Below are 1,153,433 nucleotides of genomic sequence, written 5' to 3'. Positions count from 1 at the left end.
AGCTGAGTGGAGAGCTGGCGAACCGTGCTACTTTTAGCAGCGAAAGTTTGGGTTTCAGGGACACAGTGAAGGAGCAAGAATCCAGAGTTCCCACGCGCCTCGGGGAGCGGAGAGCGTGAGCCCACCCCACCCCAAGCTCTCCCTCACACCCTGCACAGCCCAGGCGCGCATCAGCCATCCGGCGCCCGCCGTCAGCCGCCGGCACACCCTGTCTGATCCCACACTGATGCCATATCTTTCACACAAGCCTGAACCCCTCTCAGCCCCGGGCGTGGGGTGGGGTGGGGCCGAATCTTCACTAGGAACCCGGAGCAAAACGCGCAGCCAGAATCTGGTCGTCATGCCACTGTGAAGTCACTAAATGAAGCGACTCTGGGATGCCCTCTGTCTGGGCTTCTTGTTTTGTGAGGGAATGAAATCTCCTTACTGTTTAAACCACTAGGGAGTGGGGAGACATCTGCGTTTTGTGACCCCAAGTAATGAGATGCAATCCTGTTCCTCCAAAATAACCTATTTTCTAGAGCAGTGCACACACACGAACGGATGCACACTCCCTCTTATAAACTAAACTCTGGTGTAAATACTAAAATTCTCCTAAATTCATCTCCTGAAGTCAAGCTCCTCGGAGAAGAGTGATTGCTCTTATTCCCTGTCCAGAATACCCTCCTCCCCAGCACTATCCGTTACTTCAAGGCCCAGTTCAAAATCTGCCTCCTCCATGAACAGTTTCTTATTTAATCCCTGCCTACATCTGTCTCTAATTCCAACATATGGCATTTACTGTCTCTAACTTTTTTACAGCTTGCCTGCTGATCCTTGTGTCTCCCTCTCAATGTCTACCACACTGAGCACACATTTGATTTACAGTGACTGAGTATAAAGCACCATCTTCCTTCACCTGAAACATGGGATTTTCCTTTCCTCTTTTCTTCCTTGTCTTCTTTCCTCATCTTACTTCTCTGTAGAAGAAAAGACAAAAATTTAGGTAAAAGAAATTCAGAGCTCAGACCCTGAAGGAAGGTAAGTCTTTCTAAAGAAAGCTGAAAATGGCATGGCCTACCTTCTGGGAGTTACAGATAAGGGAAAGAATTATGACATGGGGGAACAGCAGTTAGACACCACACCAATGACCTTCTGTTTTTGTACCTCCCTAACACTCTGACCAGGTCTCACTACTGAAAGTAGGGGAGGGAGCATCCTTAACAAATCAGAAGGTACAAGAGAAGATGCAGCAGAGTCCAGCTCATGGTAGGCGTTCAACAAATATCTCAGGAGTGCATGAGAGAGGACAGATCATCTTATGACTAGAGTTTCAGGCTTATACCTTAAAGCTTTTTATTATAAAAACAGAATGAAGTGTAAATACCACTAAGAACACTGCCATCTCAATGTAATGGACTTCATGTGAATGTGTTGACATAAAAATCTTTAATCTGATATAGACTTCAAGCTGTTTTGAAATGGAAAATAAAATCTTGGGTTGTTTTTGTTTTTACTTTAAAACTACTATGGCCGTTAGCTAAAACTCAAAGTAAGGGCCTATCTGCAGAAAGGCTTTGTCCATCATTACATGACCTGAGTCTCTGTAGCTGCTCTTCTATGAAACAGCTCTGGGGCCATCCTTCCCACAAGATGGCAGAAAGAGCATCTGCAGAGAGCAAAACCTGGTGTAGAAATTGGCTTGCGTATCCTTGAGGGTTTGCAAATACAATATTAACTTTTACTTTTAACACATTCCAGATATATTAAAAATTTGTTGTAACTTTCATGAGGTTCATTCATTCAAACAGACACTAAGAACTTCTGCAAGATCTTTTATATTACACAATAGAGTAAAAACTGTAGTAAAAGTTCAGATAGTTAAATGAGCACCAAACACTACAAAGTGTAACCAACATGGTTCTATTAAAAACGCTCTTCAACTATGCCATTCAAGGACAGCAATACAATACTTTCTTTACAAAGCAACTAATATAAAAATCTGCAAATGCCATAAATTCATTTATAGGCTCTTATTTTCATATAGGCATGTCATTAGATTCTTTTCTTTCTTTCCTTCAATTCTTTCCTGAGGTATTTTTTTATGGTTTGCTTTTATTGTACTGCTGGATGCATTATCTTTGATCATCCTTTCCTAAAATGATTTTTAAAGACCTGCAAAAAATTTTATTGCATAGGACACTATTCATGACAGAGGTTGGGAACTGCAAATATGTGGCATTGGAATAAGTCTTACAAATATTGCATTTTAAGAATCTGTTACATACTTTTTTTTTTTTTACAGCTTGTCTCTTTAAAAAAAAAATTGAAGTTACAGCTAAGAGTTAACTACGTACAGTGAAGCATTTTAGGAATGTCAGAGGTTAGAGAATACGATGAATGATACAAAGGAAAAAAGCCGTAATTCTTGCTGGCTATATATTGTATTGCCTTCAAGAGCAACTGTACATGTTGTAATCAGTTCATAGTTAAATATTTCTACTAATCTGTTTTAGGAGAGCAAATGTCTTTCAAAGTTTCAAGTTCCTCTATGAGCTTCTTGTTCTGAACTTCCAGCACTGCAACTCGACTCTCCAGACATTTTACATATTCTTTCTTTCGACGTCGACATTCTTTAGCAGCTTCCCTGAAAAAAAGTAGAAGCAAAAGGGCAAACAAAACATTTTTTTTTTTTTGCATGCTATGGACAAGCAGACTGAAGTAAGCTTGGTAAATGTGATCATGGCTGCATTCCAAATCTTGGAACAGCGTTCCCAATTCAATGTCAAACACTAAGCCAAACTGGATTTTTAAGGGTCACAAGTGTCCCTTCCACAAGTCCACATGGCAATTAGTAGAATTGCTGCATCTCCTGCCTTGATTAGAGTTCATAATAAACAAGGTCCAAGTCAAAGACAGTTACTCTGCTTTATGGCAATAAAGATCTTTGAGGGCCTTGAGTTCCTCAATGAGAGTCTTGTTTTGGTTTTCAAGCACAGCCACACGATTTTCAAGACATTTGACATATTCTTTCTTCTTCCTGCGACACTCCCGGGCAGCTTCCCTGGAACCAACACAAAGCAAATGACTACAGGAACAACCTCCCAGCACGATCCAGACTGGTTCAAATGAACTTCTGTCCCCCAAACTCAAAGACCAATCAATCCTAGGCAAGGTTTGTACAAAGCCACACAACGAATGTAACCAAGCACATGCCTTTTGTAAGAATACTTTCAAACAACAGGAATGACTTGAGAGCACGATCAATGTGTCCATCATTCATTGTAAATGCTGTTTTCTTAGGGCACACATTCCATGTTAACAGTGACCAGAATGATTTTCAGTAACCTAAAACAATAGGACCACATCCCCAAGTGGAATTTCTACAAAAACATTTACAGATCTTTTCAATTCTCTTGAGTATTTTTGTCCACCAAAAGCCACATATTCCATCACAATGAGTTAACTTTATTTTGGTCAGAAATATTGGAAAAATTAATCCTCAGAAATTTGAAATGTCAATATTGGAGATTTTGTTTCTTCAAGACTGAATCTCATCGGTAAAACAAATAAGCTTGACCATGACTGCAAGAAGCAGTTTATTGGCTAGAAAACAACATGGATAAAGACAACGGTAAGCAAGTCACATACATTTTCATAAACCATAATGAAATGGACTCCGCTTCTGAAAATTAAGGGAGGGAAGAAGGGATAGCACAGAATCCAGCACTCAATAATTCAGACACTTTAAATCCACGAAGTGACAGCACCAATATTAAAACCTCGGAAAGGAAGCTACTATAACCCAAAACTCTGTCAAGACTGTTTTTGAATCACATGCATTTACTACCCAATCTACGGATCTTTAAAGCGCTGTAGGCATGCCCAAAAGAAGGAACAGACCAGCCAAAGCAACAAACACAAATACACAGATGAGTTAGTCATTCTCATGCATAACCCCACCAAAAAATAATAAATAGAGCCAACATTTTTCTCTTTTTCCTTTTTGTCAGGGTGGGAAGGGGTGGGAACTATATCCTTTAACTCCTCTGTAGAATATACCCTCTGGTAACAGTGTTCTTTTGAAGGAGTCAACTGAAAATAACTGCTTTGGGGTACACTTCAGATCAAAAAAGCCTATGTTGAAAGAGATAACTCAAACATATATTAACAGGAGTTGTGTTGGATGTCTAAACACCAGTTACTATAATGCTAGCTAGCACTGCTGCAATTCTGAGCCAGGAGTGATGTGTACAACAGATTTGGCCAATTCTGTTTTATTTTTAGGATAGTTGACTCACTAACAACTGGTTATCTGTTTTTTCTCCGTGGGGCCAAGTGTCAGCAGAAAAAAGACCTTGAAATCCCAGTGAACTGCAGGAAAAAAACCAACCCCAACTTCCTAGCCAAGAACAATGCACTCACCCTGTGAACTCACCAAGTTCTCAGGCTTCTCAACTAGTTAACGAGAAAATTTAAAAAATGTAAGAAGTAAACTGAATCTGACAAATACAGATTGATTTAATCTCAATGATGCATAGGGAAAAACTGAGAACAAATCCAACCACACATAAAATTTGCGACTCTTCTTTCCACAAAGGAACTAAAATACATTTATGAATACCAACGTTTTCATGGATTGAATCATTATATTAAATTCTAGATCTGGAAGGAAGATAATCACTCTACAAAACATGTTATCATTAAATGAAATTTTACATATAGCAGTGCTTGATATTTTTTAATTTCTTTACCAAGGTGTACTATCTACTGTAAATATAATTCATATCTTATGTGGGAACGGTGCAGGTTACCAGTCAAAATGTTCCAAGCACCAAGCTTTAAATGATCGCACCAGTAGATGGTACATTCCCAAGTACTTCCCAGCTATGGAAAACACCTGTTTCTTCTATTAATAGCTAGCTCAGTTTTTAGGCCTTGCGTTTGTCTGGATATATCCTCAGCATGGAGAGGAAGTACATGGCAAAGAGGAAATGCTGACAAGGCTGTAAAGAAATATAAACTGTGGCTGGACTGGGAGAAATATCTATCAGATCTGTCATAAATGCCAGCCAAAGAATAAAAAGAGAATGCATGAGAGGTCTTTCACGTTAATAAGTAAAACCTACATACTCTCCATGAAGTGAAATCTGCAGCTTACTCTGAGGTCTCTTTGAGGTGACTCTGGAATAGTGCAGTGGGCAGGCTCTGGAAGAAAGACTGCCTGATTGCACATCCAGGTTCTGTCCAGTGTGGGCTGCATGATCTTAACCAGTTCACTATTTAACCACTCTGAGCCTCAGTCCCTCATCTGGAAAGTAAGGATAATAACCAGACCTGGTTTCATGTGCAAGTTATGTGAGAGTTAAAGAAACGGTAGAAACAAAGCACTTACAACCTGCATATGGTACTTGCTCTGCTGAGCCTCCTGTTAGCCATTTATCATCTCTTCCCTTGTCCTGCTCTTAGACTGAGATCTGGAAAGCTAAGATAGACCCTTCGCAGAATTCCTTGCAGCTAGGGATTCTATTAGCTATTTCAAGCCAAGAAAACGCGGGTGAAAGATGCTGTGAGGACCTCCCAGAAGTTTTCGGAAGATCCAGAAGCTCTGGACCTTCTCCCTTCTTCCTGCCTGTTGTGATCCTAAGAATAAATGTCACCTGCTGAAGCTGACAAGGCAGGGAGGAGAAGCCTGGATCCTTGATGACACTGCTGAGCCTTTGTTCTGGCTGCACGTATCTCTGGGCCAGTCACATAAGATCAAAATAACACCTGTGAGGTGAAGGCTCCATTTCCCTGGGTTATTTACAGCTCGAACACAAACACTACCCAATAGCTGTTATTAGCGAATTATTTTTTTTAAATGTAAAATTTCATGACTGTTTTCCTCAGGGAAATTTCTTATTTATGTGTAGGTAGCTGTGGGGCACTTTTAGAGGAACCCACTTGCCCAGTATTTCACTATTTCATTGATAGTTCTACTGACATTTTTTTTTTTTTATCTAAAAAACAAAAGGGAAATAAGAATGCTACTTTCTAGGTCTTTTTATTTTCTTTAGGAAAATAAGACATCAATGAACAATTTTACAGTTTACATTATTACTATACTTTATACTTCTAAACTGAATTCTGTGACCATAGAAGCAAATGTTTTCATAGCTCCCTAAGATCTCAGAAAGGACAGTTTTAAAATATCCATATTCCTCCACCAGATCTAAGTTAGAGATCTTTGATAGTAAGACTTCCATAGAACAACTATGTGTGATACTATGTGAGCCTCACCCATTCAGCCCCTTCAGGATTTCTGAATAAAATGCTGACAATGAAAAATAGGAACCCAGCATGACTTAGTCAATCTGGAACAATCACTGATAAAGACGTGCATGTCTTAAATGATCTTAGTTTGGGTAATCTGTTGTATTTTCTAGGGTACAAAACTCCATCTAGTGATCTGTGATAACTATGATGTTTGGGAACTAAAGCCAACTTAAGGAGTCCTGTATTGTATAAAAATGTGACCTTTATTTACTTAATATTTTATTTATTTATTTGATAGAGAGAGCAAACAAACAGGGGGAGGGTCAAAGGGAAAAGCAGACTCCCCGCTGAGCAGAAAGCCCGATCAGGACCCGATCCCTGGATCCTGGGATGATGACCTGAGCAGAAGGCAGATGCTTAACTGACTGAGCCCCCCGGATGCCCTCAAAATATGACATTTAAAGGGATGTTAATAAGCTGAATATAGCTGCTACTGATTCACATTCAGTTACAAAGGACTGTTACAAAGTCAGTACTTATTTCTGAATTGTAGTGGCTCGAAAGTCACAATTTCTAGACTAACTAGCTTGCTAATGCCTACTAACAAACCACCACCACATGGTCCTGGTCAGAGGTGAGCACATGATGTCATCTGAAATGTACTGTTTTCTTACAATGAGGATATGATTTAACACTCAGGAATAAGGTGACCAAATGACTTGGAGAACTCTTAGACTATTCTGTTCATTTTGAAAATCAGATTAATTTGTATCATTGCCCATCATAAAAACTAACCCAAGAAATAATATACAAGTCAAATTAAAGAATTTTGGAAAACAGCATTTTTATGACATATTCCTATTTTAAAAATAAAATTACAGCAACATGGTACAAGAGTAAGTGAGAAAATGAGAGTGTGAACTGAAGGTACATATGCTGTAATATTAGTAGGTATCTCTAAGTGATGGGGCTCTGAGTAATTTTGTTTCTTTCTTTGCTTTGTATTTGCACTTGACCAAAATTTATCAGACTTAATATGTATTTCAGTATTATAGAAAAAAAGTTACAAAATAGATAAAAGGAAACTACATACAAAAGGCTTAGAAAATTCTATTTATTTATTTATGTAAACTCTACCCCCAAAACAGGGATTGAACCCATAACCCCAAGATCAAGAGTTGCATGTTCTACTGACTAAGTAGAACCAGGTGCCCCTAAGAGGCTTAGCAATTCTTTACTCACACTTAATTTTGCTCATAAAGAAGCAAAGAAATTACACTTATCACCTATTTCACAAATACTAAGTAAAAAATAAATCTTTATTTGTAATAAAGCCCTTGCATCATCATTAAGAAAATTAATGTATCTTTTAGACATTACCGTTACCACACGTAGGGATGTGCCACCTGCTGATGAAATGGCACTCTGATGACAAGACAATCTAATTATGGTCACATGCAGAGCACAAACCCCAAAATGCCACAGAACATGTAACTTGGGAGAAATGACTCAAGAAAAGCAATTTTTTTAAAAGCCCCACAGCAATAAGTTGTGTGTCCAATAGGTGGTTACGGGTTTCCGGTGAAACATCCTACCTGTTTTTCATTAGCCTCAGCTCTCGTTTGCGTGTTGCTTCTTCGGCTAGTTGCTGGGGGCTGTGCAAGCTTCCTGGCGAGGCAGCCATCACTACTCCCTGTGGCAAAGCAGTAGTAGGAGCTCGGATCTGGTAAGTCGGCATGTCACCAGTGGCGGCTGCAACGAAACAAAATATGACAAGTTTATATAAACAATTTACAACTTGATCTTTTATATAAAACTGACCTGGAAATAACATACTTCTTTCTATATGTCATAAGAAGTGAACTTGCTAATATTTAAGATGATTATTTTGAGCATTAAAGTCTTAGGTATCAAGGATCTTCAGCATTTGGAACAATAATATTCAGCATGTTCTATACAGTTAAGGTAGAAAAATGCCCCCACACATTTTAGAAAGGTTTTTTACCAAAGGCTAAATTAGGGAGACTTTTCAACTGCTCTCTGGGGAAAAAAGCCCTGATGTGTTTATCAATTCACATGATATAAATACTTTCACGTGGCCAATTTCAAGCTACCAGTGTGACCTCTTGGAAGGTGGAGATGAGAAGACATACACAGTAAGTAGGACACCATACAGATAAAAGAGATGTAAATAACCTCAAGAGCATAGATAAAATTATGAGAAGTGATGAGTTTTGAGTATTTATAGTTTTTAACATAATCTATTTGTTGAATATATTATGTATTTCTTTATATATATTTAATTTTTAACAATGGCTCTTTTTACACCAGCTCACAAAACCCCTGAAAATTTAATAATCACTCTTGCATACCGGTGGGAGCTGGCTCTAGCATACCACTGCAAAAATGTTAATTAAGCAGAACATCTCCATTCTCTGAATATTCCAGATAAGAGATTTTCCTGTCCCCTATACCGTGCCTGAGACAGTTACTGGATATCTTTAAATATAAGTCCTTCTACCAGAAGATGACTGAGGCTCGCTGTCTTTTCAGTTTAAAAACCAAAACAAAATAAAGAACAAAACAGCAAAGCTCTACTTAAATCTAATTTCTCTGGGGGATGATCATTTTGTCTTAAGTAGGTTTCTTGAGATAATGGTACATTTCTAAGTATTCATTTAAAAAACTTTTCTAATTATAGTGCAATCATAGTTAAACGACAGACTTAATATTCACTTAGTATTCAAACTGAATACTAAAAGTCCTCCAAGTTTCCTAATTTATACTCAACATTTGCCTTTCTACTCTACTGAACATAGCTTCCTAGAAGAGACAGATGGATTTAAGTGATGAAATGTTTCTACCACCACTGTTGCAACTTTGAGAATGTATGGTCCAGAGTTAATCTGACACTCTAAGAGATTACAAAATTCATGCTGTCTCAAAGCTAACTACAAGATAAAGGTTTTAAAAAAGTTACCAAATCCTACAAAAATCGGTCTGAACCAATGCCAATCAAAATAGAAAACACATCACTTCCATATTTCATTAAAATGCATTATAACCATTGAGTAAGAACTGAAATTTTACCCAAAAGGGACACAAAGACTTTTTTTTTTTTTTTTACAAATGAAAATACCTATACAGTTTAAAAGATCAATCAAAAACTGATCTAGGTGCTCCTTTTTGGGTAAATGCCAGGGTTTTTTTTCCCCCTAGAGCTTAAGAATTAGGTGAAAATATTTTTTAGACTTTCAAAAATGAGCTTTGGGGGAAGATCACTTAAAGGTCTTCATAACATTAACAAAAATACCACTTATAAGGATGCACTTCTCCTTCCTTCTACATATAATCTTAAAAACAATGGTGACAAATAGTAACTGATAAGTACAAAGATCACCAGCAAAATCTCTATCAATAATAAAATTGGGGAAAATCCTAAATTTTTGCGACTATTTAAAATTCTGTATACACAGTTATCTCATTGTATATCATAGAGTATCTCAGCTTTGAAATATTTAAGAAGATAATTTTAAAAACAGTTTTAACTGTTAACTGACTCAAGATTTTTCTATTTTAATCATATTGTCAGAGGAGGTAGACTGGAACACAGAATAACATAGTTCTCTCCTCTCTCCTCTTTACCCACATCCAGGGAAGAAGGTTATGGGACAATAAAGGTTGACACAATGGAACAGCTAGAGGCTACACAGGCTTTCTAAAACTGGAACAATAGCCAGTGACGAATGAGAAGTTTATGAGATGTTTATGTGTCATTGTGTTGACATTCGCAGGGGGCATGGGTACAGACCTTGGTCTAGGGCTTTTCTTTTGCAAACTCTGGTTACAGAGAAGTGCAATAAAATTAATAGAGGGGTTCATTATACTTTCTCTCTCCCTCTCCTTTTGTATGCATCTGCTATTTTCTGTCTATAAAGTTAGAGCAGAATTCTCATATGATATGTAAAAGTTAGTTTAAGAGTATTCATTCTTTTTTTAAAGAGGAAAAAAAGGGGGGGTAGGTATACTTCATAGATGAAAACTAAAGTTCATTCATTGGTCTTACAAGCAGAAATGGTTCTAAACTTTTGCCTGTTTCCAAAAGCTGAAACCACCTTCAAAGGACCAAATTTGGCAATTCAATAGAAGCAATTCAAAAGAAGTATTCTTAAAACATTCTGAGTAACAGCTCAGGAAAAAGATATCACTTTAAAATGATAACTTGGAAGGGGATGATATATTTAGATATATTAGTTCTGGGACGTTAGCTAATAAACAGGGTTTTATTGCAATGTTTCAGATATACTACATATTTATCTCCAACAAAAATCAGGTTGCAGGTCATTAGTTCAAGACAGAAATATGAATTGGCATTAATTAGTAGGAGTTAATACACATTTCTGTAATATCCTAAGGAATCTATATGATGGTACACTTTAAGTGGTCACAGAGTAAATGTCAATGGATAAATTCCATATACTCAAATAGGATCTTATCAGTAAATACACTAAAAAGATATGGGCAAAGAGAATCTCTTGTTTTGAGAAAATCCAAATGTCAAAAAGTTTTGTTGCTGAAAGAAGTGATAAAAAAATTTTTTATCTTGGTTAGCTTCAGTTTCCAATGTTACCAATTCAGTGGCAATTAAAAGCAGATTCAATACCTAGAATCACAGTTCAAAGAACCACCTTACAGTCTTTGATGACCTATTCTTATCTCTGTACATCTATAAAGGCCAGTTCCTATTCTAACTACTAAATGTGTGTCCACGTTATTTATTCTAGAATTTCACTGTATACATTATTTCTGACAATAAATGAGTCACCAGTGGGGCTATCATTTTGTGACTGAAGAAAGATAATACATAAAAGATACTTCTATACTAATTTTATTCTAAGGCAGCAAAAACTTTATAGACAAGCCAGGGGTGTCTTTTTTAGCTGGTATTCCCTATAACCTAGCCCAGTGTCTGGCATATCATGGGTGCTCAGTGGGTTTACACGCACACCACGAAGGAAATTTTGAACTTCCCAGGGTTTTGTCATTTGAATGTTTAAAATAAGCAGTATTATTATTGTAAGACTATTGTTAGCTATTGTTATAGCTAAGTCTTTAAGTCTTTAATACTAAGGCATGAGAAGCCCTTATAAGATGCTAGGTATTTATCCAAACTGGCATTATTTCCTAATCTTCCTTTACATAGGAGTCATTTCACCTGGCATTTGAGAAGCAGACGAGGTCTAATTAGTGTTTCCCACTATCTACCTACTGACAGGAAAATTTTTTTCAGTTTAGCGTCAAATATTTCATGGAAAAAGAAAATTCCTAGAACTCTCAATTCTGGTCATTAGGCTTCATACCTCTCTTCGCAAGCTTTAAACACGGTACAGTAGAAAAAGCATGGGATCTGGAGTCTGGATTCTAGTCCAGCTCTGCCACTTACCAGCCATGTGACTTGGGGCAAGTTCAGTTTCCTCATCTGTAAAATGGGGATACATTATCTCATTTAATACTCACAATAAACCCTGTAATGTATGTCAAAGTGTCTAGCACAGTGCCTGGCACATGGTAGGCATTCAGCAAATGTTAGTTCCCTTCCTCTTCCCTTCCTTAAGTTCTGAAAGACAATGTTCCAAATTATGCTTATACTGTATATTAGTTAAAAGGCATATAACATCCATAAAAATATTTTCCCCTGGAGTTTCCCTTCTAACAAACCTGGGTAAGAGAATGATTGAAACGTATGTCTCTTATTCCTTATTTTGTTTAAAAATATGCCTATTAAAAATGTCTAAAATTTATACAATATTTTATTATATTCCTTTAGAGAATAAATTATTAGAAGATAATAAAAGTCCTTTTCAATGTTTATAATCATTTAGAATAGAACCTCAAAGGTGGAGAATCACAAGTAACCATATTATAGTCTCATCAGACTACTAATAAGAAAACTAACTGAAAAGCTTCACAAGTCAAAGAGGTATTTGTTTCTTCCTAACAAAGAAAGAAATAAGAAACTCAGCCAAATGCCTATCTTGATAGTTTTCAAAGCGGAACAACTTATCCACATCTCAGATAATGGTGATTTTGTTTGTTTATTCATCTACTGATTGATATCCCTGTAGTACTGAGCACATTAACTGAATAAAAACATTTTTTATAAATGGAGCTCCTACCTTCATATGTCATTTTGCTATGTGTCCCTTGTCCCAAATCTACCTAAGTAACAAGCAACAGAGCTAACTTTGAAGTTGTACTGATAAGCAGGGACTTCTTTTCCCTAACTCCAAGAAGCTATGGACATCTTTACTTTTCTTTTTTCCTTCTCTCCCTCCCATCCACCGCGCCAGGGCACACAATGCCTAAATCAGCCTTGTCCTTGCCTGGTGTCTCACAGTGTCAAAACCTTTCCCTTCTCCACTGCTCTATTTTTTCCAGGAAAACTAAATCCTGATTAACTATTTAAGCACTGAACAGTTTCAAATTTGTTACAATAATTATAATACTCAGACCACAAAGAATTAAATCATTAACTATTTTTTATTTAAGTTACATATAAGGGAACTTCCTGAGTTGTTTAGTGAAAATCTTAAGAGTCAAAAAAAAAAAAAATCTATGTAAAAGATAATAAATTATAAGTATTGACATGAAAAGTTCTGTATATTATCAAATATATACTCTATTGCCCTGTGAGAGTAATAATATTCTAGAAAAAAAATCCATTTTTACTATTTAAAATGATGCTAGCTTTATTTTGTATGTTTTCTGAGTAGTGTGTAGTATGCTGTGGTAACTCACCTAAAATTAGCATGAATTTATCAGGTGAATTTTGAGGAGCAATGTAATATGGTGTGAACAGAACCAGACAAGGTCTGGTCTTAAAGTCTGAAGGTCCAAACTGGTTCACCACTTGTTAGCTTTGTGAGCTTGGAAGAGTTATTTACCACTCTGATCCATGTTATTATATGAAAATATAATATCTGCTCTGAGTACATCAGTAAAAATACATGGAAACTGCTTCTCCTCATGGGTAAATAGTTTCCTCAGGGATGCCTACCCAGATCCTTTAACCTATATTACCTGTTTCCTGTAGGTCTCTCACCACCTGATTGTTTGATAGCACTGAACACATTTGTATTTGTATTTATATTGTAACACTGCAATTTTTTAAAAGCTTACATAAATTCAAAGTATCATAATTATTTTATTAGGCAATATATTCATATAGGCAAATAAAACTGGGCAGAGTGAAATAATCATCCCAAAAAATATTTCATTGAAATTTTTTCAAAAATATTGGGAATGTAGAACAATGGAAATTTCAGTAAAACTTCCATACAGATTCGGAGTTTTATTAAAACTTAAGGTAGATAAATGACTTTTTTCACTTCTACCATAATTATAACTTGCTTTGCTGGCAAGTTTAAGAAACTGTTATACCTGATCCAAACCTTTCTTTTATGTGATAATTCCCCAAAAATAAGCTTTTCAAGTGCCCTTCTTTCACAAGGTGAAATGTATTATTCTCATGCATCAAACATTAACTAAGACACTATTTTCCAAATTTGAATGAGCTGGAATATTTATTTTTAATAATTCAGAAATTCAGGCTAAATACAATATATTAGAGTTTTTAAGACTCAGAGACTAAAAGATGTGGAGTGAGGCTCTTAATATAATCAGCTTATGAATAAAGAAAGCCAAAAACTACTTCTAACAAAAATTTAAACTATACCCACAAGTCTCAATAATACAATTTTATAAACTATAGCTATTCACTTTCCACATTTCATTCCATGATCCTATAAATAAATACCTAAAAACTTTTCCCATACCAATCATTGTTAGCCTGATTTTGGTCTAGGCAAGTTTTTCAAACTCTAAGTTTTAGACCATTAGTGGGTCATAAAATCAATCTCATTAGCAACAGAAAAAACAGAAAAGCACATTATATCTCTACTATATTTAAAGATAAGCACTTTTAAAAAAGCAAACAAAAGCAACCAAAAACACTGCAGGGCTTAAACTCATGACCCTTAGATCAAGACCTGAGCTGTGATCAAGAGTCAGAATTAACCGACTGAGCTACCCAGGCACCCTAAGATAAGCATTAGAGACAAACCAGAAGAGACTCCTAATCATAGGAAACAAAATGAGGGTTGCTGAAGGGGAGGGGAGTGAGGGGAAGAGGTAGCAGGGTGCTGGACATTAAGGAGGGTATGTGATGTAATGAGCACTGAGTATTACGTAAGACTGATGAATCAAGGACCTCTCCCTCTGAAACCAATAATAAGATATTTTAAACATTAATTGAATTTAAATAAAAATTAGAAAAGAAAACTTGTTTTATGTACACACACACACACACACACACACAGAGGTATACAACATCATGATGTAAAACGTGGGTCATGATAAAAAATATGTGTAAGCCAAAGATCTACATCAGCCCATGTGGTTCACCAATCCATACAGTAGGTCCTCTACTATTACTTAAAAAAAAGTCTCTTAAACACTGTGCTCTTCCAGCTCCTCAAAACAAACAAACGTTTTTCATTTTTAAACAGCATTTCAAAATAGAATTGGTTATTTCTGAAAACTGATCAGATTTCTAAAAATAATGATTTCCAAAACACAATGAGGTTTTGTGAAAAAAGTTTGATATTTTTAAATTTTAGCATTTCAAAAATTTTAAATTGGACGTAACTCATGTATGGGTAAAACTGTGAAACAAAGCTCTTCAAGGACAGTGTATGTTCATTCCATACACATAAATGTATAAGAATGTTCACTTACAAGCAATGACTAAAAATATATACAAAGTTTTACTTTAAACTTTCATCTTTAATATATTGTGAATTTTCAAATCTTTTATTTTTTTTATTTTTAATTTTCTCTCATGGTTAGACCTAAGAATTGGAATTAAAGTCTTAGTAAAGAAAGATATAAGCCAACTAATGATTTTTAGCAAACAAATACATGCACAAAATGCCTTTTGCTTCTAGAATCATATTGCAGTATTTAAGATTATTTTAAGGCCATCTGTAAACTTGTCATTTGAGAAAAATAATAGTGCATCAAGATAATTTTCAAAACGCTTTAATACAGGTTTTAGTTGCTCAGATCAGTGGAGTGTTTCCATCTAGGAAGAGGGTTTAGACCCACTAATTCTGAAAAGCTAAACTGTGGTGAAGCTGTTGACAATCATCTTCGTGATTTCAACTGCAAATTCAGAACTTGGTTAGAAATGAGACACCACCGAAAAAACAACAATGCAACCCTAATACAGAACATTAGCAACTAGGTCAGGATCATTCTGTAATTAAGAAAACCAAACAACCGGATTACTGATCACAAATTTCAAGAACTGAGACTGGGAGGTGGAGGGGGTGGAGTGGGGTGGGACAACTTTCAGACAAGCACTTCCCAGACTCAGCGCTAGAGGGCACTCCGAGGCGCCAGTGGCCGAGAGCGAGCAAGGGTGCGGAAACCCTCCAGCTCCAGAGCCCACCTCTCCCCCGCACGTGCGCGGCGGCCTCAGCGGGAGGCTCAACCTGCCCCCGTAGGCGGAGGCAGGACGGACGGCCTCGGAGTTCTGCTCACCCAAGCATTACAGGTTTCACAAAGCGTTCCCCCTCGTCAAGCAGATACTTACCTCAAGAGAAACGCTCAAGTAAGGCTTACGAGCAAAGCTATTCAGTGTTAAGAGCGATCTTGGAGATAGAGGCAGTGGCGAGCTAGTTAACAACTCTAAATCTGTCAGCAGCCCTTGACAAAGCAGAAAGGAACTGACTAAATCACAGCATGACTCGGAGCTGACGTCAATGTGCAGCTCGCTTGGAGTTTAACTTTTCCACTTCCCTGCTGAACACGATTCCAGGAAATGTAGTGACGTCAGCCCTTTGAACTCGATTAGCTGAGGTGCAGACCATTTTAAACACAGGAGGAAAGAAACAAGTAGGCACGCAAACACCGCCGACACGCTGCGCTTTCCTAGTCTGTTTTGGAGCAACATTTGTACACAACAACGAAATCGGAAGCTTAATTTTTTACAAGTTGAACGGTATGTTTAACGGTATGTTTAACTTGTAGCTGCGCTGAATTTGCAACAGGTTGCAACGAAGTAACAGCTTACTTCAGTAAAGCACAACGGAGAGAGAAAGGATTACTGCCTTGGTCAAAAAAGCAATCCGCTGAGCAAAAAAGCATTTACACTAAGATGCCTTCACGGAGTGTGCTCAGTACATACAGATATATATTAAAAGAAATTTCTTACTCCTCAGCCACTGGAAAATTAATACTTTTTGAAACACTCAGAGGTCCCTAAATTTTTCTAAACTTCAAAATAAAATTTTCAGAATTAATTTAAATCTCTCTTTAAAATTCTTACCTGTTTCATCTCCAGTTACAGCCATGATGGGCTTCTGCATACAGAACTGTCTTGTCTCCCCTATCACAGGTTGACATACAGTGTTCCAAACTAGCAAGCATGTGAAGGATAAGTAGGAGTAACTTACATCACAATGACATCACTAGCCTATCACTACCATCAATTTGCTTTGTCACAGAGGAGCTCAATGAAACCAAAGCCCTATAAAAATCCTTCCTGTAATAAACCATATTAATGTTGTTGTTTCTCATTGTACATAGAAATCTGTTGAGATGGGCTCTGGCAAAAAAAAAAAAAGTCTCATTAGCATTAAGTTACAAGATTGTTTCTTATGGAGTAACTAACTTCTTTATTATTGTTCTGTCCAAGGTTTCTAGATAAACAAAGGGGGCGTAAACACTGTATCTTTTATAACTCCTAGGAGGAAAACAAAACAAAACACATGGAGATTAAAGCAATAACAAAGGGGCCCCTAGGTGGCTCAGTCATTAAGTTTCTGCCTTTTGCTCAAGTCAGGATCCCAGAGCCCTTGGGATGGAGCCCTTGCATTGGGCTCTCTGCTCTTGGGAAGCCTGCTTTCCCTTTCCCACTCCCTCTGCTTGTGTTCCCTTTCTTGCGGTCTCTCTGTCTCTGTCAAATAAATAAAATATTTTAAAATAAGTAAATCAGACAAAAACCCTGACAATCAGCCCAGAAAAACATTGTGAAATACTCAGAAATGTATTTCTTAAACACTTCTAAATTCGTCAAGGAAGAAATAACCAGCCACCTTCTTACACTTAACAGTTTTATTTGCTTAACTATTTGCTACAGCACCATAAAATCCAGCTGTTCCCAAGGTGAAACAGAATTTGCTAATTTCACTTGAATAAATACTGACATTAAAAAAATTCACTGTGCCAAATGTAGCAAGAACTACATAGCATTCTTCCATAAATATTAGTTTGAATCATAGAATTTGATATTTGACCTTTTTGGCTCATAAAAAACAGCAATTTCATGAGGCTCAGTCTAATACATTATTTTACTAAATTAAAAACCCTTGAAAAGAATTTGGGGATTTAAAAAAAATTCATAAATAAATCACAATTACTACTAGTAAATTTTTTAAATGTCAAATGGTATTTGGATCACTTAATAAAGAGTACATGAAGAGCTAGATCACTATATGAAATTTAACAATGGTAAGGTTAGTTAAAAAAAATTAGCTCATGTTCAACAGTATAAAAGACCATAGTCTGGAAAAAGAAATGATTTGCACATCTATCTAGTGTACAATAATAAGTCACATGGCACTGAGACCATTTATTGTTACCAGTGGGCTGAATAAAGCCCATTCCCTTATATGATTAGAATTCTACCTAACCTTAATATTAATGATGTTGACGTGCTTCTCCAGAGCACATGAATTGAAGACATCTGGCTATGTAAGAAAGTGTGGAGAGCAACCTAGACATCAGTCCCAAACAGAGGCTCCATGACAGACTCTCTTCCATCTCAGCCATACCTAAGGGTTTCATTTAATAAATGGTTTTATTAAACATCTAACATGCGCCAGGAACTGTGCCAGATACTAAGGATCTCTATCCAAACAGAAGTTATCTAGGCATGTCACACATACCCTAAGGAGGTACAGTAGGAACTGACAGGAGGTTATCTAAACCAGATCTGCAAGATCAGGGAAGGCTTCCTGGAGGAAGTACTAAGACGAAGCCTAAATAATGTAAATGACTGACATAAGTGTTCCTGTCAGGGCAAATGGCTAAGTGTGAGGCCCTAGAAAGGAAAAGAGGGTGCGGCATAGAACAGAAAATGAAGAAATCTTGCACAGAGCTGCATTACAAAAGAGGGAGAAGTTGAGAGGGAAAAGTCTAGTAAAGGTGGCAAGGCCTAGATCAAGCAAAGATTTGGGCCATGTTAAAGATTTTGGACTAAGGGACATGTGGGTGTCTCAGTTGATTAAAAGTGTCTGCTTTCAGGGGCGCCTGGGTGGCTCAGTGGGTTGAGCCGCTGCCTTCGGCTCGGGTCATGATCTCAGGGTCCTGGGGTCGAGTCCCGCATCGGGCTCTCTGCTTAGCAAGAGGCCTGCTTCCCTCTCTCTCTCTTTGCCTGCCTCTCCGTCTACTTGTGATCTCTCTCTGTCAAATAAATAAATAAAATCTTTAAAAAAAAAAAAAAAAGTGTCTGCTTTCAGCTCAGGTCATGACCCCAGGGTCCTAGGCTCCTTGCCCAGCAGGGAGCCTGCTTCTACCTCTGCCAGCCGCTCCCTTTACTTGTGCTCTCTCTCACTGTTCTCTCTGAAAAATGAGTAAGTAAAATCTTAAAAAAAATTTTTTTTGGATTTTGCATAACAAGTAACAAGACTTCACTGAATAAGAGGCTGACACGGTTAGATGTGAATTTTAGAGATACCATTCTGAACTGCAGAATTGAGTATAACAGAAAAAAAGAAAATGTTGGAGGTAGAGACATTTGTTTTTAAGAAATATTAGTAGCTCCCAGGATTACTGCGAGGGATGAAAAAAGGGAGCCTGAGCTTTCAGGAACAATTCTCAAAAAACCAGACCAAGAAGAGATATGCCACCTCTGGCATGATTAGGAAGATCAGGGAACTTCTCCACCACTACCAGCTCCAGGGCAGCCACCCAGCAGAAGGGATGACAGGTCGGAGGGCATGGCAGTAAGTAGGACTGGACAGCAGGAGTGGAGAGGAGTGGAAGGATGAGTGGTTTAGCTGGGAGGAAGGAGAGATGACACACAGGTTCTTAGCCTGAAGCAACAGGTTGGACAGGAGTCCATTACCAAAATAGGGTAAATAAAAAGAGAACTAGAGTGGGGGAAATGGATGTGACTTTGGACTCAAAGAGTCAAGAGATGTGTGGGACTTCTAAGCAGCTAGATGGGAGTCAGGGGCATGGTCAGAGTGCACTGACAACCAATGGGCAGGGATGAAGTCAGCCAGGGAGAGTGCGCCAGTCAGATGGAAGAGGGCCCAGGACTCGATCTTGACAAACACCGACTAACAGTAAAGAGATGAGCAGAGGAAGATTAGACCAAACAAGGAGACTGAAAGACATGTAGGAGAGAGAAAAGAAAAAACTAGTAAGAACACAGTATCGTGATGGGAAGCGAAGGAAGCAGAAGTCAATAGGGTTTAAATACTGCTGAGGGATCAATCAAGAGAAGGACTGAGAACTGGCAAAGAAATCCCGTGACCTGTGAATGGAATGACAGGAGGGAAGGTGACCGAGTAAGTGACACAAGAATGCCCACTGACCCTGTATTTAACATAGAAGTAGAACTCCTACCCACCATTATTTTAAGAAGAGGAGAAAAGGAAAGGAAAAGAAAAGGCAAGGAAAGAAAAATTAAAAGAAAACACAGGGAATCAAGATTGGAAGGGAAGAAACAAACACCTTACTTGTGTTTGATAAAACATCCACATACCAACACAGATAGATTTACAAAGAATGAGCACATTATTAGAAGTAAATTCAGTTTAGCAAGATTAATAAATAAAATACATTTTAACAAGTCAGTAATATTTCTCTACAACAGCAACAACTAGAAAATGTATTGCTCATAATAGCAACAAAAACCTTCAAGCATTTAGGAACTTAACAAAATATGAAGTACTTTCACAGGAAAAATTTTAAACTACTAAAAAGTTAAAATAAGATCCAAATAAATGAGACATTCTACAGTTTGGAACAGGTCAATTTAACATTATAAAGACCTCAGTTCTTCCTCACCCTTATACACGATTCGTAGGAATGTAAATTGGTGCAGCCACAATGGCAAACAACATGGAGGTTCCTCAATAAATTAAAAATAGAGCTACCCAGAGTGCCAGGTGGCTCAGTGGGTTAAGCCTCTGCCTATGGCTCAGGTCATGATCTCAGGGTCCTGGGATTGAGCCCCGCATCTGGCTCTCTGCTCAGTGGGGAGCCTGCTTCCCCCTCTCTCTGCCTGCCTCTCTGACTAGTTGTGATCTCTCTGTCAAATAAATAAATAAAATCTTAAAAAAAAAAAAACTACCCTATGATTCAGCAATCACACTACTGTATATTTATAAAACAAATAAACAAACAAAAACAAATACTAACTGAAAAGATAAACACAGCATTCACAGCAGCATTATCTACAACAGCCAAGATATGGAATCAACTGGAGTGTCCACTAATAGGTGAATAGGTAAAGAAAATGCAGTGTGTACACAAACACAAACACACAAATACACCTATTATTAGACTATAAAAAAGAAGGAAATCATGCCATTTGTGACAACATGGGTGGAACTTGAGGGCATTATGCTAAGTGAAGTGAGTCAGATAAAAGAGAAATACCATATGATTGCACTTACAAGTGGAATCTTCAACAACAACCACCCTGGGACCTGAGTGTGATACAGAGAACAGAGGAGTGGCTGCCAGAGATGGGGAGGCTGTGCTGGCAGGGAGGGAATGTACAAAATGGGTGGTTATCAAAAGGAACAAACTTCCAGTTACAAACTAAGTCCTGGGGATGTGATGAGATACAGCACAGTGCCTGTAGTTAATACTGTGCTCTCTGTTTGAAAGGTGCTAAGAGAGTAAGTCTTAAAAGATCTCTCATAAGAAAAAACCAATCATCATAATGCGGTGGTGGATGTTAACGAGACTTAATGATTTATTGTGGTAATTACTTAGTGTGTAAATGAATATCAAATCATTATGTTGTACACTTGAAACTAATATAATTGCCATATGCCAGTTATATCTCAATTTAAAAAGGACTTCAGTTTCCCCTAAATTAATCTATACATTAAAAGCAACCTCATTATTGGTTTTATTATTATATTGTTATTATTTAGAAACTCAAATTTATTCTAAATGCATACTGACGAATAATGGTTCACCAAGCTATATCAGCACTGAAAGAATTTTTTTTTTTTAATAAAAAAGGGAAACTCGTCCTGTGAGATAACAAACCTATATGGTACTACTGGCATATAGAAAAGGAGACCAATATGGGAGCACTTGGATGGTACAGTCAGTTAAGTGTCCCTCTCTTGGTTTCAGCTCAGATCATGATCTCAGGGTCATGGGACTGAGCACTGCGAGGGCCTCTGTGCTCAGCACAGAGTCTACTTAAAACTCTTTCTCCCTCTGCCCGTCCCTCCTACTCTCTTTATCTCTAAAATAAATCTTAAAAAAAGAAAAAAAAAGGAGACCAATAGTACAGGATAGAGAGTTTTGAGACAGATCCAAGTATACACGAGAACCCACTGTATAATTAAGATTTTTAGCCCCATAAATTAATGGGGAAAAGACAAACAATGAGTAGGGGAAAACTGGCTCCATATGTGAAGAAAAATGAATTCCACCTAATACCATATATCAAGGTGAAACTCTGGTGGACTAAGGACAAAAATGTGAAAGGTAAAACTATAAAGCTAATATAATTATTATAGGAAAATATCTTTGTGACTTACAGAAGAAAAAAGAGTTCCTAAATAAAATCCCACAAACACAGAACTCATTAGTCTATTATCTATGCAAAATAGAAAAAAATTTTTTAAAGCTCTTCTGGTGAAAGTATCAGGTTTACAGTGGATTTCCATATAAAAAAAGATAAATTAGAAGAAATAAGGATTCTTTACGGTGATTTATTTAGACATAGAGGGTTCATGAGAATCAGGGGAAATAAAGCAGGTGGCTTTGATTTTACAATTAAAAAAAAACAAAGTATTAGGTATGTACTATGAATTTGTTTTACTCCATAAATGGAGTGGAACTACCACTCAGTTCTTCATACATTTTTATTATAGTCCACATTAACCCCCAAAATACCTAAGAGTAAAGCTAGTATCAAGAGAATCATCATTCAGAATCTGCTTTTTTCCAAACTTGCAAGACTTTCAAACCAAAAAAACAAATATTATTCTCTTTAAAATTAGTGCTACACCAAACATCCTAAGCAAATGCTAAGAGGAATAGAGTTAAATGAAAACATAGGATTTTTGTATTAAACACATTATAGTTACTATGAGCAAAACTGAATGAAATTAAAATAACGTATAACTTGAATTGTATTGAAATCCTAGGTTACCCTAAAAGCTTAGGGTTACATCCCAAATGTTTCATTTTACTACTTCCACCTGACATTTAAATATACTAGAATGGTCTAGAGAGGGGGAAAAAAAAAAAAAAAGCATTTGTTTTGAAATGAAATGTCTAGAAACTAGATTTGAAGGAAAAACTCCCAATTCAGTGCACCACACACTGGATATTTAAATCTTCATAGACCAGGTAATAAAAAATATGTATTAGGTACAACATTTATAACCCCCAAATGAAGATTATTTACTTAATTAAAAAGTTCATTCACATGTCCCAAGTCTTTTTCCCATCATGCTATTTGGAACAGAACCTTTCTTTACAGCCAATAAAACCTGCTAAAAAGTGAAAATCATGTAATTTAACGTATTGTTGAATGTACTAAAATAAGTGCCTCCCCCCAAATCTGCCTCCTGTATATTTCAGGAAACTATAAAATTCCCACTAACTGGTGTGATATAATGATGCATAGGTATTCTAAATGTACGAGATTAATAAAATATACCTTGAACAACAACCTGGCTGCCTGGGACAAAGAACTGCTGTGTGCCATCAGCTGACTGTGCTGCATACTGTACAATTGTAGCACCTGGCGGAGGAGCTCCTGAATTTGTCATTGTTAATGCCTGCAGTCCCTGAACACCATCAGATCCTGGGTTAGAAATCTGGATTGTTCCACCTTGGGCTATAGCAACTTAACAGAAAAAGAAAAGAAATATTAGAGAATTTCAAGATTCACTTGTAATAATCCCATATTGGAAGAATACACTGTGGCTCTGTTAATTACCAATGCTTCTCATTGTCAGTTTACCCTTATTTCTCTATGCTGAATTGATAAGGAGATCCTTCTTCATGGGACAACACTCTGAAAAAGCTCATAGACACTGGAAAATATCTTATATTCAGAATTATTTGAAATACATAGAACCCATGGAGTTTGTCTCCTCCTTGGTATCCATCCAGCTAAATTATTTAAGAGGAAGAGTGGAGATGAGGACAGGGAGGAAGACCAGCTTCTTGGTTTTCTCCATTCTCTCAGATGTTTTTAGTTATAAATAGCATTCTTCTAATATTTAAAAAGTAGTCAGTAAAATTCCTTGAGCATCACAATTACAATGAATTTACACCTTCATTCAGCCAACTACTTTTTTAATTTATCATCAGAAGAAAGTAGCTCTTAATGGAATATATTACTATATATTTTGGTTTTAAAGCTTAAGTCTACAAAACTGTAACCTTTACCATTTTGACTATGTCAGGAAAATCCTGAAATATAAAACATTAAGTTGCAAGGGATCTTAAAATATACAAATATATATGTTTATATATATATATATATATATATATATATATACACACATACATATATATATATAAATTTTTAATATAAAAATACTGAAAGAATCTGTGCTACAATATTTACCTCTATCAAGTGTCTTGAATAACTGCAGCTCATGGCAACAAATAGGAGGCAGAATTCCTCTAAACACTGAGACTTGCCAGTCACGTTTAAAAGTTAACATATTAACCAAAAGTTCCCAAAGAACAACTGATCTAATGTTTTGTTTTTAAATTTCACTCTAATAGACAAATAAGCACTGTTTAAAATATCTGAGAGTTCGGTATACTTTAACGTAAATATTATGACTCTACGGTTTAAGTGGAACCAAAGGCTATGCTCTCCAAAAAAAATCCCATATAACTAGCTCATTAGATTTACAATGAAGACAATGACACATCAGAATAACACAACACATATAAATCAACATAAATGCCTTAAAGGAATGTTACAGTAGTGTCAAAATATATGTTAAATATTTCTGACTTATTCCTTAACGTTTTCAACAGTATCAAAGCAAAGGCCCATTTAGGTGAACACCTGATTGCATAAACTTACAAACTACTTGGGAAGAGTAACAACAAATCTTTAGTTCCTCAACCTGAGGCCTAACATAGAAAGATGGTTAACATTTAAAAAAAGATTTCTGCAAGATTCATTCTCTGTTTTTTTGTTCTTTGACAGGCCACCATTAGGATAGGGTTGACAGAATCTGAAGAATCAGTTTATAATATCAAGGATGCTGAGGTTGAGAAATTTATGTAATTTATGTATTTCTTTATCTGGCTCACATAGAGCATCATATTCTGTACACATTTTAAAAACAAGATTTCAAGGGTCTCGGGATTCACCCTTTATAACAAAAGGGTCTGGAAGAAACCTAACTTTCTTAGAAGTATGAAAGAGAAGAGATATTGCTTCCTCAGATCTTCATGACTGGACATGAATTTATTTCATATGTTATCATTTATCTGAATGTGTGCTTTCAGTTGATAATGAGTTTGGTGTTACAGAAATCGTGCTTTAGAAGGAGCAGGCACAGGCAGTGTAATCATGATGTGGAAGAAACACAAAGTACAGCATATAATAGGCACTCAATAAATGATGAATGGCTACCATTTCTTCAGGACAGACTACATCATAAACAACTTGAGCTACTTGTGAATCTAGAAGAGTTAAATAAGGTATGGTTTCAAATTCTAATTACAGACCTTAATTTTCAGTGCCAATACAATTGACAAGATTTGGGACTGGTAAACAATCCAAGGTAGTTGCTGCCAAGGATAGAACATGAAATAGCTAGATAACAGAGACCATTACTTTTTTTCTTTTCATATTTTCTTTTTTTACCACCTTTTATTTTTTTCAATAATGTTTCCTCATAGTTCCAAATAAACTTCTTTGCTTTCACGCTGTGAAACGTTGATACGTAAAGAATCTGTTCCTCTCAGGGCGCCTGGGTGGCTCAGTGGGTTAAAGCCTCTGCCTTTAGCTCAGGTCATGATCTCAGGGTCCTGGGATCGAGCCCTGCATCAGGCTCTCTGCTTAGCAGGAAGCCTGCTTCCTCCTTCTCTCTCTCTCTCTCTCTGCCTGCCTCTCTGCCTACTTGTGATCTCTATCTGTTAAGTAAATAAAATCTTAAAAAAAAAAAAAAAGAATCTGTTCCTCTCATCATTTTATTTTCTGGTCAAGTCATTATATAATTAGTGGAAAACAAAAGCTACACACGCGCGCGCGCGCACACACACACACACACACACACAAACTAGCACTAGGGGAAAACATTTCTACTGATAAGTCTTGTACTTTAACCTAGCTCTTATTTTTTATACCAAAGGTACTTTTGATTTTGACATTATCAAATGACAGAGGACCTAACCATTCAAAATGTTACCTCTCATTTGAAAATAAACAAGATTTCCCAATGCTTCAGGATACTAGAATTAGGTCTCTCTGCGTGTGAGTATTCAAGATTTGAAGAGGAAACTATTCAGGTTACAAAATACTCAAGGATAGCAAAATATGTGTTTTCAGTAAACACATATCAAGATAAATAGTGGGGAAAATTAAGATGAAATTAACTGAATGACTTTAGTCACATCTTTTGTTTTACCTAATTATTTTTTTAAACTTATGGAAATTTGCTAGTAAACATAAAAGTAGAAAAAATGTTGTGTCCTCTATTTTCCTTCCTTGCCCACACATTCTCAAACTTTTTTTTTCTTTTTTTTTTTGGTCTGGAGTATTCTAAAACAAATCCCAGACATCATATCTGGCTAACCATTTTTAATTAAAATGATTGGCCCATATGGAGGCCATTAGTAACCAATGAAGATAAGATACCATTGTATTTCCTACCAATTTTACTTTGCAGACCTAGGCTTTTTTAATGATTTCTTAGACTGACACATGCAACTGAGGTATAAAAGTTTCTACCTATGGCCTCACTGCTGATCACAATGAAGACCATACTGGTCTATGAAGACTGGGATGCAAACAGAAGTAAAAGTGTCTTTATTTTAGCTTATATACATACCAATTTTCCTCTTTTAAGCAATCCTTAATAACATTAGTTTGATAATCTAAATTGAATTAAAATTGAACTAGATTATATAATCAATTAAATTCTACTTCAACGTCCATATTAATAGATTCAAGCCTGTTAGTGTATTACTGCTCATCATAATGGTGGGTAGAGGTTAGGCTCTGTTGTCCTAGTTGTTCTGGGAGTTAGCTAACTTTTTTTTCCCTCTTAAGTCTCAGGTAAGCTATTCCCCATAACTAAATAGGTCACTCTATACCCACAGTTTGAATGTTGGACACACTGACCCTACGTTAAGAGTTTGTATAGACAAAGTGTAAATCACTAATTTATTAAGCATTTTTCTACTAGTTGGTTTTAGTGGTTACAAAAATGTCTCTATATACATCCTTATATAGTCAAGGTACTGAGTTTCGAATCAGTATTAACCCAAGTACAGTTTCTCCATCCCAACTTACCATACACCACAGTAACCAGGATGACCTCATATCAACTAGTGCAGGTAATAAATTCTTTAAAAATTCCTAGTTTACAAAACTGTATTTAAAAAATCTGTTACTTCTCTACTCACTGCCATTGAGCACTCCTTTCCCAGAGCTATTAATATCATAGAAGTAAGAAAACATTTTGTGTGGGATGAAAATTTGAGAATTTTGGCAAAAAACTTCTTTTAATTAAAAAAGTAATATTTTAAAGTTTTGTATGATCAATAAAGAAAGAAGAAGAGAAAGATAAGAGTTCATGACCAAATGAGGAAGGAGTAGAATTTATTTAAATTAAGATTTCATCTGACTTTTCATTTGATACTAATATCTTTGTAATCCTAAGCCTGAATATATGAGCTAATTCAAACACATAAACATTAAATGTTTAATGATAATTTAAAATCCTCTTTATTCCAAATTCCAAAAGAAATTCATAAATAAAATTCACTTCATTAACTTTATAAAGAACAGCAGACCTTATGCCAGTGAATTCTCAGATTTAAATTTTAAAAAGGGAGCACGGAACAGAACCTGTGAGTACCTGTGCCTTAAAAACCAAGTGATTCATACAGCTGAAGGGAGACTAAAATAGCCTCATGCTGTAACAAGAATAGCAACACCAAGATTAAAAAGCCAGATTTATATTAACCAGATACCTTCTATGTTTGCTCTGAAAGTTACCTTGGAAGAATGTAAGCAAAGTCATTACTAAGAACTACAAATGCAACTGCATTTACTTTAGAATGCTACACCTATCATGCAAATTCCTTTTATGGTGTTTATTCATAGGAGTCTCCTGAGAATTCTGAATTCTTTAAGTAGCCCACAAAGTTCACATAGATCTCTTTTTATAATGGTGGATTGGAGTCACCCACTTACCTTTAGTGTATAAGAATTCCAGGAAAGATGGGTTAACAGAGACTCATTCTAACAAGGTTCCTAGTAAAATAAAGTAGGGACAAGCAAAGAGACAAGGGACATTTAGAAAAAAAATAATCTTGGGCAATAGTCCTTAACTGGTAAGGGAAGAGGTCAGGTATAGCAGAGTGAGGAATCAAAAAAAAAAAAAAAAGACTTTGCTTTTAGAGAAAATTTAATGAATTAAGAAACTACAAACATTTAAATTCCTTTAGTTACTTTTACTATGTTTATGAAATTCATTCCCATTTAATGTAGATCTTAAATGTCTTATGCAACAAGCAACATTCTTTGCTAATTCTGAGATTATTAGAACTGCTTTTTCAGAAATATTCTCTTGAGACAAAACAAATTTTCTTTGGCCAGAATGACTTAATTGGCCTACAGCAATCCTCTCCCTAAGATCTGTACTTCCAGAAAAGATTTTGCAAGTGTAGCTGACTTTCTTGGTGTTGCAATAATGAATCCCTGTCCATTTAAAAGTATTTTACTAATCCCAGGGAGTAGACTATTCTAACTTTCACTTCTTAGTTTCTGTGATTAAAAAAATAACTTGAAAAAGTAAGGCGAACTTCTGTCAAAAGCTTCGACTATTAAAAAATATGAGAAAGCCCGAGTATGCTCATTTTTATTTTATTTCTTCAACTTTGACACACAAAGTCCTTTAGTTCTTTTTGTTTTTAACTCCAACTATCTCATTATAGTAAATTAAAAATAAGTAATCTAAAATAATAATCTTTGGGAAAAAAAAAAAAAGCAAAGCCTGCCTGGGGAAAAGTCATCCATAAATAAAAGTTGAAGAAAGAATTGAACCTACAAAAAACACATTTTACAGTAAAAGGTTATGAGAGGGTCTCAAAAACAGGTACATGTAAATAACCCAAAATAATCTCCAGAAACTCTAATAAAATAAACTTCTCTAGTCTAAACACCAAAGGACACCAATAATTATTTCGTTTTTTATATACCCAGGGAGCAACATTAAAGCATTAATATCTGTTAAGATTCCTACTAAGAAATCTGATTAATGAAAATGGATCTTGTTTATGTGTAAATATACATTTACCCTCCAATGAAAGTAAATGTCTTTGAAACACTTTTAATGTTAGTATTCACCTTTCAGAAGAAAGAAATATCAACATAAGCAAGTGTCACTAAACGTCTAAGAGATGCATTTTAACTGCAAAGGCAGTTACCACTTTTCATGAAGCAATAAAAATGGCAATTTCTACCTGCAGAGAGCACATACAAAATAATCACATCTTTTAATACCTGCCAGGATCATATTGTATGGGTCTAAATTAAGAAACCTCAATAAGAGACAGTCCGTGACCTCTAATGGGGCAAACAGATAAAAATCTAACTTCTAAACTTTAGATTTGCTGTTCTCAACCATAACTCCTGACTCTACTCCCACCACCCTGCACCCACAGTGACATCAGTCTCCTGCCAGGCCCCGGCTGCAAGTGGGTGCACTCAGAGCACAGGAAATACAGGCTTTGTTGCTACCTGGAGGGAAAGTTCACATATGAGACACTGGCTTACATTTCTTTTTTGTGTCAAAAGTAGCATGTCTGTTTTCTACCACTTTTCCCTCTTATTTCCTTTTGTCCTCATGCTAACCCCAGAGTTTGGCAAATTTTAGTATTATTCCCACTTGAAAGACCCCGAGATGGGAAAATAAAGCTTCTCTATCTGATCCAGTTGGTGAATGGTAGGACTCGGAGCCTTCCCCAGACCATCCCTAGCTTCAATGTTCTTGCAACCCAATGCTTTCACAATTTCAAATTTTCAACTAATAACCTAGGCAAAATAACCTACATCATCCCTTTCCATATCACTTATAAAGAGATCACCACTTCTATAAATTCCTAAGCAGCATCGGGATATGTCAAAGAAATGTTTAAGATGAAAGCATCTTAGATCACCCCAAACTTTAAGATGTCTTAGCATTATTTCATCAGTAATTTCCAACCTTTTCCCTATCACACCACAAATAGAAAATGATAGTATGTGTACAGTCCACTGCTCTAGATCAGACCTGAACAATGAGGAGTTTCCAGCAGCTCCAAGCCCTGCCCAGCCACTCCAGGGACTGAGAGCATGAGGCACTCACACTCGTGTACCTTCGTGTTGCCCTACAGAACCATGCCAGCTGGCAAACTCTGATTTACACTTCTAAAACTCCCACCATCTATTCTCACTGGGCCAGACAGAAAGGTATATAAATCAGAGAAGTAATAAAAAAAAAAAAAAAATTACAGTGAAACCTCAAGGTCTAACTCTTGACACAGGCAGTGGCGAGTTTCCTTTTCCTAACATTGACTTTGGACCTGTTCATTCAGCACCCCATAGAGGTTGTGGACAAATTATACCCCAGTTCTGCTAGGTGTCATGATAGGAGGTACCTGAAGAACCAGAATTGCCAAATGAGAATTTGTTTAATACTGCAAATCTACCACCACCAAAATAAAAAACTCTAAAAAACTAATGACTACATAAGGTCTTCCCATATATTAAAGAGTATCATTTGCTTTAACAGCCACAACTTAAAGACTTGAGAGTTTTCTAGGTATTACTGTTTTTATAAAGGGAAAACAGAAAACATATCTAAAAATCTTACCACCATATTTAAACCAACACAGTATTTAATACCACATATATTCCATTACCAAAATAGCTTTTATTTTAAAATCTTTTTTCTGCCCTTTTCCTAGCTTTTCTTTCTCCTTTTTGTTTTTCTTCCTAGCTCTTGTTTTACTAAAGCATTTTTATGTATATCAAATGTACTTGATTTGAGAAAAAAAAATCAGTGCTTTAATTAGAGCAAAAAGCACAGGATTAACAGCCCATTAAAATGCACAAGACTAAATGTGAACGTATCTGTTTATTTACAGCTTTTGATGTTTAAAATTTCAAATAAAATGATCTGTCCAATTGCTGTACTTTTAAAAAAATAAATCATTTTTCCATTCTCTTCTAGAAAAAGCTGCAGCACAAATTAACAAAGACTAGTGAAAACAATTACATTTAAAACAATTTTGGAAACATTATGTACCTCTTTTAGATTAGTAAGCATAATATGTAATTGTTGGTAACAAAAGCCAACAAGAATGAAATACAGACATTTATATCTTATGTTTGCATGCATCTTATAAAGATAACAAAAAACAGTAAGTTTTAAATTTTTATCAGACATGAATATAAACATATAAATAGGCGAACCCTCCCTTTATTTTTACCCCAATTTTTTCTTCTATATTCAGTAAAAATACTTTAACTTTTCAAAAGTATATGACAGGTCTCAGTACAAATCTCTCACTTCTTTAACATGTACTTTTCATTCTATGATACACACAGTTTAGATATTATGATGCATTTTTAAATGGAACAATTGAATGCCAAACTCAAGTTGCTTCAATGTAACTAGAGAAGACTTAAAGCTAGCACTGTAACATAGCGAATTGCAGCATACATACTGTATTGCCCCGTGCTAGTCTGATATATGCTAGTCGGTACTGCCATGGTAGCGATGTTAGGTGGCGTTCCTTCTTCCTCTGACTTTTCTTCTTCAATCTTGGGAACACCAGGCACATCAGAGGAAAGTTCATTCAGTATTTTTCTAAAACATAATTTGATAACAGAAATAATCAAGTTACGTGAATGAAATTTAAAACAGAGAAACTATTATGGACTTGGTTTGATACGTAATTATTTGATACATAATTATTCTCCCTTTTTGGAAAAGGTATCTTTAGAGTAGGAAACTTAAATAACTTACCTATAAGAGGGTCTTCGTGAAAGGATTTCTCTACGTTTATGAGAATCAATTACACCTTCTGATTCTGCAGACTCATCTGTCTCTGCAATTGTTGCTACCTATAATACAAGAGTTTCTGAAATGCATCATAAAATATATGATCTCCTTCATTCAAAAAACGGTGCTTAAGGAAGGGTCTAGATGCCAGGTCCTGGGAAAGTGTCCAGCAACAGAACACATTGAACCCGCACTACTATAGCGCACACCTGGCTTAGGAAAGGGAGCAAAGACACACACGTATTTCAGTTGTAGAGCAGGTATGTGTGGACAGGAATGGCTCAGATAATGACTACAGAAATGCAAATGAAGGTGGTTGGCATGGCCAGTGAAGTTTCACAGGAAAGGACTACATATAAGATACCTAAGATTTAAGATCTCCACCCTAAACCTATACTTAGAAACCCAGTGGGGATTGAGTGAGCTAGTGACAGGCAAAATAAAATGTCTGGACTTCACTGCCCTCTTTATAATAGCACAGCTGACTTGAGCTGGGTCTTCAAACTAGACATTAGATAGATTCAAAGAAGCAAACAAGTAAACAAGCCTGATTAAAGTTAGGATTTATAGGACAAGAAGTCAGTTGGGGCTTCATGGTGGTAAATCTTGAAGGTCAAAATAAGGAATTTCTCCTTAAAAGAAAGATCAGAGTTTTAAGCATGATTTCATTTTTCAAGTCACATAATAATCACAGGATTTTAAGGGAAGTCTGCAAACTAAAATAATGAATCCCTACAATAACGTGATGGCTCTCAATATACCTTGCCATTATCATTCAGGGCCTAGGGTAGTTTTGAGTTTATAAAACTCACTTTTCTTCATATTACAATTACAGGAGAATCTGATTTGGGCAAAATCAAAAGAACTTGTTTAAATGTTAACAACGCAAGCAGGAATATATACTTCTTTTTTTTTTTTAAAGATTTTATTTATTTTTTTGACAGAGAGAGAGAGATCACAAGGAGGAAGAGAGGCAGGCGGGGTGAGGGGGGGAAGCAGGCTCCCCGCTGAGCAAGGAGCCCGATATGGGGCTCGATCCCAGGACCCTGAGATCATGACCTGAGCTGAAGGCAGAGGCTTTAACCCACTGAGCCACCCAAGCACCCCAGGAATATATACTTCTTGAAGCACACTGGTGTACATAATGTTCACTTACACATATGACCATGCACCTCTGGTCACGGGCACCCTACACATAAGCATAGGCACCAGTGAACAGAATTTAGAAAAAATGTTATGGCAATCAACAATCATATGTCACCACCAAACAGTATCACTTTACATTAGGCTTTCACACATCTCTCATATACTCGTAACAAAGCCCTTATGTGAGGTAGGATACTATTTTACCCACTTTAGAAAAGTGATAGCTAAAGTTCATGTCGATAGATTAAGAGACAACCATTGTTCAACAAGCAGGAATTCTAAGACAATATCCACTGGCACTTACCTCTACCAAAGATAATTAAATCACCTACTTAAAAAAAAACCAAAAAAGCCTACTGAATATAAGATAATACTTTCTTCCAATAGCAGCCAGAAATATTTAGAGCAGAAATATCTGCATCCCAATACAAGTCCTAATTCAAAAAGGAGAGTGGAAGGATTTTCTTGTTCTATAATTAGGGTCAGAAAGAGTCAGACTCTTGGAACCAAGGGTCATTTTGATAAAAAGAGACAATGCTAAGAATGATTCCTACTCTTTTGACAGACAGAGATCACAAGTAGTCAGAGAGGCAGGCAGAGAGAGGAGGAAGCAGGCTCACCCACTGAGCAGAGAGCCCGATGTGGGGCTCGATCCCAGGACCCTGGGATCATGACCTGAGCCCAAGGCAGAGGCTTTAACCCACTGAGCCACCCAGGCGCCCCCTTGATTCTTACTCTTTTGAAAAGACACTTGTGCAGCAAAGCTAACTAAGCTTTTAATGCATGCGTATTTATTACTTCAAATACCATGTTGAAACCTTATTCTGCAATAAACCGTACTCAAATATGCAAGGGACAAGACTGATTATGTATGCACACCTATGTTTTCCTCACCAATCTTTTTGTCATCAGCTATGTTCAAATAATTTCAACATCTAAAGGATAATAACTGACCTAAAAAGAAAACAGAAGTAAATTCAATAACCAAGAAAATTATGCTTTAAAAAATGCATACATACCTACACCCATCAGAATGGCTAAAATCAACAACAGAAGAAACAACAAATGCGGACAAGGATGTGGAGAAAAAGGAACCCTGGTACACTGTTGGTGGGAATGCAAACTGGTGTGGTCACTCTGAAAACAGTGTGAAGATTCCTCAAAAATTGGAAAATAGAATTACCCTACAATCTAGCAATCACGCTACTGGATATTTACCCAAAGAATATAAAAACACTAATTCAAAGGGATACATGCACCTCTATGTTTATAGCAGAATTATTTACAATAGCTAAATTGTGGAAGTGGCCCAAGTGTCCAATAAGTGATGAATGGATAAAGATGAGGTCTATACATACAATGGAATATTACTCAACCATAAAAAGAATGAAACACTGCCATTTGCCACAACATGGAGAGCACTTGGGAGTCTAATAATGAAAAGCTAAATAAGTTAGTCAGAGAAAGACAAAAGCCACATGATTTCACTCATATGGAATTTATGAAACAAAACAAGCAAAGGGGAAAAAAGGGAGAGAGAGAGAGACAACCCAAGAAACAGACTCTTAATTATAGGGAATAAGTGACGGTCACCAGAAGGGAGGAATGGAGGGGGATGGGTGACATAGGTGATGGAGAGTAAGGAGCACACTTGCTGTGATGGGCTCCGGGTGTTGTGTTGGAAGTGCTGAATCACTACATTGTACACCTGAAACTAATATCACACCATGTGTTAACTAACTGGAATTAAAATAAAAACTAAAAAACTCATACTTAATTTACATCTCAATAGATCAATATGCATCAATATGCAAAAAATGTTTTAGTTTCAAGAAATGTTAAGGATTTGTAATCAACTCTGATGACAAACTTAAAAGCAGATCTCTGGATCACAACCATAATAATCATGTCTACAAAAACCAAGGTTTATCTGAGAGGGGATGATGATTAGAAGCATAATACCAAGGTAACAATAATATCCTATCGTTCTTACAAGTTACAGATATTGAATTAAAAATAAACTTCCACCTACTTACTAATGTGAGTACTTATGAAAACAGTAATCTTTATATTACTATTTTTATCAGGCATCTTCAAAGAATCCCCAAAATATTTTTAAGCACCACTGGAGAGCTTTGCTAAATAAATCTGAGTCTGAGCACAGAGCAACGCCGCAAAGAATTACACATCTGGCAATTACTCATCCTGTAAATTAAGAGCAAACAACAAAACCGCAACTCTTAAGTCAAATCCATGTATTTAGCAGGACACAATGCACTTTGCATAGGAAATGGAAATTCCCCCAAATTTCTAATAAAAAGACTTGAGCATAAAAGCTACACAAAGAAAAAGATGATACATGAATTAATAAAAGGAAAAAAAAAACCAAAACAAAAAAACAGAAGAAAGTCAAAGACAAATCATCCAGGAAGGCAGCTAACCTGAACAGTTTGTATTTGTGGTGACTGAATAACCGATGGCTGTGGTGTCTGAATTACTCCCTGGACATGTACAGTTTGGCCCGAAGGTAACTGTACTAGAGTTACAGCTGGGGAGCCTCTTCCGGTGCCTGATCCAGCTACAGAAACCTGCAAAAATGATCATCATTCAGGATTAAGGCTGGCCATTTTCTGTTTTGTTTTGTTTTTAAAGAAATACCATTCACTATTATGACTGGCCATTTCTTCCTTCCTTTCACCTGCTTCTAAGAAATGACAAGCTCACAGGGTACTTACCATTAGGAGGTGGTTACTGTCCTGGAACAGTCATTCTCTGATGTGATAGATATTAAAGAACCCATGCTCCTCACTTTCGGTTCCCATGCTTCGATGGCTAAGAATGTTCCAAGCCCAAAGTTCTAAAGCAGTTAAACTACCTCACTACGACCTCACGACTATTAACAGTGAATCCTTATTTAGGCCAAAGTATAAATTACCCTCTTCAACTTCCTAAGAGAAATTGGAGACAGAACTTAAAATATGGTGAATTATTTTTTAATAAATGAAATGCTCAAAATAGGATATTCTGGTACTACTCCAGAGACAAGCTAATGCCTTGTCTCTATACTAATGAAACTCATACTTTTATGCCCCCATAATCACAAAAAAGGCACAGGCCAGAGGAATTCCAGGATTTCTCATGCTCTTAGTGTGTGTGATCCAGAGAAAGTGCATGCCTTAGATCTGGGATGTCCCTCTTACAGTTTTCCTCCCTGCTACCTCCATGTACAGAAAGGGCCAAAACCATCACTTAGCTTGCACAAAGAAGATACAACCATCTCCCAGTACCCCTGAGTAGTTTCAACAGAGATCTCTATCAGCAAAACACAGTACTTCCACCCTCCCTGGATTCAAAACCTGCCAAGTTTTCTAATTAGTCAACAACTCAATCCTATAGGCAGGCCAGTGTAATCTTATAAACTTTGCCTCATTTTACTGTTTCACTCACTATTCATTATGACTTACTTAAAAGAGTCAAAGACTGGGCGCCTGGGTGGCTCAGTGGGTTAAGCCGCTGCCTTCGGCTCAGGTCATGATCCCAGCGTTCTGGGATCGAGTCCCACATCGGGCTCCTTGCTCATCGGGGAGCCTGCTTCTCCCTCTACCTCTGCCTGCCATTCTGTCTGCCTGTGCTTGCTCTCTCTCCCTCTCTCTCTCTGACAAATAAATAAATAAATAAAATTAAAAAAAAAAAAAAAGAGTCAAAGACTTTGGAAATGAAGTGAAATAAGCTACCGGTTTCTGCCATGAATGGTAGTAGAACCACAAGATCTAAAACAAACTTTGAAGGAATCCTCTGTATAGGGCCCCACTTTAAGAATCACCAATGATTTCCAATCTACTTACACTTAAAAACAATTATTAAAAACTGGGCTTATAATAAAAAATAATATATAATAAATAATAAATAATCACCAATGATTTCCAATCTACTTACACTTAAAAACAATTATTAAAAACTGGGCTTAAATAAATAATTGTATAAATAATAAGATTTATTTATAAGCTCATTTCCTTAGAAAGCAAACTTCTTTGGTAATCCAAAAGTAAAAATCTTTCATCCATGCAAGAGAACCTATGTGATGAGCATTGTACCAGGTGCACTAGGGTAGAAATAAAATTGGTAAAACTAACACCTAAGAAACAATAGCACACCAAGCACTATAGAACGAATTGCTCCACTGTATGGGCCATGAAAGTCAGGAAAGTACAGAACAGAATGGGTCTGAACAATACGTACAGGCTTTGTATAGAAGCCACAGCTTGAGCTAGGCCTGAGTAATAGACAGAAAAGGGCAGACACACCCAACATATAGCTCAATGGGCAAGTTCAGCCCACCTGCCCCTAGAGCATTATTGTCTACCTCAGATTTTAGGGGAAAGAAAAAGATTATGCCATCATAGAATACATTTAACAACCAGAAGTTTAAAAAAAAAAAAAGGAAGGATTTGTTCTAGAAATGACAAAGCAACAAAAGATACATCTGTATAAACAATAAAAAGGCATCCACCTCTTTGTGGACCAATTACCAAAAGGTACGCCTTCAGCCACACAGATAATTCTCGAACTTTTTAGTCTCTCAGGACACCTCTACTCTCTTAAAAAATTATTAATGACTTAAAGAGCTCTTGCTTGATTTATATCCAGTCAGATGCCGTAAATGTTTAACACTCAGTGTTGGGGAAGAGAGAACCTTGATTTCAAATGTTTGCTGATTTCTGTAATGTGAAACCCCGACTATGGCAGATTTCAGGTTACCAACAGATGACACTGAACACAAAGTTGGAAAAAGATGCAGGCAATCAGCTCTCACAAGCCAGCTCCAGCATATCATTGGTTATATGTATATGTATCAATATTTACCATATTAGAAATTAAAACTGAAAAATTTTTATACCTTAAAAATAATTCTACCACATGTTAACACAAATTGCACTTTATTAAAAATAATTACATTTTCCAAAACAGAAAAATTAGTGACCAGAATATCAATGTTTTACTTTTTTACAAATTCTTTCAATGTTCAGTTTATTTGAAATCAGCTAAATTTTCATACCTACTTGTGCACTGAATCTGTTGCAAAATTTTACTTAATAAGTGAAGAAGCTTTGAACCTCACCGAATTTTCTCTGTTACTACACCAAAATTGAACAGGTGGTTATTTCATAAAAATCAGTTGCAATGGGGAATCTGAAACCATAACAGTTATATTAAAATCCACTGACCAATCCTGCACTTTGAATGGGTTCCATGCATGATTCTGTAACATCATGCAGTAGTTATTTGGAAAATATTGGCTCAATGGATTAAGCAGATCTCCCAAATGCTGACATATTTCATGATACTTTATCAGAAAACCTCATTCATTAAAATCAACATCAATCTCATCAGAATACTATAAATAGCGAAAAGCTACCAAGCTCACAACGTAGATACAGGATTTCCAAAATTCAGAACTTCTCCCTAAAAGCCTGAATTTCTTTTTTTTAAATTTATTTGAGAGAGAGAGAGAAAGAGAGAGCATGAGAGGAGGAGAGAGGTCAGTGGGAGAAGCAGACTCCCTGCTGAGCAGGGAGTCTGATGTGGGACACTATCCCAGGAATCCAGGACCATGACCTGAGCCTAAGGCAGTCGCTCAACCAACTGAGCCACCCAGGCGCCCCTAAAAGCCTGAATTTTATCATAGACAACAAACACTGTTAACTGTTTTCCTTGAAGTAACAAGCTTACTTCATTTGCTTTTAAGAAAATGTTTTCCAAGGGCACCTGGGGGGCTCAGTGGTTAAGCCTCTGCTTTCGGCTCAGGTCATGGTCTCAGGGTCCTGGGATCAAGCCCCACATCGGGCCCTCTGTTCAGCAGGGAGCCTGCTTCCCCCTCTCTCTCTGTCTGACTCTCTGCCTACTTGCGATCTCTCTTTCTGTCAAATAAATAAAATCTTAAAAAAAAAAGAAAGAAAGAAAATGTTTTCCAAACACTCAAGTTTGAATAGCCATGCTTTGGCTATTGGCTATTCTTTAGAGAAAACTGATGTCCTAGGGGAAAAAACTCAGCTAGTTCATTTCACCACTCAAACAATTACACAAGTGTTTTTCTTCAAGAACACCATCAGTCTTTACTGCACAGCAGAAATGCTTTCAGTAAACATACCAATTTCATAACACAGAATATTAAAACAACATGTACTCAAGGATCAAGGTTTGATACAATTGGTACTATTTACAGCTTCATCATGGTATTTTGTCTCAAATCCGTAAAATCCTTTAAAAAATTGTTTAAATGAAACTGATGTGTTGGTTTGTGTTTTTTTTTAACTGCAAGTGAATGACAGTGAAGAATACAATGATTACTGGTATAGTTTGATGTCACTGACTTGATTCATGCTAAGGCACCAACAGCTTTAATCCCACCCTCTTCTGTTTTTACACCATCTGTGTAAATATCATTACAGAGAAAAAGGAAAATAAATCTTAGCATTATTATGAAAATAGTCTAGTCCTCCCAAACCTCCTGAAAGTCTCCCCTAGGGTTCTGCACACCACATTTTGGAAACCACTGCTCTATCCCAATGCAGCCCTTAGACCCCCGCTCACAGTGTAAAGGACTGAGCACTGAAGCAGGCTATGATTTCAACTACAGCACAGAAGCACAACCCACACCACCATAACCCAAGGCCTGAGAGAGAGTTCGTGAGTCAGAGACTGAGTGAAATATAATATGAATTACACCCAAGAGTCCTACTGGTATTATAGATTGGACCTGTGGATTAAAATGCTGGATAGTGCCCACAATCATTTTCTGTGGGGAAATACCCCAGCTTTAAAGACATCAGATATTCTGAAGAACTGAACTCAAGAAAGATCTGTGAGGTTTTGATAAAGATAAATCATGCTTCAAGTTATTTTAATTACCTTTCAAGTATAATTTTCAAGATTTTAAATTATTAAATAAATACTCTTATCAAAATGGCTTGGTGTTAATAATACCGGCTGTGGAAAAGGAGCTGTAGCCACTAATACAAAACTGTACTCCTAGAATTCTGGAGATAAGTTATAGGAATTCTGTAACTACAGCGAAACTTCTCTATGTCCAAACTCTGGGCAGTGCAAAAGCTCATGGGACAACTCTTTTGTTAAACTGCGGAAATACAGGCTGTGAAGCTGCACATATGACAAACTCTAGAGAATTCAGATGTACCCTTAAAAAAAAAAAAAAAAACAGGGGCGCCTGGTTGGCTCAGTGGGTTAAGCCGCTGCCTTTGGCTCGGGTCATGGTCTCAGGGTCCTGGGATCGAGCCCCACATCGGGCTCTCTGCTCAGCAGGGAGCCTGCTTCCTCCTCTCTCTCTACCTGCCTCTCTGCCTGCTTGTGATCTCTGTCAAATAAATAAACAAAGTCTTTAAAAAAAAACAAAAAACGCAAATCCTTAGATATAGAGACATTCTATATTCAGACACTCTAAACTCACTGGTTTTGCCAAAACTGTGACCACTACTAAGCCTATCACTGTATTGGTAAACCGGCTAAACTTCACTGCTACACATTAAAAAAAAAATTCACGTGGCTCCCTACCTTTAGCATTTCAGTATTATTATATGATCATACTGAGCTCATGAGCCACAGCAGAATCTACAGCATCCTTGAAGTAGGGTATCTTACACAGGTGACACAGAAGGAACACTGGCAGTGATTCAAGGACATGCATGCAGACTCCAAAGGCAAAAGCAGGTAAAGACAGAAGCATCTCTGTGTTTTGTGTAAGGCGGCACATTCAGTTTTAGGCTACGTTGAAAGCAATGGTAGGGCAACTAGGTGGAAGGGGTGATAAGCAAGGAGAACTTTGCAACTGACGCTTTAGAGCTAGAAAACAAAGATCTGAGAAACACTAAGAGCAATCTATTAAGAGTAATAGAATTACTTTATTCCTAACGTGCAAACAGAAGTCTAAAGAAGCTCTGGAAAAAGAGAATAGTTTTTCCTGAGAGACACTAGTATAGGGACACAAACTTTAGTTCATCTGAACTAATATATGCATACTGCAGCCAGAAATAAAGACATATTTCTGGGGCACCTGTATGGCTCAGTTAGGCGTCTGCTTTCGGCTTGGGTCGTGATCCCAGAGTTCTGGGATCAAGCCCTGCATCAGGCTCCCTGATGGGCGGGGAGCCTGCTTCTCCCCCTCCTAACCACTCATACTCTCTTTCTCACTATTTCTTTTGCTATCTGTGTCTCTCAAGTAAATAAATAAATAAAATCTTTAAAAAAATTCTCATAAACATCAAATATTCATTCCAAGACTTAATATACAAAAAATATCACAAAAGCAGGTTATACTTATGAATTAACTCATTCTTTTATTCTCTCAACAAATATTTATCAGGAGCCTGCTGTGTGGGCCAGTCTAGACAGTAGGGACATAGCAATGAACAAGAAAAGTCTCTGCTCTCCTTCATCAGAAAGATACTGAAAACAGATGAAGACAAATACAACATTTTTATTGGTGTTAAATTCTTAGAAGAAAAATGAAGCAAGGTAAGGAATCAGAGAGTTACAAGGTGGGGGTAGTGTGGAAGGAGGCTAATCAAAATATACCTGTTGTGGAAAGCTTCTCAGAGGAGGGAACGTTTGCATAAAAGCCTAAATGAAGAGAGGGAGAAGACCAGAGGAAGATCTAGGAGTATATTTGTTACTTTCTAACAATCATGTAGGCAGCTGCTGAAAAACATAAATAAATAAAATGGGTGGATTTTATATTCCATAATTTTTATACCTCATTTTATGAGGCTCTAAAAGTGCGTAGAATGAACTCATAGTAGACATGATTTACCTTTTCTTCCAGATCCCCTGAATAATCCTCTTCTACAGGATGCCTGAAACATAGATTATGCTGATGCCACCACATCCACCAACAACCCCACTATAGGCAGTAGTTAATCTGAAGTTAAGATGATGCAATTGACAGCCTTACTTGGCTTTGCAATTAAAAAAAAATCCTTAAAATGACACTTGTAACTGGGAAAACCTCACAATGTTGTAACATGGCACTTGATTAGCACCTAGTAGACTACCTCCAGTCTGTAGCCAGGTTCCCTTATGATGGGGTTTATGATGTCACAATACAGCTGCAAATGTCACAGAGCTACTGGGCCTGCATTCAAGACAGTTAATAAAGGATGAAAAAATATGAATTCACAATATAGCAGATTTCACTATCAATTCTGCTCCTGAGAAATAAAATCTATACCTTGTCTATTTTAATTTTAAAGGACTACAATTGAAATCCATTTTCAATTCATGCTATTACAAGCATGAAGTTGGAAAATTATCTTGATTTCTGTGTATTTTTTTTTATTAAAGATTTTATTTATTTATTTGACAGAGAGAAATCACAAGTAGGCAGAGAAGTAGGCAGAGAAGCAGGCAGAGAGAGAGGAGAAAGCAGGCTCCCCGCTGAGCAGAAAGCCCGATGCGGGGCTCGAACCCAGGACCTGGGATCATGACCTGAGCCGAAGGCAGCGGCTTAACCCACTGAGCCACCCAGGCGCCCCTTGATTTCTGTGTATTAAGACAAGATTCTTAATAGTCTGTTTCTTCTGTAAGGAAAAAAAGTGTTTACAGAATATTTCAAATATTTTTAAGGTTGAAAATAGGAAAATAATGAGAGTGAACACTTGAATATAGGTGTAAAATATTTCATTTTTTTTTAAAGATTTTATTTATTTATTTGACAGAGAGAGATCACAAGTAGACAAAGAGGCAGGAGGAGAGGGAGAGAGGGAAGCAGGCTCCCTGCTGAGCAAAGAACCCGATTCGGGACTCGATCCCAGGACCCTGAGATCATGACCTGAGCCGAGCTTAACCCACTGAGCCACCAAGGCACCCCTCATTTTATTTTTTTAAAGTTGTGCTTAATTGCACTAAATAAAGAGAACACAAAATGAAAAATGTAGAGTGGGTCTCATTTTAGTGTCTTTCTTTCCCATTGCAGTTTTTTTTTTTTTTTTTAAGTGTGGCTAACAGATTGCAAAATTCAATACAGTTAAATTTTACTTAATTTTATGGGCACCTGGGTGGCTCAGTGGGTTAAGCATCTGCCTTCAGGTCACGTCATGATCCCAGGGTCCTGGGATCAAAAACCATGTCAGGCACCTGGCTCAGCAGGGAGTCTGCTTCTCCCTCCCTTTCTCCCTCTGACCCTCCCCCTGTTCACACTCTCTTGCTCTCTCTCAAATAAATAAGTTAAATTATAAATTTTTTTTTACCTAATTTACCTTGAGAATTTCAGTTGAAAATATTTATTGATAACAGAGTTAACCACATAAGACTCATATTTGTATATCTACCATGTTAAAATTCTAAAGAGAATTACATGGGAATGCTGTTGCCTCACATGCTTTTTGTATGTGTAGAGCATAAACAACTGCCATCTGAAATCTATAATCCAAATAAAACGAGAAGGGGGAAGTAGATCACTGTTTCTGGTACTGTGAATATAAATGGCTGAATATTAAGTCTTTTTAAAAAAATTCTCCCCTTGTGGGGCGTCTGGGTGGCTCAGTTGGTTAAGTGTCTGCCTTCAGCTCAGTTAACGATCCCCGGATACTGGGATCAAGGCTCACATTGGGCTCCTTGCTCATAGGGGAGTCTGTTTCTCCCTCTCCCTTTGCCCCTCCCCTCACTCAGGCTTGCTCTCTCTCATTCTTGCTCAAATAAATAAAATCTTTTAAAAAATTCTCCCTTGAAAGCAAAGCAAATATCAAAATTAAATCATGCTTAATTATACAGTCTATTTTCATTATATTTCCAATAAGCAGTGATGATCTTTTGAGGACAAATTAAAACTAGGGATTCTTTAACCTTTGAAAAACAATACTCTAGCTGATTTGTTTTTCCTACCTAATCTGTAGAGTATCTTTAGTTTTCTATTTGTAGCAATAGGAGCATCATTTTATATTCTAACCAATATGTGTTTCATTTATCATATTTTAAAAGCATTATGAAAATGAATATTATCTTTGTAGCAGTTAAAATTCTTTTAACTCCAAGACTTTTAAATATCAATCCTATAATTGCCTTCAGTAAGACTGAAACTAAAATCGGTCATAATCACTAGTCAGATGCAAGTAATAAGTGTACATAATGAAGTTTCAGTGAGATCAGAGCCCAAAAGAACATATACCCAGCAGACATCTTGTAAGAACAAATAGTAAATAATAAAACTATTCTTAACAATAATGTAGATCATTTCTAATAATTGTTAAGAAATGTGTATGTCAAAAGCCAGATACCACGAAATGAATGCCTAAAACCACTTATTACCCAAACTTCATATTAATCTTTATTTCCAAGCAAAAAGCTCTTTATAAGAATGTCTATGAAGCAAACTTTAATTCACTTGAATTATTTTATTTGTTCTATCAATAACTTTGTGTAAGTCCTACAAACTACTGAACTGGCAAAAATAAAAATTAAAAAAAACAAAAATACCAAAAACCCTTAAGAACTGTAATAGTAGAATCTGGCTGGCTCATGTGGAAGATTGTAGGACTCTTGATCTTGGAGTCATGGATTTGAGGTTCACAGTGGGTATATAAATTAGTTAAAAAATAAAGAGGGGCGCCTGGGTGGCTCAGTGGGTTAAGCCTCTGCCTTTGGCTCAGGTCATGATCCCAGGGTCCTGGGATCGAGTCCCGCATCGGGCTCTCTGCTCAGCAGGGAGCCTGCTTTCCCCCTCTCTCTCTCTGCCTACTTGTGAGCTCTCTCTGTCAAATAAATAAATCTTAAAACAAATAAATAAATAATAAATAAATAAAATTTTTTAAAAATAGTAATAGTAAATAAAACATGGTATATACATACAAAGGAATATTATTCAGCCTCACAAAGGAAAAAAAATCCCACCACAGAGTTTGACACAGATAAACCTTGAGGACCTTATGCTAAGTGAAATAAGCTAGTCACAAAAAGACAAATACTGATGCATCCACTCATATCAAGTACCTATAAGTAGTTAGGTTCACAGAAACAGAAGGTAGAATGGTAGTTACCAGGGCTGAAGGCAGGGGTATTAAGAAAGTTTTTGTTTAATGGATATAGAGCTTTAGATTTGCAAGATGAAAATGTTCTGGAGATCTGTTTCACAACACTGTATTGCTAACACCACTAAACTGTACACTTAAACTGGTCAGGACTGCAGATTGTATTTATTTATTTTCTTACCACACATAAAAAATAATAACAACTCTGGCCCCAAATCTGGTGGATATAACAAGTAACTGGCTTCTTGCCAGGAAAACACCCAATAAATTGATTTTACCAAAGGCAGTGGGACTGATTTCTTCATCATCTCATAAAACGTAAGACTAAAGCTCTGGGTGCTCTCATACTCTTGGCCCCAGAGTGATGGTTCAACACATAGAATAGTTACTGATGCCAGAAAATATATGGAAACAATTACTAATACATCAAAATGGATAAAATCTAAATTTTCTAATGCTCTTCACATATCCCAGATCAGAAACGGAGTGGGGATCTAAATATAGAACTATCTTAATCTGCCACTTAAGAATGAAGGAGTAAGGGGCACCTGGGTGGCTCAGTGGGTTAAGCCGCTGCCTTCGGCTCGGGTCATGATCTCAGGATCCTGGGATCGAGCCCCACATCGGGCTCTCTGCTTGGCAAGCAGCCTGCTTCCTCCTCTCTCTCTCTGCCTGTCTCTCTGCCTACTTATGATCTCTCTCTGTCAAATAAATAAATAAAATCTTTAAAAAAAAAGAAAAGAATGAAGGAGTAACAATATACAGTACATATACAACATGTACTGCATAGTATTGCTTATGTGTCTATATACACACACATATATACATAATATATATGTGTACATATAAAATAACAATATATAACCTATTTTTATTATTAAATTCAATTGTTATGGAATTTCCAAGGCAATGCCCTCTATATGGTTCAGTTCAACACTGAATACCCTATGTATTATTACATAGGGTTGTATTACATACTATATTACTCTACAATAAAGAGTAGAGAGCTTGATTAAATCTAAAGCCAGATAGCCTGGGTTCTAATTTTGGCCTTGCCTCTTACTAGCTGTGTGACCTAAGACAAGTTATTCATTCAGTCTCTCTACACCTTATTTTCCACCACTGCTAGGCGGAATGAAAGCAGTATCTTTCTACAAAGTTGTTGTGAGGACAGAGTCAAAGGCCTGGCACAGACTGAGTATTCAATACCCACTTTTGTTATTCTTATTATTGTTGCATTTAAGTAATTTAGTCAAGAATTTGGAACTTAAACAATTTACAAGTATTAATCCTCTGATCTGGAAGGTTAAAATACTTTTCCAGTGCCTGGGTGGCTCAGCAGTTTAAGTCTCTGCCTTCAGCTCAGGTCATGATCTGAGGGTCCTGGGATCAAGTCCTGCATCTGCTCTCTGCTCAGCAGGAAGCCTGTTTCCCCCTCTCTCTCTCTCTGCCGGCCTCTCTGCCTACTTGTGATCTCTCTCTCTTTCTCTCTCTGTCAAATAAATAATTTTTTAAAATTAAAAAAAGTAATAATAAAATACTTTTCAAGGTCTTCCCAAAATTCAGGTGAAGAAGAAAGAACCCATGATTTACATTAAAAAAACAAGTCAAAATCTGAATCAGTGACAAAACATGGCTAGACTAAATTGCATCCTTAAGTTTTTTCAGTTTCGGTCCAAAGGTCAGAATTCATACACAGGCAAGTCTAAGAATTAAGCACCTAAAAAAGCATTATAATGAAACCTGGTCTTAATATAAAATGTAAAATCTAGTAATAGATTATATTTTAGATTTTCGGACGCAAAATGGCATAAAGAAATTCCTGCAATATTTAAAAATCCCTTTAAAAAAAATCCAGGGGCGCCTGGGTGGCTGAGTGGGTTAAAACCTCTGCCTTCGCCTCAGGTCATGATCCCAGTGTCCTGGGATGGAGCCCCGCATCGGGCTCTCTGCTCAGCAGGAAGCCTGCTTTCCTCACTCTCTCTGCCTGCCTCTCTGCCTACTTGTGATCTCTGTCAAATAAATAAATAAAATCTTTTTATTTTTATTTTTTTTTAAAGATTTTTATTTATTTATTTGACAGAGAGAGAGATCACAAGTAGATGGAGAGGCAGGCAGAGAGAGAGAGAGAGGGAAGCAGGCTCTCCGCTGAGCAGAGAGCCCGATGCGGGCCTCGATCCCAGGACCCTGAGATCATGACCTGAGCCGAAGGCAGCGGCTTAACCCACTGAGCCACCCAGGCGTCCAATAAAATCTTTTTAAAAAAATAAATAAAAGAAATCCAAAGTACAAAAATTTAGGAGCATAAAATATACCATTTAAAGTAAGTTCATGGCATCATATCAGAATGTTGCATATAAAACTACTACGAATTTTTAAAGATTTTATTTTTTTATTTATTCATAAGAGAGGGAGGGAGGTAGAGGGAGAAGCAGGTTCCCTGCAGAGCAGGATGCCCCATGGCATTTAGGATGACTAATTAATTGAGCATGTACTGCGACCTTTCTTTTTTCCCAGTAAAGATGGGAGGTATGGGGGCCTGGGTGGCTCAGTGGGTTAAGCCTCTGCCTTCTGCTCAGGTCATGATCTCAGGGTCCTGGGTTGGGGCTCTCTGCTTGGCACTTAACTGACTGAGTTACCCAGGTGCCCAGTAGCTTTCCTTTTCTACACCCTCTGAAGGTCTGTTTAAGCATAGTAAGTAGAGTTATATTACTTTCAAATGAATTCCTAATAAAACATACTTTTAAAACAACATAAGCCACTTCCTCTTAAAGCCTAATTGCAACCACTGGCCTAATTGCTACCATTCTAATCATTTGAGGCAAGTTAGCAGAATGATAAAAGCAAACAATTATTGCACATTCCAAGCACTGTACTTGCACTTGACACTTCATCTCCTTCATCTTAATCTATGAAAATCAAAGAATTCAGGCAATTAAGTATTAGCTTAAAACTATATATAAACATTAGGAAAATAATTTTGAGGGAACCTGGAGGGCTCAGTTGGCCAGCTGACTCTTGGTTTTGGCTCCAGTTGTGATTTCAGTGTGGTGGGATCGGGCCCCATGTCAGGCTCCACGCTCAGCAGGGAATCTGCTTGGGGTTCTCTCTATCTCCCTCTGCCCCCCTACTCATGCTCGCTTTCTCTCTCTCTAAAATAAATACACCTTTTTAAAAAAATAATTTTGCGTCTTTAGTGTTAAAATATAGTACAAAAAATACTTTGCACCACTACTTTTAAGTAAACAAACTACATTTAATTCAAACTGTATATGTATGTATACATTGACTCTTTTTCCTTACACCAAGTAGAAAGCAGTAAATAAGCCCTTAAAAAAGGGAAAACTAGAAAGTTCTAAGGACCCAAGGAGACCAACTTACACTAGCAATACCTATCACAGTGTATTAACATATCTGATACCAAATACATAAAGGTATTTATTATCTGCCAAAATAGAAGTTTACTGCTATACAGAACATACCTATTTAAAGGTAAATTTTTTTCCTGGACTATTTCTGCTTGCATCATCTTTATCTGATAGTGTGTCTACCTAATACATTCACTACCATAAGCAGGCTTTTCTCTCCCATGTCTTTTTGGAGAACCACTAGAGATTTTTCTCTGCCAGGGCTCAGAAAACTCTCATTTCTGAAGAACACTAATAAGATGTCATCATAATTAATCAATAGAGTGAAAATTTCCAAAAGCCTCTGTGTTTTGTAATTCCTTTAACAAATGTAATTCTTTTAACAGTCTGGGGTTTACCAAGCTTGTAATAACTTTAAAAATTAAAATCAGGCAAAGTAAAATAACTGAATATTATTCAAAGTAGAACCTACAAAAATTCACACTTTTTCTTCAAACTTCAATGTCTACTCCCTTCGTTGTTCTTTTTTCATTATTGTGGTAAATAATGTAGAATAAAATTTACCATCTTAACCATCTTTAAGTTTATATAGTTCAGTAGTAATATTCACAGCTGTGAAACAGATTATTCAGAACATTTTCATCTTGCAAATCTGAAATTCTAGACCCCTTAAACAACAGCTCCCCTATAAACCTTTCCCTAGTCTACTTTACTACAAAAAAGAAATCATAAAGAAAAGGGTAAAAAGAATAACTATGTTTATACTCAGTTGTTCTCCCATTATTGCTAGTGACAAATCACCTCTCTCTATGAAGAACTTGGAACATCAAACAAAAAGTATCCAAACCCCATTGAAAATCATTATAAATGACAGAAAATCTTTAACAATCTCTCCAACACTAAAACTAATTTGTATGTATTTTTCTGATTTTAAGCATAAAAATAAAATCTTTTTCTGAAATTTGGCTGATTCCTTTATATCTGTTTAAATTATCTTTGAAATATCAAATTTTATTCAAAGTATTATCACTAAGATGAAAACGGAGGGCATTCAAAAGCCAAAAAGTAACCTTTAAAGAAATGTGTTATCACATACAAAATTACAAAATACAAGTACAAATATATAACAAATTCTTGTTCAAATTGAACAAAATAATCTCTGCTATTAGCAGTTCACCAACTACTTTTATGTCCCTCATACATTGAATTACTACCTTCAAGAATGAGTTACATTTTAAAACAGTATATTTCCTTGAATTAGTTGATTAAAGAACATCATACAACACAGATTTAGCATTTACTGAAAAAAATTCAGTTTTACTTTTTCTTCCAACTTTTGCTCATTTTTAGAGAGAATTCTAGGTGAAGTAAAACGTTATATAAAAAAATTAAAGCAATGAAAACGAGCCAGAGGAAGGAATACAAAAAAATAAGGAGCAATAGAAAGTCAATACTGAAATGAAAAATTTTTACCTCAAAATCTTAAGAACATTTTTCTCTTTCTGCAAAAGTCACTCAAGTAAGGGAATTAGTATGTTGAAATAAAAAACAAGATTCAGTTGAACACTAAGCTTAAATTATATCTACTTAGCTGGCAGTAGATATACCAGATCAACAAAACACAATGCAGACCATCTTTAATATACAAATATGATGTTGCTGACCCATTATCAATAGCAAATGTTGCATTTTTGTTTTGTTTTCTGATACTCATCCACATCCTTCCTGGTCCTACTTAGAACCAAGAAGATGGATTTTTGGCACAGCCAGCCAAAGTAATGAGAAACGTCATTCTAATTTCCCACCAGACTGAAACAGAAAACATACAACTCATACATTAAAATATATCCTTTGTTAAATCATCCCTACTTCAATCCCTCACTGCATGCCAAGGCCGGCTTTATTCTGAGGCGCTCCTTTACATACTATTTGCATTTAGAACAGACGGCATAAAAAAGGAGATTAGCAGAGTATAATCCTTGAACAACATTCCCAAGTGGTTTTCTCTGCTCCCTATAATCTCATTTCCAAAAACACACAGGTCTGTGGGAAGATTAATGTTTATATCAGAACACATTCTCTTCAGGCACTGTGCTGACCCTGATAATCTCTAGAGCTTCAAGCTCTAGGATTCCCTGCTTCTGCTTCTTTCACCTTTGCTGACACCTAGAGAACTGGTCATTTATAAAAAAGAGTTATTCAGCTTTGAGAGGTGAGGTGCCCACAGGCTTCAGCAGCAGCTACTAGGCATGAAGCTTTGGAAAGCTGGTTTTAAAGCACATCCTTTCCAGCGGCTCCATGAGGATTACTTTGCCTATCCACATCTTCTGGAGACATTAACAACTCCCAAGGGACATCCAACAAGAAAAGTTCAGGGTGTCCTCACTCTTACTTTCAGAGTAGATTACACATTTGTGAAATAAATGGGGAAATGTGAACAAGAAGTGCGTATCATTGTAAGGAATTATGCTTCATTTTATTAGGTATGACAGTGACATTTGGTTACATAAAAAATGTCTATAATCTTTTATAAGTTGCATACCCAGAAGTAAGTAGGAGTAAAATGACATGTCTGAGATCTGCAGAGTTGCTTAAAATACTTTAACAAACAGAAAAAAAAAGAAGATAGATGAGGCTACAAAATCTTAATTATCAAGTTTATGTATACATAAATTTATATACATAGCATTATCCTACCTTGTATATGTTTGAAATCTTACATTATAAAAGAAAGTTTAGGGCGCCTGGGTGGCTCAGTAGGTTAAAGCCTCTGCCTTCGGCTCAGGTCATGATCCCCCCCACATCAGGCTCTCTGCTCAACAGGGAGTCTGCTTCTCCCTCTCCCTCTGCCTGCCTCTCTGCCTACTTGTGATCTCTGTCTGTCAAATAAATAAAATCTTTAAAAAAAATAAAAAGAAAAGAAAGTTTAATTACCCATTTAAGGATTATATTATTTCCGGAGGATATATTTAAAACTACTTGTATATAACATACATATATATTTGTATATAATATACATACATACATATATATATCTAGATTTATTTATTTATTTATTTATTTATTTATTTATTTATTTATTTTGCTTTCCACCATCTTGGCTTTTGGACAGGGTTTCCTCCTGGCTTGGTTATTTAAAATAAACTCTCCAATTTATTACCAATTGTTTTTCCAGGGGCACAGGGGAATAGAAAGTAGTCTTACATAGCAATACATACACTTAACAAACAAGAAAGCAGCTTCAATTAAAAATAAATCAACATAAAAAATATCTCAGGCAAGAAGAAAGCCAAGTCAGGATTTAACCTCAACTATCTGTCACCCTCAGGATCTGTTTAAGGCAAATCCTGCTTTCAGCTCTTTGACATTATCACCACTGTGACTTCTATTTACTTTTGACTGCAGGTAGAAGGGAAAGATTCCATTTATATCTGGGAAGTTATAAAACAGAAAAACTGGAAACTTAAAACTCTAGCCTCGTTTGGTGCACATGGAGGCCTGAGGGCCAAGAGCAGCCTCGAGTTGTCAGATCTTCCTGAATGTGATGATTTCAGAGTAACCCTGATGGGCGGAAGCTTTAGAAAGTCCATGGTGCTCAAAACTACTACTCTCAAATGACCAGATGCAAAGGATGAAACTGACGGAATCTTTTTGTCACACCTTTTGTGCCCACACTAGTTAATGACAATTTGACCATGTAACAAGGAAATTAAGTGTTATAAAGTCCTACCTATACCAAACCGTCCTTTTTGAAAAAAATGAAACAAGTATCAAGTATACAAGGACATCAGGAATTATTCAGAAGAGTCACTTTTAGCATACATTATAGGTTTTTTTTTTAATTTCTTTTCAGTGTAACAGAATTCATTGTTTATGTACCACACCTAGTGCTCCATGCAATACGTGCCCTCCATAATACCCACCACCAGGTACATTATAGGTTTAATAATGATTTCAATCTGATTTCCTAATGCTTTTATCACATAATATCACATCATAATGAATACTCACAAATTAACAGCTTCAGGCATCATAAGAACCTAACCGTTTAGAATCTAATTATGTTTAGAAAATTTTGACTGCTAAGAATTTGTCCTAATTTTTCAAAAAATCATGATCCGTGCATGGCACAGAGGATAACTCTTAGTTAACCAAAGTAATCAATGAATCAGCACACAGATTACTTCTTAATCTCTTAACATTCCTAATATGTGAAAGACAAAAACCATTTGTCCTTTGATCAGACCCTTAAGATATATAGAAAATAAATACCATAGCAAGTCCATGAACTTGCTCTCCAGATTTAATAAATACCAACATTTGAATAGTTGAGATTTTTAAAGAAGAAAGCATTATAAATGCAAACCACAGGTTTTTTTCCTAGATATGATTCAGCCTTCTCATGTCTCTCTCTCTCTCTCCTTCCACTTTCCTCAAAACACTTCACTTTGCCACACTCCTGTCCTCACCCCTTTGTTTCACAGACTCATCTTTGTCTATTATTTCACAGAAAAATTTCTTGAAGAATCTATACTTCCAATTTCTACCTCCTCTCCCTCTTACTTCTCCTAGCTATGAAAACCTAGTTTCTATTCACTGGACTCCTATTCAATTCCAAACGCTCATAAATCAAAGGTTATTTTTTAAACTTCATATTACTGGAACTCTTTAGTAACTTCTGACTGACGCTCACAGAGCTGGTTGTCACCCAGGCTAAAGGTCCTCAGGATTGCAAATTATCATTTTTAAACAATGGAGATGTATTGTTTTGACTGTGCAGGCCCAGAGGAGGGAGAGAAGGCTATGTGAGGGTCAGTGAGCCAGCACCTAAAGAGAGGAGAGTGGAGGCAAAAGGAAGATTTGCTTTCAACTACCACTTCAGCAAATAAGGGCAGAATTAAAGATCAGGAATCATAGTGATAAAAACTCTAGAAGATGGCAAATTTATGAAAAAAGACATGTGTATTGTATTCTTTTTCTAAGACCCTAAGACTAAAAGACATATACCCCAAATCTCTGGATGTTAAGATTATGGGTAGTTTTTATTTTCTTCTTTATAATAATATATATTTTGTTAATTTTCTACAATGAACATATATTTTTTTAATAAGAAAAAGGCTGCTCCCCTCACCCCTTTAAATAGCAAAAGGTCTGCATGCCTGTATTCTAGGGTAACAAAGAAGGGTGTTGCCAGGGAGATGCAGCTTCACAGAATACTTGTGAGAAAACCCCCAGGGAGCTCTTATGAGGAAAGAAAAGCAGGCTGGGTGTTTGGGGCCAGTCTTGGGAAAGAAGAGACCTCACAGGAACCTGTCTGGCATGAGACAACCCAGGAAGTACCTGGTATTTCCCCTGGACCTCCAGTCAGCCATATGGGTCCTCTCTCTCCTCCCTTCAAGATACTGTAAAAATCTCAAGACTGCACTGTAACCCACACTACCGTGACTCCACACAAAAGGTGTCTCCACAACTGGCTGGTTGACTTCCAATCCAACCCCCACATAGTCCACACAAATATTAGTGTTCTAAACACAGGGAACACTGTGCTTCAAGAATATTTAGAATCCAGGACACTCTACACTCTCAAATGTATACAACCTCTGCTTACATTTACCAGCTCAACTTCCCAGCCCAGATGTTAGGCTCCAGTTAGCCCCTCTACCCATAGTTTCTCGACAATCTGGCTTTGTGCCCCTGCACACTCTCTTCCCTGGCCTAGAATATGCTTCCCTATCCTTGTCCACGTGGTAAACTCCTACTGATCCTTTATATCTAGCTCAAAAGCAAATCCTCCATAAAGTACTCCTGGTCACCTGGCTGCTCCCTCCTAACATTTTATAGCACTTCTTATATTGTTGGAGCTATCATTCAAGTACCTGTCTTCCCTACTAAACCATGAGATATTTAAGACCAAAAACTACATTTCTCCATGTATCTAAATAGTGCTGAGAGCCAGTAGGTACTCAAAAAATACGTGACAAACTAAATAAAAGAATGTGTTTGCTTTTACTACATATTTTTATAAATATCTCAGAAATAAGTTTTAAGAGCTGAAAATCAGGCACTAACTCATACTGGTGGTCTCTAAATGAAACCAATTCAAAGACCTAACTAAAAAGGAAGTAAAGCTCAAACCAAATATATACTAGGCAAATGTAAGATTTCTGTAGTATTTCCAGCTGAGAAGTTAAGACTATACCAACTTGGAATTACCAACCTTCTGAAACAGTAATTTGAGGGTTACATATGTGGGCAGGTTTTTGTTTTTCCTTTTGCATAGCAGTGGTGGTGGAGGGAGCACTGAAAAGTGTCCGTTACGAAGCAAAGTAACTCAAATACATATCGTCTCTTTGAAATCAAATCAGTAAGAATGGCTGATAACCAGGAAACAGGGTAAACTTAAGATCAACTTCAAGAAAACAGAATCTGCACATACTTATTTCCACAGAGTTTCACTTTCATCAGTGCTTGCCTATTGCCTACATTAAATTTACCTGAGCTAAAGTAGGGATTGAATTTTGACCAGTCTGGGTCTGCATATGAGCAGATTCACTCTCAGCCACAGACTCTGTTACACTTCCATCCTGCTGAGATTCAATTGTTTCCATGGTCATTTGTCTGAAAAAATAAAAATAAAAAAGGAAGAAGTATTAAGGCCCTATCAGAAAGATTTCTCTGCTTTTACTTAGCTTTCTGATATTCATTTCTGTCATCAATTGTACCACCTTATTTTTCAAGAAATGGGTTCAGTGGTAGAGGTCTAAGTCTCCAAACTAACTCTGCTCACAGGATATGAACATTACCATTCCAGGAAGCACTGTAAAATGTTTTATGGGAATTAACTTATTACAAAAAATGTTAATCTTATAATAAAGTCTCCTTGATAATTATTTTAAGCCCTCCAGTATAAATGAGTGAAAAAAGCAGACTTTCTATTTTACCTTAAGTATAAATATTCTATGACTCTCAAGGCCTAAGGTACCTGCTTCATAATATATACTATCGGAGAATTTCCCCACAGTCTAAATTAAATGCATTATAATATAAAGATGTGCCTAGCTTTGACAGCACTAACCAGTTTCTGATAAACAAGCCTCTCAAATGGAATCATGCAGAGCTGACTACATGTCCTACAGCTTCCCATTTCATTAAAGAGAATAATCTATGGGCACCTGGGTGGCTCAGTGGGTTAAAGCCTCTGCCTTCAGCTCAGGTCATGATCCCAGGGTCCTGGGATCGAGCCCCACATCGGGTTCTCTGCTCGGCGGGGAGCCTGCTTCCCTCTCTCTCTCTCTGCCTGCCTCTCTGCCTACTTGTGATCTCTGTCTGTCAAATAAATAAATAAAATCTTAAAAAAAAAAAAGAGAAGAATCTAATTTTTCCAGAACTTTCGACATAATTTTGTCTAGGATAATCAATTTAACAATTTTTATTTCCATATAAACCACTATGATAAATTTTATCCTACTAGAAGAAATACAAACCACAAACAAAATAAACAAAATCAAATATTGAAAACTTACAGGAACTATTCTCTCTTACACATCTTTTCAACTGTCAATGATACAATGTGTTTCTCACTTTAGTAGTCTAATTATATAGCCAAAAAGTATGCAAGCTACTTAGAACTTTGAATTAAAATATCCAAATCCTTTTTCCAGATTTAGTTACCAGATTCTGCACTTTGATCCATCTTGCACTTTACTATCTTCTTTTGCATTTCAATAGTCATTACCTGAATCCAAGCCTTCCATTCTCAAACCCATCTATGCTGCTTTTAAGTTATTTCTCACTACTGAAAATCATCAAAACTTCTAACTAAACATGACAATTTAGAGCAACTATAAACGACAAAAATCTGGTCTACTATGAAAAAATGTCTTTCCGTTACTATTCCCCAGTTCCTTTATCTCTTATTTTCTAGAACAGCCTAGGCAAGTAAAGATCACCTGCATAAACTGCCAGTTCTTCTGGCTCTATGTTTGCTTATGTGAACAGTTCCCAAAGAGAATACATCAGAACATTTAGTTCTACAGGATATGAAAAGGTATTATCTAAAAATGAGAGTGGGGGAAGCACTTAGTGAAAAAGTTTTATATGTCTGGGGTGAAAAAGGTTTTCTTTTTTTTTTTTTTTAGATAATCAGTCATAGAAGACCATTTTATTGGAAATGTATTTTTACTAAAATAATTTTTTTTAAATAATTTTTTTATTTTTTCAGCATAACAATATTCATTATTTTTGCACCACACCCAGTGCTCCATGCAATCCGTGCCCTCTACAATACCCACCACCTGGTGCCCCCAACCTCCCACACCCCACCCCTTCAAAATTCTCAGATCTTTTTTCAGAGTCCATAGTCTCTCATGGTTCACCTCCCCTTCCAATTTCCCTCAACTCCCTTCTCCTCTCCATCTCCCCTTGTCCTCCATGCTATTTGTTATGCTCCACAAATAAGTGAAACCATATGATAATTGACTCTCTCTGCTTGACTTATTTCACTCAGCATAATCTCTTCCAGTCCCCTCCATGTTGCTACAAAACTTGGGTATTCATCCTGAAAAAGGTTTTCTTTGCCGCAGAACTTCTCAGAAGCCTGAATATGCTAGCGTGCCTTAAGAAGGTGGAAGGTGCAGATCCAATAGACCGCATTTTCCAAAAGCATCTGACCACCAAAAACTCTTTTCCACAAGGCATGTCCTAAAGGTAGTGTTCTGAAAACAACTTGAGAAATGTCTTATGCTGTGTCTTACACCTTTTAAAGAACTTGAACCTCAACTCAAACACTATATGCTAGAAGACCTTCCTCACTAAACCATTCATTTTAAAGATTTTATTTATTTGACAGATACAGATCACAAGTAGGCAGAGAGGCAGGCAGAGAGAGGAGGAAGCAGGCTCCCTGCTGAGCAGAGAGCCTGATATGGGGTTCGATCCCATGACCCTGAGATCATGACCTGAGCTGAAGGCAGAGGCTTTAACCCACTGAGCCACCCAGGCGCCCAAAACCATTCATTTTAGAAACATTTACTTAGGGCCATCTACATGACTGGCTCTGAAAACACAAAAGTGGGTAAACTGCAGTCCTTGCCCTGAAGGAATTTATTCATTAATTGGTCCTTGGACAACCTCTATCAGAAGTAACTAACATACTTATTGGAGGAGCAGATTCCTAGGCTCAACCCCAAATCTACAGAATCAAACTTTCTGGGGCATCTAATTTTTTTTTACATCTGAAGAGATTCTGATGCATATTAAAATTTAGGAAAAACTTAGCTTATTGGTAAATTCTATCAGGTAGACTCATAAGGAACACATGTAAAGTCACTTTTTAAATTGTGTAAAGGATGTTAGGCACAAAATACTTTGGGAAACATAGGAAGCAATGATTATATCTCCCTGAGAATGGGGCCATATAAACATATACTGAACAATGAGAAGAATTTCACCAAGTAGAAGAGGAAAAGAGAACTATGAGAGGAAGGAAAGTACAGAGTATGGTTAGGAAATGGAGTAACAGATTGTAGTAGATAACCTAGGTGCCAGGGAGCCTGTTTAGATTCAGTGAGGAGGAGGCAAAATAGGACTGGTAGAAGTAGGGCTAGAAAGGTCAGATGGAACCAGAGAGAGAATACTTTTTAAAACTCTAGAGAGAGGGCACAAGAGTGGTTCAGTTGGTTGGGCATTTGACTCTTGGTTTTAGCTCTGGTCATGATCTCAGGGTCCTGAGATCGAGCCCTATATCTTCAATCTACATACTCCAGCTTCTCCAACCCTATATGTAGATGCTCCCAAGTCTTACTTGTCTACACTCCCCTCCTATGAAGCATCTCAATCTAGTTTTCAGATGCCTGTCCCTTCCCTTCCATTTCTTCTATTCGAGAGTATCACTACCCACTTAAGCACCGCAGCAACAAGCTACAAGCATGTATGTGAGTTGGTACCGGATTAATGACAAAAACCCACAGAGCTAAGTATCAGCCAAATCAGGATGCCATGAGGCCTGGAAATGGGAAGAAAGGCAGATATGGAAGGTCAGTGGCCACCCCTATTCATCCTTCCTGCCACATGTGGCATCATCTACTATAACCTCCTATCCCAACATTGGACTAAGCTGCCAAGCTGCTACTCCTCATGATTGCTGCTGTCCATTCTAAAGACTACACAACACGCTTGGCCTTCCTGTAAGCCATGACCAAACCGTGATGCCCCCTGACCCATGCCTGAATCACATCCATTAACACCTCACATTCCTACCTCCCCAGTCACTGTCAAAGATGTAAGCTCCTCCTGTACTTCACTATCCCTCTCAAAACTAGTACTTCCTTTCCCCCCATAATTCAGTTGCTTACTCCTAACTCCTATCCTCCTTCCAAGCCCTTGCAACGTGCTATCTGGAACTCCCACCCCTCACCCCATCCTCTTAACAGACCGCAGCTTGTCTTCCCATACCTAACCAGAATTCCCACTACTATTTGTCAGCTGTTCCTCCTCTGTGCCTTTGCAGAAACCCCTGTCTTGCTGAGGTCCAAAGTCATCGGGTGTACCATCCTATATTCACCCACATGATAATCATTTTCCACTCACATCCAGGATGTAAACTGAAGACTTTGGCACTTGAGTTAAAAGATTTCCTCTCCAGAGCACCTGGGTGGCTCAGTCAGTTAAGCATGTGACTCTTGATTTTGGCTCAGGTCATGATCTCGGGGTTGTGAGATTGAGCCTGCATTGGGCTCCATCCTCAGCAGGGAGTCTACTTGAGATTCTCTCCCTATTTCTCTCCTCAAATGGACAGCAATCTTACAGTGTCCCTAGTGAACTTACTCTTCCATTCTCTGACTCTTTCAAAGTTTTCTCCCTCTTCTCAAATCTCCAAGCTTACCTAACTACCCTACACACAGTGTAAGGACTTGCCTCCTGCTTAGATGAGAACTCCCTCAATTTCCTGCCACCAAATCGGCAAACCCACTTACATCTATACCCACCATTTTACCTTGCCTCCTGCCTCCCCACTCTTTAAGTTCTTTTATCTGTGCTTTGGACCCTCTTCGAGGGAACTATTATCAATTACCTTCCCCCCTCTCCAATGGTTCCTCTTATCAAGATTTAAACAGGTTTAAGTCTCCTCGATCTCAAACACACATACACACACACACACACACACACTTGCTGAACCAGAAGTCTTTTTCTAGCTACTGTCTTGAACCTCTCTTCTTCCTTTCACTGCTAAACTACATTAAAGAATTACCAACATTATATCCATTTCTTTACTCCCACCTATTCCTAGACAACCCTAAACTGGCTTCTGCTTCACTAAACTTCTCTAGTAAAGGTAACCAATCTGTCACTAAATCTAAGTTCATTTTAAGTCCTATCTGGCTTGATCCCTCAGCAGTATTCAAAACTGTTGGCATCTTCCCTTTTGATGTCCTTTTTGATATTGCATTTTCTGTTCTCATCCCATTCTCCGACAACTCCTCCACAAGCTCCTTTGCTAATTCTTTCTCTTACTCAATGTCAACCTTCATATTGCATGTCTTCAGGGCTCTGTTTAGTTTTCTCACCTCACTCTCAAATCTCCCTTTGTGTACTGTCATCATTTCACCAACTTCACTCTCAAATCTAGATCTCTAGCCCAGAGGTTTCTCTTGAATTCCAAAACCATATATTCAAATGCCTATCTATTATCTCCAAATAGGTGTCCTACAGGTACCTCAAACTCAGTGAGTCCAAAACTAATCTCTTCCTCCTCCACAAATGTGTTTCTGCTCTGAGATTCTTAACCTCAGGAAATGCAGCTCTGGCATCCATCAAGTGACAACCTGGGTGTTACCTCTAACACCCTCTCCCATTCTTTCCCTACAGCCTCATTACCAAGTGGGATGACTCTTCCTACTAAAGAACAAGGTAGTCCCCTTCTTTACCACTACTCAATCTCCCTATTCCAATCCATACTAACAGTTCTCTTTCTCAAGTTTACACTTCTGCTTAAAACACTTCTCTGCTTAAAACTCTTCAGTAGCCCTATATTGAGCATAGGATAAAATTCAAACATCTTACAATAATAATAACCACAACAACCATTTGTTGGTGCTTACCATGTGGTAAAAGCCTACTGGCTTTAATCCTTAACATCTTTATAAAATCAGGATAGTCAGTTCTTCTTTTAGGGATAATAAAATAGATAATGACAAAGAAACATAAGAGGTTAAGAACTTAATCTTACCACCAATCTGATCTGTTCAGAGTGGCATAGCCAGGTTTTGAACTAAGGTCTTTTTCCAAAGTCCATATTCTCAATTACCAAACCAAACTGCCATTCAATCTCTTTCACGACGTGACCCCATTTTACTTTTATGGCCTCATTTCCAGTCACTCCATTCTTCCCATATTCTGCATTCTGGCCTCCTCATAAGCCATTTCTTTCAAATACACATCCTATTTCCCTAGTTCTAATATTTTATACCTGTTCTTCTCTCTTCCTGAACTGCCCTTCACCTCTTCTTTGTCCAACAGGCAAATTCCTACCAGTTTTTCAAGGCCTGGCTGAAGGACACCATCTTTCAAAAGCCTATTCTAATAGCCTTGGGCAGAATTAGTTATTCTGTTCTGAGTTCCCAAAGCATTTTATGCAGTACTTATGCAGAGATTCATTTTCTATAAGGCACACAATAGATAGCAGACAGTGAATAAGAGGTCTTGTGAACTCCAGGGTTCCTTCCACAGCCAGTGTCCCAAGTATTCCAATTTAGACAGCATTTTACAATAAAGATGCGTTTTTGAGTATGCTGCAACTATTGTTACAATCTTCATCCAGATATGCTTTATCTTTTCACACGAGGATGTAGGGACTTTAATTTTATACCATTTGTATTCTTTTAGCATGCCTAGTATAGTGACCAATACATGTCACTTAATAAAAGTTTGATACTAAAATCAATTTATTTGAGGGGCAGTGAAGCACATAAACTCTTGATCTCAAGCTCTTGAGTGTGAGCCCCATGTTGGGTGCAGAGATTACTTTAAAAAAAAGAAGAAGAAGAATATTTTTTAAAAATAACAAATAAAATAAAATCAATGTAGTTGAAGGTAAAAATCATCTACAGAAAAGTAAAGCCAGTGCTATCTATTTAAAATATATACCCTATCATTTTCAAGCCTGTTTATTCTACTGATCAATATCCAACTGCTCTCTAGTACAACCTCCTAAACCCACTAAAAACACAGCCCTAGGGCACGACTCAGAGAAGAAGATTCAACTAAGAATTAAATGTTCAACATGGGTCAATCACTATACTAGGCATTTTCAACAGTATTTCAGCGGGACATATACTACCCAGAACTCAGGGTAAATGATATATATATAACACTAACACCTGTAAATCAGCCTCAGTTAGTCCAGATAGAATTCATTTATAAAGTATAAGAGAAAAATCCATTATAATCCTTCACTGTTCACTATATATCTTATAGTTAAAATTGAAGAGATGTATTCAAGAATATGTTCCCCCAAATCTTTCTTTTTTTTTTTTTAAGATTTTATTTATTTATTTGACAGAGAGAGATCACAAGCAGACAGAGAAGCAGGCAGAGAAAGAGAGGGAAGCAGGCTCCCTGCTGAGCAGAGAGCCCGTTGTGGGACTTAATCCCAGGACCCTGAGATCATGACCTGAGCCAAAGGCATAGGCTTAACCCACTGAGCCACCCAGGCGCCCCAAATCTCACTTTCTATATCAAATGTTAAGCACAATTGTACTGAAGTTAGTTATTGATAAATTGAACAATATTTTAATCTTAAACAATAACCCTTATTAGAAAGATCAATAAGTAATCACAAGTTATAAAATATTTAAAAATAGGGGCGCCTGGGTGGCTCAGTGGGTTAAAGCCTCTGTCTTCAGCTCAGGTCATAATCCCAGGGTCCTGGGATCGAGCCCCGCATCGGGCTCTCTGCTCAGCGGGGAGCCTGCTTCCTCCTCTCTCTCTCTACCTGCCTCTCAGCCTACTTGTGATCTCTGTCTGTCAAATAAATAAATAAAATCTTTAAAAATAATAATAATAGGGGCGCCTGGGTGGCTCAGTGGGTTAAGCCTCTGCCTTCGGCTCGGGTCGTGGTCTCGGAGTCATGGGATCGAGCCCCGCGTCGGGCTCTCTGCTCAGCGGGGAGCCTGCTTCCTCCTCTCTCTGCCTGCCTCTCTGCCTGCTTGTGATCTCTTTGTCAAATAAATAAATAAAAATCTTTAAAATTAAAAAATAATAATAATAATAATAATAAAATAAAATAAAATAAAATATTTAAAAATACACAAAAGATGAAGCAATAAAAGAAAAACAAAAACAAAAAGTCCATTAAGTACTATAAACTAACAGCAAGCAAAGGACTGGCAAATACTTGGTTCCACAATTCTGAAAAACAGATAGATTGCTAAAATGGGCATATTCAAACTTATAAATGATTAATAGTAGTAGCAATATTCTTTTCTTATGAAGTTTAAATATTTCTTCTGAAATCTTCTTTATATATATACTTAGCAAACCATCTTCTTCTTTGATAGAAAAATAAATATTATCCCAATATGTTCTAAATATATTAGGATTCAGTTTAATAAATGTTGAGATAGCTATGTTTTAAAATAACAGGATCCATCCATTAGCACAATTTTCAAAGACTAAGTTAAACTACTTTTAGAAGGGTAGAACTGTATTCGCTTGCTTACTCTGTTGTTTTCTAGAACTTTAGTAAAATGTCTACATAATACTGCAATAACTCCTCCAAACACTTGTACAACAGTACCATACTGTTTATGCAGTACAACACAACAGGTAGACAATCTATTATATACCTTCAAGATATAAATACAAAGGTATATTCATAAAATTATATTCACAATTATAGAAATACTGAGACAACTAATGACCAAAGTTATTTAGGCATCCCTTAGGCACACCCTATGTGTCAATATCAAATAAGATATAGAACTAGAAGAAAAAATTAGAAGAAAACAGAAAAACATTTTAAAGGATTGCTATCACTGGTACCTAGGAAAGTGTTCTTAAAAGGCAGGAGAAAACAAATAGAAAAGGAAATACAGACCAAATCTATCTAAATGAAAGTAAGACAAAGGCTGTTTCCTAATTATAATTAAAATGTTCATTTAACTAACAAACTTCTAAAATCTTAGTTGTATCCTATTTGCAAAGACAAACTACACTGCAAAGCAACTATATTTGCCCTTATAAAACTTTAAAAATAGAATCCAGCTGCGAAAGGAAAAAATATTAGTTGTTTCTATTCTTTATTTATGAATAGTTTTACCAAAAAAGTCACAGAAAATTTATTTTCTTTTTAAAGCTAGATCCAACTGACAAACCAGAATGTCTCTGAAAGCCACAAGAAAACCTGAAAAGTTCTATCTGGATTTTAGTAAAAAAACTGATAAAACTGTTCTATTTTATATTAGGAACAAGCATAGCTTAAAGGCAAGGAAGGAAGAGAACTAAAACTCTGTCCACATCCTTATGTATGGTCTCCTTTCTAAATGAAAAGACCAGCAGGCAACACAAGCTAAATGTAAATGCCCACTTCTCCCCTCCAGCGCCTCACACGTACAGGGTAGAAAATGAACACTTCAGCTGAATGGCTGACCACTCTGGGTGGTACATTATATCATACAGAGTACATTATATCATAATTTCTTAGTATCATATTTATACATACACACATTTATATACATTCATGGATACATGTCTACATATATATACATCATTCACTTATCTATTAGTTTAACTCTCTAAGCAGAACTTTCAAAAGAACAGAAGATATACCCACCTACCTTAGATTTGTCTTAATATATTTTTTCCTGCCACATTTGCTCATTATTAAGACATCTGTAATCAATGCTTTGTTCCTTCTCTGTTTTCTTCTTTATCCTGCAGTAAAAAATTGAATTGGGAGATCATAAACGTCATTAAAAAAAAAAAACCTCAAAATAAATAAATAAAATAAAAACTACATCAGAAGAATACCCCCCAGCATACCCTAATTTCTATAAAACTGAAAAAACAGACTTGAAAGCTGGAAACTCTGTATTTTTTTCAAAATTATTTCCTTGCAATTTTCTTATCTAAGAAAAAAATTCAAAAAACGTAAATCATGTGCTATTTATCAAGTTATTTCCTACTGAAGAGAAAGCAGTGCTGTCTGAATCATTTAATATACACTACATATAGCTCACAATATCAGCTTCATTTTAAAAATAACAATCACTTAATAAATGAGTGAATTTATCATTTCTTTTATCATTTTCTTAAACTTCATTCCACTGCAACAAATTTGTCAACCACTTTTTATTTACATTAAATTCAAAACTGGCTTTTATCAGAGAATTTTAACTCCAAACAAAATATTAAGTTTCTTTAAAATCTCCTCCAACAGTCTATAATACACTTAGAAAGCTGTTTTAGACACTCTAGTAATTAAACCCCATTTTTCACTAAGATCTTTTAAAAGTATGTATTTGACAAGCTGAAGCAAGTAAAATTGGCAAAGAAAAAAGAAAAAGAAACTGAAGCCCTTAATTTACTGTAGACGTGGAAAGGACAAATGTGTGCAGCCCTAAGTGTCTTCTATGGTATCTGCCAGCAATGCTGGTGCTTAGCCACAGACATGCTGCTTTCAGGGTTCCCTCCTAAGTGGCCCCTCTAAAACAGTGTCATACCATCCTAGTCATTTTAAAACTGAGCCAGCAGGTTTGCCAGGAACAATGATTATAGCTACTGTCAGTACCCCCCATCCTCCAGCATAGGAATAACAGGAGATGGTAGGACATTTGAACCAGGCTACCTACAATCTGAACAAAAAGGATGGTGCCATTCCTTTGGATCAAACCTTATTCTGTTATATTCTTTTGGTGTTTTACATTGGGACATCTAATCTTCCATAAACATTACAGAGCCATTACAGGGCAGGGACCAGCACAGACAAGACAGATAACAAAATGTCCCCACTCTGCAGGAGATTGCAATTTAATGAGAGAGACAGATATTTAAACAAAGAGCATTGACTATATTATTGAATAATAGTGATCATGGCACCACATAAAAAGAGAAGTTGACTGCTCATTTCTATATTTCTCTTGGAAATACCTTTTTTTTGGTTTAGTTTTTGAATGAGTAATACATTCTTATGGTGCAGAATTTAAAAAGCAGCAAAAGGTATTCACTGAAGTGCAGGAACAGCTACCTACTTGCTCTTCCCAGAGGCAATCAGCATTGAAGAAAGTACCAGCTTCCAGCCACCACAGCCACAAGATGTCAAAAGGGAAAATGACTAGTCTCGTGCCAGAATGTGCCAGAATGATGACCATCAGACAAAACGGATTCTGACTCAGGCTTATCAAAGCATGATTTCATCCCAACTACTCTCTAAGAAGTCATCATGACTGATTGCCTGCTTGCCAAATCTAAAAGAATGCTTTCTAGTCCAATCTTCCTTATATCCCTACAGCATTTCCCAATTCCCAAATTTTCTGCTGCTCTTTGGAACACCGTGTTCACTTTTCTTCCAAATTACCCAGTCCTTTGTCTTCAGTCTTCTTTGCCTGCTCTTTAAAGATTTTTTTTTTTTAATTTATTTGACAGAGATCACAAGTAGGGCAGAGAGGCAGGCAGAGAGAGGAGGAAGCAGGCTCCCCGCCAAGCAGAGGGCCCGATGTGGGGCTCGATCCCAGGACCCTGAGATCATGACCTGAGCTGAAGGCAGAGGCTTAACCCACTGAGCCACCCAGGCGCCCCCTTTGCCTGCTCTTTAAAGGCTGGTATTCCCAGGCTTCCTGTCACGAAAGTCTCCCCCCACACAGGCTCCCTAGACTACTTCATCCTCACTCAGTCTCAGATCTCATCTGCAGTCTAGACTTCTCTCTCCTGAGCTCCCGCCCACATGCATCTGCCCATTGGTTTGCTCACAGACCCTCAAGCCCCAAATGTTCAAATCTAACCTCAATGCCCTCACTCTGCATCTCTCCTCTTGCTGTACTCTTCTCCCAGTGAGTGACATCAACACTGACTCAGCCACCCCATCTGGGAGTTCTCCTCTCCTTTCATTACCTACTTCCCATGTCCTCAATTTCTGAGGAGGCAGACTGGTTTATTGGTAGCAATAGTGTGTGGTATAAAAACACAGGCACTGGAAGCTGATCTCGGTGTCACCCTGCTCTGAGTTCTGTTTTATTGGCTATATGACCTCAGATAATTATAAAATTTTCCAAGCATTCTTTCCTGTCAAATGGAGATCTTTTTGTGAGGATAAAATGTAATAATAAACAAAAAATGTCTAACTATGTTTGGAATATAAGCAAGGACCACTACCTAACTCAGCCTCAATAATTTTATCTCGTATCTCTCGACTCTGCTGGAGCAGAGTCTCTCCATCATTTCAGATATTGCATTCTCTCCATCATTTCTGACACTGCTTTTGTTCTGAAACTGATTATTTGACATGATTAAAGCAATAACTACCTCTCCATAAAGCAATTTGTCTCTCCCTGTAATAACTTCACCTCACTCAAACCTCTCTCTCAAACCCTCTTAATCTACTCCACTAGACCACAACACTCTATTCAAAAATGCAAACGCAAACACGTTATTTATTTCCTTATTCAAAATCCTCCAATAGACCCCTTACTTTAATAAATAGTCAAAGTTCTGGGACGCCTGGGTGGCTCAGTTGGTTAAGCAGCTGCCTTCGGCTCAGGTCATGATCCCAGCGTCCTGGGATCGAGTCCCACATCGGGCTCCTTGTTCTGTGGGGAGCCTGCTTCTCCCTCTGCCTCTGCCTGCCACTCTGCCTGTGCTCTCTCTCTCTCTCTCTCTCTCTGACAAATAAATAAATAAAATCTTAAAAAAAAAATAGTTTAAAAAAAATAGTCAAAGTTCTGAGCATTATAGTTTGAGGTACTTTGTAGAGGCTTGATAAAGTTTGTTGTAAAAGCCTTCAATTTTAAGATATACCAATCCTTTCCATTAATTTTCCAGATTCAAAATTACCTTGTGTGGATTTGTAAAGCAGGAGACCCAATTTTATTAAAGTATAAACTGTGCATACTTTGAAAAACTTGGCTGCTTTTTATACTATTGATCTCATCTCAAATCTGCCTTTACTATTCTAGAACATGCTACTCTTTGGTAGACAAGGATTGACTTAGGGTCCCCCACTTCCACATACACAAACACCTGAATGGTTAAGAGCTCAAATGTCCTAATATGTTCTCATACTGAGATTATATATTCTATTTAGCCTAAAACATACCCCTTCAATTCATCATTTCACAACACAGCCTAAGGTTAGAATTTTTAAGCTGATCTCCTTATGCCTAAAACCACAAAGGTTACTGATGTAAGGTCTTGGATACTACCAATTTTCTATAAAAATATATTTTTAAGTCCTATCTGCTAAGGAAACCTTTTAGAGTAAAAAGGCATATCTTAGTTTATTATAGGCAAATAAGAGCTTATACTAAGAGAGAAAAAGGAGTTCAAAATTCTTTTGCCTATTGTGAATTTCTGTGTTGTATAGGGAGAAAAGCCATTTATCCTACTGGTAAAAATTTTCTATCATATATTAGGTTTGATTGCCAAAATCACATCTGGCATTCACCTCATTCTTCATCTGTGTGTTGCTCTAGTCACCCTCTGGCATACAGATTCAATTAATTTCATTGCTATCAAGTATCCCTTAATATAAAGCTCTCTATAACATGTATTTAAAATACACTGATTAGGGGTGCCTGGGTGGCTCAGTTGGTTAAGTGTCTGCCTTTGGCTCAGGTCATGATCAGCAGAGAGCCTGCTTCTCCCTCTCCCTGCCACTCCCCTGCTTGTTCTCTCTCTGACAAATAAGTAAATAAAATCTTTAAAAAAAAAAAAAAGGATCAAACTTCTTCGGAAACATTACCAGAATATAAAAGCTTACCTAACCAACTTCCTTCTCCCCAACCAACTCTCTGTATGAACCAATGCTCTCCATTTCTTCTATAAAACCTATAGCACACCTAATGCCAGAGTCACTCTCTAGTGTACCTAAGCACTTCTGTTTCTAACAGCTGTGGTGGATGCTTAGCAAGAGTTAGCCATATTTATCACCTAATTTGATTATGCCAACTATACTTACTGTTGTAATTTTGGAATTCTGTTAAATAGCATGTTAAATTGTTAAATAGATTTAAAAGATTAAAAAAGAGCTGCTTCTTGGGGCGCCTGGGTGGCTCAGTGGGTTAAGCCGCTGCCTTCGGCTCAGGTCATGATCTCAGGGTCCTGGGATCGAGTCCCGCATCGGGCTCTCTGCTCGACAGGGAGCCTGCTTCTCTCTCTCTCTCTCTCTCTGCCTGCCTGCCTCTCTGTCTACTTGTGATTTCTCTCTGTCAAATAAATAATAAATAAAATCTTTTAAAAAAAAAAAAAAAGAGCTGCTTCTGTGAAAACTAAGTAGACTGCTTTGGAAAGACAATAAAAGGCTGCTTTTTAAAAAATTCTGGCTTTGGGGCTAGATATTACAGTTGGAAAGACCTATAAAATTGGAGAAATGACAAATATGTAGAGTTCTTTACAAAGACACTTGCAAAACAACCTAAGTTCTTGCTCTACTTTCATGATCCGAAAAATGGAAATTGTAAATTATGCATTGAGATAGTTTTTGCAGGAAGGGGGAGAAACAAAAAACAAAAAACACAACCAAAAAAAAAAATCCCACATTGCAATTTAGAATAGTCAAAATAATAAGGAAAAAAGGTGGAATAAAAGGGGATACACCTCTCATGGAAACAGGAAGAGAGAGAGAGACCACAGAAAAGTCTATCTATTTCTCTGGTTCCAGGATGAAGCAAGGTTTTAGTTCCTTCAGAAAATAGGAGATCTTCATAGGTTAATCATGATTTAAATAGCAATAGCGAGTAAGGTTTGAAAGATAAGGGAAGAAGAACATGAAGTGCATATACAGCTGGTTCATTTCAATCACATCGATTAAAAACTTGGGAGAAGGCGGGGCTGGGTAGAAGAGAGAAGTAATTACAAAGAGCCAAATACCTCAAGTTGGCAGGGATAAGCCTATCTTACTACATGCATTTAGATTAAGGAGATGAGTACAGGAGAAACAAAGTGGGAGAGCAGTGACAGGAAATTACACCACTTTTCAAGTTTTGTAATCATTGTGAAACAAGGTTAGAATAACTTTCAAATAACATTCTTTATTTACACTTTTGTGTAAAAACAGAAGTAGCCAGGAGCAATACTTATAAATAATTGAGACACTTGCAAGTAATGTCTTTAAAATTTTAAACATGAATCATAGAGAGAATCAGGTGGCTTTCTAATACAGATTCAAGGCCACTCCAATTTAATTGCTGCAGATACCTATTATTTAAGAAATCTTAAGTTTTTATAAAGTCACTAAAGGATTAACTATTTCAGCATCCCTTTCTCAATTAATTCCCCACCTGACACCTGTTTTTGGCTATTTCACAGTCAATGAACAACAAAATTGGCTAGTAAGGAGGAAATGAAAACTAAAATTCAAACAATCATGGCCTATCTCCACCTCTCCAAATACCACCGTCTCCACCACCACCACTTCATGGGAGGAAACAAAATTTAAAATCTTCTGTGAGTTATTTGTTTGACTGGAGTCATTGCTGGGTTCTCCTGTTCAATATTGTATTTCACTACTGCACTTTAAGTACATTTCAAAGTACTTATCTACACAAAGTACAACTCTAGTGACTATTAACCAGTAATCTGGAAAAGAGTAGATAAGACACTTGAATTAAGTAATGTTCAGAGAAATAAATTTCAACGTTATGATACTTACCTAGATTGGTCCTCTTTTGTGTATATGAACAAAGCTGCTACTTAGTTCTAAGTCCAGAAACATGCTTAAATAGGTTAATTTTAACACCTCCATCAATTTTAAAAGGAGTGAAAGCATCCCAACTGTCCATATACAGTATCATAGGTCTTTATGCATGATTCAGTTTCTCTAATACCTGAGCTAGAGGCTTTTATAATATCAATGCTAGAATACAAACTCCACTTTAAAACATTTCGAAGCAAAAAAATCATTTTTGCTCTAACAATGGAAATGAACAAAACTGAATGACAGGAGTTAGGACGGTCTAATTTTAAGTCCGCTGTGTTAAAAAAAAAAAAAAATTCAAGAAGATAACTTGGAAAAAACTGTTTTTGGGAAATTCTCAAATTATCAGAATCACACAAGCTCCATTAGGATTTCACATGACTTTGACATTTAACAGGTCTGGTTGAATCACTGTTCAGAAAATACGAGCAAAGATGCTTCCCACTTGGGAACAACTGGGTACTTCAAAAGAGCCTCACAGGGGTGCCTGGGTGGCTCAGTGGGTTAAGCCGCTGCCTTCGGCTCAGGTCATGATCTCAGGGTCCTGGGATCGAGTCCCGCTTCGGGCTCTCTGCTCAGCAGGGAGCCTGCTTCCCTTCCTCTCTCTCTGCCTGCCTCTCTGCCTACTTGTGATCTCTGTCAAATAAATAAATAAAATTTTTAAAAAACAAAAAACAAAACAAAAGAGCCTCACAAAAGGGCTGCTAGTAAGGTTTTCTATGAGGCAAGTATCCTCCCTTACCAGTGAGACAGTTATTCCAAGAGGCTTTAAGCAAAACTCCCACATAACTTTCTAGCCTATGTTCTTCCTCAAAACTGTTTTATATACCCCTTGGCAACAATTTCCTCTAACACTCCTGAGAAAGCCAATCAAAAGATGTGCAAGATTAAAAAAAAAAAAAAGTGCAAGATAGATATTGTACTTTTTAAACTTTGCTATAAACGGAATTACATCAATAAGACTCAAGTTGTCTTCATGAGTAGTATCAAGATAAAATCCCACTAGTGTTATCCTTAAGTTTTCCTCTTCATTCCCCCTATTCTCTACTGGATATCCTAAAGCATCAGAAAAAGAAAACCCATGAGTGAAAGGATTTACTCTTATAGTGTATTCTTAATTATACAGTTCTCATGGTACAAAGTATTTAAAAAAAAAAACTTAAATATTCTTTAAAAGGAAATTAACAAAATGATTTAAAATGTTTATTTCTACCTGTATGTAATGGATAAAAAACATTTCCCCTGAAATGTTTATTTTTATGATCTGCATTGATAACATTAAAATTGCATTCAATGTAAAATAACTCTTCTCAAAGTTGATTTTTACATACAGAATCCACTAGTTCAATAAAGTTGAAATACTTAACAGAATTTAAAGACATTTCGGGCTTATTTTCCTAATGACCAACGTTGACCGCATGTCAAAATATCAGTGGTTCAGCTGTGAAGTGTTTACCTTGTTCAGTTTTACTTTTAAAAGTCTATCTAAATGGAACGGGACATTTGAGCACTTTCCAATGGACTACTACGTCAACAATAAACCTGGCTCAATTTTCTGGCCCAATATTAACTTACAGAGAATATCAAGTTAGGGAAAACAGATCATAAATATATGTACGTACTGGTCAAGTTTCAATCAGGATTTCTTATGTGTGTTAATAACCTGAAACTCTTCCCTACTCTTCATGGAATTCTAAAAAGGATTTTACATTTTAATCCTGCAATAACCTACCTCAGTAGCAAACTAAAGTGGTCTATAGAGTCTGGAGTTTCTTGAACTCATACGTAGAAGCAAATTTCATTAACCTTCCAGGACAAAGCAAAAACAAAGACTGAAGAGCTCCTCTGTGTTTACACATTCAATAAAAATTTATTCATATATTCTTACAAGTTATGTACACAAAACATCAGTGTAATTACAACTTCACACTCACCAAAATGATTCCAGGTTGACCAGCAAGTCACTGGGAAAGCATCTGCTTACACTGATCTATTTACAGATTTATACCAAAAATGTTTGTGTAATTATCAACACTTAATATGACAATGCTTTAAGTGTTCTACTCATTCAGGATCAAACCCACTTAAATATCTTTCTAAAAGCTGTATCCGAATCAGTAAGCAGTTGTTTATACATTATTTTTTTAGTACCTAGCTCTTATTAGCCAAAACATTATTTTCAATTTAACATCCTTGAGAGGAAAAAGTTCAAAGAAAAGAAAAAAATTCAAATTTTAAAATTATGAAGGGAAAGCAGCTTACTATCCCAACATAGGACCAAAACTAGGAGAAAAACGTGGTACCCAAAGGAAAAAAAAAAAACAACACACCAGAAAACATGAATTATTAATATAATCTATTACAATTTTCATACCGGACCTCTATCGTGCACCGAGGTTTCTATTTATTTAAAGGGAAGGTGGCTACAGTCTCATCAGCCCGCCAAATCAGGCTTGAAAGGAACAAATTTTAGGAAGTTACGGAGCTAAGAGGTACTGTTAAAAGGGGCTCTCTGTTTTAGTCAGACCTTCAGGCTGATCCTGTAAGCCAAAACTGCTGAAAATTTGATCGTCAGCTGACAGCTGCTTTCCTGAGCGCTGTACACGGAAGGTCTCAGCGATTTTAAAGTTAGGGGGACCTGGTATTCGTGCAGTAGGATAAAGAACTATGTTGAATAATTTGTCTACTCCCTGTCCAGCATGTTCTGGGAACCTTGCTAGGTGCCTTCTAAAAAGGCACAAATCAAAGGTAAAGAATAAGAGAAACTGCAATTTCTAACAGCTGTCAGGGTTCTGTTCCTTCTTCGCGGCTATTATAAAAGTCTCCGCACTATTTCATCAGCTTTGTCGTGTCTGGGGACTAAAGTGACTCAACACCGGTGTCCGCGACTCATGTTTCGGAGAAGAAATGGGTTAACGCTGATTTCTACCTAAACGAAGTCCATATAATTGAGACAAAGGTGCTACTAATCGTCGGCTGTGGTAAATAAAAACAACGTCCTTACTTCTCGTTTCCTTTTCTTCTCAAAGAGGGAGAACCCCACTCATCAGACCAGTAAAGCTTTTTCCCAAAGACTTGCCCAACTGTACCAAGTTCAAAAGGAGTCAGGGAGGGCTGCGAGAGCCCAGCAGCCCGCTTCCCGCTCGTTAGAGCTCTGCACTAACCCGAAGGCACCCCGCGGGCCGCCAAGTGAGCGACAAGTGAGCGGCCGCCGCCACCGGGAGGCCCCCGGGGTGGCGCCCCCGGCCGCACTGCTCCCGCTCTCCCCGCCCTCCCCTCGGGCTCGGAGCCCCCGGCGCCCCCGCTCCGGGGCCCCGAGGCCCCCGACCCGTCGACCCGGCTCCGCTCCTCCTCCTGCCTCCGCCTCCTGCGCCGCGTCGCCGGCTCCGAGGTCTCTGGGTCCCGGGCCGGCGCGCCACTTACCCGCCGCGATGGGATTTACGTAGCGGACCTCGTCACTGATTACGGACGGGAGGAGGTGGAGACGACGAACCCGACCGCCGCTCAGGAGCGGCGCCGCCGCCCAGCAACCCGGCGCCGGCGCCGGCGGCGGCCCCACGTCGCCCCCACGTCAGCTCTGATGCGGCAGCCGCGGCCTGCCAGCCAAGCCGAGACCAAAAGTAGCGCAGCAGCCGACCGAACCGCGTCCTCGCGCCCCGCCCTCCCCTCCCCCACTCGGCGACTGCCTCCCCGGGACGCCTGGCGGAAAAAAAATCCAAACTCGAACTCTGCCCCCTGCCGGCCACCAGCAGGAGTGCAGCGCTGACAATCCAACAATTAAATGGAACGGGGGGGAGGGGAGAAGGGGGAAAATGAGTGACCAGAGGGCGGGGCCTAAGTGGTGGGGAGGAGCGCCAAGGCGTGGCCTTAGCGCGAAGAGGCGGGCCAGGGATGTGGGCGGGGCCGGGAAGGGGAACTGGGATGCGGGGGGGAGGAAGACCGAGTCCCGGGCGGGGCTTGTGGGGAGGCCTGGAAACCGGAAGTTGTTTTGCCGCGCGCGCGCCCGAAGGCTAGTTGGCTACAAACAAAGCTAACGGCGGTCGCTGGGGTTTGTATCTCGAGGTCGCTCATTCTCTAGGTTGCCGTCGAGGGCGGCTCCATCCCCAACCCAAGCTGAGGTCCCGAGCTTTGTGGGTCCTTCCGGCCAAGGGCGCATCCTGCGGATCCCCGCCCCAGGTCTGCGGAGCGGACCCCTGGAGCATACCCACTCCCGCGCTCCTGCAGCGTCTGCCATACAGAAAAACGCTTCTAGGTCCCGGATATCCCTCTGGACTTGAGCCTTCAGGGATGTCCAACTGGCTGTCCTTGTTCCCCAGCCTGCTGCCGCCTCCCCAGTGACTTTGTGCGTCAGGGTCGTAGAGAAACAGCGAGTTCCCACTTGGAGATGTGACAGAGGAAAGGAAGGCTTTTGGTGACACGCAGAAATCCCTGCCTCTAAATGAGGAGAGTTTCGTTTTTATCCCCTGGAAACTGAGGGCTTTCCAGTAAGAGGAACGTTTCTGACCCGCTGTACTCTAGGAACCCATTTATGCATACTCAGAACGTACTAAATTGTAAGGCTGAGTAAGCCCTCCGAAAGGGAGGCTTCGTAGCCTAAAGACAAGCCTCTTTAGGTTCAGGAAAAAGGATTTCAAACAATGATTGCCACCCAACTTTATAGTAGCCAGGAATGTGTCGTGCGGGAGACCAGTGTGAAGGACACCACTTGAAAAACTGCTGAGAAAGAATAGAAACCTATCAACAGTGCAGGTAGAGAAGGGAAGCTTTGTGAAAAAACAGAATCTCTAGAGTTGGAGAAAATTCTGAACTCTATTGAGTCCCTGATTTTGGCCAACCTGAACTACTTCCAGCTATAATGCATACTAGCAGAGATAAAAGAATAAAAATCTGGTAAGTTCACTTCCCCCTTTGACATAAAAGTTCCTCTTGCAATAAAGTAGACGGTGCTCATCTCCACCGCTTGCAAATATTAATGAGGAACATTACCACATTAACAATTAAATTTTAAAAACGGCCAAGTCCTTTTCGTGTATGTGGTTAGACAAGGCTGGCACAGAATAATTATATGTAAATAATACATCTCATTTTAGTTCAGGAAGAAGGGGGTCATTAGAAGGGAAGAGAATAAAACAGGATTGTCAAACACTCAAAAATCTTACCATACACTGTGGTCAAGGTTGACCAGTGCAGGATGAATAGATTTTTAGCTACAAAAATTGAGTGGAAATTGTGATCTTTCGCCTTCCCCAAAACGTTGTTCTCCACCTACTTGTTTGTTGCTTTCTTTACATAGATAAAGGACTTAAGATGTAAGTGGTAAATCAACATACACGAAGATGTAAATGTCAACTCCTTTTTTTTTTTAAGATTTTTATTTATTTGACAGATCACAAGTAGGCAGAGAGAGAGAGGAGGAGGCAGGCTCCCTGCTGAGCAGAGAGCCCGATGTGAGGCTTGACCCCAGGACCCCGGGATCATGACCTGAGCTGAAGGCAGAGGCTTTAACCACTGAGCCACCCAGGCACCCCGATGTCAACTCTTTCTTGAGAGTAGGAGAAGAGTAGTGCCTGGGGTCTAAGGAGAAAGGGCATGACCTAGCAGCAGGAAAGGTACATGCAGTTTCTTATTGCTGCTATGACAAATTACCACAAACTTAGTTATTTAAAACAACACATATTTATTATCTGGCAATCCTATAGACCAAAAGTCCAATACACGTCTCACTGGGCTAAAATCAAGGGGTTGTCGGCTCCAGGGATGCATCCATTTCCTTGCATTTTTCATCTTCTAGAGACCACCCACGTTCCTTGTTTGATAGCCCTTTTCCTCCAATTTCAAAGCCAGCAACAGCTGGTTGAGTCTTTCTCCTGCTCCCATCTCCATGATTCTGTTTCTCACCTCCCTCTTTTACTTATTAAAACCTTGTGATTACATTGGGCCCACCCTGGTAATCCAGGATAATCTTCCCATATCAAAATCAGCTGATTAGCAACCTTAATTCTATCTGTAACCTTATTTCCCTTTGCCATGTGAACTGATTTGTACACAGGATACAGGGATTAGGATATAGATATCCCTGGGGGGTTGGGCATCATGCTGCCTACCCATAGTAAAGGACTCTAAAATAAACTTGAGCTCTGAGGACAAATCACCTACCTCTCAGGGGTATCCCTTGCAAATAATTCAAACATTTGATTAGAAATGCCAATAAGTAATTTTTCACTTTCTCATTACCTATAATAAAGATAGAAAATTTTAAAATGGGATAAAGAAGAGTGGGTTGGGAAGGCATAATTTTTTTAAATGGAAAGAATAATAGTACCTACTCCTTAGCGTTGTTATAAAGATTAAATAAAGTGGCGCGCCTGGGTGGCTCAGAGGGTTAAGCCTCTGCCTTCTGCTTAGATCATGATTCCAGGGTCCTGGGACTGAGCCCTGCATCAGGCTCTCTGCTCAGCCGGGAGCCTGCTTCCCTCTCTCTCTCTCTCTGCCTGCCTCTCTGCCTATATGTGATCTCTGTCTGTCAAATAAATAAATAAAATCTTAGAAAAAGAGATTAAAGTATCTACCGTAACATATGTGCTTAATAAATAAGCTGGCCAAAATGGGTGATGGGCATTAAGGAGGGCACTAGTGATGAGCACTGGGTGTTATATGTAAGTGCTGAATCACTAAATTCTACACCTGCAACCAATTTTATCATATATGTTAACTAACTGGAATTTAAATAAAAACTTAAAACGGATGGGAAAGCTAGCTATTTTTATCTTGGTCCAGTGTCTAGATTTTTGGGTTCCTCACCTAAGCAATAGTTCTCTGTTGAGGAGGGACAATTAGAACACCTACTTTCCTGAGAAAATACAGGCTGTCAGTCACGCCCATATACTCTCTCTTCACCTCAAAATATCTTAAATCATCCCTCCCTTTATGCGTCAGGAGGAACACCTTCCTCCTCTCCTTTCTAAAACCAGTTATAAGATAGATGTCATTTCTTTCCCATATCAGATCTAGCTCAATTATCTGCTGTCTTGTACCTTTATTCTCTTTCTTCCTCTTGGCTCCTTCTCCTCTGCCTGCAAATGTATTCACATCTGGTCTCTACTTGAAAACTGTTGACACTGCTTCTCCCACTAGAAAGGCTACAGACTTACCAGCTCTAGGGTATACATTCATATTACATTGTTTGCCCATATGCCTACAGTACCATCTCTTGCCCATCTCTCATTATCAGACTTCTCAAGAAAGAAGGCACTTGCTGTATTCACTTCCTCACCACCTACTCATTTCTTATTTCCTGGCTATCTGATTTTTGCCCTCTCCATCCCCCAACCCCCCACCACCCCTCACCAGCCAGACAGCTTTCTGATTACAGAATCCGAAACGTTTTTTTTTTCATTCTTCAGCTTCCTTGACCTTTTTTTCTAATTAATCCTACCTTCTTAATGTCTCCTCCCTGAGTTTCCATGACATTTGATTCCCCTGGTTTCACTCATCTTTGCTTCCCTAATGTAGATCTGAATTTCCTGCTCTTAATCATCTTCTACATTGTCCTCCTTAGTTATTTCATCATTCTCATTTTTTTTTAAGATTTATTTATTTATTTGACAGAGAAATCACAAGTGGGGAGAGAGGCAGGCCGAGAAAGATGGGGAAGCAGGCTCCCTGCTGAGCAGAGAACCCAATGCAGGCCTCGATCCCAGGACCCTGAGACCATCACCAGAGCCGAAGGCAGAGGCCAAACCCCCTGAGCCACCCAGGAGCCCCATCATTCTCATTTCTATTGAAAAGAAAACTCTTAAAGTTATACCCCAACATCCCAACTTCCTTTCCTCACCCCAAATCATATTTCCAACCACCTGATAGGAGTTTCCATTTGCATGGCCTATGATCATTTTCAACTCAACAGATTCAGAACTACCCATATCATCTTTCCTCTCCATTCTTGAACCATGGTTTTTTTTTGTTTGTTTGAACAATGTTACCGACACTTTTCAGTTCTCAGTCATCCTGCCTCTAAACCTTGGAGTCATTTTGGTCATTCTGTACTCTTATCATTGAGGATTCATTTAGGTGATAATTTGAAGTGTATGCCATGTTTTAGGCTATATGCTAAGAACTCAATTTGCATCTGTCCTTTCCTTCTCATTCCCACTATTACCAGTGACTGGGGTCATGCTTGTCTCCAATATAGTTCACCTAAGTATTTTTGTTTCATTTTTTCCAATACATCGCTCTTGTGGTTTGATTTCTCTTTTTAAAAATCTTGAATAATTGGAGAGGGTGATTGGGTTATGGACACTGGGGAGGGTATATGATATGGTGAGTGCTGTGAAATGTGTAAGCCTGATGATTCAGAGACCTGTACCCCTGGGGCAAATAATACAATATGTTAATAAAAATAAATAATCTTGAATGATTAGAGGGACTGGGACTTAAGGGGCCAAAGGTGGCAAGGAAATTGAATTCCCTTTGGTGACCTCTTGAATTTTCTATTACATGTATACATTACATATTCTAAAAACAAAACAAAAAAAATTAGTTAAAACAAAAAACTTCAGTGAGATTTTATTGGCTAAGTTTTGCATAAAGCCTTCATTATGTGGGTCCAACTTAAGTTTCAGCCCTATTCCAAGTTAGTCCCTTGTGTTTTGTACCACACTGGTCCTCATACCTAGTGGCACATCAGAGTCCTGTGAAGAGCTTGTCAAACGGATGTACCCAGGCGGTAGGCCCACTTATAAGTCAGAATCCCCAAAGAAAGGGCCTGGAAATCTACCTCTTTTAAGATCCCCAGATCAGTCTAGTGAGCTGCAAGATTATTACTAGACAGCACTTTAGCCAAACCTTACTACTTACTGTTCCGGATAATTACCTTACATCTTCTAATCTTTTTTTGCTTTTATTCACTCCATTTTCTCACAAGTTCTCTCTATCTGCCTGTTAAAGATACAGCCCACATACTATCTCCTTTACTCATCCTCTTTAGAAATAATCTATCTCCTCTTTGCTTGCAATTAGTGATTATTGTCAGGATCTAGAGCCAGAATTCTGAGTTAAAATTCCTATTTTGTTACTTCACTAGCTGTGGAAATGTTAGGCAAGTTTCTAAACCTCTCTATGCCTCAGTTTCTTCACCTGTTAAATGGGGATGAAATTAGTACCTGCCTCATAGGTTGTTATGAAAATTCATGTGGGTAAGTGTGTAGAATTTTGTGCTTGGCCTGAAGTAAGCACTGAATAAATGTTAGCTATAATTAATACTTTATGACTTGTACAAGTTCCTTCATTGACTTGTGTGGGATCTAAGCTCTAGAAAGTCTTAAAAATCTAATTTGACTCCTTTATTTTATAAATTAGAAAGTGGAGGGGTGTCTGGGTGGCCCAGTTGGTCAAGTGTCTGATTCTTTTGATTTCCACTCAGGTCATGATCTCAGGGTTTTAGGATGAAGCCCCACATCAGTCTCTGTGCTTAGTGGGGAGTCTGCTTAAGGATTCTCTCTCCCCCTCTCCCTTTGCCCCTCTCCCCTGCACATGCTTTCTCTCAAAAAGATAAAATTTTTTTAAAAAAAGAAAAGAAAGTGGAGGCGAGTAATTATAATGCTTACTTTGGCTAATGAGTAGTAATAGCAGGACTAGGATCCAGGCTTTATGACTTTTTTTTTTTAAGGTTTTATTTAGTTATTTGACAGAGAGATCACAAGTAGGCAGAGAGGCAGGTGTCGCTATTGGAGAGGGCGGGGAAGCAGGCTCCCTGCTGAGCAGAAAGCCCAATGCAGGGCTGGATCCCAGGACCCTGAGACCATGACCTGAGCCTAAGGCAGATGTTCATCCCACTGAGCCACCCAGGTGCCCCCAGGCATTGTGACTTTTAATTCTATACTACTTCTATTATACCACAAGTTTTCAAAATTTTGCATTGTTTAAATGACTACCCACCTACTTTATTTACCAATTTACCATAGGTGAGAGAGAAAATGGATTCATTTGAAAGTAGTTTACACAGGCCCTTTCTATTCAAGCTTTAGGCTTTAAGACTAACAAATATATTGTGCTTAGTTTAAATATCTGAGAAAAGTAAAACAAGTCAATGTAATATATACTTGATTTATGATGTCTCCAATTTGCCCTTTGGGAAGAAATGTTTAATTCTACCAGAAAGTTAACAGTCCTAGGTTCCAAGGTGGAAAATATCTTTTCATATGGGTGTGTGTTCTTTGTTTTTTGAGTTTTATAAACTTAAACATCCCAATCTAATGGCTCTGAACTCACCAGAATATCTAAAATATTTATTTATATAACCTCACACCACTGAATTCTTTAAAACTAGGAGATTGTTTGCAGTCTTTAAACTATTGTAATTTTTTAAATCATAAAAATATAATGAAAACGTACTTTCAAATGTTTCCTACATGTTTTTATTGACAACAAATTCAGTTGCTGCCGAGATTTACTTTTTTTCACATATAATTGTATGTACATTGTAGCTATTGTTAGAACCGTAAGTCCTGGAAAACTAAGAAGCTTGGCTGAAGTTGACCACTGTTCAGCCTCGGAAATTGCAGGATTTTTTAGAATTAATGTAGCAACTTCATTCTGTTCTCCAAATATTTTTGATATAATAATGATGGTAATTAGTGTTTCTTTTATTTTTCTACTTTTAACTTTGTAAATGAGATGCTAGATGCATGGCAAAGACATGAATGATAATTCATAGCGCATATGAACTGCTTTCTGATTACTTTATTAATTATTAAAAAAGAAATTTGAAACTAGTCCCAGAATTAAATCCAATGACTATTATTTAAGACATTTTAAAAGAATTGAGCGCCATGTTAAGAGAAGATTAGAAAGTTACTGGATTGAAATATGACAACATCCCCCATGACCAAGAGGGCTCATTTCAACAAGTTTTTGGTTAGGACAAGATCCTAAAGACTAATTTCCATTACACTAAATGGCAGCTATCAAGACTCAGATACATGGTTGTCCGAAAAAGGAGAAATCAAAGTAAGCCAAACTAAAAACAGATATCAAGAGCTAGCAAGAGCTGGATAAAAAGCATTAGGTTGAGTTGATTCAGATGCTGAAATGGGCAACAGATCAGACCAAAAAGAAGGAAAAATAGACTAGGCCAACACAGGAGAGGAGTTGTCAGGGGTATAACTTAGGGTTGATGTTCTGGAATCCTAAATCAGATTATTAGCAAAAAAGTTTAGGGGGGAGAGAAGGAGAAAATAAGAGAGGAAAAGTAAAATGGTAAAAGAATGGGGATATATATATATATATGTGTGTGTGTGTGTGTGTGTATACATACACATATATATATGTATGTATTTATATACCCTTCAAGTCTTTAAGAACTAGAACAAGGGAGAGGCCAAGCATTTTTAAAAAAAGAGATTATCACTACCAACACATTGGAAAAGGCCTCTGTGTCACAATTGTTCTTCTATGTCCTTAACCCCTCTCTCAGCCTCCTTTTCTTTTTGGCTCCATAATGTGTTTGTGAAGAATTAATAAATAATTTAAGGCTTAATATAGTACAATGCTCAGAACTATTAGCTATCCTTATTTATATAGTCAATTTATATCACATTTATAATATAGTAGAAGAAGTGGTAGAAATGTTTAGAAATCGTCTAGTAGGGGTGCCTGGGTGGCTCAGTCAGTTAAGTGGCTGCCTTCAGCTCAGGTCATGATCCCAGGGTCCTGGGATCGAGCCCCGCATTGGGCTCCCTGCTCAGCAGGGAGCCTACTTCCCTCTCCCTCTGCCTGCTTCTCTGCCTACTTGTGATCTTTCTGTCAAATAAATAAATTTTTAAAAATCTTAAAAAAAAAAGAAATCGTCTAGTAAAGTGGGTTTTTTTCTAAAGATTTATTTATTCACTTTCAGAGAGATAGCACATGTGCAAGCAGGGGGAGGGGCAGAAGAAGAGGAAGAGAATCTCCAGCAGATTTCCTGCTGAACACAGATTCCCCATGTGGGTCTCCATCCCACAACCCCAGAATCACAACCTGAGCTGAAACCAAGAGTCACTCAACCGAATGAACCACCTGAACCAGGTACCCTCATCTAGTAAAGTTTAACCCCACATACATGTACTTGTATTTTGAACTTACAACACGTGAAAATCATATCCAGAAGAATAGTCATTGCGCACTGTCCTTCAGCCTGACAAATGTTTTCTCCATAACCAAACTGTATGCAGGCTGCTCTGACCCCTTTTCTCAACTAGGCCTCAACCTTGACACTTATAAAGACTTGAACAAAACACAAGCAAACAGTTTCTAACAGTTCAAGGTGGCATCCCTAGAATGACTCTAACCTCCCTTGAAATGTTTGCCCAAGAAAACCCAAAGCTGTCAGAAGAATTTATAGCTAGTTCTAGCCAACACCTCAACAGGAGGCCCCTGTTTCCTAATCTCTGTGGGAGGACACCAGTTAATAAATCCAAATGACCCACCCTGCCTTGTCCCTTTTTGTAACTGATCACTTCTCTGACTTTGGGAAGCTCCATTCACCCCGCTCCTTATTCCCTCATTTTCCCTTTAAAGCACCTGATTACTTCTCTACAAACCCAAGTTGAGTCAAGCCACAGGATGTTATTAAATATCCCTGACTGATCTCACCACCTATAACCAGGGGAAAGGGGTTCTGTTCTACCTTCCTTTTCTTCTATTACTTTCTTCGTTGGAGAGATTTTTTTTTTTAAAGATTTTGTTTATTCATCCGACAGACAGAGATCACAAGTAGACAGGCAAGCAGAGAGAGAGGAAGGGAAGCAGGCTCCCTGCTGAGCAGAGAGCCCGACTCCAGGACCCTGAGATCATGACCTGAGCCGAAGGCAGAGGCTTTAACCCACTGAATCACCCAGCCGCCCCGGAGAGATTTTTCAAATACCTACCACACTCCCTTTCTTGTGCCTTTGAGTGCTCATATTACACACTCAGGTCCCCTATAGGCTGCAGTGCTCTCTCTGTAATTGGGATTCTGTGCCTTCTTAAACAGCCACCCCTGTGTCACACCCCTGTGCTCACCCTTAGTTTCTCCTTTCCTCTTTTGAACTCCTGCTTAGTTGCTAAAGGAGGGCGAAAAAACCCGTCTTCTTTCTTTCTCTGATTCTATTTAATTTAGGAAGCCACAACACACGTCTAATCATGCTCCTTGGGCAAAAGAGTAGAGTAAATAACACAAACTGTACCAAGGGGAAAAAAAAGTTTCAAGTTTTAAAATAAAGTTAGGCTAAAAAAGAGCCAATGCCCTCGATCTCTAAAAAACTCTTTAATATGCATAGTTCTATTTAGAATTTCCAGAAAAGTCTCCATTTGATCACCTGAAGTATTTTTTTAAATTTGCAGCATACAAAATAGGTTTTAAATTACTTCTTTTTAATTAACTCTTAAATTACTACTTTATCTTTCTTCTATTTGTTAATTATTTATAATGCAAAGGCATTGAGAAATATTCACGGAGGACATGCTTCATTGAAGGAGAGCAGTCCATTGTAATTACAGTATGGCTTATATAGGCTTCATGGTACAATTATTTATACTATTTTTGTCATGGAAAATATTTTTCCTTCTAAACAGTTAATTTTTTATTAAACCTAAACTGTAGTTCACCTATAAATTGGATACAATGTTCAAATTGAGAGATTAATGAATTGATAGTAAAATATTCTGAACTAAATCTTGACTTGTATAGATCATCAAAATGAGATGGATTTTTTTATGTTTTCAATTACTGAACTATGCTATTTCAGGACTTTTGCACATGCTGTTCCCTGTGACTATAATGCTTTTCCCCTTCTTTTGCCTGTTTAATTTCAATCCATCCTTCAGAGCTTGGCTCATTCACTATCTCTTCTTCAATGAAGCTTCCTTTTATTTGGCAGACTGGATTAAGACCCTTTAACCATTTATGTTTTCATTTTATTTAGGCATCTCTTTTGTATTTACCATAATTGTAATTAAGTAATAATGTCAACGTGTATTTTTTTTTAAGGATTTTTTATTTATTTATTTGACAGGCAGAGATCACAAGTAGGCACAGAGGCAGGCAGAGAGAAATAGGAGGAAGTAGGCTCCTCCCTGAGTGGAGAGCCTGATGCGGGGCTCAATCCCAGGACCCTGGAATCATGACCTGAGCCGAAGGCAGAGGCTTTAACCCACTGAGCCACCCAGGCATCCCCATCAATGTGTATAAAGCCTATTTCCCTGCCAACATTTTTTTTTTTAAGATTTTATTTATTCATTTGACAGAGATCACGAGTAGGCAGAGAAGCAGCCATTGGGGGGGGCGGTAAGCAGGCTCCCTGCTGAGCAGAGAGCCCTATGCAGTGCTCGATCCCAGGACCCTGGGATCATGACCTGGGCCGAAGGCAGAGGCTTAACCCACTGAGCCACCCAGGCGCCCCTCCCTGCCAACCTTTAACTTTGTGATGGCACTGTTTCCCTCTTCTCAATTATCCCTTAAAATAACCTTTAAGAAGACATGACGTTATGGAGAATGCATTTAAATAGCTTCCAAAACAGGTGAATGCTCACACCAGACTTCTAAATATCTGTTTGTTTGCTTTTGTTTGACTTATCTAGTTCAGTGCTATGTGCTAGAAATGTTTAATAACTGTTTTCTAGTAAGATGAGAACTAAGATGCTATTATTGAGTCATGTGAAAAGTGTACCTGAAGTGAAGGATTAGCCAGTATGTCTCTGTAAAACATGAGGTAAATGATATCCATATTATCTGTGTATAAAATGCCTTATTTGCAAGCATGCTTCATCAATAACAAATACTTTAACTAGAATTTACCAAGTTCTTAGGCTTCATAAATTGACAACCTCTTATTTTGTAGGTTATAGTGCCATCATGTGGATGTCATTTTCCTAAAATGAAATGTAACATTTTGGTAATAGAGATTATTTTTTATGATTGGGAAACCCAGTCACCCACACACAGGCATGACAGCTTATAATTTAGTACTGATTTCTAAGACTGTCTGTGTATTTCACTGGAAATTTCTGAATCTGAGTTGTTAGCATGCAGAATTTGGAAACCTTCATTTAGATGATAAAAAGAGACTTTCTGAATATAATAGCTTGGAGGTTCATGCAGTCTCTACGGATGGTCAGGTTTTTTTTTTAAACTAATGTTTATCATAAAGAATACAAATGAACAACCAGATGAAAAGATGCATAGGTCTAGAAAGATCCCAAGCACAGGAGCTTCTGTCTGTTGGGGTTGTGGTGTGCCACCGTCCTAGCATAGGGATATATTCACCAACCTGGAAACTCTCTGAATCCCATAGTTTAGAGATTTTTATAGAGTCTGCATCATGTAGGCAATCTCCAGCCACCAGAGGACCAGGAGTTGGGCTAATGGCTCCAAGCTTCCTTTCTTTTTAATTTTTTAAGATTTTATTTATATATTTGAGAAAGAGAGAGAAAAAGAGAGAGAGAGCATGAGAGGGAGGGAGGGGCAGAGGAAGAGGAAGAAGCAGACTCTCAACTGAGCAGGGAACACCATGTGGGGCTTGATTCCAGGACCCTGAGATCATGACCTGAGCCAAAGGCATACACTTAACCAACTGAACCACCCAGAGGCCCCTAAATATTTAAGTGTATTCATTTGACAGAGAGAGTGCACAAGTTGAGGGGGGCAGACTCCCCACTGAGCAGGGACCTTGATACTGAGCTTGATCCCAGGTCCTGGGATCACGACCTGAGCTGAAGGCAACCTTCCAGGTGCCCCTAAAATTTCTAAGCTTTTAATCATGGCCTGGTCTTTCTGATGACTAGCCCCCATCCTGAAGCTATCCAGGAGGCCACAAAGAAGTGCCTTTTTTTTTTTTTAAGAATTTATTTATTTATTTGACAGAAAAAGAGAGAGAGAGAGACATAGTGAGAGAGGGAATACAAGTAGGGAGAGTGGGAGAGGGAGAAGTGCGTTTCCTGCTGAGCAGGGAGCCTGATGCTGGGGCTTGATCTCTGGGATCATAGCCTGAGCCACAGGCAGATGCTTAACCGACAGAGCCACTCAGGTGTCCCAAGAGGTGCCATATTAAAACAAAAGGTGTTCCTGTCACTCAGGATATTTCAAGGGAGGTAGGAGCCCTATGTCAGAAACCAAGACCAAAGACCAAATATTAGAGCAAAAGATGTTCCTAGCATCCCTATCACTTGGCAGATTACAAGAGTTTCAGGATCTTTGCCCCTGGTTCCTCTGTGTCAGGAACCAGGGGCAAAGATCAAATGTATATTTCTAATTATACAACAATTAGCCATTCTATGGGTGTGCAGAGGTATCTCATTGTTATTTTTATTTATAGATTTCCCAAATGTCTAAGGATATTGGTTGAGCATCTTTTTATGTGCTTATCTTACTTATTTGTGTCTTCTTCGGTGAAATATCTTTGCCCATTAAAAAAAAAATGCTTTTTACTTTCTTACTATTGACTTTTGAGAATTACTTACACATTCTGATAAAAGTCCTTATCATATATGTTTTCTATAAGTATTTTCTCCCTTTCTCAGTTTGTTTCTTTTTTCTTTTTAATTTTTTAAATTAACATTATATATTAATATATTATGTATTATTTGTTTCAGGGGTATAGGTCTGTGATTCACCAGTCTTACCCAACACCCAGAGCTCACCACAACACATACCCCCACAATGTCCATCACCCAGTCACCCCATCCCCCACCCCCAACTCTCTAGCAATCCTCAGTTTGTTTCCTAAAATTAAGAGAGTTTGTTTCTTTATTACCCTACTAATGCCTTTTTTTTTTAAGATTTTATTTATTTATTTGATGGAGATCACAAGTAAGTAGAGAGAGAGAGAGAGAGAGAGAGAGAAGCAGGCTCCCTACTGAGCAGAGAGCCTGATGCAGGGCTTGATCCCAGGGCCCTGAGATCATGACCTGAGCTGAAGGCAGAGGCTCAACCCACTGAGCCACCCAGGCACTCCATACTAATGCCTTTTGAAGAAAAGTTTTTAACTCTGATGAAATCCAGTCTATCACTTTGTTATTTTGTGAATCAAGCCTTTGGTATCATACATAAGAAATCTTTGCCTCAAGAGCAAAGATTTTTTTCATATGTTTTCTTCAAGAAGGATAATAATTTCAGATTTTACTGTCCATTTTCTTTTTTTTTAAGATTTTTTAATTTATTTGGCAGAGAGAGAGACAGTGAGAGAGGGAACACAAGCAGGGGGAGTGGGAAAGGGAGAAGCAGGCTTCCTGCTGAGCAGAAAGCCCTATGTGGGGCTCAATCCCAGGACCCTCGGTCCATGACTCAAGCCAAGGGCAGATGCCCAACCACTGAGCCACCCAGGCACCCCATTTTTATTTCTTTACTTTCTTTATTTCTGGTTAGCTAGGCTCTGAATAAGAAATCAGAAGCCAAAGTCTTTTTTGCCATGTTCTGAAAAAGTAATAGTAGAAAATAGATGTTAATATAAGGAATCAACAGAATCACTTTGGAATGGCTCAGGAGAGGAGAGTGGTATAGTCTAAGGAAAATAGTTCCAAAACAAAAATGTTCCCTGAAAATTCTAGCAAATCTAGATGTAAATAACAAAAATACTTGTATGTAAATATAAAAATATTTGTATAAAAATAAAATACACAATTCCTAATGTAAATAACAAATCCTTAATGTAAATAACAAAAATATTTGTATAGAAGGCTAGTTGCAGTGACTTTCACAGAGATCTAAAAATGAGCAGTGAATCCCCTCAATGTTAAACTGACATCTGCCAGAGACTACAACATGATAAAAGTTCAAGCAACTCTACAGTGCAAATGTGGACCCACAGAATGTAGAGTTGGAAGGCACTTTAGAATTCTTCTGCAATGAAGTTTTATTAACTCCTTTTTAAGATAAATAAATGAACTGTACAACTACTCTCTTTGAAGCTGAGACTGAACCCTTAAGTCCTCCAAGAAGGAGGATGTGGTTGGAAATGTCCTCTGGATTTCTCAGTTAGAATATTATTTAATAAACATTGAGTGTTACTTTGTGCAGGCATTGTATATAGGCAATAAAAATGTAAGGGAGTTCCTGTCCAGGGTTAGGGAAAACAGGAATGTGCAGGAGCGTTGGGAAATAACTTTTTGTTTGTTTGTTTTTTTGTTCATACCACATTTTATTTATCCATTCATTAATCACCACTTGGGTTGCTTCCACATTTTAACCATTGTGAATAATGTTGCTATAAACATAGATGCAGGGTGCCTGGGTGGCTCAGTGGGTTAAGCGTCTGCCTTCGTCTTAGGTCATGATCTGCCCAGCAGAGAGCCTGCTTCCCCCTCTCTCTCTGCCTGCCTCTCTGCCTACTTGTGATTTCTCTCTCTGTGTGTCAAACAGACAAATAAAATCTAAAAAAAACAAAAACAAAAACAAAAAAAAACATGGATGCACAAATATCTCTTCAAGTCCCAGATGAGGCTCCCTGCTAAGCAGGGAGCCTGATGCAGGCTTGATCCCTGGACCCTGAGACCATGACCCGAGCCAAAGGCAAAGACTTAACCCACTGAGCCACCCAGGTACCCCTATTATTTTTTTCTTCTGCTTTCTTTGGGTGTAATTTGCCCTCTTTTTCTATTCTTTAGGTAGAAGCTTAAATAATTAATCTGAGATGTTTATTGTTTTGTAGTGAAAGCATTAATGTCATAAATTTTCCTGAAAATTGAAGTACTGATTCAATAGTATCTACAAAGTATTACATGTTACACTTTCATTTTTAAAATTTTTTTAATTTAAATTCAATTTAGTTAACATGGAGTATGTTAGTTTCAGGGATAGAATTTAGTGATTCATCAGTTGCATATAATACCCAGTGCTCATTATATCAAGTGACCTCCTTAACGCTCATCACCCAGTTACCTCATCCTCACCTCCCCGCCAGCAACCCTCAGTTAGTGTCCTATAATTAAGAGTCTTTTATGGTTTGCCTTCCTCTGTGTTTTTATCTTACTCTATTTCTCTTTCCCTCTTCCCCTATGTTCATTTCTTTTGTTTCTTAAGTTCCACATATGAGTGAGATCATATGACAGTTGTCTTTCTCCAACTGACTTATTTCAGTTAGCCTAACCCTCTAGTTCCATCCACATCATTGCATACATTTTCATTTTCATACATTTCAAAATATTTTCTAATTTCCCTTTTGTTTTCTCCTTTGCCTTATGTGTTATATAAAAAATGTCTTCTTTGTGTCGGTGACAAATTCTCTTAGCTTTTGTTTTTCTGAAAAAGTCTTTATTTTGACTTCAATTTTGAAACATGTTTTTGCTGGCTAAGTAGTTCTGGATTGACAATTTTTTCCCAGTGCTTTAAAGATACCCTTCATATTTTTCTGACTTTCATAGTTTCTGATGAGAAATATGTTTTAAGTCTTTCTTTCCATATAATGGTGTTCTTTTTCTCTGGCTGTTTTTTTTTTTTTTTTAAAGATTTTATTTATTTATTTGACAGAGAGATCACAAGCAGGCAGAGAGGCAGGCAGAGAGAGAGGAGGAAGCAGGCTCCCTGCTGAGCAGAGAGCCCAATGCGGGGCTCGATCCCAGGACCCTGAGATCATGACCTGAGCCGAAGGCAGCGGCTTAACCCACTGAGCCACCCAGGCGCTCCTCTGGCTGTTGTTTTTTTAAAGACTTATTTATTTTTTATTTTCGAGGGAGGTGGGGGGAGGGGCAAAGAGAGAGAGAAACTTAAGCGCACTCTGTGCTGAGCACAGAGCCTAATGCAAGGCTCAACCCCACAACCCTGAGATCATGACCCAAGCTGAAACCAAGAGTCTGGCACTTAACCTATTGCACCACCCAGGCACCTTCTCTGGCTGCTTTTAAGATGTTCTATCATTGGTGTTCAGCAATTTGATGATGATGTGCCTTGTAATGTTTTTCTTTGTATATATTCTGCTTGTGGTTCTTTGAGCTTCTAGGATCTGGTAAGTTTTTATTAAATTTGGAAAATATTTTGGCTATTATTTCTTTAAAACTTCTTTGCTGCCTGCCTGTTTCTAGATCCCATCTACACATACATAGACCATTTCACATTATCCCACAGGTAACTGATACTCTATTCATTTTGTTTTCTCTTTGTGCTTCTATTATAGATTCTATTGCTGGTTCTTCAAGTTCACTGATGTTTTCTTCCGCAGTGTCCGGTCTGCTTTTAATCCTGCACAGTGCATTTTTAAATTTCAGGTGTGTTTTCATTTTAAGAAGTTCTATTTGGGCCTTTAATATAGTTTTCCTTTCTCTTTTCATCATGTCCATGTTTTCCTTTATCTTCGTGAGTATATATTGTGTGTCTATAAGGTCTGTTTTAAATACTATTCCTCCCAGATTCAACATATTATTTCTAGATTTGTTTCTATTGATTGATTTCTCTATTTTTCTCCTGATTATGGATCATATTTTCTTGTTTCTTTGCATATTTCATAATTTTTTAAATGATTTTATTTATTTATTTGACAAAGAGAAACACAGTGAGAGAAGGAACACTAGCAGGGGGAGTGGGAGAGGGAGAAGCAGACTCACCCCTTAGCAGGGAGCCTGATGCAGGGCTTGATCCCAGGACCCTGAGACCATGATCCAAGCCAAAGGCAGATGCTAAATGACTAAGCCACCCAGGCACACCCAGCATAGTTCATAATTTTTAATCACATGACAGATATTGTGAATTTTACATTGTTGGTGACTGGATTTTGTTGAATTTCTTTAAATAGTGTATAGGTAAGTACTTGAAATTAGATCCTTTTGAGATTTTAAGATTACTAGGGTAGATGAACAGCCTTTAAGTTTTGGATGATTTTAATCCCATAATTAGGCAATAATTTTCTGAGAATGCTATCTGATTGCCCTGTATAATACAAGATCTTCCCACTGTGGCTTATGGGATCGTAAGTAATTTATTCCCTATCCTGTGTAAGGTCTAGGAATTACTTTGTCTATTACACTCCATAGGTCATTTCTTGGACCCAGTTATACTCTTTTACTGCATGCACAGCCCAAAACTCAGCCAAAGACTCCTCCAGGTCGCAACCTATCTCTAGAGAGTTCTAACTTCTGTACTACTCTGTCCTGCAAATTCTAGGGCTTTGGCTTCCCTGAACACTTGTATCTATCTCTTCAGTTCAGTCAAAGATCTAGACTCTGTCTGGATTCCCCTGTGCTGCAGCCTGGAAGCTGGTGAATTGATGAACTAGTTCAATTTAGGGCTCACCTTGTGTTTTCCCTTCCCTCAGGGATCACAGTCTTGCACTCCCTGTTATCTAGTGTCTGAAAACTGTTGTTTTATGTATTTTGTCTGGTTTTCTTGTTTTAGACAGAAGGATAAATACAATTCTAGTCTTTCCATCTTGGCTAAAAACGGATGAGTTTTCCACAAATTTTTGTAATATTGAAAATATGGGTTGGAGTTAAGATGATGGAGTAGTAGGAGGATCCTATGCTTGCCTCAAACACAGCTAGATCAGTATCAAATTATTCTGAACACTCAGGGAAATCAATATGAGGACTGAGAGAACAAACTGCACGACTAGAGGAAGAAAAGAGGCCACATCGAGGAGGTAGGAGATATAGAGATGTGATTTAGGGGACAGAAAAAATCACCAGTGCTATGGAGGGGAGGGAGCTCTGATGAGGCAGAGAGGAGAGAAAGAAAGAGAAAAAACAGTGCAGTACATTGCACAAGAAAGACACTTCTCCAAAACCGTTGATGGGGGAAATGAGAGGGGCTGATTATTACATGTTTCCAAGCAGTAAAGCTCAAAGACTAAAGTTCTAGAAGTCTGAGCCATTACTGGGTATGGTCTGGCAGATGTAGATGTGTTCCTGTGGAGAAAGAGGGCAGAGGCCTGGGAGTGGACAGCATGGTCTGAGGATCCCCTGGGCCACACTGGAAGAGACAGTTTCCCTTCTTGGAGTACATTTGGGAGAGGCAGCACTGCCCTTCTGGGGACAAAATAGACAAAGGCTGCCATTCATTAACATACCAACAGAACTAACTGCAAAGGCTTTTCACTGTGCTTTACCATAAACTCCTGAGACCTGGGTGTTTGTGTGATTGCTCCTCTGGAACAAACCAACACCAGTCCCAGCACGGCAAGACCCTCCTCCAGAGGATCAGCGTGGGTCTGTGCCATGACAGGTCACTAAAACTGGAGTTTTGAAACCTAGCCATTGCACCTGAGATAAAACACAGTAGCGTTGTGCTGCCAGGTGGGCAGAGGACTGGGATACAGACAGGGTTAACACAGGAATCTGAGGGATACGTGGGACAAATAAGGTAAGATTGTTTGCTCTTCTGTGAGGTCTTCTTGCATAGCAGCAGAATGAACTCCCCTCTCCAAGGACAAGATAGCTGGCTGACACTTTTCCTGCCACCCTCCCACATTGATCAGGACAGATGGACGTGAGTGAGCAGCACAGCGCCCCACAGTGGAGACTTGAGCAGTATACACCAGGCGCCCCATCCTGTATTTTGCTGATGCTTCTGAACTAGGTAGGACAAGTGTGTCTGAGTCAGAGCCGCAGTGGGCTTCTCCCCTGGAAGAACTGCACAACATCCACCGCCCCCCAACACACACCCAGCCTACTGACCAATGGGTGCTACAGAACTTAAGCTCTAGGGGAAATAGGCTCTACCTTCTTTTAACAAACTAACCAAAATACACCTAGTTAAAACTCACCATGCAGGAGGTGCCTGGGTCGCTCAGTTAAGTGCCTGACTTCAGCTAAGGTCATGATCTCAGGGTCCTGGGATTGGGAACTGTACAGGGTGCCCTGCTCAGCAGGAGTCAGCTTGTCCTTCCGCCACTCCTCCTGCTCACGGGTGTGCCCACTTGCCCCCCCCATAAATAAATAAAATCTTAGAAAACAAACAAACAAAAAAAAAAACCTCATCACACACTGAACAAGGTCCAAACACTCACCATCTCACCACTGCAGTCAAGGAGAAACTTTGCAGAGGACTGATCTGAGGGAAAGAGAGCCAAAGCAGCACAGTATACACAGCACAGACCAGAAACAGTTCCTGAAGTGCCAGGCCCTGGACAGTATATAACCTCTTCTTAATATAGCCATTACTCTTGGGATCTGGAAACATAACAGGCTTTCTTAACACACAAAAGACAGAGACCTAGACAAAATGCCAAGATGGAGCAATTCACCTGAAAGGAAAGAACACGAAGAGGTCATGGCCAGGGATCTAATCAATGATACATGTAATAAATAATATTTATTTATTATTCTGAACCAGAATTTAAAACAACAATCATAAGGATATTCACAGGGTTTGAGAAAATCATAGAAGACACCAGGGAGTCACTTTCCACAGAGATAAAAGACCTAACATTTGGGGGGGGGGGATGCTATAACAGAGATGCAAAACTGAAAAAAAAACAAAACTGACCACAAGGATGGAAGAAGCAGAGGAATGAATAAGTGACATAGAAGATAAAATTATGGGAAAGCCTGGGTGGCTTAGTTGGTTAAGCTTCTGCCTTGGCTCAGGTCATGATCCTGGAGTCCCAGGATCGAGCCTTGCATTGGGCTCCCTGCTTTGTGGGGAGTCTGTTTCTCCCTCTCTCTGCTCATGCTCTCTCTCTCTCTCAAATAACTAAATACAATCTTTTTTTAAAAAGAGAAAAATGTCCCTTCCTCAGGGCCCGCATATCTATGGACAGACTACAGTATTCATGACCTGAGCCTCGTCAGTGCAGGTACCAAATTCCCCCCTAAAGTGTTGGAGAATAAGCATCTCTCAGCCAAAATTTGCCTATTGAATCCCATTTTCTCTCCAACTTTTTCTCTGCAGTTGAAGAGAACACATTCAAGAATCACGTCCGTGTGGGGGATTTACCGCTTGCTAAAATGTTAGTTTAAAAGAAAGGCACTCCAAAACTTCTTTGCTTGTCTAATTCCTTACAGTATTAGCATTCTGCTTAATATAGTCTCTTCATCTATAGTGAGAATTCCAAACTGGAAACCTGTCACTACTTTTGAACTCTGGGGAAAAAAATAATTTTGTGATCCGTTTTCAGCCACCTTCCACACTGATCCCACCATCAGCTTTAACGGTTGTTTTCAAATAAAAAACAATAAGAAGACACGTTTATTTTAGATAAACCTCAGTGGAATTAAAAAAGTGAAATGAAGGCCAAAACATACACCAAGCATAACACCTGAAAATCAGATGAATTATCTACACCGTCAGAAACAAACAACACAGCTAAATTCGATCTCGGTGATCACTCCCATCACAGGCTGGCTGAACTGAACCACCAAGCTGTTGAACAAGAAATGGCTCCACAGGGGCGCCTGGGTGGCTCAGTGGGTTAAGCCTCTGCCTTCGGCTCAGGTCATGATCTCAGGGTCCTGGGATCGAGCCCTGCATCGGGCTCTCTGCTCAGCAGTGAGCCTGCTTCCTCCTCTCTCTGCCTGCCTCTCTGCCTACTTGTGATCTCTCTCTCTCTGTCAAATAAATAAATAAAATCTTTGAAAAAAAAAAAAAGAAATGGCTCCACAGACTGTTAGGCTAACGACACTCAGAAGCAACATTGGTCCTTATTAAGAGCATATGATTTCCATTCGTTATAAATAGCCCTTTGTATACAATACCCTAATAATGAGCTAGTTACCTGCTCACCAAAAGAGGTCCTGTAAGGACACCTCATAAGAAGCACTTTTGTTCATCTTGTTCCAATGCTTTTGTATGCTTAAAATGAAAATATCTTAAATATTCTATGATCATAATTTTCTGTTTCAGAATTATGTTCCTGGTCGCCACAAACTGCTAAGAACTGTTATATAAGTAGTACAAAATATCTTTTGTCATATTTTTATTTTGAGCAAACAGAATTTTTATATCATTCGCATTTGAAAAACAACTCAAAGTTCTTTGAGTTGGTAAGGCTAGTCCTTGCCTGAGAGACCTTATTTTAAGGAAACAGGCATATACTGGCATAAACTGGCATATACTGAACTTTAGATTTACCCTTGGCTTCCTGTTTGGCAGGGAGTCTGCTTCTCCCTCTCCCTTTACTGTTCCCCCTACTTGTGCTCTCTTCTTCTCTCTGTCAAATAAATAAATAAAATCTTAAACAAACAAACTTTAGATTCACCCTTAAAACAATACTTAATGGGGGCACCTGGATGGCTCAGTTGGTTAAGTGTCTCCCTTCGACTCAGGTCATGATCTCAGGGTCCTGGGATCGAGCCCCACAATAGGCTCTCTTCTCAGCAGAGAGTCCATATCCCCCTCTCACTGTCCTTCTGTGCTCACTTTCTCTGTCAAATAAATAAAATCTTTAAACAAACAAACAAACAAACAAAACAATACTTAATTTCACTTTGGAGAATACAAAAAGTAGAGGGAGAAAAAAACCAAGGTCTAGCTGTTTCTTCATGACTTGACTTGCTCTGATGAGTTTAACTTCCATGTCCCTTCCAGATGGGCCACATGAACAAGGAGTGGCTCCTTCTTATGACTCCAAATAATGCTACTACATAGTTCTGCAGACAATGAGAGCCCCAGGAATAGTCACAGCACCGCTGACTTGGTCTTCCCATCTCTCTACCAGGAGCTTTTTCAACTCTGAGTAATGGCTCCCACAATTCAGTTTTTCTTTGTGTCTTGTAACAAGGGTGCGAAAACCACCTCTCTAATGAATAGCTGTACTTTTATAATAACGTTTCCTGACAAATAATACGTGCTACATGGCATAGAAAGGGTTGACTATACATTTTCAAACCTCAGGCTTTGGGAAAATACCTTCAACTTCAAGAATCACTTCCAGGATGCTTGGGTGGCTCTGTTGGTTAAACGTTTGCCTTCAGCTCAAGTCCTGATCCCAGGGTCCTGGGATGGAGCCCTGTGCTGGGGAGTCTGTTTCCTCCTCCTCCCTCCCCCGTCAAGCTTCTGTAGTCTCTCTCTCAAATGAATAAATAAAATCTTTCTTTAAAATTTAAAAAAGAAAGAATCACTTCTACTTGTATCTTTACACTAAGGGACTGACATTTTTGGTTCAAATATTTTTAGAGGAAATGTTTGTCAGGAATACAACATCAACACATTTTTTGGAGCATTCTTTACCTAGACAAGCTACAATTCAAGACTTGAATTTTTAACCTCTATTTCAAGAAATAACAGTGCAACACAGATGCAACTGAGAGACTAAGATGTTCTTGAGTATCAGATGGCTGAATCAAACACTCATTCTGTTCACTGCCTGCTTCAGGAGGCCAGATTGTCAAGCTGTGGCTGATGAGATTTCAAAAGGTCCACAAAAGGGGCACCTGAGTGGCTCAGTTGGTTAAGCATCTGCCTTGGGCTCAGGTCATGATCCCAGGGTCCTGGGATCCAGCTGCACATTGGGCTCCCTACTCAGTGTGGAGTCTGCTTCTCTCTCTCCCTCTGCCGCTCCCCCTGCTTGTGGGCTCACGCTCTCTCTCTCCCTGTCAAATAAATAAATAAATAAAATCTTTTTTTTTTAAATGCACAAAAATACTAAATTGCACTGAACACTTGGAAAACCAAGCCAAAGCTACTGCAGAAAACACAGATCAGAGATTTACAGATTCTAATAGGCATTCCATTTTTATATTCCTCATCAAAACGGACTCTCAAAAGGAGCGTCCACTGTCAGTACTATAAAATATGAAAAACCCACACACAGGACTAACTGATTTTTAAAACTGAGTAAAAAATAAAATTAAAACGCTTGGCTAAAAGAAGAAAAACTTACCACAACTTTCAGTATATTACATCCAAAAAGGAAGGAAGAACGAAAACAGAAAAGGAGTAGCTCTAAGGAAAGAAAATTAAGTGATTTTTGAATTTAAGTAAAGAAATTGCACACCTTCCTGGTACACACAGAAAGCTATCCTACCACCCATTGCCAGAATTGCAAGCAATGTCTTTTCCATCAAAAATACCATTAGGCACTTCTTAGAACATGATGCTAGTTCTAATGAGTTCAAATGAACAATGCACCAAAACTGGTGGAGGAGGGGCAGGACATTGACGTCAAGTCTGAAGTTAATGGCAGCCCCTGGAGCTGTGCAGCCTAGAGTCTATGAAGTTCCACACCCAGGCCTTGAATGTGTCAAAGTGACAGATAGCAGAACCATTAGGAAGTTGCTCTATTGTTTCTTTTTCACCCTGAATCCTGGAACCTGCACTCAGTGGTTCTCAAGAGAAGTAGGAGGAGAGTTGCCCCTTGGGGAAATTATATTTGGCAATTACATTTGTGGTGTCATGACTGGGGGTGGGAAGACGCTACCCACATCTACTGGGCAGAGTCAGAGACACTACTAAACATCCTACAATGGACAGGGCAGCCCCCCAAAAGTATCAATAATGCCAAGGTTGCGAAACCCTGGCACAGCTTCAGAACTTCTACTTTACTGAAAGGGTTCCAGAATTTTATGCTAAGAAGCTAGGCTCAAGTGAATATACTTTCACACGTGAATGTGGCTAAACAAGACAAAAACCCATTTATGAACGCTACTTTGAGGAATAAAAAACCAAAAACTATACAGGCAATTTACAGACTGTCCTTCTTGACTAGACATCAGTATTGTGGTTTGACATCACATTTTTCAAACCATGTTAATCAAAGTCAGACACAGAGAGCAAGAGGAAAACACTCATTTGATGCCTTGAACTATCAACCTCCCATGTCCAAAGTGAATGCACAGATCTAGTCTGAGGACACAGAAGACTAGGGCAGCAAGGACAAGGCTGCATTAAGCCATGCCTAAGAGGAGGTAGCTAGCTGCCAACTAGCAGACTAATGTCCACACTCACCTACCCACATGAGCCCTTTGCTCTCAAACTTTCACTTCAGCCCAACACTCCTTCCCACAATCCCCTTCATTCTTTCCTGCTAGTCCTGTCACGATGTTGTCTTAGAAATATCCAGACACAAGAATAAATTTCATTGTCAAAAAACCCCACAAATGGTCCTCAGAATATTTACTACTTAAAGATTTTATTTATTTGTCAGAGAGAGAGAGAGAGAGAGAGCAAGGGAGCGAGCGCAGGCACTAGCAGGCAGAGTGGCAGGCAGAGGTGGAGAGAGAAGCAGGCTCCCTGCGGAGCAAGGAGCCCGATGCGGGACTCGATTCCAGGATCCTGGGATCATGACCTAAGCCGAAGGCAATGGTTTAACCGACTGAGCCACCCAGGCGTCCCAGAATATTCACTACTTAAATGAGAGAAGAAAATATTGTCTGGATAGCCAGTCTCCTGGTTTCATGTCAGATTTCCACAGGGCCTCTCCCAGCAGAACATCTCCACCAACTCGGAAAGTCACTGCCATGCTTGCTATCCACCCCAAATCGTTCTCAGGGATGCAGAGGCGCCCAGACATCACCCAATATAAAAGCAACCAATCCACTAGGGAGGCCTATTCTTTACCACTCAGGGCCCTGCTGGGCTGTTGCAGTGCATGTCATGTTGTCTTGTATCTGGGTCCCCCCTGACTTGTCCCACCTTAACAATGCTGTCACAGCTCCTCCTCACCTCCTCTCTTCATGTACTTCACTTCCAAACACCCAGGGGCTGCCAACAGCTTCATAACATGAGTTACCAAGTAACCCTCCTACTGCAGAAGAGAGCTCTACACACAGCCAAGTGTGCTCACAGAGCTTGCACGGCGCTTCAGATACATGGCCTGGCAGAAAAAGCCATCTTCTGCAGAAGCAAATGGTTTGCAAAGCAAGAATATGCTCCCCACCCCTTTATCCCTGAGTGGTTCATAATTAAAGTCACACTTTTGAATACTGGCTTTACCAGGCTTTCTCTGCACTTCCTACAAAATATAAAAAATGGAAAAATCAGACATTAGATTTATTTTATAAAAAAGATATGCTAAAATTAAAGTGAATAAACAATTTCTATCTCTTCAGTAACCTCCCAAGAGAGGGATGCCTGGGCAGCTCAGTCAAGTCCAACTCTTGATTTTAGCTCATGTCATGATCCCAGGGTGCTGGGATCAAGCCCCACATCTGGTTTCCTGCTCAGTGGAGAGCCTACTTCTCCCTCTCCCTCTGCCACTGCCCCCCACTTGTGCTCGCTCTCTCTCTCTCACTCTCTCTATTGCAAATTAATAAATGAAATCTTAAAAAAAAAAAGAAAGAAAGAAATTATGTAGAAACAACAATAATGAAAAACCAGTAGGACAGATCAATGAAACTAGGAGCTGGTTCTTTGAAAGAATTAATAGAATTGATAAACCCCTAGCTACACTTATCAAAAAGAAAGAGAAATGATGCAATTAAAGAAAGCCATGAATGAAAGAGGAGAGGTCACAACCAACACCACAGAAATACAAAGAATTATAAGAGAATATTATAAAAAACTGTATGCCAGCAAATTGGGAAATCTAGAAGAAATGAATAAATTCTTAGAAACATAAAAACTACCAAACTGAAAGAGGAAGATACAGAAAATTTGAATAGACCCATAACCAACCAGCAAAGAAACTGAATCAGTAATCAAAAATCTCTCAACAAACAAAAGCCCAGGGCCAGATGGCTTCCCAGCAGAAATCTACCAGACATTTAAAGAAGAGTTAATACCTATTGTTCTCAAACTGTTCCAAAAAATAGAAATGGAAAGAAAACTTCCAAACTCATTTTGTGAAGCCAGCATTACCTTGATTCCAAAACCAGACAAAAACCTCAATAAATACATTAAAAGAATCCAACAGTACATTAAAAGAATTATTCACCAGGAGCACCTGGGTGGCTCAGTGGGTTAAGGCCTCTGCGTTTGGCTCCTGTCATGATCCCGGGTTCTTGGGATCGAGCCCCGTGTCGGGCTCTCTGCTCAGCGGGGAGCCTGCTTCCTCCTCTCTCTCTGCCTGCTTCTCTGCCTACTTATGGTCTCTATCTGTCAAATGAATAAATAAAATCTTAAAAAAAAATTATTCACCACAATCAAGAGGGATTTATTCCTGGGCCACAGGGGTAGTTCAGTATTCACAAATCAACCAATGTGATATACCACATTAATAAAAGAAAGGGTAAGAACCATATGATCCTTTCAATAGATGCAGAAAAAGCATCTGACAAAAGCATTTGACAAAGTACAATATCCATCCTTGATAAAAACCCTCAACAAGTTAAGGATAGAGAGAACATACCTCTGTATGGTAAAGGTCATACATGAGCGACCCACAACTCATATCATCATCAATGGGAAAAAATTGGGAATTGTTCCTCTAAGGTCAGGAACAAGACAGAGATGTCCACTCTTACCATTGTTACTTAATATAGTACTGAAAGTCTTAGACACAACAATCAGACAACATGAACAAATAAAAAGCATCTAAAATGGCAAGGAAGGGGTCAAATTTTCACTACTCGCAGATGACATGATAATCTATGTAGAAAACCCAAAAGACTCCACCAAAAAATTGCTGGAACTGATACATCAATTCAGCAAAGTTGCAGGATATGAAGTCAATGTAGAGAAATCTGTAGCATTTCTATATACCAATAATGAAGTAGCAGAAAGAGAAATCAAGGAATCAATCCCATTTATGATTGCTCAAAAACCATAAGGTATTCCTAGGAATAAACCTAACCAAGGTGGTAAAAGATTTATACTCTGAGAATTATAGAACAATTATGAAACAAATTGAAGAGGACAAAAACAAATGGGAAAATATTCCATGTTCATGGATTGGAAGATCAAATATTGTTAAAATGTCTATACTATCCAAAACAACCTATATATATAATGCAATCCCTATCAAGATATCACCAGCATTTTCACAGAGAATTCACAAATTCTAAAATTTGTGTAGAACCACAAGACCCTGAACAACCAAAGTAACACTGAAAAAGAAAAGCAAAGCTGAAGGCATCACAATTCCAGACTTCAAGCCATATTACAAAACCTTAGTCATTAAGACAGTATGGTATTGGCACAAAAACAAACACATAGATCAATGGAACAGAAGAGAGAACTCAGAAATGTACACTCAACTCTATGGTCAACTAATCTTCGACAAAGCTATCCATTGGAGAGAATATCCAATGGAAAATAGTCTTCTTCAACAAATGGTGTTGGGAAAACTGGACAGCAACATGCAGAAGAGTGAAACCGGACCACTTTCTTACACCATACACAAAAATAAATTCAAAATGGATGAAAGACCTCAATGTGAGACAGGAATCCATCAGAATCCTAGAGGAGAACACAGGCAGCAACCTTTTTGACCTTGGTCACAGATACTTCTTACTAGATATGTCTCTGGAGGTGAGGGAAACAAAAGCAGAAAGAACTATTGGGACCTCATCAAGATAAAAAACTTCTGCACAACAAAGGAAACAATCAACAAAACTAAAAGGCAATGTATGGGATGGGAGAAGATATTTACAAATGACATATCTGATAAAGGGTTAGTATCCAAAATCTATAAAGAACTTATTTTGATAAGTTCTCAACACCCCAAAACTAAATAATCCAGTTAAGAAATGGACAGAAGATATGAAGACATTTTTCTAAAGAAGACATCCAAATGGCTAACAGACAAGTGAAAAGATCCTTAACATCACTCATCATTAGGGAAATACAAATCAAAACTATGATGAGATACCACCTCACACCTATCAGAATGGCTAAAAGTAACAACACAAGAAACAACAGATGGTGATGATGAGGAGAAAGGGGAATCCTTTTACACTGTTGGTGGAAGTGCAAACTGGTGCTGCCACTCTGGAAAAGAGTATGGAGGTTCCTGAAAAAGTTAAAAATAGAACTACCCTAGGACCCAGCAACTGCACTACTAGGTATTTACCAAAGGATACAAAAATACAGATTCGAAGGGATGGATACATGCACACTGATGTTTATAGCAGCACTATCAACAGTAGCCCAGCAAGCTATGGAGAGTGCCCAAATGTCCATTGACTGATGAATGGGTAAAAAAGATGTGGGATAGGGGTGCCTGGGTGGCTCAGTCAGTTAAGTGTCCAACTCTTGATTTTGGCTCGGGTCATGATCTCAGGGTTGTGAGATTGAGCACCATTTTGGGCTATGTGCTGGGCATGGAGTCTCTTTTAAGATTTTCTCTATATCTACAATGGATAGCCACCAAAAAGAATGAAATCTTGCCATTTGCAACAGTGTGGATGGAGCTAAAACATATTATGCTAAGCGAAATAAATCAGCCAGAGAAAGACAAATACCATATGATTTTACTCATATGTGGAATTGAAGAAACAAAAACAGATGAACATAGGGGAAGAGAAAAAAATAGAAGGAGGCAAACCATAAGGGACTCTTAACCATTGAGAGCAAATGGAGTGTTGACAGAGAGAGGGGGGCAGGGGATGGGCTAAATGGGTGATGTTATGGAGGGCACTTGTGATGAGCACTGGGTGTTGTTATATGTAAGTGATGAATCACTAAATTCTACTCCTGAAACCAATACTACACTATCTGTTAACTAACGACAATTTAAATAAAAACTTAGGGGACGCCTGGGTGGCTCAGCAGGTTAAGTCTCTGCCTTCGGCTCAGGTCATGATCCCAGAGTCCTGGGATCGAGCCCCGCATCGGGCTCTCTGCTTGGCGGGGAGCCTGCTTTCCCCTCTCTCTCTGCCTGTCTCTCTGCCTGCTTGTGATCTCTGTCAAATAAGTAAATAAAATCTTTAAAAAATATATATATATATATAAAATAAAAACTTAAAAAGAAAGTATGGAAGAATGATGGCTAAAAGTAGCTAGAGGCTACAGGGAGGAATACTAATGAGAAGCAATTTGATTCACTGTGAGGAATTTCAAAGAGTCTCAGAACAACTAGGTACCAGGTACTTCAGAAGATGGGGTCTGAAAGTAGGATTCAATTGAGAATTTGTAGGATGAAGTATGCCTTTGGATTCCTCTTCACACAGACATCCTTGTGCATTTGAGTGAATGGATCCCCTCTTACTGTATGCTCAACTTCTAGACAGGAGATGAAGTTTGTACTCTGCTGAAAGTGAATCTGAAAATAAAAAAAAAAATTGGGGGGAACAGTATAGTATCTGAAACACTGATGATTCCCAAATGAATCAATATATAGCTTTAGTTCCTGGGCTTCAGACACACCTGTATAGCTTTCTATTTAACATCTCTATTCAAATGCCTAATAGAGATTGCGATGTAACATGTTTGAAATAGAATTCTTGATTCTTGTTTTCCCAGCAGACTTGTTCCTTCCTCAGTCTTCTTTATCTCAGCAAATGGCAACCTGGTTCCTTAGGCCAAAAACCTGGTAATGATTTTGGAGTAATTTCTTTCTCTTACTTAGAGGTAGCAAATTCATTTATGCTACTTCTAAAATAATTTCCTAATCCAACCCCTCCTCACTATTTCCTAAGCTAAAAACCCTAATCCAAGCCACTAGCATCTTTAGCTAAAACATCGCAATAGTATCACAACCAGTCTGTTTCCATTCTTGCTCCCCATTATGGACAGAATTGTGTTCCTCTCAAATTCATAGGTTGAAGTCCCAACCCCCAGTCTGTAATCATATTTGGAGATAAGGTCTTTGAATTAAAATGAGGCTATTAAGGTGAGGCCCTAATCCAATAAATTTATGTTCTTATAAGTAGAGGGAGAGATACCAGGGGTGTGTGCATAGAGGAAAGATCATTTGAAGAGACAGCAAGCTATCTACAAGCCAAGGAGAGAGGCCTGGGAAAGATTCTTCTCTTATGGCCCTCAGAGGAAACCAATCCTGCTAGCACATCCATCCTGAATTCTAGTCTCCAGAACTGGGGGGAAATAAGTTTCTCTTATTTAAGCCAACTCAACCTATTGTATTTTTGTTGTGGCAGTCCTAGAAGACATGCCCCTTAGCTCTAGGGAATTTTTTAAATATGGTAAACCAGATCACCTGATTGCCCATACTTAAAAACTTCCAGTGATGGGGCGCCTGGATGGCTCAGTGGGTTAAGCCTCTGCCTTCGGCTCAGGTCATGATCTCAGGGTCCTGGGATCGAGCCCCGCATCGGGCTCTCTGCTCAGCAGGGAGCCTGCTTCCTCCTCTCTCTGCCTGCTTCTCTGCCTACTTGTGATCTCTCTCTCTCTCTCTGTCAAATGAATAAATAAAAAAAAAAATCTTAAAAACTTCCAGTGACTTCCCAAGTGGTTAAAATGAAATTTAACCTTTTACTGTGGTTTATCAATTCCTAGAAGATCTGATATTTGTCTCACTTTTCAATTTCATGCTGTAATACTCTCCTCTTTGCTATGTTCTGGTCATACTGGCCATTTTTCTATTCCACAAATATAACAAACTTATCTATTCTTCAGGCTTTTTTCACTTGCTGCTCCCTCTGCAGTCATGTTCTGCTCATCATTTTGTGGCCACTTCTTGCCATTGAAGCTCAAATGTCACCACCTCGAAGTGGCCTTTACTAATTGCCTTAGCTAAGCTATCACCTCTTTCTCACCATATTCTATTACTATGTTTAATATTTTCTTTAGAGTATGAATTACTAGATTGAATTATCTTTTTCATCTGTTTACCTAGTTTTAATGTCTCTTCTCATTAGAATGTACGGTAATTGAGGCCAGGACCCTGTGAATGCTGTGCCCAACACCTAGAACATTGCATGGCACATAATAGACATACTATAATGATTCAATGAATCAATGAATGAAAGAATGGATACATAGATTTATAATTTTACCTGCTTGAAATGTTTGGTTGTTTTTTAATGTTAGTTCAGTAAACACTGAATACCTATATGACAGCAGACATGTTATGAGAAGACTCAGGCAGTCCTTTGGAGAGTACCGCAAGGACCACATGGAACTGAGGCCTCCTCCCAACAGTCTCTGAGAAATTGCTGCGCTCTGCCAGCATCAATGCAAGTGAGCTTAGAAGCAGATCCTTCAGCTATGGTTAGTCCTTTAGATAACTCCTGCCCAGGGGCGCCTGGGTGGCTCAGTGGGTTAAAGCCTCTGCCTTCAGCTCGGGTCATGATCCCAGGGTCCTGGGATCGAGCCCTGCATCGGGCTCTCTGCTCAGCAGAGAGCCTGCTTCCTCCTATCTCTCTCTGCCTGCTTCTCTGCCTGCTTCTCTGCCTACTTGTGATCTCTGTCAAATAAATAAATAAAATCTTTAGATAACTTCTGCCCAGGCCAATTTTTTTTTTTAAAGATTTTATTTATTTATTTGACAGAGAGAGATCACAAGCAGGCAGAGAGGCAGGCAGAGAGACAGGAGGAAGCAGGCTTCCTGCTGAGCAGAGAGCCCTATGCGGGACTCGATCCCAGGACTCCGAGATCATGACCTGAGCCGAAGGCAGCAGCTTAACCCACTGAGCCACCCAGGCGCCCCCCAGGCCAATATCTTGACTGAAACCTGGTGAGAAACCCTGATGAAGAACAATTTAGCTAAACCATTTTGAAATTCCCAACCCACAGAATCTGTAGAAAAGAAATGTGGATAATTTGGGCTTGGGGATAATTTGTTGCCCAGCAATAGCTAACTAATATGTTCACAGATCTGGAAACAAGGATTCATCCTTGACAGCTTTCTTCTCCCTCAATTCCAATATTGAAGCCATCTCAGTATCTCCCAAACCTTCCATTTCTCCCTGTCTTTCCCACCACTCTCCCATTCCAAACTGCTGTCAGTTCTTCGTTAGGCAAATACAATAATCTCTTACCTGGTCAGCCTGCATCCATTTTGGCTTCCCTTTAATCTGTTCTCCACTCTGAGGCTAACATGTTCTTTTCCAAACACATAAATCTCATGAATTCCTCATTTCCTCTAAATAAATTACAATGGACTATGAACAATTCTAAGGTAGAGGTAATCTCAGAGAATATAAGTCAACAGAAAAGGAGCAACAAACTTATTAAGAGTAGGAACAAATTCTTCTACCTGTTTTATTAACAATTTTTAGTAGATGGGGCACCTGGGGGGCTCAATCGTTAAGCGTCTCTCTTCGGCTCAGGTCTTGATCCCAGGGTCATAGGATCGAGTCCCACATGGGGCTCCCTTCTCATCAGAAAGTCTGCTTCTCCCTCTCCCACTCCTCCTTGCTTGTGTTCCCTCTCTTGCTGTGTCTCTCTCTGTCAAATAAATAAATAAAAATCTTTAAAAAAATTTTTTTTACTAGATAACACATAACTTTGGGACAAAATTCAGATCCCACTAAAGAGTACACCTTGAAGATACACCTCTCTCCTATTTCTGTGTGCCCTCGTCTCTCCAAAGGCAGCACGTAGGCAGCTTTTCAATGTATCTTTCTAAATAGACTCTATACATATTGGTTTATTGGCAATTATGGCAAGTGCTTGAAGTTAAACCTACCCTTGTCTCTAAAATCTTGGCCTCCACCCTGCTTTCAGACACATTGCCTATAATCCCTTTTTAGATTAAAACCGCTCTGCTTAGGGCACCTGGGTGGCTCAGTGGGTTAAAGCCTCTGCCTTGAGCTCAGGTCATGATCCCAGGGTCCTGGGATGGAGCCCCACATGGGGCTCTCTGCTCAGCAGGGAGCCTGCTTCCTCCTCTCTCTCTCTCTCTGCCTGCCTCTCTGCCTACTCGTGATCTCTGTCTGTCAAATAAATAAATAAAATCTTAAAAAAAAAAAAAACGCTCGGCTTTCAAAACCAGATAAGGTCAATGCAGACATAATTTATCTTTTTTTTTTTTAATTGCCAAAGGAGTTTTAATGATAACAAAAGATCTACACATTTTGATTTAGCCTCCAACTCTCTAACCCATTAATCCTTTGTTTCAGGAAGTGTCATCTTTCATAGCTATCTACATGGACAATACATTGTCCTGTGCCAATAGCTCGTTTTTTGTAGGTGAAGTTTTTTTCTTACAGTGTTTATTGATATTTGTTGAACTTTTCGCAGATTTTTTTTTTTTTTTAAGGAGACTGCCCCTTTCAGGATAGAGGTTTGTGGTTTTTATTAAAGCTTGTGGCTAGGGGGAGGTCTGGGTGGCTCAATGGGTGAAGCCTCTGCCTTTAGCTTAGGTGATGGTCTCAGGGTCCTGAGATCAAGCCCCTCGAGCTCTCTGCTCAGCAGAGAGCCCGATGCGGGACTTGATCCCAGGACCCTGAGATCATGACCCGAGCCAAAGGCAGCGGCTTAATCCACTGAGCCACCCAGGCGCCCCAAATAAATAAATAAATAATCTTAAAAAAAAAAAGAAAAAGCTTGTGACTAGGGATGGCTGGGTGGCTCAGTTGGCTGGGCATCTCCTTTCGGCTTGGGCCATGATTGAATCCCACATCAGGCTCTCTGCTCAGCAGGGAGTCTGGTTCTCCCTCTGCCTGCAGCTCTGTCTGCTTGTGATCCCTCCCTCTCTCTCTCTCTCTCCATGTATAATAAATAAAATCTTTAAAAAAAAAATAAAGCTTGGGGCGCCTAGGTGGCTCAGTGGGTTAAGGCTCTGCCTTCAGCTCAGGTCATGATCTCAGGATCCTGGGATCGAGCCCCACATCAGTCTCTCTGCTCAGCGGGGAGCCTGCTTCCCCCCCTCTCTCTCTGCCTACCTCTCTGCCAACTTGTGATCTCTCTCTCTGTCAAATAAATAAATAAATAAATAAAAATAAAGCTTGTAACTAACATTAATTGTATTCCCTCTGTTGTGTGCAATTATTTAATTTTTTTGAAACTTTTAATCTTTAATCTTTTAATTACTTTTAATCTTTCCTAAATGTCATACTGTTTATTTCAACCCATTTCTGGAGCCTGAGTATATCTTTAAGAATCTTGATTCTGTGTTGACCTATAAATTGAATTAATTTGACATTGATTTATTGAGTGCCTAGTGTTTGCTTTCCTAAAATTTCACCTATCTTTAACACAAGAACCAGAAAAGAGAGCCAGCAATCTCTTTCCTCCCACCAAATCAAGTTTCTAGGAAGCACAATAAAGAGAAAAAAAGCCTGATTTGGTGAAGCGGGAGGAGAGAAAAGAGAAGGAGACCAGAAAATCAAGTGGTAAAACTTGGTGGGAAAAGTAAAGAAATTGGGGTAGGGGTGGGGGTTGCCAGCTGGCTCATTCGGTAGAGTATATGATTCTTAATCTTAAGATTGTGAGTTTGTGTCCTACACTCTGTGTAGTTTACCAGCCCCCCCCCCAAAAAAGGTAAAGAAATATCTGGCGCCATCTTCTGGATTTGTATATCCATGGGAGTCTCTGTGTGTGTGTCTCTCATAGAAACAATTGTTTTCTCACAGCTAATGGACTGTACTTAAGCTCTTCTAAATGTTAGGGACAGAAGTGGTTTACTATGAAGCTAATGAAGCTTAAATTTCCTTCCAAGGCCCTCCTTCTTGCCCTAATGTTATTATCTGTGATTTTGTATTCTTTTTCTTAAAGAGGAGTTTTCAAGTCCTGGATTTGGTGGAATTTCATTTCATTGTGAAACTTTAAACACAGTCAGGGAATGGTGAATAAGGGGCAGAATATGAGAATATTAGTATAAACAGGCTGGAGAAAACCATGCACTGATACATATATTTTGGGGCAAGTAGAGTTGGGGTTGAATACCTGGAAATCTTGGTTTCTGGCTTAGGTTATGTACAAAGAGCCAGCAGATTAGACACTGAAAAAAATATTAGAGAGCTTTTCATACTGATTTTATATCTATATTTTTCCCATAATAGATAGTGTTATTAAACTTAGATTTTATAGAATTTCAACAGTTTGGGTTGGAACTAACACTGAAAATACCTAGTTCAAGTTTCTTATTACCAAGGCACAGACCTTTAAATGACTTGTGTGATATCAGAGCTACAACATAGATCTCCTGTTTCTCGTGGTCTGTTATTACTATGCCCTCTAATTAGACACCATTCCCCTCTGCTGTGCCAGAATTAGTACAGTGAGCTGAGCTGAGCACAAGCCATGCTACTACCAATGTCAAAAGCAGCTGCTCTATGTCTGGACTTACCACATCTTCCAATTATGCTTCTGTCACCAGAGTAGAACTGAGTTATGCAAAAGATTGGTTTGGAGGCGAAGTATTATAGGGTAAGTAGGAGTTGATTCAGAGGAAACAGGAGTGTTTCTGAGAGTAGTGATGACTGGGCTGTAAGAAGATCCTGCATGCTTTTTCCTGAGGGACTAAAATCTTGGTCTCAGAGTTTCTACCCTGAAAATTAGTTGGCACGAATCTATTGTTGACATTTCCATCACTTAACTCTTCATTCTAACCTGCAGAATAGCAGAGATCATTACTGACCCTAAAAATCAAATCAGTGACTTTGATTAAGTTAATCTGGTAATATTTAAAACAATTTCTTGGGGCGCCTGGGTGGCTCAGTGGGTTAAAACCTCTGCCTTTGGCTCAGGTCATGATCCCAGGGTCCTGGGATCGAGGTCCACGTCAAGCTCTCTGCTTGGCAGGGAGCCTGCTTCCCTTCTTCTCTCTCTGCCTGCCTCTCTGCCTGCCTGTGATCTCTGCCTGTCAAATAAATAAATAAAATCTTAAAAAAAAAACCCAAAAAACAATTTCTCACATATGGCTAGACATGGTACTAAGGAGGTCAAAATTTGATCTTTGTTTACACCAGTTAGCTCCATGCTGTGAGCAACTGGTTCTAGAGCACTGGGCTATCTTTCCCACAATTTTAAGCCACCATTGCCAAGAGAGATGAGATGAATGAATATCTGTTGATGGCTTGATAGCTCTCATCTTTTTTTTTTTTAAAGATTTTATTTATTTATTTGACGGACAGAGATCACAAGTAGGCAGAGAGGCAGGCAGAGAGAGGAAGAAGCAGGCTCTCTGCTCACAGAGAGTCTGATGCGGAGCTCTATCCCAGGACCCTGAGATCATGACCTGAGCCGAAGGCAGAGACTTAACCCACTGAGCCACCCAGGCGCACCATACCTCTCATCTTTACTGGGAAAAAAGAAAGGTCACAGTACATGCCCAGTTAGTTAGTCATCCAAAAATGCTTTTTTAATATTGTAATAGTGACCCAGGAACAGACTTTTGAAAGATGGTGAGGTAGAGAATTTAAGATTGTAGGTTAGTACCAAGGTTCTCATCTCTGATGAAGTTAAGTCTTTTAGTCTCCCTAGACTCAATTTTCTCTTTTTAAAAATGGGATAATAATACTTGTCCTGCCTACTTCAGAGGGTTGAACAACAAAACTGGAAAACATGAACTCATACTTTTTCTTTACATATTAACTCATACTTCTTTGTTCTTTGTAGCAGGTAGGGAAGATTAACATTGAAAAAAATTAGCATGGCTCCTAATAAGGAGGGAAAATATTCTTTCCCTGCTTTGGGAGGTCTTCAGCCCTTCATTGGAGGGAACTGGAGTAAAATTGGAAGGGAACATTTTTCTGAATGGAATGAAAATACATTTTCTTGTGTGTGCTGGTGATTTGGGTTTGATTTCCCAGAAGGTGATCAGGAATTTTATCACCTAATTTTATACACCTAAAAGAAAGAAAACAGAAATTTAGGAGGAGAGAGTAAAAGAGGGTGGGGGTTAGAGTTAATGGCCATGGGAAGCTATAGAAGAATATTTAAAATTTGTGATACTCCCTATTAGGAAAATGTGGACGAGGAAAGTCTCCCAAGCCCAGAAGGTGTCTAAGCCTGAAAGTGACAGGTGGCTAGATACTGCTCAAGTGCCTAGAAACTATGGGATCAGAGTGTTGACCAACTGACCACCAAGCTTATAAGCAGTCTTTTGTCTGCCAACATCAGCTTCTTCTGTGTATATACAGTCCAGCAATACCCTAAAGAAATCTGGAAATCTAAAGAATCCCATTTTATTAGCACGATGGTATACGAACCTCTACCATTTGTTGAAAAGACTATTTCCAAGAAATAGCCTCTTTTTTTTTAAGATTTTTTTTTTTATTTGACAGAAAGAAATCATAAGTAGGTGGGGGGGAGAGGAGGCAGGCTCCCCGCTGAGCAGAGAGCCCGATGCGGGGCTCAATTCCAGGACGCTGAGATCATGACCTGAGCCAAAGGCAGAGGCTTTAATCCACTGAGCCACCCAGGTGCCCCTAGACTATTATCTAGAGAACAAACTGATGGTTACCAGAGGAGAGGTGGATGGGGGATGGGTGAAATAGGTGGTGGGGATTAAGGAGTGCACTTGTGATGAGCGCTGGGTGATATATGGAGGTGTTGAATCGGTATACACCTGAAACTAATACCACACTGCATGCTAAATAACTGGAATTTAAATAAAAACTTAAAAGATGGAGACACTATAAGGGGCAGCTGGATGGCACAGTTGGTTAAGTGTCTTGAGTTTTGATCTCTGCTCAGGTCTTGATCTCAGGGTTGTGAAACTGAGCCCTGTGTTGGGCTCCATGCTGGGTGCAGAGCCTACTTCAAAAAAGTGGGCGGGTGGTGCCTGGGTGGCAGGTGCTAGAGCCTCCAACTCTTGATTTCTGCTCAGGTCATGACCTCAGGGTCCTGGGATCAAGCCTGGGATCACATTGTCACAGATGGCAGGAGTTCTTTCTTTTTAGAGTCTGAATAATATTCCACTGTCGGGGCACCTGGGTGGCTCAGTGGGTTAAGCCGCTGCCTTCGGCTCAGGTCATGATCCCAGAGTCCTGGGATCGAGTCCCGCATCGGGCTCGCTGCTCAGCGGGAAGCCTGCTTCCCTTCCTCTCTCTCTGCCTGCCTCTCTGCCTACTTGTGATCTCTCTCTGTCAAATAAATAAAATCTTTAAAAAAAAAAATAATATTCCACTGTATGCATATAAAATACTTTCTTTACCTGTTCATCCATCAGTGAACATTTAGGTTGTTTCCATATTTTGCCCATTATGAATAATGTGGTAATGAATGTGGGAGTGCAAGTATGTCTTCAAAATCCTGATTTCAATTCATTTGGATAAATATCCAGAAGTGGGATTTCTGTATCATATGGTAGCTCAATTGTTTATTTTTAGAGGTATGTCCATATTATTTTCCTTAGTGGCTATCCCAATTTGCATTCCCACCAACAGTGTGCCAGGGTTCCTTTCCTCCACATTCTCACCAATGCTTGTTATTTTCTGATTTTTTGGTAATGTGCCTCCTAACAGGTGTGGATGATATCTCCTTGTGGTTTTGATTTGCATTTCCCTGATGATCAATGACAAGACCTTTTGAAGTACTTATTGGCCATTTGCTTCTTATTTGGAAAATGGCTATTCAAGTCTTCTGACCATTTTTAAATTGCATTCTTTTTTACTGTTGAATTGTACAAATTCCTTATATATTTTGGTTATTAACCGCTTATCTGATATATGGTTTTCAAGTATTTTCTCATATTCTATAGGTTCCTTTTTCATTTTGTTGATTGTTTCTTTTTATTTGCAGAAGTTTTTTAGTTTGATGTATTCTCATTTATTTTTGCTTTTCCTGCATGGGCTTTTGGGGTCATATCTAAAAAATTCATTGCCAAGACCAATGTTATGATTTTCCCCTTATGTTTTCTTCTAAAATTTTTATGGTTTAGGTCTTCAATCTATTTTGAGTTGTTTTTTGTGTATGGTATAAGATACGAGTCCAGTTTCACTCTTTGGTATGTGGATATCCAGTCTTCCCAGCACCATTTATTTAAAGACCATCCTTTCCTCATTTTGTATTGGTGTCCTTGTCAAAGATTATTAGCATGGCTCCTAATAAGGAGGGAAATATATGGAAATATATATATGAATGGACTCTCTATACTCTTCTACTGTTCTCTGTGTGTTTTTATGCCAGTTATCATACTGTTTTGATTGCCACACCTTTGTAAAATAGTTAGAAATCAGGAAGTATGATTACTCCAGCTTTATTCTTTTCAAGATTTCTTTGGCTATTTGGGGGGCTTCAGTGCCACTAGAATTCTGATAGGAACTTGTATTGAATATATAGGTCGCTTTGGGTAGTCTGGACATTCAACAATAATTATTAATTCTTTCAATCCATGAACACAGAATATCTTTCCACTTATTTGTATGTTCTTCAGTTTCTTTATTTTTTATTTTGTTTATTTGTTTAAATTGAAGTATGGTTGGCATACAAAATTACATTAGTTTCAGGTGTATAACATAGTGCTTTGATATGTATTTACATGATGAAATGATCACTATGATGACTATACTTACCATTTGTCACCATACGAAGTTATTACAGTACTATTGATCATATTCCCTATGCTGTGATTTATGATCCTGTGACTTATTTATTTTATGACTGTCAGTTTGTACCTATTAATCCCCCTCACCTATTTCACCCATCCCTCCACCCATCTCCTGTCTGGCAACTACCGGTTTGTTCTTTGTTTTTGGGACTGTTTCTGTTTTGTTTTTTATTTTTTAGATTCCACATATAAATGAAATCATATGATATTTGCCTTTCTCTGTGTTATTTCACTTATCATAATGCACTCTAGGTACATTCATGTTGTTGCAAATGGAAAGATTTCGTTGCTTTTTATGGATGAGTAATATTCTATCTCCTGTGTTTGTGTATATATATATGTATATACCACATACGTACACTGTATGTGTGTATATATATACAACACACCACATCTTCTTTATTGATTCATTTATTTATGGACACTTATGTCACTTCCCTGTCTTGGTCATTGTAAATAGCAATGAACACAGGAATGCATTTATCTTTTAGAATTAGTGTTTTTGTTTTCTTTATATAAATATTCATTGCTGGATCATATGATATTATCTGTTTTTGAGTTTTTGAGGAGTTTCTATACTGTGTTCTATAGTGTCTGCACCAATTTACGTTCCTACCAACAGTACTTGAGGATTTCCTTTCTCTACATCCTTACCAACATATGGTATTTTTTGGCTTTTTGATACTAGCCATTCTGACTTGTGTGAGGTGATACTTCGTTGTGGTTTTGATTTTCACTTTCCTGATTATTCAAGATGTTTAGCATCTGTTCATGTGTCTGTTGGCCATCTGTATGTCTTCTTCAGCAAAATGTCTTTTCAGGTCATCTGCCTATTTTTCTAAACTGGTTTGTTTGGGTTTTTTTTTTGGTGTTGAGTTGTTTGAATTCTTCATATATTTTAGATATTAACCTCTTATCAGATATATTATTTGGAAATATCTTCTTGCATTCAGTAGGTTGCCTTTTCATTTGTTAATGGTTTACTTTGCTGTGCAAAGCTGTTTAGTTTGATATAGCTCCAATTGTTTATTTTTGCTTTTGTGACCTTGCCTAAGGAGACAGATCCAAAAAAAATATTGCTAACACTGATGTTCAAGGAAGCCTATGTTTTCTTTTCTTTTTTTTTTTTAAGATTTTTTATTTATTCATTTGAGAGAGAGAGAGAGTGAGCAACAGCATGAGCAAGAGGGAGGGTTAGAGGAAGAGGGAGAAGCAGACTCCCTTCTAAATAGGGAGCCCGATGGGAGGCTCCATTCCAGGACCCTAGTATCACTACCTGATTGGAAGGTAGATGCTTAACTGACTGAGCTACTCATATGCCCCAGCCTATGTTTTCTTTTAGGGGTTTAGTGGTTTCAGATGTTACATTTAGGTCCTTAATCCATTTTGAGTTTGTTTTTATTTATGGTATAAGAATGTGGTCCAGGTTCGTTTTTTACAGGAAGCTGTATGATTTTTCCAAAACCATTTATTAGAGAGTCTCTTTTTTCCTGTTGTATATTCTTGTCTCCTTTGCTGTAGATTAATTGACCACATGAGTGTGAGTTCATTTCTGGGCTCTTTATTCTGTTCTATTAACCGACGTGTCTATTTTTGTGTCAGTAGCTTACTGTTTTGATTACTATAGTTTTGTACTATAGTTTAAAATCTGGGATTGTGATTCCTCCAGCTTTGTTTGTTCTCAACTTGCTTTGGCTATTCAAAGTTTTTTTGTGACTCCATACAAATTTTGGGATTATTTATCTAGTTCTATGAAAAATGTTATTGGTATTTCAATAGGGATTGCATTAAATCTGTAGATTGTTTTGGATAGTATGGACATTTTAAGCATTTTTTTCCAGTTTATGACCATAAACATTCCATTTGTGTCATCTTCAATTTCTTTCATCAGTGTTTTATAGTTTTCAGAGTCTTTTACTCTTCAGGTCTTTTACCTCTTTGGCTGTTTATTCCTAGATATTTTATTCTTTTTGGTGTAATTTAAAATGGGATTGTTTTCTTAATTTCTCTTTCTGCTACTTCATTATTAGTATATAGAAATGCAAAAGGTTTCTGTACATTGATTTTGTGTCTTGCAACTTTACTGAATTTGTATAAGTTTGAGTAGTTTTTTGGTGGAGTCTTTAGTGTTTTCTATATATAGTATCATGTCATCTGGTAATAGTGACAGTTTCACTTCTTCCTTACCAACTTGGATGCCTTTTATTTATTTTTCTTATCTAATTGCTACCATGTTGAACCAAAGTGGTGATAGTGGACCTCTTTGTCTTGTTCCATATTTCTTTTTTTTTTTTTAAAGATTTTATTTATTTGACAGACAGAGATCACAAGTAGGCAGAGAGGCAGGCAGAGAGAGGAAGGGAAGCAGGCTCCCTGCTGAGCAGAGAGCCGGATGCGGGACTCGATTCCAGGACTCTGGGATCATGACCTGAGCCGAAGGCAGCGGCTTAACCCACTGAGCCACCCAGGCGCCCTGTTCCATATTTCTGATATTTGAGGTAATTTTTTCATTTTTTCACCATTTCACTCATTTTTTTCACCATTGAGTATGATGTGGTCTGTGAGTTGTTTTAATACAGCTTTTATTACGTGAAGATATGTTTCCTCTAAACCTACTTTATTGAGGGTTTTTATCATCAGTGGATGTTATACTTTGTCAAATGCTTTTTCTGTATCAATTGAAATGATCATATGGTTTTAATCTTTTCTCTTGTTGGTGTGATGTATCACATTGATTGATTTGTGAATATTGAACCACCTTGCATCAGAATAAATGCCACTTGATCATGGTGAACGACCTTTTAAATATATTTTTGGATCTGGTTTGGTAATATTTGTTGGTGATTTGTGCATCTGCCTTCATCAGAGACCTGTAGTTTTCTTTTTTTATGGTATCTTTATATGGTTTTGGTATCAGGGTAATGCTGGCCTCATATAGGATGAATTTGGAAACTTTCCTTCCTCTTCTATTTTTTGGAGTAGTTGGAGAATCATAGGTATTAACTCTTCTTTAAATTTTTGGTAGAATTCACCTGTGAAGCCAACTGGTCCTAGATTTTTGTTTTTGGATTTTTTTTTTTTTTTATTACTGATTCTAATTCATTGCTATTACTTGGTCTGTTCAAATTTTCTATTTCTTCCTGATTTCTATTTCTTCCCAGTGTGGGGAGACTATATGTTTCTAGGAATTTATCCATTTTTTCTAGGTTGTCCAATTTGTTGGCATATAATTTTCCCTTTATATTTCTATGGTGTTGGCAATTATTTCTCTTCTTTTATTTCTGATTTTATTTAGTTGAGTCCTCTCTTTTCTTTTCCTTCATTCTTTTGTTTTGTGTTTTTGTTTTTTGTTTGGATGAGTCTATTTAAAGGTTTACCAATTTTGTTATCTTTTCAAATAATCAGCTCCTGATTTCATCAATCTGTTCTATTGTTTTTTCTAGTTCATTTATTTCTGCTGTAGTCTTTATTTTCTTCCTTCTACTGGTTTTGGGCTTTGTTTGTTTGTTCTTTTAATAGTTCCTTTAGGTATATTTATTGGTTAAGTTATTTATTGGAGACTTTTCTGGCTTCTTGAGGTTGGCTTGTATAGCTATAATCTTCCCTCTTAGAATGGCTTTGCAGCATCTCAAAGATTTTGGAGCATTGTGTCTTCATTTTTATTTGTCTCCATGTATTTTTTTATTTCTTCATTGATTTCTTGGTTGACCCATTTATTATCTACTGACATGACATGTTATTTAATCTCCATGTGTCTTTCCAGATTTGTTTCTTGTGGTTGCAAAAGATGCATGATATTATTTCAAACTTTTTACATTTGTTCAGACTTGAAAAAACTCTGTTTTTTTTTTTTTTCTACTGATGTAAAGAAGAGAGAGGGAAGAGTGAAAATGGCAGCTCTATGGTACATTTCAGTTGCTAGAAGTCATTCACAAATTGGAGGGTATAAAATATTCAAAGACAATGAAAAGCAGAGACCCCCCCCCAAGCAGATAAATAAGAAAAATGTGCTATAAATAATGACTGATTTTCCTTTGAAACAAAATTTTTCCCTGTAATTGCTCATCTTGTGATCAAAACAATCTTAAAATAAAAATTATTGTTTATCACAAAATAAGGCCAGTTTTATTAGTTTGGGCCTGATTGTATAGGTATAGTTAATATGTTATTTTACCATATAGGTCTTTTAAGATTGCTTAATTGTGCATTTACTTATTTTTATTCAGTAGGTGTGTCCAAATCTAAAAACTGTGTATGTGTTGTATTTATATTTATATTTATATTTATCTCTCCTTGCTTATTATTTGTGCTCTATGTGTAATATATTTATATAAAATTGTACCCTTTATCATTATATAATTTGGTCTTTATCTTGCCAGTGTTTTATATACCCATTATTTTATCCAGTAAGATGCACTATTTCACCCATGGAGGAGTCTCCTTTACCCCAATAAAATGAAGTCCATAGAGTACCTTCATTCCCCCATATACTTTTCTTCCCTCTGCCTTCTGCTCCTTCTATTTTCCTTTTCATTCTATATTTCAAGTCATGTAATCCAATCACTCACTGTTAGGTTGTAGAGTAGTTGTATGTTCAGTTTTTAAAGAAACCTCCAAATTGTTTTCCAGAGTGACTGATTCCATTTTTTATTCAAACCAGTGATGTATGAATAATTGATCAAGTTTTTCTGCATTCTCACCAGCAGCTGGTTTATCACTATTTTTTATTTTAGTCATTCCAAAAGATGTATAGTGATAGCATATTCTGGTTTTAATTTGCATTTTCCTGAGAGCTAATGCAGCTGAACAACTCTTCGAGTGTTTATTTTTCATATGTATATCCTCTTCAGTGAAATGTTTCTTCACATCTTTGTCTGCTTCCTATTGAGATTTTTTGGTTTTCTACTATTGAGTTTTGAGAACTCTTTATATATTCTAGGTATGAGTGCTGTCTCAGTCTATTCAGACTGCAATAACAAAGTACCACAGACTGGGTATCTTAAAAATAAGAGAAATTTAGCTTATCTCTCACAGTCCTGGAAGCTGGAAGTCTGAGATCAGGATGCCAGCATATTTGGATGAAGGCCCCCTTTTGTGTTGCAGATTTCTCATTGTATTCTCATGGTGGGGGGGTGGACACACTAGGGGCCTCCATGGAGCCTTTTTATAAGGAACTCATCCCAATCATGAAGATGGAAAGTTCATGACTTTATCACCTTCCAATGCTCCCACCTACTAATACCATCTTCTGAGGGTTAGGGTTTTAACATACAAATTTTGAGAGGCCACAAACATTCAGACCATAGCAAGCCCCTTGTCATATGTATGGTATGCAAGATCCCACACTGTAGCTTGTCTTTTCATCCTCTTTACAGAATCTTATGCAGAATAAGTTTTTAAGTTTGGTGAGACACATTTATCAATTTTTTCCTTTCATAGGTCATGTTTTCATTGTCAAGTTTAAGAACTCCCTGATTAAACATAGATCTTGAAGACTTTCTCCTTTGTTTCTTTCTAAAAGTTCCATATTTAAGTCTGTTACTCATTTTTGTGTTAGTTTTTATATAATGTATGAGACTTATATTAAGAATCTTTTTTTTTCTTTTGTCTATAGATGTCCAGTTGCTTCAGCACCATTCTGGAAATGGTCTGCTGCACTTCTTCTTCTTCTTTTTTTTTAAGTATTTATCTGAGAGGGATAGAAAGGGAGAGCAGGCAAGTGGGGGGAGGTGCAGAGGGAGAAGAACAAGCAGGCTTCACACTGAGCACGGAGCTCAACATGGGGCTCAATTCCACCACCATGAGATCATGACCTGAGCCGAAATCAAGAGTCCCAAGTTCAATCGACTGAGCCACCCTGGTGCCCTTGGTTGGCTGAACTTTTTTTCTTTTTAAGATTATATTTTATTTATTTGAGAGAGAGAGAAAGGGAGAGAACACAAGACAGGGAGGGTCAAGAAGCAGACACCACACTGAGCAGGGAGCCCGATGCAGGGCTTGATTCTGGGACTCCAGGCAGTCGCTTAACTGAGTCACCCGGGTGCCCTGCTGAATTTTTTAATTAAAAAATTATTTTTAAGGGCACCTGGGTGGCTCAGTGGGTTAAAGCCTCTGCCTTCGGCTCAGGTCATGATCCCAGGGTTCTGGGATCAAGCCCTGCATCGGGCTCTCTGCTCAGCTGGGAGCCTGCTTCCCTCTCTCTCTCTGCCTGCCTCTCTGCCTACTTGTGATCTCTCTCTCTGTCAAATAAATAAATAAATAAATCTAAAAAAATATATTTTTAAGTGTTGTACTTGAATCCCTTTAGGTACTTTTGTTGTTTTTCCATTTTTTTACATCAGATCTTTATCTGTCCTTTCCAGCATTTTAGTTTAATCATTATTAAAAACTTCTTGTGCTGCCTGACCCTTTTTCCCCCTGGGAGCTAGAAAGACTATCCTTTCTCTTTATTTTATCATTGAGCTTCAGGTCTGCTTATCTAGATATACTAATGAGGAGAAAGGGTCCAGGAGGTGAAAGACGAAGAAGTGTTTAGCCTGTGGTAGTGCCCAGACAGGCTAGCAATTCCTTGCTAGGATACGCGAGAGAAGTTCCTCTTTTCCCCATTTCCCCTGGGTTTTTCTAGCCTCTGAGACGGGGGGATAAAAAGTCTACTGAAATAGTAGCTCTTTTTTAGCACACTAATATTGGTATTCACCAGGGAGTTCTGAGCTCTTCCCATGAGTCATCACTCCCAATAAAGACAAACAGCTCACCCAGCTGCTTTTGATCCCAGGAACTATTTGGCGTGGGAGAAGAAAATAGGCTGCGGTTGGAAATGCAGGGGAAGGAAGATCTATTTAGTTCCCAAGAATATGCGCTTCACGAAGTGTCTTTTACCTTATTGTTTTTAACAGCTGCATAGTATTTCTCATGTGGGAAATACTATGTTTCTAGTTTTGTCACTGAATTGCCTTTGCAGTGGTGTTATCCTGTGTTCCACCCGTGTTTGACTAGAACAGTCTCACATATATCCCTAATACTCAAATTTTAGTCTCTAATACTATTCAGTCCTATAGGGAACCAGTATTCCTTGTAAATTTTTTTGATTTCTTATCTCCATACAGGGAACTTTTAAATGGGCAAAGAACATCTTATTACCAGAATCAAAATTCTGGAGTACTCGTGAACAGGCATAAGAACAACTAAGATCTCTCTGGCCCAACCATGATGATTTGAACATTCAAAGAATGATAATTATACTTTATTGGAATAATTTTAATCTGCAAAAAGCTATGAGTACATAAAGTTACTCCAAAGGAAAAGCATTAAGAACAATGTGCCAGACTAAAATGGCAGCATAGGAGACCCTTGCCTCTGTCCCCCTATAATGATCAACAGTTAAATAGTTATCTATGACCAAAACCAGCTGTGGGAGAGATGTGGAGTTCACTTAAAAACTCTAGCAACACAGTGGAACAAGAAGCTCAAGAATTACTACACAAAAAGAGAAGGAAAACAGCTTCATTTTCCTGCATCATTCCATTTTCCAAGTGGGCATTACTTAGTGCCCACTGGGAACTCCCAAGCTAGAAATATTTCCCTTCATTGAGAAAGGGAGAGCAGAGCGAACAGCTTCCTCATCCTTTCAAGGCACGTGGCCCCTACTGCCCATGAAGGATCTGCTTTGGTTTCACCCCATGCAGAGACAGGCAAAGCTGAGATGTATAGAGATTTCTAGGAACAAGGAATAAAAACAGGAACTACCAACATCAGGTTCTCAGTGGGATCAACCTTGGTTCCCAGCAACCAGTACTACAGGGTATTCTAGTAGGCTCACCACAGAAGAAACCAATGGCCAGGGCAGCTGCCATAGACCTCCTGCAGATTTTACCAGTTTTCCACCTTGGAGGTATTCCCATTCCCAGATGCCAGATACCTGAGTCTCTCCTAGCTCCCTAAACATTCTTCCCACCCCTACACTACCCCCTACCCTGTGCCTGCTGTCGTGTAGGCCTCTACAGCTAACAAATGCACAATGTCAGCCAAGACCCCCACAGCTGTCTCCCATCAATGTGTGTGCCCTTGAGGTTAGTCCTTCCAGGTGTACACTGCATGCCAGTGGCCGAATGCCTGTCACTGGCCGCCGCCGCCGAGGTGTACGAGCACACTGTGGCCAAGGAAGTGCATGCTGGCAGCGAAGACCCTCACAGCAGTTTATGGGTCTTGATTTAGCCCTTTCTCCTATTACTGGCTGGCACTACTGGGCTCACCTATAGCCAATCCAGCCCTGCTGTGCACCTGAACGTTCCTGCTTCCACCTTCGTTCCTGAACAATGCTTCCACATCACTGGCCTCCACTTCCACAAACCTGTGGCGAGACTGTGGAGCCACAGGAGTGCATGCCCACAGCCAGGGCCCTCACAGCTTCTTGTGGTTGCAGATTGGCACTGTCTCCTGCCACTGGCCTGTGCAGCTAGCCAGCTCTTCCAGCTGTATACCTGCATGACTCCAACCTGACTCCCAGCACAGTCCTCCTTTGCCGTATGTCTGTGGCAAGACCCAGCAGCCATGAAAATACACGCTGACAGCCAGCACCCCTCTAGCTACCAGTGTCCCCACAGTTGGCTCCAGCCTTTGCTACTTGCCCTGGTTCCTACCAACTATATTTGTATCTGCAACTGGCTCTTGCCACTTCACAGACACCTACAGCTACCAACGCTAAATCATTAAAAAATAGAAAATCAGAATAGACCAATAACAAATAAGGCGACTGACTCAGTAACCAACATCCTCCCACAAAAGAAACCCCCAGGACCAGATGGCTTCATGGGTGATTATACCACACATTAAATGAAGAATTAATACCCAAACTCTTCCAAAAAAATTGAAGAAACAGGAACACTTTCAACCTCATTTTATGAGGCCAGCCAGACAAGGACCATGTAAGAAAAAGAAATTACAGGCAACTTCCCAGATGAATATAGAGGCAAAAACCCTCAAGAAAATACTAGCAAACTGAGCTCAATAGTACATTAAAAGGATCATACACCATAATCAAATGGATTTACTCCAAGGAGGCAAAGATGGTTCCACATATGGAAATCAATAACTGTGATGCACCACATTAATAGAATGAAAGACAAAAACCATATGACATCTCAATAGTTGCAGAAAAAGCACTTGACAAAATTCAACATGCATTTATGATAAAAAACTCTCAACAAATTGGGAATAGAAGGAATGTACTACAATTTAATAAGTGCCACATATCACAAAGCCACAGCTATATTGTACTCACTGGTGAAAGGTCAGAAGTTTTCTCTCTAAGAATCAGAAATAAGACACTCTCAGTCTCATGAGTCCTTTTCAACATGGTACTAGAAGTCCAGACCAGAGCAATTAGGCAGAAGAAGAAAAAAAGGCACCCAAATAAGAAAGGAAGCAGTAAAATTGTGTCGCTTAGCTGATGATATGAGATATATATATATATATATATCCTGAAAGAACTATAGCAAAAACCCATTAGAACTAATAAATGAACTAGTAAAGTTTCAGGATACAAAATCAATATACAGAAATCGATTTCATTTTTTTTTTTTAATTTGACAGAGAGATCACAAGCAGGCAGAGAGGCAGGCAGAGAGGCAGGCAGAGAGAGAGGAGGAAGCAGGCTCCCCGAGAGAACAGAGAGCCCGATGCGGGGCTCGATCCCAGGACTCCGAGATCATGACCTGAGCCGAAGGCAGCGGCCTAACCCACTGAGCCACCCAGGCGCCCCGATTTCATTTTTTAAAAGATTTATTTATTTGAGAGGGAGAGAGAGAGAGAGCACAAATAGGGGGAGAGGCAGAATGAACAGAAAAGGGAGAAAGTCTCCAGCAGACTCCCTGCTGAGCACAGAGCTGGACCAGGCTCAACCCACAACCCTGACGTCATGACCTGAGCCAAAACCAAGAGTTGGATGCTCAACTGACTGAGGCACCCAGGCACCCCAGCTGCATTTTTTTTACATTAGCAATAAAGTATCTGAAAAAGAAACAAACAACAACAACAAAAAAACCCCCAACCATCCCTTTTACAATAGCATCAAAAATTACCGAATACTTGGGAATAATAAATCAAGGAAGGAAGGATTTAGACACTTTAAACTATAAGACATTTCTGAAACACACTGAAGGCATATAAAAGGAAAAGTGTTCCATGTTCATCGATCAGAAGAGTTAATATTATTAAAATGTCCATACTTTTCAAAGCCATCTACAGATTCAAAAATCCCTATCAAAATTCGAATGGCATTTCTTTACAGAAATAGAAAGAGCAATCCTCAAATCTATGTGTAATCACAAAAGACCATGTATGACCAGAGCATTCTTGAGAAAGAACAAGGCCAGACGTATCACACTTCCTGATTCCAAACTATGTTACAAAACTATAGTAATCAACACAGCATGGTACTGGCGTAAAAACAAGCAGAGAGACAATGGAACAGAATCAAGAGCCTAGAAATAAACCGTGCATATATGATCAATTAATATCTAATAAGAGAACCAAGAGTACTCAGGGGAGAAAGGACAGTCTCTCTTTAATAAATGATCTTGGGAAAATTGGATATCCACATGCAAAAGAATTTAAATGGACCTCTGTCTTATAGCACTCACAAACGTTAACTCAAAAAGGATTAAGTACTTAATTAAAAACTGGCAACCAGGGGTGCTCCGGTGGTTCAGTGGGTCAAAGTCCAGGGATCAAGCCCCACATCAGGCTCTTTGCTCTGTGGGGAGCCTGCTTCCTTCTCTCTCTCTGCCTGCCTCTCTGCCTACTTGTGATCTCTGTCAAATAAATAAAATATTAAAAAAAAAATAAATAAAACTGGAAGCCATAAACTTCCAGAAGAAAATGTAAATGATAAGCTCCTGACATTCAGTCTTGGCAATGATTTTTTTGTATATGACACCAAGAGCACAAGCAATAAAAGCAAAAAAAGAACAAAAAAGAATAAGTGGGACTACATCAAACTGAAAATCTTCTGCATGGTAAAAGAAACAATAAACAAAATGAACAAGCAACATATTGAACAGGAGAAAATATCAGCAGATCATGTATATGATAAGGGGTTAATATTCAAAATGTATAAATAACTTTTATAACTCAAAAGCAAAAAAATCCAATTACAAAGTGGGCAGAGACCTTGAATAGGCATTTTTTTTTCCAAAGAAGACATTTAAAATAGCTCATAAATACATGAAAAGGTGCTCAACATGACTAACCATCAGGGAAATACAAATCAAAACCACCATGAAATATCACCTCACACCTGTTAAAATGGTTATTATCAGACAGAGAAGAGAGCAAATGCTGGCAAAAATGTAAAGAATAGAAAACCCTATGGGCTGCTGGTCACTGTGGAAAACGGCATGGAGGTTCCTCAAAAGGTTAAAAGTAGGTTTTAAAAATTAAAACTACCGGGGTGCCTGGGTGGCTCAGTGGGTTAAAGCCTCTGCCTTCAGCTCAGGTCATGATCCCAGGGTCCTGGGATCAAGCCCCACATTGGGCTCTCTGCTCAGCGGGGAGCCTGCTTCCCCCTCTCTCTCTGCCTGCCTCTCTGCCTACTTGTAGTCTCTGTCTGTCAAATAAATTAATAAAATCTTAAAAAAAAATTAAAACTACCATATGACTCAGCAACCCCACCTCTAAATATATATCTGGAGGAAATAAAATCACTGTCTTAAAGAGGTATCTGTACCCCCATGTTCATTGCAACATTATACACAATACCCAAGACATAGAAACAAACTAAATGTTCACCAATGGATGAATAGATAAATAAATCTTGGTACATACATCAACAGAATATTATTCAGCTATGAGAAAGAAGGAAATCCTCCCACTGTAGCAAAATGGATGAATGGACCTTGAGGGCATTATGCTGAGTGAAATAACCTTAAAGACAAATATTGTGTGATTTCGGTTATATGTGAAATCCAAAAATATTGAAATCCTAGAAACAGAGTAGATCGGTGGTTATCAGTGGCTGAATATTGGGACAAACCTCCGGGGTTAAGATGAGTAAGTTCTGGGGCTGTATCATACAGCTTGGTAACTATAGTTAACAATACTGTACTGTGTACTTGGAAGCTGCAAGGAGAGTAGACTTTAATGTTCTCATTATAACAACAAAAACAAAATGATAATTGATGTAGTTTTTGGAAAGTTTGGTGAGGTTGGTGGGGTCTGGAGCCGATGGCCAAGAAAGAATTCTTGAGATGTCTTTGGTGCAAAATGGTGGTTTTATTAAAGCTGGGAGACAGGACCCGGGGCAGAAGGAGCTGCTGCCACAGCTGCCTGCTGTCTCCTGCTGCCCTGAGACTGTGAGAAGCGAGTGATTATATTCCTTGGGATTGGGAGAAGTAAAGATAAGGGAATTTCCAAAAGAACTTTCATTTTTTAAAAATTTTATTTATTTATTTGACAGAGACACAGCAAGAAAGAGAACACAGGCAAGGAGAGTGGGAGACGGAGAAGGAGACCCATGTGTGGCTGGTGGGGGACTCTGGGGTCATGATCTAAGTGGAGCAGACACCTGACTGGCCCTGCAAAAGGACTTTCATATGTTAAAGAAGATTTAGAATCCTGGAGAAATGTCATAATTTGCCTATCTCAAGTATTTATCAAAGGGCTGCAAGTTATAAAGACATTTAATTTTATCCACATTTCCTTCTACCTTTGTTCCCCACATCATTAATTATGGCAGGTGAACAATGTGTTAACTAACCTTATTGTGGGAAACATTGCACAACACATACATGTAGCAAGTTATTACATTGTACACCTTAAACTCACACAATGACAAGAAAGCTAGAAAAAGAAATGAATGAGTAAGTAAATAAAATCCTCTCCAACCCCCACCCAGAAAATCAATGTACCAAAAATGTAGTTGTAAATTACCACACAAAGAAAGTGACTCTGTTAGGATATAGTAACATTAAATCTTTTTTAAAAATTAATCCTAAAATTTATATGGAACCAGGAAAGACCCCAAATAGCCAGAGGAATTGAAAAGGAAAGCCAAAGTTGGTGGCATCACAATTCCAGACTTCAAGCTCTATTACAAAGCTGTCGTCATCAAGACAGTATGGTTCTGGCACAAAAATTGACGCATGGATCAATGGAACAGAATAGAGAGCCCAGAAATAGACCCTCAACTCCATGGTCAACTAATCTTCAACAAAGCAGGAAAGAATGTCCAATGGGAAAAAGACACAGTGTCTTCAACAAATGGTGTTGGGAAAATTGGACAGCTACATGCAGAAGAATGAAATTGGACCATTTCCTTACACCACACACAAAAATTGACTCCAAATGAATCAAAGACCTCAATGTGAGACAGGAATCTATCAAAATCCTTGAGGAGAACACAGACAGCAACCTCTTCAACCTAGCCACAGCAAATTCTTCCTAGAAACATTGCCAAAGGCAAGGGAAGCAAGGGCAAAATGAACTACTGGGACTTCATAAAGATCAAAAGCTTTTGCATAGCAAAGGAAACAGTCAACAATACCAAAAGACAACTGACAGAATGGGAGAAGATATTCACAAATGACCTGTCAGATAAAGGGCTAGTATCCAAAATCTATAAAGAACTTATCAAACTCAACACCCAAAGAACAAATAATCCAATCAAGAAATGGGCAGAAGACATGAACAGACATTTCTGCAAAGAAGACATCCAGATGGGCAACAGACACATGAAAAAGTGCTCCACATCACTCAGCATCAGGGAGATACAAATCAAAACCACAATGAGATCGCTTCTCGGCCTTTTGGCTAAGATCAAGTGTAAAACCAGTGAGATACCACCTCACACCAGTCAGAATGCCTAAGATTAACAAGTCAGGAAACGACAGATGTTGGAGAGGATGCGGAGAAAGGGGACCCCTCCTACGCTGTTGGTGGGAATGCAAGCTGGTGCAGACACTCTGCATGGAGGTTCCTCAAAAAGTTGAAAATAGAGCTACCCTACAACCCAGCAATCGCACTACTGGGTATTTACCCTAAAGATACAAGTGTAGTGATCTGAAGGGGCACGTGCACCCAAATGTTTATAGCAGCAATGTCCACAACAGTAACATTAAATCTTGCTATCTACCTTGTTTTTATTGATTAGTATTAGTGTTTGTTTTGCTGCTTTATGCTTATTATAGATGAATAATACAGATTATTATGTTAATTTTTGCTTTAAAAGTCCAAATTTGAAATCAAAGGACAATAGGAGCAGGATTATCAATAAAATAGTCATGAAATGATGGTTGATGAGGTCTCTAGGGAATATGTAAAGAAGTCACAATGTCTCTTCAACATAAATCAGGCATGCAGATACTGATTGTAATTCGGATAAGAATGCTAATCTAATCCAATTTAATCATGTCATATGAAATTGTATAGCAAACTGAAGTAAGAAAACGGGTAAGGTTGAAACTTTAGATATACCCAGAGGACACATAAAAGTTATACAAAATCCAAACCTACCCTAAAATCCTCACTGGGAGTCAGGGGCTTGGGTGGGATCCTTTGTTACCAAAGCAGGTAGATGATAACAACAAGAAGGGCTAGTATGTTACTGTGAACTAAAGCAGAATCATCCTGGAAGTAGCCTTCTGAACCCACGAGTCCAGAGTCTCGGACTATAAACTAACTCTCCACCTGTGGCACAATTCTGAATCACAGACAGGGTGACCTTAGCAAGACTGACAATGCTGTTGCTCTTCTAAGCTGAGAAAGACACTTTGGAAGCCCAGGAAGAGGTAGAAATAAAGATAGAAATGTAGAAAAAGTAGAAGTAAATTAATGCCATGGTGTTAATACTTTATTGCTTGGTTTAAGAATAAGCTTTATTACAATTGTAACTTGTCTGTGTAATTTTTGTACTTTAAAATATTTAAAACTGAGGGAATATAGTTTTAATTTGACATATTGAAGAGAATGTGATCATGAGGAACTGATTTAGTTAACTGCTATGTTTAGAATAGGTTTGTAAAAGTATTCATGTCCTAATGAAGATCTGTCATTATTGCTATAAATTTGGCATTGCTTTCGTTACTGTGTGGAACGCCTGAACAATTTTGATGTATGGAATTTGTGATGGTGGCTTAAAAAGTTAATAAATTGTTAAGAGAAATTTTTTATTATAAATAATTATTTTTAAGAGAAATAAATTATTTATTAAGAGAAGTTACTTAATAAACCTGGTATATGTTTGGGAAAGATTTAGAGAAACTTAGTCTGTCAAAATTATCAACTAATTGAGCATTAATAACAAGAAGTGAGGGTGGGTATTTTTAAAATTTTAATACAAAGTATACTTGATTTATAAATGAACTAAAATTTGTAAGTTGAGCGTAAAGCCTTCTGACAAACTCTGCTATTGATTTCAAGGTTAGTAAATTGAATATGAAGTTAAACACAAATAGCATATTGTCTTCTCCCTTTGCCTGGTTAATGTCTATTTAGTTTTTTGCTTTCAGGTTATGTGTTTTTCCATAAGGAAAGCATCTGTGTTGGTTAGAAATGCATTTGGCTGGGAGTAAAATAAAATCAACAGCAACTTAAGATATAATTGTTTTATTTGTCTCACAAAATAACAAATACAGGGATGGTATAGTTGCTTAAAGATATTTATAAAGACCCTGGGTTCTTCTATCTTTCTGCTCTGCCATCCTTAGGGTGTGCCTTTTGTCCTTAAAATCACTAGTCGGAAGCTGCAGCGACCTCTAAAAGCATTGTGCCCCACTTCAGGCAGAAAGAAAATGATAAGAGACAAAGGGCAAAGAACAAAAGCCTCTTGTGAGACTTTGTCTTTTTTATTCAGGAAAGATAATGTTTCCCTTGGGACTTTTGCCTGCCTCCTCATTGGCCAGAAATGTGTCACATGGTCTTCCCAAGCTGCTAGGAGAAGGCAAAGGGGGAAGAGATTTGGAGTGGGTGCTGACTGACTCAGTATCTCTGATCTCTGAGAGTGGCTTAGATGCCCCCTTTTTTATTTTCCTCATAGCACTCAGTAAAGGAAGAGACCAATTAGAATACCTTTGAATGATATAATCAGTGCAGATTTGAAGAGTGGTGGATAAAAAAATGCAAAGAGTATATTCTGTCTATTATATTTTTATCAACTTAGGTGCTCTTCATATGTATTAATAAGTGACTAGATTGAAAACGCCTCAAGAGCAATATATTGCATATATGATGGTTGCCTAGCCCCTTTTCTTTTTTGTTGCATTTTGAGGTATAATTGACATATAACATTATATCAGTTTCAGCTACACAACAGAATGATTTGATTTTTTTTTTCTTGTGATGAGAGGATTTCTAAGATTTACTTTCTTCGTGACTTTCCCAGCACCTTTCCTTTTCTTTCATTTCCTTTCCTTGTTTGTTTGTTTGTTTGAGAGAGAGTGCACATGCTTGAGCCAGAGGTGGAGAAGGGAAGGGCAAAGGGAGAGGGAGAATCTCATCCAGCCTTCACGGGCTCAGCATAGAACCAGCACCGGGCAGGAGTCCAACACAGGCTCCATCATCTGACCCTCCAGTCACGACCTGAGCCAAAATCAAGAGTCAGATGCTTAACTGATTGAGCTGCCCAGCACCCTTTCCAGCACCTTTTTTTTTTTTTTTAAGGTTTTATCTATTTATTTGACAGAGAGATAGAACCAGAGAGCACAAAGGGGAAAATGGTAGAGGGAGAAGGAGAAGCAGGCTTCCCATTGAACAGGGAGCCCAATATGGGGACCAGTCCCAGGACCCTGAACTCGTGACCTGAGCCCAAAGGCAGACGCCCAAAGGACTGAGCCACCCAGGGGCCCCAAACCTTTTTTTTCTTTTAAATAAAGACTTTATTTATTTATTGGACAGAGACAGTAAGTGAGAGTGAGCACAAGCAAGGGGAGAGGGTGAGGGAGAAGTAGACTCCCCTGCTGAGAAGGGAGCTTGATGTGGGGCTCAATCCCAGGATTATGACCCAAGCCAGAGGCTGCCGCTTAACTGACTGAGCTACCCCGCCACTCCTCCAGCACCTTTTCTTGAGGAGCTTGCTACTTGTTTCTACCATTTGCAGTTGAAAGAATCCTGAGTGATCTAGATAGTCACCATATACCATTAGGTGCTTTATTCTTTACTGTGATTCATACATTATTGTTGATTTGGATTTATAATGGAATCAATCATTTATATGCTCTTGGATCACAAAACAGATATGTAAAGAATAGCAAATGCATTTTAACACTCATGCTAACCGTGGTCAATTGTTCATGGCTCCCTGGCCACACTCATTGTGTCTGCATAAGGGGACATTGATGCCACCCCTTTTTTTTTTAAGGTTTTATTTTTATTTATTTGACAGAGCACAAGCAGGCAGAGCAGCAGGCAGAGGGAGAGGGAAAAGCAGGCTCTCTGCTGAGCAGGGAGCCCGAGGTGGGGCTCAATTCCAGAACCCCAAGATCATGACCCAAGCCGAAGTCAGTTGCTTAACCAACTGAGCCACCTAGACGCCCCTGATTCCACCCTTTATCTCAGGGGCAGATTCACATTTCATAGTGTGGTGAGGGGTGGTAGTGATAGGTCGGCTTCAATGTTGCTCCTCATTCATGGATTCAACAGTTCATATATTCTCGTCCTGGACAGACAGGTAAAGCCTGTGCGTAGAATTGCAAAATGTGAAATCTGGAAGTAAACTTGGGACTCTTCTAATCTAGTATTCTTCTGCTACCTGGACTTAAGTCTTGTACCACTAAAAGTAAAAAATAATTGTCATAATAAAAAGCATTAAGCTAGTCGTCATCATCTTTCAATTTTATGTTTTTCTTCCTCCAAATGTTTACACAATTTGTGCTTCCTATTTTAAAAAATAGAATCTAGATAAGAAAACATCTGAATTAGAATAAAATTACATATTAACTGTTAAAATTATAAAAGAATTCTCTTATGGTGTTCTGGTAGGAACATCTTGATTTCCAGGTGCTGTGTCTCTTACATAAGTTTTAGCTCTCAACTCCTTACTTTCATGGGTAAGGAGGCTGAGACTTCCTTGGTTATGGGATTTGTCCAGATGGAAGCCTGTAAACTGTGTTCTGAATATGTTTCCTGCTTTTCCACTACCCAGAGGGCTTCCTCTCCAACCCTCTTTTTCTTTCTTTTTACTGCCAGATACACATCCCCAGATAAAGACGTTGTCCTTTACCATATTCTTTGCTAGGGTCAACTGGTCAGAAGACACAGATGAGAGAAAAACTTAATTGAGAAAAGACTTGGATGAGAACCCAGGATGACATGGAAAGAAAACAAAGTGATATAAAGGAATAACATGAAAGAGCTTGTTGGGGGTGATGGAATTCTTCTGAGTTCCAGTTGTGTTGTGGCTACACAGATACTACAGGTGCTAAAATTATTAGAACTGTATACCCCTCCCCCAGTTTTACTGTGTGATAATTTAAGATAAAAATAAATAAAAAAAATCAGAAAACAAAGTGTTGGGGCACCTGGGTTGCTCAGTTGGTTAAGCATCAGACTCTTGTTTTCAGCTCAGGTCATGAGATGGAACCTGCTTAAGATTCTTTCGCTCCCTCTTCCTCTCCCCCTACCCAGCTCTCTCTCTAAAATCAAAAAATAAAAGGAAACAAAGTGTCAAACAGTGCAAAGAGGCCATGCCTTCAGTCTTTCCTATCTTCCTAAATAGTCATAAAGGAAATGTGATGAGGATTTGGCTACAAGATGAGTAACTAATTATAAATAGTATAGGTTACAAGACCTACTAAATTTACACACATGCTGATTTCTAAGACTATATATTGTGAATGTTTCACTTTGGGTTTTTTTTTAAATTTTATTTATTTATTTGACAGAGTGACAGAGAGAGAGCATGAGAGGGAAGAAGGTCAGAGGGAGAAGCAGACTCCCTGCTGAGCAGGGAGCCAGATGCCGGACTTGATCCTGGAACTCCGGGATCATGACCTGAGCGGAAGGCAGTTGCTTAACCAACTGAGCCACCCAGGCGCCCTGTTTCACTTTGTTTTTTTCTTTTTTTACTACATCTTTTTGTACCAAAGGACATCTTTTTGGTAGAGAGAGGTTGGTAACTTTTTTTTAGTTTGGTGTGATATATGAATTGTTTTTACAGTATGTTTTATTAAATAGTAAACTATTGTGCAATTCTTACTATAGTGTTAGTCTTATTTGCTTTCCACAGAGATCTGGCCAAGTAAATCATATGTTAATAAGGGTGTTTGTTTGTTTGTTTGTTTCTTTGCTTACTTGACTCATGTATGCTATTTATTGGAAAAGGCACTGATGCCCAGCTAAGGCTCTTAATCTTGCCATACCTAAATACTCTATTTTAGAAATCTGGTTGCATAATCTTGTGTAGTTCCTCTTTCCAACATTGATGCTGAGTATGCTTAAACATTTAGGACCCACTTACACAAGTTAACACTGCTGATAGACCACCTTCCTTTGCCTGAAGGCTGTGTCGTTTAGCCCATCTACGCTTTCTCTAAATTAGCTTGCTTCCAGACTTGCCACATTTGATTTTCTCTGCTTTCTTTATCCCTTTGTCCTCCAATGGGGATGGCCTACATTACTTATTTTTATTACGTTGCAAGTTCTCTCATCTCCATCACACTTTTTTGGGGCGGATCATGATTCATGTTCTACTCTTAGTGACATATGTATTTTTGATATGAGCTAACACTTGAGGAAAATGTCACCTCTCCTTCTTTCACCTATCACATATTATTTATTGTAATCCATTACTCAGATTCACTCTCCGATTCTGAGAAATCACCTTCTTTTTTTTTTTTTTTAAGATTTTATTTATTTATTTGACAGAGAGAGATCACAAGCAGGCAGAGAGGCAGGCAGAGAGAGAGGAGGAAGCAGGCTCCCCGCTGAGCAGAGAGCCCGATGAGGGGCTCGATCCCAGGACTCTGAGATCATGACCTGAGCCGAAGGCAGAGGCTTAACCCACTGAGCCACCCAGGCGCCCCGAGAAATCACCTTCTTAAATGTACTATCTCAAATCATGAAATTGAGTATTTCTGTAAAATGAGCTCTCTTTTTTTTTCTTTTTTTTTTTTAATTTATTTTTTATAAACATATAATATATTTTTATCCCCAGGGGTACAGGTCTGTGAATCGCCAGGTTTACACACTTCACAGCACTCACCATAGCACATACCCTCCCCAATGTCCATAATCCCACCCCCCCTCCGAACCCCCCTCCCCCCATCAACCCTCAGTTGTTTTGTGAGATTAAGAGTCACTTATGGTTTGTCTCCCTCCCAATTCCATCTTGTTTCATTTACTCTTCTCCTACCCCCTTAACCCCCCATGTTGCATCTCCTCTCCCTCATATCAGGGAGATCATATGATAGTTGTCTTTCTCCGATTGACTTATTTCGCTAAGCATGATACCCTCTAGTTCCATCCATGTCGTCGCAAATGGCAAGATTTCATTTTTTTTGATGGCTGCATAGTATTCCATTGTGTATATATACCACATCTTCTTTATCCATTCGTCTGTTGATGGACATCTACGTTCTTTCCATAGTTTGGCTATTGTAGACATTGCTGCTATAAACATTCGGGTGCACGTGCCCCTTCGGATCACTACGTTTGTATCTTTAGGGTAAATATCCAGCAGTGCAATTGCTGGGTCATAGGGTAGTTCTATTTTCAACATTTTGAGGAACGTCCATGCTGTTTTCCAGAGTGGTTGCACCAGCTTGCATTCCCACCAACAGTGTAAGAGGGTTCCCCTTTCTCTGCATCCTTGCCAGCATCTGTCATTTCCTGACTTGTTAATTTTAGCCATTCTGACTGGTGTGAGGTGATATCTCACTGTGGTTTTGATTTGTATTTCCCTGATGCCGAGTGATGTGGAGCACTTTTTCATGTGTCTGTTGGCCATCTGGATGTCTTCTTTGCAGAAAAATGAGCTCTCTTTTAACACAGCTTTGTTCCTGTCAAATTACTTGTCCTAACGTGACTGCAAAGAAAATATAAAGGATTTACGGGCATTTTTTTTTTTAATTTAAAAGAGAATGCTTTTTCTTTTTTCTTTTGATAGCTTTCAACCAGAATTGTCTAAGAGAGACAAAGATATAACCTGTTTATCTGGATCCATCCTCCCATACAGGGATCTTACAGGCTCCTAGCTTTTCTGATTAGAAACCCCGTACCTTTTTTTTTTTTTAAGTATACAGTTGTATGAGTTTTTTTCAATTGATAGGCTTTAAAAAAAAAAAGATTTTATTTATTTAACAGAGTGAGAGCGCACAAGCAGGGGGAGAGGCAGAGGGAGAGGAAGGACCAGGCTCCCCGCAAAGCGGGAGAAGCCCAATATGATCCCAGGACTCTGGGATCACAACCGGAGCCAAAGACAGTGGCTCAACCAACTGAGCCACCCAGGCACCCCATAGGCTTTTTTTTAAAGAATAGTTTTAGATTTACAGAGAAACTGAGCAGATAATAGAGAATGCCTATATAACTCTTCCCCACACACCCCCCTTCAGTGTTCCCTGTGAACATCTTACATTGGTATGGTATGTTTGTGACAATTAATGGATCTATTCTGATAGACTGTAATTAAAAATCCATATGATTCTGATTTCCTTAAATTTTCCCTAATGTAGTATTCTGTTTGAGGATCCTCTGCATGATACCACATTACATTCAGTGGTCACGTCAACTCTCGGCTGACAATTTCTCAGCCTTAACTTTTTTTGATAACCTTAACAGTTTTGAGGAGTACTGGTCAGGTATCTTGCAGAGTGCCCTTCTAATGAAATTTCTGATAATTTTCTCATGATTAGACTAGAATTGTGCATTTTGTGAAAGAAAATCACAGAAGTATAGTGCCATTCTCATCACATCACTCCAAGGGAACATACTACCCACAATGAGTTATCTTGTTAATGTTGACTTTAATCATGTGGCTATGTGACATTTGTCAGGTTTCTCTACTGTAAAGTCATTCTTTATTTTTTGGAAGGAAGTCACTTTGATGGTACACAGCCAAAAAGTGGGGAGTCATGCTCTCTCTCTTTTAGGTGGAGTATCTGCAAAATTTATTTGGAATTCCTGCATGAAGTAAGATTATTTCTTCTCTCCCATGTATTACTTTATTCCATCATTTTTTATATTATTATGAATCCATGGATATTTATTTTATACTTTGTGTTATAATCCACTAATACTTTACTTTCTTGCTCAAATTGTTCAGGCTTTGGCCATTGGAAATTCTTTCACTTGGCTCTTGTGCCTTTGACATACTCCAGTCAATGTGGATGTGTTATTTTTGAGTACTTCTTTCCTTTCTGACGTGACAAGGTGCTCCAGGCTCATCTTGTGTATTTTCTGCCCCAGTCGTCCTGTCAGATATTTTTCCAAAGAAGAGCCTTGCACTTTGTAAGCACAAAGTAGCCCCTTAATCAGCTACTCCAAACATGAAAACTGTTCTCCAAATTCTCATTTTTTCTTATTTGCTAAAAACAAAAGGTCTAAAAATATTTAATAAATTATATAACCAGGAAATGCATATTCCCAGTAAAGATTTAAGGAGGGAAAATTTCATATTCCCAGTAAAGATTTAAGGAGTATATAGAATGTAAAAAGGAGACAAATTGTTTGAAATAATAAATGTCCAGGAATAATAAGGCCTCTTCGGGTTTTATGTTATAAAGGAAGCTTATAGAGATAGAAGATGATTCTGGTTGGGCTCCTCAAATACTAGGTGCAGAGGGATTAGGAGATGAACTTGGAAAAAAATTTTTTTAAAGATTTTATTTATTTATTAGAGAGAGAGGGAGAGCACAAGCAGGCAGAGCAGTAGGCAGAGGGAGAGGGAGAGTCATTCTCTTCACCAAGCGGAGAGCCCAATGTGGGGCTTGATCCCAGGACTTTGGGATCATTACCTGAGCCTAAGGCAGCAGCTTAACCGACTGAGCCATCCAGATGTCCAGAACTTGGGAAATTTTGAAAGAGAAAATTATGTGCACTCACAATTGGGAATTGAAATAGACATACTTTTTTTTTTAAAACTGATTTATGCAATGACATTTTAAGATATTCTACCTAAAATATTTTTCATTGATTTTCCTCTTTAAATACTAATTTATAAATCACTTTGTCTAAGAATTATTTAATGTTCTCAGACCAAAATCAGAAAGATTTTAAGTGAAATAGCTGCCTACAAAATAGCACATCTATAATATGATCTTATTTGCATAAACATTTTTAATTATATTCATGGAAAACATTTTGAAGAGTATTTGTCAACTTAAATATGGTAATCTATTTCTACAGTATTGGTAGGGCTTTTTCCTTTCTCTCTCTTTTTAAACATTTTCTAAAAATTTTAAGAAATCAAGAAAAAAATGAAATCAACAAACATTTTACAAAGCCAAAACACATTTTTAGTGATATATGTAATTTCTGTTAAAAATTAAAACAGAGAAAGGATTCACAGATGAATGAGGGTTTGAGTTAGGTTTGAGGGTAAAGACCATTGGTTGGCCAGAAACAATATCTTTTTTTCTGGAAAGAAAAGCTAATCTCAATTTAGTATTAAAAGGCTTAGATACTATAAGTTTTTTCAAAATGTATTTCCCTATTATATAGGTTGGATAACTCTAAAGGGTTGAGAGGTCTCTGGAATTTAGAAATTGGGGGTGTTAGGGGTGCCTGAGTGACTCATTTGGCTAAGCGTCTGCCTTCAGCTCAGGTCATGATCCAAGAGTACTAGGATCAAGCCCTGCAGGGGAGCCTGTTCTCCCTCTCCTTCTGCGGCTCCCTCTGCTTCTGCTCTCTCTCTCTCTCTGTGTCAAATAAGTAAATACAATCTTAAAAAAAAAAAGGGGGTGTTATAGTGATTCATGTTTGGCACCCTTCATGATAATTCATATCTCCAGCTAGAGTTTAAAAGGAAAGTGGCAGGACAGGGAAGTTCAAGACTTAAGGCATCTGTTCTCAACCTTTTTGGTCTCTGGACCTCTTAACACTCTTCCAAATTATTGAAGGACTCAAAGAGCTTATATTTATGTGGTTTATATCTAGCACTAGTTACCATGTTAGAAGTAAGAAGAAATTTTAAAACCCCAATTATTAACTTAAAAAGTAGTAAATGCAAGCAGTTTAACATACATCACATGTTTATATGAAAAATAACCATTTTGGGGCACTGGGTGGCTCAGTCATTAAGCATTTGCCTTCAGCTCAGGTCATGATCCCAGGATCCTGGGATCGAGCCCCACATGGGGCTCCCTGCTCCACAGGAAGCCTGCTTCTCCGAACTCTCCCACTTCCCCTGCTTGTGTTCCCTCTCTTGCTGTGTATCTCTCTGTCAAATAAATAAATTAAATCTTTAAAAAAAAAACAGAAAAAGAACTATTTTAAGATATTCTACTTATCTTGACATGGCTTTACATTTTTTGCATATGTCTTTAATATCTGACTTGATAAAAACTTCCCTATGATTCAAGAATGTGAAAAAAGTAGGAGGCCTTTAATAGTCTTTCCCGTTAAATGTGGGTATTCTTCTCTGATGTTACAGAGCATTTGTTAAGTGGTAATTTCTTAAAGGTTATTTGCAATGAAGAATCTGAAATCATATAAGGGAATTTTTTGTACTTTGTTTCTATGTGTGTGCAACACGCGTATACACACATGCATATATTGATCTATCCATTGGTCTACCTGGCACTTTGAATGGATCCTTTATCCATGCATGACTTTTAATGGCCTGCATTGGTTATTTGGAAAATATTGGTTCACTGTGTCATGTAGACCTTTCATATGGTGACAACTCATACATTATCAAAAAGTCCTATTTATTAATAGCACTAAAGTCTTTAAACGATTGTTAAGCTTACAACTCAAACCGCCAGTTATTTTACCAGCAAAAGATAGGTTTATTTGAGAATATCAGAGAGATGCAGTCATGGACAAGCAAGCAAACAGGATTTTTAATGGACCTTAAGGGGTTGGTACAAATAGTTTTGAAAAAGAGGGTTGGAAGGGAGAAAGTTTGAATAACAAGACTCTAAGATCTTGTGGATGTGAAAGCAAATAAGGAATAAATCCAGGCTTTTGTTCTCTGTGGCTCTGTGTATATGAGGAGGAGATAGGTGAACCTACACTTTTTTGAACATTACGTGTTAAAATTAAGGAATTAACACCTTTTAGACTGACGTGGTAAGGGCTTTGGGGAGGTGGGGACTCAGTGGTGAAGAATGTGAAGAGAAGTTCCTTTATTTAAAATATATTTATGTCTCAGTATTTATCTATAGACAGAAACCCACTAGAAAAGAGGTGTGTCAGAGGGGAACGTAGTTTTGCTAACATATTTTTGACAATTTGAAAAGCCCATGGTAGTGCTGGCAAGGAGATTGTAGGTCTCAGAATATTCACATGGATTTCAAACAACTCAAAGGGAACGCACTTTTGTTGAAAACACCTTTCTGATATATTGTTACTAGTAGTGCCAAAACTTGGTAGGTATTGAGTCTCTTGGGCTCAGCGAACCGTGATTGTCTCCTTAACCGGGAATACCGCAAGAAGTCACTTTGAATACTGATTTCCGCGGCCCTTCGCAATTGCACTAAGTCCGGCTCCCTGCGCTTGCCGTAACGCGGACTCTACCATTGCTTTCTGAGGGGGGATTTGGAGGTAGCGGAAGAAGGAGCCCGAAGGGTGTGTGTTGGGGGGGAAAAGCCGGGTCCAGAGGCCGGTTGTTTTACGGATCCCGTAACCAGCCCGTCCTACTCCCCTTTCCCCTCTCCCCGCCGCCCCTGTCCCGTCCGGCAGCGGCGGCGGCCTTGAGCTTTGCTGTGTTCCCGCTGTGGCAGGTGAGCGTCCGGCGCGCGGGCTCCCCAGGCTTCGCTCCCCACCCCCCGTGTCTCCTGGGCCGGTGGCGGCGGCCGGCCGGGGAGGCGGCCTCGGCGCACAGTAATGGCAGCGCTGTGAGCAGGGGAACGCGAGCTGACAGCCGCCGCCGCCGCCGCCCACCTTCCTCGCCGGGGGCTTCGTCCTTCACTCCTTCGGGCTGCCTCCCCCTCCCCTTATCCCCTGTCCCTTGTCCCGCTTCTGCAGAAGGTAACCCCGCTGAGGGTCGGGGAGCCGGGCTGCAGGCTCCGGGAAACTTCCCTTCCCGGTTAATGGGTGGCGGGGATGGGGCGGAGGAAAGGAGTTGGGGGCGAAGAGGGGGGAGGGGAGAGGGATGGAAGCGGGGCGGCGGGGAAAGATGGTGTCCCGTAAGTGACCCCGGCTCCCCGGAGCGCTGACCCCTAAGCCCGGCACCCCCTGGACTGGATCCCGGGCCTCCCCTACCCGGCCTTGGCCGCCCCTCCCTCGGCCCCATTTTCTTCCGAAGGAGGGAAGGTGAGAGTGCGTGTACTCTTCTCCTTGTTTACGAGCTCACACGCATACACAACTCTGTGTTTGGGGGTGTGTGTGGGGGCATCAGTCTCTTACATCCTTTCCACGAGTATTTTCACTTTTGTTTCCGCAGACAGCGAAGATTGATAGCTATGGGGAGGAGTAACCTACGTGCACTCCAGACCTGTCTCTACAGTTAGGGTCTGGTGAAATAAGATCCTTAGACTTCTCAGAGCACTTACACACTAGGGAGCCTGGACCATTCCCTACAACCCCACCGATATGTGCATGTAAATAAAACATCCGTAAATTGCACACTGTTATTGTCAAATCATCTCCTTTCCCTCAGGGATTACTATTACCAGTTGATAGGTGGTACCGTATAAGTTTACCTTTTGAACATAATTAGATTAGGTAACTAGAATAGATAAGATTTGAAGATATTAACATTCACTGTAGGAGCTTTGACTTGACAGTATAAAATTCTTTGAACTACATCTGTCCTAAATGTACATTCAGAGTAAAATATGGGAAATAATCAGTTTGTTCTCATTGACTACTGACTACCTAATAGGTATTTAAAACACTCAAAAGGCTATACCCTATCCTTTAGAATCTCAGATTTCTTTCCAAGGCAGACAGATTGATTATACTTTGCCTCTCTTACTCAAATACAGTGTTTGAAAGACCCTTCCGAAAGACTCAGAGGTGAAATTACAGATGTACACAGTGTTTTGAATTACCCTTTTTTCCTTTTCAGATGCTGTGTATCTGTAATTTAGTTTCCCTGTAGCAGTGCTACAGTGTGCATGCACATAGTGTGTGAAAAATTCCTTTGCTATGTATTTGAATGTTCAGAAGCATCTGAAATAATCTTACTTCACTCTCCAGCCTCTGTTGATTTTCGGTATTTTATGGAAGTTAAGATGGTTTATCCATGTCTTTTATCCTCACCAGTTTGTTATTAAATTAAATATTGTGGACCTTCTTTAAAGTCAGTTTGCCTTCTTTATCAGTTAAATATTTAAGTACCTGGTTCATATATCAAGTATTATTGTGGGCATTAGGGATACAACAATAAGCAAGACTTGTGAAGTTTCTGTCCTTCTAGAGCTTCAATTCTGGTGGGGGAGGAGAGACTGATAAGACATAAGGAATAAAAATAATTTCAGAGAATCATTAAGTGCAATGAAGGAAATAAAATGGGAAGTTGTGGTAGTGACTGAGAGAAGACTACTTCAGATGCTGTGGTTGGGAAAGACCTGTCTGAGGTGAGCTTTGACCTGATACCTGACAAGTCAGAAGGGTTTAGCCTTTGGAAGTCTGAGGGGAGAGTATTCCCTTTCTGAGAGAACAGCACAGGGAAGTTCTCAGAGGTGGTGTCAAGCTTGGGGTCAGTAAACTGAAGAAGCTCAGTGCATGTGGACCCTAGTGGGGGATAAGAAGTTAGGTCATAGCCAAGGGCCAGATCTGGTGAGGCCTTATTGTCCAAAGGAGTTTGGATTTTATTCTTAAAGCACATGGAAAAGCTATTGGAATTTTTGTGAAACTGAAATTCCTCTGGTCTGATTGACTGCAGGGAAGACTGGATAAGAGGAGAAAAGAAGCAGAGACACCAGTTAGAAGGCTATGGTAGATTAGTGACTAGTGTGTTAGATCAGGTTTAAAGATTTTTAAGGTACATTTTGGAGCTAATGGCATTGATTGAACTTGAGGCTTGCATGAAAGTGCAGTTGGTTGGGACAGGCGTGATTCCTGGTGTTTGGACTTCAGCTGGAGGGTGGTGATGCTGTGAATGGAGATGAGAAAGCGGTGAGGGAAGCATGTTATATGGGGGAAAGGTTAGATACGTGTTAAGTAGGACATGTTAGATGTTCAAGTGGAGGTAAGAAGTAGGCAGTTGGATATACCATCTGGAGTTCACTGAAGAGATTAAGAAGTCATTCATTCAACAAATGTTTTTCAAGCACCAGCAGTAGACCTGGCAGTGGGAATATAGTAGTGAAGACGTAGACAAAATCTCTGTCTTCATGGGACTTAAATTCTGATGAGGAAAGAAAAAAGAGATCGGGCATCATCAGCACTTTCTGTTGGTTTATTTATGTTTTGAATAAAAACTACATTCACATGATTCAAGACTTAAAATGTTTGGTGAGGTACAGAGTGAAAATCTCCCCTATTTCTTGTATCCCGTAACACCCAGTTTTTGTGGTGCTAAAAGGGTTCATGTTTTCTTACATACCTTTCCAAAGATATATTTTATGCACATATAAAGCAAATATGTTTATATTCTCCCCACTTTGTCAAAATGGTAGCATACTTCATCTGCCTTGACCCCTTGTATTTTTTAGAGTATGAAATGGTGTTTAGTTATGAAACAGGTTGAGACCAACTAAGGAAAGAATGTAGAGAGAAGTGGAGAAAGCCCTGGAATACTGCATTTTCTAAGTTGGTCCCTGCTGAGTTTTCGACCTACAGATGTGGTGGTGTTTAAAGAGCTGTTACTTTTTATGAGACTTTTTACAAAAGTTTGCACTGTTTCTTTTGTGTTCCACCTTTCTTATCTGCCTGTTCTCTTTATACACCGGAAAATGTCTGATTATAATTGAAGGCAGTGTTTTCATGTATCTACTGTCAATTAAATTCAAGAAAATTGATGACAGGATCAGCCCTGGAATCTTAATATTATAAATACTTTTAACTGGTTGTTCTTATGTCTAGGAAAAACAGGCAGAAATTTAGAATGTTAGAGATTTATAAGAAGTTATTGGTACTTGAGATGTATGACTGAATCCTTGCTCAGTAATCAGTTAATCAATGTATCTGTTCAGAGTGATCTGGCTCTTTGCCTGGGTTTGAATCTTAACAGTAATGTTTCTATTATATTGCAGATGTTAGCATAATCCTTGTATTATTATCTTTAAGAATATTTAGAGTCATCCTCTGTTATCATTTTGTGTTTGGGAAGGCTTATTGGAGAGACTAGAACAGTGTAGGTCTTTTGATCCTTAGAAGTTTTGAGACTGAATAGGATTAAGATCATTAGCGTCTGCTATAACTTTTGGGGTGTAGTTGAACCCTGTTGATTGACCTAACCCAGAGGAGGAGAGAGGGAATATTTTTTAATGAATATAATTATAATGCTTTATATGTTGGTTGACATTTTGATTTTCAGTTAGCTGTCTTTATTAGCCAGTCACTTGGTATATAAATATATCTGTTTTTTTTCTGAGATTGTTCTTTTTTTTTTTTTTTTTTTTTAAGATTTTCTTTATTTACTTGAGAGAGAGAGAGCACAAAGAGGGAGGGAGAAGCAGGCTCCCCTCTGAGCAGGGACCTGCTCATGCAGGGCTTGATCCCAGGACCGTGGGATTATGACCTGAGTCAAAGGCAGGTGCTTAACTGACTGAGTCACCCAGGTGCCCCGAGATTGTACTTGATTTAAGAATTGTTTTGTTCAGTTTGATTTTTGAGGTCATTTTTGTTATCTTTACTTCTCTTGTATTCTTTATTTGCTGGAGATTAAAGTAAGCTAGCTTTTTAGGTTGAAGAAATAGAATCTTTAATGGAAAAAATAGTACTTTTTGAAGCATTAGACACTAATTACGTATAAGACTACCATTTGAAATATGTGTAGTGAGTGTGTTAGGCTAACTTAAATTCTGTAAATGTATAGGTGTTAATGTTTTATTTGAAGATTTTAGTTATCTAAATGATTTTCATTTATATACTTTAACATCATAAATGATGTTACTCTTGTTATTTAATCATTGGATTGTAGCCTGATTGTGTGTCAGAATTTTTTTATCAACAAAGTTGACAATTTATTGTTTTTGTTTCTCTTACCAGCTATAAGTTTCTTGAAGACAGCATCTCTAGTACCTATAAATACATAAGTATCTCTTAATGACTAAAGTCTTGTTTCAACATAGGTTGCTTTTCAGATATTGAAATGTTGGATTTACTTACTCTATGTAAATACTTATTGAGTTTCTCAACTTTGTTTTAACTCACTTGAGGGAGAAAATATATAGGATACTTCAACAATTTTTTTTTTTTTTAAATTTTGAAATCTGTACCTTCACCTAGGTACTTTTCACACAGCTTTCCCTAATGTTAATAACTTATGCAACCAGAGCACAGTGATTAAAACTGGAAATTAACCTTGGTACAATACTATTAACTAAACTACAGACCTTATTTGAATTTTACTAGTTTTTCTGTTTCAGGATTCAGTCCAGAATCTTACATTGCATTTAGTTATTGTGTCTCCTTAGTCTTATCTATAAGAGTCTTTTTTTCTTCCATGACTTTCACACTAGTGATGAGTGTGTGGTCATTTATTTTGTAGAATGTCTCTCAGTTTGACTGGTTTTGTCTGATGTTTTCTTGATTTATTGAAGTTTTGCATTTTTTGACAAAAATACTATAGAAGTAATGTGCAGTGTAATGTTGAGTCCTACATTCAACATTATTGATGTTGAGTACAGAATGTCAGTATATCCCATTTGAGGTGATGTTAATTCTCATATGGTGGATGTCATGTCTGTCAAATTTCTCTACTTGTAAAGTCATCATTTTTGTCTTTGTAATTACAGGGTATCTTGGGGAGATTCTTTGAAACTGTGCATTTATCCCTTTTCTCCTCAAACCTTTGCCCATTTGTTTTCAGTATTCTTTGGTAGATCTTGCCTGTAACAGTTATTATAATGGTGTTCACCTGATAGTGATTTTGTTTTTCTCATTCCCTTCTACATTTATTAATTGGAATTTTTCTGTAGAGAAGACCTGCCCCTTCTTGTTTATTTAGTAATTTGTTTATATTAGTATTGAGTCATAGATACTTGTTTTATTCTGTGGTTTATAATTTAATGCTGTCATTATTTTGTTGTCAGATCGTTCCAGGTATGGTCTTCAGGTTGACTCTTTGTTTTTTCACCGTGCCCCCATTCTCTTTTCTTTAGGAAAGCATTTTTTTTCTGACATGATAACATTTTCTAGGTTTATCTTCCATTTCTCTGCTGAGACCTAGAATCAGTTATTTGTCCTAGGAGCTCTGGTTCTTTCTATTGGAGATGATATTTAGAAACCAAGATCTGGATGTGATGTGTGCTTATTGCTACTGAGGTGTCATTGCTCCTGTTAGGCCTTCTTAGCAGACAGAGCTAGAAATATATGTGTATATATACACATTAACTCACACATACACAAACATCCATGTTTATTTGTGTATCTTTTTAATCCATGTGTGCATTTATTAAAAACTATGAGTTTATACCGATAACTCTGATTCCAAACACTGTAGAGTTTATGCTAGCTGTCCCCTTTTGTTTATAATTACTATTTTCTGACAGTGAGAAATAGAGCATACTTTGGTATGAAGTTACTAGAATAATGAATTATAGTGATGTTCAGGAAGATCCCCAAATAGTCCTGAACCTTAAAAAGCATGTTAAGCTTTCAGAATATTTCTTTTATTTGGTAAAAGTCAGTATAAACCAAAAGTAATCATATTTTATCTTTGTAGTTCTAACTATTGTTTAATTACATTTAAAAAATTTTTAGAGATCACTTTGCACTGAGATTTAGATATTTCTTTTGCATCAGAACTTTGTTGTCCATATGATCTGGATTTTAAAGACTGAGAAGGACAGTACCTCTTTTTTTTTTTTTTTAAAGATTTTATTTCTTTATTTAACAGAGAGAGATCACAAGTAGGCAGAGAGGCAGCCAGAGAGAGTGGGCGAAGCAGGTTCCCCGCTGAGTAGAGAGCCCAATGTGGAGCTCAATCCCAGGACCCTGAGATCATGACCTGAGCCGAAGGCAGAGGCTTAACCCACTGAGCCACCCAGGCGCCCCAGGACAGTTCCTTTTTTTTTTTTTTTTTTTTATTGTGGTAAGATATACATAAGAAAATGTCCCATTTTAACCATTTTTTTTTTTAAAGATTTTATTTATTTATTTGACAGAGAGAGATCACAAGTAGACGGAGAGGCAGGCAGAGAGAGAGAGAGAGAGGGAAGCAGGCTTATTGCTGAGCAGAGAGCCCGATGTGGGACTCGATCCCAGGACCCTGAGATCATGACCTGAGCCGAAGGCAGCGGCTTAACCCACTGAGCCGCCCAGGCGCCCCAGGACAGTACCTTTTTTTTTTTTTTTATTGTGGTAAGATATACATAAGAAAATGTCCCATTTTAACCATTTTTAAGTGTACAGTTCACTAGCAGTGATTGTACTCACAGTGTCTTCACAATGATCACCACTATCTGTTTCCAAAACATTTTCATTATCCCAAATAGAAAGTGCAACCATTGAGCAATAACTCACCATTGCCTCTCCTGCCAGCTCCTGGTAATCTGTAGTCTACTTTTTGTCTTTATGAATTTGTCTCCTTTGTTACCATATAAAAGGAAGATCATATAGTATTCGTTCTTTTTTGTTTGGTTTATCTTATTTGACATACTGTTTTTGGGGTTCATCCATGTTGTACCATGTATCAGAATTTACTCCTTTATTATGAATTATTAATATTCCTTTTATGTGTATTGCATTTTGCTTATCCATTCTTCTGTTAATGGGCATTTGAGTCCTGTCCACCTTTGACTATTGTGAATAATGCTGCTGTGAATGTTGTAACACAAGTATCTTTCCTATTCCCTGCTTTTCATTTCTTTTGGGTAAATACCTGGAAGAGCAATTGGTGCTCTCATATGGTAATTCTGTAGTTAGTTTTTTGAGAGCCCACTGAAATGTTTTCCATTTTACATTGCATCATTTTACATTTCCTACCAGCATTACACAAGGATTCCAATTTCTCCACATCCTCACCATCATTAGTTACTTTCCATTTTTGGCTTGTTTGAGTGCTGTGATAATAGACATCTTACTAGGTGTGAAGTGGCATCTCATTGTATTTTGGATTTACATTTCGCTAATGACTTGTGATGTTGAAGATCTTTTTATGTGCTTGTTGGCTATTTGTGTATCTTTCGGGGGAAATGTCTATTCAGGATCTTTGCCCATTTCAAAATTTGTTATTGTTGTTAAGGTATTCTTTATATAGGATATTAATCTCTTTTCAGACATGAGATGTAAATGTTTTCTCTCATTCTGTGGATTTTCTCACTCTTGATAGTGTCCTTTGATGCATGAAAGTTAAATTTTGATGAAGACCAATTATCTGTGTTTTCTTTTGTTTGTGTTTTTGGTATCATATCCAAGAAGTCATTCCCAAATCCGATGCCAAAGCTTTCCTGCTGTGTTTTCTTCTATGAATTTTCTATTTTTATATGTTTAGATCTTAAGGCCTTTCTTCCATTTTGAATTGCATGTAAGTAAGGACAGTGTATTTTGTGTGGATTATCAATAGATGGCTTTATGTTGGCACTTAGTTATGTCCAAACTTTGGCTAGTTTGGATGTTAAATTTTAGAGGGCTAAAAACTGGTTATGAACAAGGTAATCGAGGATTAAGGAAATGGTGTGGCATTATGATGAAAGGAATTGCATTTTTTCCTATCTGAAATAGGTGAATATTATAATGAACTGCTTATAAGAAAAATGGAATGAAAGAAAGCCTTTTTAATTGATAAATGGGAATAAAGTATGAGAAAGAGTAAAGGCATAAAGATTTCAGTAATGGTACAGTTTTGGTCTTCATTAGGTTCAAAAACATGGATGGAAAACTTAAATTACAGAAAGCAGTAGAGAATAATACTACCTAAACTTAGTATTACCCAGCAAACTTGGAAAGTATTTATAAATATTGTCTTTTTATGTTGTGCAGATGGAGAATATGAAATAGCAACTAGCCTGGGATCACACTGTCATTGAAAGAGCCAGTTTAGCATACTAGTTTCTTGATTCACACTTTTTCATTTTTGAGACCAGTGTTTTCCTTCCTTCCTTCCTCTCTTTCTTTCTCATGGATGGCGTGTTTGTTTTGTTTTGTTTTTTAAGTAAACTCTACTCCCAATGTGGGGCTTAAACTCTCAACCTGATCATGAGTTGACCCTGAGATCAAGAGTCACATGCTCTACTGACTGAGCCACCCACGTGCCCCTCTTTCTTAATGTTTTGACATCTGGCAGAAACTTCCTCCACCATCTTAAGACATTCAGCCTTTTAGGTGGGACTTGCCTGCTTCTAGAAGGCTGAACTATCATCTCATCCACTTCCTCCGAGCCAACTCTAGTTTTTGCAATGGCAAATAATAAATGCAGTAGAGGACAGGGGTAAGAGCTTCATCTTAAAGCCAGATGGATCTGGATTCAGATTCAGGGGTTGCTAGTTAATAGTTATGTATGTATTTTACCCAAATTTTCTAAATCTCTGTCTTTTCTTCTTTAAAACAGAGAGAATAATAGTAATTTTAGAATTATTCTGAGGAATTGATGAGATAATGTACAAAATGTGTTTAGCATGGTTTTTGGAATATATGCAAGCCAATAAAGATTTGCTATTATTATTATTAACAACTCTGTAGTTAGATGCTGTTATGATGATTATAAGTCATGGGCAAAGTACATCCTGTTCCAGGTCTCTCCTGTAGGAGAATTGGTGTCATTTTTATTTCTTTTTTATAACTTGTGTGTTGGATTGTCTTTATTTTTTAAAAAATGTTTATTTATTTGAGAGAGAGAGAGAGAGCGCACACCCAAACATGAGCAGGGGGAGGGGCAGTGGGAGAGGGGGAGAGAGAGAGAGAGAAGCAGACTGCCCACTGAGCCCAGAACCTTAAATGGGGGGCATGGGCATGGGACTCAGTCCCATGACCCTGCGATCACGACCTGAGACCTGGGTGCAACTGACTGAGCCATCCCTGTGCCCCTGGATTGCCTTTATTCTTTACCTTAATGGACACTTAAGTGAAAGAATGGGATTGTAAGAGGTTGTGTTGTCCATGCTGTTTTTGGAATTTTAAACAGGAGGTAGTCAGCAGAGTTGTTGTGTACCCGCTGTAGCCATATCACCTTTTCTTATTCTCTCATGTCTGTGTCTTCTAGAGCTGTGTCAGGATTTAAGTGGGAATTAATATATAGCAGCTCTCAGGTATATTAATTTGAATGGAAAAAAGGACCAGTTGAGAAATAGTGATAAAGTTTCTAGGAATTGGAAGAAAAGCAAGGAATCTGAATTTTATTACAGCCAATAATAAACCAGTAGAAACTGATTAGTATGTGATTCAGTCCTCTGTACAAACTATGTAACCCATAACAAACAACTCAGAAAAGCAAGTTACTATTAATCTTAACATCTTAGCCTGTATTTGTGAGAAAAGATTTAAATCCAAGATTTTTAAATATATGTCATTTAATTTAGCTCTCAAAGAATAGGATAACAAATACTGCAATTCTTTGGGTAGTGCAAAGACAGAATGATTAGGGTAACCCTTTCTAATGTTTGGGTAGAAGATCAGGCCTAGGAAAAATTGTGCCCTGGATCATGTAATTCTTTGTGAAAAGGCTGGTTGGTCACAGCTTTGTCTAGCATGCATGGCAGTGTGTGAGCTTACCTGCCTTTGAGGGAGTTAGACAAATTCAAGTTCTGTAACTTATTTGAGATAGGTATATGAGAATGGTTTTCTTTTCTTTTTTTTTAAAGGCTGGTTGGTGTCTTAAATTCCTTGCCTAAATATTAAGAAAAAAAGAGAAAGCAGGTAAAAGGGACATTAAACTGCATACTAATGAGAGCAGTGTGAAAACTTGAGAAGTACAGTCTGTAAAAACTTGGGAGAGAATCTCAAGTTTGAAGAGAGAATGGTCTTTAATTCTGGTCAGATGGGTTTATTTTGGAAGCATTTGCCTTCTACAACTTACATATTGTAGTATAAATACATTACTTACTCCCCACTGTCCTTCCTTTTCTTTGAGACTTAAGGGTTTTCTTCCTGCAATATACTTTTTGCCAACTAAGATTGATGAGAGTCTACTGTATTTCTCTTTACTGTTTTTCCCCTACTTTTGTCTTGTCTTTTTTTTTTTTTTTTAACAAATGATGGAAATGACATTTGTGGAGTACTAAGAGCTCCATGGATCAAATCTTGTTGCAGCAAAAAGCATTGTACCCCATGCCTCATCAGATAACAAAGATATCTTTTGACTCTATTGGTTCACTCATTTGAATACAGTAAGATGAAATTGTTTAGATGCAACCTTGGAGCTTCTTTTTATATGAAATGACAGAAGCATTTTTATTCAGTATGTAGTAGAGGTAGCATTTCCTATGCAAATGGAAAATACTGCAAGTTAATAATGTCCTGTATGGGGTCGTAAGTATTTTCTTTCAGATTATATTAATTATAATGATATTAATTAGAATATAACCTGCTCTAAGCCCACTAAATGTCATTTGAAAAGCTAATTATGGTATATTGAGTACCTGAAATTAATTGAGGTCCCAGTATTGTAATTTTTGGACTGGCCAAATTTTTGGCAGTAGTGATCAATACTGAAGTAAAAAGTCATCATTTGGTAGTTTCGTTTCTCTCTCTCTCTCTCTCTCTCTCTCTTTTTTTTTTTTTTTTTTGCACTGAAAAGAGAGTTACAGGGCGCCTTCGTGACTTAGTTGGTTAAGCATCAACTGTTGCTTTTCACTCAGGTCATGATCTGAAGGTGGTGAGCTGGAGTCCTGCATGGAGCTCTACTGTCAGTGCAGAGTCTGCTTGAGACTCTCTACCTCTCTGTCTGCTCCTTTCCCTCCATGTATGTGTGCATGCACGTGTGGACTCTCTCTCAAATACATCTTTAAAAAAGAATCACAATATTAAGTGTTTAGCCTTTTACATTATTCGTAAATCATACTTTTGGAAGTCAACTGAAATGTGGCATACTAAAGCATTTATTAGTAATTAAGGTGTAGTCACCTTCATCAACATGTTAAACATGGTTATATGTTTTACTAAAGTAGTTTATACCTCAGGTAAAATATTTATCCAATTGTGTATATCAATTCTCTACCTAAAATGGAAAGTTTTGAGAATCTTTTACTGCTTTACCTGCTGGAATGTAATTATCCAAATCAATTCTTTATATGAAAAATGTTCATGGGTGCCTGGGTGGCTTGGTTAAGTGTCTGTCTGGCTCAGGTCATGATCCCAGAGTCCTGGCATCAAGCCCCACATCAGGCTTTCTGCTCAGTGGGGAGCCTACTTCTCTCTCTCCCTCTGCCTGACACTCTGCCTACTTGTGCTCTCTCACATCAAATAAATAAGTAAAATTAAAAAAAAAAAAAAAGAAAGAAAAATATCCAAATGAAGAACAATATTGCTTCAAATTAAGATCCACCCATCTTGGCAAAGTTATGTTTTTTATTTCTGCTATTATTTGTAAATTTGTTTTTAAAACAGTTTCGTCAGGCTGTGTTAACACATCGTACTTGTGGTAGTAACATGTTCTTTTGGAGCTCTCTTTCAGCCTCAGAAACCTAAAACTCACTGGAAAGTTAAGTGACAGGTCAGCTTTTAGTGTTCTGAGGAATGAAGTATCTGTAGTGAGGAGAAAAACTTAAAAGAGATTTTAGAACATTTTTTTTTCTTTTAAGATTTTATTTATCTGACAGAGAGATGGAGAGTGAGCACAAGCAGGCACAGCGGTGGGGAGAGGGAGAAGCAGGCTCTCCGCTGAGCAGGGAGCCTGATGCGGGGCTCCATCCCAGGACCCTGGGATCATGACCCAAACCGAAGGCAGACAACTTAACTGACTGAGCCACCCAGGTGCCCCGAGATTTTAGAACATTTCTATTGGAAATCTAGATAGATTAACAGTTTGATTTTCCTGATTACTTTTTTATTCTCATCTTTACCGTAGGCTACTTAGCTTTTCTCTTAAAACTGTTAACTTGTTTTGGCGCACCTGGGTGGCTCAGTGGGTTAAAGCCTCTGCCTTCAGCTCGGGTCATGATCCCAGGGTCCTGGGATCGAGCCCCACATCGGGCTCTCTTCTCCGCAGGGAGCCTGCTTCCTCCTCTCTCTCTGCCTACCTGCGATCTCTCTCTGTCAAATAAATAAATAAAATCTTAAAAAAAAAAAAACCTGTAACTTGTTTTAAAATCTTTGTTATCAGAATATTATTAAAATATTTACCAACTTTTATGGGAAAGATGTCAGAGTGATAAATTAGAGAATTTTTTTGTTAAACAATAAAATATAAGATACATGCTAAAGATTGTAAGTTAGAGTCTTTGAAGGATTTTAACCTGAGTGTATGAAATAATCAGATTTGTCTTTTGGAAAGTTTACATTGGTCATGATATGTGACATGTATCAAGGGGTCAAAAGAGGATACGGGCAGGTCACTTAGGAAGCTATGGCAGTGATCAGGTAAGAGGTGGTGGGTTGGATTAGGGTGATGTCAGTGGAAATGGGAAGAAGTGCATGAATTCAAGAATTGGCTAGAAGATAAAGACAGGACTTATTGATTGGATTGATTTGTAGAGGAGAGTCAGAGAAATCAAGAAAGAATAAAATTTCTGGCTTGAGGAACTCTGGATGTTGATATTTGCTGAGATGTGGGATACTGCGGAAGGATGAACATCTTGAGTTTGAGGGGTTGGGTTTATGGAAGAATAACAGACATAGAAAAATGTTCTTTGAATTTTTTTGTGTGTGTGTTCTTTGAATTTTGACAAATTTTTATAGTCGTAAGTACCACCACAATTAATATCACCCCAGAAGTTTTCTGTTGCTCTTCCGTAGTCTTTCCTGAGCCTCTGACAGTTGGTGACCTGATGTATGTCCATGTGTTCTTGCCTTTCCCAGAATGTAATGTAAATTGAATCATATAATATTTAGTCAAATGAATCCTCCTTTCACTTAGCTAAAGCTTTTAAGAATCATCTCTTGTCCATATATCAGTAATTTATTCCATTTTATTGGTGAATAATACATCACAGCATGGAGGTACCATATTTTGTTTTTCCATTCACCAGTTGATGGGCAGTGGGTTGTATACAGTTTTGCGCAGTTATGAATTAAGGTGCTGTAAAAATTTGTGTTTATTTATTTTTTTTGTAAATCTGTATCTTTATTTCTAATGTATAAATACTGAGAAAGGGGATTACTGGTTAAATGAAAGGTGTATATTTAAGAGAAACTGTCTAAGATGTTATTTTATTTTAAATTTCCACTTGCACAAATGAGAGTTTTTGTTGCTCCACATCCTCATCAGCATTTGATTCTGTCGGATTTTTGACCCATTCCAATAGGTGTGTCGTGGTATCTTGTTGAGGTTTTAATACGCATTTTTCTAATGACTAATGAAGTTGAACATCTTTTACGTACTCATTTGCTATCAGTATTTCTCAACTCTTTGGGTCTTTTGGCTTTTTATTTGGATTGTGTGTTTTATTATTACTGAGCTTTGAGCATTCTTTATAGAGTTCTTTGAGAGTTCTGGGTAGTAATCCTCTGTGTGTGTATTGTGTATCTGTCCTATATCAGATCTGTATCTCACAAATATTTTCTCCCAGGCTGTAGCTTTTCGTTCATTTTTTTTTTTTTTCTGTTGAGGCATAATTGCTATATAATATATTAGTTTCAGGCTTACAACATAATGATTTTAGTATTTGTATATATTGCCAAGTGATTATCACAGTATGTATAGTTAACATCTGTTATGTAATCAGAAAAATTTTTTTTCTTGTGCTGAGAACTTTAAGATTTACTCTCTTAGCAACTTTCAAATACATAACATTTGGTATTATTAACTGTGGTCCTCATGGTGCACATCACATCCCCAGGACTGACTTGTATTGTGACTGGAAGGTTGTACCTTTTGACCCCTATCACTCATTTGTTCACTCTTTACTCCCCATTTCTAGTAGCCACCAGTCTGTTCTCTGTATCTATGAGTTTGTTATTTTGTTCCATACAGATTTTAGCATTGTTTTTCCTATTTCTGTGGGGAAAAAAATGCTATTGGAATTTTGATAGGGATTACATCAACTCAGTAGAGTGAGTTAGGTAGTATGGATGTTTTAACACAATTTTTTTTTTTAAAGATTTTATTTATTTGACAGAGAGAGACACAGCGAGAGAGGTTAGTAGGGGGAGTGGGAAAGGGAGAAGCAGGCTTCCCGCTGAGCCGGGGGCATGGTGCGGTGTGGTGCGGGGCTGGATTCAGGGACGCTGGGATCATGACCCAGACCAAAGGCAGACACTTAATGACTGAGCCACCCAGGTGCCCAACACAGAATATCTTTAGCACGGAATATCTTTTCATTTGTGTTTTCTTCAATTTTTCTTCCATCAGTGTCTTAATAGTAAGGTGTCTTAAAGTACAGGTTCTCCCACTTTTGTGGTTATTTATTTCTAGGTTTGTTTGTTTGTTTGTTTTAATTTTTTTTATTTGACAGAGAGGGATGGAGAGAGAGGGAATACAAGAAGGGGGAAGTGGGAGAGGAAGAAGCAGGCTTCCCACTAAGCAGGGAGCCTGTTGCAGGGCTCCATCCCAGGACCCTGGGATCATGACCCTATCTGAAGGCAGATACTTAACGACTGAACCACCCAGTCACCCTTATTCCTAGGTCTTCTTTTTGATGCAATTGTAAATGGGATTGTTTTCTTAATTTCGATTTCTGGTAGTTAGTTATTGGTGTATAGAAATACAACAGATTTTTGTATACTGATTTTGTGTCCTACAACACTACTGAATTAGTTTATTCCTTCAAATAGGTTTTTGGTGGAGTCTTTAGAATTTTCTGTATATAATATTGTTACCTGCAAATACTGACAGTTTTACTTGTTTTCTAATTTTGTTGCTTTTTACTTATTTTTCTTGTTTAGTTGCTATAGTTCGAATTTTCAATAGTATGTTGAATAAAAGTAGTAAGAGTAGATATCCTTGTCTTAAAGCTTTTAGCTTTTCACTATTGGTTACAATGTTAGCCATAGGCTTTTAGTATATGGCTTTTATTGTACTGAGGTACATTCCCTTTAAGCCCACTTTGTTGAGAGTTTTTATCATAAATGGATGTTAAATTTTGTCATGCTTTTTCTGCATCTATTTTGATGATCATATAATATTTTTCATTGATTTTGTTAATGTGGTTTATCACATTGATTGAGTTGAGGATGTTGAATAAATTCCACTTGATTTTGGTGTATGATCCTTTTGTATTGTTGAATTTGGTTTGCTGATATTTGTGGGGATTTTTGCATCTATGTTCATCAGGGATATCAGTTATAATTTTCTGTTCTTGTGGCATCCTTGTTTCATTTTGGTGTCAGAATAATACTGGCCATATAAAATGAGTTTGGAAGGTTTCCTTCCTCTTCTGTTTTTTGAAAGAGTTTGAGAACAATTGGTATTAATTATTTGAATGTTTAGTAGAATTTACCAGTGAAGCTGTTTGGTCCTGAACATTTGTTTGCTGGGAGGTTTTTGATTATTCATGCTACCTCTTAACTAGTAATTAGTCTGGTTAAATTTTCTATTTCCTCATAATGCAGTTTTGGTAAGTTTTATGTTTCTAGGAATTTATCCATTTTTTTATATGTTGTCAAATTTGCTTACATATTATTTATTCATAATCATTTCTTTAAAATCCTTTGTGTGTCCATGGTATCAGTTGTAATGTCTTCTCTTTCATTTCTGATTTTGAATTCTTTTTTTCTTCTTGATGAGTCTAGCTAAAGATTTTTCACTTTATTTTTTCCAAGAATCAGGTCTTAGTTTCATTGATCTTTTCTATTATCTTTTTAGTCTTTATTTAACTTTTTTCCACTCTGATTTTTGCTATTTCCTTTCTCCCACTAACTTTGGGCTTCCTTTGCTCGTTTTTTCTTAGTTGCTTGAGGTGTGAAGCTAGTGTTTAAGATTTTTCTTGTCTCTTGGGGTAGGCATTTGTTGCAGACTTCCATCTTAGAATTGCTTTTGCTGTATCCCACAAGTTTTGGTATGTTGTATGTTCTGTTTTCCATACTTTTCAGTCTCTTTTTATTTCTCTTTTGATTTCTTCTTTGACTCTGGTTGTTCAATAACATGTTGTTAAATTTGTGAATTTTCCAGTTTTCTTCCTGTTATTGATCTCTAGTTTTGTGCCATTGTGGTCAGAAATAATGCTTGATAGGATTTCAGTCTTCTTAAATTTATTATGATTTATTTTTTGGCCTAATACATGATCTGTCCTGGAGAATGTTCCATGTGCACTTCAGAAGAATGTATTCTGTTGTGTTTGGGTGGAATGTTATGTATATATCTATTAAGTCCACCTGGTCTAACATGTTTAAGGTTGATATTTGCTTATTGATTTTTTTCTAAATTTAACTATTCTAGCTTTCTTTTTGTTTCCATTTGCAAGAAGTATCTTCCATCCCTTCACCTTCAGTTTGTGTGTATCCTTAAATCTGAAGTGAGACTCTTGCAGGCAGCATATAGTTGGGTCTTGTTTTTAAATCCATTTTGTCACTCTTTGTCTTTTGGTTGGAGAGTTGTGTCCATTTACACTGATAGGTATGCACTTACTGCCATTTTTTGGTAAATTATATTCTGGCTGTTTTGCAGCTCCTCTTTGTTCCTTTCTTTCCTTGCTCTCTCCCTTTGTGGTTTGAGAATTTATTTACTGGTGCACTTAAATTCCTTTTTCTTTATCTTTGTGTATCTTTACCATTTGTTTATCTTTTGTTTTGCTTTGTGGTTACCATGAGGCTTATATATAACAACTGTGTTTGAAACTGTTTAAGTTGATAACAGCTTAAGGTTGAGTGCATTCTAAAAAGCTTTACATTTTTACTCTCCCTCACATTTTATATTTTTGAAGTCATGTTTTACATCCTTTTATTTTGTGTATTGCTTAACTAATTATTATATTTATAGTTATTTTTACTACTTTTGTTTTCTACCCTTTATAACTAGGTTTATATCTATTTATTATATATTTACCATTTTCTTGCCAGAATTATTCCAAGACCAGATGTTGTTAATTTTGAGGAAGTCCAGTTTTTTCTTTAATGATTCAGGCTTTTTGTGTTATAACTAGGAAATATTTTCTTAAACTTCTCTTAGTTTTTAATTTAATCTACCTAAATTATCCCCTCATTCTCCACCAGAGCTGCTAACTCCTTGGAGTGTCCAAATATGTTATGCAGTGAGAGGAGGGGTGAGGAAGGAAGGAGTCAAGGCAAAATATGGCCCAGGGGCCAAATCCTTTCCTCTCCCTGTTTTTGTAAGTAAAGTTTTATTGGAATACAACCATGCTGTTCCAATGGCAGAATTGAGTTAGTTGTAACAGAGGCTGAATGGCTTTCAAAGCCTAAAGTATATATTATCTACTCCTTTACAAGAAAAGTTGATTGCCACCAGAGACAATCTATTAGTTCCTCCTTCCCCTTTTCTTGGGGCGACTCTCCTGCAGGCCTTTATTCTTAAGTGTCTTTCTGGACAAATTGTTTTTAAGCTCTGTATAGTAGCTATTCTGAAAAATTCCTATTTCTCCTTTGTTAGATCCTTCTGTTTCTGGGATCCCAAGTCTTTCTTAATTTGTTTCATTCCCTCCTGATAAAATATATCTTCTATTTCCCTGTTTAAAAAGGCTGCATGGGAAGTAAATAGATAGCACTCTTAATAAAGAATTCTAGGGGCACCTGGGTGGTTCAGTGGGTTAAGCCTCTGCCTTCGGCTGAGGTCATGATCTCTGGGTCCTAGGATCAAGCCCCGCATCGGGCTCTCTGCTCAGCAGGGAGTCTGCTTCCCCCCTCTCTCTGCCTGCCTCTCTGCCTACTTGTAATCTCCATCTGTCAAATAAATAAATAAAAATCTTTAAAAAAAAATAGAGAATTCTAGGTGGTTAGTCAGTTTCCTTGAGAATTTTGAAGGCATAGCTTTATATTACCTTCTACCTTCTAGTGTTGTTCTTGATAAATCTAAACATTTCCAACTTAGGGGGTGCCTGGGTGGCTCAGTGGGTTAAGCCGCTGCCTTCGGCTCAGGTCATGATCCCAGGGCCTGGGTTCGAGCCCCACATCGGGCTTTCTGCTCAGCAGGGAGCTTGCTTCCTCCTCTCTCTCTGCCTGCCTCTCTGCCTACTTGTGATTTCTCTCTGTCAAATAAATAAAAATAAAATCTTTAAAAAAAAAAATAATAAACATTTCCAACTTAGGGTTTGCTGTAACCTGTTCTTCTTTTCTGAAAACTTTTGGAATCTTTTCTTTTTCCTCAGTGGTTTAATATGGCAAAAAGAGGTGCCTGTTATTTATTTATTTATTTATTATTTATTTATTTATTTATTTTGTAAAAGATTTTTATTTATTTATTTGGCAGACAGAGATCAGAAGTGGGCAGAGAGGCAGACAGAGAGAGAGATGGGGAAGCAGGCTCCCTGGCAAGCAGAGAGCCTGACCCTGGGATCATGACCTGAGCTGAAGGCAGAGGTTTTAACCCACTGAGCCACCCAGGCGCCCCGCCTGTTATTTATTTTTAAAATTAAATATTGTGGGTACTGTGTAGACCCCTTTTAATTGGAAAACTCATGTTCTTCAGGTTTAGGGTGTTTTTTTTTTTTCTTTTTGATAATTACCTCTCCTTCTGATTTTCTTTCTTTCTTTTTTTTTTTTTTTAAGATCTTTTATTTATTTGACAAAGAGAGACCACAAGTAGGCAGAGAGGCAGGCAGAGAGAGAGAGGGTGGAAGCAGGCTCCCTCCTTGCTGAGCAGAGAGTCCGATGTGGGGCTCCATCCCAGGACCCTGAGATCACGACCTGAGCCCAAGGCAGAGGCTTTAACCCACTGAGCCACCCAGGTGCCGCTTGTTCTGATTTTCTTAGGATGCATATTGATTGCATGTTGGGTCTCTTAGATTAGTATCTCTCAGAAACTGAGTTTTCTTATTTCTTTTATGTACTCCCCTCACCCCATGTTTATGATGAGGAGGAGAAGAGTTTTTACCCCCTTCCTTTGGAAAATTGCAAATATATACAGAAAAATGAATAGTATAATAAACCTGCTTGTACTTGTCACTCATCCTAAATATTCATAACCAAGCTGTTAATTTTTAATTTTTTATTTAAAAGTTTTTTTTGTTTAAAGATTTTATTTCTTGTCAGAGGGTGCATGCATAAGCAGGGCAAGTGGCAGGCAGAGGAAGTAGCAGACTCCCCGTTGAGCAAGGTGCCTGATGTGGAACTCCATCCCAGGACCCTGGGATCATGACATGAGCTGAAGGCAAATGCTTAATGGGCGAGCCACCCAGGTGTCCCACAACCTGTTAATTTGGAAGCCTATCTCAGATAGCATTTCATTATATTCATAAATATTTTGGAATATGACCTAATAGACAGGACTCTAAATTTAAAAAAACCTCATTTTATAATTATCATTATAAAAAGTTAAAAATTACTTATTTAAGGTTATCAAATATCCCATCATTGTCCAAGTGTCCAGGGGTGTCATAATTTAATACAGAAGATCGTCTGCAACCAAACAAGTTCATTCATACTGTAATTGATTAATGTGCTTTTTAGTCTGATTTAAATTCCTCCTCTATATCTCTTTCCCTCTCTTTCTTTTCTTTCTTATATGTGTGCCTATTTATTGAAGAAATCTGATTATCCAGTAGTTTCCTACAGTCTGGATTTTGCTGACTTGTAGATTGAATAATGCTTGAATATATCATATATGTAGTCTAGAATGCATTCAGATGACCTCTTTTTTTTGAGCAACTTCATTCACTAAGTCTGGTGTTGATGTTCATCCATTTTGTAACATCTATCACTACTTCATTCTCTTACATTGTGGAATAATAATCCGTTGTGTGGATATACTTTATTTATCCATTTATCTGTTGATAGACATTTGAGTTAATTTCTTCTTTTGGGTCTTTATGAATAATGTTTCTGTGAACATTCATGTACAAGTTTTTGTGTGGCCATGTTTTCTCGGGTATATATTGGGAGTGGAATTTCTGGGTCATATGATAACTCTTTTTACGTAAATTACTTTTGTAATTATTTAATTTACTGTTGATAATCATACATATTTACAAATGGTTCTAAGAAAATCTAGTCTAAATTGTTTTCAAATGTAATGAAAATTTTGTAGGTATTAAAATTAATGTTGACATAATATTATTTGGAAATGTAATGACATGAATATTTTTTGCAATGTTTTCTTTCTTTCTTTCTTTTTTTTTTTCTGGTATTTAGAGCCTGTGATTTGTTTTTAGGGTTCATAACACTCATGCGCCTTAGGCATAGTACCTGTGTACTGCCTAAGTGTTAAAAGTCCTAACATTGGGGTGCCTGGGGGGCTTACTCAGTTAAGACATCTGTCTTCGACTCAGGTCATGATCTTAGTTCTGGGATCGAGTCCCACATCAGGCTCTTTGCTTAGTGGGGACCACCTTCTCCCTCTGCCTGCCACTTACCCTGCTTGTGTTCTCTCTCCTGTCTCTCTCAAATAGATAAACAAAATCTTTAAAACAAAACAAAACCAAACCAAACCCCAAATCCCTAATATTGCTTGGGTGAAACTCAGGAAAAAGCTAAGGTGGTAATATGAGAACTTTGTGGACACTCAGTAGGACGTAATCTAAGTGGGAATGGAAATTGTCTTGGCAGAATGTCAGGCATAGGACCATGATGGGGTCTTTAGTAAAGCACAGGGAAGAAGAAGACTCATTTATTTTTATGAATTACCAGACAGCTTGGGAGATGTAGAAGAATAGTGAGGTGATCATGGTCCTGTTTCTTTACTTGCTCTGTATCATTCTTATATAAATTCCTCATGAATAATTACATATAAACCATTTTGATAAGACGAAGGAACTTAGATTTTTAATTATATGAGCTTCTGTTGTGTAAGCAGAGAATTGAGGAGGTAGTTTCAGCATACTTTCAGCTATTGGTTCATTAAATTCTAGTATGTTTCACTAAGCTAGTGTTTTTCTCACCTTGACTTCCATATTTTCCATCCATCTAAAAATGGATTATCACTGCGTATATACCCACTCTACCATAAACCTGTTGGTTTTAGCAAAGAAGTCAGTGTCACTCTAATTCTATCAAAATTTGAATAAAGGTAAAAGGTAATCATGTAGCCATTAAAATAATTTACAGGTAGTGGGCATAATACCATTTTTATAAAGGGAAAAAACTATTATAAAGGGGACATTGACAACTTTTTAGTATACAGTAACAAAATAGGCCTTATCTTTAAGAAACACTCCAATAGGGGTGCCTGGGTGGCTCAGTGGGTTAAAGCCTCTGCCTTTGACTCAGGTCATGATCTCAGTGTCCTGGGATCGAGACCTGCATGGGGCTCTCTGCTCAGCAGGGAGCCTGCTCCCCCCGCCCCACCCCTGCCTGCCTCTCTGCCTACTTGTGATCTCTCTCTGTCAAATAAATAAAATCTTAAAAAAATAATAATAAAAACACTCCAACAATTACAGTTCAGGTTGGGTAATGCTCTAAGAGTGGTAAGTCAGAATTTTCTCAAGTACTACATAAAAAAGGGCACCTAACCTGGTTTAACTGGGCCCAGGGGAAGTTTTTATTTATTTACTTACTTATTTAAGAGAGAGATAGAGAGTTGAGCACAGAGGGAGAATGAGAACGAGAAGCAGACTCCCCGCCAAGCGGAGGGTCTGATATGGGGCTCGATCCCAGGATCCTGAGATCATGACCTGAGCTGAAGGCAGATGCCTAACCAACTGAGCCACCCATGTGCCCCCCCAGGGAAAGTTTTTTAACGGCAGGTATACTACACCAAGGCTGTGATATCAGTAAGAGTTAGGTAAAGGGTAGAAAGAGGGAGGAAGAAAAAGAGAAGAATTTTAGGTAAAGAAAACAAAGAGTAAAGGCTGGGTGTGTGAATCAGCCTGCCGAGTTCACTAACCTCAAAGCCCAGAGAAGTTACTGGATTATGATGTCAAGGAAGGGAGTCCCATGAGAAGAGGAAGCTGAGAAGATGCTTATACTAATAAGGTCAAATCATAGAAGCTTAGTATGCCAGGTTGTCAGTGAGTTTAAACTTTGTGCTATCTATAGTGGAAAATCCCAAATGGCTTTTAAGTATAAGAGTGACCGGTTAACTTTTTGGTTTAGGTAGGTTATTTTTGTCTTTGAGTGCCTGTTCTGAGATTATAACTTTGAAGGTCACGAATTTTATTTATTGACCACTGTATCCTTAGAGGGTAGAATGGTGCCTTGCAAGTATTTAAGATTCACCAAAGATGCTAGTAAGGCAGTTTAGTTGCGTATAGCAATTAAGAGGAAGGGATCCAGCACAGGTGTGAATCCTTTTGAGGCCACCATTAAATAGTGCTGTGACCTCGGGGCGCCTGAGTGGCTCAGTGGGTTAAGCTGCTGCCTTCGGCTCAGGTCATGATCCCAGGTCCTGGGTTCGAGCCCCGCATCGGGCTTTCTGCTCAGCAGGGAGCCTGCTTCCTCCTCTCTCTCTGCCTGCCTCTCTGCTTACTTGTGATTTCTCTCTGTCAAATAAATAAATAAAATCTTTAAAAAAAAAAAAAATAGTGCTGTGACCTTAAGCAGATTCCTTAATCACCCTATGACTCAGTTTTCTTATGTGGAAAATGGAGAGACTAGTGTTGGACCTACATAATAGTTCTGAGAATTAAATGAGTTTATATAAAGTACTTAGAATAATGCTTGGCTCATAGTAAGTACTACATAAATATTATAGGAATAGATAAATTTAAGAAGTAATTCAGGAACACAGTTGGATAGGATGTGGTAAATAAGGGGGTGAAGTGGTTAACATTGATTCCCTTTGTAGAGCTAGCGCTTTAGGTCCTCCCTGTTTCTCCCCTACACCTACTCACAACATACAGGCACTCAAACTCACTCACTCTTACTCTCACAGATAACTGCTCATCCATTCTAGTTAGTACTGGAAGTTTAAATAAATCCTGGTGGTTAGTCTCTGGTATGTTGAGGAAAGACTGTTGATTCAGGGTGGCACATTCTCCTGGATTTTGTTTGGTTTCTCTCTGATTCCTTTTCTTTCTCTTTCTTGAAATCTCTTCCTTGGACTCCTTGAGTTCTTTACTTCTCAGAACAAAAATGTAAGCAGGGCTTCGAGCCACTTCCAGTTGGTAGGATGGTGGTATGTAGCCACTTCCCCTGTCTCCTTTTTCTCTTTATGCTTCTTCCCCTTCTCCCCATTGTTTACCTGCTCCTTATTTTCCTACACAGTAGGAGACAAGAGAAAGGATTTCCTCCTTATTTGGCCTTGCCTACAAGGCTAGCTTGGTGTTCACAGTTCTGGTAATTATGGAAAGTTTTGGGGAGAATGTTAAAACACATGTCAGAAAAGTACTCCCTTCTTCAATTAAATTTAACTTTAAAAGAGTTCTCTTTTATTTTTTATTTTTATTTTTTTTAAAGATTTTATTTATTTATTTGACAGAGAGAGAGATCACAAGCAGGCAGAGAGGCAGTCAGAGAGAGAGGAGGAAGCAGGCTCCCTGCTGAGCAGAGAGCCCGATGCGGGGCTCGATCCCAGGACCCTGAGATCATGACCTGAGCCGAAGGCAGAGGCTTAACCCACTGAGCCACCCAGGCGCCCCAAAAGAGTTCTCTTTTAATCTGTTTTTCTGATGTGATATTGCGAAGCATTTGGAATCTAGCACTTAAGCCAAGTTTCTCTACCCTTTTGTTTCAGAAACTGGCTGACTTCTGGAATATAGCTTGTCTGCTAGGCAAAGAAATCTTTTAGCTCACTTCTGGGCTGGTCAAAGTAACCAGAATCAGAGGTTTCATGCTAGAGCCATGCTTTCATTAGGTGTGTGGGACTGGATACTCTGAGAATCTAAGATGGAGCCTTAGCTCTCTGCTGCAACCCTGATGGTCTTTGAAATCTATATATTTTTTTAAATCTTTTTAGGTTCATGTGGATTTTGTGTTCTACTCTGTGGTTCATTTGTTTTGATAGAAATGTAAATTTTCTCCCTAATCTTTACCTAAACTAAGGCTCTGGGAAGATAAACCCTTTTACTTTCTTGTGTCTTCTCATATTCCCACCTATCTCATTCCCTAGTTTAAAGAGTACTTACAAGGATTTGGATCCAAAACCTTTTTATTGAGTGTCTCTTGCATATTTCTTATAATGGGAGTTGGGTTTTTGGCTAATGGGGCCTCAGCTTTTTTCCCTCAACACACTGAGTCTTCTAAATCCTTGGAACAACACTCTTGATCATAAATAACTTGTAGTAAAAGCTTTCCATTTCCTAGAGTTTGTAATGAATGTAAATATTCTGTGTAATTCCTTGTCTGGATAGTCATGAAAAGATAGTGGCCAGTGTCTATTGTGTTTTTACTGTGCGCCAGGTTCTGTTCTCACCCCTTTTGTCTATTGTGCTGGTGAATTTTGTGATGCTTTAAAAACAAGTAACTTGTTTGTAGAATTCTTGCTAATGTTACTGTTGTTTTTAATTAACAGATTTCAACACTAAACTTGCACAATGTCTTTGAAACCAAGAGTAGTAGATTTTGATGAAACATGGAACAAACTTTTAACGACAATCAAAGCTGTTGTCATGTTGGAATACGTGGAAAGAGCAACATGGAACGATCGCTTCTCGTATCCTTTTAGTGGCACTGATAAATTTTCTTGTATTGATAGTGATACTGTATTAGTAACTCTGTCAGTGAACATTGGTAAATGCCCTAAAACTGATAAACTTACTGAAAAGTGAAAACAGGTTTATGCTTATGTAAATGGAAGAGAATGCCGTGTAACTGCTTTCACATTGTTTACATTTCCAAGTTCACCTATATGTGTCAGTCAACAATCTGAGAACCTTTCATTTGACCGTACTAATTGAGCACTTATGTATATGTCAGGTACTACTCGAGGCTTTGGGAATACAGTGTATACAAAACCACTTTCCTTTCATTCTACTAAGGGAAACAGACAATAAACAGGTATTTTAAAAAAATCTAATGCCAGTGCTTCTACTAGCAGGTAGCAATGGACTCTCTAGGGAAAAATAAATCAGGGTAAGGGCATGGAGAATGGTTAGAGCATGTATGTACGCAACTCTCTTAGGTGGGATGGCCATGGAAGATTTCTCTGAGGAACGTGGTGATATTTGAACAGAGACTGGATCAAAGCGAAGGAGCAAATCCTACAAATATCTGGGGGAAGGATGTTTCAGATAGAGAGTGAATGGCAAGTTTAATGACTTGACAGCTAGAAATATGTTTTTTAGTTAAGTTTTCTGTATTTGTGAATTAGCAGTTTTATATGAAAATACAAATTTGTGGTTTCTCTAGAACAATCTGAATCATGGTGTTCTGCATTCCCACATGACAGCAACCCTTTTTTAAATATATACATACTATATATATAATTATATATAAAAAACACTGTGTAACCAGGGCATTATGGATATAAACTCTGGCACCAAGAAAAAACCCCCCAATATTAAAATATTTCAGCTTCTTAGTATTTGGGAGGTGAAGGGGGTCTCTAAGGAACCCTCGGCCACAGGTACCTGGGGCAAAGTCATGGATGGCAGTCTTCCCAATTCTGCCATTGTCTTCCAGGGACCAAGGCTGGGTGGGCATGGGGACAGTATAGGTACATTGGCACATGTTGACTGGCGGACTTCTGAACTATCTCAGTCTGCCACAGGACACACCATACATGTCCTTTCTTAGGGTAAAGAAAGGGGGTAGGGTTGAGGCCTGGTGTCTCTGGGTCCAAATGGCAAGGTAGTGCCAGGGCCTTGCAGGAGGCCTTGAGTACTAGCTGGACACTGTAGGAACCAGAGATTCTTTCTCCAGAAAGGGAAGTTAAGATGTGAAGATATTAACCAAAATGTGTATGGAGATTCAGTTTTTTCCAACTCTGTGCTGCCCTCTAGCAGTCTTCTGGGACTAAGGGATGGCTACCCTCATCATGTGGGCATCCACTCTTTAGAAAAGCTTGGATTTTGTAAGTGACCCAACTTGTTCTTAATGCCTAATTCAGTTTTTTTTTTTTTTAAAGATTTTATTTATTTATTTATTTGACAGAGAGATCACAAGTAGGCAGAGAGTCAGGCAGAGAGAAAGGAGGAAGCAGCCTCCCCACTGAGCAGAGAGCCCCATGCAGGGTTCCATCCCAGGATGCTGGGATCATGACGTGAGCTGAAGGCAGAGGCTTTAACTCACTGAGCCACCCAGGCTCCCCTCCTAATTCAGTTTTTAATATTAAGCTGACTGTTGATGTAAGAATGGTGAGGTTCTTTTAGACCAACAGCAAACCATCTCATTCATTACATTTGCAGTCATTGTCATTACTAAGAAACATGTTAGGCTACCTATGTTCTAGCCACTAAAGATAAATAAAATGATAGTAACGTTTCTGGAAGCCTTCATAGTTTGCAAGGGTGTTTTATATTTTTTTATATTATTTAGTACCTCAAATAAGCCTGTAAGATTGGTGGGGCAGATACAATTGTCTTTATTTAACAGAGGAGGAAATTGATACTTACATCACGCAGGTAGTAATTGAAGTAGCACAGACTTGAATATGAGATTTCTTTTTTTTTTTTTAAAGATTTTATTTATTTATTTGACAGAGAGATCACAAGCAGGCAGAGAGGCAGGCAGAGAGAGAGGAGGAAGCAGGCTCCCTGCTGAGCAGAGAGCCCGATGCGGGGCTCGATCCCAGGACCCTGAGATCATGACCTGAGCCGAAGGCAGAGGCTTAACCCACTGAGCCACCCAGGCGCCCCTCCTAATTCAGTTTTTAATATTAAGCTGACTGTTGATGTAAGAATGGTGAGGTTCTTTTAGACCAACAGCAAACCATCTCATTCATTACATTTGCAGTCATTGTCATTACTAAGAAACATGTTAGGCTACCTATGTTCTAGCCACTAAAGATAAATAAAATGATAGTAACGTTTCTGGAAGCCTTCATAGTTTGCAAGGGTGTTTTATATTTTTTTATATTATTTAGTACCTCAAATAAGCCTGTAAGATTGGTGGGGCAGATACAGTTGTCTTTATTTAACAAAGGAGGAAATTGATACTTACATCACGCAGGTAGTAATTGAAGTAGCACAGACTTGAATATGAGATTTCTAACATCTAATTCCCAATACTTGCCAGTATATCTAGAGGATAATTGATGTAGATTCTGCCTTTGAAGAACTTATTATTGAATTAGTCTAATTTTTTTTATGGAACATCATTGATTGTTTTTGCATAGGACTCTTTTTCTTTTTTGCATAGGAATCTTAATAAAATGGAAAATGTTAAATTTACTTGTGTGTTAATGAGGTTTCACTAGACAAGTACATAGGTAGTTTTGAGGCTATTTCAACTGAAATATGAACAAAGAAAGGAGTTGGTCATAGAAATATCTGACTTCCTTGGAAAGTGTTGCTTCAGTCACTGTTATTTCTTTTTTTTTTTTTTAAAGATTTTATTTATTTATCTGACAGAGATCACAAGCAGTCAGAGAGACAGACAGAGAGAGAGGAGGAAGCAGGCTCCCTGCTGAGCAGAGAGCCCCATGCGTGGCTCGATCCCAGGATCCTGAGATCATGACCCGAGCCGAAGGCAGCGGCTTAACCCACTGAGCCACCCAGGCGCCCCAGTCACTGTTATTTCTAAGATGTTTATTGTTTGATTCGTCTGAGATGGTCCAGTTACCTGCTCACGTATTTTTTCTTCCCTTTAAAATAAAGAATATCTGCAAAAACAATAAAATTAAGAATGGAAATTCTTACTTTAAATTCTATTTTGAAAAATAAAGGACTGTGTTACTGATTATTCTGAAGTAAAATCCTTTTCCATGTTAATTTGTCCAAGAATATGAGGTTGACTTCTGACCCTTAGGTATCTTAGATAGAAATTTTAGAGGCTATAAAACTTTAATCTTTTGAAAATGAAAAGAAGCCCCCCCCATTGTGTATCACCGTATGTGATAGTAATTGATCTTTTTTTTTTTTAAAGATTTTATTTATTTATTTGACAGAGAGAAATCACAAGTAGGCAGAGAGGCAAGCAGAGAGAGAGAGGGGGAAGCAGGCTCCCTGCTGAGCAGAGATTCCCCCATGCGGGGCTTGATCCCAGGACCCTGAGATCATGACCAGGGCTGAAGGCAGAAACTTAAAGCACTGAGCCACCCAGGCACCCCAGTAATTGATCTTTTATAAAGCATTTTTTTTGGGTATGTGAAATGTAATGTGGTTGACCCTTGAACACAGGTGTGAACTATGTGTATATAAAAAAGGTGTTTTGGGAGTACCTGGGTGACTCAGTGGGTTAAGCCTCTGCCTTCAGCTCAGGTCATGATCTCAGGTTCCTGGGATTGAGCCCCGGATCAGGCTTTCTGCTTGGTGGGGAGCTTGCTTCCCCCCCTCTCTCTGCCTGCCTCTCTGCCTACTTGTGATCTCTCGCTCTGTCAAATAAATAAAATCTTTTAAAAAAAAAAAAGCTGTTTTGTTTTGTTTGGAAAGATTTATTTTATCTGTTTTAGAGATTTTAGGGAGCGAGAACTAGGGTGGGGAGGGACAAAGGCAGAAGGAGAGTAGAGAATCTCAAGCAGATTACCCACTGAGCATGGATCCTGACGTGGGGCTCTATATCAGGACCCGTGAGATCATGAACAGAACCAAAATGAAGAGCCAGATGTCTGACCAACTGAGCCACCCAGGCACTCTTTTTTTAATAAATTCAGTACTGAAAATGTATTTTCTCTTCCTGATGATTTTCATAAGATTGTCTTTTCTCTAGCTTACTTTATTGTAAGAATACAGTATAATATACAGAAATGTGTTAACTATTTATGTTTCAGGTAAGGTAAAGTCAACACTAGGCTATTAGTAGTTCAGTTTTGGGAGAGTCAAGTTATACGTGGATTTCCTTCTGCTGGGAACTGGTACATATGTGGAAAAGTTGGTAAGGTGTACATGTGGGGTTAAACATAATTATTTTTTATTTTTATTTTTTTAAATTTTTTAATTTTTTTATAAACATATAATGTATTTTTATCCCCAGGGGTACAGGTCTGTGAATTGCCAGGTTTGCACACTTCACAGCACTCACCATAGCACATACCCTCCCCAGTGTCTATAACCCCACCCCCCTCTCCCGACCCCCCTCGCCCCAGCAACCCTCAGTTTGTTTTGTGAGATTAAGAGTCACTTATGGTTTTTCTCCCTCCCAATCCCATCTTGTTTCATTTATTCTTTTCCTACCCCCCCAAACCCCCCACGTTGCATCTCCACTTCCTCATATCAGGGAGATCATATGATAATTGTCTTTCTCCGATTGACTTATTTCGCTAAGCATAATACTCCCTAGTTCCATCCACGTCGTCACAAATGGCAAGATTTCATTTCTTTTGATGGCTGCATAGTATTCCATTGTATATATATACCACATCTTCTTTATCCATTCATCTAAACAGGTAATTATAAAGCAGACACCTGTATAATCTGCACAGGTTGAGAACCAGAACACTGCGAGGATCCACCAACTCTCCCCCCACTACACGTCCTTCTCAGTTCACAAGCCCACTCTTTGTCTTGGAGGGAGCTACTATTGTGACTTTTGCATCTATTATTTCCTTGTGTTTTTTTTTTTTTTTTCTTTAATAGTATAACTGCTTATGTATACAGGCCTAACAATTACTGGTTCTTTCTGTGTTTGGAACTTTATATCACTTGAATCATGCTGTGTATATATTTCTCTGTCATAATTTTTTCTTTCAACATATATATGTATGTGATTAATTTATAACTAGTGACTTTGTAAAATATGTATTACTAGTCCCATTTTATAGCTGAGGATGTCATGGTTTATTGATGGTATAAGTTGACTTACCCTAGTAGGACTGAATGCTGAAGTAAAATGCTCAAGTCTGCTTATACTCTTGAAGTGGACATTAAGAAAGCTTGTTGTCATTTGAAGTGTTTAACATGTGTAAGTACAGAATTTATGGAACCCTGTCCACAACATTTTTTACTAAATATAAACTCCATAAGGGCAAGGCTTCTTACCCATTTTGTTCACTGCTGTATTCCTAGCATCTAGCACATATAGGTATTCAGCAAATACTTGGGGAGTGAATAGCTACTGTCAACTAAATGTCATTAAGCATATTGTACAGATGGAATAAATAACATTAATATTTAGCTAGTTCTCTTATGTTGATAAGCAGGTTTCTTAACACTGATCCTTCATAAGCATACTGCATCCAGGTACGATGCAAGGCATTCTGGTTGCTAGGTAATGTAAGTAAAAGACATCAGTTTTTAAATACATAAAAAATTACCACAAGTTTTTTGAGAGATATCCTTTTATTATCACAGTTCTATGGATCAGAGGTCCATGGTGTGACTACATTTTCTCTTCAGGATCTCATAAAGCTGAAATTAAGGAGTTGGCTGGCTAACTCATCTAGAGCTCAGGGTCCTCTTCAAAGCCCGTTGCTGTTAATTGGGAGAATTTAATTCATTGCAGTTACAGGTCTTAGGTCTCCATTTTCTTATCTCTTGGCTGTGAACTGCTCTTGGTGACTTGGTACACCTCAGTTTTTGCATGTGACTCCCTTCCATCTTCAGTGCCAGCTGTGGCATGGCAAATCTTCCTGTGTTATCTCAGACCTCCCCCTCTGCAGTTAGCCACAGAGGGCTAGAAGCAGATGGGGATCTGCTTTTAAGAGGCTCATTCGATTGGATTAGGCCCACCTGGAAAGTCCAGGCTACTTTCCCTCTTGCGGTCAGCTGATGAGTAATCATAATTCTGACTTTTTGCTCTGAGTTCCTTTTTTCGCATAAAGTAGCAGTCCCAGGTATTAGGGTGGAAAATCTTAGGAGGCCATTTTTAGAATTCTGCCTAACACAGGTAATGATATTTCTAACAAAAGCTTTACGACAGCTTAGCGTGGTTTGGGATTTACCCTTTATTAAGGATTTCTATCAAGTGCAGTGAGGTTTGGTGTAGATCTAGATTTACTGTTCTTTTTTTCTGGGTTGGGGTTCTTTGGCTGTTTTGGTTTGCTTTTATTCATGGTTTTCTGCTTTTTGGCGGCTGTTCAGACAATTCCCAGACCCTTCAGTATAATATAGATGCTCTCCTACTTAAGGGCAAGTTAGATTCTAAATAGTTTTATCTAAGTCCAAAGTGATGAAGTGAGGGGAAATCTAAAATGCCTTCATGAATGTAAAACCAGGTTTTAAAACCAGTTGTACCATTGTCCTCACTTCTAATATATATTCTGTTAGGCATCTTTTCAAACATAGACCAAGCATAGACCAGTTTTGACTACATTGAAAAATGTTGAAGTAGGTCATTCCATCTCTGACGATCCTCACAGATTTTAGTAGAACTTATTAACCTTGGCGCCTGCATTAGTAGCCCATCATTTTTTCTTTGATTGTATAGATTGGGAAAGGTTTTATCTGTAGTTTTCTCTGCTTGAAGCATCAGTAACATTTTCACTCTGTTCCAAATTAAGTCAGACGAATATTTGATTATTGTTATCCTGTAGCTATACACTTTAAAGTTTTTCCATTTAACCAATAATTTGTACCCTTGCTTGCTAGTTGATGATTTCATAGATACTGCATCTTTTACATGTTGCATGTTTATTCTTTTTCTTCAGAAATGTCAATAAAGATCTGTATTTTTTTATTGTCAATACCTTTTTGGTCATTGTACCATTTTCAATTTTAAGATAAGCTTTCCTTTCCTTTTTTTTTTCTTTTTTTTAAAGATTTTATTTATTTATTTGACAGACAGAGATCACAAGTAGGCAGAGAGGCAGGCAGAAAGAGAGGAGAGAGGAGGAAGTAGGCTCCCTACTGAGCAGAGAGCCCAATGCAGGGCTTGATTCCAGGACCCCGGGGTCATGACCTGAGCTGAAGGCAGAGGCTTTAATCCACTGAGCCACCCAGGCGCCTTTTTTTTTTTTTTTTAATTTACCAGCACTGTTTAAAATTTGTTTCTTCTTAGATGTAATATACATAACTTAAAACCACATCCATATAAATCTCCTACAAGCTGTACCTTCATAATAAGAACCCATAAACATACAATGTATACTTCTTTTCTCATGGCTTGGTTTTCTGCCCCTGTTCCCCCCCCCCCCCCTTTTTTCCTTTTTGTTTGTTTGTCTTAAAGATTTTATTTTTAGGAAATTTCTACACCCAACATTGGGCTTGAACTCACAACCCTGAGATCAGGAGTCTCATGTTCCACTGACCGAGCCAGCCAGGTCCCCCTCTTTTTCTTGTTTCTAATGAGAGCATCTACAGTGACCCTCAGCAGGATCAGAACACACAGGATGAAGGTCTAGGGTAGTGGAGGAGAAGATGAGAGCCCAGACAGAAAAAGACTAGACAGGAAGAGTTGAGGGACAGCAGAGACAGAAGTAAAGAAGGTGGATTTTGCAGCCTGGTGTCAAGACACCCAAATAATAATACAGTGTTACTTCTCATTTCCGAAGGGGGAGATTTCTTAGAAAATGGTTGATGGTGTGTGTCCCACTGCTGTGGATAATCTTTACATCCCCATTGTAGAACTCGTTGTTTTAGACCCACTATACAATAAAATTGATAGTGTTAATATTCAAAATTAAACCCAAGCAAAGGTAACACTTTTAATAGAGAAAATAAAATAAATGATTTTGCTTCTGGCCAACACTGTCTTTTGGTTGTAACAGAGTATAGAACTTTTGCTCTGGAACAGTTTTGTTTTTTGGCTATGAGAGTTTTTATAAGTGGAAAGTTCATAATAGAGGAATTTTTATATCCTGGCTCCCTAAAGAGTGACATAAGGAAAAGATGACTTTGGAAAAGAGTGTTTAAATATAAAACTGGCCTTCTCCAGTTATTTCCCATTTTTTGTTTTTTAAAGTGCCTTCTCTAAAACCAAATCATAATTGGATCATAGAGGGTTGGATGCTCTTCTCAAGGCTTAAGTATTTCCAAGGTGGTTAGATATTTGAATAGGTTAGAGAAAAATAGCACATTTAGGAATATGTTTTAGATAGTTAAGTGACATTATACAGTGGTTAACTGAGACCCCAAACTATGGTGAGTTAAAAAATTGAAAGATTTATTAAGGCAGACTCCATTAAAAAAGACACAAGTACATCCTCATTGAGGATGTCAAACAGTATATAAATCCTGTATATGGATTGAAATGGGAAAGTCTCCTTGTATTCCCTGCCCTGCACAGATCCTTTTTCCCTAAGTGGAAGGAAGGTAAGTCCTGTAGCCTGAGTCCTTTTAGCCAATTTTGTTTACATGTGCATGCAGTGGATATTTTGAGATACTAGATTTGGTGATACAGAACATTTGGGCACATAATTTAGAATATCATACTGAAATTGTGGTATTGAATCATGTTGATTTTTCAATATCAAGTTGTGTATTTTAGAAATAAGTGTATTGTGGCTTCAGGGAAAAAAAAGGTAGAGCAAATATGATAGATGAAAACTTGAAGTAGGTATTCAGAACTTAAATATCTTAAGTGCATCACACCTTTGCCAAAGGAATTGATCTAGATCCTAAGTTTAGTCTTCATTTAAAAAAAATACATTTAAGTGTAGTATACACACTGACACAGTAACATACAGGTGAATTTTCATAACATGAGCATACCCATGTACCCAATAGATAGCACTCCTAGGATCCCAGAAGTACCCCACATTCCCCCTCAGTCACTAGGAGTAACTACTCTCTTCCAATATGTTTAATTCTGACAATACTTTTATATCAGTTTTTACTAGGGTAAGATTGTGATGAGTAATTGAGATTGAGTATAAATGTATGATAAAACTCTTATGTGGTGAATTAGGACTTTTTTTCCCCCCTGAGGACTTTATAGCTAAAACCTCCAAGCCGGATCCAGGAGCTCATTTAGTACATTATTTTGGAGCACCTTCCTTCTTTATTCATACCTTGTTCCTTCTCTCCCCAAACTATTATCAGTTCTCTACAGAATTTCTGTCCAGATAAATTTCTAAATTTTTTCTTAGATGATGTATGTTAAAATTTTTATTTTCTTTGTAATATAGGTTAATATTTTTATGTTCTTTTTAGTAAATAGTTCTTATGTACTATTTTACTTAATCTATTTTATAGAGGTTCATTATATCTTGATTGATTTAAAGTAATCATAATAGTGTGTTTCTTTACTATATATTTTTTTTCTACAAAAATACCTGGCACAGGAGCACCTGGGTGGCTTAGTTGGTTAAGCATCTGCCTTCAGCTCAGGTCATGATGTCCTGGCTCTGGGGTTGAGCCCCGAGTCGGGCTCCCTGTTGAACCGGGAGTCTGTTTCTCTCTTCCCTCTGCCCCCCACTTCATACTCTCTGTCTCTGTCTCTCAAATAAATAAATAAATCTTCAAAAAACAAAAAACCTGGCACAACAGTATTACACTGTATGGTTATTTTTGCTTCTTTGTGTTTAATTGTAAAAAATTTTTTTGTTTATATTTAGCAGTAGTATATTGAAGAATGTATACATATATACATTAAGATTTTATTATTTACTAATTTTGTATAATGAAAACAAATAAAAGGATTTAGAAGGAACCTGGAAAAGTCTGACCAAAATCTACCCATCCATGACCTCATAATGGAGAGGGCTGCTTGTTCTTTCTGGAGTAAGGATACTAGGTAAATAGAGCACATGATGTTGATTCCCTACCTCATCACCAAGTGTTTAATAAGTGCGTCTTATGTGTCAGGAATTGTGCCTTGCATCTATGAATCTAGAGATGATTTTTTAAGAACAGGCTGGTGTGGATGACAAAGGTATTAATAATTTCTATTGTATAAAAGTACTATAGAAAAAGAATATATAAAATGTTACGGAGATATAGATGAGGAACAGTCTTCATCCTACCTCTATATCTTTTTATAATGAAAGTTTCTTAAAATTTTTTGTTTACTATTTTTTTTTTTTAAGATTTTTACTTACTTACTTGACCGGGATCACAAGTAGGCAGAGAGGCAGGCAGAGGGAGAGGAGGAAGCAGGCTCCCCGCTGAGCATAGAGCCGGATGTGGGGCTTGATCCTAGGACCCTGGGATCATGACCTGAGCTGAAGGCAGAGGCTTTAACCACTGAGCCACCCAGGCACCCCACTATTATTATTTTAGTAATCTCTACACCCAAGGTGGTGTTTGAACTCACAACTCTGAGATTGAGAGTCATATGCTCTTCCAATTGAGCCAGCCTGGTGCCCCCCGACCTCCGTATTTTTAAGCAAAATTTTTATTTTGAAATACATCCCAATTCTTATATTAAGTATGCTGAATATATTTATAATATAAATAAAAATATATTAGGTACATTAAATACTTGACTCCATCCCAAATAATCAACCTTATTTTCCGTTTTTATCTGCATCTCTAATTAAGCTGTTCTCAGATTGCTTCATGTATGCTTCATCTTCAACATCTGGTCAGTGATGCACAGTTTATGTACTTTAACATTCATGAACTTAATTTGGGTCTTAAAAGGATTCTGTAGAGATATCAAAAGAGGATTTATTATCTTTAACTTAGAGATGAGGAAATGGCAACACAGAAGGGTTCAGAGGCTTGGTCAAGATCACTGGCTAGTAAAACTAAAAAGTCTCAATCAGATCCCATTTCCTTTGACTTGTGTGTAAGGACTGTCTGCTACAGCATATCTCCCACTTGTGATACTTACCAAAGTGGTACTCAGAAACTTAATTGATTAATTGATATTTCTATTCGTAGTATAATTCTTCTTATGGAGTAAATACCAAAGGATAGTGTGTGGATTATAGGATGTTCTGATGAGTGCTGTGATGTGGGAGACTGTCAAATGAGTAATTTCTGTAATTGTTTTGTTTCTCACAACTGCATAGATATACCTGCTTGTGATATTCCATAGCCCTTTGTTGATATTATGCTTATGTCCATTCTTACATAAGCCTTATTTTGTAGGTTTCTGGGTAATTTGATTTTACAGAATGCTGCTGTGAATTTTAAGCTCTTTCAGAAGAACCATTTTCCTTACAATGCTGTCTAATTCTCAAGTAATATTTGCTGAATGAGTATGTGAATAACACAGGGCTTTTTAAAGTAAGCTTGGCTACATATATTTTACTTTTTCTATATCTGTATAATCTTAAATTATCTGAAAAACTTTAAATTACAAACGAGTTAAATCTCTTGTTTTAAAGTAGTATCTCCAATATTGAATATGAAAACCTTAACAATTTAACTAGAGATATCTATGCTTTATGTGTGGCCTATCCTGAACCCCTTGGAGAAAGACTTTATACAGAAACTAAGATTTTTTTGGAAAATCACGTACGGCATTTGCACAAGGTAAGAAGTAGTACATACGTGATACAAATATGTTTGTAGCTGGGTAGTTACTATTAGGCTAGTTTACTGTTTTCCAGTGCAGAACTTATATCAGGTTAAGGTTATTTGCTTTGTTTTCTGAATAGCATTTTTTTTATTATATATATTTAAGGTTTGTGAGTTAAGCATTATGTTAGATTCTCCAAGGGAAATCAGTTTAGTTATTCAGAATCATATAACTAGTAACTGAAATAGTGGAGTTTCAAATCAAGGTTTGTTCAACTTCAAAATTTGCTTATATGTCCTCCGGATGGTGTTTATTAGAACCAAGTTTTCTCTTACTCTTGCTTCCCACCTCTTGGTAAATCTCTGTCTTTATTATTTTCAGCCATTTAGCTGCCTCTTCTACATAAAGTCTTACAAAAACCTAAAATGAAGAAGGGAAATGGTAAATTAAAAAGCATGATAGAAACTATTCCTGTGACCACTTATTTTAGTTAGTACGCCATATGTACAAGGGCAACATCATGGACTTGATCTCTGTATGAACAAAGAATTTGCGGGATTTGGCTATAGACAGTATTTCTTATTTTGGACTACTGATCTGATCAGGAACTGGAAGAGATCACTTATTGTCTGGGCTAGAAACGACTCTACCCTTCATTAGCTGTGTGACCATGGGCAACTCAGTCTTCCTATGGATTGAAATTTAAGTTTCTTTATCTTTAAAATGGAGACACACTAGAGGATATTATGCTAAGCAAAATAAGTCAGAAAGACAGTTATCATATGGCTTCACTCACATGTGGAATTTATGAAACAAAATAGAGGATCATAGGGGAAGGGAGGGAAAAATAAAATAAGATGAAATTAGAGAGGTAGATAAACAATAAGAGGCTGTTCTAACTCTAGGAAACAAACAGGGTCGTTGGGGGGGAAGGGTGGGGGAATGGGGTAACTGGGTGATCATTAAGAAGGGTACTTCATGTAATGCGCACTGGGTGTTACATGCAACTGATAAATCCCTGAACTCTGCCTCTAAAACCAACAATCTTAATTAATTGAGTTTAAATAAAATAAAATAAAAATTAAATGGAGATACAATAACACTGTATAATGTGTCTAACCTTGTATTTGGCTAGGTGCAGATAAATTTTAAAGTGGTGATAACCCCAGAGCACAATTCATCTTGTGATGTTTCCCTTTTAAAACTTTAGAAGGAAATGCTCTACTTTTTATTATACATGGCGGATACATTTTGGTGTTCTAATATGTGCTATAATTTATCAGCTCATGAAAGCAGTTTTGATAATAGATAATTGAAATTGTTCTTATAATGTTTCATAATTTAGTTTTAAAGTTCTGCTGTGATAATCTAGTGAACTTTGGTTATCCCATAATTGTTACCTGTGTAAGGCACTTACAAATTTTGCAAGGTTTATATTTTAGCATGGGTTGTGTTTTTTTTTTTTAATGTTTTATTTTGAAATACTTTCAGACTTACAGGAAAGTTGTAAAAATAATACAAAATTCCTATATCCTTTTTACCAGCTTTTTAAGGTTAACATCTCATATAACAGTGGTACAATTATTAACACTAGGAAATGAACATTGGTATAATTGGATTTTAAAGTAATGTGAAATAGTTTTATGAAAGTTTAGAATACTTACATAATTGTATACCATGTTTTCTCAGATCCTGTGACAAAAAAGAAGTTGGCTAATAGTTGATGACAAAGTAAATTATTAACATAGCCAACAGATTTGAAGCAGTTTCACCTGTGAGAAGAAAATTTTGTTTGATTGGGGGAGGGAACTTTTTTAATTACTAAAGTATTGCATTGCCGTTTTCAGAATTAACTACTGTGAATATTTTTGAATATCTATACTTAAATACATCTGTTTTGGCATATGTTGATAATATATATAATTTGATATTTGTCCTTTGCCTATTTTTGCTTTGTGTAGACTTCCATTTTTATTAGAAAATGGAATCATATTATACACTTTATAATCTTTTTTATTTTAACAGTATTATAATACTCTTTGTCATTAAATGGACTTTTATAATCCTGGCAATGATTGTAAAATTTTTCATTGTGTAGAGATACTACAATTTGTTTAAATATTCTCATACTGCTGGGCATGTGGATTATTTGCAATATATATAATTTGTTTTTATAAACAGTACTTCTGTGAATATCTTGGTAGCTAAATTATTTTTGTGTAGCCAAGTTTTTTATAGGATAAATTCCTGGACATAGAATTATTAAGTCATAAGTCATGAACATTTTTTATTGTTTTCTCATATTTATTCACCCAGCAGCAGCAGTTTCTAAGTGTGCTTTTTTCCCCCAGTGTTACTAATAATAGTTGCTATTTTTAATTAATTTATTAAAATGACAGGCAAAAAATTACTATTTATAGGTTCTTTCTTTCTCCTGAGCCTTAATTATTAAAATTCACATTTAAAAGCATAGCATTTCAGCAGAGAATTAATTAGATGGAAATTAAGGTCATGACTTGCTTAAAGTCCTATGGCCAGTTTATGAAAGAACTGAGATAAAAGAACCTGGTATCTTTTGAATGTCAGTCCAGTGTATTTTTACTGTTAGACTAGATTTCCTTCAAAAATAACTTTTAAAAAATTAGATCTCAGGTTTAAGTTTGATATTTTTATTTTTCAAAAAGTAATAGATTTCTGTTAAGTAAATATAAAACAGCTTGTTTGAGGAATATAGAAAAGGTGTAAATTTTCATAAATAGTCTTACTAACATAAGTGAGTAATTCAGAGTGGTGATATATATCTAGCAGGATGACCAAAAGTGAGGGATTTGAGGAAGCACACAGTTACATGGCAGTAGAATTACATCCTCTTTTAAGCTGATCTTAGTATAATATTGTAGCCTAAAGATACCTCACACCATTACATTTTATCCTTTTAGAGAATGGAACTGTTTACTCTCTAGTATGGATGCTTTATTTTCATATCTAAGACACATTTTTCCCCAGCCATTTAAGTTTTACTAAAAGTAGTTAAATTAGAATGTAATTGTAAATGTAATTTAGAATACTTTTAAAAATAATTTTTGATAAATTTCATAGCTTACAAATGAAAATGATTAGCGCTTTCCAAGTAAAAATGTATTTCTTCTTTATATAGAGAGTTCTGGAGTCTGAAGAGCAAGTACTTGTTATGTATCATAGGTATTGGGAGGAATATAGCAAAGGTGCAGACTATATGGACTGCTTGTATAGGTAAGTACACCTTTAAACTCTTGACAACCCAATTAGTGTTGTGGGTATTCAGTAATTGAAGGACTTTTGGTTTTGGCTTTTTGTTTTTAAATTTTTAAATAAATGAACAAAACTAAAGCATTCTCTGCTCAATGGGCTTTGTCTGCTATGGAGAAAGGTCTGTAGTCGGGGTCATGTGGGTCTTTGGAAGCCAGGCAGGGTATGGAAAGTTACTCTCTGAAAACTAAAACTATATTTAATTTCATAGTTCTATTTTTTTTTTTTTCATATTGTCTGGGACTCTCTTTCTCTCTATATATAGCACATGTTAAATCTTGACAGAGTTCCAAAGTGCAACTTCAGCTTGGATGAAACTTGGTGAAGTAAATCCAAGCCCATGTTCCCCTCCAGTATGTTCTTAATTGACTGTAAGATCCAGTATTTTATGTTTCATGGAAACACTGCTAGTTAAAGCATTCAGCAGTTGTTCTCTTGAAGTTCTACCTTATCCTTTAGGCATTACATTAAATTACCTACAGTGTCATAATGCCTTCTCTCACATTTTCCTGTCTCTCCTTGTACTCCCGTATCTGTCTGGATTGCTTGTCTTCCTTTCTCTAAGTGACTAATTCTTTTTTTTTTTTTTTTAAGATTTTATTTATTTATTTGACAGAGAGATCACAAGTAGATGATGGAGAGGCAGGCAGAGAGAGAGGGAAGCAGGCTCCCTGCTGAGCAGAGAGCCCGATGCGGAACTCGATCCCAGGACCCTGAGATCATGACCTGAGCCGAAGGCAGCAGCTTAACCCACTGAGCCACCCAGACGCCCTAAGTGACTAATTCTGATGTGTTTTTCTGCCATTCCTGTCTCTGAACTTCCCTCTCTTCCTTGTTCTACCCAGTCTCCTACTTAGATCTTTTGTGTTAACTGTCACTCTGGCATATTTCTATGGTACTCTGCGCTGATCCTCTCTAACCCGTTCACATAGACAATGGAAATAAATTCCTGGGTACATAAGGCAGAAACCTATTTATCGAAGAATAGTGGATAAATAAGGAATAGTATTAAGTCACCTGGGCTTTTTACCCTTGGAATGAGAGTGACTACTCTTGAAATGGTTGTGGCTTATGATGGAGGCGATAATTTTGGCCTATGCATTGTGGCCTGGGCAGAGATGGACCCCTGCCTCAGTTTCTCATTGGGGAGAAACTCCTCAGTTCTCCCCAGTGAGAAACTCAGGAGTGAAGCTGGCTGACAGAGCATTGTCTGTATAGTTACTCCATGCATTTCTGGAGTACCACACTGAGGCTAGGGCTTGGTTCTCTTGGCGTGTTTGTCCTTTTTCAGTGGTTCATGTTCCTGTAGGTTTTTATAACAACACTGAAGTTTACTTTAAGTTGCCTCTGTTGAAAACTGGAGCTTATTTCAACCGCCAATAGCTTTTATTTCTTCTTAGAAGAGCCAAATGTAATAAAATCAGAAGCCAGCAGTCTCATTTTTTTTTTTTTAAGATTTTATTTATTTATTTGACAGAGAGAGATCACAAGTAGACAGAGAGGCAGGCAGAGAGAGAGGAAGGGAAGCAGGCTCCCTGGTGAGTAGAGAGCCTGATGCGGGACTCGATCCCAGGACCCTGAGATCATGACCTGAGCCGAAGGCAGCAGCTTAACCCACTGAGCCACTCAGGCGCCCAAGCCAGCAGTTTCTGACAAGCACAAGGTTTACTGTGGCTTTGGCTTTTATAAAACGGTGTTTGCCATACATTAAACATCTTGACATTTCATGTTTTTTTTTTTCCCCTCCTTCATCCATCAAAGTAAGATAGTCATAAATAGAACTTTTAGGACTACCCTAGATAAATTGTGGAGGAGAATTAGAGGAATCTTAAGGATAAGAGTGAGAACACATGCATGCCTTTGGCATTGCTGAGAAGCTTGGGCCACTGGTATATAGATGTCTAAGAGAGTAGTTAGACTATAAGCCAGTACAGTATGCTATGTGCAGTGTGTTCCCTCTTGAGCTGAGACATTTTCATAAAGATTTAAATTGTTTTTCTTGTTTTGTTTTGTTTCCTAGGTTCTCCTTGCATCTGTCTGTATCTCTTATTTGCCAAAGTCAATAATTTGGTACTATTTAAATCAATACAAATATTAATAATAAGTTGGTACTGTTAGTGAGCTTTTATTAAATACATATGATATATACACAAATGTATGTGTGTATATAAACCGTATGAGGTAGTTGGTGTCACCAGATTTGCAGCAGAGCAAACTAGGCTCAGAGGGGTTAAATGACTTTGCTCAGTGTTACTCAGCTACCAAAAAAAAAAAAAAAAATCACAATTTAAACCCAGATCAGTCCAATTAAGCCTATTTAACTTCTTCATTTTACTTTAGTCTCATTCTAAATACACTTTTTTAGTCATTTAGGTAGATTCTGTTCTCATAACTTATCTTAAACTACGCATTCTTTCTAGAATGATTTCAGTTTCTCCTGGTTTTAGCTACTACCTGTATACTGCTAACCACCAAAATATGGGCTTATCCCAGGTGGCCTGCTTCAGAGGAGTATTTTTTACCTAGCCTTCCTGTACCTTCAGGGTATTCCATGGGTACATTGTAGTACTGCAGATTTCAAAACTGAGCTTATTATCTTTTACATCCACACTGTCCCGAGTATTATTAATTTTATTATTTATATTATTACTTTTTAAGTAGGCTCCATGCCCACTGTGGAGCCCAATACAAGGCTTAAACTCATGACCCTGAGATCAGCACCTGAGCTGAGATCAGGAGTTAAGACATTTAACCAATTGAGCCACCCAGCCGCCCCAGTATTACTAATTTTAATTGGAAATAATACTGTACATCCAGACGTAAATGCCGGAAGCCTCAGTTATCCTTTCTTCACTTACGGTTATCTCTCTACCTGATCCCTATTGGTCAGGTCCTCCAAATGTCTCTTAAATTCATTATTTCCTTTGCATTGTAAGCATTTTGTTGTTTCTCTTATTAATGATAAGTCCCTATAAGCAGTCTTCCAGCCTTTGATTTCAAATTTTTCTGTTTACTGAACTCGTGTTATTTTTTCTAACATGCAGATTGGATCACTCTGAAATCACCTAGTAACCTTCCACTGTCTTTAGCAAAGACTTAGAATTAATGGCTCCTGGGATTCACTTATAGAGAATTTTATTTGACCACTGTGGCTGATCATCATTTATTTAATTATATTGGTAGAATAGATGGTAAGATCCTTTTCATAGAGGATATAGTTGGCAGTAATTAGATGAAAACTGCTTAATGATAGTTTTTAATTGTGGGGTACTGAGGTTATCAAGGCTAGCTATAATTTTTAGTCATACTCTGTAAGGATATTTGTGTCAAGAAATAAAAAGGAAAAGTTCATTTTTGTTTCAAAAGTATTTTTTAATATTTTTATCAAGTAATTTCTAGCCTCTTCTTTATTCTGACTGATTTATAAAATGGATATGCATTAGCATAGGTAATTTAAGGATTCTGACTTTAAAGAAAATAATGATATTCCTGCCTCACGTTTCCCAGTACTACATACCTCTTTAGATCCTGCTGGCTCTTGAAGTGGAGTACATAAGATATTAACTGGAGAACTAACAACTCTTGAAATCCAGTAGGTATTAGCATGAGAACAATTTTGTAATGGAATTTCCTAAGACAGATTGAAATGCTTGGTTTCTCTGAGGCTTCAAAGTTACTTTTGGCTATTCCTTATTGTCAAGTACTGTTTTTAATTTTGTCAGTGCTAATATTCCAGGAAAGCAAAGGATACTTACTAAACACTTTGTTGATGAAATAAATTATAAAAACATTATAAAAATTATAAAAACTACTGCATTATATGTGAGCGGAACAGCAAGGTATTGCCTGTGTGGTAGAGTATAAAATATTTTAAGAAATTATTGGAACCTGATTTCTTTTATGATTTCCTAGAATGTATGTTTTTATTTAAAAACAAATGTGTGATGAGTAAAATTGACTGTAAAATACTCCAGTGACAGAAATTAAGAATTGTATCCACACATCAAAATGAAAAATTGTGCTGTTTACATTTTAAGTTAAATCTTTAAATTACTTTAAAAGCTTATCTATCAAGCTTAAACTTAACATCAAGAGTAGAAATCTGGAATGAGAAAGATAGAGTTAATTGTAAGTTTGTTTTATTCCATGAGGTAAAGAGAATAGTGACTTATCCTGTCAGATATCAGACATAAAGCTCCACTAAAGCAGTATGCTGGCTCAAGAATATACATACAGATCTTTGAAACGGAATAGTGATTCCTGACCTCTGCAGATCTAGCAGCTGGTTGTTCAGCATTAACAAACTGCTATCCTAAAAAGTTTATACTTACTCTGTAGGTATAAAGGAGCTACTCAGGATTCTGAATAGGTGAGTAATTTTTTTAGATGAATTGGAGATGGCAGAAACAGGAAGTAGAGACCAGTCATGGGAGTGTTGCACATGATCCAAGCAGAGAGGCATTGGAAGAGAGAAGGAAAGTAATGGGAGAGCATGAGTAGCAGTTTAGGAGGACATGAAGAACAGCTGATTAAAGGAGTGAAATGGAAGGAAGAGAGGTAAATGTTTCTAATCTCTTAGTGAGATTACTGGAATGGCATGGTACCACAGACCAAAAAAGAAACTTTTTTGGTGTTGGTTTGGTGCGACAAACTTGGTTTGGTGCAAAAGATGCATAAAGGAAGGCACATATGGTAAAGATATGACAATTAAAGTCCCACTACTCAGGGAACACATGTCACTGTTGAAATATTATATTTGTTTACATTTGTATATTCTACCAGATGTGTAAACTCTGTGCAGGAAGCCCACATTTTTGTTTTTCATCTTTCTGTCCCTGGGGCCTGGCACACTACCTGATTTAAAGTTCACGCTTGGTCATTACTTGTTGAATGAGTGAGGGAGAACTTGTGAAATTTCTGTACCAGCTCTGCCACTTGCTAGGAGATTTACCTTCAGCAAGTTCTTTAAGCTTTCTAAGCTGCAGTTTTCTTACATATTAAAGGAGGATCTTACGATAATACCACACTTATCTAGCTCATAGTATGCAGCCATATAAAATGCTTATGGGTATGCCTGACACGGGACACGAACTCAGTAAATGTTAGTGATATACTTTTATTTCCTGGCATTTGTGTTTTTATGGTCTGGCACCAGGCTGCTTTTCTACGTTTGTATTCTAATATTAGCTTTTATTATCCCTGCTGTTTGGAATGTTGTCCATTTATGTATTCAGTAATTCATCAAGGAAGTATTTTTTGAGGACTTCATATTTACCTGCCACTGGTTCTGGATGCTGTGTAAGCAAAGTCTTTGCTTTGTAGTTCTTGTATTCTGGAGAGGCAACAGACGTACAGAGCAAGTAAGCAAATGAGAGAATTGGATTTATTTCACAAAGTAGTAAGTACTGTGAAGAATATAAAACAGTTATATATAGTTACTTAAATCGGAGTAGAAGTTAAAGTTCATTTGGCTTGGTATCAGGTCAGGCCTGAGAGAAGTGTGTTTGAGCTGAGACCTGAATGACAGAGGCCAGAGGTTAAAATATCTCTTCAATTTATATATCCCTGTTTCAGGCCAGGTAGCCCAGATGTTCTCTCTTTAGCTCTTATTTCTGTCTCAGTCCTGTTCCCTTTCTTCAGATGAAAGGCATGGTTGAAAACCCAACATGAAATTAGGAGGATGTACTACTGGAGAGGATGGAAGGAAGGATGAATGGGCATTTTGGAGGAAAAATGTAATAGGACATTGTAACATGGGTAGAGGAGACTAAAATGTCCAAGGGAGTTACCAGGGTTTTAAGCCTTGGAGTTTAGAGGCTTGTAGTCAGTCGGTGTCGGAGTGCAACTTGTGTAAGTGGTTTTATCTATACAGCTTTGGCATTAATTCCAGGAATTGTGTTTCTCATTGTCTCCTAGAGTTGTTTGTGAAGTTATGCAGTTGAAACTTTTGTCTTTGTTTCCAGTTTCATTTGTCTGCAGACATGAAGTAGACTTCTCACATTTTGATGCAGTGAACGCTAGAAAGAGTTTTACTTTAGAGATTTTGTGGTTAATGCCTATTTGTGTTGTCTATAGCTATTTACACATGGCAGAACCTTTCAAATCAGTACTTTTAGGTGGTGAGCATTATAGGCATTATAGTGAAATCTAAGATTGCGAAAAGTGAGTGCTAGAATATTTTGAGCCCTTTCTACACATTTTATTTCCTATAAAGAACTCTATATTCAACTCAGTAATTTGTAGAGTTCAATACAGCTATTAGTCTTAGAATATGTTGAGACATTATAAAGCTGAAGCTATTTTCCTCTGGTAGACGAAGTGATCTTACATTTGTCAATTTTGCCCATACTTCTTTCTGTATATAACAGTCTATTTCATTTTCTTACCTACTAATTGTGATCTCTTTTTGTTGTTGTTTAAAAAGGAAAAGTTACATCTTTTCCTGGTGATAGATACAAATTGAAGAACTGACTTGAGTTTTACCTCTATTTCTTTGTTTAATTCTTTGCAAAGTGAAATATCCTGACTTACCAAGAAGAATCTGGGAATGTGCAAATTATATTGCAAAGGATTGTAGAAGCACCTTGGGTAGGAGCTGTTGGGTTATGAGTACTGGAAATTTTTAGAGCAAAACCCTTGAGTTTTTAAAAGTGAGACTGAAGTAGTAGGCTTTTCCTCTCCTACTCTAGAGGTTATTCTTTTGTTCTTAGCCTTTGGCTGATACTTTTGATCCTTTTAAATTGTATTTCTTACTTCTGCATAATTTCTTTGGATATGTTACCACACTCTTCTATAGTTGATTTATATAACCCTAAAATTGTTATTTTCAAGTTGCACGTTACTTGTTTTCCTCCTGATTTTAATATAGTGTCCATGGTACTATATTTGTTTTTCAGGTATCTCAACACACAGTTTATTAAAAAGAATAAATTGACAGAAGCTGACCTTCAGTATGGCTATGGTGGTGTAGATATGAATGAACCACTTATGGAAATAGGAGAGGTAGGAAATTCTTTACCTGACTGGCAGATGTGAGAGTGTTTTCATATATATTGAGGGGATTTATTTTCCTTTATTTTAAGGACACCATGTTGACTGTCTTAAAATTGTCAAGATTTAAAACATCATAAATGTTAATAAAACACTGCAACGATTTCCTAAGAATCTTTACATAGATGAGAACGGAAGGGATATGATTAGTATTATTTTAATAATTAACGATAGATGAATAAATGACAGTTTAATAGTTCCACTATGTGAAAAATTCATAAAAAGTCTTTAAGAAAATATTTTCCAAGAGTATTTAGAAAATACTCTTGAGATTCTTGTAGTTAAAAAGTGCGAAGGTCAAGGCGCCTGGGTGGTTTAGTTGGTTGAGCATCTGACTCTTGATTTTAGCTTAGGTCATGATCTCAGGGTTGTGGAGTTGAGCCCTGTGTCAGGCTCCATGCTGGGTGTGGAGTCTGCATAGGATTTTATCTCTCTCTCCCCCTCTTCTTGTGTCCCTCCCCCCACCTCATGTCCTGCATGCTCCCCCTCTTTAAAAAAAGAAGTGCAAAGGTCCTAGGCTTAAAAGAGATCCTAAAACAGAAGAGATACAGATTTATGGATATAACAAATTTATTTTAACTTTAAAAAATAATTGAAGAAGTTCAGAGTAAAACAATGAAGCATGGAGGTCAGGTAGTTCTTTCAGATTCTTGAGGTAAAATGTAAAATTTTTTTTTTTTTTTTAAGATTTTATCAAATCTAAGACAGAGAGAGAGAGAGATCACAAGTAGGCAGAGAGGCAGGCAGAGAAAGAGAGGGGAGGAAGCAGGCTCCCCGCGGAGCAGAGAGCCCAATGCGGGGCTCGATCCCAGGACTCAGGGATCATGACCTGAGCCGAAGGCAGAGGCTTCAACCCACTGAGCCACCCAGGCGCCCCATAAAATGTAAATTTAAATGTGGAAAGTTACAAAAAACATATATTGGTTGTAAAAGAAATACTCCAGTACAGTATTTGTTTATTCATCAGTCAGTAAATCATCATCAATCAATAAAGATGTATTTATTGAGTAGTCACACACTGGTGATACAGTGGTGAACAGACAGAGGGTCTCTGTCCTCATGTACTTATCATGCCAGATAAGTACAGAAATTAATGTGAAATTGTGGTGAGTGTTAATGAAAGAAATAAACAGCTAAGATGTGGCATTAGTACAAATTTTACTTAGAATAATCCTGTTGGAAAGAAATTCGTCATTGTCTTTCTTTTTTTAAAAGATTTTATTTATTTATTTATTTATTTGACAGAGAGAGGCACAGTGAGAGAGGGAACACAAGCAAGGGGAGTGGGAGAGGAAGGAGCAAGCTTCTTGCTGAGCAGGGAGCCTGACGTGGGGCTTGATCCCAGAACCCTGGGATCATGACCTGAGCTGAAGGCAGACAGACCCTTAACGCCTGAGCCACCCAGGCATCCCTGTCATTGTCTTTCAGTAGACTTTAAAATGTGCAGTACTGTTAACCAGATAGTCCCATATCTGGTAATCTGTACTGTGAAAATAATAAATAATGGGGAAAAAAGTTTAAATATTTAGAAGTATTCCTTGTGGGGCACCTGGATGGCTCAGTTGGTTAAGCATCTGCCTTCAGCTCAGGTCATGATCCCAAGGTTCTGGGATGGAGCCCCGCATCTGCTCCTTGCTCAGACTAATGGCTGTATAGATGCAATTATGTTGGAAACAGAGGAGCAATCAATTTTTTTTTTTAAAGATTTTATTTATTTATTTGACAGAGAGAAATCACAAGTAAGCAGAGAGGCAGGCAGAGAGAGAGGAGGAAGCAGGCTCCCTGCTGAGCAGAAAGCCCGATGTGGGGCTCGAACCCAGGACCTGGGATCATGACCTGAGCCGAAGGCAGCGGCTTAACCCACTGAGCCACCCAGGCGCCCCGATTTTTGATACAGGAATAATTTGTACTCTTTATGGGAAAAATATATTGGAGTTTAAATATGAAAGGCAAAACATAAAAACTTTTGGAAGGCAATATAAGAGCACACACCTCCTTGACATTAGGGTAAAGAGGTTCTTAAAAGACAAGAAAAATACAGACAATAAAGGAAAAGATTGATAACTTTGAGACATTAAAATATAATTTATTTTTACTCAAAAAAAAAAACACTATAAAGGAACTCACAAGTAAAGTCACAAACTATGTCTGCTATATATAAAACTGTCAAGGGTTTAATTTCTATAATAGATGAAGAACTCCTATTTTTTATTAAGAACAAGATAAATACAACTGAATAATGGGCAAAAGAGATGAATTGGCATTTCACAGAAAAAAAACTAAGATGTACAATAAACGTATAAAAAAAATACCCAGCCTAAAACAAGAAGATGCTGGTTAAAACCACAAGGATATACCAAAACAATGTATAAATTCATTGTAATCCCTATCAAAATACAAATAGCATTTTTCACAGAACTTGAACAAATAATCTTAAAATTTGTATGGAACCACCGAAGACCTGAAATAGCCTAAGCTGTCTTGAGAAAGAAGAACAAAACTGAAGGTATTACAATCCTGGATGTCAAACTACCTCACAAAGCTGTAGTAATCAAAACAGAATGGTACTAACACAGAAATAGACACATAGATCAGTGGAACAAGATAAAGTACCATGCATACAAACCCATGCTTTTATGGTCAGTTAATGTATGACAAAGGAGGCTAGAATATGCAATGCAGAACAATCTATTCAGCAAATGGTGTTGGGAAAACTGCGCAACTACATGCAAATGAATGGAACAACCCCTTTCTTATATCATACACAAAAATCAACTTAAAGTGGGTTAAAGATCTAAAAGTAAGACATGAAACCATAAAATGTCTAAAAGAAAATGTAGGTAGTATTCTTTTGGACATCATCCTTAGCAACATATTTATGAATGTATTTCCTCAGACAAGGGAAGCAAAAGCCATATTAAACTATTAGGACTACGCCAACATAAAAAAGCCTTTCCTCAGCAATGGGGACCATCAATAAAACAAGGCAACCCAGTGAATGGGAGAAAATATTTGCAAATGGCATCAAATAAGGGGTTAGTATCCAGAATATGTAAAGAATTTATACAATCAACATAAAAACACCCAAATGATTTAATTAAGAAATGAGCCGAGGACCCGAATAGACATTTTTCTTTTTCCAAAGAAGAGATACAAATGACCAACAGACACGTGAAGAGATGCTCAAATCACTAATAATCAGGGAAATGCAAATCAAAACCACAATGAGATATCACCTCACACTAGTGTCAGAATGACTAGTATCCAAAAGACAAGAAACAGCAAGCTTTGATGAGGATGTGGAAGGGAATCCTCATGGGCTGTTGGCGGGAATGTAAATTGATGGCCACTACTATGGAAAACAGAATGGATGTTACTCAAAAAATGAAAAATAGAAATATCCTATAATCCAGTAATTCTACTACTGGGTATTTACTCAAAAGAAAATGAAGACATGAATTTGCAAAAACATACGCACCCCTGTGTATATTGCACCATTATTTACAATATAAATTATGCAAGTAGCCCAGGCGTTCATTGGTAGATGTATGAATGAAGAGGATGTGGTCTGTATCTACAAAGGAATATTACTCAGCCATAAAAGAAATGAATCTTGTCATTTGCAACAACATCGATCTAGAGTGTATAATGCCATGTTAAATAAGTCAGAGAAAAAAACAAAAGCAAAAAAAAAAAACAAACAGATTTAATTATAGGGAATGAACTGATGTTCATTCACTCCCCAGAGGGGAAGTGGGTGAGGGGATGGGTGAAATAGGTGAAGGGGATTAAAAGTACATTTATCTTGATGAGCACTGAGTAATATTTAGAATTGTTGACTCACAATGTTGTACACCTGAAATTAGTGCTGTGTGTTAACTATACAGGACTTAAAATTCTAAAAAATGTGGGGATATGTACACATTTGGTAGAACTATAGGCAAGGGAATGATTTAACACAATATTTGGGGTTGTGGTAACCTCTGAGGGGAAGGTAGGAGGACATTCAGAGCACTGGTAATAGGGAAGTTGTGTTTCTTAAACTGGGTTGTGAATACAGGGATGTATTTTATTATTCTTTTCATTGGCTTACCCTTTATGTTTGTATGAGAGGTTTTATAATTTTAAAAATCAGCCAACAGCCAAATTACTTTAACATAATTCCTTTGTTTCTCTTAGTCTTAGCATTTATACAGCCTTTCCATAATATCAGGCATTTAACAATCAATAAATTATTATTTATAAAAATCAAATCAAGTATTTCTTTAAGATTTTCAGTTAATTCAGTTGAATTCAATTCAGTTTCAGTTAGTTCAGACCTTAATTCTGTTCTTTGTACAAGTTTGATACTCATTTTCAGTTTAAATTAGAAATTCTTTTTTTATGTATATTCAACTTTCATTTGACTTTTGAAATATCAGTTTTAAATACTTGATGTGTCTTTTTGCTTTAAAAAGTCTTTCAACATTTTAGTAAATGTTAAAAACAAATGCTAGGTAATTCATCCTTGATTATTTTTCCTGGCAGCTAGCATTGGATATGTGGAGAAAATTGATGGTTGAACCACTTCAGACCATCCTTATCCGAATGTTGCTCCGAGAAATAAAAAAGTGAGTACTGACATTTGTCTTCTTGAGTCAATTCTAATTTCCTATTTGAAATGGTTTTAAATAGTGTACATTTGCATGGCAGTTAACTCGACGCAGGCCTTGTTTACTTAAAGAAGCCTCATTTTCCATCTTAATACCAATATTTTAAAATTGTTTTATAATCTTTTTTTTGACAGGTCTTTGGTCATTAGCCCAAAATGCTTAGTAAATAAGTAAGTCCCTGAAAGAAAGTGACATGTCATTTGTTGTTGAAAGCCTGATACCTCTTAGATCTTCTAGGGCATAGCTGAATTGTTTTGACATATTCTTTCAGTTTAAATCTTAATTAGGATAACCTGTTTGGGAAAACAAATTACCTCTTAGCCCCAGTGTTAAATTAGTAACTTGCCTGTATGTGACGTTTGTTTGTGGGAAAATGGCTTTGCATTCTACTCATGGCCCAGCATGGTGGACTCTTTACCTAATTTCTGTGTGAATAGAATTTAAGAGAGTAAGTTTTCCTGCAGAGTCCAGAATAGAACATCCTAAAAAATTCTTACTGGACTTCACTTTTGGGTAATTAGAAGAACTGAAAGTCAGTCATACAGGTGTGTGTAAAATAAATGTCATTTTACTGGAACTGATGTTGTAGGAGTTATCTAGACCAGTGAATTGCAGTATGATAATGGCCACTCCATCTGAAAATGCTTTCCTTAATACAAGTTTTTTATGTGAGGGAAAACAAGGAAATCATTGTTTTTTCTATGGGCTCCTCATAGGACATTTAAAAAACCAAACAAACAGAAACAAAAAAACAATCCACCAAAGAGGATAGGGGAATATTTTAAAATTTAATGTTAATGCTAAATAGTAGAAAGTTGATGATAGCAATTAGTAACTTGGTTTTAAAAAACTCTTACTCACCCTTTTAATGATTCCATTTTATCCAAAGATCGGAAGATGGAGAAAAAACGATAGTGAAGCAGTAGGGTGGGACATTTTTTTTCTTTCTCTTTTCTTTACTAAACCATAATTAACTGAAAGAACATTCCCAATAATATTTGTAGGTTCTAATGTATTTATTTTTCTGTGAAGTATTAACTTATTTCTTGACTTGGAATTCAGCTATTTTACATTAAGTTTATTGAAAATACTGTTAAAATTTTCTAAATGCAGTTTTTTGAAATGTCTCTTTTAATATGTTGCTCCCAACCTAGTAAATTTTCTTAAGTGTGATTGTTAGTTTGTTAAAAATGAATTTGATGAGAAATGAAAGAAAATCTAACTGTATATGAAAAATAATAGAAGAGTAATAAAACAATAATAAAATTAAAGTTAAAAAATAATACAACAATACAGGATATTCTGGAAAAGACAGATTATTTGGTTAGAGATATTAGGACAATGTGTCTTAATTTTGTTGTTATAATCAGCTTCCATGAAAGTATTATTTGATATGCCCTACTAATATTTTATTTATTTTTCATGTATATTCTATTAAGTAGGTATTACCCCACATTTTACAGCTAAAGAAACTCAGGCATAACAACAACAACAATAATAATAATAATAAAATATGGGAGCTATGTGTCAAGAAGTGTTCTAAAAGCTTTACCTGCATTATCCTATTTAATCCTCACAACTCTGGGATGTTGGTGCTACTTCCATTACCATTTTACAAATGAAGATGTCGGTGGGGCCCTAACAAAGCTAATTTGACTCCAAACCTATCTTCTTAATTCCAGGGATTCAAATATGGCTTCAGCTAACTCTAAAGTGTCTGTTAGTTTCTTCTTTCTTAAATTTTTAAATTATTACTTATTTATTTATTTAAAAAAAGATTTTATTTATTTATTTGTCAGAGAGAGAGATAGTACAAGTATGCAGAGCAGCAGGCAGAGGGAGAGGGAGAAGCAGACTCCCCACCGAGCAGGGAGCCCAACATGGGTCTCCATCCCAGGACCCTGGGATCATGACCTGAGCCAAAGGCAGCCGCTTAACTGACTGAGCCACTCAGGCGCCCCTTTTTTTAAATTTCTTAAAGATTTTATTTATTTATTTGACAGAGAGAGACAGCAAGAGAGGGAACACAAGCAGGGGGAGTGGGAGAGGGAGAAGCAGGCTTCTCCTTGAGCAGGGAGCCTGATATGGGGCTTGATCCTAGGAATCTGGGATCATGACCTGAGTTGAAGGCAAATGCTTAATGACTGAGCCACCCACACGCCCCCTATGTCTGTCTTTTAAATTCACAGAACATTTCTTCCATTCCTAGTTCCAGTACTTTGGCTTTTATATACATTTTAGTTTTATAATGCTTTGAATATTCTAGTAATTTCACACGTAGTTCTTTATTTGATCTTAAGAAAGCAGGAAAAGTTTTATTTATAAGTAAATAAATTGAACTTCAATAAGTAGAAATGACTTACTGAATTTGAAATAGCTAAGGAAAGAGATTCCATGCCTACAAACTTCCAATTTGGGTATTTTCACTGCATTGCTTTAATATCTATTTATCCATTATCGTTAAAGATAATAAGGCTTATAACTTCCATTACACGGACAAATGGTTCTGGTAGGTATTCCCCATTGGTAAAACTGGCTGACCCTTGTAATGGTACATGATGGTGAATATTGTCATAGGCTCATTTTACAAATGGGGAAAATGAGGCTTGAGAGAATAGTCAGCTTACTCAGGTCACATATCTAGTATATGGCTTAATGAGAATCAGGAGACCAGTTATTCTGGTCCTTGAGTTGTGGTCTTACCCATATATTACATATTTTTAGCAGTGGTTTGTTGAAGTTGCATCTCATTGCTATTGCTGCTAACAGAGAAGTATTTTACTATGTGTACCTACAACTTCTTTATGGAAAGAGGTCCACCAAACTTACAGAATAAAATCTCGGATCTAGCAGAGCATATTACAAATTTGATTTCCTGTCAATTTATTCACAATTTCCTTTCCCTGCTTTCATCCCTAGGTTGCTAGATATTCTCTACAAGTGTCTAAAGGGCATTATTGTGAACTTGTGGTTTCTCAAATCTGGCCACTGAAAATCAAGCTTACACAAAGGATGTTTAAAAGCATTATCTTTCTACAAAAAAAATTATAAAAGTAAAATGTGTTGATTGTATACAATTAAAAATGTATAGAAGGTTAAAAAGAGAAATTAAAAGACTTTTACTTTTCCCTTGATGCCTTCACTTCTGTTATTTGAAGCAAACCCCTATTAAGGATTTAAAGTATTTTCTAATAGAAATTATCTGTGCATTTAAGATCGTATATACACATATATATGTGTGTACATATATTTATATGGATGTGCGTATGTATATATCTACACCCATATATTACATATAATATACTCATATGTGCACATGCACTTGGGGAGTTTATGTAAATATTAAGAATACTTAAAAATATATTTTTCTTAAAAACTAGAACAGATTAGTGGTTGGTGTGAGACTATAAAGTGGTAGTATGAGGGAGTTGCATTATGGTTATAAAGTAGTTGTGTATATTGAATATAGTGGCAGTATTAGATATGTGATAAAATTGCATAGACTTACATATAGACAAACAAATGATTGTGTATAAAAAACAAATGATTGTGTATAAAAACTAAATAAGGTAAAAAAATCTGAGTAAGGTCTATAGGTTGTATCCATGTTGATTTCCTGTGATTGATGTATCATAATCATGAAGGATGTTACCACTGGAGAAAACTGGATGGATGTTTTCAGGACCACTCTGTGTTATGTTTGCAACTTCCTATGAATCTATAATTATTTCAGAATTTAAAAATGTATTTTTTAAGTTTAATTGGCACATAAAATGTGAATATCCGTTTTCTTCCTTTTAGCTGAAACTTTTTTCTCTTCCCAAGTAACTACTGATGATAATTTGTTATACCTAAATATTTGTTTATTTAAGTATAGTGGTTTTTATTTATTTGTGTGTGCGTGTGTGTGGAATCTTTATGGTCCTTTAGGAAGATAATGCAACCTCTGGAGCCTCCCCACATAAAAATTCTGAACATGTATATGCACTCAAAACTTTACATTCTTTTTATATTTTTATTTGTATTTTTGTAAAGATTTCATTTATTTGACAGAGCGAGAGAGCACAAGCCGGGGGAACAGTAGAGGGAGAGAGAGAAACAGACTCCTCGCCAAGCAGGGAGCCCGATGTGGGGCTCGATACCAGGACCTCGATCCCAGGACGCTGGGATCATGATCTGAGTCGAAGGCAGATGCTCAACCAGCTGAGCCACTCAGGCACCCTTCACATACTTTTTAGAAGGTTTATGGATTCCTAGGATCAGAACTGCTGCTTTAGCATTTATATGGTGGATTCCTTTATCCCCAAGAGAATCATTTGGCAAATTATAATCTGAAATAAGTTTCTATGCTTAGTATTTGTTGAATTGGAAAAGTTTTTATTTATTCTGAAATTACAGCTCAGCAGCAAAGAAGTCATGACTTTTTAGCATCCACTCTCTGTTGTATAATCATAAACAAAGACAAGTGACAAATGGGAAAAAATTTTTTAACTTCATAGCTCCTGTTTTTTTGTTTTTTTTTTTTGTTTTTTAAACTCTTCCTACTTTCACCATTATTCTAACATCATGCCCTATTAGATACCAAAGTTTCCTACAAGTGTGGCTCCCTCTCATGGTTCTTTTCTATTCTACTTGTTTGTCTGTCCTTGGGCCCACACCTCACTGTGTTTATTATTACAGCATAATAAATCTTGATATCTGGTAAGACAGATTTGCCCTCCATAAGCCAGAAGTGTTCTTGCTGTTAGTTGGTCGTTTACTCTTTCATATACAGGTTGTAATCGTCTTTTTTTAAAGGTGATTGTAAGTTACCTAGAAGAAATTTTCTGTAGGATTGAAATTCAGTTGAATATATAAGTTAGTTTGGAAAGAATTTACATCTTTTTTTTTTTTTTAAAGATTTTGTTTATTTATTTGACAGACAGAGATCACAAGGAGGCAGAGAGGCAGGCAGAGAGAGAGAGGAGGAAGCAGGCTCCCTGCTGAGCAGAGAGCCCGATGCGGGGCTCAATCCTAGGACTCTGGGACCATGACCTGAGCCAAAGACAGAGGCTTTAACCCACTGAGCCAACCAGGCACCCCCTAAATAGTTTTTATATATTTATTTATAAAGATTCTTCATGCTTTTTGTTTGATTTCAAGATACTTCATATTCTCTGATACTGTTACAAAAAGTTTTTCTGTATAATTAGCCATTCTATTTTTCTGCTAGTGTATTGAAATACAACACTCTTAATATATAAATCTTATATTCAGCCACCTTGTTAAATTCCATCATTTCTAGCTTCATCTCCAAGAAAAAAAAGTGTCATTTCTAATAATTTGTGCTTATTTTTGTGCTTTTCATGTAAGCAGTCATAATCTGTTAATGATAGTTATGTTTCTTGTGTGTGTGTGTGCGCACGTGCACATGCTTGCTGTGCACACACACACACACACACCCAATGACCAGGACCTCCACAGAAGTGTTGAAGAGGGGTGATGGGTAATGAGCATCTTTGTCTCATTCCTAATTTTATTATTATTTTTTTAAAGATTGTATTTATTTATTTGACAGAGAGAGAGCTCACAAGTAGACAAAGAGGCAGGCAGAGAGAGAGAGAGAGAGGAGGGGAAGCAGGCTCTCTGCTGAGCAGAGAGCCCGATGCGGGGCTCGATCCCAGGACCCTGGGATCATGACCTGAGCTGAAGGCAGAGGCTTTAACCCACTGAGCCAACCAGGCGCCCCGTCTCATTCCTAATTTTAAAGATTACACATGTAACATTTCCTCTTTTAAAACGATGCTTCCTCTGATTTTTTTTATTAGATACTCTTTATCAGAATGATGAAATTAATTTGAATTTGGTATTGAATTTTATAAAATGATTTCTATTTGTATTGAGCAATCATGGGTTTTTTTCTATTAATCTGTTAGGGTGGTGGGTTACATTTATGGATTTTTTAATATTAAACTATCCTCATATAGCTAGAATAAAACCCAGGTTGGTGGTTGTTTATAATAACTTTTATAACATTTTTGCATTTGATTTGCTAAATAATATTTTATTTAGAATTTTGGATGTATATCCATGAATGGAATGAGCCTATAACTATTCTTTCTCATATGTCTTTGGGTTTGGTATCAGGCTCATCCTTGTAGGATGGATTAGGGGCTGTTCCCTCTTTTTCTTTTGAGGAAAAGAGTGTTTTAAGAGTTGTAACTGGGGTAATCTTTTTTAAAAAATTTCTTTAAATTAGTTAATTAACATATAGTGTATTATTAGTTTCAGAGGTAGGGTTCAGTGACTCATCAATCTTACATAACACCCAGTGCTCATTACATCATGTGCCCTCTTTAATGTCCATGGGGTGATCATTTTTTGGTGTTTAGTAAACTCCCTACAAAACCATCTGGGTCTAGAGTTTCTTTGTAAGAAGAATTTTTTTTTTTTTTTCACATTTACAAATTAACCTTGGTCTTTGTTTTCTCTTACTGAAGTATAGGTGACATACTTTGTTATATTTGTTTCTGGTGTACAACATATACATGTACAACATGTATAATTGACAATATTATACATTACTCAGTGCTCACCACAATTAAGTATGGTCACCATCTATAACCATACATTATTAATATTATTGACTATATTTCCTATGCTGTACTTTCATCTCTGTGACTTATTTATTTTACAACTGGAAGTTTATAGCTCTTAATCCCCTTCACCTATTTTGCCTATCCCCCACAACCACATCCCTGCCAGTAGCCACCAGTTTGTTCTCCGTATTTAAGAGTCTGTTTTTTTTGTTGTTGTTGTTGTTTGCTTTGTTTTATAGATTATACGTCTAGGTGAAATCATGTGGCATTTGTCTTTTTCTGTTTGACTTATTTCACTTAGCATAATACCCTTTAGGTCCATCCGTGTTGTTGCAAATGACAAGATTTCATTCTTTTTTATGGCTGAGTAGTATCTATTGTGTATGTATACTGCATCTTTATCCATTCATTCTATCAGTAGATGCTTTGGTTGGTTCCTTCTTTTGGCTATAGTAAATAATGTTGCAGTAAATACAGGGGAGCATATATCTTTGTGAATTCATGTTTGCATTTTCTCTAGATAAGTACCCAGTAATGAAATTACTGGATTATAGGATATTTCTATTTTTCATTTTCTAAGTAATATCCATTCTGTTTTCTGCAGTGGCTGCCATCAATTTGCATTCCCATCAACAGCCCATAGGGCTTCCACATTCTGAACAACGCTTACTATTTCTTGTCTTTTGGATACTAGCCATTCTGACTAGTGTGAAGTGATACCTCATTGTGGTTTTGATTTGCTTCTCCCTGGTGATTAGTGATTTGAGCATTTCTTCATGTGTCTGTTGGCCATATGTATCTCTTTGGAAAAATGTCTATTCAGGTCCTCAGTCTATTTCTTAATTAAATCATTTGGGTTTTTTTTCTTTTATGTTGATTGTATAAATTCTTCATGTATTCTGGATATTAACCCCTTATTGGATATATCATTTGCAAATACTTCTCCCATTCACTGGGTTCCTTTTTTAGTTTTATTAATGGTCTCCTTTGCTGTGTAAAAGCTTTTTATTTTGGTACAGTCCCAGTAGTTTATTATTGCTTTTGTTTCCCTTGCCTGAGGACATATCCATAAATCTGTTGCTAAGGCTGATCCTGCCTATATTTTCTTCTAGGTGTTTTGTGGTTTTGGGTCTCACATTTAGATCTTAATCCGGTCTGAGTTTATTTTTGTATATGGTATAAGAAACTGATCCAGTTTCATTAATTTGCATATAGCTGTCGAGTTTTCCCAGCACCATCTATTGAAGAGACTGTCTTTTCCCCATTGTGTCTTCTAGCTTCCTTTGACATAGATTAATTGACCATAGAAGTGTGGGCTCTCTATTGTGTTCTGTAGATCTGTGTGTTTGTTTTGTGCCGGTATCATACTGTTTTGGTTTCTACTGCTTTTTAAAAAAATTTTATTTATTTTAAAGAGAGAGTATGTGCAAGTGGGGGAAAGGGTAGAGGGAAAGGGAAATAACCAGACTCCCTGCTGAGTGGGGGACCCAATGTGGGGATCAATCCTAGGACCCTGAGATCATGACTTGAGTTGAAATCAAGTGTTGGACGCTTAACTGACTGAGCCACCCAGGCACCTTGAATACTACAACTTTGTCGTTTATCTTGAAATCTGGGACTGTGATACCTTCAGCTTTGTTCTTTCTCAAGATTGCTTTGGCTATTCAAGGTCTTTTGTGGTTCCATACAAATTTTAGGATTATTTGTTCTGTATAAAATGCTGTTGGTATTTTGGTAGTGATTACATTGAATTGGTAGATTCCTTTGGGCAATATGGACATTTTAACGATAGTGATGTTTCCAATCCACAAGCATTTTTTGTGTCATTTCCAGTTCATCAGTGTTCTATAGTTTTCAGAGTGTAGTAGGTCTTTCACCTCCTTGTTTACTTTATTCCTAGGCATTTTATTCTTTTTGGTACAGTTGTAAGTGGGATTTTTAAAAAATTTCTCTTTCTGCCCCTTTATTATTAGTATATAGAAACATAACATTTCTGTATATTAACTTTGTATCCAGCAAGCTTACTGAATTCATTTATTCTAATAGTTTGTGGTGGAGTCTTTAGTTTTTTTTCTATATATAGTATCATGTCATCTACAATAGTGATAGTTTTACTTCTTTCTTACCAATTTGGATGCCTTTTCTTTCTTTATTATGTTTGATTGCTACAGTGAGGACTTCCCGTACTATGCTGAATGAAAGTTGTAAGAGAGGACATTTTTGTCTTGTTCCTGATCTTAGAGGAAAAGCTTTCAGTTTTTCATTGCTGAATATGGTATTAGCTGTTGGTTTTTCATATATGGCCTCTATTATACTGGGGTATGTTTCTCTGAACCCACTTTGTCAGGAGTTTTTATCATGACTAGAGGCTGTATTTTGTCAGATGCTTTTTCTGCATCTATTGAGATGATCAGATGGTTTTTTCTTTTCTCTTGTTAGTGCAAGGTATCACGTTGGTTTGTGAATACTGAACTGCTCTTGCATCCCTGAAGTAAATCCCATTTGATTGTGGTGATTGTGGTGAATGAGCCTTTTAATGCATTGTTGGATGTGGTTTGATAATATTTTTGTTGATGAAATTTGCATCTGTGTTCATCAGGGATATTTGTTTGCGTGTGCGTGTGCGTGGGTGTGTGTGTGTGTGTCGTGGTTTGATATCAGGGTAATGCTGGCTTTGTAGAATGAATTTGGAAGTTTCCCTCCTCTTCTAAGTTTCTTGGAATAGTTTGAGAAGGGTCAATATTAAGTCTTCTTTAAATGTTTGATAGAATTCACCTATGAAGCCATCTAGTCCTGGGCTTTTTTTTGTTGGGAGTTTTTGATTACCTGTTCATTTTCAATACTAGTAATCAGTCTGTTCAAATACTCTATTTCTTCCTGATTCAATTTTAGAAGACTACATGTTTCTGGAAATTTATCCATTTCTTCTAGGTTGTCCAGTTTGTGAGCATGTAATTATTAGTAGTAGTTTCTCATGCTTTGTATTTCTGTGAGGTGGGTTGTTATTTCTCCTCCTTCATTTCTGATTTTATTTATTTGAGTTCCGTTTTTTGTTTGTTTTTTGTTTTGGGTGAGTTTGTCTAAATGTTAGTGAGTTTTATCTTTGAAAGGACCAGCTCTTGGTTTCATTGTTTTCTTTCTTTCCTTTTTTTTAGTCTTTAGTTCATTTGTTTCTGCTATAATCATTATTATTTTCTTCTATTAACATTAGGTTTTGTTTGTTCCTATTTTTCTAGTTCCTTTGGTGTAAGGTTTTGTTTTTGGTAAGGTTTAATCATTTGTGATTTTTCTTGTTTTTTGAGGTAGGTCTGTATCAATATGTACTTCTCTCTTCGAACTGCTTTTTTCTGTGTCCCAAAGATTTTGGGATTTTCATTTTCATTTGTCTCCATTTATTTTTTTTTAGTTCCTCTTTGATTTCTTTGTTCACCTATTGGTTGTTTAATTTTTTTAGCCTCCATGTGTTTGTGGGTTTTTTTTCTAGTTTTTTTTTTCCTTGTAATTGATTTCTAGTTTCTTACTGTTGAGATTTAAAAAGATGATTGATATGACTTCAATCTTAAATTTATTGAGACTTGCTTTGTAGTCTTACATGTGATCTGTCTGATAAAAAGTTCCATAGGCATGTGAAAAGAATGTGTGTTCTGTTTGTGGATGGAATGTTCTATATATATCTGTTAGGTCTATCTGGTCTAATCTGTCGTTCAAAGCCATTGTTGCCTTGTTGATTTTCTGTTTGGATTATCTGTCTATCTGCTGATATAAGTGGGGTGTTAAAATTCCTTATTATTAATGTATTACTGTGAATATCTCCCTTTATGTCTGTTAATTTTTGCTTTGTATATTTAAGTGCTCCTATGTTGGGTGCATAGATACTTATAATTGTTCTATTCTCCTTTTGGATTGACCCTTTTATCATTTTGTAATGATCTTTGTCTCTTGCTAGTCTTTCTTTTAAAGTCTGTTTTATCTGCTGTTTCTTTTTCTACTCTAGGTTTTATTTTCACTTCCATTTGAGTGGAATATTTTCTGTCCCTTTGCTTTTAGTCAGTATGGGTCTTTAGGTCTGAAGTGAGTCTCTTGTAAGTAGCATATAGATTGGTCTTGTTTTTTTATCCACATCTCCCTATGTCTTTTGCATTTAGTCTTTGAAAATTTAAAATAATTACTGATTACATATTATTTTGTTCATTGTTTTCTGGTTGTTTTTGTAGCTCTCTGTTCTTCTTTGTTCTCTTTCCTTATGGTTTGATGGCTTTCTTTAGTGTTATGCTTAGATTCTTTTCTCTTTATTTTTTGTGTATCTAGTACAGGTGTTTGATTTGTGGTTGCCATTGGGTTCATATATAACATCCAACATGTATAGCAGGCTATATTAAGTTGATGGTTGCTCAAGTTCAGGTACATTCTGAAAGCATTAAATTTCTACTCCCTCCCTCCACATTTTACATATATGATGTCATATTTTACATCTTTTTAATTGTCTATCTCTTGACTGATTTTTATAGATATAATTGATTTTACTACTTTTTGTGTTTTAACCTCCTTATGTTTTTTAAGTAATTAATCTACTATGTTTACTATATGTTTGTTTTTATTTGTGTCATTAGATACCTTTTATTATTTTCTTCTAGTTATGCCCGTTCTTTCCATTTAATTAATTTCCTTTAACATTTCTTATAAGGCTGGGTTAGTGGTGATAAACTCCTTTAACTTTTGTCTGGGAATCTCTCTCTCCTTCAATTCCGAATGATAACCTTGTCAGGTAGGGTATTGTTGGTTGTAGTTTTTTTCCTGTCAGTACTTTGAACATACTATGCCACTTTCTTCTGGCTTGCAAAGTTTCTACTGAAAAATCAGCTCATAGTCTTGAAGTATTTCCCTTGTATATAAGTATTTCCTCTTGCTGCTTTTATTTATTTATTTTTTAAGATGTATTTGAGAGAGAGAATGTGTGAGTTGAGGAGAGGGGGAGAGGGAGAGAATATTCAGGCAGACTCTCCGCTGAGTACAGAGCCTGACCCAGGACTTGATTTCATGACTCATGAGATTGTGACCTGAGCCAAAACCAGTAGTCAAACAGTTAACTGACTGAGCAATCCAGGTGCTGTTACTCTTATTTTTTAAAAAATTCTCTATTATTATTTTTGCCATTTTAGTTATGTATCTTTGTGTGTGGATCTCCTTAGATTCATCTTGTTAAGGGTTGTCTGTACTTCCTAGACCTATATGTGTGCTTGCTTTCTCAGATAAGGGGAATATTCATCTATTGCTCCTTCAAATAAATTTTCCAGCCCCTTCTCTCTCCTTTTTCAGGGATCCCTATCATATGAATATTGTTAACTATTGATGATGTTGCAGAGTTCTTTTAACCTATTATTTTTTGTTTTTCTTTTTGTTCCTTTTTTTGTTGTTGTTCGGCTTGGTTACTTTCCATTACCCTGTCTTCCAGGTCACTGATCCATTCTTCTGTGGTTTCTAATCTGCTGTTCATTCACTCTAGTATATTTTTTCCATTTCAGTTATTGTGTTCTTCAACACTTTTTAAATTATTTTGTATCTCTTTGTTGAAGTTTTCACTGAATTCATCCACTCTTCTCTCAAGTATCTTTATGACTGTATCATTATGACTGTTACTTTGAACTCTATGAGAAATATTGTTGATCTCCATTTTTACTTGGCTCTTTTTCTTGTCTTGTTCTTTCATTTGGGTTGTATTCCTCTGCCTTCTCATTTTGTTTAACTCTCTTTGTTTGTTTCTCTGTATTAGTTAGGTTAGCTGTATCGTGGTCTTGAAAGTCGTAGCCTTGTGTAGAAGTCATGTGTTACCCTGTAGCACAGTCTCCCCTGGTCACCAGAACCAGATGCTTCATTGGTATTCCCTGTGTGAGCTGCATGTGCCTTCCTGTTGTGGCTCAGCCACAGTTGCTTTGGGCTTGCTGGTGGGTGGAGCTGACCTTCAGCCCAGCTGGCTGTTGTTGGGATACTGGGCAGAATTTTCTCCCTACACTGTTGAGAGGCCCAGCTGCAACTGGTGGTTGGGGCTAGCACTCAGCCTAGTTGTCTACAGTTAGCCCCTGCCACCGCTGCAAGCACTGAAGGGCAGGGGCTTGCTATGTGTGCAGCCAGCTAAGAGGCCTAGCTGTAGAAACTGTGGGTGGGCTGATGTATGGTGTTGTCTCCCCAACTTCTCAGTGCAGGAGTCACTTTGGAGTGGTACCAGTTTTGGCAGGGGCAGCCTGATTGGGGAACACTGGGGTGGGTAGCAGTGTAGATGGGAGAATGTTAGAACTGTATCCAGTTATCTAGACCAGAGAGTGGGAAAGAAATGGCACCTAACAACAGTACAGTTCCTTAAGAAATCTCCTATAGCTCCAGGCCCCTCCAGCATATGTTCTAAGATTAGTCAATAAATCTTCACGTTCACCCCAAGTGCTTTTCAAACTGCTGCTTCTCTGCTATGTGTCTACCGAGTTATTTAGTATGCTGGTTCTTTAAGGGCAGGGACTCAGTATCCTACTGCCTTCCAGCTCTCCAGGGATTAAGCTTTCGTGATTTTTAATGCTCCTGAAGTTAAGCTGGATAATTTTCAAAGCCATACATATGGGGACTCATCTTCCTAGTGTGAGTCCCCAGGGCCGGGAGTGCCTGCTGTAAGGTCTCATCCCCTCACTCCTCCTTGCTTGTCATGTCCCTCCCACATTTTTTGATGGGGTTTCCTCTACAACTAGGTGTGGAAGATTTATTCTGCCAGTCTTCAGATTATTTTCAGAGTTAGTTGTGTAGATGTAGTTGTTGCCTTGGTGTGTCTGTCAATGGGATGAGGTGAGCTCATGATCCTCCTACTCTGCCATCTTTCCAGTCTCTAACTTTTTGCCCTATCTTAGAGCGCTAGATTCCAAAGCAGAATCTTTTGTCTCAGAGTTTTTTAAATAAGATTTTTACACTGCCAATAGTTTTTTTAGTAAGATATTTATTTCTTCTAAATCAGTTGTGGATTATTTTTTCAAAATTATTGGAAGTAGCTACTGACAGTATTTTCTTTAAAAAACGGGTTTGAAAGAACTTTAAGTTTACAGAAGAGTTGCAAAGCTAGTACAGAAAGTTCCTGTATTATACTCCTGTTTTCCTACTGTTATCATCTGACAACCCATGGTGTATTTAAAACATTACTACAGAACTGTTAACTAAACTACAGATTGTATTTGCATTTCCCCAGTTTTTTCACTGATGTGTTCATTCTGTCCCAAGATTCAGTCTAAACCACAGCATTGCACTTAGCTCTCATGTCTCTTTTGGTCTCCTCTACTTGGTGGAGAATTTTTTTCATTGTCTTTGCCTCTCATAAGTTGGCACTTTTTAAAAAAAATTAGTGATCAAGTATTCTGTAATATGTCAACTTTGATTTCTCTGATACTTTGTCATGATTAGACTGAAATTATGGCTTAGGGGAGCAATTCCACATGGTGATATATATGCCCTTGTCATCATATAATACCAAAGAGTAGAGAATATCTATAATACTTTTTAAATTGTGGTAAACTTTAATAACTTGGTTAATATATTATTTTCTTTTTAATCCCCATCTGGAATAGTTTCTTTCATAATATTACTTATGTGCATCTTTTCTTGATGACTTTTGTGAGAGGTTTGTGTATTTTGTTGCATTTTTTTTCAGAGAATCAATTGTATCTTATTGATCTTCCCTGTTGTATCTTTTTTTCTCTTTTATTATTCCGTTCTTATTTTTCTTTTCTTTTCTTCTTCTGGGAGACAAGAGTGTTTTTAGATTGGGCTGATATGGACGTGACTTCAAAGTCTTTTACCAGAGTATTTTTTTACTGTAATCTGTGGTATTCATTTAGTTGAGATATGAGTATATAGTATGGAGGTTGAAGAGGGGTACTTTTTTTTTTTTTTTTTAAGATTTTGTTTATTTATTTGACAGAGATCACAAGTAGGCAGAGAGGCAGGCAGAGAGAGAGAGGAGGAAGCAGGCTCCCTACTGAACGGGGAGCCTGATGTGGAGCTCCATCCCAGCACCCTGGGATCATGACCTGAGCTGATGGCAGAGGCTTTAACCCACTGAGCCACCCAGGTGCCCCTGAAGAGGGGTTCTTAATGTGAGACAATATGTAGAATTCCTGATATTTAAAAATTGTTTTCTACATGGTAATCTCAGTTAAAGGAAATGAAGACATTAATAATTTACTTAGCTTACTGTAGCTTATTGTAATTATTTAGAGCTGTGTTAATAATTTTTTAAAATATTTAAGAATAACAGTAAGAAATATTAGTTCAATAACTGCTCATATTTCCTACTGCAAATAATGAAATTTATGTTTTAAAAAGAGTGATTAGGAGTAAGAAGTAAGATAAAATGAAAATTGATCGAAAATTACAAGTTTACCAAATACCAGAGTGGAGTAATTTATTCCCCAGGGAATATTTTTTCACACTTCTGTGATTTAGCTGCCAACTATTTTTCGTTTGAGGCTGAAAGAATTTTGTCTAAATCAGTTAACTAAAAGAGAGTGTTAACAATACCCATTTTATATTGCTGTTGTGAAGATGAAATAATATGTTTTGTATAAAGTATTTACTATAGTGCCTGAGGCATAATAAGATACAATAAGTGTCAGTAAAATTAGCGTCTAATTGTAAACTTTGTATGATAATTCCCTAAGGCAATCCAGCTTGTGTAGGTATTCTTCTTTTTTTTTGTAATTTTTTATTAACATATAATGTATTATTAGCCCCAAGGGTACAGGTCTGTGAATCGCCAGGTTTACATACTTCATAGCACTCACCATAACACATACCCTCCGCAATGTCCATAACCCAACCACCCTCTCTCTACCCCACTGCCCCCAGCAACCCTCAGTTTGTTCTGTGAGATTAAGAGTCTCTTAGGGTTTGTCTCCCTCCCATCTTGTTTGATTTTTTTCCTTCCCTGTCCTCAACCCCCCACATTGCCTCTCAAATTCTTCATATCCAGGAGATCATATGGTAATTGTCTTTCTCTGATTGACTTATTTCACTCAGCATAAGTAGGTGTTCTTCTTTAAACAGGTTCTTATGTAGAGTTTGTCAAGACAGCTTAACCTTTTAACACTTGTTAATGAATGCAGAAAATATATATATGTTATTCTTCAAATCTGTTTTATATATATATATATATATTTAAGGTTTTATTTATTTGATAGAGACAGAGAGAGAGGGAGAGAGGGCAAAAGAGCACAAACAGGGGGAGCAGCAGAGGGAGAAAGAGAAGTGTACTCCCAGCTGAGCAGGGAGCCCAATGCAGGGCTCGATCCCAGGAACCTGGGATCATGACCTGACCTGAAGGCAGATGCTTAACTGACTGAGCCACCCGGGCTCCCCAAATCTGTAATGTATTTATCAGGTTGAAATGCCTTTTGAATGATTTTTTCCCCCTCACCCTTGGGGTTTATGCTGTTCTACTTCCCAAATTCTTGACAAAGTGTTCATAGATGTATTCAGAAAAATGATTATCAGCCTCCATGGTCTTATTCTTTCTTGATTTCTTGACCGCCACCTCCTTTTAAATTTTAAACAACCCTGTCTGAATTATTTGTATGAACAACAGACAGATTGGTGATCAGGGCATTCTAATTTCCTTCACATACTCTGTTTCCTGAGTAAATTACTTCATTGGATTCCTTACCTGTAAAATAGGGAAGGTTGGATCAGCTGACTTTGGAGGCCCCTTTCAACTTGAAATTTCTGTTTTCCAATATATGGTTTTATATGAGGTCTAATTAGATTTAAGCTGTCATAAACAGGATGATGAGAAAACATGATAAATACTCTGTGACAAGAGACTGGTAATTGCCAAGAGCACAAGGAAATGTTAAAAAAAAAAAACAAAACGCGTGCAACTGAAGAAAAGACTGTACAGAGAAAAGATTTCAGAGTAGAGAATATTAGCGAGCAAGCAATCCTTAGCTGATAGAACTGTTTGGTTGTTTTTTTTTTCCCTGCTTAGATGGTTCTCAGTGCTAAAATTATTTAATGTAGTCTGAAAGGTTATTTTTATCATAATGGCCAAGAGTTGCTAAAATAAAAGAACATGTGTTTTTCTTAAATCTTGAATACTTAGTATATTGCTTGCATTTAGATATTCAACATTTATTAAGTACTGGTACCTTAAAACTGTGTTCCAGCAACTGTCTACATTTCATTTTAGCCCTCTGATCCTTAAGCACTGTCCTTTAGCTAAAATGCTTGCTTCTACCACACAGGTAGTTATCTGATACTAATGCGATAGCTCTTTCCCTACAATTTGGGTTAGATAATCTCTACCTCCATTAATTTTGTCATGATTATAATTTTTTTTACCACAGTTACGTACTTTCTCCCTTTTTCAATACTGTAGTCTTAAACTCATCAGTAGATAAATAAATTTGGGTGGTACCATTAAAGAGAAGATTACTTCCTAATGTAAGTTTGGTTATATGAAGGTATATTAGGTGTATTTTATGCTATACCACCACCTATATCTATATCCTGTCACCTATATCATTTTTTATATGATCATACATATAGAACTATCTTATATTTCCTTATTGTAAGAGAAATACATAAATATTCCCATCCCCAGGGTACCTTCTTGGAGGATTTCAAAAGATTGATGGCTATTTCAGCCTTTAAAGAAGTAAAGTTAACCGTCAGGCTAATGGAGGATTTTTCCTTTTGAAATCAGTATTTTCCACTAAGTGATAATTCTTGTGGAACATGAATGCTGAAATATTTAGCAAACTACAGTTAGGATTTCATGTCTTTTGGAGAAAAGTTGTAATTGGGTGCAGTGGGATTTCTGCAGGAAAGACAAGAAGAAGTCCTAAAAGAACACAGAAAAAACAGCAATGTAAAATGATGTAAAGGGAGAAAAGGAGGAGGTCATTGTTAGCTTAAAGATCATGGATCATCTGCTTTTTAAGTTATAAACTAGGACTGGTCTCTTTTTGCTTAATTGTGTTCTTATAAAAGATGGCTTCTCTTGAAATATGTAAACACTATAGAAATAATCCCAGTTTCATGCATTTTGAAAAAAAGTGTTTTAGAGAAATAATAGATTTACAAGTGGAATGTATGTTACAATTTTTTTGTTGTTGTTGTTAAGAGGTTCAGTGAAACAGTGGTTAAAAATTTTTTTCATGGTAACACAAAATCTGTACACACAAAATATAATTGATATTCCTTAAGTAAAGTGTTCTTATATAAGGAAGAAAACACCTGATGTAACTAACCATAGATTGTATATCTGCGTATTTTTCAGTGTTTATTTTACTTGGAAAGATAAAAGTAATTTTGGGGCCTGGGTGGTTGAGTGGGTTAAGCCTCTGCCTTCGGCTCAGGTCATGATCTCAGGGTCCTGGGATTGAGCCCCTCATCAGGCTCTCTGCCCGGCAGGGAGCCTGCTTCCTCCTCTCTCTCTCTCTGCCTGCCTCTCTGCCTACTTGTGATCTTGGTCTGTCAAATAAATAAATAAAATCTTTAAAAAATAAAAAAAAAATTTAAAAAAGAAGATAAAAGTAATTTTATTCATATGCTAACTTACATTAATATAGTAGAATTGCCAACTGGGACTTTCAGTGCAATAACAATCTAAAGTTGTTTATAATTTTAATAAATAAAAATTGTAACTTCATATATCTAAATGTCACAATGTAAGATTTGAATATTTTCAGTGATACATAAAAAGGCAGGCATAACCCAATAATTGGAAACATAAATATTGTGGTCTAAATTTTCTGCAAGAACTTTAGTTTTACTTAAAATTAAAATTGGAGGGGCATCTGGGTGGCTCAGTCCATTCGGTTTCCAACTCTTGATTTCGGCTCAAGTCATGATCTCAGGGTCATGGGCTCGAGCCCAATGTGGGGCTCTCTGCTCAGCGTGAAGTCTGCTTGAGAGTCTCTTTCCCACTTTCTCTCCCCTCCTGTACCTCACCTGCTCATGGTCACCCTCCCTCTCTCAATTAATAAATAAATCTTTAAAATTAAAACTGGATATATGAAATTATAAAAATGAACAAAATAGATATTTTTTTTAAAGATTTTATTTATTTATTTGACAGAGAGAAATCACAAGTAGGCAGAGAGGCAGGCAGAGAGAGAGAGGAGGAAGCAGGCTTCCTGCCGAGCAGAAAGCCCGATGTGGGGCTCGAACCCAGGACCTGGGATCATGACCTGAGCCGAAGGCAGCGGCTTAACCCACTGAGCCACCCAGGCGCCCAAAATAGATATATTTTTAAATGCTGGTTAAAGGCATTGATTAGATACTTAAGGATACTATTGAAAACACTGTATTTTTAATGTTAAAAGGATTCAAAATTATGCTTTCCAGTAATTCTGTAGTTAACTTTCTAGTTTGAGTACTCTTTGAACAAAAATAGAAATTAAAATGAAATTATTTCTTCCCCTTTGAATTTGGAACACTCTGTAACATAGGCTGCTGTGGCTGATTTGTGTTTTCTCTGATATATCCATGTGTTTGTTATTCTATTTCTAAATTGTATAGACGCTGGAGATTTCATGAGATGTCATTTCATTCTACAGTCTTAGATAAAGTCTAGTTTCGTAGTCTTTACTCTTCTATCTCTCAATTCCTGAGGGATAGGTTTTAAAATTTCCCAGCTTATTTTTAGATTTATTAACTTTTTTCTTTGCAGTTGTTGGTTTTGTTTCACATCTCTTTTGTTGAATAAATATCAAAATTAGTATTTCCATAGTTATTTTTATTGCTTTTTATTATTTTTGTCCATCTTGGACTTTTTTTTTTTTAATTGTAGCACATACTAATATTGTTATATCAGTTTTCTTTGTACTTTTGGAGATTTTGGTGTGTGTGTTTAACTTTTTTAGTGTAAAATATAAAATAGAGAAAACTATACAACATAATTATACAATTGTACAACCTAATGAATTATTATAAGGTAAATATTCTTGTTCTTACACCCAAGTCAAGTAATAGAACCATGTCAGCCACCCCTGAAATCTTTGCCTGTGTCCCATCCCTTTCCTTTCTCCAAAAGTTTACCACTATCCTGACTTTTAAGGCAATACCTTTTTTCTTTTCTTACGGTTTTATCACCTATGTGTATATTCCCAGATTCTGTACGAGTTTTTAGTCTTCTTTATCCAAAAGAACTTCATATGTCTTTTAATCAATAGGTTGCTTTTCTGTCCTTTTTCCCTCCTTTTACTTTGTTGGTGAACCCTGGCCCTTTGATCTTTTAGACTTTCCCATCCTCTGAATTTTGCTGATTTGCATGAGACACATTTAAATATGTTCCTTTGTCCTCTGTATTTCTGCAGATTGGTAGCCCAGAGGCTTACTCAGACTCATTGGTTCCCTCTGGCAAAACTGTAGATATTCTTCCATATTATCTGTTTTTTCACTTTTTTGGATGTAAGCAGCCGCTGATGGTGAATACCAACATCTTTTTGTTTATTGTGGTTTGTAAAACTATCATTTTAATTCTGCCATTTAATTTTCACTTTTACCTGGAATAATATTTGGTCACCCATTGGTTATATCGGAAGGATAAAATAACTGTTTGTTTCTTTCCTTTACTTACTTGTCGAGGTAACAAGTTGGTTTGCTGTTATCCTCAGAAAATGACTCACTAGCTTTTTTTCTCCATTATATTCTGATGAACTTATAGATTTAAATACATTTGATTCATTTCTATTCATTGTTTTATCAAAGTTTAAATTGCCTTTCTTTGTTTAGTTGGCTCATGGTCTTTTTCATATGACTTTAGTCATACTTGCTATCTTCCTTGCTGTCTGGTGTGTCAGGATGTTCCAGACTTACCGTGTACATTTTCTTCCCCAGACCTTATTATTAGCTACTTAATGAAAAACTTAGTTTTATTTATTTATTTTTTAAGATTTTATTTATTTATTTGACAGACAGAGATCACAAGTAGGCAGAGAGGCAGGCAGAGAGAGAGGAAGGGAAGCAGGCTCCCCAGCGAGCAGCCCAATGCGGGGCTCGATCTCAGGACCCTGGGATCATGACCTGAGCCAAAGGCAGAGGCTTTAACCCACTGAGCCACCCAGGCGCCCTGAAAAACTTAGTTTTAAATACACAAGTGACACATAAATGCTTTCTTGAAAAACTTTGAATGAACCGGATTCTTTCCTCAGTCCTTCTCTATGTAGAGGTAATCCCTCTTACTATTTGGTTAACTGTCTTTACAAACCCATTCCTATGAATTTTTATGTTTACATACAGACGTAAGTACAATACAATACAGAGATCATTTTCTTTTTTCATGTGACTTTTTTTGTAACTTCAGACAGTCATAAATGATACGCTTACTAACTTCTTTGTTTATTCAATTATATATCTTGGTAATTTTTCTGTTAGTGCATAGTACATTCTTTTTAAATTGTTATTTAATATTTGATATGGTTCCACCTCATTTGATTAAGCTCTTCTCAGAGTATATTTGTTTGTTTACAGTTTTACCACTAATATAACTCTTGCTTTTTTTGTGCACAAAATGCAGATGTTTGTTTGGAGATATAAAGTATGTGCATTTAGAATTTTGCCAGTTTGCCCTCTGAAGTGCTTGTTCTTCCACAGTCTGAGAACGCCTGTTTCTCTACCACTCAGCAATCTTGCTCTTATGCAATCCTGCCAGTCCGAAGGGAAACCATTCCCATGATTTCCCAATGCCTTCCTGGTGTGGGAACAGGGGTGAGTAGGAGGTGTTCTCCAGTGAGGGCTGCAGCAAGTGGTCTGGTAGCAGAGGTCTCTCTTCTCTTGGGCTTCACTATCTCTCACGCACCACTTACTGCTCCAGTGGGGACGCAGACACAGCTGCTGCTGGGTGCCTCACTTGACGGCCTGGCTTGTGCTCCTAATGACCTAGTGGGTTTGATCATCCTTTGTGTGCCATCCAGCTTGTAGCTCCTGCCACTTCTCTGCCTGTCTGCCTCCACTCTCTTCCCACCCTCTCCTTGTCACATACTCTTGTGTATTTTGGTGTCGTTTTATTTTCCTACATTATTCAGTCTTCTTTCTATCTTTTTCAGTTTCTTTAAGTCCAAGGGCTACTGCCAGCATTGGGGTGTTAAAAAGTATCCTTCTTGTCATTTCTCAGATTTAGAGTGGGAGCAGGAGACTGCATTTAGTTTGCTGGAACCCTAGTCTCATTTTAAACATAAGGGGAAAGGAAGGTTTCACTAAAAGATTAAGTTGCCCATTGTCATATACCAGTATCAGGACTTTTCAGAGTTCCAGCCTAACTTTTTTTTTTTTTTTAAGATTTTTATTTATTTATTTGACAGAGATCACAATTAGGCAGAGAGGCAGGCAGAGAGAGAGAGAGAGAGAGAGGAGGAAGCAGGCTCCCCGCCGAGCAGAGAGCCCGATGTGGGGCTCGATCCCAGGACCCTGGGATCATGACCCAAGCCGAAGGCAGAGGCTTTAACCCACTGAGCCACCCAGGCGCCCCCCAGCCTAACTTTTGATGACTATCACAAATCCGGTCTGCTATTTGAATTAGCAGCTCATTTAGTTTTCTTTAAAAGCCTTGATTTTAAAGTCCCAATCAGTGATTGTGGTCTCTTTTGGTCTCTTGCTTTATTCTCCTCTGTAATAATTAAAAGTGGTTCCATTTTTCTCCTGTCAGTACTTAAAAACAATAGGTGATGTTTATTGTTTAGGTACCTGTTTCAGGTACCAGGGACCGTGTTACATGCTTTCTTGGATTATGCTTAGTCTTTTTTTTTTTTTTAAGATTTTATTTATTTACTTGACAGAGATCACAAGTAGGCAGAGATGCAGGCAGAGAGAGAGAGAGGAGGAAGCAGGCTCCCCGCCGAGCAGAGAGCCCTACGTGGGGCTCGATCCCAGGACCCTGAGATCACGACCCAAGCCAAAGGCAGAGGCCTTAACCCACTGAGCCACCCAGGCGCCCCGATTATGCTTAGTCTTTACCACATCCTTGCAACCATGAGGTTTAGGTACTTTTATTATCCCCACTTTACAGAAGAGGAAATCTGAGTACCAAGAGGTTAAGAAATGCTTGCCCAAGGTGACATATTAATGCAGCCAGAGCTCAGACCCACGCAGTCTGGCTCCAAAATCCTGGCCTTAAGGTCTATGCTAAATATTCCTGTTAGTCCCCATCATCCCAGCTGAGTGGTTACATTATATTGGCAATTTCATTATGATTACTCTAGGCATTTTCCACACAGTCCTGTTAGGATCAAATAATAAACCATATTTCTAAAAATTCTTTATATTCTTCTCTCAAGGTTTATCTCTTGGGACCTCTGTTCTTAGATGAAATTAGAGTTTATTCAGATGACCAATTTAGTCAGTGCTTTTGTATATTTCTAACATCATTTCACGGTTTATTTTCATTATCTGTCAGTCCAGTAGAAATGCTGTATATTTATAATGTTTTTATGCAGTTATAAAAATATGTAGTGATTGAATAATTATGCCACAGAACTTCTGCAGTTGTTAACTTTTTAGGGAGGACAGCTTAGTTATTTAAACACTGGGAATATCATTGTTTCTTTTAGACAGTATGTTCCCTGATTCCAGCTTATCTGGGCCTTTTGGGATCAGAAACAAATGGCAGGTGTGTTGAGAATATCAAGAATGGAAGTTTTTCTGGTACTGAGCAACAAGAATAGGATTTGGTAATGAAAAGAATTCTAGGGGACCTGGGTGGCTCAGTCATTGGGTGTTTGCCTTCGGGTCAGGTCGTGATCCTGGGGTCCTGGGGTTGAACCCTGTGTCGGACTCCCTCTTTGGTGGGGGGCCTGCTTCTCTCCCACTCCCCCTATTTGTGTTCCCTCTCTCTGTCAAGTAAATAAAATTAAAAAAAAAAAGAAAAAAGAATTCTAGGTAACCTGATTTTCCAAATATTCACGTTTCTCATTTTTTTTTTAAAGATTTTATTTATTTATTTATTTGACAGAGAGAGATCACAAGTAGACAGAGAGGCAGGCAGAGAGAGAGAGAGAGAGAGAGGGAAGCAGGCTTCTTGCCGAGCAGAGAGCCCGACGTGGGACTCGATCCCAGGACCCTGAGATCATGACCTGAGCCGAAGGCAGAGGCTTAACCCTCTGAGCCACCCAGGCACCCCCACGTTTCTCATTCTTGACTGATTTTTATTTGATCCTGCGAAGTTGAAAGGGGAAAAAAAAAAAACCAATGTGTTTCAAATAGATAAGATCAGTTAGATCATTATTTCACCAGATTTAATTTGGGTTTAGGAAGGAACTAATAGAAGATGAGTAGAGGAAATGAGCTCACCCTTTGTGGCCTTAGAGAAACTCATTGTTTTTATTAGTAATATCAGAATGTAGACTTTGTATCTGAGATTCTGTATACAGAATTACTATACCCGTATTATTTCATGTACAAAAAACTTTCTCCAGGCTCTCCAGATAATTGAGGAATGATATGGAGGCAAGGAGGGACAATGTTAGAAAGTCTGTATCCTACCTATAAAGAACAAGAAATTTTTACTATGGAATGGTGATAATATACTTCTTGTTGCTCTCTTTGTAAAATAATCATTAATTCAGAGAAAAAAACATTTTAAAATGAGATGAAAGATTGCCAGTAGGAAGGTTAACAACTGCATAGTGGTTTGATTAGAGCATTAGTACTGGAGTCAGAAATTCCCAGCTTGGGGCCAGATAGTAGCTTTTGGCAAACTTTTTTTCTATTTCATTTTCCTCTTTCTGTAATTAGAAAGCCTGATACTCAGGTACATTTCTTATAGTGATTAAAACTTGCGTTACTCATAGTGCCTTGGCTAGGTAGGACTTACCAAACGTCACATGAATAATTGAGATGATTTTAGGTTCCTTTGCAATACAGAAACATATCTCATTAAATTTCTAAAAAGAAAAATACCTTCGTGTTTGAGTGGGAAGCAGCTCAGTGGCTCTAGCAGATCTCTTAAAGAACAACAGGTATTAGTCCCTTCAGTGAGTGATAATATATAAAGTGTACCTTTGAGGAATATGTACTGTTAGATTAAAGTGGTTCAGACTGAATTCTCAGACCAAATCATCTAATAATAGAGTTTTGGTAAATGAAATTCAGATATTCTTAACTTACTGGACTCATGTCTACTCTAAAATAAGTATCATTCTAGTGTCAATATAACCAAATGTATCAGTGTAACAATCAAAGCTATTATCTATTGAAATGACATATAATGAGTATGTTAACTATCATATGTATTAATTCAGCTCTGATATGAAAAATTATTTTTAAGCATCAAGCATGCATTGACCTTTAAAATCCTTTGTAATTTGATTAGATTAGTAGAATAAGCAGCCGTATTTTGGCATACTTTGGTATTTTTCCATAGATAATTTGTATTCTCAATATTTTTTTTGTTATATCTTGTTCTAGTGATCGTGGTGGAGAAGACCCAAACCAGAAAGTAATCCATGGGGTTATTAACTCCTTTGTTCATGTTGAACAGTATAAGAAAAAATTCCCCTTAAAGGTAAAAAGCCTCCTTTAAAAACATAATCAGACCTTTAATTTCTTAAACTACCTGTTCTAATTTTTTAAATGTGATTTTAATTGATTTATTTAGTTTTATCAGGAAATCTTTGAGTCTCCCTTTCTGACTGAAACAGGAGAGTATTACAAACAAGAAGCTTCAAATTTATTACAAGAATCAAACTGTTCACAGTATATGGAAAAGGTAAGAAAGAACATATTATGCTAAGTGCATCATCTCATATATAAGACATGATTTTATTTAACATTTATTTTCTTAGGTAATACTTTTTTTGGTGGAAAAGGTTTCTTTTATTTGATATTACTCTGAATTATAGTTAATATGCAATATCTATTGATAAGTCATTGTTCTTCCTGTGGCATTCTCCATGGGAAAAAGTTCTATCCAATTTTCATCATGGTTGATGCTTCTTGATAAATCCTGATTACTTAATTGGCTTGTCTTTAAAATTAATGCTCACATTCTTGGCAAAGGAATAAATTATATCTGTGTTTAGCATAGAGGCTAGGTGTTTGGGTTTTTATCTTTCCTTCTTTATTTTATTATTATTTTTTTATTTTTTTAAAGATTTTATTTATTTATTTGACAGAGATCACAAGTAGATGGAGAGGCAGGCAGAGAGAGAGAGAGAGAGGGAAGCAGGCTCCCTGCTGAGCAAAGAGCCCGATGCGGGACTCGATCCCAGGACCCTGAGATCATGACCTGAGCCGAAGGCAGCAGCCCAACCCACTGAGCCACCCAGGCGCCCCTCTTTCCTTCTTTAAAATGGAAGGAAAAATTTAATAATTCTGAATACTTGGTAGGTTACTGTTTTGGTCTGTTCAGTTTTTGGAAGACTGAGAAAAACCTCTACAAGAAATTTTAATTACTCCTTAAACCAACACATATTGATTACTATTTAAAAATTCCATGTATACTTTTTTTTAATAAAGAAATAATTGTGTTATAAAGTCAGTCATCGTATAAGATGTATTAAATTTTTAGCCAGGTTTTTTCATTTTACAATATTGAATTCCAGGCATTTTATTATACAATGATTTTTGTTAGTTTGTTTAGCCAAGAAGATAATGTATTTCAAGTGGAATAGCTGTAGAATGGCCTCCATTGATCACAGGTCAAGAGATAACAGTACATTGTTATATATTCCACAAAACCCAGATCTAGAAGTCTGAGTTGTTTTAATTCTTTTCTGCTGTTGTCACTGATTAGCTCTAGGACCTCAAGTTAAGCCTTCTAGGACATTTTTCTCCATCTATTAAGTACAGGTTACACCAGGTCAGTGGCTCTTAGCTTTAAGCCTTTTTGCTTCTTAGACTCTAGTTAAAGGTTCTAGATCCAGTCCTGAAAAGTGCACATGGATTATCAGTAATACACACACACACACACTCCCTGTTATATTTGGCTCTCAAAAAGAGGCCCTTGACAAAAGTATTATATATTCCACTTACATGGAATTTCTCTCTAGAATATGGAATATCTAGAATAGGTAAAGACAAGAAGTTATTGGGAGGAGAGAATGAGGAATTATTGTGTAATGGTTACAGAGTTCTTTTTGGGTGTGATGAAAAAGTTTTAGAAATAGACAGTTGCACAACATTATGAGTATAATCAATGCAACTGAATCACACACTCAAAAATGGTTAAAATGGTATATTTTATGTTACATATATTTTACCATAGTTTTAAAAACACTAATAATGTAATATACCCCAAACCATTGAATTATATTTTTAAGTGGGTAAATTCTACAATAAATAAATTATATCTCAAACTGTTAAAATGAAGGCCACTGGAAATTATGTTTGGGAAATAGCATTTGTAAGCGTAGTTCATTTAATTAACAGACTAATGTAGTCTTCCTACTTCTCTTTCTCTATTTTACCTGTAGTTTCAGCCTTTTCTCCCCAGCTGTAAGTGCTTTTATAGCTCTTTGAAGCCCTGCATTGAGACACTCCACTCTTGTCTACCTTTCTTTTGATATGCACCCGTCCCCTTCCATTATCATTAATTTTTTTCCTTTTCTCATACTCCATCACCTCTAATTCCTGTTGCATTTAGTTAATCCATAAACATTAAATCCGTAAGTGACTAATAGGCATAATCCTTTTAAGCGATGTTTTTCTTTCAAAAGCAAAAGTTTTTGACAAAAATTACTTTCTTAGTTGATTCAATATGCACTGAACATATTATAGTCCAGATACCTTCTTGCCTGCCTTTGGTTTTTGTGACTTTGTCCTAGACTACTGGCACCACAGGGGAGTGTAGTAGGAAAGATAGGACAGTGAGTTTCTCTTCAGTCTTTGCCTTATTTTCATCAAAAGGTATCTGAGAGGTAACCAGGAATGATGTATTATTTCCCCTTTCAACATGACCTTCCTTTCTAGTATTACCTTCTTATGCCCCCGCAAACTCGGCAGTATTCTCCAAGGCTTAACTGTGCATAGTTCTCTGGGACCATTTGAGTTCAGAAAATCTAGTTACATAGCTTCAAATTGCAGAACCTTTTCCAAATCTAAACATTTGTATGTATATGTGCTATATTAGCTGGTTTTTATTGTGAATGTTGTTTTGTTTTGAGGTAGAAATTAGCCAGATTCTCTAGCTGTTATCTTCATTAGCTTGTTCTTGTTAATATTAATCAGTGTTTTATTGGTAGCCCAGTGTTTCTTATGTAGGATAAGCTTTACTAAAGCTCTTAATTGACATATTTAACTATGACTAAATATAATTGACTTTAAAAAATGTTTATGAAATCTTTAATTTGATAATTATCATGTACATACTGTTTACATTTACATTTTATGAGACAAGGAACCAACATAAAATAATTAGATCAATCTACTTAATCCAGTTGATGTAAACTGTTTTTTAGTTTGATAGTTAAATATTCATAAAGTGACCACCTGTTCTGGTTTTTTAATAATTTTTACCCATTTTTACTGTTGCATGTTAGGTTACCTATAATAGCATGATCAAGGTTATTAAATGAAGACAAAATGCAGGCCACTTAACTTGAGTTCATGTTCATGAGATTTTGGTAAAATGTAGGTGATAACTAATAGCCTAAATAAAATTTAAAATGATTTATGGAATGTGGGTTTAAATTGGTTATATAATCCTTATTTGTTACCTGGCCATCTTTAATTGAACCATTAAAATTAGGCTAAGTTACTTACTGGTATTACAGGTTTTTCCTCATAATAGTTGCTGACTGTAAAAATATATTTCTAAAGGTTCTAGGTAGATTAAAAGATGAAGAAATTCGATGTCGAAAATATTTGCATCCAAGTTCATATACTAAAGTGATTCATGAATGTCAGCAACGAATGGTAGCAGACCACTTACAGTTCTTACATGCAGAATGTCATAATATCATCCGACAAGAGAAAAAAAATGGTATGTGATATGAAACAGTGAGTACGAATAGAAATTAAATTATAAATCCACTTTCTACACATCTCCAAGCTTTCTTAGATTTCAAACATTTTTAGTACTAGTCTAAAATATTCAATATGCCTTTTTATCAATTCTTAATAATCTGTTTTAAAAGACTGTTTTGGAAAGGTATGTTTTCAAAGTGTATTCCAAAGTCAAAAGAAAAACTAGAAAAAAGTGTTTGTACATTTTTACATATCACAAGGCCTAATTTCCTTAATATATTAAGAGTTTCTACTAAATAGCAGGAAAACAAAGATGAAAAGGAAATACATATTTTAACCAGCTGAGCCACCCAGGCACCCTTGAAAAGGAAATAAACATTTTAAATATGTGCAGATACTCAATCTCGTTCAGAATAGAAGAAAATACAAAACAAAGACATAGTGGGATACTAGTTATAAGCAGTAAAAGAATGGAACTTGTTTTTTTAAAGATTTTACTTATTTGTCAGAGAGGGCACAGGTAGGGGAGCAGCAGGCAGAGGGAGAAGCAGTCTCCCTGCTGAGCAAGGAGCCGGATGCGGGGCTCTACGTGGGATCATGGCCTGAGCCTAAGGCAGACACTTAACCTGCTGAGCCACCCAGCTTTCCAAAATGGAATTTTTTTTTTTAAAGATTTTATTTATTTATTTGACAGAGAGAGAGAGAGAGATCACAAGTAGGCAGAGAGGCAGGCAGAGAGAGATTGGGGGTGGGGTGGGGAAGTAGGCTCCGTGCCGAGCAGAGAGCCCAAGGTGGGACTCAATCCCAGGACCCTGAGACCATGACCTGAACCAAAAGCAGAGGTTTAACCCACTGAGCCAACCAGGCGCCTGAATTTTTTTTTTTTTTTTTTTTTTTAAGGAGAAAATAGCACTAAAAATTTTCAAATAACAGGGAGTAAATGTAACAAGATACTTGCAAGACCTACACAGAAAATGAAACATTGTTGAATTGAAAGTAGCACTGATTTATAGATCCAGGAGAATCTACTCAAAACTAAAGTGGTTTTTCGTTTGTTTTAATTCTGAAAGTTAAACTCTTAGACTAAGAAAAATCAAGACGATCTTGAAGACTATCATGGGAAGACTTTGCAGGATGGCATGACTTACGATAAAACCACAGTAATTAGGACAATGAGACATTGGTGCAAGGGTAAACAAATAGACCAATGGAATAAAATAGCCTAGAAATAACCTGTGCTAATAGGTACTTGATTTGAGACCAAGGTGACACAGTAGAGCAGTGGGTGAAAGGTAAGTCTTTTTAGTATAATGCTGAGTCTATTGGATGTTCTCTTGAGAGAAAGTAAAATCTGATCTCTACCTCTGACACCATATACAGAATCAATCAATACATTGTAGGCTTTTGACCTACATGTAAAACAGTAACACTCTGAGAAGATAATATAGGAGAGTAACTTCATGACCTTGAAGTAAGGAAAGATATTTTAAATGAGACACAAAAAGCACTGCCCACAAAGGGAAAGATTGATCAAGTGGACTGCATTTAAAAACAAAAAAACAACTTTTGGATCATTAAAAGACCATTAAGACCATCAGAAGACAATCATAGGGTAATATATTTGCAATCACTGAAAAAGGTTTATGTCCAAAATACAAAATGGTCAAGAAATTTGAATAGGTACTGCAGAGTAGAGGATATCCAAGTGGCCAGTAAACATATACAAAGGCCCTCAATCTTATTAAAATAGGAGAATGTGAATTAAAAGCTGCACTAAGATACCAGTACTCACATTTTGATATAAAATTTAAAAGACCGAACATAATTAGTGTTGTGAAGTGTGTAGACTAGTAAGAAGTTATATACTGTGGACTCAGTATAAGTTGATGCAACTACTTTGAAAACTGACATTGACTCTTAAGGTTGAATGTATACATATCTTCTGATCCAGCCATTCCAATCCCAGATACATAGTGCCCTGCCCAAACTACATGCAAATGTATACAAAAAGGTGCAAGAGTGTCTGTAGCAGTATTATTTGTATTAGTTCGAAACCAGAAAGAACTCAAATATCCAGTAACAATAGAATAAAGTACAGTATACTCCTATAATAGAATATTATTAGAGAAGTGAAAATGAACAATTATAGCTACATACAAAATGCAGGTGAGCCTTATAAACATGTTCAACAAAAGAAACCAAACATGAAGGAATTGTATGATTGATTCCATTTTTTATAAGTAGTTCAAAACAGGCAAAACTAATCTGTGGGTTGGTAATCATTATAATGATTACCTGTGTAGAAGAGCAAGAGGAATAGTGATTGGGAAGAGGTATGAAAGGAACATTTAGGTGTGGGAAATGTCTCTTTCTTACTCTGTGCGGTGATGACGTGGGTATGTATGTGTTCACTTGTGATAATTCATTGAGATATATACTTATAGTTTGTACACCTTTTGTGTATTATTATATTTCAATAAAAAGTTTAAAAAGCATTGCACTGAGACATCATTTTCATTTCTCAATGGGAAAGATCAAAATGTTTGATTACATGTTGTTGGCAAGAGAACTTCCTATTGTTGGGAGCTGTTTTATAAGGATCTGTCTATAAGATGAAGCTCTTGACACAATAGTCCCAATTCCAGGAATCTATCCACAGATATCTTTGTCCATATACAGGATTATTAATTATAATATTGTAATACCAAGGATTGGAAAAAAAAATTTGCATCAATATTTAAGAAATTTTAATATAGCCATATAATGGAGGTGCTAATGCAGTTGTAAAATTACCTTTATATGATGACATAAAAAGATCTTTCAGTTAAAATGTTTTGTTCTGCACTTGCAAATAATACATAAAATATGCTACGCTATTAGTGTAAAAAGGCAGAAGACTATGTTTGTGTGTGAAACATCTTTGAAATGTTATTAACTGTAATATTGCTTTCCTGTTGATGGTCGGGAGATGGGTGTAGGGCCCTTTCTTTGCATTCTCTTGTAATTCTGCATTTTGAACCATATATTACCAAATACATTAAAATATTTTTTGAACTCTTCGGAAATTTAATAATCAAACTTCTTTTTCTCTTCAGACATGGCAAATATGTATGTGTTACTTCGTGCTGTGTCCACTGGTTTACCTCATATGATTCAGGAGCTGCAAAATCATATCCATGATGAGGGCCTTAGAGCAACCAGTAATCTTACTCAGGAAAATGTGAGTGATATAAGGAACTGGATATTTTTCTCTTAATCAGATTATAATGGAATTTTTCTTGACTTTACTGTTTTCAACAATGCCAGAAAAATCGTGCCATGATAGCAAATGAAACATCTTTTTTTGTTTGTTTGTTTTAAGGTTTTGTTTATTTATTTGACAGACAGAGATCAGAAGTAGGCAGAGAGGCAGGCAGAGACAGAGAGAGGGGGAAGCAGGCTCCCAACTGAGCAGAGAGCTGATGTGGGGCTTGATCCCAGGATCCTGGGATCATGATCTGAGCTGAAGGCAGAGGCTTTAACTCACTGAGCCACCCAGGCACCCCAGCAAGTGAAATACCTTTATTAAAATGTTTTAAACCTGTAGTTGGCCTCATTCTGGAATTACCACATTATTAGGAAATCATTGAATGAAATGGGCTTTCTCTTAGTCATATTGATGTGTTCATTGGGCAGTTGTTAAGTAACTTCTCACAGAAAAATATGTTTGCTGTTTCTAAATGATTGTGTTTCCATGTAATTGGCATTAATAATTGTGGTGGTAATGGTATTAATCGGTGGTTATACAGGCAAGTTACAATTTGCTTTCTTTATATATGCTCCAAATTTGGTAGCCCAGGAAACAATTTAGATTAAAACAATCTTCCCTAAATATATGCTTGCTACCCACAATATCCAGCAGTGATCCTCATGTCCCTCATACTCATCTTTCTGAAGAGTTCCCTGCCAATTAAATGACTATTTACAGCAAAGTGTCTTTCCTCTCGAAATGTGTTACTATCGTCAAGTCTTGCTGTATCACCTTCTTTGTTATTACTTTAGTGATGGCTTAACCAGTAAGATAGACATGACGTGAAATGTTACTTCTCTTCCTGAAGTAGAGCTTTGGCTCTTCATTTCAGTAATTTCTATATGGACATCATTGTTCAGGAGCATTTATTAAATGCTGATCACTTCAGTGATTTTATGTTCTGCCACAGTAATGCATAAATAAAACCATTAGTTTATGTTATTAGTCTTTTAGGTTTAGGGTGCTAAATGATACTGAGCAAAGAGGCATAGGGCGTGGTGTCAAGGACAGGGAGTGGACGTGTAAGAGAATACATCTGTAATAGACTCAAATAATTTTATGACAAAGTTCCCTCCATTAAGTTCAAAAACTCACTTTTGCACTGCTAGATACTTCTTACCTCTGACATGTGGGAGAATTGTACTGCTTAGGTCAGGGAGCTCTGTTTTCTCAGACTCTGGCTTTTTAGCTCTTCTTTCACTCCCAGCCTTCAGTAGCTTTGAAGGTAGTTTTGGTGTATGTAATCCTCTGTGAAAGTGGTAGGCCTGGCAGTTCGTTCAGAGGCTGTATCTTGTTAGCCTGAAGATACGGTGTCCCAGTAGAGAGGAGTGTTTTTAGTGGGTTCTTCTGGCAGAACAACTCCAGTCCTGCATTTCTCATGTTGAATGACAGACTAATTTCAATATTAAAGTTTTAGATTTTCCAGGTCATCTTAGCTAAAAACATTTTTGAGGGTTTGTGTGTGTGTGTGTGTGTGTAACATTAATTTGGGGAAAACTGTACACATAAACAATTTTTTTTTAAAGATTTTATTTATTTATTTGACAGACAGAGGTCACAAGTAGGCAGAGAGGCAGGCAGAGAGAGGGGGAAGGAAGCAGGCTCCCCACTGAGCAGAGAGCCCGATGCAGTACTCGATCCCAGGACCCTGAGATCATGACCTGAGCCGAAGGCAGAGGCTTAACCCACTGAGCCACCCAGGCGCCCCACACATAAACAATTTTTTAGTAAGCCTCATTTTATCCTTGAACTTCTTAAAAGGTGATCTTGTACTTTGTATTTCATATTTTTAGATGCCAACACTATTTGTGGAGTCAGTTTTGGAAGTACATGGTAAATTTGTTCAACTTATCAACACTGTTTTAAATGGTGATCAGCACTTTATGAGTGCATTGGATAAGGTAACTTTTTAATACATAAATACATACAATTTTCTTTAGGCAGTTTCAGAATGAGGGCTCCTAATTGTGTATATGATTTCTAATCTAGACAAAGTCAAAATAGAAATACAACTTTTAGATTAATAACTGAGTGATTAAATTGAATGCTTGAATTATATGGGAATTGAATTTCCCATGAGTATGCTACGTAGGGGGGAATTGCTAATAAATTAGTATCTTCTAAAAAAAATGCTTGTATAATTTTAATATTCCTTAGTGCTGGTTTTTCCTTTAAATATAATACTAAGGTACTATACTGAATAATATTTGAAAAAAAAAAAGTATGTTTTCTAAATTTTTGGATTTTGGTATACTTTAAAATAAATTTTTTACATGGTTATTGTAAGATTTTTAAAAATGTAGTCTTATTTTATCTGTGTTCAGATACCAGTAGTGAATTATAGAGACTATCTTTCGGTAGGAACAATATATACAATTTTTTATATAATTATTATGAGGGATACAGTTAGAAATTTAACCTGCATTAAATATGAAAACAGGAACACACTACCATCAGAATGCTGTGTTTTGTGAAAGACAATAACTTTTAGATATACAGATTATAGCATATTATATTGAACCAGCTGCACTTTTACCCCATTACTGGGGGCTAATTAGTGGTCTGTTTTCTTATTTAGGCCCTCACATCAGTTGTAAATTACAGAGAACCCAAGTCTGTTTGCAAAGCACCTGAACTGGTAAGTTTTGATGGTTGCTTAAAAGTAATCTTATGGAAAATCAGTATTAGAAAAAGAAAACTGAGGAGAGCGTCAAATTAATTTGGTTTTGTGTGTCTCTCAGAAAAACAGATGAAATTAAATTATTAAAAATAAAAACGATTGTGTACCTTGTGTATAATTTGGCATTTATTTAAGGAATGCAATCGACCGTGTACTAAAGGAATAAACTGACAGGGAAAATACTCCATTTCACAGTGTTTGGGATTTAAAATATGTGTGCTTTGGAATAATTTGCATTACTTCTCCTAGGGATTTTACTGATTTTATCTGAAATCTAAAGGAAATTGTGTGGTAAATTTTTGATAGCCTTTATAGGAAACTGACATACCGAGGTTGTTGTAAGATTTTTAAAAAGTACTTATTTAATATAAAAAACTACCAGAGCCTCTCAAAACTCATCTGGGTGTTCTTTTGAAACTTTTATTATATCAGTGCTTTTTTGGGCTCTACACGTTGATTAGTTGTTTTTTTTTTTTTTACTTATTTCTAGTTTTTTGTTTTGTTTAGTTTTGTTTTGTTTTTACCTTAGAGCATATATTTTAAGTTCTTTGGGGCATGTTCATAATTTCTAAAACAGCTTTAGGATGGCAAAGACCCTATCCATTGATCTTATTCTGTATTGTTGCCATTTTGCCTCCTTTGAGGCATGATATGTACAGAAGGGCCCTTTCTAAAATTTACTGTCAATTTCTACTTGAGCTTGCTAAGTACTGTGACAACTTATTAAAGAAGTCAGCGAAGGGGATGACTGAGAATGAAGTGGAGGACAAACTCACGAGCTTCATTACTGTTTTCAAGTATATTGATGATAAAGATGTTTTTCAAAAGGTAAGTTGTTAATAGAAAGCTTTAATTGTGTTTTAATCAGCTTTGACTTAGTTTTGAACTTTAAATCATCAGAAAGAAAGTAATCTTTAACAAAATTTTTTAATGCAGTTCTACGCAAGAATGCTGGCAAAACGTTTAATTCACGGGTTATCTATGTCTATGGATTCTGAAGAAGCCATGATCAATAAATTAAAGGTAATTTAAGCCTTTGATCTGATAATGTCCTAGAAATTATTCCATGAGCACATATTCATTGCAGCATTATATGTAGTAATGAAATATTTCATTACTGGGTGACTGGTTAAAAAATATAGAATGTAGGGACGCCTGGGTGGCTCAGTTGGTTAGGCGGCTGCCTTCGGCTCAGGTCATGATCCCGGCGTCTTGGGATCGAGTCCCGCATCGGCTCCTTGCTCTGCAGGGAGCCTGCTTCTCCTTCTGCCACTCTGTCTGCCTGTGCTCACTCGTTCTCTCTCTCTCTCTCTCTCTCTGACAAATAAATAAATTTAAAAAAAAAAATCTTAAAAAAAAAATAAAAATAAAAAAAATATAGAATGTATATTCGTGTGGTGGGATTGCAAATACTGAATTGAAAAGACAAAATCTTTCTTTATATATTGATTTAGAATCATCCACAAGATATAAACCTGTTAACTTTATAAAAGACTTGTATTTACTTAATGAATGAATACACCTAAATTATTCCTTTCACAAGTTTTAGAGTGAAGTTGAATTTCAGGTCATTTTTACATCATTTTAGTGTATGAGAGAAATAGTAGTCAATTCATATTTATCCTGAGTTACTTAGTAGTTGATAATTCCTACATAGTAGTCATTGAATGTACTATGTGATCCTTTTTAAATATACCATTCAGTAGTTACCTTTTGATTTTTTTTTTTTAAGATTTTATTTATTTATTTGAGACAGTGAGAGAGAGCATGAACGAGAAGGTCAGAGGGAGAAGCAGACTCCCCATGGAGCTGGGAGCCCGATGCGGGACTCGATCCTGGGACTCCAGGATCATGACCTGAGCCAAAGGCAGTCGTCCAACCAACTGAGCCACCCAGGCTTCCCTACCTTTTGATTTTTTAAAAATAATCTAAACACAAAACATTTTCTATCCCAAGATTAAAGATCCAAATTTTCTGACCTGCTGATGATACAGTTTTGAAAAATTTCAAGGAAGTGGATTTCTTCATTATTCAGTAGATGGTATTAAAAATATGCCTAAGTACCCTCCTTTTGAAACTGACTAGTGATTCAAATATGCCTAGTCATCTTTCTAGGTATTTGATACTATATGTAAACCTCATAAGGTATCTTACTGTAAATGGAGCATTTTGTAGTGTTGAAATAAGAAACATGAATTTATAGAAAAGTCTTTTTGTTTTAAAGGGAAATTTACTGTTTTATAAATCTGTGTTTTCATTTAGTCTGCATTGAAGAAGAAAAAATCTTTGTAAGGTTTTGTTTTGAATAGCTGCTTTGGGTTATGAATAATATAGGCCTTTGGAGTAAATACATAAGCAGGACCTTTGACCATAGGCCTATCAGTAGAAACACATTCTTAATAATCGATATGGTTTTTGTTTTTCTTTTTTAATCATATATTTTTGAAAACTTTTTTCTTTTACAGCAAGCCTGTGGTTATGAGTTTACCAGCAAGCTACATCGGATGTATACAGATATGAGTGTCAGTGCTGATCTCAACAATAAGTTCAACAATTTTATCAAAAATCAAGACACAGTAATAGATTTGGGAATTAGTTTTCAAATATATGTTCTACAGGTATGAGTATGTGTTCCATTCTGGGCATTTATTAACCATTTCAAATACTCTGATGCAGAGAATTAATGAGTAGATGCCTGATTACATTTCTTTCAATCAGTGGATGGTAGCTTCTAAAGTGTTTCTTCTAAAGTGTTATATTGAATTGGAATGAAATGTGTCATGTTAGAAATATTGATGGGTTTTATCAACATTTCGAGGAAGGTAAAAAGAAAAACGTGCTTTAGTCACTTAAATCATTTTACAAATTTTTACTTTTAATTTAGATGTTTATCTGTTGAACTTTTTTCCTTCTAGGCTGGTGCATGGCCTCTTACTCAGGCTCCTTCGTCTACATTTGCAATTCCCCAGGAATTGGAAAAAAGTGTACAGATGGTAAGTTTGCAGGAAATATGTTAGAAGACCAAAGAAACTTTAATAATAGTCTTCATGTTATATTACTTTAAGTATATTTCCAAAGTCTTAAGGGCTCATATGATATAAAAGTATAGGCACAAATGATAGTTTTTCTGCTTGTAGGAAGAATGTATATTGTAGTTATTTAATACTAAAACTACAATGCTAAGGGTGTCATACAGTTCTTTGTCAAAGTGTGTCTCTTATTTTTATTAAATCTGCTCTTAAGCAGTTTTAAACTACAGAAATTACTAGAAGTAATTTAGAACTCAGTTTAGAGTTTAGAACTCAGTACTTAAAACAGTCATTTTCTAATTTTTCATTTGAATTTGGAGACATTTTTATGCCTCCACATTTATCCCTTATAATAGTTATTTTTATTTCTGGCCTGTAATTTAAGTAAGTATATATGGAATGTGAAATCTAGAAAAAATGCTTTAAAGTGCAACTGAATATAAACCTTACAATGCTTACCATAAAACTTTTAAAGACACTGTATCTTTACAGTTTTATTGGGATATGATTAATATATCAGATGTCCTAGTCTGTTGAGGTTGCTCTAATAAAATACCACAGACTGGGCAGCTTATAAACAACAGAAATGTATTTCTCACAGTTCTGGAGCTGGAAACCTGAGATCAGGATGCTAGCATGGTCAGGAGAGGGCCCTCTCCAGGTCACAGACTTCTTATGTCCTCACATGGCAAAAGGGGTTGTGGGGTCTCTTTTATAGTAAGCACTAATCTCTTTTATGAGGGCTCCACCCTCATGATCTGAGCACCTCCCAAAGGCCTCACCTCCTACTACTACTATCATATTGGGCATTAGGATTTTAGCATATGAATTAGGGAGGGACACAAATGTTCAAACCATAGCATTATATAATTAATTCATTTAAAGTATAGTTTCAGTGTTTTTTTTAGTATATTCACAGTTGTGCAACCATGAGACACACACACAGTATCAGAACATTCTTATTGCCCCAGAATTGCCCCTCCAAAACCCCTACCCATTAATAGTCATTCTCTGTTTTCCCCCAACACCCTTCCTCACCCCTCCCAGTCCTAGGCAATCTACTTTCTTTCTCTGTAGATTTGCCTATTCTGGACACATAGAGTCTTAACATTTGTAACTAACTTAATTCACTTAGCATAATGTCAAGGTTCATCCCATGTTGTCGCATGTATCAGTAGTTCCAGTGCATAGATGTACCACATTTTATTTGTCCATTCATTGGTTGATGGACATTTGGGTTGTTTCCACCTTTTTGGTATATGAAAATGCTACTATGAACATTCGTGTACAGGTTTTTGAGTGGACATTTTTCATTTCTCTTGAAACTGACCCTTGATTTGCTAACTCACCAAAAGAGGTTTCTTATTTCTTGACTCAATGGAAGTTTGAGTAGCAGTTTTTCTAGAGAAATCTTCATTATCGTATTTGGGCAATAACTTGAGGTTGTGATCCAGTGAATTATGCATACATTATGAAGTTTAAAATGAAAATGGTATTTCATTACACTATTCCCTAGAGATGTTTGCAGTTATTTGAGTCATTTTTTTCAAGTGTGTTTTCTGTTACTTTTAAAATAAGGATTATAAAGAAAATAACACAGTGTAGACTCTGAGTCATCATTTCTGGTTTCCTATGTCTATTCTGCCATTTTCTATGCTCTGTGACTTTGGGCAAATACCTTTTTGATATTTCTGATGATAGGACTACTCAGAGTGTTGATACAAAAATAAAATGAAATAATGTAAAGCACTTAGCCTGGTATATAGTAAGTACTCAATAAATGGTAGCTGATAGAGAGGAAGTAATAGTTATAGTAGTAGTGGTCATAGGAGAGTAGAAAAGTATAAACAACCAGGTAGATTTCAGGATACCAAGCATTAGACTTTCAGACCAGGGGGTCTAACTTAAGGACTTCTTGGGTCTTCTTTAGAAAGGCATGATAGCATGATCATCTTAAAAACTATATGAAGAAAAGCACTCTGTTGAGTGGGCAGGTTATTACAGGTTTTGCAGAAAGGATAGATGCAAGCTAGGGGCAGGAGCTGGAGTAGCCAGGTAAGGCATTTTGATGTACTCACCTTTAACAGTACTAAAACTTACTTCTTAAGAGCCTGAGGTTTTTGAATTGCAATTAAGGCAGAGAATAGTTGCTGCCAGAAATAGTTCCCTTCTGACTTTATGTTGTTCTCTCTCCCCTTGAAATAATCATTTTCCAGTAACACTTTTTTTAACCCCTTCAACTTTTATTAATGTATAAACCTTCATCAGGATTCAGTTTCCTCGTTTTCAAACAAATAGTGGGTTCTTTTCTGACTATGAAATTATGATTCCAAGAGTATTATCCTCTCCATCTGGATTTTCTCTAATTACCAGTAGAGGGAGTTTGTCCTTCTATTTTTTCCTAGTGAATCCAAGTATTCAGTTACCTAGGACTCAGAATCCATTGGTGTACTTAACAGAGTATATTTCCACACGTAAATTAACTCATCTTGCCTTAATGATCATTTATATATCTTATATCTTAAATATAGCTGTGTATTAAAAATTACTTTCGTTTTACACATATGAATCTTAAAACTGTGGAAATTGAGCTTTAATTAAAAGTAAGTTATTTTGCATATTAGACCAATAAATCTTCATTGTTGTACTTCCTTTGTACCTGCTCTACAAATCTGAATAATACCGAAGAAATATAAAGTATTATGTATTAATGCAGCTCTTTATTAGAAGTGAATATGAATTCTTTACTTTTTAAGGCCGTTTGAGGTTTTGTTTTTTTTTTAGATTTTGTTTGTTTATTTGACAGAGAGAGAGACAGCAAGAGAGGGAACATAAGCAGGGGGAGTGGGAGAGGGAGAAGCAGGCTTCCTGCCAAGCAGGGAGCCCGATGTAGGGCTCGATCCCAGTACCTGGGATCATGACCGAAGCAGAAAGCAGATGCTTAACAACTGAGCCACCCAGGTGCCCCCAAGGCCTTTTGAGTTCTAATTAATACCCTCACATGGTATTTAAAGGATGGTGTCCTAGCCTGACAATTATTTATTTTAAAATGAGAAGTTTAGGCAAGGTATATATTTTACTAATAAACTTTGGTAACATAATTGTTTAATGATAGAATGAAGCAAGGTTTTATAGCATTTGTCTTTGAATACCAGATGAATTTATAATGTTTCCATTTGGTGCTCAGTCTTTTGTTCCTGGGTAGTTATAGAAATGAAAATCTTTGTAATCAGATTTAAAATTTAATGGTAAAGGAATGTTTTCTGCTGGCTTATCTTTATCATTATCATTAAAACTTTATGATAGTACTAGTTGCTAGGAGTAGAAAGAGGCAAAACATTGCTTTCAGAGCTTAGAATATACATCGCAACGCAGGGCTTGATCCCTGAAATATACATCCTTGCGCTTAAATAATTTAGAAAATTTGGTTTTCTCAGTTTCAGAATGTTTTATTTTGCTTTTGTCCACAAAGTCATTATAAAGGTTTCATAATTAAATTAGGAGTTGCATAGTAGTAATTGAATTGTATTGACACCTTTGGAGGTTGTTAATTAGAGCCAACTGGGTTACTTTTATGACATAATTTTGACTTTCATTTGTCTAGATTAGAACCACGCAGAAAATCCTAAGTATTTCAGGTGTCAGTCATTTTCTGTTTACTATGCAAGGGGGTTGGTGGATTTGCACCATTGGAGGGAAAGCATGCTCAGCAAGTTTCAGCTTACGAGGACTAAACAAACGTGGAACGGACTGCTGAAAAAATTCACTATTTTGGCTGGCAGGTCAAACATTGCTGATTGCTTTATTGAAATTTTGTTATGGGAGTACAGGATGTTAGGTTTGATATACAATTAAAAGCTTTAGTTGTAAATATTACATGTGGCACATCATTCTGAAAGTATGTCCACAATTTTGAATTGTGACATGATGTGTTTGCTTATTTTTCGGTTTTATAATGATATTGAGTGTTTTGGTTTTTTGTTTGTTGTTGTTGTTATTTTACATTTCAGTATCATTTTCTATTTATTTATGTACTGACTTACTCTTTGAAAGATATGTTTTGGATTGGTGTCCTACAGTTACACATTCAATTCAAGGAAGGAGTTTTTTTAATTTCAAAGCAACATTAATAAAATGTTAAATTTTTTACAGTAATATCAATAAAAGATGATACAAAGATGAGTACTTTGAAGCTTTGTTTGTATTAGTGTTTGGCTGGATGTGGAAATTAAATTGTAGTTATCACCTTATAGGTAATCACAGAAATATTAACCTGTCACTTCAGCAAGGGCATATGTTGGCAAATAGGAAAATAAAAATGAAGGTATGATTTGCATTTTCATATTGAAATTTATATGATGGTGTTTTGGGTCAGTAATTAGTATTTATAAAGTCCAAATTGCTGTCATTCAAAACTGATAATTAAGCATTGACTGTCATTTCTGAATTTATACATAAAGTCAAATGTGGAGGGTTGTAGTTTAAGGGAGAGAACCCTGGACAAAATGTAAGTGAAAAGAGCTGCACTAATATTTGTATGATCTTGGTCAGGGACTTGCATGGATATGTTTTCTCATCTATAAAATGAGTAAGTACACCAGATGGGTTGTCTTTTCTAACATCAACTTTTTTTGTGTAGTAATAGTGTAAATAGCTAAGTAAGTTATGTTACAGTAGCTGAAAATAAATTTTTTTTCTTTTTTACAGTTTGAATTATTTTACAGCCAGCATTTCAGTGGAAGGAAACTTACGTGGTTACATTATCTCTGTACAGGTAATACACATTTCATTATATCTAGTGAAATTTACTGATATAAATATCTTAATAATAAAGGAAAGGATTTCTTACAGCCTAATGATAATTTTTTTTCCCTAATGATGGCTTTTAACCTCTTTTCCTCTGTCTACCCTGCTGGTTATCATTAAAGCAACTTTTTTTTTTTTTTTAAAGATTTTATTTATTTATTTGACAGAGAGAGAGATCACAAGTAGGCAGAGAGGCAGGCAGAGAGAGAGAGGGAAGCAGGCTCCCTGCTGAGCAGAGAGCCCGATGCGGGGCTCGATCCCAGGACCCTGGGATCATGACCTGAGCCGAAGGCAGAGGCTTTAACCCACTGAGCCACCCAGGCACCCCTCATTAAAGCAACTATTAATGAAGTTTAAGTTTAGCACTTTTTTTTTTTAAGATTTTTATTTATTTATTTGAGAGAGAGCATAAGCAGGGAGAGGGGCAGAAGGAGAGGGAGAAGCAGACTCCCCACAGAGCAGGGAGCCCAAAGCAAGGCTCAGTCCCAGGACCTCAGGATCATGACCCAAGTTGAAGTCAGATGCTTAAATGACTGAGCCACCCAGGCACCCCAAGTGCAGCACTTTTTAGTAGTGCCTTATAAATTTATGCTGCTTATATTTTATTACTGCTTATTAAGAAAGTTTCTGAATTTTATAATGTTTATTACATTTCTGTAACACACCAGTTTATCTAGACATTAGAGATTTTATCTAGAAACCAAGACTTGACAAGTCAGAAACTCCTAAAAAAAGTTTCCCTAAATATGTCAGAAATCCTCAAAAAAAAATTTTTTTTGTCATCATTAATCACTTTTATTCTTGGCTCAGATTTTTCCCCCTCAAAATAGTGTACATTTTTCCATTCACTTTTTTTTTTTCCTCACCATATCACATACCCTCCCCAATGTCCATTACCCAGCCACCCCATCCTTCCACCTCCCTCCCTTCCAGCAACCCTCAGTTTGTTTCCTGAGATTAAGAGTCTCTTACAGTTTGTCTCCCTCTCTGGGTTTGTCTTGTTTCATTTTGCCTTCCCTTTCCCTGTGATCCTCTGTCTTCTTTCTCAAATTCCTCATATCAGAGAGATACGATAATTGACTTATTTCACTAAGCATAACACCCTCTAGTTCCATCCATGTCATTGCAAATGGCAAGATTTCATTTCTTTTGATGGCTGCATAGTATTCCATTTTATATATATATATATGTCTATATCTCCCATCTTTTTTATCCATTCATCTGTTGTTGGATATCTAGGCTCTTTCCATAGTTTGACTATTATGGACTTTGCTGCTATAAACATTGGGGTACACGTGCCCCTTCAGATCACTACATTTGTATCTTTAAAGTAAATACCCTGTAATGCAATTGCTGGGTCAATAGGGTAGCTCTATTTTCAACTTTTTGAGGAACCTCCATACTGTTTTTCAGAGTGGCTGCACCAAGGAAATTTCTGTAACCATTATAGTATTGTAAGGAGATCTGACCATTTGATTTTTATTTGTGGTGTTATTGTGCACTGCAATAGCAGATGCTTTTCCCAAAATGTCACAATTAATTTCCAGTAGTTTCTAATTTTAGAAAAGTTTAGTTAGAATCCAGTCCTTTGCTTCTTTCTGGAACCGTTGTACACTTATATGATAGTAGGATTACTACCTGAATGATTGTAGACTGAGTGCAGTTGCTATGAGTTGCCTGAAGATGTTAACCAAAGCAAACACTCAAATTCTCTTTCCTTTTGTTAAAGCCATGCTTTGAAAATGCATTGAATCAACTTTCCCTTTGTATAAGGAATGGAGGGTATATATATCTCTTTGAAATGGTATAAGAAAATTTGATCAATCAGGTGCCATAACCTTTATTAGGAAATTCTGTTCTCTTACATAAGAGAAATTTCATTACGAGAAACTTTAACTATTTTCTTTTAAGTGCCATTTATTTGACCAATTTATATTTGCAATATAATGTGTCATTATGTTGGTAATACATATTAGTACATAATTGGTACATGGTAATACATACTTATACAAGTTTATCTGTATTAAGCAAGTTGGGCTTTTACCTTTTTTTCAGCAGTTTGTGAAATAAAGAGATATGATATTCTTAATAAGCGGGTCAGTTTGTACTTGACCTTTCATTTTACATCTGTTGTGAATTTTTTCTACTCATTTATTAAATATAATTGGTTTTAAGGGAAAAAATTGCTCAACCAGTTTTACTTGTATTTATTTATTTTTAAAGATCTGTTTATTTTAGAGAGAGAGAGTGCACAAGTGGGAAAGAGAGAGGAAGAGAGAATCTCAAGCAGATTCCCTGATAAGCAGGAAGCCCAAAATGAGGTTCAATCTCACAGCCCTGAGGTCATGATCTGATCTGAAACCAAGAGTTGGACGCTTAACTGACTGCACCACCCAAGCACCTCACTCACCCTGTTTTAGATAACTAAAAGAATTTCTAATACATCTTAATGTACTTGAATTTAATTTAGTTTTACTTCCCTGAATGTCTTGTGGAGTTTAAATTCTCCTTGTTTCTCTAATTATCTCAGCAATTATCAGCCTGTCTCCTAAAGTATTTTGTGAGGGGGCTCACGTTTTTGGTGTTCAGCAACTAATTGTATATAGAAATAAAGAAAAGGCTATTGTATATAGTTTTTGCCATTGGAATTTGACCTGAAAAGTGTTACCATTAACACCTAAATAGGAAGGAAATCAACATTCTTTTCCTGTTTTTGAATAGTACTAAATTCCTAAGCTGGTCCATAATAACCAGATTTTTGGAACTTGTCGTTTGTTCATTTTTTGGGCCTTACTTTACTATTGTGTATGTGTATCTTAATTAAAGCCAAAGAGTTTATTCCTTTGCAAGAGAGATGTTAGCCTTGTATATTCGTCAGTTATTTAGTTTATCTAGTTTAGTTATTTAGTTTTGTTTCTCATTCATTTACTCATTAATAAAATGTTCTCAAACACTGTCCACCTTTAAGCTTCTTGTTCTGGTGTCTTCACATTTATCATAAGGTTCCAGGGCTCCTTTAAAACATTGGCTCTGGGGGCACCTGGGTGGCTCAGTGGGTTAAGCCGCTGCCTTCGGCTCAGGTCATGATCTCGGAGTCCTGGGATCGAGTCCCACATCGGGCTCTCTGCTCAGCAGGGAGCCTGCTTCCTCCTGTCTCTCTGCCTGCCTCTCTGCCTGCTTGTGATCTCTCTCTGTCAAAATAAATAAATAAAATCTTTAAAAAAAAAAAAAAAGAACAGTATCGCTCTAAGTTGGGCGATGCTCTCTTGATAAAAAAAAAAAAAACATTGGCTCTGTTTCTAGACTGATTACTTAGAATTCTGTTTCTCAAGAACCCCTAATGTTCATACTTACACATATAATCAAAATTACTCTTTCCTAGTCCATTTCCACATTTCTAGTTATTTTTTGTATTGTAATCCAGGAGTCTTTACAAATGGTTGGAGATGGGGTATGAAGTGGTATTTGGAGGAAGTTAGAATCAGAAGATGTAGGGTTATTAGCCTATTAAGTCTGTAACCTTGAGCTTAGTCTGTAACCTTAACTTCTTTGAGCCTATTTCTTCATCTTTATCTTTGGAAAATTCATTTACCAATTCAGAGGATCATCTTCTTTGTTTCTAGTACTGCTGTATGCCAAGTACAGATAAAATATAGAGCCTCAGCCCTCAAAAAGCTCGTACATGGGAGAACAGACAAGTAAATATTTTTGGTAAATGTTTTGGATATTGTAATCGAGAGGCAAGCCCAGGGTAAAAGTTTCCCACAGATTGGTGGTAGCAGACAGTCACTGGTAAAGGAAAGCTTCTGCGTAAATAACATCTAAACTTGGTTTTCAAGGGTGAATAGGACTTAGCCAAGATAGGCAAAGAAGAATGTTGAGAGCATATTACCAACAGAGGTAAGAATTTTAAGAAGTCAGCAACTATGCTATGAGATGTGACAGAGCTACTGAATGAGAGAATGATGAAAATGCTACTGGAATTTCTTTTTTTTAAAGATTTTATTTGTTGGGGCGCCAGGTGGCTCAGTGGGTTAAAGCCTCTGCCTTTGGCTCAGGTCATGATCCCGGGGTCTTGGGATTGAGCCCCGCATCGGGCTCTCTGCTCAGCGGGGAGCCTGCTTCCCTTCCTCTCTCTGCCTACCTCTCTACCTGCTTGTGATCTCTGTCTGTCAAATAAATAAATAAAACCTTTAAAAAAAAAAAGATTTTATTTGTTTACTTGACAGAGAGACACACAGCGAGAAAGGGAACACAAGCAGGGGGAGCGGGAGAGGGAGAATCAGACCTTCGCAGAGCAGGGAGCCCAGTGCAGGGCTCGGTGCGGGGCTCGATCCTAGGACACTGGCATCATGACCTGAACCAAAGGCAGACTCTTAACAACTGAGCCTTCCAGGTGCCCCAAGAAATACTGTCAGTAAACCACAGCTTTATACTTTAGGAAACAGTTCATTGACTTGCATTAGCTTTTTATTTTCCATGCTCTGTGGTGCATTCATGTTTGTCATACTGTTTTTTATAAACTTTTCAGTGTGCTGTCTCCCTGGGATGTTGCAGAACCCTAGGTGTGCCTAAACCTGCTGTATCCTTCATAGCTTTCAGGGTAGTGTAGAATCTAGAACCTTTTTATTCTGTCAACTGTTTCAACAAAATAATGGATCTGCCTTTTTGTCTCTCCTTCCAATTGTTTGTGCCTAGGAAGTTACTGGGAGGATTAATGTTTGTTCAATGGGACAAAATAGCACTGTTAAATTTTAGTAGAAACTGTGGGTTAGAGAGAGCCATTGGAGAAACATCTCCTATATGCTTGTGGACCTCCCTGAGTGCTTGAATGTTGCCAGATAGAGAAAGCACATGAGGTGATTATTGGTCGCAAGCTGTCCGTCTCCCCCATTGTCTATCTGCCCATTTCTCCTCCTACCCTCACCTCCTCTTAATTGCTTTTTCTTGCCTAAGTCATAGCTTTTCTAGTAACATTTAAAGACATTGTTACCTACTGGTAGAGGTATGGTAGTTTAATTGTGATTTATACTACACACTGAGAACTAATAGCCCTCCCTCCATCCCCCCAAACAAACAAACTGATTACACTGCTAGCAAGAATGGCTTCATAACAATTGAATAAGTCCTTGGTTTATTCTTTCAGGAGAAAGTAGCTGAAATAAACAGTTATTACTCAAGTAATTTTGAAATGCTTCTTTGAATGATCAGTTTATTGTTACAATTTTGTTTTTATCGTAGGTGAAGTTAAAATGAACTATTTGGGCAAACCATATGTAGCCATGGTTACTACGTACCAAATGGCCGTTCTTCTTGCCTTTAACAACAGTGAAACTGTCAGCTATAAAGAGCTTCAGGACAGCACTCAGATGAATGAAAAGGAACTGACAAAAACAATCAAATCATTACTTGATGTGAAAATGATTAACCATGATTCAGAAAAGGTATGGGGTGGTATTTCAAGGAATTTAAGCATTATTAACATTGTATCTTTTTCATGAGATCTTCTGAGTTTTTAAAGTGAGGTTATAATTGGTAATGCCCTTTGTAATTTGGCAAGCGCTTGAGTCAGCTAACAATACTGCAGGCTCCTTATAGCTATGAGTTTCTGGAATCACAGAGAAGTTGGTGCCTATGTGCACTTTATCGTTTGATCTCGTTTGTCCTTTGCTGTGACAGTGAACTGAAAATTGTGAAAGAATTGCCATCAGGTGGATTCTGATCAACTGATGTTAAAAACTGTAGTGTTTCACTTTTTCCTGTGTTTGATTGACATTTAATTACATGCTCTGTAATAGGAAATGACCACCTGTTGACATTTGTATGCATAGTTAGCTTGTGTGACCATCCTGACTGCTCTCACTCTCCTGTCCCTTCATTCCAGCATTCAACTAATCACCACCATGTATTTGCACTACCTGTCACAAGAATAGCAAGCTAGTAACATACTTCTTTTCTTTTTAGCTTTTTTTCCTAGTAACAAGTTTTTGTTATTGTTATACTATGTCTTGGATATTTAAGTGGTTCAGAAGCAAACAGATGTGAGTTAAATCTCCTAAACCAAATTGTGCCTATAAGAAAAAATTCCTGTAAATGAGGCGTCATTTTTATTTTGGCGAACTTAATAGCCTACTATTTCTGTCTTCAATTCATTTAACTGATGACATATTTTTTTAAGATTGATTTATTTGAAGGGAGTGGGAGGGGTAGAGGGAGAAGATAATCCTAAGCAGACTCCCTGCTGAGTGCAGAGCCCAGCATGGGGCTCAGTCTCATGACTCTGAGATCATGACCTGAGTGAAACCAAGAATCAGACACTTAACTGCTTCATCCAGGTGCTCCTAATTGATGGTATTTTGTAGCCTATAACTGAACAGCTTTAAATGGCATATATTCTGAAATTCATATCAAGCTTTTCTTAATACTGAGAAATGATTAATTTTTCTGACTTCAGAATCCTAACAAAATACTAAATTCTTCATATTTTAATTAAGTCAAGTAATTATAAGTTCAGCATGATTTTTTTTAAAATCTGAAGTTTGTTTAAATTTGTAAGCCAAATTAAGTATCTAAGAAGCTGTATAGTTTTATAAAATGTATTACTTTAGCTGCTCAGGAATGTACAAAATGTAGATTCTTGTTTGCACATTAAATTTTAATTATGAATCTGCTGTTCGTTAGCAGAACTTTGTAGCTTATTATTGAGAATGAGTTCATTTGCCAAGTGCTTTTTCATCCTGCTGATAAGAAAACTCACTGTATGATCAGAGTGGCTTTTTTAAGCCTGATAAAGAAGTTGTGATTATAAAAATTAGCTTAACAACTTTAACTTGAGAAAAGGCCACTTGCTTCAGGTAGACTGAATAAAACATGAGTTCAAGGGTAAGCTTCATCAGAACCACACAGGGTGACATGTGCCACTGGAAACTACTTGCTTCTGTCGTCCAGTTATTTATAATCTATATTTTGTTATTACAACACTTTAAAAGACATTTGGTTGCTCACTTTTTCAAAATGGGGTGATAGAAAAACTATGAGCCTAGTAGTTCATAAGAATTAAAATGTTAAATTCTATTTAAGCCAATGAGCTATGATTGTTTATCCAATGCTTATATATAATAGTCAGGCCAGGAAATAGCTTATTTCTAAATCTAAACAGATTAAAATTCAAGTGTAAAATTAGAATTGTTTTTAGCTTCTTTTCTTTCCTTGACAGAAGACAGTTACTTTTCTCTTAAATAATTCTTTATAATGCGAAATTAGTCTTCTTAGTCATTTAAGTTTATGGCACATTATTTGCAGCAACTCTTATTTAATTATTTTAATTTTTATAAACATAAATGAATTATTTTTAATTGTAGGAAGACATTGATGCAGAATCTTCATTTTCATTAAATATGAACTTTAGCAGTAAAAGAACAAAATTTAAAATTACTACATCAATGCAAAAAGACACACCACAGGTAAGTGATTTTTAATGTCATTTCTTTTGGAAAGATTTGAGCATTGGACTTCACAAGTGGTAACTGAGATAATGCAAAACTTTGCACATCAAAATTAATAATGCAATGCATTTTTCTGGTTTATTCTTTGAATTTACTAATCTTGCAAACAAAACAAAAATTAATATAATGGGTATCTAAGGAAAAAGGAGTTACACTATACGCATACTTACTTTTAGACTATATTAAAATGTGGAGTGTTGCTTGGATTCTTCACAAAAATTTTTACCTTGAGTAGTAATATAATGTCGCATATCTTTTATTTGTAAAATAAGGGAAAGCTTTATCACATTTTTTCAAAGAAAAGTTGTTAGAAATGTTTCTCAGAATTTCATGTGCAAATGAACCAGTTGGGATCTTGTTAATGCTCAGAGTGTGATCTAGTAATGTCTAGAGTAGGGTTCAAACTACCAGATGAGCTGGTTTGCAAGGTGAACATCTACTGTTGATCTTTTAACTCAGTAATGATTATTGCTTTGTTATGGGATAGCCTGGTAATGTCACTTAAGTTTCTTGATTACCTTCTATGTGCCACCCTATCCTTGGTCAGGATGTAAAGTTACATAAGATGTCAGTCCCTCTCCAGGAGCTTACTCCCTCACGGGGAGACCAGTGTTAGCTAATTGTTAATTAAATTTGAACCCTAAAATGTTTGCGATCCCATTTTTCTCTACACTAGTGAATACTAATTTGTAATTTGTGGATTGTATTTTATCTTTTATTTTAAAAAAAGGTTTTATTTATTTATTTACTTATTTGAGGGGAGAGCAGCAGAGGAAGATTGAGAGAGAATCTCAAGGAGAAATCTTGAAAATTAACTGTTCTGTGTCATTTAGGTTCTACTTTATTGCTTGTTTACATGAAATACATTTTACAAGAGTGTTAATTTTTTTTTATAACCTTCCAACTTTAACCCAAGAAACTATAAATAACTCACTGTAGATACTCATTTGGTAATGGTTATGTGATCATGGGCACATGATAACTGTGTAATTTGATGCTCAGTATTGATGGGAAGTTTATGTAAACTCACTGATAAAATGAATTATGAAGGATTCAGATTCAGTGACTTAATGTCTCATTTGCTTTTTTTTTTCCTCCCTGTGAAACAGGAAATGGAGCAGACTAGAAGTGCCGTAGATGAGGACCGGAAAATGTATCTCCAGGCTGCTATAGTTCGTATCATGAAAGCACGAAAAGTACTTCGGCATAATGCCCTTATTCAAGAGGTAAAAGGAGGGGAAGCCCTCAAGGCTTTTTGGGATAACCAGTATTATCAATGAATGGATTAGGAATGTTTCTTTGTCAAATGGTACATAAATAATAGGATTCCAAAAGAACATAAAGAAATGCCTCATTACTTAATGAAAACAGTACTTACTTACAATTTCAGTATTAAGTTGAGGTTTGCTTTGGCTCAGATTTAGAGGCCTGAAGTTCACCAATATTTTGAGCCTTTTGTCCAGCTATTGGAGGAAGTTGATTTCAAATATTCATTCATTCCATAAATAGATGAGTGTCTACATGTGATATAGTGCTGTGCTAGTCATTAGGGATGTGATGCAGAGTAACCCAAGATGTGGTTCCTGCCTTTTTGAAGTTCACCTTCTAATAGGGAAGAACTACATTATTGAAATAGTATGCAAGCAAAATATAAAATTACATTAACATGCACTGAAAAAGAGCTACAGTAGTATAAGAATCTACACGAAAGTATTGACTCAGAGGATGTTGGGGAAAGCTTTCTTGAGAAAGTGTTTAGTTCAGCTAGGACCTGGAAGGTCAGTGAGGTTAAGTAGGAGCTGGAGCGTGTGGAATATGTATTTAGATAGATGAATTAATTTATAGTTTAATTTAGTTATGGATGAATATTATTAGATTTTGCTCTGTGTTCTGCTTTGTAATTCCTTCACAACAGAAACATTAGGCTTTTTCCTTATTTTGCATTAATTTTTTTTTTTGTCATCAAACCTTGAGCTCATTGTTTCCTCTCTCCTTGTGCACTGCCATCCGAGCTTAAAAAATTCAGGACTGTTCATGGGATTCATTTGCTTGATGTATCACATCCATCCATTTAGGATGATTTTATTCATTTTAATCAGTATGATTTCATAACTACTTTAAGTACATTTTTCCCATATGGGTTAGGTCTGTTTGACGGGACCTCAGTACATCTGAGGCACTTTCACAGCTGATTGGTTAAAAGTAATTATTTGTAGCTTACTAATTAGCAGTACTTTGACATCCATGTCTCTCTTACACAGGTGATTAGCCAGTCAAGAGCTAGGTTTAATCCTAGTATCAGCATGATTAAGAAGTGTATTGAAGTTCTGATAGACAAACAGTACATCGAACGCAGTCAAGCGTCAGCAGATGAATACAGTTACGTAGCGTGATGTCGCTCTCCTCTAGTGTGAGTGTGAGAAGATCATTGCCATCACCATTTGGTGTGTTCCTGTGGGAAAAAGCAGGCCTGTGCCTCCATAATTTGGTCATTTGGCAGCCCCTGTTTTTCTGCTGTTTACAACATCACCAGTGCCACGTCATGAGCGTCAGAGAAAATGCCTAGAGATATTTCAAGCTCATGTCATTATGACATTTCTTAAAACTTTATTAAAAGAATGAGTGAAGTATTGCTGAAATGTGGGAATTTGGTTGGGTACCATGCTTTTTCTCCCCTTCACGTTTGCAGTTGATGTGTTGTTTTTTTTTAATGTATCTTAAAGAACATAAAATAAAAAACTTAAATATTGTAATATGACAGATAACATAATAATTGTATCTACATTAAAATGACAAACATGATATTGCTGCTTGTCAAATAAAAAAAATAAAGAAATAGAATGCCTTTTTTATGTGGATGGAGTATCACATATAATAGTATATGTATAAATGTTCTCATGAGTCATCAAAGCAGCTAATGCAGCTTTAGTTGCATTTTTATCTGAATGGTTTAATTCACTTTTACTCCTACTTGAGTCCTACATGAAAAATGTCTAGATTGTTGTACTTAAATGCATAAAAATGCATTCAACATAAAGAATGTTTTATTTTCATGGATTGGAACTGCGTTGGATATGAGTGTTTTGAATGTTGAGGATTTTATTCTATCAAGAGTTTCTGGTGATACGCTAACACCACAGAAATAAAGGTTGAGGAGAATACGGTGGCTTCAGGTCTGGCATAGAAAGAGTTTCTCACTCAAAATTTGTCTTCTGTTTTCATAATACCTTAATTCTAATATAGACAAATATCGCAGCTCTCTTACCTCCCCTTCTGCCTTTCTCTGAGTTGTAGGAGATCCTGGGATACCAGTGTATTCTTTCCATTCTCCTACCTACATATTACCCATACACCCCCTAACATTTTGACACTAGATTGACTCTCACAAGTCACAGGTGTGCTTAGCAGTGCATAACCTAAGTACTGTTTTGGGTTTTTTTGTTTGTTTGTTTGTTTGTTTTTTTTTTTTTTTTTTTTTGGTCTGTATGGTGCATTACACCAGGTGCCACTTATATAGAGACATGAAATTCTGCTATTTTATTATATATATATATATATATTAACAGCAATATTAGAATACTCTGGTCTATTATATTTGTTACCTCTCTATCCCACCACTGCTACAACACACATAATGTGATTTTTTTAAGCTGGAATATTTTAATGCATTCCCACATGAATCATTTTACTTATAATACTTAAGTTTGTGTCTCTGACCAATAAGATCTTTTTTAAAAACAACAAAAACACAACTATAATGGCGTTTTTACACCTAACAAAAATAATAATTACTTAATATCATCTAATATGTGGTCCATATTCAAATTTGTTGCAAAATGGCTTCTGCAGTTGGTTTGTTCGATTGCACTTTTTCTGACTCGTGTCTCTTTAAGTGTTGAGAAAAACTACCGAACTTCCAATGACTTACTTCTATACTGTATTTTTCATTTTACCTTTCTTCCTAGAGAGGAAGTAATGGCAAACCATAGAATATTGTACATGCAATGTCAAAAAACAAACCTTTGTTTTGATAACTTGTTGATAAAGTTTCCAAATTGATTCTTTTTTTCCTTAAATATTTATAAATGTTAAATTTAAGTCTTATCTTGGTATCTAAATTGTTGAGAAAATACATTATATTGAAAAATGGACAAAATAGTTGTGCTGAGGTCTACAGAAATGACTGACAAGAGTTTTCTTCACATCTTTTGCTCATTTTACTTGAAAGAGACAGTAAAGATATGCTTGTGCATGAGGCGGAAGAGGCCAGATACATTTGACCAAGTCACCATCTGAAAGGGGCAGTGTTTCAAATGAATTATAGCACACAACTTCCACTGAGGAGAATGAAGGGAAGGTTGCAGTTTGGTCAAGTTAGGTCAAGCATTTGAAGTCATTACTGCAGAAGACCCGAGCACACAGCCCAGAGCACTCACCTGGCAGGCCCTAGTGCTCTCATAGGCAGAGAGGGTCAGAGCTACAAAAGGGAAAGAAGAGGAAAGAGAGGAAAGGCTTCTCTGTGCTTGATCTTGGGAAACAAAAATAATGTGAGCAAAACTTTCAGAAGCTTTTAAAAAATAAGTATTAACACTGAGATAGTTAACACATACAAGTCCTTGATAACCTTCTCAGCCAGAGAGCATGCAGCTTTTGTGCACACTCCTCCTCCTTGAAACCAGATTATTTTACTTGCTGCTGTAGGTTTATTCTAGGGTTTGGGCCAAGATTTTATGATCGTTTGCTTTAATATAAACAAGAGATACTCTAAGATTTGTGTTTTATTTATAACTTACTACCTTTATAGGATTTTATAACCTGTATATGCTACAATGCTATAAAGTTTCTGTTAATTTTTTTAACCTTTACCAAGTACAGACTGTGACTGGTGCTTCCTAATATGTTACTTTGTTTGAACTTCAGATAGTCCTGTTAACCAGGCAATGCTCCTCTCTCCTAGATGAGGAAACTAAATGAGTTTTCTAGGAGTCATTGCCAGAAACTGCAGAACTGAATTTAAATCCCAGTCAAAATTGTGGGCCTAATAAATACAGTGTCTCTCTCTCTCTCTCTCTCTCTATATATATATATATATAAAATAGCCTGTAAGATAGAAGTAACTTCAGTTTTTACATAAAGAATAGTTTCTCCTGGCTTTAAAGAATAAAAATTTGTTTCTAGGTGATTGTGAGAATCAGTGCTTCATGTTTTAGTTTCTTAAGATACTTATTTAAGAAGTATATATACATTGTTAAAAACTTGGCTTATAGCTGATCCATGGCAAAGGATACTTGTAAATCCAATATTTTACATTCACATTTACAGCTATAGAATATTTAAAGTATATATACTTAATGCAAACCTGTGTTCAGTTATAATTTCTCCAACAATATAGTAGCAATAGATAATTTATTGAGCTCTTAATTTTGGTTCCCAGTACACCTTCTTGGTTGAGCGAGGTCAAAGTAAAGATGTGAACTTTTAAAGTGCTAGTCCTAAGGGCAGTTGTGCATAGACTATAGCTAAATGAATAGAGATAATACGGAGAGGCCCGCTGGTTGAAGTTCATGAAGCATGTCTAAAGCTGATGCAATCAAATTAGGCAATTCTTATGATACATATACTACCCCATGGGCTAGAATTCATTAAAGGTAGGATTCACTGATGGGGAGAAGCCCCTTTCACATGAAATGACTCTACCATACAGGAAATTCTAAGGATTTTTCCTTCCCCTGTTCTCCACCCATAGGTCAGCCAATTCACGTCTCATCGTCTAACGAACATTTACTGGTGCCAGTGTATTACGTGGGTACAGTCGTTGCAATGACAAGCAAAAAATATTCAGTCTGTGCCAAGACAGAGCTTTTAGACTTCTAACAGTCAGTCATAAATATGCCATTTCTAGTGTAAGTGCTTGTGAAGGAAAACCCTGGGTACCCTGGGAAGAGTTGTGTAAGAGAAGTTAGGAGGGCAGAAAATGAAAGCAGGAGAGCATATTTAAATAGTAACAGTGAAGATCTTCAGGTAAGAAGTGGCAGCCATAACCTAAGAACCAAAATACCTCTGTGGATGAATTATGTGGATTTTATGCAGGGGAGTTACGTTTGCTCCCCCCGCCCCAAAATGTGGTAGTATGAGTAAAATGGAAATACTCATTTTATTATGCTTTATAATGTATGCATTTATTTTTTTTCTTCGGTGTTTGCGAACTATTTCAAAGTACTGTTTGCAAATTTGAGTGAAAAGTGAATAACCTGCATTAATGTGAAGAATAGACTCTAGAGGGCTGTTGATGGTTAGTGTGGATACTTAGGAGACCATGGTGAGGTGAGCAGTTGTGGTGGTGGTGGCAGTGGCCATCTCCAGAGTAATAAAGTAGATAAAACTGATATGACTTGATAATGGGTTGGGCTAGGGTGAATGAGGAAAGGGGTGAGTTAAAGATGGCTTGTAGATTTTTGGCTTTCACAACTAACACCATTTAGTGAGTTAGAGGAAGCCTGGAACAGGATGAGGATGGAGGAGGAACATGATGAACTTGGTTATAACACCTTGCATTCGATGTGATTTTGAGATAACCGAATGGAACAGGTAGTTGGTTCTACCATCTGAAACCGCTTTGTAGAGGCTCCTGCCCTGAATCTTAGAAACCATTTCCTAGAGGCTTTTTGATGCATTCTCATTTCATTGACTCTTTTGCCATGAATTAACAGTGTCCAGGTTAAATGTGATTAGAGGTAAACATTTATTACCACACGAATGTATGCATATATTTTGAGTCAAAAACAAGAATGAAAAGAGATGAGAATATTTAGTAGTTTATACCCATTCTAGGGTTTGTCTTTCTATACTTTGATGGGTGATCTTTGTTATCCCACTTTGAGGCAAGGGCACATTTATGGAAGTGGGGTAACCGAGCCAGAAGTAAATCTGTATGATTATTTCTTATATTCACAAATCTTTGTCAGCTACTAGCTACACACTGCCCTTTAGGAAGAAATATATTAGTGTTTTGCTTTCTCCTGACAAGCTTAATGATACCATTTTTCAGCAAGAATTAGGAACCTATGGGAACGAACTTGTAGAAAAGAACTTGTGCATGAAAGGAAGGGTTTTTCCATTTTTATTTATTTTCTTTTTCTCCATTGTTAGTGGCTTACTATCTATAGTTACAGTAGTTGAGGAATTAGAGGTTGTGTTGAAGTTAGCAGTCCTGGGAGCAGGTAAAGTTAGCAGTTAACCAGATTGATATTTTCCTTAGAAGAATTTTGGTGTTATAGGGAAGAGATGAAAAATGTCTGTTTTTATCAACTAGCTCATGAGACTGTCCCTAGCACTGCACTCAGTCATCTGTTGAGAACCTCAACTTCTTCAAGTAGGCAGGTTTTACCTGTTAGTTTGTCTCTTAGGGAGGAAAGGACAGACATGATAAGCAAAGATCTTCTTTCAGTAGAAATAAACTGGGTTAGCATAAATTGTACCTAATATTTGGCCCAAGGAGGCAACTGATGCAGCAGAAATATTCTGACATTAAAGGAAAAGTTGATGCTGAAAAGAAAAAACAAAAAAGCTGTTTTAGTATTTTAGTTTATATAGTGCTGAAGCGACAGAATCCAAATCTAAGCTATGAGGTAAATATCTGGGATTCCTTGTTTGGATTGTGTATTTCAAAATAACCATGTCTACATGTTGACAGCCAAGATGAAGATCTCCAGCCACTTGGTAAACTGGAAATACAGGGTATAAGAAGACATCAGAAAGGAGCATGCTCTCCCACTTGTAAACTATGTGCTTGATCCTGGTTGGGGGCACCCTGCCCACTGCTCCACATAACAGGGAAGAGTGGCACTCAGAGTAAGGAAGAGGTATCCATGGCCTAACACCCAACTTTTTTGTGCTTTCACTTGCATTGACCCATGTTTGAATGGAGGGAGCCAGTTTGCATTCCATAGGAGATTGTCCCTTCAGGAGGCCAAGCATAGCTCTGAAGAAGTTAGGCTCACTGCTATCCAGGCTGATTAGATCCAAAAGTTCAGAGACCAGAGGAAGAGCTTGAGGCAACTAATCTGGGATTCTGTGTGAAGCAGAGATAAAGGAAGAAACAGAAAGCTACCTGATTCATTTTTGTCCCTAGTAGACTATCAAACCTATCAGGGATGACTTACAAAAGGCAAGCAAGTGGCCAACTAAGGAATCTCATGAAACAGTGGAGCATAGTAGTAGAGTGCTATGGTTTCTGAAAAAACACTAGAGAAATACAGTGAAGTGTGATATGAACTGGGAAGTAGGGTAAATCCTCTTGTGTGTTTACTTTGTTAACTGTTCTGCTGTGGGCATATATGCTCATTTTTATGAGAACGGTATATTGTATTTTGGCTACATATTGAGTAAATTCACTCTTATTCTACTGGGTAGGATAGTGTCCTTCCCCCCTGCCCCCCCCCCACATCCCGCAAATTCCTATCTCCCCAGAATCCAGAATCTGTGAATGTGACCCTTTTTGGCAATAGGGTCTTTGCAGTTGTAATCAAGTTAAGATGAGGCCATCCTGGGTTAGTGTGGGCCCTAATATTTTGACTGGTGTCCTAAGTAAATGGAAATCTGGACACAGACACACAGGAAAGAAGACCACGTGAAGACAGAGGCAGAGGCTGGAAGGGGAAGCAACAAGCCAAGAACATCAGGGATCGCTGGGGACCACCAGAAACTGAAAAGGAAAAGAGCACCACCACCTTGGTTTTGGACTTCCTGCCTCTAGAATTGTGAGTGAATAGATTTTGTTGTTTTAAGCCACCAAGTTTATGGTGCTCTGCTTCCCTTTTATACATTTTTTTAAAATGGGTTTAAGATTGTTTTCTGGGCTTTTAATATTTTAAATAGTTTACATTTTAGCTAGGAGATAATACTTTCATATAAAAGCTAACTAAACACAATTTTTTTCAATTTTTCCTTAAAAAGACATAGAGAAAATAGTTCCCAAAGAATCACCATTTACCAGGTGATGAATATATATACACAAAAAGCCAAACGCTCACCTGCAGATATCATTGATTAGCATATTTGGGTAGAAAGTTGTTCTTAAACCTTGTATTCCATCAGATGGGACCCTATAAACTGCACTGCTCTCTAGACAGAGCCTCACTTCTGCTTCCGCTGCATGTTCATGGAAATCACAGTACTGATCCCACACATACCACGAGAAAATAAGGAGGACTTTGAGCAAATCCAAGTCCATGGTAAGAACTATACAAAAAAGGCCTCCGCCAGTGGTATGTAGCATCCTATTTGTGTATAAAGTGAGGCACATACTGTGAAGAAACAGAGGAAGAACTCTGGTTAGATCCCAGCATGCATCTATGGTCATGTTTACTAATTATTTGCTGGAAAAGGGCAACCAGAAAGCAGTCTTTGTTGATTCTTCCTCTTCTCCTCAATCTCTAATGTAGGAGTGTCTTTTGGTTCAGTTCATGGACTTTCTATCTATATCAACCTTTTTAGGTGATCTCACCCAGTGCAATGGCTTAAATGCTGGCTACATACTAGTGACATCCAAAATAATAACCTCCAGTCCAGGCCTCTCTCCCACATTCCAGAAATGTATGTCCAATGACCAACTCAGTCTCCGTAGCTGGATAGCCAATGAACATCTCTGTGTCAGCATATCCAAAACTAAACTTCTGGTCTTCCTCCTGCAACGCCATGCATGTTCTACTTACAGCCCTTCCCATCTCCACTGATGGCAACTCCCTCCTTCTAGTTTCTCAGGCCAAACCTTAGAGTTTTCTTTACTCTTTCTCTCACGTCCCACTTGTTTGTCTCTACGTTCAGAGCATGTTCTGAATCTGGCAGATGGGTTGCACTAGAGACTGACAGTAAGCCAGCAGAGCAGCAGGTATATGTATCAAGGAGTAGGCTGGATATCAGCATGGCTGGAGGCAAGGGACACTCAGCAGTATGGAAAGCAGAACCTGCATCAGCAAAGGAGTCAGCAGATATCAGGGCCCAGCTATGGAGTCTGGAATGTGCAAGCCAAGTCCTAGCATTTTTTTTTTTTTTAAGATTTTCTTTATTTATTTGACAGAGATCACAAGTAGGCAGAGAGGCAGGCAGAGAGAGAGGAGGAAGCAGGCTCCCTGCTGAGCAGAGAGCCCGATGCAGGGCTCGATCCCAGGACCCTGAGATCATGATCTGAGCTGAAGGCAGAGGCTTAACCCACTGAGCCACCCAGGCGCCCCAAGTCCTAGCATTTTTATAACAGAGATCGTGTACAGGAAGCAAGACAAAACCTCAGTTAAACCAAGAGGAGCCAGCCTAAAAGTCTCAGAAATAGGAAGAAATTCACACATCAGATATAGGCACCAGACAAACCTGAACTAGCAGTGCTGGACTACAGATCTCTTCTACCACAGGGATTTGGTCTGGAGGCTGGAATGGGGCTACATCTGCAAAGAAAGTCAAGAGACCCCAGTTTGGAGAGACTGAGATACTGGGGTGATAGTAAAGCTGGTCTAACACATTCTAACAAGATTACCAAGGAAATTTGTTTCTGATATGCTCTGATTCCAAACAAGGAGGACAGATATTTGAGTGTATGTACTGAGGACCTCCAGATAGTAGTTCCCAGGCTTGTGTCGTATGAGCCTCAGTAGGCTTAATGCACAGATTGGCCTTAACAGTAAAGTAGTTAAACCTCATACTGAAAAATCCCCTTCCATACGTTTTTGGCTTAAATGAAATAGCTTTATATATAGCAGAAATACCCAAGGAGACACCTCCAGTTCTCCAGGCTAGACTGTAAACATTCTAGATGTTCCTTTTGTAAGCCAAATGAAGGGAACCTCCAGAATCTCTAGAAGAATTGGCAACATGAGAGACAAGTGCTGCCTGGTTTGGTTTCTTTTTCCTGGAAGGAAAAAGACTGAGAGCATCTTTTTCTTGACACCAGGCTGAAATTGCTTGGACAACCAAAAATCTGTTTTTCTAGAACTGAAGAAGTGTTAACAGTTTCTATGCCACTGTGAATTGAGGGGTCTGGAAAAATCTCTGGCCAAAAACACCTTCAAAACATCACCCTCACCTCAGTGTCTAAAATTTCTCTATTCAAGGCTCCTTTGGATTTGAGTAAAAATTCCTGGTTATTGTGCAAACTGGTTTTCAGGGAGGGCTCATGTATTTCAGAATGCCTCCGCTTTTCCACCAGATGAACACAGCAAGCTGTGTTTCTGTCTGCGTAAAGGAGTCAGGTCACAAATCTTGAGCTCTGGAGGAAGTAGACCATCTGAAGCATTCTAGAGCTGGGAGGATCAGCCCAAGAGACTGTCAGAAAAAGGCAGGGACACTGGGAGAAAGCAGGAATTGGGGACACAAATGTTTCCCAGAGATGCTGTTTGGGAGCAAAATGAATTATGGGCATCTGTGGCAGAAGGGAACGAGGGTCACAGTGAAGGGCAAGAAACAGACTGTCACACTGGGGAGCCACATGGGGACAATGAATCCCCATAACATTTGGCTTTGATCGTGAGAAGGGCTGAATTTTGTGAGTTCTTACAACGAGCAGGACTTAAAGCCTGGAATTTTAAAAAATGTGTGTACTCAATCTAGGATAGTCCAGAGGGCGTTAAGAAGGGGAGTCCTGCCCTTAAAAAGACAGCATGATACAGAGTCAGCAGAGAGAAAGAGATGCAGTGTAGAAGCAGCAATTTGAAAAACACCTGGGTCACACGGGAGAGAGACTGCTTTTCTCATCTCAGGGGATGTCCCAGAGACATAGGATCATGAGAATGCCTCTCCAGGAGCAAAGGATCTGACAGGTATCATTCCCCACCCCCCGCGGCATAAACATATGGCCACCTGCAGGAATCACCGCAGTGCCCACACTTGCTGCCTAACTTGCTTACACCAAGTCCCATGCTATGCTTCACTGAATCCTCCCTTCCCAGTCATGCTCGCCTCTGCTGTGGTACTATGGGGCCCTTCTCATAGAAGACTGATGCAAACCTCACCAGCAATAAGTGTCCTGATCCATAACTTTTGTGGGACCTCAGTTCCCGCAGTGGTGGCATCAGGTCTTACTTAGCAAACAGACCAGTGCGCACCTTGTTAAAATTTCTCCCACCCAGCCAGGTACCAAACACTGCACAAAACAGGCAGAAAGAGCTTCTGCAGATGAAGGGACTTAAGGAAAAATCAGCCAGGACTCAACAACAAGGCACATACAACACACATAGGAGACACTTCCTGAAGTGCCAGGTCCTAGGGAATGGGACACTGCACTGCAGAGCACTACAGGACATCTTCATAAGGACATTCAAGAGCTGGAGTCTTAGCTGACATTTCTAACACACAGAAATGGACACAGAGTGTTGGACAAAATGAGGAGACAGAGGAATATGTTCCAAGTGAAAGAACAGGACCACACCATAGCAAGAGACCTAAGCGAAACGAATATAAGTAATACACATGATAGAAATTCAAAGTAATGATCATAAAGATACCAGACTTGAGTAGAGGACATCAGTGATACCCTCAACAAAGAGATAAAAAGAAACCAATCAGAAATTAAGAACACAATAAATGAAATTAAAAATACACTTGATGGAATAAATAACAACTTAGAGAAATAATGAATTAATGACCTGGAAGAATGAGTAATGGAAATTAATCAAGCAGAGCAAATGGGAGAAAGAATTATGGAAAATGAGAATAGACTTAGGGAACTCAGTGACTCCATCAAGCATAAAAACATTTGCATGATAAGGGGCAAAGAATAAGAAGAGAGAGAAAAGGAGAAAAATTATTTGATGAGTTAATAGTTGAAAAATGTCCTAATCTGAAGAAGGAAACAGATATCCAGACCCAGGAGGCACAGAGATCACCCCAAAAATCAACCCAAGGAGGTCCACACCAAAACACACATTAATTAAAATGGCAAAAAGCAGTGATAAAGAAAAAATAAAAATAAAAGCAACAAGAGAAAAGAATTCAGTTACATAAAAGGGAAACTCCATAAGGCTATCAGCAATTTTTCAATAGAAATTTTGCACATCAGAAGGGAGGGGCATGATCTATTCAAAGTGCTGAAAGGGAAAAGTCTGCAGCCCAAAAAACTATCCAGCATGGATATCATTCAGAATAGGAGAGATAAAGAGTTTCTCAAACAAAAGTTTAAGTTCATGACCACTAAACCAGTCCTACAAGAAATATTAAAAGTAACTGAGTGGAAAGGAAAGACTGTAAATGAGAGTATGAAAAGTAAAAACCACAAAAGCAGTAATAGTATTTCTGTTAAAAAAAAAAAAAGTCAAAGGATTCATAAAATAAAAGACATAATATAGGACACCTAAAACATTGGAGTGGGGAGTAAAGAATGGGTTCAAATTTAAGTGACCATTAACTTAATATAGACTGCTATATGCAGAAGATGTTAAATACAAACTGAAAAGTAACTACAAATCAAAAGCCAGTAATAGATATGCAAAGAATAAAGAGAAAGGAATCCAAGTATACCACTAAAAAAAGCCAGCAAACCATGAAAGAGATGAGAAGAAAAGATCAGAGAAAAACTACAAAAACAACTGCAAAACAAGTAACAAAATGGCAATAAGTACATACCAATAATTACTTTGAATGTGAATGGACTAAATGCTTCAATCAAAAGACATAAAAGGAGATGCTTGGGTGGCTCAGTCAGTTAAATGTCTGCCTTTGGCGCAGTCATGATTCCAGGGGCATGGGATCAAATCCCTCACTGGGCTCCTTGCTCAGCAGGGAGCCTGCTTCTCCTTCTGTCTGCTTCTCCCCCTACTTGTGTGCTTGCTCTCTCTCTCTCTCTCTCTCTCTCTCTCTCTGTCAAATAAATAAATAAAATCTTTTAAAAAAAAAAGACAAGGTGACAGATACAAAAACAAGAACCGTCTATATGCTGCCTACAAGAGACTCATTTCAGACTCATTTCAATCTGCAGGTGTCTGCAGAAATTGTTCTAAGGGGGAATTTTATAGCAATATAGACCTACCTCAAGAAGCAAGAAGAATCTCCAATAAACAACTGAAGGTTACACCTAAGGGAACTAGAAGAACAACAACAAACAAATCTCTAAACCAGCAGAAAGAAGGAAATAATAAAGATTGGAACAGAAATAAATAATATAGAAACTGAAAAAACAATGAATGAGGGCACCTGGGTGGCTCAGTGGGTTAAGCCGCTGCTTTCAGCTCAGGTCATGATCTCAGGGTCCTGGGATCAAGTCCCACATTGGGCTCTCTGCTCCACAAGGAGCCTGTTTCCTCCTCTCTCTCTCTGCTTGCCTCTCTGTCCGCTTGTGATCTCTCTCTGTCAAATAAATAAAATCTTAAAAAAAAAAAATGAATGAAAAATCAATGAAACCAGGAGCTGTTTCTTTCAAAAGATCAACTTCTAGCCAGACTCATGAAAAAAAAAAAGAGAGAGAGAGAGAAACCAAATAAAATCACTAATGAAAGAGGAGAAATAACAACCAACACCACAGAAATACAAATAATTGTAAGAAACTATAAATGAAAAATTACATGCCAACAAGTTGGACAACCTAGAAGAAATGGATAAATTCCTAGAAACATATAAACTACCAAAACTGAAGCAGGAAGAAATGGGAAATTTGAACAGAACAATAACCAGCAAAGAAATTAAATCAGTAATCAAAAAAACTCCCAAAAAACAAAAGTCTAGGACCAGATGGCTTCTCAGGTGAATTCTACCAGACCAGATGGCTTCTCAGGTGAATTCTACCAAACATTTAAAGAATAATTAATGCCCATTCTTTTCAAAGTTGTCAAAAAAATAGAAAGAAAAATTCCAAATTCATTCTATGAATTTGGTATCTCCTGATACCAAACCAGGAAAGACACAAAAGGAGAACTACAGGACAGTATCTTTGCTGAACACAGATACAAAAATCCACAACAACATACCAGCAAACCGAACCCCAAAACACATTGAAAAATCATCCACCACAATTAACTAGGACTTATTCCTGGGATGTAAGGGTGTTCATCATTCTCAAATCAATCAACATGATACATACCATTAATAAGAGAAAAGATAAAAAACATATGATCATTTCAATGGAAGCAGAAAAAGCATTTGACAAAGTACAATGTCTATTCATGATTAAAACCTGCAACAAAGTAGTGTTAGAGGGAAAGTACCTCAACACAATAAAGGTCTTATATGAAAAACCCACAGTAAACCTCATGCTCAATGGAGAAAAACTGAGAGCTTTTCCCCTGAGGTCAGGAACAAGACAAGGAGGTCCACTCCCACCACTTTTATTCAACATAATATTGGAAATCCTAGCCATAGCAATTAGACAACAAAAAGAAATAAAAGGCATCCACATTGGTAAGGAAGGAGTAAAACTTTCATTGTGTGCAAATAATATGATACTTTATATAGAAAACCCTAACCTCTCCACCAAAAACTACTAGAACTACTAGAATCAATTCAGTAAAGTCACAGGATACAAATTCAATGCACAGAAATCTGTTGCATTCCTATACACTAAAAATGAAGAAGCAGAAAGCAAAATTAAGAAAACAATCCCATTTATAATTGCACCAAAAAAGATACCTAGGAATAAACTTAACCAAAGAAATGAAAGACCTGTTTTACTCTGAATACTAGAAAACACTGATGAAAGAAATTGAAGATGATACCAAGAAATAGAAAGACATTCCATAAAAAAAAAGAGAGAGACATTCCATGCTCATGGATTGGAAGAGTAAATATTTTTTAAAAGTCTATGAAAGTCAGTATCTTACCGATTTAATGCAATCCCTATCCCTATCAAAAGACCCCAAATACCCAAAGCAATTTTGAAAAATAAAAACAAAATTGGAGCTATCACAATTTCAGACTTCAAGTTCTATAACAAAGCTGTAGTAATCAAAACAGTATGGTCCTGGCATTAAAAACAGACACCTAGATCAATTGAACAGAATAGAAAATTCAGAATAGAATATAAACTCACAATTATATGGTCAATTAATCTTTGACAAAAGAATAAAGAATATACAATGATAAAAATTCTCTTCAACAATTGGTGCTGGGAAAACTGGACGGCTACATGTAAAAGAATGAAATTGAACCACTTTCTTCCACTGTACCCAAAAATAAACTAAAAAATGGATTGAAGACCTAAATGTAAGACCTGAAAATCATAAAAACCCTTGAAGACAGCACAGGCAGTAATGTCTCTGACATTGGTCATAGCAACCTTTTTTCTAGATATGTTTCCTGAGGCAAGGCAAATAAAAGCAAAAGTAAACTATTGGGACAACATAAAAATAAAAAGTTTCTGCACAGTGAAGGAAACCATCAACAGAACTAAAAGGCAACCTATGGAATGGGAGTTGATAATTACAAAGGACATATACAGTAAAGGGCTAGTGTCCAAAATATAGAAAGAACTTACACAACACTCAAAAAACTAATAATACAACTAAATATGAGTAGAAGACATGAGCAGACATTTCTCCAAAGAAGACATTCAGATGGCCAATAGACACATGAAAAGATGTTCCACATCACTCAACATCACAGAATGCAAATTAAAGTATAATGAGATACCATCTCACACCTGTCAGAATGGCTAAAATAAATTTAATAAATAAAATAAAATTGAAAAAAACACAGCAAGTGTTGGCAAGGATATGGAGAAAAAAGGAACCTTCATGTGTGGTTGGTGGGTGCAGCCTCTGTGGAAAACAGCATGGAGTTTCCTTAAAAAGTTAAAAATAGAACTACCATATGATCCAATAATTGCACCACTGGGTATTTACCCCCAAAATATAAAAACACTAATTCAAATGGGTATATGCACCCCTATGTTTATTGTAGCACTATTTACAATAGCCAAATTATGGAAGCAGCCCAAGTGTCCATCAATAGATGAATAGATAAAGAAGTGGTATATATGAAAAAAGAAGTGGTAAACATATACAAAATATTATTCAGTCATAAAAAAGAATAAAATCTTGCTATTTGCAACAACATGAATGGAGCTAAAGAGTATAATGGTAAGCAAAATAAGTCAGTCAGAGAAAGACAACTACTGTATGATTTCATTCATACGTGGAATTTAAGAAACAAAATAAATGAGCAAAGGAAAATAAAATAGAGAACAAACTGATGGTTACCGAGGAGAGGTGCTTTGGGATAGGGGTGAAGTGGGTGAAGGAGATTGAGAGTACACTTAGTATGATGAGTGCTGAGTAATGTATAGAATTGTTGAATCACTACATTGTACACTTGAAATTAATATAACACTATATGTTAACAATATAGGGATTAAAATTTTAAAACTTAGTTAAAAAGCATAGGGTTTTATCACAGAATGAGAAAAAATACTTGTGGACTCATATATCAGATAAGAGTCTACTATCAAAAAATATATATATATATATTATATATAAAGAACTCTTATAACTCAATAATTAAAAGTCTACTAGCCCAATTTAAAAAGGGCACAATATTTGAACAGACATTTCTCCAAAGAAATATATAAATGGCCAATAAGTACATGAAAAGATGCTCAATATCATTAGTCAGTAGGTAAATGCAAATCAGTGAGATGAGATACATCCTCTACGCACCAGGATGGCTATGATAACAAGTGTTAGTGAAGATGTGGAGAAACAGGAACCCTTCACATGATGAAATGTAAACTGGTGTGGCTGCTCTGGAATATTTATCAGTTCCACAATAGTTTAAAGATGGGATCCCCTTGTGATCCAGCAATTCCCTCCTAGGCATATACCCAAGAGAACTGAAAGCTTATATTCATACAATAACTTCTACACAAATGTGCATAGCAGCAGTATTGTGAATTATTACTGCATAAAAGGAGAACAACCCAAACATCCATTAACTGAAAAACAGATAAATAAAATGTAGTATATCTATACAATAGAGTGTTATTCAGTCACACAAAGGAATGAAATTCTAGCACAAGCTACCATGTGGATAAAACTTGAAAACATTATGCTAAGTGAAAAGTCACGAAAAAACACATTATGATTCTATTTATGTGAAATGTCCAGAATAAACACATCCATTGTGACAGAAAGTAGTTTAGTAGTTATCATGGGCTAGACAAAGGGGGAATGTGGGGCAATTGCTAATGGGTTTGGAGGTATTTTTTTTGAGAGGTAAAAAGGGTGATAGTTGCACAACATTGTGAATATATTAAAAACCATTTAATTATAAACTTTATGGTATGTGAAATATATCTCAATACTTTATGGAAATATATCTCAATAAAAGAAAACATATCTCAATAAAAAGTTAAATATGTATATATGAGAAAGATCAATAATAGAGAAAAGCTTAACTAAAAGTATGACCGTTTATAGCATTGTAAGGTGACAGATGCAGCTACACCCATGGTGAGCACAGCATAGCACAGAACCTGTTGAATCGTGATGTTGTACATCTGAAACTAAGGTAACATTGTATGTGAACTATATTCAAATAAAAGAATTTTTTAATGGAAAGTTTCCTGGCTATGTTATCTAACCATAGCAATTCAATTAGATAATAATAAAAATAGATAATACAAAGATGTCTAAAGTCATCTTAAAAACTTGGAAATTAAGAAACACTTTCCACCACAGTGATCAAATAGTACTAAATGCTGGCGAACATGCAGAGCTGCTGGAACTCTCCTACATTGCTGGTGGGAACGTCAGCCAGCACAGACATTATGGAAAAATTTTTGGCAGTTTCTTATAAAGTTGAACAAATACTTGCCGCGTGAGCCACTTCTGGATATTTACTTAAGTGAAATGAAAACCTATGTTCACACAGAGACCTCTGTGGGAATATTTCTACTGCTTTATTAGTAATCGCCAAAACCTGAAAAAAAAGTAATTGCCAAAACCCAGAAACAACCCAAATGTCCACCAACTACTGAGTGAATAAACAAACTGTGGTACATCCATGCAGCAGAATACTATTCAGCAACAGAAATAAATGAACTATTGATACAAGCAAGCAGCAGTGTGGATGAATCTGGAATGTATTATGTAAAGTGAAAGAAGCCAAACTCAAAGGCCACATACTGTATGATTCCATTTAAAGATTTTATTTTTTTATTTATTTGACAGAGAGAGATCACAAGTAGGCAGAGAGGCAGGCAGAGAGAGAGAGAGGAGGAAGCAGGCTCCCCACCGAGCAGAGAGCCTGACGAGGGACTTGATCCCAGGACCCTGAGACCATGACCTGAGCAGAAGGCAGAGGCTCAACCCACTGAGCCACCCAGGCGCCCCTGTATGGTTCCATTTAAATGACATTCTGGAAAAGGCAAAACTACAGGGATGGAGAACAGATCAGTGATTTCAAGGGTTTAAGACTTGGGGCGTGGGGTTTGACTACAAAGTGGTAACACAAGGGAATTACCTGGGGAGACGGGGTAGTGTGATGAACTGTTCTGTATCTGCATTGTGGTGATTGTTAGACGGCGTTTGTCAAAATGCGTAGAAAGAGTGTATATGAGAAAGAGTGAATTTTACTAGGTAAATTAAAAAATGAAGAGAAACATCCTCCAAAATAACCCTTGGATCAAAAAGAAATAAAAATCAAAATTAAAGATTCTAGAACACTTTGTGCCAAAATACATAGGACAGAGTTAAAACTTTTCTTTGTATCCCAAAGAAAAATTATAACCTTAAATGCCTTCATTATTATAGAATAAAAAACAAAAATAAGAAATAACTTAGCACTCATTCTTATAAGTTAAATGAGAACAATAAAATTAAAAGAAAGTGCAAGAAAGGAATTAAAAGCATTAAAGCTTAAATAAATAAAATAGAAAACCAAATTTTTTTTACAAGGACAACTAAATCCTAGGGCTATTTGAATAACTCAATATGGAGAAATCCCTCACAAGCCTGACTACAAGCTGAGAAAGGAAAAAGACATAACCACATATACACAGATATTAAAATAATTTGAAGACACTGTTGCTTGCAATTCTTTGACAAAAATTGAAAACTTAGATGAAATGGCTGTTTTCTTAGGAAAAATACAATTGTCAAAATTGACACACGAATAATGGAACAATTACTATAGAAAAAATCGGAGAGGCAATTGACAATCTGCCCATCACACAACATAATTTCACACTTGAGTTCTATCTACTCTTTAAAGAAGAGTCCATTCCAATGTTATTTAAATTATTCCAGGCCATAAAAGCTATTTCATCCACTTGTTTATGAATCTTGCATAATTTATATCAAAGCCTGATAGACAAATCAAAGAATGAAATTATGGATCAGTCTCCTTTAGGAATACAGATGCAAAAATTACTGAGTAAAATATTAGCAAATTTATTCAAAAAGCATATCAAGGGACACCTGGGTGGCTCAGTCTGTTAAGTGTCTGCCTTCAACTTGGGTCAGGATCCCAGGGTCCTGGGATCGAGTCCCACATCTGGCTCCCAGCTCAGTGGAGTCTGTTTCTCCCTTTCTCTCTCCCTCTAATACATAAATAAGAAAAAAATTTAAAAGGATATCAAAAATAATAAATTCTGCCTAGTAATGCAAGGTTGATTCAATATCAGAAACTCTATTGATATAATCCAATCACAAGTAAAGAATAAAAAATCTCTGTAATCATGTCAATAGTTGTTGACAGTCATTTGATAATAATCAGTATTTATTGTTTTAAAAACTCTAAATAAAATAGGAATAGAATGAAAGAAAACTACTTGAGTGTAATTATACCAAATTTATCTGAGCTAAAAACAAAAATCAAAACAAAACCTAACAAAAAGTCTGTGTCTATTATTGATACCTTATACTTCTGTGATCCTACATTCTTTTCAAAACTCTTTCCAAAACATCTTGCTTTGTTCTCACATCTCCGGGAAGTCAATTGAAGAACAAACTTCAACTATGCTGCTCCTCACTTTTCATGTTTGTGAAAAGTATGTGGTCTCTGCGATCCCTGCAGACCCACACGGTGATTAAAGCCCCACTTCTGGCTGAATTACCAAGCTGGCAAGCAGCAGGGCAACACGGAAACTTGGTCAAAGATTCCAGCTCTGTTCTCTTCCTTGAACCCATCAGAGAAACCATCACCCTGAATCCTCCACATTCCAGGGACGAAAAGACTCTGGGGCTCTAACTGCTGATATATATATATATATATATTTTATTTTATTTTTTATAAACATATATTTTTATCCCCAGGGGTACAGGTCTGTGAATCGCCAGGTTTACACACTTCACAGCACTCACCATAGCACATACCCTCCCCAGTGTCCATAATCCCACCCCCCTCCCAACCCCCCTCCCCCCATCAACCCTCAGTTTGTTTTGTGAGATTGAGAGTCACTTACGTTTTGTCTCCCTCCCAATTCCATCTTGTTTCATTTACTCTTCTCCTACCCCCTTAACCCCCCATGTTGCATCTCCTCTCCCTCATATCAGGGAGATCATATGATAGTTGTCTTTCTCCGATTGACTTATTTCGCTAAGCATGATACCCTCTAGTTCCATCCACGTCGTCGCAAATGGCAAGATTTCATTTCTTTTGATGGCTGCATAGTATTCCATTGTGTATATATACCACATCTTCTTTATCCATTCGTCTGTTGATGGACATCTAGGTTCTTTCCATAGTTTGGCTATTGTAGACATTGCTGCTATAAACATTTGGGTGCATGTGCCCCTTCGGATCACTACGTTTGTATCTTTAGGGTAAATACCCAGCAGTGCAATTGCTGGGTCATAGGGTAGTTCTATTTTCAACATTTTGAGGAACGTCCATGCTGTTTTCCAGAGTGGTTGGACCAGCTTGCATCCCCACCAACAGTGTAGGAGGGTTCCCCTTTCTCCACATCCTCGCCAGCATCTGTCATTTCCTGACTTGTTAATTTTAGCCATTCTGACTGGTGTGAGGTGATATCTCATTGTGGTTTTGATTTGTATTTCCCTGATGCCGAGTGATGTGGAGCACTTTTTCATGTGTCTGTTGGCCATCTGGATGTCTTCTTTGCAGAAATGTCTGTTCATGTCCTCTGCCCATTTCTTGATTGGATTATTTGTTCTTTGGGTGTTGAGTTTGCTAAGTTCTTTATAGATTTTGGACACTAGCCCTTTATCTGATATGTCATTTGCAAATATCTTCTCCCATTCTGTCAGCTGTCTTTTGGTTTTGTTAACTGTTTCCTTTGCTGTGCAAAAGCTTTTGATCTTGATAAAATCCCAATAGTTCACTTTTGCCCTTGCTTCCCTTGCCTTTGGCGATGTTCCTAGGAAGAGGTTGCTGCGACTGAGGTCGAAGAGGTTGCTGCCTGTGTTCTCCTCAAGGATTTTGATGGATTCCTTTCTCACATTGAGATCCTTCATCCATTTGGAGTCTATTTTCATGTGTGGTGTAAGGAAACGATCCAATTTCATTTTTCTGCATGTGGCTGTCCAATTTTCCCAACACCATTTATTGAAGAGGCTGTCTTTTTTCCATTGGACATTCTTTCCTGTTTTGTCGAAGATTAGTTGACCATGGAGTTGAGGGTCTATTTCTGGGCTCTCTATTCTGTTCCATTGATGTATGTGTCTGTTTTTGTGCCAGTACCATGCTGTCTTGATGATGACAGCTTTGTAATAGAGCTTGAAGTCCGGAATTGTGATGCCACCAACTTTGGCTTCCTTTTTCAATATTGCTTTGGCTATTCGAGGTCTTTTCTGGTTCCATATAAATTTTAGGATTATTTGTTCCATTTCTTTGAAAAAAAATGGATGGTACTTTGATAGGAATTGCATTAAATGTGTAGATTGCTTTAGGTAGCATAGACATTTTCACAATATTTATTCTTCCAATCCAGGAGCATGGAACATTTTTCCATTTCTTTGTGTCTTCCTCAATTTCTTTCATGAGTACTTTATAGTTTTCTGAGTATAGATTCTTAGTCTCTTTGGTTAGGTTTATTCCTAGGTATCTTATAGTTTTGGGTGCAATTGTAAATGGGATTGACTCCTTAATTTCTCTTTCTTCTGTCTTGTTGTTGGTGTAGAGAAATGCAACTGATTTCTGTGCATTGATTTTATATCCTGACACTTTACTGAATTCCTGTACAAGTTCTAGCACTTTTGGAGTGGAGTCTTTTGGGTTTTCCACATATAGTATCATATCATCTGCAAAGAGTGATAGTTTGACTTCTTCTTTGCTGATTTGGATGCCTTTAATTTCCTTTTGTTGTCTGATGGCTGAGGCTAGGACTTCTAGTACTATGTTGAATAGCAGTGATGATAACGGACATCCCTGCCGTGTGCCTGACCTTAGCGGAAAAGCTTTCAGTTTTTCTCCATTGAGAATGATATTTGCGGTGGGTTTTTCATAGCTGGCTTTGATAATATTGAGGTATGTGCCGTCTATCCCTACACTTTGAAGAGTTTTGATCAGGAAGGGATGCTGTACTTTGTCAAATGCTTTTTCAGCATCTATGGAGAGTATCATATGGTTCTTGTTCTTTCTTTTATTAATGTGTTGTATCACATTGATTGATTTGCGGATGTTGAACCAACCTTGCAGCCCTGGAATAAATCCCACTTGGTTGTGGTGAATAATCCTTTTAATATACTGTTGGATCCTATTGGCTAGTATTTTGGCGAGAATTTTTGCATCTGTGTTCATCAAGGATATTGGTCTGTAGTTCTCTTTTTTGATGGGATCCTTGTCTGGTTTTGGGATCAAGGTGATGCTGGCCTCATCAAATGAGTTTGGGTTTTCCTTCCATTTCTATTTTTTGGAACAGTTTCAGGAGAATAGGAATTAGTTCTTCTTTAAATGTTTGGTAGAATTCCCCCGGGAAGCCATCTGGCCCTGGGCTTTTGTTTGTTTGGAGAATTTTGATGACTGTTTCAATCTCCTTACTGCTTATGGGTCTGTTGAGGCTTTCTATTTCTTCCTGGTTCAGTTGTGGTAGTTTATATGTCTCTAGGAATGCATCCATTTCTTCCAGATTGTCAAATTTGTTGGCGTAGAGTTGCTCATAGTATGTTCTTATAATTGTCTGTATTTCTTTGGTGTTCGTTGTGATCTCTCCTCTTTCATTCATGATTTTATTTATTTGGGTCCTTTCTCTTTTCTTTTTGATAAGTCTGGCCAGGGATTTATCGATCTTATTAATTCTTTCAAAGAACCAGCTCCTAGTTTCGTTGATTTGTTCTATTGTTTTTTTGGTTTCTATTTCATTGATTTCTGCTCTGATCTTTATGATTTCTCTTCTCCTGCTGGGTTTAGGGTTTCTTTCTTATTCTTTCTCCAGCTCCTTTAGGTGTAGGGTTAGGTTGTGTACCTGAGACCTTTCTTGTTTCTTGAGAAAGCCTTGTACTGCTATATATTTTCCTCTCAGGAATGCCTTTGTTGTGTCCCACAGATTTTGAACCGTTGTGTTTTCATTATCATTTGTTTCCATGAATTTTTTTCAATTCTTCTTTAATTTCCTGGTTGACCCATTCATTCTTTAGAAGGATGCTGTTTAGTCTCCATGTATTTGGGTTCTTTCCAAATTTCCTCTTGTGATTGAGTTCTAGCTTCAGAGCATTGTGGTCTGAAAATATGCAGGGAATGATTCCAATCTTTTGGTAACGGTTGAGACCTGATTTAGGACCAAGAATGTGATCTATTCTGGAGAATGTTCCATGTGCACTAGAGAAGAATGTGTATTCTGTTGCTTTGGGATGATGTGTTCTGAATATATCTGTGATGTCCATCTGGTCCAGTGTGTCATTTAAGGCCTTTATTTCCTTGTTGATCTTTTGCTTGGATGATCTGTCCATTTCAGAGAGGGGAGTGTTAAAGTCCCCTACTATTATTGTATTATTGTCAATATGTTTCTTTGATTTTGTTATTAATTGGTTTATATAGTTGGCTGCTCCCACGTTAGGGGCATAGTTATTTAAAATTGTTAGATCTTCTTGTTGGACAGTTCCTTTGAGTATGATATAGTGTCCTTCCTCATCTCTTATTATAGTCTTTGGCTTAAAATCTAATTGATCTGATATAAGGATTGCCACTCCTGCTTTCTTCTGATGTCCATTAGCATGGTAAATTCTTTTCCACCCCCTCACTTTAAATCTGGAGGTGTCTTCAGGTTTAAGATGAGTTTCTTGTAGGCAACATATAGATGGGTTTTGTTTTTTTATCCATTCTGATACCCTGTGTCTTTTGATTTGGGCATTTAGCCCATTAACATTCAGGGTAAGTATTGAGAGATATGAATTTAGTGCCATTGTATTGCCTGTAAGGTGACTGTTATTGTATACTGTCTCTGTTTCTTTCTGATCTACTACTGTTAGGGTCTCTCTTTGCTTAGAGGACCCCTTTCAATATTTCCTGTAGAGCTGGTTTGGTATTTGCAAATTCTTTCAGTTTTTGTTTGTCCTGGAAGCTTTTAATCTCTCCTTCTATTTTCAATGATAGCCTAGCTGGATATAGTATTCTTGGCTGCATGTCTTTCTCATTTAGTACTCTGAATATATCATGCCAGCTCTTTCTGGCCTGCCAGGTCTCTGTGGATAAGTCTGCTGCCAATCTAATATTTTTACCATTGTACGTTACAGACTTCTTTTCCCTGGCTGCTTTCAGGGTCTTCTCTTTGTCACTAAGACTTGTAAATTTTACTATTAGGTGACGGGGTGTGGACCTATTCTTATTGATTTTGAGGGGGGGTTCTCTGAACCTCCTGGATTTTGATGCTTGTTCCCTTTGCCATATTGGGGAAATTCTCTCCAATAATTCTCTCCAATATACCTTCTGCTCCCCTCTCTGTTTCCTCTTCTTCTGGAATCCCAATTATTCTAATGTTGTTTCATCTTATGGTGTCACTTATCTCTTGAATTCTCCCCTCATGGTCCAGTAGCTGTTTGTCCCTCTTTTGCTCAGCTTCTTTATTCTCTGTCATTTGGTCTTCTATATCGCTAATTCTTTCTTCTGCCTCATTTATCCTAGCAGTCAGAGCCTCCATTTTTGTTTGCACCTCATTAATAGCTTTTTTGATTTCAACTTGGTTTGATTTTAGTTCTTTTATTTCTCCAGAAAGGGCTTTTATATCTCCCGAGAGGGTTTCTCTAATGTCTTCCATGCCTTTTTCGAGCCCGGCTAGAACCTTGAGAATCGTCATTCTGAACTCTGGATCTCACATATTACCAATGTCTGTATTGATTAGGTCCCTAGCCTTTGGTACTGCCTCTTGTTCTTTTTTTTGTGGTGAATTTTTCCGCCTTGTCATTTTGTCCAGATAAGAGTATATGAAGGAGCAAGTAAAATACTAAAAGGGTGGCAACAACCCCAGGAAAATATGCTTTAGCCAAATCAGAAGAGATCCCAAATTGTGAGGGGGGAGAAAGGGGATAAAAAGAGGTTCAGAAAAAAAAGAAAACCAGTAAAGAAAAAATATAAAAAGGAAAAAAAAATTTATATCTTAGATAAACTAGTTAAAAAATGTTAAAAAAGAAAAGGGTAAAAGTTAAAAAAATTTAGCAGCAGAAGAAAAAAAATTGAAAAAGGAAAAAAAATTAAATTAACTGCAAGGCTAAAGAATCATGGGGAGAAAGCCATGAGTTCCGTGCTTTGCTTTCTCCTCCTCTGGAATTCCGCTGCTCTCCTTGGTATTGAAACTGCACTCCTTGTTAGGTGAACTTGGTCCTGGCTGGGTTTCTTGTTGATCTTCTGGGGGAGGGGCCTGTTGTAGTGATTCTCAAGTGTCTTTGCCCCCGGCGGAGTTGCACCGCCCTTACCCGGGGCCGGTCTGAGTAATCCGCTCGGGTTTGCTTTCCGGAGCTTTTGTTCCCTGAGCGCTTTCCGTAGAGTTCCGGAGGACGGGAATGAAGATGGCGGCCTCCTGGTCTCCAGCCCGGAGGAGCCGAGAGCCCGGGGCCCCACTCCTCAGTGCGCCCTCAGAGAACAGCGCCCAATAACTCCCGTCACCCTGGCCTCCGGCCGTGCTCCGAGCTGACCGAGCCCGCGACCAGCTCAAGGCAACCCCGAGCCGAGAGCCCACTCCTCGGCTCCGTCCCTGCAGCTGGCTTCCCCGATCTAACACCTGCAAGCTCTGCGACACTCAGACATCCCTGATCCCCCTGCGACCCTGCGGGACCTGAGGCCACGCTGACCCCGTGTGGGCTTCACCCCAGTCAAGCCTCTGGAGCGATGTCCCCCAGTGGAACAGACCCCTAAAAGTCCTGATTCTGTGCTCCGTTGCTCCGCCGCTTGCCGGGAGCCGGCTCCTCCCCCCGCGGTCCATCCTCCCGTCGCTTTGGATTCACTTCTCCGCCAGTCCTACCTTTCAGAAAGTGGTTGATTTTCTGCTTCTAAAGTTGCTGTTCTTCTCTTCGATCTCCCGTTGGATTTGTAGGTGTTTGCGATCTTTAGATAAGCTATCTAGCTGATCTCCTGCTACCTGAAGTAGTCTCAGCCTGCTACTTCTCCGCCATCTTGACTCCTCCCTCTGCTGAGTTATATTTTTGTTGTGATCTAACTCCCTTTGAGGGAAGAAAATTGAAAAAAAAGATCATTTGCTCAAGGTTTATCCTTTTTCAGTGAGTTTTCATCTTCTTGTAATTTCAAACATACAAAAATGTTGTGAGCGTAGCATAGGGAACACTGTGATGCCCCTCTCTCAGATACGCCAATTATTTACATTTTGCCCAATTTCCTTTATTATTTTCCCTATGTAAACATTTTCCTCCTGAACAGATTGAGAATAAGTTGCTGACATTATCCCCCCTCTCTAAATACTTCAGTGTGTTCTCTCTCAAGGAACAATAATCAGAAGCCAGAAATGTAACATTTACATACTACTATCTAATTAAAAAAACCCATATTCAAATTTCATACTCTTCTTATCCAGAATCAAAGCCCAGGTCATGTACTATCTTTCCTGTTGAGTCTATTTTAATCTGGACACCTGTCTCAATCTTCCTTCGTCTTTCTTGACCATATTCTTGAAGGGTAGATGGCAGTTTGGAGGGTGTCTCTGAGAAGGAGAAACGGAGCCCGTGGTAGCCAGGTGCCGGCTGGCAACTCTCTGTGAGGCCCCGGTGTTGTTCGGAGCCGGCCGCACGCTCCCAGGAAGGTCTTGGTGTTCTCCTGTCGAACACCAGCAACCTCACAGAACACCCGCAGCCTCGAGGCCACTCTGTGACCGTGCTGGATTATGACAAAAACAAAACCAGCCTATAATCATGTCCAAACACAGACAAAACATGACCATTGCCAAAACCACAAAGCACCAAGCACTTCCTTCTCCGGCCGGCATGAAGGACTGCTGCCTGGCCCATTACAGTGTTAGCCTGCCCTCCTTCGAGAGAAGATTGTTGAGACGCCCAATTATAACTCACCCCTGCTTCTTGACAGTGCGCCGTCCAAAGCAAGGCCCTGCTTCCTTGAGCCCTCCTCCAAGCCTCCCTAGGAGGCTCAAATCCCAGAAGCCCTCTCTGACACCCCCTGACTGAGATCCCCGCATCCCAGGGTGTGTGCTCTCCGTCACCCGGACTATGAGGAAAGCCAGCTCATTCCATCACAGACGTGCTCCTGTCAGTCTCTGACGCAGGGCATTGACCCCCCCTCAACTGCTCGACTGGGGCTTGTTTGATGTTTCCTCATGATTGGATTCAGGTTCAAGGGGGGTCCGCCAGGCTTCTCCACTCTAGTTATTATTTTTCCCTTTGTAATTAATTAAGAAACAGTTTGTGGGGATATACTCTAAGACCATGTCAAATACCCTGTTACTCATTAAACTGTCATCCACTGGTAGGCTTGATTCCTCGCAGTCGTGACCCTGGATGCAGGCTTTGCTGAGTTTCTTTGTTGCAGCAATATTGCTGTCCCCGATGCTGTGATTGATTCAAATTTTGGATTCTTATAAAGATGTAAAGTCTGACTTCTGAAAGGAACTGTGTGGTCTTAGGTCCAGGAGCACCAGACTTGTTTGTGCAGTTTCCAGTCAGGATGAAACTCATCTTAAAAAGAGTATTTGGTGTAGATTGTGTTTTCAGGGACTCGAGAGTCTAAAAGAAACCTCTTCTCGAATCTTCTTCCCTTTAGCAGGAGAAGAAAACAGTGTGCACTGCCCGGCAAAGGTTCCTAGACAGCTGGGCACGGAGATCCACTCAGTGCCCCACCCTGAGTAAGGGGAAGTTTCAAGAAATGAGTTTTACCAGGTTGGGATATCACTTGGGGTGGGCCCAAAGCAGAGGGTCTCCCCAGGCCCAGCATCAGATTTCCCGGCTGGCCGGTCTGATGCTTCAGTCAGCCCTCCAAGCCCTTGTTTGCAAAGGCAGCTGATGAGAAGGGGGAGATGGTGCAGACCTCAACTGGCGATTCTTTTGTGCCCCCTCTTTCCTGCTAGTCAGGAACTGCTAGGCCCCCCACAGCTGACAGCTGGGAACTGCTGGAAAGTGCAGGGAAGAGCCATTCCAGGGGACAGCTGCGCCTGGGCAGAGCCAGCAGCCCCCACCTGTGCAGGCTTAGGAACCCTCCCCCAGCCCCAGCTGCTCCAGTCGAAGCCCAGCGACCCCTGACCCTGCCACTGGAAGAACTTGTCGTTCTTTGCTGTAAGTCCCATCAATTCCCAGGTGGGGTCCCAGGAATTAGGAACATTTCTTCCTCCACTCTCATCTGTCAGTCATCTGGAGCTGTTAACTCTCTACCTTTACTCCTGTGGTGACTGCTGGAAGATGAACAGAATAAGGAGGGGACTGACCCTCAGTGGTCCCTTTAGTTAATGTCACACCTTGGCTTAAAATGTGAGTCAAAACACGGTGATTACAAATTATATGCTAGGTGTGCTATGTGGACATTGTTTTCCTTTTTGTCCCTCGTTCCCTTCACGGTGGCAGAGCATTGTAATCTGTCTGGCTTTCTTTCTTCCTTCCTTTCTTTTTTTTCTTTTTCATTTATTTGAAACAATTTCAAATTTACAGGAAGGCTGAAAACAGTACAAAAACCTCTTTTTTTTTTTCCTCAATAATTTGTGTTGCTGACCTGATACCCCATTACCTCTAAACACTTTAACATGTGTTTCTCACGAAGGGGGATATTTCCCTATACAACCTCAATAATCCCCTGGAAATTAGGAAATTATCATTACATGTTCCTACCATCTAATCCTCAGCCTCCATTTAAGCATGACCCATTGCTCCAGTACGTCCTTCACAGCGGAAAGATCTACCTGGGATCACCTGGGGCATGTAGTTGCCACGTCTTTATAGCGTCTTTCAGTCTGAAATAGCTTCTCAGTCTTTCCTTGCCTTTTAAGACCTTGACACTTTTGAAGATTAATATAGACCAGTTATTCAGTTACTGAACGCTCTTCAGCCTGGGTGTGTCTGATGTCTCCTCATTTGTTGTATCTTTGGTTACTATGTATCCTTGGCAGGAACGTTGCATAAGTGACACCATGTTTTCTTCACGGCAACTCATCAGGTGGACCATAATTCTGATTTTTACCAGGGGACGTGGCCTTTGATCACTATGTTAGCATGGTGTTATGGATTGATCACCCTGCCTGGCTCCCCAGGATGATGTTGAACCCTACTTACGATGTGATAGTATTAGGAGTTGGGGCCTTTGGGAGGTTATTAGGATTAAATGAGGTCATGAAGGTGGAGCCTTCATGAATGGGACTGGTGCCTTCATGGGAGTCTCAAGAGACTTTACTTCATCTCTTTGCTCTCCTCTAAGTGAGGAAACAATGAGAAGTTGGCAGCCTGCAACCCAGAAGAGGTTTCTCATCAGAACCTGACTATACTAGCACCTTGATCTTAGACCTCCAGCCTCCAGAACCGTGACAAATGAGCTTCTGTTGTTTATAAGGCACCTCGTTTATGGTGTTTTGTCCTGGCAGCCTGAGCTGAGAGTGGCAGTTTACTTCTTTCCCTTTGGAATTAAAAAGGATGTTATGGGAAAGTATTTTGAAACTACGTGAATATCTTGTTTCTCACCAAACTTTTATTTATTCTCTTACTTATATCAGCATGGACTTGTGGTTTCCTATTCCATTCAAAGAATTATAATTCACTCTTAGCGTTTATTTGGATGCTCAAATTGTCCCAGATTTGGCCAGAGTGAATTCCTCCAAACTGGTCTCTTTGTCTTTTTGACGTCTTCCCATCATTTTTAGAGCACTTCTTTATTTTCTGGGACAACAAGATATTTCAATCTCATCTATACTTTTTCCTAATCATTGCACTGGGACTCAAACTCTCATGCTGGTTTAGAGGTTTCCAGTTCTATTTGAAGAGAACAAAGAGAAAGCCGAGGGTAAAGCCTAGTCTGATATGCCCAAATGGAGGTAGTGTTAAGATACAGCTGTAGAGAAAGAGCTGAGTCAACAGATCCATAAACGACTCAGAATCATCCTACAGGCACCTTCCTAAGGTGTGGAATACACAAGCCAGCCGATTTAGGAGGCTTTGATTTAATTTTAGAAGATAATTTGGCTTGGGGTGACTTTTCAACAACCAGTTGAATACACCTCCCTTAACTAGGTCCAAGAGCTCTCCTGGGCCTGAACCTTGGGCTAAAGGGACCCTAGAGTCAGTTTGGTCATCCTTGGACCAGACCATCCTTCTACTGAGAAATCTGGTGTAATCTGGCCCCAAGAAGACAGGCTCCTAGGCAGGGGACAACAGCAGGCACCACCCCGGAACGCTCTCAGGCATCGAGCTGCAGCAGCCTGGAAGCCACAGGAACAAGACCAGCTTTGCAGAAGTTGTTGCCCCTAAGACTGTCTCCTCGGTCACAAGTCAGTGTCCTGTGGGAGCATAGCCTCTGCCCGCAGATCCACCCCCTTCCAGGAAGCCTGGCCCAGGAAGCTATACTCAAATGTTCCATCTCAAACAGATTTTTATATTTTAATATTTCTACGAAATGTTCTATTTCAGGGACCTGTTTTAGAAATCGGGGCTAGGGAATTCGTTTTGACAAGGAAGCTCTTCCTCCTGAGAGTTTAGATTGTTTTCCCAGGCCTGCACTAGGAATGCCAGTTCCTTGTTCATGATGACTCCCACGTGTTTCCTTCTCTCTGGAATGCCTGTTCTTACCCTTTGCCTATTGGGTTGCGTTTTCTTTACTTGTTGGTTTTTAGGAGATCTTTATGTATATTTGGTAGTAATCTTTTGTCAGTGATGTGTACTGCAAATACCTTCGTCCAGTTTGTAATTTGTCATGTTTTTATTTTCTTAAGGAGATTTTTCACTTTCTTAAGGAGATCTTCTTTGTTGTTTTTTTTTAATTGTGTGATTTTATTTTTTATTATGGAAAATTTAAACACATGAAAGTCTAAAGTATAATAAAATGACTCCCCAGATACCCAATGTTTAATAACACTCCACTTGTTAACAGTCATCAATGAGTGATTTGAAGTATTTTGGATAAAAAAAAGGCATTAAGTTTATTGACATCAAGTTGGCCAATACTTTGTTTTATCGTTAGAGATTTTGGGGTCTTATTTATTTTTAAAATAGAATTTTTCTTTTGTGATAATTTTAGATTTACAGAAAAGTTTCAGGGATAATGAGTAGTGATTTCCCGTATACCTCTCACCAGTGTCCATTTTCCCCACCATGATCATACATTATGACATTACCATGTTAACTCGGAGAAACTGACAGGAATGTTACTATTAACTAAGCTCCAGACTTTATACAGATTTTGCCAGTTTTCCCATTAATGCCCTTTTCCTCTTCCAGGATCTTAGACAGGAAACCACAATGCATTTAGTTGTCATGTCTCCCTAGTCTGTGGTATAGGACAGTGCTTTAAGTCTGTCTTTGCTTTTCGCACCCTGACAGTTGTGAGGAATACTGGTCAAGTATTTCGTAGAGTAGGGTTTACTTTAAAATTATCCTTTACTCTGAGGTTCAGAAAAGTCACCTATGGTTTCTTCTAAATGTTACATTTTTTTTTCTATTGACATTCATGTTCTTAATCTATTGGGGATTTATTTTTATGGTAGGGATCCGTGTTTCTTTTCTTTCCAGATGGATAACCTGTTTTCTGTCACTGAGTAGTTTTCCTTTCCCCTGAGGATTTTCCATGACCTCCTGGTCATATATTAATATTCCTCATATGTACAGATCTGTTTCTGGGCTCTATTTCATTCTCTTGGTTGTTTTGTTTCTGTGCCATTGACATCCTGGTCTTAATTACTGCAGCTTTCCATAAGTCTTTATATTTGGCAGAGCTAAGCTCTTCTTCTTCCTCTTCTTTTCAGAAGTGTCATAGATATTCTGTGCTCTTCCTTATACATTTTAGGATATACATTTGCGCTTCCTCACATACTTGTCATGTTTTATAAAAACAAACACGTAAACTCTGTTTTGGATTTTGATTGGAGTTGCGTTAAATCCATAGATCAGTGTGTGAAGTATGACTTTTTCAGGTTAAACTTTCCTGCCCATAAACATGCTACCATTCTCCTTATTTGGGTCTTTTTAAAAGTTTTCAATAAAGTCGTACAATTTACTCTGTATAGGGTTCGCATATCTTTCATTAGACGTATTTCTAGGTTTTTGTTACTATGAAACGGTGGCTTCTTAAAAGTGCAATTTTCTAATTGGTCGTTGCCAGTGAATAAAATGGAACTACAGTTTATATGCAATTATCGATCAGCTTGCCAAACTTTCTCCTGTTTATTCTAGTAATTTGTTAATTCCTTTCAGTTTTCTATAAAGACAATGATATCACCACAAAATATTCTAATTTTCTTTCCTCCCTTTCAGTGCTTATGACTTGAATTTCTTTATTGTGCTGGCTGAGACATGTTGAATGGACCTGGTGATCGTGGGCATCTTTGTCTCCTTTCTGACTTTAAAGGATACTATTTCTACTTATTTTTTTTTTTTAATTCAAAGCTCTGCTTGTCTTATGAAGTGAGTTGGACAGTAATCTTTCTTCTTTGTTCTCTAAAAAAGTCTTTATAAATTAGAATGATCTATTCTTCAAATAGGCAGACTTGCCTGTAGAACAAACTGGGCTTGAAGTTTTCTTTGTGGGGAAAGAACCCACTTCTGACATCCATTTTACCGTTTATTTTGTTTTATTATTATTATTTTTTTTAAAGTAAGCTCTGTGCCAACATGAGGCTTGAACTAATGATCCCAAAATCAAGAGTCACATGGTCTACTGACTGAGCCAGCCACATGCTCCCATCATCTTTTTTACATATTTTATAAATGAATACCTATTTATGACATTCATTTTTCTAGTAAAAAAAGACTCTCTTATTGATCAAGATACACACACACACACACACAGAAAAAACTACAGAGAGAATGCATATATATGTGTGGTGAAGGTTTTGTAGTAGCTGACTGTGCTGTGTGGCTCTGAGGTTAAATGTTCATTGACCACTTTTGAAGAGCAGGTTTCCTGATTAAAGAAACTGACTTCTGTTTACATGTGTCTTAGTATATGTGCTGCCGAAGCGAGCACAGTTTACATGTGTCTTAAACACCCCTCCACTCACACATATTTACATATTGTCCTTGCCTAAATACTTTAAAGAAGATTATGACATTTTAAAGAAAATTCATTCTCTGTGTATGGATTTTTTAAAAAATCCACTTTGTGATCCCAGGCTGCTTTCTTTTTGACGCCAAGTTAATGTCTAATCATTTGCCTTCCGACTTGCTCAAACATGAATACCTGGAAAGAAAAGCTCTCGGTGGAGCAGAGATTAACTCTATGAGAAGAAGGAAGAAAGACAGGAGTCTACAGCAAGCCTGAGCAAGTTTCTTAGCTCTTCTTTAATATTCAGTTGTTGGAGAACAGATTGAACTCTTGCTCCCAAGGATAAGATCAGCACTTTGGAGGAAATGTCAAAAATTGAAGAAATCAGAACAAAGCCATTATTAATCATTCTTTCACTCCTGTAACAGTTACTGAGCACCTCCCATGCACAAGGCATCATGATAGACACCAAGGATATGAAGAATAAATATGAAACTGTTCTTGCCTTGAAATAACTTGTAGCCTGATAGGATTAAATAGGTAGTTAAGAATGCATAGTTTGTTATGGAAGGTGAAGGTGGGGGGGAATTTCCTGGAGGGAAATGATGCTTTTGAGTGTGAACTAAGCCTGCAGATGGTTCTTGGTTCAAGACTTTGTTTTCAGTAAAGAATAAATAATGGCTCTCTTTTACTACTAGGACTGAGCTAAACTACCTAATACCCCAATCTTGCTAAAGCCAGTAAAAAAGTTAGAGAACATATCTTTTTAATCTTTTTTAAAAAATGTTTTACTTATTTGAGAGAGAGTGTGAGAGCATGTGAAAGAGAACCCAAGCAAGCACAGGGAGTGGCAGAGGGAGAGGGAGAAGCAGACTCCCCGCTGATTAGGGAACCCAATGTGGGGCTCGATCCCAGGACCCTGAGATCATGACCTGAGCCAAAGGCAAACATTTAACCGACAGAGCCACCCAGGCTCCCCAAAAAATCTTTCTAAAAACATCAAGGAACTAAAAAGATAGTGGAAAGTTACAAAGATAAGATCCAAGATGAGATAGGAATCCAGAGAATTAAGTCTAGCATTTGGGACTGTTTTTGCTGAGGAGACATTTGCTGGGCCAGAAGAGGTGGCTGGGTATCTGAACAGCATTGCAACAGCCTTCCAGGGCTAGAAGAACAAATACCAGACTCAAGTGATGGTCAACAGTGAGGACTTCATGTAACTCCCTGTACTTAGCTCTGGGCTTTTAAAAGCTCCATCTTTAGAGTAAAGGAAAATCTCAACTAACCCTGATATTACCTTCAGTCTGCCCTTAAGTCCTTTGGATTGTCTAGAAAATGTCAGTTGTTATTATATTGAGGTAATTTTGTATTGTCAGTATGTTTAAGACCCTGGCAGAAACTTAAATAAAACATGCCTGAAGGAAAGTAACATCTATGCTTTGTCACAACTTATTTCTATAAATAGTTGTAAAATTGTAATGATCAACACAAAATCAAATATAATGAGGGGATGAGGCAAATAAACAAAAATCAGCACAAAAAACAGACACTAGGAATAGACTCACAGATGCTCCAGAGGCGATTACTAGATGCAAACTGTGAAATAACCATGCCTGTTATGTTCATGGAGATAAAAGCCAAACCCAACATTTTCAGCAAGGGGGAAAAAAAAAACTTCAGCAAGAAACTATAATTATAAGAAGTGACATTGCCTGATTGAAATGAGTTGTATCTGTCTGGCTCCAAATAGGAGAGAGAAACCACACTGTGATTTAAACAGGGAAGAATCCAATATAAAGAATTATATACTATAACAAAGGATCAGAGTAATGAGAGATTGGCTTATAAGAAATAATAAGAACTCTAATAATATTGAAATAGCAGATTAAGGAGAAATCACTAACCCTAGGGCTGAGATAGAACACCCAAGGAAGGGTCTTCTCCCGCTCCAGGACTGAGATTCTGAACTTTCTGAGAGGCATTGGCTAAATGTGGCTCAATGGATAACAGAAATCCCTATGGTATTGCATTGATGGGACTTGTTGGAATTATGCCCTCTGAAACTTGCCAGAAATCTGCTCTTTAGGGTGTTGGGGAAAGCTGTCCTCAGGGAAGGGTTCCACTAGAGATGGTCTATTACAAAACTGCCATGCTGGGGAGAACTGGACACACTGCAGGAGCCAAGTGCTAGGGAAGTTACAGTCATGGTAGAATCCTAGCACTGGAAAAGCTGTGTGCTCTACCAGAGCCTGTTTATTAGCCTAGTACACTGGAGCCAGGAAGCAAAACCCTTTCCCTGCAGTGTCTCTCCAGCACCCTCCACTAAGAAAAGCTCAGCACCAACTGACATGAGAAAAAAAATAAAGGGACAAGATCTATTTTCACAGAGCAGCCCAAAAGAATAAATTTGGAGTTGAGCAGTAATGAAATCAATAACCAGAGTAAGAAACAAGAAGAAATTTTATAACTGGAAAAGAAAATATCCAAAGCTAAGAAAATAGATGTGTGTGATAGTGCATTAGGTACAACTGAAGAAAGAATTAGGGAACTGGAGGACAGATCAGAAAGATGTAATATACAGATGGTAAGAGACATTTATGATAGAGTTGAAGGGTTCTAAATACATGCCGTCCATGTGATGGCCAATAGCCAAACATGGATGTTTAAATTAAAATGGATTACAAGTAAACAAAAATCTAAAATTCATTTCCTCTTTCACACTAGCCACACTTCAAATGCCCATGAGCTCCAGCACAGATATAGAAAAGTACCATTATTACAGCAGGTTTTATTAGTGCTGGATTAAATATTGTCTTAATTAAAACCTCATACAGGAGAAAAATAGAGCAGAAACAATATTTGAGGAAGGTTGGCTGAATAATTTCCAAAACTAAAAATAGACATCAAGCCACAGGTTTTAGAAGGCCAACAAATCATAAACAGGGTAAGTAAAAAAGAAACCCCTTACTCAGACCAAGAAAATCTTTAAGAAAACCAAAGCCTTAATGGTAAAGAGTTGAAAGCTTTCCCTTTGATGTAAGGAACAAGGTAGGAATGACTGTTCCCACCACTTCTAGGAGACATTTCTTGGCCAGTGCTATAAATCAAGAAAAGGAAATCAGAAATATAAAAGAAGGAAGGCCAAGGGGTCACTTTTGAAGGCCACATTATTACGTACTTAGAAAATCAAAGAGAATAAACTACTAGAATTGGTAAGTTGGTGAATGTAAAGTCAGTGTTCAAAGATTGAAACATAAATTTTAAAATGTACCACTTTTAATGACAAAAATGATAAACTACCTAAAAACAAATCTTACAGAGATATGTAAGATCTCTAAATAAAAACTATAAAATTGTATTACAAGTAACTAAAAAGAGCTAAATAAATGGAGAGATGTGCCATATTAATGAATTAGAAAACCCAGCTATCATAAAGCTATCACATCTCCCTAAACTGATGTGTAGATTCAGTTTGATTCCCTCTCAAGAGATGTTTTTGACAATCTGGTCTTAAAATTGATATGGAAATACAAAGGACTCCTAATAATCAACACTCTGCCCTGAAGAACAACATGTGGGGAAGGTTTGCTCTTCCAACTATTAAGACTTATTATAAAATTATACATTAAGTCAATGTTGTATAGATATTTAGTAGTAGAATAGACTAGAGATCCCAGAAACAGATCCTGGAATACACACAAACACAGGTTTTGACCAAAGTGTCAATACAAAACAGTGGGAAAAGATTCACTTACAGATAAATGATCCCAGGACAACTGGTCACCTGTAAAGAAAAAATGGAACTCAACTCTTACCCCAAACTGTACATGAAAGTCCATCCCATTGAGGTGGTCGACTAAATGTGAAAAGTAAAGCAATGAAACTTTTAGAATAAAACATAGTAGAATATCTTCATGACCTTGCCTTAACACTAAAATTCTTTTAAAATATTGATACATCTGTGTACCTTAATATTCAGTAAAAGATACTGTAAGGAAAGTGCAAAAGGCTAGCTACAGACCAGGAGAACTACACTTGGATCTGACAAAGGGGCTTAAATCTAGAATATTGAAAGAAGTACTGAGTCAATAAGAAAAGGACAGATACGGGCACCTGGGTGGCTCAGTGGGTTGAAGCCTCTGCTTTTGGTGGGGGTCATGATCTCAGGGTCCTGGGATCAAGCCCCGCATTGGGTTCTCTGCTCAGCGGGGAGCCTGCTTCCTCCTCTCTCTCTGCCTGCCTCTCTGCCTACTTGTGATCTCTGTCTGTCAAATAAATAAATAAAATCTTAAAAAAAAAAAAAAAAGAAAGACAGAAAGAAAGAAAGAAAAGAAAAGGACAGAACCCAGCAGAAAAATTGGCAAGAGACTGAACTTTACAAAAGCAGAAATCCAGATGGTCAATAAACATTTGAGATGATGTCCAACCTCATTAGTAATTAGGAAAATGAAAACTTAAATCACAACGATATACCACTACTCACTCACCAGAATGGCTAAAATTTTAGAAACCGATTAGTCCAGGATGACAATGTTATGCATTATTGGTGGGAATAAATTGCAACAATCACTTTGGGAAACTGTGGCATAGTCTCCTAAAATTGAAAATCCTCATATTCTGTGACTCTGCAATTCTACTCCAACATATATACCCTGCCCTGAAAAATGCTCATACAGATGAAAAAGATGTATATGAACAAAAACAGAATTATTTGAAATCACCCAAGACTAGAAGGAACCCACATGTCCATGGACACAGAATGGGTAAGTGGTATATTCGTGGAAGGAATGCTGTGGGGGTTGTATGCACGGAAAGCAATCAATGATCACACGATGGTCACTGTGTGCGGCAACATGGATGAATGGACTCCAGTAGCAACCAAGTGACAAAGAGGAGCTTCGCCTGAGCTGGAGAAAAGTGACCACTGCGAGCAGAAAAGCCAGCCGATGGAGGCGTCCTCAGTCCCTGGAGCCCCAACCCGCACCTCGGTGCTGCCGCATCGGCTACTGCTTCTCTATCTTGCAGTGAAGACCACGTTCCTTTTCGCATCTGTCCTACGCTCTAGATTCCCTCTCATTTCTGAGTCTTCAACTCACTTTCTGGATGGGAGCCCGCTTCTCTCCCAGGGTTCCTTAGCACCGCAGTTATTTGTTTGCAGTTAAGTCTCCTTGCCAAAGTGTGAGCTCCTTCAGGGCAGAAAGCCCATCTGTCGGGACCATCCTGCATGGCCAGAGCTTCAGAGGGCTCGGCACTTGGAAGAGGTTCAGTGACCATAGTCGTTTGCTTGATGCATAGGCTCACTCTGCCTCGAGGCAATGCGGCACTTAGCAAGGATCTTACTCTTTCCCAGGTTCCCATCTCTTCACCGGTGAAGGAGCTCTTGCCTCCAGGATTCCGGGATTCTCTGGTCTCTGGGACTGGCCCCGGTGCATACTATCCAGAATGCTAAGTACCTCCTTTCTTTAGGAGGTACTGAGAATATCTGAAGCAGAGAAGGAAGAGGGAGTAAGCTCAGTTTAACTGAGTATCTACTATGCACCGGAATCTGTGATAGGCTACCTGCGTTTTTTCTCCTGGATTAAAAAAATAATAATGTAAATCTCAAAACAACCTTTTTTTTTTTTTTAAAGATTTTATTTATTTATTTGACAGACAGAGATCACAAGTAGGCAGAGAGGCAGGCAGAGAGAGAGAGGAGGAAGCAGGCTCCCTGCTGAGCAGAGAGCCCAATGCGGGGCTCGAGCCCAGGACCCTGAGATCATGACCTGAGCCAAAGGCGGAGCCTTAACCCGCTGAGCCACACAGGTGTCCTCAAAACAACCTTTTGAGGTGGCTGTCATTATCCCTTTTCTGAAAGTGCTTGAACTGAGGTTTAGGACTTGTGAGTAATTTGCATAAGGTGACCGGCGCGTTGGCAGACCCTAGAATTGAGTGAGGGCAGGGTTGCTGTCCTTCCGCTCCCCCTGTTTGCCTCTCCTGGTCTGATCAGAAGATGAAGGATATGTGGAAAGACTATCAACTAGGTCATCAGAGTCTAGCTTGAGTTCGAAACTGACTTCTACTTCCTACAAGCTGTGAAGCATTGAGCTGCTAAACTAAAATCTCTGGGCCAACCTGGCTGGGTATTCACACGGCATTGGGGAGGTGGGGCTGTGGACTAAGTCCAGGGGCAGGTTTCACAGGGCTGGGGGTTCAGGTGTGTTTCAGCTCTGCCCTGTCCCATCTCCAAGTCTGAGAGGGAACAGAACGAGGGAGGATCTCGCCTGCATGGAAAACCCCAGGAGCGGAGAAGAGAGTCCGCAGGTCTCTGGTAGTTTCCCAACCCCTGAGCCGCCCCCACTGGACAGGTGCAATGTGCTGCTTACAAGACACCCCTGCAGTGTATCAGATGCTACAAAATCCCTATCCTCTGACCCTTGGGGTCCACTGTCACTGTCTCCTCAAGTTCTACCACAGGCAGCACCCATCTCTTGAGTCTTGCTTGGATATCTTGGTTTAGAAAAGGCTGAAGTTTTCCCAAACAAACTCTGTGTCCCCTCCTTTCTACTCTTCCAGCTTTAATGCTGTAACCTCTTTTGTAGATGGTTGCTACGGCTTCCTTCCGATCTCTTCATATTGTCCTCCCAGCCTCTTCAGATCAAAAGTTTGCTCCTTCTTCAAAGCTCAACCATGACGTTATCTTCTCTGATCTCTTCCACCCGAGTTAAAAAGCTCTTGACTGGAAATCCTGACGTGGACTTTCCCACCCTTGGGGCGGGGTTTGTCTTATAGCTCTGGGGTTTCTCCTTTCCCACACAGCTGACAGGTAGCTCCAGTGGTGTCTGCATGCCCTCTGATGCCTGTGGCTCACTTAGTGCTTGAGTAGGTAAATAAATGAGAAACTAAAGAACTGGTCGTTCTCTCAGTGGTCTTGCTTCCTCTTCTTCTCCACTACTGAGCAACTCCAAACTGCACTGAAGACCCTTCCTGTGCTTTGCTTCTTTCTCTCAAGTTTTCTATTAACCACTCCCCTCCTTTCCTCTCCTGTTCTTCTCACAGCCCAGCACAGCACACGTAGAGTGAGGGGTTCCAGCCAGGGATCCTCTGGAGGTGGCCACGTAGCATACATGGAAGGTTCCAAAATTCTCTAGCTGGTCTATGGTTCCTTAGACCTCCAGGGGTGGAGTTCCTGGAACCGATGAGACTTCTTATCTAGAATGCACTTAGTCTTAAGAATGGAGCTCCCGAACCTGCCTTCTCCTCTTGGATTTTAGAGACAATCTTGTGGAACTTCTTTTTTTCTCCTGTTTGGTCCTTTATTGTTTCAGTCAGAAGGTGCAGTCTGTGGAGAACTTATACATTGGCCTCTGAGGACCCGCACATAAGGCGGCATTCAAAGCATTACGCCTTACTCAAGCCAGGAATGTCCTCAGGACACTTCCTCTCCCCCAACCTCCACCCTGATTTTTAAAAAGAAATGATGAACTAGAAGAGATGCTTTGAGGCTGAGTTATGGGAGAACCTGGCTGTGGCAGTCTGGTCTGTGGTCCCTGCAGGCTCCCCTAAGTCATAGAAGTTGACAGTAAGGTCTCAAGGGAAGTAAAAGAAAAAAAACATGTTCTTATTCTGAGAAGGGGATGGCAGGGTATGGAATGACAGAAGAGCGTTTCATGAAACGTTTCATGAAACCACGGGGCTGGGGTCTGACTCCAACCCCCTCCCAAAGACCTTGTCCCCTGGTCCTATTCAGAGTCTACTAACATTTGTGAATTTCTGCTTCTTGACGGAATGAGGGAACCTGAAACCAGGCCATCAACCTCTGTCCGGGGCCTGAGGTCGAGGCCTTCACATTAACTATGCTCTTGCCTCTTCTGCCTGTGTCTGGGCCTTCTTATACGTTTGACTCTATTTACCCAAATGGATCCCCTGCGCCTGAATGATTCTCCTTTACTTCGCAAGTCTTCACTCTGAACTTTCCCAGTGAGTGTTCACTTCAATTGAACAGACATTCCTTGAGCTTCCAAGAGGGTTGTGGTCCCTGCCTTCAAGACGCTTTTAACTTTGGGAGCGCCTGGGTGGCTCAGTCCATTAAGTATCTGCCTTCGGCTCAGGTCATGATCCCAGGGGCCAGGGATGGAGCCATCATTCTGCTACGGCTCAGGTACAAGTTGAGAGAGCGACAGAGAAAGAATTAGAAAGGAAGGTTGAAATGATGTCACTGAAGATCTGCATGCCAAGCTCAGAAGTCTAAATATTTTTGTATAAAAATGTTGAGCCAGAGCAAAATTTTGAGTCAAGAAATGTCCAAGTCTTGGGGCGCCTGTGTGGGTCAGTCAGTTAAGCATCTGCCTTCGGCTCAGGTCATGATCCTGGGGTCCTGGGGTCCTGGGATTGAGCCCGCCACTGGGCTCCTTACTCAGCAAGGGTCTGCTTCTCCCTCTCCCTTCCCCTGCTGGTGTTTCCCCTCTTTCTCTCTCTCTCTCAAATAAATAATTAAAATATTTAAAAAAAGAAAGAAAGAAAGGGAGAGAGAGAGAAAGAAAGAGAGAAAGGAATGCCCAAATCTCAGTCTGTGGGCCATTTAATCCCCAGTCAGTCACCGAATCTACATCCATAGCCTCTGGCATCAAGTCTCTCCATCCTTAGGGTCACCACAGTCCTTGTTCATGCCACCATCTTCTCTTACCTGGGTGTGTGCTGCGGTGCCCTAACTGGTTTTCCATTCTCCAGACTCCCTGCTTTTGTGGCTGCTCCTGAGTGACTCCCTACCAGCAGCCAGACTTGGCCTCTGTCAGAGCACAAATCCAATTTTGTCAGTTTCCTGTTTTGAGACTTTCGAGAGCTTCATGTTACCCTCAAGATGAAGCCAAAATTCATTTCATATTCCACACCTGTCCCTTCCTGTCTCTTGCCATTCCTGTCGCAATCTCTAATTCTGCAATCCCTTTCTCCGTTGCGAATGCCCCTTTCGCTCTTCACCTGGCCTGACCCTACAGGTGGTGGGTCAAGGTTCGGCTCAGGTGTTACCTCCTGGGGAGCCGGCTCTGACACCCATCCTATCCTCTGGCTTCTTTAGTTCCCTAGGCTTCCTGTTGTTTTAACTCTTACCACACAGTGTTGAAATAGTCTGTTGATTTATTTCCCCCCAACTCTCTGTTTTATTATAGGATCTGTGTTCCCACACAGCAGGTACTTGGAACTCAAAACGGAAAAAGTTTCCTCAAAGGGAAGAGTAAGTGTTCACTTCCTCTCTGGACTGACGTCTCCTGGCCCCCACAGCTCCCACACACTCTGGAAGAGTTATGTGCTCCTGTTTCTTCTTCCCATTGTCTTCCTGCCCCTAAATCTGTCCAAAGAGGTGACTGCCATGGTCCAACAGCTATGGGAAAGCCTGGACTAAAGTACCAGACCACTAGCAGCAGTGGCCTCTGGGAAGTAGGACAAGAGTTGGTATTGTATTCTTTCCATTTAGCTTCAGTTTATTAAATGTAGTGTATTTTATAACGGGAAATTATTTTTAGCAAGCAAGATCAGTAGATGGGGACTGAAAGAGCTTGATTTCAGTCAGAAAAGCAGAATAGTGTATACAATAAACACCATCTGTCTAAAAAAAGAAAAGCAAAAGACATATTTATAAAAGCCTCTAGGAGGCCATATAAGAAATGGACAGTACCAGCCACCTCCTTGGAGGGGAGCTGGGAGCCTGGGACCTGGGAAGACAGACTTTTCACTCCATCCCCAAGCATATTTTGGATTTTGCACAACATGAATGTATTATCTATACAAAAAAAAAAAAAAAAGAAGAAGTGTAGGGGCACCTGGGTGGCTCAGTTGGTTAAGCCTCTGCCTTCGGCTCAGGTCATGATCCCAGGGTCCTGGGATGGAGCCCCACATTGGGCTCTCTGCTCAGCAGGGAGCCTGCTTCCTCTCCCCTCTCTCTGCCTGGTTGTGATCTCTCTCTCTCTGTGTCAAATAAATAAATTAAATTAAATTAAATTTTTAAAAAAGAAGCGTAAATTGAAAACAGCTGAGCTTAATGTCTACCCCACCAGATAACTTCGGAAACCTCACTTTCCCCACCTGGAAAATGGAGAAAACATGTGGACATCACAGGTTTGTTGCAAGGAGTGGCAGGCGAGGGAGTATGGCCAGGGCCGGGAAGCTTCGAGGCACCCCACCCAGGCCAGGCCAGGCCGCGCCTTCTCATTCCATGCCTCCTTCCGACTGTTCACCCCTTCTCGTCCTCCAAATGAAGCTGTCAAAGCCAAGCCCTGTGTCTGCCAACATCCCCACCACCCCCACCGCCCCACCATTAGAAGTGCCTAACTTGGCCCTCGGCCCGTTGGAAACCAGCTAATAGCATGAAGGCAAAGCCACACTCTGAGGATCTGGGCATTTCAAAGCAGCGAACAGCCCTTTTTGTTCTCTCAGGCTCTCAGCCTGCCAGCTAGTTCCACACATTAGAAATATTTTGGGTCAGCACTGCAGTTTTCAACCATAGATTCATTTAGTTTCATGACTACTTCCTTATAATAGCTCTGGGAAAAACTGCACTGGGCCGGGACCCAAACCACGTTCCTGGCTTTGCAAGCTACGTTCAAGATGGTGTCTTCGGTTAGTAGTCAGAAAAGACGTTGAACTCTCCTGCAACTGACTAGGAATCGGTCTGGAAAGAAAGGACTGTTTGGGTTGAGTTTCTAAAAGGCTGTCAGCACCGTGACCTTCAAGCTGCTGGAGGCAGGAAGAGGAACGTAACTTACCATGTTTCTGCCTGTTCAAAGAGCCCTGCTTTTCTCGGAAGCCCTGTGGATTTTTTTTCTCCTGGATGTGGATATTTATTGAGTATCGAGACTTGTGATGCCACAGGAAGTACTTTCTTTGTTGTCTGGGATAGGGTTACCAGATTTGGCAAAATAGAAATACAAGATACCAGTTAAGTCAAAATTCCAGATAAATAATGAACATATCTTCAGCCTAAGTATGTCCCACGCAATATCTGCATACTGACACTGAAAATCATTCTGTGTGAATCTAAAGTTCAGCTTTAACTGAGTGTTCTGTATTTTATCTGGCGTCTTTGCCTGTGAAGGACACAGGGAGAATCCTCGTTAGCTCTGCAGAGGAGACAAGAGGCCCATTTCTCTTACCATCTGGCCTGGTCCTCTTTCTTTAAACCAGCCCTTCCATCCCTGGGCCACAAGATCAGAACCCAAAAGCGCCAAGACCCCAACATGCTTGCTTTGCTACGCCTTCTCTCTTGAGCACCCTGTCCTGCATCCCACTTTCAGAGTAGTATCTGCTCTCCTGGTTCCTGCCTTAGCCCATGTTCTCCTACAGTCTCTTGCTTTGCCTAGACCTTGTCATGGTCCCATATGGCTCCCCTGGGTGGCCTTATTCCCTCCTCAGCAAGAGACTCACATGTCTGCACAAATATCTTCTGTGTCTACACTGAGGAATGGTTCGGCCTGATTCACAGCAGCTCTGAGAACCCGCTCTGGCTCCAGGTCCTTTGACTTGGGCTCTCACCAAATTTGTCCCATCCTTTTAAGATGAGTCTCCCTGGATCCAGCTCAGGGAGAAATTTGCTTTGACGTGGTCCTGTGCTCCCTTTCTTTCTCTTTTTTAGAGATTTTATTTATTTGACAGAGAGAGACACAGCGAGAGAGGGAACACAAGAGGGGGAGCGGGAGAGGGAGAAGCAGGCTTCCTGCAGAGCAGGAGACGGATGTGGGGCTCAATCCTAGGACCCTGGGATCATGACCCAAGTCAAAGGCAGATGCTTAACGACTGAGCCACCCAGGCGCCCCCCCGTGCTCCTTTTCAATGAGAGGCCATGTGAATAGGGCCATCTTACCAGCTGGTGGTCACCAACATGCTGTGCAAAGATGACCCCTGGGTCTTAGTGTTGTCTATCGAACATTGCACTTCAGAGGACATGAAATACCAGAATCTATGTTGGTTTGCTAGGACTGCTGTAATGAGGTACCACAAATTTACTGTCTCACAGTTCTAGAAGATGGAAGCCAGAAATCTTCTGAAACTGTAAAGAGGAATCCTTCCTTGCCTTTCTCTGACTTCTGGCAGATTGCCAGCCATCTTCCTTGGTTTCCAGACGTATCACTCCAATCTTCCATCTGTGCGTCGCCTTCCCCCTGTGTCCTGTCAGCCAAAGCCTGTCTGTGGACACGGATTTTAACATAAATTCGTTGGTTGCTAATAAATAAAAATTGGAAAAGCTGACACAAAAAAATCTGGACTTCTGTAGGCCTTTGTAATTAAGACTACAATGTAGGCTTTGTTGGAGAGCAGGTGACAGACTTGTCATACACAAGTGCAAATGGGTTTGTCATGTCCTTTCCCAAGAAGAAGCACAGAAAAAGGCCGAAGACACAGGTTCTGGTCCCTTGAGGTAGGACATATGGGGAGGCTGAGGAAGGGCTGAGCGGCGGGCACTGAAGCCAGTTTGGGGCCGGGCGTTTTCACATGTGGAGCTACACCTCAGATTCTTTCCTCTGTGGCACTGGGCAGCGGTCCTGACCCTCGAGTCAGCTGTCCTCACTCCTTCCGGACCTCTGCATCACCAGTGGTCCAACTCCTGAAGGATTTCCTATTTCTCTGGCAATTTCCTCAGTCATGAGAAAAGGATCTTTGAAGGATATTTTTGGAGACTTTGATAATCTACACAAGTTTTGGCTAAGGAAGTGTTTGTTGCGATTCCTGGCTATGCATATTTCCATCTGGTTCCACATGGTTTCTGTGTCTCTCCTCACCCTGCAAGTTAATTAGAGTTCTAATTTTCAGTAATATTTCTCACATGTGCAATTTTTGTAGTACTTAGAGCCTTTGCTGAGGAGAGTTCCACAAACTGCCGTCTGTGTTTATTTTTCTGTTTATAGAACAGAGTGTGCCCATCCTTGCACCAAGGCAACACCGTAGCTAAAACTCTACTCCTTCGTTTACTCAAAATTTTTCTTTTCCTGGTTAAGAACCATCACCTTCTTAAAAATTTTTATTGAACTTCCACTACTGACACACAACATTTGGCTTTTTTTAGGGCTATTTGCTATAAAGCTCCTCATCTTTTTCAAATAAATTTAAGTATAATACCTACACAAACTCAAAGTTATAATCCCTTCACGAGAGAGTTGGAATGAGAAGACATGCTGAGTTTCGGCCACTGGCTGGCCAGCAAGGCAGGGTTTCTGGGAGTCCCAAAGTTCTGGGTTTATGATGTGGCAAGATGCACTCAGGAGACGCCACGAGGTAGACATCACAATCATCCACGTGCTGGAGGTGGGACGGCCAGAGCTCTGAGCCCAAGGAGCTCGCCCAAGGTCACTTAGCTACAGCATAGCAGAGCCAGACTTTGAACTCAGTTCCTTCTCACATCAAAGCGTGCTCTCCCGCCTTCTGGCCAGATGACCACCTACCATGCATCTAACCACCCGGGAAGATCTCGGAGGGAGCACAGTCTTTTGTGGGGAAGGTTGGTGGTGGCAGTGGTGAGTTAAGAAGACACATTATTTAGTTTATTTGCTCATGTTTTATTTGGCTTTGATCCAGTGCCAGTTTATTACCTTGGTAATTTTTAAGAAGCGATAAAATATAAAAGTCAATCAATCAATAAAAACAGAGACTTGAAGCCTAAATGAAAATTAAAGAAATGGAGGCTCAGCAAAACCACATTCCTTTATGTCGTCAGCCTTTTGAATTCTTATACAAATTTTTGAGAATAGTTGAAATTGCCCTTGTAAGTCAATGGACATTAAGAGTCTGGTATTAACTTAGTTAGATTTTGTCTCATGTGTATGCTTGCTCAGCTCATGGCTTTTTGGGGTGAACTTTATAAATATGAATACAAAATTCAGGATGAATACAAAATTCATATAAATATGAATACAAAATTCATTCCGAAGGATGGCAAGCCCCTTCGGAATGCTGAAACTCTGTTCTGATTGCAGCTTTTGCCAACTGTTCTTTGTGACATTTTGCGCAAACTGCATAAACATCCTCGTCCTGGGTAGGCGTTTTTGGATATGTTGGGACACTGGAAATCAGAAAAGTAGATCTCTCTCTCTCTTTTTTCTTTCCTTTTTTTCTTAGACAACTAAGCAACAGAAAAACAAGTAGGTAATAAAAGTTATACGAGAAAGGAAACATACAGTGCACTGCTTAACTCAACGGTAAACATTTACGTAGTTAGTATAAAATAGACTGTTAATGAGAATGAAATATATGAATCTATAAAATAGACTGTTAATGAGAATGAAAGGGAAAAAAGGAATAGGTGGTTGTGTTAAATGCACGAAATCCTGTCAAAACGTTGGATCCGAAGTTAATATATATCAGAAGCATCAGCTAACATGGGGAAGGGCTGCTGGTTTTCACTGTAAGCCAGTAATCCATTACTGTCAGAGTCCTTGGTCGAGACAGCAGAACCCACTGGAGCATTTTTTCTCAAGAAGAGAGCAAGCAGTTTATTAAGGGATAGCTGAGGCTCCAAGAACCATGGGAAGACTGAAGACAGAGACTCTAGGCTGTGTTTCTGCTGTGGCTGGCAGAGCCGAACTGCTGAAGCGGCCACAGAGGGAGCCACGGCCTCTACCACGCGCAGGGGCCACCACCCCGATGCCCACGGCTCCAGCTGTGAGCAGCAGGTCGAGCCTCCTCGCCACAGCCTCACTGGCAAAATGCATCCCCGCGCCCTCCCTCTTTCCCCACTCGCTCAGTTCCAAATCAAAGGTATGGAAGGGCCCAGGTGACGGGCAGAAGCCACCTCACGCACCGTCAAGGTGTAAACAGCCTGGGAAGGCAGATTTCCACGACATGGAACTGTTCAAAAAATTTTATGTTTTGAAGCCAAGTATACATATTGCTTTGATGAAAATAAAAAGAATTTATTTTTGAAGAATTTATTTAAGAATTTAAGAATTTAATTAATTTAAGAATTAATTTAATTTTGAAGAATTTATTATTTAGCCTTTGTGATCCTTAAATAGAGGACTTCTAGCATTGTCAAGTACTTTTGTTTTAAAGGATGAGCTGGCGTTTTCATGGGAGGCAGGTGGAAAATTACCTGAAGGTTTGGTTTTCATCTTGCTCCTTTATTTGAAGGGATTCGGGGCAGCCATCTTGCTGGCTCAAGGGAAGCCAAGGGCAGGAAATGACTATGTCTTTACTCAGGAAAAAAAGACACTAGGAAAGCCAGTGCCTCCTTCTCCGGAGACTCCCTGCTTCTCCAGACCCCCTAACAGGCAGATCTGTGTCGACATTTGAAGCTTGATAGTCCTAGCAGCAGTCATCTGGAATTGCACTGTCTCAGAGAGATAGCTGAGAGCCCTGCCAGAGACAGCTGCCCGTGGAAGAAGGAACAAGTTGCACATGCTAAGGGGCGTATTTATAGCAGCTGGAGCTAAACCGAACTACAACCAGCCCAGTCCTAAAGCTCAGCCAAACACAACGGTGTAGGAACCTCTGATGAGTGAAGCCTCAGCACAAAGGAACGGAAGTGGGGTGGGAAGAGAGGCGCCCTGGTCATAGAAATCGCAGAGACAGAGTCACCCTGATGCTCTGTGTGGCCTGCAGAGATGGACACACAGGGGACAACTGGCCACAGGCAGCTGCCGCAGGTGTCCTCACAAGGCTGGCTCCCATGCCAGCTGGGTCAGAGACTGTGGAACAGAGAGGAGAAGCCAGGAGGAGCTCCAGAAATGCTTTTCCTGAAATCTGCAGGAGAATGGAGGACCTTATGAAGAAACTTCAAGTTTAGTTAAGGTGTTTTTTCCCCGGTTTTAATGAGATATGACTGACATATAACATTGCATTCATTTTGGGTGTGCAACACCATGATTTGATATTTGTACATATTGTGAAACGATCCCCACAATAAGTTTCGCTATTATCCACCATCTCACACAGTTACTCTTTTATTCAAATTGAATTGTTGGCAAGTTTGCCTTTCACGGGCACCCCGTTTTACCTGTTGAAGGGCACTTCCGGACACAGATGAACGTTTGGGAAACCTCCTTCCAGAGTGGAAACATTGTTGCAAATGATGAAAAGCACTTTGTGGAGAAAGAAATAAGCAGGGAGGAGAGTTGGGGGAGCGTCTCTGCCCCACTGCCTTGGACCCAGCACAGAGTAGGTACCAGGGTGTGGCCAGAAGCCCAGACACCGGATTCAGGAAGCTCTTTCAGCCAGACCTGGACTCCGTGAATGCACACAGCCAGAGAGGCTCCGGAGAGACATGGGCTCCTTGCTTCCCACCATCACCCACCATTGAGGGACCGAGGCTGGGGAGCCCGAGCCTTGTCCCTTACAGAACTGCCCCGGCAAGTTGGGCAGCACCAAGAGGGAAAACCTGCAGCAAGGAAGACTGACCAAGCGGTGCCCAGTGTGACCTCTACTAGGAATCAATAAAGAGATTTTTTTTTTTTTTTCTGAGAGAGAAAGGTAAAAAGAAGTATGCTGACATGAGACCTGGGTATAACCAGATTATGTTCCTTGTTCCTGGATCCTGCACATTTTATTGGTTGATTACTCACCATGGCTGCGCCGGGGAATTCAGGCTTTTTTCCCTGCGGAGTTGGGCAATCACAGTTCTGAAGGTTAAAATAAATAAAGAAGCACGGGGCCCATGGGTACCTCTGGGTGGCTCAAAGGGAAAGGAGAAAGCAGGGTCCTCCTTGTCAAGCGGACAATGGACTAGGAAAAAACCCTGTCCACAGAGACCCTGACTGAAGGGGGGATTATGCATATCAAACCTCCAGTGTCCTTTCCTTTATTCCTCCCCACCCCTGCCTCACTCAGGTGCCCAAAGCAAAAAACACCAGAGTGACAACGTGGTTAGCTTACAGAGGGAGTGATGAACACAAATTCAAACAAGATTTTCAAGTCCACCTGGACCCAGCCCTAGTTACGCTACTTTCCAAGTGGTTAAATCCATGATTCCCAGCCCTGGTTGGAGGACACCCCCAGGTGTCTATTTCAAGGGCAATTGTGAAATACTAAAAATAAAGTGATTTGAAGTCCCTGCAGTTAAAAACAAGCTCACACCCTTGCGTTCTCTAAACGCACCCACTTTGGGAAGGGAAAAGAGATTGAGAAATCTGGTAGACAAAACTCTTCTGTCCAACTCCAATAGGCTGCTCCAGCAATCAAAATACCAGTTTGTATTTGGGTAATGCTTTGTGGCATTGAGGGCACCTTTCGATTACTGGGTTAGTGGCTAAACGTGTAAATTAATACAAAAGATGACTGTTCCAGCCTCAACACTGCTCTGAGGTAGAACTAGAGACGTGGCCTTCCTCCGGCTCAAAGCCATTGCTATGTACTAGCTCACCTGTGACATTTCAGTCTGACAGCAGCTGGCCAAGGTGACATTAGGAAAGAGGCCTGGACAGCGGACAGTCGAGCAGTTGGGGTGGCGACCCCCCGCCAAGAACAGTGCAGCAGGCGGCCGTTGTAGCCAGAAGAAGGGGAGACAGCTCCGGGCTGGCTTTCCCGCTGGGCAGAGCTCCTCCGTAGCTTGAAATCCCAGGGTAGCAGCATGAGCAGTTGGCCAGGTCCAGAGGAAAGAGCCCTCTTCCAGTACTTTCCTTGGCCAACAATGCAAATTTGGACAATTACCATTTTTGTTTCACAATGGGAAAGGGAAGTCATTAAGTCCCATATAATTATGCCTTTTCAAGGACTGTGCCTGCAAATGCAGTCAACTTTATGGTTGTTTGTCTGGATGTGTCTCCCCTGTACTGGGTTCCCAGGGTGGGGTGTGGTTTCTGGGGCAGCCTGGGCGTGAGCAGTCCTCTCTGTAGCCCCCCAAGGAGATGGTGGGTGGACTCGAGTCTGCATGGGACCAGAAGCCAGTGCAACGAGGTCAGCTTTTCTGAGTAGCTGCTCTGGGGGTTTGCCTCAAGGCATGCCAAGCACTCCACATTCCTCCCACTCAACTGCGGGGCCTTCTGTCATTTTTAAAATTTGAGATGAAGACACCGAGCCTCAGAGCATCAGGTAAGAAGGCAAAGGACCCCACGTCCTAGGCCACTGTACCCAGAGCTGCTCCCCTCTCTGCTGACCACCCCAGTTAACAACCTGCACTGGGGAGAGGGAGTCATTTTCTGGGAGTGACGTGGCACTTGGGGATTGAGAGAGAATTTACCTCTGCTAGGTTCTTCCACAGCACGTACGCCCCAGCAGGCTCACTAAGTTGCTGATAAAAAGTTGCTGTAGGACTTCACAGGTTACAAAATGCTTAGCGGTGATTATCAGTCCTCCAAGCGGCCCCATGAGGCAACAACGTGCTACTCAGGGTACTTACCCTGTGGTAGCAACTACTGAAGTACCTTCGTTACTACTCACAGCAGGGGGGGGGGCGGGTACTCATTTTCCTATTTTGCAGCTAAGGAAATGTGAAGTCAAGTGAGGACTGCAGCTCATGAACAGCGAGGCCCAGGCTGAAATCCTCTGTCTGTTTGTTCCAAAGTCCACCCTCCTACCAGCCTGGAGCGCTGTTCCCCTGGAAAGTCCCTAGAACGGAGCTGTGCTCACAGAAACACGGACTCCTGTGGAGGCATCTGCACCCATGATGGGTTGGTATTTATTTTAAGACAATAACATAGAAATGGGAGAATGGAGAGCAAACTTGGTTTTATTTATTTATTTTTTAATTTATTTATTTGAGAGAGGAGAGAGAGTGTGAGAGAGAGCAAGCATGAGGCCGGGGCGGGGGAGGGGCAGAGGCAGAGGGAGAAGCAGACTCCCCACTGAGCAGGGGACTCAATCCCAGGACCCCTGGGATCATGACCTGAGCCAAAGGCAGACCCTTAACTGACTGAGTCACCCAGGGGCCCCCTAAACTTAGTTTTAAAGACCATAAATACAAGACAGAAACAGTGTTGTAATGGAGACCCAACTTGGCAAGGTTCAGGGAGGCCTTCAGCTTCATCGGGCAGAGCTTCATTCCCCGTTCCTGCCCCTGGCTTCACCCTGCTCAGCTCTGGGTCCACCTTGTCCCCTCCTCGCTGAAGGCCGGGGCGGGTGTTCTGCTTATGGCTGTGATGCACCAGGCCGGATGGTTCGAGGTCCTCACAGGAATGTCACAGAGCACATGGCCAAGGGCAGAGGGACCAGCCAGAAAAGTGAGTGAAAGACATCATTAATGAGAGTTTGGCTATTTGTCTCCAGAAGTCTAGCCCAAAGGGTATACAGAGTGCTTAAAGAATGAGTTAGAATCGAAAACAAAAAAACGTGTTTTACAACAGTCTGTGTAGCTACAGGTCTGACATTCACACGCACTAGGTACCATTGTACTGAATACAGTTGCGCAATCCATAGGTGATATTAGGCAAAGTAATTATTTTGACCATCAGATCAGCTGTATTCAAGCAACACATAAAGCCACAGATGTTCCTAGAGTTTGGCATAGTTTATTTGTATTTGGGGGTTACGGCTAAAGCCACAGAAGCACATCAGGATTCGCTTTACCAGCTCAGGGACCGAGTGCGGTATTCTTTTATATTTTACTCCAAAAAACTAAAATTAAAAAAATTTAAAATAGAAAAGCACATTTCAGAATAATCCTTATATCCTTTATTTCCTCTTTAAATTGACCATATCTGGCTATATACTCTTTTATTTATTTTTTTTTTCAGATTTTACTCATTTATTTGACAGAGAGAGAGAGAGACACAGCAAGAGAGGGAACACAAGCAGGGGAAGTAGGAGAGGGAGAAGCAGGCTTCCTGTCAAGCAGGGAGCCCGCTGCAGGGCTCGATCCCACAACTCTGAGATCATGACCTGAGCCGAAGGCAGATGCTCAAAGACTGAGCCACCCAGTTACCCCTGGCTGTATACTCTTACCTTATTTCAGTGTTTTCCATATGTTGTTGGATCTGAAAAAAAAAAAAAAAATTCCTCAGGGCACACTATACATTATAGAAAATTACTGTCATTCTGTATTCACACTGACTGAGAATTACAAAAAAGGAAAACCTGGGATCTAGAGTCAACTTCATTTTCCACATTGGTCATAAAAGGCAAATGTCTATTTTCATTTAGGAAATGGGTTACTTTTTATTTTTGTTTTTTTTTTTAGGGGGGAAATGGGTTACATTTTAAAAATCGGATTAAAAGATGCAGATAGTTTTCTCTGTTTATATGTAACTTCACATATTGAAGAGCGTTCTTAATGTTATTTTTTATCTCCTACTCATTTATTAGCTTCTATGACCAGCTTTAGGTGGAAAGAAAATTTCTGGAAATGACTTTATCAAAAATCATGTACCACTTTTTCTTAAGTATAAACTTTCAATGTCAGGAAAGGTCTTTAGATGTCAATTTTTCTACCTAGGTCCTACAGTTTGGTACGAGCATGTGGTATTGGTTCAAACTATATATATTGTTTTATGATGATTCAGGCAAATTCAGGTTACAAGCATCTTTAGGAGACTTGCAACCTTTGTTACTAAAGAAATAGACAAGGCTGCACAGATCATTTCTGACACCACAGTTAACCAAAATGGATGGCAGCAATATACTGCCCCTAGTATCAGATTAAAAACTTTGCAAGCATTCTTGACTCCTGTCTTTGTCTCACCTTCTATGTCCAAATCCACCAGGAAGTGCTTTTGACTCACTCGGCGGATATATCCAGAATCTTACTTCTGCTCGCCTTTTCCCCTGCCATCCTGGATTCAGGCATTGAGCCTCTGGTCCGCCTGCCCCTGTGCTGGTCCTCTTTCAGCCCATTTTTCACATGGCAGCCAGAGTGTTCCTTTCAGAACATGAGTCAGGTAGTGTTGCTATCTTGCTCCAAGCCCTCCCATGGCCTCACTTCTCCCAGGATAACAGCTAAGGTTCTGCAATGGCCCTGGGGTCCACACAAGGCACTCCGTTGCCTCTTGTCCTGCAACTTCTGCCACACTCCCCTCTGTCCCTCTGCTCCAGCCGCAGGGACCTCCTTTGTCCTCACATCTGGGCACACTCCTGCCTCGGGGCCTTTGCTCTAGCTGTTCCAAGATATTCATTCGGCTAGTTCCTTCAACCCTTTCAAATGTTTGCCTAAATCTACCTTTTCTGTGAAACCTGTCCTGAATATTCTCATTTAAGATGGCAAACCTCTGTCCACAAACCCTCTCCCTGAAACAGTGTCACATCTCCCCTATCCCACTCTCCTTCTCTTTCCAAGATCCCTATCACCTTTGGGCACACTACACAATTTGCCTTTATACTTGCTTTCTCCCTTTGCTGTAGTGTACATTCCTTGAAGGCAGAGGTCTTTGTTCTGTTCATCAATGCATCCGAAAACTCTAGAATAGTCCCTCGTCCATAGCTGACACTTGGTAAATATATGTTGGTGGGATCAATGTGATGCCTCCATCTGCCTAATGGAGCAACCTCAAATGGCCTGGAGGGTGGTGGCCCCAGCCCACCCCCAGCGCTGGCCATGGCTCAGTTACACTGACACCCCATGTTCCAGGCTCCTCTTGGCGGAGTCTGTTATCTTTTCAATGCATTTATGGAGTGCCTGTTAGCCTTTTGTTTTTCTTTTCCTTTTTAGCACCTTTAATTCTCACCATCCCTACCTTTAAAATCCTTAAAAACAATTTCAGTGTGATGGTAAATTAAAACATCTTTTCTAACATGGGTAATTTATTCTGATGTACGTGCTTTTCCAGGTTTGCAAGTGGGGCCAACCTCATGAGTAAGCCACACATGAAGTCTTATGCAGTTTGAAGGGACTGCAGAGGGCCCCAGGTATCTTCCTTCCGGTGGTATGGTCCACCATGAAGTTCACTGGGGGTGGAGGGATTGTTATTGAGGTTCGTGATGGCTTCCAACTGGGACAGGAACATCCTGACCGTTCACTTATTTAGCTACAACCTAAATGGTGAGACACTGGAAACACATTAAAGAATGACAAAGTCAAGAACCTAAAAATGCACATTATAGCAATAGCTCATTGCCAACAGGTGTGACAGTCATACATACTATGTACAATTGTGCTGAGTACCGTGCTCCTCTAGATGTCCTCTAGAATGGAACATCAGTGTCTAGTCAGAGGAGGAAAGGGGAAGAGTATATATGCCAAAGACCAAAGTGCTGGAGGCTGCTGGTGTGGGCTCCCTCTGCCAACCATCCCATGTTCCTGGAGGAGGGCTGACTCTGGCTCCTTCCCTGACTAAGAGGTAAGGCTCAGTTTAAGAGAATAAATGCTTTAGAACAACAATCAGTTACTAGAGAAATAGAAAAAGCTCTGTTCACATTTTTAAGATTTTATTTATTTATTTGACAGACAGAGATCATAAGTAGGCAGAGAGGCAGGCGGGGTGTCGGGGGAGAAGGCTTCCTGCTAAGCAGGGAGCCTGATGTGGGTCTTGATCCCAGGACCCTGGGATCATGACCTGAGGGGAAGGCAGAGGCTTTAACCCACTGAGCCACCCAGGCGCCCCTCACATTTTAAAAAATCACTTCATAACAAAGGTGAGTGCAAGAAGGTTTTTGTTTTTGGTGTTTTGTATGGTTGTTTTTTTTTTTTTAAAGATTTTATTTATTTATTTGAGACAGGAAAAGAGAGTACGAGCAGGTGGAGGGGCTGAGAGAGAAGCAGACTCCCCACTAAGCAGGACCCTGAGAGCATAACCTGAGCCAAAGGCAGATGCTCAACAGACTGGGCCGCCCAGGCACCCTAAGAGTTTTTGTTTTCCCCCCATCTGTCTGAACTGGGAAGTTAATGTGAAGGGATTTTCTGACTAGCAGTCTGGGATCAGTGTGGTCCTTCAGCCTTCAGCCTTCCTTCCAGCACCGCTGGGGCTGGCAGCTTTCTAAAAAATTAACATATAATGTATGATTTGCTTCAGGGATACAGGTCTGTGATTCACAGTCTTTCACAACTCACAGCCCTCACTATAGCACAGACCCTCCCCAGTTTCCATCCCCCAGCCTCTCCATCTGTCCCACTCCCCGCCCCTCCAGCAACCCTCAGTTTGTTTCCTGAAATTCAAAGTCTCTTATGGTTTGTCTCCCTCTCTGGTTTTGTCTTGTTTCATTTTTCCCTCCCTTCCCCTATGATCCTCTGTTTTTATTCTCAAATTCCTCATATCAGTGAGGTCATATGATAATTGCCCTTCCCTTACTGACTTATTTCGCTTAGCGTAATACCCTCTAGTTCCACCCCCATCGTTGCATATGGCAAGAGGTCATTTTTTGTTGGCTGCATAATATTCCATTGTATATATAGACCTCATCTTCTTTATCCATGCATCTGTTGATGGACATCTGGACTGTTTCCATAGTTTGGCTGTTGTGGACATTGCTGCTATAAACATTGGGGTGCACATGCCCCTTCGGATCACTACATTTGTATCTTTGGGGTAAATACTAGTAGTGCAATTGCTGGGTCGTAGAGTGGTTCTGCTTTTAACTGTTGGATGACCCTCCACACTGTTTTCCAGAGTGGCTGCACCAGCTTGCATTCCCACCAACAGTGTAGGAGGGTTGCCTTTTCTTCACATCCTCGCTAACACCTGTCATTTCCTGAGTTGTTAATTTTAGCCATTCTGACCGGTGTGAGGGGGTATCTCATTGAGGTTTTGATCTGTATTTTCCTGACGGGCCTGGCAGCTTTCTTAAAAGGCACAGGCAATAGACTCCTGTACAAAGGAGGAAAGGAACAGCTTTGGGCCTAGACGCTGCCCTTACTCAGACACACAGATTAGGAAGCCGTGGGTGAGGGAAAGATTTCCCTGCACATATGTGGTCCTAGCGCACAGAGCATAACCTCTTTCTCTCCCCTCTGAATCAGGAACTGCACAGACCAAAGTGCACACAAGGAAGGGGCAAACTCTGTATCTCTGTACATCCGGGGTCCTAAGGGGCAGGCTCCTCAAGTATAACCTCCGTGATACAAAAGGAAGAGTCTTCTTGTTGTCTCTCCCCGCTTACATTTAGAGATCCTGGGAGGTGCATCCACCGGGTCTTCACCGACGTCTCAGCACGGCTCAGGGGGCAAACTCTCCTTAGAAGTCACCAAGGCATGGGGTGCCTGGGTGGCTCAGTGGGTTAAAGACTCTGCCTTCAGCTCAGGTCATGATCCCAGGATCCTGAGATCGAGCCCCGCATCGGGCTCTCTGCCTGCTTCCCCCTCTCTCTCTCTGCCTGCCTCTCCGCCTACTTGTGATCTCTCTCTCTGTGTCAAATAAATAAATAACATCTTAAAAAAAAAAAAAAGAAGTCACCAATGCAGCAAGACAGGCGGTGGCTCCTCCGAGGCCTGAACCACTCAGTTTCTTGAGGCAGTTACGTCCTTTACCTGCTTCCTGGTGCGCACCCAGCCCAAGGCTGGGCAACGTTAGGGTGCCCGGGGTTGAATCTGCCAGGGTAGGTGAGGGGGGCTGCAGTCGTCATTTGTCATCCTTATCCCATCTGGCGTCCGGTGCTGCCTTCGGCCGGGCGTTCCCCGGACGCGTAAAGGTTTGGAAATGTGGGACCTCGTGTCTTCAAAAGCTTTACAAATAACATCCTGCTGCTGGGTAAGCCCGATTCCTTCCATCTTCGATTCCTTCCATCTTCGCTGACCTCTGGAGAGCGAGCCGCAACTCGCTGTCTGCGGAGAAACCTCGGTTACGGCAGCCCCGAGAGTCCAGTCAGCGGACTGGCTCCCAGAGCTCCCAAGGCTCCCAGAGCCCACCCGCCTAGACTCAGTGGGGCGGGGTTTGGGGAGGGGCGGAGCTTGGATTCTCGGGTGGGCGGGGCCAACGAGGCCGGGGCGGGGCCCACGAGGCCGGGGCGGGGCGGGGCGATTGACCCTGGCTAGGATCTGGTCAGATTGCAGGAAAGATGGCGCGCAGCATCCTGTGTTTAATCCAGTCCCTCCCCTGACACACAGATAAGCTAATTGGTTCAAACAAAGAGAAATGTGCTCCATCCGTGGTTTCAGGCTTTCTTCCCCGTTCCCGACCAAGAGAGCCTGTGAGACAGACCCAGGCCGGTTAGGAATAAGCTGTTGTACAGGTGAGGTGAACTTTACCCTCCACTTTTCACTGTTTTTTGTGGTTGAAAAAAAATCACAGCAGTAATACAAGATTATTGCTTTTAATAAAAATTACAATAGGGTTCCTGGGTAGCTCAGTTGTTAAGCATCTGCCTTTAGCTTGGTTCATGATCCCAGCGTCCTGGGATCAAGCACCACATCGGACTCCCTGATTTGTGAGAACCCTGCTTCTCCCTCTCCCACTCCCCTTGTTTGCATTCCTCTCTCGCTGTGTCTCCCTCTGTCAAATAAGTAAATAAAATCTTTTAAAAAATTAAAAATAAATAAAAAATAAAAATAAAAATCACAATAATGCTGAGGTATATGGGATAACAAAGACAACTATCCGTCCCCCCTTTGCTCTTCACTTCCACTTTCCACAGCTAAGCACTATTTAAAGTTTGGGATCTCTTTCTAGAGGTTTTCCTGTCTGTTAAGTGTGAGTGCACACACAGTATACATTAAACATATACATGCTATCTTTATCTTACACAAATAGGACTATATTTTACATACTCTAAACAAAAACAAAAGCACGGCATCAGGAGAGTGTTCCTGGCAGTAGATTTGATCCATGTCATTCTTTTTAACATGGCATACCATTCCATAGTAGGGAGGCAACCATGAAGATACATTTGGTGGCTGTAGTAGTTTCCTGGGACTGCCATAACAAATTATCACAAACTTGGTGGCTTAAAACAACAGAAACTTATTCTCTCGCAGTTCTGGGGGCTAGAAGTCCAAAATCGAGTCATTGGTAGGCCATACCATCTCTGAAGGCTCTAGGGGAGGGTCTTTCTTTTCATCTTCCAGCTCTGGTGGCTCCAAGAAATCTTTGGTGCTCTTTGGCTTGTACGTGCATCACTCCAATCTCTGCCTTGATCTTCAGGTGGTCTTCTCTGTGGGTCTTCTCCTCTTCTTATAAAGACATCAGTCTCTGGGGGCTCCTGGGTGGCTTAGTCATTAACTGTTTGCCTTTGGCTCAGGTCATAATCTCAGGGTTCTGGGATCCAGCCCTACATAGGGCTCTCAGCTCAGCGGGAAGCCTGCTTCTCCCTCTCCCACTCCCCCTGCTTGTGTTCTCTCTCACTGTCTCTCTCTGTCAAATAAATAAATAAAATCTAAAAAAAAAAAAGACATCAATCAATAGATTTAGGGCCCATCTTCTTAACTAATTGCATCTGCAAAGACCCTATTTCTACATAAAGGCACATTCTGAAGTTCTGTGGGACAGGAATTTTGGGGGAGACCACTGTTCAACTCACTACAGTAATCATAGGTCTTGATGATTTCATTTTACTGCACATTATCTGTGTCTTAGACCCCATCCAGATGGAAGAGTTGTAACAGCCCATTCCTGAAGAACTTTCCACATTCTATCAACAAATATGTACTGAGCCACCTACTATGTGCTAGACATCTATATTGGAGTAAACTATGAACAAGATTGCTGTGTCTCCTGCCTCACACAGTACAGTTGCTCTGTGAGACAAAGGCTATGCTCATCACCAGAAAATTGCCAGTGCCTAGTGCAGTGTCTGGTCCTTCATACGAATGTGTTCATGAAACGGTTGAGTGAACGGATAAATGAGAGATACAGACAAGCAGGTATTAACTATACGTGGTGATAGGATGCTGTGATGGGGGAAGTTACAGGGCAGACAGTGTTCTGGGGACAGACAAAAGAGCAGCCATAATGTAGACGTTTAGGGGGGAGGGATGCTTTCTTGGAGGACATAACTCCTCAGAGATCTTGCTGGAGTTAGTTGGGCAAAGAGTGTGGGTGGGAAAGGATGGAATGGATCAAGACAGAGGAAATGTTGGCTTGGCAACTGGAGATGAAGCAGATCATGAAGAATCATAAGCTTGTAGGAAGGTCAGAACAGCCCCTGAGCCATATCCATGGGAGACCAACAAAGACAAAACTGTTGGGCCATCTAGAATGGTGTTGTCTGCTAGAGGCTTCTGCACTGATGGAAATATTCTAGATGTGATCTGTCCGAGGAGGGAACCATGAACCACATGTGGCTAGTGAGCACTTAAAATGAAGCTAACGTAACTAAGGACCTGAACATTTAATTACATTTAATTTTATTAAATATTTAATCATTTAAATTTAAGTAGCCACATGTGTTTTAGTAGTTTTATAGTGAACAATGCAGCTTTCGATCCTGATATCCTAACTTAATTTAAAATCACAGTTTTGTCCATTTATTCAGCTTCTTCCTCAACCAAATCGTTTGTCAGATCTACTTCAGGAAGCCAAATGGGCCTGAGCTCTGCCTGCTGTGCGGGTTAACAGAGGTTCTCACAGATGGTTGCGGAGACCAAGAGCTGGCTGACAGAGGCAGAGTAAGGGTTTAGATAGGAAATGGATTAACATTTAGTAAATGTCTGCGGTAATCTAGACACACATTATCTTTTTTTTTTTGAAATATACATTGTTACTTTTAATTTTAAAAAGCAAAATGTAAATACGCACCAGCAATGGAAGAGACCCATTGCCTCTGGGAAGAGTCAACAGAGGGTCAGAGGTCAGGAGGTCAGATGGGAGGAGAGCTGCTTTTCACAAAATGCCCTTTTCTACTGTTTCATGTAATATGAGCACACACCATCATTAAAAATGAACCCAAAACCAAGACCAAGAACAATGGCTGTTAGTGGTAAACAGTGGCCGCCACAGATTGAAGGAAATTAGATTGCCCATTGGCCTCAGGAGCCCGCCAAAAAAAGTCCAAGGTCGTTGAGATTTACTTGGATGCATTTGCTGCAAATGAGATTTAAAAAGCTCACCATTTCCCAGAGAAAATGCTTCCCAGCTGTTGTCTGGGGATGTGCCAGGAGGCTTCTGAGACCCCATTAAGAAGCGGGCTGCGAAGATGTCCCCGATACCAAGCAAATAAGCCATGAGTTGTAACTTGTTTAAAATGTAACAGAACGAGGGAAGCTGAATCATAGCTGTGAAAACGTGGTCCCAAGGGAGAAGCAATTGGGGGTAAAGGTTGGCAGGGTGACTGCCCGGACACGCCAGGGCGGTGGCTCCACAGGCTGGCCCGTGTCCTCCAGATGGCCCACCTCGGAGCCCTACACGCAGCATGCTGGTTCCCTGCTGCCCATCTGATAAGGATCGCCTTTAAGGCTATCGAATTCCTTTTGTTCTTTTATTGAGTAAGTAGCTTTTTCATCTTAATTTGCATTTCCAGTGAGGGTTCCCACTGGGGAACGTGTTTTAAAACAAGTAGAGTCCTGAAGCATGGCCCCCATAGAAAGGAAGGCATTAATGCTCGCCCATGCCCACATTCAGTCTGGAGTGAATCTGGATTTAGGGAGCCAGCGCCAAGTATGGAACCAACACAGGCTTGGAAGGAGAGAAACCCAGCCCCCACTCTCAGCTTCTCTACTCATTAAGGTGGGATCTTGACCTTGTTACTTAACCTCTGAGCTCCAGCTCCCTCCTGGGTGAAATGGAAATGATGAAACTTGGCAGGGCTTGGGTGAGAATTGAGAAAATATAGGCAAAGCACTTGAGATAATGTAATGTGACAGACATTTGATAAATGGTTCTCTCAATATATATTGTATATATTGTATCTCTCTCTATTTATACAAACCATGAAAAACCATATGTATGACACAAGATTCCTCAGCGAGCTGACTGCGCAAGCCACCTGGCTCTGGGGGGCCCCCCGGCAAATGCATCAACCTCTAAGCCCCTCAAGAATCCACCTGCCCACTCCCCATCAAGTTTATTTAGGTTTGAGACATCAGATAAAGCTCTGAAGACAGGAGCCTGGATCTAGGCCTGGTTCTACCATGAGCTGGCCCAGTGACAGAGCAAGTGACAGAAGCTGCTGGGCCTCAGGCTCCTCAAGTGTTAGACGGGAGGGAATTGATCCAGACTAAACTTACACTGAGATAACTAGTTGGGCCAGATGATTTCTAAACCTTTTATGCTCTATGATTAAAAGCATGTTCTTTGCTGTCCATGGCAGAGGTTTAAAAAGGTACATGCTTCGCGCTCCCGGAGAGCGCATCCTTCTCTGATTTGGGAAGAGGACGGTGTATGACTCGGTAGGAAGAACCAGGTCCACACATGTCTTCCTTCTCATCTGCTGGACTTCCTAGCTCTCCTCCCACCTGCACCTGGAGACAGGCCAGGTGGAAGGCCAGCCTTTCTCCCACTTTTCCTTGGGCATATCTTAGGTGACTAGTCCTCAGTCTTCTGTGTGTATCTGAATCACCAGGGAGCTTTCTAGAATTGAGATTCTGATCCTTTTCCCTTTCCGTTCTGCTTCTGTGAGCCCAGGGTGGGGTCCCAGGATGGAATCAGGATTCACCCTAGGCAATTCTAAGGTGGATGGTCTATGGACCACCTTGGCCTACTCGTGGTTCCTCATGCTGCTCCCACTCTGATTTGGGTATGAGACCGGAGGGAACAGGAGGCCCTTGCCAACTGACAATGAATGAAATCTTGTTCACTGGAGAGAGCTGAATGGTGTCTGAATCAATGCCAATAGGCATTTCATGATTTGTCAGCTGGGACACCTGAAAGAGAGAGCACAGCCCTGTAAACCACAAAGAACAAAAGGTGGGAGTCATGGTGGAGGAAAAGGAATCAAGTCAAATACAGTCAAATGACAGGTTCCATTTCCAGCGTGCCCCATCTTCTCCTGGGATTCTGCTTGTCTGAATTGTGCTAACTGACGACACCTGCAGCTGTGGTGGCGTCAGAGCAAGGGCCCTCGGTGTGGGAAAGGAGGGGGCCTCCTTGGAGACGTGCAGTCAGCCTGTGTTCAGGGCCCAGTTTGCGCCCTGACTCTGAAGTCGGTCAGATAGCAAGTGCCTTTCAAGTGTCTGCTGTCGTGTTTGAAGATGCCTTTCCCTGACTGGCCCTTAAAGAAAACGTCTTCTGGCATTTAGTGAAATTTTTGCAACTGGTTATTTTGTATCAGAAGCAAGTGTGACACATTCAAACAGCCCAGCAAGGAGAGCACAGCAGGAAGAGTTCGCACGGATGTGATTTAGGCCTCTTTCCCCCAAAAGGGTAAAGCGACGAGCACACTCTGGAATGGACAACAGGCATAGGGCACATAAGGGGGATGCGGAGCTGCTGCAAGGAGAAAACAGGATGCTCTGATATGGGAGAGGGGCCTAAAAGGGTGGGGGGGGGGGGCGCGAGCTGCCAACAGCATTTGTACAGAGAAAGGTCGGAAAAATAAAGGCCATTGCTTTTCCCTGAATCAGTAAAGATTAAGACCGTGAGATTCCGAAACTACTTCCTCTGGCTGAGGCCCAGCTTCTACACGAATCTAGACTGTTACTGAAACTCAGTTCTCCGCTGGTGCCCCTGTCATGCAGGATAGCAGTGTTAGCGTTTTCTTAGGGTTGTTCCGAGCATTAAATCAGTCAGCAGACGCAGAGTCTGGCAGATGGCACTCCCTGAGGGTTAGTTGGCTGTCAGTCAGCAGTGGCAGGACACGTGGGAAAAGTTATAAGCAGGATGGGAGTTCCAGCTGCAAAGCCGGGCTTTTGAGCAAGCCCAGGTATTGTGGTTGAAAGAGAACGACTTCCGTCTTTAAATGGAGAAGGGAAGTAACCAGCCAGTGAGAGAATGAAAAATGTAAGTTTTCATCACCTTTTCTCCATCTCTCCAACATATAAATGCAATGTAAAATGTCCCCCCACAAGAGGATCCCTCTTGGCCCTCAAGTCCCTTGGGTTAGCTCATTGTGTCTCTCTTCCATTTCCAGCACAGCTTCCCAGATAGGCTGCCAAATACACCATCTCTGGTGTGCTTCCTACCACGCTCTTACGAGCCTGCTCCAGCCAGGCTTTGCCTGTGAACACTGCCATTGTCAAGGTCTCTGATGGCCATCCAACACTCAGTTCTTAGTCTTCTCTTGACTAATCTGTAGCTCTTGGCATAGTCAATCACTTCCTCTTCATTACACAATTTTCAGTTGGCTTTGGGGACACTACACCTCCTGGTTTTCTTCCTATATCCCTGGCTTCTCCTTTTGAGCCTCCTATGCTGTTCCTCTTCACCCCCAAACTCTGCATGTTGGGGTGCTCAGGCCTAGTCTTTGGTCCTCCATCACTTCTAGAAGGTGATGTCTCCCAATTTTATGTCTCTACCAGACACCTGTTCCTTGAATTCCAAACTTTATGACCAAATGCTCAGGTGGAGAGGCATCTCAAGCCTGACATCTTCGAAACTTAACTCTTGCTCTTTCCCCCAAAACTCATTATGTAGCACAACTTCTCATTTTGGTAAATGACAGCTCCGTCCTTTCAGTTGCTGCTATGGACTTAATTGAATTCCCCTCCACCCAAAATCCACATGTTGAAGTCCTAAGCCCCCATATGACTGTATTGGAGACAGGGCTTTAAGGTCATTAAGTTTAAATGGATTCATAAGGTTGGAGCCCTGAGCCAATAGAATTGGTATCCTTATAAAAGAAGAGACACCAGAGCTTTTCCCACCATTGAGGACACAGAGAGAAGGGAGCGCTCTGCACACCAGGTGGAGAGTTCTCACCAGAAACCCACCACGCTGGCACCTTGATCTTGGACTTCCCAGCCTTCAGAACTGTGAGCAATAAATTTCTGTTGTTTAAACCACCCAGTCTGTAGTATTTGGTTACGACAGACCAAGCAGAAGAATACAATTGCTCAAATCCAAACACTTAGCATCATCCTTGACTCCTTTCTTTCTTCCACATCCTACATTCAATCTGTCAGCAAATCTTAACAAGTCTATCTTCACAATACAGCCAGGCTTTACCTACTACTTATCACCAACATGACTGAGGCCACTAGATTATTGCCGTAACCTTCTTAGCTGACCTCCCTGCCCACCTCACCCCCATCTACTCTCAGAACGGCAGTGAGAGCAATGCTTTTAATGCTAGAACAGTGTGTATTTTCTGTGCTGGAACACCTTTGGTGACTGGCTTCTCGGCTTGCTCATGCAAAAGCTGTCATCCTTTAAGACAGTCCACAGGGGGGCGCCTGGGTGGTGCAGTCAGTTAAGCCTCTGACTCCAGGTGTCAGCTCAGGATGTGATCTAGAGTTGTGAGGTCCAGCCCCATGTTGGGCTCCATGCTTGGGCAACGGAATCTACTTGAGAGTCCCTCTCCCTCTCTCTGCCCTTCACACTCATGCTCTCTCTCTCTAAAGTGAATAAATAAATCTTAAAAAAAAAAAGTAATTCAATAAAATGGCCTACACGCCCCGTACAACGTCTATGTTCCCCTCCTTGCCATATCCCAAGCTCCCACATCCCTTTCTGACTTCATCTGCCCTCACCCTAGTACATGGATTTGCACAGGCCCGTGTTCTACTCAGGCTCCGCAAGACTTTCAGGTCTTGGCTCGAACGTTGTCCTCTCTTCGAGGCTTTCCCTGGCCCCCCTGTTTGGAGCAGCAGCCTCCCCAGCCCCCAACACATACCCTGTCCTTTTCCCTGCCTTATTTTCTTCACGGCACTGTCACTATCTAACACCATATATGGTCGGCTTGTTTGCTTGTTTATTGTCTGTCTTCTGCCACTAGAAGATGAGAACACAAGTTTCAGGAGGGTAGGAATGGTTTTCTGAGTTGTTCATTAACGTGCCACCCTGAGACTAGGCCTGCCGTGGAGTGCCGCCCCATAAAATATTCATTGAATAAATGCATAAAGGAATGAGTCTTCACATTTTCTTTCAGAAAACTCAACCTTTTGAAATAAAGCAGTCTTTATTTACATAACTGCCTCTAAGCAAAGATTTTAACTTTAAAAATTAGCCCCATACATAATTAGACCCACAACTGGCTGAATCCAGGCAGTCCGAGCCCCAGGGTCACCCAGGAGCAGCAGAATCTTCCTGGCAGGCCAAGTCCTACAAGGAAGAAAACAGCCTTGAATGCTGTATTTATAAACCTTAAGGGAAAATAACATTGGAATGGTATTTTTTAAAAGCACAGGTTGGGAGTATTAAAGGATACTTTAAAAAATATATTTTATTTGTTTGGTTTTTTTTTTTTTTTTTTTTGTTTATCAGAGACAGAGATTGAGAACAAGCAAGCAGAGCAGCACGAAGAAAGAGAGAGAGAGAGGGAGAAAAGCAGTCTCCCCGCTGAGCAGGAATCCCACATTGGGTTCCAGGACCCTGGGACTATGATCTGAGGGAAAGGCAGACTCTCAACCTACTGAGCCACGCAGGTGCCCCTAAAGGATACTTTGAAAGACAAATTTGTTGGGCATATTTAGTTCACTTGTCAAAAAACTCGGGCTTTTTATCTTCCACCTGGTACCAGGGAAGTGTTCTTTGGAACGTGGGAAGTTTCCATTCTTCCGGTGTTGGAATACCTCTTGGAAAAACCGTACGTGGGGATCCAACAGTCTCCGTGGTCTCCTTGGGTCTCACCTGTAAGGAAAAAGGAAAATGACCCAGAAGAGTGACAGTTTCTCTGTCCTTCGAGGCCCCGCCGAGGGCCTGCTGAGCGCACGTTCCCAGGTCGCCCTTCCCTTCGCAGGCACTGGGGCGTCCCCGCTACTTCATCTTCCCGCCGGCCCCCCTGCAGCCCCCCCAGCCCCAGGATGCCTGACAGCTCAGGGCTGGGGCCAAGAACTCTTACCGGAACACCACGTTCCCGTGTCTCCTGCAGAGACCACAGACACTTTCTGCTTCAGAATCCCCCTTCCCAGGAAAAGCTTCTACAAAGCAGACTGAAATTTGTGTAAGGTCACAAAACATATTCTTTCTGACAAGAGAGGGCAAGAGCCTGACCTTCAGCAGGGAGGGTCCGCCCCCCCCCCCATTGTCTAGCTAGGGGCAGGGGGCTGCGCCTCCTTCCTTCACCTCAGGAATTAACCCCAACGGCACCTTCGTCTCAGGCCAGAGGGCCCAGTGCGCCCAGTGCCCTAAGCCATGCTGCCTCCCGCGTATCCAATTGGAGCTGGTTATGGAGAGGCCCCACCCGAGCCTGCTTTCTGCCAGACTCCCAGGGGTCCTTGACATCAGTTCTCCCCTTCAAACGTGGTGCTCTGGACGAATGCCTGGACGCACTTTTTAAAAAAGATGTATTTGAGAGAGCAAGAGAGTGCACAGGCACGTGCAAGAGGCACCGGTGGGGGCAGAGGCAGAGAGAAGCAGACTCCCAATGAGCGGGGAGCCCAATCGGGACTCGATCCCAAGACCTGGAGATCCTGACCTGAGCTGAAGGCAGACGCTTCACCGACTGAGCCACCCAGACGCCCCGCCTCTACCCATTTTTGAAATAGGTTGTTAAGTAATTGGTGATCTCAAAACTTGAGTGAAAGGGAATAAGAGAAAAACATAATGGATGCTTACATTGTCTCTGTCTGTGAGAAACATAAAGCACTTCACGTCTAGACGTTTTCGGATACCCCCACCAGACTCTGCTTTCATATGGGACACTGGGTGGATATAAATGATTTGTTTCACGTCTTTGCTATATTACTTAAATTTGTCACATGCATTTTTTAAAAAAGATTTTACTTATTTATTTGACAGAGAGAGACAGAGAGAACACAACCCCGGGAAGTGGGAGAGGGAGAAGCAGGCTTCCTGCTGAGCAGGGAGCCCAATGAGGGGCTGGATGGCAGGACCCTGGGATCATGACTGGAGCAGAAGGCAGACACTTAACCAGCTGAGCCACCCAGGTGTCCCTGTCACATGCATTTGGTTTAAAAATCCCAACAGCACGGAGGGGCTTCATGAAAAGGCGCAGGGCTTTCTTCTGCCTCTCTCGACCCTACCCTCCACCTCTTCTCCCCTCTGGGCTTTTGTTTTCATTTTATGTAGTCATGCTTCACATCCATGTTCCCTTCTAGAAACACAATGAAATCTGCCGTGCTCTATCTGCTGATGGATTCCAAACGTTTAAAACAAATAAACATTGTTTGACAGGTTAATGTTCCGGCCTTTGAAGATCCTTCGGTTCTCACCCTCTGAGGGCTCTGTCCATGTGTGACCGTCAAGCACAGCTCCGGGGTGGCGGATCCAGTTATCTGCAATCATCCCTTTGGGGTGGCGGGACTCATGCAGGCTGTGGCAGATCCCATCACGTAAAGACTCTTCCTTCTGCACGTATCTACATGGCACGAGACCAGGTCTGCAAGGCACACACACATTGTGCAATTATCTGTGGGGTAATTATGAACTACACCTTGCTTGCTGCTTTGCAATCAACATCAGCGAGAAGATCTTCACGGCTCAGCCTTGTTCAGCCCACCAGAAAGCTCACTGTAGACTTCTGAGCGGGACTTTTAGGACAGGAGAGCTGCAGAGATGGAAATGCAGGCTTCTGTGGAGATCCCCCAAAGCCTTTGATAGAAAAGATACTTTTTTGAACAGAGGCAGAAATCCTTCTTATCAAACAAGGGCTATTAAGCCCCCACATTGAGGCCAGAGGCTGGTGAGTGCCAACACGGCAGGAAAGCTCCTGGTTTTCAGTTTCAGGGGTTGTGGACTCAGATAGACCCAGGTTTGATTCTTGACTTTGCCCCTACTGAGCAGTCAGCTTCTGTCAACTTAATCTCTGTAAGTCTGTCACCTAAGATTTAAAGGGTGCCTGCTTTATGTTTCTTGGGGGGGGGGTGGGAAACAAACACACCCAGTATGCTGTGCTCTATGGACGGATTCAATATCTAGCCCCTTCTTCTCCTTGTCTACTCTCCCTTCTAAGTAGATATTCATGTTTTTGACTCCAGTCAATGCTATTTCAGGCAGAGCTGGGCCAACAGCTGCAGACTGACCTTGCCTTCAAGGGCATTTTTTTCAACTAGGGTTTCTGGAAAGAATACCAGCTGTCTCTCCACTCTGCTTTTACTGACTGGAATTTTTAAATTTCAAGATACTGTACCTTTCCCAGGTGAGTTAAACATAAACTCAAACTTTTTAATTTCGTGGCATGCAATACTGTAAGCATTGATTTAATCTCAGCCAGTGCAAGCTTGGTGAGCTGGAAGGAGATTGAGTTGATAAAGTATTTTATGATTATCTAATAAGATGGAGATCCCAGAATGTATATAGGTATGGGTTCTACATGAGGAAGCATAATATCTGCATGGGCCTCATTTTTGTGTGAGGGTTAATTTCTCAGCCAAATATATATATGTATATATATATATATTTTTTTTTTTAAACAATTTATTTGTTTGAGAGAGAGAAACAGAGAGAGAGAGAAACAGAGAGAGAGAGAGCATGAGTAGGGGAGAAGGAGAAGAGGCAGAGGGAGAACCAGGCTCCCCTCTGAGCAGGAAGCCTGAGGTGGGACTCAATCCCAGGACCCTGGGATCATAACCTGAGCTGAAGGCAGACGCTTAAGTGACTAAGCCATCCAGGTGCCCCTCTTAGCCAAGTTTTTAAAGGATGTCCATAAATAAGAAAATCTTCATATGCCCCTTCCAGTTTCTACTGAGCATGGATACACAGAAGTGATACCAGAGACGATGTAGCTATGCCATCCATTACACTAAATGTGTGTGTGCATGTGTAAACACATTTCCATTTAAAACCTAGTGACAGGGGTGCCTGGGTGGCTCAGTTGGTTAAATGTCTGCCTTCAGCTCAGGTCATGATCCCAGGGTCCTGGGATGGAGCCCCAAATCAGGCTCCCTGCTCAGCGGAAGCCTGCTTCTCCCTCTCTCACTCCCCCTTGCTTGTGTTCCCTCTCTCACGGTGTCTCTCTCTGTCAAGTAAGTAAATAAATAAAATCTTTAAAAATAAATAAATAAAAACAAAAATAAATAAAGCCTCGTGACAGTAATCGAAATAAAGGAACATCATTGATAGGTATTGATATAGACAAAGAGTACACTGGAATGTGCCAGCATCACTAAGTCAATGGTGCATCCAGAATTAGTGAGCAATGAAACCACACTTTTGCTTTTTAACTCTCTTGATGTTTTAAGACATCTTCAAGCTTGCTGTTGTCATAACAATTCAACGAAAACAATAGCCAGTTGCTCAGAGTTTGAACATCCTGGCGCTGGCTTATTCTGGCCTCTTTAGTAAAGCTTCCTTTTATGACAATAGCTGTAAATCTCTCTCTTTTTTTTCTCAATAACCCTTTTAATGAGAAAGTTTTCAATTTACAGAACTGTTGCGAGGATAGCACCTAGGGTTCTGGGCACTGTATGCCTAGTTTCCTCTATAATTAACATTTTACATTAATATGCTGTGTTTTTCACAAATGACATATTGATATGTAATTCTTAACTAAAGTCCACACATCATTTTAAAATAATGTCTTTTTTTCTGTTCCAGGACCCCATCCAGATACCCTTTGATATTTACTGTCATATCTTCTTAGGTTTCTTTGGCTGAGCCAGTTTCTCTGGCTTTCCTTGCTTTTCATGGTCTTGACAAATTTTAAGGAGTATTGGCCTGGCATTTTGTAGAATGCCCTCCTATTGGGATTTGTCTGATAGTTTTCTTGTGATTAACCTGGGGTTACAGGTTTTGGGTGGAAGGTCAAGGGCCGTTCTCATCACATCACATCTAGGGTACATACCACCGACATGAATTATGGCTGCTGATGTGGACCTTTGATCATATGGCACAGGGTGGTTTGTGAGTAGCAGTTTACTCCACTGTAAAATTACTCCTCCCCCGCCTTTCTATCCTCTTTTCAGAAGAAAAACATCTCTCTCCTCACTAAACTCATCCGCACCCAGCCTTCTGGTAGCCAACAGATGTTTATTCTGCTGAGGTTCTCTTACGGGGTTAAGAGCATTGTCTCATGTGTCTTTTAGCTGCTTCTGCCTAAGGTTTGCTGGGTCATATGTTGGTGGTCATATGTTGGGAGGAACATAGCGAGAAAAGATTTTTCAACATAAATATTCAGCAAGTATAGAAAGTATTCCTGTGGCTCTTAAGATTACTATTATCGTATTTTTTTTCTTCCTCTGCTACAAATAAATTTTCCCATTAAAAAAACAAACAAACAATGATTTCTCTACAGTGATCAAAGTAAGTTATCTAAATAGCCTTCTGTGTTCTTCTCTTTAAATGTATCTTCTGGCTACTGGCTGCCAAAGACTTACCATATTTCCTTCCCCACCTATGATAACCAGGCTGCCCGGTGTGGCCCAGCACTTTCACTTTTTATAGTCTAATAATTTCTGAGTGGAGCCAGATCAGAGGGAAGAGCCAACAGGAAGATGATTGAGAGGTATCCCATGCCTGCACCTTGCTTCCATCATGTGCAGTTGGGGGTGAAGCAGAAGGGATTTATTATAGAATATTAGATGGCTGAAAGAAACAGACTCTAAGCTGAGCTTCTAGCTCCAAGGCCGGCTCAGCTAATTCCAGCCAGGGGCCACTGTCACTCCCCACCCAGGAAGCCATCCGCCTCTGGCGGACTTGCGCTCTCCTCCACCCCCAGGTAACTCCATTCTTAATTCAAGTCTTGCCAGAGTGCATCTAATCTGCAGAACGTAAATCTTATTTAAAACCCTAGCTCCTAGGAAGCATGGGAAATGTCCTTTCTTGTTCTGGCTTCCGGTAAAGGAGGCGCAGTAGAATGAAGCTGGAATGCCTGGAGAGTGAGCAAATTCCCAGTGTCAGCCACACCACACAGCCCCTGGTCATGTTGCCCCTCTGAGGAGGAGGGCAACACCAGCAAAGGATTTCTCAGGGACAGTGCGGGGAAGGGGCTAGTGTGCTCCAGAAATCAAGCCCAGAAAATTTCTCTTGAGAAATGGAAGGGCTGGAGCTAGTAAGTGAAGTAAATTACACAGTTGAGGCCTTAGGTCTGGTTGCAAGGGTAAAGCACTAAGTGGAGACTGAGTGTCTGAAGTACCATGTGCTGGGAATTTTATTTTATTTATTTATTTTTTAAAATTTTATGTATTTGAAACAGAGAGATCACAAGTAGGCAGAGAGAGAGAGGAAGGGAAGCAGGGTCCCTGCTGAGCAGAGAGCCCAATGGGGGGCTCATTCCCAGGACCCTGAGACCATGACCTGAGGCGAAGGCAGAGGCTTTAACCCACTGAGCCACCCAGGTGCCCCCCATGTGCTGGGAATTTTAATCAAGTGAAGGGCAGATAATAAGTTTTCCTTTCTGTATTTCCTGGTATTAATTGGCGATGGCCTCTTGAAGCACTGCATTAAGAATTTCTAGGTTCTGGGGAGAAGAAAGTTGTGACTTGTTAGTACTATCTGCTGTAGGCTATACTGACAGATGGGGTGACATGAGTGTAAAGTATTTATCATCTTTTTCTTCATGGCCCGGGGACATCAGCAATAGACTTGAGCTTGTCATCATCAAGCTCCTTGCCGGTATCCGAGAACAAAGAGAATGGAGATCGAATGAACTGAGAGCTGGACATAGTTGGAGATGACTCCCTCAGAGTGACAGAGCAAGAGGAGAGGGAAGGGCAGTATTGCCGGCCATCTGTGCATCCTAACTTTAAGGAACACTTGTATGTGTACCATAAACAATATGCAACCATTCATCTGAAAGTCAACAATTCCAAGTATTTTGGGTTTGCCAGTGGGACAACTAAACTATTTATGTAAAAGCACACAGGAAAGGGGAATAGTAGTAATTAACCTAAATAATGGGAATATCCATCCTGACCTGATGCATCGTCTCCAGTGACATCAGCAAACAATGAAACCGTGTTGGCTTCATTCTCAAACTTCCAATGGCAGCTCTAGTCCCGCGTCTTCCTAAACAATTTTAGACTATAGTGCAATGAGTTCAGAATTTTGCATGTGCAAATCTCACTTTTCAGTTGAATGAAGTGAAGGAACAATATGACTTAAAAATTTTTAGACCTTCTTTTAGCGCCAAATGACTAAAACGAAAGTAGCCTAGAAATGGCTCTATAGAAATTAGCTCTAAATAATTGCTGAGGACAACTTGTAGCTGAATAAATATCCAAATTGTTTAGGATGCTCAAAAAGGTGTTCTCTCAAGTTGCTCAAACAACCTACTCTTAACCTTTTTACTTTATATTTTCTCTTTTTTGCCTTAGTTCTCTTCACGTGTTCTGTCTTACACTCCTATAATATATGACCACCATTTATGAGAGAAATATCATATCTGTCTCAAAACACCATTTTTATTTCAAAATTTACAAGTACAATGCCATTTTCAAATACCTGCTTGGGGCAAAAAAATCAAACTTTGGAAGTATATCTAAAGGAATATATGAAGAAGCATATAGCAGTAACCATAGTTAATAAAAGTATATATATATATGTATTTTTAAATCTTATCTACAGTGAATTAAGCTTTATATTCCTTTAGATGGATATAGCCTTTACAATTTTTTTCTCAAACACAAATTTCCTCAGTCTGTTTGTTACAGTAACCAAGAACAACCCAGCAAGTGAAAGACTTTTTAGGGGCGTCTGGGTGGCTCAGTTGTTAAGCATCTGCCTTCGGCTCAGGTCATGATCCAGGGTCCTGGGATTGAGTCCCACATCAGGATCCCCACTCTGCAAGGAGCCTAGTTCTCCCTCTGCCTCTGCCTATCTCTCATGAATTAAAAAACAAAACAAACAAACAAACAAAAAAAACCAGAAAAAAGGAGACTTAAAAAAATTAAATTTACTTTCTTTTTTTTTTTTAAGATTTTATTTATTTATTTGAGAGAGAGAGAGAGAGAGAGAGTATGAGAAGGGAGAGGTCAGCAGGAAAAGCAGACTCCCTGCCAAGCAGGGAGCCCGATTCGGGACTTGATCCCGGGACTCCAGGATCATGACCCGAGCCAAAGGCAGTCGCTCAACCAACTGAGCCACCCAGACGCCCCTAAATTTACTTTTATCTACTTACTTACCTGCTGGCGCGCGCGTGCACACACACACACACACACACACATACACACACACACACACACTGGTAAGTATAATACCACCTTTAAAATTAACTAATTTAAACCCTTTTCGTGAAGAGAGAAGAAATGATTAAATCATGGCATGTTTATACCAGTCTCCTTCACGCACGGAATCGCCATCGCTCAGGTCCCTAAAGAAGCATGTGTCCGCTCAAGTTGCTGAAGGAGGCTTTTCCTATTTCTCGATGACGTTGTTATTGCTGCCTACTCTCAGACCTATCTCTCGATCAAGTGTTCATTACTTAAACAAGTAATGACTTAAATTAGGTGAAAAATTATCTCTTGGATTACACTTTAAAGAAGACTCCAGTGTGTGAATGATGGTGTCGTAAGTCCTGTTTCATGCATTATCTGGGAAAAGCCCCAAGCCTGGGGGGGCCGTTAGGAAGGAAAGACCTGTGTGGCATCACTCATAGCCTAGAGGCTTGTCTGTCTTTTATAAAATTCCGAGCACATTTCCAAAGCCCTAAAAATGAAAAACAGCATACAGCTAAATCTTTGAAAGTCTTCTCCAGATCGCAAACTGAATTAGAGTCCTGGGATGGTGTGCCAGTCCCGAGATGCCTGGAGTGTGTCCTCTCCCCACCAGCGGGGACCTCTGGAGGGTGCTGCCGCCCCAGGCCCTGACCTCCCTGCATTTGCTCACCTCCTCCTGCAGACTCAAGCCGTTCGTGGCCAGGCCCGAGTTAGGCTGGAGGAAGCCCATGCTTCAACAGCAGAGTGGTTTTGAAAGTTTGAGGACCAGTTTCTTAGGAACGGAAATTGGTCTGTTCAGCCTAGTATTTTATTAAAACATTTGTTCCTACCTACGTGTTTTAAGAGAAGGCTCCTCTCCACTCCAAAATGTTTGATTTGTGGCTAATCCACATAGCTGAAGTGAGAGGTCAGTTTTGGCCTTTGTCTCTGTCTGCCTCTGTGCACGCCCAGGGGAGCCAGGAGGGCGCTCCGCTCCTTGTCTTGGAAGCTGTCTACACCCAGTGGGCCGGCTCTAAGGAGGCCGTGGTGAGCCTCAGTCACAGCATCATCTCGGCTTGCTCTGGGCCCACGTTCAGTGTTGGTGTTAGAGAAAGGGCAGAATAAGAAATGGATATATGGCGCAAGGGAAAGATCTGGATGTTTCGCTTAAAGCAAAAGAAGTTTGGATGGAAATGAATTCAGATTTTCTTCTGAAGCTTTCAAGAACGTAGTTTAGAATCTCTGTCTTAGAACAGGTCTTCCAACAGTTTCTTGTAAGCTCTCATTTTCTACCTTTGACCATGAATTAGCCTCTAAAAAGTCAGGATTCTTGGGGATATCCTTTTTCTAAGAGACTACGTTGATTTTTTTCTTCCAACAAAGTAAAGGGTCGCCAGTCTCCTTTGCTATTAGTAGATACCACAATGTATTATAGTTCAAAACTGTCTGTAGGACTCAGAATTTCTGTGAAAGTACCTTGCCATTCATGCCAACTGAGGAATTTGGCCACATAAGTGTGTTTTCCTCTGAGCACTGGAGCCAAGCTGAGAGCTGAGCTGGGCACAACCCAGCAGGAAGGGGAGCCTGGCGTCTCCGCGGGCGCTCACGTTACCCAGGCACTGATGATGGTGGGGACTAGAGAAAAGCGAAACATTGAAAATGGAGCTGACAGCGTCTGGCAGCTGACAGGGCAGCGGGGGTGGGAACATAAAAGTCAGATGTGCGGCCAAGGCCTTGGTGACCAGAGCACCTGCCACAGCACCAAACCCCAGGACCATGGTGCTTTAATCAGATTCCGTCCTGCTGGCAGGATGTCCTGCCCTACAAGACAAGGCTGGGATTAGACCAGGCTTCTTCAGACGAGCCAAGCCCGCATCCTAGTCTTAAGCCCATCCTTGAGAAGTCCCTCAACATGGCAAGCGCGCAGTCTTATCTCCCACCCTTTAGAGACTCTCCCTCCAGCTCCCTCCTTCTCCTCTTTACAAACAAATGTTTCCGGAGGCGGCTGTCCCCCTTTCCTTGTAGCCTAGAGGCTTCCAACACCGGCCCCATGACAGGGACGCCCGAATACGGTCCCCAAAGACCACCACATGGCTCAACGGGATGGACACTTTTCCAGGTTCCTCTTGAATGACTGTGTCACTGGGTGGGGGTGTCCCCTCCTTGCTGGATTTCCACTCCCTCCCCCTCCCTCCTTCTGTGTCCGAGGCAGTGGCCTTCTCTGTGTCTCTGCCCACTCCCACCCGGCTGATTCTCTGCAGCCGCTTCCCACAGCCAGGTCCCAGGCCTCTGCTCGTTCCCTTGCACCCTCATCCCCCAGTGAACCGATCTGCTTCCTTGACTTCGGACGCCATCGGTGTACTGTCAAGACACAAATGGGTGTCCCCCGGATCTCTTCTTTAAGGCCCGGGTTCACACAACCAGCTGCCCCCTCCACTCTCTACTTGGATATCTCGTAGACGTTTCCAACTTGGCATGTCCCACATTTTGCTCCTTGTCTCTCCCTCACCCGGCAGGCTGCTCCCCATTTCTCATGACATCGGCGAAGGAGCTGTTCTTAACATTTTCCTCTCCCTCTTATCCAGTTCATTCACAAGTCCTACAGATTCCATCTCCAAAATCCATGTTACACCCATTTCCACTGCCACCAGGGACTCCAAGAAACCACGTTTGGCCTGGACTACAGCGTTAGCATCCTAACTCAGTCCCCTCCTGGTCTCTCTTCCCAACTTCATTCCCCATCTACTCTCATTCACAAAGAAACCAGAGAAATGACTTAGGAAGCACATCTAATCATGCCACACCCCTTAAAACCTTAAGAGATCCCCATTGCATTAGAAATGAAACACCAAATCCTTCACTAGTACCTCATGGACTGAATGTCCTCTCTTCCTGTGTATGCAGCCTTTCCCTTAGCCACTTTCTCATGCTCAAGGCATACCAGCCTCCTCCTGGTTCCTCAACACACCCTAAGGACTTTGCATATACCTGGGGCTCTGGTCTCTACATTCTGCACCTGGCCAGCGGCTGCTCATCCTTCAGGTTTCAACTTCAATGTCCAGAACTATTCCTAACTCCTCTGCTAAGTCCCACACCCAAAACCCATCTAATCTCTAGCATATCTTTTGCTTTTTTTTTTTTGATAGCCCTTATCATATTTTGCAATTCTAATTTATGTAACTTTTGTTTAATATCTGTTCCTCTGATTACTCTGTGTACTTTGTTCATGTCCTGGGTCGCTTCTATATTCTGGAACATTACAGGGACTAAAAATGGGTTTAATAAATAAAAGAATAAATGCTTACAAGTGTGACTTCTGCTTCATCCCAAGGCTCTAGATATAAGCTCATTTGTCTGAATAGGGGGCAAAGCGCTCTAAAGTCAGTTTTGTTGGAAGAGCTACACCTAATTGACTGACATGTGGTGCTCTGCAATTTCAGAGACGTGTTCCTCCCGAATTGCAGATTCACATTTATGTCCAACTGGTTGGTCTCTTGTCCCAATCACTCTTCTTAATCTGGACACCTATGGAATGAAAGTAGACTCAAAGCGTCACTATGATTACATTGCAGCAAGATTACCTACCTGTGAGACCCTTCTTGTTGTTTCTAGTTTTCCCTTTAGAGCCAAACTATTTCTTGTAGTTTTCTAGTTCTCAGCTGAAAAATAAATAAATAAATAAATAAATAAATAAATAAATATCTCACAAGAAGGTTTAAAAAGAAAAACAAACCTCCCAAGAACAATAGAAAGCTTACTTGGATCATGATAACTGACTTGAGTCCCTCTTGGCGACATATCTTTCAAGGGCACGCTCACCCTTTACTCCCTGCAGGGGTGCTGAGTGCCTCTGTGTACAGGGACTGATGGACAGGGACAGATGGACAGCCTGCCTTTATTAAAGCCTTACACCAGTCATCTAAACTAACACCTTCAGTTTAAAATTGGACTGAAACTAAAGGGATGAGAAGGCCCCAGCTAAATGGGGAGCTCAGCATAGAGGGGAAAAGCTAATGTCATTACCAGGGAGGACACTCACATTCATGGAAGTCATGGGCCCATTATAGGGAAGGTTACACTTCTCTGCGAAGTATGGCTCTCTTGAGAGCTTATCCTCACCTCCATTTTTAAGGCAGTTGAACAAAAGAAGGACTTCAGGACCTCAGATCAGGAAACTCCTAACTTTATCCACCTCTGTAGCTACTGTTTCCTCCCCCAACAACTTATCAGGGTCCTAGGCTTTGCCCTGGGCTGGGTCCCAGGAGCTTATGCTGGCCTGACCTTGCAAGGCAGGAAATGAAGAAAAAAGGCAGCACCTAAGGACAAGAATAATAAAACAGCTAAAGGAGCCTTCAAAAATTGACAAATAAGGCTTGTGTGTTCAAGAGGTTTGTGGGGGCAGAGCTGGAGAAGATGCTGAGGCGTTGGGGCAGAAGTAGAGCCTGTGTCTCTAGGACATCCATGGCTAGAAGTCACCCCTCCCCCAAAGGGATTTTTGCTATTTGTCATCATTGTCACCCCCACCAGTGCTCTCTCTGTTTCCCCAGAGAGAAACTGCTACCTCAGTTTCCCCAGCTGTAAAAAGAGGGCAGTAGATCTACTTTGTTCTTTGGGCGGCTATCCCTATGGTGGATGTGTCCTTATGCTGGGTTTCCAGGCGTTTTGAAAGGTCTGTAAAAGTTCTAGACTGTGTCCCTGATGCTAGAAGTGCAGCCCAAGGACGGGGAGCCCAAGGAAGGAGGATCTCAGGCATGGTGTCGTCTGCAAGCATCCCCGGACGTTAGGATATACCTTTCATCTCTTTGCTGCTGCGGGCTGCTCTGAGCTCCCACAATCACCCCATAGGCTGCATCTGTTGGGGTCAAGGAAGGAAAATGGCCTCATCTGCCCTTGGCTGCCTTATCTGTATGGAACTGAAAACAGCTGCAGTGAGTCAAGGTGTGACCGGCTTTGTGCCATGCCCACGCTAACAGTCCACATCAGCAGGACTGGTTCACAGGACAGCCTAGAGACCAAGAACTATGAAAAGTGCAGTTACCACAAATGTGTGCCTCCAGTACATGCATTGAAAAGGGGGAGGTTGCAAAACTATTGAACTTGGAAACTGCTCAGGGGAAATGCCAGTCCTTCCAGATACAGCTGTCTCGCTGACTACTTCCCCCACGGGGACGGCTGATGGAATTTTTAGAAAGGGGCAGCTTCATCACCATCGGGTCTGCTCTGAGGAGCGGAATAGCAAATGCCTTTTCTGGCTGGTTCGACTGTTTCAAATGAATCCTAGCAGAAAACTGAAAAGCAAGTGCCTCTGTCCCTTCTCCAGGCCTCTCCACCGTCTGTCAAGCCTTCCTGCCTCAATGCTCTTCAGCACCACAGGACAAGGCCGCTCTCCAAATTTCAGCAGCTTCAAAGCCTACCTGCCTCTTATCCCCTAGCCATACTCCCATCAAGTGTGGGGACTTCCATTAAAAGTCTTTCTTTGAGGTTTCTTAGTGACTCTGGAGCAGGTCACAGGAGGGTGATATGAAACAGGCAGCTTTTGTTAGTCCTAGATTCAGAGATGACATTCTCCGGCTGTCACCTGGAGAAGTGGGGAAGGGAGCAGGAAATGCCCACTGGCTGGTGGGGGTTGGGGAAAACCATATGTTCCCACGTGAAGTGCTGAAATAGGGAGACAAGTTAATTGTTGGGTGGGGCAAGACACCCTGGAAGACCTCACTGGGGGTGGTGGGTCTTCCTAAGGATAATTTCCTTGTTTGATTTTGCCTAGCGTGTCTGCGACGTAAAACACAGGACTGGCAAATTCCTAGAAAGGCCGCTGTTCCTGTGATGTAACTCACTGTTTGAAAGAGTGTCGGTTCTAGCTAGTTCAGTCTGAACAGAATCTAGCCGCTCATCTGTTTGCTCTTAAAAGTGTCATCTCCATCTTGATCTTCTTCAGCTTGAAGGAAATAAATTCTGGGTACTGAAGACAGATAAACAGGGGTGGCTCAGTACAATTGTCTTGGCTCAAGTTCTAGAACATTATGATTCTGCCTAATAAAACCCGCGGGCTGTTTTCAGCTACTATAATAAGATATTGGTTTTCCATTTAATCTCCTATAAAGAAATTTAGACATACAACCCCTATTTCCTTCAGAATTTGTATATAAAGTTTAATTGCATGGTGCCTGCCATATTTTCAAAAACTATCCACTCTCATTGTGTCTAGCTATTGGATTCTCACAAGTGTAGAAATAAATAGGGTCAGTATTATTTGGCTTAACCTGATGGCTCTTTTGGCCAATGGCAGTTTCTTGAGTGACAATAATGACCCTGCTTTGCTGATCTGAAACACACACAGGAAAATAAATAGGGAAGAATCTTGGCTTTGACACATGGCACCTAGAGGACGATGATCAATTTTTTTAAATTCCTGTATCCCTTTTTAAGTATTTTATTTTTATTTTTTAAAGATTTTATTTATTTGACAGAGAGACACAGAGAGGGGACACAAGCAGGGGGCATGGGAGAGGGAGAAACAGGCTTTCCACTGAGCGGGGAACACAACATGGGGCTCGATCCCAGGATCCTGGGATCATGACCTGAGCTGAAGGCAGGTGCTTAACGATTGAGCCCCACAGACACCCCTCTATCCTTTCTTTTCTTTTCTTTTTTTTTTTTAAGATTTTATTTATTTGTGTGTCAGAGAGGCAGACCCAGAGAGAGAGCACAAGCAGGAAGAGTGGCAAGCAGAGGAAGAGGAAGAAGCAGGCTCCCAGTGGAGCCAGGAGCCTGATGCAAGACTCCATCCCAGGACCCTGGGATCATGATCTGAGCCAAAGGCAGATGCTTAACCGACCGAGCCACCCTGGAGTCCCATCCTCTACCCTTTCTTTAAAACACTTTTAAAAAGTTTTACGGGTTGCCTAGATTGTTTTGGCTATTCAGGAACCCCTGAGTTTGAATTTTAGGATGGATGTTGCTATTAAAAAATGTCATTGGGATTTTGATATCAAATCTATAGATTGCTTCAGGTAATATTAACATTTTAGCAATATTGAAATTTCTAGTCATGAACAAAGGATGTCTTTTCACCCATTTGTGTCATTTTAAATTTCTTTCAGCAAAATTTTGTAGTTTTCAGCGTCTAAGCCTCTTTGGGTAAATTTATTCCTAAGTATTTTATTCTTAAGATAGATTGGGAATGGAATTGTTTTCTTAATTTTCTTTTTGAATTATTCATTGTTCCTGTACAGAAACACAACTGATTTGGGGGTCTTGGTTTTGTATCCTGCAACTGTGTTGAATTCATTTACTAGTTCTAACAGGTTGTGTGTGTGTGTGTGTGTGTGTGTGTGTGTACATACATACATATGGAATCTTTAGAGTTTTCTATATATAAGATCATGTCATCTGTGGACAGATGATAATCCAATTTGGATGCTTTTGTTTCTTTTTCTTGCCTAATTGCACTGGTTATGACTTCCAGCACTGTGCTGAATATAAGTGGTGAGAATGATCATCTATGTTCCTGATCTTACAGGAAATGCTTTTGGTCTTCCACTATGGAATTTATTTGCTGTAAGCTTTTCATAAATTGCCTTCATCATGTTGAGATAATTTTGTTTTGTTGTATTGAGTATTTTTGTCATGAAAGAGTGTTGAGTTTTGTCAAAGGCTTGTTTTGCATCAATATAGATAATCACGTTTTCCCCCCTTCATTCTGTTAGGGTGGTGTATTATGTTAACTGATTTTCATATGGAGAGACATTCTTGTATTCCAGGGACAAATTCCATCTGGTCATAATCCTTTTTTTTATTTTTTAATTTTTTATAAACATATAATATATTTTTATCCCCAGGGGTACAGGTCTGTGAATCGCCAGGTTTACACACTTCACAGCACTCACCATAGCGCATACCCTCCCCAATGTCCATAACCTCATCCCCCTCTCACGACCCCCCTCCCCCCAGCAACCCTCAGTTTGTTTTGTGAGATTAAGAGTCACTTATGGTTTGTTTTGGTCATAATCCTTTTAATGTGATATTTAATTCTATTTGCTGCATTTTGTTGATGATTTCTACATCTGGATTCATCAGGAATATTGGTCTATAGTTTTCTTGTTTTTTTTTTTTTTTAAGATTTTATTTATTTATTTGACAGAATGTGAAGTAGGTGGAGGGAGAAAGAGAAGCAGGTTCCCTGAGCAAGGAGCCTAATGCGGGACTTGATCCCAGGGCTGGGATCATGACCTGAGTTGAAGGCAGATATTCTAGCCACTGAGTCACCCAGGTGCTCATAGTTTTCTTGTCTTGTAGTATGTTTGCTTTCATTGTCAGGGCAATGCTGGCTTCATAGAATAAATTATTATAGAATAATAGAATAATAATTATCATTCTATTCTATAAATTAACTTGAAATAAAGTCTGTGTATAAGCAATCAGTTTGCAAAATTCCTGAAGACTTAGTGATAGCTTCTCCTGAGCAAGGATGAGTAGATCTAGTGCATCTCTGAACATAGTTATGCCTGAGGTGCCCTAAAGTGCTTGTTTTTGTGTTAAACAGGATCCTCTACAGAAAAAGGAGAAGAGACTGATTTTAAATGAGAGAAAGAGGAGAGGCTAATCTCTTACTTGCTGAAAAAAATTTTTTCCTACTGAGTTTGTATGTATAACAAAAGACATATACAGGGATGTTTGTTGCAACTATATTTATATTTATAATGGTTAAAAATGAAAAAAACTCAAGTCTCCATATGGAGTAGAATAGATAAGTAAATTGTGGTACACATACACAATGAAATACTAACCCAACAGTGGAAATAAATGAACTTCAGCTATATGCAAATGGACTTCATATGCATTATCTTGAGCGAAAAGAGTAATACATATAAAAAATACACATTCCATTTGTATGAGGTTCAAAAACAGACAAAACTAATCCATGATGTTAGAACCAGGATAGCGGTAATCTCTGGGGAGTTGTTGATTGGGACAGTGCATGACAGGATTTCTGGTTTACTGGAAATGTTCTGCATCTTGATCTGGGTGGTGGTTACATGAGTGTGTACATTTGGAAAAATTCATTGTGCTGTATGCTTAAGATTTGTGTGCTTCACTGAAACCATGTTATACTTCAGTAAAAAGCTAACATGACTTTCCTCTTGATTTTTTAATTGTACTTTTCAGTTCCCCCAAAAAGACAGCCTTGTCCCAAGAGGCTAAAAACCAGAGAAACAACCATCCTTGATCTTCTTTCCAGTGTTTACAAGTTATTGTCTTCCCTCCACTCACTCTTGATGCTCATGAAGACTGGTACAAACATGGTTCTATGCAATTCAATCCTCAGAAAAAGACCCTAAATCCAGCTTCTTCTCCACTGGTGTGACCATGGTCTGAGCATGGTCATCTTTTGTTGGCATTACTTTAGTCACTTCCTTTGTACCTTCTCAAAATGTGAATGTGGAAACCCTAAACCCCAAGGTGACTGTCCTTGGAGAAAGGGCCTTTAAAGAAAAGGTTGAATTAAGATTAAATGAGGTCATAAGTACGAGGCCCTAATACAATATGACTGCTGTTCTTATAGGAGGAGGAAGAGACACCAGAGATGGGAGCACAGAAGACTGGCCATGTGAGGACACAGTGAGAAGGTGCGCATCTGCAAGCCAGTGAGAGGCGTGAGGAGAAACCAGGTCTGCGGACACCTCGATCTAGTACTTCTAGCCTATAGAACTGTAAGAAAATAAATTGCTGTTGTTTAAGCCATCCTGACTGTGGTATATTGTGATGGCGGCCCTAGCAAACCACCTGACTGGTCTCCCAGCTTCTGCCCTCGCCTTTGCAACATTGCAACAGCATGTAAGATGTGACCATGGCATTCCTCTCCTCTGCTTAGGACCCTGCTGGTCTCCCGTGAGGCTCAGGCCATAGCCCATCCTCACGTTGGCTGCAATCTATTATTTGGTCCCTGTTCTCTCTTCGACCTGATCTCCTCAGTCTCCCTCCCTGTTTTCACATACCTCTGACCACTACGGCCTCTTTGCTCTTGCCCAGACATGCCAAGCATGTTTCTGTCTTGGGACCCTTGTGATGGTCCTTCTGTCCTGAACACTCTTCCTCCAGGTATCAGTGTGAGTCACTGGGCATCTCTCCCTGTCCTGCAAAGAGTGCTCCTCAAGGCCAGCCTTTCGATCAGGTCTTCTGAACAAGAAACAGAAAAGAGCAAATTCTATGCTCAGTCCAATGTTCTCTGTCCCTTATCCAAAGTTATGTCTTTTCATGATTTTTACTACCTTTGTACATGCTAGGCATTACTTTCTTTATTGTTTGTTGTCTGAATCTGTTTATTGAATGAGCAAAAGAATGAATTTTGGTGATATTCCTTCTACGTGTCAGTCTCCTGCGGTGATCTGACTTTATCCCAAAGGACTCCTGATGCAAATCTAAGGGGTCGGTTTATGCAAAGCATTAAGAACAACCTCAGGAGATCAGGCTCTGTGAGGTTCAGTAGGCTTTGAGGAAAGCTCAGGGTCTCAGGACCTGGAGAGTAGCAAGAGAGAACAGATCATGAAGATTGGGGCCCTTGTTACTACCTTCCTTGTGTTCAGGTCAGCCCAACACAAGCCAACCGAACTACTGTGCTCCTGTCTTTGAAGAAGGAATAAATATATGTGAATTGCATCGCATTAACAAAAAGTTGGTGCTGTGAATAGGGGTACCAGCTGCCACTGGCCATAATTAAAATGGAGTGTTATGGCATTATAATTCTGTTAAATGCAAAACCTTCTTGCAGCGCGTGGGAACACATGAAGAATGAATCTCATTAGATGCAAGCACTTCCGACCGGCCGTTCCATCAAACTCCCTCAAATGCCACTTAGTGTGCGCCTGGGAGAAGCGGTGGAATTGTGCCGCCTTTGATGTGTTTGCAGAGAGGCAGCTGCGCTGAGAGGAGCAAAACACCCCCCCCACCACCCCCTACCCCACTCCGTTGTATTCTCAGTGCTGATGGAACATGAGGGAGGACACACGGAAGACATAGCCCTGTTTCTGAGCAGTCAGCATTTAGTAACATCTAAGGGGACTTCCTTGCCTCTAAAATTCATTTGAATCCTGGTAAGACTGATGATGCAATGATTAGTGGGTGAATCTGACTTCTCAGCAGAATGGAATGAGAAGAAAGAGTAAAGGGGGGTGCTCCTTCCTGGAGCAGCTGTGAAGTCCTGTCAGGAGGCAATAAACCCCAGAGGACAACTGATTACACAAGAGGGGAGCAGCTGAAAGGGAGCCTCCGGGGGTCACCGTCCCGGATAGCCTCCCCGCTGGCAGGTCCAGAAAGGCAGGGCTCCCCGGCGGAGCTGCCAGGTGACAACAGCAGCTGCAGCCCAGCACACCCCCACAGGGTCCCTTCCCAGGGCAGGAAGCTGGAAAAGGGGGGACGGCCGCTCTGAGTCAGCTGTTTGGGTAATTCCGAGCATTTGGCATCACATCTGGTGTCAGCGATTTGGTTACTGTTTTACATATTTCATTTCACGACGGGTATTAAGGGATGAAACCCGTTGCCCACAGAGGCCGGGAGTGTGGAGAAAGAACCCACTTCTGAGCGAGTCCTTGGGTCACAAGGTTAATACGCTTCTGTGGCTCCTGTAAAAACTCTGCTAATTGAAGCCTGGCTCAAGGCCAGGGAGGTGGGAAGCGTCCTTCTTCTGATCATCCTGGTATGGTGCGGACATTTCATTCCACTCTTCCTGGTGGTGACCCCCTCGCCCCGACCGCCTTGCCACCCAGGATACCAAGGACCGGGACGGCTTTTTCTCAGCAGTGGTCGTCTGTCAGAACATGAAGTTCTTCATGTCACGCGCCCGTAATTTTGTATTGGATCATTGGAAAGAAAACATCTCAAATGTGTAAGTCACATCTAAGTCATAGACATGGCACCATGTCATAAAAGTACACATTCGATGCGCTTGGGGTGCTGTCATCACTATGAGTGGGTTCCACTCGGGCCAGGGCAATTGGCAGTCTCCTTCAGCAGGACCTTCATGTGAAGAACATGGGATTTGGACGGGGGTTTGTGTCCAGATTCTGCCTCTTCCCCACCATGGAATTGTGGACAAGTTCGACAGCTCAGCATCCTCACCTGTAATGGGGACAGCGATGTGCCCAAGATGGCGGGTGTGGGGTCCGATAATTAACACGGGCTCTGCAGACGTGCTCTGATGTTCGTCCATCAGTGCAAATGGCAGGTGGCCTTCTCGGCCGGGAGGACTTGGAGGCTCTCTGCCACATGGGTGCGTGTCCCTGTTCTCCCTCAGACAGCTCCTTCCCCACATGATTCTTCCTTCCCATCTCCACATCCGTCCTGACGTTGTCCTTGTGCCCATCTCCCCACCGGCTTCCAGATCCTACTCTTCCTGTTCCAGCTACAATCTGTTACTCCAGGAGAGGTCTCCCTGATGTCCTCCGAATTTACTGTCTTGGCGGGCCTTTTGACACACAGGAGTGACAGCGCCCCCTTCTCTAACCGCCCCTGTGGGTCAGCCCAAGGCTCACAGAGTAGACTCTTCAGCCCAGAAAGGCAGAAACTGCTTGATACGCTTGTCTTGCTGCAGTAGCCAGTAGGGAGATTTGGCTGATACCAGAGCACCTACTTTTCCAATCACACGATTGAAATGCTGTTGTTGATGTGATGTAATAGTTTGCCAGGGTTTCCTCCTATTTGGGTAAGAATACCCAAGCTGGAAGTAAAGTGGCTTCCTTTGCGAAGGTGGTAGGACTACGATTCCCTGGAGAAAAGGGCAGGAGAACCCAAGGCTGGCCAGTGCAGGGAGCCTGGCATGAGATAGTGGTGTCCATGTGTGTTTCGGCATTGCAGAGCCCTATCCGAGCTGGGCAGTAAGGACAGCAAGAGCCAGAGAGTGCTTTTGTTTCCAGAAACAAGGGACTTATTATGACTTTTCTTCTAATTCTAAAATATCTATTAAGCTTTCACTATGAGCCAAATACTATTTATAGGATATCTAATAAGATGGTTCTTGCTCTCAGAGTTAGTTTTGAAAGCACAGTAATCATAGCTTCTCAGATAGTAAGGAAATTTGTTTTCCTGAGTTCCAAAAGGCTGAGCCCCACCCCTGCCGCAGTGTTCAGCTGGGTGGGCCGGCAGGGGCTGCTTGGCCAAGCAGGGGAAGTGAAGAGTGTGGGTGTCTCCCCACAAAACTACCCTCCCCCCAACCCTGGACCCTGGGTCTAGTTGTCGGGTGTCCTCCCCTAGGATTTAGAGGCCTGAGACTTCGTGGGTCATAGTCTAAATGATGAAGCTTTTCCCTACTAGGATAAACCAGACAAAATGTAGGGCAAAAATGGTCCAACATCAAGCTCATGCAGTTGACCTAACAGACGTCATTTTGAGTGAAACAGATAAACTTATGCTTGTTAATAGCTTACTGGGTTTAGAAGTAATTAGGAATCCCGTCTCAGCCGGATAGGCCTGAGATCCCGCCCAGTGCTGCAGCTCCCGGGCTGTGCAACAGGGGCTCATTGTTTCCCCTCAGTTAGCAAATGGAGATAAGAAAATTTGCAACCTTGAACAATGCTCTTAGCTGATAAGCATGACTACTGGAAGGTCTCCTAAAGTTGGTAATGGAGCTGATGCTGGCAGGGTGTCTTCCTTTGTCTGGGAGGCATGGTGAATTCTGAGTTTCCTTTGTCTGGGAGGCATGCTGAATTCTGAGTGCACGCTCTGTGCCCAGCACTATTCAGCGTAGGTGACGTGTACTAATGTGCATAACTTTCATAACAAGCTCCAAGGTACATACTACTACTACTGGTCCCATTTTACAGATAAGGAAATGGAGGCACAGATAGGCAAGGTAATTTGCCCAAAGTACATAGCTGGACAGGGGCAGATCTGGGACTCAAATCCAGGCAGTCTGCCTCCAGAGTCTCCCCATGTAAGTCTTTACTTACTAAAGAAGCACTTTGCTTCTCTCTGGCATCTATAATCTATTAGGATAAGAACTGAATTTCAAAAGACTGAATTTCAAAGAACCGAACTGAACTGAATTTCAAAAGTCTTATTAAAAGGTCGCCTGGGTGGCTCAGTGGCTTAAGCCTCTGCCTTGTGATCTCGGGGTCCTGGGATCGAGCTTTCGTGTGTGTGTGTGTGTGTGTGTGTGTGTGTGTGTGTCTACCTGCCTCTCTGCCTACTTGTGATCTCTCTCTGTCAAATAAATAAATAAAATTTAAAAAAATGTCTTATTAAAAAATGGGCAAAAGGCTGAACAGACACCTCACCTAAGAAGATCTATAGAGGGCAAATACATCTACGAGAAGATGCCAAACAGCTTACGTTATTAGGGGAATGGAAATTAAAACAACGAGATACCACTATATCTCTATTAGAATGGCTAAAATTCAAAACACTGACAACACCAAGTGCTGATGAGGATGTGGAATAGCAGGAGCTCTCGTTCACTGCTGGCGGGACTACAAAATGGATTGGCCACTGGATCGGCCAACCAAGCATACTGTTACCATACAATCCAGCAATCGCACTCCTTAGTATTGATGTAAATGATTTGAAAACTTACATCCACACAAAAACCTGTACAGATGTTCATAGCAGCTTTATTCATAATTGCCAACACATGGAAGCAATCAACTTGCCCTTCGGTAGGTGGATGGATAAATAAATGGTGGTCCATCCGGAAAATGGAATATTATTCAGAGCTAAAAAGAAAGGAGCTCTCAAGCCATGAAAAGACATGGGGGAAAGTTAAGTGCAGATCACTAAGGCGATCTTCAGAAGCTGCACACTGTGTGATTCCGATTATGTGGCATTCTATAAAAGGCAAATTTATGAAAACAGGACACAGATCAGTGGTTGCCAGGGGTTAAGAGCAGAAAGGGCAGAACAGGCAGCTCACAGAGAGTTGTTAGGGCAGTGAAACTACTTGATATGATCCTGCCGTGGTCTGGATCTGTCCCCATCCAGCTGTCGAAACTGAGATATAGCGAAGAATGTCGGGAGTGAGAGTAAATATAAACCCTGGACTTCAGGTGATAGTGAGGTATCAGGGTAGGTCCATCAACTGTAACACACATAACATCTGGTGGGGGTGTTGACAGTAGGGAGGCCGTGCTTATGGGGGAACAGGGGTGAATGGGCAATTTCTGTACTTTCTGACCAGTTTGGCTATGAACCTAAAACTGCTCTAAAAAAATAAAATCCATTAGAACAAAAAAGGCTATCTTCAGGGGAGAAGAAGACTTTGGGATAATCCTCCCTAGGACCTGTCTCCAGGTCTCAGAAAAAAAAAAAAAATCCCCAACATTAACTCAGAGTTTGCCGCACAAATGTGACACCTTGCCAAAACTTCTTGAATGTTTGTAAGGGAGGATTCCAGGTGGTATTAAAACATAGAGCTGAGAGATGGGGAAGTTTCTAAGTATCAGAGTGGCCAGAATGGCTTCCTGGTAATCCAGGCCCAGGCTTTTCAGGACAAGGTGCTTGGTGTTTTTGGTCTTTGACATATTTGTGAGCAAATGGTGTGTGGGCACATGTCAGGCAACCACATGGGAGTGAGTCAGAAGCACTATTAAAAAATCCAAGCTGTTAGTGAAATCAAGAAATTAAACACACCCAGAAACAGCCACCCTGTGCCACTCAGAGGCAATCTTTAGGCACATCTGACGTGGAACTGGAACAAATAAATGCAGAGTCTGAGTCCTGAAATACTCATCCTGTCTTTCTTTTCTCTGTTGCATGAGGGTATCAAAACTCAGAGCATGTAAGTCTGCTCCACAAACTGATTTTGACTAACAATTTCAGGGCCGGAACAGAACTGGACCAAGCTTAAAAGAGCTCCGATTTGGATAAAAATGGAAAATGCCCCTTGGTTTTAGGTAGGGTGGTAGGTAGGTAGTTTCCACGGATCACCTCCCTTTGCTATCAAATGCTGCTTCTGCTCTACCTGTGTTGAAGAAGGGGAGAAGTGGCTACAGGTTTATGAGCTAGAGTCTTCAAGTTCTGTCTTTAAGAGTCTGGGAGTACCTTCCATCATGATCTGTATGGGAATCCTGGTATTCAATTAGAGTAGAGAATAACTTGTCTTATTATCTTCTGATTTCTATTTTCTTTAAAGGTTACTCCTTCCAGGGGTGCCTGGGTGGTTCAGTCCTTAAGCATCTGCCTTTGGCTCAGGTCATGATCACAGGGTCCTGGGACCGAGCCCTGCATCAGGCTCCCTGCTCAGCGGGAAGCCTGCTTCTCCCTCTCCCACTACCTCTGCTTGTGTTCCCTATCTTACTGTCTCTCTTTGTCAAATAAATAAATAAAATCTTAAAAATAAAAAAAGGATAATCCTTCCAGATGCCTCTCCCCTTGTGAGGTGGTCAAACGTTGATGTAGAAACAAATTAACCATCCAGGACTCACCTTTGCTTTTGGCGTAGAACTTATAAAAGGGGAACCCCTCCCAAATTTTGAGGGTTGTTTTTGTTTTCTGACTTTACAATTGGTTTAGATGTGAATTACTTGGGAACAACTTTTGCTTCCATTATTCTCCACACTTCACTACACAGTTGTTCCTGCTGATATGTTTGTTTTTCCCGAGAACAAGTTATATCTTGTATCCGTAAATTACTAGTTTTTGGAATGGAAGAGAATGTATGGAAATAACTCATTATCTTTTGACTTCTTCAAGAAGTCCTTATGGTCTGTGAGATCTGCCTTCTTCTGGATACAGAGAGTCATTTGCTTCTTCAAGTGTTCATGGCAGGAAGGGCAAGAACACCCCATTTGCACATGAAGGAGACTTTCCCTTCATATTCTATGACAGCTAAAGTAAAACAAGTTTTCAGTTTGGCATAAAGAGGCAAGGAGACGTCATCAAGGTGACTTTCTTATTTTTGTGCTATTTCTCTAGATATTACATTACTTTCTCTATGCCTCTGCTTAAGAGATGCTCAAGGAAACATGATCTACTCAAAATGATAAACAACATTGATTTTTTTTTTTTAGGAGGCCAGGTAATATTTTCCATGCACATTTCTTTATTATGCAGGAGTAGTTTGGCCAGATGGAGGCTAATGCGAAAATACATTGTGACAAAACTACAAAATGATCATTTTTCAGCCACAGAGGCAATAAATTGTGCCTTTCACCCTTCCAAATGATCCCACAGGCCGAACCCTCTCACAGGAGGCCAGGTGGTCCGCCATCAGTTAGTCAAAATCATGGTCCGCCATCTTGCACTAACAAGAAGCTAAAGGTCCAGGTTTCTGGTGGTGGTTAGCAACGACAATGCCTGAACACTGTCCCAATGAGTCCAGTCAGAGGACTTACTGAAATGTTAGCCAAACCATCTCTGTTAGTCATTGGAATGAAATTTTTGAAGTTGACGCATCAAGACCATCTTCTCAACTGTCACTTTTCCTAGATGCTCGGGGGCAACGCCTTTTTGCTGGGCTTCATGCCTAGATAATCGTGTGGGTCCTACTATGTGGCAGGGGGCAGAGCCTCCCACATCCGCTCTAGCCAGAGAGGGCCCGGAATTGGGGCTGGGGCTCCACTGGTGAGAGGAGGAGGGGTGCTCCCTGCTCTGCCCAGTACAGAAGGAGCCCTCTCGAACCCCACCCTACTCATTCCAGGATGGGGCTGCTCCTGAAACACTGTGCTCACTCACTCTTCTTCTCCTCTGAACAGAATGCCTTTCCCAGAACGTCTTCTTCACATTGTGCTCTTCTGGGTTATTTTTAAATTAGGCTGTTGGCCCTAAGTCAGCAGATCCTGTTTGGGTGTCGTAGTGATGCTGTAGACTTTCTTTGTACCCACTCATCTTCTGTCTCCAGAGATGTATTTCGAGAGCAAGTGTTGGGCACTCGGCAGATTCTTAGTAAACACAGATTGACCGATTGATGGATTCACTGGCTAACTGGTTGATGGACTGGAGGTCCCTGCTCTTTGCTTAGGTATCACCGGGATGCCTCCCTGTAAGGAGGAGAGGAGGTGTGGTGACCAACTGAGGAATGGGCTGTGCTAAACCTGGCTTAGTCTAGATTCTTCTTCATCAGAAAGTTCCATCTCAGACAGACTCGCATTTGCATGAGTGAACTCAGAGGGACAGGCAAACCCTCAGCTTCAGGATTAGGAAGGCAGGGGGAACATTTACATGGGGCAGGCCCAGGGCCCTCTGCAATCTTCTTCCATGGCTCCCGGCCATGCACAACCCAACCACAACAAGGGTTATAGGCCTTCTGGTTTCCGGTACTAGCTAGTCAGAACCAGTCATCTTTTTTTTTCTATGGGCTTCATGGTCTCCGACTACAACGGATCTAGCAAATATGTACATTTGAACAACACCAAGAAAGTGTAACTTCATTGAAATTCTTGAATTTACAATGTTCACCTTTGTCTTCAGGTTTAATGTTGAACATTGAGGGTCTGAATTTCATCACGTGTCAAGATGTTTTTAGCTGCCATCCCTAGGTTTGGAGCTGACTCAGCAAATGTATGGTTTTTGATTTTTGTATTTCCCGCATTTGGCAAAAATAATTATACGGAGGAATGTTCTTTAAGATAAGCTTTTCTTAAACAATAAAAGACAATATGGTCAGACTAATTGCTAACTTAAGCTTGCCCCAATAAGCTCAGCTGATTAATTTTAAAGGTTATTGACAATTGATATTTTTAGGAGAGTTTCACCAGGCTAATAAGGACTCTCAAAATAGAAATCTTAAGATAACCACATTCTAAGCCTGATAAGTAAAAATATGCAATGTAAAGCTCTATGCATTATCCACAGAAGGAAAAAATACAGCCTATGTATATAGGCTGAAATCTTTTTAGCGAAATGCTATAATTTATTGTATATGATTATAGAATAAGAACGAATAAGGAAATGGCTTAAGTTCTGATGAATCTTTAGCAATAAAAAATGTTGGAATGGTCTGTAACATATTTAAATAAAGATTAAAAGAAAATCCCCCACCCTAATGGGTAATCGATGCAGATACACACACACTCTATTTTGCTCTGTTTTCAAATGAATAAAATTCAGATGCACAGAACTTTGCCTCTAATAGCCAAGGTCTTCTTTAGCTATAAAAATACAGTCCTTTTGCCAAGAGACTTCAAAATCCATGTCACATACACTTGAACAACATGAACACTCAACTGGCTGAGTTTCCTTATGTGATGATAAAATGATCTGTTCTCTAACCTCTCATTTTTATCGTTGGCAGGAATAGGACTGTAGTCTAACCAAAGAGACATCTGTTAGCAATTTGCAGTCACTGAGTGGCCCTGTGTTTTTATAGGAGCTTGATCTGAAACTCTGATTCATTTGTTAAAAAGTGAGCTAATGAAGGGGGGTAGGGGCAGTTGTCTCCCCACTATGGGTCTGGGAAGGAGAGCTTTTTTCAGAGCCTGGTCAGAGCTCTGGGCTCTGCCAGGCAGCATCTGCCCGAGATGCTCAGATCCCTGGGCTCCCAGGAGCAGGCGGTGGGAGGTGGTGACCTGCCCATGTTGGACCTGAGATTTGAAGCGGAGAATTTGGTCTCTTGCCTTGTCCTCCTACTTTTCTTTAATCTTGCCTCCTCTCACAGAGGGTATATTCCGACTTGACACAAGACTGTGTCTCAAGTCATCAGATCAGAAAATACACACAGGTACGCAGAAGCTAAATGCAGAAGCCCAACCCTTGGACCCACACAGTTGTGGCCTCAGATCTAGGTTCAGTGGCTCATAACTCTGTGACCTTAGGGAAGTTCATGAACTTTATTTATAAGATGAACATAATAATGCCCACCCTGATGGAGAGGATATGATAAATGTGAACAGAAAAGCATTCTTTTATAAGGTCAGGCTACCCCGTCCCCCACCACCCTGCCCACCCCCAACACACACATACTCATTGTGCTGCCATTTATGAGAAGATCTATTTCAGGCCCTGGTGTTTGTACAAACCCATACCCTAGATTCAGAAAGTAGAGCTGAGTGTTCTGGTTAGTTCTTCCCAATGCTAGAAGCAAAACAGACAGTAAGCCTGGTTTGAGTGTTGTTAATGGCCCAGTTTCCTCTCCACCACCTCGGTGGGTTGGAGAGAATCACTGGGCTCCTGGGATCTTCAGTTTGTTCACACGCAAACTGCAGAGATGAACATCTAATTTGCAGGATCACTTCCCTATGATGAATATTACACAGAACAGGAATGGTTACTGCTATTTTTACTCTCATGTCGCTTCCTACTTCCAAGGACAGTCAGCAATGCCTCAGAGGAGGCTGCCTCCAAAGGGAGGACAGCCTAATTATGTGAACCAGGGACAACCTCAACAAGGAAGAGAAAGACATGGTAGTTTTCCAGGAACAAATATTTTCCAATCCTGGCCTGGCTTGATACACTTTTTTTTTTTTTAATCTACTCTATGAGGAACAGGAAATTTAACTTCTGAGCCAATCACCTGCTTCCTGAGGAAATTCAAATATTTTATTAAGCAGATCATTATAGCAATAAAGATACCTCCCAAGGCCAGTCCATGTTGTCTTAGGATTATATGATTTTGTTGACTCTAGTTTTACCTTCTGACTGATAGAATGGGTTTTATAACGTTAAGGTTCTTTCTTAGGAGTCAGTGGGGCTCAGGAGAAAGTTGGGGAGAAGTGATTTTCAGCACAGTTAGTCTTGTCCAGGCACGGTGGCCCCTGGCAGCCCCTGTCCACTCAGAACCAGACTGCCCTCCCAACCTGGGTCTGCTGAGACCTGTGTGTGCCCACTGGTGACACCCCATTCCACCTCAAGCCCGGGGGTACCCAGGTCTCCCACGACCAGGGACTGTGACAGCCAAGTCTGCACCTAAAGTTACAAGTGACTCCCAGCTCATTCTCTCCCCATTCAGCCATTTGCCTGACTTGGCGTGTGACCCTCGTAGAGAAGATCCCAAGTTAAGCTCTTATAGAGGGAGATCTGCACGTTCTCAGCATCACTGTAAGGGAAATACGTTCTTACATCTGTTGTCCTTTTAGAGGAAAGCCATAAGATATTCAATGTTGATGAACATTATTTTTCATTTTCATCTCAACTTGGTCCTCAACGCTTTCTCCCTCTCTGCCCCCCCACCCCATCCCATCCTCACTTCCGTTTCATTTCCCCTTCTCTTTCTGCTCGCTTCTATTCTGAAATCTTTAAATGCTATGGGGGAGCAAGCTGCCCGCCTGCTGTGACTGCAGCGCCCCGTGTCTGCCCAGTGTCCCCAGGCCGGGCACAGCCGCTCACCCTGTGACAGTGGCACCGCCGGCCAGCCTACTCCCTGGACTGAACGCTTCAGGAGTTTCTTCTAGCTCTTTCTTCTGGTATTTACCTTCGTATTTCTCAACAGTGTCCTCACTCCACTAGGTTTTAATTCACCAAGTTTGGACATTTTCTGTGGACTCCTGATTCCAGTAGCTGAGTATTTAACTGAGTATCACAGCCCTCCCTTTCCCGCTCTCCCATGTGTTCGTATCTTAAGAGAAGGCTGCATAAATAGCATTAGCGTGATTAGGACCTTTTAGTTACTGTTCACTGCTGAGCCATAGAGCGTTCTGTAACTGGGCTTTTTTCCTTACACGACTTTGCTATTGTTTCCAAAAAACATAATCAATTTTGCCTGTTTTCGTTTTGCCTTTTTTTTTTTTTTTTTTGCTTTTTTATAAACTTCACCTTAATTTGATCCACAAGCTTCATCTTAAGATATTATAAACATCTCGGTATTATTTTCCAAGTGGTTCAAAGAAACCAGTTAATCTTTCGATGCCGTTCCTCCCACCTTTCCCACCGTAAGCCAGGAGGAGATCTTCCTCCCAGAGCCCTACATTCTCCTGTTGCAGTTGGTACTGGCCCAGGCAAGGCTGTCTTCATAACTTCATAAAGTTACCTTTGCTGCTTACTGCCGTTGTATGTGGAATCCCATTTCCTGGGTTGCATGCTGTTCTTCATCTATGATCTTGATTTGGAAAAGAAAATACTTCATTCTTGAGAAGAACATAAGGGAGGTAAGTTTGAGTCCTTGCAACACTTGTAGTCAGAGCTTCTTTGGGAATGCTATGGCGCTGCTTGCCCGTCCATTCGAATCTGAGAGTAAGACACGAAAATGTTCTTTAGAAACTCTCTGCTGGCGGGGTACCTGGGTGGCTCAGTGGGTTAAGCCTCTGCCTTCGGCTCAGGTCATAGTCTCAGGGTCCTGGGATCAAGCCCCACATCGGGCTCTCTGCTTAGCGGGGAGCCTGCTTCCCCCTTTCTCTCTGCCTCCCTCTCTGTCTACTTGTGATCTCTCTCTCTCTCTGTATCAAATAAATAAATAAAATCTTTAAAAAAAAAAAGAAAGAAAGAAACTCTCTGCTGGCAATGTCCACAATAGCCAAACTATGGAAAGAACCTAGATGCCCATCAACAGAGGAATGGAGAAAGAAGATGAGAGAGAGAGAGAGAGAGAGAGAGAGAGAGAATGGAATACTATGCAGCCTTCAAAAAGCCCACAAAATCTTGCCATTTGCAACGATGTATGCTGAGGATAGTATGCTGAGCAAAATAAGACAACCAGAGAAAGACAATTATATGATCTCTCTGATATGAGGAATTTGAGACACAGGGCAGGGGGTCATGGGGGGCAGGGAGGGAAAAAATGAAACAAGATCAGACCGGGGAGGGAGACAAACCATAAGAGACGTTTAATCTCGGGAAACAAATTGAGGCTTCTTGGGGGTGCTATGGTGAGTGCTGTGAAGTGTGTAAGCCTGATGATTCATAGACCTGTACCCCTGGGGCAAGTAATACATTATATGTTAATTTAAAAAAGAAACAAAGAAACTCTCTGCTGGGCAGGCTTGTCAACTGAGGAGATTTTTGTTGAGTGAATAGGTGGCCTTTCTTTGGAGAGACCCCCCCCCCCCCAAATGTCAGCAGGTTCAGTGCATTAGAAGAATCCTGCAATTTCTTTCCCTGTTTCCTTTCCAGGGGGCCAGAGGCCATACTGTTGGTATTCTGGAAGCAGATTAGGAAAGAAGGAAGTCTACTGAAGAATCTCACTCAATAGTCCCTATGTTCAAACCCAAGGCTCGCCTCTATTCTCTTTCTAATTATCTCCTCCAAAGAATAAATTTCTGCTCTCTCGACATTTGGGGAGGTAACAGTCGTGCCTTGGTGGAGGATGGGGCAGATATCCGATTCCTCGTTTCCTCGGGGCGGAGAAGTGAACTCCACCTCCTGCCTCCTTGTCTTCAGGTTTGGAGGCTTTCCGGGGTCTAGTGGAAAGAACTGGGGCTCTCTTTGGTATCTCCTCTGCAAACAATCCAGTTTCTCTTCCTCCATTCTGCTAAACTGGCTGTAGCCCCTCCATTAGCTCTCAAACACGTGTTCAAATCTTTTTTTCCTGGTGTCTCCTTTACCAAAATCTTTGTCCTTGTGGTTTTGTGTTTTTTATTCCGAAGGGAAAAGAGATAAACATATGGGGCCAATTCATTACCTTTAACCAGAAGTCAGTTTTGCTGAAGACATTCTGCTGACACTGGTAACGGGAGGGAAGAGGCAGAGGTCTCCCTCTCTGGCATGGCGAACCGTGTACCCAGCAACCTGGTGAGCTAGAGGGGCTATTCTCCCAATTGAAGTAGGACAAAGTTTTGTTTTTGGAACTTCTTTTTATTTTTATTTTTATTTTTATCCCCCCACCCCCAATTTGGTCAGTTACAGTCATGGCTTTGGGCAAGATTATTCAGCAGAGAGGTAGAGAAAAGTCTTTTTTTTTTTTTTTTAAGATTTTATTTGTTTATTTGTCAGAGAGAGAACGAGCAAGCACAAGCAGGCAGAGTGGCAGGCAGGCAGAGATGGAGAGCGAAGCAGGCAGCCTGCAGAGCAGGGAGCCCAATGTGGGACTCGATCCCAGGACCCTGGAATCATGACCTGAGCCGAAGGCAGCAGCTTAACTGACTGGGCCACCCAGGCGTCCCCAAAAGTCTTCAGACTCATATTTTCTTCATCTAGGGTCCTTGGACTGGTTAGAGGGGTTTGTGGAAAGAATTAAAATTAGTTGGGAGAAACAGCATATCTGTATCTTCAATAGCTTCTAACTGAAATTTAGCATTTCCTTCAATTATGAATATTGCAACAAACCACAGAAGTAATGACAATATCTCTGACTTGATTACCAATAGAGATCACAGATGTTTTTATCTCACAAGACAGTAGTTGCAGACACCTCTAATTATCATTTATACTCATTAGAAATTATGGTAGTCATTAGACTTTTTTGCCAGATCTGATTACTTAATGGGTTAAAAAAGAAGCATTTTGTAACAATTTAAAAATATTTTGATAAACATATTTCTATTTATTTGTCTTATTTTGTAATCCTATGCATTTTGTTTTTGCATGTAAAGGCATTTTCTGAGAAGAGGTCCATGGGCTTCACCAGACCCTCAGCTCTGCTTCAGAGTTTCAAACTTAGCATTTAGGGTGGCAAGTCCTTCAAACGGGCTCAAAGCCCACAGAATGTACAATGATATATGATGGGGGACTCCAATCAGAAATTATGTGTCTATAGTCAAATAACTTATTTAATTATAAAAATATAAAAAGTGTTAACATTTTTTATATACCTGAGTTAGCAAATGCTATTCATGTCTGATACATGTGATTAGTGACCTTGTTTCAAACTACACAGGTTTGAATGAGTCCAAAATGCAGACAGGAAGGCTTGTGAGAGTGTCTTTTTGCAAACGACTCAGTTTTACTTTTTTGTTTTTCTTTCCAGTGAACAAAATACCAAGATCCAAGTTGGCAGGCAGAAGACCTGGGTTCTGAGGTAGGTGACCCAATGGGACCATCTCACCTCAAATGGGAAGTTGGACTGGGGGCTAACTTCCAAAGTCCCTTTCATTTCTTTGGGCCTGTGAGACTCTAAAATAGTTTCCCTGTCTGGGTTTTATAATCTTCTGAGAAATAGAAAAATAATGCTTAAAAAAGCTGTGAGGATACCAAGGACCTCAAAGTTCCATTCTCAAAAAGAAATGGGTTGGAGTTTCTTGACGGTTTTTCGGAGAGAATAGTTCTTGATCTCCTTTGATATTGCCCCACTAGCTGAGGGCAGACAATTTGGCCAATGACTAGGTATCGATACATTGAGAAGGAAAATCTTCTGGGAAGATGTTAATTTCATTTATATTAGTTTGCACTAGTGTCTATAGGACATGTACTTCTGAGGTAGGTGTGCGGATGTAGTGAGGTGGGGAGCAGGTTTCCATTTCCCACATTACTGGACTGAAATTTTTGCCTTACATGGTCTGGACCATTACCTACAGGTCCAGCAAGCATTTCTGCTTAGGAACCCATCCTTCCATTTTTTCCTTCATTCTTTCCTTCCTTGGTTGCTTTTTTCCTCCCTTTCTTTCTTATCAGTTTAGAATGTTTTTGGATACAAGTCACAGAAATCCCCAAATTCACTATCTAAAATAATCAGAGAATATATTGCGCAACAAAACAAGAGGTCTAGAGGAGGGTGACTCTGGGGTTACTTAATTCAGCTGCTCAACGCTGTCATCGGGGGCCCCATTCTTTCCATCTCTCTCCTCTTCTAGTTTCGGTGTGAATTCCCCTCATGTTCACAAGATAATGGTCCAGCCTCACATCCAGATATGGCAGCTTGGGTGGAAGAAATATGATTGTTTCTTTGCTCATGACTCTTTTTATAAACAAAATATTTCCTTAGAAGTCTCTCCTCTTCCCCAGACCTCCCTTTAATGCACACGTGGCCAGAAATGGGCACAGGGACATTCCTAGATAAATCACTGTCGAGGGGAATAGAACCATTAGGGTTGGTCTAAAACAATGAAGTTTAGGGGCGCCTGGGTGGCTCAGTGGGTTAAGCCTCTGCCTTCGGCTCAGGTCATGGTCTCAGGGTCCTGGGATCGAGCCCCGCATCGGGCTCTCTGCTCAGCAGTGACCCTGCTTCCCCCTCTCTCTGCCTGCCTCTCTGCCTACTTGTGATTTCTCTCTCTCTCTCTCTGTCAAATAAATGAATAAAATCTTTAAAAAAAATAAATAAAACAATGAAGTTTATCTACAAGTCACTGAGGAGATGTGCAGACAACGTGACAAAATTAGGATTCTCCTGGCAAATAAGAAACAGGGAGTAGCAGGGGTTAGCCAAGCAGTGGTGTATGCTACCCTGGGTGCCGTTTCTCCAGTTTGCATTTGAAGCCTTTCTGTTCTTGTTAAGATGGTTTCAGTGGACTTGAACTGTTCCACTCCCACAGGAGTGTGGGTGTCTCTACCCCTAGAGACAACTATCTCTGTTATTTATATATATAAATAACAACAAAATATATATATAACAACTATATCTGTTATTTCACACATCTCACAAGGAACTTGCTGAATTGTTCAGGTCAATCCCAGGGACAAGAGGTGTGCCTTTGAGGGCTCCCTCAGGCCCACTGGCCATACTGTGTTGTTTCTCTGATGTCAGCTTCCTCTTTGTGGACATGCTGTGCGCACTTGACACGATTGTGGTTGCAGTATAGAACTTCTGCTTCCACTCCAGCATCACAGGTCGGCTCCAAAGACCACCAGAGTGTGGAGTCCACCACCAGCTAAGGATGCCGAGACCCTTCATTAACGTGCCTCCTGGGGACAAGGCTTATCATAAACAAGGTGTCCTCTATGTTTATGAATTATACTTGGGACATTCCAGTGGAATGAAATCAATTTTAGTCATATTTGCTCTTATGGCTGAAATTCAGATGAACATTTCTTTATCTCAAGTTTGTTGGCGAGCTGAAAACAGTAGGGCTCTTGGTACATATCCACCAATCCTAAAGTGTCTTTGGCTTTTTTTAGAGGGGGAGGGGCAGAGGGAGAGGGAGAGGGAGAGAGAGAATCTTAAGCAGGCTCCACACCCAGCATGGAGTCCGATATAGGGCTCCATCTCACAACCCTGAGATTAGGACCTGAGCCCAGATCAAGAGTCAAACGTTTAACTGACTGAGCCAGCCAGGTGCCCCTGGATTTTGTTGTTAAGATGGTGAAACAACTCTTCTGCTGTTTGTTTTTTTTTTTAAGATTTTATTTATTTATTTGACAGATAGAGATCACAAGTAGGCAGAGAGGCAGGCAGGGGGCAGGGGGCTGAGCAGAGAGATGCGGGGCTCAATCAAAGGACCCTGAGATCATGACCTGAGCCGAAGGCAGAGGCTTAACCCACTGAGCCACCCAGGTGCCCCTCTCCTGCTGTTTTAAAAATGGAATTTGCTTCCTTCCACAGGAGTAGATGTTCTGATGGGACAAGATCTCCAGTTCATGCTTGCCCAAATTTTGAATATTGATCTTCTAGAATGAGCTCCTGTTTTTCTAATTTGCATGTCTTCTTTCTTCTACTCAGAGTGGCAGAGGCGGTGGTAGTCTGCCAGCCCCATCTGAGGGAAGGCCTGGGCGAGTCTGAGCTTGCCCTCTGCAAGCTGGCTTTCATTCTGTGTCCTGGCTGGCATGATTGAGGTGTGCCTTCTCCCCTCTAATCCTGGTATAGCTGCCATCTAAGAGAGGCTGCGGTCCTTATAATGCTCGTTATAATGAAAATCTCCTAATTCTTTGCTTTCTGCCTTACTTCTGTCTATAAACCTGAATTTTTCCCTCTGAAAACTCCCCCTGAAACCAAATTCTACCCTCCCCACTTTTTAACACAAGTAACTCTTTGCCTGTGTACTGTCCTGGTGAGAGGAAAGATGAGCAGAATAACTTAAACACAAACCAGCCAACAAATCGAAACATCCTTTGGTGGTAAGCGTTTGAACATTCATACTTGTCCACACCCAGGCAGAGGGTGACGCTCTGGGATGACAGCACTTCCTTGAAGCTGGATCTGAGCCAGATAGGATCAAGTCCTTCTGAACAGGAGAACTTCTTGAGGAGGCTTCTCCCCGAAGAGAGTGACTGCTAGTTCTGTCTCCCAGTTCCCTTTTAAGCCCACAGGACATACTCTGTTCAGGTACAGGCAGGGAGAGGGCTGTGGGTTACACAGTAATTCTTGGCACCAAGACCTATGCTCACAAGCGCGAACTCAACCAGGTACAGCCGAAAAGGGGAGAAATCCCTGAAATACTGGATAGTCAAGTATGTACCGAGAACCTGGCAGTCGCGATTTAGATGAGGGTCTCTTAGGAATATGCTGGTTTTACAACTCTCCCAACAAGCTGTAGTAAATATTAGGGACGACGTGATCCCTGGCCCCATTCCCCAGCCCCAGGGCTGACATCACAGGCTGCCTCCTAAAGCTGTAGAAAATCACTCATGCTGTGTAATAAGAGGGACAGCAGATGCTTTACTAGTCCCCCAAGTGTCCTTCTTAACAGATCCCAGTACCTCAAATGCCAGAATCATTTCCTGCTTGAAATATGCCCAGAGCATTTTGTTCTCCTTAATAAGACCTTCCTTAGATGGAAACTATTTTTACTAGAGCCTAATCAACCTGGAAGATGGAAAATATCCAAGTCCAGCCTTCCAAGTGGAGAGCTGATACTCCTCACAAAAATTAAATTAAAAATGTATCATGGGGTGCCTGCATGGCTCAGTCGGTTATGCGTCTGACTCTTGATCTCAGGTGGGGTCTCGATCTCAGGGTTGTGAGTTCAAGCTCTGTGTTAGGCTCCATGCCGAGTGTGGAGCTTACTTTTTAAAAAAATGGATCATACACTCAATTTACAGTATAAAACTCTAAAATTCCTAAAAGATAATGGGAGACAATCTTAGATGACCTTGGGTTTGGTCACGAGTGTTCAAGATTTAACACCAAAAGCACAACATCTGGAGGAAAAAAATCATTAAGTTGGCCCTCATCAAAATTAAAAAACTTCTGTTTTGTAAAAGACACTATTAGGAGAATGAAAAGACCAGCCACATTCTGGGCGAAAATATTTACAAAATACAAGGGATCCAAAACACACAAACACTGAAAACTCAACAAGAGAGGCGCCTGGGTGGCTCAGTCAGTTAAGTGTCCAACTCTTGATTTCAGCTCAGGTCATGATCTCGGGGTTGTGCTAATGAGTCCCACATTGGGCCCTGCACTGGGTTTTGCGCTGGGTATGGATCATCTCCCTTTGTCCCTCCCTTACCCCTCTCTCTCAAAACAAAACAAAATAGCAATAAGAAAGCACATAACCTAATTTAAAAGATTCAGAAGATTTGAACAGACATCTCACCAAAGAAGATATAAGGATGGTAAACACGCATATGAAAAGATGCTGAACGTGATATGTCTTTAGGGAATTGTAAATTAAAACAACAATGATGTATCACTACACACCCACTAGAATGGCCAAAATCCAAAACACTGACTACACCAAATGCTGGCAAGCATGTGAAACAACAGGAGCTCTCATTCGTTGCTGATAGGAATGCAAAATGGCATAGCCACTTGGAAGATAGTTCGGAAGTTTCTAAAAACAACCATACACTCTTATCATACAATCTTGCCGTCATGCTCCTTGGTATTTACCCAAAAGGGCTGAAAACTTATGTTCACACCCAAATCTGCACATGGATGCTTATATATAGCAGTTTCATTCATAATTGCAACAATGTGGAAGCAATCAAGATGTCACTGAAGTAGGTGAATGGATAAACTGTGGTATAACCAGGCAAGGGAATACTCAGGGCTAAAAGGAAATGAGCTATGGACCCATGAAAAGACATGGAGGAAAGTTAAATGCATATTACTAAGTGATAGAAGCCAATCTGAAAAGGTTACATACTGTGTGATTCCAACTAGATGACATTCTGGGAAGGGCAAAACTATGGCGACGGGAAAAATATTGGTGGTTGCCAGAGGGAAGGGAGGGAGGAAGAAATAGGTCAGCACTGGGGATTTGGGGAGCAGTGAAGTTTTTCTGTATATCATGAAATGTGTATGTATCATACATTTGTCAAAACCCATAGAATGTAGAACATAAAAAGTGAAACTTAAAGTATGGACTTCAGTTAATAATCATGTGTAAGGGTGCCTGGGTGGCTCACTTGGTTAAGCATCTGACTCTTAATTTCAGCTCAGGTCATGACCGCAGGGTCATGAGATCCAGCCCTGCGTCAGGCTCTGGGCTCAGTGGGGAGTCTGCTTGAGGTTCTCTCTCTCCCTCTTGCTCTGCCCCTCCCCCATGCACACCCTCTCTCTCTCTCAAATAAATAAATAAATCTTTAAACAATAATAAAATAGTGTATCAATACTAGTTTATTAATTGTAGCAAATCTACCACACTATTAAAAGATGCAAATAATAGGGAAAACTATGTGTTGGGGGGAGAAAGAGTTTGTGGCAATTCTCTGTACTTTACAATAAACTTTTTGTAAGCCTAAAGGTGGTTTAAAAAATAAAGTATACTACTCTCTCGGTGTCAAATAAAATACAATAAAATCTTTTTTAAAAGTACACTAATTAAAAAAATAATAAATTGACCATATATGTGCAGGTTCATTTATCTACATGTCTATCCTTATTGAAATACCACACTCTCTTGATTCCTTAGCTGTACGCTGAGTCTTGAAATCAGATAGTGTTATGAAGTCAGAAACCATAAATCTGAGATGTCACCTTACATCCAAAGCTTTATATTGATAGATATAGTGTAGATAGATAGATACGTTGATAATGACAGAAGCACCAAGACTCTGAGTCAGAAATCACACCATTCTTTACTCACTATTTAATAGTGTCCATAGTATCACTGTCTCATACATGGTGTGATGACAGCCCAATGTGTCCTGCACTTCAGTGAGATCGTACCATAGGAAAGGCCCCCTGAGATTAAGAATTTGAGGGAAGAAGGGAGGAGTCCCTGCTCCAGAATGTAGGCATCCAGATTCAGAGGGGATAGGATGCTTCTTTGAATGGGAGCAGATAGCTCTACCATGAGGAGACCTATGGGTCAGGTTCAATACACACCTGTGAAGAGCAAATGTCTCCAGGGTTCAAGAGTAGACATTCCTTCTCTTTATAGCACATCTGTTTCCATTGTTCAGAAGGTTTGGACTGTACAGGAACATTGAGAAATCCGGGAAGTATTGCCTTGGTACAAGTATAAGTTCTCTAACCTTGTTTTTCTTTTTCAAAATTATTTTGGCTGTTCTTATCCTTGGCATTTCCATAGGAATTTTATTTTATTTTTTTTAAAGATTTTATTTATTTATTTGACAGACAGATCACAAGTAGGCAGAGAGGCAGGCAGAGAGAGAGGGGGAAGCAGGCTCCCACCGAGCAGAGAGCCTGATGCGGGGCTCGATCCCAGGATCCTGGGATCATGATCTGAGCCAAAGGCGGAGACTTTAACCCACTGAGCCACCCAGGCGCCCCTCCATAGGAATTTTAAAATCATCTTGTCAATTTCCTCCAAAAAGTATATTAGGATTTTAGATGGGATGGCACTTAATCTATAGATCCATTTAGGGAGGATTAACATTTTTACAGTATTGAGATTTCTAATATATGAGCAGGGTATATTTCTCCATTTACATAGCCCTTAATTAATTTCCCATTGTCATGTTTTGCAGCTTTCAATATACATGCCTTTTATATATTTATTTAATTTTATTCTTAAGTAGTTCCTGATGTTACTTTACAGCTACAAAGATTTGGCATTCTACTACTGGGTGTTTACTCCCTGAATTCAAAAACACTAATTTGAAGGGATACATGCACCCCTATGTTTATAACAGCATTATGTACAAGAGCCAAATTATAGAAGCAGTCTATGTGCCCATTGATAGATGAATGGATAAAGAATGTGTGTGTGTGTGTGTATATATATACATATATATATATATACACATATATATATTTTTATATATGTGTGTGTGTGTGTGTATAAATTATTCAGCCATAAATTGAATGAAATCTTTCCATTTGCAAAAACATAGATGGAGCTAGTGAGCAGAATGCTAAGCAAAATTAGTCAATTGGAGAAAGACAAGTACCATATGACTTCACTCATATGTGAAATTTAAGAAACAAAACAAAGAAAGAAAAATAAAGAGACAAACCAAGAAACAGACTCTTAACTATGAGAACAAACTGATGGTTACCAGAGAGGAAGTGGGAGGGGGGATGGGTGAAATAGATAATGGGGATCAAGGAGGCAATTGTGATGAGCACCAGGTGTTTCATGGGAGTGTTGAATCACTATATATTGTACTGAAACTAATATTACACAGTATGTTGAGCAGATTGGAACTAAAGTAAAAGCTCAATTAAAAAAAGGGTTCATGTTTTAATTATTTATTGTCAATAATAGTAATACAATTGATTTTTGAAAAGTTACCTTGTATCTTTCAACCTTGATAAATTCACTTATTAATCTAGTTGATTTTTTTATAGATTTCTTAGAGTTTTCCTCCTTTTTAATCTCTATGCTTTCATTTCTTTTTTTTTGTACCTTATTGCACTAGCTAAGATCTTCAATATAATGTAGAAGGGGTGAGAATGAACATCCTTGCTGTTTTTCACTGTTGAGTATAATATTAACTATAGGTTTGCTACAGATGCCCTTAATCATGGTGAACCTTAATTAGGTTTCCTTCTATTCCTAATTTGCTGAGAGTTTTGATTTCTTATTTTTTAAAATAAGTTGTTGTTGAATTTAATCAAATGCTTTCTCTGCATCCATTGAAATGATTATATGCTTTCATCCTTTATTCTATTAAAATGATGAATGATATTGAATAATTTTTGGATATTAACCAAACATGAACTTGAACTCCAAGCACAAACCCTACTTGGGCATGATGTATTATCCTTTTTACATATTGTTGAATTCAATTTGTGAATATATTGTTAAGAAGATTTCTGTCAGGGGTGTCTGGGTGGCTCAGAGGGTTAAAGCCTCTGCCTTCGGCTCAGGTCATGATCCCAGAGTCCTGGGATCAAGCCCCGCATCAGGCTCTCTGCTCAGCGGGGAGCCTGTTTCCTCCTCTCTCTCTGCCTGCCTCTTTGCCTACTTGTGATCACTGTCTATCAAATAAATAAATAAAATCTTTAAAAAAAAAGATTTCTGTCAATATTCATGGATATCAATCTGTAGTTTTCTTTGTTTATAATGTTTTTGTCAATTTCAGAATCCAAACTTTTGTGTATACCCAAGGACTAACCAATAGTTACAATTTCCACTGTTCTTCATTTCATTTCTCTTCAGTCTAAAAACTTTTTTAGCATTTCTTAATAGTGTAGGTTTGATGGTGATGGATCCCCTTTGTTTTATATTATTTGGAAAAGATTTTATTTCATCTGTATTCTTAAAAGATATTTTCACTGAGTATAGAATTCTTGATTGACAATTTTGTCTTTCAGCACTCTAAAGATGTTCTTCCATTTTCTCTTGGCCTCCATGTTTTCTAAGAAGTCAGTGGGAAATGGGATTGCTATTCCTGGTATGTAATATGTCGTTTTTTCTCTTGCTGCTTTCAAAATACCCTTTATTTTTGGCTTTCAACACATTGACTTGGATGCACCTCACGGGATCTTTGTGTTTATTCTATGTGGTATTTTTTTTATCATCTTGTATCTGCAAAGTTTTGTGTTTAATCAAATTTAGGAAAATTTGGGCCTTTGTTTCTTCAAATTTTTTTTTTCTCCTCATTATTTCTCTTTTCTCCTTTCGTATTCCAATTACACAAACACTGGACCTTTGTACATCATTTAACTGGTACTTGAATTTCTGCTTAAATGTTTTGAAATTTTATTTTCTCTGTGTTCTTCATTTTAGATCATTTGTATTGTCCTATCTTGAATGCTAATTTAGTCTTTTCTCTGGTGCGTCTATTTGGCTATATTTTTTATTTCAGAAAGTGTATTTTTTTGTTCTGGAATTTCCATTTAGTTTTTTTTTTAAATGTGTCTATATCTCTGGTGAGATTTCCTGTTTGCTGAGATTTTCATTTGTTCAAAACATATTTCATTCACTTCATTGACAATAATTACGATACCCACATTAAAATCTCTGAGTTCCAATTTGGGCTCATGTTGGGATATGGCTTAGCTGATTTTCTTTTCTTGAGTCCTATTTTCTTGATTCTTCATGTGACTGGTAATTTTAGATTGATTCTGTACATTATAAGTGTTAAGTTGTAAAGATTCTGCATTCTGTTATTTTTCTCCAATGACTACTTTTTCCCATGTGTTTGCAGCAAAGTTGTATGTGAAAACTCCACTTTTAGATGACAGCTCTGATCTCAGTTCAGTTCTTACTTTTTTAGCTGAGCTACTTTAAGCTTATTTCATATACATGTGGTAGAGATGTGTGTCAGAGTTATGGGTACACAGAGTTTGAGCATCCTGCCTCTGAATTTCTTCTGTCTATGACCCTCCACTCTCCTCAGCATTCACTGTTTCGTGGCATCATCTTTCCAGTTCATTGGATTCATCCTTCTTGTTTCCTAGGTCAGAAAACCTGGGGTTTGTCCACGTAAGCCACCACTGGTGCTTCTGCATGCTACGTGGACTGCCCTTAGCCACAGGTGAAAGGCCACAGAGATGGGAATCTTTATTTATTTATTTATTCATTCATTCATTTGACAGAGACACAGCAAGAGAAGGAACACAAGCATAGGAGTTGGAGAGGGGGAAGCAGGCTTCCCACTGAGCAGGGAGCCCAATGTGGGACTCAATCCCAGGACTGTGGGATCATGACCTGGGCCAAAGGCAATGCTTAACAACTGAGCCTCCGAGGCTCCCCAAGAGCTAGGAATTTTCTTCTGTGGCTCCCCATCTCACCTTTCCCCAGCAGGCAGGTACTCCCCATCAGAGTCTGTCAGATTGTCTTCACTCTCTAGTACTTTCAGTAATTGCTTTTTGTGTCATGTTCAGGTTTTATAATTGTTCTTTGCATAGGGGAAGGGCTTGTCTGATTGTGTTCTAGTCCATCATACCCAGAAAGAGGATCTTTTTTTTTTAGATCCTTTCGTTGAGATTTTGCTGTATAAATAGCTATAGAAAGCTGGGAGGGCTGGAGGGAATGGCTGCTGTCTCCCTCTGCACAGGCCACTAATAATCTCATGAACGAGGGGGTTGAGGAGGAGCCTGAGAATGACTAGAGGGAGAGAGGACCCCCTGAATGCTAACTGCCATGAGCAATCTGATAAGAGAGGAAGAGAGAGAAAGAAGGAAGGAAGAAAGGAAAGAAAAAAAGGAGGGAAGGAAGAAGGAAGAAAAGCAGAATCTTGATTGCAGTTTTAATATCAGAATGGACATGATTAGACTTTAACACCCAAAAAGCAGACTCCCTGTTATTACCTGAAAGTAACTATGGGATCTGTGTGACATTGTTTCCATGGGTAGGGAAAAATACTTCAAATAGAATGTATTTGAAAAAAGGGCAGTGTTTTGATAAAGATGAAGTTTCCAGTGGGCCAAGTGGAGGAAAATGATTTCATTATTTTTCCATTCCACAAACATATATCACTTTCTACCCCCATTCCCATCTTATCAGTATGGCTATATCACAATTTTTGGTTAAAGTCATTTTAATTATCTATCTTTTCCATCATGTGCAATATCATTGATAACACAGCCACAGAGTATATTGTGAATACACTTCTTTCTTGTACTGTTTTCCGCCTAGAGGTAGTAATTGACTTGGATTTGTTTGTTCATTTGCACACATGAGTTTTTGTTCACTTTGTTCTGCAATTACCTCTCACTAATTTACCTTCTGACTTTCTTGATAACACAATAAATCTCTAAATACATTCAGAATCATTAAGTGATTTGTTGATTTTTTGTTTATTTCCCCCTTGAAGACAAGTCTTCTGGAATTCTCCACCTTCGGCTCTCTCCTGTCCAGCTGCTCTCTGTATAGTTGCCACTCTGTGACATCCTTCTTCATTGTCCAAAGGAATTCCTCTCCCCTGCTGTGTTAGCCTTCCTGTTACCTGGACCCATCTCTTCTTCTCTTTGTTTTTTTTTCCCTCATGCAGATGAAGCATATTATTATTATTATTATTTTAAGATTTTACTTATTCATTTGACAGGCAGAGATCACAAGCAGGCAGAGAGGCAGGCAGAGAGAGAGAGAGGAAGAAGCAGGCTCTCTGCCGAGCAGAGAGCCCGATGCGGGGCTCGATCCCAGGACCCTGAGACCATGACCTGAGCTGAAGGCAGAGGCCCCAACCTGCTGAGCCACCCGGGCACCCCAGATGAAGCATAATCTTGAGGATATTCCTGAAAAGTAGTGCATAAGAACTACATTTTTTGAGATGTCACGTGTCTACAGATGCCTTTATTCTGCCTCACAAATTATTGACAGTTTGGTTGTGTAGATCCTTAACCACTGAGTCTGTACTGTTTTTATTATGGAATGATATTTATAATTAATAAACAAACAATTATATTAAGAAACAAAGTTAAGGAAATAAAAGTTCTAGCTGATTTCTCTGTCCATTCAAGCAATGGTCTTAATGTTTCCTTTCATTGAAGCAGGGATTTGGGGTCTGGAGTGACCACGTTGTAATCACCTGAAAGCACTCTTTCCTTCATTCCTTCACTCACTTCCTTCCTTTAATAAGCTTCTAGAAGAATACATAGTGGAAAATCCATGCTCAGTAGGGATAGGTAAAGATTCCTTAGGTAGGAATAGTTCAAACTACAAAAGAAAGGAATTGATAAATTATATTTCGTCAATATTAAAAAAATGTCTTCCCACGAAAATTTAATAAAAAATGAAATGGCAATCTATAGAGAGGAGAAAATGTTTGCAATCCATAGATCTGGCAAAGAACACGTATCCAGAAGATGTAAAGGATTACACCTTAATAATGAGAAGTGGGGAAAAAGCCTTATTTTAAAATGGGCAAAAGACTTGAACTGACACTTCACCAAAAAGACACAGGGATGGTCAATATGTACATGAAAAGATGCCTGATATCATTAGTCATCAGAGAAATGTAAATGAGACCACAATGAAATACTCCTACACACCCACTAGGAGGGCTAAAATTAAGAGGACTGCCCAGATCAAATGTTGTTGAGGATGCAGACCCACAGGAGCTCTCCTGCGCACCTGCTGGAAATGTGCCGTATTCTATGATCACTTTGGAAAAGAGTTCACAGATTCTTACAAAGTTAAAAATATACTTCTATGACCTAGTCATTCCAGTCCTAGGCAGTTACCCAAGAAAAACAAAACCTTAGGTTCATAGAGACTTTCACATGAATTGTCCCAGCAACTTCATTCATAATAACCAAAACCTGGAAGCAATTCCAGTATCTGTCAACTGGTGAATAGATACACAAATTGTGGTATATCCATATGATGCAATAGTACTCAGCAATAGATATAAAAAAACTACTTACAGGGCACCTGGGTGGCTCAGTCAGTTAAGCATCTGCCTTCCTCTCAGATCATGATCCAAGGGTCCTTGGATTGAGTCCCATATGGGCCTCTCTGCTCAGCAGGGACCATGCTTCTCCCTCTGCCTGCCGCTCCCCATTCTTGTGCTTAAGCTCTCTCTCAAATAAATAAATAAAATCTTTAAAAATATGTATATTTTTAAAGATTTTTTAAAGATTTTTTTCTTTAAAAAAAGATTTTATTTATTTATTTGACACAAAGAGAGCGAGTAAGAGAGAGAGAGAGACAGAGAACAAGCACAAGCAAGGGGTGTGGCAAGCAGAGGGAGAAGCAGGCTCCCCGCTGAGCAAGGAGCCCCATGCAGGGCTCAATCCCAGGACCCTGGAACCATGACCTGAGCTGAAGGCAGATAGTTAACTGAAGGGAGCCACCCAGGTGCCCCATAAATAAAATATTTTTTAAAAATGGGGATGGCCTGGGTGGCTCATTAAAAAATGGGGGTGCCTTCGGTTCAGGTTATGATCCTGGGGTTCCGAGATCGAGTCCCGCTTTGGGCTCCCAACTCCATGGGGACTCTGCTTCTCCCTCTCACCTTCTCCCCTCTCATGCTCTCTCTCACTCTGTCTCTCTCAAATAAATAAAGAAAATCTTAAAAAAAAAAGACTTAAAAAACTACTTATAACACAACAACATGGATTAATGTCCTAAAAATACACTGAGCAAAAGCACAAGATGCAAAGAGTTCATATGATACTACATTTAGAAGAAATTGTAGGAGAGGCAAACTAATCTATGGTTGCTGTCTGGGTGTATGTTGGGGGCGGTTCTGTGATGGGATTTGAGGAAACTTCTTAGAGTAAAGGAAATATTCTATATCTTAATTGTGGTGGTGCAGAAATTTGTCAAAACTCATCTATCTTCAGGGCACCTGGTTGGCTCAGTCAGTAGAACATGTGACTCTTGGTCTTGGGGTTGTGAGTTTGAGCCCCATGTTGGGTGTAGGGATTACTTAAAAATAAAATATATTTTTTAAAGATTTTAAGAGAAAATCTTTAAAAAATATATCTTTGAGAAAGAGAGAGAGAGCACGAGTCGGGGAGGGGAAGAGGCAGAGGGAGAAGCAGATTCCCTGCTGAGCAGGGAGGGCCCCCAACACTGGGAGAATCAATCCCAGGACCCCCAGAATCATGACCCGAACCAAAGGCAGGTGCTCAACTGAATGAGTCACCCAGGCGCCCTTAAAAATAAAATCTTAAAACAAAACCAAAAACACCTCCTCTATGCATACTTTAAATGGTCGTGTTTCATTATAGTTGATTTAAAGATGACCAGGTCATGGGACGCTATAGCCTTGACGCTGTGGCGGGTGGGAGAGGTTGTGGTCTTTCAACTCGCTGATTAGAAGAGTAAGTCTGTCTCAGTAGGGGGAAACTGTAGAAGGTTAGCTCCGATTGCTGATTTAAGGCACATTTTCTCAAAATCAGTAATAAAGGAGATATTTCTTAAGCACAATATAGCTTACCGACTTAACCATTCACTTATTTCTGCTCCCATGCCTCACCAACCTCACCCATGCGAGATATAAGCTTTCTGAAGCTTGTGTTAATTGTAGGTATCAGCAAGATATCCATACAGTAGGTATCAGTAAGATAAAATAGATACCCAACTGTTATCTTCTGCGTCTTATTTCTCCATTGGTTCCAAACTCAGGAGGAGAAGATAGGGTTGTTATTTGTCTCCTAAGGCTCCAACAGCCTTCTTCCCTCCTACTGAAAACAGTGATAACAATAGCACAATAATAAACCATAAATCGGCTAACATTTATGGGGTGTTTACTATGTGCCAGAATTACTATGTGTGAAAATGCTTATAAAAATGTTATGTCTTTCAATCCTCATAATAACCCAATAAAATGGGCACCATTTTTATTTGCATTTTGGAGTTGATAAAGCCAAGGCATAGAGAAGTTAAGTAGTTTACCCATGGTCATACAGTTAGTAGGTGGTAGACCTGGGTTTTGAATCCAAGCAATCTGATTCTTTTTTTTTTTTTTTTAAAGATTTTATTTATTTATTTGACAGAGAGAGATCACAAGCAGGCAGGGAGGCAGGCAGAGACAGGAGGAAGCAGGCTCCCTGCTGAGCAGAGAGCCCGACGCGGGACTCGATCCCAGGACTCCGAGATCATGACCCGAGCCGAAGGCAGCGGCCCAACCCACTGAGCCACCCAGGCGCCCCAAGCAATCTGATTCTTGAATGCTGACCTTATTCACACAACAGCCTGAGCAATTTTTTTAAAGGTAGATTTTATTAGGTCAGTTACCTGCTGTAATTCTTTCAATGGATCATCACAATCCTTAGGGGAAAACAACAATGATAAATCTTGCAATCATACAGAAAGCAAGGGCTCTAGAGGACCTGGTCCCTTAGGAGGCAGTTTCTCCTCACTTGCTATTCCAGGGTCATCCCCACTTTATTTTGGGTTCCCAGGTACAGTAAACGATGCCCTGCCCCCGGACTTTTGCACATGCCTTTGCATCATACAAAGGTAGAAGCCTCCCCTCTACCAACTTTCCCTCAAACCCACACCACTGGTTTCTTCCGGCTTTGTTGAAATATCACATTTTCAGAGAGGCTTCTACCCCTTCTTCTCCAAGTCCAACTCTAACTCCCCTTTATTCTCTCTCATTTTAACCTGTGTGTATAGCCATAGCCCTGATCACAATCTGAAATTATTTTCCTATTTTGGTGTGTAACTGGTACGACCTGCTTCACCAGCTTGGGGTGAAAATTAAGTCACAGCTTTATGCTTCATGTCAGCACTGGCTCTAGTTTCCAATTGCCAGACTTCCAGGAAGCTTACTCCCTTCCTGGGGTGGTGGGGAGGCTCTTCCCCCAGCAAACTGTCCAATAACCTCAGGGATTTACTCAACTAGAAGAGGCTAGTCCTGATCCCAGATACCTCGACGAGAATCATCTGGAGTTTCTGGTTGCTTTTGTAGTTGGCTCTGTTGTTTTTTCCTCAGTTGTTAAAAACTGAGTCCGTACCTTGTGCTCGGTCAGTGTGCACTATCTTCGGCTCACTTGGTTGGTCTGGATAGACCTCACTCGGGTTCAGTGTGTCAGGATGTGCGCGCCCCGCCCGGCTCCTCGGCTTAGCCCCGGGCTGGGCCAAGATTAGCTCCCAGACCCCAAGTGCCTACACCCACCCCGTGACCACACCAGTCCCAGCACCACACCCCGCTCACCAGCCAGCCCTACCCTTTTGTGGTGTTTAATGACAGGGTGCTGCTGAGATCCATTAGGACCCCTCCCTCCCACTTCAGTGTAGACAGCTTTCACTCCAGAGTGCCTTGTGGGATCCCCCTGAAACTACCCCTGGAAGCACTGCCTGGGAGCACACGCACCCTGCTCTGCTCAGCTCTCCCTCCCTTCTGCTCTCCCCTGGCCCTGCCTGCTTAGCAAACCACTTACTGATAAATCCTCAGCATCTGCCCCTGGAGGGGGGCCCCAGACACCCCTCACACCCCCATACTGATATTCTCTCTACCTGTAGCTCTCCTGAAGCCATCTTGATGGGACAGTTTCTGAAACATAGCAACCGTGGCCAAAGCCTCCTTCCCTTTCATCCCAGGAAGTTCTGGGTCCCCTTGGGGGACCCTTGGGTTAGCCCACCTCCCCAGCTGGCCCAGAGGAATTAGGAAAAGCAGTTTCCATCCAGTACACACACACAAGCACTTCTTTATTTCTTTGCCCCAGAGCTACGGGGCCACTTGCCCTCCATTACCAAGAAGGGCCACTGGAGTGATTCTTTCTGACACAGACAATTTTCTCCTGAATAACTGGAATTTTCTTAGATAGAAACTGTGGGACACTTATACATAGATGTTCATTTCAAAATTTTTGAAAAAAATTTTTAAAAAATTTTTAAAAATTAGAATTTTTAAAAAATAGAATTCCATTCCAAGTGTTGCCTAGCTGCATCAATCTCCCTATTTCCGCCTCAGGTCCTCTGTTTTTTTCTGGAAACCCAGGGGTTCCCACCACTCCTCGCTTATGGTGGGCATTCAATCCACATTGGTTGAATGAATGAAAGAATCACCAACTCCTGAATAAAACTGTGTCTATCAATAAACTAGGACAAGAGTTTGAGAACCAACAGATCAATAGGAAATTATCCAATAATCTTATTAAAGACTATGTATGTGTTTATATAAATATAATTTTATGCATTTATTTTGAAGCTTTCAAAAAGATTTCAGACATTCCAAATGGTATAAAAAGTAATATAATAGGGGCGCCTGGGTGGCTCAGTCGATTAAACGTCTGCCTTCTCTTCAGGTCATGATCTCAGGGTCCTTGGATTGAGCCCCGCATAAGGCTGCTTGCTCAGTGGGGAGCCTGCTTCTCCCTCTTCCTCTGCCTGCCACTCTGCCTACTTGAGCTCTCTACCCCATAAAGAAATAAAATCTTTAAAAAAAGTGCACACACACACACACACACACACATATATATACACATATACATATGTATATACATAAATAAAATAAACTCCAAGAAACCCACCACAGAGTTTGGGATAGTTGAAGCCACCTGTGCACCCCTTCCCCCATTCCTTCCCACTGGAGGTAACCATTGTTCTAAAGGTTAGGAAACTTCCACAGTCTTCCAAGGGGCAGCACATCACACTGCAGGATCTCGCCCCTCCCCCTCCAGTCACAGGTGATTAAAGGTGAGCCCCTGATGCACCTGAGCCAATCAGCTGCTGCTCCTCAGGAAGGTGCCATGGAAGGCCTGAGTTAATTTGCTGTGATGAGCAAAACTGACAGGTTATGCTAATTTACGGCTTAGCCCTTTTTTGGGTGTGGTCATGTGAGCAAGAACAGCAAGAAGGGATAAAACAGGCAGAGCACTGGCACCTGAGAAAAAGGGGGAAGGAGGAGGGGAGGGAGGATGAGGGAAGAGGGAGGGGGAAGGGAGAGGGAAAGTGACTTTGATCTTATTACCAAATAGTTTTCTACTTCGGGGTCCCACCCCTCTAAGGCCTCCCTGCTTTTGGACTTTTAATTTGTGAGAGTCTTTTATAAAACCTTCCCGTGATCTCCATTTTACTTGGACGGGTTCTATTACTTTTAAGTAAATAATTCTTTTTTTTTTTTTAAGATTTTATTTATTCATTTGACAGACAGAGATAACAAGTAGGCAGAGAGGCAGGCAGAGAGAGGGGGAAGCAGGCTCCCTGCTGAGCAGAGCGCAGGGCGCAGGGCTCAATGCCAGGACCCTGAGCTCATGACCTGAGCTGAAGGCAGAGGCTTTAACCATCTGAGCCACCCAGGTGCCCCATAAACTAAATAATTCTTAAGATAAACTTTCCCTACAAAAAAAGAAATTTTATTCCCTAATTACAAGTGGACAAAATTCCTAGAATCCTAGAACTTGATTCACTTGACAGGTATTTACTGAGCACCCGCTAAGTACCAGGTTTTGGTACAAATCTTTGGTTCAGCTTTCTAGCCAAGGGGACCAACCAGCTCGGGTTTGGGGGACTTTCCCAATCCCTGCATCCTGACACCCACCTCAGTGCCAGCAAATGGGCCCCCGGGTTACCTTGTTTCCACCCAAAGTAGAAACCCTCCCACAACAAACCCTTGTTGTCTTCCAGTAGCTGATAACATACATTTGCCTAGACTAACAGAAAATTCTTTGTGCTGAGTTTGATTCCATCTTTGTATAGTTTCTACTGCCATATTCTGCTTCCAGTTCTTCTCACAAAACATATTTTTCGTCGGTTGTTAAAATGTATTCCTATCTGACCAGCCGTGTGCGATAATTTAAACCTGGAGTGGTTTTCTATTGCCTACCCGGAGCAGGCACGAACTGGAGTCCTCCCCAGCTCCGACTGTCCCCCAAGGCTGCGCTTACTCCATTCTCTTCCTTGGGAGGGACTTCTGGGAACCCCTCTCTCAGGCCAAGTGATCCCAAGGGGTGACCGATACACATGAAGTCCTTCATGCATTCGCCCGAGTCCTCCATCCACTCGCCAAACACATCCACGGAACCTCCGGCACCTATAGGAAAGTTGGGGAGATGGGTCCTGAATTCCAGTAAATCTACAGCCTTGTGAGTGCTCCATTCTATGAGATGCTCAGACACTAATGCGCATTCGAGAGAAGATGGATGACCCTCAGCTGTAGGAATCAGTAGTTACTTTAGATGAAAGCACAGTCTGAAAAGCAAGCGCTGAAGTGCAGCTTTCCCAAGCACAGGGGCGTCATGAATGTGTTCACGGTCATCATCATATTAACAGGCATATTCATCAGCTTTCTAACCAGGACCGAGTCCCTGAGGAAATGGGACAGAAGCCTGCTCTTCCCGTCTTCTCCATCTCAGGTTATGGCCTCTCTGTCCTTTGTGGGTCTCACCCATGGCTGCACATTGGAATCGCCCAGAGAGCTTTAAAAATTGATGCCAGGGGCCCCTGGTGGCTCAGTTGGTTGAGCTGTCAGCTCTTGATTTGGACTCAGATCATGATTTTGGGGTCGTGGGATGAAGCCAGGTGTCAGCCTCTGAGCTCAGTGGGGAGTGTGCTCAAGCATTCTCTCTCTTCCTCTGCCCTTCCCTCGGCTCATGCTCTCTCTCTGAAATAAATAAATAAATAGATAAATCTTAAAAAACAAACAAACAAACAACCAGGACGCCTGGTCTCACCTCAGAGTTTTTAGTTGATGTGTGGTGTGGTATAGACATAAGATTTCTGAATCTCTCCCAAGTAATCCAATGGGCAGCTAAGGTTGAGCCAAGACCTCCTTGACCTCTCTTTCCATGCCCAACTCCAATTCAGTAGCAGTGCTGTTGGCTCTGCTTTCCAAGGAAACACTTCTCCCACCAGTTCTCCTGTCCTGACTGCCCACCAGCTCCCAGCCCTGAGTCTGTCAGGGGCCCTCTGACTACCAGCAGCTGCCCACCTGCAAGTTGGCTTTCAGCCTAACCATCAGAGAGGTTTTTAAGCCCAGGTTAGGTGACAGCCCCCTTTATTCTAAACTCCTCCGTACCTCTTAGGGTGGCAGGGGGGTCTTTATCTAGCTGATAGGGCCATAGATGGGCAGATTCCTGGTTATCCCTTTGACCCCCTCTCTTGCCATTGTCTGCCATCCCCCTCCTGGGTGTTCAAACCGTGGCCACCCCTGATGTTTCCGGAACACCCTCAAGGTTTTCGTACCTGGAGACCTCTGCCTGAACTGCATTCTTCAGGTGGTTGCATTACTTCCTCCCTAATTTAGCCAGGTCTCTGCTGGGATATCACCCTCACCGAGGCCTTCTCAGGGTACCCCGTCTAACATCGCACCCCCGGCCATTACCCTCTATGCCCTTATCATCCTTTGGCTTTCTTCTTAGAGTTTGTCACCTATTACCTATTTCTGTTTGTCTAATCTCTTCCCCACCCCATTAGAATGAGAGCTCCAGGGAACACGTTCTCGCCACTCTCTGTTCTGCTGCATCTGTAGAACCTAGAACAATAGAAGTTGCTCGATAAATGCTATTAGAAAGAACAAAGGAAGACCGATATGTTTTAATGGGAGAGGAAAGGTCTGGTGTTGCCAAAGTAGAGCAAGTCAACGCAGGGTCATTTTCTTCTGCCCCTTATTGGCTGAGCGACCCTGAACAAGTTACTTCACCTCTCTGAACCTTGATGTCTTCATCTGTCCGTGGTGGTACTAACAGTACCTGTAGGCCTCAAAAAGTTGTTGGATTACATGGAGTCCTGTATGAATAGCAGAGCAAAGTGCCTACAAGTGGGAGAACATGCCCGAGAAACTGTAGCTGTAATGATTGTGTATAGTATTAGCACGGCCGGGCAGAGGAGCCAAAACCCAGAGCCCCAGATGCTCCAGGGAAAGATGATCTTCCTGTGGGAAGGAAGGGAGGGCATCTTGGGCAAAGCACAGAGCTGGGAGGCAGGGAATTCAGGCTGGTGACACAGGTTGGTGGTTGATGATGGTTGGTGACCCAAGTCAAATCTTTGCTCTGAAAACCCATTTTTTATACCTCTAGACCTCACAGGGTTTTTTGAGGATCAAAAGAAATATTGTATACCATTCTTTGTTTGAAATATATACATTTGAAAAGAGCCACATAGAGAAATACTGTGTACACTTCTTTTCAAAACATAAATTGCTACATAAAGGCCCTTATTATGATCTCCCAACTTTGTCCAAGGCTGTCTATATAAACACATGCTTGTCTTGTCCTTTTCATCTGAGGCTGTCCTATCCTCCAGGGACTGGCATTCTTAGGGACTGGCCAAATGAGAACATGGCTGGTTAGCTGCACCCGTCTCTGCTCAAAGGCTCTGCTTCTCCCCAGATTTATTTTGTATTTTAGTCTATTTTAATATGGGCTCTTGGCAGGACACATGTAGTTTTTTATTATTCTACTTCATCATGTTATAATTTCTTTAGGAGATATTATTTGATTCTGAAAAATATCTAGTCTTCCTGGGGTGCCTGGGTGACTCAGTGGGCTAAGCCTCTGCCTTTGGCTCAGGTCATGATCTCAGTGTCCTGAGATCAAGCCCTGCGTCAGGCTCTCTGCTCAGTGGGGAGCCTGCTTCCTCCTCTCTCTCTCTCCCTGCCTCTCTGCCTACTTGTGACCTCTCTCTGTCAAATAAATAAACAAAATCTTAAAAAAAAAAAGAAAAAAACTAGTCTTCCTAATGTACACATGATACTCATCTTTGTTGATGTAATCCTTTTGTTTGTTGTGTTTAAAAATATATACATAAGTTACATATGCATATTATATGTATTATGACATCTAATTTGTGAAGTACATTATTTATACTTAGGCTCACTTTTACTCCTTTAATCCTTTCCTTATTCTGATCTCGACAGCTCAGTCATATATGTCTTAGGAATACTTTTCCTTTATTTGCCATTATTCGTGAATTCATTCAATCATTTAGTCACTCAACAAACATGTGTGGAGTGCCTATTATATGCTACTGTTGTATTAAGGTAATGCAGCAGAACAGATTTAAAATGAAGAACTATGGTGAGGGGAATAAAACAGGGAGGAGGATAAGGGATTTGACTGAAAAGGGTTTCAACATTACCGAGGGATGGCCAGGGAGGGCTGACTGAGAGGGTGACATTTTTGTTAGACTTGAGGGAGTGAGGGACAGTTCTAGCACCTTGCAGAATAACGCCCCAGGAAGAGGGAATGATAAGTGCAAAGACCCTGGGGTATGAGTCAAGTCAGAGAAAGAGAAAAGCAGCAGAATGAGGAGGGGGTGTGGTAAGAGATGGGGTCATGCATAGGTCTGATCTTGCAATAGGTGAACTCTGGATGTACGTGAAGACTAGCCCCTTACTACTGTTTAGGAATTGCTAGTGAGATCACTAGCTGGCAGTGTGACTTCATTGGTATGACATCAATTAACTTCAATAATTTCGTTTCATTTAAAGGACCCAGGATTCTAGTATTCCCCGTGGACCACTTTTCTAACATGTCATCCTAGATTCCACCTCACTAGGTCAGCGAAGTCACCTTTTCCTACACTCATCCTCATTGGCTCTCCTTCTTGAGTCCACAGACCCCACTCCTCTGCAATATCTTTCCTTTCTTGAAGACCGAGGCAGGTCTCCTGCTTCCCAAAGGATGCACTTCCCAGTGTCCCACAGCCTCTGGCTCCTATGCTTTTTTGATTTTGTTAACATTACACATGCATTTGCTTTGATGTGAAAAGGAAACAAAAATATTCTCCACTCTCTTTCTGAAATTTCTACTTCTTAAAGTTGGTCAAATTTGAAAGTGGCATTTTATAGAGTCATTGACCTAAATAGGCAACCTAAATTATGCCATCTGCTACACGAGTGGAGTTTATGTAACACCACGGTAGAGGGGAGAGCTGGAAGCTGTTTAAGGTTGTCCATCAATACTGCTGCCTTCCGGGGACCGAGTCCCTTAGGACACCACCTGTCATGTTCTTCTTGGTAGTTTTAAATATCCTTCGTGACTGGTCTAGCATTCCAACTACACGAATAGTTTTGCTGTTTTCTTTTACAGTTCTTTGGAATAGGAGTGCTTTCCCCCCCTAACAATGTTTACAGAACCTCATTTTGGGGCTCTTTCCTGTACTGCATACATTAGATGTTGTTCTTATTATTTTAAACACCTAAAAACAGAATAAAGAGGGGGCGTCTGGATGGCTCAGTTGTTGGGCTTCTGCCTTTGGCTCCAGTCATGGTCCCAGGGTCCTGGGATTGAGCCCCACATGGGGCTCCCTGCTCAGCGGAAGGCCTGCTTCTCCCTCTTCCACTCCCCCTGCTTGTGTTCCCTCTCTCGCTGTGTCTCTCTCTGTCAAATAAATAAATAAAATCTTAAAAAAATAGAAAGGCAGAATAAAGAGATCTAATGATTGTAAATACATAGCCATAAAACCATCCGCGACCCTGAGTGTGGGTAACAGTATTTCTACAAATTATGAAATTGATCACATATCACTAAATCTTGTCAACTTTCCGATACTCCTTACATTTCACCTGGGCATGTTCCTTGAATAAAATCAGGACATTCTGAAAATCCAGCTCAAACATCATTTGCTTCCTGGCTCAAACCAAACTGAGCCCACTCTCCCTCTTCCCCAGAGAATAGAAGATGAATTAGTCAAACAGCCCTAAAACTTACATGGTTTTAAGAGGTCTGGGGACAGGAAAAAACGACAATCTTTTTCTCTTTTCAGTTTTGCTTTGCCATCTTCGTTGTCTTTTATTCTTGCTTTTGCTTATGGTGAACAAGCAACTAACTCATCTGAGAAAAGACAGTCACCCACAACCTTTCCCCCACCCCCGCCCTGTGTGAGGGGGACGCTGAGTGCTCCTTTCCAATTCCACTTCATTGCTTGATAACTTTTGAACTTGGCCAACACATAAAGTCTCTGAAGCCCAATTTCTTTTTTCATAATAAAACTTTGTTCCTCCCTCTCCCTGTACACCCAGGGAGACCAGTGACCCTGGCAGAGAGAGGACTGTCCTTCCACGGTCTGTCCTGATGACCACGTCTCTGCTTACATTACACCCCTCTCTAGAGTATCTTCTTATCTTGCTTTCAGTCTCCAAACACCTTGTCATGCTTCAAGAAATAGTATCACCTCCTTGTGAAGGCTCTGTGCAAACTACAAAGAGAAATAGGAGTGTCAGGGATCATTAACACCATATTGGTTTTTTATTCTTTTACTTTCTTGAATTGCATTAATTTTTCACCATTTTCATCTCCCATTTTACAAAACTTATAAAAATATTCAGTATTACTTGGCAAAGAACTACTGCATGCTAATTATGTTGAAAAAAATCTTTTTTCAAACAGCACACTAACATCTGCCTGCTGCTACCATGATCACATTGTAAATGCAATTTTAAAACTTGCAGAATAATCAAAGGTATAAATAAAATAGCACCTGTACATGGTCAGATGTTTTAGCAAGCTAAGAAGTGGATCACGTCCTAGGGGGGAGCAATATAGTTTGGGAATTTGCTGTATCTTAATGGCACATTAGTCCTGTAATCCTAGGGAATTTTCTAGACAAAAATCTCCTAGTTATCAAATCCTTCAGTCTATGCCTTATCATTACCTGTATGTATAAACTTCATTGTCTATAAATACAGAATATGGTGACAGAAAGCACTTGGGACAAGACCTATGCTGACCCAGGAAAATAACCAACTTTAGGCATTTTACTGGAAATGAGGATTGAACACACTTAGAAAACTGTCTTAAACGTAAGAAAGGGTGTTTGTTTGGCTTCGGGTTTTGTTTTTTGAAATGTCATTCTGTCCTGCTCCAAACTCAAAAATCCTCCCGTGGAGCACTTTTATGAGGCAGAAAAACAAGAACAGACCTGAGTGAACGCTTCTTCTCAGCACTCTGCCCTTTCTCTCTTCCTCTCTCTTCAAAATTCAAGGTGCTTCTGAAACGTAGAACATTCAGCTTTTTTAAAAAGGTCCAAAGAACCAGTGAATGCTTTGCAGTTCAGAATTGAGCTTTTTGAAAGGGAGTCGTTCTACCAGCTTTTACATAACTGCTATACTTAACTGCACGGGCCTTTTCCTGTGGTATTTTTGCTGACACATTTTGAATTGACTTATATATGAGCTGATCCCTGTTCTCGAAGTTTTACCAACTGCCAATTGTGTAAGGTGAGATTTTCACAGTGAAAGACTTCATAGGACAGAGCACTCCTGCAAGATATGCTGGGCATGATACGGCTTTCGGACACGTAGCTGGGCTGTTTTCTTAATAGTTCCTGACAGAGGGTAGGCTTAACTTCCAGATGGTGAGAATGGAGATGTAAAGATACACCACTCATTACATTCACAAGTATTTTTTCTCAAGGAAATTCTTCATTTAGATAACAATGCATGAGCCGCCTTACGCTTAGGAATTCCCAAACTACCCAGTTAAAGCACACGTTGAGAGAAAACACTAACGAACCATTCACTGTAGTATCTTGTCGCTCACCTGTATTAAAGCTCTTTCTTCCACCTACAGACAATCTCAGGCTATTTTTATGGTTTCTGAAACCATCTGTTCTAACCTGTACTCGCTGCTCCTTAGAATACAGATGTTAATTACCTTTTTAACATTTCCCTGCTCCTTGCTCTGAGCCTCAATGCCCCCAAGCATTTATGAGTTTCTCAACACCCAGTCCTTTTCTCTGGCTTTCCACAAGCAGCAAAACTCAGGACTCTGCTCTCCCCAAATCATCTTTAGTTAGAGGGATACCAATTTGCCCTCTAGGGAGAAGTACAGAAATGACACTGCCCTTAAATTTCCACTAACGCAGACCTTCTCCCTCCGAGTTGAATGAAGTCGTCTAAATTCTAACCATCTTAAACCTCTTCTTAACAGGATGAGTCCAAACACGTCAGAGAGGTTCCTTCCCTACCCGAAGTCTGTCCAGTTCTTGCTTTGGAAACAACGGCTTCCCTCCCTGGCGGGTACGTCCGTGGCTGGGTTCGTTCCCATGCCGAGGCCATTCTGCAGTGAAGTGTGGCACTTCATTATGGTTTGTTTTCATCCGCGGATCCTATTATCTTTTTTTCTCTGATAATAAATTCCCTAAGAGGCCCGAAAATGGATTCTGCCGTAGTCACTGGTTTATCAACTGATTTTGTCCTTGTTTCTTGTTTAAGGGTCAGGACATTGCTTTTGTAGTGAATGAAATGCAGTTTCTAAAGGGCCGCTGAGAGCAAATAGAAACCCCATTTAGAACGCAAGCATCAGTCTAAGTGGTTGTTGAGGATGACTCCGCCCTCCCCCTGCCAAGTAATTCATTTCAATAGAAATTAAGAATTTGTAATTTGATAAGTCCTATAGATCTTTTTGCTAATTATAATTCCTCATTGTATTCTATTACCAGAAGCTGCAGAGGGAGGGCTATCTTGCAATTGCAAAGAATGGACTTATGCTCAGTTGCGGGAGTGCTTGAATTCTATCACTTTACTCACTCCTGGCAGGTGATAATTGAACTAAAAAGAGAGTAAGTCAGACAACAGTGGAAAATGAAGAGAGCCCAGCACCAGGCAAGAGATTTTCAACAAACATTTGCCGAATAAATGAATGAAAAGGAGAAAAGGAACCCTGAAAATTTTTAAGGGAGAGTCACGGTGGGCAGGATCTCAGAATTTCTGGGATCAGAATCAATTAGAAACATTCAGGCCATCCCATTCTGAGCCTGACTATGATTTTACCATGAGGAAAACATGTGTTTCTTCTTTGAATAAATTTCTGGAGAATAAAAAGAGGGGGGAGATAAATGTGGAGAAAAGCTGAATGGGATGAGCAGAGGATAAAAGCGAAGAGGGAAACACAGACTAGGGCCCCTTACGAAGAAAGCTAATAGAAATTACGCAAATCTGCTCCCTCCTCTGTCCACTTTTCTGATTCCCTTTCCTTCCTTCTAGTATTTATACTCAGAATTCCAAAGGGAGATTTAAGAGCAATTTGGAAATATGTTAAGTAAGACAACACCAGGTGGCAAATAGCAATTTAATTCTCCTTGCCAGCAGAGCTAAAGACTTAGAATGCTTTTTATTAGCAAAGCTGGGTGGGAGGAGGACAGGAGGCAGAGGGAGGGAGGAAAAAGCCATTAAAGTGTTTCTCGACAAAGGCAGCACAGCAATGGATCAGCTCTTATACGAAATCTCTTAATTTGTGCATTAATTCTCCTTTTCATCTTACCGCCTGCTAGAAAATTAGTTGTAGAGATATTTCAGATGTGTTCTCTGGAGCAAATATTTACACAGGAGTAGTGTGTTGACACTGTGTGGCTTGGGGTTTCTGGGAGCAGGCTGGTGCCTCTCGGGACATGTAAGCACAGAAGGCAGGCGAGGCCACACCCGTGAGAAGCTGGCTGGTTTCAGAGTCGTGTCTGCCCTCCACAACAAGTCAAGTGTGGCACTTTTTGTTTTGAAAATAGGATAAGAGGTCGGCTGATGAAGTCTTTCCTATATTGATGCCCTATTTGGTTTTTCTCCAATGGGGAAATTGGATTTTCCAAGACCCTAAACACACGCTTTGTAGATAGTAATAAATACATAGCATTGAAGAGAAATTAGAGTAACCTGCCATTGACCTTGTAGTTCTTTTGGCTTCTATACCCATTAGCACCTTCTCGGCCTCTCAGAGGCCCAACACCAAGGATGTGGGAGCCCTGAGGCTCCTGAACTGAATGATAATGGTTCCCCCTTCTCCCTTTTTCTTTTTTTCCTTTAAGTTATGGACTCTTCTTTTGTGTGAACGTCAGTAGGTGCAAAGAAGCAGGTAGAAAGTTTCTCCCCTGAAGAGAACTGAATATCACAAGAGAAACGTGCAGCTGCAATGAGGTGAGCTTCAGAGGACTTGGGCGGCGGGCTCTCGGGCGTCCTGTCTGACCAGACTCTGCTCATGAAACAGGAAGTGCCCAGAGTGGTCCTTGGACGAATTCAGCAACGCTGGCTGGGCTTTTCCTCTCCTACTCTGCCAGGCTGACAGATGGGCTTGTATTGCTGGGGTTATGGGGGTACACACCTCAGGTCTGAGGACACCGTGTATGCGGGGGCTCCCGCTGCCCGTCTTCCTGTGTGCGCACGCACCTGGGTGAGGCCAGTCCTGTCAGACGTTAGGGTCACAGATTCTAGGTCCCAAGATCTCACACTATTTGGAATTTTCCCTTTAACACACGTGATAAGCTGATATAGCATCGTATGTTAAGTGAACTGGCAGAGAGTAAATAAAAACAAAACAAAACAAAAAGTGATTCTGTGGTAGACAATAGTAAGATGGTTTTTAATGTTTTCAAAATGCTCTCTCCTGAGGAATGGTTCCCTCTCTTTGGTGTTTTTGTTTATTTGTTTGTATAAGGTTAAGGGCTGGGGCCTAAGAATCAGACTTAGACCCCAGCTGATCCTGCGCTGATGGCCTCAGTTAATTTGTCTGTGAATGTTAATAGAATTTAAGTCATGAAGGCTAAATGAGTTAGTGTATATAATAAAGCACTTTCCATGTTTGTCTCCTCGTAAGCATCAAACTTAGCATTAACCTGTTATTAAATAGATCGAATAATGATATTAGTCATTAATTAACTGATGTGAAGTTTAAAACCTCTTTCTCTGTAGCGTCTTACTGCACTCTGTTGAGGAAGGGCCACAGCTAGAAATTACTCTCCATTTCCCCAGAGATTTGTTCTCAAGGCCTCAGTGTGTTTCACTAAAGTTCTAAAAGGGCAGGCACTTTTGCATTTTATTGAGTTGGTCCAGAGGTCTAGATTCACATTATATCATGACCTTCCAAAGCAGCAAGAGCTGACCCTTCTTGTCAGATGCCCAAGGACCTGGTCCCCACACACAAAACCAAACAAAGAATTAGTCAGGTAATCAGTATGAGATTTATCTGAAAAATTGTTTCCCATCTTGGGAATTTGCCTTTGGAAAAGGACTATTTTTTACTTTCCCTGTATACTAGGTCTTGGATCTGTGACTTATCCATAAGGGGAGCATAAAAACCCCAGCTTTCCTTCATTTAGTTTTTCATCATATATTTATGGAGAACTTAGTGTAACATTGGCTAGGAATTGGATGTCGAAGATGAACAAGACATAACTGGTATGGAGGAATTTAGTTAGGGGAACTGTATGCACATCCGTATATGGTGATGGGAGCTGTAAGCCGATCTGGGGAGGCTAAAAAGACTTCACTGAGTGAGTGGTATTATTTCTTGAAGGGTGAAGAGAAGCTTGCCAAGATGAAAACAGTAGAGAAGGCCATTCTAGAAAAATGGTGCATCATATGCAAAGGGCCAACAGTCAGCAAAGGCCCTTGGTTATGGAGCAGATGAGTGAGAAATTTGGAGTGACTTGGGCATGGGATCCTCTCTTCTCAGCTGGGTAAGTGAGCCTGCCAAGACATACTCTTCAGGGCTGAGTGGTTGGTGAGAGCAGTGGTTACCTCCAACTCTGTGTGCTCAGACCCACAGGGAGGCTGTTAACTCATTTCCAAAAGAACCACCAAGGACCAGGCCCCAGAAGTTTATGAAATGGGTCGCCTGAGCGAAGGGTCAAAGCAGAACTCTGCAGAGCCAGAAGGGATGGTGAGCCCGAGGGGCCAGGCTTGCAGGAGCCCTGGGAATTCATGGAAAGGCCTAGGACAGTGCAGATGCACGTAAACAAGGAGATTTGGGGGCGGAGAGCTGCAGGCTTGGGATTGTGAAGTGCCTTTTATGTCTTTCCAAGGTGTTTAGTTTTGTCTCTTCCTGCAGGCGAAGGTGAACTGGTAGACTGTCTTTACACCTTTGCGGTGTGGAGTAGGTTTGGGAAGGAAACGGGCCAAGACAGGAATTCACATTTAGTGAGGATGCCTTTGCAGGGCTTCCAGGGCCCCTGCTAACATCCGAGGAAGACTGGTATTGAAGAGGGAAAGAAGGGATAGGTAGAATGTGGAGGCGTTTCTGGACTAGAGATGGCAGGTCCTGCGGCATTGGATGAGGGTGAGGAAGGAGGAGCCGTTTTGCAGAGGACCGCCCTTGAGGGGAATCTGGCTGGAGCTGGACAATGTCAGAAGCCGGGATCTCAGTGTGCAGCCCGAAGAGCGGCAAACAGGCAACACAGAGCTGGCGTTTCCCCTGGCTGCGAGCTCACCGTTTCACAAGGCTTAGTGCACTCGAGCCTTACTGCACCCCTGCAAGGGCGTGTGACTCCTCCCAATTAAGACGCAGGAACTGAGGTACAGGGGGGTGAAGGAGCGGCCCATGTTCAAACAACCGTATTGGCCAAGCTCAGTCTGGCACCCATGGCCACCTTGCTCTTCACCTCTGTTCCTGCCTTCCCAGAATACTGAGAAGCCATCACAGTTTAAAGTTTGGATTGGGGGGTGCCTGAGTGGCTCAGTCGGTTAGGCATCTGCCTCCGGCTCAGGTCATGATCCCAGAGTCCTAGGATAGAGTCCCACATCGGGCTCCCTGCTCAGCCAGGACCCTGCTTCTCCTTCTGCCTGCTGCTCCCCCTCGTTTATGCTCGTTCTCGCTCTCGCTCTCTTTCTCTCTCAAATAAATAAATAACATCTTTGGGGGGAAAAAAGAAAGTTTGAATTATTTCCAGATTTCGGAGGACAGCTTGAGCAGATCCACTAGGGCCTATCTTCATGAGTGGCTGAGGAATCCTAGCCAAGAAACTCACAGGAGGGAAGACACCGAGTGAGAGAAAAAGGCCCCGGGCAGCAGAGGATGTGCTCTTGAAGGCCAGCCCACATTTCCCCAGGGACGTGTGCCGGCGCACCGAGTACAGCAGGTGAAGAAATGAAAGTCCTGTCTCACATGTCTCCTTAGGACACAGTAAAACAGGCCGGTGAAGTTGGTCTCGGGAGGACTGGATGCCTGAGGCCCAGGGGGGATAGGAGATTGTACAGCCCTTGTCAGAGCATTGGCGGACTTAGCCAATGGACTTAATCATCCAAGATAGCTCCAGAGGCTGGAGGAAGGAAAATGACATCTCCTCTGTAGCAGCCTCAAACAGATCCATGACACTCCTAGGGGCTTCTCTGAACCCTTGAGAAAAATCTACAAAAGGCTGAGGTTCTAACAACTCTGCCAGTGATCAGAGTCCCGGACAGTGTTTTGCGGTCTTAACCCTATTTCCTCCTCAGGCAAGAGCACAGAGCAGAGGCATGTGATGAAGAACCATAATAGCCAACCCGGGTCGAATGTTCACTCCATCCCAGGTGTGGCACTAAGTGTTAACCTATATTCTCTTATTTAGCCCCAAAATAATATCAAGAGGTAAATGCTATTATTGCCCCATCCTACATAAGAGAGATGGGACCAGAAGAGACGTCCCTGAGTTCCATCCCGAGTTAAAAGTTTATGACCTGAGGATCCTATAAGCCTATTGTGATCATCACTTTTTTCATATCGAATCAAAAAATCCAATTTGAATACACTTTACACAAATTCTAAGGCTACTTTGAAGATGGCCAACGTCTTCTTTAATTTGAAGTTTGTTTTCCCAGCTGACTGGATTTGTCTCCAGCAGCCTGGAGGTGTGAAATGACATCACCATCTGATCAGCATCTCAAAACATTTTGGCTACTTTAAAAAAAATAGAGATCTTAAATGCGCGCTCTTAATTATATTTGACCATTTGAGCACGCTGCGCAGAAACCCCGGGTAGGCTGCCTGTTCTGCAATTTGTTTCTGAAACAAGCTTTTGAGTCTCAGGGGCTGAGAGGATTCTGTTTAAAGGGTGTACACTGTGAATCACAGTTTCAAAGGAAGACGGCAAATACAAAACTCAGCCAAGCAATTTGTAAAACTGGATTGCTGACAGGAATCCAGGAAGCAGCAGAAAAACAACCAAACACAAAAACATCGTCAAGTGCCTGGATGTAATCTGAAGTAACGAAGTGGAATGAGCCCGGGATGACACGATGACACAAGGGAACAGGCGGTCTTGTTTCGGGAAACAAGGAGCACGGCCGACCTGAGCCCTGAGAACATTCCACAGACCCAGGGTGGCGAGCTCTCCTGCATTTGGCATACAAGCTGCCTTCACCTGCCCCTGGTGGGTGTTGGGTTCACCATGGGGACAGGAAACTGAATGTTTCCTCCATTAGATTCAGATGCTTTATTACATTCATTAGGCTCAAGCAATACAAAGCTCTTTTAGTGATTACTTTTATCATCATCACAGCTAACACGTACAGAGAGTTCTCCTTTCAAAATGGATCAGAGTCTCTCTGGTCCTCACTAGAATGTAAGCCCCTCGAGGGCAGGGATTTTCGCTTATTCTGTTCACTGATGTAACTCACAGGACCTAGAATCATGCCCACCACGCAGCAGATGCTCTTTAATGTTTGATGAATGAATGGATGGATGAACAACCTTGTGCTAGGACTTGGGCAGGCAGTAGTCTAAGTGCTTTACCGACGCCCGCCATCTTGATCACAATCCTGTGATGCTGGCATTTATCATTATTCCTGTGTTACAGATGAGCCAACGGAGTCCCACAGAAGTTAATTAGCTTGTGCGGGATCGTGGCCGAGGCAGGCTCAAACGCAGGCAGTCTGATTCCAGAATCTACCTCTCCGTACTGTCACTCTTTCATGCCTGTTTCCACTGTTGGTTTTTCCTTAGTCTCACTCCATTTACTTCCCTACAATGTTCTTCCAACACATCACCCTATTTTATCAAACTTAAAATGTTCTTCCAACACATCACCCTATTTTATCAAACTTCTTTACATGCAAAAGAAGCTTTTTTATTTTGTTCTTTTTAAAGCACAAATTATACCTCATTCTTAGGGCTTATGCAAAAGGGCTTTGAATTCATTTACATGTAGGAAACAATTAAGACGGGAGAATAGAAATACTACCTTAGGGAGGAGCCTAAATTTATATTTTTCTTTTAAGGACAACCTAAGTTATTATGATTTTTAAATAAAAAAGTGTTTATACTCATTTTTTTTTCCTGTGGCACAGCATAAAAGTCGTTTTTTTTAGAAGTAAGTAATATGGCACAGAATTACCCAGGCTAGGGGCGCTTCAGTGGTTCAGTGGATTAAAGCCTCTGCCTTCAGCTCAGGTCATGATCCCAGGGTCCTGGGATGGAGCCCTGCATCGGGCTCTCTGCTCAGCGAGGAGCCTGCTTCCTCCTCTCTCTATGCCTGCTTCTCTGCCTACTTGTGATCTCTGTCTGTCAAATAAATAAATAAAATCTTAAAAAAAAAATTACTCAGGCCATAAAATTATAAATCTAAGGTTTTTAAAAAAGATTTTATTTATTTATTTGACAGACAGAGATCACAAGTAGGCAGAGAGGCAGGCAGAGAGAGGGGAGGAAGCAGGCTCCCTGCTGAGAAATTTAAGTTTTTAATCTTTAATTTTTATGTAGCCTTCTTAATTCTTCAGGACAATTTTATCTCTCTAAAGCAATCAGATATGTGTAAATGATACTGTGTTTAGAGAGGTACAGACTTACCACTGGGGAGATAAACACATGTTAGGTAACTACAAATTGCAGTCTGTGCTGAGCTATCCTTTTTTTCATAAGACTTCTTTTAAATTGGATAAGTCTAAGTGTTCTTGCTCAGGCAAAGGAAAATTGAGGGCAACTTCTGGTTTGCCACTGTATTCTGTGGCGTTTGCTTAAGGAATTTTTTCAGTTCAATTTTGAACATTCTAATTTACAGCATTAAAACTCCCTATGTGATCAAGTTCTACCTTCCATCTTTTCTGATTTCCTGCCATCTCCTACCCCTCATGCCTTCCCATTCCCTTCTAGCTATCACCATTCCCACAGATTGGTCAGTCCCTGCAGAGCCCCTTTGGCAAGAGGAGGTAGTAAAACTTTGTTGAGTGTGTGACCATCTCCCTTTTGTTTTGGGGGTCTTCAGACTGTAATTTAGTAGCATGTGAAGAAGGATGTAACATTAAACAGAGCCCTTTAGTAGTAGTAATTTTTAAAAGTTACAGCAATTCCTTACAGAAAGCTCAGTTTTAGAGCCATAGACTCTTAAGGGAGACCTTAAATAATCATCTCATACAAGCTCTCAGGTAACTCAGACATTTTGCTAATGTCTTTGCTAACTCATTTCTGAATTATATTAGTAGAAAATCAAAGTTACAATTACATTCTTCAAAAGATATTATTTTTCCAGGGTTCCCGGGTGGCTCAGTCAGTTAAGCTTCCGACTCTGGATTTCATTTCAGGTCATGATCTCAGGGTCATGAGATCGAGACCTGAGATGTGTTCTGTGATGTGTTTGGAGCCTGCTTAAGATTCTCTTTTTTCCTCTGGCCTTCCCCCAACCTCTCCTACTCTCCCCACCCTCACTCAGAACTTTCACTCCTGCTCTCTCTCTCTCTCTCAAAAAAAAAGAAAAAAATTATTTTTCCTATTAGAAAATGTTTTATAATAAACACAGGAAAATACTTCTATATAATTTGCATCTATCTCAAATTTAGCTGAGTTAGTAAAAACAATTCTTATGGAATTAGACAAGTCCCTTTTCTTTAGGACAACGTCTCCATTTGATTACGCTTCTCAGACAATGCAAATGTGACATCTGAATCTTATTTCAATGTGTGGAAAAATATGCCATGAAACCGCCATACCCCAAGACCCATTGTTATCCTGCAAACTAATTTAGAAGGATCTCTCCCAAGAGAAAAGCAGATCAACTACTTTAATTTTTCAGACAATGGTCTTGGTTGAATATTTCTGTCTAAATTTAATAGAAAGTTCTTCAGCAGTTTTCTTTTTTGCAGTTGTAAATGAGTCTTTAAAAAAAGATTTTATCTTGCCATTTGCCACAATGTGGATGGAACTAGAGGGTATCATGCTTAGCGAAATAAGTCAATGGGAGAAAGACAACTATCATATGATCTCCCTGATATGAGGAAGGGGAGATGCAACGTGGGGGGTTTGGGGGTAGGAGAAGAATAAATGAAACAAGATGGGATCGGGAGGGAGACAAACGATAAGTGACTCTTAATCTCACAAAACAAACTGAGGGTTGATGGGGGGAGGGGGGTCGGGAGAGGGGGGGTGGGGTTATGGACATTGGGGAGGGTATGTGCTATGGTGAGTGCTGTGAAGTGTGTAAACCTGGCAATTCACCGACCTGTACCCCTGGGGATAAAAATACATTATATGTTTATATTAAAAATTTTTTTAAATCAGAAAAAAAAGATTTTATTTATTTATTTGCTGGGGCGGGGAGAGAGCACAACAAGCAGGGGGAGCAGGCAGAGGAAGAAGCAGGCTCCCTTCTGAGCAAGGAGGTCAATGTGGGACTCCACCCCAGGACTCTGTAATAATGACCTGAGCCATGGCAGATGCTTAACTGACTGAGCCACCCAGGCATCCCTGTAATAAATTCTTTGTAAATGTAGATACTTTGGGAAAAAAAAAAAAAAAACAAAACAAGAATATATTTTCTTACTGGATAATTTTTACAAATTTTAGTTCTGTCAAGTTTTTTTTTTGTTAAAAACATTAAGTATCTTTGATTTATTTTTATGTTCCTTTGATTGGATCTAAGGATCTCTAAGTGCAGGTAGATCTCAAATTTTCTTTTTCTTTTTCTTTTTTAATATTTTATTTTTCAGTAATCTCTATACCAAACATGGAGCTCAAATTTACAGCCCCAAGATCAAGAGTCACAAGTTCCCCTGACTGAGCCAGTGAGGCACCCCAAACCTCAGATTTTCTAATCCAGATCTCCACATCTTTAATTTTTAGGGGGAAAGACCATGTTCCACTTCTGCATTTCCCTAATTAACTAGACAAATCGTGCTCTGCTCTAAGGAACATTTCCAAATATCAGCTAAGAACTTTTCCCCTCCACATTCCTAGAGTCCTCCCAAGGGCAGTCTCCTCCCTCCCGACAGCATATAGTCACTTATCTAAGATTGATGCCCTTTCCTGACCCCCATTAACCTTTTAGTTTTTCTTCAGGGGTAATTTTTGACCACTGAAAATTAAATAACTCCAAATATGTATAACCTCAATACTGAATATATTACAACACTGTAAGTCACAATTTTTAAGCTGACTGAAGTGATTTGGCAAAGTTTTATAAAGGAGACCTATAGGTAGTGTGATGATGATAATGTATTAATTTTCCAAAGAACCTAGGAAAATCTACACAGTTATATTTTATAGATGTTGTACTGTGTAATCATATAATACAGAATGTTGACTCCATCAATATTATTCACAAAAGCTGATGACGGTAAAAGCTAAGAACATGATTCCATTCTACACAGGTTCTTAATCTGTACCTGGTAAAACAAATCTAATTACTGGTTTGTGTATGTAATTTGTTTTTCTTTAATGTAAGGTGTTTTTCTTTTTGTAGCCTTCAAGGTAGAGACACTATCTGCCACCATACATAGAATCTGGGAAAGGAAATATCCTTGATTCTTCCCTTTCTGTCCTCCTTTAAACTCAATAAATCTCCAGGTTTTCTGATACAACCCTGAGTATTTTTCATTTGTGTTTCCCACATGAAGATTAGAAAGGAAAAAAATAAACCTCTTATTATTTATTGATGATACAGTTATCTTCATAAAAAACCCAAAAGAATCTATAGAAAAATTATGAAAATCACTGAGAGATTTTGGCTAGGTTGCTGAATACAAAATCAATGCACAAATAGCAATTGTGTTTTTATACATCAGTAGAAGTAGTTAGAAAATACAATTTTGAAAAAAGATGTCATTTATAATAGTGGCAAAAATATAAAGGAACAAGAGAATCTTTCATGATAAACAAGCTTTTTATGAAAACATTTTAGGACTTTGTGGATTGATAATAAAGAAGGGCTAAATAAACAGAAAGATGTTTTGTGTTTGTAAACAGAAAGATTCATCACCCATTGCTCCTATATAGACTATTTTATTCTTGCTTTAATGTTTATTTTTAGAATTTTAATCCTAGTATGGTTAATCAATGTTATATTAGCTTATAGGTGTACAATATATTGATTCAATAACTCAATGCATTTCTCAGTGTTCCTCAAGATTGGTGTACTCTTGGGGTGCCTGGGTGGCTCAGTGGGTTAAGCCTCTGCCTTCGGCTCAGTTCATGATCCCAGGGTCCTGGGATCGAGCCCTGCATCGGGCCCTCTGCTTGCCAGGGAGCCTGCCTTCCTTTCTCTCTGCCTGCCTCTCTGCCTACTTGCGATCTCTCTCTCTCTCTCTATGTCAAATAAATAAATACAATCTTAAAAAAAAAGATAGTGTACTCCTTTTTAAATTTTTTTTTTATTTTTTAAATTAACATATAATGTATTGTTAGCCCCAGGGGTACAGGTCTGTGAATTGCCACGTTTACACACTTCACAGCACTTACCATAGCACATACCCTCCCCAATGTCCATAACCCAACCACCCTCTCCCTACACTCCCCGCCCCCGCAACCCTCAGTTTGTTTTGTGAGATTGAGAGTCTCTTATGGTTTGTCTCCCTCCTGATCCCATCTTGTTTCATTTATTCTTTTCCTACCCCCCAAATCCCTGAGATTAGTGTACTCTTAATTCCCTTCTTATTTTACCCATCCCTCCACCCACCTCACCTCTGGGAACCATCAATTTGTTCTCTATACTTAAGAGTCTGTTTTTTGGGATGTCTCTTTATTTTTTTGCTCATTTGTTTTGTTTCTTAAATTCCACATATGAGTGACATCAGATGGTATTGTTCTTTCTCTAATTTTACTTAGCATTATACTCTCTAGATCCATCCATGCTGCTGCAAATGGCAAGATTTCGTTCTGATTTATGGCTGAGTAATATCCCCTTGTGTATTTCCACCACTTCTTTATCCATTCATCTATTAATGGACACTTGGGCTGCTTTTATAATTTGGCTATTGTAAATAATGCTGCTTTAAACATAGAGGTGTACATGTCCCTTCAAATTAGTGTTGTTGTTTTTTTTTTTAATTTGGGGGGTAAATACAAACACTGTTGAAGAATCTACCTTTTTCCTATTGGATATTCTTTCCTCCTTTGTTGAAGATTAATTGACAATACAATCCTGGGCTTCAGACCAATTCATTTGAAATCCAGGTCCCCAAGCGTCTCCCCATCCCTCCCTGTCTAGAAATTTAGGAACTAATTCTAAAACGTATGAAGAAGTACAAAGGGAAAAGAATGGTCAAGAGACTCCTGAAAAAGTGTCTTGGTTTGTTATATCAAGACTTATGAAGGCAAGGTAACAAAGACCATCAGTATTGACACAAGGTTAGATAGACCAATGGAAGAGAATAGAAAACCCAGGAAAAGACTAATGCAAATATGAAAATTCTGTTAAGGATTGAGCATTGCAGATCAGTGAAAAAAGGATGGACAGTTCAGTAGTGCTATTGAACCAACTTGCTATCCATACAGAAAAACATCAAGCTGGATAGCTCCCTTGCACACTAAAAATCTATTCTAAATGAATTAAAGACTTCAAATTGAAAGGCAAAATTGAAAAAATTTATAAGACAAATAGGAGAATATATTTAGGAACTTAAGCTATGTAAAGACTTTTAAAAGAAGACTCAAAAGCACAAACTATAAAGGAAAATTATGATGAATTCAAATATATTAAAAATAAAAATGTTCATTAAAAGATGACTCAGAAGAAAAAAAAAACAAGCAACAAACTGAAAGAAGACACTTGCCACACATACCATTGACAAAATACTATATAAACTAATTAAACAAACCAATAGGAAAAGTAAACAATCCAATAGAAAATACAAAGTGAGGAAAGGCATGAAAGGTACTATACAGAAACAAACATGAGAGGCCCATAAATAGATGAAAAGGTCCACAATCTTATTTAGCAATCAAGGCAAGGAAAATTAAAATCACCGATGAGGTACTATTTCACACTCACCAAAATATTACAAAGTCTAATAATACTAAGTCTCAGAGACAATGTAGAAAAATAGAAATATCCACTTTGGAAAATAATTGGCAGTGACCAGTGAGGTCAACATGGGCAGAACCTATGACAAGAAATTCTACTCCTAATTGGTATATCCTCGAGTATTTCTAGCACACATGCACCAGGAGACCCATACAAGAAATCTGTAGTGGTCTTGTTCATGACAGCTAATACTAGAAACAACCCAAGTGGCTACAACAAATAGAATGGCTAGATGGTCATACATATTACACAGAAGGAAAATAAACTACAGTAGCATACAGAAACACACTCGGATCTTAATAATACAGTACTCAAAGAAGAAAACATGTCATACACAATTTTGTTTTAACAAAGTATAAAATAGAACTTTCAACAAAGTATAAAATAGACAGCTTTGGGTAGGGATATGTCCTTACTGAGCAGAACAAAGAAAAAAAAAGGGAAAATTGTGGTTGACACGAAATCTAGGCAAGAGAAGGATGGACGCCATTGAGAAGGGATTGACTTAAAACAGAGCATTTCCTAAGGATCTATTTCTCAGGGAGCAGTTACGTAAATGGTTCTTCTCCCTCTTCTTTAAGCTATATGTGTGCAATTACATAAAGAAGAGAGAAGTAGAGATGGGGGAATGAGAGAGGGGCAGAAAGAGAAACACTTCTCATATGCTCAGCTGCTTTCTGTGTGACATCTTGGTATCTCTAAGAACATTTCCATCTTTGTTTTCTGGTGTTATGGGCTAAATTTTGTACTCCTCCATTCATATATTGAAATATATTGAATATATATTGAAATATATTGAAGTCCTAAACCCCAGTATCTCCAAAAGTGACTGTATTTGGAGTCAGGGTCTTTAAAGAGGTAACTGATTCAAAATGAGGTAGTTAGGGTAGACCCTAGCTTAGGATGATGGGTGTCCTAAAAAAAGAGGAGAATTGTGCAAACACAAGTACAGAGAAAAAACCATGTGAAGACACAGGGAGAAGATGTCCATGTACAAGCCAAGGAGGGGGGGGGTCTCAGGAAAACCCAACTCTCCCCACACCTTAATCTCAGATCTCTCACTTCCAGAATTGAGAGTAAATTCCTTTCGGCTGTTGAAGCCACCCAGCCCATGTTACTTTATTATGGCAGCTCTATCAAACTCATACATCTCATTTGAGTTGTTTTCTGTTACTTGTGGGGTTCTGTTCATGCACCTGCTGTGTTCTTCAAGTCTCAGGTGCTTGGCCTTGCCCCTCCGTGGCCTGGCACGCCCCTCGCTTCTGGTGCCTCTCCCAGCTCGCGGCTTACTTGTGATACCTCCAGAAAGCCTGTCGTCACCTGTACAGGGAGGGCTTGGTACCCCTGCCTGGGACTTCCAAGTTAGCCTCTGCCTGTTTCTAGGGTTCCAAGGAGTACTTTAGATCGGAAGCCTCTGCTTTTGTGTCTCTCTGTCCCTTATCGAGCTCTCTGAAGGCAGACAGAGTAACATTCATCTGTGCCTCCCCCATAGGTAAGTGCTGGGCACACAGGAGTAGCCCAGCAGTGCTGTGGGTCACACACACTAGAAGAGCACAGACCACACCCGGAGAAGGTAGTTTGGGGAAACACTAACAAGGACCATCTAAAATGGTAAACTCCTGTGTTACTCATTTTATTTGTGTTTATTTCATTTTGCATTGAAATAGTATATAAATTCTGAGGAGGGGAGGGAGAGGGACATCTAATTCTAAAATTACTTGGCATCTTTTGGTGTAGATTTTCCCTTCAGATGAAAAGCACATGTCACCACCGATATGTCTATTTCAGTTCCCAAAAGCAAGCACAGGAGTAAAATCCTAAGCTGATATTGCTAATGACCGTATCTGCACACTGGTGTCTGACACCTGAGTGGTAGGTGACATTTTCATCCAGTAGAACTTACCAGATGCCTTATCTGTGCTGGCCACTGGGGATGGTGGGCAAGACGTTCCCTGTGAGGCCCGCATTCTGATGAGAGGAGGCAACGGGCGGGAAGATGCCAGGTAGTCATACATACATGCAAAGCAAATATGTTGCATAAGTTATGGGATAGAGAGTAACGGGGTTCCTTTTGGTTGGATGGTCAGGGAAGCCCTGTCTGAGGAGCTGGCATTTGAGAAAGACCAAGATTCTGGATGGAGGAAGTAGAAAAGCAGAGCTCCAGGGCAGAACAGAGGAGCAGAAGGGAGGCAGGCCAGTGCGGCTGGGTTAGTGGGTGGTGGTAGGGAATAATGTGGGGAGGTGGTGGGCAGGGTGCAGATCATAAAGGGTGTCATAGGATCAAGTGGGGCTTCCATTCAAAGCGTTAGTAGAAGGTCACTGAAGAGTTTAAAAAGGGGAGTAGCACAATGTGACTTATTTTTCAAAAGATCATTTGGCTTCTGTGTGAGGGATGGTTGGGGAGAATCAGAGTCAAAGTCGTGGATGCTGTGTAAGCCCACGGGACTGATAGGATTATCTGGGCAGCCAGAACAGATCGAGAAGATAATGGGGCTGATCCTTGTGGTACTCCAAAATTTAGAGACATCCAGCCAAGGTGATAGAAAAGGAGTTCCCAGAAACCATGGCAGCTAAGATAAATGCTTCAAGAGGAAGAAAAAGTGTGAAGTGTTGCCGAAGGATCGAGCGAAAAAAGGCCATTGGATTTGGAAACAAGGAAATTTCACGTACACTGACAAGAGGAATTTGGGTGGAATTGAGATTTGAGAAGGTTTATGGGAAAATGAAAAGTGAAAGTGAAGATGGAAAGACCAAACGAGCCCTTCTCAAAGTCATGCTCTAAGGAGGAGCAGAAAATGGGAGCATTTTCTGGAGGGAACACTTTCTGTGGGCACAAGAGAAAGTGTGGAGATTCTGGAACTTGTGTGTATGCTAATGCAAAAATAAATATTATGATGAACAATTTGGGCATCACAATTCTTGAGACAAGAAGAGGCAGGAAAAAAAAGAAGGTAGGAAACATAGAAATTTGGGTTGTTATCAACAAGACAATACTAAAATTCAACTTAGCAACTTCAATTTGCTAAAAGTTCACTTCGAAAAAATATCAAAGTTACTCCGTAACTCTGGGCTATAAAATAAATACTACTAGTAATGATAATGACGATGCTAAGAGAACTATTTTTACTGAGTACTTTCTGTAAGTCAGGTATCCAGCTGCTTTATTTAGTTTATCACTCAGACAACACCCGGATGAAAAATGTATTATTTTTTTACAAATGAGGAAATTGGGGCTCGAAGAGTTTCATGTGTTCACGATGAATAGGTGGCAGATCTAGGATCTAAATCCAGACCAACTGCCTAAAGATGCTCAGACACAGCCCTACCTCCCAATGCCCCTCTACCCTGTGCTTCCCTGGAACCCCAAGGGCCCTGAGCTCCTACGATAGAACATCCCGCCTTAGCTGTGTATGTGGCAAGGTACTGGGAATCTGTCACACTGTTCCGTTTAGAAGCAACTTCATTTTTTTCCTTTTGAAATTATTAAATTCTGTCTCCCATGACCGAAACGGTTACCACTGAGAATGCAAGAGCTGTTTTCCCATACCAGCCGTTGCCTGAAAACAAAACGTCCTGTAGGAATAAATTTCTTTTCCCGGACAAGTTCTAGCAAGCTGTTGTTTCAGGTTGTTTATATTTTCTAAAGGCTCTTTATTTGGAGTTTATAAATACATGTGTATGCTTGCAGTACAATCTGCTTGAGAACAAGAATTGTGTATTTGTGTTTGTTTGTTTGTTTTTACTACTTTACATTTCCTTTATGCTTCTCTTAGAGCTTGGTATGCAGAAAAGATGTTCAGTAGGGGAACGCTGCTGGGTTGAAAGGAAGTGTTTGTGGAAAGCTAAGACTCTTCCTGAGCTCCCTCCTATTTAGGTCATGAAAACTCTGGGGAATGAGAATTTTATTAGATTGGACCCCTGATTGAAAAAGCCCTCCTTCCATTTTTAGCAACCTGGGGAATGATCAGTTCCTAAAAGCTGAAAATATGCTGTTTTTGTGCACGAGAGGCCCTCATTCTCGGTAAGAGCTACTTCAACGCAATCCGCTTCCAATGGGGAACAAAATTTCATACTAACTAATTTTTTTTTTTTTTAATGAAGACAGCCATGGATTGTTACAGGCTGAATTGTACCTGCCCCAAATTTGTACGGTGGAGCCCTGATCTCCAGCACGTCTGCAGAGGACTGTATTGGGAGACAAGCTCTTTATTATTATTATTTTTAAAGATTTTATTTATTTATTTGACAGACAGAGATCACAAGTAGGTGGAGAGGCAGGCAGAGAGAGAGAGGAGGAAGCAGGCTCCCTGCAGAGCAGAGAGCCCGATGTGGGGCTCGATCCCAGGACCCTGGGATCATGACCTGAGCCGAAGGCAGAGGCTTAACCCACTTAGCCACCCAGGCGCCCCACGTACTAACTAATTTTTTTAAATGTTTGAAATTTGTGTGGAAAAATGAAACTAGATAATGTGAAAAACTCCCCCAAATCTTTAATTTATATTAAGAAGGTTCAGGTCCCTATTATATGATAATATGGCCCAAGTGTCAGAATAAACCATGAATGTGTGAATCATTTACCTGGGGAGGGAGTGGACTTTTGTATATTACAGTGTCCTTTGCTTCCTGGCTGATTTTACAGTCTAGTCAGACAAAGAACTGTTTTTACAGAAAATACCCCCTAGGGTTACCAGTTTTCCCAACTTCCTTTCTCTCCTTTGGCTTTCAAATCACCCTTTTTTTGAAGCAGCTGTCTTGCATCCCCTTGCAGATTCCTTCTTCAGTTTTAAACACCTAACCCTGGCGGATCCTGCCTGGGGAACAGCTCTGTCTGAGAGGGAAGCCGTTCTCCAACATCGTTGCCATGAAAACCGCCCCTTCTGTGAGACTGCATCTCCACTCTGCACATCTGTGCTGGGCGTTTGCCCCTTCTGACAACCAGAGAGTTAATGACCTATGCCCTGGATGAGCTGCATGGCAGAAGAGGCATGAACATTACGGAGGAGATTGTGATAATGGTCATGCGTGAGGCTTCGTTAGTGGTCTGTTTTCCTTTTGCTTGTGTCTCTAAGCTGTGTAATTTTGGAGCTAAGATAAAAACTTTCTCCTTATCCCTATTTGAAGTAGTGGGGCAGAGGGAGAAAAGAGAAGAAAACACTAGAATGATGTAAAGTATTAACCCTTGCTTTCTCTCCCCCTTCACCCCATTTGTTTTGTTTGTTTGCTCGTTTTTTTTAAGGCCCTGAGATCAAGACCTGAGCTGAGATCAAGAGTCAGACGCTTAACTGACTGAGTCACCCGAGACCCCATTCCAGCTTCCTGATATTCCCTATTTCTCCTGAGTAACATCCTCCCTCCTGCTTCAGCATTAACCCCAATTACTAACATTCCCTACCTACCTCCTCTTCCCCCCAATCCAGGCTTTGAGGGGGAAAGAAAGGCAGACTAGTAGGGCCTGGAGGATAAAAGTGGTTTTCTAAGATGTGTTTGGACCATTAAACAATGATGAGATGGATCTAGGACCTGAGAAAAGGTAGAAGGACTGCACCTTTCGTCCCACCCCATCATTTAAATTCTCAGTGCACCCCAGGGACCGGGTGTAGCTCGGTGGAGCAGCTCCTCTAATTACAGCCCTTCAGAGAATGCTGTCCTGCTGCCTCCAACCTCCTTCCCCACCACCTACTGCCCACCACTCTTTATCCACCAACTCACGGCAGCCCCGCCCAGGCCAGGCCTCCAGCCACCACCCCCACTGCCCTGCCAATGTCTAAACCTGGTTTAGATGACCATTCTTTTTTTTATTTTATTTTAAAGATTTATTTATTTATTTGACAGACAGAGATCACAAGTAGGCAGAGAGGCAGGCAGAGAGAGAGGAGGAAGCAGGCTCTCCGCGGAGCAGAGAGCCCGATGCAAGGCTGGATCCCAGGATCCTGGGATCATGACCTGATCCAAAGACAGAGGCTTTAACCCACTGAGCCACCCAGGCACCCCTTAGATGACCATTCTGTCATCAACCACAATGGAATTGATTGACATCTAGAAGCTCTATGCTATCTGGACTACACCAATCTACTACTATATGCTAATGAGGTGGCACTGTTTGTGCTGACATGAAAAAAATTGCAAAACTATGTCCATTAGATGATAACATTGTGCTAAAAATTACATTTACATATATATTAATACAGGGAACTGGGCCGTACCATCGAAGTCTCATCCGAATCATCAAGGTATGGTGGACGTCACATACTGAAAGGAAGGTTGCATGGGCTGCCCTGAGCAAATTTTCAAAGTCAATGCTGAGAACGGGTGCTGGGATCCTCTTTCTCATTTTGACGTCATAAGAAAGTGGAGATAGAGGGCTTTGTGGGGAAACGCAGCAGAAGAGTTCCGCTACTGAATGCCAGGAGTGGGGAAGTGTTGGTTCCTGCATCTGGGGCTCCAGGAACATGGGCTTCAGAAGACACTAGCAGAGGTGTGTGTTCTTGGAGTTGGAGGGCCCTATAAACTGGCACCGAGAGAGCTCATGAGGCTTGTGGCAGGGAAAATGGAGGCTATGCCTGAGAAGCAACCGTGACCACGTTGATCGAGGTTCACGGACAGGGAATTCAAGGCTGTTTCTCACAGACCCTGGGCCAAGAGGCACAGAGAGCCAGTCTGCAGCCACTAAGCCATTTTGAGTCCAAAAAGAATGCTGGGGAGGGCGAGGGCCTCCATCTGTAAGAATCGGAGTGAGGAGTAGATCTTCAGAGACCTGAGGAGTGAAGCGGGCTCCAGCCAGTTGAAGAAGCATCAGCCAGGCCCGAAGGGCCCAGCAGGGGCCCTCCAAGATGTCTCAGAAACACCCTGGAGAGAAGGTCTTGGCTCTAAGCCAAGCTCAGAGAGCCCCCATCAACAGCCCGGAAGGACGTCTGTCTTTTTTGCCTCTCTCCCCAACCCCCTGACTTTGCCAAGTGAGCAAGTAGGAAAGAAGAGAAGAGAGAAAGAAAACCAGACCCACCACCTTCAAGAAAGGAAAAGTCTTTCCTTTGAACAAAAGCTGAATGGATTGAATAAAATCTTGGGCTGGATGCCTAATTTCTGATTGAATCCTGTACTCTGTGACGGCTTGACAGGCTGGTACCTAAACACCGAGTAAGAAAATTGAGGAGCCTGCCAACTTCTCAGCCAGTGGCAGAGAAAAGTTTTCCCCTGAAAACATAGGGAAATAAAACTATGGTGGGGTTTCTCTTACATTCCTTTGGTGTGCTCTGTGGAAAGAGTAGTTTCATAAACAGGGTAAGCTTTCCCAAAAGAGGATGTGCCCACTCTTGTTATCTCTGGCAGTGGGACCTGGAAATTGCTCACTTTTTCTCTTATCTATTTCCATTATTGTTGAATTATATAAGCAGAGCATGGTTGCTTCTGTAATCAGAGAAGCCACTGTGATAAATGTGCCCCACTAAAATATCAGAGGGAAAATGACTAAAATATTATTGGTGGGAAAGAGAGCAAGCTGAAAAATGACACAGCCATCATCATAGCTAACATTTGTAGAATGCATTACATCTTGCAAAACACTGTCATTTTAATGATCTCATTTGATTGTTACAGCAAGCCTAGAGTTATGCATTTGAATTATTTACATTGCACAGATGGAGAAGCAGAGTGTTATAATTGTTGGTTATTTAGCTTGGCCAACAACACTGCTAGTAAAGAGAGGCTCGAATTCAAGTCTTCTGGATTTAAGTCCCATATTCTTCCCATTTCACAGCGCTGAGTGCTGTACGGCAAGGATATTTCACCGTCAGGAGATCCTCTATTCCCCTGGTCTGCCCCCACCGGGCTGCACCTGCTGTCCTGCGGGACAAGGCAGGATGCCGCCTGCCATGACAACAGTCTGTTGAACTGCATCCCACTTTCCTCTCTAATTACTGGAATCTCTGTGTATTTGACACCTCATCTTTTACTCCATCTTTACCCAGATGTTTCTGCTGAATTTCATCCTGTCAACAACCCCATCTTTTTCCAGCATCACTGTCCCAAACTTCACTTTGCTTTGATTTATCCTTCTCATTTTATTCTACATTGGGTCATTTTAAAGTCTTTTTGTTTGTCTCCTGGAGGAACTCATAGATCTGTCTATAATCCATTTCAGTGGGTTGGGCCCACCGCACTTGGGGGCATGTCATTTTCTAAGCGGCTCTTTGCCAATCATCCATTTTTAAAATTACCCTTTTCTAGAAGTTTTGTCTGACCGCATCTGACCACAGAGGTTTCTAGCCTTTGTGTCCTCATGGGAAGCTGCACACTGTGTTGTAATGGCCTATTTACGTCACTCTCCAGTCCCCTCCTTCCCAAGGAAAGGACATCCTTGAGGGTAGAGAGTATGCCTTACCTTTTTACTATCATTTAGCATTGTGGTTGGCAAAATATTAATTTCCCAATAAAAGTTGAGAGAGTGAATAGGTAATTTTTTCACGAAAGACTCGAAGATCTACAAGGACGCCTTTGGAGCTTGTGAAATCTGGTTGTGCAGAAGTGGGTAAAGTGATGCTAGCTGTCAGGAGAGGGAGGGGGATGGCTTAGGTAGTGGAACACAGGGCTATGGGTTCAGATATGAGAGTGCAGAAGAAGGGAGGGAGCATGAGTATTGCGCCAGGGCTGGTGAGGTTCTACTTGGGAAAAACAAGCTGGCTGGAGTGCTACAGCTACCTAGCCCCCACTTGCTCCTGCTCTGGCCAGCTTTAGGTCCATTGGTAATTTTCTCATGGACCTCAGAGAAAGCACAGCTGTCCCAGCCTCTAGCTGTGGCAAGTGAGGTAGGTGGGCAAACTACAGGCTCACCCCCGGCCTTGGGAAGCATCAGGATGTCCCAGCAAGGAGCAGGTGGGGTAAGCTGCCTCAGTGCCGTGGAGACATTGTGGAGGCAGCCAGAGGCCGTGACCACGAGGGAGCGGTCACACCTGGGAGGGCCCCAGAATGAATCAGAGGCCCAAGCAGCGGATGGTGGTGTAGTCCTGGGGAGGGAGACACTTTCCATTTGGGCTGGGGGTGTTCTCCTAAGTCCTAGCTGTGGGGGAGAGAGGGACCCCAAATCACTTCTTTTTTTTTATTTTTAAAAGATTTTATTTATTTATTTGACAGAGATCACAAGTAGGCAGAGAGGCAGGCAGAGAGAGAGGAGGAAGCAGGCTCCCTGCTGAGCAGAGAACCCGATGTGGATGTGGGGCTCGATCCTAGGACCCTGGGATCATGACCTGAGCCGAAGGCAGAGGCTTTAACCCACTGAGCTACCCAGGCACCCCTCCCCAAATCACTTCTTGTGACCATTTGGCATGATGGTGGGGATGGGAGGCAATCTCATCCGATCCCAGTCCTTGGCCCACCAGACACTTTCACTGGGCCACTCTTGTACTTCAAACGCTTCCAAGATTCCTCACTCACCACTGAACAAATGTGAAATTTTAGTATGAAAGGTATACCCTTAGTGGGTCCCCCAAAATGCCTTTTATTCTTTACCTCCAGCCAGTCACGTCCAAGAATCCTCCACTTTCACAAGGCCTGTCTGGTTAGCGGTGCTTCCTAAAAAGGCCTGAGTCATCCTGCCTCTGTTCTTACTCAGTGGGTCCTTCTGGCCTGAATGATCTCAGGATGAACCACCCCAAGGGTGCAGGGAACAACGCTCCACACTTAGCCGGGCTGAGCAGAGACCCAGAGCAGCAAAGGGAGATTGTGCACACATGAACACACATGTCCACACAGGCATGCACACACCGTGCACACACGCACAGGTGCACACACATGCACAGATGCATGCACACGCAGTACACACACATGCACAGATGCACACACGAACAGATGCACACACATGCACAGATGCATGAACATTGCACATACATGCACAGATGCACACACAGCACACACACGCACAGATGCACACACATGCACAGATGCAAACGCATGCACAGATGCACGTATACACAGTGCATACACATGCACAGATGCACACAGTGCACACACATGCACAGATGCATGAACATTGCACATACATGCACAGATGCACACAGCACACACATGCACAGATACACGCACACACAGTGCACATATGTGCACAGATGCACGCGTTGAACACGCACACGCAGTGCACATACATGCACAGATGCACACACATTTAACACACATGCACAGATGCACACACATTGCACCTACATGCACAGATGCACAAGGTGCACACACATGCACAGATGCATGCACACACACATCAGAACAGCCTCTTGTGTGTCCAAGGCAAGGAAGGAGGTCCACACTTCGCACTTCCCACAGCCACCTCTTAGGTTGCAATTCAGGGTTCTTTTTTTTTTTTTTTTTAAGATTTTATTTATTTATTTGACAGACACAGATCACAGGCAGGCAAAGAGGCAGGCAGAGAGAGACAGAGGAGGAAGCAGGCTCCCCGTTGAGCAGAAAGGCCAGATGCCCGTCTTGATCCCAGGACTCTGGGATCATGAACTGAGCTGAAGGCAGAGGCTTTAACCCACTGAGCCACCCAGGCGCCCCCAGGGTTCATTTTAAAGCTTTTGAGACGCTTTACTCTGCATCAAGTAATCTTTCAACGTTAATTTTAACTTGACTTCAATAACATAAAACTGGGGGGGAGGACGTATAAATTATTTTGAATTAGTTCTCCAATACTTTAGCCCCAGATCACTCTGAAGATGACTGTAAGTTCAGTCATCCATTGCACAATTTCTTCAACACATGAATTAAGAACATTTCTCTGCTAGTTTCTAGAGGCTAGAATGGTGAATGGGATACTAGAATACTGTGGAAGACCTAGGTCTAACTGGGAGACAGATCTGTTAACTAGTAGTTCTCAAATTTTAGTGTGTATCAAAATGCAAAGAAGGGTTTTTAAAAATGCGAAGGCTAGGTGCTATCCTGATAGAGTCTGCTTCAGTGGGTCTGGGGTGTGGCCCGAAAGTCTGCCTTTCTAGCCGGTTCTTGTGCAATGGTGATGCTACTGGTCTAGGGAACCACACTTTGAGAACCAATGCCAAAAACTAACATTCATTCTAAGAGCACAGTTTGAGATCCTGGATTGTAAGCAGAGTAAGGCGAAGGATTTGTATTCTCTTCGCTCATGGCTCTGTTCCTAGAGCCTAGAATAGCACTTGGCATATAGTAGACACTCAATGAACACCAGCTGAATGAAAAAAGTCTTGTATGCAAATATAATGGGAGCCCAGAAGTGGGAGAAGTGACCTTCAAAGGGATTTTGATGACAGCTTCAAGGAGGTATGTTAGAGAATTAACAGGAATTTTTAATCAGACGTGAGTGGTCCAACCAGAGGCCCCAGCATTTGGGTGGCATGGAAGTGCACGAACAACACAGTTTAAATGTCTCCACTCATCCTCCATTCTTCAACGTCACGTCAGTTCTAACCACTGCAGCCCAGGATGACTCTTCCTCTTCCATTTTTCTTTCTTTGTTTCTTTTTTTTTTTTTTTAAGATTTTTATTTATTTATTTGAGAGAGAGAGAAAGCACACAAGCAGGGGGAGCTGCAGGCAGAGGTAGGGGAGAAGCAGGTTCCCCCTGAGCAGGGAGCCCGGTGATGGGCTCGATCCTGGGACCCCGGGATCATGACCTGAGCAGAAGGCAGACACTTAACCGACTGAACCACCCAGGCACCCCCTCTTTCATTTTTCTGACAACAAAGTCAGGGCTTTCTCAACTTAACTGGTGACAAGAGTTAACCAGGACGCCGATTAAAAGTACAGATTCTGAGGTCCCACCCAACACCTACCGAATCAGAATCTCAAGCGGAAAGCCATGGGCTCTGCATATTAATAAGCATCCTATGTGATTCTCAGCATCAGGCTACAGGGCTTTAGGAGGATCCTCATGATTTCAAAGTATTTTAAAATACAATTCAAAGACCTTGTTGAATAGATATATTAGTTTTCTATTGTTATGAGACAAATTGCCACAACCTTAGCAGGCTTAAATAAGATCTATTTGTTATTTCACAGTTTCTGGGGTCAGGAGTCCAGGCATAGCTTGGTTGGGTCCTCACAGGCTGCTGTCACAGGGCGCAGAGAGGGACAGGGAAAAGCTATTGTTGTTACTCTGTCTTAGGTGGTCAGGAAATGCAACAATGACATTGGACAAAGGCCTGAGGGAAGTGAGAGAGGAAGCCATGCAGATACTGGGATGAAAAGCATTCTAGGCTGAAGAAAGAGCAAGTGCAAAGGCCCTGAGGAGAGAGGCTACTCAGCCTGTTTGAGTATCAGCAGTGAGATGGGACCCCTGAGATGGAGTGAACAGGGAAAGCAGTAGAAAAAGTTTGGGGATGGAGGGTGGATCATGCAGACCTTTTTAAACTCATATAAGGACTTTGGTTTTGTTTTGAAAGAGGTGGTGCTGGAGGGCTCTGAGCAGGGAAATGACATGGTCTGGCTCAAAAGATCACCCATTGGAGGGAAGGCTGGGGGAGGGCAAGGGAGTCTGTTGTTTTGTCAGGAAAAGGTGTTTGACTTCTGTGAGCTCTGGGTCCTGGGTGGGGGCCACGGCATCATGCTCACCCTAGGAAACCTCCCCGGCTGAAACAAGCTTGCGGCCTTGGCTTAGACATTGAGCTGATGAAATTCCAAAGCACCAGAAAGAGCTTTTCAGATTGAATGCCTAGCTTAAGAGAGTAACTTGACAGAGGAGGGAAGGATGAGTCAGCCATTTAAAATCAGGTAGAGAAGATCAGCAGGGCTGGATGTGCACTGGTCCAGCGTACCTGAATTATTGCATAGAGTGCCAGGGGCTCCTGTGGGCTTCATGGCAGAGCAGCCTCAGCTCCACTCATATCCTTCTGACATAAGCAGGTCTGGCTCTGGGGCAAGAGTACATGCCTCCTTCAGCTGGCAGAGTGTGAGGGGAAGGGAGAGATAAAAGGGTTTCCCACTGGTAACCCAGATATCCTAGCCCTGGACACATTCTGAGAAGGCCCTACATGGTTGGTTGACTCCAGTTAAAGCTTTTCCTTTACTCATCCTCATTGTTTCACGATTTGAGAATTTCAGCCGTTTAAACTTGACAGGGTCAAGGAAAAGCATGTTGTTCCAATTATCAATCTCAATGCATTTGCTTTTCTTTCTCTCTCTACTGAATGAAACTGCTTAGCCACATTTGTTAAATAGTCTTTAAAAGCTTGTTCCTATCCCCTTACCAGAAGACTTTCAGAGCTGAGATTTAACTAGGCATTGGCGTGAGGTTTTAGGTGAAGTCATTTCATCCCCTTTACTTTAGCTGTCACATGTTAAGTGTCCTCTGGGTGAGGAGAATTTTACTTCTTAAGGAATGTTTAAAATAATTCCCTTGATCTGCCTCCATTCCCACCTCATTTTCTCTGAGTTTTTATGGTTAAAAACAAGTAAACAAGCAAACATAAAGGCTTACAGTACTTTGTGTTCCTGGTAGAACCCTGCCCACATTGGAGAGAAGGCAGAATGGTCTCCTCGCCTGCAGAGAATCCCAGTTCAGATTCTGAAACTCCATAGACAGTAGCAATCTTGTTACCTACACCTCTGACTTCCCTGGCAATTTACAAGGTCAGCATTCTAGGCCTTGCTAGAGAATTTGACCCTGAACTTTGCTTTAAAAGATTTAGCCGAAAAGAGTGGCATTTATAAAGCATCATGTGGAAATGCCTCTCCAGCCCCTGGATGCTCAGAATCCAATGTGCCTTGGGTCACGCTGGACCTCCAGGAAATAAATGGCTAAGACTCCTTTGCTCGGTCTTTCTACAGATCTGTCTTTACTGTCGTTGAGTTTAATATCACCATCTGGTCCAGCCTCTCCCTTGCTCTGTGCCCTGGTGGGTATGTCTTCATTGACTTCATCAACAAATTCCCTTGTTCTTTGACATTGGAGCCTGGGAAGGACAGAGGCATTTGATTAGGGAACCTGGGCTCTGAGTGGTGGGCCATGACAGCTGTCAAAAAGATGGCAGGCCACCCAGGTCCTTCTAGGTCTCTGAGGTTTCTGCAGGTGACCCAGGCCTTTTCTGAGTCTCTGACGCTGGGTGAGTGACACCGGGGACATCCAGAAGTGGTGAGCTCAGCCTGGATGCCAGCTTTTTCAACATGGGCTATATCAACAGGGCAATGCTGACACACTTCCACTTATTCCTGGGAACTGGAACAGGAAAGCAAGAATGTGGGGACAAGAGCTGATAGATTGGTTAAGGGCAACCGTAAAATATTTTGCAGGTGAGGGCTTGGATATGTGTGGTCAGGGCATAAAAGTAAATACTGCTTCATCCTGTAATCACAAGCTGGTGAGTCAGGTGTCCTTTGGAGCCATTTGGATCATACTAGCCTCTAGGATGAAGATGCAGCGTTGGATGTGAGGGGGAATGGAGATGGCCTGAGGAAGCCTGGCAGGGCCAACCCTGTCCTATACAATTTACTTTTGTTGTGAACCTAGTCACTCCCTGTACTTTTCGTGTCTGATGACTGCTTTCAGCAGGTTGGGGATCATTAAGGCTCCTCTCCTCTCTTATTCTTCTCCTTTCTTGCTTTTTTTTTTTTACCTTTTCATTGGCCATTTCTCTCACCCATCCAATTCATACAAGCTCCTGTTTCATTAGAAAAACCATGGTTAATAGACTTATGTTTAATGTTGCACATCAGGGAGGCTCGACTGAGCCCACGTGCCGCTCTGATTTCCCCCAGTCTTTGCATTTTTTTCCTTAAACACCGCTGTACTATTACACGATTCAGATCTATGTCGAGAAGTCCTCTTTTCCCCCACCCCAGAGCAATTCTGGGGAAGTTCTGTGAAGAATATAGTCTCTGCCCCCAAAGAGCTGGATCCATGTGTAAGTTCCTTGACGGTGCCCGTGGCTTCCAGCCATCAGTGATCCCGTCCTCCGCAGCTGTGCTGTCCAGTACGGTAGCCACCAGCCACATGCAGCCACTGAACCCTCAAGAGATTGGACACATGCTAGTTACTCAGTGTTTGATGAATGAGTCATGCATGGATGGATGAATATGGAGGGCTGGTTCAAACCGAGATGTACTCTAAGGATAAATTAAACGTGGAGGTCATGAGGAATTCATAGTTAAAGGTGTATGAAAAACATCATTAGTATTTTTGAAAAGCTGATTACATGTGGAAATGATAATATTTAGGATCTACTAGGTTAAATAAGATATATCATTAAACTTAATTTCTTCTGCAGCTACTTGAAGATTTGAAGAGACAAAGGGGGTTTGCTTTATGCTTCTCTTGACTGCTTTCTTCTAGATGGCCTGCTTCCACCTTTCTCCCTTTCCTCCCAGAAGGAGTTCACATTTTCTCTGGAGGCCACCACCTATCACATTCTCCAGTGGCTACCTGTTCACGTCTGAAGCCCTTACTAGACTGAGCACCTCGTAAGAGAGGAACTTATAGGGGCACCTGGGTGGCTCAGTGGGTTAAAGCCTCTCTTTGGCTCAGGTCATGATCTCATGGTCCTGGGATGGAGCCCTGCATGGGCTCTCTGCTCAGCAGGGAGCCTGCTACCCCCACCCCCCATGCTCCCGCCTCCCGCTTGCCTCTCTATCTACTTGTGATCTCTGTCAAATAAATAAATAAATCTTAAAAAAAAAAAAGAGAGAGGAACTTACACACCCAGCCTACAGTGCAGTGCTTGGTACAAAGAGGTGGACAAAAATCATTTGGTGAATACTAATCTGATTCTTCTATTAGGCTGTGCTTGTGCAAGTGTTAACACGATCTTAAATTTAATACTTATGGAGAGGCACTCAATATGTGGGTGAAATACCCCAGAGATAACTTCAATTTTCAATGTATGACTGAATTTCAGAAACTCTTGTAAATGTCTTCTTAATTCTTAATTATTACCTTTCTAAGGGGAAGATGCCAGGTAATAGGATACTGTTTGTGCCCATGTGGTGTATGTACTTCACAGGGCACATGAGTGCTGCGGATACAGTTGAGATTATTGTCCAGGTGGTCACACCTGCCGATTTTCATTTGCAGATAGGCACAAAACAAAGGTGGATCCCAATTAATTCTCAGAATTCTCTGAGGTTTTCAAAACCAGTCAAATCAATCAACTGTAAAGGAGAAGTACAAATAGGATAAGGGCTACAATTTTTTTCCATCTGATATATGCTGAATTTAAGAGAGTAAACACACCAGAAAATATTTATATAACATTCCACCCTTGACTTTGAGGATTTTGCTTCTCATTAGGACAGGGTTTGCTTTTTTGTCCACTTAGGCCAGAACCGATTAGGTAGCCTGGCTCTAATGGATCTTCATGGTTAGATGTTAGTGAAGCACATTGGTGAGAGTAGATTCCCTATTTGTGAGGAAATTTTATGAATTTGACTCAAGATACCCAAGAGTCTGGTATCAAAAATTAACACAATATTAGTTTTTCATCAATTATTAACATAAAGGGAATCACTATATCTAGAAAAACTAGGTTGATTTAAATGAAACTTTAAGCTACTTAAGCTAGTTAAGTAGACTTAAAAACATTTAAAAAAAAGATTTTATTTATTTATTTGACACAGAGAGACACAGTGAGAGAGGGAACACAAGTGGGGGAGTGGGAGAGGGAGAGGCAGGCTTTCTGCTGAGCAGGGAGTCTGACTGACGCAGGATCGATCCTAGGACCCTGGGATCATGATCTAAGCCGAAGGCAGATGCTTAACGACTGAGCCACCCAGACACCCCACTTTATTTTATTTAATCCATATAAATGATGAGACAAGAGATCATCAGTCCAATTTTCAGCTGATAAAACTGAGGCTAGAGAGAGACTGAGTGCCATGTCTAAGGCGCTGGTAAATTGGTAGAGTCAGGATCTGAATCTAGAGACTTCTGGTGTCTGATGTGCTCTGCAACTTATTTTTCTTTTTTTTCTTTTTTTTTTTTTAAAGATTTTATTTATTTATTTGTCAGAGAGAGAGAGGGAGAGAGAGCGAGCACAGGCAGACAGAATGGCAGGCAGAGGCAGAGGGAGAAGCAGGCTCCCTGCCAAGCAAGGAGCCCGATGCGGGACTTGATCCCAGGACGCTGGGATCATGACCTGAGCCGAAGGCAGCTGCTTAACCAACTGAGCCACCCAGGCGTCCCTGCAACTTATTTTTCAATCAGAATTATTTTGAGAAAGCCCCACTCTAAGCTAGTATACTCCTCCCTCCCCCATGCATTAAAACAGAAACAACATCTACAATTACGGGTAATTGTGTGGACCCAACTATTAGTACAAGAAGCAAGAAGACCTCAGCATGAGTTGTTATCATAGTTACAAACTATCACAAACTTAATTATTGGGTAGAAATGTGAAACGTTCCAGCCAAATAGGAGTATAATGAGCCTTTCCCATGAATGTGTGGAAGGAAACGGGGACTCTATTTCTGGGTCTGCCTCAAGCTTTCTCTGTGGCCTTGGGCAAGGGACTTCAACACTCAGGGGATATCCTGAGGTAAGATGGTGATGATGACACCCAGCATCTGCTTATTGCGTGGGTTTGCCAGGACCGATGAGTACATTGGTCAAGGACTGTAGATGAGAGGAAGTATATATATATATATATATATATATATATATATATATATATTTTTTTTTTTTTTTAACTGACAAATTGTATTATACCTGGGGTAGTGTCAGGCAAGGGAAAGTGCTAGGGAGTCTGGAAAGCAGATGATCTGTTTCCTTATTTTTAAAATGGGACATGGGTTGGAATGGAAGGGTGATCACCTGCTCTTCCTGCTGTAAATGCTGACGTTCCATGTGAGCTCAAGGCAGCTGTTAATTCACATATTCTAGGAATAACTGGAAAAAATGAATTTACTACCATTTAGGACAGACATGAACAAAAGACTCTTTGTTGACCTTTGTCATTCTGTAAACACAGTGACATACCGTTATTAAGGAATCATAGCTCATAACTAAGACAGAAAGGAGCGCCAGTTGCTTTTCTTGACACCATCCACTTTTAAAAAAAAAATGTCTCAGGTCCCGCAGGCATGTAACTCGTTACACAGTTGCTTTCTCTTCCTGGGTTAGTTTAAGTGACCGAGTTAAGCGCCAGCGCATCGTGGGGATCCCCTTGCACAGCTTCCCCACAAGCATTCTGAATGTATTGTTCATAAATTTGCGTTAGGATTGCTTGTGTTGCAGAATTTTAAGAAATAAAATTATGGGAATTGCAGATGTTTAAATCTACATGTTGAAGTGGGTGGGTCATCACCCGGTCACAGGAAACTTCAGGGTAAATAGTACGGCTTCTAGAGAATGGCCGGGTCGAGTCAAAGCTTCACCAACCTCTCCCCAGAGCAGACGATTAATTTTTGCTTTTAACGCCTAACAACCTCCGCCCGGCCTTGCAGCCGAGCAAGCCAGCCAGTGCAAAAACCCTGCCAAGATGCGGGCCCGAGGTGGGGGGAGAGAAGTCTGCGGCGCGAGAGCCCCCGCGGGAGGAGAAACCTCCGCTGGAACATCCCGGCCCGGCCCCGTCCCTATCCTTCTGGGGGAACCTGGGGACGGCTCCTCTTCAGGAGTCCCTGTGCATTGAGTCCGCGGCGCCAAGAGTAAAGTGCTTTCTCTAGAAACGATTTCTCCCGAACCCCCTAGCCTGAGGAAGGGGATTAAAAGTGACAAAGAAAGGGGGTGGGCTCTGGAGAGACCTCGGGGAAGAGGGGTGTGGAGCGGCGCCCCGGAGGAGGGGCTCAGCGCGACGAGAGCAGCCCCGCAGCGCGTCGGAGCGCTTGAGGGGGGCGAGTGGGGGCCGCGGTGCCCAGCGCGGGGGTCGGCGAGGCGGGGGGAGGGGCATCCCGGCCTCCACCTCCGTGGCGGCGCCCAGGAAAGGGCTGGCCCAGGCGGAAGGCAGCCGGCCGGGGCGGGCCGTGCAGTCGGGGTCCCGCGGCCGCCCGCGCCCCGGGGAGGGAGTCGGCGGGGGCGTGGGCCCGCGGGCGTGCGCTCCGCCCCGCGCGGGGAGCGGGCCGCGCCTCCCCCTGCCGCATGTGCGCGGTGTTGTGTGCCCGGCCCTGCTCCTCCTCCTCCCCTCCCCTCCCCTCGCCGCCGCCCCTCCCCCAGCGGCCCCGAGTGAGCGCGAGCGCCACACAGCCCCGGGCCGCCGCCGTCAAGCGCGCCGAGACGCCGAACAGGTGGCCGGAGGCTGCGGGCGCTGCGGCGGGGGAGAGGCGAGGCGAGCTCCGGGCCAGGCGAGGGCGGCCGGGCCGGGCCGGGCATGCTAGCCGAGCGGCCCCCCGGCGCCGCCGCTTGCCCGCGCCCCTAGCCTCCCGCGCGCCGGTGCAGCGGCCCCACCGCTCCTAGCGTCCAGCCGCCCCTGCCCGGGGCCGCTCCGGCCGCGGTCAGCGAGGGGCGCGGGCCGGCCCGCGACGGCGGCGGCGGCGGCATGAAAGTGACCGTGTGCTTCGGGAGGACCCGGGTGGTCGTGCCGTGCGGAGACGGCCACATGAAAGTTTTCAGCCTCATCCAGCAAGCCGTGACCCGCTACCGGAAGGCCATCGCCAAGGTGAGGGGCCGGGGGCGCACGGGGCGCCGGGGGTGGGGGCGGGAGAAGGGGGGAGGAGGAGAGGGAGGAGGAAGAGGAGGAGGGGGAAGGCGCCGGGATCAATATGGCGCTTCCTGGAAAGGGGAGGAGGGAGACGGAGGGGAGGCGGGGAAAGGGAAAGTGCGGCGGCCCGGCCGGGGCCTCGCGGGCGCCCCCCGCCCCGAGCTGCGGGCGGCAAAGTTCTCCGCGCGGGCCGGGCCGGTGGGGCGGGCGCGGGCGCAGCCCCGGGTGAGCGCGCTGGACCCCGCGGCTCCTCCCGGGCCGAGCGCAGGCCGCCTCTCCCTCGGGGCTCCCGCCGCGGGGCGGGCGTCGGCCACGGGAGCCCCTTCGGAGCCTGTTAGGGGCCGAGCCCGAACCCAGCCCTCCGGAGCGCGGGCGAAGCCTGGCCGGACGCCTCTCCCCCGGCTGCAGGCGGTGGAAATCCAGCCTCAGGCCTTTCCCCGCTCCCAGGCCCCGCGGCAAAGGCTGGGGAAAGGGAACTTTTTTGGTTGGAGGAGAGTTTAATTATTCCCCACACGGCGGAGAGCCGGGCGTTTGTGCTCCAACACTGCCTTCGTCCCGGCGGGGGAAGGAGCCGAAGCCACGAGCCCTTCCCTCCCGGTCGCCCGCGGGCAGGGCCGCCCCGGCGCGGTTCGGGGGCAGCTGGTGGGGGACAGTCGCCGGCAGCCCCGAGAGGGACGCCCGCTCCCACGGGCTCGCGGACATTGGTTGGGGACGGAATCTCGGTGCTTGGGAGGCTCCCGTGCAGGAGGACTCCTTTAAAAGGCATAACCCTGAAATCCGTCGCTGAATTAAAAGTTTTCCTGCCAAGGACCTCAGCGTATACCTATCTGGAACTAGTTCCATATGGTGCTGAGGCTGCGGAGTTGGGGCCTGATTTCGGAGTGGAGTAGATTTCCCTTTTTCTTCGTGGAGTGATAACAATGTCTCCACTTAACTGCATTCCTCTACAATGTGTCAGAAGTGAAAAGGCATTTTGTTAAATTGTTTTATCTGCTGTCTGTTTGACAACAGCCCACGCCTCCGAAGTTTCTGTCAAGCACCTGAGGATATTTCCTTTGCTGTAGAGTAACGTTTGGTGGAAAGCATGTTCACTTAAAAAATTTCTCATGTTTCTGGTGGTGGAGTGGCCTAGCTCCTGTGCAGGCTGTGGGGCAGCAGACAAGAGGGACCTGTGGCTTTGCCTACCCTGGTGTATACAGGCTGCGTCCTCCAATTCTCTCTGAAATTAAGGGAGAAAAACTTTCTACACTGTTGTTTGGTTTTTAGTATATATTGGATAGAATAGCGTAAATTTGGCCTTTTGTAGGTCATCTGGGGAACGTTTAGGAACCTGACAGAAAGATGGAAGATGTTGACTATATTTAACAGCTCTAAAATGTTCCTTACAGTTGGTTTAACTGTTATTGAAAATTAAATAAAATTAGTGGAAATTGGGCACCCATTTATCTTACAGTGCTGACAAGGGGAAACAGAACTCTCTAAAACCTACATTTAGCATTTTAAAAGATTGTTTATGAATGGCAGTTTATGATCTAAATGTTCTAAATCAATAATCAGGTTGCATATGCATTTTGGAGACCAAAATAAGTTGTGAAAGGGAAGAGAAATACAATAATACAATCTAGGCAGTGTGCTTGTGTTACTGAACAGAGAGGACATTTCGTTTCATTTTACATGGTTAAAATTAGTTCTCTTTCACTATGCACACCATGGACTTTGGTTGAAAAGCCTGTTCAGGAGATAAAACTGTAGTAGTTGATTTGATTGAGTCATTCATTTCTTGTACAGAAATTCTTAAGCATTTACTGTGTTAAAGGCATCATTCTGGGTGCTGGAAATCTAGGGAGCCCACTGGCTGCTTTGTGGAAGTTGGGAGTGTCAGGGTCTAGGACAAGAGGCTCCGTTGAAGGTGACCATGTTGTAGACTATCATGCTGTGGTGCAGGGAGAAGGGAATGTGTCTGTGATGTTGGTAGATGTAACTGAGGACTCTTAGTGACAGATCTGGACCTTGGTTTTAAATATTAGTGTAGTTGTTTCCCAGTGACCTGGGAAGATGGAAAAGGGAGTGCAGTTTTCTTAAGAGTCTGGGGAGGCATGCGTAAGAGAAGGGGCATATGAGCTGAGTTTTTATTTTATTTGTATTTTTTTAAGATTTTATTTATTTATTTGAAAGAGAGAAAAAGCAAGAGCGAGCATGAGAGGGGGAAAGGTCGGAGGGAGAAGCAGACTCCCTGATGAGCAGGGAGCCCAACGGACTCAGTCCCAGGACTCCAGGATCATGACCTCAGCCAAAGACGAGAGTCGATAGTTGCTTAACCAACTGAGCCACCCGTCCCTTGAGCTGAGTTTTTAGAGGGTAAGTGTGAGATCACCAGGTGTAGATGGAAGGAAGGGTGATTCTCAGGGTGATGGAGTTGGATATAAATGAGAGGGAGGAGTCAGATGAGTCAGGGCGTTCTAAAATTATTTAATGGCTCTTTCAGTGCAACTCACAGTTCAGTGGGTGAATTTTAAGATGGGCTTTGTAGTACACAAAGTTTAATCATTGAATCACAAGACTGTTGAGCTCAGATGTTGTCAGAGTGTCTTCATTGGTGTTTTTTCTTCTTAAATTGTTAGGTAACCGTTAAGATTAAACTTTAGTTTTTCTTCCCTTTTCTCCCACCTCATTTAAGGTGATTATGAAGCAAACACACATGAACACTTGCTTTAACTCTTATTCTCTCTTCTTTACCACTTATTGTTTAATAGGACAAAGTAAGTTTTGTATGAAGAATTGGGTAGCTGGCTAGCTGCAGAGTAGTGTTTAAGTTGCTAGGTGACCTGTGGCTTGACAAACTCCCATCTGGTGGGGAAAAATGTGGAAGGATCATGTTTATAGCTTTGTATAAAAATCAGCTAAATGTTTCCTCCACCTCCACCCGCTCCCCCAAAAGGAAGAAAGGAAAAGGGAAGGAAAGATCCCAAGTCACTAAAGCTTTCTCTGCAGTAAGCATCTGGTAGTGTGATGGGGCTATTTTATTTGGCATTGTATTTGAGCTTTTTTCAGGTTAAACAAATAAATTTTTTTGGACAGTGGAGTGGTGTGACAATACCAGAAATGTCCTCAATAAGCAGATATTTAAAGGCTTACACTTAGTCATGGCTTTTTTTTTTTTTTTTCCTCTAGTGGAAAAATATTTCTCTGCTTATGATCACTGATGGGTGAAAATGTTTTGGCTGTTCCATCTCCATCCACCCATCCTCATCCAGACCCTGTTAAGGAGGGTGTTCTGCTAGACATCGAGAATTCTGTTGGAGGAACTAGTCTCGAGTGCTTAAAATTGGAGGACTGTCTGCTGTATATGGGTCTGTTCGTTCTTCTCATGCCTGCAGCCTGACTCATCCTTGAATCCTAATGGACACAGGGTGCAGAGCACCAACTGCAGTGACTTTTAAGTGTGGTGCCCTTGGTTTCTGAGGTTTTCTTTGCGGGCCACTCCTTAATTTTGAGTGAATCAAGTCTGGCCCTGAGGCTTCCCTTTTTTGCTGCTGTACATCCTAAATCTGGCTAGGAGAAAGATAAGAAAGTCTTCATGTTTGTTAAAAAAAAATGTTGCTATTTTGGAGGGCTGCTGTGTACAAAATGTTATGCTCTATGGAGAAATATAAGGTGAAATTGTTGCACTAGAGAAGAATATAATCTAGGAGACCAGATGAGTACATACAAGAGTAATAGTAGGTGGGAGCACTGCTCCGCAACAGGGTGGTACAGACAGTAATTGCTTCTGGAGTTCAGAGATGTGAGTGGTCATTAGGCATTGGGTTGGGGGCGGGGGGATTCTCTTTTGTCCCTAGAGTTGGTATTGGGCTTAGTGAGCCAGAAGGCTGGCCCTACTAGAGGGCAGTGCTTCCTAACTGGCTGGTGGAGTGATCTCAGAAAGCACCTCCCTGCTTAAGATGTCCTGCTACTGCAGGTCTGCAGTGGGGTCCAGGCATGAGCCTCTGGAGGCATCTCCTGTGAGTCTGCGAGCTGGGAGGGAAGGGATTGCATGAAGGGAAACAGTGTGAACACAGGTGATTTAGGCTTTCTGGGCTACTGTGGCTCCTGAGGAGCACTCATGCCAGGTGGTGGGTCAGGATCAGGAGGACTGTGGATGCAGGGGCATGACACTGGCACTTTATACGGTTGGATGGTCCGAGAGGGAGTTGGGTATTTGGGCAGGGCAGCGGTATGGACTCCTGGTCCTCTGGGAGAACATCTGGAGCAGCTATTTGGATGAGATCTGCCTTCTGTCCGAAGTGCTGCTGAATGCTGAGGAAGGAATAGGAGTAGGGTAAAGTGAGGGAGGGAAGTTGCTGGAACCTGTTAATTCCCTGCCTTCCCCCATAGCCCTCTTCTCTTAGGGGACAGTGGGAACTTTGGATTGGGTTTGGAGACCTAGGTTTATTTATTATTGGTAGGTATTAACTGTTCTGTATTATCATTTAACCTGGGGCAAACTAACCCTACAGAAACTCATTTTCCCTCTGTCTAAAGTGGGTTACTCCCTTGGCAGGGTTAATGTGAGTACTGAACAGATGATGAATGGGAGAGTCTTTAGTGCTAGAGCTGAATCACTGATGTTTTACTCACCAGTTTTACTTGCTGGGAAACTTTCCCAAGTATCCTATCATTCCTGTTTGGTTTTTCCTCGTTACTAAAGAAGGTAGTAAGTTATTTAATTAAAGAATAGGTAAAAATGTTAATATTTGCCTAAGCAGCACTGCAGTCAGAGGAGCAAAGTGTGTGCTTGTGTGTGCGTGTGCGCGTGTGTCAGGGAACATAAATGCAGCCAGTATTGGCTTTACTCTAGCTTGATCATCTGGGCCTCTGGCCTGTGGGCCACTGCTTTTGTCCCTGAAGCATGGAAATCTGAGTTGTTTAATAGTGATTTGTTGTTATTAAAACAAACTTGAGTTTACGGACAGTAACTTTTGAAAATGTGCTTTTTCTTTTTTGGGGGGGGACTGCTGATTACTAAAAACATGTAAGTCATTTTTTTTAAAGATTTTATTTATTTGTCAGAGAGAGAGAGAGAGCGAGAGAGCGAGAGAGCAAGCGCACAAGCAGGGAGAGTGGCAGGCGGAGGCAGATAGAGAAGCAGGCTCCCTGCCAAGCAAGGAGCCCGATGCAGGACTTGATCCCAGGACCCTGGGATGATGACCTGAGCCGAAGGCAGTGGCTTAACCCACTGAGTCACCCAGGCGTTCCTAAGTCATGGTTTTTTATGAAAAGTCTTAACAGTTGGTATGAGCTTTTCCTGCAAATACATATGTAACTGCTTATTGTTACACTCTTACAAGCTTATTGAAACTTGGGGAAATAGTTACATTGTGGCAGAGTTTGAATGACAATAGGGGCAAGCATAAAAATAGTGAAGTGAAATAAATGTTGTTTTATTAACATTTTCTGTCTTCCCTCTCAAAGTGAAAAAGAAATGCAACCTGTCTGAAAGGCTGATCTTTCTAAAACGCAAATCTCATTGTTGTCTTTTGTGTAAGTGCCTCTGCACCTGCTTCCCCCAGAGGCCAGGTCCTGCCACCTTAGCACAGCCTGTCCCTTGTGGGACCCCTCCTGCCTCCAGCCACTCCCTCACCGGGCTCCCCCATCCCATATTCTACCCACATGCACTTGCTCGCACGTTTCTGCCTCTGCCGTGGTGTTGTCTGTTCTTCTGTATGCTGCCCCCATCCCCACTGTCTGTGTCTGCTCATCTGTTGAGCCTCGTCTCAGACCAGCATCTTTGGGAGGCTGGCCCTGCGTCTCAGGATGTTTGAAGCTCTCCAGTTTGTGCTTCTCCTGGGGCCTTAGCTCCTGGACTGACCTGGGTGAATGAGCGTTACTGAATGAATGAATGTCCTTCACTGCTTATCTGCACAACACAACTGAGCTCCGACTCCCTCCGGGGACATGCTTGAGGGTGGTAGTCCTGCCTCAGTCTTAATTGTATGGCCAACATCTGCTGCAAAGGAATCTTAACCTGTTGAGTAAATAAAAAGCTCAGAATAAACACATCGCATGCATTACTACACAAGAAGTATACTTTTACTTGGAAGACTGTATGACCAGCCCTTTAGGGTTTGGTGTGTCTGGCATATTGGTACAAACAGATTATAATTGACAGTAAGATTTAGTGTGATTTGGAGTCCCTGGAAGTTATTCTTTTTGTGTCATCTCTTTTGAAGGAGTTCAGTCTATTTTCATACCAAGCAGAGGGATAGTCATAGGGTTTGCTTTGGGCCTGGTTCAAGGCAGGTGGCCAGAGCAGTGTGGGAATCTGGCCCGGAAACATACCTATGTTGGGTCTGGCGCCTCCAATTCTGTCAGTTGAGATCCTTGGGTAAGTGCCAGCAGTAAATAGAAATGTTTAGGATCTGAGATTCACAGAGAGAGTCTGGCTGATGTGAGGTGCTTCTTGGCTTGTGGCGAACCTAGATGAGTTGGTCACGGAGGCAGTGCTTAGTCTCACTTGTACTGCTAACCCATAGATAGATCCTCCTTCTGTCCTGGGAGGTTTGTATCTCCCTGTAGAATTGGAGGCAGCTTAGTGACGTTGGACACATAATAGATGTTTGGAGCCTTATGCATTTTTTTCGGGGATGGAAAGAAATGTGTAAAACTGGTCCAGGGAGGTATTTCCTCAGTCCATTTTCCACAGGGTAAAACAGTTGGTTCAGCCCACACAGTGTGCTTTCCTCCTCCTATGTGGCCACTCATACACTATGTCTAGCCAGAACCAAGGTTAGTGGCAGTAGAGAGAGTTGGGGAAATCAGTAAATTTATATAACTTTACCTATTTTTGGTATCTTTTCTATTTTATATAGAAAAGAGAAAGCTTTATGAAAAGCAATGCAGAGCTGTGTGAACATGGTAGAAAGGTGATCTTTGGTTTTTAGTCATTTGTTTTATCTTTAAGATTTTTTTCACTTGGAAGGAGTATGTACAAGTGACTTTTTTTTCATAGCTTTGCATCTTCTTGGGTCTGCCTTGCCATCTTTAGGTGGCTTATGACATTAAATATTACTTTTGCTTATCTTTTTCTTCTATCCATTGATATTGGAACTTAGAAATAAAATTGAAATCTCCACATCCACATGAAATGTCAATTATTTAATTTTTTTTCTCTTAAAAACAGACTGTAAAATATACAATAGAAATAAAAGCATGTCCACCCAAAAATCATGTACATGAGTCTTCATAGCAGCATTCTCCATAACAGCCCCCAAGTGGAAACAACCCAGATGTCCAACAGAACAATATATGATCTACCATACATTAGAATATTACTCAGCTCTAAGAATGAGTGAAATACGGATTCATGCTGCAACATGGATGAACCTTGCAAACACTGTGCCAGTCACAGAAGCCCATGTATCTTACTTGATTCCATATATACAAAATGACCAGAATAGGCACATCTGTAGGTAGAGAAAGTAGAGTAGTGGTTATTGAGGACTGGGCTTGGGAGTGAGTGACGGAGAGTGGCTGCTCGTGGGTTTGCTTTGGGGGTAATGAGAATGTTCTAAATTTAGATAGTGAGTGATTGTATGACTCTGTGAATATGATAAAAATCTTTGAGTTGTACAGTTTAAATGGGTGAATTTTATGGTTTGTGATTCTGTCTCAGCAAAGATGTTAAAAAATAGACTACATAAGTTACTGTGAAGAAACTCACTTTTTAGGTGTTTTATAGTTCCAAGAGTCCCGTAAACATGTATTAACTGTATCAGAGATGCTCAGAAGTCTCAAGTGAAAACTGGCTATTTTTAGGAGTTTTGTATACAGTATAAACCCTGCTTTCTTGGGCCTCTCACTCTGTCCTGTTGCTGTCCTGTCCGGTAAGCTGTTTGCTGCTGAGCCTCCCAGCCCCTGGACTGTCCTTTGTTACCTTCTCTTCTCTCCTTCCTTACAGGCTTCTCTGGCAGTTCACCTGCTCACCGTCAGCCAGGGATTTCTTCCTGCCTAGCTCACCAGCGGCCTTTATTGAGTGAAGGTTGATTCAGAGGTTCCAAAGATGTCCATAGTGGAAGAGCTTTTCCAGTTTTTGGTTTTTGATCCTCAGTCATTTTGAGCTTTGGCAAATCTCACAAGTTCATGAGGCTCCATTTTGCCATCTTCATCTTCCCATATTCAGAAATTCTGGACGGCTCCCGATGCCAGTCCCCAGAGCTAGAGATGCTCCGACCTAGTCTGTATTGTTGGTTACGGTGCTCATGGAACCATGAGGTATGGGTGATGTGCAGTGGCTTTTCAGAGCAGACGGGGTGCAGAATCCCTGACTCCACCCACCTCCCTGTGAAAATATTTTGCTTCCCTTACTTTGAAATGATGGGACTTGACCGTGGGGTCAAACACATGCTGTTGGAAGTTAGGATGTATTTTGCCTGGTGTGTCCTTCAGAATTCCTTACCATCTCAAGAGAAGTGTCTTTTAGGATAAATTACATGCTCAGAAGTGACTTAATGACATTATCCCTTTTGTGAAGTATAACTGAGTATGTGACAGTGCCTGATACTAAATGTAGGATTTGTGTATACACGTACATACACCTATGTAGTCTTGAAGTTGTTATTTTGATAGTAGTATAAATTTAAGTGGTTTTAGACATGGCAGTAATATTCTTCCCTTCTGATTATCTTTGATATTCAAATTCTGTATGACCTAATTTTTGGAACCCAGTCATTCTTTCTGGTGTGTGGTTTTTCTTGTTCTTGTTATTTCTATCACATCCCTTTAGAGTAGAAAACTCATTTATATTAAAGGGTTTATATTTTGGGAAAGGTCTGTTTGAGATATTCCACAATAAAAATCAATAAACATTCATACAGTAAAATTCATACAATAAAAATGCTTTCTCTAGCACTTCAGAAAATAATTCGCTGCATATCTCAGAAACCTAGGATTACTAAATACTAAAACTATGTTGTATTAACAGATTAAAAATATAAAGAGGTAATACCATTTTTATGTAGGTGGCTGATATGAGACTGAGTTTTCTGTTTCTTTAAAGTAAACAGTAAATACTGGAAGATTTTTTTATGTCTGTTTTAATTTTCTGAGTGCAATATTAAATCTAAAATTAAAAAGTAAACTATTTTCCAGGGAACAAACTTTGTTCTACCACAAAGACATTTATGATGCATAATTTATAATTCTGAAACCCATTGTGCAAAGTCATATGTGAATAGTTAGCTGGGTTCCTGCCCAGCAGGGTTATACTCTAAACTGAGATTTCTCTTATTACAGCCAGCAGCACCTGCAGAAGAGGGAGGTAAAATGTACAGGATATTGGTTCCCGATGTACCACCACACGGGATATGACAAATCACTGAATCCATTAAAGTTGAATGTAGGATTTGGTACTTTTACCACTCTGTTAGAGACCTGGGGAAAAAAATCTTTCAAGCAAATCAAGAGGACCTATTAGTGAAAGTGCATCAGTTGGATTGATAATGCTTCAGCAACTACATCTGGCGGGTGGTGGTATTTGAGTATTTGTACTGTCTGAGAACTATGAAAGGAGTATATTTTAGATTTTGAAGACACTACTGTCAGGAATTTTTTTTTTTTTTTTGCCCCAAGGAAACTTGGAAGGGTGATAAAACCCTGAACGTTCTATGGTGGGGTCAGTTTTATCTTTTGTATTTTATGATCCACTTTTAAAAACACAGATGTTTGGAAAAACACAGTTGGCTGAAGGTGGAAAGTTTGGTTATGGGTATTTTTGTCTCCTAGGAGGCAGCATATCAGAGTGACACACTCTGGACCAGGATTCAGGAGTAGATTGCAGATTCTGCTTTTGTGTGTCTGAGAGCAAGCAGGGTAACCTCCGTAAGCCTAGGATCCTTGGCTTTTAGTGACCCTTACTTCATGGGATTGTTGTTAGGGTTTGAAGAGAGAATGTAAAAAAATGCATCGTACGGGTAAAATGGAGTAGATGTTAGCTGTACTGTTCTTTCATTTTTGCAGCGAGTGGTTGTCAGTGAATAAGTCTCACTTGAATCAACTCTTCTAAATTGTTTCTTTTCATCCTCATTAGAACTGCGCTGGATGTGGGAAATTGAATTTGTGGTAAAACTGTTCTTCCTTAAAAAACCATGGAAACATTTTTCTGCAATTTAAGAAGTTAAATCCCAGTGACACTGATTTAGATTTTCCCAAGATGTCCACAGTGGAATAGCTTTTCCAGTTTTTGGTTTTGGCTTCCAGTAGTTTTGAACTTTGGCAAGTCCCACAAACTGTGTGCCTCAGTTTTCCCATCTGTAATTCGGGAATGCTATCTTTTGGTTGCAGGAATGAACATTAAGTGACTTAATGTAGGTAATGCTTCTTCATATAACAGACTCTTAGTATTAGATCTTTTTCTTCAAGTTTTAAATACAGATTAAACACAGCTTTAATGGCTTATTCATAAAGTAAAGTTGATTTTTATTTGATTTGTGATACCAAATGGTCATTTTTCAGGATGATTTGTTAAGGGGTCACTTTTCCCTTCTAAAGAACTATAGAGGGGCGCCTGGGTGGCTCAGTGGGTTAAAGCCTCTGCCTTCGGCTCAGGTCATGATCTCAGGGTCTTGGGATCGAGCCCCACAACGGGCTCTCTGCTCAACAAGGAGCCTGCTTTCCCCTCTCTCTCTGCCTCCTTGTGATCTGTCTGTCGAATAAATAAATAAAATCTTAAAAAAAAAAGAACTATAGAAATTCCAGTATTAGTATCTACTAGTGAATCAGTTGAAAATAGAGGAAAGCAAATGTTCTGATCACTTAGTGGTTAAAGCTGATTCTTTTATAGATCAAGGAGAAATGTGTTTGTCCAACTATCTTAGCCTGTGTCACTTTTTACTTGTTTTTACTATTAGCCCTTTTAACTTTCTAAAATTGCAGCTGTCATTCTGCTGGATCAATGGAAATTATGTAAAATTTCTTTGTTGTATTTTAAAAGACTTTGGTTATACATTTTCCACTTAAAAATATCTTTTGAAAGTTGGAAAGAATAAAACTAAGAAATTATAAATAGTATTTATACTTATAAAATACAGAAATGTTTTTAAAAACTTCAGCATTTACTAACTAGTACTAGTTCTGAGAATACCCGGGGGTTCAAAGAGATGATCTGAGTTGTAAAATAAAATGGAAAAGCTGACATAAAAATGTGACCTCTGTAATCCTTTATTCTGTAGGCCTCTATAATTCATGTACCCATGCTACTTCTTTACCCTTCTCTGGATCTTAAGAAGGTGATTTTGGGGAGCTAAATCAGCAATAAATGAACACAGAACATCTTTTGCTTAGGTAGGTAGGTGTAAGGATTGACAGATTGATGCAACTTTTAATGCTTTAGTTCAGCTAAAGGCACCTGGTGCCAGTCACCTGAGGACTTCACCCAAGAGCTGACCTGTTTATCGTACTACATAGGGAGTGGTGTCTTGAAGACTTGCTCAGATCCTGGGCACGGCAGCATTACCGTGTTAGACTTGCCAAGTTGTCAATGGTGGACTGTCTTCCTATTCAAGCGGATCACCTTTTCTCATTTATCTTTCCACACCACACTATTGAAGGTTATTTTTCTCTGTTTGAGGGCCTTAAACATCTTATTAAAATAATGTTTCTCCCTCTCTCCATATATGTGTTTTGGGCAGTTGCTAGGTAGTGATTAAAGTAATGAAACTTTATCTCTTTGTGCAGTGTTCATATTTTGGCTTTGATCCCTTCCAGTGTTTGTTTGTAAACATGGTTTCACATGAGTGCATTTGAAATTGAAAGTTTTTGTTTCATACAGGATACGAAAAAGAGATGTGGCCACATGGGAGATGGGAATTTATTTCTCTCTCTTCCCTTCACAACTTCCTGAGTTTTTGTGCTTGGCTAATGAAAGTGTGGGATGGGTACTTTCAAAAACTTTCCAGAATAACTTTCCAGTTTTATAACAAAACTGTAGAGAAACAAGCTCTAGAGTATTCTTTGTCGTTGTTCCAGCTTTATTGAGATCTAATTGACAGATAACATTTAAAGTGTACAGTGTGATGATCTGATAGACATTGTGAAGATTTTCTGTAATACATTGCATTCATCACCTCACATACCCCCCCCCCCCTTTGGTAAGAACTTTTTTAATTTCGGGGAATTTGAGACAGCTCATAGTCTGTTTTGAAAGATGAATGGTGGGCTTCAGATCTTTAAGCTGAACCGGTAAAGCTTTTCTTCTTGGGTTGTTTTTCCTACATATTAGGAGGGAAGCTGCTTTCTTTTTAGATTTCAGGGGAGTGGTATTCTCAGTATAGTTTTTGCTTTTGGTGTTACTAAGATTTTTAGGTCAGCACTGATGATCGAAAGCTCTTACACAAGATGTGCTGTATTGAGGCATTATTTACTTGCCTGTCAGGTTGGGTAGATGTTGAGAAAAGACCTTTAACTGGGATACCTATCAAGTTTTCTCAGCCCCAAGTCATTGAGGAGTTTCAGAGGGGTGGGAGGAGAATCAGGAATCTTGGTGGGTATGCCATTATCAGCAGTAGTGGTTAGCATTTATGGGGCATTTTGTGTGTCAGGCTCTAAGTACTGGGCTCAGTGCTTTGTGTCTATATGTTAATAAGTAGAGTGGAGGGAGGTGTTGATTCAATCCCAAGTTTACAGGTAAGGACACTTAGGCTAAAGAGGATAAGAAAGTTGCAAAAGGTTGCACATCTGATGCCTGATGGCTTGGCCGTCTTAGGTGGACCCTCTGACTACCAAGCCTGCACCCTGACTTGCTACACTGTGACAGACTGCTGTGGCCCTTGCATTTTAGGGTGTCACAGTAAGTAATGCCCACAGGCACACTTTCAAAGCCAACAGTGGATTCCTTTTACACACTTTTCATACTCTGCTTCTTAGAATATTCTCATGGACCCTTTCCCATTCCCACACCAGAGTGCCGAGGGTGGCCTGGCTGATGCTGGCAAATATGTGCTTCTGGTCTGAGGCTTTGACTATGATCCGTTCTTTTATCTTCAACATGGCATTGCTATTTCTGTCAACATGTCTCCTTATGTCCTATGTTTTTATATGTTTTCTATTTTATTGGAAGTAGGGAAAAGTGGACAGATAACTAAGCTTTTCTTTTTTCTTTTAAGTTTTTATTTTAATTTCACTTAGTTAACATAGTGTTATATTAGTTTCAGGTGTACAATATAAGTGATTCAGCCCTTCCATACATCACCTGGTGCTCATTGTGACAAGTGCCCTCTTTAATCCCCATCACCTATTTCACCACCGTAAACCCCCCTCCCTCCCATAACCATGACTTTGTTCTCTAATTTTCCCAACACCATTTGTTGAAGAGGCTTTTTTCCCTTGGGTATTCTTTCCTTCTTTATTGAAGATTAGTTGGCCATATAATGTGGGTTTATGTCTGGGTTTTCTGTTGGACATCGCTCTATGTGACCATTTTTTTGTGCCAGTACCATACTGTTTTGATTACTACAGCTTTGTAATATAACTTGAAGTCTGGAATTGTGTTCGTTCCCTCCCAAACTGCCATTCTTCACATGGATTTTGCCAGCCTTCCTTGAAATCATTTCAAGTTCTTTCCCAGTGCTCCTGAAGTGCTGTGCGCTTAGCAAGCCAAGAGCCTAGCACTGTGCTTCAAGTGTTTGTGGCATGACTAGTGAGAGATGATCTCAATAGGAAGTCATTTCCTCAAGGTGCTTTCAGAGCTGCAAAGTACAGTTCTTTGTAATATTTGAAACGTTGCCTTCAAATATACTATAGCTGTGAGAATTTGCTTGTACTGAATTTTATAGCCCTGATAGTGATGCCTCTGTAAGAATTTTTTTTATCTTATTCAGCAGTGTCAGATAACACCTTACCATAAGTTGATTAGTAAAAATGTTGTTTGAAAGTTAATGTATATTTAGGTATTGTTGCATAACCAACTACCCCAAACTTAAGGGTGTAAATCAACAACTATTTAATTATTTCTCATGATTTTGTGGGTTGAGAATTTGGACTAGGCTCAGCAGAGTGATGAGTCTTCTCCATTGGGGTTAGGTGGGGCAGTCCAGCTGCTAGATGATGTGGTCTGGAGGGTCCTAGATGGCTTCATTCACAAGTGTGGCGCTTGGTCGGGGTAGCGGGAAGCCTGGGCTCAGCTGCCACTCAGCCAGGAAGCAGAAGCAGGATACAGTGGAGGGATGCTCCTACAGCCCTTTGCAGGGACTTTGCACATGCTCCCAAGAACACCGTGTGTATTTGAGTATTTGTGACCCTGAGGGATTTGTGTGGCACCTGTATTTGTAAATTGCTATAGGCAAATTTTCAATCCTAATCTAAAAATGTATGCACCTTGTCTTTCCCAAACCTACCTTCCATGCCCCTCAGCCCTTCTTTTGACGTAAAGATCATTTTAAATCTCATTGAAGCCAGTATTTCTCCATGTTTATCCCATGACATGTTAATAAACAGTATATGGAAAAAAGAAAAAAAAAAGAGTACCTACACATAGCAGCTCTAGAATGGAGGTCTCAGGGTAGCTGGACTTCTTATGCTGTGGTTGAAGGGCTCCTACAGAGACAGGAAGAGGACACTCTTAAGACCTAGAAGCCAGCACAGCATCATTAACCCCTCTCTTCTATGCACCAAACCAGTCATTAAGTGGCCTGGATTCCAGGGGAGAGGACATCTATTCCACTTACTAATGCAAAGAGGTCAACTCTTAATTTGAGTTGTGGCCATCTTTGTCTGCTATAGGAATGTGTGAATGCAGTGTGTGTATGTGTGTGTGTGTGTTTGTGTGTGTGTGTATTGCATGTAACATTAAACAGTTAGTCTTTTTATTGTTTTGTGTCATGTTTTAAAGTTGTCCTGTTCTTGGCTTGGGTCATAAAATGTATATCCTGAACTTTTGAAACCGACAAACCTAAGAAGTACTTTGTGTTCATAATTCATGAGTTCAAAGATCTGACAGCTTTCCCAGGCTACTCAGTAGAAAGAGATAATGGTAATAACACCTTGAGTTTATGTGGCATCTTCTCTGAGAGGTTCAAAGTGTTTGTGCCACTTATGATTCCTTTATTGGAATGTCCTCTGAGGTAAATAAGCTGTACTACCCCTCAAGCTCGTACACAGATGAGGAAATGAAGTCGTTTCAGCAGCCTGCTAGGGCGCAGTGTTCAGAAGGCTGTCTTCTGCAGGTCTGCGGTCTGATTAGAACTTGAGCATGGATTTACCTTCCTTAGATACGATTCTGGGCAATGGTGGAGATTTGCTTTTGTACACTGATAATGTTTTAAATTATATACCATTTGCCAGAGAAGTGCCTTGTTTAAAGGAGAGCTTGTTACTTTTCCAGTGTGTTTTGTTTGTTTCGGTAGAAGCTTATGGGTATTGTCTCACAGGGATGTTTCACTTTAATGGATTAAATTCTACGTGCTCAGCAGAGACAAAGTGGAAAAGGTAAAGGCAGTTATAGGGTTGCCCGCTTAGTGAATGTGTAGCACGTGGCCTGACGGTGACATTGGAGGTGAGAAAACCTGTATCTGTCCCTAACCAACCCCCCCACCCCCCGCCAACGCCCTGTTGGGGGAGCACCTCCTACTGCCTGTGCTTATGGTGATTAAATGGAGGTTTTTTTTTTTTTTTTAAAGATTTTATTTATTTATTTGATAGACAGAGATCACAAGTAGGCAGAGAGAGAGAGGAGGAAGCAGGCTCCCTGCAGAGCAGAGAGCCCGATGTGGGGCTCGATCCCAGGACCCTGGGATCATGACCTGAGCCGAAGGCAGAGGCTTTAACCCACTGAGCCACCCAGGCACCCCTTAAATGGAGTTTTTAAGGATAATTTAATTGTGTGTTAAGTTTACTCTATCCCTGCCAGTTAGAACCTAAACTTTGAGTAAGATGGAGCTCCACTGTAATGTTCTAAATGTGATATTGCTTACATTTGTCCAGTTTTGCTTAGAATGAAACACTTCGCATATGATTGGTGTGCATTAGGTTTTGGGAAGAAACAGCTCCTCAGCCAGAATTTGTATTGGCTGTCTCCTGATTCACAAACTTCTGACCCATGTGAAATGATCTACGCTATGTATTTCCAGCAGGGTAAACTTCATCACAGCGCTCTGGTACAGAGAAGTCCATGGGTTCTGCATGGCTTTGCAAGTAAAATTCAAATTTGTCAGCCTGAAAACAGACCCCGGCCTGGCTTTCCCCATTTATCTCCCTGCACCCTGCTTCAGTCGGTCCCATTGGTGACAGAGCTGACTCTAGTGTTTCCCCGAGGTTGTGCCGAGTTTCCCAGTTCCTTTGATGATGAACATGTCTCCTGGCCTGGGATTATCTTTCTTGTTCTCCCTCTCACTTTGTCCTTCGTTCTTCCGTTACTGCTGCCAGCACTATGCTCCTTTGCTCAGAAAACTTGAGAGGCTTCCTTTTGCTGTCAGGACAGCATCCCCGCTCCCCTCGGGTGTCATTCTGGGCTGTCTGGCCCTGGGCTTCCTTTCCTTTGGGCACTGTGTGCATGGCCGGGGGCCATGCTGGCCCATAGCACTAGGCACACCCCAAATGGTGCCTTCCCTGACTCCCCGCCCACAGCCCAGAGAGATTGAAAATTCGATAAGTCAAGTTAAAAGGGACACAAAGAATAATTACCAGAACATGTGCTTTTTGAAAGGAAGTTTACCCCAGTAATTTCGACTGTGTTATTAAGTGTTTTATTACTTGTAAATAATTATAAGTGGATGAGCTTTTAAGAGAAAATAAGCAGATACCATCAGGAGGGATTTCTTCAGTGTGTCTTTCAGTGTGGAGCTCTTTCGAGCTGCCTGTCTCCCGTGAAGAATCCATAGTGCTCTCTGCCTCACGCTGCTGACAAGTGTGGCTTGACACGCTGGATTTACTGAGCTCAGATGTCCCCATAAAGATTATGGGTGGATATGCAAGTTCCAGGTGGTGGATGGCTTGTCCATAAAGTGGATAAAAGAGGGTGAAATGTATCCTTTGTGGAAAAATGAGGGTCCTTGAAGACTGCAGGGCAGCTCTGACTAATGCTGTAGTTAATAAAGAAATGCTTCTTTGGCTGCGTGGGGCCAAAAGTTTTTTTTTTTTTAATCTTTTATAATTAAGTCTGAATGAATATTAAGGTGTGTTTCTTTGCATTAGCTGTTCTGTGAGGAGTGGCATCTCTGAGACGTGATAATGGCAGAACAAGTGCTGCTGTGCTAATGAAGACGTTTTTGAATTGAGTTAGCGAAGTGAACTGGTGGCTTGAACTGGGTGTTTGAAACACTGTCATCGCTTACCTTCTGTTTCAGTTGGGAAGACCCTTTGGACTCCATTCTGTTGTCGCAGATCTTCCCACCCCCAGCGTCCGGCAAAGGAAGAGACCCGTGCAGAGTCTGTGGGAGGGGGACCCGTGCAGAGTCTGTGGGAGGGGGGCAGATGTGCCTTCCGTGGGGACTGACCCCATCCATCCTGGAGGCACCCGAGAGGTCAGGCAGGGGAAGTTAGAGGAAGCCGGCAAAGGAGAAAGCACAAGGGCCAGTCCACATGAAGCCGCAGGATGGCGTCTTAGAGTTCCCAGTCCCTTGACCGAGGAGGCACCAGGGGGCTCACCGGTGTGAAGTGGTGCTGGCCTGGCTCTCGCTTTCCCACCAACCATGGTCCCTCATTCTTGTCTCTTTCCAAGAAGGTGGAAACAGTCCTTTTGAAGAACTAACTGGTCTTTTAAATCAGAGCATTGGCTTGGATCACAATTGCCTGAGGCAAAATGCTGGCCTGGGTAGGGCCACTGGGGCACTATTGTGCCTCTGAGGGTGTCACGCTGGGTGGCAATAGGTTTGGGAGCTCTGCAAGCCCTAGTTTGGTGTTCCACAGTAGCACAGTGGAGCTCAAGGGATGCTCAAGTCATGGAGTCTCAGGCCAGCTGCTTCCTCTGGTGACTGACTGTGGGGCGCCCAGACTTAACTTAGGGTGGTCTGAGCTGGCCGTGGCCTCCTGCAGAGCGAGTGCTCTGTGGTGACAGGTAGAGCCTTCTGCATCTCTTAGAATGGCCTAGGACATTAGAATGGGGTAATGCTTGCCTGGCCAAAGCATGTCCTTTAATGTTCTTATAGAAAAAAATATATTTTGTTTTGCCACACTGGATAGAGGAAGAAACACTTTAAAATAGTCTGTCAGTTGTATTTGTTTTTTCCAGTGGAATTCTCTTATATTTTATGATAGTCTGAGATTATCAACTGAAGTGTGTATGTCCATGTATGTGTCCTCTGAGTGTGCTCACTTGTATGGATGTCTGTGTGCACCACATCTGTGTGTGTGAGTGTGTGTGTGTGTGTGCACGTGCATGTGGGGGGCTGGGATGGAAGGGCTTTTTGTAACTGTTTGAGTTTTCCAGTAAAAGACTTGGGATTATTTTATACTTATAGGCCGTCTTTCAAGTAATAAATGATTTTCTTATACAATTCCATGAATTATAGAAATGCAGTCAGTTTTTATATGGTTCAGTAAATCTTTTAAAAAAATCTGTCTTGGTGATCATTGCTGGAATGTTTAGGAAAAAACCTTTTCATTTTTTTTTTTTTTTTTGGTGCTAATTCAGCTATAACTTGAATTTTCTTGCTTCATTTTAAAGAGGATATTCATGACCGCCCCCCCCACTTTCCCCTCGTTTTCTTATAAACTATATTGCCTGAATGCTGGCTTGTCAACAGGACTGGCTGTGAGAGAATTCAGTGCTCCAGTGGGGTGGGAGGAGAAATCAGGGTGATGAAGAACTTGCTCCCCTTATCATGGGGGAGGGCAAAGGCCCCAAGTTTCCATTCTCTGTCACTTTCAGCTAATCTGTTGTGGCTGCTCTGTGGTGTTGCCTGCAAAATAATTTTTCTCCCCCCCCTCCCTGGCCCCCTTGTTTATGTATCAGCATCATTACTGTGCATGTGTCCTTGGGGAGCTGACTGATTGCTAAGTTAGTGCTGGCAGAGGAAGTAGAAGACAATATGTGAGTGTTTTATTTAAACAAACACATTCTACAGTTTATTTTATTGGATTTTGTCCTTTGAATGAGAACACCACAAGTAATCCTATTACCGTCTAGAAACTGCTTACTCACACCAGATTACAGGCTTCAGTGTGTGGCTGTTGCCTTGGAAAGCACATAAGTCTTTAATAAATGAGGCAACTTCCAGATTCATCAATAATTAACCAGGAATATGACAAGTTTTATCCCAGCCCAGAGCTGCACAGTGCTTCAGACAATCTGCTTCTGCAGATGAAATCTCTTTGTACTTCCTGATTCAGCACTGGGGCACATGATGCCTCCATAGAGACACGGGGTTTGAGGGAGCAGAATGAACGCTTTCTTGAAAAAGGTTAAGCATTGATTGTTTCCCATAAGATAAATACATACTTATAGAGAACTTGGAATGTACAGTTGATTGTATAGAAGACCGTATCACCCATCATTTTACCATCCAGAATAATCTAAAATTTTAGTATTTATTTTCAGTCTTTTTGTCTGTATATGTAAACACAGATGCTTTTTTAAACAGTGGAGATCATGATTTATCTATAATTATTCCTACTTATTTTACTTGATATATTTGCATTTTCCTATGTCTTTAAAAATTGTCATCATAAATTTAAGGGTGCATAGTATTTTTGTTTCCCTATTTTTCACCATATAAAAATAGAATAATCTCAGTGCATAAAATTTGGTGCAGAGTTTGGATTATTTGTTTAAGTTAGGTGTCTGATAATTGGGTGGGAAGTCAGGGACATTTTGAAGGCTCTCGGTTTATATATTTTGCCACTTTGCTCTCAGAGAAGTTGTGCCGCCATGTCCCTGGCTGGCATGGGAAGTCGCTTCCTGCCTCTGCAGGGGGAGCCTCCTGGCTCAGTGTTGAAGCTGTGAGTCCCTGGTCCCAGGAATGAGGGCTCCAGCCTCATTTGGTTCATCTGTTAGCCAGGCTGTAACTCCTGTATCTTCTCTTTGTAGATTAAATGAGAGGTAGATAGGTGAGGGGCCTGATGTCAAGTTTGGCCCAAGGTAGGCAGTTGGTGCATAGTAGTTGTGGTGGCGAACGATCTTACGTCTAGTGTCTGGGTTCTTCCATATTAATGGAGCGGAGTGAAGAAGTGAGACATAAAAGGTAACTACATCAACGTGTTCTGTACTTTCACGGAGTCATGACATCCTTGAAATGGGGATTCTACATAAGATAGTTAAAAAACCAGTGTTTAATATAAAAAAAAAAAGCAAGCTATTTCCTGAAAATTTCATGTAGGGTGGAATACAAAGGTTTCCTGGTGTCTAGAATATTTCCCATCTGTCCACATGGCTCAGTTCTGTCTTACTAGACCCTTGCATGAGTCTGGTCTGTTGGGGGCTTTGTTGGTGCATGTCACGTGCCTTTTTCCGCTCTGTGCTTTGGGTGTGGGATGACACTTTTCACGACTTTTCTGCTAGTCTGACTGGATTATGGCTATGAAGTCTGTCTTTTGTCTGCTTTAATACATGCATTTCCTTTGCCTCTTTGGTCTTCAAGGATTCCTTCCATCTTTAAGAGACACAGAAATGCTAACTGCAGTGTTGTTCATGTAGCTGCTGAAATGCTCTGGAACCTTATCCAGCCAGTTGTAAAGTACATCTACTCTTAGCAGTTTCCTCGGACAACTCTTACTTGTCTACTCATCTTATGAGTGAGGAAAATTACTTCATCTGCTTATCTGATCAACACTGGTCTTTTGTTAAGATTCTGACATTTTGGAATCATTATTACTTTGTCCTTTTCTTTTGCGTCTTTCCCCCATTATATGTGAGGAATTTGTCCTTGTTATGTATTGTGTTTGGGTTATTCTGTACTTGTTTAGTACTATTCGTATGAACTGGCTTTAACCTTTGTATTCTTGAGGGACATATAGATTTATTGGGACTTCTATTCAGTCTCCCAGAGATTGAGAAAAGCTGTAAAAGACCTAGTAGTTTTCCAGTTTTGTGACTGAGCTGGAGATGGTGCCGCTTTTTAGACTAATTGTTTTAGAGAACTTAAAAAAAAAAAAAGATTTTATTTATTTATTTATTTCACAGAGAGATCACAGGCAGACAGAGATGGGGAAGAGGCTCCCCGCTGAGCAGAGAACCCGACGTGGGGCTCGATTCCAGGACCCTGGGATCATGACTGGAGGCGAAGGCAGAGGCTTTAACCCACTGAGCCACCCAGGCGCCCCTAGAGAACTTTTTAAAAGCTTTGCAGCTGTCTGTACCTGTTTTTGGTGTGTGATCTACTTAAAATAAATGATGCCTATTAACTGCTTTTTCTATCTCATCTGCATGACATTTTTGCACTTCTAACAACAGAGCAATATATACGTATTGGAAAAGAAAGAATCACAAAACTCATTTTTTTTTAAAAGATTTTATTTATTTATTTGACAGACAGAAATCACAAGTAGGCAGAGAGGCAGGCAGAGAGAGAGGAGGAAGCAGGCTCCCTGCGGAGCAGAGAGCCCCATATGGGGCTCCATCCCAGAACCCTGGGATCATGACCCGAGCTGAAGGCAGAGGCTTTAACCCACTGAGCCACCCAGGTGCCCCACAAAACTCATTTTTAAGTTTTAAAAGTGTCTGAAGTAAGTAGTAAGTATCAGGAATGGATACTTTTTAGGTGGATCTTTAGAGCATGTTATTTAAATAGGAACATTAACTGTATCGGTGTGTGGATCTCATACACTGTTCCTCATCCTACACTGGCAGGCCTCTCCATTCCTTTCTAATCCCCCGATGGAATGAGATGCCTCTGACTGTACTTACTTTCAGTTGCCATTCATAAAATTGTTGGTCAGTCTTCTCAGGTGGCAGTGGTGTTTACAAATGCCTTCAAGAATGTCAGAGGGTTTCTGCCATTTCCTAATAGACTACTTGCCGTCTCCCTTAAAAGGCTGTACTGCTGGAAAACGTCTGTTTTCACCTGGGCTAGTCTGGAATCGGGTGGTATGCCTTCAGTTGGCCACTTTTAGTCAATGATTATGGGTCGGAGCTTTGACCAGAACACAAAATAGTTCACAGAGAGAGTCATGTGGGTTTATCCTGAGCTGCTCCAGGGTATGGATTTCAAAGTGCAAAATTAAGGAAATAAGGACAAAACTGTTGAAGTCATGGATTTAGATTTCTGGGGTTTCAGAAGCATAATTATGTGATAGTTGTGCAAGTTTTTGGTGATTGAGGTCATTTCAGATTGGAAGAACCATTCATTTTTAAAAGGATAAAATCACTTCTCATTTGTGTAAGTAAAAACAAAACCTAACATCCCATCCCATAGCTTCATTGTGTGGACTGAAATAAATCTCTACTATCTAATTTAACCATTTCCGGCAGTTCTGAGGCAATGAGGAAACTTAGTTGGTCATTAGATTTCTGGTATCAACTTTCCAAAGAGGAATTGAGATGAATGAATACTAGTAACGCTAGTATTTGGAGGCATGTAAGAGTGTCATGCCCATGAGCAGTTGTGTCCCCCCTTGACAGAATGGGAGAGTTTAAGGTACTTTCCCAAAGTTCCACAAGGTTATATAGAAGAGACGGGAAAAGAAGAGGGAAGAAATCTTTTAGAAAGTTTATCTGAAAATACCAGGAGAAAACTGATCTCCACTGAGACTTGCCCTTTTATTGATATCCAGCTCTTAATTAGGGTAGAGTAAAATATCCTAAAACATGTGGGTCTGTTTTTTCCTCTCATCTTATAAAGGACTGGATTTTTCTTTCTGTAATTTTAATCTATTGCTGTTTATTTTGTATAATTTAGATGACTATTAACTTTTTGGAATACTTAGACTTTTAAGTGTTAGAATGAAACTGGCAGTTTCATAAATTACCTATGAGATGGGCGTTTTATATATAATATGCTTCCAGATAGTTAAAGGGATGCATTAAATAATGTGGAAGCATACTAAACCAATCATAATGTTTGTTTTAGAATGATGGATATGGTGGTTACCCCCTTTTTGTTTCTGAAGTTTTTATAATGTGATTGGTTATATTTTTGTGATAAAATTAAAACTGCATAATCTCCTGATTTTATTTTAAACGTGTTACAGGATTTGTTATAATCTTAAATAATCACACACACACCCTGAGGCAATTATTACAAATTAAAATTGAAGTCAGAAATATTTAAAAGTTTATGTAAATGTACTTTGAAGAGAATAGTTAGAAGCAAAAGTTCTATATGGAAGTTATGTCATTCAGTATGTTAAACTTCCAAATTAATGCTTTTTACCTGTTGTCCCTTGAATTAAAATAAATTCAGCTTGGCCAAATCATAACTTTTAGTACACTAACAAAGAGTATTCTTTTTTAAAATTTTAATTCAATTTTATTTTTTAAGATATGTATTATTTGTTTTAGGGGTACATGTCTGTGATTCATCAGTCTTAAATAATTCACAGTGCTTACCATAGCACATGACTTCCCCAGTGTCCATCAGCCAGCCACCCCATCCCTCCCACACCCCTCCCCTTCGGCAACCCTCATTTTGTTTCCTGAGATTAAGAGTTCCTTATGGTTTGTCTCCCTGTGTGGTTTCATCTTGTTTCATTTTTCCCTCCCTTCCCCTATGATCCTCTGTCTTGTTTCTCAAGTTCCTCATATAGTGAGATCATATGATAATTGTCTTTCTCTGATTGACTTATTTTGCTCAGCACAATACCATCTAGTTCCATCCATGTCATCTCAAGTGGCAAGATTTCTTTTCTGATGGCTGCATAATATTCCATTGTGATATATACCTCATCTTCTTTATCCATTTATCTGTTGATGGATATCTAGGCTTTTTCCATAGTTTGGCTGTTTTTTAAATATTATTTATTTATTTATTTATTTATTTATTTATTTTTTTAAGATTTTATTTATTTATTTGACAGACAGAGATCACAAGTAGGCAGAGAGGCAGGCAGTGAGAGAGAGGAGGAAGCAGGCTCCCTGAGAGCAGAGAGCCCGATGTGGGGCTCGATCCCAGGATCCTGAGATCATGACCTGAGCTGAGGGCAGAGGCTTTAACCCACTGAGCCACCCGGGTGCCCCCATAGTTTGGCTATTGTGGACATTGCTGCTATAAACATTTGGGTGCACGTGCCCCTTTGGATCACAACATTTGTATCTTTAGGGTAAATACCCAGTAGTGCGATTGCTGGGTCGTAGAGTAGCTCTATTTTCAACTTTTTGAGGAACCTCCATATCATTTTTCAGAGTGGCTGTCCAGCTTGCATTCCCATCGACAGTGTAGGAGGGTTCCCCTTTCTCTGCAACCTCCTCAACATCTGTCCTTTTCCTGACTTGCTAATTTTAGCCATTTGACTGGGGTGAGGTGGTATGTCATTGTGGTTTTGATTTGTATTTCCAAATGTTGTTGAGTACTTTTACCTGTGTCTGTTGGCCATCTGATATCTTCTTTGCAGAAATGTCCATGTCTCCTGCCCATTTCTTGAATGGATTATTTGTTCTTCAGGTATTGAGTTTGATAAGTTCTTCATAGATTTTAGATACTAGCCCTTTATCTGATACATCATTTCCAAGTATCTTCTGACATTCTGTCTGTTGTCTTTTGGTATTGTTGACTGTTTCCTTTGCTGTGCAAAAACTTCTTATCTTGATGAGGTCACAGTAGTTCTTTTTTGCCCGTTTCCCTTGCCTTTGGAGATGTTTCTAGGAAGAAGTTGCTGTGGCTGAGATGGAAGAGGTTGCTGCCTGTGTTCTCCTCAAGGATTTGGATGGATTTCTGTCTCACATTGAGGTCTTTCATCTATTTTGAGTCAATTTTTGTGTGTGGTGTAAGGAAGTGGTCCAATTTCGTTCTTTTGCATGTGGCTGTCCAATTTTCCCAACACCATTTGTTTTTTCCATTCGACATTCTTTCCTGCTTTGTCGAAGAAAAGTTGACCATAGAGTTGAGTGTCCATTTCTGGGGTCTTTATTCTGTTCTATTGATCTATGTGTCTGTTTTTATGCCGGTACCATACTGTCTTGATGATTACAGCTTTATAATAGAGCTTGAAGTCTGAAATAGTGATGCCACCACCAGCTTTGGTTTCCTTTTTCAACATTCCTGTGGCTAATCGGGGTCTTTTCTGGTTCCATACAAATTTTAGGAAATATTTGTATGGAACCAGAAAAAAAGTTGATGGTATTTTGATAGGGATTGCATTGAATATGTAGATTGCTCTAGGTAGTATAGACATTTTCACCATATTTGTTCTTCCAATTCATGAGCATGGAACATTTTTCCATTTCTGGCAAAGAGGATATTCTTAAAAATGTTTTAAACTAAATAAGGTTTAAATGCTCACTGTAAGTCCTTCTTGGAATAAAGCTGGCAAATGGAGGGAAAATAAATTTAACTTTTGTAAGTTGTTGGTTGAGGGTAACAACATTTTATGGTAGGGAAAATAATTGTTAGTTATTGCAAGTCTTCAGATCAGCCAGAAGTGGAGTGGTCAGCTCTTAAAATGTTTTGATGTCATTGTGAGAATGGTGGTTATTTAAACAGAATGGGTGTAGAGCTAATTGAGCTTATGAAACATGGAGGGATTCTCAGGGAAGATTTTTCTGTGTGTTCCAGGATGGGTTGAGCACACCTGGTTCCCTCTGAGGGTGTTGTGGTCCTCCTTCAAGATTCTATAGGAAGCCTTTCTAAAACTCGACTCCAGCTTTCAATGGTGAGGCTGGTTGCGGCCTCTGCTCTCCTAGAGCTTCTCCGAATCTGTAACAAGTAGAAGAGCAGCTCTTCTCACACTGCTTGTTAAAAATGTGTTTGGGTTACATCCCGTCCTTGAATCAGGCCTCCATGATTTGTTTCTGTCTTCCTTTGCTAGATGCAGTTTCATCCAGCAGCCAGCTGGGATGATATTTGAAGGAAAATTATGTGGCAATAGTTGTCAAGATGTATTCCCTTTCTTTGATCTCTTTACAAGTTAAAAATATCTAAAGATTATAGCAACTGTGTCATAATTTCTCAGTAGGTGCCAGATTTAGGTGTCACCTTTTAGAGTGCTTAAGCACCGGGAAGAGAAAATTCCATTAATTATACGGTTCTATTTTTCTAAAAAGTTCGAAACATCTCTAGTGTTACCTTGTGGTTGCTTGATCCATATAGTTCAGTTTTGGGTTATTTAGTATATAGCTCAGTGTTCTCTCCGTAGTTCACACACTGGCTTTTTTACTACATAGAACTGTGAACGCTAGGTCCGTGGTGATATTTTGTATCTTTTACACTCTGTGTGGAGGTATAGTGCTGAGAACTACAGTTGAAATTGTTCATTTCTGTTCTATTCCCCTCCCCCAACTTTTCCTCCCAGAAGCCCTTTTTCATTCGGGAACAAATAATTGAAGTTAAATGTCTTATAGGAAAAGGCATGGTATTTTTAGAGAATCAGATCCAACCTGGTTTTACCATTCTATCATAAAATCATACTAACCTTTTCTGAGGTCAGACTCTTGGTTTTATAAGTTTTCTCTTATTAATTTCCCCTTTGAATCAAGTATTAGCTGTGAAAGAAAGCTGAAATCTGGTGGTCCTTTTGATTCTGCTCTCTTTTCTGAGTGTGGAAACCACTAGGTAGATACCAATAACAAGAATGGGAAGTGACTAAAGAACAGACAGGAAATACCAGTTCCCCTGGCCAAGCACCACAGCTCATCTCTGGACTGCGGTCCTGGTCGGAGGGGTGAGGGAAATACCACAGCTGCCTTCTGCAAAGTGTGTCTCTCCTCCCAAGCTAGCGGCATTCTGCAGCTGCGCAGGCTCTCAGAAATGCTTGGTGTCATCCAGATTCCCTGATTTATGCACATGTGAACCTTGGTGTGGGAGTGCTCCCGCAGGGCTAGGTGGGGAGGGATGCTCCAAGCCCCCAAAGGTGCAGAGTTTTATTTGGATGCTGAGCTGGAACTGAGAAGCGTGGGATGGAAGAGTGATCTGCCCCGAGTTCAAGAAAAGTACAAAGTAAGTGGAAGTACATCCCTTCAAATATAGGAAATCTCAGGTTGCTTTTATGCTCCCCTCACAGCTGTGTGAAATAATATCTTGCAATTTAGCCTTAACATTGAGTTTCAGCTCCTTTTTATGTGTGGCATTGTGAATGTTAGTTTTCAGTATTTCCTTATTACAGTGTATTGTATCTTGCATCTGCACTGATTATTGTTCTTTGTTAGTTTAGAAGTCTTGTTTTACCCAGAGAAACAGAACAGAAAAATAATAGCAATTTTGAACTGTAGCTCTCCCCTTTTTATTTTAAAAAACACAGCTTCTGTAAACACCATGGCAGGAGAAGGGGCGTACTGTTGTCCCTGGGGATAAAATAGGCATGAGACCAAAGAAGACTGAATTTCTACTTAGCAATGATTTTATTAATGAATCCCAGTAGAGTTTTAACAGCAGAGCAGGATTTCCTCCTATTGTGATTCTTGATAACCTCCAAGAAATAATTCCTTGGGATCGTACTCATATGACGTCTTTCTGATTATAGGCTTGTAATAATTAGATGTTTATCCCCAGAAAAAATTGCCATAAAAATTTATTATTAGTGTGAGGGAAGTGCTTATGCACCTTATTATGTAAATTGTTATTTTATTGTGTACATCATTCCAAAATTTTTTTTAAAATTTTTTTCTTTTTAGATTTTATTTATTTATTTGACAGAGAGATCACAAGTAGGCAAGAGAGGCAGGCAGAGAGAGACGTGGAAAGCAGGCTCCCTGCTGAGCAGAGAGCCCATTGTGGGGCTTGATCCCAGGACCCTGAGATCATGATCTGAGCTGAAGGCAGAGGCTTAACCCACCGAGCCACCCAGGTGCCCCGTGGTGGTTGGTTTTTGAGGTTAGGTTAGGTCAAGGGCAAAATGAAGGGGTGCCTGGGTGGTTCAGTTGTTAAGCATCTGCCTTTGGTTCAGATCATGATCCCAGGGTCCTGAGATGGAGTCAGGCTCCCTGCTCAGTGGGAGACTTGCTTCTCTGTCTCCCACTCTGCCTGCTTGTGTTCCCTTTCTGGCTGTGTCTCTCTCTGTCAGATAAATAAATAAAATCTTAAAAAAAAAAGAGGGCAAAATGAGTATTTTATAAATATGTATCAGCAACTTTTAAAACCATTCAAATGAACTTTCTTATGTGTCCGAGGAGATCACCAACAAGTGCAAGGCATCTATGGTGGTGATGATGATGATGAAGATGATGGTGGAGAGAAGTAGGAGAATGTGATGGCAAATGTTGATTTCACATGTCAGTCAGTGGCTTTAATGTCATTGTTCATTTCTGAGCATCTGAATCAGCTAGAGGGGAACCAAAGAAGACAGGGATCCAGGAATACTGTAGAAGATTTTGCCTGTGTGCAGGAATTTCTCTGAAATGGGAATATTCTCCCTGAAAGTGCCAATAGCAAGAGAACCATGTTGGATTTTTTTATGTGTATTTATAGTTTCATGTTATGCATAGTTAAAATTTCATAGCAAATGAGTGTCTTCTGCTTGCACTTTTGCACCTCATCTCACCTAAGAGTAGTTGATTCAGTGAGTTTCTAGTAGTAATTTCAGAAACTAGTGATTTCTGCATAGTTGCCTTATGTTATTTGAATGGTGACTGTAATTTATGCATATCAGTGCTGACTGATTACATATACTGTATATGCTATAGGATGCTAGCTGTTTCTAAGTCAGACTCTGACAACTCTATCAGTTAGCTGTTTTTTGGCTGTCCTGTGAACAAAAATACTGGTCTTCCTCACGTTGCGGTGACTCAATGGATGAAATGGAGATGGATTTTTAAAAAAAAAGTGCACTAAGGAGAAAATCAGATTAGGTCTTTTAAAAAAGAACAAACTCTTTATTAAAGATATGATTTCTCGGGGCGCCTGGGTGGCTCAGTGGGTTGGGCCGCTGCCTTCGGCTCAGGTCATGATCTCAGGTCATGGGATCGAGTCCCGCATCGGGCTCTCTGCTCAGCAGGAAGCCTGCTTCTCTCTCTCTCTCTGCCTGCCTCTCTGTATACTTGTGATCTCTCTCTGTCAAATAAATAAATAAAATCTTTAAAAAAAAATAAAGATATGATTTCTCATTTGTATTGGTGCAGCATCCATATAATTCATAAAATAGAATTTAGGGTAGTAAGGAACCTAAGACGTTATTTCTAAACACGTAGACCTTCTGAACAGGGTAGACATTTTCTCCACGGCGTCTTCGCTGGGGAATAATGCCTGTGGTAATGTGCTCAGCACCGTTTCGAGGAGCCAGTTCAAAAGGTTAACAGTTTTTATTGGAAAATGCTCTGTTGGCCTGATAGTTGCTTCATTTATACCCTTGCTAACTCATGTTGTTGGCCACTTAGCAACACAGATCTAGTCTCTTCTCTTTACGATTACCAGTTCTTGAAGTTAAGGACCTGTGATGAGATTGGGGCCACACAGGGATATTGCTGACTTCTTGCCAGATGAGTAGATTTGAACCAGCTGTTGTCTAATATCTGTCCTTGGTCTAAGGGGACTAGAATGAAACAGATGAGCAGTAGACCTGGAGACTACCTGGCCACCTCCCCACTCCTTTGCCCATTACAGGTGAACACCTTGAGAATCCACAAGTTTAAATATATTGCTTGAAGCCACACATGCTGGCTTTGAGTTTAGTAACTTCTGTTTCAGGTCTGGATTCAATAGTGAAAAGGTACTTTGAGGTCCAAGTTGTAAAGTTTCTAGTTCTTGTTTGTGAATATGGTTTTGACTTGGTTGAATGCCCAGGGATATATTTACCATTCATTCATTGTTACCACTTGATATGTAATAGTTATTTGGGAAATCGTAAAAAGTGCTTTCTGACATTTGGTAGCCGTATTATACAAAAGAAGAGGCTAGTTTCATGAATTTGGCCCTAATGATCCCAGGTAGGGAACAGTGTCCTCACTCTTCGAGAATGCTCACAGGGTTCATTGGAATCTGCTTCTGGAATAAGTTTTGGAGGCTTATGGACATGGAGTTTGGAACCATTACTTACCCATGGACCTTAGCCAAGTTACTCAACCACTGAATAGCAGCTTTATTTATTTATTTACTTACTTATTTATTTTTGAGGGCCTGGCACTGCTTACCTCTGAAGGGTGTTGGAGAATAAGGCTCTAACTCGGAGCCACACAGATGGTGATCACCCAATAGAGTTCTGCATCCTTGGGAGAGGCAGTACTCTTGATTTTCTCCTATTCTCATGATCTTGACTTAAGAAATCAGTCATTAATTAACAAATGCACATCTCCTCCTGTGTTCCTGGTGCTAGGATGTGACATGCCTCCGGCCCCCAGGCCAGTGAGGAAAAATCACAGCAAAGGGGCAAAGTGAGACGAGATGCATGAGGTTGATCTCCTGCAAAGGCCTTCTTCCAGGCTGGTGGTGAAGAAGAGACCGGCCAGAGAAGTTGACATTGGAGGAGGATTTGGGGGAGAAGGGTGTTGGTGGTGCAGGGAAACAGCTTGAAAGAGGGTCTTTTTTTTTTTTTTTTAAAGATTTTATTTATTTATTTGACAGAGAGAGATCACAAGTGGACGGAGAGGCAGGCAGAGAGAGAGAGAGAGAGGGAAGCAGGCTCCCTGCTGAGCAGAGAGTCCGATGCGGGACTCGATCCCAGGACCCTGAGATCATGACCTGAGCCGAAGGCAGTGGCTTAACCCACTGAGCCACCCAGGCGCCCCTTGAAAGAGGGTCTTAATGTCAAGCTGAAGAATTTATAATTGCTTTCCAGTGGGGAGTTTTTGAAGGTTCTAAAGTAAGGGAATGACATAAGTTCACTGAAAATGCCTTGGAAATTTTCTCCTTAAAAAAAAAATATTTTTTTAAGGGTCAGAGAAGCTACTTATTTTCTGTTCATACTGTTATTCCTTTTCTAGCTTCAAGTTCTTCTGTTACAAAGGACCAAAACAAAATATGATTGGTTAATAATAGCCTACATTCTCCACACTGCAGCTTATCTCTTCCTTCCTCCAAATATAGCTTAGAACCTTGCTTTCCTATACTTAATAAAATTGCTCCTGCACTTCAACTAAATCTGGGGTTTATCTTCCTGACAAAGTTCTTTGTGGTTCATACCACATTTTCGTTTCCTCTTTGGCTATGTGCCTGCCTCTCCAAGTTTTAGATAGTTTTAAAAACTGAGCTACCCAGTTAGATTAATTGCTCTGCGTGATGCTGTCTTTTGTTTCTCATCTTGCCATATTTTAGTGTCTCCTGGGCCACGAAAGCAGCAGTCTCTTCTAGGAGTATAATAAATACTTTTTAGGCTTCTCAGAATTCGTTCTCTAGAGTCTAGAGATGGTGTCTGCTGTGGTTTATCATTCCCTTGTCTTGTTATTAGCTTCAAAATTGTGTTCTCACTTTTTTCCAGGTTTCTTGACTACTTGACTGCTTACTTCTTTTTGGTCAGAATTATGGATGAATTTTATTTCATTTATACTTTTCCAGAATTTCTCCTTTGAACCTATATTTTGTTAAAGAGTAAAGTATTATTAAAAAGAATGAAGGGGTGCCTGGGTGACTCAGTGGGTTAAGCCTCTGCCTTCTGCTCAGGTCATGATCTCAGGGTCCTGGGATGGAGCCCTGCATCAGGCTCTCTGCTCAGTGGGGAGCCTGCTCCACCCCCTCTCCTTCTCTGCCTACTTGTGATCTTGGTCAAGTAAATAAAAAAAATTAAAAAAAGAATGAAGTTGAGAGTGGTAACTTTTCTTACTATTTCTTCAGAGACAAGTTGAGAATTCTTAAGACATGCTTTTTTAAAATTTTAAAATGATACCTAGAGGTTTCCTCTTACGTCTTGATTCTATACACATTTGTGGTTAAATATTGAAGTTATGTATCTCTCTTTGATTTCTCTGGACAGTAAGTGCCAAACTCTTAACACCGGTGTTTGTTTTGCTTCCCTCTTACTTGTACCCCAATTTCGTACTCCCACAAGTACGTATAGCATTTCCTCTCATAATACATATTTTGAACATAGGGTTACTTTTTAATCAGCAGCCTGGCATTCCACTTCCCTGTCCAGTCTTGGTCTCAGGAAGAAGTTCTTTTTGGTGGTCAGTCTTGGTCTAATGGCCCATGGAAGTTAGAGAACTACTGTATATGGAGCTGGTTTTCTGCCACGTTAATCTTGAGCTAGTGGGTGCTCTGCTACTACTGTCTGTGTTGTACAAGTCTCCAGAATAAAAGAGTTTTGGAGTTAAAAAAAAATCCTTCACTTTTTCCTCAAATTACATTTCCTTTCTCTGGTTGGCTTTTGTCTTCAAAGCAGTGATTTTCAAAGCGTAATTACTGACAGGCCTTAAATGTCAATGCAGAAACCTCTCTTGAATGCTTCTATTTTATAACTATACTTTCATTTTTAAAAAATGAAGTAAAGTTTTAAGAGTTACTGGAATTTGTATCTATATATAAAAAACGTGTGTGAGATTTGAGTTAAGTATTCTTAAGTCTGGGTGTCATTTAGCAAGGTTGCAAAACAATGACAGGTATGTACATGCAGAGTTTTAATTCAGGTTGATTCTGAGAAGGATGTTTTAGTTGTAGTCCATCAGTGTGGTCTTGACTTGGTTGGTCGTGGTTTTCAATTGCTGCTCTTCTTTTGCTTTTAAATTATAAATTCATTTGGTTTCATCATTATCGCTTTACAGTGACATTGATTCATGTGTATTTAACTTATGCTAATTCCACTGTCAGTGTTTACTGAAAAATAATTAGCCTTTTTTTCTTTTTCTTTTTCTCATGCAACATTCCCTTAAATACAAGCCAGACCCATTTCTTCTGGATTTCAACCAAAGAAACAGCAATCTGTCCCAAGAGTGCAGGAAAACCTGGCAGCATTGGGCTTTGTGGAGGGAATGCAGTGCTTGGAAAACTGCATGTGCTGTACTGTGTGGTCTACTTCAACAGTTTTCAGTGCGTGTTTTGTCAGAGCCTTAGCTTTGATTTTAGAAGCCAGACATTTTGTGAAAGTTGATGCCATGCAATTTGTTGTGAAATCTTTGGCCAAATCTACAGGATGTAGTGATGTACTCTATTATCAACAGTATTGGGGGTTATAATTTTCTAATGAGGAAAAATTAAGCCAGGTATGGTTTGCTATTCAAATATGACTCATCCGTGACTTATTCCTGATAGATGTATGTTTTTCACCAATTTTTTATTCAGTGATGGTCTTTTTTGTAATTTCAGTTTGTTTGCTATTTGGAAGTAATAGTGGTTGAGAAATGTGGGCTGTGTTAAGTAAAGAGCCTCCAGTTTATAGTAAAGCACATTTTATTTCCCAGAAGTGGGCGTCCTTGGGAGTAGTGACATGTTTACTTCTGAACATTTACTCAACCGATCAGTGATAAAATGAAGTCTCTATTCTTCTTCTAATATGAAAGCTTCTAATTGAAAATGCAAGGCACTTATGGGGCACTTTCACTCCATCAAACTAATGAGAAGAACGTTAAGAGCCCAATAGATGCTTATCCAAAGGACCCACATAGGCAGCTCATAAAGGAGGGAATTAACCAGTAAAAAGCCATGGGAAAACATTGAATAAACATAGTATTCAAAGACTGACAAATTAAAATATTATCCTTTTTTTCTGTTAAACTGACAAAACAAAAAATGCCCGATACACATGGTGTGAAGTCTGCTTTGGGACACTGTGAGTGCTGTGCAAAAGTGTCTGTCTCTGTGGGAAAGCACTTTGGCAGGATTATCAGGATCCACAAACTTGTTTATAACCTTTCACTCAGTCCTCTGGGATATTGGTAATCCCTCAGAAACTGAAATTATGGGTGAGGCTCTTGGCCAGTATTATTTAAATTCTGAAAACATCAGAATGATTTCGAAGGTCCGGTAGCAGGCAAAGGGTATGCAAGCCACAGTTTGAAATAATATGTAGCCATTAAATGGATTTAACAGCTAATATGTAGCAGAAGAAATAATATGTAGCCATTAAATGGATTTAACAACTGTATAGCAAAGTGGCAAAAGGTTATGCTAGGTTAAGTGAAAAAAGGTACAAAATTAAGCACAGGCTGTAATTAGAACAATGTTAAACATGCTATACCTAAGGTAATGCCCAAACCTTATTTCTTGAGGGGTGGAGGGCTTATAGGTGTATTTTCTGTTTCTTTTGTTTATAATCATCAAGGTAAAGAGAACATTAAAGAATTAGATAAGGCTATGGTAGGATGAAAATGAGATGCTGGGATGACTTTATTCTTAATCCAAGGGGATGTGTCAGTGTCCTTTGGTGTGCCGCTGACTTCTGCTCGCAGTTCATTTGCTGGGTAAATGGTTACAGCTTTTCTAGATGCCTTGGTATAAAGAGAAGTAATTTTGATAGTTAAATTAACATGTTAAGGGGGCACCTGGGTGGCTCAGTGGTTAAGCCTCTGCCTTCAGCTCAGGTCATGATCTCAGGGTCCTGGGATCGAGTCCCACATTGGGCTCTCTGCTCTGCAGGGAGCCTGCTTCCTCCTCTCTCTCTGCTTGCCTGTCTGCCCACTTGTGATCTTTCTCTGTCAGATAAAATAAAATATTAAAAAAAAAAAAAAAGGATTCCTGTTTCTCAAAAAAAAAAAATTAACATGTTAAGGTCATATTTTAAAGCTCAAAATCCATCTGGTGAGTGTGTTTGTATTTGCAAAGGGATTTATTGCAGCTTGCTTCTCTATTGAGAATATAGGTGCTGGAGCCGTGCAGAGACAGACCTTTTTTCTTTAAGTATTTTAGAGTAAATCTTTGAATCATCATATGTTTTTGGGTCTTACTCCTTATTTCAAGGTTTCGGATTATTTTTATTTACTTTGTATGCAAACATACTGACTTACCTTTGATATTGTCCACTGATATCAACATGTTAAAAAAAAGATTAGTAGTTTATAATTAATGGCTCATGCTTTTTAGGAAATATACAGTATGTACTTCCTTTTTCTGTACTACACATCTCTCAAAGATATCCAGTACCTATTAAATACAAAGATCACACATAATAAAGGTTGAAATTTTCACAAATGCTTATTTGGACAGTACAGGTGGATTTTAGCTAATAAAGAGGCATATTCACTCCATACATTAGTGACCTCCCACTTACATTTTTTTTTTAAAGATTTTATTTATTTATTTGACAGACAGAGATCACAAGTAGGCAGAGAGGCAGGCAGAGAGAGAGGAGGAAGCAGACTCCCTGCCGAGCAGAGAGCCCGATGTGGGGCTCGATCCCAGGACCCTGGGATCATGACCTGACCTGAAGGCAGAGGCTTTAGCCTGCTGAGCCACCCAGGTGCCCCACCCCACTTACATTTTTATTTGTACATATTTTCCTTGTTGTTCTAGAAGAAACTTAAAATGACTTTATAGAGAAAATGTGACTTTGATAAAACTTTATGGAAACTTCTAATGGCTGTGTGCTTTTTTTTCTTTAGCTGAGACAGAAGAGCCCCATATGTTGATTCAGTAAACGTGTGTTGCTCCTAGAATGTAGTAATTGGCATATTATAAGACCTAAATTTTAAAAATTAGTGAGGGACACACTACTCTTATTAGTATAACATTTGATTTAGAAAAAAAAAAAATCTCAGTAAGAGATCCTTTTCTCCCCTTCCAGAAAAGAAACAGTCTACCTATCGTTACTGAGTTGGATGAGTTTTGGTACCAGTCAAGAAGGGATTCCTTTTTTTGCAGGCTCAGCAATGAGTCATTACTTACTCTTGAGTTTATTGATTCCCTAGTGGGCTTGTCCTTTAAAAGGATTTAAAATAGAGTCATTTTCCTGATGGCTCTTATGGCGGCTGTCTAACAGCAGAAGACAGGAAGGTGAAATGAAAGGTGAAAGTGAAAACGAACTCTCTCAGGGTGTTTTGGGACACAGCTCTGTAGCTCCGGCTTCATGGAGGACATGGGACTTGGCCTTGAGGAGTATGCATTATTTGAGTAACAAATTTCAGGACAGGAATTGAGTCTGAGCAACTTGGAAATCTCTAAGGTGCAATGAGCTATCGCTTGCAGACCAGAGGCACAGAGGACAGTTGGTGGTGGTCATGGAAGGTGAGGTAGGGACAAGTGTGGCAGATCTTGTAAGGAGACTTTGAAATTTCTCCCTTCTCTAAGAAATGGGGATCCAGTGAAGTTCTGTTTTTTTTTTTTTTTAAAGATTTTATTTATTTATTTGACTGACAGAGATCACAAGTAGGTGGAGAGGCAGAGAGAGAGGGGGAAGCAGACTCCCTGCTGAGCAGAGAGCCCACTACTCAGAAAATACAATCCCCGGACCCTGGAATCATGACCTGAGCTGAAGGCAGAGGCTTTAACCCACTGAGTCACCCAGGCACCCCTGTTTTGTTTTTTAATTGAGATCTAATTGACATACAGCATTAGTTTCAGATATACAACGTCACGATTCGATATTTGTGTGTTTGTGTGTATAGTGAAATGATGACCACAGTAAGTATAATTAACATTCATCACACATAGTTACAGTTTTTTTCCTTGTGATGAGAACTATTTTCTTAGCAACTTTCATATATACAATATTATTAACTGTAGTCACTGTGCTGTACATTACATCTCCAAGACTTATTTGTCTTATAACTGGAAGTTATTTTTTTTTTAAGATTTTATTTATTTATTTGACAGAGATCACAAGTAGGGAGAGAGGCAGGCACAGAGAGGGGGAAGCAGGCTCCCCGCCGAGCAGAGAGCCTGATGCAGGGCTCCATCCTAGGACTCTGAGATCATGACCTGAGCCGAATGCAGAGGTTTAACTCATTGAGCCACCCAGGCGCCCCATAACTGGAAGTTTTGACCACCTTTCACCCATTTGCCTACTTGTCATCCTCTGCCTTTGGCAGTCACAAATTGGTTCTCTGTTCATTTTTTTTAAGTTCATTTTTTAAGTTCTTTTTTTTTTTTTATGCCATACTTTCTGGAACACTGGTTCTTAAACATCAGTGTGTACAACTGGGGAATTTTATTAAAATGCAGAGTCTGATTCATCCGGCCTAGGGTGGGGATTGAGAATCTCTATTTCAGACAAGTTCCCAGGTGATGCTGATGCCCCTGGACCTTTCATGATCAGGAGTAAATAAGGCTCAGCAGGAAGTATGCATCTATTTAAAGTACGTAGTTTGAAAATTAATTCATTTTTTGATGGTTAAGAGGGACATCATTGTTCCAGATTTTTAGTGTTATTTTAATATTGCTGTGAAGGCAGATTTTGTTTGCTCTGTGCTTTCCTTTTTGCTGAACATTAAAACAGATACTTCCTCCCCCTCTTTCTTGTGCTTGCACTACAGAAATAGTAATATTTAGGAAAAGTTTTACCTATTAAAATAATCTTGACATTTGCATAGTGATACTTTCCAGAGTTGAAGAAACTAACATTGTTTAATAATAGCTTTTAATAAAAAGACAGTATGTTTCCAAATGATTCTTGGCAAGTTGTAAATCAGAGTATATCCAAGAAAAAAATTAGGGTTTATTTTAATAGTTTCAACTAAAATGACTTTCTTTTATTTCAGATAAAATGATATTTCACAGGAATAAAATATCCTCTAAAAAATACTGGAATTAGATTAGTGAATCTTTTAAAAAGATTTGATTTGTCTATTTGATAGAGAGAAAGAGCACGCACACAAATAGGGGGGCTGATAGAGGGAGAAACCACTGAGCAGGGTGCCCAACGTGGGGCTCAGTGGCAGGACCCCACCATCATGACTTGAGCTGAAGACAGCCGCTTAATGGACTGAGCCTCCCAGGCTCCCCGGGTTAGTGAATTTTTATACATTAGTATTATCTGTCATATTTTGGTGCCAAATGATTTGAAGCAAAAATGATTGTAGCTGCTTAAGAAAGTAATCATGGTAGAGAATGAAATTTTTACTTTCTTGAGAGGTTGGTTCCTAAATATATCTCTTAGAGAAATATCTATGAGTAGGCATTTTAAATAAGGGAAAATATAGAAAAATTGATTTTAAAAAAGTCAAGAAAGCATTAAACTAGTCCAGCTTTCCATATCCATTTTCATGGAGTTGCTTGTACGTTTTGGAAGGATTTATTCTGTTTATTGCCTTGTCACTTGCATATAAGTTGCTTTAGATACAAAGTATTGGTAGTGTACCTTAAAAAGGCTGACCGGATTAAATTGATGATTGCTTTTTATTATATTTAGAGTTCTTTAGAATGTGAAGGTCAAAACTTGAACTCTGTCTTTGACATGTGTAGCTGTGGGTCCATTTCTGAATATTAAATCAAGTTTTTAAATTCTGGTAAAATATACACTTGGATTATTTTCCATTTACATTTTTACTGTAATTGAAACTCTCAGGGAACAGTTTGATTTTTGGCAACTTTATTGTAATTTCTTTGTTCAAACATCAAGTGTAGTTCTGCTTGTCCTGAATATTATAAAAAGTTACACACTCAAGGTATTAGCGCGGTCCATCCTTAGTGGCAACAACGAAACCGTATGTATACAAATGAAGCCAACTGTTTAATGTGGTGAACATATTCTTTGCACCGTGGCTGCTTGTTAACTGCTTTAGCAACTGCTTCATTAGCAAATGTGGGAAATGTTGCTCCAACACAGAGGGTTTAGGGGAGCTGGCTGCTTTGTGAGGATGGGCTTCAACCTGATAATATGTATTGTGTAAGATCTGTTTATATCATTTGATCCTGTTTATATCCAACCACATTTACTTAGTTTATTCATTTGATTTGAATGGGCTTGAGTGTCGTCTCGTGCAGGCTTTATAATCCGATGTGAGTTGAGCTTGGACTTTAACATATTTCTGCTGTAGAACTGACCCAGGGATCATGGAGTCATTAGAAAAAGCAGAAACCCTTAAGGGCATGTCCTTGAACTTTGCTGGTCAGGATGAATGTGGGTGGTCCTGCCTTCCATCCTGAAGAACTTCCCTGGTGTTCTCCTTTGAGGAAGGATTCCTGCTTTTCTAACCAACTGCCAAGGGCTGACCTGAAGATGTTTCCAGGTGTGACTGACCTTCGAGGCTTATCCCATGAGCTGTTAGGAAATAGTGTCATTTAAATTGCTGTATTTCTGTGAATCTCCGTTAAACAATGTATGAGCTCATGCTGTGGAAAAATTTGTTTCTACCTAAAAGGACAGGATGTTCATTTCTCTCAGATCAGTTCTTTTAAATATACCAGCCTGGACATGTGTGTGGAGTTGCCTAAGCATCTGTTGCTTCAGAAGATATACCACAAAATTGAAAAGAGGGAGTGAAAACTATTCTTGGCTGGCACCAAGACCAGACACCAAAGAAAAGCCAGCAAGTTGTAAGACTTACATGGTTAGGACTAGCTGATGTTATTTTTGTCAGCCTTGTTTATTTTTTGTTTAAAAAAATTGTTTTGTGGGACACCTGTGTGGCTCCGTGGGTTAAGCCTCTGCCTTCGGCTCAGGTCATGATCTCAGGGTCCTGGGATTGAGCCCCTGAGTTGGGCTCTCTGCTCAGCAGGGAGCGTGCCACCCCCTCCCCCTCTGTCTGCCTCTCTGCCTGCTTGTGACTTCTCTCTCTGTCAAATAAATAAATAAAATCTTTAAAAAAATGTTCTGTGTTAACAACATTGTGGACAGAAGTACCCTAATTGGTAATGATTTTGATAATGGTGATTGTAGTCGCAGTGAACATTAATTGTGCATGCTCTGTGTGCCAGGCACTGTGTTCTTTGAGACCCTTGTGATCTCACTGTGATCCTGTCTGTGGGTATAATTCTGCTGTTGTCCTCTGAATGGGAACCCAGTAGGCTGAGTGATGGGATGGGCTGAGCCAGGCTGTGTCTATCTCTGTGTTGTGATTGCCTTGGGAGGGGTGCCTGGGTGGTCATGATCCCAGGGTCCTGGGATCAAGCAAGCCCTGTATCAGGTTCCCCGCTCAGTGGGGAGTCTGCTTTTCCCTCTCCCCACCTCATGTCTTCCCACTGTCTCTCTCTTTCTCAAATAAATAAATACAAATCTTAAAAAAAAAAAAAATAATTGCCTTGGGAATAGCTTCAACTTCCAGTTTTTTTCTTTGTCTTTGCTTTGAAAGGGTTAGAACATTTGATCAAGGGAATGTAAGCCTTTAAAAATATTATAAGTTTACTTTTGTTTAGTTTCCTGATTAAAATCATGAATGCTTATGTATTTTAAAATGACAGATTTTAATACCAGGTCCTTCTCACTTCCATTCTTCCCTTCCCTCCCCTCTCTTCATCTCCCCTCCTTTTACTTCCCTTTCACTTCCCTTCTGTCCCCTCCATTCCTTCCCCCTTTCCTTCCATCTCTCTTCCTTCCCTCTTTTCTCATGTCCCAGAGTTACAGTTAGACTTTATTTCAGAACAGCCTCGTAAACTTTTAGAGTTTTGAGTATTAGGGGAACATCACAAACCTCCCCAAACCCAATGACACTAGACCTTAAAGATCATATGGGGTCTGGGGATGGCAAGTCCAAGCCCCCATGTTGCTGTGGTGGATCCGGAGAATGGGCAGCATATTCTTTGCTGGGCGTCTTTGTGAAACTTGATTTCATTGTGGGCAGTCACCACCAGGAGATTGGATCTGGAGCTTGAGATACAATTTATTTGCCCTCACTAATTTACTCTCAGAGCAAAAGTGTTAGATAAGGTTCCTGTGGTCGAGGGTGCGGTGTGGGGTGTGTGTGAGCCATCTGTCCCAAGTTACATACTTATTAAATAGCAAGTGAATTTTGACTCTAGGTCTGTTGCCTTCCATCTGGCAGCCACCTTGTTCCTCTGAGAATTGCAGCTCCAATCATAAGGCTCATCTCAGAAACCTTCATGGCTCCCTTTGACCTACAGACTGTTCCTCCTGACACTCAGCTGTTACAATGAAAACTTGGGGTGAAAGTTACTTTATCAAATCGAGATAACCTCTGTGTGCAGGGTATTTAGTAGGGGTTGATGGGACGAGTCACATTTCAAAGCTGTGTGCTTCATGGTGTTTATGAGCTAGCCAAGGGCTAGAGGTACAGTATTAGTTCAGAAACAACATTGAATATCAGGCAAAAAGTGATACTTTTAATCAAAGGTAGAAAGTGCTTTTGCAGTTAAAAGGCATGAGGGATGATCATTGGTTGGTCATAACCCTGTAAAGCTTTGGAGGGAGATGGCATCGAATTGATCTTAACAGAAGCACAGAGGTGTGGGCATGTTGGCTGGGATAATAGGGAGGGGAGCCACAGAAATGAAGGGATGGCTTATGTCTGAAGTGCGGAAAAGATTTGGCTGGGTAATTCAGCTGCCCCTGGAAGATGAGGTGGAAAGTGGCTGGGATCATGTAATAGGAGGGTTTTGAGTATAGGATCATCAGCTGATACTTAATTTAGGAAGGAATTGGGAGCCATTGAAATTATTGAGCAGGGGAGTTAAAGTGATAGGGATTGTATTTTAATAGGATAAGCTGGCTGGTGGTAGGCATGGACTAGACCAGGAGAGCAGGGGGACCAGCTCCCCTCCCCATCATTCTGAATTAATGTCATTTAGGAAAAGAGCCTCAGAAACTCAGCAGCTGGAGGTTTAGGTAGAGAGGCACTTAGGGCTCACAACCAATTTCGGACACAAATGGATGTTGTCAATCTAGAAGTGGATGTTCTGGAGCAGAACTAGTGCTCTTTGAACATGAATGATAGCAATTGCGACTGCTCAAGCTAGCATCTACCAAGTTAATTAGAAGGCACATTAAAGGAAATTATCATTCTCGTAAGTATAGAATGGTTATGGGTGTGTGTGTGTGAGTTTCATATAAGTGTGTACCTTAAGAATACTAGATACATAGAGAAGAAATTTGCACGGAAGATTTTATTCAATGTAATTCTTTAAAATTCTCATTAATCAGTCTGTCAAGGTTAATGACTATGCTGGTTTACAACCTATTTTTTTTTTTAAGACCTTTGAGTTATTTGTACTATTTTGGTTGATTTTTTTCCCTGGTATGCAAGGTGCTAAAATATTGTTTTATTTTTTAAAATCAACCCTTCCCAAATGCCCTCTTCCGTCCCCTTTTCTTTTCCTTTCTCCCCATCATTTCCCCAGCCCTGCTGTTCTCTAGCGATCCCATAACATCTCCAGCGTGCTTATGTGATAAGGTGTTGTCAGACACATTTTTACCCAAATATATCCTGTCAGGCCATAAACTCCTTGAGCGCCAAGTTCCTGTTCATCTTGTACCCCAGTGTGTACGCACTCCACAGATGTCATGTGAATGGATGAACTAATATGTATCTACAGTGAAGTTGGGGTGAGATTTTGGGGGTAAAATGGAAACTATTATAATTGCCCTAATATATGCAAAACAACTAGAACATGAAGAAGGCAGATACTGTTGTTGTAGCCTTTCCCCTTTTTCACAGATTAGAAATGTTAGGCTCAGAGCTATAAAGTGGCCCACATCTACCCAGAAAAATGGCAGAGCACTATGGAAGGGCGTCTAATGGCCTGTCTATTTTTATACATTAATACTTGTCAAAAGCCCTCAGATAGATTATTTCAAAGCACTCACAGAGTACGCAGTGCTAAATGAAGCATTTGAGGGTACGCAGTGAAGGTTAGTCATGTGTGGGACCTCAAGGGGGCTTTCATTGGAATGGCAGCAGAATTTACAAGGGCAGAGCTCATAATAATTATAAGAAGTGTCCATGGTTGAGGCAACGTCTAATTGAAAAGTTGTTGAAGAAATTTTGGAGGGCAGGAAAAAGGTGGACTTAGTTCTCATGCACCATTTTAGAGAAGAGAGGCTTGTACAGAATGGAGGCTGTGAACGCGAGTGTGGGGGCAGGCAGAGTGAACGCAGGGCTGACTGCCTTCTTTGCTGATGCTAAATTTGGCGTTCAGTTTTCAAGAGGCTTTTGGTTAAGCAGGTTGGAAGTAGTATTTTGGGGGAGAAGTTGGCTGTAGGGATGGATAAATAGTGGTGACAGGTTGGTCAGAGTGGTAGTCCGGGAGCTGTGGTATGCGGTGTCCTTCAGAGTCCCTCTGCATCCAGCCTGGTGGTGGAGTCCTGAGACCCCACTGTGCTCTCCACGCCTATGCAGAGAGCTGGCAGAGCATGACTCTGAGCAGAATGTGGGCCGGAGGCATGGTTCTGTGGGGAGGAAGGTGTGTGGACAGTGACCTCCATGTGAGGTTGAGATAAATGGTGGGATAATGGAATTCATTCAACTTTGGCAGGAGGCAGAAGTCACTGGAATTTATTGATGGGAACCTTGAAAGGGGAGGTGATGGGTATGTGTACTCCCAGAGGTGTTGAGCAGTAAAGCCTGTACCCTGAGACTGGCAGAGGACTAGGATTCGGTGCTGGGAACCAGATACCTACCTGCTTATACCCAGAGTAATGGAACCCATCAGAGCTCTATCTCTGTGCCCCGGGTGGGGCCACACCCTGATTATGCTGGGGAGGTGGGGGCATGTGTGGCTTTGGCCAGGGCTGGGAGCCAGGGACCCAGCCAGTTACCTGGCTCTCCTCCATTCTGTGTGCAGAGGGGAAAGGTAGGCCAGAGCCCTTTTTCATCCCGTCTGTGACACTCTCAGAGTCACAGTGCTATGGCTCTCTCTGGAAAACTTAGACCTTAGAGGATCCCGAGAGCACTCAGTGTAGTGGAGTGATTGCCCTGACACTGGAAGGAGGCTCAGTTGGTGAAAAATTACAGAGAAGAGGGACGCCTGGGTGGCTCAGTGGATTAAGCCTCTGCCTTCAGCTTGGGTCAGGTCTCAGGGTCCTGGATCGAGCCCCACATCAGGCTCTCTGTTCAGTGGTGAGCCTGCTTCCCCTCCATCCCCCCTGCCTCTCTGCCTACCTGTAATCTCTCTCACTGTCAAATGAATAAATAAAATCTTTAAAAAAATTACAGAGAAGAAAAAAAGGCACATGTGTTTTATTTATTTATTTATTTATTTATTTTAAAAAGATTTTATTTATTTATTTGACAGAGAGAGAGAGAGAGAGATCACAAGTAGGCAGAGAGGCAGGCAGAGTGAGGGGGAAGCAGGCTCACTGCCGAGCAGAGAGCCCAATGCGGGGCTTGATCCTAGGACCCTGAGATCATGACCCGAGCCGAAGGCAGAGGCTTAACCCACTGAGCCACCCAGGCACCCCGGCACATGTGTTTTAAAAGACAATTCATACTTATGTAGAGGTTGGAATCTCATCACTAGGCTTTTGCATTTTCATCTTTTTTTTCCTCCCCATTTTTACAAATTTGAAGGTCACACTAAGTATGGTCATTTCCTGTTTTTTAAGAAATATATTAATGTTTTCTTATATTAGTGTTTTAAACATTGTTAATGGCTTACACATTTCTTTGTATGGGTATAATTTTTTTTTTTTTAAAGAGTTTATTATTTGACAGACAGAGATCACAAGTAGTCAGAGAGGCAGGCAGAGAGAGCCTGGGATCATGACCTGAGCCAAAGGCAGAGGCTTTAACCCACTGAGCTCCCCAGGCGCCCCTGTATGGGTATAATTCTTATATAACTTTTCTTCTTATTTTGTTTGTATAAACCTGCATGGAACATGTTTATATGTAAATACTAATCTGAATATCCAACACTATTTTAGATTCCAAAAGAGGAGTTATTGGGCTCAAGAAAATAAACTATATATATTGCCATATAAATGCTTTTTTGAAAGGCTGCGATTTTATGGTCCCGCCAGCATACCATCATTGTATCAAAGTACACATTTCATTCCATCTTTACCTATTTAATAATACAATGTAAAAAGTTTTGCCACATATGTTCAAAAATTATAGTAATAAAAAAAGAAAGCTTCCTTCTGCCCTCTGCTTTCTCAGTCTTTTCCTGAGGGACAGGGTCCCCTGCTCACCTTGTATGGAGCAGTGTTTTGGATTGGAACTCTTGGTCAGCCAAAACCCCAAAGAGAGCTTGATGCCATTTTTCAGACTGCTTCTTGTATTAACAAGAAGCCATTATTGAAACAGCCTCTCATTAGCTCAGTTAATGAGGTTGAATCAGAAAGACATGGAGTCAGCTGAGTCTTATCAAGCTGCATGGGGGTCTGGAACATTCTGTGAGGGCCTGTCCTTATTACCTACACCTCCAGAGCCATGTTTCTTCCTCTCTTCCCTGGGCCCTGGAAGCTCCTTTCAGGGAAGTGAGATACGGCGTTAACCAGGCGCCAGGATAGTGAAGGTAGCGCTCTGCCCGTCTCTCTCTACCTTCTTATCCTGTTTTACTTTGTTAGTGCACTTCTTGCTGGTGAAAATTATCTTACATCCTTGATTCCATCTTGTTCCCCTAGAATCCAAGCTCTAGTATAACAAGCTCTCAGTTTTTGTGGTATGTGCTAAATCCCCAGGATTCTGGCCCAGAATAAGGCCTGAATGTATGTTCACTGAATGACCTCCAGAGGCTTTCTATTGCCTTGGAAACAAGTGCAGACTTTCACCTCTATGTCCACCTTGCCCCAAGCTGCTTTCTCAGACCATCTGCCTGAATTTACATCTCCAAATCCCAGTTCCCACTCCCTGCTTACTGGTGTGCTGCTGCCGTTTTCCTGGAGTGCCTCCTTTTGCATTCAGTCTTGGTCTGGGGAAGTGTTGAGTCTTTTGGACCCAACTCAAACTAGGTACCCAACCCACTCAAAGTGTTGAGTCTTTTGGACCCAACTATTTTGCTTGTGTGCTCCATGAAGCTTTTCCTAACACCCTAACTGGCTCTAGTGCTCACTTTTATGAGCCTCTGAAAGTCATTTTAAACATCTTAAAAATGCCTTGTGATGGTGCGTGTGGTCCCTGTCCCTTCCGGTCAGGGACTCTTAGCCACACACAGTTCGTGGCCCAACTCCTCATGTTAAGACCGCTGAATCTTTCATTCAAACATCTTTGTTTCCCATATTCTTTTTCTTCCTCTGAAAATTTTTCCTATATCTCTTAAGTTGTATATTTTGTTGGTCAATTAAATACTTAAAAAGTTAGAGCTGGTAGGAATCTTGGCCAGTATCTAGTCTCATTAGAAGGTGTACCTGTACTGTGGTTTTCCCATTAACTTTTGCCCCAGGGTTTCAGGTCAGCTCTGGGGCCTAGTAGCAAATGCAGATAATTGTTTCCTGATTAGGAGTCAGGTTTGACACTTCCTATTGAAATGTTTTGCTGTCTGGGATATGAAGCAGATGGTCGCTTATGGCAGAACAGATGTCTCTGTTGAATCAGAGCATTTTAATCTGCTCTTGTACCTTGAAGTGTTTCCCTTGGCAAATACTCACTTCTGACCTGCTTGTCTCCGCTTGGGGTGATTTCCCCACTAAATGGCTACATAGATTCTTACAGAGAAGTCTGGTAAAATAGAACTAATAAAACATGAGTAACTCAATGTTGGTTAATCCGCACGCTTATTCCAACACAAGGACAAAGTCTTGATTGACTCGGTCAGCAGCGATTCATTACTAAACTCACAGTTAACATGACCTATTGATTGGAACAGTAAAGATGGAAGCACAGCTCAGCACGGCTGGGTTTTTCGGATTGTTGAGTGGGGCTGTCAGGGGCTGGAGCGCAGACCGCAGGGGATCCTGCCTGGGTTTGAAACTCGGTTCTCTCCCTTAAGACCCGTGTAACTTCAGGCAAATGACTGCACACTGCTGTGTTTCAGTTTCCTCACGTGCGACGTGGGAGTCGGGGCGGCTGCATAGGGACAGTACTCACTTTGAGGATTGAGTGAGGATTACACGGTTTATAGGCGAAAAGTGCTGAGGATGCTTCCTGCTCGTAACCCCTGCAAGGGACGTTGGCTCTACTGTTAGTATCATTAAGGCAGCATCATCGTGTGCAAAAGAAGAGCCCTCGCTGCCCAGGTGCAAAGAACAAAGGCTGGAAGGAGTGCCAGATCTCCACAGAAGTGCTCTGCTGAAGCCTGCGTGTGGCCCACCTGAGCCGGCTTTGTTTCCCCTCCTGTGGCATTGGTGGATCGAGCCTTTTCCTGGGGGGCTTGTCATGTCTAGGGACTGCTTTAGTCAGAAGGGTAGGTGTTTCGACATCCCATGTAGGTTTGAGCTTCATCCTCCAATTTCATCTCTATTTTTTGAGGATAGACATGTTGAGTAAAGGTGTTAGGAAGCCATGTGTGGAAGTTGAGCTGTACTTTCTTGGAGGCAGACACGTCTTTTCTCATACTAGGTACTGCTTTTGGCCTGTATGCTACCAGACAGGGGGAGGATGTGCGAGCCTGCTAATCGGCAAGTAGGTGTTCTTCATGCTGTGAACACTAATCCTGCTTTCTCAGACTTCTCAGCCTGATTGGAAGGGGAAGAGCATTACTGCCAATGTGGTGTATTTATGATGATAAATTTGTTTTTATCTGATCGTGCCTTGATTGAGTGCTGTGTGCTGGGCTCATAAAAATCTCGACAGTAAAGTCCTCATCTTGCTGTCTTAGCTCAGAAAAATGTGGCATGGAGCCAGCACCGAGAAGGAATCCCTGTCTTTTCCCACTCACTGTGGCCCTCACTTCCTTCCCAGCAGCTCCCCAGTTTATCTCTTCCCACCCTGTGCTCAGCATGCCCCAAGGGGGGGGTGGTGTGTGTGTGTGTGTGTGTGTGTGTGGCGGAGGAGGGGGGAGCGGTACCTTTTCATTATGGGCATTTTCGACCATGAGTAAGTGGAGACTGGAATAATGAGCCCTCAGGTGTCCTTCAGCCAGCTTTGACAGCTGTCTTCACATGCCTGTCTCATCTTATTTGCAACTCCCTTCCCCTGCTGGATTATTGCAAGGTAAATCCCAGAAATATATCATTTTTCCCCCCATAAATTCTTCTTTATGTGTCACTCAAAGATAAGGACTCCTACAAAGTTTTTATTGTAAACTGTGTTTTCCAGCCATCATTTTTCATTATGGAGATTGCATTCACTGGTGGAAGTAGGTGGGCTGGCCGTAATATGGCAGGTAATTATGTAATTAGGAGATCTTGTCTTTACTGAGCAACCCAGGTTTAGGTGATACTCCTTCCGGAGTTTCAAAGCAGTCCTGGGTTCCTCATTCTCCTGAAGGTCTTGTGGACAGACCCCTATTGATAAAGAAGTTCCTGTTAGGTCTCTTGAGTATTCTAAACCTGTGATGATATATGGGCAATGCCTGGGGTAGCCCAGAACTTCCCAGAGTATAGGATGGCTGTACCCCTCAGTCTTCAGGAAGGCAGGAGGAGTAGCCTCAGGGTGTTAGACAGATTCCATTTTCTTTATGAGCAAATGGACTGAAAAGGGTTGGCAACCACAGCTAATTGGTGATGGATGCATGACCTGAAAATGAAAATTCAGGAAGATTACTCTGTTTACATTTTGTTATTTTGTAAATATGTGCTGGAAAGGGATGAAGTCCGTGGATTTTATTTAAACTTTGAGACAAAAAGCTGTACCTGAAACCTAGAGTTTGGGAGTAATTCTGCACACTAAATATGGTGGCACAGAAGCACATGGTCTATTTTAGCACAAGTGTTGAGTCGGGAGCTGGGAAATGTGGGTTGGAATAGTCACGTCTCATGCCCTGAATACCTCGGTGGTCTTCGGCTAGACACAGCTTTAGGTTTCCATTTCCTCATCTGGAGGAGATGGATTAGGAATGGGCTATAAATGAGGTGAAGATTGCTTTGGCCTTGGTGGGGTGCAGTGGAGTGGATGGAGTCCCTTACCTTAAGGTGGATGGATTCAGAGTGGTGGATCTCAACCCTATATGGCTCTACAGCTCCCTTTTTTTTTCTTTTTACTTTTAATTTTGAAATAATGATAGATTCCTAGGAAGTTGTACTAATAGTCACCCAGCCTTCCTGCGGTGGTCACAGGAATGCAGTGGCCGGCTGATGACTAATGAAAGTGTGTGGCCATTGGCCGCTCAGTATCACAGACAGCGCTGCTGCAGTCATAGGCGCTTCCAAAATGGTGACTAGCTTTCAGAAAGTTCCAGGCAGTCTCCCCTCAGTTTACATAGTAACCGCATTCCTGAAATAGTGAGTGCTGTTAAACCTGAGCAAAAATGCTCATGTGTAAAGCAGATTTCAGTTCAAGTCTTGGAAATTTATAAACAGCTGATTACTTACCTGAGTGTCTGGTGGGACCTTCAGACCTTAGAAGTTGGAGAGAATTTATTTTTCCTGGGAGACTGACCACATATTGCAGATTGTCTGGTAGTCCCTGGCCTCTACGACTAAATGACAGTAGTACCCTCCAGTCATTGTGACAACAAAATTTCCAAAATGCCCATAGAGTGTAGTACCACCCTTTGAGAACTACTAATGACTTCTCATGATGGAATCTGTTCCTTAGTCCCCAGGCTGGAGAGAAAATTCTCCGTGTGTAGAGTGTTGGTTTGAACCAACATATCAGTACCTAATATTGATATGATGTATTGTGTTACTTATTGTTGACAATGTAACAGGCCCTACATGTATATTGTTTACTGCAAGGAAACAAATTGAGTGCTTTGAGTGGTAGCTGGAAGATTAACTACTTAATAGATGCAAGAGCTGTAGAAGTCCTCTTTAGGGCTTTCTTCTCTGTTGAGTGTAGAGCCCTGCCAGTCCCAGGGTGAATAGCTAGAGTTTCTTCACCAGCAACAAGATCATTCTTTCCTGCCCCCAGTCTCTAAAATGTCAAAGCCACTTTGTGAAACAGGAGATTTTTTTGGTCAAGTAGTTAGCATCATATATATAGAAAGAAACCTTAATTCTAAAATGTTTAGTAAAATATGTTGCTGATTGTTACAGGGTTTTGGGACCTGAATCTGTTATAGGGCCGAACTGGATAACCGTCAGGGTTGGAAGCAGAAGTTGAGGTTTCTGTTTTTAATATATTCTCTTTTAAAGATGAACTTGTTTCAGTGCCGTTAAAGTATGAGTACAAATTAAGATATCAAAATAGCCTTGTTAAGGGGCTGCCTGGGTGGCTCGGTGGGTTAAGCCTCTGCCTTCAGCTCAGGTCCTGATCTCAGGGTTCTGGGATCGAGTCCCACATCAAGCTCTCTTCTAGGCAAGAAGCCTGCTTCCTCCTCTCTCTCTCTCTCTGTCAAATAAATAAAATCTTTAAAAACAAAACAAAACAAAACAAAAAAAAAATAGCCTTGTTAAGTGAAATGGAATTCTCTTTTGGGGGGTGTGTACATATGTTTTGTAAGTAAGTTTCATGGGTTCTCAAGCAGCACATATAAAGCTCCTTATATGTGTGGAGGCACTTTTTCAAACCCTGTCCTTGGGACATCTTCCTCCCTGGCTCCTTTGTCATGACATACATTGTGCTTTTAGCGACAATGCTTTGTTGCTTTAGCACTCATCTTTTTCTTAAATAGAAAGCAATAGCCTTTTGAGCTTGGGTGGCTCAGTTGTTAAGCGTCTGCCTTCAGCTCAGGTCCTGATCCCAGGGTCCTGGGATGGAGCCTGGCATCAGGCTCCCTGCTCCACGGGAAGTCTGCTTCTCCCTCTCCCACTCCACCTGCTTGTGTTCTCTCTCTTGCTGTGTCTCTCTGACAAATAAAATCTTAAAAAAAAAAAAAAAAAGAAAGCAATAGTCTTTCTTTGGAGAAGAACAAAGAAGAACAAAGATATGGTAGGAGAGCATTTGTCTTTGCTTAACCTTGATTCTTCAGGGAAGTTTTCCTCATTTAAGTGTCATGGGAGAAATGCTGGACTCATTTCATGTGAATTAGTAGAACTGTGCCATTAGTTTACCTTTGGAAATCTCCCAGGATTAAAAAAAAAAATTATCTATCTATTTATCTATCTATCTATTTGACAGACAGAGATCACAAGCAGGCAGAGAGGCAGGCAGACGCTGAGCAGGGGGCCTGATGCGGGGCTGGATCCCAGGACCCTGAGATCATGACCTGAACGGAAGGCAGAGATTTAAACCACTGAACCACCCAGGCGCCCCATGAAATCTAGGATTTTATAATTTGGCTATATTTCTAAAACGTTTCACTGATCATTTTTTTTTTTTAGAGTTGAAATATAATAACTGCAAATTGTTTAATTTTAAACTATCAGAAGATATACATCTGATCTTTTTGTTTGTTTCTTTGAAAAATTATAAATCTAAATAGGGTTCTTTTTGTTTTCAGTAAGGCTAGCTACTTGAATGCATTTATGTCTTTTTCTTTTAAGGGTTGGTTAAACCTTGTGCCCAAATGTTACATCTTTCATGACAGACTGTTATGTAAAAATGAGTATATTGTTTATTTAATTTATCTATTGCAATATAGAGGTTATTCCCAAACTTAGTTTTTTGTTTTTACAAAACTTTTTTTTATATTGACACACCTGGACACTTCTATTATTATTATTATTGTTGTTGTTATTTATTTATTTTTTATTACAAACCCACGTACTTCTTAACTTATAGTTTTGGTGGGCCCGGGCTTCAGGTGTGGCTTGGTGGGGAGTCTCTGGCTCACTGTGTTATGAGTTTGCAGTCATCTGAAGGCTCAAGTGGGGTTTGGGGACTCTGCTTTCAAGCCTACATCTGTGGCTGTTGGCAGGAGGCCTCTGTTCCTCATCATAATCTGGGAGAGCTGCTGAGTCCCCCAGATAGAAACCACAGAGTTTCTTTAACGTAATTTGAAAGTGGTATCTTAACACTTCTGCTGTATAGTACTCATTAGGGGTAGATCAAGGGGACCGGGTTACACAGGGGCCTGAAAACCAGAAAATGGAGATCATGGGGGACATTTTAAAGGTTGCCTACCACGTTAAATTTACCTATATAGTTTACTAAAATTTGGAAGTATAGTAAACTGGTTGAGACCTGAATACCTCATGGCTGCATACAGGATTTTGATAGCTGAAGCTGTGAAGCTGTGAAATTGTGAAACTGAATAAAGAATTCTTGCTCTAAAGAAAATGAAGAATTTTCTAAATTATTAATGTTCTGAGCTGATCTTTAAAGGGAAAGAGGAAAGCTCAGTGGTATATGCAGAGCGTCTTGCTATATTAAAACATTAAACCACACATTTGTTCTCTTATTTCTTATGCGCATAAATGACTTGTGAATTGCCACTGTGGGTGAGCCTTCATGCTGTAATCCTCCTTTTTTTTTTTTTTTTAAGTTTATTTACAGAGAGAGAGTGTGCACGCATGCCTTGGGAAGGGGCAGACTAGAGAGAGAACCTCAAGCAGACTCCCCACTCAGCATGGAGCCTAATATGGGGCTCGATCCTGTGACAGATCATGACCTGAGCCAAAATCAAGAGTCAGGTGCTCAACGCACTGAGTCACCTGGGCACCCCTGCCATAATCCTATTTAATGTTAATTTTTACCTCAGCATTGTTATGCTGGCTGACATTTTGTGCTTACAGTGTTGCTTGCTCAGGAGAGTTTTGCCTTGGTCTTGGGTGAGGGGTGTTAGGCTGCCCCTAAATCAACTTCTCTCATTTCTTTTTTTATACTGATAATTTTTCTAAACAGATTTTTCACTTACTTTAAATTGGAATGTATTATTGCTAAGTGTATCACCCTTAAGCGGAATGTTTGAGGCAGAAAGTTCTAGAAGTTTATTTTCCCTTTTTTTTCTGGGATGCTGACAGATGACAATTACTTGTGAAAATAATCTGGACAATTCTAACCATGATGTGATATTCTTCATCGGTGTGCTTGGTGAAATAGTTCTGGAGTACATTGTATCTGGTAGACAATAAATTGTCAGTAAGACAATAAATTGATTAAATTTACATACAGTTTTTCTTTGAAGGAGATAGGACCCTTTAGGTCCTAAGTTCAGAGATTTATAAGTGCAACTAAAATCCTCTGCCAAACCTATGCTGTAGTACTTTTCTATGCAGTAGTATATTTCTTTGGTTTCCTATGAAAAAAGAATAGTTACATTTTTAATATTCAGTGATCATTGAATTATTTCTGTTTTCTATATTGAGTTTTGGTTAATGAAAGCAGTAGTGCTTTCTCTTCTTCTGAATTTTTTAAAATTTAAATTCAGTGAATTAAACTCTTCATTTATTTTGGTTTTCCTTTATCATCAGTGCCTATGATTCTGTAGCTTTTCTTTCTTTTTTTTCCCTTTCTGCTCCTCTGGGGCAACATTGACTATCAAAAATCGTCTTCAGTTTGTCCTTTGTTTGCATAACCTATTCTGTCTGACACAGCCTTCTATCATGACTTGATGTCGCTGTTTCGGTCACACCCATTACAATTTGTACAATGGGGGATTTCCAGCATTGTTAAGCCGCCTTTGTCACCCAACTTAAATTCCCCAAGGTTCAAGGTGTGCCTTTCCAGGGGGTGGGTCTGGACTCTCCAGTTCTTGCTAGAAGAGAAGCTATTTTTAGGTAGAAACTATTCCTACATATTTTTTTTTGTCTTTCTGTGAATGAGTAACAGTGAAATTAATCCAAACTTGATGCTCCCAGCATTATAGCAGGTCCCTAGTGCTTGACTGCCCCAGCTAGAACATGACTCATAATGAGGTGTAGTTGTGTAGAGACCATGACGCGATAGAGGAAAAAGGAAATTGCAGGTAAGACAGTGACTTTCTTACAATTCGCCGGGCTCCCCTAATGGTTTTATTTCAGCAGGACTCTCCTGCAGTTCATTATGAGACGTAGACATGCCGTGTGGTGGAGAGGGTTTGGGAGGATGCTCTGCCACTTTCCAGCTGTAGAAGCTGTGGTACTTGGAGGAATTACTTCATCTCTCTGAACCTGGGCTTTCTGCTCTGTCAAATGGGGGAGAATACCGCTTTTCTTGAAGAGATTTGCTGCAGGTTAATAAGAACATAGGAAATAGCATCTAGCACAGGGTGGGGTAATTGGTAGATACTCAGAAACAGTTGGTGGGATATAAGAATTTTATTCAGACATTTCCAAGCTGAGCTTTTCCCACATCCATGCTGAGCCCTCATTGTATGAGGATCTGTCAAGTGGCCCAGGTAGGTGCTTGTAGCATTTTCCAGCATTTCGTAGTTTAGGTAGATTTTGGGCAATAGAGAAACAGCCATTGCTTATGAAGGGGTCAGGATGGATGCAGCTTAGAAGTAAAGATCAAAGGTGGGCTTATCACTGAGTTGCCAGTAAGGAGGCTGGTTCAGGAAATTAAATTTCATGTCTCAAAATTTCTTGTCTGAATAGGCAGCTTTTTCTTAAAAGGGAGTGTTTTATCTATCTATCTATTTATTTTTAAGATTTTATTTATTTATTTGAGAGAGAGAGGATGAGAGAGAGAGCATGAGAAGGGAGAGGGTCAGAGGGAGAAGCAGACTCCGCACCAAGCAGGGAGCCTGATGCAGGGCTCCATCCCGAGACTCCAGGATCATGACCTGAGCTGAAGGCAGTTGCTTAACCAACTGAGCCACCCAGGCGGCCCAAAAGGGAGTATTTTAGAACAACATCATGAAGCACCATCAGCAGTGAAGTTCTTCCAGTGGGAGGGCAAAATGAGTCATCATTTATTTGGTATTTTATAATAGTTGTCAGAAAAATGTGTCTCTTAACAAGGTTAACTGGGGATATGGATCTTGGGCATGGTCCTAGTTTGTCTGGAGGGAGGAGTTTGCAGTGATTTTCAGGAGATACTGTTTTCTTAGAGATGATTTCATTGTTTCAGCTAGTGGATGAGGAGACAGGTAGATTGTGTGTGTGTGTGTGTGTGCTCACTGCTTTTGTGAATTTTATTCACCAGATACTGTGTTACATGAGGGTGCAAACTGTAATTTTGTTTTAAAGATTTTTTTAAAAATTTATTTGACAGAGAGAGAGAGAGAGCACAAATAGGCAGAGTGGCAGGCAGAGGGAGAGAGAGAAGCAGGCTCTCCACGGAGCGGGAGCCCGATGCAGGGCTACATCCCAGGACCCTGGGATCATGACCTGAGCCAAAGGCAGCTGCTTAACCAACTGAGCCATTCGGGTGCTCCCCCCCTCCTTTTAAAAGATTTTATTTAGTGCAAACTGTATTTTTTTTTTTAAGTTGTGACTGGTAATTAACTATAAAGTTCATTCGTGATCACTGTATTTGAATTGATCATGAAGATATCTTGGAAATAATGTATTTTAGAACTGAGGAAGTTTTAATATAAACAAAAGCTTAAAAGTAAAGGATTCAAAATAATATCACAGACTTCAGAAATGGCTTTAGTCCTCCCCACCCCAAAGAAATTCTGTACACTAGAGGAATCAAAGAGATATTTTCTTTTACAAATATTTGAGAAATTATGTCATTCGTCTTGTTTAGAAGCCTCCTTTTGGGAGAATTGCAGTACCTTTTTGTGACTTGAGTCTAAAACTTGGAAGATTCATGCGGAAAGTTAAGTAGAAGAATAAAATTTTGAGAGGAGAAAGAAATAGATGAGAATCTACTAGAACTGTTCCATCTACCTTTTTACCTTGACAGCTCTCCAGAAACCAACAGCTTTGCCCTATGAACATTTTATTGGTTTGAAGAGATAGAAATTATCTTAAAAAAGTGGATTTGGTGGTGGTGAGTGGGGACAGTAAGGCGAGTGAGGAATACTTCCTGCCTGTACGGGGCCATCGGTCCAGGTGAGAGCCTTGTCCCTCTGGCAGTTTTATGTAACATCTTATTGTGAATTAGGTGCTCCCCTCTGAGCCCACGGTGACTGACCGGGATCATCTCCTTGAATGTGGGGAAGCTCGCAGTCTCCAGGACTAGAGCAGGAGGAGCCAGTGAACGTAATTCTGACTCTTCTCTTTGAGGCAGGTGAACACAGCCGGTCTCCAGTCTTGAGATTCATGACTGTTGGATCTCTGCGTTGTCATCATTTTTTTCTGTTCTGTAATTAGGTAATCGGGACAGAAAGGGAAAAATGCAAGAAAGCATGTTGTACATGTTTAGGGTGGAATGTTTGTTTTTTCTCATCTGTCGTCTCCGTTCTCATTTTTTTTTCCTTAAGATTTTATTTATTTATTTGACAGACAGAGATCACAAGTAGGCAGAGAGGCAGGCAGAGAGAGAGGGGGAAGCAGGCTCCCCGCCTGAGCAGGGAGCCTGATTCAGAGCTCGATCCCAGGACCCTGGGATCATGACCTGAGTTGAAGGCAGAGGCTTAACCCACTGAGCCACCCAGGTGACCCTCCGTTCTCATTTTATTTTATTTTTTTTAAAGATTTTATTTATTTATTTGACAGATGGAGATCACAAGTAGGCAGAGAAGCAGGCAGAGAGAGAGGAGGAAGCAGGCTCCATGCTGAGCAGAGAGCCCGATGTGGGGCTCGATCCCAGGACTCTGAGATCATGACCCAAGTTGAAGGCAGAGGCTTTAACCCACTGAGCCACCCAGGTGCCCCTTCATTCTCATTTATTTTTTTTTTTAAAGATTTTTTTTTTTTTTTTTTTAATTTGTCAGAGAGAGAGGGAGAGAGAGCGAGCACAGGCAGACAGAATGGCAGGCAGAGGCAGAGGGAGAAGCAGGCTCCCCGCCAAGCAAGGAGCCCGATGTGGGACTCGATCCCAGGACGCCGGGATCATGACCTGAGCCGAAGGCAGCTGCTTAACCAACTGAGCCACCCAGGCGCCCCTTCATTCTCATTTTAATGCCAATTCTTATCCACCTCCTTGAGGAAGGACTATTCTCAGGAATCATTTGTTTAGAAAATTGCTAAGAAATACTCACAGATGCTGACCTCAGAGGTCATATTAGATTGTCTGTTATCACCAAAGATGCAGGTCTGGATCATAGTACCGATTTCCCAATTACGGCCTCATGAATTGCCAGGTGTACCTCACGAAGGGAGGACTTCCTGTGTTAGGTGCCCAGGCACCTGGCCTGTTGTGCTGGGCCCAGCAGTTATTACCTAAGCAGTCAGTCCCTTCTTTGCCTCTGAAAACTTTTGCTTTTGGCCCAGTGTGCTTGTTTGAAGGACCTTGGGGAATTGACAGTGCCACCTTGATTGACATTCTCAATTGGTTCATGAGCTTGAGGGATGTCCTGCATGGGGTCCCACCATGTCTGCAGTCGACGGTGGGAGTGTTTGCTCCCACGACCTGGGTTCTCCTCCCTGTTGAAATCTTTGACGTATTTGAAGTGTGTCTTCCTGCTCTTAGCTACTCGTGAGTGTCATTTATTAAAGGGAGGTAGGTTCTTTCTGTGAGTATTTGTAGTGTAGTTTAAGTCAGGGGACTGTCTGTAACCTACCACAATCTGAAATAACTTTTGGAAGTTGGTGTGGTTTACGTTTGGCCTGTTTAATTTGTTCAGGGAAGTCTAGAATTTATAGATATTAGTAGAAGATGAAAAAAGAAAGTTTGCTGGATTTTGAAATCAGTGACTTTTAACACTGGTGTATGTGATATGAAAAGGACAGATTCATTGTAATAAAACATACTTTATTACAAATAAGGTATTTGAGTATGTCATGTGTATCCATGTAGATGCATAGATAATAGGCAGCTATAAAGTATGGTCTTTGTTTTAAGGAACTTGGCTTATTTTGGGAGGTAAGGAACAAGATATGAGATGTCATCTAAGGCAGGGGTTGTAGAAACAACCGTTATAACTTGGAAGAGTTTTTATTGGTCCCCTGAACAGATGCTCGTTATTTCTCAATAGATTGATGACCCAGCAACATTAAAAAAAAAACAAAAAACCAACCTATATGCTCTCTTTCCTACAACTTTTTTTTTACTACAATATCATAAAAAAACAGAGTGCGATTGAGAAGCCACCTTCAAAGGTTTTCATTATAAATGTGACCATGTTTGTTTTTGTTAACATGCCATAAACCTAACAAGCGCTCCTATTTCCAGACACTTTCTAATACATTCTAGATTAGGAATATTTGCTCTTTAAGTCTGTTTTTACTCCTTTCCCACACCCCCCCCCATCTTCCCCCGACACTTTCAGATCCCTTTTGTGGCCCTGCTTTCCCGCAGAGTGCTCTCCTGTGATTCTCTGCTTCTCTCGGTACTGGATTTGCTGGTCTAGAGATAGGAAAGGATTCTGAGTGAATGTCCTCTCGGATTTTATTAATCAAGCATTGGAAAGCCCAGAGTGCCCGCCACTATCTCCCATACCCCGCGAGGATGGGCTGGGAAGGCATTCTCTCTTTTTGGGCAGCAGTCAGGGGTCTCAGGAACCAAAACTAAGATAATGGTTGTGGAAACAAGTAGGCACACTGAGAAGGGATGGATGAAATAATCTTGTGTTTGGATGCAGGGTTCTGCCAGGGAGTTCAGCCCAGATCACATTGATTAGCAGAGCATGTTGTAGGTTAGAAACTAAAAGTGCCCATGTAGGGAAGTCCACATGGTTTAAAAGAATGTTTTAACCGTTTTCAAGAAAGCTTGTATTTTATGGTGTGAAGTAACCCGTGTGTGTATTTCATTCAAATGGGTTAAGTTTAAGGGAGGGGGAGGAGAGAAAACTTACTACCAACTAATGGGAAATAAAAAATTTCTTTTTAGCCTTTCAGTCTTGGTCTAAAACTTTGCTTTAAGTCCTCTGCTAAAAATTCGTCATGCTCTGACTGGTATCCTATTGCAAGTATTTTAAATAGTGAAATATTTACTTTTATCGTAGTTGGTATTTTGACAGGCAGCAGTGAAATGTAAAGTTGTATTATTTATCCAGAGAATGAGTTACTTTCTGTGTTCCTTACCACTCCATTTGGTAAGATCTTAGAACTCTTCGTTTGTGCTTTTGACATTTTAGATGGCTATGTTCCAAGGCTCTCCTTGTGGTGATCTGGTCTTATATCAGAGGACTTTAAAGGTAAAATGCCCTGGTGTGTTTAGTTAGCTGTGGCACCAGGTGGGTTCACGGGAGACACTGGGTGGGTTTACGGTTAGCACCGATTCACCCATTCTTCGAGGTTTGCCTGGAGGATGGCTGCCAGCTTCTTCCAGAGTGTCTTGGGCTTTTGGGTTGTTTTTTCCGTGTGTCCGTCCAAGTGCTCTTGGGTCGTGGGTAGTGTGTCATCCGGTTCCACTCCTCAGTTGGGTGTGTGTGAAGAGGAGAGGATTTGTCTGCACGCCCAGTTCTGGTAAACTGGGCCAGATTCTGGGAGGGCTGGCCCTGGGGAGGTACCCCCCGGGGTTGGAGACCCTAGCGGGCTGACGCAGTGCACTGAGGAGGGGCTTATGTGCCTTTCTGGCTGTTTTCAGAGACATCACGCAATGGAACATTTGCAAAAATAGGTAGTGATAGAAGAAAGAATTTCCACTCTGACTTGAGACCAATCCCTGTTAATACTTTGGTATAGTAAGGATAATCTTCCAGACAAAAGGTTTGGTTGAGGTGTTCTCTGAGCCCCTGGCTCTGCAAATGGAGAGAGCAACCGCTGTCTTTTGGCAGTTACTGAATACCAGTCTTGTAGTTTCAGTTGTGTGACGGATAAGAGCATCTCTATTCTGATTAAGGACAGCTGTCTGTTGTAATTCATTGTATGCTTGATCTGGCACTTGTGTTTTGTTTACTATTTTGAAAAGAGATTCCACTGAATTGAGGTGCAGTCAGTATTTGATTATATGATGTAGGTGATTACACTGATCACATGAAAATGCTCTCAGTTTTCACGATTAGTCTTATCAGTCAGCTCCAACTTAGCCTCTCTCTCTCTCACACACACACACGTTATTATTATTATTCTTTTTTTCCCCAAGAGTTTATTAGCTTTTGCTGTGGTTTCAAGGGGCATTTAAATGACTTTTCCTGAAAGCCTACCAAATAAATAATAAAAAGGGCTCATTTATGTTAACCTGTGCTTACTGCCAAGCTGGGAATGCTGACAAGATGCTGACTTGAATTTTCTTTTCAAGTTGCCTTATTTGAATTTGGGATGGAAGGGAGATGGCCTATGATACACTTCTGCTAATTGTGATTAGAAGATTTTGGTGTTCTGTACTGGTTAGCTCATCCCCACTGGTACGTTGTAATTTACAGGCACCTTAAGAGCTGGATTTTTCTTGTCCCACAGATAAAATCTTCCACAAAAATAAATTGCTGTTCTCTAAGAAAATATGACTAAAATGTAGTCTATTGGGAACAGTATAGATTAACATATTAGGAGAACTGCATGTCTCCAATGTATAACCAACTTCACTTCTTGTCTTACACGTGGATTCGAGGTGGCCTTGCTGTTTTGACTGTAGGCATCATCAACACAGTAACCACTTCCATTTATTAGGTAATTATGCACTAGGTGCGAGGCTGAGTATTTTTCTTGCCGTTAATACTTACCAACAACTGAGTGAAGGTATCATCCTCGTTTTGCAGATGAAGGGATGGATTTATGGGAGACAAACAACTTCTCCAATATCATGTCAACAGTGCACAGAAGCAATGGGTTTTGAGTCTGTTTTTGTCTGATGGCAAAGTCTATGCTTCTCTGTGTGCCTCCCACCTCTAGTTTATAGTACAAATGAGTATAAATAAGAAAAATGATTCTTAACATCAGTCACTCTCAGGAGTAATCCATATTGACATAAAAAGTGTATAAACATTTAGACAACTTAATCAGTACAGACAAGACATAAAGGCTCCTTGCCCCCAGCTCCTCTCCTCCAAGTTTCAACATGGTAGCCGTCTTCTGCATAGTCTTCCTTCTAGGCTTTTAGGTAAGGGGTGTGTGTGTGTGTGTGTCAGAGAGAGAGAAGAGAGGATAGAGAGATTGAGAGATAATTCCAATTTTGGTGATACTACAAGTATGACTGTAGCTTTGTAGAATGGAGTTGCTGGGCCATTTTTCTTTTTAATAATCACTCCTTTATGCTTTTACTTGAAATGCCAAATATTCCATAAATTAAGATCTGTTGAACTCTTTCTGTGTTCCATTAATCTGTTGACATACTTCTGGGCTCATCCATATTTTGGCTGTTGTGGACATTGCTGCTATAAACATTGAGGTGCATGTGCCCCTTCAGATCACTACATTTGTATCTTTGGGGTAGATACCCAGTAGTGCCATTGCAGGGTCATATAGTGTAGCTCTATTTTCAACTTTTTGAGGAACCTCCATACTGTTTTCCAGAGTGGCTGCCCCAGCTTGCATTCCCACCAATAGCCCCCTTTCTCTGCATCCTCGCCAGCATCTGTCGGTTCCTGACTTGTTAATTTTATCCATTCCGACTGGTGTCAGGTGATATCTCATTGAAGTTTTGATTTGTATTTTTCTGATGCCAGCTGACATTGAGCACTTTTTTCATGTGTCTGTTGGCCATTTGGATGTCTTTGCAGAAATGTCTGTTTTGTCTTCTGCCCATTTCTTCATTGGATTATTTGTTCTTTGGGTGTTGAGTTTGATAAATTCTTTATAGATTTTGGATACTAGTACTTTATCTGATGTTTTAGCACTAAATCTGAAACTAGCACTAAATCTGAAAATTTACAAACATTTTCTCCCATTCTGTTGGTTGTCTTTTGGTTTTGTTGACTGTTTCCTTTTCTGTGCAAAAGGTTTTTATCCTGATGAGGTCCCAATAGTTCATTTTTGCTTTTGTGTCCCTTGCCTTTAGAGACATGTCTAGTAAGTTGCTGTGGCCAAGGTCAGAGAGGTTGCTGCCTGTGTTCTCCTCTAGGATTTTGATGGATTTCTGTCTTACATGGTCTTTTATCCATTTTGAGTTTATTTTCGTGTGTGGTGTAAGAGAATGGTCAGTTTCGTTCTTCTGCATGTTGCTGTCCAGTTTTCCCAACACCTTTTGTTGAAGAGACTTTTTTCCATTGGACATTCTTCCTTGCTTTGTAAAATATTAGTTGACCATAGAATTAAGGGTCCATTTCTGGGTTCTCTGTTCTGTTCCATTGATCCATGTGTCTGTTTTGTGTCAGTACCATACTGTCTTGATGACTATATTTTTATAATAGAGCTTGAAGTCCGGAATTGTGTTGCCTCCAGCTTTGGTTTTCTTTTTCAACATTTCTTTGCTATTTGAAGTCTTCTGTAGTTCCATGCAGATTTTAGGATTATTTGTTCCAGCTCTTAGAAGAATGCTAATGGTATTTTGATGGGGTTGTATTGAATTCTATGTGTAGATTGCTCTGGGTTGCATAGACATTTTAATAATATTTGTTCTTCCAATCCATGAGCAGGGAAGGAACCAACCAACCAACCTACCAATTAACCTTCCTTCTTTCCTTCTTTTCTTCCTGTTCTATAATTTTCAGAGTACAGATCCATTACCTCTTTGGTTAGGTTTATTCCTAGGTATCTGACGGTTTTTGGTGCAATTGTAGATGGGAATGAATCCTTGATTTCTCTTTCATCTGCCTCATTACTAATGTAATAGAAATGCACTGACTTCTCTGCATTGATTTTGTATCCTGCAACTTTGCTGAATTCCATACAGGACTGACACACAGTTCTAGCAAGTTTTTGGTACAGTCTTTTGGGCTTTCTGTGTAGAGTATCCTGTCATCTCTGAAGAGTGAAAATTTGACTTCTTGGCAATTTGGATGTCTTTTATTTCTTTTTGTTGTCTGCTGAAGCTAGAACTTCCAATGTGGCTAGGACTCACCACTGTGTTGAACAACAGTGGTGAGAGTGGACATCCTGTCATGTTCCTGACCTTAGGGGAAAAGCTTTCAGTTTTTCCCTGTTGAGGATGATATTTACTGTGGGTTTTTTGTATATGGCTTTTATGATATGGAGGTATGTTCCCTCTGTCCTCATATAGTAGAGAGTTTTAATCAAGCAAGGATGCTCTATTTTGTCAAATGCTGTTTCTGCATCTGTTGAGGGGATCATATAGTTCTTATCCTTTTTAAAAATTAATGTTATATATCACATGATTGATTTGTAGATATTTAACCACCCCTGCAGCCCAGGAATAAATCCCACTTGGTCATGGTGGTTTTTTTGTTTGTTTGTTTTAAGAAGTATTTATTTGAGAGAGAGAGGAGGAGGGGCAGAGGGACAGAGTCCCAAGCAGACTCCCCACTGAGTGTGGAACCCAGTGCAGGACTCAATCCCGTGACCCTGAGTCATGACCCGAGCTAAAACCAAGAGTTGGATGCTTAACTGAGCCACCCAGGCGCCCCTGAAGTTTTATAGTAATGCAAGTTGTTCTGTTGCATTTGCCTGGTGTGCAATTTTGTCACATGCAAATAATGATCAGTTTGTCTCCTTTCTGTGTTTATGGCAGATATTTACTTACTTCTCTGTTTAGTTGCACTGGCTGGCACTTCCAGAAAAATGTTAATTAATAGTGGTGTTAATGAGAATCTAGCTAACTATATGCTAGACTACATAATAATGTTTTTGGTATAAGGATTTCAAGGTCTACTGCAAAAAACATGTAACTGTTACAATTTTGGAAATAGAGAAAGAGAAAATAAATTAAAAACAAAAGCACATGGGAGGAAGAAGAGAACAGTACTAGAGTTTGTGAGGGGTAAATAATGGGAAAATCTAATGGACGAAAATTAATGGGCTACAGCTGATATTGTGGGGCTCTCTGGTGATTCAGGTAGTGTTAGTGTTTAATGATCATTTTGTGTCAGGCCCAGTGTTCTGACAGATGCCATGAAGACAAGGAGGAAAACATTCTTTCATGATTGGCCTGTGACATGTTCTCTGTAAATTGTGGAAGGGAAAACCCTTTTGATCAATGCTGTAGAAGCCTGCGTGATGTCACTGTGTCATAGAGGCACAAATTGTCAAAGGATTTAGAAGAAGGCTACTTGGTCCACCTTCACTGCTGCATTCCCTGTACCTACAACAGTGCCTGGCCCTGAGTAGGTGCTTAGGTACGTATTAATGGATGAAAGAAGTCACTGCTCATTGTGGCTTTGGCCAGTATTGTGGAGGAGCTGAGCTGGGTTCTGTTGTTAGAGGGGGAGGAGAAGCTTCTCAACTACTTGAAGGAAGTTTGATACACGTCAGCTACTACAAGCAGGATGCAGGGCAGGTCTGTTCTGTTCGAGGTGTGGAGTATTTGCAGAGGAGGAAGAGGGAGTAATTTTGAGGGGAGGGCACAGCTGTGGCAGAGAGCAGAGCTTTCTAACTTGGGCAGCGTGGAGGGGTTCTGGTGGCTGAGATGTGGCTCACACCCTTTGTATGGCTGGCTGCCTTAGGCGCCTTGGCCCACATGGTCTGTGTTTCCCATGATGTGCAAGACAGGAAATGGATACAGAGGTGGTACCCCTGTATCTGTTCCTGTCCTCTACCTGCTGCTCTTCCATGCCCAGGCTCAGGGGATCCCGGAACAGTGAGTATGAGATGTTAGCTTGTTCAGCCGCCTTAGGTAAAGCCGGCAAAGGACAGAGGGCTCTAGGAATAGATGCTGAGGCAGTCCGCTGCAGAGTCCTATAAAAGCTGGTTTTGTAACTCATGTTCTTTCACCCACTGCGTTACCGACATGTTTCAACATCTTCCCCAAGTGGCTTTTCAGTCATCGTTAGTCATGGAAGCTTTGATTAAGTGAGCTCCTGTGGGGAGGTCTGGTAGTGATGAACATATGATGAAAGTAACTGCTTTGGTTATGGAGAAGAAGGTGTTCTGAGAAGAGCCAGGGCCACCTGTTTGAGCCCCGCACTCCTTACCCTAATGCCACCTTTCTGGAACTCAGTTTGAGGGAGTTGGCCAGGTATCATTCCCTCCGTGAGAATCTTAGAAAGGAGGAAACATGACTTGAACATTTTCACTTTTCGTTGAGTGATGGAGGAGGCAGTGAAGTTAACTACTAGGAGATTTGACTTTGCATTCGTAGCTCCCAGTGTTTAGCTTTTGGGCTTTTAAAGGAGGAAATACCTCTGAAAACCATGCAAGCTTTGGATTAGCGAAAGATCTTGAAGAAAAAATGTCCACGTTGAAAAGGAATTGGCACCCTAGTTGTCCCCAGAGATAGTGTCTTTTTCTGGCGTCTTCTCTGCCCTCTGTAGCCACAGGCACACCCAGTTGCTGGAGCTGCTTTAGAAACTTGGCTCAGGTGATGTTCTTGTCCCCTTTCCTGTTTTTTAAAGGGAAACACCCCCAAACTAGTCAGAGAATGTAAACAGTGGAAACATCAATTTCAAGTGAATAGATTGTCATAATATTAGTGAAAGCTAAGGATTATTCTCCTTCTATCTAAAGTAGGATATGGTTCCTATTCAGTAAAAATGTCAGAAACTTATTGGTTTGTAAGTTAATTTCCATTGACTCATTGATAAAAGTAAATAAATTCCTGTTTTTCAGAGGAGATTCCTGAAGACCTAATGCTTAACATAGAAAGGAAATTGGGTATGTTAGATAGCTGGTTTTCTGAGTTTCTTTCATAATCTGCTGACTTTTTAATAGTTCAGTCAGTAAAGTTTTAGATTTTATTTGAGATGTTTGTAATTTTTCTCTAGTTTATATAAAGCCAGCTAAAATTTGGGCTACTTCTGGGCATATTTGCAAATGTTTTTAGAAACCTAAATTTCACGGGGCACCTGGGTAGCTCAGTCAGTTAAGCCTCTGCCTCAGGTGGTGATCCCAGCGTCCTGGGATCAAGCCCTGCATCTGGCTCCCTGCTCAGCGGAAAGCCTGCTTCTCCCTCTCCCTCTGCCTGCTGCTCTGCCTACTTGTACTTTCTCTCTCTCTCTCTGTCAAATAGATGAATCAAAATCTTCATAATAAAAAGATAAAAAAATTTAGAAACATAAATTTGAGACATTTGACTTCCATGGTTTTAGAGGTTAATTACATTGTCAGTAATTTTGTCAATTTTGAAAATAGTATTAAGAAAATGACTGGGTGACTCAGTCAGTTATGCATCTGCCTTTCAGGGACCTGGGATTGAGTTCTGCTTTGGGCTTTCTGCTTAGCGTGGAGTCTGCTTCTCTGTTGGCCTGCTATTCCCCCTGCTCATGATCTCTCTCTCTTTCTGACAAATCAATAAATAAAATCTTTAAAAAAATGTTTTAGATAGTGGGGTTTTTCTTAGAGGCTCCTGTGCTATTTCCTTTGCAAAACACAGGGTCACTAAGTTCATTGGTGGCGGTTATGTGGAAGATTGTTTTATCACTGTAGGGAAAAAAGGAACCCCTCTCCAGTATTCTTTTTAAGTTTGAAGAAACAGTGAAAGGAATTGTATGTTTCACCATGAATTTTATTGAATTTGGTACAAGGTGGTTTTAGAATCCTTAATCTTGGGGCACCTGGATGGCGGAGTTGGTTAATCGTTCGCCTTCTCGAGTCTGCTTCTCTCTCTCCTGTTCCTTCCCCCTCCTTGTGCGTGCAGTCTCTCTCTGTCAAATAAATAACAAAGTCTTAAAAAAAAAAAAATCCTTAATCCTTAAGTGCTTATAAAATGCTCATGGTCCTGTGCCTGTATCACGGGACTGTGTGCTGCTTGGAGAAGTACCTCTAATGGACAGACTTTTGAAGGGTTGCTATGGGATAGACGCTGATATTTATTGCCTAATTTCATTACATTTTAGGGGTTTTGTGTCATTATTTGATTACGTCTGCACACTGATTCTATGATGTAGGCAGTATTATCCCCATTTTGATAGAAGAGTAAAGTGAGAACTGGTAAGGCTAATTGGCACAGTCTCACAGAGCCTGTAGGTGAGAGAGGCAGGCTTCAACCCCAAGATGTCAGACCCCGGAGTTCTTGGCTCGGTTGGAGGAATGCAGGTCTTTGGGCTGTGTGGTGATGGTGCATCACTTATCGGTGAGCACATTTTGTGCGGGAATCTCTAGCCTTGAGGGGGAGGAAGAGCCTGGGATTTCTCCTTAGTCTGAGAATTCAAGGCTCTATTTCTTGTCGCCCCAAATGAGATGCTTGTATGCTTAAGGTAACATTTATGGGAGCTTATTAGAGGAATTATAGACCACACATGATCACAGCCCATGCTATAAAAGACAACTTTAGCAAAGACTTCTGTGTTGGAACTTGCAAATCTTTGTAAAATGTGAATATCAATTGCTAACTCCAATGTGATTTAAAAAAAAAAAAAACCCTAATAATGCATTTTATAGTTATTTCTTATAATGGGAAACAAAAAGGGAGAAACATTGGTACTTGAAGAAAAATGTTTTGGTCACTTCATGGTCATATTGGGATAGAGAGCATTTTTGGGTTTTTGTGCTAAATACCGATATTTGCAAACTGTTGGAAATATTTGCTGACATACTGTAAAACTGTAATCTGCTTTTTAAAAAAGGTGCGAAGATTTAGTTCTCTAGTTTTTGAACAGAAAGTATAATACAGGATGATTGTTAAACATGACTTCTGTTATGTTAACGTATTAGATGTATTTGGGAAAGTTAAATTTTATGACATTGCATATATGAATTTCCAGCATTATTCCTATTAAATCATCAGGGCAAGTAATTCTGTTAGAAATTCCGTTATAGTAGAGAGGACTGTTTTATTACTCCAGGTTTTTATTTTTGAAGAATAATCATGAGGCGATAAATGAGGAAGAGTTGTTTTTTTTTTTTTTTTTAAAGATTTTATTTATTTATTTGACAGGGAGAGATCACAAGTAGGCAGAGAGGCAGACAGAGAGAGGGGGAAGCAGGCTCCCCACTGAGCAGAAAGCCCAATGCGGGACTCGATCCCAGGACCCTGAGATCATGTCCTGAGCCGAAGGCAGAGGCTTAACCCACTGAGCCACCTGGGCACTCAATGAGGAGAGTTTTTTACCTAGAAAAATTTAAATGTTAATAACTATCCCACAATTACATAGTAAAGTTTGTTTTAGATGTAGAAATAGAAGGTGGGCATGTCCACGATCGCTGAGCCCCCTTTTCCAGCATAATTCATTCCAGGATTGCTGGGTGTGCTTACTGCCCTGGGTGGGACTTAGAGGCCTTTACACCAGTAATTGTTGGGCTCGGAGCACATGCATTAATTCATTTCTGAAGTTTACCTCTTGAGTCCCATTTTTCCCCTCATTTGTGTATGACAAGGTTGGTCTGTTGGTTATTGTTAATTTTCTGGGATCAGGATGGAGACTGGGTGCTTGGGAGGACACCAAAGGTCCTTCTCACCACTGCTTCCTCCACCTGGTTCTCTGGTCCCTCGTCATGTGGAGGGGGAGGAGTGAGGGGGGCAGCAGCCCTTAGCAGAAGTTTGCAGTGAAGAGGCAAGCTCTGGGAAGTGGCTGTCTCCTGGAGGATACACTTACTTCTTGAAGCCCACTGACCCTCTTCTGACCCCTGTGGGGAGCCAGGTGGCCTATGATTATGATGAACATTTGTTGAGAAAGTTTCTAAATTTCTTTCTTATCAGTTAAGAACCTCAAGTGATCCTCTTTTTATTTAAAACGTTGACACTGGGGCGCCTGGGTGGCTCAGTGGGTTAAGCCGCTGCCTTCGGCTCAGGTCATGATCTCAGGGTCCTGGGATCGAGTCCCACATCGGGCTCTCTGCTCAGCAGGGAGCCTGCTTCCCTCTCTCTCTCTCTGCCTGCCTCTCCGTCTACTTGTGATCTCTCTCTGTCAAATAAATAAATAAAATCTTTAAAAAACAAACAAACAAAAAAAAGTTGACACTGTATTTATCATGGATTTTTAGCATTAACTTTGAGTTTTTAAAAAAATTAAAAAATATTTTTCATGACGAGGGAGGTTTGGCACCCCTTTAAGTTTTGTCTCAGAGGCAGATAGTCCTTGCCTCATCCCAAGTCCTAGCCTTATTCTGACCATTGCCTTGAAAGACTGTAATTCTTTGTCATATGTCATTAAAAGTGGTTATCAAAGCCAAGTAATTTAGAGGTTCAAACAAGAGATTCCAGTGATATTCTGGTAAACAACTGCTTATTCATGCCGACTTTGTGGCTGGGCGGGGGCAGTTGTAAGGACCTGACAGAAACAGCTGTAAGGCAGGCTGTGAGACAGCTTCCAGTCTCTTCTCTCGGGGTTGGGGGCGCGAAGCCTGTTAGTCTTTCAGTCCTGGTAGGTAATTATAAACAGCCAAATATTAGATGAACTTTTAAAAATTTTTATGATTTTCGAGGTGGTTCGTGTAATATCCTTGCTCTTGAATTCCTCTTCACGGTGAAGCCATTTGAAAGCTGGGATTGCTCCTGGTAAACATGACCAGATTGACATAGAACATGCAAGTCTTCCCCTGATGTGGGACACATTAGGAGACATAGACCTGTCTCGTTGCCTTTTAACTCTGAGATCACTGTGCTGTATTTCTTACTATTTCTAAGGGACACCTGGGTGAGCCATTAGACCAGGGTGAGAGGTGAGAGCGGGCCTTGCGTTGACTCGTCTGAGCAGCTGAGATTTCTGGACTGGCCCAGGCCTGGCTGTTTGTTGTTTTCTCCACAGGCTCAGAGTGTCTGGGGATCTCTTGGACTAGCAGGGACATGCTTGCACCCTGAGCAATTTTGCAGGCGGCCATGAGCGCCCGGGGTGTCTTGCCAGCTGCTATATATGGCAGCGAAAGGGCAGCGGTGGGAGGGCCTGCCATGCCCCTCGCAGGCTGCAGAGCCAGCATGGGCATTCACGTGTCTTCCCAGCGCTCTCAGATCAGCTCTGTTTTCCTGTTCCCTCCTCGACCTTGGCATTGATTTTTGACAGCTGATACGCAGGTTGAATCTTCATGTTAAATGGAACAAGTCACTTCAACTTCAGACACTCATTTGTCAGGCGGTGGTGGACGTTAAGATCTGTCAAGACTAGTTGGGAAGTCTGTATGGCTCCGGGAGAGTAGATTTTAGATAGGGGAGGACTTGGCCCCTTGCCTGTGTGGCAGTGTGCTCTGCGTTAATTGGCAGGAGAGCTCGGGGTCTGAAACAGTGTAGATTTCTATGTGCTTGGACAGGCAGGCGTGAGGTGTGTCCCCGTGTGTGGCAGGTGCTGGTGAAGTCGGGGTCCTCTCAGTTGTATGTTCACCAGGCCTATCCGAGAGGCTGGTATGGAGTTGTGGCACCGCTGTCTCTTCTGAGATGACAGAGCTGAATCGGGTCACTGGTCTGAGCCATGCAGACAGGAGGACTAAAGCTATCAACAAGTTGTGGTGTGTGGTTCCTCGGAGAACTGCTGGCTCGGTGCGGGTGCCGGGGGGAGGGCCGCAGCAGACACGCGCACGACCTGCCCTGAGCTTCTGCCAGGACTTTGGTCTTTTCTGCGAGCACGTGGTCATGGAACCCAGAAGTTCCCAGAGGTGTCCCAGTTGGGACACATAATGGAAAAATAACCATGGAAAGATGTTAATAAAATTTAATTGAAGACCCACGAAGTCCATTGCATTCTCAAGGGCCTTCAGCATGTGAATTTATGACCCTGTGACTTAGGTGTTCCCTTCCTTTCACACAAGGGGACATTTCAGCTGGTGATATTAGTAAATGGCTGAGAGGGGCTTGGATGGAGCCCGAGACTGTATGACTTCAAAGCTTTCGCTTTCAGTGAAGAGCCTGTGGCAGGAACGTGTGGGCCACAGTTTCTTTGGTTGCAAGTGGCTTTTCCCTGTTGTTGGTTCTTGACTCTTCGCAATGGATACAGGCCGGCCTGTATTGTTTCCTTCCTCGCAAAAATATCGGTTTTAAAAAATGATACAAAAAAAAATAAAAAATAAAAAATGATACATATATATATATATATTTTTAAAAGATTTTATTTATTTGACAGAGAGAAATCACAAGTAGGCAGAGAGGCAGGCAGAGAGAGAGGAGGAAGCAGGCTCCCTGCTGAGCAGAAAGCCCGATGTGGGGCTCGAACCCAGGACCTGGGATCATGACCTGAGCCGAAGGCAGCGGCTTAACCCACTGAGCCACCCAGGCGCCCCTACATATATATTTTTTAAAACTGAAAGCAATATGGAAGGGGATACACTCTGCCTTCACCAGTTTCACTCCTTAGTGGTGGTTGTAAGAAGCCTGGGAGTTCCCTGTGCTCCACTCTGTTCACACAGTGAGGGAGGGCAGTGGAGACACTGCTCTGCCCTGGTGGGATGTGGTTTAGCACGAGCTTCTCTGTGATTTTTACACCAGAGTAATGACCCTGGATCTTCTGATAATAGTTTACTCATAACGTGCCTGGACATTTTAAGGACAGGAAGAGTGAAAATGAGTAGGGAATTTGGGCTGTAGGATCTGTAAGATGAAGACCGCCCATGGAGGTGATTGTTTAGGGACCGTCAAGCCAAGAACCGGGAAGCAGGAGATCGAGTGTAGCAGCAGGTGAAGCGAATCCCTGTGCAGCAGTGACATGAGTGTCACGTGCGTTTCCTCCCTGCCGAGGTGGTTAGGGGACATTTGGACAGCAGAAGATAAAACCTCTTGAAAATTGAAAAAGGCAGCTCTTGCTTGTGCTGGATGGTGTGGTGGGAAGGCTTTGTGGCTCCTAAGTATGGTCACTGAACCTGCTTGTTAGGAATCTGCCATTCTGTTATATGCTTTAATAAGTTTTGTGAACTTCTATATTCCTAATGGTTTAGAAATCTGAAGAATTGTCTTGTGAGTTTTTTAAAACAAAAACCAGTCTTTATTGTTTGGACGGAAGCATTTCAGTCAACTTTGGTCCACTTCCCTGTGTTGAACGTGCTTCATTGGCTTCTGTGAAACTAGAAGAGATTTCCTAGTGACATGTACAGCATACTGATTTCCAGCGCGATGCAGGATGATAGCCAAGAGTCTTCACCCCAGGGTCATGGATACCACGAGAAGAGTTTCTGTGCTGACAGTTGGCTGTTCTATCTGGTTTCTGGCCCATTTATGGATGGCTATACTCTTCTGCACGGGGACTGTCCCTAATGCACAGATCTGAAGGCATGTTTAGGGCCATTCAAAACTATAGAATTTTTGGTGTTCAAAAAATGATGCAAATGGGAATTAGCCGTTTTTGTTAATCCAGAATTTTCTTTTAGGGGCAGATGGGCAACTCAGTAAGTTGAGTGCCTGCCTTGGGCTTGGGTCATGAGCCTGGTGTCCTGGGATGGAGTTGGACTCCCAGCTCAGAGGGGAGTTTGCTTCTCCCTCTCCCTCTGCTCCTCCCCCTGCTTGTGCTCTCTCTCTCTTGCTTACTCTTTCTCTCTCAAGTAAACAAAATTTTTAAAAACTCTTTTCTTTTAAAATAAACATTATAATCTGCCCTGTGAAAGCAGCAGTAGGCTTTTCCATGGGCAGTAACCTTATTTCTAAGTTCAGCACTTTTTTCTGTGTGTTTGGAGACCTGGTATTGGGGTAGGCTGTTGCATGTTGGTCTGCCCATCTGCAAACAGGCCAGGTCCATTAAGCCGTAAAATTCATTTTTGGGAAAAAAAATTCTGTGCAAATAAATTCTTTTCATTTGTATTTCCATGTGTTTTGTTAAAAGTTGGACTCAGGAGTCTGATTTGAGACATCTGTGTTATGTACCTACTAGATTATTGACGTAGTGATGTTTCAACGGAAATGTGACTTTTAAAGTCGAGTTTCGTATTTCGAATGTTTTAAAGCACTGTTTACCTATTATACTTGGTATAATTGGTTGACTTAACTGATTTTCGTATTCTGTGAAGTCTGTATCTAAAAAAAAGATCAATGTCAATTTATTTATTTATTTTTGGTTCAGAATAAAGATTCAGGCTTCGAATCATTAGGGGGAGAGGGAAAGGAACATAATTTGTTGTTCTTACAATATAAAAGAGGCTGGTGAGGGAGACATTTTTGAAGCTTGAAAACAGATTGACCTGAAAGTGGAGACCTGGGAGATGACAGGTGGAAGGAGTGGGAGGTGTGGGGGGGGGGGCGGGGCATGGAAGAACAATTTAGCTCTGAGCATCCTTTTTTTACAGTCCTGTCAGGAACAATGAGAAATCTCCCCTTTGTCATAATTGACAAAGGAAGTTGTCTAGTGCCACTGACTCCAAAGGCTGATGATTTTGAGATACTTGGGTTGTGAAGGAAGCTGAATCCTAATGGTGAATTTGTTTATAGGGAGACCAGATCCACTGATATGTTTTTTTATCATTTTGCATTCAGAGCATCTGTGTCTCCTTGAATTAACTGTTATCTCAGAATCTAGAAGAGCTCTTAGAGTCCTCTCCTGCCACTCAGCTTAGAGCTTTTTCCTGCCTGATGCATCTGCCTCCCAGTCCTGACTTGCATGGGGTGGGGGGGGGGGGGGCGTGTAATCTTGGAAGAGGCAGCAAGAGGATGGGAACCCCCTCTCTTTCCTCTTGCAGTGGTTTCATATTTCCTTCTCTTTTCCTCTTGGGGTGGGAGGGGAGGGGAGCTGGCTCTCCCTAGCTGCCCTCTTTATGTTCTTTCTCTCTTTTTAGCTGAAGTCATCTGGCTTCTTTCCTCCCTTCCATTTGCTTCTGCAGGAGTGTGCCCGCAGTGCCAGTGTGTGCGAGGTGAGCCCTGGTGGTGGCCAGTGGGCCCACTTCTTCTAGTGCTTACCATTTGCTCATTCTGAGGCCTTGGTCCACTCTCCTTGTAACTTAACATTTTCCAATTTCTCTGAAAGAACAAAGCGTATTTCCCACCAAGGGTCTTGAAAATATCCTGTATGTCCAGAGACCTTGTGTGTGTAGAATTTGTGTTTGGTTATAGGGTTTAAGTTAGGAGAACACTGTATAGTAGACTTCCTGGTCCCTGCTCTCACTTGAGTAAACATCCTAGTACTAGGATGCCTTCCTAAATTCAGGAAAAGCTGTCAGAATCTTCTGGTTCACTCTTTTTTTTCTTTTCTTTTTTTTTTTTTTTTAAGATTTTATTTATTTATTTGACAGACACAGATCACAAGTAGGCAGAGAGGCAGGCAGAGAGAGAGAGAGGAGGAAGCAGGCTCCTTGCTGAGAAGAGAGCCCGATGCTCGATCCCAGGACCCTGGGATCATGACCCGAGCCGAAGGCAGAGGCTTTAACCCACTGAGCCACTCAGGCGCCCCCTTCTGGTTCACTCTTGAGTCTTCTGGAATACGGCCGCAGTTAGACTTGGTGATTGGTAACCCTGAAAGGTGATCCTTGGAGGGCACCCTGGGCGGGGGGTGGTCTGGCTCAAGAGGGGGGATTGTCACGTTCACTGGAGTTCTGGGACAGACTTCTGAGGCCGTACATTGCTCCCAGTGCAGTTCCTGCTGTTTTTCCCTTCTCCCCCTCTCTCACAACACCTGTGGGATTTCAGCATTTAATTAATAGGAGGCCATCAGACCCTTAGCTTACTAATCTCTCAGCAGTACTTAAGTCATGGTTCATTACTTCCTCTTTTCTTGAACAACCTTTGGTCCAGTATTTATTAACTCCATTTTAAAAATAAATGTTTTATTTTAAAATAATTTTAGATATGTAGGAAAGTTGCAAAGATAACACAGAGTTCCTTTATACCCCTCACCCAGTCCCCTTTGCTAACATCTTACCTTACCGTGGTTCATTTGTCTGGTTCATTTGTTCAAAATAAGAAACCAACTGTATGTTACTTATCTAAACTGTGGAATTTCGTTTGGTTTTCACCAGCTTTCCCACTAATGTTCTCTTTCTATTTCAGGATCCAATCAGGGAACTACAATACATTTAGTTGCCAGCTGTATTTTAATATAAATTTCTGTATATATCAGTGATCGGTAATTTTGTTTAAGGGAATGGAAGGAGAGTGAGTTATCTTCTCCTGGCTCTGGTGTTTTCTTCCATTCAAAAATATTTCATTCAGGCATATCAATCATAACCATTTACTGAATATCCCCATTTGTACTTATTCTGGTTTGATGTTTTGTAAGTACTATGCTCTTTAAGTGCTTTGTATTTACAAATAAAATTAGCAGTACTTTGAATGCAGTGGCAGTAGGCTTCCTTCCACTTTAATGAGGTTTTGAATACATAGTTTCGACTTGCCATGGAGCTGATTAAAAATGGGATTCTACTTGTATGACTAGATGAGTCTAGTACCAGCTTTCTCAGGACCAGTGGTACTTGTAAAAGCCTGATCATTCCTTCTAGCTATCTTATAAAAGTATTTTCCTTAAAATTATAGATGTGTGTGTCATGTAGGATGATTAGTCCTGTGTGTGCGTGTGTGTGCGTGCGTGGTCATATGTGCACGTGCTTGTGAAGGGGGGATTGTTTTTTAGTGTGTTAAAACTGGCATTCAAAAGAATAAAATAGAAAATATTTGGTAGTTGGGATGTAGTAATCCCACAGGCTTTGCTTCTTCAGCAAGACGTCCACAGCTGGTATTGCCTTCCTCTGGGCCCCTCGCTAACATGTACCATCTCGTACCTCGAGAGCTCAGCCTGGATCCCTGTCCTCTGAGCCACCTGCTGTGTGTCCCAGACTTCCTCTTTTTACTTATGTATCCAGGCTGCCTTGCTCTGGCTTTGCCTCCCCACAGATAAGCTGGTTGAGGAAGAGGATAGGCCTTGTACTTCTCTGGCTTTGGTGTAAGTGCTGCTCAGTAATGTTTGTGAGAGGGATCTTTTCAGTCCCTGGTGGGGCCAAGGTGAACCATATGCCTTCACCTGTCCTTGACAGCAAAATGTAACCAAGTACCTTGAAAGAGCTTTCTGCTTTTGACTGTGGTGAGCATGGAAATAGGAAATCCTCTTTGCCTGGCCACATAATCACAGAATAAACTTCGGCTTCTGTTAAAAAGTGAAAGGCAGATTGTATGAGTGAGATACCTTTGACCTTATGACTATTAAATAGAATAAACACAGTGTAGAATGAATTACTGGGACCAGGTCAGCATCGAACCCTGCTTCTCTGTGTGCCTTTCGCCATTCACATTTCTGTGACTAGATCTTGATCTTGACATTCTCAGTTGGGAAAGTGGGGGGTCTCACTGGCTTAAAAGGGGAGGGAAACAAGAGACTTGTTGCTTTGAACCTTTTGGAATGTCTAAAGTAACCTATTTACAACATTTAGAAATAATCCTTAAACTTCCTTGTTTGTTGTCACTTTTTATTTATTATTTATTTATCTATTTATTTTTTAATTTTAAGATTTTTTATTTATTTATTTGACAGAGAGAGAGATCACAAGTAGACGGAGAGGCAGGCAGAGAGAGAGAGAGAGAGGGAAGCAGGCCCCCTGCCGAGCAGAGAGCCCGATGCGGGACTCGATCCCAGGACCCCGAGATCACGACCCGAGCCGAAGGCAGCGGCCCAACCCACTGAGCCACCCAGGCGCCCCTGTTGTTGTCACTTTTTAATGAATATATATAATAGTGCAGAATTATTAAGCAGTTTCTTTCTTTCTTTTTTTTTTTAAAGATTTTATTTATTTCTTTGACAGACAGAGATCACAAGTAGGCAGAGAGGCAGGCAGAGAGAGGGAAGCAGGCTCCCTGCTGAGCAGAGAGCCCAATGCGGGACTCGATCCCAGGACCCTGAGATCATGACCTGAGCCGAAGGCAGCGGCTTAACCCACTGAGCCACCCAGGCGCCCCTTAAGCCGTTTATTTCTATCTCACCTCTTTTATCACTCTATTAATGAGAAAAATCAACTCTAAATTGAGTTGAACCGAGTATGTATTGTAAACACATAGGGGTGCATGAAAGGTGAACTCACCTTTAGAGGAAACCATTTCTCTGTTCATTCACTCATCCTGCCACAGACATTTACAAAGCATGTACTCTCTGTGCTAAGCCCCATACTGGGTGGAGGGCTGTGGCAGTGAGTAGGAAACCCAGGCCCCAGTCTCATGCAGTTGGCTGACAGTTTTAATTGTGTGGATGGTGGTGTCCATTGCTGAGATAGGGACATTTGGGGAGGGGCAGGTTTGGAGGGATTTCAGAGAGCTGCATTTGGCCATGTTGAGTTTCAGATACCAGCAGTCTGTTTTTGTTTTTGTAAAAGCAAAAATTCAGTATCCATTTACCATTACATCCTCCTAATTTTCTGTTTTATGACTTCTAAAATTTTGATGTTTTGTTGACATTATAATGGTCATTTTTGCCCCCCAGCCGTCATGTAGGCATTAATTAAAAATGAGCATTCTGTTGTAATCATTACCTCTTCCCTTCCGTTGGTGGTGGTGGGGTGGGGGGATTCCTGCCCTAGGGTTGTGGGGATGGCCAAACACATGACACCTGGCACTGGACAGCTGAGCTTGATGACAGTTGATTTTGTATAACTGGATATCAGGTGTGCTCCCAGCCCAGGGACAAACAGTGCAGGCCAATCAGGGGTTGTGCTCAGGAGCAGAGAGATCGAGCAGGGGCTGTGGGAAGCAGGCTTTGCAGGATCAAGAGGGTAGGGTGGTCCCCGGTTCCCTGAAGAGGATGTGACTAGCTTGTGTGGATAGTTCTGTGCGGTGGCAGGATCCTCAGGAGAAGCAGGAACTGTGCTTCGCCCCGTGACGGGGAGGGCTATTTGGTTTGGGTAGAGGACCTTGTCTATGAGGTCTCAGTGGGGAGGGGCGCTTGCAGTTAGGCGGTCGGAGACCTTCCCGGTTTTCCAAATGTCAGGGCAGCTAGTAATATTGGACCTGCCTTAGTTTTAGGTCTTATAGCACATATTTGAATTAAAACCACGCTTTATACTTATTAAATGTTGCAGAGAGGGTTCTTTCATTTTAGAAGGCAATAAAATATTTGAGAAGAAATGAAGAGATAATTATAATATCAGAAATTAGGTACCTATGATGGGAATGATTTAAGCTAGCCATGAGCTGCATGAGGGCCATCTAATGTCTTCATATGCCATGCCTTGGCTGGGGCCCAGGGGACGGACTGATCGCTTGCCAGCAGCTCCATGTGGCTGCATGGGAGGCCAGGGTTGAGGGGCTCTCTGGGGAGCAGCCCTTCAGAGTGCATGGTTGGCTCTGGATCTCCAAGCCTGCAGTCTATTTTGGTTTTCCCCGTGGAGAGGACATCCTCCCAGTGGAGGGGACTGCTAGGGGCTTTTCTTTCTCTTCTTTCTGCATGAAATTTTAACTCCTGCTACTGCCTTTCTAAAAGGAAGAAAACGTGCCGAATAGAAAACTCTTTCAAATGTTGATCTCTGGTTATTGATATGCATGATGAAGTGATTAGGAGAAAAGTGTACGGATGTCTGCAGTTTACTTTGAAATGCATCACAAAATTAGATGGAATAATAGGTGGGTGGAGGGATGGATGGATAGATTTGCGAAAAAGCAACTGTGGGAAGCTGTTAATTGTAGCATCTAAGTAGGGTACATAGCTGTTCATAGTATAATTCTGTCAACTTTTTGTGTTCGGAGAGTTTCATAATAGTGAGAGAAACAAAGTTCCAAAGTAAACGGGATGCCTTTCATCAGTGGATAAAAACTAGCGTTAAAAAAAGAGTTGGAAGTATTTGTGTGCACAGATAGTAAGACTATTCAATAGGTTTTTTTTTTTTTTAAAATTTGTGTTTATGGGTAATGTAGGGTTTTGTTTTTAAAAAAAGATGTATTTTACAGTTTGAAAACACTGGCCTCGGGCGTTTTGTGTGTAATAAAGAGCGCAGTGGCGGTAGGAGGCCCTGGAGAGATGACAGCGTTCTGCAGAGCTCCTGCAGGTGGCCAGGGGAAGCGAGATTCCAAGTGTCTAACTTAACAATGAATTTTTGTTCAAGGGTTTAATGTTGTTGAGGAATTAGCATAATTAGCATAAGAATTAGATCGTGCCATCAGCACAGGCTACTTTTTGTCTTGTTCCGTTTTCAGTTTTCAGTTTTAGGCAAAAGAAAGGGAAAGCTTTCACTGATGGGTCAAAACCATGAATGTGTATATATTCCGTTGTAAATATTGCGTTTTCTTTGCACAGTGTATTTTTGTAAGGGGATGAAAGTAACTCTTGGATTATTTATGTTTTAGGACTTCCCTCTCAAAATTATTCATTTTGGGGTATGATTTTTAAAAGTCTTCATTGCTTATGTAAAGTATTTGGGAAAAAACACACACAAGGGAAAACATTCTGATCTTAGCACTCCAAGAAGAATGTGTATTACACAAATGGCACATAAAATTTATGAATACCATATATATTTATACAAATACCATATACAAAATATTTCACTTAAAAATTGGATTATACTATATGTATTGCCTTGCTGAAGGGATTACAGGCAAAGTGTATTGCCATTTGCCACTTATTTTGAAATGAATAAGAAAAAATTGGATTCTTTTGCTTTTTTCCTATGATGAAGGATCTGCTGAGACACTTTCTGAATAATTAATTGCATACCTGTACTTTATTTTCTTAGGCACAGTCTCTGAAGCCTATTTGATGAGGTTAGGTGACACTTTCTTAGACATCGCTGCTGAAGGGAGATGGAGTGCTTGAAGTAGAAGCCAGATTTGGGGGCTGGTGAGAGAATCCATTGGGTTGGAACAGATCATTTGAAAAGGAAGAAGAGTAGGGGAGATAGGGTGGAGAATTTAGATTGTGGTTAGTTATGCTGGGGTTTAATCGTTACCGCGTATCTCATAATCTCTCCTAACATGGAAGTATCATAATTTATGTAACCATTTCTTAATGATTAATATTTTCTCCAGTATTCTGTTACAAATAACAACTGTGACAGCATCTTTATAGATCCATTTTCTGTGTGGGAGTTTTTCCTTTAGGATATAAGTTGAGTTGCTTGGAGAAAAGGAAGTACACATCTTATGTTTTATTAGATATTGACAAATTGCACTAAGTTTATACTCTGCCTCTTGTGAAGACTGAGTTACCTGTTTATTATTTTTTTTGTTAATTTGATAGTCAAAATTGGTGTATTATTATTTTAATTTCCCTTAGTTTGTATCTATTACTCACAATTTTCTATTTATCCATTTCAGTTTGAGGTTGTTTTCTTTGAGCCCTTTATAAGAGTAACTTTTTGTGATAGATGTTGAAAATACACTTTCTGGTCTCTTCTCCATAATGGTGTATACCACACTCTATAGAAATTTTTAAGCTTCTGACTTTGGTGTTTTATATCTAGAGTCTTGCTTAAGAAGACCTTGCTCACCCTAATTGCAAAAGTATTCTATGTTTTAAAATTTAATATTTAAAAAATAGGAAAGCAAAAACATGTAGAATCTAATCCTGGATTAATCTGGAATTGATTTTGTATTTGGGAGGGAGTAATCTAAATTCTTCCCTGCCTCACCCTTGCTCCCCAAGCGGAGAGCCAATTGTTTTGACACAGTATCTCAAGTTTTTGTTTTGAGTCTCTTTTGCTTTTAATGTGCTCGTGTATTTCTGAGTACATTCAGGGCAGATCTTCACTAATGAGAATTTGCTCTTTAAGTGCAGAAGCATATTATCTAAACGCTTTTATGAAGTACTTTGTAGACATACCATGTGTTTACTTTTTTGGGTTGAAGAAGACTGGTACCTTACGATAAAAGTTTTTTAAAGGGAATTATTTTTTGAACTTGAGAATAAGTGTCCTAAATCATAAAATGGGATTAGGGCATACTTTGCAGTTCATTCTTTGTGATTTTTGAAAGTACATGGTTTGCATACATACTCTTTATACTATTTTTCCTGAATAAGTAGTAGTTTTGCTATTTATGGGATTCATTTAGTCGGTGGGAAATAAGTGGAAAACAACTTTGACTTTACCTTTGCAGAAGCATAATTTGTTCCTTCTGTGGATTGCAGTTGGCTTGCTATTAGAGGTTTTGAGAAAGATCATTTTATTAAGTTTGAATTTGCTTACCAGAACAGATAACCTAATAAAAACTGTGATCATGCTTGTCACTAGTTTTTTGGTGTGTGTGTGTTTTTTTTTTTAAGGCTGGATACTTTTGATTATTAGTGACACATGGAAGTAAGTATGTTTACATTAAAATCTTAATATGTAGTAAAGAAAATTTTTCTTGTAAAATTTTGTCTTAAATAGAAAGAACCCATTGAGGAGTGATAGTGATGGGATTTTAAATACTAGGAGTTGCTGGCAGTGATACTGGGGAAGTTCACCTTCCGTAAGCAAGCAGGAAATGACTGGGTAGTAATGACTTGGTTAGTCATGCTTTTGTGCATGATTAATGGTGTTATCTTTGAACTTTGGTATAAAGTCTGAGAGGGAAGCAAATGTTTCATTGTAATAGTGAGCCTTTTATGTTTGTAGTTGATAGAGATGTATTGCCCAACACCTGTGTTTTTCTTGAGAAACTTCGTGTTTCATTGATTCTTCCCAGCCAACTCTTTCCTTGAAGTGTCATCTCATTTCTGCAAGGGGGCAAGGGCTGGGGAGAGCCAAAGAATGGGTGGGAGTTGGGGAAGAGATGCTGGACTAGGGTCTTCATAGAGGACTCCTCCTTGGAGTCTCTTGTCCACCTGGCACTCAGGTGGACAAGAGATTGTTTGCACTGGCCTGGCGGTATGTCTCCTGTTGGCTGTGAGCACTGTGTGGGGAGGTGTGAGTTTGTCAGTGATACTTGCTTGTTGGAAGGCTCAGGTTTCTTTTATTAACACAAATACAGATATTATGGAATAGGTTGTAAATTTTATATGCATGCATTTTTAAAGATAAAATCAAGATACCCCAACGAAAGAGACTTGAAAGACATTTTGTACTGGCAGAAGGGGAGCAAAGCTTTTGCGGCTCCCATCAGACCTTCAGCCATAGAATGTTCTGTTTTACTGCCTTTACTTTTTCTTGAGAAGAAAAATTCGAACTACGTTGCAGGCTTGACTGTGTACTTAACTCCACTGGTGACTATTCTGTGGTTTAACTTTTCATAAACTTGCAGATCTCAGTGGTGGCATGCTTCCTCCTCCATAGAGACAGGGAAAATACCCTGCTGTCTAGTTTTCGAGGAAGGATTAATAGCTATGGTTAATTTTGCAAAAAGCTGTTTTTGAGATTTAGTCTTGCACATTTTTCCCCTTCATTTTTAACCTATCCATTCTGAGAAGCTGAGAAAAGTGAGCCATGGGAATAGTTCCCATTATACTTGTCTCGTTGAATTTAGTAGGCTTACTTCTTTGCCTCTCCTCTTTTAAATATTTGCAAATTCATTACAGTATTTACTTTCCCTGTGGTTTAACTTAAAAATAAAGATTTTGGCAAAACATGTGGCATGCTGAAAAATAATGGACCAGTAGTTAGGAGATGGAAGGTTTAGATCTTGCTATCCAATTGCTATTTGATTTTGATTTGTAACGTTTCTCAGTTGTTATTTACTACCTCCAAAGTCTTTGTATTCATGTCAAGTTCAGTGATTTTAATGGCAAATAATTGTTTATATTCTTTTATGGCTTAAAAAGTGTTTTATGAAAAACCTTAATTTCATAGAACATATAACTATAGTTTTTGGGTTGCTTCTGAATAAACTTGGTACAGTAGCTCAAGCATTTACTCCCAGCATTAGGGAGTAAATGTACCTTTTTCAAATATCAGTGTCAGCAATTAGTGTAAAGGATTAATAGAAGGACTGAGGTAAATTACTGGTGTAAGAGAACAGCTCTCCAAGTAAGAGTAGTGAAATTTATCAGGTAACTGGGACTTTCCTACAAGAACACATTTTCTTGGGGTGCCTGGGTGGCTCAGTTGGTTAGGTGTCTGGCTTTTGGTTTCAGTAAGATATTTGGTACAGTAAGATATTTTGAGAGATATAACATTCACATAACTTTTATTACAGTATATTTTTATAATTGTTCTATATTATTATACTTTTTAGCTTCTTGCTGTGCCTATTTATAAATTAAACTTTATCAGAGCTATGCATGTATAGGAAACAACATTGCATATATAGGATTTGGTACTATCTTCAGTTTCAGGTAACCATACGCTGCTTGAATCTTCACAGTCCATTTGGAGACCTCATGGAATGCATTTTGATTATTGATTTCACCTTATTTTTTCTAAATTTCTCTGCTCTTGATTTTGGATTATTATTAAATAATCCTGCATTATGCAAATTTGTAGTTGTATAGTACACAATATAATGTTAGTCAGAAGTTTTCAGTCTGCAGACTCATTAATTCATTCAATTGATCCTTTAAAAAACAGGTTTGGATTTTGAGGAGAGAGATGGAGAGGCACTTCAGTGTTGTGGCTGTGAAAAGAATGACTTTGTGTCCCTGACTGCTCTTTTTTATATGTTGCTGGATTTAACTTGTTAATGTTTTGTTAACATTTTTTGTGTTTGTGTTCATGGGGGAGATAATATGTATATTTTAATGTCTTCCTGATTTTTAAATTTTTAAATCTTATTTTTAAACAGGCATATGCTGGCCTTTCAAAATGAGCTTAGTTCTTGAAAGAGTTTACATGTAATTGGCATTAATTCTTCCTTAAATGTTTATAAGAGAATTCAACAATGAAGTCATCTGAGCTTGGAGTTTTCTTTGTGGGAGAGTTTTGAATTATGAATCTGAATTTAAAACAGATACAGGGTTATTCAATTCTAAATCTTCTTGTATCAAGTTTGGTCATTTGTGTCTTTCAAGGAATTGGTCATTTCATCTGAGTTGTCAGATTTATTTGCATAAAGTTGCTCACCATCTTCCATTATTTTTAAAATATCTGTATGATTTGTGGTGATATTCCTGTTGTATTCCTTAATTTGTGATTTCTCTTTATTCTTGATTAGTATTGCTTAGGGGTTTATCAGCTTTATTTTCAAAAGCCTCATTTTTGGTTTTGCTCATATTTTATATTCATCCATTTGTTAGTTCCTCAGTGTCTCACTGAGCTTTAGTATTTCCTTCTTTCTTCTTTGGTTTAATTTGCCTTTTTTTTTTTTCTTCTCAGGCTTCTTAAGTTGGAAACCTAGGTAATTATTTTTAAATCTTTTTTTCTTTTCTAATATAAACATTTAGAGCTATAAATTCCCCATCAAGCTTTAGCTGCAATTCACAATTTGGGATATGTTGAGTTTTTATTTGGTTAAAATAGTGTCTAATTTCACTTGTGAGTTCTTTTATCCATGGGTTATTTAGAAGTATACTCCTTAATTTTCAAATGCCCAGACATTTTGGAGATTTTTCCAAATATGTTTATTATTGATTTATAATTTAATTTTGTGGCTAGGGAACATATGACTGTGTTATTTCAGTTCTTTGAAATTTACTGAGACTTCCTTTATGACTCAGCTTCTGGTTATCTGAGTGAGTATTCCATGGGCACTTGAAACCCTTTCTGTTTCTTATTCCAGCCAGAAAAAGAAGACAAGTTGGATTGAGAACAAAATGGCCCCTCACTTCAGGCTGAGATGTGGGAGTGATGCAGGCTGATGTGTTCACAGTGACTTTGGTGTTGTATTTTGTATGGAATAGTGTCAGAAGGTCCCTTCTATGTATGAGTGACTACAAAACTGTAATGAAATAGGAGGCAATTTTAGTCTATCGAAGGAAGATTGAGTGCTTTAAGTGGTTCCTTCCTCAAATTGCAAATTCACTTTTATTTTTTTAGCAACTCAGAAATACGATTTGTCCTACTGAAATTTCTTCTTTCATCAGTAGGCCTGTTATGGAATATGTGTACATATTCTAAAGATGATAATTTCATAAGTGGATGAACTCAGACTGTTTTGTGAAATGACAGTGTATCTACTCTGCATTTTCCTATTAAAATAAATACTAAAATTTGATGCCTTGAGTCTTTTCTGTGTTAGAATTTTGTAGCTGGAGTGAAGCAGATAGAATAAAACACCTTGGGGTAGTGAGGAAAAGATTATCATCACATTCCCTTAAAGAACTTAGATCCACAAGGGACTCTATCCAATAAATAAAAGGATTTGGCGGCATAAATTTTAACTCCAAGGAATATTGACCCAACTGAAATTCACTAATCCCTAGACATTGGATTTTTAAAAAAACACTTTCCTTTTACTGGATTGTGATGGATATAAAATCATGACAGATCACAACTGCAACCAAAAATTAGACAATTAATTCAATACTAGTAATACTAATATATTGTTCACACATGAGGGTAAAAGAGGCACTTCCATGAAAATTTGATTTCATCTATTGGTTTATTAACTAGTTGAAAATTTTGTAATAGTTACCATATTTTTTTGAAAGCTTGCTAGCTTAAATTTTTAATTATCTATTGACATAGTTTAATGTGATTTCCAGCCTCAGAAATTCTCACTTTCAACAGTCTGCATTCCTGCATCTGTACATTTATTTGTCTAGAAGGGCAAAATTTCTAAAAGATGAGCTAATAGAGCTGACAGGTGTCATAAGTATCGCACATTTCATAAGGCAAACGATGTATTTTCTTTATAAGATGCTTCATGAATAGTAACACTTAGGAGATAGCCTTGAGAAATTATTTTATTGAGCATTTTATTTTATTTCTGGTTTAGATTAGAAAACCTATTAAAATTCTCTAAAACACAGATGGAGGGGCACCTGGGTGGATCTGTTGGTTAAGCGTCTATCTTGAGTTCAGGTCATGACCCCAGGGTCCTGGGATTGAGCCCCACATTGGGCTCCTTGCTTAGCAGGGAGCCTGCTTCTCCCTCTTCCCCTGCTCTCCCCCCTGCTCATCCTCTCTCTCTGTCTCCCTATCTCTCTGTCTCAAATAAATAAATAAATAAAATCTTAAAAAAAAATCCCAAACCCATATATGGAAAAGCCCTTGATTTTGGCAAAAGGGAGGTAAGGGAAATGTTGGATGTGGGTTTTATCAGGAAGTGTCTTTCCTTCTTTTCCCCATCCTTCTAAATTTAATCTCTCCCTGGGGATGGATCATAGATGGTGTCCACATAGCCAGGAGCAAAGCACAATGATCTACTTGGTCTGCTGTCAGATTACTTTCAGGTTCCTATAGAGATTGTTCATTGTGTAATGAAGTTAATTTGTTGTGTGTAACTTCCTTAGTGTATTTTTTATTAAGTGGGAATTACTTTGTGCATGCACTTGTTGATTGGCTTTTTGTAGCAGACCCTTCTATCTAAATATGAAGATAGTTTATCTATATGAAGATGTTTAACTTCCATTTCACATGTGGAATACTTCAAGTTCTCACAAGAGTTTTTTTATTCATAGCATTATATCTTTAAAAAGGGAGGCTACTTTAGCCTTTTAAGGATTTACATATGAGGATAATTGATGATGTTGCCTAATGTGAAAACCCAGAATATTACATGAAATATGACAAAACTATTTTAAACATTAATGTACTGTCTAAAAACTTGGAATCTTCACTGTTTCTAGGTAATGAGAGAGAAAAGGCAAGTATACAAGTGGTTTATATTCTACTGGGCAATAAAAATACATTACTGGAGCCTATAGTTACATTATCTGATTTGGGAGTACTTAAAAATCGACAACAATGTGACATATGTACTATCAACTGGTTAGCTAAGCATTAGCACAAATGAAAGCAAATCATTTTAAGGTGGAGAGGCACCAGTTCTCAGTGGGAATATGGTGGTGGAGTAGGTGGTGGAGTAGGTTGCCTTGTCCCATGAATACAACTAGATAACTATCAAATCATCCTAAATACTTCAGAAGTTGACCTGATGGCTGGCAGAACAATTCTATAACTAAAGGTAGAGAGAAGAGTCTATATCGAAGAAGGTGGGAGGTATGGAGACATGATTTGAGAGAAACTGAGATTTGAGAAAAACTGACTGTGGCTGTTACCATGGTGAGGGAGCTGTGGTTGTGGAAAAGGGTGAGAGACAGGTCAGCACACAGGGGAGTACAGAGGGAAAATGAATCCCCATACCAATTGGCTTGGAAAGCAAGATGGACTGAATTTTGACTTCTGGCAACCATTGAGGCTTAAAGCCTGGAGTTTTAAAGGTCAGTGGGCTAGGCTGGGATAGATCCCCAAGGGCATTGCACTGCTCTTAGAGAGAAGGCAGGTAAACAGCTTGTGGATATACAGTATGAAAACTGATCTGAAAAGTCTGTGGGGGCACACATTGGGGAGGTTATTTGCTCGTTTTGGAGCATGTTCCAGAGAGAGAGCATTCATGGAGAGACCTTTTGGGAACAAAGGAACTGGCTGGTGCCCTTACCCCTGGCCATCAGCAGAAGTGCAGGGCTACCTGCAGGGACCAGTCCAGTGCCAGTACTCATTACCTAACTTGCTTACACCAAACCCCATTCTTTCTCACTTCCTATGCTCTGGTAGAACAGCCCTTCCCTATTTTACTTGCCTCAGTCCCAGCGCAGTGGTACCCCCTCCCCCAGGAGATTGGACCAAACCCCGGCTCACATTGCATCTTTCCATTCAACAGTGTTACAGAGCCTCAGTTTGGCAGCAGTGGCAACTGTGTCATTTCACAAGCAGAGCAGAGCATACTTAGTTAAAATGTGCCACAATCAGGCCAGGGACCAAATACTGCCCACAACAGGTAAAGAGATCCACTGCAGATGACTGCCTTGCAGGATAAGGCAGCCAGAACAAAACAGAGCACTTGCAGCACACTTCAGAGACACTCCAGAAGTGCCAGGCACTGTCCCCAGGAATAGGGCACACTACACAGCAGGGCATTATAGACCTCTTCTTCATAAGGCCATTACCCTCAAGATGTAGCTGACCTTCCTAACTCACAGAAACAGGCACATATATGTAGACAACGTGAGAAGACAGAGAAATTTATCCCAAATGAAAAAACAGGAATGGCCCTGGCCAGAGATCTAAGTAAAACAGATCTTAAGGATACTCACTGGTCTTGAGAAAAAAAGAAGACATGAGTGAGACCCTTACCACAGAAATAAGGAATAACATAGAGATAAAGGGCTTAATAAATGAAATGAGAAAGATACTTGGTGGAATGTACAGCAGGCTAGAAGGAGAGAAACGAATTAATGACCAAAGAAGAGTAATGGAAAGAAATCAAGGTTAGGAAGAGAGAAAAAATTATGCAAAACAAGAATAGGCTTAGGGAACTTGAAGAAATATTAGCTGAAAACTTCGCTAATCTGGGGAAGGAACCAGATATCCAGATCCAGGAGGCACAAAGAACCCCCAACAAAATCAACAAAAGTAGATCTACACCAAGACATCTTGTAATTAAATTGGTAAAATATAGTGATAAAGCAAAAATTTTAAAAACAGTAAGACAAGAGACAGTAACATACAAGGGAATACTCATCAGGCTAGCAGGGGATTTTTCAGCAGAAATTTTCCAGCTGGAAGGGAGTCACATGATCTATTCAAAGAACTGAAGGGGGAAAATCTATAGCCAGGAATTCTCTATCCAGCAAGGATAGCCTTTGGAGGAGAAGGAGAGAAAAAGTTGGCCAGATAAACAAAAGCTAAAGGAGTTCATGACATTAAACTAGCCCTGCAAGAAGTATTAGAGGGGACTCTGAGTGGAAAGAAGATACCAAAGGTGGTAGTATGGAGGTAGAAAACACAAAAGCAGTAACAATGAAGATTTCTGTAAAAATATCAGTCAAGGAACTCATAAGATAAAATGATGTAAAATAAGACATCATATACCTAAGACGTGGGGAGGAGAGGAGTAAAGGTTGGACTCAAACTTAAAACAGTCATCAACTTAATATGGACTGCTATATGCAGAAGAGGTTATATATAAACCTAATGGTAACCATATATCAAAACCACTAATAAATATGCAAAAAATGAAGAGAAAGAAATACAAATATATCACTAAAGAAAATCAGCAAACCATGAGAGAGAGAGACAAGAAAGGACTGGAGAAAATATTTAGAAACAGTCACAAAACAAATAATGAAATGATAATACATTTCTATCAGTAAATACTTTGAATTCAAATGGATTAACTGCTCTAGTCAAAAGATACAGGGTGACAAGAATGGATGAAAAAACAAGACCCATCTATATGCTGCCTACAAGAGACTCATTTTAGACTTAAAGACACCTGCAGATTGAAAGTGAGGGTATGGAGAAGTATCCATCATGCAAATGAATGTCAGAAGAAAGCCAAAGTAGCAGTACTTATATCAGACAAAGTGGACTTTGAAACAAAGATGGTTACAAGAGACAAGGATAATATATTATAATAAAGGGACAATCCAACAAGAAAATATAACAGTTGTAAATATTTAGGCACCCAAAATGGAGCACCAAAATGCATCAAACAGTTAATAACAAATATAAAGGAACTAATTGATAATTGTACAATAATAGTAGGGGACTTTAATATCCCAAATATATCAATGGACAGATAATCTGAACAGAAAATCAACAAGGAAACAATGGCATTGAATGATACAGTGGAAGAGGTGTATTTATTTATTTATTACTATTTTTAAAGATTTTATTTATTGGAGAGAAAGTGTACGAATGAACATGAGTGGAGGTAGGGGGAGTGGGAGTGGGAGAAGCAGACTCTCTGCTGAGCAGGGAGCCCAATGCGGGACTTGATCCCACGACACTGGGATCATGACCTGAGCCTAAGGCAGATGCTTAACTAGCTGAGCCACCCCGGCGGGCCTTCCCCTCACCCCCCCACCCCACCCCGGTCTAACTTCTTTTAAAGAGAAAGAGGTGGTTTTAACAGATATATTCAGAACATTCCATCCTAACACAGCAGAATACACATTTTATTTTTCAAGTGCAGACAGAACATTCTCTAGCATAGATCACATATTAGCTTATAAAACAAACCTCAAAAATTCAAGAAGATCGAAGTCATATTATGCATCTTTTCTGACCACAATGCTATGAATCTGGGATTCAATCACAAAAAATCTGGGAAGACCAGACATAAATGGAGGATAAATAACATGCTACTAAAGAATGAATGGGTCAACCAGGAAATCACAGAAGAAATAAAAAAGCACATGGAAACAAATGAAAATGAAAACACAATGGTTCAAAACCTTTGGAACACAAGAAAAATGGTTTTAAGAGGGAAGTTACAGCAATACAAGCCTACCTCAAGAAGCAAGAAAAATCTCACATAAACTACTTAACCTTACACCTAAACAAAACCTAAAACCAGCAGAAGAAAGGAAGTAGTAAAGATCAGAGCAGAAATAAAATGATATGGAAACTAATAAAAGCAATAGAATGGATCAATAAAACCAGGAGCTAGATCTTTGAAAAAATGAATAAAATTGATGGTAAACCTCTAGCCAGAATTAGCAAGAAAAAAAGAGAAATGACTCAATCACAAATGAGAAACAACTAATACCACAGAAATATGAATAATTGGAAAAATATTATGAAAAACTATACGCCAACAAATTGGGCAATGTGGAAGAAATGGATAAATTCCTAGAAACATATAACCCACCAAAACTGAAACAGGAAGAAATAGAGAGTTTAATCAGACTGATAACCATCAAAGCTATGAGTCAGTAATCAAAAAACTCTCAAAAATAAAAATCTAGGGCCAGATCACAGGCAAATTCTGTCAAACTTTTGAAGGAGCATTCATACCTGTTCTTCTCAAACTGTTCCAAAAAATAGACAAAGAAGGAAAAAAAGGCTTCCAGATTCATTCCAAGAGACCAGGGTTACCCTAATACCAAAACGTGGTAAAGACACCACTAAAAAAGAGAACTACAGGCCAATATCCCTGATGAGAAAATAGGTATAAAAATTCTCAACAAAATACCAGCAAACTGAATCCAACAATACATTAAAGCCATTCACCGTGATCAAGTGTGATTTATTCCTGGGTTGCCAGGGTGGTCAGTATTCACAAATCAATCAAGCTGATAATATCACATCAATAAGAGAAAGGATAAAGGACCATTTGATTATTTCAGTAGATGCAGAAAAGGCACTGGACAGTGTACAACATCCATTCATGATAAAAAGCCTCAACAGAGTAGGTTTAGAGGGAATATGCCTCAACATAATAAGGCCAAATATGAAAAACCGACAGCTAACATCATCCTTAATGGGGCAAAAACTGAGAGCTTTTGCCCTAAGGTCAGAAACAAGCCAAGGATGTCCATTCACTGCTTTCATTTGGCATTGTGCTGGAAGTCCTAGTTGCAGCAGTCAGACAACAAAGGCAGATAAAAGGAATCCAGATTGGTAAGGAAGAATGAAAACTTCCACTATTTGCAGATGACATGGTACTATATATAGAAAATCCAAAAGACTCCACTTAAAAACTTCTAGAACTGGTAAACGAATTCAGCAAAACCACAGGACACAAAATCAATGTATAGAAAGCTGTTGCATTTCTGTATACCGATAATGAAACAGCAGAAAGAGAAATTAAGAAAACAGTCCTGGGGTGCCTGGGTGGCTCGGTTGTTAAGCGTCTGGCTTTGGCTCAGGTCTCAAAGCCTGGGATCAAGCCTGGCATCTGAGTCCTTGCTCAGTGGGGATCCTGCTTCTCTCTCTCTCTCTCTCTGTCTGCCGCGATCCCCCTGCTTGTGCTCTCTCAGATAAATAAAATCTTAAAAAACAAAACAAAACAAAAAACAGTCCCGTTTATAGTCGCACCAAAACCCATAAGATACCTAGGAATAAACCTATCTAAAATGGTGAAAGATCTGTACTCTGAAAACTATAAAACACTGATGAGAGAAATTGAAGACACAAAGAAATGGAAAGACATTCCATGCTTATGGATTGGAAGAACAAATATTGTGAAAAATTTCTCTACTACCCAAAGCAGTCTCCAGATTTAATGCAATCCTTGTCAAAATACCAACCAACAGCATTTTCCACAGAACTAGTCCTATAATTTGTATGGAGCCAAAAAAGACCCCAGATAGTCAAAGCAATCTTGAAAAAGAAAAACAAAGCTGGAGGCATCACCATTCCTTCTCCAAGTTATATTACAAAGCTGTAGTAATCAAAACAGTATGGTCCTGACACGAAAATAGACACATGGAAAACCCGGAAATAAAACCCACAACTATCTGGTCAAATAATCTTTGACCAAGTAGGAAAGAATATCCAGTGGGAAGAGACAATCTTTTCAATGGTATTGGGAAAACTGGACCTTTTTTTTTTTTTTTTTTTTTAAACACCATACACGGAAAAAAAAAAAATTGGGGGCACTTGGGTGGCTCAGTTGTTAAGCATCTGCCTTTGGCTCAGGTCATGATCCCAGGGTCCTGGGACTGAGCCGCACATCGGGCTCCCTGCTTGGCGGGAAGCTTGCATTCCCTCTCCCCCTGCTTGTGTTCCTGCTCTTGCTATCTCTCTCTGTCAAATAAGTAAGTAAAATCTTAAAGAAAATAGATTAAAGGCCTAGATGTGAGACCTGAAACTGTAAAAATCCTAGAAGAGAACACAGGCAGTGATTTCTTTGATATAGGCCATAGCAACTTTTTTCTAGGTATGTGTCCTGAGTCAGAGGAGATAAAAGCAAAAATAAACTATTGGGACTAGATCAAAATAAAAAGGTTCTGCACAGTGAAGGAAACAGCAAAACTAATGGGAAAAGATATTTGCAAATGATATCCAAAAAAAGGGTCAGTATCAAAAATAGATAAAGAACTTACACAACTCTACATCCAAAAAACAATCCAGTTAAGAAATGGTCAGAAGACACAGTCATTTCTCCCAAGAAATCCAGATGGCAAACAGACACATGAAAAGATGTTCATCACTGACCTTCAGGGAGATGCAAATCAAGACTACAGTGAGGTACCATGTCACCTCTGTCAGAATGGCTAAAGTCAACAACACAAGAAATAACAGGTATTGGAGAAAATTTGGAGCAAAAGGAACCCTTGTGCACTGTTGGTGGGAATGAAAACTGGTGCAGCCACTGTGGAAAACAGTATGGAGGTTCCTCAAACACTGAAAAATAGAACTACCCTCCAATCTAGTAACTGCACTACTGGGTATTTACCTAAAGAATATAAAACACTAACGTGAAGGGATACATGCACCCCTGTGTTTACAGCAGCATTATTTACAATAGCCAAATTATGGAAACAGTCCAAGTGTCCATCAGCTGATGAATGGATAAAGATATAGTCTGTATACACAATGGGATATTACTCAACCATAAAAAAAGGATGAAATCTTGCCATTTGCAAGACATGGACGACATGGATGGAGCTAGAGAGTAGTATACTGTCCACTGAAATAAGTCAGTCAGAGGAAGAGAGAAGACAGATAGCATATGATTTCGCTCATATGTGGAATTAAGAAACAAATGAGCAAAGGGAAGAAAGATAAATCAAGAAACAGACTCTTGGGGCACCTGGGTGGCTCAGTGGGGTAAAGCCTCTGCCTTCGGCTCAGGTCATGATCTCGGGGTCCTGGGATCGGGCCCCATGTCGGGCTCTCTGCTTAGTGGGGAGCCTGCTTCCCCCTCTCTCTCTCTCTGCCTGCCTCTCTGCCGACTTGTGATGTCTGTCTATAAATAAATAAATAAAATCTTAAAAAAAAAAAAAGAAACAGACTCTTAACTATAGAGAACAAACTGATGGTTACCAGAGGGGAGGTGGGGGGATGGGGGAGTGCCAGGTGCTGTGTGGGAATGTTCCATTACTGTATTGTACACTTGAAACTAATACAACACTGTTAAAAAGTAGAGAGGCACCTTTAGGTGCATATTTTCCATTCATTTAATATTTATCTTTTAGGTTGTGTTTCAGGGTTGAAGAGAATTTGCCTGCTTTTATTCGTGAAGTGCTCTGTGCCGTTACCGTCTTGGAAATACTTTAGATGGGGTCAGTTGGCTGCTAATGTGACTTTTTCTAATCGGTGAAAACGTTCAGAAGTCACAGTGTCAGAGTCTTTTAGAAGTTTTATTTGTTGCATTTTAATGCACGCGTTTCCTAAAGCATATTTGTATGTACTTAAAGTAGTACGTATGTATTTGAGAACTGAAGTTTTTCTAAAAACTGTTTTATTAATTAGTACAAGTTCTTGGCCAAGGATAATGGAGAATGGAGGGCTTTTGTGCTGCTTTGCTCACACAGCATCCATCATACGCACTAGTAAGCTTCAAAACACTTAGATTCTAATAAAAGAGACTGAATAAACTTGGTCTTTGATCTGGAATCCATTGCAAGGGTCTTAAGTCATCTCAGTGTTCACATTGCTGAACATTTCTTGTTAGATATTAGGTGCCCGCAGGCTGTACCCAATAAATGGTAGTGAAAGAGTGTGGACGGAACGGATGGAGTGGCATGTGCGTGGGGGTGGGGGTGGGTTGAATACTTTCGTTACACACAATAGGGAAACCCACTTTTAATTCTCAAACAAGAGAGTGTTTAATAACAGGGCTGGAAGAATTTTATTCTGGCAACAGTGCATAGGATCTGGAATGGAGAAAGGAGAGACCAGGGACAGAAAGAAAATCTAAAAGGCTTCAAAGTGCTCATAAATCATCAGGCTTAGAAACTTGGATAGTTATTGATTAAAAAAACAAACAGCAGGCTCATTGCTGTGGTCAGATTTGCTTTAGTTAAACGAATTTCATCCTTTTTAGGAAGTGCAGGGTGGTAGTTCTTTGTGCTTTCAGGCTTAAGCTATCTGGGAGGAAGGACCTGCTTGGGGTCCCGTGGAGCTTACCTTGCCTGCAGAGGGAGGTGGTTTGGACAGCAGACAGATGCTGTCCATCATAACCAGCCTGAGCAAATGGGAAGATGTCACATAAAACCTCAGAGTGTGCAGCTTTTCCCAAGACCTGGAGCTTCCGGGCAGGAGTGAGCTCACATGCTTGCACGCCTGCCGCAGCTGCTCCTTCGCTGTGGTTTTGGCTCTCCACCATGCAGGAACCCACCCAGCCCGCCCCTTTCATTTACTCTCATTTCCCGTAGGCATGTGAGCTTGGGACTTGTGCACCAAAGTATTTAAAACTTGACTTCTTGGAATGATGGCATAGCCCACCACAGTGTGTGAAGTGGGAATGGATGGTCTGGTTTTTGTGGGCTCAAAGGATAATATAATGTTAAGGGTAGTGGGGTTGGGAGATCTTGTATTGACCCTTTCTTATTACAGATGAGGAAATGGTCGGAGCTCTGAATGGCTTGAGCTCACACAACTAGGTTTTGGCAACGTGGGGACTGAGTTGATTTCCAGTCTGCAGAAACTAGTGGGTGGCTGCCAGCCACCGAGGCCTCAGACACACTGTGTGGTTTTAGAAGTCCCTCTTAGGTCCATGCCCAGGGAGGAGGGTGAAAAGACATAATGCTAGCCTTTCCACTACATGTAAGAGAGAAAGGCTTTTGTTTTAGGAAACCACTAACTCCGGAGTGTAAAAATAATCCTGAGAGGTATAGAAGTTTAGGAAGTTGTACTGCATCTGTCTCATTTCTGAACAGTTGACTGTTGGTAGATATATTTAGGGAGAAATCCATGAGGTGCTAATGGGTTACCTATGCTGACCCTTAAACCTGGGAAGAACTTTGACCAAATCTCAGTCTAGAGAAATTTATGCTCGCATACTGCACTTAGCTACTGTGTGGCTGAGAACAAAGTTTTTTTTTTTTTTTTAAACAAACAAACAAACAAACCATGAGCATACTCACTCAAGATAGAGTCAGTCTCCATCAGGCACATTATATTTTAGGTGTACTGGAGATCTGGCCCATTCGCAAAGCGATGTGATACTGAGTGACGACCCTGGTGTGAGTGGTGGTGTTCCCAGTGCTAGTTGCACATTAGCGTTACTTTGGTTTCTAAATTGCTTGCTCTGGGTTAGGGTGGGTGAGCGGTAGCTAGTTAATAAAGCCGTCCAGGTGTTTCTGATGAATCAAAATTGAGAACCGCTGGTGTTTCCTGCTGATCACTTTGAGACAGACTGACACTAGATACTTGTGCCTCTCAGAGAGTAGGTTTTACAGTGTGTAATTAGCCTACATGGTTGGGGGAGGGACTCTTTTTTTTTTTTTTAATTCTGGCCAATAATAATAGTAACGAATACTGAGCAGTAACTAAATGTCTTGAGCTATTTTAACTGCTTTAAATGTTTTGATTCATTTAATCCTTTTATCTCTGTGAGTTGGGTGCTCCTGTTACTCAGATTTCTTGGATAAGGTAACTGAGGCAGAGAGAGGTTAGGTCATTTGCTCCAGTGAGGTCCAGGTCTTTCTCCTTCTGAGCTCTATACCTTGTGCCAAAGGGGCTCATGTTTCCTTTGTATTTATGATTAACAAGCCATATAGCTCAAGAAGCGGATTGTACAGGTGTTGGTCTTTATACTGCCTGGGCGTTCACGGGCAGCCTTTGTCCCCTGGATTACGGCATTCAGTAGACTGCGTGATGTGTAGTTCTCATGGGAACGTCTGCTGCCACTGGTCATACAGCAAGGCTGATTTATCCCCAGAGCTCTTCCCCACCCCTGCCACCCACCTTCTGGTATTTTGGCTTAAGGATCAATAACACAGCATAGCAGTAAAGAGGAAAAAAAAATACCTTAGGTCTGGTCAGTTTTCTGATTTATGGCCCATTTAGTATTTTTACTCGTATGTCCTGGGGCCCTGTGTGCTATGTTTATTGTGGTGATAATAAAATTATTTTAAATAATTTATTGAGATCAGGAACAGGGCAGTTTGCTAGTAAAAAATTAAAATATGAACAGTAAAGTTGGAAATTTGCTAACAAATATAATTATTTTACTAGCAAATCTAGAAATGTACGAGGCTTTGGAAAAGAGTAGTCATGAAGGAGAAGTGAAGGGAAATAATTAGTAGTACTGTGCCCACCATTACAAAAGAGTAGATGCTCACACAGGCTTTTAAAAAATGGGCATGGTTTGGGGGCACCTGGGTGGCTCAGGTGGTTAAGCCTCCAACACTTGGTTTTAGTTCAGGTCATAATCCCAGGGTCATGAGGTTAAGCCCTGCCTTTGGCTCTGTGCTGGGCATGGAGCCTATTTAAGGTTCTCTCTCTCTCGGCCTCCCCTCCCCCAGCTCTCTCTTTCTCTCTCTCTCTCTCTTAAAAAAGAAAAAAAATTGGGGGTGGCACCTGGGTGGCTTCATCAGTTAAGCGTCTGATTCTTGATTTCGGCTCATGTCATGATCTTAGTATTGTGAGATCGAGCCCTGCTTTGGGCTCTATACTGGGTATGGAGTCTGCTTAAGGTTCTCTCTCCCTTTGCCCCCACCTCCCAAATAAAATAAATAAAAATGGGCACGAGTTGGAAGGCCATTTTAATTGCCTGGAGAAAGGCATAGATCATGATGCAGTGTTCAGTTGCACTGCATTGCGTACCCCCTCCCCCCACCCAAGCTTTTTCTGTAGAGAAATGTTTTAAGCAATATAAGATTAGTTTTTTTTTTTAACTATGTTGACTAACTCTTTGAACCAGCCCATGCTAATTGAGCTTACTCTGCTTTTTAAATTTTAATTTTATTTATTTATTTGACAGAGATCACAAGTAGGCAGGGAGGCAGGCAGAGAGAGAGGGGGAAGCAGGTTCCCTGCTGAGCAGAGAGCCTGATGTGGGGCTCGATCCCAGGACCCTGAGATCATGACCTGAGCTGAAGGCAGAGGCTTAACCCACTGAGCCACCCTGGTGCCCCAGTATAAGATTAGTTTTGCAGCATTCTCAGATCGCCTATTTATTTTCTCATGAACATGATTTTTTTTTCTGATTTTGGATTAAACTGTCCCCATGTTGACTGTGAAGTTTCCATTAAGATGCATTTTTGCCTTGATGGGATGAACTGTTTCCATCCAGGGAGAACAGAGAACCTCTGTGCTTGTGGAGTGCTCTCTGCTGGCAGCTTTGGATTCTAATAGTAGTCACAGACCCATCACTAAGTACAGAAGTGGGAAACATGAACTTGAGAGTCAGAGGAGCTCTAAAACCTGGCTCCCAGCTTGGCACCCCTTTGCTGTGGGAATTAGAACATAAGACAGCCCCTGTGGAAGAAGCCAGCCCCCTTTCTTGGTCCTGCATCCCTGCTGAGTTGCCAAGCCCAAGGCCCTTCACTGCCCCTGCTGCATCACTGTGATCAATGCTTGAGCAGATTTTAAAACAATGTACAAGGATAATGCAAAATTTATGAGGTGGTTAGGTTTTTTCCCCTAAGTAGGGAACTAGCTGTGGAAAAGAGGGAGTTTAAAAGTTTTCTGCCATAATAAAGCTGGGATTAATTACTATGATCTGATTAATACCTAATACATTTTGGTTTTTAGAAGATTGAGATATACAGTAATCTAACCAAAAGGAGTTTATAATTTTATCTGTGACAAGACACCGATTTTAAAATTTGAGGAGTCGGGCACCTGGGTGGCTCAGTGGGTTAAGCCGCTGCCTTCGGCTCAGGTCATGATCTCAGGGTCCTGGGATCGAGTCCCACATCGGGCTCTCTGCTCAGCAGGAAGCCTGCTTCCCTCTCTCTCTCTCTCTCTCTGCCTTCCTCTCCGTCTACTTGTGATCTCTCTCTGTCAAATAAATAAATAAAAAATCTTAAAAAAAATAAAAAATAAAAAAAAAATTTTTGAGGAGTCATGAAGGTACAGTGTTCCTTTAAGGGGGAACTGCCCCCCACCCCCAGCATAAGCATAATGACTTTGCTGGAGTGTGTGTGTGTGTGTGTGTGTGTGTGTGTGTGTGTGCATGTGTGTTTCAGCTGTAATTGATTACTTTTCATCTTCAGGTTTCATTCCCTTCTTCAAGTCAATATATGCATTTGGCAAATGGGGATATTAACACATTCTTCTCAGGTTTTAAAGACAATTCTGTGTTCCAGAAGGGGGTTTTAAAAATGCTATGCTATATCCCAAATACAGAGGCAAACAATGTGGAGTTAAACGTTTTTGAGACTGAGGCCTTAAACGGCATTGAGAACTTGGGCAAGAGACTCGTGCAGTAAGTGTGCACAGAAGCGTGAGGCTTGCTGTGTCCCCATGTGAGGAGGGAGGTGGAATGACCACAGGGGCACCATGTTGAAATATCAAGTCCAAGTTATCCTGCTCCCACTTGAGAGTAAGCAGCCAGGCCTGTTCTTCAGCCCTCACGAGTCATTGCACTTCCGGGGATGTTTCCTCTGATTGTAGTTTGCAGTGACCCGGGGCGAAATCACTGAGCCAGTTTACTATTAAAACTGGGAGTAGGTACACTGTAATTTGTGTGCTGGGTAGGTGATGTCCAGTGGAAAGTGCAAGGCTGGATGACAGGATGGTGGTGGCTGAGATCTTATTTATTACTATTTGGAAAATAATACAACCGATGTTTTTCTCGGCTCTGGACAACGGGCACTCCCTGGGACAGCCCCTCCTCACAGTCTCCTCTTCTCCGTCCAGCTTGGAGCATTCGTGGGGTGCCTGCTGCTGTGATGAGGGTGGAGGAAAAGGGTCAGATTCTTTCACTGTCCTCTCTCCCTTTCCCGCAGATCTGCCGTGCTGGTGAAGCATTCCTGGAGTATTAGCCACTATTCTTTTCATGTTGTTTACTTTATACTCTGTTCTTTCCACATTTGCCGGAGCCTTTTCAAAGACAGCATGGAGATACAGGAAAGAAATAATTTAATTTGAAGATTAGAATTCTGTTATTTTTACAATGCAATCATCTTAACTCTGGAATTGGTTTCTTGTGGTTGCCATTGGCCTTTGTAAAGGGTATGATGTTGCCTAAGATTTATATAAAACCAAATCAACTCTGCTTCAGTATCATATTCATTTAGGTAAACTTATTCAGCAGTACTTAGACTACTTGGTGTAGATTTAGAATGAACTAATCAGCCACCTCGAGATACTTCTATTGCCTTTCTGGTATTACGCTGCACAGTTTCATGAAATGTCCTCTAATTAGTCTGAAAAGTGTTTTCTTTTACTTCCAAGGCAAGTTATTTAAATTATGACAGATTTTGCCTTACTAAATAATTAGGAACATTCCTATGACCTTAGTGGTGTATACTCACAGATCTATACGTTTTATTTCAGGTGAATTGAGAAGAATTCTTGACATAATACAAAATGGTATTATCTCCAAGGCAGTTTTTTTTTTCCCCCAAAGTAAGGAAAAAAACAACAACAACAACAACAAACAAACCCACGAGTGTGAGCCATCCATACAATTTATTTACTCAAGGGAGAAGTTTCTAGCACACCTTGCACCGTGAACTGAAATTTTGGTGCCAGCCCTTGTTTGCATGTCTATCTAAGTCTAAGATAAGTTTTTGCAGGAATGTCAGCTGACTGTGAGACAGACCCATACAAGAATGAAACTGGAGGCTTTGCAGTAAAATAAATACTCACTTAGACCATATGGGCTTTGCTTCTCTTTTGGCATCATAAGCTTTCAGTAAATATGGGCCCTTATATTATATTTCACATATGTGGATATGCTAAATGTATGCTGATTAAATCCTATATGTGATACTCATTACTCAGCTATGATGTGAAAATTGAAAGTCTTGAATTTGACATTAAATTCTTGGTCTGTATCTCAGATTGGCCTGAAACGTCAGTGGTGAGAAGGTAAGAAGGGCCTGGTTATGGGATTTGAAAAGGTGGGTTGTTTCTCTTGCACCCCAATGAACACATTGGTGGCTTCAGCTGTCAAACGAGTTTTGTGTTTTCCTTGTCTGGTCTTGTTGACCTGCTATTTATTTTAGTCTTTTGATAAACAGAAGAAGCTTCTCCAGTACTCAGAGGGAATGTTTGAAGGAACTGTTGCACAGATGTGAGGAATGAGAATTTCATCCAGGAAGGATCTAACTTGAAAAAATGCAGAGATGGGAGGAGATTGTAGGATCACAGAAATCCTTAAAATTTTAGAATTAAAAATTTGGGGATCTTTTGAAATGCTTTTTTCTCTTCAAATCTCAAGTTGTAGGTTCACATTTGCTGCTTCTGTTGGTAATATATTACCATTTTAAAAAATTACATTGTTTTAATAGTTGTTTAGTACATGACGCTTGAGGTGACATAAAGTTTGGGGCTCAAGCGAGCCATTTCTATGCGGGGTCTGAAAAGTCTCTGCAGTGGCCCAACCCTGGTAGGGATCTTGTGGGGCCAGCTGGGCTCAGGATTCCCAGTCCCAGGGGAAAAGGAGAAAGTAAAAGACAAGTGTTGACTGTTGATGTCATGTCCAGGCCTCGTTCCCTATTGCTCAAACATGCCATGTATGTTTTGGCATTCCCACCTTTGTCTTAAGATTTATCCTGATTGAAACTAAATAATTCCTTCATGAAGGGTTCTTTGTCTTCAGTGTTTTCTGAATTTTTGTAATTCCTGTACCACTTGGTTGGCATTTAATTTTGATAATTGGGTATTGTTAGTGAACTTTCCACATACCTATGGCTTGCCTCCCCAAATTGATATTAAAGTCTTGGAGAACAGGGGCATTATCACAGACTTGGCTGTACCCTCTTTATTCCAAAACTCAACCTCTTTGAGACTGAATGTTAAGTTCTTAATTGATGGGTAGTAGGTAACATGCCTTCCTTATTATCTCCAGTGGCTGTTTAAGTCTGTGGTTGGTGTAGAAATGCTTTCAGTCACAGGGAGCCTCCATGTGGGTATCCTTCCGTGTCCTTGACCAGTCCTATGGCAGGACTCTTCAGTGGTCTGGATGGGCCTGTGGCTTTGCTTCCCGCAGCATGCGGTGTTAGTCTGGGTGACTCAGAGTTGTGGTTCCAGCACTGTCGGGAAGCTGTTCCAGGAGGATGGGATCTGTGGGGCTTAGTACTCTGCTGCTTCAAGGACACGCATTTATAAACATGTCTGACGGAGAATGTTGTAGGGAAGGTTAGGGAGTTTTAATTCTGTGAGTTGTTTTCAATATCAGGTGATGGTGGTCATGGGAATGGTTATCCTATATCCGCTCAGGGAAGGAAAGCTGCTCTGAGTGTGTTTGGTTCTGATACAGCGTCACAGACTGGGTGAGCAAGAGGCAAACCTCAGGGATAACTCTTCCCTTTGTTTTTACACACGAGATCTTGGGTGCCCACAAAGAGGAAGTGACTTGTGCAATGCAGTCCACTTAGCCTGTCAAGCCGTTTTATTGCCCTTCTTTGTGGCCGAGGATAGACCGGATATGTGCCCGCTCAATGGCTTTGTCATCAAACCCAGCGTTCTCGTGGCAGCCACTCTATCTGCACCCTCAGAGTTTTAACCGCCTGCCTCGTGTCCGTTTGTCGTCCCCCCACGTTGTTCTGAGACGTTTATCTGGACAGCTCTCATTGTTGGAGGTAGTCCATTTCACACTTTAATTACTACTTGTGTAATTATGTTTTGCCCGAGTTTCCATAGAGCTAGTTTGTTTCTTTGCTTCCATGCAGGGTTTTTTTTTTTTTTTTTTTTTTTTAAAATCAGGAACTCTACTTTTAAGTATGCTACAGAATAGCGATTAGACAGATTAGCTGTGTGACGTTAACCCTTATCCACAGGGGACGAGATCCAAGACCTCCAGGGGATGTCTGAAACCTCAGGCGGTACTGAACTACACTAGGTTTTCCCTATACATGGATGCCTGTGATACAGTTTAATTTATGAGTTAGAGGCACAGTAAGAGTTAACAGCAATAACGAATAATAAAATAGAATAATTATATAACAGTATACTGTCAGGAAAATTATGTGGATATGGTCTCTTCTCTCTTTCTCAAAATACCTCCTTGGACTGTCCTCACCTTTCCTGTGATGATGTGAGATGGTAAAATGCCTATGAGATGACATGAAGTGAGGTGAGTGACATGGGTGTTGTGATGTCACGTTGGGCTAATTCTAACCTGACAGTGTATCAGAAAGAGGATCATCTGCTTTTGGATTGTGGTTGATGGCGGTATCTGAAACTATGGAAAGGGAAACTATAGGGGGACAACTTATTAGTGCTTGCTGTTTTCTTTTTTAGTGCTTGGATTGTGCTTTTTTTTTTTTCTTAGATGGTATGTACCAGATGTACCATAATTTTTTAAGAGGAATAAATTGAAGGCACAAGTACCTAACTTTCAAATACCTCATAAGGAAAAAACTTTATAAACTATATAAGGACAGAAAACTAACCATGTATTTAAGGAAACTAAGAAATTATATGGCATTAATATAATCTCCTTGACATATATTTCAAAAGTATCTTGGAGTCCTTATTTAAAAACTCCCCCATTTCAGTTGTATTTGAAATGGACCAGATGGGCCCAGATAAGGTCTTGAGTCCTTAGGGTTTTCCTGGAAAAACCTAAGTGCCAACATATTTTCAAATAAACACGTTAGTAAAGAGATGCAGATGGGTCCTTGGCTTGAGAGAACTAGTGACAGGTATCAGTGAATGTTCTGGGGTGGGAGGGTTGTGTTTAAGAGAGAGTCCCCTGTTGTTTTGTATGCTAGACTAGAGATTCTAGGAGGGTAGGGAACATTTACTGCTGTAACTCCTGTACCTAGTTCAGTGCCTGCCATATAATAGATGCTCCATAAATATTTGAATGAGTGGATAACGTCCACAGATTCAGTACAGTGGTAAATTATAAAACATGCACATCTATGAGACATTGCATACTATGGAGGGATAGGGCAGAAGATGAAGTGGGCTCGAAGACTGACGTTGCGAAGAAATATTCACCAGGATTTGAAATTTGAGTAAGGTTTACCCAAGTGAGGAGATGGTATGGCTTTCTAGGATGGTACAAACGAGCTGTATCAAGTCTGAGTGACCAGGAAGTCCCATGGGCTGACTAGCTTCTGTCTTGGTCTTTGAGGTGTGTGTGTGTGTGTGTGTGTGTGTGTGTGTGTGTGTTTGTAAATACCCTTTGTCTGTCTGTATTGCTTCCTTCTGTACTGAAAATCTTTCCTAAAAGCTGACACATATTCCTCGTCTCCATCGCCTGCAGAGATGTCCATGGTAATAAGAGTCAAGAGCACTCTCTGGTCTTGGGCAAATCTTTTGAAGATACCATCATGGATCCCTCCCTTGACTGATGATAGGGGAATCCTGGGAGGAGAAGGAAGCCCCACCTCTGACATCAGCAGTCCCAAGGAGACGCTGGGAATAGGCCCCTCCACCCTCCCAAGTGGCTGTGGTCTGAGCACATTCTGAGTGCTGTGGTCTGGTGTCCATTACCTTGGGGGCCATACTTGTGTTGTGATGTTGTGGTGCTGTGCAGCTCTGACCCAGACCCCACACAGTGTGGGGTGTGCTGGCCTGGAGTGCAGGGGCCACAGGGCACAGTTGGGTAACTGTTTGTCTTGCCTTCCGAGGAGGAGATTGAAGGTAGGTGCGAGTTCTCTGTCAAAATTCAGTTTCCGTAGAGTCTCCTCTCCTGTATTTGCTGGGGACTCTTTCTTCTGATTCACTCCTGTTTAGTGCTGCCAGGCGTGAGGGATTAGTCATGTACCTTAAAGTGATTTGAGATAATTTCTTTAAGAAAAATGGGGTGGTGGCTTTTGGGTTAAGTAATATGAGGGGCTCGTGGAGAGCTGCTTCAGGGTCAAGTTTTTGTTTTTGTTTTTGTTTTTTAGAATTCTGAGCTACTTAGAGTTACCTTGTTGCAGTGAGGCTTTCTTTCCAGGTCAGAGAAATTCTTTCTGGTCTGAGTCAGCCTCTCTTGTTTGCTGGTTGGATAGTAAATACACGAGGGTAGGTTTTTCTTTTGTTAGGCTGGGTGAGGGACCTTAAGGTTTTTTAGGTTGGTTATTTCTTTTGTAAACACTAAAAAAATTTGACATTTTCAATTAGCTTTAAAAGCTCTCACACTGTATAGTATTGTCATTAACTGGACATAAATTGTGGGCCACTGTGGTTGTCACACAGTGGGTCTCTACCTTGAGGTATCCTAGGCCCTATTTTAATGTTTATGGATTTTTTTTTTTTTTTTTTTTTTGCAGTTTTTATTTCAGGACTGTCTGGTGCATGACTGACTTCTTAAATCTGTATCTTTTTGATAGGTAACACGGTATGAAGCACTACTTCCTAGTATTGAAGAGAGTCACGTGTACTAACTGGTGGGGGATATAGTTTTTTCATTATTCATTTCTTCTATTCTAAGAAAAAGAGAAGGAAAAGAGGACTTGAGGGGCACCCGAGTGGCCCTCAACTGAGTAACCTCAGTTGCTTAAACATCCCACTCTTAGTTTTGGCTCAGGTTGTGATCTCATGGGTTGTGGGATCAAGCCCTGCATGGGGCTCTGTGCTCAGTGGGAAGTCTACTTGAGACTCTCCCTCCTGCTCTGCCCCTCCCTGCACATGCTCTCTCTCTCTCAAATAAACAATCTTTAAAAAAAAAGAAGAAGAAGAAAAGAGAATTTTATTTTGGTCAAGTTTTCCCTTCCAGATTTGTACCCCTGATGAACCTATTTGATCCTTCTCAAGAGACAATTGTGCAAAAAAGGGCAAGCAGGTATTTAAAAGTCGGAGTAATATCTGAGCTCTCTTTCCCCTTCAGCTCTAATTACATGTGTGAAAGCTCAAGTAAGTTTCCTGTTCATTATTTTTTTTTAAGATTTTATTTATTTATTTGACAGATCACAAGTAGGCAGAGAGGCAGGCAGAGAGAGAGGAAGGGAAGCAGGCTCCTCGCTGAGCAGAGAGCCCAATGCAGGGCTCAATCCCAGGACCCTGAGATCATGACCTGAGCCGAAGGCAGAGGCTTTAACCCACTGAGCCACCCAGACACCCCAAGTTTCCTGTTCTTTAGTCCTCTCATCACCAGGAAGTGCTCAGTACCTGGTCGCCCCCCACTGGCCCTTTGTACCCTAAGGGTGAAGGAGCAGAGTGCGTATGGAGGGGGGCCCAGAGCCAGGCGCCTGCTTCCATAGTGCTGATGATTGTAAAGCTTATGAACAGATGTTTTCAGTTCTGGAGCAATATCCTATAGATCTGTATTGTCCTTTAAGGACTTAGGCTTGGATCTGTTGCACCTTTCCCCTTCCTTTAGAAAAGCCTTCTGTTCACCCACTACCAGCTCATCAGGTAACAATACTGCCCATCTCTGTGCCCTTGCATGTTCTTATGTTCACTGGGACTAAAGTGGGGAGAACTTGATTGGCCAAGCTGAGCAAAAGGTGAGCTTTTTGTCTTACCCTCCTTTCCCTGGGTTCTAGGCACGTTTATCCAGGCTTCAGCTCACTTCTATTAGGTATTTTAGGCTGGGGTTGCTGGGGACTCACCTGTGTGGGTGAGGATGATGGTGTTTCTACTGGAATTTGGGTTCCTTTATACTGCCAGGGAAAAGTACCTGGATGTCTTCTTTCTCTACATCTGAGATGTTGCCTGGGATGTCAGCTGGAACAACCTCACAGCCTTTCTAGAGCCAGCTCTGGGAGTCAGTGCAAATGTCTAGAGCCAGCTCTGAGGGACGGAAGATACAGTGTGAATGGGGGCTCTTGGTACTGACATGGCACAGCATGCCCATGGCATTTCTTTTGGCAGTTAGGAGAGTACAAGTCTGTGTTTGTTGACTGTGGTCTCTGAGGAACTCTTGTTTAATTTTTTTCTCTTATCTAACAGGGTTATTACCTTTATTTTTTATACATTACTTACACAACATGGTGCATTGTTCTTTGTTCCATGCAAAAAAAAAAAAAAAAAAAAAAAAGATGGTTCCTGCCGTCAAGGAACTTAACTAGAGATAAACAAACAGCACAAATATGTGGTCGAGATAGATACTTGGAGGTTGGAGTGCATTTCACAGAGGAAGTGGTTTCTGATCTCGATTTGAGAGGACATATACAAGTCACATAGTTGGAGCTGTGGGGATGACAGTGTTCCAGGTGTGGAATTGAATGAAAAAAACTCAAGGGCTAACTAATTCACAGAACTGATATTTATTGAGTATTTACTCTCTCAGGCACTGTTCCTAGTGATTGGTTTTATCAGTGAGGAGAGCAGTTGAAGGCCCAGATGTGGTGTTGAGAACTGTCTGGAAGGACTGATGGATGGACTGTGATGGGAGCCAAGGGAAGTCTGGAAATGCAGCCTTGGGAGGAGTGGGTGCTTGGACAGGGATGTTGGATTTTAACCTTTTGGAATGTCGTGAGTCAGTGCAAATGACTCCTGTCACAAGACAGGGACATGATGAAATGGGTATTTCATGAAGATAGTTATGCAGCAAGATGCAGGACAGGAATGAAAAGGTTGGAGTCTAGAAGCAGTAAGATGAGTTGGAAAGTAATTAGATTATTCAGGACAAGAGATGAAAGGAAGAAGTACATCTATATGGTTATCATAGGAAGTGTGTGTGTGTGTGTGTGTGTGTGTGTGGTAACCATTTTTAAGGTGTAGTAACTAACATCTGATTTAAGAAGTGTGGGTGAGGGATGCGTGAGTGGCTCAGTTAAGCATCTGCCTTTGCTCAGGTCATGATCTCAGGGTCCTGGGATTGAGTTCCGCATTGGGCTCCTTGCTCAGTGGGAAGCCTGCTTTTCCCTCTGCCTGCTTCACCCTGCTCATGCTCTGTCTCTGACAGATCAATAGAATCTTTAAAAAAAAGTGGGTGAAAACATTAAACCCATGAATTTATGACGTGATATGTAATAATACGTAAAAGAAATTCAAAGTATTTCAGCCCCCACGCGGCCTCAATTCTAAACCACAAATTTTGAGTTCTCAGACTCTGGTGTGCATTTGGATCACCTGGAGGGCCTGTTAAGACACAGGTTGCTGGGCCCCGGCCCCGCCTTGAGAAATTCTGATTCAGTAGGGCCAGGTGGAGCTCCCGAATGTTAGCATTTCTGGCTAGTTCCCAGGTGATAATGCGGGAATGAACTACTTTGAGAACCTCAGCTTTAAATCATAGATGAGATTAGAAAATGTAATACAGTGTTTAGGTGGGTGGCTTTTCAATCTTCTTTTAACAGTCAAAAACTTTTTATTCGAAGAAATATGTTGTATACCTCTCCATTATGCAAAATATAAAGAGGTTGGGAAGAGGGGCAGTAACCAGAGGACAGCCACTCTGATGCTCCTGTTTGAAAAGAAAGGCTGGAACATGAATCAGCGGAAGCTGCCTGGGGTCCTGGCCAACAGCTTTACTCACTGTGACCTCTTTTCAGCAGCTTAGGATCTCTGCGGCTCAGTTTTCTCATCGAAAGCTAGGATCATAAACCCTCTTACCATATTGGATAATGCACGAGTGTGAGTGTGTTTTTTAGAATTGTAATGCATAATGCAAATATACTGGTGGTGACTGCCTTCTTGTCCTTGTCCTAGTGCCATCCCAAGCCAGCCCCCGATCCCTCCCCCCTTTCCTCTGTTTCTGTTTCTGTGGAGTGGTGCAGAACTGGGGGAGCAGCAGCCTTGACTCAGGCGATGTTGTGGAAGTTGTGTCAGAGTTAGAGGTCAGTAATGGGCAGATTGCCCACATGGCTGGGCTACGGTGTGACTCCGTAAGAGATTGTATGCAGTTCTAATGAAACAAAATGCCAGAAAGTTACTTACATGTGGTTGGAATTCACCTTTGGTTTCATGCTGCTGTTTTCTTTTTTGACTGACGTAGTAAATGAAGCCAGTCACCTTCAGGGAAGGCATCAGGGTTGTGGCTGCTCTGTGTTAGGTGTGGAGGTGCAGTGGTGGTATGTGTGTTGGGTGTGGTTTGGGATGGAAAAGGGGGAAGCAGGGGAGTGCACTTGGCATGGAATATTAGATCTTCCCTTATTGCGATGGAGGCCACTGTTCTATCGTTGAACATCAGCTGTGCTTTCTGACCATCTGTATTTTCAGGTCTTGTTAAGAAAGCAACAGAAAAATCTGTTTAATGTCAACAGTGTTACAACAAAATTGAAAATAGGTCCTTTGGTTTGAATTTATACTAAAAGCTAGGCATTTTTGAAATGGAGCTGATTAGATAAATTCAAAACTGTGTATACCCTCTCTTGAAATTCCAATGATTCATTTTTTTTTTTTTAAAGAGAACTATAAAATGTATTCTAAAAAATATTTTGTTTTGGGTTTAAGTAAATTAGATACTTAACCAAGGGAGTTGAGAATGTGGCCTAATTTCTATCCATCGTGCTCTTCTTTTGACTTTAAAAGTGAAATGTTTTTTGTTTGTTGTATCACGGACTGACCTCATTTGTCTTGGCTGCGTAATTATCCCCTGGCTAATAGGACTGATGGATGCTCACTTCAAGCTGTGTGCTGTGCCTGTTATTTTCAGGAACTTTGCGTGCCGTTTCTCCCCAGTCTTTTTGTTTTCCAACATTATGGATGTGCATAGTCAGATTTTTAGGAAAAGAGCCATTTCTGCTCCCTGAGAGATGGCCTTTTTCAATTCTTGCATTTGATTCTTTTGATACTACCTCCATATTTCTGTGTCAACTGCTTATATTGCTTTTTGTTGCCGTTGTCATGTTTTTGATTTAATATGGAAGATTTAAGCCAGTTTCACTGCCCCACATGTGCCTTGCCCCCTCTCTTGCAGCCACTTCTTGGGTCTCTGTTTCTGTCTGGAGAGAGAGGTTTCTTGCTCTCAGTCTCTCTCTTTCTCTCTCACACACATACATGTACATGCACACACACTTTCTTCCCTCCAAAGTAATTGTAAGCTTGATTAAGTATTTGATGTACCCATTATTTTCATTATTAAAAGCTGCTCAGAGCTGAACTGTGTTTGATAGATACATTGGGGACATTTTCCTGTAACTTTGTGGTTTCCCTGGAACGAACGATACTTTTTCCTTTGTTTGGTCTTCTGTGAATTTACAACCAATTCTAGTCCAGCTCAGCCAGTTGTTAAAAAGTAACATCTTGGCCTGTTTAGTTACAGTGGGTACTCTCAGCTTCTTGAAGACCTCTCCTTTGGAGCTTCTGGCCCACTTCCTTGAGGACCGGTCACCTTCCGCCCCTGGTGCCCCGCTGATATCCGGGCTCAGCTTCACGTTATTCTGGGAATTCTCTTCTATGTTATGTCCCCTATTCTCATATGCCATGCCATCTTCATTCATGGTTTATTTCCTTGGAACACATCTTCCAGCACTTTCCCGAGAAAGGTGCGGAGAGAGTAATTTTTGGAGAAATAGCATTTCTAAAACATTTTTTTCTACCTTTGCACTTTACTGATGGCTGTTGGGTGAGGTATAGTATTCTTGGCTGGGGACCATTTCTCTTAGGCATTTTGAAGACAGTGTACCATTGTCATCTGGATTCTAGTGTTGCTCTCTAGAAGGCCAAACTCATTCTGATTCCTTATCCATTCATTATATAGTACTTGTATTTTACTTCCTGGAATGTTTTTGTTTGTTTTATCTTCTGCTTGTCTCTTCTGTTCTGATGTGCCTTGGTGTGTGCCTCTTCTTTGTTTGTTTTCGTTTTTGGTTTTGGTGTGTGCCTGTTTTCATAATTTGTGTTGGGTTCTCTACAGGCCTTTTAATATGGAAACTCCTGTCATTCTGGGGAACTAACTTGATTCCCCCCCCCCCTGTTTTCCCAGTTTTCTTTTTTCTAGAGCTTCTATGATTCTGCTTTTATCTTCTTTTTTTCCCTTTACTTTCTGGGGCGATTTTTTCACTTCCTCTCCAGTCTTCCAATGATTTTTCACTTGATGTGGTTTTAACTTCTAAGAGGCTTTTGTTTGGCTTTCCTCTCTGTTTTTTTTCCTTTCCTCTTTCCCTGTCTTTTCATTTTCCTTTGCTACCTGGATGTACCATCATCTGAACTCTCCTGGGTATCAAGATGGATTTTTAAAAACCATCTTCTTTTTATACAGCCTGTTTTTCTCGATGTCTTTTCTATTTGTTTTGGCCTTTGCTCCATCCTTGGGTTTTCCTCGGGGTCTGTTCCTTGCTTGTTGGCTGAGTAAGGGGTGTTAACTCGAACACAGACCCTAGAGTGTAGGCAAGGGCTCAGAAGCTGAGGTGCACAGGAGGGGCACCTGGCTGGCTAGATTCCTCTGGCCCTTTGCTCTTCAGGTGGTCAGATGCCCAGGGAGAGATCGTCCAGGCTCTTGTCTAGGTGGCTTGACTCCAGCTGCCTGTGTTCCGGGAACACGTGGAAGCAGAGAGCTGGATTTCTCCACTCAGTGTGAAAATGTTCACTCATCCCCCCGTCCCACCCCATTTTCAGAGATCTCTGCAGTATAAGCCTCTAGGAAGCTGCTGGAGCTGTCCCAGTGCTGTGTGCAGCCAGGACGGAAACTGGGCTTTGCTGCTTAAAGAGAATTTCAGCCGATCCTGCGGTTTTTCTTCCCATGTTCATTCCTGTCTTCTGAGGTACTTGGTTTCCCCAATTCCAGAGCAGCTTAGGGCTCTCCTGAGGAGGTCATGTTGCTGCCTCGTTTCCCACGCAGTCCGGCGCAGGGTTCACTTTCTTGCGTCCGCTCCACGTGTGATCATTAGCCCGGCTTCCCAGCCTCCTGCCGCTCTGTTACCCTTGTTTCTCTCTGTTCTCTTTGCTTTTGTGGGGATACACCTTGAAAAATACATAACGACTGTAGTTTCCGGGGGGTTTCAGGATGGGGAGGCCGAGTACACGTGGGTCTCTTCGGTAGGATATTTTTACCTTCCCTTTCTGTTGCGTGGCCCATTTTGTGCTCCCAGTTTAATGAATAAACCGTGCCCCTCCTCCCTGCCTGTTCATACCTGTCCTTCAGCTCAGAATGATCTCTGTGTTCTTCCTTCCTCCAGCCTGCTCATTAGAAGCCTTTCCTGAATCTTTCCAAGCAAAAGTAATCTTTCCTTCCTCTGAACTCAAAGCATTTTTACGTCTGTTTTTCTTATGACGCATGGTCTACCTCCTTTGACTTTTTGTTTATGTCTTATCTGATAAATTTTAATTTCTCACAGAGGGCATCGGTGGTTGTTTTTGCTCTCATCCTGTGTTTTGCAAGTAGTAATTAATTTTCAAATTAACACGAGTTTTCAGTTATCTTTTTGTAGTCTTATATTTACATATATATTCTCATGTGAAAATCTGACAGGATATAGACCATTGCTGTACGCATGGTCACTGCAAAGAGCAGGCTACCACCATTTCCAGTGGCAGATACTTTTCTTGAAGCTTACATGGGTGTAAGATAGGCAGAGGCTGTGTGTTCCACAGGTCACAGCTCACGGAAGCTCATGGCTGTGTTGCATATTGCGATGATGCTCTCTGTAGAGCTGGAAGGATTTCTTTGAGGGGCCAGTCTTTCATTAGGATTTCCCCCATACTGTTTGCTCTTATTGTGTCCTGGAATAGAGTGGGCAACACCTTTCATTGCAACTTGCATTTTTTCAAATTACACACCTGTGCTTTCATTCTCATCTGGTCTTAGAAATGGTTCCTCTACCTCTTTGTCTCCAGCCTTAGGCCAGGTCCCGGCTCCTATTCTTAGTCTGGGTGAGAAGCAGTGATTCTTTCTGTGGTTTTGTCCCTGGATTTCTTCTCGGTGGTTGGCCCCATCTTTGGGGACCCTTGTCTGGCCGGGACATTTGCTTCTTGGTGGCTCTGTCTTCATCCCCTTGATGAATGTCATTCCTTGTTTCTTGCTCGTGTGTGAGGGATTTTTGTTTGTCAGAACATAAAACTATTGTTTGGTGTTTAGATCTTTGGTTATTTTAAATGAACTAATCCTGAGTGAGACAGATTCTTTTTTAAATTGAGTGTTATGTCATGTTGGTTTTTAAACCTCATAACAGGTGTATTTATTGTAGATTTAGTGTTTATTGGTATTTTTAAAAGTGCCTTATCACAACTTTTTGTTCAGTTACATTTCTGTTTCTATAGCTGGGACAACAATGGTTTCTGCTATTAACATTTCAAAGTTTTTAGGGTGAACTACCAAAGTAGAATCAACAAACACACTCTAACTTTTTAAGAAAAGTTTTCCTTATAGGTTCTTCACTATTCCATTGAAAATATAGCAGATCCTCTGTTTATTGAGAGAGAATTGTGTTGATGAAAGCTGCCAGTTAAAATCTGAGAGAGGCTACTGTTTGAAGGAGCTGTATTTCTCAGTGGCAAAAATGCCCTTCCTGGATTTTATACTCTTGTGGGAAGAGGTCATTTTTATGTGCCCTGTTTAGATCTGTGGGGGTGTGTGTGTGTGTGTGTGTGTGTGTGTGATGCTCTCTTGGGATTAGTGCTGATTTCCTTCTCGTTTTTTTCTCTCTAGACAGTTTCTGTTTAGCACGTATTATGGAGTGGCATTTAATAAGTGCTGTCCTGATAAATGTTCTGACATGGTGTTGTCATGGCTACTTGGCATCGTTGACCATAGAATCAGGACCCTTCTGGAGAGAGGAGACAACCGAATCTCAGTAATTCTGAGATTACTGATCTTGTCTAATTACAAGATCTAGTCTAATTACAGGCCTTGATCAGATAGTTGAAAGATTATAAGCCAGGTTTACAGAGTATTTGAAAGGGCAGGGGAATGATTAGTATATAACATTCTGCTGATAGACCAAGGCTGATGAATCTTGAGAATGGACCATTGCATTAAACAATATGGAGACATTTTTGAGCGTGTGGTGGGGAGGAAACTTCATTGGAACAGGATTATGAGAGAAGAAGAATGTGAAACAACAAATCTGTTAATAATTTTGCCTTAAAGAGAGAGAGTTGGTAGAGTGACTAAGGAGTAAAGTAGGGTCAACGGAAGGTTTTATACAATTATTTTAGCATGTGAAAAAAAATACAGTATCAACAGCTTTTAAAGACTCAGCATTTACATCTGAGTACTATTTTCCAAAGTACTATGGTTTTTAGAAACATTAACAGTGAGACTGGAGATAGACTTTTAAACTGTTTTGGGGGCTTTCTGGTCAGGAAGAAAGGTGATGACTGAGGTGTGTCATGAGGGGTGAGAAGGGTTAGCCTGGACGATAAGGTGAGGCCCTGCATAGAGGAGGCACTGGGCCTCCACGGTGGGCAGTGGGGGACAGTTATGGAGGACTTAATACAGGCAGGCTGTGAAAGGGGAACTAACTGTGGTGGAGAAAGGCTAGAACATAGCAGGTCCTGAAATAGAAAAGTCAAGGGGTTGAGAAAATTGTTAGGAGGAAATTTATTTCAGAGGAGTAGCTCTAAATGTTATATAAAAGCTGTTAGGTTATGATCTCATATGGAGATTGTGGGGAGGATAGGGAAGCAAGAAGAGGTTTTTATAAGCCACATTTTAGAGGTCAGTCTGCTTCATTGTGTACTAAAAGGGTTTTAGAAATGAAAGTTAATATTTTAGTTGATTAGATCATCCTACAGCTTTCTTGAGGGGGTGGGGAGCAGAGGGCAGGATGACTCTGTTCTAACTGGCTAGGGAATGATGGTTGGGTGCAGCTTTCTTTATTCTTCCCCAGGATATTAATTATACCTGATTACCCTTGGAGGATTAATACCTTTTGGTAAGGAAGAGTAAGAGTGTGGTTTGTTTGGGGAATTCGTTCTTTGATGGCTCACTGGAGCACTATTGGAACCATAGCAACAGGTGTCCTAAGGACTCTGGACAACACTGTAATCTGGGAATCATGCAGAGTAAGGCTCTAGAATGAAGACGGATGCCACAGCATGTGTGTGCACGCATGTGCGTGAGAGAGAGAGAGACAAACTTAGTCTCTGTGGATGACCAGTCAGTTTGAGTACTGACTCTCCTTTGAAAGAAGTCCAGATAAATGTGGGTGCAGAGTAACTATATGCTATTTGCATTAGTAGTTTTTATGGTAATGTTTAATAATTTTGAGAAGTAGTGTCTGAGCTGCATTCTGAGCACTGAGAAAGTGACAAGATTGGTAATAAAGCATTTTTAAAAAACAAGTGTTTTTAGTAAGTGTTCCGTTTTAGTGATTCTCAGGTGTTAGAGATTCTTTTGGTTATGTAACTTCCTACATTTGATGTTTCTGTTCTCTACAGGATCCAAACTACTGGATACAGGTGCACCGACTTGAACACGGAGATGGAGGAATACTAGACCTTGATGATACCCTCTGTGATGTAGCAGACGATAAAGACAGAGTGAGTTCAAATCCAGGGAAGCCATTCAGGATGCATTTAGTGAAGAAGGGAGGGTGGTTAGGTGGGAGTACTTCCCTTTCTAATTAGAAACTTACTTTAAAGAACATTTGGGTCACTCCCTTTGATATTTTTTTTTTTTTTTAACAATTATTGTGAGTCTTCACTCTACTGAATTCTATGGTATAATGCTTTTCTTGACACCTGGGCTTTATTAAGATTACTATGTTACAGAATTTTAAATTTCCAACTTTTTGAATGGAATTCTCTTTAAAAGTTTCTCCTGCCATTTTTTCCTTTGTCTTAACCAAACTGACCCCCTTTCTTGACAACTGAGGTCTGTTTCTGTGTGTGATAACGCAAGGTCTCTGAGTTCTGACCTGAGCACTGGCCCGTCCCAGAGTGGGCATGGGCAGTGCTCTACCTGGCTCCCCAGGGAGTGGGTGCATCTCAGGGAGCAGGGGCGTCCCAGGGAACAGGTGCATCCCAGGTAGTAGAGGTGTCCCAGGGAGCAGAGGCATCCCAGGCGTCCTCCCCGGATGCGCTCTGTGTTCCAAAAGCCACGCTTTTCTTGGTGTTGCTCTTGGGGAGCTTTTAGACTGTAGGACCATCCTCCGTGTCCTCTGATTTCGGCATCACGAACGGGACCACTCCCAAGCACATCAGTGTTCACTTGCTCTCACCCTTTTGTCCTGCTCTTTGAGGGAATGAGGAGAAGTGACACTCAGTATTTTAGGAATTTGTGACAGAATATTTGGCTTTGCATGTAGATGATTATCGTCATGGGGTGATAGGGCTGGAGCTGACTTTGGCCACAGCCTTGTTTGTGTTCTGGTCGTGATGAAGTTACGGAAGGGCTGCTAGCTGCACACGTCGTGTGTCATCATGTGTGTTATGGCACAGGATAGGTTAAGCCAGCGGTCACATCATGGGGTTGGGGGATGGTGAAGCTGTCTCAGACTCACTCTGGTTCTTCCCGGGGAGCTCTCTCCCTCCCTGTCTCTGCCTTCCTCCCGCTGCCCACCTTCCTCCTCTCCCCCCAACCCAATTCTCTTTCTCCCCCTTCCCTTCCATTCGTGTTACTGACCCTTGGCATCACCCTCCCTCCATGCCTCTACTTGGCTGGGAGATGGCCGAGCACGGCGGTCTTGTCTTCTCGGCTTCTGCTTTCCTGACAGCGCAGTGCCTCATTCCAGAACTGGCAGATATCCTCTATGTTTTCTTGAAATCTTGAGGAAAATGAAAAATCCCAGGTATGAAATAGTGTGTAAATTCAGGGAGATTTGATTCACTAGCACATGCCATTGTGGGGTTTGTCCCGTGTAGGTCCTGCATCGATCAAAAATGCAGAACTGTTCTGCCTGTTTCTGACTTGCTGCTCTTTCTCTTGGTGTCACTTCTCCTTTTTGGGCTTTTCAGTGAACTGGGTGTAAGGTGACTCTCAGATCCTTTTCCTGCCATCCACTTACCTAGAAACTTAAATTACAGTCAATTTATTGGTGTGGTTCAACTTCAAAGCTTAAAGCAACTCTCGATGTTTATGAAGAATTCAAACAGGTGCCCTTGCGCAGCTATAATATTACAGAGAGATGAACTCATGTTATGTTAATCTTTCAATATTTTCCCTTCCCCTTCCTTGTTTTCTTTCTTTCTTTCTTTCTTTTTTTTTTGGTTGCTTTTTCTAATATAAAAATATTGTAGCTCCTGGTGAAGGAAAAGAAGCACATAAAGAAGGAAATAATCACCTGACTCTGCTGCCCAGAGCTCAAACCTGGTGTTGCTTAAGTGGGTTCGGTGGCCTGACTCTTCTCTTTGTTCAAATACTGACACAGACTTTCTTTAAAGTAGAAAGGATTGAACAGTGGCCTGCTTTTCCTCTTTGAGTTGATTATCAATATATTTCCATGCCCATTAACCGTGGCCGTGCCAGCATAGCTGCATACAGCGTTTCGTTTTATGGTTTGGTGTAGTCGTTGCTGTTCTCATTTTGGATACTTAGATTACTGTGGAGAAGGCAGAGGTGGCCATTGGTGTACTTTCGCCTTTGACGTTCTTGCATTCTGAGCAGCAGAGATGAGCGTGCCTGGATTTCTCCACCTGTGTTTCCTTTTTGACTGTGTACAGACAGGCTTTGCCGCAGATGGGTACCATCCTGTTCACACGTTGTGCCTTTCGATAGAGTGAATCAGAATGTTTTAAAGATTGTCTCTGCGGTTGGCCGAGCTCTGGTGTGTTGCTTGGGATAACCTGCTGTGAACTTCGGTTTGCTGGGTGGATAGGATGGGGGGCTGTTCCCTGTCTCAGTGCTCGAGTATATGGAGCTCAGAGGACTCGTGCACATGGCACCTGCAGTCCTACTCTGTGGGTTCACGGAGTACAGGTTACAGTTTCTCACCGTCTGTTCTAGCGCCTCAACTATTAACCTAATAGTTAATTGTGTTTAAAGAAGATTATTATTTTTAGTTGCTGAGTAACAAATTACCCCAAAGACCTAAACAATAGTATCAACCACCTTAACAGTGTGCATGTTTTAGATAGGAAGAATACTGAGATGTAGATGTTCAGCAGTAGGATTTTAAAAAAATCTTTGGAAATGCACTATTCTTTTAGGCTCAGTATATGGCATTTTGGGTGGATGTTCCATGTGTATTTGAAAATAATGTGTATTCTGCAGTTGTTGGATTGTGTGTTCTGTACAGATCAGTTAGGTTAAGGTGGTTGATGCTGTTGTTTAGGTCTTTGGGGTAATTTGTTACAAAGCAGCTGAAAATAATAACCTTCTTTAAACACAATTAACTATTAGGTTACACACATAAATGGAGGAAGAAGCAAATTATCTTCTAAAATAGTTGCTATTAAAATCAGAGGTATTTTATTTTTCCATTTTTTTAAAGATTTATTTATTTGAGAGAGAGAGAGAGAGAAAAAGAGAGGTGGGGAAGGACAGAAACAGAGGGAGAGAATCTCAAGCAGACTCTTACCGAGTGTGGAGCCCCATGTGGGGCTTGATCTCATGACCTGGAGATCTTGACCTGAGCTGAAATCAGGAGTCAGACGCTTGACTGACTCTGCCACCGAGGCACACCTGAAGGAGAATGTTTTAAATATTAGTAAATGAAGTAAGTTTTCAGGGAGTTTTATATCATGCAGATTAAATTCAGTTTCCAAATAGAAAAATGTTAGAGAATACCATGTATTGCAGACTGAGAGAACTTTTAAATTATTGTTTGATTTGTTCAGAGATACTTATTTTTTATTTTTTGTGTTTATGTTCAGAAATCTTTATATATATGTGTATATATATACACACACATATATATGTATATATGATCAATTTAAGTTTTTGAATGAGCTTCTTGGAGGACCCATTTGAAGTTGTAACTATAAAAATATATGTATACGATTAAGAATCCAGACTCTCCACAGTCACATTCGTGGTATTGTCAGATGCATTATTGAGACCGAAGGGTTGCATGTAGTCAGTTGTATGGCTCCTCTCCATGGCTTTGAAATTTGACTCTGATTTAATCATCCTGGAGTGTTTTCAAGTATTTTTGGCAGCTACTCTTGAGTAAGGATTTTGACACCTGTTGTTTTTTTTTTTTTTAGGTTAAAAAAGACATTACAGTTCTCTTACACAATAAAATTGCTCTAAAAAGTGTCCTGTTTAATGAAAATCCCCTGGTCATGTTTAAAATGCAGATAGATACTTAGCCTGGGGAAATAAGGTCTCCATTAGCCAGGCCTGGGCATCTGCATTTTATAAACAGTCCAGGTGGTATTTGGGCTCACTGAACTTTGAAACCATGGTTTAGTGGCCCTGCCATCAGTTTCTGTAATGGGGCAGTTTCTTTCAAAGGTGTAAATTACAGGGGAACCTGGGTAGCTCAATTGGTTAAGCATCTACCTTTGGCTCAGGCATGATACCAGGGTCCTGGGATTGAGCCCTGCATTGGGCTCCCTGCTCAGTGAAGAGCTTTCTTCTCCCTCTCCCTCTGCTGCTCCCCCTGCTTGTGTTTTCTCTCTGTCCATCTCTCTCTCTCTGTAAATACATAAAAAACTAAAAAATAAAAATAAAAAAGGTGTAAATTATATACCAGATCACTGTGAATTTGTGAAATTTTGAAAAATTATTTTTCATAGATATTAGGATTAAGAGGCAACAATTTAAATGATAGCAAGAGAAGATTGAAGTACCTAATTAGTACCTAATTTTGCTCATTATCCTTTAATTATTAGAGTTTCATGCACAGCACTGAGGAAGTTTTGTTTTGGTGCCTACATGATTCCAATGGCCAGGATTTACCCAAGTTCATTCAAAATGGCCTTAGCATGTGTTGTCTTGGGTTCTCGGAGTAGGTTTGGTTTTATAAGATAGAATATTCTAGATCTACTTTGGGTATATAAATGTGCCTTGTTTTATTTGTCCCTACTCTACATTGCTGCTTTCGAGTAAAAGGGAACAGAGAATCCAAGTGTGCACACGGTCATCATGTTTTATTTACTCTTAGTGTCTCATTCTCAGTTTTCTCCGTTGACATTTTGCCAAATGATGAAAAACTGAAATGGTTTCCATGTTATCTGTAGCACCTCTTAGAAGAGCTGTTGTAATGTGTTTGTCTGTATGTGCTTTCCCGAGTGTTAAGCTGTTTCTTGTCTCAATTTCTTCCTGGTTTGGTCTTTGTTATCTGTTATTTATTATTTTAGTGAACCTTTCCTTGGTTCTCCTCAAGTAGGTCTAGGTCATTCCTGGTATTCCTCTGTGTACTGCAGTAAAATTTGAAAATTCCAATTAGATTACAGTAGAAAAATGTTTTGTATTCACTTTTCTCCGCATGCCAGTCACCTGAGACCGATTGTAAGAACATTAAAACTGATTTTAGGTGGACTGACCAAGAACTTAAAGCTGGGGGAAGTGTGCTTTTGTGTGTGTGATCAGCAAGAAGAAAGCCATTTCCATATGTTACCGTCTTCTTTTTCATAACTTTGGTGCTCAAGGTGCTTAGTTGGAAGCATTTCCTTTGTCATCCGTGGGTGTAATTTTGTTTTGACCAGGAATGATGTTGTGTGTGCTATTTTTGTGATGACCTTGGGAAATACTTTTTTTTTTTTAGATTTTATTTATTAGAGAGAGAGGGCGGCGAGCATGGACAGTGGGGAGGGGTAGAGGGAGAGGGCGAGGCAGACTCCCTGATGAGCGGAGAGCCCCACATGAGGCTTGGTCCCAGGGCTGACCCCCAGATCATGACCTGAGCCGAAGGCAAATGCTTAACCGACTGAGCCCCCCAGCGCCAGGCGCTAGGGAATGTCTTCTACCATCTGCTCCTTGCTATTTGTGGAAGAAGGGTTGAAGGGAATAGTAATTTAAACTTTTTGGAAGTTTATATGAGCTTGAGGAGTGGGAGCTGGAGGCCAGGTGCCACGGAGGATTGTTGTGGAGACTGCTGGCTGCTGCTTTTTGGGACGAACCCAGGGTTTCCTGGGGGACAGTTTGGCCAGTGTCCTCAGTTGGAAGCATGTTGAGAAAAGGAGACTTTAAAAATTTATTGGAATCATGGGCAAGCATTAATTTCTGCATGTTGGCTGAAGCTAGTGCTGAGGTATATATCACACATTTTCATCATTCTCCTAACTTAGAAACTGATGTAGTTTTGTGCTCTTGTGTTCACAATATTTCTGCCCCATCAGATGTCTGATGTTAGTATCATTGAAATGTGTTGTAATAAATTTTGCTTTTGAAAACATGTCTGGCACAGCTTTCAGGCAAGGGACATGGTTTAGTTTTAAAAGTTCATTGTTTTCTACTGTTTTGGGTGTTATTTTTTGCTACCTAGGCATAACTCGTTATTTTACTTGTTGTGGCATCAAGTTACTGAAAAATAATCAGGGTCCAGGGAGGTGACAGTAGGAGCGTATCGTGCTTCTCTGTGGAGAATGTGTGTACACATGTCCTTTAAAGGGGGCGTTATACATTCTGTGCCATATTGATAATGTGGAGAGAAGCACTCTTTTGTTTTTATTTATGCCGAAGACAGTCACATCTCTAGTTTTTAGATGAGAATGAAGAACGTATTTTTTGATCTGGAATAGTTTCTAAAACGTGAATAAGCCTGAAGAATGAGCTCTGGAGAAATGGCTTATTTCTTAAATTACAGCGAGAGCTCACAGCTCATAATTGAAACAAATCTAATTTTAATTTCTTTAAAGACTCGATCCTTCTCCTTACATAACACATCGCCAGGCGTGTGCCTGATAAGAGAAAGTTTTGAGATTTAAATTCCTTTGTTGTCAAAACTAGAACACTAAATTGCCGCATGAGGTCAGTTATTTTTTAGAATGTCCGTATCCTGGAGGTAGGAGTGGGCTGAGGGGTTCCTAATAACCTCCTTTTCACCCCCCCCACCTAATTTCTTGTTGACTTGGCCCGTGAATACATTCCTTTAGTTATCCCTAAACATGTGAGAGAATTTTTACAGACTAGGATTTCTGAATAATGATGATGATAACAATAATAATAATAATTTTAAAAGGCAGCACATATAATAATTTCCTTTGAAAGATAGTAAGACTTTTAGATAAAGTATTATCTTATTTTAGACTTATTTTTAGTTATTTTAACTAATTTGCTGAGCACCTATTATGTGCCAGCCGTTATGCTCAGTGCTGTAATACAGTGTCAAACGAAAGGAGACACAGTTTGTCCTTTCGAGGTCCTCATGGGTTATCGTGAGAGTCAGAATTAAACAATCATAGAAATTAAATGTAGAATTACCAACAAATAATGGTCTGAAGATAAGGAGTCATGCCACAAAAGGTGGCACAAAGCATTCTGACCAAGTCATAATGAAGCAAGACTTGCCTAAAAGATACAGTCAGGCTGAATCCACAGGACGGGTATGTGAAAATTGAGAGTGATGGGTGATGAGATGAGTTCTCCATTTGAGAACTGTGTCCCTGGCTGCAGTGGGAGGGTGAATGGATAGGAGCAGGGGAGACGCAGGGATCCTAGTGAGCAGGTGTTGCCAAGGGAGGTGTTAGCAATGGAAGTGGAGTATGTGATTAACTGGGGATTTTCTTATTTTGTTTTTAAATTTCTCCATAATTTTATGACTTCCTAGCTCCAGAATGAAGAAAGCATTAGGCAGTGTTATATATAACTGATAATAGAGTCATCTTTTTAAACTTTAATGTGAATTGGCAGAGGGAAGGACTGATATAAAAGAGTTTGATGACTTGGAATTGAAATGATTTGTATTAAATAGACTTCATTAACTAGACGATTTCATTAATTTCCTCCTAAATGGATTTATTTTAGTTAGGCTCTAAAGAAAATATTTAAATTAAATGCTGAGCAGAGCACCACATGGCTAATTAATTAATTCAGAGAGGTGATTTCCCAACATTTAGATATTTTATGGGTACTGGTTTGCCCACAGCTCTTCGGTTTGTGGGTGGATGAGTTGGGGAGTGCAGGGCCAGGTGTAGCAGAGGTGTTGGTGGTGAGGAGTGCTTGTGGAAGGGAACAAAGAAGGGTGATTGGCCTCCTACATGGTCTGCCAATTGGAAAGGCTTCTCATAAGCATTTGGAGTTTTGAAGTTGGGAACAGCCTGTACAGTGTTGGCTGCTCATAGCTTTCCTAGGGAAAGCAGTCCAGACTTTGTTTGTCTGGGGCCACCCATAGTTTGGGAAGGTGGGGGACAATGTCTCACTCTTCTAGTTATCATATTAATTGTAGGCCAGGGCTTGGTTCTTGCTTTGTTGCACCTTTTATGTTGCTTCACCAAAGATGGGCATCTTGTTTGGGGGGATGAGAAGCCACATGGCCTGGATTTGGATCCCAGCTCCATGATTACTTCATGAGCTTCAGAAATTACTTAATCTCTCTAACCTCAGTTTTCCCATTTCTAAATGGAGGATAGCGATTGTACTTACTTTGTGAGGCTGTGTTAAATTTGAGTTTAAACCTGGGGATTTGTGTTAAGGATTCAACACTCTTTAGCAAAAATAACCAACACATCACTACCACCATCATCATTGAATTATGTTAACACTCATTCTTTTTTTTTAAAATATTTTAAATTAATTATTTTTATTAACATGTAATGTGTTATTTGCCCCAGGGGTACAGGTTTGTGAATCATCAGGTTTACACACTTCACAGCACTCACCATAGCACATACCCTCCACAATGTCCATAACCCAACCACCCCCCCCCCCCCGCAACCCTCAGTCTGTTTTGTGAGATTGAGTCTCTTATGGTTTGTCTCCCTCCAGAGCCCATCTTGTTTCATTTTTTCCTTCCCTACCCCCCACGACTCCCCCACCCTGCCTCTCAAATTCCTCATATCAGAGAGACCATATGATAATTATTTCACTCAGCATAATACCCCCTAGTTCCATCCACGTCACTGCAAATGGCAAGATTTCATTTTTTTTCATGGCTGCATAATATTTTTATATATATATATATATACATATATATATACACACACACACACATATATGTAATATATATATTTATATATATAAATTTGTAATATATATATATATATATATATATATATATATATATATATGCCACATCTTCTTTATCCATTCATCTGTTGATGGACATCAAGGTTCTTATAATAGCTTGGCTATTGTAGACATTGCTGCTATAAACATTCGGGTGCACGTGCCCCTTCGGGATCACTACATTTGTATCTTTAGGATAAATACCCAGTAATGCAATTGCTGGGTCATAGGGTAGCTCTATTTTCAACTTTTTGAGGAAACTCCATGCTGTTTTCCAGAGTGGTTGTACCAGCTTGCATTCCTACCAGTAGTGCAGGAGTGTTCCCCTTTCTCCGCATCCTCGCCAACACTCATTCTTTTAATACTAGTTTCTAATGATTTAAAAAGACAAATAAGCCATGTTACTTTGGGTATTTTTTAATGAAAAATATTCTGTAATGTTTACTTGCATTTATGGGTTTTTTTGGTTTTGTTTTTTTACATTTCTATCAATTTGAAAAGAGCTTGGTAATTATTACTCAGTAATACTTGTTGGAAGAAATACATTATTTTTTAATCCTTGACATTTGAGGATTTCCACTATACTGTCAATATGCATATTCTTCTGAACAGAAAAAAAGTGACCCCGGTTTCAATTTTTAGTGGTTGGGAGTCAACAAGGACTAGGTCATTAAAAAAAATAAAGCATGAATAGACTTGGCATCAAAAGCAAAGGCAACAAAACAAGTGGGAACACATCAAGTAAGAAAGCTTCTGCTCATCAAAAACATGAAAAGACTGCCTATGGAATGGGAAAAAATATTTGCAAAACATTTATCTGATAAGCGTTAATATCCAAAATACATAAAGAACTCAAATCTTTCAAGAGCAGAATACCAAAGAATCCAATTTAAAAATGGACAGAGGAATTGAATAAACATTTTTCCAAAAACGTCATATAAATGGCTAACAGATATATGAGGAAGAGCTGCTCAACACATCAAGGAAATGGCGGTTAAAAGCACAGTAAGATATCACCTCCTACCTGTCCGAATAGCTATGCTCAAAAGACAAGAGATAACTAGCGTTGGTGAGGATGTGGAGCAAAGGGAGCGCTGGTGCACTGTTGGTGGCTCTGAACTGGTGCAGCCACTATGAAACCAGTATTGGGGGTCCCTCAAGAAGTGAAAACTGGAACTACCGTATTATCCAGCAACGCCACTTCTGGGTATATTTCTAAAGAAAATCAAATTATCTCAAAGAGGTATCTGCACTCCCAGGTTCATTGCAGTATTGTTCATAGTAGCCAAGGTATGGAAACAATCTAAGTGTCCATCAACAGATGAATGGATCGGGAAGATCTCACATCCGTGTGAGTGTGTGTGTGTGTGTGTGTGTGTGTGTGTGTAATGGAGTATTATTCAGCCATTAAAAGGGCATTTTGCCATTTATGATAACGTGGGTGAATCTCTTTGAGGGCATTATTTTAAGTGAAATAAGTCAGACAGAGAAAAACAATATATGTGTGTGACCTCACATATAGAATCTAAAAAAGGTGACTTCCTAGAAAGAAAGCCAGAATTATGGTTCCCAGGGCCTGGGAACTGGGAATAGAGGAGTGGTATTGGTCAAAGGGTACAAACTTAAGATGAATAAATTCTGGGAACCTAGTATACGGCATAGTGATTATAGTTAGTAATGCTATATTAAATGCTAAAAGTTGCTAAGAGTAGATCTTAAATATTCTCACCACACAGAAGAGATGATAATTATGTGATGTAGTTATTAACTAATGCTAAAGTATTAATCATTTTGTAATATGTAGGTGTATCAAATCGACACATTAGACATCTTACACAATGTTACATGTCATATTGCAATACAGCTCTGGGGCAGGCAGTGGGGAGGCAGGCCTTGTTTTCAGTCTTAAAACACTACCTGGTCAGCAATAACAATTCTCCAGAAAAATAGCACATCTCAAAACAAGCACTCCAGAATAAAAGCTACCAGACGCTGCTTTATAATAATATGCATCTTTAAAAATACCTAGTTTAAGTTTTCCTTTCATCTCTTGAATGAAATATGTAAAATTCAGCTTTTCATGTATATAATAAACCATTGTCACATAAAGGGGAAAAAAGGAGGAAGATTGGTAGCTGTTGATTTCTTCTTCTTCATTAAAATTTTCAAAGTAATTTTGGAGAAGTAATTATGTATGATAAAGAAGATTATCCCATTCATTTATTCATTCACACAGGATAGAAATCATGTGGAAAGTAGCAGATTTTTTTTTTTCTCCTGGATTTTATATTGGAAGCAGAAGAAAATTGGCATGGCTTGTACCCTTTGATTCTACTAATGTAATTCCAGAATAAATCAACTAATAAAGCTAAAAATTTTTTTTGGAACATCAAAGTAAAAAGCTTCTGCATATATGTGGTAAGAGTTTAACATCCAAAATAAATGAAGAACTCCTACAACTCAATAGCAAAAGAACAACCCCCCCAAACAAAAATAATGAAAAACAAACAAACAAACAAACAAACCAGTCAGATTAAAAAATGGGCAGAAGATCTAAATAGACATTTTCCAGAGAAAGACAACAGGTACATGAAAAGATGCTCAGTCTTATTAATCATCAGGGAATTGCAAATCAAAACCACAATAAGATGTCACTTCACATTTGTTAGAATGATGGTTATTAAAAAAAGATAACTAACAGGGTTGTTGAGGGTGTGGAGAAAAGGGAACCCCTGTGCACTCTTTGTGGGGATGTAAATTGGTGCACTATGGACAAGGTATGGGGAGTTCCTCAAAAAATTAAAAATTTTTTGATCCAGCCATTTTACTTCTGGGTATTTATCTGAAGAAAACAAAAACAGTAATTCAAAAGCAGATATGTGACATGTTCATTGCAGCATTATTTACAGTAACCAAGGCATGGGAACAGCCTAAAGCGTGCACTGATGGATGGATAGAGAAAGAAATGGTGGCGTATATATATATAGGGGAATGTTACCCAACCCTAAAAATAGTGAAATTTTGCCATTTGTGCCAACATGGATGGACCTCAAAGGCATTATGCTAAGTTAGAAAAGGACAAATACCGTATGATCTCTCTTTATATATGGAATCTAGAAAAGAAAAAAACAACCCCTTACCCCCAACTTACAGATGCAGAGAATATATTGGTCGTTACAAGGAGGGCAAGTGAGAATGGGTACTTTTTTTTTTTTTTTTTTTAGTGAAAATAAATAAAAACAATTTTTAAAAAATCGAGTTCAACCTAATTGTAGTACACACTGTGGCAGGATATGGTTACACCTTTGTATAAATATGTATGTATCACTATTGATATGTATCAACATTGTATCAATATACATATTAATATCGATACAAACACCTTTGTTTAAATATGTATCAATATACCTTTGATAGATATGGTAGTGTCCTCATAGACTCTCAGGCTGTGAAGAATGAGGGCAAAGAAGGTATTAAGGGTGACTTTGAGAGTTTTAACTGGAGCAAGTAGGGTAGGGGTTATGGAGGTTTCATTTACTGTGGGAGGTTCATTTAAGTAGATGACTTAGGAATGGAATAAGGATACAGGGTTAGGGGAGTCAAATCTCCTTCCTATTGGGACATTTAAGTGATTTTGTAATGCCTTTGAGACTTCTAAGCAAGGGTGTCACGTAGGTGGTTGGACATAGATGTCTGGAGCTCAAGGGAAAGATTAGAGTTGGAAACACGAATTTGGAATAAATGGTATTTAAATAAATTTCCATGTGACAAAAATTTATAATAATAACCTCATAACCTTTATTGGTTTCTTTGATACACACCCTTGACTTAAAATTTGTCTTGATTATGATGGAAAATACTAGTAAATTTTAGTTAGGAAATTAATGTAAAATGTGGAAAAGGAACTCAAGTTCCCCTGAATTAACACAGTTGAATGAAAATAAGGTAAAATTTAGATTTTGAGAAAAACAGTGGCGTTTAAAAGGCTGTGAAGTGTGCAGGGAGACTGCTTCTTAGACACAAGACAGTGGTAATATCAGTCCAAGATACATACAGAAAATCACACTCTGACAGCCACTACAAATTTGTGAGTTTTATAACCAGACTTTTAATGTTGGAAGGCATTCACATGACTGCCAGCCTGGAAAGTGCATATTTAATATAATAAGAGCACATAGTATAAAACTAGAAAGCCACCTAGAATGTGGGAATTACAGACTCCATATCCCGTGTTTCACAATTCTGATATTTCTTGCACCGGAATATCTGGTATATTGCTTGACCTCTTTACTTACGAAAAATTGATCAGCAACACTTCTTTTTAAGGGGATAGTCAAATGGTGACTGTTTGTTCTCAGGCATTATTAGCAGCAACGTATAGAGATTTCTGTTATAGGAACTTGAGACTGAAACAAAGCTGCACTTACCATTTCCTGTAACAGCATCATTTTCTTTGATTTAGTCCAGACATATTTATTGAACATCTCTTCCATTCCACACAAACCTTGAGAGATTGAAATGAATAGGGAATGGGTTACCTTTAGGGAATCCCATTGTGAAATAGGAAGATGAAAACGCTAACAAAACATTTTTCCGGTAAGACCATTTTCTGTAATATGGTTGTGTCTTTTTCTTCTAGTATAAATTAAAATAATAAATAATAGTGAGTACTATTATAGTAGGAAATATTTCATATATAGGTGGGGATATTCAGGTAGGATCAGTTGGGAGACATGTTCTGGTCAGCCTACAGAGCAGAAATGCTTCCTTAAATCCCCATTGCCAGTTCTGATTTTTCCCTCTCTGCCAGAAAATCAGCCTTCTCTTCAGATCGTCTCCCTTCTACAGTTGTTAACACAACAGATCTCTGCTCCTCACATTGTCTTGGTGGAGGATTAGATTTGTTTTCTTTTTGCATTCCAGTACTTTTATAAAATACAATGTAGATTAATTACAAGGAAAAATTATCTTGTGTTTTGCTTGCTTCTGTTTCATCTGTGATTAGAGTTAACGGACATAAAAGAATGCTGTCAAATTGCTTAAGAGTTTCCAAAAAGCTTACTCTATTTCTGTACTTCCCTGGAGTCTGGGGTGATGCTTTCAACAGCACCATAGTATGTAACTCTTTGTTAAATAGTGTTGCCTTTAAAATTCCTGTGTTTGCATTATTTATCAGTGAGATATTCTGTGAGATATTCTGGTATAGGCTAATGTTTGGTTCTGCAGTTTCTTTAATAATTGGTATGTATGTGTTTTTAAAATAATGCATACTTCTTAAAAAATAGTAAACTCCTAAGATTGTGGCTAAATCAAAACATGACCTTGAAAGTAATTGCCATCAACCCTTGGTTAGGCTTGTGTATGTCCTGAAGTGTTGAGTTTTGTGAGACTCTGGCATTAATAGTAATGAGTATTAATTGTGTCGCAGGTATTTGTAGTGTCCAGTACTCACTGGAAACCTAATTCTTTGTTTTCGTGGGTATCTTACTTTCGCGATCTCTCCTCACACTCAGCCTCTGTTCAATTAGACCTGAGATAAAGTGAAGAAAAGATGCTCTTGATGCCTTTTGAAGGGACATAAGAAGACCTTTCCTCTCCTTCCTGGGACACAGGAGAGGTATTCCAGATAACTAACTCATTTTTTCCTGTGAATATTTTGTCCTGTATTTTTCAGAGTAAAAGGTGTATATTTGGGGGGAAAAGGTGGATATTTGAGACTTGATCACTTCATTTCTTTTTCACTGGAAGAAGAGAATATTCCAGGAGATTGACAGTCGTGCTAGGATGGCTCCTGTTTTGAAGTAGGAGCTGTGTTTTGATCCTATCCTGCTGTCGGTTTTGGCAAGGAATGAGTTAAGGAGACTTCTTTGAACCTGGTGTGTTTACTCACACCCTGCTGACTGGAAGATGTGTTGCTACACCCTGTTTTACTCCTGACAGACTACCTGTGGCCTGTTTAACTGGTGATGGTTGTTTTCATTTGGGGTGGTGGAGCTCCTCCCTGATCTCCCTGGTGAGCCCGGAACCAATGCTGCCATATGCAAAACTTGTGTCTCCATTGAGGGTCACCTAAGTGGAACGATTCTGTCCTATATTGCCCACCTGTTTTCAATTAGTTACCCTTCCTAGAGGACTGAGCAAAACACAGATCATATGTCTGGGTTTTGGTGGCTATTTATTTGGGAATCCTTTATTCTGTAGTTAGTTTTGGAATCTGAGTCACTGTGGATTTTGCCTTTCTAATGGACTGAGATGGCAGACAGATTGAAGAGGAAACCTGCAAAGAGGTACTACACTTTTTCTGGTACCTTTCGGAAGGATTCAGTGAAAGCGCTGAGGTTTTCAAGGTCTTCAAACCTCAAAAGAACTACGTCAGAAATCAGCAAAAGGCAGGTTGGTACAGAAATTTCTGATCCCTTTATATCTCCTTTGGAGTTAAAATGAACATTCCTTGTGTTTGTTTCTTAATATTCTTTTGAAAAAGTTTCTTGATTTCTTTGAACATTGTTTTATAGCTACAAAATCATATTGGTGTTTTCTGTGCCTTCAGTGCATTTGTGGATGTTTATTATTTGTGTGTATATTTATTGATTTACCGTGTGGGTTTAAATTGCTTACTATGTGTTACAACACAAGGTTGTGATGTTATCGAAGATTGATTACTAATATGAAATCTCCTACTAAAACATTGTTTTAGAAGGACCCTCATGTTACCCAAGATCTCATTGACTTTTATGCATAAACAAAATATTAGAATATAAGTAAATTAATATTTATACAAATTCATAGGAATATTATTCCAGAAGACTGTTTGGAAGGAAAAATACTTTGAGGCTACTGAATGGAAATAGAAATGTTAGGAAGAGATTCTGGTTGTGTGCTTTCTTGATGTGTTGTTTTACTGTTTATGTGCTGAATATATAACTTGTCCAGATAATGCCTAGCATGTCTTTTAAAAGTACTGTGTTAGAAATGGAAAGATTCCCTTCTTTAATGTTACTATCTTTGGAGCTATTTTTCAATTACCAAACAATAATAATTGAGAAGAATTACACATAATCACGCACCACACACAAAATACAATTTTTTTCCTTTATAATTTATTGTTGGACTAGAGCCATAGATTGCGTTCTCCAGCCCCCCCCCCCCCCCATGGCCTTTTGGTGGAATGGTTCTTTTTGAGCTCAATTAAATAATATCCATGTCTCTACTGGTGAAAAATTGTTTTTTCAACATTACAGTTAAATGCTTCAGAACTAATTCCTTCTTTTATAGCTCAAAATCAGCCCAATATTTATCTGGGAAGTTTGTGATTGGTTGCGTTTTAGAACATCTCTCAGTGGTCTATAGAGGTGGACACTGGAAATTATTTTGTATCATCCATTCTATACTTTAGTCCTCAAATTTCTTAATTTAAAGATTTGCTAAATCCTGAGTAGTTTTAGTTCTCTCTTTTCCCTTGCTTTTCCTTATTATTATGGAGAATACTGACTTGTTAGACGCAGATCAAGTCCAGAGACATTCCAAATCTCTGCAATGTGTTTCCTCTGGCAGAAATCACAACCATAATAGATGTTTGTTGGTTAAGAATTCTGAACAATCCTGAATCATTTCAGTATGGCATTGTTTATGTTCAGATCAATATAGTTTGAGTTAAGGACACAGAGTAAAGCCTGTTTTTAAGAAAGGAAACTTTCTATGTAGAGTATGTAGAAACCAATACCAGCAAGGAATGAGGAAATGAAGGGTACTATTTCAGTAGCCAGAATCCTTTCTCTTCACTCTTGAAGAAGCATTGAATTTAAAACTCTGCTTGATGGGCGCCTGGGTGGCTCAGTGGGTTAAGCCGCTGCCTTCGGCTCAGGTCATGATCTCGGGGTCCTGGGATCGAGTCCCACATCGGGCTCTCTGCTCAGCAGGGAGCCTGCTTCCCTCTCTCTCTCTCTCTCTCTCTCTCTCTCTCTCTCTGCCTGCCTCTCCGTCTACTTGTGATCTCTCTCTGTCAAATAAATAAATAAAATCTTAAAAAAAAAATAAAACTCTGCTTGAACTCAAGGGTGGGGGCCTTTGTGTTGGCATTTGATACTTGAGAATTTAAATATGAGTGCCTTGCATTGTCATTAAGGATTCTGTGGCATTGTTTATAGAAGTAGGGTGTAGTTCTCTGCCAAAATCCAATTTGTTTAATTAAATTCTGCTGAGCATTTCTAACTTCCTGTCCTAAACTACTTCTAATTACTTGTAGTTTCAGTGGTGGTAATAGTAGGCATGGCATTCTGCTCTTACAAACATGCTTTTTAAATGATTAACATATAAGCTGTCTGGTAAAATGTGTTACTTTTTTCTTTTAAAGATGAGATGTGGTTTTTTGGAGGGGGCGTGGGGACATTGGTGGTGTAGATAAAGAGCTCTGTTAGACCTGCACAAAGTTTTGGGGTCAATTTATGAATGAGAGTGTGTAACACTAATGAAGATAAAGACACTTTTTTTTTTCCCCCTCAAGCAAGATACATCCTCCCTTTAGAAATCATTTCTTTGCTGGATGCCAGTATGTGACATTTAAACAACCGTATAATTTCAGTTTTGTGTATCACTTTGCTTGAGCAAAGGTTTCTGTGGAAATTATAAGCATCAAAATCATTGTTCTGTATATTTTTTGGAGGGGTGGGAGGTTACAGTTAGAGTAAGAGTATAATGATACCTCTGAGAGTTGTCTCAAAAATTGTGATCACGTGTTAAATGGAAAAAGAAAAGTAACAGAAGCTGAAGTGTTGTATATTGGATAGTTTGCTGGGCTCACAAGGCAGGGGGTTGAATTTCAAGCATGTATGATTGAAACATCTGCCTTAGCCAAAAGCAGACCCTGGTTTTGAAGGAAATGGTTGAAATCCGTGCATCAAGATGTGCGCATGACCCCGTGTGTGTGGGTTAGTCATTTTCTTCACTACCAGTACGGTGGTTATTTACCTGTAGATCTGTATGTGCTGACTTCTAGATCTTGATTATATATAAAATTACAATCTAGATGTAGAAGTAGCAGAATGATACATTCTGACAAAGTTGCTTAATGGTGGGAAAACTAACTCAGAAAGTTAGATGATGTTTAAAAAACTCAAAAAGAAAGCTTAAGAGCTTAAGTTAGATATACAGTTTACAATTTATTAAAAAGCCTTCCTTGGTCAGTAGAATACCCAGAACTATAAGGAATGCTGCCTTGATCTTCTAGGGCCTAACGGTGATTATTTTGAACCCCTTGGTACTTTTGCACAGGTAAACAGCAAAGGAAATTGGGTGGGTTTTCTGTTAAACTTCCTAGAAATGTGCACTCTCTAGTGTATGTATGAGAAGATAACATACCAGTTTTCCTTGTTAAGTGCCACATGTGGAAGAATGACTGCTAATCGGAGTCTAGCGCTGTCCACAAAATTGGATTTTTATGCTAGTTATTCTCTCCATTATAGACGTGCCCCTCATTGTCCACGAGAAAATGCAGGTTTGTCTGGCGTAATACAATCCTGTTGATCATAAGACACTAATAAAACATCTGTTCTCAGTAAGTGCCAATAGGAAACTGCTTTAGGATATTTAATGAGTTAGGAATATATAATACTTCTTTTTTATAAAGTAGTTATTATACAGGTGGTTGTTTTTCTTCTTCTGAGAGAGAGTGACTTAGATTGCTAAATGGAAAGTAGAATGTGTATCTGTGGGCAACTCCGAAGGGTGGTCTTTTTTTTCTCTCTCCCCACCCGCCCCTTCCTTACCAGAACAGTTTCCTATTCATAGTTGTAAAGATAGTTTTGGCTACTATTGTTACCCAGATGTAAAGGAGAAATGGGTTTTGTTTTTAATCGAAGTTGACACACATTGTTACATTAGTTTCAGGTGTATGATGTAGTGGTTCAGCAATTCTGTTCTTTATGCTGTGCTCACCCCAGGTGTAGCTGCCACCTGTCCCCGCACCCCGCCATTTAACAGTCATCGACTACATTCCCTCTGTTCTACCTCTCCTGTATGTGACTTCGTCTGTAACCAGAAGCCTGGATCTGCCCGTCCCCCTAACCATTTTGCCTATCCCCCCGACCCCTCTGGAGGGAAATGTGTTCTTGGTAAATTTTGGGATGTTGCTGTGTGGATATTAAAAGATTATTGAATTGGGGCGCCTGGGTGGCTCAGTGGGTTGAGCCTCTGCCTTCGGCTCGGGTTGTGATCTCAGGGTCCTGGGGTCGAGCCCTGCATCGGGCTCTCTGCTGAGCAGGGAGTCTGCTTCCCTCCGCCACTCTGCCTGCCTCTCTGCCTACTTGTGATCTCTCTCTCTCTGTCAAATAAATAAATAAAATCTTAAAAAAAAAAAAGATGATCGAATTTGGCCCATTACTACTCTTACGTTGTGAAGTTGTATATTCTTGCTTTTCTCAACTCAGTTAATACAATTCATATTTTCTAAGCTTAAATATAATTCATATTTTCAAGAGTAGCACGTAATTTTTTAAATATTAACTTTAGCTTTACCCATGCAATTAGGTGCATATCATTGTACTCAAAATATTAGTTAAAAAAAATATAAACCTTAAGTATTTGCTACCCTACGACTGTCCTAGGGTAGGTAAGTTTTCTTTCCAAAAACACACTATCCCAGTTTGAGAGATTTCTGATTTGCATGGAAGCAGGCTCTCCGTAGTTACTCTTAGGGAAATGTTGTGTTGGCCACTAGGTGTTAATTGTAGTCCGCAGTTCTCCACTGACATTTCTTTATTAAGAGGGTTTGTTGTGAAATGACAGCCAACTTTAAAGGAGGCTGCAGTAATCGTGGATTTGAAAAGAGATGAATTCAGAGCATCTAAGACCTAAATAGACAGGGAAGCCAAGGGCACGTCGGTGAAGTACACATAGGTGATAAATTCTGTGATGGAATTTATTATCCTCAAGGTATTTTTAGAAAAGACTGTTGAATACAGTTTTCTGGAAAGAATGAAGTGAAGCCAGGGTCTGTAGCTTAATGCTTTCTCCACATCCCTTCCTTCAGGTAGTAGGCTCGCTACATCCCCATATAACCAGGACAGGCTTTTGAGTAAAGAACTTAGGTAGTTGGAGGATCAGTATATATTTTCTGAAAAGCAACAGTTGTTCCACAGGGAGCACACTAAAATGGGGTGGATACAGTGCAGTTGATCAGGGAGAGCATAACGTATATTCTAAACTAGTGGATACATGACCACGGAGAGGACCTGTCTCTCTCAGATTGAAAAAAAGATGATTGTGTCTGCCACGTGGGAACATGTAGCTGCTTGGTGAGAGTGGGTGCTCGGCTGGTGGTAAATTTTGCTTCCCATTCTGGGTTGGGAACTAAGTGTGCTGTAATTTTTGTTGATTTGTGCTTTAAAAACCTTTAGTTTTGTTCTCCATCATGAGGGTGGGTGAGAAAAATAAAAACTTTTGCATAAATAATAAGTGTAAGTGGCGAAAGGGAGAACAGTTAACCTTTGGAACAAAAGCCGTATGTAACTAATCCCAGGATTTCCACCCCCAGCCCCATATGTCGATTTTAGAGTTGTATCTTTAAAACCGTAAAACATGTTTTTGAAGCTTATGACCCACTTCTCCTTCCCCTTAGGAATGCTACTTCTGGATTCTAATAGCAGTCATAGCTTAGCGAATGCTGATCTTCCTAATGGTTGGAAGGATTGACATTAGGGCTTAAAAAAATCAATTCTCTTTGATTTGGAAATACATATAATCATATTTTGGCAGGGATTTTACCCTTTTCAATTTCTACTAACCCAAGTGTTTAAGTATATCTTGCAGCATTATATGGTAACATCAGCCTGTTGGTATTTCTACTTTTCTTGAATTTAATGTTCTTTAGGAGTTTGAAATACAATATTGTATGTCAGTTATAAAAAAAAAGTTGAAAAAAAGAATCTCTGTCCCTGTAACACAAAGCATGACTTTATTAATAACAGTCATTCTTTGGTTTTCTGGCTTTGGAAGGCTTTTCAGCGTAATCTTTTGGTAGGATTCATAAGTAGCTTTGTTATAGAGAATATATTTTAGTTTTTCATAGTAGACTTTTATCTTCATTATAGGATATAAAGCCAATTTTTAAAAAAAAATTTTATTTTTTTATTAACATATAATGATTATTAGCCCCAGGGGTACAGGTCTGTGAATCGCCAGGTTTACACACTTCACAGCACTCACCATAGCACATACCTTCCCCAGTGTCCATAACCCAACCACCCACTCCCTACCCCTCTCACCCCGGAAAGCCAAATTTTTAATAAAAAACTTTGGAATATGTTTTTTTTTAACCTATATTTTGAAGAGCATCTGAGGAACTTGGTACCTTAGGTAAAATATCTTTAAAAATTCACCTTTTGATGCTATTCATCAAAATGTGGGAAAATAGGTCTCCTGTCAAAGGTCCTCTTTCTTTTCAGTAGTTCTAAGCCAATCATTACCTTCTTCCCCTGACCATGTGTAGTTTTGTTAATAGTTAGAGGTATTCCGCTCCTCCCCCTAACTGTCTCCCGTTTTCATCCGCTGTATTCACAGCTATGTCCCTGACACCTAGAACAATTTCCCCAGGATGGAGGAAGCTCTCAGTGTTTGTTGAATGAAAGGATGAAATGAATAGAAATGAGTTAATACCCAAAGTGTCTTTGCCTTGAGAGGGCCCTTTTGGGCAAATAGGATTTTTCTTCTTCTCTTGATTTCCATGAAAATGAAATATTCGTTATTACATGTAAGTATAGCTTTACACAGAAGGCTTTATAAGCAGTGGTCCCTTCTACCTGGATTTGAAGACATTTATATTGTGTTAGTCCTAATAATGAAATCCTGTAAAGCTAGGTTTGGAGGAAGAGAGTTTTGTCTTTTTCCTTTCTCTCTCTCTCAGCTCTAATAGGATTTTGAAGTGACTCAAATGGATGTGAACTGTGAGAGAGACTTTCTAGTTCACACCTTCCGTGGACTTAGTGGGGGCCGTGGGGGCCGTAAAGTGTGACCTGGACTGAGCAGGTTGTATTGGATAGAGAGCGCTTATAGAATCCCACCACAGACCTGCGCTCACCGACTAGGAAGGGTTCTGTGTAACGGGGTATTTTTATGCTGCTGGAACCTGAACTTGCTTGATCTGGCCAAGAAGTCTGGCTGAGCTGTGGTTATCAAGCACGGTCCCAGAGCCCTTTTTGTTTGCGTTTGCAGTTGTGGCCGAGGACAGCTGTCCGTCGCTCAGCTGTTTCATTGCTTTTGATCTATGGGGAAGTGGCAATTACTCTGTTGCACATCTTTCCACCTTCACTGCCCCAGGCTGCCTGGGGAAAATCTGTATCCATCAACAGTCTGCCCAGGACGTGGAAGGATGAAGGAGAAAATGTGGCAGCATCAGTCTGCTGCTTTTCCTTCCTTCCTTGATTTTCAGAAAATCTGTTTCTCACTCCCTTTTTCCTTTTTCTTTTTTTTTTCTCACTCCCTTTTATGTGACCTTAGAACATGAAAAGAGCAGGTATTTTTTTTTCCCTTCAGGCCCCACAAATGAGAACAGAGCTTATTATGATGTTTTTCTTTTAACAAAATCATCACAGTATAATGAGTATTTCCTATAGAATTTAAGACTGAACATGGGTACAGTAGTTGACATTACCATGCTGCTTCATTTATCAGGACCAAGTCCACGGGGCTGGGGATTGGGCTGTCAGTCTTTGGGTTTGTCCGGTTGGCTGCACTGGAAAGATGGGTCCCCTCGGTTGGTCCCCTGACACGCATATATGAGTCCTTCAGTGTGTCCAAACCGTCTACTGCGGATGTATCTCAAATAGAGCGAGGTACAGAATCCTCTTAAATCATGCATTTTTTGGTGCCAGAAAGTGTCAAATAAAACTCTTTTTGTATAATGTTCCGTGGCTCAGTGATGACTACAAGGACAACAAGGTAGTTTTAAATCACTGTGCTGCTTTTGAAGTAGCCGTAGTGAATGCCATCGCAGAGCAACGCACCTTTGGTCTTCTCACCGCTGGCCTCCGGTGCCTTGGCTGTCGGTAAATGTGTTTTCTGAAACTCTGGAGCACAGTCACTCTTTCTTAGAAATGGAGTTCTTACTACTTTAACAGGAAGATTGTTCCTTCCAGCTTGGCTTGCCCTTGTTAATGTGTTCATTTTAATGTTTAGATTTTGTTCTTGGATTTCCAAACCAGTTTCTCAATCTGTGTCAATAATCATGTCAATAATCACTAGCTATTTATAATTAAGTTTAGGATATTTCTGAAAGAGCTGGAATAGATTGGCTTCAAATTTGGTCCACACAAGATTCAAAACTTCCATTTTTAGTTTTTGGAGTCATCCATGTTAACGTGTGTGTTCATTGCCTCCCGGTGTCCTGCCTTGAAGGATAAGGGAAAGGGGAGCAAGCTCAGAAGGAGATGCGCAAATGTTGCACCCTCTAGTGGACAGTAGGGGGATAGACCTAGGAGTGGATTCAGTCCTGTTGAGTTATTCCTCGAGTGCCATCTAGAGTCTAACAGTAAGACTGAATTAACCTTTGAGCTTTGACAAAGAGCGTGGAAGAAGAGATTCTTAGATACCTTGTTTTGTATTGGGAATCTGTAGTGATTGAAGTCAGTAGCCGTTTCTTGCTACTTGATTAGCCATATGATTAGTATATATTGCATGAATACACATATGAGGACTTAAAAATCATTAATGCCTCAGTAGTGTACCTTTCATACATTAATTTTTTTTTCTTTGAGGATTGGATTTTATTTAGAGATAATTTATGTGGTTTGTGAGAATTTCATTTTTAGTATGATTATGCTCTAGTTTATTTGAATCACTATACTTATTTTGATAAATACATTCTGGAAATCTTCATTATTAATGACTTTCACAGATAATATTAAGTATAGGAAAATTTTCCAGGTTTTCTTTCTATGGAAAGTTTTCTTTTTACTAAAAAAAAAAAAAAACTTCTTTTTTGGTAATTGTGGTTTTATTAGGGGCCTTTCTTGAAAGGTCCTCATTTTCTCTTTTGGACATTCTCTCTGTCTCTGTCTATGTATATTTACATATCATACACATAAGCACGTGTACAATTCATGAAGCAGTACTGTACTACCTGCGAATTCTGTGTAAGCCATTATAGAAGAGTAGGTCAGAGCATGCTTAAGAGGTCAGAAGTGAATAAGAAGAAAGGTACTCAGTGTTTCGCACAGAAAGACTTGCTTCAAATGTACCTCTTCATGGTCTTGTCGGGACTGACAGACTTTAACATCCACTAATTTGGCTAAGAAAAAAAGTTCTGATTGCATTTGTTATATATTGAAATAACTAAATATAGGGAAAAAAATTCTTTTTGGAAAAAGGGAACGTGAAAAGTTTTGTGGATAAAAAATGACAGAAGCTCTTTAAAATGTTCCACACACGGGGAACTTCTCAGGCAGGAGTGGCTCCCAAACTGTGAGCTGATCCCCTGTAGTCAGTGTGTCTGTCTGTTTCGCCCAGATTTGCCCACAGCCAGGTGTTTGGAGGTAGAGGAGCCTCTTGAGAAAGAGGAAAACTGCTTATGGAGAGAAGGGGGGCCCGCGGTTCATTTCCTTCACTTTGAGAGGGGAGCTGAACGGTCTGAGCACAAAGCAGCAACCTCATCCCCCTGTCAGGTGTGTCTCCAGTAACGTGTGGGAGGGGGCGCTGTGCCTGGCACTAGACTGCATGTTTTTGGTGCTGCCACAGGCCTGTGGTGAAAGCTACAGCAGCGGCTCTACTCGGGGCCTCCGGATCTTGAAGCAGGACCTTGAGGACTCAGGTGTGCCTCTGTCTTTGACTGTACTGCTCCATGTTAAGGAACTTCATGCAATGCTAATTGCCCAAAATGCTCCACCTTCCACTCTGAAGGGTGTATCTGAAGGTCAAAGCCTCCTGTCTGTGCTGCCTCCTTTCCCCGTCAGGAAAGCCCCTCCCTTGACGGAGAGGTGGAGCTGTCCGCATCCCGGATGCTTTCATTCTCAGTCCGTGCACCTTGATGAAGGCCTGGGCATCACCATCCAGGCCAGTTTTGGCGGGAGATGAAGAGCTAGATCATGACCATTGTCTTTTCTTTCCCCTTTATCCTGTGCAAAGATTATGTTTTATTATTATTTTTTAAAGATTGTATTTATTCGACAGAGAGAGAGAAAGCACAAGCAGGGGAGAGGCAAAGGGAGAGAGAGAAGCAGGCTCCCTGAAGAATAGGGGAATCCCGATGTGGGACTTGATCCCAGGACTCTAGGATCATGATCTGAGCCGAAGGCAGTGGCTTAACCAATTGAGCCACCCAGGCGCCCCCAAAGATTATGCTTTAATAACTTTGTTTCTGAGCTCCAGAGAAAATAGCTTACTCCCTGTTTCTCTACTCTTTCAGGCCACTCAAGTGGTGTTTAAGCCAAGTCACTTTCCTTCCATCAAATTCTAGCAGTTTGGGGAGAAAATACAGAACCTTAATCAAGCCTGTCAATAAAAAAGTTGACATTTGCACTGTATGAATGTCTCGAGTTGTCTTATTTGTACATTTGTTTTAGGATATTGGAAAATAGGTTTTATTTCGTCATAAACCGTTCCTTTATTGGTTATAAATGAATTAGCTTTGCCAGCACATTGGGTACAGAAATGCATCTTTTTGTCTCTTGTTTCTCAGGTAGAATAATTATAGCTTCAGTTAAGAAGCAGGTTTTTCACTTGAGATTCCCAGTGTCTTGAAGGTCTATGTTCTATAAAAAGATGAAAACGTCTTTGTTATACACAATCCTATTCTACCAGTTCAGTTAGTCATAATCATAGCCCTTCCTGCTACACGTAAATGGTGATTTTGGCAGGTAGTTTAATGTGTGAAAGAATATCTGTTGTCAGTTCAGTTTTAAAAGTTACATTTTTTAAAATTGCTAGTTCATTAGATAGCAGATTTCAGTTCCTCAATGCCAGTATCAAATGGGGGGCCAACTGGGACAATAACCACAGAAAATGGTTTGACAGTATTGTAATAGAACATACTACTTCTCTGTCATGTTTTAAAAGAGGTTTTAGTCTGGAAATAACCGGGTGTAGCTTCTGTCAGTTGAGTGACTTCTCTCTGTGCATTCTTGCTGAACACGAATCGCGCTCCTGCTTGGTGCTGACTGGCTTTGGTGTTGGCATTTTCAGCCAAGGTATGCCTAATGGTTGCTGAACCTGTGCTTCCTAGCCCCGAGGCTCTCTGTCCATGTGTTCGTGGGTGTGTACTTGGGTCAGTGAGGGAATGGTCAGTACACGTTCTTATCACATGCATCTTCATTTTGGCCAGTTTAACTATGCATTTCAGCAGCTGTGTGTTTGGGGCCGCTGTGTATGGCCGCGCCGGCCTGCCCCGCACAGCTCCGGGGCAGCCTCCCCATAAGCCACTATGCAGTGTGGCATGCCTGTTTTAGATCTCTTCTTTACCTGGAACATACTCCATGCTTAAAATGTACTTTATGTTCTAAAATTTTATCCTAAGTTTTTAAACTGTCCATGTTTAGGGAAGAATCACGTAGGCATTTATGATGATGTTATGTGTGTTTGGACCAAAGTTCTATCCCTCTGACAAATCTTAATTAAAATCAAGGACTTTTAGAAATTTGTTTTAAACTTGAAATTAAATTGAAAAGAGTTTTTTTAATTACAAAAATTTTCAATACTGGAAGGAGCCTCAGAAATAATTTTTCTGGCTTCCTCTTTCAAGGGAAGGAACACAGGCCAGGTGGCAGGTGTTGATTTGCTTTTGGAGGCAGAGCCTTCTGCGGGGCCCAGGTCTCCTTGTTCCTCGCTCTTAGTATCTGCCATTTAGGATCAGGTTCCTTAGGGTGCAGACCAAGCCAGTGCTTATGTGCGCTCTCATATTGCATGGATACTTACTATTAAGATGGATTCTGTGGATACATTCTAATCAATTAAGTAGTAGAAATTAAATAAATCCTTTGAAAATAATACCGTGTATCACTTTAGTGTTTATTCTGTGCCAGATACAATTATAAGTACTCGATGTATTTTAACAAACGGGACGGTAACCACTCTGTGAAGGGGTTCTGGTATTTTCTCCATTCCAGGGATGAGGGGATGGAGGCACCATGCTAAGATGCCAGCATTGAGCTGTTACTTCTTCACCCGATCCTGCCCTGATTCTCTGCTCTGCTCCGTATCGTCTGCCTTACCAGTTCCTCCCTCTCGGTGGGCACGGGAAGGAAGGAGCGGGAAGTGGCACTTGTTTTTTTCTTGTGGTTTGCTGTTCCTGTCTGCATGGCCCAACTTTGGTTACTGAGTGCCAGCTGACTCAGGTTTTCAGCTTTTTTTCTGGCAGCCCCCATACCAGCCTGAGCACCCCCAGCTCGGCCTCCAGCACATCAGCTCTGCTCAGCCCCTCTGGGCGCCTAGGGGACTAGCATGGCTTGGCAAGCCTCCCTAAGGCAGCGCCCCAGCTCCATGAAGTTCTTCCATTAACCTCCCCACATCCCAGCTCTAGTGTGCAGCGCTCTCTCCTCAGAGGGCCAGGTAGCTGCCCAGAACCCCCCACCCCACCCCAAGGTTTCAGTTCCCGCCCACCCCAGTCTCCTCCTCTCTTTCTCTAGCTTCAAGGGTGTAGCTGCTTCTGGTAGTTCACCTGTTTACCTGATTCCTTATATTAAATTCTCAGTTGTGATTTCTGTTTGCCTCACTGGATCCTGACTGGTGTATATTAAATGATACTCAGGATTAAGCAAATTGGATAATAAAATAATTTTTGTAAGTTTATTCTAAGTAATACTCTAAGTAGTATCTAGGTATTTATTAGTACTGGTACATATTTTTGGAAATTTACTAAAGGGTATCAAACCTAAACACTCTTTTTATTTTTTTTATTATTTTTTTAAAAAGATTTATTTATTTATTTATTTATTTATTTATTTATTTGACAGAGAGAGAGAGAGAGAGAGAGATCACAAGTAGACAGAGAGGCAGGCAGAGAGAGAGAGAGAGAGAGGGAAGCAGGCTCCCCGCTGAGCAGAGAGCCCGACACGGGACTCGATCCCAGGACCCTGAGATCATGACCCGAGCCAAAGGCAGTGGCTTAACCCACTGAGCCACCCAGGTGCCCCTAAACACTCTTTTTAAAAAAAAAATGGAATGATGCCACTTTCTTCATTGATCTCCAGAATTGCTAAATGAAGCTGAAAGTAGAAGGTAGCCATAGTATGTCAGTGAAATCTTGTGGCTTTTGGGGAAGATGCCGATCTAATTAGAATAATAGATACCAGTTGATTTTAATGAGGTGTAAGTGGACTTATTTGTTATTTATCTCTGGACAAAAGTTCTTCTGGTGCCCCATGAATTTCATGGTTCTCAAACCTTTCTCTCCCTGTCTCCTCACCCCTAAATGTAAGGAACCAGGAATATAGTGCTTAAAAGTGTGCAAGTTCTTGCTCTGGCCTTTCTTATTTGTGCTGTTGCCAAGGATCTAACAGATCTGGTCATTATTTGCAAAACTTCAGGGTCAAAGTTAGCATCAGCACGTAATTCCTTAGGGAGTGAAATTTAGAAACGTGACAGCTTGGCTCTTCTCCCCCTTGGGCACTGTTGTGAATGTTTAATAAAAGGCTGTTTCCTCACAACATGTTTACACCCGCCTTGTATGCATGCCTTAGCTTGGTGCTTCTGCAATTTTTACGTGGCATCTGTTCCCAAATCCAAGAGCACTAACAAGGCCTTAATACAGATAGCAGCCAGGACAGCGGGGAGCTGCTCCTGTGGGTTTCTGACTTCTCCTGCAGTCTGGAGTTATTATTCATAATGTAAATTCTCTCTCCATTCCCAGCATGTACATAATTAATGGCAAAGAGTATCCAAGGAAGTTCAGCAGCCGCAAGTAGGTCACCATTACCAGATGTTTAATTATTGTCATTAGGAAGCGTTTGGAAATACCTGGTGAGCTTTCTAAAAGCATGACAATAAGCAAATCCCTTTGGATTTTGACGGATTGGTTCTTTTGTATTGAATGATGATTAAAGTGATTACAGGCACAGCACTAGTGCCTTCTCTCTGGAACATCTTTATCAAAAGGAGGTAATAATTATGCGATGCTCAATATGAAATACACGTCAGCTCCCTTTTCATTTGTTCTCTGATTTCCTTCAACTGTGCCAAGTTTTAATTGATGTGCTTCAGTAGTATGAAAACTTGAGCTCTATAATTACATCTTTAGTAGCAATATTTAAATCTTTATTGACAATATATTTATCATTGAACAGTTCCCGGAATTAAGGTCAGTTATCTGGAACCTCAAGAAAATATTGGAAAGAAATGTCTTCCAGATGGTTTTTAAAACAACAACAACAAGAAAACATTTTGGAGGTTAAAACTAAAATACAACAACAACAACAACAACAAAACAAAACCCACCACCAGCAGACCCACCCAAAAATACTTCTTGTGGCATATGAGGAGGCAGTGGTGGTAAATAAATCTGACAAAGGAGGGGAATTTTAAGTTTTTATTTTTTCTTCAAGCTCAGATGGATATGTCATGAAGATTTTTGATATTGTACTACTGTGTGGGAGAGCTGTTTTTGAGTCATCATTTCAAATGTTTGTTTTTGAGCTCTCATTGAAGATGACATGAAAAAATCTTTTTGGTATTTGAATTCAGTTCTGAGAAGCATAGGGAATCTGTATCTCTTAACTCTTCTTTCTCACACTGCTTCTCTTGTTAAATTTTGCCCATTCCTGTTTTTGTGGCTTAATAGAATTTAAAGTTTCCGTTAAGTGAACATTTTGGTTTTTAAAGCCAATTTCCTAGACTCCGGTTAGCTTTACGACGGAGCCGCTGGCTTCCCCTTGTGCCCACTCTCTGTATTGTCCTTCCCAGGGCTCTTCGTAAAACCCCATGTAATGCCAACCAAGTTCATTACTGCCTCTAAAAAGTGAGAATGGCCATATTCTTCAGAGTTTTCATTCCCTTACTTGCTCTGCCTTTTGCTCTCTTTCGCAGGCTTTTTGATTATATCCTGCATATGATCCCCCACTCCACTGGGCCCTAGGTGATAGGAGAAACGCAGGCTACGGACATGCCGTTGGCTTTCAGAGATAAAGCACACAAAGAAGTCGATGTAAACTGATGTGTTAGAAAGATTTATAGACAAACACTGTGCAGTGTGAGAAAGTTAAGCAGGTAGCTCTAGAAGAGAAATTTATATAGAGTCTTCATGTCATGTACAGTTCAAACTCCCATTTTTAGGGATTTGTAATGGCTTGATAAGCTGAATTTACCTGTTCTTTTGAACAGTGTAACACAGGTAAGATTGCAGAGGGAGTATGCTAAGGCACACATAAATCCCTTGTTCATATAAGAGAATTGTCTGTTTTCTTAACAACAGGTTTGAATTGCAAATGTGCTCAGCAAATGCTGGGTGGAGTGTTGGGCTCAGAAAAAACATTTGTCATGTGCTCTTCTATTTTCATACCAGAAAAGAATACAGAGTAATTTTTAAGCACTTAATTTTATGGTTCTCACTAGAAGGCAGTTGGGGTGTAGAAGGGGGAAATGCTCACAGTCGTGAGCAATCAGGGACAGATTGTGATTTTACAAAGAAGAGGTCAGGGTCAGCAAATGTTTTGCACATCAGCCTGAAGGGAAGCAAAGATGTGGAAATGTGCATCATGTGACCTTGTAGCAGCAGAGTGTCTGCCTTAGAGACTAGCTCAGCACGAGCCATCAAATGGAAGCTCTTGAAAGCCAGGCATCAGAGTTGAGTTTTGGAGTACCCTGTGTTGGTAAGGTGGATGGGATAAGGAAATGGAGAAAGAAGAACTTAAATAGGCTTTGTGATTGCACTTGGTTTGCGGTTCGGTATGATTGAGCTGTTTAGGGTTCTCATGCAACTGTGGAGCTCCATTTTTGTTTTCCATCAGTGGAACATTTGCTTTTCCATTGAGAGTTGTGGGTATTTTCCCACAGAGAGGCAAGCAGTCTGTCCTGGGCTCTGGAGCACAGTCTGGATTCAAGTGGCTTGATTTCAAATTCAGCCCAGCTCCTTATTGGCTGTGTGACCCTGGACAAGTTAATTAACTTTTCAGTGCATCTGCAGAATGGTGATAATAGTACCTGTATCAGAAGGGGGTTGTGAAGGTGAAGGCAGTGTGTGGTAGACGATATCACCTTATCCATGTTAGCTATCATTATTGTCATTTGTTTGGATTTGCATATCCCTTCCCAGAAGCCAGTGAGGGGGATCTTTACCATACTTCTTTGAACTATTTTTTTTTTACAATTTTATGGGCATCGAATGTGTTGTCCTTACATAATCCCTATTAGAGCCATGTAATCACATTCATATTTTTATAAAGGTTGTCAGTTTAATATTAGAGCAAGGGATAAAGACAAGGTGTGAATTGTTCTGTTAACTCATGCCTCTGTGTTAATGGGAAGCAATTTAGAAGAATTCTACCGTAATTGAGTGTACACAGGCACAAATGTCTTTCTCCTCATCCTTCCGCCCTGGCGTTGTGTCTCCAAGTAGTACGTCAGAGAGAGCAGAATCTTCCTTCAAGAACTAGGCGCCCCTGGGGATGCACACAGCGAGTGCTGCTATTCCAGGGTCCTCTGTCGGGGATTGCCAAGGCCAGAAATTCAGAAATTGTGTGTTTTTATATAGAGGTTGTTGATCGGAGTGTTTTCCTGTGTCCTTCCAAACTTAGGTTTGCGGTCTCATGCTACACATGCTGTTTTTATGTTCCTTGGTGGAAGCCTTTTTGCCCCCCGGATGGGGGGGAAGTTTGTGGAAATGGGAGAAAATGAAAAGATACGATTTTTCAGGTCTTAAACACGATGAACATATCTCTGGGGGGGACTAAGGAGAAGCTGGTAGGGAATGGGTGAAGGAAAGGGCCAGCGGGGTCCATCTCTGTTGACTGGGGGACCACAGGTGGAACCAGAAAATGAGGCTTTTTTGCTTAAGTGGTTCTACATCCAAATGTGGTCTCCTTTTTAATGCTTGACCATAATTTGTTTCCTCCTAAGAATGAAGCCCTTGTAACTTAGCCTCAAAATAAAATTTTTCTGATTATTAGTCTTTATATAAGATCCTCGAAATTCTCTTCCTTAAAAGTGATCTTGGTTAACACAGTTTTTTCCCTCTTAAATGTGTGTGTGTGTGTGTTTTGCCACGTGCTGCCCAGCTTCAGAGCTGTACAGTTTATCACTGAAATGAGCACCTCTGTTTTAATGCTACCCCAGCTCTTCATTCTGTTTGCTTTACTTACCAGCTTTTTATTTGAAATGTACATCTGTATAACAAGCTAGAGGCAACCCACTTACACGCTGGTTACTTCGTATTTAAGCTCCTTGTTACCACTGAAGAATTTGCGCAGTTGAGGGGCATCAGTTGAAGTAAGCCTTGCACGCCAGCGTGTCTCATTCTCTAGGGTTTATGTCGGTCTTTTCCACGTGGGATCTTCTGGTAAAGCCACAGGCTCGGCGAGAGTGGTAGGTCTGTGTGCCAGGCAGTGAGACAATCCGTCCTGCGCACGACCCGTAGCTCAGTCTGTGTACTATTCTTAGGTCAGCTTGTCCTCTAGCTCCTTTTGTTTTTGTACTTTTGTCTATAACTTGAAGGATTTGGGCCATTTTGGAGTCTTCATTTTTCTATCAGATCTTCACTTCTGGCCTTAACATCCGTATGGTTATTCAGCAGAATGTTTTAAACTGGGTGTGTTCTCTGTTCTCTGGAATCTGGTGCTTGTTTTCGGGGAAAAAGCAAAGAGAGACCTCTTCCTCAAGTCCCCTAAGGATTTAGGGCAGGAAGAGGCATGAAAGCTTTTCAGGTCAACATCTCGTTCTTGTCAGTCATCAGCCAACATCACAGGTGCTGATAAGCTCCCTGGTGGCCAGCAGCAGGCTGGCAAAGTGGCGTGGATGTCCTGAAATCATGCACGTGTCCGCACAACTTACTGCCAGCCAGCCTGCTTGGGAACTCAGTGAGAACTGGGAGGAGGAAAAGCTGCTGGCATGGGCCAGGCACGTAGACCACGGGGATTGTCTGTTAAGCAAGAATGGATACCCTGCCTCATGGAACTTGCCTCTACTTTGGGGCCAGCCATTAATCAAGTGATTACGCTTTGAAGTGTAAAGTTGGCCAGGAGTAAGATGGTGTGGGCTAAAATCTCAGTTGTGCCCAGGAGATAAGCAACTGGTCAGTCCACTGTGTTCTGCCCCTCCCCGCCCCCCCAGTAATCTTGGTTTTCCAGAACAAAAAGGGGCTAAAATAATTAGTACAGATTTTCTAAGATCCACATCTCTTACAAGCATACAGTATTAAAATTGCTCACCAAAGTCAACCTCCACGACTTCACCGTTAGTGACCCCACAACAGTGTTTATAGTCTTAGTCACAGACCATCATTTGGCTCTAGAAGATACGGCTGTTAGTGTCCTCATTTCACATGTGCCTGGCAGGAGGGTGATCTCACTGTCGTGCCAGCCTCGAAATTGGAGAGTTGGATGTATATCTAGGCGTTGTGGAAAGGACATGTGCCGAAGAAGGGCTTATTATTGTGACCGCTATATGGATAGGTTCTCCGGGGTGCCTTGGACACTGTCCCTGAGGAGAGCTTTAGGCTCAGGCAGAATGGAGTCTCGGTTGGCATGTGTCCCCTCCTTGGGGGAGCGCCTCAGCGTCCACCTTCCCTGATCCCTGGTGTAGGCCGTCCTGTCTTTGTGTGCGGCCTGCTGCGCTCGGAGTAGTTTCTTGTGTGTGGGTGGTAGAACCGTTTTGTGAGAGGATTTTCTCTGATGTTCCCTTTTACAAAGAATATCCAGGGATTGTTATGTTCAGGATGTAAAGAAAAGATTCTGATTTTGAGAGAAAGTATGTGTCGCTCTCTACTCGGACCGACAAAGTAATACGTGGGAAGTCTTGGACTATATTGATTATTGAGCTTTGGAGCAAAAATCTCATTCTTGTGCAAGTTATGCCAGGGGCGTGTTAGCTGTATTCCATGGTTCTTTGCGCACTGATAGACACAATTCCTCACACACTCGTGAGTAGGACTGAGGCTACCTAGCCACTGTAAGGTTGAATCGACCCAAGGTGTGATCAAGTGTGCTAATTTTTACCCTTATTTTTCACTTGTGTTGCTTTGTGCTTTCTGATCTGAGTGCTTGTGATACCTACATTAATCAGTGCATTGACTGTGGAGACAATTTCCAGCAGCCCACCCTAGAGACTCTTCGTGTTTGCTAGCCTTTCTCTGATATTTAAGCAACTTAAAAAAAAAAAAAATCCATTTCATCTCTAGGGTTCCTCCTCTGCCCAGACACCCAGCCCCCACTGCACTTGAGTTCATCAGCCACAAGACACTTTTGGTCTTCTGGGCTTCACAACTCATGTACAGACACAAATGCTCACGTGATGCCTTTGAACACTATGTGTGCAGTTCTCTGTCAGGTGTGACTGTTGGGGACTGTAAATCCTGATGTTCAGGGAGCGGCTGAACGCCGTCCACTTAATGTTTGGCACACAGAGCTCCATGGCTGTATTTAAAAGTGGTGCTCCTAGTTGCCTGTTCTGGGGGATTCATTTGTCCGTGAGTGCAGTGACTTTATTCTGACCACTTCCCAAAGGGCAGTGGGACTCTCCATCCATCTAAAAGTGGCCAGCAGCCGTCTGAGAGAGCCGGGCCGCTTGAAGGGTATCACTTGGAGGAGCACACATTTCTCAGCTTTCCTATTCTTTCTTACATCTTGCAGCATCACACCATGTTCTCGGTCCTATCAAAGACCCCTGGCTGCGTCACTGACATGAAAAGAGGAGCATTCACAACACCTCTTGGCATTTGTTTTAAGATGAAATACATCAATATTAAAAATACGCTATAAAACATTCATGAACGTTTTTGGAGCTCCTTTTATGAATTTCTTTGAAGCTGACTTAACATGGTTGCATTTATTACAGTTGCTCTGTGGTTCAACTTGCCTTTATAGGTTTTTAATCTCGGGTTCACATGTGCGTTTTAAGATGATAGAGTGTTACACACGGTTGTGGTCTGTTTATGAAATTCAGATCCAGCCCTCAGGTGCATGTGCATGCCACATGGCAACACAAGGAGGAATACCGTGTTTCTGTTCATGAACAAGTGTATTCGTGAGTATTTGAGATGGTATTTGCACATTTGGTTCTGTCTGGAGTTGGTACATCTCTGCACGCACGGGGGAATGACGGAGCACCAGCAGGCTCGTCGCACTGCCCTCTGCCCCTCTTCACCCAGGCTTCCCTCTGAGCCCCTGAAGCACTGCGTCCACGCTTCACCCCTGCCTGCCAGGTTCAGGATGTACCCAGCTAGGGTCCCAGTGTGGTGCATTTTCCCCAAAGCTGACGTGTCCTCCGATTCTTCTCAGAGGTGTTAGCAAAAAACTCTCCTCTGAATCGGAAGGCAAGCAGGTCAACTGTGCGATGCTCGTTTGCATTTTAGCTGAAGAATGACCAGGGCAGGAGTGCTACCCCTCTGTCTGGTATGCTGTGTCAAGAGAAGAGGACTTTTCAGATCTTTCGGGTTTCCTGTCAGGCATAGATCTGTTTCTGCGAGCTTGGAGAGAGCTCTGTAGAGTGTCCGTGTTTCCTGCCCCGTACTGTTTACGTGCAGAGCACACGGCGGTGTGGAGCTCGTGGACGGGAGCGGGTCGGAGTGCTGTCCTCGTGAGAGCTGTGCCCGTGGGTGCTTCGGAACGGCCGGCCATCCTGCTCCATCCGGTCTTCGGTGCGGCTGTAGCTTGAGCCCTTCAGAGTGCTGTTCCCGACGCTGGCCGCCGCGGGGGGCGCAGGCAGACCCCTGCCCGCACGAGGGGCGCTGGGGCTCGTCGCTCACCCTCCGCCGTGGATGGCGGGACGGTGTTCACGGGAAGGGACGAGTAACGGATTGCTCGAACCGTGATTCGGGTTGGCTGCAGCCCACCCGGAGTTCTGCGCGCACAAAGCTCTTTCCCAAAAGCAATTTAGGCTCCCGTCCTTTCTCCTACAAGGTGTGTGATAGCAGACGAGGTGAGAGAGTAATTAAATACAGTTCTTTACTTAAATAAAATAAAAGCAGATACTTTCACATTTCCACAAAACAGACACCTAAGTGGGCGGCATATGGCCCTGGTGTCGAAGGGGACCATGACCATGACAGGTGTGTGGAGATTTGGAGAGGGGGACAGCAATGACCTATAAGAACATGTGATTATGAAGTCAGAGATGGTGCACGGGCAATATTCCCATCTCAGTGGTGACCAGAATGTGCTCATGTGAAGAATATTCCACAGTAGACATAACGTCCTAGCAGGACTCCCCTCTCAGATTACTAGTGGTTGATGATCGAACTTTGTTCTATTGCCAAGTTACTGTTGTGCTCTCTGAGGTATGGAGTCATATTAATGACCATTTTCAATGGGAAATAACACTTTATAACACTGCTATCATTTAAACACATTAAAATATGTTGTAATGCAGAGCACCGTAGGGGAGAGAGATGAAAACTTTAATTTGAAAGGCAGTTGGGAAATTATTTGGACAGCAGAGAAGGCTTTAGGGCAAAATTTCAATAAAAAAGTACATTAAAAAAAAAAAACAATTCATGAAGGAGGACAGTCCGTTGTTCCTGTACCTGGACTTACTTATGATTACCAAAAAAGAAGTTTGGCTTATGATAGGCACTCACCTGTCACTAATCTAAAAACAAAAATGGAAAGTTTTTGATGATAGTTTTGGGAAAAGCATAATTTATTTTTGACTATAAATATTTAGATATTATAGCCATTTTCTTGCCTCTTTCATAAAAACTTTTATTTTTGCACTGTTACTGTGTTTTGGGATTAGTTATACTTAGTTACTATATTGTATACTTTTATGAGGGTTTGATACTATCCGAGTGATTCTCCAAAAAGCTAATCCATTAATTCCTTTTCATTTTAGGTTTTAGCCTATAGTTTTATTCTTAGTAGCAAAATAGTTCATGACAACAGCATCAGAACAGGTCAGATGTAAATAATGCATTTTTATAGTTTGCTCTAAAAATCTGTCATTTGGTAACCTCCATTTGCATTTCTACTTTTTTTTTCCTTTTCCATTTTTTAGGAAAGTTTTATTCATCCATTGATCCAATATATACAGGGTTTGGAGGGTTCAGGCTGTGCTCAGTGCAGAGAGGGGCGGCTGCCACGCCTGCCAGCTGTCCCCACCCCCGTCACTGTGTACAGATAAGGGGACTGTTTGGATCACCTTCAAAGCCATCTGGCAGAGGCCATGGGGCTGTGTGTGTAGGCTGAGCTCTAGAGGCGGTGTTGGGCCTGTTGTCCCTTGGCACCAGGCCCTCTGGGAACAGGAGGACTCTAACTGGTTGTCATGGTCCTGCTGTTCCCCACCCCCCTGCCAGTCCCTCGCAGGGGCTGAGGAAGCTGGCTGGCAGGGCAAGCTGAGTGGTGCCAGGTTCCTGTGAGCAGTCCTGCCTCTGCTTTCATGGCATGGTAACAAGGAGGGGCTGGACAGAGGCTCCTCAGCTCCAGAGACAGAGACCAGGAGCCCGACGCAGGCCTGTTGCCAGGGCCATGATTTCTACTTTCTAAACGCTGGCTTTCTTCATGTCCTAGTGAAAACACATGCCTACAAAACATTCTTAGTTGCTTTTAGTGGCAGCACTGAGTCTAGAATCCTGTTGTTTTGGTTTTTCATTTAATACCATTTTCTTTAAACTGCATTCCCTTGCTGGTCCGATCCTAACAGATGCCCCTCTTAGAAAATTAGGTGACTATCCCAGTACCGCAAGGAAATGTATTTTATTGTACTCATTTAAAATGTGTATTTTTACTCTCACCCAGCAAACAGATTTCTTAAAATTCATAAACTGTGGAAGAAATAGAATTCCAGTTTCCTTGTCACGGAGCAAGAGCTCTGAGGCTGAATGAATGCCTCCTCACTGCCACATGCAAAGACTGCGTGGTTATTTCTGTCCCCCCTACACAACGTTCTCCAGAAACTGGGGTCGCACAGTCAAAAAGGTGCATCTTTTTATCCTTATTCTATTGATTTGTTGTTGAAATGAGCTGCCAGGAGGAATTCCGGGATTCTCTGAGCACCACGCATGTGTGAAGCAGACTGGGTGCCTGGACCCTTGAAGACGACGCCCTCTTCAGCTGCCCGTGACCGTGACAGCCGAGCAGCCCGCAATCTTGTCCGCGCAGTCAGCTGTCGTAGTGCAGAGCTGGGCCCTCGGGACTCTGCCGCTGCCTGTCTGAAGCAGTTTTGAAAATAGGAAGCTTGGAAAGCTCCCGCGGAGCTGGGTAAAGTCTTCCTGTCCTTTGGGTCTCTCCACATGTCTTACCGGCGTCTGGCGGCAGGGCACCCGTCTCTGCCGGGCTGACGTCTGAGCTGCGAGTCTGGGCGGCTGGTGGCTCGCACTCGGAAAGCCGCCAGAGGTACAGAGAAGTGGTTTTGAATTTTGTTTGTCTCAGAATTCCATATCCAGTCACCGTGGACAGCTTTGTGGTGTTCGCAGCCTAAAATGGTATGCAAAGAGTAAATCGAATAAAAACCTGAACCACACACCCGGCACCTACGTATCTCGCCCTCACGGTATCTTAACCCTCTTCTGTGTTTCATCATTCTGTTTGAGATCTGCCTGAGAAATGATGTTTTTTTAAAACACGGAGCCCTGAATTTAGGGGGTTGTAGTGCTGCCGTATTTATGAACGTTGAAGCACAAACTAACAGAATTGGGGAGGGCCTTTTTGCACGTTTTCTTTACTTTTATTTCAGTTAGTGGTGGACACGCTTACAGATTTAGACTTTGTAGAACTATCAGGTGCCTAGACTGTCTTATTCGCTCACCATACATATGTCCCTTGAACTCTTTTTTTCCCAGCTTTATTGAGATATAGTGGATGTTTAACACTGTGTAAGTTTAAGGTGCACAGCCTGATGATCCGATACATTGCGTATTGTGTAATGATTATACAAACCATAGTCAGCATATCCGTCACCCTACAGAGTGACGTTGTGTGTGTGTGTTTGATGAGAACATTTAATCCACTCACTGAGCTACTTTCGGGGATACACGGTGGCATTGCTAACTGTAGTCAGCGTGCTGTACGCGAGATCCCCAGCACTTACTCATCTTATAACGGGGAGTTTGTACCCTTTAACCATCTTCACTCATTTCCCTCTCTCCCTAGCTTCTGACAACCACCAGTCAGCTCTCTGTTTTAAAGAGTTTTGCTATTTTAGATTCCCACATATAAGTGAGATCCTACAGTATGCGACTTTCTCTGACTTACTTCATTTAGTATAATGCCCTCAAGGTTTACCCATTTTTTTTTTAAGGGGCAGGATTTCCTTTCACATGGTTGACTAATATTTCATTGCACATATACGCGCTGTTTTCTTTCTTCATTTATCCATTAATGGACACTCAGGTTATTTCTGTGTCTTGGATCTGGTGAATAATGCTGCAGTGAACACGGGAGTGCGGGAATCCTTCTGAGATAGTAACATCATTTCCTGTGGATCTATGTCCAAGAAAGGAGTTGCTGGGTTGTATGGTAGTTCTGTTTTTAATTTTTTGAGGAACCTCCATACTGTTTTCCATAATAACTGCGCCAATTGACATTACCTCCAGAAGACACAAGGGTTCCCTTTCTCCTCATTCTCACCAGCATTTGTTATCGCTTTTCCCTTTGATGGTGGCCATGCTAACTAACAGGCATGAAGTGATACCACACTGTGGTTTTAATTTGCATTTTCCTGATGATTACTGATATTGAGTGCCTTTTCATATACCTGTTGACTGTATATCTTCTTTGGAAAAATGTTCAGGCATTGTTTTATGTCATATGAATTCCTTTATATGTTTGATATTAACCCCTTATGTATGGTTTGCAAATATTTTTTCCCATTCTGTACATTGTTTTTGTTTTATCGATTGTTTCTTTTGCTGTGCAGAAGAATTTTAGTTGGATGTAGTCCCACTTGTTGATATTTTATTTTGTTGCTTGTACTTGTAGTATTATACCCAATCATCATCATCACCAAGACCAGTATCAAGGAGCTCTTTCCTTGTGTTTTCTTCTAGGGGATTAATGATTTCAGGCCTTATATTTAAGTCTTAAACCTCCTGCAAGTTATTTTTTGTGAATGGTATAAGATAGGGGTCCAGTTTCATTCTTTTGCATTGAATATCCAGATTTCCCAGCATGATTTTTTTTTTTTAAGATTTTATTTATTTATTTGACAGACAGAGATCACAAGTAGGCAGAGAGGCAGGAAGAGAGAGAGAGAGGAGGAAGCAGGCTCCCCGCAGAGCAGAGAGCCCGATGTGGGGCTCGATCCCAGGACACTGGGATCATGACCTGAGCCGAAGGCAGAGGCTTTAACCCACTGAGCCACCCAGGCGCCCTCCCAGCATGATTTTTTAAAGAAACTGTCCTTTCCCCCATTGACTGTTCTTGGCTCCCTTGTCAGATGTTAGTTGACTGTGTATGTGAGGGTTTGTTTCTGGGCTCTCAATTTTATTTCATTGTTTTATGTGTTTTTATTCTGGTGCCATATTGTTTTGCTTACTATGGTTTTGTAGTATAGTTTGAAATTGGGATGTGTGATGCCTCTAGCTTTTCTCAAGATTGCTTTGGCTATTCGGGATTTTTTGTGGTTCCATATGAATTTTAGGATTGTTTTTTCCTGTTTCTGTGAAAAGTGCCATTGGAATTTTGGTAGAGATTGCACTGAGTCTATAGGTGGGTTTTGTTTTGTTTTGTTTTTTTAAAGATTTTATTTAGAGATTGCACTGAGTCTATAGGTAGGTTTTCTTTTTCTTAATATTTTATTTATTTATTTGACAGACAGAAATCACAAGTAGGCAGAGAGGCAGGCAGAGAGGGAGAGAGGAGGAAGCAGGCTCCCTGCTGAGCAGAGAGCCCGATGCGGGGCTCGATCTCAGGACCCTGAGATCATGACCTGAGCCGAAGGCAGAGGCTTTAACCCACTGAACCACCCAGGTGCCCCCGTATGTTGATTTTATATTCTGCAACTTTACTAGATTTGTTTATTCTGCTTATTTGGGTGGAGTCTCTAGGGTTTTCTGTAGAAAAATCATGCTATCTTCAAAAGAGACAATTTTATTTTTTCTTTTCCAATTTGGATGCTTTTTATTTCTTTTTCTTGACTGATTGCTTTGTGCTCTTTTTATACATGAACTTGGGTCGGGGAGGGGGCTATGACTAGGCAGACACCAGTGCGAAGGACACATGTGGTACCTGCCGTAATTGTGTTCCCACCTGGACCGTTGCAGAGCTGAATCTGGCTGTTCTGGAGCTGAAGGCCTGCCATTAGGGCAGGTAAAGGCCTACTTGGCTTCATCCTGGGAGAGATGACTGGGGAAGCCATCCATGCAATGGCTGCTTTTCAACCAAAGATAAATGGAGAGGAGTCACCAGGTGGAAGGATCAAGGAAGGGAGACCTGGGAAGGGGAGATGAGCATGGGAAGGTGGGGAGTCTGTCCTTCTGGGGGTGGGAAGGCCCGCAGAGTTGGAGGTAGTGGAGAGGGCTCAGTGGGAGGTAGTGAGGGTGGTGGGCCCATCCATCCACTCAGCAGGCTTCTAGGTTTGGCAAAAAGGCAAGGTTCTGTGCTTGTGGTCTTCATGTTGTGGAGGTGGGCAGTGGACAGTTAACAGCAGTAAAGTATGTCACGAGGGCATAAGTGCTGTCAGTGTGAGGAAATGGGTTGGGACCAAGTGACCCCAGGTGTGGAGTGCTGTTTTACACAGTCCTTTTTCCCCCCTTCTCTGATGGGGCAACATTTCAGCAAAGCCCTTTCTAAGCATATTAAGGTTTCTGGATCAATTATAAGAGTGGGGAAGTTATTGAGGGGGCGTACTCTAGGGAATGAGCAGATGAGTGTTCTAAAAAGGCATTTTGGCTCCATCGTGGGTCATGAAGCTGGTTCAGAGCTTTTAGAGTCTAGGGGAGAGAAGAAGGTGGCTCTGGCCAGAATGGAGAGGGGAGGGCGTACAGATTTGAGCAGGACCATGTTTAGGAGATAGGTTAACGGGCTGTAGTGAACAGCTCACTGTGGGGTGTGGGCGAGGAGGGTGTCAGGGCTTGCTGGTCTTAGGGTTTCTGGCAAGTGCAGCAGAGAAGGGGACCAAGTTTGGGCAGGAGCGGGGTGATCATGAGGGAAATTTCAGATACGTTGAGTGGGTCTGGAGTGTGGCATTGAAATTGTGGTATTGTGCAAGCCTCCAGCATTAAGGCCAGTGAGAAGGAAGGATGGGGGAGGGGAAATGGGGGGTGGGAAATGAGCCACTGCTGTGGAGCAGAGCTTGGGACCCCGAGGCTGTCTCTGGGGGCAGGGATTGAGGCCTGTGGACAACTGGATGCACAGGCTGGAGGGCAGGCTGGGACGGGGGAGGGTTCACAGTGAGTGGGAGGGGAGGAACCTGAGATACCAGGAGTGGGGCGTGTTGTGAAGGTAAGTATCTGGATAGGGCTGCGGCTGGGGATCCCAGGAGAGTTTTTTAAGGGAGGGGTCAGAAAGCAAAAGGACATTTTTCGGAAGAATGGTGACAACTGTGCACACGAATGGGGTGGTCGGACCAGTCGGTGGAGGAAAGGTAGAGGATACCCAAACGGCAAAAGGTAAGGCAGTGTGCAAGGTGTAGAGGAGTCAGGAGGGCCTGGGCCTGCGTGGGGGGTGGGGTGGGGTGGGGTGGGGGCCTTGGCACAGGGGGCCTGGTCCTTCGCCACCCCCTACCCCCTAGCTGACCTTTCGTATTTGTATGAGTTATCACTTAATCCTTTTTGTAGCTCCGTGGAAAAGGTATGTGTACACTGGACAGCTAGAACTGTTGTTCTTGGAGGCATCCACTCCACTGCAGCTGGTCGGGGGGCCTCTTTCCCTTGAAGCACTCCAGGGGTATGTCTCCCTCCTCTGCCTTCTTGACACACCATGTATGTACAGTTAGTGTTATGTTGCTGAATATTGCCGTTAGCAGCACCTGCTGAGCTGATCTCACCAGGCTCCTACCACCAGCTGGTGAATTATTGCTGCATTTCACAGATGAGGGGTGGACGTAGAGGTGAAGAACTGTCCCGGTTTGTGCAATGGCCATGCACCCATTGGCTTATGAGACCCCGGGGCCATCGGGAGCATGAGCAGGGGTGGGGGGGCGTGTAGCCGGGAGCGGGGAGAGGGCAGGGACCTGGACTGAATGGCCCTGTTGGTGCTTCCTTCTTTCTTTCCATTGTATGTGCTGTGTCTCCAGGATGTGTCCCTCGAGGATGGCCTAGAGGCCAGGAGACTTGGTCGTAGTACACAATCTATCAGTAAATTTTTTTTAATAAAGATTTTATTTATTTATTTGACAGAGATCACAAGTAGGCAGAGAGGCAGGCAGAGAGAAGAGAGAGAGAAAGGGAAGCAGGCTCCCCGCTGAGGAGAGAGCCTGATGCGGGGCTCGATCCCAGGACCCTGAGAGCATGACCTGAGCCGAAGGCAGGCGCCCCCATCAGTAACTGTTAACAGTGAAAGATTTCAGTTAAGTGACAGATTGGGCTAAATCACAGAACTCAGAACTCAGATTTTCCTAGGCTCCACCTCTGTAGAAGTTAGCGTGGGTAGGACCATGTCTTCTTGCTGAAGAAGCAAAGATAGGCCCAAACCAACCCCTTAGACAGGCTTTCCAGGATTTCCTCTCATTCTCGGAGTGCTGGCAGGTGCCTGCAGGAAGACTTGCTTGATTGAATTGCTCTGCAGCTCTGGCCTTTGTGGTTTCCTCATTGGCCTCAGATGTGTGTTTAACGTAAGAATTCAATATCAGCATTCATTTAATTATAAAATATAGCATGCTCATGGTAGGGAAGTCATACCTTACAGAATAATGAAAAGAACAAACCAGAAATACCCTACCATTGCTACCCACATTTCACTCCCCAGAATTAATCACGAATTTTTTTTTCTTGTATTTGGGCAGATACCTCCAGAAATTTTAAATTTTAAATGTACAGAGAAGCCTACAAAGTATTGTCTAATGTTAAACATAATGTGTCATTTGGATCTTTTTCTTGACAAGTACATGTTAGACACATTCTATCCTTTTTAATGATTGCAATATATTCCATATTTATTAATATATCACAGTTTCTGTCTTCCTCTCCCTCCTTCCTTTCTTTATAAAAACAACATTGCAGTGAACCCTTTAGAATATATACCACGGAATATATGTCTGGCAATGCAATTGCTAGGTCAGAGGGAGTGCACTTTTTTTAGATAGGAAAAAAATGCCTTTTTAAAGGTGAGGTTCAGTTCTAGCTTCAGAGAACATTGAAATCTTCCAAAGGATGGGACCAGGGAGGGTGCAAGGGTGTGGCTTAGCTTTTGTGGGACCCTCACTGCTCATTGTGTGGCCCTCCTTGTTCTTTCCTGACCCGAACAAGAGGCAAGAAGATGCTGACCCAAGGAGTTGGGGTTTTCTTCTGCCCTTAATATAGAACCTCAGACAGCTTTGTGGAAGGAAGTGGAGGGAATGTCTGTCTTCTGTATGTGTGTTCATATAAAAGCCAGTGTTTATCGAGCCTGTGTGGTAGGTACAGTACTTGGATTCTCCTGAGAACCTTGCTGGGTTGGCTGCTTGGAAGCTGAAGTTCCAGACCCCTCACCTGCTCCCTGGTCGAGCTGAGATCTGGTTCTCTCTCTGCTCCCTCTGCACCGTGCTGAGAGGAGACATGCTGCAGAGGCTGCTTCAGTCCTTTTTTTTTTTTTTTTTTTAAAGAAAAACCAAAACAAAATAGCATGTGTTCTTTTTTTTTTTCTTGTATTGTCCTATGTGCTTTAAAACGGGGGGGGGGGGGGGGGTTGTCATAATAAATACGGTATTTTCCCATGCACACCTTTCCAGGACGAGGTTTTGTATCATCTTTATCTGTCTACCTTCATGCCTGATCATATCTTATTTCACAGATGAGGATGAATTTGAAACGGGAGACAATTTTAAGTATTATGCTAATGGCATGAAGACTCTAGGCTTAGTAAGAAATATTCTTTGAAATAACCTCACATAGCCTTAGTTCATATTTTATCTTGCTCTCCTAAGAATTGTGAACGAATTTAATTTTATTTTCCCTAGAGGGAGGACTATAAATCATAAATACTATAACAAAGACAAAGATGTTTGTAGATGATTGAACTCAAGTTATAACTAATTTCCAAATCATAACACATCCGCTGAACGTGTAAGCTTTTAAAGTGCTTTGTAAAGCCATGTTAGGGGACTGTTTTTAAGACCAAATAGTTGAGCTCTTTTGTGATATTTTTTATTTCAAAATACCCAGAAATGAAAGTCAGGACTTTTGCTTTTTGGGGTGTGATTCCCAGACTTGCCAGCAGAGGTCACTGCCAGTTTGTGATTAAATGCTCTTGCTGGTAGCTGAGCCTGCAGTGCTTTCCAGAGGAAATAGGTCTGAGTGTGATGTGAAAATAGTTAGATTTTATTTTAGAATGTTGTCATGAAAATTATTATAGGTGTCATAATAGCATTTTTAAGGTATCTCAGAAGATGTAATGGTTTCTTGCTACCTAGATGTACTGAATATTTTACAGTTAGCTACTTAGCGTAGTTTAACATACTGTGGGGACTATTATGAAAATGTGGCTTGATTTCCACTTTGCCCCTCCTCCCCCTTTGCTTTTGTTTTATAAGGGAAATCTTACTAGTTACGAATTTAAGAGACATTTAATTTTTGGTGTGATTTTAATATGTAGCAAAAAAGAAGGCGTGATTTTTTTTTTTTTTTAAAACTGGTGGCTTCATGACTCCCTGATGATTGGTAATTATTCTTAAATTTTAAGTATTTCTTTTCCTGCTCTGAATCCTGACAAATGATTGCACCTTAAGTGGAGACTCACACAGCCTCGTTAAGTCCACTCTTCCATCTTCCCTCCTTCCCACAGTGTTTGAATTATTTTTCTGTATTCTTTGTCTACCAGACTAACTGGCTATACTAATAGCTAGTATATCCTATGGACATTGAATTGTCCCAGTTTTGTTCAGTGTGAGATTGGTAGGGTGCAGTAAATGTATGTGTGTTTGCGTGTATTATCTATGTATGTACATGTATAGATACAGATACACTTTGCATAGTTTTTCAGTATATAAAATTTTAAAGTCATGTGTAGACATATCTATACATTTCTGAGTTTGAGTACAATTCATTCCTGCAGTCCTGATTATTCAATGCCCATCGAATACCGTTGAATTTTTAGGAGAGATCACTATATATTTTCATAGGTTAACTTTTGTATCCACTGGTTTTCTCCTTATACTCATTTGCGGCAGACGCCCCCCCCCCCCCCCGCCCCGTCTGTTGTTAGAAATGCTGTGCCCGCAGCATCCACTAGAGGGCAGCACGACTGCACATTGTCCAGCAAAAGTCTCTATGGCTTTCTTTTCAGTTGGCAGGTGCGAGGGGCACTTGTGAGAACAAAGCACATTATTACTGAACACAGAAACCCCCAGTGACAAAGCATTGTAGTGAATTTAAATACACGATCCGGGAAATTCTCAGAATCCTGGTGACTGGTCTCCACGGCAAGGCCTGCTACACTCGATCACTTTTATAAGACTAACACTTGTGAATGGCGGTGAGCTATAATGTTAATGGATGCCTCATTGTAGAACTTTCACATTCTGTGTCAGGCCTTTGATAGCAGGCTTTTTTTTTTTTTTTTTTTTTAATCCCCTGAAGAGTTTTGAGGCCTAGAAATGAGATAGTTGGGAGAAAACTTGCTCTCTGGCTTCAATTTTGTTTTCGAATATAGTGGAAAATACGTGCAAATAAAGGCATGTGGATTGCTTTATCCATCGTGCAAGAAACTGTGCTCATGGTACCTGACTGAGTCCTTGCTAACAGGTTTATTTTACTTATTGATTTCTGGAGATAAAGCAGACACAGAATTGGACCATATTAAATCCTCGCAAACTAGTGCATTACTGCAGATCTGAATGGTCTTAGATTTGTTTTATATCATTTGTGTGACTTGTGTCTTGACTGCTATCTTGATTTTAAGTCCTTTTCTTTTGGGCTTCATGCCTTTTTTCTACTTTCTTACTGCCTAAGTTTGAGTTTTGAATGCGTTAAGGCTTGGCAAACATTTGTCTGATAAGTTTTTATACTGTGAGCAACTGCAAAATTCCTCCACTCTCCTTGGTTTTCACATTTAATGTACCTTTCCCAAACCATGCATGGATGTGCCCTTCTTGCTGCTCCTGCGTGTCCGTCACAGCGAGCAGGACCTGTTGGATTAGCCATGCCACTGAGCCCTACCTTTCCTTTACATACTAACCCTCCATCACAGCATCGGGCAGGTTACTGCGGAGACATAGCCCGTTAGGAGAGGAATTAATTTATTCTCTAGCTGGTTGACAGCATCGGGCTTGATGGGAATGAGCACAGTATCTTCAGCATCCCTCTTATTTTGACTCTCGGTGAGATTACTTGACGTACCATTTGGTTTTTCTTTTTCCTTCTTCCTGGCAGAAGTGCTTGCGCAGGAAGCATCTCGGTTACTTGTTTGATGCTTTCCGAGCTTCTCACCAGCCGGAGGGCGAGGTCAGGTGAGGTGGCAGTGGTGCAGGGGTGTCCGAGGATGGACGGCCAGGGAGCGTCCGCGGAGGAGGAGGAGCTGGCCGCGGGCCCTGGTGGAGAAGGTGGAGCTCCCGTGGCGTGGTGTGCAGGCTGATGTGGCCCTGGACCCCTGAGGCGAGGTGGAGATGAGGGGAGAGTAGGGTAAACAAGTGCTCAGATGCCAGGTCTTGCTGGAGAGGATGGGACAGGTTGTGTGTCCATGTCCTGGCAGTTACGGCTCATCATCGCTTTGGCTTAACCTGATGAAGCAAGTCCTTTATCACATGCAAACTTAAGTTTATCCTTTAGGCCAAGTAAGAACAACCACTGGAGCAGGAACTACAGAGAGACAGGAAGAGTGTGTGTGTGTGTGTGTGAGAGAGAGAGAGAGACAGAGAGAGAGAGAGAGAGAGAACAATAGTAAATCGAGAAAAGCAGTCCTGATCCTCACTAGAACCAAACATCCACTGTTGGAGTGTGACGTGGTGGGTGTGTACGGGCTCTGGGAGTCCAGTCTGTTACATGCCAGCACCACAGGGACCTTGGGTGGTTCCAGAACCTTCCCAGATTTTGTCTACTGATCTGAGTGCTGCTCACAGAGCTCATGGGAAGGTCGTTGCTCTGGATTTCAAAAAGTCCCGCACAGTGTCTGGTACATCCCAGCAGGTGCTTACTCGTTTGCTTCCCTTTCCACATCCCATCCATTCGGTCATCCCTTACAGTTGAATTAATAGCAAAGAGAAGTATTTTCTGCCTGCTAGTTAACCTCAAGGAATGAGCAGATTAGGAGACCTGACTGATGTCTTCAGAGGATACGTAACATAATTTTGAGTCTTGACTCTGTATCCGGTCATGTTCTAAATGTTTTTATTATCTTACTTAGACCTTGAACAACCCTCTCAAGTTGGAACTCCCTACAGCTGTTCTCCTCAGTTCACCCCGAGGTCACTCAGGACAGACAGGGAAGTTAAGAAACTTGAGTCAGGACTCAAATGTCCCCTGGGCGGCCCTCAGCAGCCAGCGTGGCTTGTTCAGAAAGGTAGCCTGGAGCGGACCTTAGCTGAAATAGACTCACTGATACTTTCTGGCTGTCACACCTTGAAATTCTGTGCCTTTCACGTTTTTCAATGAGTATAGTCTGAGAATTGGCAGTATGGATGAGAGCAGGCACCCACAGGGGAGAAACCTTTATCTAGTCCGTGACACTCGGGCTTCAGCAAGTCCCTTCCCTTCTGTGGGCCTCAGTTCTCCCTCTCCTGTTTGGAGCAGCATTTTAAATAGGGACATTGTGAAAGTCTCCGAGCGTGCTCAGGAGCTGCAATTAGGAGTTAGGATTTGGGCACCCAGTGGAGGAACCCATTCTTCAAGCTGGGTGTGAGACATTAAAGCACCTTTGTGTTCACGGGGCGCATACCGTTGCCTTTAGTGATGCCCTCTTAGTGCTGCCCTCCCCTCATTCATATTCAGGATGTCACCTCCTTGCTTTTTGATGGCTTTTGTTCCCAGCTCTACAGCTTCAATCTTAACTAGAAATCACCCAACCAATTGAAAAGGCTCCCAATCCTGGAATGGTGTTTGGTGGCTTTCATTCACTCCGTCATGTATTTGAAAGCACCAACTTTAGGGTCTCTGCAAACAATGAGGCTGTCTCCATGTTTCATTTGGAGATGTTTTTGTTTTTGGTTATTTATTGTGCATGTGAAGAGACTTTTAGCCATGTTTTTGTTTCTTGCCTTCTTACTAAACAGAACAATTCTTGAGTATCTTGCACCTGCCTTACTGTCAAATCTTTCTGTTCCTTTAAAGTCTGAGGTTTTTAAAAAAATTTATTAGAAAAGTAGTACATACTCATGGAAGAAGAAAGTAGAGAAGTGTATAAAGTGGGAAAATAAATAAAAGTGCCCTGAATACCACACCCTTTCTCTCCCCTGGAGGGAAAACACAATTATCTTTTTTTTTGGGGGGGGGGTGTCTGCATCCTTCCAGAAATTGCACATATATGAGCATTTTAAACACACCCACACACACAAATGGTTTCCTGCTGCACATATGATTCTGCCAGTATATCTTGGGTATGTTTATGCATCAGCAAATATAGATTGACTTCATCTGTTAACAGCTCCTTAGTAATTAGGGGATAATTTCTTACAATGCCCCTATTTTCTTGGTTACAAAAAGGATCCTTTGGATATATTCCCGTGGTTCTCCCCCACGCCACTTCCTCTCTGCCGTGCTCTTCCAGGTCTGTTTTGGTGCGGGAAAGAGTTTCATTTGCTTCCTTCCTCCACTTTCAACATTTTGTAGTTGTCGATATCCTGTGTGTGTTACCAGTGACGTTTTTAATAAGAAAAGGGCGGGCCACAGAATTCAGCCTGGAACAAGAGAGGCCAGTGCGGTTGAATTTGGAATTGGGGGTGACGATATACAGTAATAACTTTATTTTTTAAATTTTTTATGTAAAATATTTTTAAATATTTTTTTAAAAGTTATCTCTATGGGGCTCAAACTCCTGACCCCAAGACCCAGAGTCATGTGTCCCACTGACTGAGCCAGCCGGGCACCCCAGGTACGCGGTAATAATCTCCTATTCAGGATCTTGAAGCTCCGTTTCTGGACTGCTGAGGATGAGGGCGCTGCCCAGTTACTTCACCAATGACCCAGACTCCCCTCTTGTCCTTCCGCCTTGCCACCTCAAGTTGTCTTCCCTGGAGCCACTCCTGCATGTAATAGGAAGTAAAAAGGCACTCAAACAACGCGTTAGAAAATTCACAAAATTATAATTGGCTCCTTAGATTTGAATCAGTGTAAATACCCTAAATGTTTTTATGACGCGATAGCCTGCTAGGTTTATCTTCTAGAACTGGAGGCTATCAGTGGTTTGTATTTGTGTGTAATTGGTGTAATTAGCTTTGGACGGCTTTAGATTCTCATTTTTAAAATATGCATTTTTGGCCGACCCATTTCTAATTTCTCTACAAGTAGCATTTCTGAGTTTCATCTACCTGGCGAAAGTGCTGGAGAAGCTAATGCTGGCAGTGTTTTTCTGCGGTTGTCTGTGTGAAGCTGTTCATACTCTCCCCCCTTTAAATACCGCTTCTGGGTGTGTCTTATATTGGCCCTTGAAACTAAAGTTGGTCCCCTCATTCAAAGCCAGCCGCAAGCACCTTAGTCTTCTAATGGACGTGCAGACGTGCTGGCCCCCGTGGCCTGGATTGTGGGGTTGGAGTCTGGGCATGGGTGAGCGGGGACAGGAGGAAGAGACTTGGGACTTGGGATAGGGAACCTCAGCGAGGAGCCAGTTGCCGAGGTCTTACTGATGTTAGTTTGTTTGCTTTTTTTAACCGAGCATTGTGAATGTTTAAGTGTCTTGTACATACACGTGCCCCGTATTCCCAGACACATACCAGCCCCGCGTCATAGGAAGTCAGAGCAGCAGATGTGTTTTCTGCCTTCTGGCCATTCCTGTGATGCTGTGGGTGTCAGTGACCTCGGCGGGCAGTGGGGGCGGGCACGTGGGGCCAGGTCCCTCCCTGCTGCTGCAAGATGGAGAATGGAGCTCTCAGACCACCTCTTCCTGCTGCCCCCTCCTCAGGGTGCAGGCTGATCGCTGGTCCCAGAATATTTTCTCCGCACTTGCCCCTTGTCTCTCACTACAGCCCGGTCCATATACTTGCCTTGATATCATTTGCCTTTTCAGGCCACATAGGATTGTGTTTTGGTGCCAAAGTTAGAAGAAAAAGTGTTGGGTGGGTGGTTGGAGGACTGCAGGGGAGAGGCTGAGCGAGTACATTTGGAAAGTTGATCCCAAGGGCATTTTGCCTCAGAGATTTTCAGCCAGTTATTGGACTATTGGACGGTGAAGGTTTTCATTTGCTCACTGTAATGTGCCCTTGCAGAGAGAGGCTGAGCGTGGGCCGCGATGGCTCCTGGCTGTCCGTGGCCATGTGTTTGGAGGTTAGGACTGGACCTGAGAGAGAGGCGCCTTCTTGCTGCGGGGCCCAGGCTCTCGGCAGGGTGCTGTGACTGTGGCTTAAACCTCCGTGAAGTCGAAAAGGCCTGGAGCACATGCATATGGAAGTCTGTTTTTCTAGTTTTGGGGATCAGTTCCATACCATCTAAGCTCAGGGCCCACAATGCTTTTAATTTCTAAAATCCTGGATTGTCATTGCTGTGCCTGCCAGTGTAGATCTCTCGTCTTGTCCCCTCCCTCCCCACTCTCATCCAGGTCTATAGGCTCGATGGTTAGGGAACTTGGGTGGGAGCTGAGCATTTGCGTAGGGAGTGCGTCACGTGAGGCTGACCGCAGTGGGGACAGCGGGCGCGTTCTCCTGTGGATTTGTTTTTAATGATCTCATGCATTAGGTATTTACCTAAGTATTTACATCTAAATATCCTCTATCTGTAGTATTTGGTGAATGCCTACGTACTCTGGACTGTGGACCACGGGAAAACAAGTTATTCAAAAAATAGTCTTCAAACTCCTAATGAAAGCTGGGGGTCTTGCATATTTTGGCACTTGTAGTTTTAAATAAGTCACTAAGCAGAGGGTTATGACAACCATATGAGGTGTTTTATCTCAAACATTTGAGCTACTGGGTGGTCTCTTTTTAATGGGTCTTAAATAATGCGATGCAGTATTAATTTTGATCGGTCTGTGCATGAAATATGTGCAGCTGGGGGGTCTCTCTGTGACATTTTCCTGTTGCAGACTGGAGGTGATGTTCTTTCTGAACAGTGGAGCATGTTCCCAAATATAAGGTTTGTGGACCTTAACCTGCGTGTGTATGTGCATGTGTGCACGTGTGTGTGTGTGTGTGTAAATGAAGGGAGAAATCCCCCTTCGTGCTTTCCTATTACTACTTTGGTACATGTTGGCCAAAGGACTTCCTCTTTTCTTTAGCAAGGGCTATAAAGAGAGATCACATTAGTATAACCTTTGCCTTCTGGGGTGTGGATGAGTGCATTGTGGTTGGAATTTAATTTTAACAGATTTTATCAAACTGCTAAAAGATATTGAAAATGTTTAATACGAGAATCAGGGGCAGTAAATCACACACAGCCGTGTTAAGATAGATGTCCACAGTGCCCGGGTGCGGGGAGCGTGTGTTTCTGCCCGGGGACTTTTCACTATAGCACCAATCACGTACAGTACTCTCACCTCATAACTCTGCCATATTAGATGGTTGGTAGGGATTGTGGTAAGGGAGGGATTTAGCACCTCGCTCTAACCCTTTTGGGGGAGGGCTTAAAGACCTATTCTTTTACCCATTTGTAGTTCATTTGGCTCTTCATGGGGATTTTTAAAAAGCACATTTGAAATGTATAGGCAAGTGATGTTAAGAGTTTCCTGTGACATTGAATGGTATCTCTTGACTCCCTCTCATCTGTGGTGCATTTTTTTCTTTATGGCTCTTCATTTTTCCTCTCCTTTCTGTTTTGCTTTTCGTTTTTGTTGGCCTCCAATTTTTCCCTTACCAAAATTAAAAGTTTAGGACCCCCTCTTTCATTGGCAAGATGCCTGTGAATGTTGGGTAGCGGGACTGTCAAAGCCCTTTGCTTGCCTAGTCCCTGTCTCTCAAGCTAGATAGAGCCCCCTGAGGGCAGGGCTGCCTTGTACGTACCCCCATCGTCTAAACTGACTTGGCAGACCGTGACCCGTATGCCAGATCTGGCCATTATTGGAACACAGCCACTCCCATCCCCATATGGACCGCCCATGCCTGCTTCTCGTTGCCTCCGCCATGGGTGTTGTTGAGTACTTGTGACAGAGGCTGCATGGTTTAAAAAGCTTAAGATACCTATTGTCTGGCCCTTTACAAGAAGAGTTTGTTGACCCCCTACCCCACATCATAGCAGGTACTCAATAAATGTTGAACGAATTAACATAGTAAGGGTTTCCCACCCAGGTTTTACTTAATATACACACAAAACCAATGGTCCCTGCTGCTTGGGTTACTTGTACACCTTGGAGTGAAGATGCATCAGAGGATGAAATTGACTTTAGTCCATAGGATGTATCATTCGGTCACATTTAGTACCTGCAAATATTGTGTCGGCGTCTGTGCAGTACCTCTCCAGAGGAAGGGGGAAGGATTGGGGAAGAAGTTGCTGGACTTTGGAAAAGATTCCCAAATTGCATGGATGAACATGCCATGTTCCTTAAGAATGAGTCCCTGACTTGGCTGTGCGGGTCCCAGGAGAGCCAGGCAGATGAGGGCAGAGAATGTGACCAGCACCCTTTTCTGTCTGGGCTACAGATTGAAAGGCACCCCCACCGCCACTGAGAGCCAGCTAATGTGTGTACACGCTGCTACCGATGTTTCGAAGGACTGCTCTAGCAGCCTGTGTGGGCCGATGTGTGCCCCTCATTTCCTCCTGAGATCAGTTATTTCCCACATGAAACTTAGAAACCTATTTTGGTCATAGTGCTTCTGGACGGCTGGTTAGTTTTGTTGGGATGCTGTCACAGAGGAGAGCTGGGTGGCTTCACTCAACAGATCTCAGAGCTCGGGCAGCCAGAGGCCTGAAATCGGTGTCAGTGGGGCTGCACTCCCTCTGAAGGCTCCAGGGAGGGATCATTCCTTCTCATAGCCCCAGGAGTCCCCGAGCTGTGGCTGTGTCTCTAGCCCTCCAGTGGCACGGGGGTCCTCCCTGTGTATCTTCACATCCTCTTCCCTCTGTTCATGTACTCAACATTTGCCCTCCTTATAAGGATAACAGTTATGGCAGGTCAGGGCCAACTCTAATGACCACATTTTGACTTAATTTCCTCTTTGTAAAGAACCTGTCTCCGTATAAGGTCACTTTCTGAGGTGCTGGGGGTTTGGACTTCAGTGTGTCTTTTTGGGGGGCTACAATTCAGTCCATAATAAATAGGCATCTCAGATCAGTAGAATTCAAAAGGACACTTGGCTCAAGAAGTGAAATCTATTTATAAACTACGGCCAGGGTCAGGCAACATGTCATTATCTGAGCCTGGAAAGTCTTGCACACGATTGCTTGGGCTTCGTACATGGGCATTAAGTGTTGATTACAAGAGTTGTGATGACTTTTTCTGGATATGAACTTTTAGTCATTATTTTTTTGGATGTGGTTAGAAGGAAGGGACTGTTGGAAAAAGTGTGCTCTGAAATGACAGTATACACCAGTGTGTTAGATAATGAGGGTCATGGCCATGTTCTTCTCGTGCGTTTGTCATTTCCTTGGCTAATTTTCAGATGTTTGTATCCAAATAGGATTCAGTGACCAGTTAGAATTTTCTTCTTAATTTTACATTTTAGTCATAACATAGAATGCACGCTCTGTGAATGGTTTGTGAGACTGTGCCCTGCCAAGATGTAGAGTTATGAGTTAATCACAGAATAATGTCTTGTTATTCTGTGTGTTTCCTTGGTTTCTGTTTCCTTCCCTTGTCCTCCCTAGAAAGAAAGAGAGATTAAAAAGGAAAGCTTTATGTCCATGAGAGTCAGAGACAGAAAAACAAACAGGTGTACAGAGAGGACACTTTCCCACATGGAGGAGGAGGAGGAGAGAGAAAGGAAGCAATGCACACAGAGAGTGAGTTCAAAAGGTTTGCCAGGTACACCTGCCATTCCCCTCAATGAACACATCTGAAAATGGAGTATTTAGTGGAACTGTGGGTCTGCTCTTGCCTTGGTCCCAGCTCCCCTTGGCTGCCCAATGTGCACCTTGCTGCATTGAATGTAATTTCAATATTCACATCACCTTCTTCTTCCCTTTTTTTGGTGGGGGAGGGAGTGGTCTGTTATTGGTCCTTAGCAACCAAACTAAAAGTGATCTGTCCCACTGCTGGGCAGTTTGAAGAGATTTTGAAAAATAGTAGTAAATAGAAAAAATCTTAGCCATCTGTTCTCTTAGGCTTAAGAACTTACCCCAAATTAAAATAGAGTTCTGGTGAAGTTGACTTTTAATTTTACTTTGAATCTCTTCATTATTTTCAAAATTTGAAGTTGACTAACCCTTCCATTCAGGTCTCATTAATGTGATATAACTAAATGTAGATTTTTCCAGATACATTATGTTAACTTGGGTATTAGACCAAAAAAGCCACGAGTGTGTGAGTCTGCAAGACGGTGAGCACAGATACCTGTTACGGGCCTGTGCCTAGGAAAGGGCTCTCCCTGACTTGGGTTTCACTAGTAAGCAAGGCTTTCACTGAGAAGTATGCCAGGTATGTAGTTGGTGCTCAGTAGATATGTTCTATAAACTCGTTTCCGACCTTCAGTTCCGCTGTCATGTTATGTGAAAAGAATAATTCCTACTCATAAGAGACACTAGTAGCCTTCGTGAGAATGGTCAAATATCAGATGTGTATGAATCACTCCCCAAATTCAGAAATACATGGCAGGGTCTCTCAGTGGAGTCCTAATGGCTCAGCATGGTCAGGGCTGTGGATCCCATGAGGGGTCACCCCTCGAGGCTCTTGTACGGCTTTGCAGCCCAGAGTTTAGAGCTGTTGAGACGTGTTTGTTAAAGGCTAGTGACTCACACCCCTGGCGACCCACACCCCTGGCCTGAGCCCCGAGAAGCTGACCTCCCCCAGCAGGGTGCTGTGGGCCTCCGCCTGGGTTGTGTCTAACATAATACCATGCGGGAGGCTTAACCCAGCTTGGCTGGCCTGTTGCCTCACTGCAGTGGGGAGTGGGGCTCAGGAAGACATGGAGCCCTCACGGCTGCCACTTTGTGCGGCAGAGTGGGGTCTCTCTGGGTGCCTCCTTCCTTAGCGGGGTCTGCACAGGGTGAGGTGACAGCATGCCAGCCTCTTGACCATCTTTCTTTTCTCTGGCTCCCCTGGCTGACCTCTTGGGGCAGGGTGGGGGCTTCTTCCTTCTGGGCACAACTCGGATCATCATCATCTGTGTCTTGCCGACGCTGTTGGCCTCTGGGGCACCTGTGGCATCCAGAAAGTCTCACCTCGCCCAGGGGTGATGTGGCTTACTCTGTTTCTGCTTTGGGTACACAAACTGGGATTGTTTATTCTCATTTTGTGGCTTTGAGCAGAAATAAATCCGTGTGAGAAGACTCTGCCCCCAGTCCCCACAGACGTTCTTGTTTGTGGTTTCTACCCAGTTTCTTTTCAAAAAATTCTTCTTTGCTCACAGTTGTGGGGCAGGGGTCAAAATATCATGCTTATTATATAAAAGCTGTGGCTTAGGGGCACCTGGGTGGCTTAGTTGGTTAAGCATCAGACTCTTGATCTCAGCTGGGGTCGTGATCTCAGGGTCATGAATTCAAGCCGTACGCTGGGCTCCATGCTGGGTGGGCAAGGAGCCTGCTTTTAAAAAAAAAAAAATTAAAAAGAAAAAAAAAAAGGCAGTGGCTTATATTCCAACTGCTGCTTTTCCAACAGAGAGGCCTTTTACCTTTTTTCATACATTTTCCCACCTACACCAAGAGGGCACAAACATGACAGTGGATGGCACTGGAAGTTGGGAGACAGTTTGCCACTAAAGGATGGTGGGTCCCTGTGCGCTGGTGGCAGTGGGCACATGGTTGTGTGCAGGTTTTGTGGGCCAGACGGTGTGTGGTTGTCAGTGCAGAAAGGATGGCTAGGTATGGGTGGGGGTTGCCCTGCAGGCCTGTGCAGGGAGGCAGGGCATGGAGTTGAGGGGTGGAGGGTGGCTTGCTGAGATGGGCCCTGTGAAAATATTTGTTTTCTCTCTCCTTTTGGTTGACCTTGGGAATCAGAGTCTCCTCATCTCCTGTTCAACCACCTTATTTTGTAAGATGGTAAAACACTCTTGTCCCAGAGTTTTTAAATGCAGATGCCCGGTTTTTGGCTAAAGTCGAAGATTTAAGTCATTTAAAATGGGACATCATTATTTAGGGGAAAAACTCAGTCTATGAAAAGATGCCTCTTTTGGTTCTGCACACTGTTCAGTAATGCATACCTAACGTGCATCCGTAATCCTGTGTCTGGAGAAGGGGCGTCTGCTATAAATAGCTGTCGTCAGACGGGGGTGAAATGCAGTTCCTTCACTTGTGGGAACAGCCTCGGGGGGTGTTGTGTGGCAGCCTGTGTTAACAGCACAGCTGCCTGCAAGTCTCAGTTTTCCCTCTCGGGCTGTTGAAGCCCCACTCCTGTTCCCATATGCTTATGTGAGTCTGTGTTTCTGGGGTAGAGTTCTCTTTCATCCTTTTTCCTAGTCTGCCTTCGGGGCTAGACGCCCTGAAGTTTCCTCCGTGAGCCGCCGGCGCTGAAGCCGCTTGCCCGCGGCTGGTGGCGGGAAGGAGGGAAACACCGCGGTCCGTTTGTCAGGGGAAAAAAACAGATCAGATGAATGACAGAGTTCCTGAAACATCAGAATTCACACTCCTCGCCAGGGATTACTTCAGGAGGGTTGTAAGACGCGATATTAGTACGTCAGTGTCCTGTGCACTGAAAACACGAAACAGAACAAAGCAAGCGCAGCCCGTGCGGGACTAGTGCTGGCATTTTGTCCTAGCAGAATGATCTTGTTTTCCAGAAGCTGCTTGTTTTTGTAAAACCAGCTAAAAACAACGAACTGAAGTTTATCCAATAAATTCATTTAACCATTGCGTATTCAGCGTTTTCATGTAGCCCATCGAGGCTAATTGTAGTTGATAGCTTGCTTACAGAGACAGACTCATTTTTATCTCTGATGTGACTTTTTCTTCTCCACTGTAGAAAAGGGAAAATACCTTTTCTTTTGGTAGATAGTGTGTAATGCATCCTTTTTTTTTTTTTTTAAATTGAAATGGCTAGCTTTTTAGGTGAGAGAGTGTAGAGATGTTTTCAGAAATTTCAAACAAGGAAACACGTTATTTCCTTTCAAACATATAATTTTCTTATTTGCTATCCTTTTTATATGTTAATTCATGGTATCTGGAGGCTCTGGGTTTTAAGTTGAACAGCATTGGTCCACAAATCCAAATTTGATATTTATATTACAATTTATACAAAATGTATAAATTGGAAAAAATGAAGTTCTTCAGAATAAGTGATTTCTGTTTGGATTTCTGTTCTTGGAGTGTTTTCCCAATTAAGTTCCGTAGTGTATCTTTTGTTATATCTGTTTCTAATAGATGTGTAATGCTGCCTTGTTTAGAGGATTTCTATTTGTTTTTAGTAAGGAGTTGTGGTCAGATGTAATATGAGCTTGGATTGGGTTAAGTAAAATTCTCTAACTAAAAAGAAGAGGAATGGCCACCACTAGAAGTACATGAATCTCCTAGTGAATTTTACGAACTATATGAAAAGTAAGTAATGATTAAATAAATGATTGAGATTCACTTGCTAATTGAGAAGTCTTTCTTCAATGTGCACAGAATGTGATGGAAACCTGAGCACTATGGTCTGGATACTTACTTTGAATATATATTTTAAACAAGAGTAAATTTAGGTACAAAATCTTTATTCAGCTTTGGTACTGGCAAGTAGGTTTTTTTTTTATTTTTTAAAATTTTATTTATTTATTTATTTGAGACAGACAGACAGAGGAAAAGCGGGGAGGAAGATCAGAGAGAGAGAGGCGAGGCAGACTCCGGAATGAGCAGAGAACCCGGCATGGGGCTCAGTCCCAGGACCCTGAGATCATGACCTGAGCTGAAGGCAGATGCTTGACCGACTGAGCCACCCAGGCATCCCCTGGGAAGTAGGTTTAGTAAGAAAAAAATCTGACATTAAATTTTTTTTATTTCTGCACATTATATAATTGTATTTGTCCTTATTGGAATAGTCTACCACCAAAGGCTTCTAGAGAGTAGAAACATAGTGCATGTACCTCTTTAGAATGTACAGTATTTATGTAAAAAATCAGTTTAATGATGATTGTGAAAGGGTGTGAAGGTAAAGCTGCTGTTTATTTCCAGTCATATTGTATACCAGGTGTTGGGGTTCTGTCAGTGTTGTCAAGGGTGTTCTTGAAGGGCGTGTATGAATATGTCATGTTCCAATGTTACGTGTTGGAAACAACTCATTCTTCATTGTGTTCTGCTAGTTTTGGTCTTTGTGTTCAAACCTTAGAAGAGAGGGGCTTTCCTGCCATCTTTGTTCAAAAGGTTTTCCTTAGTGTATCATTGCTGAGGGAAGGCTGAGTCATGCCCCAGTGCCCTCGGGTACACGTGTACTGTTCCCTATATTGTGGTCGTGCTTGTACCTCAGGTAAGTCTAGGGATGGTTTAGGTGATTCTGTATGGGGATGTGGTTGGGGGTGTTTTTTGTTCGTTTGTTTATTTTTGTTTGTTTGCTTTGTTTTTTTAAATAAGGAATGAGAGCTGGTTCATTGTTAGTGAACCAGAAATTTCTCACTTCTCTCTCAGGCTTTTGAGTTACTTTAATTAAAGAGTGTCCTGAAATTGTTAAACAAACTTTCATCTGTTTATCTGTGAGAGTTATGAGCTGATAATGTGTAAGCCGAATAAAAATGCAGAAATGAATTGGATTCCAAGGTTGATACAATGCTCCATCCCAATTTTGACTTAACTGTTTTAGTCCTCAGACAGCCTCCCTGTTCTCTTCAGTTGTCTTTCTAATAGGAAATGATATATATTCCAGAATGAAGAGATCCATTTATGCTAATACTGATTTTGGTTTATATATGGTGAGTCTGTGAAAGGTTTTGAAATGGGTTCTCCTCCTGGTTCATATTGAATGGAAGAAGAGTGAGAACTGCTTCACCAAAACCTCTTGCTTTCTAGTCAGAGCGAATTTGGAATAAAGTAAATCTGGGAATGGAATCTGAGATTACGGATGGACACGAGGTTAGCTGCTTGGGTTGTTGATGGAGTTAAAAGAGTCATACGTTGGTTGTTGGGGATGCAGGCAGTGTTTCCTGCAAAAATATTTTTGATAATAAATTGGTAGCATTTGAGAGCAAGGAGTCAAGTTGATCGAAGGGAGGCAAGACCATATTGTGTGCCAGTGGTGGATGAACTGGGGATGTATTTCATGGGTGGGTTTCTGAACAATGTCCATGTTTTCTACTTGTGTTTAACTCCATGTGAGCGAGGACCGTGGTAGTGGTTACAGAGGTGGTGTATGTGTGTATGTTATACTTCTGGTGCCTGACATGAGGGTGGTAGTTCATAGTAGGTACTCAGTAAGTATTTGTTGAATGAATAAATGAAGTGATAAACCTAGAAGTTCATTCTATAATGCGGAAGCAGAGATAAGCTTGTTCAGTACAGTGGCAAGGAGGAGGCCAGGATCCTGTGTCAGGAAAAGCTTCCTAAAGTCAGAGTTCCCAAAGATTGCTGGAGGAAGCAAGGGGAGGGAGGGAAGTTCAAGCAGAGGGTGTGGTGGAAATCCTGGAGAGGGCACTCTCATATTTTTAATGGGTCGTTAAACTGGATGATTCCAAAATGCTATTTATATTCTGAGATTCCATTAAATATTTGAGCATCTACCGTTTTTGTAACGATGTACGAGTCATGGGAGGATGGGTAGTGGGTGGACATTCAGCAGTGTGAAACGTGATTAAAAAACAAAAGCAAAATTCAACTGAGTAAATTTTAAAAATCTTACTGGCTTTATTCAGTGATTCATGAATTGGGCAGTATCCCATCTAACTGATGCAAACTAAATTAAGATATTAAATCTTGGTCTGGTGACGCGGGCTTATTAGCACAAGTGACTCCATTTTGAGCCTGTTGTCTCCCTCTCTATCTCCACAATTGAGATACCTACATATGCTTGATCATTTTGGTGGTAAAAAAAAAAAAATTTGGAAAATAACAGACTATAAATATATAATGACATTCACAATATTCAAACCATTTGTTCATTCAGTAAATATTCAAGTGCCAATAAACATTGTAGGTGCCGGCGTTGTCTTTGTAGTTGGAGAGAACAGCAAAACCGTGGAGGGGTTGGGGTTGAGTCACACCATAAAGTGTTTATGGAAACACAGTGAGGGGCGTGGAGTGGGAGGAGCTAGGTTACAGGACTGGTGGGGCATGCTGCTGGACAGTAGCAGACCTTGGGGAAGTGGTAGTAGGTGAAAACAGAAAGGAGGCTGGAGTCTTACTGTGGTTGACCTGCAGTATTGGCCTCCTGTTGAGGTGTGAACGGTGTAATTGAGTTTGGAGGGAGAGGTGTGTATGGCTTTACTGAGTTTGAAAGCGAATGCCTCTGTCAGACAGAAATGTTGAGTAGGTAAAAAATGATGTACACTTAGACATGTGGAGTTGGAGATTTTGGAGATCCAGTTGGAAATAACCAGTCATGGAGATATCATATCTAAAAAGACATTTGAAGTTTTGAAATGTTACCTGTTTTGAAATGGCTCGTCTGTTTGCTGATTTAGACGTGCATTTGGTTCATTTTGGGTCTGTTCTGTTCTGTTCTGGGTTCGTTTTCTTTTAAAATGGATTCGTAGGCATTTACCAGAGTGTGATTCTTCCTTTTCTGAGATGTCACTTTCTCATTTCTACATGAATTGTGACTACTTTGTCACCGTTACGGAAGTGTTCTCACATGCTGGCTTCACTGGTGCAAAATGTCACTTGATGTCACCAAGAGTTGTGAAAAGCTATTTTAAGTGGGGTGGAAAATTTCAGTTTTTAAAGGAGTCACTGGATTTTCAGAAATGTGAAGGATTTCTGTAGAGCTTGGACATTTGTGTGTTCTCTAATGTTGGGAGGTCATAGGTTAAATGGCTTTGGATTTTATTCTCTTCTTTGTTTATAGGTTACTATTAGTAGAACATCACTGAACACTTAGTAAGCAAATAAAATTGTATGTTAAGTTCGTCACATTTTAAAATAAAGACTAGGAAGCCTGAATATTAAAGGAACTGCTAGAGGAGCTGTGTTTGTTATTGATTGACAAATGATTGCTCCAGGATTATGGGTTACAGAGGTCATGGTTTTGAGGATCCTCTGTTGTAATTATATAATTTTCGCACAAGAAAATGTAGCTGAGTACCAGTGTTTGTAGAGGAGGCATAGCTAATACTTTAAAATGTTTTCCCTTTGAATTAATGATTTAAAAAAATTAAAAAAAATTTTGAATTAACTCTCTGCCATGTGTAGCGCTTGAACTCATGACTCTGTGATCAAGAGTTGCAGGCTCTATCGACAGAGACAGGCTGGCACCCCTAAAATGTTTTCCTTTCTAGAAAATTTAAAAACAAATCACATTTCTTTTCATTCTACCCTTTTACATTTTACATCTTTTACATTTTTTACACATTTTACCCATCATGTCATCTAAACTAAGAAATTAAAGTGTCTAAGAATAATAATTTATAGGTGTAATTTTGATCTCTCCAGGCTCTCAGAGTCCCTGGAGTATAGCTGGGATGTCTTCGAAGGTGGCTGCCCCGTTTGTGAATTTACATTTCTAAAGCCCATCCTATTAAAACTCCTCCTGCAGACCCACTTTTGTGGTCTTTCAGTTTGTGAAACAATTAATTTGGTCTGTGGGTCAAATTACTAGTTTATTTATAGACAAATTGAAATATACTTAAGATAATTTCTTTTTTAAAAAGTTACATAATGGGACGCCTGGGTGGCTCAGTTGGTTAAGCAGCTGCCTTCGGCTCAGGTCATGATCCCAGCGTCCTGGGATCGAGTCCCACATCGGGCTCCTTGCTTGGCAGCGAGCCTGCTTCTCCCTCTGCCTCTGCCTGCCTCTCTGTCTGCCTGTGCTCACTCTCGCTTCTCTCTCTATGACAAATAAATAAATAAAATCTTTAAAAAAAAAGTTACATAAAAATATCAGCCATATTACAATGTTTTAAATATTTGTTAGACATTTAGATAATCTGTTAATAAATTCTGTCATTCTGAGTTTATTACCCTTGAACACTAAGCTTTTTTTGGGGTGGGGGGAGGTCTCACCCTGGTTTTCTTTGAACTTTATAATATTTTTCTTTCTTTTTCTCTCAGTCTTCTGAATTCTCATAGAGAACTTCTGGGTATTCTTAAATTTGCAATCTCCAGAGTTTCAGCTCTTATTAACTCTTCTTCAGAGCCAGTTCTGAAATAATTTCCCAGAGGTTCCTGCCCCTTCCTCGGAGAGAATTAGTCCTCTGTCCCAGGCAGTGGAGCAAAAGGAGAGAGGTCATAGACTCAAATGACTTAAGTCGGTTGACTTAAAATATCAGGGGCACTGTTTCCAGGAAGAAACAATTTTTATTTTTATTTTTTATTTTTTTAAAAGAATTTATTTATTTATTTGACAGACAGAGATCACATGTAGGCAGAGAGGCAGGCAGAGAGAGGAGGAAGCAGGCTCCCTACTGAGCAGAGAGCCTGATGCAGGGCTGGATACCAGGACCCTGGGATCATGACCTGAGCCGAAGGTAGAGGCTTAACCCACTGAGCCACCCAGGTGCCCCAAGAGACAATTTTTAAAGGGGGAAGAATGTTTTTTGTTTTTTCCTGTCTCCCAATTTAGCTGTTTGCCTTTGAAACCGAGATGTGGCTGGCAAACACACACATATGGGTGTGTGTGTGTGTGTGTGAGTGTGCGTGTTCTCACGTTCCTGTGTTTATCAACTTTTCCTGTAAGGATGGCCTAGCAGTGTATTTTTAGTGCTTGCCGTAGTTTCAGTAACTTGCATAAATTGGTTAATAAAAGGGTCCGCTTGGTGTTATAAACCTGCAGCTTGTGATGCCACATAATTTTAAAAAGCAAATTTAAAATAAAAATTAACAAAGCTTAAAAAGAAAAGATGCAAAATGGTTGTTGCACATCGACCTGAAATGATTTCCTCCATAAACTCAGAAGCTTGGAAGCTGAGCCTGTAGAATACTGGACAGAAAACTATTTTTTAAACCTTTTCTTTATTCTACAGGAAATGAAGCTGTTTGCCCTTTTCCTGTGGTGCCATATTGTCTGAATTTTCTTTCTCTCTTATAACAGGCAGAAAGAATAAGAAGGCCACACATTTGCTAATCCTCCTGATGCTATGTGGTACTGTGTTGTGGGGTTGAATAATTATGATTAATTGTAAGCCGGACCATGTGCATTTCAGGGAGTGGATTGTAATGAAATAAAACCTAATGATTTTAACATTGTGCTACTGGTATGTATTTGTGATACATAGCTCTGGTCCTACAAGATAATACTTTGTAATTGCACAGATGTTGTTGAGCTCAAATTTCAAGTCATAAAAGTTTTGCGACTGTTTTTTAATGAAAATAAGGTTTTATTTATCTTGGTACTTCACAAATTAGACCTAAGAAAGGTGGAAACTAAGAGCCGATCACAAAGAAAGCAGGGGGTCAGTAGCACACATGTACACACACATTAATCAGGATACACTTTTGCTTTCCTGTATATTGTTCACTTTACTGTGTTTTTATACTGTTTTACAAAAGTGCAAAAACAATTATAAATTAATTTAAAATGCTTGAAGTGATGGTGCAATTATGGGTTGATTCTGAGCATACCTTTAAGTTTAGGGGAAAAAAGTCACCTTGAGTGTTGGACATGAGGTACACATGCATGTTTACTAACGATTGTACTACAGGTAGCTTTGGTCGGTGTATTGTCATCTGTGTGGGCTTAGGTTTTGTATAGCTGCTTGGAGAATTATGTACATTACCTTAAAAGCTTAATTTCACTTTTATTTAGGATGAATTAGAATCGTTTCTTTGATTATCTGGTCAAGTACTTTCACCTCCCCTTCAGCTGTTCCCCAGCTCACCATTGCTTGTATCTGGTTGTCTTACTGTTCCCAGGAGTAGAATGATACCCACCTTGCTGGGTCGCTGTGATAATTGTTTCCATTCCTCACGTCTAGTACTGGACACCGGAATTAAAAAGCTTTCTGCATCCATTATCTGATTCCTGCTCTTTGGGGTAGAAAGCTTGGCCCAGTTTTCCAGATTAGGAAATGAATCATCATGTTCCCATGGCTTGTCCCAGGTTGCATACACCTCTTAAAAAGTTGAGTTAGGACAATGCAAACAGAGCACCCAGCATCCCTCTCATGGTGTTGTCATTGTTCTAGATCCATAGTGATCATTTGGGGGAAGTCCATAAAGAGCCGAAACCCATTTTTTTTTTAAACATTACATTGTCTTAGGCTGGATTTTTTTGTTTGTTTTGTTTTTGTTTGTTTCAGAATCATGGCTGTCCTCTTCCTAAGGGATAATATCACTGACTGACAGGGAGGATGTATCTATATTTAAGGATTTTGGGGTATATTTGGAAAAGGATTTTCTATATTGAATAATTTTTGATTTTTGCATTTTTAATGCATTTTCAACGTAGTTTTGGAATACTTGGGCATATACACACATCTCTAGCTTATGCCTGTGTTTAGATATTGCTTACACACTATGTTTATACACACACACACACACACACACATATATTTTTTAAGATTTTATTTATTTTTTGTCAGAGAGAGAGATTGATCACAAGCAGCGGGAATGTCATGTAGAAGGAGAAGCAAGTTCCCCACTGAGTAAGGAGCTGGATGTGGGACTCCATCCTAGGACCCTGGGATCATGACCTGAGTCAAGGGCAGATGCTTAACTGACTGAGCCACTCAGGCGTCCCACACGCTATGTTTATGGATACATACCATCTTTGAGCCTCTTTATTTTAAATGTCAGGCATCAAATTTATTTTCCATCCTCATGGACATGAATTAAAATAAATTTGTAAGTTTTCAACAGCCCCCCCCCCCCTCATGATTTCCTTGTGAAAAATTGTATGTTGAACCTCAGGAGTGGTAGAATTCTTGAGGTTGGCCCAAGATCCAGTTTTTTCCTCTGGATTTCCTATAACTTTATTCTGACTTATTCTATTAGAAGTTTATGAAGAAGGAATTTTGAAAATGGTATTAATTTTGTGATTTGCCTAGTTAATTTTTCTGGCGGTATTTGAACTTCAGTTGAAAGACTGTTAGGAAAGCCAATAATTCCTCCCTTTTGCTTCTTTCCCTAGCTTTCCTGTGTGTGTGACTTCTCTATGCTCCTTTTGGTGGCATGGTATTTAATCTACTCCCCCTTTCAGTTTTGTTCAGATAATGCTCCATTAGATAATGTCTCTTGTAAAATATTTTGTATTTCCAGGAAATTTTCACATTTTGACTAGCTTATTTTTATTTTTTTAAAGATTTTATTTATTTATTTGAGAGAGATCACAAGTAGGCAGAGAGGCAGGCAGAGAGAGAGGAGGAAGCAGGCTCCCCGCTGAGCAGAGAGCCCGATGCGGGACTCGATCCCAGGACCCTGGGGTCATGACCTGAACCGAAGGCAGAGGCTTTAACCCACTGAGCCACCCAGGCGCCTGGACTAGCTTATTTTTAGTTTGAGGACTGTGGTTATTTAACTGTGAAGGAACTCAGCTGCTAGGCAAGGTTATGACACTGACATGTCTACTATAAGGTACAGAGTTGGGATGGAAATCATTCAAATTTGTACTACCTTGCATTTTACAAATAACTAGCAAACACTGAATACCTCTGAAAACTATAATTTATTTTCCCCGCACACCTCAGAATTTAACTTTACGTAGGCATTTAAGCATTAATGAATGTAAGAATAAACTGGTCCTTATTTTGCCCATTTCCAGATTCATGATTTTTTTTCCAGCATTAGGACTGAGTTTGGCAAGCAATATGAAAATGGACTGTTTTCAAGTCTCTTAAGTTGTTCAGGGACTAGGATGTTTTTAGTATTGAGGACTTTAAAAATAAAAAAGAAAAAGAGAGGCTCCTGGGTGGCTCAGTGGGTTAAGCCTCTGCCTTCGGCTCAGGTCATGATCCCAGGGTCCTCGGATCAAGCCCCACCCACATCAGCCTCTCTGCTCAGCAGGAAGCCTGCTTCCCCCTCTCTCTCTGCCCCGCCTCTCTGCCTGCCTCTCTGCCTACTTGTGATCTCTCTCTCTTTCTCATAAATAAATAAAATCTTTAAAAAAAGAAAAGAAAATTACCCATTTTTTCCTGTTATGGCATGAATGTATTTCAGTGGGTGCTGCTTACTTTCTAAAATCATAGAAGTGTTGAAAATTTTCAAGTTTGCTGCACACACACACACACACACAGAGTTTAGTCAACTCGCAAATATAAATGAATTTTGTATATATTTTCAGTAATCAAAAGCAGTGGGTATTTTTTTTTAAAAGATTTATTTACTTATTTACTTATTTGAGAGAGAGAGAGAGAGAGAGAAAAGGAGAAGGAGTGAATGCAGGGTGGGGAGGGCCAGGGAGAGGAAAGGAGAGAATCCCAAGCAGACTCCCCGCTGAGTATGGAGCCCAAAGCCGGGCTGGATCCCAGGACCCTGTAATCTTGACCTGAGCTGAAATCAAGAGTCAGATGCTTAAATGACTTAACCACTAAAAGCTGTGAGTATTTGCTAATTGTCCTGTTGGGTACCACACTTTATAAAACCTGGAGTTAATCATGTAAGTGGCAGTTTTATTTTACTCAGAATCAGTAAAGGTTATGGACTGAAACAAAACAAAATGCCAGCACCACCAACACTGTCAAACAACAACAAAGCAACTTCTGACCTGTCTAGTGTATTCTGGGAACGCCATAAATATTCTTTAGCGAATGAATGTAGTTCAGCCGTGATCATTATATTCCTTATTAGTTTCCTCGTATTTACTCTTTGTACGTACATGCTTTTTTCCCATGGATGATTGATGGCAGTCGGTGTGTGATGCTTAGCTTATTTGGGCATATTCCTAGCCGTCCTCTCAGGGTGGATTTCTGTTAATACTGTCTGCGTGAAGGTTCTGTTGTTTGAAGAGTGTCCTGTTCCTGCAGTGCTCAGCCGGGTTTTGATGCAAACTGCCTTTTTCTGTTGTTTTTCGGAGCAGAGACCCAATGTGGCCTACCCGCATGGATGGCAGGGCCTGAGTAGGGGCCAGTGAGACCAGTGAGCGCCCACAGACAAACCAGATTCTTCCTCAGGACTGGCTGCATCACTTGCCAGGCACGGTGCAGAAGGACTGTGCAGGACACTTTGTTAAAAAAAAGTGATTTGGAATTTCAGCATGTTGACAACAACGATTTAATCAAGTGTGAGGCTCTGTGCTAATGCACGAGTGGGTTTCTCCCGGGAAGCCTGCCACGCTCCTACTCTCACGGTGCTGTCTTGATTCTAATACTAGAGAGCAGAGCAGGGTAGGATTGACCTCGCTTTGTGCATCCCGTCTTCGCATTGGAAGCTTCCTTGCTGGTTAACCCCCGGCCCTCTCATGAACTGCAGAATGAGCTCTGAGGGGTACCACAGGACACAAACAGAAATGTCTGGTAGGTGTCAAAAACTGAACTTAGCTTTTCTCTATGCAACATACTTGGAACCGAAACAGGATTATAAAAACAGTTATCACCTAGGTTCAGAATTTGTGTAATTATTACAATTTGTGTACCACACAGAGTATCTGTTTCTTTTAATCTGTTGATTTTCCACTTGTATTTTTTTTCTCTCCTAATATCCCAGGAAGTTACTTAATTATTCAACTGTTCTTCTAGCTGTTACGCATTAAGAATTCCTATTGTTGGCACAAAACCCATCACTTAAGCCTTATCTTGGGAATGCTCTCATCTATTATTTCTGATATGACTATGAAGCGTTGCGGTTTTTAGCACATTTGTGTGTACCCCAGAGGGTTGTTTGCAAATTGGGATTGCATGTGTTGTGAATTTATCTGAAAAACGATGGAATATTTTTATGGTTTTAATGTATCTGGAGTAATGACTTTGTGGGTGGGATGGAGCGAAGCTGTCAGTTTTGAAATCTGTAAAATGCAGAAAATTTGGTCAGCCTTCTGAGGAACTTAGATTGGCCCCCAAAGATTATGATGTATGCTGAAGTACATTTTTCAAGTTTGCCTTTTTACCACAGAAATAATGCATCTATCTATAAATCTGAACAACCCCCTACATGTCCCAGCTGTGGTAGGGCTGTCCTACTGATAATGTTAACATTTATAGAAATGTAGCTTCTTTACCCCCTTAGGCCCATAAAAAAACAGTAAGCTAAAAGAAATCCTGGGAAATCCCATTCCACAGTATGCTACCTTGAAGGACATTGTACCAGGCGTGCATTTCTACTCCAGCCTCATCTTTCTCCTGCTCTCCTTTCTCGTGGTTACTCTGCCTGGGTTTGGGGTAGCCATGCTCCCCTGTATCTGTTGCTCCCACCACCTCTAGACACCCACCCACATGCTTATCCATATATAATCTCCTTTGAAAACTGGCAAGACTAACGAGAAGTAACTTGCACTTATTGACTAGGAACAGCTTCATAACCCTCAGAGGTATATTGCGTTTGGACATTTGACCTTTGCTTTTGGGGTCCTTTTTGTGAAATGAGGGAATCAACCCTTTGGATAAGATTTCAAGGTAGCAGTTTTGTGGGGAAGATGAGATAGTTTTTGAATTTCTTATTCTTGAATGTGTCTCGGACCTTTGACTGTTAGCGCCCTCCTCCAGGTTTGGGTCTTGAAGGGACCGAGGGCGTGCGGATGGTTTTCTCTGTGTAGCATGCTTTTGATTGTTGTCTTCGTTGAAGTCCAAGCAATGGCTAAAGGGGCTGAGCGTCTGTACGTCTTTCTCTTTCCCCCATGACTGCTACATGTATGTTTTATATTTTCCTATTTCTGTCTTGTCCTCACTTTCCCCTTCTCCTACTTTCTATTCTGGAATATATATTATGTCTCACATGGCTTCTGGTCATGAAGTCTTTGGCAGAGCAGTGAGCTGTTGGAGTTCTTTGTCTTTGCTAATTGCTTTGATAATTGTGGTTCTGTTCTGAGTTCTGAACTCTGATAGACTGGGAGGTCCTTTCCCTAAACACAGAGGGAAGTGATCCATCCTGAACGGAGTATCCACTTTTCAATGTGTTCCTTTACTGTTTGTATTCCTTTTGCATTATTTTGGAGGCAACTAGGCAGAAGGGACAGTCTTTGCAGATTTGTCATTGGGCAAAGAGTATTAACCCCTGGGACTCTTGGAATGTGCCGGATCTTCTCTGCCAAGGGCACAGTGCCATCATGGACAAAGATGAGCTCTTCAGGGAGACAAGAATGCAACTTTATTAATACCAGAGCTGCAAAATACTAGGTAGGCGGTCCTTTCTAATTTGAATTTACAGCCCACCAAGGCACCATTGCCTCACTCCGGGACACTTTGACAAGCTGCCAGCAAAGAATAATTTTCAAAGCACATTTTTTTTCTGATATACTCTCTCAAGTCCTATACACTCTGCTTAATTTTGATAGCCATTTGTTGCTCTGTTATACTGACTGACTGCTTTCTCCTTTGCATTAACCTCTCACTACCAAACTGTCCTTTACATTTAAAGGACACAATGTTTTGAAATTAAAAAACCACAGCATACTATTTGTCAACTACTTTTAACTATAGCTGGCAATTTTTTAAGTACTAATGATCTTGATACATGTTTACATTTTTTGAACCTTAGTGTCTCTTTCTGTTAATTGTAGGCATATGTGGACAGTAGAGAAGATCTTTAAAAAAAATAAAAAAGAAAAGAATGTATATATAGTGAGGATTGAACAATTTTCATGTAGGTTTTAAACCTGTGTAACTGCCACCCAGATTAAGATACAGAACATTACCTGTGCCCAGAAGACTCCTTGTGCCCATTTTGCCAAAAGTTGGTCCCCTCGCCCATTGTTCTAATTCATCACTATGGGTTAGATGGGATAATATATTATACACGCCCCTGTTTCCGACTGCATTTGCTCATTATGTCTGTAAGATTTATCTAGGTGGTTTGATATGGCAGGAGTTACTTTTGTGTAGCATTCTATATGATTATGTCACTTCTTTTAAAGCCATTCTAGTGCTGGTGGACATTTGAATTATTTCCATTTTGGGGTTCCTTCACATCAGTGGTGTGCCTGATGTATGTGACCCCAGCGCAGGCCAGTTTCACACCACCTTACTAGACAACCAAATTATTCTCATTAATATTCATGACATGGAACACATAGTAATAACTGCCAGGAAAGAAATGAGGTGAAAATTTTCCGTTAGTGAATTTCCAGTATTTAATCATGGCAGTTAAAAAAAGACTACAATACCAAAAAGAAAAAAAAGAAAAAAGAAAGAATAGATGAGTAGGTTTTAGTTAGATTTAAGTGTTTTTCCCAAAAAGTGCACCTCGTATACCTGCCCCTGTATTGGTCCATCACAGCACTGAGGAGCACAGTGCCTGTTGCTGTTTTTGCCTTCGTCCCTTTTACTTTGTCGGCATTTAGGCCCTGTTTTTGTGTTCAGTAGTTGCCTAGCCAGATTTGTTGATCTGTCTTTGTAGGTGGTTCAACAAAAAATACTTATTATAATTTTTAATTTTGAAAATTTTCTTCCACAGAAAGCATCAACCTCTATATAAGTAAGTGTTTAGGAAAAATTTTTAACAGAGGTGTATACGTTTGGCACAGAGTCATAAGAATCCCATTTTGTGATAAATTCCAGGAATTGCAGTGTCTTTGTTTCTTGGGGAATTGTTCTAGTGAGTTTCACATGATGTCCCCACAGTTGAAAAATGTTAAGCGCCAAGAAAAAGTCCAAGGGCCTGCGTGGAATGACAGAACTGAAATAACTACCATATTTGTTACTGCAGCCACTCTGCCATTACTTTAAACATTCAGATCCATGTAAAACCACAGGGATTGGAGAAACACAGTGTGCCCTGTGCAAGGTTGGATGATTTCACACTGTTAGGAACTTACTCAAAACGGGTCTGTGTAGCAGAATTGCGTGTGGTGGCAAGCCATGGGAGTCAGTGGGGACAACTCTCCAGAGGAGAGTTCCCTGATTTAACCTCTAGGTGAAAAACAGTGTTTATATTAAGGTAAAAGCAACAAAAATGTGCTAATTTGGATATGAAAAACTTAACAGTAACTGTAACAATGATTTAGAACTTTGACCAATAAAAGGATTCTTTGGGCGAGGAGGTTTTACCATTGATACTGTTTGAAATTGGTAGTAATTGGTAATACTAAAAAGGAGCCTAACTTTTAGAGTTTTGTTTGTTTGTTTTTTAAAGTTGTTTTGGGTCGCTTGGCTGGCTGAGTTGGTAAAGCACGTGATTCTTAATCTCAGGGTTGGGAGTTCAAGCACCATGTTGGGTGTGGAGCCTACTTTAAAATAAAAATTGTTTCAAAATTCTCTTGCTTCTACTCCTTATTGCCAGTACCTGGGGTAGTCTGTCCCCCTCCTCTTCACCCGAGCCCAGTTCTCAGTGCTCTTCTGAATACATGTCCCATAAGAATGTTCACATTGTTATACATGCCTACTGGTGAATATATAGCCGTTCTTTTTTTATTATCTCCTCAGCACTCAGTACTGTTTTTTTCATTTTGGACATTCCACATGTTTTCTGTAAAGAGTTTTACCCTTCCTTTCCAGTCCTTATACCTTTTATTTCTTCTTTATGCTTTGTCCCCCTCATTAGGACCTCAGCACAGTGTTGAGCACAGTGATGGTAGCCACTTTGTCGTGTTCACAAAGGGCTTGATCCCAAGACCCCGGGACTGTGACCTGAGCCAAAGGCAGATGCTTAGCCGACTGAGCCACCCAGGCACCCTATAGTTTAGACTTTAGTTATAAATGCCTGTTCTGGTATAATCTGCTGAGGAGTATTAACTGCTAATATATGTCATACTGACTTATGTCCATGATTAGGTTAATAAGTAACTTTGCTGACAAGCCAGGTAAAACTAGAAGTGGATCATGGTGTGAACCATGGATTCAGGTGTGGCCTGAATGCAGATGAGCCATTATTCACTCACCCCTAATGTGTCAGACACTATACTCAGACCGAGGTGTATAGTTTAGACTAAGAGCTTTAGGATTTAGTGGGGGTTAGTTACAGCTGTGATCATTCCCAACCATACTTGGGTTGGGAGTAATGATGGAGTCGTGCTCAGAGCGTGGTGATGGTGACAGTAAAGGAGTAAAGTCCAGTGGTATGTGGGACTTGTTTGTTTGGGGGTCTGTGGAAGGAGGAGAGAGGTAGGTGATGGTGAGTGAGGAAGACTTCTGGCTTGACCCCTGAATATGGATGGAATCAGTTTTGCTGCAGGAGGAGCGAGGATCTTCCTGGTGAAGGGAGAAGCTGTGACATGGTTTTGTGTTGGAAACCGGTGAGTCAGTGTGTGGTTCTGGCTGTCAAGGGCAGAGGGGCTGGCTGGATCCTGGAAGCCTGCCCTCCGAGCTGCTCTGAGGAGCTTTGACTTCCGTGCTGGGCACGCTGGGGAGTGTTCAGAGCATGATGGCCACGGCGTGGTGGTGCCCTCTCTTTGAAGCTCTTCATAACTCTTGACTCTTAGTAACCCCAGGGCTTATTGACGGCTTGCTCTCTCAGCCCTAGGTTTTTTGTTTGTTTGTTTGTTTTTTTAAAATTTGTTTTTATTGTTTTTTTACAGTTTTCAAATGTTTTTGGTGCTGGGGTACAACTCGATTTATTCCTGAAGTTCTTTTGTAGACTGAAGCATGCCTCATAATGATTCAGTTAAAATACACATTTTGGAAAAAGAGCCCCATGTATGAACATTATTTCTTCCCTCACTTCATTTTTTTTTTTTTAACCTCATTATTGAGAAAGTGGTTTGGACACTTACAATGTTCCATGAATCGAATGTTCTACTTTTTACTTTTGTTTGTTTTTAAAGATTTTATTTATTTATTTGAGAAAGAGTGAGGGTGAGAGAAATCACAGAGGGAAAAGGAGGAACAGACTCACTGCTGAGCAGAGAGCCTGATTCGGGGCTCCATCCCAGGACCCTGGGATCATGACCTGAGCTGAAGGCAGACGCTTCACGGACCAGCCACCCAGGCGTCCCATTACTTTTTACTTTTGAATACTAAAATACGTTATTCCGGGGTGGACAATTCCTTGTAAAACAGCTGAAAATTTAATTTCAGTCTGACATCTGGTGCTGATTTCATGTTCCAATGTTTTATTCGTATTTAAAATTCCAATTTCCCTACATTTGTGATGTGTGTTTTTCATAATTGTATTTTTGTGTTTTCCTTTCAATAGGCCTTACTAAGCCTTACCTTCATTATTCAGGAACTTCAGAGATTCCTTCTGGCTCTTCAGAACATACTAGAATTTACTCTCTTTTTCAATGTCTTAAGTAGATGATATGAATATGAGTATAATTAAATATATGATTAAATATAATCTTAGCTGAAGATTTCTTTTCAACTCTTTTGATGGACATTTGTGGGTAATAGTTGTTAGTTGTAAGTTCATTTTTGAAGTGGACAACTGTCTTCAGAGTGAAAAAAAAAAGATTTTGGAGTTCATGGGTGATGGTTTGCTAGGTTCTTAGGGAGGTGGGTGCGAGAACGTCGCTACTTTAGAATCGTAGCCAAACAAAAGAGTAATTGACCCTTAAATGGCAAAACTTTGGAATTGTGTGTTCTTTCAAGAGCAATTATTTAAGATTAATTGCTTAAGAAGTTACAGTCAACTTTCATGGTTCCGGAGACAATGATTTCCCAGCTTGGCTCACCAGAGAATCAACTACGGGACAGGGTGACTGGGGAGAGTTGCCTTTCCTGGTCCCTATGCCCAGAGACTTTGTTTTCTACTTTTCTGATCGCCACATGTGTACTCCAACTCGCCTCAACTGTATCTTCCCCACCTTTAGAAAATTAGATTATTTCTTAGACTGATTTTTCCTGAGAAGCAGAGTTTTAAAGAAGAGCATAGTGAAGGGGTGCCTGGGTGGCTCAGTGGGTTAAAGCCTCTGCCTTCAGCTCAGGTCATGATCCCGGAGTCCTGGGATCGAGCCCCGCATCGGGCTCTCTGCTCAGCAGGGAGCCTGCTTCCTCCCCTCTCTCTCTGCCTGCCTCTCTGCCTACTTGTGATCTCTGTCTGTCAAATAAATTAAAAAAAAAAAAAAAGAAGAGCATAGTGAAAATTGTTTTTCTAGACAAAGTGTTTGTCTCATAAGAACTTTGGGATAATTTTAAGCAAAAAACAAAACAAAAAACAAAACAAAACAAAAAAAACCCCAAAACATACAAATAAATAACATGTTACATAATATATAGCAATATTATATAAATATAAGCAAAACCAAAAACTTACTAGGAAATTATAAACATAGTAGAGGTGGTACAGTTGTGCCTCTGAGGGTCTCGGTTCTTGTAGCCCCTTCTGCTGCCCTGTGCTGCTGTCACCACATATCCAGACCTACTGAGAAGACCAAGTCTTTCCCAGCTGTTCTTATGCTAGTATGATCTTGAAGGCCTATCAGCTACTAACTTATCCTTACTCCAGGACTTTTCCCCTGACCATCCCATTAGGAACCTAGAGACTTCGGGGGTTTTCAGTGTTTCTCTGATAAAGCACATTCTTGGAATTTCTTTGGCTCTAGGGGTGTAAAATTTGTCCTCTCTATATTTAAACTCTACAGCTGGGAATGATTTCTTATTTATGTGTCTAAAGCTAGTTAAGTCCCTACTCTCTTTAGCAGTCTCTCTCTAGATTTAAGATTGAGATAATATTTTAAAGATTGCACGGCAAGCCGCTGGTGCTCTTTGAGATCGCTGTGTGAAAGGGATCCACAACGTGCCCTTACCTTCCCCTCTCCTCTGTCATCTTCCCAACTCTGGAATTGGGCTAGGCACCTGTGGGGTGAGTTCGCATATTCTACAGGGCTTTATCAATTTGTGTATTTCTAAGAGAAGGAGAGTCTGCATCCAGTTATGTTCACATGAGCACATTTTCCAAAAAAGGGGGTTGTTAAAGACTAGGGTTAGATGAACGTTGCACGCAAACTTGAGTGTCCCTGAGGTCGTCTGCACTGATGGGCCTCATCTCACCCGATCTGTGGTGACTCCATGGTATTGAACTTGTATTAGATACTGGGAACAAGAGCAATAATTGAAACACAATTTTGTTCTTAAATGGTTAATGTGGTATCTATTTCCACTTATACATTGGTTTTTATGGAAAGAATTAGTATGCATCATAAGGGTAAAATAAAGTTTTTATCCTCATCAGTTATTTGACATTTGAACAAGATAGGAAAAAGAAAACCAAGATAGTTCTAATGTATACACTGAGACAGAATATTTTTAATCTAAATATTGAGCTCTTTTTATTTGAAATAACTAAGTGAGGGTCACCTGGGTGGCTCAGTCTGTTTAGTGTTCGCCTTTGGCTCAGGTCATGATCTAGGGTCTTCCCCAGGGTCTTGGAATGGAGCCCCGCATGGGGGCTCCCCAAATGCTTCTCCCTCTTCCTCTGCCCCTCCTTCTTCCTCTGTCCCTTCCCTTGCTCATGGCTTTTTTTTTTTCTCTCTTTCTCAAATAAATAAAATCTTTAAAAAAAAAAAATGAAATAACTAAGTGAAAAATAAAGTTTTATTTTGTGTCTGTTTCATTGGAAAACATCAATTTATTACATTACAGCATACATAAACTAATTTTTTTCCTAAAATGTGAATAAGTTGTGGTATCAACCTCCCTCCTTTCTTGAAATAGTTTAGATGGATAAGACTGAAAAGCATTACTGTAACTGGCATTTGGAATTCCATTACATACATATGAACAAAAGTAAGAAAATGTAGTGAAATCAACTTGAAATTTAACCAAACTGGAGACATCATGTTTTGTAGGGTGCCTTATGGGGTGTGGTCATAGTTTATAGTAGATTTTAAGAATTCTAGTTGCAAGCAAAAAATTTTTATTTTTAGGTTTCCAAAGGATTTCTTTAAAACTCTGGGGGCGCCTGGGTGGCTCAGTGGGTTAAGCCGCTGCCTTCGGCTCAGGTCATGGTCTCAGGGTCCTGGGATCGAGTCCCACATCGGGCTCTCTGCTCAGCAAGAAGCCTGCTTCCCTCTCTCTCTCTCTGCCTGCCTCTCCGTCTACTTGTGATCTCTCTCTGTCAAATGAATAAATAAAATCTTTAAAAAAAAAAAAAACAAAAAAAAAAAACTCTGAATGGACATTTAGTAAATACTTATGCCAGTATTTTGCAAGAGAAATTTCTATTGTATACTATGTAGTATTTTCAATTTATTAATCTTTGCCATGCTGAGAGAAAAATAAATCTCTTACCCCTCTCCTCGATCCCACAAGAATGAGCTTTTAAAATTTAATCAGAGGCCCTTTTGATTTCCCTAAAGCTAGAACAGGGAAACAGAATTTCGTAAACTGTGGTATGAGTCTGACATCCTGACACACACACACACACACACACACACACACACACACACACACACACATATTTAAAGGTTTTATTTATTTATTTGACAGACAGAGATCACAGTTAGCAGAGAGGCAGGCAGTGAGAGAAGTGGAAGCGGGCTCCCTGCTGAGCAGAGAGCCCAGTACGGGGGCTGGATCCCATGACTCTGGGATCATGACCTGAGCCGAAGGCAGAGGCTTTAACCCACTGAGCCACCCAGGTGCCCCACATCCTGATATTTTTAAGGAATAGTTTGATTTTTAAGCATTAAGAAGTTCTTATAAATTCCTGAACTGTAGAACTCCAACTTCAAGTTTAGTGTTTTTGAAAAGCAAATTAATAGTAACAGTAATGATTGTATCCTTTTCTGTGTGTCTACTATTTGCATGTGTCTTCCCTAGGTGTTTTAAACAATGCTCTCTTTTTCAAGAGACAGACAGCTCACTGGTGCTGAAACTAAAATAAAGAAACTAAAACCCAAGATACCCCACATCCAAGTGCCAGTATTAGGATAAAAGCCTACATCTGACTTGTTTTAAAGCCCTTTGTCCTTTTACTGTCCTCCTCTGCCTTCAGGATTTTTGGATAGGCTAATCCTATCTTCATCATACCTGAGATTACTTAGTCTACATTCTTGAGTTTTTCTGTTTCTAGGAAAGCCAGAGAGTGAAGAGCTTTTTATACAGGCTAGGTGATATGTATATTTGTATAAATGGGTCATGAGGTTAAGTCAAATCTCAGAGAAGCCCTAAGTTAATTTTTGTGTAACAGAAATGACTGCATACAGTATTATCAAGGCTTTCTAGAAGTTGGAAATATGAGTTCAAATGTAATAGTGATTAAATTAAGTGTAAATTGTGGGTCATTTCAAAGACATGGTTTTTACAAATTGATTACACGCATCTTAGGTCCTTCAAATAGCATGCTTTGATTGAACAGAAAGTCTTTACTAACAAAACACGTCCCTGTGCTCTGTATTGTCCTTAGGGCATACGGTTGACTGTTAAAGCAATAAACCTTTTCTTTGCTCTCCATGAGGTAGAAAAGAAAGCTATAGTCTGAGGGTTTGGGAAGAGGCATAAGTCATAATTGAAGGCCGTAATAAATGTAAATCCATGAAGAATGGCTTAGCTTCAAACAGTTGAGTCGCAGAAGCTTGTGAAACCATGCCCCAATATTCCTTTCTGGAGCTCAGATCCTAGAATTATCTACCTTTTTTAGCCTTGAGATTTCTAAGGCTTCTCAAAATCTTTGTCTCTTGGCTTTTAGCAAAAAACCCCCCACAACAATATCAAGTCTTAAGTGACAGAAATGAATTCCTAAATAAGTTAAACTTTTTCAAGTTTTTACTAAATTTGAATAATAATGCTCGTACAAATGATAGCTCAGGTCTTTACTTCATCAGTGGTACTGAACTAACATCCTAAATTCGAGATGGCAGGCTCTCTGTTCCCCTGTCTGGGTAATCGCTGATAAAACATTAATCATCTCAAGGTTCTATTCAAGCCCATTGATGGAAATTGTGAAATGTAATTTAGCTTGAGGAATTGAATTAATGTTTTCTAATAGCTCTGAGGTATTCAGTGATTTATAGGTTCCAGTGCTGGAAGGTGTATGTGTGTGTGCACGTGCTAGTTAATCTAAAAAGCTGATTACAAGTGATACACAGTCTATATCATAACAGTGTGTACTAACTCTATGGTGACTCTCAGTATGGCATATTTGTGTTTGGCATTGTAACATTTATTTACACAACCAATAAGAAAGGTAGTGATTGATTAAGAACTACTTGTTGAATTTTAAAAAACCTTCAAATATATATGCACATATATCTGTATGCACCTAATGTTTTTTGAAGCAGGTTCAGAATTTATTCTAATTTGATTACTTAGGCTATGAACCTCCATCATGCAAACATTAGTTTCCCCATCCATAATTTCCCTGCTTTACTATCTTGCTTTTTTCTCATCATCCAACCCCTGCTCTCCACCCCATAGCATTTTGCCTCAAACCCACATTAATACCATAATTATGTCTTTCTTTCTGCACATTACTTTTAAAAAGATACAGTAGGATGCAACTCCCATTTGTCTTTCCTTTTATTCCCTTTTTAATCTATAGGGTCAGAGCAGTTTCTGGCCTGGAGTAGGTATTCAGTAACCATTTATTGAATGAGTATAATGGGAATGGGGAGAAACAGTGTCCAGGATCCTAGGGAAGTCTAATTCTGGCACTGTCTTTTTTGTTACTTTGGACCAGTTTTATCTCTTGAAACTTAGTTCATTATTTGCAGAATATGCATTTTTACACTTAGGTCATTGAATCGACAAAGTTAAACATGATTACATAAATGACATTCCTCATGTGTTGCCTAGAACATGGTAGGCTTTCATAGTAGGCTTTGCATAGGAAGCTCCGTTTGAATGTTATGTGGAGCGTTCTAATAGAATGCTAGTGGAATGGAAGGCATCCTAATAGTCTAGCTGAAGGGGTATGTCAGTTACTAGTCTGTGTTTAACTTTTATCCTGACCTTAGTTGCTACCCAGGGAGATAAAATTGATGTCCCAGGTGATTCAGGGTAGGAAGGTTGTGTCACTTCTCTTTCAGGTAACGGAATATAGGCAAGTTCTAAGTAGTATGCAGGAAGAGTGAGTGTGTAATGCTTTGCTGGGAGTAGAGTATTATGGATCTGGAACAGTAAGTTGGGTCTGTTTTGTGGAGAGCCTTGAATTAAGGATATGGAGTTTTCTTCTTAACATGGTGGATAGCCTGGGGTTCCTAAAGGTTGGGTCTGTGGTAGGACTAAAGGTTAGGATGAGAAAGTTTGGAATCTGGGAGTGAAGAACTTAATCATGATGTTTCTAACTGGAGTATATTGGAAATCTTGGTCACTGTGTGTCCTAGGTCATTGTTAATCTTTCCCTTAGCACAGTGACCCTATGGCTTTTCTGCTTGCGTTTCCATCCATTTCATCTTATGCCCACTGTAGCATAGAGTACAGTTTCTTATACTTGTGACTGTATTGTCTTATCCCTGAAGCAGGCCCATTCACATTTTAAGCTTGGCCACATTGAGTTCAGAATCTCCTAATCCTGGCCGGAATCCCTCAGTTTACCTTACTCACCCACACTGTAGCCACAGGGTTTATCTTTCTGCTCTTTGAGCCTACCATGTTCATTTCTAGAGTAGGGTCTTGCACTGGTTTATCTCCCTGCTGGGAATTCTGTTCCTTTGACTTGAGAACCATGGGCTCTTCCTTGTCTTGGGGCTTGTCTTAGGCTCGACACTCAGAGAGATCTTTCCTGATCAACAAGTCATTCTCCATCACATCCTCTTTTTTAAAGTCTTACTTTACTGACACTGACTCATTATGAGTGTCATGTAAACTCAAGGGAGTAGTGTCTTTGTCTGGCTTGCTGTTGTATCCCCCGTGTGTAGAATGGTGTTTGACATACTGTAGATACTCACATGTTGGTTGGATGAGAGAGTGAAAGAAGACATGTGTACTTGTTTTTCTTTGTCTCCTTCCTCTTATTCATTCCATTTATATTTAATAAAAAAAAAAAACCAGAAAGATGACATTAATAATTATAAACATTTGGTAATAGAGAACTGTCGGGTACACAGAGATAAAGTAAGATTGATTTATTCTTTGAAAGAAGGTCCAGGCTCAAAATGGTTGTTTCATTACTGGAGGTGGATGAAAAAGGTAGAGTGTGGTAGGTAGGGGCTTGGGGACAAGCTCGTCCTCATGACTGGAGCTGCTGGGGGCCTCTGGAATGGTGTGTGGGGCTTATTTTCTTCTCCTTTCTGTCCCTATTTTACAGCAATCCTACCAATACCCACCAGTCTCTGGGCAAGGAACAGAGGGAGGAAGGGCTGGGAGAGATTTAATAAATGACCACAATAATGACAGAAAGAGATTTTTTACTCTGTCTGAAGTGTCTTCTCCCAGTCCAGCTGCTCCTAAACACAGGGTTTAAAGATTATCTCATGTATGTTTTAAAGAGGTTGGATTTCTATGGGAGAGACCATAAGGGACACATCTGTACTCTGTGGACATTCCCATCTATGGTTTCTTCTTTAGGAACCATTTTAGGAATGATTCTCTTTGCAAACTAGGGCGAGTGTCTAAACTTGATCCTTACTGGCCAGGGATGTTTATTGGTGTTCTTGATGATGACTATTTCTTTGCTAATAGGAAAAATGAAAGTTAGTGTTTTCCTTGCTCTTATTTAGTTGAATTTCCAACTATACCCAACCACCCCCCCATGCCCCGTTTTTAAAATTGTAAGTAACAGTAACAGTCAGTGAAAATGTAGTCAACTATGGGTTACTTATGATCACTATTTTCAAATAAAGGATCATGTCTTTCCTTTCTTCTGCTCCGCAAGGAGAAAATTGGAAACGAGGGGAAAACAGAGAAGCCATCCAGGAAGCACTTCATGTATTCTAGAAAGAAATAGATACAAAGTAACATTAGATTTCTTGCAATTTCTAGGTCCTTCTGAGGGAATGTTCTGAGCCTTGTTCCCCCTTTAGCACTAATTTTAAATTAGATTTGGTGAATGGTTGGTCATTAGACCCAGTTGCCATGAGCATATGACAGCACCCCCCTCCACCCTGCTAATGTCACCCACTGCTATCTGCAGTGATGGAGAAAAGATTAACAGAAGATTGAGAAGGGCGTTCTGCTGAGATCGTTTTTCATATAAGCCATTATTATCTCTATGTTAGTAAAACCCAGAGTGGGAACAGCAGTTGGCTTTTCATGGAGAACGAAGTGTATGAAATTTCATAAGTTTGTGCATACATTTTGTAAGTGAAGTGATTCTGGTTGGGTGATGTTTACAATCTGTCTAAACGGCAGAAGTAGAGGTTACTATTAGGCCATCTTAAGATGACTTCTTGTCATTTTCTTGCTTCCTTCCGCTTACAGTTTCTAGGTGTTCAGCCATTAGGAATTAGGAGAAATAATCTGTATTGCTGTATCGACACAGGACTCCTGTGCATGGAATCATTTGGGGATTCTGATATGTAGGCCAGTTGCGAATTTTGAAAAACAACACTTGGATATATGATTTCTCCATTAATGAAATTATGAATTGAAAGTTGATAGTTCATGGACATTGTCAGAAAGAGAAAGAAACTATATTTTGACATGCCCCCCCTCCCCACACCATGTATTAGTTTGTTAGATCAGCCACAACAAAGTACCACAGGCTGAGTGACTTAAACAGCAGAAAACTACTTCCTTATAGTTCTGGAGTGTGGAAGTCTGAGATCATGGTTTTGGTATGGTTGTTGCTTCTGAGGCCTCTCTCTTTGGCCATCTTCCTTCTGTGTATGTCTGTGTCACAGTTTCCTCTTCCTGTTAGTGCTGTCCTAACATATCGGATTAAGGCTCATCCTGAAAACCTATGTTAACTAATTTCCTCTTTAAAGACCCTCTCTCCAAATAAACCATATTCAGAAACCCTGGAAGAAGACTTCATCAGATGAATTTTGGGGGAGAACAAATAGCCTTTAACAGTACTACACTTCTTAAGTGATTTGAAACGCTTGTTAAATGAATTTAAGGGAAGGACCCTTAAATTAAGGGAATAGACCAAACATTTTATATTGATTTTTTTAAAAGATTTTATTTTTAAGTGATTTTTTTTTTTAAGATTTATTTATTTATTTATTTGACAGAGAGAAATCACAAGTAGGCAGAGAGGCAGGCAGAGAGAGAGGAGGAAGCAGGCTCCCTGCCGAGCAGAAAGCCTGATGCGGGGCTTGAACCCAGGACCTGGGATCATGACGTGAGCCGAAGGCAGCGGCTTAACCCACTGAGCCACCCAGGCGCCCCATTTTTTAGTGATTTTTATACCCAGTGTGGGGCCCAAACTCACAACCCTGAGATCGAGAGTCGCATGCTGTACTGACTGAGCCAGCCAGCTGCCCCTGTATCAATTTCTGTAAAACAAAATACTTCACTTCATTAGTTACTGTTTAGTCTCACAGGTTGGTTGATTTTTGTCATGTACCCTGCACAGCATGGTATTTTTGAAAGTTCTTTGTGTCTTAATGTAGAATTACTTCCAATAGAACAGTATTCCTCCTGCTCTCACCCGGGTGTTAATATTGTCAAGATCCCCTCAAGATACAGATGTCAATTCAGTAGGTTTTGGATGGAGCCTGAGAACCAGAGTCTAACAGTTCTCCAGGTGATACTGATGCTTTTGATTCTAACATCATACCTTGAGAAGCAGGAACAGGACGGCTGCACAATTTGCAGGTCACAGTGTAGAATGAAAACGTGGATCCCTTGCTCAAAAATGATTAAGAATTTTGAGACTACACAGCAGAGCACTGAACCAAGTGTAGGAGCCCTGTTGGAAAATTCCAGTGGCAAGCCCATGGAGCCAGCGCTGAGCTGGTGTCAGAGTGCTAAAGGAAATCATCCTGGGGCACTTATTCACACTGGCTTGTCAAATGATTACTTTTATGGGCCAGTGATAAAATCCTTCTACTTCTAACTAATCATGGTTTTACATAGTGTTTGCACAAAGCTTCCTCTCAGAACATGGGGAAGTGTTAGTATGCAGGCGCTATAAATAAAAGAGGTTGCTCCTGTCATTCTGATTATCTTTGTGTATAAAACAGAATATTACCAGCAACACCACAGTGGTTATTATATATAACTTGTCCTTCCTTTGGAAAGTTTCAAAGGAATCTGGGCCATTACACATGAATTCCTCTGCCAAATGATGACGCTTCTTCTTTGTCCTTGAGATAACGCTGTACTTGCTTTTTAATGGTAGTATTTAACTCTGGGAGCAAAATTCATTCCATTTTTCTGAAGTGAAGATCATTATAATACTACTAATAATACAGAAATGGATTTTAAAATGCTTAGGTTACACAGACACATGTATTTGTCAGTTTTTCTCTATAGGAGACAAGTATACCAAAGTGCCGAGTCATACATCATTGGACTTGTTTCCCCATTTTCCTGCTTCCTTCCTCCCTCCCTTCCCTACCTTAGGGGAACTGTGCAGGCATATAATTCTGGAAGCCAAGGAAATATTTTTCATTTAGATTAGCCCAAGGAGAAATTTGAGGTTTGATGAAAGTGGTCTGAGGTTTATTCCCACTCATCCTACTAGACTGATTGCTTCTTGGTGCTTTTCCAGATCCTTGATACTGAGTTCCTTTAATCAAGTAATTATTTCAAAGAAAATGATTAGGTTTCCATAGGGTCATTACTTCTTTTATAGTCTTGGTTCCATCTACCTTATTTCTCCTAGCTTCATTTCCAGGTATCCTATTTCTGTATCCTTCAGTTAGGGCTGAAAACAAATCTGCATTATGGGAGTAATTGTTACTTGATGATGATAGTCTGTTTTCCTCTCATCAGTATTTGAATATCATGGGATTTTAGGGAACATGGGTTTTTTGTTGTTGTTGTTGTTGTTTTGATAAACATCTTGTGGAGGATTCTGATTCTTGGTCTGGAATTTTTTATAAATAATGTATTAACACAGCTCAAAATTTAAAAGTTATAAGCAGTATCTCTAAGCTACTCATCTCTTTACTTAGAGGGACACGCACGCTTATGTCCCCTTGAGTTAGTTTAGGCTTAAATGAACAAAGGCAAGCACCTCTCCCTCATTTTATACAAACAATAAACAATTTTCACAGTTAAACACCTTGTAAAAAATGACGTAATGTTATGGGATTTTACAAAAGGCAAAAACTGTCAAGACCGTAAACAATGAAAGCAGAACAATTTGAATGATAGGTAGTATTGCTCAGTGATCTGAAATCATACCCATAGGCCACGGTCATTTTTTCCATCTTCCAGTAGAGCTGGTGCTATCTGTAGTCTTTCAGAGTTTTGCAAACTGCAGGCCCCACCCCCCCGCCCCCAAGAAACATTAGGAAAAAGTGTTGAGTTTTAGTACTAGAAATAATGAAGAATTAGCAGGGGAAATTTAGTATATTGTTTTTAAAAAGAAAAATTAGCATCCAGTTAGTTTAATTTCAATTCCTAATAGACTGATGAAATAACATTATTAAGAATGTGTAAACATCTATAAGATAATGGAAGCAGGACCAAAGATTTAAAGTAGTAATCATCATACAAAAACCTGATTGCTTTCCTTGATAGCTTTATAGAATTAACTTGATTAAAAAAAGGCTATAGATGTTAAATATCATGATTTTGAGAAAGTAATTTTTTTGAATTCTCACATACCAAATAAACTGAATTGGATAAAGAAATTATGAATGTTTAATAAACTGTCCAAAGACATAATGATTATTGAAAACATATCAACTTAAAGAGAACCACAAGATAATGTGTATATATTTTTTAATGATCTGAAAGAATTAGCTAAGCAGCATATTAATGACATCTACAGATAATGGTGAATTGGATACCTTTTGTTTGTCTTTTTTTAGGAGTGCTCTGGGGTCAAACATGCAAGTTTAATGTAGCAGCAAAAGGTGTAATAGACTTCTTTGCAAAAAGCTAACTGTTGTATCTGGAGAGAACTCATAAAATCCATGGGATTGGAGAGGGGAAAATCTAGTGACTAGATGACTGTTTTAGGAAATGGGCAGTAAAATGACCATTGATTATTATGCGAATTAGATATGATCTTAAAATACAGTTAACCAAGTTTTTTAGTTTATATGATAAAAATCAAGTAGTCATCTGGGAATACTGTTACATATTTTTTCAGCTTTGTTACTCAGCCATCTGTCATTAGATGTCATTGTGATTGAGCAAACCAAGAATTTCTACTGCAATAAAAAGGAAAAAAGAAAAGGGAGACATACATTGTAGAGACACACATGAAAATTTGTGGAGCTAGATGACATTTGTTTTCGTATGAATTACTAGAATACTCAACTTTAGATGACCTTGGCACCATGTATCTCTTTTCCTTAAGTTGAGCACAGCTGCTCAGAAGAGATGAAGTGGGCCAAGGAGCTAGCAACTAAGTGAACCTCGCCACAGACAGTGTCCCTATTTTACATGTGGTTAGGCTTAAGCTTAGAGAAGTTGCAATGTCTTACCAAATGTATCATGGATAATAAGTGGCTGAAATGGAATTGAAACCAATGGGTCTTTGCTTTAAGCACAGAGCTCTTCCTTCCTTATTACACGGGGGAAAACCTTGCATTGGAATATTCTGAGACATTTTTCATTTTTGGAAGCTAATAAGGGGTATTATGTCTCCATGGACAACGAGGAGGATAAGATTTCAGTCTCTATAAGGAATAATGGGTTGCCTTTTTGACTTAAAGAGCCTCACATCAGCAAATGCATGTCCACTTTGGATCAAGAAGAAATAATAGTTTGAAAAATAATAGAAAGTGAGTAGGCATGCCAGGCATCTTTACATCTTTAAATTTGTTTATCAAGCATAGATTTTATAACCTGAGTGATATTAAGAATTTGTCATACTGTATGATTTATGTACGTTAAAGGCTGTAATCAGTAAAATATCTAGAAATGGTAGTGTTACTGATAAGAATTAAAGAGGTGGAGATGAAGGAACTAAAATTAGCCCCTAATTTGCATGGTTTGTTTTTTAAAAAACATCAATTTTATAGAAACCTGTGAAGAATTAAAGTGATAGAAAATTGCAAAGTGTGTTCTCCTGGTAGGGAAATGTTCTGTTTTTCCTTCTTGATTATTTTAACAGAGAATCAATACTAATATCCTTTGTATTATACTTTAGTGTTTACAATGTGGATTCACATATATTCTCATATTTCATCTCTGAATGACCTCTGGAAGATAAGGTTTCCTAATTATGCTTTTTAAGGTCTATTTCTTAACTTTAAGAGCAGATTGATTGAGCACTATTTCCTCAATTTAGAAGGTTTGACTGATTAACTGTTTGGTGGAACATTCAAGAATGCAGAGGGGAAGAAGTGACGAGGATTTTAAATAATAAAAACTACTCCTGACATAATTTACTGAATAGCAATCTCATTCATTTTTCAAAAGGCCAAAAACAGAACAAAAACCACAGGTTAACAATGGAAGCAGAGAGCATGTGTGTCTCTGATTCTGTCACTTAGAGTAGCAGCTTTCTTTCTTTCTTTCTTTCTTTTTTTTTTTTTTTAAGATTTTATTTATTTATTTGACAGGCAGAGATCACAAGTAGGCAGAGAGGCAGGCAGAGAGAGGAGGAAGCAGGCTCCCTGCTGAGCAGAGAGCCTTATGTGGGGCTGGATCCCAGGACCCTGGGATCATGACCTGAGCTGAAGGCAGGGCTTTAACCCACTGAGCCACCCAGGCGCCCCGAGTAGCAGCTTTCTTGACTAACTTTTGAGAGCAGTACACTTTGAATATCTCTTTCATAAGAACAGCTTTATACTTTCTTCTTAGTTTTGTTGTTTTACTGGCGTATCCCTAAACTTGATTTAAATCTAATAGCATTAAAACAAAAACCCTGGTTTCTTTATTGTTATAAATATATATATATTTTTAAGATTTTATTTATTTATTTGACAGAGAGAGATCACAAGTAGATGGAGAGGCAGGCAGAGAGAGAGAGAGAGGGAAGCAGGATCTCCGCCGAGCAGAGAACCCGATGCGGGACTCGATCCCAGGACCCTGAGATCATGACCTGAGCCGAAGGCAGCGGCTTAACCCACTGAGCCACCCAGGCGCCCCTAAATATTTTTTGGTAAATCTTTTACCTTATTGGTTAGGATGAAGTATGGCATTGTGTAACCCCAAATCCCCCAAATAAAAATAATAGTGGCTGAAACAGGCTAAAAGTTCATTTGTCTATTATGTAAAAGGAATCAAGCAGCCAACAGTCTGTGCTGGTATGTATGATAGTCCCAGTGTCAGAGAACCAAATACCTACGTCACGTCAGTGTCATCCTTAACACATGGTCTGATGGTCCAAGGTGGCTGCGTGAGCATCAGCCATCAGGTTCACATCCAGGCAGCATAAAGGAGGGAAGAAAAAGGGCACCTAGTTTACCTTTTAAGGATGGTTTTGTGAAGTGCCACATAGCATTCTTACTTTTATCATGTTTTAGTTGTAGGGCTAATGTGAAAACAGCTTGTTGTAAGGCAAGTGCATGACTCCTCAGCTAAAAATCAGGGTTTCTTCAGTGTGGAGGAAGAGAAGAATAGATGTTGGTATTAGCATGCCTCAGTCTCTGTCACATGTAGAGCATGACACAACAGGTTAGTTAGTAGTGAGGATGCTTCAGTAGGATTTTGTGACTGACTACTCTTCATGTATAGATGCAGATATATTTAGATATGTGTATATATATTAGATATGTATATATCTACATAAGTTTATGTATGTCTTTATTTAAACGAGTTTGTTTTCACAAGCTTGCCTTCCTTCCTTTCTACCTTCCTTCCTTCATATTTTCTTTAGGATTTTGTTTATTCATTTGAGAGAGAGAGAGAGCGCAAGCGGGGAGGTGGGCAGCAGGCAGAGGGAGAAGCAGGCTCCCCGCTGAGCAGGGAGCCCTATGCAGGGCTCCATCCCAGGACCCTGAGATCATGACCTGAGCCGAAAGCAGACACTTAACCATCTGAGCCACCCAGGCGCCCTTCACAAGTCCTGTTTCTAACCAATAACCCTAACACTAGATTTCTGGATTGCTTCTGACTACCACACTAAATATCCAAAGTCTTCAGGAGGAGATGTAAGCAACTTGATGCTAGCATAGTTTCTATGTGATCCCCACCCCGCCTTATTCCTTAAAGAAATTAAAAATTGCCTAGAGAAGAATGGGCAATGTGCCAGCTTACCATTTTTTTAAGGGTCTAAGATTTGGCTTTAGAGAGTAAAAGAAAATTCCAGAAACCCTCTTAAGAAAGTTATTATTTCTTTCAAATGTGATCTGGAACAGCAAAGGACAATATGTTTTATAGCACAACTTTTAAGACAATTGAATTGGCAATAAATTCACATAATGAAACTTCCAGCAAGTCTTTATATTTCTATTGGGGGAATTCCTTGGTTCTTGGAGTAAATTTTTAAATAGTTAATATCAGCTTTGTATTCTTTATATTCCTTTAGTTGTAGAGCTAATGAGAAAACAGCTTGCTGTGTTACGAAGAATGCCTTCTAGTGAGCCAATGAATCAACTCGTGCTTGTTTTAGGTTGTCAGGCATGCTAAATAGTAGTTTTTAGGCACTTGAGGGATTGCCTGTAATGTTATTGTGAGATTCTATTTCTCATCCATAACCAGTAAAATCCCTCCTTTCCACCGCTGCCTCTTACAGACCCCCAGCATGTCCCGTTCTTCCCCACAATCTGTTTTTATCTGGTTCATCTGTACATCAGGAGCAAGCAAGTCCTGTTTTCTCAAAACCCTGGATCTTCACTCTAGATTTCCTATGAAAATTTGACAAATCGATGTGTCTTTTGAGGCCTTAGTATCTTTTTATTTAAAATAAGAGTTTGAGCTAAAATATTGTTTTCTTCTACTTCCAAAATTCTAAACTTCTGCAATGGCTTTTTAAAATAAGCTTAAAAAAAATTCTAGAGAGCACATTTTCCCAAGAATCCCACCTAAGTGTTAGTTTACATTTAAGAATGCTATCTTTGGGGCGCCTGGGTGGCTCAGTGGGTTAAGCCTCTGCCTTTGGCTCAGGTCATGATCCCAGGGTCCTGGGATCGAGTCCAGTGTCAGGCTCTCTGCTCAGCGGGGAGTCTGCTTCCTCTTCTCTCTCTGCCTGCATCTCTGTCTACTTGTGATTGCTCTCTCTCTCTGTCAAATAAATAAATAAAATCTTAAAAAAAAAAAGAATGCTATCTTTAAGAAGTGTTTGCTTATTAGTTTTTTAAAAGGAATCTACGTCAAGAAATGTTTGATATTAGGTATATTATGAGTTCAGATACATAAGCTAATTTTTAACATGATGCTTAGATTTTATGAGGGGGAAAAAGCTGAAACAGAAAAATGTTACCTTTACTATAGAACCATGTTCTACATTTTCCTTTAGAAATTAAATGGTAAGTGTGTTAGATCACTTAAGCGAGACAAGGAGGGGTGATGGAGTCACCTTTTGAGTCAGCACGTAATCATGTCAACCTCTTTGATAATATTCCATTTTATTTATATTCAAATAGTATGTGTATCATTTTATTGGTAGCTGCCACTGTTCTGAAGTTATGGAAAGTGTCCTGAACACATTGTATCTGTAAGTGGCTCCACTACTGTAATCTTTGTTTACTCTTTGAATTAAGGTGTAAATATGTGTCCACACTTGATCAGGATTTCAAACTTAAGGAATTTAAGTATGGCAGATCCCAGGTTTTTAGAATAGGTTTTAAAGATAATAGCCAGAATTAGAAACCGGAAGGGGACTAGATACAACTTTTTGTTTATTTATTTTATTTTTGAGAAGATTTTACTTATTTATTTGAGAGAGAGCAAGAGTGAGAGCACAAGCAGGAAGAGTCGGGAGGGAGAAGCAGGCTCCCTGCTGAGCAGGGAGCCTGATGTGGGACTTGATCCCAGAACCCTGGGATCATGACCTGAGCTGAAGGTAGACACTTAAACAACTGAGCCACCCAGGTGTCCCCTACATACAGTTTAAAAAAAGAGATTTCATTTTACAATTCTTAGTAAATAGACTGAAGCTTTTTTTTTTTTTTTTGAGATTTTATTAAGAAGGCTTAATTGGGAGATATAAAATTAACTTCTTTGGTGAAAATGGCAACTACTATTTAGTGTCTACTGACTGGCAATTAACTAGCCTCTTTACATTTGTTTTTTTCCCTTTCATCTTTACAAAGACTTCAAAGTAGAATACCTGTTTCACAGGTGAGGAAGCCGAGGTCATCCAGGGTAAGTTGTGGAAAGGCAAAGTTGCAGGTGGCTTCCAGGGACCCTAGAGCTGGTTTGACTTACACCCTTTCAAGAGAGTACTGAGGGATATCAGGGATAATTAGAAAGGATGTTGCTAAAGTAGTTTAATAATTTGCTTTCTTGATTAATCAGAGCTCTTGAAACTGTATATGCTTAGCACATTTCCCCCTTTCTATCTACCTCAGAACCTTTCCCCCAGGAATAGTATAAATTCATCCTAAACTGATTCAGAGAAATCCTTAAATAAAAATTGTGCTCACATAATAGTCTGATTAGCATATGTAATTCAGTACCTCCTGATACTCTTAGGAATGTAAGGCATGTGTGTTACCTCAGGGATTGAGTCTGTTTGGAAAGTTGGAAACATTGAGTGTGAGTGGGTAAAGCCACAGGCTTTGTAGACATAGAATCTGATTTGAATCTTGGCTCCACCAAGTACTTGATATATGAGCCCTGGAGTCTTGGTTACTTCATTTGTTAAATGGGCTGTTGGGACTACCCTTCTTTGTCAGGTTAAAAGGAGATCCTGTATCTGGATGACAAGCTTAGTGCTTGGTAAAGTGTTAGTTGCTCTTGTTTTTTAAAATGTATTCTTTGATAATTTTATTGTTCTTTGCCATGGGAATACCTTCTCATTTGATTTAAGAAAAATGGCATGTTTTAAGAATTTTTAAAGAAATAAAAATTTACTCAATACTGGGAGAATTTTTATAGCTTGTTTAAAAAAAAATCTGCCGAATTCTTCTCAATAGATTTTGGGGGGGGGTGTCCCTAGAATATGATTAGTTAAAACATTTTTCTTTAAAATTTTTCTTTTCAGGAATTTCTGTGGTATTTTTATTGCACAGTAGTTGAAGTATTTTGAAGAGTTGTTCTGTTTTTTAAAAGTTAATTCTGATATCAATTGACACATTAAGTAATGATTTCTATCTCTCAACAGCATAATACTCTGATTTTAAAAACTTTAAAGAAATATGTATATATATTTATTCATTTTTTCCCTGGTAGTTCAATGGAGTTTTTATTGGGAAAAATTACTTCTCATTCCTGTTTTACAGACAGGGAAGATGAGTCAGATGAGTCATGATACTCATCTTATAAAACAGTGATGGATTTGGGCAGAGAAGGAAAAGGGTGTGAGAAGAAAAACATCCTTGATTCTCACTCAAATTGGATTCATTCTGCTGCGCTCTGCGGTGTTCAGCAGCATGGCCAGCCGTGGAAATGTTTTTAATTTTGATTCTGGGTTGTCGTATAGTTCAGTGCATGTGACTAGAAAGGTCTCTTGGGCAAAGATGCTAATTTAAGAATGTTGTCAGTCTAAATGCTCCTAAGAGGATTAAACAAATTCCACGGCAAATAAATGGACATGTTTGGAAGGTTTTTCCTCCAAGTAATTTCCAGAAAACACACACGAATCATTTGCTAAACTGAAAATACAAGCGTATTAATGAGCCCAACTCACATGAATGGTCAGTCAGTGAAGGAACTTCCTTTGCAGGCTTGGGTTCAGCCATACGAGCTGCACACCAAGTTTAATTAGAATTTATTTACAGCTAGAAGCTGCTCCTGTTTTCCTCTCCAAAGTCAGTAATGAAGCATTCCTCCTTGCCTCGTCATTAGTATTCAGAGCTCCATCAGCCTGCAGTTCAAACTCTTTCCCTTGTTTTTGTCAGAGAAGATGATGGAGCAAGGTTGCTTAGGAACACTTAGCCACACTCGCAACGGGAATTATCAATCTGTTCTGTACGTTCACCTCCACACGCAGGGGAGAAAATTGAGTTTTGCTGCTGACAACGTTAATTGATTGCGAGTTGTTTTAGTGGGAGTATGATGTTGAAAACTAGATTTCCTTTCATTTTTATGCATTAGATGCAGAGAAAATATACAGTAACACGTTCCACTGTAACTAAAATTATTGTAGAGGTATCTAAATTTGGATTTGTAGGTTTTAGTATTCAGATCTTGACACTGGTCAGTTTACAGGATTATCTTTGGGTTTTGGAGACTTTCTGTAGTGATTTCTTTGGTTTCCAATAAATGCACATAGCCATCTCTTTCAGTAGAGTTCTGATTAGTGCAGTCAGGGGGTGACCCATGATGTTGGGGGTGGATAGAGGGATGAAATGGAAACCAGCACCATCTGGTTACCTCCAATTTGATATGGTCCAAAAGATGCTTTTGTCTGTTTCTCCCTCCCCTGCCTCGCAGCTTCTTGTCAGATAGATGTCTTCAAAGATGTCTTGCCCTAAAATATAAAGTAATGAATGCAGTATGTGTCTGTGGATGGTTTCATTTGACTTGAATTCATTTTTAGAGATGCTCTGATTTGGCTGTTAGGAACTCTGAAAAACTGAAACAAACGAAAACATGGCTGATGAGAAAAAGTTAGACAAGCAAGCAAACAAAACACCTCTCTGAGGGAAGGGATGGGTCGAAGTGGGGTAAGGAAGAGACGCCAGAGGCAAGCAAGCAGTGCTGTCTCTTTCTGGATCCGGAGCTCCAGTCCTCTGTAGCACCTAAGCCAGCTTGCGTATTTAGAGTGGCTCTTGACATAATATATTTTATCCAGGACTCTTTTTGAAATTAATGGATTGAGATTTGGCAGGGAGGCCTTACCTTTTACTCTTGTCAAACATCCTTAATTCTCGTTCTTATTTATTCAAGACGATACATGAAAGTCACCTGTGGAGCTTGAAAAAGCAGTCTCCGGCGCCTGGGTGGCTCTGATGGTTAAGTGACTGCCTTCGGCTCAGGTCGTGATCCTGGAGTCCTGGGATTGAGTACCCCATCGGGCTCGCTGCTCGGCAGGGAGTCTGCTTTTCCTGATCTCTCTCTTCTCATGCTCTCTCTCTTTCGTTCTCTCTCTCTCTGTCTCCCAAATAAAATACAAAATCTGAAAAAGAAAAAGAAAAAGCAGTGCTCATTCCCTGGCTTGCACTTTGCAGGGTCTAATTTATTGGAAAAGGAAGCTGTCTCATAAAATTGATATTCTGGGAGGTTGAATTTGACTTGTTAAGAATTTGTGCATTCTCAGAATTTTGTTTCTTTAAAAATGCATTTAGGGTGCCTGGGTGGCTCAGTGGGTTAAAGCCTGGGTCCTGGGATCGAGTTCCGAATTGGGCTCTCTGCTCAGCAAGGGAGCCTGCTTCCTCCTCTCTCTCTGCCTGCCTCTCTGCCTGCTTGTGATCTCTGTCTGTCAAATAAATAAATAAAATCTTCAAAAAAATGCATTTAAGTGATCCTTTTTGTGTTATGAACATGTTCCTATGTAAGGAGTTGTGTAGAAACTGTTCTGGATAAAATGATCAGTGCCAGTGGTATCAGAATGGCCAATGGCTCTGCATGGGTTCTCTAGGAACTTGTCTCTTGGTTGCCGATAGTCTTTGAAGATGTTTTATTCCAAAGTTCATAGTGATCCTCTAGGCTTATCACTTTTGTGGTTTGAGAGAATAGTTATCCTGACAGGAAGGGAGAGGGAACATTCAGGTTCAGGAGCAGACAGGTTCTGTTATTCCTTGTCTAAAGGTAGCGCTGTCATAAGTAATTTATTCATAGAGTCATAGTTTAATAAAGGTAAAAAACGTCTTGTAGCTAATTGGACTGAACTCCCTCACTTCTCATTTGAGGAAACAGAGTCTTAAAGCCTATTTTAATGAGCTTACAGCCACATTATACCATCTTTCACCCAACCCAAAAATAGGGTAGGTCCCTGTTTTGGAGTTACATAATGTTGAATTTTGCATGCGTGTTTGATCCTTGGAAAATGCTGAGGACTTCCTGTCTCCTCCGTGTAGAGGGGACACTGATGAGTGGATCATGTGGTATTGTGTTCTCAAGGACCCAGAGGACACATAGGAATTATGGACAAACATCTTGTTCTGATGATGATCTGGTTAGAAGCTTGGAAGAACAGATGTGTCTGTTATTGTAACTGAATTTGAAGGCGGAATCTAGGAGGGTTTGACATAATTGAGATCTTTAGGAACACATGATTTTTTATTATTTAGAGTAGTTTTAACTCTCAGACTCAGTATCCCCACCTTTTTTTAAAACAGAGGTTTCTTTTTTTTTTTTTTTTAAAGATTTTATTTATTTATTTGGCAGAGAGAGAGATCACAAGTAGGCAGAGAGGCAGGCAGAGAAAGGGGGAAGCAGGCTCCCTGCTGAGCAGAGAGCCTGATGTGGGGCTCCATCCCAGGACCCCAAGATCATGACCTGAGCTGAAGGCAGAGGCTTCAACCCACTGAGCCACCCAGGAGCCCCGTCAGTATACCCTTTTTATAATAACTATTCTATAACTTTTCCTTTTGGTATCCTGAGATGAAATTCGTAGAAAATAGAACCTAACTATAAGTATAATAAATAAATAGAAAAATTAAATACCTAAATTATTATATATTGATCTATAATGTTAACATTTATAGGATGTATTTGAGGCTGATTGGTGACCTATCAAAATAAAAGTTAAGTATAAAGGAAATGACTTATAATAAAACTATCATTCCAAACTGTAAACGTCAAGTTTGACCTAACTGGAAAACAGATGCCTTCATGATCTCACAACAACCCCCTTTCCCCCCAGGAGGTGGCACAGCTCCTCTCGAAGCACCCCTTATTTAAAGTTATACTTTCTGATGGCGTTTTATGGAAAGTATATGCATGAAACAGATGCAATTCAGAAACTGTGTGGAGGCTGACTTGGTGAATTCCTTCCAAGCCACAAGTATAACAGAGCCTTGAATTCCTGATTTTAACTATGGGGGCTATTTTAAACGGCTGAAATTTTAATACCAGTATATGATATGATGTACCCTCACAAAATATATTAAATAAGGTAAAAAACTTTAGATGACTCCTTTAGTAGAATAGAATTACATTATATTAGTAGAATAGAAAATATATATATACTATATTAGTAGAATAGAAAATAAATGATTATTTAAAAAAATTCTGGCACCTGGGGGCCTTGGTGGCTCAGTGGGTTAAAGCCTCTGCCTTCGGCCCAGGTCATGATCCTAGGGTCCTGGGATCGAGCCCCACATCGGGCTCTCTGCTCAGCGGGGAGCCTGCTTACACACCCCCCGCTCCCCGCCGCCTGCCTCTGCCTACTTGTGATCTCTGTCTGTCAGATAAATAAATAAAATCTTAAAAAAAAATTCTGCCACCCAAATAAATGTGATATTACATTGCATCATTAGTTTAAACAATTTCTTTCTTTTTTTTTTTTTTAAGATTTTATTTATTTATTTGACAGAGATCACAAGTAGGCAGAGAGGCAGGCAGAGAGAGAGGGGGAAGCAGGCTCCCCGCTGAGCAGAGAGCCCGATGTGGGGCTTGATCCCAGGACCCTGAGATCATGACCTGGGCCAAAGGCAGAGGTTTTAACCCACTGAGCCACCCAGGCGCCCAGTTTAAACAATTTCATTGCTGCTTACTATTAATATAACTGGTAGTTTGATTTCGTCTCTATTTTTTTTTAAAGAAAGAACATAATTTTTAAAGGTCTTGTATAAGAGATTACAAGCAGGAGGATGAGAATCACCATGAGATATGAGGCTAGTCAGTTTCTACTTAATAATTCATCCTTATGTACTGTGTTGTATTTTTTTCAAATCACATTCTTTGAAAAAATCCCCATATCAGTTAGTTTTATTAGTAAAACATATCTTTTTCTTACTTAGAGCATCAGTGATATTTTCAAGATACCCCAAAATTTATAGAAAGTATTGAGAGTTAATTGGGGCATCCGGGAGGTTCAGTTGGAAAAGTGTCAGACTCTTGATTTTGGCTCAGGTCACCATCTCAGGGTCCTGGGATAGAGCCCCATGTCAGGCTCCACACTCAGTGGGGAGCAGTTGGAGAGTTTTCTGTCTCTTCTTCCCTCCTCCCCTTGCTTGCAGGGCACACTTATGCTCTCTTTCTCTTTCTCAAAAGACAAACAAACAAAAACCAACCAGCCAAAAAGGCCTTTAGAATTAAGAGTTCCTTGCTCTAGTAATTCATAGTTCTACATACTCAGATTATCACAATTGAGAACTGGTTTTTCTTTGTAGAAATTGTAATTTGCTTGGGTTAATGCAAGGACAGATAATTTCTTACTGGATCGAGTATAATGGTATTTGTTTACATTCTCTCACTTAATCTAGAGTCTTGTATTATTTTTCCTAATAGGTAACTTAGAAAAACCCAATGCAAATATTCTTGTTTACCTAAATAGCTAATCTTGTGTAAATGGTGCACGTCGAGTCGGTCTCAAGCTGAATTCCTACATAAGGAACAGGAGAGTGATTTCCCAAGCCAGTGTTCCAAAAAGTTGACTTGATGGTTCAATTATACCAGGGACATTAGCATTCTTAATTGACTCGATCACTGCTTTCTGTAACAAAAGTTTCAATTCCATCTGTTCTTTTGGTTTATTATTCTTTGGGGCATCATTTGCTTTATTTCCCAAATATATAAGATTTTTGCTTGTCATTTAGAATTATTGCTAGTGTCGCTACCTCATGCTGAAGAGGAAGCCTTGTGACTGTTTGGTGGCAGCTGATTTACAGTGTTTAATGCTACCTCACAGGGTTGTAAAGACCAAATGAATTGGATACATAAAGACTGGGAACAATGTTTGGCTTGTATTGGGCACAGTATCAATACTGTCAGCAGGTCATATCATCACCATCATCAACCTGTTAAGATCGTCATCTGTATTTATCATTATTATCTTTCTAGTCAAGAAGAAGAAATTTCACATTCTCAGTAAATCTTTACGGAATTTTTAATAAGTTCAGATACTTTTTAAAAACATTGGTTATTAACAGGACTAGAGGTGCTTTGCCCGTCTCCTGCTGGGCCACCTGTTGGTGCAGGACGGTGATTCTGTGTGTCTTCTGAGCAGCAAAGTACTACGGTTCTTCCTGTGGTCTGGGCACATCCGGGGGCCTCAGACCCCTTTTAGGGGTTCTTTGGGTCACAGCTGTTTTCATAGTAATGCTAAAATGTTGTTTGCGTTTTCACTTTACTTCTCTCTAGAGTGCACAGTGCATTTTTCTAGAAGCCACATGCATGTGGTGACATCGTTCCCCCGAGTGTGCTTGTGATGATGTGGGCTTGTCCTGTTCTAAGATTTTCTAGGTTTTAGTTTCTGAAATGGGCAGTATTGACAGAGGTAATCCATAGAAACAAAACCTCCATGGAGGGGCACCTGGGTGGCTCAGTGGGTTAAGCCTCTGCCTTCAGCTCAGGTCACAGTCTCCAGGTCCTGGGATCAAGCCCCGCATTGAGCTCTCTGCTCAGCAGGGAGCCCGCTTCCCCCTCTCTCTTTGCCTGCCTCTCTGCCTACTTGTGATCTCTCTGTCAAATAAATAAATACAATCTTTTAAAAAAAAAAAAAAAGCTCCATGGAGTTTTCAGTAATTTTTAAGGACATAAACATTACTGGAGCTTCTAAGCTTGAGTCTAACCTCATGAGGAGCAAATCACAAGTCCTATGCCCCATGTGGCAGGCCGAGCTTTACAATCCGGTTTGCTCACTGAGGCGTGAGGATAAAAAATCCTAAACCTGTTTTTGTGTTGTTACCCACCATTAGATTCCCAGATTTCATATCTAAAGAGGAGTGCCAATTTTAATTCCTGTTTATTTAGTTGTAAGAATAAGTTTCTATGCCCCCTCACAATGTGGGACTTACTAAGCAATTGGATTTTTGAATGGAAACAGAAGCAGTTGATTGTATCTTAAACTTTCTTGAATCTTTCTTTGTACCCCATCTTCACCAGTGAGAAGAAGAAAAGCACTGCTAGGCAGTGTTGTGACCCAACATAGTTCACAGTACTGTGTTTATGAAATGACACAGGTAGAAATTTGAATAGAGTTTTCTCCTGTAAGCAAGTTGTGGAATTCAAAACTGAACATTCTTCCCCCCCCCCTTTTTTTTTTTTAAGATTTTATCTATTTATTTATCTGTCAGAGAGAGAGAGAGAGAGAATGAGAACAAGCAGAGGGAGAAGGAGAAGCAGGCTCCGCACTGAGCAGAGAGCCTGATGCGGGGCTCTATCCCAGGGCCCTGGGATCATGACCTGAGCTGAAGGCAGATGTCCAACTCACTGAGCCACCCCGGCATCCCAAAACTGAACATTCTTTAATTACAACAGGATTAGATTCATGTGTTTTATTTCGTTTTCTTATTTTTAGAAAATTTTATCTGAGCCTATTATCTTTTTTTGACGGCAAGTAAAAAAGCCCATTTGTGGCATTGATATCATCTATTCCTATTTTTATTATAGTGAGGTCTTCAGTAAAGATGTAGAAAATATTTATTATCTCACCTGTTGTTACTCGTTTTTGAGTAGGAAGGAAGGGCTTGCTTAACCAGTGGCCAGTTAATCCTCATTTAAACAGCTATGTATGACCTTAGTTTTACCTTTTTTTTTCTGATAGTATCAGTTTTTTTAAAAGCATGGTTGCATTTAATGATGTTGACTTGTGTTGGCCTTCTTTTTAGAACAACTCGCTTATAACACAGTATTATATTTAATCATTGCAAATTTATTTTGAGTTTCACCATTTTTTTTTTCCTAAAGATTTTATTTACTTATTTGACACAGAGAGAGAGCGATCACAAGTAGGCAGAGAGGCAGGCAGAGAGAGAGGGGGAAGCAGGCTCCCCGCTGAGCAGAGAGCCGGATGCGGGACTCAATCCCAGGACCCTGGGATCATGACCCGAGCCGAAGGCACCCAGGTGCCCGAGTTTCACCATTTTTTTGATAGTATCAGTGTTTTTAAAAGTTGTGATGGCATGCGGTGTTGACCTTCTTGAAACAACTCACTTATAACACAGTATGATATGTAATCATACTTCAATTTGTTTTGAGTCCTTTTCTCCCTCATAATTTAAAAATACTTAAAAATAAAAACCAAATTAAATGTCTTCTGTAAGTTTTATTGTTGTAATAAGATCAGCCCCTCCCCAAATCCCCATTTTTATAAAGAATGATTTTGCATTTCTCTACAGCTTTCTATATGCTGGTGTTTAAACCTTAATGCAATAAAGTTTTTATTATTTTGCATTTGGTTTCATGTGGTATCTTTGCTTACTCAGGAGAACTCTACAAATGATTTTTTTTTTTTAAAGGAAAAGGTAGTTATTCTTCAGATATTATTTATAAAATACGGTTTATCTGGCATTCAAAAGTTTTGTATATATATTTTAGGTAGTATGAAGAGAACTTTGGAATAGTGTGGTGAGTTTAGATTTGAATATTAATACCTATTAATTATTAACCACACAAAGGAGTGATTCTTTGTTTTTTTGGATGACTGTATTAACATTTTTATTTGGAGATAATACACACTGTAAATATAATTAAGTCTGTGTCAGTCGAAGCATTTCCTTTCCATACTATTAGACAAAAAAGTTAAGAAAGGGAATTGGGCAATTGACATCTGAGTGTGTCCTTTTAATAGTTAAGGGAATTGAAGTTCAGAGAGGTTAATTTGCCTGAAGTCACACAGGGAGCAAGTTCGGGAGCTGGAGTTCAGTTCTAGTGTCTCTGTTCTTTAACTTGCAGATTGCTGCATCTGGGAACAGAGTGGGTCATCCCTTGGGTCTGCCACCCCTTAGTTCCGTGACTGTTATTAAATTATTAATTATTATAATGGTCTCAGTCTTAGACCCTAGAGTTTTGTTATTTATGAAAATCTGAACAGTTTTTTAAAAATCCCTTTTATTTTTGTCTTAACTTTCTTTAAAATCTTGTCCTTCTTTAAAATCTTACAAATATGATTTGTGGCTTTTCGGTGTAATTATCAGAGACCAGTTTTCTTCTTTATTGTAGAGGCACTCTCAAAATGAGAACAAGGTTTTGAGTCCTAAGAAAAGTTATTTTAAAATCATAATGAATTAAAGCCTCTTCAAAGGCGGTCTCATATACCAATAATGGAAACATTACTATAAGACTGGTTGAATATAAAAGTGTGATCATCAGAATAGAGAACATTATTCATATTTATAATGCTAACTTCCACTGAGTGAATTTTGATTCAACTGTCGTGTCCGGTGGATTTCTCAAAGGTGGTTATAACTGCCTACGAAAACTCTTCTGTTCTCTAGGAACCAGAGATAACTGACTTGAGTTTTGCTCAGGGCGGCTACAGATGGAGTGTGGAAGGGAAAGGTGAGAGAGCAGGCGTATTTGATTACCCCACAGAAAGAAAAATGCAAAGTGGATGGAAAACAGTTGGTTTCCCTCCTTAACTAGCTATCAGTAATTCTCCAGTGGACAGAACTCCATTATATTTTGTTGGATATAGAACTCTGTAACATGTGCCTTTAGTAGACTAATCCTGCTCGATAGCTAGATCCTCCAACAATCACACCCATCGCACAATTCTGAGGACAGATGGCTAGAGCATAAATCTGGAAATGGTAGTGTCAGGTCTATTGTACGAGGCTTCTTGGTAAAATATTGATAGCTTAGTGTCCAGATGTAACTGCTGGTTTCTGGTCTTCCTATTTTAACCTTATTGTTTAAATGAATAATGCTAGTACTACTTTTAAGGTCACTGAAAAATTTTAAATTAGATGAAGTTGTCAAAGCACATAATGGATGTTTGCGTCTCTCTGTACTTGTGTTAATTAATGATTTGTGAGAAGTGCTCTGGATGAATTTAACCTCTGAATGTTTGGAATTCCGACCAGACCCGCTGTTTAATGTTAAGTCATATCAGTGTAAGAAGAAAATGCTGCCAGAGGAAAGTTTTCTCAACATTTTAAAGTATTTCAGAAATGACTTGGTGATTTATAATTTTGTAGTAGCAGTAATATTCATTAAACCCAAGCAAACATTCATACATGTTTGTATATATACATAATATATATCTTCAGTATTTTAATTTAAAAGTGTCTCGATTTTTTATCATTTATTTTTATTTAATTTTCTATATTTCAGGTTTTTATTTAAATTCCAGTTAGTTGACATATAGTGTAATAGTAGTTTCAGGAGTAGAATTTAAGGACTCATCACTTACATACAACACCCAAGTGCTCATTACACAATGAGTACCCTCCTCCATGCCCATCTCCCATTTTCTTTATCATTATTTTAAAGTGAGTGCTTGTCTATATTGACATTGTTTTTAAAGAAATACTTTAGTGGATGAATATTTCATTTCCAGAATACACTTTAACTCAGTATACAGTGTAATAGAAATGTTATAGAAGTTCATACTTAGGCTTCGTTGATGTCCTTTTCCTCTCCTGTGCGTGAACTTGTAATCCTCCCAATCTCCACGACGTCCCATTCACCTCACTTGTTTTTGAGTGGGCCTCTGTCCTCACAGTGTTGGTGCTGTTACTAGTTTCCCATGTAGCGATTGTTCTGAACTAGTTAGTGGGGGAAGTGATGATAAATGGAAAAGTTAAATTTTTTTTTTTAAAGATTTTATTTATTTGACAGACAGATCACAAGTAGGCAGAGAGACAGGCAGAGAGAGAGGGGGATGCAGGCTCCCTGCTGAGCAAAGAACCCGATGTGGGGCTCGATCCCAGGACCCTGGGGTCATGACCTGAGCCGAAGGCAGAGGCTTTAACCCACTGAGCCACCCAGGCACCCCGGAAAAGTTAAATTTTTAAAAAAATCCTGGAAGTATCTCTTTTAGAGCTCTTTATTTTTATCCCTTAAACTAGCACATGCAAAAAAGTTTTATTTTTATTTTTATTTATTTTATTTTAAAAGATTTTATTTATTTATTCATGAGGGATGGAGAGAGAGAGGTAGAGGGAGAAGCAGGTTTCCCATTGAGCAGGGAGCCTGATGCAAGACTCGATTCCAGGACCCCAGGATCATGACCTGAGCAAAGGCAGACGCTTACCCATCTGAGCCACCCAGGTGCCCACAAAAAAAAAAGTTTTAATAATAACATCTAAAGATATATTCTTAAAGCAATATTGGCCTTCTCAGCAGTCCGTTCAGCATCTTGTGCTTTATTTGGCCAGCTGCAGGAATGGGAAGTGCCAACTGTAGAAATACTTGTATTAATTTGTTTGATTACTGTCTACATAGAATACTATAGATGAACTACTGTGGAACTTTTATGCAGTATTTTCCAGTTAAAAGCAAAGGTGCATTTAGGAAAGAGAAGACACATACCTCCTTTAAAACCTGCTTTTTCCTTTTTTGGTGACAGGTAAAGTCTGCATTATGATCATTTTTATACCACTTTCTCTACCACTTTTGGGGAGACGTACTTATTACATTTCCTTAGTAATGTATTCACGAAACGTTTTATTCCGTATTTCTTGGAGTCCCCACCCTGAACCCCACCACCCCCAGGATATCTGTGTACTTGCCTGTCAGAAAGGGCTAAGTCACGACCATGGCCTAGTTTTTAAGGATTTTAATCTGTTATTGGAGTTAGTAAAAAATCTGTGTTTGCTATAAGATTAAGCCTCTGAGGGGATGTGTATGTTCCCCTTTACAGAGGCTTCCAATGACCTGTTGTAGAAATGGTGCACAGACGTGCTTCATGTTGTTTTCATGTCACTTTCAGGAATGCATGTGCTCTGTCTGTCTCCGGGAAGAAAAAGTTCAAAGCTTTTTGCAAAATAGAAAATTTCATTATGTGCTATGGTATTGATAGAGCTGGGTATTATTCCTGCCCCCAACCTCCTGCTGTTGACTAAGCCTTGGACCCCATGTAGTAAAAATAACCCCCTTTGCTTCTCCATGGGTTGACCCCTGGATCTGTGGAATGTGTTGAGTTGGATTGTCAACGGTCAGTTAATTGGGTTATGTTTAACCACTGAAAATCAAGACTGCTATTTTCTTTTTGGTAAGATGGAAAAACATTTGAATCACGACTTTTTTTTTTTTTTTTTTTAAAGATTTTATTTATTTATTTGACAGAGATCACAAGTAGATGGAGAGGCAGGCAGAGAGAGAGAGAGAGAGAGGGAAGCAGGCACCCTGCTGAGCAGAGAGCCTGATGCGGGACTCGATCCCAGGACCCTGAGATCATGACCTGAGCCGAAGGCAGCGGCTTAACCCACTGAGCCACCCAGGCGCCCTGAATCACGACTTTTTGTTTTTCTTTGTGTGATTTAGAATTTTGACGAATTATGAAAACCTAATTATCATAATAATTTGAATCGTACCTTTTTTGGGAGGTTATTACCCACCTTTCTCCTTCAGCCCCAAACCTGGTGATGCGATTAGTGTCTATTGTAAGCTTACATGTGATCTTAAAGGAAAGAGTCGCTGTCCTTCTGTGTTTGAAAAGTGAATGCCAAATACTTAATTATCTGAAGTGGAGGTTCTCAGGCATACCGTGCATCAAAGTCACTTTTTAAAAACCTAGATTTTAAGAACTGGGAATAAATGGTCTAAAACATAAAGTTGCTAAAGAGCAAGTTGTTTATTGAGTTGTGATTTAAAATGTGATTAAATCTTTTAATATTATGTCTTTTATCTGGCCATATGGTCTTCAATAGTGACCAGATGAAGAACTGTCTTGATATAATTAAACTAGCTCTCATAATTGGGTCTAATTGGACAATAAATTGTCTTAGGTTTCTGGCCAGCAATTAATATTACTGATGGTCTAAATTTAATGCTGCGTATTTGGTAGACAGTATTGCTTAACATTCTGAGAGTGGGCTTGAGAGCCATTCTGCCAGAGCCTGATCTTGGCTCCCTATGGTAATAGTTCTGTGTGCATGGAAAAGTTACTTGGCTTTTCTGGGCCTCAGTTGACATGTCTCTAAAGTGGTGTAAGAGATGTATCTACTTCATAAGTTTGTTGTAAGAAATGAATTACAGGGAGTATTTGAGAAGTGTTGGTTATTTTTATTCCATAAATACATGAAAATTACCATATTGATAGCTTGCAATTGTAGACTGAGATAATAAAATGTGTTTATTTATTTATTTTTAAAAAGATTTTATTTATTTATTTGACAGAGAGATAGATCACAAGTAGGCAGAGAGGCAGTCCGAGAGAGAGGAGGAAGCAGGCTCCCCACTGAGCAGAGAGCCCGATGCGGGCCTCGATCCCAGGACCCTGGGATCATGACCTGAGCCGAAGGCAGAGGCTTTAACCCACTGAGCCACCCAGGCGCCCTAAAATGTGTTTACATATGCTCACAAAATACAAGCATCCCAAATGTCTATTCAATCAAAATATACATGTAATAGAAAATTCACTTAAGAGATTCAAACAATAGAGAATCTATACTTTGCATAATTATATATCCCCAAATAGGTTTGAGGTTTTATTAGTTATGTAATTTGATAATGTTGTTGGAGACCCATTTCCTTCCTTTTTTTTTTTTTTTTTTTTTTTTGTGTTCCTGTCCTTTTCAGCACGTAGGCTCATTCTCAGAATCACAGGAGAATTATAGCAGTCCCATCTTAACACATTCCAGCTTTGTGAGTTGGAAACCTACCCCAAAACCCTCAGAAGATTTCACCTGATGACTTGTGGGCTATAATTGAGTCCCTTGCCCTTTCCTAAGCAAATCCTAACATGAAATGAAATTGCAGTGTCACATAGCCATGCAGAGAAAAATAGTTCCCTGGAAAAAATGGAGATTCTGTTAGTGAGGAAGGAAGGTGGAATGGATATTCAATTAAGTAACATTTTCTGTTGTCATATTTTAATAGATAATAACATTTTAATAGATACATGACATTTGTGTATCAATAAAAAGCCTATATTTGGGTCTAAATAACTTACCTACCAGAAGGTGAATTAATTGCTGTATATAGTATATATTTTCTCCTCATAAAAAGCCTTTGAAATAGAAATTATTAACTTCATTTCAGGGATGGAGAGGGTCAGTAGTCCAAGGTGATAGAACCAGTAATTGCTGACAGATTTGTGATCCTCCAAAGTTTAAGCTCTTTTCATTATAACATGCTATTTCTTATTCCCATTGGGCATCAGGATATTAGATGCTGTTCTTAATCTTTATTGTAACACTGATTTACCTTAATTATTTTTGAAGACAGGTATGAACAGACTCGATATAAGACACAGTGTTCTGTGTTCTTATATTAGCAAAATTTTGAATTAACTGTCTCATTAAATATAAATTTGATATAAGAATTTGCAAAATGCTTCATAATATCTTATGCAGTAATGTTTAATTATTTCTGTTTCCCTGTGACTCTAGCAGCTCCTTCCGAAACACCTGTTTTGAACTCTAATTTTCAAGAGGCTAGAATAAAAATCCCAAAAGCTCCTTGTTTGTCTAAACTTAATATATTATTAGGTTTGTAAACTGGGTGAGTGGAAGAGTGGTGGTACAAAGTATAATTGTATTTAGAAGGGTGAATGGTTGTAGTGTGCGGTTAGTATAGAATAGAATTAACTGGTGTTCGTGGAGAGGTGGACTTTCCTTTTTTTGAATTAAATAAAAATCATTACTTTTCATAGCCTATAAAGACCATATTCCTCTTTGTGCCTCTCCTCCCTCCACAAGATGATGATTCATTTGGTTGAAATTATTTACGTTCTGCTTGGCTTAACAGAAGTGGTATTCACGTTTATAGGAATGATAGACTTAAAAGAAAATTAAAATGGTAATCCTCCCGTAGAGTTTCTGACAAGAGACTTGGAATTCAGAAAACAGAGTACACACATAGAGTAAACACTTGTGTGAAGGGTGCCGCTGATGCCATGGGGAAGGTATTTGAGGCCCTCGATGCCTGGCCTTGAGACACCGGTCAATGGTCTTTACTGTACTTCACCGATTACTAGAACGTCTGGTGAGGGAAATGATTTTAACGTGGCTTCTGCATTGTACCTGGTTTTAATGAATACAGTTTAGGATAAGGATAAATGGGAATTAAAAGTGCCAAATCAAATCTAGTTTGGGATTCAAGGACAAATGCAAAGCAATTGGTCAGCCTTAGCGAGGTAAGGTTTCCATCATTTCACCTTTGTGATTGTCATGGTGCTACTTTACTCCAGTAGCACATTATTCGGCGTATGGTAAAGGGGATTTTTTGGGTCATCATTCCTCCTTCCACCTCTCCGCCCCCGAGATTGCAGGGAGGGTGTAATCTGCACCAGACATCTGGAGTAATTGGAGTAGTATTTCCTGGCCCCTCCTCCCTCCTAGGGTTGACACCTCAGCTGTTGTGTGCTTGGTGCTGAGGATCAGTGGCACCACCAATAGTTGTTTTTTTTTTTTTTTTTTTTTTTTTTTTTTTTTTTTTTTGCTTTAAAATCTTATCCCAAATAGTGGTTTCAGGGAGCCTTCACCTGAGTACATGACCAGAGGGAAAGGACAGAGACTAATTTGATCTAGAAAATTCTGTTATTTTGGCATGAGAATGCTGTATTCGTTCCAGATACCCCCGCAGTCGAAATGAGGTGCTGACACTTGGTTCCCTTAGCTGTCCTTAGCAACTCATGAAAACGTGATCATAATTTAACACCATCGTCTCCAAAGAAAAAGCCTTAAAAATAACTTAGTGGATATGTTGTACTCCTGTTTGTTCTCCCATGCTTCCTTTCCCACACCAGATTATAGGCTATAGGCCCTTATCCTTGAAGGCCTCTGTCTCCCCAGAATTTTTAAAATAAAGATCTTGCATCTGTTGATGCTAACTTTCAAACATAGGAATTGCTGTTATTGCTAGAGGCATTATCAAAGTAAAATTGTGAAGATGTGTAACATGGAGGAAACAAAAAAAGAACGTATTTGCATCTAGTAGATGGTTTTGGTTTTCTTTTCTTTCTTGCTTTCTTTCTTTCCTTCTTTTTTAATATTTATTTATTTGGCAGAGAGAGACACAGCGAGAGAGGGAACACCAGTAGGAGGGTGGGAGAGGGAGAAGCAGGCTTTCCGTACATCAGGGAGCCCTGTGTGGGGCTCAGTCCCAGGACCCTGGGATCATGACCTGAGCTAAAGGCAGACGCTTAACGACTGAGCCATCCAGGTGCCCCTGTGATTTTGGTTTTGTGAGACATCGTCTGTACTAGGCTGATGTCCTTTTTTCATTACCAAGTACTAAGCAAATAACAGCCCCATAAACTCTTTAAGCGTTAGAATGAGAACGCACATAAAAGTTTCTGCTTTTGACAAGTATCTATGGCATCTAACGTTCTGAATGGCTTAGTTTTGAACAACAGCCATTCTGAGTTTGAGGAATAGCAGTATGTACCAGGACCCAGTATAGAGCCTACTGAGAAAAATATTCAGAGCATAGTAAAGTCTGCATTGTATAGTCAAGGAAACCCTTCCCCAGATGCTGTTTTTGGATGCTGGTTCCTTCTCGAGGAATTGTGATTACCTATGGTTTCTCATACTTAAGGATTCAAATTTAATTAACTAATTTTTCTTAGGAAGCCAAAAACTTACCAGGATTTTGAATTACTCTGACATTATATGCTTGGAAGGATGTCCTGGTTTTTATGATGCTGATAATTAAGGCATAGAACCCAAGTCAGCTTCTAATTCAAAATTTCAAAATCATTTACTTTATGAAAGATACTCTGTTAGGAAAGGAAACTTCTCTCTTCACAGACTCATTTTAGATGCTTAGTTCCATATAATGTAAACAATCTGAGTTCAGCTCCCAAGATCATTTTAAATGACATCCATTGTGCCCTTCTTCACTTTGACAAGTGGGAGCTGCAGAACCCTCGGAAGTGCATTTTTGTTGTTAGAGTCACTTCTATTCTCATCAAGTAAGGAAGGTCAGACTTTATTGCTGTCCTGGGAGTCATCGTTTTCGTCAGTTATTATGTGTCTTTCTGTTGGGTGAGTACCTCTATTTATTAAACTGTGGAATAATGATTTACAGAGGAAATGGTGGCATTGACGAGTGGCATTCACCTAAGGAATCTTGATTTGCTGGCATGTTAAAAAGGTAGCAATCTTGTTTTCTCTTTTGTTGATACATGTCTTCTTCTGACTGGTAACTAATGCAGCTCTGGTCGATTTCATATCTCATTGTTGCCCTTTTCTTTCAGAAAGTATTGTGAAAGCTCTAGAGGCTTACAGTTTAAAATAAAATTGGACTTGAAAAACATCTCTAGCTAATTCTGTAGAGTTCATAACCCTTGCCTAAAAATGCATGGGTAATTCCGGGTACTTAGCAGTTCCAGTCACCGGTCAGGGCATGGGTTATCAAAAGTGTAACAGTTTTGTATTAACCTGCAAGTCTTTTCATCTCGGATCAATGAAAAATACTAATTTGCCAATAAGATCTGTTCAGTCAAACCGAGCTGTTGTAAGACGTGTATGAGTAACTGAAATAGAAGGCAGAGTATGGTACCGACACTAAAAAGACAAGAAGCACAACAGAGGAACTAGAAAGAGGGAGTGCTTTGGCATCGGGGCTCAAGAATACTTAAGACTTTGATAAAGAAAAGGAAATGATGCTTTTAATTCTTTTTTAGAAAGAGTTTATTTATTTATTTGACAGAGAGAAAGAGAGAGGGCACAAGCAGGCAGAACAGCAGACAGGGAGAATCAGGCTCCCATCTGAGCAGACAGCCTGACATGGGGGTTGATCCCAGGACTGATCCCAGGACTCTGGGATCATGACCCAAGCTGAAGGCAGACACGTAACCAACTGAACTACCCAGGTGCCCCAAAGATGCTTTTAATTCTAAGGGAGGAGTTTATCCCAGGCAAAGGGAATAGCAACTGTGTGGGTTTGGGAGTGGCATACCTTTTAAATTAATCATTAGTTCATCGAAATTGGAATAAAAGGTAAGTTCCTACATTTCAGGGGGAGGAGACATTATGTAATGGAAGCTAAGGCAGACCCTTTCTTTGTAGTAGGTTAGCTTTACCCCATTGCAGTGTGGTATTTTGGAGTCAGAGGGATTGTCTGAAAGGAGATAGAAACCATTCCCAAATTATGTATGACTTAACACTTGGAGGAAATGAGTTTGTAGGAGCGCTAAGTCTTTTATCGGTTGTTCTAGAGACCTGTGCAATTTTGACAGTTTGCTATGTGATTCTTGCTTATAATTCATATGGCTAATACAGTGAAGCCGAATTTCCATTAAGACCTATAGCAATGAAAAACTTCATAACAACATCCACTCCAGTTGGTTTTTGAATGAGCCAGTATTAATGAGCCTCTGAAAGGGCAGTGCTAGATCATGTGGGGGTCATAGCACTGAGAGATACAATGGCTCACTTAATATTTTTGTGCAAAGAGATGTGTAGATGTGTAGTCCACACGCAAAATTAAGTAAGAGCTAAGGAATGTTTGGCAGCTTGTACAGGGGTGCGGGTTTGGAAGATCTTATTACTTTATCCCTACATATTACACACAGCCAGCGACACTGCGGTCCTCTACATTGTTGATTGTGCAGCAGCCCTGGTAAGGTAATAATCATGCTTCCCTCATACCTTTTATATTTTCTAGTTAATTCTGATTGCTGATTATTCTCTGTGCATGTACTCTACCCTGTATGATGTGTTGAGCACTTGGGATACAAAACTGAATAAAGCATAATCCCTCTTTTTCAAGGAACTTACTAGACTCTTGACTTACTTTTCTCCCCCAAACTAGTCAGATAAAAACACATTTTTAAAAAGATTTTTATTTATTTATTTGACAGAGAGAGACACAGTGAGAGAGGAAACACAAGCAGGGGGAGTGGGAGAGGGTGAAGCTGGCTTCCCACTGAGCAGAGAGCCTGATGTGGGGCTTGATCCCAGGGTCCTGGAATCATGACCTGAGCCAAAGGCAGATGGTTAACAACTGAGCCACCCAGGTGCTCCCAAAACACATTTTAATATGAACAGTGACTCACTTTGGAAAGAGTGGAGAGGAGACCGTAAGAGTTAGCATCATTTGGTGATGGATATTCCTCTGTCCGGGTTGAACCACTAGATCCATTGGTTGTTGCTGTACTCATGGTTGAGAGAGAAATTGAAGGCAATACTATAAACTTCCTTAACCATCAGTGCTTAGTGGTTGGTTGTGATCAGGTATATCTTTGTGCCCAGAGAGTTTTTGTATGAAATAGAATTTGTAAGCCAGAAATATCCTATTATAGATATTTAAGGAGTTGACCTTAGCACAGTACGGTGGACTACTGGAAGGGAAGGAGTGTAAGGGGAGGGTTAGTTAATAATCCTTGAGGTTCATGATTAAAATAGTTATGGATAGAACACAAACAAACCCTATAATTTTGTTAATCTAAATTACTACAAGCTAAGGGATTGAAGAGTTGTAGCACAGTTGTATATATTAAATCTTTGTTTCACATAGGATGTTAGGGTCTATTCAGTCGATGTCCATATAACAATAGCCAAACCAAGTTAGCCAAGTAGAGAAGAATGAAGTTGTAGTTCATACTACAGGGGTTCTTCATGGTCTCAACTAGCATAGGAAATCAATGGGAATCAAAATTAAAAAGGTGTTATGTTAGGAACCACAGAAGTACCTCTGCTCAGTCCCTGATTTCTTGCTTTCTTTTGGAATTCTGTTTATTCTTCCTCCCAGAGAGCAGCTTTCTTTGCCTCTGTTTCCATATTCTAATTTGTCTAGCTCACAACATTAATGTTTCCTTATGAAGTTCTAGCCTCCTTGCGCTTTTGGTCCCACTTGCAGATTCTCTGTGGAGATACTGTAGTCGGTCCAGTTTAGATCAAAGGTCCAGCCTGGATCTCAGCAGTTGTGGCTGGAAGGGGATGGAGCAGGGTGGTGGCGATGATGATGGCAGCGGTTGGAGATCAAGAGATAGTCACTCAGAACACCTGTGTTTACTGAGGGCCTGCCCCTTCGGATGGATGGGACAGAGGTAGGTGTGCAGATGAGTGGAGGCATTTCTCAGAGATTGGGGAGGGCACCTGAACTTGGATGAATTGGCCTTATAAGGTGCATGTAAGTACAAAAGATGAGCATATTAAGATTATTAGGAAAGATATAATAAAAATAATTTTGTAAGATACACATTCAGACACAGAAGTTACATGATTCCCTTCCTCGGTTCAAGATTTTCGAATCGTTAAAACAAAAATTGAATATTTATTATTCTGTGATCCTAAAATGTTGTTTCTCGGTTATTTTTTATTTAAATTTTTCCTGAGATCATTTTCCCAAATATGCAAAGTACGAGGTTTTGCCTTCTAACTGAATTTGAAAGTAGAACTAACTTTCCCATATTTTCTTTATGTAGCTTAGTGCCACTGCCGTTCTGTTTGAATGGATTGGGACCACACTGTTCATGTCTTGAAAGCTAACGTTCGAGTTACTGTTTTTAAAAGACTATCCATTTTCAGCCAATTCATAGATTCTCAAATACTTTACTTGGTGCCATCTAACTATTTTACTATTAGTTTCCTAGACTTACCTCATGAATGAATGCTTTGGGTTACTTTTCTCATTTTGGACAGTTGGTGTGGTTTTAATAAGAATATATCAATTCCTGCTATTAATGGCCTTTGTTCCAGTTTTAAAGCTCACTAATTTTAAAAAATGGCCCTAAGTGTGAGGCTCTGATTCCTCAGAAAAGCTGTTGTCATTGGCCGTAATTATAACTTGGTAACTTGGTCTATTAAGTTTCCTTGAGTTTATATTAAAATTCTTTTTTTGACTGTTAGGATTATTCTGCTTAAAATGGCAAGTCTTTAAACTGTGAGAAGTTTATCTTCTTCTTTTTAGATGACTGAAGAATAAAGCTTGACTTTAAACCAAGCTAGTCACTTTAACTTTTCCTATTGTTTAAAACCACAGACATCGGAAAGTTAGTATAAGGACCAATCCTAAGCTGCATTTAATCAGAATTTTCCATGTTTTTAGTTCACGAGAAACCTTTGTCAACACTTTATTACTAACATAGAGTATAAGTTAATGATGCACAGAGCTTAAAACCGCTTATATTCAATTAGAGGACCTATTAGCTTTGAAAGCAGTAAATAATAATTGGCATTTGCTGAGTTTTAAATAGATCTACATGATCTACATTTTTGGTTTAGAGTGCACACAGCATTTTGTGTTTTGCTCTGAAACTTGTTTTTTTCTGAGAATGCAGTTACCTTTTAGTATTTAACCTAAAGTCTCCTCCTGATTTTAATGTAGAATATTTCCTCCCTTTAATTGCTAACATGTTTTTCACATATTTATACATGATTTTTAAGGTGCTAATTGGCATGAGAATGGCTGAGGGATGGTAAACTGTTGGAATCAACGTTAACGTAAAGCACACCCGCAATAAATTTTTGTATCCTGGCCTGGAATGGCTGGCATTTGTGTGTTAAATGCATCAATAGTCTCGCAGTAAAATACATAAAACAGCAGTAGGCGGTTTAAGTGATCACCTCACCAGAGCCAGAGGATGTCAGCCTCTGGGGCTGCCTTCACAGAATTTGATAGAGTCTTTTGTAGTGTTGTAAATGTTACAGTGAGGGTCTTACTTCTCTTTTGAACAAAACATTGCCTGTTGATGTGCTACAGTAGTGGGGTTAAAAAAAAATAAAAAAAACAAAAACAAAACCCAGACTTTTCTTCTAAACCCCAAATACTTGATTAATATCAGCTTTTGTGTCTTTTGCTTATTGTTTGTTTTTTTTCTTCCTTTTGTAGTAATTTGCTGTCATTAGCATGTTCCATAAAATCACGCTTGCTGGCACACGGAGCCCGTGCCACTGAGCCAGGTGTTCTTTACATTCATCCATTTATCCTTTTTTACCTCTTTGTAGTTAACCTGAGATTCCCCATTTATCCAATACACCATTTTTACAGTTATTCTATTGTTATTCAGAGGCATTCAAAGGCCTGATTTTCTCTGAATGTAAAACCTGGCTGGGAAGCGCAGTCCCCAGGCCGTGTTTTTGTTTGGCTCCTTCGGAATCCCACTCTGGGGACGCAGGTTCAGTGGACTGGAGAGGAGGTCCGTCCGTGTGGCCCTGCCGTCGCTGTGCGCCCTCGGTGGCTCTGGCCCAGGAACCCTGTCTGGCCATCAGTGTGGCACATGGCCTGTCATTTTCTGGCTCTGGACCTGGCTGCAGGTAAGGGTTGGAAGGTTGATTAGGGATGATTTGCTGCCGTTCTCCTAAATTCTCACCGGATCACCCAGCCTCGGTTTCCATCTCTTTTAAAGGGCAGTCACATACTAGAGTTGTTCAGTTGTGTTATGTGGCATTGTTTGATAGTGGGTTTGAGTATTTGAAGTGCTGTTTTAGATAAGGGCAAGGAGTCCCTTCAAGTCATCACTGACATAAACTTTCAGTAGGCTTTGCTGTTCTATTCTACTGATAGTTATTTGAACATTTTAAATGCTTCCTCAGTCCATTTATTTAAGCTCCTTTAAAGCTTAAAACTTAAAATATTTGATTCCTGAAAACTAAGTTTTTTTTTTTTAAAGATTTTTTTTTATTTATTTGACAGAGAGATCACAAGTAGGCAGAGAGGCAGGCAGAGAGAGAGAAGGAAGCAGGCTCCCTGCTGAGCAGAGAGCCCGGATGCGGGACTGGATCCCAGGACCTTGGGATCATGACCTGAGCTGAAGGCAGAGGCTTTAACCCACTGAGCCACCCAGGCGCCCCTGAAAACTAAGATTTAAATGGTAATTTGCTTCAGTATTATTTCTGGTTTTTTTTTTTTTTTTTTTTTTTTGAAATTTATTTTTGAAACACTGGGTCTGAAATGTGATTATAGGTGTTTTTAGAGACACGGTTGCCCAAGATACAGTTTTGAGCATACATGGTTATAAGGTGTCTTTCTCCTGCCTCTGGTCTTGAATAGTTCTTTTTTGTAGCAAGGCCAAAGACAAGAAAAACAAAACAAAACAAAAAACAAACTTCGGGGGTGACGATAAAATTCTCTTGCTGCTCTGCTGTTCTCTCCCAAATGCGTCAAAAAATCCTGGTGAGGTCACAGTTCCTCCTGCCTGTGGTGGTGTTGCTTTACTTCTGGAAGGCCTTAGGGAGCAGACTGGTTTGGCCTCTCTCCTCATTTATGGCTGATTTTGCTGATGCCCATCATCCCTAGCTGACCAAAGCCATAGCTATAATATTTGCCACTTTTTAAAATAATTGAATTTAACTTCTTTTAAAGATTTTTACTTATTAGTGAGGGAAAGAGAGAGAGGGAGTGAGCGAGCTTGTATAAGCAGGGTAACAACAGGCAGAGGGAGAAGAGGCCCTCTGCTGAGCAGGGACCCTGATGTGGGATTCAGTCCCAGGACCCTGGGATCTTGACCTGAGCCAAAGGCAGACGCTTAACTGACTGAGCCAACCAGGTGTCCCAATATTTGCTGGTTTGTGGGGAAGCTTCTGCGCCCTCCCCCACCCTCAGCTGTTGTGGATTCTCCTGCCTCGACTAATTCCTGGTTGGGGTCAGGGTCTTAGTGCAGAGTTGGTGTGGTTGGGCATCCGACTTCATCAAACCTTACTTCCTGCACTGCTCCTTGGGAGTCTGGCTTTAAAATACATATGTAGATATAACTGGGGCAATCTTCTTAGCTCTCTTGGTATTCCTCAAGCCTAGGGCTAGAGGGAGGGGCAGAAGTCCCAGGCTCTTCTTTGATACTAAAGTAGCCTGTTAGATTCTGTTACCTGCATATATTTGAGTAAGTGAATAAATTAAGCGGGTTAGAAAAATTATCATTTATGTATGATAGGTGTCACTCATAAGATATTTTGATTGATTGGTTGTTAAAGGCAGTGGAACTCCCAGGGTGGGCCTGCTGATATTGGTGGCCAAGCCTACTGCCTTCCTGCCTTGCTTCCAGGAGAACCAAACCAGTCAGCTGTCTCTCCCTTCGGCTCAGGTCATGATCTCAGGGTCCTGGAATCAAGCCCTGCATCTGGGTTTTTGCTCAGCAGGGAGTCTGCTCCCCTCTCTACCCACCCACCCGCCTGCCTCTCTGTCTACTTGTGATCTCTCAAATAAATAAATAAAATCTAAAAAAAAAAAAGAATAGGAATATTGCTTACCTCCTCTTGGGTGTGTTTATGCAAACTTTTGTCACTTAGCTTGGCTGTAAATACTTGGCTATGAAATTTCAGTGTGGGTTACATAATTTATATGGGACTTTTTAAAATATCTTCAGTTGATTTAGGAGCACTCTTTTTTTGCATGCATTTTGAAGAAGACTTTCAATTCTAACATTTTTATAGCTGGGGCTCTGGAGAGCTAGATAATCTTGAGAGAATTTCTCTAGTACTCATAGCATTGAATTGACAGACAGGAGTAGCATCTTGTCCTGAAGTGAAGGGGTGTGTAATATAATACTTTGTCCTTAGGATGTTTTGGATTGCAGTTGTGCGGACATGTTGTCTTTAAGAGTAATGAATAGGTAAAAAATTAGTAGATTATTTAATGGAAAAAAAAAAACCTGTTTTTGAAGTGAAAACTTTTAATATCGTACTCTTGCTGTTTTATTTTTAGACTTAGAGTTAAAAGGACACAATAAAGATTTCCTTTTTGTGAGTTGAAAAAAAAATCCTAATTATCTCCAAATATGGAGTGATTGTAAAATATATAAGCCCCGAGGAGAGACATTTGTTTTTCTTCAGCCTCTGTGGATGTGATTTCCTTGAAATTTTTCATGTTTTACTGTAATGTATTCTTTTAAAGGAAAGATTCAGCTTCTCTATGATTTCTGATACATTAAAGAGGGAGAGTGCTCAGCCAAGATCTGCATGTCATACAGAGATAGGCATGGACTGTGTCTTCCAGTCTCGGCGCAGACAGGTACACCAACTCTTTGTTTAAGGGATCGGCAAATGAACCATGGCGTAATTCACAGAGCTCCCAGGATTTTCTTTTTACTAAGTTGGCGTAAATGTGAGAAGGTCCAGCAAAGTTCTTCCTTATTACTAGATCATTGGCAGTACTGATTGAAGACGGTGTGATTTGTGTTGATGGGGTGTACTTTTGAATATCATGTGATATCTGCTTATTGAATTCTCTGAGGATCATCACCCAGAAGGAGCAGAAGTTTTGACTGGCTCAGACTTGTGCTGTCCAGTCTGTGTCACTAGAACCTTCTTATAGAGAGGTCAAAGTACCACAGGCTTCTTTACTTATAGAAGGACTGAGTGGAAGAACATTACCCAACCAAAGATAGATACACAGTGATCTTACTTCTTGAAATAAAATTTCTGTCTATGGTATTTCAGTGAAATGTTTTCCTGTTTTCAAAATTACAAACCCTTCTAAGCACAACTCTAGTGCTTAAGTTCAGTGTGTTTTTAAGGAGATATTTTTTGTTAAAATAGCAGCCAACATAACATAAAGGCAGAATTGTATCAGTGGATTTCAAGGATTGGCTAGTTTTTTGACATAATGCGGAAAATCAACTTAACAACAGAAAAGCTCATCGCACTGTCAATCATTTTATCTTTGTATTGTGGATTGTGGACTGTTTCAAGGATTCAGAAGAGAAGAGATCTCAGTTGTGTAAAGTGAAGGCAGGAGCTATATGGCTAAGAGAAGTTTTAATTTATTTTGAATGTTAGGCAATGGGTTGTATCATAAAATCTAAGACCTTCAGAGGAGAAAATTATTTAGAGCGGACTTTGTTTATTATTTAAATAAGACTTTGTTATCAAGTGCTCCAAGTCAGAGGCAACTATGAAAGATCTGTTGAGACACAAAACCATAGCACATCCCCCAGGGCTCCTAGTTCAGAGGATTTCTCGTGTGGGAATCTGTACTGTTGCAAGCAGTGTCCAACATACTAGATTTTAAAAGATATCACAATTAATGATGGAAAAATGCATTGGTTTGAAATTTCTGTTGTTGAAAGATAAAAGCTAAAACATTAAAAGAAGTTAACCATTGAGATCTGAGTTATCTGATGGTTGCTAGAGTTTAGTTTTCCTGCTCCTGCCCTTCCTCTGTAGAGATGCTTGGGTAGTTAGGTTAGTTGGACCTAATGGAAGCAAGGTCCGAGAATGGGTATACCTGGATTATCCAATACTCTTGTGGCAGTTGAATGTTGACTGCTTCATATCACTTAACTTTCGTGAGTGATGAACAGGAAATTGGATTTGGGAAGCAATAGAGACCAAAGAAGGAACTGTGGGAAGTGACAGACATTTTGTTCAAAGTATTTACAAAGGAAAGCCAGTCAAATGCTGCCCCCTTCTTCAGTTCTTGCCATTGGTTTAGGAATATGAGAGAAGAATGGCACTTCCTATTTAGAAGACTGGAAAATGGAGGGAGATTGTTCACAAATCACGTTCATTGAGTGAGTGACTGCTGTGTTTAGGGTAAACTTCTAATTCTATTTGGATAATGAATTTCATGATGTTTTAAATAGTGGAGCTACTTCTATAGGAAATGAATTATAAATTTGCAGAGTTAAAGTGCGTTTTGATTTATAGAACACTGAGTTTCCAAGGTTAAAACATGTTACTGCTTTCAAACAAGTTCTTCAAGCACAGGTTGGCTAAACCAAAACATCAAATGGAAAGACTATGTGCTTGATCAGTAGACACTGAGCTGCCTGAGGACGCCGGCTCTTTTGTGTAACTCGTCTGCCACCATCTCGTTAGCTTTAGAACCATAGAAGTACAACATTTATCAAGTCATGGGAAATTTTTTATTTACCGTAGACTAAGTTTTGACCTGATGGTCAAAATTTACTGGTTTATTAGCCATTTTTAAGCATAGTCATTGCCTGCGATACGTTTTTCCGTCTGCACAGTGTCTTTTTTTTTTTTTTTTTTCCCTTCCTCATCATTAATTTGAGTCTCCACTTGAGCCATAGATGTCTGGTTATACTGTAAGAAGAAAGTTCTCAGTCCTAACCCATGTGATAGCAGACTCCCCCAGGTGCTTACTGTCTCCTCCCCCAGTCTTTATTATCGTTTCTAGGTAATATTAAGAGCTAAACATGTGATTTCCTTACAGATCTTAAAAGCTTTATGTCTCGATGTAATAAATCTCTAGACAAATTCTTGGCAATGATGCATACGTTTTATGTGTGCTGTGATTATCTCTAGTCATAATTATTTAATACATACAGTACGTGTAGCATTTATAATCTTCCCAAGGAGAAAAATGATGTGGCATAATTCTGGCAGATTATTTATGTTGTTTATGCTTTAAATGTATGGTAAAAAATGCTGTGTATCTCTGACTTTGAAATCCCCACTATTCTAGTTTTTAAATGGTTGCATGAAAATAAAGAAACTAAGCAGAGTACTTTGCTTAGAGTCCTCTGAGTCTTGTTTCTATGTATTTGTTTCTTGTTTTCTAAATATTTCCTTGTTTCTGTATATTTCCTCTTGTAAATTACTGTTAGTTGCTCATGTTCATTAACTGACCTGCTAAAGGGAGGTGGCTGGCAATGGGAATGTCCCTCCAACTTTTTAATGAACTGTTCAATAATAGTCATTCTAGTAGGAAATTTATGTGTTATTATCAAACACTGAAGAGCAAAATTTTACAAAAATAACTTTTTAGAGGAAGTCTAAAATAAACCCTATTTCTTGCTTTTGGGTGTTTGAAAACTAGACAGCAGGCTAATAATTCTTTGTCTTTTCAGATTATTTCATTTGTGTTCTGACAGTAATAACTGTGTTTTATCTGGCTGTCAGGGGTCCTTCTAGGATGGTCTTAAATTCTAATGTATTCATTCATTGTGTTGAGCCGCAAGAATAAATTAAATCTCTAAAACAATATGAAAGAAGAGGAAAGCAGCTCAGTTAATTCCAGTAAAAATAAAAGCTATGTATTTATTCCCAGGGGAACTCTGAAACTTGTTGATGAGATGGTTATTGGTAATTGCTATAATCTGCAAAGTACTTATTTTTCTTCTTTGTATGAAAATGTATTTATCTGCTATATTCAGTGTTTTGCAATAGTGAGTTTCATTAAAGTGTGCCACATTTTGACTGTTAATATAAATTGCTAACTTCAAACTTAAGACAGCTTTTCATCATTACTTTAATATTAATGTATGTGCTGATAATTTGCTAGCTTCTAAAAGTATAGTATATATTTATTGTATTTATTTCTAATTTAAATGTACTATAAATATGCTTTTGCTTTACAAACATGCTTATATTGTGCGGTGGAGAAAAAAGAGTGAAAAGCAGAAAATATATCCCCTCTAATTCTACAGTATTAAATATTTAATATAATATGTTAATATTTTGGTGTGTATTGTTTGGTTTTCTTTCCATGCCTATGGATATACATTTTAAATACTATAGTTTTACAGTGATTTACTGTGGCTCCTAGTGTATACAGATAAGGTTTGTTTTTTTTTCCAGTTTTCTAATAGAACCATTATAAATATTTTTCCTGTCAACATCCATGTGGATAGATTCTTACTGCCCCCTTGTCTGTGTGTTTTTCCCTGTCGACAGGAGCTGATGGTGATGTTTGAGCCTTAAGATCTCTCATTCCCAGGAGTCTGAGAGGATGCCACTGTAAAAGATTTATTCCTGGAGTGCTTGTTAAGGTCTTTCTCTCCCACCTGGTCCCATCAGATGGGGAAAATTGGGATTTTGTTTAGGGATGGGCCAACCATGGACACTTTGCCTGGCTTTGGGAAGGGGCGGTCAGATGGCAAAGATGGCTGGCGAGGTGGGCTGTGTGTGGCAGATTGTGCTTCAATAAGGTAGTTACTAAAAAGTTTGAACTGATTGAGAGAGAGACAAAGGGGCCATCTAGTGCAAACATCCTACCTATTTTTTTGTGGAGGGGAATGGCATCAACACAGGTGGGCTTTTGGCACCCCTGTGATCAAGACTGAAATGAAATCCTGACGGAATCTGTTCATTTCCTAAAATCTTTGGTAATTGATGAAGCGGGTGAGCTCAGTGCTTTGAGGGCAGGAAGGGAGAGAGGGCTCCTTGCCTGGGGCCATGTGTTCGTGGATCAGCTCTACACTGACTCTCAGAGTTTGGGCTTTTAGTTCCTTAGTCTCACCAAGCTCGTGTTGCTGCAGTGTACATGAGAATAATAGGTCCTGTATCATAAAACTGTTATTACGGTTAAATGAAATAAATCATGGATGTTGATTAGTCCGATACGTCTTATGAAACACTCCAGTTCCTCTTTGTTCTTATTCTTTAGTCTCATTTTACCATCTCTAGAAGGTTAGGGCAGTGTTTCTCAAACTTGAGTTTGTGTTAGAATTGCCTGGTGAGTTTGTGAAAACACATGTTTCTGGGCCTCAGCCCCAGAGTTTCTGACTTAATAGGTTTGGGGTAGAACTGAATATTTGTATTAATAACAAGTTTCCAGGAGCTGATGATACTGGTAGGGACTGCACTTGGAAAACCTCTGCGTTAGGCCACTAGAAGGACAGGGGTTATTTGCAACCAGTACACTATATTGCCCTTTCTTTTTACCCACCTGCATGGATAACATTGAAATAATTTCTTGGAAAAAGTTGGTATCCTCTAGTCCCCTTTCCTCCAAGTAGTCAATCTTAATTGTTTTGGATAATTACAGAAATTTAAAGCTAAAATTAGCTAGTTATTTTAGAGTTAGAGTGATCTGAACTTTTGAGTTTGATAGCGTTTCGGTATATGTGTATTACATTGGCTTACTTTTAATGAAAATTGTTTGATAAAGATTGTTTTCCTTTGAGGATTCTCTGCATGTGTTTCTAGTGGATCTAGTTCATTTGAGCATGGATTTGTTTTCAGAACTGTAAAATACAAAATTTTATATAATGTCGGGCTGAGAGCTTTAGTCAATATCTCTTTCAGCTTACTTGCGAAAGATCAGGAGCTGAGGTCCTTTTAATGGCATTATTTTGAACAGATGTTTAAAACAACTGGAATTGTCAACCAGGTATTGTGAGTTGCCAGTGATCGGCCATCGAGATGATGGCATCGAGATGATGGGAATGGAGTGTCACTCATGTAATTTTCTTGATGAGTGCAAGACAGGGAAAGGCACCGAATATATGGTGTTGACACACTTAATTTAGTACTTCTTCCACAAAGCTATTAAATTGACTATTAATTGGCCTCTGATAAAATTTCTGCTTAATGCAAATGGTGAAAAAAATGCATGCTAGGATACTAGTGGCTGCTTCTGAAATAATTCACATGCTCTGAGATCTCATTAGTGACAGCAAGCATATCCACTTTTCATCTGGATGTAATTAGGATTCTCTTAAATACAATGACTAAAATTTGTCAGACTGAGATTAAAAAAAAAAACAAAACAGTTTTTGACAGAATCCTTAACTTAGAACTTTACAGTTTGTTGTTCTGTTGTGTGGTCTCTCTTCCTCAGCAGTTTGAAAAGCAGAGGACAGCTTGTCTGTGTCCAGTCCTTTACCAGTCTGAGGTTCTTCTTTATTTTTCTCTTCCTGGCCTTCCCCTGCTCACTTACCATCTTTCGTTTTAAGATTTTTTTCTTTTCTTTTTTTTTTTTTTAAAGATTTTATTTATTTATTTGACAGAGAAAGAGAGAGAGAGAGAGAGATCTCAAGTAGCCAGAGAGGCAAACAGAGAGAGAGGAGGGAGCAGGCTCTCTGCTGAGCAGAGAGCCCGATGCAGGGCTTGATCCCAGGACGTTGGGATCATGACCCGAACCGAAGGCAGAGGCTTTAACCCACTGAGCCACCCAGGCGCCCCTAAGATTTTTTTCTTAAAGTCAACTCTAACATCTGTCACTGGCATTTTCTGATGATAGGAGCAAGAATGGTCTCATCGTTAAAGTTCCTGTGTGAAAACTTGTAAAGTTTAAACAGAAAATCTGAAAATGAACATTTTATGTGTAATCTGCATATCTTGGGGAGCTTTTGCTTTCTGGCAAAAAATTTATAGATGATGAGCTTGTCTTGTTTTGCTCTATCTTTTCATAAATTTGCCACAAAATACTTTATTCTCTGTTGGTTTCACTATTTTCTGCAGTGAGTATTCATCATTTTTATATTTAGAAAAAAATAACGGTCACCGACATTTAACAGTGTCCTTCGAGAGGCAGTTGTTAATTTGCTTTTTTAAATATTAGCAGACTCCACTTAAGGCAATGCACATATAAAGTCATATATGTTTTATAGGAGTGACTGCTCAATAGGGTGAAGTATAGGGTCAGTTAGTGGCCTTTAAACTTTGTCTCCTAAAACAGGGTTTCTCAAAGTTGGCATAATGACAGTTTTTTCCCTCTTTTTTCTTTTGCCTTATTTTATTTAAATTCAGTTATTTAACATAGAGTGTACCATTAGTTTCAGATGTAGAGTTCAGTTATTTATCAGTTGCATAAACCTAGTACTCACTGTTTCACGTGCTCATCACGCATTAGCTATATATAGCTAATGTATATGTAAATATATATAATATATTAGCAAAATATTCTCCAGTTCCATCCACGTGAATACAATATTCCATTGTGTGTGTATCTATCTATCTATCTATATACATACATACATACATACATATGTACATATCACATCTTTTTTTTTTTTTTTAAAGATTTTATTTATTTATTTGGCAGACAGAGATCACAAGTAGGCAGAGAGACAGGCAGAGAGAGGAGGAAGCAGGCTCCCCGCTGAGCAGAGAGCCTGATGCGGGACTCCATCCCAGGACCCTGGGACCATGACCTGAGCTGAAGGCAGAGGCTTTAACCCACTGAGCCACCCAGGTGCCCCCATATCACATCTTCTTTATCCATTCATCTGTTGAAGGACATTTGGGCTCTTTCCATAGTTTGGCTATTGTGGACGTATAAATATAGGGGTGCAGGTGCCCCTTTGGATCACAATGTTTGTATCCTTTGGGTAAATCCCTAGTAGTGCAATTGCTGGTCATAGGGTAGCTCTATTTTCAGCTTTTTGAGGAACCTCCATACTGTTTTCCAGAGTGGCTGTACTAGCTTGCATTCCCACCAACAGTGTAAGAGGGTTCCCCTTTCTCCACATCCTTGCCAACACCTGTCATTTCCTGACTGGTTAATTTTAGCCATTCTGACTGGTGTGAGGTCGTTTCTCATTGTGGTTTTGATTTGTATTTCACTGATGGCCAAGTGATGTTGGGCATTTTCATGTGTCTTTTGGCCATTTGTATATCTTCTTTGGAGAAACATCTGTTCATGTCTTCTGCACATTTCTTGACTGGGTTATTTATTTATTTATTTATTTATTGGCTGTTGAGTTTGATAAAATTCTTTATAGAACTTGGATACTAGCCTTTTATCTGATAGGACATTTGCAGTTATCTTCTCCCATTTTGTCCCATAGCTTCTTTTGGTTTTGTTGACTATTTCCTTTGCTGTGTGAAAGCTTTTTATCTTGATGAAGTCCCAATAGCCCATTTCCCTTTCATTTCCTTTGCCTTTGGAGACATGTCTAGCAAGAAGTTGCTGTAGTTGAGGTCACAGAGGTTGCTGCCTGTCTTCTCCTCTAGGATTTTGATGGATTCCTGTCTCATATTTATTTATATAAGCTCGCATCCATTTTGAGCTTATTTTTGTGTACAGTGTAAGAAAATGGTCCAGTTTCATTCTTTTATGTGTGGTTCTCTAGCTCTCTGAACACCATTTGTTGAAGAGACTATCTTTTTCCCATTGGACATTCTTTCCTGCTTTGTCAAAGATTAGTTGACCATAGAGTTGAGGGTCTATTTCTGGGCTCTCTGTTCTGTTCCATTGATCTGTGTGTCTGTTTTTGTACCAGTACCATACAGTCTTGATGATTACAGCTTTGTAATAGAGCTTGAAAGTCTGGAATTGTGATGCCACCAGCTTTGGTTTTCTTTTTCAACATTCCTCTGGCTATTCAGGGTCTTTTCCATACACATTTGAGGATATTTATTCCAGCTCTATGAAAAATGTTGATGGTATTTTGGTAGGGATTGCATTGAATATGTAGATTACTCTCGGTAGCATAGATGTTTCAAAAATATTTATTCTCCCAAACCATAAGTATGGAATATTTTTCCATTTCTTTGTGTCTTCCTCAATTTCTTTCATAAGTGTTCTATAGTTTTCTGCGTACAGATCCTTTACCTCTTTGGTTAGGTTTATTCCTGGGTATCTTAGGGCTTTTGGTGTAAATGTAAATGGGGTTGATTCCTTAATTTCCCTTTCTTCTGTCTCATTGTTAGTGCTTAGAAATGGAACTTATTTCAGTACATTAATTTTATATCCTGCCATGTTGCTGAATTCCTGTATGACAGCTATAGTTTTTTTGGTGGAGTCTTTTGGGTTTTCCATATAAAGTACATGTCATCTGTGAAGAATGAGTTTGACTTCTTTAGCATCCTGTGTATTACAGCATGGTTAGCAGTTTGCTTTAGCGGTACCAACTAGATGTCAATAGCACTCTCCCCCAGCTGTGACAACCAAGTGTCTCTAGACATTGCCAGTGTTCCCTGGGGCAAACTTGCCTTCATTGAAGACCACTGCCCTATAGTAAGAAGTACATTTGACTTGTGGCCCAGTGAGCAAATTCATGCATACACACACACACACACACACACACACACACACACACACACATGCGCACTCAAACAGCCTCAGTGCTTGAAATGTACATTGATATTTTCTATTCTCTTTTGTTCCATTTTGTTCATTCCTTAAGTTTATTTAAAAAATATTGTAAGGACGTTTTTCTGGGTGGAGTAGGTGCCTATGGCACTTGGTAGTCACCCAGAACTGTTTCTGGGGTAAAGATTTATTGTTTCCTTTATGTGGATTTTCTTAAAGTGAGGCTCACTAAGGCAGAGGAACATTATTTATCCCAGGCTTCTTGTAGACTCCATATGTAGCAGTGATTCTGGAAAACAGCCGCAGGTGAGGCACCAGGATTATCTAGTGGCCCTTCTCCCAGTTACCTGACACCGAACACACTGGACAGAGTGTCAGGGGTGTGGTCTGAATGTATGGTTTCCTTTGTTTAGGAGACAGAGGTTGTGCTCTCTGCACGAGAAGGTTGTGCCACCTTGGGCTCTAGGGGTTTGTATAAGATGCGATTTGAATGTTGCTTGTAAATTTGGAATTTGCTTGTAGAGGATTGAGAGAGTGAGAGAATTTTGTTATTCTTTTAGGAATATAGATTGGATCTTGAAGTGGAAGGCTTTTTGAGTCTCCTATTACAGATTAGAGAGATTTAAGTTTTTATTTTCTCCAAAAGAAGCATTTACAATGTTAGGTGCTTAAGCGCTGGAAGCCCTTCACTTCTCTTTGCATTTGTATTTCTTATGCAAATATCATGTGTGAAATATCAATTAAACTGCAGTTATGTGCAGGATGAAGTTTCTCCTGGGCAATAAATAAGAAATCTTCCAAGTGCCTTATAAATAATGTGTTAAGATTAAAAGAAACATTATCTTCTAAAAGTCAGCTTTTGCATTTTCCATATTATTTTGAATACGTGTTTGTGGGATTTTTGGATTGTTTTGAATGGTTGTGTTTTTGGTTTTTTGGTTGGGTTTTTTTGGGGGGAGGGTTTAAAAATTTTTTTTATTTTTGTTTTTTTTTTGCTTTAAAATTTTACCTCTGTTTAAAATTAAGGCTATGTGAGCTTTTAGGAAAAAGTTGCTATGGTGACTGTAAATGTATGGTTGATGTCTCCAACTTAGGAATGGGTTTGTGCTCTAACACTTCATTTTAAAATAAACTATTTGGAGCGTTATTTTTTCATAGAAGTAGTATTGCAAATGATGGATTTCAGATTCAATCAAAAAACCTTATTTAAACCAGAAAGTAAAAGAAATATTCTATACTTCTGTCTTTATGAAATAATGGGAGTACTCATCCTCCTTACCTACCCCTACCCCCTACCCCCACCCTCAATGAGTTCTTGTACTAGAAAAGTTTAGCAGATGGTCTCTTTGACTGGCAGTTTTTCTTACCTTATGGGACTTGAAATATAATGTGTATTGAACCACATGGTGCTTTGGAGAATTAATACATTCCTTCAGTAAATATTTACTCTGTATCTACATGTATAAGATCTAGGCCCTTGGGATAGAGCACTGAATAAAACAGACAACAGGGGTGCTTGGGGGCCTCAGTCGGTTAAGTTTCTGCCTTAGGCTCAGGTCATGATCTTGGAATGCCGGGATCGAGCCCTGCATTGGGCTCCTTGCTTGGCAGGGAGTCTGCTTCTCCCTCTCCCTCTTTGTCTCAAATAAATAAAAATCTTTAAAAAATAAATAAATAAAATGGACAATAGTCCCTGTTCTCGTGCATGCTCATAGTGGTTGGGAGGTTAACCTCTAACTTAATGTACTGCGACTAGGGTAGAAGACCCTAGCATGCAGCAGCCTACCTGTGTGGCTTGTTGCCCAATGGCAAACTAAACAAGCGGAAAGGGGTGCCCTGGTTCTTGAAGCTTCTGCTCTGTGGACTCTAGCTTCCAAATTTTGACCTCTATCTATCTGTTGTGCACTTGGAACACCCCTTCTAAACAGAAGATACTGAAGGTAGTTGTGAATTCATCTTTGTTTTCATAGTTTCAGGAGAGCCTTCAGCATTGATGGATTTGCAAATGTTTAACAACACACTGATAATGCAGTGTTTGGCAGTTCTGTGGTGTAATACTCTGCCAGGTTCTATTGCAAGAAGCCAGTGGGACATCACTGAGTGTCGAGTTGGGAAACACAGTCACATATCCTCCTGGAGTATTTCTACTGTACAGAAGTGATGGATATAAAGAACTTTAAGACCATACACATATGAGACTGCAGTAACATAATGAAGATGTGAGTTTGAAGGATTTACCTCATTTGATTTTAATCTCGTTCATTTAATTACAAATTTGCACAATTTAATTTTTGATGACTCTGTTAACAGGGGACTTAACAGAAGTCCTGGGAATTTAACAATCTGTTTTCCAGAGCCAGAGTACTTGTCAGCTCCTGCTGTGACCACAGCAGCACCACAGTACCTTGCCTGAAATTTCTATGGCCAGGTATTAGAGTCTAGATTTTTTCTAATTTTTAGAAAAGTAATCTGGAAGGTGTACCGTAATGTGTAATACCTCCTCTGATGTCTGAGGCACAACTCTGTAACCAGATCATTGCTACTTCTGTAGCAAAACATGTGACTGTTCACCAATAGGTGAATGTTGGTTTTGCCCACAAATGTGCTTTCTTACAAACTTAGGAAGAAAAGATTGGTTTCTGGAGCTGTTTGATTTTGGAATTGTGTACAAGGCATTGTGAGGCTATATTATCTGTTTGCAAATCAAGATTTGTTATTTCAGGTCTGGTTTTGCTTTCTCAGTATGAAAGAGAATGAACTCAGCGTGCTGTCCTGTGGGATCATGGCTGCCCTGCAGGAGATGCCCAGAGTCCCTGCATTTGTGTGGCTGGCTCTTCTTTCTAGAAGCCTCTTGCCATGTGACTCCCCCACCTTTCCAGACTTATCTTGGGCTTCATTCTTTCTTCCTAGTTTCCTGGCCCCACCTCTCCTAGTGTTTCACCCCAGTGGATCCTGATTCTTCATTTTGCTACACAACCTTCTGTTGCTGCTCTTTTTACCCTGTGTTTGCTGTATTCTGCCATGCACTCATGATACAGAGGCCACAAATTTTCAAGTCCAGTCCCATAAACTCATACTCCAGGGAGTGGAATAGGACTTACAGCTAAGCGATTTCTGAATAGTGATTTCTAGCAGTGGAAATGCATTTTCACATACTGTTTGGGATAATGATGTTTGTGTCTTTGCAAAGCTCCTCCCCCCCATCCAGTACTTCAGGTAGATTATAATCAGTCAGTCATTGCCCATTTCTTTGCACACCTCTTGTGTCTTGTTTATTAGTGAGCATATATCTGAGGGACTTCAGCTGGTGCTAGTATCCAGAAATAAAAGCCACATTAGGGCACAGGAGGCAATGAGCCAGTCTTCCTGGAGTGCCCAGACATGCTGGGCACACAGATTTCCTGACTCTGTGGTAGTTTTTAAGGTTCCACTGGGACTATTTGATACCAGGAACTCTGAATCACTAATTTCAGGGATTTCCATTAATAATACCTTTTTATGAGGGGAAACTACGGAGTGAATTTAACTCCTATTTTGACATTATATAGACGTTTAATTCAGCCTTTCTGCATGAATACTGTTAAAGATTTTCACAGTTTTGTTGTGTGGGTATTCTATTTTATTCATTTATTATACTTGGAAACATGTCACAGTTTGTGAAGTGAATTTTTTCCCTCATAAATTACCACTTACCTAAGTGTACCTCACTGTCTGACAGGACCGAATCCGGTCAGTTTTTAGGTGGCAGCAATTTATAAATAATGTTCTTTTTCCAAAGAAAAAGCAACAGTCTATTAATGATTTGTTTACAAGAGGTGTGTTTTTATTTCTGGCAATTTTGATGTTAATTGTCTAATCAGATTTCTGTTTTAAAATAAGTACTAATTTGACCATTTTTTGAGTTTCTGTTGTTCTCTCTTGCAGGCTAGTATATAAAGATAAAAAGAACTGTTTTTAAATGTCCCAGCAATAGTCTTTCCTGCTTTGCTATTGTGCCTCTGGTAAGGTCTGTGGGGTCTCTTGTGTGTGAGAGTGATTTTTATTGTCTGAGCAGTTCCCAGCTTCTGGGTCATTTAGACATTGCCAGCATTTTTTATGGTTTCAGAGATAAAATTGTTGACGAGGAGTGTGGACCCCACAGCAGTCAGTCTGGGTGGGTCTGCCATCGAGGATGTGAATACCCAGTGTCTCCTTGGCTTGCCTTATAGTTTCCTGTGGTAACTCTTCTGGTATTATTCTTACTTATTGCATTGTGGTCTCTCTTACCTTTTCTTTCAGTCCTTTGGTCATCATATTGTTATGTTTTAAATTTCCTGTGTCCTGTCCAAGGGATTGACTATGTTGACTTCCTCAGAAGAGAGCAGGTTGATGTTCTGAGACCTCTGTGCCCTCCCAGAGGGATCAGAAGTGTCACTGCAAAGGTTCAGCCGCAAACAGTGGGATCCAGAATTCAGGATTCCACAAGTGGTATTTGGTTTTCTGGTGTGGACACTGTTCTTCCAAAAGATGCTGGGAGGTCTTCAGGATCTTGTCCAAGGAAATGTGGTGATCAGTGGGAAATAATGGTTCTTTCCTATATTTCCTTACCATGTCTCTATGTAGTTTTTCTGATAATATTGTTAGGGGACGCCTGGGTGGCTCAGTTGGTTAAGCGTCTGCCATCGGCTCAGGTCATGATCCTGGGGTCTTGGGATCGAGTCCTCCGTCCGGATCCCTGCTCAGCTGGGAGCCTGCTTTTCCCTCACCCTGCCCTCCTGCTTGTACGCACGCACACTCGTGCGCTCTCGCTCTCTCTCTCTCTCCCCCTCTCTCAAATAAATAAATAAATAAATAAGTAAAATCTTTAAGAAAGTCTTTAGAAAATTGAATGCTTGACCATTTAAAGAGCTAAGTCTTTATTCCTCATGGCTCCTTGATAGGCTAATGGTGTTTGAGACGCTGGCATTGGGAAGACATACAGTACCACTCTGTTACTCCTTCCATAGATTGTGGGGGCGATGGTTAATGCAGCTTTACTTGTCGCCAGATTTTCTTATGCTTAGTAAATTTATGAGTCACTGTAGACTTGAAGATGATAACGCAGCAATTTGAATACCTTTTAATATATATTTATATACTTGAAGAGGGCAGTGAAAACTCTCTGAATACTTTAAATATTTTTATGCTGTACCAAAGATCTAGTCATTGGCTCTGATTTATGGAATCGTAGGTTTTTTTTTTTTTTTTTAAAGATTTTATTTATTTATTTGACAGAGAGAGATCACAAGGAGGCAGAGAGGCAGGCAGAGAGAGAGGAGGAAGCAGGCTCCCTGCTGAGCAGAGAGCCCGATGCGGGGCTCGATCCCAGGACTCTGAGATCATGACCTGAGCCGAAGGCAGCGGCTTAACCCACTGAGCCACCCAGGTGCCCCAGGAATCGTAGGTTTTAACTAGAGATTGAACTGAATGGTGTGATAGACACCAAAGTGAATTAGTGTTGAAGAAACTAGGATGGATTATTTTTGGAATGTTTCATTGTCCTTTTGTCTTCCGAATGCCCTACACTTCTATTGTCACATTGTTTTCACACATTTAGCAACAACACTAATGTGATTCATGTACCAAAAACTAACCAGTTTAAAATTTAAAATTTAACATTTAAATTTGTAAATTTAAATTTTAAATATACTCCTAACCAGGATAATTGTCCAGCAGGTTTAGTTTCTGTAAATGAAAAAATTTTTGTCTCAATATCAAGAAAATATTGAGCATTTTGAATTAATTGTGGTCAGATTTGGCTTTTTATTTATTTATTTATTTATTTTTAAAGATTTTATTTTATTTATTTGACAGAGAGAAATCACAAGTAGGCAGAGAGGCAGGCAGAGAGAGAGGAGGAAGCAGGCTCCCTGCTGAGCAGAAAGCCCGATGTGGGGCTCGAACCCAGGACCTGGGATCATGACCTGAGCCGAAGGCAGCGGCTTAACCCACTGAGCCACCCAGGCGCCCCAGATTTGGCTTTTTAAAACCTAAATATATTTTCAAGATACTGCAAATTGAATATTAGCTTTTTAAAATTTCCTTTTCTTTTTCTTTTCTTTTTAAAGTAGCCTTCACACCCAGTGTGGAGCCCGGTGTGGGGCTTGAACTCACGACCCTGAGATCAAGACCAGAGCTGAAATCAAGAGTCCGATGCTTAAAATTGTTTTACCTTAACTCTGCTGCTCTCTAATATCTGTTGCTATTGCTGTCCTTGGTCATGTAAGATACTGGGAGAAACTTTCCTTGCATGGACTGTCTCATAGCTCTTTTTGTAGCCCTGTTACAGGAAATAGCCAGTCTTTTTTGTCCTGTAGGCTCTGGATTTGGCATGTACCGAGGTAACATTCTAAACTGCCTGGCTCCTTTCCCAGCCCCTCGCATTTTTTGTTTCCATATTAGAAACTGTTCTTTTTTCTTCTTTTCATTCTCCCAGTCTTTACCTGTTTCTACTCATGCCATTAGATTTCCTCAAGACTTGCAAAGAAGAAATGCAGGAATGTGTTCAAAGCAGCTAGTAATATATCATTTTTCTAAATTGTTAAATAATATTTGTGCTGAACTTCATATTATTTTAGGCCTTGAGTATGTTGCTGGGTAATACACACTTTGTCTTCAAAATAAACAGAATATGGGGATCCTAATGAAGCTAGCCCTTTCCACTCCCACTACTCCCACTACTCTGCTGCCCCTGGTTCGTGTCCTCACTGGGTTTGGGCTTGTTGTTTTGCTCAGCATGTACATATATGGGCTCAGGTTTGCTCATGACAACCTCATGAGGTTTAATGGCTTCACAAGACTGCCATTACTACCCTCTCTGCCTCTCTGCCTATGGAGGCATAGAGAGGTGACTCGCTCAGGGCCACCCAGGTGGTTGGTGGTAGTTTGTATTTGAACTAATGGCTCCCAGGCTTCAAGGGCTGCCCTCTTAGCTTTCTTTTGCCACTCTTCAGTGGAAAAAGCTCTCCCATCCTTGATGGCTGCTCTTCCTTTTGGTTTGCCTACACTGAGTCCTTTCCAGATTCTCACAGCTTTCATTCCACTTTAGTATTTCGATACCTCCGAACACTGGTGATTGTTGCTGTCTAGGGAAATCATCCTCTGAAAGCTACCTTGTGGGCTTGGTTGAAATTGAAATGTGGTTTCTCTTGGAATTTGGGGTGTTTGCCATCTCATGACAGCCTGCTGAGTGCCTTCTGAAGCTGAGCGTTTGTACAGAGAGGTAATGTCATAAATGGCTATTTTGTTATTCTCTTGGGTGTACATGTTTAGGGAAGGCTGAGTTTATCTGAGAAGTGACACACTTTGGGTAGACTGTGTCTCTTGCCACTTCTCTTTTAGGTCTCCTTACAGAAAGACTTGTGGCTCTCCTTTTCCTTGACTTGGCCTTCCTTGAATGACCCCTCTGCTTGTTGGCCACGATGGAGGTTATATGCTGGACAGCGTCATGCTGGGCAAAGCCATTGGCTTCAAGTACACATGCGCAGTTCTACCACTTAGACGTAGTGGTAGACCATGGCCAGTTACCTTAGCCCTCTGCGTTTCCAGTTTCCCTGGGTGTTAAATGGATATGATGGTAGTAGTCTTTATATTATGAGGATTAAAGAAGATAATGTGTAGAAGGTCTAAACACAGGAGTGGTAAGAAATGTTAGCTACTCCCATTTGTATTACTCAACTGCTATTGCCACGCTGTTTTCATAATACATTTTTAAACGGGATTTTTGTTTTAGGCCTCTTACTTTTCTTCTAATTGACATAGAGGGATTCATTGTTTCTAGGTTTTTTCTTTTTTCTTTTTTTTGAATGATTTTATTTATTTATTTGACAGACAGAGATTACAAGTAGGCAGAGAGGCAGGCAGTGAGAGAAAGGAGGAAGCAGGCTCCCTGCCGAGCAGAGAGCCCGATGCAGGGCTCCATCCCAGGACCCTGGAATCATGACCCGAGCTGAAGGCAGAGGCTTTAGCTCACTGAGCCACCCAGGCATCCCTGTTTCTAGGTTTTAACATTGAATATTTATATAGTAAAATGGGAAGACAGAGCAGAAAAACTAACAGGAATACTTTAAGGTAAAAAAGAATTTGAGGATATTTGGAAGAGATTTATAGTTGGCTAGTAGAAGACTTTGTGGTATCAGAGTGATGTAAAAGAATTTAAGAAATGTGTATTGATATTTAATTGAATATCAAAAAATGTGTTTTTAATTCCCTCTACATTCTCTTAGAGCAGGGCTTTGTGAAGCTACTGAAACTAGATCCAGAATTTAGTGCCTCTGTGCTTTTTTTCTGTGAAGGTTTATGCCTTTATTAAAGTTACAAAGTGGTCTAAAACCAGTATGTCACACAATTCTTGGCACATACTTGGCATAGGGTATGAAAGGATGTAAATGAAAGAGGTCATGAACTGTAGCCTTCTAAGCAGGTGCAAAATTACCTAATCAGAAACGAAAGCTGTGGCACCGCAGGGAAAAGTGGAAACCAGAGGCCAGAGGTGTCAAGGACTGCAGGAATTTGAGCTGGCTCTTACTTTGCATTGATGTGCTATTTCCTAGGCTCAGCCTCTTTTAAGCATACTTTTGGCTTGAGAGAATAATAAGATCTGGATCATAGAGTGTTGAGAAGTGGGAGGATTATGACGTGGGTAATTGGTATCATTCCTTGAACTAAGGTACGAGCCACAATCTCTTTCTCTCTTTTTGTGGGCTGTGAAAAGAGCTTGATTTTCTGGGTATAAGCACAGGGGTGAGGTGAGGGAATGGTGCCCAGAGGACTTGTAGTGTATTAGCTACTTGTGTTCACTTGCCTACACTTTTCAGAGGGACTGCAAAATAGATACAATAAGTGATAGTAATTCACCATGTATTTGTCAGGGCACCTATTAGGCAGAAGCAGAAAATTAATGAAATAGACCCTTTCACAGGAGAATCAAGAATTGTTTATGGAATCCTCATCTGTGAAGATAAGCCTACCGTTGTGAAGATGAATTTATCTGGTTAGTGCTCCTGGAACAGATATTTGTGTGTCTATTCACACACATATCAGTGAACTAAAAATTAAGTTTATTCATATATTAAAATATTAAAATATCCTTATTATTGAAATTAGTTTAGTACTGGTGTAAAATAACTAGGTCCTACTTGTTGAAGCTATGTATTGATGTAACCTTCGTGAAAATGTTTTAATATGTCTCCTTTATAGTATTTAAATCCTACATCCCTCCTCGTGATACTTTTACTTTACTAGTTCCTATAAAACCATGTTGCCTTGAGTTTGCTTAACATTCTTTTGTCAGTTCTTCTCAAATATCTTCAGAAGTGGAGTTGGAGGGAAGGAAGAGAAAGCTGCCATCTCAGCTTCATTCCGGTTTTGATCCCCAGTTTTGTACCTGCTGCACTTTCAGACTGGGGTCCTTAACTAAACTCGTGGCTTCTACTACCACCGACATACTGACACTGCTCTGTTATATTTCTTTAGCCATGAACTCCCCTTTGCATGATAGATGCCCATTTCCAGTTCTCTGCTGGGAATCGGTACTTAATATATGATAGTTAGACCTCAAAGTCAATGTATCATTTTTTGGTCCCCAACTTCTTTTCTTTGTGCTTGCTCTCAGCCCAACTACCCAAACCACAAACCTAGACATTTTGGATTGATCCCTTTCTTCATAGTACCAGCCCTAACCATGTACCAAATCCTTTTAAATAAGTCTCAGTCCTCCATTTTAATGCTTATACACTTTACATCTCTTTTCACTCTGTAGCCTTTCTCTTCGTCTGGGCCCTCATGACTTCTTTGTTGTTGGATTAAGGAGCTGTGTTTAACCTTCTAGTCCTTTCTTCATAGTTCTTGAAACCTGCAGAATACATGCAGATTAAACCAGTATGCCTTCAAGGATGCCTCACAGTTTTTAGGATTAAAGTTCATAGGATTTAACTTAATCCCGGTGCCCTTCATCTTCCTCTGTTGATAACCTCTTGATAGGTTGATAGTCTTTTGAAACCCTCAAATAATAATAATAGTTGACATTTATTGAGTACTTGCTGTTTGTAGGGCTGTTGTGTGCCATTTGTCAGGATTAAGTCAGATACGCAACAACGCACCAGTACTGAGACCCAGAATGTTGGAGCTGTCCCTGGTCATGCAACTGGTGAATCCTCTCTGAGCTGGACTCACTTGAGGGGACCAGTTCAACATTGGCAGCCTCGTGGTAACGGAATGGGTACTCCAGCGTACCCGGGATTCCGTGGCCACTGTTCCACTTCATGGACGGGCTCATTTCTTGGGTGTGAGAAGTACCTGAAAGGGCAGAGTCTTTGGCTTTCCTCAGAATATATTTTCATCAAAATTAAGGTTTCCAGATTCTTTGGGCTTGGCTAACTACACCCGTTAAATGGTACTAGATTTCAAAAGATTTGCAGTAAGTTTCCGTATTAAAGCTATTTGTGGATTGGGGACAATGTTTAACTTGCTCTTTCTTTTACCTGTCAAATAGGAGGAAGAAAGGATTGACACACAATTAGTATTTATTCTGTGTTCACTTAAAAAAAAAAACATTGCTAAGACAGGTTATACTAATGAAGAGTTGTTGTAAAGAATTTCATTATTTAGTTACTTTCTGAATAAACCTGCCAGGTGATTAAAATGAGCCTAATTTAATCAGCATTGTGTTGCATACTGAAGATAATTTAGGCTAATGTCAAGGACACCTTTATCTCTCCTTTGTAGAAGGTATTGAAATAATGAATGTAGCAAAAAGGAGTCAGAAAATGTTTGAAATTTTTCATCTCTGCCTCTGGGTGTATATTTTAAAATCACACATCTTTTTTGCATGCAAATTAAACTGAAAGGCATTTTGTAATGTAACATTATCGTTATATTTTACAAAACAAATTTATTGAACTTTGATCTTTTGCTAATATTGGCTTGTGGTTGTCAGAAAGAATGGTGACTTTTTATTATGCTTCAGTATAAACCGAACTTTCATTCAGAACTTAGAGTGAACAGAAGTAATTAGGTTTTTATGCACCTTCATTGGAAAAGAAATCACTGTTAAAAAATAACTCACATTTCTTCCAGCGTGCTTTTCTTAGGGTACTTTTTTCTCCTATATCCCCTCCCACTCCCCAAAGTCTTAATAGAGTCATCTGAATTCCTTTCTTCTTTTGTAGCAGTTAAACTCTCTTTTTTTCTGATGATGCTTTTAGATGGAAGCTAAGGTGTCAGTGGGGGTCTGGATCAAATCGTGAAGTCAGCAGTTAAGGGTTTACTAACTCCCTAGTGAATTCCCTATACAAATGCCAAGTTGCCTTGGAAACAAGGCTAGTTATTTGAGTTGGAAATATTATCTTGTCTTTAAATGCCAGAAAGGATGATTTGCTTACCTCTGTTGCATCCTCTGTAGATCTAACATTGTGTTGAGATGTTTTCTGCTTCACTACTTCTAGTACTGATTGATTGACTGGAGCCACAGCCAAGTTTTCTTTTCTCGTGCTTTTAATTTTAAACACGATTTGCAACATTTAGAACTAAGGAAGCAGTCCTTCTAATTTCTATTTTAGGATGGGAAGTTTTCCACTACTGATTGCCAAAAAAATAAAGTGCTATATATAGTTCACCAGATTTGACTGGCAAGAAATTTTAGTGATGAATCATTTGTCATATGCTCAACAATGGAGTCAGTGATGGGTTGATTAGGCAAAGGAGGTGATTGTCTAAGTTCTGTGAGATGGTGTTACTTCATGAAAGACTGACTGGGTCTGATTGCTTCTGTGTGCCTGAAAGCCCCTGGTACCAACCTAGCAAGTTGGTAGGAGAATGCGGTAGCAGCTGGAGGCTTACATTGGACTGCTCCTTTTCTCTGATGTAAACATGGTAAATTGCTAGTTGGATGGTAGAAGGTGGAGCTGGGGGTGCTGTGGGCATCTTGAGACAAGGTTTTCAGGTCAGTGGAGCAGGCCTTGGCTTAATTTACCTGGCTCGCTGAGGAAGTAAACTAAAAGGCTCCTTCCTAAGCACAGCGCTTAACCCTGCTTTGGTGGACTCACCAAATGGAGGCAGAAATGCAGATGCACACGAGGACAGGGCAGGAGCCCTTAAGACTCTGTGATCTTGTGCAGTGTAATTATGGTGCTGTGTTTCTGGGCTGAGGAATCCCAATGGCAGCTTCTGACCCTTGGGCCTTTGGGTCAGGAGTTAGGGAGATTGGAGCATGGTGACAGACTTGTGAGTGAGGGTGACAATGGCATGTCTTTGTGTGGGACATTTGTGGGACAAATATCTTTGTCTCATTAACTTCAAGTAACATCATGATTGGTGCTGTGGGTTTTGGTTACAGTTTAGAGCAAGGCATTGAAAGGCTACCTGTGTATGGTTTTGGGTTGTCTCCTTATTGCCTGTTTCCTACATGATGTTGGACTTTGATTAATAAAACTTTTTTCAAATTTAGATCCCCAATTCCCAGATTATGGCATTCATAGAAGAAGTTATTCTTGAGGGAACCTGTCATGTCCTAGTTATTAATGCATCTATGCCTGAGTATTATTCCTGGAAAGCTATCTGTGAATCAATATGTAACACATATTAATAGTTAAGCATGAAATTGTCTGCAGATTGAAACACCTTGCTGTTGAATCTTATTTCCACATTTTACTTGCTTTTAGGTAGGTATTTGTTGGAGGGTTGGCAGAGTGACAAGGTGGGGAGGGCACCATAGATGAGGAACAGCGGACTCTCCACTCTCAAACTGGGGAGCCTGCAATTGGGCTGGATTTGAGGTCCATTCTCATGGAGCAGTGCAGGGCAAGGGCTCCAGGCACAGCCAGTAGGAAAGGTGGCTAGCTTTCCATGTGCTCATGTCATTTTAGAGTTCCTTCCTAAGCTTTGGGTGTTTTTTGTTTGTTTGTTTGTTTGTTTGTGGTGTGTTTTTTTTTTTTGGGTCAGACAAAATATATATAATTCTTGAAATGCTGAGGAGGCACAGAATTAATCTAGTGAATGTAACATTTAAAGTTTTTCAATGGCAAGCTTGAGATGCTCCTTCTGTAGTGAGTTAGTTTTCATTGGTATAGCTTATATTACTACTATTACAAAACATCATTGGCTCAAATATATTCTTCTGCTATTGTTCTGCTTACTCATCCAGTAAAACAGTAGCTCTGTTTAAATGAGTTTTTAATGAACCATGATTGCAAGTAAGGCTCAGAGAATGACTAAGGATTTAGTATTGTCTCTATGTCATTAACATAGAAACAGTCATCAGAAAGCTTACAAATTGATTTAATAATTTCTTCACCCATGTCTGTATAATAGTTATTACATCATTACATTTGATTCCGAGGTTCATATTGCTTCTCTCCCAGTTTTATCTACTGTCATCTCTTTGAGAGAAAGCTGCATGTGTTCATGATAAAATCATAAGAAATGCCGCCTTCTCCAGTTTGGAGTCAGCCTATCTCTATGTGATTAGCCAATTTCAGAGTTATTTTGCTTTATCTGACTGTGCGGTCTTACTTTTTATTAACACTTAAACAGTAGTGTAACATAGTCGTAACTTCATGGACAGGTACAAATGAAACAGTGGCTCTTGGTGATGGGGATGGGAGGGAGAGGAGTTTACATTGTATCTGACAAGTGGGTCAGCTAGTTTATGGCTGCAGCATTTGCATACTGTGGATTGTGGATGACATATTCAGGGCTGTTAGTTGAACATTACTCTTCAGTCGGGAATCTAATTAGTCTGAAGGCTCAGTGGGTGATCGAGTGTATCATCCTGAGGGACAGCAGAATGAAATCCCAGCTCTGTGGTGTAAGCTGGGGAGAACCATAGCTGAACATGTTTCACTGCGATTTCCAGATGATGCATAATACCATTTTAGGTATCTGTGACTTTTTAAAAGGATGTTTATTAGCTCTTAGGGGACAGATGACCTTTGACTGTTGACAGGTAGGGGTGTGTTACGGTGTTGGTCTCCTTGGTTGTGCAGGTAGCAATGGGAATGTCTTGCTCTCTACTACATGATATCTTGTTTGAAATAGCACTATTAAATATTTACCTCATTGGATTCCTTTGCTTATGTGTAGATTATATACTATGTTAATCCATATAATCATGCTACTATCTGGTAATTTTCCTTTTATAGATGTGCTGTTGGTTATTAGGTGAGCTATATGGGAGACAACTATAAATGAAAGGTTTTGTTTTGTTTTTGTTTTTCAAGAGATGAATGAAGGGGAATTCAGGGACCCAAGTACTTGATGTACTTTGACAAGTTTTAAAAAGTATATCCCTGAGTGAAAGGGGGGAAAATGGAGTCTGTAGGGTAGAAATCTGGCATGGGTCTCAATGGGCCAGAATCAAGGTGTGAGCAGAATTCCTATACTTTCTGGAGGTCCTAGGAAAGAACCCATTTCTTTGCCTTCCAGAGCCGCCTTATGTTCCTTAGCTGATGGCTTCCTTTTCTTCATTTTCAAAGCCAGCAACATAATATCTCCCTAACCATTGTCACATTTCTCCCTGACCGCAGCTGGGAAAGGTTCTCTACTTTTCCAGATTTGGATGATCAGATGTCCAGGATAATCTTAGATAATCTCTCTAGTTTAAGGTCTTTAATCTGAATCATAGTGTAAAGTCCCTTTTGCCATGAAGGTTAACACCCCCCGGTTCCAGTGGTTTGGGGAATAGACAACAAGGAGCATTATTCTGCCCACCACAGCCAACATCCTCTTTTTTTGCAATGAGGACTGTAAGGCTGAGAGATGGTAGGGAGGCCAGTGGATTTACCAACACCCATCCACGAAGTAAGATCAGAGCTATTTTTGATTGGAGATCTGTTTGATTCTGAATCTTGGGCTCTTAGACATTTTGCTACACACAGTTCTGGGCTTAAAGCACATAATTTTAACCATTAAAAGGGCTACCCTCTATCCCAGTGGTTTGTAAGTGTTTGCATGTAATGTTTTAAAAATAACTTGGAAAAGAAAATAAAAGCAGTTCGGAGGGTTCTGATGTCTCAGAGAGTTAAAATGATTTCTCCTGAGATAGGTGAGGAATGGTATGGCCAAGTATGGCCAAGTTTGGAGTTTATTTGAATGTGGGTTTATCTTAAATTGTGGATGTTACCCTAAATTCAACATATCTGTTCTCATGGAGATTTGATGGATAAATGGATCAGAAGAGAGATTAAGTCATAACTATTGAAAGTAAAAATGAACTTTCAGAAATGATCTGCTTCACGGACAGCAGTGAAGATTCCATCTGTTAAAATGTGGATATGAGTCATGTTTCACAAATTTTAAAAGCAGACATTTCCTTTATTTTTTGAAGGGCATGATAGAGATTTTTAATATGTGATGTTTTTGTGAAGGTTTCGTTTTCTTTTGCTGTGCTACTATATGCATTCTTGTAGAGTAGATTTTCTAAAATTATATACCCTTCCCAATTTAACACAAAATTACTTCATATCTGCACCTGGCAGTTAAATTTTGGTTTAAAAGAAAGCTGTGGAAATTGTATGTTATTGGCATACTGCAAATCACCAACTGTGATTCTGCCACTGAAATTCAAACAGCATTTGTTCATGACACAGTCCAGATTTCATAATACTTGTGTTTTCTAAAAATGCTGGAGATAATTATTGAAACTAATATACATGTATAAGTTCTTCCATGTGTGGCATTTAAAGACACAATCTCTGTAATTTGCAGTCTCCATTTTCAGTTTGCAGAAAGGACTTGATTCTTGAGAGAACACACCACTGTAAAAAGTTAATAACAAAACTTGCATTTCATTTGCCTCCAATTAAAGACCAAATGTCAGAACTTAATATCTTCAAAATCCATATTAAGCTGCATACCTTGTGAGAAGTTTGATGATATTAAAATCAAGTAGGGAAATTCAAAATCTCAGTGAAGAGCTTGAAATGGATATTGGTACTTATCAGGGTTACCAAGGTACCTTGATTCTTCGTTTTATTTCCCAAGTTGAAAATTGTAAATTGGATGTTCCTGGATGGATAAGCATTCTAGTGCAGGATTATCAAACTATGGCCTATGGGCCAAACTTGGTCCATCACCTGCTTTGTAAATAAAGTTTTATTTAAACCTTGTTGTGCTATTTATGTGTATCGCCAGCGGCTGTTTTTGTGCCACAGTGGCCGAGTAGAATGGTTGTGACAGAGGCTGCATGGATTGCACAGCTCCAAAAATACTTACTAGTTGGAACTTTCACAAGTTTATTGACCCCTCGTCTAGCAGAATGTCTGTGTTACTATTCCTGGGAGATTCTTGCGAGTCGATGTCAGATAAACAGACTGATTTTTTTTTTCTGTTTATGGGAACTTCAGTGTATACATACAAACACCTTTCTGTTATTTATAACTGCTAAGGATTTCTTATCCCACTTAATGTTGCTTATTATAAGGTTGAGTGGCCCAGCTGTCCATCCTACGTTAATTTCTCCTTACCACTTAACCTCCCTCCACGTTGTTTAATCAGCAAATTATAGATGATGCCCCAACAGGGTTCTGAGCTTCCCGTTTGTCTACCTGTCTCTATGACCTTATGATGGTTTTTGTTTTTGTCTTACGAATTGATTGACCACACGCACACACACACACTTGTGGAAATACCATTTGTTCAAAATGACAAAACCATCTATGAAGCGAGAACTGTAATTATAAGTGCTTCTCATGTTCTGTAAATTTATTATACCATCCTTTAACTGATAGGACTCAAGCTTGGAGAAGCTTGAATTGGAGGTAGGTAGGAATGTTAGGGTTACTCATGGTTCTACCTTCCTTGGAATGCCACGCTTAGTTTACTAGGCATAAGGTTGTAGGGTGAATGATCAAGGGGGTGCTGGCCCTTAGCACTTTATTACTCTGAGATTTTAAAGGGCTTCCACTGTTTAGTTATCGGAATAAATTGCATCTTAATTTTCTTGGCCCTTTGCAATGCTATATTATGAAAGTAAAATTTTGAAATAATTTTATACTTGAGAAAAGTTGCAAAACTAGTTGCATATATTCTTCATCCATCCGTAATGTAAAATCTGATACAGCTGTAGCGCATTTATCAAACGTAGAAGAGCTAGTAACATTGAGTCAATACTGTTAACTAATCTACCGCAGTCTTTTGAATGTTGCCTCCTTTCTACTGATGTCCTTTTTCTAGCCCAGGATCCAGGCAAGGACCTCACGCTGCACGTCGTTCTCGTTTCTCCTCTGTCTCTTCCAATTTACACAACTTCATCAGCCTTTCTTTTGCTTTCATAACTTTAATATTTTTAATGAGTGAGTTATTTTATAGATTGCCCCTCAACTTGGACTTATCTGATGTTTTCTCATGAGTAGATCAAAGATACACATTTTTAGCAGGAATACCACTGAAGTAATTTTATGTCCTTCTCCGTGCATTTTATATCAGAGGGTGATATGACTCATTACGGGTGATGTTAACCTTGGTAAAGTGTTTTCTGCCAAGTTTGTCCCCTGCAAAGATACTCTTTTTCTCTTTTTAATGAAAAGGTATTGTGTGGGGAGATACTTTGAGATTTGCAAGTATCCTGTTTCTCATGATACTCTCACTCAGTGATTTCCGCTTCCATTGGTGATCTCACCTGCAGCAGTTCTTACTGTGAAGATGGCCTGTGATGACTTCTGTTTCCATCATTCCTTCTTTTTTATTAATTGGAATGCTACAGTATGGAAGAGCTGTCCATTTCCACCATTAATTATTTCTTTAACTATTTACTTGTATCATTATGGACTTACAGATATTTAGTTTGTTTTTGGGTTAAAATCCATTTGTATCATTATTGACTTGTTTATGAATTGTCCCAGCTTTGGCCATTGGGAGCTCCTTTGGGTCGACACTGATTCCCTTTGATGTGCCTCTTTCACTTTTGAGTACTCTTTTCTTTTTTGGCATCAAGGGTGTTCCAGGCCCATTGTGTATTTTCTCTGCCCCAACCCTGGAATTAACTTTTTTTTTTCTTTTTTTTTTTTTTAAGGAGACCTTGTTCATTCATTGGAAATGGTAACAGAAACCAAGATCCGGGTGCTTGTGTTCCTTCATACTGTGTGGTTGCTTCTAGGACCACTCAGTGGGGGGAGCTAAGAACCACACATGCATTGACTTTTGTTCCTACCTGTCTGTCTGCCTACCTACCCACTCATTTAAAAAACAAAACAAAACAAAACAAAAACCATGTTCATATTGACGCCTCTGATTTTAATCTGATATCACAGAGTTTCTTTCTTTATTTGTAACTTCTGTTTCTGACAGGGAGAATTTTGACTCTCATTATCCAAGATATTTTTCTTTTTCATTCATTCCTGGTATGTGTGTGTGTCGTAGTGTGAGGATTTCTAAACCATACGCTTGTGAGAAACAAATTTATATGACAGGTTTTTTTGTTTGTTTGTTTGTTTTTCAGTCTCTAGTCTTACACTGAATGGTGAAAATAGTTTTCCAAAATTACTTAAGTCTTTTCCTCCCCACCAATCTCATTGCTCCCATTTTCTTTTTCTTTTATTCCAATTCTTACCAACACCTAGGAGACAACCTTATCTTTTATCCTTCTTATGCACAAATGGGCAGACATATGTATAGTTTTTAATACTCCTTCCTCCAATGTGGAAGGTACCTTATATCTTTTGCTATATATGTAGTACTACATCACATATATGCATTATATATAGAAATGCATTTTCTCTTCCACTTAATATATTATTTACAAAAAGATTTATCTCTGCCCCATCTCTCTTAATGTTCTGTGATATAAAACCAATTTATTATTTTTTACCAATAGAATTTTGGATTTGAAACATACAACTTAGAAATATAAAAGTAAAGCATCAAAGCTTGGGGGGAAGACTAGGTCTTTGAAGCTTTGCTTCCTAGAACATAATATTCCTGGGTGCTTAAATGTCAGTATTTTTCCTCTGTAGATTTATGTCAAATGTGGTGTAACTTTTGTAGCAGTTTTATTTTACTTTAATTTTATTTAGATTCAACTAACTAACTAACACATAATGTATTAGTTACAGAGATAGAGTTCAGTGATTGACCCATTGTTTGGTAGCAGTTTTAAATGCCTTTGTTTGTAAATGCAGATTTACCTTTCGTTTCTAGCTGGTAGCCGTGTTTGATGAGCAGGATCCACATCATGGAGGTGATGGCACCAGTGCCAGCTCCACGGGTACCCAGAGCCCGGAGATATTTGGCAGTGAACTTGGCACCAACAATGTTTCAGCCTTTCAGCCTTATCAAGCAACAAGTGAAATTGAGGTCACACCTTCGGTCCTTCGTGCAAGTAAGTGAAAGCTCTTTCTTCTCTGCATGTTTCATCTTAATTTACAGGGATGCCAACTCCTGTTATCCAGCCATGCTCCTGTGAATAGAATTCATTATCTGTTTTTATCAAAAATTGATTAAGTTTAGAACCTGGGCAAATGTCTTTTGCTGGAAAGGTAGGCAAGAGTCTTCACATTTTAATACATTGGGCTTACTTCACTTTAGACTGGTAGACTTTTAAATTGCTCCCTAAAGGTAAATAAGGATGACAGTTAAAGTTATATTCCCAGATTTTTATTTTCACGTTTTTCATCTGAATGCTAGATCAAATAGGAAATAGTTAATGGCCTTAACACCAAACCCAAACATAGTATCTTTGATTGATAATCAGCTTGGATACAATCATTACTTGAACTTTATCTGAAAGAGAGAGTGGTGAAGAGACCTTGGGGCCAGAATTATCGTCAGAGATCTGGAAGAGCTGCTATTCAGGTACCCTCTGAAGGAGAGAAAATATAGGGCTTAGTGAGTTTATATTAGGAATCCAGGGACTTAGCATACTCAAATTCTAGGACACTTGCCTGAAGAATTCTGTTGGCTGTTCCTGGGAGGTTTACACAGAGAAGTGAAGTACTTTTGCAAAAATAAATTTAGTGTTTGTAATGATCTAATCTTATAATTGAGCACTTTTTAAGAATAAGAAGGTCCATTTCAAGAAATTTGTAAGTCAGAAATCATTTAGTTTTCAGTCACCTTTATTTAGAAACGTTGCAGTTTTTCCAGTGTTGTGTGGTAGTTTTTTTTTTTTTTATATATTTTTATTTACTTATGTGACACAGAGCGAGAAAGTGCACAAGTAGGGAAGCAGCAGGCTGAGGGAGAGGGAGAAGCAGGCTCCCTGCCGAGCAAGGAGCCTGATGCTGGGCTCGATCCCAGGACCCTGAGATCATGACCTGAGATGAAGGCAAATGCTTAACTGACTGAGTCACCCGGGCTCCCCTAATTTTACTGGTAGTCTTGTGTGGTTTTACTGGTAATTATCAGTAGATCTTCTTCATATAAATAGGTAATAATATATAATAATGTATGAAATTCTCTATAGAGTATAGTTGGATAATATTTAGACTATAGTTAATTCTCACAAAACTTAGATTTGTTCACATGTACAAACATATTTTAAACTAATTTTGTGGAAACAGCATTTGATTACTACATGGATATGCTCTTTTAAAAATCTTATCTTGGATTTGCTTCAGGCAATGTTTTTCCAAATGTGATGTGTGTACCATGTATGGTATGCAAGGTAATATGTAAGTGGTACACTAGTTACTTTACTTTCTTTTATTTTATACCAGCTCATTAAGCCCATGCCTTTTCTGCTTGGAATAATCTCATTTATAAATGTGGATTGCCTAAATTTGATTTTTTTTGAAGTTTCTGATGAAGTGTTCAATAATTTATCAGTTTCTTATAACACCCAAAGCTCATTACATCAAGTACCCTTATTAACGCCCATTACCCACCTCCTCTCCAGCAACCCTCAATTTTTTTTCCCATAGTTAGAGTCTCTCATGGTTTTTCTCCCTCTTTGATGTCTTCCCATTCTGTTTTTCCTCCCTTTCCCTATAGTCCTCTGCCCTGTTTCTTACACTCATGAGTTTTACAAGTGAAATCATATAACTATCTTTCTCTGATTGACTTACTTCTAAATGTGATTTACAGTAAATTTTAATTAAATAAGAGTACAGATATTCAGGTGCCTGATATTTGGGAAATAGTGTCTTTATATGAATAATTACCCTCTAAGGTATATAATTAAATACAGAGCTTTTTTAATGTCTTATTGTTGTAGTTTTTAATTCATGTTTTATAAAGGATGCACTTTTAATTTAGCTGCACCTTAAAAAAGTGTTAGAGGAAAGGTAAGTGCTGTCTTTATGTTAAGAATTTGAATGGTGTACTTTCCATCAAGTTTTGTCTTTCGTTCTGGATGCAACATTTCTTCACCACCATCACCCACATTTGGCTGGTCCTGTGTGTTTAAATTAAAAGCTGTTTTTCACACAGAAGATCTCTTTTACCTTGTTTTTCATGAGCAGAGGAACTTATATTAGAAGCTCTGGCAATGTGTTGTAGCCATCAGTTGGAGAATGCATAAGTATTACTTTCTAGTTCTAAATTTTGTATGCTAGGCTTATTTGGATTGTATGGCTTTGGAAGCCATTGGGTAAGTGTATGGTAAGCAGCTAATAAACGCAAGGTTTGGTGGCTGTGTAAAAGTTACCTGTTGTATACGACTCCCCTAACTATTAAGATGGTTTTTCATACTGTTTTAATACCACTGCTTCAAACATAATACAGGAGTTGGACAGTGCTGGGCCAGGCATTGTGATATGTGATGAGTCCAGAGTTGAGGTCGTAAGGCCTAGTCCTTGTCCAAAAGGGGTTATGTTTAGTGGTCTTTCTGGTTTACCAATAGGAAAATAAAGAAGCCAACAATATGTAGAAATTTGCTGAATTGAGGAATAATCAACTCTAATTAGGGGCATGGTTCATAAGAGATTTTAGGTAAACTCCTGATGCTTTCCTTGAAGAAAGAAAGTTAACTTTGCTGTGTTTTCCAAGTCTTGCTATGTTTGAATTCACTCCTCTCCTTTTTTACATGAAGAATTGATGGAAGCTAAGAAAAGTGTGCAATTTATTTTGTCAATAGAACAGTGGATATTAAGTCTGAGAATTAAGCCTAGGTGAATTTAATACACAGAATTCTCATCTTAAAAGCTTTTTATGCTTTTTTAGAAGTTGCTGTGAATTTGCCCTTGTAGTACATATAAACTGAAAACCTTGATTTAGTTGAATTATTGGTTCTCAGATATAAGTGATATTTTCCCATGAGGGACAATTGACAATATCTGGAGATATTTTTGGTTGTCACAACTGGTAAAGATGGGGATACTGTGAGTGTCTGATTAAGGCCAAGAATGTTACCAAACATCTTACAAGGCATAGGACTGTTGTTCGTATCAGTTCTCCAGCCCAAAATATCAATAGTGCTGAGGTAGAGAAACCCTGAATTAATGAATCATTGTCCTTATGGTCAAAAATAGTAGTTATGTAAGAGAAGCTTAAACTGATACTTGAGAATTATTTTTTTGAGCCCTGTATTTTGAACAACGTTCTGAATAATACCCTTAAACTAAAGGATGAGACATCACAACCAGCTAATAATGATATTGCTCATAGAAGGTAATCAGTAGACCATAATAATAAAAATGGGGGAATTATGGGCAGTATTACATAAACTTACTGGTGTAAATGTAATTATTAGAAAAAAATACATATTTTCTTAAATTCCAAAAAATGTGGTTTAAAAAAATGAGAAAGTGAATAAAATAGACCACACAGTGAGAGATCATTTATGTAAAGCTTCTTATGTTGAAGAAATAAAACAAAAAAGGATAACTATAAAAAATAGGTACCTATGGGGAACAGAGAGAATAGGATGGATGAAGTGGGGTAGAAGTGAGACTCACAACCTCTTGTTTTGTATATTTGGCATTCAAACCATATTATGTTTTATATAATTATAATCAAATTTTAATTTTAAAAAACTGTAAGATTATTAGTAGTTAAATAGTAATTCTCAAAATAAAAAATCATATAACAGAACTACACATAAATTATATATCCAAGAGTAACTATTTGGGGTTACTGTAAAGTCTAGTAATTTGTACCATGAAAGAAAGATGGGGGGAGAAAAAAGAACTACAGTTTGTTGTTGGTAATACTGGTCCTGTGATTCTTGGATTGTTCAGTGGATATTATGAGATGGAGCAAATGAAGAATTATAGTAATATTCTAATTCTGTTATTCCTTGTGCCATCAAGGATCTGGGATTCAGAATATAGATGGAAAGGTCTACAGACTTAAGTTAGAAGAGAATAAAGAAAAATTCCATGGTCCTCAATTTGCACAGAATATATAATGACTCTGTGGGATGTTTTATTTCACACACACAAAGGAAGGAGGGAGGAAAGGAAAATCCTGTATGTGTTCACTGACTATGTCTTGAATTAACGCTCCAACCCAGTAACTGAGCATTCCTGATATCCAGACTGTGATTTGGAAATAGCATTTTCCATCAAAAGGGATCAGAGCTTTCTGGAGAAATGGCTGAATTCTGATCCATGGAGGAAATGTATCAGACGATTCTGGGTCATCCTGCCATATCAGAAAATAAGGAAAACTGTGAAAGATCACTGGAGTTGTGTCAGCAGGGCCCAGAAGTCATGTCGAAGCTCCCACTGGCCCGAGGAGGATGATTAGAACATCAGGAAGGGGAGTAATAGCGGTGCATTCATGAGTTCATAATGATAATGAATAAGTAAGCAAGCAAGGTAAGGGATGCAAGGGAACCAGCTTACTATTTGGAAAACTGGTAGAAGAATTAAATAATTAGGTATCTTTCCTGTATGCATGATATTACTGGGTAACTAAATAGATGAAGGGGAAGTTCTTTTTATTGAGGTATCCTGGCTAATAAATGATAGAAGCAATGCTAGAGTAAGAATATTGCTTTTTTTGTCATTCCTGAATGAAATAATGGATCTATGCATTTATCATCAATCACTGGTAATATAAAAAGATAATAAATTGAGAGTTAACTAAGTATTGTGATCTTCCTGATGGAAGAATATAACACTATGAAGTAGTCTTGCAAAAGAAATTAAACCCAAATCCAATCAAGCATCTAGATCCAACTGTCAATTTATAAGAAATCCTGAATGCTGGAAAGCATGTTAACACCGTAGATGTGCAGTCAGTCAAGTCAAGATGGTGGGAGACTATATAAGACAAGTGACCCAGGTTCTTCAATACGTCAAGTGCAAGGTAGGGGAAAGAGGTGAAGAGGGAACACAGATTAATAGAGTCTTAAGAGATGTAACATCCAATCATAATCTGTGAATCTTGTATAAATCCTGATTTAAATGAAACAACAACAGCAAAAGAATAGCAATCATAGGCAGATTGGTGAGTTGAACACCATTTGAATATTTGATATTAAGGAATTATTTCATTTTTGGTGGACTATGTTATTGAAATTATTTTCTAAAAAAGTTTTTATCTTTTTGTAATACACAACAAAGTAGGTGTTGGAAATCATCTATCTGGAATTTGCTTCAAAGGACATAGGCGGGGATAGTAGCTGAGTGGCTGTGGGGATGCAGTATGCTCTTCTGCTTCTATTTGTACGAAAATCACTCTAAAAATGTATGTGTGTGTTTGTGCGCGTGTGTGTTTTTGAAGGAAACACTTTTTAAAGGCACTTATTTAACACTTTCAAAGTTTACTTAATTCCTGTGTTTCTTGAACATTGTTTCATTTAATATAGCTCGAGTTTTAACCTAATACATTTATAAGCTTGAGTATCTTTCATTGGTCATCTTCTCCCATTTCTGTGAAGCAAAATACATCCAAATGTTAACTCTTGAATTTTTACATAACGCAAATATACTGGTGATCATTATTAATACATGATTTATCAATGTAGTGTACATATGCACTAGAAAAACCTTTGCCTATTAATGTGGAAATAACTGAGAACATTCAGATGAGAGTAAGCGATTTGTTCAGAGCTTGCCATAGCCAGGGACCCTTCCACCATCACTTGTATTTGGCAAGCAGGGAAGTGGGAAAGCTTTAGAGTAAAACAAGGGGGAGGCTTCAGATGTGCCCTCATTGGTAGCTGTTGGCGTAGAGTAGCTGCCGGTGGGCTACCTAGAAGCAGAGTGTCCTTTGTAATTGGCTCAAGGTGCGCAGGGACTGTCTCTGGCTCCTCCTCAGTTGAAAGCAGAGTCAGAAATTGGGGAAGCTGTCAGTTACTAATCAGATCCTGTCTGCATTGGGCCGACTGTTACAGGGTTATCGCTTGGCTTCCTGAACTGGTTGCCGCAGGTCGTAGTCTCATTTCCTGGACTCGATATTCTAAGTAGCAGACTGGCTTATTAGGTTGGTTTCTACAGATTGTGGATTAGATTTTCATTTTTATGTATACTCTGGTCATTGTCCATTTTTATTATTTTTTTGAGAGGGCATGTGTGCATGAGTGGAGTGAGGGAGGGGCAGAGGCAGAGAGGGAATCTTGACTTGAGTCTCAATTTCATGACCCCAAGATCACGACCTGAGCCAAAATCAAGAGTCAGATACTTGACTGACAGAGCCACCCAGGGGCTCCAGAAATTATTTTTATTATAAGTGTATCTCTTTAAATGGGACTTTCTCCCCAGCTAGTTCACTGTAATTGTTGAAAAATATAAATTTTTCTAGAGTAAGAAATTGTTATCTGGGAAATCTTGTCCACAGAAGTGAGTAGAAGGGTATACATGGAGTTTGTTAGGGTACTGTTATCAGCCCTTCGACCTTCCGTCAAGTTAAGCACCAAACATCACTTAGTGATCCTTCATCAAGTTATTTTTATTGATGTATCCGTGGAAAGACAACTGGCTTGTGTCTTCCTTTCATTTTGTTAAAAGGAATGAATTAGAACCCCATGGAGTGGCAAAAGAATTTGTTACCTGGAGTCATTTACTTTCTCAACATCAAGGCCATTATTTCAAAATGTCCCTTTGTCTGGCATTCTGGAGGTTTAGTGTTTGTTTTTTGTTTTGTTTTGTTTTTTTCCTTTTTGAGATTTTCTTTCTTTTCTTTCTTTCTTTTATCCATCTATCTATATATTTAGAATCTCAAGCAGATTCCATGCTAAGTGTGGAACCCCACATGGGGCTTGATCTCATGACGTGAGCCAAACTAATTGTCAGATGCTTCACCAGCTGAGCCACCCAGGTTCCCCATCCTGGAAGTTTTTATGTGTAGTGGTATATATCATCAGTTGTAAGATTCAGGGTAGGTAATGCTTAGTTTTTACTTTTTAATTTTTTAAGAGAGAGAGAGAGAATGTGTGTGTGTGTGTTTCACCTGTTTTTTGAAGTAGAAAAGCTGTTCAGAGCATATGTAGGACTTCCTAGACTCTAGGCACTTTTACCTTCATGGACCCCCTCCTACCATAATATCAATAATAAAAATTAATTTCATATAACTAAATATTTCAGTATTATTTTTTCTGTCATGCAAAATTTCATAGCTTTCATGGGCTCTAAAAGTATTATTTTCATATGATGTGAGGAAAAAAATATTTACTGTATCTCTCAAAGTTCATTTTGTTTTCCTTCTGATTTTAAAAGGAATTAAGTGTCTGCCTCTTGCAAGCAGAGAAAGTCAATTATATGGTTTCATTTACTTGTGGAATAACATGGAGGACGTTAGGAGAAGGAAAGGAAAAGTGAATTGGGGGAATCGGGGTGGAGTGGGGAGATGAACCACGAGAGACTGTGGACTTTGAAACAAACTGAGGGTTTTAGAGGAGAGGGAGATGGGTGGGGGGTTGGGTGAGCCTGGTGGTGGGTATTAAGGAGCATGGATTGCATGGAGCGCTGGGTGTGGTGCATAAACAATGACTCTTGGAACACTGCATCAAAAACTAATGATGTGTTTTATGGTGACCAACATAACACAATAAAGATTTTTTAAAAAGTGTCTGACTCTTGGTTTCAGCTCAGGTCATGATCTCAGGGTCCTAAGATAGAGCCCCACATCGGGCTGTGCGCTCAGCAAGGAATCCACTCAAAATTCTCTCTCTCCCTCTGCCTCTGTCCCTCCCCCTGCTCGCTCACTCTCTCTTTCTCTCCAAACAAAGAAATAAAATATATTTTTTAAAAGATTTTATTTATTTATTTGACAGACAGAGATCACAGGTAGGCAGAGAGGCAGGCAGAGAGAGGAGGAAGCAGGCTTCCTGCCAAGCAGAGAGCCCAATGTGGGGCTCGATCCCAGGACCCTGGGATCATGACCTGAGCTGAAGGCAGACGCTTTAACCCACTGATCCACCCAGGTGCCCCAGAAATAAAATATTTTTTTAAAAAGGGGTTCAAAAAGCAAGCATTTCGCCTTGACCACTTTAAGGACAATGGAGCCATTTTGGGAAAAGATGCAAATCTTATGTGAAGACCTAGACTTCAGATCCCTGAAATTTTTGGTGTCTCAGCATCGCTTGGATGGTCTTTGTGTTATCTCAGGCACTGTTCATTTTGAAGATTTGGGCAAGATTAGTAATCTCTCTCAGCCTCAATTTCTCAGTCTCTAAGTGCCTGCCCCAGGATTGTTGTGAGTAGTAAATGAGGTCTTTAAGTCCTAATAGAGTGCTGGGCACATGATAAGCACAGATAACAGAAGATTGTAGAATGGTGATGATGATAAAGGATGTCTCTTGAGTGTAGACTTTATGGATGTTTTAAAGGGTTGAAAAATTACAGAACCTAAGTAAATAGGACACATACTCTCTTTCTTTCTTTCTTTCTTTCTTTCTTTCTTTCTTTCTTTCTTTCTTTCTTTCTTTCTTTCTTTCTTAAAGATTTTAATTTTAAATACTCTCTATACCCAATATGGGGCTTGAACTCATAGCCATGAAATCAGGAGTCACTTGCTCCATTGACTAAGCCAGCCAGGCGCCCTGATAGGACATACATTCTTGAATAGGACACACTACCTCTTTTCAATATCCAGTTACACTGCAACTGTTTTCTCTCACCCTCATAATTCTGTGATACATGTTTAAGTGTCTCTATTTTCAGTGGTTACAAATCCAGGCTTTGAGAGACCTAATGTGCTCAGGGACACGCATTTCCTATGCAAATAAATCATTGAGTTCAAGTCTAGTGATTTTTTTCAATCTGTGAGTTTTTTTCTTTGTTTTTTAATTCTCAAAGACTTTTTTTAGAGGTCAGACATTCCAGGGTAGCCTGATCTTAGAATGGTGGCAGGATTCTTCTTTGCCTCAGAAATCTAATTTTTTTTTTTTTTAAGATTTTATTTATTTGACAGAGAGAAATCACAAGTAGGCAGAGAGGCAGGCAGAGAGAGAGAGGAGGAAGCAGGCTCCCTGCTGAGCAGAAAGCCCGATATAGGGCTCGAACCCAGGACCTGGGATCATGACCTGAGCCGAAGGCAGCCGCTTAACCCACTGAGCCACCCAGGCGCCCCCAGAAATCTAATTTTTAAATATTTCCTCTGGAAGATCCAGACTGGAGAATCAGGATTCTTTTGGAACTGCCACCTGCCCTAGTAATTGCAAAATTTCTGGAAATAATATTGCTGTAGGAATGTTGAGAAAGTGTCTGATTTGTTCAATATTGTGTGTGTGTGTGTTTACTGTGTTTTAAATCTTGCAACATTTTTAACATTTCTAAGCTATGTTAATCTTATAGGTTTTATCCATTGCTGGCAACATTTTATTAAATACTGCTGTTTGATTAATTGATAAGGTTTTACTAGCTTCCTAACTTTTAGAAATAAAAGAGATAGTAATAATTATTACAGAAGGATTGTGTCCTAAGTTAGCACCCACTCCCCTATCTTGATCTCTTAATTTTTTTTCTTATCCCTAAGCACTTACAGATTGCTTTTGCCTTGCTAAGAGATCCAAGATCTTTGCTTTAGAGATCTATTCTCTTAACATTAACTGGTACTAGAATACTATTTTCTGAGTTTGATTTAAATATATATTGAAAAATAGAAATAATATTCCTATTGTATTTCCTTTTAACTTGTGAAGTGGAGCATGGCATACAAATGGTATTCTCAGTATTTCAAATAATTACCTTCTTACTGTGCAAGTTCTATTCAGCATATAAAACTCATCCAGTTTTGTTGTAGATGCAATCTGATTATTACATGTTGACAAGGTCATATATCTATTAATTGGATTGGAGATGGGATACAAAATTGCTGTAATTATTGTAATTTTCTAGCTAATTGCAGGGTTGGTGGTGAATATTTTACTTCTGTAAAATGAAAAACAGTATTCCATCAGAAGTTGTTTTATGAGGTTTCAGACATTTTGTTTTCTATCTTTGTTGCTTTTTGCCCACAAAGTATCTCTTTTGTATTTTTTGTGTATTGATCTGCCTCTGAATGTCAGAGTGCTCATTGGAAGGGATCAGTGGAAGCAGGCACAGGCAGAGAGCCGAGTAGTACTCTCAGCTACCTCTTTGTTCTGGTTGCCACGTTACGTCTATTGTTTATTTATAAATTGGAGTAGTCTCCTTTCAGACCTATAATAAAGGTTCGATGGGTCAGAACCAATTGGAAGAAGGATCATCTTCGTTGCTCTCTTGTCACCTGTGCCACATTCAGAAATATTCCCTGAAACAAGCATTTTTTAAATTAAATTCAGATTGTGCATCCTTTTTTTGTATTAAAAAATATGTGAATTATTTGTTAGCGCACTTAGTATTGTAATATGGAGCTTATTTTGCATGTTCTCTCTCATATTTTTGCTTTATTTAAGCTGAGCTAGCTTCCAAAGCTGGAAGCCAAATCGACATTTTAAAAATAATGGTATGTACACAAGGTGAGTGTGTTTGGAGGATTGCAGATGGATGGGGACTGAGCTACTGAGGGGGAGTTGGGAGCTCACTGCAGAGGATGGTAAAAACAGACTGATGTTTATTCCCTGCTGAAAAATAAACTGGAGGCGCAGGTGAAAATTGCCAAACCTAATGAGCAATTTGGCAGATAAGACGGCTGTCAGGCGACTGCAGATCAACAGCAGGCACACTGTCTGCGAACCAACTTTTTTGTTCCAGAGCACTACATTTAAATACCATAAATACGATCTTTTTTTCATCGATATTTGGTATCACAAAGATTCCTCTTTTACCCTTCAGGTTTCCAATTAAAGAGCCAGTAATTAACATATGGTGATTTTGGTTGTAAAAGTATGTTAAACTTGTGAAATGTTTCCTCCATTAAAAAAAAACAAAAACAAAAAACAACGAACAAAATATATCTTCCACACATCAGAACACAAGTAATATGAGGTCTTAAAATATACTAATAAAATATAAGTGATCCCTTGCTTCATTGGGCTGAAACATTTCATCTGTGGTCTGTTTGTTGGAACATTTCAAAGTAACTTTGTAGTCTTTTCAATGTTCTCTGTCATTTATATCTGCTTACTTTACCAGAGAATCCTTTCTTTCCATGGAGGGCATGAGCATTTAGACAGGTGCATGGCTTCTCCCCCATTGAGGCTGTCAGCATATCACATTGTGTAAGGGGCATTTGAAAAAGATACTTGTGTCTTTGTAGAATTGTAGCTGTCGGTTGGTCCCTAAACTTTGGGGTCTGCTTCCCCTCTTTTTTACCACGGGGAACCTTAGTCTCAAGTAAAGGAATACAGTCTGTGGTTATGGCATGGCAATGGCTCAGGACTTCATGATCAACGAGCTGACTTACTGACCAAAATGTCTGAACCTGTACTGTAAGCTCCCTTTGTGGCATTTCCGACGCCTGACTTGGGAGTCCAAACATCTTTGCACTTCCTCTGTGGCATCAGTATTTCTGAGCTGCCTCTAAGCAGAATAAATATTTGTTCCTAATATTCTTTAACTACATGTATGTGAAGCACTTAATTTTTAACAAGTCCCTACACATATGGAATATAATATTTTAGAGTTAGTAATAGCAACTGTCCGTCCATTAATCAGAGGAGTATTCGTTTTTAGAAGTTCTCTGCCCCGTGTAATCACGTGGACTTTTAGCCTGTAGTTAGCAGGTGATCTTTGGACAGGGCTTTCGTCTGAAAAAGCTTGCCTGTAGGGGGTTTCACAGTGCTGCCTCGGCAGGATCTCCACACCTCTGACATGTGGCACGTTGGGAGGGGGTGAGTTACACAATCTACCAGAAGTTGCCTTTGAAATTAGACCCAAACCATGTGGAACTGGACCCATCTTGCATGAAGCTCTTGGTATCTGTCAAAACTTGCTGCAATTGTAAGAGAACACTTCTTACAGATTTGTCCCCCTCCCCCGTTTTCTGCACTGCCTGAACACTTCTTCCTTCCTCCCTTCTTTTTGCCCTTGGCTCTTACGTTTTACTTGACCCTGAGGTCTTGCCTTGTACTCTTGCTCTTGTATAGGAATCTACCTTATTTGCCCAAATATATTATCTGTTTATCAAATACAGAAATAGTTAGTGATACTTAAAAATTTGTGAAGGTAATATAGCTATGGGTATATTAAGAAAGTACAGTTTAGGGGCGCCTGGGTGGCTCAGTCCTTAAGCGTCTGCCTTCGGCTCAGGTCGCAATCCCAGGGTCCTAGAATCGAACTCCACATCAGGCTCCCCGTTCAGCAGGGAGCCTGCTTCTCCCTCTCCCACTCCCCCTGCTTGTGTTCCCTCTCTCACTGTCTCTCTCTGTCAAGTAAATAAATAAAATCTGAAAAAAAAAATAGTTTAAATCAAAGCAAGAAAGCCCATCTCCAAATGGCAGTCAGAAGTGTAGTACATAGAGAATATAATTGCATGACAGTGTCTTAGTAGACAGGATTAGATTGGAAACAAGATTTCTCTTTCATTTTCCCATTCTAACCAGGTATGTAGGTTCTCTTTTCTGTTAGCGCATGTCACAGAGAGACCCATATTGTGGATTATTTTGTCAGCACGAAAGCCTGCCACGTAAAGTCTTTTCTTCTCTTCTTCCTGCACTTGATATAGATCTCTTGTTTACTTCTTGAGACTGTGTTTGCTTATTTATTTTTTCGTTGCTTTTAATGTCAGAAATGGCTTTGCATTCCCAGTTGTGTTTGCTCCTGTGCCCCGCTGGAGATGGGCTTCATATCAGAACCATTGTGTCAGCCCCAAGTAGTGAAAGACCTAGAGGAAGCTACACAAAAGGCACAAGGCGCTTGGTAAATGCACCTGTGATATTTTATTTTATTTTATTTTATTTTATTTTATTTATTTTTTTTAAAGATTTTATTTATTTATTTGACAGAGAGAAATCACAAGTAGGCAGAGAGGCAGGCAGAGAGAGAGGAGGAAGCAGGCTCCCTGCTGAGCAGAAAGCCCGATGTGGGGCTTGAACCCAGGACCTGGGATCATGACCTGAGCCGAAGGCAGCGACCCAACCCACCGAGCCACCCAGGCGCCCCACCTGTGATATTTTAACCCCTTCTGATTTTTTTCTTGGAACGCACAGATCGTAGTCTCTGTGAGGGCCACACTTGAAAGAAAAAAAAGCTTAGGTCTGTCTAACTGTGTGAATTCATTATGTTATTTTGTATTTACTGTGTTCACTTACATTGACTTATAAATTAATCATATTAATTTTCAGCAGTCAGTTTATTCCCTACATTTCAGCAGATAGCAGATACATTTCTCCTTTATACAGAGTCTGCTCCCTGCAGAGTGTGCCCTGTGTATGGCTCAAAATGTGTGAGGGCACATAAGGGTATTTGTGCTCGAGGAGCATGTCTGAGAGGGGATCAATAGTGCCTTCTCACAGAGATCTTTCTTCTTCAGCTCTTTCTAGTCTTACATTGGGGGCTTCCTTTAAATATTTCCCCCGTATTGGCAATTGATAGCATGTAAGTCTAGAATTTTCATAACTCCAAGAAAGGGGATAATGCTCTCATTACCTCCTCTACTTTCTCTCCTTCTTGGTCTCATCGATCCAAACCACTGACCGTGCTTCTCCTTAAATACTGTCACACTGTGTGTTCCCAGCCCGATCGCTTTTCTATTTGTATTCTCTCTCAAAGTTGTAGAATGTTTTCTGTCAGTCCTGGGGATTAAGCAGCCACCATTTTCAGCCCAAATAGAGTGACAGAGAAATGCAGCAGCTGTGTTCCCACCAAATCATACGGCAGCGTTTTCTTGTTCGCTGAATGGGATCCTGGTAATAATAAGAAACTTACATATATACCTGTGTTTGAGTATATGTATACGTATACACAACTGATATCTAGCGAGCTTATATGTGGAAGGAGTATAAGAGTAACTTCAGGAAAATGTAGCATTTTATGAAGATGATCCCCATGTTTACAGATGGGAGATTACAATGGGATCAGTCTAGAAAGCCTCAGACCAACCATAATATGGAAAAAGGCATTTCAAAAGAGGTTTACTCAGCCTATCATCAGTTTAATTAAAATGTAGTTTGTACCATGACAGTTCTATTAGTTAATTTGTTATTTAAAGCAGCTTGAGAAGTATTTATTTTAAATATAGAATTTGTGTTAATGAGTTGGAAAAGAGTATTCCATTGCTTGGCAGAGATGTTACAGCATAAAGATTTATGACAGTACAACAAAAACCAGCTAGCAATCAGCTTGCATAAGAATATATCGTACACACGGATATTTGATAATATCCATTCTTTTGTAGCCAGAGTAAGAGGGTTGGGAGTGGGAGGCATAAACAAGGTTACTGATGAATCAAAAATCCTGGGAGAAAACTGTACTGAATTCTGAGTACAGGTCTGGGATGCATGGTTAAAGCTTGAGAGGTCATGCATCTGCTCCGAGGAGGTAAGGGAGAGCCCAGTGGGCAGGGGTATGCATGGGCCAGCGTCTGTGTCTCTGCTTCAGCCAGAAAAGTTACCAGTCCGCCGTATTCATTGCTCTTCCTCCTCTGAAATTTGCCACCTCTTCTCTTCAAAAGTGGGACATTAGCTTAAATGGAATTACTATATAATTTATCTGGTGTGTGTGAGTCTGTGTGTATGGACATGGCTGTTGCATATACATGATTCCTGCTATAACAAGTTCCTACAAACTTAGTGGCCTAAAACAACACAGATTTATTACAGCGCTGTATGTCAGAGTGCTGCGGGGATCTCGCTGAACTAAAACCCAGGGCTTGTGAGGGCTGTGCTTCCCCTGGAGGCTCTAGGGGAGAATCCATGTTCCTGCCTTTTCCAGCGTCTGGAGGCTGCCTGCTTTCCTTGGCTTGGGCAGCCCTTATCCCAGCATTAATAACCTTGCATCGCTTTGACCCTGGCTCTTCTACAATCAGTTCGGCCTGTATACTTCCGCCTTTCCCTCCCATTTCTAAGGACTCATAATTATATTAGGCCCACTTGGATAATGCAGGATAATCTCTTCAAGTCAGAGCCTTTACCTTCATCACAGACAAAAGCCCTCTTGCCATGTAAGGTAACATAGCAGGTTCTAGAGATTAGGAGTGGACATCTTTGGAGGCCATTATGCTGCCTACCACAATATGCATATATTTATTAGATATAGATATATTAGAGTAGACTGAAAAAATACTACTGCTGTTGGTTTCAGTATGAAAGCATCATCTGTCCTGATCAGGTTACTCTGGGTATGACATTGAGCATCTGGTCTAAAAACATCCATGGGATGGTACATAGGGAAGGAAAGTAATGAATAGAGGGGCAAACCACCTCATTAGAATTATTTCTTTGAGACCATTTTTTACTTAATTAAGCCAAATGGCTCAGTATTTGCAAAAATATAACTCTAGCTATGGTTATGTTATTGTTTGATCAAAATAATCTATAGTAACAAATTTGCTTAATATTTATCTCTTTTGCATAATTAAAAGAACTTTTCATAATGATTATTGATATGCTGTGTGAAGTTTTGATTGGAAACATTATGTACAATTTATGAATACTGAAAACAGTGGGCAGTGTCATTGTCTACCTGTGCTCTCCCTTACTTGCTCAGACTTTCCTCTTCCCTTCCTTACGTCTTATTTTCTTAAGCCTTAAATGTCATACAGATGTTTATTATTTATTTATTTATTTTTAAAGATTTTATTTATTTGAGAGAGAGGGTGAGAGGGAGAGAACACGAGTGGGGAGGGGCGGAGTGGGAGGGAGGAAAAGATCTGAAGTCTAGTCCTCACTGAGCTTGGAGCTCCACATGGGGCTTGATCCCATGATCTTGAGATCATGACCCGCGTCGAAACCAAGAGTTGGACACTTATCTGACCAAGCCACCCAGGTGCCCAATGTTGATGTTTATTTTAGTTACATTCTAGACCTTTCCATAAAGGATCCAAAGGATGACTTTGGGGATTATTGCATACATTGGTGGTAGTTTCAGATATGAGGTGTCATTTTCATTGTTTAACCTCCATATCAGGTTCCATTCCTTTTTTTTTTTTTTAAAGATTTTATTTATTAGGTTCCATTCGTGAGCAGTTTTACAAGTTGCTAATAATTCTGTTTTGAACAGAGGCTTTGAAGTGACTGAAGACTAGTTCTAATGATTCTTCATGAGTGCATTTACCTAAAGGCCTTTTTTTTTTTTTTTTTTTTTTGCATTACTTCACCTTGTTTTCTTCTTTTGATTGTAAAGAAGTGGATTCTTGGATATTTACCAGTCTTTTAAAGAATCAAAAATTTTCTTAAACCTAGCACCCTTTTTCTCTTTTTGTGTTCCTTATCTTCTGCTCATTTTTGTGGCCACTCTGTACCTCTCTAGCCTGTAAGTTTTATAAAGCAAAGAATCCTATCTTTATCATCACTCTGCAGAAACTGGCTCAGTGCTTTGCATTCAAGAAGTATACACCCCTTTCCTCTTAGCCCCCAAAGCATGGCAGTGGTATCAAGGAAGGGTGTAAAGCATAGACTTGGTCACAGTTGGTTTAAAGGGGTAGACAGTCTATTCATTTCAATTTCTAAATAATCCAGTGTGATGAAAGACTTTGTATCTTCGAATATAAAATTTCTGTAGATCCAAGTTCAAATGTGTTCTTGATCTTATAATTTTATTTACAATTGTTCTAGCATTCCTTTATTTTTAAAAAGAGTTTATGTATTTATTTGACAGAGAGAGAGAGATAGCGAGAGAGGGAACACAGGCAGGGTGAGTGGGAGAGGGAGAAGCAGACTTCTTACTGTGCAGGGAGCCTGATACAATAAGGGGCTGGATCCGAGGACTCTGGGATCATGACCTGAGCTGAAGGCAGATGCTTGCTTAATTGACTGAGCCACCCAGGCGTCCCCTGTGCTGGCATTCCTTTAACAGAATTGTTTTTTACACTGAAGAAGTGTTTTATAGTACTTTCTATTCATTATAATTTTATATGTACTTTAATTTTTGTTCCTTCTCCAAGATTGTAAATGTATATGGAGACATCACAAATAACTTTCTCCATCTATATCCTCAATTGGATATGCGTGATTAGTGGCCAGTGTAAAACTCTATTAATGTAGAAAATTGAGATTCTTAGTTAGAAAACATATCTACTGAAAGCACAACTAAAATGATTGCTGTCTGCTTTTAGTTATGTCAGCCATCTTTATTCGCGTCCTTAATTTGAAGACATACTAAGTGGCTGCATTTTGGTTCAGCTTGTAGTGTAAGGCTTAATTGCTTCAGGAGAGAAGTTTGATTTAGCTGTAGATAATTTTATAGTTGTGGTTACTTTCCCTTACTAACTTTAAAGACAGGGTATATACTTAGAGAAAAAAATAAAAATAAAACAACGATTTTGATCTTAACCCTTTAAGTAACTACTAGGGCACAACTGTATTCTCCAGAACTTGGTTTTTGTAGATCTTGATTCCGCTTTACTCATCTGCAGTAAATGATGCTTTGCCATCATTGGTGATGCAAAATCTTGATGTGTGTGGTCTGTTTTCTTTTGCAAGAGTCACAACTGCCATTACAGCAGTGTCCTGAAGTGTCTGGAAAAAGGGTGTGTGTGTGTGTGTGTGTGTGTGTTGCAGTGATTCTTTGCCTTTATATATTCACAAGTATGACCCCTTTTTATTGACTGAAGCCTGAGTTTTGATAAAGGCTTTTTTTTTTTTTTTACTTCAAGGAAGTATTTCTATTAAAGAGTATAATTGTGATATCAAAGGGATACTATCTGAGATGAAGGTATTGTTTATAAAACTAATCGGACAATTTTTTTCCATATGATGAAAATGTTATGCTTTTAAATAAATGAAATGTTGTATTTCCTAGTTTTTTGCCTACTCAGCCACTAATCTTATTGGTAATACTGTCTTTGCGAGTACCTTCTAATAATAGAGTTTAAAAACATCAAAATAACGTAAGAATACTTTTCTCAGTTCTTCACCGTTACTATGTGTCACTCCAGTGTTCCTTGAAAAGATGTACTAAGTATATGTGGGAAAATACAGTTACTTTGTCTCTGTAACTTGATTATGATAAAATGTGCTTCATCTTTCTGAAAATTGTAAGAAATCAGATTATAGTAGTATTTGTTGCTTGCCTTTTCATAGTCAAGACACATCTAATTTACATGGGGGTATAGGCCACATCTAGAACCACTAATTATGTTGTTAAATTAATTGAAGTAATTTCTTGTTGCTTCTTAAAAGTCATTTAATTTTTGAAAAACAGCATTTAGGAGGCTTGAATTAGGAAATCTTTTCAGTGAAATTGAGCCACTTCTGAATGAATGTTCTGTAAAGTCGGCACAGTCTGTTCTAAAGAGATTGATTCAACTGTAGCACAGTAAATATTATAGAAATTGTGATGAATATGCAACTTTAGACAGCTTTCCTTTTTTTTTTTTAAATTTAACCCTAATCAGGAAAAAAGACTGTTATTCAGTATTGTTACATTGCATATTTCACCCTTGTCTTTATAATTTTCTATTTGGCGAGATCATTTATCTTTTAAGTTTTTATTAAAGGAAACTTGAAACATATGCAAAACTGAAGAGAGCAGTGTACTGAAATGCCATACCCACCTCTCAAGTCTATCAGTTATCAATTTATGACCAATCTTGCTTCATGTTTACTACACCAGGTGGGATTATTTCAAAGTAAATTCCATACCTCAGATAATTTCTTCTGAAAATGCTTCAGTATGTATTTCTAAAAGATAAAAACTTTATAATGTAATCCCATACTGTTTCAGAAAAGACAGTATTTCCTTAATGCTACGTAATGGTATTAAAATCACTGTTTTATACATGTGGTTTCATATTAGGCTAGTTTAAATCAGGATCCAAAGAAAATTCACACATTGCATTTGACACACAAGCATACATTATGATTTATTCACTGAAATTGGATTTTTTTTCCCTGTGGTTTTTCTCTCTCTGAACTTTGCTGCATCCATCCCTGTGGTGTCAGCCATGTTTCTGTGTCCCCAGTACGAGATACAGAGTCTTGGTTTGATTCTGGTTTTGATTTTTCAACAGTGGTATCTCTGGGTGGTGGCATGTGGTTCCATCAGGCGATGAGTAGTCTGGTTCTTTCTCATTTTGCAGTATTAGCAGCATTGGTGATTACTGCATGGACACATTATTTGTTTCTATATTTGCAACATGTTAATTGTCTTTCACTTATTGGCTAGAATATTTCTATAAAGAGAAATTTTTCCTTGACATCTAGTTTATTACCCTGTGGTATCTTTTGCACAGGAAAAGACAGACCATATGCTTAATTCCATTTCTTTCTTTACCAATTTTCAGAATAGCGAGTTGGTTTTCCAGGCTAACATCCTCTTGGTTTCTCTTTCCTTTCCTCACCTTTAAAAATTGTGTCATTAAGAACTTAAAAACATTGACATATTGTTTCAACCTATTACATTATTATTCTTACTTGTGCTCAAATTGCCATATTTGTCGTCGTGACACCTGTCTAGTTTGGCTCCTGAATGCTTTTGATAAGAGCGTTCTTGCTTTTTGCAATGGTGGTGTATTCCATGCTCATCTTATACATTTTCTGCCTCATACCTGGAATCAGTCATTTCTTTAAGCATTTTTGTCCTGTTACTAGGAAAGCATATTCAGAAGTCATTGTGTGGGTACATTGTTTTTATTTTGCTAAGCTTAATAGTAAGTTAAAATCAAGCGCATCATGGTCAAATTTCAATTTTCAAAGTCATGGCAGAGAGTGTAGTGAATCTATTCATTGATTATTTGAGAGTTCCATTTTTTAAAAATTTCTTTTTCCCAGATTTATTGAGAAATAAGTGACATATGTCACTGTTTAAGTTGAAAGGCATACAGGGTGATGGTTTGATTTACATATGTTACAGAATGATTACAACAGGTTCGGCTAACATCCATTTTCTCATATGGGTATAACACAAAGTAAAGAAAGAAAAGGGAAAAAGAAAAATGTTGTGCTTGTAATGAGAACTATTAGAATTTACTCTCCCACAAACTTTCCTGTATATTCCACAGTGGTAAGCAGTAGTCCTGATGTATATCACGTCCCCAGTACTTGTTTGTCTTGTAACTGGACGTGTGTGCCTTTCGGCCATCTTCCTCTGATTACCCCTCCTTGAGGTTTTCAGTTTTTGCATATGTTGCTTTTCTTTTTTAAATTGAAGTCTCCTTGTCATATAGCGTTACATTAGTTTCAGGTATCCAATGTCGTGATTTCAGAGAAGTACATACCTTAGGCTGTGGCCACCACGAGGGTAGTTGCTATCACAACACAACACTGTCACAACACCACTGATTATATTCCGTGGGCTGTACCTTTTATCCCTGTGACTTACTCATTCTATAACTAGGGAGAGATGAATCTTTTTAAGGGCACTGATCAATCAAATGTGTTCTCCATGCCAGTTCCAATTTGCCTGTATTTGGATTCTGATGAACGTTTTAGTAACTGTAAGACTAATGTTCCCATGGGCACTAAGGACCGTGCATTTGATGAGCTCATACTTGGCAGGTGTCAGGTGTCAGAAGCACTGATGGGCTGTTCTGCTTGGCCTTCAGGAGGATGGCAGAACTCACTTCTACCACTGTGCGGATGTTGGGAGGAGCACCGCAAAGGAATCCAGACATTTTGACAATGACTGGTAGCCAGTGTTTTAAGATTCTGTTTGCTTGCTTTGGTCCTCCCCTCCCCCAATAATGAAGAAAAAATGGTATATCAGTTAATGAGATATTTGTCCCTGGTGAAACTGAGTGGCTAGAAAATTGTTCCAAACTATTATGTCTTTGGAAGGCACCGTATTAGGGAAATTGGTCATAGTCTGGATTGCTGAGTTTTGGAGAGCTTTTTCCTAGTCCGGTGTGTCTTAGCATAAACTTTCTCGTCCCTAAGAGTGGCATATGGCTCCCACTCCCAAAGTCTTCACCACATCCTAGTGATCTTATATTCTACATTTTATCTTCCAAGGGTGCCCTCTGGGTGGTGTCTGAAGTGGGACATATAATCATGGAACTGTGGAAACAGAATATTCTATCTTAACATACACTTTCAATTTATTATCTCATATTTTAAAAATTATCCCTTCTTTTATGTGTTTAATAATGTTTATATTAATGGAGTTGAGAATGCATTTAGATGATAAATAAACCACTACAGTTCTGCATGCTTAAAAAGTGTTTTTTTTTTTTTTTAAATTTTTAAATTTTTCTAATTGTGCTGTATTGTCAGGAGGGACTGGAGCCACCAGACCTGTCTCCTATCCGAACTCTCACAGCAGCCCTTCTGTCCAGTCCATTTGCTTAAGAAGCTACCTCTCTTTTTTTGCCCCAGTGCTTTAAAAACTTTCAGAAGCTTCTCAGTACTTTTTAACAAAGTTAAAACTATTAGTGTGTTTCATTAAGGTTTGTGAGAACTGTTTTGTGTCTTTCTTTTCAACTGCCTCTCTTTGTATCCTGTAACTAGCACCCTTTGATGAGTTTCTTGTTTGGGTCCGGGCCTCCTTAGCTCCAAGCACCCTATTTTCTCCTTGTGTGGTAAAGCTTCTTCTCTGTCCTTGTTGCACACCCTGATAACCCCATCTTATACTTCAGGACTCTGCTGAAGTCCCAGTTTCTCTGATAGGTCTGCCCTGATTCCATAGATTTGCTGTATGGACCTGGAGTGCCTTGTAATCTTCCTAAGTCCAGGAGCATAGGGAATTTGTCTGGTTCCACGACTGCTGTGCTGGTAAACGTTTTACAGCTGAATCTGTGAAAAGCAAAAAAGACGTGACTTTGTAGCATTTGTCCATGTAAATGCTCTTATTGTGGCCAATTTCAAGTTAGTCATGTTCCTGAATAGAGTCCTTAAGAGAGGCATGGTGGCACACCGTTACAGGGGATTTCTACCAGACAGAGGCAGTGGTGCGTCATGAGCATAGGTAATGATAAAATGTAAAATAATTGGGAAGTGGAGAGCTTTTGTTTTTAATATAATTTATTTGATTATAAGTTTCTATAATTTTTAATAATGACTTTAATAAGCAACTCTCAGAAATTTAAAATGTAATCTTTTCTTGTGAGATGTTGTGAGCCATCTCTAGAAATCCTTTGTATCAAGCACATTTTTTGAGTTGATTAGAAACTGTGGAATAAAGTAAGTATGATGAGTAGTTACTGGAGACAATTCTGATTGAGAGACACTTGGAGCAATTGTGGGATAGATCCGTGGAAGAAGGAGAGAGAAGTTAAAAGGTAGATAGATCTCTAGAGTACCTGCATTTAGACACTGACTAGATTGGGTAAAGGGGGTCAGAGAGCATATTCAGATTCTGACCAAGATTGTATTAAAAATGTATATAACCACGCCCTCCCTTTTGGCTTTTTATTTTCATGTCATTCTTGGCATTTATTTTCACATCACATCTATGCTTGTATATGTGTGAAAAGGTAAAGAGAAACATGAGCTGTGACTTCCTAGCTTCCTAAGCCTTTCTGATGGTCATCCTTTGCAGGACTCCCAGTAGCAGAGTTGACAATGTGCTCAGCGTCCTGTGGTCCCAGTGGTGCACATCAGCATCTCAGATTTTAACCTGATGAGAAGTAAAGGAGGCATTCTTTTTCTGTTTAGTCTTTTCCAGTGACTTAGCTGTCATATAAAAATATTTAATGTGTATTTTTGGTATTTTAACTCAGTAAATGTGTTTTTGAGATCAAGCCAGCCTCTGATAGGCAGTATGTTCTTAATGAGTCCTATGATTAATTCATAAAGATACTGAATACTATTTCTTTTTAAAAGGAATTTCTGTTTTTTCCTTTTAGAAGTGCAAGTACAAAAAGAGTATGGTTTGTCAAATCATCATTTAATCCCTTGTAAAGATCTTCCACTTAGGTAATGATAATTTTTACCCATAAGTTTCTCTCAAGTATGTGAGATTTTTTGACATTGGAGGTTTCAAAGGTTTGAAAGATTTACGTCTCTCTTTATTTTTTTTACTCCTTGATAAGGAAGACCAGTGTTCAGTCCCAAGCCTGTTATAGAATGCATGATACATGTTGGAAGACTTGCTTAGAATAAATAAATTCCAGTTAATTAATTTTTTCAACATACACCGAGCAGTCTTAAGTTCTAAACAAGTTAGAATAAGTCACCTGTGTATACCCTGTCAATTTTGGTATTTTAAAGCTCACTTCTTTTTGTATAAATATGTAGTCGATACTGTATAGACCCAGTAACATACATACTCTGTTATCTAGTAGATAAGGGTTTATGTTGATCTCTAAAATAACAACAGTAGTTAATAAAAATAAGGGATTATGCAAAAGGAAAATAAGTTGAAGTTGAAAAACGAAGACAAAGGTAAAGGAAATTTATGTACGTGCACTCAGTGTCTGTTCCATTTATCACAGAGTATTCTGGTCCACAAAACTTCGTATTTGCTTCCTGGCAGCTAATGTGTAAAGGGAAATAAGAAAAATCTTTTAATGTTTCCTTCTTTACTGACTCTCCTGACCAACACGAGCTCTGTCAGACTCCTGGCAGACGTACACAATGTTAGTCTGTCTACCCATGAGATTCTTTACGATCGGCTCTTCTTATTTTTCTCTGATTGGCCATACTGCTTAAATTTCTTTGAGCTGATTACATGTCATGCAAGAAACCGCTCATTCCTGTGGAAGCATGTTGATGTCCACTGTTCTGAATAGTTTAACAGGCAGAGAATCTAGAGAGGAAGATAAAGAGCAAAAAAGAAAAATGTAAGTGAATCGAAACTAATTTCACAAGAATGAACTTACCATCATATGTGCTACTGTTTCTGGGCATTTACTTTGCCTTTGAATTATCACCTTATTCTGTTATAACTTGCATGCTTGCATTATAATAGCTTTTATATGAGAACAAGTGTGTATAAAAAAGAGGAAACATGTAAGTGCATGTAGATATCCAAGACCACTCCAGTGGGGGCCCCTGATTCATGAAGATGTTAGCATGGAGCTGCTGGAGCTCAGGGGTGGGTGAATGGGGAATGAGTGATAATAGATTAATCTTGCTTGTTGGAGAGAGAAGATAGAGAAAAAAAAATGATGAACGTATTCTTTCTTGGAAGTCCCATTTTGCTGTTTATGCCTTTTATTTACTGATTGTTGAGATGTGAATTATCAGAAAAACACTTCACTGATGTTTGCTACTGAAGCTACTAAATTGGTAGTTTTGCCTGAATTACTTGATCAATTCAACCCAAGTTCCTAAATTGACTAAAGCATTTGACAAGACAGTTTTGGAGAAAATACAGACTATTTCACAAGATTGTAGTAACATGTTGTATGAAAGTATAGATTAAGGGCATCCAACACATTTCTGTTAATTCTAGTATATGTTCCTGACATAGATATAAGAACAAATGTCATCATGGTTACAAAGCTGATGTAAAACTCAGACATTGTAGTAGCCACGAAGTAGGACATTTCCAATATTATTTTCTAAAGGTTAACTGTCAGGGTTTAGGTCCTCTAAAGAAAAAGTTTTAAAATGGCCTAGGATAGAGTATTTATTTTATAGGTGATGTTTCTAGACAGTATAGTCTTTCTTTCAGTATTTTATTTCTGAGAATCAAAAGCTGTTAGAGCTGAAGAGGTTTTTAAGATCAAATCCATGTCCTTCTTGTTCTAGTGAGGAAACCAAAGCCACGTGAGACTGTGGGGAGCCCAGTGCTCTTTTATTTATTTATTTTATTTTTTATTTTTTTAAGATTTTATTTATTTGACAGAGAGAGAGAGATCACAAGTAGGCGGAGAGGCAGGCAGAGAGAGAGAGAGAGAGAGGAGGAAGCAGGCTCCCCACTGAGCAGAGAGCCTGATACGGGGCTCGATCCCAGGACCCTGGGATCATGACCTGAGCTGAAGGCAGAGGCTTTAACCCACTGAGCCACCCAGGTGCCCCCCCAGTGCTCTTTTAATGTGTTTTGAAATATTTCCTGTTTGAATTAAAACCTAAGCATATATGAGCTTTGCAACAGTGGTGGCCCAGGGACACACTTTCTCCTGCTACCCCCCACCCTCCCTCCGGGTGACCCTTCTTTTGTATGTTGAATCAGTGTAGGGTCACATTTGCAGAGAAAACTAAGGAGACATATTAGAAATCTGTGCTAATGCAGATAAATTTTGTAAAATCAAACAAGATTGATTACCATCCCTACTTAATTCAGAGCAAAGGAAGGGAATCTAATTTTTCTATTTTTCCACACCTCGTTTGCTGTAATGAAAATGGCATTCTGCTTTGAATCACTTTCAATGAAATGATTTTCAATATTGTTGTCTCTGTGACATTTTGACAATTAAAATGTATTTCTCAAGCCTACTGGAAATGCTGCACTGCTTTTTCTTGTTTTCATTTTTTCCCACTGGCCTGTATCTGTGCTCGTTGCCTAGGAAACTACTATTGGGTTGAATTTTGTTTGCTTGGTTGTCAGGCTGTCAGAGTTATGGGTAAAGTTCTTGGCGTTATATTTGTAAAAGTGGAATAACTATTAGAAATGTTTTATCTATGTTAAAGTGCTTTATCTCCTCAATTAAAAAGCAGCCAAGCAGTTGTTTAGTTTTCTTAAAATAATAGAGGATTTTCCCCCCTTGATTATTACTGGAATTTTCTGTTTTGTGGACACATTTGTAGTAGGATTTGAATTGCCACAGTGGGTTAGATCCAAATATAGCACTTCAATAAAAATTCTTATGTAAATATTTATTTACTTTGGGGACTTGTGGACATATATTACGATTCCTAAAATGTGCAAATATAAACATTAAAATACTACATTAAACATCCAATGAGATCTTACAGAATGCAGGTCATTTGCCCTGTGTCTGATAAGTTAAAAAAGTATTCTCTCTATATAACACTGAAGTTAAAAAGAAGTTAAAGTTACAAAGAAGTAGAATAGGGACACCTGGGTGACTCAGATGGTTTGGCTACTGCCTTCAGCTTAGGTCATGATGTGAGAGATAGGGATGTCGCTACTTCAGAGCATCATCTGGGAACTTGACGGAATGCAAAATCTCTGGCCCCACCCTTGCATCTACTGAATCAGAATCTGTATTTTTAACAAATCTCTTAGGATTGTTAGGCAGTACTCTCCAGTCTAGCTAGAGCAGTGATTCCTGTTTTGGCTGCATATTTGAATTGCCCAGAGAGCTTGTCAAAGTCCCTAGGCTTTATCTTAGACTTAATTTTCAGTATTTCTGCACGGGAGCCTGGGAACCAGCCTTATTCTCAGATTATTTTTTTCCCTTTTTTTTTTTTAAATTAATTTCTTTTCAGCGTAACAGAATTCATTGTTTATGTTCTCAGATTATTTTAATGAACAGTGGAGATTTAAAAACTCAAAGGGTGTACACATAATGTGAGATGAGGATGGGGAGATCTTTTAGTACTGACCTGGATTTTGGATCTTTGGTTAAGGTCAGATATAGGAGAGGTATTGGTGGAGAAAGAGAGTTAGTTCTTAATGAGTGCTTAGCATATGCTACATAGTGTTATCCTGAATTGACTAAGTATTAGAAAAGACTGTTTTTGGTGAACATACAGCCTCTTTCACTCCCAAGAGTGTAGTGGCACATTGTGTGAAGATATAGATTGAACCCTTACTGCAAAGCATTTCTGTTTAATCCAGATAGTTGTTCCCTACATAGAAATGGAATATGAAGCATTTAATTTCTCTCTCTCTCTCTCTCTCTCCATGATATACCCTCCTTCAGTGTGCTACTGCCCAACTCCTTCCCATAAATCTCCTAAAAATAAAATAAGTTGTGATGATGTTAAAAGACTTGTCTCCTTCTCATGACCTTTCTTTTTACCTGTGGAGAATGATTGCAGAGATCCCAGCATCTGATGAGTCACTGGCTGCTTACCAGTGACTCTCCTCCCAGCTCTGAGGTTCCTTGTGAGTGAATTCAGCTAATAGACATTTACTACTGGCCCTTGGTGAGATGACCATGATGGTAGATGTTGGTGAAAAAATTGCAAATACATCAGAGCCCCTGTCTTTAAGTTCTTGGTCTTTAAGGATTTCATCCTTTCTGGAGGGGAGCATGATCTCTGTGGCCTGATTATTGAGGCTTGGATTTTGTCGTTACCCCTTATTAACAGGTTAACTTCAGGGGCCCTGGGGGTCTAAGTTGGTTGGGCGTCTGCCTTCAGCTCTGGTTTTGATTTCAGGGACCACGTCCCACGTCCGGTTCCCTGCCCAGTGGGGAATCTGCTTCTCCCTCTTCCTCTGCCTCTTCCCCCTGCTTGTGTGTGTGCTCTCTCTTTTTCTCGCAAATAAATAAATAAATAAATAACTTAAGTAGGTAAACTTTAGCCAGGATATTTTGCCCGTGCAACACCAGTTTCCTTACCAAAAAAAATGGAAATAATAATAGAACCTATTTTGTAGCTTGTTCTGAGGTATGATCAATTAATATATTAAGGTTCTTAGCACATGCATGACCCCTAGTAAATGCTCAATATATGTTAGTGGTTACAGACTTAATTGGTTTATTATAAATGATCAGGATATATTTACTTTTACATTACTCTTTCCTTGAATGGATTAGATTAGCTACGAAAGATCTCTGCACTTTGAAGGTAATATAAACAGACATGTAGCCATATGTTCCAGAGCCATGAAGTCTTATTGCTGCCTTGGAGCAACCAGTTGGTTCCAAATGGCTTTATTAATAACCAGTATGTATGAGGCTGTATGGTAAGAAATTAATCTGAAACTGGAACACATAAGATAGAAAAGTGGATAATGAGCTATTTGAATAGTTTTGAAGTGTTTCTTGTCATACTCCCCAGTATCAAATAGCATTTCTTCAACGTACAGCAGTCCCTAATCCTGTGCTCTGTCTCATTTGTCTTCATAATGCTGATTGCCTTGTGACTCCTCTGTACTTACTTACCCATTGCTCTTCTTTTACCACGAAATCTCACATCGTTGAGGGGTTATTTGATGCCAGCAGCTAGAAGAATGCCTAGCATATATGAGGAGGGGCTCAAGAGATCCTTGTCTTGAATGAATGACTTCTGGTACATGCTTATATAATGTCTTTTAGTACCATGAAGATTCAAGTTCAAGTTGAAAACTCTGTTTATGATGAAAATTAAGCATAGAGACCCCAGTGGAGGTTTAATGCCTGAGAATTAAGAAGAGGATTGCCTTTGTGAGGTAGTTGGTGATGGCTAATGAGCTAGCAAAGTAGGTATAAAAATGTGGTAAAGTAGGGGAGAGTCAAGTTTACATCCTTAAGTCACAGAAAACAGACTAATGAAATAAGTGAATCTCCAGTCCCCGGTGAGGGGGGGAATATGACACTTTTGTATAGTATTGTGGGATAAAGGTTAGAACAATAAAGGAATGGGAGAAAAATGCTTATCAAAAGTTAACTTGACAGTTCTTGAGAAACTTAAATCCTTAATAAAATAATAGAAGACAAATGCCCAAGAAGAAGGGCATTTAGAGACAGTCTTCAACGCAATCAATAATCAACATCCATTTTTGAAAGATAAATTACTTGTCAGATGAAGTTGATAATTTCAAAATTTAATTACATGATTGTTGACCTAGATTGGTAAAGCAAAAGGGATACAAGGGATTTGATATAGATATACATATAAAATTGTGTGTGAGAAGTTAATTTAGATTTGCTTGTACTCACATACTCATAGGGGAATAAACACTACACAAAAGATGGTGGTGCAAAGTTGAGAGTAAACAAACAAACAAAAACCCAGAAGAAAACCCTAAAATATCAGTGGGATTTCTAGCTGCAGTGTTCTTTACCGACATGTGAAGCAGCAATTCTTTGAACTTTTTGAGCAAAAAACTTTTTTTTTTTTTTGGTCTTCTCTGGCCATCCGGTACTTGTTTTTCTTTACTAAAAAGATTGCCCTTACAATATTTAAGACAATCAAAGTGAAAAGGGTAGAGATACAGTAACAGTTTAACAGACATTTCCTAAGTGCCTTTTGCTGGGCTGGGAAGTAGGGGTGGAAGCTCTAAAATTAATGAGGTCCCTGTGTTGGTTCATCCAGGTCTCCCTGTTTTGCTTTATCTTTCCTGTGTCACATCTTTAACTTTACACTTTAGCCATGCTGATTTTTTTCCAGTCCTTTTAATTCTCTAGAATTTAGGTGTCTGGCCTTTGCCTCTACAGTTTTCTCTGAGTCCATGTCTTCTTTTTTCCTCTTCATCCCACTGGCCAGACATCAGCATCGCCACTCCAAAACAAAACCGCACACTGACAAACCAAAAACTTCATCTTTGATGTCCTCTTCCTTCATGTCTTGGTTGATTGCACAAATGTCTGTTTTAGGGTTGTGACAGTGAAGAATGCAGTAGTGTTCTCTGGGACCTCTGTGCTAATGGGGAAGCAGATCCTAAAACTTCTGATGAAACAGTGTGGCAAGTGCAAGGGTAGGAACCGGAAGGCCATAAAAGAAACACCTCACTCCTGAAGAATTGGTCAGGCTTTCTAAGAGAGGAGACACAAAGAGAATCTAAAAGGATAACAGGGACAATGGAGCTGTGGCTTCTCTTCTGAAGTCTTTGCTGATGTTCTTAGGAAAGATTCCCCTCTTAGGTGTTTTGGTAGAGCTCTGTTCCTGCAGCCCCGGGAGCATGCTCTAAAGGGCTGGATAATTTGCCTTCTCTGGCGCATGGCAGAGGCCAACTCCGGGCTGCACACCATGAGACCCCTGGGGAGGCAGTGATAAATAGGAGGGGGTTTCTGGTGCTCTCTGTCAAAAGCTGTATTACTGGACTGGTGGGGAGGAAGCTAATAATAGTGCGTTAAAGGAAAAGGGAGAGATGAAACAGCCGGCTCTTCTTTCTCCAAGACTGCTTGTCAAGGTCCCTCCTGGAACTCAGCCTCTAGTTGGGGCTGTTGGATGTATGACAATAGAGGGCACAGACACTCCTCTGTACACTACTGCGAGGGAGAACATTATCTGTAACAATAACCTAGAAGTCCCCCTCCCCCTTTTTCTTTTCTTTTTTTATTATTTTATTTTATTTTATTTTATTTTTTTTAAAGATTTTATTTATTTATTTGACAGAGAGAAATCACAAGTAGGCAGAGAGGCAGGCAGAGAGAGAGGAGGAAGCAGGCTCCCTGCTGAGCAGAGAGCCCGATGCGGGGCCCGAACCCAGGACCTGGGATCATGACCTGAGCCGAAGGCAGCGGCTTAACCCACTGAGCCACCCAGGCGCCCCTCTTTTCTTTTTTTAAAAATCATCTCTAAATATCTTGTTCATGCTTGGACATGTTCATGTTCAAATATCTTGTTCATGCCAAGGAAGGCAGCTCAGCTGGCTCTTGCCCCCATGCGTGCTTCTGGGTGCACACTCCTGCTCTCTGTCTTTTTCTTTCTCTCATTGTTTCTTTCTAGCTCATTCTCATGTTCTCGACTCCATTCTCCTCGTTGCTCATTGAGGTATTTTTCTGAAAGTGCAAAAAGAAGCCCCAAATGGAAGGAAGCCACACTGTTCTCCTAAAGAAAGTCTTTGGTGCCCGCTGTTCACATAGTTTCCTACCCCCTGTGGTTATTTTCATCCGGGCACCTTGTTGTATAGATCACCCTTCTTACCTTGACTTTCGTCCTCTTACTAGCGTCTTTTTATCATGGGGCAGGTGGTGGTCTGCTAGAGTATTTGTTCCCTTTTGAATGTTCAGAGTGGGATTCACTTGGAGTGATTTTTCCACAATAAATGACTCTCAAAAACCCCTTGGCTCCATAGTCATTATTTTTCAGAATCTCTAGAAGAGTAGTGTCTGGTAGAGGCTCACACGTGTTTGTTGATTGAAGTAGCCAGACATTACACCTGCCAGAGCAAAACGAGAAAGGGACACCAAAATTAGATAAAAGGGAAAAGATCACCCTGTGAAGCTTTGCTTTTTCTCTGCTCTTTGGGCTGGCCTGAACATTCCCTGATGGGCTCCTGGCAGGTGCTCAGGATTCTGGCATCAACTGACCATTTTCCCTGAGCTGGAGCTGCCTTAGCAAAGGGTCTGGGGACACTAAGTCTTTATATACAGGACTCAGTAGATAGTGCGTATTTTTATAAGCTGCTGGTTATTTACTGCTGGCTAGGCCCTACCCTCTCCTTCAAGATGCAGAAAGGTAAACGTGAAAGGCTTTTTACCTCTGACCCGTTTCTTAAACACCCTCACTGTCCTCTCTCCTATTCTCAAAGACAACAACTAAGGAACACCTGGGTTGCATCTTTAGCCATTGGGAAGTTTTTTGTTCCTGACTGATGTATTTGAACCAACTTTTAAAAATTGTAGTTCCAGCTTTGTGTGTGTGTGTGTGCACGCACGTGTGTGTTGGGGGAAGGGAGGAAGGACAGTTACAGTGAATGGGGTGCACACTTGTCCTCTGGTTAAGTAGCTGGCGGACGGCATTAGAGGTGGAGACAGAGTGCAGTGGGAGAGGGAGGGCAGAGAAATTCCACTAGCATCCCGGGCTACAGAGCTTTGTTGCACTGCTTGCGCCCATTCTGGCTGACTGGGCCAGCCGTTCCTGCTACATGGGTCAGGCTCCAGGCTCTCTGGCTCATGCCTCAGGGGTTCAGGTGGGGTTGCACCTTCCGGGCACTGACGGAGTGCAGGAAGAGAGGGGACAGGCCTCTCACCTGGGCTTCTTCCCCGCCTAGCTGTGGTTTGCGGGGAGCGGCGTCCTTGGAGTGAAAGCCACATCTCCCCTTGCCTTGGGGAGCTAAAAGCCTCACAACTACTTGACCCCCTTGCTGCTCTTCCTTAGTTCTGCCATATATTTGTAAACAGTCTGTCCTTTAGATTTTCCTCACTGACCCCTTTCTGAATCAGCTAACTGTTTTGCTGCTGGGCCGCTGACCCTGGATGTGATGGATTTGAGGAGTTAGGACACTGAGCAGTGGGGACGTGGTTGGGAGGGAGGGCAGATGCTGGGCAGTCTAAGTTAGTGACATTGGTGAAGGACAGAGGTATCGCACAGTGGCGCGTGTTGGAGGAGCCGTCCCTGTGGGGTGGCCCACAGGGCGTGCTGGGTGTGTGTGGTGGCTGAGCCCTGGGCCGAGAAGAGTATTCTCAGAAATAGTGTTAGGAAGATTCTTAAGTCCTGATTGCTGTAGGCCTTGACACCGAGACCGCCTCCTGGGATTTTCTGTTTAACTCTTGGGAGGGCCAGCTGGCTGGCTGGCTGGCTGGCTTGTTTGAGTGTGTATATATATATATATATGTGTGTGTGTGTGTGTGTGTCTATATATATATATATATATATGTATTGTGTATGTATGTTTGTATCATTTAATATGGCTAATTGCAGAATCACATGCAGTTGTGAGAAATAATACAGAGATTCTTTGTGTCTTTCCCTCAGTGGTAGGATTTTGAAGAACTGTAGTATTGTATCACACTGATACGAACATTGATACAACCCACCTTCCTGACTCCGATTTCTCCATTTGTGCTCCTATGAGTATTTGGAGGGTGTTTGATCACAGTGGTTGTATTATCAGTTTCCAAGTGAGAATTCTGATGTTACGAATTCAGTGTGCCTTAGAAAAATTTTTGGTTTTTCTTTGGAAACATTCATATGACATTGACACACTTTTCCCTTCTTGTAAGTGTCTAAGATTCAGTGGGACCATTGAAAACACGCTGTTATCTATAGAAATGTGCTTTAAACTCAATCTCCCTCCAGAATCACCTGTTATCTCTAGTGAAGTGTAAGCATATTGAGGATTTGACGCGCCTCAGTTCTCCCGGGAGAACACCATGGTCATAGCCAAATTGCAGAGAAGAGGGAGTCAATTAACAAGTACTGGAAGTATAGCTGGGTCACCCAGGAGCAGGATGACCTTTGACCCAATCCTTAAACTACCTCGCTGGGCCTCCGTGCACTCATCTGTGAATGTGATGTTTCAATTTATTTTCTAGGGCACCTTCCAGCTATGGTAGTCTTTATTTATTGCTTGTATATATAAAAAGATAGTTAATAGCAGGGTGATAAAGCTCATTTTATATCCTTGTGAGTTATTCACTGTTTTTAGAGCTTCTTTTGTGCCTTGCCTTCCACACATTTCTTCCAGGGATTTCACCTCAGTCAGTGAAACACTGAGAAGCACCTTTATAAAAAAGGCAACATATATTGGAAGGTCAGCTTTGCAATATTGATGACAGGTGTTAATAACTTGGTTCTCTTCCCTGTGAGATGTGTCTTTAGAAAACGTGTAATTGCCCTGAAGATCCAGGAGACGGTCTTCATTTTGCATCAAGAGTAATTATGCTGTTTGCATCATAAGTTCTAATAGAACTTGTGTAACTGCATAGTATTTTTAGATTTGATGAAATACCTTGATGGCTTATGCCCGTCTTCTTGGAAAAGGTTTATTCATTGCCGTGAGTGGTTAAATAATTTAGAAATCACTAGAAGAATAAAAGAAGAGAAGCAAATGGGAAAACTGATTAGGAGTGGGTAGGGGTGTGATATTTAAATGTATATATCTGTTAAAAATGTATATATCTGCCCTTTTAGTATTTGCTCTAATTCATTATTAGATTTACCATTTTCCACTTATTTAAAAGGTACCTTACCTAGAGAGGCAAATCAATATTTACAGTGCATTAGTGACACAGGGAATTTGAAATCTTGTGATGAGGGTTTATTGCTGTTTTATCCACTCTTCAAAGGAATGCACACATCAAACAGTCTCCACTCTCGTCCTGGACCCAGCGACATCGTACCAGTCCCCGTGTGCTCCAACCAGCAGCTTAATTATTGAAGATCCTCGTCTTTGAATTTTCTTTTTAATATTTCAGAGGATGTACTTAGCAAATCTATATATTAAATAAATCAGAGGTTAAGGAGGAAGTTTTATTCTCGTGTTTTTAAATGCATTGATTTTCCTAAAATTGAGGATGAGGAATTGTAGTAATAATGACCGAATTACCTTAAACAAGAAGCTTCTGTTATTTCTAATTACTGTAAAGAACACAGATTACATCAGTGCATTAGAATGCTGAAATAGGCCATGGGCCAACCATGGGGGAAAAGGCTCTATTTGTATTATTTTCCTCAGAGGCCAAGACAGAATTGTATTCTTTTTACAGTATATGTCTTTTCAGGACTGTGAAAGGTGGGAAACCTGTCTGAGGAGCCAGGCAGTTGTATTTTATGATGGTTTCTGTTGATAAGGCCAGACATTTATAGTGATCTCCTTTAAAGTCGGGTGCAACTTGTCAAAAGACCACATGCCGTTTGTGGCTGCTTCCCCACCATTCCCTACAACTCAGGTATTTTCCTTCCCCCGTGTTGCTTGTAATACTTTGAACTGTTTAATAAATAAATAAGTAAATAAATAAATAAATAAATAAAACTGTTTAGAGGCACCTGACGATGGCTTTTGATACTTCTCTGAAACACTTTTGTATTTTCTCTAATTCGTTTTTCATAAATTATTATAAGTTCTGTTAAGATGAGGCTTGTGCTTGGTAGGGGGTCACCGATACAGGTACACATATGTAGAATCACACATTATTTTAGCATCAGAAAAATTTCTGACCCCATCAGTGCCACCTGTGGTCTTGCTAGATGAGGAGCCTGAGGCCTGGAGAGAGCAGTGACCCGCCAGGCTGTCCGCTGGTCTAGGCCAGTGTTTTTTTTAATGTCCTGGGCCCTTGGGAACCACTCAGATCATTTCAAGGAGGCTGTTAAGGCAAGACTGTTTTCAGAATATTACCAAGTATGTGCTGTGTTTTTCACTGGGTTGACCATCTGCACCAGTGGTGCTTAGGCACTGATGGGTAAAATGCAGACCCCGCGCACCAGTGAGGACATTGGCACCAAATGTATTCGTTACCCAGCACTTTACTCACACTTTGAAACACAAGCCATTTCCATCTGTTGTCCTTGATAAAGCAGCAGAAATGATTGCTTTTATTACATACTGGCCTTTGAGTATCCGGTTTAATATTTTGTGTGATTAAAATGGCAGGTAGGCATAAAGTATTTGTACGTATTGAAGAGCAGAGATTGTCTTGAGAAAAACTTCTACGTGACGGGTGCATTGTAAGTGGAGCCAGCCCTTTTTTTAGTGGACCACCACGTGTTATTTTTCGTCTTTGTTTTTTTGTGAAAAAGGACAGAAAACTGTGGTTCTTCAGACTTTGGTGTCTGGCAGAGTTTCCAGAAAATGAATGAAGTGAGCCTGTTGCTACATGGCAAATAACGGACAGTATTTATTGCCAAAGAAAACATGCAAGCCTTCTAGTGAAAATTAGATTTTGGAAAACATAAATTCTCCCACCACTTAATGACTTTCGTCATGAAATGGGTAGTGATATTCACATATGTGATTTTCTGATATGAAGAAATAAATCAGCCTTTGTAAGAGCGTTATAAGCCAATAATATATTCCAAGTAGCTAATGTTACAGAATTTTTTCATGAGTAAAAGATCCAAAGTGTAAGACAGACAAGGAGATTTTAATATATAAAGAATGAGAAGTTTACATTCCATCTTGCAAGCTAACCTTTGAGAAACTCTCATCTGTCAAGTTTTGGTGTGGTATCAAAGAAGAGTATCTACAGTTTGGGAAAGATTATTAAAATACTATTGCAGCTAAATATTTGTGAAGTGCTTTTTTTCTTTGTATGCTTGTCATGCGGCAGCACGTTGAAATCAGAAGCAGGGATGAGAATCCAGATGTCATCTATCAAGCAAAATGGAAAACAGTGCTGCTCTCCCAGCAAATAAACTTTGTTTTATAAAATAGAGTTTTCTAAAATTCTGTTGTTTATGTTAACATGTAAATGGGTTTATTATTGTTAAGCTAAAAATGAATTAAGGAATAAATATTTAAATTATTTTCATTTCCACTTCCAATACGGTAAACAGCCCTAGCTGGAAGCCACACAAACAAAAGCTCTTTGGGGTCCTCAGTAAATTTTAGAGTCAAAGAGTCCTGAAATCAAAATTTGACAAGCACTGGTCTAGGCTGGTCTCCTTTGGGATGTTCTTTATTATCTTATATATTGTACTTAAACTTAACCAGGAGGTTTTTCTTTCTTTAACACTTATCAAAAAAGGATGACTGTTGTTTCAATCTATACGCATAACTAACATAATATTTCTTTAACTCTCTAAAATCGAATGTTGCTATTTGTTAAAATCAGTGTATGACTTCTCAGTGTATATAATTCTACTTTGGAAACAACAAACATTTTTCCTTTTATGAAAATGAGACTCACATTTCTGTCTCCAAGTAGCTAGAAATGGAATTTGTTTTCCAGTGACCTGCTGATTAATAGAACTAGTGAGTCAGCACTGACCCAGGTGCCAGGAAATTGTCCCTGAGCTCCTGTCTTCTCGCTGAGCCTCAGCTTAACTTATCTGTGAGGTGAGTCACATGTTCCTCTGTTGTGATGTGATGCAGAGACTCAAAAAAAGACTCCAATCATTCTAAGTTAAATCAGTGGTTCTGATCCAAGATTACTTAGGTGTGTGTATAAACTGGATAAAAATCTCTTACAGTTTTCATGGAACCATAAAACCAAGAAGAAATTATAAACCAATACAAATGCCCATCTCACATCATCATTGTGTTGCTGAGTCTGAATCACACGCACTATGAATGCAGACCGACACTGTGTGGCCCGGAGACTTTGTGTTGGGACCTAGTGATGCTGCTGGTGTGCACTAGGATTCAGTTCTTCCAGTGCAGTGAATTGCAAGAAAACCTTGATTTCAAGATCATCATGATATCATTTGGCATTCTTTTATGAAGACCACATTGTTTACTTTTTAAATTGAGTTCTGTTCTTTTCTCATTAGCCTGGGACTCAAATCACCTTCCTAAATGTGACTGTGGACAGAAATGTAAATGTGGGACCTTGAAATTGCATCAGGGTACTTGGTTACTAGGTACTACAAGCGAAAGATCCAGACTGTAGTGTTTCCTTTAATGGACATCCCTCAAATGAAAACAGAATGAAATGAAAACGGAAAGTGTAATGTGTGAAGAACTGACAGGAAGGGCCGGCTGATAGCGCCTCTTCTGGGACATCTGTCCATACCTCAGGTCCTGTACACGCTGCCCTGGGCAGTGGCCCCACATCTAGCCAGGAGGCTTCGGCCACAGGGTCTGCAGTCTTTGCTGCACCATAGCCCCTTTCTAATCCCTTCTCCCCCCACCCCCAACATCTGCAGTTTCAAGTTACAGATACAAGAGGTAAAAGGCTAATTATTTTTGTCTGTTTCTGATGAACAGATTAACACAGTGACCATATCCCATCAGAAGATGCATCCTGGATGCAATTTATTTCTCGGGGGAAAATTTTTCAAAAGCAAGCATCTTCTTTTGTCTAAGCAAATTCAGTGAAAATTTTATAGTTCCTGGATTTATTTTGGGGTTGAAGTACTTTTATCTGATTGCTTTATTGTGGTCAGTACTTCTGTACCACTTTTTAGAGACCATCTTTTGTGAGTAGTGCTTCTTTTAGATTTACACACAGATGCACACATACATGCTTACACATGTGTGCACGCACACACACACATACACGCAGATGCATACACACATACACAGAAACTGAAGTGTGCGTAGTTCCTTAACCACTAAATAATTAACAGCCCAGTAATTGGAAAGCAACAGAACTCATATCCAAGAAGCAGTATTATAATTGGCCAGAACTGTTTTATTCTTCCCCCTCCTTTTTTGGGTTTTCTGCTAACATTTTTGATTTGATCAATCTGGGAACAATTTAATTATTTTAGGGGGAAGTCTTTTATAGCAAGAGCATTGAAGTGTTAACACATATAGATGTATATTTTTGTGAACTTGTTTTGAGAGTGACTATATAGTTCTTGGTGTGTTTTATTTTTGGGTGCAAGGTATAAGTGGTAAGGGCCATCACGAGTTTTTTTTTTTTTTTTTTTTTTTTTTAAGATTTAATTTATTTATTTGACAGAGAGAGAGATCACAGGTCTGCAGAGAGGCAGGCAGAGACAGAGGGGGAAGCAGGCTCCCTGCTGAGCAGAGCGCCTAGATGGGGGGGCTCAATCGCAGGACCCTGAGATCGTAACCAGGCACCCCGTGAGTTTTTTGCTTACACTTAAAAATTGGCAATGATTCTTCTGTATAATTTTCATGTGTGTGTTTCTCCCAGGAAATTAAGATAACTACTAACAATATTAAATGTTCAGCATATTTTTTTTCTGGTAGTATTTCTCAGGCTTTCTTACTGTCAAATCCTTATGATGGAGAAGCACATGTTAAAAGCAATATTATATTTATATGCTTCTGTTTCCTCTGATCATTTCTAATTTGCTTTAACATCTTTCAGACTATTGGAATAGCAGTGGTTTAAATATCACCTTCAGTGTGTAGAGTCTGTCTTCAGTTGAGCGTCCTCTAGGATCTGTATGTTCATACTGTTAGTGCATCAGTGTTCAAAAAATGTTTTTCATGGAGTAAGTGATGGATTTATTTCACCCTGAAAGCTGTTTTGTTAGAGACTATTTATTCATTTATTTATTAGAGAGGGAGAGAGTTGGGGGGAGGGGCTGAGGGAGAGAGAATTTTAAGCAGGCTCCTCGCCCAGAGCAGAGCCCCATGGGGGGTTAGTCTCATGACCCTGAAATCGTGACCTGAGCCAAAACCAGAAGTCTGATGCTTAACTGACTGAGCCACCCAGGCACCCCTGTTAGAGATTTTTAAAGAAATACATACCTTACATTCTAGTTTTTAAAAACAGGCTGTCTCTAACATAATCTAAATTTTTTGTCTTCTATTTATTATGTTTTTGAGTGATTTTGCTTAGTTGATGAGTGGAGTTTTGGGTTTTTGATTTTCAGTGTTAACAGACTCATGTGCTTTTATTCTTAGGTCTGGTTTTATAGTTCTGTTCCTTCTCTCCTTTACCAATGATTGTATCTGTTCAGATATGCTCAGGGCTATTGATACAAATATTCACCTGAATTTGTTAATGATTATGTGAGAACAGTTGCAAACAGATTCCTCTTTTATGTGAATACAGTTGCTGAAATACTGTCTTTCATGAATCGTATATGTGAGTATATGCCAGATACTACCTGCATATTAGCATATTACTTTCAAGATTTCCATTCTCTTAAAGATAAGAAATGTGATTGTGCTCTGCGTTTTCAGATAGTACTTCTTTGAACAAAATAATTATCTTATTTAGCAGAATTCCTTACTAGATGAGCCAGGAAGTTTAGATTGTGTATTTTTAATCCCAGTATGGTTAAAAGTTAGACGGAACTTGTTCCATGGCTCACATCATTATTTACATTTTAGAATATGTACAATATGTATTATTAGAGAGCGTGCGTGCGTGAGCACGAGGGGCAGAGGGAGAGAGGGAGAGACAATCTCAAGCAGACTCGTCGCTCAGAGGAGTGGGACTCGATCTCACAACCCTGAGATCACAACCTGAGCCAAAACCAAACCTGAGTCCAATGCTGTCTACTGCACCACCCAGGTGCCCCTCTATGATATTTTATTTAAAAATACTGGGATAATAGACTGGTGACCCACTGTCACCTTAAGTGTTACTCTGATTTTTGGATTTCACTGCCTTTATCCTAATATGTAGTTTTCAGACACGAGTTACTTTTTAAAAAATATAATGCTTTTTTGTATTTATAGATATGCCTCTTCATGTCCGACGAAGCAGTGACCCAGCTTTAATTGGCCTTTCAACTTCCATTAGTGATAATAATTTTTCTTCTGAAGAGCCTTCACGGAAAAACCCCACACGCTGGTCAACAACAGCTGGCTTCCTTAAGCAAAACACTGCTGGTAGCCCTAAAACCTGTGACAGGAAGGTAACCATTTCTGTTTTGTGTCTTCTTCGTGTCAGTGGTGAATGTCAGCTGCTGACTGGGTCCTTTGCTTCTAGCGCGTCTTCTCTGTGGCCCTTTGTGTGTGTGCGTGTCAGCTTTTCCCTCAAAGTTTAGATGACTTCCTATTTTATACTGCCCTTGCATTTTATAGTAAAATTCATGCTATGTATTTATTTAATTATTTATTTATTTATTCATTTTTAATAGATAATGTATTTATGATTAACAATGAAGACTTTTTTGACTTGAAATATATACACTTAAAGTCCCTCACCTACTTTGTCTCCTAGTCGCCCTCTTTCTCTTCGGGGGCAGTCCCCTTACTAGCCTTTTGCATGTCCTTGCAAAGATGTTTTTCACATGTGTGAGCAGATATTCATATTGGTTCCTGAGGTACATTAAAGAAATTATAGCATTATGGACTTTTAAGGATAAAGATAGAATCCATAGTCTAGGGGCGCCTGGGTGGCTCAGCGGGTTAAGCCGCTGCCTTCGGCTCAGGTCATGATCTCAGGGTCCTGGGATCGAGCCCCGCATCGGGCTCTCTGCTCAGCGGAGAACCTGCTTCCTCCTCTCTCTCTGCCTGCCTCTCTGCCTGCTTGTGATCTCTCTCTGTCAAATAAATAAATAAAAAATCTTTAAAAAAAAAAAAAAAAAAAAAAAAAAAAAGAATCCATAGTCTAAGTACTCTATTGATAATTTTTTCTTCCTAGAGAAAGGAAGTGTACTGCCTAGTCTTTTTTTTTTTTTTTAAAGATTTTATTTATTTATTTGACAGAGAGATCACAAGTAGACGGAGAGGCAGGCAGAGAGAGAGAGAGAGGGAAGCAGGCTCCCTGCTGAGCAGAGAGCCCGATGCGGGCCTCGATCCCAGGACCCTGAGATCATGACCTGAGCCGAAGGCAGCGGCTTAACCCACTGAGCTACCCAGGTGCCCGTACTGTCTAGTCTTAATAACATTTTCTTCTTTGAGCCAATTCAGTTCAGCCCATGACCTAATTTATTTAGTCTAAAAGAATAAACTTTATTCTATTTTTTCAATTTGTTTCTTAATGCTCTTTGTCCTATATTCCTACAGAGCCCTTATAATCCCTTTCTGTTATATCTCTGTCCTTTCACTCAGTGAGCTTTAAGCTGTGTTTGTTATTTTCATTGCTGAATCTGTAGAGTCTCAGTAAACATCTATTGAGTTAATATTTTTTTCAATGCAGCAGTAATTGAGCACCATGTGTATGTTGAATTGTACTAATAACATGTTAATATGGAAGTGAGTATAGCTTGATGTTTGCTTGATTTATCCTCTGCATTTATGGGAAAGTACCTGTTTTAAAATTTCTTGTTGCATTTCTACAAACACTCATTTGTAGTAGTTCATTTCTGGAAAAAAAAAAAATATAGAGAACACCTAGAGTACCTTAACTGGAAGAATCTTCCAGGAAAGATTTCACTTTTCTGAAATACTTCATTACATATTTGATGAGGAATCAAGTTGGAGTGTCTTCTCATTGAGACTAGCTTGGAATTTTAGCATGCTTGACCATGAAGTAAACCATCCAAAGAAGCCGTATCCAATTTATGAATAAGCCTCATGACATTTAATTTGTGTTCAGAATAGATTTGATTTATATGAATATTTAGAAGTGTATAAACAAGTAAAGTTGACAGTTTAAAAAAAGCACTATTAGAAAGGTTTTTACGTGGTTTAAGGATAGTGCGTCAGAAGTCATTGAGGTAATCAGGATTTTCTTTCTAATTCCTTCAACATCCTGGGTAGGTGAGTCAGCTTCAGTTGCACAAGCAGAACCACCGTGGCTATTTTAAACATAAGCAAACAAACGAACTTAATACTTAGAATTGAAGTCTCAGAAAATCATTGGAAGAGCTTGAAGAGTGGGCCGTAGGCAGGGCCTCTTCAAGGACTTCCTGAACCATGCAGTCCTGCGCATCTGCCTGGGAAGGGAGTGACCTGGGTCCTTCCCCTGCATCTGCCCACCGAAGGCTAACATCCTGTCTCCGGGTGTGCTCACCCTGCTGCTTGCCACTTGTGCAGCTGGGAACTGAACCCAGAAATGCCTCAGCAACCTCCATTCTCTCCATCAGCAGCCCAGGACAGTTCTTCCCTCTGCCACAACCACCATCTTCCACAACCGGCTCTTGTGTCCAGATGTGCAGAACGCGGTTTGCCTCTGGATCCTTACCTGCAGGGGAGGTTTAGGAAGTCGACTTTAGCCTTCCAGCTGCAGCAGAGGGAGGCAAGCTACCAGAGGACTGTAAGGCACCCTGCCAGTGAGTCACCTCACTGAGTTTTTGTTCTAAATAACATATATCGGCTCCTGGGTGGCTCAGTCGGTTGGGGGGCTGCCTTCAGCTCAGGTCCTAGGATTGATGATGATCTCAGGGTCCTGAGGTTGAGTCCCACATTGGGCTCCCCACTTGGCGGGGAGTCTGCTTCTCCTTCTCCCTCTGCCCACTGCTCCCCCTGTTTGTACTCTTTTCTCTCTCTCTCTCTTTCAAATAAATAAATAAAAATCCTAAAAAAAATAACATATATCTATCATTGTAAAAATTTTGGGAAACTCGTGCAATACAAAGTTAAATTATTTATAATGATAAAATGCAGCAACACCTAGTATTAAGATAATACGGAGTAAGCACCTGTGGCACATACACGTACTCACATACACACACATGTACCACACGGAGTTGGAGTCCTACTGTGTCAGCATACTGGGCATCTTTATCATTTCTACTTTGTTTCCTATCAGGGATTTCTCCTGGTGTGAATTTTATTGGAAAATATATATGTTTAGTGGGGCAGGGGGCAGAGGGAGAGAAGGAATTTAAATAGGCTCTATGCCCAGTGTGGAGCCCAACTTGGGGCTCGGTCTCACAACCTTGAGATCATGATCTGAACCAAAATCAAGACTCAGACGCTTAACTGACTGAGCCACCCAGGCGCCCCCCTGAAAAATATTTTTAATGGATGCAGAATATCTCATTGTAGAATATAATTTATCATTCTCTTATTGTTGGACCTTTATTTATACTATTTTCATTTTTTTTCACATTATGAGTGTAAGTGTTGTGAGACAAATTTGAATGTAGTTTTGTTTTTAAAAATGGTTATCCATTCAGTAAGCTTTTTACTGTGTGAAACAGTATTTAATATAGCCAAAGGCCCACACTTTCTCACTGGAAAGACCTCAAATTCCATATACATCTTTAGATGAAATCATGTTCACATACAACGCACATAAAGGATAATACATAATGAATTTGTCCTTCGAAATATCTTTGGCTTTACTTTTCAAGTACCCATTTCCTAAGCTTGCTGTCAAAATTTTAAGCTGTTTGTATTAAAATCTGAGAGATTCTCTTTTTTGTATGTGTATATCCATCTTATGTTCATTTATAAAACAATGTCTTGTATTTTCAGTATTCAGAACGGGTGCTTGGGGGAAAGTATACATGGCTGATCAGTATTAACTTGATTTCCTTCTCTTGAGGCATGAGAGCTTGCCTATGCTGGGTGATCTCAAGATGCTATACATTTTTATGAATATGTAGTGGTTTAGGTTTTCTATATAAATGCATGGAAATAGAGGAGTTAAGGATTCACAGTCTTGCGATGCATTGATCTCTAATAGATAAAATAAGTTGACATTTTTCTATAACTCATCAACATAGTTAAGTGATCTCTATTTTTCTAAGTTGATGAGCAAAACACACAGTTTTGGAATGATGTCACCAGTCAGTTGAAATCTCTTATTTCTGAACGAGGCAGTTCCATTCAGGAGTGTTAGAGTGCTACCGGGTTGAACTCGCTCCTGTGGCTGAAAACCGAGGTGGGAGGTGGAGTCTTCCCAGTTCATGTAGTTATTACACTATTAAATTAGAGGGCAACGTAGACAGATGTTGGTGCAACAAAACCAGGTGAGAGCTTGGAGAGACCAAGGGTTCTATGGGCTTCTGGATTTCTTAACAGTGCTTCATTCTTTAATTTAAAAGTGACATGTAGAATAGAAGAGAGTCCTGGCTTTTTAAAAAAGTTCCTTGGAACATTGACTCACTCCTGTTGCCCAGCATTTTGTGGCTGACTGCCTTTTTCAACTCTTTTAGAGAACGTTTTTTACTCACACTTAGCATGGAAAGTATATTGCTAGAAAATGTATTTTCATTTGAGATTTTGCACGTGCTTAATATTTCATCTTAGGAAATAGTATTTCAATCAGTGTGAACACTTAAATCATTTTGCTACCTCTTTGGTCATCCTTACTAAGTCATTGTCCCTGCAAATAAAGTCTAACTAGTATGTGGAGAGCATTTGATTCATTCCATCAAGAACAATGTAATGAGGCACTTATCAGAATCAGCCAGCCATGAAGTTTCAAGGATAAAGTCTGTGCATTATTTCATTGTGTACTCATTGTAAGCCATTATTCCTTTCCCCCAAAGACTAAGAGCTGTTGCTTTTCTAAGTTATCTGTCCCTTTCACCAACCCCCTTCCCTGCCCCACCAAAGAAAATTTACAAAGGTAGATGAAAACAAAGGTAGCGGGGCGCCTGGGTGGCTCAGTGGGTTGAGCCGCTGCCTTTGGCTCAGGTCATGATCTCCGAGTCCTGGGATCAAGCCCCGCATTGGGCTTCTTGCTCAGTGGGGAGCCTGCTTCTCTCTCTGCCTCTGTCTGCCTCTCTGCCTGCTTGTGCTCTCTCTCTCTGTCAAATAAATAAATAAATAAAATCTTTAGGAAAAAAAAAAAGATGGAGTCAGAGATTTGAGTGAATAGCCACAAACCAAAGAATGCCGATAGACCCCAGAAGCTGAAAAGGACCAAAAAAGGGGGCAGGCGGTTGATTTAAAAAAAAAAAAAAGAAAAAAGAAAACAAAGGTAGCATTAAGAACATATCTTGAGGGGCGCCTGGGTGGCTCAGTGGGTTAAAGCCTGTGTGTTTGGCTCAGGTCATGATCCCAGGGTCCTGGGATCGAGCCCCACATTGGTCTCTGTGCGAAGCAGGGAGACTGCTTCCCCCCTCTCTCTGCCTGCCTCTCTGCTTACTTGTGATCTCTGTCAAATAAATGAATGAAATCTTAAAAAAAAAAAAAAAAGAAAATATCTTGATGTAAGGGGAAGAAAGTCGTAAGACAACATTTTATATTAGCATCAGTGTCTTGTAAATTTTTATTTTTAAAGTTCTTAAGAGACCTTAGAATATTTCTGACACCCTGGATTTATTTTTTCTTAGTTGCTTGACATGTTTGGTATCTGTCCAGTACTCCTCATATACACAAGCTCCTGGAAGAGTTGCTGTCTTAATTGTCTTTGTCATCTTTTTTTCTGTTCATTAAAAGAGTTAGGAGATATTTCTTCTAACTTTAGAAAAATACTTACAGAAACATTTCTGTAGTATATTTTAAGATTCTCCCCATAGTCTTTTTCTTATACTACTACTATTTGCTCTTTGCATTTATAAAGTAATGAAAAGTATAAAGAAGCAAGTAAGTAATTTGGAATGGTGTAGATAAGTGTTATTGACAGTTTGGTGTATTAACTTGGGACTCTGGAGCAGAGCTCTGTATAGTTGGTGGCTGTCCCTATTACCAGTGGGGAATCATCCAATGAATATGGTTTAATTTCTTAACTTTTTTTTTCTAATTTTGTCTTATATTGAGAGCATTTTCCCATGTCATAAATATAGATAGCTTGCATAATGTTCTTTTATGTACTGATTTTTTTTTTGTAGTTGGTGTTTATTATTTTATTTGGTGACTTTCCTGTTGCTTGACATTTATACTTGGCCAATTTTTTTTTTTTTTTGCTCTAATAAGTAACCTTTAGAAGTACCCTTCAGAAAAGATCCTAATATTTAATTTATATTGACATCTCTTATTATTTTCTTAGAACAGATTCCTGAAGTAGACTTATTTGACCAAGGGAATGGATATTTTTAAAGCTACTGATAATTGTTTCTCATACGTTCATGACTAATAAAGTGTGAAGTACTTATGTTGTATAAAGCACTGTGAGGAGGCCCAGATGGAGTGAGCTGTGCAATGAGGGGGAGGATAAAGAAAAAGAAGCAAGTGGTACTGTTCCTGAGTTCTGGAACTTACTGTCGCACTATAGACTTTAATGGCTCCCACTTGGCTCTGCATCAGAATCACCTGTGAACTTTAAAAAGATGAAATACACTTGTAGCGATGGATTCATTTACCTATTTCAGGAGATTTGTGTGTTTACTTAAAGCTGCTTTACTGACTTCAGGGCACAGTCTTTTTTTTGAGTCCAGCTGAAAAGGAAGTGTGTTTGTTTGCCTGTTAAGAGAGGGTAAATAAGAGTATTATGGCTATTTTGAGATGTCTTCTTTTAGGCTAATTTTCCTATCATTAGCAGAATAGAATCTGGAACATTTACCGCATTTGGTTTTGTGATATTTCACTTCTCATACTTAGATTGCTCAAATTTATCATTTTAAATCAAAAGTCCATTAAAATGAAAATTTTTTTTGAGTTTTAAATAAAAGTATTCTAACAACCTCTTGCGATGTAGGGTCCTATCCGGTCAGTGCCAAACTAGAATAGGACGTATCTTTTCTAAATAGAAGCTCTGATACAAATAGTATACCTGTCTATTGTTCCTTGGCATATTGTCCTCCACCCCCAATCTTAGTTGAACGTGCATTTCAACACATCGGGTCAAGGCACCGTGTTCCCATTATCATGTGTGAAGCCACCAATGTTAATTCAGACACAAGGGACTTCCAGAAAGTGCCCACTCCTTGTTTTATTCAGAGTTAGAAAACTTTGGCAGTTTCTGTGCTGACAGTGTATTAGTTAACATTGGCTCCTACTTCATGATACTCTAAAATAGCTGCTTGCTTGCTCATTCATTCATTCATTCATTCATTTTTTACAGAGTTGTAGTCTGTGTTTACCTGTTTATTTGCTGCCTCATCCCCCTTCTCAACCATTTGGGTTCGGAGTCTCTGCTTCTCCTTTATGCTTTTTTTTTTTAAATATTTTATTTATTTATTTGACAGATGGAGATCACAAGTAGGCAGAGAGGCAGGCAGAAAAAGAGGGGGAAGCAGGCTCCTTGCCAAGCAAAGAGCCCGATGCGGGGCTTCATCCCAGGACCCTGGGATCATGACCTGAGCCAAAGGCAGAGGCTTTAACCCACTGAGCCACCCAAGCGCCCCTCCTTTATGTTTTCTAATGCATAAGGCCAGTCATATTGGTACATTTGAGTATGCTATTTCATTTTTAAGCTAGTACGTTTGACCAGGTGGTTATTGAAAAACGTTGTCTGTCTTTTGTCATTTGTGAGCCAATCGTAGATGTTAGCTAGTTACAGTAATCATCCAAAAATCTCACAGGATGAGCTGAGATCATCCCCTAAAACCACATGTTTCCTCTGCAAGAGACCTATAGCTGTATTTAATTTTCTGGGGCATTAGCTTCAAGGGAGATCCAACTGAGACTTAAATGTTAGACCGTTCTACTGCAACATTTGTATTTCCCGTTAAAGGCCTCTGAAACTATAAATTTCACCCTTCTGTTTTGCATATTAAAAGATCTTCATTTGATTGCAGTACAGTTGTGTGCTTTTAGTAAGTGATGGTTATAATCATTTCTACAATAGGCGGCTTCAACTGCCAAGCTCACCTAGTAAGACTTGTTAATAACCTGGTCTCATCTATTTCTGTGTCACAGGTAGGGATATAATCTATCTTCACTTGCTTTGAATATTATAATTTGTGTTCAAAGTTATAAAATCCTAAGGTGCTATTGAGAAAATTTTTGAGCCTGGATGTGGTATTTTTAGAGTTCACAAGCCATTCCAGAAACATAAACCAAAGTAATGTGAAAATCTTTATTGAGTACCCTCAACGTTACATAGAATAGAGAGGGAAATGAATGTGTTACACCTGTTTTTCTTGACTTGGGGGGAGAGAACTGGGAAATGACATTGATTCAATTCTATTGAACAAACATTTGCATGGCTTTTATACACTTAAAAATATTTTGGCCTTATTTCATCTCTTTATCTTGGTTTTTGTTTTTAATCTTTGATACTTTAGCTTATAAGCCTAGTTCCTTCAAGTCAGAAAGTTAGACGTAGTCACTTCAGGGCCTGCTGTTAACAGGAAAAGTAGAAGATGGGACCGCTCAGGGCCAGAGCCCTCTGCCACTTGCATTCTAGCTGCTCTGGCAAACTTGGTTTTAATTTGCATGGATTCCAGGTGCCCTTGTGTTCCCATCTGCCTTTAGAGAAGTGCATTTTTACAGTGTGGGGGTAGAAGTGGTTTCCATCGATCTCATCCCTAAACTGTATCCATTTTTGAGGTTTTTGTTATTTTCACATAATCATAGCCACGTTGTCGTGAGTACTTCTTGTCAGAGAATGTGCTTGGTGTGTTATATGTTATATCTCATTTAATCCCCCTCTACTGTATAAGTGTGGTTGGTGTTCCCATTTTATTGATGAAGAGGTAAAGCCAAGAGTTTAAATAGGTCACCTAATAGTTAAACCAACTGTTCAGTGATAAAGTTGTGATGTGAATCTCGATTTTGCAGTTTCAGATTCTGCTTTTGACAAGTATCCTCCTACATCCCAACATGCTTACAGACTTTATACACTGCCCAATTATTAAATTTTTTTTTTATTTTTTAAAGATTTACTTATTTATTTAGAGAGTGGGCATGCATGCCTGCATGAGCAGGGAGGTGCAGAGGGAGAGGAAGAGAGAATCCCTGTGCTGAGTGCAGAGCCTGACTCCCAGCTGATCCCACGACCCTAAAATCATGACCTGAGCCAAAATCTGAGAGTGGACTATTAACAGACTGAGCCACCCAGGGGCCCCTGCCAGTGTTCATTTAGTTGAACAATTTAGACTGTAAAATATTTCACAATAACCTTTTTATTTTATCTCCTCTAAGTCTTTCTGTTATACATGAATATAAGAATAATGAGCATGTGTTTATTATTAGAACTGGCATATTTTGTTAAAACCTCACCAAGTCTATATTATACCTTAACATCTTAGTCTTAAGTAAAAGTATGCTGGCTTCATGAATATCTGTACTAATAATGTGATTATGTTAACTGATCTCCATTTCTGCCCCTTTTTTGAGGAATTCTTTGTGTTCGTCTATTTTCTCTAATCCTTGTGTTTGATATTATTATTATTGAGGATTTATATATTTGGCCGCCTTCTTGATATTTTATGTGCATTAGTGACAGCAGAGTAAATAAAGATATAGTTGGACTATAATCCAAAGACCAAAATAAATATCCATAAGACTATACTGATACTAATAAATGACTAAATAAAAAGTGAATGGGGGAAAAAAGGGACAAATTTTCTTACAGAATTCTAAATAGTAGAAGTAATATGTCCCCCTCCAGAAGGTGGGGATCTTAATTCCCCTCTTCTTGAGGATTGGCTGTACTTAATACTTGTTTCCTAAGAAGAGAGGAGGGAATGTGAAAAATACTAACTTTATAGTGGAGAAGTGACAGACTTACCTTAACCAAGTGACCAAGGTTAATATCACTAATGATAAGTCATGGTGATATCGAGCCCTTGAAATGGTACAATGGCATGGGCATTTCACCTCAGTGGAGTTTTCCCCAGAACTCATAACTCCAGTTTAATCGTAAGGAATCTCAAGACAAACCAAAACTGAGGGACATTCTATGAGGTACCTCACCAGTATTCTTCAAGAATATTGTGGTCATAAAAAAAATTAGGAAAGACTGAAAAACTGTCCCAGGTCAGAGGAGATTAAGGGGATGTGAGGATTTAATACAATTTGGGATCCTGGCATGAAACAAGGGCATTAGTGGGGGTTGGGGGGAACAGATGGATTGCAAATACATCTGTTAGTGTAGTTAATAGTATTGTATCAGTGTTGATTTCTTAGTTTGGACAACTATACCAACGTTATGTAAGATGTTAACATTGGAGGAAGTTGGGTGAAGAGTGGGTAGGAACTCTGTACTATTTTCACAACTTTTCAGTAAATCTAAATTTTTTCCATCCCAAGAAGTTCTTTAAAACCCAGCTTTCCAAGGCACATTGTGTCACCCACATTTTGGGCTGAGAATTAGAGATGGCAGTTCAGGCACAGGTGCCTGGTATGTGTGGAACCAGGACTCAGCCACAGGTCTCTGTGAACCCTTGAGCATACCTGGTCATTGTCAGAGATGTATTTTTCTCTTTGGAAATGAGTTCTTTTTTAAAAAAAAGGTTTTATTTATTTACTTGACAGACAGAGATCACAAGTAGGCAGAGAGGCAGGCAGAGAGAGAGGGGGAAGCAGGCTCCCCACTGAGCAGAGAACGGGATTCAGGGCTTGATCCTAGGACCTTGAGATCATGACCTGAACCAAAGGCAGAGGCTTAACCCACTGAACCACCCAAGCGCCCATGGAAATGAGTTCTAATGAAAGCTTTTCAACTAATTTTATTACTACTGATTGATGGTTGGTAGCCTTCCCTGTGACAGGACTGAATTTGAGAAATAATTACCAGTCTGACACCCGCTGCATTCTCATGGCTGGGTACTCCCACTTGTGTCTTTAATTTTTGTCGAGTCATCCTGCTGCAACAGCTGTTTTGTTGTCCCTTTATTCAAATTGTTAAGGTTTTGAGGGGGAGACAGAAGAGGGTTTCAACAAGAAGTACTCCAAATTTTCTGGAATCATGTTTTCTAAAGTTATGATTTTTCAGTTATCATTCAGGGAGAAAAATAGATTCCTTGAAAATTAATATCCAGCTTAGAGAACATGATTTTTCTGCTGATAGGTAGGAGAGAAGGACTTAATTCTTTAGAAGTTTGAGCTATCAATTTCTTTATGGTAAATGCTTTTTGTGTGGAGATGGAATTCTCCAGAAAAGTCATTATGATGTATGAGGAGCATAAATAGGATGGGATTTTGGTAAGTAAAAATATTTTTTCTTTGTTTTCAAAAATCTGTGGAGATGATTTACCTGAGGAGGCAATTTCACAAGTAAGGGGAAAACGTTAAGAAAGTCAAATCGTTGACTGTACCTAGGGATTTGCACAGAAATTACTCAGTTGTTTTGTTAATCTACTCAGTTCATTGAAGTTATGATTGTGCACCGAAAAATATAAGAAGGGAGTGCTAATATTTACATTGGCAGGCTAGTTACATATGGTGCAAGTATCTTGATTTTTCAAGTTTTAGTGATTTCTTTGAATATATATATTGCTTTTAAATTAACATGAAGAACATTTAGGTAAATATAAAAAATTCATGTTGCACATTTGATAATGTGTAAGATTGTAGATATTTTGGGATTAGGCAGCTACTCTAAGTATTTTACTTTCTCCCTTTCATTCCCTGGCATCTGTTCCCTTCTTCTCTTGGTGTTGTACAAATTGCTCCTGATGCAAAATGCTATTGTTATTTATAATTTTAGTTTGGTGATACAAACGTTTAGAGGTACATGTTTTTGAAAGAAAACGAAATGTGGATAGGTATTTCTTGCTGTCAAAATAAGAAATATGTAGCACTTTCTAAAATGTTTTAAAATTGTTTTAGATTTAAATTTGTTTTTCAGAGTCAAGCAGCATTAGTCAAATGTTGCTCTTCATTTTTATTGTAGTTTTGGAAAATGAGCCAGGCTCTTCAAAATGTAACCTGACCTGAAATATTTATATTTTATTTTGTTCTTATACACTTGCCTTTGTTGAAAGAGCAGGGTAGGGACGCCTGGGTGGCTCCATCTTCAACTTGGGTCATGATCCCAGGATCCCAGGATCCTGGGATCGAGCCCGTATGGGGCTCCCTGCTCGGCAGGAGGCCTGCTTCTCCCTCTCCCACTCCCCCTGCTTGTGTTCTCTCTCTCACTGTGTCTCTCTCTGTCAAATTAAAAAAAAAAAAATCTTAAAAAAAAAAAAAGAACGGTAAAAAATGGTGGTCTCTTTTCTCCATTCTTTATACTTGTGATTGTGGAATGCCTATGGCCATATGGCATTTGGGTGACGTTTTTGTTTTGTTTTTTTTTTGTTTTTGAGAGAGAGAGAGGGAGAGAATATGAATCCTAAGCAGGTTTCACACCCAGGGCAGAGCTGAATGGGGCTCTGTCCCACAATCCTGAGATCATGAGTTGAGATTAAGAGTTTGGCGCTTAACTGACTGGGCCGCCAAGGTGCCCCAGTCATGTTGGTTTTTATGAAGTACTGTGCAAGAAATAAAATGGGAACGCCTATTATCACTGCTTCCCTTGTAGTTATTTTCCTTAGTTCCTCAGAATCCAGATGGGGATAATGTTTTTGTAATTTGAAAAATACTGAACTATCCTTCCAGGCTACATTCTCCTTATACTCTTACTGATATTTTCAAAGGATAAAGGAGATAATCCCAGTTATACCTGGAAAGAGATTGTTTTAAAACCATTTAAATTTAAAAAAAAAAAAAGATTTATTTGAGAGAGAGAGAGAAGGAGGGAATGTGTACGTGCACACATGTGCACGCCTGAGCATGTAGGGGCAGGGGTGGAGAGGGAGAGAATCCTCAGACCGACTCCCTGCGGAGTGTGGAGCCCGACGTGGGGCTCTGTCTTGAGATCTGTGGGATCACAACCTGAGCTGAAACCAAGAGTTGGTCATATAGGGATTGAGCCACCCAGGTGCCCCAATTTAAAACCATTTTAAAGCAAACATTTTACTCCTAATTATTCCTGAGACTAGGCCGTGTTTATCAGGGAGCCAACCATCCCTCATGTAAATATAATTTGTGATACAAGATTATATATTGGCTTTGCCCTAGTTTATGTACAAGAACTCAAGGGATACTTTTCTGTTGGGAGGGGGTCATTTTGTGGGAATGGGTGGATCTCAGAAATTACCACCGTTAACAGGTAAACCATGGTTCCTGGTTAGGTCTCATGAGGGTTAGAATTCATTACTCAGACACTGGGCATTGAAATGGGTAGATACAACCCTGGGAACTGGTTACTCACCCTCATCTCCACAGAACGTTCGTTGCAACTTCTCTTAACCTGTGTTTCTTTTTTTTAAATGGTAAGAGGTTAAGCTGGATATTCTCTCACTTTTCTCCTTCCAGATTTAAAAATCTGTATCTAAAGTTTTTCATGGTATTCTGAACTGTTGAGATGGATTAAAAACAACGGAAGAAATAGGTTCAAATAAATAGCCTGAATGAGGCTGAGTTTTGCTGATCTCTTTCCTCTTAGATATCCTTGTCTGCTCCATGACCAGTTCTGGTGGCTTCAGAGAAATTTGTGCCCTCATGGTCACCTCTGGAAATGTCACGGCCTTTGTAAGTTGGCCTGAATCTCTGTGAGATATTTGGCCGACTGGTTTTCATATCGGATCCCTTAATGTTGATACCCAATGCAGGTCTGTGCTCTGGGGGTTATTTTTCTTATTTGATGTTACAGCAGTTACTGAGTTACTGGTCAGTTGCAAGTTGTGAGTAAAACTAAAATGTTATACTTCTGGTTTTGTCAGCATAACAACCAGAAGGATTTGCTCCGTGACAGGAAACTTACTTGTAAACTAATCATAATTTTCAAATGTGTACTTTCTGTAGCGTTCCAAACAAGAATTTTTTCCCCTGGCATATTCAGCATTCTTTTTTTTTTTTTTTAAGAATTTATTTATTTGACAGACAGAGATCACAAGTAGGCAGAGAGGCAGGCAGAGAGAGAGAGAAGGAAGCAGGCCCCCTGCCGAGCAGAGAGCCCAATACGGGACTCGATCCCAGAACCCTGAGATCATGACCTGAGCCGAAGGCAGAGGCTTAAACCACTGAGCCACCCAGGTGCCCCCATATTCAGCATTCTTGAGTGTCCCACTGATCTAAATGGAATTCCGTGATCTAGAAGCTACTGAACACATGTTGTAAAGACTGGCAAAGACAGATTTTTCAGGTCAGAATGAATTTTAAGAACTATGTACCTTTAATATTTCAAAGGGAAAAAAACTTGTAAAATTTGATGTACATTATAGGAGTTTTGATTTTGTACATTAATAAAAATAAAATCTGCTTGGATAAGTCATTTTCAAGTTTTGCTGCTAATTCTTCAAAATTTAACTTAGTTTAGAATGGAAAAATAGAGTTGTAAAAATAAATTATGTGTTAATGAAATTTGAGCTACAGAGGTACTCTAATGTTTGGACATTCAAAAATCTCTGCATTTTGATTTTTTCATTTTTTAATTTTTAAAAAGTTACAATATCAGTATAATCAATGTCTCATCACAAATTGTACCACACCTTAGTAGACTATCACTAATGATATGTAGCCTACTAATAGAATTTTGACAGAAATGTATGGATGTTTGAATTTCCTCTTTGTCTTGTCATAGTTCTGTTCAGGAGTAAGAACAGATTTGTAGATACGGACTCCTTCTTTTACCTCTTTAGCCCTTTCATTAATGAATAAGAATGTGGAAGAAAGCAATTATCCAAAAGGAGAGTAGGAGATATCTATCTATCTACCCACCTACCAGTATTTACACTTAACTTATATATGCAGGAATTATAGAGTATGGGCTTAGCTAATATGGGGATGAATTTCCTTGACCTCAGATCAATAACACAGAGCGCATTTCATGTAGGATATTGGTCACCATGGATATCAAATAAAGTTCATTATACAGCCATGTGTCTAGGATAAGTGGTGATAATACTGTGTTTGGAATAAAACCCTCTGTTTCTTTATTTAAAAAAGTATATTAATAGGCATGTAGTTGGTTTAAATGGACAGGGATGGCCAAACCTTCTGCCTTCATTTACAGGTTGGTTATTGAATATGTAATTTTTTTGTGTGAGTTTATTCCCAATCCCATGTCTCTCTCTCTCTTTTTTTTCTTTCTCATTTATTAACTAGAGGACGATTTGAAGGTCAGAAAAATACATTGATAAAAATCCTATTTACAGACCATTTTATGGTTGTTTTCTTCTGCTACGCGTTAGCCTTGGCCTTGCTTCCAAGGTCATGCTCTGATATAGCCATCAGGAAGCACACAAGGTAAACTCTGGGTATAGAGACCGGAATGGGTCTGTTACATTGACCCAACAATGTGATTACTGGTAATTTTAGCAAGCTTTATGTAATTAAAAAAAAAAATTCTAAGCCATCATTACTAATTTCATGTCAGTCTTATAATTTCAGGTTAGACATCCTGAAAATAGTTTCTTTGGTGTCTGTGTATCATTTCTTAGGGAAATGATAACACAGAAAATTGAGTTCTCTTTGACTAGGATTGCTGAGTTGAAAAATAATTGTAAACTTAAAATCTGAAAACTGCACGGGAATATTTGAAACCATAGGATGCTTCTATAGAGGGTACAAAAGTTAAATTTATATGCACTGAACGTTCAGTATGTCAAAATGACACAATTCCTAATGGTTTTTAAAAAGGTGTTTGGAATTTTTGCATTGAAAAAAGGTAGAGCTGTAGTTGGGTTTATTAAACTAACATAGAAATATCTGGTACTTCTGTAACGTTCATGAAATATTCCTATATTTCTGCAACATAAGGATGTAGGCTTGCCAAGGAATCTGACCATCAGCTATGTAGCTGTTTCTGAGAGATAAAGCTTTGGAGTTTCAGCTTAGTATGAAAGGAATAAGCTCCTATCCCAAGGCACTGGGTGGGTTCTGTGTGGTTTCTTTTTATTGAATTGTAATTGGCTTGGGGAAGAGTGATGGGGGAGAGAGGACAGTTACTTTCCCTATCCTGAAAGAGATTTACTGCATAACTAGGGTACTGCTACCAGGAGCAGAAAATTAATATGCATTTCTCAGCCTGGGTGGCTTTTTGACACCTGATGATATGGCAGTACATTTAGATGATAAGGAAAATCCCTGATCACAGCAGGAACATCTGTTTTTTTCTGGCAAGAGGGAAAGCAAAGCTGAATGGCTGTTTGGGACAGCCTCATGAGTGAAGGATTAAAATTGTAATTAAAAAATAAAAGAGTAATTCCTTATGGTATTTTTCTTATAAAAATTGTTAGATAAAGTAGTAGTGGCTTTATATAATAGATTATTTCTTGTCATTAGCAAATTTAATAATCATTTGGATTTTGCATATTGGTACTACTGACAGATTTTTGTAAGTCTAATGAAAAAGATTTCTGTTTTTACTTGGAAGTTTACCAGTATACAGAATGGAGGCATTAATTTGATCATAGAATGAAATAGATTTAAAGTCACATTCTCCAGTTTTTTTTTTTTTTTAATAAATGCAGCTCTGACTTGTTACAAAAATATTAATGGCAAAGATTTTTGTTGGCTTGTTTTTTTTTTTTTTTTCTTTAGGTTAGAAAGTATAGGTTTTTAAAATATATTTAACTTAAAAATGTTCACTTTTTTTGTAGCTAATGATAGTCTGATCCATTAAAAATGTAGATAATCTGCATAGATATATTAAGACTACCATTTTTTTTTTGTCATTGTTGTTTATACATCTACAGACATTCCTTTCTTTCAAAAACAAATGAAGGAAATGCCTTCATACTTCATCTTTAAAATTTTTTTAACTTTTATTTCTTATTTAAAAAATGGGAACATAGGAATGCAAACTCACAAATGAACTAACAGAAAATTCTTTTCAAAAATAAATTAACATATATAATTTGGAAGAAAAAAAGCAGTATGTTTATCAATATGTCCTGTCAGGCACTTCTACTCAAAGTTCACATAGGTAATAAGTTTAGGTTCATTGCTAATCAGAATCAATGAGTTTGGGAATGTTTTGAGAAATGCTCATCAGATCTTTTGGAGTTCAGATATTTCAGTGTCAGTGCAGTGCTTATAATGAGTTTGTATTTTTTTTTAATATTTTATTTATTTATTTGACAGAGAGAGAGAGAGAGAGAGATCACAAGTAGTCAGAGAGGCAGACAGAGAGAAAGGGGGGAAGCAGGGTCCCTGCTGAGCAGAGAGCCCCATGTGGGGCTCGATCCCAGGACCCTGAGATCATGACCTGAGCCGAAGGCAGAGGCTTAACCCACTGAGCCACCCAGGCGCCCCGAGTTTGTATTTTTTTAAGAATTCTTTTTTGTGTTTATTATTATGATCTCTCATAGCTTCTTATTCTATTAAGTACATTAAATATTTGCTGGGTACCTACTTTCCAAAAGGCTCAGTGAAGGACATCATGGATAGGGGTAGGAAGATGGTCCTTTCTCCAAAGCTTACAATGTAGTTGGGTTTGCTAGAGGATATGGCATTTATTTATTTTTAAAAAATTTTTTTCATTTAAACTAAGTTAATTAACATATGATATATTATTGGTTTCAGAGGTGGAGGTCAGTGATTCATCAGTCTGATATAATACCCAGTGCTCATTACATCACATGTCCTGCTTAATGTCTGTCACCCAGTTACCCCTTCCCCCCACCTACCTCCCCTCCAGTTTGTTTCCTATGATCAAGAGTCTCTTACGCTTTATTTCCCTCTCTGATTTCATCATTTTATTTTTCCCTCTCTTTCTCCTATGATCCTTTGTTATGTTTCTTAAATTCCCCCTATAAGTGAGATCAAATGATAATTTTCTTTTTCTGATTGACTTATCTCGCTTGTCATAATACCCTCCAGTTCCATCCATGTCGTTGCAAATGGCGAGATTTCCTTCTTGATGGCTTAGTAATATTCCATTATTACATATACACACACACACACACACACACACACACACACACTCACCACCCACACCCACATCATCTTTATCCATTTATCTATTGGTGGACATCTGGGCTCTTTCCATAGTTTGGCTGTTGTGGACATCGCTGTGTAAATATTGGGGCACAGGTGCCCCTTCAGATCACCAAATTTAAGACTACTATGTTTCTAAAATCATTTACACCAAAATAAATATTTTTAAGCTGAAAATAGTATGTACTTTATACATTTCAATTGGAAATCATGAATATCCAAGTATGTATTGTAAAGGAGAAATCATATTGCATGTTATGGTGTTTGCTGATATACTCATAAATATAGAATCACAACTTTATAGGACTCCAGTCTTCGTATGAACTTTGGATCAAACTCAGGATTGCGAAGAAGAACATGAGTGCAATGCGAGTAGTACCTGCATGATGCTGTCCACAAACTAAAGTATATATTGCATAGTGATTCCTAATACATTTTAGAAATTCTTCGCTTTCTTGACAGTGACCAAGATTACTTCATCTGGGCTTCTCATACATTATAAATTAATGCATGATTTCATTATTGACATTACCATAACAATATTGAATTAGGAAAACTTTTTTGGTATGAGGGGTTAATTTTATTTTTGTTACCTATTAACTACTCAAAGTTGATTCTGTAAATATAAAATTGAATTTTTCGGGTGGAGTTCAAGAGGACAGGTTTTTTTTTTTTTAAATCTATAGCTCTTTTCTCCTTTAATCTGATTACTTTGTGATGGCCTGAAACATGAATTACATGTCATAATTGATGAAAATGGAGAAATGTCACACTGCTTTTTAGATGCATTTGGAAGTAATCACATTATCCACAGACCTTGTATATTGTAGGTGTGACATTAAATTGAAATAGGCATAAAACAGTTACACATCTTGTATAAATCTGAAAGTACAATTATTATATTTCAGTGAAAATGCATTTCACTGATGCTTATCATGATGCCTTTTGAAAGCATTCCCTTGTTAATTTTTAAAACAACTTATAGAAGTGTTCTTTAAAAATTCTGGGTATCTGAACCATGTGAAAATAGGAAATACAATACATATTGAAGAAAAAACCCTCCATGTTGGTATAGGCCACTGAGCTAAGTGCTTGAGTTTGGAGGTGAATGGTGATCTTCTCCCTCGGTTTTGCTGGAATAGTGGAAATAGCAATTTAAAAAATTAACTAAATTATAAGTCAGAACTATTATTAGAAGTAAAGTTAGAAGATAGTGGTAACAAAAATCATGACATGCTGATGTCTGTTGAAAGTCTGAGAATCTTTCTTAGAGAAAGTAGCAATTGCATTGGGTGTTGAAACATGGGACATGATCTTACGAGAAGAAATGGTGTTGGAGTCTAGGCTCCAAAAGAGCTTAAGTGAAGGTGAAGAGGCGTGTGGCACATTGAGTGTGATTGTGCACAGGTTCCTCCGGGTTAGCTGCGGTGTCTGTCCCATGGGTGATGTGCTCCAGCGTACTTCTTTTTTTTTTTTTTAAGATTTTAGTTATATATTTGACAGAGAGACAGTGAGAGAGGGAACACAAGCAGGGGGAGTGGGCGTGGGAAAGCAGGCTTCCTGCCTAGCAGGGAGCCCGATGTGGGGCTCGATCCAAGAACCCTGGGATCATGACCCAAGTCTAAGGCAGATGGTTCACGACTGAGCCTCCAGGCGCCCCTCCAGCGCACATTTTAGTACAGTCGTCTGTGGGAGGTGGCAGAGAACATTGCTGGAGAGGTTAAGGCTGGGGTCATCCTCGGGTTCGAAGGCTGCTGTACTGGCTTCAGATGAGAGATTGGGTCGAAAGAGGTACAGAGCATGACGGTTGTTTTTCAGGACGCACCGGAATTGATAGAGTAAGCGAGTTTCATTTTGGATCTGTTGATTTGGAGGTATTTTGGGGGATGGCCGATTGGAAATTTAGATCCTGAATTCAGTGCCTAGAAGTTGTCAGGAGGGAGGGGTTGGCTGAGGAGACAGGAGTGAGCAGGCCGTAGGCCATAGATAAACTATTAAGGGCCATTGCAGGCAAGAAAAAGAATGGTGGAGATTCAAAAGGAATCAAGAGAACATACCACTCACAGCCTGGATTTGTAGATACCAAGGAAAGTGAGCATTTTGTGTCTCCTGGTCTCTTCATTTTCAGGATCCGCTTTTCCCTTCGTAAGTTGTATTTCGTCCCTGTCTGAACACCCAGCTCACTGTCCACTCTTCACTAACAGTTCCAGTGTCCGTTGGTTATCTTTGCCTGAACGAGTTATTTCATTAGGAGCTGAAGGCGGTGATTTTTCTAAATCTCTTCATTATTCTGTTGGCTCTACATGGCGTTCTTCTGAAAAGACGAGCTTCCCCTCCTTGACTGGCACTGTCGGTTTCCCGGAAATACAGTTCTTGGTGAAAAGGCAGAACAGATTTTTAATACCTTGTGTTCTGTTATTCATTTTTCAAAGTAGAGTTGATGCAGTAATCACCTCTAATGGTGGAAAATGAATAGAGAAGCCAGATCCTCATTCACTGGGAGCAGCCCCAAGATCGTGGCATAAAAACTGTACTTGTGTCTCTCCGCGCTCCCAGTCCTTCCTCCCTTCATGGACATTGAAGATTCTGCCCTTAATACATTTATCTACCCTTTATGACTAATTTGAGTTTCTTGTCAGTAAATCAGCTAATTTTGCTTTGTTCTCAAGTTTCCACGCAGCAGTTTTAAGGCAGAGCTCCTAGTATTTTGAGATACAGGCTTTGGTTTCTTCTGTTGCTTTATTCTTTTCCTTTGTCTGTGTCCTTTGCTTATGTTCCCATTTCCATGTTCCTGCAGTCAAGGTCAGTCCCTAATTCCTGGGTGTGGAGAAGCATCGTAATCTTAGTGTTTTCCTTGTGCTGGAGGTTATGTGCTCTGTTAACAGCTTTCTTGAGCTGCGGTAATTGGACATGTGTAGAGGTTTCCTAGTAAAAATATTTGCTGCTAATGTTTAATTCTGTCGAGGTTTTAGTTTATTATCTAGGTATACTAAGAAGAAAACTTTCTAAGTTTCATACTGAAGTTTATATTGATAAATATTTACAGATCTAAAAATATTTTCTGTGCACCACAATAGATCTGTAAATATTTACAGATCTAAAAATATTTTCTGTGCACCACAATAGCATAGGTTCAGGACTATCGATTCATTTTGAAGCTTTTTTCTCTCTGATGGAATTCATGAAGGAGCAGAAAACAGAATCTTGGTCTATTGCTACGGTCTGTGCAATGCAAACCTATTACATGATACTTTTTTGTTTCTCTGTATTTGCTGCTCAGATGGTTTAAGAATTGAAGAATAAGAAGCAGTCATGTGTATAATTATACAGCCGGATTATCCTTAACAAAGTTATTAAGGAGAATGTTTTGGTCCTTCACTTAAGTGGGGAACTGATGTCAGTGGGTTGAAGTGAGGGTAACATTTTAAATTTGTCCTTGTAGAAAATATTTAGATTTATGTGTTGAGCTAGAATGTTTGACTTCTCTGCCTTATCCTAGCCTTCTCATTTCTCTTCAGGACATTAAAATTAGGTTTTGCAGCCCAAAAGCCATAGCAGATTGTTGTATGTTATTATTTCAAAGAAATATCCAGTAACATTTGATGGCTTTGGGATGTATTTTTTTTTAAAGATTTTATTTATTTATTTGACAGCTAGAGATCATAAGTAGGCAGAGAGGCAGGCAGAGAGAGAGGAAGAGAAGCAGGCTCCCTGCTGAGCGGAGAGCCCGATGTGGAGCTTGATCCTAGGACCCCGGGATCATGACCGGAGCCGAAGGCAGAGGCTTTAACCCACTGAGCCACCCAGGCTCCCCGGGATGTATTTCTTTTTAAAAGGTTTTATTTATTTCTTTGAGAAAGAGATTGGAGAATGAGTAGAAGGAGAAGTAGATAGAGAAGTAGACTCCCTTTAGAGCAGGGAACCCAACACGGGGCTCGATCTCAGGACCCTGGGATCATGACTTGAGCCAAAGGCAAACTTGCTTAAGCAACTGAGCCACCCAGGCACCTGCTTTGGAACATACTAAATAAATTTTTATCAACTAACTAGGTTTTTATGTAAAGACTTCACTTGCCATAAGCATGTTGGGGCGAGCAGTTATGTATCTATTATGTACCATGTATTGGGATAGATTAATTTTTTTCTTTATTTGATATTTGAATTAATGTTTCAACTAACCCATGAAGTAGCTAACAGAACAGTCTAGAGGTCTAGAGGTCTTAAGTCTCTTGCCCAAAATCACACAACTATAAAGATGTAAATAAAGAGCAAATTCCTTAATCTTTCTTATTTTAAACATTTTTGGTGAATTATAGAAAATATCTCACAATATTATTATAAGACTAGAAAAAAGAGGAAAAGAGAACATCCCATGATTGAGAGAGAACAACAGTCTTGTAGAGAAATACTTTTCGTTTTCTGGTGCATGTAACTGGCCTGCGGAGATCCATTTGGGAGGGAGTGCAGGGAAAATGGTTTCGTCTCCTGTACTCATATGTGTGTGGCTGCCTTCTAGCTCTAGTCATTATACCCCCTTCCCCTGGATGGATGACTGAATTCATGAGGCCTAATCTGGGTGAAATGTCCTCAGTTAGCTATTTTGTATAGATTTGGGGAAAATATTTTAAGTCTGCAAAATCATTTTTCTGCTACTTTTGAAAGACCAAGCGCATCGTTCATTTGCAAGGTCTGTTTTTTTACAAGACACTTTTTTGTTTCTTTTTGAATAGAAAGATGAAAACTATAGAAGCCTTCCACGGGATGCTAGTAACTGGTCTCACCAGTTTCAGAGAGACAATGCTCGCTCATCTCTGAGTGCCAGTCACCCAATGGTGGACAGGTGGCTGGAGAAGCAAGAACAGGTAACATAAATTAATCCTTCTACACATGTCATTGGTGTAACTTCCTAGCTCATACTCTGAAAGATGTTTCTCTCCATCACTGTGATGATTAAAGGTCAATTATTCTAACAGACTTCAAGTAAGTACCAGGCTTTCTGTCAGTTTGTCTAATACGAGTACAGACAGTTTCTGCGGCGGTCCCAGATCAAAGGTTTTTCATAAGCAGTTATGAATATTTGTTGTGGATTCTGGAGTATCCTGCCTTAAGAGCTTGTTACGTTGCCGAGGCACAGACATTTGGCAGTGAACAGTACAGTTTATGAGTAGACTTTCAAGACCACTTATAGGTTCTTCTCTCTATTGATGGGGATCAAGTCAGAGGACCTGAAGAGGCAAATTATAATGTTCTATCTTACCTGACTTCACTCTGCAGGAGAAATCCATGCGATAGTATTATTTCAGAATTTACCTGATTTTGTCGGGTTTGGGGACTTTCCCTTTCATAAATGTCGAGGAACTGTTAGAGGTTTGTAAGTTTTTAGAGGTGCTTAGTTTACTCCACAGGGTTGGCCATCTACCATTCATGAAATCAGAATCGTTTACCACTCAGTGTAAGTAACTGGTTTGTGTCCTGGGAAAAACAACTGTTTGCAAACTTGTTACGTCACTGGTAGTGAAGCCTTCACTGCATGAAGACTAAGGATTTATTTGGTAAGTTTTGATATATAAAAAACAAATTCTTCCAGAGGTGTTGTTTAAAGTCTGAATTGTTTATTGTTAGTCACAGTGTTTTCTTTGTAGTGGAAATTCTAGGATTTTCTTTGTAGTTTTAAACAGTTTTTGTATTAAAAACACACTTCTCTCCTTACTTTGTCACTTATTTTCTTTAAAAAGCTCATTTAAAATGGAAGGTTAACGAGTGTACTCAGAGAATGTTTTTGTTTTCTGTACCGGTAATTTCTAAAATTATCAACAATTCTATTGCCTGGGTATTGGAATAGTTGTTTTTCAGTTTAGATTCATGATGTCAGTGGAAAGAAATCCTAAATGTTTTACTTAATTCATCTTAGTTTGTGTTTTATAGCATAAACCTCCTAAAATAATTTTGTGTGTTGGGGGTGTTAGAATATGAAACAATAAAAAAGGACAGTTTGCCTTTGATACCATGGATGCTATCACAAACATACTGATTTTTATCATATCATAAATGTTACAATACATTAGAAGCATTGTGTGATGGAAATAATTTTAAATGATAAAAAAACCATGGAGTCCTACCTAGGAAAAACATTTTCTCAAAATAATGCAGATTTTAAACTCTTTGGTGGTATTATTACCATTTCGAAGTGAATATTTTTTTTCAAAGATTTTTATTTATTTATTTGACAGACAGAAATCACAAGTAGGCAGAGAGATTGGAGGAAGCAGGCTCCCCGCTGAGCAGAGAGCCCGATGTGGGGCTCGATCCCAGGACCCTGGGATCATGACCTGAGCCAAAGGCAGAGGCTTTAACCCACTGAGCCACCCAGGCGCCCCAGAACTTCCCTTAAGTTTTATAAATACCCAGGCGCCCCTCGAAGTGAATATTTTGAAGAGTTAGTTTAGCATGGGCCCGTAGTCAGACTGGCTGCACAGAACCTGCTCCTATAGTAACTCTGTCCAGTGATGGGATGCCTGCCAAGGGGTTAGTAGAATCATGCATGGTACCTAGGAAAACTGTGTATCTTAGTATATTTGTTAGAAAAAAAAATTGGCTGCCACGAACAGAAATTCTAGATTGTGGAAGAAGAAGGTACTCCTTACCCATTTGACAAGATATCTGGAGGGAGGGACGATTGGCGGTGGCGGCCACAGTCCAGCAGACCTCACTGAGGATCCAGACCCTCCGTTTGTTGGGAGCCCGACACAGGGCCTCCGTGGCTGTGTGCCTCAAGTTGTCAGAGCCTTGGACATCACGGCTTGGCACAGAAGAAGAGGAATCGTGCCTTCATCTTCTGCAGGGCTAGTCTTGAAAGCGGATAATGTTTCTCACAAGACCCCCCCCCCCCCCCCCACCGCCCGCCCCCAACAGGTGCCCTTCATACCGTGTTGTGTGACTTGTCTGCCAGTCTGTCAAAGGGAGTTGTTGGTTTAGGCTGGTTGAGCTTGATCTCCTGGAGCTAGGGGTGTGGGTGTGGTGGTTTGTCTTCCCTGGAACACAGCTGCTCATCACTGAACAGTCAGGGTTCTGTTAAAGCAAGGTGGGGAAGTACGATTAGCTAACTCTGCTAGATATGATTATTGTTATTACAAGATTAGGAGGAAAAATTGGCAATCCAGAGTTTCCAAAGTATGATATATTTAATTGTATCCTAAAAATACACTTTCTTTTTCGTAATTTTTGTGGTTGTAGATGTGCTTTTAAGGAGGTCGTATAGTTTTTCTTTGTAGTTTTGGTATAAAATAGTTTTTTTTACACAAAAGGAATTGTATTGAGAAGCCACATACTTTTTTTTTTCTTTCCAAAAGACTCAGCCTTGATTTGCTTCTGCTGAAGTTATTTAAAGCATTTATTCCATGATAAGCAGGTTTTTAAAAAATAAGTACTTCCTTGGTTTATGTAGTCTAATGTAAATGGCATTAGTTAATTGATTCCTGAGCCTGAAAATATCTTCCTTGGCTTAAGTTTAAAAAATGATGAACCATTCACTACATTTGATGATTTCACATCAGCAGGATAATTAACCAAACTGAAATTTACTTAACAAGAACAGCAAAAACAACACAAAATCTGTATTAAAACTTTGCCTAAAAGTAGGCACAATTGGGCCGAAGAGGAGAAGTTATGTTGGGGATCCTGTAAATTTGGTCCAGACACTCTCATTTAATTGTGCATTTATTCTTTTAACTGTTTCCCATGAGTCATCTGACTATAAGGGCCTAATGGCTCTTCTGTGGCTTTTTTTCCTCCTTAGTTTTTGCCATTAAAAATGTAGCAACAGACGAGCATCACATAGATACAAATAATGTTTTATATGGTAAAAAACAAAAAATCACCCCCCTGCCTTTACAGTTTGGGATCACCAGGGCAGAACTGTGTTCCTTGAGTTACGCCATCTGGACTGAAGAGGTCAACAGAGTTCTAGATTTTATATGCCTTCGGTGGCTTTGTTTTTGCTCTATTTCCTGCAAGATAGCTCATCTCATTATCTCTGCTTCTTGAAGGCAATTATGACCGCAACAGTTTTGCCGGTGGGAGTAAACAGCAGGAATGAAAAGGACAAGAGAGTGTGTTAGAGCAAGCACTGAGCTTGTAGGCATCTCCGGAAGCCGAAGGTGGCTTGCGCTTCTTTGGCGGGTTGGTCCCCTATAAGGGGATAGTGACTCTTTCCCTCTCTTAGAATATTCACAAGGTACACACTCATATCATCAAAGGCAGGGGATGTATCTCATTAGAACTTTGTACTAGGAAGCACTTGGGCTCAAGCTCAACATGATTTTCGAAATACAAGTCCTGCCACTCAGTGACTAATTCTTGCTCAGAATAGCCTGTAGCTGAATCCTACATCGGGGTCCTCTCAGAAGGTAGAGGACTGTGTATCTTTCAAAGAGCATCTTTTTCTTGTGACTTCCTTTTTCTGAGCTCTCAGAGGAGGCACGAAGAATTCAATACTAAATGGTTTGTTGTATTGCCTTGAAAAGTTTTCATGCTTCTGAAATTCTGACTCTGAGACCCAGGAAACAACAACAAAAAAAATCAGCAAAAGTCTTGGTTTTGATGTGTGGCAATGCTTTAAGAAATCTGAATTCCTTTTAACCATCACCATTTCCCTGACTCTGTGTAGACTATAATTTAATATTGGTAGATAATAGATCATAAGCTGACTTTGTTCTTATGTCCCTACAGTTTATTGCAACTAATAAATTCCACAAAAGGGGAGGCAGGAACTTTACAATATGTTATTGGAGGAATTTAAGGCCTGAAAGTAGAGGGACCTTCAGGGAAATTTAAGCTAATTGGGAGCCTGCCATTTTCACTACCTTGACTTGGTGAACAGGCCTGAAACCAATTAACAGAAATAGCCAGGAGGTGCAAGGCACATTCCAGCCCCCACTTAAGCTCTTATAGGGGAATGACTGCCCTGACCTTTAGAGAAAAATCCATGTTTTAGGGTTTTTTTTTCCATCAGGCAAAAACTTTGTCTAATTGGCAGATTATACTGGGAGAGGCACACTGTGAGGAAAACTACCTTAAATTCTCGGTGATGGCACAGTTCAAGTGTGACAGTGGATGTGCGCTGTCCTCACCTTTGTCCCCTTGCCTTCTGGTCCCCGGAGTTCGGTGTTGTCTCACAGCTGTGAGTTTAAGGAATAATGACAGTGCCTTTTCTTCTTCTTTTATTAACTTTTTTTTTTTTTTAAGATTTTATTTATTTATTTGACAGGCAGAGAGGGAGAGCACAAGCAGGAAGGGTGGCAGGCAGAGGGAAGGAGAGAAGCAGGCTCCCTGCTGAGCAAGGAGCCTGATGGGGGACTCGATCCCAGGACCCTGGGATCATGACCTGAGCCAAAGGCAGATCCTTAATGACTGAGCCACCCAGGCATCCCCATTTTATGAACTTTTGTCACTGTCTGAAGTCATGATGTTTCTGCTTCAAATTTTTTCATGTGGTGTGGAATGTTCCTGACTTCCGCTATTTATGCCTTCTGAGATGAAGATGGCTAATATAGGGATAATGTCTGTATTTATTAGCCCGAGTCAGGTCCTAAATATTAGAAGTGGAAAATATCTGAATGTTAAATAGAAGGCACATTTCTTCGTATTTCTAAATTTTAATTAATTAATTAATTATTAAATTAGCTCACACTCAGTGTGGGTCTTGAACTCACAACCCTGAGATCAAGAGTCTGTATGCTCTACAGACTGAGCCAGCCAGGTGCTTCTCAGTGGAAATCATATTGAAACAAAATGATGCTTGAGAATAAATTTCTTCCATTTGTCCTCTTCTTAAAAAAGACTTCTGCAACTGGCTTATTCTGATACTATTTAATACTGATATTAATTTCTGATACTCTTTTACTTTTATTTGCGAAAATATTTATGCTTTATAACTATTCACGTGATACACGGTGAATACATTTCACATGTCATGGAAAAGGTTAAGATTCTGTGACAGGATTTCATTTTTGTTTTCGTTATAATTTGGTTAAGTCCAAATCTTTGAAGATCTGGGGCAACAATAAATTTTAAAAATTAGAGACTATTTTGGATGTGTTAAACATACTGTAGTGAAAAAACATTTTTAAGCTTATCCAGATTTTATATGGAAATGGTTTAAAAAAGAATAAGTAAGCCAGGTGATAAGTAATTGTGGTATTTATTGGGTGTCGCCTGTTTTACCTTGTAGTGATAGGACGATGGGGGTCCAGGATGATCAGGTCCTGTTTCCATACCACTCATTGAGATTGGTTTTTTCCTCTGACCTGCCTTCCTCTGGGAGATCCTTTTCCTTTCCCAAGTATTTAAAAGCCTTTTCTAAGTGGAAAAACAAAACAAAACCAGCCTCATTTCACTGATACCTAGAACCATCCAGATGATGTAAGTGGTCAGTTTCCGAATAGGAAATGATCATACTTTTTAAATTACAAAGTTAGGAGATAGCTTCCTTAGCAATCTGATTACAACAGCTGCAGACCAGTCAGTGAACTGACCACGGGGTCATCTTGTTAAGACATGGAAGGGCTACAGAAATTCTGATGTGGGCAGAGGCCAGGCCTCATGGCATCTGCCTCATTAATGGGACATAAGGTTAGGATCTGGGGCTGCCAAATGGTACCTGGGATGCGTGTGTTTGTTTATGCTTTAATTCCTTAGCCCGTGAACACTGGGAAGCCAAATGACTGCTAGGGTTATCTGGATAAAAATAATCAAAACCCTCTGCCTCCAAATCCTAAAATTCTACTGTTTTCTGTTAAAAGGAAGAGGATTTATTCATATTAGTTCCTAACTGGCAAACTTTTGCTGAACTTGGGCAGAAGCAAACATTATTGTGTTTTACCTCAGCCAGAGCCCATATAGAAACTAAAAACATCAAGATTGTTTTAAAATTAAATTTAGTTTTCATTACAAAATGCCAGAGATTTTCTTTAAGCAGAAATCTTTTATAATCCCAATAACATTAAAAATAAAACCAAAACAACCTTTGAAAAGAATTTTCATGTCACCTGGATATATTAATGCCAGTAGATTTTGTTGTGCTCTAATAAGATGACTATTGTAATACACATCTTAAAATTATTTGTTTTCAAATACCACACATGCATCCTGTATGTCTGTGCCATATTCTTTTCCACCAGCCCTCCATGTTTTCTACTTTTATTATCGGAGAACTGGAAATAGGAAGCATCAGGCAGAAGAAGGGGACTAGAGCATAGGGACCCTGCTAGACGTTCGTGAGGACACGGTAATTTCCTGAGGAGCCTTGCCAGCCACTACAGGGCCACTTGGGAGGCTCTTCCATCAGGGCAATAAGAAGCATTTTACCCTTCCTTCTATTTGGTGGCAAAAAGACAGCATGAGCCTGCAGAGTGTGTGGGACTGGAAACCTGTCCTTCCCATGAGTGGGTCCTTTTGTCTGACCCATAACTCACCAGTTGTGTGGCCTTATCTAGGTATAAACTCTGCAGACGTCATTTGCACTGTGTACAAAATGGGGACAATAATACCGATTCACCAGATAGTGACATTGTGTGTGAGGATTAAGTGATCTAGAAGATGTGAAGTGCAGATCCAGGTTCTGGTGTCTTAGAGACACTTGTCCGTGATAATGCTGCTTTCTCTGCTCTCTTTATTTTAGGGGAGGATAGACTTACTGGAGACACCTCCGCAGCTCCCGCTAGGATGGAGGACCTCTTTTATTTTCTTACGTGTTCTCTTCTCCTTGCATATCGGAGGTGCCATTTGGTATGCGGGGCTGGTTCGTTTTTTCTTCCCTGGTGTGCTTCTAATGCCCTCATCATCCTTTCCGAATTGGATTCTTGCTTCTGTGGCATCTTATCAGAATTAGAATAAACTTTAATCTTTTTAAATCATCTCTGGTTCTTTTCTGAAGAACATAATCTGACACAAAAATGACATTAGCGTTAATCTCTGTGTCTGTGTCCATTTTTTATGTCCCTTTTGTTTTTGGCAAGCCTGCGTGGCTTAAATGCGATTAAATCTTAAGAATCGCATTTAAGAATGCCAAGTGTCTTACGAGGGCTTCTGCTTGGCCACTGGCTAAGCATCTGGGTCCCTCTGTGATGTGAGTGGAGTCAAGGAGCCACCATTCGACTCACCGGCTTTTGGAGTGGGTTGTGCAGTTTAGGGGGTCCTCGTCAATTCTCCAGGTCCTTTATGACTGGCCCTGTTTATTGCTTGTTTGGCCTATGGAACTAAAAGCCCGCAAGCAGCAGGGAAGTGAGACAGAAATTCTACCCAGTGAAAAAATCTTCGTGGTATGTGGATTAACCTTCACGGGGAATCTGTTAGTAGCTGATGATTTTCTTGCCTGTGAATACAGCTGTAAGAACGAACGTTTAGAGCATGCACTGTGGATAAAGATGCATTTCCATTTTTAGCTATGACCCTCAGGTGCCTTTTCATATTTTCATTGCAGGCAGTCTTAAAGATTTTTGTTGTGAGCTGTGCGATTAACTATGACGATGAAAAGAATGCACGCTTTATACTCTCTCTTTATTCCCACCAATCTGTATGTCATTTGCTTTTGAAAATTTGTTCTTTATTTCTGTGTTCGGTGAACAGTGGAACTGCTACTCTTTAAAAAATACTGGTTAAGAAATTACATTAACATTTTCGGCTTACGGTATGTTGTTTTCACTAGCCATTTCCTGAAACCCGCCTATACAAATAGAATCACTCAAAAGCCATTTGTAATTTTGGAATGTTATGATTTAGGTACCTGTGTCTTTTTCTTTTTCTTTCTTTCCTTCTTTTTTTTTTTAATTCAGTCCTACACACGCTTTTTCTGGTTACCTTCAGCATGGATCTGAAATGGTCCTGAAAAATGGGCTGTTTAAAGTATTAAGCCATTTTGCCCAATGGTTTTATGTTCTTCTTCCCCCCACTGATGTCTGTGCCCCATAGTGTTTTCACTGGGTCTGTTGTAAATCTGTGATCCTTTTTTTCCCTCTGCCTGTGTGCCTGAAAAAAGGCTGTTGTGAGCTTTCTTTAATATCCAGTAAATTCTAAAGAAATTAAAAGTACTGAAAAGAAACATGTAGGTTCAATAACATACCACTGGTGTTATGGAAGGGGAGTTAGGATAGGCTTTTGGGTTTCATTTCATGTTTTGTGTTATTTATACCCTTCAATAGTAAATGCATACAACTTTGGAAATATTTTTATTTTTGGTAAATCAGACTTCGAAAGACTGTAAAACTGAGCACTTTTTTCTCTTTTTCTGCAAATATCATACTTCCCAAATTATAAGATAAAATTGCAATGTCAATATCCATTGGAATCTAGGTAAACCCTTTGAGAGGCATAATGTCTCTTCGTACCTTGGATAATCCCTTTAATTCTCTGAAGTAATCCATTAACTGGCCCTCCTGTGATTTAACATCACAGCCCCCTGAGAAAAAGAAGCAGGATTAGTAGTATCCTTGGGTCCTCACCACCCTTTACAAACTTGGGAGAAGCTTCCCAGGCCTCTCAAAGGCTAACCATCATCACTTCTCCTCTGTCTGCCATCCCTTCTCAGTCTTAGGACTTTCCTCTTTTTTCAACTCCTGTTTCCCCAGTCCTGTGTGCATGTGTCTCTGTACTAGATCTATCAGTTCACAACTCCCCTCCCCACAAGCTTCTGTCTTCCTGTCACCTCTGCCTGGCTTGCTACGCCTCCCAATTCACAGATTTGGTTCCTTCTTACCTTTCATGTGTTGGTCACATCCTCTCCTTCAGGAGACCTTTCCTAGTCCCCATTTTTGAAAGAGGATGATGTCCCCGTTGCCTTCATTATCGCCTCCTCTCTCACCGTTCATTTTTTTTTTTTTAAGATCTTATTTATTTATTTGACAGAGATCACAAGGAGGCAGAGAGGCAGGCAGAGAGAGAGAGGAGGAAGCAGGCCCCCTGCCGAGCAGAGAGCCTGATGCGGGGCTCGATCCCAGGACCCTGGGATCATGACCTGAACCGAAGGCAGAGGCTTTAACCCACTGAGCCACCCAGGCGCCCCTCTCTCACCATTCTTGATAATGTTCATGTCTGTCTCCAGGCACTGAAATGGCACAGGAGCTGTTTTGTTTACTTTTGCTTGGAGCTCTTAATAAGCCTCGATGCATTTTTAGGTGAATAAGTGTTACAATAAATTGAAAGGAAAAAGTTCAAAATGTCCTCACTTTGCGGGTTTCCTGTATTATGGGTAGATTCCTTGTTAGGTGGACGAGATTTTATGATCTTGTGATTTTCACTAATTATGAACTAAAAATTGCAGATTATAAATAAAGCAGAGAAAGTCTGTTAAATATTAAGACACATACCTGCAGAAACCTGAGAAACAGTCATACTTCTGAGTCACTGATGTTTGATTCATCATTGCTTGTCACTTAGCATCTGCTCATGGCAAAAAGACTGGAAAATTGTTTCAGACTAAAGGACCAAGGAGGTGCGGGGGGGGGAATGAAAGTAAAGCAGTGTTCCCACTTCAGAGAGCTTGATGATACGAGGGAGAGCACAGGCTTCCTATGCCCGCGTTGATCTTTCTCTGAGAATGTCTTGTAATTGAACATGGATTTAAGTGTTAAAAGGTGAACGCTATCAGTCTGTTACCAACAGACTGTGTTGTGTCCTGATGATTTCTGCTGGACTACAGTTGAGCACAGCAGCCCGGGGAAGCCACCTGAGTGTGTAAAAGCTTTGTAGAGGAGGTGACGGTATCGAGGCCAAGAGCTGCTGTGACTTCAGTGAGCTTTAGTGAGACACAAGAAAGAATGGGCTTCCCAGAATGTTGTTATGTTATGGGCCCAGCATAGCCATCAGTTTTGTTATAGTTCCAAAAATTTGTAGTTATCAGAAAATAGTAAGTTTGCTCATAACTGAAGTGACAAATACAGTTTCCACTTAATTGGAAAAATAATACTTGAACAAACCATTTGATTATATTTAATAATTTATAGGCAGTTGAAAGTAATATGGTTAGTATTCTCTTCTGAGTAGGTTTATTTCATTTGAGAGCTGTTTTTTTGCTGTTTTAGATTTTTTTTCTCCAGAGAGTTCTGAGGGTTTTCATTTTCATTAGAATGACTATGAATTATACCATTACTCTGGGACCTCAAGCTGGTAAAGTTTTATTTTCTTTTAGAGATGAATTTTCTTTTTTCAGGAAAAATGGAATTTTGGTACTCATGTATTCGATATATAAAATATGGATATGATGAATTCTGATCTGCCATTAATTAGCATATTATGCCTAGTCTGTAGCTTTTTGATACTATTTTGTTCATTCAGTTCTCCGAGTAAAGCTTCTCTCTTTATAAAATGAATATTTGCTAGAATTAGATATTTGATATGAAATTGAGTTTTAGAAATTATCTTCAAAGACAGAAGAAATATCTTTTATTTCTGATGGAACTGTATAAGTTTTTTAGTTAAAGGAATTGATTCTGACAAGAAGATGACACCACACAAGCTTGTAGAGAATTTAAATTTTTTTGAGTTAATGGTGAGAGGTGTCCCTGTTTATTCCTTCCTATCCCCAGGGCGTGTTAGATATCTAAATGAGACAAGTGTTTAGAACCTTCCGTGTTATGTTGGATGACAGTATAACTCATAGAATATACGGGGATGTCATTGATAACGTGATTTTTTTCTTTTTACTTTTTAGAAAATGTTATTGATTTTTGCAAATATCATATGCTCAGTTCCAAAATCAAACATTTCACATGAATCTGCAAAATGCTGCCTTCCACTTGCTAGCTCCCCTCCTCATATGTAACCACTGGTACTAGTTTCTTGAGAATCCTTTCAAATACTACCATTCTTTTATGAGAAAATGTAATAATTTATCTTCTTTTCATGTACTTATGTAAATACTATTTACCACGTTCTGTGCATTTATTTATTTATTTATTTATTTTGCTTAATAGGGCTTGGCAGACTTTCCATGGTAGAACGTAAAAAATGTCTCCTTTTGAAAGAGTTTAATAATTTTCCTTTGTTTACATGGGCCATTGTCTGCTGCTGATGAGCATTTGGATTGTTTACTGTCCTTGCTGTTACAAAATGAATAACGTCTGTACATAAGCCATTTTGCATTGAGTATTACTTGGATAGATACCTAAAGATGAAATAGTATATTTGTGGATTTATACAAGAATATATATATTTGTAACTTTGATGGACATTTCCAAAGTGACCTCAGTAGATGTTGGGCCAAGTTATACTCCCACCAGTAATGAGGGATTGTTGACAATTTAAATCCTCTTACTCTTTTCTCACTTACTAGGACCAGGCATCCATCCATTCAACCATCCCTCCTTCCTTCCTTCCTTCCTTCCTTCCTTCCTTCCTTCCTTCCTACCTTCCTTCCTTCCTTCCTTTCTCCCATTGTTTTACCATTTAATGGTTTAGATGAGTATTCGAGGGTGTCCTGGTTGATTAGAATTGTTTCTGTTTATGGATGTACTTACTAGTTCACTATGCAAAGCAACTGGTTTAGATTATTCTTGTTGTTTCCAAACTTCTCTCTCTCTGGTGTTTAGAAAGTTGAGATGGTAAGGTGTTGGCCTCTGTAATTACAAGTGAAAGTATCAGAGATAGCTATAAATGCAGTGATTTCCTAGTCACATTTTTTATCTGTAGCATCAATATGTAGATCAGAAATGGCTATGCACACAGTGAAATATTTTATTATAGATACCAAATGTGAAATTTGTGAAATCACATTTAAGTGTTTAGAAAGGTGGAATGTGTGCCCCTGTTCCAAAGGCCTTTCACCATTTGTGACAGTTGGGTTTGGATACTTAGGTCAGTTTTTCTATCTTTTACACATAAAGTTCTGATTTATTAAATGCCATAGTTGACATAAATTAATACAGAATCTAATTTTCTCCAAGAAAAGCCTTGTGTAAATATGAGTATGTGTTGCTCTGTGAATATGGTGGTTATTATTGAGGCTATTTTCCCTAAAGAAAAGAGCCTGGGATCTTGTTGCTTGCATCATTGACCAGCCTGTGACATTTTGAGTATTAGTCCTCACTTGTGCTATTTCTTTTCACTGTATCTCCTGTCGGTAGATTCTCTTTCTAAATGTCTCTCAGAAATTTACCCATTCCTCACCACCCACAGTCTCCTTCCCAAGTTCAGGCTGTCATCCACTCTCTCCTGGGTACAGCATCACAGCCATCCCCATGGTCTCCTTCCCAAGTTCAGGCTGCCATCCACTCTCTCCCTGCAACAGCATCACAGCCATCCCCCCGCCCCCCCTGTCACCCCTGTCTCCACAGAGATCAGGGTGGTGGGACAGGAAGAGCCATGCTTAACACCATCCTCAGCATCGGCGAGGGATGAAGTGTTTAAAAGTCGCTGCTGGAAGTCAGAGTGACCTAGGTTGGAATGTCATAGCGTGTGTTATACTGAGAAAATTCCTGAAGTTTTTAAGCCTCGGATCAGGTTTCATAACTTTGTAAGACACATTTCAGAGATCAGGAGGCGTGGATGAGACAATTCATGTAAAACTTATAAAGCAGTACCTAACACACCATAAACACTCCGTAAAGGCTAGTTTTGATGCGGAGATTTTGCTGGTGATGAGGTCTTCCCGGTGTTACTCTGCTGACCTGTGGAGCTGCTGCTCGCATCTGCTCCCGGGTTGGCCGCCTCCCCGGCGTGCGCATTGCAGGTCCCGGGTGCGGGCTGGCGGGCTCTCCCCATTCTCCCGCTGAGTCCTGTTCTGCGCTCGCCGTGGGTGTCTCCTGGCTTGGGACACTTCTCCTGCCACCTTACTTCCTGCAGCATTCCCTGGTCCACATGCCAGTCTGTGCCAAAACCTAAGTCAAGTGTGTGTAGTGCTTTCTTACCCGTTTCGGTCTTGGTACTTCCACGGGTCATTACAATCCTGTGTGTTCCTGTCTGTCTCCGTGAGAGCGTGGCCCCTCTCTGTGGCTCGGGCTTCCTTCTGGTCTTGCTCAGGAGGCATGAGGTGGCGTTAGATCTTCATGGCGTTTGCATCCACACGCCCTACCCTTAAATTGAGTGTGTTCATAATTACAAGGAGCTATCTGCCTGTAATTTGTGTATCTAAAAGTGTACTTGTCCTAAAACATTTTTATAGCAAGTACTTGCATGAAGAATATCTCATTCCGTAGATAGTATATCTTTCTTCACATATTGAATGTTTTACTTTTCATGAGTCTCTTCCAGATTAAGTTGGAGAAAGTTTGAGGGGAGGGCAAAGGATCTTAGATTATATCAGCAGAAATCTAGGCTTTTGGACTTACTCATATTTTAGGTCCCTGGAGAGGGACTAATTTGCCTGAGAACTTTGTATTTTAATCATAAACAGACCCGATTCACTAATACTTCTATAAACCTTTGGCTGAGACTTTGGCATTAATGTTCTGAACTCTTAGAAGGAGAAACATACTTTTGTAGGTTGGCCAAGAAAAATAAGTCTCAATTCAAATAAAAATAATGTGTTTGTTATTTTAAAGAGATTTTTTCCATAGAGCTGTGTTTCAAAATTTTTTGCTAATTTAGTTGTCTAACGTTGAACATGGCTTAAGCGGGGATTTGAGGTATTTTCTATGCCTCAAGATAATGACTATTTGAATTTTAAAATTTTACTTTTGACTAGAGAGTATGTTGTATTAGCATATACATTATTATTTAACTAATTTTGTTGTGGATTATAAAAAGATGAATCCTGGGTCTTATTTTCTTAAATATACTGGAAGTCATAAAAATATACAAGGAATTTTTATTGATGGTTGAAAATGTTTTCTTAAGGTACACGTGCAGTTTTCCTCCTGCTGTCCGTAAGTGGCTGAACTAGCGCATTGAATCTGTTATATCCCTAGAAGACTTGCCCTTGGCTTCTCTGACATTCTGTATCTAAGCTCACTGGTATTATTTACAGAAAAATGTCTGTCTTTTGCTCTGCCTGTGTACATGCAGGTCATTTCTCTAGATGAGCTTTTCCTTGGTGTGATCATTTAGTTTCTGATCCTGTCCCTCTAGCCTGTGCTTACCTACGAATACTGGCTGATTCCTTCTCTCCTGGATGTCTTTGAACTATCTTCATACTTTTTCCCAAGCAGAGGGGATGTGGTCCCTAGTCCAAAGGACAATGGAGGTGAAACTCCTTATTCTGGAGCTGACTCTGCATCTAGGTATGCAGTATTTCACAGCCTCTGCATGCCCCAGTGACCTGCACCCCCTGCGAAATTGCATGTTGCTCATTTCCACATAGTTCCTAAACCTAGAGAATTCTGTAATTATCTATGACCTTCTCATTCCTTATAATTTTGCCATGCGTCTCCCACAATCCAAACTTATTTTGTTCTTCTCCTTCATGTTTTATCTGTTGCCAGGTATGCCATATTATACCTTTACTCTTGAATACATGCATATCTTTCTACTTTCTTAGCACCTGTTCTCATCCCAGCCATATTCCTCTTGACCGGAGTGATGTAATATGTATCTCCCTCTACCATCTGTTTCTTCTTTAGTGAATTCTGCATATTCCTATTTGCATTATCTTTCAAACCACCACTTATATTGCATCACCCTCCAGTTTAAAAGCACGACAGAACTCCCTCCTGCACTCTGATTTAAAATTAAACTCATTAGCTTGGTATTCTATGTACTCTGCAATCCAAAAATCCAATTTAACTTTTTTAGGCCTCATCTCCTACCATGATCTCATGCCTATCTTGAACTCTGTTGGATTGCTCTTCCTTCCTTTCAAATAAATATTCCAATCCTTTTGGTCAGATGTCCCCCCACCTCTTGAATCAATATTGTGTCATTAACTTAGTCTCTGATCATGTGTGCTTTGGGTGCTTGCTGTAAGACATCGCTGTGCTTGAAAATGGAAATGGTGGGACTGGGACTATTAGTCAAGTAGACCAAAATCGGATCCTAGTTCATACTTCTTAAATGGAAAATTGAATAAGCCTCTTAATCTTCAGTTACTTGGAATAGCAGAACGTGGGTTGAAATGGCCACTTATTGAAAAGTAATGTTCTAAAAGTATCTCTGGGGAAAAGGGAGTATGGTAAAATTTTGAGGAAATCCAAATAATTTATTTCAGTTAATGATCTTTCCACAAAATACCAGTTTTTAACATGTGACTTGGATACTGTTTTCAGTACTTTCGAGTAAAAGATGTTCTGATGCTTCCTCTGTGGGCAAAACCCTGTGAGCAAGTGGTGTTGTATGCCCACAATCAGAAAGCTTAGAATTCATTCCCTCTTAGGCTGACATCTCTGAGCGGCTGTTTCCTAATGTGGGCAACTGTGGGGAAATTCCCTCTCTCTTACGAGTATAATTGTTCAGAAGTTTTAATGACCATTCCATAGTGGTTTGCAGCTTATGCCCTGGACCCAGGAAAACTTAGATTTCTGTTGCCTTAGCTGTGTGACTTTGGTCATATGGATTTGATTCTTTCCTGTTTTAATTTTCTTATTTGTAAAAAAAAGTAAGCAGTAGAACCTATCTGGTGCAATTCAGTAAAATAATGTAGCCCAGTATGCAGTAAATGTTATTTTAATGATGTAACATGCTAATCAAAACCTAATACAGAATTTATTGTTATTTTCTGCCACTCACCGTGTCCCAGTGATTGCTATAAATTTTCAGTAGTCATCTTCTATCATTAGGAACTCAACTTGCTTCTTATCTTTATATATAAAGCCTTGTTAGGTAGAATAATAAGAAAATTACATACAACAGTCTATTCCACTGTAAGAAATCTTAGACTATGCTTTTTGTATTTGAAACATTTTTGAACTATATAATCAGTATTCTTTGTATTTTCCACATGTATTAGGTGGTGATGCTTTTCATATAATTATATGTATGGTTAAAATCCATTGACAATAAGAAAAAATGTAGCCAAGATACACATCAGCATGTTTTTCTGGTTGTAGTAGGACTGTAAACACTTTAAATAAGGTGTTTCTCAGTATTTTATGAAGAAGCACAAGCATTATGTCTGTAGGTATAGCAGATTTTTATTTACTTGTAAGTATTGTTATCTACTTGTAGCTATAATGCTTCTCGTGTAGGTTGATCTTTTATTTAAATTCAAATAGGTGAAATAAACATAACTAGAACCTCAATTCCTGAATATATTCCGGTTACTTGAATTTATGGATATTTTATCCAGTGCTTATGCTATATAAAAGTTTGGTCTCTCAGCTTCTGAGATTTGGCCATATACACATATATATAGATTTTTTTCTTCCTCATTCAGACTAATAGTCTTTTTAGGTTCTACACTGTAACTCTTTTTGGCTCTAAAATATAAAGGCATTATTTTTTTATGACATTTTGTATTTCAAATTTATTTAGAACTTTTACAAATTAAACTACATTTTTAAGCATTTTACTCTGATTCTAGAAACTAAGACTATATCTTCTAAAAGAAAATTTCCATATATATCCTTTGATTTCTAAAGAAGTAATTTACTGTGTTCTTTTTCTTAACCACTTTTAGACTGGGCTACTATTTTTAATTTCTTTGGTACAACATTTTGCACTGCTAACAAGTTTTCATTGATTTTTCCATAGTACTGTGTGTGTGTGTGTGTGTGTGTGTGTGTGTGTGTGTGTGTTTGATGTAGAATAAACTAGTTTTTGTTCTTTCTACACCCCCCCCCCCCGCCCACCCCATCTTTATGGTTTGAATCAGAGAGCCTCTGGCTCTGTATTCTTGCTTGGTCCTTTTGCCCTGTTGGCTGGGCTCTAACCTTCCTACCTGTCAATTTTATGACAGCCTCCCTTTTCCATCCCAAACAGTGAAGGACCACCCCACTTTCATCTTTATTTTGAATAATTTGTGCATTTCTGTCTTTCACTTCCAAACTAAACTGTTAGAAATAAAAACAACTTATAGAATTTTAGGTATTTTTGACAATAAAACAATCACATGTATTTGTGAGTAGACAAGGAGAGTTGGTGACTTTGGGCTTTTTGTATTGTCCCTCATCTTACTAGGCCAATTCATAACAATCCTGTAAGTCACACTGACTTAAAAATTTCATAGTAACCGGGGTCAAGGAAGCTGGGAGAGGTTCTTTAATAAGGCTTCCTCTGTTGAAGGTTGGGGCAGCCATGGAGGTGGGCTAGGGGATGGGTTTATTGCCTAAAGCCATGTTTTTGACAGTTGCCCACCTTGCAGGACGCTGGTCTGCCTGTCCTCTCTCTCCTAGTTAGCTCTGGTTGCTACAGTATATTCCAGCTCCTTATCCAGCTCTCCCTCTTCCACATGCCAGTAGGGGGTGTTTGACTGTTTCTTTCTTCCTATGCCATACAACTGCCAACTCTTACCCACTGCCCCTTCCTAGCCTCTGTATGGCTTGGACCACTCTCATTTTCTTCCCCTTCATGGTGTGACTAGTCTTATAGGTAGAACTTAATTCCAGCCTCCTACATTCTTAATATTGTGAGTCAGGTACATTTGCAAAGAAGAGCATTCATTTGAGCAACATGAATATTTACCATTAAATTTTGGTTTCAAAACCAGCCTATTCTACATTTGAAAATATAATACTAAATTTTCCCTTTTGTTTTTGTTTAGTTAAATATCTCTGTAATATTGAGTATAGGCATCAGTGCTTGGTATGGACTAAAATAATCTACTCATAATCCACCCCTGCTGTCAGATAACTTACAATCTCAGAGGTCAAAGAGGACTAGAATCATTGTGCCTGTGATGAGGTCACAGAGGAGGGGTGAAAGGCGTTATGTGAACATTTCAGGTGGATGTGACATTTGGGCAGGTATTCAGGGACTCTGCTCCAAATCACTGGTACTGCTTTGGATAAATGGTATTCACTTTGGGTACTGAAGGTATATAGTGGGAACCTCGCAGAACAAGGTTGCAGAAACATGAAAATTGAGGTGATTTTTGTTGGTGAGTAATTGTGTTAAGGGTTTGGTGTTCCTTTGTAGACAGTTGGATAGCAGAACTTGAGTCCAGGTTGTGAAAGTATCCAAATATGTAATTGGAGAAGACAATATTGGTCTTGAAGAAAAGGGGTTGATTCTGTTACACTGATTTAGAAAACAGGTTTCTTTATCCATTGAAGCCACTGATTTGGGAAGAGAGAGTCCCATTAGGACAATAAGAAAGAACATCCTAAACCCAGACTTTTGCAGTAGAGGAAGAAAGAATAAATCTGATAGATACTAGGAGGTAGGGTCAGTTGGTCTTGGTAGTAATCAAGATGTGGTTTCCTATGACTAAGACCTTAAAAGTGGCATGTGATAATTTTTGGAGAATGAAGGGTCATGCACCAGATTTTTAGGAGGTTGAGGAGTAAATAGGAGGTATAAAACATGGAATGCTAAGAGAAATGGGAAGAATGTGTTTTGTTTTGTTCAGTTTTTAAATGATAGGAGGGGTTGTTGCCTAATTTCCTGCTAATGGGAAGAAGCCATTGCTCCTTTGATAGGGCTGTTTGCTCAAAATGTAGAGTTAAAGAGAACCTGGATTACCTTGCCTTAATAAGCCCAATTTCATCATGTTTCATATTTGATTAGTTCCTTCTGGAGTCTTTCAAAGACCCTTCTGGTTTCTACTGACTAGGTTTTGTGTTACTGGAATATATCTTGTGTCTATTTCTTCCCACAGATATGCTGTAAATATATTAAATAGCATTGGGCATGATTCTTTTCCCAAGGGATTCTGATTATTAAAATCCCTGTTCTTGCTAAGAACTTTTATGACATGACTCATGACTTTATTTTTTACCTTGCACATGGATTGCTTGATGTAATGGGATGATAGAACTATTTATCATCAAATTTTCACTTTTCTCATCTGTTACTGTTTTTACTATTATATAACACATTAATGTGTAAAGCATTAGATCTTATATAACATTTGAAAATATAGAAATATATGAGCTTCAAAATAAAGGAGAATTTAAAAGTTAATCTTCAGTCTGTGTTGAGCTGCTTTTTGCTAGACTAATATTGCTTAAGGACTTCCTGTAAATAAGAAGATAAAAATTGGACCAGTTTTGTAGTTACTTTTCAATTTCCCATGTGATTATAAATTTACCAGGTCATTAATATTTGCCCTATAATGATTCTGTGAATTAAAAAAAATCCTTGTGATTTTTAAGGTGGTATGGAAAACCTTAGTAATTCTTACATAGTTTAACTTCTTAATACTTAAATTCTCATAGAAACAATTTTAATAATAAAAACATGGGTTGGCTTTTAAACCCCAAGAGAGAGAGAAAGTGTGTGTGTGTGTGTTATGATAGGATAATTTTTTGTTAAGAGTAATTACAAGATCTACAGTATCTTGAATTTTACTCTGTTTAATTTTTTTTAAGTAGGAGCTTGTTTATTTTATTTATTTTTATTGAGATATAATTGACATATAACATAATTTTAGGAAGTGCAAAGTATTAATATGATGCATTTATATTTTTCAGTGTGATCACCACCATGGTGTTAATTATAATAACTCTCTGATGTCACATAATTCATTTCTTTTTTGTGGTGGGAACAATACAGTCTAATTTCTTGGCAACTTGGAAGTTTGGAATACAGTGCTGTTGACTCTGATCACTGTGCCGTGTGTTAGATCCCTAGTGCTGAGCTCTTCATATGCACTGTCCTTATGCAGAACCTATGAGACAGAGTTTCACATTATTATCCCCATTTTCTAGATGAGACTCTTGGGTCTTAAAAGTCCTATAACTTGCTAAGGGTTATAAAACAAGTACAACAATTTGCATCTAAATGTAGGTTTCTCTGGCTCTAAAACCCATGCCATTGTCTAGTGTACCATAACTACATAGGCAATGACAGATTCTCCAGGAACTGACACTCCAGGGTTGGGAGAAGGTAGGGTGTGTCCCTGGAGGTGTTTTGGGAAGTCTGTGATGTGTGTTCCTTGAATGCCTGTGCTCTGTTAGGGTCTTTGCTTTGGTCCTCTGCCTGGAATGTTCTTCCCCAGACACTCCCTCCTTAACTGTCCCTGGTCCTGTGGATCCGTGCTGGATTCCACTCCCCTCAGTAGGCTGTCTCCTCACCTGTGTGTACAGCTTTGACTTTAACTGCTGCATCCGCATTTCCCACCTTCTCCATTCCCAGCTCCCCTTACCTTACTCCGTATTTAATAACACTCTCTCACATTCATATAAGTTACTTATTTATTACATCTTTTGTATATCTTTTTGTCCTGCCTATTAAAATATAAATTCCAGGAAGAAAGAAATACTGTCTGTTTTATTCACTCATGTCTCAAAGGCCTAGGACAGTACCTGGCACATCATAGGCATTCAGTTGTTGAGTTGATAAATAAAGTGGTTAGATGGATGAGAACTCCCCGAATTCGTAAGGAAAATACCTTGTTTGATGAGCTTATTCCTGGGGAAAGGGTTCATTGCTTTTATCACGTTCTCAGTTTATCAGACTGCACCCAACGTCTACCCCAATGAGTTAGTGATTCATATGCTCGTAAACACCACGGAAATGAAAACAGTAATTTGAGAAAGATAATCTGTATTTCCCATATTCATTGTAGTATTATTTACTGTAGCCAAGATGTGGACGCAGCCTAAGTGTCCATCACTGGGTGATGGATGAACAAGATGTGAGTGTATGTGTGTGTGCATGTGTGTGCACAATGGAATATTGTCCAGCCATAAAAAATAAGGACATTTTTCTATTTGTGGCAACATGGATGGACCTTGAGGGCATTATGCAAGTGAAACAAGTCCAGCCCAGAAAGACAAATATCATATGATCACAGCTATATGAGGAATCTAAAAGAAAAACAAAAACCAGACTGCTAGATAAAAAGAACAGAGTGATGGTTCAGAGGCAGGGGGATTGAGGGCTGGGCAAAATAGGTGAAGGTAGTCAAAAGGTACATGTTTCCAGTTATAAAAATAAATAAACCTGGGGATGCAGTGTATGGCATTGTGAATATAGTTAATAATACTATATTGTGTATTTGAAAGTTGGTAAAAGTAGTTCTTAAAAGTTCTCAGAAGAAAAAAAATATCTGTAACTATGTGTTATGATGGAGCTTAACTAGACTTACTGTGCTGATCATTGCACAATATATATAAATGCTGAATTATTTTCTTGTGCTCCTGAAACTAATACAGTGCTCTCTGTCTGCTCTATCTCATCTGGAAAAAAAAAAAAGAAAAAAGATGGACACCAGGTTTTCAGCTATATATGATTCATACAAATCAATAATATAGAGAACTAGTATGTACTAGTTCAGTTTAAACTTCACCTTGGGATCACTTTGAAGCGATCAATTGTGTTTTGTATTTTAAAATTATAGATTGACGAGTAACAAAATTTGTGTCCAAAGATAACCTTGTTCTAACATTGTGTATATCTTTGCGTGTCACCATGTGAGCCAGCAGGCCTATTGGTGGGAGTTAATACCACATGAAATGCTGTAAGTACACATTTTAAATGACCGGTTGTCATCTAATATCTTCTTTCTGTGAATGTGCACATGTGATGTGTATTGATTCAATTCCACAAGAACTATTGTACATGTACAATATGTTATGGATGCTGGTAGGCACTGACCATCTCCTGGACAAAGAGAAGAGTCATGTTCTCAGTCGTGTAAATGGCCGTGATGCTGTATAACAGCTAACGGGACTATATGCAGATGTGTCCTAGAGCTCAGGCCCACTGAGTCATGGGCTCATGATCACCAGCCATCGTGTCATCAGCTTCATTCTCTTGACAATCACACACTCTTGTTTTGCCCATCTGTCTTGCACATGTGACCTGGTTGTTAAAACTTTTCTGTTGATCAAAGTACATCATTTAATAAAATGGGTAAGAATAAAAATTCCTCTTCACTTTAGTGTATTGGCTTAATTAAGCCTTTTTATTAAAAATTTTTTTTCATTTTCCAAGAAAATGTAAAAGTTGTCTTATGAATAAATGCTCGCCTTCACTAGGGATCATGGGAATGCAAATTAAGATACTAATTTTTCTTTTGGCTATCGTTTAGCAAATATTAAAAATATTTGTCATATCAGGGCGCCTGAATGGTGCCCTCGGTTATGCATCTGACTCTTGGTTTTGGCTCAGGTGGTGATCTCTGGGTCATGAGACAGTGCCTGTTGTCTTGCTTTGCGCACAGCACAGTATCTGCTTCTCCTTCTCCCTCTTCCCTGTCCACTGTGTGTGCTCTCTCTCTCTCAAAAAAATGAATACATCTTAAAAAAAAATATTTTTCATATCAGGTATTTGCAATGATGTGGCCCCGTAGCTGCGCTCATGTACTACAGATTAAAATGTAATTGATGAAGCCTTTCTGAAAGTGGATTTGGCAATATCTGCCTTTGATTTCAAAATTTTGCTAATGGGAATATTACCCACAGCAATGTTTGCACGTGGATAAGTATGTTATTGTTACAGTAGTAAAATATGGAGACAAGTTATTGTCACCCATTAATGGAGCAGTGGCTATATTAATTATTTTATATTTGTACTATAGAATACAGCCATTGAAATAATTGAGGTACTATTGGAAGATTTCTGAGACATGCTGTTAAGTGAAGAGAATAAGTTTCACTGAGTATATGTAATGTTTCGTATCATATAAAGATTATACCTGAGTATATGGACCTATTATGTATATAAAAAGGAAATTGAAAGAATTTTTTTCTTCCAAATTGCAACCATTATTAATTCTAAGGGAGCAACTTGGAATAGAATTATAGGGGTGAAATGGGATTTCTATATTTTATTCTGTATACTTTAGCACTAGTTTAATCCTTTATTAGATGACTTAATGATGGGGACATACGGTTTATAACATTAAAAAAAATTGCCAGAGAAAGACATACACTCCAAAGCTGAGGTGGGTTGATTTCCTTTGCTTTAAATAATGTTCTCTTGAATTACTTCTCTCCCATTCATTCCTCAACATCCAACATCTTCTTTAAAGTTTACTTGATTAATTTAAAATTAATAGTTTAATATATAAAATTAATATATTTTTATATTTATTTTTATAAATATGTAGTCTCTTTTATTAAAAAGTTGAATGCAGTCTTGGGGCAAGCTTGGAATCACTTGCTTTCAGAAAATGGGACATGACCAGATAAATGTCTTTGTGTCAAGTGGCATGATTTGAAGGTAGAAACTCAATAAAGACTAGCAAATTAAAGATTTCTAAAGCAAAGTAGTAGTTTTCTGAGGAATAGTAATGATAGATATTAAATGAACCTTTAGTTCTTTTTTAAAATGAACCTTTTAGTTCTTTGTTTGCTCCAATTTATAAAACAGAAGATTAAGTCTGGTAGAATAACTGTTATTTCACATGCCCATTAGGAATATGGATAATGTTCAGAATAAGCACCATCATGGTATTTTACTGTCTTGAAGAGTTTCCTGATAAACTCCAAAAATTTACTTGGTAAATCTCAAAGTTCATTATCTAGTCATCTAGCACATAGAACAAATATTCTTTTTAGAATCAGTACGTCCAAATATTTGAAAAATGTACAATTATGAAATAGATTTATGTTTATAGACTTAAGAAAAACTTTAGTAAGGTATGCTTTTAGTAAACAAAAGTTATATATTCTTTAAAATTTGTTTTTGGGGGTACCTGTGTGGCTCAGTCCATTAAGCGTCTGCCTTCAGCTCAGGTCATGATCCTAGAATCCCGGGATCAAGGCCCACATTGGGCTTTCTGCTCAGTAGGGAGTCTGCTTCTCCCTCTGCCCTTCACCCTACCTGTGCGCTCTCTCTCTTAAATAAAGAAAATCTTTAAAAAAAAATTATTTTTAGGCTTGCCTCGCTACTTTTTCACCTACTCTGAAATCCAAATCTTATCCTTTCTAGGTTGGTTCCTGTTCATTTCTCCATGTGGAAACTTCTCTAAAATCACATCGTAATCTGTTAAACCAAGGATATTTTATTTGTACTATACTGAAAAATACCTGTGGAATCTCCAGTCCTCAGTTTCTAGTCTTTTGAAGTTTAAATTTAATTTCTCTCCATTTTTTCCCCCCTGAAGATTCTATTTATTTATTTGACACACACAGAGAGAGAGATGATCACAAGTAGGCAGAGAGGCAGGCGGAGAGAGAGGGGGAAGCAGGCTTCTCGCTGAACAGAGAGCCTGATGTGGGGCTCTATCCCAGGACCCTGAAATCATGACCCGAGCCGAAGGCAGAGGCTTAACCCACTGAGCTACCCAAGTGCCCCCCTGTTTGTTTTTCTTTTGTAAAACATCAGAAAAGCTAAACAAAATAAATGCAGTTGGTAATTGAAAACCATTAAGACATATGCTCCTATCCATTCCTTACAAAATTTTTCCAAATTAAAAAAAAGACAGCTGTATTCTGTTTTCTGTTTTTGAAAGTAATTCATTATCTTCAAGTCACCTTTAAGAATATCTATGGCAACTTAATCTTAATAGTTCAAAAATGAAACCTATATGAGAGAGAAGATAAATATTAGTAATTAGTGAATTTAGATGTAAGGTACATTGGGTTGAATATATTTATCAGTTTTCTGTAGGATTGAAAATTTCCAAAAACCATTTTTTTAATATATAATCTAGGTTCTTAACATTTTCTTTAAAATGGCAAAGTGAATTTACTGTTACCTGAATGTGGTCATCTCAGCTAATGAAGTAAAAAATAGTTCACAGCCCCAATTATGATCTCTGTTTAAGAAATAGAAGGTCACAGAACTCAGAGCAATTTCATGTGCAGCTGCTTCTCTGTGTTTATAGTCTCCCACATTCTGTCTCTGACATGTGGATGTTGATGTTAATACCTGGTGGGTTCTGGCTGTGTTTTCAAATTCATGTTGCTCTAAGTTGTTACTGTTAGTAATCTATTGCCTTCCAGGAGAGCCAAGATTCACACTTAGAATCCTGGAATCTGGAATGGAGTTAGATGTTGAGAACACAAAGACGCCTGAGGAAAACCTACTGTAGATTCATACTTTTTTTTTTTTTTTAAGATTTTATTTATTTATTTGACAGAGAGGGAAAGAGATCACAAGTAGGCAGAGAGGGGGAAGCAGGCTCCCTGCGGAGCAGAGAGCCTGTTGTGGGGCTCGATCCCAGGACCCTGAGATCATGACCTGAGCCGAAGGCAGAGGCTAATGCCCTGAGCCATCCAGGCACCCCTGTAGATTCATACTTGAATGAACTGCTGAGTTTGTTCCCTGGAAGAACTTGTCATCTGCACAGGCTGCCTCCTTCTGACCTGGCTTCATTTTGTCCAGGAAGCTCTCACTGCTCATCATTCGTGAAGTTCTTTGCAGCTTCTTTGGCAGCCCTCCATGTGACTGTGTCAAGAGGCACGGGAATGGCCCTGATCTCCTGCGCCTCTCTCAGTGGTGCATCTGCTCCACCTCTGTGTGCTCAGAGCATAGCTCCTTGTGAACTGACCAGAGCTGGGCGATTGTGGGTGCCCTCCTCCTTCCCTGGGGTGAGAGCTTCACCAGGCAAACTCCATCTTGCATGTACACCTTGTGATGGTGCTGGTAATTGTGCGTGTGTGTGTGTGTGTGTGTGTGTGTGTGTATTTACAGGTCACCTGCCCTGCTCTCAAGATGCTCTCCCTCGACTGTGATGGATTTATATGCACACCCTTGATGGAGTGGGTTGGTAGCTGTGTGACAGAGGGTGGGTTACTTAACCAATCTGAGCTGCAATTTGAGTTGTAGAACAGGAGCAGCACCTGTGTGTGGTCCCTGGCACATTCATGAAGGTGTTTAATGTTATTACCACTCTCCATAAATGTTTTCTCTCTTTCTACCCATCTTCCTCCTGTGAGGTAATTACTCGGGGTTTATAACGTATTTTTCAGGGTTTAACTAAAATATCCATAATTTAAAAGTCTTTGTTCTGAATATATGCACTTAATGGGTGTAATTATTAAACACCAAAACTGAATGTTACACTCGGGGCCCTTGCATTTAGGTAGGTGCCTTGCTGAAGGGAATAGTCGGGGTAAAATGCAGCCTGTGCTCTGTACCCCAGCTTCACGAACCTTCCAAGGGGACCCCTTTCTTTAGTCTCATTAAGGTGCCACAGAGGTGACCAGAGGCTCTACAGTATCTAATCCCCTAATCACTGGCCTTTTATGCAGGTCCTCTTTGATTTTAGATAAGAATGGTTCTTTTGCTATTAGAGTGGTTTGTTGGTATAAATTCATTGGTTGATAGTAATTCATTTGTTGATTCAAATAAGATCTAAACATCTGATATTAAATATCTCTGTTAGGATGTAAAACGAAATGAAACAATAATCTGGCCAAGTATGATTAAGTGTCAGAAGGAGCGCTGATATTTTATATTATTGATTTTCTTTATTAATCTTCTGAGAACTCTCCTTTCTTTCTAGTCGTACTCACAGCTACTTTGGTAGTCACTCCCAGAGTTGTCTCCTTTGATGGTGTGGGTGTCTTCCCAGCCCCGTGCCATGATGACACTATGTCAGTTGCTTGGAGTCCGCTGCAGGGTGTTGGCAAGTGCTACAAATTAGGACTTTTTTTTTTTCCCCTTTGAGAGCCATTTGTTAGACATGGATCAGTGTACTCCTGGTTTTATCACATCTTCACACCAACTGCTGGAAGCTTTTGGCTGCCCCTCCAAGTCACTGCTTTGGCAGTCCTTCATTGCATTCATTTTTGTCTTTAACCTGAGTGGTCAAACTTCTGCTTATCCCAAGTGGATTTCCGCATGTGTGAGTCTACTGCTTTTACCAGCCTACCCACCCCTCTCTTCATGAGCCCCTGGAAGGTTTACCAGAAGGGTGCTGGGTCGGGTTACAATTTCCCTATGCTTTTGTAGTGGCATTGCTTTGATAGAAACCTCGGGATTTTGTCTGAGGTTGTGATTTAAAACTGACCCTTTTAAACTTTCCAGTCCCATTGGAGTAGCCAGGCAGGGCTGGGTGTTCTTTGAGGTGTTTGGGGTGCCATAGAATTTTAAGTGCATTGGGAAGACACCTGTACCATGGCAAGCCTCTCCTTAGGCTTGTGGAGTACAGTATATGTGCTTCTATTTTAAAAATATGATTTGGATCTTGGTGGTATTTCTTTAAACTGGCAGAAGAAAGGAGGTCTGTAAGTGCATGTCTCTTTGACCTAGTCCAATACGTGTGACTCAACTGCTTTGACCTTGGCAACAGTATTACATAAATTTTCTCATGGTTTAATGATTCTTTTAAGAAGATGAGGGGTGCCTGGGTGGCTCAGTGGGTTAAGCCTCTGCTTTTGGCTCAGGTTATGATCTCAGGGACGTCAGATCCAGCCCCGGGCTCTCTGCTCTGCAGGGAGCCTGCTTCCCTCCCTTCTCTCTCTGCCTACTTGTGATCTCTGTCAAATAAGTAAAATCTTAAAAAAAAAAAGGATGAAATTATATTAATATCTGACGGCCTACCCTAAAGGATACTTATAGCCACCCCCCGCCCCCGCCAGTCCCCTGTAATTCGGTTTTTACAAAGAATTCTCATATGTAAAGGTGATTTTCACAGTGATGGAGAAGAGAGACTAAGGGGTGTGGCCAGATGAGGAGTGGGTTTCACATTTTAAGGCCAAGACGTGGCCAGAGCTAGAGAAATGGAGCCTGCTAATACAGATCCTGGAATCAGGCAGCCAGGGATTGCAGAGAAGGAAGAATCAGGATGGAAGAGCCATGAGACTTATTTTAGAAATTGCCTAATGACAGATTCAGGGTTTTGAATAGGAAATAGTATTTGGTATTCAAAAGATTTCTCAAATACGGGGGAAGAAAGGTAGCTCTGGCCCTTGAAAAGCTAATCTGAATAACAAAGGCTGAGCTGACTTTACAGGAAAAGTGTGAAAGGCTTCTGAATGTACTTCCCTGTTCTTCGTCTTTGTCTGAAGCTGCTGTACCTTGTTCAGGGGCATACACATGTCTGTGCTCTAGAGTCCTGGTATTAAATGGATAGGTGTTGTGGCTTTTAGAAAGACACTTACTGTCGAATGTTTTAAAATTTATCTGTTGTTAGTTACAAAGTCTGTTTCCTACTAACGGAAACTGGTGAACTTTTTTCGGAGGGAACATTCCTATTGCGAGTAGCCCAGATCAACCTGCTCTATCATTTGGAGCACAGGTCAGTGGACAACTTGATCCTCTTTTACCAGAATGTTCCAAGAGTAAAACATAAAACAGTTTCTATCCCTGAGTATGACCTAAATAAATATTTCAAACCTTTTATTTTTGTAACTGAAAGTAGTGTCAGTTGTGTTTTATATTTTTTACTTGTCCTACATATCATTGATTCCATCATTTTATACTAAAAATTGTAATGAGGCTCTTTTTTTCTGAAGGCATCTCTTTCTGGTAAATATTGATAAGGCCATCTTTCATATAAAATGAGCTGAAGTTTTTTAGTCCATTTGCAAATCATGAATTCCAGATTTAATTATATCCCAAGGGAACAACCTGAGGAAACCAAAAGTACTGACATAATTGGATCAAATTGTGTAATCAAAAGCAAATGATATGGTTATTAAATCTAATGAAATGATCTCCCAGCATTTAATTCATTTCTCTGATTCAAGAAATTTTAGTAATAAGTGAATGTGTTGAAATGGACATCCTAGGCAGTCACTGCTCCTAAACAGATCTTTTCCTCTAGACCGTTTTTTGGTTGGAAATATTTCTGAAGGCTACACCTTAAAGCAGAGGGTTGATATCTTTTGGGACATGGGTGAGAGGAAAGGTGATGGGAAGTGAAGTATGGGTCCTTATGAAAGGCAGAGGGAAAGCAGTGAGAGGAGAAAATTGCTGTTGAAAAGTACTGTTCCTTTGTATCACCACCTTCATTTCACATGAAGTGAACACGGACCGTAAGTCGGTCATCTAGATGACATCTAAAGAAGTAATATTACTAGTCTGTAAAGATTTTGTTAAAATTCTTGGAAAAGATAAGCTCCTGATAAATAAATGATTGAAATGAATAGCAAATCTACAGAGAGCCTGTGTGAGTGTTTCACAAGAACAGTGATATATTCAGTCTCCTTAGTAATACTGAATTCAAACTAGAATGACAGCAGGGCTTCTTGTTGATTAGATTAACTAAGGGGCGCGTGTGCGCGCGTGTGTGTTGTATCTGTCTATCTGTATCAGAGTAGCCAGTCAGGAATTGAGGAGGGATAAAATTTTACCCTGTTTACAAGCTATCTAGTTAGCCTGCTACAGTTGCATGGACGGTGATGGAGGATGAGAGTCCTGGATCAGAGATGAAAGATTTTATTACTGTTAACAGAGCCAGCAGCGTGAGCATCAGTGTATTTGGTTCAGTTTCTCTTATCCCCAAACCCGTGCAAATGTCACCAATGGCCCAGATATAAGGTCTTCATGCTCTGTGGGTTATGTTATAGAAGTTATGGTACCGCTCTTGGGAGGGAGATACTACCTGTATTCTCAAGACTTGCAGATACGCCAGAGTCTGAAGGAGAATTGTCTTCCAGTGCAAACCATAAAAGTTGTGAAATGGACAGTTTAATATCAGTCTGGTAGAAATATCTATTGATTTGGTCTTTTCAGAAAATAAGTGAGCACTAAGCTCTTTAAAATGATCATGTCATTTGAAGCATTCTGTTTTAGACTGCTTTCAAAGAACATAATCCTAAATATTGAAATGTTTTTATTTAGAAACCTGTGATGATTGGAGTTGAAAAGTATCCTGTGATGAGTGACTTGATGGAAATGAAATCTTTTGAAAATGTTTTCTGTACAATTTGAAATAAAATACTTCAGGTGAAACATTCATATTTTATTGCTATTCCTATGTAAGCAAAGAACACGTGTAAGATTTCAAAACACTAGAGAGAAATCCCAATCGTAAGGTGGAAAAGCTGGGACTCATCTCCACCAGTGCATTGTTTTCTTGGAGCACATGACATACTTCAGTCATTACAACCAAACTTTTGTATAGGATAGAAGACAGACTTATTTTCGAAATCAAATGATATTTTATAAATCAAGATTTAGTTTTACTTATGTACAGGGAAGTGTTAGTACTTAATCATCATGAGACAGTGCTCCAGGTAATTGGCATTAATGAACTCCTGTGATTCTCATAGGAATTCAGTAGACAGTACTCTTCCCAGCCTGTGAGTAACTGAGGCACAGAGAAGTTACATAATTTGTCAGGATCATACAGAATCCATGTTTCTAACCACCAGACTAAAGTGCTATACCAAATATAACACATGTCTAATACTTTAGATGAGTGTATTTCTTTAATATCTTAATTTTTGTTTGGCATTTTAATCACATTCTGGGTATTAGAGACAGTGCAGTAATACATAGCTAATTAGTTTTATTAATGTTAATCTCTAATGTTATTATAAGTTGTTGAACCACGATCTAAAATTGCGCATTCAGACTTATCGTTATTGCTATGTACTTTGTGTCAAACATATAAGCAGTTTCATTTTGTTTAAGAGAATACATTCTCTCGATCCCCAGGAAATCTACTGACTAGTTTTTGCTTCATTGAATTCAACTAGAAAATTGAGCGAAAGCACTTTTTTTAAGCTACTTACTTTATCCAAGCTATTTACTGGTTTCAAGTAAGTTAATGACTACATTTCATTTGTGAAATTGTAATATTGCATTGGGAAGTAATAAACCAGTACACATTCTAATGCATGTTTACGTGTGGATTTTGTTACAGGACCCATGTGTTACTCTTTACTTGCTTACTAGCAATTTAAAATAATATAAAATTTTGGGGACTGTTATGTTTTCTTAGTAAGCCCTTCAAAATTATTAATGGTGAAATATGTGTTTATCATCTAGGAAAGCAGGATAAAAAATATATATGTTGGTCCCTATGGAAAGTCCTCTTAGGTGTTTGTGGACCACAGGACCCAGTGATGAACTTGCCTTACTGTGACTCTTCCTCACTAATCTCCATTCTTTCTTTGATTCTGTTTAATTGAAATTTCTCCTAATTATTTAATTTATTTTATATGGCATGTTAGGAAGTCTTTTTCTCATCTTAATCTTTTCTCCCATTTGGAATGCTACACCCCAAAAATGGTTTTTAAAAATCTCTGCTTGGTTTTTAAGACTGATTAAATATGATATATATCAATGAGTAATCCCATGTTTGTACCTTTTTATAATGTTCTGTTTGATTTTTAAGCCCTTGATTCTTTGCAAAGTCACTTTTCAGAGAAATTATAATACAGTGATACTATGTAATAAAAATAGTTTATAAAAGTATGGTAAGGTTTTAAAAAATTAATAAAAATAGCCTTTATTGTAAGAAGATTTTATGCTCATGATAAAAATACTTATTTCTATAAAGACACAATAAAAATCACTTGTAATCTTGCCACCCAAATATAACCACAAGTAAAACTTCCTGATGTTCATTCTTCCTATGTTTCTCTTAAAATGACATTTAATAGTAATTAGTTAATTACTATTACTATTAGTTAATTAAAATTAATTAGTTAAAATAGCCTCCATTTTAATAGTAAGTCTCAACTCCATATGAAAGTTCATTTATTATATGTTCAGAATTTAAGTTTTTCTCCAACAAATTTTATTATATTTTCTCTTTTCACACATCTGGCTCTGACACTAACTAGTTGGCTAGGATCACATGCATTACTTACTAGCTTTGGTCACTCTTCCTTGAGTAAAATGGAGTGAAAAAACATGGCAAAACTCAAGACCGTGGGCCTTTTTGATGCTGTTTTCAAAATCCCAGCTCAGCCACTTCAGGGAACGGTGAAATCTTTTCTAAACTTAATTTCTCATGATGAGAATTCCTACTTTGTTGTGAGGATTAAATGACAGTTGGTGTTGTGTTTTAGATGTTTAGTAAAATTGATTCTTTCTCTTTTCTCTAAAAACTTTACTTTTATATGTAAGTCGCTTTGCATGTAGTGGTATCCTTGAGTCCGTCATAGCTTCCCAGACAGATCAGGTTATTTCCTTTCTTCCGATTAGGAATGTAGGGCGTGGTGACATGAATAAGGACATGGCTGAGGTGGGTCTCATGCCCAGCTCTGTCCTTCAGTGCACCACTGCACATCTGGGCATGCCCAGTACATTTCTAGACATACTATCTCATACAGTGTTTAGTAAACCTTATTGGCAAATACTTTGTGTGTCAGCAACACACCTCTGTTATCCAAACCGCATTGTGAATCGATCACTGGGAACTTGTCATGTGGTTATGTTGCTAAATTACGTTTGGAAAAAAGTTTCACACATAATTCATTAAAAATCCCATATGTTTTGGGGGCACCCGGGTGGCTCAGTTGCTTAAGTGTCTGACTCTTGATTTTGCCTCAGGTCAGGGTCCTGGGTCTCAGGGTCATGGGGTCAAGCCCCGTGTAGGGCTCTGCACTTAGCACCAAGTTTGCTTGAGATTCTCTCTCTTTCTCTCCTGCTACTCCTCCCCCTGCTTGCATACTTACACACTCTCTAGAATAAAATAAATCTTTAAAATAAAATCCTATTGTTTTGCTGAGGATTAAACTGAAGTTGTATCGAAGACAAAAGCAGGAGATTCTCTACTAAATGGTACATTGTAGGTCTTCAGTATATATATTAGCAATTATCATTTTTATTTTTGTTATATATTATAAAATTTGCAGGTCTCTTGCCTCTTTAAGAAGTGATTTGCACTGATCACTAGCAAGAAATACTTGTTTCAATTTTTTGTTTATTGATCTAAATGAAAGTTTATTTTTAAATTATTTTAGTTCCCATCAAATATTAATTTTGAAATCATTTTTAAGCCAAGGAGAAAATGTTTTTTGACTGAAAATAGTTGTGTGTAAATATTATTAAACATATGGTATTTTAATGCACCACTGAATAAGATGGCTTTTTTACTTACCCAGGTATTATTTACTTCACCCCCAAAATAAAACATTTTAAAATGTCACCTCAATAAGGTCTAGAAAGTTATTAGAAAGGCAGAATGGTCAGATGACAAAATCCATACATTTCAACAATCCATAAATCCATAAATTAGGAATGTTCAGAAGAAAACAATTGGGTGTTCTTCTCATACTCAAGGCCCCTATGAAACCAGATTGATAAGGCTGCCTGGCCATTCGTGTGTGGTGGGGGGACTGGACACCTCATGTGAAGCATGGCTTCAGTATTTTCAAAGTGGTGATAGATACTTTGGTCATCTGTTTGGCATAAATACGGATAGAAGTGAGGCGGCTGATGCCGGGTGAGATGCAGGATTAGTTACTGAATTCAGTGTTCTTAGTAAGGATTAATATGTAAAGCTTCTTTTGTGTATCATGGGGGCACAGGAAAAAAATGGAAGAATTAAGTGAAGGAAGAGATTCTAGTATATGATTGGATCTTGGACCAGATGTCTTCCAGTATGATTCCTCCATGCCCTGAAATTCTAATAATTATGAGGAACCAACTTACATTTTGGAACTTAATTTTGAGATTCCACTCTGCATGTAACAGGTGCAAAGATACATACTTTTTGTTGTTCTCTGTAGTGAGATAGCGTTCATAAATCAGCACCATCTGTTCTCCTTCTAAAGACTCTTCTCTTGCCTTGGGTTGTATGGAGTCATGTTGTGTATATTCCAAGACAGGAAATGTTTAATTTCTGTGGTAAATGAAAATTTCATGGGCTGTGTTAAAGACTGTGTTTGCCATTCCATTTGATCAGTATTAGCTTGAGCTGGGAATGTTTGGAATCCTGTTGGGGGGGGATGAAGCTCACATTTAATATTCAACATCACAAGTACTGAATCATTCCTAATATAAGCCCCATTATTTGGTGTTGAGCTCTGGGTTCTTTGGTGTACAGTTCATGTTATAATGAACTGCACTGCATTTAAAAGTATAACAGTTATTAATTCCCAATACAGTACAAGAAAATACTTTTAAGAGGTCTTATTGTCTAGTATTGTCTATCCTGCAAGGATTTGAATTAGGTTTTTTTCATAAATGTTTTTACTCAAGTGAAATATAAAGACCATGGAGTAAAATCATATTGCACATTTCCTGATTTTACTTGTTTAGAAGGTTGCCACTATACACTTACCATTCTCAGTTGAGAAGGCCTCCTCCCCTAGATGTTTTCAATTGTTTTCCACATGTGATGGGAAATTACTTTTCCCTGGTGATTTGGCCAATTAATCAAGTCGTGGCAACATTAACACAAAAGCCTTCTGGAATCCTATTTGTGATACTTAGGGGATGTGGAAAGAGCTTCCCCTTGGAATTATTTTTCTCCGAATGTGATCCCCCCCAAAAGTGATTTAATTCATGCTGTGAACATACAAATAAATATTTTTGGGGAGAGATGGCGTAGCTCGTTAGTAGTTAACATGTTTCTCATTAAGTTTGGAAAGTCTTGGAGGTACTCTAAAAAGTGTGAAAAAGACTTTTACTTAAACATTTTTGTAGCAATATATTGAACCATTAAAATTATTTTATTGTTAGGAATAATGAAAACGCTTGAAAAATATCGTAAATTTAACAAGATACCATCAGAACTTTCATTTCCTTTTGCGTTTCCTAAACATAAAGATCAAAGATAGGTGTGCAGGAAATTTTAAGGAGGCAAAACTAATTTTTTATAAAATGTTTTTAAAATGATAAATTATTTCTTAACATTATAGGCATTTTATTCAAGTAATAACTTCACACTATTTTATTCCTTGGAGCTTAGAGTTTAAATATAGATGTACAGGTGGTTGGTTTCTAGATAAAGTTTTATTGTGTTCCTATAAAGCAGAATGTGTGCTTTTCATTTCCTTGCTTTTATAAGCAAGCCAGTTAGGGATTTGTCCTCTTATTTCATACAGTGATCGATAGAGGCAGCATTCAGTTTTTAAGTGTTCTAATTACAGTTTAAGTGTTCTAATTTGCAATGATATCTACTTATGTTTTTGGATATATATATATATTTTTTTTTTTTAATCTGTGACTATAGAGAAGATATTCATTACTTAAGCAGGAAAAAATATAACTAGGTAAGTTTCGAAATTATAAAGTAATTAGGAGTTTAGCCAAATTTAGTTTTCTTAAGCAATTCATGTGATTGCATGTGATTTCAGAATGTGTCATCCCTTGGTTCTGTAAGTGCTTTTTAAGTTGAGCGTTAGCCTTGGTAGTATTCATATTATGGAAGAGAATAAGATTACTTTTTCCTAGAAGCAAAGAACAAATAAATTCATATGTCTTTATCCCTACTTGTCTAATACACATTTCTAACCTGACCTAAAACTCATCGTCCTCACCCAAGCTTATCATATACTCATTTTCTCTTACTCTTTTTTCTCCTTTGACTAGAATTCTTCCATCTTTTTAAAATCTTACTTAGATCCATATAATATGGTAGACAAAGGGTTAACAAAATCTTTCCCCTCTTCTGCATGAGAGTTTAAGCTTTGGTTATTTTTTGGCTCTCGTTTTCTGAAAACCTGGTAAAAAGCTTCCATCCACTACATTTGTATGGTACAAGTGACCTCTGAATAGTAAACTGCATATGAGCTCAAAAAACGAAGTATGTGACAAGCCCCTCTGCCTGTGGTGTTTTGAGGCACCTGCTTCTGTGAGGCGTGAGGGAGGCTTTGAAGCCAAAAGAGCCCTCGCAGCCTGCTGACGTGAGTCCTTTCCTGCACCTGAGCTGGGACACCCAGGAATTGCTCTGGGACAGTTATACAGCCTGCTTCTTCCAAGGATGCTGCCTTGCTGGCAGGTTGGGTTTCCAGCCTTAGGTTCTTCAGGCATTTCAAATATGTAGTCAGAATAAAAATACTACTAGATGGCTTTTAATGGAAAAAAATGAGCACTCTGTTCTGCTCTTCCTGACTGTTCCAGTCCCTCTCCCCAGAGGGAGTATTTATGGATATATTTATTCTGGTACTTACTTCCATGTTTCTAAATAAAATGTTAGGTTGCTCTTTCCTGGTTACTGGTTATTGACATCTGTTGACTTGCCACTGTGGAAGATGAAGGTTTTTTCTTTTCTGCCACTTTTACTTGCCATGTTCCCATTTCCTCGCTCTTGTCACATCAGAAGTCTAAGTGAGATCAGTAGCCAGTGCGACATTAGATGGCGGTTTGTGGCTCACTGCATGACCAGGTAGGTCATTAATTAATTAACTCTGATTACTTTTTTTTTCCCCTTACACATTTTCCTTTGCTGTTCCTAGAGTCAATTGCTTTGACCTTTTAAAAATCTATTCTGTTTTATCTGTGTATTTCTGAAACTTTCCCCCCACATTCTCTAACAGGTCTGTCAAAATATTTCCCAAATGTTCAAAGATATCAGACCAGTTATTAATTTCTTTTTTACTCAGGGAGATAGACTTTCCAGACTCCTCTGTTCTGTTGTTCTAATCTGACTTGGCTGCTGCTTCTCTGAGCTGTCTTTTCACCTTATTCTAGGACTTTCCTTGGGTTCTGTCCATTGCTTTATTGAATTTCTTGGATTTTGCTGGAGCACATCCAAAAATAGCTTAATATGAAAAGATCCATGGGAAGTAAAGACTTGCATATCTAAAGATTTTTTTTTTTTTTTCAGCTTTCATACTTGATTTTTCTTTGGTTGGTTGGTTGAACATAGAAATCCCCACTGAAAAATTTGGTTTAATATAGAAGGTATGACTCTGTTATCTAGTAGAATTTAATGTTACTTTAAAAGGCATTGTATGATAGAGCATTTTGTTACTGATACTCCTAGTCTTCGTTCGCTAGCAGTCATACAAATGCTACCATTTGGCAGTGCTTAGATTAAGCTCTGTTGTTGAGAGAGAATTCTCCATTGTTCTCTTCCAATTTTTATGTCTTGAGAGCGGAAGCCTTTGTTTTGGAGTATCCCTGCAAGGATGTATGTACAGCAAACAGCCTTGGAAGATAGATATAATGTGTCCTGCCACAGCAGTGGGCAGACACGCTTTTGCCTGTGTAAGGTATTTGGGTTCCCTCAGCTCAGATTTATTCTGTGTGCACCAGCGTTCCTGGTGCTTTCCTTACTTTGTAAGAATTTTAGCTGGAGAAATGTGCATAGCCATGGATGATACTTTGGCTATTGCTGTAATAAACAGTCCTTTGTCTCTGACCCAGAGGTCTCGTTTTTTCCTCTAGCATCCATGAAGCTATGCAGGCTAAGTTCGGGATAAAATCGTAGGTTCTTCATAGTTTTTTTTTTTTTAAAGATTTTATTTATTTGTCAGAGAGAGAGCGAGCACATGAGTGCACAAGCAGGGGGAGCTGCAGACAGAGGGAAAAGCAGGCTCCCCACCGAGCAAGGAGCCAGATACTGGACTCTATCTCAGGTCTCTGATCCTGACCTGAGCCAAGGGCAGATGCTTAACAGACTGAGCCACCCAGGCATCCCTCTTCATAGTTCTTGACATTTCTTTTTCCTCTGAAAATTTCCCTGACCAGTAACCCATAGTGTTTTCCTCCTCGTGCCATTTATTTGACTGTATATAGCATTTAGTTGTTTGCACTTTTTAATGAGTATTCTCATTTCAAAGACATTTTACAATGAAGGTACTTTGTATATAGCAAAACGCAACAAATATCAGGTTTTTTGAAGGTTTCTAAAATGTAGATTTTATATTTAATTGAGTAGATAATATGCTTAATATTAGTAGGTAGGTAATATGCTTAATATTAAGTTATCTTGTAAGGCACAAAGTATGAAAGGATGAATATATTCTCTTAAAATATAATGGTGTAACACTACCTTAAATCGTTTATTTGCAGTATGTTTCATAGGTCATGTATTTCTCTTTTCAGTACCAGCTAACATTTACTGGTCAATTACTATGTGTCAGCCACCATGTTATAATTGTTTTACAGGTTACCTTATCCCTTTCAGTAGTCCTAAGAAGATGTTTTTATTGTTTGTATTTTACAAAAGAAGGGATAGAAAAGAAGGGGTATATAACTTGCCTAAGGATATAAAATTGGCAAATGGTAGAGTTGGTACTCACACCCAAGGCCATTTGATTCTTGAACCCGAGCTCTCATATAAAATGTTATAAAATGGCGAGAAGGGAAAAGATTAAAAAGTGTGTTTTCTAGGGTGCCTGGGTGGCTCAGTGGGTTAAAGCTTCTGCCTTTGGCTCAGGTCATGTTTCCAGGGTCCTGGGATCCAGCCCCACATTGGGTTCTCTGCTCAGCAGGGAGCCTGCTTACCCCTCTCTCTCTGCCTGCCTCTCTGCCTACTTGTGATCTCTCTCTGTCAAATAAATAAAATATATTTTTTAAAAAGTGTATTTTCTCATCTGGAAGTTTTTAATAGTATGTAGTTTAAATTAGTATTTTAGGCCTTTGTTATTGATTTGACATAAATAAAAGCCAAGTTCCATTTTCTGTGTCTATAATGGAATTCAGTATATAACTTGTGCTAAAAGTAACCAGGTTCAGTCACAGCTTTTTAAAAGTACAAAACAACAAAGTAAAGTGACACAGGAGCCATCCTGTGACACAGTTTACCCATCCAAAAGTTGGAAAATTTTCAGTTGTGGTTCCCACAGCAATTGCATCTCCGCCTCAGGGCAGTGAATGTTGCGATCTAAACTGAACACCATATACAGCTGCGTGAAATAATATTCTGCATGCTCTTGGGGGCCTGATAATGGCCACTGTGGGAACAATGAATGTGTAAATTATCAGTTACTCTTTTATCACTGTAGTTTGGGGCATTTCATTTATGTGGCTGTTTCATAGTACAACGTAGGTGTTTTGCTGGTAGTACATCATGGTGGCATTTCAGTGGTGCTTAAATTATTAATGAATCCTGAAATGAAATGTTTTTAACTTGAAAGATTATTTTTATGTTTTCCATCTGATTTATAAACAATCTCTGTGGCTCTCCTCCCTACCCCCACTGCCAATGGGAAAGCATAATTTTAAGAGTTCTTGTTTACATTTAAAGTGTGGTTCTTAGGCAGGTTCAAGATGCTGGTTAACCTTTGAAATGTATTGTGTGCTTGTGCTTAAAAGAGATAGATGACTAAGAAGTGCATATTAGAGCCTCTTAAATCATAGGATCATCAATCTTCAAGTACCTTCACTTCATGTACTGCACCGCCATTGAAGACACATGGAACCTATCTACAACTCATAGAAAAACTTGGTGCGTTCACCTTCTTATTTTGGTGGATTCTCAGAGGTATTGTCAGTTGGGTGTTACCAGTTGCTCTGTGTTGACTTAATATTGCTTGAAGAATTTAAAATACTGCTTTAACAGTGCGCTGAACCTATGACCTTTGCTTATCATTTTGTTGATTGATGTCTTTGTTGATGGCATATAAATTTCTGCTATGAGTCTCTCAAATACATGATTAAAAATACAAAATTTTTCTTCTTAGGGGTGCCTGGGTGGCTCAGTTGTTAAGCGTCTGCCTTTGGCTCAGGTCATGATCCCGGGGTCCTGGGATCAAGCCCTATGTTAGGCTCCCTGCTCAGTGGGGGAAGCCCTCTTCTCCCTCTCCCACTCCCTCTGCTTGGGTTCCTGCTTTCACTGTCTCTCTCTGTCAAATAAATAAATAAAATCTTTAAATTTTTTTTTCTTTTTAAAGAAGACTTTTTCTTTAAAAGTTTTAAAACTTTTCTTTTCTGCAGTTTAATAAATTCACATAGAAAATCACTGTTACCAAATTTATATAGTAGAAAGGGATGGACCTAACAAATTACATGTTTATATAAGTTATATGTATAAACTTCCAAGAAACAGATGAAATAAATTTTATTTATGTGTATTTGGAAACTTCTTACCCCAGAGATTTCTTGGGATGATTTTGTTTTTATTAGCAAAATATATGGAATATCTGCTGGGTACCAGGCACTAAAGGATCCAAGATGAAGACACTGAGCCTCTGAGCAACTATGATTAGAGATTTCAAGTCTTTTCTAAATATTCTAATTTGATTAAAAAGGTCTTTGATATCAGTCATTCATGTTTATCATTATTCAAATTATCTTGAAAAGCCAACCTAACTGTGAACTCCTTAATGAAAAGACAGTGACCAAGGTTATAAAATGAGGCATATTGTTGAGTGGCCATTTCATTTCTTTTTAGGCGCCGTCTCGTTTATTCCACACACACCTTTTGCAGGACCAGCGTACTTACCCGGTTTCTACAACATGTTGGAACATACTGTTTTACAAAATTCTGCCTTTGTTAAAGATACAAAAGTGGGGGTCAATTATTTTGCTTTTTGTGCCCGTCCCTATGCTTTAAGCTTCATAATAGAAGTAAACAAGTGGTTCTTTATGGCTAAGATCTTAATGTCTTCAGAGATACTTCTAAATAACCAGTCAACTGGCTTAGGGTGTCTTTATGTGAAATTTCAGGGGATGAAGGATTTGAATCTAGGGTGGTACTTCCTGAATGCTCATTTTGACAAGCTGATTTAGAGGGAGCATTGATTTAGGAAGAACATTGAAGATTTTGATAGTTATTAAGGTTTTTAGTGTTCTCAACTGTTGGGGTTAGTAAAAATTTTAAACATGTATTGCCTGTGCCCTGTACATTTATTTATTAACATAATATCGTAGTAATGTATAATTATTCCTGAAAACATACACTGAAAAGTGAAATAAAAATGATAAAGTTCCCATAAGTAGAAGTTCTTTCCTTATTGCAGTGGTATCTTGTCTACCGCCTGGATATGCTAACTCAGGGAATTGTGGCTCTAAAATACAGCTTGGCATATACACATACCCATCTTATCATTAACACTGATATTCCCTAGAGGAAGGACCTAGTTAACACGATCAGAATGCCTACCAAACTCCAGTTTTATCCAGTTTCCTTTCACATGATGGAAGTAAAGCTAACACGGAGTATACTTCTCTTCTTTGTGCTGTGTGTCTCTAGGATGAGGATGGGACAGAAGAAGATCACAGTCGGGTTGAACCCGTTGGACATGCTGACACTGGTTTGGAGAACATACCCAGCTTTTCTCTGGAGTAAGTTACAGATGGTTTTAACTAATTTTGTAATATACGTGTAGCATCACTGATAGCAACAAGTATTCCAAAAAGCATATGGCATGCGGAATGTTTGTGCTTAGTTAAAAACATGCCTTGCATTGGTTTGTTTTCCAAAGAGCATCTTTCATCTATTGCATTAAGTACGTAATGTAAGAAGTAGAGCATGGAAATTCCCATGGACCTGTCCTGGTTTCATGCCTTGGCAAATACTATTAAATGATAATACGAAATAGTATTTGATTGAAAATGTTTGTCATGTGAACAGCATTGTAACTGTTTTCAAATTGCTTTTTATGTCCGTGTTTTGGTCATTTGTTTGTTCCTTAGCTTGCTAAGTTAAAAAAAAAAAAAGTGTAGATATACTTTCTTGAAAAACCAGTTGGAGCATGTAAGCATTAGTCATTTTAGTATATATTTTTTCGATTTGAGGAAATGGAATTTCTCAAGATATCTTTTGAAGAATAAGAGTCATAGGTTAGGGCTTTAAATGTGACTTTAGGTATAAAAGGACAAGGAAAACATTACTATTACCACAACTTTACAATTATGTATTGACATGTTTAAGTGGAAAGTGTTCTCAAGACTTCTTCCCTTGGTAGTTTAGACCGGGGAGGGCAATCATTCTGAAGTTTTGTTTGACTTTGGGTAAAGTTGAAGGAACCTAGATAATTGGCATTTCAACTCTTAATTCTCTCTTTCCTTGGTCTTCCAAGGGAACTTTCTCAGTGAGATTAAACAAGGTCTAGAATCAGGGGATGTTTAGATAGACAGCAACCAGTAATCTCTATTAGAGTTAAGAAGTACTTGCCATGTCCTAGTTCTTTTCAGAAAGAATGTGGAATAAAATAAATTTATTAAAGTTACCATTACTATTTTCAGTTGACAAACTAATCCTTGAATAGATGTTCAAATGTTACATAACAGTATCTAAAATAAGTGGTTGTGAAATTCTATGAAAATACAAAAATTAATTCGTTTAAATAGTATTACTTCTGTAAATATTTTGGCAGTTTGGCAGAATTTTAATTTTTTCCTAGTTAACATATGTGATTACATCTATGCACATATTCTTAATTCTGTTTTGATTTGTTTGATATCACTGTCTTTATTTTTCTTTTAGTCTTTGTATTATATAACGAGGACAATTAATAGTATCTAGGATAACTTTAGGTTTTTATTTAAGAAATACAATTGAAGGACTGGCATTTCCATTATGTAAGAACTAAACTGAGATCTTTGTCAAATCCATTGGTAATCATAGTTGTCCAGGTTGCTTCTACTAGATATTTAATTGAAATACTATTTTAAAAAATTGATTGTCAGATAAGACCTGCTTAGATTTCTGTGCACTACACACACACACACACACACACACACACACACACACACACACACAGAAACCTATGAAGAAAATGAAATCTCATTGAAAAGGTTTAGAAAATTTACATTCTCCAAATTATATCAGTTTTCATTAAACTCAGGCTTAATAGTAAAGTGCTTTCATTATGTAATAGAAGTAACTTCATGTTACTTACATCTCTCTTCATGACTTTAAAGTTTGGTTATAAACACTTAGAGAAATTATTTGATTTTAGCAGGTATCTACTGGCTTTGAGGAATGAGTTTCATTCCCAGCATTGTGGGACACTTCCGGAAGCTTAGGACTTGGCATTGTTGTGGAATAATGTGGGCAGAAAGGATCGCTGGATCACATCTGGCCTGTCCCCAATGGAGGCAAAACACACTGGATTATTGGAAGGATTGATAATGTGACCTAGGCAGGAGCACTTTGTAAATTTTAAAGTGCTGTGCAGCCAAAAGCCCTTTATTCATTTACTCTTTCTTGTCCTTGAAATAAATACCAGGACGGAACATTTTCAGTGGAAGTCTAGAGATCTGACTCACAAAATGTGTACTTGTATTACACGTACAAGAGTGTGGTCTGAGAGAAAGGGTTCTGTGTCATTTTAATGTCATTGTTTCTGCTGCTTGCTCTCTCTCCATGCCGTCAGACTAGTGTGCAGGTATGTACTGTTTACTGTCGCTCTCATCCTCACGCTTATGTTCCAGAATGTGTACGTGTATGCGTGTGCGCTTGGTGAGATTTTTGTTGTGTTCTCTTCTGTTGTTTATTCTGTGTCTGTGTTGTAGCAGTTGTTTTGTTTTGTTTTGTTTTGTTTCGGTTTTGGTTTGTTTACAGTACATGTTCATGCTCCCTCATTCATCATTGTCTCACAGTGATATGGTAAAGCTCGTACGAGTCCCCAACGATGGAGGGCCTCTGGGAATCCATGTAGTGCCTTTCAGTGCTCGAGGCGGCAGGTAATGTATCCTGGAGGTTTTTAATTGAATCCTAATGTTGAGTGTTTTATCTTCATTTATGCCCATCTACAGAGTGGTGTTGATTTAGCATATGCTTAATAGGAACATTTTCATTTGGGGCCAACTGCCCCTTCATTCAGATGTATACATCATAATCACAGAAAGCACTTACGCTGATGAAGAAATCAAGCATTTAAATTATTCTAATACTGTTATTGGTCATCACACATTCCTGCAAACATTTCACTTCGCTGTGTATTGATGAAACACTTTAGAGTCAGAACTCCAGCTGAATTTGCAAAATTAAGGGAGAGCTTAAAGCAGTTTTCTGGAAAAACTTACCCAATAAAAATGATCTGAGTAACTTAGGTAATGATTGACTTAAAATTCATTTTTAGGTTTAATTAGTTCTTAAATTTTTGTAAGATTTTTATGATTATGTGTGAAAGTTTTAAAACCTAAATAAGCTATTGATTTATTTCCTATCATGTGGTCTGTTGCTCCTTCTCTTCAACCTCTGCACACTCAAATGTCAGAGTTTTGTATCATTAATTACTTCATTACTTTTTAGAATGCATATCTTTAAAAACTTCGAATGTCGTATGAATTACTTTTACTCTGGTGCTGCATTCTGTGAAAAAAGTATTATCGGATTTATTAAAAATTTTTGTTCTAATATCTTTAAATACTGTCTTTAAATACTGTGAATTGATTTTGTGACTCATGGTTGATGGGCATCTGTCAACAACCCGTGAAGTGCTCACATTCTTGTCCTGGAGAAATGAGCTGTTCAGGGGCTGAGGTTTACTTGTATCCTCTCTTAAAGCCCCATCCAATAGCTACCCAGTGAAATATACTTACGAACTATTTGGCTTCTTATTTTGACCTTCTTTCTTCTATTGTTGCCATTATTACAATTTTTTTAAACTTCCTTTACACTGGGAGAAGGAAGAGGAAAGCTGAAAGTGGCCTTAGACCAGGGACTGAGGATGTGAAACACAGTTTACACAATTGCCAGTGAATTATAAGTGTCTAGTATTTTGTCAGTTGGGCTGTCAGTGATTAGTGTGTGATTAAATTATTTAATTTTTTTAATTGAGTATTTGATCACTTGTACTACTTCCTGGTAAACACTTCTAATGGTGATGACTCTAGGTTTCACCTCTTTGGCGAAACACCTACTTTATGAGATGTCTGGAAGCTGAAACTTTGATTTACCTAGAACTCTGCTGGAGTACGAGACTTGACAGTTAGTGTCCTATAACAAGCTGTGAAATTCACCTTGAATTTTGAGGTGGCATTGTATTCACAGGGCTGTGACTGCTTTCCCTTTTTTCCTTCTTCTCTTCTTTGTTTATTTTTAAACTCCGGAGAAGCATTGAAATTTCTTCAAGGTGCTTTCATGTAAACATGCTTAGTTCTTTTTCAAAAATGGCCTTTGCCTTTATTTCCTTTAAAGGATACAATTTTAAATGATCTCAAAAGTTAAGTCTTTTTTCATTTTATTTCATGAGTAGAAAAAAATGATATGGTAAAGCCCATGGATTATAGCTTCCAAATATTAGTGTACATTTATCTCCCTGTGGAATATAACTTTTCAAAGATGAGATTTAATTGTGTATACACCAGCTCTGAACCAGTGTTTCGTTTTTTTGTTATTATTGAGGTATAATTGATGTACAATATTATATTAGTTTCAGATGTTCAACATAGTGATTTGACATTTGTATATATTATGAAATGATCACTGTAGTAGGTCTAGTTACCATCTGTCACCATACAAAGTTAATAATATTATTATTTGTATTCCCCGTGCTGCACATTATATCCCCATGAATTATTTACTTGTAACTGGAAGTTTGCTTCTCTTGATCTCCTTCACCCAGTTTACCCACCCGCCAAACTCCATCTCCTGTGGCAGCCACCAGTCTGTTTTCTATGAGTCTGGTTTTGCTTTGTTTTGTTTGCTCATCTGTTTTGTGTTTGAGATTCCACATAAAAGTGAAATCATGTGCCATTTGTCTTTCCTTGTTTGACTCCTTTCACTTAGCTTAATAACTTCAGGGTCTATCCATGTTATCACAGATGGCGAGATTTCATCCTTTTTTATGGCTGAGTGGTATTCTGTTGTAGATATACCGCATACTTATCCAGTCTTCTAGGGATGGACGCTTAAGTAACTTCCATGTCTTGGCTATTGTAAACAATGCTGTAATGAACATGGGGTGTCTGTATCTTTTCCAGTTAGTGTTTTGTTTTCTTTGGATAAATACCCAGAGGTGGATTTGCTGGATTGTCTGATCGTTCTGTTTGTAATTTCTTAAGAAACCTCTGCACTGTTTTCCATAGTGGTGGCACTAATCATTCCTGCCAACAGTGAATGAAGGTTTCCTTTTCTCCACGTCCTCAAGAATACTTGTTATTTTAGTGTGTATGTGTATATGTGTGAGGGGGAAATTGATAATAGTCATTCTGACAAAGCTAAGGGGATCTTGCTGTGGTCTTGATTCCCATTTCCCTGATGATTAGTGATGTCAAGCATCTTTTCATATGCCCGTTGGCCTATCTGTATGTCTTCTTTGGAAAAGAGGTCTACTCAGATCTTCTGCCCATTTTTTCTTTCTTTCTTTTTTTTTTTTAGATTTTATTTTATTTTTTATTTGACAGAGAGAGAGAGACAGCGAGAGAGGAAACACAAGCAGGGGGAGTGGGAGAGGGAGAAGTAGGCTTCCCGCAGAGCAGGGAGCCGGATGTGGCGCTTGATCCCAGGACCCCAGGATCATGACCTGAGTCAAAGGCAGGTGCTTAACAATTCAGCCACCCAGGCACCCCTCTTCTGCCCATTTTTATTTTTTATTATTTATTTATTTTTTTGCTTTTAGGTGGTGTGATATTACTAGCTGCTTTTATAATGTATGAATCTCAAATATTATCTCCTATTTAGTACATTGTCTTTTCATTTTGTTGATAGTTTCCTTCACTTACAAAAAATGTGTTCATTGGATATACTCCCATTTGTTTTTTTGTTGTTGTTTGTTTGTTTTGTTTTTAAAAGATGTACTTATTTTAGAAAGAGAGAGAAAATCCTCAAGCAGACTCCCTGCTGAGACAGGAGCTCGATGCAGGGCTCCATCGCAGGACTCTGAGATCATGACCTGAGCTGAAATTAAGAGTCAGATGCTCAGCTCACTGTGTCACCCAGGCACCCCACCCATTTATTTATTTTTGCTTTTATTTTCTTGCCTGTAAAGTCAGATCCAGAAAAAGGTATCTCACCAAGACCGGTATCAAGGAACTTAATCACCTGTGTTTTCTTCTTGGATTTTTATGGCTTCAGGTCTTACATTCAAATCTTTAATTCACCTTTAGTTAAATTTTGCATATACTTTAAGACAGTGGTCTGGTTTCATTCTTTTCATTCTTTTGCATGTAGCTGTCCAGGTTTCCCAACACCATTTGTTGATGAGACTGTCTTTGCCCCTTAACTGACTGTGCCACCCAGGCACCCCTGTCTTTAACTTTTGATATTTATTTACAACATGTCTTGGTGTTGATCTTTCTGGATCATCTCATTTGGGACTTTCTGTGCTTCTTGGATCCGGATATCTTTTTCCTTCTCCAGGTTAGGGAAATTTTCAGCCATTATTTCTTCAAATGGGTTTTCCACCCCCTTCTTTCTCTCTTCTCCTTCTGGGACTTGAATAATGTGAATGGAATATGTTTGATATTTTCCCACAGATCCTTAAATCTATCCCCATTGAAATAATTTGTTTATCTTTTTCTGTTCTGTTTGGGTGATTTCCCCTCCCCTGACTTTCAGGTCACTGATTCATTTTTCTGTGTCATCTAGCCTCCTTTTGATTCCATCTAGTGTATTTTTCACAGCAGTTACTCTATTCTTTTGGTTTGTGACTTGCGGTTGGTACTTTCTTATATTTTCCTTTCTCCTTGTTGAAGTTCTTGGTGTGTTCATCCATTTTTTTCTGACTTTCGTTAGCATCTTTATGACCATTACTTTGACATTTTTCTTGGATAAATTACTTCTGTTTTATTAAGGCTTTTTTCTGGGATTTTATTTAGTTACTTCATTTGGAACATGTTCCTCTGTTTCCTCATTTTACTCGACTCTCTATTTTTGTGTATTTTGCAGCAGCTATATCTCCCTGTCTTGAGGAGTGGTTCTGTTTAGGAGATGAACCTTAACATTTAACCTTACCCTTGTTCTTGGTTGTCTCTTGCCCAGTTGTATCAGTTCTGTGGAGTCAAAAAACCCAATCCTCCCCACCCCTACCTGCGCCTGGCACTCACAGGATATGCCCTGTGTGCACTACATATGGCTGTCCAACTAAGGCAGGGTTGCATGAGCAGCTAAGGGCAGAAGGCATGGTTCTACTCACCTACTGCACCTGGAGGTGCTGGCAGTGGGGAGAAGGGGTTGCTTTCCCGTAGCTGTTAGCTAGCTAGAGTGAGGAACAAAAAATGGCACCCCCAACACTATCACTAGCAATGTAGAAGTAACCTGTAAAAATGGCACCTGCCGGCATTCTGTCCCTGGAGAGAATACCAAGAGACTTCTACCCCTCTGGTAGATCCTTTAAGTTTAGCAAGTGAAATTCCTTCATTTGTGATCTAGACTTTTTTCAAACTGCTGTTTTTTGAGCTGGGTCCAATGTGTCAGCTCCCTAAGAGGGAAATCTTTATTCTTGATAGCCCTGTGGTTCTCCTTAATGTAATTCCTGTTGGCTTTCAAAGCCAGACATTTTGGGGGCTCCTCCCTCTGGTTCAGGCCCAGAGAGTTGTACGTATCTAATGTGGAGTACAAACCCCTTGCTCCTCAGGAAGAAGCTGTGTATATGTATTGATTTATATATGCATATATCTATTTATATTTGTGTTAATGTTTCAAGTTTTTTCCCAATTGTGGGTCACTGTGTTGGGGGATCTTGGCAAGAACTCATGTCTTTGTGGTCTTTTCATCCTTTCTTATGGAGTAGCTGTTCAGCTGGTTCTCAAGTTCTTTTCCGGTGGGACAGTTCCATATGCAGCTGTATGTGTGTTGTATCTGTAGGGGGACATAAGTTCAGGATCTTCCTACATTGCCCTCTTGATCCACTTTCTGCCCTCCCACTTAAATGAGACTTAACCAGTATTTCAATTACAAGCATGTCATTTTCTGTCATTTATTACACATTTCCTCCCTCAATGTGAAAGTATATTAGGATAAAATAAATAGATGAAAAGCCTAGAGCAAAAGGAGAATAAGATAGAAAAGTAAATGCAGTATAGATTAATTCAGTGGAAGCAATTTCACAGAATCCATCAGACACTGGTTACCATGGTGTTTAGAGATACAGAACACATTCAAGTAGGCAAGTATCCCTTTGCAGAACTACAAGTTGTTTTATAACTGAGTCATTTTTAATCCCTGTTGATTTGGCATTTAAAGAAGAAAATCTTGTGTAGTTTTCTTATATAAGGGACAAGGCGATTAAGAAAATCAGATTCTTTATAAAATCTTTTTAGGCATTTCCAGTTTTCATATTGGGAAACAACAGAAATATTTGTTGGTTTTTTTCTCAATATTTGTATTGCATTTTTAAGCTTCCGCATGGATTCAAGAGTCATGGTTCTTCAGAGTTAGGTTGTCATTGGGAGAGAAAAAAATAGGCAGGCTGCTCAGAATCATAGAAGTCAATCTTGTGGAGTCAGACATGCTCATGGTCCTTGTTCTCAGAAATGCTTATAGGCAGATTCTTCTCATTCAAACAAACCTTCCCAAGTATTTACCGTGTGATGATTCCCGTGTTAGGTGCTAGAAAACAAAGATGAACAGGACATAGTCTTTCTCTAGAGATCTGCAGTCAAGATGCAGTGATGGCCAAGAAATCACACAATTATAATTATGTGATAAATGTTGATGGATAATAGGTACTCTGTGAGTTGATAGAAGAATAATTGTCTGAATTATGTAACTGAAGCTGGCCTGTTGCCGAAGATGATTTTAAATGTGGTGACAGCTTATAAAGGGAGCTACATCAGCTCCGTGGTGGCTGCAAGGGCAAATTAAGCAATGGAATGTAGCAGAAAGGAAGAAATTAAGTGAACTCGTGAAGAAATTGCATATATATCTAGTGGGAATAAAAGAATACATATTCATGGAATGTAAGTTGAAATTTCCAAGAATAACTTCTCTTGTACAAAATTCCAATCATACTTGGGCTTTCTCAATTTTGGAGATATGACTAATTGAATAACACTCACTGAATACTTATTTTTGTAAAAGTGACCCATATATGTCAGGATTGCTTTTTGATTTGGATTTCAAAGTCAAAAAGTCTAAGGAACAATGTGGGATGTGAATTATATATCATAAAGAGAAGACACACAATGCAGGACATCTCGAATACAAATATAATTCAGAAAAATAGGCAGAAATGTGAAGTCAGTGTTAGAGAAATTCTTAAAGCCACTTAAGTATTATTATGGCCTGAGGGATAATGAAATTTGTTGAATAAGAATCTTGCTGGGCCTACTTAAAAAGACTATTTTCTGGAGGAAAGTCGGATAGTCTTTTTTGATTGGAGGCATCAGTGACAGCTGACATTTGGCAGCTCATTCCCCAACCACTGCCTCACTACCTAGACACAGAGACAGCAGACGCCTGGAAAAGACAGTGTTATCTTCCCCTTGTTGCGGTTTCTTTTTTTAATTTTTTTTTTAAGATTTTATTTATTTATTTGACACAGAGAGAAAGAGCACAAGCAGGAGGAGTGGTAGGCAGAGGGAGAGGGAGAAGCAGGCTCCCCGAGGAGCAAGGAGCCTGATGCGGGGCTCGATGCCAGGATTCTGGGATCATGACCTGAGCTGAGGGCAGTCGCTTAACCAACTGAGCCACCCAGGTGCCCCTAAGTTTTGTTTGTTTGTTTTTTGTTTTTTGTTTTTTTTTGTTTTGTTTTTAATTCCAGTTAACATACAGTGTAATATTAGTTTTAAATGTATAATATAGTGATTGATCACTTCCATATATCACCTTGGGGCTCATCACAGCAAGTGGGTCCTTCATTCCCATCAGCTGTTTACCCCATTCCCAACCCATCTGCTTTCTGGGAACCATCAGTTTGTTCCCTGTAGTTAAGAATCTGTTTCCTTGTTTGCCTCTCCTGCTGTGTTTTTTCTTTTCTCTTTGCACATTTGTTTTCTCTCTTAAATTCCACATATAAGTGAAATCATATGGCATTTATTTGTCTTTCTCTGACTGACTTACTTTGCTTAGCATTATACTCTCTAGTTCCATCCATGTCATTGCAAATGGCAAGATCTCATTCTTTTTTTATGTCTGAGTAATATTCCATTTTTTTATGTCTGAGTAATATTCCATTGTGTTTGTATACATGTATGTATGTATATATACATATGTATGTGTGTTTATATATATTTAAATGTGATATCTATATCTATATCTATAGATATAGATATATCGATATATCTATATATAGACATATCTATATCTCACATTTTCTTTATCCATTCATCAGTTGATGGACACTTCCACAATTTGGCTATTGTAGATAATGCTGCTACAAATATTGGGATCTATAAATCCCTTTTAATTAGTATTTTTGTATTCCTTGGGTAAAAACCTACTAGTGTAATTGTTGGATCATAAGATAGTTCTGCTTTTAACCTTCTGAGGAACCTTCAAACTGTTTTCCAGAGTAGAATGCACCAGTTTGCATTCCCACCAATGAATGTGGGAAAGTTCCCCTTCTCCACCACTTTGACGGTACCTGTTATTTCTTGGGTTGTTGATTTTAGTCATTCTGACAGGTGTGAGGTGATACCTCATTATAGTTTTGAATAGATTTTCCCTGATAAGTGGTGTTGAACATCTTTTCATGTTTCTGTTCGCTATCTGGATGTATTCTTTGGAAAAATGTCTGTTCATATCTTCTGCCCATTTTTAATTGGATTATTATTTTTTGGGGTGTTTAATTTTATAATTTCTTTATATATTTTGGAACCTAACCCTTTATCATATATGTCATTTGCAAATATCTTCTCCTATTCCATAGGTTGCCGTGTAGTTTTATTGATTATTTCCTTTGCTGTGATGCTGTTTTACTTTAGTCATCATCTTGTATTTCTTTTTTTTTTAATTTAATTTAATTTTTTTCAGTGTTCCAAAATTCATTGTTTATGCATCACACCCAGTGCTCCATGCAATACATGCCCTCCTTAATGCCCACCACCAGGCTCATCCCCCCCACCCCCCTCCCTTCCAAAACCCTCAGTTTGTTGCTCAGAGTCCACAGTCTCTCATGGTTCATCTTCCCCTCTGATTTCCCCCAACTTGCTTCTTATGTCCAGCTCCCAGTGTCTTCTGTGTTATTCCTTATGCTCCACAAGTAAGTGAAACAATATCATAATTGACTCTCTCTGCTTGACTTATTTCACTCAACATAATCTCCTCCAGTCCCGTCCATGTTGATACAAAAGTTGGATATTAATCGTTCTGATGGAGGCATAATACTCCATAGTATATATGGACCACATCTTCTTTATCCATTCGTCCGTTGAAGGGCATCTTGGTTCTTTCCACAGTTTGGCGACTGGGGCCATTGCCGCTGTAAACATTGAGGTACAGATGGCCCTTCTTTTCACTACATCTATATCTTTGGGGTAAATACCCGGTAGTGCAATAGCAGGGTCATAGGGAAGCTCTATTTTTAATTTCTTAAGGAATCTCCACACTGTTTTCCAAAGTGGTTGCACCACTTGCATTCCCACCAACAGTGTAATAGGGTTCCCCTTTCTCCACATCCTCTCCAACACTTGTTGTTTACTGTTTTGTTAATTTTAGCCATTCTAACTAGCATAAGGTGGTATCTCAATGTAGTTTTGATTTAAATCTCCCTGTGAAAATGAACTTTTGGGACTTCATCAAGGTCAAAAGCTTCTGCACAGCAAAGGAAACAGTCAACAAAACAAAGAGGCAACCCACGGAATGGGAGAAGATATTCGCAAATGACACTACAGACAAAGGGCTGATATCCAAGATCTATAAAGAACCCCTCAAACTCAACACACAAAAAACAGATAATCACATTAAAAAATGGGCAGAAGACATGAACAGACACATCTTGTATTTCAAAAATAAAGTTACCTGATTTCCATCCAGAAGTCTTTATTCACAGTGTCATTACCTTGAAATTTTCACTTCATACATATAATTTGATTTCCTCCTGATGTAAATGTCAAACATACCCTTCTTATTTACATCACAAATGCTACGGGGAGGTTATGCCAAATAATTGTCATTTCCTTTGGTAGAGAAACTATGTTTTATTTTTTATATTCCTAGGACTTAACCCATAGGTATTGCTCAGTAAAACTTACAAAGTTGGGGTGCCTGGGTGGCTCAGTGGGTTAAAACCTCTGCCTTTGGCTCAGGTTGTAATCCCGGGGTCCTGGGATTGAGCCCCGCATTGGGCTCCCTGCTCAGTGGGAACATTGCTTCTCCCTCTCTCTCTGACTGCCTCTCTGCCTACTTGTGATCTGTCAGATAAATAAATAAAAAATCTTAAAAAAAAAAAAAGTGTGTGGGCATCTGGGTGGCTCAGTTGTTAAGCGTCTACCTTTGGCTTGGGTCATGATCCCAAGTTCCTGGGATTGAGCCTCTGCATGGGGCTCCCTGCTTAGCGGGAAGCCTGCTTCTCCCTCTCCCACTCCCCCTGCTTGTGTTCCCTCTCTCAGTGAGTCTCTCTCTGTCAAATAAGTAAATAAAATCTTTTAAAAACAAAAACAAAGTAAAAGTGTGAATGAACCTATGACCATCTGTATTAGCTATGGCATTGCTGTGTTAGATATAGATAAATAAAGACATATCCTGGTTTGATAGTTGTTAATGAGTTTTTCTGAGGTTTCTAATAACGTAATGTAATCTTAGGTATTTAAAAAGCAAGAGAAGAATGTATACTGCAGACATTGGGTTTATGAAATTACAAGATTTAAATTGGGTTTTAAGGGACTTAAAAGCCCAATGGAAAAATATGTATAGAAAAAAATCCATGCCATGTGTCAGAAGAACCGCATACACAAGTGCCTTTGGGATTGAGCAGAAGGATGGGTATCACGTGCTGTGGTGTACCCTCAGCAGAACCGTGGAGCTTGGTCTGTTCTGTGAAGGAAATGTGGGAGTCATGCTCATGATGTTCTGGAACGATATTCTTTCCTAGGGGGAGAATGTATGAAAGGAAGATGCCACATCCACGTGTGCATGATTTGGTAAGAAATAACGAGTCAGGGACTTGAGACAGAATTTATTATGAGATAGCGCTGGAGAGATTGTTACAAAGCTCTTTGTGAGTGACTGATGAGGCTTCATTCAGTAAATAATGGAGAAATTGTTAAAGGTTTTCAAGAAATATGACTATTTTTTTAAATAATAGTTATTCTTTTACCTGGATTCCACAGTATAACTTATGGTGGATATTATACATCCTTTTCCCTGTGGAAAACACAGGGAATATGGCTAAAGCAGATTTTTCTTTTTAAATTTTATTTATTGAAGAGAGAGCGAGCGATAGAGAGCAGGAGTGGGGTGCCAGAGGGAAAAGCAGGCTCCTAACTGAGCAGGGATTGTGACGCAGGGCTCGATCCGAGGACCCTGAGATCATGACCTGAGCTAAAAGCAGATGCTTAACCCACTGAGCCACCCAGGCGCCCCGAAGCATATTACTCTTAACAAAGTGCAGTCTGTTTCACTGGGTCTTTTCTGCAATGGACATTTCCCATTTATATATACATTCCTCTTTATTCTTAGATGTGTGGTCTTTGAACTCTTCTTTCATAGTACTTTTTCTTATGCAAATAGTAGTTATACAGTTGTGTTTATTTTTTCCAGGAAGTTTTTTGTTTTCTTTTTGTTTTTGTTTTTTTTTAAAGATCTTGTATCTACCAGGCAGTACTCTTGTTTCTATGCATAGGGTATATCAGGGCTTGCCAAGCCCTTTCCAGGGTCAGATATTCCATATTGTTGTTTTTTTGGACATGGAGTTTCTGTTGCAAGTATGCCGTTCTGTCATTGTAGCGTGAAGGCAACCGTAAGCAATATGGAACCAAATGAGTGTGGCCATGTTCCAGTAAAGCTGCATTTATCAAAATGGGTGGCAGGCTGAACCTTGGCTTGTGGGCTGTAATTTGCCAGCCATGCTCTAGAGAACCAAACAAATAAAAATACCCATCATCATGGTGTTTCTATTCTAGTATTTTCCATATCTAAAATCCTTTCTTCTCTGTTTCCTATTCATAATATTTGTCAGGGGGGAGGTGCTGTGGTGGCCAAGAGTCAAGCATTTCATTGTCACTTAGTGGTTGATGAAAAGTCTCTCTGTTGTAACTGTATATTATTTCCCACCAACATATCCCCTAAATCTCAGGAATTCCCAGAAGAAGGCAAATTAAAAAAACAAACTCATTCAACGTCCTCCCATTAGTAGTAAGTAGTTACAGAACTCTTCTTCCTATATCTGATTGTCAATCATGAGAATTAAGGAAAAATCCTAAGTCTTTAATTGGGAAAGCAGCCCTTGGTATGAAAGGATGGGTCTGAGGGGGTGTGTGTGTGTGTATGTGTGTGTCTCGCTTTCCGCTAACGGTTCATGCTGGCTCTGCCTTATTAATCCCATCTAAGCTCACTTTATATAGGTGAAGATATTTATCTTCAGTTTCCTATTTAGAGTATCAAGTGAAGAGTCAGCACTACACTTTGTATTGCTATAGTAAAGTTTCTTTTCATGACTTCTTCCCCTTGACTTTTTGCTTTATAATAACAGTGAAAACAAAAAGTTCATTTTCTTTCCAGAACTTCTTGTTAGGAATGTTGTGTTAACATTTCTGTCAGTCATTGATTAACTGGCCACATGTCATCTTCATGTTCTTGGCAGAGGTGTTGTTCAGAGCAGTTCAGGTTTTAAGACCAGAGATCCCTGAGACTGAACCCAGCTCTGTCTTTTGGTAAAGTGTAGCCTGAACAACTTAGCTTCACTTAGTCTCAGTCTTCCCATCTGAGGGATGGACACTCCTATGACTTCATGTGGCTTAAATAGGAAAATATATGTGGTTATAAATTACAGCATTTAGCAAAGTATTTGGCAGTGACAGCTAATAAGAATGATGTTTCAGGGGTGCCTGTGTGGCTCAGTGGGATATGCCTCTGCCTTCAGCTCAGGTCATCATCCCAGGTCCTGGGATCAAGCCCCGTATCGGGCTCTCTGCTCAACAGGGAGCCTGCTCCCCCCCCCCCCGCCCCCGCCTGCCTCTCTGCCTACTTGTGATCTCTGTCTGTCAAATAAATAAATAAAATCTTAAAGAAATGATATTTCTTCATCTTCTGTTGTTTATCTTCCTGTAACGTGCCTTATAATTCCCTCCGTGTTGTTTGTTGTTCTGGTTGTTAGGTAGGTGCTGATGAGTCTACATAATAGTGGAAAATGATGTTTTTTTTTTTCTTCTGTTTTGAATCCAAGATGAGAATTTATGGCTGTCATAAATTCAAGATTCACAAAAACAGCTGACCCTCGGACAACATGGGTTTGAATTTTGTGGGTCTGCTTGTAAATGGATTTTTCTCCTAGTACAGTACTATAAATGTTTTTTTGTCTTTCTTATGATTTTCTTGTTAACATTCTCTTTTCTTCAGCTTACTTTAAGAATACAGTATACAGGGGCACCTGGGTGGCCCAGTTTGTTAAGCATCTGCCTTCAGCTCAGGTCATGATCGCAGGCCCTGGGATGGAGCCTCGCATTGGGCCCTCCTTGCTCATTGGGGAGTCTGCTTCTCTCTCTCCTGCTCCCCCCTACTTGTGCTTTCTGTCTCTGTCTACATCAAATAAATAAATAAAATATAAAAAAAAGAATACAGTATACAGTGCACATAATATACAAAATATGTGTTAATTGACTTACATGATCAGGAGCAGTAGGCTATTAGTAGTTAAGTTTTTGTAAAGTCAAAAAGTTATATGCAGATTTTTTACTACACTGAGGTCAGCACCCCTAACTCTATGTTGTTCAAGGGTCAACTGTATACACTACTTTAGTCTGTTGAATGTATGTGTTAATGAAGAATTATAGCCAGTTGGAATTTCATAGAACTAGTTCATTTCAGATCATTGTAGAGTTTCGAAATTGATGATCACTTTTCAAAGAATGAATATGCTCTTTGAGTGTTCCGTTTTAATTTACTTCTGAGAAAACACAATTTAACTTTATCAGCTGAATCTGTAAGCTTTTGTCTGAAAGTTTTCAATTGTGCATTCTTAGCTGTAGACTTGTTTTAATAACGGACTACAATATATATGCTTTAGACAGAAAAATGTCGTTTTTAGATTTAGATTTAGATAAATCTTGCCTCTTTAAATGTAGAAGTATGGTGCCTGTCATTTCTGCCCTAAGCTGCAGGATTTCTCTATTTTTACTTACTTTTGTGTTGTTGTTCTTCTTCATCTTATCTATTAAAGATTTTAAAAACTTAAGATTTTTTTTTTTTTTTTAACTTGGACCTTCTTTGAATTTTCTTCTGTTTGTATCTGCTCTGATGGCGGCTGTGGTTCTCAGGGATCAAATGTAGGTAATTGTGGGCCCCCTGTCAGTGTTCAGCGAGGTGAGAGGGTCTTGCTCTCGCGATCCCATCCTTCCCACTCCTACTCTGCCTTCATGACAGTGGTGGTGTTTATACTGTGTCAGCTTTTATCAAGATGAATTATGATCATTTCCATACAGCTGGGTGGCAGTTGTGGGAGTTTACATTATCAAAGCTCAGACTTGCTTAGCCAATTTAGATGTCAATAAAACATTTGTTACTTATTTTCAGTTTTATCATTGGTTGTAATTTATACTTAGAATTGAAAATGTTAACATGTATGACTGAGTTTGTTTTAATTAAGTGTATAATTAGGCTAATGAACCTTGTATAAATGTAGTGGTGCAATCCTTAATATAATCTAAGCAGTTAAATTTCTAATTACACATCCAAAATCATGTACAAAGATGCAGCATTTCAATGGCTTGCTTTCGGTGACTGTATTCTTCTTTGCCCCACCTCCCCCACTTTTGATGAGAAACATTACTCAAAAGCCCCGAGAAAGGGTTTAAAGAAATGTGTGTAGATTTGCATATTTTTATTGTAAGAAAATTATTCAGAAATGAGAATTGTACATAGTGGATGTAGTATTTTTTCCCAAAATTTTGAAAAAAATACAGGAAACAATAGAAATGGCTTAGGCTTGGGGATGTTTCCAATGTAGCAGAAAAAAAAAAAATCTGCGTGCTCTAAAATCACGTGTGCCGAGAAGTTTACATTAGAGTCACACAGAAGGTGAAGGAGGTTCTTTTTCTATACCCCCAGCCCTCCAGACGTACCTTCATAAATCTGACCCTCCACGTTTCTCCTGTGTTTATCAGCACCACTCATTCCCTGGAGTTCTGTTCCTGGACCGTTCCCCTCACAGAGCTCACCCCACTGCCTCTTTTCCCTCTTCCTCTTCATAGCTTTCGCAAAGTGACTTCTAGTTCTTACGGAGAATCATTGTCCCTGGTAAGGAATTCTGGTACCTACTGCCTAGAAGAAAAACTAGTCTCTATCCTAACACGTGGACATGCCAGAATGTTTGGGACTTCGTTATTTTCAATTATGTCTCTAATAAGTGTTAAAGACATAATAAATATGTCTTTAATAAAGTCTTCTAGGGACCACAACACCATAGGTATTCAGTTCTTTATTATTCCAGACCAAATACTAGTTGCGGGTTGAATTTGCAAAATACATACCTAAAATTTATTTTTAATTATACTGTTTACGATGGCTTTAAATTGAACGTGGGAGGTATGGAAATCTATCTGTTTGCACTCATGTGTTTTAGGAAGATGAAAGTGTTATAACTAACTGTTGATTTCCTGTCAGAGGGTACTTTTCATTCTCAGTCTCCCTGTTATGCTATCAGTTCAATTTTCTTGTGAAGTTTTTTTTGATAGTTCATTCCCATTCCTTTTGTAATCATTTTCACCTAGTGAAGCAAATGAGATAATTTTGCAGATTGTACCACTTTACTTTTAAATTAATCCATTCTTTTTGAGAGAATGATTCTAATAGTGTGGTCAAGTACTTAGAAATCAGCAGGCTACTAACTTCTCTTTAATTCAGTCTGTTCCGTTGATTCCCTGATCACTTGCTGTGTTACTCAGGGTGAAATTCTTCCTCCTCGCCCCCTGCCCCCCAATCAGTTCTCTAGTCCCTGGCACTGAGAAAAAGAACTCCAAGATTTTTGCATCTATTTTAACAACTTTGGATTTTAAAAGCCTCATTTAATAAACTTCTGTTTATGTTCCATGTAAACATGATGGTGTATTTATTTATGATTCATACATTTTTCACTATGTATTGGGACTACTGAGGAATTAAGCTGTATGTGAGCGACTTACTCAGAAAGACAAGCCATTGAATAAATGAAGCATGCCATGCTTTTTTACTTTGGATTATTATTCTAGAATGATTCCGGGGTGGGGGTAGATTATAAAAGAAAAATGGTTACCTGGATGAATATAAATCCATAGACCTCTTCATCTGAAAAATATGAAATGCCACTTACAGATTTAAATTACATATTTTCAGTTTTTGTTATTTTAAACTGTGATAAATACTGAAAGGATCTATCTGGGGTAAATTTGTAAATTTAAACAAATTTTCAGTACTAGTTAAGTGAGTAATTTTCATTAAACATAGTCTGTCTCTGTCTCTTATCTGTCTCTATATGCATGTATGTATATATACATATATATATATGTCTCAAAGTATTCTGTGGGCTATTTTAGAATACATAAAAGCATAATCATTATTCATCACTTTAAGATTGCAGGGATAAGATTGTAATGTTACTGAGAAACTGCTCATGATTTCACCAATTTAAAACTAGCTATTTAACTGGAGTGACTCTTAGTAAGGCCTGCTTTGGCTGCCTACGGAAGGTGCGCGCTCTGAAACAGCACTCTCGGTCCGACGAGGTAGCTTTCAGCCACAGGTGTGGCGCCACATGTCTGCTTGTGCTGTGAGTGCCTGTGGTGGCCGGGCCATTGTTTCCGTGAACGTGGTCCTTCTACTTCTTGCTTCGATGGTGAAGTGGCCGGATGCCTTCTGTTTCCCATACTGTCAATAACTATGATTTAATCTGCCTTCTCAGATTATTTTTTCTCATTCGGCAGAATCCTTGATGTTTCTTAATAATTCGATTCCTCTCCCGGGACACTTAATCCATGACACGTAGAAACACACTTACACAATAGGGTCGTGTAGGGAGAAGGTCGTGGGCATGATGACATTTTACCAGTAACTTAATTATGGGTGGTGTATTGTGTGGGATCGCTTTCTTTCACATAGGACTCTGACAGTGTGAAGTTGCTCATGCAGCTGTGTCAGTGTACTTTGTTCTTACCTTTGAGCTGAGAGGATTTTTATGTTTGTTTAATTCCAATACATGGTAGTGGGTAACCAAAAATCACCTATGTAGTAATGTTTTTTACCAGTCACTAAGATGTATAGACTCTACAATACTATATACTATATGTGTGTGTGTGTGTATACACACACACACTATACACTAGTAGGTATTGATCCTCAAATAGCGTCATTTCAAAAAGTGATTTAAGTATTATCTCCTCTAATTATTTTTGCAAGTTGGTGGACTTGACCTTAGTAAAACGTGTTGTACTATACTTAATGCTAAAAATTAAAATGAAGTTAAAGAATGACTCTCTTCATGAAAGAAACAAATTTAAGTTTGCAGGAATAACAAGTGAAAAAGGACCCTTGCTCTCAAGTCCGTTTATTTCAGTCCAATCACATATTTGGTATAATTAACATCTGTCTGAAAAAAAGGATCTGGATCTAAATTTCCTTTCGCTTATATTCTATTTTGCAAAATCTTGTTAGAAACAAGAGATTTGTTTGCCTCAGCTAAAGTAACTCAGTGTTGGTCTGTCGAGACCTTGCTACTAGTTACGGGCTTGAGTGTGCATTGGCGAATCCTATCTTCTCTATCTTCTAGGAGCTTACAGTGTACTAGTAGAGAGAAGGTGTGTATATACGTAACAGTTACGGAGGAGTGAGATGAATGGCCCCAGAACAAATAGCAATTACTGTAAACATCTAAAAGAGGAATCTCTTTGGGTATTTTTTTTTTTTTTTTAACCGGAAAGCCTATATAGCACACGGCAAAGTGTATTCTGTTGGAAGATGTATATCCATATCTGGGCTAAATAGGAAATATCTTCAACTTTAATTTTGACAGGATTCTAAATTTGAGTATCTATATGAATGTTATCTCTAAATATTAGGATTATGGAAGAAAAATCTAAGCTTTGGACAGGCCCAAAATAGGTTCATAACAATTATTAACAGGATCATCATGTAGAATTTATGTTAGCTATTAAGTTAGTCACAGCGCCAGAACTAGGTAAAGATTCCTATGGTCCCATAATGTTTGCTGTTTGTCCCAGGGTATCTATAATCTTCTTTCTCTCAGGCAAGACCTTAGTATTCTAGACCAGGTACATGGATAATTTTTGCCTCTTTTCTCCTTATTGGTCTCTAGAAGTTCATTGAGGCTTTCCTTTTGACCTTCACTTGGAGCACACGTTGACAGGATTTGAACCATTGACATTTGAACCTGTCCCTGGCTTTCTCCTATTTGTCTTCAAATGGGAATAATGGCAACAATTTTTTTACTTTTGGGAAACCTAACAAGTTTTGAAATTCAGAATATTAGGCACCATCACATGCAGATGCCCAGATTGGAAACTTTGCTATTTTTCTTTGCCTGTGTACAGTGTGCTGAGGTTAACCTTCCCTAGTTACCTGCGCTCTCACGGGGAGATGGGGTTGCCGTCAGCTGCATCCCAGCTGACTTAGAAAACTGCCAGAGCTGTCCACAACCACACGTTCAGCTCTGCTGCACACTGCGATGTCCACTGAACCATCGGGCGAGCTCTGTCCGAAGCAGTTCAAAGCAGAGAGAGAAGGACATGGTTTGTTTCGGAAACAGAATCCTGACCCCCAGAAACAATTTCTTTCATTTATCGAGGGGCTCCCTTGCTGCAGTTCATTTATACTGTTGTGCTTTCGGTGTTGGTGTGATTTTCAAATGTATTAATAACGACTTAATGCGCTCTGTTATCAGGAAGTCTTTGTAAATATAATACCAGCATTAAAACAGGAGGGCATTGTGCATGGTGGAAATACTACGTGTGTAATGATTTGCATTCTTAATGTTCCAGAACCCTGGGGTTGTTAGTAAAGCGATTGGAGAAAGGTGGTAAAGCTGAACAAGAAAATCTCTTTCATGAGAATGATTGCATTGTCAGGATTAATGATGGCGACCTTCGAAACAGAAGATTTGAACAGTAAGTGCGTGATGGCTGCACCGCTCTCTCATGCTTTCGGCGTGAGAGAGTGTGGTCGGCTGAAGTGCCCCAAACAACATGTCTGCGTCTCTGTCTGTATACCAGAGAGGAGTATGTTCTGTCATTACCTGGCTTTTAAAAATCTAATCTAACTCCAGGTAATTACTACCATTACACTATATTTCAAAATGCCCTCCGACCGACAGAGCGCTTCTTAAAATATTACGGGCACAATTTAGACTTCACAGTTTTGCTACTTCCTCACCTTTTGGAAAATTTGCCAGCATGCTAGATTTTATTATACTTTACCTCATATTTCCAACTTTGTTGCACGTAATGAGTCCCCATATGAATAAGCAGGGAACGCTCCTTTGAACTGTAGTGTGGTCTACTCAGACTTTCTTTGTCCTGATTCAAGTCCTTATGCAGTTGGAAAGAAGAAAGTTGTCCAGTGCCTATCAAACAAGGCAAGAATGAGCAGAAATCAAAAGGACTTCGTGTAGGATCTGAGTAGGGAACCCGCGCGAGGGGCAGCAGGTTCTCAGGCTGCTCCTGGAAGTGTACCGGGACCAAAACTCTTCACATTATGAGTCCCTGAGGCCACCCTGGTGTTCTTGAGAATTTTGCATACGCAGACTTGCGCTCGTATTGCTGATGATGGAAAGCTGATTTCTCTAGTTTACTAAATATATTTATTTCTTCAAAAACTCAAGTGGTCCCGTGTAATAAAATGTAGTTACTTCTTAAAAGTATTGAATGATGATGTGGAGAGAAGACTGTATTTAATTTCTCTTCCTGTTGCAATTATAGTACCTCTGTTGTACTTAAAACTATTACTTAATAATTTGTGATTGAGAACACAATATCTTATCTGTAGTTACAGATAATTTTGTCATTTTTATTAAGAGAACGAGAAATTTATATTTGGAGAAACAGCGATACTTCTGTCAGAGCTCGCAAACTTGATTGATAAATGGGATATTAGAATTTTGTTTTTTCAGTTTCAACAAAGTCTGTCAGTTCTCGTTGCTTAATTAGCATACGTCATTAAGCTCATAATATCTTCTAGGCTGCCAGTCTCAGTTTGCTAATTTTCATTCTTTCTCAAACCCAGAGCACAACATATGTTTCGCCAAGCCATGTGTACACCCATCATTTGGTTCCATGTGGTTCCTGCAGCAAATAAAGAGCAGTACGAACAACTATCCCAAAGTGAGAAGAACAATTACTATTCAAGCCGCTTCAGTCCGGACAGCCAATATATCGACAACAGGAGCATGCATAGTGCAGGACTGTCGGCCCTGCAGAGAGCTCCCAGACCGAATCCCCCGCCGGAGCCCATAGACTCTCACCCCCGACTTCTACCTCAGAGTACGCACCCGTCCGGAAAACCACCGTCAGCTCCCGCCCCAGCACCGCAAAATGTATTTAGTACAAATGTAAGCAGTGGTTATAACACCAAAAAAATAGGCAAGAGGCTTAATATCCAGCTGAAGAAAGGTATGACCCACCTTGTTTTGTTTTATGGAATTTTTTATTTTATCTTATTATTTTAAAGATTTTAGTTATTTGAGAGAGAAAGAGCATAGAAGGGAAGAGAAAGCGGGAGAAGCAGACTATCTGCTGAGCAGGGAGTCCAATATGGGAACTCAATCCCAGGACACTGGGATTGTGACCTGAGCTGAAGGCGGTCGGTCACTTAACCGGTTAAGCCACCCAGGTGTCCCTATGGAATTTATTTTAAAAATCAAATCAGCTATCCTGTTATTACAGGAAAGAACTGATATAATGACTTAAAGTATTTAAAATTGCAGTTTTTATGCTTTTCAGATTCATTTTGCTATATGAGAATTAAAGTATGAAATTCAGATTTAAAAACAAGTTTCTGTGAAGAAGGTAGCAGTTTCTGCTGTGGTAAAAATTTTTGGTAAAGGAGGAAATTGGTTTCAGGATATACTGTTAAACCCAAAACAAGAGCGAGGACTTGACTGTTTTGGTCACACCGCTTCATGTCCAGACATAGCTCTCAAAGAGGACATTAGCGCTCCTCCATTTTAACCCCATCATTTTGGTAAGGGCAAGTGATGGATTGATTTGAAGCTGTCAGTGGTTCATGGTAGAAAGTAATTTTACCCAGCAGGTGGCTCCTTGTCTGCTACTTTCCCAGAATATTACACTGCTTTCCTTCCTTAAGATGACAAGGGAAATTCTGATGGACCTTGCTAAATCTTTACTATGTACACCTAATATCAATTTATTTATTTAAGTATCCTTTCCATAGACTGTGTACCAAAAGCATGCTTTTCCATCTTGTTCTTGACAGCTGAAAGCAGACTGCTTGGCTTGATTTTCTGATTTCCGAACACCGTCCCCTCCAGGCACTGGGTTACACTTTTGCTGTTAATCATCCATTTTAGCTGGGATTCTGATATATATTTTAAAATCATCTCTTTCAAAATGGTGTCATAAAGAATATTTCTCTTTTTATGAGCTCAGCCAACTCCTACAGTTAGGTGAAAATGCATCCAAGAGAGGTTGAGTGATTTCCTCAAGTCGCATGGCATTGACAGCAGATTGTTACAAGAACATTTTCCATATCCTGACATTTAGACTGTTCTTTCCGTTTGGAGTAGGGTTTACAAGGTTGTAAACTCTGAGATTCCTATTTCCTTTCTAATCATATTCTTTCATTGAACTTTACATGAACCACAAACTCCTTATTTCTGGTTACTGACTTTTAAGCTCCAAATACTTGGTTGACATGATCAGGAATTGACAGCTTTACTCCATTTTTGAAACCTCTTACAAATGCAGAGTTATGTCAGCATAAACCCCTTTTAGCTTTGTTAATTTCTAAATGAGATAAGTATCAGATCCTATATTCTTCTTTCCCTAATCAAATGACAGGCCCTTGTTTTTAAGCAAAAACACAGTAAGAACCACAAATGGAATTGTATGAAAAAAATAAAATTCTGCTTGGGATCTCTCAATGGAGGAAAAATATTTTACTTGGCCATTGTCATAGAGATATTAGTTCATAAATATCTTTGCCCTTTTACACTAACAGGCGTATTTATTTAGTTAATTACAGTTTTTTACACAATTATATTTTAACAACTTAGGATACAATATGATCTTTTAAATGAAGTGAAATTTGACTTGCCATTAAAAGAGGCATTCTTTCAAATGCAGAAATTAACAGTTTATTTTAGTAGCATTTTAAAAGATAGGTTACACTGACATAGCTAATTGAGAAAGACTGTGCTCAATCATCAAGATCAGAAAAGTGGAAACTGGTTTTCTTTTAAACATTTTTTCTGACTTTTGAGTATCCTCATAGCTCAATCTTGATTTTAATTTACTAGGAGAATGTGTGACGAAAGGCAGAAACCAACCGTGCATTGTCAATACTTACAAATACTTTATATGAAAAATAAATTTATGATACGTAAGAGTGAAGAATGCTGATTCTCTTTGATTAGTACTGAAGACAGTTATTTTCATAATAATGATTGTATGAGAATTGAACCAGCTTTCATTGTAGCTAACAGATAAGATTTTTACCAGTTACAGTTGTTACATGTAACATTTTTAATGAAGTACATGAAAAACATAGGGTGTGTCCATGTTGAACTTTAAGCAAAGTTCAGAGTGAGCTGACATGCTTTGAATGACGTTCTTTCATAAACTGAGATCAGTTCTATGTGCTAAATGGAGAAGACTTCATGATAATGATTCGTAGGCATAGTTTAGGAAGCATAATTTAGGAAACATGACAAAATAGAATAGCCCTTCTGTACTTGCTTTCATAATTATGATTTCTTAATATTTATTGCCATTGTCCATTCTCAGATACCCTGCTCTTTTATAGAAATTAGCTTTTTAATAAAGTCAGAGGAGAAGGTCAGTAATCTGTTTCAGTCAGTGCAAAATGTTTTGTTGGCTTTGCTAAATGAAAATTGATATCTATTTATCTTTCTTTTAAAGGTCATTGCCTGAACTTTTAGCTTACAGATTTAGGGGTTATTGCTGATATTTTAATAGTATTGAGGTTCATATAACAATCAGTCTTTGTAGTTCATAAAAATTAATATTGCAAAAGGAGAATAATTTAGAATTCTTTCTTAATAAATGTTATTGCAAGTCATTAGAGTTTCATGAAAGCACAGAGACATATGGAAAACTCCCAGCAGAATAATTAGGAAAATTTCATATAGACAAGATGCTATTCAAGTCTTCAGCACAGAAGACTCAAGAAATTAACAATCCAGGCATATTAAACTGATTTCAGACTCAAAGTAAATGAATGTTTTGTTTGAACTTGAGAATATATACGGTAGGTTTTGCTACAGGTGTAATTCTGGGGTGTTTTCTTCATATCAACTTTATACTTCTTCTTTAACCCACATTTTCATTCATAGTTACTTGCCCATATTTATTTACTTACAGATTTATACTCTTGCTTCTAGTTTTGTACTGAGTGCTGCATCAAATTAATGTATCCTTTCATAGATTTTTCACCTTTATGTAACCCTCTCTTCTTCCCACATGAACAAGTATTTGTCCTACTGTCATTTTGACTGAAATGGAACCTAAGATCCTAAAGAGTAATTTTTTAAAAAGCTCTGATAGAAATTAATCATTAGTAGAAGTGTTATAAAAATGCTGTGATTCATTAGAAATTTGTTATAGTCTTGACATTTTTTTCTTGGCTCATTTTGGCTTGTTGTGTGTCAGTTCTAATAACATGTAACTGTTTTCTATACTGCATCACACTTACGAGTGCCTGTCAAGAAAGCTGCTGAAGAACCTAAAATTGAAATTATGCAGACCAGCACAGTGATCTGTAAATGCCTTATTGATTTTAGTATCTTTAAACATAATATCATGGTCCTTACACTTGGTAGCGACGATATGAGGAGGTGTCTTCCCTGGATAATTTGCCTTTGTTTTTTAATTTTTTATTTATTTTTTATTTTTACAATTTGATTTTTTGGTTGAGAAATATACATGTTAAGATTTAGGTAAATAGAAGAGAACTAGACAACTATAATATGGTTCATCCTATCAGTAAATTGTTCTAATTACAGTATTGGGAGGTTCTGTTATCTAGAAAAATCTCTTTTTTCGCTATTTCTTTTCTGTCTTCCTGACCATTTTCTCTTTCCTTGCTCCTTCTCCTACCCTTTAAATCTGGATACCATGATTACACAATATTAATTGATATTTGAGGTACTATGGGTTTTAACAGAATTTTTTTCCACATGGAGATACTAAGTTTATTTCACATCAAACATTTTGACCAATCTAAAAACTTTTGACAGTCATATTGGTTTACTACCTTTCATCTGTCTTGGACTAGATTCCCATTTCTTCTTAAAGAATTTTGGTATATAGCCATTTAAACCTTCCCTGATTTAGTCTGTCTTGGGAGAGCTATTCAGACTTCGAAAGTATTGAAAGCAATGTAGGCCATTGTGAAAATTACAAAATGTCCAGCTGAGGAAGAGAATAACAAATCCTTTCTGTAGCATACACCTATGAAATTCAGGGTATCTCATTTTATTTATGTTTTCTGTTGTCGTTCTCTGTGTAGGTACAGAAGGCTTGGGATTCAGCATCACCTCCCGAGATGTAACGATAGGTGCCTCAGCTCCAATTTATGTGAAAAACATCCTCCCAAGAGGGGCTGCCATCCAGGATGGCCGCCTCAAGGCAGGAGATAGACTTATAGAGGTGAGTGCCTTCTCTAAGTCGAAAGTTCCATAATTCTCAAGAACTTCCATTTTTAGGGGCCAGTTCTTTTTCACCTCTTCATAAATATGAAGTTAAATTATATATGTTAGAAGTGTGCATCATAAAGCAGTGTATTTCTGCTTTACTTCCACTTGTTTCCATGTAATTTGATGAGAAATATCTTCTCATTGAGTGTACTCATAAATTTTTAGTTACTCAGACATTCGGTTTATGAGGTAACATAACATTTCTCATTATGTAAGTACAGTGTCTGTTAGGTTCTATTTCTAGATGGCTTCAAATTTATGTCTGGCAATATAGAAATGATATCTACTTTGTAATCAGAACAGAGACAAACGAAGTAAATGAAAACAGTGTGTCTTGATGAGAGGAAATTTTGAAATGGCAGCATGAAGAATGAATTGAGACATAAAAATCAGATGTCAGAAAAAAAAAATTTCCTTTCTGTACCTCATGAGTTTCGGTTCATTGGTCTTTGAGGCCATCTCAGATATAGATAAACATACCTAGACATTTCTGTGTGTGTGATTGCTTATGTATGTAGAAGTAAAAGGAAGAAAGATTGAGAAAAATAGATTAGTTGCTTTTCTTAGTGTTTTCTTCGGAAAAAAAGTGTCTGTATTTTTAGCAGCAGATACCGCCTTTCTTAATTATTAACTAGTATTCAAACACTAATGTTAAACTACATTTTTGTGGCATTACCCTTTCTTCTTTACTCGTAGCTTCATATGTGGTTTCAAATTCCCTAGATCAAGCTCTCCTAAAGATTTCTTGAGAAGTAATAGAGCAGAGGATTGCCTTCCAGATTTTTCTATGGCTACATATTGGGCCTAGATTTCTTAAATCTTGCTCTTTTCCTTTGTGTCTTGTTCTTGTGATACCATTTTTTAAAGGGGCACTGGTAGAGGCTAACTAGAAGGAAAGATTCGAGTATAAATTATGTTTAGAGTGTTGTTTCCAGAAAGGGCCACTTGTCCTTGGGGCATAAATTGAGTAGTATTGGGCCAAGTTTGCTGTTATAGCTTGTTTTATGTAGTAGGAGGCTTAGCTGGGACTTGAATGTAGTTGTCTTTGCCTCTGAGTCCAAAAATTTCTGTCCTCCTCTTTCTGGCACCAGCCCCACTTTCTCTTTCCTCCCATAATTACTTTACTTTCAACACATTACAAAGGCTTTTGTTTTTCTTTTTGAGCAGTGAGAAGAGCCTAAAACCTCTGTTTCTTCAGAGTTAGGCTCTATTTTCTGTAGCTATCTTCTTTATTTGAAACTACATTTTCACACATCTTAAACCTAACTTTCTAGTATCTGTAGTTGCATCGACACAACGTCAACAGTTTTATGGGCAGTTTTTCTGAGCATCTATATATTTGGAAGTGTACTTAAAGTATCAAGTCACTCTTTTTTTTTTTTTTTTAATCTAGAAATTTTTCCTTTCTTTGAACCTGTTACTAATCAGTTTTGTGCAATCACTTAAATAGTAGTACACTGAGCAGTAGAAGTTGGTTTTTAGTGGAGATGGAAAGTTCCCAAAACGTATTTTAACTATAGGGTGATTTTGATATCACAATTTAAATAATATACTTTATTGCCGTGGACAAAATGTTATTTTTCTCTAAAGTGAATACTATCAAATAGGTTTTAAAAGAAATCTTCACTCTTATTTTTTTTAAATATATAGTGCTTTCTGATAATGTTATTATTCCTCCTAAAGGTAAAAATAATGAGATTCCCCAGAAATTGGTTATTTCAAATCTCTCTCTCTCTCTCTTTTTTTTGGTAGGATTCTCTTAAAAATATTGAAAAATATTGAGGTATTACTACCTCAAAATACTGCTACTCCTCCACAAATATTATTATTTTGCACTCTTCTTTAATGTGTGTCTTTAGGGATAAAAATTGTCTTTATAAGTTTCAGTAAAATTTCATTGAAAGTTTTACCAAAATACTTTTAGTGTGTTTCTTCTCTAATAGCAACACCTTTTGGTTTGGGTGTAAGATAATCTATGATATATAAGGCCATCAAGATAAAGCCATTAAGTTTTGTGTTAACATAATAATTTAGATATATTTGTTTATTACTGGTTATTTGTTAATACTCTGGTGGCTGTAGCTTTTGGCTTACTAATAAGCGCTAAAAGATTTCCTACTTCCTGTCTCATTTCTAGATACCTAGGTTATGTTTCCTTATTAGCTACAACAGCCTGATGGTTGCCAGATCATGGCAGAATTTCCCACGAAATGCGCTGTGCTCTGTAGGAGACATGGTACATTCTAGGATGTGTGTCCTTTCTTCTGTCATATGTTTGCACAGCATTGCAGCTGAAAACTTTTTATTTGTTTTTAGGTAAATGGAGTAGATTTAGCAGGCAAATCCCAAGAGGAAGTCGTTTCCCTGTTGCGAAGCACCAAGATGGAAGGGACTGTGAGCCTCCTGGTCTTTCGCCAAGAAGATGTCTTCCACCCAAGGGAACTGGTGTGTAAATTTAGAGCAGATGCAAGATTTCTGATGCACGCGAGCCAGGGATCTGGGCTAGCCACCTGATGGCCAATGTTCATCAATACACTTTCTAAATAGTTTCTATATTTTATATTTCTTTTAGCTTTAACTTAGCATAAGCATTCTTTTCTTATATTCGCTCAGTTTTGAAGATAGATATCCATAATACTGAGGGTAGGGGTATTTAAAAATCAAAATTGCAAGGATATTTTCTAGGACAGCAAATGTTTATTAGTGAACGCTTTCAGATGGACTGATTGAATACAGAGACGTTGATTATTTCATAACTGTCACTTCAAAGGCTGTTGTTGAAAACTTGCCATCTTCTCCACTGCATACGACAAATGTTCATATTTCAGATTTTCATAGTAATCTAGCTAAGCCAAGTAAAGCTTCTTGCTTACTGTTGTATGAAAAGGAATACCTTAATTGGAGTATTAACGATTGAAAGGAAGGAGACCTGAGTGGTAATAAGCCCCATGGCTGTTAATTACTAATATTGACATTATTTGAAATGACATAGATGAAATTAAAAGGCATTTGTGTATAGTTCATTTTATTTTTTAAATGTGCATCAATATGTCTAAATATAAGAGGTATTTACATAGTATTGGTGTGAATGAAATATGTATACTAAGTTGACACAGTTTGAATGTTTTTCTGCTAGAAGTGCCAGGTTTCATTTATTATGTAAAAACAACATAGTTGGAGGAATCGCTTTTATCTTTTGATGTGGTAAGAAAGTTGTTTTATTTCCAGCACAAGTGGGATTTTAAATATTTCAAAACAGATTTTAGTTGGGCCATTTTAGAGCATTTGACATCTCTTTCAGTCCGCTTTTAGCTTTAAGCAACAATTAATTCGTATATACTGGAGTGGCAAGGTTTTAGGGGCACAGTTCCCAGACTTGTTCTAGTGCCCTAAATCTCTTAGGCTAATATTTCAAGGTGGATGTGTCATGGTTAATAAAATTTTCCTTTTGTTGTGAGCCAGATATGTTTGAGTGTAGGAATACCCCATCCCCTGGTTGCACAAATTTACTGTCATTTCATGGAATTTCCGATTGTGGTAGGAAAGCATTGCCGAATGTTTTAAGTAGATTTTGAAAATTATAAAAACGTCTTTATTTCTATTTTAAAACGTTGAATGCATTATTTCCCAATTTAAATTCGGTTTTCCCTTTTCCCCCCACTGTTATCCAATTTCGTGCTTCAAATGCCACCTGATCCTAAATCTGGAGATGTCTCTATTAAATTGTAAATGAGCCCTTAAAAAAAAAAAATACTAAGCTTTAGATGTGATTTGATGAAGCCTTAATTCTTCCTCAGTATATCTTAGCCTGGGTAATACTTAGCATCATCAGATTGCCAGAGCTTCGACACTGCTCGTCAGCAGCCCTTCCCAGACTCCGTGCCAGCATCTAGCCAGCTTAAGGTTATTCAGGTTCTTCTTGTCCAATTTTGATCTTCCAGGCTTCTGTTTTCCCCTTCTGCTGCCTAGTTTTTTCTCCTTGGTTATTTAATTTATTGCTTGTGAGCTTTTCATTAAGGAGTGAGCCAGTAGGCCGTCAGTCTATTATTCATGTTGCAGCTGCTTTTTAAGATTTCAAAGACTGAAATTCTGAAAACTTAAAGGGGAGGGGGTGCATTTTAAATGATCTTTGAATCCAATTAACAAAACTCTTTTCCTCTGTTTGGGGTCTCTGTGTTTCAGTTCTCTGTCTAAAACAAAATACTGTTACCAGTACGTGCCTCTTTTATAAATCAACCTTTTAAATATCTATGTAATTAAAGCAACTCTATAATATGTGAGAAAAATTCACATTTCTGTGTAATATTTTAAAGTATAATGCTTGTAGTTCAGACTGTGGTTCAGACTTATTATCTAGTGTAGCTATCAAATTATAATGTACCTTATAACTTAGATGTAGTTGGGGAATTAAAAAAAAAAAAAACCAAAATTAGAAACAGTGCCATGAATAGAGAGCCTAGTCTGGTGACATTTGTTTTCCTCCAAATAATAAAGTCATGATATACTGTGAGTGAGCAAGTAAAAATTTACATCAGAAACTTTCCTTAAAACACACACACACACACACACACACAGAAGATAATATAACCACATCAGTGAAAGTTTGGAAGACGGAGTCGTACATCATCCATAATATAATCACCCTCTGTATATTTCATGGGTTTTAAGAACCAACAAAATTTCCTTTAAAGTCAAGCTTTGTGTCCCTGTGTGTTGAAGATGGCTTTGGTCAGTCTGTATTTATATTTTTCTTCAATTCTTCTAGAATGCAGAGCCAAGCCAGATGCAGATTCCAAAAGAAACGGTAAGAGCTTTGTCTTTTGCAGGGTACAGAGATGTTGGAAAGATAAATGGAACTAACTTCTGACTAATTAAATATGAAGTTACTTGTCCTCCCTTTTCCTGGCTCATAATAGATACTACGTAGGTTCATTAAATTCCAAAGTGGTCTCATCTTAAGCTGACTTATTGCTATTACCACAGATGGAGAATGTTTCGTGATTACTTTTGGATAGATAGGGATGGAAGAGAGGGAGACAATAGAGTAGTTTCCTGTCACCTTCACAGTAAGAGGGACCGAAAGTTGGTAAGTGTAGTAGTTTGACATAAATATAAAAGGCTTTATGAGTTGTGAAATGTTATATTTTAAGTGGCTACAAAGGAAAAAAAAAGTGAAAAAGAAAACTTGATTCAGGTACAGGAAAATAGGGAGGCCTGAAAGCACAGTAATAGTGTATCATATGCAGGAAAAATAAAGTGATATGTCAGTAATTAGGCACAACATATTAGTTGTCATAATAACTTATAGTTATTATAAGTATTTTATTATGAGTTATTATAGCACATTCTAATGGAGTGATTTCTCTTAATAAAAGTAACTGCTCACAGCTTCGATTAAAATGCAAACTTAGTTGTGTCCTGTTAAAGAGACAAATTCTAATACAGACCAGAAATAAAGGAGTAAGTTGAGTTCTAACAGGCTGTGCTAATGTAATAAAAATAAGAATTGCAGTGTTAGCGTATCAGTCTCTGAAAAATACGGTTTTAATGTGGAGGCTCAGCATGGGGTGAAAAGAGAGGGTGTTTTATATTGACATACAATATCCAGTAGAAATTCTAATAGTCTCGATTCTTTATACATCAAACAACAAGGCATAAAAACACATCCCAGACTCTTATAAGTAGTGGGAAAATTTAACAACCATATCTACAGTGGGTGATGCTAGTATGTATTTTTCTAAAAATTGTCATATTAGGTGGACAAAAATTAGAATATAAAGAATTTGAATAACATACTTAATAGGTTTGGTTTCTCTTTCCACATTTATGGACAGCTTTGAACCTAATAAATAAAATGTTATTTTAAAATATTCCATAATTATAAACATGGGTGACAAATCAGACCTCAGGAAAATCGGGTAAACAGTCTTGAGAATATTATTATACATTCATAAGTATGGGTTGTAGAAAATTTATGGTCTTAATTTTTGTTCATAAAAAACGTTGGGCAATGATAACTAATCAAAATCAAAATGGTATTTGCGTATGTGTATGGTGGATAGTTTGGAAGGGAAGGGGAAATTAGATCGATTTTTAGAGAATTTAAACTGGGCACAAGTGTGATTCATAGTATTTTATAGGTCATAATGATAGCAAAATATACTGTAAAGCCAAAATACTTAAGGTAGCATGATATTTTTATGGGAATAGATGAAGAGAACACTTGAACACATTAACAATGATAGACCTGATGTATATATATATGCATGCATGTTAAAGGCGGCATTTCCAAATAGTTGTAAAGCATGGTTTATTTCACGTTTAAAATAATTAGCCATTCAGTTTAAAAAGTTAGATTTCTTTTTCTCACCATACACCAAAATAAATCTCAATTGGTTCTGGAATTAAACCTTAAAATTATGAAAATATATTAAGAAAAAAGTATGCAAGAAATAAAAATATAAATAAATAAATAAATAAATAAATTTTTTAAAATGTGAAAAATCTCTGTTAACTTTGGATAGTAAATGCCTGGCCAAGCATGGCAAAACCAAGATGTTCATTAGATAAATAGATTTAGATTTGTCTATAGAAAGTTTTTGTATAGTAATAACCATACTGTAATATAGTGAAAAGATAAATGCTAAATGGGGGAAGTATTCTGCACTGTGACCCTTGGTGAATAACTCCCCCTTTATTGTTGGGATCTCATCCTATAGCTTTTAGGAAAACAGAATGATTTCCCACATAAAGTACAGTTGACCGTGAATAAGGGTTTGAACTGTGTGGGCCCACTTATATGTGAATTTTTTTTTTTTTTTTGATAGAAACAGTACCTTATTGTAAATGTAGTTTTCTCTTTGACTTTCCTCATAATGTTTTCTTTTCTTTAGCTTATTTTAATGTAAGAGTACAACAAATAATACATTTAATGTAGAAAATATGTGTTAACCAACTGTTTATGTTATCAGTAAGGCTGTTAGTACAGTTTATGGGGAGTCAAAAGTTATATGAGGATTTTCTACTATGTGAGGGGTCAGTGCCCATAATTAGCACCTGTTGAAGTCCAGGACAACGTGAGCTAGAAGATCATGATATAAGCTCTAAAGATAGGCATGTTCTTTCAAAACATTTAGGCTGTCCTGGTGAGGAAATTGATGATTAGCCCTGACCTTTTCAATCGCTGAGGGTAAGAAGTGGCATTGGCTTTAAATGCCATATTCCACTGAGAATTCCAAGGTCCATTTCAGCCCACTACCTATACCCAGTAGCCTCCTGTGTTCATGAGAAAATTTGTTCAGCAAATGACAATTCAGTCATCTTAACAAAAGGAGAAATATACATATGTATGTGTATCTGATTTCTGATTACAAATGGAAATTTTTTCTGATGAGAATTTTTTCAAGCTCAGTCAGAAATCAGTTTGGTTTTTTTCTAAATATTTTCTTTTTTGTTTCTTTTTTGTTGTTGTTTTTGTTTACCTGTTTTTAATATGTCCTCTCACATCTACCTCTGTTTTGCTCTTCCTCTGTATATAATAGAATGCCATTTGGGTTGTTAAAGGCTTCATGTTGGGCGCCTGGGTAGCTCAGTCCTTAAACGTCTGCCTTTGGTTCAGGTCATGATCCCAGGGTGCTGGGATGGAGCCCTCGCCAGGCTCCCTGCTGGGCGGGAAGACTGCTTCTCCCTCTCCCACTCTTCCTGCTTGTGTTCCCTCTCTTGCTGTCTCTCTGTCAAATAAATAAATAAAATCTTAAAAAAATAAATAAAGGCTTCATGTTACATTTATAATTAAAAAAAATGACTTCCTGGGTCTCTGCCTCTCATTGTACCTTTTGAGGGCAAGTCATTAAATTTATTCAAGTCTTGAAATTCTCTGATATTATTTAAACTTTTAGGTAATTGTAAGCACCTTGAGAATATATATGTCATAAAAGTCAATTAATTTGTTTATTTGGTTGATTATTACAATGACCCATAACTGATTTCATCTGAGAAATTGAAAACACATCATTAAGATATACGAATAAGTTCAATGACTAGTAGACCTCTTGAATATATTAGATGGAAGCTTCCTGTACATCTTCTAAATATTATCTTAATTAATAAGAGCGGGAGATTGTAGCTGGGGCAAAAGGGTGCCAGAGCATCTAGTTTTTGGGGTCCAAACAGACCCGTTTCAGCTACTTGCTGCTGACAGGATCCGGAGGCAGAGAAACGAATGGTAAGTAAACAAGAAAAGAATTTATTTCAATGAGGCCAACACTGGAAAGACAGTGGACTAATAATATCTCAAAGACTGTCTTCAAAGTGCTGAAAATACTTCCAGATTTGTAGAAGGAGAATGTGGAGCAAAGGTTGGTACGCACACATATTGCCACGTGAGCTGGGGAGACTTGGGCTCTGAGTCTTCAACCCAGTCTGTCCCCAAAATCACCCAAATCTTTAAGTCTTGTTAGGAGAAAGAATTACAGGACAGACACAACACAGCAGGCCAGAGACAGAAGCTAGAATGTTTGTTCAAGTGAGAGTACACTCTCCAGATGTGAGAAGGCCAGTGAGTGAGCTCATGACCCTGGGGTAGGGTCCTTTATTGTCCTTTATTGACAGTTGTGGAATATTCACTACTTGGGTATGGATTTCTTGGAAGCTGGTTTTGAGCCTTTTCTTCCTTATTTGGGCAGGGGTTTCCAGCCTACTTTGTCAGCCATCTTGGGCCTGTCTGGTTTGACCTAGGTTCTTGTGATTCTGTTCTGGAGTGTTGCCAGGACACGCCTCTGACTTTCTCAGTAGCTGGCCATGACTTTCTTTTGCTTGGCCTCCAGTCCTCCTGTTAGAACCTAACTGACTGCCTCTAGCACATACAGGCGGGCAGTGAATGTCAGGTTGATCATTGTCTTGGACACTTGGGTGACTCAGGGGAGTCCTTATTGCCTGAGGGGGGTAGATTTAGCTCCCATCATGGTGTGCTTTGCTGGCAGGGTCTTTGCCTGAGTTAAGAAGTAAACTGAAAAGAAGAACTTAATCCACTAGAAAGTACAGATTGAGGTCAAAATGGAAATAGTTGAAGTCCTCTTTCAAGATTAGAAATTCTGGTTTCAAATTACCCATTCAAAATTGGACAGATAGCCAAATTATTTACCACAGGCTCACCACCACTTGCTCCATGTCCTGAACAAGGTCCTTTGCCTTTGAGAAGTTTATTCCCTTAATATAATGCATCTTGTGTGGGTGTCCTGGTAGGACAAGACAATACATGGGGTACTAGTCAGTGGTGCCCAGAAAAACAGAACTAATAGGATATGTGCATATACAAGAAGAGATTTAGTATAATAGTTGGGATCGCGTGATTGTTGAGGCCACCGAGTCCCCATCTGCGGTGTGGGTCAGCAGGCTGCAGACCCCAGAGAGCCAGTGTAGCAGATAAAGTCTGAAGTCAGTTAGCTGGAGAATATCCTCTTCCTCAGGGAGGATGTCTTTCTCTTTTATTTGGCCTATAACTGATTGAATGAGGCCTGCCCACGTTGTGGAGGGCAATCTGTTTATTCAGGGTTCATCAGTTTAAATATGAATCTCATTCAAAAACATCCTGTGAGTTGACATATCAAATTAGCATCACAGTGAGGCGTAGTGCATTTACCTGCTGGCTATAAGGCCTTGACTTACCAAAGTGCCATTTTCTTCCTTGGCTTCAAATAGGCCTAATGCACATCTGCTTAGAAAGTCCCCAAAAGAACACTTGAGTAGGATCCATGTCAAAATACGATTTGATGTTAAACATTTTTCGGGGTCATGACATAAAAGTAGGCCTTTAGAAAATAATATGGTTTAGAGATGATAGGAGAGCACAGAGATAAGATAAGCTTAAATGTCTTGAATTCAAAATGCATTCCCAAAAGAGTTAGTGGATTCTCCTCTGGGAAATGGAGGGATACACTGGGGAGTCTTTGAGAACCTCCTGGAAGATCAGGAGGTATCTTGATAGGGTAACTTCAGAGGATTTAGTCTTGATTTAGAGATTTAATGAGCTAGGTAATAAGCATTGTCATTAAGAGGTTCATTTAACTAATGGTTATAGGAGATCAAGTAAATGCTACCATAATGACCCCATGGTAAAATGAGAAAACCGTTGAAGAAATTAAGAGCGCAATCCCATTTGCAGTAGCATCAAAAAGAATAAAATACCTAGGAATAAATTTAACCAGGGAGGGAAAAGATCTGAAAGATTGGCTTCTGCACAGCCAATAATTCAAACTTATTTTCATTTTTTTTTTAAGATTTTATTTATTTATTTGACAGAGAGAGAGAGAGATCACAAGTAGGCAGAGAGGCAGGCAGAGAGAGAGAGGGAGAAGCAGGCTCCCTGCTGAGCAGAGAACCTGATGTGGGGCTTGATCCCAGGACCCTGAGATCTTGACCTGAGCTAAAGGCAAAGGCTTAACCCACTGAGCCACCCAGGCGCCCCTTATTTTCATTTTTTAAAGTGTGTTTGTTTATTATCTCTAAACCCAACATGAGGCTTGAACTTAAAACCCTGAGACCAGGAGTTACATGTTTTTCTGACTGAGCTAGCCAAGGTGCCCTGATTCAAACTTAACGTTAATATGATCTTTCTCCAAATTAGGATAGAATAATATTTTCATGATATTATAAAAATAGTAGTGATTTTTTATAGTCAATCTCTTTGTCAGCTTTAAGGAATTCATTTGAAATTTTTTATTATTACTGTAGTAAGATAAGGCTTTCTTAGTGTTTGGTGTGCTTTTCCTTGAGAAACATCTTGGTTAGTTTTTATTGTCCTCCTTTTGTAGATAGTAATAAAATTGATATTTTAAAAAATTTATTGTATGATTATTTTTTTTTGCTACTGAACTCTTAGGTTAGTTTTTATGTTGGTAGAAATACCTGTTTTAAAATGAAAACTGTTTTAGATATAGCAGAACTATTCTGCATTAGTTACTATGTACCATTTTTTTTTCCTGAAATGTCAGACCTTTAAAAAAGTTTCAAAAACAGTACAGAAGACTCCAGTATGCCCTTCACCACACTCCCCGATTGTTCATATTTTACCGCATTTGATATCTAATTATCTTTCATCCTCCACTCCCCCTCTACTTTTTCCTTCTTTCCTTCCCACTATATGTATTTTTTTCTGAATTGAGAATAAATTGCTGACGTAACTCCCTTTATCTGTAAATATTTCAGTGTATCCATCTTAAGAACAAGGACCTTTCCTAAAGCAACCACAGTATAGTTGCCAAAGATAATGAAATTAACATTGACTTGAAAATGAATGAATGGATACATAAGAATCAAATCCTGGTTTGGTTTCCAATTCAGGACCATGTGAGGGATTTAGTGGTCATGTTTCTTCAGTCTAACGTAATCTGGAAGATTTCCTCAGTTTATCTTTATTTTTCATTTTTGAAGAGCAAGTTACTATGAGACTGTGCCTCAATTTTGGTTTGTGTGGTATTTTTTTAATTTGATAAGAATTTTTCTAACAACATTACAGATTATTAACTGTATAAAACTATCAGTTTTTATATTATCAAGCCAATAAATTCTTTAAATTTTACATCTACCACTTAATTTAGCATAGAGCACAGTAAAGCCAGATGTGATATTTTGACTTTGCTAATAAGAATAATTAACCTTAACATATCAGCATAGATAATGTATATAAACATTCATCTCACACATGGGATAAATTAAAATATATAACTTAAAGAAACTTTGACTGGAGGATCATTCTTCTGTGCAAAAAATAAAGTAAAACCAAGATAACTTATCTATTTAAAAAATCCTCCTCATAACTAAAAACATGAATGGTTGTTCCTATTTGTGATAACTGCATATTATTTACTCTCTTTATGTTGAATGAATGTAATCTCCCTTCAAATTCTGTAAACCTTTTGTTAGCTTGAGAATATGATGTCCTGTCACCATGGCGTAATGGTTTTGTAAGAACTCTGGTGTCCCTTCTGAGTACCAGCCCCTGCCCAGCATTTATAACCATGCTCCTAGCCCTTCTTTCCTATGGGTTTTTGAAGAGGAAGAAGAATTAAAGAAGTGGCATGCAATAGGATTTTTATGTTATAAAGCAGTAGTGTATAATGGATGTTACAAAAATCAGTCAAGTATAGAAGAAAAAAATCATCTGCGATTATGTGACTTCAGTGCCACCATTTTGATGTGTATTTTTTATGATTTTCTTCTTTACCTATGCAGCTAATATATATAAATATAAATATATATAGATTATAAATATAATTATATATAATATATAATTATAAATTATATATATAAATTTTATATGTCGTGTGTGTGTATATATATATATATGTATGTATGTATATATGTGTGTGTGTGTGTGTATGTATGTATATATATATATATATATATATATATATATATATAGTGTACCAGGCACATATCATATAGCTAATAAATGTCATGTCCGAAGCAGAAGGACAGGTTGGTATGTCCCTTCCTCCTAAAACTTTTACTGATACCAAAAGGCAGACATTAAACAATTTATTAAAATAGGATATCAAGGCTTATGATGGGTGACGTATTGGATGTTAAGAGAGCTTGCAGGATAAAACCCAATTTCTTAGTAATAAATGTTTTTCTGTCCCACCAAATGGGATAGTCTTTTAAGACATTTTAATAGCTGAATAGTATGACATTATCTACCTAATATCATTCACGTAGGTTTTTCTTGTTTTTTAGCTGTCATATTAAAGCAGGGAACGTCCTAACATTCATTCTTGATCATGGTGTTTTAGGACATATTACTAAAGTACTACTATTTTTTGGGTTAAAAATGTGAGGGCTCTTATTAAGTGTTGTCAAATTGACTCCGATAAGTGTTGTATCATTCTATATTTCACCAGCAGTGCAGGGAAGTACCTATTTCACCATCCTTTCTGCATTCTTGGATAGCATTACTTAAAGCAGTTTTCTTCAGTAGTTTGATAACTTTTGTTGATTGCATGCTTTCGTTGCAAGTAGCTTATTTTACCTATTTTTTGGGTTCATTCATCTTTCTTTAATGAATTGCTCATTCATCTCTCTTTCATATTTGTTGTGGGAGTGTTCGTCTTTTTGTTGTTAATTCATCACGTTTGTGCAATAGTGAAATTAACTCAATGGAAAAGGGAGCGAGAGAGAGAGTCAGTAAATTAGAGTGGAGCAGGGAGCGGCAAAAACTTTGCCATTATTTCTCTGCTCATACTCACAACAGTTCTGACACCAAATATGTGAATTTTCTAGACCATGTACTTTTTTTATACTGTCTGTAGTTAGTGTAGACCCCTCAGGTTATGGGCTTGGTCCCACAAGACTGCCCCCCACTCAGAGGCCATAAGGAAGTTGTGGGTCCCCAGGCTACTCACAGTTTCTATCTAAGTTGGCTACGAATCAAAGGTTCCTTTGACTATCTCCTTCAGTTTGATAATCTGCTGGAGCAACTCACAGAACCCAGGATCTTGCCAATTTCTTACAAAGGTATTTTATTTTTTTAAATATTTGTTTGAGAGAGAATGAGCAAGTGAGAGAGAGAGAGAGAGAGAGAGAAAGAGAGTACATGAGCAGAGGGAGAGGGAGAAACACACTCCCCACTGGGCAGGGAGTCTGAAGTGGGGCTTGATCCCAGGACCCTGGGATATGACCTGAGCTGAAGGCAGACACTTAACTAACTGAGCCACCCAGATGCCCCCACAAGGGATATTTTAAAGGGCACAAACAGAAAAACCAGATGAAGAGATATTCAGGGCAAAAATCTGCAAGTTCCCAAGCTCAGGAGCTACTGTCCCTTTGGAGTGGGGGTGTGCCCCCATTCTGGTAAATAGATACTTTATCAGCCTGGAAGCTCTCTGAACCTCATATTTTCACAGTCGTTATAGAGGCATCAACATATAGGCGTGATCAGTTATTAAGTCTGTTTTCAGGCCTTCTCCCGAGAATGGGTTTGATCTGAAGTTCTTAACTTCTAATCATGGCTTGCTCTTTCTGGTGGCCACATCCCATCCAGGAGCCACCAAGGAATCCACCCAAATGTCACCTCATTAGAACAAAAGATGCCCCTAACATCCAGAAAATCCCAAGGGATTTAGGAGCTCTGTGTCAGACACTCTTACTAGGAAATACAGGGTTTTTTTGTTTTTGTTTTTTTTTGCCCTGTGTCAGGAACTGGGACAAAAGACCAAGATAGCAGGCATTGAAGGCAAATTTTATATATTTACATTTATTTCCTCTTATTTCACAAATGGCAGAATGTTGGTTGAGTCATTTATTTATTTGCAGACCCTGAAATCAGCTATTGCACTCACATCTGTGATTTTAGGGCCTCCTATGACCTGGATACATAACCATACCATGTCTTTCCAGTATTTATTTATATATATATATATATATGTGCACTCATATTAAAATTGTAGTATATTGAGGCTCAGAGATGATTCTGCTCAATTTTTTTTTCCTCTACTTAAGATAACTTTTTTTCCCTCTCTCATTTGGATCGACCCATTTTCCAGATGAAGCAGGCTCAGAGGGACCTATGGGCCCGCTGTTTCCCGCAGCTGTTGGGACTCCTGTCTGAGGAAAAAGGACAGGCGTCCTGCTGGTGTTGCACACTTGTGGTTACTGTTCTGTCTGCAGATAGAAGTATGCATCTTTCCTGCTGTTGTGAGGATAGTGGGAAAGCAGATAGCTTTCATACTCCCTTTCTGCAGGTTTCCTGCTTCTAGAATGCCTAACAAAAATGCTAGGGGAGTAGTAGGCACTGTAAAAAAAGCCAGGTTGCATCAATGCAAAAAATCACTTGGTGTGTCCCTACATGTGTGATACGAGCTTAAATGGCACAGTCATGTACAAATGGCTTGAGAGACAAAGGAAGTACATTTGTTGTGTTTTTGTAGAAAGAATTTGACTCATGGGGCACCTGGGTGGCTCAGTCATGAAGTGTCTGCCTTTGGCTCAGGTCATGATTCCAGGGTTCTGGGATTGAGCCCCACATTGGGCTGCCAACCCAGTAGGAAACCTTTATTCCCTCTCTTACTCCCCCTGCTTATGTTCCTGCTCTTACTGTTTCTTTCTCTTTCAAATAAATACATAAAATCTTAAAAAAAAAATGTGACTCAGATAGTTGTAAATTACACAATCTGGATGGAAACCCTCAAGGTGATAGAAAATTAGCTTCTCTTTTGTATCAGAGTGAAGAGATCTCCATACTAGAAGACGCTGCAAAAAGTTCTCTATAATGTGGCATTTAAAATGGCTTTTGAAGAGCAAATTTTTAAAAAAGATTTTGCTGCCAGAAAATTAAGTTCTAAAAGCTGGCATTAATTTCAGTCTTATGTCAAGAGCCAAATGGATTAATAATGAAATATCAAAGGAAAGTACAATCTCTCACTTAAATGTTTTTAATGATAATAATGACTTAAGACTTGATAAGAAAGCTGAAAAAGAATATCATTCCCATCCTGTAGTTTTCATAATAAATGAAACTTTCCTGTGGAGAAAATAGTCTCCTTTAAGACAGGTTCAGAGTAGGGCATGTCAGGAAATGATTCCAACTTGATTAAAATTTTTCTTCATATATTCAGTCAGCTCCTTATCTTGATTTTTCAAGTAGAAAAATAAATGAGAATTTTAAGCCTTAGTAAAACATTATGGAAATGTGAAAATCAGTAAACATTAAAAAGCCAAACTGAAGATCTAAATCAGTAAGTGACAATTAAGAAGAACCTTACAGGCTTGCGGCAAACAAATGTGCTCAATGATCAGACCTAAATGTGCCCAGCTAAGAACTATCTTTGCTTTTTATACCTTTTTAAAGGCAACTTTTCCAGGAATATACATACTGATTCTGATTAACAAAGTATGTTTTACCTTTAATGACTTCTGAATTTGAAATAATTCTGAAGGACACTATGGTGTGTTTTGATACTGTTTTGTATTCCAGACATCAAAATTTACTCATACATTATGTTTTTTATAACACTTTATATTGAGATAGCTGTATTAATTCACACAGTCATTACTTAGTATTTTTTAGTTGTTTTGAACCATATGAATAAAAGTTTATAGAATATAATATATATATTAGTATTAGCATAGTAAATATGAGCTGTACCAATATTTTGATATGAGTATTTGATATTATTTCTCTCTCATACATTGCTTTTATTTGAGGTGTAATTATTCTCTGGGAATATTTTCAATATAAACATCTTTATAATGGGCAGGCTTAGGCTTGATTTTGACTTTGACACTGAAGTATATTTGCTTTGTACAGTAACATAGGAATTGCTGTGTATCTTTTCAAGTTGTTCTTATTTTGTATTCTTTATTATATAGTTTTCTTGTCTTTAACATATTAATGATTTTATTTTACTTTTTGAAACATACCTTGTCCTGATACCTATGAGGTTGTCTTTTGCAAAGATGGCACAAAGAATATCCTACCATAAAACGTTAACAGTGGATATTAGTAAATCAGAAACATCACTTCATGAATCATATTATTAGGGATTTGGAGATTTAAAAAAATATATCTTTTGCAGTACAAAATAATCTTTTATTGATAAATGTTATACTTCCAAAAATTATTTCTTCTCATTGCGCTGTTGAATCCCCAAATTTGTAAAAAAAACAAAAACAAAAAAACACGTCATTATTATGTTAATTTTGGTAGTTACTAGAAAAATTTAAACATTTGTTCGGACACAGAGAGGAAAATTGAAGTCTCCCCACATTGCTGCACAATGGCCTCCTTTCATATGTGTGATTGAATATTCTTTAAAAGCACACTTTAAAGGATGCATTATAGTCTCGCCTAATTATATGCCATTAGATGTTTAGCCATTTTTCAGTTATAATTTGATAAGTCCAGCTTGAGTGATTAGGTAGATGCTGGAGATATATTCTAAAACTGGAGAAAGCAGAGCAGGAACGTGTGGTAGGACTAGATGAGGGGCTGGCTGTGATTTGAAGTTTGTGCCAACTAGCTGTTATGTGGTTGGAAGTACTAACTTCGAAAAAGAAATCTGTCCTTCCCTATTTGGAGATGACCAGGGTAGAGTCCTGGTCGTAGGTGGGACTGCTGAAGAGATGTCTGGAGGCGGGCTCCGTCTCACCAGTGCCATGTCGTAGTGGCAGAACATGTCCTCTGACCGGGGTTCGTCAGGCTCTCCTTTCAGCGTCCCATTCTTCCTCACTGTGTGAAGGGAGCTGGGCAGGAGCTGGGTGTCTTAGATGTGTTGAATTCTGAAGCAGTCTTCTCATGCGGTGATGACTACAGTTATGAAATCAAACCTTGTGCTCACCACTAATTAATGAAGCTTGGAGAACATCCCCCAGCTGTCTGAGGCATGTGACGGAGTTGAGGAAAGGTGTCCTCTACTGTTCTTTCTGCCTCACGATGTTGAAGGGTAAAGCTCTCTAGTGACTTTCTGAAAATGAAAACCTGTTTCTACTGGCTTTGTATCCTCAGAACTTATTATTAATTGTGAAGAAAATGACATACCATTACTGAGCATTAAACTCTTAATGACATCAAAAATTCCTAATGACTAAAAGGACAAAGGCATTGTATTTATTTATTTTGATTCCTGCTGTGACTGTTTTTCTCCTGTGGTTTAGGATATATAAACAGACCAAAAAAAAAAAAAAAAAAGAAAACACCAAACTCTAGGAGTCCACATGTCTTCAGTCTTCAGCTGTATTTTTCCCTACATTTCTCAGAATCTGGTTTGAGTTTGTTTCAATATTGAAACAAGTGCCACATAAAAATATTAACAGCTGGTTCCAGGAGTCATCTGGAGGGGGTGCAGATGCACTATTATCATGGATCTTGTCACGGAACTTTGGTGGAAATACTGTGCCTGTTAGGATTAAACACTGCTCATTAGCAGTCTTTAAAAATAGCTCTGAGAAAGGAACATTGGAATATAACGTGCCGTGCAATTTTGTTTCCTATTAGAAAGCAGAAGATGAGGATATTGTTCTCACACCTGACGGCACCAGGGAATTTCTGACATTTGAAGTTCCACTTAACGATTCAGGATCAGCCGGTCTTGGTGTCAGTGTCAAAGGTAACCGGTCAAAAGAGAACCATGCAGATTTGGGAATCTTCGTCAAGTCCATTATTAATGGAGGAGCAGCATCTAAAGTAAGCAAATGTTAACTCTACTCAGCTTATGCCCATTAACAAAAATATTTCATTACTACCCTATTCCTGTCTTGGGAACATATAGAGTGAGTGAGTGAGTGAGTGTGTGTGTGTGTGTGTGTAGAGGGGTACACGCCTGTGAATTAAACTGGCAAAAGACCAGATGAACAGAACATGTTTACAAATTTTATTGACATTAATATTTAAAATTTTCCATGTACAGGGGCTCTACAGAAAAGAAAGAAAAGCTAAAGAAAACTCAGAAGCTTAGATACCGTTTTAGCAAAAGGCAGTAAGTTGTGGAGCGGTAACTAGAGAAAAAAGCAAAAAGGAGGTTTGGGCTTCTCGGAGAGGTCAGGTGTGGGATGGAAAATAGATGGCAGAAGCTGGTGGTAGCTAAGGTTTCTTGTGTACGGTCTGTTTCGTCGCTGAATTATCTCAGTGCTATCCCTGTGTCTGGTAGTGAGGGTGGTTCTCTTCCCGGTTAGGGACAGGCGAGGGGCCTTCTTTGTAAGAAGAACTCGCTCTTCAGCCAGCCGTGGGGGGGGCAGAGAGCTCCTCCTGCATCTGCCGGATCATGGTTGCCTTCAGCTCCAAAGAGACCTTGTGCCAGGGTGGCGTGCTTATACCCTGTAACGCCTTTTGTTTTTCCTCATAATACCCCATCCGTGATCAAGCGAATGGAAATCTCCGTGATTTCTCATTTCGGAATGGAATCCATAGCTTCAAGTCCCCATTTTTTTGGTCTCGTATTTTTACAAACCTTAGTCCTTGCAGTTGAAAGAAGATAATCCATGCAGACTTAGCTCAGGTTCTGGGCACAGAGCTGCCCTACGGGAAGGCTCGTCTTTCTGCTCTCCCCTGCCTGTGGGTCACTTAGCCTGTTGGCCAGTGGAGAGCAAGTTTCCTGCCTGTTTGTCAAGGGGGCACTTCTCTGCAATTGTGTCACAGCCTTGAGCTTGTTCTTGTCTTGGATTGTAAATAACCTCTGTGGGTGTCTCTGGAAGCAAGAAAGTAATCACTTTGTGTCCTTTAAATTAGTATGCTATTTTGGTAAACAGATTATGATAATGACTTGATTTACAAATGTATAAATGATTGAAATAGACACAGGCTGCGGTGGCTGTTTAGACATTATTGTGCTCCTGTTCAATTGGGCATAATCCCTTAGGATTAAAGCCTTCTTTCTTTCCCCTTTTTATTTTATTTTATTTTATTTTTTTTTAACTAAAGAGAAAGAAGCTTCTTTCATAACATACTATTTAATAGCACTTATTTTTACCTGTTTTCTTCCCAGGATGGAAGGCTTCGGGTGAATGATCAACTGATAGCAGTGAATGGGGAATCCCTGTTGGGCAAGACAAACCAAGATGCCATGGAAACCCTCAGAAGGTCTATGTCCACCGAAGGGAACAAGCGAGGAATGATCCAGCTCATTGTGGCGAGGCGAATAAGCAAGTGCAATGAGGTAAAGTGTAGGAAATAAAAAGAAGACAGTATCATTTGAAATTGTAATAAGACTAAGTTTTTGTCCTAATGGACAAAGAATGGCAGGTCCTGGCACTTCCTTCCAAATGTTATAAAATTATCTTTGCTCTTTTTATTGTCTGACTGTGGACTGCGATTTGTTCTTTTAGTTCTATGATCAAAGAATTCCTAAGTGCGCATGAGTATTTTTATGGCCAACTCAGCAGATAACACTGGAAATCTTAGAAGCACCTTTAGCTGGGTTCTCTTCCTGCAAACAGGAACACACTTCTCTTCTGTTCAGTAGTGTTGTACCTGGGAGAGAGAAACAGTGAAACAATGGCTTGTTCATTTGTTTCTCTAAAATGGGATGCCTCTTTCAAAGTCCCTGACAGGGAAGAGTCTGTTTCTCTTATGACATTGTCAAAAGTTCAAGTCTCCCCTTTTGTGCCCTATGTCCCCTTTCTCCTTCACTGTGGGGTGGGGTATTTTCCTCTTGATGGCGTGCTTCGTGAGAGAGAACTATTGAATGAGGCCGTGGCGGGTTCTAAATATTTGCAGCAGTGCATCATTAGCAGAGAGTTGGAAGAGTAGCCTCTCCTGAAGGTTGTGATCATCTCTTTTCCCAAGTTTTAAAAAACAGGAGGTGAAAACATACTTTCTGGCACAGTGGGGTATTTGAAAATTTAAAAGGAATTCTATATTGATTTGATAATGTTAGAACTTTAAAAAAGTTCATAGATCTATTATAAATTATGTGCCGTCTATACGAAATAGGTGGGAGCTGAGAATTTAGAGAGCAAAGCTTGTTAAAAATGTAGAGTTTGTTTTTGTTTTTAATCAAAGCTCAACTCCCCACATTTTCAAATCAACTACAAGGAAATGACTAGGAAATCATACAAACTGAAAATTATATCTAAATCGTTTAAGTGTTTTTCTTAATTTGAAAATCTATGTTATATATATAAAGTGAGCTGTTCAGATTGTGTTCATCACTCATGCCATCCTGTAGGGCATTCATGATTTGCAATGGAAGTTGGGTGGTCAATCTACACGTGACCAATTTGGGAAAGGTTATTGATTATTGACTTATTCTTTATTATTTTTGTTTTTCAAATGGAGAATTTATTAACAATAATTAATGCATTAATTTCCATAGCAATACGAGAACAGTGTAACCTTAACTAAAAATCTCAGAATGGAGAACACTGGGACATAAATAATTCATTTTCATAAGATAAATATAAATGCTGATTCCCTCAGAGTAGGCTACTGGAATGGTTTTCTTGAATAGTAGCGTTTTTATTCATTGCCAAAAATTATTAACTCACCTTTCTAATATAAGTTCTGTGAAGTGCTAGTTGAAAAATTCTCCAAAGTTCACAAGTACATTGTTCTTTAGTAGGTCTTTCTCTAAAACTGAATAATATCACATTCGCATGATGGTATTTGTTTGGCACATGTTTACTGAGCATCTACTATATTCAAGAAATGTGTTGGATCCTTGGGATATGGCAGTGAATAAAAACAGATGGGGCTCCTTCTCTTGCAGAACTTATATTCTACTGGAGAATATGTCATATTCTCAGTCTCTGTAAAAATAAAATTAGTAAACGCCTTCTCAAAGTTTTCTTTCACAGAAGAGCATGGGATGTTCTGGGAGCACTTAAAACATTAAGAAATGTACGCTAAAGACCAGCATCCTGAATCTAGACATGCTTTCCTGTGATTTGGATGAGTCCCTATTACTCCCTAAACAGTAGCAAAGCAAACCTGTACCGGCCTGAAAATGTTTTGATAAAAGCACTGATTATATTCCCTGTTGTCCTGTAAAACACATGAAATTGGAATCCCACTGAAATATCTCTGTGTCTCATTTACTTCTTCATATGAATTTATGTGAATGAAATGATTTAAGTAAGGGAACAGCTGCAATAGACAGTAATAGACTTTAATATTCAATATTCCTTGTGGTATCATTTTCTTACGTTGCTGGTTATTACTGTTTCTTAGGAGAATATAAGCTTATAAAACAATTATATCAAAAAAAAAATCGTATCACGAGTGCTATGCTTTCTTTGTAATACTACCAAGAAGCCTTTTGTACTGACAGGGTTTAACTAAAGAATTATATGAAGACAGAAGAGCTCAGTCAGCTTCCCATAAGGCATAAGACATGATTTTGCTGCTGTTGTACTTATATATTACCTTTGGAAAAGCAGCTCCCTGAATTACGAGAGAGTTTGTGTAAATTATGTTACAGTAAATATTGATACAAGCGTAGGGTGTCTTGTCATGAATGAACCTCAAGCCAAAATAATGTGCTTGGGTTCCCTCCTTCTGGGTCTATTAGTCAGCCAGAGTCCGGCCTTTGACAATATCACAAAACTATATTTTACTAACTCATCTTTAAATCAGGCGTTTGCATATGTAATTTCAAGCCAGAGGAGATGAGAATTTGCAGAAGGAAAATGGTTTGTACTTTGTCACAACTCTCCGTGCCCTTTTCTTTTATGTAGGAAGTGCTGTATATTATCTTAATTTTTTTTTCCCAAAAATTATTTGTCAACTCTCCACAGTAGCTATCGTTACCTTATCCAGCATTTCACTCTACAGCACATTTGAGACATTCTCTGGAAGATGTTTCTCAGTGTCTTTTGCTTGGCCTTTTAGGAATCTTGGAAGCCAGCCATCTTGAATCTCTTCTTACCTGCTCTCCTCATTTTTCTCCTATTTCACTCTGGCTCTTCTCTCTCCTTTGAGATTCCCTTATTTCTGCCTGCTCTGTTACTATGAGTGTGCCTCAGCGCTCTCCCTGGACTGGGGCCTCTACCCTGTGCATGCTCCTTGGGAGGTCTTCAGGTACCCCCGATGTTAGGACCAGTCCCACAAACCCATTTCCAGCCTAAAATTCTGTTCTGGTTCCAGATACTCCCTTGTTTGTCACAAGGTGCCTAAGACTTTATTTATGCTTTTCCTTCAAAACTAGTTTCTCCCTGAGTTCTTCATCCACCCTGGTCTTCCCTGCACCCCACAAACCCCCACTGCCACTCTGTGGTTTAGAAGCTGGAGATGTGAGTTCACTCTTGACATCTCAGATGCCTTCCCTAGTTTGGTAGCCTCTGCCTCCAGAACCTCTTTCTCCTTGAGCCACTTTTCGCCAGCCCCTCTGCTGTGGCGCCACCTCAGACTCTCTTGTCCCACAGGACTCACTGCTGCAGTCCGTCCTCCACACTGCAGGAAGGCAGGTTTTTCCTCAGAACACGTTGCTCATGTCATTCCTGGCTGAAATCCCTTCAGGAGGTTTCCATCCTCTCCGGGACAGGCATCAGTCTCCATCCCGTGGGCCCCTGGGCCAAGCAGGAAGTGGCATCTGTGCCCCTCCAGCCTGTCCCATGCAGCCAGTGTGAGCTCCTCTGCACTGCTTGCAATTTCTCTGTCGCCTCTGGGTTTGCCCCATGAGCCCATTCTGCTCCTTGGCCTCACAAAGACAGCTTTCAGCTTCTAGTTTCTCTCACCAGAGTATTCCGTAGTCCCACTACTTACCTTCATCTAGCAGCAGTCATCTTGTCCTGGTTTTTCTTTTTAGTTTTCTTTCGTGGGAACTGTGAATTCTGAGATGGCTGGGACCTTGTCCATCTGCCGTGTTGCTACCTCTCCATCACTTGATGTCCAACCCCGAGCTGACACCTAAGCATGAACGGAATGACTAGGGAAATAATCCTGGGGAGGCTGATGTTTTTAGCAGAAAAGATAATGTAGTTATGTTAGAAACTGAAGTTCTAAAAACAAAACAAAACAAAACCATCAGGCATGGTAACCAAACTAATATTTTGGCAGTGATTCTAGATTTCCTTTGCTTTCTTACCTTTATTGTTCTTAAGTACATTTAAAAACATCTCATTAACAATAATTGTTTCTTTAGCGGGGGGTGGGAGGGGAGAAGAGAGAGAGAGAAATGGCTTCCCGTTGTTTTGTGCTCCTGACCGATAGATTAACTTTTTTGGAGAAAAACTTCTTAAGTCTTTTCCATTGGATAGAATACATAAAGCAAGAGGCAGAAATGTTGGTTACCATCACAAAGAAAACTTTTGTTGAGGACTTTGAAGGAGAGTAGAGGGAATCAGGAGTAAATACTTGACATTGTTCCTTGAAGATTGAAAATAACCTGTGTATGACAATTATGCAGATTGTAGATGTTCCAAGGAAGGTAACGTTTGTAGAAACTACTGCACTTTAACACAGCTTGCAGTTATCTCATTGTGTCTGTGTTAGACACGATTTCATGTAAAGCCTCGTCTTAGTACCAGTAGAGAATGTGGCTAGGTGAGCCTTGTGTTAGACCCCATACTGAAGGATTTAGTCATCAGGGACTACTTTAAAATGAGTCCCTGAAGTTTAATCCTCTTAGAATTAGAAAGCTATATGAGAATAGGAAGGGGCCTAAATTACCATTTATGATTCTCTTCAGTTTATCTATTAAGAAATAAATGCAGAGAGGTCAAATGATTTGCTTAATGGCTGCAAGGCCAGGGTAGTGAAAGTAATGTAGAAGCAAGGTGCCCATTCCTCTTACACACGCCGAGTGGGCCTAATTGGCTGTGATTGTGTTGTTCAGGCAGTTTATATTCTGGTTGTGTTAGGAAGTAGCATACAATAAAAGCATGGGTTTTAGCATCAGGCAGTCCGTTACATTTTGGGTCTGCCACATATAGGCAGGGTGACTCGGGGAGGTTTCAGTACCTCTCTGATCCTTGGTGTAGCCCACGGAGGGTGGTGAGGGGGCGAGGATGGGAAGGAGATGAAGTGTTGTCCTGCCTGACAGCAGAACCTGAAACTGACCCTAACACTACGACCACTCTTCTCCAAAACTCAGGCCTGTCTTTTTATTCATTGTTTCGTTTCTACCCGATCTTTGGACGTTAGTGCTTTCCACAAGAGACCATTGTAATCTAGGCTATGTACTGTGCTGTGCTCTCAGCTTGAGACCTGCTTCCAGTGGCCTAGTGTGTGTAAGATCTCCAAACCATTTTGAGGAAAATCTGAGTCATTCAGTTGGAAATTAATTTATTCATCCATTTAGTCACCTAGTACCTGCCCTGTGCCAGGTATTGGAGATAAAATAGAATAAGCCCATAAATATTGAAATGTCGAATAATAAGACAGTGACAGTTACTAACCAGAACCCAGTCTGTAATTTGCTGTGGAGATCAGGGCCATATCTGTGCCAGGTTTTTGATGTTACTGGTTGAGATGGTGGGATACAATTTCTTTATATGAAAGACATCATTTGACCCACTCATGATTACTTACAACAACATGAGAATTTGCTAAACGCTGCAGAAAATATATTAGTTTTTTTAAAAGAAGCCAAGATTTTAACTCTTCCTAAGAAAAGTAATCAAGTATGTAATGGAAAGCATATTGATTGGACAGTATCCAGTTTCTTTGTTATTATATATCATTTGTTACTTTCTGATTATAAAAGCAACATATGATCGTTTGAGTATCTTTTCTAAGTATGGACTACATTTACACTGTTTTCCAGTATTGGGGTAATTCCCAATTGTATACCTTTGTAGATAATGTTACGATAAAGAACTGATTCACATGAATCTTTATTATTCACATAGCTTATTATTTTGTGAGGGCAGTGACCACCACAAAGTGAAGAAGTGTCCAGGTCAAGGAGTATCAGATGTTTTTGGACCTGTGATGTACATTTCTGTATTACTTTAGAAAAGACTGCTACCCAGTACAACTGAGAGCTGATTTTTTTCTAAGAGGTGGAAAGGCTTTCCTGTTTTTCCAGAGGTGGAGCTGAGGGGGGCCTGAGCACAATTACTCCTCCCTGGGACTAAATTAAGTTAGATTGGAGAACATTTTTTGCACCTCAAGCAACAAGCCACAAAGTAAAAATTGTGGTTCTTTTAGTATCTTCTTCTAATTAAGTTTGACTTGGAGCAGGTTTTTATGTAAGGAGACTTAGAGGGCCTGGGACGAGCCTAGGTTGCAGACCACCCTGGGCCTCTTTCCAGGACCCCCTCACTCTGCCTCTTGCCTGTACCACCATAGTGCCCTGTGGCGTGTTTCGTGTTCCTAAACTCCTTTTCTTGCGACAACAAAAAATCGTCAGTAGATTTAAAACAAAACTGTGCACCCCAAACAGGTTTTTTTTTTAAAGAAATTAAAAGGCATTGTATCTTCTGTTAAATATTTATGTAGTAGGCTAATGATGTCTTCATTTAAATCTGTCTTTTGAGATGTAAATTAGACATGGTTAGGGAGGTAGGGGAGGTGTAGACTCTTTCCCATGAAAACGTTCAAGTGTGAGGTTCTTTCTGAACAGGCACCTTACTGTTTTTTTCTCTAGAAAGCCTGCATCTGCTTTTTTTTTTTTTTTTTTTATGGAATTTTTATTCCATTTTCTAAAATTCTAAAATAGCCTTTTAGATTATTTAGGGATTTCTCATGAATAGCTTTTATAAGGATTTTATCATCTAGAAAATTGCAGTTATCTAGTTCGATTAAATGTAATCTGTTAAGCAAATGTGAAGATGCATTGTTTGTCTTATAAAATAAATTGTACAGTAAGTAGGTCTCGTTTAGAGATCTGGATTGCAAGTTTCTTCAGTGTATGTGCTCATTTAAAATTTTTTCAGACATACTTGTTCTTAAAGACATAGGGTATTGCTTTTGTTTGTTTTTGTTTTTACCTCCCCAAAGTACTTAGGAATTGAGGCATAGTATTCTTTCAGAAAATGTCCTTTTATTTTTTTACATCAGAGACCTTGAATATTTAATTTACTTTTCTGTGAAGCTGTCAGTTGTAATCAGCAATTAAAAAAAAAAACTAATAAAAAAATCCTCATTTCACAATTTAAACCTTATTGAGTCTAATTCACTAGCGCTGTGAGTTTATTATTCTCCTGCAGTTTGACGTGCCTCCAATTGTAATTGTGTTGACCCTTCAATGCATTAAATCTCCCCAGTGCTTATCAAACTGGGAGAGATAAGTCTACAATTCGGAACTTCATTAAATATCTCATTTATATTAAACAGATGATAGCTTCTAACAGAAATAATAATTTGTTCCAATGAAGGAGCCGCAGCCATTGTGGTTTCCTCTGTTTGGGATGTGCGGTCCTCTTTCCCACTTGGCGGTGCTGTGCTGCCTCCCCCCAGTCTCCCCCCACCATCAGCCCAGCCCTCCCTGCCAAGCCCTCTTTGTCTCTGGCTGAAAGCCAGCACTGGAGCGTCATAAGATATTAGTCTATGGGGTTAACCTCAGAGCCCACATTTGGAGGATTGCTGTTAAGTGTGCTTTGTTCCTCCTTGAAGCTGACTTGTTTCAAGACCTTATGAACATAGGTTCCTTATTCCTATTATTTTTGTGAAGAATCTGACCTATGAGGCACAGCTGTTTTAAAGAATGCCACATACTGTTTTAATCATGGTGACGGAAATGGACCTATATTCTTTGCTTATTTTTTTAGATCATATATGTTTGTGACAAACACATCTTTGCTTCATTAGAATATTTGGTCCTTACTTCTATATTGTTTGCATACTATTAAAGTGGTTTTCTCAGGTACTCACTATCTTAAAATTGCAGTAAGAGAATAGAATGATTTTTTACTAATTTCTAGCAGAAGAAATGTAGACTCAGTGAATTGTTCAAGACACCTGAGCTCACAAGTGGTCTTTAGGTCTTGTAGAGTAGGTAGTAATTCTACCAGCACTTGTGAGGTATATCTGCTTATTATAGATACAAAAAGTATAGCTCAGTTCTGGCTTCCACTCTGATAAAGCACGCTTTATGCAGAGCAACATCTCATAAAGGATTCCGAATTAGACCATAACTTAAATTGACTTCAGCAGATACTAACAGTCAAATTGAAAAAATAAGCAGCGAAATAAGTTAAAAAAAAAAAAAAAGCTTTTAATATACATATTTTTCCTCCAACGGTTGCAATCTGACAGAACTTCATGGGAGGCCCAGTGTAAAGTGGCAGAGAAAGTTGGTCATTAGGCAGAGCTGTCATCACAAATTATTTTGGTACAGGGTGAAAAGTTCTAGTTCATTTGGTACCCAGTTGGATGCAGGCCTTGGGCAAGTTGTTATAATTCCCCCATGCTGCTCATGGGCCTCCAGTACTGACTTTCCCTTGCCCCCTTTTCTCCGTAGCTGAAGTCACCTGGGAGCCCCTCTGGACCTGAGCTGCCCATTGAAACGGTATTGGATGATCGAGAACGAAGAATTTCCCATTCCCTCTACAGTGGGATTGAGGGGCTTGATGAATCCCCCACGAGAAATGCTGCCCTCAGCAGGATAATGGGTGAGTCAGGTAAAACTCTGTTTATCACATCTTATTTTTATGCTTTCCTGGTTCACTGGAAGGTTATTAATGTAATATTAATGTAAGGCAGGTCCGTGTTTTTAAGAGGAGAAAGAGCAGGTTCATTATAATCATCCAGGAAGTGTTAATAGTGGAGAGACTGAATCAATACATTGATTTTGTTAAGTGAATTTTAGATCCTGTAACATGTGGGGGTCTGGGGGGGAGAAAAGGAAGGGGTCACATGGAAATACACTCAGTGATCAAGATGTGTTTAGCTTGTTTGAGAGTAGAAGTGAAGCCATGTTTTAGGAAAGTCAAAATTCAGTGGTTTATGACAAGGAGGATTCAAAGTCGTGTATCTTTCACAGCAGCACTGTTTATAGGGAGAGGAACGAACGCATCTCCACACGTTTGCAGGTAGATGAAATATTCACATTGATTTGGCTTGTACTCAGTAGGATATTACCGTTTTTAAGTTGCATCTCTACTTTTTCAAAGCCCTCATTTTAAAATCTGGAAGCTGGTGTTTTGCATCCTTTGTTTGGATTCAGCACCGTACTGTCTGCTTGGCCCCCAGTGGGTAATGAGGTTATTAGCACGAGCTCCGCAGCCGCGCAGCTCTCTCCTAACAGATCCAGTTAATAAAGACTTGCTTTGCCACAGGAGTGGTTGGATTGACTGAGTTGCTCATCTTGGGATTAACTTGTGAGAGTTTTCAAATTTAAAGCATAAGAAGCTGTTTTGATTAAAACAGCACCTGACATAAAACACTTTTATTGCTGGTGTGTTTCGCAAGGCTCAAAAGTAAAACCCTAAATTTAATGCCATTTTCAAACATTTAATGAAGATTTAATACAATTCAAGTCTCCATTTCGAAGCTTCATTGGGACAGGAATTTATTTCCTTCATCAGTGGACATTTGTGGAAACCTTCTATTGACAAGACGTTTGTGTACACACTTTTGCTGTAGATACAAAAATGAGTGAGACACAATCTTTGCTTACAAAGAACTCTCTCCTGGGCGTGACAGGAAAAACCACATAAAAATGACTACTAGAATTTTCTGGTCTTCCTTTGGTCCTTCTAGCTTTCTAGTTTGGAAAAGTTGCTAAATTCTCAGTTCCTTATTTTGTTGCACATAGGACTTAGACCTGCCCACCCTTGGTTTGATTTTGTCGATAATTTTCTTTTCTTTTCTTTTTTTTTTTTTTTGCCTGCTTGGCATAAATGGAAGTAGGGGAAGGATGTTGAAACCATTGTGCACCTATTAGGGGACACACAGTTCTCAGAGATCAACACACTAATCTTTGCTTCTTAATGATCGTTCTCTTCACTGGCATTGCATTGCCCATACTTTCTTGGTTTTGGCGTGAAATTTCTCTTTGTTAAATACTTTTTTCATTAATGAAAATTTAGACCCCTTGAGAGAGAGTGCATGTGTCCCTGGATCTGTGTGCATACAAAGTGATACGCTGTAATTTCCCCTTTATTATAGGAACGTAGGACTTGCCATACTGAATCAGACCATTGGTCCACCAGTTCCTGTAACCTGCGTCCTGCCTCCAATCCCTGATGCTTCAGAGGAAGGCTGAGAAACTAAAACTAAAAAAAACAAAAAACCCCAAAATTCACCTAGTGACCTTTTGAAGTGCTGTCTATAAGGGGTTGAGGATTCCTTCATTTTCTTCATAGTCTGGTGCCCTGATTTTGTTAGCTGTGGCTTCGTTAGGCCACTTCCGTTGGCATTGCTGTTGTTCTCCCTTCCCTCCTGTGGAGATGTAATGGACTTTTAAGGCTCCAGATGCCTTCTGGGGGCAGCAGCTTCCCTCCCAGCTCTGTGCTTTGTGATCTTTGTGATGTACTGTGCATGCCTTTTGGGTTGGGGGTGAAAGACTCTTTACCCTTTGTTGGTAGGCCAAGTTAATGTTGAACAATTTGGATATTTTCTTTAGATCGTTTTTTACATATTCTACTGCCAACTAGGGATCCTGTATAGTTTTGCCCTGAGAAATGTATATGCTTAACCTGATCTGTCTTGAGTTTTACAAATTTGAGAACTCAGTCTTCATCAGTCCATACTCCATTATCAGTGGCCCTAAGAAACAATTAGTTTGCTAAGTCCGTTCCCAGGTCCTGCAAGGGATGTTAGCTTACAACTAAATACCAGAACAGGTTACCAAATATCAGATAGTAGAGTACTGAATTTTTGTTAACCTAAATCAGTAGCACTAGTATTATCTGATATGCACAGAATGTAGGTACATGGAAATCTCTCAGGTAGATCTTGTTTGGTTACGGATTGTCTTCTGTATTTAGAATAGCTCGTATGTAGACACTAGTGGAGGTGATGGTATTTACTTTATGATCTGCTCTGATTCAGATAGAGCTTTGTATTGAAATTCCAGTTGATTAAGAAATGACTAATTGTATGCAAACAGGGTGAATTTTTACCTAGAAAAATCCTCATGTGAGACTCTAGACCAAAAGGAGCTTTGAGGCTCTCTAACTCATTTCTGTGGAAACATCTCAGGAGAGAAGCTTCTAAAAAATAAATTAAAAAAGGAAGAGATGGAAGACTTGGCAGGATGTCAGGGGTCATCTGCTGCATTCTCCCTCTTAACAGATAAAGGACCACCGACACAAGATCCCATGGTGATTTTTTTGTTTTATGTTGTTTTTGGTTATTTCCTTTTTCTAAAAGTAGCCTTTTAGTAGGGCATAGTTAGACCACACAATGAGGACTAGTGATGATCGTTCTTTATTAATATTAATTTATCCATATCTTTAAGCAAAAAGCATTAGACAGTCTCCAGAAGCTGTTCCATTCTGGTGGCCACTGTGTTCTGAAAATTAGAACAGCTCATCTCTGAAAACAGCCTTAGAAATCATCTACTCCAGCTGAATTATCTCATGTTCAGAGGAATTAGGGACCAGAGAAGTTCAGTGACAAGTCTGAAGCCACAAGGTTTCTGTGTTCCTGAACCAGTGAGGGTGTGTCTTCTCCTGATTCATGAGTCCCACATTACTTCAACCTGGATTGGTCTTCCTAGCTTTTGGTCGGTTCAGCCAGAGTTGTGACCAAGGCAAGATTTCTGCTAATGTCTTCTGTGTGGGCCTACCTGCCACTAATCAGGGCTTTTAATCCTGTATATTCAATAAAAAGAAATCTCTAGAGAACCAACCTAGGATCACTTCATGTTAAAAGACTTTAAAAAAAAATCTCCTAAATTGCTGGACTGCCTTAACTATAATAATCATTAAACAAAAGCAGGCATGGTTAATTTAACCAACATGTTCACTAAAATATATCTCAAGTTGACACTTGGGGTCATGGAACCTTAATTTTTTTTTTTTCCAAATTTTAATCTGAAGAAATTTTCTGTTTAAAGTAAGACCAAAATCTGGTATATTCGTTTTAGAGTTTAACCTCAGTAGTTTTTATAGTCATACATTTGTGATGAGTTTAATAAATATTTGTGCTCAGCATATTTTTATCTTGTGAGAAATTCAACATTGAGAAATGGAACATTTATGTTATTTTTATTGTGAGTCAAATCACTGGAAAAGTTTTCATCTGTTTCTAGTGTCATGAATGGTATTGCCTTCTATGTAAATGTACCAATTAATAAATGTTTAGTAAACAATCATTTCGTATCTCATTGTTTCACTCCTCTATAAGATATTGATTGGTTTAAATTTTAGTCTGTAGCTTGTTGGTTAACTAGTTGAGGAAGGAGGAATATTTATCCATCAAACACCAGATCAAAGGCTTCTCAAATCACCCTTGGAAGGTTTCACGTTTATGATGTGCACACATCATTAAGAGGTATTGTCTAGGTGGAGTTGGTAGAACTTGGAGTGAAATAATTTAGTTGTCCATTATTCCCAATATATTCCTGCATCCAGAATCAAAAACTGTAACTATTGGCGAGTACGTTAAGAAGTTGGGAAGCTGATGAAAAACTTGAATTCTCAAATCTTTTGAAATATTAGCCCCTAGAATCATTTGTGAGAGGAAAAAAGCTAAATTGTTTTCTTATTATTAGGAAAATTTCTTACCATTTATGTATAAAATTTTGGATCACTTAAGGTACAATATTTCTACTCAACACAGCATATTATAAAAGGATTGTCATATGAAGAACCATTCAGTGTTCCATATTGCTTATTAGGCTGTCTCCCAGAATATATTGTGTAAACCCAAGAGTTTTAGTTTTTGTGTTTAAAAGCGAGTGCACTATAATTATATTGTAATTTTTCCTTCCAGTAAATTTTGCCTTTGTGAGGACTTGGCATTTAATGCTGTGACACGTGCCTTGTCAGTGGTGAGCTGTCAGGGATAACTCTGGTTTTGTCATTCTGTACACTTTTTAGGCAAAAAAGTCTGTCTTGAGAAGGGAATATTTCTTTTGGTGATAGTCCTAGGATGTCCAACTTTATTTATGAATGACAATTTTTTAGACAGATTTTTGTCTTTCTGTTTTGAAGTCCTAAAACTCAAGTAGTAGTAAATGAATAATTTGAATTCAGGAGAAGGAAACGATTGCGTTAAATTTGATTTGCTTTATAATCATGAGCATTCATAAAAAGTTGCTAGTTTTCACAGTTTGTCAAAATGAATGCATTTCAAATCAAAATAGAGTGTTTTTCTTGATAAAATGCTGTGTTGCTGTTTCAGTAAACATAGAGTATTTCTATAATAAAGTAGTTGGTGCTAAATAATGAATGCATTTGAAACGTCTAGCACATCCTCTTCTGTGGGTTGTCCTGAAAAGATACATATCAACTTAATTTTTGTTCCTTTGTTGAACGTCTAGAATAATATGTGTTTTAAAAATCCTTCAAGCCTATATATGCCATCCCATAATTGCCAAAATCGTGTTAAAATAAAAAGTCATCATTTGCACATTCTTATGAATGTTTGTTTTAAAAATTAGATCTTAAGCCTGATGTTAAAATGTTAAAATCTCTCCACATGTTGCTGTGGTGCTATTTTTAAAAGTGGTGGTTTATTAAGGGAAAGAGCACCCTGTGTAAAGTGTAAAATGGTGCCAGTGTTGGGAAAGGACAGCAGTCAGTTTCAGTTGGGTAGGAGCCAGTAGAGCTGGCTTACCAGATTGGAATATTGGACTTCAAATGAGACTTGTCCCGTCCTGCTGTAAGGTGATGGGGAAATTGTCAATTCTTGTCCTGTTGGGAGAGCCAGTCATCTTACCCTGATGTGTGTTTCTGTGAGTCTGAACTCTCTTGATGGATCCACTTGGACCAAAGTCTTGTCCAGCGAGGTCTTACCCAGAAGTATGGCATGAGATTTGAGGAGGAAGCCAGAACTGTGGATGTTTTGGGGAGGAAGATGCCTCATCAAAGATAAAGAAGCTTTATCTTTAGTGACTAAGGGCTTGAATCTTAATTTTGTCCCAAAAAATACATCCGTCATGCTGATCCACGCGCCCGAGCAGATTTCCCTGAAAGAACTCATCAGTAGAGACAGTTTGGAGTCTCTCCTTACCAAGAACGTTACATCCGAATTGAATAAATAAAAATATATGGACCCCACTGTCTTGGCCTGAAATCCTTTGGGCAGTGAGATCCTATCATTTCAAGATCACTCCCGCCATCTCCTTGTGAGGCTTCGACTCTGCACGTACTCATCTTTGAAGTGCCCCCTTCAGTGTACCGGGAGCTTTTCTCCATCATGAATTTAATGATGTTGTTGCCAATGCGTAAAGTCAATGTCATCATTTCTCCTAGCAGAAAAGATAACATTCCTCATTCAGAGCCCAATTGTGAGGTTAACTTTTGTGAAGATCCCTGGCGTCCTCTGCCTCTAGCTGCCTAGGCAATTACCAGCCCTAGTGAAGGCCATAGTCCTTTTAGCACGTCCTTCACACCACCAGTCAGTTATCCCTGTTTGTATGTTGGGCTCTTTCTCTAGGGTGTGGGCTGTTCGGGGGCAGAGATTTAAGTCTTTCTTTCATCCTTGCTATGCGGTATGTGCCCAGCGAATGAGTATGGGAGTGATTGATGTAAGTCTGCAGGGCTTCCCTATAAATTTCCTGGTAAAATTTTTCAAAAGACTTTCACAACCTAGAATCTGTGTCGCATTTTCACATTAGAAGACGTTCTGGAGATCATCTGTGGCTTTAGGAAACCTGAATCCAGTGAAATTAAACTCTGTGCCGAGAGCTACGGAGCCGCTGAGTCAGAGAAGGGAGCAGACTCGAGGCCTCCACTGGCCATTGATTTGTGAAAAAATAAATTTCCTTCCTTCTGTTTTGTTCCACCAGGTTGAGCAGACATTTGGAAATTTAGCCTTTTTCTAATATTGCCATTCGTATAGCTATACGCGTAGCCCTTAGATCGAGATCTAGAATTTCTCTTCCTTTTCTTTCCACTGGGCAGGTAAATACCAGCTGTCCCCCACAGTGAACATGCCCCAGGATGACACTGTCATTATAGAAGATGACAGGCTGCCAGTGCTTCCCCCACATCTGTCTGACCAGTCATCTTCCAGCTCCCACGATGACGTGGGCTTCGTGACAACGGACGCTGGCACGTGGGCGAAGGCTGCAATCAGTGATTCAGCAGACTGGTAAGATCGCACTCCAGGCTTGGAAAACATTACTTAATTGCAATCACCTTCATTTTATGTTTAAATGGTCTATCATTAAGCACAGTTAATCAATTTTGTTTTATGGCCGTGGTCTGTTTTCATGGTCTTAATACTCTTAATTATCACTCTTCTAATAAAAGATTCCCCTCCACCCCATAAACTTGCCCCATTGTTTTAGCGTGTCCAGAGCTGTACTGACTAACTCAGCCAGCTCTATGACAGAACCACCACTCACCAAAAAGACCTGTTCATTTCTGAAGTTCCGCTGTTGGTTATTTTAGATCTGTTTTAATTTGATGAATTGTTTTTTCATTAAATCAGTTCTAAGCAGAATCTCTGAGGTGACTGAAAATTTGTAACCATTAGATGATTTTGGTCAAATTAATAGCTGCTATGCTGTAGGAGTGGGAGGAGACTTTTTAAAGGGTTGTTTTTTTAGAGTGCTGTAACCCTTCCCTCTTGCCTCTAACATTGTGACTTTTGGGGCAGTCTCATGCCATTTCTTTCTCCCTAATCTTCCAAAACAGAAGAAAGCATTTGATATTATCGAGCCGATGCATGGCCCGTGAGTGTGGATGTGTGCCTTAATTTGCGTGCCTCTTAATTATACACATCCATAAGCCGAAAGGCAAGTCCCTCCCAGGGATGACCTTGTGAGGTTGTAGTGAAAATTAACATAAGCCGCGTGAAGCATTATACCAGAATTTTCTTATTGCCCTTTCTCTGGGGGTGTTCCATGAATACATCAGCAAAATGATACTTAAATGTTACAGCATTGTTCTTCACCACTTACCCATTTCTCTTCTCTACTCTTACCCAGACTTGCGTCAACAGTCCCATATTAGATCGGAGGCGTCTGGGGGCCCGTTGTTGATTTGTGTTAACATTTTTTAGCGGTGATCTTAGCAAAGTCACCCTCTCCCCAGCCCCCTTCCCCCACTCCTTACAAAACCACACGAACATCCAGCACATGTACCTGGGAATTCTGCAGATGTTCTCTTGGAATAGTCTCACCTGTTCGTTTGGATCCTTGAAAAGTCTGTGTCTTGTCTTGTCTTTCTTTCTTTAAAAAAAAAAAAAAATTTTCTTCCTGAAAATACAGGATTTAAAAAGGAGCTATACTCCAGCTTGCATGATAATAGCGTATCCGTGAATGAGGTTTTTGGCTCAACATAGAAGGGGAAACGACAATATAAAGTAAAATCCCATTTGAAATCCACAGATGCTGTTCCATTCACTGCTGCAGCTTGTATCTGTTTCGGAGCGTGAAAGCAGCAACAGGGAAAGTGAGGGTTAGTTATTGGCAGTATTCAACTTTGGGACAAAAGCCTTCGAATTTCCACGGTGGTGAGGATTGTGAAGGTGGCCATAGGAATAGATCTGTTTGGGGCTTTCTAACGCACTGTATTGGTGAAAATAAATAAGGAACTAGCAGAAATAGATTGTGGCATTAATTTCCCTAAGTGCATTGATAAAATGGGGAGGACTTGCGTGATTTTGCTGTGGGGGACGTGGAGCAGGGGAAGGAATATGAATGAAGGGTTATCCAAACAAGAATGGCAGCTGTTCCGAATCACAGCAGAAAATGTAAGCTTTTCCAGCCTGACAATATCTCCCTAATCCTTGATGAAAATGTTATGAAAACAAAAGGGCAATAAGACAGGATTAATAACTGGAATTTTAATAACATTGGGGGTCAGGATATGGTTACATTCTTTAAAGAATCAGCTGTCAGTTTTGCAATCGAACTTGTTAAGTATTCTAGTATACTGTTTATTGTGTCTGAAATTAGTTTAATGGGTATATTGATAGGGAAGAATTAATTATGTCATGGTTTAAGAGTATTTAGTTATTTTAAGACTCTTATTAGCTCACAAACTCATTTGACTTTTAAATTGTGTATGTTTACAGTTCACTGAGCCATCGTGGAAGGTGAATACATCAAACGGCTGAACTTTTGTTAACAAATAGGATATACTTTTTTCAATCCGTTAATTGATTTAGGGAACATCAGCGATGTTTTTAAGGAGAAACAAGGCAAAACAGCAGATTCTAATCTTAGTGGCAACATAATTCCAAGGATATGAGATCAGTTTAAAAAATATGCCAATGATGTGGTTTTCAGATAACACTGGCACCAACAATATTTATTTGAAAAGGCTCTTACCAATAATTTCTATTAAAAATGTACTTCATGAGTAGAATGATTGAAGAGATCAGCTTTCAACAGATGAAAGAATTATTCTTACTGAAAATATATAATTTAGAGTATGCTGTTGCAAAATTGGATCATAGTTCTTATCATATGGGTTTTTAGTTTTCACTTTACTACTACACTTTAGTTTTCACATACACCCCACTTTCCAATTGGGGTGTATGTGGAAACTATAAGCATAATATAGTAAGCATAGTAGTATCTGAATACTACTACATAAACATAGTACTCAAGCATGTATAAATTTAAGAAATATGTCTAAAACAGTATGTAATTATGTGTATACTACAAGCTATGGCTATAAATACATGCATACACACATACACGCATATACAGTATGCAGGCGTAGTAGTATGTGAAGGAGCCCCAAAGGTTTCAAAAATGTAGTCAAAATTTTATGGAAAAAAATGTGGTATATTAAAGATGGAAAGATTTAATATAGAATGCAGAGAAAAGAACGTCTATTTGGACATAACATAGAGCTTTACCAAATAAAGTTGTTCTTGCCCTGGGCTGAATTCCCAGTGCCCATGGAATACATCTTCTCTTTTCTCAGTACCGGGACCAGGACAAGGGGGAGGCAAGCCAGGTGCCCAGGATACAAACTACAGGCAGGGAATCACTCTCAGGTGTGCACCCTGACCTCGCACAACCGTGAGAGTGGGTGCTTCCTTGAATTTGGAGTTGTGGGCACCCACCTTGTCTCATCCTGGGGGCCCCACTCTGTGCTTGGTGGAACAGATTGGGAAGGATTGTGCAGTCCCCTTTGTATTCCCCTATCTATATCTGTTATCATAATGTGTATTAAGTTGATTATTTGAGACCGTCTTTGTGGGGTGATAATAGCTTACTTTGTACGGCGGTTTGCAGTTTACAAAGGGCTTTCACATTATGTCCTTGAAGTCTCTTACTGGCCTTGCCAGACCGGTGGGGCTGCTCTCCTGTTTATTGAGCATATTAATGCACGTGGGCCCGACACATTTCAGGTCACTTAACCTGAGGGCGAAACATTTCCCTTGATGTCTTTCTTTTTACAATTTTTGCTTTAGCTCTTCTCTCAGAGTCAGCTATCATTTCATGCACAGTAAACTGCAGCTACGTTTTTGATGGATATCCAAACCAGATCTCTCTGCTTTACCAGTATGGATGGTAATTATCTGTGGCCGTAAAGGGTAGAGATGTTTGCTTCCATCAGAACCATAAGGCAGGCTATCGTAAACTCAGCTGATGGGGTGGACACGGCCCCCTCACCTTCTAGTATGTTTAGCTCGCTGTGGAGGCATTTTCTCCTCACCGGCCAAACGGGGAAGTGGCTGGGTGCTAACACAGGAGAGCACTGTGTTTACTCAGTGTGCCTAGCACAGAACAACCATTCTTATTGCATGAAACGGTGCTCAGAACACTTAAGTACTTTTTTAAAGTGTTCACAGATTTTTATAAATAGGAGTGATTTTGTGTCATCCCATGACACGTCCCCTGGGAAAGCTCTTCCAGCAGTGTCTTGTTACCAATGATCTGCCATGGGCTTCACCATGTCTGTTTGAACTACTGTGTTGGTGTCGCCAAAATCAAACATCATCCAGGCTTAGTCACGCTATTCTCGCCTCCCTCCAATATCGAACATTCCCCCATCTCCGCGTCCATAGCATTGGCTTGGTGCTTCTGGTGTAGTATTTTTTTGTAGGAATGTGCAGAGAACAGAGATCGTTTTGTTTTTAATTTTTTTAACTTTGGTCCCCAGAACAACACGTTAATCAGAATAGGTTCTAATAAAGGTGTTGAGTTGGTTTCTTCTCAGTTGAATAAATACTGCTGAGAAACTACATTCTCATGAAACCACATACCACAGTAGTGTTTTTTCCTTCTTTTCTGAAACACAGGATAAAGGATATCTAAGAAGACCAGGATATCTAAAGGATGTCTAAAGAAGACCATACTCTTTTTTAAAATTTTTACTTGATTGCAGTTCATACAGTCACTTATTTGCGGCCAGTATTTGTATTCATATATGAAAGTCTTCCTCAAATATCCAGTCCTCCCCATGTCCAAAAGACACCAGCCTTATTTTTTTAAAAAAGATTTTATTTTATTTATTTACTTTAGAGGGAGAGAGCCTGTGTGAGCAGTGGCGGTGGGTGGGGGAGTTGTTGGAGAGCAGAGGGAGAAGAACAGGTAGATTCCCTGCTGAGCGCAGAGCCCAGTGCAGGGCTTGATCTCATGACCCTGAGACAATGACCTGAGCCAAACCAAGAGTCGAGTGCCTGACTGCCAGAGCCACCCCAGCACCCCCATCTGCCTTATTTTTGTTAATCACTTAGAAATAATGATGTATAGGAGAACAGTGAGGAAACTGAAGCAAATCAAGGAGATGAGAGAACTCATGTGGAGAAAGAATTATTCTAAATGTAAATAGAATTTTGTATTTTCCCATCACTTCCTATTCAGGCAGAGGTGCTTTTTTTTTTTTTAAATGAACTATATTTGTGTTAGTTTCAGCATTTCTGAGGAATACACATGGGCACACCTTCTTACGCACAAGCGTATATGTTCTTTCCTGAAGTTGGATGTCCTCTATTTCTAGTAAATATTTTTATGTTTGTTTTTCTCTTCACACCAGCTCTTTGAGTCCAGATGTTGATCCTGTTCTTGCTTTTCAACGAGAAGGATTTGGACGCCAGAGTATGTCAGAAAAACGCACAAAGCAATTTTCAGATGCCAGTCAATTGGATTTCGTTAAAACGCGAAAATCAAAAAGCATGGATTTAGGTAGTGAGTACAATCTCCATGAATCTTTAAATAAGGTTTAGATGCTTTCAGATTAAAATTGATAGTCCCAAACACATGTCTGTTTACTTTAAGCAATAGAGAAAATAAATGTGAAATGTGGCAATTTGGCAAAAATTAGTTTTTCTCTGAGTTTAAGATAACCATATTTCTCATAAGTGGCATGTTTACATAATGTGCAATATGTTAACATATATGTTTCCTGATGATAAAAGAAACAAACACACGCATCTCATGCTATATTCCTGCATCTTTATTTGAAAAGATGAAATGTTTTAACATCTTGGTTGTTTAAAACCAATTTTTGGAAATAGTATTTGGTTGGCTGTGGGATTCTTGAACTAGAAGGAGAAGTATTGGAGAGAAACCATTATCTCAATCCATGTGTAGAATTTGGTTACTTCATGATATCTTTGTTTCACTCCTATTCTTTAAGGTTTATGTAATAGAAACTCTTATGTGTTGATAATTAAGGCATTTAATTGAAGTAATAATTTGAGAGAATATTTGTTGTAGAAAGTATTTGGAAGCAAATGGGAGGAGAAAAATAACTGTAGTTGTTCAATCAAACACCAATCAGGTAGTGTCTCTTTTTGAATCAAAATCCACCAAAAAGCAAACAAACAAAAAAGTAAAATAATTAATTATATCTATAAACCGATCAAATGATTTACAGAACCTTTGTTAATCAACTGTAACTTATTTATGCTGTTCTCTGGTGGCTGTTTGTACTTCAAGACTAAAAGCATTAATTTATCACATGCATAAAAGAAAAATTTGGCGATGCATTGCCTTGGCTAATTATGATATGCTAACTTATAAATAACACACGTGTCTGTGAAATGAAATGACTGGCATTTTGCATGGAGACACTGCTTCCCCCCCCTTTTTTTGATTATGAATGTTTGCTTGATGTTTCATATTATTTGCATGAAATATTACCTAAGAATGATCACCTAACTGAAAAGATCCGGGAATGGTTGAAGCATGTTGGGCTGTGGGGACTAACTGTGCTAACCAGTATACATTTACCTTTTAACAGTAGCTGACGAGACTAAACTCAATACAGTGGATGACCAGAAAGCAGGTAAGAATGGACAGTGAGACTGTTGCCATAGAAACTGTGGTCCAAGGAGCTGATCATAATTATAGAGCTGCCAATCATATTGCGTGTAAACATAAATATTCCAGATTTGCATGGATGTTTTCATTGTAGGAAATCAAATTGTACAAGAAAAGAAAAATTTTCTGTTAGAAGGAATACTAAGAGCAAATATAATTTAGTGTTTCAAAAGTGCTAAAACAACCTAGATTTTAATAGTATTTGTGTAGAAATGTTCTGTCACGGTTAAATAAAAATCAAAGTCCTGAAAACAGGATCTCTTCTAATAGACTCTTAAGTATCTAAGTCATTTATTAGATGACTAGCTTGATGTCATGATCCTCAAAGTGGTGATTTTGATTTGAAGGATAATAGCATAAATATAAATATTTTTCACTGATGGACAGTGTCCAGTAATGCTGTCTTTAGTTGCTCAGAAAACCTTAGTTCTTCTTCAGGTGCAAGAATTAGCTCATAGTTGTCTGACATTGAGTTAGATTATACAATGCACTCAGCTCCTTTTCTTGACTTGACTTTGTGAACCTATTCTAAAGTTTTCTTTTTTTTTTTTAACTCATTAGGACTTGTTTCTAAAATGCTGTCTAGATCATTATGTAGCATCAATAATCAGATTATATTGAACTGGGTTTTTCATTGTATTAGAATTTATTTTTATGTTATTTTATGAAAATAATCACAGGAAAGTCTTTACATGTAATTAAAGTAATGTGCTTTGTATGCATTTATGATTTATTATTATAAGTTTGGAATAGTGTTTTAATTATTCTAGATCCAGTATGAAGTACTCACATCACTTAGCACTAATTAGCTTCAATTCACCTTTTTAACCTGCAGTAGTAATTAGTTTTAGCCTTCTTGAAAAATGTGTATCCATATACATATGTAAAGATTATTGTGGACAAGGTTGGAGTTTTTACATTCTGTAGAGTAAAAGATAGATTCTAAAAATTACATCCAATAAATCATAAGATTAACTGTAGTGGAAGGCAATTAACTATAGCTTCAGCCATTATTATGTAGTTATTTCTCTGATCAAACATGAAATTCACTGAAATTCTGGAACAGGGTAAAGAGAAACTATTTGATAGTTCATATATGTAAATTAGTAATTAGTTTTAGAGTTAACAGTATTCATTACTTTTAAAGAAGTAAGCCCTATCCAAGATAATGTTCATAAAAACCAACTCGAACTTCTCAGGTTAAAGAACATGACTTCATATACTATGCCAGTCAGGTAAAGTCAGGAAAATATTTAATTTGACCAACTCACTTTTACTAAAAGGAAAAAAGCATTAGTGCAATTAAAAAAATAATGATGATGATATCCAGAGTTTAATTGGACACATAAAATAACTTTCATGGAGAGGAGGCAGATTTTATAATCTAATTCAATCTAATTCAATTTTGTGTTTTTATTGTGGTTTAAAATGTTGGATCCTAGATAAAAGCTTTTTCCTTTTTTCTTTTATTTTCCCCACTATGTGCCATCGATCCTACCAAAGTAAACTAGAAAACCTTGGGCCACAAAATTATTACATAGACACCACAGTACCTATTTTTTGGTCTGTTGGTTTTAAATCTACATGAATAAAATGTCCTTTCCACCCTGAAATATTGAACAGTGAGCAGATTTTCAGTTATTTTTCTTTCTTCAGTTCGCTTGAATTGCTAAGATGATCATGATTTTACAGTTCAGTCCAAAGGTTTTTGGTAGAGCCACAGCGGCATTTCAGCACAGATCATCTGTCTAGCCATAAGCCTTTCATAATGAAAATTGAATTCCATTTCCCTTTGCCCTTGCAATAGACATCCTCTACTTTTTTTCGGCAAGAGAGGTATTAGTAAGTAGTAGAAAAATAGGCCTAGGGAAAACAGTATGATTATGATTTTCCCCTTTATTTCAGATTTAAAGTTCTTTTTTGATATTTGGGGGTAAATTTTCTTTGTGAATGAAAAGAGAGAATAAGAGGAGAATTGTGTTTCTAACAGTTTAATCTTTGGATATAAAAAATAAGCAAAGTATCCTAATGAGCTGACTTATAAAGAGCTTTAGAATATTATTTTAAAATTAAAAGATGTTGATTTGTGTGTGCTTGTGTGTGTAAATAAGACAAATTTTTGCCCATACTTTATATAAAGAAAGGCGTTTTTAATTTTCAACCCTAGGAAATGCTAAGTGTATCATGTCGGGGTTCTCAATAACCTCATTGTTACTTAACAAAATCTTTGTTAACAGTTTCTTTGACAAATGTCATACTTAAATGTATCATAGCCATGTTACAAATTAGAAGTCTCTTTCTGTAAAGGACCAGATAGTAAATAATGTGGGCCTTATAGACCAAACAGTCCCTGCAACAATTACTTCATTCTGATGTAGCATGAGAGCAGCCATGGAATAGAATGGACGTTCCAGATTAGGCCCATGGTTGGCTGATCCCTCTTATAGATTCACAAATTACAAATTTTGACTTTTTGTATAACCTTTTACTGTAAGAATTTTCGACCATACCTAAATATAGAGGTAATTATTCATTGATTTCCTATATACATAATACCATGGCCAGAATGTTATATACTGCAGTGTTACAATTTCAGAAAGAAGAATAGGTAGGTAAGCCTTAAATTATTCTTACAAAATATCTATTGCTTATTTATATTTTCATCATTGTTTTTTCCACCAGATTTGCCTTTGTTTATGTATTTTAATATATACATATATATTCTTATATATGTATATAAATATATGCATGTATATATAGACATATACCTATTTTAATATTCATGTTCTTTCTAGATTTCATTATTAAAATGTCTAGTGCTGTGAGTATATTAAGTCAAATCTCAGCTAACTTTTCATGAAGAAAAACTTAATATACCTAAGTGATGTTTTTATGAAAATCTTTACTGGAAGCATGAAATCTTTATTGGAGAAATATAGATAGATATGAATACACACACACACACACACACACACACACACACACACACACGTCCTTTATGCTCCCCAAAAAGTGCCAAATATTTGCCTGATAAGTGACTACAGAACTCAGATGCAGCTGGTAGGTTATGAAAATTGATATGCATGAGTTATTCAGAAAAAGGTTTCCCCTGTGCTAATTCTAGGAAATATAAAGTAAATGTCCCTGCCTACGAGTGCTCTTCTCCTATTCTCTTTGACTCCTTGATTTCTTACTCTTTGTTTAGTTCTAGAACAAAATTCATTTTCCTTCCTGTGACATGACTTTTATGAGTATTTGGAACATGAACTTGTCAAAAATTACAGTGCTATCAAGAGAAAAAGTAAGATTGATCATCCTAGAAAGAAACATTTCATGGGAATTTTTGTAATAAAATAATCAAATATATACAATCCTGCACTGAGAAAGTTCAATAAATCATCTTTTTCTCCCAAGCACAATAATTGAGAGACTATTATTTCTTCATTAGAATCATCTGTCTGCCTTTCTGCCTGTGTTACATTTTTGACATATTTATTCTAACTTAAAAACTGCTACCCCATTGTGAAAATGAGGTGGAAGATGTAATGTAAATGGATCTTAAAAAGATAATTCTTGTTTTGACTTTCAGTTTAACTTTTTTTCTGTTTTCTACCCTGAGCCATGCAGAGCCCGTGTCATAATTATTTGCCTTTTAGATGATACCATATCAAGGCTCTGCCTTAATTATTGATTAACACGTGAGCTGGTGACCCCATGTATAGATAAACGACCTGCTCTCTTCTACCTTCCCATTTTTTTGTACCTGTCTTTTTAACAGTGTAAGTGATGAGCTAGTTGTGAAACCTGGGCTGACCAGTGGTGGTCCAAAGCTGGTATTTTAGTCATGGTGAGGCAGACTTCATCTGCCTCTGAGTGCCAGGTCAGGCAGTGATGGATGAGGCTGTCTTCCTCGCTCAAAGAAATCCATCTTGATTGCCTTCTAAAGCTTGGTGCTACTGGTACTCTCTCCGGGCCCCCTGCCCTATATCCTCCAGAAACAGCCCCATCGTTCATTCTCCCAATTCTCCCCTGCCATCCTACTGAAATTTTATTCGTTAATTGTTAAGTTTTCTTCCTCCTGTTCCTCAATTGTTCCTTGAGAAGCTATTATTACTCCCGAGCCTGGAGACACATGTCCTCATGTTCAGCTCCTGAGTCTCTCCTCCTTTACGGCTCCCTAGTGAGAGCTCTTATGTAATTTGTTTCTATTCAGATCTTGCATTGCTCTTTCCTGAGAACATTAATATTTCCCAGAATTGGGTTTCTGCCTGGTGCCAGGGTGCCCTAATTGACTGGGTGACGAGTAATCTTTTGTGCTCGTTTTACTGACTGAGCTGTGTGAAGCCGCGGTATAATGAGGAAGAGAACTCGTGGAACTCATTGAGATGAAAGTTTAAATTCTGCTGTAAATAATTTTGAGCTGTCAATAAATGATTTCAGTTAAGTTACAAAGCTTACGTTTGGTTGCTTATCCTAGCCTTCTCATCATCCCTACTTTTCAAGTGAGCTTCTAGGTTATTCTAGCTCTTTTAGGTTATTTACATACTTGGAGCAAATGATTTGACCAGCAAATGATTTTAGCTCTCTTGGGCTAAAAATGGAGACTAATGAAAATAGAGAAAGTAGACTAAATTTAAAATATATTTGGAAAAAATTAAAATTAGTTACTATGACTTTATTTTTATAACATTTCCATCCACACTTTAGAACTCAGTGAGTGAATAATTTATGTCCCTGATGTTTTCCACAGTCCGTAGATATTCAGGTATATAATTTTCACCACTAATTCTAACTAACATTTCATTTTTGTAAATCTCCAAGGCTCCCCCAGCAGAGATGTAGGCCCTTCCCTGGGTCTGAAGAAGTCAAGCTCATTAGAGAGTCTGCAGACAGCGGTCGCTGAAGTGACTTTGAATGGGGATATTCCTTTCCACCGCCCACGGCCGCGGATAATCAGAGGAAGGGGATGCAATGAGAGCTTCAGAGCTGCCATCGACAAGTCCTATGATAAACCTGTGGTGGATGATGATGATGAAGGCATGGAGACTTGTAAGTTTATAATGTCTGAAAGAATAGCAATTACAGACAGCTTGGTAGAGTAGCAGTTCTTAAAGTATGCTCCAAGGAACCTTAGGGGTTCCCGTTATCCTTCAGAGGGACCAGTGAGGTCCAAACTTTTCATAATAATAAGATGTCATTTATTATCTTTGTACCCTTGTTTTCTCACGAGGACACAGTTGTTGGGTTTTCTAGAGACAACAAGTCATTTGATACTGCAGTAGATTGAAAGCAAAACAGATAGAAGAATCAGTCTTTTCAGCCAGATAGTAAAGAGATTTGCTAAAATATAAAAGAGTGCCATGGTTTGCACTCATTATTTTTTGGAAAAACAATGATCGTTTTATAAAAACAATTTGTTAATATAAATTTTGTTTTTTATAAAGTAATTAGTATTTTTAGGTCTTCTCAGTTTCAATTCAGTAAATAATGACAGAGGTAATCCATGTAAAAAATTATTTTGAGTTCTTAATAATTTTTAGGAATTTAAAGTTATCCTGAGACCAAAATGTTTGAAAACCGCCGCTATAATGCAATATCTCCAGTGAATATATGTAATAATCTATGCTTTTGAAACCGTAGTTTTATTTTTATGAATTACTCTTGCTTTCCTTGATCTGAGCTGGCATATTTGTAGATGTGTGTATTTCAAAATTGCAAAATATTTTAAGCTAAGATTATTGAAAGCCAAAGGTTATTTTGGGTGAGCATGTTTTCCATAGAATATTGAGAAAAAAGTATTATTTATAAGTATGTTCCGATGTTACAGAGAACTGTCTTTATAGTTAAACAGTCATGGCATAAAAATAAACATTTCGTTGGTTTTAAAAATCAGAAAACAACCTTAGTATATTTACTTAAAAGAAAAAGGATTTAAGAGTCCTAATAGTAAAAACTGTTGGTTAGCTTCTGTTGTTCATAATTACTGCTTTATACTTTTATAATTCTATTGGACTCAGAAGTTCAAACATTACCCTATGCATCTAACTTTTGTTAGACACACTACTGCTCAGAGTCCAGGCAGAGACCAGAGATAATTGAAGTGGATTGTAATTTACTTGCAATTTAACTTTTGGGTGAACCGCTTCTGTCACAAATACCTAAGGAAAATTGCAGTGGGGAAGAAAAGCTTTAGATAAAAATCACATTCTGTGAGGACTGAAAGCAAAATCATATAGTTTTTGCCTGTCTCACATACATTGGTTTTGGGAAGGCTAATACCACTGTCATCATGTAGCAAGCGAAACTTCGGGAGGGCACTGCTCTACCCCACCCCCGCCTTTCTGCCCCTTTCCCTCCTTCTCCATCTAAAGCTGGATGGAGCCTTTTCACTCTCTCCAGCCAGCGATTTCAAATGTATGCAACCTCTTCTTGCCAGATGAAGAACATATTTCCTATTTTTGCTGCCAAGCCTGGGCTCCAAGATCCTGAGTCATACGCGCTTTCAGCCTTCTTTGAGTTTTTTCCCCGCTCTATCAGTGGTTCCTCTCCAGCCTAAGCAGTATCTCTCATGCAGCCCTACTGTGGTAGCATCATGCTTCTGCCTGTCCTGGGTCTGTATTTAATGAGACGTATGTTACTTTGGCCCCTCGCTCTTAGTTCTTTTTTAAGCTTCTACAGTTTCTGATGCTTTTGAATTTTTTTCTTGTTCTGGTTAAAATGTTATTTAAATTCACTCATAAAATGTAATTTTCTCATCTATAACACTCATTTCAAATGCATCAGGGGATGGAATATATATCAGTACAAGGCACGTGCTTGATTCTGATAGGGACAGCTTTCCGAGTTTCTCAGCCGTGTGGATAGACAACTAAATTTGTCCCTGTGTCAACTCAGTTTCCTTTTATAATTTGAAATAACTGGTTTAAGTACATTATGTTAAAACTTTTTCATTCAGCTGCCATTGAGACAAAGACAAGCAAATAGACAAGTTACATTTTGTAAACCAAAGGGGACGTTCTGGACGAGAGATGGGGAAAGACCTGTGACATGTGCATCTGTAGCCACAGAACGCTATGTTGTCCAAAAGTCCTGATTTTATCATTTTTTTTTTCCTCCCAGAGCAGTCTGTTGAACTCAGGATACAAAAGAAAAAAAAAGAGAGAGAGAGGAAAACAGATATTGTACATTTCAGACTTCCGCAATCCGAGTCGTTGAGGCAGCATTAGTGGAGTGGAGTGGGCACTGAGCTGGGATTCAGGCGACTTGTGTCCTAGTCCACATCCTTCTGATGAATTTGGGATTCTGGTCAAGCTACCTAAAACCTTTGAGCTTTAAGTTCCTCGTTGTGGAACTGAAGATTGGGATAACTGGATCACTGATTCTCAAAGTTGTGTATTGTGACCTCTGGTCAGGAGGGGAGCCTCAAGGGTTTTGGGGGGAGTCCAGAAGTCAGGGGAAGGCTGAGTGGCCGGGACTCTGCTGTCACGACCTCTGTTGCCTTGGCCATTGAGGGTTTTTTTTTTTTTTTAAGTTACTTTTAATACATTGTGGTTGTCTGTAAGTTTTAATTTTAGTAAAGGGTAGTTTGCAGTTCTTTAGAAAATCCCTGAAAAGCTCTGGTTTAGATGGTTTCTGAGGTCCTCTGTAGCTTGGCTATTCCATGATTCTGTGTACCTATTCACTTACCTGCCTCAGTCCTGCCTGCGAAGCTCTCTGACCTGCTGTAGGGTCCACGAAGGAAAACACCACCATGTCTGGTTTAGTCCTGCCTAACCAAGCACGGGGCCAGGCCGATCACGGGATTCGGTGAATATTCATTGTATCAATGAGTGAGCTTCTGTTTAACTAGTCCCTCTGCGTCCCTGAGTCTCTGCGAGAGAGAAGCGGGGCAGAGACTTTCACTCTGTGGGAAGAGGGGGATGGTGGTGTCACGTTGCCATCCCTCTTTGTACTGGAACCTGCACGCACCAGACCTCTGGTGCCTAAGCAAAGTCTTAAAAAAAAAAGCCCCTCGGGACCAGTGTTACTGCCATTGAACATTAGACTGTCCCCTTCACATAGGACTAGACACAAAAAGGTGTTCTGTGGCTCCAGCAACGAGGAAGGTCCAGCTCATTCCACTTTTCCTTTGGTTTCCTAAACAGCATGCTTTTCAGAGTCTGGCTTCTGGATTCTCACGGCCTGGTCCACACACGTGCTGTCACCATGGCTTCCCAGCATCCGCGTGCTTGTTTCTGGTTGTATGCCGCATCCCCGCCTCCCAGGGGGCTGTCCCTTGTGGCAAGCACATTTCTCTCCTGCCCCTGTCTGTGCTCCGGGGGTCTCCAGCAGACCGTGCTTTCCTGTTCTGTGGCCTGACGCCCTCACAGCTGCCGGTGGCAGGGAAAATGCCCTTTCGCTGTTGAACGTGGCTCTGAAGGGAGGAGCACTGTCCTAGCAGACAGTCCTTTTGTTCCCCCACCAGTGCGCCCCAGACGTGTCGGCACGGAGGGCGGGCTGTCGTCGGAAGGCCGTGAGGCCGTGAGCCAAGGCAGGGGACCCGGACAGACAGCCCCAGTGCTGTTCCTGTCCCTGTTTCCTCCTCCCGCCTGAGCCCTGCAAGTAAGATGCTGAGGCGTAGGCTCGCTTGATTGCTCTTGTCAGTTGGGCCGAGCATCTCCCTGGTGACTGTATTTCATGGCTCCGAACAGGCTTGCCTCTTCTCCATGGTGTCGAAATCATGGCATGGGCACAACAATGGGGGCCAAGAGACCGGGGCGGGCTCCATGTGGTATCTGGTATCTGTCATCTTCTGTAACACTTAAGTTCTTCCTGTGGAGATGGCAGAAGCCAGCGTTTTTGTCTCTCATTTAATCCATCTGGCCTCTCCATGTTGTGTGTGTCTGTCTGGATCAAAATGGAGCTTTGTATTCTGGGACCCATTATCTCCGAGGCCCTACCTGGGCTTGACAGGTCAGGGCATCTACAATCTGCTCCCTCTTCTATGCAAATTACATACCCTGCCTGGCTCTCAGCACGTGGCTTCTACCTCTCCCAGAATAAATCAGTTTCTGTTGCTACGTGCAACAACATTGCTTTGTTTTCTTCTTGAAAAATATATGGCCCCATTTATTTTATTTTTTTTTTCTGTTTAAAGTTGCCAAATTGTAAGTCTTCCTATCAATACAGAAACTGCTTTTTGTTGGGGTCAGGAGGTGAAACATAATGAAACCAAATACACTCTTATTAATTGTACCTGTGGATTTTAAGATCTAGTTTACAGTTTTAGATGTGAAAACTGTGTGCCTTGAAAACAGAGACAAGTTGCTTTTGAGTGGCTTGCCCACTTTTCTTGTAGTCTCTTATCAGAGAAAAGACATAGCTCTGTAAAATATACATAACTTAGGTTAACCCTATGAGATTTGAAGAAGGTAAATTTATAGTAGTCAGTCAGCTCATATGAGAGATCCCTGGGTAGTTTTTTTGTTTGTTTGTTTACTAGTTATAAAACAGCATATTACAGTTGATAGCTCAAATTTTCTGTGGTCGGCATTCTGCACACTTGTAGGTACTTTCAGCACTACGTATTCCAGCAAAATATGAAAACTAGGTCTAATTTTATCTAAGCAAAACCCATTAGATTATAGAAAATCTGCTGTGACAATGCAGGACATGGGTTTCAAAGTCAAAAGTACTTCTGAAAGATTATGTAGTTGATTAATATCGATAATTGGATGTTGAGCTATAGAAATTTTTGTTCCAGAATTGTAGGGATAGCCTGTCCTGTGCTTTTAAGCCAACTTGAATACTTAAATATCACCTGCAGTTTAAGAAAAGGAGCTTTGATTAATTTTAGGAAGTTTCCGCATGCAATATGGGTGTAAGCCTGTGAAGTAGCCCGAGGTGTTTGTCCCACTTCTTTTTGTGGGTGAATATTAACTTAAGTAAGCTAAAAGTACAATGAAAAGTCACATCTGAAGTGTTTGAATTATAGAATCCTCATTTTAACCACTTTTTGATAAGAAAGAAGTATTTAAATAGTTGACCAAGAGCACACTTGGGAAAAACTGAATCATGCTGAATGCATACTTTCTGATTCATAGTCCTGTGATTTTTCTAGAATACTAAACTTCCAAATGGGAAAGCCTCTACACTAAAACTACTTTAAAGTATGTGAGTGTATGTTCATGAGTCGTGGCTCCTAAAATCTGATATTTACGCCGTAAGTTCCTGGGGGCCAGGGGGTGGTTCAACCCACTAGATAAACCGATCCTTAAGAGTGGTTAAGGGCCATTGTAGTGCACGGGTTATCATGGCACCAAAGGTCAGGGTACCCACTTAGCCTCTGTGGACTTAGAGCAGAAGGGGATGTAGCGAGGAAAAGGCTCCCCAGAAGAGGTCTTGGTGGAGATGAGTGGTGTTGCCCGAGTGGTCTTCACCTGGGCATGTAGGCAGCATGTGCATCAGAAAGAGTGTGGACCTTCTCTGGGTTGCCATAGATTGATTAAGGTTGATGTGTGTAGTGTAGGTGACAGCGTCATGAGGAATACGGTTTAAGATGAAAGTAGAAGACAAATCACAGACAACCTTGTTTAAATTATTTCTGTTTTATACGAAGGGCCTTAAAGAACCATTGAAGAATTTCGAGTAAGTGTGATTGCTGGGGTGGTAGGACAGAGGATGGTTATCAGGGATGTCATGGTAAGTGAGCAGTACTGGTGGCAAGAAAATCAGTTATACGTTAGTAATGCGATAATCCAGGTTGAGTAATGATGCTTGGCAGTGCCAAAGAAAAGGAAGAAACTGCGTTTACTTGCTTAGCATCTCACACGTAAAGATGGATGATGATGATGTGATTTTTTCTCATTAGCAATTCCAGGCTCTAAAACTTTGAATCATCGTCGTACTGTGTAATCACTCCATTACCAAGCTTTCTTAATTTTTCCCCATGAAATCTACTAATTTCACTCCTTCTGTTCAATCTAGCCCAAATCATCATTATTTAATATCTAAAGTTATAGTTAGGATCTCCTAACTGATCCTGCTGTCTCTAGAAAACTCTGTAATCACGTTCTTATTCTCAGAGTCCTTCAAGCCTCCCAGCTCATTCTTGCCTGGAGCATGTAATCTCCATGAGCTGTATCTTATTCCTCCCCCTCAACCCTACCCTCTCATGGTACATTAGACTATTTGCCTTCTTCAGGAAACTTCTTCCCAAGCACTAGTCTTTCCTTGACTTTCTCAAGACTTTCTCTGATTATATAGAATGTATCTGAGACTTTATAGTATAAAGCATTTTTTTTTTTTTAACATCAAGAAGATTTTGTTGAGTCCTCAGTATGGACTGGCTTGATAGTTTAGAACACTGGCTTTTGGGGGATAGTGATTTTGATTTCTCAATAAATAGCAAAATAGAGCATTGCTAGCCATTCACTACTTTATCACATTTGACATGGTTGTGTTGTTACTTATTTTTGTTTTTGTATATTTTTTTCACTTAAAAGAGAACAGTGACCTGGAATTTCTTTCCTTGACACTATAAATCATATTCTATGTAGTGTTAGAACATAGATTCAACACCAAGCTCATTCCATGATTAAAAGTAAAATTTTTAGTGAAGTTCCAACAGTAGAGTGATGAGTGCCACCATTTTGGTTGTGTAACCAATCCATTCTGTCTCTTGAAAGGAACACTTTCAACTTCATTACATTGTCCCCATGGAATACAATGGAAGTAATGGAATTACAATGGAAGTAATATCCATTGTAGACCATCATTTGAATGTAAAAATCAATTAGATGCCGAAAGTTAAAATGCAAGGGTTCAGAAAATTGAGGGTATGACCCTCATTGTACTTACTTGTTCTGTAGCATTCTCTTGGGAAGGGAAGGATAATGGAGATGACATTCTACCAGTATCTTCAGGAACATTTTACCTGTTTAATTTGGGGCGACGCTAGAATATAAAGTTGAAACAAAAAATGAGTTTTGGTAATAAGTCTTCAGTTCTTTGGAAGAGTGATCTTAATTGTTTTTGTCCACCTTCAACATAAACAGTTATTGTTGTTGGTTTTTTTAAATGAACTAAATATACTTTAGAGTGTTTTTGGAACCATCTACTTGACCTGTCCTCCAGTTGCTGAAACCACTTCTGTGATAGCACATGGCAAATGTCACATGAAATCTTCCTGTCTTTCTTTTCATAGTCAGACTCTTGGTTCTTCATCATATCAGTTATTATTCTCACCTCACATTTTAGGGTAAAAGCTTCTTAATTCTTCATGTTTCACGTTTGGTGGCAGCTTTGTAAATTTTTTTTTTTTTTTTTTTTTAGCATTTTGAAAAAGCTAAATTTTCCATTGCCAAGAGCTCATCATTCTAATGTTAAAAGTCAGAGTCCAGAAAAGCAGATCCTGTTATTCGACACCATCTGTATCACTAGCTGTTCATTTTCCACATCTTTCTTCCTTTTCAAAGTCAAAATATTCTACTAAAATAAGAAACAAAAAGAATATTTATATCCCCAAAGTTCTTGAATCCTGCATAGGACTTTGCAGTGCCCGGGAGTCTAGTCTTCATTAATTTTTATCACTTTTTTTTTTTTAACCTAAGATTAATCAGTAGAAATTGGTAGGGGTCAGTGGATTTGCTAAGTCTAGTGAAATTTTCCAATTACTCATGTCTCGTTTGAACTTACTCATTTTAAGTTTTAAGAAGATAAATTCCAAAGACTTAGTCATCCTCTGTACAATTACTCCATTTAATTCTTTGTCTTTTAAAATAAATTGTAAATTACTCAAGAATCTGTGGTTCCCTCATTAGGTATTTCTGATACCTAGGGTAGTCCTTCATAAGTAGGGAACAGTAAAGGATAGTTTTCCATGTGATTGACTATTTGTTCATTCTGTTATTCACTCAAGAAATAATGATGATTCTTTGAGCTGTGCCCTCAAAGGAAAGGACTTGTTTACTGGTGATTAAGAAGTAATATTATCATTCTCATTTTGTGTTTCCCTCTTTATACCTACTGAACAATTCATTTAACTCTAGTAGCCAGACTGAACAAATCATTTAATTCTAGCAAAGTTGTCACCACTACCCAGAATTACATTTAACTGCTAACTCTTACACTTGGGATAGACTGTGTATCTTCCATAGCTACTCTAAAGTTTGATTTACACAATGTACCTATTAGGATGCTTTCAGCTGCATTTAATAGAAAATCCAACTCAGAGCAACTAGAACCATAAGGAAATGCACTGTTTTTCGTAGCTGAGCTCTGGAGTTGGGCAGCTTCAGAGACCATTGGGTTCATAGCCCAGCAGGGTTACCAAAGATCCCCCATCTTCCTGCCCTTTCGGCTCCATTATCCACAATTCAGCTTATCCAAGGGGTAATCACAGACCTCAGAGGCCTTTTGCTTTCTTGTCCATACCCAACAGAGGGGAGTGAGTGAGCTATCTCCCCAAGCATGGAGTGTTTCTATGCAGGTTGATGGGGCCATTTTCAGACTAGTAACACTGGAAATAGTAAATCGAGGGGCAGGCACCCATAGGTTGGTCTAATGCTGAATTAATGTGTTGGAGCTAGACTGTATTCCTGAACACGGTCAGAGTCCCATTAAGAAGAAGAAAGAGGAAAATGGATTGTGGATAAGCAACCAACAGAAATCATTAACAGTATCAACAGTAAAAATGGGGAAGAAAATAATCTCAGGTCCATGTGGTTTAGAGTCCATTTTTGATTGGAAAATGTTTGTGATAACTAGATAGAAGTATTTATGTCAGGAGCTGCAGAACTTTTTCAGTTGAAACCTAACGTCATTTCCTCCATAATCATTAACATATAAGTGCCCAATCTTTTCTGAACTTTTTGGTGACCCAGTCCTAACATGATACCTTGCAGAATTAAGTAGCTTAATTTGTAGCATGGACTAGAATTTTAATTGAGCTGCATTTGCATCTGTTGAAAACATGGTAATTAGGTATGTTTTAATTGCAGAATGACGGTGCTGCATTAAAGAGAAATGAGCAGCTTCACATTAAACCTTCTTCAGAAAGAGAAACTTAAAAGTATCTGCCTTCCTAGGTAATCAAGTGGGAAAGTTCAGTGCATAGAGCAGGTTAAAATAGGCAGAAGTGTTAGTCAAAAATAGAAATTTCTATTTGTTTGGAAGGAGGTAATCATCTTTCTTTGTGTAGGCTATCTGCAAAAGGAAATCAAATAATGTGTCAAGATGAGCAGAATTAAGGAGAAAAAATGTAAAACATAGCATTTAAATAGATCATCTAAGTGTAAGTTTATGATTAGTTCTTGCATTGTAATTTATGTCGGGAACACAATCGATCAAACCATTTACTGCTAATATATTGCCAGTACTTTTCTTACTTGAAAAATTGTTTATGTGAATTTTTTTGTATTTTTTTTAAGTTTGAGGGAATAAAAGTATTTTATGTACCTTATTATAAAGGTGGTATTAAGTGTACAAAGATTGGTTGTAAAACTCTAAAAAATAATCTGACTAGTATTATCAGTGACCTTGAATATACATATTTAAAACAATTATACATCTGTAACCCATTTATTTAAGCTTTTGATAACCACCATAATTCTGCATGGGGACAGGGTCAAGTGAGAGATCCTTACTTTTTTTTTCTATCAAATGTTTTTAGAGTTCAAAGTATATATACTATGATACTCTAAAAGAACATCTTATGTTTGTACATATGAAGCCACATATTGCTAAATATTTTTAATTAGTTGGCATTCAAAGGGATTACTTAAATCAGTACACCCCCAGAAGAGTTTCTGTGATAATGTATTATCTAAATTAGAATGTTCCGAATAAGCATAAAGAATTCTCAAATGTGCAAGTATCATTTTAAAACAGTCCACTTGCTTGGGGCAGGAAACGGAGCTAGGATTTTGATTTTATAAAATGAGGTTACAAAACCCGAAGTTAATAAATAATTTAATACTAATTTTCTCTGTTTCACCCAATTTAGAAAATAAGTTGTATTACATACACCAGAAAATTATTGTGAGCATGAAAAGAACTGGCAACAAATCTGACTTCAGCATATATTCAGTTGTGAAGGCGCTGCCTTTATTCTGTTACCGAGCCAGGAGCAGACATATGCCCCTTGTACTTCTGCCAAAACTATTAGGCAGAAAACTAGCAGAACTGCTACTGATACTTCCATTCATGATTTATGATAATGGTTGCTGTGGAAGACTAAGTCACTTACATTTATTGAGCTCATTTTTTTGTTTATAGTTTCAGATATTGGAGAGGGCTCTAAAATCCATTAGACAACACGTGTAGCACTAACAATAATCACATGAAAAGGTACCAGCAACTGATGAGGGAGCGAAACCAAGTACAATGAGCCTTCCGGATGTTGTATTTGGGGTGTGGCTAGTTTTGTCATTCTCGGTTAGAGGAAAGTAGGTATTGTTCTGAACCTCGAGGAACGGGGATACCCGGAGATTAGAGGAGAGTTTGGTTGGTTGGGATAAAGTCATGCGTCAGGCTTAGCCACAGTCCTTCCTCTGCTGTCTGCGTCTGCCTGGCAGTCCTCATTTTAGAAGTTTAGAGAATGGGAGGCAGACATGTAGTCATACCACATGGGGAGTACAGTAATAAAAGTTTGTACCAAGAGTTATGGAAGGATGGGTAAAGGGAGGCTTGCATGTTGGGAATTTAAGAAGATTGGCTAGCATCCATTTAGCTATCTTGAGTAGACCAATGCACCTAGGTTTTACAGTTCCCGAGAACCTCTGATTGCTGTGTAACTATTTGCATGATTATCTCAAAGTTGAGGCCACACCTGTTCCCCAAAGGGTTGAGACAGCAGTTGGTGACCTGGTGGAGAACAGGCATGTTTACAGGGTCAGACAAGGCGCTTCAGACCCGCTAAAGCGATATTTATATTCTCCTGGGAGACTCACTTGTAAAAAGGCTACATTATACTTGGCATGTCTTTGGGCTAGTTGACCAGGATATTCTTTTTTTTTTTTTTTTTAAGATTATTTATCTATCTATCTATCTATCTATCTATCAGGGAGACATCACAAGTAGGCAGAGAGGCAGGCAGAGAGAGAGGAGGAAGCAGGCTCCCCGCTGAGCAGAGAGCCCAATGCAGGGCTCTATCCGAGGACCCTGGGACCATGACCTGAACCGAAGGCAGAGGCTTAACCCATGCCACCCAGGCACCCCTGACCAGGATATTCTTTCACTGCTCCGTGTAGACCACAAAAAAATGAGAGGAAAAAAAGCAAAATTTTAAAATCTACTACGTCCTTTGGAGTAGAGGAGTGGTTCACAGTTAGATCAGAGGGAGGTGCAGAGGGAGGCAGACCTGTCTAAAGGCATTTAAGTCACTGGTCGCACCTTTCTAAGTCATTAAAGTCACTGGTTGCTATCCAGTCCTACAGTTTCGTATACATTTTTGATCTGGCTTCTTGAGTGATTTCATCAATATGAGCCACAAGTCACGGAATTAAATGAATACACAGGATTGACAGTAGGTTTCTGAAATACAGTGCTGACCGCTGGAATTATCTTCTGGGCAGATTGTGTAATGACTGGGTGATAGATTACCTCAGTGTGTGTTGTGTGAAGCATGGAATTGAGCAATCACAAACAGAGTTGATGAAAGAAATGCATGAAGGTCTTGCTGAAGTACAATCATATGGGACATAATTCTAGAAAGAGTCCTAGCCTGGGAGTATGCTGCCTTTAAACTTTTCTGTTTCCTCAGCAAGAAATGGGAGATGTTGGTCTGAATGACCCCTGAAGTACCTTCCAGATTTAGAAACAGTGGTGCTTTTATTCTTGAGCTGTACGAAGGCATGACCTCTTGGCATGAGAAATACGTTGGCTCATGTTTTTAACCAAATGTGTCAACAAAAGGAATTGTACACTTTATTTTGGTATCATGCTAAGTAGCTGGCATTTTTTTTTAACTGTATTACTTTGGAGTGGTCATGCCATTACTGATAATGTTTTCCTCAGATTTGGGAAGGTTTACTAGCAGAACACTAAGATACTGAGATTGTTTTAACTGGCCTTATTATACTTTGATATTGTGTATTACTAACTCAAGTGTCCCTTGGTGGTGGAGAGGCAAGACTGACTTTCACTTGAAGATATATTAATTTGACTTAGAGGTCAGTTCTTTGTGAAATATTGGGAAGAGGCTTAACTGTTCTATTTGGTTCTGTGTTAGAAGAAGCTCAAAAACATTGATTCCTACTTTATTTGTTGATGCAGGAGAATAAAATGACCTCAGAAGTCAAGGGAATATCTGAAGCCCCAGTAATTCTTAGTCTATTTGGAAGAAAATATTAGGCAACCAATTTCAAAAAAGATTTATGAGAGTGGCTCTTAATATGTATATGTATTGTTTCTTACTTAATATAGAAATTGTTCCAATTCTTTTGGTAGGTGGAAACCTACTCTAGTTACTTGTCATTCTTTCAAATCAAAAAGTTTGAGGTATTGAAGTACCCTTGGACCAATACTTGCTGAGTGTTGGTTCAAAGAATAGGATATTGTTATCACTAAGTAGATCTTTTATCTGCAGACTTCAAGGGAGTGTGAGGTTATTGATTTACACATTTTCGTGGTTTTATCCATCTTTGTTTCCTTGTCATGGTGTAGATGGACATGCAGAATTATTTAGGATTAGAAGATACAGTAGCATTTGCTTATGATGTTGGCTTTATGCAATGACAGCATGAGGAAAAGTAACAGAGACTGCGAAGATCCAGTCTTCTGTCTGCAGAAATCACAAATGGACATATTTGGGAGGCTGAAGAAAGAAGTCCTTGTGCTGGTGTTGGTGTGCTTACTAGTGAACGGTGTAGTCTCACAAATTAATGAGGGGCCAGAGGAGATCTACGTTATCCTTACCTGCGAGGAAAGGAAGCACCAGAGGAAGGGCTGCTTGTTTTCTTTGCGTTTTGCAAATACAGTACACAGGAGCCTTAGAGATCCATGCTGTGTGATAAGCGCCTACTAATCCCTGCCAGCCATGCATAGCTGTATCAAGGAGGATATTACCCTAGTGAAGGAATCAACATCTGGCCAGGAAGATGCTTGTCTCTTACTGTTGGCACATGATCTTCACGTAGGAATACCCATGTGCTTAGTAGTCATCCACACCACATGTTCAGTTCTCATTCTCCTCAAAAATAAATAGCACAGGGGTGCCTGGAAGGCTCAGTCGGAGGAGCATGGGACTCTTGATCTCAGGGTCGTGAGTTCAAGCCCCAGGTTGGGTGTAAAGATTACTAAAAAAGGAAAAACTTAAAAAAACAAAAACTAAATTAACATTGCAATGCACATTGATAGCAGGGTCAAACAACAGTAGAAAATGTAGGAAAGCAAAATCCTCATGTGTATATTTTAGCCTCTTTCACTTTGTTCTTTTGGTTCATTGTATTCCTCATCTGTTTCTGTTTGTTTCCCTTCCAAGTGGAAGAAGACACAGAAGAAAGTTCAAGATCAGGGAGAGAGTCTGTATCCACAGCCAGTGATCAGCCTTCACATTCTCTGGAGAGACACATGAATGGAAACCAAGAGAAAGGCGATAAGATGGATAGGAGAAAGGATAAAGCTGGCAAAGACAAGAAGAAAGACCGAGACAAGGAGAAGGACAAAATGAAGGCCAAGAAGGGAATGCTGAAGGGCTTGGGAGACATGTTCAGGTAAGTCTTTACCGACCCAGAGCAGATCATCCCTAGACATACTTAATCCAGAATTCCAGGAGCACAGACTTGAAAACACTATCTTTGAGTTCAACCAGAAATGTTTTCTAATTTTCAGTCTTCGCCGTTGCACTTGTAATTTCTCAAGGATTTCACTTGAGTTATTTCAGACTGTTGTAGCAGCCTTAAAGATGTTTTCTTGCCAACCATGTAAATAACGGTGAGAGGAAGGAAGGACATGTCTTCATGTTAGCTGTGCATAGAGTAAAAGCCCCGTGGAGACAAAGGGCTATTAGAGCGGTGTTTGTTCTTTTGTGTGTGTGAACAATGGTTCATTATTTAAATTTAACATAGAGCTCAAGTTAGTGGTAGCATTTAAAGGTTCATTAATAACAAGTCTAATAAAAAATGTTACAAATAGAGCTTCAATTAAGCTGTGTTGATTAATTTAATACTTATTACTTCAGTCTGTAAAGATTTCATTAAATGTAGTCTCTGGCTGTTTCCTGACAGGTGTTTTTGTGTCCCTAAATTATACTCCGGGATTACTTAGCATATCGTTTTTTACAAATCATTGCTCCACAGTAAAAGTGACAAGTTGTTCAGAAGTTGCACTGAAACTCTCCCATAAATGTTCATCTTAGGTGATTTATAATATTCAGGCATTTAATGTTAAATATAAAGATTGCTCGATTGTTCCATAAATTAAACCCCTAAACATATCAAGATCATGGTTTCAAATTGAAAACATACAGCATAGTCACTTGACTCTTCAAAACGTAGTTACCCTGTATTAGGAATCCCTTCCTTTTAACTTTTTTTAAATTGCAAAATATGAACAAGAGTTTTTATTTTCATGGAATTTCTTGATTTATGATCCTCAGGTTGACCTCAATAACTCAGAGAGTTAAAGATATGTCAGGCCTGCAAAGTTGAGGACTCAGGGCACAGCCGACAGGCCACACAATGCAACAGATGTGCTCTGTACATGTCTGAATAAGTCCAGTGCACAGAAGAAATATACTACAGACCTAGATAAAACAAAGCCTGGTCTATTAGCGGCATTAGCTTTCCTTTAAATATGAAGGGATTTCCATCTCTGATGCTTTAGAGCATTGGGATTTGCTTATTTTGACATTAGAGTTTTTCTTGTTTATATACTCCCAAATGCTTTTTTCAGTCGGTTTCGCCTTTCTTCATTATATGCCGTGTCCAGGAACACCTATGGGATGAAACTGCTCTAACGTCCACTTTATTTCAGTTTCTGTGTTAGCCAGAGGCTTTTCTCTCTGTCTATGTAGATGGGCAGTACATAAGCTGGCACTTGGTTACACATGACGTAAGGCCTTTGCCCATCAATTAAAATTTAAGGACTATGTACTGCTGTCTTCTTTAAATTAGAGAATACGAGATGGGAGGATATCTTCCCTAGACTTAACACATTCAACCGGTAGTACAGTCTTGTGTCCAGGTGCCCTCCTGGAGTCACATTGAAAGTCAACGGGCTGTTAGTTTTCCCCCTTCGTCGGCCAACTTTTATCTGGCAGATATGGTGCTCTCTCCTTCTCATGGACTAAAAAAAAAATAAGCAACGTTCTGGTGTGTTTTTTTTTATAAAATATGTTATGAATTATTTTCCTTATAAATTTTTTTCTGTAATTTACAGCTCCAGAATAAGAGAGGATTTATGGTAGAGTTGTTCCTTTGGGGGTCAGAAGGGTGGACAGTGTGGGGTCCACGGGAACATGTATGTTTCAGAGGGATGCCAAATTGTAACCCAGCAAGCACCTTGTTGCTAAAAGTTCTGTAAAATACCACATGATGTTTTCACTAGATAGATTCTATAGATTATACCTGCATCCTTTAGTGAAAGCCAGCTTTGTGAAAATTCTAATTTCAAAGGCCTGCATGTTTTTGAAAACTAACTTCCATGTTTAGGTGTAGGGGCCAAAGGTTCTGTGTTTTTTTTTTTCCCCCTAAAAAATTAGCTTGTATTCTTCCAGTGTTTGAGAATAGCTATTAAAGAAAATCACTGACGTTCACACTTTTTTGGGAATATAGTGTCAGTGGTTTGCTAGAATTAGCCCACGTTGGCTTCTGAGAGCGGGTTGCTCCATGTTTAGACATGTAGCCCAACGATTGTTAAACATGGCCATTATAAAAATTAAGTCCATTTTATAAAATCAAAAACAGTACTCAAAATTTACCAGTTCCTGATTATTTTATTGTATTTTACCACGATCTCTGCTTTTGAGGTTATTTACCCCTCTCTCATCGGCACGTGGGGACATGTTACGAGGGTGGGCAAACACAGCTCTCGCCAGCTCTACCTTTCAAACATGTGCTGCTGGATGAGTATGAGCCGTGTTGGGAGAGCTTAGACCATGGAAGTGTCTGAGTTCCACAGAACAGAGCTGCTTCCCCTAGGAGAACATGTCACCAAGTGAAGAATGTAAATCTCTCTTCAGCAGAGTCTCGGTATCTTGTCTAGTTTTCTTGAGTGTGGCTGTCTTCCATCTGGGTGCAGACCCCTGGCTCAGCCCTTTGGGAAATGGTCGAAGCTTACCAAGCACTTCTCCTTGAAAACGATCTGAGAATAATTTATTAAACATAAAATACGCTTTTTGTCTGATTGACTCTTGGCTCTTAATCCTTCCTTCACACCATTATTTTATGTTCTTCATATTGGAGAAGACTCTTATTAAAGTGTTGTTAGATTTTTCAAAACATTTCATAACTACCTCTCATTCTGAATCTCACTGTTTGAGACCAGTCCAGTCTCAGGTTGCTTCTTTTATGTTTTCTTTCTTTTTTTTTTTTTTTATAATGTAGGGAATATAGTCCGATTCATCTCTTCCCTTCTATTTGTGCTCTTATGGAGAAGAACATGTGATTTCCTTAGCAGTGTTGCTTTTAAATAGCTTAATCAAAATGTGTATGTGCATATACATTCTTAGATCAGTTTGTAAGGAGTTCGAATGAGGCTGCCCAACGGAGACCTGACGTACGAACCAAGGATGTGTGTGTGTCTGTGTGCAAGTGTGTGCATTTGTGCGTGTGTTTTTATGATTTTGTTTCTGTGTTTTGTTTCAGGTAACAGAAAGATAAAGCTAAGGGTCGGGGCATTAGATATTGGTCTAGCTTTCTGGGCACATGAGCTTTTTCTATTTAGTCACTCAAGGAGGTAATAATAAGTTTTCCTTTAAAAACAGGCTCACAAGCTCTCCCTCCCACCATCTCCCTCCCCAGCTCCCCACAAAACACATACACTCTCTTCCTACCCCTATAGATTGTGATTTGGGTTTCAGTTTGAAGAGGGCCAAACATACGGACCCTGTTTTTTGTTTTATTTTGTTTTTAAAGATTTTATTTATTTGACAGACAGAGATCACAAGTAGGCAGAGAGGCAGGCAGAGAGAGAGAGGAGAAAGCAGGCTCCCCAAGGAGCGGAGAGCCTGATGTGGGGCTCAATCCCAGGACCCCGGGATCATGTCCTGAGCCGAAGGCAGAGGCTTTAACCCACTGAGTCACCCAGGTGCCCCCGACCCTGTTTTTAAAAGGGCACCAGAGGAAACCATGGCACCTTGCATAAGTATTTTTATTTATTGGTATAGTCAGAGGACATGGTTTTCTGTTTCACACATTGAATGGTAGTCACAAAGATGATTTAATTATTGATAAACAGCTCTAGGAGAGATTGCGTTGAGTCCTATGAATCACTTCTCTGTTTATAAATTATGGAGTATATGAAGTGCAAAAGCTGTCTTAATGCAAGTTTTAAATCACAAATTCAAATCTATAAGAAATCAAATAACAAATGTAAAGTGTTTCATGTTTGTATGAATTTCTCATTGTATATACGACATCTTCTTTTGCACATAAGGAACTCCTATTGCCTTAATTAAAATCGCTTTGTAGCTAAGAAACCAGAGTGCGCTTGCTAAATAGGTAAACATGACTTGTAAATGTAATCATTCTTTGTGCAAAGTGCAGAACAGAGGGAGGGTCTAGAATTTTGAGTCTTTGTTTATGTTTGAGTCTCAGATGCTTGCCTATTCACATTTAATACTCCAAAATATTTTTGAGAATTCTGCAGTTGTATGGAATTGTCCCTAAAGAGGGAAGGAACTAAATCTGCCCTTTAGAAGGAGAGAGATCTATTATTTAATGTTTTAAATGCGTTCATGTTTGAAGGAAAGCAATAGCATTATTCAGTAACATACTTTTGCCTGGTGTCTGTCTTCAAACAGAAATAATCAAGATGATAATAAAACCCTATATTAGGACAATAGTCTCCAATAGTAAGTGTTGAAAAAATTACGTGTTGCCCTCCTTTTCAGTCCTGGAGTGAGTACAATTTGATATTGCTTTGCCTAAAAGATTAGACTGGTTCTCTTTTGAATGTCGTAGAATTGTATCCACTCTCAAACTGAAGGTTTCTTAGAGGTGACCTCACTGTGCACATCTCAGGTTCATTTTGTGCTTTTGTCCATATGTGACAGCTGAGAACCTATCACTATGGAGAGCTAAAGCAAAAGTAATGTTGCATTATTACCATTAAAATTGAATCCTCCAATTACACTTAAAATGATTACCTGGGTCCCTGCAGCATTGTTTTATTTAGTTCTGTAAGAGGAAATAGGTAATTTAGTTTGAAACCTTGTTTGGTTGAAATCAGATACACTGCTATCTTTCCGCTTTTAGAATATGATAGTTTTCAGAACACAGTGAACATGATCAGATTTTAAGACTTAAAATGTTGTAGCTTGGATTACACTCTTTAGGCTTTGAGAGAATAACAAACAGGAATGACTGTTGCTTCCCTTACCTGTACTTACTAACTGTGTGTCTGTACCGTGTTTCTCATTTAGCCTTGCCAAACTGAAGCCTGAGAAGAGATGAACAACAAACCAGATTCAAAAAGGTCTCGAGAAGCACATATTTGCACAGTTGATTTTTAAAACAAACAATAAATTTACTTTCAATGAAGTCTTAGTGGCTGTTGACGAATTTTGTTTACGACATCAGCAGTTTCGATGGTTTGGTAATTTCCATATTAATCAATTTGGAACTTTTTCATCTTGATTTTGAGCTTGGGGGTTTAAATTACTGCTTGAAAAGGCAGAGAAGTGTTTTTTCCTACCATTTTTATTAGCCCCTTTTTCATAGTGGAAAACCATAGTCTAGCTGCTGGCGTATTCAGAAATCATCAGCACACATCAGTCCGATGTTAGAATCTGCTTTCGAGACGATGTAACGTACCCGTTTGGTTTGTGTGACACGGTGGCCGAGGACACAGGCAGGTGGCAGGGAGGCCTGTGGGGTGGGGCTGTCACCCACCACTTGATAACCAAATCTGCCGGTTTGTAAGGTACTTTTGAACAAAGTTGAGTCCCTTCATAGGTTACAGGGCTCAGACAAAAGATGGGGGTTAGGAAAAGAGATGTCTGTGCTTGGGGGCGTGGCTGACCGAGCAGGTCCTTCCTGGGAAAAAGTAGAGCCACTCTAGCAAATACCACTCTAGCAAATAGTAATTCTGAGGTTTGCTGAGGCCACAGGGAGTTAAGAGCACATACCCTTTTATAACAGTGTTTCTGGAAAGATTCTGCCTGACCACGTGTTGTAATCACTACTCTCTGAATGTACGGGTGGGTCTCAGCCTGTCCTTCCTTTAGGAGGAAGCCTTCTGCTTAGAAGAAGCCTTAACTCACCACCTCTCCATTCTATGTGTCTTCAGAATTGCCCGCAGGACTCCATGTAGTCCGCTTCATTCCCCGAGAATGTTGGAATTGTATTACTCTTGAAAATAAATGCAATGATGAAACAGAGAACCATTTCATAAAGGGTGTCCAGGAGCTGGGTTGTGCACCTGTGAGAACAGAACTCCGCCCGCCCCCGCAAGGCAACAGCCCTGACAGGGATCCCAGGAAGGAGGCTCCCATAAGCCAGTTTATTTGTTGATGTCGGAAATAGCGGGGCTTGTAGATTTTTATGGCTCAGGACTAATTGCCCTGTGGGTGAATGTGACCGGTTGCATCCTGGTAACGTTAAATGGCACTCGGTCTAAGCTGCTGCTGATTTAGGGAATGCAGTAAAGATAACATCTGTGGGAAAGTCTGCCCATCTGCATGAAGGACAGGCACAGTACTTCCTAACAGAAAAGAAAGGACTTCAGAGATCTTGCGTAATTTTACCAGGTTTCTCATTTGTGAGCTGGACAGAGACCAGCCCCGCTGTGTGAGTACACACGCGGGGGGGATCCCTCGGAGTGAGTTTCAAATCTGTGCAACCGAGGACTTAACGTTTGCTTCTGATTCGAATGGAGATGAGGTTCCCATTTTCAATGCAGGAAAATTAAGTGTCAGGCTGACCTGTTAGCAAAGGCAAGTTCGAGGGTAGCTGATATCATATTCTTTTCGAATTCTTCTCTTTCTTGTTAGCAGTTTTAAATAGAGAGCCCCTGACATCTACAGTGCGGAAGCTGACTGTGAGGAAGCCAGGGGAGGCACAAAGCATGACGGCGAGGCCTTTCTAAGACCTTTCCTGACGCTCCTTAACGCTGCCTTTGCAGAGACCTGCGGCATGAATATAGAATGCCCCTGTCAAGGATGACACCTACTTTATAGTCTCTGTAAAGCAAACCTTTTCGTAAAAGAAATTTTTGACAGTTCTGAGATGCTAAGTCAATTTCAATTCCAGACGGTGTAGAAAATGGAATCTTTTTTCTGCAATTGATGTGAAAATTGAAGGCTAGTGACTATTCACTCTCTAATAACACAGGGTAAATAAATACAATCACACCATTGGAAAATGTCCTGGAAGACAGGCCAGGCTAATGACATTTACCACAACATGTATTGGGAATATTCTCTCTGAATGTTTTTATTTGTTACCATTAGAGGTTCTGTATCTTTCACATTAAATATAATGGATCCGAGTACCTGGTATTCCTAAATATATTTTTATCAAGCCACAAATTATTACATAAAGGTAATTGATTCTTGCAGATAGGCTTTTAAAGAATTCCCTGGCAAAGTGACCGCTTACATAATTGAGTGTTGTATGGTTTTCTTTTGACCTATTTAATAATAGCCAATTTAGAGACAAAAGACTAAAATTGGATTAAATTTCATATCCTAGTGAAATGACCATGTCTCCCGTTAACCTTTCTACTTCTCTGTTTTTAGCATGGATGAGATTGAAGGTAAGGCCAGGACAGGAAGGCCTGCCCTTCTCCACCGGATCATTCCCTTTTTCCTACACTGTGCTGTTACTTCTCTAGCTTAGACGAAAGTCTGTCTTAACCTCCCTTCCCTTTCAACTACGACCTCATTTTCTCTCCTACGCATCCCAACACTTACCCTTTGATCAATTAGTATTCGTCTTCTTCATTTCTCCTGTTCTATCTGAAACTGCCTTCGGTGACACCTCATGCCCCTGGGCTCTACAGCCTGTTCCCGTGCAGGTCACCAGGGACCTCTTCATGGGGCGGTGTTCCCTGTGCCCCCTCATCTCGCCTGGGTGGGCCCGTAGCACTTGGCACGTTGACGGTTGCGCTTCTTCGAGATCAGCCTCGCCGGGGTCTCTGCCTTCCATTCTAGCCTCTCAGTTCCGTCTCCCTTTTCAGTCCCGTGCCATGCTCTGTCCTTCAGGTAGTGGAGCTCCCCCAACCCCCCCACCCCTGGTTCAGTCCTCAGTGCTCTTCTCTTTTCCTCTTCTCAGTAACACAGAGTTTTTCTGTTCTTGGGAAACAGCCTCTCGACTCTAAATACAGCCGGTGGGCAGATGACTCCCAGATTCACATCTCCCACCTGGGCATCCTCTTCCAACTCTAGATTTGTAGGTCCTCCGTCCTCTTCCCACACTCACTTGAATGTCGATATTTAATGTGCTTCCAGCTCAGTGCTGGGTACTACTTCCCTCTTCTCCCTTCTACCTTCTTCTTCTTTTGCTTCCTTCTTCTTCTTCAAATTATTTTTTTGAGAGAGAGCACGCACAAGCAGGGAGAGGCAGGGCTAAGGGGGAAGCAGGCTCCCCGCTGAGCAGGGAGCCCGATGTGGGGCTCGATCCCAGGACCCTGGGATCATGACCTGAGCCGAAGGCAGAGGTTTAACCAGCTGAGCCAGCCAGGGGCCCCTATTTCTTCCCTTACTAGATAATGGCAACTCCGTTTTTTTGTTTGTTTGTTTGTTTGTTTTTCAGTTGGTTAGGTCCAAAACCTTCAAGTGATCCTTGACTCTTACATTTTCCTTACATTCCACATCCAGTTTATTGATGTACAAAAGCAAAGGTCCACATGGTTTATAAATTCTATAAAGCCCTGGTACTTTTCCGTACCCCCGTCCTCCGCCTCCTGGATGTCAGCAGTAATCCTCCAACCGCCCTTCCTGTTCCCACCTTGCCTCCACTCAGTACCTTCTGAACACTGCACTAGAAGTCATGTCCTTTCCCTCCTCTGTTCAACCCCCAGCAGCCTTCCAAGGCATTCAGAGGAGAGGTTCAAGGGTCACCTGTGGGACACCTCCCCCCGCCCCACCCGCCCAGGACTTGCCTCCTACCCGTAGCCCCTCTGACCTCTTCTCCTCTTGCCTTTGCTAACTTCACTCTGGCTGCACTGGCCTCTCCTCCCGCACCTGCCAGGCCCACTAGAGCCTTTGTCCTTGCTCGTGTCTCTACCTGCAATCATCCCTTCTCAGATACCCACAGGTTCGTGAGGGTCAGCTTTTCGGGGGTTGACTCTCCAGCCTCACCAAACACACTCCCTCTCACTGTGACCCTTCCTGTCCCACTTTTTGGCACCGCTTTTCTCCTCTGCACTCACCACTGCCTAACATAGGATGTATCACACTTGATTTAACATTTGGTTGACAGTGGCAGGGATCGTTGACCTTGGCCCTTGCCTGGTGCGTCATCAGGGCCCAGTGAGTGTAACAGAGGTCAGGACGTCTGTATGCGGTCAGTGTGTCCTCCAGCTTCCCACGGCCCGTCTCCGCCTTGGTGCCCGAGACATCGCAGGCTGTGGAAGGAAGCTCTGCTTCTCGTGCACACTGCCAGAAGTGCCTTGGGATCCCCCCTCCTCAGAGCCGTGGGCAGCCGAGGACTCAAGAAAGCCCCTGTAAAAGGACTCCTGTCCGTGCAGCCCAGAGGGTTTGAATGCTCAGACATAAGTCTCCTCCTTTCGTCCCGGAAGTGTGGTCCTCAGACCAGGAGCACGGCAGGCCCTGGGAGCCTGTCAGACATGCAGAATCCTAGGCCCCTCTCCAGACCCACTGACATCAGAACCTGCAGTTTTACAGCCCTAGAGATTTCTGTGCACACCCCGAGGGGAGAGGCCGTGCAGCCCCATTCTGCCTGCTCCTGGAGTTTGCGGGATTGAGCTCCCCTTGCCACAGTGGCAACAGGCTTGAGAACACTCCTTTTGGGCTGCTTTTCCTCCCTTCGCCCCATCATATCTGCACTCCCCTGTCATTCCAGTAAACCACTGGCCTGAATCCTCATCTGAGGATCTGCTGCGCTGAAATCCAGACCCAGATGTGTTTGTTGATTGAATGAATGAATACATCAAGTTCCCAGAGTAAGCAGTGACAGTGTAGGTGAGGAATTTCTACCTGGAGTAATTCTGCAGTTTATGACAAGCTGTCACACCGGGGCAGTACTGGTGCATGCTCCCATCTTTGGAAGATGATGTCACTCCAAAGCGTGTCTGTGACTGACCAAGACATTCCCCAGAGAGCAGGCCTTTTCATGCTCCATAGGTCTACATCATGTCCTTTGGTTTATTGTTCAAGTTACCATTTTCCCTGCTCTTAGTAGCCATAAATGATTTAGGTATTCTCCATTACGTCAGACTTTTAAAGAAAGATACAATTTCCAAATTAAAATCCTTCATGCCAAGCAGGCCCCAACCTTCAGGCTTTGGGTCGTATCGCTGAGGGGTCACAGATTCAAGCAAGGAGTCAATATTGAAATTGCCCTATTAATGCCTTCCTAAGCCTTAAAATGTCAGGCTCAGCAGATGGTGCAAGATTCTGTCCCTAAAAGAAGTCGGAACCTTGTTTTCCTCTTCACAAGCTTCCCCAAGCAGCAGAGAATGAGCTGGTGAAACTGCGCCCGCCTTCTGAAGACCACACCCACGGCCTTCACGGGCCTGGGTCCTCTACAGGTGCCACCGTCCATAGATGGCGCCCTGGAGTTTTCCCCTTTTCTCTACCACCCTGAAGGGAGGACGCTTAGCTGAGTACCTGGGGCCTAGCCTCCTGAGGCTTGGGATAGTCCTGATTTTTTTTTTTTTTTAAGATTTTATTTATTTATTTGACAGAGATCACAAGTAGGGAGAGAGGCAGGCAGAGAGAGAGGGGGAAGCAGGCTCCCTGCCGAGCAGAGAGCCGGATACAAGACCCTGAGATCATGACCTGAGCCAAAGGCAGAGGCTTTAACCCACTGAGCCACCCAGACGCCCCTGGGATAGTCCTGATTCTTAAATAAGGTGTATCTTGGGGTAAAGATAGCCGTACCTCCTTAGTTGCTCCTTCAATACCTTATTTAATATTTACATATTGTATATTATAACATCCATCTCTCCTGTGTTAAAAGACTGTCATTCTAGTTTATGTAACACTTTCAGTCCTTATAAAAAAAGAATAAAAGAACAAGTTTACATTATTTGCCCAAACAGAGGAACAGGGACTTTGAAATGAACTGAACTGACACAAACTAACTGCATAACATCCCTACTGTCTGTATAAAGGCTTCTCTGTTTCTACTCTCCCAGTAATTTAGCGTGTTATCCATTATCACCTCTTGACGCCTGTTTCTGATTTCGTTGGGTGACATGCTGGTCATGAGGACTTCCCGAAGGAGAGAAGTCCTTCGGGATTCTCTCCTTGGATTGTGGAGAGACAATCCACAATTGTCTCTCTGGATTATGCTTCTGCTGGTACGGTGGCAAGCATTTAGCATTCATTGCGTGTTGGTATTGATGGACGTCCACTAAGAACATTGTTGCAATGACTCATTTAATCCTTATAATAACCCTATAGGGTGGGTGCTCTTTCTAATCAGCTATTACAGGTAAAGAAAGTGAACACAAATGTTCAGGGGTTACTGATGACCAAGGTCACACAGGGGCCCCATGGCAGAGCCACAGAGAATTTGAACACGGGTCTACCCCTAACGCCATGTTCCTACCCACTCTGCTAAACCAGCTGAACCTTCTTAGCCTCTTCCAATGTGTTGGGCTGCTGTGACTACCCGGATGAGAGCTAAGATGGCTAGCGGTTAATCACATGACCTGCCGTTGCTATTGTGTGCTAGGAAAAAAGAGAGATCCCTGTTGCTAGCTGGGAAGTGTGGAAGTTAGTATCTTTTGAGCCAGACTTTTAACTTTTGTTCCTATGTGATTTCTTAGCATCCTCTGTCTGTGGTCTTTTCCCTCCCAAAATAATTCTTAAGGACTCAGGAGTTTTATTGTTAATTTAAAAATTACTGATTGCCGTATCCCTTCCCCCATACCTGACCCTCAAACCCATCTATACAGTACCCTGAATACTAGCGATGATTTTAAAAAAAGAGAACAAAGGTTAGCTCTATGCTTGCTCTCTTCTTTCAAGATGGCTATTGAGTCCTACAAATGCTTTAAGTCCTTTCCCGTTTTTAACCTCCTTTTCCCCTTACTGTGTACCTTCTTGTACCTCAGATCTTGCTCAACGGCTGCTATTCCTTTCATCTTCCACTGTTAAAACAGTCGTGAGGCCGTGTGTTCGCAGTCTTGATTTCCTCCGTGAATCTCCTGATGTTCCCTATCTTCCTGTTTTCACCCTCGCCCTGTCCGTGCCGCCTGGATTAGCAATCCTGCCGATCCTTGGACGTGCCCCAGAGACCACAGTTCGGCCTTCAGGGCTGTGCCCCTTGAAAGACCAGTGCAGCTCAGGGCTGCCTGCCTGTCCGGCACTGCTCCTTGTGTCTGTCTGGATCCTCGTACCTGGCCAGGGCACCTTTCCACGGCTGCTTAGAGGGAAGTAATCTTTTATCGAATTCCCGCTTTTATAACCACTTCCGTCATTAGGAGAGCATCCCAAGTTTACTTTGGAATTCCTAGAATTTCAGGTTTTCTTTTTTACTTCATCTTTTTAGGGTCTAGGGTTAAAAACTTTTTTTTTTAATTGAGTAAGTAATAGTATCAATTTAATCTTAGTATAGGGTGATTCTGGAGGTTTAAGGAAGTAAACTTTGGACACACTGTAAGATAGTTATTCTAACAGGATGGACATTTTCCCTTGATGAACTTTCTAGAACAGAGCAACAGCCAGATGCTTAGAGCACAGCAGCAAAGCACTGATAATCATTTATGCAGGATGTTTTCTGCTACACACCTGAATTGTCCTAGCCAGACTGGGGAAAAGGGGATTGCCCTCAAATGAATTTAGTTTCCTGCATCTCAGCATTCAGGTACATATATTTGCAAATGAGCAGTAAATCTCCTGATGGGCAATCATATTTCAGCACTTAATGATAAGTATCCTATTAAAGACTAACTTTCACTGCTTCTTTGCACATTGGCTGGTGAGAGCCACAGATCTGGAGCCAAGGAAGTCTGCAGCCTGTGAAGTATGGCCTGATGCCTTCCATTTCCTCAATGGGTATTTCTGGCAGGAAGAGCCATTTTCCTGGTGGGGGCGAGTGTGGGCTCCTGGCCCTGATCACTGCTCCAAAGGACGGCTTCATTCTCCTACCATATCTACTCCTGCCTCACCCTGCCAGCGGGAGCAGCCTGGACTCTGAGGCAGGCACAGAAAAACAAGCATCCACGTGCCTTGTGCAAAGAACAGCTGAGGCAGGCAATGACTTCTGAGCATTTTGCTTTCTCACCTGGCAGAAACTGTTTCTGATGGTGAGCAAGTGGCTGGCTATGGAGTGGGTAGCATGTCTTAGTCATTTTCAGGTAAAGCCATTCGTAAGTACATTCGACACCTGTTCCCTGAGGGCCTGCTCTCTGCTGGGGACCATACTGGGGACCAGGGATTCCCCTGTAACTCAGAGAAGACAGGCCCTGCCACAGTGGCCCTTTGGAGGGGCTGGGGGACTTAGAGTAAGTGCGCCCACCCACAGTAGGGGCCAGAGTCACCTCCCTCCAGAAGATGACATTTTAAAACTAAGATCCAAAAGATGTTTTCTCTTTTTCAAGGGTCTTCTGGGGGAATGGAGTATTTGACATCGGTGGGATTCAGACTCTTGCTAACGTTCCTCAGTAAGAAATATATTTTGCCTTGCAAGCCAGTGGGCCCACACACACAAAGTCACTAAAACCAACATTTCCCGGGGTAAGACTGGCCCTTCCTCCGTGTGCTGTGCTCTGATGTACTGGTGAAAGCTGGCTGAGCAGAATGGTGAAGAGGTTTCATCCCCTGGGTCCAAATCCCAGCTGTACACTCACCAGCCTTGCATTTGCAGCAAGTTAATGAAGCTCTTTGTGCCTCACTTTTCTTGCTTGTCAAGTATGCATAATAATGGTACCTGCCTCACCCGGTTGTTTGGAAGCTAAAATGAGTCACTGTATCCCAGGCACCTCAGAACCCCTCCTGCTACAAAGAAAGAAAGCGCTCTGTAAACAGTAGCTGCTCCTGATGTTACTGTTATTATGGTGTAACTCACTTGTTTGGAAACGCTAGAGGAGTCCTACCAAATTGATTTTACATGTTTAACAGGTTGCAACGCACAATCGAAAAATACTGTTTCGGTGCTGGAAGTCCTGTAGGTTTGCAGCGGGTGGGGAATGAGAGGCCATTCAAGAGAATGGCTTGATACATTGACATTTTTAAAGAAAATTAAAAGGACTGTAGCAACGGCGTGTGGGGGGAACTAAGGAGCTGGCCCAGAGCGTGGGGCCGGGAGCCCTGCAGGGCAGCTGTTGTGAAAATGGTGGCCGGCCACGGGGTGACCACGGGGACAGAGATATGATACGTATTTCTCAGGAGGCATCTAGGGGACCTGGGGATTTGATAGATGTAAAAAATGAGAGAGAAAAAAGAGTAAGAAATAATTCCTACGGTTCGGGCCTGAGAAACTAGACTGAGGGTGTTTACACTGATGGGAAACCCTGGAGGAACATCCCTTCCGGAGGAGGAAGTGGGACCTGTTGAATCTGACTGGTTGGTGCTTATGTGCAAAATACCCCAGTGGACGTCACCAGGGAGCAGATGAGCAGGAGGGGCTGTAGAGATTAGGAAGTCGGAGACCGAAAAGGTGAAGGCCAACGTTCTGGGGACCCTTCAAATATCGGGGGGCAGCTTAGGGTGCAGAGTGGGGCTGTGGAAGGTTTTGGTGACCGAGAGGCTGCTGCAGATAGAAAACCAGAAGATTATGATCGTTAAAGCCAAGGCAAGAGGGTGTCTTTTATTAATTAGAAGGATGTGGCCCACAGTGTTTCTGCTGAGAAGTCCAACGGACTCACGGGCCTGGCTGCATGGGAATTCTAGCATCGTACGTGTCACTGACCAGTTTTGAATGGTTACCTGTTTCAGGGTTTCTGTAGGATGGCAGTACACACAGAATCTCTGGATGCTAATGCTTGTTCCAAGTTAGGGATATAATATATTAATTCCTGTTGTAAGACGCAAGCTCTTTTTTTCCCAACACTCTTTACACAAAGACAGAAACCTGTGCTGATTTCTGTATTTTTGAGCAATAGAAATTACATTTTAAGTGACATATTCATCCCCGTTGCAGACCTTCACAAAGAATTACAGAAATTAGGATATGAGGGATTAATTTTAACAAATTTAATGATTGGTTTTGTTGACCATGAGATCCTAGAGAATTTCTCATTCCCTCTCTCTGTGTTGTCTTTCCTCCTCTGTCTGTCTTGGCAGGTGTCTTACTGCTGAGTCTGTGACCAGAGTTGAGTGTGGATCAGGATGACACCAGCTGCTCTGAATTATAATAGGACCTGAGTTCAATTTTCTCTCCTGTTTACAAAACAATAGAAGTACTTAGTTCAGATAAATAGCTTGCTTCCTCACAGTTCCTGCTTTAAAATTACCTTTTTTTTAAATTTTATTTTTTCAGTATTCCAAGATTCATTTTGAAACTTTTTTTTTTCAAGTTGTGATATTTAACCATTATAACACATAATAGGAGTCCTCACTCTATACTTATGTACATCTCAGACTGTTTCCCAGGATGTATTTTCTCAAGATTCCTGAGTGGTTCCATTCCCGTGGCTTCTAAAAAAGAACAAACCGATTTTACCATTTACAGATATCTTTGTGTTTCAAGGCAACCGTGTTCATCTTTTATGTTCTATCTAAGGGGATATAAAGTTTGGGATACAGTCAAACTATTAATGCTTTATGTAAGCTATTGAAATTGGTATATTGAGTGTGTGCCCATTATTTTTAGTTTGTCACCTTTTCTGAAGGGCTCCTAGCTGTGCACTGCCTATCTGCATTATTTTAAAAAAACCTTTTTATTATTTTTTTACAGGTGTTTTTAATATCATGAATCATTCTGTATATTATGTACTTTATAGTCATGGTTGCATTCCAAAACATTTCCACTAGGTTTCTTTCTGGAAATATATTTCCCATGAAAATAGAGAATTATGTGTATTTCCTGCTGTGACGTGATTTTTATTTCTTTTATATTTTCAATAATAAAATACTATAAGCTAAGTATCATTTTTTAAAAAGTAGAAAATGTAACTAGTTAGCTGTTGTTTGGTCATAGGTACCATTGCGGTCTTTAAATAATTTACTACTAAGATTTTAGATCTGCCTTCACAATTTTCATGAACAAATAGAAAAAAGTGTATATAACATTTTCCCTATGGAGTTCTTTTTTTGGAAAGGTCACATATTTAAATATAGTTTTATCCGTACGGGTCTTATTATCTTTACTGTCAAAATTCCATGCTCTGAGTGATTCGGCGCCGCGCCGGGGGGTGGGGGGGCTGCGCGGGACTCTTTTAAAAAAAAAAAAAAAAAAAAAAAAAAAATTCCATGCTCTTACGAGTAGACCCCTCTCTATGGAGTCTAGCAGAATTCCTTTGAATGTTATTTTTCTTGTGAGATGGAAGTTAGGTAATTCACTAAAGCAGAATTTTCATATTATCTCCAGGTAGTCTGGTCAGCCACGGGAAATCCCCCTTTCATTTAGAAGTGTCCTCCATTCTGTGTATGTAGTGCGGCTGACAGGCAGCCAACTAAGTTAGAAAGAAACACTTATTAGCGGCCAAGGTAATAGAAAGCGTGTGAAGGAGTGTCTAGTCACCAACTGTCGAATATCCAAATAGCATCAGGAACAATGAGGAGAAAATGAAAATCATTTCTGACTCATGGAATGTTGTTTTCTTCTCGATTTCATATTGAAAGTCTTTCAGCTGGAATTGCAGGGTTGGCCGAAAGAGATGAGGCTTTGTGCGGGTGGTTATTTTCAGTTGTCTCCATTAATTCTGCTGTTACAGTCTTGGAAGGCTGCTGGCTCCCTCCCGCCCCCCATCGGCCGCATTGGGTTAACCTTGATGGTGACATGCCTAAGAGTAGATTAGTTGCTGGGAACGGTGGGCCTGAAGAGTGAGGTATTGACGGGAAGGTGGGATCATTTACAAAGATGCTTCAAAGAATGTATTTTTCTTTTCTGTTTGGAAAGCCAAATATATGAAAGGGATCTGTCTTTCTTGCCTTCTTATCTCCATGCCTTTATCTGGGACAAATTGGTTTGGTTGCAGCACAGACCCAAGGAACTGTTGTTTAAATGAGACAAGGCTTATTTGTCTCTAATTTATAAGAAGTCTGGAGAAAGGCAGTCCAGGGCTTGTGTGCTAGGCCCAGAGTGTCAGCAGTGTCACCCCCTTCTGTTCATTCAGCCATCCTTACTACATGTGTCTTTATTTTTTTAATTGTGCTGAAATAGCCATAATGTTTACCATCTTAACCATGTTTAAGTGTGCTGTTCAGGGGCATTAACATTCACGTTGCCGTGTGACTGTCACTACCGTCTGCCCCAGAACTCTCTTTCTCTCACACATCGTGACACTATGTGTCCTCTAAACACCAAACCCATTTCCCCGTCCCCCACCCATAACCACCATGGTTCTGTTTTCTTTCTCTCTGAACTTGACCATTCTAGATACTTCCAACAGTAGTTATGTCACTGGCTTATTTCGTTGAGCATAACATCCTCCAGATCCATCGTGCTTTAACCCGTGACAAGATTTCCTTCCTTTTTAAGGCTGAATAATATTCCACTCTACTTATAGCTCACATTTTTGTTTATCCGTTTATCCGTCAACAGACAGTTTGCATCCATCTTTTAGCTTGTGTGAGTCGTGTCACGATGAACACAAGTGTCTTAAACATGTATTTCTACCCTCGTGGTCACTTCGTGGTTACAGCTCCAGCCATCTTGTCAGAATTCTAAGCAAGAAGCAGCAGGAAGGGGGAAAGGGAACTTTCAGTGGAATTGGCCTCCTTTCTACAGATCATTCCCAGAAGCCCCATATCAATTTCTATGAGCCAGAATTTAACAATAAAAGTAATGATAAAACAGTTAGTACTTATGGAGAGCTTATTTGTGTCAGTGCAGAGTGCATGTATAATTCACTGAATTCTCATGTAAACCCATGAGGGTGGTTGCATTTTACTAAAGAGTAAATTGAGGCTCAGAGAGGCTTGGCGAGTTGTCCAAGCAGAGTGAGTCGTATGGCTGTGCGTCATATAGCTAGTCAGGCAAAGCTGGGATGTTGACCCAGAAATCTGGCTCCAGTGTTTACACTCCTGACTGTCTTCTGCAATCTTCTGTTCCTGTTCTCAAAGGTGGCTGGGCAAAGTAGCTTGATCCCAGGGAGGCACATTTCCTCTCCCTACCAAATCAGGGGTCCGTTTCTGAGGAGGTTAAGGAGAAGGGGATACCTGACAGCCAGGAGCTGCTGTGGAGAGTCTGCGCTGGGAGCCACCTTTCTGAGTCACTGTTTCTGAAGATGGGTGGAGTCAGGCCTCTGAGATTGTAGCTGCTTCATAGCTCTGGGCTGCTGTTCGCCCTCATTCTACCCTGCTGGCCAAGACCTGCCATGACTGGCCAGAGCATTTTGGCTTAACCAGAAAGACAAGGTGTGGGCCACAAATACTGGAAAGCCTTATTATATGCATCTCTTGAAATGGTCGTGGTCTTCCCAGCTTAGCCTAGAGGATCCACATTGACATGGAGGAAGGAAGGAAGGAAGGAATATATAGATATTTTTGTTAGAAAATCATATCTATTATTTGAGTGATTTCTGCCTTCAGAGTGCTACATACTTTAGAACATGATTACATTTCATCTTTGCTACTATTTTTTATAGATAGTATTTTTATTATTTAATAGTGCCAACTGTCATATGTCAAGTAACCTATGTCTTTCTGATTTTGGAATACAGGCTCTTCATCAGTGTCCTCATGTTGATGATACTGACTGTTGTGCCTTTTTAACTTGACTGGTTTTTATGGATATATTCCCTAATATATTCTTGGGTTACAGCATGCTAGATCTTACCTTCTGGGACTTAGAGGGTCATCTGCATTCAATCTTAACCATCTCAGTAGAAGGAGTTTCCTTCTTTAGTGTTTAGAAAGTAATCCTGAAATAAATGGGGGCCCTTGGGGGGTGAGGATTTACCTTTTACTATCCTAGGAGTCCTCTTCTTATTCTTTGTAAATAATGAAGATACCACATTGAGCTTTGTTGTTTATCTGAAACCCTGGCCCAGTGGTCCTCAGGCCCCAGGGTTTTGCCCTCAGGGCTTCTGGCAGTGTCTGATGACTCCTTGGTTGTCATCCACAGGGAGGAGTGCTAGCCGCAGGTACAATTAGAGGCCACGGATGCTGCTGAAGGTCCCATGATGCACGAGAGAGCCCCCTCCCCCACCCCATGCAGCCCACTGCCCAGGATCGTCTGGGTCAAAATTTCAAGAATGCCAAGGTTGGAAAAACATTGCCCCTGCCCAGTCCCAGCCTCTATGTGACATGTCCTTGCGTTGTTGATTTTCAGACAAGCTACCCAAATGCTTCTGTGTCTTATGTCAAGTTGTCCTTGGATCCCTCTTGAGCAGCTCACTTCTGTGGGGGGGGGGACCCTACCCCGTGCATGTTGGTGGGTGCTTAAGAATTAGAATTACACCGGAAATGTTCAAGTATGTTGCAGTCTATCTGGTGTTTCACCCTCAAAGGTGCTTATGTAGTGATCTTCCTTAAAGTTTATATTTAATACGATCTTAGTGTCCTAAATAAAGATTTTACTTCATGAGTGACCAGTATATAAAATAACATGAGGAACCTAAGAGGCATTCAGAGAGGCTGAGGTCAGTCTAAGGGGAGACGAGGATTCTGTGGTAGAAAGATCGGAGTGTGGATTTGAAGCTCTGTCTTCCCAGCCCGGCCCCACCACGCCTGCCGCCTCACCTGGCCATCCCGGGCTCCCGTTCACACGTCTCCCTCTTGTGTTCTTCTAAGAACTAAATGAAAGAATGTGGATGGAAAGCTTTTTGGAATTGTAAGGTGCTGTACATCTGTCAGCTCGTGTTATTTAAGTTCTTTTCTCGTGGGCTTTCTTCCCTTAGATTATTTCTTCCTGCATTAGTTTCTTAGTTTGTAGATAGGTATTCGGAGTGCCTTTGCTAAAAAGGATGTAAGGGTTATCTCGATCATTTGGGGTAGAAGTCTACTTATTTATATTATATACTATCCTCAGTAAAGTGACGTTTGCTAATACCCCCTGATTGTACACACTCACTTCGGCCGCACAGTTTCAAGCTTCAGCCAAGGAAAAGCAGCATAATGATCTCCCATCAAAGCAACCGTCACTGGGGAGACTTGAGAATTTAAACTGAGACCGGTGGGCTTGGCTCTGGTTCCAGGACGGTTTCTTGGACAAACAGGGCGCGCTCTCGCCCAGCTCTGCTTTTTTGGCCCACGCCTGCTGGGGAGCCGGTGGGGCCACAGACCACACAGCAGGCCGGGCAGATGAGACCGAGCCGGGAAGATGGAAATCAGCTGGGAGGAGAGGAATTCCAGGCCAGTGCGCAAATCAACAAGTTCTATATTTAAACGCTTGTTGAACTATTTTGTCAAATAAGGAAAAATGTGGTGGTTTGCCATTTGTCACATCTCATGTTCCCTGTTCCACGGGGGCTGTGATGATTGGAGATGAGACAGTAAACACGTCTCCCTACTCTGAGGCCTTGTCGCTCGAGACCCCGAGCCATCCGGATTTCAGAGCCTTCCTGGCAGCTGCGCTCTGAGCCACAGTTGAGTCATAACTCTGAGGCGGTCCTGTGCATCTGGGTGGAGTGAATCACAGTGTGGAAGAGGAGAGGCGCTTTTCTAGAAAACGGCCATGGCCATTCTCCCCTGTCACCCGGCCCTCGTCTGTGTGTGTGAAACTCACCAGGACCGAGGCGTGCTGCAGGAACTCCGACTCTACCCAGATGTGTGACCATGAGGCCTTTGTTCCTTGAGCGGATGGTGGGACCCAGGGAGGCCCGGGCAGCCAGTGGCCTCCAGCTCACGCCCCAAAGAACCCTTTGTTGAGCCTTCTCAAACGTGTCAGCTCCCTACTATTAAATCTGAATATGCAAAAGATAAAAAATGAAAGTCGGTGCCTCTTAATTTACTCTGTAGAGAGCGTTCTCTAAGAAATGTGAATCAACAGAAATTGTTTCTTCTCATCAACAAAAAAAAGTGCTGACTGACACCTTAACTTTACAGATAATGAGATCTTTGGGGAAGTTTTAATCTTTCAAAGTTTCCAGGAGCTATACAAAAGGTCTCTCCCCTTCCCATCCTTCAGTCATCAATGATCATATTTTCTTTGTCACTTCCCTTGCTCTGTAAACACAGTACAGAACATATTTGAGAGGGTTTCCGCTGTATCCATAACTAAATAGCTCCTATCAGTAGTTAAAACTTGGACTTCGACTTGCAGTGCGTATTTAATGGAGGGTGAATATTTCCAGCTCAAAAAAGATATTCCTAACGTGTACATGTGTTTGCATTGCCACAGAAGCATTTATAACCTGGATGCCAATTTGAGTATCAGGCAGATGACAATGGAAATTATTAGGATTATCTCTGGTGCTAAATACTTCCGATTCTTTGTCCTAATAGGAAAAAAGGTGTAAAGTAACCTATCTTTCTACATTTTACTTTTTATGTTTCTCAAGTGCCCTTTTGAATAGATGTGTTTCTTGACTTAGGTCTCATTAGCATTTCTTATAGGAACTGCCTTTGGGGCAGTACCACTTGCTAAATTGTTCTGATGCTTTAAGAAAAGGAAAACCATGGTAACCAGATGTAGGGTATGATTATTTGCCTCTGACCTGGCAAAGTGTTGGATTTAACAAAAGAAGCTTAATAGAAATGTTCAAATTGACCCTTCTCATCACTTGGGCTGCTCAGAGCTCAATCAATCTCTCATTATTATCCGAGTTATTCGAGCAAAGGCAGCAGTGATAGTATTTTTCATAATCACTTCTTGAGCCAAATGTAATTTGCAATTTGGAGTATTGTATTATAAAACAATAATGCATTAAAAGGAACAGTGCAAGAATTAGGAGTATAGTAGTAAAGAAAGGATCCAGAGAAGTAGTTGTGTGAAAGGCACTCCCAGAATCATTAGAAGTGGACATGACTGATTTCAATGCCAAATTAAACATTTATAAAAAAAAAAAAAAAGAATTATGTGTCGTTTTTATTATATTTAGGTGTGTGTGTTTATTTTATATATGCTATATATACATCATTTATTATAAAGTCAGTGTAGTTAAAGGGGAAACAAAAAAATATACCTTTCATATTATTTGCATCTGCATGTTTGGTGTTATGGGGTTTGTGTGGTCTGATTACCTGTGTGGGTATATGTTGAAAAAAAATAAGGTGTATTAAGCCTTATAAAAATCTTGTATGGAACAGTAATTACTAATTGACCCCATTTGACAAAGGGAACTTATTTGCTACAGAAAATGTCATGTAGTCCATGAACTAGCTGATGCCTGAAAAGCTTTAACATAATAATTAAGATATACTTCCACTCATCTCTGTCATTTTCCTTGAATGGCTCTTAGTACAGATTATAAATATTATTTCAGAGTTATTTATGTATTTATCTTGTGTTTCGAAGGATTACTGTGTCTGCTTGTTTTTGTTTTTGTTTTTTCTCTTAAGTCTATCTATGTCCTGTGGTTGTGTGTGTGTGTGTGTGTTTGGGTTTGGTGTTGTTTTTAAGATATTTGGGATTTACAGTGATGTTTGTAAAATTAATATTGATAATGTGCCGGGTTCAGTTTCTTTACTGTTGTTTTAATATTTCCTTGTTCCATACATATCCTTCCAGGACTCCTGAAGTGTTGGGTTACTAGGCATATCAGTGCCTCCTTGATTAGATAACACAGGCTATGCCAAGGGAAGAGTGCACTTATAAGGACACTTAATGGGCATCCTGAAAAGGGTGTGTTATCCATTAAGGGTTCATATATTACATGTCTAAAGGCTGTTCTAGCTTGGTTAAATAGAAGCTATATTTTCTTTAAAAAAAAAAAAAGGTCTTTTTTCTTTTCTGAATGTTAAGCAACCCAAATTTAGTTTATTAAATCTGATCAGGCTAGCACTGATGAAAACTGTACACAAATAATGGTTCTCAAGTTTGTGAATTTCCTTCTAAAGAGAACCCCTGCTAAACTCCGCCAAGTTAAAACGGCATCCCATTTTATAAAAGCACTATCAAGTTGTCATGTACCCTTTCTAAGCCTCCATTTCTCATCATTGTTGATTACCAGGTTTTTTTTTTTTTTTTTTTTTTTTTTTTTTGCCTAAATTGAAGCTTTCTGCTTTTCATAATCAGCCTTCTCTTCCCTGATTCATCCAGCATTGCCACAATCTACTGCTGAGCAAATCAGTACACGATCATGGTAGCGAGTTCTTAAAATGTCACTAAAATATGTGAGATCCTGTATGGGAAGGACATGTTAGAAGTGACTTGTTTTTTTACTTATTTATAAAATGGAGGCTGAGCCACACACACACACACACACACACACACAAAAAGATGGGGGTGGGTGGCTAGCCAGAAACTATGAGTGCGTTATTATAAAATATAAATGCACTCGTTGAATTCATGCTGTTTTACCCTTGGATTGGGTTTGGACAGTTTGACATGCTTCTGCTGTCCCCTGGCAGTATTTGCATATGTCAGTACAGACAATTTTGACTTGAGTATCATTGTATTTAGAAATATTGGCAGTGTCATAGCAATGGGTATGTGGGTCGTTTTTATGATCCTTTCCAATGTTGAGGATCAGTTCTTAACCTTGCGTCCAGATTCCTGGTCTTCACAGACAAGTTCCATGTGGGAACAATGTCCTGTCCTGCTACAGGAAATGCAAGATTTATCTCATTTATTTCCACAAAGATGGTTTAATCAGCTGCTCTGAGCATAAAAGAATAAGAGTGTTAGACTGTCTTTGGTTCCTCAAGTTTGTTTTTTTTTCTTGGTTCCTCAAGTTTTTGAGTCTGGGTGTGGTGAAAAGAGTCTTGGGTCCATCTTGGGTAAAAAGAGTCTAATGTCCGGGTTGGCTACTTGCTCTACGGCCTGTGAAATCATTAAATCCCCTTGAGGTTCCCCCTAAAGAGGAGGATGATGGTAACACCCACCTCACAGGCTGGTTGTGGAAATCAATGAGATAAAGTACATAATAAAAATTCAATAAATTCTACTTAAATGTAATTAAGTAATCAAAAGAGCATCCAACAGGTGTTCAATTATATGTCTCACTTAGGATTTACACGAAGTGAACTTCATAGGTCTGGGAATTTCAATTTCTCTAGGAGTATCCAAGTTTAGACTCACTGAGATCTCTTAAACTACATATGAGGTGACCTGAACTCTGTTCCTAGCTTGCAGTGTGACTTTGGGCAGCTCTGCATACTTCTTGAGCCTCAGTTTCTTTGTTTGTCAAATATGGACATTGAATGCGGTGACCAATCTTTAGACTTTGGTTTTCAGAAATGTGCACATATATCTTCTGTGCATATGAGTAAGAGTGCAGTAGAATATTCTATAAAGATATATAGCTAGATTTTTTTTTCCAACTAAAATTTAGAACAGTTTAAGGCTTTAAGACAAAAATAAGTTCAATAGGGATGGCTGGGTGGCTCAGTCAGTTAAGCGTCTGCCTTCGGCTCAGGTCATGATCCCAGGGTCCTGGGTTTGAGTCCCATACCTGGCTCCTTGCTCAGTGGGGAGTCTGCTTCTCCCTCTGCCGGCTGCTCCTCCAGCTTGCATTCTCTCTCTCTGACAAATAAATAAAAATCTTAAAAAAAAACATAAGTTCATAATCATGTTAGAGACCATTGTGATGAATTGAGAGAACTTTGCTGTCAGCAATGCTGACAGCAAGAATGTGGAAAAAGATTGAACCAGAGTCAACTGAAAAGATTTTCTAGAGAAACTTGGATCAAAACCATTTAGGAAAAGTATGACACAAAAGGAAAATAAAGAAATAGTGTTAAAAGCTCATGGTTTTGCTTTGATTTGGGTGAACAGAGTGTTCCTGAGGCATTTCAGAGAATTTGATAGAACATCAGAATAACACAGGACGGGGTTTTCAGTTTTGCTGTAGAGTCTCGAATCCAGCTCATTGCACTGCTGGATCTCTCAAGGATCTTTAGGGCAAAGGGCAGCATTATCACAGCAGGCAGTGGTCGAGGACAGGTTAGCACAGTGGCCGAGGACAGGTTAGCACAGTGGCTATACCAACTGTGTCTATGAGAAACACTGGGAAGATTCCAAAAAGAGATAATGAGTTCGCAGAGAAAGGAAGTGATTAAACCATGTGATGGTGCAAATATACAAAATACAGCACGGGGTATTGAGTTAAGTGCATGGTGGCCGCTCCAGTGGAGACGTTGGTGTTGGGGGAGGACGGGGCTTCTAGTCACTAACACTAAATTTGTATTTGAGCCATTTCAGTTCTCTCCCCCAGGCAAGCATCATCACTTAACCTACACCTTGGTTAGGGTAAAAAGTAAGGCAAGTATTATAGCAAACCCTCCTTAGAAAGAAGACCTTGGTAATTGGCAGTGAGAAATACCAACCTTCTAGGTGACATTTCAGTGATTTTCTTTATTGAAGAAAATCTTACTTCAGAAATTATTCCTCAAAGCTTACAAGATAATTGGTGCTGGGTGTTCTGTTCATCTATTTTTAAGTATGGCAGAAGATTTTTAAGACTTCTACTATATCACATTTTCAAATACAATACTAGGAAGTTCCATTTATTACAAATCCAATTATGTTTTTATTTTATTTATAGTAGGATGCTGTGTGTTCTATCACTCAGCATAATTTTTTCTGAAGGTCTCTAATTTTAGTAGCAATATAATAGTAAGATATTTCACTGTTATTTATACCGCAGAGAGAATTAGGTTAATTTACTAAAAGCTGAAATGATGGTTCAATAGCATGAAACTCTTACCAGTAAATTTTTAATGACAGTTCTTTCTGTAGAAAACAACAGAATTTTGTTGTAGTCCTTTGTTATTCTTTTTTTTTCCTCTTTCCCCTTTCGTCAACAAGTGCATGTTTTGCCCATTATTCTTTACTATAGTAATAAATATGGCCGATCTGGCAGACGGCAGTGATCTCATTTGTAATGCGTCATAGTGAAACCCATTTAGCAGATTAGTTGGAGATTACTTTAGCTGAGTGAAAACATTGCTGTATTCTTTATGAAGAAAGCCATATGTTTAAGAAATGTTAGAATCAATTCTACTCTGGTAAGACAGGGCTCATCAGGCTGTATCTTATTGTGAAGGAGTCTTCGGTGGCTTGGCATTTTTTCCACAGCGCCTTCTTCAGGTAGCAGTATCTCTGAAATTTTTCTCTGTCAACTTTTTCTCAAGCTTTCTATTTTTTTTTTGTCTCCATGCTTTTTTGTTTTGTTTTGTTTTTTGTTTTTGTCTTTTTTGAGAGAGAGAGAGAGAGAGCATGAGCAGGGGAAGGGACAAGGGGAAGGGAGAGAGAATCTCAAGCAGATGCCATGCTGAGCACAGGGTCTGTGTCTGGGCTGCACCCCAGGACCCTGAGATCATGGACCTGAGCTGAAATCAAGAGTCTGCCACTTAACTGACTGCATCACCCCACCACCCCCACATCCGTGTGTTTCAAAGGTCATTTCCTTATGTCAATATATCCTAAGATATGACTAGCAAATTCTTCCTGGAGTGATAGGGTCCATGACTACTTTCTAGTCTAGTGTCACACCCATTGGATGGTGGAGTTTTCTGTTTGAACATGTTGGGGGTTGCGGGGCAGGTTAGTCAGAAGGCCGTTGCAAAACTGATCCTTTGCTGGAAATGGGTTTGGACCTACCATTATTAGTACATGATTTTTTCAGCCTTGCTCTTCTTTGGAACATGACCCATTTGAAATTCATCTGTAGCTTTTAAAAAATAATAAAATAAATGTAGTTGATATCTTTCGAGTTTTAAGCAGCTTGGTATTAAATGATTGTCTTCATAGACTGATCACTGATTTTAGCTGTGAAACTGACTTTGAAAGTACATGTGTAGCTGAAAGTTTTCATGGACGTCCCACCTCTTTGCAGGAAAAATTAAACAACTGTAAGAGAACACTACAATATATTGTCAATGAGAATGAATGAGGGCATAGCTACGCTCTTGTTCTTTTTACACTCTAGAACAGTTGGTATATTTTTTTTCACCTATAGTCTTTATTTTATTCTGCCAAAAAATTACCACTAAGGGATTCATTTTTACCCCAATTATAAAGTAATATGCTGTGCTTTTATAGTATGCCTTAAAGAAATCACATAATTTATTAACTAAGGCAGGCATTAAGGGAAATGTCCAAATGCTAACCTACAAACATTTTATCTGTGCTTTCTTTGCTTTTTAATATACCAATCTTGAATTTATAATTTCAAAAGGAAAGTATACTGTAACAGTTTGATAATAAATTTACATATAATAAAATAGCATGTTTTATTCAGGGCTGGCCTAGGACGCTAATATTTTTAATATCAAATGAGAAAAAAATTCACTTCTTAAATCTGAATCAGGATTCACTCTTTTTTATTCTTTTTAATCATGTGTATTTAAGATGAAACTTGAAAGTTAATAGATTGAGATCTAAAACAGAAACCTTTTCAGCTTTCAGGCTGAGATCATTAAAAAAAAGATCTAACATAGCTGATTAAAACTCTATGTTAGGTTTGGGACCAAAAATATCTTAACTGTTTTAAAACATGGCAAAGTCAACCACTCTCAGTTTTCCCTCATATTATTAACTCAAAGGAATGTTGTACATGATCTTCTTGTAAGATTAAACTGTACCTTTTGGTACAGATAGAGATACAATTGACTCTTAAAATACAGGGATTGGGGTGCCGATCCCATGTGCCCTTGAAAATCCATGGGTAACATTGGACTCCCAATAAATTTAATTATTAATAACCAACTGTTGACTTACTGATAAAATAAATAGTTGACTAACACAGATTTTGTATATGTGTTATATATTCTTAGAATAAAGTAAGCTAGAGAAAAGAGAATGTTAAGAAAAACTTAAGGAGAAAAAAATACATTCACAGTCCTGTACTATATTTATAAAAAAAAAACCCCAAAAAACAAAAAACCACAAACCTGGGTATAAGTGGATCCATGTTGTTTAAGGGTCAACTGTGTATCTTGTGTCATGGTGTAGTGCTTCATAAATATGATACAGGTTTGAATGTATATAATTTATAATGTGAACCAGCCCAGGCCTTTAAAAGCAAAACAAAACAAGTTTGCAACATTGTATCTTTGGAGGGATATTTATGCACTGGAAAACTAAATGGTTAAAATGATTTACCTTTAGAAAGCCCTCATCTAAGTAAATATCATGTATAAGATTTGAACTTACACTTTTCTTGAAGTTGGAATTTAATACGTTTTCTATTTCCAGATGCCTCAGTGTTGCAGAATTTTCAGGATGGGAATTCATGGGGGCTTTAAATACCATCTACATGCTGATGATGTTCAGATTAATTTGTCCAGCTCTGTCCTTTTTCCTGAACCCCCTGTAGATGCTTAATAAATTTTTGTCAAATGAATGAACATTATGTTTTAGATGTTGGCTCCTACTGTGATATATCAGTTTTTTATGTTCACTTTTTCATTTGTTTATTAATTCATTCTATAAAGTCAGTCATTATGCCTAACTCTTAGGCATTATTGATATATTGACAAAAATAAAGGCAAGAGAAAGTTTTTATTTTTAATGCTTTGTGTTTGTTTTAAAAACATAATGCATATATTTTTTTTTTTAAAGATTTTTTATTTATTTATTTGACAGAGAGATCACAAGCAGGCAGAGAGGCAGGCAGAGAGGCAGGCAGAGAGAGAGGAGGAAGCAGGCTCCCCGCCGAGCAGAGAGCCCGATGCGGGGCTCGATCCCAGGACTCTGAGATCATGACCTGAGCCGAAGGCAGCGGCTTAACCCACTGAGCCACCCAGGCGCCCCCATAATGCATATTTTATCCCTTGTGGGAAGTGGTCAGATTCTGCGCCTAAGTTCTTAGGGAGTTTTTTTTTCCTCTTTTTCTTTTTCCCTTTTTGCAGTTGCAATGATCTTCCAATTTCTAAATACCGTTGCAATTTAAGGGTAGATTTGCTTTATAGAAGTTAATTTTATAGGCAGTTTTGAATGCTGTCTAATAATATATGTAACTTTTAAAGGATGAGTGATGATAGTTATTTTAACTTTTTTCTATTTTAACGTTTTAAGAATGTTCTCCCTTCCTCATTTCTAAACCCCTTTGTAAACAGTTTTCCTTTAGTAAACGTGTAAGATATTCCCATGTACACTTCATGTATAAACCAGTATTTGAAATCAGATTTGTGTTAATAGAAGAAAGACCTGTGCTACCAACCAAGCCAAAAATTAAAATATCTTTTTCTCTTTTATATCAGTTTTGGACTACTGTTTATTTATTTATTTATTTAACTCTTCTTTTCAATGTGATTAATTGTTCAGCATAAGCTAGATCCCTACTTTGTGAGAAATACTCGAAGTATTTTATATACTCATGAATGCTTAGTTAAGTAACTGTCTATAAAAGGTTTTTGTTTTTTTTTTAAATATCTGGTGACTAAATCACTAAAAGGAGTATTATTTGAGGGTATGTAGCGCATGCATTCCAGGCAACATCGTCTCTTTTAGAGGAAAGCAACAGAGCAGGACCAAGAATTGACAGCAAATCTAGGCTCCTGAGATATTTCGGATGATGCCAGCATGGAGTATTAGTGTTTTCGCAGAGAGCCTCCAGCTCCGTGGCCATCTGTGAAAGTTTGTGTGGACCGGTTTTGAATCATGTTTGTTTTTGATCAGATACAGATTTCAAAGGCAAAGATGCCACATTCAGCAATTGCTTTCCATCCGATTTCGGAATAGCATTTGAGGAGAATGCCTTAAAGCTTTCAATTTAATAAGCTCAAAGCGTTGTAGCAGTGTAAATTATCCTTTGTACTTTAAACCTTGCAAACATGACCTTGTTTGTCAGTTTTTAAACTATGATGAATGTTTCCAATAAACCTGACTGTGAAAATAAGAATAGTTGTTTATGGAGAGATTATTAAATAGATGATTGCAAATTACCATTCTTTAGTCATAAGAGCAACCCGTTCTAATGCAGATTTTTGGCCTCTAGCATTTGAAGTATTTACCCCGAAATTGTTCCGTTCAGTAAGGATGAACTAACTGCAAAGTTGTTGTTTATTTTTGTTTCTCCAAAGGAAAAAGGGGGGATATTGAGGCCATTTTCAAAAGGGTTGTCTCTGGAAAGTTCTCATTAAAAATGAATCCAGTAATCTGATTGAAAATAGTCATATTGGGCAAAAACTGGAGAATTACAGAACTTTTGGCCCTCATTTTGAGGAAGGTCGCATTTCATTGAGTAGATGTGTCTTTGTCACAAAAGAATGAAAACTCATTTTGTATATATTGACAAGTTAGAATTTTTTGTTATCAACAGGTTTGGCAAACATCGAAAAGATGACAAGATTGAGAAAACGGGTAAAATAAAAATACAGGACTCCCTTACGTCAGAAGATGAGAGGATACGAATGAAGCAGGAGCAGGAGAGGTAGACTCTTCAGTCATTTGATTAAATCTCACCAGATAGAGTGTTTTGTCCTTTCTACTCCTTTTTCTTTCTTTCTGTCTTTCTTTTTAATATGAAGAATCTCTACTCAATGGGTTTTTAGTTTTTCTGTGTCAGTCCGAACACTGATGGTTGTGGGATAAATACAATGTAAAGGAAGATTCAAGGAAAAAACCGTGTATTTATATGAGGCATTAAAGTGAGTGTTAATGGTTGAGTTAAGATCTTTGCCTAGAAAAGAGTAGGGCATATTAGGTGAATTAAATAAACATTAAGACTGAATTTATGATCACTCTTAAAATCACAAGGAAATAGTTACAATACCATTCCATTCATTTATGAATATATAGTATTTTGTGATATTTTTTTTCTCTCTCTTTTTTTTTTTTTAAAGATTTTATTTATTTATTTGTCAGAGAGAGAGAGGAAGCACAGGCAGACAGAATGGCAGGCAGAGGCAGAGGGAGAAGCAGGCTCCCTGATGAGCAAGGAGCCCGATGTGGGACTCGATCCCAGGACGCTGGGATCATGACCTGAGCCGAAGGCAGCTGCTTAACCAACTGAGCCACCCAGGCGTCCCTTTTGTGATAATTTTTAAGACTATTTCTCTGGCAAGAAAACTGAATTTTTATATCTCGTTTAAAATATTTTGATTTAGGGGCGCCTGGGTGGCTCAGTGGGTTAAGCCTCTGCCTTCAGCTCAGGTCATGATCTTGGGGTCCTGGGATCGAGTCCCGCATCGGGCTCTCTGCTTGGCGGGGAGCCTGCTTCCTCCTCTCTCTCTACCTGATTCTCTGCCTACTTGTGATCTCGCTCTGTCAAATAAATAAATAAAATCTTTAAAAAAAAATTTGATTTATAATAAGACTCAAGAAGGCTTTCTTGCTATGTTGTTTTCCTCTCAAACCTGACATTTCTTTTTTTTCTCTTTTTATTTCCCTATCATATTTTATGAAATTATCACTTGAATTTGATTGCATCTCTTCCAGAAAGATTGTTATCTGTTGTTGAGTCATTCCGTGGTAAGAACCCAAAGACCAGTGATATGAATGAAAAGTTACTTTAGGCAGATAATTGAAACCCATTTCTATAAGTGATTAGAGTTTCTCTTGCTGTAATTCCCAGGGGATGAGCAAGCCACCGCCTTGCCTTGAACTTCTGTTACTCGAGTTTACAGGCTCACAGCCAACTCCTCTTTGTGGTTTCAGACCCCTACAGCAAGAGACACTATACCTGTTGTACTTTGAATAATCCGGGGAATGTGGGTGCCTTAAGTAAGGCTAAAAGACTAAATATTGTCCATAAATAAGATTCTTCATCTCCAGATTCTTGCTAACAATTCTAGAGTCGGGCACTTTCGAGTTTAATGAAAGAACTGAAAAGAATATTCTACCATGGTTTTCTTTAGAAGAGATTACTGTTTGGGTATTTTCCCACTCATCTTTCTCCCATGTCTGAGGCTTTAGGCTAGGTCTCTGTGCGTAGCTTTTCAGAGTACTAAATACGTAACTGGGAAAAATAGGGACTTTTAATTTGTGATGCAAGACTGGGTTTATTCTTTTGGTTCTTCCCCAGTTTTTATTTACTTATTTTTAAAATCCTTCCATTTTCTTGCTTACTGGGACCCTTTCTAATCCTCAGCAATTTTGAGACCCTCAAGCTTATTTTCTTTTAAAGATTTTATTTATTTATTTGACAGATCACAAGTAGGCAGAGAGAGAAGGGGAAGTAGGCTCCCCGCCGATCAGAGAGCCCAATGTGGGGCTTGATCCCAGGACCCTGAGACCACGACCCGAGCCGAAGGCAGAGGCTTAACCCACTGAGCTACCTAGGCGTCCCGATCCTCAAACTTATTAATAAGCTCACTGTTGTCAGGCCTGGACACACAATATTCCTTAGTCCATACAATATGTCATTTAATTGCTCAGTACTATAAACTTCTATCCTAAGAGAGTATAGGAGAGAGTGTATACCAGCTGAACATATGTACTCAGATTTATCCACAGGCAAATAAATAATGTGACTTAGCTAGGGAAAAATCTGCGCGGTAGTAACATTATACTTTTTCCCTATGTTGTTGCCAACCATAGGGGATAGCTTCATTAATCCAGTACCATTATTCATATTTGTAGTATCCTTTTCTTGCAGTTTAAGGTGATCACTGTGTTTCAATGCAGAATTCTAAATCAACATTTTCCAAGATACTTGTTATAATGCATAGTCAAGTTTTTGCAGCCAAACAATGATTTTTATATAATGGTTTCACTTGTATTATTAATTTGCCTAAGGCACAGTTCACTTGCAGTTTTGCTTTTAATCTCCATCTCTGTACCTCTAATGATGCAATACTTCTGGGAACTAGGTTGGTCATAATGAATTTACAATGTACAGGAGGCCTAGAATAAAAATCTTTCAGGGTCAAGGAACAAGTGAATGGTCCATTAAAAAAAATCAATTAGCTTCATAATCTAAGAAAACTATTATACTCTGACTTCGTATTTCAGTAACAGTTTTTACAAGTATGTTCGTTATTTGGATAGGCCAAGCCTTTCTTTGTATGCCCTCCTTTCTGTTCTGTCTGTTGGCATTGGTGATGCTTTGTTTGAGAAAGGAAATTGCAACTTCTTTGGGGAGAATTTGGGTGGAGGAGTAGATAAAAATAAATAAAGCACTGTTTATAATCTCATCATAGCTTTTGCTTCGCTGCTGATTAGTAGCAAAACACCTCCTTTCACATTATTTACCACTGGAGCTGTTTGAGTTCCCAAAATTATTTTGGCTGATTTTGTATAAAAATAGAAAACTTGCTATTCCCTGGTTATTAATTATGACATGTCCATATACAAAAATATTTTTTGTCTGTATACATCCCTGAAACCTGACTATGACTCAAGATATAAATATCGAATAAGTGAAAGGACAGTGAATAGAATTGAAAATGTGTTAGATAGTGAACGTTGAACTAGATTCTTCTGAGCATGGGTCTGAGATTAAATTTGACTTCATCCTTGCTAACTTTTCCCCATCTCCTTCCACTTGCTGTCATCCCTGGGAGGTAGGGTCTTGAATAAAAGCTGTCCTTCTAGGAGAAATGAATGAGGAAGACCCCCACCGGAACTGTCCTCTGACTCTACTGGTCCTGCCCCGCCAAACAGCCTGAGCCTGCACATCTAGGCTCTCTTTCTGAGAAGGGGGGAGAAGAGGGATAACACCAAGGGTAAAGTTAGCTGGTCCTGTGATGTGCTATTTGACTTCTAACGCCAGGATCCAAACCGAGGTACCTTTCAGAGATGCAATTGGCCACTTTAGGGCTAGGTGGGGAAACAAAGCAGGGTATGGGTATTTGGAGCTGAGGGATGAATTCAGTGCTTACTGCTGTTACTGGATTATCTTTCAGTTGTGCCTAGGGACAAAGCCCCTGTTGGCTGTTTTCCACCACACAGAAGGATTGGGCTCCAAACCCAAAATAGAACATACTTAATTAAATGATCTATGTCAATTCAGGCCCACTTAGCTACCATTACGTTGACCAAGTATCCAAATTAACGTTTGGCTCTCTGTTGTGTTTTTGCTCTAGTGGTATCTCTGCTTAGGCTCTAAAGGTTGATGTATATAAGCAGTGTGGTGTGGGAGTTTCCCAAACAGTGTTTAGCAGCCAAAAAAGGGTTCTGCATGCAGATGTGTTTGAGAAACACTTGGTTAAACCAGTTTATGCATATTTCTTTACTCCATTATTCTCAAAACCCTACCTCGGTTAATGTACCTTGTGAGTCACGAAGGTATGAATAGAGAGTCATCATTTCCTAACTTATTTATTCACAGAACCCCCCCCTTCACTTGTTTTCTGTGAAATACCAACATCTCTCAGGATTCATTCACTGGGGAAATACTGGTGGCAAGCAAAGGCCATTAGCTCCTGAGTCAGCCATATTCAGCTCCTTCATGTGACTGGCTGTGGAACTCCGGGTTGGCTGTTTCATAGAATCGTGAGCAAGTGTAGAGCCAGTGTTTGCAACCGGCCTCTACATTATGGCTTTTGTTTTGTGTAGTTACGAATCTTATTCCTGAGCATTCATTTTCCATTTTCTCTTTCCCACATTTCTCACCTGTTTAAAACATAAACATTTTTAAGGTCTAATTCTAATGTATTCTAATCCTATATCTATAGAAAATTTGAAAGAAAAAAACATAAATTTAAAACTGGAAAATAAAAATTTATCTGTTGTAATACCACTATTAACCTACTGGTCTATGCCTTTCTAATTTATTTCCTATAAAATATGTATTTCCACACAGGCATACCTTTAAAAAGTTAAATCTATTTTCATTTTTTAAAAAGATTTCTCCACTTATTTTAGAGAGAGAGTGAGCGTGAGCAGGGAGAGGGTGGAGAGGGAGAGAGAGAATCATAAGCAGGCTCTTTGGTCTGACTCAGGACTCGATGTCATGACACTGAGATCATGACCTGAGCCATAATCAAGAGTTGTTAGCATTGGTGCTTAACTGATTGAGCCACCAAGGTGCCCCACATCTATTTTTTTTTTAAAGACTTTATTTATTTATTTGACAGAGATCACAAGTAGGCAGAGAGGCAGGCAGAGAGAGAGGAGGAAGCAGGCTCCCTGCTGAGCAGAGAGCCCGATGTGGGGCTCAATCCCAGGACCCTGGGATCATGACCTGAGCTGAAGGCAGAGGCTTTAACCCACTGAGCCATCCAGACGCCCCTCTATTTTCATTTTGACTTAATCTGCATTTTTATACATTCTTAGAAAACCATGTTAAACTTTCTGGGACAAGGCCAAGTGTGTATGAACAGATGGATGGATAGGAAGGAAGGATGGAAAGAATGAAAGAGGTCTGAAAGATGAAATCTTAGCTGCCGTATCTGGCAGATTCCCCAACTGTCAAATATTTACCTCATATGTTAATTATTCTATTAAATGAGATTTAGACATAATGTTAACTGGCTTGTGTTTTGTAGTTACTCAGCAAGGGATACCTATTCTGGTATTCTTAATCTGTTGTCTATATAGTAAGTTGTACTGGGAAGTATTTTCAAGGGGACTGAATGCTCCTAGTGGAGACATGAAAAAGGTAAATGAATGTCTTATGAAATTCTCCCAGTATGTGAAGGACATTTATAAATCTGCTAAGGAAATGTATGGCTTGAAATGTTCCATTATTTAAAGTGATAATCTCTCTTACAGGCTTTGTGTCTTCAGTACTAGGCTGTTGAACTGTTTGTGCCCACAAATGGTACTTCCCCTTCTTGGTGCCTCATTTGCAACTCTGTGTGGCATTTCTGTACATGGTTCCCATTTACCGGCATTTCTCTTTTTGGTTTTACCAATTGTTTCCAATATCTGCTTTGCGTAATTCCTTGAAATTTTGATAAAAACTTTTTTGTGATTTTTTTTTTTAGTTCTTTTTTAGATCTTTTAAAAAAAGATGATATGTGTTTATTAGTCTTTGCAGAAATTAACATTTTAAAATGTCATAATGTAGTAGTAAAGTGTGTTTAAAGTGCATGAATAGAAAGTTTGTGAAATTACAGGGAGAACAATCAAGAAAGCAGTCATAGGTCTGAAAAAAAAAAAGAAATTTTCACTCATTTTGGCTTGAAACTTAGTGTTCAGCCTCCCTGAATTCTGACAGTAGAACCCAGATAACCTAGGTGATCTTTGCATTTAGATCACATATTGTCATTTGAACAAAGCTTGACTTTTAAAAATTAACCTTTTGGTGGAAAATGTACATTTTTCTCTTCTATAACAGATTTTTTTCATATTTTCTCTGACCTCTCAACTCCTTCAGAAAAGTCAAATCTAATCACTGAGATTAGTTCCAGCAGGCATTTTTTAGAAAAATTTATTGTTGCAGGTGAACAGAAATTTTAAAGAATCTATTAACTATGTGGAAGTTCAGTACTTTGACCAATGTTTGGGCAAATTAAGCCTTGGGTGTCTGTGTGTGTGTGTGTGTGTGTGTGTGTGTATTTGATGAATTTTGCTGATAGACTGTAACTGGAGTAGGAAAAGGTAATTTTATATTTGATGAGAGCTATTTTAGATGTATTTGGCATTGCAACATCTCTTTGAGTTAGAAATAACTGTAGGTGCTTTGATACTCGTGAAAGTCAGAACATCATGTGAGTGAATGAGTATGTATGTGAGTGTGTGTGTGTGTGTGTGTGTTGGTTTGTGAAATATTATTCTAGTGTTCCATTAGTCAGTGTAAAAGAGAAGTTCTGTTGTTTCACAATACATTAAGTCCACATCTGATGGTATGAATTCTATGTTACGTTATTATACCCTCTCCCAGGGATCCCTTGCTTTTGTTAAGGGGGAGAAAAGATCTAAGCCTGTTAACATTATAAAATCGATATAAAGCAATATAATCAGTGTGAAAATAGGTAGCTGCGGAGCTTTGGGAAGGGACAGATTGACAGGCTGGAGTTAATAATGAACACTCCCCAGAGACAGTCATCTGGGGTCTCGTTCCCAAGAACTTACATATTTAGCAAAGTGGATGGATTCTACACACATGCTTGGGCACAGGCGCTCACAGGGAGGAGGCATTCTTCTAACCCCTCAGATTCTGTACAGATTGTGGTTGTATCCGTCATTAGTTGTATCTGTATGAATACTTTGATCTCTTTTTCAACTTTTAGCCATTTTATATTTTAAAACCGTTATCGTCTCACCTGAGCATTAAGGGATGAAGCTTAACTTTGCCCTACCTAGCGCACGTTTCTTCTGTGGAGCTCTAAACTTTAAGATTTGCCTTCTGGGGTGCGTGGGTGGCTCACTGGGTTAATGCCTCTGCCTTCAGTTCAGATCATGATCTCAGGGTCCTGGGATCAAGCCCCGCATCGGGCTCTCTGCTCAGCAGGGAGCCTGCTTCCTCCACTCTCTCTGCCTGCCTCTCTGCCTACTTGTGACCTCTCTTTGTCAAATAAATAAATAAAATCTTAAAAAAAAAAAAAAGACTTGCCTTCTTCCCTTGAACGGGAAATGTGCCTTCAAAAACAGTTGGTCCTCCTCATGAAAAAGTTTTCCTCAGAACCCATTTAGAATATGGAAGTTTTTTCTTCTCAACCAACTTTTAACTCAGTATCACAAAGAGGTTAAAATCCCACTTAAAATTATGACTGTTTTCAAACTAGGAAATGTAGTGTTCTATTGTCCCTCTTTTGGGAATTCGGCACAGATGCCAAATTGGAAGCATGCTTATTGGGAGGTAGCAGTTAGACTTACATAGCAGGGTGAGCTGAAGGATTGATGAGTTGAGCCACGCTACTTCCGAAGTCCGCCATTTGCTGAGGTGTTTCTAGGGGCAAATAAAGCATTCATTCAGTTGACACAAACTGCTATTACATTGAACTATTCCTTCCAGTTATCTTGTAGTTTAAATTTCATTCTGCCATGCCTTTAGATTTTATTTGTTGAACATCTGTAATACTGATTTTTAGAGAGAGGAAATACTGAGGGGAAAAGATCCAGGAACTTTGTTACCAGAATGAGGCTTCTGGATGATAGTGCGATAAGTTGGGTGTAAAATGTTTCCCAAAAAGAGTTGTTGGCAAGGCCTTAAACATTGTTTTGAAGATATTTAACAACTATCTAATATGTAGCAACCCAAAATTCATTTTAATTTTTTTCTGGTAAACTAGTATGAGTAGACATTTATAGCATTTTTTAAAATTTTTTAAAAATTAACATCTCTACAGGTCGATTTCAGTTTTTTAGAGGGTTCTGAAAAATGAACCATGGGTGTTCTATGTATTGAAGTTTTGTAACTTTGGAGGTGAAGTATTTGGGATATAACTAATTTAAGTACGTCATTGATTTCCATCCTCAGGAGTGGGTCACTCAGTAGCAATCCTCATGCTGTACCTTTTCTGGCTATATAAAGACCATACTTCATAGCCATAAAACAGTTATTTTCATCTTACTCTACTGCAGTTAGTGCTAAAAGCAAAAATCCAAATGAACAGAAATATTACAAGAACAGAAGTCTTGTGTGTTTATCTTCATCACGCATCATCCATTTTAATTAGTGAAAAGGGTGGTGAACACTGTGACAAGAGTCTAGAATTAAAATCATTAATTGATGTCAAGCTGAAGAGAGACTGTTAGCATGAATTTAGTGGCAGCGGGAAAGAAATTAACCTTATTACTTTATTTAGTATATTACATTATTTTGTGTATTGTTGTCCATGCAGGTTCAAAGCAAGTTCATTATCATCTTGGAAAATACTTTTTTTTTTTAACAAAAAGAAAAAGTGTGGATGTTTATGCTTGTACATAACAAATTGACATAAGTTCCTCACTTGTTAAAAGTCTTACAGAGTTTTTCAAGCTTTCATTTCATTTCTTTTTTTTTTTTTTTTTTTTTTACATTTTAAGAATCAGGAAATCATCCATGATGATGTTGCCCATCAGCCTCCGTCACTACAGCTGTCTGCCATCATTTAGGCCTCAGAATAGTTCTCTTGTTTATAACCACGAAGGACTGTCTGACATGCTTAAAGCAATAGACATTTATTTCTTTGGCTAAGTTTTAGGCTAATCAGTTACTTCTGTGATTGCTGAGGTTTGGCCCAAGATAAATTGGATGGATAATGCTGAACAACAACCTGACTGTTCAGAAAGACGAACGGCTCTTACATCTCAGAGATAATTTGTGACCTCAGGGTCATGATAAAAGAATAGAGGGGGTGTCCTTTTATAGCATCGACCATCTGGAACTATTAAAGGCTGAACTGCAGTGTACTCACTGTCTTTTTTTTAAGTTTCCTTAAGAAACTGTACTATTTTTATTAAGACACCAAAAATGTTTTCTCCCCTGAGTCAAATATTTCTTTTCTAATTAAATCTTTCCAGAGAGAATGAAAATATATCATATGTAAATATAACATGTTTGTGTTCCTAAGTCCCTTTTCTCACTTTAGATTACACAAGACATACAAGCATAAAAGTATGTAATAAAGAAAATCGTTTGTGTTTTCTGTTAATTTGACTGTGAATTGTCATGAAAACTCATAAAAGCCATCGTGCATTCCTGGTTTTAAAAATTTACTATTCAGGGCCATTTTCACGGTAGCAAGCTCATTAGCAGTAATTCCTAGAACGAACTTTAAAATGCGTATTGCAGGGCTTCTGGGCAGCTCAGTGGGTTGGGTCTCTGCCTTCGGCTGGGGTCATGGTCTCGGGGTCCTGGGATTGAGTCCCTCCTCGGGCTCTCTGCTCCGTGAGGAGCCTGCTTCCCCCTCTCTCTCTGCTACTTGTCATCTCTCTCTCTCTGTCAGATAAATAAATAAAAATCTTAAAAAAAAATAAATAAAACACATATTGGTCCAAGCTGGTAACCAGACTCATTCACCTATTACAGCTCTAGCCCCACTTCTGGGCCACAGGTGTGCTGGAGTTCCATTCTGAGGTTTTCAGCATGGGGTGAGCTGGGAGGGAAAGAGGGGCACAAATAGCTTTCATGGCTTTGGGGATGAATTCATTAGTGATGACAAGATAAACGATAAAAAATATAAGTTCTTATGTTATTGGAGCTTAGGAAAAAAACCTAATGTTTTTAGAAGGCGCTATAGATGTGACTGTAATGTTTATTGGATTCAGTGATTAGTGGCAATTAGTAATAGTGTACAAATTAGGGTAGAAGAAAGCAGATGAGAGCTAGGCTTTATGAATAATAGCTTGTGCTACCAAGCACTTCTTCTGAGCAATTGACTTGTTAGAAATTGACTTCCAAAATGAAGATGAGTTTCTGTGTAATCTGGAACAAAAGAACATTCAGTTTGGGGACCCATCAATAAGATATTGGAACTATTGTGCAAGAAGTTTGGGGAGATGATTTAGGTTCATGCTTCTCTTGAGAAGAGAATGTTCATATTCTTTTTTTCTGATGGTTTCTTTTCTGAACAGGGCTGCATTTTCCAACATAAGTAAGCTGGATTTTCTTCACTTTTAGTGAACTGAGGTTCAAGTACCATAGGGCTCATTTATAAAACAATCTGTTACTCCCTTTGATTTCAGGGGGGTCTCCAAATTCAGAGATTTTGACTTTATTTCTATTGTAGCCCTTCACATTCTACAGGTCCCCAAACTTCAAGACTTCTGCGAATGCCCAGCCACCCTGTAGTTAGGTGATTCTCTGATGGCGACCACATAGAGTAGAAAAGTGGGTTGTCAGTGGAGTAATCATAATTGAGCTTCAAATTAATATCCCATTGAGTTGAAGAAAGAAGTCATTTCTCTCTTCTGTAGTTTTTCTGGCTGAATACGGAGTCAAAAAGACAATATGATGCAAAGATTAAAAAGATCTCTGAACTTATATGAACTTTTCATCATGAATATCCAGTATTTAGTGGTAATCAGCTTTTATAATAACATCCTTGACTGTCATAATAGCTCCTAAGTGAATAAGTAGACTATAATAAGAAATTGAGTATAAATTTAGCTAAACTTGACATTACAATTTGACTTGCTATTTCTCTTATGTGTATTCTCTTTGTGGGACTTACTAGAATCTAGGACCCTTCCTGATAAAAATTGCTAACTTCCCACTAGTCTGTTATGAATTAAGACAATGATTGGTCCTCAGTTCAGGAGATAGGGTACTTCTTAGAAGGTTTGGGGAATATGTGAAGCATTTTTGCTTGCCCACATGGCTGGGGATACTACTTGCTGATATGTGGCTGGAACTAGTTGTGCAGGAAGTTTTGCAACAATAGTGAATTACCCTTTCTCAGATATCACTGGACCCCTATTGAGGAGCACTAAGCTAGGCAAATTTAGGTACTTCCATTTTATAGCTGGGAAATAAAGGAAATTAGAAATGATTGACTAGGCAAGTCCAAAATTTGGGTAAGCAGGACTGGCCTCATAATGATAGGCTCAATGTAAGAAGAAAAAAAGGGAGAAAAGTGCACATTTTGCTTGCAGTGCTATCTCACAGTTTTCCAGCTTCCTATTTTGAAATAATTTCAGATTACAGGAAGTTGCAAAGATGGCACAGGGAAATCTTGTATACTGTTCATCCAGTTTCCCCTAGCTGCTAAAATATCCATGTCTATAGTACAATGTCAAAACCAGAAAATTGTCACTGCTTCCATGTGTGTACATAGTTCTGTGTCATCTGGTCACACGTATGCTTCCTGTAACCAGCACTGCAGTCAAGAAGCAGAACGATTCCTTGGCAAAGACCTTCCTCGTGCTGTTCTTTATCATCACACTGCCCCTCTGCCCCGACTGTTGCTAAATCCCAGCAACCACTGGTCTCTTCACCTGGTCTTTAATTTTGTCATTTTGAGAACGCTATATAAATGAAATCTTATTTCAAATGTACTTGACTTTTTGAGATGGACTTTTTCTCCCCACATAGCATAATGCCCCTGAGGTCGATTCCAGCTGCTGTGTGTATCACTAATCTGTCTGTTTGTATTGCCGAGTAGTACTCTGTGATAAAGACGTACTTTGGTTTGTTTGGCTGTTCACCTGTTGTCGCATGTTTTAGTTACCTCCAGTTTTTGAGTATTTGAAACAAAGAGTCTTTGAACAATTGCATACAGGTCTTTGCATGGATGTAAGTTTCTATTTCTGTGGGATAAATGTCCAGAAGTGCAGTTGCTTGTGGTATAATAAGTGTATGTCTAGTTTTGTGAGAAAGTACCAGACTGTTTTCCACGGTGGCTGTACCATTTTACATTCCAACAGTAATGTATGACAGGTGCGGTTTCTTTACATCCTTGTGAGCATTTGATGTTGTCACTTTTTTATTTTAACTGATTAATAGATGTGCTCATTATAGTCCTAATTTGCATCTTGTGATGTTGAACATCTTTTATGTGCTTATTATTAGTATATACTTAAATTTTAAAAATTTTATTATGTTAAATAATACTTGTTTTATAATATATATTTTATATTATATATTAAATATATGTTTATACAATATATATTTTTATAACTAAGGATGTACCGTACAGTACATCCTTAGTTTTTGGTGTAGTGTTCCGTGATTCATTGTTTGCATATAATACCCAGTGCTCCATGCAATACATGCCCTCCTTAATACCCATCACTGGGCTCACCCATCCCCCCAACCCCTCCCCTCTAAAACCCTCAGTTTGTTTCCTGTAGTCCGTAGTCTCTCATGGTTGGTAGGAATGCAAGTTGGTGCAGCCACTTTGGGAGACATTGTGGAGGTTCCTCAAAAAATTGAAAATAGAGCTACCCTGTCACCCTGCAATTGCACTACTGGGCATTTACCCCAGAGATACAGATGTAGTGAAAGGAAGGGCCACGTGCACCCCAATGTTCATAGCAACAGTGTTCACAATAGCCAAATTGTGGAAGGAGCCAAGATGCCCTTCAAAAGACAAATGGATAAAGAAGATGTGGTCCATATACACAATGGAATATTTTTCAGCCATCAGAAAGGATGAATACCCACCATTTGCATCAACATGGATGGAACTGGAGGGGATTGTGCTGAGTGAAGTAAGTCAGACAGAGAACGACAATTTTCATACGATTTCCCTTATATGTGGAACGTAAGGAATTGCATGGAGGACAATATGAGAAGGAAGGAAAAAATGAAGAGACAGGATCAGAGGGAGAGTATTTATTTTTCAAAGAAATGTTGCTTCATGTCTTTTGCTCTTCTAATTGGATTGTATTTCTTTGTCTAGTTTTAAGTATTCTTTACATATTCTGGACATGAAGTATTTGTCAGATATGTGGTTTACAAATATTTTCTCTCAGTCTGTACTTATCTTTTCACTCTATTAATAGAATCTTTTGGAGAGGAAATGCTTTTAGTTTTGGTAATGTTCAGTTTGTATGCCTTTTCTTCATGAATGATGCTCTTGGTATCATTTCTAGGTATTATTCTCCAAGTGTTAGGTCCTAAGGATTTTCTCCTAATGTATTATAGTATTATATTTTTACATTTAAATCTGTAATTCATTTTGGATTAATTTTGTATAAGGTATGATGTGTAAATTCAGAGTGCTTTGTTTTGTAATGTTTTTGTTTTTGGCTAGGGACATTTAATTGTTCCAGCAGTATTTGTTGAAAAGAATGCTTTATTTCATTGAATTGCTTTTGCATAATTAAAAGGAATCAGTCAACCTTACTTGCTATTTCTGGTTCTTTCTTCTGTTCTGTTGATGTGTCTGTCCCTCAGTAGATTTCACATAGTCTTGATTATCATGGCTACATTCTAAGTCTTGGAATCAGGATGGGTGTTTTTTCTCTGTTTATTATTATTTTTTACAATTGCTTAGGTGATCTATCCTTTGTCTTTCCATATAAATTTAAAAATAATCTTGTCTATGGGGCGTGTGGGTGGCTTAGTCGTTAAGTGTCTACCTTCGGCTCAGGTCATGATTCCGGAGTCCTGGGATCGAGCCCTGCATTGGGCTCCCTGCTCAATGGGAAGCCTGCTTCTCCCTCTCCCACTCTCCCTGCTTGTGTTCCTTCTCTCACTGTGTCTCTTTCTGTCAAATAAATAAATAAAATCTTTAAAAAATAAAAATAAAAATAATCTTGTCTATATCTACAGGAATCTTCCTGGAATTTTTATAGGAATCATATTAAACCTGGATATCAACTTGGGGAGATATGACTTCTTTACTATGTTGAGTCTTTGATTCATGATCACTGTAACTCTTTTCAATTTTTTAGATCTTCTGTTACTTTTCATTAGCATTGTATAGTGTTTAGTATATAAGTCTTATACATGTTTTGTTAGAATGATAATCTCTGTATGTTTATACATATCTATAAACCAACATTTAGTTTTTATCTGTGTATCTATCTATTCCATTTTTTAGTGCTTATAAATGGCATTGTATTCTTAATTTCGGCATCCATGTTCATTGACAGCTTACATACAAAGATTTTTGGGTTTTTTGATGCTGTATGTTGTTGAACTTGAGCTTTAGTTGTAGGAGACTTTTGTAGATTCCTTGGGATTTTCTATGAATGCAGACCTGCAATGACATCATTATGTCGTCTACAGACAAGAATGGTTTTATTCCTTTTTTTCCAATCTGTTCTATACACCACCCATTTCTTTTCCGAGGCTCATTGCACTGTCTAGAATTTCCAGCCCTCTGGGGGACCAGCCATCCCTAGCCTTTTCCTAATCTTAAGATTCAGTCTTTCTCCATGATGTTTAATGTGTGATGTTACTTACAGGTTTTTTGTAGTTTTATCAGGTTTAGGAAGTTAGTTATGCTCTATAACCAGTTATTTTTTGAGAGCTTCTGCCATAATGGGTATTGAATTTTGTCAGATGGTTTTTGCTGCATCACTTAATATGATCATGTCCTTTTTCCTCTTTAATCTGCTGATCTGTTGATAACATTGATTGATCTTTGAATATTGAACCAGCCTTGAATTCCTGCAATAAACATCACTTGGCTGTGATGTATAATCTTGCTATAGAGTGCTAAATTCTATTTGGTGATATTTTTGTTAAAGATTTTTGCTTCTCTGTTCATGAAGGATATTGGCTCAGTTTTGTTTTGCTTTTTAATTTTTATACTATCTTTATCTGGCTTTTGTATCTTTTCTATATTCTTTTCAATATATGCCTATACATCATATATGCTAGCAGTGGTTTACCTCAAATATGAAGAAAGCAAAGAACTTTGCAGTAAAATGTTGAACTCAGTCGAACATATTGTTTTATATTCATAAGACTTCACTTTTAAGTATGCAGCTAAATTCGTAAGTATATAGTAGAAATACTTTTCCCAACAAAAATCATTACAATTCGATTGAGGGTTGTTTAATTATTTTTAGGTAGCTAAGATCAACTTAGTATATGAAGTATATCAATATTTTATAGGTTGAAAAGTCCTTTCTACCAAGTAGCTCAATAAAATCTTAGGAAATGTTTAAATGATCTTCAGTAAAAGTGGTTATTTAAGCTGTGTTTCTTAGTTATAACACAGATAAGTTTTATTTCAGAATTTGATTGGATACATACCTTCTTGTCCTTAGTCTCAGGATTTGCTGGTTCTGTATACGCATAAAATCAAAGCTGTTGTCATTAAACTGAGATCTTCTTTTGCCGTTAATAGAGAATTATGGTATGGATTCATGTTTAGGTTTCATAATGTATTGTGAAGGTAATATATTGTATGTGTACGATAGATTTATAGTGAGTAAGATGTATACATTAGGTTCCCACACATAAATTCATACATATATAGTCTCTGTGTGCGTGTGTGTGTGTGTGTGTGTGTGTGTGTAACTTTAAAAAAAAGAAAAAATTCATGAGTAAGAGTCAGGTGGATGCCTAAAACTGTCCCTGGTGAATTTCTAAAACTAATTAATAAATGGCAATTTAAGTTAAGATGTAAATCATGACTGTGTCTTATGGACATGAACAAAAGTTATCTAAAGTTACCATTTTAGAGAGTCCTTGACAATCTAAAATGACTATAACATCATTTATGCCATCAGTCTTCTTATAACTGCATGAAATAAAATGTATTTTACAACATATTTTGATGAATGTTTCTGTATGCAGTTCTTAGAAAAGGCATCATTTCTGTTTTTTCAATTTTGTTCTAATTTTACAGGATTCAAGCCAAAACTCGTGAATTTAGAGAGCGACAAGCTCGAGAGCGTGACTATGCTGAAATCCAAGATTTTCATCGGACATTGGGTTGTAACGATGAGTTGATGTATGGGGGCATGTCTTCCTACGAAGCTTCTATGGCTCTCAACACCAGACCCCAGAGCCCAAGAGAAGGAGATATGATGGATGCTTTGTATGCCCAAGTGAAGAAGCCACGGCATTCCAAACCTTCATCCGTAGACAGGTAGGCTCCGGGAGCAATCAAGGTATCGCTTCCAAATCAACTTTTATACAGTTTTTGACAAGGGAGTAGATTGTTCATCAGTCTTCGTACCAGGACTGCCTTTTATTAATGGCCTTTAGAAAGCTGTTGTGTCTAAAAGTATTGAGTTTATACAAATTGAAGCTTAATGGAAAGAGGAGCAGAGGTTTTGATAGCTTTTCTAATGATTCCAACATATTTCATCTTATCCTTAAATTGGTTTTAGACTGGAAAACTAACCTTTGAGTTTGTAACTCAAATAAAAAGCAGACTTGAAATTTTAGCTTTTCTACTTAAGCTGTATTTCCTTTTGTTGCTAACAAAGCCTGTAGTTACAGTAACTAAACAGGTGGAGATGGCCTGATTTGTTTGAATTATGAGTTACTTAAAGGGTCTCATTTTTTGGTGACATGATTTTCTATTATGGAAGAATTAGTGAATGAGATGTATAATATAGCCTCTCCGAATTGCTTGTTAATAGCCACAGACCAAGGTCTGATTATGTATAACAGTATAGCACAAAGGAGGGAAAGGTTGACTCTATATATTAGTGACTACGTATTTATTTCTTGCTGCCTCTATGGTTATATATTTATTAGTGGCTACATATTTTAAATTCTGAACTATTTTAAAAACACATTTTTCTACCTATCCATTTATATGTTCAAACACCTTTAAAGTTTAGTTCACGAGGAAAATAATTCTCATTTATTTTTATCTGCACTATATATGCATGTTATTTTCATAAACAATATACTAATCTCATCATATATTATAATGCTTTCTTATAATCATTGCTCTCAAGGGGAGCTGGCTTTGAACATTCAAAGTAGGTTTCACTTAAAAGGTGTGGTTCTCAAGCTTTGACTTGTATCAGAATCACCTGGAGAGTTTCTTCAAACACATATTGCTTAACCCTTCCCCGAATTTTGATTTAGCAGGCATGAAGGGAGCAGAGCCTATCATTTGCATTTCTAACAAGTTGTTGAGTCTGAGGTTGCTCTCCAGTGCTGCACTTTACCAACCCTTGCAAGTCTAGGGATGAGAGGAAATTAGTTCGTCTCTAGCACCCACCTGTGATTTGGCTGCTACATTTTGCAGGTGTTCTGTGTTTTAGTTATTTACTTCCAGCTTTGATAGAGGTTTGCAAATGTAACAGGCAACCTTCAGGCAAACCCAGAAGGAAGCATTTTATAAAGAGTAGCAAAAGGAGAAGCAGGCCTTAAGGTAAAACTGTAGTCAGATTGTTTTTCTGTTTTCTTTCTCTTTCTTTTTTCTTTCTTTCTTTTTTCTCTCATTCCTTCTTTCTTGGCTTTAGGTTTTCTTTATTATTTTATGAAAATCTATTTGATGTTGACTGTAATGAATAAGTAATGTAAGTTAACACAGAAGGGTTATGCTTTATTTAAACCCCTTTGGTGTGGTCATCCAGAAAGTTCAAAGTGCTTGTTAACCAATATCGATGTGTCAGGACTCAAAGAATAAGGTCATTATCAGTAACAGTGACATTTTTATACTGAACTTCTTTTTGCTCTACTTGTGAAAGCTGCTTGTAGAAGGTCAAATAGCACTTGAAGGCCATGACTGTCCCATCAAAAGTGGTTTTCTGGGGGGGAGAAAGGACAACAGAAACATTGGCATGGCCTTTTAGTAACTTTGGGAAGAACTGAAAGAAAATTAATGTTGTATTGATCAGTGATAAAAATATTAATCATTCCCAGCACCTCCCACATGTAGTTTGGAAATCTAGTAGGTGGTACACGTGCTTATAGGGGCTACCAAGTCCCAACTGACAGGAGAGATGGGAGCCCGGGGTGGGCGGGGGAGGGAGGGGGTTGGTGTGTGGCGATCTCTCCAGCCCCTGAAGGCCGGAGGCAGTTGTTTCAACCCCCAGTTGAAAAACCCGAGCCCCACAGCAGGAGTCTCTGTCTCCCCTGACAATTTCTGCACATTTTCAAAAGGACTTAAGTGCTCAGAGCACCATCTGCTACTGGGCTCCAGCATCCCCGGCTGCCATCTCAGCTCTGTACCAGGCTGACCCCCTACTGCAACTCAGCCTCCTCAACTAATTTCTGTCAAAAACCCACTTGGTGAGACGTTTCAGGAGAGACTTTTGTTTTGGGGACGAGTCATACCAGGCAGTGAACAGCTCAAAAATCAAATCATGGATAGTGTTGTATCCAGAAGTCCCCCTCAGCCTCACTCAAGCATGGCCTAGGCAGCTGGGTACCACTGGGGACCTCAGACTCTACCCATTTGTGCCCCCAAAGGGTGATTGGACTAGAGGATTTCTAAGGCACTGCCAACTCAAGAGAGAGAGACTTTATTTTTTCTTTGAAAAGGATCACAGGAACTTCTTAGTTTTCTGTAATTCTTGTTTTTATGGAGAATAACATGTCTACCAAACAATACATTAGTAATAGAAAAAGTTGGGTGTCATCTCACCTGTAAAGTACTTCTTTACCAACTTGTCATCGAATATGAATGTGGCTTGGAAATAACAGCATCCCCTCCATTGTCTTTTCCCATCAGAAAGTGGTGGGAAAGTGGTTCTCAGACTTGAGTGGTAATAGAGAATCTTTTTTAAAGGACAATCTCTTGATACTGCAGTATGGAATTAAATAGTTTTGATTATAATGTTACTTAAATATGTATAAAAATAAAATAGGGCTAAACTCCTTCTGTTTACAGCCATTATACAACTATAAAACCAAACGTCTTTACAAATTAAATACAAACAAAACAGCAAAACCATTACATTCAAATGAGCAACATTAATTTAATGTGGCCAGTAATGTGTTTTAAAATCTAAACTCTTGCACAAATCATTAATATGGTGGTGGCTGCGCCATGGAAGGTTCATTTGAGTTTGTGTGCCTACCCTCACACGCCCAGGGCCGACTCCTTTCTCCACCCATTTTCTCTGCAAGACTTCTGCAGTTCTGCGAGCTCCCTCCTGTCTGCCGCGTCCCGGCCTCTTTACCTGTGAAGTCCAACTTGCTTCGGGTATCAGTAACTTGAGGCAGTGAAAATGCCATTTCTGGGTGCCTTCGTGTTTGGAAACTTAAATTCAGACAGAGATGCCTTATATTGAGATATAATCATTCAGATGAAAACAGAAAAAGCTTGCCACTCCTCAGAATGTGTCACCTGGGGCACCTGGGTGGCTCAGTGGGTTAAAGCCTCTGCCTTCAGCTCAGGTCATGATCCCAGGGTCCTGGGATCAAGCCACTCTTTGCTCGGCGGAGAGCCTGCTTCCCCCTCTCCCTCTCTGCCTGCCTCTCTGCCTACTTGTGATCTCTATCAAATAAATAAATAAATAAACTCTTTTAAAAAATGTGTTTCCTGTACAAAGAATATACCCAATAAAGAAACTCCCATCAGTTAATTAAATTTCACCAAGATTTGTAATTGGTGAACTGGTACAACTTTATGATTCAGATTTCTGGATTTCACGGGAGTGTAGGTAGTCAGTGGACAATCTGAAGTATAGCCTGCGTCTGTTTCTGGGGTTTTTCACTGTTCGCTGAGACAGCGGCATTCGGAATTTCATCGCTTAATCATTTTGATTGATCGTATGGTCGGAAATGTGCATCTGTTAGCCCCACACGGAAATACCCAGGGTTAATTTGTTAACCGCTGTGAATTTGATGTCAAAATAGGATACTTTTTCCATTTGCACAGATTATTTGTAAAATGCTTTCTTTTTTTTTTTTTTTTTTACGGGGTACCTTCCTACTATATTTTCATCCCAATTTAGTTTGATTGACAAATGAACTCTTATCCGACTGTCTGTGTTGGTCACAGTGTCATCGTTACTACTCTCCATTAATGCCCTTGGTAACATTTTGACTTCTCATTTTGGGTTGATGCTAACGAGAAGCCAACCCTACCCTTCTGTTTTATGTGAATAACAAGGCTTAAGCTCACAAAAATACGGGCGCACGTACATTTTATCCTGATTAGAACCAGAGACCTCAAAGATTTAGCTATGTAAATGATTCATAATCCTATACTTCTTTGGCAAGATTGTATTTCCTGCTTGATGATTATATCTTCGGTTGGCTAGATCCATGAGAGGCTGATATGGTACTCTCTGATGTATTTCTTCCTACCGCAGAAGACATCCCAGCTGCCTACCCAATAGCTTTTCTCTACTTTCTCCTCACTTAATAGTATCCCAGTTTTGTTCAGGCTGGCAAAATGCCCAGATAAAAATTCAATTTCCCAGGCTCCTTTGCAGTGAAAGGTGCTTATGTGACATCATTCTGACTAATGAGTCAGAAGCGGATCTGGATAGAACTTTTTCTGTAAAGCTAGTTTTTTTCTGATGGGAAAAAATGGAGCCAACTCAGCTTTTTCCCTTTGCCATTTCCCCTCCTTCCTGTCTAGAACTTAGGTACGTACTCCAAGGTGGGGTTTATCTAACAGTCTTGAAGATGAAGGCTACATGGAGGAAGAGGGAAGGGGCCCATTCCCTTGGACAGCGAATGGCTCTAACTCCGGCATGCCCACCCTCCTTGCGACCTGTGCAACTGAGTCTCTTACTTGTTTAGGTTACTCTCCATCATTTCTGTTCCATGGAGCAAAATAGCGTTTGGAGCCTAGGAAATTATGCACACAAGAGCCCAAAGGGAATAATCATCCTTAGATCAAGACTGTCTGAAGAACTATCCCCTGGTCAAATCATGTCCACAGTATTATGTATTAAGTAGTGGGCAAATTTATTTTCTAGTTTTGCTCACTTAGCTCTTCTACTTTTCACTTTATTTAGCCTGTACTTAAATAAATATTATCAGTCAGATGTCTGCTAGCATAACATCCTTCTTGACTCTAATAACAGCACCATCTCCCAGCAACTCCTGCGTCTCTCAACAGTCAGGCTACAAAGTGTAACGTACAAGAGCCTGAGCTATGGGAAATACTGCCCGAGTTTGGTTCTGGGTTCTTACACCATCAGCTGTGTAAACTCTCTGCTTCATTTTCCCCATCTGTATAATAGGGATAATAATACACTTACTTTATCAGGCTCAGGGGAGACTAAGTCTGTTAATACATATAAAGCTCTGGGGCACCTGGGTGACTCAGTCGATTCAGCACCTGACTCTTGATTTCTGCTCAGGTCATGATCTCAGGGTCATGGGATCAAGCCCCGCATGGGGGTAGCAGTGGGGCGGGGGCAGGTTCATGCTCAGCAGAGAGTCTGTTTCTCTCCCTCTCCCTTTTCCCTTCCCCCTTCTCCCACTCCCACATGTGTGCTCTCTCCTTCTCGCTATATATAAAATACATAATAAAAAAAATATGTAAAAAGGACTAGCCCTGTCCCTGGTCCACAGTAAACCCTATTTAAGTGTTTGATGTTGCTGTAGTTTGTTAGGAAATGGGCATTTTTCCCTCAGGAAAGTGCAGCAGCCCCACCTGGGTACAGAAACAAGCAAAGAATAGAACTGAAATGAATTAAGATCACTTTTATTCCTTACACACAGACATACTTGTAAAAGTGTGGGCATGCAACTCTGCTGACACCACTTTAGTCACTAAATAGCTTGGTCTCTAGGTATTCTTCATAAACCACATCACATCGTGACCATTTCTCTTTAAATTAGGACATACTGGATTTGGTATGAGGCCTTGTGGAGGCCTGTATAAATACTTGTAAGTGCTGGGTACTGTAAAATGGCTTACTTGAGAATAAGTAGGGGGGATAGTTGGTGTAAGAATGTGATCTCTCAATTGATTTCAGTCCTTTGACAATTTGAAGGTCTTCATTTTGTACTTTCATGAAACTCTTTGAAGTTCTTAGTGTTCTACTTTTATGAAGTTCTGGTGGATTCCAAGCTAGCCAAGTTCCATGGAGATATGGAGACTTGAACTTCTGCAACCTTGTCTAAAATTTTGACATTTCTATTTACATCAGGTTATCTCCAGGCAGGGTGGATGGGCAGGAATCACAATCTTGACTGTCCCAGACCACATTCTAGAATAGTGATTTTTCAAATTTTAGCATGTATACAAGGAACCTGGAATGCTTCTCACAAATGCAGGTTTTTGACCTCCCCTCATATTCTGATACAGTAGGTAAAGTAGGGGACTCAGAACCCACATTTTCAGAAAGCATCTCAGTTGACTATAATGCAACGGGTCCATTCACCCTTTGGGAAGCACTACCTTTGGGCTAATGAAAACAAATAAACAAACAAACAAGATGAAATGGAACTTGGATGTTAGTTCATTTATTAAGGTCTAACAGTGAAGCTATAAAGTAATTTATAGTTTGTGTTTGGGCACTGCTTTACTGTTCACCTATGGCTAGATAATCATTTTGTTTAAAAGGTCAAGTACAGGTATGGTATTCATATGCTTTATTCAGTATTTCTTGACACTTAGCCAGAAGTTTCTTTTCATGTAAGTTACACAGCTGCAATTTTAAAAGCTTCATATGCTTTGAATTCTAACAAAGAAATGATGAAATGCTGGTTGATCATATTTTTATTTACTTGAGGACACCAAGCAATTCATATTTTTATATCCAGATACCAGAATCCGTAGTTAAAAACTCTACAGAAAAACAGCTCTAATGGACATTTGCTGACTGTCACCATGTGATCATTTGCCACCAAGAGTGCATTGTCCTCAAATATAATTGAAATAAAATAGGTAGTATGCTGCTATAAGTCTAAATAGCAGGAAAATGGTAGGCTAGACTCCCCCAGCTTGTTCAGGACACCTTAATGGAAACATAAATACCATAATCATATGCTTTTTGCATGCATTTTACCACTAAAAAGAAAATGTGGATTTTAAAAGAAAAGACCTTTGTGAACGTTTTTTCCCCCCATTAAAACTGAAATCCAGTTGTGTCAAAAGGAAGTGTGACAAAGAACAAAACTAATTTTCTTAGATATAGGTAGTTATTAAACAAGTGCTCTTCTTAAAATGTTGGGTCACATAACAAAGTTGCATTTGGATTCAAAAAGTCAAATGCCACTTTATTTAGTTACATTTACTCGGTATTAGTCATCCCTGCTTTTCTCGAAATGGGAGAAAGTCATTCTTGAAGGTAGTAAATCTCATCGTCATGATGAGTTTTGCAGGTTGGTGCCATTGCTAATTCATGTGCTCCACCCGCCCTTCTCAGTGCCCTTAGCAATCCTTTCCTGACCTTGGCTGGCTCCATTCACCTCAGCAAATGTACCAAACTGGGTTGTTCCCTTCAACATATCTCTGTTGTCCAAACCGACCACCCACCTCCATCTTTGTCCCGGCTCCTTCCCTCTCCCTACGTGCTGCGGGTCAACTCTCCTTCTTCTAGGCCAGTTCTGTGCACAATCTGCCAGCCCCGTTCTGCGCACACTCTGCCAGCCCCGTTCTGCAAGGAGCTGGCTCGCTCCATGAGTCCTTCTCAGCCCCTCCTTCAGCCTATGTCTCTCTGCTCGCTCTTCCACAGAGCGGGTAACTATGTAGATGTCTTTATCATGCTATTAAAAAAAAATCCTTTTTTACCCTCTAGCTATTTTTACCCTCTAGCTATTTACTGCCCTATTTTTCCTCTTCACTTCTAATCCAAACTTCTTGAAAGATTAATCTAGATTTGATGTAAACTAGATCTGGGTCTTCTTTCCCACATCTCATTCCTTCCACATGGCAGGCCCAATAATGGCCTCCACCCCCACACCTCTACTTCATTCCCAAGCCTGGGAACAACTGAATATATTGCTCTATCTATCCAGCAAAAAGGACATGGAAGATCTGATTGAGTTAATGATCTTAAAATGGGGAGATTTTCCTAGATTATCCATCCCAGGGGCCTCAGGGGAATTACAAGAGTCATCATAAGTGAAGGAGGGGGACAGGAGAGTCAGTCAGAGAGAGATTTGAAGATGCTGGTCTGTTGACTTTGAAGACAAGAAGGGACCACAAGACAAGGAATGCAGGTAGATACTAGGAGTTGGAAAAGGCAAGGAAATAGTCTCCCCTAGAGCCTCTAGAAGGGACATAACACTGCTGATAGCCTGATTTTAGGCCAGTGAAAACCATTTTGGACTCTGACCTCCAAAACTACAATATAATTATAGTTTCCTATTGGTCTCCTAGTTTCCTGATCCAGTAAACACTTTAGTACTTTCCATTTTGGATCCCTCTGTGGCATTCCTGGAACTCTGTCCTCTGTGTTTCTATGAATGGTACCTACTGCCTGTTGCTTCCTACTTCCTATAGGACTGTTTCTTAACTGTCCTTTTAAGGATTCTCTTCTTGCCTGCTAAGTTTGAATTCTTTAGGGAAATAGCTCTGGATTACTGCTATTCCCTAATGTGGGTTTTTTGGCTGAAGTTTTAACTACTGTGTGGCACTGGTGATGGGTAACCCGTCTTAGCCCAGTCCTTTCCTTTAAGCTCCAGACCCTTGGAGCTAACTACCAGCTGGGGTGTCTGCTTCCTGTGTCTGTCAGGAACCTAAACCCAACCTGTCCAAAAGCCAAAGTCATCACTTTCATTCCAAGCTTGTTTTAGTTTCATGGGCCTAATCTCCAAGAATACTATCCCTAGATTTACTCAAGACATAAACCTTTCTTAGGCAGCCAGCCTCCCTTCCTCTACCTCATTCAGTGACAGAGCCTACCAGTTTTACATGCTAAACAATTCCAAATCCTTTCTGTCCTTCCGCACCATGACATATAGCAAGAGTATGCTAACTCATCTCCTTGCTTGAGCTCCAGTCTTGTTTTTCCCCAGATTCCTACTTTTCCCAGTACCTGGAGTCTTCTACACAAAATAAAGATCGGACGCCCATTCCCTTGGTTAAAATTATTCCGTCGCTGTTCATTGTCTCCATGACGCAGTCCGAACCCTCAGCATGGCGTCTGTGGGTCTCCAAGACCTCCTGTTTCATCCTCCTTACTAATTATGTCAGACTGTGTCATATTGGTTCATGTCCTACTTTCCTAACAGAGGATCTTCTAGAAGTATAAACCCAACTTCATGAAATACGTGGGTGAATTAAGTGGTTCTTTGGTCGTTATATGTTGTGTAAACGTTACATTTTGGTGGGTTAAAACAAGCAATCACCGTTCATTAAGCTATTCTAATATAGTTAGAGATGCAGCAATTAAATTAAAGGCTGAGGTGACATAAACAACCCAACAAATGAAATCTTGAAAGTAATGAAGCCATAAATAAGGTCATGGCTAATTTTAAAGACTTCTTGTTTAATTCTTTTTGTTGATTAACATTGCCTGAAACCACAATTTGTTTGTAGAAGTAACGTGTAATGGCGGTTGTTTATTTATATATTTATTTTAGCCTTGGAGGAGATTTAAATATTCCACAGAAATATGAGGATAAGGGAAAACCATCTTAGACCTTGGTAGTCATCAGACAAATAATTTTCCAGCACAGTGTGTTCGCTTTTGTTTTAATGTCTTTCCCTTTGCAGGGCACTGAACTTTTCGGCCTTTGATGGTGAGCTGGCCGCACTGTGGTCGAATCTGCTTGAGCTGTTTGAGATTTCATTTGTTTTTAGCTTTCTAACAGAAGCTCCAAGATCCTGCTTTAAATGCAACTCGGCATGATAACTCATCTTTTTATTCTGTCCCAACCTCCTGGCCCTCCTGTCCTGTAGACAATCCAAACCCACGGACTCAAGCGCCAATCTTACTGGTATATAGTGGTCTTAGGTTGGCATTATTTTCTTTCTTGCTCCTGAACAAAGCTGGGATATCAGTCAACTATTAATATAAATTCATGAGGATTTACGTGGAGCCCTGTTGTGAGATGCATTTTCAACTTTGGGGGAGACTTTATCAAGACCTGAATCCAAATCCATTTTTAAATTAACTTCCCAGATGTTCTAGAGCTTTTCCTCGGGCACCCCAGCCCTCGGTGTGGATAACTATCTGATTAGTCTCTATTGGCTGCTTCATTCCTTTTCTTTCCATCAGTTCCTTGTTGGTTGATTTTTGTAACTTAAGGAGAAGCAGTAGTTGATTGAAAAATGTTTGTTGCATTTTCCAATCAAGGAAGTGTTTGGGGAATCCTTAGTGTGTCTCCCACTAAAATAGATGAGTATATAGACATGTGGAAATTCTAAGCTTTCTGTATTGTTGCAGAATAGAAAATGACTAGATAATTCATATGTTCTATGAACATGTAGTAATTACATATAGTTGAGATTGCATAAAAGGGATTCATGTTCATAGACTGAATGGATCAATGAATGAATGTTTATTGGTATATATATACATTTCTGTAAAACTCACAAATATTTTTAAAAGTGAATTTTCTGTATCAGTTTTTATCTTATATTATTAATTCTACCTAATACATTATAAAGGGTTATAAGATCGAATCCCTAGGAATACAGAGTTTTTAAAATGTTTGTTCTCAAAAGAAAATATTTCAGGTCCAGGCAAGTATCTTGTAGGTGATTCTTTTTGGTGAGGTGTCGGGATGGGTGGGGGGGGCTCTTTCAGCTTAACTTTTTTTTTTTTTTTTTTTTTTTACAAATGTATTATAATTTTAGAAGTTGAACAGATGTTATTGGGCAAGAAATGAATCTTAATCTGAATTTGTGCTTTTTTAGTACCCTGGTTTAACTGAAATTCTTGGTTACCTCCAAGAGAGGCCCACCTGGCCCAGCCCCACGTGCTATTAACCTTCCGGTGGGGGGTGGGGGGTGGGGTGGGGAGAGTGGCAGGGCGGGTGTTGGCAGGTGCTGACTGCACCTGAAGCAAAGGAAAGACCAACAGGCCACTGAATGAACCCAGCTCACAGCAGAACTCAGATGATCTGAGCTGAAGTGAGCTGAAGAATACAGCGTTCAGGAATCTGGAGGATTTCCTGCGTGTGCATGAATTCAGCCTAAAATCTTGTGACTTAGCATTGACTGGTAATGTCAATCTGGATCGAGGAAATAGTATAACATCTGAATTAAAGTATATGTTCAAAGATATCATGCTCAGAACTTTAAAGCATATCTGGCAGCTCAGATGAAGGACTAGCAGTTTCAGTTAGAGAATCTTTATTTTGTAAACTTTACCATGGATTCTGTTTATTCTAATTTAGATATAAATCAGATTTGCCTAAATTTTATTTAGAGGAGACTCATTTGCTGATTTGAATGCAGTCAGATTAGAAAATTATTCTTCTAAAGTCCCTTCAGATAAGTCCCCCTAAAATCTCATTTCTGCTATAAATTTGTAAGGAAAAAAATTTGATAGTGAAAAGATAAATTCCTCTATAGATTTTCAAAGGTTATGAATAGTGGTATCTGAAATAATTATAAATCACCCACCTACAAAAAATACTGCTATCGTTTCATGTTGACCTCATATAATTCTGAATTGTGAAAAAATATTTTAAAAATAAAAAATTATTTTGTCTTTGAGAAGAAAAATGTGATTTAGAAGAAAAAGTTTGCCATATCAGAACTTACTCATCACTATGACCGGAACACAATTCCCTCCAAATAAATCTGTTTAACAACCAAATAGCAGATATCTTTTGCCTCCGTTTTCTGGTCTCTGCTTTGCTACTTAATAGGTCATTTAATGCCGGGTACAAAGCAGTAGTCTTTTGAAGGTTATATAATAAACTGGACCTGCATCAGGCACTTAGGCAGAGACATAGTCAAGTAAAATTTTAACTCCAAATATATTTTAAATTCTAATGGTGCTTAGAATTCCCAGGGGCACCTGGGTGTCTCAGTCATTTAAGTGTCCAGCTCTGGATCTCAGCTCAGGTCTTGCTATCAGGGTTGTGAGTTCAAGCCCCACATTTTTTTTTTTTTTAAAGAATTCTTTAAAAAGATTGGGGGGAGTGGGAGGGGTGCAAATGAAACTGGGCAGTTTTGGAGGACATAGGTGAGGGAATTAAGGACTGTTTAATCCCTAGGAGTGCCATAAAACTAGTCATTGTGGTTGTGGACAGTTAATGGTGAATTTCTGGCAGTTGGCAGTCAGTGACATGAGCCATGAGGATTTTCTCTCAATTTCACAAAGTCACCATGTGGCCTGTGGGGGAGAGCAGGAGGACTTAGAAAAATGACTAAAATTCTGTATAATTAAAATTCTGATACAGAAGAGTTTTGTTTTTGGGTTTGCAAGCTGCATTAGCATAACTTTTTAAAAAACCACCCCTTTTGTAACAGAAACTAAAGCTGAGGATAAATACTTATTTCTAATTATTCTTTTTCTTCCATTTCCTTTTTCCCTTTAGTTTGTATGTTTAAGCTTTGTGAAATATTCAAGGGCTTACAGTTTTTTAATAAGCCCAAGGTTTTTGTACATTCCCATCTTATAGCCCCTGGGGCTGGTCATCTCCCTCCCCAGCAGTTATCCGCGGGGCTCCTGGGTGCTGAAAATTGTGGAAACATCTGGGATATGGAAATGAGCAAGACCTCATTTACCTCCCAGGTTCCTCTCACTTGGTGTCACCTAAGAGACCATACACAATATATTGCACACAGACTGATAGGAATTAGGTAGGATGCTAAGGAGATTGACTCAGGTTGGGGAAGGGAAGGCTTCAAAGACATGATGTGCTTGCCTCCGAAGTGGGTCAGAGCTTTTAGATCTATATATCTATAAATATCTATAATATATAGCATCATATGCATATTATAGCATGTAAATATATAATGTTTAGTATAATAAATACATGATATATTATTTGTTATAATATATAAATAATAATATAGTATTTAATAAAATACATAGATATATCACATATATGCAATCTATATAAATATAAAATAAAAAATAAAAATTTGTAAGATGTTGATAAATAAAAATCTTTACATATATATTTATCTAGTTTTGACTGCCAATGCAGCCTAGTTAAGGCACTCGATTTATATATGTGCTCCTGGTAAATATGAAATGTGGTCAACATTTCCCTGTGTAGATTCTTTAATACATCCTGTGCCTAAAAGCCACTGGCAGTATTGCTGTGGCTTTTCTCTCTGAGCGGTCTGATGCTTTGGAAGGATTTATGGATTTTGGCACATGAGGCTTGCCTAGCCTTTAGGGCCCTTGGTGTCTTCAGCTCTCAGTTAGGTGGGGCCTTGAGGCCTGCAGGATAATGAAGTAGAGCCTGGGCAGGCAGAGACGCTCTGCCCCATCGGGCAGGTGGTTTCTACGAGAGCAGACCCAGGATTCAGGGGCCATGAGTGAGAGCTGTGGTTGGGGATACTGACCTTATGGATCCAAAGTAGGTTTGTAAGAATATTTATGTTTTTCATATAGTATGGCTCAAAACACCTGAAGAATCTCTTTGCAGTATCCCCAGGCCTGTAGGCTTTGCTGGATCCACAAGGGACATGGGACTCTGTTAGTTAGTGGCAGTATCTGTTGAACACCTGCTAGACGCAGACTACCTTGCCAGGCCAGTTCAGAAATGCTGGCAGATCTTGTTTTCCCTTTGATATTATGTTTAAGGAATTTTATTTGCATCTGGGAGAGCCCCAGTAATCCATCTTTGAGAAAGATAAATCCAAAATGTGCTGCCCCAGTTTCTTTTAAAGTTTAGCACGTCTTTTTAAAAAAAATATAAAAAAATATTTTAAAAATTTATTTATTTATTTGAGAGTGGGAGAGAGAGATTGCAAGGGGGAGGAACAGAGGGAGAGGGTCAAGCAGATTCCACCCTGAGCATGGATCCTGATGCGGGGCTCGATCTCACAACCCTGAGATCACGACCTGAGCTGAAATCAAGAGTCAGACGCGTAACTGACTGAGCCACCCACGTGCCCCAGAACCAGCCCATCTTTGAATTGTCTTGCTTTTTCTATTTCTAGCTTTTATACACAATTAGGGCAAACTGGAGATAGGTGTCGTGTTATCCCCACTGACTGAGGGGTTTGTGATGATCAGCGGTCCCATCGGACTTACAACTGGCTGATTTTTTTTTTAAAGATTTTATTTATTTATTTGACAGATCACAAGTAGGCAGAGAGAGGGAGAGAGAGGGGGAGGAGGAAGCAGGTTCCCCTCTGAGCAGAGAGCCCGATGTGGGGCTCAATCCCAGGACCCTGAGATTGTGACCTGAGCTGAAGGCAGAGGCTTTAACCCACTGAGCCACCCAGGCACCCCACATCTGGCTGATTTTTTGAAGGGCAGGTGCTCTGGGTCTTACCGGGACGTCCTTCACAGCTATTGCATGAGACCGTGACTCTCCCACTTTTCCTCTAGTACAGTACTGAAAACATTTACAAGTCCAGTGACTATGCCAAGGCCACACACGTACATATATGCAGTGTTGGATATGATTGTGTTCTCAGAGAGCTGAAAATTCTGGTGATAAGCTCCACTGTCTTAGGAGAACCCAGACCTGAGGCAAGTGCAAGCCAGGGCCTCTGCCATCTCCCCATCGATGGAGAGCCAGGCGGCATCCCTGCTCAGGGGCTGATGTCCTTCCTGAGGGCACTCTGGGCTCTCCCCAGGCTTGCACTAGCCACCAACTAGCCACCAGGGCAAGTCCTCCCACATGGCCTTTGGCTTGAAACTTTGCAGCCAACAGTGGGAAGGACGGCGTCCGGGAAGATAGGAGTCAGGGCAAGGAAGACAGGCTAGTTGACCACGAGTTGGTGTATCGTTCCAGGCAAATTCTGGGACCTCACAGGCGCCACAGGCTGCAGCCCTGAGGAGGGAGTGAGTCGCAGGTGCTTCTGTGGCAGAAGGCCACACCCGGGAGCACTCCCCTGTGAAGGCCTCAGCTGCCTCTGAGGGGTCCTGGCTCTGTCCCCGAAGCAGCTAGGGCTCTGGGCCAGGAGCAGGCGGAGCCACCAGCAGTGATTAAAGGTGGTTAATGTGAAGAAATGCAAATAATTTAAAATTGCAATGCTCCCCCCGTCCTTTCCCCGCACTCCCTAATTACCTTTTCTGCTTTATTTTTCTGACTAGTGCTTACGCTGTTGTCCTAGGGCCTAGTCAGACTTTCAAAACACTGTTTATCCTCCATCTCCTACAACTAGACTGAAGTTCCCTTTCAGGTAGGAGTCTTTGTCTGTTTTGTCCGCGGCTGTAGTCCAAGTACTGGCATATGGTCATTCGAATATGTTAAATGAAGGAATGAATAAACCAAGCTCTCCGTCAGCACAGGAAAGGCAGTGTGTGGGGCGTGGTGTCTGAAAAGGACAACTCTAAGTACGCAAGTGGCCTGCTTTAGAAAAGAAGTGTGGGATTTCTAGCCCCAAAAGGAAGTTAAACATTTTAATTGTTAAAAATCACTTTTGCTCATGCTAGATCCATAATCCTTCCAGGTTTCCTAAAGCATATATAATTTTGAGGGAGAGAAGGGATACAATATTACGCAGTGTGATACATTATTACGCAATGTGATACATTAAGGTAGATATGATATAGGTAGGGTAAAGGGCACAGTCTGAGTTCTCTGGCCAGCTCTGCCATTTAACCTTCTGTACCTCACTTTCTGTACCTGTAAAATGGGGATATTGACATTACTGACCTCATTGGGATTTTTGTGTGTGTATGTGAGGATTAAATGAATGATTACAGACAAGGCCCTTTGAATACTGGCCCATAGAAGATTCCGGTAAGTGTCAGTTGCTGTCATCAACATCATCCTTATTATTATGCTATCACCACTATCACCATCTGTACTCTTGAGTTCTTAGGAGTATTTATTGATTTTTTATTTGAAAGAAAGAGTGAGCAGAGTTGGGAGAGAAGCAGGGGGAGAGAGAGAATCCCAAGCAGTCTCTACACTGAGCGGGTGAGCCCAACATGGGGCTCAATCTTGTGCTCTGAGACCATGACCTCAAACCAGACGTTTGAGCCACCAAGGTGCCCCTGTATTCTTGCATTCTAAGGACTTTTAGAAGCTAAAAAGTTTGCCTCATAGATTGTTTCATCTGAACATGATCTATAATGATTCTGTATTTTTTTAGCATTTTTGTGCATAAGAATTTATTGTAGGTTTCTCAACTTTTTACTTTGATGCCACAATGGACATCTGTAGCTTTTTACAGTATATGCTGTGCTAAGATGTGCATTGCCCTGAACATTTGACTGATTTCTGTCATTAAGAAGCAACTTAATCTGCAGTAAATTGGTGTAGTATTGAACTTGAAAAGCCACAGATTCATTTTCAAAAGAGGACACTAAAGTAAATGAGGGTTATGATATTTGAGGACAGGAATGAAGATAACACAGGCCTGGGGCTGGGGTCAGATCCTCCCCCAGCTTGTGATGCACCCCATGGATGACTCCCCACCTTCAGGAAGGCTGCCGATCTTACCATTTTCCTCCTGGAATGTGGGGTGGCATAATAGGGCCATTTTAAATAGCTCTGTGGTATGTTTAAATAAAAACTACTGTGTAATTGCATAATATTAGTATTACAAATGCCTGGTATTCATTATATGATAATTAATTAAAATAAGGTTCAGTGTTAATAAATATGTAGTAGAGAATATTATTGATGTTTTATTTATGGTAAACAGGAAATGTCCCTTGTGATTTTTTTTTTTTTTAATTCCCAACCTGGAAACAATAAATCAGATATGAGAAGGGGCTAGATTGTTTTCTTTTATGATACACCTTTTTCTGGCACATTTTGTCCACTTACCTGGGATTAGCTACATATATACCTCACAAAATGAGGTCTCATTATACCCAAGGATAGCTAAATGCCCATCAAGGAATAAATGAATGCGTTTGAGTTGTTTTAATTAGCTAGGTGTGATTTAAAGGTTGCTGAAATCAAAAAGGCTTATTCATTTTTCATCAATAATCACTTACCTTAATATTTCATTAGAACCCGCTGATTTGCAGACCTCCTTCTGGGCTTTGATTCATTATGACTGCAGACATAATTTAACTTTCCCTCTTCTTCTCATTCTGTATTATACTCTTTCATCTCTGAGACACTGTTAAGATGTTTCCAACATTCTTTACAGCGCTAATTGATCCAACTTTTTTTTTTTTTTTTAACTGTACTTAAAGCTAAGAGTTCTAGGCTGTGGAAAGCTGTATGTGCGCGCACATGCGTTTTTGCGCCGGGTTCTTTCCTCCTCTGAACATCTGATAATAACGTGCAGATTTTCTATTTCATATGTTCTGAGACTAAGGACTGAATTATCATATGCAGAAGTCAGGAAGTAAATAACTGGGACACATTCTTAGACTATGCCATCAGTTGGAAAGAACGAAGCATCTTGTGTGCGGCATGCTCGGGGGCTGAGATCACTATCTCGGCATATACCTTGTTTTCAGAACGTGTCTCCGGTTGCTTTTGAGGCACACTTGCCCTTACCCTCCGATGCTCCGTGGGCCTGTGTGTCCTCGGGGGTGGCCCTGTGTGTCCTCGGGGGTGGCCTTGTCCCAAGCTTCTGTGCTGCCACCTAGAGAGCGCTGCTCTGTCTCAGTGGAGCCAAGAGTTGGGCCCTCACGTTAATGTGATGCCTGTGCAGGGAAGAGCCATTCGTTATTCTTAAACTGTTCACTGGCTGCTTGTGACTGATCGCAGCTAGACACAGCCCACGCAGGGCGTGGGAATCGGATCGGAACCTCTTAAAACCCCAAACTCCAAGTACCTCTCCTTAAATGCATCCATAGGCCCTAGGTTTTTGTTTTTGTGTTGGTTTTTTTTTTTAAATAACTAACCTAAAAGGTGGAAACATACCTAGCACATACAGATTCTGACAAGCTGATGCTAGCACTGAAAAAAAAAAAAGTAGATGGATAGATATTTTCATTTTTTTGAAATTGATTTTGAAGTAGTATATGTCTGTTTTCCACAGCCATGTTAAGCAATTTTTGTGTATAGTACATATTATTAACTTTCACTAGCTGTAACAGTTTTCATGCTGAGCAAAAATTGCTAAATGTTAAGAAATAAAAACTTGTGCTTAAAATTGGTAAATGTAGGGCGCCTGGGTGGCTCAGTGGGTTAAAGCCTCTGCCTTCGGCTCAGGTCATGATCCCAGGGTCCTGGGATTGAGCCCCACATCAGGCTCTCCGCTCCTTGGGGAGACTGCTTTCTCCTCTCTCTCTCTGCCTGCCTCTCTGCCTCCTTGTGATTTCTGTCTGTCAAATAAATAAATAAATCTTAAAAAAAAATTAAAAAAAATTAAAATTGGTAAATGTATATGTGTATAGAATTGTAAATATTTTCATTGGATTGAAACCATTCTCCCCTCTTGACTGTTCTCAGAAAACTTAATGCTGACTTCCCTCATGTCCCCGATCTATTTTTCCCAGAAATATGTCTAAAAAATTAATGAGCCACCAATAGATATATAAATATCTACTAATGGAGAATTAAAAGAATGCTTATACTTTAAGAGATACTATCTACCATTAAAAATTATTAATCCTTTCTTTACCCAGAGCTAGTCCTTACATTTTGCCTACCTTTGGAATGTTTGTTGATAACTCTTCCTATTAAATACTTTATTCTTCCGTATTAGCATTACCATGACTTGTTTGGTGTGAGTATGCATATTTCAGTAATTCTAGTATTTGCATATGATACTCTCAAGATTCCAGGAGGAAGTTTAAGATAGATTTACTGGACTTCATTATTATGATCCTCTCAACCTACCTGTCCTGCTTCTCAGCCTTCAATGGACATGTGAATTCAGACGTAAGCTTCTGTAGCAGGGTGACATAGTAGATCACTGTGGCTTTATTTTTTTTTTAAGATTTTATATATTTATTGACAGAGAGAGATCACCAGTAGGCAGAGAGGCAGGCAGAGAGAGAGGAGGAAGCAAGCTCCCCACTGAGCAGAGAGCCCCTTGCGGGGCTGGATCCCAGGACCCTGAGATCATGACCTGAGCAGAAGGCAGAGGCTTAACCCATTGAGGCCCCCAGGCCCCCCCCACCCCCGCCGTGGCTTTAGATTCAGATCTTGGCTCTGCCACTTACTTGGATGTTTGGCAAGTTACTTAACCTCTGTGAGCCTCGTTAAATTCATCTGTACTTTAAATTTTTTGTCCCATTGTTAGACCATATGTCAGCTGTGTCCCGGTTTTTATATTTAGAAAATATGTTCTTCATAACCGTGCATCATGGTCCGTGTTAGAAGCTATTGGGGCTAAAAGAGAAATAGAGATCCAATCTCTGATGGTAATGCTTTCCTAGTCTTTTGGGAGAATAACAGACGGATTTAAATAACACAACCAGTTTTATTGACCATGCTGTTTATTTTAATAGCTAGACCAGAATGGTTTGATTGACTTTTTAAAAATCTGGTATGTTTTTTACCATATGGACAAGGCCATATCTAGAGTGCCAAGCTAATAAGCCTTCTCTTCTCTGCCAGTGAACCATGAAAGTTGTTAGCAAAATGTTTTATTTTGAATCGATCCATTTTCCAAGCTCTTGGTGATATAAACACCCTTCTTAAAAGATAGAGTACAGATTATCGTTCATTAGTCACTGGAAATTTGTTGCATCAAAGAACTGTAGGCAATGAGTATGTGAATGATCTAGAACAGAATGTCTACTGTGCGATTGGGGATGCCTAAAAACGTTATAAAACTACCCTAAATCAGTTGATTGTGGGTACACGGTTCCAGATTTTGAATGGTGTTATAACACAAAGAACATAAAACATGGGAGTTGGGTAATACTTAGCAGTAATGTATTGTTTTAAATAGTCAGGGTTTAAAGTAGCATGACTTTGTGCTTTTCTCATTGTGCAAATCATTCTAAATCGTGATACCACTTCTGTAAACAGCAGTGAAATCACAGTATTAGATTGTCTTCTTCCCTAATCAATTCTTAAATATTCATTGCATCCCTAGCTTCCTCGGTACCATCAAAACATTCATATCTTTCATTTCTCTCCTCGTCCAGTTTGTGTTTTCCTTTATGTCCTTTACCATACACACTATCTTTAAATTAGTTGCTGAACGCCCTTGTTCCTCTAATTCCACCATCACTGTATTTTCTGGATCTGTTTCTATTGACTGATTTTTCTCCTCATTGTGAGTTACATTTTCCTCCTTTTTATGTCTGATAAATTTTTATCAGATGCCAGACATTTTGAATTTTATTATATTGAGGGCTGGGTTTTACTCTCTTTCATAAGAGTGTTGGATCGTTCTTGGCAAGTGGTTAAATTAATGGCTGATCGTTTGTTATTTTTAGGCTGCTTTAAAATCTTTTTTCGGCCGGGGTGAGAGTAGCCTTCATGTTGAGGCCCAGCTTAGCCCCATTTCCAAGATGTGGCCTTTCTTGACGGACTACTCCGTGTGGTCAGTCAAAGAATTCTGTGAGGTCTCTTCCTCCAGTTGGAGAAAAACTGCCCAATTCCTGGTACTTTAAGAGTGCCCCAGATTGTTTATCTTACTGCTGCCTGGGAATGATTTTCTTTTCTCACAGAAAGTTGTTCCTGTCCGGGCTTGCAGGGTTTTACCTGACCCAAGCACGGTTTGTCCACATGCGGATTTCTGGAGCTCTATCTTCAGTGTAGATCTCTCCTCTCAGAAAATCTGTCCCAGAAATTCTGATGCCTCAGCCTCCCCCAATTCAGAATTCTGTCTGTGTGACTACAGTGCCCATTTGCGTTCCCCTCCCTGCATTGCAGTGTGGGAATTTCCACCAGACAAAAAGCTTGGGTACGGGTAGGGCTCATCTCATTTGTTTCCTTTTCTTGGAGATGACAGCCCTAGTCTTCCTTACATCCAATTCCTGAACATAGTTTTTTATGTTTCTCCAGTTGCTTAAAATAAGATGGGAACTCTATACCACTTATATCCTCTTGTTGCCAGAAATGGAACTTCTTAAAATATATTTAAAGAATTGTTCTTCCGAGGGCGTCTTCGTTCTACCCACACAGTCTTACTCCTAAACCACTCACAATGGGCTTCTGAAAGACTCTTTGCAGGGGCTCCTGGGTGGCTCAGTTGGTTAAGCATCTGATTCTTGATCTAAGGGTCATGAGTTCAGCCCCATGTTGGGCTCCCCTCTCCTATGGAAGGAGGGAAAGGGAGGGAATGAAGAAAAAGAAGGGAGAGAAGGAAGGAAGGAGGTCAGGGAGAGAGGGAGGGAGGGAAGGAAAGGGAAGAAAGGAAGGAAGGCAGACAGGCAGGCAGGCTCACTCTTTCCAAGTGACGAAATTGCCAGATCTTGAGACCGTAGCATTGTCTTTCGCCTCCTTGTTCTTTCTGAAATATTTAGTGTTGATGACCACTCCTTCACGCCACCTTAAAACGGCATTCACGTTGGGTTTACAGGACACTCTTTTTCCTTTGTTTCTTATGCTTTAATTTATGTCTTCATTGCTGACTACCACTTTTGGGGGGTGGTGGCTCTTTTATCCTCTACCTGTTGTAATTCTCAAGTACCTGCTTTCTGATCTAGTTTCCTTCCTAGTGTGCCTTCAGCTGTCACGTATGTGCAGCAGATTCCTGAAGTCACTGTAAGCAGAGCTGGTCTATCTCTGAGTACCATCCCTGCTTCCCCGCCTCTCTCTCTGGGTATACTGACTGCAGCAAAACTCAACGTAACCAATCTACCATTATCTGTATTATCAATACCATAGCCACCACGGTGTCCCCTCTGTCTGCTATTTTTGCCATCATCCTCCCTGTGCTCTTCGTGCATCCCCTTCCTTCATCTTTGTATCTAGCGATAAGGTTTTATTGATTGTTTCTGTACTGTTTGTCAAACCAGTTCTCCCCCACCTGTTTCACTGTCTGGACTCAGAGCTGTATTATCCCTTCTCTGGTGTAGTGAAGTAGCAGCACTTACACTTCTACGCCCCTCTCACCGATCTGTGATCCATCTTACACTGTGTGTCAGCATCACCTTTCTAAAGTCTAGTTTGGGTGGCATTGCTCCTGCTCAGAAAAACTCACTGCAGAATCGAGTCCAGACTTTTCTGGAGTGTGGTGGTCTCCTCCTGGTGAACCACCACAGTCAATCCTCCGTGTTTGCCCTTGTCAAAACTAGTCACACTAGGCTATTTGCTATCCTAGAATGTGTCAAGCATTTTTCTACCATAGTCCCCATCACATAAGCTTTTTTTTTTTTTTTAAATCAGTCTGAAACTGACGCATATGGCTCTTTATCTCCATTGTTAAGAATCCTAATTTTCCAGATGCCATCTCTGCAAATTTAGTACATCTAGTTGGAATGAGTCTCTCATTTTTCTTGGATGCAAAACATTTTTGCATGCCTGCCTACTAAGGATTTCTATGTTTGAATGGGAGAGTTAGAAACTATCTGCATCCTGGCCACTTTTTGCATGATTTGCATTTTTTCGCATTTTGTTCTAGATGTTTTCTTTAGTGATGGTGGGAAATCATTAAGGCATTCCCCAAGAGCTGCTTTTAGGACTCACACTGCAGCCAGAAAGCAATCTCATGTGTAGGTTTGTGATTACTCTGTATGTGGCTGACTTCTCTTATAAGAAAATAAGGCTCAGGGCCATGCCTTCTTCACTCATAACCTCCAGATGCTTTTGCACATTTTTGGAGAATTTGAAGGTGGGCATGTAGATGAATAAATGAAAAAATTGGCTTAAGATTGTTGAATCATTTGATTGATTAAGGAGATTATGTAGCATGTGACTTTAGCATCTAAGGATGATTCAGTTTATAAAAATCAGTTACATATAACTGCGGTAACATATCAGTGACATGGAACAGAATAAATCACTTTACAAATCCATTATTGCACTGTATTTTTGGGGGAGGCTAGGACAAAATAACTCAAATTTAGTATTGATAAAGGTGTGTGTGTTTGTGTGTGTATATTTATATATGCAAATTTTTTCCCTGATACATTTCTTAAGCCAGTGACCATGATCTGTCCTCCTACTGATAATGCTGGATTCAAGGCTAGGCATCCCAAGGAAACAAAGAATACAGGTTATTTTGGGACCCGTCAACATCTCTCCTCTTGTCTCTCTTTCTTCCTGTGCAAATATTCTGGCAGCGTGGGGCACTACACGCTTAACTAGGCACAACATTTTGCTGATTTCCTTTAAATGTTTCCTGAGTAAGAAACACATTATCCCTTAATCAGCTTCTTTTGAGATGTCTGTTTACACTAAACAAAGTCCTATTCCAATTAGTTTCAAATTCTGAGCTAAAGGCTGGTAATTAAACATTGTCTGAAGGAGCGTCCTGCTACCGTATTGCAATATTGAAGTCCAGGTGCAGGAGAAACAATGTTAAGCTTATTACCATGTTTATCAATTTAATTGGTCATCCACAAAGAAAGACTATATATTGACATCAGTTTCAAACTTAAGCACTGTGAATTTGAGAAACTAACTCTATTCCCTCATCTGTACAGTGAAGTATCTCCATATAGATAAATAGTAATGGTCACTATCTTGTAGAATTGTGTAGGAGAAATGAGATACTATAGATAAAACATTTGGCATAAAGCCTGCTTTCAGTATTATAAATCTATTTTATTGTGGTGCAGGTCAAAAATCTGACAAAAATATATTATGATAAAACAACCCTTTTAATAAGTAGACCTTATTAAAGTACAGGTACAATTACTTGAAGAAGCATTTAGTTTTAGTACGTTATAAAATCTTGGACTTCATTTTAAATGGAATTTAATCTATAGAAACTACTGGCCAAGCTATGGAGTAAATAAAATGAGATAATCCCTGAATGTGACATATTGGGCAATGTACTTAATGTATGTTGCATGTGTGTAATAACAATTTTGTAGCCAGTGTTTTCTGAGTAATGTGAATGTGGGCATCAGCTGGGATGAGAGCATTTCAAACTTGGACTGTCAGTAGATGAACCACTGTAACATTAATTGGCAATAGAATTTATTTCATAACGTGTGTGATCTGTTGCAGTGGTAAAATAGATTATTTTTAGATTCCCATATAAAATTGTTTTCTCACTAGATAATTATAATTGGCTCTGTGTGTAACACAAATTTTAAATATTTGATGTTATTAGTAACACCAGCGTAACACAGGAATTAACAAGATAGAAATGCAAATACATTTTCCTGTTTCTTAAACTGTGGCTGCAAACAGAGAATTGGTTCTGTAAATTATTTTTAATGTGCACACTTTTTAACAAGGTCCTTAAAGTGGTAATCATTTCTCAGTTTCCAACGTCGAGGGGTAGTCATGGTTTGACAGCTGTAATGTTGCTTTTGTTGGTGATGAAATACTGGTTTTCATTAAATTTTATGTTAAAATAGACTTAAGAATCATAGGTTTCTCCAGTTGCAGAGCTGGGAGGACCTGATTTTTTTTTTTTTTAAAGATTTTATTTATTTATTTGAGAGAGAGAGAGAGAGTGAATGAGCAGGGGCAGAAAGGAGAAGAGGGAGAGGGACAAGCAAATTCCACACTGAGTGCAGAGCCCTACACTGGGCTGGACACGGAGCAGGACACAGGGCTGGACATGGTGCTCCATCCCACAACCCTATGCTGACATCAAGAGTCCAAAGCTCAACCGACTGAGCCACCTAGGTGCCCCTGGGAAGTCCTGACTTAATAGCCCCTTACTTGACTGAAGTGAGAACTGAGGGGTTGGGATATCAACGAGGGTGGCTGCTGCCTATCGTTATCTTTCCTTTAAAGGTGGTGGTACCGTGGCAAAAACAGCTGATGTGGAGTCAGGAAACCTGTGGGCTTGTGGGACCACTGCCCTCGGGTAGGTGTGCTGGCTTGTGTGAGTCACTTCATTTGTCTTTTACAAATGTATAAAACAGACTCACACGTGGTCTGCCAGTTATGAAAATGAAGTGTATGTAAATATAGTATATACGTGAAAGTAGTAGTATACATGAAATAAAGTATATATGTGAAAGTGTACTTAAAAATATAAAGGTCTACCTGTGTGTGTCACACTTTTATAATTACCGCTGCCTGGTGACTTCTTCCATGACCTCTAGAATTTTACTGAGTAATGTATTCATTCAGAGGTGGAGATGCGGCAGCTTTGAAGAGTAGAGTACACCTCACCATACTAGTGGTTTATTGGAATGTTCCTGGACTTAGATACTTCTTTAATAAGCAGTACCCAGGTAAGGGTCTAACTGGACTTCGAGTGAAAAAAAGAAATTTTTTTAAGAGCTTAGTACGTACGATGTATTTATAACCCGTGGGCGCCACAGTAACTGTTACGTTACGTTAATGTAATAGTTAATGCCACAGTTACAGCAGAGACAGCTCTGTGAGTGGATAATGCCGGCACGGGTCCAGTGTGGACCAGCCTGTCTTGGAGCTTGAGAGGGATGCGCTCGTCTGGACAAATCGGTCCGTTTCCTCTGAATTCTGTGTCATCCTTCTCACCCCCACTGGCCCCGGCGGTGGTGGCTCCCTGAGCTGTGTCTGTGGCCATTCTTCATTTCGTTGCAGAGTCTTGTTAAACGTCGTGATGTCCCCCCGTTGCAGTTATGACTGAGACACGTTGACTGCGCTCTGCATTAATCACTCACGCTGTGTTTCTGCTTCCTTGGACCTGCATTGGTTCCAGGGCTGCTTTCCATCCTTCTCTTTTGCTTTCCTCTTTATTTCTCCTGCCATCGATCCAGCCTCGCCTTTTCACCTCTGTGCACTCTGGATCCTCTGCTCTCCTTCTCCTGTGTCTGCTGCCCACGGCTCCTGCTCCCCAGCACTCCCTCGACCCAGCCACACGGGCCAATGAGTGTTCCCATGCTCACGCCCCTGCACCTGGCATTTCGTCTGCTGGATGCCCTGCCCTGGCTCTTGACGTGACTGAATGCTTCTTGTCGTCCCAGCTCACTCTTCAGGGTGATCTTTTCTGATGCCCCGTCTATGTGCCACAGGCTGCCCCACCCCCAACCCCTCTCTAGCCCGTTACCCTTCTTTAATGTTTGCATACACATATTCCTATCTCAGCCTGCCCTCTTTGCCCGTGTGTTTTCTTATTTCTAATTCTGCCTTCTTGAATCTATATTCAAGACCCCACCTATCCTGTCTGTCTGTCTGTCTGCAAGGTTCCTCTACAGTGGCTGGCCAGGGGTAGGTGCTAGCTGATCCTTGCTGTATGCATGCATGTATGTGTGTATTTCATATGCAGGTTTTGTGTGTATTTTTATATGCATGTGTGGATATATGTGTGTTTGTGTGGGGGTGTGGCTTCCTTCCCCTTGCTTGGGAAGCGCTCTTGCCTGGTCTCAGAAAATCCTGCTGGGTGGCAGGTGCTGACCTCTGGGTATGCCATGAAGATGGTCCCCACCAGGAGCAAAAATGAGTCCTCTCCTTCTGGTGCTTTCTGTTTCGGGTTGTTTTTTTTTTTTTAAGATTTTCATTCATTTACCTGACAGAAATCACAAGTAGGCAGAGAGAGAGATTGGAGGAAGCAGGCTCCACGCCGAGCAGAGAGCCCGATGCGGGGCTCGATCCCAGGTCCCCGGGACCATGACCTGAGCCAAAGGCAGAGGTTTTAACCCACTGAGCCACCCAGGCACCCCCTGTTTTGGGTTTTTAAAGCACCTCCTTTTCACCAAACTCAAAAACTCTGCCTTGTCTCAGCTGTATTTAAGAATCTATTTGTCAGAGATTTTGCTTTTAACCCTCCTTGCATGCCTTCTAAAAAAATTCTTCTTTGAGAATATAGAATGAAGAGCTTCTGGAAACTGTTCTCGTTGAATTAACATACATTAATAGTATGATCCCTTTCACTGAACCTTAAAGTTATTTTAATATAAAAGTGATACTTTTGAGGCACCTGGATGGCTTAGTTGGTTGGGCAACTGCCTTCCGCTCGGGTCATGATCCTGGAGTCCCAGGATCGAGTCCTGCGTTGGGCTCCCTGCTTGGCAGGGAGTCTGCTTCTCCCTCTGACCCTCCCCCTTCTCATGCTCTCTCTCTCTTTCGTTGTCTCTCTCTCTCTCAAATAAATAAATAAAATCTCAAAAAAAATAATTTTAAAAAGTAATACCTTTTTTGTGTGTAAAACTTAGAAAATAGAAAAGGAAATAAAAAAAGAAAAAGATGATCTCACCCCAAAATAATAATTATTAACATTTTAGAGTACATTCTTAGGCACACACCCATACATAGATCAATATTTACAAATGTATACTTATTCAAAACTAAAAATACTTATTCAAAGCTAAATCATATTATACATAACTCTTTGGTGACATGCCTTTTTACTTAGTACATCACAAACATCTTTCTGTGCCAGTCAGTGTTCTCCTACAGAAGTGCTTTTTAAATGGCTACAGTATTTCATTTTGGGGGTTTATCTTATTCAAACCAATTTGCGCTTAACAGCCTAAACCTCACTTTTCTCGTCTGTAAAAGAGAATAACATTGCCTTAAATAGCGTAAGGAAATTAAATAAGAAGAGGCACAGAGGGACGCCTGGGTGGCTCAGTTGGTTGGACGACTGCCTTCGGCTCAGGTCATGATCCTGGAGTCCCGGGATCGAGTCCCGCATCGGGCTCCCGGCTCCGCGGGGAGTCCGCTTCTCTCTCTGACCTTCTCCTCGCTCATGCTCTCTCTCACTGTCTCTCTCTCAAATAAATAAATAAAATCTTTAAAAAAAAAAAAAAAAGAAGAGGCAGAGAAAGCACCAAGACCATCACATAGCAAGTACTCAGTGACTACTAGCTGCCGTTTAGTTCACATTTATCCGTTCCTACTATCATTTAATAACTTAAAATGCATTCTGATCTGTCCTACTACTCTTTCTTACGAATTCAAGTATGTAATTGTATTTTATCAATAACAAATTTTTAAAGTCTAAAAATCCACATTGTCTCTATTTTCAAGTAATATTATCAAAAGATAGTAGGTCATTTCTAGTTCCTCCCAAAGGAAGAACACTTTGGTTTTATGAAAGAGGTTGCTTCAGGGCTGCCTGGGTGGGTCAGTGGTTTAAGCCTCTGCCTTCAGCTCAGGTCATGATCTCAGGGTCCTGGGATCGGGTCTCACATCGGGCTCTCTGCTAGGTGGGGAGCCTGCTTCCTCCTCTCTCTCTCTACTTGTGATCTCTCTCTCTGTCAAATAAATAAAATCTTAAAAAAAAAAAAAAAAAAGAGGTTGCTTCAGGAGTTTCCACCTGGAAGTAAAAGTTGGTCCTACTTGCCTTCGTCTGTTTCATTCTTGGCCTCTGCCACTTCTTCGATCTGACCTTCTGCTAAAGGTTGATGTTCACTCCGGCTGTTTCAGGACGAAGGCCAGGAGCGGAAGCCCCTGCATCCTGGACAGCCTTGCTCTTCTGTGTTCTCTCATCTTTTATCCTCTTTCAGGGCTCATTGGGCTACTAGCCTCAGGGTGGTAGGAGACTAAAGAAATTGTTCTCGGAGTGGAGTAGTTCACCAATATACTTTAAGAGGGCATGTAGCCTTCAATAAAAGTTGTTCGATTTAATTTAAACTTTTCTTATTTTGAGTCTTTTTTTTTTTTTCCATTCAGTTAAGCATGTAGTAAACACATTTAGAAATGTGGAACTGTTTCTGTTATTTTGGATTAAAAAAGAAAACCCCATCTCTATTTCTAATGAATGTCTGTTTACTCCCCTTTTAAAATATGTCACAGTTAAGTGTCTGTTCTGAATTAAGTATCTGAAAAACCTACATTTATTCACGGTCCTATCATGCATTTATTAAGAGCTGGAAAGAAAATGCTGTTTAGGCTTTACATTGACACAATGTATCTGTTACTTGTTTTCTCCATTTTATAAGTTCATCTTTCTTACAGGGGACGAGGTGGGTTAGAAAGGAATATATCCCTTCAAGGTAGAATCCATTTCAGAGTGGACATCTCCTCCCCTGACCGCTGTTTCTCAGACAGAGATTGAAAGTGTTCTGCCCTGCATAGTTTAAGCGTTTTCTCTTATTTTAAAAATATTTTCTTCTGTTTTTCTTTAAAATGCTAGATCCTCTTTTTTTTTTGTTTGCTTTTTTTTTTTTTTTTCTCATTTTTCTCTTTCTTAGCAGAATGCTATTATTGGCTGTCAGCTTCTTCATCCTGGGCCCATATGTGGGGGAGATATTAGAGACTGAAGGAGTTTGTTCACCCTACTGACATTTGTATTGTCTACATAGAACTGGCTATTGAGAAATCCTAACACAAAACCTCAGCCCTTCCTTTATTAATGCACTAAAGATCCTGACCAAATTTAAAAACCAGGAGAGCCTTGTTGAGCCTGAATCTGTTAGGCTATGAAATGCACCCTGGGTTTTGAGGAAGAAGTGAGCACATTTATAGCTTTAATTACTCATTTGGGATACTACAGTCTGTTGCCAAAGCCAGTTATCATCAGCTTTGATTAGAAATCAGGAAAGACAGCTGCTGAAATGCAGAGTGAAAAGAATTGTATTGGATTAGAAAGGCGTTCTTTTGAATCTGAAAGAGAAAGAAAGCATCTTTGGGAACATCTGAATATGCATTTATTTTAATAATTGAATCACTAGAGGTATAGTACAGTACATTGTACATTGGAGTGGTTTTCATTATTAAATTAAGTGCCTTTGTTCAATTCATCTAGATTTTCCCATTGGCTGCTGTATTCTTTTTCCTCTTTTAGCTCCATTTTGATGCAGTGTTACATCCCTATTTGTGGGTTGAAATGTGTCAGTATTCATAAACTAAATTCATGAACCATCTTCCCAATCATTTGGGCTGATGAAACACCATTTACCAGTGTGAAGCCAAGCCAGGAGAGGCATATAAAATAATGCATTCAAATGCTAAGCTTTGAAAGACAGTACTCTTTATTCCTAATCCCACGTTCATGGAGAAGGACTGCTTTGAGCCTTATTATTTTAGCAATGTAATTTCAGGTTATAATGTATATCAGAATAGTATCATATGCAAATGCTCAGAAGGATCAAAATTTCAGAGTTAAATTCACATGCCTGTGTTCATAGTTTGTAAAATCAAAAGATGTGTGAGGAAGATTTACTTTTTTACCTTTTGAAAGCTGTTTGAGATCTTACATGGAAACTTAAATAAGACAATGACCTCCTATCTTTAAACTTCACATAGAAGCAGCTTTTCTCCTTTCTACCAAAGATGATCACAGTTGCTTAAAAAAAAAAAGAATACATAAATAAACAATGTGTATAGAGGCATGCCCATCCCTTCAGAGACTGTGTAAGTACTAAGGATAGTTGTATTTACATTCATATTTGCAGGAGAGTAAACATTTATGCAAATATGCTAAGAAAAATTACCAAACACTTTGTTTGCATGTGCTCTAGCTTCAAAGTAAAGCTGAGAATTGTCACCCAATTATTTAACTCTAGGTAGTGTAATGCTTAAACAAAACAAAGATAACATTCTGTACCTACACAATGGATCAAAACAGCTTCCTTCATCCTCACTTTGGACCATCTGTTTAAAAGAAACTAAAAACCCTCAGGAAGCGAGCCTTTAATCTATGGTTAAGAGTTTAAAGACACATGCTCATTCTGACAACCAACACTGTGTACTGAGCGCTGTAATAGGTTTTGTATTAGCTGTAAAAGGCTACGTAGCTTGACCTCAGCATCTGTCAGCTAGAGCTTCTCCGTTCTTAGTAGGAATTCAAAAATTCTTTTCGTAGAGCGTCTAATTCTACATTCTTTTAACATCCGCTATGGTAAGTATTGGCAATACTGCTTTCCAGGAACTAAATTATTGTTAAAGTTTCCAAATGTTTTAAGGATCATAATTCTCAGCTTGCCCCTATCCACCCCCCCGCCCCTTGCTGCAAGGAGCCACAGACATGTGCCAATAACATGTTCGCGTAATGGAAATCATTCAGACTTGTTGGAGAATAGACTTGATCAGGGCTAAGAGAATTGTGAAGTTCTATACCACATTATTGCTTCTTGAATCCCACAAAAACTTGTGAATATTTTGTCTTGGTTCAGAAATGTTGGCATTTGTTAACAGTTTTAGGCTTTGAGCATCAAAATGGGTCTAGAGCCATTTTTTTCTCGTGAGCTAGTGTTGCAAGATAGTCAGAGTTCAGGACTGTTTTTATGTAATGCCGAACAGAAAAAAAACACCACCACAACAAAAAGCCTTTGACTTTATTCAAGGCGAGAGAATTTTTTTTTTATAATTAAGCTATTAATTATCATATACTCATTATAGGAAAGTGTCATTGTTTTTACTCTTTGTTTGACACAGTAAAATAAATGACCAGTTCGTTATTATAATTGAGAGAAAAACTCTAATAAAAGTGATATTAAAACTAAAATGATCAGACAGCCCTGGAAACTGAAGAGGGGTAGGGAGTCCCAGTGAGTCCTAAAATAAATAGAGTATCTATTATTTGATACAGTCTTCTTTGGTTGATATTGTGTCATTGGATAGTAAGTTGTTAGATTATGGAACTTAGTCATTAACCTTCCATTCCCTGTTCTCTCACCCTATTTCCCTCAATCCTTAGCTGTAGATTCTTCCTATCATGGCCATTGCACACCCTAAAACTGGCCTTGAATTTAGGTAGATGGTTGGGTTGGGCATGATCTCCAAGATTATCTTCTACTGCTGATTCTAGCATTTCCCATATCACCAGCTGTGGAACAGATGACATTGTCCTACTACCAACCTTTGGTTGTGCAGGATTTTCTTGGTGTCTTCTGTCTCCATTAATATAAACACCTGTAAAAGTGTGTGAATGTTCTTACATGGTTGAATACTTCTAGAGGGGAAATACTGTGTTTGGAAACATTTCAGCTGGAAAATGCATCGAAGTGGATATTGTCAGACATTTTCTTAGAACAAATAAAAATCACTTAGTACGATGTAAAATACCCAAGACATGCAAATGCAAAAGCAATGACTGTAACCTTCACTCTTGTAAATATGCGTCACTGATTCAGATGGGGACCAATAAGATCACACGTGAATATCATTAGTCAGAACTCTCGGCAAGATCTGATTTCATGCCAGTCACATTCACACACACACATTTGTTTGTTTATGTCAGTCATTAAGACTCAGTAACTAAATAGCAGTGGTAGTTAATGTGGCATTTCATAAACACATAGATGAATTGGAAAAAAGCAAATTATCCGCAAATAGTGACCAGTTGTAAATAATATTATGTAAATACCCCAAAATGTAAATATCCATCACAAAAATATCCCTGAGTAGAAGAGAACATGAACATGACAAAGGCAAGCGGTTTGAATGATGTTATACCAGAAGTCAAATTGGGAGGCTCTGGAGCATTGCCCAGAATCTCCCCAGCCCTTGAGCTGATTCTGACCCAAATCATCTTCGTGCTTAGTGCAACATTGAGCTGACTTTGTGGCTCTCTTGTCTGCTTCTTCCCATTGCACCAAACAGTAAATTTGGTATTATTAGGAAAACTTGTGATATTCCAACCAATGGCATTAAAAGAATTTTTATACTTCTGTAACATAACAATCTTAAAAAAAAAAGAGTGCAGAAGATACAGCAAAACTCACTAATTTCACATTAAGTAAGAGGAAGACTGACTAAATCAGTGGTCTAAATTATAACTCTTTAAAAAAATTAATAGTAATTTAATTGCTTTCAGATTTATGGAGTTCCTTGGAGAAATTGCTTTGGTAAATAGATAAGAAAAAATTACAAATAGTACATCAGTGGGTAAATAAAGGAGTGTTTCTAAGGAATTCACCATGGGCTAGTATGTTTTAAGTGGTTTTCTCCCTGAAGTGTATATATGTTACAAATCATCCTTTGTAAGAAATAGAGATATTTCTGATTTTTAAATTATTTTTGGTATTTGGAAGTTATTCATTTACAGAAACATAGTAGGAATGGTAGTCTTTCATTTACTTTTTCATTCATGCATTCATTCATTGAACAGATACGTAATGGGGCCATGGTACTGGGTGCAGACTAGTGAGTTCAACAAAGTCCCTGCCTTTTATGTCATGGGGATTGGAGTTAACTGGAAAAAATAATAATGACTACATGTTTAATTACAGATTATGATAGGGACTTAATCAGGGTGCTGAAATCCTTCAGGAGGAAGGAGTTTTTTTGTTTTTTTGTTTTGTTTTGTTTTTTGTTTTTTCTATTTGAGCTGAATCCTGAAGGGCACAAGGAAGTCAGACATGGAGGAAAGAGGAGTCCAGGCAGAAAGAGCTGTATGAACTGAGTGAAAGTCAGGAAAAAGTTCAGCCTGTTCCAGAAAGTGGAAGGAAGCTAATGTGGTATGGGATGAAATCAAAGCAGTATGTGGAAATCAAACCTACCTAGGCAAAGCTTACAAGATGTTTTATTCAAGGTTCTCTAGGGAGCCATTATAGTGTTTTTGAGCTTGTGAGCATAGTCTGACTTACAATTTTAAAATTATGCTATGTGGAAAATAGATTGTGAGGTGGGCATGTCACCCAGGAAGACAGAAAGTATATTAGGGATGTCAAGCAGGTGGGATTTAGTAAAGGGGCTTGGTTACACAGGGGTTGGAAGAGGGAAAAGATAATGAAAGTATCTAGAAATAATAGGTGCGGAAAGCAGCTCTCAGAACACAGAGTGGAGGATAGGAAGGTGGGTTTGGAGCAGAGACAACAGATTAATACCTGGCACCATGGGCAGCAGCAGGCACAGGAAAGCTGTTGTGCTGGTCTGGAGATGAAACAAATGGTTTAGAATAGGTGGTAGGATGGCAAATGCTTGGATTTGTGAGAGACTTTGGAGCTGGAACCAATAAGACCCGCCATTGTGGGTTGGTTTCACCAAATAGAAAGTCAAGATGAACTCCCAAGCTTCCTACTTGAATAACTGAATGTACTTGGCTCCACTCCTTGAGGTAGAGAGATCCAGAGGGGCAGGTGCAGGGAGAAATCTAAGTGAGTTTAGACTATATTGAGTGTGGGAGGTCAAGTAAGCCATCAGATATGTGAGTATGGTGGTCAGAGGAGACCCAGATGTGGGAATCATCAACTTTCAGATGGTCTTTAAAACTATAGAAATGGATGGTACCAGCTAGGGAGAGGATAAAGACAAAGAAGAGCTAGTTCTGAGCCCTGGGGATCTCCAGTATTGAGAGATCAGAGCAAGAGTGGGAGAGAGCAAAGGAAACTGACACAGGACAGAACCAATACTAGAAGGGAAGTAAAGAGAGTGTGGTGTGGAGAAGCCAAGACAGGAAGGAGGCAGTGGTCGGTTATGTGCAAGGGTGCTTGGAAAATAAGTCGTGGACAGAGTAAGATGTGAAGAAGGCATTACTCAGTAATTTTCTAACCAGCTTCCTCCAGTCGTACTGTTCAGTAAATGAGGAACACTCCACTCACGTGTCTGAAAGTAATCTCATTTGAAAAAAAGGCTCAGAAAGGGTTTGTTCTTTTAGGAGCTAATGAAAGGCCTGCCTTTCCTAAGTGCCAGAAAGCAAGACCCACGGTGCCGTGTTTAGCCGGTTTCTGAAGCCCCATGGGTCAGCGGGGTTACTCCAACCTTTTCCAGGTGCCCTCCGTAGCCACCACATCCAGGTCGAGCCACCTTCACGGAACGGCAAGGGCGATAAAACTGGATTGGAGTCGCTGGAAGCCAGCATATTCTGTCAGCTTTATCAGTCTGCAAATAAGCCATCTAGACTAAAATCACAATTTAGATGTTGCTTTGTCGACGTATAAGATGTTTTCTCAAGTAACGTTGTCTCAGCGACAGTAACATCTGCCTCTGCTCTTGGGTCAGGGCTGGAAAAGGGATCGTTTGCTAAGCGATTGATTAATGTTGGGACCTTCGTTAAATTCTGTAAAATGTCTAACATAGCATTGAGCATTTCAGGTTATTATCTCTCCTCCTTACGTAAGTTGTCTTTCCGTTTGCTTTGCTACCATAATTAGAGAGACAAGAGCAGAAACTCTATTTCTTGGTCAAAGTGCTATTTTTATAGCAAGACAAAACATGCATTGTTTTACTTGACTCATCAATAGGCCACACTGCTGTTCAGTAAGGTTGTGTTTAATAAGTATGTTCTTTGGGGCCAAAATGTCAGATATATCCCTAATGAGTTTAATGACATCACTGAGCATGCTTATATTCCTTGCCAATAGTCAGCATTGTTGAAGCAGATCACATTAGCTGTCGTTTGAGCACAGATGCCAAGGTCAGGGCATTAACAAGCACGAGAGCCTTGGAAAAAAAAAAAAAAAAGATGAAGATTTAGAGCAAAGTCTGTCCATGTCCGAGAACAATGGGCGGCTGTTTTGGGAGAGGGGTGGAGACTTTCCGGAGAGGCATTTGATACAGACAAGTTTTCTGTGCATCTCTGCCCTATGAAAATTGTGTAAGTCAGTGATGGACCTAAAAGATGATCATCTTTAAGCCACAGCTGCCACTTTGAATGCTGAGTTCTGGAATATGCCGCAGACAGCGCTGACATTCCAAAATTGATTGAAATGTTATGACCTTCAGAGGTAACTAATACATTTCTAGCTCGTGTGACTTCTGGAAATAATAAAGTTCAGCAACCAAAAGTTGATTCTTCATAACAAATAGTTCCTGAATAAGTTCTTTTTTTCTTTCTTTCTGAGTTTTTTTGTTTGTTTGTTTGTTTTTTGGTCTTTTAGGATCATACCACTAAACGCACATGTCATCAGATAAAAGGGAAAAAATCTCATGTAGTATATATATTTTTTTCCTGTAAGAGGAAATATAATTTCACTTCAAGAAATGGTATGTGTGTGTGTGTGTGTGTGTGTGTGTGTGTGTGTGTGTGTGTATACGTGGATTTCTATATTGAGTTTGGCAAACTTCAGCAGATTTTCATGGCTGGGCCAAGTGTCTCCTTTTTGAATATAGGTAGAATAACCTTAGCATGAAGGGCAACCTTAGAGAAATTGGTCTGCATGTTTTGTTTTGTTTTGTTTTGTTTTGTTTTAAGTTATTGCTTGTGCACTTTCCCCTTTTTGCTTTCTAAACTTGTCATTTTAAGGAGAATAGAAGAAAGAGGCTCTTGTTTTCCAGGTGGCTGGTTTGCATTGAAAAGTAAAAGGCCAAAATAGGGCACGACGTCTCCAGTATGAAATTGGCTAAAAGAAGCATAATTTGGAGGCGATACAGATGTTCCAGGTCTATATTCAAGTGCCCAGAGGGAGTTGCTAGACAGGGAGAGCTTCCAATCTGTTCTTCTCTAAGTAAACACCTTGATATTGGCTATATTGTGTTTTTTGACAAGCATAAACAGAAGGCTCAGCTTTACCAACGCGTCTAATAAATCAGTCTTCGTAGCTCAAGGGTGGGGCGGAGACAGAGGGCAAGATGGAGCAGGTGTGTAGCACTTCTGGCCCTAGCCGGTGTGGTGCATTTCTCTCTGCTCAGGAAATGGCCAGGTTGAAGCTTTCCTGGTCTCTATGGCTGGGTTGGTTTATGTCCTGTTGTGCGTGTATTTCCTTATTGGTTGCAGTCTTTGATTTGTGGTTGCTCAATGTATTAAATAGAGCCAAAAGGCCAGATTGTTTCTGGCCCTCAGGGCATACCCGGAGCCGGGTGGAGAAAGGTTATTACTATTTCACGTCAATGCATTTGCGTTTTCTGTCTCGCCCCATAGCTGGCCAGATGCATAAATAGGAACTGAAACTATGGTCTTTTCAAACCGCCCAACTGCGAGTAGGAATGAACACCAGAGTCCCCGGATAAGTAAGGGCAGTTCCTGCGTCGCCGTTTTGTAGGTGACCAAAGGTGTTCAAATGGGCCAACTGGACAAAATGAGAGAAATGTTTCTTTGTCGTATCGGCGCCTCGTTCCTTCCTGCCTGTGGTCACTTGTGTATTGCCCAGCAACAAAAATAACAAAAAGCGGGGGCGCCTGGGTGGCTCAGTGGGTTAAGCCGCTGCCTTCGGCTCAGGTCGTGATCTCAGGGTCCTGGGATCGAGCCCCACATCGGGCTCTCTGCTCAGCGGGGAGCCTGCTTCCCCCCTCTCTCTGCCTGCCTCTGCCTACTTGTGATCTCTCTCTCTGTGTCAAATAAATAAATAAAATATTTTAAAAAAAATAACACAAAGGTGGGTTCGGTGTGCTGAAAGTGTGAGACGTGTGGGGCAGGACGTAGTGTGCGATCTAGAGTTTTCCGTCTTGTTGGAGACACACGTGCACACATTGCCGCCCCCTCCCCCCAACTCGAGAAGACTGGCAAAGGGACAGATGAATAAGGGCAAAGTAGTACCATTAAAGAGGTTTATCTTTAGGCCAGTTGTGGGATGTGTGTAAGAGGAGCGTGAAGCTACATTTGGAGGAACAAACATAAAGGACATCTCACGCAGAGAGTCTTGAGGCTGGGCGTGGGGTGCCCACTCCGCAGGTACAGAGTAGCTGCTTTGGGGGGTGAGGCATTAGACCGGAAGGCACAGGGGTCCAGAGGCTTCGAGGCTGGGGATGATGGTTAGGAAACACAACTGGTAGACCCCTTCATCTTACCAGGTTCAAGAGAAACAGAGACAGGGGAGTAGGGTAATTTGGATATGACAGGAAGAACAAGCAATCACAGGCAGGGTAAAGTAAACATAGAAATGAAAAGCAGAAAGAAGAGAGAATTAAAAAAAAATCCCAGGTTTACCCTCTAGCCACTAAAGCCCATGTGGGTAACACAGGAACATGTGAAAAGAGTTTCACATGACGGAGAGCATTTATCCGCATGAATCAGGGGTGTGATGGTCGTCCAGTCTTTCATTTTTTGTTCATTTATTTAAAAATGTTTGTCACACACCAGACTGTTCAACTGTTATGCTCCCTAAAAATCTTTTCCTCTGATTTTCATCCTAACCAGTAATTTTTAATAGTTTTACTGAGGGATAACTTATACCCCCATAAAATTGACTGGTTTTAAGTGTACAGTTCAGTTATTTTTAGTAAATTTATAGAGTTGTACAGCCATCACTCTGATCCAGTTTTAGAATATTCCCATTATCCCTAGAATATCCCTTGTGCCTATTGGAGGTTAATCCCTATTCTCACCCCTCCTCAATCCCAGAAACCACTTTCCTGCTTTCTGTCTTGTTTCAAATTTCATATAAGTAGAACTATAGTGTTTCATTTCTTTAACTTAGCACAATGTTTTTAGGTTCCTCCATATTAGTTTTTCCTCTTTATTGCTCTGTAATATTTCATCATGTGGATAGACCACATGTTGTTTATTCATTCACCAGCAAATGGGTATTTGGATCTTTCCAGTGTGGGGCTAATATGAGTAATTCTCTTATGAACTTTTTCACACAAGTTTTTGTGTGCACGTGTTTCATTTCTCTTGGGCACATACCCAGGAGTGGGATTGTTGGGTTGTGTAGTGAGTTTACATTTAACCTGTTAAGAAACTACCACACTGGTTTTCAAAGTGACCGTACCATTTCATGTTCCCACCACCAGCAGAGGGGAGTTTTGGTTTACAGGTATCCTCATCAACACTTTTTATTGTCTTTTTTTGACTTACCGACATCCTAATGGATGTGAAGTAGTATCTTGTGATTTTAATTATTTGCATTTTCCTAATGACTGATGATGTTGAATGTCTTTGCCTATTGGCCATTTGCCTTTTCTTTTGTAAATTATTCATATTTTTTTACTCTGATTTAATAAGGTTGGTTGAATTGGCTTCTTATTATCGAGTAGTTAAGAGTCTTTTATGTATTCTTGATATATATCATTTAACAGAGATGTGACTTGCTAAGGTTTTTCCCATTCTCTGATTTGTTGATTTTTTAAAAAATATCCTACGGTCTATAATGAACATTTTTTAAAAATTTGGGATGTAACTGACATATAACATTATATTAGTTTCAGGTGTACAACATAACAGTCATATGTATGTATATATTGAAAAATGATCACCACATGTCTACTAACATCCATCACTTCACATAGTTTTTTTCTTGTGATGAGGATTTCTAAGATCTACTCTTCACAGTCTTAAGTATAGTCATCGAGCTGTACATCATATCCCGTGACTTACTTATATTTGGAAGTTTGTACCTTTTGACCACCTTCATCCATTTTCCAACCCCCGAATCCCGCACTCTGGCACTGCGGATCTGTTCTCTGTATCTATGAGCTCAGGTTTTTGTTTGCTTGTTTGTTTTGTATATTCCACATAAAAGCGAGATCATAGGTATTTGTCTTTCTTTGACTTATTTCACTAAGTATAATGCCCTCAAGGGCCCTCCGTGTAGTCAGAGAGGGCCAAATTTCCTTTTTTTTTGTGACTGAATAAATTCAGTTCCGTGTGTGTGTGTGTGTGTGTGTGTGTGTGTGTGTGTGTATGTAAATCTTCGTTACCATTCATCCATTGATGGACACGTCAGTTTTCTTAAATGATGTCTTTTGAAATACAAACGTCCTTAATTTTTATGATTCTAATTTATTAGTTTTGCTTTATAAGATTATGCTTATGGTGTCATATCTAAGCACTCTTACCTCCAGCCAAAGCCATGAAGATTTCCTCTTAGGTTTCCTTGCAGCTCTTACATTCAGGTCTGTGGTCCAAATTTTTGAGATGATTTTTGTGTATGATGTGAGGAGAAAAGAGCTGAAGTGATCTCATGGACATGTGGATATCCTAGCTAATAATTAAGTCAAAATAGACAAGAGGCCGTGTGACAAAATTCCATTCATCCTATGGAATCCATCTTAAATATTTAAGTTTTTTGGGATGTTTTCCATGTCCTCTCTTCTCTACTTTGATAGAACTTGCTCCTTACCTATTTCTTTGTACATTTGTCTGGTGTCAAATGTGGAACCCTGTATTGTCACGAATGTGTTTATGTCTGTCTCTCTCTCCAGAACGTGAGCCTTTTTTTCACTCTTTCCTCAGTGGGGAAATGTAGTAGAACCTAAAATATTTTGGGTTGAATTTGATTAAATATCTACCTCCATGAACCTTGAAAATCTCCCTCTCCTTCCTCACACTATGTGTGTGTGTGTGTGTGTGTGTGTGTGTGTGTGTGTGTGTGTCTTTCAAAATCTAAAACCTGCTAGCATTTGAAACAACAGCAACCATGAAAATCGTCCAGGGAACCAGCCTGTTCGGGAGAAGGAATAAATCATTCTAGCTGACAGTACCCAGATTTCTGCAGAGCTGCTTTGTAGCTTTTGGAGATAGACATATGAAAAGGGACAGTGATTTGATGGGACTTGAACAGGGTGATGGATAACAGCTACAACCCTAATGAAATAGCATATCTAAGAAAACCTGGAAACCCTCAGACGACAGCAGACATGTGACCAGTCCCATCTCTATTATTTACTTGCAGTCACTCTGTGCTCCAATTTGCTGAGGGCTTTCGTTGTCCCTGTTGATGTCCATCTCCCTGTCCCATACACTTCCTGCGGTGGCACCTGAGGCATGGTTTTCCTATGCGCCAGGTGAGACGATAACCCGTGCCTTGGGGATTTAGTCTAAATTTTCTGCAATAAAAGGTTTGTATTTCTTTATAATCAGGTGAGAGAGATTCTAGTGTACTTTCTCCACAGATATTTACTGAGGATTTAGTATGTAATAAGCTCTGTGCCCTATGTCCTATAGAAGATACACACACATGCACATGAGTGGCCCTTCCCCCAAGGGGGGGGGGTTCAGTATGTTTAAAACATTGATGAAAGAGGGAGAAATACTGATAATATTGCTCCAATTCCCCACATGCCTCTGTAAAATCTTGTGAGATTTTCCCCAAATCCATCTGAGAAATAATCTTTCCATATTGTCAACTTAAGCAGGTTTCAGTGAGCAATGTATTTGGATATTGATCTTCTTAACTATGTCTTATGGAAAGCTTTTAAGTCAATCTCTTCAGGCTTGTTGTCTCAAGACAGGAATATAAGGGCAGTAATGATGCTAGGATTTGGCAGAGGCTCTCAGAATGAGACTTCTCCCTCCTGAGGCTGACCTGCTCAGATGTTTGATCGTATCAAACTGTAGGGATCAAGTACATCCTTAGGGTTTCAGACCAAGTTCTTTAATATCCACCTTTATTTCTTCACCTTCCATCTACTTGAAATGCAGTTCAGAATAATGATTAGGCTGGGATTTGGAGCCACAGAGACCTGGTTGGAATCTTAGGCTGTGTGTCCCTGAGAATGTTACTTGATATCTCTGAGCCCATTTCCTGTTTTGTAAAAATGGGGTTCACATCTGTCTCAAAGAAGTTAGAAAGGCCAACTAAAGAATATAAAGAAGGTATGTAGATCTAGGCCTTGCATGCAATAAGCTAATTAATGGCTGTCATTGTTAATGTTTTTAACTATTTCTGTGCTGACCTGAACTCGATCATGTTAAGCTTGCAGGACCCCTCCATAGCATTCTGTGCCTCATGTGGTGCCCCTTGCTTTGGGGTGTGTGTGTGTGTGTGTGTGTGTGTGCACTTTACATTTTTTTTTTTTAAAGATTTTATTTATTTATTTGACAGAGAGATCACAAGCAGGCAGAGAGGCAGGCAGAGAGAGGAGGAAGCAGGCTCCCTGCTGAGCAGAGAGCCCGATGCGGGGCTCGATCCCAGGACTCGGAGATCATGACCTGAGCCGAAGGCAGCGGCTTAACCCACTGAGCCACCCAGGTGCCCCCACTTTACATTTCTTATTAGAGATACCACATTACAGATACGGTCAGGTGTGTCTCCCATTCCATTCACCTTTCCCCCTTAAGATATCTCCTGAAGTTGGTCTTTGTCCTCTGGTCCATTTTTCAAAACTAACCCCCAATAAATTGGTGTTGATTTGATAGTATCAAATATATAATCCATATTCAAGTTTCCCCAATTGGTATAGTTTGTTTTTGACCCAAGATCCAGTTAAGTTTTATGCATATCATTGCAATGCCTTTTTCAGTTTCTTCTCATCTAGAATGTTCTTTCTCTCCCTGCTCCCTTTTTATGTCTTTGGATGGTACCACACATGCAGAGTCTGGGCTGGTTGTTTCATAATGCTCCATATTGCGGGTGTTCCCCGGGGGTTTCCTCATGACCTGGGAGCCCTGGGATGTGGCTGGGAGCATGGTCTGCAGATGGTGCAGTTGCTGCTCAGCCCCTTGCTTCCCTTTGATGTCACATGTGCCACTCCAATCTCTTGGAACCTGCTTCTCATCTAAAATAGGGGCCTCTAGTATACACCACCGGGAGCAATTAGGAGTTCCCAGTGAGATGATTTAGATAACGGTCAGTAATTCCCGGCACATGGTAGACCTCCAAAAAGGCTTTCAGCAGCCAAACAGCAGAGAGGGCTGTTGGTCAGATACGGGAGAGGAGAGCCTGGTGGGCCCCACAGAGAACTGGAGGTGGGGAGCAGCCAAAATGAGAGCTGTCCAGGGTAGCTCTTGCTTTGGAGGGCTGGGTGTCTTGTTTCCCTTTCTCTGTCTTACCCTGTGTGATTTAGAGTCCAGAAGGAGCTATACAGCCAAGACCAAGGCAGCAGATTCTGAACAGGCACACGAGCAGAAAAGCTCTCTTTCAGGGCAGAAGTTAGGTAAGGGCATTGCTGGTGGCTTCTGTTCCCAGAGCTCAAATGCTGGTCCATCCTGGGCCTCTGGCAAGCCCCTTCTGGACCCAGCAGATGCTTGCAGACCTGGTATAGCCTTGGGGAAGGTAAGAAGCAACTGTCTCCCTTCACCACCACCAGATGGATCTCTCCCTCTCTCAATTGTTATCATCCTGGTTAGGCCTGAAAGCTGCTGCTGGGACTGTTGCTTCTGTTCTCACATTTATTGCCAGAGTGGTAGAGCAGATAGTGGGTTCCAAGTCTTTACGGTGACTCCCCTGTTGGAGCCTGACGCTGTCAGTCCCCAGGAGGAGGGTCCCAGTGCTCTTCTTTCCACTGCTTTCATGGAGAAGGGCAGCTTCTGGTCCTTCCTGGGCCAGCCCTAGTTTTCCTAGGTCATTCCAAGGACAAAGTTTTTCACTCAGGTAACTGGCTCATGGTCGGCGTGAGCTACGAACTTTGTGAGGCCCAATGCAAAATGAAAACTCCGGGTCCTTTGTTTAAAAGGCAAGAGAAACATGCACTTAAAGGCACGAAAATAGAAAGCCTGTTCCTTTCTCTTATAGCTTCTTTTCCAGCTTGTCATGATGTTTTTAATTTGCTATTGAATGTTGTTCTAAGTAAAGAAACATTGCAGTTTTAAATTATTAGCATGGATTCTACCATTCATCTTGATAGCATTGTAATGCCATTCTTTTTTGTTGTGGTAAAAACCACGTAACATCAAATTTGCCATCTTAACCATTTTTAAGCGCAGTTGTGCTAAGCACATTCACATTGTTGGGATCGGTGCCAGTTTTAAATACAAATATAAGAGCATTTCCCTCGCATGCGGAATCGCTGAAGTTACATAATTCGTGTTTCACAGCTCATGCACACATACATATTGCGTTGTCAACCACGTGGGGAAACGCTGTAGAAATCTAACTCAACCTTTGATCTCTCTGCTTTCGAGAAGCCCACACTCCACTCACACGCTCTTCTTCTGACTTACCGTAAAGAAGGACCGAAAGGATCTGTGGGCGGCTCCATCGTTCCCTTTCCTTCCGTGTCATCCTTTACAGTGTGTTTGGCTAATCAGCTGAAGTAACACGAGTAAGAAAGGACAGGACAGGGTTCCTTGGTCATTTCTGTTTCTCAGAACACCACTGCCTGCCTTCTGCATCCAAAGCAAGTTCTGGTTTGAACGGGGAGAGCAGCGTCTCGGGCACCTCCGATGAACTCCCACGCATTGAGCATCCGGATCCTGGGCTGGGGACCACCGGGGATGGCGCGAGCTCACGGGGCAAATAGGAACCATGCGGCGCATGCGCTGCAGGATCGCCGCCCCGCCCACGCTCCACTGTCCCATCTGACTCCGCTTAACACAAGTTCGGGTAAATTAGGAAGGACTTCACGACAGCAACAGCAGAACCCTTCTGTCCAGGATGCACAGCCAGGGGCCTGGCCCTGCTCCTGGTAGATATTTCCCCCAGCATTTTGGGAAAGGAGGCTACGGGGGACAGCGCTGCTCTTGAAAGCCCCTTCCGTCGGACCGCATGGAGTCATGCAGTGTGACCCCCAGAGTCTGACCCAGCTTCCACTCTGCTCCATTCCTCCCTTCTCGGAGCTTCCTCTGGGGATCCCAGATGTAATGCGCTGGTGCCCCGGGCAGGATTGGACTTGCTTTATTAATTTAATTAATCACACTTAACGAATTCAGACGGTTTTGTGAAGCCTAAAACCCTCCTTTCAGAAGATGTGTAAGGCATGACTTACCCACTGAATATTTTATTGAGTGTGTGCTCAGAGGTGAAAATAATATTCACAGCTAGGACCTAAGAAGAAAGCATCATCAGCCCATTTTACAGGCGAGGAGATGGAGGCTGCACGTAGATAGGGTGGAACTTGGCATTCCTCAGTGACATTCCAGCTCCCCGGATTGTGATTTCAGAGCTTTGTCAGTCATCACTAATCAGAGGGGGAAGAAAACCCCATCCTCTGGCGCCAGTCACCAGCCCCCTTTGAAGAAGCTCGTGTTTGAGCATCCAACCGTGCAGGTGAAAAGCACTCTGGTGTGAGGTACCAGGTGCAAAGCAAGTGGAAGAAAGTACTCATTATTTTGAAGGTTGCAAATGGATTTCAAAAGCGGGACTGTCCCTTTTGCTCACTTCTGGAGATGAAAGTGCACAGTTTTCACAACATATTTCTTCAAAAGCTATCAGAAGCTTCATATTTTTAAAAAAATGCGGTGTGTCCCTCTCCATCATCTCTGTAGTTCCCCTGTGGTTGAACATTTTAATCAGCTGTTTTTGTGGTTTAAAGATTTTTCATTTGATTTACAACTTGTAGGAGTGAAGTTGCAGTGAGTAATCAGGGAGAACGCCATAAAGAGGACAAAAGGAAGGTGAAACACAGCGTTAATAATTTAGTTTCAATAACCTTAAAAGGTTTACTGTTCACTTTTAACCTTGTATCCCAAAAAGCAAGCTACTGCAGTGAATCATAAAAATGTTTCTTTTAATTTGCAAGTCATTTATTTAAGTATGCTTACAAGGACTGATGTATTCCTTAAACAAAAAGGTCAAGAAGCGACAGCAGCTGCTCGAGTTGGTTCTGCCTATTTGAGGTTGCTGTGCCTTTGATGGGACAGATTGTAGGGTTAAAACTCTCTAGAAGCTTGTTTTCAAAATGTATGGATTATTATAGTATCAAATTATTAATTCAGTAACATTTTAGATAGTATTGGGCAAAGCAAAAGAAACTCACAGTGGCATAGAGGCAAGAAGAGAATAGAAGTGATTTTTGATGAGGACAAACCGAGGAAGAGATTTACAGGTGATATTTAAAACCTAATGTCAAAACTAGGGGGCAGACTGGGGTCATGCTTGGCGAGGAACTTTAAAACACCTGCAAACTAGAATTTTAACATCTCAGGAGGACTGCTAAATTAACAGAGAGATTTTCCACCCAGATCTCATTACCAGCCCTATTAAAACAATCCCCGTTGTACATTACACTACAGCATGGCACAGAAAATCACCAGGTGCATAAAGGTGCACTTTGTTTCATAATTAGGGGGGACGCATATTCCAGCTAAAGTGAAAGAGCTAATGGCATATTTCTTCAGGGTTCTTCCTCCTCTTTAATTAAGATTATGTACCATAAATAAGTGGAACCGGTTTCTTCTAGAATTCTTATTTTATTTCTGGTAATAGGATTTGTCATGATTTTGTGGCTCAGTTTCTCAGGAAGTGTTGTACAAAGCTTCCCCCCGCCTTGCCTTCCCACAGTGGGGAGATAAGCCTCCTAGTATTGCCTCGTATGATTAACCTTGAAGAACAAGAGAGGCTGAGATTATCTAGAAATCCAGAAAAAAGGTTACTAGATCTTTTCATTTTGACCTGTTTTAAATGAGCAAACCCAGCTGAGAAGGGGAACTAATCATTCCCAAACCCTGGATGGGTTCTGATTTTTTAGGGGGAACATTTAAAGTGGCTTCTTCTTCCTCCTCTAGGTCTGTGAATGCTGTAGCTACCTTTTTTGGTAGCTACACACTGACATTTCCTATGGCAGGGATTTAAATTGCTTATTCAGTGTTAGTTGGTGGACTTGGGAGCACACGCTCAGGAGAGCCAAAGTGGAGCAAGAACTTGGGCAGACAGCCAAAGCTTCCTGGTGTGTTACCTGGTCCAGTTCTGTTCTTTCACTTCCTGAACTGGATGCACCAGTAGTCGGGGCCTCCGGGAGCTACGTGTGTACCGGTTTCCTAGAAAAGGCACCCCTTCCTCCCGATTTATTGTCTCCTCTCTCTGTGGCATTTTATAAAAACAGGATACTTATTGCTGCTTGCCATAAAGTGGTCACCACAGTCACACACTGACATTGTGATGCAAATAGTGCCCATTTAACATGGTACATTTATGCAGTGTGCAGCATGGGCAGCTGTATGGGAAGAAGCTAAAGGAATTCTGAGAACGGCTTCAGAATAAAAATCCTGGCTCTGCTGGGAATAGAACTTCCCTGCCAGGTAGGAACGAGTGCCACGCACACACACACACACACACACACACACACACACACGCACTGACATTAGTTTCTGTCTTCTCTGTTGTCAGAGCTTTCAGTACTCACTGCATGAATACAGAATTTTGATACTTGTGTTACGAATTTTCCTACGAGGGTACTCTTGAGTGGCAAATCACCTCAGGTTGTGGTGGGCTCCACTGAAAATGACCTTCTTTTTCATATTTTTGTTCTTGATATTGTCTGCTTTTTGGGGTGTCATTCTGAGTGCTTACCAAGGCAGGAAAATTTGTCATTGTTCGTCCTAGTTTGCCACCATTCTCTTTGAGATTAATAAAAGTGAGGTTTAACACGTGAAATTTTGATAAATATTCATCTTAAAATACTGAAAGTCAGGCGCCCACCAGTGAAGCAAACTCTTCTTTTGTCGCCCATGGACTAGCACATGTTACCCTGAGGGGTAGTGTTGTGTGGTAGCTTCAGCTCTGGAATAAGGTCCCTGGAGACTGGAAATTGGGATGCAGCTTGCCTGCCCAGACTTCCTGGGCAGAAGGCATTCCACATGTTGGCCCTCAGTGTGTTATCAGGGACTCTCACTGGCCTCATGAATCCCTACTTTTCAGGGCTCTTACTCCTGGGCACCAGCACTGATTTGATTTCTTCCAGTCAGGCCCTCATCTCTTTTGACTGGAAATTTCTTGAATGCTTCATCACTTCTGTGAGCTTCCCTTTCAGCCCATATTTGGCACAGCTTCCTCACTGTCTGGCCGTGGAAAATGTTGGGCTAGTTTAAGTTAAGTACGTGAGCCCTCGATGTCCAAAAGCGGAGACCTGACCTTTATGATCTGGTGCCACTGAGAACAAATCCATTTTTTTCCATCCCACCCTCTTTCTCCTTCTGCATCCCTGATCCTCCATGCCCCCCCTCATTCTCCATGCCCTCCACTCTCATCTCCATCTTCCATGTCCTTCTCACTCATCCCCATCCTCCATGTCCTCTGCCCCCTCATCCCTGTCCTCCTTGCCCTCCTCCCTCCTGTCTGTCCTCCACACCCTCCTTCTCCAGTCCCATCTTCCCTGCCCTCTCCATTCATAAGGTGGGATCACATCACCTGTCACACCTCTGTTAAAGGTCATTTTAAGGACAGTGATAATGAATTGTGATTTCCAAAGATTTACAAAAGTACTGAGTCTGGTACAAACAGTGTGGAAAATGATAGATAATTCGAGGCCAGCATGAACCAGCGGGGCAGGCAGTACAAATACATAGCGCTCACTGTCTTCCTAGTGATGATGGTAGCATCTAGCTCTGCCTTTCTGGAGACGGGCACAGAACTTCCAGGGACAGGACAGCAGTGAGGTGGCTTACTCCAGCTGGAGAGGTGGATGTCTGGTGGAGGGACAGAATTCATGGATTTCCGACTCTGATCTTTATGGCTGAACTAGTTCCTGCTTACCTATTCTGAGGAATAAGAACAGTGCTTTGATGGGTAATCATTTAAGGTTTCATCACTAAAGAAGCCATTTGTCCAAAATGTAGTTAAAGAAGAAACAAGTATTTACTTAAAACAAATAGTTACTTTTTCTCAGAAGAATGCTAGTGGTTGAGGTAGGGATGGAATTTAAAAAACACATTAGCCCAGAACACGTGAACCAAAGCAATTTCCTCTAAAGTGTAATTGACTGTAGTGTTAATCTCTGTGTCCATAGTCAAGGAAATCACCATTGTAGTTTTCACATGTGAGGGAAGTCAGAAGTGCCTTGTTTACATTACTGCCATTTATAAAACATTTAAAACAGCTATTCTGCTGAATAAACATTCAAGAGTCTGAAGGATAAGCATATCACTTAAACTTCTTAAGACTAAACTTTCCAAACCATTTCCTGCCAGAGGGACCCAACAGTAAAATTGCAAACTCTGTGCCCCGAGATGAGATAGGCTGAATTAGATTAAGCAGCTTACTGTTGACATGTCTATTGATCTGGGTTCAGTGCAGTTTCCTGTCTCTGCCAGCAGTCAGATTGCTGTATACAATAACACAGTGGCCTGGTTTATGTGAAATTGGGGACTCCAAGCATCAATTACTCCAGGAAGGCAGTGGCACTGGGAGATAAGGTTAAGCCGCTTGCAGTGTTTAAGACTTCTAAAATCCAAGCAACATATTTGCTGTCTAAAATGTTGCTTATAAATTTGACAGTGTTCCATTTATTAAATTTCTAAAGAGATCATCCAGTGTTATTCTCTGCAGGTAGTAGTACAAATAGCATTATGAATGCTTATTGTTAAAGCAGTGTAGCCCACTTGCTCAATTTCATGCATGTTTCTTACATATCTGCATAAAGATATTGGGTTAGGTGGCAGGAGGTCAGGAATGGTGTGGAGCCGTCTTAGACCATCAGCTGGGCCCCAGTGAGAGAATGTAATTAATGCAAGAAGTAAGTGTCAGCCATTTTACTTGGATACCGTGTTTTCTTTTTTTCCTGAGGCCAGTTGAATAGATTTAGTCAACTAATTTCCTATATATCTAATATCCACTCATAGGTTTTTAGAGAGCACCTACTTTCCTAATACTAAATACTATATCTTTAATGCAAAGAGCATGGAGATTACAGAAAAGCATAATGAAAAACACAGATGTGATCACCCAATGACAATTATTTTGTTTTTGGATACATATGTTAAAGGTATTATTATAAAATATATGTCTCAGAGCACTTACCTGGATGGCATGGTTGGTTGGGGATCCGACTCTTGGTTTCCGCTAGGGTCATGATTTCAGGGTAGTAAGATGGACCCTGCACTGGGCTCAGCACATGCTCAAGGCAGAGTCTGCTTGAGAGTCTCTCTTCCACTCCCTCTGGCCCTCTAACTCGTGCTTTCTCTTTTACTTTCTCAAATAAATAAATAAATATTTGAAAAAATAATTAAAATGTTTTCCCCTCCCCCCCTAGCATACACACGCATGCGCACATCACTGAGCACTCATCTAGTTGTGAATATAATTTTTTTTAAAATTTTCTTTCTTTATTCTTCTTGGTTAAAGGAAGTATCACTTTCTTTGGAAGATTTTTACCTCTTCCCTTGCTTCAAACATTATAGAAAGGACAGAAGACGAGCCTATGCTTACATACTTTTGTAGAGAATAACAGAAAGGCATTTTTTCACCCACGGAGGTGGGTATCTTAGAAAAATTCTTGATGGGTCAGCTCTTTAGGTGTGTTCATACAAGTTGTTACGTTTCATACCGAACGTATAACTCCCTGTTCCTACAAGAGATGTTCAGAAAGCAAATTCCATGCTTTCTGGTGAGACATATGTGCTATGAATTGAATAAAAGGATAAATTTTTGAAAGTGACATTTCAGCTTTCCTATCATGACATTTTATGTATTTTTCAATACACATTTATCTCAGAAATATCTCCCTTACTTTATTACAGGTAGAAACAGGGTTTCCTATAAAACGTAGGAAATCCCTTCAATATAGTACTGATGAAAACCAGACTTGGAAATTTGACAAGTCAGAGCACATTTGACTAATTTAATTGTATTTTCCAGGTTGACCTCCTGAGATTGGCACTGTCCTCAATAAGGCTTTGCAACAGTTACACCATTCTTTTCCATTTTATATCTTCCACAAGTGATACAAAATGAATGTATTTAAAATGTATTTAGCATTTATTGGCATAGTTTTAGGTTTTATCTTTTAATGAGATTTTAATTGGCTTTATTGCAGGATTTATGCAAGGTGCGTGCAATGCCAATAGGCAAGAGGGACCTAATAAGTAAAATGGGCCATTACAGTTAATGCTAATATGACATCTGTTAGCAAAGCTAGTGGGTTAACTTCCTGACTGGGTTCTGATACTTAAAGGAAACCAGGCCTGATCATTTTAGGTTTTCCAAGTCTCCTGGACTCTTGGAAATACTGAAAACTCATGGCATATTCTTCCTTTATTGAAAAGTCCTGATTTTGTAAAGGTTTTTATTATCTTCAAAATACCACGTGCTGATACTGGACTTCTCCTGAGAAAGAGTTGTGGGAGACCCCTCCATATAGGATACTTTTAGACATTCATTATATAACAGACAGTATAAGCGAGCACATTTTCCCCCCTGTTCATATAGTGGTGGTAGCAACTAGAAAAGAAGGGTAAAGGGAGACCCCTGAGTTGCCCTCTACTGTGCACCAAATAGGCAGCTCAACCCGTATTGCGTGAAACTGCAGATGTCTTTGTAGTCTGTTTCCCTTGTCACTGATGATATGGAAGGAAGAATTGCCAGATTTGTTCATAAGAATTGCATATATAGCCACATTAATAACGGCCGTCATTTTATGATGGTTCTCTGAAATTGCAAACACCCACCCGCTCCCAATTTGTGGATCCTGAAAAGCTATAAATTAAAGCACACCACTTAACCAAAAGAGTCTATATATAAAAATCAGCATGAAAAGCTACCCTGTAAGAAACTCAAAATAAGCTGGAAAAGGTGTATCAAAAAGCCAATGGTTTCTCATCGTCAAAAGAAACAGCCCTAAAATGTGGGGTTTCATTGGCCGCTTCACTTCCTGCCTTCTGAGCTGTCTAGGTGCTTGTACCTTGTCCCCATCCCCATTATTTACATAACCATCTTATCTCTACTCCAGGATGGTGAATTCTTGGAGGACCTCTGTGCATCCCCTACAGAACCAAACCAAACGGGAGGCCATATACTTAGAATCCTCAGTAAGCATTTACATCATCATTGACTTGAATCAAGTTAGGCTAAGATGTTTCCGGGAGGGACTAAAGGACATGCAAGGCATGTCTTGGTCTTGTCTGCCTTTTGTTCATAACATTTTATGATTTTACATTGGGAGCTACTTCCCTGTCTAAGTGAGGTTCGTTTCTGAATATCTTTGTAGTCCTCACAGCCTAGCAGAGTAGTTTGACATCTAAATGATGGCAACAGAGCTGGAAAAAAGAAAGCAGAAAACAAAGTCATGATGCTCATTTGGGCTAAAGGAGATTGCCAGGAAGGATCAGGCTAGAACAGTGTAAAAGATGGAAGGCTGTTTGGGCAAGTGTTGACAGCCATAAGATCAAAAAGAAGAGGCTGAGATAATAGGACTTCAAAGTCTGGCATGAGTTTATTGAGATATTTTAAAAATGTATATAGGTGAAGTTGTGGGAATGTCAGGAAATGTAAGTATGGAGGAGGAGTAATAATGATAAATGTCAGATTTCCCACTATGGCTCATTGATAGTATTATAAATTCAGCTAGGATGATAGTGATTTGAGCACACTTAAGTAGTCCTAAGAACCGGTGGAATGGGCAGAAATATATATGGGAACAAAATACAGAGCAAAAATACATGGAAGCAAAAAAAAAGAAAGATGGTCTATGCACTGTCAGATTCTAAATAACATACTATATGATATGCCACAAAGCTGCCTTTCCCCTTGATGGAAAGGAGAAAATGCACATGTTCTCTACTCTTTTTTCTTATTTCTGCCTTTTTTTTTTTTTTTTTTTTGATTTGCCATTGTCTTCCCTCCTGTCTGCTTAACATTCCCTCCCCAGATTCTGAGCATTTCTGAGTGTACAGTCATTTCCCAATTTCATGACTCTGAACTTAAAAAGGAAACACACACTCTGCAGGAGATGTCTGGGCATGGAGGGAAGGGCCCACCCACACTTCGGGGTCAGGTGGGCCAGAGTGGGCCTAAATCTTTACACAGCCACTTCCTGTCTTTAGGACGCTAGACATGTTTCCATGTCTGTCGGTTGGGGACAATTACACTGACCTTACAGAAATATAAGAATTAAGGGTCAGGGGAAGAGAAGGAACATTTATCAGTATTTATAGTGTACCAGGCATAGGGCAGAGGCCGAAGGGCTGTGTATGCATTCTCTATTCTCATGACAACCCAGTGAAGTAGGCCTGAGTAAATGACCTAATACACATAAAGACCTTGGTGCAGCAAGTAGGAAACAATGCACTGTCACCTTCTCCTAGAATTGAGGGGAATGGGATCACCGCAGGGTAAGACACCATACCCCTTACCACCACACTGTGTTGAAAATTAAGTCAAAAAGAATGGCATTGTGGGATGAATTGTAGTTTTCTTAGGGATCAGATGGTTGAGATCATCCCAGACCACCGCATATCCTGGGTAATGAGTCTGGGCTGTGACCGTAATGGCAATGAGGTAAGGGCACAGAGGGGAAGTCACTCCTGTGTCCCAGTAATGGCATCTTCTCAGGCAGCAAGTTCTTGATCATTCGTGTCTATTATGTCAGTCAAGAGAGAATGGTAAATTATTTCCATTTTGTACCACTGGGTATATCTTCCCTCCTTGTATATACAACAACTCGAGCTGTTTCAGATGCTATAGAAACCGCAGGCTTCAATGCAAAGGTGGTATCCTACAAAAATTCTTTCCATCGCCACTGGTCTTATCAAATGTCCCATCCAACATTTACACACAAAGTATGTGGGGCATTCCACCCCTGAAAGAACGGTTCTGATTTATGCTCACATGTCACTGAGGCATTAAACCACAGCCTTGATGAACAGAAGAAAGAAAACCCCAATACAGATGGCCCTTGAACAACACAGTTTGAACTGTATAGGTCCACTTATATACATGGATTTTTTTGTATACACTACTAAATGTGTTTTACTTATGTTATTCTTGATAACAGTTTGTTTTCTCTAGCTTGCTTTATTTTAAGAATACCGTATATCATACATACAACATCCAAAATGTGTGTTAATTGACTGTCTGTGTTATCAGTAAGGCTTCTGGTCAATAGTAGGTTATTACTAGTTAATATTTGGGGGTATCCAAAGTTACATACAGATTTTCAAGCACACAGGGTCAGTGCCCCTAGCCCCATATTGTTTAAGGGTCAGCTCTACTGGTATTCCTACAATTTCTCTTCCCTCTCCCACTCACAACACACACACACACACACACACACACATATGCACACAACATGCACACGCATGTGTAGCACATATGTGTGTGTGCACACACAACCCTTATTTACACTTATGGTTACCTCTTATTGTGGTAACAGAGGAAATATGGGAGACATTTTCTTATGTTATATGTTGGGACATCCTCTGTCCTGGCCTTGCATCGAGCAGATATCATAAAAAGACCGTACCATGCAGATGCTCACAGTTGGACAAATTCTAAAAAAATCTTCCTATGCTTGCAATATGTGGATAATTTTAGAAAGATATATGTTCAAAAGTCAATGAATTCGATCTCTATTAAGTAGGATTTTTGGCAACTGAAGGTGAAGGTTATGCACTCATGGTAAATTGGGTGCCTGTCTGGGATTTCTGGCCATAAATATCTTACCTGATACAGCTTTAGCATTACAACTTTGCGATACAAAATAGCATGGTAATGATAACTAATAATTGCTAGCATTTTATTAAGTGCTTTCTCTTGCAAGAATTTGCATACATTTCCTCCTTTAGTTTTCACAGCATCCCTGTGAAGTGGGCACTTTTTCAGGAAACCACTTTACAGTATGTACAGTTTACCAGAACCGAGGAGTGACTCAGCCAGGCTCCCAGAGCTACTAAGTTAGCACTGGAGAACCCGTGTCTCTCTGACTCCCACGTGTGCATGTTTGTGGTTAAGGAAACCGGGTTGGGAAGTATTTCCCTATTTATAAAAGATGTTAAATTTTGACTCCCAAGGTCATTCTCCCCAGCTAGAATTTGACATTCATCTTAATATTATTTCACAAAGAAAAGACTCAGTGATGCTTTGCTTCTCAGCAAAGAGCCTTACCCAGGTTCTGACACCAGTGCTGATAATGCTTTTGTATGAATTCTACCCTCTTTCATTTCTAGAATAATTTCATAGCATAATGTTAAGGGAAGTAAGAGTGAATCCTTTGGGCTCCTGACAACCAAATAATCATCCAACTAAATATTCTGCTAGACTTCTTGATGAGAAGATGTTTCTTGTGAACTGAAGTTTGTTTCTCATTAAAAGATCCAGTGGGTTTATATATTGTTCATCTCTTGACCCAGGAAATGGAGTTTAAAGGAACCAGGGTGGAATGCCCCACATGTTTTCTGTGTAAAGAAACTTAAAGAAGTGTCTGTTCATGTCTTACTGAAGTGGAAAGAAAATCCGAAGTCATTTTTCCTCCCCTCTAGTTAATTTTAAGTGACAGGATTAAGGTTTGTTTTGTTTTCCTTTGTTGTGGTGGTGGTAGTTGTTGTTCTGGATCAAAATATGTGAAAATTTAGTGTGCCTTAAATAAAGTGGTGGTTATCCTCATACAGTATTACTTTTCTCCTTTAGCCAAAATACTCATATTTGAGTATTTTGGCTAATATATATCAGGCCAGTACATTTCAGAATGTTTAAGGAACTTGAAATATTTAAGTCCTTGGAAAAGTTGTAACAGGTCTATTTTTTGTTTTTTTAATTTAATTTAATTTTATTTTCAGTGTTCCAAAATTCATTGTTTATGCACCACACCCAGTGCTCCATGCAATGTGTGCCCTCCATAATACCCACCACCAGGCTCATCCAACCCCCAACCCTCCTCCCTTCCAAAACCCTCAGTTTGTTTCTCAGAGTCCACAGTCTTTCATGGTTTGTCTCCCCCTCCGATTTCCCCCCACTCACTTCTCTTCTCCATCTCCCATTGTCCTCCATGCTATTCCATATGCTCCACAAGTAAGTGAAACCATATGATAATTGACTGTCTCTGCTTGACTTATTTCATTCAGCATAATCTCTTCCAGTCCTGTCCATGTTGATACAAAAGTTGGGTATTTATCCTTTCTGATGGAGGCATAATACTAACCATATCTTCTTTATCCATTCATCTGTTGAAGGGCATCTTGGTTCTTTCTACAGTTTGGCGACTGTGGCCATTGCTGCTATGAACATTGGCGTACAGGTGGCCCTTCTTTTCACTGCATCTGTATCTTTGGGGTAAATACCCAGTAGTGCGATTACAGAGTCATAGGTTAGCTCTATTTTTAATTTCTTAAGGAATCTCCACACTATTTTCCAAAGTGGCTGCACCAACTTGCCTTCCCACCAACAGTGTAAGAGGGTTCCCCTTTCTCCACATCCTCTCCAACACTTGTTGTTTACTGTCTTGTTAATTTTGGCCATTCTAACTGGTGTAAGGTGGTATCCCAATGTGGTGTTGATTTGAATCTCCCTGATGGCTAATGATGATGAACATTTTTTTCATGTGTCTGTTAGCCATTTGTATATCTTCTTTGGAGAAGTGTCTGTTCATGTCTTCTGCCCATTTTTTGATGTGATTATCTATTTCGTGTGTGTTGAGTTTGAGGAGTTCTTTATGGATCTTGGATATCAGCCCTTTGTCTGTAGTGTCATTAGCAAATATCTTCTCCCATTCTGTGGGTTGCCTCTTTGTTTTATTAACTGTTTCCTTTGCTGTGCAGAAGCTTTTGATCTTGACAAAGTCCCAGAAGTTCTTTTTCGCTTTTGTTTCCTTTGCCTTTGGAGACATATCTTGAAAGAAGTTGGTGTGGCCGATGTCGAAGAGGTTACTGCCTATGTTCTCCTCTAGGATTTTAATAGATTCCTGCCTCACATTGAGGTTTTTTATCCATTTCGAGTTTACCTTTGTGTACGGTGTAAGAGAATGGTCTAGTTTCATTCTTCTACATATAGCTGTCCAATTTTCCCAGCACTATTTATTGAAGGGACTGTCTTTTTTCCACTGTATATTTTTTTTTCCTGCTTTGTTGAAGATTATTTGACCATAGAGTTGAGGGTCCATATCTGGGCTCTCTACTCTATTCCACTGGTCTGTCTGTTTTTGTGACAGTACCATGCTGTCTTGGTAATCACAGCTTTGTAGTAAATACACCAGCTCTCTTTCCACCTTAAAGAACTGGAGAATTAGCAACAAATTAAGCCAACCACGTACACAAGAAGGGAAATAATCGAGATTAGATCAGAGATCAATGAGATAGAGACTAGAGATACAGTAGAACACATCAACGAAACTAGAAGCTCGTTTTTTGAAAGAATCAATAAGATCGATTAACCATTGGCCAAACTAATCCAAAAGAAAAGAGAGAGGACCCAAATTAATAAAATTATGAATGAAAAGGGAGAGATCACGACTAACATCAAGGGAATAGAAACAATCATCGGAAATTTTTATCAACAGTTATATGCCAATAAGTTAAGCAACCTAGACAAAATGGTTGCATTCCTGGAAACCTATAAACTTCCAAAATTGAATCAGGAAGAAATTGACAACCTGAACAGACTAGTATCTAGTAATGAGTTTGAAGCAGTGATCAAAAACCTCCCAAAAAACAAGAGCCCAGGACCTTACAGATTCCCTGGAGAATTCTACCAAACATTCAAAGAAGAAATAATACCTGTTCTCCTGAAGGTGTTTCAAAAAATAGAAACAGAAGGAAAACTTTCAGATTCTTTCTATGAAGCCAACATCACCTTGATCCCCAAACCAGGCAAAGACCCCACCAAAAAGGAGAATTTCAGACTAATATCCCTGATGAATATGGATTCCAAGATTCTCAACAAGATCCAACAGTACATTAAAAAGATTATCCACCATGACCAGGTGGGATTTATCCCTGGAATGCAAGGGTGGTTCAACATTCCCAAATCAATCAATGGGATAGAACAAATTAATAAAACAAGAGAGAAGAACCACATGGTCCTCTTAATAGATGCAGAAAGAGCATTTGACAAATACAGCATCCATTCCCAATTAAAACTCTTCAGAGTATAGGGATAGAGGAACCTTTGCTCAACTTCATAAAATTCATTTGTGATAAACCCACAGCAAATATCATTCACAATGGGGAAAACCTGAGAGTCTTCCCATTGAGATCAGGAACATGACAAGGATGCCCACTCTCGCCACTGTTACTCAACATAGTACTAGAAGTCCTAGCAACAGCTGTAATACAACAAAAAGAAATAAAAGGTATTCTGATTGGCAAAAAAGAAGTCAAACTCTCTCTCTTTGCAGATGACAGGATACTTTATATGGAAAACCCAAAAGACTCCACCCCCAAACTACTAGAACTCATATAGCAATTCAGTAATGTGGCAGGATACAAAATCGATGTACAGAAGTCAATTTCTTTCTTGTACACTAACAATGAAAATATAGAAACGGAAATGAGAGAATCGATTCCATGTACTATGGCGCCAAGAATGATAAGATACCTGGGAATAAACCTAACCAAAGAGGTAAAGGATCTGCACTCGAAGAACTACAGAACACTCATGAGAGAAATTGAAGAAGACACAGAAAGATGGAAGAGCATTCCATGCTCATGGATCGGAAGAATAAACATTGTTAAAATGTCTATACTGCCTAGAGCCATCTATACTTTCAGTGCCATCCCGATCAAAATTCCACCGGCATTTTTCAAAGGGCTGGAACAAACAATCCTAAAATTTGTATGGAACCAGAAGAGAGCCCGAATTGCTAAGGAAATGTTGAAAAAGAAAAACAAAACTGGGGGCATCACATTGTCTGATTTCAAGCTTTACTACAAAGCTGTGATCACCAAGACAGGTCTGTTTTTTTAAAGCGGATTCAGACATTCAGTATTTGCTGAAAGATGGTGGAATCCCTTTACAATTTTCAAGATATCAGAACCTATGATTGTCACCATTTGAAAGGCCCTCAGGGAGCGTGAACGAGCCACGCAGGTAGCTATGCAGCAGCTGGGTTCTGACGGCCTTTGGCTCTGGAGGTCCGTGTATGACGTTCTAGGGTGGTCCCTGATGAAACACTGTGTGGCTGAAGGCCTAATGTCTGGGGACCAGCTCTTGCTCGCTCCTCCGTTGCCCTGGGAGAGGAGGACTAGGGAAGCAACGTGCCTTGCATCACACATGGCCATCGCTGCCTTTGCTGTGACTCTTCCCTGCCTTCTCCGTTGTTATCTTTAGCCCCGTGCACAATGAACCTCCCAAGACATCGGCTGTAGATGCGCCTGCGCCATCAGGTGTGATCGATTAGTAAACAGCCTCGTTAAAACTGTATTTAAGGACCTTGGCATTACCCCCGTGGTGGTGTTGGCAAGGTTTCTGAGGCTAGAAGACAGAGGGATGTCATTAGTAACATTAGATGAGAACTCACTAATATTGCCGTTCCCGTCTTGAGCAACTGACTAAATGGTCACGCAGAACCTCCGTGATTCAGTTCCGCGTCCCACACGGGGCCCACCTGCTGGCGTAACTTATGCGGCATCCTTATTGTCTGTTACTTTTCTTGGCTAAAATACGTCTTTAATGAATGCTGCTATTTGCACCTTGGAGAATGGCTCATGATTCCTGATTTGACTTGTGTCCATGACAGAGATGGAATAAAAAAAAAAGATACATATAAGAAAAAAAGTAAATCTTATGTTCCTGGCTGTGTGTCTCTAAAAAAATGAAATTCTGCTGACTTATAGCTAAAAGCAGCTCATTAATTAGCAAAAGTATTTACAATTGTCTCACACCATAGAGAATATTTAAGCATTGAAAAATTGGAGAAGTATGTTTTTTGCATGAGAATCCCAGGCGTATTTTGTCCGGGGAGAGCTCATTACTTTTTTCTCTCTTACAAAAGTTAGGTCATTGCCTCTTTTGACATAAAATTTCTATTTTCTGAAAAAGGACGGGAGGCACACATTTTTTGTTTTTTGTTTTTTAGGTCAGCCATTCAGACTTTCCTAAAAAAGCTTCAGTGTTCACATTAAAGGGAAATTAAGTCACCTTAAGAACTAGAATTATACTGGTTATTTTTATTTCAGGTTGGGATTGAGAAATTTCAGATGAAACCCTTTTGATAAATAGCAATTGAGAATTCCCACAAGGTTTACTGCATGTCTTAGTGAGTGTTTTGGTGGATTTGGGAGGAAAAAAAAAAAGAAAAATCATCTTTTCTTGATAAAAGAAAGGTGGGATGTACATTTAACCCTTCAGTGACCATAGGCATTATTTGTGTAACTAGCTTTGTCCCGAGTAAGTGAAACTCAATCCATGGTGTCCCAGCAGCAGTGACCTCTGACAGTGCAAGGGGTGGGGGGTGGGGACGGGGAAAGGTATCAGTTGTTCTCTGCCCACTTTGGAAATGATTCTACCAGGAACTCCACTGCTGGGGTTTCACTTTTGCTCCCCGCTGATTTGTTTACAATGAATTAGCCTGTAGGACCTCAGCTATAGCCAGGGTCAGTGTAAGGTTGCTTATTGAAGGTTGCTTTCTGTGCTTATTTTTATTTATTACTTTTTTTTTTAAATCCAAGAGTTGCAAAACAACCATTTGAATGGGAGATAATCAGAAGACTGAATCTTTTTTTTTTTAAGATTTTATTTATTTGTCAGAGAGAGAGAGAGGGAGAGAGAGCGAGCACAGGCAGACAGAATGGCAGGCAGAGGCAGAGGGAGAAGCAGGCTCCCTGCTGAGCAAGGAGCCCGATGTGGGACTCGATCCCAGGACGCTGGGATCATGACCTGAGCCGAAGGCAGCTGCTTAACCAACTGAGCCACCCAGGTGTCCCAGAAGACTGAATCTTAATGAATCATGAGTCTCTCTATAAGTTAAAGAGGGAGTATATTTTAGGAGCAAATTGCGGGTATAGGATTAATGAATCTTGTTTATCCAACTCAGCTGTAAACAGGGAGGCGTCATCCGTCCCAGATTCACCAAATACACACACTAGTGTGCCTGCAGGCAGGCACATACGCCCTGACAGATGATGGCTTGATGCTGGGCACAAAGGGAGTGACGGGTAGATGCCTATAGCAGAGAGCCTTTTGAATTATAGGGCGGTACCTCTAGTTTTTCTGACTATATCCAAGAGAACTTCCTCCAGAAACATACAAATGGGTCAAGGCCCAAATCCTGTAGGAACCTGACAAATCTCAGTAGCACAAGGAGGGGCATAGAGGGCCGTAGGGGCTCCCTCAAGGCGATCGTAAGCTATTTCCCGTTTCCTGACAGTGCTGGGTTTGCTGGAGCACTGTCACGGTAGGCCGGCGGCGAGATCTTTCCTTATCGTTTCCTACGCTGGCACACTAGGTCTGCGATTCACAGCCAGTGGGGGTGGGGCTCCTGGCCAGCCAGCTCACTGTTCTTTTTACTTGCTGTCTCTGTGCCCGCTGTTGTATCTGTCATGGTGCTTGCTCCTTGTCCCCAAGCAGCCTGCTCTCGCACCCGCTTTTGGACCCCCCACTCCTCCTTCTGTCTCACGTGAGAATGAAGTAGGAGTTTAAGAGTCCAGTGAGGTATATATGTGATTGACTGTCACTGTATACCTGAGCAGGGGTGTTCCAGCTCCGTTCTGCCCTGCCCGCCTCCCCCACCCTCACATTGGTCCTCAGCCATGACCCTCTGGGGTTTGGTGACAGCAGCCCTCAGATTCCCAGCCCAGGCAGTGCGGGGACTCTCTGCAAAGCACACACCACAGTGTGCTGCCTCCTCCCATGCCAGATACCCATAACAGAAACAAGCCAGAGAAACCTGTTGCATTTCCCGCACCCCAGGTGAGGTTGAGAAAGTGGGGAACCCGAGGAACAGCTTCAGGAGGTGAGTCCTTGCATTTCTTCAAGGCCTAGTCTCTGTTTCCTTCCTTGCCCTTACTTTTACCTTTTGTCTCACTGTGCCACCTTTCCCTGCCCTCTCGTCCCCCCCTTCCTCCCGGCTTGGCATCCTTCTCCCAGGTTCAAGCCCATCGGCCTCTCTTCATGTCTGATGCCTCACCAGAGTCATATATGATTACAGTTCCTGGATTTACTTTTGAAAATGGATCAAGAGAATAAAGTTGGAAGAGTGTATTAAAAAAAATTAAACACAAGTATATTAAAACACGAGAATATTAAAAAAAAAACACTCAAGGATTTGAGTACTTTAATTTCTTTTCAAATACATGGAGGAGTTTTTCCTCATACACCTGGCCAGTGTAGAATTTGAAGAGACTTTAGGTCAGCATCAGAGTATTTTTAAATTGAGTACAGATATCAGTATAACAGACTAAATATAGTCAAATCAGGCAAGTTCTACAAGCAGGTGTTAAAGCTCTCAGCTCCTGCTGATTCTCACCTGAAAGTTCCAGTGACTCCAGCATCAGATGTCTGCTTGTTGAGAAATACAAAATCAAAGATTTTTTTCCATTATTAAGTATATAACATATCTAATTGATTTCACCGGAGCCCCGAAGCTGCTGTTGACAAAATGTGCTTATGATGCAAATGTTTAGGTGTTGTGTTTTTCTTTTTTCTTTTTCTTTTTTTTTTGAAGATTATTGTCCCCAGACTCAAATTATGCCTTACATTTGTCGTAATGAAGCTGGTACAATTGTTTTGCTTAATTATGGTTGACTGTCTAAAGCTACCTTTCCCTTGAGTCATTGAAAGTTTTATTGGAGTTCTTTAATATGATCATAAAATTAATATGCTTGTAATTAAATACAAGAGAAGCAAATCCAAAGTTTGCTAAACAAACAGTTGTTCTACTTATGAAGAAAACTCTTATGCTGACTAATGTCCACATCAAAAAAGGTAATTGGAAAATTAATTCACATTCTCTTCTAACATTCATTGAAGAGATAACATGTTCTCATCATTGAAATTAATACTGTCAGTAAATGTTGATATATTTTGCTTTCCACTTACCTTCCATTTTCTAAGTGAGATCTAGGCTTAGTCAATACATTTATTATTCAGAAACCGCTAATGAAGGGATGAACTAGAACTTCAATTCATGAGCATTCTAACTGTGACCCAGTAGCCACTGACTTCAATCAGAACACAAGAGGCATCTTTAACTCATTCAAAACGTTCTTCAAAATAGATCAGACATCTCCCAAACTTCTCTTGCATATGAACACAGCACTTTCACACCATCCCTATTTAATAACTTGTTTATATTTTCTACTGTAGCAAACCCAGCCATTGATCTGTAGCAGACCTCAAGTGCGTGGATGGTGGATAGGTGGATAGACTCTGGGAACACTTGCTTCACATTGAAGTGTTTTGCTGTTCTATCTCTCGGTAGAGGCAGCAAGAAACAGAGCTCTCTTTTGCATTATATGCACTCCAGAAATGACCTTCAAAATTCAACTGTCATGATGTCTTGGCAGAGGCAGAGGGAGAAACTGGAGATGTGTACCCTGGAGCTGATGCCAGCAGCAGGGACAGGTTGGGGAGAAGGTGACACGAGCAAGAGGTGGGCCGTGCCCACCCCTGCGTATTCAAATGCAGACCTCAGTGAATTCAAACTCTGGACCCTCAGAGTGCCAGACATGCCCAGCTACTGCCAGCTCAGATGGCCATTGTCACTGAGCAGATTTACTCATTTTATTTTTTTCTGGGTTTAAACCACTTGTCTTTCATTTGTGAATAACATTAAGCGATAGATTGATGTATTGTGCCTTAAATATTACCGGGACAGTAAATTTAAATGCACATTTAGACCTATTTTTCGTTTTTCCTCTTTATGAAAGTGAGAATACATTCATAAAAAGAATGGATTCTACAGTGTGATTTGATCGTTATCGATGCATATAAGGAATGCCACCATATGCAAAAACATCACTTGAAATAAAAGGAACAGGAGGTTTGTCTTAATGAGTTTTCAGATATGTCCGCAAGTATTTTGGTCGCTGGCCCTGGTGCTGGATCTGCTGTGTGAAGTCCTTTAGCTTCTCTGTACCTCTGTTTTATGCTTCACTTATACAATGTGATGTTTGGACAAGAAGTAATGCTTTCTTCTTCCAAAGAGTGGATCTCAATCTTAGTAAGCCCTTCACACCTTTCTCTGTAAGATGCAGAAAGGATGTGTAAAGAATATGCTTGAAAAGTCTTTAAAGTAGTTTAGAAGATCTCTGATCCTTCTCTCCAAACACAACAATGTTCTGGGGCAGGGATCCTGTCCTTCACTTTTGTCTGCCTAGTACTCAGCACACTTATCAGCGTAAGTAAGCACTCGGCACTCAGTTGCTAAATGAAACCCCACATCAGCCCCCTTTGGTTTCTAGGGTGATGAAAGCTCCGTATTATGACTGTTAGGATATTTACATGAGTCTCTTACTATAGTAAATTTCATTCTTTAAAAGTTAACTCATTTTATTTTTTCAAGTAGGCTCCATGGCCAGCATGGAGCCCAACACAGAGCTGAATCAACCCGCAAATTAGGAACTGAGCTGAACTCAAGAGTCAGACGCTTAACCAACTGAGCCACCTAGGTGCCCCTATTTCATTATTCATTTTATTTTTAAATCAATTTTTGATGTATTAACATGCCTTTTCCTTTTAAAATTAGTGTTTAAATTAATTCATTTGATTTTTAAATTTTAAAATTTATCTTATTTTTATTTTTGCATTTTATTTTTGTTTAATCTCTTGCTGTATTAAAATTCGTTTCATTTTTTGATGATGCAGTTGACTTTTTTTGGTGTATGGCTCTATGGATTTTAACGTACAGAGCCTATAAAAACTCAGTTTTACTCTATGTTAATTTACAATTTCAAAACAAACCAAAAAACCCCCCTCTCCTTTTAAAAGAGTCACTGCCAGCCCTCTGAAGAGATGAACCAGCAGCTGGAACTGTTCTCTCCAGAATATCTTAGCCTGCTTAATAGAAGTGACTTTTCATTTCTTTCTAATCTTTAATTATATTTCTCTTTGGTCTTCTAATAATTTATTTAAACTTTTATGTATTCTGGGATAAGGATCTTCCTCTGTTATAAAATACTGTTTTTAAGTAATGAGAGAACACCTGTTTTCTTCCAGGAAGGTTCTCACAGTGGAAGTAAGATTTATCAGTGTTTCCTGAGAAGCCGCGAGGAACGAGAATATTAGCGAGTTGCATTCATGTAGCGTAGCATGTGCCAAACACTGCTAGCTGCTAACATGGGGTCCTTTACTTCATCCTTCAAACTCCCCCCGTGTGCGTGTGTATCCTTCTTTGACACGAGAAATGAGAGACCTGGGGCAGTTGCCTAGTCCATGAGGACAGAGACGGGGCTCTGTCTCTGCATCCGACACCATTCCCATTCCAGGCTGCCATCCCCGGGAATGGATACCGTTTGTAAAGATGACAAGGCAGGTGTGTGTGTGTGTGTGTGTGTGTGTGTGTGTGTGTGTGTGCGCGCGCCTGTTTGCCCAAACGGACATGCACACATGTACTGGAGGGAGGGACAGGGGAGATTTGCCAAGAAGCTGCCAGAGAGTTTGCTCCCCATCTACCCCGTTTATGAAGCAGCAGAGGCTGGTGCAGGGATAGCCACCCTCATCTAGATGCCTGTGTTGACCATGGCAGCCCCCCAAAAACCATCTGCTATGGTAGCGCCGGTGTCCACGTGGAAGCTTTTGTTCTGTAACACAGCAATAACCCTAGTGTGGAAGGAGCAGGTAGCCAAGGGACTGGTGCTTTGTTCCCTCCTTCCTGTTGCAGTGACTTGGTATCTCTCAATGCTCAGTCCCCAGCTAGTCCTGGTCCTTTCTTGTACATTGCACTGACCAGTTGGACCAGCACCAATGCACCATTGATACCTTCTCAGAATTCAGTAAATACTAAGCCATGTGATGGATGAGCCAGAGGGCCGTGAACAGTTTCCTTCTTCTGATACAGACTAAGATTCCCCAACTAGAGCGGAACCCACAGGCAGCTCGATCCCATGTGGTGCAACTAGTGCATTTCCTGACACATTTCTTCTTTCTTGTGAGGTTTTTAACTCTCAGTATCTGGCAGAAGTTCCACATCAGCAGCCATGTTCCTCCAGCCTCGTCTCCCAGTTGGCAACTAGCACCCATCCCTAAAGAAACCATTTGTGGGAAATGTATGCTTTCCTCTTCTGGTGTTGGGAGGACTTGGAAGTCAATTCTCACAGGGGGACGGTAGGCCAGTTCCTTAATGGTAGGCCAGTTCCTTAAAGAAGCTGTGCTTCTTTGAAGGAAGAGTCGTGGTGCTCCCTGTCTTGTGGGCTTGGGGGACTTTGTGAGACAAGGAACATAAGCTGATTAACAAAGCTGGAGGTCAATAAGCTACCATTATCATCACTATTTTTTTTTCTTTTTTTTTGTAAAGATTTTATTTATTTGACAGAGAGAGAGAAATCACAAGTAGGTAGAGAGGCAGGCAGAGAGAAAGAGGGGAGGAAGCAGGCTCCCTGCAGAGCAGAGAGCCCGATGTGGGGCTCGATCCCAGGACCCTGGGATCATGACCCAAGCAGAAGGCAGAGGCTTTAACCCACTGAGCCACCCAGGTGCCCTATCATCACTATTTATAACAAAGGTCTGTACGACCAGAGGGTCAAGGATGGTTCATATACCCAATTCTGCTTTTTGGAGCAGGTCTTTACTGTCCGATCCCATTGCGCGGCTGTCTCGATTATTTCTTTGCCTCAGCCAAATTCAGAATATACATGTCTTCTCCTGAGGCCACTGGACCATTTTTCATGCATATAATATTTTGCTTTTGTTGGGCTGTGCATTTCCTACTCACATTTGAAGAAGAATCTTCGGTAAGGAGCCAGGGAAGATGTCAGGTAGAACTAGGTTGTGTCTTGGAGCTCACACCTTTCTTTTGGTCCCGCCGATTCTCCTGTTCTGATTAGTCGCTCAGAAGAGAAAGGTTGTATCTTCTGTTCTCGAAAGTAGGAGTGAGGTGCTGTTGCTCTATTCACCTGGTAAGAAAGGTGCATTTTTCATACTCCGATTGCTTTATTTTCCTCATGGTGTTGGTGATTCAGGTTTGCCCAACACAACAGGCCAGCATTTGCTCAGGTAACTGGAGTTAGGGGTGTGTGTCCTTGATGGCTGTGAAGCAGAGGAAAGCTCCCTGGTTACCCACTTGAAACCATGACTTTGGCCTTGTTAACTCGGCTCTGCCTGCACTAACCAGTCACGGGGGACTGTCAGCTTAGAACATTTGTCTCACAGCAGCACTTTTCTCTCCAGTTTTGCATGTGGCTTCTCTGGGCTGAGGTTGGGCTTTATTAAAACAGTCCCCCTGCACAGAGAGCAGGGTCGCAGGCATATCAGGATGAGCTCATAGATATCGAGCCCCTGCCCAGGTAAATTCAAAGCCTGGGATCTCATCTGGCAGTTTGCCTTTCCCTTTGTATTTGCCTATTTTATGACACCTTTTGAGGGAATTAACTGCTTTTGACAATTTTGTAATCTATAAAGGAATATCAGGATGCATTTGTCTTTCAGTTGACTGTCATAAAGCAAAATAACAGCCAGTGAAAATGTTCTACCAAAATAGAATAATTCTGTTTTTTAAATAATAAGAGGAATAGTGTTCATCATAAAAATTTGAAATGCAGAAAAACATAAAGAATAAAATAAAGATGGTGCCCTATTCTATCAAGATCCTCCTAGGGCAGCCCTTCCAGATAGCCCTTTATGTGTATATGCACATGCCAACCAGTGATTTCAAGTGGGCATTCTTCTAGATTTTAAATTAATTTTAGTTGAAAAGCAGCATCCGGTGGAATTTATTGAAATACAATAAATCTTTCACTGATTGAATGTTGATTAGAAGAAAAAAAGACCAGAACATTAAAATCATAATTGTCAGGATTACCAGTGAATTTTTTCTTCTTCTGTTTATTATCTGAATTTATTAGGGTTCTTCGATAATCAAAAAATAAAACGATCTTAAAATTTAATTTGACCAGAAATTATGCTTATGGAATGTTTTCACAATTTTAATTACTGCATCATCTTCTAAAATCTTGCTGCTCTCATTTTTAATGTGAAGAGCTCTAATGTGGACGTCGCGGTCCAAGAGCATTTCTCATCCATCTCATTACATAATAACAGCTTCACGGTCCTTTTTTTTTTTTTGTGAGAGAGAGCATGCACAGGAGCGAGCATGGGGGTTGGGTGGTGGGGAGGGTAAGGGCAGAGGGAGAGGGAGAGAGAGAATCTCAAGCAGGCTCCATGCCCAGTGCAGAGCCTGACACAGGGCTTGATCTCACCACCCTGAGGTCATGACCTGAACTGAAATCCAGAGTTGGATGTTTAACTAGCTAAGCTACCCAGGTTCCCCCCGATTCACATTCTTCTGTAATAGGAGCTAAGGTTACACAGTAAACTGTGGGGGGGAGAATTCAAGCAAATAACTAGATAATTCATGTTAAAAATAAAATACTTCGATGTGTTAACCTGGGGTCCTGAATTTTGTATTCACTCAGTAAGCACCTGGTCTAAGTAAGAGAGAAGGGATAGAGCAAACTTTGATGTCCTAAAGTAATTAAACACAAACTAATGATGTTTGCAGTGTTGAAGGTTTGACAAAAGAGGATGTATATACCAGGAACTTGGAGGTCGGTTTTGTTATTGTTGTGTTGTTTTTATTTGTTTGGAGGTGGACAGGTGGCCTATGTTTTTTCTTAGAGGAAAACAATGTATTGTCCTAAGAGTTCAGTCTGAACTGAGTGCCAGTGGGACAAAAACCAGGAGGTTGAGGTGTCATTCCAGTCCTGGGCCAATCAGTCCCTCAGACTGAGTAATTAAAACATTCAGACCATCTGTGAATACTCAGAAGCCAACTGAATCTTAAAAACAAGCAAGTGTTTTTGCTAAGAATACATACATAGTATTTGGTGACTGCAAGAAATTATTCAAGATTATGAGCTATATGTCTGTGTGTCTGTGTCTGTGTGTATGTGTGAGTGCACACATACACATTTTAAATTTGGAATAGAACATATTGTTTCAAGATATTGCGCTATTCAAGTTAATTTAACTTCGTTTGGAGCTGAATATTTTCTCATCTTGTGAGTGCAGATGGGAAAGCACAAGGTCATAAAGTGTAATGTCTACCTGCTTCCAGACACAACCAGCCATTTCCTAAGATGGACGTATAAAGCTGACATTGCATGGTAACATCAAAAAATTGGCTGTAACATCATAGGATGTTACACAGATATTGGTTTTGGCTCTGGTCTTCCTCTTAACTTCATTAGTAATCAGAACAGGAAGAGTACAAAGAATTCAACTTAAGTATTACAAAGTATTAACTTAAAAGATACTAGAGGTCAAAGAAAGTAAGGAGGAATGCCAGGATCATGAAATTCTTTGTGACAAGAATGAGTTCAAAGCTTCCCTGGAGGGCCTGTTTATTTCACACAGTGATCAGCATAAGACGGGAGGTGGGATCATCCCTGTGTTGTATCAAAAGTCGTCCTAAACGCCAGAACTAGCACACAGTCTAAGGAGCTTCAGAGATACTGAGACGAACGATGATTTTAAAGAGTGACTCTCAAATGATAGTGCTCCTTAATTAGATCTGATAGGGTAGAGACCAGCACAATTCCATGTGTGCTATAAAAGGATTATGTCACAGAGCCCAGATGTAGTCACTGCGTAGTCTGTAACCCCGGGGAGCACCCCAACACTGAACTCTGTCTGGGTCACTTATTTCTAGAAAGTGTAGACCAGGAGACTGCCAGGCCAGCAACAAGACTGATTAAAGGGATGGGAAAAGTCATTATGAGAACAAATTAAATGACATAAGAATGAATAATTGGGCTAAGAGGAGGTGAGGTAAGTTTAATGTAAATCAGTTCTGTTACAGCTCATATTTCTCGAAAGCATTGTCTGTGCACTGAACACCGTGTAAGCCCTTTGCGTGAATTCAGTCGGTTTTCACAGCGTTTCTCTTTCACAGTGAGTTACTGCTGTCACCCACAGTTAAGAGATCGGGAAACTAAGGTTTAAAGAGTTGGTTCATGAGCTTGGCCAAGGTTTTGTGGCTAACGAGTGGCAAGCTTTCTGCTTGTGAGTGCTACAAGCATGTATTCTTTTCTGTGCATACGTGGACCCCCCCAACCCCCACCCGCTCTGCTCCATTTGCTGACGTCACACACCTCTTCCTAAAATCCTGTTAGGGCTGTGTGTGCCCATCCACATGACTTTAAATACGTTTTCAAATGTTGCTTCTTATGCTACCTTCTGTCCCTTCTCATTTTTTATGTAACATATGATGCCTTATATTCTTAGTTTTATATAAATATATCCCATTTCCTAACTGGAGCTAATTTCTTGAGGATGGTTAAATGTGTCTCCTGTCCCAACACATAAACACACTATAAATGTTTGCTTCTGATGTCTGTACTTATCTATTTGTCTGTTTTAAAGAAGCTTTCTCTGACAATCCCCTAGCATGTTGCTGTGTATTGTCAGTTAATATTCACGTTGTATGTTAATGTGTATGTGTGCATATTCGTAGCAGACATTCTATGAATGGGCTTATTATACATTATATTCACAGAGGGCCTGGTCCCAGTGCCAGACATTGCTTGAACAGAAAAGAAAGAGCCGGCACCTTGCTCAGTGTGATGAAAAAGTCCACCGTAGTGCTGAGGGTCTTACTGTGTGTCCAAGACTAGAAATGGGCACATTTAAAAAAAAAAAAAAATCAAGTGTATTTTAAGATTGGGATTAAACAAGATGAAAATTTAAGGTAGATCCCACAAACACTGGATTAATCGTGTTCAACTTTTTTGCAACTCATCGTTGGATTAATTATTGATGTGCTTTTTCTAAAGAGACACTGTTCGGAATACTGTTTGTAAAATGAAGCAATTTGGAGTCTCCAGTTAACTTAGCATAAGAAACTGGGCACATCTTGAGATATTTGAAGACAATTTAGGATGTTACAAAACCAGGAGTGAGCATTACTTGACTATTCAGTTATTCTGCTAGAGCAAAAAGAGCAAATCTGTTTTATAAATAAACATATGTTGGATTTTAGCTTTATAGATAAGTTCACCAAATTTCACTTTCTCTAGTATATGTAATCACACCTCCTATAAGATTTAAGTTTACAAAGAAAAGTTTTCATAATCACTTAGGTAAAAATGGTGTTTCTTTTTTCTTCTGCTACAGTTCCACTGGTACTCTTCAGGAACTGTGGGTGAAAATTTAGTATGTTTCATCTGTGACCCACAATGCATCTTCCAACATCCACCTAACAGTGCCTTGAGAATGATGGAGAAAAGTGCTGGGAAAAAAAAAAATAGCTTTGGCACGTTACAGGATATTCATAGTGATTTCTTGAATTATTTTAGGAAACTCGGTTCTCACTGATTTCCAAAGACCACAGTTGATGTATAAATTCCCTAATTTGTTTACTTTAGAGAGATCATCTCAAGTGCAGCATCTGTTTTTGCTTTTTCTGCAAGATCTTCATTTTACATCAGGAGGACTGAGGCACGGGGAAGTCACGTGGCCAGTCCGAGCCCACCCAGGAAGCTCCTGGAGCCTGTGGCATCAGGAACTTCCATCAAACACTGTTGCCCCAGCCTCCCCCACTGCTCTGTAGAGGCAGCTTCCGTGCCTAGCCTTTCTACTGTTTTTCAAGGATAAACTCCATCTGCCAGATAACATTATTTTACAACTAGAAGAATGTCAAAACTCTAATTTTTGCCGAGGCATGTCTCATTTTGGACAGGCAGCTTTCTTTTATGAAGCTCAGATCGGTAACCTAAAATTACTTTCAATATGTAGAGAGGGGAGAGCCTTCTGGAAGTACAGTCGTTATTTATGAAGCTTGGGTAGGGAGCTCCCTGACATGTTCCAAAGAAATTAGGGAGATAAAATTTTAATGTCAATAGCACTTATATTTTAAGTGTTTTCTACCATTTTCCTCCCTCTACAGTCCTTGCAGAAATGACTGCTGTAGGAGATCTATTCCCAGAGCCCTGTCTGAGCCCATGCTCAAGGTCACAAGGAGAGGAGCACCCCATATTTTGTGATATTAGTGTAAATACAAGGCTTTGCAAACCTGGAAAGTATCAACAACTTCCATCTCCGAAAAATAACCAGGTGAATTTCCTGACACAAAGAGTGGCCCAAACTGGTCCTCTAGCGGTTAGCATTTTTGTAAGGAAGGCAGAATTATTGTGAGTATAAGTTCAAGCTCAAGAGAGGAGAGGGATGGGGAGAAAATCCAAGTAACTAGAGTGAAAGTCATACAGAATAAACTACCCATTGCTAAAAGAAATAGTTTTAAATTGGATGAATCTTTAGAGTAGAATTGATAAAATATGTCCTTATTGTATGAGAAGATGCACTTTGCAAATAATATTTTTTAGGAGGCATCATCTGCTTGAGAATGTTTCATGTTCTTATTAAGAAGGCGATTAGAAGTTTGGAGCCTTTTTTATCATTATTATTAACTTGTAGGGGAAAATCTTCCTATTCCAGTATTCATTAAATGGATCTCTTTGTGTGTACAAATATTAAAAGTAGTCTTGAAAGTACTATAGTAAGCAAGGAAAAAAATGTGCTGTTTGTTTCCTCATAGAACTGACATTTTTATTTAGGGGAAAAAATCCATGAATTTACAATCTCTCCCTTTCTAGGTTTTTCAACATTTCTTGCAAATTGTATGTAAATGAATGCAAATAAGCAATCCTCACTAGCAAGCTGCTTAGAAGTGTAAAATGCATAAAATTAAGATGCTGAGAGAAACGTGCATCTAATTAAGGTAGCATGTAAAGAAATGTTTAAATTCAAATTAGATACTTCAGTGGAAAGAATTACTTGTTTAATTCAAAAGGTGTTTTGTATAATTCAGGGAAGACTTGTCCTTAGCGGTGTTCCCATTTCCTTCAAAGTCAGTTTTAGGGGCTCACACTGACTCAGTTATATTTTAAAACTGAGTTTAACCTAAAAGGATGCTATTTAAAAAATGTGTTCTAGGGACACCTGCGTGGCTCAGTCAATTAAGCATCCACCTTCAGCTCAGGTATGATCCCAGGGTCCTGGGATGGAATCCTGCATTGGGCTTCTTGCTCAGTGGGGATCCTGCTTCTCCCCCTACTTGTGTGCTCTCTCTCTCTCTCTCCTCTGACAAATGAATAAATAAAATCTTTTTTTTTTTTAAAGTGTTCTAGTTTTTACCTCTAATACAGATGGAGAGGCTGGAGTGATCCTTTTACAGTGAGGATGGTGAGTGTGGGAATCAGTGTTTCTGTCCCATTCACATGGAGCCCGCCTGGTACTTTCACGTCATGGCTTCATAGAAAGCCTTGAGACACATAGAGAAGAGCCAGCTGGTTATTCCTAGATCCTAAAGTTTTCCGTGCAGATCTAAAGGATGCAGGCGCATGCCTTCAACAACCCCCCACCACGTTGTTGCCCCCAGGGGAGAGTTGGGGACACAGCCTTGATGCTCTCTGGCCGAGGTCAGGCATCTCCCAGCACAGCCGGGGATGGAAGACAGAAGGAATTAGATCTCCGGTTAGAAGGCTTTGGTTTAAAAAATGGAAGAACTTTTTTGCAAAGCAGAAAGCAACAAGGAAATTCCTGAAAAGTTGAAGCTCTGTGTTGAGAAGATAGAAACTATCTTACAAGAGTAGCACTGTTCCTGCCCCAGACACAACAGCCTACAGGGCAGACAGAGAAACAGACAGGAAAGTAGTTCAGGCTGGGTTCTGAATGCTTGATTTGGAAGCATTCTGCGAAGTCCACTTCACATGGTAAGCTCTTAACTTTCCACCAGACTGTGTGCTTAGATCGAGTCCTTGGATTTCAAATGAGTCCGTGTTTTAGCCCAGAGTATCTGCTTCCTGGCTTTGGAGATAAAATTAGTTCATTGTTAGGAAACAGTTTTGATCACACGTAAGATACAAAACTCCCTTGGTCTTGGGTTCCCTCATCCAAAATTCCTCTGTCTGTGTGTGACATGGGAACCAGGAGGCGACGCTCGAGCTGTCGCTGTTCATTTGGAAGGTTGGCTCTCTCTTTTCAGCAGGGACAGAAATCCTTCTGAATCAACACCAATCTGCTTTTACTCTTCCCTCCTCTTGTGTCTCAGTCCCCATGCTCACCATCACGAGGCTGAAGCCCAGACCGAGCCTCTGGGATTGTGAATTGGAAAGCATCTACTGGCTGGTCACGTCTGTTTTTGAATATCTGGCAAGTTCGTTCAAGTTCAGTAACCTCAAGTGTCCCAGGGGTATCTTCCTTGGGCCAGAGAATATTTCTATGCAGACTTTGGGCTGTACCTTCCCATCTGCTGGGGCCTTTCTCCTTCTCCCTCTGCCTCTCAGATCCCTTGGTACTCTGAGTGATGGAGTCTCGGCCCGTGACGGGTTTGGTGATGGCTCCATTCACCACACTACATACATCTAGCTGCCTACTCGGCGTCTTTCTCAGAGATCCCACAGTCAGCACAACCTGGCTCCGCTCAAAAACTTTCCTCCTGACAGGCTCGTTCCCAATTCCAGATCTCTCCTGGGTAACAGTGCCTTAACCTGCCGCATCTGCTCACCCATCGCAGGTGCCTGAGTTCAGGCTTTATTTTTCACCTAAACTTATTCCGGTAGCCTCTTACCTCTCTCCTAGCTCTCTTCATCAAGTGCCTCTTTCACTCTTTTCTTTTTAACAATGTTGACACAACTTCTTTGCTTTAAATGCAGATCTGTCACATCCCCGATTAAAGGCCTCGAAAAAGTTGATGGCCCATCATCAACTTTTTTGGTCTGGAATGCCCTGGGCTCTGCCTGCCCTGCCAGCCGTCTCCCTCTCTCTTTCCCAGAGTCTCCACTCTGTGCGCTCACGGCTCACGTTGCAGGAGTTGGGATGCACCATGCCATTCCTTTGTCTCTGCCTTTGCTTCTGCCCTTTCTCTGCCTGAGATGCTCCTTCCCCGCTGGCATCTTCCATGTCTGCCTGGGAGCCTCCTGCTCATTCTCCTGGTCCTCTGCCGGCGGGGAGTCTCTCCTTCTTCCTCCTCCAGGGCTGAATTTGTCATGCTCTCTTGCACTCCGGGGACTCCCGTTACAGCATTCAACATGGAGCATTCGAAATTGTTGTTTGCTGGCATGTCTCTGGATTGGGGTATGAGCTCCTGAGGGCAGGAAGTGCACTGGGGAGAAGGTGTCCAGAACTAAGACCAGAGCTGTGGTCCTCAAGCTCTTTGGTCTCAGGATCCCTTTACCCTCTGAGAAATTACTGAGGGCCTCCAAGAGGTTTTTGTTAATCTTGTGGGTAAACATCCATTGATATCTACCATGTTGGAAATTTAAACTGAGAGATTTAAAAATTATTAATTCCTTTAAAATCAACACAAATAAACCCATTACCTGCTACTATAAGTGATACAATTTTATATAAAATAACTCTTTTTCAAAATTAAAACAATGTAGCAAGAAGGTCATCATTGTTTTACATTTTTAGGATGCTCTTTTTTTTTAATTGTGGTAATGTTATCTCTTTATTTATTTACTTAGTTACTTATTTTTTATCATTAACATATAATGTATTATTTGCCCACGGGTACAGGTCTGTGAATTGTCAGGCTTACACGCTTCATAGCACTCACCATTTCACATACCCTCCCCGTATCTTTAGGGTAAATACCCAGTAGTGCGATTGCTGGGTTGTAGGGTGGCTCTATTTTCAACTTTGAGGAACCTCCATGCTGTTTTCCAGAGCGGCTGCACCAGCTTGCATTCCCACCGACAGTTAAGACACTCTTTTACCGTCTGGTTCATTGCGAGTGGATAGCTGGATTCTTGTAACTGCCCCTACATTCCATTCAGATCAGTGGGACATCTATGCAGATAGTCTGCCTTGATTATGGGTAGTTTTCTACACCAAAACTTGACAGGCCATAGTTTCTCGCGTGCCATCATAGTGTGAAAACGAAAACTTAACGGGGACAAACTTTTTGTTCTGTTACTCAGAATGCCTGGTAAATCCCGAACTCTGAATAACAGGTTTTTGTCAGTTGTTCTTTTTAAGTAAAAATGGTGCTCGGCGAAAAGAAATGACTAGTTCGGCTTGCTGTTCGGTCGCAGTGTGCTCTTCTGTGAAACCGACCGCGTACTCACGTGCGACACGAGAGCTTCAGGTGTACTTGGTTTCTTGTGATAGAATATTAGAAAGGTAAGGACGCAGGGTCAAGATTTACTAAAACTAATATTTACTGCTTCATCAAGGGTATGCCTAAGTGAACGTGGCGTTTATCTTCCTTCCAGTGCCTGCAGGGGAGGGATACAGTGACCACCAGGACAGTGGGTGCTGTTGCCTTGATGGGCCCCAGATCAGCCACTGTTTAATCACCCCCTTGTCCGCTGTCTGTATACTGTCTGGGCAAATGTTAATCCAGTGGAGAAGGCAAATAATGTCCTATCATCATTATAAAATGGTTCTGGCCTTGTGGGCCTGTTGAAAGGCTCTTGGAGACCTCCAGGAGTCCACAGAGCACGCTTCCAGGACCATGGGACTAGAGAGCCAGACCGAGGCCCCTTGATGGAGGCTGCAGAGTTCATTAGTGCTGGGCCGGGAAGGGCATGAGGGGACAAGTGACAGGGTCATGTGGGGACCTTGGAGGCCCTGTGGGGAGTTAGGGAGTCAGAACTGGACATTAATGCCAAAAACTGGCTATGTATGTTTGAGTTGCCAATGAATGTGTCAGATTGAGTAAGCCCCAAATTTTTAAACACTTTTGGAGTGGTGTCGTTACTCAAATCACATTCAGTTGCCCGGATGCACTAGGTTGAAGGTACTTCTGGGTGCTCTTATTTCTACTCTGTAGGAAATGAACTTTGGGCATATATGCACACGGATCCAATAGGTACCACTTAGGTGTGCACACGTCCCCATCTCCTTGGCCTCCCAGATCGTTACTTTCTAGGCCAGTGCATCTTTGTGTTTTCTCATCAGCAGCACATTTCTTGGACCATACACATCCATCCTCTAGCATATGCAGAAAACATTTGTTTACCATGGAGACCTCCCACTCTGTGGAAGCATGGGAGACTCATTACTCAGTTAAGAGGTCTAGGTCAATATGATGTTCAGAATAATCAAAAATCATTCTAACCAGGCTAGCAGTGTTCGCTCGGGACTCCATTCAGGAGCCCTGCCTCTCTGTTGATCTCTAAAAAATACTGAGCAGAAGACAATGAATCTTCAAACTCAGCTGATTCCATTGTGATTGATCTGAGCCAATTTTTAAGGTAATTGATGATATTGCCTTAGTTGAGTCTGTTAGTGCAAATAATTATTAATCAATATGCTCTCAGCTCTTACTTCAGAAGATAATTCTAACACATGATTTATTCTGAACATTTCAATTGAGCTACCTTTACAAGAGGGAAATCAATTGGTGAGCGTCTAAAGCACTTTAATTATCTGCAGCTCTGTATTCCTTTCTCAGCCACATTTACCCAGGTAACTGGCTGTCCCAGTCTGGCGAGGGTGACAGGAAGTTTCTCATTGCCGTGGTACAAAGATCATTTATGGTTCATCTCTGATTGGCCAAGTGGATTGAAAGTGATTTAGTTAAATGCCTTTAAAAAAAGCATGTGGCTTCACTTTGGAAGAGTACAGTTAGCCCCGCCCTGGAAAAAGGAGGAACATACTGTTAATTTCCATTCAGTTGGGAGGTGGTTTACTGTTACAGACGGTGAATGTCGTCTAAGTTGGTTAAACACGAGGAGACCAGAATCACTGAAAGGACATCACGGTGTGAAGCATTTCAGGGGCTCAGCTTATATTACTCCCCAAATTGCTGCAGTTGATGGATTTTTCGTGGCTTCCTTCTGCTCGGGCTTTCCAACCTGGGATCTGCCGTTTTGCCCTTTTAGGCACTGTCCTGGTGAATGTTGTGGTTTGATTTTTTTTTTTTTTTTCCTCTGAGAAGAGATACAGAAGAAAATAATCAGCACCAGGAATGAGCTTGCCTTTGTTCCCCAGTGGAGCTTCCAAGCATCTGTTTTTGTTGTACTTGTGGAGGGTACAGGAATGTGTGGGCCTTGGCCTGGGACTTTAGACATGATTGTAGCAGATGGGAATTTTAAACGGCAGTTCCCTGAATTGTCATCGTAGAAGCCCTTCAACTAACATTGAGATGCTGTGCTACGCGTCTTGCCCAACACTGTGCCTCTTGTGTTGTTGCAACATATCCAAATGGCAGAATGTTCAGGCTTTCAGCATCTTTCAAGGCTAGTTCTTTTAACTGCCTCCTCTCTCAGGATCCCCAAAGCCTGGGCCCAAGACCTCACCTACCAATAAACTGAAACCCGACCCCGTTGTTAACAGCCGGCCCAGGGTCCTGTCTCCAGAAGGTAACGTTCTTAAGCATGGAATAGAGCTCACACTATCAGTTAAACAGTGGGAGAGAGGAAAGGGGTCTTTGAATAGGACATGGGGTATTTTCAGGAGCTAGTTCCACAGACATTCTTGGGATGTCTGACTTGAAATTAGCACTACAGGGGAAGACCAAGAAAAATGATGCCCTGCCTCTGTCCACAGGCAGTCCGTGCCCCATGGGGAAGGGTTGGAATGGAGACATGAGACATTGGATAGTAGGAATGTAGGGAGGGAAGAGGCTGGCCCCAGAATGGCTGAGGGGGAGATGGAGGGTGGCGAGGTCCTTGATGTCCAGCAAAGAGGAAGGAGAGGCCGAGGGGTCACCCCAGATCAGCACTGAGGACTGGTCAATCTATAAGGACCCTCGAGGTGTTCTCTGTTTCTGCCCTCTTCCAGCCACTTCCCGTAGTGATCTCTGGGAGCACTGGCTCTTTCTAGACTTCTAGACTCGAGAGGAGAGGGAAACTGAGGCACTGGGGTCAGCCATGGTCTCTGTGATGGCTTCTTTCAGAATGACTCCCAGAATAGCTGATGGAGTCCAGGGGCTCTTAGGACAGTGAGGTGTGACCGAACAGTCAGAACAGTTACGGGAGAACTCATAGTCTACTTGAACATGCGCATCAGTGCTTGGAGACCTTTCTCAGGAGGGGCACTTTGCTGGCCAGTTTCTAAGAAAGTTGTGCTGCCCATACTTTGAACCGTCATCCCACCGTCTTCTCCCGAATTTCTTCTCTTGTCTTCTGCCGCACCCTCCTTCGGTGAGAGTGTGCGCGGTAACCCTTCTCCAGTTCTTGGCAATGGGCTCAAGTTCAGAATGTGCTCCTTGACTGGCTGTTCGATCCACCTCAGGCAGTCACGCAGCTCCTTGGGGTACAGTTTTCCTGTCTGTAAAAGGGGTATAATACTTGGGTTGTTGTGAGCTTTAAATGAGATAGCTGTTAAAGCCCTCTCTGAACCGCAGAACTCTACAGTAGTAGATATACATGTGCACGTATGCATGTATGTAATAACATGTAAGGGACCGGTTTGCCTGTCAGTTTTCTGATTCCTCCTTAGCTGCTGCCTGCTCAGGCCTTGTCCATACACCCTGTGACTAACTGGTCTAGTTCTAAGACGAAGCCCTGAAGAGAAGTTATAGTCCTTGCCCACCTGTCCTCTTCCTATCAAAATTATTTACTTGTCCTCAAGCAGAAATGGGAGAGGTAAAAAATCCTAAAAATCAACGCCATGTCTGTTTTGCATATCCTAGCTCAGTAAGCATCCAGAAAATGAAGGAATTACTTGAAATGATTTGTTTTTTCTTCTCTTTTCCTTGTGCATTTTGTTTTTGTTTCCGTTTTTAATACACAGGAAGAATAATTTAAAGCCATTTCTCCTTCCTCTAAGTGTGTTTGGAGATCCTTTTGACAGCTTTGCTCCTAACATTGTGTAATGCTAATGATGTGATATGAAAGACTGTGTTCTTTAGTACAAAGGAATGGAATGCTCCAAGACCAACAAAAGTTGCCAAAGATATTTGGGGATCAGGACCCAGGGTAATGCTTACATAACCTCCAACTGTTTTCCCAGGTTGAAAGTGAAAATAACAGAGATAAAGGAAGAAACGGCGTGTGTAAACATGATATATTAATAGCTCATCCGATCTACATAACAAAATAAACTAGCATCCCAGGACCTCAAAGTGAGGACCTCAAAGTGATAGGTGTGGTGTCGAATGTCCTCTTGCCCTTTATTCCCGCGGATAGGGCTGTGACAGGTGAAATGCAGCATTTGTTTAAACAGAATGGGGGACGCCTGCAAAACATTCAAGGGCAGGAAATGGCGATAACTGCTACACACAGTTGGAGCAGCAGGAGACCTTGAGGTGAGCAGAACATAATCACTCAATGTGGTATTCCCACAGAGGGACACAGTGAACTTTCTAAAAAGTCAAGACCTCTGTCTTATCTCCTTCCAAAGATGAGAAAGTGAGCCATGAAACTGCTTTCTGGAGGTGAGATTTGTTTTAATGATAGGTTCTGAACTACTTTGCAGACTTTGAGCAGGAGAACCCAGGGTCCAAAAATAGCTCCTTGAGAGGGAGGGGAAGAAAAAACCCACCAAAAGCCCACCAAAAAACCCAAAGGCCTGGAACACAGGCTGGTGGTGCAGGCACAGTGATCTAGGGTTGTAAATCGACAGTCCCTTTAATGCAGGAAGACCTAGTTAAGGAGACTTTGGTTTTCTTATAAGGCATGAATAAGTGCTCTGGGCACTCTGCCCCATTGGAGAACAGAATAATGCTAATAATTTGCATTTATATAATACCCCTTGGCTTGTGGATCTACAAGCACTTTGCAAACATTAATTAATTCTCTAAGCCCCCCGTGAGCCAGGGGGTGTCGGTAACTAATCAAGAAGGAGGGCTAGTGATTCTTGCCAGAGTGGATGTGCAAGCTCGAGAACACTGTGGGCTTGGGAGCTGAGGAGGTTGAGTGGAATTTTTATGAGAAGGAACAACAAAGGTAGAATGTTGATCAGCCTGTGTGGGAAGTAAACCTGGATATTATGACCGTGGATGAAGGTCTGTCAACACTTTGGTTTCTGTCCTGTGATTCGAGGCAGGCTCTGTGACCACTTTGCCTCTTGCTGTGTTCTCTTCATTTTCAGAGCTCTGCTTGGACTTGGTTTGAAAGCCCAGAGGAAAGATCGGGGCTCAGTTCCCCTGTGCCCAGTAAACGAGAACATGCAACAATGGGGCCAGACTGGAAATCAGTATTTCTGTAGCTGCCATAATAGTCCATTCAAAGATTCATCGATTGATTGATCCTCTCAATGACTACTTTATTTGAAAACACGGCTTTTTTTTTTTAAAGATTTTTATTTATTTGACAGACAGATCACAAGTAGGCAGAGAGGCAGGCAGAGAGAGAGAGGAGGAGGAGGCAGGCTCCCTGCTGAGCAGAGAGCCCAATGCGAGGCTCGATCCCAGGACCCTGGGACCATGACCCGAGCCGAAGGCAGAGGCTTTAACCACTGAGCCACCCAGCTGCCCCGAAAACACGGCTTTTTTGAATTTTTGCTCCTTGTAGGCATTGGGATTATCCCCAAGCACTTGTAGGGGAGAAGAGTACCTCCCGCTCATGGTCTAGTGGCTCAATGCTATATTCTTCATTCTCTCCGTGTCATGTAAATATTTTCATTTCCCCAGTTTGCTTATCTGACATAGATGTTAGGATCATTGGAATGTTCCTGCAATTTGGATGTAATTTACCAATAAACATTATGTACTTGAATTTCTTATGAGAAAGACACACTATGCATAGAAGATAGTTATGATGTGGCATAAAAGAACCATTTATGTCTATAGTTAAATCTCACTCAGTGTGGCCTCTTAGAATGAGGGCCCATTGGAAATTGTGAAAAGTTCAAATTCTAACTTTTTTAAAAAAATAAATGTAGTGGTTTGCTTTTCCATTTTTTTTTTTTTTTCTTTAAAGAAATGCATTTTGAAGCTAGCTAACAAAGTGCTGCTCGCTGGCGATACTTAAGGAGTAGGCTTGTCCTGAGTAGATAAAATTGGTTTGTGATCTTCCGGCCTGTATCATCTGGAACAGATGGGTATTTTTGAAGTGCTAGAAAAGTGCTTATAGCTCTTGATTCCTATAATAGATTCCCATTGTGTGAGATTTGGAGAAAATTCAAATAATTTGTACTGCAGCCCTTTCTATATTAGTACAAATGCCACCTTCAATCTCGCTCTTTGCAACTTATATGAATTAGTGGTGTGTGGTTTGTTGCAAAGTGTGTTCACACACGTGTATCTCCACTAAGGTATGAGATGAAGTGGTGAAATCATTTTGAGGGGTGGTTAAATCGTTTTAGGGAGACTATTATTTGGGGTAAAAATGTATATTATTTTTTTTTTCCAAGTAGTTTTGAACTCTAGGAAAAAGAATGAGATCATGCTGTTGCTCCCAAAGTCCTTGCTAGAGCCGGCTGTCAGGACAGCGACACAGGAGTGGACTCAGGAAGGGGAGAACTCTGTTCGGTGTGTGTCAAAGATCAAACACTGCAGGGCTGGGATTTCTCCCAGCAAGACACACACTTTCTTTCAGGCTGTTGCCAGCTGGTTTTGGTGTGGGGTAGTGTTAAGCTTTCCAGATTGAAAACATCTGGCTTTTCATCAGCCATGTGTACTGAGAAGGAGAGCAGTGTTCGCTGAAGTAAATTCACCAAATTCTTATCTGACACATTTAGTTGACCCTAATGGGATAAGTTGGGGTGATTTCTGAGGATGCATCTTGTTTCCACCTGTGTGACTCTTCTCTCCTTACCCAGCTTTTGGAGGAATCCTGGGTTTAAAATTTGGAGGCTAGACCTTTTCATGAGATTTTCAAACGCAGTGTCAATAGTGATTCCTGAAAGTTCCCAGAGTCATTTGCATAGAGGTCAAGCACAATGTTTCCTGTAGGAACTTCCTGAATTATGAAGTTTTAGACCAATCCCATGTCACCAGATGTCAGCAGGTTCCAGAAAGATGACTTGTTACCTGTTGCTGTTAAGAGCCGTAGACTTCTGGTGCTAACTGATTGCTGAGGCAATAAAGGAAAGAAAATCTGTAAATAGTAGAAGAGTCTGTATTTATCTACTAGATATGTTCCGACAAGTACAAATGGAGGTGAGGGGACTCTGAATGTATTTACCTTTTGAAAGCACCCTTTGTGGTTTTGTAGCTCATTCCTTCTGTAGCACTTCAGAGAAGTGGGGGGAAAATTGTGAGACCTATGCCCGATTGGAATCTGTCTCTGAATTTTAGCAGACAAATGTTTTTTAACTTACTAAATGGACATTATACAGATTCGGATTTTTGAACAGCAATATACAAACCCAATGTTTGTTAATTGGATCATGGCTTCCCGCTGAGTTAAGACTTCAGAGCTGACTGATCAGTGTTTATAATTGGTCTGCTGTTGTCATTGGTCTTACTGCTTTAGCTTGAAGTGTCTCAAGAAGTTAATGACCTGTTAAGACAAAAGTCACTAGAGAAAGTTCTTAAAAGAGACTAGTAAAAGCCAGAAATATTTATATTGTGTCAGGAGTAATTTTGTACGCCAGTTGTGTGCCAGGTGTATGTTCACACACACACACACACACACACACACACACACGCACAGGCACACTAATCCTATCAAGATGGTAGTAATTACCTCATCTGACATGGAGGCTCAGAGAGGTGAAGTAGGTGGCCCAGGTCACACAGCTAGGAAGTTCCCATGTTAGTTGCCTCCCTGGTGACCAGAACTATGTTAGAGCCTAGGTAATAAAATTGGATAATTCAGCCTAGCCCCTCCTCTAATTTTAAAGAGCTCAGAAGATGAAAATAAACTAATAATCATGAATCAACAGAGTGGAATACCAAGCACTGAGCACAGCCTTCCCTTTGCTAATAGTGCTTCTGCCACAGAGGCTTTTCTCCTGTTCATGTGCACATTTGTTGTTGCCCCAGGGCCTTTGCATCTGCTGTTTCTTCTGTCTGCAATTCTGTTTCCCCATATCACCATACAACATAGATGTACCTTTGGTCATTTAGAACTCACCTTCCTCCTCTTGTGAGAGCCCACACTGACCACACTGCTTCTGCAAAATCACATCTCGGACCCCTCAGGAGAGACTCGACTCTCCAGAGATGCTGAGAAGTAGCCTTTCTCATTTCTCTACCTGCTTAAGTTACTGCCATTCTGGATTAGAGTGGAGTTTGAAGGGCATGCAGTCTGGCTTAAATGTGCCTGCTCCCCTGCACAGGCACCTGTTCTCCTCTTTTACACATTCCTAAAGGAAACAGTTGAGAAACAGGCCTTATTAAAAAGTATACAGTGGTTCTGTTTGAGGGATATTGTGATTATTTTCATGGCTTTTTGCCTTGGACTTAGCCCTCCCCTCTCATAAATTTTTGCGTAGGTTTGCTGGGTTCCATGTAGATACCAACTACAAGGGGCGCCTGGGTGGCTCAGTCAGTTAAGTTGATCTGCCTTTGGGATCGAGCTCCACATGGGGCTCCCTGCTCAGTGGGGAATCTGCTTCTCGCTCTCCTCCCCACTCAAGCTCTCTCTCCCTATCTCTGTCTCTCTCTCTCAAATTAATAAAATTTTTTTAAAGATATGATTTATTTATTTGACAGAGAGAGAGAGATCACAAGCAGGCAGAGAGGCAGGTAGAGAGAGAGGGGGAAGCAGGCTCCCTGCTGAGCAGAGAGCCCGATGTGGGGCTCGATCCTAGGACCCTGGGATCACGACCTGAGCCGAAGGCAGAGGCTTAACCCACTGAGCCACCCAGGCACCCCCAAATTAATAAAATCTTAAAAAAAAAAGATAGCAACTACAAGATAATTTCATTTAGAACTAAGGTAGCCAAGCATATGGTATGTGGTAGGAGGTAGCAAAGAAAGCCCAGAGATGTTATGAACAAATGAGTTCTGAGTTTTGTTTCAGTCTGGGGACATTTATTTATCTTGGATTGTTACAGAGATTTTCTGGATTGTTTTTCTATAATTACCTTGATTAATATTTAAGTGGTATGTTTACATTTTGAGTTGATTTATATGAAGCTTTGCGTTTCCTCCACTAAAACACTCTGGTTTCTCATGTTACCACAGTGATAGAAACCACTCTCCTGGCTCTGTGCTTCCCGCTTTCCGAGGCTTTCTCAAGTTGAAGAATGGCAGTGTGTCCACACATATTTTGTGGAATGGCGGTGGTCACAGAGCCAGAATGTTCCACCAGAGGGCTATCCTTCCAGATCTCCGTGCTATTTATAGAAACCTCTACTTAGGGCCTCTCTGACCTGCAGTAAATTTAAAAATACAGTCCCTAAACTCTGTGTGTGTATGTGTGCGTGCATGCGTGCTTGAATGCTGTAAATGAATTTCCTATGTGTTATTTCTGTTAGAAGGCCACGGAGATATATCAACATCTTTTCTCTGTGTCTTGGTGTTCTTCCCCGATTTTTCTCTCCTTCAATTCCTGGGGGAGGTGAGGCCTTGCGGGCAGGGTCCGTGTATTTGCCTGGCTGTCTGGGTAAACTTGGCGGAGGCCACGGGCCATTCCTTGTCCCGTGTCACGAACCTGGCAGCAGGTCCTGACTCCTGTGCTGCTTTCCTATCACATCCTAACCAACTCGTTTGTCCTCTTTGAACCCCAATTCCATCATCGGTAAAATAGTTGTAATCATGCAGCCTGTTCTTTTTAAAATTTCAAAAGCACCGTGTTAACTGACCACTGTGCAAATCATGGGAAGTTAAAATTATAACCGTTATCACCAAACTGGTTTTCCCCTTCATTCCACCACCGAGTGTTCTTTTTTGAAGTTTGGCAAATGTTATCTCTTTATAAACCCGACCTCTACGCCTCAAGGTTCAGCATTTTGTGACCAGGCCAGATGGAGGTGGGGCCAGTCCGGTCTAAAAGGATGATTGCTGATAATTCAGTAGAAGCCAACTCAATAAGGAGAATCCATGAGGTGTTTTTTTTTTTTTTTTAAATTTTTTTTTTCCTTTTCTTATTCCTGTTTTTCCTTAGGAGAGATCCTCACATTAAAGGTCTGTTTGTGAAGCATGCTATCTCTTGTGGATTTTTTTTTTCTTTCACAGAGAGATTCAAATTCATTATATTCTTAAAAAGAAAAAAAAATGTTGGCACTCATCTCTTCGTGGTATGGTGGAAAGTGGGCTGTGGTCTGTTGACTGAGCTGCCTTGTTCCCTGGAATGCCTTCAGTGCGGTTACTCTCCCCTTTTGCTACTGAATTCTTAGGATTTCCATTTGCTGAACTTGGGTTTATGAGTAAAAGAAACCAACTTTCCTGTAGGTAATTATGTTAGAGGAAAGTGTACTGGTGTCCCTGTCACTTGATAAGAGAAGGCTCGGCTTTTTCACGATGTTGCTTTTCTCTCCTTGTCTCTGTAAATACACAATTTACAGAGATTTGCAGCCAAAAATGTATTCTTCTAATTAGGTCGCTTTTGTCCAACATAAAAATTTTATTGATGTTATTTTTTTTATAGCAAAGTCAGTAGAAAATACTTTTGCAGTCATTGATGTGTATACCTTGGGTTATGTTTTATAATCATAGTACCTCCCAGGACCAGTGATAGTAATTCGTGTAAATAACTTGATAAGGCTAGAAGCATTTGAAGCCAGTAGAAGGGCTGAAGGCGAGAGATTCCCACCAGGGAAAATCTGTGTGTAGCAGACAGGAGCGAGGGCCAAGGAAGCGGGGACTCCCTCTATCTGGTGTCGCTCTGTTAACTGCAGGGGCGGATGTCGCAGGATCTTTAAAGCGGCTGTGATGTTGCCAGGACTGGTGTGGGCTTCCCGCCCTTTCAAGGGAGCTCCTTGATCATGCATTCGACTAAATCGAGGCGGTTGGAAAGCGGTTCTTGTGTTCTAATTGCCCAGTGGGCTGAGGTCTGGGGACAATAAGTGGATATCAGGGGAGGGTCAGGCTTGAAAGCTGGCAACCCAGTGAGCAGACCGAACTGGAGGGGATGAAGGATGGCTTCTTCTTCTTCTCCTTCTTCTTCTTCTCCTTCTCCTTCTCCTTCTCCTTCTCCTTCTCCTTCTCCTTCTCCTTCTCCTTCTCCTTCTCCTTCTTCTTCTTCTTCTTCTTCTTCTTCTTCTTCTTCTTCTTCTTCTTCTTTTTAATTATTTTGTTTAAGAGAGAGGTTTTCTTTCTTAAACATTTTGAAATCTGGTTGGTGAATACTTGCCAAATTGATTTGCAGTATTTGTCTTTTTTTTTCTTATTCCATCGGATCATGAGTAAAAATCCCGACTCTAAAAGAGGTTGAGACCAAATGTGCTCCCCTGGAAAGAATAACAGTGCCAAGCTGCATGGGGGAGGTAGGGGGAGTCGACAAGGCAGAGGGTCAGGGCAGCCCAAGTCTCTGGTGGTATCACCTTCGATCTCGGCTCTGCTGGAGTGTGATTTTAAATATTTGCCATGTTTTTTAAATACTACAAGTCCTCTGCTACTCTCTTGCCTTCAGCACACCTATATATACTGACCTTGGATTTTAAGATCAAAACCTTTATAATGAAAGCAAATAGTGGCATAGGTTCCTTCAACGCCACGCCTCCTGGGATGGGTTTTGAAAGAGAAAAACAACCTTGATTGTGCACAATTGCACATCAGTTCCCACTGCCAGTCTTGTAACCAGGGAAAGCCCTGAGAATTTAGTTCCTTTGTCATTTAGGGTTTGATGATTGGCTGACGTTCATCCCTATATCAGGGTTTCCCCCTTTGCAAGCTCTTTTTTTTTTTTTTTAATTGCAGTCATTTTCGGATCTGATTGCACCAGCCTTTGCAACACCTAAGTCCCTTACCCCAGAAGTCTAGGCCCCTTCCAGGGCTTCTTACGGTGTTAGAGAGAGTGATTGGCAAGCCCGAGATGGAGGTGGGGGTGGGGGTTGCAGTGACGGGTGCAGGTGGCAGGAGGTGCCCCAGAGACAAAACACAACACCACTGGGCCCATTATTTTGGTTGGAAATACGTAAGAAAACCTTTCCTCAAAGTGGAAACAATAAACAAATTATCCACTTCCACAATCAGCTAATTGAGGTTGTCTCTCGATAAACAAGTGGATTTCCTGCTAACAAGCACTTTTACGAATTTAATCTCCAGTGTTCTTCTGCCTTTCCTCCCCCATGTCATTTATGCTCACTAAAATTTTTCTTAATAATGTTACATATTAGTAATACTCGATGTCCCTGTTTTTCATCCTCTTGGCATAAAAGTCTGCAGCTGCCATTTGATTGCTTGGCACATTTTTTTTAATTGGAATTAAAATTAAATTGATCCAACTCTTTTTATTTTCCTGGTTCTAATAAATCAAGGTAGGGAGTTGGTAGCCACAGAAATCCATGTGCGTACAAGACCTCGTCATCTTCGGTGTGTGGGAATAGCCCCCCTTTTTATAATAACACCTTATTTTAAAATCATGTCCAGTAGATCACTTTTGTCCACAAATATGAAATAAAGTTTTAGAGAAACGTATTTGTTAAATATTTGAATTACATCCTATTTGTTTGTGGGTTGGTTTCAATCCGTGTCTGAAGGATCCTCAGTACCTGAAGGCACTGTTTGAAAATTACCTTAAGGCAGTGAGAGGAAGAGACTAGTGTGAGTATAAAGAATAAAGTATAAGAAATTCAACACCTGTTTTCTGTTTAACAATATAAGGGGATTTAAATGAATCGACATGTGGGGATTTAACACTTAAATTGTTAATATAATTTTACTTTAAAATTCTCAATCATCCCATAAAATTGTTTTAAGTTCCTTTTCTTATATCTCCTGTATTATTCCCTCTCTATGACCGCCTCATACAAGGGAAAGTAGTAGCTTTATTAGGGTTTTTAAAATCCAGAACGTTCATTTATTATAAATTGATACTTGAATGTCTAAATAAAATATCCCATTTCTTGCCTGAGGAATATTTTTCCCCAAGCGAAAATCTATTTTATTTTATGTGATTGTGCTGATAAAATTGCTTAGTACACTTTTTGAATCAAGAATTCATGTAGACAATTTCAGTGTGCAAGTTTATGATCGAGTCTCTGGGGCCCCTGCCCTGGCATATGGAAGCATATTTAAGTTTGTTTTTAATTTCCTTTACGGCTGGCATGCTTGCTTTTGGTTCAGATGCGTGTGTGCCTGTGCGCGCGCGCGCACACACACACACACACACACACACACACTAGCAGAAAGTGTCAACTGGGCTTTTCCAAGTTATTAGGGCAATCTTCTGAATGAGCTGCAAAACTGAAATTAATATCTTTGTTAGAGTCATCAAGGACCAAAGCCCATCATCTGCTGGCCCTGTTTGATGTTTAGCTCTCCATGAAGTTAATGTGGATTTTGTATATACAAGGATGCATGACTGGGGGCAGCGAGCAATTCTCTTGGACCATGTGCTGTTAAATCCCATAACGGCACACGCTCTGATCTATTGGTCCTCATCAGCTAATGCGATGCAGCCAGATTGATATTTTTAATAACGCTGTCAATAATAACTTTACCTTATGGATCCTTAGAATGCCAAGTGTCAAATTAAGCATTTTTATTGTTTTTTAAATACAATGAATTTTAAACTAATTTTGAAGTGAATTTGCATTATAAGTAAAATAAGATGCTTTCAATTAACCAGTGCCATTCTTTTCTGTGATAACTCAAAAGGTAGCTCACGATTATCAAGGTCATTCTTCTTTTCTCAATAGAATTGTACACAGAATTTTAGTATATAAAACTAATCAAAACAATTCTAATTTTTTTGGCATAATGTAGTTTTAAGAGCGAAAGTGTTATATGTATTTGTTCTTAAAATCAACCACTGAGCATATTAAGTCATGTCTATAGACTCTGAGGATTCTGAGGAATATTTTCTGAAAAAATCCACCTACCGAATGGTATCCAAACTCGTTGATTTGATGATTTTTTTACTTTAACCATAACCTAAATTTCTACCTGATGTTCATTTTGCACCAGCCAGATGGTTCGACTCATTTTGTCCTGAGCAGCAGAGTTTCATAACTGTACATCCCTGATCTAGACTCCTAGTCCTTTCCTCTCTTCACACATTGTTCTTGACCTTCAGGACACAGCTCAATCACTTCTTTCTTATACCATTTCGTAGCATGTCTTGCGATAATATTCTTGGCTCAAAAGCTGTTCAGCTGCTTATTTGTGTATGTCTTGTCTTCCCATCATGATTGCAAATTTTCTTTGGGTCAAAAGTATGAAAATACCCCAGCACTCTCCCTACCTAACCTAGCATAGTGCTGGGTGTATAGTTGCTGTTCAGCTCATACTGGAAGGAGGAATTTATGACAGTCCTATCTTACAAAAAATCCATTTTGAGCTGTCCTCCTTGAAGAGATAGCACCCAGTTTATTTCTATTTGGGCCTCTGTAAGCTGGCCTTCATTTTCCTAGAGGCCTCTATTATGCTTAGTGGCAGACCTGATGCAGAGATCTAATGGTCCACCCAGCCAACCAACCTCACTTATGACATTGCTTCCAGAACCAGCCACAAGTAATGTGCAGAGGGGAGGAGGTGTTTCCGATCCCAGCCAGAGAGTCAGCAGAACCTGTGCTGCTCCCTTCATGATGGGGGCTTGTGGCCTTGGGACTTTGGCTGTGAAAGAACTCAGTGCAGGGGTGAGAGCTGAGAGCTAGGATTCTCTGGGCCACACTTCGTCTGCTGTGAGAAAAGACCTTCCATCTTTGGAGCCCAGGTGCTCTCATGTGGAAAATGAAGGGCAGTCCAGACTGAGCGGGCCTCTCAGTGGCAGGGTGTGTGAATGGGTTTTCCAGAATCTGGGAATGACCTTGCCCTTAGAAAGGCAGTTAAATATGTGCCTTCTCGCCAGGAGAGTGAGAAGAATGATTTGGAAGGTGGAGGGTTTGATAAACACTTTTCTTAGCTTTGCCATTGTGGTGGAGTGTGTGTGGTATACACGAAAGGAAGCTGCTTCTCTGCTGAGTTTGCCCAAGAGGAAAATGATAACATTCTTCATCTTAACAAGTTTCCTGTAAAGCTGCATATATGAAAAATGGGCCCATTCAACCCCTGGGGGAGGAAAGGAATTACAAATTTTTCATCAAGTTTTGTGAATCAGTATTGAATGTTTTCTCAAACATCAAATGTTTCCTTACCCACCTCCAGCATCTCTCCCCAGCCTTCACCCCCTACCTCCAGGTGACAAATAGAACTGGATTTATTACAACCTGAGCAGCGTGAATTCTAACGTTGTGGAGATGGGTACAGCTATTGGCCTTGAAAATCTGTAAGCCAAGGTCTGCCAGGATTCTAGATGGTTATAAAGGATGTGAGGCTCATTTCATCGTCAACTAAGGAACCACGTTGAGGGACTCCGGGGTATTCAGGAGGGGAAAAGACAAGCCACACCCTCACAGAGATGAAAATCTCTTTGTGAAAATAAGGCATCCATATGTGCAAGATTAATGTGTGCAGAAGGGCTAGATGAGTCCTTCCTAATTAGTCACGTGGAAGACAACAATGTGCTCAAATTCCAAACAGGCCATATTTCCCCGTGTCTGAAGTGATCTGGAAGATTTTGTGAAAGGATTCCCAGTTGGAATAGGGTATAAAGTAGTAGCAGAGCTGATAATGATGAATATTTACTGTTTCTTATTTGTTTTCCCATTGTTCATGTGTAATAATGAATACATTACTCATTACATCTAATCAGCGGATATTGTTATGTAAATTTCACAGCAATTATCTATACCTTTTTAGCAGGGTATTTTAATTCCCATTTATGTAATTTTGCTTGAATATTTATTTATTTATTTATTTATCTACCATCAAACAAATAGGCATCTCCGGAAGCTCGGAGACCTGTAACGTAGTATGAAGTGACTTGTGTGGTGAGTGGTGACATGCAGCATGGGTGACCCAAGTCCTTGGGGCTCAGATGTGGGCTGTGCACCTGCAGCATTGGCGTCACCTGGGAGCTGTTAGAAGTGGGGGGTTTCGGGCCCCACATCAGGCCTGCTGAGCTACATTTTCACAAGATCCCCACATAATACACATGCACATTCAATGGTGGGAATCACTTTTGTCACTTATGCTCCCTAAGCACCCCGTGTTCTATCGTGATCAGATTCTGTTGGAGCTTATAACAGAATTGGGAAGGTGGGTGTTTAATCGCTCTCTCTGTAATTTTCTCCGAGCGTGACACATTATGTAATAGAACAAAGTTTTGTAGTATTACGGATGAATAATCCTGGCCATCACTAAAAGTTAAGTGAATACCTAAACTATTTTCCCAGCGCTTGGAGTCTTTCAAAACTCAAACCATGTTTTGAAAAGCACCATTTTCCCTTTTATATCGAAGTCCATATGAATTCAATTTTGTGGGAAATTTAAGCCACATGTTTCTGATTCATTTACACTTAACCCTTGAGAAGGTTGTGTTACAACAGCAATTGCCTGTCCAAAAAATTCTCAGTCTTTTAGTAAATCCTTCATAAGGGCCGAGAGATGGGGAAAAGAGAAATGGGGAGAAGTCACTGGGAAGAGCCCAGAGCAGCTGGGGTTGGGGTTCAGCGCCCTGAAGCTGGGGGCAGTCTGTGCAGAGTCCATGTGTGGACAGCTTCTTTTTACTCATCTTCGGCAGGGGCAGAAAGGGCTAGAAAGAAACAGGGGCACGTGGACCTCCTGCAAGTGCAGACAGACTCCATATTTTTTTTACTACCCATACATTAACATCTCTCCCTTTCCTCTACCAGTTGCATCCATATCTCTTTGTGAGATGGCTGTGTTGTGACCTCCATGAACCAACCTCTTGGTAACATTGATAAAGCATGAAGGGACAAAGTGCTGTCCCCATAGTCACTGGGAAAGCCTCCATGGGTGACAGGATGAAAGACACAACTTTGATCATCTCCACTTTGCATATTAATTCTAGTTTGAACAGATATATAACCAGAGAATCTTAAAAATTCATTGAGCTTCTTTTTGCCTCTTGGTAGAGCTTGTGTTCTCGCTCGTGGAATCATATATTCACTGTGACAGCTTTTTTTTGATTGATGGATAGTATGTATAAATGCATGTGTACACACGAGAATATATGTCATGAATAAAGAGTGAGTGTTTATGGTGGGAGAAAACAATGATCAAATGAATCATGTTTTCTATTTAGACCTCTGTCCCTACGTTTAGCGAGTTTGTTTGGATAAGAGGACTTGGCTTGATTACAGTTCTTAGTAGCCATTGATAAACGAAAGGGCATTTGAATTCCATGTCTAACACATTATTCCAGGGAACCAGTAAATACATATTCATATGACAGATGCTCTAATCAAGGATGAAGGTCTTACTTAAATATTTTAAAAAGCAACCTTGGCGCTAGAAGGCAAAGCAAATGCGAGCCAAGATTGTGATTTTGCCAGTTTTCCCCTTGCTGTAGGCATTCACATGACCGTCTTTTGTTGTGGCATGTAATGCCTTCAAACATGCCATGCCCTTTTTCTCGAAAGAAAGCTTTTCTCCTCTGTCATCAGCTGCCTGATTCTTTCCTTCCAGGATCCCCTGATGTCAGTCTGTGAGCCTTCCCTTGCCCTCTGTCTTGGGGCAGCACCCACCATCTGTGCTTCCCACTTATCCTAGGCTTACCTCTCTTCTAACATTTGTGATTCTGGTGTATAATTAACTGTTTCTGTGCTTGTCTTCCCCGTGGCAGGGACTCCGCCTTCTGTACCTCTAATGCCCACCACTGAATGCAAAGTAATTAGTCAGGTTGTTGAACGAATAAATCTGTGACTTAGGAGGATCCCAAACTAGCTCTTCAAAGCTAACCCCCTTCTGGGGATGCTCAACTTAAAATCAGAGCTCATGGATTCAATTTGTGAAGGGTTCTACAGATATCTAGTGTTGTTGCTTCATGCCACATGGAATCCCAACCTTGCTTCTCTGAGTAGAGTCTGGGTTCCTCTCCGCTGGCCACCTTGGAGACACCCATGTTGGGTCGAGGAGGCTATGTCAAGGAATATGGCGGCTCACCTGGCCTTCATGACCAGAAAATGAATCTCAAGCAGATGTATCCAGAGAGCCTTTGTTCAGTTGTTGGAAGGTAAAGCTGCATGGTTTCCATTAGGCCAGCAAGCCCCATACCTCACTTGCTCCATTCTTTAGGTTGTTGAAAACGTGTCCCAGTTTTAAAGACTTTCACAGATGACATTTTCACAGTTTCCTTCTGTAACCTATTCCATTATTTGCTTAATAAGTCTCGCTGTCAGAAATGTATTCTTTTGCTCTAATCTAAATCCCAAAATGCCCATTTTCCTCCATTTCGTCCCCAGTAGAGTGGGGGAACAGCTGGCCACCTCAAAGTGTTCTTTCTCCATCCCTTGGATCATGTGTCATCTCCTTAGGGTTTCCAAAAGTTTCTCATTATATTTGTGAGTAAAAATAAAACTTGAACTTTCAACTCCCGAGTTTATCACCAGAATATCCAACTTCCTTGGTCGCCTCCTGCTCTCCTGTGGGTCTTCTCCCACGCTCTCTTCTGTGTCCTTTGGTTACCGTCGTGGGAAACCGAACTTACTCCTGTACTCCGTCCTGCGTTTGGTCTTCCTCTGAAATTGTAAGCTTCTTGAAAGCAGAGATTGCATGACTCTTCTCTGCGTTGTCTGCAAGGCCTAGGACCTAGAAATTGAATTTTCAGCAGCTGTTCTTTACTTTGACATACCTTAGCCTGGTTTGTCTGAAATTGATAAAAAAAAAAAATATAGCTGGTAAATTTCATTCCGACTTACAGGGAAAAGTCTGTATATAGCAGAGGCATTTTAGAAAGAGAAGCTCAGTGCTGACATTTAATGTGAAAAGCACAATGTGGAACAGAGAAGATTCTGCAGTGTGTATACATTTCAGAGTTCTTTAGTCGTCAACAAGGCAGCGGACATTTCTAGGTAGTATTAAAGTACGTTCCATTATGAGCATTTCCATGGTGCAGTCCAATAGAGAAGCTGGATTTGTCGGTATTATAGATAATTAGGATAACAGTAACACCAGTAACTACTGTGAAGGGATTTCTATATGGCATAATGAAGGCCCTCAAACTGTTTAGGAATTCTTAGATGAAAGAAGATACAGAAGCAAGAGTTTTGGTGTTGAAAAGACAAAAGCAAACTGCGTTTGAAATACGTTACCAAACGTCATGTTTTATGAGCACAGAGTGGCAAAACATCAGGACACAGCTGTTGATTTTAGATGCTCTTTTCGGAGCCAAGGAGCCCTGTGCAGGAAAGAGCCCGTCAGGATAATCAGAGTGAAACGCATCACCCTTGTGATGATTTACCAAATTGTATGCCTGTCCTGGAGATCTCCCCTGATGCCCTAGGAAGTGTTTGGCTAGATGGGACACAGAACTATGTGTGCGCTTGAATATTTAACAACAGAACCAGGCTTTGGCAAGATAGGCTGGCACAGTCCAAAAACGTACTCTCAGTTCTCTGGATTAAAGGGAAACAAAACAAAACAAAACAAAACACCCCAAGTCAGAAACTCATGTTAAAATTAGAGTTTACTTGGACGCCTGAGTGGCTTAGTTGGTTAAGCGGCTGCCTTCAGCTCAGGTCATGATCCCAGAGTCCTGGGATCGAGTCCCACATCGGGCTCCTTGCTCGGCAGGGAGCCTGCTACTCCCTCTGCCTCTGCCTGCCACTCTCTCTGCTTGTGCTCACTCTCGCTCTCTCTCTCTCTCTCTGACAAATTAAAAAAAAAAAAATCTTTAAAATTAGAGTTTACTATGACATGTTCTATACTAATACAGTTTTGCAGGAAAAAAAAAATTACTCCATTTTAAATCATAGTATGCAGTAAGACAGTTATCGGCTAAATTCCCGTGATACAAACACAAAGATATTGCTAAATAACTACTTCTGAAACTTAGTGTATCATGTTGTTATTAACTTTTCTGTTGGGGGGGGACATCTTTTATTAAACATTTAAGCTATACATCTCAGCACTCTTATTTTTGGGCAGTTGATATCAAAGCTATAAAAGGAAGATAGCTTCCATGTTATAGTTCTGTCAAATACTTAGCCTTTTCATTAGGGAAAAAAGAAGAAAAGAAAAACCCCCATATCAAGCCATTACTAGTGGCATGACCTTTGCTCAAAAGATCCATGTTTCAACATAACACTCGTGCACCCCTGGGAGCAGTAAAGGCCAAAGGGCAGCCCTTTCTGTTAATGGTGGTACATGATTCTAGGACACAGGGTCAGTGGATATTTCAATTAGTACCAAGAGTCTATTATTGTACCAAAGGACACAAATAAGTAGCTATAAAAATAATCAAATTAGAAGACAAATTAGAAACTAATAAGTCTCATGAAACTGCCTTCCATGACTAGAGACATGTTTAGGTCTAAACAAGGTATTCTGTTTGAAGTTGGTAGAAAAAGTTTAGAACATATCAAAGAAAAATGACCCATAAGACATTTTCCTAGTTTAGTTCTGCTTGCTATGTGCTTTCTAATTTTTTTTTTCATTTCAGAAGATGTGCTTCTTTTCATTTACCTGGATATGACTTTTTCCATTTTTCTGCACACCATAGGAACCATTTCTTGAGTTGTTGGATTTTTGTTGTTTTTTTTTTTTTAAACAGTTCTTCAGAGAATGAAAATGTCTTGTCACTTTTGGAGCATCTTTCCATGAACACCCCTCAGTACTGTTTCTAGTGTAGACAGTCACAATGAAAAGGCATTCCTGGGAGCCTAATTGTGCAATGGCACACCGTGCATCGTAACCCATCACCCACCAAAATGCACATGCTGGCAGAGTCAAGCAATGATCGTGGGTGTTCACAATGACTCTGAGTTGTTTTTGGTTTTGTTTATGGTTTTGGGTGGTGGATACTTTATTATAGTCAGACATTTTGGAAGTAAGATATGTGAATAATAATTAGTGAACCATATTAAATTGGCCATAATGGGTAAGTGGGAGATTTCTGCGACCAAGCCCACCTGCCCCCAACAGGTTATTGTCTCCGACAGACACACAGACATGGACCTGCTGGCAAACAGATTTAAAGACAGTAGAAAGACGGAGCCAACACTCATTGTTGTATAAATTTTCAGTGGTACATCAGGTTTACATCATTACTGCCCAAATTGGTCGTGCTTTTTTATTCTCACAAATCACTCTCTTAATTATCTTGACAGTTTTGTTTTGCAAATAGTGACCCAGCCAGAGTGTATCATTTCAGATGGAACATGCAGGATGTTGATAGTGAATGATACCAGCCATCCTTCCTTAACCAGAGATGCAGAAAAACAGAGGTTACCAAGATCTTTAAGGTCTGCTTTTACTTTGTTTTTCTAAAAGAGAAGTATTTAAGGAGATTTAGAGGTTGGGTGTTATGGGGGTAGGGAAGGTATTTGCAGACTGTTTTCTGAGTAGCCTCTCATCTGTCCCAGCCATGGGCTTAAAGTCCTTGAGGCTTTCTGAGCTCTTTTTAATGCAAGTGAAATTTCTGGTGTTTCCATCTGCCAGGTTCAAAATGGAATTTAATCTTGAGACTCAGGGAAAGTATTGACATTCATCAGTACTTCTTAAGAAAGAGCACAGTCCATGCTTTGGCTCACACCAAGCTTTATTACTAAATTTAATTTTGTTTTCCAATTAATTTTATCCACTAGAACAACTGTTTTCAAAGCTAATATTTTATCAGCAATAAAGTAAAATCCTTTATTCCTACTTCACATCTTTGACTCCAGCTCATTGAATTTAAGGGAGGGATTAGGGAAAGAAAGAGAAAACTGGCGTATTTTTCTAGACAAAGTGAAAGCATTAACATAGGACCAGTAGAAGTAGGGAAGGCTTGGGGAGAAAGGTTATTTCATTTATATATATATATCAGGTTCAGATTGTTGTTGGCATGTCCAGGTGAGGTACCCAGCAGGCAATTAGGTTAATGGATATGGTTTTTAAAAAAGAGGTCAGAGCTGGAGAGGTAGAATTCCCTGCATGAAAATGATTATTGACGTCATGGGATGGACCAGCCTATGGAGGCTGCAAACAGAGATAAAAAAATGAGTCATAATTTGGGGTTCTCCCCCCCAAATATGGAGAATCATATTTTATTATTCAAGAGGAAGAGATTGGAGGGGTCAATTTTTGCCGGAAACTCGAAAACCTAAAAGACGCCATTCACAGCATTAAGCCTCTGGAAAATCATTTGAGATTCCAGTGGGAGCCACTGAAGCCACATTGCTGGATGTTGAGAAGACAGTGTGAAGGGGGAGTGGAATGTCAGTGACCTTCGTGCAGTGTTGGGTAGAGAAGGGTAGAAATGGAACTTGGTATTTATGACTTAATTGAATAGGAAGGTCAAGGAAAGGTCATGAAGTGGAGATAAATCAACCAGCAATGAAGGAGGCATTGATGATACCAGGGGAAAGTAACTCGGGCAGCGAAGTCCTAATTACTCATCCAGAATGAGCAGAAATAGAGAGGGAGGTGTGCTGGCAGGTGGGCAGAGGGGACTGTGAAATTACAGACACAAAGAGTTACCAGCCATAACAGTTTTGCCTCTTAGGCCATGATGAAGTTTGTCCCCATACAGCACCTTCTAAGATACGTGATATTAAGTAAGATTTCAGTGAACACATGAGTCTGGCTTTTAAAATTTCTGATTTGCTGATTTAAATGTAAGCATGTCCTAGCGTGCTGGAGGTATGAAGGAAGGCCAAAGCAAAATGTGGTGTCTGCATAGACAAAGGGAACTGGAAGAGCTGGCAAACTTAAGAGGGGTGGGAGAGAGGCTCCATGTAAAAGTGACAGAACTGAAATTTACTTAGCTTTTCAAAGAGAAGACTGGGAGGAAGCCTTGTTCTGATTCTCAGAAACACAAAGTTTTATGAGGATGAGTCTGGCCAGTTTTCCCCTACTCTTAAGAGGCCAAAATAAGGGGAAATGGGTTTAAATTAAAGGTTGATTCTTGGGGCACCTGGTGGCTCAATCCTTCGGCTTGAGTCGTGATCCCAGGGTCCTGGGATCGAGCCCCATGTCAGGCTCCCTGCTCAGCGGGAAGCCTGCTTCTCTCTCACTTCTCCTGCTTATGTTCCCTCTCTCACTGTGCCTCTCTCTGTCAAATAAATAAAATCTTTTAAAAAAAGGTGATTCTTTTGTCTGTGTCTTAGAAACTTGAAGAAATGTTAGGATGGGATTCTAACAGGCTATGGAGAATCTTGAAGGAAAAAAAAAAAGACTTACCTGTTTTAAATAATGTACATTTAGTTGGCTGAAGTCAAGGATCAAAACGGGGTGGTTTCTTGAAAACTTTCCAGTTAGTGACTTGATAACTTCAGTGGGTGAGTTCAATCTGTTTGAGAAATGCTACTATTTGCTTTTTTTAAACCCATACAAAAATTATGAAAATGAAGCACTGTGTGTGCGTGTCTGATGTCTGTGAGGTCTCTGTCCAACTAGCAGGGACGTGAAAGTAGTACCTTATGAATTTTGGAAAAAGAACAACAACGTTTATATATTAGTTTTAGATTCTTTGCATACAGTGAAAATACAAGTCTTCTTTAGCAGTGGCTGTAAACATTTCTACAGAAGTTGTCATTGGAATTTGCTTAAATGTTTCTCAGAGTGAAAAAAAAGAAAAAAAATGGTCTGTAGTTCATTCAGACCTCTAGCTCTGACCTTGATCCTTTTGTCTTGCGTTGTCTTATTTTCTGGTCAGAGTAATTCAGCAGGTGCCATTCCTCATTAAAAGCTTGGGAATATTCAGACACTACAGACCATGTTGGGCACCAGCGTGTTCTAATGATACTGAATGACCTGAAATTATCCAGTGTGTGTTAATCCCCGGAGATAACAACAGTACAGCACTTGCAGGCAGAAGTTGTAAGCACTTGCCCATCACAAAAGTTGACTGTGACCATGCTTCGATGTTCTTAGCCGTATTAAAAACTCAGTGGAAAGAGCCCACGTTGCAGATAAACAGGAACTTTTCCACTAAATCTCTCACAGGTTGGTCATCCCTTCTTTTTCTTCATTATTTGATTGCTCTGTGAGTACAGAGCTGTTTATGTCTCTGCTTCAGACAAAGGCCCTGTGAGTGATTTGCTCGTCCTCGCCTTCCCCAAGTTGACCAAGGTCCATGATGCTTTAATTAGTCGATCCTCACTCCACGTTTATTTTTTTATGTATTAAAAAAGTAATACTTATATAAAGTAACAAATAGAATAATACTCCAGGTTAATTACTTTGCCTATTATTATAGCTTTCCCTGGAGTATTTATTGTTTTTGGAACCTTTTGGTCTGAGACTAACAAGAAGCCATCCCACAGCCCTAACACGACTCACTGGACCCCTCTCCCGGGTCCTTACTGCTGCGCATGCATGGTTCGCTGTCCCACAGCAGCGCACGCGCAGGTCCCAGCTCTCTGAAGTCCTCAGACGCAGAGGTCTGAAGACGATGGCCCGCAGACCAAATGACCCCTCACCCACCGCACATCTGTTTAGGCTCTGTCAGTGGATGCTTTTACTCTACAGAAGTAGAGTTGAATACTTAAAACAGACTATTTGGCGCATAAGGCTGAAAATATTCGTTATTTGGCCATCTGTAGAAAAAGTTTGCTGGTGGTTCTCCAACCCTCTGTAAATTATTTGGGACCTCTTTCTAGTTTTATCTCCCACTCTTGTCTTATTCTTCTTCAGTTGGGCATCTTGTGTCCCAGCCAAAATGACAGGACTTTCTTTCTTTCTTTTTTTCTTTCTTTTTTTTAAATGTATCCATGGCATCCTGCCTGTGTTTTCATCTCATGCCCTTTCCTGACCTCTGCAAATTCTTCTTCCCTTTTAAGATCCTTCCCTTGCTTTCTCCCAAGAAGTCATATCTGATTCCACCAGCATGGATTACTCTACTTGTAATCTAAGCGTCTATCGTGCATTTTCTGGGTTCTTCCTAACCCAGTCCAATAGCATGTCCTCAAGCACAGGCCTCTGCCCAGATTTAACTTCCAAGATAAGGACTCAGCCCTCTGGGTGCAGCTGCTCTGAGTCCCAGGGTGGGCTGTTGGACTTTAGTCCCTGTCATCATCAGCCTAGTGAGTGACAGATCACTTGTTGTTGACATCAAAGAATACCACATGAAATACCCTGATAATCACAATTTAAATTCCTTTATGCTAATGCAGTCCCTAGATGGTTCTAGCTTTCTGTGCCCTGCATTTCCTTAGAGCTCTACCTGCTGGTTTGGGCAAGTTTTTTCCAGCTCTGAAATGAGGTGGGGTTTCAGATTCCCATATAGTCGTGACCTCTGTTTGAGCAGCTCGCCCCAGAGTTGGGGGGGATGAGTCTGAAATCTCACAGTCCTGCCAGTAGTCTTTGGCCAGCCGATGGCTTTCAACACTCATCAGAGAACACTTTTCATTGCTTGTGGGATCCTTCTGGCCCATCAGATCAACTTTTACTAGTCGCTTCAACTTACCTCGTGAAGTCAGAACTCAGGTGAGTGTGGCAAGCTTAACTCAACCCAGATACACTTTGTCCTTCACCTTCCTAGCACATAACACAATTCTAGTTAGAGTTTACGCGGTGCCTGGGTGGCTCAGTGGGTTAAAGCCTCTGCCTTCGGCTCAGGTCATGATCTCAGGGTCCTGGGATCGAGCCCCGCATCGGGCTCTCTGCTCCGCGGGGAGTCTGCTTCCCCCTCTCTCTCTCTATCCCTGCCTCCCTACCTACTTGTGATCTCTGTCTGTCAAATAAATAAATAAAACCTTTAAAAAAAATAAAGTTTAAATAAATAATAATAAATAAAGGTGATTCTTTTGTCTGTGTCTTAGAAACTTGAAGAAATGTTAGGATGGGATTAATAATAAAATAAAAAAATATGTTAGGATGGGATTAATAATAAAAAATAATAAAATAATAAAAATAAAGTTTACTATCAGCATGTATGTGTGTATACACACACACACACACACACACACACGTAAAACTTCCTATCTTTCCTACTCAAGTGACTGTGTCTTATTCATCTTTTTATTCCCTACAGAGTAACATACTGCCTTTCACTCACCGTACACTGTAGAAACATTTGAATGAATCCATTCCTTACCCTCTTGGCACCGAACTTCAACTGAGGGTTTCCCCTCATTTCATGCTAATGCTGTTCTCTCTTTTATGATGCTTCTCCCTAGTTTGCACTGGCTGAAAAATGAACCTCGCCTGAGATGATTAAGTCTTCTTCCACATGCTCCCTCAGTTGGGCCTGTGTACTAGAAACAGGTCCCAAAGGCACTTTACTCCTTTTCTGACAAGTTTTGCAGTAAGTTAATGGCTATATTGTCCCTTTGTCCAGCTGGTCAATAACGGCGTGCTGTGAGTGGTCAGAGTTTCCATGTTGTCAAGATGTCTGGGGGTATGCACCTTTGTTCTCTTGTGTTCTTTTACCATTGGAAAGCAATTGCTTTGAACACCAAAAAACGATTACAGAAGATTATACCTTTTAAAGGCAATCTCTGCATCTTGTTCAGTGTGAGAACACAGTCTGCAAAATGTAGTGTGACTTGCACAGCAATTACTCACCTTGTTAAATCTAATTTCAGAATGCCTCAATTGCCCATTATTTTAGCACATTTTTTTTAATGTACCCAACAGCAGTGTTGAAACTTCAGTTCTCTTCAAGACTGTTGTGTTGGTGCCTACTGATTGCACCAAGCTATACACACTTTTTTCGATTTAAGCACTTAGAGGGCCCTGAGATCAATTTCCTTGTTTACTGAAGTCTTGTTTATTTCGTAGAACTATGTCATGCATTGAGTATGGTGAATCTTCCAAATAACCAAAGATCACTATGTTTAGGAACCCAATTTTTTTTCTATATTATCTTTAGTAGTTAGTAGGAATTTTTAAAAGATTTATTTATTTATTTTTATTATTTATTTTAGAGCAAGAGCACAAAAGCAGGGTCAGAGGCAGAGGGAGAGGGAGAAACAGACTCCCCGCTGACCAGGGAGCCCAGCATGGCTGAGATGAAGGCAGATGCTTAACTGACTGAGCCATCCAGGTGTCCCAGTATGAATTCCTTTAACCTATATTTAATGATTCTCTGTCTTCTTCAGCAGTGTATTTAAATGATAATTAACCCTTACTTAATGGTTCTAGATCATCTATTTGCATTGATTATTTCATTGAGTTATTAAGATACAAAGAATTGATTGCTCTTATAGTAAGTAACAGATTTAACAAATTGTTAAAATATTTTAATCTGTTTTTATAGAACTTCATCTGTAGTTGTGTATGATTTTTCGCTTCTGATCTTGTGTCCTTGATGCTATTAATATGCTGTCTTATGTTACATCCAAGTTCCAGAGTGACTATGCTAAGATGATTGACTGCCATCCATCTAGAACCCACTCTTCATATGCAGACACTACTGTGTAGTGATTGCAAGTGTGCACTCTGTTTTAATCCTAGTTCCGCTATCTACTAGCTGTTGATCTTTAGCAAATTACTTAACCTTTGCATTTCTCTCCTCACTTGCCTCATCTATTAAATGGGCATAATACTAGAACTGTGAGGATTAGGTACATAGGACAGTGTCTAGTGTATGGAAAGAGCTACATAGTTGTATTAGCTGTTTCTGTCATGGATTACAATGGATAAGGTACCTCAGAGACCTTCGGATTTTAGCCAGCCATATTCTAGGTCTGAGGATTACTAATAGTATAGATTGATTTTTCTGTCTCCCACAATTTTTAGATTACCCTTTTCTAGAAGTCACACATAATGTAGAATAATTAGAGTCAGCCTTGTATCTACCTATGTAATTTAATTGGTAATTAGCCTAAACTAGAGTAAGAGTATTTGCATATCTCCCTATGTGTACACACTGTTGAGTACTGTGAAGTCATCCAGCCTGAGCCATAGCGGTAAGTGCTTCCCTTACACCAAATCATGACAGTTCAGAACAGCCTATCCCTAGCCTTGGAGACTAAAAAGCATGTTTATGACGTGGGCCTTCTAAAACCATACAGTGAACTAGGTTCTTGTCTCCCCTACCCCTCAAAGAGCATGCAACTGTTTGTACAATACCTATCACCATGGGTCTAGTTGGAAGAGATTGCTTATCACCTATGACAGAATCCCACATAAGAAACTCTGTGGTGGTTTGGTTCCACATACTCCATTTCTCTTTCAAGATTCGAGAGTGCTAAATGCCATGATTCCATCCTTATTTTTGGAAATAACAGATGGAATGATATAATCAGGATCAGTATCTCCAAGTTCTTACCTGCCCTTAAGTCTCCCAACTTCAGCACTCTCTCTATCTTTTAGTAGGTTCAAGGGCTATCCTGTCCAGTAGAGAAGCCACCAGCCACACTAGGTTCTTTATATTTCAATTAATTATAATTAAATGAAATTAAAAATCCAAATTTTCTTGTAATTAGCCAAGTCACGTGCTCAATAGACACAGGTAGCTAGTGATGACCATATTGCATCCATGTAGAACACTTTCATCATGGCAGAAAGTTCTGTTGGCAGTGTTGTAGAGAGATATTCACAGGGACATGTGGTATTTATATGGTATTATGAGCTAAGGTTTGGGGTCTCTATCCTTGTTAGCCCACTGTTGTACCCAGAACAGGATCTCTGGAGAGCTTCTAGGTTTCTTCTTGCCTTTCAGAATGAAGCCTGGGCTGACCAGAGTCAAGCCTGAGTAGAGGCAACTTTTCTGTTTCTCCCAGACCCCACCTGTGTCTTGCCTGTTCTTAACCATGTGGACAGTATGAAATGGAAGAGAAAGGAAGCTGTCCAAGAGAACCACAGGAGGAGGGATGGCAAAGAGAGAAGAAACCCAAGAGAGATTTCTCCAGAAGATTCCAGGGTCTTTAACTTCTTCCATGAAAGTGATTATCTACTTTGGGGGTCTTAATGATTCTATTTTGCTTTTGGATCATGCCAAAACTTCTTTCTTGAAAGGAAATGAGAGATGGACAACTTTTAGGTTTAAACCACGAGTGACTTCCCATTGTTGGGTTATAAAATCATCTTAATAGGTTGGCATCAGCCATTGTTAAGGAGAATGAGGTAGAATAGAATAGATAATTGCAAGTATACTAGATATAGAAATTTTTTTCATAATCTCTACTTCAGTTATATATATTATATATTTATGTACATTTGTACTGGTTGCTGTGTAAAATGTTGTGGGCTGTGGCCAAAATCTGAATAATACTGAGTTAAAATTATAGGTAACACAATAAATAGAATTCTTTTTCTAATTTTCTAATGCCTATTTCCATAATAGTGTTACACTTGCTTTGCCATGTGTCTCATGTCATCCTTTTATGGGTATCAGAACCATGAAATATCCTACATAGAAAGCAGATGGTGGTCCCAAATCCTTAAGTGTAGCCACATGTCTGGAAATCTTGGAAATACATGATAGAAAGAGTTCTATTGTGAAATTTGCAGAGTTGAGTGGAAGGAGTCCTTTCTGGTTGGTTTTACAGGGCAAATATTTTTCATGTGCTCATAATGTTCTATGTTGGGAGGTACACACACAGAGGGTAACTACTTATAAAAGATAGTTAAAGAAAATGGAGGTAAGGTGGAGCATACCCTGGAGGGCATAGATCAGAGGCTCTCATTCATTCAAGGAATTCATGGAGTACTTACTTAACTGGCATTGGGACCAGGGCTGAGGACACAAAGATGAATATGATGAGGTCCCTCCCTTTAAAAAGTTTGTTGTCTGATTCCAGAGAGATAAGTCCAGTAAACACCTGCAGTGCACACTAGTATAAGACAGCATGGGGGACTGGTAAGTGTAGATGCGTCTTGCTCAGCCAGAAAAGTTGTATTTTCACCCTTGAGACTTTGCCTTGTCCAAACCAGAATTTTCTGCCCCACATCACCCTCATCTTCCCCACCTAGTTGAAAATCTCTGCCCTTGACAGTGGATGTTCTTGTGTGAAGTTCAGTGAGATCAATACCTAGCCATTCACAGGATTTATAAGTAGCTATAAAATGAGATTTTAAAATTCACTTTGAGTCTTTCCATAGAATAATCATGTTCATGATTCAGCACAGGGTTTTTTCATGTTACATTCATAGTCAAGGGCTGCCTTTTTTTTCCCCCTCTTTTTTTCCCACTGAAAGAATGCTAACAGGAATAAATTGAGTGGGATGAGCCTTCATTGTCACCTTTCTTCTTCACTTAAGTATTTATAGTAAGAAGATTAAATGTGCAGAAGCTGTTCTTCCCATTCATGTAAACCAAAGATACAGAGAATTTAGTAAGTGCCTGGGTGGTGGTTTGCCCTAATGAGAAGAGCGTGGAGATGGCAGCCAGGCAAGTGGGAGCCCAGCAGAGCTTCTGGGAGGCTGAGAACTGGAAGTGACCAGCCCCAGCAAATGGCTCCCGCTGGGTATATGGGTGGGGTCTAGGAGCAGGACCTCTTTATGTCGGAACCTTGACTGGCAACTCTCACCCATCACTTCTTACTTTTCTTGAGGGAGCACTTACAACGAAGCCCTTTCTTTTTAACCCCTTACTTCCGGTTGACCATTAGTTCTCATTTACAAATTAGGACATTGGCACTTGGCATGAGCAGTCTGTTTATGGCCATAGAGTATCTGAAGTTGTGGCTGCTCCATCAAGATAGGAAGTGTAATCTTTCAGCTGAGCGCCTATCTCTTGCATCTCTACCCTGTGCCTCGCACAGTTACCAGAGTAGGAAGCCGGTCAGAGGTGTGAGCGGAAACCCTTTTGGACCACGCAGAACAGCAGTGTTTTGCTGTCCTGCTTTAGGAAAGTGATCACAGTGGATGGGCAGTGTGGCGTCTGCCTCCTACTTCTGAGTAGGATGGTCAGCACAGATTGTGCCAGCATGCAGACAGACGCTCAGCTCCCAGAGGACCTTTCTGTCCACCCGTGGCCACCACTACTCCACTGGGCTCCTTCCACTGGCTCTCTGTTGCTGTCATGGAAGTCGGAAACACAAGTATAAATATACACACACATATGTATACCCACACATATTTTTAAAGGGCTTGTGGTTTCTGAGAATGGTGAAAGGGAAAACTGTGTAAAGCAAAAACGCCCAAAGATAGTGTGTCCTGGCCCACCACCCATCTCAGAGCTCCCTGGTGCCTCTGGGCCCGCATCTTCCCGGGAAACTGCAGATCCAGTGCTTTGGGCTCCGAGCATCTCCCCTGACCTAGACCTAGACTTTTGTCCTTTCCAGCATGCTGTCTCGCTAGCCTTCCAGCTCCTAAAATCTCATCTCATTTATTTTTTTTTTTAGAGATTTATTTATGTATTTGAGGGAGACAGAGAGGGAGCGTGTATGAGTCGGGGGAGGGATAGGGAGAGGGAGAGTCAGAATCTCAAGCAGACTCCATGCTGAGCGTGAAGCCTGACTTGAGGCTTGATCCCACAACCCTGAGATCATGACCTGAGCTGAAATCAAAGAGTTGGACGCTTAACTGACTGAGCTATCCAGGTGCCCCCTCATCTCAATTATCGTGGTCCCCTCTGTTGTCTCTCTCTTTATCCTTGGGGTTGTAAGACTTTTTGTTTCGTTATTGTCATTTTAATGGGGTTTTAGAAGAGATCTGGCCTCATGTGTGAGTTCAGTCTGTTGGGTTTGGGTGTTTCAGAAATCTCTTTTTAGGAAGAATTCCATCCGGGCAGGGACCCCAAACCACTTGCTGCCTCTTAAACCGGCCCTACCTTCAGGTGGTCTGGTATCTCAGCCTGGCCCACACCAGTTCCTCACTCCAAGCCCATCCCAAGTGCAGGGAATCTGAAATGCAGCTGGCCCAGGCCTCAACTTTCCCTTAAGAATTGGTCCACCCCTCTTGTTTTCACAAAAAAGTATACATTTACTTTCCTGTACAGCCTTATCTATTGTTTTTAGATGTATTTATTGAGAGAGAGAGGAGAGCGAGAGAACAAGGAGTGGGGAGGGGCAGAGGGAGAAGGAAGCACAGAAGGAAAGGGAGAAGCGGATTCCCCCTGAGCAGGGAGCCTGAGGCAGGGCTTGATCCCAGGACACTGAGATTATGACCTGAGGCAAACGCTTCACCGACTGAGGCCCCCAGGCACCGCACAATCTTATCTATTCTTACATACCTGACTGTTGAGTTTAGGAACCGTTTTGCACATGTGTATTGTCAATAATATAATGAGTATTACCCGGCATTTAAAAGGTGCTTAATAAATAACAATGGTAATTGTCACTACCAATTATGGAAACATGTTATAGCAGGTTTAAGTCTTACCTAATCTTCCCGTATGAACTGGGAAGACATATTCTCAACCCAAAGCAATGAGGACCAATGGGGTCGGGGAGGGTCTGCCACACCGGCAGGCCTGGTGTCATAGGTGGTGGGGATCCAGGGAGTGTGTCCCCACCACCTCTCCCATGCTGTCTCTCACACATTAAAAATAAAAGGTGGCATGTGGAAAGATGGGGACACTGTCTGGAGTGAAACAAACTCTTGAGCAAATGTGCTTTAGTTTCTGACAAGCATAGCCCAGACATTCAGCTCTTGGAAATAACCGTAACCACTCACCTGACCACTGTGGTGCCTTCCCAATGAGGTGATGCCGTTGGGGATGGTCTCCTCCATCCGTGGCTCAGAATCCATGCTGTCTCCATTCCGGGCATCACTAAGTGAGTCCACTGCAAGCAAAGCTACCGTGCATGCGTGCTGAGGGGAACTCAAAGTTTGTAGCATTTCTTTCCATTTCCACTCACCAAGAGGAGAGTTCCCGTTGAGTTTGCCCAACGCATGTTGTTATTATTTTACGGTTCCGCAGAGTTTGTCATCACCACCTCCCACAGTAGTTTCCATCTCGCAGACCGTCCCCACCACGGTGCCCACCGTCATTTCTGCGGCAAGACTGTTTGTCAGAAAACTCTAATTGCTTTATGTGTGAGAACATTAAACTGCAATAAATTTATGTACGCAGCGGCTCCATTACTAGAGAACAAGTTTTATCTTCTAATAAATTGATGTTTCTTTTTAGTGTCAACTAAAACCAAAATTTACATCCGAGGAAGTGAACCTTAACATTAAATAATTGCTTCAGTGCCACTAGTGGTAAGAAGGGGTACTCACCACCCTGCTCTAAAAAGGCTGGAGCGAGGGAAATGGTTTTTTCCTCGGTTAATTGTTTCTTGAAAGCATAATTGCACAATGGCTTTAATTGAAATAGGAATAGAAGCTATGCCCTTTTAAAACAGATACTGTAAATAGTGTCATCATTTGGTATGAGTTATACCATCAGGGAAAAGACTAAAAAGCTTATTTATATTGAAGGATAAGGGGGGAAAAAGAGATTTGCTTTGGTGGTTTATCTGGGTGTTGCACTTAAGATAATGTAATGGACCCTTAAAATTCTCTGGACTTTGATTAATATTTAATTGATCTTTTCTATAAGACTTTGAGCTAAACTGATTGCTAATAAAAGACACAACTTGGACAAAGGATTTATACGAATTTGACTTACTTTTAGAAGGTCTGAATTAAATTGGCCCAAGGCTGGTTTTCTTATTTCTGTGTTTATTATACTGCAAATGTGGTACTCTTTCAGAAATGGTGTGCATTAAACACTTCAAGTGTCTGATCCCATGTGGAATAAATATGAAAAAGTATCGTGTTACTTTACAGTCATATTAGGAACTGAATATGTATTATATATGTGTGTGCATGAGAGGGAGAGAGAGGAAAGGAGAGGGAGAGAGATCTCTTAATTCAAGTGTGGCACAGATCAGAAAGCTTTTTCCCAATTTCTTTGCATCACGCAGATTTGAGCAATAGAATGCTGGCATGGGAGCCCACGTGGAGTAGCCTTGGACTAAGAATGCCCTTATCTGCATTGTCCTCGGCCTGTCATCTCTGTCATTCCCCCAGCCTGTCATTTTCTCTCTCTGGGCCTCAGTTCCCTCCTCAATAAAGTGAAGGGGTTTGTCTCAATGAATTCAGAGCTACTTTATAATTTGAATGTTCTTTAATTCTAAAAGCAATGACTTTGTGACCACAGAGTATGGTTTATAGCATAAGATTTTGAGTGATCAGCCATTCCTTCCATACCGTGTAAGTAACACTTACATTTTCCTTTTCTTTGCCTGGAATCTTCCATTCAATGCTTTTCACAGCCATGTCTGAACTACAAGAATGGAAGGCAAATAGTCCAAATACAGATTGTGTATTATTCTATCAGTTATCTGGGAAAGGGTTAAATATTCCTTTTTTTTTTTTTTTTTAAGTCAGAGGTTTTCCTTAATGGCATTTGAATAAAATAGTAAATGCCATGATAGAGACCAACAAACTCTCCAACATGTAGTTAAACAACTTGTGATTCCCTGGCTTTAGCATTTTGGAATAGTTCTGAAGTTGATGGGATGATTTTTTTTTTTTTTTTTTTTTTTTTTTTTTTTTTTTGGGAGAGTCTCTGTGAACATGGGGAAATTTTTTCAAAATAAAAGGAAAATCCTGTGAAAAATATAAAAAGCATGTTGGGTCTCCAGGGTAAAATTCAAAGGTTTAACTAGAAGATGACTCTCTTCCTCTTCAAAAAATCTAGATGTCATCCTCTATAAAGCAATCTTAAGTTAAAAGGGGGGAAAAAAAAGCCAAAGTATGATGATATTTAGTTGGCTAGTTCATTTCATAGCAATTCCTAAAAATTTCTTAGTAAAATATATATACACACACACACACACACATATGTATATATATATATGTATATATGTATGTATATGCTAAGAATCTTGTGTACATTACATGTAGACTATATTTAAACTCTTTATAGTAGTCACAGTCTACTTTTACTATCAACATTACTGTAAAGATTTAGTGTTGTTATGTCTTTGTTTATGGCATTCATTGTTGCTATATCATGGAGTTATCTGGAACCAACTCCTTGGTCAGAAACATAACCTCCAATTATAACATTGCTCCTATGGGAAAATGTGATCTACTTTATGATGCGGTTTCATATTGTGGTGAAAAGTAGAGAATGCCTGCATTTTTTGAAGTTTAAGCTTTTCAACTCATTATACCATCAGTTATGACTTGGCAAGATGTGACTAGTGTGTCTTAGTTTGAAGTTCGCTCATGGATTCGATTTGAGTGGGAGTCCAGCCCCTCCCCCAAGTGCATACAGAAAGGATAGTAAATATGTAAGTCAAACTTAAGCCTTAACTGGAAAATTTGCTACACATTTATGCACTCATGTTTTTGGAATGAGAATTTAATTTGAAATGTTATGAAATAAAAAGATCTCTCTTCTCTGCAGTGCCAAACATCTTGATATTCCAAATGTAGACTAAAGTTACAGTTACTGATAAATCCTGGCTTTTCTCTTAAAAATCCAAAAGTTCATTGTCCTTTTGTGCTCCTTATTGTCATTAATCAAACTTACATTATAGGTGACATCTTTAACTGAATATTTTAATTACTGCTAAGATCCTGCTGAGAATCATGGTTCTAAGTTACAAGAACAAAAAATAAAGCTTCTCGAGGTTTTTTTTTGGTTGTTGTTAAATAATTGAAGGTGTCCAATCAGCTTTTTTTGAAAGATAATATCTCTTTCATAATAATACCCATTGGGACTTAGAAACTGAATAAGCCAAATAGCTTATCTACCAAAACCTGCTGAGACTTACAGAGAACAGTAGTTTTGGCCAAGAGAGGGGTACGCCCTTTACTGTGGCTTCCATTCTTTTCATGAGAAAAGTTAGCCAAAGCATAGGTGAGATAAAGAGCATACTCAGTAACAATATTAATCTAACATCAGGAAAATGGGAAGATTAATCTCCGAGTGTTAGAAAGGGGAATCATGACATCAGTATATCGCAGCTGTCATACTTAGTTAATTTAACATTTTAATTTTCTGTAAAGTTTTCTCACTTAGTGAAACCTGAGCACTCATGAAAGGGATCAGAGCAACAGCCCCTGAGGAGACTTTTGTCACCCGAAAAGCAGATGCCACTTGCCAGCAGCCCAGGTATCACAAGCCTGAGAGCCCAGCTGGAGGGAGCAAAGAAGTTTGTGTTGGGACCTCGAAGGGATTCCCTGCAGTCAGCCTTTAGCAGCGGAGCCCAAGAATCACTGGAGGTGCTGCTCTCTCTCCAACAGCACACTGTCATATCCCATGGGTGCCCACTTCATAAGCAACCTGGTCAACCTTTCTGCTTCTCTATCCCAATTACACAGCCACTGTGAAAAGTCAGAGCCGTTCTTTTGTAGTGGTATTGGTTAGAGTTCTCATACATGCCCATCCCTCTTCTACATCCTTGCTGCCTGTGATCTGACCCACTCCTACAACTTAAATTATACCTCTGTATCTGTTGATGACCCCTGAAGCACTACCTGCAATTTTTAAAAATATTTTTATCTATCTACCAGATAGAGATCACAAGGAGGCCGAGAGGCAGGCAGAGAGAGAGGGGGAAGCAGGCTCCCCGCTGAGCAGAGAGCCCAATGCGGGGCTCGATCCCAGGAGGCTGGGATCATGACCTGAGCCGAAGGCAGCGGCTTAACCCACTGAGCCACCCAGGTGGCCCGCTCTATGTGCACTTTTATTTCTCTCCTGAGCTGCAAGCCTGGATTTATAACAACCGATTCTGTGTCTCTATCAAGATGTCATTTCAATTCATCGGACTCAGAGGTGGGGAAGTGCCTGTTCTGTGCTCAGCACTGGGCCACGGGCGTTCTTAGGCCACATTCATACTATTTGCATATGCATGAGACAGACATTATTACTTCTGTTAAGAGAATCAGAAGAAATAACTGCTCAAAATACAAAGAGAAATTCTAGGCTTTATATTCCATATTCAGGAGAGTGGTTACTGTATCCCTCTAAGACATAAAGTTTATTCATGTAGGACTTATGCCCATCTGATTTCCAAAAACTATTTGAAGCAGTTTGCAAAAATAGCTGTCAAAATAAAGTTTAAAAGGACTAAAGGGAAAAAAGATATGCCAGGAAATTGGTGTGAGTAATTATACTTGAACATTATCTTGGAGATTCCTGTTAGCCAAGGCAAAAAGGACAATATAAAATCCTCACTCTGTAACTAAAGGAAATACATGTTCAGCTGGAGAAATGCTTTCACTGGCACCAACTTTCAGGTCACTTTTAACATACATACTTGTGAAAGGGAAACTGTGTAATGAAATGACAATTTTCTAGTGAAGGATTGTGTAAGAACCATGAATGTTCTTATTATGATCAATTGTTTACACAATAGATGGAAATATAGGAGAACATCTATAGAAATACCTTCTCTGGCATTTTATGTTAAGAGTAATGTTTTACATATATATGTTCCAAAATAAAAACTGTTCAACAAAATAAATAACGTTTATAAATATAGGTTGCCAAAAACACAGAAATATTCATATTGTAACCATTCTTCATATAGACTTCTGACCAAAGTTGAAGATTTATTATGTTGTAAAAATATTTCCCTGGGAATTTAAGTTGATATAACCTAGAAGTATTTAGTTTTCTGATCAATATTCTTGGCCTTATTATGAGTAGTAAAATGTTCATAAAGATTTTTGTAAATGCAGGACACCTGGGTGACTCAGCCAGCTAAGCGTCTGCCTTGGGCTCAGGTCACGATCTCAAGGTCCTGGGATTGAGCCCCACATCAGGCTCCCTGCTCCTCAGGGAGTCTGCTTCTCCTTCTCCCTCTGCCTCTCCCCCTGCTTGTGCTCTCTCGCTGTCTCATGCTGTCTCTCTCAAAGAAATAAAAATCTTTTAAAAACTTTGTATTATTGGAAAAATGAAAAATCAACACCTTAACTGAATCCATGTTATAAAAAACCTTAGTGACTTTATGGAAACAATTTAGCACATTTATATCATTTCATGTAAATGCGTGTTTATCAAAAACATTTTCAAGTTTTATGAGATGTTCTGCATTGTATCCATCTATTCCATGGGCTCCATACCTCTTCATAAAGTTCTCTAGATAATGTTACGATAAAGTTCTCTAGATAATGTCACGCCAAGACTGTGGAGATTACATTTTGATGTCAAAACAAAATAATGTAGCGGGAACCTATAGAAACAATGTTGCAGTGACAAAATGAAATGTCAGTGGAGGTCTAGCGGGAACCTATAGAAACAATGTTGCAGTGACAAAATGAAATGTCAGTAGAGGTCTATTGTAGCCTAATGTCAAAACAAAATGTCAGCCAAAATCCATGGAGACACTATTATGATATCAAAATGAAACAATATCAGAGGCAGTCTACAGAGATATTACAATATGAGGAAAGACAAAACAAAATGATATCTACAGAGGCCTGTGACTTCTGAGTCTCAGGGAAGCTTCATGTCAGATAATAGGCTCATGACAAACACGGGTAATATTTCAGTACAGATCTTGCTTTACTTATGATGCAGTTAGGTCCCAATAAGCCTGTCGTAAGTTCAAAATATCCCAAGTCAAACATGTATTTAATACACCTAACCTACTGAACCTCCTAGCTTCGCCTAGCCTGCCTTCAATGTGCTCAGGACATTTATATCAGCCTACAGTTGGGCAAAATCATCCAACACAAAGCCTATTTGATAATCAAGTGCTGAAGAGCTCATGCATTTTACTGAATACTATACTGAGGGCGAAGGACAGAATGGCTGGATAGGTGCATGATCATTGCTATTCGTTGTTTGTCCTCGTGAGATCCTGCCGCTGGCTGGGGCCTGGGAACGGAGTATCACTCTGTATGTGAGTCTGGAAAAAGATCTACATTCAAAATTCGAAGTACGGTTCCTACTGAATGCCGATCACTGTCACAGCATCATGAAGTAAAAAAAAGAAAATCATTAAGTCAAACCATCATAAGTCAGGGATGGTCTGTATATATTTTCTAAAAAAATTTTTTTTTTTTTTTTTTGCCACTCGGGAAAATATCCAGAACTGATTCTTCAGTATAAATGTCTGTGTTCGTGCTGATATTTATATCTACATCTCTGCCTGTGTCTAGATCTAAATCAATGTCTGTGTCTATCCCTGACTTCCTTCTGGGCTTCTGTTGCTACTGCACACATAATTAGTTCTATTCAGTCTTGGCTTAGCTTCCCTGCACACTAGTGTTTGGACATCGGTTGAACGCAAAAATACAGGGAAAGCAGTGTTGCAGTCTGCTTGTAAGGGGTCGTACTGAGTTTTAACAGATGCCTCGCTCCATTCCTTTCTCCTCTGTCCTCAGGTATAAGCTGGCACTACCCCTTGCCTTGGTGAGTCTCTAGGTATCAAGGCTGGTTTGGAAATGTGCACCTGGATTCCTGTGACCTCTGCCCTTCCTGCTCATGATTCAGTAGAACCCTGGCTAGGCACTTACTCTCCCTGTTTCCCAGCACTTTGATACTCATTGAAAGATCAAAAATTCTATATTTATTGCAGAAAAACAAATCTTTATTACACTCTGTAATTATGTTGAGTTATTTTCCCCCAAAGTTATTTAAGTTAGTGATGTGCCTTTCCAATCCATGAGCATTTTCCATTTCTTTGTGCTGTCTTCAGTTTCTTTCATTAGTGTTTTATAGTTTTTGGAGTACAGGTCTTTCACCTCTTTGGTTAGGTTTAGTCCTAGGAAGGTGTCTTATTATTTTTAGTGCAATTATAAATGGGTTTGATTCCTTAATTTCTCTTTCTGCTGCTTCATTATTGGAGTATAGAAATGCAATAGATTTCTGTACATTGATTTCGTATCCAGCAACTTTACTGAATTCATTTATTGGTTCTAGCAGTTTTTTGGTGAAGTCTTGGGTTTTCTATATATAGTATTCTCATCTGCAAAGTGTGAAAGTTTTTCTTCTTCCTTATTGATCTAGATGCCTTTTATTTCTTTTTGTTGTCTGATGGCTATAGCTAGGACTTCCAGGACTATGCTGAATAAAAATGGTGAGAATGGACACCCCTGTCTTGTTCTTGACCATAGAGGGAGAGCTCTCAGTTTTTCCCATTTGAAGATGATATGAGATGTGAGTTTTTCCCTCTATGGCCTTTTTTATGTTGATGTATGTTCCCTCTAAATCTACTTTGTTGAGGGTTTTTATCATGACTGGATGTTGTAATTTATCAAATGCTTTTTCTGCATCTATTGAAATGATCGTATGATTCTTATTCTTTCTCATGATGCATCATGCTGATTGATTTGCGAATATTGAACCACCCTTGCAGCCCAGGAATAAATCTCACTTAATTATGGTGAATGATTTTTTAATATATTGTTGGATTTGGTTTGCTAGTATTTTGTTTAGATTTCATCAGATATTTTGGCCTGAAGTTCTCTATTTTTGTGGTGTCTTTATCTAGTTTTGGTATCGGGGTAATGCTGGCCTCATAGAATGAATTTGGAAGTTTCCCTCCTCTTCCATTTCTTGGAATATTTTGAGAAGAATAGGTATTATCTCTTCTTTAAATGTTTGTAGGATTTGCCTGTGAACCCATCTGGCCCTGGATGTGTTTGTTGGGAGTCTTCTGAATACTGATTCAGTTTCTTTGCTGGTTATCAGTTTATTCAAGTTTTGTATTTCTTCCTCTTTCAGTTTTGGTAGTTTAAATGTTTCTAGGAATTTATCCATTTCTTCCAGGTTGTCCGGTTTGTTGGCAGGCAGCTTTTCATAATGATCTCTGACAATTGTTATGTTTCTGTGGTGTTGGTTTTTATTTCACATCTCTCATTTATGATTTTATTATTTGGGTCCTTTCTCTTTTCTTTTTGATTAAGTCTCACTAAAGGTGCATCAATTTTATTAATTTTTTTAGAAGAACCGGCTTCTAGTTTCATTGGTCTATTCTACTGGGGTGTTTGTATTTTTGTTTAGTTCTATATCATTCATTTCTGCTCTGATCTTTATTATTTCCTTCCTTCTGCTGGACTTAGGCTTTGTTTGTTGTTTTAAAAAATATTGTTAAAATGTCTGTACAATCCAAAATCTACATAGTGCAATCGCTACCAAAATATCAAGAGCATTTTTCACAGAATGAGAATAAATAATCCTAAAATTTGTACAGAGCCACAAAAGAGCCCAAATAGCCAAAGCCATCTGAAAAAGAAAAGCAAAGTGGGAGACATCATAATTCCAGACCTCAAGTCAAATTACAAAGCTGTAGTGATCAACACAGTATGGTATTGGTACAAAAATAGACACACAGATCAATAGAACAGAATAGAAAATCCAGAAGTGAACCCACAACTCCATGGTCAATTAATCTTGTACAAATCAGGAAAGAGTATCCAATGGGAAAAAGACAGTCTCTTCAAGAAATGGTGTTGGGTAAACCGGACAGCCACATGCATTCACAAAAATAAACTCAAAACAGATGAAAGACCTAAACGTCAGACCCAAAACCATAAAACTCTTTGAAGAAAGCACGGACAGTAATTTCTCTGACATTGGCTGTAGCACCTTTGTTCTAGATAGGTTTCCTGAGCTAAGGAAAATGGAAGCAAAAATAAACTATTGGGACTACATCAAAATAAAAAGCTTCACAGTGAAGGAAAGAATCAGCAGAACTAAAAGGCAGCCTATGGAATGGGAGAAGGTATTTGTAAGTGACATATGTGATAAAGGTTAGCACCCAAAATATATAAAGAACTTACAAAATTCAACACCCAAAATGTGAATAACCCAATTAAAATGTGGGCAGAAGACACGAACAGACATTTCTCTAAGGAAGACATCCAAATAGCCAGATGTTCATCATCACTCATCACCAGGGAAATGCAAATCAAAACTACAATGAGCTATCGTCTCACACCTGTCAGAATGGCTAAAATGAACAACACAAGAAACAACAGGTGTTGCCGAGGATGTGATGAAAGAGGAACCCTCTTGTACTGTTGGTGGGAATGAAAACTGGTATAGCCACTCCGGAGAACAGTATGGAGGCTCCTCAAAAAGTTAAACATAGAGCTGCCCTATGATCCAGGAATCACAGTACAAGGTATTTACCCAAAGAATACAAAAACACTAATTCAGACAGATACAAGCACCCTGACATTTATAGCAGTTGTCATTTATAGTAGATTATGGAAGCAGCCCAGTGTCCATCAATAGATGAATGGATAAAGATGTGTGAGATTATATATATGTATGTATATGTATAATATATATATATATGTGATACAATATTTAATATATGTGTATGTGTGTGTGTGTATGTGTGAGAGAGAGAGGAATATTATTTGGCCATAAAAAAGAATGAAATCTTGCCATTTGCAATGACATGGACAAAGCTAAAGTGTACTATGCTAAGAGAAATAAGTCAGAGAAAGACAAATACCATATGATTTTACTCATGTGGAATTTAAGAAACAAAACAAATGAGCAAAGGAAAAAAAAGAGAGAGGCAAACCGAGAAATAGTCTTCACTATAGAGAACAAACTGATGTTTACCAGAGGGGAGGGGATGGGGGGATGGGTGAAATAGAGGAGGGGGATTAAGGAGTGCTCTTGTCATGATAAGCACCGGGTGATGTATGGAAGTGTTGGATTACTGTATTCTACACCTCACACTAACCCTACACTGCATATTAAATAACTTGAATTAACACACAACCTTAAGAATTAAATTAAAAAAGAGAAAGCATTAAATTTGAAGCCTTTTATATTGTACACCTGAAACTAATATAACATGGCATGTTAATTATACTTGAAAAAATTAAATTTTTTAAAAAGTCTTTAAAAAGACTTTTAAAAAGTCTTTGAACAACATTTTATACAGAAGTGAAAATTTGACTACATGAATCAACTTATAAAGGTCAAAAAGTTTCTTATCCACATTTTAAACATTTTGTGTCTGGAAGTCAGTATTATTGATTTTTTTCTTTCGAAATTCACAAATGCCTGAAATAGAGAAAAAGTCAAACAAGAAAAAGAAACCTCTTCTAGGAATCCTCTCCACAAAATAAGTAAAGATTTTCTCATTTGTTTCAGCTACAGTACAATTTTAAAGTCACATGTAAGTAAAATGATACAGTGAAGTCTCAGTTAACTAGAAATCAACCAAGCAAACCCACAATTAGCCAATGTTTGCAAAAGTTTAGTTTTAGAAGAAAGAGGTAGATGCCTACAAAAGTACTGCTATTGGGAATTTGTCCAAAAACATCAGTGAGAAAGCAAAAGGGCTTTTGGGTATTTTCCCGTAGTTGATGGAATAAGGTTCAGCTCAAGTACTTCTTTTTCCTACTCAGATATTCAGTAATGAGAACTAAAGTTCATGAGAATCTTAAAACTCAAATGATATCCATTATTCCTTCCTTCCAAGATGGAAGAGACTTTAGTGCTTTCTAGAAAGATTTTTAAACTCGGGGATTGAAACAAACATACAAAAAGGACTTTTGTAAGCTCTTATTTAGACAGAGTAGCAATTGATTCTTCGAAGACTGTGATTATTCAGGATTTTATACGAGGTTCCATTTGCTTATATGAATTCACATGTACTAGCTACAGAACCAAATCTCTTAGAAAATGGCATCAGCTTTGTGTGTGGTGGGGTGTGCTGAATCTCGGACTGTATTCTCAAAGCATGCTTCTGTGGCTAAGGTTCGGACTGCACTGTGGGAAAAGTCATGAAACATTCTACCATGAACACCAATGGGATAATTTTAAGAGCTCCAAGTGGGAGCTGGTCACTATTTGGCAGGAGAATTAAGAGTGTAAATATTGAAACAGAGAATTAAAAATTATAGATCGTAATCACCACTTCGAGCAGTGGGAGTAAACTTGCGTAATAAACATCTAAACCCAAACTGTGAATTTCATTATATGTCAAAGAAAAAGCCATTTGTAGTATAATGCCAGAATGTGTGTTTGTGGAAGAAAAGTTTGGAAGACTTGGCTAAATCATAAAAATAAGATTTGCTTGTATTTGGAGCTTGGTAGGTTACAGATTGAATGCTTTAAAAGTTTACTCTCTGATTATATATATATATATATATATATATATATATATATTCCATATATATTGATATGTGGAATATATGGAAATATTTTTTAAAGTATATATACACACATAGATATTCACATTTACATATATTAACATATATAAAAACATATAGCATGTGTAAATATATAAATATTCTAAAAAGTAATTTATGTGCATAAAACATATATAATATAAAAGAATAGTATAGAAATAATTCTACCATCAAGATCAAAAGCTTTTGCACAGCAAAGGAAACAGTTAACAAAACCAAAAGACAACTGACAGAATGGGAGAAGATATTTGCAAACGACATATCAGATAAAGGGCTAGTGTCCAAAATCTATAAAGAACTTAGCAAACTCAACACCCAAAGAACAAATAATCCAATCAAGAAATGGGCAGAGGACATGAACAGACATTTCTGCAAAGAAGACATCCAGATGGCCAACAGACACATGAAAAAGTGCTCCATATCACTCGGCATCAGGGAAATACAAATCAAAACCACAATGAGATATCACCTCACCTACCAGTCAGAATGGCTAAAATGAACAAGTCAGGAAATGACAGATGCTGGCGAGGATGCGGAGAAAGGGGAACCCACCTACACTGTTGGTGGGAATGCAAGCTGATGCAACCACTCTGGAAAACAGCATGGAGGTTCCTCAAAATGTTGAAAATAGAACTACCCTATGACCCAGCAATTGCACTACTGGGTATTTACCCTAAAGATACAAACGTAGTGATCCGAAGGGGCACGTGCACCCGAATGTTTATAGCAGCAATGTCTACAATAGCCAAGAACCTAGATGTCCCTCAACAGACGAATGGATAAAGAAGATGTGGTATATATACACAATGGAATACTATGCAGCTATCAAAAGAAATGAAATCTTGCCATTTGCGACGATGTGGATGGAACTAGAGGGTATCATGCTTAGCAAAGTAAGTCAATCGGAGAAAGACAACTATCATATGATCTCCCTGATACGAGGAAGTGGAGATGCAACATGGGGGGTTAAGGGGATAGGAGAAGAATAAATGAAACAAGATGGGATTGGGAGGGAGACAAACCATAAGTGACTCTTAATCTCACAAAACAAACTGAGGGTTGATGGGGGGAGGGGGTTGGGAGAGGGGGGTGGGGTTATGGACATTGGGGAGGGTATGTGTTGGGGTGAGTGCTGTGAAGTGTGTAAACCTGGTGATTCACAGACCTGTACCCCTGGGGATAAAAATATATTATATGTTTATAAAAAATAAAAATTAAATAAAAATAATTCTAAAGCTTGCTGGGGAACATGAAACATAAGGTAAAGATCAATATAGTGGGAAAGAGAGAGGAAAAAAAGCAAAAGTTCATTCTGGGAGGTCCATCATATAATGAATATGTTTTCTAGAAAGAGTGAACAGAGGTAATGAACGGAGAGATTATTAGAGAACTAACACAAGAAATTTTTCCAGAGATGGAGAACTTAAGATCCTAAATTGAAAAATTAACTAGTGCCTCCAAAAATCATATTTAAAAGGAAACAGGATTTTGAAGTTTCAGAATAACAGAAACAAAGAGATGATCCTTTAAAGAAAATATACAGTAGAGAGCTGGGAATCAGAATGTTAGAATTCTCAACAGCAACACTGGAAGCCAGAAGACCATGGAGCCATACCTTCAGATATTGAAGAGTCGTGTTTCCTAACCTGTGGTTCCATCCCTAACCAAACTGCCAGTAAGTGGTGATGGTTTAAGCATGTAAAGATACAAGTTCATGTTTTCTTTTTCTTTTTTACTTCTAATACTTCCCCTTTTAGGAAGCTACATGATGTACTCTAAAAAAATCCCAGGATGATGATGAAGGGAGGTGCCAGGACTGCCACTATGCAGAAACCTGGAGAGCCCAGTGCAGACTGGAGCATGTGGAAAGAACACTTGATTTGGAGGGCTCCAAGAAAAACCCCAGAATTCATAGGCTATGATAGGTTGGATCATGGGGAAATGTATCTAAGGCTATAAAGAAGGAGAAGATATTTGCAAAAGACCTATCTGATAAAAGACTGTTATCCCAAATATACAGAGAACTCTTAAAACTCAACAATAAGAAAACCCACCACTGAATTTTTTTTTAATTTTATGTATTTATTTTAGAGAGAGAGTTTGAGTTGGGGGAGGAGGAGAAGGAGAGAGTGTGGGAGGGGGAAACAGTCTCAAGCAGATTCTGCTGAGCATGAAGCCGATATGGGGCTCGATCTCATATCCCTGAGATCATGACCTGAGCTGAAGCCAAGAGACAGAGACTAAGTGACAGAGCTGCCCAGGTGCCCCTCAACAACCCAATTTCAAAAAAGGATCAAGGACTTCCAAGACTTGAACAATCACCTCTCCAGAGACAATCCACAGATGGCAGATAAGGATGTGAAGAGGTGTTTCACATCACATGTCATTAGGGAAATGCAAATTAAAACACCAGTGAAATACCACTACACATCTACGAGAATGGCCAAAATCTGACAACACCAAATGCTGGTAAGGATGTGGAGCCACAGGAACTCAGTCATTGCTTGTGGGAGTGCAAAAGTGGCACCAGTACTTTGGAAGACCGAAGTTTGGAAATTTTCTTACAAAAACTAAACATACCTTACAAATCCAGCAATTGCGCTCCTTGGTATTTACCCAAAAGAACTAAAAATTTATGTCCACACAAAAACCTGCACATGAATGTTTTTAGTCGTCTTATTTGTAATTGCCAAAATTTGGAAGCAATAAAAATTTCCTTCAGTAGATGAATGGATAGAAACTGACATATCCAGACAATGGAATAGAATTTAGAGTTAAAAAGAAATGAGTTATCAAGCCGAGGAAACTTAAAGCATATTATTATTAAGTGAAAGGAACTAATCTGAAATGGTTACATACTATGTGATTCCAACTCTTTGACATTCTGGAAAAGGCAGAATATGGAGACAGTTAAAAGATTAGTAGCTACCAGGGAAGGTGGAAGAGGGATGGATGAACAGGTAGAGCACAGAGAACTTTAGGGCAAAAAATATACTCTGTATGATACTATAATAATAAATAAATGTCATTATACATTTGCTCAAACCCATAGAATTTACAACCCCACGAACAGACCCTAATGTGAGCTATGGACTTTGGCTAATAATGTTGTGACAAGATAGTTGTGACCTGTATACCACTGTGGTGGGAGATGTTCATAACAGGGGAGGCTACACACGTGTGGGGCAGGAGATCTGTGGGAAATCTCTGTACCCTCCTCTCAGTTTTGCTGTGAACCTAAAAATCCTCTAAAAAATAAATCTTAAAAAAATAAAAAGACTACAGAGGGTGGAAAAAATTAGAGACAGGCTCTAAGAACACTAAGCCAAAGAAAAACCAAGAATGTCACAAAAGAAAGGAAATGTAATCACAGTGCTCCATTTGAATTAGTAATGAACAATATTTGTATAAGTAATATAAATACTAAAAAAAGCATTTAAACGTTCTGCTATAACTGGATCGAGAGGACGTGGGTCATGAAAACAGGGAGTAGAGAATGGGATTGCCGTGTATAAGAGAGTTAGTGCTTCTTCTACCTTCATAGGAAATCAAATAATGTTTAAAATTATTCAGAAAAATGTAGTGAAATGCCAGAGGTATTTGGTTAGATAGGGATTATTGTTAAATCTCTAGCTTTTGTTTTGTGTAATAAATCATATTGATAATTTACTTTTGGTAATATTGAGTATAGTATTAAAAATCATTAATTATATGGAAGAAAGTGAGCTGAGAATCATCAACAAGAGTATATCACAAACCAGGAATTGTGATGGATCCATTCTGCTATCTGAGGTTGAATTAAAAAGAAATGTTGTAGAAAACAGTGAAAAGCCTTAGAAGTATTTAGCTTGGGATTGGGTAGTCAGAAGGACACAAGGCGAAGAAGCAGAAGATACTTTAAGACTTTTAGTTAGCAGTTAAAAATATCAACCCTACACATGCAAGTGTTGCTTTGAAAAACGTAATTTACAAAAGAATGATGCAGGCCATTTTCAAAATCTATCAATAATTCCAAACCAATATGGTCACACTTTTTGTTTCTAATAATTTAATTGAACATGAAATGAGAAGTTAAACTGATCAATGTTTCTATCGCATTTATTTCCTCTATTCAGATAAATTATTTATAAGTTGGGACATGACCAGATTGTAAATTGAAGGAAAGCCTAAAAAATTATTAGCTAATAATTATGAAGTTAATTAAGACATAAGTAAACATTAAAAAAAACTACCTGTCAATAGAAGTATTCCAATGATATTTAAAATGTTTATAAATCAGTAATATGTGCAAGTTCTTCATTTGGGCACATCCAGTGTTCTGTTTTCTTAGAAGACTAATAAATGTATGTTTCTGCTTTTATTCTAGTTCTCAGAAACCTTTCAGTTAGCCAGTCATGGAATCACAGGCCTCATATCTCCTGTTACATTATTTTCCATTTTAAATCATTCCAGGAAAGCCATATAGAATTTATCCATAATTGAGAATTGACATGAGCATTAAGCAGCGTATTGCATTGGAATTTTTATCTTAGAAAAAAAAATAGCTTAGTTTCATATAGTATTTTGCAATTATGCTGTCATTAAGGACAAAGAATGCAAAAAAAAACAAAAGAATGTTAGTCTTGAATTCTATGTAATCATTTCATGATTAAAGAATTAAAATAATGGTTCTATAATTAGTTTCTATGCTTGTATGATAAAACCTCTCTAATATGAAAAGGAACATGATAATCGTTTTATTTTGTCATCAAAACCCATCACGTTTTGTAATTTAATTTCCATTGCTTTCTTATTTCAAATTTTCATAATGTACTCCTGATTTTCACTCTTCTTTTCACTCTCCAGAATTTTCACCTGTGCTCCCGAATTCCTTTGCTCTTTATTCAGACACTCAAACGTATATTTTAGTTTGAAGCACCGACTTTCACTGTGGGTCACAACTGGCTAACCTTCCTATCCCCAGTGGTTTTATTAAATGAATAGCCTGACCCATAAACTTTCTTCAACTCTCTAACCTAATAGAATACCTTCTATGTCCTTGCCATTTATTAGACGATTTATGAAAATCATACAATCTATGAAAATAAAGTGCACTTGGGGCATTATGTCCAAATTATAACTGCATCTTGTCTTGTGGAAAGAGAAATGTCATATATGGTTTCTTAGAGGCAGTTTCTTACAATGTTACTGCCTCTAAGAATGAGTTTAAATTCATAGATATGCCTGGAAAACATTTTCTCTCCCATCATTTATTTATTTAAAGCCCTAGAGTAGCCAGCTAGGGAGTGAGGAAGACTCGAGGCACACTGCTTCTCTCCCCCTGCCCCCTTGCCCATTTTCCTCTAAGGGCCTGGGGAGGTTCATTCTGGCTTCTCACACCTTCTCTGGGGCCTTAAGCTCCAACACTCCATCTCGCAACAGTCAAAGCTCACTTGTTGGAAAGTTTTATGAGAACATGATTTCTGAAGTGAAAACTTTGATAAATCACTTTTCATTGATGGTTCTTTAAAGTTTGCTAAATAAGGTTACTTTGTGCTAAGTTTTAAGTAAATGCCTCATCAGAGGTGTGACTGCAATAGATTTAGCAATCTTTCTGGGTAGAAAACAACTTTGGATTATTTCTGTGAAATTTACTAGTCAGGAAAAACGACCTCAGGCTCATAATAGAATGTCTTTTCTCGTATATTTATTGTTGGGTCCTGAAATTATGTATGTCCGTGCACGTGTGTTTTCTTTATAGCTGGACGAATTCCCCTCGAAAAAGTAAAGCTAAATTTTTCTCACTCCAGCCTGAGACCAGTGACAGGCTAATAAGGAAGAGTGATGATAGTAATAAAATGGGGTGGAGGGGTACATTCCTGAGATTTTGCTGCTTATAAAATGATAGCCCTGTTACCGAATGACCACACAGGGACCCAGAGTAAGATCTAGTCCCCAGTCTTTCTGATGGAGAGAGATGACCCTCCCTGTGACTCATCACATCAGAAGCAAATGCAGTATTAACAGCTTTGGTGACTACCTTTTTAACGCAGAAAACGTAGCTGTATGTTTTTAATTTGTTATGATTTATTACACTGAAATTGGTGTGAAATGGACAACAAATCATGGGTGTCAAATATCTGAAAATGAATTTTGTCAGCTGAGGAAAGTGAGTGCCTTTGGGATTTGCATAAGTTTCTCATAATTCTTTTCATATTACAAGTGATGAGCAAAACTGTGAAAATAAACTGAAAATGACATGATATTTCCTAAGTAGCTAATTTCACATGTACATATAGACACATATAAATATAGCCATTTAGCCTCACGTTAGACTTTTTCTGTAATTCAAAGTGATTTGTGCACACCACAGCAACATCCGTCTAAAAACCTTAAATATTAACATCATTGTCACATCTCACAAAGGTATGAGATTGTCTGTAGAAAAATTATACATTACAGCAAAGTATATACCAACTTTGTTTTTTCACTGTTCAAACTAGGAAAAGAGAATTTATACCTATTCACTAGTATAAAATTGTGATGATTAAAGAAAGATTTATCCCTAATGTTATAAATACCTTTCGAATGTTATAAATACCCTTCAGCATTGGGGGGAAAAAAAAAAAAAGCTCCCTGTGTTAGGAACTAACTTTGCATGCATAATTAATTGGAGCACCATATTCCTACTTCACAACCAAAAGAGAAATTGAATTCAGGTGTTTGGTGAACATATGGGGGATTTACTGTGAATTTATGACCTGTGGTTTGAGTGTAAAACCCCAAGATACTTGCTGATAAAACTTAATGAAGCCTGTGCAAAGGAGCTATTTTTATTTGTAGTTTGGTAATTGATACATTTCTTGGTTTAACCCTCCCAGCCTTTCCCCCATTTCTCATAAATCTTCCAGCCTGAGAGAGAGAAAGCCAAAGTAGAAAGCCCTGGTTTTCTGAGCCAGAAGACTAGTGCTAACCTACAATGAAAATTCAGATGTGCTTTTCCACAGCATTTCAGTCCATTCCTTCCTCCCTTCCCATTTAATCTAGCAATTTATGCATTTCCACCTGCACAGGTAACAGGAGGCAAACCCAAGTGCCATGGGAGGCAGCATTCCAGGTTCCTCTTAGAGAAGCAAAAACTTTCAAAGAGGCATGATGTCACTTGACTCTGTCCTAAGAAAGCAAAGATGGAGGCATAATGTAACTCCTCATTAAAATTTCGGCAACAAACGCATTGCCATTTCCAGGTTTTTCACCCAGGAATCAGCCTGCCACACACACGCCCTAGCAATACCACTCTGCTTCTCTCTTCTAGGTTTGTTCCACGAATGCTCCTGATGTGAGTGCCAAGAAAGAAAACACATGCAAGTGCTCCGTTTTAACATACGGGGTGTAATGGGTTTAATGAGAAACCTGTGTTTGCTCACTAATTTACAGCAATTAGGAACTCAGTTCCGACATCTGTAGATTCTAACTATTTGTCTGGCGATTACAAGATCAGGAAGAGTTTATGCAGTTACTAATCAGTGTAGAGAAACAGCTCGGTGAGAATAATGAGACATACCTTCAGTCTCTCGATGGCACTGGCCCCTAGGAGTTGTGTTGGTAACGCTTTTCAGTTCAGCGACATTTCCTCCCCGCAACACTGTAGTCATCACTGTTCAAGAACCTGTTTGTATCCACTTTATCATGCTGACAATCTGTCTGTTTTGAAAGGATTACAACTCTGCACATCGGTGCGTGACATCACAGTAAGACATTGCTTAATGGTCTGAGACGCTTGTGGTCATTGCTGGCTGCCTATTTCTAAAGTTGTGTGACAGGTCTGCCCTACATATGTTTCCTTAGGTGTCACTTTTTTACCTTCTCTGGTCCTAGTGTCTGTTTTAAGTGATATCCATGAAATAGCTGAATTTTAGACTTGCCACTGGTACAAATAAAGGGACTAAAAGTTTTTCCTTCTCTGGGATGCAGGAAGAATTAGTCATTGGACAAGGATGGGAAAGGTGCTTTAATTTTACTCTAGTAAAATATCTTGAAAAGTAATAATACCCAGGAAGGATGGGTTGTTTACATAACGTATGAGATCTTTAGTCTTTTCATTTGTGGGTGACTACCAAGGAAGTCAAAAAAGAGATACATTTCCCTGAAATAAGTGGCCCTCCTGTGAAGGGCGGGTTATCTACAGACAGCATTGAGGCTCGGAAAAGCCAGAGTTCAGGAAAACAGGGTCTTTGAGTGTCATGAACGGTGTCCTGGATGCTTTAAATTACTCTGGTCTTTGCCTTTGTCAGTGTGCTGGGATGCAGGCCATAATGGTGTTTCAGAAGGCTGGACGGCAAGATCCCGGAGTCTGGGAGATGGTTGGACTTTGAAACACTGGTGGCTGGAGAAGAAAGAGTTCCTTAAGGGGAGAAGTTGGCAGTCAGCAGAGCTCTAAGAGCCCCCCTTGGGTGTAGCATGGGACCCCGGGGGAATGCTAGAAATACGTCATAAGAATATGCGTCAAGCATGGAGTGGCATATCTGAGATCTCAGATAGAATTTGAAAATTGACTTTTGTGATTTTTTTTTTTAAATTAGGAAAAGAATAATGTCCTTTTGCATTTCCAGTAATTGGATGCCAAGTGCAGGTGTAAAATCCAGTAGCATTTAGAATAGAGTTTTGTACTTAGGCCAAAAAGTAAATTGCTGGGGCTGAGGAGTGTAGAGCAAAAATGGAAAGGCCAAGGGTATAAGCTGATGTGGTTAACAAAATCTTTATTGTGTGTACCTGTTCTTTTTTTATTTTAATTTTATTTTTTTTTCAGTGTTCCAAGATCCATTGTTCATGCATCACACCCAGTGCTCCATGCAATACATGTCCTCCATAATACCCACCACCAGGCTCACCCAACCCATCCCACCAGGCCCCTCCAAAACCCTCAGTTTGTTTCTCAGGGTCCACAGTTTCTCATGGTTTATCTCCCCCTCTGATTTCCCCCCACTCACTTCTCTTCATCTCCCGATGTCTTCTGTGTCATTCCTAATGCTTCACAAGTAAGTGAAACCATATGATAATTGACTCTCTCTGCTTGACTTATTTCACTCAGCATAATCTCTTCCAGTCCCATCCATGTTGATACAAAAGTTGGGTATTCATCCTTTCTGATGGAGGCATAATACTCCATTGTATATATGGACCATATCTTCTTTATCCATTTGTCTGTTGAAGGGCATCTTGGTTCTTTCCACAGTTTGGCGACTGTGGCCATTGCTGCTATGAACATTGGGGACAGATGGTCCTTCTTTTCACTACATCTGTATCTTTGGGATAAATACCCAGTAGTACAATTGCAGGGTTATAGGGTAGCTCTATTTTTAATTTCTTAAGGAATCTCCATACTGTTTTCCAAAGTGGCTGCACCAACTTGCATTCCCACCAACAGTGTAAGAGGGTTCCCCTTTCTCCACATCCTCTCCAACACTTGTTGTTTCCTGTCCTGTTAATTTTGGCCATTCTAACTGGTGTAGGGTGGTATCTCAATGTGGTTTTGATTTGAATCTCCCTGATGGCTGATGATGATGAACATTTTTTCATGTGTCTGTTAGCTATTTGTATGTCTTCTTTGGAGAAGTGTCTGTTCATGTCTTCTGCCCATTTTTTGACGTGATAATCTGTTTTGTGTGTGTTGAGTTTGAGGAGTTCTTTATAGATCTTGGATATCAGCCCTTTGTCTGTAGTCTGTAGTGTCATTTGCAAATATCTTCTCCATTCTGTGGGTTGCCTCTTTGTTTTGTTGACCATTTCCTTTGCTGTACAGAAGCTTTTGATCTTGACGAAGTCCCAGAAGTTCATTTTTGCTTTTGTTTCCTTTGCCTTTGGAGACATATCTTGAAAGAAGTTGCTGTGGCCGATGTCAAAGAGGCTACTGCCTACGTTTTCCTCTAGGATTTTGATAGATTCCTGACTCACATTGAGGTCTTTTATCACTTTCGAGTTTATCATTTTGTATGGTGTAAGAAAATGGTCAAGTTTCATTCTTCTACACATAGCTGTCCAATTTTCCCAGCACCATTTATTGAAGAGACTGTCTTTTTTCCACTATATGTTTTTTTCCTGCATTGCCGAAGATTATTTGACCATAGAGTTGAGGGTCCATATCTGGGCTCTCTACTCTGTTCCACTGGTCTATGTGTCTGTTTTTGTGCCAATACCATGCTGTCTTGGTGATCACAGCTTTGTAGTAAAGCTTGAAATCAGGCAATGTGATGCCCCCCGTTTTGTTTTTCTTTTTCAACATTTCCTTAGGAATTTGGAGTCTCTTCTGGTTCCATACAAATTTTAGGATTGTTTGTTCAAGCTCTTTGAGTAACACCGTGGAGTTTTGATTGGGATGGCACTGAAAGTATAGATGGATCTATGCAGTATAGACATTTTAACAATGTTTATTCTTCCAATCCATGAGCATGGAATGTTTTTCCATCTTTTTGTGCCTTGTTCAATTTCTTTCATTTGTGTTCTGTAGTTCCTCAAATACAGATCCTTTACCTCTTTGGTTAGGTTTATTCCCAGGTATCTTATGGTTTTTGGTGCTATAGTAAATGGAATCGATTCTCTAATTTCCCTTTCTATATTTTCATTGTTAGTGTATAAGAAAGCAACTGATTTCTGTACATTGTACCTGTTCTTTTGTAAATTGGGGATTTGAAGGACATATGTTAAGTCCCAAACTCTGGACAAACTAAGTAAAACCAGTTTTAACCAGAAATATCTCTGTGAGTTATGTCAGATCCTGGCAGGTCACCCATCTCTGCCAGGAAGAGAAACTAGGAGTGAGCCCATGAGTTCGGTTATTACTGAATGACCTGGCTGGCAGATCTGTTTTCACCACACTTTGAGAAAACACCCACATGGCAGATTTGGTCTCATGAGGACTGATTTTCAGAGCTCACAGAGCCAGAGTGGGTACATTGGGTGCAGTGATGAGGAAGTTGACTGAAGGAGTCACCCTAAACAATTGGGTAGATTTCCATGGAGTGTTCTTGACTATATACTGGTGTTCAGAGGAAAGCTCATTTGATTGGTTTCTTGTGTTAAGATCTGGCAGTAACCATCTTTCAGGGACATCTTCTGCAATAGTATTTACTTTGTGCAATTTTTCTCAGAGACTAGAACTTTGGAGTGACTAACCATATAAATGACCGTGGTAAAACTCATTCATAAAATATGATTCCTCTCTTGATTCTGCTCTTTGAACCAGCAAGCTTTTCCAACAGGCAATATTTGTTTGCAGCCATGGGCAGGGCTTAGGTCTTTGTGCTTCTAGGCAACTTTATTCCATTTAATACCTATGTATGGCTAGCCCACCCCCATCCCCACCCCCGCCACTCTGCCAGCACTAAGGTGATGTGGTAGTGGTTGTGGTGAGTGTTTGTGTCTATATGTAGGTGTGTGTGTTTAAAGGAAAGAGGTTTAGAGTGTCTATTATCTTTTGTTGCAATGGAGCACAAGAAAACAAACCCACTGTGCAATCACATTTCAAACCCCTATTTGCATCACATCCATGAACATCCTGTGGATAAAATCAAGACACATGGCCAAGGCCAACATCAAAGGGTATTAGTGCTATAACAAATTAGCACAGTCTTAACAGCTTCTTCTATCAATTTCTGTGGATCTGGGGTCCAGCAACAGCTCAGCTGAATCCTCTGCTTAGGGTCTCATCCAAGTACAATCAAAGAGTCAGCCAGGCTGGGGTCTCACTGGGAGGCTCCACTAGGGAAAGAAGCATTTGATTCCCTGCTCCCGGAGTTGTTGACAGCATTCTGTTCTCTGCAGCTGTAGGATTCAGGGCTGATTTCTTCTTCAAAGCCAGGAGAGAGATACAGACTTGCAAGATGGACACTGCATCTTATATACTCACACAAATGTAATCATATCCATTCCTTGACTTGTATTCCATTTCATTGATAGAAGCAAGTCACAGGCCCTGCCCATACTCAGCGGCGGAGAGTTGTGCAAAGATGTGAATATGTGGAAGGGGGATCATGGAGCCACTGCCACTCTAAAGTCTGTCCATTACCAGTATTTATGTAACAGTTTACCCTGCCACAGGAGCGTGACTTGCAGAATATAAATATATTTATATGTTATAAAATATATACATTATATATATATAAATATAAATATATAATAAATAAATATATATTTATATATAATAAATATATTTATATATATTTAATGATTGTGATGAAGTAATGATCTTAAGAAAGAGAAACACATGCACATGTAAGTTATAAACACTGTAAAACAGTATTTTCTGGTAGAATCAGAAGATGGAAGGAAAGGAGAGGATATTACAGAAAGAAAGATTCGAGTGAATATACCTTCCTCCCTTGTCTTGTGCTAGACATGATAATCACCTCTCCATTTTGGGCACCATGGAAAGCCTGCCACAGTTCGTTCTTTCCCTTTTGTCTTCCCCATCCCATATCATGGTTTCCTTCCTTCTATGGGAAAACTAGTATATTCCAAGGTGGTATTTCTTGCTCAAAAAAAAAAAAAAAAAAAAAGAAAGAAAAGAGTGGTCATTATCCCTTCCATTGAATTCTGGATCTTAAAGCTGTGCCCTCTGTTCTAGCTTTCCAGATTTCTTTTGCATAATTAAAAATGCAAATGTTAAGGTATTTTTAGTCCATAAAGAATTAATCAGTCATATCACAACCCCCTCTCTCTCAGCATATGTTGGTCTGAAAAGATAGGTCAGACCTCCAACCTGCAGGGCAGTGGACCCAGCATTAGATCAGAAGGAGCAGACAGCTTTGGAGAGACAAGACTAGATGGAAATGCCTAGTTGTCTTTTTTTTTTTTTAATATTTTTGTTTCTTGGGCCTGTTATTGGGGGATCACTGGCCTTATCTTGGTGCAGTGGAAGTAAATAGCCTAGAAAAGCAACGTAAGAAACAGGCAGCATCCGCAGAATACAAAGTATAGGTTGCAAGCTAGCTGCCCACAGACCTATTTGGTTTGGTTTTTTGTTTTGTCTCACCTTAGCTCGAAAAAAAGAAAGTAAGCCAGCATTTAAAATTCAGGGAATAGGGGAGAAAACTATAGTTCTGGCTTCTCTGTAAAGAAAAAGAAAATAGAAGGCAACACTAGGCTCACATCCCTTCAGGACAACAATCTACTGAAACGAAGTAAGGGACCCCCTTTCCAGACCAAGCGTATTACTCCTGTTTGTCACAGAACCCACGTGGGTGCTCCCAAGGCCGTCGGCTTTCCTTCCGTCCTTAGTTAATTGCCACACGGGCCTGGGAATTTGTCCCGACTATGACATTTACAGGCTGAATTATTTTCTAAATGGTGTCCATATGGCACCTGCAGTGCTTTCGAATACATACAGATTCCTAGGACCCGCCCATGACTGACTGACTCAGAATCTCTCCAGGCGAGTCTTTGTCAATCAGCATCTTTAAGCAAGCGCCCTGGATGATTCTCATGGACGCAAGAGAACACCTGTTGATGTTTCTTTTCTCACTCGCTGGACCTAAGGCGATGGTCGGATAGCGTGCCTGCAAGGCTCAGGCACAGGATGGACTCCAGAGCTCATGGGCACATAGGATTGTTGCTACAGTTGGCTACTTTTGCAAAGCATGTCGCAGTGGTCCATTCCGAAGGCTATAAAGCCTAGCACTCTGTGTGATCTTCCTCTGATAGGAGAGGGTACAAACCCATGTAATTATGAATGGGAAAGATTTGAATTCTATATAATTCAGGATTACACTGTTCATGCTGGACTAGGAATCTCCATAGTGGGTGAGCCAATGTATCCTTGTTTTAGTGCTGTCAGAAAGACATCCAGATAATTACTGAACCAAAACCAACCACCGTCATTTAGTTGAAAATTTATATATATACACACACATAAAAGTATAAAAGAAAGTTCCAATTGGACTAAAAAAAAATGTATAAGGGAAGGCTGTGTTGGTGTTAGACTTAAATTGTCTTATGTCTGTGGGGATTCTTAGGAAAAAACTATCTCTGGGATGCCTGGGTGGCTCAGTTGGTTAAAAGTCTGCCTTCAGCTCAGGTCATGATTCCAGAGTTCTGGAATCGAGTCCCATCTCCGGCTCCCTAATCAGTGGGGAGTCTGCTTCTCCCTCTGCCTGCTGCTCCCCTGTTTGTGCTCTCTCTCTCTCTCTCTCAGTCTCTCTGGCAAATAAATAAATAAAATCTTTTTTAAAAAGGAAAAGAAAAAACCATCTCTGTAATTGTCCTCTTCATCCCTCGTTTCTGTAGAAGTTATGATTTACTAGCTTGTCATTAAGAGTTGTATTGTCTCTCTCGCCCATCTGATAACTCCTGTGGCATCTGTGTTATTCCCCCACACATAAAATAATGAGCAACCTAAATTGTCAATGAACCTAAATGTAAGTTGATTGGGATGTGTAGGCCTTAGCCACTAATGCTAATGAATATTTAAAATTTCCGTTGGCTTTCTTGGCAGAAGAGCTAACCAGGAACTTTAGATGTCCAAATGTGAATTATTGGCCCGTTATAGACTGGCCTGAGAAACAGAGCAAGCAGTTGCAAGGGATTCATTCATGAAGCCAGGATGTCACCTTCAGACTGCCAACTGTCGTCCCCAAGGATGCTTGATTGTCTTCCAGTCTTTGGAAGTCATCATCAATCATGAAAACCATTGCGGCCTGTTTTTCAGTTTCAATCCTTAATGTGGCTTCGCTAGTCTTAGGCAAGTGGGTTGCCGTTCTCTAGAGCAAAGGAGGAAAGGAAGCAAAGGAAAAGAGAGGGAAACAGTGTCTCTACAGCTGCTGAGGTTTGAAATAAGGGCAGAAGAGACTTCCAGAACTTGGCTGTCACTGTAAAAAACATTGAGGTCACCAGAATTTAAAATTAAGAACACTGGGTCAACTTCCTGTGTTGGGAGATTTGCACTTTCAATTAACCACAAATGGTAGGAGATCAGTTTTCATCAGTGGTTTGGACTTCATGAACCTAATAATTATAGGGTTAAAACTGTCTATGCTACATGAAAATAACCGGGAAATATTTCTAGTCAGACCTGTAAAATATTTTGTCAGTCAAGCCTCCTACGATCCTCATATTAAAAGCTCTGGAAAGTATTCCAGGAACAAAAAAGTCACAGTTGGAGAAACAGCAGTGAGATGAACGAATGCTCACTTCCTATCTCAGGAACTATCTTTGTGCCTGCATTATCGCAGCTTCACATGGAGAGAGGAGTTGCAGGGATTGGGTACTATGTTGGGAAGCCATTATTGAAAGTGCATGTGTTAAAAAAAAATATAAGATGCTTTATATGTTTCTTGAAAACCAGTGGGAATAACAACCTGCTCAGCTCAAGAGTATGGAGGGGAAGTTTTAAGCGGTATCCAGACGTGGGCTGAAGCCTTGTCAAGTAGCACATTGTACAGACCCATTAGCCTTTAATGTTCTCAGGGTGATCTGTTCAAAATATTTGTCAGAAGAAAAAAGGGAAGACAGGGTTTTATTGACTGGAAAAATAATGAAACTGGGAGTATTGACAGAATGTTCCAGAAGCTCTAATAAAATTAATAGCAACAAAAAGATGATAGGGATCTACCCAGTAGATTAAATGATGAAAGACTATCCCATATTCTTAGAAGATGTTCATATTGTCCTATATGCAAATATTTTCAATCTGAGATTCTTAAACCTTTAGAATTTTTAAAAACACATGGAATCATATGAAGATATATATTAGAGAATTTTATGTACTCCACTATGGCAGACTTCCTCTTTCCAAGCTATCTCTGACAAATTACATGACCCAGGGCGGGTGTGCAGCTAGAGGAACTCAGAATCATACTGAGTAACCAGGGTAACATGTTTTCAGTGAAGAGACCCCGTCTTCTAGGAGCTTATAGCTCTCCTTTCTGTGAGCAGCTTGGAGGGTATAGTTGATAAATACAAGGCTTGATTCTCACCCTCAAGGAGTCCGATGTGTCACTGCGGAGACAGCATGTACCTAATGTGCTTGAATAGCTCTCCTGATAGGACATGACTTCGTCCTCAGGGGATAACATAGACCAAAAGTGCCATGAGATTTAAAATTGTTTTAACTTGGCCATCTCTGCAACTCTTGCCAAAGACTGTTTTTAAAATCTGTATGACTGGGGCGCCTGGGTGGCTCAGTGGGTTAAGCCGCTGCCTTCGGCTCAGGTCATGATCTCAGAGTCCTGGGATCGAGCCCCGCATCGGGCTCTCAGCAGGGAGCCTGCTTCCTCCTCTCTCTCTGCCTGCCTCTCTGCCTGCTTGTGATCTCTCTGTCAAATTAAAAAAAAAAAAAATCTTTAAAATCTGTATGACTTTATAAAGCAGGGGCTTTGGAGTCTGGTATGTGTTTTACTAAGGGACATAACACGGCACAGCAAAATCAGGGATGGACTGGGCTCCAGAAGAATCTGGATTCCAGCCTCCCCTCCCCGTTGATGGGAAGACCGCAGACAAGTCACGAAAGTCAGTTTCTGTGTGTGTGTGTGTGTGTGTGTGTGTGTGTGTGTGTGGTGAGAGAGAGAAATACTACCATCTGTATCTATCTTAAAAGCTTTTTGTGAGAATTAAAATTTAATGCTATCAAAAAAGAAGGCAGCATTATTATCAGCTAACTGGTGAAATCAAACTGCCACCCAAAGTTATTTTTTTAAATGCTTGTCCTTTACGCTGTGAGACCTGCCTTTTGTATATAGATAACTCCTAAACAGAAACTTTATATGACGGCATTATGAAAATGATACTGCACGCTCGTGAGTCTGTGTTGTTACTTGGTTGTTCGTTGTTGCAACTAGGATATTTAGAGCAAAATGATTATCATGTCCAATTCATATGTATATAAAACCCCACACCTCAGAGATATTAAGTGCCTTAGTCTGAGAAGGCGGGGGAGCGAGGATGGGCCCCTGGTATTTCTGTCTCGTAATGCAATGTCCTTTCCAAAAAAATGTTGCTGCCAGCACCTTGCCAGCTTACAGAAAGGAAATGAAGCTTTTAAAGTACCGCATAAAACAGGAATGTCTAAAAATACTGCTTGCCCTCTGGAATATCTGAAGTAAGTCTTCAATAAGTCTTAATCATAAGAACAAAATGAAAGCATTTTAAGTGCCCAGAGACTGTTTTATAAACTCACTGCCTCTTAAGCGGCGTCCTTCCACAGCCAGCTGCCATTTCCTTCCCCTAGCAACTGCCCATCACAGATTGTGTCTCTGAAGGGTGTTCATTGCTGCCCCTTCTCTCTTTTAGCAACAGATCAACTCCTAGCAACCATGATCGGATACAGCGTCTACGGCAAGAATTTCAGCAAGCGAAGCAGGATGAAGATGTAGAAGATCGGCGACGTACCTATAGCTTTGAGCAACCCTGGGTGAGTGTGCGGTTCGGCAGCACAGAGAACAGTCTGACAACTTGCCTGCAGTAAAGAGCCACTGAGCTCTGACCTTCGTCCTTTATGAAACAAGACAAGATGGAGCCAAATTCCTTTGACCTTTAACATATTGACCTTTTCCTCATTTCCATCTGGGTTTCATCATTGCTAATTTCATTTTATATCGTGTTGCACCATCTGTCCATTGCATAATCAGTTGCATTTGCCTTATGACAAGACATAGCCAAGGGATTCTTGCTCTCAACTAGGCACTTTTTTTTTTAACTTTAGTAAATATTTTTCTATATACATTTTTCTCAGAATCAGAGCCAGAATAAATTAGTTCAACTTTTGGCTACACGAAAGTATAGTATTTAGGAATTCTTGATTCTTTATTCTCCCTCATCCCCTTTGTGTATTTGTGGAATCCCTCTGGTTTAGCTGCCCATATCCCTGTTCTAGTGTGTCCTGCTCACAGCCATCACAGTGGTTTTTCTAAAGCAAAATTTTGAATGGCCTCTCAAGGCCCAGAAGAGAGAGTCCAAATTCTACAGAGTGCCGTGCTAATCCCCCTAAGTCCAGCCCCAGACTTGTGCTCTGTTCTTGTGTTTTGCCTTGGAGAAGATGGGATTGCTGGGAATGGGAGGCACTGGAGGAGATTTGGTGGGGGTGGGAGGGGATGGAGAGGTTCAAGATGATGGGAATTTTGAGGAATCTCTTTGGAAACTTGAGAGAGAATCTGTGAGAGGTGAACTTATAAGCTACTTGAGGTAGGAGGTTCTAGCTGAGAGTATTACTAAGTCTAGTCAACATTGTACTGTGCCCATAGCCAACAGGACTTAGAGGACTGGGAATAGAACAATGTTTGGATTAATTCAGTGGTGGGGATTGGCAAGACACACATGACAGAAACTCAGGGAAGGCACTCTGGAGGCCTGGGGAAGATGCTGGTGGAGCATTGCCCAGGTTGGGTGAGTACAGCTCAAGGAAGCATTACCCCAGTTGCCTGGGAGGATGCAAGAAAGGTCGGTGGTCTACGGATTGGAAAGCGTAGGGGGCTGTGGGCAAGAGGATATATTTTTTTAGAGTCCAGGATCTTGGAGGTAGGACAATTCTAGATGATTTGAGGTCAAAAGTATCCCATCCATGTGATTCCTGAAGTAGATGAGAGATTAAGGTCCAAAAAGTTCATGAGTTCAGTTCAGTGCACTGGAATTATAATTACACTAGATATTTGTGGAAGTAGGACTAGGAGGAATAGTAGTGTTAGAAAGGGCTTAAAGTGGAAAAAAAAAAAATCCTGTTTTATTTGGGAAAGGGTATGTACCCAGCTGACCCAGAATTGAGAGGTTGGTTATTTTGTAGGGAAGCAGAGATAAAGGCAGAAATGTAGTCGGAGGCTTCAAAGCTAGATTAGGAGTTTGAAGAAAGATGGTATCAGTACAGAGCACAGGCCTATTGGCCAGGCGATCTGGCTCCTCAGGCCTCTTTTCTGATGTTGTAAACCAAGAGAGTTAGAGTAGATGGTTGAGTGCTGGTTATTAAACCCTTTGTTATAAAATGAAAATTTAAGAGGAAGCTGAGTGCGTAAGGCAAAGCAGATAGAAGGAGAGCTTCTTCGAGTGTGGTCCACAGACCAGCACTTTGAACTGTCACTTCGAAGCTTGTTATAATTGCACATTCTCTGGCCCTGCCTCAGACCTTCTGGATCTCAACCTCTCTGGGTGCAGCCCAGGAATCTATATTTTAACAAGGCCTGGAAGATAATTTTGAGATAGAAGAAGGAAAAATGGAAGAAGTGGTGCCACCTCAGTTCAAGTGAGGAAGGTGGAAACTTAGAGCAGGCAATTGGCAAAATGAGACCAACATCCAAGAGTAAGACCTGATTGTGAAATCAAGCCCAGACTAACTTTGGGAGGTTGTAAAACAAGTTCAGCAGATATAATATCTAGGAAAATTTCTAATTGTGTTCCTGCAACAATATTTATTAATGGCATTGTTTTTCTAAAACATTTATTTTTTAGTTGATTAAGTAAATTGAGTCATTCCCAGGTAGCAGCATGACTGAATTATGTTAATCTATTTATATTGTTTGGCATAATTGACTCAGTCTCTTCCTACTAGGTTTCCTAAAGCATGGTTCTTTCTTTTTTTTTTTTTAATTAAGTTTTTAATTTTAATTCCAGTATAGTTCACACAGTGTTATGGTAGTTTCAGGTGTACAATATAGTGATTCAACACTTTCATGTAACAACAGGTGCACTCCTTAATCCCTATCACCTATTCACCCATTCCCCCCCCCCACTCACCTCCCCTCTGATAACCATCAGTTTGTTCTCTGTAGTTAAGAGTCTGTTTCTTGGTTTCTCTCTCTCTCTCTCTCTTTTCCTTTGCTCATTTGTTTTGTTTCTTAAATTCCACATATGAGCAAAATCATATGGTATTTATCTTTCTCTGATTTTGCTTAACATTATACTCTCTAGCTCCATTCATGTTATTGCAAATGGCAAGATTTCATTCCTTTTGATGGCTGAGTAATATTCCATTGTGTGTATTCCACATCTCCTTTATCCATTCATGTATCAGCAGACGCTCAGGCTACTTCCATAACTTGCCAATTGTAAATAATGCTGCAATAAACATAGGGCTGCATGTATCCCTTTGAATTCGTGTTTTTGTATTCTTTGGATAAATATCCAGTAATGCAATTACTGGATTGTAAGGTAGTTCTATTTTTAACTTTTTGAGGAAACTCCATACTATTTTCCACAGTGGCTGCATCAGTTTGCATTCCCAACAACAGTGCATGAGGCATCGTCAGCAACACTTGCTTTTCATACTGTTGATTTTAGTCATTCTGATAGGTGTGAGGTGATATTGTAGTTTTGATTTGCATTTCCCTGATGATAGGTGATGTTGAGCATCTTTTCGTGTGTCTGTTGGCCTTCTGGATGTCTTTTTTGGATAAATGTCTGTTCAGGTCTTCTGGCCATTTTTTAATTGGGTTACTTGGTTTTTGGGAATTGAGTTGTATCAGTTCTTTATATATTTTGGATACTAACCCTTTTCAGATATGTCATTTGCAAATATCTTCACCCATTTGGTAAGCTGCCTTTTAGTTTTGTTGATTGTTTCTTTTCCTGGGCAAAAGCTTTTTATTTTGATAAAATAAAAGCAAACTATTGATAAAGTAGTTTTTATAGTCCCAATACTTTATTTTGCTTTTATTTCACTTGCCTCAGGAGACATATCTAGAAATATGTTGCTACAGCCAATGTCGGAGAAGTTACTGCCTGTGCTCTCTTTTAGGATTTTTATGGTTTCAGGTCTCACATTTAGGTCTTTAATCCATTTTGAGTTTATTTTTGTGTACGGTGAAAGAAAATGGTCCAGTTTCATTCTTTTGCATGTGGCTGTCAGGTTTAACCAACACCATTTGTTGAAGAGACAGTCTTTTCCCCACTGGATGCTTTTTCCTGCTTCGATGAAGATTAATTGACCACATAATAGTGAATTCATTTCCAAGTTTTCTATTCTGTTCCATTATCTGTGTGTCTATTTTTTGTGCTAGTACCATACGCTCTTGATCTCTTCAGCTTTGTAATAGAAGCCGATGTCTGGAATTTTGATGCCTTCAGTTTTGCTTTCTTTTTCAGGGTTGCTTTGGCTATTTGGGGTCTTTCGTGGTCCCATAGAAATTTTAGGATTGTTTGTTCTAGTTCTGTGAAAAAAATGCTATTGGTATTTTGATAGGGATTGCACTAAATGTGTAAATCGCTTTGGGTAGTATAGATATTTTAACAATATCTGTTCTTCCAATCCATGAGCATGGAATGTCTTTACATTTCTTTGTGTCCTCTTCAATTTCTTTCATCAACATTTTATAGTTTTGGAGTACAGACCTTTCACCTCTTTGGTTAATTAAGCTTATTCCTGAGTATTTTATTATTTTTGGTGCACTTGTAAATGGGATTTTTCTCTTCTTTTCTCTTTCTGTTGCTTTATTATTAGTGTATAGAAGTACAGCAGATTTCTGTACATTGGTTTTGAATCCTGTGTCTTTTACTGAATTCATTTATCAGTTCTCATAGTTTTTTGGTGGAGTCTTTTGGGTTTTCTATATGTAGTGTCATGTCACCTGGAACTAGCCGAAGTTTTACTTCTTCCTTATTAATTGGGATGCCTTTTATTTCTTTTTGTTGTCTGATTGCTTTGGGACTCCCAGCACTATGCTGAACAAAAGTGGTGAGAAGAGTGAACATCCCGTCTTGTGCCTGACCTTAAGGGAAGCTCTCAGTTTTTCCCCATTGAGTATGATGTTCTCAGTGGGTTTTTCATAGATGGTCTTTATGATGTTGAGGTATATTCCCTCTGGGCCTACTTTTTTGAGGGTTTTTATTGTGAATGGATGTTGTACTTTGTCAGATGCTTTTTCTGCATCTATTGACATGATCAGATGGTTTTTACCCTCTCTTATTGATGTGATGTATCATGTCAATGGATTTGAAGCAGGATTCTCTTTTGAGGTGTGGTAAACATCCTTAGCTATGTATATTTGCACAGAAAGGCTGAAAAGAGGAAAGAGTACGGTGGTCACCTGAGGGAGAAGACCAATGCTATATGAAAATGGTTCTCAAACACAGAGTCCTGACCAGCAAGAGCCTGCCTGGGTTTCTTAGTCCCCATACCACACTGTGAGGAGCAGCAGAATACCTCTTTACTTTACTTGGGAATGTAGATTTCAAACCAGAATTAAATAATTAATTATTTAGTTGATCAGATGTATTGAGTGCTTATTGCTGTGTTCTAGTCAGTGTGTTTGGTATGGGAGGACAAAGACGGGAAGGAAAGACTACCCTTAGAACTCTTCAGTCGAGCCGATCCAAAAGAAAAGAGTATTTTGTACAGTTTGTGATACAGGTGTGCACAGAGTATTAAGCACAGAGGAACCATGGCCAAATCAGTGTGACTGGTTAGGAAAGGCTTGAAAGATGACCTCGGTGTTCACTTTGGGGGCCGTGCACATCTTCTCTGTATCATTTCAATTTCAAGTACACGTGCTGGCATGTACTTGAAAGAAAGAACACCTCACTGAAGTTGAAATATATTTTAAATATATAACTTTGAGAAAGAGAGAAACATGTATTTGGGAACTCAGATTGATTGGACTTCTGGTTGCTGACATTGTATCCCCATGCAAATGTCCAAATTTGTTTGAGGCTAAATGAGCATTTCATACTTCTTAGGTGTAGATGTTTTTCATTGGAAGATGTGGAAATGATTTAATACCAATTTTGATTCATTTATACGGGTTTTTTTTTTCTTAATGGTAGTGGGGAATATGTTGGCATAGACTTCTATTTATCTGCTTAATACAATCCTGTCAGGGAAAATGTTTGAGAAAATCTTACACATCCAGAAACTCACCTACTGAAGGTCATAGGCCAAATCATTGTATAACAAAATGCCATCGCAACTTTAGACTGACCACTTGGCTTGTATTATCATTTCCTGTAATGAGTGAGTGGGGAATTATTTGGATGACAAGCTGATTACTATAAGAATGGAATAATTTCCTAAATTGTGGGTCAGAAGTTGACCTTTTCTTTCTTTTTGTTTTTTAATTTTCAAACAATTGGGATCTTGCTGTGTACTCTCCTTTCTGCTAATCATATAAATGGGCTTCAAGTGACTGTAATTCTACCTAGTGTATTAATTTTCCTACCAATTCTCATTGTTGCCTTAATAAGAGCTGCTCAGTTGTTCAAAATGTAGCTGGGTGTATGGTTTTTGTTATGTTTTATAAAATGAGCTTTGAGTGTCTTAGAGTCTTTTTCTTTTCTTTTCCTGTATGTACTCTGACCTTGAAAGGTCACTGTGTTTGGAAAGGATGAAACTGTGATCTCACCCATTAGAATGGTTTGCAGTCATTCTCGTTATAAGGAGCCACAAACTCATCTTCAAACTATGTGTCCGTCTTAGTCCACAGTAGTTGAAATTGCCATGCTTGCTGGAAATGCCACACGCAAAATGCAACCAGATGTATCACACAGAAAAAGATCCAAGCCAATTACTTTACATACAGAGAGCCATGCTGCAGAAAATTCATCCAAGTAGCCCTTTTCCATTCATCCATTTTCAAAATGTTCTCCCTAAATTCCAGTAGTGTGGAATGCACCTGTTACTGGGCTTTTGTTCAAAATAATGTTTGGGCCTGAGGGAGCTGATTTGTGGCACAAAAGGTCTTTAGAGGAGCAGAGGCCCAGAAAATTTCCTTACCTCCATAATTAAAGTGAATTCTATCCCAAGTTGGGTAAGAAAAGAAGAAGGAGAAGAAGAAGGAGAAGGAGAAGGAGAAAAAGCAACTTCTTCCCTGGTGTCGTGCCAGGTACAACATAAATAAAGCAGCAAGTTGTTTTAAATCTTTCTTAAGATAATGGAACAATAGCTGAGGTTAGGGTTATTATCGCAGAGCTCAGATATGGACAGGACTTAGTGTTGCTTTTAAAAGAATTAAATTGCAGGCTGCAGACAGAAGTACAGTATGCTGTTAAAACTTTGCAGATACCTGAGTGTTGCCCACAAGGAGACTTGCTGGCTGAGGCGGTTGATAGATGGGATAATGGAGCCTTTAATAGCTATATTGCTAAATCCTTTCCATCCCGGGTTGGTAGTGACTGAAAGTAGTTTAGTCCTTCAGATGGAAAATTGATCCTCTGCGATGTGAATACCCTCTTCTCCCCCAAGCTTTCTTCCTAGCTGTCTTTAAACAAATAATAAAAAAAAAATCTGTCCTTTTCTCCATTTTTCTGTCTTGCACTTTTAATGGCTCCTCTTCCCTTTTTAGGGTTTTGTCTGCTTTAATTAGCAAGCCAGTCGGTAGTACACAGCCACTCCACGCCCCCAAATTGTCTTCCCTGTACCTGGGGAATCGGAGCAAATGATGCTTTTGTTTTGGTTTTCATCTTTCTTAAGACTTCAAGAGTATATGCTCTGATTTTCTTATAATGGGGCTCCATGCCTTGACTCAAAAAACACCTTCTCGGTTGAAGGCCTCGCAGTTCACATTGGGTGGAAATCACCTCCCTTAGAAGTCGACCTGGAGAAAGCCATTTCCGCAGGAAAGGGAGGGCCCTTTACTCATGGCCAAAGCCCCCACGCTGCTGCAAAGCAGACCCCTTTCTTGTAGCCCCAGGACCCGTCCCCCCAGCCAAAGGTTCCATGACCAGTGAGCTGTGCCACCCACAGAGGTGTCCGGTAGTGGAAACGAGTGACTCTGCTTTAGGCTGCCATTAGCACGTGACACTAGAGAGCTCGCCTGTTCTGTAGAGCTGCTCTGTATTTTCAACCTACCTGCTGTTTGAGGGCGGGGCGGCGGGGAAAAGTAGATCCGGACACTGGTTGGGAAAGAGGAGATAGAGACAAACGGTGTATAAAAATCAAACATGCATTTATAAAAACTTTATGAGGGAAACTGGTATGCTCTGCAGATTTTTCAAGCATTAGTCACATCATTAGTAGCAATTAAGCTTTTCAATATTCAGAACCCACAAGAGTTCGATCGATAGTTATAGAAGTACCTTGGGTGATGGGGTAGAGGTGGAGGGCTGCGAAGGCGGGATCAATAGGCAAAAGTTAACTTTGTCTTGATTAAAAGTTTTTAGTGGGTCCGCTTCAGAAAATAATTACCAAGATTAGCAGTTGCCCCTTTTGAAAAAGAATAAACGTTTTACACTCTTTACGTGATTCAGTGGCGTAGCTGTTCTTCCTGCCCGCTACCAAATGTGTAAATTACCATTTTTATCAGCACGTGGGATGTATATTAGGGTTGCAGCACATTTGAATTGCTGAAATGGGGACTCCAGATCTCAGGTGGGCGTGTGTTCTTTCAGTGATCGTGGCCGTCATCTTCACCACAGCTTTGCCTCCGAAGCAGACAAACTTTTTGTAGCTCATTTTTGCTTTCAATATGTGCCCTTTGAATGTATGGGAAAATTTGGGAATTTTGATCATTGATAATTTAAATAGGAAAGTCACTCAAAAGTATCATTTAGATGGGCTCCTGGGTGGCTCAGTCAGTTGAGCCTCCAACTCTTGGTATCAGCTCAGTTCATGATCTCAGGGTCATGAGATTGAGGCTCCATCCCTGCTTAAGATTCTCTCTCTTCCTCTCCTTGTTGCCCCTCTCAGCCCTCTCTTTCCCTCTCTCTCTATCATTTATAAGAATAGCACATACATGTGCGTATATGTGAACAGATACAGGTGCACACACATGTAGGCTTACATGCTGCTTTACATGAAGAAAAGTTAGAGTATCTGAAAATTATCTTCTCTAAATGTTCATAAAACATTAATGAATTTTCTTTCCTATGTAACACATGCACTTGTGTATTAAGCTCTAAAAGTTTGACAACATTGCCTAGTTCTAACTGGCGCTGAAACATTGTATGGTGCGTAATTTATTTTTCTTCTTTCTTTAGCCCATGAACTGTTAACCTTTTTGGTTTTGTGGGTTTTTTTTTTTTTTTTTTTTGTATTGATTATTTTCACTTCCGCAAAAGAATGATTTTGTATAATTGAGGAAAATGCTTAGTTAATGACTTAACGTGATGAAAACACTTTGTAGATGATATTTTTAATATTTTGTTTTACGTCAGTAAATGATGGGCAAGTTGCGTAGCTTTTCCAAAGCTTATACAGTTGTTTGTATGGTATAAATAATATCTCTCTATAATCATGATAAAGACCAGCACTTTGCAACTCACTTACAAAAGTAACATAGTTTTCACTGTGGTTTTAAACAGGAGCCATGAAGAGATCCACATATCATGGCCCTCGAGTGTACTCATACTATGTCACCACGTATTTATTTCTATTTACAATCTCTACATTACCATGGCTGTGGCAACCTTGGCTATTTTTTTACTTGAAAGGTCATTGCTTGTCACGAATTTCATCATGAACAAGGCCAGGTTATTTGTAATTTGCACTCTTAAAAACAGAGCTGTTACCTTATTGGCTGGTGAATCTCCAGAATTATAACAACTGTAATTTACCCATGTGTTTCCCTGTATACATGTTACTTTGTTGTGGTGCTTATTGTTACTGTTTTATTTGAAAACCTGCACTTCTCTCTGGGGTTACAAATTACCTTTCCTCATTTCTTTATTTTTGTGATTTCTGGACTCCAGATACATTATTCTATTTCTGCCAGAGAGATGGAAACCCCAGTATTTAAAAGTCAGGATTGTCCATTATAATAATGTTCCCACAATTTACATGATTATGCAATCGTCATTGAAATCATGGGTCAGGTTATTTTTGATTTAGGCCAAGTATGAAACTTGCCAGGATGAATTTACCTAGGTGTTGCTCTGGGCTGCTCATGTATATAAGCCTCCTGGAAATCTGCAGCTCAGTAATGTTTCATCCTAAAGATAAGGGTGATTCTTTTTAAGAACTTACCCGTTTGCACACTTTGAAAAAGAGAAATGGAATAAAATATTCATGGTAAGGTTAAGGTGTATATTTCATCCTAGTGGGCAGACTAGGATGACATATGTCAGTTTGCTAATACCAAATTCATTCATTCATGTTAAGTTTTCCGATCCCGTGTGATGATAATTTTATTATTAGAATGCATCAAGATCCAACTAGATGCTCGCCACTGATAAGATTTGAGGAGAATGGTGTCAGAAACCACACACTGGAGGAAGCAAAAGCCCTTCAACTTCTTCTTCTTCTTTTTTTTTTTTTCCTGTCAGAATCAAATTTTCAGGCCTCTGGGAGAAACAACTTAAAAATACACCTGAAATTTCTACAAGACCTTGCGTTTTCTTTTCACATCTCCACAAGCAGTGTGTCACAGAACAGCATGAGCTTAAAAAGCTGGTGACTAAATCCTACTGGAGAATGCCAGATCTTTCAAGACTGCTTGACACATGTATATAGCTTATACTGAATGAAAAGGAAAGGAAAACGTGGTTCTTTTTTGAGGGTGTAAAGGCAATTGTGTAGTATTTTCTTGCTTTGCTTTCCCTCCGTCCAGTGGCTTCTGTCAAGCTTCCCATGCCTCACCATGAACAATAGAAACACTCAGTTCTCTTTTTGGCCAGCCTCATCGAGTGTAATGGAAGAAAATGTCTGTCTTCCTTAATGGAGTTGATGAACAATTGGTTGATGCTTTGTTTGCATAAGCAGAACTCACTCAGCAAAGTGTTTTCCTTGCTGAAGGCACTGCTGATGTGTTATTTGAACGGTGTTGTGGAGCGGGTCTCAGAACACACATTTGTTCCGGTGAGTGTGGTTATAAACATCCACTAGTAGAGACTGGGGTATTGTAAAGCCTAATCTCTTCACACATTATTTTTGTATCGGGATATTTTTAATATGCTCACTGACTATGCCCATATGCTTTGAAATTTTTGTCCCATATATTGCCTTATTATTGCTTACCAACAAATAAGATAATGCTGGCCAGGCAGAAAGAGAACAATAGACGATGCTTGCATTCTGTTCACACAAAAACCAACCACAGGAGCCACTCCTTAAGTAGCAAGCCCACATGTTATCTTACAACTCTCGGAGCGAATGCGAAGACTGTTATTTTAGGAAATTAGTGTCGAGTCAAAGTCTGCCACTGGTTTTCAACTCCCAAAGAAAATCGATAGCTTGTTTTTAAGAGACATTCTTCACGCAGAATATTCCTGTTGCGCAATGTTGCATAACACAAAGGGGAACAGAGGTCCACAGTGCCCAGATGGGTTACTTAGTGTCACTGATGCTAAGATAAACTATCGGTGGGTGTTTTGTAAAGTTAGAGGCACCACTGTCTATTTTGAGCAGAGCTACTTTCATTTAAAAGGGCAGATCTAGAAGGGAAGGTAAGCTGAAAACTATCAGTGAGAAGTTGAAGCATCCACGGGGCCTTGGTCTGCAAGGAACAGTCTACATAGCCGATATCTGATTTTGCTGAGACGCAGCAGTCAGTAGATGACCTGCTGACCAGTGTGTTTAGCCAGAAGGAGTGAAAATTTCTCCATAGAATTTAATTAACCCAGGTAAAAAAACATGCCATTTCCTAATAAGAAGGCAACATGTATTATCTCATAACCCATTCAAGTAGCTGTTAGCTTTTGGGTTTGTTCTTTTGATGAGCATTTCCGTTCCCATGTGGCCGCCATCTGTGGGTTGGAGGAGACCTATGGCAAGCGTGACTAGTTTCAGCCAATCTTGTTTCAAAATGTAACTCATCCTTTAATAAAAGGGGAATCCACTATATTGTCGTCTCTTGCTAGGCTAAAATATGTAGCTGCTGAAACAATTCACCAGCTCAGCCAACGTTCACGGACTCCCCCCACTTTTGTGAATTATTGTAGCAGATGTTTAGGGACTTGTTTATTTTTGGCATTGGCTTCCTCTGGTCTAATGAGCAGACTCACTCCCCTATATTTGCCAGAGAGACATGGGATACAAAGTGGTATCTAATGTTGGTATTTACCAAACCTCGTGAGGAAGACTAGAAAAGTTGACCTCTCAATTTCAGACCACCCTCCAGCCATAAGCAAAATTTAAGATGCTCGAGTACTGCGCGCTCGGAAGAGCAAATAGAAAACACAGCCATCGACTTTTTAAAAATTCATAGAATGTGTAATGTGTTTCCGAGGCAATCCTTATGATCGGAGCGGGGTCAAGCAGTCCCGTGACATCCACCCTTCCCTTCTTGCTAACCCGTGTGCGTTTCCGTCCCGCAGCCGAACTCCAGAGCGGCGGCGCAGAGCGGCAGGCACTCGGTGTCGGTGGAGGTGCAGATGCAGCGCCAGCGGCAGGAGGAGCGCGAAGGGTTCCAGCAGGCGCAGCGCCAGTACAGCTCCCTGCCCCGGTACGAGCCCTCGCCCCGAGCTCACAGCCACCGGGCTGTAGCAAACCCTTCCCTGCGACACTTCGCGCTGGCTTCTCCCACTCTCTCGCGGTAGCCCTGCGGAAAGCAGCCTCGGGGTGGTGGTGGGGTAGAGGGTGGGGGGTGAGAGGCGGGGGGAGGGGAGCATGGCTCAGCCTGCATGGCCATCTCCCCGCGCAGGGGATGCTGCTTTCTCACCCCAAACTCCCGGACTGAGAGCAAGATGAGCTGACGTAGGAGGACTGGGCTGAGGGGTCACACCTCGGATCTGGTATTGGCTCTGCTACTTCCCAGACGGTCTCTTCCGCTGAAAAATGGAAAGCGAACTCTTCCTCTGCCTGGCCAACTAGTGTATCTGGTACCGTGTGGATCCAGGGCTCTGTGAAAGAGTAGGGTGAAGGGTCTGTGGTCTGTGCTCAGGGGAGATCTTACTCTCACTCTCCTGCCATGCTTGCTTTTGCTCAGTGCTGACCCAGAGTCCCAGGGATGCCCACCTCATTAGCTGACAAGCCGGCAGGGTCTCTCAGGTGACTGAGCCCTAATACTTTGAAATGATAGACCTTTTTCCATTTAGGTATTTCCTCCATGCACAGTAAAGAATAAAATCATTTGGGGCGCCTGGGTGGCTCAGTAGGTGAAAGCCTCTGCCTTTGGCTCAGGTCATGATCCCAGGGTTCTGGGATCGAGCCCCGCATCAGGCTCTCTGCTCAGCAGGGGGCCTTGCTTCCCTTCCTCTCTCTCTGCCTCTCTGCCTACCTGAGATCTGTCAAATAAATAAAATCTTAAAAAAAAAAAAAAAAGAATAAAAGCATTTAAAAACGCTCATCTTCCCAAACTTCTCAGGAGGCACTCCGATAATCACAATTCCTGCAGGCATTTGTTCTGTTTCAAAAGCAGGTGACAAAAACATTTTGGGTGGGAAAGAAACTATGTTGACCATGTTCATATCAGGTGGATTGCCTGGAATGCAAGCAGAGCCCTGGGGGCCGGGGCGGCAAGTGCTTATACATGTAAACTTGAACGACTGATATAAAAGTAGTCTTGATTTCCTTCAAATTTTTAAGAATGATGAGTCCCTTTAAATGTTAAATAATCACTATAATAACCATGAGGGACTTGGCTACGTTGTTGCAGATCAGACAAGGGAATGAAGATATGAATGAAATTCTGTACCAGGCTGAATACTTTATTGTAGTCATCGTGATCGTAGTATTACTGGTATTGTAGTATTGTTCATTCAGTTGTTCTTTTTTAATCTATAAAGCTGTATCTCCTTAGAAAACTAAATTACTTTTTCTTTTAAATAGGAGACTGGTTTTTTCTTTTAAATAGGAGAATATTTATTTAGCCCTCTCTAAGTAAGAGTCATTGAAGTTTAGGTCTAGACAGGACCTTGGAAATCATGTTGTCCTACAAGGAAGCGGCTCAGGGAAATTAGGTACCTCCCCCAAGGTCTCACAACTGATTCTGCCAACATTCAGAACCCAAACCTGCCCATGCCCTAAACCCTAATTTCATAAGGCTCATTGCTACCAAAGGTTTTGGTTCTCAAGTCTGGAATTTTAATGGGAGTAGGTGTAAAGTTTCTCTCTGTGCTCTACTGCCCTTAGCATTTGGAAGAAGGCCACTGTATGAATCAGCTCAGTGCATCAAATGGAGAACACTTGAAGGATTCTACATAAAGGGGGTTCTGTGTCAAAGCCCTCCACCCCACCCGTGTGGCTTGCTTTCCATCAGAAAGATGAGTGCAGTTATGTGCATTGTTGACCTACCTGGTGGTCAGGAGCATGTCGTGGCCCATGGGAACAGCATTGCCTGTGCAGGGGCTGTGATCTGATTTTATTGGCAAATTGTTTGGCTTCATAAATGTTTGTGGTGTTCAAGAGTATAACAGATGAAGGAAAAATATCAGAAAGCTTATGTAAGGGGTGGAGTGAGTTGGGAAATGCATGGGGCTAAGGAAGGGAAGTGGGAGAGATGGTGGCCGAGGGCCTGGAAGGACATGTGGTAGAAGAGCCTGTCAGGTCCCGGTGCTGGGCAAGAGGACAAGGACAGATGGGGTGTTTCTGCTGACTTCCTCCTGGTCGTGCTCCCGGGTAGCCCAGTATTCCAGACTGAGCCTCTGCTCTCGTCCCCACCTCCTTCTTCTCTGAGCTGCCTTTGCTTGCCGTCCCTCTCCCTTCTGAAGAACCCAGAAGAAGGATCTGATTCATGGAGAGGGCTCCTTCTACCACTGCCAGTGGTGACAGAAAATCCCTCTGGGTTGACCAAAGCCCCCTTAGGACCAGGCATTGTGTTCTGTATTAGTATGAGAAAAGCAGAAATTCCAAAAAGAATGAGCTGTAGTTTCAGGCAAGAGGGCTGGTAGGCCTTGTACAGCCTGTTGTTCTCTTCCATCAGAGAACAGTTTCTCAATGGGAATGGCGATTGTGAGGAAGATTCCGGAACCTTGCCCCCAGCTTGGTTCCCTGTAGAGCGGCACCACTTGACGAAGGCTGTGTGCAGAGATCTAGAGGAAGGTAGAGAGACCAAAGAGGAGCTCAGGGGGAGATTGCAATAGCCTCCATGGGCTTGAGTCAAACCCACATTTCTGACATGTGAGATTCTTTAAAGATACTTGACCTCTGCCTTTTGGATGTTGACAATTAGAGTTTTGTCTAAACAAGTTGGTGTGGCATTTGATACCAAAAAGACTTCACACACAGCAGAAATTCTCTTGCAAAGTGGAGCATAAAATAAAACAAATGGTCGTTCTTTGTATCAGTAGCATTGGACAAGGTGGTTTGAATTAGAGGGCTGGATACAAGGGGAGCGGTTTGTAAATTCTAACTGTAATTAACAAACCTCTAGACAGAATTCGAGTTTCGTTTTGAAATGTCAGTAAGAAACTCAGGTAATAACACTCGTTTGGAAGGAGAGACCTGAATGAACACACACTTAATTCTCAACCAGACTAGGATTTCTTTTTAAATCTTTGAATTCCTAAATTAGTTATCTTTTTTTCTTTTTTACTTTCTTCTTTTTAATCCTTTTAACATTTCTAGATTAGTTTCTTAGTATTCAAAAGGCAACTCTAAAACTGAGTAGAAGTATGTTCCCTTACAGTCACAGACAGAGAGATGGCTTTCCTGAAGCATTGGGTCTTTGGTGTAAGCCCTCTATAGGCTGGTGGTCTTTAGGCCATCTTGGAAGTGGTTGTAATCATTGAGTGATAGTTATTGCCAAACCCGGGCATTTGCTTTGAGTGGATTCAGAAGACTCAAGTGGGCTCTTTCCAGGACCAAACAAACCTTTGTGTTGGTTATGAAGGAATTCAGTGAAAGGAGATTGATATTTTGTTCCTGCTGTTGTTAATTTGTGGCTTTTGACTAAGAAATCATGGGATAGTCAAAAACTCCTTTCCAGTCTCTGAGGAAGTGGGGTTGCCTTCACTTAGTGAAACCACCTCAGTTATTTGGTGCCTCTCCTGCTTCTTGGTCTCGGCCCAGTCCTCTTGACAAAGGACGGATGCTTATTTTTGCTTATTTTTTTTCCCCGTTGGTCATAAAGATGACCCCAAAACCCAGAGGCTCATCTTTGAGGGCAAAATGACTTGGCCTTCAAACTGTACTTCCAACGCCCATTAGTTAACCATTCACTGTGTGCCATGCTTTTCTAAGCATTTGACACATCCTCTTTCCTTGGTTTCTCCCCATATCCTATGAGATTAGGGATCTAGCCTATTTCACAGATGAGACAATTTGGGCCCAAACAGTATAACCCTCCCAGGATCACACACCTGGTGAGTGGCAGACAAGATTGGAATCTCTGTCCAGTTGATCCTGAGCCTAGTGTAGAAAACTCTCATTGTCTGCTCTATTCTGGAGTTTCTTTATGAGCTGCTCATTTCTCGTCCTCTCCTTAATCAAGGGCTTATTGGTACCAGTGGTTTCCTTACCAAGAGTGCATGCACGGGCACGTGCAGCGCGGGCACGTGTGCGTGTGCGCATGCGTGGGCACATGGGAACATGTGCATGCGTGTGTACCCATGCGTATGTACTTTCCCCACGTGTCTTACTTCATATCTCAGGCAGATCTGCTTTCTTCCCTCTGTCCTGCCTAATTTGAAGAATATTTTAGCTACCAGAAATTCTTTCTCTCACATCATCATAATTTCTATCCCTAACAGACCTTTGGTGACTTCTCAGTGTGTTTAAATAAGAAAGACTCTGTCTTCCTGAAAGGATTCAGAATTCAACTTCTGGTGCATGAGTGCCATAGAGCGAAGCCTCGGGCTTTATAGCGTCTGGGGTTGGGGGATGGAGATGGTTAGTGGATCTCAGTAGGCTAAGAATGGAAAAGAGCTGACATTTCTGCAGCCTATTTCTGGTTATCTTTAAATTGATAACTAACCCATGAAGGAATTCCACTTTTGTTGCTGGAACATCAGTAACAAGTTCGTTGTTTTAATTAAAGTTTCATGATTAATGTCAAATCCCTGGTTTCAAGCTGGCACTTTCCATCATTCATGTCCCTGGGCAGATTAATTTATGACTTTTTAAGTGAAGATAATCAGTGCTTTAGGCAAATAAACTATTCCATCAAATCTAAGGATTCTTGCCTGGGCTGATGGTACAAATGGTCCGATTCCCATTAAAAGAGAGCCAGATAGAGATACTGAGGACCGCTCAATTAATCTTAGTCATATCCAGAGATGATGCTGGACATTAGTTCATTTTCCTTATTGAAAATATCCCCAGCTGAATTTTAGGCCATGTGGAAAATGGGCGGATTTCATCCCGAACCATATTGGTAGCACTTCTGAATGTTCAAAAATGCAAATTTCTCCATGCCCGTGGGAGCCCTGTAGCTGCCTAGACCTTATTTTCCCTTCACATGAGTCTTCCTGAACATTCCGTCATGTCGTGTGTGTTGATGCGAAAGGCTGAGCACTACATACTGTCGCCAGATGATTTTCTTATTGATAAATGGAGCAATATATTTTGTTTTATTACTCAATTCTCTCTTCCTCTCTTCCATTTTTAAGGCGAAAAATTAGGACATGTCTTCCTTTCTGGCACCAAATTGTTTTACTTTATCATAGCCAATCTTATTGTAAATTCATAAAAGCATCTAGAGACTTGATAGTAAATTAAAGATGTTTCAGAACAATAATGTTTCCTGAAAATGATGTGCAACTTTATTGCAGAAGTGATAAGACTTCGAAATTTCTATATGACTCTGATTTATTTCCCTATCCTGGGATGACAGAAAATGAGTGAAGGAGACAGTCCCGGCCCTCAGTGAGGGTATAGTGTGTGGGAAAATAGTGCTTACTCTCCAGCCTTCCAGGTTTTACCAGCTTGATGAGCATGTTTTCTGAAGAGTGTCAGTTGCTGACATATACATCTCGAAAGCCGGGGCTTTAAGGGACCGCCTGTTGCATTTTTCATCATATAGGAGTCTAGACTTAAATCTTTCATAACTGAACTCATACCGTAATCCATTACGGGCACTTCATATTAGCTCGAGACTCGGGCATTATGGTGGCAGCTGTGTAAAATATTTGTTTTGCTTGTTTAGGGTTGAATTGTAACGTTCTGAAACGAGCAATTACGGCTGCGGCCGAAGCTACCAGATCTCTAATACTCCTTTACAGCGTTTTGCCGGTGTGTCTAAATGGCAGGACAGACGGTTACCCCAAGCAGAACAGACAGTGCCTACCCAGACACAGAGGACCCTTTTGCTGGATGCCACGGAGTCCCTTAGCTCTCTCTCCCGTCTGGCCACTGTTTGTTGACAGTCGTGTTTTAATCCTCCAGGGACCCCTCCCCCCATCATTCTGGCTGATGCATGATTGTAGCTCAGCGCCTTTGGTCGAGAGATTCAAATGCATGTTCCACCCCGCTTCGTCCCCCCGCACCCCCCGCCCTTGCTTCCTTTCTCTCTCTCCCCTTCTCCCAACCCTCCTATACTAACCTTCAGGATTTGCTTTCTAGGCAAAGCAGGAAAAACCCCAGCTCCGTGTCCCAGGATTCCTGGGAGCAGAACTACTCCCCCGGGGAAGGCTTCCAGAGTGCCAAGGAGAACCCCAGGTACTCCAGCTACCAAGGCTCCAGGAACGGCTACCTGGGCGGGCACGGCTTCAACGCCAGGGTGATGCTGGAGACACAGGAGCTCCTTCGCCAGGAGCAGAGGCGGAAAGAGCAGCAGATGAAGAAGCAGCCGCCTCCTCCAGAGGGGCTCAACAACTATGACTCATACAAGAAAGTCCAGGACCCCAGTTATACCCCTCCCAAGGGGCCCTTCCGGCAGGATGTGCCCCCCTCCCCTTCTCAGGTCGCTAGGCTGAACAGACTCCAGACTCCTGAGAAAGGGAAACCCTTCTATTCCTGAGCAGGAGAAGAGCGGAGGCTCCGTGTCAGGCAATAAAGGACATTTTCTTATGAAGACTTGTATTTTGGGAGTTTTTTTAAAACCTCGATGGTACTATGGAATATTTCTGTTGTTGGTATCAGTGCCTTTAAGCAGTGTGGGCAAAGAAATGGAAGGCCTTAATGTCTTTGCCACCATGTCTCCAGCGTCTGTTTCATGGAAGGATTTCCCGCCTCCCGACAATCATCGGTTCAAGGCATCCGTGTGCTCTGCCTCTCTCTGGAGTCCCAGGACTGTGCCCCGCCCCCCGCCCCCACCCCCCATGGTGAGCTGTCCGTGGCTCTGCATCTCGGCCCCCGACAACTTATGGTGACAAATTACCTTGAAGTGAGGGTGATACAGATCCTTCTTTTTCCCCTTTCAGTTTTCTTTGATGTGAGGCGACATCCCAGTGTCTGGCGGATCCACGTGGGTGACAGACACCAGAAATTGGGGCCTTATGGTACTTCACAGCACAGTCATTTATAGTACTTTGTAATCAGCATGGTTTTCCCTGTTCTCTCTCAGCTCCTTGCCACAGGAACGTTCCTTCATCCCATGAAAGAAGCTAAGCCATATCCAACGCTGTCTGGTTATCATGGGGGGTCCTTTTGCAACTGCCTTAGAACTCGACATTACCAATAAAGTGATCATTCTCGTCCGTGTTTATAAATACACTTGTTCAGTCATGTTCCTGACACGTGTGTTGAGTCAGCGCAGCTCTGTGTGGGGGACGTGGGAGAGGGACTGACTCCCGGTCGGGGAACGATAGAGCCAGCCCACCCGCCCTGTGTGTATCGTGATGTGGGAGGTGGGAGCTAAGAAAAGAATTCTCCCAGAATGAGCTTCTGGCCCACAACATCCCAGTAATTATTTTAATTAGTTTTCATTTGACAGGTTGGCAGGAAGGGCATAGAGTGGGACAAAGATAAATCAGACAGTCATTTTGGGATTCTCAAAACTCATCTGCTCTCTACGGTGTTGAAAGTCAGTTGGAAATGACATTTGTCTAGTGCGTTGTATTTCTGCCTGGTGATGCCATCCGGGCTCCTAAATAATTCTGCCCCGAGACAAAGAAGACAAATAAGGGAAAAGCTGTTCTATCACACGGCAAACCTTCTGGTGTCCCCAAACAGTGGTAACAAAAGCCTGGGCTCTCGTGTCAATATTGTAAGGTGTGTGGGGGTTATGAGGACCTTGGTTGCTCCTGTTTTCAGCTGTCGGTCTGAACGTCGTGTACTGTAAACCGTGGCTGGGTTGCTAAAGTGCCTGCAAATCCCGAGATGCAAAGGCTTGAGGTGAAAGCTCGGCATACCATGTAGTAACAAAAAAGAAAAGAAAACAAAACAAAACAAAACAAAAGACATGTACTGATATGCCTATTTTTCTTTTTTTACTGGCACATTGTATTTTTGTGTCCACTTGTTTTTAGAAAATATGTGAAATGTCCACATGTACCTATTGTCTTTTTTGCATTTCTGTGTAATGGTTCTTTGTGTTCCTAATGTGTGGCGATACTCAGTGGTGTTACCAATGTCAGCACGGTGACCTTGGAGGACAGTGGCTCTTTCTCACAGCCTTCCCGGAGCTGTGAGAAACAGCTTTCCCTGTACATATGAGACTTCTAATAAAAGGCATATTTCTTCCTGTTCTTTGTGGTGTCTGTAGTGTTCCTGTGGAAACTCCTAGCTGGGTGGTTGTTTTTTTTTTAAGTATATTAGCAGATGTGATTTTTTTTTTTTTCATATTTAGAAAAAGTGGAAAGTTTCCTTCTATCTGTCTGTGTGCAGATGCGGAGGTGGGTGATTGACCACCTACTCGAACACCTGAGGAGAGAGGGGGCAGGAAAGAAAGAGGGACCACCTTAGTGAGTTTACTGAAAGACCCAGGCTGCCGAAAGAAGCCTGGGGAGTCCAGAATGGAAGGAGCCAATACCCTAGAGCTACATAAGAGAAAAATTATGCAGGAAGCCACATCATATTCCCGTTACTGTCCTTTGCTCCCTCGGGATCGCTTCAGCGAGCCAAGCGTTTTGAGGGAATCCCACCTTGCATCCTGTGAGCCTGGAGAAAGGTCCAGATTCTTTTCCAGTTCCAATACCAACCAGTTCTTCTTTCCCAAATTACAAAATAAGGCTTCACTCTTTCTTTTAGATTCATTAACGTGCATACGGTCCTCCGAAGACATAAAGGGCACCATGTCCCTAGGTGTGTCTCGTGCATAAATACCCATGTGGCCCCTGCCCAGAGGGCAAGCTTTTTACACAGACCTGTTGAAAATGCCCTCCGTGTGTAGTGCCTGCGTCAGCTGGTTGTCATGGTAGCCTTCAGCCTGTCACTAAGTCCAATTCTGTCACCTCAGGATTAGTAACGAGAAGTGTATAGCAAGCCAAGAAAATAACACGTCTTGGGTTCTTGTACGCATGCAAGGTGTGGGAAAGTAGCAAAGAGAAGGTAGGCAGATTGGTTAATTTTCTCACTGACCAGGAGGCCCATTGCAGATGCCAAAACTCGCAGGTTATTTGTCTCAACTGACAGTGAGAAGTGGAGCGGGAGAGGTAATAGTGAATGTCGTGGGGACCCAAATCACAAAGGGATGTGTAGATGAACACTGACTATTTGGGCCACAGTGAGAGGAGAAGTAGGACTCGCAATGAGTCAGCACAGAAGTGGGAATACGCTCTACCAGCAGACTTGCCTAAATGACGGCCTTCTGGCTCCAGAGTACTTTCCAGGGACTCACTGGGGTCACAGGAAGAGCGTATCTGTAGCAGGGAGCCAGGCTGGGTGTGGTCAGCATGTGCACTGGACGCTGCAGCCTCTGGGGGGTGGTGGGGGGAGTCCCAACCCATGCCAGGGGACAGGCAGCCCCACCAAGGCCCTTACTTAGGTGAGGTTGGAAGTGGAGTGAGTCAGCCGTCCCTCAGAAAAGATGGTCCCACGGTTACATCATCACCACTCTTGGTCCATTAAGACTATAGAAAGTCTTGCAAATATAAATTATCCAATAATATTCTATAAGGTGTCTGTATCATATGTGCATTGAATGCCACCACCATCTCTTCTCCCTGTGGCTGGTTAGACCAAAGACTGCTCAGAAGTCAAACCACCCCACGGTTGACAGGGCTGTCTGCGCAATAGGAAGGAAAATGAGACCTTGGCTTCTCACTTCTCCTGCCAAAGAAGTCAAATATATCAAATCAGAGACCATAAACCAAATGAATTTCCTGTTCCTTTGAGCAGAGGCTATGGATTTAAGGGCAAACCCGTGTTGAGGAAGGGCAGCAAGTAAGCCAACAGAGCCAACCACTTTGCCAGCAGCATGAGTCTGAAAACAAGGCCAGAGGCAAGAGACCAGGCTCTTCTGTCCACATCACTGCTCACAATTTGCCCAAAGATGGCCACTGTCTTCCAGGCGGCTCGCCTTTCTCCAATAATTTTTCTTAGAAAGTACACACGTTTCCATGTAGATGATGAAACAGGCCTAGGTAGCATGTGCACAATGCACACGTGTTTCTATATTTGTCTCCATTAGTCTGGTTAGTTTAACACGCTTCTAATTTCATCCTGTGAGTCCTTGACACACACGCAGCTCTTGTCCTGGTCGAAGTCAACCCAAGACGAAGAAGAGAGTACTTTGTTTCTGGTTTTGTTCGCTAGTCATGGAAGAATAAGTCACTAAGGTCCAACTAACTACCTCTGAGTTTATCCCGTCCTGGAGGGCTTCCTTGGGTAACAGTGCACCAGGAATTTCAATGGCTCTCTAACTTAGTTCTTTCTTCTTCTTTTTCTTTTTCTTTTGTTTTCTTTCTTTCTTTCTTTCTTTCTTTCTTTCTTTTTTTTTTTTTTAACAAAGATTACACTGATGACCTGTCAGGTAAGGAGATAATCTTCCTTTCTTACTTCAGAGACAGGATATCATCTTAATAAGGCAGCTAATAAGAACGTTCACAGGTCAGAAGTGCGAGAGACAGAGGTGCTTTAACCGGAAATCCCTGTCAGCTCTGAGTAATGACAAGATCACAGAGCTGGTTAAGTTAAATTGACTTTTTAAAAAAATGTGTGGAGAATGAGGGTTATAATTTTGAGCATACGCTTTTCTTCCTTCCTTCCTTCCTTCTTCCTTCCTTCCTTCCTCTTTCTTTGTTTCTTTCACAAGAAACTGGTGTTTTACATTAGATCTCAAAGAGGGAAAGAGTGTCCTTGCCCTCCACACAGAATGGACATATTTCCCATTAGGTGGGTTCTTTCCTCCAAAATTCACCGTCTTCCCGCAGCACTCCTCTCCCCTGCTCTTCCTCTCCTTCCAGCTTCCACATCCCATGCAGCCAAGGACAAAATATATGGGTGTCCTTTGTCCATACATTTTCTTTCTTTAGGTTAAACCCCGCAGTATAGAATTTCATTTTTAAAGGATCCCGTTATGAGTCCTATAAAATCAAGCATCCTTTGGGAAAGACAGGTTTGTTTGTTTTTCCTTTCTGAATTCAGATGTAAGTGATCAGTTTTTGTTTTCTGATTTTGAATTTTTTAAAGCACGCCCTAGGCGCACCTGCCTGTCACTGCCCAGGTAGGTCTGTTCGGTGCTGGACGCAGGAGAAGAGGACAAGAAACAAGGACGAAGCTCTCCCTCCAGTGAGTCTGAACAATGACTCATCTTTCATCCTCTGTGCTTATTTGCTCACAGGATCAATTAAATGTGTGAAAAACACGTTTTTCTGAATTGCTCAACTAACTGCTGAGTCACCTCACACTGTCGTTGGCTCAGAAAAGCCATTTGGAGTTTGTTCCCAGACAGTGTGGATGTCTCACGAGGAGACGACGCTCTTCCTGGGGTGTCATCAGCCTCCGCGGATCATCAGTGAGAAGGGGGTCCCGGTGGCAGGAACCTTTCTCCTGTCTCCGAAGGCAAGTTTGCCACTTGCTACAAGGCTCCTCCTCAAGCTGAAGTTTGGCTTCCACGAGGGATTTTATGATGCAAATATTTTAAGTACAACTTTGAAGATTTTGCCATTAAAAACAGTCTCCATGGCTCAGGGCCCAGCCGACTGCAAACTACAAGGGGGAAAAGTGCCATATATTTCTGGCAAGTGACAGGAAGGAAAACAACACAAATTTCTAAACCAATCGTGACCTTGGCTAATGATCTGGTTTCAGGGTTCAGCTCTTATCCGACTTGCTTTCATGCAGTGGCATAAAACTTATCACAGTTGTTTATATTGGGACCAAATGGGTGAAAACATTAACCTAAGGACCCGGAGACAGGTCAGATTAGGGCTCGCCAATGAACGAGGGGTATTTCGGAATAATGCGAACCTTTGAACTTGCCTTGTGAAGCCTCAGAGTGAATTTGTCCTACACATGCCCCAACCTTCAACTCCATTTCCAAACTCTCCTTGGCCTGACTCCGATCTCAGCCCAAGGAGCCTCTGCTCTCCGGTTTGGGCAGCCCAAGCATTTCTACAAAATCTGAACCTGGAATCAGAGTACACAAGCTGCCGCTGGCTCCCACTCTGATCTATTTGTGTGGTAGTTCACAATAATCACAACATTCTCATCTTTTCTCTTTGAGTCTCCAAACCCCATGAAGCAGGTTAGAGAAGTGATAGTCCAATTTTACACATGAGGAAATCGAGCCTCCCCGGGTTTGTGTCTTGCCAGCGGTGGGCAGCTCCATCAGAACACAAAACCCATTGTCCTGGCTGCAGCCCACCGTTGCGGTATAAAGTTTTTATCAAAAGAGAAGCTTTTTGTTTTTAACAATGTAACGTTCCTTATTTGATGATAACTCACCGATTGGGAGAAAAACACAAAATAATGTCTAAGGAATTACGAAGTTAGCAATACCTTAAAAATAGATTTCTTTAATCACAATGCCATTTACATACACTTGAAAATTACAATTGCGTATATTACCTATTGTAAATATATATGCTATATGATTTAAATGCAATGGCTTGTTCACACTTTAAGCCCAATGTTTACAAACACCTATTGAAATAGACAATGCCGGGTTTCCCCGTGGATTTGCAGACCCCACCGGGTCCCTTGTTGGTAACCACTGTTCCATGCTTTGGATCCTTCGCTTCGCTATTTAAATCTCTTTGACCAGAAGGTATTCATTTCTAAGCCAGGTTTTCACGTTCAGAAAAGAGTCACATGAGATTGAAGACAGTGAAAGCTAAAAAAACAAAAAGAATATATAAAATGAATTGGATTTGAAACATGAGGAAAACAGGGGGCAGTAGAACACAGAGTGGTCACAACAAAAGCCAATCCTAGCGGCCGGGTTTCTGAAGCAGATGCAGAAGGGACCCCAAATCCTGAAACAAAATAGAAAAGATGGCCGGGAGATCATGAAACAATCACAATTTGCATTAAATCATCAGCTGTTTTCAGCACAGATGGGAAGAGCCTATTATGAAACGTCATAAGACATTTGCAGCGGGTTTCAAGCTGGACATGCCTTAAAAACATTCTTAGCTTTTCTCACTGGGAACAAAAATGTAAATCATTTTCCGTGATGATTTTTTTCTTTACATATCATTATTCTTTGTATTTTATTTTATTTTTGGTAAGGAGACGACATAATAGCAGCCAAGGGGAAATGATTCATTTATAGTGTTGGAGAGATAAAATTTATCTTCAAAGAGGTAGAATATTAATTATGCATAGAAAGAAACTTTTAGCTCCAAAGCGTTCCCAGTGAAACGAGCGGCTTAATTCACTCAAGATCCTAATCAAACACAGTTCGGTATCTCAGAGAGAAACACTGGCAGTTCCTGCGATGTCTCAGGGCAGCAGGCAGAGTCTGCGCATCTCCCCAGGACCAGCCCCGCCCGGGGCGCTCCCTGGGGTTCCGCCAGGAGGATCATGTCCACCCTCGGTTCCTTGCTCCTCTAAATGAACTGCGGGGTTATAGCCGATGCTCCAGGCCCCTCTCCTCTGATCCCCTGTCCCTAGAGAAGAGACATAGACAGCCACAGACTCAGTGTCTGGAAGAACTGGCTGGCCCAAGGAAACGAGTTTCCAATAACTAATCCAGCTGAACGAGGCACTTCCCTTGGCTCCGGCTCTCCTTCCCGTAAGCCAGGAAATGTTCTCTGCATTCAGTAGGGGATGGCTCATCAGGGACTTCTAATCTCTGATTGGTTACTTCATATACTATGCTAGTATATTCTGCTGCCTATCTTTAGTCCTTTTAGGTGTTCCCTCTGGATTAATTGAAAATCATGGATATCCTGTTTGTGTGATTTGTTCAAGGTAATTGTAAGGCCATGAGGAGGCCAATATTGATTTTTAAGGAAGATGCCACTTTGTGTGGCCTGAAATGTACAATGTAGAGTGTAGGGTCGGTTTAGGAAAGAAAATTATCTCATATTCACTCATTCCTTCATTCATTTATGGCTCCCATTATATGCCAAGAGCTGTACTAGATGCTGAGCATACGGCAGAGTGTTACAGTCACATTCTAGCGGGGAAGAGCTCTGTAACAGTCAGGGGGTGGTACTCGGCAGGAAGAAAATAAAGAAAGGTTATGGGATAGAAAATGAAAAGAAGTAGACCGATATCTCAGAGCGGGGATCGGAGGAGGTGAGGGAGCCGCGTGGCTCTTTGAAGGAAGAGCAGGCTGAGGAGGAACCACAAGTGCAAACGGCCGGGGCAGCCGAGTGCCCGGGACACTCAACGTGCAGTATGGGGGCCGGGCTCAGTGCTCTCTCAGGGGAGGGTGGCTGAGGAAGACAGGAGCGGGAGAGTTTTTATGATCATGATCAGAGCTGGACAAGGAGAAAAGTGAGGACAAGAGTCAGGTAGAGACACACAACAATGTTGGTCAATGAATCGATTCTGCTCAAGGAATGCTTGGAGTCGGGGAATTAGAGTCATGAGTGAGTGCGCACTCTGAGTAGAGATTAAAGAGGGAGCGCTGATAGGTGAGACCATGAAGCAGAAGACAAGCTCAATGGAAGTAAGGCAGTCAAGGAACAGAAAGACCCGTATGTTAGGAGGATCTTCTTTGTGGATGTTGACATCATCAACAACAACCACGACGACAAATATGGTTGCGAGACACCGATTCAGGTGCTAAAATCTTCACAGAACGAAGATCGATAGAAGACCGCCACCAAGAGTGAAGTAAAACATATTGTACCAGGTTAACAGCTTCAAAGAAATGTGGGGGTGGGGGTGGGGTGCGCGGTTAGGGAGAAAGGAGGACTTACGACCTGGAAGTGTCACTAAGGAGTGACAGAGACACCTATCCCATATCCAAGCCCCAAGTGTGTGCTGTGTGAGCAAAAAACCAGCCACCCCCGGAAAGGCTGGGGATGTTGATTAAGGCAAGAAGCTGGTGGGGGATGGGCAAAACCCTTTAGAGACATCAGACCGCATAACAGGGGTCCCCTCAAGGCCTTGGGCTGCTTCTGATGTCTGAGGTAAAAGGGTTGCAGAGCAAGATCAAGTTCTGTGGTCTCTGAGGGGAGGTAGAAATTCAGTTCTAATCATTGCCTACTTCTCAGGTGCTGAGAGGCAGGAGTCTTGCAAGGACCGTAGGGGCCCCTTGAGTCGGGGGAGAGTGCTGTAACCCCCCAAATCCCCAAACCTGCTTCGTACCATGTGTGCCTGTGTCTCGATGACAGACACATTCACACATTCATTGCCTTGTTCAGGAGCTGATGGATACCAGACAATGTGTGTCACTGCACATTCACCGGTGAACTAAAGAGACATTGATGTTCTCATAAAAAGTGCATTCAAAGGCAGAAGCCAACATTAATTAAATAAACACATTAATAAATGTAGTATGTTAAACTGTGACAAGGTCTCTCAAAACAAAGTTGCTGTGAGCAAGGAGCAGGAGAAGGGGATATAATCAGGCTGAGGATGGCAAAGTGTTGGGAGGAGGGTTGTGTAAGGTGGGTCCTGAGGAATTCTTGAAACCCAACAAGAACTTGACAATATATCAAGTATCTGAAAACCTCATTCCCTTTGACAGTGAGGGTTCATTTTCTGAAATCTAGCTAATGAAACAACCCAAAAGGTGAACAGAGATTTACACCCAAACCTGTTAAAAATACTAAAATAAAAACTAAAACATTGTTTATAAAAGGAAAATTGGAACCTAAACACATGAACATAGGGAAATAGCTAAGTAAATTATGGTATAAAATGCAGCACTCTTGTTACTGGAGCTGATAAATATATTTCATTGACACAGAAATAAAATGGCAATATAATGTTCAATTAAAAAATTATGGCAACAATGTCCACAATCACCAAAAATGTGGAAAGAGCCCAGATGCCCTCGACAGATGAATGGATAAAGAAGATGTGGTATATATAAATACAACGGAATGTTATGCAGCCATCAAAATGAATGAACTCTTGCCATTTGCAATGACATGGAGAGAACTAGAGGGTATGAGGCTAAGTGAAATAAGTCAGTCAGAGAAAGACAAATACCATCTGATTTCATTCATAAGTGGAATTTAAGAAACAAAACAGATGAACATAAGGGAAGGGAAGGACAAATAAAACAAGATAAAAACAGAGGGAGGCAAACCATAAGAGATGCTAAACTCAGAGGCCATCTAGCATAATGAGCCCGGGATGTTATACATAACTGATAAATCACTAAATTCTAGCCCTGGAACTAATAACACACTAATGTTAACTACATTGAATTTAAATAAAAAATGTTTAAAAAAAGTGAACGCCAGATTGTCCCCCAGCACGTGTGTATGTATGCACATGTGTGTGCATGCATGTATATGTGAAGGAAGGGAACAAATACCCCAGATATTAATGAGAATTTTCACTGAGTGTTTGCACTAGGATTTGTATTGACTTCTTTCTCTGTGTCTCCATTAAAATAAAGACAATCATTTTATTTAACAATTTTTCTTGAGTTAAAAAAAATTTAAACTTTGTAGTTACCTTTTGTCTTTTCACTCCCACCTTGGCATTGGAGCCAGGCTCACGGGATGGCAGTATTCAGTCAGCGAGGGTTTACTGAACACCCAGGGTGTTTACTGAACACCCAGGGTACCCGGGCCTGCTGGCTGCTGTGGGAGAACGTCTAAGGTCAGGACAGGGAAGCTTATTTGGCTTGTGGTGATCCAGGGTAACTCAGGGAAGAGCTGGGACATGGGCTTGTGCCTTCATACAAGGTTGGCACTGGGGAGGGGAGGGGAGGGAGGAGCCCTCCTGTGAGGAAAACTACCACGTACAACTTGTAGAAGTGGGACTTAACAACCCGTGTGAGTGTGAGCAGCTATGTGGAGACAGGTGTGGGCGCCTGGGCTGGACAAGGCAGGGGGACCCAGCTGCAGAGGCGTTTAGACACCAGGGGCCCATGGCGGGGATGGCGGGAGAAGGCAGGTTCTTGAACATTCACTTACTCATTAATTTACCACATTCTTGTCAAGTGTGCCAGGCACTGTGAGCTTGGGATGCATGAGTGAACAGATCAGATAAAAACCCCTGCCCTCATCTGGCCGACATTTGAGTGTGTATTGGGGGAGTGGGGTGGGCACTGGGTGGGGTGAGACCAAGTAAGCAACCAACTCAAGAAGTAAATGTTACAGCGTAGGAAGAGTGCTGCATAGTTGGGAAGAAGCAAGCAGTCACATTTGTGGAAGGCGGGGTCCGGTTGCTGTACTGAATGGGGGTCACAGCAAGCCTCGTGAGGCCTCTCTCATGCAAAGGCTGAAAAACAGGGGTTCTGAGCCAAGGCAGAGACAGACGGAGGCCGGGCCAAAGTTGTTGGTAGTGACGAGTCCTAGAGGGAGAGGTTAAGGCATGTGAATGATAACTGGAAGACCACTGCATAAGGGACAGATGTTGTCACCACAAAGGATGGCAGGAGCCACATCAGTGAAAGTGACAGTGAGGCCAGACACGATGGGACCCATGAAGGGTGATTGGGGTGGGGTGGAGTCTAATGGCATGTGATTCAAGGATGAGGGGAGTTTTGAGGAGAGAAGGTAGGTTCAGAGCCATAATGGGGGTAAAGGAAGAGGCCGACTCCAGGCCCAGGACTGAGAGGTACAGGAGGCTAACTGCTCCCTTTTATGTAGGGGAAACCAGGCCTCAGTCAGCTGGGGTTCAGAGAGGTGGTTGGGAGCACAGACTTTGCATTCAATGAATTCCTGAAGCACCGGGGATGGGTCTGAAATAAAATTGGCAGGAATTGAGAACAAAATCACAGTTGTAGAGAGCTTTCTAAGGTTTAGAATGTGAGGGAAGAGGGGTGCCCTGGGAATCTGGGGCTCCTTGCAATGACTGTCATAAACAGCCAAAATGGGCTTCCTGGTGGCAAGGCCATGTCTAGGGGAGTCAGTGAAGAGATCTGGGGAAACTATGACACACGCTGAGCCTAGGCCTCCTGTTGACACTCATCAAAGGAAAGAAAGCCTGGTCTTCACACCGGACAACAGGCTCATTTTGACTCATGGGGAATGCCCAGGGCTTCTGCATGTGGCCTGTGGATTGATTTGGGGATGTCTGGGGAAACCATCCTGAATAACAAGCAAGGGACAGGTAGGCTAAGGGCAACATTTCAGGAAAATTAACTGCACAACACATGTAGGTAGATGGTTAGAAAGATTAGGTGAAAGATGGAAGGCCGCATACTATCAGTAATGGCAGAAACCCAAAGAAATGCAACTGAATTTCTTGGAGATTAACTTGGTTTATCTCGAGATTTAATGAGTGACCCACTCAAGATATTTGGTGGTGGTGATGACCTTTATGGAGTAGTGTTTGCCTTTGAGGAGCCCTTCTGTGAGGAACTTTGAGGAACAGTCACCAAGATGAGCTTGGTTGATTGATAAATGAATTGGGGGGAATGCCAGTGAGGGGTGACAGAGAGGGAGTCAGAGGAACCTGGGAGAGCCATCTGACCATGATGCCATTCCAAGTGCTGTGAGGAAGAGAAGGGAGGAAGAAAGGCCATGTACTATGGTGAAGTTCTAGGAAAGTTCGATAAAGCCTGTGGTGAGTCCTTGTGCCAAAGTCACCTGTCAGAGGAGAGCCATTAGCTCAAAATAGCTACTTTTATTATAAATTTTACAGTGTAACAATATCTCAACAACATAATAAATGTACTTTGTGTATAGAAAGTTGATTTTTCCTCAATAAAACACCCCGTGCAAATTAGGAAAGTTCTAAGAAGTAAAGCTCTTTTTTTCTGATACTCTGAAATATATTGCTTATTATTAAGAGTGAGAACCGAAGTTGGAGATAGCGTCTATGCCAAATGATAAAAAGTGCCACATTTCCAGCAGTCTTGTCACGAGAGTCCTACCGTCTCATGGTATGTTACAAGATGCCTCAGAGAAAGAAGTTGTGCTCTTAGACCATTTCCAGCTGACAGAACGTCGAGCGGCCCAGCCTAAAGACTGGGAGCAGCCAATAGTCTACTCTGTATCGGAAATGGCTGCTCCTGCCCATCCCCAGGTGATTGCCAACTTAAAGCCCTTCAATGTTTAGCTCGGCTCCTGTCTGGGAAGAACAGGAGACTAAGAAGAGCCAGCCTTCTCAACTGGTAACCATTCCACGTTCTGTGGGAAAGCATAACTGATCAACATGACTTAGCAGCTCTCCAAACCCACCTGCTCACACGGATTTGTTGGTATCGACCAGTGACCTGGACTGTGGGAGGAATAGGGAAACTATGGTCATTCAGCTTGTGCGGAGAGGTTTGGGAGAGGTTCCTTCCCCCCCTTTTTGAAAGAAAGCTAAGTGCCAAAAAGAGGAGCCCCAGCGGGTTTCTAACCACCCTCAGGATGGTTCAGAAACAAAAGTCTTAACATCCTGTTTGCCCCTTTTCTTAATCATGGATTCAGTAGCCAGAACAAGCGGAAGTCCTCTTGCGATGATGTGGCTTGGCTTGATCTTTCCTGAGTGGCCTTTATCGAAAGATTTTAAAGTTTAATCAGAAAAAAAGAACTGTTTAAAGGCTCTGCTTTTGCAAATACCAGAAATAAGAGCTCTCACTTAGCTGCTGAGTGATTTCCAGGGCACAGACACAGTCCAGCGGAGGAGGACCTTGGAGGTTCCCGTGGGATACAGATATTCTCCACTGGGCAATGATCACCCCCAGGATCTCTTGCCTCCTATTTATGGCCCAAATCACCACCTTTCCAGACTGTGTCCCCACAATGACTCTTTTTCACGAGAGCTCAAATGGAGAGTGAGTCAGAGTTACAAAGAACTCATGTAACACAAAGGGCATTTGGGACAGAAGTTTCCCAAACCATCCCTAGAAGAGTAAGGGAGATGGGACAAAGAACAGGTACGTGGCACTTTGAGTCCTGAGATAACGAGCAGCAGAGGAGTCTTGAGCCACATGATTACTGTTTAATAATGTTGGCCATTGGGAGACTGTCAAAGATTCATGTTCTGGTCAGAAGTGCCAACTTTCCTCTTGAGTCTCAGAGAGACTGGCAAAAATGATGGCTTTGGCAGATGGCTTCTTGGCATGGGTGGGAGGATTGATCACACTTGAATGGTAGGAAATGTGACTCCCTCTCTGATTAAAAGTTTCTTACAAAGGACAACAAAGGCCTAAAGTGGTTGGCATGCTTAATAGCCTACATTAAAGAAATCTCTACATTAAGGAGTATCTGTTGCCGAGTCAACATTCTGATTGTTGCCACAGGGTAACTTTAATTTAATTTTTTTTTTTTTTTTTTTTTGAGAGAGAGAGAGACTGAGCAAGCATGGGGTGGGGGCAGAGGGAGAGAATCCTAAGCTCCATGCCTAGTGCGGAGCCCAATGCAGTGCTTGATACCACTCTGAGATCGTGACCTGAACTGAAATCAAGAGTCAGATGCTTGACCAACTAAGCCACCCAAGAGCCCTCAGATGCTGTATTCTTCTTTAGTCTGACTTAATTATCATGCATCTTCTCTTTGCCCATTTTTTTTAAAAATAAGCTTTTCTTTACTCAGATATGTGGTTTTTCCTATGAAAATGGGACCATTAGCTGAGAAAACAAACAAAAAAAACCATGAAAACCAGGATTTTTAGGGATCCACATGTTAAGTCCCATTTTGGTGAATCTGAAGGTGAAATTCCCAAAGACATGTAGGAACATCTAACGAAACAATTCATCCATTGGCCACAGGACTCAGGTCCAATAGTTGGAGCCCTTTGATACCCCATTAGCCCATCCTGTGTTCTTGATCTCAGGCTGGCTCTAAGACATGATTTTGATGCCTTGATCTCCATATTCTTTTCACCCAGTTAACCTCAGGATTTGTTTAATCTTAATACCTGTTATAGGCTTATTTCTGGCTTTGGCTTTTCTTCTATCTTAAGCAGGTCCTTCTTTAGTGCTCGGCTATCTTTTGGTTTGACCAAATGCTTCAGAGTCTTTCCAAATGTACCCAGGCTTGGATGACACTCTGCTGTCCCCAGATGGTACCCGGGGCACTACATCCATCACTTCTTTTTTTTTTTTTTTTTAAAGATTTTATTTATTTCTTTGACACAGAGAGAGACAGATCACAAGTAGGCAGAGAGAGAGGGAGAAGCAGGCTCCCCGCTGAGCAGAGAGCCTGATGTGGGGCTCGATCCCAGGACCCCGAGATCATGACCCGAGCTGAAGGCAGAGGCTTAAACCACTGAGCCACCCAGGCGCCCCGCATCCATCACTTCTGATAGGTTGACTTTGGGAAATTAATTGACTGTGAAATTAACCTGGCTGCTCCTGGCTTTTTTCTCATAGTAGGCCCTCAATAAATGTTTGTCGAGTGAATGCTTTGTATGAAACTTAAAGCAATTAAAAAAATGTTTTCCCTGTAGTGTCCTTTTTGCAACTAAAATGGTCATGCGGTGTTTCTGTAAACAATAGTAGAGAGGGAGAAGAAGTGTAAGAAAAGAGATATTGGTGTGACTCTAAAGAGAAACCATAAAGGACAAATGCTCCTCAACTCGAGTGACTGTATTTGGGAACTATCACTAATGAAATTCACCATGTTTTCATAGAATTGGGTGGATGGAATTTTGACCTCTTCCTAAGTTTTGATTTTGAGATCTCTTTGTTCATTGGTGATATATTGGTTCTCCTCTGGTGTCTGTCTAGGGCCCTCTTCTCAGCTCTCACTCTGTTCCCTCCCTGTATAGTCTCTTCCTGTGCCATCTCATGTCAAGGGCTCCCAGCCCCAGTGTCTCTGGGACCCTCAGCTTTCTCAGGGTCTGCACTTGGCCTGCTTTGCTCCTCACAGCCATGCGGGGACATACTGCCTCTCCTGCTGGGGTCTTTCTGGTTTCACCAATGCCTATACCTGAGGTCTGCTTTCCTGACCCTCTCAGTGCCCCACTGGGGCTCACTCTTCTCCGATGGCCCCGTTGTGGGTGGAATTGTTCTCAACCCTGCTTGTGACACAGTTTACTGCAATGTCAAGGAGCATGGGCTTGAGTCAGCTGACCTGGGTTTGAATCCCAGCTTTGCCACTCACTCACTAGATGATCTTTGATTTTAACCCCTCCAAGCCTCAATATCTTCATCTGTGAAATGGGGACAATAAGAGTACTTACTTCGCAGTGTTGTTTAAAGGATTCACTGATAATAGACTCCTTTGTTCCATGCTTAGAACATAGTAAGTGCTCCCCAAATGTTCGTTTTTATTCTTCGCAGATTATTCCTTTGTGAAAGTACCTCTTTAGGTTTTCCCTCGGGTGGTCCCCTTCTGTCCAAGGAGCTCAGAAGGGATTTTTACGAGGATGCTCAGAAAGCGATATCCTGAACAAGTAATCTCTCTGCTCTTCACCACCCAGCCACTGGACCCTCTTTCTTGTTCCCTCCTTTCCTCCAGCACATAAACTGACTGGCAGAAGCTTTGGGTCTCCAGTTCTTCATGCACTCGGAGCTCCTGGCTAGGACCTGGTTCCCAATCATCTTTCCCGGATTAAGGATTTGGCTTTTACTCTATGAGCGGAAACACCACTCTCCTTGCCAGAAGAGCCTGCTCGTCTCGCCAGGCCTGCTGATGACTGATAGCGTTGTTGCTTCCTGAGGATTAGGTGAATGAGTCTAGGATATTTACTCTGACTCCTTTTTGGGTTTGTTCTGCTTCTGAGGGAATTTCCCCACATGCTTATATGATGGTTGCATAAATAACTACAAAATTCTAATTTGTTTTTCCAAGCTGATTATTCTCTTTAAGTTTCTTAAATTATTAAGATGATCTGGTTTCTTGGGAAGTAGCTGTGTTTCAGAGTAATTTAATTCTATACTATGGGGAACAATTGGGTACTCTCTGGGGGGAGACACTAAAAAAACCTATTAAGTCTACTCATTCTTTAATTTTCCTGATTCTGCAGCCCAGTGAGGATGTGGTCTCAGGTAGGAGAATATTTGTCCATTCCCCAGCTTGCACAGATGTTGCAAGAATTCTCAAACGGCCCCTTCTCACTTTTGTTTTTGTTTTGTTTATTCTGCAACAAGAAGGGCTCCCTGCATGAAAACAGGCCAGCACACAGCAGCGATGCCCAACTGTGAGCAAGCAGTCTCAGCTTAGGTGGACTCAAAAGCACTGAGCGACACAGCATTTGGATCTGGAATAGTCCCTGGTGGTTAGGGTCAGGCTGACCAAGGAGAGACTTTCTAGACTATTCATTTCCCAGCTACACTTAGAGTTTCCAGTTTGGGCTGTACCTTGCAGCCAGACCATCGTTCCTCAGAGCCAACATTATCAAGCCCTTCTGTGGCTCATGAAGCTTGTACATCCTCTGGTCTATGACAGGATGTCCAACTTCCTTAGCCTGGCTTTGAGGCTATGACCCAGACTTACCTTTCTAGCCTTTTCTCCCATTACATCCCATCTCTAAACCAGCCCTCCTGTCAGATCACATCTTTCATTCCTGTCTGATTCTTGGGTCTACGACATCACTCTGGACTGGAAGATCTCCCACCTTCACTTCTTGCCAGCAAACATTCTCCTTCCTGAATCTTCTTCACCCCTCAAAGTCCAACTGTTTCTATTTCCTCCTGTAAAACTCCCTCTCCCTGCTCCTGCCACATGATTTCCCTCCACACGGAGAATTACATATTTGATTACTTGTTCTATCAACTGAGCACTTCTTATGCTTGGTACTTCGTTCTTGTTAATGCTTTTGTGTGCTCACAGCTTATTGGTCTCATTGGTCTACTGGCTTCCTGGAGGAGAAGACTAAATTTGTGTGTTTCTGTATTCCCTGTGGTGTTTTCTTTGTGGTGGTTTTCCTGAAGCGGTCTTGATTCATTGATTAATTTAAAGCAAGTCGAGACTCTTTGAGGGACCTGTCAGCTTGTCAATCCCAGAATTCCCTGCCTAATACCCATGCAGGAAGTCAACATGATAGGATCAATTTCATTATGATTGAGGGATAAGAACTAGTTCAAGTCCGTTCAGCAATCGGGCAGGTACCCGTGGACTGAACATTTTGCCAAATGTTAACCAAAATATCTTGGGCACAGTCTCTACCTTCAAACAGCTGCCTGTTTAGGAGGAGATGTCATTTGCAACAGGAAAGAATTAGGAAAAATTATTAGCCAAAAACAAAACGCTATATTTCATTGAAGTGTTGATTGATTGAACTCCAAAGTTGAGAGGTATGGAATATTTGGAAAATGGTATGGGTTTCAAGATGAGGGGAGATCAGGGAGGGAGACAAAGGGAAAAGCCTCAGGGGGCTATAGGGGCCCAGAAAAGCTTTAGGGAAGAGGACAAGATGAACAATATTTTCTCTCAGAGGGACAAGAAATACCTCAAAACATGTGTAAGGGATTTACATTTAAATGGTTAAATACTGGTTACTAATCAGGCATTATGTATTTGTCAACTTATTTATTCCTCATGGTTTTGCAAAGCAAAGCTTATCTTCCTATCACAGAGGAAGAGTCACTAAGAGAAGTTAAGTGACTTGCCCACAGATGGTTCCCAGCCCAGTCAAAACTCCATCTATCACCAGGCTGGTTGGTGCACCAAGGCAGAGAAGGACTTCACTGGAGCAGCCCCAGGCAGCCAGGGACCACTTTTCCCCTCCCCTAAGAAGCAATTTAGAAGGGAAGAAGTGGGGTTGCCTGGGTGGCTCAATCGGTTAAGCATCCAACCCTTGATTTTAGATCAGGTCATGATCTTGCGGTGATGGGATCGAGTCCAGCATCTGGCTCTGAGCACAGCAGGGAGACTTCTTCAGATTCTCTCTCCCTCTGCCTCATGCTCATTCTCTCTCTCTCTCTTTCTCAAATAAATAAATAAAATCTTAAGAAAAAAAAGGAAGGGAAGAAGCATTCAACTTAGAAAAGAAAGCTGTTGTAGGTGGCTTCTACAATGGCTTCCCATGATCCCCACCTACCTGTTTCCAGTGAATAAATTACAGCAAAAGTGATGGGTTGTCTATTCTACCAGTGAGTTATCACAGTCTGTGACTTCCATCATCCCAGCACTCTCTCTCTGGCTGTCCTCACATGCTCTCTTTGAGAAGACAAGCTACTGTAAGGAAGGGACATCCAGCAAGGAAACAAGGGCCTCTGCTGTCTGGCACGTGAGGAGCTGAATGCTGCCAGCAACCATGTGACGGAGAGGTCTTCCCCAGGTGAGCTTTCAGATGATATCCCAGCTCAGCTGCCATCCTGTTGCAGCCTTGAGAGAGCCTGAGACAGAGAGACCGGCTAAGTCTTCCCTAGATTCCTGATTCACAGAAGGTCTGAGACAATAAACACTCTTTAGGGAGTAATTTGTTATGGAGCACTATTCAAATAATGTAAGACCCCTTTCAAAGGCGGTCTCTCCTATGACTGAAATCTGACCTGTCATTAGATGCCTCGAGCATTATTCACTTCAGGTGAATTAGACAGTTTAAAAAACATTACCTGACTGATTGGCCCATCTATATTTGTAGGACCTTTTCATCATGCTTGGTCCCTAGCAGGTACTTCAGTTCAGGAGGCTGGGAATTATTATTTTTTTAAGATTTTATTTATTTATTTGATAGAGAGAGATACAGCAAGAGAGGGAACACAAACAGGGGCAGTGGGAGAGGGAGAAGCAGGCTTCTTGTGGACCAGGAAACCCAATGCAGGGCTTGATCCCGGGACACTGGGATCATGACCTGAGCTGAAGAAGGTAGACGCTTAACAAATGATTAAACCACCCAAGTGCCCCCCCCCCTTTTAAAGATTTTATTTAAAGGCTGGGAATTCTAAGGTTATTCTCCACCGTCGGAAATTCTGGAAAACAGCTAGAAAGTCTGCATTTCTAAAAGCACATCACAGGCCACAATATTCTGTTTTGGTCTGGATGGTAGTTACTTGACGAAAATGTAGTAAGCTGTCTGGTCATCATTTTTGTGCTTTTCTGTAAGCACATTACATTTCATTAAAAAGTTTACTTAAAAACTGTTGCCAGTTGATGCAAAAATATACCACACTTGAGATACATCAGTCTGTGTGATTGTCTTTTGAAGGACTAGGTAATAATAATACCTTATATTTATTATTACACTGTTCTAAGTGCTTCAAGCGCATGGACAAACAACAACCCCGAGAGGTAGATGCGATTATAGTACCCATTTTACAGATGTGAAAGGTTTATTATTTGTCCAAGCTTATACAGCTCATGAGTGCTGGAGCCAAGATTCAGACCTAGGCAGTGTAGCTTGACGGAAAGTCAATGCTCTCTGCCATGACAGAATTAGATGGTAAGCAGTGACCGTCTGAAAGGTAGCTATGGAAAGTGGCTGGTGTGATCTAGTCACTGGCTCTGGTTGCTAAAATGCCCTCTCATGTGGCTGTTCCACTGGGCCCTTCCTCTGCTGTCCTGCTGCCCCCACACAGCTCTCTGAATGGCCACTTCGAAGGGAGTCATATCTTTTCTCAGGCCTGTGCCTGTTGGCTGCACACACAACATCTGTTCCCTGTTGCTGGTGGAGGAGGGCTGGACAGGCCATCTCCAGCCAGTTTAATGTTCCTTGTCTGGGACCAGGCCCAGACAATAGTGCTGCGCCCACTCACTCCCCAACACTCAACCTCAGTGAAGAAAAACAACCCATTTCTTGCTGTAGTTTTCTCTCCAGCCATGGGTCCCAGACTCATAAAGAGTTTCTCTCACTTTTGCAGGTATGTTTTATGGACAGAGGCAGGTTCACAGGAGAGCTTACAAAGCTTACGTTCCAAAGACACTCCCTAGCAACGACGCTCTCCAAGGCCTTATGCCTCAAGGGATATTCATAATTTTCTATTCTTTTTATAAAGAGAACTCCCCTAATTGTATGAGTTTCATACTCCACCACTAGACATTGTCTCCAAAAATGAAATCTCTCATTTTCCTCCTTAGCATGGCACATGGGGCCTCTGTGACAGGACTTTAAGTACTGCCTTGGTTTACTTCTGCTCACGGGGACTGCTGACTATGTACTAAATTCCCAAGCCTACTTTTCCCAGGTATCAAATATCCTTTACTTCTAGCCTAGTACCAGAGGTAAGGCCTGCCTAGCCCCTCAGTTCTTAGGACCAGGGCTATTCTTAACCAGGTCCATATGCTGGCAAGGAAACCAGATAGCCAGATATCCCTGGATACTCTGTACTCCCCACCCTTAGCTTTCCAGGGACCACAAGCTAATGTTTCTAGGATGCACCCTGATGATATCCCATACTTTAAGATGTAAAAGTCATACCCAAGTCACCCTGCAGTTGATTTAAGTTCCCAGGTTATAGGCAAACTGTAGGGAACTCTGGAGGAAGGGAACATACTGTCATTATCTAGACCGCTAATTGTACTGGAATCTTGTGATAAAGGTATGGAGAAAATAATTTTTTCCCTGTCCTAGACTTCAACAAGAAGAAGTATAGAGAAATTCTTTTGTGAATAACCATTCACAAATTTCAACAATTGTTCACTCTTGATTCTGAAAGTCTCTTTGCATGAATGATTTTCTCATCTTTATGCAGAATTTTTCCACATTTTTGTTGACTAAAATATTACTAATCTAATTTCCTATTAAAAAACTCATTTCCAGCATTGCAGAGCTGAAAGGTGCTACCAACCATTTAGTCTCCAATTTACATACAACAAATCCTGTAATCTGATGGGGGCTTTTACACAAGGTTGGCTGCAAGCAATTACATGGGCAAAGAAATATTTGAGTCCAGAGCCGTGTGCTGTGTTAATCTCATCTGTTGAACTCCCATTGAGATTTCTCCTATTGTTAAATTGTCTATTGATGTGGATTTAGAGAGGAAACTCCACCAAATACAGCAATTCAATGTTATAATTCTGTTTGTGCTCTAATATTTTCCTTTTAATTATAATTTGGGAAATTGGGGTTTATTAGAAAGAAAGGCATCAGACTGGAATAATTTATTCCATTTTCCCCCTACTCAGCACCACCACAAAGTAGAACATTCTCCAGGTGAAGTATTGATTTGAAAAAGCCTGGAAAAAGTCTTGTTATCACAAAAGCCATTGAACCAAGGCTCTGGGGTAGACTGGATATACTGAAGTCTGATATGGAGGAAGCAGGGACTCTGGGCTGCTGGCCTGGGGTGGGGGACTGTGTCTACTGAGGTTTCAAGGGGGAAATTTCAGAAGCTAACTCAAGGTGATGGGGAAATATAGTCTCGGATGATAATGGCTCAGGGGTCAACAGGTCAGTACTCACTCTATCCATCCATCCATCCATCCATCCATCCATGCTTCCATCTGTTCTTTATTAAATGATAAGTATGTATTATGTTCCAACTTTGATATTTAGTGTTTTAGAAGATGCAAAGTAAATATTTTACATTCTTTTATTTATTCATGATTCAACACTCACCAAATATCTCTGTGCCTGATATCATGGTAGGTGCCAAGGCCACAAATATGAAAGATGGAACCCTAACATCTAATACCACGCCAACCAATCAATCCTTCTTAAAAATACCCGAATGAGTGTTAGTGTAGAGAGATGGTGAACACAGTGTAGACCTTGACAGAGTGTGTGTGGGGAAGAGAGAAGGAGCGGTAGCCAAGAAACCTTCCTGGAGAAGCTGAGGGCTGCTGAAGATAAACATGAAGTGGTTACAGATAAGTGTAAGAGACATACACGTTTTTTAAAAAGCTTCATTGAGGTGTAATTGATATATGATACACTGCACGTACTAAAAGGATATAACTGATGTTTTGTCATGTGTATACATCTGCGAAACCACCATCACAGTAAAGATCATGACTATCCCCATCACCCCAAAAGTTTCCTCCCACCCTTTGGTAATGGCTTCCTGGCATCCACTCCATCCCCAGGCAACCACTGCCATACTTTCTGTCAATATAGATGAGTTTGCATTTTCTAAAATTTTTGTAAGTGAAATTATACAGTACACCTTTTTTTGGTCTGGCTTCTTTCACTCAGCATCTTCATTTTGTGATCGATCCCTATTGTTGTATGTATAAATAGTTCACTTTTTTTTTTTTTTTGGGGCTGAGTACTATTCCATTGTATGGATTTACTATTTGTTTATTCCCCTGTTGATGGAAATTGGGGCTATTTTGAGGTTTTGACTATTATAAATAGAACTTCTGTGAACATTCATGTACAGGTTTTGGCATGGAAGTAGCTTTCTTGTTCTCTTGGGTAAATATCGGGGAGTGGAGGAGTGGGATGTTATGGTACGTAGGTGTTTAACTTTTTAAGAAACTGCCTATGTTTCTAGAGTGATTGCACCATTTTACGTCCCTATGGGCAGTGGAGGAGAGTTCCAGTCTACATCCTCAGGAAAGGTATGTATTTTTTGTCTGCCATTGAGTGTGAGGGACCCCAAGGTTTTGAGAGCTCAGTGACTGGAGCAGTCAGTCACAGAAGCGTCCCACCACCGCCTCTGCCCAGCCAACCAGACGACTAGCTCAGCGTGGGCATGTTTCGAGTGAGAGCAGGCTTGATGGCTCATGCTGGGAAGCTTTGCTGGCCCACGGGCAGCAATGCCATCACGTAACGTGGAGACCAGGCTGGTGCTTTTGTTAAACAGCTCTTCCTGGAAAAACTGTGGAGCTATAGACACTGCTCTTTTATCATTATTTCTCATGAGAGGTTTCAATTCTATCTACCTTGCAAGACCAAATCCTTCCCAAATGTATGCATCTGTCAGTGAGGAGGATTACAGAAACCAGCTCACACGATGTCCCAGAGCCTGCCTTGCATACATTTTCCCCTTCAAGCTGGCCAGCCACCCACCTTGCTTTGTCCTGAATCCGACTGCAGAATCGCTCTCCAGAGGCCTGTCAGAGGAGACAGGCAAACAAAGAACTCCTGCTATTTCCCTTTGACCAGCCTTTACTTCTGAGACCTTTTCCACCTCATTTTTCCTGACATTTTCTAGAGGCATTTGAAAATGTGGTGATTGAGAGAGCAAATGTGTGCCCCACAACTTGCCTCCATGACAGGGGAGATTGTCATGTCTAATCTCCACCCTCAGGCTTGGGCTCGAATGACAGGACCAGCCGATACCAAAGATTAGGAAGAAAACACTAGAATGCCAGATGAGTCTGTCCAGAAAATGGGGGTCTGATGTGCCAAGGAACTGGGCACAAGATTTCCAAGCACTGAAGCAGGAGCGGTATTCTGCTTTCTCTTTTTCACAACCATCCAGAGCAAGCTGAATTAGTTTCTTTGTTTTTCTCTCCACAGCTCCCTGGCTTCCTTCTTCTGGAGAATTCTGGTTCAATTTGTGTTTTTGTATTTGCACTCATGGGATTAGGTTTATGGGAAATATGCTAACAGAGGAAATCAGAAAATTGAAAGTTGATGTTTGCAATCACACATTCCCATGGTGAGGTGTCCTTTTGAAATGTGGTATGTTGTCCCACAGCCCGTGTTGGAGATGTTAAGAACAGTAACTCCAGCCATCCCTTTGTCCGGAAGAAAGCCTGAGACATGAGAGAAGGGTGGCTTGCAATGCTGGATCAAGACCAGAAGCTCAGGGGTGGGGAAGCTCAGGGAAGCCGAGGAAGAAAATAGTCTGGCTGATATTGGTGGGAATAGCTTTGATTTCTAAATGTTGTGTTTTTCAACAAGTTTCCAAATATCTGCCTTTTAAAGGATCATATCCTCCTGGAAGGTTTTCTGGTATTTTTTCACATGTAGGAATAAGAACAAAGTGGGAGAAAGAGAAAAAGCAATGGTGAAAATCATGGTGACAGAATGTTAGTACTTGAATAGACCTTGGTGATCTATGTCCACACTTCTTATCTATAGATCTGAAAACTGAAGCCCAGGGACAAGCTCAATCATTTTCTGTAGCTGGTTGATTCACGAATGATGTGCGTAAGACTTGGCCATATTCAATTCTGAGGTAAAGGCAAATCTGTCATCAAGAGAAAAACATGACATATTTAGGGTTACCCTAAAGAACATACTGCCCTAAAGAAAGACCACGAAGGTTTCCAGCATAGTGTAAGACGCAGCAACATTTTTGTCAGAGTACAGCATTTTGAGCTGACTTTGGAATGGGGCCGCCATGTTGTCCACCCGCCCTGAACATTTTAGTTCCTGCTTCTTCAGAACTAAGTTTCCCAGGAGCCCAACTCTACCTCCCAGCTTTGTTCACCCTTTCAACGAATATGTAGAGCTCCCCTTGTTCTGGGAACATTTGCTTTGTTTTTGCGGCTAACTTGATCCAGCTTCACAGTTTAGATTTCTCAGTCAAAAACACTGATTAGCACATCCCATATTTTTTTGAGGTAAGCATCAAAAGGTAAGCAGAGATGGTGCTTGTCTGTGGATTGGTTGTCTCCTGATGATCCCGTATAATGGGGCTGCGGAGAAAAGATGTGTTACTTAAAATGTGGTTACTTATGGACATCCTTTCAGTGGGTGCCACAGGTGAGGGAGATTCTGGGGTAGATAACTCTAGCACTGATGTCTGTGGTGATAGCAGGACAATATATCTGATGTCTTCCCCCAAATTTCTAAAATTCCCAACCTATTTGCAAAGACACTCTGTAGTCATCTCAGGGCAGAGGGACCAACCAAATTCTGGGTATAGTCATTGCTGAGGGATAAAATGGAACATTTTGTTCTGTTGGTTGGCTTTGGTTGGTTCTCTTTGGTTCCCAAACATTGCCCAGATTTTCGATCAATTCTCCATTTTTCTCATAAAACAAAGGTATTTGAAGAAACCAGGAATCTTCACTCAACTGCTGAGTATCAACTATGTTCAAGACACTGTGAACTGCCCAGATGATCCTAAAGGGATGACAAAGAACCCTTTGCCATTCAATCTCAAAGGACAAATACTGAGTGATTCTTCTTTTTGTAGAGTCTGCATCTTTCTTTACAATAAGATTTGATTACAAAAGGTAAACTGTTGGATGCTATACAAACCAAATGGACACGCGAAGTTTAAGAACTTAAAAGGGAAACAAGGTTAGCCATAATAAGTAATATGATGGCCCATTTCCCACATTTGGGGTCTGTATATTCTGCTATATCCTAGGGGTAAGTGATAAAGGACAGAGAAGAGAATTGTTCTTTCTGGGGCTGGGCAGTGATCCTGGGGGTTTATGTCGCTGTATCTGTTCCATCTCAGAAGATGCCAATCCCATTCATCATGTCAGATTGACCAGGAAGGAGTGTGAGACTTGATTCTGGCCAATGAGACATAAAGCAAAGTCCCTTGGGGGTAGAATCCCAAGGAAGAGAGAGTTTGCTCTTTGTGTTTCTGGACATAGCCCTGGGAATTGGTTTGCTAGAACAGCCATAAAGTACAAGGCTGAGTGGCTTAAACAACAGAAATCTATCGTCTCACAATTCTGGAGGCCAGAAGTCCAAGATCAAGGTTCAGCAGGTTTTGTTGTTGTTGTTGTTGTTGTTTTCTGATTACTATCTCCTTGGTTTGTCACTAGTCATGTTCTCTTCATATCTTCACATGGTTTCCCTCCTGTGTCTTTGTCCCAGTCTCATTTTACATGGACACTTGTCTCTTTAGGGCTAACCTGGAATGACTTTGTTTTGCCTTAAGTACCTCTTTAAAGATCTATCTCCAAATATGGTCACATTCTGAGGTACTAGGAGAAAGGACTTCAACATTTGAGTGTGGGGGACACAATTCAGCCAACACACCCTATCTGACAGGACGTGGGCAACTTCACCAGCCATTTGAAGCAACCCAAGGGATGAGTCCAAGACTGGGAGGGAAAAGAGCAGAGCCAGAGGCCTGAGGGGCCTGTACTGTTCTACCCCCTGCCAAGTGGAACAGCAAACTTCCTCATTTGTTAATTCAGTTTGAATTGAGGTTTTCAAAACCATCCTGGGGAGAAAGACATAAAATGTCAGAAGTGAAAATTTAACCGATCAGTGTTTATAGGGCTCCTCTGGAGGGAAGAAAGGAACAGACTTTGTTTTACCCTCTTTTGTTTCTGTTCCTCAACTGTGAATACCTCCAAACAGTGGCTCAGTGTCTCTGCCAACCCCTTTCTTCCTTGGCCTTGGCATCTCTGGCACCCCATGGTGGGTACCTGAGTCCTCACCTCTACACTCAGGCAAGACCTTTTTGTCTTAGACTGCAAGTGCTTAGAGGGCAAGTACATCATTGTGTCCCTCAACATAACTTTACTGTGCTGTATGTGATGTGAATTCTGTTTCCTTCTTTCCTTCCTTGTCCCCTCCCCTCCCTCCCTCCCTCCCTCCATTCCTCTTTCCTTTTCTTTCTTTCTTTCTTTCTTTCTTTCTTTCTTTCTTTCTTTCTTTCTTTCTTTCTTTCTTCTTTCTCTTTCTTTTCTTTCTTTCCTTCCTTTCTTTCTTTCCTTCTTTCTTTCTTTCTTTCTTTCTTTCTTTCTTTCTTTCTTTCTTTCTTTCTTTCTTTCTTTCTTTCTTTCTTTTCTTCTTTCTCTCTTCTCTTTCCTGACAGGCATTGACTGTATTATGCAGAGGGGATAGGCAGTGACTAAGACAAGTTCTCATTCTCATGAAGCAGAGATTCTGGGCGTTTTCAATACCCAGAGATGCAGTTGGTGCTACCACAGTAAGAGATAACAAAAATAAGCACAGGTTGTTCTGAAAACATGTGATGGGGGCTGTCTCACCAAACCTGGGGTTCAGGGAAGGATCTGGGTTAACTGGGTTAAAATAACACAGTGCCTCTGTGTTATTTTGCCCCCTCCCTTGAGAAGAGAGTGGCAGATGGTTGGAGGGATATGAGGACTACTTTCCATCCTTTCCCTATACCCAGAGCCCACTCAGAGCCTCCACAGAGCCTCATGCAGAAGAATTCCAGTGGGCCAAGTCCCTCCTCCTAGACAGACTCATTCCCAATTCAGTTCCAGCATATTTCCCTTGGGATAAGGGCAGCTGCCAGCTCCCCGGGGGTGGGATTCAAGCTGTGGAAAGAGCAGAGCTCTGAGGACATCATGTTACACCCACCAAAACGGTGTCAAGAAACACAAGAGGGAGGTGGCTCCAGAAATAGAAAGTACAAGGAGGCCTGGGATTGTGCTGGGACAATCTGGAGCTTGTAGCTTGATCTGTGACAGTGAGTGTACTACAGGTCTTCCTGGGACAGTGACTTCTGGGCCACCTTCTCAACCACCCCTGCCATCTGGTCACTTTTGGGCCTTGGGCTCTTTTCCAGCATGGGTAACTGGTGCCCCACCGGCACCCACCCACTTTGGAATGCCAGCCATGCTGTGGCTGGGGAAGAAAGCCTGGTGTGAAATGTTGGATAACTCTTTGCACCAAGGGCAGAACCCGTATTTGGTGGCAAGGGAAGTCCCGCTTCAGAATTTGAAATCTGGATTTTCTGCTAATCTGATGCTTTTCCTCTGGCTGCACAATAATATTGTTTTGGTTGCTAAGAAACCGTCTTTTAATTGAACATTGGGTTGAATGTCTCTAGTATGATAATAGACCATGCAGATGTCGGGAGGAGAGCACAGTGCCCAAGTGACAAGTAGACCATATCTCATGACGAGCGTGTCAAAATACACAAGCGTCTTTCCAGATTTTCCTCACAAGGTGCTGCGGCATTGATTTGTGAATGCAAATGCCAGATTCCCTCATAGCGTGGACGTGGCCTTGCTGCATCTGTGCCTATAACCAACCTTGGCTTTGTTTTATAGACTGGTATTTTGTGGGCTATTAGTCGGAATAAACCGCTATCCTAAAGATCAGATCATTATAATGGTGCATTAGTTTGATGCAGGGTAATGAAAAATTGTTACCTCGACAGGGCTGGTGGTCTCTTGTGGACCTTATCTCGTAATCCCTGCTTAACAGAGGCATCCTTGGTTCTTTTAGTAGTAGAATGAGTACCCAATGGAAGATCTCTTTGGAGAAAGGACTTTAGTGTCCTTTCAAAAGCGAAGATTAAAGTTTAATATTCCTTACAGTAACTGTTCTCTTTTTTTGTTTTTCACAACTGAGAGACATTGTTTGGCCAAATCTCTGAGGGGAGGGAAAAGAAGTGGGCAAATAATACTGGCTCGGATCACCCTGATCAAATTAATGTGTTCTTTTCCTTCGGAGACAGAAGGAGTTTCATGCATTGTTTGCCAGGCAATTTTCTAGCACACGGTATAGTGGGCTGCAAGGTTGGGCATATATCTTTTTGCTAAGAAATCAGATATAAGCACAATCAAGTTGAGGATGTCGACTAGGACAGGACCTTAAGTAAGGACAGGACCTTAAGTTTCTACTACAAGGTTCTCACCTTGATGAGCTGATTTTAGTGATAAAGGTGTGGCCTGAATGACATGAAAGTAGTTCAAAAGTGGGCTTTTAAAAATCTTTTAGTGCTGGGGCGCCTGGGTGGCTCAGTGGGTTAAAGCCTCTGCCTTTGGCTCAGGTCATGATCCCAGTGTCCTGGGATCGAGCCCCGCATCGGGCTCTCTGCTCAGCGGGGAGCCTGCTTCCCTTCTTCTCTCTCTCCCTGCCTTTCTGCCTACTTGTGTCAAATAAATAAATAAAATCTTAAAAAAAAAATCTTTTAGTGCTGGAACTAGAGTTTTTTTTGTTTGTTTGTTTTTTGTTTTTTGTTTTTTAAATGAGAGTTCTATCCCCTCTGTTTCCCAGCTAGCAAGTGGTATCCCATCTGTAACAGTCAAGGTTCTTTACCGCAAGCAACAGCCACTCTGCTCACCTTCATCCGAAAAGGAGTTTACTGAAATGATACTGAGTGACTCATTTATGTTTAAAAAATGTCTGAACAACCAAGGATCCAGAAGAACATGTGCTAAGGTACCTAAAAGACACCTAAGTCTGAATATAGTAACCTTGACCATTTGCTTAATTTTTATTTGTTCGTTTGAGATTCAGACATTAGGAGAGAGTCATTTGTTCGATCACTATGAGGTGGCAGCTCCAGAATTTCTTTGTAGGAGAGACTTACGGGGTTGATATTGTCACAATGTACTATGACAAGCACATAGTGGAGGCCATTTTGTGGAGGGGGGATGTGAGGGGGCTGATGGAAGATTTTTTGAGTGACTTGTAACCAGTGAAGTCACTTTTAAGTGCTAAGACTACGTGCCCAGCTCTTGGCTAATGATAGTAGAGTGCACCTTGCTGGAGGCGTCCTTCAAGACAGGAACAAGGAAAACATCAGATTCTTTATATCCCACCTTTTTAAAACATACTGGTAAATTCTGATGACTTGGGTCTCTGAACAGTTTCTCAGGCTCAAATTATAGCTGTTCCATTTTTCTAGAGCAGTGCCTACTCTCCTCATGGGAATACTGTTGCTTATCTACTCAATATTCATCTCCAACCCCTCCTTTGCTGGCAGAAGCCACTTCTCACAAAAGGCTGAAAAAATGCCAAATATTTATTTTGACACTCTCTCCTGCAACCCCATCATATGACCTAGTTCTGGCCAGTTAGATACAACCATAGTCTGAGAAAGGCTCTAATACAAATATGATGCTACAAACTGTGGCAGCCATTTGGGGGCCATGGGGACAAGGCTGAGGTGGAGAATCACTGAACTGGGCTTGAAGGACTTCAGTCCCTGGTGACTTACTGCCCTGATGAATCAATCAAACCCAAAATGAACAATTTCTGGGTCTTACTGTGAGTGAAGACACTTGTCATCTGTCCTCATACTGACCCTCACTCTAATCTCTGGACCAGTCCTGACTCCAGACAGGAGGGATTTAAGAACTTGGCCTCAAATCCCTTTTGCTACTCATGCAGCTTTCACCATGGGCCACATCTGGTCCTGATAACTGTGCTTGTGTTTGTTCCGGGAACTCAGTCCTGGTTGTGTATACAAATTCTGGAAACTGGATGTTGTTTAGCCCCTTGGATTAAGTTGCTTCTGGCTTATGTGACCAGCAGCCCTGTTCCCTGGGAGCCTGAGGAGAGAGCCCTTCATTTCACAGAAGGTGATGGTTGAAGCCCTGCTTCTTACTGACCTTCTTCTCTGCCATTACAACCGCTGCCCTGCTTGAGCTTCTGAATTTCTCTTGTCCTTTCGCTCCTTTTTGTCCACAGTATGATTCAATCTTCATGGTTGCTGGGCTAACAGGGACCCAAATACATGACATAAGAAAATTAAGGGTTCATTCACTCACATAAAACAAACAAACGAAGAAAAAACCAGGAAACCACTTTGGAAGTAGGCAGTCCAGGACTCCTATGTTGGGTTCTAACTCAATGAAGCTCCCTGAATCTTTCCATGTGGCTTACTTTCAGGTGACTCTGAAATTTTCAGCTTTGAAAGATGGTTGCAGGAACTCCAGCCATTATGTCCATATTCTAAACAAGAAAGGAAAGGGAAAACAGCTATAGAGGGGCTCTCCCAGAAATCCAGTGGTCTCAATTTACATCTCCTTTACCCACTCCGAACAGCAAAAGAGGTAAGACCATGTAGACACTCACCTAGGTCCGTGGCTGCACTGACCAGAGCAGGCGTGCCGGTACCAGGGAAGTAGGGAGCTGGGAGCCTGCGTGGCACCCAGCACCCTCTGTAGCATCTTACTCTTCTAACCTGTTGAGACAGGCTCACCCCTGGCTGGAGAACTCCGTGTGCTCCTTGCTGTAACCTTGTGGTCCCTGTGCCAGTCTGCTTTCCTTTCTCCTCCACACTTGCAGCTGATAATGTAGCCCCTGGAGCCTGCCACAGTGCAGTGGGAAGAATGAGTTCTAGAGCCCAGTTCCTCCTAAACGACCCCTCCAATAACAGCTCCTTGGGCTACCCCAAACCATTTGACCAAGACAGAGCCCAGAGCATCCTAGAACTTAATAGTACCTGGTGGCAGAAGGTATGTCTGGGTATACTTCCAAGAGTGACATTTGGCTCTATTCAAGGAGGGCCTTGAGACTTGACCTGACTAGAAACAGCAAGTGGGTCTTAATTACCTAGCTAGGTTCCCAGAAAGGATCGTGCAAAAGTCTGAAACCACAATAAGCGTTCATATGGGTGAAGCTGGAAAAATCAGAAACCATCTTTGCAATGGAAGTTTCCATGTAATTGACAGCCTCCCTGTGTTCCACTCTGATTTGGTGTCAATAAACACAAGAGAAGCACTAGCTATAGTCCCTATTCTCACATAGCTGCTGATACTCCTTTTTTATAGTCATCAAGTGTTAATAATCTTTTAGTTTCCTTTTTGAGGGAAGTAAGATGTTTTCAAGAAGCTGCAGGTCTTTGACTTTCCCTCTATCACCGAGAATCCTACCTGAGATTGTTTTCACAAGTTCCCCAAAAACCCCAAACGTGTATTACACATCAGGTTGGGAAAAGTGGACCTACCTCAAAAAGAATGAGTGAATTTTCTAACTATCTGTTGGGAAAATTTAGTTTCTGGCTATCTAAGTCCCAACTGTGTGAGGTTTGGTGGGAGGTAGAAACTCATTTCTAACTAGGAGAGTTTCAGGGGCCACTTATTCCTGACAAATGGAGTATAAGTAGAAGACTCAGGACTGGGAATCAGATTCCCTTGCCTAGATCCTGAACTTTGAGGGAGTGAATCAAAAATGGGGCTGACAGTTGAGACATTATCTATGGCAGTGGGAATCCAGTGGCGCCAGTCTCACCATCAGCAATGGTGCCGAGTCCCCACCAGTGGCAGTGATGTGGTAGCGATGGTGGCATCCAACGAGATGACTTCATGGTCGATCTTAGCTCTGGTCCCCACTCTGCCTTCCAGTTCATTTGTCAAACAGTGTTCTCTAGTTTTGTCCATAGATTCCAAGAGCTGCTTGATAGCCTTGTATCAGCTTTTTTTTTTTTAATGGCTTGGGCACATACTACATTAGGCTTCTTAAATTTGGGCAATTTTTTTTTCAGCTGCTTTTCTCTATGGATTTTTTTCCCTCCCTTAGTGTGTGTCTCTAACACTTCACGGGGGAAATGGAAGTTGCCCTGAGTCTTGGAGGAGAGAGAAAAAAGGTGTTAGGAGAAACAAGCACTGTGAACAAAGCTGTGATGGCGGGAGCAAGCAAAGTGCGCATGTGACACAGGGAAGAGAGCGTCCGAGTCTAGCAGCAGGTATGTGCAGGGGAGGTGTGAGAGGGAGGGAGGGTGTGTAAGACGCCAGGATCAAAATGGCACTATGGTACAGCAGAAACAGAGGAGCTGAGCAAGAGTTCTTGAATGGGGAAATGATGTGAGGGAAGTAGAGCTAATAAAGATAGGTCAGGCAATAGGTCTTTAAAAACCCTATTCCTAAGTCTCAGCCTGGGAAACTAAATGGCAAAACGATGACCTGGTTAGATATCCACTGTTACGGTGTGCTGTAGCGGGTCCTGGTGCAGAGTCTGTAAGATGAGCGACTTTTAGGTTGGCATTTTAGCCCAGGAGAAGGAAGAGACCTCTCATGGATTTGACTGTCACTGTGGAATTGGCCTCCTTACAAAGTGGCAATTCCTACTATTGAGAGTGTTTGAGTCTGGCTGGACATCCTGTCATATGCATGATGTAAGGTCAAGGGCATCCTGGAAGGAAGGATGGATTTGACTTCAAAGGTGAACTTAACTTGGGGCACCTGGGTGGCTCAGTCGTCAAGTGTCTGCCTTCAGCTCAGGTCATGATCCCTTGATCCTGGGACCGAGTCCTGCACTGGGCTCCCTACTCAGCAGGGAGCCTGCTTCTCCCTCTCCCCCTGCTTATGTTCCCTCCCTCGCTCTCTCTCTCTGTCAAATAAATTAAAAAAAAAAATCTTAAAAAAAAGTCAACTTAAATTTTGTGGATCTGTGAGTCAATGAAATAAGGAGTCATCCCGATTTTTAAAATATATAACACAACACTATTTCGCCTGTAATAAAAATACCAGCGCACAAAAAAATGCATTTTGTAAGACTATATATTTTATAAGATTATACACACATGAAACACAACTGCATGGCTTTCAGTGGGGAGTAGAAGGGAAGTGGGAGTGGTGTTTGAAGATAAAACAGAATTAATTAATTAGTTGAGGCATGGAAAAGAAAAAGATGAGATCCAAAAATATATTTTTTGGTACTCATATAAAAGACATGGATTAGTGGAACACCAGTTTCTGATTTAGTTGGTAGAATAAATTCCCCAGTAGTCAATAGAAGGAATCTTATTTTTAAGCCCTCATTATTTTGAAGTATACTAGACTTGGAATATAAATGTTTCTTTTACATGCTGACATTATTATTTATTAAAGCAATCAAAAGAGAAGCTTTTCTCCTGATCCAGCCATGCCCCAACTGGATCCCTACCTGAAGACTCCATAGCTTACAACCCGATAGCCACAGTTTATTTGAACTTGCTATTCATGACAGTATGAGAGAAAAATAAAGTTTATTTTAAAATTTGTTTTAGGAAGTTTTTCTGGAGTAATTTTCTCAAGATGTTTTTTAGAATTACCTATATCATCAGGGAAATGTAATAATCCTTAAAAGACTGTGCATCATTATGCAATGTATTTGATTTTAAAAAGAGGAAGAAAATCTCCACTCCCCTTTCTCTTTGCAATGAAATTCACTCTTTCCTGCCATCTAGGAAAAGCAGGGTTGAAAACTGCTTTAATGAGCCACCTCAGATAGCTCAGCTCCATTTAACTTAAAAGGAGATGTAAAATTGTTCCCATGTAAAACTTGACATTCAGATTTCTTACCAGTGTGTCCTCAGCGGGATCAGTCACTTTCTTGGCTCTTTATTCTTTCTTGTATCTCAGACAACCCATATGGGAACATTTGCTTTCTGCCTACAGCTCATTCTTTAAAACTGTACTGCTGAAAGTGTGGTCCATAGGATGGTTGCCAGTCCGCAAACTGTTAGTTACCAGTCCACCACAAGACAAGTACAGAAAGTGGGAATCTAAAATTTGTATAACCATTTGACATTGCTGCAATAGCCAAGTGCATGACCAGTGTACTGGACTTTTTAACAAGGTAGAAACCAAAGGGCCAAGTCCATGACAGATCAGAAATTTATTAAAAAAATGCAACATCAAAAAAACCTGGTCCTTCACCACAAAAAACTTGAGAAGTACTGCTTTAGGATGTCCTTTAATGAAGGTATGCGGGTGACAAGATATTCATTTTTATTTTACCTGCATATTTGGAAGATTGTTGCACTGGCTATAGAATTCTACATTGACAGTAATTTCCTTTAGAATATGGACATATTTTCCATTGGTTTTCAGGTTTTAATGTTACTTTTGAGAAGTCAGCTGTCAATCTTTCTCCTTTTCATTTTTTAATTGTTTTCAGATTTCTCTTTGCCTTTAATTTTCTGACGTTTTACTATAATGTATGCGGGTGTGAGTCTTTTTATTTACTCTACTTGGGATCTGTTGTTCTTCTTGAATGTGTAACTTGGCATCTTTTATTATTCTGGAAACCTTCTGGTTATTTTTTTTCTTCTAATATTGGTTCTTCCCCTTCTCTTGATTTTACCCTTCTGAAATAGCAAATAAGCTAGATATTATCAGTCTGTTTTCTATGCCTCTTAACCTTACTTCTGTTTTTCCCCCATCTTTTTATTTCCCAGTGTTGAAATCTAGATAATGTTTTCTTATTTTTAATAAAATTAATGCTATTTTCATAATTATGATCTGATGATTCCAATATCCAAAGTCTCTGCTTCTCTTGGTTTCTGTTCATGGTGTCTTGCTCTCCTGTTTCCCTGGTTATCTTTGACAGAGTGCTAGTCATTGCCTATAGAAATTATTTTTTGAATCATTTGAGGTTTAGTATGAAGGTATCTTCTTCCACAAAGAGTTTATGTTTTCTTCTGCAAAAGGCTTTGGGGCATTACCTGTCTGACATTTAAAGCAAGGGTAACACTTGAGGTATTGTGAGCCTCTCCTCCTCACTCTGCACACTTGATGCAGGCCCTCAGCACAGCAGCTGCATGTGGGTCCCAGGGGTGTCCCATGCTTCCTTGCCTGCCTCTCTTGCTCAAGCTGGTCTTCCTTTCTGGAGTGCCCTTCATCTCAGCCACCTCCCTTCACTTCCCTGGCTCCCATTTATGTATTCCAACTGAACCCAGGTTTCCCCTCTTTTTCTTAGCATTTCCAACCCCCAGGTGGATGTTGTTGTCCTTATGTCACCTGTCCCCAGAAAGGAGCCTGGGTCTCTGCTGAGCAGAAGTGGAATGATCTGGTACTTGACAACTCCAGTGGTCACTGAGAAATGGAAACCTTAGACAACAGTTTTTTTTTTTAAAGTAGGAGAGACACTGCAACATACCAATTACACAAAGAACTTTATAAAGCTGTGTAGAAATAGAAAGAAAGAAATGGATGCAAAACTTTAGTTTTGTTTACTTCTGGTATGCTTTTATGCTAAAATCATACCTCTTTCAGCCACCACCATTTGGGGGCCACCACACCTTTTATGAACTTGGAACAGTAATTTGTGTTCTCTTGTATCACAAACTTACCAAAATAAAAATGATCTGCCCACATTGGCAAATACTCTCCAAGAAAATGTGTGTCTGTGTTTACTTAGCTCTTTGGGCATATTTCTTTTTATCTTAACTGATAAGAAGATAAGTTTCTTTATTTTAGTAAATTTTAGCAAATTTTGGTTGGTTTAAGCAGAATGATTGACCCAAATAGCCTGCCTTACCATTCCTTGAAATAGGAATGCACCTCTGTTTTCATAGTTTGGAGCAGGGAAATGACTACTGCAAGAAGAGCTTAAGGAACAGTTAGGAGGAGACAAACCATTGTAGTATGACCAGAGGAAATCACATGAAAAAGGGATTTTTCTGACACTTTGTTGCTCCGTGACATAAAACAAATCCTATGTTTTGAATCTTTGAGTCACTTGGGCATACATGATGAGACAAATGTAATATGAGGTTGGGTAAAATTCAATCCATTAGGTATGGTCTATCTGGTAGAATTTATGGACATTTTTTGGTCTGTCCTGGAAAGTATTTTATAAAAGATAATTTAGAATTTCTATGCCAATTAAAATGAAAGCCTTAATTTTCTTTAGAAGAATCTATCTGAAAGGGGGCATGTGGGTTTTATCTCCCATACTGGAGATTGTGAGGTGGAATTGCAAGCTACGTGGCCAGTTCATTTGTGCTTCCAGACTTGCTTCCTTGAACAAACAAATTTGTCTCACATGACAGTTGCCCAAATGTCGTTTTTTTTTTTTTTTTTTTTTTTTTTTTAAGATTTATTTGTTTATTTTAGAAGGGTGGGAGCAAAAGTAGAGAGAAAGAGAGAATCTCTAGCGGAGTCTCCACTGAGTGAGGAGCCTGATACGGGGTTTGATCCCACAACCCTGAGATCATGACAAAGTCACAATCAAGAGTTGGACACTTAACTGAGCCACAAAGGTGTCCCAGGAAATGTTATATTACATAAGCAGGGAGCACTATAGCACTATTTCTCAAAGACCAATGCATTTACCAATCACATGGAGAACTTGTTAACATGAAGGTTCTGATTCAGTATGTGTGGAGTGAGACTGGAGATTTTTATTGTTTATCAAGCTCCCTGATTGCCTCAGTGCTGCTGGTCCCCAGAGTAGCAGGGTTGATAGCTCAGAACATTTCACGGTGAACACGGATCCGCTTTCTTTCTCCATATCAGGCTTTCTCACACATGGAAAAGTTTTTTGAATATAATAAGAACTGGAATATCAAGAGAGGAACCATCTCAACCGGCAGTGCAATTAAGTGTTTATGGGGGCACAGCAGGTCCATGTCCTCACAACTGGAATTATCTCTTTGATGCCCAGATATATGTGTAAAGCAAAACACATCATGATCCCCTATAGAAGCAGAACCCCAAACCAAAATCAGTCAACAGTTTTGCATTTTTCATTGAACATGACTAACGAATTTTCTTTTTTCTTTTCTTTTCTTTCTTTCCTTTTCTTCTCTTCTCTTCTCCTTTCTTTTTTCAATATCAATCATTTTCCTTTTGTTTTAATCAATCTTCCTTATCTTAATCTTTGCTCCCTTTAAGAAAACCCATTTATTTGAAAGGCTTCATCCTTAGGTTAGGTAAATTGTTAGATGGGGAGAAGAATCAGTGGTATGGGTGAAGAGCAGTTCCTTCCTGTATAAAGTCAGACCTGCCATTTTCAGGCTTACCCAAGCAAAACCTGCAGGTCAGCAACATGTGCGGAACAGAAAAGATACTGGAAATCTTCAAACCAGAGATGCCAACGTCTCAAGTCTTAGGTAAGGACTTTTCATACAGGCCCCACTAAATAGAACAGGTGGGGTCTCTTCCTCAAAGCAGATCAGTTAAATGAAGAGTAAGGCAAGTCAGCCAGCTTATATTAGTGAAGAAAATCCCCAAAGACTCTAAATAGTAAAGGGAAGCCATACATGGGATCCCCTATCCTCTAGCAGCATGGATTTGAGCTGCCCTGGATGGGTATGGGAAAAGATGTTGGAAGAGATCCTGCTGGGGAACAGGTGGCATATTGTTGGTGGACATCACTCATGAGAGGTTGGGAGAAGCCATGCCTAGGTTATATGCTTCAGGAAGCAGAGCACATTCTTTTTTCAGTCTGCTCAGTCTAATCACTCTGCTCTCCAGCACTGCATCTTCCATTTAACTTGTCTTGGGGCCTCTTCTGAGTGAAATAGTACCAAGTTTTCACACTCACAGTCATTACCTAGAATCTTGCTACTCAAATTATGGTCAAATTACTACTTGCTACTCAAATTATAGACAAATTATGGTCTGTGGACCAGCAGCATCAGTGTCATCTGGGGCTGTTTATGAATGTAGGTTTTCAGGCCCCATCCCAGGCCTCCTGAATCAAAATGTGAAATTTATCAGGATCCTTTTAGTTTAGATACACATTAATGTTTGAGAAAAGCTGACCCAGAAAGCAGATAGGTTGTTCTAACTGGAGATGCCCTTCCTCAACCAAGTTTGGAGAAAAGATCCTGTGGCCTGGCCAGGAAGCAGACAGGGGTCCTTGGTAAATTCTTTCCTAAGATAGAAGGACCTCTCAAGGAAACACACAGCTCTGGATCAACAGTGATCATATGAATTCATTCTCATGTTCCAACTTGTGAATTTGGAGTTGCCTGAATTTTTTACTTTGATATAATGAGATAAATATATGGTGTTGGATTCTCTTACTCTCTCTTCACTAGACTGTTCCAGAAATAGTCATCCATAAACCTAAGGGGAGTTGAGATGAAAACTTTTGGAACATGAAATTTTGGTCCAAATGGGATTTTTGCTGGTGTTACTAATTAAGATTCTCTTCGAAACTAGGCCAACCCCATGCTCTCCAGTTGGCAGTATGTTTAGAATCCCTCTGTAAACACGCAGTAGCTTGTACAAATAGGGAGGCTTTACTTTCCCATCATAAAGAAGGTCTGAAATAAATCCCAGACAACTCTAGAAGTTTGTCTTTGCCATAAAAATAGTGGAATTCATTGAGAGCTGCCTCACTGTGCCCAGACAGGATACAGGCTGGCCAGTTAATTGGCCATGGGAACCAGCTGGTGGTGAGTTTCACTCTATTCAAACTGCAGAAGGGAGTCCAATCTTAGCTTTGCTTACCAGAGCGTTAAAAGCTTTACATTTGGGTGATGCTAGTATCCGTATAGAGTAAACGAGACTGCCTGATTTTCATAAGTGACCCTGCACAACTCCTCTGTTGTTATTCTTCATGAAAGAAATCCTCGAAAGCTTTGCATGACTGTGGCATCTGGTATCACCATGCTTCTCTTCGAGTTAGAACTCAAGATTGTTGACTCCTGACTTCCGTATATCCCTTCTGTGTTGTCACCACGGCACACAGGGGGAGGTGATCAATAGTGGCCAACAGAGCCTAAAAAGCTAAGTAGCTGGATGGACCTGCAGCTGGGGAGCCAGAAGGAAGCCAACTACGTTAGCCCAGGGCTTGGACTATAGTGTGAGCAAATAGCCATTTGTTGAGTGAACGACCGAACAACTGATTCCCCGTTAGACAGAGATTTGGTTTGTCATGTTCATCTCTAGATACACAGAAGCAAGACCAGTGCCTGATACGTGGCGGATTCTTGATTCCTACTTGTTGAATATATGAATTGGACTCTTCACCCTGCTGGGAGGTAACTGCTGAAGCTGAATCCACTTTGCCCAATTAACCTTTTGTACTTCTTCCCATTTCACATTGTCTACGAAGTCCTGCTAATTCTTCTCCTTATTTACTTGATGGGATCCTCTAAAACCTGAGCAGATCCAAGAACTGCCTTTTGAAGGGAAATTGCTTATCCATCAAATGAGGTCAAAGATAGGGACCCAAATCCAGTTGTGCCCAGTTTACAGACTTCTTTTGAATAACAGCTATTGGGATTTTCCTTTGGAAATTTGCTGAGAGCTCATGTAAGTCTATTTCATAAAACTGCAAAAAATTTAACCTAGCTAGTCAGCACTACTCAGGTGTTATAGAAAGACCTGATGCGTTAAGCCTTTAAAATTGCTTGGTTATAGAAGCTCTATGAGAGTAAGTCCTTGGAATGTGTCCAGTCTTGTTTACTCTGAAGCCAAGCACAGACTGGGGCTGATGGTAGGAGTTAGAGGGAAAATACAGTGAATCCAGAATGGGCAGTGCGGACTAGTGTGTTGTTTCCTATTGCACACAGGTTGGGAAGCAGACAGATCTCAGCTTCCCACCCAGTGCTGTAGTGTGATTCCATTAGCAGGGAAGGGAAGAGCTATACCCTCAGTTCCTTTCCCAGGTTAGATAGCAGCAATGTGTCTTTTTTTTTTTTTTAAGATTTTATTTATTTATTTGATAGAGATTGCAAGTAGGCAGAGAGGCAGGCGGGGGTGGGGGGGAAGCAGGCTCCCCACCGAGCAGAGAGCCCGATGCGGGGCCCCATCCCAGGACCCTGGGATCATGACCCAAGCTGAAGGCAGAGGCTTCAAGCCACTGAGCCACCCAGGCGCCCAGCAATGTGTCTTGATACTGAAGTGACTTTACTCAATTCAGAGGTGTTCTGATGGGAGAAAGGACTCCTTTATGACCCTTGGGACACCGAGAATCCCTCTATGTTTTTTCTCTAGGTCTTTCCTACCAAGGGAGTGAGGCTTGTCCAACGGAGTGAAGGGTGTCTGAGAGGGAGGACAATCTGGCCTCAAACCAGGGTCAAGAAGAGAAAGTACTAAAGACATTCCTGGTGTGTGGTATTGAGCAAAAGCCTCAGCCTCACTGAGCCTCAAGCAGACAGGTTATTTTCATGTAGGAGGTAATTATATTTCCTTTAATATATGCCTTGTTGTGTTCTGCAGAGTTGGGATAACAGCCTCTGGCATACAGTAAAGGTTATTGTTGCCATTTATTAAACACTTGCTATTTGCCGACCTAAACTTTGAGAATTAACCATGTAGATTACAAAATAAGTTATCATTCTTATGTGCTAATCTGGGTACCATATCAGTAAGAAGATATAGTCATTGCTTTTCTTCACTGACCCAAAAAGTTTTTGAACCCTTTATTTGTGTTACAAGAATAGACAGACATAACCGTAGGCCAGTTCTTTGGTTCAGTATCAATGTCTCACTTAGCTAGGATCAGTGGCTAAATTTGAATGATTCTGTATGTGTGTCTATGTATGTGTGTGCTTGTGTATATTTGTGTATGTGTGTATATGTTTTGAAAAATTCCTTAGATAATTCTGTTATGCTTGTTGGCTTAGAATTACTATTCAGAAAACCCCAGCATTGTGTTAATTGATGAGAAAATCCCTGTAGAAATTATTTTTCGTACAATATTTTTTAAAAACTTTTTTTTTATAAAATAATCTCAAACAGAGGAAAGTTGCAAATGCCAATTTTTTTTTCCTGGAACTATTTGAGATCAGGTTGCCAACTTAATATTCTCTCTTAATACTCTATCATTTCTAAATATTTTAGTGTGTGTTTTCTACATAAAGAGACATTCTTCTGTATAACCACAGCATAATTAAAATTAGCATATTAACAATAATACATTTCTACAATTTAATCCTCTGACCACATTCCAGTTTCATCAATTGTCCCAGTAATGGCCTGTGTAGCAAGAGAATCTAGCCCCAAATCACGTAGTGCATTTAGTTGTCATGCCACATTAATCTCTCGGTCTCAAATAGTTTCTCAGTCTTTGCTTGACATTCAGGATCTTGACATTTTTGAAGACGACGGCCTCGTATAATGTAGACTGCCCCTCAATCTGGGTTTGTCTGACATGTCCTCATAATTAGATTTTGGTCATGCATTTTCGGCAGAAATATCAGAGGTGGTGCTGTTTTCTTCTCAATGCATCCTATCAGGAGGTACACAATGTCCCTTTGTCCCGTTAATGATACAATTCATTTAGATACTTGATTATGGTGTCTGCCAGTTTTCTCTACACCAAGTTTGTTCCTTTTACTCTTTGTAATTAATACGTATTGTGAAGGGAGCAATTTGAAACTATGTAAATATCTTGTTATTCTATAAACTTTCAGTTCATGCCTATTTGTATCAATATGGACTCATGTTTTTCCTCTGTTATTTATTGGGATATGATCCATTATTAACATTATTTAACTTTGATTTTCTATTTTCTAATTATCCTGGACTTGGCCAGGAGATGTCCCTTCAAACTAATTTGTTACACTTTGATGTGTCCCTAGTCATCATCTGAACACTTCCTTCTTTTCTAGCATAATTAGATGCTCCTGACTCATTATTACTTTTCCTTCCCTGGCCGTGGAATCATCTGTTTCACCAAGAAGCTCTGGTTCCTTTGAGTGGAGAAGGGTATTCAGAAGCCAACTTCTGGGTTCTAGGTGTACTCATTGCTCCTGGAATATTTCTTTCTCAGTGGACAGAGATAGAGTATATATACCTGTAGGAAATGTATGTATGTACACACACACATATGTATATAAAACTACATATATATGTATAGATACTTTTACCTCTATAACTACAGCTATGTCTTTACATGTATTTATCTATCCATATGTTTTGAGAACCTCAAGGAGTAGTAGCAATACCTCCAATTTCAAACCAATACTGCGGGGTTCATTCTAGTTTCTTCTCTTTCCTTTTTTGTAACTGCCTTCTCAGGCAGTGAAAAACCTGAGTCCTATTGTCCTTAGCACATTTGCTTACTTGATCAATCTCTTTGAATGTATCTAGTCTCCACTGATGCCATCCCCGCGTGGGTACCCCTTACCCCCCTAGAGCTCTAATTCCCTAAGCTGGACCATTGTTGCTTCCCCCTCCAGTCCTCCCATATGGATGACCTCCTGGTCCTGTTTGAGCTCCGACATCCCTTGCAGGTGACTCTTGTATACAAATATGTTCCTTGTCTTTTTTGGCTTCCTTGTCCACACTGGGCCACTGTGGTTCCTTCTTTCCATCTTTTGCTCTGTCTCATCTATTAGGTCTAGGACTGGCTAGTTCAGGAAAAGGAAGGAATAGGAAGGACCATACCAAATAGGAAGGACCAAATCCAAAGATTTGGAATACAAATCTTTCTTTAGTTTGAAAGATTGTCCCAGTTAGTTTAAATAAGCCTCAGCTGTGAGCTGGCTTCAACACCATCCCTAGGATGAGGCAGAAACCCCAGAATAACACTAGGAAGCTCTTGCTTTGGTCCTAGCAGATGAGCACCCTCTGCGCTATTCTTTGAGTTGACCATCAGGGGCAAAGATTTCTTCCCCAGCTTCACATCGTTGATCAGTTGCATTGTTACTGCTTGTTATTGTTCTCTGGTCTTTGCTTACACTTCCCAAATCCAACAAACGAATAAAACTTTCACAACCTTCACTGCCTCCTGCTGATGCAGTGGGGAAGGATTATAACACTATAGTTTTTGATGAGAAAAACAAAGCAAGAACAAAAGTCTAAGTGTTACCCAAAAGACTCCCATTTCATTCAACCTCATTTTCACCTCCTGGTGTTTTCTGTGTCTTACTACAACCATCCCATCCTTGAGGGAACTTTTAGCCCTATTGCTACTTAAAAGCTATGTACCCCCTTTAGGTGATTTATAAAGTCACCCAGGCTTGCCCCACATTGTATATTAAATGAGAGTGAGGATGGAGTCTTACAAAAGTCACTTTCCAGGGCGCCTGGGTGGCTCAGTGGGTTAAGCCTCTGCCTTTGGCTCAGGTCATGATCTCAGGGTCCTGGGATCGAGCCCTACTTCAAGCTCTCTGCTCAGCGGGGAGCCTGCTTCCTCCCTCTCTCTGCCTGCCTCTCTGCCTACTTGTGATCTCTGTCTGTCAAATAAATAAATAAAATCTTAAAAAAAAAAAGAAAGTCACTTTCCCAGGTCCCATTTGTGCTTCCCTGCTTACTAGTCTCTGTTTCATGACAGTATTACTCATCCATGTCAGAACAGGGTTTCCACTTAAAAGTACAGTCATGGCTACTTGTGTTGGGAAGTGTGAAATCAAAGTAGATGTTTGGTAAAAGCTTCCTGAAGTCATAGGAACTTCTGACTGTTGTTTTTGCATAATTCTTTTCAAAAGCTTTACTGATGTGTGGTAAGTGTTGATGTAGGCACCGCCACATGAAGTGGGAGGAAGGGTATTTACAAAATCCTCTTAGTTGTTGACGTTGGTTTCCTGGATTTTTTTTTTTTCTTTGAAGCAAATCTTAATGGAACAAATGATATGACAAAATACTCTGAAAGCATCTGAAACTCAAGATCCACCCACACACACCTCCAGATTTCATCTCAACAAGGCTGAGTGCTTGTTTTCAGCGGGTGGCTCCAGGGCTGACTCACTGCTTTCACGCTCTGAGCTCAGGGTCTCAGTGCTCAGTCTCTGCACACTCTTTTCTCTCTCCTTGTTGCAGTCGGACAAGGCAAAGCAAGAGCCTTCTCAACTGTTCCGAGCCCCTGGAACTCTTCTCAGATGAACCCAGCTTTTGAATGATGCCTGGAGGGAAGAATTTCCCAGCACCAGATTTACATTATTTTCCTGCTGTGCTTCAGATACCATTTTTAAAATTCCATTCACACTATGAGAGGAAAGAGTTTCAAGAAAATAAAGGGGTTGAAAATCTATCTCCTCTGCACACCCGTAATTCCCAGTCTGCCCCACTGTCAACAAATCAAAGAATCGGGCCAGCAGATGTTAGCTACAGTGACCTTCTCCAGAGGTGTCAAAGATGATTTAAAAAAAAAAAAAACAAACGGTAGGAAGGGGATCTGGCTCCTTCAAATTGCTTCATTCTTTTTTTCTCTCTAGACAAGAAAGTTGCTTCTCAGTTGAATAGAATGTGTTGGTGTTGGTATGTGGTCTTAGGCAGCTGCTTGTCAAGAAGAGAAATCTGGGTGGCAAGACAGCATGGCTGATAGTGTGAGGAAAGTGACAGCAATGCAGGGTTCACTTCAAAAGGAGGGGCAGACTTACCCAAATCCTTCCTTGAGCTGAGGAAATTCAAGACATCAGGAACATCAGCACTCAAAGCTCCTTGGGGAAGCCAGGTCCTTAATGTCATAATTTTCACAAAGCTAAGCTGATAGAATCTGTAGATAGCAAAGTGCTTAAATTAAATCCGGCTCAGTCAAGTGTGTCTAGAGAATCACTTGAAGAGATGCTTAGAGAAGTGATCAATATGGTCTGATCATGATTCTTAACAGGGCCGATTTTTGGATAGGTATGGAGAGTAAAATCTTACTTTTGAAAATGGACAGCTCATGATGAAGTGCTCCTTCTTTGTGGATAAACCTGCTCCTTGTTGGTGGACAGGGTCAGTGGGCCAAGCTGCCCTAGTGAGGTGGTCTAGAAGGAAAGACTTGTCCTTGGCCATGTGACATGCCTACATTGCTAGACTGATAGACAGGAAGTCTGGGGATATTTTCTTATTGCTATTTTTGCCTACCTACTTGATGTACCCCCCAAAGACTTATCATTCCTAATTGGGATGGAATTGGGGGGACATTTGAAAAATCAGTATCATGTTCCCTCTATAGCTTAAGAAAAAACACAAGAACCCACAAGAGAGTTGATGGTCATCTACCGTCATGATTGGGGGTTTTTAACTATTTCTCGCACTGGCCAGCTTTTAATGGCTTACATTTCTATCATTAAGCAATTTTTTTTATTGTTAAGATATTAAAGGTGTTAAGATACAACCTGGAGGGGCGCCTGGGTGGCTCAGTGGGTTAAAGCCTCTGCCTTTGGCTCGGGTCATGATCCCAGGGTCCTGGGATTGAGCCCTGCATCGGGCTCTCTGCTCGGCAGGGAGCCTGCTTCCTCCTCTCTTTCTGCCTGCCTCTCTGCCTACTTGTGATTTCTGTCAAATAAATAAATTAAAAAAAATCTTTAAGATACAACCTGGATCTTTTCTAATACTATCAAGTCAGCCAAGGCAGACCACAAAAGAATGATACAAGAGATGTACTCTTTGGTCTGAGGAAAGGGAGGTAGGGCCCATAACTGGGTCATGGGAGCCCAACCCTCCAAGGCAGTGTTCTGAAGTATCATTGTCTTCTAAATAGTTGCCTTCCAGCTTGCTCTCATGCTCCTGGGAACTGTGCATAGAGCCCCCTTCTGAGGTCATGTTATGGAAGAGACAGGCCAGTTTCCTGGAGTTTACCTGCTTCCCTGTCTTCTGCCCCATCCATCTCTCTGAGTGTTTTTTGGCTTGGAGTATGCATGCCTATTAGTAAAAGATAGAGTATATCATGAGAGTGCTCAGAGCAGTCCATGAATTTGAGGTTTCTAATCCTGAGCAGAAAATGAGAGCCGAATAGAAGCATGAAAGATCCTTTGGAAGGGGAAACCATTACCATGGCCGTCTTAGACCTGCCCACATTGATGCCTTTCTCCAACACATGTGACAGGACTCGATAGTCACGTGTGACTCTGTGCTCAGGCCCAACTCCCACAGGAAAGTCTGTTGTGGATCTAAGAGTAGGAGTTTGGTAACATTTGCCCTTGGAGGTTTGTGTAAAGGGAAAAAAACATGCAAAGCCTTCTTCAGCTTTGACTTCTGTGATTCTATGGAAACAAGGCAACAGCTCTGAGAATCCAGTGAAAGACAGAACAGTAAGACGGCAAAGCTTTTGAGGAGGAGGAGGGAGGGAGAGCAGAAGGAGGCATTATAGGAGTTATTTGGGACTGGACTTTTGTCTCTGAGATCTGAAGGAAGAAATTTTTTCAATGGGCTGTTGATTTGGATCTGAGAGGGAGTGTTAGTGGTTGTGTTTAGAGAACAGCTTTGGACAAGACAGGGAAAGGGTTTCTGGATGTCCTATTGTCTGGGCATTTTCAACCTTGTCTTTTTAATAACACTTCAAAACAATGAAACAGTAAGACAACACTTCATTTGAATTGTGCTCTCTGTTTATTGTTAACAGTGTGATGGGAAAACCTCAAAGGCTCAGAAATTCAGCTCTGGGATTGTCTGTGTGCTTGAGACTGGGGTAGAGATGCCCAGGGCTTACCCCACCTCCATCTGCGACCCTGACTGTAGAGTTGAGATACACACTGAATCTGGCAGATGGCCAGACTGCTCTCAGAGTTCAGAACGAGTATGTAGATATTTACATATATACAGACATGTCTGGAGCAGCTGTTTGTCCTTGTGTCTTCCTGGCAAAATGGGGAGACAGGGCCCCTAGGTTGGCAGCCCCGGGCCACGGTCACCGATTCCTCCACAATTCTTTGTGACAGCAACGTTCAAGGTTGAAGTTCTGGAAGGACCTGACTTGAAGGGCCAGGGAAGCCATCCTTCTCTCTGGGATCACACTAAATGGTGCAGCTGGGGAGACAGATTGAAGATAAGGAGGGCTGCTGAGAAAATATAGTTATTGGTCTGTGAATCTGTGAATTTGAGACTCCCAAGAAGGTGACAAGGTGGTCCATCCAATGCCCTGGTTTGAACTTCAGAAGATCAACAGAAATGAGTGCGGTCTCCCTTCTACTCATCTTCTTTCTTCCACACCCATGTAGTTTGATGTTAAACTATCTGATTAAAAAATAATATGTGACAGGAAGCTGTGGAGAAAAGGGACCTTTATCTGGATTGAATATAAATGAGACAAATTGACAAGGATTTTACTTACAAATTTAATATCATCTATGTGGAACCTGTTCTAGGAAAGACTTTTAAGATGTTTAACAAGTCCTGGCTCATCAATGTCCTCATCAGAAAGCATCCCCGTACTTGAGTGACTGCCACCCTCCGTGCTGAACACGCCTGCTTAACAGCCAGAGGCCCTGCTAGGGGTCTAGCGCAGGAAAGCGATGACATTGATACAGGTCTGCACGTCGGTAGCGGCATGCTAAAATCTGTGCACCGCAATGAACACCCAACAGCTGTGGCGATGGCAGGACCCTTCTGCCCAGCCAGTATGAATGTAATCAGCACTCGTGTCTTTTTCCGTCTAACCCAGCACAGCTGCTTCTCTGCTCAGAAGGAAGTAGCTGCCACCCAGAAGAGTCCTGCCTTCTCTGGTGGGAGCTTCTCTTCTGTTGGTGGGGATTGTGGGGTGGAGACCCCAGCGTGGATCCCTGATTATGCCTCACTGGCATATTCCATACTGTTGCCCCTTCCGTTCCTACATTCCCAGGCATTTGTTCTAGAATGCTGCACTGTGCTAGCCTCTTGCGTTGGAAGGGCCTTGAGCACTGGGCCCCTGCCTTGCTGGGATGAGTCATTGCCCTTGACTGTGCTTCCCTCATCACCACAGACCCCCTCCCCTCTTGTAAACTTCCTGTTGGCATCCTTGGCTTCTGTTCTGGCCTCAGACAACAACCAGGGGCCCCTAGCTGGTGTCAGCCAACTTCTCTGATTCCTGGAATTGGGAAACGAGGGCCTAGGATCTCCCCAGAAACTGGCAAGGCCCTTCTGCAGAACCCTTCATCAGAGAGCTCCTGGGGATGCCTTCTTCCAGCCACACATGTCTCTTGACGATTTTCCTCCTGCCAGGGGGTATCTGTTGGCTCTACAGTTGTTTAAGAGAAGCAGACAAAGTTGTTCCTCCCCAAAGAGTGAAAACCAGCCCCATAGTTACCTGTTGGCTCTACGTAGAGAAAGGGAAGCAGCTGAACATTGGTTTAAGCACGCTGCCCTTCTCAGTGGCCTGCACTGACCGTGAAGAATAAAGCAGACACAAAAGCGTTTGGATTTGGAGTGTGGTGGGCATAAGCATGTCTACTGTCCCTAAGTGCCACCCATGGCAGACAGCTTGCCATTGTCTAAGCGGGCCCCAGATGTTCCCACGCCTTCCTTATCCCTCTACCATCTGTCACAGTCCTGCCCAATTCCAGGACCCACGTAAATCATAGCCCTCCTGAAGCCTTTCATCTGCCCATGAACTGATCACAGTACCTCACGCTGTCCTTCTTCTAGCTTTTTGCTCACTCTACACCATAAACGTCATTTCTGTTCTTGTCTGGACACTCTAAAATAGAATTTCCTTGAGGAAGGGGCATTATTTGGCTCATCCAAGGGCCTCTGTCCCCTGGCCCAGCCTGAATCATCCTCCTGTGTCAGGCAGCTGGGGCTGGGCAAATGTCATCCCCTGGCCCAGCCCTTGGTGAACTGAGGGCTGTCGGGGCAGCGGCTGAGGGCAGCCAGCAAAACGGATGGAAGTCGCGTTCATAGTTGCTCCAAAGTAGGCCAAGGCAAGCCAAGACTCCTGAAATAGTGTCATGTTCAGTGAGCCAGAATGCCATGGCCCAGGGACATGGGATGCAGTCCTTCTGGTGATGAGCTCTCTGTGAGTGCCGGCAACTCACGTCCTGTTATTAATAACAACACTCTAAACAGATAGCATGTGAGGGCCTCTACCACCATAATCTGACTTCATCTGCACTAGAAAGCCAGCCAGTAAGAAGTATTATGATTTCTGATTTTCAGATAAAAGAGAAGCTCTGAATTTGTAGCTGGTCACTGTGGAGCTAGGATTCAAACATACATGTCTCTGTTCTGGTTCTAGTATGGGGACTGTCTCTCACTGGTCTGTTTGGGGCCCTGTTATTAAACAACCCTAAGGCTCCCATCTGCCCCCACCCAGTTCCGGGATCCCATGATGAAGTGCTGTGGTCAGGTGGGAGCCAGAAAAGGAAGTGGGCTAAGCGGTCAGGATGGGGTTCCCTAGATGAGAAGCTCTGATAGAGCTCTTGCCTCCTCAGGCGGCTGCTGGAGCCTGTCCACCTTGACTGCCATACTGGGTAGGGTCAACACCCTCCAGATAGCTCTCTGTAGTCTATACCAATTTTTTTTTTTTTAAGATTTTATTTATTTGACAGACAGAGATCACAAGTAGGCCGAGAGGCAGGCAGAGAGAGAAGAGGAAGCAGGCTCCCTGCCGAGCAGAGAGCCCGATGTGGGGCTCTATCTCAGGACCCTGGGATCATGACTGAACCCAAGGCAGAGGCTTAACCCACTGAGCCACTCAAGTGGCCACTCAAGAATACCAATTCTTGACAGAATTTCTTAATGCAGAATTTTATGAAGATCCAGAAAGTGGGAGCTAATGAGAAATACTGAACCACCGCTGTGAAGTGAGAGCTACGGTTTGCTGTTTGGCTGCCCTCAGCATTCCCACATAGACTAAACATCTTTGTGAATGATACATTAGCTTCTGGATGCCACCGTAACAGATTAACCACAAATTTATAGTCTTGGAGGTCAGAAATCGAAAATCAAGGTGTGAGCAAGGCTGGTTCCTTCTGGAGGCTCCAGGAGGAGGATCTGTTCCTTGTCCCATGGGAGGTGGGACAGAACAGCATGAAAAATAGAAGGAGATTTGTTTTTCCCCAACTTGAAATTTTGAAAAATTTTGAATCTACAAAATAGTTAGAAGGTAATAATATCATTACCCTGGATTAACCCTATCACTATTATTTGGTCATATGTGCTTTCGCTCTCACACACACACACACACATACACATGTGTACATATGCATATGTGTGTGTCTACATGTATCTATGTGTGTATACACACAAATACACATATTTATACTTTTCTTTCCAGAACCATTTGAAAGTAAGTTGAAGATGTCATGGTACCTCTGCTCTAAATACATCTCCTAAGACTACAGACATCAACTTACATCACCAGACTATTTCCACACCTAGCTAAACTAACAATTTTATAATAACATACTATAAGCGGCATAGAGCTCATGTTCATATTTCTTCAACTATCCAGAGATTTCTTTTGTAGCATTTGTTTTTCAGTGCATAAGAGGGAAAAATTTTTTAAAAAATATTTTATTTATTTATTTGACAGAGAGATAGAGAGAGAGTACAAGTAGGCAGCAGCAGGCAGAGGGAATGGGAAAAGCAGGTTCTCCGATGAGCAGGGAGCCCGATGTCAGGCTTGATCCCAGGACACTGGGACCATGACCTGAGCCGAAGGCGGACATGTAATGAATGAGCCATCTAGGTGACCCAAGGGAAAGATATTTAATGGATATATATTGTTTTTGATAGTAGAAAAATTGGAGGAAAGGGAGAAATGCCTGAAGAGGGTAGTTGGGAATGTTTCTGGTGTAAATTATTCTGTAAGACTCATACCCTGCTATTATCATGATATCTGTTGTAAAATATTTTTGTGGATTCTGGTATAAGACTGTTTCTTCAAATGCAAGTCCACATGAAGATTGAGTCTTGAGAGACCCCAGGATTTATTTTTATTTTATTTTATTTTTATAGAGAGATTACATAGGCTAGGATTGGAATAACTATTCCTTTTTAAAAATCAATTAATTAACATATAGTGTATTATTAGTTTCTGAGGTAGAGTTTAGTGATTCATCAGTTGCATATAACACCCAGTGCTCATTACTTCAAGTGTCCTCCTTAATGCCCATCACCCAGTTAGGCCACCGCCTCCCCCCCAACCTCCTCTCCAGCAACCCTCAGTTTGTTTCCTAGAGTTAAGAGTCTCTTATGGTTTGTCTCCCTCTCTGATTTTATCTTATTTTATTTTTCTTCCCTTCCCCTATGTTCATCTGTTTTGTTTCCACGTATGAGTGGAATCATACATTTGTCTTTCTCTGACTGATTTACTTTGCTTAGCATAATACCCTTTAGTTCCATCCACGTCATTACATATGGCAAGATTCATTCTTTTTGATGGCTAAGTAATAGTCCATTGTGTTTATATACCATATCTTCTTTATCCATTCATCTGTCATTGGACATCTGGGCTTTTTCTATATTTTGGCTATTGTGGACATTGCTGCTATAAACATTGGGGTGCATGTAACCCTTCAGATCACTGTGTTTGTATCCTTTGGATAAATACCCAGTAGTGCAATTGTTGGGTCATAGGGTAGCTCTATCTTTAACTTTTTGAAGAACATCCAGCTTACATTCCCACCAGCAGTGTAAGAGGGTTCCCCTTTTTCCACATCCTCGCCAACTTCTATTGTTTCCTGAGTTGTTAATTTTAGTTATGGAATAGCTATTCTTAATATTTAATCTAGTGATTCTCAGACTTTAGGGTTCTTAAAAATACTTAGAGTGTTTGTTAAAAGCACAGATTCTTGGGCTCTCCCACCAGACATTCTGCTTCTGCAGGCCTGATTAGGGCCTCAAAGCTGTAGGTTTTACTTTGGTTGTTTGTTTGTTTTCCTAAAGCTATAATTTTAAAGAATATTACAGGGAATTCTGAAACTTGAAGAAAGAATGACTTACTCAGGCCTATTAGAAGTATACTTTAAAAAATTTTCTTTCGTAGTCGAGAATATACATTTTTTAATTCCAAGTGAGTGATTCCTTAATGATGGGCTTTTAAGCAAAAAAAATTGCTCACACACACACACACACACACACACACACATACACACACAAGCACTTACTCACTTGTGCATAAATAATGTTTTGAAGTGATTATGGGCTTTCTTACCTGTCACCATACGATGTGAATAACTACTCCACTTACATATCATTTTGGAAAGACCACTGTAAGATGAAAATCAAGCATACTAACAAATAGAGAGAGATGTAGCATTCTTTAATTTCATTTAATGAAAAGAGGCCAAAGCAAGGGCATCTTTCTCAGACTATCCTCTTCATATTAAGAGAAAAAAAAAGAAAAAAAGCCTGGATCAGACAACCAGGCAGAAGGATAAGTTTTCAAAAATAGATGTATTAGTTCTAGAAAAATAAAGCCAGGGCAAGACTCTTCAATGGATTACTTCACTGGCTCCCATCTACTCCTGGAAAAGTTTCTGAACCTGGAGAGGATCCAAAGCCTATCTAAAAATGATCTATCTAAAGATGAAAAAAATCCACCTCTGCCGTGCTGTGAATGCATTTGTGTCACTGCGGGGGGTGGATTCCTGGGTGGACCGCACTTAGGGTGATCCTGTTCAAACATTTTGGACCATGTCATTTAGCAGAACAGAAATAAAACCTTCTGGCACTTTTTCAGGGGGTGAAATATGGTGCGAGAACAGTATTATGGCATCCTAGAGACTTTACCAACAGATTTGGCTCCTCGGGGACGTGGTTTCCAGTGGTGGGGCCTTCAGAGTTGGTCGGAGTCCAGGCCAGGAATCACAAGACCAGGTATTATGCCAGGAGAAACATTTTTCAGAACTGAGCAATTTTTTGAAAGAAGAGATTAGAAAGCTTAAGGGGCCTACAGAGACTATTTAAAAGAGATGTGAATATGCTTAGACTGGATTAGGATTTACAGATGAGGGATGAAGAGAATTATCTCTGTATCTTGAGATCTTTTCTTTTTTAAAATGATTTGCTAAAATATTTTCTGTGCACAATTAGTCAGAGTAGTGATGGTGTTGAGGAGGAAGCAACCAGTTGGTTGAATGATTATAAGAGGCACTCTGAAGTTTTGTCTGTGTGAAAATATAACTATGTTAATTAAAATTCACATGGATTTACTAGTATCTACTAGAGGTCTAGAAACTCCAGTATGCTCCAGTAACTTGGGTAAGTTCATAATCCTATAGGATGGTTTTTGATGCATTTCAAGAATTTTGCATTTCAGACATATAATATTTATTAATTAATATAAATATTATATATAAACAAATCAATATAAATAGAAATATAAAAACTAACATTAAAAGTGTCCCTTTGCTGTAGGATATTTTTGAGATGTGAAACAATGAAACAATTTTTCTCCAGTCTTTCTTTTTTCTATTTTGTCCTGCCCCCTATTCAGGCTCTGGGACTATTCTGTGACCATTGGCTCTTGAAGGAGAAATGAAAGTAGAGAACAGAGGGCACCTGGGTGACTCAGCCTGTTAAGCATCTGCCTTCTGCTTATATGGTGATCCCAGGGTCCTGGGATCCCAGGGTCTCTGCTCAGCAGGGAATCTGCTTCTCCCTCTCCCTCTGCCCCTCCCCCATGCGTGCTTTCTCTCTCTCTCGTGCATGTGTATGCAAAAATAAATAAAATGTTTAAAAAAAAGTAGAAAGCAGAGAAAAAAAAAGGCTCTTTCTGGATTGTTTTTCTTTTAATGGGCAAAACAAGGAGGTGATCTAGACAAGATTGTGTGAGAACCTCATGAGTGAGGGCAAGATCCCTGCCTTGACCACCCTCTCCCTCAAACCTCCTACACCAGGATAGATGTCCAGGCCCAGAGCAAGGATGGATGGATGAAGGGCTGGAGGGCCCAGGAGGAGAAGGAGAGAGAAGGCAGACAGCAGTGAAAATAGCCCACGCATTCATGGCCCAGCGTCCTCTGGGACAAGCCCCAGCCAGCTGCCCTCCCACATCTCTTTGGCTGATGACAGGCTAACTTATGTCTCACCAGTGCCTTCCAGGATGATTGACCCCAGGTGGAATATTTCCCTAAGATATTCCTGAATATGTTGAAGAGAAAGATGTGGGGCTCTGGACATGTAACTGGACAATGAAAGGGAAAAGGACCCTCCTTACATCTATACTTGGATGGGAGGTGTCCCCTGAGCCAAGACAGTGTACAACATACCCTCTTACATATGCACATTGATGGCACTTGAATTTTCCTTGTCACAATGCCATATGTGTGCCAATTCATTGGTATTGGAGGTGAGAGTAGATAATCTCTTGTAGTTCATTAATAGGGGAAATCAACCCCTTTGTTAGGGTTAGCTTTTTTGTAACATTCCCATGTAAATTTTCCAATGTTTCCAATGTAACATTTCCAAGGTCATTTCCAATGTAAAATCATTTAGGGGCCTCTAGGATGTCTCCCAAGTGCAGAGTGCAGTGCCTTTTACTGTCTAACCCACTACAACACTTCTGCTCACTGTCCACACACCCTCCACTGAAGGCATGTTAGAGTAACCACTGCTCCCCAACAGTCCATGTGTCCCCACCCTCCATGCCTTTGCCTGTGGTGTTCCTCTGCCAGGAGCACTGGTTCTTTCTTCCTCTCACTTACCCTACTCAGCCCCCACCAACCTCTACCCCAGCACCCCTAGCCATAGCATGTGCACACCCAAGGGTTAGGGAGATCTTAGCCTTCACTCAAGCCCAGGGAGTTTAAATCAACTTTGCCCTGCCTCCATCCACCAACCTCACCTCCATGGAGAATCATGGTGGTGGGCATTATTGTAATTGGCTCTCAACACATCTTTCTAATAGAGTTGTGCTCCGTGAGGTCAAACATCGTGTCTTTCTCATTCTGGCGTTACACCTGGCACAGGGGGGTGTATGTGGTGGTGTGATGTTTGCTGAGTGTAATTGAAATAACAGGACAGTAATTCTTTGATGATTACTGACTTATGTGGCTATATGTCCCATACAAGATACTTATTGCAGTCTTTCAAGTGGTTCGGGAGTAATCTAATTAATAAGATTCCAGGAGGTATCTTGTAGGGAAGGTACTTTCCTAACTGTCTTTCAGTGGTGCTTGAAAACCTATCACAGTTGGTGTTTTTGTGCCAAATACTTCACTAGCCATTTATAGAGCGTCTTCTATGTGCTAGATGCTGCCCGCGATTACCCTCGGTTCTTCTTTCACTGTGCCAAAGAAGGGGATGTAGGAAGCTCAGATATTGTGAGCCCTTCTTTTTGTTATCCCTATCCAGTTCCCAATGCCCAAGATATTCCAAGGTGAAAGGAAGTTTGGGATGCTCTCCAGGGAAAGAGAGGAGACACCATGGTGCAGAAATCTGTGACTATTGGCAAAGCTGAGCCCAAAGTGAGCTAGTGCCTTTGTGCTTCTGAAAGGAAGGTCATCTGAGAGAGAAAAGGAGATTTATGTTGTATAGAATAAGCAGTGGGCAGCAAGAGTGAGCAAGTGAGCTTTTACATCCTGTGCTTGGCACAAGGCCCCTAGAAGTGACAGACATTCCAGGTCTTTTGCTTAAGACCCGATTGAGTCATTTTTGGCCAGAGAGAAGCTCTGCAGCAGGGAAAATTTTGGCAAACTTTCATGCTTCTTTGCCACAGATGGAAGTCATATTTCTACACATAGAGGACAGTTAGGATGGGGAACTAGGCCTGAAAAGAGAATCAAAGTCCATGTGTCCACCTTCAAACTCCTATTCCAACGCACAGCTTCTACCCTGCTCACCCCTGTACAGAGAGTCACCAGGGCTAGGACATGGTCCTTACCTTCAAGAGTCCATCTAAGTGATGCAGAGCAAAAGGCTGTTATGCAAGAGCAATTAATCAATTATTGCAATCAGTAAAGTGAAGTGCCAGCATGAATGGCTGTCCCTTCTTCTGTTTTATCACCCAGTTGGCTTAAAGAATATACTGAAATGCAGGTCTGGGCCCACGGTAGACGGAGCTCAAAGGAAGCCTTTATTCCTTAGGCATCACTAATCCCCTATCTGCCCACCAGACATGCTCGCCCTCTAGGCCAGACTGGAGGGTCAGGTCACTGGACACGGTCTACAGAACATGGCTCTGCCTGGAGCCAACCCAGTGGCTGGAGGCTGTGTGAGCAGGAAGAGGGGAGAGAGTCTCCACAGGGAAAGTCTGAACTAGCAGCCACAGGCCTAATGGGTTGGAACCTCTCCATGGACACTGCTTTTGCTTGTAGCCACAGAGGAGGAAAATCACTGGGAACTATTTTGATAGCATTTCTGACTTTACCAGGTTGGACTCAGATTCCAAGTTCAGTTGTCCGAAGATCTACAGGTAGATGGGTTCTTGCAACCATAAGCCCAACAGGGTGCCCTTGGCCTGTGTTTTCCTGATTACGTAAAAGCACCAACTGGTTCTTTCAAGATTAATTCTTTCATTTCTTCCATTTATCCCAATCTTCACTCCTCTTTCCTCAAATAACTTTTTTCCCCTTGTGAAGCCCTTCCGAATATTATTTTTGTTCCCAGTTCTTTCTAAAATGATGGAAATATTTTTTTAGAACTTGATACTTACATTCAAGAATGGAGAACAAAGGGAAAGAGACGGTTTTTATCTATGCATACAGATCCTCAAGGCAAGGTTAAGATAATCATTGGAGCAAAGCCAAACAAACATTTTTCTTTGTTCTAAATGCTAGGGCTGTGCTGAAGGGTGAGGCTCTGAGGTGAGTAGGGACTTGTTCCAGTTAGTGGAACAGGTGGCATATTTGTAAGTCTAAAAGCAGGGAAGTTTTCCCCTTCTGACATTTCCTCAGTTTTATCACTACCAGAGGCCTGAGCTATTCCCAGGGCAGGAGCAGCTGCTCTTGGATTTTGTGCCAGAGTCTGGAAATTCCTTCCTTGCAGGGGAACTCACAGTGGCACTCACATCCTTGTTACCTCCTTCTTCCCTGCTGATTGGGCCCTCCATGGGGCAGGCCTCCATGAATGCGTGCAGTGAGGCAGTCCTTCTGTATGAGAGGGAGCACAGATTGCTCTGACTGACTCATGTCTACCACAGAGGCCACCAGAGCATGAGAGTTAGGTTAATCCCAAGACCTCAGAAGCAGATACATCACGCTTGGTGGTGGTTCTCTTCCTGTGAGTGCTGGGATGTTAGTGGGAGTGTGGAGAATGAAGACGTGATATGTCAACTGACTCATCTTGTCCTTCCTCAATGACACTGAGGGACAAAGGATGGTGAACACCTTGGGAGAAGCCACCATGCTTATCATCCTTGTGCACTCCCCACAGCAATTGGAACAGGTGTCTGCTTACAGTAGATATTTTATGCATATTAGAAAACAATAGATATTTAATCCATGTGCTCAGTCTTTCATTGATTCCATAAACATGGTTCCATAAACACTGATTCCATAAACATGTGCTGAGGGCCTACCATGAACAAGGTCATCATGCTTTGGGTGGGATTGAGCACATTCGCCTAGGGATTGGCAACATAATCAGGTAGGATAGGGACAGAATCCAGGACCAGATGGATCAAGGAGAGAATCTCCCCTGTGGAGGCTGACTGCTGAGAGACAGCTTGACGGCTGAAGAATAAATAGCCAGGTGGATGGTGAGCTCAGCTATGAGGGCACACGGATCAGTTACCATTTCTTGACTACTCACTATGTATCATTCAATTTTTTTTAAAGATTTATTTATTTATTTGAGAGAGAGAAAGAAAGAGAGAGAGTGTGCATGTGAACAGAGGGAGTGGCAGTGGGGGAAGGAGGGACACTCTCAAGCAGGCTCACCAATGAGTGCAGAGGCCGACATGGGGCTTAATCTCGGGACCGTGAGATCATGACCTGAGCTAAAATCAAGAGTTGGTCACTTAACTGACTGAGCCACCCAGATGCCCCCATTCAATACTTAATTACAAGTTTATGAAGTAAGTATTACACTTTCCTTTTGTTAATTTTTTAAATTTAATTTTTAAAAAAGATCTGTTTATTTATTTTAGAAAAGAGGTGGGTAGGGGCAGAGAGAGAGAGAGAGAGGATCATGAAGCAGACTCCCTGCTGAGCGTGGAGCCTGACCTGGGGCTCCATCTCAGGATGGTGAGATCATGACCTGAGTTGAAATCGAGAGCCAGCTGCGCAACCAACTGAGCCACCCAGGTGCCCCTATTTATTTATTTATTGAGAGATAGAGTGTGTGCACGTGCATGAGCAAAGGTGAGGGGAGGGGCAGAGGGAAAGAGAGAGAGAATCCCAAGCAGGATTTCATGTTCAGAGTGGAGCTAACACAGGGCTCAATCTCATGACCCTGAGATCACAACCCAAACAAAAATCAGGAGATGCTTAACAGACCTTGCCACCCAGGTGCCCCTATACTTTTCACTTTGAAGATAAAACTACTGAAGTTTAGCTTTTTTTCTCAAGGCCACATTCATTACTTTAAGTGTTGAAACTGGGATTTGAACCCAGGTCTCCTGATTTCAAGGCTTTCAACTATGGTCTACACAACAAATAGGTGTCTGTGAAGGGGCTCTTATATGATGAGCTACACATGGCCATAGGAGTCAAGGTGGGAGGCAGGAAGTGGCACTGAGTCTCTTCCACTCATGGCAGCACTCAACTATACCCAAAGAAGAAGGAAATTTGCAAGAATGTGACAGAATATCCAGACATGGGTTTGAAGACAGAGCTCCAGTTCTAATAGGAATAAGGAATAACAGGCAAAGGAAGGAAGGGGACACCCAGTTGTGGAAACTCATTTGAATGGCTTGCTCATGCAGGTGGATGGAAAAATAGAGCCTGGTACACATAGGCAAGGATGATTCAACGTATCTAATTGTTCACGTACCTGGGGTCCAATACATCAGAATAAACATTAGATTTAGTCTTTAAACAAGGTCCTGGTAAGGCTTGCTAACCAGGTGAGTCAGGGGCTAATCCTTTAGTTGCTGTATAATAAGGTTATGGGGTAAGGTGGGGGGTAGAGGGGCATGAGGATCAGTCCTGCTCCCAGGAATGCCCCAGGCTCAGTCCTACCACAGTGGCGCCAAGGCCCTGTCATTTTGCTATGTCCCAGTGGCCGTATCTTTGTCCTTAGTAATCTGACTGTATGGGAGAAAGCTCACTTCAAACTTTGCCTGGCCTCCATGAGACCAAGTCAGCCAGTACCTTTCATGTCCTGGCAAGAGTGAGGGGGATCCTGGGCAGGGGCTGCTTCCAAGAAGAAGGCAAGTACATGGCTGCTGTAAGGAACCAGGAAAGGAGGGCCAGACAAAATCATCGCTACTCATGTAAATCGCCTTCAGTTCATGTCTCCAGCATCTATCACAGCTTCATATTTACATTGGAAACCGAGTGGCCCTGGGTCTTGACTTCTAGGAACTTCAATTTGAGATGAGAACTTACTTGGAGATGCATTTGGATAGTACTTGTGATATAGGGAATAACATCTAGCTGCCCTCACAGAGACCAATGTAAAGTGGCTTAGACCAGACAGAATTATTTCTCATCTCCTACGTAACAGTCCAGGGCTGATACATGTTGGGCGCCCAGGATCGTCCTGTCTAGTTGCTCACTATCCCTAAGGGATTGGTTGCATCTGTCCTGTCCAAGATGGTTTACCACCCAGTCGACATAATAGCTATCAAGAGTGAGTGTAAGAGGGAGAGGGGGCACGCTTCTCCCTTTTGGAGCATGATCCCTAAGTGAGCATGTCACTTCAGCTCTATCCCATGAACCAGAACTTGGTCACAAGGCCGTCCTAGCTGCACAGAACCTGGGATATGCATTCTTTATTCCGCAATGGTCTACCCGGCTAAAAGCTGGATAGTCCATTAAAAATGAGATATTTGGAACAATGAGCAGCCTCTGTCAACATACCCATTTTGCCACTCAAATATCCATATGCATTCTTCGCTTCTCATAGAGCACCCCCACCCCGTGCCCATGGGGAGAACATCCTAATGGCCCATTGAGTCCCTGCACCCAGCTCAAGGTCTAGGATCTCTGGGGGATGTGTCGTCATCTCTGTCACATCTAGATGAGGTTCCTCTCCATAGTAAAAGCAAGTCATCTGTTTCTTCCTCATACTCAGCAGTCAGTGACAGTGCAGGATTAGATTAATGACAGTAAAAACTCCCACTCACAAGAGGGAAGAACAGGAAACATGCATGGTCATTGGTCCCTAACTATGATCAAATCCGTCAGGTAGAAATAGCAACAAATCCCCACCCTGGCTGGGCAGTCATTTCCTTGGTCAGCACCCCTGGAGAGAAAGAGCCTGGGCCCCTGCCAGATTCACAGAGCAGGCTGGCAAGCCAGCTTTGAAGTTTCACTTGTGAGTGAGAAACTGTTATTTCAGGTCCTTTTGACAGAAGAGAGACCGAAGTCCCCAGGAATACAGTGCTTTTAAAGTTTTCTTCAAAGACACGGAGGGCCTGAGAGATTAATTCGTGGTGTTCTTGTCCATAGGGCATTTTTTATTTTAAGTGAGAGAATCCCACATCAAGTGGGCTCAGGTGTGAGGGGAGTGGAAGGGCTCTTGGACTCAAACTATGGCAAGGGCAACACTGCATCGAGGCCTCAGAATGATGGAATTGGAGCTGGACAGTTGCTGGGTGTTCTGATTCTTGTCTCTGAGGCTCTCAATGCATCAGCCCCCCCCCCCCCCATTTCCTGTCTACAGAACTTCTGCTTCCACGTGGAGGAAACAGGACCATGGGGGTTCCCAGATCCCGCAGCAGAGCGCAGAGAGCCAGCTTCTCTCAGTTCAACGTAAGAAATCCCAGGGTAGAGCTCTGGTGGTTTGAGCAGTGAGCCACTGTTCCCCAGCCCCACTGGAAGCACTTGGTGGGGTGGGAGACAGGAGCGTTTCCCAGCAGCAGCTGGCGAGGAGGCTGCGCAAACACCAAGGCGGTTCCTCCTGCAGACCTGGGCGTGGCCACTGAGACTGAATTCAAGTTTTCTGATTCCCGATCCAGGACACTTCCCAAGTTCCATCTTGGGTCTTCTTGTTTGGCTTCATCGATTTTTATTTCCATGGCCTCGACATCTGACGTAGTTAATTTTGGTTGGATTTGAGCTGTCGCGTTCCAAATTCAGTAAGGATACACAGGTGTCAGGTAATAATCCTTCTCAGTCTTGTGAACAAGTTAACACTGCTAACAGGCAGAACCATTAACATGCTGACTTACTTTCCTAACATAATAATCCTCTGGCAGCCTGAGCTTTGCTGATTGATATTCGACCTAATAAAGCTGATCTGGATAAGCCTCCCTGGTCTCCAAGGACATTATTCTAACTGTGGGGATTAAAAAAAAATTTTTTTTTTGTTAAAGTGAATTTAATATCTTTACAGAAATATACTTTCTAACCACCTTGCTGGGCCTGACTAATATGAGTATCCTCTGTTCCGGATTGTGGAAATACAATCCGAAGCCTGAGGACCCTCTCCATCGGCTGGAGGGCAAAGGGTTGTTGGCCCTGTCCACTGGTGTGGAAAGATTCGGCGGGTTAATTCAAGCATCAAGGGGGATAACAAGGAAAGCAAGCCATAAAACTCCGGACAGAAGAAAGGAAGCTAGCAAACAATAAAAATGGCAGGAAGGTTCCCAACCCATCTGTAAGCCATTAGAATGTTGTGAATCATTTTCAGGATATTTTTCTGATGTTGTTTTCAGCTTTTGTGCTTGTTAGGAAGAGCATTTGGGAACAAAGTGCAGTTGAGTAAATGAAGCTCTTTTAGGCACAAGGGTCCCTGGGAGTTTCTTTGAAGGGTCTTGCTGGTTCTGTAGTAAAATTAGAGATAAGGGCAACCAACTAACGTGTATATACCCTTCAAGCAACTTCATAAAACAGATTTTCCAAAGATGCAGTGTGCTTAAAATTAGAAATGGAGCTCTCAGATCAATGAGGGAAATACATACATTTTTTCACGTGAAGCTTTCTAGTTCTCGTCCTGTTGATATGACAAAAGTGCTAAATAGTTAGTTAATGGCATGCGGGAAATGTCTTTTAAATCTTTTTCTCGTGCAGAAGTAACTCCTATTATGACTGGGAGATCCCACAATTCCTAGCCCCAAATCGGGGGATTAAATTTGTTAGCTGGGAATAGTTCTGTAAAATACTCCCAAGTCCCTTAAGTATTATAGAATTCAGCCAGAACAATTAAGAAATATTGGTTCAAAAATTTGGATCTAGTAACTTGAAAATAATTTTGTCTAAAAATCTTAGGAAATGGATGTATTAGTTATTTGAAGTTAAGAAAAAGGATTTCCATTTTGAAAAATGTTAAATTCTGAGAAAAGATCATTAAGCAAGCGGTCCTTAAGGGGAATAGGAAGGAACTACTTTATATTCCTGTTCAAAATTGTGTTTCCAATTAAATTTGTTCAAAGATACATCTTTTGGGAGGAAAGGGGATGTGTGTGGTCATTTTAAAAATAAAAAGATTTGGAAATGCTTTTGAAACTTGTAAAGTTTGATATGAAATTTGTGTGTGTGTGTGTGCGCGCGCGCGCGCGGGTGCGAACATGGAGGGGGGCCCTGCCCAGTGAGAAGTCAGACGGCTCTTGTGGGGTCCATTGCCCTCTCACCCTGCGCCCCGGGTTCTATTATCTGGTTCAGGAAGAATACCTTCATAGGCAGCAGTTGAAAGGGCATAAGCTTTGGAATCTGACACTCTAGTCACACTTTGGGACATTCTTCTACAGGAGTGTGTGGTCCTGCTTACAGTGGGTGAGTTACTTAACCATGAGGACCACTAGATCCTCACCTGAAAAGTGGGGAAACCCCAGCATTGTTGGGGGACAAGGCAAAGACACGTACCCCAAGTGTTCGGCCATTAGGAGATTTCAGCGTGTGTTGCTGCTATTCTTATGAGGACTATTCTATGAGTTAGGATTTCATCTGGGTCTCAGGCTCTCCTGCCCTCAGGGGCTGGCCACAGGTGTTTATGTGTCCGTTCTCAGCTGGGAAGGTCTGCTTCTCTCCCTCTAAGGTCGAGCTCAGCAGCCACTTCCCACTGCATGTGGAGATTTTGAAGGGATGGCATTGAGTTTGTTTTTCATCTTAGCTGTTTCCGTCCAACTCGGTTTGATTGGGAACAGGCTCTTCTCTTGCCACCTGTTAGGGGAATGGCTTTGCCAGAGAAGAGGGACTGCTCCCTGTTCCCTCACGCACTAGCCTGTCAGCTGTTTCCCATTCTTCTCACCTGTAGGGCTTTGGGCCAGGCTTACTGAGGATTGGTGTGACCAAAGCGAGAAGAGAATAAAAGCATCTGGTCTCAGGGGCAGTCTGCTGTCTTGGCATCAGTGTTATGGCTCACCTTGTGCTGTGTGTCCAGTTTCTAGCTAACCTCGCCTTTGCTTACCCTTGTAGGGACGTGGGCTGCCTACACCTTGTCTGCCATGTTTCTCCATGACCGACCCTGCTCAGCAATCCCTGACAATCTTGTTTGGATTCTGGATTTATTGTCTTGACTTGAATTTCCTAACTGCCATCTTGTTTGTTCAGTCTTAGACCCATTGCTGTCTGATCTTCTTTCCCCTTGTCACTCTCTTTTCCCCATTCAGAGAGAGCAAGTTAGAGTGAACAAGTTGAAGTCAATAAGTATTGTGTGGAAAGAGCACGGACTCTGCAATCCTGCAGACCTGGATTTGAATCCTAGTTCGGCCACTTCCTTGCCCTGGGGCACTAGATACATTACTTATCCCCATCTGAGCTCTAGTTCTTTCATAGGTAAAGTCACAAAAGCCTTACCTCTGTCACAGTGTCATAGAGGCATTTTACATGTAGTGAGCAACACATGACTGTGACTTTCCATCAGGGGACTGGATCAGTAATTGGTAATATGTCATTACAGGACTGAATCTATGAACCAACAGTGAAAAGATAACTGTGATGTGATTAAGTCAAGATTGTATAATAGCCATTTATTGTTTGGATAGAAAATGCTACCATTTCCTAAATGTCCCATTTAGGAAAAGGATCAGTCTCTGTTTCTCAAAGCCAGAGTCAGATGACGATCTATGAAGTCGGACTGAACAGCACGGTGACTGTAAGTGTGGCAATGGCTGTGTGTGGGTAGGCCTACTGGATGTTCATCCAGCAATAGAAAAACACGACGGAAGCAGCCACTGATACCGAGCATCAGGAAGGGTATGGCCGGCCATACTTGGCCTTTCCTTTTCTTTTTAGCTCTTTCTTCAAAATTGTAATTTTAAGTTTCTTGTAATTTCCTTATACATTGTAGTAGGCCAGTGAATCTCAGTTGAACATTTTGGTCTATAAGATTACTTCTATAAGGTAAGTTGAATTGTGCTATACCAAAATCGGCATTACTTTAGAAGATTTTCTTTCTCAGAAAGAAAAGACTTCCAGCTTCTAAACCTGAGTTCTCTGTTACCTCCTAGCAGTTCCCCAAATTATGACAGAGCTCCATTAGAGTTATAGGGCTCTAGGGTCATGCTGAGCTAATTCAACCCAATTATTAGAAGCTGACCTTACGTCCCTTGCTTATACAGTGGTGTAGAGATTGTTTGGGATTCCCTTCTCCCTCTTCTCCTCCTCCTCCTCCTCCTTCTTCTTCTTTTTTTCCTTGTATTCCTAGAAAGGGGATTTAGATTATATACTACAGTTGATTAGAAAGAACCCATTCAGTCAAGCATTTAATATTGAGTTATTACTCAAGCCTGACTCTTAGAAATAGACATTGATCCTGCCTCTAAATGGGTCCATGGAAAGAACAGTGGTATTTTCTACTCAGAGAAAAGCAGGCAACATTTTCCAATCCTCTGTGCTGCACTGGCACAGAGGTGGCATCCTCATTAAGCTTCAGGCTACACTCCTAGAGAGCTTACTACCCGGTCCTAAGAAATGAAAGGTGACATCTCAAAACATACTTCTCATGATAATCTCTTTCAAAATTAACACAGATAAAGGTTTCCAAAAGCTATCAAGGCAAGTTATGACAGAGATGAATGTAGGCAATACCCTGTTAAGTATATCCATTAATCACTATTTTTAAAAATTTTCTACAAGCAAAATTTTTTCTTTTATTTTTTAGTTATAGTTTGCCTTTGAACAAAGCCATTTGGTTAACTATTCAAGTGAAAGTAGATGCCATTAACCTATTGTCTCCCATGGATTATACCTAAAGTGCTTAAGGGATTTAGCACATCTTGGAACACAGACTAGAAGACCTGCTATCTCTGCACTGATTGCATGATCCTTGGTTTCTCACCAGAATCACTAAAAGGCATTAATAGGCAACCACCTGCATATGGTTCTTTGTAGGACATGGCCACATAAGGAGCAGACAAGTGTTCACTTTCTGGGAATATGTGTTTTTTTTAATCACTATTGAAAATCTAGCAGAAGGTGAGGCTTACACTCCACTGGAAAGGTAGACTGGTGTAAGATTAGTATTGCCAGCTCATGATACGTGGGAATATTCTATTTCTAATGTCCCCTATTTGTGTTTCTGTCAAGCTATGTAGTTGAGCCATATTTTGGTTTAGAGTACCAGGAAGCAAAAATGTATTGATGTGTGTGTGTGTGTGTGTGTGTGTGTGTGTGTGTGTGTCTTTCCATCTGTGTGTATGCAGGTGTATGGAGACCCATGTGAACATGTGCATATATACTGGCCATGACATATTTACCGTATCTCAGCTTTGGAAAAGTAATTGCTGTTTTCCCAACTAAGTTCTAGAGACTTTAGACAACACATTGTATGACCAGGAATCTGCAAAGAAGGTCCTGAATCTGAGGGATGGTTTCCATTATGATGGGTCAGAATTGTTCTAGAGCTGTCACATTCTTTCTTTTTTTGGCAGACATATTCTTTTACTGCTCCCCTTAAACTCTGGTATACAATTGCTGTGGGTTTGGCTCCTGAAAAATACAGGAATCACACCTAAAGTTCCTGGCTGGCTCAGAACTTTGCCTCCATATGCAGATCCATGTTGGTTCCTCGGGATGATTGTCAGGTCTGCCTGCCATATCTTATTCCAAAAAACGCTGTATTCTTGGCCATCCCCTCACTCCATTCCCTAAGTTAATAGAAGGACAATAAAATACCATTAATGTTTCCTTCTTGGCTGATTGCCTTGCTTCTCTGAAACTTCTTTTCTATAGTCCCCTGGTTATGCTCCTTTTGGGCTACAGTTAGTTATCTTGTTTTTGTGAAGTGTCTTTTTCCGGGCCTTACTGAGTTGCATGTCCCACTATTTAACGTCTGATTTCTTGGAGTCCCCTCTTAGGCTGCAGGTGCAACCTGAGTGATAGTGTATCTAAAGCCATTCTGAGCCTTCTTAGGCCCCAGCTTCTACATTTATATACCATCCTGTACCTTGGCCATGAGGAGGACCAAGCAGTACAAGGATAGTGTAGGACTGCCACAGGCAACTGGAACAACACATTCTAGTTGGAATAATTCTATTCCTCTAAAATATTAAAATGACTTCAGGACCCTAGTTTCTAAAACATGCATGTGGGCTCTGGTTCAAAATGGAAACAGGAGGCTGCTGTCCCTCTTCCCATGAACACACCAAATCTATGGCCATACGTGGAAGAATTTTCTCTGGAAGAAATCCAGAAACAGCTAAGTGACTCCTACACATCAGCTGAGTGAGGGGGGAAACAAACAAACAAACAAACAAACAAAAAAACCCCAAGACATTGAAATGAATAGAAAAGCTGAAACACAACTCTCACCATAAACCCCACACCTGACATAGTGACATTATAGCTTGAAGCAAACTCATAATTCCCAGCTTCTCCCTAAAGACTGAAAGATTTGGACCCAGCATCTAGGACCTGTTTAGGCATAGTTTTAAGACTTTCACCTGAGGGATAGGCCCCTAATGCACCTAGATGTGCAAGGCTTGCATTCAAGAAATCCACCAGACTATAGCAAACAAAGAACTAGCTCTTAATAGGCTTGCAAGTTCTTGCCATGGCTGTCTTTTCAGGATACAGTGTAGATGGAGCAGAAAGAAATGTCCATCTTGTAGTCTTTCCTTGAATGAGACCTATCTGTATACCCAAAATCCTATGACCTGAAGGTCAGACTCCTATTTTCAGTACATATTTAGGGGCCAATTATGAAGGAGGTCAGTGAGAGCCATCTCCATGTTCTCCCTTTCGCCTGCTCCAGGTAGCTGGTATCTCTCTGCAAGGAGCTTGTGCACACATTTGGTGCTCTGGCTTTGAGGCTGTCACCCAAGGGACACAGCCCTTGATTACATGGTTCTTGTGACCAGTGGGACTTCTCTTCATGGGTTCCACAGGACTGTAACAAACAAAGAACGAGTTCTTAACTGGATAATGCTACCTCAAGCATGGCTTAATGCAGAGGGAACAGACAAAACACTAATCTCCCAGACCGACAGAGGTATAATTGCATATTTTAAATTCTATTGCCTAAGGGTCTGTTTTCTAACAAGCCTACATCCAAGTGCTGACTGAGAGTCTCCCCTTTGGGACACTGCCCTGTTTTGGCATACCCTCAGCTACTGGGAACCCCAAAGAGGACAACCTGAACAATCACAAATGTGTAGAGACAAGTAAGAGCTAGGACTGGACTGAACAATAAGGTTCATCTGAGGAGATGAGTTAGGACTAGGAGAGGTGAATGTTTTATTTAATGTCCAAAGACTAACACAGAGAGTCAAGGAAAAGGAAGAAAAAGAGGAATATGTTCCAAACAAAAAACCAAGATAAAACACCAGAAATAGATCTTAATAAAATGGAGATAGGTGATTTACCTGATTAAAAAGTTCAAAATAATGGCTATAAAAATACTCACTGATGTCAGGAAAACAATGCATGAGCAAAGTGAGAATTTCAATAAAGAGAGAAAATATAAGAAAGTATCAAACAGAAATCACAAAGCTGAAGATATAATAACTGAAATGAAAAATTCAATGGAGCAGATCTACATCAGACTACATCAAATGGAAGAAAGGATTCATGAACTGGAATACAGGGCCATAAAATTTCTCCAATCAGAGGGGAGAAAAAAAGAAAGGAAGAAAAAAGGAACGAACGAATGAATGAAAGAAAAAGAAAGAGGAATGACAAAGAGTGAAGACAGCCTGAGGAACTTATGGGGCACCAGCATGTCAATCAGTATTTGCATTATAGGGGTCCAGAAGGAGAAGATAGAGAGAAAGGGACAGAAAAAGAATGAGATCTTGTCATTTGCCACAATATGGATGGACCTAGAAAGTATAATACTAAGGGAATTAAGTCACTCAGAGAAAGACAAATATATACCATATGAGTTCCCTCATATGTGGAATTTAAGAAACAAAACAAAGAAAAAAACAAACAAACAAACAAACAAAAGCTTAAATACAGAGAACAAACTGGTGGTTGCCAGAAGGAAGGTGAGTGAGGAGGGGATGATTGAAATAAAGTACGTTAAGAGTACACTTATACTAATGAACACTGAGCAATGTATAGAATTGTTGAATCATTATATTGTACACCCGAAACTCATATAACCATTATTAATTTTACTTCAAAAAATAATGTTTAAAAAAACATGAATTCAGAGACCCAAACTGAGACACAATATAATTACATCGTCAAAAGTTTAAGACAAAGAGAGAATCTTAAAAGCAGCAAAAGAAAAACAACTTCTTAAGTACAAGGGAACGGTATATAACAGACTCACTTCAGATGCAAGGATACACACAGAAATTGTAGGTATCAAACGGATATTCCATACAAACAGAAATCAAAAGTAAACGGGAAGTCACTATACTTTATCAGATATAATAGACTTTAAAGAAAGACTGTAGTAAGAGAGAAGACCAGGTCATTACAATGATAAAGCAGTCATGACACTTGTAAATATTTAAGCACCCAACACAGGACCACCTAAACATAGGAAGTAAATATAAGCAGACCTGAAGGGAGAAACAGACAGCAATGCAATAACAGTAGGGCACTTCTACACACTAGTTTCAATAATAGATCATCCAGACAGAAGGTAAATAAGGAGACATTGGACTTAAAATGGATTTAACAGACCTTTACAGAACATTCTATCCCACTGCAGCAGAGTACGCATTCTTCTGAAGTACATGTAAACACTCTCCAGAACAGGTCCTATGTTAGGCCATGAAACAACTCCTAATAAATACAAGAAGACTGAAATCATATCAGGTATCTTTCTGACTACCCAGGTATAAAGTTAGAAATAAATTATAAGAAAAAAATGGAAAAATTAACAATTATATAGAGAATTAACGTCATGCTTCTGAACAAGTGAGAATCAAAAAAGTAATAATAACAAGACAAATGTAGACAAATGAAGATGAAAATCCAACATACTGAAACTTATGGGATGCAGCAAGAGCAGTGCGAAGAGGGAAGTTCATAGTGATAAGGACCTATATAAAGTAAAAGAAAGCTCAAATAAACAACGTTATACCTCAAAGAACTAGAAAAGAGAGGAGCAAAGTAAGCCTAAAGTTAGTAGAGGGAAGGAAATTACAAAGATCGCAGTGGAAATAAATCAAATAAAGACTAAAATAATAACAGAAAATGTCAATGAAACTAAGAGCTGATTTTTGGAAAATGAAAAAAAAAATATACAAACTTTAAGTAGACTTGCCAAGCAAAAAGAGAGAGGACTCAAATAAACATTATTAGAAATGATGGAGGAGACATTATAATACCTCACATATACAAAAGATCATATGAGATTACTATGAACAACTACATGTCAAAAGTTGGAACCTGGAAGAAATGGATAATGTCTAGAAACATACAACCTACAAAGATCAAATCATAAAGAAAAAGAAAATCTGAACAGACCAGTTACTGGTAAGGAGATTGAATCAGTAATCAATAATCTCCTGACAAAGGAAAGTTCAGGACCAGATATTAAACTTTTTTTTTTAAAGATTTTATTCATTTATTTGACAGACAGTGCAAGTAGGCAGAGAGGCAGTCAGAGAGAGAGGAGGAAGCAGGCTCCCTGCTGAGCAGAGAGCCCGATGCGGGGCTCGATCCCAGGACCCTGGGATCATGACCTGAGCCAAAGGCAGAGGCTTTAACCCACTGAGCCACCCAGGTGCCCTCAGATATTAAACTTTTAAGGAATGAATACTAACTTTTCTTAAGCTCTTACAAAAAACAGAAAAGGAAGGAACACTTCCCAACTCATTTTACAAGGCCAGCATTACTCTGATTCCAGAACCAGACAAGAAAACTACAAATGAAAAAAATTGCAAGTCAGTATTTCACGATCATGGATGAGAAAATTATCAATAAAATATTAGAAACTGAATTCAGTGATACATTAAAAAGATTGTATACAATCAAGTGGGGTTTATTTGAGGGATCCAAGGTTGGTACAACATCCACAAATCAATGTGATACACCACATTGCGAAAATGAAGAATAAAATCCTATGATCATTTTAATATGCGCAGAAAAATCATTTGACAAAATTCAACATCCTTTCATGATTAAAACTCTCAAAAAACTCACTATAGAGGGAAGATACCTCAACATAATAAAGGCCATATAAGACAAGTCCACAACTAATATACTCATTATTGAAAAGCTGAAAGCTTTTTTTTCCCCTCAAATCAGCAACACTCTCACCACTTATATTCTGAATAGAACTGAAAGTCCTAGTCAGAGCAATTAACCAAGAAAAACAAAAAAGGCATCCAAGTTGAGTTAGAAGTTTCTATTTGCAGGTGACAAAGTATTATATATAGAAAACCCTAATGTTTCTACCCAAAAAACTGTTAGAACTAATAAACAAATTTAATTAAGTTGCAGGATACAAAATCAACATAAAAATTATTTTATTTTTATATACTAAAAATGAACTATCAGAAAGAGAAATTAAGAAAACAGTCCAATAATAAAATAACTGGCTCTGTCAGTTAAGTGTCTGACTCTTGATTTCAGCTCAGGTCATGATCTCAGGGTCGTGAGATTGAATCCTCTATGCTGGGCATAGGGCCTGCTTGGGATTCTCTCTCCCTTTCCCTATACCCCTCTCCCCATGCGCCTGTCCCCCAGCCTCTACTCTCTTTCTCAGTCTCTCTCTTTCTCTCTTTTTTAAGATTTTATTTTATTTATTTGACAGAGAGAGGTCACAAGTAGGCAGAGAGGCAGGCAGAGAGAGAGAGGGGGAAGCAGGCTCCCTGCTGAGCAGAGAACCTGATGCGGGGCTCGATCCCAGGACCCTGGGATCATGACCTGAGCCAAAGGCAGAGGCTTAACCCACTGAGCCACCCAGGTGCCCCTGAGTGTTTTCTGTATCATAAAGGACTTCAGACAGCCAAAGTATTCTTGAAGAAGAGGAAAGCTGGAGGTTATCATACTTCTTGGTTTCAAACTATATTACAAAGCTATAGAAATCAAAATGGTATCGTATTAGCATAAACAATATGCTAGATCAATGGAACAGAATCGAGACCCCAGAAGTAAACCCACATATATGTATGGTTGATTAGCTTATGACAAAGGAGCCAAGAAAATACAATGGGGAAAGGACAGTCTCTTTAATAAATGGTATTGGAGTCACATCTTACACCACACACAAAAGTCAACTCCAAATGGACATGATACTTACACATAAGACCTGAAAACATAAAAATTCTAGAAGAAAACACAGAAGAAAGAAATATGTATATAAAAAATGGCAATATTATTCAGCCACAAACCGAAGGAAATCCTGTCATTTGTGATAGCATGAGTGGACCCTGAGGCCATTTTGCTAAGTGAGGTAAGTCAGAAAAAACAGGTACTGTATGATCTCACTAATATGTGGAATCTAAAAAAAACCCAACTCATAGAAACAGAACAGATTGGTGATTGCCCGAGGTGTGAGGTGGGGGTAGGGGAATGTGTAACAATGGTTAAAAACTACAAACTTTTAATTTTAAGTTAAGTAAGTTCTAGGGATGTAAGGTGTAGCGTGGTGACTATAGTTAACAATACTTATTGTATAATTGGAAGTTTCTAAGAAAGAAGATCTTAAAAGGTCTTATCACAAGGGGCTCAGTGGGTTAAGCCTCTGCCTTCGGCTCAGGTCATGATCCCAGGGTCCTGGGATTGAGCCTGCATCAGGCTCTCTGTTCAGCCAGGAGCCTACACCCCCCCCCCCCACCCCTGCTGCCTGCCTCTCTGCCTACTTGTGATCTCTCTCTCTCTGTCAAATAAATAAATATAATTTAAAAAAAAAGTTGTAACTACTGAGGTGGGTGTTAAGTAATTGGGGTTATCTTTTTGCAATATATATGTGAGTCATTATGCTGTGTAACACAATGTTACATGCCAGTTAAACCTCCATAAAAGGCCAGTGGGAACAAATTGTAGTAAACAAACAAACAATTCTGTATACTTGTTGGTGCTCCTGGTGAGGTGCTCTTTTGATTGCCCTCTGGCTGAGCTCTTTTCAGATCCAGGCCTGTCCATCTGGGCAGAAGCCTGGCAATATAACAGAGAAATGGTAGTGTCTTCAGGAACCGATATTGGGAAAACAAGCAGTCTTGTGCAAAAAAAAAAAAAAAAGAAAGAAAGATCCGGAGCCCTGTCTTACACCATGTAGGTTATGTTAGGGAGGCCTGGTCTTGCTTCTCTGTCTGCAGGCCCCACTCTCTGTAATAGCTGTCTGTTATAGATTCACACCCCCTGCATGTCCTGTCTAGTTTGTGGGTTCATACCTCTGAACCCCAGGTATCACAAAGGTAGAGCAGAGCTCCCAAGTGGATTGTTTATTGACACAAAACTCAGGACCAGGCACCCAAAGATTGCAATTAGTGGCCTGATACTTCATGAGACGTTTGGGGGGCACATATCCCTGAGCATTTTATAGTTTTGTTGGCAGGATGGAGCTTATGTCTAGTAAGCTAGAAATATGATAGAATGCTATGAGGTATGTTATGGGGACTAAGGATAAGTTACTTGGTACAATAAAGCAGCAGAAATTGTACTGTTCTGGCATGTCACGTTGTTCAAATTCACCACATTATACATTCCTTTGCTCTGAGGCATTGATGTTCTCCATTAAAATGCAAATATATTATCTGAGAAGGATTATAGTATATGGACGAAAGCGTGCCAGACCAAGAATCAGCAGTTTGGCTTCAGCCCTTCCTAGCTAAGTGACCTTTACATGGAAGCCCAGAATACTAGCAATGAAAGGAATCTTAGAGGCTTGTAACCAGTGTATGAAATTGTCCTAAAACCTTGAATATTTCCAATAACTAGAATCACAAAGCGAGCAACGTTATTCATCTAAGTGTTCTTCTTTTATTGATTCCTGGTCAGCTTTCTCCTATCTTTTATATGATTACTGCCCCTTCTCTTTGCCGAGACACCCTCAATTCCTTCAGCATTTCCTCTCATGCCCCACTGTTTGTTTCTGACATACATATTTTTTTCTGTTAAATAGAAGCAACGAGGATGTTTATAGGGCTCGTCACAGGTGTCCTGAGAAGCATGGAGAGGGCAGGCACATCACTACTCTTGATATATGAGTGTCCCGATTTGCGTGAGATTTTGGGGAGCCACATCATAATTTTATTTGTTTTGAGTTAAAATCAACTAAAGGCTCTAAATCTTTTCCTGATAAGATGATGTCATTCTCCTCCTTTCCTGCAGGGGAGCTGATTGTGACAAATCCTCCTAGGACAGGATTTTAAATTTATCTCAAATACCTTTATCTTACTCTCTGTTGAACAAGCAACAGATTTCTTGGAATCAGTTTTTTTCTTTTTTAATCTCCAAAACGAACATGATGATACATACCTCTTCTGTCCACCACGCATTCCCGGTGTGCAAGTAAAGCTGCGATCTATGTGAAGGATGCAGGGTGCCTGTTTGAGTGCAGGCTCCCAGCTGTCGGTGGCAGCTTCCTGAAGTGCTGTACTGACACAATTTCTGAGGGCTGTCTGGAATATCTGGAAAGAGAACTGTGATTTGGGATGTCTGCCAAGTGTGTGTATGTGTGTGCGCGCGCGCGGGTTGTGTATGCACTGTCTTTCTTGACACATATTTGTCATACTTATATTATACTCATGCAGGAAATATCATTATTAATTCATTAACATTGGAACACATATTAATCATCCACCTTGCATTATAAAGCAAGTACATTTTGATGAGAAAGGATCATAACACATTACACAGAGGGGTTTTCCAGGTGGACATCCAAGGGCTTTGCATGGTATAGATGAGGGTGAGAGCTGTCACAGAAAGGAAAATGAATGCCATGATTCTATTCATTTACTTCTCAAATCTGATTCCAGAAACAGTCCTCAACTAGAGACATGGGTCAGCATAGTTCTACAGATTGCCCTTGCAAGGGTTTTAAACCAGGAGTTGCAATCTCTAATGTCTATGTGGAACATATTGGTAACATCAATGAGGAGTTTGGACCAGGGAGTACTGGGGAGAGAAATGAAGCAAGCCATGTACACTCTGTCTGAAGGGAGCAAGCAGGCCCCTGTTTCTGTCGCTTCCTGTCAGATGTGAATATGGGTCCACTGTTGCCAGAATAGTCTACTTTCAGAGAAGCTTAAAATCTGGCATTTTATGCAAAATATTCCATTTAAAAATGTTGATTCAATTAAAAAAATAACTGTAGATTCAACAAAACACATCTGTGGGCCAGATTCAGCCTCCAGCTGCCAATTTGGGACCTCTGTTTTAGATGCTACTAGAAAAGGAAAAATTAACTCTTATTAACAAATGCTTACACATATGCAATGGAATCCCATTAATTACTGCCAACAGGCAGTCACTGGCCACCCAGAGCCCCAGGTTAGCAAACATGGATTTGACCTACAGGAATTTTGGGTTGAATAGAGGGTGATAATTTCAAGATACAAATGATTGTAATTAAGATAGAAATAGTGGGTGCCACAAAAAATGTACAATAAGCATGCTATGAAGAACTTTTTTTGGTAGGGGAGTTTTTGGAAGTGTTGTTGGAAGGGGGTTCATGGTGGATGGGGATAGCATTGGAGGTAGTCCTCATGGGATGGAAGGATTTCTAGGGAGGAATACAATGGACAGAAGCCAGGTGAGAAACGGGGGTTTAATTTGTTGAAGGGTGAGTAGTATCATGGCTTGGGACTTACAGAGCAGATAGCAGAACAGTAAATGGAAAGATAGGATATAAAATGTCAAGTTATGAAGGTCTCTGAAGGCACATCAGAGAAGTGTGTACTAAATTCAACAGGCAATGGGGAGGCATTAAACTTCTAAGCAAGATAAACATGATTGGAGCTGGACATCAGGCCAAAATGTACAGCATATTCAAGAGGCAGAATGGAAAAAGACTGAATTGAAATCTATTTTGGTATTGGAAAGGGTAAGAATGGCCTGAATTAGAAGGGTTGATGTGTGACAAAAAGAGGAAAAGATGTGAGTAAAACTGAGAAGGTAAGGTAGATGTGATTTCTCAACAGATTGGATGCAAAGATCAAAAGTTAAGTTAAAAATGATTATCCTGTTTTGAAATGGGGAGAGTGGAGCATAGAGGAACTGGGAGGTGGGAAGAAGAAGGCCAGTGAAGAGTTCAGTTGGGTTATCTTGAGTTTAAGGTGCTTTCAGTTGATGAAGGTATGGGAGTGAAGTACACAGGTAGTTGTGATTGTGGTGTGGGGCACAGACGTTGGATCAGAGACAGACAGGGAGAGAGTGGAAGGGGAGGGGGGTGGGAGGGAGAGCCAGGGGCTTAGACAGCGCTATTGGAGATAAAATTTGGCCGTGGAAGACACACAGGTATGAAGATGCCTTTCCTGATTAGGGTTGAGGAAAGAAGAGGAAGGGTGGGGAAGAGAAGAATAGCCTGGTGCTAGATAGACTTTGAAGGGTGCTCATGCTCAATGGATGGGAGCAGAAGCAAAAGGATGGAAAAATAGATCCATGTGGGGTGGAGGAAGGAAGCCAGAAGAATGCCGGAACCCAGATGCCAATGGAAATCAGTAGGGGTGACAGTGGTTGGCCACTGCTAACACTGTGTAGAGGCCTGAAAAGTGAAAGCTACAACCTGACCTTTAATCATCATTCTACTAAATTGTTCTCAGTCATGCTAGGCTGGCCATGATCTCTTTGTCCTGAAACCCAATGGTCGTATTTTAGTCTTCATCTATCAGTAACACTCAGCACTATCAATAGTTTTTTCCTTCTTGAAACATTCTTCTCATTTGCTTTTATGGGACAATACTCACTTGGTTTTCCTTCTTCTCCTGTTCTTCCTACTCAGTCCTCTTTCTGACTTCCTCTTCTTCAAACCATAACTAAATATTATTGTTAATTAGATTTGTGTTTCTGTTCTCTTCTATTCTTGGTTTCCTGTTTCTGTCCTCCAATGACTTCCACTGCCATTTATAAGTAATGAATCCCAGATCCTTTCTCCAAGTCAGAGCTCTTGTCTGATCTGCACACACACACATGGTCAGTTGCTGGACATCTCCTTTGGTTGTTCCACAAGTATATGAAACTCAACAACATGAAAACTCAACTTACTATCTCCTTGCCCTCCCTACTCATCCTCTTCGGGCCCCTACAAAGCCACCACCACCTCCTTTCTTCTCATTGAGTGGCTGCTGCTATTTGCCTAGTTACCCAAGGTCGAACCATGGGCATCATCTTCAGCTTCTCCATCTGCTCACTCCCTATTCAACCAATCACAGATGCCTGCAGATGTTTCTTCACTGTCTGGACTGTCTGACCATTTCTCTCTATTTTCATATCTGTTCTGGCCCAGGTCACCATCTTTTCATGCTCTAATTTCTCTCCTGATGCCAAGTCTTGACTGTCTTCCATTTGTTCTCCACACATGACTTTATACCATTTGATCATTTTATCTTAGTGGGTTTTCCCATTACCCAGTAGATAAAGTCTAAGCTTCTTAATGTAGCTTACAAGATCTTGGCATGATCTTGCAACTGCTCATTTCTCTGGTTCATCTGTTTCCTTTTTCCCCTTGCTTCTCCCCTTTCTATACCCTTGTACTTCAGGTTGACTTAAAACTTAAAACTGTTCCTCTAAAAACATACTTTTTCTTAACTCCTCACTTCTTTATGACCAGTTCCTTCTACCTAGAAAGTATGCCTATGTGACGAAACTATCACATCTTGCTAGATGCTACTACTCTCTCTGATTTCAGCTGGGATAGCTTCTCTCTCACCTTTTTAAAAGATTTTATTTATTTATTTGTCAGAGAGAGAGAGAGAGCACAAGCAGGGGGAGTGGCAGGCAGAGCAGGCAGAGGAAGAAGCAGGCTCCTGCCAAGCAAGGAGCCCAATGTGGGACTCAATCCCAGGACTCTGGGATCATAACCTGAACCGAAGGCAGACGCTTAACTGACTGAGCTGCTCAGGCATCCCTGGGATAGCTTCTCTTTTGGGAAATTTTCCTGAGGTCAGGAAAGCATTCTGCTCTTCTGTATCATGTGGCCACTGAGTCATAATTGCTTATATAATTCTGCCTAACTCTCTTGAATTGTTATCTAGATACTGATTTTTCTCAAATCTAGTGTGTTATATATTGCCTGAAAGATAATAACCTCTTAGTTATTATTTATTAAATTGGTTGTGAATGAACTATTGTATTTTACAGATATAAAATGGTGACTTCAATAGCCAATTTGATGGGGTGACTTGGATATTTCCCCCTGGAGTATTTTTAAAAAGCTGTGGGTCTTGGGGAAATGAATCAATGACTGAAGCTTGACTTTGCCACTAATTAGATGGGGTGAAATCCATTTCAAGAATCAAGACACAGAATCACAGATTATATTTTTAAAAGTATTGTTTTATTGTTTTAAAGCATCATGGGAAACAATTATCAAAGTGAATAAGTAGGATTTATAATTAACTTATCAATTTGAACTGAATAGATTCACTTGAAGTACAAAAACAAAAACAAAAACTTCCACTTAATTATTTTCTTTTCTTTTCTTTTTAATTAATTAATTAATTAATTAATTTTTAAAAAGATTTTATTTATTTATTTGTCAGAGAGAGAGAGAGAGAGAGCACAGGCAGACAGAGTGGCAGGCAGAGGCAGAGGGAGAAGCAGGCTCCCCACAGAACAAGGAGCCCGATGTGGGACTCGATCCCAGGACGCTGGGATCATGACCTGAGCCGAAGGCAGCGGCTTAACCAACTGAGCCACCCAGGCGTCCCCCACTTAATTATTTTCTGAGTGTTGTTTATTAGATTCTGTTAGTTTGTCAGCAAACACTATTTTCTTACAGACTGTGCAAAGATAAACCTTAGTATAATGTTTGATTGAAAATTAATGAATAAGAATCATAGACTGTTAAAAGTTCAAAAGGAATTTAAAGATCACCTAATTTAAATACCTGACTTTATAGTTGAGAAATGGACTTCCGCCCATCTAACAAAATGCCTTTCTTACATCTACTTAATCAGCAGATATCTACTGATTCCTTACTATACGAGGTATTGTGCTGGGGGAGTTGGGGGAGTGACATTAATCACTTGTGTTATCTCATTTTAATGGTTCCTGTGTCAACTAGTTTATTGTCCACACTGAAAGAATGATACGTTTACATAAGCAGACAACTAAGTCTACCAGTTGGGGTAAGTACAGATGAATGTTAGAGATAAGAGCTAGTGGGAAGGAAGGAAGAGAGCAGTGACTTTGGGCTGGACTGGTCAGGAAAGGGCTTGAAGATTATTAGGAGACCTCATTGTGTAGGATGCCAGACCCAGAATCCACCCCCTCTGCTCCTTATCTGTCTTCCCTGAGCATCAAGTCAACAATCACATTCCCAGGAGGGACTAGAGTTAAAGCTGAGGCAGAAGTCAGATGGCAGGGACACAGTGAGTCAGAAGAGGTCTTAATGGACACGGTGGGACAAAGTGCATGGAATAAGGTTTCCTGGGGCTGAGTCATTCGTAGAAAGCCTCACTCTGTCCAGGTATGGAATAGGCAGTCAGTAAATGCAGAGAGAGTAAGTTGTTCTGTTTATAATAAAACAGAAAAAGCAATTTTAATTGCCTTTCTCATTTTCCTTGTTAAAGGAAATTTTTAAGTTGATCATTTGGAATAGGTCAGCACTCTCTTTTTGGCTGTTGACTTTTTCTCTCCTCATCAGTTAGAGCTAGAAATATGTTCTCAAGGAAAGCAATTTGAAGAATATTCATCGATATATAAGGGTCCCTTTTCTGGATTTCTCTGGTTTTGCTTTCTGGGAGTCTGTCCTAAAGGTCTGAGTGATTTGGAAGTAGTATTCTTCCCACTTGCTTCTGACCCTGATGCCATGAAATGGCCCAGGACTGAGAGAGGGGCCTGGGTTGTTTCCCCTAGTCCTGCACCTTGATCATAAAGGTTATGCCAGATATCTGAGAGTTTATTGTAAGCCTGGAGATGGGGGTAATCCTGTAGGGAAATTGAGATTTGAATTATTGACTTTTTCACCCAACAGATTTCTCACACTTAGCTATCAAATCTCAGTCCCGTGCCCTTATATCCACTGCTTGTTTTCTGATGTTCCCACCAGTTGTCTGTTACATTTTAAGAATGGCCTTCTGCTGGTAAATGTTGTCTTGGAGGAATGCTAGCGCTCAGGATCCGACCTAAGTTTTTTAATGGCTCGCCAGCCAACTCTCCCCTTTCCATCTTCTCATTTTTTAAATGGAATTGAGGATTGTTTTTGGCACATCCAACAGCCTGGCAGGAAGGCAGGGTCTAAACATATTTATAGAAAAGGGTTGAATTCTGGACTGGCGGTGATTCTTATCTGTCAGCTCTTTGATATTGCCACTGTTGGAATAATGTGTTTTCCAGGAGCTGACTCACCAAACTTCTATTTAGAAGTGGTAGCTAATCTTTAATTAGCAGTGATGCAAAAACAAAACTGAAAAAGAGGATAAGTAAGTGACTTTAGAATGTAATATTTATTCATAAATGTTCAGTTGAATGTTGAATTTCAGCTGTGCTTTAAACTTAGAATGCGTCACAGCCAGAAGGAAAGAGCCACATCTCAAAATCATTTTACCCGGCAAGGTGGTGGTACGAGTCAGTGGTGGAGTGGGGAGACTGTGTTGAGGTTGTGGGGTTGGGGGATGGGCCCCTTCCAATGAACATTTCACCGAGGGTCTGGAGCCACTGGGAGAGACTCTCCTTCCTTTGGAGCAAATCGTGTGGCACGCCCACCTTTTAAAATTGTTCTTCTTGTCCTCCCCTTTGGGACCATCTGTGATCATTTTATCAGATTTTTATTTTCGAGAGACCCTTTTCCTAAAGCAATCAACTTCTGGTCCTGATTTTTCAATATTCTTCTCTCTTCTCTCTAATTTCTTCAGTAAAATCACATCATTGTCCTTTCCTTTTGTATTCTTGTTGACGCGATTCTATCATCACCTGTGTCTTCCTTTCAGAGATCATACTCACTGGGCGTATTTAGGTAGAGAGACATTGTACTTTGAACTACTTGCTTTTCTAGTAGTAATGATGGGTTATGGGGAAGTCTTGGTGTTGGGACCTCATTCGACCAAAGACATTTGCTCATGAAGCCGCCCCGGCCATGGAACATCATTTCTCCTTCTCCAAAGACAATGAGCCCATATGGGGTTTGACCCTGTAACCCTTACATCGTTAGCATTGTTTTTGAAACATCTAGGCTAACCCAGCCACAGCATTCGTGATTTTGTTATGCTGGTTCGACTGCCCCAGAGAGGAAATAATTTCCGCTCAATTGCTTGTGAATTGCTATTCCTCTGTCCAGCAAAAGGGATCCTGGTGTCTTTTGGGGTCATTGACCTGCCTTCTAGGTCAGCTGTAACATGACAACTTTTGGGCTGGTTTTGCACCTGGTCTAGAAGCACTCGACTGTTAGGATCAGGAAGTTTTTTGAGCAGTATCACTTCATCTGCATTTGGATCAATTGATATATTCACCATCACTATCGAATTCCTTTTAGAGATTGAGTTTATGCCTTTGATTAATCAGAGAATGCTCTCTAGGTCCTAACATCAGAAATGAGAATGTGCGCCTTGTTATATTTGGTGGGAATTTAAGTCCTTTGTGTAACAGTCTTTCTTGACCAGACAATTCACATGATTTCGTTGAAAAATTACGTTTGATGCTACTGTTGGAAATTCGTAAAGCAGTTGAATGTTTGAACGCTTGTTTGAGAAAGCAAGCTGCATATGCACCCCTCTTATCAACCATGGAAAGCTTTCTACACAAGACACAAACGCTCCATTTCAGAATGAAAACCAGAAATGGGGCTGGGAGGAGGGAGTGATTGAAATATCAAGGATGCGGGCGTGGCGGGGGAGGGGCGGGAGCTCTATCTTTTCAGGATTTTCTGTGTGATTTACAAACTGTTAAGGAGCAGAAACAGTTTCTGCTTCAATATCATGGTGGGAAGAGCTCGCATGATCCTTGAGAGGCTCGTGCTCTGTGGCTCGGCTCAATTAAAACGCTCTGGTCCCCATAATATATGGCATTAGGAGAGAAACAGTTTAATGCGGAGGCTCGCTCACTTCTCAAGGACAATGGGTAGCCCCCACTGGGCTGCGGTTAGAAGCCACTTCTCCAGGCCACTTCGACCCTTCTGACCTTGTACCTCCTGGTCCTCTTCATTTTGAGGAGGGTCTCTGGGCTCAGCGATGTGCCATTCCCTGCCACATTACAGACGATCCTGACACTTTAGCCAATCCCGGCTGATTTTTCTGGCTGGCCACATTCTCTTTATCTTGCCTGCTGATCAGAGTGGCAGCAATGTTCCTGTTTTATCATATACTGTTCTGGGCTGTCATTTAGAAATACTCACAGGCTCACCCAGTGAATATTGATAAGATACCTTTGGAATGAGATAAAATGTGGTAAAGGAAGCCTATCTTTCCCATGTGATAAAGAACTTTAGAATATGTGATAAAATGTGATAAAAGCACGCTGCAAGGCCATTATTGAGAAGAGCCATCTGTGTGCCCTGCATTCAGGGCGGGGGGGGGGGGCAGAGGGGAAGGAGGGACAAGGGACGATGCTTCTTGTTTGGATCTTCTCTTTCAAAGGTTTGGGGGCCTTTCATTTGTATTTCTAAGGGAAAAACTCTTTGAAGGTCATGTTTGCATTAAAAGCTGGATTTATTATCTGTTTTTCCGTGTTATCTATATTACAATTGCATATCGAATTTGGGAGCCTGGTATCTCCTGAAGGTAGGTGTTTTCTAATTCTGCTTTTATCCTACCCTCTGGTGTAGTATTTGTCAGCGCAGGTTTGCATCTGCTGGGGCTGATAAGGTGGAAACCGCTACCTGACTACATTATTACAGTTCTCTCGCTCTCCCTCTCCTGGCTAGTTTGAAATGATTATCGCCTCTGGACTCTAGTCATCTGCTAAAAGATAACGCAGTTGCCAACTACCACACTTTCCTCCTCACTTTGAAACTGTGGTGGCTCCAGGTATCATGGGACATCTTTGTTACAGGGGGAGCAAGAAAGGAAAGGGTCTGTGGGCACAGCTAGAGAGGTATGAAAATGAACAGGGCCAGTACTGTTTTTTTTTTTTTCTTTTAAGATTTATTTATTGATTTTAGAGAGAGATGGAACATGAGTAGGAGGGGGAGGGGGGAGAGAATCTCAATCAGACTTTGCACTGAGCCTGAGCTCGTGTGGGGCTTGATCTCACAACCCTGAGATCAGGACCTGAGCCGAAACCAAGAGTGGGTAGTGGGTGGCTTACCCCACTCCTTGTTCAGGTGTCAGAGAAGGCAACGGATCTCTCACTTGAAAGTAGTGCTAAACTGGCCATTCTTCCCTAGGTCTTGTGCTGTGGTGGGTCCAGGAATGGGGAGGCTTGGGGCCAAGAGCAGTATCCTTGAAGTCACCTCATCAATGAAATATTTTTTTAAGTCTGTCTAATTTTTTAATTTAAGAGAGAAGGAATATTAATAAATAGCAGCCGATATTTATTGAAAGCCCATTATTTGCCAAGCATTGGAGTTTACATTACTCTTTGAATTAACCAATGAAGGGGATCCTGCTAAAATCACCATTTTATAGAGGATGAAGCAGAGGCTTGCTTAAAAAAATTAAGTGACATGCCTAAGGCTGCAGAGATGTATGAGAGAGATGAGTGGAATGCCTGTAATCCTCAAGCTTTTCTCAGTGGGTTTCTCTTAGGGTACCTTCCTTCTGTCACTCCCATCCACAGCCTTCCATAGACATTAGAGGAATCTGGAAGAATGACTCACAGGGCTCCTCCCACTCCCAGCTTTATTGACATGTAATTGACATATAACATTGTGTAGGTTTAAGGTATACATTCATACACTTTTTATTGTTAAATGATTACCACCATAGCATTATCTAACACCTTCACATCACATAATTGTCATTTCTTTTTTTTTGCAAATAATGACTTTGTGGTTTTTTTTCTTAATTTTTTTTTTTTTAATTTTCAGCATAATAGTATTCCTTGTTATGTGGTTGGAACGTTGAAGATCTACTCAATTTTCAAGTGCCTTATCAACTGTAAACAATACAGTATTTTTGTTGTTGTTGAAGTACCTTCAGCACACAATGTTACATTAGTTTCAGGCGTCCAACACAGTGATTGGACAACTTGCTGCTATGCTCAGCACTAGGGTGGCCACCGTCTGTCATCATACGATGCTATCACAATACCATTGGTTATATTCTCTATGCGGTGCCTTTCATCCCCATCACTTGCTCATTCCATAACTGCAAGTCTGTACTTCCCACATCCCTTTACTCATTTTGCCCATCCTCCTACTCCCTTCCGTCAGTTTGTTCTCTGTGTTTATGGGTCTGTTTCTGCTTTGTTTGTTCATTTTTGTTTTTTAGATTCCACATAAAAGTGAAATCGTATGGTAGTTATCTTTTTTTGTCTGACTTACAGTATTATTACGAACTATAGTCGCTATGCTGTACATCAGATCCCCAGGGCTCATTCATCTTATAACTAGAAGTTTGTACTCTTTGACTGACTGCCTCCCCACTCCCCTTACCATTTCTCCAACCCCTGGTAATCACCAGTTGACTCTGTTTCTTTGAGTTTGGCTTTTTTAGATTCTACTTATAAGTTCTATCATATAATATCTATCTTTCTTTGTCTGACTTAATTCACTTAGCATAATGCCCTCAAGGTCCATCCATGTTGTTGCAAATGGCAGGATTTCCTTCTTTAATCACCAAATAATATTCCATTGTTTGGTGTGTGTATACACACACACACATATATATATATAATATCTTCTTTATTTACTCATCTGTTGGTAGACACTTAGGTTGTTTCCATATCTTGGCTATTATAAATAATACGGCAATGAATATGGGGTGTGGATACCTCTTTGAGATCCTGTTTTTGTTCTCTTTGGATATATACCCGGAAGTGGGATTGCTGGAGTATATGTTAGTTCTATTTTTAATTCCTTGAAGAATATCCATACCACTTTCCATATGTATGTGTCAAGTTGCATTCCCACCAATAGTGCACAAGGTTCCCTTTTCTCCACATCCTCACCAACACTTGTTATCGCCTATCTCTTTTCGACAACCAGTCTAGCATGTGGGAGGTGATCTCTCATTGTGGGTTTGATTTGCCTTTTCCCGATGGTTAATGATGTTAAGCACCTTCTCACATGCCTACTGACCATTTGTATGTCGTTGGGAAAATGTTTATTCAGCTCTTCCGCCATTTTTAATTAGATTTTCTTTTTCTTTTTCTTTTTTTTTCCTATTTTAGAAATTGAGTTGTATGAGTTCCTTTTGTGTTTTGGACATTAACTTCTTATCAGATATATGATTTGTAAATATTTTCTCCCATTCTGTAGATTGCCTTTTCCTTTTGTTGATTGTTTCTTTTGCTGTGCAGAAGACTGGTAGGGTTTTGAGAATCTGGGGGAATGCGTAATGAGATCAAGAAAGCATTTGAATCTATGCCTGTTATCATGCCACCTTTTCCCTGATACAGCAGTAGAATGACTACATCTGGTTCCCTTTGAGTGGAGGGGTATCAACTGTGCATTATAAAATGTAAATTTGTTGTGAGCTAAAAACTGTTTCTAAGACAGACTTGCCTCTTTAATACAAATACGTACCCCATTTCCTCCATTTTTCTTTTTTTCTTTCTCTTTAATTAAGTTTTAAATTTTGATTCCAGTGTAGTTAACATACGGTCTTCCCCCATTTTTCTTAATGATCGCTGGCTAGGATTGATAATTAATATAGAACAGTTGTGGAGCACAGACTATGAGTCGGTCCACATTATCTATTTTAATTTCCATTTTAAATAGACAAGTAACTTGAAGCCTAGAGAAGGGCAGTGATTTTCCTAAGCTCACATGTGAGAAATCTGACCCTCACGTCTGAATTAGTGACTGACAGACCTCTCAGCGGCAGTTGGAACCTGTGAGGCTGAGGCAGTGCTTTAGGATGGTGACAGAGCATGTGTCATATATGGGAGGAATGCTCAAAAGTCAGCATTTACTTTTGTTTTGAGAACTGTTTTCTTTAACATTTTTTTCCCTTAAAATACCCTTCGATACCCAGAAGAATGGATAAAATTTCTACCATCTTGAATAAGGATTTTGAGATTAAAAACAAAAAACAAAACAAAACAAAAAAACCCAAAAACCAGATTCCTGTTTTGTTTTGTTTTTTAAATTAACCTGGGGTTGAGATTTTTCCAGAATTTCTAGTTTGTGGGAACAAGTACAGCCACAGTTTATTCTGGGAGTAAATGTACGTCTTGGCATATGGAGAGAAAATGCTACCAGAAGACTGGGTTGGTATAGAGTTACCACTTGGGACAGCCAATCAATGTTGTCCATTTTCAGATGAGCTTGGCATGGGTTTAAGCCATTCATGGGAGATTTCCAGAGGACTCATCGCTAGACTGGAGAGATTTTAGTTCCTGCTTTCCCATTCTGTCTTTGCCCTCCACTCAGAAACACCATAGCAGGAGGAAAAATGACACAGAGCAAGAAAGGAGTGTATTCCTTCCAAAATACACACACATTACCATCTTGGCCCCAACACACTAAGCCTATCTTACTCTGAGATCCAAGGGAGCTGGTGGGGTATAGAAAACCCACTGAGAGAAAAATATCTTCAAAGACTCACTTCTCAGAAGAATGTTAAAGTTTGAAGAGTGCAGCAGGAAAAAAAAAAAAAAAAAACCTCCTTGAATTTTTGTTTTCCTTTTTGATTCTATTTCCCTTTGTTAAAGGTTGGAGGGAATGCTATCTTCTTTTGCCTTTCTTCCTATGTATTATAAATATTTGTACATTTGCCTTTGATCCTTGGGGTTTCTAGATACAAGGTATTTTAGAAATGCAAAGTGTTTGTTATTGATGTTTATCATTGTTTTTTTTATTTTCAGAAGTCTTCATCTTGTTTATGTATTTCCTTCTGTTAGCTCATTTCTGCTTTAATGGCAATTTTATTTCATAGTTTAAATTATTTCCTCTGATCTTTAATACTGAATGGGTTACTTTAATGAAAAATGGAAATAATTACTGCCTCTACTGAAGGAAATGTCTTTATTTCACTCAGAGCTGTCACTTTTACTTGTAAGATAAGATTCTTTTAAATGGAATGAAATTCTGGAAAGCTGACTGTACTCAGAAATACTGACATGCAGTGATGAGAGGAAACTTGTATTTCTGATTGAAATCAAAACATTGAGCATATATTTTACTAGCCTTACAAATAATTAAAAAAAAAAACACCACAAAGCTGCCCATTAAAGTCTTATTCTCTTCTCTCCTTATTGGAACTTATTTAGTCATTTAAACTGATAAGATTTATATACACACCAAAATGGTTCATAGAGAATATTAACAGAATGCTATCTAATATGCCCAGCAATTCAAAGAATAACAAATGTCATCAGGGATCTGAAGGATCTGTTATGATAACCTCGGTGGACAGAGGTTGTTAACTGAAATGGTAACTGCTTAAAGGTTTTGATTAGTCTGCTCTTGTTCACATGGTTTAGAGGTAAGTCCTGGCCTCGTAGATGGAAGAGAAGGACCTGTAAAATACAGTGTACTGAGTTTTCGATCATAGAGAAAACTCATTCAAAATATTTGTAATGAAAATTAGATAATGTGTTAGAGTGTGTTAATGGTCAAATGAGTAATTCAAAGCCACTTAAAGCAGTGTTACTCTGATCAACTTATTATAAGGCAAGATGGAATGGGAAATATACCTTTGGGATTAAATACCTACCCTGAGACCTAAAACCAGTCACTTAAAAGATCCTATTAAGGAGTATACTAATGACGTTTATTTTACAGAGAAATATAAAGGTTTTTTGGCTATTTTAGCATTGGATGGGAAAATATACCGATGATTTCCTAGATCTTTTGGATGTTTTATAGTTTAATTTGGCACGTTTTATACCTTTAACTGTAACAGTCTTAAAGAGGATAGCCTTTAGTTATACACACTTGTTTCTTTTGGTCATCTCTTTTCCACACACTCTGCATTCCTTTCCCACTTTTGCTCCTGCTGGCTCAGCCACTTGGGGTATGTCCTCTCCCAGTGGAAAGAGGAACAACAGCAAACTGGAAGAGAGCAAACCCAGCCTCGGTTCCTTGATGCTCTCTCAGCCTTCTCCTGATGACATCTTTCCCTACTTCTCTCCCTGGTCTGCCCTATACTCAGTAGACTTTGGGGTGTAGGAGAGATTTTGTTCCCAGGAAGATATTTTGCCTCCTGGAAGTACTATACAGCTAATTTCTTGTTAACATTCTCCTGCTTTTCACTTCCCATTAAGATCAGAGGATGACCAAGACAGTTTTTAAGAGTGTCTTTGGAGTTACTGTTATTTGTAAATCTATAGCAGTATTCCTTCACTGATGAACATGAACATTAAAATGACTCCATTTTCCTTCAGAGAATACAAAGAGAAAAAGAGAAAGAAAACCACTTCTAGTTTGATATATACCCACAGGTGAGAATATTATAAACTTACCTGCACTTTAGTCTAGCCATTCAAGCTTTTGTAAGTCATTATTCTTTTCTCAGAGGGAGTGACTAGTGGAAAAGTTGAATAACTAGTAAGAATGATAGGATGAAAGTGGAATGATTATTATTATAATGAAAATTATTATTGATTTTAATACTTTCATTAGGGAGCTTTATTTTTTGATAAACATTTATGAAACACTACTTATAATGGGACACTAAGGGGCAAATACAAAGAATAGTGTAATATGATCGCTATCCTTGGAGTTTGCAGAAATGACACTCTACAAAACACAGTGTTATCAAATATAATCAGAAAGGCAGGTACAATATATGATGGGAGTTTAGAGGAGAAAGAAATTATTCTCAATGTTGTGAATTTAATTGTACATTAAGGAAATGAAATTTGAGCTGTGTCTTTTATTGAGATGATTTATAATTGACATATAACAGTATATTAGTTTCAAGGTACAACATAATGATTTGATAGGTGCATATATTGCAAAATAATCACCATAATAAGTCTAGTTAATATCCATCACCATACATAGTTGGATTTTTTTTTCCTTGTGTTTGACCTGGGTCAGGACAGATAATCTAGTGGACATTTATTCTTTTCCTTTCCAGCATCCATTTTCCTTTTTTCCTGTAACATCTCTGAATTCTTGGGATGTCAACCTTTTTCTACTCTTGGTCTTTGTGGTCTGGTCTTGGTGACCTTCTGCCTCCTGTTCCACAGATGGAACATGTAACCCTAGCTAGAGCCATTGAGTAGTTTGCTTCCTCTTAGCTATTATTGGCTCCAGGGTAACATGTCACCTATGATGATCCAATCAGAATGAATTCAAGAGTTTTTCAGGAACTTTGGGAGAAGACCTTCCACCTTTCCCTTGTCTGAGTATTGCAAAGTCATAGGACTGGAATTGTTACAGAACTTGGAGTTGGAGGGACCAAACTGAGTCCTAAGGGTGTTATATGAACCTCCACATCAAGCCTCACCCAAAGCCTGAAATCCTCCTAGATTTTTAAAATTATCTAAGCCAATAAATTATGTTATCATTTTGCCAGTCTGGGATGGATTCCATGTCTCTTGCAACCAAAAAAATATCCTGGCTAATCTCTTCAGTTAGGATTTGGACAGGAAGCAAAGGGGTGAGGATAATCTAACCAAGGGCTAACTCTAGAAAATGCAGGGATTGCTGGGGAAAGGTAGATAGTGTAATCTAGTGAAATTTTAGAAGATCTAAAGGAAAATAGAAAATAGAGATCTTCTGGTTGGGATTTAGTCATGGAAAGTTTTGAATTCTTGATCAAAAATTTTATTTGGGAGGCAATAGACAAAAGTGAAATATAAGTGAGAAGAAATAAAATATATCTGAGCTTCATGAAGAATGTTGGATGGATTTAATGAGGTAAAACTTGGGGGTGAGCAGTGTAATTACACATTTATAATGAGACATAGAAAGTTAATAAAGTAAATGTGACCACTCTGCAGAACCAGGATGGACCCTCACCCAAAATTTGGTTTTGATGTCAAGACTGATGCTCTCTCTCTCTCTCTCTCTCTCACACACACACACACACACACACACGCACACACACACCAAAAAGTATAAGAAATTTCATTACTCACACAATGAGGCTTTATGAAGGAGAGCAGGGCAGCTCTAAAGGACATGTGAACATGGCCTGAAGTTTTTATGGTGATTCAGTGGTAGGACCATGGAAAGGATTTTTGCGTGTGTTTGAACTTTTCGCCGGCACCAAAGGAGAAACATCTGGGCTTTCTTATCAGCTTTCCCAAATAAATAGATATATGAATAAAGCTGTTGTATTTGTTGCGAATAAATTTTGAGGACACCCCTGTGGATATGCCTTAGAGTCAGGAGCTTGGGTTTGAGTTTTCCCTCAAAGATATAGCAGAAGTAGATAAAATGGCCAAAGGAGAGAAATTATAAAGAGAAGAGGAGCAAGAACAAAATTTTGGGAGATAGCCAAAAAATAGAAATCACCTAAGTGTGGACAGAGAAAATTGTGGAGAAAAAAGAAGCACCGTGGGAGCAAGGAGCAGAGAATGTTTCATGGAGGAAGGATATATATTTTCAAGTACTGCAGAGAAATCAAGGTGATAGAAATTGGAAGTCAGAGAACTCATGTCTCATTGATTATCTCTGAGATAAAAGGTGATTTGGGGATGGTAGGTGTAGACAGTTTTAGGAAGAGTAGAAGAATGAGTGATTGGTAGGTGATGATGGTAGATAAATAAAGTAGTCAAGTGAGATAATTTTTTAAACTTTTGAAAAGCTATGTAAGAGGCAAATTTGACCATATTTTACAAAAAGTAAGAAAATTATTCTGGCTAGAAAAAGAAATTATAGAATAGGGAAAGATAATAACAAATTTAGATAGAACCAACAACAAGCAGAAAGGATTGGTTAGGGTCATGAAAGATGGGGTTGGTTTTACAAATAAGAAATACTTCTTTAAAAATAAGAAGCATTAAGGAAACGTGTGTGTGTGTATGTGTGTTAAGGAGAAGCCTAAGTATTTCTACAAACATTAGGACCAGAGTAGGGTTTGAAGACAACAGAAGGGATGTGAATGGCAATTTTGGGAAAGGTGATAAGAAACAAATTAAAGATAAATAAGAACATTGCCAAACAAAGCAGAGTACCAAATAAAGGGCAATCATATGCATTTTCAATGCTTCACTCAGTAGATTCCTCTGATCTGAAAAGAAAAAAAAAAAAAAACAGGGTTATGGGGGCGGGTGTCTAGCTAAACTTAGGAATTCATAACATGAGAAGATAGAAGGACAAGTAAACAAGTGAGTTGAGGATTCTGCAAAGAAATTCACTGAAATGATGGAAGAGGGAAGAGGAGAAGGAGGTAAGGGAGGATAGAAGGAGCAGATGGCCAGGAAGGAAAGGGAGAAATCTTGATACTAGTACTCATGAGTAAAAGTCAATTTAGTGTAACTAAAGGAATGAGGTATATGGAAGGACAGGAAGATATAGGAATTTCATAATCAGAGATCTGAAAAAAATGGGAGGGGTTCAGCATATTGATGTGGCCCTAATCTGGATAGTGGAGTGTGAACAAATATTTATAGGGTTGAGAATGTTAAAGAACTGAGGAACTGTCACTGGCTGTGTTGGAGGAACAGAAGGGAGGATTGTGAGCCAGAAGGTCAAAGCTAGAAGTGCATCCTAGGGAGCCAATAAAGATGGAGTGAGCCTGCAGGAGATTAAAGCTGAGCATGATTGGGATTTAAGCACTAAAGGAGTTCAGTTCAAAGTAGGGTTTAAAGCTGGGGCATTGATGGTCATGGACGATGGAAGTGAGGTCAGCTGAGAAGTGTTGGCTTTATGGGATAAGTATAAAGAAGGGCTAGGTGAATCTAGTTGGAGGAACATATACAATTAATGAACACCAAAGATCCAATGAAAGAGACAGGGCTTGGACTACCAAGTTCTAATTACTTGACCATGAAGTAGTGGGAGTGAGGATGGGATGTTGGAGAGACAAGAGGGGCAGACCAGGGAGCAGCGGACCTCTGGAAACTTGATTCCAAACTTCACTTCACCAACATTTATTGAGTATCTACTTACCATGTACTACTACTAGTAGTAGAGGTAGAGGCAGCAGTAATATGACATTTATGATGTTGCTTTTTGTAAGCCAGACATCATGCTGTATATTACCTTATTTAAGCCTCCTTACAATCCTAGGAAGAAGAACTATTATTATTCCATTTGATATAACAGGGACCTAAGATTTAGATAAGCTAAGCCACCTGCCCGAGACCACACAGGCAGGACCAAACTAGTTCTGCGTGGCTCCGAGCCCACGCTCTTACTCATCAGATGTTTTTGCTTTGCAAATGTTAAGTAGCAAGGAGAAAATGACGAATATGACAATTTCTGTTTTAAAGAAAGTTCTATCTAAGTGGTTGAGGGTTGGGTCTCTTCACATTAATCACCCATTTCAGAACATTTAGGAATATTTTGAGCAATATTTGCTTCGATATAATTAGCCTTTTTAAAAATTTCATTCCTTAAGTAATGGCATTCTAAAACATCCTTTGGTCTGAAAATCCAATTCACTCTGTAGACTGACTATAAACGCAAATAAAAGCATTGATTTCTTCATTTCATCACCTCTAGAGAACAATTCATAAAGCACGGAAGTTCTAACTAGTCAATCAATAGTCACTACTTAAATCAGAGACTCAAAGAGTAGTCTCTTATTAAAAAGTGTTCATCTGAAGATGATGTTAAATGAAAATAAAGGAACCAATCTGGCCTATGATCTGTATTCAGCTTCAGGAAATAGTCTGAAGGAAAGGGTCCTGTTAACTGTATTTAGAGCTTTTCCTGTTTCTGGTTCCTGCCCAAGAAGAAGTGGGGAAAATCCAATTTCTCAAAAGCCACTTAAATGTTATTAAGCAATTCATGGAAACAAGGCTAAGCAGTGCTGTTGGCAGGGCTTTCCCCCACTCTGATGTACCAACCAAAATTGGTATTCAGCTATCTGTCTCATTTTGGCCTATATTTGACAGAATAAATACAGATCTGTATGAAATGTTCACTGCATAGACCAAGACAACCAGACTCATTAATTATTGGAAATGCTATTATCTGCCCATTCTGTAATCCTATTTCTGAGTTCGTTACATAATTTTACCTGACACAGAAAAGGAAACTTTGACCTGAATTACATTTAAAATGAGCCTTTCACGAAATCAGGAAGAAAGATTTTTTCCCTTCTTAATGAATCATAATTGGAAGGCTGTATTAGGTACAAGTGTGAAAATGTAGAAGAGGAAATCAGAAAGCCATTCATTATTTCAAGTAATTCAAACATTTTTTTTCAAGTAATTCAAATATTTAAAGTCATAATTTGCAACCCCACCTTGGGGTTTCAAATGGATTTTTATTCATGTTTGTCTATTACTGAGTTCTTAAATTCCAGAAGCTCTCCAGTACTGGCAGGAATTTTTGAAATCTAGTCCTTTATCTAGATGAGAATCTAAGCTCAAGAAGATGTGATTTGCTCAATATCTTACAGTGGTGGTTCCATGACTTGAGCTTGTACTCTCCTTCTCAGTCCACATTTATTCCTTTCTACTGTCTTCTTTCTCCAGGAATGATTCTGAAAGTGGACAGTTGACTTGGCCATCAGGCCTGTGGAAATTGTATTGCTCGTTCTCATCAAAGAGATATTTGTAGATAGGTGAGTAAGAGGCCAGTGAGATTGCAGTCTATGGTTTTTTTTTTTTTTTTCCTCTTCCTTAGTTCATGGAAATTTCCTTTAAGATAAAGAACAAAATGTAGTAGGTGTTTTGTTTTCTGTATTTTGAAAAAGCATGGAGTACAGGAATGCACATTCATAGCCAGACCATGTAACATTTTTTAGAAGATGTATTTATTTATTATACATAGAGAGAGAGCATGGGTGGGGAGAGGGGGAGGGAAAGAATCCTCAAGCAGGTTCCCCATTGAGTGTGGAGCCTGAAGTGGGATTCTATCCCACGACCCCGTGATTATGACCTGAGCCCAAATCAAGAGTCAGATGCTTAACTGACTGAGCCACCCAGGGGCCCTCACATTGCATAACATTTTGCAAAGTGCTATTCTACAATGTTGAATTGAAATAATATAATATATACCTGTAAGTAATAGCTAGATTTATGCTTAAAATTGAGTGCTTTGCTATTTTTACAAGAGTCAGCCTTCATGGTGGACACTGAAACGTGTCCAAGGAGCTCTTTTGGACCAAATACCTCTCGTCTTGCTGGCCATTAGAACTTAACATCTCAAACCTATGGTCACTTCCGCCCCCCCCAAGAATGTTAAAAATCCCTTATCAGTGTGCAAATATTCCCAGAAGAGGTAATCCTGAATATTTTGCTGCATTAGGTGTAAACACCTTAGTAAGTATGGGTCCAGTTTTCTTCACCAGGGGAAATATCTGCAGAAGAGGAAGACACCAAAGATAAGTGTTGCCTACTTAACAATTTTGCCCAGAGCTAAACCTGCGTATTACTATGAATAATAAGTGAAAATAGCCTAAATTCCATTAGTAACATGATTCTAGCCAGTAGATTCTACACTGGGAGGGGATGCTATTATAAATCATTATTATTTTATGTTCAGAAAATGAATACACCGATGTTTACAACAAGGGAAAATGCAAGCCAGCTTTCGCCTTTCCTCCTGAGGAAAGTGATGAACTAGTATGCATTTAGAAAATGCTGAATGTCTTCTGAGTCTAACCAGCTCCAGCCCCTCCTAAAATGTCCATATGTGAATTAGGTACTTCGCAGATTTTTTTTTTTTTAAACTCAGCATTTACTGATCTTAAAAAGAATCGCTTGTGAAAAAATATACCTTACCTTTGAAAGAAACCTGTTACAAGGAAAGGTGTGAACAAAATGCGTTATGTTTGTCTGACATATTGGAGGTGGCTTATTTCATTCAAAGGTGTTTATTTCGGTGGCAGGGAGTTAGTTATACAGTAAGCATCTGGGCCCATAGCGTTTTTGCTGCAGACGTCTTTGCTGCAAAACGAATTGGCCGTACAGCAATCTTGCTGTAAAAGGTAAAATCAGGGAAAATAAAAGAGGGACATTCATTAAAAAGGACATAATGAAATGTGGGAAATGAATAACTAGACTTCATTATGAAGCATTTGAAGATATTCAAAATGTATAGTGCAGATTCACGGCAATTTTGAGCAGATGACTGAATTCATCTTGTACATTGTACATAAACTCTTGTTTTCGGTCTTTCATCCTGGTATTATCCTTCTTTCTTCCTTTCTTTCGCTCTTTCTTTCTTTCATTCTTTCATTTTTTCCTAGATTTGTCCCCTCATTCAGTATTGCACTTTTTCTTCTTTTGCTAACATTTTCTTTGTGAAGGAAAGTATCAGTTCCCAAATACTAAGATGCATAATTGTAACTGTTCCGTATTGTGTTGTGAAACACTTCTACACTGTTCTTGGCATGTTGTGGCGTGTTTGTTGATGGATGTTCCAAAGTTCTCCGGAAATGTGGAGCCACTGTATAGACCATGGTGAGGGCTAGGATTTATATAATATAAAAATGGGAGTACTTCATCAATGGACAAATGGAACCAAAGTGTCAACCACTTTGATAGAACCAACCTATCAAACCAAACTAACAACCAGTTATTTTTTATCTTTCACTGATTGGTGAAATAGAAAATTACTTATGTGGTGAAAATGTCTGTGGCAAAGATGTCTACAGCAAAGATGCTTATGGCAAAAATACCAGACATGTTTTCCTTCTCTTTTTTTTTTCCCCTTCCCTTTCTCCCTTCCCTTCTCTTCCCTTCTTCTCTTCTTCCTTTCCTTCCTTCCTCCCTTCCTCTCCTTTTTTTTTTTTTTGAAGTTCACATGCAATGCAATTTAGTAGGCGGATAGCCAAAGATTCTCCCTGGCAGTGCCCATTTTTTACACATGACTTCTTTCTCAGTGTTTCCTTTCCTGAAAAGACCCAGCACTAGCTCACTAGATAATGGAAATGGTATAAATAAGGGTTTTCTGTGATCTATTTGCCAAAATGTACAAAACTTGAAAACCACAAAGTAATTGTCTCTGGGCTTATTTATCCATTTGGGTGGGGAGAAAGTGGCGAGCTGCTTTGTTCTTTACTCAGTAAATCAACTTTACTGGGTAAAATTAAGACAGAAATCAGGATAGAAAGGAACATTTTACGAGGCATTTTTTTTTAAAGTCCTAAATATTTAGGTACATATCACTTTTCCCTCCTAAGTAAAATTCACAATTTGTCTTTGTATCATTGAGACTCTTCCCAAGTTACATGCGATTGATGAATAATGTATGGTGTCATGCTTCAGTGATTCACATAGTGAAATTCAGATAAATGTTTGATGCAAAAATTTGATTTTTTTGTTTTTTAACATATTAGGGTCTAAGTGGGAGGAAGAATCTTTAGATGGGTGTTTTGGAAGATAGTTTTAGCCAAGACACAAGTACATGGATTGCCTTAGAGCTGCAAGAATTAAAAAAGACCACCTTGTTTCATCTTATATGTTGAAGGCAAGATATTAACATGGGCATACTGATGTTGACAGTGTATGTAAAGTAAGGGGCCAGGTAACTGGATTGGGAGGAAGGGACAGCTGGGAGGGCTGTTGATTCTAGAGGTAAATAGTTGATAAAGTCAACAAATTTTGTATATACTACTTGTACCCAGGGGCCAGATCCTGTTCTCCTTATAAATAATCATTATAATGTATCAAATATCAGAACACTTCATACTTCAGAGACCTAAGACACACGATTAGAGAAGGATAACATGCTTTTACTAACATTTTTCCGTCATTTTTATGTTAGGGCAAATGGAGCCAAGAACAGAGAATGTATTCCTTAAAAGGGATTCAACTCTAAAGTGAACCCCCTCACGGCTTGGAATGGGAAGGCAAAAGTTTCTTATTCAGGGAATATTTATTCAACTGATGTCAGCTGAGATGGTTTGAAACTGCCTATCATTTTAAGCCAGGTTGCAGGAAATAGCCCCACTTCTTACTCTACCAAAGCCCACACAAAAGTAAAGATGAGTAGAACTGTTGTAGCCTCAGGGTACCTTTGAAAACAAAGACCAAATATTGACCCAGTTGAAACGTGGCCCCTCCTTTTTCCCTGGAGTAGCTTCTCTGGGTCTCAGATTGGGTGTGGTGGATTCCTTCTGCAGGGTTCCAGCTGTCTGTTGGAGGCAGCATTGGGCTGTAACCTCTAGGGCTGGTCGTCTGTCCCTCTCCAGGATAACTCTATTTTAGAGGGATGGTTGAGTGGCCAGGGAGGCAGCAAGGCCACCCGCTGTGGCCTGACGTCTGAGCCTGATGACACTACTCCCTCCTGGCCAGGCATTGACCCTAAAGTCCTATGCTTGCTCGCGACCATCTAGAAAGAGAAGCCAAAATGATCTGAATCTTGATTTGCTCTATTTCCTATTGAAGTTGTCCTTGGCTAGCGTGAGGTGATGGTGGGAGAACTGGGTATTGTGTGGCTAGAGTAGCATTTTATTTAAAAAGTAAAAGATAAATGTTTTGCCCGTGGTCGAGTCCAGTCTTTCCCAAATTAAAAAAAAAAAGTTTCTAGTATTCTTTGGCTTAATGATGCTTTTCACACCACTTGTTTAATCAGCAGGTGTTTTGTGAAACCTATAGTTGCAGACGAGCATACACGCAGACACACATAAGTTAAAATTAATTTGTCCTGAGAGATCTGAGATAATTACGAAATTTGTGCAGAGCCAATGATGTTTCCATTTAGTTCAAGCATCATCGAATAGTTACTGTTGTTGTTTGATTGATTTTAAGGAGTATTTTCTAACCCCAAAGTGAATGTCAATAGATACTGTTTTCTCCTTTAAGGGGATTTTAATGCCAAGTCCGCTTTGATTGGTTCCCATCTACTCACATATTTGCATTCTATAGTGAATTTTAATCTGTGGGATCTTCCTGGTATCCATGAATTTTGCTGACAATGAGATGTTTAGAGGAGCTGACAATGGGTCCTGTAATAGACGGGAAAGAGAAGAGCCGCCCCATAACCATCAGACTGTACTGTATTTCTTGCTGGGACCCAGGATATAAGGACTTGGGCTGAGATATCCAAGTGCCTACCTTAGCTTTTAAATAAAAATACTATCTTCCAGTGAGAACAAGGAAATGGGCTAATTTTTCAGAGTTGAATCAAATTAAAAGGTTTTTTTTTTTTTTTTTTTAGGAAAGAGGCTTTTTGAGTGGAAATGATAAAAAGGCATTTATTTTACCATAAAAACACAAATTTCATTCCTTTTTTGAGTTCATTACAGGCTCTATCTTTCATCAAAATGGACGAGACTACAGTGTGAACAGCGAGCAAGCTGCATTTCTGTCACTGGTGTGGCAAAGAGGGCCCAGATAACAAATTGCACACCCAGCGGAGCGCTTAAACAGTCCTTCCCACAACTTAAGATTGGGTGATTCCATTGCTCTTAATCAGATATCAGGAACCAGGAATAAACATAAAAATAAGATTTCCAGGAAAGAGATATCTGCCAATTACACTCAGTGAGGTGAAAATTGTCATCGTTTAAAGCCATCTCCATTCCAGTACCTATCATGTTTCTCAAATGGTGCTTAAATTATCATTCTTGTTTAATACAGGCCTCCAAAGACTACTTTGAACCAGATTTTAATCATTGGTTCTTACCTCCAATCTTCTTCATTTGCTTAGACTGCCTCTGAAACTGGCTGAGCTGATACATGTCTGCTTGTTCTGGTCCTCACAGCGTTCCTAGGTACAGCTTCTCCCCAAACTTCTTCCTTGCTGTCTTTCGTACACATCTTTCCCAACTGTTCGCACATATATTCAGCTAGCCAATGCTTTTTAACTAAAGTGTCTTTAGAACATTTCTTGTACTCAGCAGATGGAATACAACTGTTGCCTTTAGCTTTCTCTGACAACCTCCATGTTTGGTGAGGGGGGATGATGCTTTGTTGAAGGAGCAGGGGTAGAGCAAGGGGGAGAAGTTTCTAGAATCATCCGCAACAGTGTTGGGATTTTTGGATGTAGGGGGTGGGGAGGAAGAGGTAAAGTGTGAAGCAAAGCGGTTGGGTTAGTACATATTTAATGAGGCATTTTCTGTTTTAAGCAACAGACTCACTCTGGATGAATGTTGGCTCATATCAAAGCTGTGGTAACAGAGATAGATGAGGTGCTCTCTTGAGCTATGCACAGTATTTTTGTTATGATGTGTCTCCTTCCTGTTCTGTTCCACTATCCATACCCATTGAACATTTCCTATAGGTACAGTCCAAATAGCCTGAGCCAGGCTGGTTACCTACTTACCATAGACCCTGTTGGTCTGGGCTATTCATGACAGCAAGCTGAAATCTGGATGGGTTGTCTGTGGGATGCCTCCATTTGTCCTATCGCTGGACATCTCTGGGTAAAAAGCCACCCAGTGCTGTACTGCTGAGCAGTAGCAGAGGGCGGGGCAGTTAGTTGCAGGGGTAATATAGCCTTGATGGGCTTTCTCAATACGGCAACACTGTTCAGTTCCTTGTGGATGTTCAATGTATCACACAGACCAAAGAATGGACAGAATGCAGGCGTGGAGGTATTTTTGTCAAAGGAGCAAACACTGGAAGTTTGACAATGAAAGGGTGAGGAATTCTATTGAGACATATTCTGGAAGAGATCAATATAGTTCAATGGAATGGTTGAATCTCATTTTAGATTAGGAAAAGGGGAATTTAGACCATGCTGGGGGGAAGGGATGTGAGGGACGTTTTAGAGGCCAAGAAAAGAGAGGCATTAGAGCAAGAAGGAGGCCTGGAGATCAGGAGCAAAGGAGGATGCCACCTCCTCTTGGAGTGCACATGGAGAATTCCATACCAAAGTCCCTGCCATGAGTGCCCAAGAGACCAGGTGATTTCTTGCCTTGTAAAAATCTTCCACAGAAATATTAGAGAGATAATATTTTCCCTTCTAAGTATCTCAAGGGCTTGCAGCTGTATTCTCTAAAGGAAATTGGGCAAGAGGCAGGAGAGATTTTATGGTTGGACCATTTTTACCATTTTCCTTTGTGTGGGGTACTGAGTCATTCCATGGCCTTTCACCCATTGGGCCCTTCTCTAGGTTGAGGCTGTAATTCACATGAACTATCCTGACTTCCTCTCAAATGAGGACACATCTTTCATAATTAAGGTGTGCAAGAGCTTTAACCAACCTACCACAGGTAACTAGAGATGTAACTGCTTACATAGTCATTCTATTAATATAAAGCCTTAAGATCTTTTTTTTTTAAATTTTAAATTTAATGTCAAATTTATTTGACAGAGAGAGAGATCACAAGTAGGCAGAAAGGCAGGCAGGGTGGGGGGGGGTGAGCAGACTCCCTGCTGAGCAGAGTGCCCGATTTGGGGCTCGGACCCAGGACCCTGAGATCATGACCTGAGCCGAAGGCAGAGACTTAACCCACTGATCCACCCAGGTGCCCCAAGCCCTAAGATCTTAATAGAAGAGTGCAGTCTGAGCTGAAAAAAAATGGATGTGTCTGAATAGGATATGCCTTTTTGCCCCTTCAGGATATTCTGAGGATAATATTTTGGTAAAATATTATCAAAGTAAAATATTTCATTAAAAGTAAAATATTTCATTAAAAATTCAGTTTGCACCTGAAAATGGAATTCCATGTGAATAAAATACGATCTTCACCTGGCATATTGTTTGTAGGCATGGCCATTTCAGTTTCCTCAGACACAGGTGAGCTTGGCTCAGCACTCCGGGCAGCCATATTGTGCAGCTGTGTTCTTCAGAGGTGTTCTTAGGTGAAGAACTCTTACTTAACATGTAACTGTATGCACTGACTGGCCTTCTTCATCTTCAAATGCAGAGTTGTAACATAGATACTCTTACTCCCTCTAAAGCAAACGGTAATTTGCTTAATACGGTCACATGTATAATGATTTTCTGGGCACCTTCAAAATGTTGGTGTGCCATCTGGATCAAACCATGTACATGTAAAATAGAATGTGGGGGAAGAACCCTGGCATAGAGGTACTTTTATTTTTCTAATTTTGCATTTTTAAAATTCAGCACAACTGTTATAAGACCTATTTTTGTCTTATATGAAGCCAATTAAATTTTAAGCTGGACCAATTCAATAAAAATGAATTTTGAAAATATAATCAACTCAGAAAAATGCAGCTAAATGTGCATTCAGTCAAAAAAAATTACACATTTGCTTGCTCTGCTGAGAGAGGCTATTGGGGTGGGATATTCTTGGCATTTGTTCATTTAAAGATAAGGATAACTCCCTTCACACAGCCTTGCAAGCAGGACGCAATGAGAATTTCATCAAAGGCTGTGTAATTCTGTAAACATGTTCTTGGGAGTTATAGAAATTCTTACCCATCTTCCCATAATTTTGTATGCAACCTTCATGGACAAGTCTCCTAATTTGTGTTGGATGAATGATGTCTTTTTCTAATTAGGCAGATGCTTTCGTTTTAGTTGAGGACTGGAAGACAATGTCTAATTGAGCTTTTTTTGTTTTGTTTTTGTTTTGGACAGTGCTAGAATTAGCCTTAGAATTTGGTCTCTTGATTGACTCGTGTCCTAATTAAAGCCCAGTTTGATCGATTCTGCTTGTGCTTTTTCATAGGAAACCCAGAACAACGTCCCACATTTGCAACAGGTTGGATTTACTGACAGTCCCTGATCCCTTTGATACGTTCTGACATTCACAGCCCTCCACCCAGAAGCCCAGTCTGCAGTGAAGTGTGCGTATGTATTCCTTAGCTCCAACACTGACACATCTTCCCACCTTGCCTTTTATTATTCCTCTGTTATAATATGTATTCAAATAGTATTACAAGACAGGATCTTACGGAGCAAATACAGTGATATTGATAGTTTCCATTACCTTAATAGTTCACATAAGAGAGAAAAATCACTTCCAGAATCTGAGCAAGTCTGAGATGGTCTTTTTTCCTCTTCTTGTCTTTAGCTTTGAAGGCTTGGAAAGTCCTATTATCCTAAAAATTAAATTGGCTTAGTTTAATGCATACAGATGGCAATGCCTTGTGCTAGGTACAGCTGTCATTTTCATCCTCAAAAGAGAAAAAGGGAAAGTACAGTCAGCTCACCTGCAGCATATAACTTACATTAGAAAGGTGAGCTGAAGGCAGATAGGAAGGAAGTCTGTCCCACATAATGCATCTGAATAAAATAAGATCTGCTTTTCTTTTTTGGAAAAATGACTTTTCAGTATAATTCATCGCTTGAGTTATTCCAAACATACTTGCAATTTTAGGGGTGAAAAAAAAAACATACTTGTATCTCTGCTCCAGATACCATCATTTAAAAGCTTTCATGTTTGAATAAGGAAGGCATGACATTTATAGAGTCCCCTGATTAGGGTGACCTTTCCAACTTTTTACATTAAATATACAGAGAGTCCATCCAGCCTCTGGCCCAAGATAGAATCGGTCTCTTTGCTGAGAGCATGTCTGGCCCTCCATTTTGCTCCAAGTTTATACCTTTTTACCAAAGTGTAAGGTCCTTCCCTTGACTTCTTAGTGTTTGTTATGTGTTTATTGAATAAATGCATGGACTTTTATAAGTAGATAAAGCATTTCAACAACATCTTCAAATAATGTGTGTGCTATGCTGTTTCATGTAACACGTATACAGTCGAAGACTTCCCAGGCTGGATCTAGCTTTTTGTTGCTCTGGTCTAATAAATTCGTAGCTTTGAATGTAGTCCAATGTTGCGCATGTTTCATTAGATAATGCAAATGAGGTGAACAGAGAAATGATCACACTTCAGCTTACGGAGGGGAGAGATGCTCACTTCGCAAGCACCTCCCCCCAGCAGATTGCTGAACATTCTCTGAGTTTATTTTATAGTATGCGTAGGCCCACTTTGCTGGAGGAAGGCAACTGAGACAAGCTTTGCCAGAAATCTGGAATAAGGCTTATATCGGTGCCATAGAGGAAAGCTTTCTTTTAGGGCATCGTGTAGATCTGTTTTGGCTATTTTTCAAGCCTGCATTTATGCCTGGGTCGATAACAGGAAAAAAAAATCTGTTATTAATTACTATCATTTGAAAGGAAGTTAAAATCGACCTCCAGCAATCGGACTTGGCAGCGTCCAGACTTTTACTGCTCAAAATTTTGGAATTTGCCTCAGCACAAATATTATCTGTCGACCATCGTGGGAAGTTTTTGTATGGAGCCATATCCATCTCCATGTAATTACGATGTTCTAGGAAAGGTGGCATAGAATAATCTTTTTCTCTTGTAAATGGAATCCTATTTTAGAATGTTTAAGAAATGTTCCTCTGCAAAGGAGTCAGTCCTATGGTATAGTAATAATTCATCCGCGTGTAAACTTGGAATTCCTAATATCAATTTTACCTGAAATGACATGCTTCTGTACTTGAAGATAAATAACAATTTGGTTACAGACAGCGGAATTAAGTAATTTCGGGAAATGAATTACCATACTGACCTTGGGTAGACCTAGGATGACAGCTTGCCAAGATGGGGCCGCTGCCAAGTTCCTGTCTCATTTACGTAATTTGGACTGTACCTATTCTTCTGATTTACGATCAACTTGCTTTGATAAAACAGATTGTTTGAGTTATATTTAACTGAATGTTCATTTCTTTTACTTCTCCTTTAAGTGTGGGTAAACTTCAAAAATCCAAGGATCTCCTGGAAGGCAGAGTTGAAAGGACACTTGTCCTTGAGCGCTGACATAGGCTCCGAGATTGAATAACCAAACAAATAATGATGTACGGAGGGGAAATTCGGACTGTAGCTTCTTTCCCTGTCCTATGGTGCAGATCTCATATATTCTAGAAGGACTAGAAAACCCACCCATCACCAGAAATGGGAAGCCCATCTAGCCCTAGGTCTTGGGCATTCATAGGAATTCTGCATTCAAATCACTCCCAAAGCTGCCATCTTCCCAGCAGTGTGGGCAAGGAGGTGAACATGCTTTGTGACTGTACAGATACTCAAACCTATTAGTGAAACTGCTCCAGACTAAGTTGCCAGCCAGACAGGCATGAGCAGAAACCTCCTTAAGATAACATGATGTTCTCCTTGTAATCCTGTCTTACACTAAGTTACCCCAGTATTTTGTCCGGCCCTCTGTCACAGCGTTTCCCATAGACTGCCAGGAATTAGACCTCTCTGTGTGTAGGTCTGTCTACCCCTCTCTCAACGGCACTTTCACAGGGCAGGAGCCCACTCTCACTCATGTTTTTATTCCTCACAGACTAGGGTGGTTTGCCTACACTGGGGACTCTCTAAGTGCCTAACAGGTTTTAGTTCACTAGTATGTCCTTGTTTTTCTCTTCAACTTTCTTAAAAATTATTTGAAACAGGTTGTCATTATAATTAAAATTTTTAAGACAACATGTGAAGAACACAAGCAGATTTAATTTTGCTGCATATAAATCTATTCCTTATTTTAACTGCACATGCACAATAGGCCACACCAGCAGAGACTACGCTTTTCTTGTTTCTATATTCTCCAGCACGAAGCACAGTTTGTGGCACATGGTAGCTACTCAAGACCTATTAGTTAAATGAACCAAGGGACTTAGATGTGCTAGAGGCCAGACATTGTGCTCGGGCTGGAGATATACAGGAAATGGATCCTGCCCTAAAGGAATTCAGACTTGGCACATAATGACCAGGGCATCACAGGTGAGGTTTGTGCAGAGCTTTACTTTGTACTTATATAGTGCTTTTCGTAAAAGTTGCTTTCAGTGGCATGCTTTCATCGGATCTCATAATCTAGTGAGGTTGTCAGCACAGTAACTTAATTTTTTGTTTGTTTGCTTGTCAAAAGTTTTAGCTGCTCTCTCTTTCCCTTAAGTGCAGATGTTTTCTTATTATTTCCATGCATCTTTATTGTAGGAAACAAGGAATAGAAATGAAGGCAAGGGGAGCCTGGGTGGCTCAGTGGGTTAAAGCCTTTGCCTTTGGCTCAGATCATGATCCCAGGGTCCTGGGATTGAGTTCCACATGGGGCTCTCTGCTCAGCAGGGAATTTGCTCCCCCTCCCTCTGCCTGTCTTTCTGCCTACTTATGATCTGTCAAATAAATAAATAAAATCTTTAAAAAAAAAGAAACTAAGGCAAGATATGGCAAAATTGTGTATATATGTATGTATGTATATATATATATACATACATATGGTC

General features: G+C 40.0%; 3 protein-coding genes and 1 long non-coding RNA gene across 56 annotated transcripts; 2 read left to right on the top strand and 2 right to left on the bottom strand.

The window, feature by feature from the left end:
* Positions 1 to 1,798: 1,798 nt before the first annotated feature.
* CREM (cAMP responsive element modulator) lies at positions 1,799 to 73,856 on the bottom strand. Of its 30 annotated transcripts, none has more exons than XM_047740631.1 (10): positions 73,703 to 73,856; positions 64,209 to 64,305; positions 54,870 to 54,993; positions 35,414 to 35,560; positions 31,791 to 31,888; positions 31,489 to 31,631; positions 23,231 to 23,419; positions 11,681 to 11,716; positions 7,833 to 7,989; positions 1,799 to 2,626 (listed from the first exon to the last, which is right to left on the bottom strand). In XM_047740631.1, the coding sequence occupies exons 2-10, from the start codon at positions 64,250 to 64,252 to the stop codon at positions 2,482 to 2,484; spliced, it is 1,083 nt and encodes a 360-aa protein (XP_047596587.1). In that variant the 5' UTR covers positions 64,253 to 64,305; positions 73,703 to 73,856; the 3' UTR covers positions 1,799 to 2,481. The 30 variants fall into 30 exon arrangements, with proteins under 30 accessions (XP_047596587.1, XP_047596593.1, XP_047596597.1 ...); XM_047740630.1 differs by having other exon boundaries at positions 2,611 to 3,043; XM_047740632.1 differs by lacking the exon at positions 73,703 to 73,856 and adding an exon at positions 72,214 to 73,634 and having other exon boundaries at positions 2,611 to 3,043.
* Positions 73,857 to 139,133: 65,277 nt separating this feature from the next.
* On the top strand, positions 139,134 to 243,740 carry CUL2 (cullin 2). 4 transcript variants are annotated; one of them, XM_047741505.1, is made up of 21 exons: positions 139,134 to 139,297; positions 164,222 to 164,362; positions 176,003 to 176,105; positions 179,249 to 179,343; positions 186,276 to 186,381; positions 190,957 to 191,039; positions 216,089 to 216,185; positions 216,279 to 216,389; positions 219,440 to 219,602; positions 222,682 to 222,806; positions 224,669 to 224,776; positions 225,454 to 225,513; positions 226,255 to 226,383; positions 226,492 to 226,578; positions 228,021 to 228,173; positions 228,471 to 228,548; positions 233,292 to 233,358; positions 238,632 to 238,834; positions 240,752 to 240,853; positions 242,005 to 242,121; positions 243,157 to 243,740. In XM_047741505.1, exons 2-21 carry the CDS (start codon positions 164,244 to 164,246, stop codon positions 243,286 to 243,288), a joined length of 2,238 nt encoding a protein of 745 aa, XP_047597461.1. In that variant the 5' UTR covers positions 139,134 to 139,297; positions 164,222 to 164,243; the 3' UTR covers positions 243,289 to 243,740. The 4 variants fall into 4 exon arrangements, with proteins under 4 accessions (XP_047597461.1, XP_047597459.1, XP_047597458.1 ...); XM_047741503.1 differs by having other exon boundaries at positions 139,134 to 139,301; XM_047741502.1 differs by lacking the exon at positions 139,134 to 139,297 and adding an exon at positions 139,363 to 139,548.
* A 4,232-nt stretch (positions 243,741 to 247,972) lies between these two features.
* LOC125106004 (uncharacterized) lies at positions 247,973 to 288,565 on the bottom strand. 2 transcript variants are annotated; one of them, XR_007129192.1, is made up of 3 exons: positions 288,480 to 288,554; positions 279,145 to 279,245; positions 247,973 to 248,440 (listed from the first exon to the last, which is right to left on the bottom strand). It is a non-coding gene; the product is annotated as an uncharacterized LOC125106004 (long non-coding RNA). The 2 variants fall into 2 exon arrangements; XR_007129193.1 differs by lacking the exons at positions 247,973 to 248,440; positions 279,145 to 279,245 and adding exons at positions 286,179 to 286,253; positions 287,374 to 287,545 and having other exon boundaries at positions 288,480 to 288,565.
* A 110,191-nt stretch (positions 288,566 to 398,756) lies between these two features.
* On the top strand, positions 398,757 to 1,050,270 carry PARD3 (par-3 family cell polarity regulator). Of its 20 annotated transcripts, none has more exons than XM_047740421.1 (25): positions 398,757 to 399,014; positions 513,321 to 513,422; positions 658,123 to 658,303; positions 697,980 to 698,158; positions 720,629 to 720,760; positions 761,806 to 761,897; positions 764,160 to 764,243; positions 782,571 to 782,696; positions 783,811 to 784,196; positions 788,293 to 788,432; positions 790,796 to 790,924; positions 793,245 to 793,283; positions 806,469 to 806,657; positions 807,955 to 808,125; positions 816,313 to 816,463; positions 822,869 to 823,058; positions 827,912 to 828,063; positions 829,121 to 829,165; positions 834,022 to 834,249; positions 847,661 to 847,892; positions 877,951 to 878,061; positions 893,693 to 893,935; positions 1,030,207 to 1,030,327; positions 1,042,081 to 1,042,208; positions 1,048,205 to 1,050,270. In XM_047740421.1, the coding sequence occupies exons 1-25, from the start codon at positions 398,895 to 398,897 to the stop codon at positions 1,048,599 to 1,048,601; spliced, it is 4,068 nt and encodes a 1,355-aa protein (XP_047596377.1). In that variant the 5' UTR covers positions 398,757 to 398,894; the 3' UTR covers positions 1,048,602 to 1,050,270. The 20 variants fall into 20 exon arrangements, with proteins under 20 accessions (XP_047596377.1, XP_047596386.1, XP_047596376.1 ...); XM_047740430.1 differs by having other exon boundaries at positions 816,313 to 816,472; positions 827,912 to 827,973; XM_047740420.1 differs by having other exon boundaries at positions 816,313 to 816,472; positions 827,912 to 828,060.
* Positions 1,050,271 to 1,153,433: the final 103,163 nt, after the last annotated feature.

Source organism: Lutra lutra, chromosome 8 (assembly GCF_902655055.1).
Source record: "Lutra lutra chromosome 8, mLutLut1.2, whole genome shotgun sequence".
Classification (NCBI taxonomy): Eukaryota; Metazoa; Chordata; class Mammalia; order Carnivora; family Mustelidae; genus Lutra; species Lutra lutra.
Note: the sequence above shows the minus strand (reverse complement) of the source record. Positions and strands in the feature narration are given on the sequence as shown.

Bases quoted from the DNA above. Each gene is read 5' to 3' on its own strand.
- CREM (XM_047740631.1), bottom strand. From the start codon at position 64,252: ATGAGCAAATGTGGCAGGAAAAAATATATTAAGACAAATCTAAG. The intron at 31,889-35,413 runs GTTAGCTGCCTT...CTTGTATTATAG, and splicing joins CACAAATACAAACTGTTCAG to GTAGCAACAATTGCAGAGAC. The intron at 31,632-31,790 runs GTAAGTTATTTA...ATTATGTTTTAG, and splicing joins TCACGAAGACCCTCTTATAG to AAAAATACTGAATGAACTTT.
- CUL2 (XM_047741505.1), top strand. From the start codon at position 164,244: ATGTCTTTGAAACCAAGAGTAGTAGATTTTGATGAAACATGGAACAAA. The intron at 191,040-216,088 runs GTGAGTACTGAC...ATCTTGTTCTAG, and splicing joins TTGCTCCGAGAAATAAAAAA to TGATCGTGGTGGAGAAGACC. The intron at 219,603-222,681 runs GTATGTGATATG...TTTTCTCTTCAG, and splicing joins CCGACAAGAGAAAAAAAATG to ACATGGCAAATATGTATGTG.
- PARD3 (XM_047740419.1), top strand. From the start codon at position 398,895: ATGAAAGTGACCGTGTGCTTCGGGAGGACCCGGGTGGTCGTGCCGTGC. The intron at 720,761-761,805 runs GTAACATAAATT...GTGTGTCTCTAG, and splicing joins GGCTGGAGAAGCAAGAACAG to GATGAGGATGGGACAGAAGA. The intron at 808,126-816,312 runs GTAAAGTGTAGG...TTTTCTCCGTAG, and splicing joins GAATAAGCAAGTGCAATGAG to CTGAAGTCACCTGGGAGCCC.